At 41.0% G+C, this 1,129,215-nt stretch overlaps 69 protein-coding genes, 3 long non-coding RNA genes and 10 other non-coding genes across 180 annotated transcripts; 40 read left to right on the top strand and 42 right to left on the bottom strand.

The window, feature by feature from the left end:
• Window positions 1–17,628: 17,628 nt before the first annotated feature.
• LOC135497595 (homeobox protein Hox-A6-like) lies at window positions 17,629–31,631 on the bottom strand. The gene is made up of 2 exons (XM_064787374.1): window positions 31,139–31,631; window positions 17,629–22,601 (listed from the first exon to the last, which is right to left on the bottom strand). The coding sequence occupies exons 1-2, from the start codon at window positions 31,587–31,589 to the stop codon at window positions 22,324–22,326; spliced, it is 729 nt and encodes a 242-aa protein (XP_064643444.1). The 5' UTR covers window positions 31,590–31,631; the 3' UTR covers window positions 17,629–22,323.
• Window positions 31,632–47,438: 15,807 nt separating this feature from the next.
• LOC135498477 (homeobox protein Hox-A7-like) lies at window positions 47,439–85,539 on the bottom strand. Of its 3 annotated transcripts, none has more exons than XM_064788781.1 (4): window positions 85,395–85,539; window positions 75,861–76,085; window positions 53,923–54,530; window positions 47,439–49,850 (listed from the first exon to the last, which is right to left on the bottom strand). In XM_064788781.1, the coding sequence occupies exons 3-4, from the start codon at window positions 54,518–54,520 to the stop codon at window positions 49,585–49,587; spliced, it is 864 nt and encodes a 287-aa protein (XP_064644851.1). In that variant the 5' UTR covers window positions 54,521–54,530; window positions 75,861–76,085; window positions 85,395–85,539; the 3' UTR covers window positions 47,439–49,584. The 3 variants fall into 3 exon arrangements, with proteins under 3 accessions (XP_064644851.1, XP_064644852.1, XP_064644855.1); XM_064788782.1 differs by lacking the exon at window positions 85,395–85,539 and adding an exon at window positions 79,394–79,608; XM_064788785.1 differs by lacking the exons at window positions 75,861–76,085; window positions 85,395–85,539 and adding an exon at window positions 66,350–66,608.
• Window positions 85,540–100,888: 15,349 nt separating this feature from the next.
• LOC135497596 (homeobox protein LOX2-like) lies at window positions 100,889–112,397 on the bottom strand. Its single transcript, XM_064787375.1, has 2 exons — window positions 111,735–112,397; window positions 100,889–105,688 (listed from the first exon to the last, which is right to left on the bottom strand). The coding sequence occupies exons 1-2, from the start codon at window positions 112,162–112,164 to the stop codon at window positions 105,405–105,407; spliced, it is 714 nt and encodes a 237-aa protein (XP_064643445.1). The 5' UTR covers window positions 112,165–112,397; the 3' UTR covers window positions 100,889–105,404.
• Window positions 112,398–123,195: 10,798 nt separating this feature from the next.
• LOC135497606 (homeobox protein Hox-A7-like) lies at window positions 123,196–135,529 on the bottom strand. 2 transcript variants are annotated; one of them, XM_064787389.1, is made up of 3 exons: window positions 134,957–135,529; window positions 127,671–127,694; window positions 123,196–127,151 (listed from the first exon to the last, which is right to left on the bottom strand). In XM_064787389.1, exons 1-3 carry the CDS (start codon window positions 135,369–135,371, stop codon window positions 126,874–126,876), a joined length of 717 nt encoding a protein of 238 aa, XP_064643459.1. In that variant the 5' UTR covers window positions 135,372–135,529; the 3' UTR covers window positions 123,196–126,873. The 2 variants fall into 2 exon arrangements, with proteins under 2 accessions (XP_064643459.1, XP_064643460.1); XM_064787390.1 differs by lacking the exon at window positions 127,671–127,694.
• Window positions 135,530–161,522: 25,993 nt separating this feature from the next.
• Window positions 161,523–161,595, top strand: Trnak-uuu (transfer RNA lysine (anticodon UUU)). The gene has a single exon. It is a non-coding gene; the product is annotated as a tRNA-Lys (tRNA).
• A 2,115-nt stretch (window positions 161,596–163,710) lies between these two features.
• Trnak-uuu (transfer RNA lysine (anticodon UUU)) lies at window positions 163,711–163,783 on the top strand. The gene has a single exon. It is a non-coding gene; the product is annotated as a tRNA-Lys (tRNA).
• Window positions 163,784–167,944: 4,161 nt separating this feature from the next.
• Window positions 167,945–180,706, bottom strand: LOC135497813 (homeobox protein Hox-A7-like). Of its 4 annotated transcripts, none has more exons than XM_064787742.1 (3): window positions 180,626–180,706; window positions 174,689–175,167; window positions 167,945–169,510 (listed from the first exon to the last, which is right to left on the bottom strand). In XM_064787742.1, exons 2-3 carry the CDS (start codon window positions 175,155–175,157, stop codon window positions 169,239–169,241), a joined length of 741 nt encoding a protein of 246 aa, XP_064643812.1. In that variant the 5' UTR covers window positions 175,158–175,167; window positions 180,626–180,706; the 3' UTR covers window positions 167,945–169,238. The 4 variants fall into 4 exon arrangements, with proteins under 4 accessions (XP_064643812.1, XP_064643811.1, XP_064643813.1 ...); XM_064787741.1 differs by lacking the exon at window positions 180,626–180,706 and adding an exon at window positions 176,156–176,291; XM_064787743.1 differs by lacking the exon at window positions 180,626–180,706 and adding an exon at window positions 176,006–176,026.
• Window positions 178,690–178,761, top strand: Trnaw-cca (transfer RNA tryptophan (anticodon CCA)). The gene has a single exon. It is a non-coding gene; the product is annotated as a tRNA-Trp (tRNA).
• Window positions 180,707–184,080: 3,374 nt separating the features above from the next.
• LOC135498035 (dermonecrotic toxin LsaSicTox-alphaIB2i-like) lies at window positions 184,081–187,683 on the top strand. Its single transcript, XM_064788184.1, has 8 exons — window positions 184,081–184,223; window positions 184,455–184,562; window positions 184,990–185,107; window positions 185,235–185,363; window positions 185,564–185,677; window positions 186,139–186,370; window positions 186,883–187,042; window positions 187,429–187,683. Exons 1-8 carry the CDS (start codon window positions 184,161–184,163, stop codon window positions 187,555–187,557), a joined length of 1,053 nt encoding a protein of 350 aa, XP_064644254.1. The 5' UTR covers window positions 184,081–184,160; the 3' UTR covers window positions 187,558–187,683.
• Window positions 187,684–188,054: 371 nt separating this feature from the next.
• LOC135498147 (dermonecrotic toxin LcsSicTox-betaIC1-like) lies at window positions 188,055–192,965 on the top strand. The gene is made up of 8 exons (XM_064788324.1): window positions 188,055–188,329; window positions 188,908–189,015; window positions 189,530–189,647; window positions 189,984–190,112; window positions 190,507–190,620; window positions 191,328–191,550; window positions 191,756–191,915; window positions 192,575–192,965. The coding sequence occupies exons 1-8, from the start codon at window positions 188,267–188,269 to the stop codon at window positions 192,707–192,709; spliced, it is 1,050 nt and encodes a 349-aa protein (XP_064644394.1). The 5' UTR covers window positions 188,055–188,266; the 3' UTR covers window positions 192,710–192,965.
• A 19-nt stretch (window positions 192,966–192,984) lies between these two features.
• On the bottom strand, window positions 192,985–197,123 carry LOC135498146 (all trans-polyprenyl-diphosphate synthase PDSS1-like). 2 transcript variants are annotated; one of them, XM_064788321.1, is made up of 8 exons: window positions 196,988–197,123; window positions 196,184–196,351; window positions 195,600–195,736; window positions 195,285–195,426; window positions 194,989–195,100; window positions 194,467–194,576; window positions 194,049–194,324; window positions 192,985–193,521 (listed from the first exon to the last, which is right to left on the bottom strand). In XM_064788321.1, exons 1-8 carry the CDS (start codon window positions 197,096–197,098, stop codon window positions 193,381–193,383), a joined length of 1,197 nt encoding a protein of 398 aa, XP_064644391.1. In that variant the 5' UTR covers window positions 197,099–197,123; the 3' UTR covers window positions 192,985–193,380. The 2 variants fall into 2 exon arrangements, with proteins under 2 accessions (XP_064644391.1, XP_064644392.1); XM_064788322.1 differs by having other exon boundaries at window positions 196,184–196,348.
• A 2,491-nt stretch (window positions 197,124–199,614) lies between these two features.
• Window positions 199,615–203,860, top strand: LOC135498171 (protein CDV3 homolog). The gene is made up of 5 exons (XM_064788367.1): window positions 199,615–199,941; window positions 200,526–200,602; window positions 200,756–200,886; window positions 201,315–201,564; window positions 201,822–203,860. Exons 1-5 carry the CDS (start codon window positions 199,747–199,749, stop codon window positions 201,949–201,951), a joined length of 783 nt encoding a protein of 260 aa, XP_064644437.1. The 5' UTR covers window positions 199,615–199,746; the 3' UTR covers window positions 201,952–203,860.
• Window positions 203,861–207,031: 3,171 nt separating this feature from the next.
• On the bottom strand, window positions 207,032–212,067 carry LOC135498340 (tax1-binding protein 1 homolog). The gene is made up of 8 exons (XM_064788595.1): window positions 211,783–212,067; window positions 211,254–211,431; window positions 210,556–210,923; window positions 210,020–210,304; window positions 209,371–209,586; window positions 208,819–209,059; window positions 208,535–208,662; window positions 207,032–208,171 (listed from the first exon to the last, which is right to left on the bottom strand). The coding sequence occupies exons 1-8, from the start codon at window positions 212,065–212,067 to the stop codon at window positions 207,032–207,034; spliced, it is 2,841 nt and encodes a 946-aa protein (XP_064644665.1).
• Window positions 212,068–213,256: 1,189 nt separating this feature from the next.
• LOC135497594 (uncharacterized) lies at window positions 213,257–227,465 on the bottom strand. Its single transcript, XM_064787373.1, has 8 exons — window positions 227,383–227,465; window positions 226,643–226,804; window positions 224,328–226,417; window positions 223,687–223,997; window positions 218,683–223,461; window positions 217,779–217,945; window positions 217,449–217,561; window positions 213,257–217,249 (listed from the first exon to the last, which is right to left on the bottom strand). The coding sequence occupies exons 2-8, from the start codon at window positions 226,781–226,783 to the stop codon at window positions 217,111–217,113; spliced, it is 7,740 nt and encodes a 2,579-aa protein (XP_064643443.1). The 5' UTR covers window positions 226,784–226,804; window positions 227,383–227,465; the 3' UTR covers window positions 213,257–217,110.
• Window positions 227,466–227,511: 46 nt separating this feature from the next.
• On the top strand, window positions 227,512–231,257 carry LOC135497921 (alanyl-tRNA editing protein Aarsd1-B-like). Its single transcript, XM_064787946.1, has 9 exons — window positions 227,512–227,581; window positions 227,878–228,006; window positions 228,198–228,415; window positions 228,654–228,813; window positions 228,945–229,061; window positions 229,446–229,643; window positions 229,874–229,965; window positions 230,181–230,330; window positions 230,929–231,257. The coding sequence occupies exons 1-9, from the start codon at window positions 227,543–227,545 to the stop codon at window positions 231,056–231,058; spliced, it is 1,233 nt and encodes a 410-aa protein (XP_064644016.1). The 5' UTR covers window positions 227,512–227,542; the 3' UTR covers window positions 231,059–231,257.
• A 1,304-nt stretch (window positions 231,258–232,561) lies between these two features.
• Window positions 232,562–247,716, top strand: LOC135498081 (TBC1 domain family member 5-like). Of its 9 annotated transcripts, none has more exons than XM_064788243.1 (20): window positions 232,562–232,670; window positions 234,609–234,771; window positions 235,341–235,470; window positions 236,405–236,513; window positions 237,034–237,123; window positions 237,260–237,337; window positions 237,549–237,616; window positions 239,460–239,562; window positions 240,152–240,240; window positions 240,850–240,870; window positions 241,562–241,612; window positions 241,804–242,046; window positions 242,241–242,383; window positions 242,632–242,868; window positions 243,313–243,396; window positions 243,977–244,159; window positions 244,717–244,988; window positions 245,152–245,260; window positions 245,474–245,556; window positions 245,748–247,716. In XM_064788243.1, exons 2-20 carry the CDS (start codon window positions 234,633–234,635, stop codon window positions 246,186–246,188), a joined length of 2,673 nt encoding a protein of 890 aa, XP_064644313.1. In that variant the 5' UTR covers window positions 232,562–232,670; window positions 234,609–234,632; the 3' UTR covers window positions 246,189–247,716. The 9 variants fall into 9 exon arrangements, with proteins under 9 accessions (XP_064644313.1, XP_064644312.1, XP_064644319.1 ...); XM_064788242.1 differs by lacking the exon at window positions 232,562–232,670 and adding an exon at window positions 233,906–234,013; XM_064788249.1 differs by lacking the exons at window positions 232,562–232,670; window positions 243,977–244,159 and adding exons at window positions 233,906–234,013; window positions 243,600–243,629.
• LOC135498083 (solute carrier family 49 member 4-like) lies at window positions 247,700–254,247 on the bottom strand. Of its 3 annotated transcripts, none has more exons than XM_064788254.1 (11): window positions 254,169–254,247; window positions 252,484–252,674; window positions 251,993–252,086; window positions 251,458–251,621; window positions 251,071–251,148; window positions 250,828–250,875; window positions 250,433–250,562; window positions 249,771–249,950; window positions 249,413–249,531; window positions 249,010–249,192; window positions 247,700–248,574 (listed from the first exon to the last, which is right to left on the bottom strand). In XM_064788254.1, the coding sequence occupies exons 1-11, from the start codon at window positions 254,183–254,185 to the stop codon at window positions 248,243–248,245; spliced, it is 1,536 nt and encodes a 511-aa protein (XP_064644324.1). In that variant the 5' UTR covers window positions 254,186–254,247; the 3' UTR covers window positions 247,700–248,242. The 3 variants fall into 3 exon arrangements, with proteins under 3 accessions (XP_064644324.1, XP_064644322.1, XP_064644323.1); XM_064788252.1 differs by lacking the exon at window positions 254,169–254,247 and adding an exon at window positions 252,979–254,145; XM_064788253.1 differs by lacking the exon at window positions 254,169–254,247 and adding an exon at window positions 252,979–254,145 and having other exon boundaries at window positions 250,433–250,559.
• A 2,558-nt stretch (window positions 254,248–256,805) lies between these two features.
• On the bottom strand, window positions 256,806–264,743 carry LOC135498087 (homeobox protein engrailed-2-A-like). 2 transcript variants are annotated; one of them, XM_064788258.1, is made up of 2 exons: window positions 263,363–264,743; window positions 256,806–257,475 (listed from the first exon to the last, which is right to left on the bottom strand). In XM_064788258.1, exons 1-2 carry the CDS (start codon window positions 264,180–264,182, stop codon window positions 257,117–257,119), a joined length of 1,179 nt encoding a protein of 392 aa, XP_064644328.1. In that variant the 5' UTR covers window positions 264,183–264,743; the 3' UTR covers window positions 256,806–257,116. The 2 variants fall into 2 exon arrangements, with proteins under 2 accessions (XP_064644328.1, XP_064644329.1); XM_064788259.1 differs by having other exon boundaries at window positions 263,372–264,743.
• Window positions 264,744–269,102: 4,359 nt separating this feature from the next.
• LOC135498084 (sushi, von Willebrand factor type A, EGF and pentraxin domain-containing protein 1-like) lies at window positions 269,103–280,045 on the bottom strand. Its single transcript, XM_064788255.1, has 10 exons — window positions 278,574–280,045; window positions 273,125–273,199; window positions 272,588–272,824; window positions 271,956–272,156; window positions 271,531–271,683; window positions 271,271–271,402; window positions 270,739–270,927; window positions 270,247–270,450; window positions 269,868–270,053; window positions 269,103–269,398 (listed from the first exon to the last, which is right to left on the bottom strand). Exons 1-10 carry the CDS (start codon window positions 278,737–278,739, stop codon window positions 269,196–269,198), a joined length of 1,746 nt encoding a protein of 581 aa, XP_064644325.1. The 5' UTR covers window positions 278,740–280,045; the 3' UTR covers window positions 269,103–269,195.
• Window positions 280,046–280,552: 507 nt separating this feature from the next.
• Window positions 280,553–288,782, bottom strand: LOC135498085 (solute carrier family 49 member 4 homolog). 2 transcript variants are annotated; one of them, XM_064788256.1, is made up of 12 exons: window positions 288,471–288,782; window positions 287,047–287,557; window positions 285,714–285,804; window positions 285,255–285,418; window positions 284,870–284,927; window positions 284,452–284,519; window positions 284,030–284,077; window positions 283,074–283,203; window positions 282,855–282,963; window positions 282,427–282,613; window positions 281,590–281,772; window positions 280,553–281,267 (listed from the first exon to the last, which is right to left on the bottom strand). In XM_064788256.1, the coding sequence occupies exons 2-12, from the start codon at window positions 287,378–287,380 to the stop codon at window positions 281,059–281,061; spliced, it is 1,581 nt and encodes a 526-aa protein (XP_064644326.1). In that variant the 5' UTR covers window positions 287,381–287,557; window positions 288,471–288,782; the 3' UTR covers window positions 280,553–281,058. The 2 variants fall into 2 exon arrangements, with proteins under 2 accessions (XP_064644326.1, XP_064644327.1); XM_064788257.1 differs by lacking the exon at window positions 287,047–287,557.
• Window positions 288,783–289,471: 689 nt separating this feature from the next.
• On the top strand, window positions 289,472–295,838 carry LOC135498096 (uncharacterized). The gene is made up of 4 exons (XM_064788269.1): window positions 289,472–289,599; window positions 289,910–290,652; window positions 291,061–291,234; window positions 293,170–295,838. The coding sequence occupies exons 2-4, from the start codon at window positions 289,917–289,919 to the stop codon at window positions 294,399–294,401; spliced, it is 2,142 nt and encodes a 713-aa protein (XP_064644339.1). The 5' UTR covers window positions 289,472–289,599; window positions 289,910–289,916; the 3' UTR covers window positions 294,402–295,838.
• Window positions 295,839–296,815: 977 nt separating this feature from the next.
• On the bottom strand, window positions 296,816–307,249 carry LOC135497857 (protein timeless homolog). The gene is made up of 22 exons (XM_064787824.1): window positions 307,158–307,249; window positions 306,345–306,477; window positions 306,074–306,227; window positions 305,676–305,856; window positions 305,148–305,405; window positions 304,911–304,975; window positions 304,380–304,716; window positions 303,954–304,275; window positions 303,574–303,792; window positions 303,200–303,353; window positions 302,894–303,072; window positions 302,547–302,667; window positions 301,037–301,244; window positions 300,647–300,789; window positions 300,234–300,449; window positions 299,565–300,079; window positions 299,197–299,315; window positions 298,733–299,082; window positions 298,434–298,625; window positions 297,827–298,168; window positions 297,542–297,720; window positions 296,816–297,342 (listed from the first exon to the last, which is right to left on the bottom strand). The coding sequence occupies exons 2-22, from the start codon at window positions 306,433–306,435 to the stop codon at window positions 297,218–297,220; spliced, it is 4,470 nt and encodes a 1,489-aa protein (XP_064643894.1). The 5' UTR covers window positions 306,436–306,477; window positions 307,158–307,249; the 3' UTR covers window positions 296,816–297,217.
• Window positions 307,250–307,488: 239 nt separating this feature from the next.
• Trnat-cgu (transfer RNA threonine (anticodon CGU)) lies at window positions 307,489–307,560 on the top strand. Its single transcript has one exon. It is a non-coding gene; the product is annotated as a tRNA-Thr (tRNA).
• An 18,015-nt stretch (window positions 307,561–325,575) lies between these two features.
• LOC135497931 (solute carrier family 49 member 4 homolog) lies at window positions 325,576–334,234 on the top strand. Of its 5 annotated transcripts, none has more exons than XM_064787966.1 (12): window positions 325,576–325,714; window positions 327,723–328,272; window positions 328,566–328,716; window positions 328,960–329,050; window positions 329,431–329,594; window positions 329,683–329,731; window positions 330,018–330,205; window positions 330,407–330,536; window positions 331,535–331,643; window positions 332,580–332,766; window positions 333,140–333,322; window positions 333,766–334,234. In XM_064787966.1, exons 2-12 carry the CDS (start codon window positions 328,018–328,020, stop codon window positions 333,903–333,905), a joined length of 1,647 nt encoding a protein of 548 aa, XP_064644036.1. In that variant the 5' UTR covers window positions 325,576–325,714; window positions 327,723–328,017; the 3' UTR covers window positions 333,906–334,234. The 5 variants fall into 5 exon arrangements, with proteins under 5 accessions (XP_064644036.1, XP_064644035.1, XP_064644031.1 ...); XM_064787965.1 differs by lacking the exon at window positions 331,535–331,643 and adding an exon at window positions 330,902–331,010 and having other exon boundaries at window positions 325,584–325,710; XM_064787961.1 differs by lacking the exon at window positions 331,535–331,643 and adding an exon at window positions 330,902–331,010 and having other exon boundaries at window positions 325,584–325,714.
• A 3,163-nt stretch (window positions 334,235–337,397) lies between these two features.
• LOC135497803 (UBX domain-containing protein 4-like) lies at window positions 337,398–341,884 on the bottom strand. Its single transcript, XM_064787730.1, has 8 exons — window positions 341,705–341,884; window positions 341,043–341,296; window positions 340,481–340,656; window positions 339,996–340,220; window positions 339,452–339,677; window positions 338,955–339,086; window positions 338,448–338,653; window positions 337,398–338,069 (listed from the first exon to the last, which is right to left on the bottom strand). Exons 1-8 carry the CDS (start codon window positions 341,784–341,786, stop codon window positions 337,937–337,939), a joined length of 1,434 nt encoding a protein of 477 aa, XP_064643800.1. The 5' UTR covers window positions 341,787–341,884; the 3' UTR covers window positions 337,398–337,936.
• Window positions 341,885–344,000: 2,116 nt separating this feature from the next.
• LOC135497948 (stAR-related lipid transfer protein 3-like) lies at window positions 344,001–356,434 on the top strand. Of its 6 annotated transcripts, none has more exons than XM_064787996.1 (15): window positions 344,001–344,120; window positions 348,066–348,160; window positions 348,838–348,952; window positions 349,137–349,220; window positions 349,481–349,558; window positions 349,839–349,892; window positions 350,168–350,303; window positions 350,619–350,753; window positions 351,766–351,884; window positions 352,471–352,626; window positions 352,930–353,025; window positions 353,368–353,447; window positions 354,258–354,362; window positions 354,586–354,679; window positions 354,863–356,434. In XM_064787996.1, exons 1-15 carry the CDS (start codon window positions 344,106–344,108, stop codon window positions 354,983–354,985), a joined length of 1,485 nt encoding a protein of 494 aa, XP_064644066.1. In that variant the 5' UTR covers window positions 344,001–344,105; the 3' UTR covers window positions 354,986–356,434. The 6 variants fall into 6 exon arrangements, with proteins under 6 accessions (XP_064644066.1, XP_064644067.1, XP_064644063.1 ...); XM_064787997.1 differs by lacking the exon at window positions 344,001–344,120 and adding an exon at window positions 345,471–345,597; XM_064787993.1 differs by lacking the exons at window positions 344,001–344,120; window positions 353,368–353,447 and adding exons at window positions 345,923–346,146; window positions 353,504–353,583.
• A 942-nt stretch (window positions 356,435–357,376) lies between these two features.
• Window positions 357,377–364,038, top strand: LOC135497816 (solute carrier family 15 member 4-like). 3 transcript variants are annotated; one of them, XM_064787749.1, is made up of 9 exons: window positions 357,377–357,576; window positions 357,951–357,971; window positions 358,579–359,232; window positions 359,635–359,857; window positions 360,138–360,288; window positions 360,617–360,824; window positions 361,721–361,958; window positions 362,403–362,498; window positions 362,782–364,038. In XM_064787749.1, exons 3-9 carry the CDS (start codon window positions 358,585–358,587, stop codon window positions 363,120–363,122), a joined length of 1,905 nt encoding a protein of 634 aa, XP_064643819.1. In that variant the 5' UTR covers window positions 357,377–357,576; window positions 357,951–357,971; window positions 358,579–358,584; the 3' UTR covers window positions 363,123–364,038. The 3 variants fall into 3 exon arrangements, with proteins under 3 accessions (XP_064643819.1, XP_064643820.1, XP_064643818.1); XM_064787750.1 differs by lacking the exon at window positions 357,951–357,971; XM_064787748.1 differs by lacking the exons at window positions 357,377–357,576; window positions 357,951–357,971 and adding an exon at window positions 357,985–358,006.
• Window positions 363,917–365,340, bottom strand: LOC135498339 (uncharacterized). The gene is made up of 3 exons (XM_064788594.1): window positions 365,240–365,340; window positions 364,841–364,967; window positions 363,917–364,719 (listed from the first exon to the last, which is right to left on the bottom strand). The coding sequence occupies exons 1-3, from the start codon at window positions 365,261–365,263 to the stop codon at window positions 363,917–363,919; spliced, it is 954 nt and encodes a 317-aa protein (XP_064644664.1). The 5' UTR covers window positions 365,264–365,340.
• Window positions 365,341–366,902: 1,562 nt separating this feature from the next.
• Window positions 366,903–370,307, top strand: LOC135497817 (uncharacterized). The gene is made up of 5 exons (XM_064787752.1): window positions 366,903–367,046; window positions 367,331–367,456; window positions 368,202–368,573; window positions 368,837–369,050; window positions 369,565–370,307. Exons 2-5 carry the CDS (start codon window positions 367,351–367,353, stop codon window positions 369,815–369,817), a joined length of 945 nt encoding a protein of 314 aa, XP_064643822.1. The 5' UTR covers window positions 366,903–367,046; window positions 367,331–367,350; the 3' UTR covers window positions 369,818–370,307.
• A 667-nt stretch (window positions 370,308–370,974) lies between these two features.
• Window positions 370,975–373,835, top strand: LOC135497890 (retinol dehydrogenase 14-like). Its single transcript, XM_064787881.1, has 6 exons — window positions 370,975–371,176; window positions 371,426–371,757; window positions 371,990–372,148; window positions 372,483–372,602; window positions 372,922–373,129; window positions 373,329–373,835. The coding sequence occupies exons 2-6, from the start codon at window positions 371,439–371,441 to the stop codon at window positions 373,420–373,422; spliced, it is 900 nt and encodes a 299-aa protein (XP_064643951.1). The 5' UTR covers window positions 370,975–371,176; window positions 371,426–371,438; the 3' UTR covers window positions 373,423–373,835.
• Window positions 373,836–374,253: 418 nt separating this feature from the next.
• LOC135497851 (retinol dehydrogenase 14-like) lies at window positions 374,254–378,515 on the top strand. The gene is made up of 6 exons (XM_064787811.1): window positions 374,254–374,476; window positions 375,346–375,684; window positions 376,183–376,341; window positions 376,575–376,694; window positions 377,240–377,447; window positions 378,033–378,515. The coding sequence occupies exons 2-6, from the start codon at window positions 375,366–375,368 to the stop codon at window positions 378,124–378,126; spliced, it is 900 nt and encodes a 299-aa protein (XP_064643881.1). The 5' UTR covers window positions 374,254–374,476; window positions 375,346–375,365; the 3' UTR covers window positions 378,127–378,515.
• Window positions 378,516–379,184: 669 nt separating this feature from the next.
• Window positions 379,185–387,453, top strand: LOC135497847 (heterogeneous nuclear ribonucleoprotein A3-like). 3 transcript variants are annotated; one of them, XM_064787801.1, is made up of 13 exons: window positions 379,185–379,296; window positions 379,712–379,854; window positions 380,137–380,257; window positions 380,466–380,676; window positions 380,878–381,039; window positions 381,205–381,282; window positions 381,597–381,656; window positions 381,996–382,535; window positions 382,969–383,025; window positions 383,675–383,728; window positions 384,228–384,341; window positions 384,517–384,620; window positions 385,536–387,453. In XM_064787801.1, exons 1-12 carry the CDS (start codon window positions 379,270–379,272, stop codon window positions 384,585–384,587), a joined length of 1,638 nt encoding a protein of 545 aa, XP_064643871.1. In that variant the 5' UTR covers window positions 379,185–379,269; the 3' UTR covers window positions 384,588–384,620; window positions 385,536–387,453. The 3 variants fall into 3 exon arrangements, with proteins under 3 accessions (XP_064643871.1, XP_064643872.1, XP_064643873.1); XM_064787802.1 differs by lacking the exon at window positions 382,969–383,025; XM_064787803.1 differs by lacking the exons at window positions 382,969–383,025; window positions 383,675–383,728.
• Window positions 387,454–388,530: 1,077 nt separating this feature from the next.
• Window positions 388,531–392,626, bottom strand: LOC135497953 (5-methyltetrahydropteroyltriglutamate--homocysteine methyltransferase-like). 4 transcript variants are annotated; one of them, XM_064788003.1, is made up of 7 exons: window positions 392,390–392,626; window positions 391,373–391,526; window positions 390,899–391,016; window positions 390,406–390,623; window positions 389,834–390,078; window positions 389,435–389,513; window positions 388,531–389,071 (listed from the first exon to the last, which is right to left on the bottom strand). In XM_064788003.1, the coding sequence occupies exons 2-7, from the start codon at window positions 391,509–391,511 to the stop codon at window positions 388,806–388,808; spliced, it is 1,065 nt and encodes a 354-aa protein (XP_064644073.1). In that variant the 5' UTR covers window positions 391,512–391,526; window positions 392,390–392,626; the 3' UTR covers window positions 388,531–388,805. The 4 variants fall into 4 exon arrangements, with proteins under 4 accessions (XP_064644073.1, XP_064644072.1, XP_064644076.1 ...); XM_064788002.1 differs by lacking the exon at window positions 392,390–392,626 and adding an exon at window positions 392,297–392,382; XM_064788006.1 differs by lacking the exon at window positions 392,390–392,626 and adding an exon at window positions 392,297–392,374 and having other exon boundaries at window positions 391,373–391,519.
• Window positions 392,627–395,403: 2,777 nt separating this feature from the next.
• Window positions 395,404–449,611, top strand: LOC135498162 (diacylglycerol kinase beta-like). 10 transcript variants are annotated; one of them, XM_064788347.1, is made up of 25 exons: window positions 395,404–395,501; window positions 399,114–399,176; window positions 406,260–406,473; window positions 413,358–413,434; window positions 418,786–418,848; window positions 422,423–422,747; window positions 427,555–427,638; window positions 428,741–428,973; window positions 429,433–429,507; window positions 429,910–430,029; window positions 430,331–430,448; window positions 431,459–431,494; window positions 433,439–433,527; window positions 433,813–433,932; window positions 434,187–434,285; window positions 434,515–434,628; window positions 436,960–437,063; window positions 437,237–437,314; window positions 437,608–437,693; window positions 437,860–437,949; window positions 438,112–438,343; window positions 438,508–438,803; window positions 438,938–439,116; window positions 439,238–439,346; window positions 439,461–449,611. In XM_064788347.1, exons 3-24 carry the CDS (start codon window positions 406,419–406,421, stop codon window positions 439,328–439,330), a joined length of 2,766 nt encoding a protein of 921 aa, XP_064644417.1. In that variant the 5' UTR covers window positions 395,404–395,501; window positions 399,114–399,176; window positions 406,260–406,418; the 3' UTR covers window positions 439,331–439,346; window positions 439,461–449,611. The 10 variants fall into 10 exon arrangements, with proteins under 10 accessions (XP_064644417.1, XP_064644422.1, XP_064644416.1 ...); XM_064788352.1 differs by having other exon boundaries at window positions 395,404–395,506; window positions 422,423–422,552; XM_064788346.1 differs by having other exon boundaries at window positions 395,404–395,506.
• A 1,628-nt stretch (window positions 449,612–451,239) lies between these two features.
• On the bottom strand, window positions 451,240–454,300 carry LOC135497830 (chymotrypsin-like protease CTRL-1). Its single transcript, XM_064787770.1, has 6 exons — window positions 454,212–454,300; window positions 453,629–453,833; window positions 453,168–453,337; window positions 452,618–452,773; window positions 452,039–452,175; window positions 451,240–451,716 (listed from the first exon to the last, which is right to left on the bottom strand). The coding sequence occupies exons 1-6, from the start codon at window positions 454,267–454,269 to the stop codon at window positions 451,555–451,557; spliced, it is 888 nt and encodes a 295-aa protein (XP_064643840.1). The 5' UTR covers window positions 454,270–454,300; the 3' UTR covers window positions 451,240–451,554.
• A 2,811-nt stretch (window positions 454,301–457,111) lies between these two features.
• LOC135497828 (bifunctional purine biosynthesis protein ATIC-like) lies at window positions 457,112–464,548 on the top strand. Its single transcript, XM_064787769.1, has 13 exons — window positions 457,112–457,196; window positions 457,587–457,713; window positions 457,905–457,981; window positions 458,818–459,052; window positions 459,626–459,698; window positions 459,794–460,076; window positions 460,194–460,387; window positions 460,668–460,886; window positions 461,009–461,175; window positions 461,376–461,484; window positions 461,665–461,724; window positions 461,830–461,925; window positions 463,111–464,548. Exons 1-13 carry the CDS (start codon window positions 457,175–457,177, stop codon window positions 463,228–463,230), a joined length of 1,782 nt encoding a protein of 593 aa, XP_064643839.1. The 5' UTR covers window positions 457,112–457,174; the 3' UTR covers window positions 463,231–464,548.
• A 2,671-nt stretch (window positions 464,549–467,219) lies between these two features.
• Window positions 467,220–473,490, bottom strand: LOC135497861 (dapdiamide synthesis protein DdaC-like). The gene is made up of 5 exons (XM_064787834.1): window positions 473,350–473,490; window positions 468,961–469,905; window positions 468,484–468,678; window positions 467,931–468,072; window positions 467,220–467,697 (listed from the first exon to the last, which is right to left on the bottom strand). The coding sequence occupies exons 2-5, from the start codon at window positions 469,483–469,485 to the stop codon at window positions 467,381–467,383; spliced, it is 1,179 nt and encodes a 392-aa protein (XP_064643904.1). The 5' UTR covers window positions 469,486–469,905; window positions 473,350–473,490; the 3' UTR covers window positions 467,220–467,380.
• A 207-nt stretch (window positions 473,491–473,697) lies between these two features.
• Window positions 473,698–487,235, top strand: LOC135498178 (uncharacterized). Of its 5 annotated transcripts, none has more exons than XM_064788377.1 (9): window positions 473,698–473,837; window positions 474,898–474,961; window positions 477,714–478,044; window positions 478,242–478,407; window positions 478,622–478,810; window positions 479,076–479,320; window positions 479,757–479,975; window positions 480,218–480,407; window positions 480,654–487,235. In XM_064788377.1, the coding sequence occupies exons 3-9, from the start codon at window positions 477,831–477,833 to the stop codon at window positions 480,811–480,813; spliced, it is 1,383 nt and encodes a 460-aa protein (XP_064644447.1). In that variant the 5' UTR covers window positions 473,698–473,837; window positions 474,898–474,961; window positions 477,714–477,830; the 3' UTR covers window positions 480,814–487,235. The 5 variants fall into 5 exon arrangements, with proteins under 5 accessions (XP_064644447.1, XP_064644445.1, XP_064644449.1 ...); XM_064788375.1 differs by having other exon boundaries at window positions 477,545–478,044; XM_064788379.1 differs by lacking the exon at window positions 474,898–474,961 and having other exon boundaries at window positions 473,704–473,837.
• Window positions 487,236–488,493: 1,258 nt separating this feature from the next.
• On the bottom strand, window positions 488,494–495,644 carry LOC135497870 (uncharacterized). The gene is made up of 2 exons (XR_010448966.1): window positions 495,378–495,644; window positions 488,494–489,677 (listed from the first exon to the last, which is right to left on the bottom strand). It is a non-coding gene; the product is annotated as an uncharacterized LOC135497870 (long non-coding RNA).
• Window positions 495,645–505,010: 9,366 nt separating this feature from the next.
• On the top strand, window positions 505,011–591,920 carry LOC135497954 (neuropeptide S receptor-like). Of its 3 annotated transcripts, XM_064788007.1 has the most exons (5): window positions 505,011–505,294; window positions 547,429–547,506; window positions 568,941–568,971; window positions 588,066–588,242; window positions 588,517–591,920. In XM_064788007.1, exons 4-5 carry the CDS (start codon window positions 588,129–588,131, stop codon window positions 589,885–589,887), a joined length of 1,485 nt encoding a protein of 494 aa, XP_064644077.1. In that variant the 5' UTR covers window positions 505,011–505,294; window positions 547,429–547,506; window positions 568,941–568,971; window positions 588,066–588,128; the 3' UTR covers window positions 589,888–591,920. The 3 variants fall into 3 exon arrangements, with proteins under 3 accessions (XP_064644077.1, XP_064644078.1, XP_064644079.1); XM_064788008.1 differs by lacking the exons at window positions 505,011–505,294; window positions 547,429–547,506; window positions 568,941–568,971 and adding an exon at window positions 586,460–586,521; XM_064788009.1 differs by lacking the exons at window positions 505,011–505,294; window positions 547,429–547,506; window positions 568,941–568,971 and adding an exon at window positions 587,838–587,852.
• Window positions 580,324–580,396, bottom strand: Trnaf-gaa (transfer RNA phenylalanine (anticodon GAA)). The gene has a single exon. It is a non-coding gene; the product is annotated as a tRNA-Phe (tRNA).
• Window positions 591,921–593,614: 1,694 nt separating the features above from the next.
• Window positions 593,615–634,067, bottom strand: LOC135497578 (uncharacterized). Its single transcript, XM_064787335.1, has 26 exons — window positions 633,572–634,067; window positions 632,357–632,494; window positions 624,454–625,033; window positions 623,950–624,040; window positions 623,554–623,717; window positions 623,059–623,110; window positions 622,659–622,711; window positions 622,372–622,416; window positions 622,046–622,175; window positions 621,470–621,578; window positions 621,050–621,117; window positions 620,524–620,642; window positions 608,661–608,810; window positions 607,901–608,490; window positions 607,356–607,464; window positions 606,995–607,159; window positions 606,587–606,685; window positions 606,089–606,184; window positions 604,786–604,878; window positions 604,364–604,459; window positions 597,232–597,327; window positions 596,372–596,467; window positions 595,845–595,940; window positions 595,354–595,450; window positions 594,154–594,270; window positions 593,615–593,766 (listed from the first exon to the last, which is right to left on the bottom strand). Exons 3-26 carry the CDS (start codon window positions 624,992–624,994, stop codon window positions 593,709–593,711), a joined length of 3,330 nt encoding a protein of 1,109 aa, XP_064643405.1. The 5' UTR covers window positions 624,995–625,033; window positions 632,357–632,494; window positions 633,572–634,067; the 3' UTR covers window positions 593,615–593,708.
• Window positions 622,867–622,938, top strand: Trnaw-cca (transfer RNA tryptophan (anticodon CCA)). Its single transcript has one exon. It is a non-coding gene; the product is annotated as a tRNA-Trp (tRNA).
• Window positions 626,230–630,382, bottom strand: LOC135497579 (beta-1,3-galactosyltransferase 1-like). The gene is made up of 3 exons (XM_064787336.1): window positions 629,263–630,382; window positions 628,453–628,485; window positions 626,230–627,636 (listed from the first exon to the last, which is right to left on the bottom strand). The coding sequence occupies exons 1-3, from the start codon at window positions 629,403–629,405 to the stop codon at window positions 626,628–626,630; spliced, it is 1,185 nt and encodes a 394-aa protein (XP_064643406.1). The 5' UTR covers window positions 629,406–630,382; the 3' UTR covers window positions 626,230–626,627.
• Window positions 634,068–639,293: 5,226 nt separating the features above from the next.
• LOC135497805 (beta-1,3-galactosyltransferase 1-like) lies at window positions 639,294–650,291 on the top strand. The gene is made up of 3 exons (XM_064787732.1): window positions 639,294–639,372; window positions 642,817–642,914; window positions 648,670–650,291. The coding sequence occupies exons 2-3, from the start codon at window positions 642,839–642,841 to the stop codon at window positions 649,620–649,622; spliced, it is 1,029 nt and encodes a 342-aa protein (XP_064643802.1). The 5' UTR covers window positions 639,294–639,372; window positions 642,817–642,838; the 3' UTR covers window positions 649,623–650,291.
• A 200-nt stretch (window positions 650,292–650,491) lies between these two features.
• On the bottom strand, window positions 650,492–657,410 carry LOC135497804 (aspartate--tRNA ligase, cytoplasmic-like). Its single transcript, XM_064787731.1, has 14 exons — window positions 657,295–657,410; window positions 656,406–656,499; window positions 656,006–656,195; window positions 655,616–655,718; window positions 655,187–655,367; window positions 654,850–655,018; window positions 653,328–653,462; window positions 652,879–653,026; window positions 652,625–652,693; window positions 652,346–652,466; window positions 652,117–652,197; window positions 651,784–651,895; window positions 651,450–651,521; window positions 650,492–651,218 (listed from the first exon to the last, which is right to left on the bottom strand). Exons 1-14 carry the CDS (start codon window positions 657,330–657,332, stop codon window positions 651,127–651,129), a joined length of 1,605 nt encoding a protein of 534 aa, XP_064643801.1. The 5' UTR covers window positions 657,333–657,410; the 3' UTR covers window positions 650,492–651,126.
• Window positions 657,411–658,076: 666 nt separating this feature from the next.
• On the top strand, window positions 658,077–674,865 carry LOC135497880 (uncharacterized). 3 transcript variants are annotated; one of them, XM_064787865.1, is made up of 8 exons: window positions 658,077–658,216; window positions 665,976–666,401; window positions 666,743–667,056; window positions 667,216–668,223; window positions 668,344–671,867; window positions 672,156–672,304; window positions 672,635–672,718; window positions 672,896–674,865. In XM_064787865.1, the coding sequence occupies exons 1-8, from the start codon at window positions 658,177–658,179 to the stop codon at window positions 673,120–673,122; spliced, it is 5,772 nt and encodes a 1,923-aa protein (XP_064643935.1). In that variant the 5' UTR covers window positions 658,077–658,176; the 3' UTR covers window positions 673,123–674,865. The 3 variants fall into 3 exon arrangements, with proteins under 3 accessions (XP_064643935.1, XP_064643936.1, XP_064643937.1); XM_064787866.1 differs by lacking the exon at window positions 658,077–658,216 and adding an exon at window positions 659,888–660,108; XM_064787867.1 differs by lacking the exon at window positions 658,077–658,216 and adding an exon at window positions 664,526–664,599.
• Window positions 674,866–677,693: 2,828 nt separating this feature from the next.
• On the bottom strand, window positions 677,694–678,585 carry LOC135497766 (uncharacterized). Its single transcript, XR_010448954.1, has 3 exons — window positions 678,503–678,585; window positions 678,198–678,317; window positions 677,694–677,860 (listed from the first exon to the last, which is right to left on the bottom strand). It is a non-coding gene; the product is annotated as an uncharacterized LOC135497766 (long non-coding RNA).
• A 3,625-nt stretch (window positions 678,586–682,210) lies between these two features.
• LOC135497924 (poly(A) RNA polymerase, mitochondrial-like) lies at window positions 682,211–686,056 on the bottom strand. The gene is made up of 8 exons (XM_064787956.1): window positions 685,872–686,056; window positions 685,562–685,764; window positions 685,139–685,348; window positions 684,742–684,954; window positions 684,188–684,402; window positions 683,838–684,061; window positions 683,278–683,352; window positions 682,211–682,874 (listed from the first exon to the last, which is right to left on the bottom strand). The coding sequence occupies exons 1-8, from the start codon at window positions 686,026–686,028 to the stop codon at window positions 682,540–682,542; spliced, it is 1,632 nt and encodes a 543-aa protein (XP_064644026.1). The 5' UTR covers window positions 686,029–686,056; the 3' UTR covers window positions 682,211–682,539.
• A 521-nt stretch (window positions 686,057–686,577) lies between these two features.
• Window positions 686,578–691,404, top strand: LOC135498245 (transmembrane protein 169-like). The gene is made up of 2 exons (XM_064788459.1): window positions 686,578–686,708; window positions 687,110–691,404. Exon 2 carries the CDS (start codon window positions 687,126–687,128, stop codon window positions 688,029–688,031), a length of 906 nt encoding a protein of 301 aa, XP_064644529.1. The 5' UTR covers window positions 686,578–686,708; window positions 687,110–687,125; the 3' UTR covers window positions 688,032–691,404.
• Window positions 691,405–692,043: 639 nt separating this feature from the next.
• On the bottom strand, window positions 692,044–704,793 carry LOC135497875 (kinesin-like protein KIF28). 4 transcript variants are annotated; one of them, XM_064787856.1, is made up of 19 exons: window positions 704,589–704,793; window positions 704,043–704,255; window positions 703,750–703,861; window positions 703,093–703,312; window positions 702,257–702,387; window positions 702,031–702,101; window positions 701,775–701,835; window positions 701,431–701,604; window positions 701,093–701,220; window positions 700,772–700,941; window positions 700,381–700,667; window positions 699,920–700,203; window positions 699,579–699,725; window positions 699,041–699,187; window positions 698,800–698,925; window positions 698,312–698,536; window positions 697,321–697,459; window positions 696,991–697,029; window positions 692,044–695,310 (listed from the first exon to the last, which is right to left on the bottom strand). In XM_064787856.1, exons 1-19 carry the CDS (start codon window positions 704,760–704,762, stop codon window positions 695,090–695,092), a joined length of 3,069 nt encoding a protein of 1,022 aa, XP_064643926.1. In that variant the 5' UTR covers window positions 704,763–704,793; the 3' UTR covers window positions 692,044–695,089. The 4 variants fall into 4 exon arrangements, with proteins under 4 accessions (XP_064643926.1, XP_064643927.1, XP_064643928.1 ...); XM_064787857.1 differs by having other exon boundaries at window positions 692,044–693,789; XM_064787858.1 differs by having other exon boundaries at window positions 693,709–693,789; window positions 697,313–697,459.
• Window positions 704,794–705,839: 1,046 nt separating this feature from the next.
• Window positions 705,840–709,766, top strand: LOC135497873 (max-like protein X). 2 transcript variants are annotated; one of them, XM_064787853.1, is made up of 8 exons: window positions 705,840–705,915; window positions 706,552–706,717; window positions 707,012–707,112; window positions 707,355–707,451; window positions 707,748–707,847; window positions 708,043–708,127; window positions 708,523–708,639; window positions 708,798–709,766. In XM_064787853.1, the coding sequence occupies exons 1-8, from the start codon at window positions 705,865–705,867 to the stop codon at window positions 708,867–708,869; spliced, it is 789 nt and encodes a 262-aa protein (XP_064643923.1). In that variant the 5' UTR covers window positions 705,840–705,864; the 3' UTR covers window positions 708,870–709,766. The 2 variants fall into 2 exon arrangements, with proteins under 2 accessions (XP_064643923.1, XP_064643924.1); XM_064787854.1 differs by having other exon boundaries at window positions 705,879–705,995.
• Window positions 709,767–711,736: 1,970 nt separating this feature from the next.
• On the top strand, window positions 711,737–718,103 carry LOC135497586 (abl interactor 2-like). Of its 4 annotated transcripts, none has more exons than XM_064787355.1 (7): window positions 711,737–711,865; window positions 712,846–713,013; window positions 713,235–713,426; window positions 713,626–713,842; window positions 715,318–715,368; window positions 715,515–715,832; window positions 716,214–718,103. In XM_064787355.1, the coding sequence occupies exons 1-7, from the start codon at window positions 711,743–711,745 to the stop codon at window positions 716,375–716,377; spliced, it is 1,233 nt and encodes a 410-aa protein (XP_064643425.1). In that variant the 5' UTR covers window positions 711,737–711,742; the 3' UTR covers window positions 716,378–718,103. The 4 variants fall into 4 exon arrangements, with proteins under 4 accessions (XP_064643425.1, XP_064643424.1, XP_064643423.1 ...); XM_064787354.1 differs by having other exon boundaries at window positions 713,626–714,004; XM_064787353.1 differs by having other exon boundaries at window positions 713,626–714,085.
• Window positions 718,104–720,301: 2,198 nt separating this feature from the next.
• Window positions 720,302–723,953, bottom strand: LOC135497752 (myeloid differentiation primary response protein MyD88-like). 2 transcript variants are annotated; one of them, XM_064787601.1, is made up of 6 exons: window positions 723,380–723,953; window positions 723,027–723,080; window positions 722,672–722,752; window positions 722,026–722,221; window positions 721,710–721,801; window positions 720,302–721,104 (listed from the first exon to the last, which is right to left on the bottom strand). In XM_064787601.1, the coding sequence occupies exons 1-6, from the start codon at window positions 723,726–723,728 to the stop codon at window positions 720,857–720,859; spliced, it is 1,020 nt and encodes a 339-aa protein (XP_064643671.1). In that variant the 5' UTR covers window positions 723,729–723,953; the 3' UTR covers window positions 720,302–720,856. The 2 variants fall into 2 exon arrangements, with proteins under 2 accessions (XP_064643671.1, XP_064643670.1); XM_064787600.1 differs by having other exon boundaries at window positions 721,042–721,446; window positions 723,380–723,952.
• Window positions 723,954–723,993: 40 nt separating this feature from the next.
• LOC135497753 (ATP synthase subunit C lysine N-methyltransferase-like) lies at window positions 723,994–725,954 on the top strand. Its single transcript, XM_064787603.1, has 4 exons — window positions 723,994–724,551; window positions 724,888–725,025; window positions 725,308–725,358; window positions 725,644–725,954. The coding sequence occupies exons 1-4, from the start codon at window positions 724,300–724,302 to the stop codon at window positions 725,872–725,874; spliced, it is 672 nt and encodes a 223-aa protein (XP_064643673.1). The 5' UTR covers window positions 723,994–724,299; the 3' UTR covers window positions 725,875–725,954.
• Window positions 725,955–726,176: 222 nt separating this feature from the next.
• Window positions 726,177–733,797, top strand: LOC135497751 (leishmanolysin-like peptidase). The gene is made up of 17 exons (XM_064787599.1): window positions 726,177–726,370; window positions 726,862–726,993; window positions 727,371–727,453; window positions 727,679–727,796; window positions 728,136–728,314; window positions 728,419–728,524; window positions 728,691–728,788; window positions 729,254–729,371; window positions 729,577–729,684; window positions 729,917–729,993; window positions 730,274–730,384; window positions 730,507–730,642; window positions 730,853–730,942; window positions 731,551–731,620; window positions 731,836–731,966; window positions 732,186–732,338; window positions 732,652–733,797. The coding sequence occupies exons 1-17, from the start codon at window positions 726,266–726,268 to the stop codon at window positions 732,799–732,801; spliced, it is 1,965 nt and encodes a 654-aa protein (XP_064643669.1). The 5' UTR covers window positions 726,177–726,265; the 3' UTR covers window positions 732,802–733,797.
• Window positions 733,798–735,040: 1,243 nt separating this feature from the next.
• LOC135497845 (bone morphogenetic protein receptor type-2-like) lies at window positions 735,041–745,781 on the top strand. 2 transcript variants are annotated; one of them, XM_064787798.1, is made up of 9 exons: window positions 735,041–735,354; window positions 736,204–736,455; window positions 739,872–740,060; window positions 740,900–741,436; window positions 741,991–742,151; window positions 742,288–742,435; window positions 742,743–742,879; window positions 743,176–743,305; window positions 743,455–745,781. In XM_064787798.1, the coding sequence occupies exons 1-9, from the start codon at window positions 735,291–735,293 to the stop codon at window positions 744,978–744,980; spliced, it is 3,144 nt and encodes a 1,047-aa protein (XP_064643868.1). In that variant the 5' UTR covers window positions 735,041–735,290; the 3' UTR covers window positions 744,981–745,781. The 2 variants fall into 2 exon arrangements, with proteins under 2 accessions (XP_064643868.1, XP_064643869.1); XM_064787799.1 differs by having other exon boundaries at window positions 739,872–740,048; window positions 743,455–745,780.
• A 2,225-nt stretch (window positions 745,782–748,006) lies between these two features.
• Window positions 748,007–752,933, bottom strand: LOC135498201 (phosphatidylcholine transfer protein-like). The gene is made up of 7 exons (XM_064788409.1): window positions 752,878–752,933; window positions 751,510–751,771; window positions 751,003–751,120; window positions 750,704–750,795; window positions 750,248–750,422; window positions 749,865–749,932; window positions 748,007–749,521 (listed from the first exon to the last, which is right to left on the bottom strand). Exons 2-7 carry the CDS (start codon window positions 751,639–751,641, stop codon window positions 749,420–749,422), a joined length of 687 nt encoding a protein of 228 aa, XP_064644479.1. The 5' UTR covers window positions 751,642–751,771; window positions 752,878–752,933; the 3' UTR covers window positions 748,007–749,419.
• Window positions 752,934–754,056: 1,123 nt separating this feature from the next.
• On the bottom strand, window positions 754,057–758,851 carry LOC135498080 (proliferation-associated protein 2G4-like). 2 transcript variants are annotated; one of them, XM_064788240.1, is made up of 11 exons: window positions 758,743–758,851; window positions 757,994–758,122; window positions 757,755–757,866; window positions 757,407–757,476; window positions 757,193–757,285; window positions 756,646–756,867; window positions 756,378–756,459; window positions 756,135–756,186; window positions 755,893–755,990; window positions 755,540–755,667; window positions 754,057–755,266 (listed from the first exon to the last, which is right to left on the bottom strand). In XM_064788240.1, the coding sequence occupies exons 1-11, from the start codon at window positions 758,825–758,827 to the stop codon at window positions 755,153–755,155; spliced, it is 1,185 nt and encodes a 394-aa protein (XP_064644310.1). In that variant the 5' UTR covers window positions 758,828–758,851; the 3' UTR covers window positions 754,057–755,152. The 2 variants fall into 2 exon arrangements, with proteins under 2 accessions (XP_064644310.1, XP_064644311.1); XM_064788241.1 differs by lacking the exon at window positions 758,743–758,851 and adding an exon at window positions 758,197–758,413.
• An 880-nt stretch (window positions 758,852–759,731) lies between these two features.
• On the top strand, window positions 759,732–805,605 carry LOC135498032 (CLIP-associating protein 1-like). Of its 17 annotated transcripts, none has more exons than XM_064788166.1 (38): window positions 759,732–759,793; window positions 760,680–761,147; window positions 765,944–766,022; window positions 766,762–766,805; window positions 767,117–767,173; window positions 767,356–767,447; window positions 767,671–767,844; window positions 768,419–768,489; window positions 781,342–781,461; window positions 781,805–781,831; window positions 782,980–783,134; window positions 783,369–783,514; window positions 783,717–783,852; window positions 784,207–784,277; window positions 784,404–784,541; window positions 784,649–784,849; window positions 785,052–785,101; window positions 785,962–786,102; window positions 786,688–786,711; window positions 788,094–788,219; window positions 788,882–789,091; window positions 789,294–789,367; window positions 789,624–789,734; window positions 792,251–792,301; window positions 794,875–794,901; window positions 796,387–796,490; window positions 796,671–796,898; window positions 797,113–797,191; window positions 798,012–798,023; window positions 799,560–799,703; window positions 799,888–800,105; window positions 800,260–800,515; window positions 800,622–800,679; window positions 800,834–801,027; window positions 801,304–801,432; window positions 801,560–801,697; window positions 801,841–802,026; window positions 802,153–805,605. In XM_064788166.1, exons 2-38 carry the CDS (start codon window positions 760,971–760,973, stop codon window positions 802,267–802,269), a joined length of 4,365 nt encoding a protein of 1,454 aa, XP_064644236.1. In that variant the 5' UTR covers window positions 759,732–759,793; window positions 760,680–760,970; the 3' UTR covers window positions 802,270–805,605. The 17 variants fall into 17 exon arrangements, with proteins under 17 accessions (XP_064644236.1, XP_064644238.1, XP_064644235.1 ...); XM_064788168.1 differs by lacking the exon at window positions 759,732–759,793 and adding an exon at window positions 759,942–759,989 and having other exon boundaries at window positions 800,843–801,027; XM_064788165.1 differs by lacking the exon at window positions 759,732–759,793 and adding an exon at window positions 759,942–759,989.
• A 4,351-nt stretch (window positions 805,606–809,956) lies between these two features.
• Window positions 809,957–833,345, bottom strand: LOC135497838 (motor neuron and pancreas homeobox 1-like). The gene is made up of 3 exons (XM_064787788.1): window positions 832,398–833,345; window positions 812,913–813,073; window positions 809,957–810,689 (listed from the first exon to the last, which is right to left on the bottom strand). The coding sequence occupies exons 1-3, from the start codon at window positions 832,858–832,860 to the stop codon at window positions 810,288–810,290; spliced, it is 1,026 nt and encodes a 341-aa protein (XP_064643858.1). The 5' UTR covers window positions 832,861–833,345; the 3' UTR covers window positions 809,957–810,287.
• On the top strand, window positions 827,289–829,437 carry LOC135498000 (uncharacterized). Its single transcript, XR_010448985.1, has 2 exons — window positions 827,289–827,364; window positions 828,235–829,437. It is a non-coding gene; the product is annotated as an uncharacterized LOC135498000 (long non-coding RNA).
• A 5,936-nt stretch (window positions 833,346–839,281) lies between the features above and the next one.
• On the top strand, window positions 839,282–845,676 carry LOC135497933 (organic cation transporter protein-like). 2 transcript variants are annotated; one of them, XM_064787969.1, is made up of 11 exons: window positions 839,282–839,433; window positions 840,090–840,268; window positions 840,946–841,139; window positions 841,554–841,784; window positions 842,093–842,289; window positions 842,583–842,867; window positions 843,477–843,611; window positions 843,767–843,852; window positions 844,333–844,453; window positions 844,882–844,954; window positions 845,195–845,676. In XM_064787969.1, exons 2-11 carry the CDS (start codon window positions 840,121–840,123, stop codon window positions 845,351–845,353), a joined length of 1,629 nt encoding a protein of 542 aa, XP_064644039.1. In that variant the 5' UTR covers window positions 839,282–839,433; window positions 840,090–840,120; the 3' UTR covers window positions 845,354–845,676. The 2 variants fall into 2 exon arrangements, with proteins under 2 accessions (XP_064644039.1, XP_064644038.1); XM_064787968.1 differs by lacking the exon at window positions 839,282–839,433 and adding an exon at window positions 839,943–839,979.
• On the bottom strand, window positions 845,670–851,720 carry LOC135497934 (caspase-3-like). 2 transcript variants are annotated; one of them, XM_064787970.1, is made up of 8 exons: window positions 851,376–851,720; window positions 850,250–850,429; window positions 850,011–850,141; window positions 848,877–849,218; window positions 848,118–848,506; window positions 847,653–847,770; window positions 846,978–847,148; window positions 845,670–846,658 (listed from the first exon to the last, which is right to left on the bottom strand). In XM_064787970.1, the coding sequence occupies exons 2-8, from the start codon at window positions 850,426–850,428 to the stop codon at window positions 846,441–846,443; spliced, it is 1,548 nt and encodes a 515-aa protein (XP_064644040.1). In that variant the 5' UTR covers window position 850,429; window positions 851,376–851,720; the 3' UTR covers window positions 845,670–846,440. The 2 variants fall into 2 exon arrangements, with proteins under 2 accessions (XP_064644040.1, XP_064644042.1); XM_064787972.1 differs by having other exon boundaries at window positions 849,180–849,218; window positions 851,376–851,717.
• Window positions 851,721–852,427: 707 nt separating this feature from the next.
• LOC135497854 (uncharacterized) lies at window positions 852,428–879,030 on the top strand. Of its 10 annotated transcripts, XM_064787816.1 has the most exons (8): window positions 856,426–856,583; window positions 857,101–857,216; window positions 864,547–864,637; window positions 865,890–865,901; window positions 872,242–872,377; window positions 873,509–873,524; window positions 875,766–875,827; window positions 877,641–879,030. In XM_064787816.1, the coding sequence occupies exons 2-7, from the start codon at window positions 857,162–857,164 to the stop codon at window positions 875,816–875,818; spliced, it is 363 nt and encodes a 120-aa protein (XP_064643886.1). In that variant the 5' UTR covers window positions 856,426–856,583; window positions 857,101–857,161; the 3' UTR covers window positions 875,819–875,827; window positions 877,641–879,030. The 10 variants fall into 10 exon arrangements, 9 of the variants coding, with proteins under 9 accessions (XP_064643887.1, XP_064643889.1, XP_064643891.1 ...); XR_010448964.1 differs by lacking the exon at window positions 873,509–873,524 and having other exon boundaries at window positions 856,259–856,583; window positions 877,641–877,667; XM_064787821.1 differs by lacking the exon at window positions 875,766–875,827 and having other exon boundaries at window positions 856,268–856,583.
• Window positions 879,031–880,553: 1,523 nt separating this feature from the next.
• On the top strand, window positions 880,554–886,160 carry LOC135498338 (uncharacterized). Its single transcript, XM_064788593.1, has 4 exons — window positions 880,554–880,587; window positions 883,372–883,655; window positions 885,279–885,547; window positions 885,959–886,160. The coding sequence occupies exons 1-4, from the start codon at window positions 880,566–880,568 to the stop codon at window positions 886,158–886,160; spliced, it is 777 nt and encodes a 258-aa protein (XP_064644663.1). The 5' UTR covers window positions 880,554–880,565.
• A 1,673-nt stretch (window positions 886,161–887,833) lies between these two features.
• LOC135497764 (sperm microtubule associated protein 1-like) lies at window positions 887,834–892,425 on the top strand. The gene is made up of 3 exons (XM_064787619.1): window positions 887,834–888,658; window positions 890,654–890,774; window positions 891,194–892,425. The coding sequence occupies exons 1-3, from the start codon at window positions 888,317–888,319 to the stop codon at window positions 891,370–891,372; spliced, it is 642 nt and encodes a 213-aa protein (XP_064643689.1). The 5' UTR covers window positions 887,834–888,316; the 3' UTR covers window positions 891,373–892,425.
• On the bottom strand, window positions 891,736–905,860 carry LOC135497762 (uncharacterized). Of its 2 annotated transcripts, none has more exons than XM_064787617.1 (9): window positions 905,770–905,860; window positions 897,196–897,281; window positions 896,643–896,871; window positions 896,112–896,281; window positions 895,535–895,670; window positions 895,092–895,251; window positions 894,765–894,912; window positions 894,280–894,413; window positions 891,736–893,832 (listed from the first exon to the last, which is right to left on the bottom strand). In XM_064787617.1, the coding sequence occupies exons 4-9, from the start codon at window positions 896,211–896,213 to the stop codon at window positions 893,439–893,441; spliced, it is 1,074 nt and encodes a 357-aa protein (XP_064643687.1). In that variant the 5' UTR covers window positions 896,214–896,281; window positions 896,643–896,871; window positions 897,196–897,281; window positions 905,770–905,860; the 3' UTR covers window positions 891,736–893,438. The 2 variants fall into 2 exon arrangements, with proteins under 2 accessions (XP_064643687.1, XP_064643688.1); XM_064787618.1 differs by lacking the exon at window positions 905,770–905,860 and adding an exon at window positions 905,576–905,645.
• Window positions 901,787–927,774, top strand: LOC135497761 (uncharacterized). 4 transcript variants are annotated; one of them, XM_064787613.1, is made up of 42 exons: window positions 901,794–901,891; window positions 904,344–904,416; window positions 904,668–904,685; window positions 904,848–904,865; window positions 905,191–905,229; window positions 905,789–905,905; window positions 906,326–906,355; window positions 906,759–906,791; window positions 907,418–907,516; window positions 907,825–907,941; window positions 908,141–908,170; window positions 908,598–908,633; window positions 908,946–909,054; window positions 909,384–909,503; window positions 909,828–909,943; window positions 910,232–910,987; window positions 911,442–911,540; window positions 911,877–911,906; window positions 912,226–912,558; window positions 912,957–913,091; window positions 913,354–914,040; window positions 914,586–914,630; window positions 914,883–915,000; window positions 915,590–915,703; window positions 916,220–916,788; window positions 917,312–917,446; window positions 917,709–918,395; window positions 919,107–919,172; window positions 919,802–919,861; window positions 921,407–921,442; window positions 921,836–921,919; window positions 922,549–922,578; window positions 922,999–923,031; window positions 923,298–923,312; window positions 923,791–923,910; window positions 924,222–924,251; window positions 924,735–924,773; window positions 925,050–925,070; window positions 925,603–925,767; window positions 926,047–926,076; window positions 926,825–926,848; window positions 927,632–927,774. In XM_064787613.1, the coding sequence occupies exons 2-42, from the start codon at window positions 904,353–904,355 to the stop codon at window positions 927,658–927,660; spliced, it is 5,436 nt and encodes a 1,811-aa protein (XP_064643683.1). In that variant the 5' UTR covers window positions 901,794–901,891; window positions 904,344–904,352; the 3' UTR covers window positions 927,661–927,774. The 4 variants fall into 4 exon arrangements, with proteins under 4 accessions (XP_064643685.1, XP_064643686.1, XP_064643683.1 ...); XM_064787615.1 differs by lacking the exon at window positions 924,735–924,773 and having other exon boundaries at window positions 901,787–901,891; XM_064787614.1 differs by lacking the exon at window positions 904,668–904,685.
• A 1,165-nt stretch (window positions 927,775–928,939) lies between these two features.
• Window positions 928,940–937,957, top strand: LOC135497843 (aspartate aminotransferase-like). Of its 3 annotated transcripts, none has more exons than XM_064787793.1 (13): window positions 928,940–929,024; window positions 932,130–932,400; window positions 933,215–933,349; window positions 933,554–933,681; window positions 933,800–933,863; window positions 934,760–934,799; window positions 935,001–935,091; window positions 935,329–935,394; window positions 935,673–935,786; window positions 935,984–936,066; window positions 936,404–936,557; window positions 936,869–937,045; window positions 937,265–937,957. In XM_064787793.1, exons 2-13 carry the CDS (start codon window positions 932,163–932,165, stop codon window positions 937,304–937,306), a joined length of 1,332 nt encoding a protein of 443 aa, XP_064643863.1. In that variant the 5' UTR covers window positions 928,940–929,024; window positions 932,130–932,162; the 3' UTR covers window positions 937,307–937,957. The 3 variants fall into 3 exon arrangements, with proteins under 3 accessions (XP_064643863.1, XP_064643862.1, XP_064643864.1); XM_064787792.1 differs by lacking the exon at window positions 928,940–929,024 and adding an exon at window positions 929,928–930,189; XM_064787794.1 differs by lacking the exon at window positions 928,940–929,024 and adding an exon at window positions 931,685–932,009.
• Window positions 937,958–938,932: 975 nt separating this feature from the next.
• LOC135497844 (uncharacterized) lies at window positions 938,933–962,410 on the bottom strand. Of its 2 annotated transcripts, XM_064787797.1 has the most exons (4): window positions 962,051–962,410; window positions 949,462–949,518; window positions 943,585–943,860; window positions 938,933–941,445 (listed from the first exon to the last, which is right to left on the bottom strand). In XM_064787797.1, the coding sequence occupies exons 3-4, from the start codon at window positions 943,751–943,753 to the stop codon at window positions 940,775–940,777; spliced, it is 840 nt and encodes a 279-aa protein (XP_064643867.1). In that variant the 5' UTR covers window positions 943,754–943,860; window positions 949,462–949,518; window positions 962,051–962,410; the 3' UTR covers window positions 938,933–940,774. The 2 variants fall into 2 exon arrangements, with proteins under 2 accessions (XP_064643867.1, XP_064643866.1); XM_064787796.1 differs by lacking the exon at window positions 949,462–949,518.
• Window positions 944,993–945,077, bottom strand: Trnay-gua (transfer RNA tyrosine (anticodon GUA)). The gene is given in 2 exon segments: window positions 944,993–945,028; window positions 945,041–945,077. It is a non-coding gene; the product is annotated as a tRNA-Tyr (tRNA).
• Window positions 945,618–945,702, bottom strand: Trnay-gua (transfer RNA tyrosine (anticodon GUA)). Its single transcript is given in 2 exon segments — window positions 945,618–945,653; window positions 945,666–945,702. It is a non-coding gene; the product is annotated as a tRNA-Tyr (tRNA).
• On the bottom strand, window positions 946,074–946,158 carry Trnay-gua (transfer RNA tyrosine (anticodon GUA)). The gene is given in 2 exon segments: window positions 946,074–946,109; window positions 946,122–946,158. It is a non-coding gene; the product is annotated as a tRNA-Tyr (tRNA).
• Trnay-gua (transfer RNA tyrosine (anticodon GUA)) lies at window positions 947,038–947,122 on the bottom strand. Its single transcript is given in 2 exon segments — window positions 947,038–947,073; window positions 947,086–947,122. It is a non-coding gene; the product is annotated as a tRNA-Tyr (tRNA).
• A 209-nt stretch (window positions 962,411–962,619) lies between the features above and the next one.
• Window positions 962,620–964,967, top strand: LOC135498076 (uncharacterized). 2 transcript variants are annotated; one of them, XR_010448999.1, is made up of 4 exons: window positions 962,620–963,150; window positions 963,513–963,665; window positions 964,023–964,184; window positions 964,462–964,967. XR_010448999.1 is itself a non-coding variant. In XM_064788232.1 (4 exons), the coding sequence occupies exons 1-4, from the start codon at window positions 963,028–963,030 to the stop codon at window positions 964,692–964,694; spliced, it is 570 nt and encodes a 189-aa protein (XP_064644302.1). In that variant the 5' UTR covers window positions 962,620–963,027; the 3' UTR covers window positions 964,695–964,967. The 2 variants fall into 2 exon arrangements, 1 of the variants encoding a protein (XP_064644302.1); XM_064788232.1 differs by having other exon boundaries at window positions 964,124–964,184.
• A 67-nt stretch (window positions 964,968–965,034) lies between these two features.
• LOC135498075 (uncharacterized) lies at window positions 965,035–968,438 on the bottom strand. The gene is made up of 3 exons (XM_064788231.1): window positions 967,982–968,438; window positions 967,680–967,857; window positions 965,035–966,275 (listed from the first exon to the last, which is right to left on the bottom strand). The coding sequence occupies exons 2-3, from the start codon at window positions 967,798–967,800 to the stop codon at window positions 965,398–965,400; spliced, it is 999 nt and encodes a 332-aa protein (XP_064644301.1). The 5' UTR covers window positions 967,801–967,857; window positions 967,982–968,438; the 3' UTR covers window positions 965,035–965,397.
• Window positions 968,439–970,463: 2,025 nt separating this feature from the next.
• Window positions 970,464–972,530, bottom strand: LOC135497867 (uncharacterized). The gene is made up of 3 exons (XM_064787846.1): window positions 972,300–972,530; window positions 971,937–972,120; window positions 970,464–971,659 (listed from the first exon to the last, which is right to left on the bottom strand). Exons 2-3 carry the CDS (start codon window positions 972,052–972,054, stop codon window positions 970,830–970,832), a joined length of 948 nt encoding a protein of 315 aa, XP_064643916.1. The 5' UTR covers window positions 972,055–972,120; window positions 972,300–972,530; the 3' UTR covers window positions 970,464–970,829.
• Window positions 972,531–974,842: 2,312 nt separating this feature from the next.
• Window positions 974,843–983,062, bottom strand: LOC135498022 (cyclic nucleotide-binding domain-containing protein 2-like). The gene is made up of 11 exons (XM_064788146.1): window positions 982,126–983,062; window positions 981,359–981,382; window positions 980,780–980,989; window positions 980,063–980,226; window positions 979,635–979,791; window positions 979,071–979,222; window positions 978,492–978,630; window positions 977,872–978,200; window positions 977,471–977,633; window positions 975,837–976,227; window positions 974,843–975,647 (listed from the first exon to the last, which is right to left on the bottom strand). Exons 1-11 carry the CDS (start codon window positions 982,540–982,542, stop codon window positions 975,469–975,471), a joined length of 2,325 nt encoding a protein of 774 aa, XP_064644216.1. The 5' UTR covers window positions 982,543–983,062; the 3' UTR covers window positions 974,843–975,468.
• Window positions 983,063–992,430: 9,368 nt separating this feature from the next.
• On the bottom strand, window positions 992,431–995,559 carry LOC135498131 (thrombin inhibitor hemalin-like). The gene is made up of 5 exons (XM_064788305.1): window positions 995,485–995,559; window positions 994,843–994,946; window positions 994,072–994,236; window positions 993,689–993,862; window positions 992,431–993,318 (listed from the first exon to the last, which is right to left on the bottom strand). Exons 2-5 carry the CDS (start codon window positions 994,907–994,909, stop codon window positions 993,149–993,151), a joined length of 576 nt encoding a protein of 191 aa, XP_064644375.1. The 5' UTR covers window positions 994,910–994,946; window positions 995,485–995,559; the 3' UTR covers window positions 992,431–993,148.
• A 6,667-nt stretch (window positions 995,560–1,002,226) lies between these two features.
• Window positions 1,002,227–1,126,598, top strand: LOC135498449 (muscarinic acetylcholine receptor M2-like). Of its 2 annotated transcripts, none has more exons than XM_064788717.1 (6): window positions 1,002,227–1,002,392; window positions 1,047,313–1,047,392; window positions 1,072,868–1,072,923; window positions 1,085,177–1,085,225; window positions 1,100,667–1,100,737; window positions 1,120,157–1,126,598. In XM_064788717.1, exon 6 carries the CDS (start codon window positions 1,120,238–1,120,240, stop codon window positions 1,122,578–1,122,580), a length of 2,343 nt encoding a protein of 780 aa, XP_064644787.1. In that variant the 5' UTR covers window positions 1,002,227–1,002,392; window positions 1,047,313–1,047,392; window positions 1,072,868–1,072,923; window positions 1,085,177–1,085,225; window positions 1,100,667–1,100,737; window positions 1,120,157–1,120,237; the 3' UTR covers window positions 1,122,581–1,126,598. The 2 variants fall into 2 exon arrangements, with proteins under 2 accessions (XP_064644787.1, XP_064644789.1); XM_064788719.1 differs by lacking the exon at window positions 1,002,227–1,002,392 and adding an exon at window positions 1,044,823–1,045,273.
• LOC135498337 (potassium voltage-gated channel subfamily C member 3-like) lies at window positions 1,088,625–1,090,264 on the bottom strand. Its single transcript, XM_064788592.1, has 2 exons — window positions 1,089,803–1,090,264; window positions 1,088,625–1,089,515 (listed from the first exon to the last, which is right to left on the bottom strand). The coding sequence occupies exons 1-2, from the start codon at window positions 1,090,262–1,090,264 to the stop codon at window positions 1,088,625–1,088,627; spliced, it is 1,353 nt and encodes a 450-aa protein (XP_064644662.1).
• Window positions 1,126,599–1,129,215: the final 2,617 nt, after the last annotated feature.

The following is a 1,129,215-nucleotide window of genomic DNA, read 5'->3' as shown; positions in this document are numbered from 1 at the left end:
CCAAGTAGTACACTGACTCGTAGCCAAAGGATTTTATGCCAGAATTGAAAAAAAATACCATAGTACCAGTGTTCGGTGCTTCGCTGAAGAACATCTGAGTGGTTTTTTAGCTCCTTTGAAGGTTCATGGCTTCATTTAGAAATACCGTAGCTCTTGCGTCGATAGCTTCATTGAAGAATAATACGACAGTGTTCGTAACTTCTCCGTAGAAAAACAAGTATTGTCATAGCGTCAATGAAGAATAAGACAGCCAATCTTTCCATAGCTTCATTGAAGACTAACACAGCAGTGTGCATAGCTTTCATAAGAAGGAGAACGCTCAATTTTATCAGAGATCAATATCTTAGTTTTATTTTTGAAGCAACTCACTCGCGCTCTTGCAATGAGGTTTTTACACTTCTAAACTTTAGATTTGAGTTTTTTCCAAAGAATGCCAACAACAAAGACGTAATTGATTTGCTCTAGGCAGTGCTAATCGTAACAAACGGGTAAATGCGCCTCTGGAGATGTCATGATTACTCTAGCAAATATGTCATCCCTAAATCCTCTCAGCCAAAGAAGCGACAAGAGCTAAAACAACTCGAAAACATCCACAAGGGACTGTGATAATAGCCTAGGTATGAACTCTAATGACATTTTTGGTGCATCGCCATCGACTTTTGCATTAGTTATATCACCTTCCTATTTATTTCCATTTAAGGGTCGCCTGGAGCATTTTAAATCAAGCGCGTTTTTTACCCATTTATCTTGGGTGAGGCTGGGTGAAGAGACTTTTCAACTCAAGCTTCAGAACAGAACGTGGCTCTTAGACTCTGTTTTTCTATTGTGATAAGGACAAGTCACCCCTTCGAATTTGTTTATTTTGAGTGTATACACGTTATGGACTGAAGTTAAGGATAATTGTCTTCTATCACGAATCGTACCTCTCTGGAACATGTAGCCCTGTCATCTAGGAATCACCGTCGCCTTCAGTCAAACATGTCCAAAAAACAAGTTTGGATATATATTCCAGGACATACATTGAAGCTCTCAATGTCCCCCCTCCCCCCTAGTTTTTGTGCTTCGTGGGTTATCGGACAGGTTCTCGAATGTTTTGAAATATTTTACAAATTCAGCTCGGCCTAAAGTTTTCATTATAAGCGTATCAATACCAAACACTCCATAAACTTTTCACTTCTTAGCATTCTGATTTTCTAGACTACGATCGAAGCTGCTGTGATTTATTTGTCGCCGATGAACTTAGTGTCTGACGCTCCCACTTCTGTGTGCGAAGGGTCAGAGCTGCGGGAAATTTATGACTACTCTGCCTAGTTTCAGGCCAGTTCTGCAGTCTCTTGTGTACATATTCCCACAACATAGTGTCAAGGCTTAAAGCCCACCGCGGCAAGATCAAAAGGAAGTCTAGCACATGGCTTTCTCTAACCGTTACATTAACCTTGTTACCCGATAAGCGTTTAAGATACGAGTGTAAACATGTCATAAATTACTAGGAGGTAGTACATGAATGAAATAGTTACGTTTTTATCAGAAGAAAATTCAAAATTTATTGCGGATACGTTATGCAGAATGTAGCAGACCGACCACCAATCTTGTCTAGGTTGACATAGTTTTGTTGTCACCTTGACCTAATTTAATTTAGACTTAGCATATATGTATGGGTTTCGGGTCACACCCATCCACTTTCCTCCCAACTATTCAATTAGAGAGAGGCGTTGACGAGAATTACTAAACGGTCCTTTTTTGAGTGGGTCTGCAACGTTTTTCTATAAAAAAGCCTTCTCTTCATAAGCAGGTCACGTTTCCATACAGGACTAAAAAGGAATAAACTTTTAAACTTACAAAATAACAATCTCTAGCCCACTTACCCTTACCAAGTTCAATTCTTAAACTTAGTTCAATTCCGGTACATCTAAGAAACCAGCTGCCAAGAAACTTATCAAGACTTAATGACCCATTATTATTACCTTTTTCGTGAAAGTAAATTAAACTTTAAAAAAATAATCCCATTAACTCGTAAAGTTTTTTAAAAACTCGTCCTGAAATTGCCACGGGTTCTTTCCTGCAGATGGTAGTTCATAATCAGGTACATAATGTAACAGAGTGTGAGAGTGTGAGAGAGAGCCATTGTTTTGACACTTTAAGGCGAGTGTGTAGGGATGGGGGGGGGGGGCAAGTGCCGTAACTGATGACAACACTTTTAAACTCGAAAGATAAGTTCATGTTAGAGGACAGTTAGTCATTTGACGTTTGGCATTTCATTTATATTGAGAAATTACAATTTATTCCATTGCACGAGTATTGATCTGCAGGCTCTTTCAAGACACCGACTGGTCAATACTTAATTTGACCACGGAAAGTCTCATAATGAGTGGCTTCCTCTGAAGAGTACGGTGGCTGTGGAAGGACATCACATGATTTTTCAGAATTATGGCGCCTTAATTAAAACATTTTAAGAATCTTGTAAAATTGTGCAAATGTACATAATTACGAAAGTTAATCAAATCTAAGAAACTTATAAGAATGGTGTCTGGTATTTCAAGCCGTTTTGTCTTTTCCGCTTCAAATGGTGACCAGGGGCGGTGACACACCATGACATCAACACCTAATTGCCTCCTCCACACTGCTGCGGACTTTCACCAGCATAAGAGACTACAACTTAGAAGAACCTTGTCTTTGTCAAATGTTAGTTATATATGAGCAAATCTCCCATTAATATTGCATATCGTTGAAAATATCTTCCGGGTGGTGGCACTCTGCTATCTAGGAGATTTAGGAGTCGGGCATGTCGGGGTGTAGCGTCTAAATCATCAAGGCTGTCGGCCGCATGGTTTATTATCTCAAGAAGATACGGAACTACGGCATTTGAGCCTGCTGAACAAGGTGCTAAACCTAGTGTGTTCTTTTCTTAGAATCTTGCATGAATTTTGAAATGTATTCACGAAACTGAAAAGATCTCAACTAAGAATCTTAAAAATCTTATCGGGATTTTCGACCTAGGTTCAACTAAGAAACTTGTGAAAGTGGCACATGCATCGCATGTAAAATACCCTTGATACCAACTTAACTAAGAATCTTATAAGAACCGAGCTGATCTTCAACCTTGGCATACTGTATCACGAATTGCATGCAGACTACGTCGGAATTTAAAAGACAAATCTGAAGAAGAGAAAGTAGAGACTTTGAATACTCCTAAGTATCTCTTTCACCACCGCTGTCTCACTTGCGGGACGTCCTACTTTCATTCCTTCCTTTACCTAGAGCAACACCAAATGAGTTATTTGATGTAAGTGCTAAAATCGATTTTAAGGTGTCTTTTCTTTTGTGTCTTTGCAGGTTGACTTCTCATTGGTGGATAAGACAAAGGGATGTACTAAGTGTTTTCCTTGGTCCCAATTTCCTGACTTTTTCTGGAGATAAGGCTCTATTCTAATAAAGTCATCTAAACCTTAGACACATTATCTCAATCTTATTCTTTTACTGTAAGTTGCGTAATCTAGTTCTACACAGTTTGTGTCCGTGTACTTGTTTTTCAACCACCAAAAACAGTAGATTTGAGTTTGAAGCTGAATGGTAATCCATAGATAGAGGACCTGGAATTCTCCTATCTAGCTTTATCTCCCATTATATAATAGCCATGGGTATGCACGTTTTCAACCAAACGTGCCAAATCGAGGTAGAAGTGTTTATAAGTTCCTAATAATTCATTTCGTCTAAGAAAGGATGGCCATAACTCAACAGCCTATCGGTGATAGTGGTATTCCCTGCCGGTGTGGAGGGCAGGTTTATCTCAAGTGAGTTACTGCATTCATAAAATATGGCCAAGGATCGGCATGAAAGGAAGAACAAATGAATAATTTCTCTATAAATCTGCCTTTTCAAGATTTTCACGCAGATGAGGGATTTATAAAATTGCAGATTTGACCAAAAAACGGAATCAATGTTAATTGATGGCACTAGAGGAAAGCATTTAACTTAATTTATAGCGTATTTCATCCGAATTTAAGGAAATGTCATAATTGATTCTTAAATTTGTCGGATAAACATTGCAATTTTATATTTCAAGTACTTTAGTTGTTTACTTGAATAAGTTTTTTATAACGAATTGTATTAAAGAAGTTTTTCAAAAGAAGATAAAGCATTGAGTACTATAAATACAAATCAGATTGCGAGACATTCTAGAAGTTGAAACATAACACCACTGGTATCTTGACAAGATGTATCTATTATGAAGTACAAGATGACCTGAGACCACGCTTGACGGGTGCAGTATAGAATATTACTTTCACGTTTTGTTTGCCACTCCACCCTATCAACCTTAATGTATCCTCATCCTTGAATACAGTTACACTGAGAACCAGAATATAGGGTTGTAATTCGCTCAGTGTGCGTTTGCCTCGGTCTTACTAACGAGAACTTGCACCTCATCCAAGCATGGGTGAAGATCCCAAACTTGACCTCATGCATAATCTCATTCGAACATAATTTTAAAACGTTTAAAAGAAGCACCAATAGATATAAGAACAACCAGACGAAACTATTGAATTAAGTTCCTACCTTTTTAGCGATAAGGACGTATCATTACAACCACAAGCCAAGTGATGCTTCGAAAATGAAAACAGATACGGGAAACTAACATTCAAGTTACGAACAGCATAAAATGCAATAAAAATGACAAAATGATGATGGATCGACCAGTATAATCATTTCCAATAGAACCCTTTCGATAAAAAGTTATATGATTAAAAACTGGACACGCGTCAAAAAGGGCAATGACCACTGGTTGCAATAGGACTGAATGAAATGTCCATGCACATGATGTAGGCTTTGTTCCTAATGTCTTTTTAATAGATTTGTAATGATACGAATTGGCGACAAGATCGCGTGTATCTCAGTTATTGAATTCGTGCATTTCGGGATTTACTAATTATTTTATAACTAAACCAAAACAAGGTATGTAGAGCTTGTCAATGGACCTTTGTTAAGGTGCGTCTATGAAGTCGTTTAACGGGTGGACGCCAGGTCATTGTCGGAATGGTTGAATTTACCGAGTAATATATGCTACGAATGTATGTCTGAGTCGCTCAGCATTCAGGGTTCTGTCTTTTCAAACAATTTATTTGCAAGGCGTTCATTTTTCATTGGGTCATCTGAAAGTTACCCAGGGGCAAATTATCACTGTCAAATGTTTAACCTTGAAAAGAGCGGTTAATTAATTGTTAAACGTTCAAGGTCACATGTTACGCCCAAGTGTTGAATGGAGACGCATTGCGGAACGACGATAAAACTCAATAAAACTCATCCACTAGGGATTAAGCATTGTTTTATTCTTTTTAGTAGCAGAAGCGCTGACAGTTAATTTTCAACTCCTGTCGTTGGCTTATTTATGATTCTGAAACGCGGAATCCCCTTCGACATCTGCTTGTACTGTCAATTCTTGCAGTAACTTGGAGTTGGATATACTTTCGGAATATCCGAGGTTGAAGAAAGTGCATCCCTCTACAAGACCAGTGTAATTTTGGGATTAAGTAATGGCTTCAAAAAGATGATATTCTCAATACTTTCGTTCACAAATTGGAATGGAATTTCTTATCTTTTAACAAAAATCTAGAAAAGACTACGTGACTGTATATATTTCATATGCATGTTACCCTATCATACGATGTTGACATTTCACAAAAAGCTCAAAAACGTTTGCCAACTGTGTTCTGGATGATATCATCTCTAATACGTCTTCAAGGGTACGGATCGCCTAAAATCGTGAAGTTCAGGACGTTTTTGCCAATGCTAAAACATACCAGATATTTCTTTGATGTTTTATTTTCATGTACGCATATAATAAACCAGCACTTGACAGAACAAATATGTACCTTAGATTAAAGAACGTGAACATTTCAAATTTTAAATATCCTTGGAAGTTTTGTTGGGAAGATTTCAGGATGTGAAATCGCCATGAGAACGGACAGTTTCTACCGACCAGGTTTGTGACCAGACACCGTGAAGATACCAAATATGTGTGGGTGAAGTTGGAAAAGTGGAACCAACTTTCAATGGCCGTTTTACGAGAGTTTCATGTGATTTTTCTAAAAGAACTGGTGGTAATCTTCAATAACCAGTGTTGCACATCCTTTAACGAAGCCTCACTAATTATTCGAGCTGTAGCTATTGCAACGGGATCGTTTAGATTGTCCGATTGGCGTCCGTAGGCGTCAAATAAGTGTTTTTACCTCCCCAGTGAATGATAAAGATTCGGGGCGTTTTCGTCTCAAAGACCACGCTTCTGAGACAGTCGTAAGAAGTTCATTAGCTTCGCTAATTATAGTTATTCATTGTGTAGCTAACCAATAATGATCTCAGGACATTTATTACTTGATAAAGCGAAGAAGATATTCAGAAAAAAATCAAAAAGAAATCCGGAAAATTGCTGTCGCCATCGTTCTTGACTCTTATCAAAAAGCTCCGTCTCGTCAGTAGGGAAGAAACATTAAAGAAAACCTGAGCTTTTGCAAGTGGCCGCATTGTTATTATTATTTCATTAATGATGGTCACTGCAACAAAAAGAATCTTGAGATTTGGGTGTTTGATTTGGCAGGTATTGCGTAGAAAGATAAAACGTGGACAAAGGATTGCTTGCTGAGGACTAATTAATCAACCACAATCTTCCCTTTTCACAGTAAGGGTGGTGAAACAAGTGATTTGATCACAACTCATTTGCTAATAGAAGAAAGAGAAATTCATGACTTCGTCATAATTGCAAAAAAAAGAAATACGCGCGGTAGTATTCATAACTTTGACATGGTTTAAAAGAAGAAAGAGCCAAATATACCTTTGACATAGTTATCACTCTGAGAAGAAAGTGATACTTCCACATAGAACTACTTGTTCGATTTTGATAATTAATTTTTGACATAACTTTGACATAGTCACAGATAATAAATTGTAGGCATATGCATAACGTTGATCAGCAGAAAGAGATTGTCATAACTTTGACATGGAATCTGGTTTATCTATTGTCTCTCACCAAACTGGAGCTAGTTGTGAACCCTCGGTGACCTCTACTCCATTTCATCTTCATCGGCAAGAAAGGGTGCAAAATAATAACGTGCTTCTAACATATGTAGCAACATTATAAAACAATAACGAAGGATGTCAACATATGGTTCCAACACTTTATAATTATCAATATATTTGTATACGATTATGATCACTCGTCAGTTGTCAACGCAGTAACGTTCTGGCTGCATCATTCTGTACCACCACCAGAAGGCCATACAATGGGCGAAAGTATTTACATTCATGTGCGATGTTGTGTTATCTTAGGTCAGAGGGCAAGCTTATCATCAGACTTGTTGAAATAGAAACGGGCACCGATAAATGAAACACAACATTTCGTACAAATGAACAGAATGATAATGCCTACTCGTGTAGCCGAAATCCCCAACTCGGTATTTTTTTCGTGCTTTCATCTTTTCGATCTCCATTGGCTGAAATTGCTTTGCTTTCATGTTACAGCTGCAAACTTTTAATCAATTGATTAAATCAATATTGAGGACACAGAACGGGTAGAAAATGCCATATCAGTTGCAGGATGTTTGGACCTGGGCAGCAGATGCCACTGGTAGTCAACATCCTTTTATTAGTGTTGATTTTATTAAGATTACTCTACAGGACCTTTCCTCGTTTCATCTGGCGCGTAATTCCAAATTTCTAATTACGCATGCGCACTGCGCACCGTGCAATTAAGAGACACGGAAGCTTAGAGGAGATCAAAGGGAACTAGTAAAGAGGGCCGCCCCAATAAATTACGGATAGAACAAGCTGGGTTGTAAAGGTCTCTGGAGCGTGAATCTTAAGCACGGGCAAGGGGCCATAAACCCGTCGGAGTCGGACTTCCAGGTACTTAATGGCCTCGGAAGATGGTCTCTGCCCAATCAGAAGTAAACAGAATGTCTGATATAGCATAGGGTCAAAAGGGATCCACAGTTCCTGCAGGGAAGGAGATAAATTTTCAGAGATACGTCTGTTTATAACGAAAACCTATAAACCAAGTCAGGGTTCCTTTCGGCATGAGATATGCGATGGTTTTTCTTAACTTCGAATTTAACAGAGTTTAGAGTCAGAAATAGCATTTGGTTTGAAAGGGACTCGCAACTTTAGCAATGAGCCAGATAAGTTTCGAAAGATAAGTTCAGTTATAAGGAAAATCCATCGACAAGGATTGGTCATCCCACTTATAGAATGATGGGATTTTGGAACAAGGTCTCTTTTGTCTGATAGTTAACATCTGGCATGTCCGGTATTGAACTGGAGTCTGAGAGCTGTTCAGCGTCCAAGTAGAACGAACTTGGCAGAAGTCTTCTTTGCCTTGGGAAAGAAATAAACAAACTTTGCAATTACTTTAATTTTAAATAATGCGCTCAGAAGAATTCGTTGAAACACAACCAGGCACGATGAACGAATAACAGCAACAATTCAACTACATTCAATTTCGATTTCCATTCAAAGGTATTGACAGAAGAAAACATATTGCAGCACCAACTGTTAATCTGCAAGATATATGTTTTTTCTGCTAAATTAAATTGTCACTGCACATTGCCGTTGAAATCAATTTCTTAGCGGCTAGAATACGTTTTTGATTTGTTTATTTGGAATGGTATTGAACGAAGCACAGGAGGGGATTTCAATTTGAGTAAAATCGCATGAAATGGTTTTAGAATTGCTTCGTTACTTTTTAGCCTTTGTATCTTCACCGCCACATACAATAGCCGTCCAATGGCAATTGTAATGGGAAAGAAATCGTAGTGATTCTAAACACATTCAAGAATGTCCATCTGCGAAATTAACATTAATAATACTAACCAGTTGATTAACATGCGGCGTTGAAATTGATTCAGAACTCAATTTATTTTTAATAAAAGTTGATATCGGGCTTTGGCGGTTTAGACCATTCATGTTCACACCGCCGAAAAATGGGTTTCAGATCGATCACAGCTGCCCTCGATCGAGCGGTATGCTCAGCAATCCTTCGGGCAAAAACCGCATTTATCATGTTTAGAAAATGCATTGATATGTTCTAGCCAAAGCCGAAAATCCCGATCCCTGTTTCCAGTACGAGTTACATTTACATGTGCATGTAAAATCTTTGCAATATTATATGTAATCGATTGTACACTTTCTAGTAAGTGTGTATCGGACACAGAATAATATCTTAATTTAGAATCTTATTGGGATTTTTTCACTGGAGTTGATGAACTTCGTGGTCATTATGTTTGGCTGCAACGCCGCATATTCCTTTCGAATAGGTCAATAACAAATATACGTTGATGACAATTTCACGAGTTTCTACTCACACATTATGAACGCAATACCCACCGGACAAAACCAGTATTTGAACTACCGGTAACCCGAAGTCCTGGTCAAAGACAAATTTACTATTGTTTCAAGCCGCTCATAAAAGAAATATGTCTTCGTCTCATCAGGATACTGGTAGATGAACTGTCTCATTAGGCAGGCAGGCCGACAAAGAAACAGGCCATTTAGCTGTTGACACGGAGCGGGGAGAGGACAGAAAATCATCGTCGATACTGATATAATCATTATCAGAGGATGGAAATGGCCACATTAATCAAGGAAGGTTTCCTTTTTCACCAACTTGGCAAAGATGGCAATCTTTGCTCAGTGTACAATATCGAAAACTCAGATCTAACCTCTAAACATCTCGGCAATTTATAACACTCTCTGCATCATCTTTTTTGTTTTCATGCAAAACGATGTAAATGCAGTGTTTACATTATGGGATTTTGATACCAGTGTTTGCCAGAAGTGGCCCTCTTTTCCGTTTGTCGTAAATTTCAAACTACTGGTGACTCTGTTTGTCTTTCCTATCTGTTAGGATGAGTTCGTCACTTCATTAAAGTAAAATTAATCATCCTAGGACTCCTATCGTCCAGAAGAAAAGAATGCGGTCTCTGATTACGTCTGTCTCTACTAACATCCTGGTTTTCACGCCTTGAAGTTTCTAAAAAGAAACGAAACTATAGATTTTTATTCAAAAGCAGAGTGAAAGGTTTCCTTCAATTCTAATGAAGAAAACAAAACTTTTTCGAAATCTTAATTTTGGAGAATCGTGCTTTATTCGCGAAATGCCCGCGAAAATTTGGCAGTTTACAGGATGTCTGATGAGTAAGTCCCTTATTTGCAATTCTGCTCAATGCTGTGACAGATAAATCCTTTATCTAAAGAAGTTGATTCACACAGTATGACTTTTTAAAATATTTTCGTCTGCATTGCGGTCTTCGAGAAATACAATAAGATCAGGCTCCATCATAATCCTTCGATGTCTCTCATCTTCGAGTCATTTTTTTAATGTGCACGTCGTTTACTTTCTTCGTTAGCCTGTAGACAAGAAAGGGTCGCTTTACTCTTATGACTGATGGTCAGATTGTCTTAGCAGCAAGCTCTCGTACACTGCCAATGACTAAACTACTTTGCAAATAGGCTACTTTGACTGTGAAATGGCGACATATGTTGGCAGTCGGTCAAGGGGGTGAGGAAGCAACAACTTCTTGAAGATATATCGCTGATCCCACAGAGGCATAATACGGTAATCTGGTGACCGTTCTCTGAATCAGCGGGCAATACCCGTGGCACCACTTCGCAGGTACATGCATGTTGAACTGATATGACTCAAACCTGGTCTTCTATACTTCGCTGCCTAGAGAATATTGAAAATGTTGATCAAATTGACGAATTCTTTTGCTTCGCCGATCGATGTCCAGCTGCGAATCCCTAGTGGAAAACGATCGAACCATAAGTCGATTTATTGCTTCTTTCGATGTTGACTATAGACCGTACATAACCCATTGGACTGTTGGAAGCTGATCAGTTGCATACGCCATCTTTCCTGATACGTGCTTACACAATGTCAATCGTACCATGATTTTCTACCTTGATTTGAAGGTGCCGCAGTTGACTCGTCATTTGTTGACAATCCCGGTACATTGTTTTAGGGTGACAAGGAGAAGCGTCCCAGCGAACGCTTACGGCCACTTCAAATCCAGTGCCACTGATAAAACAGTAGCCCTTATTTGAACAGTGTGGTGAACTGGGTTTGCTTTTCCTGGTCTATTTGTTCACAGTGAGATTTGATGGAGTGATTAAACCAGCATATTCGGACAAAGAGTGGGCGAATAGAACTCCGGAATATCTCATCACTGTAAGCGAACTATAGCTTCAAAAGCAGACCATTCATTGAAGCATGTACGAGTTTGCCAAAGAAGGTCATACTTGTTAGATAAAACATTGGTCATGTTGAAATCGGTTTTGCCATACATTTTGTCTGTTCGACCAAACAATGTCGGCACTGACTCATTTAGTGCCATTTTGATATAGTTTGATGAAACTGACCGTGACTCCTATTTTCCTAACATGCCTCACGCAAAGATATTTCTCCATAAATTGCAAACTGTCCGATGCCGAATGATTTCGGCTATAAATCCTTTCTGTTGGGTTCCAATCATTCCGCGCACACCTCCCCTAACCACTATTGCATTTACTTATCATTGGTATCATGTACGTGCGGTATCGTGTTTTGGGCGAAAACCGGGTTCCTTTGCAGGGAAGCATTATCCCGGACAACGGTAAATCTTCACCAGTATGATAAGACTTGTGATTAAATGTCCACCGTCTGTCTTGGCCAGTGTTCTAAGTCGATTTATGGTCGTTTACGAGGGAAGGGGGGCCCAGCAACATTCTCATGCTAATGAAATACTTGCATACGAAACTCTGAGCACGTTGGGGTCATGTTCGTAGAACATTATTGACCAGAAAAAAAGAAGAAAATCTCTGGACACATGCGGGCGTAAAGCACTTTAATTTTCATTTGGCATTTATGGCCATTTTTGGTGGACGTAGACACCTCGACATTCTGATGTTAATGAAACAGGAGCTTTGGCCACGGTCATTGTCACGAGGGTCATGTCCGTGATACTATTAGCAAATGAAAAAAAAACGCCCCTTGGTAATAGTGTTTGGTAAAAATCCATTGTTTTAATCCCGGTTGATTCATTAGTGGCGACTTTGAGGATTTTATGACCTATTATGAAAGACAGGTATTCTTAATATTGAGATTAAAATGAGTTGTGAAAGAAATACTGATCAGACTCCCTTTTTATAAAAAAATATCGCTACACTCGAAGGTAACTGGAAAGTTTGATTTCCAATGTTTATCTGTGGTCATTCGGAGATTCCATCTTTGTCATTTCTTTTCGTTTGTGATTTACAATGTTTAGGCCATGTGCTAAATAAAACGAGGGTGGGAATAATTTGACAGTACCTTTGACCCATAACCGTGAACGAAAGTCAGCCTTGGTGTCATTTTTAAGCATCGGGGTCTGATATACCTGAATCAAGGAGCCATCAGTATAAATCATAGTTGTGTAGGATTGTGCATACACTTATAATTTTCGTCTTCCAAAATTATATTCCACAGGTCCAGTACTTTTACACACATATCATGACATACATCTTTACGTGAGAGAGTTCAACCAGTCCAGAGGTGCCCTGCCGACTGTTTACCCTGGTCATCACACACTAACCAGTACAATAATACAAATACATGTACATGTATTATATACCGATCTTATAAATCATCGACTGCGATCAAATCTGGTCACATCAAAGGGAAAGCGGTGGACATCAAAGGAACAACGTTTCGTGACAGTGCATTATGATTTGTCCTGGGACAAGCTTCGCCAGGCACGCCAGGCACTCTCTTAAATTGCTGGAGAGAAGTGTTTTCTTATTTATCAAACTGTTACGGGCAGTTGTGTACATCGACTAATAATACATCGTCACGAGAAAGCTGCAATACAGCGTTTAGAAATATAAAGTTCAGGGATACGTCATAACTAGGTCAGGTTGACCACACATTGTAATCTAAATGAAGGTTGTGTGTGTAAGGGTCATTGGCCAGTCGTATCAGTATCCGAAATTTTAAACTTGGGGTTAGCCTCGTGGTCTAGAACCATTTCCCTACAGGTCATGTGAATAGTTCATCTTTTTAGAAATCCTTGAAGTAGTGAAGTTTTAAAGTTTAAAGCTTCTGTTGCAAAAATTGCTCGGATTAACAGTGTTCGAAAGAAATCATATACACCTGTCGATGGAAAACTCCATCATGATGTATGGGGCATGGCAACTACACTTATTCAATTCTATATAATGCGCTGTTTATATGCAACTTAAAGACATATTTACAACTAATTTAGCAACTACGGTTATCAATAGCTGATCTTAAAGTTTCTACGACTTCCATTCTTTTGCTGTCATATGTGAGGGAACAGAAGCCTAAACACATTGACAGGTACTAAGTGTCTATAAATTCCGACACGTTTACGCCCGCAAATAGCATCAATCAAGAAATGTCAAACAAAGTTCGATTTATTGAAGTTTGAACTAAGGCGGGACAAGATAAAAGGAGAGGATCAGAAGTCAACAATTATTTGACATATCTATAACCAGGCGGGATGAGTTTTTACTCTTTGTTTGTGTCAACTTTCGTCCCGTGACGGGTTACCTTTAGGATTCTTGTCGTGATAGTAGAGTAACAATCGCGAGCGCACAAAGGAATGCGATTTCAATAGCCACTTGTTGGGAGTTTAACAATAAATCTTGAATGATAAAATACATTCAATTCACCTTGCCAATATCAGGAATAACTAAAGGCTGGCCTATATTTGTTCTGCCAATATCAATATTGATGTCATTCACGAACTGTTTGAAGTATTACAACTTCTTTGTAACGATATCCAATTGATCTGAACAGATATATGACATGTTTCCCGCTAATCTTTCCCCGCCTTATGTCTCCCAAAACACTTTTCGAACACCAATACGTATGAATTATGATTTTGTACCTGGATAACTTGGACATGTAAAGAGAGCGATGGCCTTTTTGACATTGTACATTTTGAAGTCTATGGTATTGTAAGAGAAGTAGTAGATCATATCATATGCCATCACATTGACGCCAGTCTTTCAGTAAAGCCTGAAAAAGCGATTTAATTTAGCTACCGTTTGATCTTTAATGTGAGACAAAAATATACCTTTTTGTGAAGGTCTGGCTTCTGTATGATTCCTAACTATGCTGAATTAAAAAATAGGCCTACCTCTGCAGAGTAGCCTTTTCAGTGTATAGTCATAAACTTTCAATTGGCTATTTCAACTTTCTTTACCATTTGGATTCACTGGTTCCTCCAAAATAGATCACCACTCAGCTTGTATATTGAGGATTGAAAAATAGATTACACAACATCAACTTGTGCACTAACTGAATGTCTCAAAAGGTAAATTTCAACAAACGTGATGAAAACTATTTGGTTCAGAGTCTAATTCTAATCACAAAATGACATTTAAGTGGAAAAACGAGGTAAAATGAATCATGGGCGTGTTCGGAAGTTTTAAATGCCAACGATAGTGCGAAATCGTGGTAAAAACTATTTGTTTGGCCAGCAAAAGTTAGTTAAAGCCTGACATTCCCCGTTGGATAAGCATCATTCTCTAAACGGGTGATCCGTATCCAGTCTTTATAGCTCCCAAGGCGTCAATTGAGGACAAAATACGTGGGAAGGTCAATGAAAAAATCGCTTTCTTTGTCGAAAAATTACGGCCAGATGGAAAAATAGATTAATCAAGGTTAACGTAAGCTTGTTTTCGATCATCTGATCTTATCGACTTGAAATTTATAGGTGAAACTGGTGATCACCTATCAGTGGCCTTTGTAAGGGATCGTTACACAACATTAGCTAAGTGTTGATAACATCGCAATGAAAATATTATGGAAATAATGGCCACTGGGTGACTTGGTTAGCTGACACAGACATGTTTTTTGTTGGACTTGGAGTAATGTCACTTCGGGCATGTCTGAGTGGTTTGGGATATCAAGGGTGGTGTCCTTAGTCAGGTGAAGAGGTATTCCACCTTCACAAACTGATTATCACACCCATGGTGTTTCCTTGCATGATAATACGGTTTGTAAAGTGACAAGAAGGCGGTGTGCGGTGGGATTAGGCTACAAGGCAATCTTGCATCAGCACTGCAATAGTGTCATCAACCTAACTTCTGTTAATTGAACCGCTTGACCAACGTATGTTGGGACAGGATGCATTTCAAGTTTCATGTATTACATAACTACTCAGCTTTTAGTCTGTTGACGGAAGAAATCAGTATGAGAGTCAATTCGAAAATGCATTCAGAGGCGCATAATGACTTGGGACGAGGATGAAACGCATTTATTAATAACGAAATGCAAGCGGAAATGGTTCATGGATTTGAGGATCAGTCGAATAATTTCCGGTCAGTCATCTTGGCTTGTGAGCAAAGGCTTTAAAAGACATTTAGGCAGAAAATATGCATAGATGGTTTATTGTCTGGATTAGAGTCATGACAGTTATATGGGTGGGTGCTGCGTAGACAAGGTTTCCGATGACCAGGAGGAACGCCAAGTCAAGGATGCCATCTCGGGATCACAATCTCACGGTCCAGCCCAACCCTGTCTCTGATTGCTGATCACTTAACTAAGCGCTAAAAACGACAAAGGACAAAGAGAAATTTTATAAACCACGGTTTTTAAAAGGTTCCCCGATTCCTCGTGCTCCTGAATACGAATGCCGATTTACAAAATCAGGTCACGTATCAAATGAACTTGATTACACCATTATCGACCGTAAGGGTTTCAAAACCTGCCTATATAATATCTTGCTTACCAATTGGGCACTTGAAATCGCTCACTGAATACGATGACGTGTGAGGGGATCGAGAAAGGGAATGCGAGTAGCCCCCGGTCGAAAATGGTACACGACGATATAAGAAGAACAACTCGGACTGAAGCGTTAACTCCAGATGGACATAACACGAACTCCCAAGTCACCCGGACAGCCCACGCCCTAAAATCATGTGTGGGCAAAACATCAAAATGCTATTTGCAAAAGTTTTGAAATTCGTTCAGCTGAATCAAAATTTCAACGCGTTTGTTGAATAATTCAGTTGAATCGGCCCACACTATGCAGTTTTCTACTTAAAGGCGTACACCATGACTTTTTCGACACAGTTTCGGAGGTTAAGATTTCAGATAATGAAATTCGTTGAACCAATATGAATGTTCTCTGAAATAATCTTTTCACTTGCAAGACCCCCGGTTGTGTTTTTCCTGGGCAGAGGTCTTTTTAAAACAACTTTTACGCCACTGTTCCTGATGGAAATTTGACGGGTCGTCCGTTGGGGCTACCGAGAATCATCATGGGGACAGACTTTTACCCGTTTTAGATCACTATTTGCCGAATAGTTTCGACCGGATAGTCTAATAGTAAAGAAAGTGACTTGCGCAGGCTTGACATGGACATGAGATAGCATCATGTTTTCGTGAAGCACTGTCGAGGAGGAATGCAGGACAGAATTGTTTGATGTCAACTTTTCCTTCATGTAGTTGCGCATGACTAGCGGTCTTCTGCTTGTTGCCTGAGACATGTGGGACGACAATCGTGCTTTTTCTCGTTCCTCTTCATAGAAACCAATTCTTTGTGGGCCATTGAAAAAGTTACTACATGTAATGTCAAATCTACATCTCTTAAAAAAACACCCCATAATTATCTAGATCATGCATTTTTTTATTGATGAGTCAATCCAATACTTATTCTAATTCAGAGAATCAAAATATCATCAAGGCGGCATTGTTTTTTTCAGACAGTCATAACCCATTTTTAAACTTCCTGTGGAAATTGCGTTTTCTTTTTTCCTGTGGTTTAATGTTTTCGTATCAATGCTGCTAATTCTTCCTATCAACCAAATTGCTTCAGCATAAAAAAATTGCATTTCCTAAGTTTCTTGCAACTATGCCAAGAGAGTCTCCTTCTGCATGACGTCATTATGTGACATACCGTCATGCTTCACGGAAGCTACATGATGAATTAACTGAATCCTTTATCAGAAGATGTGTCAACACTATCAAACTACACTGCCTGGTTTATGTGATACAAGTAAAGCTGATAAGGGTAAGATAACATGGGGGATATAATGGACTCATCAGAGACCACGCCCTGCATTAGCAGCGTCGCCAATTTAGATCTGAACGTTAATAGCTAGGGTCTAAATGTCGGGCCGACAAGGGCGGGGTTTAATCACTCTAAATGGAACCCTTTCCAAAGTGATAGTTTTGCTAACGACCTTCCCGCAGTGCTGGCTGGAAGCTTCAATTTTCAATTGGTCAGACTCCACGAGGGTTCTAAACATAAGGGATAATTGAAAAAAGCTGTCTTTATACCATTTACGGCTCTCTTGTTGAGAGGCCATACGGTATGTCTCCCAAAATGCATCGTGTTGCTAATTACACACTGCGGCGGGTATTTTACATCATCACATTTGCTGATTGAAAAGGGTTCATTCTGGTGGGTGATAGATTTCCTTGCTGTACGATTCATGGCATCAGGACTTAAAAGTTCTTAAGTACCGGTACGAACCTCAGGTCACAATTGCAACAACGTTCTATCAAAAACCTTGGTGATTTCGTCCTGGGTTATATTTGCATTGGTGTGGTTGATGAAACAAGAAAAATAAAGAGAAACAAGATAAGACTTGATGTATAAAATTAACATTTACATGTACAAACTTTATTGCCTTTCAGATGAGATGAAGAGCTAGGCTTCCACAATACTTCACGTTACCGTAAAATAAGATAAAAACAAAGGAAGACAACAAACAGTCATGATAGTGCATTGAAGCATTGAGTCATACCAAGTCACAAATACATGAGTTTCAACCCTTCTTAATTAGACTTTTGATTATAAGCAAACGACTTGGATATCATATTTACGGCAGGTCATGAATCATGTATGTTTGTAACCTTAGAAATCAAATATACTAACAACACTACCAAAAATGGTCATATTTACTTTTCATGACATAAGTATCCAATTGGCTTAGTTCACTCGCAAAACCCACGAGGCAGTGTGATGTGAAGTAACTTGTAAATAGACCTTAAAAGACACTTTGGAATGGCATTCACTAACACATTTACAATGTCAATCTTCGCAAAGCATCATACATTTACCGTAAGTTTCTATTAACTTTTGTTCATCAGTATCAGATAATACCTCCTGTTAAAGTCAAATTTTATCTTTTGAATCCAAGGCATGGAAAAAACCTTTAATCTTCAAAGAGGTGGCGTATTGTAAATTTCTTGTGGCATTCACCTGTCGTGGTTATAATCGATTTCATCTTCGAGGCTATTAAAATGCGATTTTCTTGGCACAAGATGTTTGTCAAGAAAAGTTTAGATAAGAGAGGACAAACAGTTAAAAAAGATAGGTTCAGTGTCTTCCGGGGGGTACAGCCTTGTCTTATCGTAGAGACCCTCGAAAAGAAACGATGTTGCATATGAAAGGGATCACTACGACTTTGAAATTCATTGCCGGTCACACAGGCTAATAAGTAACAGAATGACAGGTCATGTGCCACATTCACAGGCCGTCCAATGCATAATCATGGCAGGTTGCTTGGTTTTGAGAAGAATAGTTTTTTTGGTTGATAATCTTGGGCTGACAAGGACTTACTACCCTTTGTCACTGTGATAATTTTCAGTGCTGGTAATCGGTTTTGGACTGATGTGGCTATCTAACATGTCTAAATTGAAAATCACAGGTGCTGTTGTCCCGAAAACGGAAATACTGACTTATCGCATTTTAGACGACGGCAATGAAGATGGCAATGCACTAAAAACCTATTTTTTTAAAGTTGGATTTCGCTCTGCCGATGCACTCAGCTGTGCTTTTTGGGCTACAGATATATCAACTGAGACGACTTAAAATCGTACAAAACGTTATGATTATAAGAAAGAAGGAAATTCACTCTATGAAAATAGACAATTTACTATGGCGTCCCTTTTGATGACGTCACTGTACATGAACCTGTTACGTCACTTACTACTCTACAACACTGAGAATATAGCAAACATATCTACACTTCTTTCTGCTTCATACTTTAAAGACTGGGAAAAGAGTTGAAATCATCTTTCAATGGAAATAGTATTTTCATGGCATCATCCATGTCATTTGCTACTCGTGCAGCTGTGGTAGCCCGATGGTTGTGATACCGAACTGCAACATTTGCTCAACTTGACTCTTATTAGCCAATCCTACTGGAAACCAGTCTTTAATGATGAAACAAGGAAATTGATAAAAAAGGACTAGATTAAGCTTTTATTCTATTTATACAAATATCTTAGTCTACTTTTGTAATAAATGTACATCTTTGACCCGTAATTCTTTCAGAGATTCGCATGAAAACGTCCTGCACGTCGGACGTACGCACATGTAACAAAACATGTATAAAGATACATACATTCTAAAGTGTTACATTCTTCAATCTTTGCTGATTTTTTAGACTCCAAAAAATGACAAATGGTGGAAATTGACGTCATAGTTCTGTCCTTATTCAACTGCAATGTTCTTCAGAGACGTAAATCAGCTACGACTGATAAGACAAGCACTGGGATTAACTTCGATCATGAGGCAGGCCTTGCGACAAGCTGCGATCGACGTAGAACGAAGTGTTTAAATATTTGTTATCGACGATTTTGTAATGAAATTTCCCCGATTTTATAAAACTATGTATAAAAGAAGTTGATTTACGAGTTCCGTGAAAATGAATTAGCACAAGACTGGACGAAACTATAGACTTTCGTACTTTGTACACAGGCATCGTTCGCACGGATTGCAAAACATACCATCTATCCTAATTGAATTCCAAGATACAATCAGGAGACACGATATGTGCCAGAGATCGTATTATGATGAGGTTTTGCATTTGTTGTTGCAGGTTTTTTTATAATAATTGAAACTATTCATTCTTTTGAAGTAGACGTGAATTGGGATTCCACCAGATGACTACATTCTGTTATAAAATACTCTCTCCAGACTACCAGAAATTTTATTCTAATCAATGTAAAATAATTGTAGAGCAAGCTGTCAGCCCAGGATGCGGGTAGCGCCGACGTTCTGATACTAAAGCCATGATAAAAAGTTTGGAAATGACATTGTTTCATGGGGCCCTCTCAAAAATCCTAGATTTCTCAATATTTGTTTTTTGGGTACCTTTTTGGTAGGGCCTAACTTTTTGTCAATTGCATGCATTTTTTTTCTCTGTGATATATAGCTATTACAATGATGTGACACGGTGCAGAGACCAAGTCTCGATTGGTGACACGCTCCAATTGCGTGTATTTTCACAGCACTTCCGTTAAATATCAGTTGCTCATCGGTTTCATCAGACGGCCCCCTTCAATGTAACCATATGTGTATCATAACCGCTGTACCATTGTTCGGGCCACCATCAAATGAGCAGTGCCGAGCGTAGTGCAGGTTGCACTGAAGTGTACAGGAATACTAATTTATTGTGATATTGATACACTACTGAAAAGTTTCGTTTTGTGTCTCTCCGACTGAATAACATTGAAAATGCATCGGATGTATTCGGTGATCAGCTAGGAATAACACAATAGAAATTGTTACACCTGTTAGCGAATTCGCCTCATCAATTACAATCAACATTGTCCTATTGTTATAGGTTGACATTTGAATGGAAATGTGTTGTTGGACATATCCTGTGAATAAAAACAAAATGCTGGATATATTTTAGTCAATCGATAATAATGGTGTCGATCTACCATGTGTCGAAAGGATGTTACTTGATGTGTTTTCAACAATGTACCAGAATAAAGTCACCCGAATATACATGATTATAGTTCGCATCGACATAAAGCGTTGATAACAGCATCGATATGTTGAATGGCTGAGCTGTATTCCTCTGACTCATTTAAAGGGGCAGGCTCGTTATGAATCGGCCACTCGTTATGGGCATGGTAATGTATAGGAAATGCAAGGCCTGTATTCACTATAATACGTCTATTCAGTAGAAGTCGCAAGTCTTTAAGCAGAAACCCATATTTAGCTGTTTGCTTAATGTGATGCTGATATTTAACGAATGCAGGATGTCCAGTAAACTCAGGTCTACAAACTGACCATAACTAAAAAAGCAACTATTCTGAAGAGTTCCGATATTTCAGGTCCCTATTTTTACCTGTTGACGCCAGTTGTTTGAAGCAAGACATTATGACTTCCGCTTTTTATCCGAAGAACAAAAAACGTTATTGTACCCTTTCCGAGCCTCACAATATATACTTTGACACCCTGTGAACAAGCACACAAAGAATACAAATGAGGTATTTAGTGGACAGTTAAGTCTGAGATGAGTTAGATGAATTGATGGAGATTGTTGGTTAACCATTTTCCCAGTAACCATCAAGGTCTCCGGTCGTAACTTCGCCACCTGGTCTCACAAATATGTGGAAGATATTAAACTTCATGTTACTTCTCAACGAAACCATTTCAAAATTTTCCCAACATCCATGCGTTTTTCAAATACCCAACTTTCTGTACTCCTGGTATAGTTATGACGTAAATAGTAACCTTACTAACCCTGACATACAGTATCGAGGGTCCACTCCAAGTAACTACTTTGTGATTGACAGCAATGAAAATGTGTATTAAAATATCAAAAATAAATAAGAGAACGTGTCTCAAACCATGGAATAGTAAACATTTAGTATGTGCATGCATTAATACTTCATACGAGTGTACAAGTTGCCCCGAGAAAGAGGCAACCGGCTCTTTAGCAATCGAAAAGGAGTTCGCTCATGTTACTTAAAACGTGACCATGAGGTCACAAAATGTTTGTGAAGAAGATCTTGAATATTCTTTCTCCTGCGCAAAATGTTGGTAGTGACACACAGCCACGACATTATGTTCGTGCGTTTCTACAAGTCTTAGTAGCATTCCAGCTGGAGATTGTTGTGCGAATAGTGTTCTGTGTCTTTTTCTCCCATATTGTAAAGCTTTTCCGAAATTACCAAATAATTGGCTGAATCGGGCCATGAGCGTATGTTTGGGAGACGCTGTGAGCGGCAAGATTTGTCTATCTCACTTTGTCGGTCAAATGATGATGAACCTTAGTCATTGGCGTTATTGGCACTGCCCTCAGAAGCACACGCGCTATATGTGTTACACCGATGTGAACACCTGATACAGAGTAGTATGCCGTGATCTCATCCCTGCAGATGAAAGGGCGTCGCATTTCTGGTTAGCAGCGAACAGGTTGTCTGGTCAATGAATTCGTTCTCTCACACGAAGAAAGAATCTAGCAACTGACCACGTACACACTGACATCTTCTCACGCCGAATATAATTAGAAAAATGTGTCTCTTTACACAGTATCCCTGACTCAGTCACTCGGAGGAGATTGCGATTTTGTGTCAGGGTCCTGTGGTTCTAATTTAGTATTGGGTCCCGTGAGTTTTTGAAGATTATTCTCCTTTTTCCATTTCATTCTGCGATTTTGAAACCAGATTTTGATTTGTCTTTCTGTGAGTCCTAAGGCGTGTGCTATTTCTATCCGTCGCCGTCGCGTAAGGTATTTGTTGAAATGGAATTCTTTTTCCAGTTCTAAAGTCTGGTATCGTGTGTAGGTCTGTCGTGTTCTTTTCTGTTCTATTGGCATTTCTGAAACGATATGAAAGAAAAAGATGATGAGTATTGGTCTCAGGAATGTACCTTGCCGCATTCCCTACTTCCTTGGACTAGCCAATGAATCCTGTTGGACTCATTGCTTGCATGGTGTGAGAATTAGAACTTAGTGAATTACCTGTTGATGCACTATGTGTTATAAGAGGTGAAGATTACAAAATCCAATTAAAAAGAAAAAGTATAGATTTGAGAGAACATGATATTGGTTACATTTTGCAATGGCTTTCTCTAAAGAACATACAAATATAGAAAATTTGATCTGTGCAGCCAACAAGGCCGATTGATTCAGATGTAATGTACAAACTACTCAGCGTATATTCACAGTGTAGTTGCACGGTAGGCTATCACACAAATTTATGGCACTTACGAACGAAAAACGAGAGTCGTCTAGTACATTTCTGAATTATCGACCAAAAACATCATTATGCCAAATTATCATTGCCCCCAGTAGACAGAATTAATCATTGGCTTAGCATTGGTCTTTAGTGTGCATCGGTTACACCATAAGCTTACTGAATAATTCAGGATATTCAGGTTCAGCTGATGTCAGCGAAGTGCATTCGATGTACACAACATTGGGATGTGATGGTAATACACTACTCTCGAAGGTCTTGCTGATACAAGTGCTCAAGCAGTTCAAACAGACACAAGTTGAGACAAAATAACTGCACCCGAAAGTCGAAAATCCCGATAAGATTTTTATTTAATCCGGTTTCGTATGGATGTACATATATGTACATGCTTTAACTACATTGAGATATTAAACAATCTTATCAGCTTTTTTTATTGTTGATCCAAGTGCTCGCCGTAACAGAAGTTTGCTTCAAGGAGCACCGCCTTGGTCCCTTGAGCATGTTTCACAATAAACTGATACGAAATCACGTGTACATATGCACTATTGCGTACACAGTAACCCATTCACTTGATGGTGAAATTCACTAACAACGAGGACATTAGAAGATCGTTTGCAAGAATCATCTGTCAAACCAGCCTCAATTAAGTTATCTTGGACCCTTGAGAAGAATTATGAACTGCGAGAATATTGGTGTCCCGTGGACAATGAGTGGAAACCTTGTTGGCATGTTCAAAGGCGTCGACCAGAGATTATTAGATTTCATGATTAGCAGCACCAATCATCATCAACGCTGGTACACAGTTGGTCAATCCGACAGAGTGAGGTAGGGGTTTTATATTGGGTCAGATTGGTGAGATCGCGAAAAAGAAGAAAAAAATGAGGAAGATCATAAATGAACAATCGTATGGTAGGATTTTCATTATACTGAAATCATCACCAATGGCTACAGAGCCTTACTCCTCCATGCCAAATACGACAAGACCAAGCCTAAATGATTAAGTGAATCTCAGATTATAGTTATCATATGACAATTTCTCCAAGCCAAAGGAATGCTTATCAAGCTTTTGACGATACCTGTCCACAAAGTGACGACATAATGAATCAAGGAGTTCCAACGATCATGCCCTTTCAGTTGCAGTCATTAAAACATGGAACTGACAATGGACACAATCAACAATTTTCGAGGAGGGGGACCACCGGTGATGGTCAAGTAGCTAAGGCTGGTCATCTTGCAAGACAAAGAAATAGCTAGCGAGGAAATTGTCGCTCTTCTTAATCCCAAGAAAAATGTATTACACATACCGAAGGGGAATCAATACAAACCATGGACAATATATTCGATTATCTAGGGGACCCCAGGATGATAGATGTATGAGGACCCATTGAACTTGCCACTCTGGACCAAATTACATCAGTTGCCTGGTCAGCAATTTATCATGGCCCCCTGATGGACAAACCATCATTCTGGGCATCACCCAAGCACTGCTCTCTGAAACTCTTAACATTTTAATAGAAATTTATATATCTCCTAGTCTCCGAGTAGCCTGTATACTCGGGATTAGAAATGTCTCATATATTATCTTAGTGCACCCGGCGACCAAATCACTTCGGTCAGTCTGGCTAATTACGCGAGTAATTGAGTGCAGCTAATCACTTGAAGGCCATTAAAGGGACAGTGTACTTCATGACAAAGGAAAATGGACACACGTATTTTTGTCATTTTGGTATAATCGCGATGTGACTCATTAGAAAATCTCCAATGGGCATCAACGCGTTGAGAAATAAAATTGTATTTCAGGTCACGCGAAAATGAATGCTATGACGAGATTAAAGTATCCCACAAGATTAGATTTTACGTTGAAATTGGTAACTGGGCGAGCTAACTTAATGTAACTGATAGCAGCTATTCCATTATTTAACTGCAAAGTCTTCTCCAACTAGATCGTAGAATAAAATATTTTTGGCTGCTACGCCGGCATAGTTTTTTCCGTAATTGTTTTTTAAAGCGGATACGACCAATGGTCAGCCGATGCCAAATATGCAAATAGTATGCTTAGATAGTACAAATGCGACTGACCCAAAGTGTTTTTTTCCCCTCCTAAGCGAACGATTCCACTGGAAGTTATTGACTGCAATGTCCAGGTACATTATTGCAAAGCAAGTGAACAATTTATATCCCAACTTCAATTTCCGTGGGCTTGCTCGGTGACATCGAGCGCAGGCCAAATCTGGCCAGTTGCAGCAAGAAAACGCATCAATCCGCCGCCATGAAGCACATGAGGACAGCAGTCGTGATGTTAGCGGAGCAATCAGGACAGAAGATGAACACGATTGCGGTCACGACAAAGGGTCTGCAAATGGGATCACCGATGATCAAGTTGGTGTCATTTGCATGGGTTCGTGATTGGAAATAAATGTAAATGAGCGGCGGAAAATCAAGTCCTTTGTCATGATTACTTGCTTTCGAAGGACATTGGTCATGAGCGCATGAATCTATATGTCTATCAGACTAGCAAATCACCATTATCATCGTCCAGGACAAGAAAGTTGCTGTTACAATATCTGATCGGACGACTGTGGAGGACAAGTCCGAGAGAATATGCTTTCACAACGGACTGCACTGAATAGAGAAAAACAACAACCTCGAAGAACATCAGATTTATCGTCACCGAACCAGTATTCGAAGAGTCGAAGAAGAAGGAGTGGAATATTGTTGCAAAAACTTCATGAAATTTATGGAAAATGAAGACCAACAGAGCCGGGAACCTCTGCAAAAGAGACTCATCTTCATTTCGCAGCTTGACAAGGTTCCTGTAAAGCCTGTCAAGCCATTCAGTCACTGAGTAGTACCAAGCAGTATTATATCTCAACTTTGATCAGTCTTCGTTCGTCATATTGCAATTTAGTACAAGTTACAATATAAAAAAGTGTGCGATCTCTTGCCAAGTCTTACCGACTTTACCTGGTTTTTACACCACCAGAGCAAATTGAGAGATCACTATTGAAATAACTCGAGCACGTGTGCGTTTTTTTGCGCACTTATGGCACGGGTTACGACAGTGCAGTCAGAATCCAAGACTTAACTTAACTTAACTATGCGTTTGTCGAATCTTCGGTGGTGCGGTTCAATTATCCATGCCGCAAGTTGGATCTCCTGCCCAGGATTGACCCAAGGAAGGTTGATGTCACATGAAGCAATAAAGATAACCCCACGGAGGAAATCTAACCCGGGTTTAGATGAGGCCCTTGAGAACAAATAATGAACAGGCAGTGAAATTGATAGAGGACATTTTCGTGCTTTGGCAACCAAAACCTCCCAAGCTTGAGTTGTTAAAGTCCGTTGATACATGCATTGAAATGCCGCAAATTAGACGGAACCAGACAAACTATTTTTTGCTAGCAAGTACGGTTAATTTTCCAACTACACGATCACCGTTGGTTCACGTCTTATTCGTCATCGTATCTTAAGTCAACAATGGCTTGGCTTACTTCGCCAACAAGGGGCGGAATGATTCGTACCCGGTTTCGGCACAAAAAAACCTGAAACAGTTTACTCATCTCGTTCCTTGAAGAACATTTACTTCAATCTGCTAGATTTGTTCGTAAGAGTACAGCTAAGAATGACGAATGGTCTGGTCCTTGAGGTGTCGGGGAATGAGTAACTGTTTGTATCCTTGACTAATATCATTAGGACTGGGCAAACAGTGGAATGAATAACGGTCAGAAGTGGATGCATGATTTGTACGACTGACTGATAGTTGTGACGTATGTACTTCTTTATAGTCTAAAGACACAAAATGAACAATTCATTTCATGAAAACTAATGGAGAGCTGCGGATGAAACTAGTCCTAGCAAGGCCAGGGCCACCATAAAGGTCAGTAACTAAGAACCGTAGAGATTCACGGTGTGCAATAGAAAATGTACTTGGTGCCCCTCAGGCCTCACCAATTCGTTCAGTCCGGACGAGAGAAGATTCTGGCCGAAAAGGAGAAACAATCGGCAACGATTGCACTGCATCTATCCTAAGGACGATGACACATTCAATGTCTACCCTCAGCGCATAGTTCCCCAAAAGCAAAATAACTAATGAGATCGTGTTTCCTCTGCTCATCAGATTCTCATACGCACAGCAACTGCTGTCACCCCTTTTTTCCTCAGTAGAAGCTCAAACAACCAATAGTCATTCTTGTTGTCTTATAACCTCATATGGCTTTGAGTGAGTTGGCTTAGTTTGGAATGACCCACCAACGCCGATTGCAGAACTTGCATGGTTGAGCAACCAGGGCATTTCTCAGCTCACTGTCCAAAGCGTCCTCCAGAATCTCTCGAAAAGCTATTTCCGGCATCAATGCTATCGCGGTACCTTGGCGCTTATACCTCCACCTCTTTCCCTTGAACACAAAATCTGCAAATAAGGAGGACGAGGCCATCCTTTCTTGCTCAACAACACTTCCACGTAAAACAAACGTTGTCAGAAATCATTGCAAATTCAGGAATGATGAAACCGCTGATGGGAGATTGAGATTTTTTATAAAGATTGATACAGTTCTGTGAGAATTGAGAGTTATGTTTCGATTGCACCTTGTGACATTGGTCATCAGTCCTTTCCGATGAATTGTTTTTGTTCCTTGATGGGATCTTCCTGATGATATTAGTATTGCATAAGAAACTCATCAGGGGGTACTCGGGCGCTAAGTAGAGACATGTCGTGACTACCAAGCAGGCCATTGCCGATGAAAAAATCATTTCTTTATTGCAGCGAAATGTTGTGTTCGTATGTCCACAAAATAAATGCTATATAGGAACATGGGTTGGAGTCGTTTCCGAACTGATCAGGTCGGTACATGAATAAGATTGACCGTTTACAGCCAGTAGGAAGGAAATCTTGGTCATTTTGCTAAGAGGACAATTGGCAGAGTGTCTGAAGCTAACAATAACTTTGTGGTTTCGACACTTCTGTACGAAAAACTAGAAGTACGTTTAGTTTAAACCTTCTTACTTCGATTTCGTCCCTTACCTCGCTCAACAAAGAAATTTACTTTGAACGAGTCTAACAGATTAGCTACTAGTCGACGAAAAACTAGGCTGATCACACTTCGTCTGGGCTCCTTTGTGTAAAGTATGGAATACTATTTCATAGATTTTATCTCTGGGTAAGGCAACAGACATGACAAACAGCACCGTCTACTAACAAAATGCGTAGTTTGTAATTCTATCATGCATCAGAAGTGCATCCATAACGCTGAGCTCAGCAGCTGGAGAATGACTTAATAATTGAAGCAAAAAAGTTAAATTTCAGACATGGTAGACTGTTTCTGTTAACGCAACATGAAATATTTATGAGTGATTTTGATATTTCTTGCGGCTTGATGGCGAGATGTATACATACGGGTTTTGAATCGACAAACCATAACCTTTGGGAGTAAAAGACCAACGATCTTTTGTATCGCCCTCTCCTTTTGTGTTTGACTGTGTATAGGTCTGTGTTATCTATAATCAGACATAACCTCCGAAAGAGGTGAACTGAGATTTTGAACTGAATGAAATGTTTGTCAACTCGTCAAGATGTCAAAATTGTTGAGAGGTGATTGATATGTCGCAGGCAATGCTTGTGCAACGTGTTAGCTATATACAATATGAGGCCACGGCTGAAAAAATAGTACAGCGAGGCATAAACAGTATAAAGCCTCTGCTGAGACTTGAATTACAACAAAATAATGCACACAGGTTAACTCATGTGATCTGAAATTGCATGTATACGTAATATAAGCGTAGGCCTAATGACCTATCAGTCATCATTTTGACAAGATAATGATATCCATTACAAAAGAACTGAGTGGCACTTGAGGTACAATAGAATCTCTCATCTCGCCACGTTCAAAGAGGTTTATTTTCAACGAAGATGGCGTTTTAGGTTTTTTTCGCTTTGATTCGAGGTGTAGCAAGCATCTGCTCAAAAAGGATAATGAAACGAGATAATTCTACGGAGCGGTCAAGAAAAGACTCTTCATAAAGCATTCACGATATATCCAGCATCATTGGTAATCTTGAATGACGTGCCACAGTTTGGGACATGAAACACCGAAATGCATTGAATGGGTTAAACTAAAAAAATCCCAGTAAAAACGACAAGCTACATTCTGAAACTCAGAGCACCGCAAGCCGCATCTTCCGCGAGAAAACTGATGACTTTTTGTGAACTCCCCGACAGCGGCAGGTGATGAGAGAAGATCAAAGGGAATCGTGGGAGACCGCTGCATATCTTGTGTCAAGAAGTGGAATCGGCTTACAATGTTATTATACGTCTACCTTGAAAAGAATGTTGTCTTTTTAGAAACAATGTGTTGGACGCTTTTGCTGTACATGAGCAAGGAATGGGAATGAAGCATGTTACAAACGTTTAAAATTTGCAATAGTTGGATGTGTGTTAATGTTGCGAAACAGTGTGCTACGTCAAAGCTCTATATCGCAGGCCAGACTTCTGTACAGGATGTGGTGTTGTGACAATTTGCTATCGATAGTTGCCAGTGAGTTAAGTTGCTTGTCAGTGCTTTTGTCCCATGATGACAGATGGTTCGAGTATTGTAAAAAAACCGTAGCCTACTTTCCCCGGGGCAATGGCTGCTTATAATCGTTCAAGTAATCCGTTGTAACATTTGGTGTATTCCCCATTCTAGTGTTTCCATACTTTTCAAGACAAGAGGGGAAAACACGTCAGACACATTTGTCAATCTATCTGCTACGTTCCCAAACAATAAGGAGAAACTACTAGAATAGGGAACCCTCAAAACGTTACACCAGGATGAGAGGAGATAAAGGGAATCTTGGAAACCAAGAAATGATTTCAAAACTACCGGCATAGAAGTAGAATTGTCCCCCTGTCTCAGGCCCATTGTTTTCTTACTGATTATAGGAAAGAGGCCGTGAATGTCAAATATAGCTTAGAGATTAAAGCGCATAGTAGAATACCCCGGCGGACATTCTATCCTAGGGCATTTTCAACTTCTATCGTGATTGGCATTCCAGCCTGTCCAATGACACCAAAAAGGCTGGAGGCATTGTCCTTTATCTCGGGATGCTTGGTGCTCTCAAAGGTAGAGGAAAACAGCCATCCAAAAGTTGGGACAAATAAATGTTGGTCTGTGCTACAAGCTCAGCAAAACACATAATACAGATGACTATGACTTCTTCGCAACAGCCGGGGATTAGCGTATGTGTTTTTGTTCAGCCAGGTTTGACCACCCGATGACCGGTTGACGGGGTGACAAGAAGGATAAACCGTTCCGGACAAGTAATGATCAACATTGACACAGACTGAATGGAAAGAATGGAAGAAAGCGAAAGCAGTTCTCACCATATAGAAAACCGTAAACTGATCTGAACAATTCATATCCCAATGATCTCCTCCATTATCCCATAACACCACTCTCGAAAACTCGTATATTCCCGACTCTTACTACACTCAATTCATAGGCTAATATATCGCCTATAAACGGGCGATAATTGTGACACTATAACGGCTCATCTAGTGACTTTTTATGGTTCCTAAATCAACCTTTGGACATTTATGTACAAGGAAAATGTACAGAGAAACTGTTATGTACGCTCAGTAAGATAAATTGCCGCTAAGTGATTCCAATGAGTTTTTTTCTTAGTGATTTATATTCTACCCAGGATGCATTGGGTAGATCATATTTCTTTAAAATGACCACGCACGTGGTTTTGTGTGCAAACATGTTTCGCGTCTCGGGAGTTTTGATAGCAATGATAGTTTTCATGACTGAGTTCTTGATGGGCCAGGGCAGGCTGTGTCCCACTTGGGAAATCATGGGTAATGGTCACCGGTCGAGCGTAGAGACCAAAGAGGAAAACACACCGTCCTAATAATGAGTCACTGGGAGAATCAGAATGCAGAAACATCAGAAAACCATTGAGATTAAATTGGCGTAATCCCAATGACAAATTATCGCTAACTCGGAAATGGAAAACCAAAGGCTACTGCCACGCTACCTTGTGACAAGAGTTGTCAACGGGTCAATTTGATTGAATGATTGACGGCTGTCACTCAAAACGGATATTACTCATCGAAGTCAGGATGCAAAAGTACCAGAAAAAATTGAGAAAAATCTTGATTGCGATGTAAGAAAGTTCACCTACCTCCGTTTACAGATTTCATCCATGGATATATAGGCATGTTGGGCTGAGAGTTCAAAACGTTCGTAGCTACCGGAGGCGTTGAGTAAGAATTTGGCGATGTTGCACTGAGGGGGCTGTGGGTCTGCACCGGATGAGATAACTGTCCGTCATTGTATCTATTATCTACGATCTCCGAGTATTGCGAATATTGTCTCTGCTGTATCATATCCGGGCTGTGACTTGAGTGACTTGAGCTGTGGTAGTTTGTATTGCTGTTTGAGTACCCGTACTGTTGCTGTAACCTCTCGTAAGCATTCGGGTACCTCGCTAACTGCCCCTGGTCCAAATCCGCCATGATAGGTTGACTTGGGTACGTGTTCTCGTATTTTATGTCCGGATGCGAATAGGGGTCCGGTGGCGTCGAATTCGGCATTGGAGCCGCGGGTAGAATGCTACTGTAGTAACTGGTCATATTTTCTCGAAGTGTGTAGCCTTCAATGTTGAATACAACATGTCAGCGGCTATCGGAGAGATAATATGTGCAAAACACTGTGCCACGTGAGCGCGTCAGCCAATCAGCGCACACGGGGTTGTCACATGCAACTCGGGCATAATGGCAGTGCACGGTTCATCATTATTGTGCGTTTGCCTTGGGTTTTGATCGCCTGTCAGGCGAGGGACATGATCGCTTGGGAATTGCATAAATCAGAGCATGACGAATTGTAGTGACGAATCGTGGTCGATATCTCCATATTCTCTCACAAGAATGACTGTCGTCGCCATTGTAGAAAAATGTAGGCTGACCCCTATGCAAAGTAAGAACAGTCCTCATTTTGATTTCTTTTAAATTCCCAAGTAGGCCTACTTATTTGTAAACCCGGCATTGCTCATACGAGAACGTCTTGCTCCTATGAAAGTCAACAGTCATATGGCACATCTACCATAGGGAGCTGCTGTAGTTATCAACAACGTTAATACTCAATAAAATAGCTTTATTGCCCATTTCGAGACTTGACCTCCTAAATCAGTGCAGATATCCAGTTTTATTGGCCTGCCACGCGAACTCCCCCATAACATAAAGCTGATCTCTCAGCATGTACATTCGTGTTGTAAGCTATGTTTAAGAACATTTTCACAAAATGTTGTCATTTAACTCTCTCAGGTAAATGGATCATGCTGTTTATCTTATTCTTGAAAAAGCAGTTATTTCCGTTCTTACCGACCCTACTAAATAAGCACAAAATGCAGGAACGATACCCCCGGCTTAACACCCATTTTCCCAGGAGGATCCGAAGTTAACATCGGTAAAAAAAATGTTGGTAAACACATTCCTATTTGGACGACAACCTAATTGCAAACACAGTAAGAATTCCCTCTTTCCCAGAAGGGCCAAAAGCTAAAAGCAGCACTAAGATATCAGTATTCGCTTTTCCCAACTGGGACTAATGCCATCAACATCAGTACAAAAAAGTCAGAAAATCCTTTTTTTCTCATTTGGGCCAGGTCAACCACTGCACAGAAAAAAAAGGAATCTCATCGCCCACCCCACCGTATTGATCAAAAAGAGTAATAATCACCGGACTGCATTTTTGCTTTTTTTCTTCAAAAACGGCATTGAAAGTGACTCAGTCATCTGAAGTGCGATCAAGCGGGGCTGATGATGATATCTGAGACAAATTAGGCAGCACTAGTGATTAAAAGGTGATGTCGCAATAAGCAGAGGCCAGGTGCCACGTCGCCAAACAATGAAGAACAATTAGCATTTTTTTGCTAATGAGTCGTGAGTTTCCTTAAGAAAAGCGCTGATGGTAAAATGGTGAAAGTGTATAACGTGTGAGTGTAATATCGCATCTCTTTGATCTTGCCGGCTAATTAGCGCCTCAACGTTACGTAAATACTTTTGGTTTTTGTTTCTTTTAATGGATTGCTTCGGTTTTGTTCTGATATGAACAGGTTAGCTTTTCTAATTACACTTTTTGTATACGGGATGTAAAAATATGATTTTAAAAAAATGATCCATTTGTCAGCATGGTTTTGTATTCAGGATTATAGTGGGAAATGAATGGGAATTCGATTGTCTGGGAAATATGCTGGGATGTGGCTTCACAAGCCCGCTTAACCATGTAAAGTAGCATTATCTGGGCAAGATGTCGGCTTAGTTTTATAATCGATTTTAGTATTTAGAAACAAGTTGTTAAAAGACAGGCTGATAAAATATTTGAAAATAAAAACTAAGCTGATATCTAAAACAATTCCGTAAATTTGCTACAGTTTATCAAATATCGCATGAACATTGCCTCACACTTTACCATACCTATTAATGATGATAAAAAAGACATTTAAAAGGTTACCATTAAACAAATATGATAAACTCATAACTATCAATTGGCGGGAATACTGAACCATAAAACACAACAACAACAATAATTCATATACACAAACTGCTCCCCAAGTCATCTAAATGGTTTCTGGATACACCACAAACTACCAAGGATATTTATGACGAATTATATGCAGTATTTCACCCCGGCAGGTAAAAACGCTCTTTTTTAACCCAAAACAAGTGTTAGGTCAATTAATAGCCAATTAAACGTCCCATTTATCATGTTAATTGACCATAGTTCATATAATACTTTTTAATCAATGGTGACATATTTATGTCCTATTTTGCCTCGTAAATATGCTATAGATCCGAGAAGAGGATCCTGGAACTCCTACAATAAAGATGCTTTGTGAGTTCAGACTTCGTTGCTGTCAGGATCAGATGGTACCATACGATTCAAGTCTATGACTGATATTACACCAAATCATGCTTATTGATTAAGTCCTGTCAGTTCTCTGTTCTCACTGCAGAGGCAGCACTAGTCTAATGCGAGATCTCATGAGTAATTGCTGGATTCTCATTAGCATTTTAAATGTGCCAGGTCGATTAGTGCTATGCGTGAGTAGGCCCGAGGCGATAAAAAGAGGCGGGACCTCCCGAGATTCGTGGGCGTGATTTAGTGATATCTTTCTTTAACTCTTTCGGTGCAAAGTTTGCAGGAGTTTTGAGGAATCAAACGTCTGTCAAAATAATGAGGTTGAATCTTAGAGTTACCAGCCTGGTTTATAATATTCTTAGGCTAAATAATACTCTTAGGTACAGAATTTCTTTCTGTAAGTGTGAGATGGGTATTCCTGTATCTACGTTGAAAATGGCGGAAATCTTGAAAAGACAGCAAGATCAGATATTTCGTTAATTTTCCTAGCTGGAAACAAATACTTTTGGTCAACATAAGGATATGTTGAGGTGTTGATGTCAAACCCATGAGGACCAAAGAGTCCTGAACTGAGTGACTGTCCACACTCTAGCAGTGATGCCTCTGCGGTCTTAGCAAATAAAGACTTTGGGGCTTTTTGAAAACCTTAGATTTTTGGCCAACACAAATAAGCATCTCGTAGAGGTTTTTGGCGAAGTGAGGAACCCTGAGAGCCTCAAAAACCGTACAGGCTTTTTATATTTTACTAACCTCTATAAGGGGCATACTAGTGTTGACTGAGAACGCTTTTAAAGTTCTTCAAAAGCTGAAATATATATCCTCACAGTCATGACAGTGCGTTATGTGAAGACTAACTTAGGGGCCGTAAACAAGTCAGCATGGTGAAAAAATCTCACATTTTTCCATTTGGTTTGAGGCTACATTTCATCAATTGGCATGATTTTGGGTTCAATTTTCACCACGGGGAAAATAATTTAGACTTATATTTCACCATGACTTTCAACAGAACTCGCCAGAAACACGTTCCCGCATCACCAGTGTTGAAAGCTACACCTATATTTAATGGCTTTTGCGCAATATCTTAACAACATAATTCAACAAATTACTTTCGGTTGTCGATTTCCTATTTACCCAGGGAGAGCTTCCTTGAATCGAATTCCCAGGCGACGAGCCAAATTTCATGGGAACCAAGCCGCAAAGCAACAAATTACAGAAAATAACGAAAATTACATCAAATGGTTCTATAGTGTTTGTATTGTACACATGGCAGTATGATTTATATTGATGAGACGTTTTATCATACAAACCATCGTATTTTTTTCAAAAGTTTCTGCAAGTGAACGGCTTAACACGATCCAGGGTAATTTTATCTGGATGCGACGTGAAAATTGCTTGGGGAATTTCGCTTAATACGTAAACTAGGCACGCATTATAGCTCCAATTTTGTGGAGGATTTTCATCGAATCCCATGTGACTGTTTTAGCAATCTATTGAGGGCCTATTCCGTTAAAATGGAAAGTAATGGACGTGGGACCCTCTCTGTTTTTCTTTCTTTTTCTCTGTGAAATCATGGGCCAGGGTTCCAATATCGTATATCTCAAATATAGGAAAATAATCTCGTGAAATATCGACCCTTTGAATACGGCATACGGTCGGCGAATGCTAATCTAGCGGGCCGCCGCCCCTGAGGGTCATAAAGACCAGGTTCATGCCCCCAACAGCGTCTAGTCTGACAAAATCTCCCACAAACGGAGGCGACACGACCCTCAAGAGGGCCAGGAGCGCCTAACGAATTGGTATGTGATAGTACACTGCCACGTGATGGGTGTGGTAGGTCATGGATATTCATTAAATACGTCTATCCCGTCATGTTTTATCTGCGATGCGACCCATGGTCGAAGAATTCTGCCCTCAGCTCACATGGCATATTACTAAAGGAAATATTTCTTCAGACGCGTATAAATCAACTCGGAACGAAATTTCCTTTTGTTTGCAAAATTCAAAGTTGGTATGTGCATGAACATATTTTGTCACTGTTTTGCCGAAACTATCAAACCGTGCAATGTGGAACATCTGCCCTGATGACACGCTTTAAAAGGCGCTGATCGTAAGTGCATAAATAATGCATCTTCGCAAAACAAAACATGTAAAATCGATATACTGCCCGAGATATGTCGATGTGCCGCACAATCCCCATTCAGTAGTAGTGTTGTACACAGGGCCACTCAAATTTTCGAACTTCTGATACATAAGCTTACAAAAGTCTCCAAGAAAATGTGCTTGACGATCTTGCCGAAAAGTATCAAAAAGGGTAAATGTGCCACCAAGCCTTTTGCTTCCGAAACCTGACCGAGTGAAAGCTAGCTTCGCCTCTGTATATTTGGAGAAATAATTAAGCTTGGCGGTCTCTTTTCGTCGAAATGTTCTGCTGACCTGACTTTCTGACTCCACGTGTCTGGGTTTCGTCGCTTTTAATTAAAGAAAAACAAAAAACTATTTTCCCAGGCGATCCGACGAGGCTTACTAAAAAGTGCTTTGATATGTCCTAAACAACATTTTAACATTGTTGCACGAAGGGGGCAAATGGAGCACTCTCGAAAATTCTTTATTTTTCTTCTGAATGATGGACTGCAGGCGCGTATGAATGATAATGCAAGTCATTATTCTGATGCACTATAGACAGTTGCGTATATTGATTTCAACTGAAGTGTGGGTAGAATCTTTGTATATTGTATCTGAGTATGATGCCGGAATATTTCACATGACGTCAAAATTGATATTGATATCATGTGGGTTGTCAAGCACTTCGGTACATTGTATATATATTATTTCGGCGTATGATTTTACCGGAAATGTCTTCCAAATGTTGGATAAATGTCTAGATTAAGCAGAATTAACTGGTACTTCGATAGTTTCTTGCAAATACGTCATGGAGCTTCTGGCAAACTTGATACGGACAAAATATTTAGACCAAAAAGTTAAAAAGTTTGTTGTAACCTAGTGACGGGTTGGAATGGCCATAAACTGCGATCAAAAGGCACCGCTGCAATAAAACTGTGACCTCCCAGCCGACTTTTGTCTGGCTGTCTATAAATCAGGAAACCTCGAGATAACTTTCAGATCTGGTGCGTATTTCAGCACAGTTACCCCTTACCTCCAGGAAAGGTCGTAAGTATATCAACAAGACGCGGTGGTGCACGACCAAGGTGAACAGTTTTCCTCGCTTGAAGCCCATTACCAGAACGAAAAACATCTCTTTTTGAAGTCAAAACACGTGTATTTTCAGAGGAGGAACGTTTTTGTTGAGTTTTTAGAGGTTTCTAGGCTCGCCTCTTGCAGCCCAGTCTCTTCATTCTCCAAGACCTTTCATCAAGATCTGCTGGTGTGAGACCTAAATAAAATGTTTTCGTCGCTTGACGCCCATTTCAAGAATCAAAAACATCCATTTCTCCGCCATCTAATTTGCGCTGCCAGGGAGACGGAAACCTTGGCCGAATTGGTGGATCTCCCTAGCTTCGTGTCTTCATCTTATGCACCGTAGCAGCTATCTTACAGCGATGAGGATAAAAGCTGTGAACATATTAAAGCCAAGAAGCCATCTTCTCTCTTCAGCTATCTTTGTTGTTGGAGCAAATGTTTGCTTATATCTATATTGATCAATCTAGTTATTTAATCACCAGTTGTGGACTTTTATAGAAAAACCAGGTAACAATCCACCGTTAAAGTGCCTAAAAGTGGACCTTATGTATACTGTTACGGATATTTCGTTTATCATATAAATTAGAATGAATAAATGATTTGAACTGAGTTGAAGATATTTTAAAAATGTATTTCAAACAGTGACCTACTTGATTGTAATTTATGGATCGAATTTAGTGAACAGACGATTATGATTCATATCTTTTTATGTTAATATTTTACGTGTGCATTCGGTCCGACTCCTGCTCTAGGGCCTATGCAATGACACCCACGCCGCAAGTAAAGTCCATATATACGTATCCAGGTCTAAAATCCAGATGATAATTTTATAAGATTAATCTATATTAGTCTATCATTAGTTACGTGGAAATGCACATGTACGTGTACATTCGTTACACGATTCCTGTTGATAAGTAAGTCTGTTTGCTTCAAGATTCTTGCAGTACGCATCTTTAATCTAGAATCTTCCTGTAATTTTGTAATGAGTGTACATGCACATGTACAGGAAATTAAATACGATATTGACTAAATCGTTAAAATATGTTTTCTGGATTTTTGGCATGGGCTGTCCGTATACTAAATTGTTGTTTTTTCCTTCTATTTTAAAAATTCGTTCTAATGCATGCATATATCATCGTATTACCCTTTTAAAACAATCCTTATCCGACTTTTAGAAAAAGTCAACAAAACCGCCTGGCCACAATGTCGCAATAACAACCAAAATCTGTGTGACTAGTAACCAGAAGTATCCCATTCGTTTACCCAAACACCCTCTTCTTATGATGACTAAACCTTTTTTGAGTGATGCGTCTCAAGCAGCCCAACGTCAATCTAACTAAAATTACAAATGAGAGGCAGAAACCATTTCAGAGTTCACTACAATATATGCTTCATTAGCCATGTAGCAATCAACGCGATCTTGACAGAATCATTTGTTTTCTTGTAATTTGATTTTTCCTAAGTGGTAAATTTTTCCGCATGTGACGTGTGACGTAACTTGTGCAATTTGTAATTTTGATGCTAAGATAGTAGTAAAGGTAGGCCCTTCAGGGGCATCCTGACCCCTGACATAACTGAGGTTTTAACGCGTAATACAAAAAAATGATGACTTTGGAAATACGTATAATTTTAAAGCGTACTGTAAGTGTAGTATAGTTTTGTCAGAACCTTTCGCGAATTGCCTAAATTACGAGGGGCGAAAATTTTGCGGTTTACAGTGATTTGTGACATATTACAGGATTTCGATTTCTGTAATTTTAGCAAAAAGTTAATGCTTAACAATGGTGTTGTCATTCCTGGTTGATTTTGTTTTTGGTGTGGCGTCATCCTTATTTAACATGTAGCTCGACCATGGCCTGGAGAGAACTCATCAAAAAAGGTATTTTTAGACAGTTTCCCGACATTCTTTTATATGTTGTTCATATAAGGCAACCATCAAGGCATTCGAAGCATTTTTTGTCTTGTTATTTGATTACGAAACAACACAGGATAACAATTCTTTTGTTCATTATTCAAGATTCTTATTTCGGATCTGTATTCTTTAAAAGATCCTTAGTTAAGCTCTTAGTCAAGCTCTTAAATCTTATGTAAGAATCTTACAAGAATCTAGTGAAGATTTGCACATACGAAACTAAAACCTAATAACTCAATAATCATATAAAAAAACTGATTGGGATTTTCGAATTGGGAGTATTCGCAGCTACCGCCTTGAGAGCTTGTGTTGTCTTCTCAAGAGTATACGGGTTTAATTTAAAAATGAATTATTTCCTTTGTTCTTTTAGATATGAACACATTTAATGTCCATTCTAAATTCACTAGTTCAGTTAGAATCTTTTGTTGTAACCTTAAGAGTAAATAGACGTTTAATTGTGCATTTCCTTCGATTCCCGGGTGAATTAGCATGTCTTATTTAAACATTGCCTTCCTTTCTCAAATTAAATGGTCTCTTTTGGTTTGTGGTGATTTACGCTTGCGAACCTGTAATTTCTTTGATTAAATGGCCCGCAGAGGTTTTGAAGCCTTTTTGAATTAAATGATCGCAAGTATTTTGTCTTCCTCATGTCGTCGCTGTCTGTAACTGTGATAGATTTTTTCATGTATTGCCGGCTCCGATCTTATCGAGATCCGTACAGCTCTCTCTTGAATGATTGTCAAGTATTCTCTTGATTGCGTCCTCGTTATAGTGGTTAGTACGAATAAATCCTATTTTGATATCACTAATGGTATTATTGGTGAGGAATTATTTCATAGGATATTTCTCTTTGCTATCTAAACGAAATTACTGAGAATTTCGAAATCTAAGTAAGATTTGTCGTGTTGCAAGATTTATGCAATGAAAGTCATTAGGAAATTACCATATTCGATACGTATGGTGTATATTTTACTTTTGAAATGTTTAGAACTATCCACGTTCAATAAGTGACACCCTAATGGTAACAAATCATTTTACATAATATACAAAACCTAGAACCCTCTAGCATTTTTTCTTAATAATGTTTCATCACGATAAAGTTATATCAGTTTGTTCGTGGTTGATAATTCCAGAAGTTGCCGAATCATATGAACACCGTTCGACATATGCGACTGAAGGTAAAAATTTTTTTAGTTGTTGGATTACCAATCCCCTTAGGGTCATTTTCCGGAAAGTTGGAGAAAAAAAGTCCCGACGACCGTTTTTGATACACTTTTTTTTCTTTCCCGACCTTAAAAAAGAGAGAAATGACCAATTTCAACCAATTTTTATTTTTTTTGAGTCCCCCTTTATGATATGAGACTATAATTGATAGAAAATTAGCATGTTTATATTCTATTTCCCCCACCCCACATAGATTTTAGTGAGTCTGATGGAATGTTTTTTTTTATTCCCACCCCACATAGGTTTTGAGATTGAAGAATAATATTCATTGATTTTTTTTTTAAATTCCTGCCCAACCCACACTGAAGTTCTTAATCCAACTTATTTAAAAAGTGTGGCCTAACTTTATTTGAACACCGCAAAAGGAGGACCGAAGCTTGAAATTTTAGTTCTACAGTTTTCGTCCAGGTGGTAGCAATGGTTGGCCGTATCCTGTTCCTCATCATCACGGGCATCTTGGTTCCCATGCGTCTTTGCCTGATGACTTATCATGACTTTGGCGATTGGTGTTATTTGTGTGAGGACAACGCCTGAGCCATGTTTACAGGTTTTTCCATCGAAATATTTTCTATCCATTAACTCTTCCTTTCCCAGATCAAAAATCCAGAAAAGATTGTCTGTACTGAACTTAAGTAAGAATCTTACATGAATCTTGAGTTATGAATCGTATAATGATTATGCAATTATACGACCCTGAATAAAAATCTTCACTAAGAATATTCTTGTTAAGAATCCTATCTTCATTTTTGACCCGGGTTGTAAGCGTATGAAAGTAGGGGATATGCTAAGAATATCATAAAACTCATTATTACAAGAATAACAAGGAAATCGTGGGTTTCAAATCTATGAATATGCATCATGCATGTATGTATCTTTTTGGAAACTTGCACTAGTTAGAGTAGAATGTGATGGCATGCATTTGCAGCGGCATGGTATGTCCCATGGACACAGTTTACAGCCTTCACGTATCTAAATAAATTGAATTCCAAATTGCATTGCGTTTCCTTGACAGGTATATCCGACCACGAAACTAATTGCAATACGTATTCATATTTTCCAATCATAAAAAAAAATCCTGATATCGTACCGGATATTTCGACAAGATTGGACACTTCCCTAACGGATACGATGACAAATAGTGTTTTGGAGCAAAGCGCAGTGGTATAGAACAGAGTCAGATGCTGGGAATGGACAAATATTGAAGTTTTCATAATTCGCGCTTACTGGGAGAAACCTGGGCGTTCTTGTTGTATACGACCCTACATTTTACATTATACTCGTACTCTGTCCATCGTAACATGGTATGGTAATCATTGCAGTTGACTGTACGTAGAGACAACGTCACAACTTGGACTCCAGTGCGGGCTACAGGAACTGGACTTGTCATTTTCTTCTACTCACTGCTACACCTAACATTACCAAACCGATTCCTGCCATTCAAAATGTACTTATACTGGGACCCAAAATCGTTACTTTGCCTCCAAACCCTCCTCAAGATACGATAACTAACAGTAGTCCCGCGGTCCCTTCTACAGCCATCGACATGCACATTCTCTTAGTCATTCGTCGGCACCCTCGACCGAGCAAAGTCAAAATGGTCTCCTAGTCTCATTGTCACAACCGTCTTGATCACATGCAAATGTCAATGTCACAATCGGAGCAGTCTCTTACAAAGACTGATTACTGTAGCCTGGTGTGGAAGCGACAGTTGTCTTTGGTTTTAAATTGCTCTATTGTCATGGTTATGGCCCGGGTCAGGATTAGCATTGGTCGTGTAGGTCTTAATCCAGTAACCTATTGTTCAGTATTAGGACATCAATTACAGTAGGACTTTGACTCTTGTCAAATCGGTCTTCAAGGGCGTGTTAAGACGAATGGCCTTTTTTTTATTCAGGTAAGGTTTTCTCGGCCGGGTATGAGTTGTTGATACGAACATCACGCCTAGTTGGCGCGTTTGGATCGTATCTTATCCTTGGCGCCAGTCACCCGTTCTATCCGTCTCTGTCAAGGACCACAAAAAAGATGTAAAATCAATATCGTCAGTCCTGATAATTAGTACAACAGCCAGTGGTGAGTTAATAATGGTAACCATGCGTCGTTTGATGAACGGAACATAGTACCATTGATATATTCGCTCGTGTTAAAACACCATTACGTTTTGTAGTTTTCCTGCTTTATTTCTCAATGCTGTCCTAGGCGTCTTGGTCACATCCCAGTCAGCCCTGGATTTGCGGATTTATGACGACAGTTACAAATCGAAGAGCACATATCTCCCACTATGATGAAGACACAAGATAAATCAACACCCACCTAATGTTTTGACTCTTCCAGATCATCTTCGCCATCATCTTCTGTTCGCCTCTTCTTCGTATTTTGGTATTTAAATGATAATGCATACACCCAGAATTGTCATTGTATTTAGTAAAGCAGGAGATTACCGCTCTTATGATCAAGGACTCGAAATGCAAAGAATCCACAAATCTGATCCTCCTGCCCATCATTTTGATCTACTGGCATTCCACATCACTCACCTCATCAGTTGCACCCATTGCTCCTTCGTCAAACATGTCAATCGCTCCGCCCTTTTGATGATATCTAAGAGTACATCTGATAACCATTCTTAACAGCCATTAACCGGGCGAAAATAGCTCCCTGCCTCTTAGCACTTTCTGATTCCTTATTGATCTATTCACATAAAGGCTTTGCAGGAACTATCTTATGAAAAGACGACAGGCCCCGCGTCAGCCTTCAATTCTCTAGGGTGGATGGCGATGTCAAAAAAAAATTGGATGGTCGATCAAACGCCTGTAATGTACACCTCCTGTGTCTAACTGTTCATTGGTTCTTTACTGCTAACGCCTGATCCCTCTTGAGCGGGCTTCCGTTGCAGCCGCCGTGCCAGAAAACTACGCTCGGGCCCATTGTTTATAAAAATTTATGATTACCCACTGGAACGAATGGCATCTTTTGACGTTGTTTTCTTCTCCCACTAATCCTACTGGAAGCAAATTAGATGTAACAAATATACTCGTCACGTTGGCCGAGCGTAATTTGCTGCCGGGGAAACCGCAACTGAAAAAAAACCCCAAGGGAAAGCAGGCCTTTACATCAGTGTGCTAAATAATTTCTGATTCATTTAAGTTGAAGCATTTATCTAACGACCAAAATACACATTTACAGAAATAGACGAATACGACTCCGCGATCGCAACCAATCATTAATTTGCTCAGATTGATTGAAAATATCGAATCGGCGGCAACATCAAAGAAACTCTGTGACTTCCGATTAAGCTTGGGAATGGATGATTATTCTTGTTACGCGGGTCGATTCTGTCAGGATTGATGCAGGGAAGTTGGTAAATAACGCAGATCGGAGACTTGAAGCTTATCTAGCAGGAAATATCAGGGATGATTCGCGGCTATGTCCTCGTTAGTTGTGGAGATGCAAGGACATCGTTTTGAATGTTAATTCAAGAAAAGCCTTGTCGTTTCAGTGTTACTCGCTCGGCAGTAAGTTATGGCCTAGCACAAAAATCCCGATAAGATTCTAGTAAGATTTTTAGTTAAGATCTTTTGCTGTCATAACAAGATTCTTGTGAGTGATTGGTAAGATTTTAACTATTCTTACACGAATGCTGACAAGTCACAAATTGTGCATCCACGTATACACAAAACTGAATAAGATAGAATCATATAATAATCCTATGTTGATTTTTTACCTCATATTTCATGCTGTGTCACAGACGGGTCTTTGATAGTCGGTCAATGAACCACATTCGCATCTGAATAAAACTAATTTGAATAATGCGTTTCGCTCCGCTCACACATACGGAGTCTAACCACGCTGCAAAACTATCAATTGAAAATATCGATCGATCCGACAACCAAATATGTTATTTATAAACGTGATTTACGAGCACTGGGTTGAACCGTTGGTAGACGGTTCAACCCAGACAGTTCGCTGCCTGCATGACTCTGCAAACATGGACCTAAAATTAGTTCATGAAATAAACAACATGTAGGTTATCGTTTTTAGTACAATTATGAAGAAATTAAATGGTTTTATGATCCTAGCAATAAGCCTATTGAATATTTCTATGTACATCATTTTACGAATGTTGTAATAATATGTGCGATATCTCCCCTTGATATCTCCCTAAATATTGTGAAGTGGTGTTAAATCAACCGACATGAAAAAATAAGCCTACTGATGTCCAATACCACCTAGGAATGATTCAGTATCTAATAATCGTTTCACCAAAAAATGTACACAATGCAGACCTCTGCTCTTAAAAAATATAACGCAGTTTTAACCATCGATATCTACTTGCGACGATACCTTTCAAAGAGGTGTTTCCTTTCTTGAATTCTAATTTTAGTGTCAAACCTACGAAACAAGGTAAATCCAATTTTAACACCAATTTTGCATCGTTTTAAAGTATATGACCTGCTACATAATGTGGCAGTATTTGGAGGAGACCTATAGACCTTGCCTTGGTATGATACTAGAGTATAAACCAACCTAACTTTTTGGAATACTAGCATTTCTACCTGGACGTAATTGCAGAGATTGTGAGATCCTAAGAGTATCCAACAGCAAAACAGCTTATCTTGGCGAAATGATCGTCTTCGTCTTTGTCTACTCCTTCTTCTTCTTCCTCTTCTTCATCATCATCCTCTGGTCAGGGTGTTGATAGAAGCGAGACGTTTCTTTGTACACTGTAGAATGGCTTGTGAGTTTCTAACTAAATACACTAGCTCGGTTCTACAGGGTACACAGAAACTCGCCACATTTTGACCATGCTGGTAGGCTGATCCAATATCAGATGTCAGAGTTGATAGGACCTCTTCTGTATCATCATTTATCCTTTCGATCGTCTGTAGTTGCGATCCACACAGCTGCAATTTCCCCTTTCTTCGTCACGTCCAGGGTTGGAGATAGTTTAAAAACGTGTTGCTTTAAACGTACAACCAGATGTAAACCAAATCGATTTCGAATGTTTCGTGTCAGCAAATGAAACGACGGATTTGCAAAATTATGCTTTCTAAAAGAATGCTGAAAATGAATGAATGCTAAAAATGAATGATTAAATGATTCCTGGTGTCGGCCAGGGGAGAGCAGAAGGTAAATTCCTATAGATGAAATTTCGTAGACATCATCATCGTCGCTCCCAGATAGTTCATACAATAGTTCTGGTGACAAGAAAACCCAGTATGACTCCGATAATTTCTGTGATTCAACATGGTCCTCGGCCACTGGCACGAGGCCAGCACCTTCCTGACAAGCCTGACTCAAGGTCGACTCATCCTTTCCGGCTTGGGAAAATGCTAATCCTTTGAGGTGATGAAATGTTCAACTAGGAGACATATAGTCCATTTCAAGGTCTCACATTTGAGATAATTCATTTACAAGAACACGTTATCATCGTAACGACACGGGGAGAGTTGGAAATTGTGATAATTTAGAAATAATTTGAATATTTTCATCTTGCGCTAGCCATGTCAGTAGCGAATTATATTGAAAACAGCACAACGACAAAAGGGATTTCTCGTCAACATAATCCTGTTAATGACCGTCATTGCAAGTGAGGATCATTGGGACGATGCCGCAAAGAACAATAATTGATTAAACTGCAGTATTTGGTGTATCACGCACTCTTAGTTACTAAGGTGTTGTCATGATAGTGAAGCTTTTGAAAACCCTCCATCCTTCGAGGTTTTTCCGTTCGATAAAAAACAACAACAAAAACAGATTCTTAAAACCTCTAACAATTTTTCATTTTGCTGAAAAAACCTCTTAACATGTCTAAGAGTTTATTTTAATCTTCGAAGGATTTTCCGAAGCGCCAAAGCCTAATTCATTTCTAAAGAGTGTAGCCACCAAAAGCTGCACTGTGTAAAAGGTTAACTAGGTATCCATTACAGAAAAAAGGAGCAACGAAACACTTGAGTGTCAATTAAATTCGCTTGCGAATGAGCGAATGGCAATGCACCTGACTTTATTAGCTTTTTAACAACAATCTTTCATTCTGAACCGAACTCATTGGAGAACCCCTCTCCTCCCGGGGAGCACACAGGACGCCACATAAAAATATACGGGTATTCTGGGGTTAATAGGTTCACCAATGATATATCCGTTTATCCTTGGCACACGAAAAACCTCATCAATTTCGTGGGTGGTTTGACCACATGTTCCGTCAAAAAGAGGATGATGGCTGTCCAGGAAACAGTAATGCTCAGGTTGGTCATCAAGAACAGGGAGACCGGGATTAAAAATGAATACGTCCTCGGGCGCAGATGCCCCTTTCCACTTCCTGGTCTTCACGAATAATGATAAATGTCAGTGAGATAGTAGTATACAACAAATGAAACATTACCCAATGATAAGATCACCTAGTTGGCAATTGCTGTGTCCCTTTGATGCCAGCGCACATTCACTTCTAAGTACTAAAGATAAGCGTAACCATCAAAAGGTATTTGCTCAAATCATCCTTAATTTTCCAATAGAATACAACTTTGAGTTAAAACTAACACTAACTTGAAACTAAAATGGCCCCACGACACTCGGCCAACAATATAATATGCACACAATAATATCATTTTGAATCTCACTCCTGCTTTTTAGTATTCCTAACTGTAAATCTATCCCCCAACGGTCTCACCCGCCTTTTTTAGGGAAAGCATGAAATCAGTGTCTCCTTGCCTTATAATGTAGAAAAAGGCCGAACGCATTTTCTCGTAAATTAAATAATGATAACCTACAAGAAAAACGGTCTCTTTTGAAGTTTGGGGGAGTAATGATAAACACGCCATATTTTGACAAAAACTATCATTCAAAAGCCTCATTTCCCTTGTTGATAGATACTTTATGTTACCGGTACACACGTTTAGGAAGAGCACGCAATTATCTCGCTTTGCATGTCAAAAACTTTCCCTCTACAAGGCCGCTGTGGAAGTAAATCATCTCGCACAGCTGCTTTCTCCTTCTATGGCTAAGCCAGGGAGTGGTATCAAAAAGCACAGGGTCTCCTCTAAATGGAATCTCCGGAGTAGATGGGGTGGCTGTTATTCCGCGACGAGCTATAACATGTGACTAAGTGGAGAGGGGTTGAGCTAATAACTTAAGCGAAAAAGTCCCCTGTGGCGCGTAGTCTGTTTTCCAAAACAGTAAAATTGCTACCCCCACGTTTTTTGATTCCTTCATCTGCAGACAAAAAAAACACTTGCAGTTTAGACAAAACATGTAATATTTATTCACAGTCACTATACTGATCTACAAAATAAAATCTAATACAATTTAAAAGTGTTCATTTGAAACCAATTTTGACAAAATTGCTTGCAAAACATTTCACCATTTTGTGTCATATGATTTACACCAATTTCCACAAATTTAATTTGAATTGAACCGGATTGGCAGACAACATATTATCTCATGACCGAGTAACAAACCTTGTCCCTGCCAAACTCCTAGACTTAAGTATATCAAAATCGAGACTTAAGTGACATAGGATGAGGTTTCAGTGTTCTCCACTGCTCATTTTGATCTGAAATTGTTTTCTTTTTCACTTACCACCAGACAAAAAGAGACTAAACACAAGGCAGCTGTAACGGTTTTTCTATTAAAAAACTTGTCACATCACCGAACCAAATATTTCGACCACTGGACCTTAAATTCTAAAAATAACTTGAATCTCACAAAAATCTTACCACCTGACCAAAAGAAAACTGAGTGGAAAATACTGACTGGGCTTGAAATTTAAGACAGGCCATGGCGTTCACCGCCGCCAAGCGTGAATCCTTTAAACTATATAGCCGTTCACGCAGAATCTACCACTTTACGCTCTACACGTCATCAAACATACATTACATCAACAATACTGTTACAATACGAGACACAAGTACTTCTAATATTAGAATTTTACCCTTTCACAATAATATTACCCTTTTCCAGCCCTTTTCTGACTGATCTATGGCGAATAAATCGAAAGCCACTCGTATTATGTATTTACCCTGAATTGAACTTTGAGAAATATGAAAGGGTTGAAAGTTATTAAATCTCAAAATACATGGCGTAGTATCACAACTCCTTAGTCTATTGCCAATTAGAATTATCAATGTAAACATGACCACGATACCCACCCAAAATAATCATTTAGAAGTAATGAAAACTGAAGCTAAATAGTGTACAACAAATTTCAGTCGAACGCATTCCGTTCATTCAATGAATTCTTGCCTGTTTTCAATGTCGATTTTTCTTTTAGTGATGTTAGCTTTAATTTGAATAATCTTAATAATTTTGAGTCCTTCGTTTATTTTTTTTTTCGTTGACCGTAGCCTCAGAGCATCTTATGGCTCACTGAGTTCGCCCAAAAAAACACCAAGAGGTACAGTTTGAGATAGGACTTATGCAATCCCTTCTCTTATTACTGATGTATCCCCTACATTTTCTCATACACACTGGCCGTTAGTCAACTCGTGTTTTTTGTTTTGATTATGCAAGTTAATAGAAAAACATGAAAAAAATCCCCTGTCCTCTGAAACTGTTATTCTGATGAGAATCTTTTCAAATTACCTTTTACAAAAACACATATTGCGTCCATTTCATGGACAGGCAAAATCTACTTCAAAGTGCAGGCTGGTCGCTGTATGATTAACCTCTCGTTGTCGTGGGACAAGAAAACTCCTGAGTTAATTGTTATAATACAGACATTCAGATCCATATTTCAACTTTTGACATAGAAGCATACAGATGATGCAATCGCTGTATTCCACAAGACTGCTAATAAGCAAATAAGCGTCGCCTGTTATTCTGCACATCTGCTGAGCAGTCAGAGTTTTGAATTTTGAAGCATGCCGCCTAGGCCTCTGCTGGCGACGCCTATGATATTTTTGCCAAATCATTTGAAGGCTTTTGAATGAGATCAGCCCGCGTTTCGCCAACATTCCACCATAACTTGCCAAAACCACACATACACTTCAAATAGACTAAGTACAAAAGGAACCGAGGGAATGTGTTACTAAAACAAGCAAGACTTCTGACTTATGTTTGCTTGGGTATACATATAACTGTAGGTTGGGACTATGGGATACATCTCTCTGGAAGTTTAGCCTGGCGTCTAACATTGCCAACATGGCATACCTGGTGTAGCTGTTTCAAATGGTGTGGCATTGCAGTGATTATTTGATACTGGTGAACGTTTGGAAGTATTTTCCACCACTGGCAGTCACTTGTACAGGCGATGCACTGAGGCAAAGTACATTTGATCAAGGCAAATTATGGCAAAATGAGCTGTAAGCGAAGGTATAAGTTCGAGCAGGACCCGCCACGCCGAACCTTCTCACACCACACTGACCTTGATGAGTCCTCACGGCCGATCAGCCCGTAGACTTGACGTCTTCCGTCTCCGTCGCCTCCTCCTCCTCCTCTTTGCAGACAGTCCCATCAGGCTGCTTGTTTTCTTTCTTCCACTTCATCCGGCGATTCTGGAACCAAATTTTAATCTGCCGCTCCGTCAGGCATAAAGCGTGAGCGATTTCGATCCTCCGTCTCCTCGTGAGATATTTATTGAAATGGAACTCTTTCTCTAACTCTAAGGTTTGGTACCGCGTGTAAGTCTGCCGCCCGCGCTTTCTGTCCGGCCCTATGAATATAAAATGCACGCCAGTGGTAATTTGATAATCTATATTTGAAGTATAATGGTGGAAAATAAAGTTTATTAGAGTCAAAAGAATAGATAATTGGGTCAGATGCCATATACATCATGTGGATACATTCAAATACTGTGTATGCAGTGCTGCCGCCTGGATAGTATGAATAAAACCATTGATCACGTGCATGTCTGCGTATTTGAATAGGCATTCTTCTTGACCACCCAGCTATGGCCCTGGTCATTTAAATTTGATATTTGGATTTAAATGATGATATTTCGTTTACAAAGAGTGTGATTATCATAGTCATAGTCATCGTGTTATCCGCCGGAGCACTGTATTGCTCTTTCTATCTCGACATGCTGCATACAAAAAATGCACGAGCCACTTACTCCACATTTACGCGCTACTCTAACTGCAATGGTCTTTGAATAAGTGAGATTTTGTGGGGCCCAGTTGGCAAGCCAACTATTTGGTAAGGGGTACCGTCAGCTTTTACCATTTTAGCATTTTACCACACTTGTCGTTTTTTGCGTAATGGCTCATTCCATGAACTCTTCATATGCTGTGTCAGCAGTTAAACGGCTTGCTTAATATCATATCAACAGATGTGTTTCACGCCATGTTGGGCATTGTTAAATCTTTTCCCAAAAGTGATCGGTTGATAATTTCAAATTTTGGAGCACTGATATTTCATCAGCAACAGCTTGTTTTGTTGCTATTATTTCGGAAAGTGACCTTAGATTGCAGATGGATAAGACCCCATGCATGGCAGGGACAACATTTCAACACATGTGCGACAAATAATATCGCTGAATAAAATAATGATGTTAAATTTGATAATGCACAGCCCTATCTCTGTATCTCCAATATGGCGCGTTCCGGGCGAAAGTATTCGACCTGCCTTAGCGTGGAATCCTTTCATAAAAAAAACGCCACAGTTATCAACCTTGCAATGAATATAATGTAACCTCATAAGTTACCGAATATTACCCCGTGTATTTGAAAGCATTGATAAAATAACGCTCCTAACATTTGTCCTTCGGACACCATGTTGATTTGTCACGGGACTGCACATGCCTGCTGAACATTTATTTCCATCTCCCAAAGACCACATATTTTACAGATGATTTCTCTGGCGGCACTGGCTAAAAAGTTAACCATGAAATAATAATGAGGAGTGTGTTGGCAGACGTGACAGTCTTGCTGATATAGTAGCTGTACGCATCGAACTTTGCTGGGACTCTAAATCTAGAACAGAAAATTCTTCAAAACCTCGTGTTATTTTGCAGTTGAAAATATAGGGTATAAGATGCATCATCCCCTTCAGACACACGAACACCAACAACCAGGGTGTAAAAATATCTGTGATCAGACAGTCATCGAATGGATGAATAATGGGGCCCTAATACTCGTAATGATAATTCTTGTTATTCGAATAAGTGCGATCAGCTAATGATGATAACCCACCCAAGACATCAAATAGCTCTGAGACTATTGCTTGACCGGTTTCAAAGAAGGATTAGCCGGTCATTATGCGAGGATGACTATCATTTCGCGATGTTCAGAAGGATTGAAAATGGCCATGGGCTGCTCAGGGGAATAAGTGGCTGATTTATACACACTGGGTGTATAGGGTGTACCCTTTTTAAATTTACTTCGAATAAACAAGATGGACCGTCGAAAGCTTTCATAGTGGTATCCGTTTATACATGTGTTGATCCAGGAGAAAGTGGAACTAAAGGGAGATACTTTGTGTTAGAAGAAGGAATGGTCGTGAGAGGAATGTCAAAATCAAAAATAGAAAGGAAATTTGGGTGACACTGACATACTCTTAATGCCGTTGCTGGAAAGAGCATCAGAGAGCACAAATGTAACAATATTTTGATTTGATAATGCGTGTATGTACATCACTGTACATTGTGGTATTGTAACAGCCGCGGCTTTATCTTCATATCAGATAGACGAGACGAAGCTTGGGAATTTGTTTTTCATGGTGTAAACGTGGTCGCTCAGCCACCAGATCAGAGGACAATATTTTCAATCTTTAGGAATAACACATTCTGACATCCAGGGATCAATTTTAAATGCAATATGATAACAAAATGATGGAACACCTGCGATTTCAATAGTAGGCTGATCAGATAGAACAGAGATTGGGATTTGTCTGTCGGTGAGGTCGTCAGTCGTAACAAATAAATAATGAAAGATTTTCAAGCAGCATTTGTTGAATTCAATGGATGCCGTGATAGATAACTCAGATTTTTCAGTGTACAGATTATTGTATTCATGCATCATTGTCTCTTTACCAACCAGGGGTTCGTTGCCATACATGTGCACTGTCCGAGCAATGCAATGTCAATCCCCTTCCAATAAAAATGTATTTGATATAGGAAAACATATTTATCTATCTGTCTGCGTTATTATTTGGCTAATAATGTGACGATTAAATAAATGATACCATTTTCAAAGTGCTCTTTTGCACATTAGAACCAGTAGAGTTCAAAAACACTCAAAACTTTGAGTCACACTGCTGCATCAAATGATTAAATCATTTGCTATGATTGAAATATCAAGATTGCTGTTTTCAAGACCATATTCAAGTCGTACTAAGTTTTGTGTACACATTTTTGCCCACTGTCTTCTTGGACAGACAAAGCCTAGTGTAAATATGTGATTGACATGAAGGACCTTTTATGATACATAATTTACCTTGATTTTATTCTAGGATAATGGCGCTTAAAAACAAACATGGCCGCCATAATACCCGGATGTAGATGTTAACACGCATAGTGTATGTTGTACATCAGTGTATTTACCGGTATATACTTTTCATGTCAATAACTGTATCCCATTTGAAACCATAATAATCGCGTTTTCATGGGCAACCGATCCCATGTCATTAAAGATAACCAATTTGGGAAATATCCCTTTGTAATTGGTCAACAACTTAGCCCCCTACACATAGAAGTGCAAGTAAACCGTGTTGAACTTAAGTGGCCATCTGGTGCTGAGGCGTTAGTCATGGAGGTGTGATGTTCATTGAGTTAATCACTAAAGATGGCGGATTATGAGAAGCGATATCAAATCAATATAGAGAACATAAAACACGTTCGAGGGCCGATGGGCGGATAGAAGTGTGGCCTGTTTGACATTAAGTATTGAGCTATTGACCAGAATGTCGGATTCTTCGAACTAATATTAAAATATATATTCCACAAAGCCCCTTTCATGCAACAATATGAAAGCCACCGTCCATGACCTGTAAAATGCATTTTTCTGCTAGTTTTGAATGATTATTGAATATTGAGAATTATTTCAGAGGTATCTTAAACGCCTCAACTTATCTGATATCCCACACCATCTTATATTAGACTGTCAATGGCACATTCCAGTAAAATCATATTCTTAGAAGGAAACGTTTACAATGAAGGCGTTATCATCAAAATTTAAATCTATCGACCTGGTGTTGACAAAGCCCTTTACCTATGTAAAAGGTCTGTCGAAGATTTAGAATGGGCGGACATTTTACATATCTTGGCCAGCCACCTTCCCATGACAGTCAGAATTTGAACTGCAAGAAGTGAAGAGAGTAGGCCTGCGCTCGATATTGCCTTTGGTTAAAAAATATTAAGCCGCCAGCACTTGGTAACCACCGCATGAAAACAATACAGAATACATCCACATCATTATTGAACGGAAGATATATTAAGCAGCCGCAGTGACTAATGAGATCGTACCGGATTGACTGGGTTGCCTGGAACTGCGCAGTACTGCCCGAACAGCCTTGTCGTTGCGATTGATTTTTCTTGCCCATTGGCCCGCTATTACTGTTTTGCCGCACCCAACAATCACTGACGGAGCTAAGAGGTAAAATAAACCTAGAAGATAGTAGTTGTGCTGAAAAACAGCTAAAGTATGACAGACCTATACTTATTATCATTCCCTCGGGAATCGGTGGATGGTAGTTTAACTAAAGGGGACGGAGAAGTCTGTTAAGAGGAGTGTCACTTCTGTCAAGTTAGTTGATTGGCGGGTAACATGCATGGGAAGAATACTACTCACCAAATTGTGACTTCATCCAGGGGTATATCGGCATCTGTTGAGGCAGAGATTGATTTCCTTCTGAATGTTGACCATTTTGACACGTGTCCCGGAAATTTTCACTAGCCGTCCGCGAAACACAGTTATAGTCCGGAACATGGTTCCCATTTTGGTTTGAATTCGTGAGGTTTGTTGGGCTTTGAGAGTACTCATTTCGGCAGTTCACCGCCGTAACTGAGTTCACTGAGTCTTGTGTTTGGTTGTAGTATTGGTGAGCGGGTTGCGCCGCTACGGTACGGATATCCCCGCGGTCGTACAACGCCGAGTATCGTCCACAGCTTCCCTCGTACGGGGCAGAGTCGTACGGGGAATAGTCCCGGTGACCCTGGCCGGGGTAGTTCGTCCCCACAGGACTACTCACATGAAACTGGTCCGTATTGTTACTCTGTGCCGTGCCAAGATAAGAACTCGAATAATACGAACTCATAATTTGTGTTAATTGGTGCTCCTGGATGACATCCGCGGCAAAATGGTCGTTTGGGCCTCTGCGCATGCGCGTCAGCGATGGCGGCAAAACATCAAAGGAATTTCCTCGTTGTGACAAGATATCGATTGTCATCCACCAGTATCTGTAGTAGACGAATAAAAATTACAATTAGTGACTAGAGTTTGTAAATAGACACTTGAGCAGCATTGCGGGCCTACCATCGTCGTCGGTGCTCTTCTCTATTTCCAAGGCAGAACTCTGCCTCTATTTGATTTCTGTCTGGAGATATCAAGTTGTAAATTACTTCGGTAATAAACATCACATAGGGCATAAACTAGAGTCTGTGTCATCAAATGTTTGTCGAATATACCAATGCATTAGCGTGCTATTAATGTGCCGGTATTTGGCAAGTGAGCGTGACACAGCAGGCGATGCAAACACAAGCCCAGGATGTCCCGCCATAGTCGTGGAGCAGTCGTAAACCATTCACAATGGTTCGATGTTCTTTATGGTTCTTCCTCCTCAGATGCGAGCTTCTCTTTCAATCACACAGAAGCAGGTGGCCTGGTGGAGAAAGGAAGAAGTGCTGGATTGCCGGGGGTTTCGCTTGCGAAAGGGTCAATAGCTTGATGTCGGAAAGCAGCTACTGCGAGTGACAAATTGATACTTCTTATTCTTAAATATTTTGAACTGATTGCCAGTACATTATGACCATCGCCATCATTGGAGATTGACGCATGAGACATAAAAAGCACCCACGACTCCCGATGGCAGCAATTTTCAGAGCCTTTCCCCGATGCATAATAAAGTGTTCCAGCCTCCCACCGCAGTGTGTCGGCATCTTTGATGTTTCACCAGTAAATAATGTCGAGTGCGATTGCAACGAGGCCATGCAACTTGATGTACACTGGCGCTGTAAATCAGTCGGTTGAGAATATAAATCGTCATAGGTAATAAACTTGAAGCGAAGTGTAGCGAGTGTTTTGTCTGTTTCTGTCTGGGGCACTTTAGGTCACTGTGTTGGTGTGGTAAATGCTTACATGGCCTGCAGCTTTTTTCCGCAGGAAAAGTTTGGAACATGTGAGTCCAACATACCACCAGCAGAATGGAAAAGAGCTAACTTTTCCATTCTACAACTAGCCACAGCACTGCAGTATAACTCTGACACCCGTCGAACACCTTCAATTGCATCCAGGTTAGTTTGTCTAATAGCCGCTAAGGCACACCCAAAGTGTCGTAGCGAGTCCAAAGGTTTAGGCGTCAAATCAGCCATCAAATTGATAGGTTGTACTTGTCCACTACTTTTGTTCGCAGGATTAGAAAATGTGGAGAGATATGACCATTGGAACCGAACCAAGGCTTCACTTGTTTACATGACTTTCTTGACTCTTTGGACCGTTCGTTTCAAATATGCAACTTCTTTCCGGAATTTCACCTAACTTGTGAAACCTTTTTTTCTCAGGCACCAGCCGAAATACCCATTAAACTAATACTTTGTAGTTTCACGATCTTGTCATTCGTCGCCAGTCCGGGAACCACTTGTAATAAGTATACAAGGTCGTTTACATAAGAGGTCAACTGCGCAATGATAATACTAACGATAATTCTGATATAGGCCATGCAGCGCAGAAGTGCAGAGACTACATACAGCAACTCGTTCATAAATCTCCTGATATAATTAACTACCCATTTATCCCATAAATCTACTGCAGCAAAAAAACGAGGCAAAATTTCCTTTGATGTGGATCCGCTCTGGCTGGGTTAGCGAGTGCTTTGCGCTTTTTTGCTTCGGGGTAACGAACTTGCCAACCTGTATGCAAAACTATTTCTAGATTGTTACATAGATGCTAATAAATAATCGTTAAAAAAATCTCCATGGAAACTTATACACGTTCTCCTTGCCGTAAATATTATTTTGGATGCCTGTGGTGTAACACAGTCGAGAGCTCAGAGAAACAAAGGTACACTTCATCCGCAATTAGTTTGCCGGTGAGGTACACCACTAACTTGAGAATCTCTCCTTCCTTCAGAAACCTTTCAACATTGGTGGCTGGACTTTGCACTGTTTTTAACCAAAAGTCAAGTCGTGGCAAATGACACAAATAAGCAAGCTATGGATATGAATGATGGTGACCTTTTGACATGACGTTTGAAGTGTCTCACTTTGTGATACTCATTAGACAGTCTTGAGTGTTTAATTAGATAATATACGGAGAGTGTCTACTTGAATGTAACAATAAGGACTTCCCATCACCGCAAGTCAAAGAACTACGACACGTTCTGCTCGAATTCGTCGAATGCTATTTGTGATGATGACGACTCATGCCTTTGCATTCCCAACTGAATCAGCACCCGAGATTCAACAACGCAATGGACATGATGTGACACAGCAATAATATAGAAGAAAAAACACTCACCGACGAAATCAATGTATACCGGAACGTTAGAATTGCGTTTTCACGAATGATGTCAGTTTACGCCTTCCCTGGGAAACAGACAAATTGACAAATAATCTCGGAGTTCCACGTGCACTCCATTGAACTATCAACTGCGTATTTACCGCCCAAAATAATTCATCAGGGATCTCGCTCACCGAATGAGATCGAGGAATGATTCTGACGAGCAGCTTTGAGCACGGCCGAGATGCGTTAAGGAGATTTTGACAAATGAGTTTTTCTTGAAACATGCGTTTTTGCCCATTCCTGCATTGGCGTGGTGAAACGCGCGCTGTTGGTTGGTTATTGTTCTATTAGTGGAGAAGAAAGAGGCAGAACAGAGGTGATGGCGGTCGACATGACATGCGACCATTATTGAGAAATTAACCAAAGTAACCTCCGATAATAGAAATCTAACTTCAGTGCAATGGGCGACCTGCTATCATTTAACTGAAAGGCCCTATCCATTTCTTCATTGAACAAGTCATATCGTCCGGCGAATCAGCTCTCCTCTTGCTGCGGACATTTCCGTTGTCCGCAGGTTTCACGAACTCATTTGCCAACAAGGCTCGAGAATTTGTTTTTCAAGGGGCTTTAAATATTGTATCTCTTTAGATTTTAACAATGCGCATAGAATAGAGAAATGTTCTACAAAACAAACCTTAATGAATTTTTCAAGCACAGACGGATACCAACATGCTTAACACCATCCAAGTCACCGGGAAAATCTATCCACATCCCCCTTAATTTACAAACTAACGACTCAGGCTTAATATATACAGGATCATTTTTTTCTCCTTGAGTTCGTTATTAGCGCCCGTCTAGATGCCAGACCAGATTCGTCTGCGAATCTCCTATAAATATTTGATGAGCAGGAACGAAGATTAATTTGTCGTTGGTTCATCGTTTTTGTTTTAGGTGTAGTCAACATCGGCTTTCAGGTGTCTCGGAATTCACAGCGTTAAGGGCCAAGTATGTTTATTTCTTTTGTCTTGACGCATGCTCTCATGTCGTAATCAATTGTCCTTTTATACCAAGAAAGGATATCGATATCGAAATGAACGTAATGCTGGTCACTGCTTCGGATGTAGACCCCTTTCCTCGTGACATATCCTCAACTGCTAAACTATGGACCACACCCAAACCTTAATGGTTACATACATCCACAGCGAGTAGATCGAAAGTGCCAATGTCAATGACTCAGTTCACGCCAGAGAAATATTTGATTCTTTATATAACCACTTGATACTAGGACCGTGTACAGCATGTTACGCTTTGCAGTCAGTATGCAAATTAGGTCTGTGAAGAGCAATATAAGCTTCGCTGCCAGCATGCAAATTAAGCTCAACATGTTAGGGCACCATATAGATGCTGGGCACAAATTGATGCAACTAACGTGCTGTTCGAAGATATGAAATATGTCTTCCCTCTTAATAGCTTGGCAACTTTTGAGGCCAAGGAATATATTATGGCATGTCATTTTGAGCTCTGCGATATTTTACCGCCCAAGGATGCTAACGGGTTAAAAGACTGTACTAATGCACACAAGTAATTAGCCACGCAGAGTCCCATCAATCTTAATCATTCTCATTTTACGATCCATATTATAATGATTAATTTGAGTTCAAAGACTACATTCCATATTGCAGTTCAAGTATATACGATGGATGAATGCTCAATGGACAGATGAGTTATTAGTAGCACAACACATTGGATTGTGCCAGTGGTAGGCCGATACTGCCAGATTAGCTGTTGACAAGATTAGAGACATTGTCATTTGAAGAATTTCAAGGCCGAGCACCTTGGGTTTTCTTTCTTCAAATACAATAGGTGTTGTTTAGACCTTGACAATTAAGAATACGAGGAAGTTGTCAAGAAAGGAATATTGACTACTATGTAACCTTCTCGCCAAAAAGCTTAAATTGCCAATTAGCCAATGTCAGCCAATGAATTTTGGTGCCCAAATGCCATTCCCACTTAATCTTATTGTGGTTTAAAAAACAAAACACAACACGTTCGTACACTTGATTGCCAATTACGGGGTGATCAGGCACGCCCAGGATTTTCAATCCTCATTTTGGTACATTGTCTAGCCAAGACGAGGTTTTACAATAAGATGGCCTGCTGAGAAAATGAAACGTGGGCCTTAAGAAGGAAGTACACGGTGACAGCTCAGTCCTGATAATATCGTTGAGATATATTGATATTTTCCTGTGCTACTTTTTTTTGAGACGTACATCATGCTAAATGTGGTGTAACATTTGATGTATTTGCCTTCCCGTTGTGGCCCATTGTCTCTGACAGGATCCGTACACTCGTTAGCGATTTTTTGAATGTCAAATTGAAACAGCGAGAGTGCAAACAAATGGATGTGTATTAGCGATTAGTTTCATCTTAAATTGACCAAAGCTTCGTACATTGTTTAGTCTGTTACGTACACTGAAGTGCATACAATTTGTGTTTTAAAGCGTTGGTGAAATAGACAACACCCATGCATTGTTTGAGGGTGTCAAAAGTGAATTACCTCCCTACCTTGCCAGGAAAAAATAAAGTATGGCCATTAACCTCTCTCGATGAGCTATTGTATTATTATCCCGACAGAATGAAACAGTGTCCACGGAAGACAATGGTTCATATTTTACATTTAGGAGAGATTTACAACCTTGTGCACTATATCAATTGGTTGCTTGGAAACCAATATACAAATCGTGTAACCGAGTGAAATTTATTGCCAAAAGGTGCCGTTATAAAACGTTTGACATGGTATTCGTTTTATGTGAGGACAATACGTTCGGAAGTGGCCATGCTAGACCTACTAGGGAGATTTGGCCTGCAAGGTCCAAGTCACGTCCGGGATCACGATGGGGTCTCCGTTGAAAGGGAATATTACTTTCCTTAATTAAGAAAATCATATTTTTTCCGGGAACGTAATTGTATCAACTAAAAAAGACATAACTTTCCGATGCTCCTTTAACCCGAGAGAACATTATTTGGATGGAATATTATCTAATTCATCAAGTTGGACATGATTCATGTGGCACTTCATGCTTCCACTAATAAATTTTCCAACCAAACTAATTTGTAATTTCTTCAAAACGGCATGATTGTTTTAGTGAGCAGTGTTCCTTGTAATTAGAGGAATACGACTCTAAAAGGTAGAAACCATATGCAGTTATTGCCATCTGCTTTCCCATACACTGTGTTGGCCATGGTTACATACTGCAATGTACTTGGTTCAGGTGCTGACCATCAAGCACATTCTGTCTTTCCTAGAACTAATTGCTTGCTGACTTCAAACATGCAGAATAACCCAGTTTGCCCGCTACTTGCGAGGCATTTCGTGCTTTACATGGCCTCCGGCCTACTTTGCACGCTTGTGCTCTACTCTGCCTGTTGCATGCTGACCGTAAAGCTTATCATGCTCTACATTGGCCTACTTTGCATGTTGGCCACGAAGCTTACCATTATCCTCTACATGGGCATTTTATATGTACGCATTTAGCTCTACACAGGCTAACATTGCCTGTCTGCGAAGCATATCATGCTCTTCACGTCAAATGCATGCATGCTGGCTGCAAATCTTATACTCTCCCTTGCTGATCATGGAAACTGTACATGGCACTGGCATGCTCTCCGTGAAGATCGGCTTAGCTTATCGTACTAAACAGGACGAATTTAAAGTTTACTACGAACTGCAAAGCATAGCAGTATTCGTATACTGACCGCAGAGCTGTTCTTGCTCTGCACAAAACCTGCTATGCATGCTGACTGCCAATGTATACTCTGACCATGATCAATCTACCTTGTACGACCAGTAGACAATTATTAAATAATGGGTTTTTCTGCACTCTTTTCAGAACCGAGTTTTTGCGTTCATTTTCCCAACGTCATATATAATATAACGAGATTACCGCACTCAATTCAGATACCCCCACTCAAACTTCAAACAAGACCGTAACACTGGCCCTGGATTCATTAGATGCTATATCTCCCCCGCCATGATTTGCTCATTAACCAAAAGTGACACTTCACACTGGTAGCAAACAATGTCCAAATTATTGTCATCCGCCCGATTACAGGAATAAAGACAGATTATCCTCTGACATATTCTCTGAGAGATAAACTTCTTTATATTGGCATGGAGAATTCATTTTCCACCATCGGCAATGGAGAGATACGACAAGTCAGTTTTTTTATATTCTGTTATAAATGTGACTTGTCTGATCCGCTTTCTTCGCCATTCTATAGGCGAGAATCGGTGTCTTAAGATCTTCAACAAATCATGATTTTCTTAGTAAATCACGCGTATTCTCTCATAATTATCGTGTAAATAGGCAAAAACAGACATTTTCGTCAGCTCTATGAAATGTTATGACATTTATCAGACTAATGGGGGGCTTTTGTCAACCTGTTTTGTATTACAGCTGTTTTGAGAGTTATTAGGCTGTTTGGACAATAGCTTGGCATGGGTGAGGGCAATTTCTTTGTACATTGCAGAGCAGCTTATTAGCTCCTCCTTTGTTGTAGATTTTCTCTCAGAATGGCAGAGTGAAGCACATACTTGACATTTTTAACATTTAATCCAGCATTTTTATCAACTATCTGTAATCCTAGGCATGTGTTATTCTTGGTCGTTATGACGGGTACAGGTATGTGGCGGGCAGCACCCCCCCCCCCCCCCCCGATGTCACAGAAAAACGTGCTTATGATGCAGATTTGGAACAATGAATGTCAAAATTGCTGCACAAATATTTTGGACATATGTACACACCATCAACGGTCTTGCTGTCCGATGTCAGTAATCTCTTCTAAGACTGTCAACCAATGTTCATCTTGGACTATCGGCAAGATGGTAATGAAAGAGTGGAAAGGAAATTATCAACAGCCATAAAACCAACGAGATAGGGGCTCAGTAATTGCTTGTATACATCAATGACATGGAAACATGCCCTGAAGATTGCATGTATAAGTAGGGTTGTTTGGATTAGGTCATCTAGTTAACCCTGGATTGATCAGGCGTAGAAGAGATGCTGAAGGATTTCCGGAGAATGTCCCTGTCCAATAACCTTGTGAAACAGAGGCACAGTGTAGGTCGAAATGGCTCTCCTAAAGCTGGTTTTATGTACATTGTACTAGATGCGAAGAAGCTAGGGGTAGCCCTCCTCCAATCCGAACTGACCAGCTAAAAATTCATAAAAAGTTGAAAAAGCAGCAAAGTAATGGAAGTCGGGGGAAGAGGTCGAAATTTACTTAGTTGTCAGGGACAATTATTTGAAATGTTCTTCTGAGGTGCTCGAATAACTATTTTCCTCTCGGAAGCCAACAGAATCTGAAGTCGTTTCGGTAAGATAGATTTTTCGCAAGCATCTGGAGCCATCGCACGCAAAATGAATTGTAAGCAGTTTCTTCTCAGGTAACGACGCTCACCCATTTTCAATGAACATGGCATGTTTATTGCCAACCGGTCCCCTGGCGTTTATTAGTGAGATCATAAATTTGCCAAATTAGTAATCAATCTGAGAAATGTTGGTTTAATTGGGATTAGAAATGCTTATTTTCTTCTCATTTGACTCCATTTGGTCTCAATTGACAAGTCTTCTTAAAATGCACCAAAATGATTGGCTTAAGGATACTAGAGGGAAATCAAATCGAAAGAAAACAAATTGGATTGATTATTTTATCAGTCTTCTTTTGGCATGTGCAATATTCTGTAGCTGAGCTCGAAACAACAAATAATAGAACTCTCCTTATTAAGAACACCCATGGGACTGGAAGAAGCCATCCTTGATAGCGAGAAGTCTTGATTACAGAGGTCCAATTCAATAAGAATGTCCGATGTCAGACTAAAAACAGTACTATTACAGTACATGGTGTGTCAATGTCATCCCATTTGAATTCACTTTTCTTTTGCCAGTTTTGGAACTCGTTATGAATCGTCATGATGAAGAGAGAGATGCAAATTTCCCTCGTTTTCCTTAACGAGGTCTTATCTCACACCATCTCTGGTTGAGATAGACCAGGGTGAGAACTATCAAGAGTCGATACACTCACCACACCAGATTGCATCTCAACATTGCTGAATGAAGTGCTGAGGATCACTCATCGTCTTAAAACTAAAATATCTTACTTTCGGAACAAGACAAGAATAAATAATTTTGATTTCCAGTTTAGCTCAGAGCTGTTGTTTTTTTCAATCTAACAACGCACGGTCCCACACTACAGTGTTTGCAATTTATCAATAAATAGCATCTTGTGGTTTCGAACACCCGTAGACACGAGAATATTAAAAATCCCATCACGCTGGGCTGGCGCAAAATGGTTGTAGTGCCAATTTGTTGTTACTAATATGACAAACAATAATGATTCCTTGGAGGCCGGGTCTGTCGAAAACGAGGATTTGTCTTCATAAAGTTAGGAGTACAAATCTGTGGTTTAGACACCAGGGATGTCATCAGTGGTTAGAGGGGAAATGAGCATTTGATGGGAAATTGGTAACAGCGTTTTGAAAATTCGGATATTAGTTCAGTCTAAGGATATCTGGGATTATGGGACCTCCAATGCCCCTTGTGTGTTTATCTTCCTAAGAGATAGTGTGCTCTACAATTGACAGGACTTTCCAGAAACACATTTGATTTTGTCCCAGGAACGTATTCAAATTGTTTCATGTTTTGCTGGAGTTTGTATTTCGTTATGTGATGAAGACATATCACTTCCTGAATGAATTTGTGTCATTTTCACTCTGTGAATAATAATACTGAAAGTTGACTCCTTTAAGGAAGAGACTCTGGTTTGCGAATAGCAGATCGTTGAAGAATTGTTCCAATAGTTTGTTTAACAGGGTGTCGTGAACTCATTGTCCTGGTGATCAGTTATCAGATGGTTAAAATTGTAATATGCTTATCGCTAGAAGATTTCAAAAATTTTGACAGGACCTCTCTCCTTCAATAATTTCAACATTATCCACCCTTACGAAGGAGATACTTGTAGCACCAACATTCATTCATCAATGCCAAAACTTCGAAATGTACCGCAGATGGAAAGGATATACATGTTTTTTACATTCTTCGAAGATACTTTCTATTCAGAATCGTTGCGCTTTAAATCCGTTTTCTCATTCATTAATTCACTAGTTGAACCTGATATTTACCTATCTGCTTGTTAAAACCAGGAAAGAAATTTCGTAAAGGTGTCACTGTTAATTGACTAAATTCAGTGTTGGCTAAATTGCTTATTGGTGATATGGTATTTGCTCTAAACCTTTAATCGTTTTCTACACTTCCTGTTGGCAATGCAAAACACACCAACCCACTTGATGAAAACGAGCATCTATAAATCTTAGTAAACAGAATAATGATAAACTATACCGATTGAGACATATATCTTAAATGACATAACGCGAGGAAGTCGACTAAACTAGTCTTAAATCTCCCCTGACAGATGTAACATAGGTTTCCTCGTTTATAGATATATTTCAAGTGAAGGTAATTGAGGGAGTGACAGTCGCTTTTCCGTTTAAAGTGATACCTGCCGTGAAGCACGATTGTATTGGACGATGCGCAAGGTCAGCAATTTGAGTTTTTTTGCACAGTCGGCTCGGCATCATCGCCTATGATGGCCACTTTTGACAAGTTTTAGGTTATTGGCGAGCTGTCACGACATAAAAATTCACTATAATGTGTTACCAGAATCACTCAATTGCATTATGTCAGACTTGGGCCAATCAGGCGTTGGGTGGGGTTTTGGAGAGTTCTTGAGTTCAATTATTAAGAGGTTGCCAAATGTTGGTGAATTCTATAGTTTTCTCGTCTCAACTTCAAAGTAGGTCATCTGTACATATGTACGCGTATATGTCTGTATGCAAGGAATATATGTGACCTAATCCTAAGTTAAGGTGAAATGAGCTTTTGATAACCAGTCATTGATACACTGTAGGCCTACTGTATTTACGTTAAATGAATATATCATCATTACACAGTAATAAGCTGTCAAAAAGTCATGATCATCTGCCAGGAACACCTGGGCTAATGCACAGTAAATTACCTATAGGCGCCTCGGGTGTCAGAAGCATATAAAATAGGAGGCCTATGTGACAAGAAAAGGTGAGAGACAAAACCGCTTTCATATCATATGTGTTTCTCTCTATTGTCAACATTATGGAGAAGGGGGAGTGGAGGAAGTCTAAAACACGTCCCTACCCTAGATAGAAACGCGCTCGGATGTATATATAAGTTCTTTACCACTAACTAACTATCAATTTCAAATTATAATAATGCCATGATACATATATCGTATTAATAGTCCAAATATGGCAGGTGTAAAATACAAAGTGCTGTATAGTAAATCGTTATGTACTCTCCATGACACCTGGAATTGACGTGCCAAAGAATCATTGTGTCAAACTTTATGTGCAGCGCGCGAGAGAAGTCCGAACTACGGTTTAAGCATTTACTGTTTCATCTAAAACTTGAGGGAGAAAAGTAATTGATGAGTATGTCATGTGCATTGTACGGCATCAACATAAGGTGAGGATTCTTATATCTAAGATTTGGAAAAGATGAGTTTGACAATGTAATCGCTTCGATTCGTAGTACCAATGCAATCCAGGGATGCTTCTGAAACCCATTGTATACAAGTGCATGAATGCTTCCTGAACTATGCATTCATCAGGACAGGCTGAAGAGTTATTCACGTAGATGTAAGTCGAACCTAAATGCAATGCAATTGTGTTAAGCAGATCCAGAAGAGTCAAAGATGCCTGTGAATTCAACTTTCTTTTACCCGCCAAATTAGTGATGTCCTTTCTGTTAAAGGCGCCAGAGAATTGTTCATTCGTCATAGAGCCAGTACGTTAAATGGGATATCTCATCGTTTAATTTCATACATAGAGAGAGCCATTAATCCACCTGTCTCGTAATCATAACTAATGTATAATGCTTGATGGCGTGAATGACAAATGGCGAAATACTATACCTTTCGTAAAGGAATCAACATTGACTGAATAAACGTCTAAACATCATACAGTACATGTTAATATAGCAATGAAATAGTGTAACAGATTGGATTTATGTTTCTACCCTTGGATAGTTAAATGGTATTCACACTATTTTCGGAATGAGAGACAAATTCAACGTTGTGCCCAAAGCACGGAGGACACAAGCTTGCTCGAGTGGCGGGTTGCGGTCTCTTTAGATAATATGATTTGCTGGACATGATCAATGTCCTCACCAAACAGACTAGTAAAGCACATGGGCCCATTTGCCTCATTTTAATGGTACCCTTTGCCCGAGAACCATAAATGGTAATGTTCTGCTAAAAAAATGTTCAGCGCTGGTCATAAATTACCGCCATAAAATTCTCCGTGCGCTCATGATCAGAGATCTAAAGCGCTATGATAAACCTGCGAAGTACAGCGATCCACCCTAGAACAATTCGCGTCATAATTCACTCGTAATTGAGCATAAAGTCAGGATTAATTGTCTTTTTGAAACATAAATAGAGGAGAGAGTTGGAGAAACGTTGTACTTACCGAGCGGTTACCGAGCGCCGTAGCAGAAAGATGAACAAGACTTGTGGGAAACACGTGATTAGTACCAGCCAATGGGAACGCCTTTAACATACCACTCAAGTAACCTCTGACCGGCATGATTTATGTGGAAGGCTCATTTAGAATATATTTTTCCGATTTTTCTAAATCCTTGAAATCGACTTTCACAAATCCAAAATATGGTAGGCACATACGAAAACTCATCCATTCTGTAAGACTAGATAACATCCTCGCTTCTTCTGCATGCAGAATTGTGCCAGGTCTGGCCTAGACTCCAGTCGATACTGACTGGTCGTAAAATTATCATAAATATAATGGGACATGGTTATAATATGACTTTATGACGTACATCAAAGGCACCGCCAGGCCAGTCCTTAGTGGCAGGAGAGAGCTAAAACGCATAAAACCAAAAGAAGAGGCGATATGAATTTTATATTATTTTATGGCTCTACCATTGACCTAGATGTTCCAACAGCTGCTCAGTTCAGGATGTGTTCTGTAGACTGGTAAATCGCCTCTGTACATTTCCCAAGCATGTACACATTTATCAACTAAAGCTCCAAGTACAAACGTTGTTGTGTTTTTTTTACATCATAAGAGGATAATTCACAACTCATGATGATCGCTAATTAATTACATAGGGTTTTTTTCTATTCTGCCAAATTCTTATAATGCGAGGCTTCAAGAAATCGATTTTTGGATTGAATAAAACCGCGCAAATGTACAAAGATGCCTGCCTATCAACATGCTTTTTAAGACATGAATCAGTCATGATAATGGAAACAGTCTAGTCCCAGGTTAAATATCCTTAAGAGATCATCTTAATATCCCTTGTTAAGATCTTATTTAGTTTCGTTTTCACGTACATATTATGAGCCTACAATATTTACAATGTCCCAAAAGCTTCTTTATCAAGACGTATAAGAATCATGTATTAGGATATGTTTTTAAAATAAAACGAAAATTAAACTTCCTTCATCCAAATGATAGCAAAGCGTGAGAGACTAGCCAGTGATAAATAGTCTGGGGAGATAACTATTGCCAGCCTAACACTTTTCGACTAAACTCACCAAAGCTTAAGGCGACAGGCAAGTTGTTATAACGCTTGGAAAGATATCATGAAGTTGTTACGTTTATTCGGCTCTGTGTGATGAGTAACTTTTTAAAAATGTTGATTGGGTGAATTATATGGCTTTTTTCTTTCCTTTCAGTCTATCATTAGCATGCTGTGGAAAATATCAAAGTAAAATGTAAAAGTGAAATAAGGAAGTCAAAGAAACGGAAGAAAAGAACAGTATTGCAACAAGTAGTAATTGACAGTAACATTACAAATGATAGTTTCGGACAAAATACGGATTTACGCTGTTATATTCAGGTAATGGAGCTTGCAGAATGTTAAAACCCATGACGTCATGAAAAAAATACAGAAAGGAGATATTTTACCATTGATATGTTACTGCAAGAATTATCGTGGAACGGCCATCTTCCTTACGCCTACAGTATCCTGTCGAGCTTCTAATGCCTGTTCGGGAGGACGACTCATTTATTGACTTCCCGTACAGTTTGGAAAGGTTTTCAAAATTATTGGCTGTCAAATTGGCTGACCCGTGGATGTACACTCGTGGATGCATTCTCTGCTCCCGGGGCAAATCGTCAAAACATTTCCAAAAACTAATTCGACGTCTAGACAAGAGGATAACAATAAAGCGGTCACCTCGTCCTTTCGTTGCGTTCATGTACCTTCAAGGAATATTCCGATCACATCAGACATGTCCGATGGTTTCTAGATTCAAGATTCTATTTGGCATTTAGGTGGATTTAGGTTACGATGTCGTAACGACAGAGATAAAATATGATATATATTCTATGTGTGGCGCCGATTTTGTTTTCGGAACACTTTCCTATCTACTTAACGTTCTGTTCGTCTCTGCACGCCTTAAATATGGATAAGATTCGAATTTTTTTGATAGAATAGGATTCACGGGATCATGATATTTGAATTTTGCAGGGTATCAATACGTTCATAGTCGTGTCGTCGTTAGTTGAAAAGAGTCGGAATGACCAGCATCGAAAGATTTAATTCTGAGAAATAAATCCTCACCTGTTCAAATAATTCCGCTCTTGTGTTGGTGGTTGCGTGAGAAAATTGCATGTAAAGTCAAAGTTTTCATATAAAAGAGTCCAAAATCATAAAATTACATTGTGCATTAAACTTAACAGTTTGAATATTTCCTGTTGCTGTAACATATGGTAGGGACGAGATGATTCGGACATCAGAAATGTCAGACGAAACTTGTTACATCGTTTGTGAACTCGCGATTTTGTCAACAGAATTATGCATCTCTCATTGAACAAGTCAAAGCAGCCTCTTCAGTTTGTCTCTTCAGGCATACAATCTTAAACGAGATGCTTCAATTGGCCATAAGGTCCGGTAACAATGGGCTCCACTGCCTCCCTGGTGAGGCGACCGGTCGAAGTCTCGTGAGGTATCATTGCCATTATTCGCCGACACGGCTGAACAATACGGTCTATTGTGGTTGACACTGGTCTGATGGACGTTTACCACTTGACTGACCACTTTGCTTCTGGCCGCGGTGCCGACAGGATAGTACAGTGATGAGCAGGGGAATCACACATTTAGAATTATCCTATAATTCATTTTTTATGCTGATGTTAGCTGGTATCTGAACTCTTACTTATCAGCATTCTATGTTGATATTATGCTGCCCCATTGGTTTCAGTCTGAAAGCTATATAAACCAAACAAAATTGAGTTATTTAGTTCGAGTTATGCGAATGCATGAATGTACAATAGTTGTTGAAATGCTATTTATTTTTCACATCTTTGTCTCTACCCCATTAAAAAATGTTGTCAAAATATATTTTATACAAGTTTTCTAAAAAGTTTTAAAAATATTTGTCAAAATATATTTTCATTGGCTACCGATTGTGAGAAGCGGACCATCTTTTAAAGTCGATTCATTTCTCAATCTCAAAAAGTAGACATGAGCCATCCCATATGCCTCACCCCTTCACATGTTTGACAGACAGGTCTCGCTCAATTTCGTGAAGAAGTACACAAAAAGAATCGAATCAAAGTCATCAGCCATTTTGACTGACACTGTGATGAGCTCGATCAAGGCATGCGTCGTAACAGAATTAAAATCCGATCACTCATTCTTAGAACAGACAGTCAAATCCGCCCTGACAAATTGTGCTCACATCAAAAAACGACAATGTTGCTACTTCTTCAACCGCTGATGTCGATTTAAATTAATGTGTTCAAAAATGATGCAAATTCTCACAAGAAAAAAACAAAATCTTGATCTTTTTGTTCAATGAACAGACATTCGGAACCAATTCTGATGATTTATCTACAACTATTGCCAACCCGTGTATCTCTAACTTTCTGATAATAACATGTGCTGCTGAAATTTATTTCCGAAATGTTTTCTCAGGGGACGAGTAATGGCTTGGATCAACCAAGTTTACTGCCGAAATAACCAGGTTTAGTAAAGAGTGGATTTACGGAAATGTACTAACACCAGAATATTGACAGTTTCTACGAAGATTTATTGAGAAGATCTTGAAGAGAGAAAATCCGCTTTTTTTACCTCCGGTGAATAGTCAACATAAATTGTTTGAAAAGACTGAATTTTTGAATTGTCGGAAAAAAATAAAAAAATAATTTGATTCTTTTTTAATGATGACTTATGTTTAGGAGGGAGGGAGGAAATCCGGTTTTTCCCAAAGTTGTTAATAATAATAAGATATTTAAAAACAAGCAAACAATAAATAGTGATAATTACCAGGAACACAATTAAAATGAGCGTGATGTTAGCACCATTCCTGCTTCTAATTCCCTAAAATTAATATGAGTTGATTGCAAATTAGTTGCACAGTGACAAGACTTAAAATTAATTAGAAATATTTGAAAAAATAAAATGTTGTGTAGTATAAAAAAAGGTGTTGCATTTTGATTGTAGGCATTTTGATTGAGTGTGGAACTCAGTGCCTCAATTAATCAAATTATTGTCTAATTAGTTCCTAGTTGCTGTTGTAATGATTTCTATTTTTCTTTTTAATGATGGTTGTTTTATTTCATTCGATATGACTCTGCGTGATTTCTCTGTTTTTACACGGGTTCACTTAACTTAGTCTCTTGATGAGGTGGCAATGAAAGATTGTGACTTCTGATCTCTTTTAAAGTCATTTCCGGTAATCTATTATGTTTTCTTCACCTTGTTTGAACATCCGGGCCCTGCTTCTAAAACTAACATATTGAATCATATCCACACATCCTAACCCTTTGATCAATGAACTTTTAAAAAAAGGTTTTGACGGACACATGTTTTTGAAAAACCAATGTTAGTAAAATGCGCTAAAGGTTCTCTATAGACAAATTCCCTCCAACTTCTTCTGCAATAATGTGTTAGCCACATCCAGCACCAGCAGGATATTTAGGGAGACCCAAAGTCTCTAGTACAATCAGTTTTGCGACAGATTTATAACAAACTCATTGCAGCAATTACTGGGCATCGTTAGCGAAAGCCTGGATTAACCAATGTGAATTAACATCGGGCAATGGAATTAGAAAAGGATATACTCTAACGAATAGGATGCCTTGATTTCAAGCAACTGTGTTACTAAAGCACTCTGCAAACCTAATCAAAGAAAGAGGGAATACTTGTTGTGCGATAAGGCCATCTTATGTTTTGACACGAGGATTACAGACCTACAGTTTGTTTATTGGGTATTTTGTATCAAATTCTAATCCACGTAATGGATTTCCAACCTGTTTAAGAAGCCCCACGTTTACTTAATGGCCAGCACTTGTTTACCTCATTGTTAAAGAAGATATATGCCTATTGATTTGCCTTTTTGGTTGCAGCCTGCGTGGGCACTAACGACCTATTGGATTATCGGTACTGTACAGTAGGCGTGATTGGAACTAAGAAATGATCATGGACGAAGTGGCATAGCGCCAGACAGAATAATCGATTTGTTTCTTGGTACATATATCTTATCCAATGAAGTTTTGTGTTTGGCATAGAAAGGAAAGGAAATGAACATGAGTTGAAATGACCTTGATATTTGAAGAAATTGAATGGAAAATGTCCATCAACCAAGATAAACGTCCACATTATAAGAACATATTGCTCATTTTCACATGATTGTACTCTTACAAATATGAACTATTTTTTAATACATTCTCTTCCCATTGTTTGCTTGTACTATGTTGCTTCAGGCTAGTGTCACTTTATATGCTGCTATTCCACTTCGCTGACTACTTCCTGAAGTGCATCGATAACCAAGTACCCTCTCAAATTGTGTTCTCCACAATCTTGCTTGATAATTTCCTCAATGTGAAACATTTCTTCCGCCGTTTGATTGAAATATACATACCAGCACTACAGGAATTGGCATTTTGTCGCTATAAATTTAAAAAATAACTTTTTAATGAGCAATGTTTATCAAAGTGCATTGGTGACAGATATGCTGCTTGTATACATGTGTTATGCAAGCATAGTGATGCTTTGACACATTGAATAGGAGACGTTACATTAGAGAATTAAAGAGATGGATGAAGCCACTATCTTCAGGGTGATATTGTTGGTCAGAATGGCCCAAGCACACCATTCTTTAAGGGTTATTTCCCTTCCCATGCAATCTCTTGAAAGTTATCGAGCTTTTGAAAAACCTGCAGGACTTTTTCCCAAGAGGTGTTTTTGAGGCACAAAGAATATATTGTGTTCCTCCATTTTCCGAAAACCCGTCAGGGTTTGCAGTCTATGTTCACCGAAGAAAGAGATTTGAAGGTTTTTCAAAAGCTCAGTCACATTTATCTTTATCTAGCCTTTATACAGCCTCTGCCTTGTTCTGATATGTGTTGCTGATATACCTACACCCCTGAACCAGGGAGTTTCCTGTGATCTTTTCTTTTTATTTCGACATACAATTTATCCTGACTTGCCACAAAATTGTGACTAAGATAAACTTCTTCCATGAAACAAAGGTAAAAAGCCATTGCCGCCAATTAACTGATCCGAATGACATTGCGTGCTCGGCCACAATTACTGACCAAAGAGGCACGATTAGCCATTAACTAATAACAAAAACAAAGACAGGACACCATTTTACTTGTTTTTCGTACAAATTACTATCATTTGGTGCCCAGACACCAAACACCTATTACATCCTGCTTACTGCCATCTTCATGCTTGGATTGCTTTTTTCTGGCATATATTGCGGCTGTTATGGTACCTTCAGCTAATACTTGTCCATCATTCGCCGCAATTTAAACAACATTAGTTGACCATGTGTTAGTTTCAGAGTTCGATTAGGGTGTATGAGCGGGCTATTCAAACAGCATTGAATGATGTGTCATTAAACTTTTTTGTGGTAATTTCGCAATAGCTGACTCTGTGAGGTAATTATCTGTTGAGTGGGAAAGCGTCCATAGAGGTACTTCTCTTAATTGGATAGGTTATAAAGCGTCAACCAAATGGCTATTGTTCACAAAGCGTAAACTAAGACAGACAAAGCAAAGACGACTTCAAAAGGATATCACTTATTCACATTGGAGATATCCTTAACCAGCGAAATGGAGTTACCAATGCACCCCAAATATCGGCATTGAGTACCAACTTGCTCCAAACATGGTGCATTCCTTAAGAAAAAGTTATAAAAGCAAATAAATACATCAAAGACAATGTATGTTTTTAAGACTTCGATTCAGACAAGGCCTGCTGAACTTCGTTGATAATGTTATGAAATATTGGCACATCATAGCATTTGAGCCATCTCCTCTTGGCAATGCATCCTTATTTTGTTTGTCGTTATGGCATACACTTGACATGATTAAGACGTTGACCTTCACAGGAAAACAATAAAGACTAATTGCAAAGAATACTTCAAGAACTAATGAATGAAGTATCATGGTATTTGGTCATTAAGAATCGCTTGATATCTTCTTCTAATATGTCTGATGCTTATAAGTTGCTCGCAAACACCTGTGTCGGGTAATAGAAGTGATGAAGACAGTCCCTTGAGACTTTATGAGAACTATGATTAGAGACATGGCGTGATCTTTGAGCGGCAGCTGTGTACTTTTAAAGAATGCAATTGTGAGTAGAGTGAAAGTCTCAAGACATATACAAGTTGATCAAGACATAGTAACAGTATTAGATTTTCTATGATAACATGCAGTAGTTTCATGTTCTAAAGTAAGTTTCTTAGAGAAATTTCGGTTAGAAATCTGGTAAAGCAATGTTGACCGTTCTGATTTTTCTTATTCGAAGTAAGGTTTAGAACAAACTTCAAATTTTCAAAGTTCGAATCCTGCGGTTAAGTTTTGAATTCCGAAGTCAGGTTTTTGGCTCATTTAATGTAGTTATATTTGTAGAATATCGGATTCATGTTTTCTTGATCAACAGAAGAAGCAAACGTTTTCAAGCTCGTTTTATCATGATGGTTTTGTAAAGGGCCCCAACCCCACGAGGTCACACTATGGAATTATTGCATGATTACCCAACAATTGAAGACCATTTTATCAAATTACCAACGATTACTGACCACCCAACATTAGATATCATTGTGCAACATTATAACGTAACGACTAGTAAGAGGACAACGGATGACACAAAGTGATCTCCTCCTTGAATTAATTTGTGAAAGATGACCAGTTGATTAATGTAGCTCATTGCATTGTTGTTTTAACGTTGTGATCTCGAGTGTCTCATGATATGATATTATTGTATGTGTTCCTTTTTTGGAAATTGAGACCTTAAATTTCCTCGTTCTTTGTCCTTTGGGTGAAACGGAAAGGTTATTCGCTTCGACATGCTTTATATATTTCGTAAAAGTGTGTTTAACGAACAAAACCACTTGTGATTTACTCAAAACGGATGGTTGTATTTACCTCAGACTTTTAATAATCTAGTTGACAGAATTCCCTAGAATTCGTTGTGGTGATGATACGTCAAACAAAATAATCGATCTGAAACAGGATTTATATTTTTGACCCATTAATGTAGGCCTAACTATTTTGAATGGCAAGGCATACATCATGTACCTCGATCACAATCTGTTGCCAAACTGAGTTCGCGGGACAATTTTTTGCATTTGCATTGATTGTACTTTACTTGGCTATCTCGATCATGCTCATGTCACATGCTAGGTCTGAATAAACCACACAGACGCACATCACAGTCTTCCGAATCATTTTGACTCTGAGGTCACATTTAATGGTTTTATGACAGTAATATCAAAAACATCAAAGACATCGCCGCCAAAATGAGTTGTTTTAAAGCTGTATTGTCTCAGGTTCTGAATGAAATTCAGGGCACCATTTTGGATGCGAAATTCGAAAGTGTAGTTGGTAGACGAGTCATAAAAATGTCTAGTTCAGTCTGATGGGAGACCTTGCTTGGTGTTTTTATCACCGAAATGCCTATTTAAATCTTTTAGCTGTCAGGTCATTGTGAAGATGGCTGGTGGGTGATCCTTATGGAATAGCCCGCTGGATGATATTGATGAAGATTCTACTAATGGCTTTCTGATAATCTGAGGGTAAGCATTTTTAAATTTCAGCAAAATGGTGCACTATGCTCGCAAAACCTCAACGAAGTGTTCTTGGACAATATATGCTGGCATTAATAGCAAATTGTTGTAATACGCTGACCGCAAATTATTGGAAAATTGGTTGCCTTGATGCTTGAGCCTGCGCTTTGCGTTCGAGACTAGTGTTGAAATTGGAGAGGCAAGTTGTTTCGAATTTAAGAACTTTTTTAAATGAAAAAGAAAAATATTCTTCCAGCATGTCATTTTTACGTGCCAAATATGTTACATTGCATGGATCTAGATCTATGTGTCAACATTTAATTAAATGTTGCAAGCTGTAGGTGATTGTTTCTTGATCAAAACATTCACAATCTGAACCTGATCAATCGCTCCTACTGCATCCACTAATGTGCAAATTCCAAATTGAGCTTATCAATACCATTATTGCAAAGAATCTTCCTTTCACTTGTTGCAGCGTACAATATTCATCCAAAAAGTATTGCTCTTTGTTGAGAAGATCTTGGCTGTCAGTTTGAATTTTAAAAAGCAAATGATTTACCCCTTGAGTAGTACCTAGACTTACTAAGCCGGTAATTCTTTTCATTCAGATGATCATTCGTGTTGTTCAGAAAACACAGTTATAATCAATAACACTTCATTTATATGTCATATATTTGAAAATGTCCTTAATTGCAATTAATATCTAAAAGCACCTCACTGTTCAATCATCCTGGAATTCAGTACATTTATTCCAATAGCTCTTATATGTATAATATACCCAGGATAATCATAAATTTTCCTTAATTGCTATCAATTGACGCAGCAACCGAAGAGGTTTCGATATTGTGTTTTAAACTGGGAGTAAGCCAATAAAACCGCCCGATGAGGGTGTTTTTGGCGAAATTCTCTAATTTTCTCGAAATGCTACATACCTTTTCTAAAGCTACAAACGCCTGGTCCTTTTCTTTTTCTTCTACGCATAATCCCCGAGTTTTCAGGGCAAAAGGGGTCTCTGCTAGTACTATTCATTCCACGTTCCCTCCTATCAGCCATTTTTGCGCTCAGCCTGCACTACTTGCACACTCGGATGAATACGCTGCACCAGCCAATCAGAGCGCTCGTAACATCGGGACCTGTCAGATGTGTACTCTGTTGCCCTGAATAAAATTAGATGCAGAATAAAAAATGTAGAAAAACTACTGCTAATAATGACGTGATGTGCGGGTTGTTTACATTATTATTTTCCGACTGTATTTCAAGTGTTACTTAACATTAATGGTATTTTGGGGTGCATCAAACAAAAGGTTTGTCCTGCCAAAAGACAGAACGGCAGGCAATGTTTGACCTGTCTCTGAAAAGGTGAAACAAACGAAATATTGGTAATTAGGTAAATTGTGATACCATTGCCAGGAAATTCTATGAACCTTTTTACCAACTGCACCTGTTAATAAATAATAGATGATTTGGACTTGTTATGGTTTCTAAAATATCACTAGTAAGAGGATTGATATTTTATGGAGCTGATCAAATAGGGATATTATCAAACTGGAGACGTTGTTCTGTATTAGATATGACAAACTGTTATTTGTATGGGAATAGTATAGTTGTGCACTTTTAGATTGTTTTAACAATGACAGCCTTTTTTATAACTGGACGATAAAGTGATTGCCATGTTTTTGTGAGTAACATATTATATTCAAACACAAGGGGCACACCTCCTCTTTTGCATGGTCTGGAGCAGAAAAATATGTTTAAACACGGGTTATCGTTCATGTTTATCCAATTAGCGTTATACCTGTTTCGTTATAAAGCTATATGCTGCTGATAACAGTCTAAATCTAGTATTTTTGAATCTTTGAAACAATATTTCCCTTTCATTGCAACACATAAATACGTCGAATTACACCGGCGCCAAAACACATCATGCAAACGAGTAACATAAAGTTTCATTTTTCATTTAAAAATGATTTTGACTTGGTAAGAGACCTAAATAGACATCAGATCATGAATCTAGTTCTGGATGTAGAATAAAATGGGTTTTCTGAAGTCTAAAACAGGTTGCTTACTGTATCTGCGCGTAAGACGTTTTCGCTTCTCAATAAGGTTTCATCAGCGTTTCCTTTGCAATTGAAATGCATTACAAAATAGTAAAGGAGGCTTTATTGAATTTGCTGGTTACTCCGATGAACGTTCTAAATAACAACATAAATTATTAATGTTTTAAACATTAATCTGGCGAGTGAAGCTGTTTCAGACAGTCTGGGTCTGCGCCTTATCATCTTTATGGATGATTGTCATCTTTTGAACATTAATGAGAAAAAATGGGAAGTTGATTTTTGAAGTGGATTAAAAATCTGGCGACTGTCAATACTCGGTGTGGCTTGTTTGAATAATAAACATTTATTCGGCAAATAAAACGCTCTTTTTAGCTATGTGAGATTGTTTTTATACGGATACTTGCAAAATTGTAATATGCTTGCAGAACTATAGCAACTGTTGCTCAAAAACATTGACATGACATGCTGGCTGTACTCGTAAAATCTTACGAAAAATTGTACATGCTATCCACACTTTTACAACATGTTGTGATATCTTAAAACAAATGCTGTAACATCTTGAAAATCTTCTCGTAAAACTGCAAATTATTGTAATATGCTCGACTACCCTCTTCCCCATACTAAATGTGTAATATGCTTGCAAAATTTGAAAAGTGTAAATGAATTTTTAATACGTTCGCAAAACTCGATCAGAATTATGTAATGTGCTCTGCCATAATGCTCAAGGCAGATGCATGGCGTCGTTTTAATGATGATAATTTAATCTACATCGATATCATCATGACTCTCACACTAATTTGTGCAAATATGAACTGGATCATGAATATAAATAACTCAAATGTTCTATAAACCATAATGTGACTATGACTTCGCCATTTTGTCTCTCCCTCATAATATTGTTATGCAAAAATGTGAACATTTCACTTTGAAAAGCCGATCTCAACATGTGGTGATAGGCCTGTAGATTGAACAGCTGATTGATTACAGAGGGTGTATGGGAATGGACGAAAGAACCGTGCTTTATTCTTTTACTTTTGACAACTAGTTGGGTGTATGTTGTGCTCATTTTTCTTTCTTCTTTCATGCGTCGTCTTCTTCTGCTAGCCTTTCCCGATTTCTGGTAGGCTGTTATATGCTAACACTGTGAGTTGGGATTAATTGGAAGCAATATTTCCATAGATATCATACATGTATTCGTTTTTATGCTTCAAGTTAGCGTTTAAGAATATTCAGCACCCTGATCATTTAGCTGCAGCAAGTTCTGACCAACTCAATAGTTTAGTTATTACCATAAAACAGAAGAAAATTAACGCGAGCGGTCACGTTTTCTTGCATTTTCTCACAAATCAAAACGTTAGTGTCAATACCATGTGATTTTAATAAACCATACATCTCACCTAAATAACCATTACGTAAACGCCCCATGAATCAATGTTGAACCAACGCCCCGATGAGTGAAAGTGATAAAACACTGTTCATAAATTACGCGCCTCTGTCATGATGAAAAAGTTTGATTCTGTGGGCACCCTCAATATCAATATTTTTTTTATATCTACAATAGAAAGTTATCACCTTTTTAAAACGTCATATAATTTGCTGGTATGTTCCCAAAACCGCAAACATGGCAGATAGGAAACATCCAGCCTATTTCAGAAAGCCTTAGCCGTGTAAATATCGAAGGGATGAAGAGATGGCTGATTTGTGTTTGTCTAGAATTTAGTTTCTTTCATCTTTATAGTAACATAAAATATAAGGCAAGCAATTCGACCAAATTGTCAGATTTAAAGTCATCTCCCTGGACTTAATTTATCTACCAAAGGTGCGTAATTCCTGAAATACTAGGGTTTGATGGGCCAGGTGAACGAACAAAAGCGTCTGTCATGCCACTTTTCGCCATTCCTGCGTGACTTACATGATTTAATTGCGTCACAAACGTGAAAACCAGTGTGCCCATCCCACGACCAAAAAGCCAGCTATAGGTCTGGAAACACTGAATTTATTGTGTTGTCCAAAAACAATATATTGCAATAAATCGAACACCATAACGGATTAACAGGTAAAAATTGTCGAAACTCGTGATGATGGAAACGTTTCCTCCTAGTGATGGCTGGGAAAGATTTATTATTGGAGTTCATCTGATTTTGCGGAGATTGGCGGTTTGTTCATTCAGCAGGGTGCAGGAAGGGGAAGTCGCTCGTATATTATGTGATGTTATTCCATCAGTATTCAAAATAACGATTTCACGGTCATCTTTGTGACGTACATTCATTTTTGAAAGGGCATGCCGGATCACGCCAAGCTATTAGAAACGTCTTGTTAAACTTCGAAGACTTTCCGAAGTTATTCAATACACGACTGTTTGTTGATGACAACGGAATCGATTGTTCAAGTGATTTTACTTAGCTCACAAAACATCGTTTGAACTAGTGTGTCGAAGACCCTACAAATCCTTGCCTGGATCTCGAATTGGAGACAACAAAGGGTGGTTCTTGAGGTAAGGCCCCCCAAGTCATCTAATTGACGATGCGCGGTCGGACGAATATTAGTACCCGTTGAATTTTTGTCCACATCGTAAGGCTTTTCTCCAGACTACCGTTTCATGCACAGGGCCTTTGTTCTTTGGCAGCAAGGTGTGACGTAGATGCGTATGGCTTCGATCAGCAAGGTGACCAGGAAAGCAACATATATGTATGTTTCCGTCTTATCTGTGAAACCCTTCACTCAAAACTATGGCCAATGACCAAAACACATTAGAAAGCATCTCACACCAACGGAAAACAAATTACAGCCACCCGAAACGTATGTTAGACAGATTAGGGTATACTGGTGATTTGTAGAGCGAAGCGATTAAAGCTGGAATCAATAGGACCCAAGACAAGCAATAATTATGGTCGGAGTATTCATCAAATTGGGATCACGTCACATGTTTTTTTTTGGTTAGTCGCTCACAGACTCGTAACGAGGCAATCAGTTGGCTCTTGTTTTTAGCTCCTCTGGATTAGCTGGCAACTAGGATGATTGCTGGCATCAGGACCTCGGACACTGAGCTATTGTACTGTTTTAAAAGCTCCAAAAGAATGGGGATCACAGGACGTGAAGTAAACCCAAGATGATGTCTTGTTGAAGGTCGTGTCACTTTCTTATTAACTGAATACATAAGTCTTCTAAAACTCTGGTTAAAAACCCTAAACCTGCATCAGCAGAATCTTACAAGAATCTTGTAAATCACCAAGAAGAAAATGTTTCAAAGATCAGACAAGAAGCTTGGAATCTCAGCAGATTTTTAGTCACGATATCATAACACCATTCTTCTCGCAAGCCATGTTGAGTGGTGAATCAAAAGGCTTAGCCTATTCTATCGTGTCATATCCAGAGTTGATTAATGATTAGTGCTGATCCTGTAGACTTTGGATGATGAGTTCCTAATTCTTGGATTTTTTCCTTAATCGACTGAAAACCAATTTGTCATTCACAAACTGTATATCATAATATGATATAATTATCATTATTATATCATATTGTCATGTTTTTTTGTAGTTCTGTACTCAGCGGCACTGTATGGCATGACTGGCAATCAAACAAAGTACAAATGTGACAGCACTGTCATACAATACAAAAGTATGGTAAAGGGGTTACCAGGAATAGAGTCAAAATAATAAAATCCCAGCTTCGACTGTTTTTTATTCATTTTTTCTTCATAAGGGAGTCTGCTAGTTTTAAGTAGCAATAAGTCCATGGGTTTCATATATATATAAAAGCAGAGCCGCAATATTTGAGGCTTTATTTTTGCGATACGCTGGCTGACAAATGTACAATAGCATCCCTTCTAGAAACTGAAAATGAAAGATATTGTGAGATATTGTCGCATATGTTGACACAGAAATTATGAGAAAAATCACAGAAAGAAAATTTTAAAAAGTGACCGTGGCGTGATTCGAAACGGGGACTTTGGCTTTCGCATACACTCTTAAAAATAAAGAATCTTTCAGGTTTTGGCCTTTTAGCATGAAAGCCCTTTGAGTTTTTTTCACAAGCTGTTAATCTTTTTATTTCTGTGAAAAATACCCTTTAAGATTTTTCAAAATACAGTATAAAATACTGTATATCAAAATGTACTGTGTAGCCCACATGCATAAATCAATAGGAGCTCCAAAGACTATGTAGATATTCAAATGAAGTTTTTAACAATTTTCTGCCTGTTCGATTTGGCACCGCCGCGTTATTATTCGCCCGTATGATGTGCCGACGCCAGACGCATTAAAGCCAGCAACCAGGTCACGATGTACTCTTCGGGGGCATGGTCGAGTTTTCTGAATGATGATGTTGATGCATATCATTATATGCATAATCATATTTCAAAATGATATGCTACCAATACCTAAGCGTTTGGTGGCGGCATGTTTGTACCTCATCAAGACGGTCGCAACATGCATGGCCCGTAGTTATATGGACATTGATTTCAAAGAGAATATTTTGTATAGATCAGTCATTTCACCACTCAGAAAACCTACTTTTATAACACTCACGGGCAAGCTTGCTTTCTGACTGCATTTCATCGTCTGTTCTTTCATAATGATACCTTCATTTTGTTGCCGCAGTGCTTTCATTTTGAATTTTATTAAGACATCCATATGTCCAAGTATATGCTACATGTCATAGTCTTAGCCAACTGATTTGACAAATCACCATGAGACAACTTTTATCATCATAGTTCAAGACCTTTCGACAAAATTTGAAAAACGAAGAGACATAGGCCTATTATCTTTCCTTCTTGAAGAGAAATTTTTCTGTAGACGTATTGCCCTCTGTAGCGTTTTAGTTATTTTCGATACTTTCAATACGTCAATTGAAATGATCAACTTTAAAGCTCTTTGAACTACAGCCATATATGCATATATACACAAGGTAACTTATGTACGTCATGTGCTAGTTTCATTGGTTCTCAAAAAATGGAATTATGCCGATTTCTTTGTTAAATTTCAGCCACATTTCGTTCAGCGTGTTGTCATGAAAGAACAAAGGACCCAACCTGATGGAAGATACCATTTGATAGGAAGAAGACGAAACGTTTTGATTCTTTGAAGAATACCCCGGAATAAGTTCAGAATTATTTACTCATTACAGTCCTAAACCTGCTTCGAACAACTGGTATAATGTTCTTTAAAATAATGTTCCTAATAATTTCCAGTACCCCTATAAATTGACAACTAGAACAACCATGACTTTTCAACAGAACACAGAAAAAATACGTCATTCTTGTAATCCCCGAGTTCTGAAAACAAGAGGGAAAATGTAAGTCAGGCAACACTCAGAACATTACAGGCTGCTAGGTGAGAAGGAGTCTTAATTATACATATTGGCCTTCCTCGCAGGAATGGTTGGAACCCTGTCTCTAATGGAAGAGTAAACAGTGATAACGTAATGTTCTTCATTCTCAGTAGGTTTTTGAGCTTTTGCCAAACCTTTAAAGAGAACTTTCGGGCAAAAGAAACTATGCAACCCTTACTTTCATTTCAGCAAAAGAAAACACCCCCAAAGGTTTTTCGAAATCTCTAACACCTTTAGAGATTTTGTTTTTTATTTTTGGCCAAAAACGTTTAGATGGGTGCGAAGTTGCGTTCATTGGTCTTTCAAAAGTTGAAAAGCCTTTTTATCTAAGTGTGTTACTGCCGATTCACGACTGCTCTCTAAGTATCTCTTGTCAATTAGTAGTTTACTAATTAGATGTTTAGGTAGCTCGGCTTCTGGTATGAAAATCCTGCTATTATTCGTAAATAGAATTGATTACAAATCTTATTTAGCTTTCTGTACGACTCCTATATGATTCTTGCATTCACTGGTTCGAAATGTTAAACCAAAATCTAACAAGAATCATGTAAACTTTGGAAGAACGTGAATAAGTGAGACCTAAAATTAACCTAGAATCTTCTTGGGATTATGCATCCGAAGAAAAATCAGGAGATAATTAGTGGATATTCTTGATGAAGAAAACTGCGAGTCGCATTTTTGGAAGACGGTGGTTCAGTCCGTTTTATCCAACTACTAAATGATCAGCTGATCTCGCCAGGCATTCAGGATTTCCGTCTATTAACCCATTTTATCATAGGCTGGTATGTACTTGATCGGTATTTCAATATTAGCATTCCCAGTCAAAGGATTCTCCCGGTTTTACTTCTAAATGTGGATGACATTTTGGGATATTATACTGTATCTAGGAAACCCGAACTGTTTGGGCAATGGCGAGTAAGAACGACAAAAACATGGATGGACTCGAAACAATATCACAATTTCATGGGAGACTATGTGGGTAAGGATTACTTCAACCATCTCGCAATGCTTGCTGAAACCGGGAAGTATTGCAGCATAAATGCATTTCAGTATTTCGATTGGGTAAAATAGTCAACGGTTCATCTTATTTCGAAGGGGGCATTTTAGTACCTCAAAATAAAACGATTCTCGATATTTTTCTCGAAATGACGACTTCGTTCTCTTGTAATTATGACTATTTTCTCTTAATATCTATTTTTCTCTGGTAATTACGACTTTTTTCTCGTAATAATGAATCTTCATTCTCTCGTAATTGCGTTTTTTTTCGGGATATAAAGGTGTAATTTCGAGACAAAAAGGTCGCTATTACAAGCAAAAAAAATCGTTATTACGAGAAAAAAGGCGTAATTGCGAGAAAAATGTCGTAATTACAAGAACAAAGGCCGTTATTACGTGAAAAAAGACGTAATTACGATGGGGCTTTTGTGGCGCTAAACGGCTGCCGTAAACTCCTTCATCGGATCTCTGCATCACCATTGTCAGTCGACTTATTTTGCGATGGTTCAAATGTGTCTCTACCTTGAAATGGATTATGGAGTTTATCGCAGGCCAAGAATTCATTGCACGCTTGACAACGCATAGAAAAGTTCAAACAAAGTTGTTTCACCGTGTCTGACATCGGTTGTTATCATCAACCGAAAAATCATCAAATTATCCAGAGTTTGGTATAATTTTCTGTAACAATTTACTGTGCATTGTGACGGGCTTTGCACAATTTCGATGAAGTCTTGGCATGTGATAAAAATTGTCCAGGAAACTATACCAGATATATGTAAATAACACAAAGCTCACAAGAAACCTAGTGGAATTCTCGTCTTGACGCAAAACAGAGAAAGTCTCTGGGGATGAATCGGACATGAGGGACGACAAGTTCTATAAAGACATTCAGCAATGCTTTAGCATACCACCCACACCTTAAACCTGATCAAGAAGATACCTCTCAAATTACCCATCTCATCCCTGGCCGTTTGATCTTGTTCATTAGCCAACTTTAATATATAGAGAATAATCAAGTTAAAAGCATGGCAATTCCCTGAGAGCGGTAGGGGTGATATTGCTCTCATTACCCTAGGTTTATGTGAGAACTATTGCCCGTATGGCTTTCTAAGGACCATAACGTGTAAAGGAATTCTTAACAGAAATGTCCTATCAGATTAAGGGGATGCATAGTTAATCAAGCCAAGAGGCTCCGTGTCCTTTTTACGTAATAAGAGAAATTGATTTGAGAACTACGGATTCTGTGTGACTTTGCGAATCAGAAAGTTTACCAGAAGTTGTACCAACAAGTACAGAAAGAAAAGTATTCGAAACGAATCCGCGCATCTTTGATCATGAACGTACTCTGTCATCGAAATGAAGTGTGGGGGATCAGTTATACAAGTAAAATAATTGGTGTGGTCTTAGCTAGATAGGCGTTCGAAAATGCATCTGTAACCCGAAACGCATTTGAAAAACGCATCAGCAATCAAAAATATGAGAAAGTAACCACCATCTCGTATGTGTTAGTTTCAAAAGTCCCGTATGAAAATTGTATTTTTGTCTGCCTCGGTGTGCGGAAATTCAACATCAGCGCTAGCTTGCTTTGGTAATTTCGCAATCGTGTGTGCTCCAAAAGGTCAGTTACGCCCTTAATGATACCATGTAGACAAGCAGAGAGGTCAGAAACTAATCCCACTGTGTAAGGTGCAATGGGATGACGTGTCACGTGTGCAAATTAAAAGAAGACTCCGCATCAACCAGGATCTCTGGAGACTGAAGAACATCGGATTTTAGAACCGTGACTACGATGCGACTTGGACCCGGGGGATTGCAACTTCCACCGTTTTGGAAGGATCAAAGCAAAAACGAGTTTTATGTAAGGCTTTAGTAAGTACGTTAATTCGGGTACTCGTTTCTACGAAAGACTTGACCGTTAAGCAAGACGAGAGGATTTGATTGGAATCTCGGAATGACTGACAACACCGATTACATGACGATGGGTTTCTATAGATATAATTTGTTTTGCGTAGAGCCCCGTTGACGTAGATTGAGGATGTAACCAAATATTAAACCATTTGGACAAAGGAGAGCAAAATGCCTTACCGTATGACAACACATATATCCATGAACGGACAATAACAAAATGCCATGAAATCCATATATTTCTTGTCTTGAGGAATGTAAGAAGGAAAAGAAGAGATTGAAATTTAGCTGTGCTGCAGTTTTAATCCAGTCAGCAGCTTCAGGATCGAGGGACTAGTCTTGTTTTGGACAAGAAGATAATGAAATAGGCTCATATCAGGTCAAATTGGGTGTAAATCTTTTATTTCATGGCAAGATCACCTGATATCAATAAAATATTTAGATTTAGTATCGTGCTTAAGAATGAAATAATGCTTCGTAATTGTATATTGGCCAATACTTGTCAATTAGTCAGTTTGCTTACGTTGGCGTGCGATGCTCTGTATTCTCTATAGCGTAATTAACAGTTGTTCGTTTCAATAGAGTACAGTAAAACCCGCCCCTTATTGGATAAAACACCCCATAGAACATCTATATGGCGGCACGTTATGAGAATAAAGACAAGCATTTAAATCATAGCGGTATATGGGAAATTATGGCAGCCAAACAAAACGTGGACAATGTTTTACAGAACTGTCACGAAAATGCACAGTACCATATTAAATTCTCTGGATTTAGATACATAGCTGTGAATATCACTTTGCGTTTAATTCCTGCGTTGTTTTTATTGCGTTATTTGTCACCAGCATTTGAAACACTCCTCAGGAAATCCGTCCCTAAATTCTCTTCAAGTGCAATTAAAAAAGACAGCTCGTCATAAAGTACACGGAGGGTAATTTACGTAGTTCGTCCCAAAAGCCAATAGGAGCCGTGGTGGTCAATTTGGCACCAGTTCAACCGCATTGATTTGTGGGAGTGGCAACAGGTTTGACGTCACAATCATACGAAGAACTGGGACTACTTTCATTGCACTTTCCTGTATCTCTACGAACTCGCTATTGTAAACAATATTAATCAAATGCTTCCACATTTTGCACGATAATTCACAATCTTGTCGTATCAAGAACCCTTTCCTTAACAACTAAAACGATCTACCGCATTATTTCTCTTCTTAAGCATAGTAAATATTAATTTGTCGAAATCCAAAATGCCGATTTTTCTAACTTTCTGCGTTGATCTTGGGGGAAATGTATAAACTATATCAAAGCAAACGAATACGGGCAGCATCACAAATTAAAGGGATTTCTATGAAGACTTAATCTTTAGCCTCTATCATGACAAAGTAGGCACATTGGATTACAGATTATTGATAAATGGGTTCGATAATTTGGAATGCGTCAGTCAGGAATTGGTCGTAACCAAGCTCCAAATGAAACACCTTCGGCCTGCCTTTCTATTTCAACCCCGACCATAGGCTCCTTGAAACGTGTTGGTGATTTCTAAACTTTGTCTCTGATAAACACTTTAATGTTCATACATTGAAGAAAGTAGACATCTGTCTAAAATCACAACTATTTGAATAGTATCCCAATACATGGTAATCAAGCAAAATACGTGTCTAGTCGTACTATTTTGCCATATTTCCTGCATGAAGCATACACATCTCAAAAGTAAGACACTTTTTCACTAACGACTGATCAATTCCTCACAACCGCTCTCCATTTGATGCTACACCGCCCATCTGGTCTGAGAGATCACAAATTGATTTGCCAAAAGGAATGGTCTCATTTATTTAACCTGAGCAAAGTCGATGTATCAGGGCGAAGGGCCCAACATCACCCCACTGGTGCCAATGAACCTAATTTACTGCCTGGGTTCGTGCCATACCTTGGCATTTTTCCTAACATTTGGCATGTCTTATTGGGTGGCGAAAGTAATTGAGTAATGAAATGACTCGGACCGTCCCATGGGATTCGGAACAAGCAACATACTTAGGATCAGCTCGTCTAAGGGCTCTGTAATCTTCCAAAGTTAATCCACAGGTTCGTTGTTACGTGTCCCTCTTCTCTCATTCAAAGACCAAGCCTCATAGTTCTGTTTCGAACTGTTGACTGGTTTTATGCACTGAGTTTTTTGTACTTGGCAGTCGGCGCATGAAGTAACAAGTGATCGGGACAGATGCTGATAAGCATTATGAGCCTGCGTTCATCTTCACATTCCCACCAGAAGTCGAAACAGATTTTAAGAAAATGTGACGAACACATTTTCTTTAAAAAATGTTGATCTTAGAACAAAATTATGAGAAAGAATGGAGTTACCGATCTTACGTTGAAAGAAAAACCTCAATTTCAGATATTTTGTCAAAATCGAACTGCTAAATTTGACACTGGGTGATATGAATAAAGACTAGCAAATGCTTTTATCTAAAACTCCATGTACATTTACACGAGGCCTTTCTGTACAAAATTGAAGTAAAAGCATTTGCTAGTCTTTATTCATATCACCCATTGTCACATAAACAGAGAATTCATTACATGTAGGAAGGAATCAACCAAGCCAGTAAATTCAGTTATGTTTTACTTGGAAATAGTGTAGGCTACACGAAAAAACATATTGCACAATTTGGGGGTTGAATTAGACCATCTAAATCAGATACTCTTCTCAAAAACAAACATCAGTAGACTATTTGTATCCAAATATTGCATAAAGTGCACACCAACCCAAATAATGACTCTTGATATTTTTTAGTGTTCATCTAACAGCAGTTTGGAGTATTTCGGTAATTCCCTGGCGGTGTCCTAAGGGGAATGTAAACAGCATTGGAAAAATCATTAACTTGATGACGGCTCCCAATCGAAACATTTTTTTTTGTCCGGATGCGTATCAGCTTGAAGTGCACCAATGGGATATGAGCAAAAATGATTTTAAAAATGCCAAAGCGTCAAATTTACGCGCCTCTTTGTCATGGCAATTCGCGAAAATCTCTCCAAATTAAAATCACACGATTTCTATTTTGGCGGATTAAGATTTTTTTCAACCCGTTTTACAGTTTCACGGTGTTTATTTCCAGATCGAAGATATTTCTAAAATTCGCTAAAAAACACGCGCTTCGAAAATTTGGCACTTCACAGTACCTAATGAAATGAAATAACAAACTGAAACAAACATATTTTTGGTTGATATGAAATATTGTTAGCTTTTGTTGTATATATCGCATAAAAAAGCGTATTTTTTAAACGAAATACAATGATAATGATTACAGGAATTCAGTGCGAATATTGCAGTTTGAGTTGCTTTGAACATTCCAGGAATATTCATTCTGACTAGCGCTGTTACTTAACTTGGCCAGTCAAACCCGACAAGTATATGAATTCTTACAGTCATTCTTAAAATCATCCTGGTTTTAACAATAATCCTATTATAATTTTACAAGAGCTTTTGTAAGATACTGGTTCAGACCTGGTTTAGCATTGAACACAGACTCTTACTCGACTCTTAGTCTTGCGTTTAATTTGACCAATATAAATTTACAAGTACAAATGTATATATCTTAGCGCGGTTGTTGTCATGGGTGGCTTCCACCTCTTCCAAATTGTTCAGAAGAGTTTAGAAGAGTTGTGTCAGTAACCTTTGCAAAAAGTGCACACCAATTTAGTTTCTACATTTGAAAATCGTCCAAACAACTTCTTTATTGCCAATTGAAATGGGAGTTTCTAATCAAAAATGTCTCGGATGAGTCGTTGTCCTTGATTAACCTGGAAAAAAGGAGAAAACAGCATAATGTATTCTGAGCAAGAACATATTTTCATGATAGTGTCCTATTTCACACGAACAAGGCTCTAAAACTTCTGAAATAAATCAAAAGTAGCTTCGACTTATTTAAACTTAAACACAGTTTATGATTCGTGACAAGCCGGCCTTTGACTACGACTACCAATCCTGGTCAAAAATCCTAAAAATATATTTATACGATCTTTGGTTGAAGTATGATACAGTTTCGTGTACATGCATAATACTTAAGATTCTAGTCAACTTAACATCTTGACTAAAAATCTTACAAGAGGGTTGTAAGTAGTGTGCATGTACACTCTCAGAATAAATCTGTGGTTTTCAGCTTTTTGGCCAACACAAATGTGCAACACGTACAGGTTTTATTAATCTCAAAAACTATAAGGAGTTACCATTTTACCGAAAAAAACAGTACGGTATGCATATCTGTGTTCTTATAATGTTTCTCTAAAGCACAAACAAACTAAAGTGAACATGATCTTAACTAATAAGATTATTAGAAAGTAAGCGAAGTATTCGGCGATTTTGTTCAGTCGAAATGAAAGTGTTTGTTTTAACACAGTGGCGCCATTCAATCCGTCAAAATTCTGTCTTTGCCGGAGGCGAGCCACATTTTCAAGTACCATGAGTTACTATTAGTTTATTGAAGATCGACAGCATCAGATAGCAAATACCCTCGAAGAAATAAGTTGAATCATTGTTTTAAAAAGAAATATAAAGGTCATTGAGAATGTTTATATCAAAATTGTCCCTCGTCTCCATCACAACGCAATCGATATGACGGCAGTTTTGGCGGGAAACGATGCGATACAAAACATTTGATGCGGGTTAATGGGGATTCAGAACGCACTAATAAAACAATAGAAAAATCTCACCTACCGTAGTTGAACGACCATTACTGGAATTATGAAGCCATCTCCTTCAAATTTTTGTGATTTTTTTACAGGGAATGATCCAATCGTTTGGTGAAGCATGTACTCTAAGCATAACTCAGACACACTTTGTTGTCCGTCATTATGCGATATCGGTCATAAAACTTTAGTAAAAAATCATGTCGGTTACAATGCACTCTTTGAACGATATGGGGCACTTTTCATTTCATAGATTTTTTGTTTCGTTGCTCTTTGTGGCGGGTAAAAGTGTTATTTTGAATTGGCTCACAATCCTATCTTAGCATTATCTATTATAAAGAATCGATAAAGTCTAGAATTGGAAAGTTTAGAAATCCCCTAATGTCTTTCTCTAAACCCTGACTTTCCTTAACTCAGCTGATAGTTTTTGTTAATTCGCTATAAGGATAGCACCAAAGCGAGGAAAATTCTACCTTATTTCGCTTTAAACTCCTAAAGATAAAGGGGATGCAGAGCATTGTCAAGGTACAGAGTCCTCCGTTCGATTTGCCGTGCTAGGGCACGATATTGGATTCGCGCAAGTGTTAGTTTTAGAACCTCATTAAGATACAGTTTCCTCATTAGCCTAATGAGCATCACTCAATTGCAAGGACTACTACATCAATGGCTTCAAAATGTATTTTCAACTTAAAAAGTTGATTAGCCAAATAGCCAAGTTTGTCACATTGAATTCCGTCCAATGTCATTTTCCATAACTCGTGTATCATGAGAAATCAGTTTGTGGTTATACATCATTTGATGGAGTAATCCAGAAGTCCACAACCAGCCTTTCATCGTTCAGCCCCTAGAAAAACCAGCAGACAGTAGGGAGTTTGAGATCAGGGACTTTTCACGGATCCTTCCATTTTTTCTACACAGTTATCACAAAAGCCGTCCTCTTTCTACATAGTTTTATCGGTATACGTATACGGATCCTTGATAAGTCGCTGTTCCCAACCTCTCTATTGATACTTTAATTCGACCAGACTGGCACGACTTACTATTTCATGCACCACCAGTAATACTATTGACTTGCATTGATTGTTGCATGATTCAACCATGGCAGAGTATAAAAGACGGGAAAATGAGATAATAAAACACAGGAGGTTACATTTAATAATGTAAAGTCTTTACCTCAACCAGATATATTCAGTTCTCATGTGGTGACTATTTCTCAACTACTATTTCTCAAAACAAAAATGCTTTGGAAAGAAATTGGAACAAAAGCTTCTGAAATTTCTCCACACTTTTTTATACAATGTAAACGCCATATCTGTTACCGGTGTAAGAGAAGGGATGATACAGGGACAAACGCCAGGTTCTGGCTTGGTTAGTTATAAGGTAATCACCTACATTGTAAACAATTATCTGGAAATACCTTTCAAATTACGATTACTGTTCAAATAATAGAAACTGAATGATGACAGTTGTGTTTGCCATATTGCGTATACGTAAGAAAAAAGGTTTGATTGACTGGCATTAGATCGTCGCGTTCAAAGTTCAACATCCGCGATAATTATTCGTGGGAAAGCATCAATAACATACATGTAGTATCAATTAATACAATGACAATGACATTTGAGATGGGGTTAATAGACTCAATAGTGGACACAGGATTGTAGCTCAATTAGTTCAATGTTCGCGATAGCTTCTCATTTTTTATGTGGAAATGACAATGTAAAGGAGAAACGGTCCATGCCAGACATATGACTGTTGCCAGTTTGTAGAGTTCAATGGTTGCAATTTCAGACATGTGGAAACATATAGAATGATTCCACTTCAATATATGTTTATATTACAAAAGAATTACAATTATCACGAACTACAGGAAACTACCTGCTGCTGGTTCTGTATGTTAATTAATTTCCAAATAAATTTGATATTCGCCAGTCATTTCCATCATCATCGGGTATACTGTTTGCATGGTGTTGGTAGGATTGTTGAAATACTCTCCGTGCAGGAAGAGAATGCATTTTCTCCACCTTGCAACCAGCCACAGCTGCGAAGGTGGAAATAGAAGGAGACTTCTACCCTTCGAACCAAGTTCTCGTTCAAAAAATCAGAATCGAAAAGTTTGAAAACAGAGAGGTGATGCGAATTCGTACTGAACTCATCTGTATATCTTCGGGTGTCGGGTTTGTTGCATGCAACCAATTTTCAGCGAACGGAAATGGTTCCTTGGCCAAATTTCTCAATTCCCCAAAACAATGGGATAATGATATAATCTTCAACAGTTCGATCAGATCACTCTCAGCATTGTAAATTTTGATCAGTAACGACAGGAATTTATCTGAAATTATCCCTCTGATTAGTCAAAATAAGACCCTTTTACATCCTTCGAAAATCAAAAATTGTACAATTTGAAATGCAGACGGTGATTTTCCCCGTTTAAAAATCTCTTTGTAAACGATTACAAAAAAATTCGAAAATTGTACGAGGTTTTGAATTTGAGGAGAGGGAAGGATTTGTTGTTAAGGTTGGTTCAAAGAATAGTATCAAACTCGAAATACCGAAATATTAATTTTATATGCGCCTACAGAATTTCTCGCAAACTCTGGTCTCCGATTTAACCGATATAAATATATTTGTAGTAGTCTCGAGACTTTCAAAGTATACTCCGTTTTAGAGGTTGTAAAAAAGTTGCATAAATAAGCGGGAAGATGACCATTATCATTCACTTGCCATACTAGAAAAAAAGGATCATTATCATTATCATCATCTACTTGTTGGTTTTGTGTGCGACTGAAAAATAGTATCGCATGTATATTTCTCGTTAATGGAGAAAATAGATACATAGTACAATCTATATTATATACATCATATTTTCGCAAGTTTAAGCAAGATATATAGTTCCCACTCTCGCTGTGAGAAAACAAATAATTCAGGCGAATTATCAATGTCGTAATAGCGTTAGCAAACAGCAAAGTAATCTGTGTGTTTTTTTGTGTTTTTGCTGAACATATGACCCATGTAATGTTGTAGTACAGAATTTAGTAAGAGAAATGAGAAAAATAAAGGAACTTTTTCCCGCGTTGCTTATGGGGAAGAACCCGAAGTGAGCGTATGATATACATTTTACACTTATTTTTACATTCAAGATTATTTATAATGGTTATCTCATCTAAGAATTTAACTAGATTATTGTAAAGAGTGAACATGTACATACACGTGTTGAACTGAACAGGGTTTTGACTTGTTACGGGATTTTCGACCAGGCATGGATAGTCCTTACATTTTCTTTATTCTTGCAAGTACAATATCGTAGCATCAGACTTATTCTGAACCTTCAGCTATTTCAAACGGCAGTTGTTCCGAAAACCTAGACGTGATTGAATGATTGAATGAATAATGAAGTTCCAATATTCAAAAGCATTCACGCTCCAAAATGTTCTCGGAAGAGAAAAGTTTTCAAGTTTCTGCAGAAAGAGTTGGTGTCAGTTTCTTTCCTCAGATCGTGACTAAATGAACGTGGATTCACGATTCGAGGGGCACGCGCTGCTACGGTAGGCGCTACCCCGAATGTGTTCAGGCTGATTATGCGCCGTACTGTTTATGATTCGATCCTTTTTTTTCTCTTTTTGGGGATATTTCCAAGTCCAGCTGGAATATTTATGATCGCTATTTAGAACAGGTCAAGACTTCTCTGATGCATTAGAACATATTTTAGGAAACATTTTTTTTCTTGTTTCTTGGCGGAAAAGGCCGTCGGAAATCAGTCTAATCCGAGGATAAATGCTTGAAAGTTCGAAAAGCGCGATTTGAAAAAGAAAATCTTACTTGCGGAAATGTTTCGTTCATTTTCGCTGAACTTCACGAGGACATATTTATGACTGGTTATAGCTTATTTTGCTATTGGGGCAAGGGACGCGAGAATTGGCTGAAAATATTTTGCTTTTGACTTCTCTAATTCACTCAGCGCATTTACTACAGGATCTTGATCAATTCATTGCATTCATTATCCGGCGAATACGTCCCAATCGCTCCCTTCGCTTGTACGCCTAAAATTCCCTATCTATATAGCTCACGTTTGAGTACGGTAAACGGAACTTGCATTCCTTGTTCATATATATCGACTATACGGGCTTTTAAAAACTTAGCCAAAAAGCATGTATATTTAAATTTTCGTTTACCTCCTTGGTCAAATTTCTGATAGGAGTCTATCCGATTCATAGTTGAAATTTTGATCCACTTCCTTCATCTGTACCGTGTTTGATCTTTACTAGCTCCTTGGAAGATTCCCGTTCTTACAAGAATTTCAAAAGGATTGTACTTAGTACATTACATGCATACGAAATTGAATCAGATTCTGAACCGTCGCACCACAGGAACGACATTTTCCTGGGTACCTTGAATTCAAAACTTTAAAATCTAATATTTTTGCGCTTTTAAAAAACACTATCGTTTTTTTCAGTAAACACAGTTATGAAACATTAAAGAGATTTTTCAGAGAACTCAAAAATCCTAGGGTTTCTAAGTACCCGTAGAGGTTTTCATTTCCGTGAAAAAGGCTTTCGAGCTGCCTACTTGAGTTCCGATTTCTTCTTCAAAGAGCTTACTATCCAACAGGCCACCAGCTGCAAAGTTCTTCCGTCTGGTGTCGCCATCTACAGAATGGATAGCCTGGAATTGAAGTTCAATGATAGTTTCTTCGACTATCATGGGGATCAATAAATTGTGATGTGGGTTTGATATTTTCTTTTCGTGACGTCTTGTCACTTGAATAACTTCTAGCATTAGGCAGGTTTCACAACTTTTAACGAATGATAAAGTATATGGTGTCATCGAGTCCTGCTCGAATTCAGTTACGCAACATTCGTAAATCGAAATTCCCGATGAGCTTCTTATAGAATTCTCAGTTAAAATCCTATTCACACTTGTACATCACCTAGTACATGAACATTCGATACTGCCCTTTCCTGCTTTCCTGAAAAGCTACTTATTACTACCTCTCTGGAAAGTCAAGCGTGACGGTAATCAACATGATCAAATGAGAGGAGGGGGGGGGTTGTAAGAATCGGCTTCTCATCAGTAGCCACGCCAGCATAAAGTAGGCAGTAGCATGTTAATGGTAATTTGCTATCACAAATCACTTCATCAATAATCATCAATCATTGAACCGGATTAACCAATACTTCGCTCCAGAGTTAATTGCTTTTTAATCGGTATGTTGATTTTAGTCTGTCTGAGGCGGAGACGTTTCTATCTTGGGGTCAATTGCTTACTTTGTGATTGAAATCGACCAATCTGAACTACACTTTTTAATGTCGATCGAAACCTATATATACATGTACCTTGTAGTCCCGAAACTACCAAATCAATAAAAGCAAAATTTTCGAAAATTCTGACCAGACTTAAACGTACAAAAGCCCAAAACGTGCAGAACAGAATACTGCAGTTTTGTAACACTCATTCTTCATAATATATTAACCCTGGTGGTCAAGAGGAGACAAATGAAACATCAACTGAATTACTTCGTCGGTGGCCTAAGTCATGGGGCGTTCACAAGTGTCATCCATCCGACCCATGACCAGCTGAAACCGCAACCACTTTGCTACTGGCGAGCCGCAAATGATTACTTGTCCGGTCTTCCTGCTTAATTACTAGACAAAATAAGAACATTGTAGAATGAGAATCGTATCGGCAAACATCGACCAAAATGTCAACCGGGTTGCCCGAGGAATGCCAATGAGGATTATCTTATTAGTGTCTTCTGTTTCTTGGCGTTATGTCGTGTTTTCGTGACGTCACGCGTGGCAATTGGTGCTTTAGATGTTCACAATGGCCGTGATAAGAATGGGGATGTGTAAGGATTGTTGTTCGAGATGTTGGACAAAGATACAACAATTGTAATTGGCTACCAACGTAATACTACGGCCGCCGCTATGTGATGCTGGCGGTCGCTAGTTGTCCAGTGATGTAAGCGAGCTTTATCTTCAAATTTTGACAGCCATCCTGCGCTGCAGTCATCAGTCATCGGAGAAAGGCCGACTTCAACTCTCAAGTCTCACTACCAGGCACCTGTTACGCAATAATGATGTAGCACGACATTGTATTACGTCAGATCCATTCTTAAAAGTAACTCTACTTTATTCAAGGCTGTTTACATTGAAGATGCGTCGACTACATCACTTGACAACAACCCCCCTCCCTTGACAGCCAGCACCGCCTAGCGGGATGCCAATATTGAAGCACTGGTATCAAATTCTCATTTCAAAGTAAAAACTCAAAAAAAGTTCTCAATTCAGTTGTCCTCAAATAAGCTTTGGTCCACCTTGGTTTTTGCCTCAACTCGAAATGACCGCTACATGATTCCCCCCCCCCCCCCCCAGAAGCTTGGTAATCCACCAACTACTTCAAACTAGACCTAGTTCCAAGTTTTGATAACGAATAAACAAACAAGTAGTGCAAATGTGTCACGCATTGAAATTAAAATGTACCGGGTCTACTAATTAGTTGCACTTGGCTAACTTTTTGTAAAATCTTGGCATTATGAAATTAGTATTCAATCCGACCTAGTTTCAATTTTTTTCATCATGGCGAAAGAAATAAGTATTGCTACGGTTGCTCTTAGTAGTCATGCCCTTTAACCCATCATCAACGGACAGGAAAAAACTCCACGTGGGCAATTATTCCGGTTATGCTGGTTGCAAAGGGTTTAGAAAACTATCCCGAGATAGCCGCTCAGCGAGAATCTGGGAGACCCTGGCAGACGACAACGCGACCCTAGCAGACGACAGCACCCAGCGACCCAGCCTCGCTCTCGCGCTTACCAGTCATTTTATTTATCTCCCCGCACTGAAGATTTATAAGGTTTATTCTACGGGGATTACATTTTTGCTAACGAGGGCGGCATTTATAGGAAGATCAAAGGAAACCTATTACCATAACTATTACATTACATTGCTATCGCGAGAGTAAGATCGGACCATGCATGCAAATAGCGCAACATCATTTCCATTCTTCTTGTGTTCTTAAAGGCGGCCTTGTGAGCCGTAACTGGGACTCACCTCCGACGCGTTGGGTGTTGTAAAACATGTCAAATCCAGCGACAAGTGTAGTGCGACTTTGGTCAATGCTGGGGGTTGAACATTGAATCCGAAGTTGTTGATTGAATGATCAGCATCAATCCGAATATGATTAGCATTCAATTTGCGCAGGTTACAGTATCGGACGGTTTCATTGTGTGAAGGAGGAAACCAATTAACGCCACTGGACAGCGTACCACATTCACGACATTAGCCAAGTTGAGACAAGCGAAATACCATTTGATTGGTCAGCGTTGCAACAAATGTGGAATCTAGTTTCTCCCTCCATGTTCCCGCCATGTCCCTCTCGAGTTCCCGTCATACATCTGTCAGGCTTCTGTCGTACTGGCTTTAAAATCGAACTTATCGGGAACTAGATTGGACCATGACGGAAGTCGAGAGATCACCCGCAAAAACCACTGAAGAAGTTGTGGTAATGACGACGTGGCTAACGCTTTTAGTCGGTCGAGCGAGGAAGTAAGTGATGACACAAGTCATGTGACTCCATACCATGTTGTTGCTGTTGATCAGGTGATATATTTCACCTTGACGTCATAACGATATAACCATCTTGTCGTCCAAAGAAGCCACAACGGCATTGCATTCTTGCACCCTATTAAAGTGCATGAGGCATCGATTGGGTCTGGGTAAGAGATAAATCTTAACCAAGGATAAGTAAATTCTATGGATGGCGTAAGGCTGTGTCAAGACCCGGGAACACTGGTAAATATTTAAGGCCATGCGGTGGCGCTTGCTATGACAGTTGGTTTAATTAGATTTTTGAGATTTACGATAGTGCACCTATGGCAATGCCTGAGAGACATAAAGGACATGCCCGAGCTAACAACAGTTAGATATCAATTTAAGTTGGAGCGTGTGGTAATTCACTGCTATATGAAGATTACTGTCATGACACAACGACAATAAGCCAACGAGACGCCGACAACAATGATGGCTATACAGTTGGATTTTATCTGTCAGGCTTCAGCCCATTTCGTACGTATGGCCCTGATACTCTAAATTCTTGAGGTAGTTTATTCGACATCCTCTATACCTGACGACAGACGCCTGTCCACTGCCACTACGGAGTGTATGATTCACCTGCTTAATGGACCCTTGACTTTGTCGCCACTTGTTCAGAAGCCTACACATCTTGACGAGGACGTCTCTTGAACGTGTACGTGCTCTGATCTCCTCAACTAAGTCAAATGGACTGAATTTCGACTCTGCAAAGTGCCCATGACATAGGAAAGGTAAAAAAATAAGCAGAAAGGATTGATTGGGACAGTGGGACTTCATTTTACTAGTTCAGCATACAATTTGTTATCATCATAATGTACAGAAGCTAGTACAGATGACGATAGCATACCAATGAAAGATGACCAGGCAGATCATGCACCCTTGACGTGGTTGCTTGATGCGATAAAAATCTGTCTACTTTCGTGAGGCATGAACATTTAGGTCTAAAAGTGTACCACTCTCCCTCCAAGGAGCCTCGAGATCTTCACTTTGTTTAATCAGCCGTTGGAATTCCTGTTAATTGTCCGAGATGCTTGCACCAGCTGTTCTTTCGGCCACAAAAATACATACAACCTCTCTGCGTGCAGAGAAAAAATGTGTTTGAGTAGCCTAATAATTGGCCCGGATGCATTCATATCTATTATGTATCATTGTCCAATCAAAAATGAATTGTCGGCGACTTGCAGTCACTTTGAAGTAAGCCTATCTTTGGTGCAAATAAACATGATTGTTGTGTGTCCATCGAAACGGACCAGATTGTTGGACAGATATAAGCTTAAAGGCTATCTCATGTAAATGTTTTTCATGTGATTGTGGGACATAATTATGTCGGAAGCCTCATGATGCAAAGGTTACGTTGGTGCATATCTGTTTACATGCAGCCTTGATGGTGTAGAGTAGCTCATACTGCACAGTCAAAGAATGAACATTACATCACAGTGACTGCAAGTATCGATGGCTGGTTCTTAACGTTGATGAATTATGGTCCTATACAGGGACCACCAATTTAATCAGTAGTTAGTGATCAGGCCGCTTAACATTCCAATGTAAGCGATGCTCCAAGTTCATTTACTTAGTACCAGATCCGATTATATGACAACGGTCGTGGTCCTTCTCTTGGCAATATGAAGATGCGTCTTGACCACGACGGGTGCAGCAATGTGACCTACACTTCAGCGCACAAAACAATGCACTTATCAATATTCTTCCCAGGAACGGCTCCTCTTCCTGTCGTCCTGCTTTTCAGGGGAAGATCCGGTGAAGATCTTTGGCCGAAGGATTAATATGCTGAAACACTTTTTCTTTCATTCTGTCTGTCACTTGACCGATGGGTATCCTATGCAACTTCCGAGCATCAAGAAATAAAATCAGTTTAGTCCAAATAGAATCCCTCGTGATAAATTGTTATGGTCAACTCTGATTAACTTATTCCATTATGATCCCGGGTTCGTTTTTCTGCTCGGACAACTCCCTTCGTGCATGGCTGTTGGTGCACGGAGTCTCAAGGCCGCGATTAGCGCGGTGGGCCACGGGGGAGTCGTTCCCTTAAACCCCGCATCATTAGTATGATACCACTCAATAAGTAGTGGTAATCTGAGTGATTATTGCAACCCTGCGGACACTACCCATCAGAACAAGATTTGGAATGATGAAATAGGTGAAGATGCGCTCAAGGACGCGTCAGATTATCAGTGGAATCGTGTAGTGACCTCGCAGTGACACCATTTCCGGGTATCGCTTCTCCATTTTCATTGGTGTCCACAAAATGGCTTCACTTTAAGTGGTAAAGTATATACAAGTGGTTCAGTGATCATAACACGAAAGTTGTGGGTTTCGATTGATGACTTTTAATGCCAGATCTTATAATGCATAGTGGAATAATGCATTACTTGAGGCACTTCGAGAACCTCTCTACCCGCAGTGAAGAAGTATATGATAGGTTATCTGTCCACAGTCTCCTTATAGTGGAGGCCCAGGTCTAAGGCTGTGTTGGTCCTGGTGAATTTTGTGCACACATGAGAAGGAGATTGTAGCTTCTAAATGTTATATCCTTCATCTCATGCAACATTAGCCAGTTTCGAGAACAAGTAATATTTTGGCCACCATTGAATTATTAATGATAGGAGGTTCGAAGTCACTTGGGGACATAGAAACTAGTAAGGTAGACAAATGAAAAAGACCTGATTCGGATTACAGCAAGGAATTGCCTTGAAATTGGCCAATTTTTCATTCGGTTGGAGCCCCGAGAATCACGCCAGGTCACGCAAGCTCAAAGGTCACAGGAGTCTAGAAATTGGTCAGTTTCTGATTGCGTTCGGCGTGATCGCTGGACCCATGGCAAGTCGTCTAATGACTTACAGGTCACCTGGTCCTCCCTGGTCCGTTGCCTTGTCGAGGTCCAAGTCACAAATATAACGAGTACGACGAAACCATCTCATCACAAGCAATGAAGGAGCAGTCATCAGTATCATTTTATATCAGTCTTGGGACTAAAATGTTGACACTTATTTATTGTTTTTCTCTACTTGCGGCAGATGGGATCCATTGACCATGCGAGGGTAGTCACTTTCCAGGGATGGGCTAGGTTCTGGTCGTGGTAAAGAAAAGCAGCAGCTGTGTTGAGAAGATTTCCAGACACCCGGCTGACATTGACTCTAGACATTATGTCATTTAGTAACGAACCCAATCCTATTGTATCTCGCTTCGTAAATTGTGCAGTACAGTACAGCTTCCCTATTTGCAGACAGTCACAGCACTGGATACTAGTGTCCAAAAAAGCGGGGTGGTGATAGGAAGGTCATGGCATTATCGCCCAAAAAGTCAGTCATGTGTATGTTGTCAAGACACTGGACTTGGTCAATAATCGACTGAATCCTTCCTGAACCACATGTATGTAAAATAAACAATGCTGTTACTTTTATTTATTTATTTTCTTCACTTTGTACAACTTTTACTTTTGGCCACCTGGCACGCAACACCAAATGACAATAATGAAAGAATATGAACATCTACCCGTATTCACAGAAACTCTGAGACTGTCCAAGGTGTCTCAACTTATGAAGTAGCAAACCTATCGTCCAAAACGACCTTCAAATCATAATTTAATGAAAGTCTTGAGAATATGTATCAAATTTGGCTTGGATTCATATGTTGTATGGAATGACAGATGAGAATTCGGCTGCCATAACCTTTCCTGACAGGCAAACACCATACATCAGCAGTTAGAGGCCCAGCACATTATTTCGATGACATTTTTTCAACCTACGCCATTCTTCTTTTCAAATTATGTGATACTCGTCGTAAAAGAGTCGAGTGATCTTCATGTTGGCAAATGATCCACTTGTTGATATTCTGATACAAAATATATAAAGCTGAATGTATTACAACATCCTTTACAATTAGCGTGATTAGCACAATAGGGTCTACATATTACTACAAGCTTGTGGATACCATTTTGATTTTTTGTTAGAGGCTCTTAAGTAGTACTACTACCCGAGATCAGATTGAAGAAAATAGCGTCAATTCTTCTAAGACTCTGCATTGAATGGCTGATGATGGAGTCTATAGAATGTCTTTGGTCCATATTATCATACTACTTGCTGAATTCACGTCAATTCCTGTACTACCCTTAGAAGACACTTTGGCTATTCTTCATCACGTTTGACAACAACAAAGTTCGAATGCCATGTCCACGTTTCGGGTGTACATTTATATGGGTCAACAGGTCAGTTATGCATATGAAATGCACTATAGGTTTTGCTCGGGTTGGGTCGGCCAACAGAGCGCGAACAGCTCTTTAAACATGTTAAAGACCCTACGTTTAGATGATAGCCTTCCATACTGTGCAAGTGTACACTGGACCAGACAACATCGTTCCTTCACTCAAATGTGTTAAATAATCAACACATCAGGATTCGCATTCTCATTGACAGGAAAGACGGACGAACCGGACACAAATTTGACTTTTACAACAAATCTGACGCGTCTTCTATACTAAAACAATATCTAAAGTCAATAGTATTTATAAGATGTCTTGAGCATTTTGACTTGATACACAAAGGCACGTATTCTATTAAACACCTATAGTATACTGCTGATATCTTAAATCAATCCTGGACTGAAATTTTCCTTCTCATACAACCTTTAAAACGCTGTACGCAGAATGGCCACAGCTTTTGGTGAATCTCTTGAACGATTACACTAACCAGCCTTCAAATGATTCCTTCTGATAATCTTCTATGGACTCTGGTCATTTTGATTATTTTCTATCGCTACGGGATGTCCCAGAAACGACGCAAGGTACGGTACCTATTTCACCTATTGACAAAGTATTGTCAGCCCTATGTTATGTGAAATACATGCCTACATGTAGAGTCCCTGTCAATGTCATACCCAAAATGTATCGGTATTGTGTTGGCCATCGACCTATTGCCGCCCTGTACCTTTTTGGTTAGCATTGTCTCGGCGGTCATGACCAACGAGATTCGAAAGATGATTGCATTATTTCTGGAACACGCCGTACACCTGCCATTTACAAGGCATCTACTAACATAAGACAAAATTGTGAGATCATCACTTTGACAGAGTTACTTCATAACCGTCACATTTAGACTCTGTAACAAGACTGCACAATGCAAAACATGGTCAAAAATTTGTACACAAAAATCAACAACTGAAAAAAGCGTTCTTCTTTTATCAACCACCGTTTTCCTGTTCTTACTTGGAACAGTGTTGTATTTCTCTCGTAAGGTGTACATGGTGCAAATACTGCACCTTGATGTTGGCTGTAGACTACCTTTTCAGTTTCTTTCGTTTCAAAAACATCGTTGTTTTTTTTAAGGTTTAGTTGTATTTTCCTGATTGTGAGTCTTTCTTTTAATGCCCCGAAATAATAGGTTTTTGATCCGTTAAAGCAACATCATAATAATCACGCAGCGCCGCAAGCAAATTTTTGTCATCCCCTCTCAATTTGGCGTTAGACCCATGAACATAATTATGCATGGGGCCACACATACGACAGGCATTTACTTTTTACTCTTGCACTTTTACTAGAAAAAAGCTAAGCAAACGACAAACCATCTTGGGAAAAGAATGTCTAGTGGAATTCACGTCCAAGCTTCAACCCGAATTTGCTGAGCAAGCTTCCTGGACTGCTTGCTTCTTCTCGCATGCCTGTATATGCTACTCAAAGACGAAGTGCATTCCAAAATTAGTGCAATGCACTATGATGTGCCACTGTATCTCTTGCACTAAGCTGGTCAGTGTGTAGGAATTGTCAACTTATTTCTTTGACAACAGAGCCGTTTTCTGTTCTTGCAGATTTGGGTTTCATTTTTACACAATCATCGGACAAGCAAAAATAGATTTTTAATTTATAAATATAATAATTCACTCGTCTGGGTACGATTAAACAGATATCTAATGTTTTACTTTTGGAGGTAGAGTTGGTATAATAGTTCTTTCCTATGAATCTGTACTGATCTTGACCAAGTCCAGCTAACGTCAAATAAAAGGACGTGATACAATTCTATAGACCCTGGACAATTATAGCCTGAACTGTGTAGAAAGCAGCCAGCAGTTCACAATAATCCACTCAGAAGCTATATATTGAACCGGGGCTATAGCTATACCACCGTAACTTACAACTTGTTACAAAAAAGGATGGACTTGATATAACTTCCCAACTCTCATGAGAGAGGAAGTAAAGTTAAAAAGTTCAGTGAATTATATAGCCAAGATTTGCCTACATCGATGTCCTTGGGTCGTCCAACTTCAACAGTGTGTATAGTTGGCGTGAACCTCACTTGGCGTTCTCTCCTTCAGTTACATTTTAAAGTTAACGTTAAGTTTAACTCAATTACACCAAAAGGATACTACATTTACATGTATTCTCTTCTTCTCTCATCATAATTTCCTCACTTTCTCAAATGTGTCTCACAATAACTTTCTCACTTACAAATGAATGTGTGTCTTGATTTTTTTTATAAACGAATATAAGCATGATTATATTTGAAAAAAGGCTATTTCATTTTAAAGCAGCCTCAAAATCTATTCATTGATCTAATGCCAATGTAATAATTTTAATCTTTGATTAATGGGGTGGCCCCTGTTGGTACGAAGTGCAGGCAGAGCTGTAACTTAAAAAAACATTTGCTCATTAGAGGCGAATACCATTGTTCATACGTTTGGTACTTGTACTTTCTCATTCAAGCTCAAGGCTTTATTTTTTAACGAGTCTTATCAAAATTTGTGTTGACCATGAAGTAAGTGGTTTTTAATCATCGCTCATTTCAATTATAACAGTTATAACTTTTTGTAATATCTTGTAACTTTTAATTGGTCCTGGCCTATTTTTCGAATGCCCCCCCCCCCCCCCTGATACAATCTGTAGTCGAAGTAATCCGTACCTTTTCGAATTTGATTTGTCAAAATTAAATTCATCATTTCATCAGTCCATCATAGGACTATCATTAGTTTGGGCCCAGTTCCAACAAATATTGTTACATCAGTTAGTTTGTAAAATGCTACATCAGCATTAATCATATATTCATTGACACATTTCAAACTTGGCATCTTTGTGTTTTGAAAACCGATGCATTCACGTATAGGCAGGTATCCGCAAAATATCCTTTTAACTCAGGATATGATAGTACTAAACGGTAAGACTGATGGGTTACAAATGTTAACACGAAAGATGTAATGGTTAAAGCATTTTTCTCTGAAAAGATCAGGTTCACTTTCAAACAAGGTTCACTTTCTGTTCCAACTCATGCAGGCCAGAGCCAACCTCTATCCCTCTGCTTGAGCTGAAATGCTTATCCTTACATCTAACTGGACGACGAACGGACACGATAACCACATTTATTACAACAACACCGCAACCTTCTGAAGCAAGTGCTTCATGAGCCAAGCCGTTCTGTAGTTGTCTCTACCTGAGAGTTCCACTTTTACCCATAACTGGAGGTAACATTGAGAGTCTTCTAGTGAAAGTATGCTTCATCAGATCATATTCAATTTGACAACGTAAAATACAACAGAGACAACCTTTCGTACATTTATAAAATATGAAGCAATAAATATCTCGTAGTTCAAATTGAGTTGAATTCCACCTCTTGATCGATCAAGACAGAAAATGCTTCCATCCGATAGGACACTGCTTTCCTATCGCGACTGGGATGATTAGCCTCCGTGTCTTCCAAACAGGACTACGGCCAGACATCAAAATCACACTGGTATGACCAAGACAATTCCAATCCCCTCGTAGATAGAAACTACACCAATTCCTAAACGGTTGGGCAAAAGTGTCCCAATGGTAAGGTGAATACAAATTCCCTTTCAAACGAGGAGAGATGTCACCATGGTTCCGTGATTGGACACGCATTTTTGCTTCCCCTTCTTAGCTTCCCCTTCCCCTTTCTCGATCCCTTTCAAGACTGTACACTACTCGTGTCCCCCTCTTCGGAACCTAGCGGTGACATTTCCTTCCCGGAATCATTCAGTTCCTTAATCTGCTGCCTCTCCTTCTTGAGTTTCATCCTCCGATTTTGGAACCATATTTTTATCTGTCTCTCAGTCAAACACAGGGAGTGAGCTATCTCTATCCGTCGCCGCCGCGTGAGGTAATGATTAAATTGGAATTCTTTTTCAAGTTCTAATGTCTGATATCGACTGTACGTCTGTCGGCCTCGCCGTCGTTGTGCTGAGTTTGGACCTGCAAAGAAAATGAAAAGAAATATTACAAGCCTGTTGGCGGAAGTGGTTCATTTGGCAGACTGCTAGTTAGAAACATTAGAAAAAAACATAAAACGCATTACAAGCCCGCTAGCTGAAAGGAGTTTGGACCTAATACTGTTTACTTCGAGGCTGAATGAAGATTTTATAGTAGTGGTCCAGCAATCTGTTCTGGCTCAGCAAAAAGCTTGGCTATCCAAATTTATTTGTATACTTGGGATACCAAATAACCTTGTTCACGTACTATTCCTTGGACGCCGTCTGCGCACAAGCGATCTATACATTGCTGTGCACAATTACCAAAAGAGAAAAATATCGTCCCGTTGATAACTTTATAAAATCAGACATGTGTATTTATACAAAATGGAAAAAAACCGGAATAGGACACATGGCTTTTAGAATGTCTAGAGGCTGGAATAGAGCTGAGTCATTCATTCTGATAATGCCATGCTTCCAGACCACTGTTCTTGGCCATAAACGATAAGACATATCCAGATGAAAGAATCACCATATACTGTCCCCAGCCATTATTCCAAATCAATAAAGATGAACTGATCCTTTAGGAGATTGGAAGCAAGTTATACAGTACAAGGCAGGTGGATTGGCAGACGAAGTCACCTCACAAGTACGTTCCCATTATATTGATATATGGCGCCATTTCCGGGAAGGCCCAAAGCAATTTCAACCAATTCCATGTTAAACAGGATCAGAATGGACATGCTGTTGTGAAGTGATCATGCAGAAAATGTACGGCGATTCGAGGACATTTCCCTGAAGCCACTCTTCAGTGCTATTTGTACGTATTATCAACAGAATACTTTGCATATTTCACCTTAACTCGCAAAAAGCCCGGTGTACGTTTTCTAGGGCGCAATGCAATGCTTCTTGGCTCAATTCCTGATGAAACTGTCTAGCGCTGTTTAATGTCTCCCTCTGAAGTGGCGGCAAACATCAAAGGGAATGCAATAATGCTGTTCGATAATAGTCATGTAGTGTGGTACAGCGTCAAGTTGTGTTAGAAACTAGAAACGAGATCGAATGAATTCTTCAGAAATTTTCTGATTAACCATTAGAACGTTTCAGAGATTTATGCTCAGAGAGACCAAGGCCTACTAAATTACCATCTGACTGTTACTTCAGATCAAATAGTCTTCTATTCTCTTGACTGGAACGGATTTATCTGTTACCAGTTAAGTGGGCTAGAATACTCGAAAAACCCATGAATCAAACTGCTGGAATTACCCTGAACTTTAAATGTTTCTGTGTTCAGCCAAATCAATAATTTGTGTCAATTATTGATCTGGTTGTTGGTTCTTGGAAAACGGTAAAGTACAATATATCTGGTGCTGTGATAAGATACGCCGCTCCGATTTTAGGATGACGAAAACAGAACCGGAAGTACTTGTACTTAGGTAAAATGGCCGACAAAACAGGCATGGAATAATTGTTTGGACATTAATTTATTACCAGGCTGCCTCTTGTTTTGACCAGCTCAAGTCAGATTACCTTGAGCCAAACATCAACCATGTTATTTGCCTACGGTGCTTTTGATTTGTTTGCTGTTAACCTGGGAACGCCTTACGGATTAAGATCACTGTACTTGATAAGTGACATCTGCATTGCATCGCCTAGGTTTAGGTCTGCATATTTGCCAGAAACATTATGCAATGTTCGGTGTTTCCAGGACCAAGAAGTAAAGAAGACCAAGAATGTTGAAGTAATGCTTCAGCATCAGACACATCAAGCCGCTCTGCTAACCAAGCTTCGCTGTAGTAGTATGAACCTGAATCGCTGTTGATGTAGCTAATTTCATTCAGCACATATCTTACGTTAGATGATATCACTCAATGATTTGTGGTATATTGTTGTCGTTATGGCTATTGTCACCTCCTTCGCATTGTGATGCTCTTGTCCCCGCTGTTGTGAATGGTATCTTCTGGTGAATGAAAACTTCCTTTGATTGCAAAACGTAAGAGTGTTGCCTATTTGATAAAATGTATCATCACTTACGAATTGACTTTAACTTATTCAAATGCATGACTTCGTCCCTGACTTTCAGATCTAAGACAACCCAGGTGTTGTTTACGACCGACTGATAACTCACCAACCCCCACTGAGCTCAGTAACTACTGCCCATGACGGCAACCACTATCCGAAGTCAGGAGAGTCATTTTTATGACTTTGCCTAAAGGTAGAGCCATGTCACGGTGTGCACTCCAACGGCCACCAGTCACAGTTGCCATGGTTACCACATGTTGTGTTTTAATACGGAGTGATTTGAATATTTTATGATGATATCTGTCCTTGCTGACTGTCATTATTAACACCTCAACGAACTCGATGACATACCACCATTAGCTCGGTAATGTTTTTGGATAAGGATGTTTTTCAATCAATTCAATGAAGCAACTAGGTTATGGCACGGCTTACCAGGAAATGGACAATTTGAGTGGCTGCACCTTGAAGCAAGAAAATATAACCAAACCAAGGTCATGCACTAAAACGTGACGTTGTTCTTATGAAACTGAAGCTACTCTTTCTCTTACTCTTCTCTTCCTAGTGCAGGTGACCAATCGCCATTTGTTTAAAAATTAATAACATAAGTACGTAGCCTTGTCTAGGTCTCCAGGTGAATACAAGAAAGGTTGGCATGTCAAAGAAGACACCAGCACCATTGAGCTTGGCTGTCCTAGATGTATTTTCTAGTAGCCTCCTTGTGTTTTGCCGAAAAGACAATTTTAACCACCTCTTGCACTGGCACCTCCAGTTAAAACTAAAACCCTAGAAGCGACGAAGATAGTTACAAAGAATCTAAAGACATGCGTTATGCCACTGCTGCCTCTTGGGACATGTTGGTCGTGATGAATGATTTCACCAACAAAATCTGTGTTCAGTCATCTGGTAGTTAAGTGAGAATAAACGACAAGACAGTTGGGCTGCAAGAGTTGGAACAGAAAGTGAACCTTGTTTGAAAGTTGACCTTTTCAGAGAAAAATGCTTTAACCATTACATAAAAAGTCTTTCCATGCCCCATCCGATCCACTGGGTGGGGTGCTTGCAATGTCATTATTCATTATCTTGCAGGCTCATTGTTTTATAGTAAAGATTTATATTGCTCAGATAGGCCAACTGCTCGCCAACTAGGCTGCTTGGTATCACCTCATCTGTTCCATAGTTTGACTTGACTGTATCTTCGTATCTAATGTCTCCACCTTATTCGATCCATTTTGGCCCACAACAGTTCAGACTCAATACTTTAAACCTGATTGGCCTTAGCTTTATATCTCATCTGGGTTTTCATCAGCTTCATTATTTTTCATGATAATGCATACATGGTGCTACACATCCAGGTGAAATAGATTTTTTTTCCTTCAAGTCTAGTCTAATGACAGTCTACTTGCTATAGTCGTAGCAATAGTTCAATTACTTTTAGTTTTAATATCATCTGCCAGCTATTCATAAAGTAAAAGCTTGACAGCTGTTCCTTAATTTGATGACGATGTTCCATGGTTTATTCTGACTGTACACAACAAATGTTGCCTATCCCACTGTTAAAGAAATGAATGTAATGAAAATCACAAAACAAGTATAGCCTAAAAAAGGAACCGAGACAAAACAGAACACCATCCCAAGGTCGAAAGTCCTTATAAGATCTGGTGCTAAGAAGAAAAAGTCAGGAGGTCCGTAGACATTTGGAGCTAAGAAGATAAAGTTAGGCTAGCAAGTGATAGGAGGTCCGTATGTGGTATTGACATCTGGAGCTAAGAAGACAAAGTTAAGCTAACAAGTGATAGAAGGTCCGTAATGTGGTGTTGACATCTGGAGCTAAGAAGATAAAGTTAGGCTAGCAAGTGACAGGAGGCCCATAATGTGACATTGACATCTGGAACCAAGAAGACAAAGTTAGGCTAACAAGTGATAGGAGGTCCGTAATGTGGTGTTGACATCTGGAACCAAGAAGACAAAGTTAGGCTAACAAGTGATAGGAGGTCCGTAATGTGGTGTTGACATATGGAACCAAGAAGACAAAGTTAGGCTAACAAGTGATAGGAGGTCCGTAATGTGGTATTGACATCTGGAACAAAGAAGACAAAGTTAGGCTAGCAAGTGACACGAGGTCCGTATGTGACATTGACATCTGGAACCAAGAAGACAAAGTTATGCTAGCAAGTGACACGAGGTCCGTATGTGGTATTGACATCTGGAACCAAGAAGACAAAGTTAGGCTAACAAGTGATAGGAGGTCCGTAATGTGGTGTTGACATCTGGAGCTAAGAAGACAAAGTTAGGCTAACAAGTGATAGGAGGTCCGTAATGTGGTGTTGACATCTGGAGCTAAGAAGACAAAGTTAGGCTAACAAGTGATAGGAGGTCCGTAATGTGGTGTTGACATCTGAAGCTAAGAAGACAAAGTTAGGCTAACAAGTGATAGGAGGTCCGTAATGTGGTGTTGACATCTGGAGCTAAGAAGACAAAGTTAGGCTAACAAGTGATAGGAGGTCCGTAATGTGGTGTTGACATCTGAAGCTAAGAAGACAAAGTTAGGCTAACAAGTGATAGGAGGTCCGTATGTGGTATTGACATCTGGAGCTAAGAAGACAAAGTTAGGCTAACAAGTGATAGGAGGTCCGTAATGTGGTGTTGACATCTGGAGCTAAGAAGACAAAGTTAGGCTAACAAGTGATAGGAGGTCCGTAATGTGGTGTTGACATCTGGAGCTAAGAAGACAAAGTTAGGCTAACAAGTGATAGGAGGTCCGTAATGTGGTGTTGACATCTGAAGCTAAGAAGACAAAGTTAGGCTAACAAGTGATAGGAGGTCCGTATGTGGTGTTGACATCTGGAGCTAAGAAGATAAAGTTAGGCTAACAAGTGACAGGAGGTCCATAATGTGACATTGACAGCTGGAGCTAAGAAGATAAAGTTAGGCTAGCTAGTGAAAGGAGGTCCATAATGTGACATTGACATCTGGAGCTAAGAAGATAAAGTTAGGCTAACAAGTGACAGGACGAATGGCTTGTTTTCATTCTATGGCATATTTAACACTTAACGTGTGCAAATCTGATGAGTTATGGACTGCATAAAACACCTATTTCAATATTTCACGCTCAAAGCAGACAGCTTCCTCACCCCATTTGTTAATCCTTAGTCGTCCCGTAGCATCGTCGTAAGGAGTCGCAACCTCTGCCGTAGATCTTGCGCCCTTCTCTCGAGCAATCTTTAACCAATACCCGATACAATAACGGTAAGGTTCGGGCCATAACGTACATTTCTACCAGCCATTGTACGACTGTCCTATAAGCAGTGATCTATTGTTTTGCACCAACCTTTTCCGCCATTTATCACAGCATACGAGCGCAAAACACGCAAAAATTACAAAAGTGCTATTTTTCTTGGGACGATATTTCATTGGGAACAAAGAAGAGCCGTCTGTGAGAAAAATTGTGCAGGTTGAATGTGCCTTCAGTCAGTCAACGTTACATGCATTCAGAAAATGATTACATTTTACAAATGACTTTTTTAAAAATCGATGATTTGCAGGAGAGCATTGGGTGCAATTGTGAACCAGTAGCGTCGCCTATTAGTGATGATAAGCATGATAATAGTGTGGCCGTTGGCATGTTATGAGTTTATTGATTAACAAATTATGGCGGGAGTTATTAGGGTATTATAACTGTCCATAGTAGTCGAGTATTGGTTTAAGCTCGTAGCAACTCGTTTCATCGATTTAAATAACGGCTTTAGACGTCGTGAGGGCCCAGTAGCAAGCTCATTTTCGCAGGTGAGAGTCGTGTCCGTGTTATGGCGCAGTATATTTCACACATGTTTTCTGATTCTCTGCAAGTGTTTTACAGCCCAATTACTGTGTCTATCCATTATTTGTTATGATGCTCATATAATAGAAAAGTAGGTTTATGACGCTTTGGAATCTATAACTAGCCGCACCAAGCTGAAATACAGACAGTTGGAAAATAGGAGTAGTGTGCTGCAGAATGTCAACAAGGGAAGTAAAGGAATGTTACTCACCTACTATACCCATCCAAGGATAGAAGGTCGATGACTGGGAAGTATTGCATCTTGCGGTAGTCTGTGCCGTTGATCCAACAGTGTTGTAGCCAGGAGGGCCACACGTCGGAATTGCTTGAAACCCTCCATGAGTATTCACAGCGTCGGTCATAGTTCCATTGGTGTAGCCATTCCAGCCAACCTCCAGTTTGGTCTGGGGGTATCTTTGCGCATCTGTTGTCCCCAAGTCCGCGTATCTTGTGATGCAGGGTTCATTTTGACCCCCACAGGTCGGGGAAACACTTGTGGCAAAATGTCCAACAGAGCCACCCTCGTGATTTACGGGTTGGCTAACACCGACGCCATCAAGATGGGGATGTGTAAGAAAGTTGTTTTGAAAATTTTGGTTATCCGTCGAGGGAGGCAAAAAGTGACTTGCAAAGTAACTCATCGTGTTGTGTTTGGAACCATCACGTTCAGATCTGTTGCAATAACTAGCAAGTAATAATGATTTGTGGCTCTGTCTTTCGCGAACGATCAAACTATGCGTAAACGTATACAGGAACTGATCTGGAGACTTCAACCAATCAGAGCGCACGTTACAACCGAATCCATTTGTCTTGTTGTGGAACCAAAGCACCGCTTGCTGAGTCTTGCGCTGTGTGCATCCGCGTTTTCGGGAGAATTCGAGGCGCTCCAGGAATTTCCTCAAGGTTGAGCTATGAGGAGAGAAAATGAAAAACAATTTGTCGATCTTTCGGGAATGTAATTAGGAGGTGATTTCCATTGTTATCTCCCGTTTGGCTCACTATTATTACGGGAATGTTCACCAAGAGTTGTTCCCAATAGGTTTGAGTAACAAGCCAATCTCGCGGATATTTATCACCGCGGATGTACTTTAAAACACCTGCCCTCAACAACGGTATTTGCATTTGTATATCAAGATACCAAGTCGAATATAAGGGTGCTTTATGGGCGCATTGAAAAAGAAACGAGTTAGTTAATAAGGCGTGAAATATTATTTCATAATTGCGAGGACTATTGGCTTCTCTGACATTTATTGCATTCGGCACGAACTCTATTAATTTGAGATATTTTCTGTTTTATTTCCATGTTTATCATTGTCGAATACCAATGGGACTTCTCACTGAAGAAAAAAGCATTAAAAATAACATGCCCGGGCTAATGATTGGTACCCCATAAAAGCTACACCTTTGGGTCAGTGCTAAATACGACATCTCAGGCCGTTAAATCATACTTCAATTTGTTGCCTTGTTAGACATCACCTTCTCATTAACTTCCCATCAAATTAATTAGCCAGAAATAGGAAAAGATTTATCTTGGCTCTTGTCAAAGGTGCCCTGTGAGACTAGACCACATTTGCATAGCCCGGATGCAAATTTATCACATGATGTTGGAAAAAACACAAAATGCGGTCAGTTGTGTTTTATAGAGCGCCCAACAAATCAGAATTGGGTATCATGGTCTGGGATATAATGTTTTACGACTTCTTAATATATATTTTGCCCCAGTTCTGTCGAACTGCGCCAATCTAAAGTACATGTGAAATATATATGATGCTATTTTTGTCCTGAACTTATGTTTACGATCATGCTGCATTATTTTCTAGTTTCAGCTATATTGAACAATTGGAGGCTGATTCCTGTTTCTCTTCATTTTCCCTGGGGACCTTAATAGTAATTTGTGTATGTTATCATAAGATACGCAATATTGTAGCGTAATAATCAAGTCTTCCCAGGCTCAGCCAACCTCACTTGCGCCACTCTGCAAAATATATTACAAGATCTTAGAACTTTATTTTGCATAACTGACGTACAATTCTGTCATCATTTCCCTTCTTGTCTCTCACTGAGGTTTAAAGAATCCACATTGTTTTATAACGAAAATCAGTATAAAATACTACAAAATCATTCACTTGAGAGGACTACAGATTCATGTTCGCTTATTTTTATAATTTTTTCAGAACTTTATGTTTTTATGAAACGTTCACAGCAAGGCGGCAATCTTCGTAAAGCGCGGAATGTCTCCGACATGAAGATGATGCGACTTACAAATATTGCTTTTCTCAAGGACATACCAATCCAACTGAAAATATCCCCAGCATAAAAAGAGATATATTTTCCAAACTGTTGCAAAGTTAGGTAGAGACGTTGCTGCTGCTAATAATGAACAATTTATATCTTCTAGATTCAACATTATTGTTTTATTTTCAAAGTTAGAAAAAACAGAGCCCAGTATGCTAGACTGATAGTGAATTTTTATCATGTCATTTTTGGTATGTATCTGTCGGACACGACTACCATTGAACAACTAATAGTCCTCCATACTCTCTACTAAACACCGCGTCCAAAGAAACAGATTGTGTTTTTAGGGCCTCTACTTCATGACTTAAGGGCTCGCTTCAGCTCTGGTGCTCGCAATTTCACAAGGACACGGGAGACATATTTGGAATATGATTTAGTTTTACATGTATACAATATTCAACTCGGCATTATGATAGAAACCATACATGTATGATCATGTCTTAGGTTGTTCTTAAAAAACATATTTTCGGGTAAATTGTTTTGAAGCACAGAGCCATCGGAACATGTTCAAACAAATCTTTAAAATCAACTCAAGTCTGTAATTCACTATTTTTAGCAACTCCCCGCATAACTGACATTTAGCAAAGGTCGTTGCAGGTGTCAAAAAAGCAATTAAAAACTATTTTATAGAACATTACGACTTAAATAAAAAATAAAATTTAATCGAGTGTCAGCTGCACCGGCTTGTAATTTAGGCTTAATATTGAGAAATGATTATTAGGTTTTTATTTATTTCACTCTGCTATTAACTTGTAATTGACTGCAATCAGGACGAAATAACGCACGGTGAATAACCTACAAAACGGCTCAATTTGCCGGCTGGAGTTTTGTCTCTTTCGTGAATTTTGTGATTTGTGAGTCAAGAACATAAGATTGACATCATTTTTATCAACAGAGAGAGGAACATGATTATAGCCCTTGTTGAAAATGATCTCTGTATCTGTCATTTCATTCCATCCTATGAAATATTGCGTAAATAATTATGTCTTTTTGGACTGGTTGCAAAATTCAGTTATCGGTGCTGGTAATTTGATGTTTGCCAATAATTTGGTTTAAAGGTATGTTCTTTGCACCGATTGCTTAATTTTTGCCTCACAAAATTTCTTGCTCACGGCAAAATCATGTTGTTTGCACCGGTATACTTCATCTAGGTTTTGCGCAGACAGTAATATCTGGTGGTTTGCAATTATTATGCTGCATTGTGAATACCACCGTTGACAAATTCTTCAGCACTTGACACTTTGTTTCAGAATGCAGGCAAGAAAATGATAAGAACGCTTATATCTCTTGTTCACGCAAAGCGAAATTCGAAGAATTTGGCGGGAAATGGAATTTTACCTGACGATGGTAAAGCTATTGCCTCCGACGGAAAAACTCCTTGCTCGAATTGCTCAAAATCCTAAACTGATCAAGATTCGTTTAGCAGAATCAATTCCTAAGTTTGCAGTCACTGTCACCTAAAGTCTCGTAAAAACTTTCTGATGATAACTTGAAGCCGTTTTAAGAATTCGTTCGCTGCGCATTACGACGTCGCAGTTCCAAAATGGCGATTTCTGATATATATATGTTGCCGTATTAACCGACCACTTGTTTTATCTTTTCATGAATAAGATAGGTGTTGACCTACTGATGGTCAAAACCTTTAAACTACTGCTCACCTTTTCTACATTTAGGGCTATTTCGTCATGTCCATGAATTCAAAATTTCTCACTTATATTTTCGAAGTGAAATGTAGGGGTTTTGAAGTCCACACAAATGACTTGAACTGTATGTAGTATTCGTCGTCGCCTTGCTATACGTGTGCTCTGAGCCAGTTATGCTTAAAATCCATCCGAAAATTATCGCCTTGGACGTACGGAACGGACGGACTCATGATGTCTTTTGGTGTCCTTTCCACTATGATGTGATTCAACGATGTTTCAACAAATTTATGTCTGATGATTTCATCACAAGTCATCGAAATCGTGCTGATGTGACAAAAAAAGATCCTGATGCTAAAATATTTACTCGAACATACAACCCTCTCCTCTGTGATGCATGTAGAATAAATTCTCCTCTGTGAAGTAATGATTTCCTACTCTCCTCTGTGGTAATGATGTGTTCAACAGCTTACATGTACCCTGAGAAACGAGTGGTGGTCAGTTTATCACTCGCTCGGTTCTACAGGGTATAGGCAGTCTATCGATCTAAACTGGAATGCGGCCTTGGACAAGGAACTTAACTCCCGACACCAGGTGACTTCAATCGGCATTACTTTTAATCTTATACACTGAATGAAAATAATACAACGCATTGGAGGACCCTCTTTTTATGCAGAGACAAGGAAAGTTATTTATCATAGGTTTTCTAAAACTTAAAATGATGTTGGGACTGAACTTGCTGATTACATAGATTCTAATATACCTGATCCTGCATCCGAGTAACACTGCCAAGAAAAAAACTTCTAGATAGAAAGGACTTTGCCAAAAGGTTTGTTCAGTCACTTTAGATACTTCTGACTTCCTATGTGCCTTTCTGCATAACATGATAAGCCTAGGTGCATGCCTCTATCAGATAATGCGATCAGTAATGTGGTGTATGTTTAATGTGAGGAGAAGATTAGGCCTAACTAACATAACCTCAGATTGGCCTATAGTGTATCGGTCTATAACAATGGCGGCAGTATGAACCATACAAAAGCATTGAACTAAAACAAGTCAACATATTTGAGAACTCTTACCTTATTGAAAAACTGTTAGAAAGAAAGTGCGCCGACCACATTCGTCTCCGCCACGTGGTTTCAGATTTCCCGCCTGACTCAACAATAACCTTGACATTGCGAGGCCATTTTGAATACAAATGAGGTCAGGTTATGATAATGAGACGTAATCATTACAAAGTACTATGTAACCCAAAATACATTAATATTGCCTCAGGGCATTACGCATGCGCGTTAATAATAGTGTCAATTTATTGAAGTGGACACGCCCATTGGTGAATTGCTTCCGAAAAGTAGTCCCGAGTCAAACAGGTCATGGTGATATTTCTTAATAATTGATTTGACTACCGCGGCGAATGATTACTTTTCCAGACAAGTTCCCTTTGATGTTGCCAGTAATTGCGGTCGGCACGATCGCGGTTTCTTTGATCTTTTGATGAACCGCCTTACGCCCTGACGTCATCATGTGTTCGTTCGCGAACGAACCGAACGACTCCTGCAAGCGACAAACAAATTTAATATTCCGACGATTTCACGGAATTCTGTGGCTTATTATGTAGTCTCTCAGATGCGTTTTCCTGCGCATGTGAGAAATACACCAAGTGTTGACTTCAGATCGATATTGTAAACATGTTGATTCCCAGAAAGAGCACGCAGCGAACCGGCTTTTCGAGAAATATGTCATGCAACTACGCATAAATACTAATACTGAGGTGAATGACTGATTGTATTCTATTCTTTCATCTGATGCCTGAGATTCTGTTTACAGTCCAACAGGGGAAGTAAATTGTTATTTTGGCAACAGGGAGGTGGTTATTGAGTTGAGAAGGGCCAGGGCTAACATTTGGCCGACATGAGCTAAATCGGAAAATACTCCATTTCACATGCACTGGCATGTACGTATGAACTTTACCAGAATGATGATATCTTTCTGTTTCTAATGTCGACGTCTATATGTCCAATCATTCATGCCCCTATGGATTTGATATCTTTTGCATTTTTCAAAATGCCATGGACACATAGACGAAAAACAGTGGGCCAAACACACCTAACAAGGATGCACCAAGCAGTAAAACAGTGTCGCAAAGTAGATTGCGCCATCAAGGGTGTACTATACGCCCTTCAGGGTCTTAGGTCACTGCCTCAGTGGCAATATCTGGACGACTACGTATCTTTATCAACCAGTCATGTCATTGCCTTTTCGCCGTTTAGATGAGAAAGATTACAATGGCCGCCCATGATCTGATCAGGAGGGGCAGTAAAGCAATTCAGCACGCACACCTAAAGCAATTACAGACAGTTGCCTCCGATCTGGAAAGAGTGCCTTTGTCAACAAATGCAATAAAAGTTGCAGATCAGTCAGAATTGGTTCGTTAATGTTTGAGATGAAACGAAAAGGCGATTTAGTTGACCAGGGTCATCCGACATGCAGACGGGCCGGGATGTACTTTAAGTTCTACAGTATTTTGCGCGCTGACTAACTTGGAACACTGAATCTTTACATTGGTGTTTGTCTACTACCTAATCCTTGCTGGAAATTGAACTACTATGGAGACAGATAGCCAAGCATCTTTAAGTAGCATTTTAAGAAAGTTACAGATTGCTGGCTGCAGACTTTCACCGGATTTAGTAGCCTAAACATTACGAGTGCACTTTTATCAAACGATTCACAGTGGTTTTCGCGGTGTTTGGCGACAGTAAACAATGAGTCCTACCTTATAATAGTAAAATCCTGGCGACTGCAACAAAATAATATCCACAGCAAGAAATAAGAATGTAGATGCGGCCGAGTTGACCGTCACAGAGACGAGGAAGTGAATGGGGGATAGTAAATGACGCATCAACTATTGCGACCGCGCGTTATCGTAAAGAAGCCTTTTTCACCAGACTCGTAAATAACTTTTTACAAACGGGGGAGACCATATCATAAAGCAGACTATTTATTACCCCAATCTCGCTATTCGGAGATGTCCTACACCTATTGCAACGCCCGTGATTGCCAACGATGTCACAAGGTCATCTTATATGGCCTCAAATGGAGGACACCATGTACTTTATCAAAAAAGCACTCCAATGCATGTATAGTGTGTGCAATACATCGGCAAAAAAATCGCGCAGTTTCTCGTAAATTTCTCTAAAAGAGTCAGATGTCAACTCTGGGCCTGATTATGCAGGAATATGTAAATTTGCTGATGTAGTCATCCGCGAGGGAACTACTTACAGTATCCTAGTGTATAAATCTTCAGTTTTCTGTTATTCTTCCTTCAAATTCAGTTTATTTCTCTGTCTGACGTTTTTTGACGGACTCCGTTGTGACGACAAGAAGTAAAAACTTACTCAAGAATACGGTTTCCCGATTGCATCGATGTGAACTGCGAGTGGAATCATTATCGCGGGTAAAACATCCCCAACGGGACACTAGCTGCGATCAGTCACTGTCACAAAGTGCTGTCCCCTCCCATTCGAATCTTGTCAGAAACCAGTCCGAAGTATTCTCGCGTATTCCAATGAAAGTCCCACCAAAATAGTCCAGCAGTGTGACTCAAGTACGTGTGTAACCATGGTCTAACGAAAACTCGAACTACCAGTCCAAAAAGCAATTACATATTTGTACACTTACTAAGACATAAAACTTTATTGCTTCATGGCCAACATAAATTTTGAGGTCACGTGATGATATAAGCCAATGAAGGAGGCGGATGTTGACCTGATTTGGGATTTTAAACAGGCGCCATCCTTGGACGAGATAGCACGAGATGTTCTGGGGATCATATATTGCTAAATGATTCCAGCGATTGGATAAGGAGGCATGATGATATTAGGAAATGGCTCGGACAGGAAGCGTTGTCGGTTCTGGTCCCGAGTGTTGTCTGCTCAACGATATAGAAATTTCTGTCAACCAACACATTGTTTTATTGCATTTTGGAGAGAATTCTGAACAATTTTGTGGGATGGTTTTTTGTGCATCATGATTTAGGGTATTTCGTATTAAAAGATCGTCTGAAAATTGCTTATGATGCCGTGACAGTTGATTTTTTCATCTGGGGACGCGGGGTCTGTCGTTCTGCCATAATTCATAATTTTTTAGTTCCCAAATAAAGGGTTGATGCCTGACATCAGGTTCCTCATTTAGAAGGGGGTTGAGCTTGCAGCACCTCGCCGTTGACCACTGACAAATGAGCGACGTTAAGTTATAAGTTAGAAAGAACTTCAATTCTCAAAACCTCTATTTTTAATAGGGTATTCCCTCTTTTCAATACTCGGGGTGACCATGGTTTACCTCAGCACACTTAATGCATACCTCTGTTCGTCATACAGTGCTATGTTCTGCTAATGATGGTTTTGCTCTAATAAAAGATTTTATAACAAGTTCAACTGCGTGCTTATTCTATGGCTTTCGCGCCAGCGGGTAATATGAAATGCAAAATACCGCTGACGGCAAGCGTAGTTTTTCTGCAGCAGCAGCGATGAAATGCCGTGAGTGAAAGAATGTGGTTTAATCTGTAGCACTCAAAAATTCCAATACCCTTCACCGGCAAAAGACAGTGTGCCGAGCAAAATTATCTCTGATGTTGTAGCAAATTCCTAGCCGACGCTAGCAACGCTATACTATAGACCTACCATAGCTAGAGGTTTTCCAGCAAAGCCCTCATAGACCATCAGGTACCTTACTCTTCGTTCCAAGGGGTAAATAGGATATGTCGTCATGCTTGCTAAATTTAAGGTGGCCGACGAAATGAAGACACTTCATCGTTTGATGTATCCCGAAAGGTTCGTGGCCACATCGGTGGCAAAAATAAAGGTATGCTCGCTTATCTCATGTAGATCAAAGAGCAGTGTTATATCAAGCGGGAATATATGGCTTTTCTTCATTTGAATTGCGATGCAACTGGTGAATCACAAAGCTAATAAACCAATAAACCATGGCTATTGAACACGGGTCAATGAGTGCAGCAAGCTGATGGTATTATAATTGACTTGCCTTGCTTTATTAGCCATAAGAAGGTTTCGCTCTCAGTTACTAGGTGGCAGCACAAACTAATTTCGTTGGCTTCGATTTTTAAACCACTGTCACATTTTAACTCTTTGACTGCCAAAGGACGTCGTTCGACGTTTTTGCTATAAATCACTTGACTGCCAAAGGACGTCGATCAACGTTTTTTTAGTTCAAGGTCTTATAGCAGATGGCGTGGCGATTTGAGCTCATAGAATCAATGTATGACTCATGTGGCATCAAGCAGACGATCGAAAGTGTGCGTAAGCATTACGAGGCGACGTCATTGGCCAAAAATGGCGGGCAGGAGAGGGAAAACTTTCACTGTGGAAGAAGTCGCTGAGATTTGCGCTGATTCTGGTTCGGAAAGCGATCCTTTTGGCGATGATTCAGACACTGAATATGATTGTGATGTTGAGGAAGGCCTTGATACAGGTGAGAGAGCTGTTGAGTCTGTTGATGGCGATTTTGGTGGCCCAGATGTTGACTCTGATAACGATAATGGTAGAGACAATGACTATGTGCCTGTGTATCAAAGTGACAGTGAAAGTGGCGATGCTCTCGGCAGTAATAGGCCTGATTTAGATATAGATATACATAGTGACGATGGTAGCACTGTTGATAATGAACCTTTACCAGGGCCTAGTACTACTACTAATGCAGCTAGGGGTCGTGGGGCTGTACGCCGTGGTGCTAGAATAAGGGCACGCCATGGCCATAGTCCAGCCCGCATGGACACTTCCGGGAGTGATGCAGGGAATGCCTCAGGTGATTCAGATAGTGATGGTGGGCCTCTAGCACCAGTTGCTACTCCTAGGGGACAGGGCAGGGGACGTAGACGAGGTAGAGGTCGACGAGGGAACCAAGGAAGGGGGAGAGGGGCCCAAGGTCAACAAAATCGAGGTAGAGGTCAACCAAATCATGCCCGGGGCCAACAGAATCGTGGAGGACCTGCAAGAGCCAGGAGAGGCAGAGGGAGACCACAAGTTCTTCCCCCTAATCCATTTGGGCCTGCTGGACGTCAGCCAGTGGTGCAGCCCTGTGACGGGAACCCTGGGCCTAGAGGGCCTGCACGCAACCTAGGGAATAACCCACTCGATCATTTCCGCCTGTTTTTTGATGACGATGTCTTGGAAGGTATCGTAAATGAAACAAACAGGTATGCAGATCAATACTTCACTGGTCTGAATGCTATTCCCTCCCCTCATTCACGAGTTCGAAAGTGGGATGCTATGACTATGGATGAGTTGAAAAAACTACTCGGGTTGCTCATGCTGACTGGTATCACGAAAAAGCCTGAGTTATCTATGTTCTGGTCTACTGATGAAGTGCTCGCCACCCCATTCTTCAATAACACTATGTCTAGAAACAGGTTTCAGCTGTTGATGAAGTTCCTGCATTTCAACGATAATGCAGCGATGCCTGCTGACAACGCAGACAAGCTTTATAAAATAAGGCCTGTCCTGGACGCATTACTTCCTAAGTTTCGTGCTTATTACACTCCGAATGAGCACATATCCATAGACGAAGGTATGCTCCGTTGGAAAGGGAGGCTAGCATTCAGGGTTTATAACCCTATGAAACCAATCAAGTACGGTATAAAGAGTTACATCCTTGCAGACTCTCATACAGCGTACTGCTGGAACTTGCAGATCTATGATGGAACTCGAAACACACTTCGGGAGATAGTAATGGCTCTTTGTGGCAGACTACTGGGACACTTCTTCTCACTCTATATGGATAACTTTTATAATTCAGTTGCTCTGAGTGAAACATTACTTGATAGGAACACCTATGTTGTTGGTACACTGAGGAAAAACCGTGGAGAGCCACTGGAGATTCGTGAAGCTGGGACTCGTGGACACGCTCTTCAGAAAGGAGATACTATTGCCAGAGACAATGGACGTTGCCTTATAATGGCTTGGCAGGACAATCGAACTGTGAGAGTTATAAGTACAAAGCATGACAATGCAATGAGAGAAATTCAGATCAGGGGAAGGGGTGGCGCTCGTACCAATGTGAACAAACCTGTGTGTGTCATAGATTATAATGAGAATATGAATGGGGTTGACCGCATTGACCAGATGCTTTCGTACTACCCCTCTGTGAGAAAAACAATCAAGTGGACCAAGAAACTTGTATTATATTTGTTAGAACTGTCCTTACACAATGCCCATGTCATTTACAATGACAATAACCCAAATGACAAGTTGTCATTACTGGACTTTCAGCTATCAATAATCAAAGAATTATGCAAAACTGATGAGGAAATGCCGTCCAGCTCAGATGATGAGAACCCCCCTCCAGCACCCCAACCACCCCGTAGAGCACCCATTCATGACCCCCAAGGTAGGCTCATTGGTGGGTTTAAAGTCCACAAGAAGGCTATGTTCCCTGCTGGGGAGGGAAAGAAGCATAAGCAGAAGAAATGTAGAGTATGTCAAAAAAAGGGAAAAAGGCGCGATTCTCGCTACTTTTGTGTAAAGTGCAAAGTTACCCTTTGTCCAGATGAATGTTTCAATGTATACCACTCAGAAAGAAAGTATTATTGAATTGTTTCATGAAGAGGAAGCATAGACAAAGAAAATAAGACATGTTTCATTGGTATATCTTCTTTATTTCTATTTCATTTTTATTTCACAAAAATGGTCAAAATACAGCAATTCCTGGCAAACTAGGGGTATTTATCGAAAAAATATCTGGCAGTGAAAGAGTTAAACGGGGCCTATTAAACCATCAGTCAACTTTACTTCGTGGAAATTGAGATAAAAGACTGGGAGATAAAAACCATTGTTTTTCTTACTCGTTTATTTTCATTAAAACCGAAATATTGAACACGAGCTGAATTAAAAGCAAACGATTCAACACTTCTAAAATGCAACAATATTGAAGAAACAAATTATTACTAGAAGAAACAGGCTTCAACTTGTTTCTTCTACTAAAAGTAATAGTTATGTAACTAGGGTTCTTTACTTCCCCTTCACAAATCCTGAGAACAGGCGTTTTTCAGATTCAGTATGATTATACCTCTCATTCATATAATCCATCAATGTTAGATACTTTTGATAAATAAATTTTCCTGGCAGCTTTGGTCCAGCTCGGCTCAGGATAAAAAAACAAACCAGAGATGTGCTAAAGCGCGCTTGTCCGGGCCACTAACGATCCAGCCTTAAATGCGTCATACTTGCACATTTTAAGCTCACTACATAAAATATTGTCGGAAATGCTGAATGAAAACGATTCCGATTTTACTTCAACAGCTTGCGAGGACTTTACGACTTGTCCGAATATTTAACCTGAAACAGATCCTGAATACAGCCTCGGGGTTACGACTTTTTTCACTAGTCTATCACGATTTTCTATCGTGGCGGCATCCCTTTGATGCATGTGATCAAAGCATCAAGGTCAATTGCCGTCTGGAAGCTGCGCGGTGCATTCTGGGCGTCCTTGTCTAGAGGTCACGCAGCCGTCCATACGAATGAGTGGGAGTTCTGAATAAGTATATCCGGCTTGGTGCTGGAGGCTGAATGTAATTTGATGTCATAGCAACTGCAAAAGTGGACCTGTTGGCGAATTGCAGAACTACATTTGAGGTAGATGACATAGGATGGAGTGTTCTAAATGATTACTGATTAATGCGTTTTATATAATGGAAGAGTTTGAAAGCAGGTTCATCATCCTGTTAAAGCATTAGCTGCCGGTGAATGACTCTAATTATGAAAATGGGCAATTGAAGCCACTCTCAGAATGACTCCATAGAATAATGATCATTTCCAATACTGTTGATTCCAGGAGGCACCGCTTGGTGTCTGATCACAGATGACTCGGCATATACGGAAAATACTGAGAGACCAGCAATGATACCAGCCTGTTATAAAAAGTAAAATGGGGGACAATATGCCCTCACTATGTTCTATTCACAATTCGCTGTTAGTTTTAGCTCTGATGCCAGTCTCGATCCCTGGTGTTATTCTAGAGAAGCGAAACCAGGGGCCACTATGTGGATGGTTCAAATCGGCGCATTGAGAGCAAGTCGCGTGAATGAAAAGAGAACAGTGGCAGGGGCCAACTCCTCCACCCCCAGTGGTTAGTGATTTAAATAAAAAAGGCAAGGTTCGCGACCCCTGTAAGCAACTAACTACGAACTGCGAAGTTCTGTCGTTTCATCATGACCAGTGCTAATTCATTTCCACGCACTCGTAAATGTTATACTAAATAAGGAGAAATCGGGGAAATTTTCCAAACAAAGTCGGCGTTGAATACATTTACATACATCGAACTTCGTGGTTCGTAGCACTTTGTAAGGCTTGTGAAACCTGCCTATTAGCTATGAATGGAAGCTGAGAGCCGAAAACAAATGATAGTTGTTTCTAAGCGCCTCAAAAGGTCCACTGAAGATTTGTTAATACACTTTACACTTTAGTAATTATTCGATAAAATCAGTACAACTGACATATAATTTCTCTTATTTACAATAATGTTACAATACATTTGTACAATAGAAAACTATAGAAACAACAACGAAAACACTGCATTGAGATCTAGTAGGTCTACTGTTGCTTCTTTCCCAAAACATCCCCCTTTTCTGAACCTGGTAGCTGCCAGTGGTATATATCTACCCAAGATGAACATTTCATCATGTCCTTCACTAGTGTTAACACTGCATGCATATAACGTATTTGTACTTTTCATCACCCGGCCATCCGATTTACTTTCTTTTTTCCACTTTTCTTTTTTTTCTTTTTATGAAGATGCTACCACAAGAAGGTTGTCAAGTGCTGTTTCGAGATGATTGCAAAAAAACATAATGAGGTTAGTGGAAAGAACATTCTGAGAACAGACGCAAGTTCAACACCTCACATTGGCCTCTTGGCCATGTCAACCCCTCTCGCTTTTAAACCATGGACCATTTTTAATAAAATCGGACCTTCGCCACGTTGCGGTCTCAATGACAGCACTGCCGACTGTTTACTGGCAGTAAACATCACCCCTCTCTCCGCCAACCGCAGCCCACTCCGGCACACTGAACAGCAGCACTCACTAAAACCATCTCTTCACACTTGCACGACAAAGTCGGCCATGCCTCTGCAAGTATAAGAAAGCATGGCTAGGAGAATTGCCAAGACCAAGCCATGTCATAGTCATTATTCAACATCCTCCTTTCAAAGTCTAGAAAGGGTAGATAAGAAGATGGCCAAGACATGCCTAGTCATACCTAACGAGCATGACGAAACATGATGGATAAAAAGCCCTCATAGCTACTTTAATTTCAAAGTCCAAAAAGCATAGGTAAAATGAGTGCCAATGTATTGCATGTAAAAGTTCCCTAGGCCTCGTTCATTTCAAATTTGAAGCGGAAGGGCCAGGTCATGCCAGTCATACTTTTCATAACTTCTTTTCGTAACATGCTCAATAAGCCTAAACATTGAACCAACCGAACTTATCTTAACCCGTAACCATTGTGCACATCAACAACAACAAATATTTCCATATTCCAATACTGGTTACCAACAATCAAGCGCTGGATACATATTTACATCAATCATGACAACACCGATTTAATGAGACTCAAATTGAGCGGCGGCCTGACGTGGCCATACAGTTGGTCAGTCCATACATCATCTTTCACACCACTACTCGTCCTCCGAATGAGACGGAGAACTGACGCTGCTTGTACCTGAAGCCAGGGCAGAAATAGATCCCCACCAAGTGTGGAAAGCTGCGGCTTCAGATGAAATCCTCTACCTCCTCTAACCTGTCCAAAGACGGGCGGAGTTGTTCGGCCTATGAACAAAAATGGCGTCCACACTTAGTTGCTCTTAGTGGCAGACAAAAGCACTGTCTAGTAACATGCTTTCAAAGTATTGGCTAAGAGGTTTCGAAATCCTGCAGAATACTGTGACAGGGGTGCTTTAGAAGAAAGATGACGTCATGTCAAGTACTCAATACCTTTAAAATGACGCATTTCCGCTATTCTCCATGGCCACCAGTATACATATATCTAATGCAGGTAGCGGGAAACATCTTTCATCAGTAACAAAATAGCGTCAACGCCATTTTACTCAGATAACCGACCACAGATGAACGACATCTATGCACTCTTACAAATAAAAGTTGTTGGGTTTGTGGTTTTTTTAAATACAAATATTCACCCCTGAGAGGATTTTAGTTTGAGGTTTTTCCCAAGCTCAAACCCCTTCAGGGGTTATTCATTTTTCTGGAAAAAAACAGGGGATGTATATTTGTGTTGGCTGAAAATCCCTAAATGTTTTTTTCAAAAACTCAAACCCCTTGTTATTAAGAGTGTGGTTTCACAATAAGTTATGTTGATCAATACATGTAGGCAATGCATGCACAAGCACCTCATGACTTGATTGCTACCACAGTCTCTTTCACAGGCACATCACTCTTATCAGAGTTCTTGTTTATCTCCTTGATGGCCTGCATTTCCTTCTTTTCCTTCATTCGTCGGTTCTGAAACCAAATCTTGATTTGACGTTCACTGAGGCAGAGTAGTGCCGATAGCTCCACGCGCCTGCGCCGTGTGAGGTAACGGTTGAATTTGAATTCTTTTTCGAGTTCGAGAGTCTGGTATCGAGAGTATGTTTGACGACCTTTCCGTCTTTGATTTGAGTTTGGACCTGGAAAAGTCAGGGAAAAAGGCGAGATTATGATAGTTTAACCATTCTACACATTCTACATGTGAGATGAGATCAAAATAATAATGCCAAGCGTTCAATGCCTGCACCGTTCGTAAAAAAGATCAAGATCTAGATTAATGTGCCTATGATTAATAATGATAGATACATTAGTGAAGTCAAAACTCCATCTTCGACACCATACTGTTCAGTCATCACGATTCCGGACGCCAATGAATTCAAGCAGAAGATTTACAAGGCGAGCTGGCGTCTTAGCCACACCCAAATTTGTACCCTCATACATGGAGATCTGTGGTTATATCTTAAATACAGCTAGTTTGTACGGTAACTTGTACCAAATTGATAAATGAATAACCTGTAAAATGCACCAAAACGAATTATTCATTGTGTTCGATTTTTCGTAGCCGTCTCCACCCATCCCTTCAGTGCGCTGATTCCAGTCCAAAAGCGTTATATAAACAGATAAAATCCTTGGTTCTGATATGATTTTGTTGAGCTTACCAAGAAAGGTGGCCCATCGTGGTGCTTTAAAAGAAAGTAAAAAATCATGTACATTTATATCTGATTGAAATCACCGATATTTAAACAACTCTTTGACGTAATCCGATTGGCCACCTTTCTTGGGAGGTTCATTTCCCGGGGATCTTTCGAAAGTAAGACGACGTTGTGAACTGAACACCTGTTTTTTTAGCGGAAGACACTCCTAGAATAAAGGTGGCCAGGGGCTTAACGGCACGTGTATTTCAAACTTTAAGGCCTTCAATAAAAATCAAAGGCTTTTTACAGAGTGAATATAGTAAGTACACGTTTTAAGTCTGGTTTAGCTTTGTCACGTGCATGTATGTAAAGGCGAGAGAATGCCAGAAGGTAAATAAAAGCCTACCCAAAGCAACAGCTCCTGTTTCAATCATGCATTATTCCACCCTCGAGGCATACATTTGGCGCCGTCGTATCGTTCTCAATCTCCGCTTTCTAACAGAGCAGTCGTGCCCTTAGCGTTAGTTTCACAGCTGGTCAGCGCTTGACTCAGATAGGTGCCATATGTTTTCACAGGGCAATGTCACCAAGAGAGTATCTACAACTAACTTCCGTGTAACATTGTTTCATTCATTGGACATAGTTAATGATATGTACATCATGGCAGGTGGTTGCTTGGCTGATGAATTCCTTGCTCCACCGTCGCCTGAACCAACAAACCAGTCGATAAAATCATGGCACATTCAGTTGCTACATTGTCCCGATTGATGCGAATAATGGTGTGTTAACTTGCAGCTTTAATTTCATTATTATTTATATCAGTACGGTTGTCAATTCTTTTCGAAGGCGATGATGAGTAAATGTGCTGGTCAAAAGGAAACTAGATATTGCTCATTTTATGACAAATAGTAAATTCAGCAGCGTCTGTAGTGTTAATTTGAAGCGTTGGGAGCAGATCTCCACAAAATTGAAAGTATGCACAATTAAATTCCAATTTCCAAGTTGGGCGCTTCTTTGGCATGTTCGGCGTGGATATCACGAATCCTTTGCCAGCTCGTGTCGGCTATAAGAGTCTAACAATAACCTTGTAATAACCTTAATAAGATTGTACGATCCTCTGTACATTACTACGATATTTAAGATGAATGAGGTGGTAAGTACATTGAAATGAAAACTTCTATCAGGCCAAGGAAATATTTGAATGGCAACTACGAACAAAATAGATTGGTCCTTTATTACCGAGCGTCTTAAACCATCGGAACCTTTGAGCAGGTGCCTCCAACAATCATATGACCACTTTATGATTGTTTTATTCCCTTGTCTCTAGACATGATCATCTGTCGACCAACAAGAACTGACTTTGTCCGGACTTGTACGCTTGTTTTCGGGGTCCGCCCATTGAACATTAAAAATCGGCATTTAGCATTTTGAAACTTAAAAGCCTCTAAAATTGGACTGTGTGTGAGTTGGTTAGCAGAAATTACTATTCAGAATATATTGTAGATGCTTTGATTATCACGAGGAGAGACTATTAAGATGAAGGGTAATTCTTATATCATCGTTATAGCTTAACCCTAAAACAACTGGATTATGTGTGAGTTGGTTAGCAGAACTTGCTATTCAGAATATGTTGTAGATGCTTTGATTATCAAGAGGAGAGACTTTTAAGATGAAGGGTAATTCTTATATCATCGTTATAGCTTAACCCTAAAACAACTGGATTAGATATATGTCGCAATCTTGACTTGTATATAACCAATGAACCCGGCTTACCACAAACGTGACCCAAACCTCTCAAGGAAGATTGAGTAATAGGTTTGTTTTGTTCCGGGAGTTTATCTCTCCAGTTCTAATGTAGCAATGATTATCCTCTCCCCGAGCTCTCGTTCCAAAAACGCATCAATCCTCCAAACCCTCACAACGAGTGCAAACCTTCCCTTCTCAAGCATACAAATGAACCCTACTTAATTCTCGGCCACATCTTCCTCTCCTCTCTGTGGAGTGAATTAATTTTCCCTTCATCGAAAAAACCGTTCGGACACCATCGGGAATAATAAATAGGATATCCCATCCTGTTACTGTGATCTACTGTGACAGACTCCAACCAGTGGTTTCTATGCTGTGTATTGCGCAGGCGCGTGATGGATTTGTGTAATCTCTGGTTGAATAGACCCCCAACTGAGATCCGATATTCGGAAACTTCGCAGGTGTGTGGTGAATCTGTCGTGCCTATATTGCTCCAGAGGTACTTCTTTGGGCCTGCCCGAGCTTCAAGTACGACAATACAATGTCATCATTACCTAGTTTTACAATCAAGCTGAAACAGGGGAGGGGGTCAGTAGTGCGTCGTCACGTTTTCGTTTACTATGAAAGTACTCGTAATCGCTTCGATTGTCACGCTCAAACTTCTTTCCTGTCTGCAGAAAGAAGGTTTTTAGACAGAAGAGGAAGCAGCACGCTTTTTTGTACCCTCTTTTTCATTTCCCATGCTGCACTCAGTCGCATCATCTACTAAGTATATGCTTACTAATGTGTTGATCGACAGTCAGCAACTTAACACTGACATTGTTGAGGTAATTGAATAGAGAAGTTCTTTCGACAGTGACAATAATACGAACACTTAAAAACATTTAATGGTTTTTCTGCCAACACAAGTATGCCCCCAATGTAGGTTTTCAAGGTTTTTCAGAAGCGCAAAAACAACCATTCGGTTTTTTCATATTACCAAAAAAGCTCTATTGGGAACACTACCGGGTATTTGTTTTCGCCGAGAGACCTTGAAATGTGTTATGAAAGCTCAAGCGCCTTCAGTAGTCGAACTGTGCTTTGCCTACCAAGACAAGTGTTTTTCAAAGAAAACAAAAGTTTTGACAAGCACTGTACAGACGACCAGCATGCCAAGCAAAATAAAAATTCGCCCCCTGGCTCGTTCAATCATTAATTAACGTCGAATCATCGAACCCCCAACCAAGTACCGCAAAGCGTTGTCAGACCGAACGCAGTCTTATCAAATAAACGCGGCAAGCGCCGACGACCACTCCGTAAGAGTACGTTTCATTCGGATGCCGTATCGATCGCCCTCCTTCGCTCCGCTAATGTGCCCTATCAGCCTTGCCGCCGATTTATGGCAGACCGCCTGACCTTAGTTATAGACTGGATGTACTCTACTCTTCTGACTGGAGTAGCGGGTAATTTGAATGGCACGGCAATCTCGGGTCTGGATGCGGAATTCTTCAGACTATTTTCAAAAGATTTGTCGTTCGTTGATACAGTTTGTTTTGACATTGATCATGATTATAGAGAAAGTAGTCGAACAATGACATAGCCCGTCAGCTGAATCAATTTACAGAGTATGAAACTGAAAGCTAGGTTTCTATTCCGCGCCTTTCACACGCGTCGCTCTTTCGCACCGTCAATATGCTGACACAATCATGGCCCGAAAGCACATGTCAGAATATCTCTGATTCTAATTTGTTTCTGGAGGACAGTCATACCCAACGAAACAGAGTCTCTACGGTTTGAATGGCCGCTACACTCTGTTTGCACATTATAGGGCCCTCTAACCAACTGCTAGAACCAACAATGATGACGCCACCTCGTCTTACTTTGCGCCGTAGGGGTGGCTGCGTCAACGCAAGCCGACATCAGTGTCCGCCAGCTTGCGCCGGTGGAGATTCTTCTCACCGACCTGCTGCTTGTTTCCTCAGGCATGTCGAGTCAGACATGATTGTTGCTTTTGCATGATGCACCGTTTGTTTTACCAGCTGTTTCAGAAATGATGATTGAAGAGAACAATAATTTGTGGAATTGGATAATAAAAGACTATACATGTAGCAATACTGTCCAATGAAAATGGATGCATTTATTGTATTTATGCGTTTTAAGTATATTCCCAAACAGGTTCATAATAACAGGCTCAAAATAAGGCCTGGTGCAAGGAAGTCAACTTCTGAGAGAGGTCCAAGGGGAAAAATCCAGACAACAGCCTTGTAAGATTCTTGATTAAGATCTTCTATTTCAGAATTGATTTTCGACCTTGAAAGCGAAAACCCAGCCTTTTTTCTCATCCTTCCCTACTCTACATATATATGTACAGTCATACTGATATACTTTGAATGTCTATGATTGTAACAACGCTACCATAATCGTTCTTGACTCTCCGAGAACCTTGTGTCAAACAAAACTACCCCATCTGTTCCAAACCGAAGTCGTGCGAAAAATAAAAGAAATTAAGTCGCCTGGAGTATCTGTCCTATACTACTGTTCAAACAGAAATTTATGGCTGGAGAAACAAAGCCTCAAATATCGAATCGTGGTCTTTGGTACCTGTCACAAGGGCAAGCTGTAGCAATGGGTGACACGTCATAGACCGATTGTTGTCGGAAGGTGGCATGCAAACGGTAACGACTTTTGAACGTCCACAACCCGATTTGCCGATACAGAATCATGAAATGTATGAGCAGTCCTACACGTGTTGTATTGATTGATTGATTGACTGTCAATTTGATAAGTTGCTTGAAAGGCGGGTCGCCATCAAGATGAAACAAAACCAATCCATTGACTTGTAGTTTTAGAGATCACCGCGAGAGGTCCTACAAGGATTTAGCCGCCATTTTGGTTTACAGACAATCGGTTCATTGAGTACTTTACCGCCAATCATGATAAATGGAAAGAAATACAACACAAGTTACCGCTATTCATGCCATTCTACCTTTGTAGAAATAACATATCGACCACATGTTTCATAAATTTTGGCGATACATGTAGTTCTGAATGAAATTGGAAAATGTCCAATATTGAATTTGCATAACAAACATAATGAAACACATATTTGTCAAATATGACTTTTATACGCGTAATAACAATAAACATACCAAGCGTATTCGATAATCAAGCGCATGTTGTGTCATTGTCACCACAATCATGACAATAGAAATCAACCCACAAAAGATTTGACGAGGCAAAATATGTTTTTTGACGAATATTTATGTGTATTTAAGATCATTGTTTTAGGTCAGAGAACTCCGACTACAAATGTGAAATAATGTGAGTAAATAAGTAAATAATGTAGGTAATCTTTGGGTACTCTAACTGACTGAGAAAAAGCTTGATACATTTTGACAGTCAAACTGAATGGATCTTCCGCCAAACGATAAATCAGTCACGTGGTGTTTTCAGAAATCGATCACGCAACCTGCGCGTAAAAGTCGATGGCGATAACATTAAATCAACTTTCCAACAAGAACTCTCACGTTTTTGACAGGAACAGTTTACATGAAGTACACATTCAATCAATGATATTGTATTCATACTTAAAGTACATTTATTTTTAATCAGGAATGTAAGTATGCCGACCGAAGCCTTGGAATATCGGCCAAAAAAACAAATATGGCTGCCACATTTTGGGCACTGAACTATCTAGATCATAATACCATAACTTATTGACAAATTTAAATTTACCTAAACTTTTCACTTTATACATGGTGACATTATTCCTCACTGAGAGTACTGCATCAGTTGCATATAGGTAGTAATAACATCTTATGAAGACTAAACAATTCAACAATTCGCTGATAGAGACAACACTATGATGGCTGTAGTCCGAGTCTTTTTGTGTTTTTTTACTTTTGAATCTTCCCTTGCTTAATTTGCAGTAGTGGTTTTCACTGAAACTTCCCTAGAATATCGACAACAGTGGTCAGTTGTTTTGATGTTGTTTACAAAATTATTTTTGTTTATATCTCAATCAACTTAAAGCCACACATGCTACTTTTACCAGAAAAACAAATTTACCTGTCCATAGTCGTGATTGCATTCGAATTCAACTTCAATAAAATCTAATTGCAAATTTTGATTTACACTATCTTGATATATGCCTTGAGAGAAATTGATTTACATGAGAAGGCATATACCACAGGCATGACAGGTTTTGTGATGGATCTCCCTGGATCATGTTGATAAGTGTAAAAATCAACGCAATTATGATTCTGCTGATGAAAATTTGATATACTTTTGATTTGCTGATCAAATATATCATTAAATTCATCATACGTGACAATTATCTGTCTTGATATCTGAGGTTTTTTTAATTTGCTCTTTAGTGTGCCAGTGATGAAAGAAGATGCACAGAATGTGTCCCCCTAGCTTTGGTACTCTGCCATACATTATGGAGGAAGTGCATGTTACCTGCTACGATGCATTAGATTTATATGATTTTCAGCCAGTTGTTCTACCTTGTATTTGCTGTTGTTGCATGTACCAAAGCGGAAAACACGTGCAACGAGACCAGTTCACCATTGCCACAGATCGTCAGGAGTAATCTTTAGGGCATGGCAAGAAGGTACCAAATTGTATGACACGTACAACTGTATAGAGTGGCAAACATTGTTGGAAAGTCTCTGCATCTACCAACCACCTGTTCTGTTAAAGATTTTGACAGGATTGACATCCGGATATTGTGGTATTGATAGCAGGGAATACAGAAAGAAAATCATCGATCTATCCATATACATACAGGAGATTGCAAGTTTATGGTGATGATGCTGTTATTTTTGGTTGACACTATTCATAAATGACACCTTATGGAAGTAGACCTGTACCATTGGTTTGATATTATATCGTTGCTAATATCACTTTCATTATACATACATTAATAAAACTTATTTGTTGTCAATTGCACTAGCCTGATCAACGGAAAGGGCAGGTGTGACAATTGCATGGCCAATAAAAAAGACAATTATTCAGCCATCTCATGGGTTCAAATCACCCTTGTGTATCAAAGTGAAGCAATCATATTATGTCTTTAACACTTCCTTCTAGGGTTATAATTGCACTACGTAAGGTAGTAAACAAGTCATGGCTCTATTGAGACATTATGCGACTTTACAGTCCGGTCTCATTGCCCGTTTGCAATTTCATGACAACCGAACCTGTCGGCCATTTTGGTACTGAAAATGACATAACTTGTGATGATTTCAATTTATGACAGCATCTTCCCTTTGATGTTGGCAATTAATCCTTTGTTAGTTGTAGTTATATATCAGTAAACAAACCCACGTGGGTATACTGTGATGTGCATACCCTATAAATTGATGATACGGGTGTTTATAATGATCATTTAATGTGACCATGTGTGTCAATTCCGGCATATTAAGAGGTTATTTGAGGCCTTGTGTATTAGACTACTGTCATTTTCAATCCCCAGGCAGCTTCCAATCAGGCTACTATGTTTACAAAGTGTTCAATCACCAATTTACCAATCAAAGGATGCACCTCACTCTTTTGTTTGCAATAGGGTTTGGGATACCTACCTACAATTGACATCCAGGGGTATAGGCCTGCAGCTGCTCCGTTCGGGGTCGGAAACCCTTGGTCCAATTTCTCCCCCGTGTGTCCAACTAAGTCCTGTGTTGAGAGGCCCTGCAAATCTGCCAATTTCATTATATCACTCGAGTCATTCTGTTCTAAATTGCAGCCGTATGTATTGTTTTGGTACTGTTGGATCACAGAGGAGTTTTGTAAGTCTCTCCTTGGTTGCATGACTGTGTAGCTGAGATTTGGCGAATCCGTGGCGTGGGAGAATTGGTGTAGCTTCAGAGAGTTCGGGATACAGGTGTCCGTCATCCCGTAGCCATGGGTCAGGGGTCCTCCCTCACTGTAAAACGTTTGCCTGGGTATATCTCCATTTCGTTGCAGCTGTAAACTCGGCGTAAAATACGTATTCATTTTTAAAAAATCCCACAATATAGAATGATAAATAAAAGCAGACTCGCGATCCGAGTCCAAAGTTTATGATGTGTATGATAGCTAAATAATTGTCTTATTACACTGAAGTCGTTAATATCCTACATAAAACTAAGATGAACCATGCCGACCTCAGTATGATAGCGTATACACTACACAACATCATTTACATTGCCATATACAAGGCACATAACTGTAACAGTGCGCAATAGAATATAGTTCCTTGTTTCGAGAGATACAGCTGCAACTGAGAGACACAGACTCACCAAGATCAAAATAAATCGATCTATTATACGTTTAAATCATCCAATAAAGTAAAGTTAATCCATATTGACTTAACTGCTATCTTTTGTTGATTTTATACTATTTTCTGCTGGGCTCATTTCAAGACGTGTTACTCTCTATCCCGCCTCTTGACAGGAAGATTAATGGCCCACAACAGAACAAAATGTCCGCCAGCTCTCTATGTGAGAACCAACCTACTTTGCTGCACATTTATGATTCGCAGACCAATAAAATAATAAAAATTGGCTGGGGAAAATGTTCCGTTGTCAACGAGTCTGCGTTTTGCTCCCTTTTTGAAAAGGGTACCATGTAATCAACTGCAATTAAATGTGGTCTCGGCAAAAAAAGTAAGATTTGTAAATGAGGTAGTGAATGAATTAAATAGTTTTTTAAATGATTTTTGTCACTGTTAATCGCTGGTGCTTTGCAAGAGTTTATGGCTTTTAGTCTGTCTTTTAACATATCGTCATCATTTTTTGTAGGCACATCAGTATTTAATACTGTACTGTCATTGTGTCTGTTTTATTACCTATTAGGTTGACTGGTGAAATTAGAGTAGTTGACGTAGTGTTGTTCCCTTAGCCAACCAGATCGTAGACAAGAAGTACATATCAATTTGGATTTGGGATTTTTCAGGCATTTTCTCAGTTTTTACAATTTTTTTTGACAGTATGATCTGCTGTATCTCTCCTACCAATTAATCGACCGAGCCTGTGATATTACGTGAGAATTATGGCATGTAGTTAACAGTACAGTCTGACGCAATGGCGTGATTCAAAGTTGATGCGTACTTTTCCATCACATCATTTATGGAATATATAGCGATATTTTGGCAATGCATACTCCTGACATATCCAAAAGAATATATGTCATTTTGGTGTTGAAACATGGAATATACGCAAGAGCAAAAAAAAACTTCTGAAGTATTGACGACGTTATGCAACAACTGGAGGAATTCTTAGAATCTTTCATCGAAACACCACTTTAAGGATTTGTCAAATTTCTCCGAAATGTGCAACTACGGTGCACCAGGACTCTATCAAGGATATATGAGTACTAGGATGCCCTTTCAGTTTGACACCGTTAACCCTTAATAAGGGATTTTAGAAAAACCAACCCGGAAATGATTCTATAACTACGAGTACTGCGGAGGTTGTTAATGATCCATAAGATGATATATTGCTGACAAACTTCCACTGAAGTGCTGAAAAACAATGATTGTTTTTTACACGATTAGTTGCTTTACATCATCAACCTTTCGTAACACGAAATTGTTTATTGCTCTACGAATATTTCACTGGTGCGATACCCGATGTTTTTTAAACTGACACCAAGTCAACGGTTACCTACAGTTAACAGTAGGACTCGTGACAAAACGTTCGTTGCATTGTCACGTAACTGCTCATTCCTTGCCATCAAAATATAAATGTCTGAAATCAGTTAGACGTGATAAAACCACATTTTCACTAATCCAAGAAAGGTCATAGATGTATTTGTGTAACAGTTCAATTCAAGGAAATGATTGCCGTACAAGTCGTTCATTTCATAGAATGATCCAGCATTCATGTGCGTCTTTCCTGAAAGTGTTCAGTGAAAAACCAAAAGCCTTGAAACCTGTATGTTTGAGTCACAAATATTTGTGGAAAATTTCTTTATTATTTGCCAAGGATATTCACTAATTCAACAGTTATTTTTAAGAAAGAAGGGGTGTTTATTTGGCTTTATAAGCTGGAAAAAAAGCAGACTGAAGCAAGGCATATTGGGGAACATTTTGAACAGAAATAGGAAACCTACGGTGTTGCTTCGATCCTACAGGCTTATTTTAGAACCCAAGTTGCTCTCTGGGGAGGGGGCGGGTGACACTAGACATATTTTGATTAAGAAACCGGTCGCAAAACTGGTTTCGAAAGTGGTCTGGGTATTTTCAAATTATCTCGATTTTCTTGTTGTTTCAGAGTCTGCTCTTGGCAAAGGGACAGGAAAATTCAATACCCACGGTATAGAAATACAGCGAAATAGAGATACACCTAAATACGAGGAACTTTTAAAACATTCACAGGGTTTTTTTTAAGGAAATATACCTGCTACGTCATGTTTCGTGGCTTTTCTCTTGAGCACTGTCATAGAATAGAAGCTTTTCTTTACTTATGATGCAAAATAATTTTGCAACCCTGTCTTTCACATGCAGTTGTATTGTATACCTCTACTGACTTAGACGCAGTATTGCAAAAAAAATGTTCTTGAACGCATAGCAAACAGTGAACCAAAAAGAAGGAAGAGCGTGGCTTGATTTTATACACTAAGATATATATCACGATTGCACTGTACATTGGCGCCATGTCTCATTAATATGATATGCGACCTTTGGCTATATGCATCACCCAAATGGATTACCGTATGATTTGACTAGAAAAGATGGCCGACAACCTCGTCACAAAGGTTGCCATTTGCATTCTTGAAAGAGTTCGTATGTATTGAACATTTTATGCTCTGACTCCAAGGTTCAAAGATCTATTCAGGGTGTCACAAAATTATTGTCCCTATACCACTTTCTGTTCTATGTTTGGTGTAGTCAGATACTGGCCAAATTAGCAATAATTTTAACTGTTTCTTGCAATCGCTGATTAGGACAGTTCTGGCAAATGCTGTCGTGACCACCGTGACTAGGGTTAACTGGCTGTCTTGACTGTTGTTGGGCTATTCTTACTGGTTACAAGAGAACTGAGAAGTCCAAGAATGAATGAGCCATTCTAGTATCATCAAAAACATACATAATTCAGCTTCAATTGTTTAACAATTAAACCATTTTGACCTGTCTCTCCTTCTCTCAGGAGAAAAAGCCTCAAATGCTAAGTAATTAAGTCTTTGTAATTTTGTGAAAGAGTAAGTCCATTCTAGATCATTGACATGAAATATCTATTTGTTCATTTCCTTTTAAAGACTTGTGTGTATGGGATATAACATAACATGCAACAGTCCAATTTGTCACAACATGTTAACAAGTGGTTGTTTTGATATAAACTGACAGGTTACAAATCTACTATTTTCCAAAATGTTATCTCAAGTGGAAAACTGGAGGGCAAAATAAGAAAGAGTTGCGGGAGAATGATTTTAGACCTGTATTTTACATTGGTTGGACACAATGATTTGCCTGTCAGAATCAATTTATATTGGATTGAAAAATAACTTTTATAGCGAATAATAAATGTTCTAATTCAGCATGAGGGCTTTCAATGAGATTCTATGAGCGAACTCGAGAATACTGTTCGAAGTACATTGCTGCCTCAACACGGTGTACCTTTTTAAAATTTGAGATCAATCAAAAGCGTCGGAAGGCATCTTTTTAGTAGAATTACAATGTTCTCCGACATGTCTGATAGAGTTCGATATTTATTAGAAAAATGTGTGGGGATATTCGCATACAACTGTCAAAACTGTCCTTTCTTTCTTTCTAAAGAACTACGGTATATGTAACTAAAGCAAATCATGCGTTGAGTTTCAGCGATAATGAGAATATGATAAGATACAATCTGACTAACTGTAGTCAAGGCTTAGGTTATTTTACAAAAGATCAGGAACACAAGCAAAGAGAGACTAGTTATTCAGCAAAAATGTACAAATCCTCGTGAGAGGTGTGTTGAATTATGAGACAAAGCAATCATGGCGTTGGTAGTTTTGCTCTGAATCATAAATACTGATCTTTTTCCAATCACTCATAGTTTTAATGTAAAAAAGACCACTACTTCGTATTTCTAACGCCTTGGATGTAGCCCATGTCAGACATTCAATCATTCTTCAGGCAGATCTTACGAGGGCATTTCATTAACATTTTGCGCTCTCTCTGCTTTACAATTAATCAACTTAAGATAGCAGGCATTTAATTATATTGCCTGTTTTCTCATTAGGCCAACTTGAGATGTGTTGCTTGGAGATGAAGACTGCTTGGGGAGTCCTGAAACTTACGAACATCTTTACATTCGATGTTGGATGTTATTTAAGTTTCTTAGCAGCTGGAAGTTGGAGTGTCACATTTTCGTCAAGGATTTATTTGTGATACCGACTGACTTTATGCATATTGGTGGCCGACGGGGAATGCACAATGAATCCGACGTTATCCATGTACATGTATCTACCCAACAAGCATTCTCTGTGTACTGCACAATGATACATTCTACTGTAAGACAATTTCAGAGGCATTTATCATTCAACATGTTTAACATGTTCAAAGACTGCATCGGGGTTTGAAGTGAAAAGCACATTATTTCGCCTTAAAAGAATTGCACTCTTGTACAACAGCGTTCTTGATGTTAATTTATTGAACATTACTTTAAACTTCAATAAAGAAAACATTGAAAGTGGCAATAGAACTACCATAATGATGATTTGTTACACCGTTTCTCCACATAATTCACCGCTGCAGGGTAATCAATTTCGGGGATTTGATTATCTCAATCAGTTACTCATTATGAACAGATTTCTATCTGTACTCACCAGAAAAAAGAAACCTATTAGCCTCATGTAAATTTATATATTTCCTGGAATACTTGGTCAAAACCTTGAGTTTAAGATTTTTCGGACCAATCCATATCATGTGAAATGTTATCAGTTTCACTAAAAACATTGCTTTAAACCCTTTTTGTTTCTACTCGGTCACATCGAAGTTCAAACGCCAAATTTGCGAGTCACAAGTCTAATAAAAAATTACTTGTAAGTTGAAAATGGTTTTAAAAGTGTTTCCTTTGTTCCTCTCTTGCCTTTATTGAATTTTAACAGCAGCTTTGCGCCTATGCCTCAAGTGCTTGTGTCCACCAATCACACTTGCCACGATGCCGTGTCATGAAGCAGAGATTTATTTGACAAGAGGAAAAGACTGCATTGTTTTCTGGTCATCCTGTCTCGGGACCGGAAGGCAGATCCACTGTCACTGTTGAATTAAAATTGCGTGTTGCATTTCAATTCCTTTCCATCATGTCCATATCATAAAGTGTGATTAGGTTTCGGTATTTCCTATTTCAACTGATTTATACCCCAAAGGATCGCCATTTTTCATCACAAGTACAACACTGTCACAATTACACTAACGAGTTTGGAGAGAGTCGTGCCGAACACTCTGAAGGAACCAATAACCAGAGATTAATGTTCGATCCTTAGTAGGACATGTCTGATGTAAGTTTCTGGAAACTTTCCAAAACAGTTTGTACTTTGCAATGGTTAAGCCCTCTGCTTCATAGGAACCGAAAATAATAACAACTGCTTCACTGGATAAATCACCAAGTTTAAAAATAGAAAATATTTACAACATCCCACGATGTGTCAGTCTTTATAGGGTTACAAGAAGTTGCTAAGTTTCTGCTAGTTAGGCAAGTTGCCGAAATTCCTGTGGCGGATATATTGGGCTGGCGTAAGTAAAGTAAGTAAAGTCTCCCTGGAGACCCAATCGTGCAATGAAAGATCAAGGTGTGAGGCCTTAGAAACCAAAGGCCTGTGATACAACTCTTTCAGCAGCATATTTATTCTCTAGGCGCTCACCAAGTCTCTAAGTTTCCGTTCACACCGAAACAACTTGAAAACATCCTGACTAGTTTCTCAGAGATTATAAAGTTTTTTGAACTTGGGCTTTATTTTACAACTTCATACAAGGAGTTCTTGAGAGATCATATAATGAAGTTTGGACAATTCTCTGAGACATGATTCTCACAAGAATTAATTGTAAGTTTTGTGTTTTGGTATCGATCTTTCACGGCAATCAGTGCGACATTAGAAAACTACTAAGAATATTGCTGAAACATTTGTCCCTTGAAAATATTCCATGAATATATTCCTTTCCTTGCAATCGGCTTGTTGAATGAAGACAGTACATATGCAGTATGATACCTGATTCTGAAAGGAGACATTAAATGCAAGGAATCCGTTAGACTCTGGCATTTTTTATAAATACGAGATTGTTGCCAGTGCTCTCCAACGCCCAAATATTTTGTAAACACATGCTTGCAAGCGATTTTATCTTTGGTGGGTACAAGCTAAGCAAGAAGGAGATAAAGACAATCACTCGTTTCTTTTCACATACCCATGCAGCAGGACACGGAGTCAGTAATATTTTTCATGCAATGATCTGTAGTTGAACTTGTTGTACTTTATGGAAAGTAGAACGGTGTGTTTTTGCAGTTGGTAATTGATGTGATTCTCATTAACTTAAGCGTTTCATTTATCCGTTGGTTTTTGTCAGCTGCTGTTTGCCCTTTCCTGGTGTCGGGCAGCAAGCCAATTGTTGATTTCACCGACCTGAACCATTTCCACAGATAATTTAGTTGTTGGATATAAGAAAAACAAATTGTGATAGCTGTATATTTGCTCAACAAAGGAAAATAGCACGAAAACAATTAGTATTATGATAAAAGCAGTATTAGTTGTTTCTTAGAACTGGCACTACCTAATCACATATGGCTGAACTCAGCAATCTTCTTGACCATTGAACAAGATTAGTGGCTTCTCCTGTTGTCATATCTGGACCTGATCCAAGAGTCAATAGATTTTCCAACCAAATCAGGCAGTAAACTTTGCCCAATTATAGGAAGACACGGGCCCAGTATAATGCTGCTTTTGTATGAAATATGACTCTGCTATTTGTTGGTTTGTCTCTGGTAACTGATGGCTTCGTTGTTTGTGAGCCTGTCAGGTGATTTGAGCTGACAGCCATTTCATTCGTTTACAAATTTGATCATCGTTCTCTCAATTGGCGACTTTTTACACTCTTTTCAGTCCCAATTGATCTTAAGATTAGTAACAGTGACATTGTTTCTTTTGCTGTTTGGTCTGCAGCAGTCACGCAGCAGATGAAAATATAGCAAACGAGTGCAGATCTTTCTTTAAAATTTTTCAATATTACATACAATGCTATATAGATACAGGTACATGTTGAAGTCGTCAAACTGGTTTCCGTTTTTTTTTTATTGTGGTTTGAAATCTAGTTAAATTATTTTTCTTATATATAAATGTTTTAGTTTTTTAAATCGGCTCAAAACTGCATACGTCATGTTGACAAAACTGGATATATATTACAGCACAATTTAAATCCACACTGTCTGAACAATTTAAAGTAGATCATCATGAAAAAATTATAAATATTCATCGTTCAGATATTTTGTTTTTGTTAAACAGTGTATATTTCTTTTCCAAGTTGCAATCAGCAATTTGCATGAACGCCGCCAAACTTATTTACATCTGTCTGGGGAATATCATGTTAATGAACCAGATCAATTATGCCAATATTCCATATTCTTCCGCAGAGAAAAATAGTTCTTGTCATTCTGGGATGATTTAGATGGACCTCTCCACTTTTACGAAGAGTAGGTCTTATTTTCTATCCATAAATGGTCGAAAATGCCAAAACTTTCCTTGGTTCATTTAGATCTTAGGTGGCTCTGACCAAGTTAACTGTACTTTAAGCAATTTAGTTTGATATTCAAGTCTGATCTTGAGTGTCTGGTGACGTCACAAACAACATGGAACCCAAAGGTACATAATTATAATTTTCGGAAAAGTTCGGATGGTTTTCTCTGATATATAACTTCTTCTTCCTCTGCCTTTTCCCTTAAATCTAATTATGGTAAAACCTATTAAATGAAATTGATTGAAGTATTTCATTCATATTTAAATGCGAACAAACCTGGACACTTCTTCTAATTTTTATGGAATGTGAATAAAGCCAACATGTTATCAAAAACATTCGTCTTGAATTAAAACCAAATCGAAATTCTAAGTTTGTCCAAATATATCAAATGAATGCTTTATAAAGCATTTATAGAACTAAACGCTCAAACTTTGTGCAAGGATGTTGAAAATTGCGTTGGTTTTGGGATACGCTCGGGAAACTGATTGGACCAAAAGTTCCAGAGAGATCAATTGGTACAAGAATAACGGAGAAATCTTATTGGTTTATTTGATTCTTATTACATTAGAACCACCAATGAGTAACTGTAGCATAGTGTGTGCCATGGAAAAAAACTTTAATAATTTCTAAGTTAGACAATGGTCTAATAATGGCCATCAAATGATACAAGGACTAAGTTTTTAAATTTTCGTGGACAGTTGAAAACTGCAATGGCGACTGTGAGTTGCAATTTGTGCATGTAAATATAACAGAAATATGTGATGGAGCATTTAATAGGTGAAAGAAGTTGTTTAATAATTGAAGAAGTTAAGTCTTCAGAATGAATTTCAATTACAGAGAAATACTACTAAAAAAGCTCATCTCATAACGAACATCTTACAGAAAGGAAGATGTACTCTGCAGGTTTCAGATACATCATTTACGCAACTTCTGAGCGATATTTCACAATGCAATGGTTCAATGAATTCCCTGTCGCACCACCTAAAAGAAGTGTTATACCCTGACTAATTGTTTAATTACTCTTTCAGACTTTAGAGGAGTTCATATACTTTTATTAGCAAAGTCACGGATATAATAAATCGGTGAAATTGTTTGCACAATGTGCTGTTCAGATTACCTTCTGGAACACAAAATCCAGTGGGAATATATACCAGCTGTGGGCTCTCAACTTCACGCCTCATTTACTTATATTTGAACAAAGTCTTGAAAGTAATTGCACAAGGACATGCAAGTGAACTTGTATTATTGCGGATAATAGTTATTATATTCAAAGATAATGATGGAATACTGGACTGATAATTGATGATCGTTCATCATTTCAAACTAGGAACAGTCTTATGAGAATAATACAGAATATCAATTATTTGCAGAGTGAAAACAATTCTCTTCGCTAATTTCTTTTATCCTCTTTACACAACTAAAAACATCCATTGTAACTTTGAAAGAATAGTCTTTTTTCAAAACAATAATAACATAGTCCGAAAATGAAAATTATTTTCAACAATGATGATAGATGGATAGTCATGGTTGCTTTTTTATGACCAGTGAAGTGATGTTGTTTTGGTTTCATGGCTTTGGTATGGGTCATTACCCAACGTTCAGATTATTCGAGAAAAAATCATCAGAAAAATACATTGTATGGTGACGAGCTCTTAAAATTGTATCAGAACCTCTTTTGTTTCATTGGCTTTAAATGTACATCACAACAAAGCGATTTGTCTTCTATTTCATGATTTTATAATTTGTAAGCACCTGTAGAAAATAAAATTGCATTACAATCGAAAGCAAAACATCGATAATAATCGAGACGTCCTTGTACAGCCTGGCACCATGATTAAATAATTCTTAAGGTACATTTCGAAAAAATATGATTGACTGGTGACCTGTACTGATTGCTCCCTGTGACATTTCTCTGATATCAACAGGGCAATAATGTTATCATAGCAGATGAAGCTCTCTTGTGGATCACATCAAGTAGATCAAAGTCCATTGTAAATATTTTGTCGGCATCGTTTTGGGCTCTGGAATACCTTCTTCTGGTCACTGTGTTTAGCAGCTAAACAGGATTTTCTCATTCCTTTCAACATGGTATGAAAATAAAGCGTTTTGAATGTATTTGTGTACATTGACATAGTGCATCTAATTTGACATTTTCCGATCTGTACGGTTTTTTCCTGACTCAACCGAATGAAATGTACATCTTATTATTTTCTTGTGTCAATCAACCAACATTTGAATAAGATTGAAGTTTGAGTAATATCCTAAAGACAAAATATGGCCTATTCGGGGACCATGACCATTGGGCCCTAACTGAAGGCGTTTTTATTTCTGCACTGACAATGCTGAACCCTTAAAATAGTTTTCGGTCGCGGAGCACAGATAGATAAAAATCAATATTCGTAGACACCCGACAAGTTGTTTGTGCGCCAGAGTGCAAAAGAATGCGGACAAAAAAGATTGGCTAAAATCTGTACTTAATAGTATATCAAAGGTTACATCAAAAAGCCCGGTCAGAAAGTTGTGACGCAGGGAAAATCCGAGATTACCTTATCTCGAGTATTATCTTGAACTTGCAGGAACTTGAATCAAATAGTCAAAGTCCTATTTGTTAGTTGATACGAAAGCTCTTGTTTTTAATGATTATCTAATCAATGTTTCCTATTTCATTTTACAACAATCTGTTGACGATATTTTTCTCGCATCAAATTCCTTGTGGTGTCAAAATGGAATCAGTTTCTGGAATCAATCCGCTCTCTACACCCCCTCAATCGCATACAACTTGTAGATGGCTAAAATACAAAATCCTTCATTAAGGACACAAGTTCCCATCCCGGACCACATCAGTTCCCTCGAACTAAGCTCTACGTGATGTAAATTATAATGCGGCACGTTGTCGTCCCTCCATCTACTCATTCTTCTCTGCCTCCACCATCATTACACAAGCAATTAAAGGGCGGTCACAGGCAGAAATGTGACAGAGATATATTGGTTTGATGTTATTTCAGATGGATAGATGGAGTGGCTATTTGATAATTCTCCCCACAAACTATTCCTGGGGATCATGATTCCTGAAATCAAAATGTTTTTTTTAGTCAGCAGAAGGGGTTCTAGTTCATTGATGATAGGCAGATGGCAGCAGTGGAAGTGGATTGCAGCTAGGAATGAAATAGGCGCCAACAAATTTACAGAATTAGAATTACAGAGCAGGGCCGGCCATAGCTTGAGGCGGCAGGGACCCCCTTCCCAAAAAGCACGCAATAATAGTCTCCTGTAAGGAACTCTAATTCTGTTGCTTCACACTGAGTCTTTGCATAGTTTGTTTGATTTTGAACCGATTCAATGCATTCTTCGAATTATTGATTGATTTTGGCACCCAATCACTGCATGCTTCGAATTGTTTGGTTGATTTTGGCACCCAATCACTGCATGCTTCGAATTGTTTGGTTGATTTTGGCACCCAATCACTGCATGCTTCGAATTGTTTGGTTGATTTTGGCACCCAATCACTGCATGCTTCGAATTGTTTGGTTGTTTTTGGCATCCAATCACTGCATGCTTCGAATTTGTTTGTGGATTTGTGCACCCAATCACTGCATACTTCGAATTGGTAGAATTTACACCCACTCATTCCATCATGTACCATGATCTCTACCATTTTCATTGAACTGAAATGAACACGGCGTTTCCCGCCTTCTTTCTCTTGATAAATACTCTTGTCACAGTAATCAATACATTCAGAGGTGACATCATTAGCTGAAGGGAACCAGGGCTCCGCGGCGTCGTTACGCACAGCGCAGCTGCGTTCTCGGCCGCCGTTGCGCAAATGTGGCGAAGGTAGCCTGGAGCCCTGTCACCCCAACCCGACCGCTGAGGCAAGCCACCTTCATCAGCGGGGCTAACGGGCTCCCCGCAAGTGAGTAACGAGTTTAAAAACTCAGATATATCATCATTTAGCAGACAGTTTACGCTAAAGATACAGAATGTGCACATGCTATGTATCAAAATACATATTTACGTGTTTAATTTAGTTTTTTTATCTTGAGGCCATTGAGTTTTCTTTTCGAAAGGTCATGATGTTTCTGAACTTGAAACACAAATACACGTTTTGTTACTGAAGTATCAAACACATATCGGAAGAGTTTTGAATGTGCCTCGATGATTCCTTCTGGAAAAATTGCTGGCCGAACTCAAATGTGCAAAATAATACGGACAAAAGAAATTGTTATTTCTCTTCAAGATAGATTTGCTTAGTAAGTTTTGTTAAAACGCCAACGTGGCATTCTCCCTCGCTATATTGCTACCGTAGAAGGATGGCAAGGCGTGAATTTTCTCCCCAGAACCAGGAGTTGATTTTGCACTAAATATATTTTCGAATTATTTTTTGATATTGCCACCAATCAATGCATACTTCGAATTATTCGGTTGATTTTGTAACCCAATCATATATAACCTTCTCAGAATGTTGGACTTTTACCAGATAAAATATGACAATTTTTGTCTTAGAAATAATGAAAAATGTCGTTTGCAAATTCCAAATGATGTCTCAGAAAGAAAATGCTTGTTATGTGGTGGTCTGTGAATAGGAATGCGACTTTGGAGAAAGCAGTAGACTGATTTGAGACGTCACCGTCAGAAAGGAACTGCGGCAATTCGCCAAACTGTTGTTTTGAAAAGTCATTGAAGTCTTACAATACCCATTATCTGAAAATTCTGTTACTTACAAATTGCCATATCAATACTAAAAAATTGTCGTCAGCTATGACATTCTCTCTTGGAAGGACTTCCATTCCAATTGTTTACAATTTTTGTTTCCAAATGCTATATATAACCTTTGCCAAATTGCCTTTTTAAGTTGTTAACCATTTCACACATTGCCCTTCAGATGAAATCGTGACAATTAACGTTGAATCAAAGAACATGCTATCTGGCCACCTTACGGATAAATACGGAACCAAAAATGCCTGAAATGCTTTGGATTCACTGCACAGCAACTGGCGACAGCACGGGTCAATTGGTGAAGGGCGGTTCGCCCGGGCTCAAACTTAGATTACGGTTGGTTCTGCTTCGTGGCATGATATTTTCTTAATCTGCAGCTTGACCGAAAGAATGAACCTTTCCAAACGCCCCTCGTTGGTGGTAATTAATATATACTCTGGACACCAATTTATATTCAATGCGGGAATATTTGAGATCTATTGTACATTGTTCGATTATTTCATTAATTGATTATAACAGTCTCTTGTTGGATAGTTCATTGTGTTAGTTAGTCACTTTCGCGGAAAATCCTTGGCAGCAACTTACTAATCAACGACTCCTTTTAGTCACATCCCCCAACCGGACATCAAACCCCTTGCGTGAGCGCGGTAATCCTCCCCGCGTAACTTTCGTCATCGTGTCAGCATCCAGCCCCCTTCCGACAACCCAATTTTCTCGAAACAACCCAGTCATATTATCACATATAAAAGGAAGCACGTGACCTGTTGGAGCCGAGATCAAAGGATGCCGACAATTTTTATGACAGTAGATAGTGAGGGCTCTTGGTGCAAAAATATCTATGAATTGCAAGCGCAAATGGCCAGGCCCGACAAAATGGCTCATGGCCAGGAATACACGGTAATGAGTAATATGCGGAAGAATATAGAGTATGCTAATGTGACAGCCGCATCACATCGATATTTCTATGTCATCATCCGCTTTGGCCAATGGCGACCAGGCTTCTGTTTCTAACGAAGTTAAACCTGCCGGGGAGATAATTGTCATCAATACAACAAATTTGATGAAAAAAAATAATTTTCGAACGAAAAGTATAATTAAAATGGTGCGATTTAATATCAAAATGGCCTCATCAGCACGATTGCAATGGGTTCGATTTTGAGTATCATTTATTGTCAAAGTCTTATATAAACTTCATTTCACCCAGCCGTTTTGTTCTAGGGTAATGTGCACAGTGTGTAAGCTCGGTGGATTTCGCTTTTTTCAATATCTTCCACTACATGACGGCTGGCCAATATGACATGAACTACGCCAATGATTTTTGTTTTGATTATCATGTATGTATATGTTTTTCTCTACTTATCTTCACGCATTTGTCATGTTTTCAATCCGCAAACTGACCAAAAATATTCAACTTATCCAGCACATATAGTTTACTTATACTTGTCATCGTCAATTGGTCATCTGGCACTGGAATGATATTGGAATCTGCGTTAACCAGTACAGTTGAATATCTGATAGTTTCTTCTAGGCTAGTTGTGCATTTTCAAACATTATGCTATCCTCTTCGTCGATTTTATTTATAGTTTCATTGAGACATAACAAATTCATTAAACTGGAAGTGACATTAATCAGTTTCTCCGGGCATCTGCTATTTAATTTCTCGATTTATAACGCCCAATTGATTTCAAGATTGCTTTTTTAATCTATTCAAATAACACTTTCACGCCTGATGAAGCAAGATCACCCGTTTCCTTTTTGACTTTTCAAAATCTGATCGGAAGTTCTAATATGTGTTTAAATTGCGCGATGATTGAATATATTCCAATCTCAAAAATGTTTTTGTCAATGTTATAATCCCGTAACCTTTTGAGAAGATATGCAACTCCAATGATTTGCCTTGCATTTATTCATCATGGTTCTCGCTTTGTTTGGAAACGTGGAGTGGGAGGTGGTGAGTCCGGGTTAAAAAGAAATTGACATTGACGATTATGGATGAGTTGTTTGCTAAAAAGTGAGACGTGGCCTTTGAAAACGTGATATTTTAGCATGCGACATGTGATTACAATTCGATAGAATAGAAACATGAATTAATAAAAGTTGTGTTCGTGTTTAGTATGTGCATGCAGAGCCTAAGCCTGTTTGTCCAAAAGAAATGCAGTTATGACCTCCTCTATACTGTTGGCGTTAAGTCCAACTCGGCGTTATCTTCAGCAGACTCAACAGAAAGAAAAGTTAACGCGAACTTAGTGTATACCGTATTTTGATACCTGGCTGGCCGTAAGTACGTGAATTTTTTTCATTTCTTGCAGAACTGACACGCTTTTAAACGCCAGCAATGTTTCCCGCAGAACATGTACTTCTTAAACAGAAACAGTTCTTCAATATAAATTATTTTCATTCATTTGGTGCTCATCCGCCTCAGCCATGCGAATACTTACACTTTATGTAACTCAGCCATTAAAAAAACGCCAAAGCATGTTTCGAATCGGAGATTCAGGACTATCTGCCGAGTATTACTCAAATTTGCGTATCATCGTAATTTCGTAGTACGCTATCTCGAAGTTAATTATCTTCAGGTCATCTCAAATCTGTTTGGAATATTCAGAGGCATAACCATACATTGACTGAATACAACACTTGATAAATACTGTGCATCTTTTAATCTGTTCGATAATGATAGATCACGAGATTTATTGTTTGAATTTAATCCGAAGATAATGAGATTATGAGTGAAGTGATGAGCATTTCGAGATGATAGACGATAGAAAAGCAAACATGTTGAATTAGATTTTTAAGAGATAAAAGGAGCTCTCACTGTCATTTGTTTACGCTGAGCGATTGCGGGATATTACAGGAGGCTTCGAAATTCGATAAATACGCATACATGTAGTTTCTCAAACTACCGGTAGTCGTTTCGCCTCGGCCGGGCTCTTTGAACAGAATCTGATGACATTGTTTGACACGTGACAGCATCGCATCGGTGACGACAGGCAACAAAAGGGTGGACACGCGACCGGATTGAAAATGTCATCAGGCCAAAACAACCAATTTGATACAATGAGATTTTGAATTAAATCAATAGTTTTACCAGATTTTGTCAACAATGGTGAAACGGATTAAGTTCCAGGGTGAAGGGGTCATACCATTTGGGGAGGATGTGCGTTTCTGTTCAAGGAAGTTATTAAAATCTGTTATTCATATTTTTTTAGCTCACCTCTTAGCAGAGGTGAGCTTCTCCCATACCGTGGCGTCCGTCGTCCGTCGTCGTCGTCGTCGTCGTCGTCGTCGTCGTCGTCGTCGTCGTCGTCGTCGTCGTCGTCGTCGTCGTCGTCGTCGTCGTCGTCGTCCGTCGTCCGTTAGCAGGGCACGTTTCGTAACTGTTAGAGCTATTGAGTTGAAACTTGGTACACATGTACCCTTATGTGATGACACCTGGGAGACCAAGTTTCGGTTCGATTCGTTTCATGGTTTGGCCACCAGGGGGCCAAACGTTAAAAGTGAAAATATGCAATATCTCCCTTAATAGTAGTCGGGAAATTTTGAAAAAAATATGGTAGGTACTTCTAGCAAAGGTGCATCATATATCCTCCGGGTTTTTGATTTGACCTCCTTTTCAAGGTCACAGAGGTCAAATGGTGTAAATTGGCCGTTAGGATGTAACGATGGCACGTTTCTAAACTGCAATGACTATTGATACCAAATTTGGTACACATTTACCCCTTAGTCAGGTGATCTCAGGGACCGAAGTTTGGTCCAATATGATTCACCACTTGACCACCAGGGGGCAAAATCCAAAAACCTTAAAAATGTGATTATTCCTTAACTTCTTGCCCGATTGCCACCAATTTGATATCATGGGTACATCTAACCACCATACAGTATATGTCACACAGGTTTTTAATTTGACCTTCTTGTCAAGGTCACAGAGGTCAAATGGCGTAAATTCGCCGTCGGGCCGTAACTATGGCACGTTTTTTAACTGCAATGACTATTGATCACAAATTAAGTACACATGTACCCCTTGGTCAGGTGATCTCAGGTACCGAAGTTTGGTGCGATCTGATTTGCCGTTTGGCCTCCAGGGAGGGGGCCAAATCCTAAATTCTTTAAAATGCCATTATTCCTAGTAATGACTTGCCCGATTGGCACCAATTTTATATCATAGGTACATCTAATTCTAACAACCATTCAATGTGTCACCCGGGTCTTCTTTGATTTGACCTACTTTTCAAGGTCACAGAGGTCGAATGTACTGTAAATTGGCCATTTTGGGGAAATTGTAATTGCTTGGACCTACATCAAACCTAACACTACATGACACAAGACCATGCTCTTTATCCATCTTTCCTCCACATGAGGTGAGCACAATGGCCCTGGCCATTTCATTTCTAATGCTTAGGGTATGCAACGATACCTTGCCTCTGGTGAGTTATTTTAGTTTCAATCCCGTGATAGGACTAGCACTTACTGACAGCATAACAGATAAAACCTAACCAGTCATTGCAGATAACAAAAATAGGCACGGTTGGAAAATATACATATCTGAGTTGTGATCGTTTGGATTTTTTTTTATTTATTGGTCCTTCCTATCACTGTTAGGGAGTAAGATCTCGCTCCCGGACAAAATTAGATTTGCGAACTCCTTGATTTTTTTTCTATATCATGTCAGAACAGAAACGTACGCGTCACGTTCTTGCGTAATGATGAAGAAAACAAGCAAGCAAATCAAATAACTTGATTGTCACAGTATTGTCCCACCATCAAAGAGATGTCAAGGCAAGATTATTTATCTCCAACACGTTTGATATTAGTTTGAAGACCTATCTACCCGAGTTAGGGATCTCCATTAAGCGCCAGCAAAGTGTTTGCTTAACGCGCGGACAGGTAATGCGAATTTCCCATAGATCGCGCGCAAATTTGCCAAATCGAGGAAAGGAAAACACTGATAGCTACTAGATGAGAGTGCAACAAATTTTATATCAATTGATATTTATGTCCCTTTATGTTCAGCATAGAAATGTCTTTCGTTTCGTATGACGGTGCAGCGATGGATCCGAAGGTTTGGAACCATTGTGATAATTGGTGACGCTAAAACGTACGGACGATAGACAACTTTAAGCAGCTCGACTGATTGGTTCAGCATTGCCAAGTGAGCTCAAAACTTGCCTGGTGTTGCCAAACCTAATCGTTTCCGAAACCATTCTGGAACATGAACAAGAAACAAAAGTCACCCATAGGTTTACACCACCTTCGTTTCCCGGTGTTAAACCAAGCTCTACCAATTCTTGTCTTAATCCTATTGAACGCAGAGCTGCTACCTCAGGCAGGCCGAGAGCTACCGAAGTCGCAAGGATCTGCCGCCACGCCTGAAGTCTCCTCTACCCCGAGGATATCGGTGATTTATCATGATGTTACGTGTGAAGCGATCCTCTCTGGCTGGCGGGGTTAGATCCCGTGGGGAACCTCCAACTATTGTGGCAGAATCTAAAAAAAAAGTGATGACTCTGCCATGGGTTGGCTTTACAGATTTCGACGCGATTCGAGGATGGGAGCGGGAGATATGTCTCAAAACTTTTAACTCCTCGCAAAAGAAGAATTGTGTACTGCGTTGCTGTAACGGGCAAACGTTTCTGTACAAGGTTGACGAACAATCAAAGTTTTTTACAATGCGTGATGTTAACTTACGGGTAGCTCGTTGCCCTTCGGACAACCTAGCAGAGGTTGCATACGAGAGTATAGCAAGACCGAATACCAAAATGAGCACTAAGGCTGCTTGAATGAGTTGTCAGTGGGTGCTAGTCGCCCATCAGGTCCCGGGCCAAAAGCGTTGTTCTCCTTGACCTAGTGGTATCCTGATCCTGCATAACACCAACGCGAGCACCATCGCCTCCCGAACGTTCAGAGGGTGCTAATAGATCCATCAGTCCCCGGATCGCTACGAAACTTACCCAAACTATCAAGGAATCACTTACGGTAGGGGCAGGTGCAGATGTGTCGGGTCTTGCCGTCAAACGTTCTTCCCGGAGAAGACACTGCTTCTGCATAGATTGAAAGAGCCATCAGAAAACGCATTCTTTATTTGCGTTTTTCCGAGTTTGATATTCGCAGGGATGTTGTAAAGAACGCATTAATAACGCATTCTACCACTAATGATCAATTACGGTTTTTTAGGTTCTCACAGATGAGTTGAAGTCGATTACTCCACCGACGTGTGGCCATGTAAGTCACTTTTTTACCACGTGCTCCCGGGGTTTTTTGGATCGACATTACGATACGCTGAGCCTTGTCTTGTAGAGATTCTCAGGCGCCTGATAAATAAAGTAGTGCTACACGAGTTTAATTTCTCTGATATTGAAATGAACACCTCGGCGACGCTTAAACAATACTAAGAAAGTTATAAACCGGCAGTAACAGTGTCATTCTTCCTTGTCTTAGCTTATGGCTTGAATCCGGTATGTAGTCTCTTTAACCATGTTAACAACCGTTCGTTTGTGCAGCTTCTCTTTTATTACTTTGAGTCGCTGTGAGGTAAAGGTGAAGACAAGAGACTGGTGTTGCTGTAGCAATACAGGGGCGTTTGAGAATATCACAATTTGTGAGAATCGGTGGGGCAAACTTTTGAATGTCTAAAAATTCGAAGTGTGCAGGATTACTTGTACAGTTTGCACAATAACGAAGTGGTTTTGCTGGATCCGTGACTGTCAATGTCCACTTATTACAACGTCAACAACGTCGTCCTGAGGAAAGGGTAGTGATTTCTCCTAAACCGTGGCCGTACTACGGAACTCAGTACGTTTTCCGTACATATTGCATAAAACAATGACTCGGGTTAATTATTAGTGTACAGAAAGAGGGAAACATTTTAATGTACCCTTTGGTAATTGGTTGTTTACAACAATAAATAATTTGATTTACAGAATACAACATAATGGTCTCTAGGACACCCCTTGAACCTTATGATATCTTTATCATTATGTCGCATCTTTGGGGGATTAAGCTCAAGACAATAGACTGGGTTTAATGGCGTTTGAAATGGCCCTGTTAGTCTCCACGGGTTAGCCCTGCCGCTAAATGGTCTGTGCAGACCATTATGATACCGAAAACGTGTCGGAGATTGTGACATCAGCACCTCACTGGGGTAAACTGCAAGGATCACAAATCTGATGGATCTAATCGTGTCATAAGAATCACAGCTCTAATATGGTTCCACTGTGGCAAGTTGCAAGGTCTTTAACCCTCGATTGTTACAGCAGAGTACCTATTAAGGGTTGACCAGAGGCACCACCATTTTGGCTAGAACTGAAAATCCTTAAACAATTGGAACCTCCCAGGTTGAAAATGAGTATTCACTTCCATTATCACTTTTCCGAAAACAAATCCACAAAGGATCCTCAAGGACTTCATTAATAAACCTTTAATTCGTTGATAATAATCACAGCATTAGTCGAGAGGAGTTTGGAGCAAATGAGTGTTCTATCAGCTAGGAACACACTACCAGATTTGAGACGTGACTGCCATATTTGCGCCATTGTCACGCTGTCTTTAGGCACGGGTAATCACGCTGGTGATTTATTGTGCTTAGTGTGCAGCGGTGATTGAATCTGTGAAATAATAGGAAGACTGGCTGGTTTTCTTATTGGTGATGTTTGACAAGAAACAAAGAAAGAAGTTGAAGTAGTTTCTGGCGTGTTTATTTTTCAGTGTTTTGTACCGGTGTAATGTTTTTGAGTGTTTCTGTTTTTGAGTGTTTCCCCTCATTGTTTGGGAACGCTCAAAAATAGATTGACGAGTTTTTCTGTGTATCCCCCCTATTGAAAAGTCATGGTCTCTCTAGCTGCCTATTGTTTGGAAACACTGAAACATGGGGAACAACCACAGATGTTACACCGGGTTGGTGTCAGCCTCTTGTCATGCCATTCCTACAAGGTTTTTGCGCCTCATATAGTCTAAATGGCTGTGGAGGAATTCGACCCAGCCTGTTCTAATGTCAGTTTCTTTGTCATGACATAGGTGCTGGCTGGTCCTATTTCTACGGCGTGCCGTTGATTCTATTTGCTTTGCATTTGGAGGAGTACTTAGTATACGCTCCTATGGAGGTAGCTCGATAATCAGCAAGTACGTTCACATCAGCTTTGGTTGGACAGTAGCCATTACCACCGTGTATTGTGTAAAAGACCGCGGATACCCAATTTCACAACATCACAACTCATAAGCGACACTATTACTTCCAATATATTATCTCTGGTCTTTCACATGTCTTTGAACTACAAATTCCTCAGCCTTATAGTACACTGTCTATAGAATAATGCGTCCTCCATTTACTTTGACAGCTAGTTTCCACAATCTACCCAATAGATCATCACAAAACAGCAAATATGAAGTTGACACTATAGTCAATCATTCTCCATCTTCAGTTTAATAAAGACTTAGTGTGATAAGTATTGATGATGGCCATTTGACTAAGACTGCCTATCCTGAAGCACACAGATCATATCAAGGCAACACAACCATCGCTCCCGTGATGTCACTTGACCTGGCATCTCCGTCCATCACTTTCAATCTCTGAGCTCAATCAAGACTTAAGAGACAATGTACCATTTCGACAGGCTGTCCCTTTGATCAGCGGATTATTAATACTGTTATCTAAGTCATAACTCTACAATCATTTGCATGTTCTCAAACGCTCGGTTTATAAATGTTTATAAACAACGGAGATCGTAAATCTGTCTATGATACTGATGTAATCGCTGATAGCAGCATTGTCTTGGCTCTTGGTCATTGTGACCGCACCAATAAAATGGCAAGTGACTCCCAAAGCGTTTGTCCTTTTACTTTTATCAATCTGATGAATGTCCTTGTGGGCTATCTGTGATTTGCATTTTGTTGCATCCAAGATAGCATCAAAGTTCGGCCATTATGGCATTGACGCTCGTGCTACAGTCCGCAAGGTCACAGGTGGTCGCCGTTGATAAAACGTGGTCGCGATCTCGTGAGTATGCATCAGCAATCCCAAACTCTGTCCTGAGCAGGGACTGCGTAATCCGGCGTGGAAAAGACGACTGAAGATTCCGAACATAGGCGACATTTGATGAAACGGCCCTGCTTTCTAAGACGTCTACTCCCGAAACCTGATCACCGCCACAAGATTCTGCAACAAACTATAACTAGCTCTTGGGGAGATGTTCTAGGAGGGCTGAATGGCGACAAATGATTACAGATTAAGACATACTCCTGTATAACGGGATTTACAACCCAATATTTGTGTCCCGTTAGCTTAAAGTGCGGCCTGCCTCTGAAACGCTGGCAAGTGTGGATGTCAGTAGTCAATCTTGTTTACGGAAGATTACTTCGGAACTATCTCCGAGATGGTTTTTTTCCTTTTTTGGTTATATTGTTGGTAAATAAACGAAGTGTAAAGAGAAAGTTAAACCCTTTGGTCCTAACGTTTCACTCTTAGCTAGTGGTTGATAAAACTTCAAAGTGAAAGAAATGTGAACACAGTTGTATATTTATAACAACATGAGTAATGCCAGGATCTTGGCGTATGTCCAGCGTTCACCACGGTGATGACGAGTCTAATCTCGTTGTCTTAACGTAGATAAAACAATTAGAATGCAGAGGTGGTGCAAATGCCGTAGAAAAGCTCATTGACAGTACAAGGTGTAGACTAGCCATCAGATGTGAGTACGATTAGCCATTCAACAATCACCCCTGACCATGATGGGTGGCTATCACCCCATTACCCTAGAGTACAACAGGATTCAGCGAAGGGAGGTCAGAGCCAAATCTCAGGGTGTATCATCAAGGTTCGAGTGGTAATCAAGAGTGGTGATAAACTGCAACAACGATATTTCTGTTAACGGAAATGCGCCAGGTTGTTCCTCAGGGCTGGTTACTCTAAGGTCGTTCCTTCAATACTCCTGTTTCTCCGCAAATTCTTGATGGAAACAAGATTATGACATTTGAGACCAACGATGACGATGGCGGAATCGTTGTGCCGCTCGCACCCGCTAGTCGAAACGACCTGAGGACTCAACGGAGTTGTTAAGTGAAATCTTACGACAAGGTTAAAATCAGTTTAAAGTTCGGAGCACACAGAGGTAACTTTATCACAGATCGTGTCCAAGGCGTTTACTCAGGAAGACGGTATCTTTGTGCGGCATTCTGTCGTTTGGGACTTGGGCGATACAGTGACATAGGTCACGCTAACAAAATGAAAGGTCGTTTTTCGATTAACATACGATTGTGAAGGACTCGGTGACATGATCTCGATGATAACTGCGTCTCAGTGCTCCTGGCTTGACCGTTCCAAGCCCAATAACGTGTCCTTGAACGAGAAACGGAAGCTATGATATCACAAACAGCCACCTCCTTGAAGGGACGATCCATTGGTATGCGAAGGTCGTAGCCGTAGGAGAATGTATGTACATGGAGAGCACGTCAGTGGAATGGCCATCGACAGTGGACAGGGCGAGCCATATTTCTATCATCGCAGTGACCAACAACAACCATAAGCCCATTATTCAAGAGTACATTACATGTACTACTATGCGATTCAGTGAGGTGCGTCGGACATATTAGTCGGATGGACTCCTAGCATGGACATCATCGTTATGGTCGAAGGTCAAGGTTAGGTCAATACGTTTCGTGTTGCAGATATCTGCCGGAAACCAGCATATTTAGCAAGGCAGGACACGTGAATATCACCATATAATGCACTTTTGTGAAACGGTCAATACAAGGTCGTGTGCCCAGTTGTCCATCACTGTCAATCAGATTCCATTTCATAATCGGATGACGTTAATTGGTAGTCACTGACACTACGATGCCCTTAATTATATTCCTGGTCAGGGAATAAGGACTGACCACGGATGTAGAGCACACACATTTGTGGGCTGACCGACCGTGCTCGCGTGATCGGATCAGGCTTAATAGAACCTACATTCTAGAATCTTTGATGGAATTCGCATCATAGAAACTACCATGGGCCATCATAGAATCCATGATGACCCATTATGGAATCTATAATGGAAGATCAAATGCAAAACGTAGTTCGTGACACTCATCATAGGTTATACCATGGGCCATCATAATTCTACGACGGATACGTTTGCCTATGTAGCTAAAGGGAAACGTCCCTGGACGCAAAAAGCAGACCCTCCCAGATGTTGAGTGAAAGTAACAAATCATTTAGGCAGTGTAATTCGAGGCAAGAATCGCGATAATCTCCAATACAGTCATGAATCCGTCAGCACTATGCAATTACCTCAGCGGGGAAGTCAACTGACAAAGAAACTGAAAGTTTTGGAACAGCGGCGGCTGTGCGGTATAGGTGTATTACCTTGCCTATACGTCATGATAGAGACAATTATAAGGCATCCATGTCCTCCTGGGGGAAATCTACACCCGTCCCTCTTGCCCTGGGATACATTTCCAAGACGCTCGGACTTTCCCTCTTTTTTAAAAAAGTGCGTTCTCTCCCGGCATATCATTGATTAGGTTTCATTAGTGGATTGTTTTGGTTTTGTTTGGGTATGGCGAAATGGCACCCCTGCGCATGATCATTCTTCATGATATGATGAAGCTGCGCGCGTGATTTATATTCCCTTATAATATCGGGTTATGACTTTCTGATTCTTTTACAAAGGTTTATGTGATATCATGATCCGAAACCTTGCCAATTTTCGTAAGAAAACCGAGATCACCCAACGGTCATACGCTTATTTGGACATGTAATGTGCCTCTTGGTTCACCATAAACGAGGTAATCACAAAATATAGCAGAGATTATGATGCCATTGTAAAAAAATCAAATCAGATCATTATTTTCTGATTTCTTTTTCCCCAAACAGTGGTGAGTAAAAAGACGCCCTGGGCTGAAGGCGAATTCATTGTGTGTGTAATCATGGTAATGGTATCATTGACGGTCAACTTTGCAGATACTGACCTCTATCATCAAATTAGCGCCGGTGTAACAGTAACAAATGCCCCCCTGAAAAAAGTGTTCAGTCCTATTGTATTCTGCAATATGGTTCTATAGAGACCCTGACAGTCAATTGCTCAGAGATTGAAGCGCATAATAGAAGCCTTTGTTTCCCGGGCATTCTATTCTAGGACATTTTAAACTTCTACACCGGCAACGTTAAGATGCGGAGAGCACATGCATACAATATGTACGAACATTATATGACTTGCACTTCACAGTACCATGAGTCGTTCTTCTTAATTCATAGTCCTACTGCTCTTTGTCCTCGTGGTCAAATATTGATGACATCTGCATTAATGACGTCACACTTTGTCATAAAAAAGTGACGTCACGATCATTGTTGCTGGTATCTCATTTCCAGTAGCTCAATTAGTATGCTTCCTGCGTTATTTAGTGGTCAAACAGCGCTGTCGGCATCCTTTGATGTTCAAACCGGTAACATAAAAGTCCCTCAATCCATGCATATGAAAATGACAATCTCTGTCAATTTTATTGCGCCCCGCGCATGCGTTGAGTTGTTAAACGTCACTGGCGCCATTTTCATTGAAAGTGGGTTTATATTGATGCTTCATTGTGGCATCAGCGTCGACGTTCTTTGATTATTCATGTCAGAATCATAAACAGTTCAGATGAGGTCCTGAACCTGGATACGTATTAAATTCAAAGCTGTCGCAAGGACATATCATGGTTATCCATAATGGAATCAAATATTATTCTTGTTGGGCCAACAATCTGTATTACACCACTGTCATCTCACGGTCATAGCTGGATCTAGCCGCGTGCCTGATCAGATGATCACAACTTATACCGATTGACCCCGATTTATTGTGGTCCATTGGAGGAAATAAGCTAAACGGGACACTCTCAGACGGGACTGGACCTGGATTAAAGTAATCACGTTGAGGCTTCAGGTCCACTGTCACGTGGCCGATCAACGCCACATGTGGGGCCTAATGGTATTAGGCTACCGTAAAATAGGTCATCCGACCTCATAAACTGATGACGTCGCTCACAAAAATGGAGTCACACCTTGTCCTCGTTCTCAAAGTTGGGGCCGATCTTAATCTACCATTTAAGATGCTCCGTGACGGTGATGCTACATTGTATTGATTTTTCCCACAGTGCAACTGACCAAACAAACTAGGAAGTTTAATTAAGAGGAGCAAGTTATTACTAATTGCTATGCCCAGGTGCATGTCAAGGAAGGGACGCACCTGTAACCTTCGAGATGATTGACTTCGAGATAATTGTCCTGATGATTTCTAACATGAAATGAACCCGATTCTGTTGATGGCAATCGATGAGACTGATCAAAGCGAGAGACACCTGTTAGACAGTCTAATAAGTCCTAAACAAAACCTTTGTAACAACGTGCTAAAATCGTATTGAATTCGGACCAAAATGGTAATATAAGAATGAACTAAACATCCAGCTGCGTTGGACACTGGTAATCATATATTGGCTAATGATGATTTTATTCATTAAAGTGGTATGGATGTGAAAAAAAAGGTAATCAGCTGGATTTTAATTATTACCGATTCATATGGTGTGTTGTCACTAAATGATGACGACAAGGTGAATCCTTTTCAAAAAAAAAATCTTTTCGTGAATAATCCGGTAGTTGATATCGTATTTTGCAACCATCCGACTTGATATCCTCTCATTTCATCAATGATTTTTAATTGCCAGCAATGTCAGCGAAGTCATTATACTATTGTAATTTCATAGACATCAGTCAAACGAAGCCCACCAGCCGAGCCCGTGTAGCTCAGTCGGTAGAGCATCAGGCTTTTAACCTGAGGGTCTGGGGTTCGAGCCCCCACGCGGGTGACTGTTTTTTTTCTTTTTCAATGTCACATGTATATATTGAGGTGAACGACGTCCTTCGTTTGACGACAGAAACCATGATTTTGGTTATCAATTGAAGAGCTGAGCAATGAAAAACCCATTTTATTGTTTGAAGCCAATTCCTCATTTTATACTGATTTATAATGGTAGGAAGTTGCCCTGCGTGAAGATGCCTAGAGATTTGGAAATTGTTTTCTAAGTGGCAATTTCTCCCACTCCAGAACAGGCCTCCCTAAATTTCAGGGCGTCGTCATAAACTATCTAAGATAACTTCTGTAAGAAGACGACCCAATCTGATTGACAGTCGGCAAAGATCAAAAGGTAACAGACAATTAGAATAGCAATAGAAGATTGGAATCCTCGGTCTGGGTTATTGCAGGGAGACTAGTTATTTGCACATTTTACGACTCCTCCGAAAGATCTGCCGAAATTGGCTCGGAGATGACGCGATGGTATAGAGAGGGTTTGCCCAGCCAGCTGCTCGGAGCAGTTATGACATGTACGGAAAATACGGAAAATATGTATTGTGATTTTGCAACTAATCTATCGCATACATTCGCCATTTGGCAATATACAAACAAAGCAGGCGACTACTGATTACAGCGTGCCGTTAAGAAGTCTAGTTCCGGTTTGGTGCAGATAGGAAACTTGATATTCGCATCCTTTCTCATTGTCACTTTACAAAATTCAATATTTCTTTCAAGAGAAATTTCACATAATACACCTTTCACCATCAGTGCATGGAGAAAAACGATCATATGTCCCACACGCAATCTCTAATGGAGTGCTTTAGTACAACGTTGCCGTTTGCAACCCTCTGTTGCTTTCATCATTGGTATTAAACGATGCCAATGCATCCGCGAGGTCTCGGTAGCTTGTGGCGATGAATTCCACATGGACCTTGATAATTATTGCATTGATCACTCTTTATTAGCGCATGAACGGCGCCAGTCAATAGCTGTTGTTTCCAGGAAGGTACTTTTAGGTCATACGTCAACTACTACAAACTGCAAGCATTGTGTCACAGCGCGTGTTGCTAATCCTTTGATTTCCTGGTTCATAAATTCGACTCTCGAATGGATGGATAAAGCTTTGTTTCAATCAGTGTTATCTACAATGCTGGATAGAGTTCAGCTGCAGCAGAGCCGTTTGAAGTTCCGGCGTAATCGATAGCTCAAACTTGTTTCATTACATTCACGTTACACTTTGCCCTATTTTCCCCCTCACATAGTTTATCCTTCATGTTCTTGTTGACTATTTGAGAAGCTGTGATATCCACCACCTAACTAGCGGCTTCCTTTGATGTTGACCATATTGTCATTATCCTTGCACCCAAGCTCATCATTACCACCATAGCAAAACCAATGCACAGATAGCGTTCAACAGCGTATTTGGTTATATGGCATTTATAACCCGTTTAGTGCTGCAGAAGAGGACGATAAAGTCCATCTCTAACCTCTCATGTTAATTGGGGATGTTTTGACCGCGATCACGATGAGTTTGAGATTATCATCCGGGGAGTTGCCTAGAGATGATTCCAATAAGGATCTTATCAAGAGGTAATCTGGCCCTACGCTAACAGCTTATAACTGCTGTGCATTTCTCATCACTTTAGCTAAAACTTAAAGTCCCAAAACAATTAGAACTCCTTCAAAATGAAGTGATTGCCCACTTAAAACCTGGAAGGAGGCTGTTCCCTGGAAATCAACAAACAGATTATCCCTTGAAAATGGAATTCGCCTTGTTTTGAGAGAGTTCTTATTGCTTTAGGATTTCAAGTTCTAGCCAAAATAATAGGGCCAATGGTCAATTCTTAACGTATTCACGGTGCCCAATCGGATGACCGTATTGCGTGGGGAATAGATTTCCGGCAACATGACCCACCCAACGTTTCTGTAACAATCGCCTTTTACACCCCTAAATTTCACCAGTCACAGATCGAAGATCGGGCGAGTCTATTGTTACAGGAAATCCCACACAATACTTATTCAGTAAGAAACCAAACAAAGACAGTGACTGGGCAAGTCCATTTTCCAGTGGAGACATACTAAAAAACCAGACGTTCAAAACACCTGTGGTCATTGCTTAAAGCACCGAGCCCGTGTAGCTCAGTCGGTAGAGCATCAGGCTTTTAACCTGAGGGTCTGGGGTTCGAGCCCCCACGCGGGTGGAATTCATTTTGCGAGAAAATATGAAAAACAATTTTTGATCGATTACTGAAGACGATTTTATACTATTCTGCACCACACTGTGTTGCATTGTCTCAAAATGTTTCATGACGTCACGCATGACTGGGAGCATTAATTTTTCATTCATGTCAACAGACAATGATTACTCCACTATTCCATTGGTGATCCCGAACGAGTGAACCGGGGGCAGATGTAATGCTATGACCTATTGTCTCGGGCTGATTGTTTCAGCCAACTAGCGAGTCGTGACTTCAATTGTTGATTGCTGGATCTCCTAATGAAAAACATCATTTGTTTGAGATAAAATTGATTGATCGAATGAGATTCGTGGTGTTTCGCATAAATGTGCTATCGCTTAGGGTGGATCAGTATAAACATGGTGATACCGTAACAGAACAATTGTCACTATACAGTATATTATCTACTCTTTCTTCACCAAGATCGTCATTTTTGTATAAAAAAATGTTCGATGAAACTGTCGCTTTTTAACAAAATCTAGATATGGCCAAAGAGTTCGCGTTACTTTGTACGTCAGAATGAGCGTCCCATGAGCGGTATCTAGCACCCTCCGGACGCATTATGCCTCCCTGAATAGTCATTAAAAAAAACTGTCGCCGAAAGGCAGAGGCAGTGCATTAAGTCAATTCAGTGCAAAGGGATTCGATGCCACAATTTTCAATCTCAGAATGACAAAGAAGATATGGGGATCTTTTTTTGGAAATGTCACGTTTTTGACAGGGTGGTAGTTAGAATTCCTAGTTGGGTTGGTTTTGAGTGCGATATGTCTTTATCTAGAGATGACACCGATGGAGCTGGCGTGGGTAAACACATGTTATACTTTCAGCTGTCAGTAAAACCTGAAATTCTCTCATCAAATGTGCCGAACCTTAAATTCATCTCTAAGTACCCTGTAATTGTTTTATGAATATATGAATAAGTTAACCTTCAGGCAAGGTCAAAGTCGTGCTTTTTTTGGCAAGGTCAGAAGGTCCTTAATTTGAAAGCCGGTATCCAATCCCCCACCTCCGGAATCTCTTTATTTGACTCGGAGTTTTCAGGAAAAATTAAGTTTGTGCGTAATCAACATCAGCGCCTCCGAAAAAAAGACTTTGTGCTCAATCTGAACATACATCGGCAGATATAAGAGTGAAGTATAAAAAAATTATCAAAAAATCAAAATAAAGCGTGGTCCAATTCGACAATTATGGACAGTAACGAAATACTGTACTATCTGACCAATTACTACACATGATAAAAATGGCTTTTTGGAAAGCTTCTGTTTTTTGCCCACATCCATCCCATGCGGCGAGTCAGAACTTCTTACATCGAATGATACACCAAATCATACACCAAAACAATGTGTTCTACACGACTTTTGTGACCCTAATGCAATATATCCTTTAATTCCTTCTGTCATTGTGTTATTTACCGTGCTCCGACAAAGGCTAGGGGTCTAGCCCATTAGTAACGAAATGAAGAGCTGATAGTCCCTGCTTGGTCGTTAGCCACTTAGCTGTCACCAATGGGGGACGCCTGGCGTTCAGTCGCACACACCTGTGATGTGCTAATATCATTTTGATATAAGGCTTCCCATAGGACCGTGGTATTGATGTAATTCTAGATGGGATACCAAATGAAAAATATGGATTGGACTCTAGTGTGGTTCTCCTGCTGTCTTCGCTTTTTGCTTCGGAACAGCAGTATATTAGTTAATCTGGGAGACGTCTTGAAAGGCTTTCTTTCTTGCAAATTTGGTTTACGAGTTTCAACATAACCAGTCCATCTATGTGTTAAGACACATCTCAGCATAAGCATTTCACGTCGGGTGTCAGGCACAATGCCTCTGTCACTTTCGTCTCGGTATTGCTATTGCTAACTCACAAGAAAATATCTCGTTGACAAGGAGAGGGGTATTGTAAGCTTGTTTTCTTTTCAGGTATGACGAACCAACAGTGACGAAGAAACAATCAGCTGCTCCTTTTATCTCTGTGCCTTTCTCGGTGCAGAAACCAAGCAGTGCATTCGATACTGCAATTTGTTTTTGTTCGATGCACTGAGACGCTGTACAGACAGTGTCAACCATACACCCAAGGGCTTCGCTCTGCCGGCAAAAACTGACAGATTTGTGGAAATCGACAGAGAATATTAAGTGAAATATAGAAAGGCTCTGGTGTTGGTCTTCGTTTGCTGTCTTGGGCATTTTTGTTCTAAGTGATGACGGTTCTGGCTCATCGAGAAATCATGGTGTCATCGTTTGGACCCTCGGGCTTTGCTCTCTCTTGCGGAGATGTTGAGACTAGCACGGATTGATGCAGACGGAGCTCTGGGGGAATTCTTGAAAGACGTGAAAATCTGCTGCTCGACATTGGTGTACAACGCTATGAAAATCAGTTCTTTCTTGCACCGTGTCCCGTCCGTTGCAGTTCACATGGTGTAGTGCATGCTCTGGCCATGAATGCATCCTGTATTGGGTTGAGATATAGAAAGGTTTTGATCATCGGCGGTTTGATTTTCACCTAACCAAGACTGTATATGATATTTCCGACCATAATGTTTTTTTAAACAAGATAAACAACATAGATTGATGACCAAATGTACGGAATTCGATATCAGTACTCTTTCAAAGTTCTATCAGATATGTAAATGAAATTCAATCACATAACATAATATCATGCTTCTAAGTAAAACTTGATATACAGTCATGTAATCTATTGTTAGATAGCGATGTTCTCTCATAATTCTATCGAATATGTATGTTATATTCACTTACAGAACATTACCACGTGCTCTCAATGCTGTCCCCAAAATCGAGAAAAAATAAAATCAAAATCTACTCTAAAATTTAGCTTCATCCGTCTTGGCAGGAAAAGGGTTAAACTGCGCCTGGGGCCAACCTGCCAACAAGATACATGGCGAAGAAAGACCCAGTTGCAATGTTCAATCAAAGTTGTCATTTTGCCGTATGAGATGGTGAGGTGACGCGCTCAGGGCTCGTTAAAATCTCACTAGGGACACGTTACACAAACACGTTGGCAAATCCACTGATTTTCCCCAACACAATTTGTCATATTGAGGCAGAAATGATCATCTTGAAATATGAAAAACCATATTTTATGTGACTTTGATGGCATCTTTAATAGAGCTATATTAGGATTCTGTTGTATATTCATGTGTGTACAGTACAAGAAAAATGTACCATTGTAAAATATGAAGAACTGGATCGAAGATAAGCTCTTCACTTTTTAAAGTCACTTTCTTAGGCAATTAATGTCATCTTTAAGCCCCTTAAAAGAAAATGAGTTTTTCACTTTTTTGCTTGACAACAGTAGTCATTTAGATGATTGAAAGAAGTTTTTATGAAAGGTGCAGATTCGGTTATTTGCATTTCTAAACTAAACGTCGACGTTTCATGATTTGCCAGACGTAACTGCCTCATTAACAGGTGATTACAAACCAACATTAGCTTAGTTGGTGAGACAGTAGGTTCATGGCTGTTAGAAGGTGTCATATTTATGAGTTAAAGAAGTACGGCAACGGTTAAACTTTCATCTTATTAAACTGTAATATGTTGCTAGAAAAACTGAAGTGGTGAAAAAAAACCTGAGAGTCAATAGAATGCCTATCGCGCTGACAGAATTATGCCAAATCAAAATAATGATGACAAAAGTCTGTTTGCAGCATAACAAAATGCCCCAAACATTAATCTACGAACAAAATATCATATGATTTCGACTGGTGGATTTTATGCTCGTGTAATCTTGCTCATGCATGATGACTTCTACCATATTGAACCACAAATGTATTCAGTTATAAAATCATAAAACTTGGCGCACCACAACAGACGGTGGCCATGTTTGATATGACCTTGACCTTAATAATGTCACTTGTTCAAAGCATACAATGTTGATATTATGCGGTATGCTTTAATATTCAGTTTTAATTGGGATCTGATGCATTTTTAAACGTATTGAATTAAGTGTCTTTCACTAGATAGGACGAAACGTAATGTAATCCAAATGCAGAATGTGCTGCTGATGAGAGGGGCCAAACATTCGTTTATGCGATGACCACACTTATTGAATACTGCGATAGGCCTACTGCATACTTGGGAGTTCATGAAAAAAATCACACTGCACATCACATCACTCACTTAACTTTATTGAAATAAGACTTGGTGTTAAATAAATTTTACACATGTACAACCAGCTGCCTACAAATTCATTTCCAGTCCTAATCCCCACCACTTCATTGCAATGCTTCACCTGTACCCGTCTAGAAGTCTACTTTCCTTCGAAAGAAGTAACAAAAGGTGATGAGTGTCATGAGTGCCATGTGTGGGACATTGAGGTCCCATTGCTACAAAGTCTAAATCATACCCCCCCCCCCCTCCCACCAGTTCTTTTTCTCATCATACACACGACTACTCATCACCAGGTCGAAGATGTTCAAAGGTTTCATTAAAAAGATAACAACCATCAAGATAACAAGACATCAAGGGTACACTCATGTTAAACTGGCTGAGAAGACGTGTAGAGTTACACGCATGCGATGTACTATGTTGTCAGTCAAGACATCAAAGAGACCATGCACTTCCTTCGATCAGGCCGGTATAAATCCCAACCTCACCTCAACTGCGTGTCAACGAGACGACTTGAGGTTGACCTTTAATGAAATAATGTTCATAGATACAATGGGGTGTTTTTTTCCTGTTACCCAGCAGTTGTTTGTAGGACTAAAGTCTGCTCCCAAGAAAGCTCAACCGCAGCTCCCTTCGTTGAAAACCATTGGCGGTGGGGTTGAGGGTCTTGCCTTTTCTAAGACAATGTTGCCCTGATGTCGTTTGAGTGTCTCATAAGCCAGATCCGGCTGGCCCATTCATTAGCTTAGATATCAAAACAGAAATTAGTAGGAGGCCTACAGTTTACCGTTGGTAATTTTCTGATCCTCCGAAAGATGAAAGATGAAATGCAATGAAACTGATCGATCACGCATCCTCAGCCAATATTTGGTGAAATGACGAAGTATGTACAGCTTTGCATTGAACACAGTTACAAAATGTATTGGTTCCACATAGAAAACAAATGTCGGTGCTCAGTATATAACATACAAGTCCCCCAACCCGAGGTAATTATCGCCCTCTTTCGGGAGAGCCAGAACAAAGCACCATAAACAAAAATGTTTGTTCTCTGATGCGCACTTCCTGATGATTAGTCCTACTCCTGTTCTTTGATGACGTTTTAGTCCATGAGACAAATACTGCAAATGAAAACGAGACTCAGTTTGAATTGCCTCCAAGCAACGCACGTGCATTCAGCGCATAGTCCTTCATCTTGATCAATGGCGTCACCGACATAATTACTGACGTCTCACACGCCTTATATTGACGTCACACACAATACTACACACGCAACATCTAGATAATCAAAAACTGCACTATCATTCATATTTCACATTCGTCGACACATTGTTATTGGGCATTCCATTTGCATCCGTCATTTCTGTTTTCACCTTTGACCTCGCGTTTAATTTCTTTCGCTTCATCCGCCGATTCTGAAACCAGACTTTGACTTGTCTCTCCGTTAGGTGGAGCTTGCACGATATTTCCCACCGTTTTTGTCGTGTAATATATGAGTTAGTTAAAAATTCGTTTTCGAGGACCATTGTCTGATATCTCGTGTACGGCTTCCGCTTTTTTCTTGTTCGGGGTTCTGAAGAGAGAAAAAATGAGAAATTTTCAATGATTTTTCCTAAAACGTCAAACATAAATGCCTATTTTCCTTGGCTTTTCGTCTATTACTTTGTTATCTGCTGTATGAAAAATTCATGAAGGTCTTAGAATGAGGATCATGTCTTTGTTGCAAAGTTCGGGACACAAGTATTCTCAAAAAGTTAGGAACTGTCGACGGTTTATCGACCCGGCCTGATATGAAGGTTTGATGAAAGACCAGGCGAAGAAAAGCAATAATAACCATCTTTTTACTTCAAATACCACTTGAACATGGTGACTAAAAATCTGCCTTTAGTTCCCACTGCTCATTGTTTCAACCCCCATATTTTATGTCATTCAAAAATCTGTTTCCAGCACGATCAAACCTTGTTTTCATCGCCAGGTTTTAATTATAAGGTTAATTCAAAAACCAATTTATCAGCCAGGGGGTGGTGTCAAAGTGGCTCCTCTCGCCCCAGGGCTGTGATCCGCCCTCGTAATCCCCTGGGTCATCAATTCGTCATTTCCAACAGTTAATGAAGTTGCAAAAATGAACTTTTGTAATTTATCAAAACATCTTCGGCGTGATTTTCCCTTCGCGCTACTGCCATTTTGCGGACTTGTTAAATTTGTTGACCTTGCGGCGTGTTAAGTGTCAGCAAACCTTTCACAAAGAGATGGCCGATATTGCATAAATCCCTTTTACAAACTTAAAACCGAAAATTTCAAATACTCGTGAATCTAAATATCACCTCCACTTTATGCACTGCTTAATTCATCAACAGAAACCTGTGTCTCGGATGGTAAGCAATTATTTCTGAAGTGTGTGTGGGGAACTGACTGATGAAAGATTCTTGTCAAGGAAATAGCCGACTGGTACTGACCCCCTACCGCCCCGCCCGTTAGATAAAACGATTTCACTTCTCATGGTATCAAGCAATTGTGAGGTGATCCCTTAGTTGTCTGATGAGCACGTCATGTCATAAACGGACAATGTAATCCGTTTGCTGTCAAGTCAGTCACAAAAAAACTGACAGGACAGCGACCAACGCCCTTTAAGTTGCATCTAATTGTTTGATCAAACTGATCACGCAACACATAATCTTCTGCATGGAATAACTAATTAAATGGAGGAACAACACCTGCCTGTATCATAAAGTGTATTTATAAAGTAGAATAATATTGACAACAGAGAACTTATATCATAGGTCGAAGTTTCAATCAACTGATTTGCTAACTAGATGCACGTACAGAGCAGGCCAGGTTTATGAGAAAACATCGCTTGTCATTGATCCATAACATCACTAAGGTTCAAAATAATAAAGTTTTATGGAAGTTTTATTGAACAAATTAAAGCAAGGTTATTCTATACTCTTTTTGATAGTGATCAGTTACTGTTGTCGCTAAAGTTGTATATATTGAAGTTAAACTAATAATTTGGAACCTCACAACTTTTGAACGTGGAGTAGTCTTGTACCATAGACTTCCTCAGTCATTCTTAGCATTCGAAAATGAAACTGAAATGGAGTATGTACATCTATACTGTACTGTTGCGTGGCAGTAAACCCTTAGAGTAACCAGACTAAGGTAAACCCCAGCACGCAATCTGGCCGGCGAAAAGCCCTCCCCTGCCTATAGAATCCCTTTCACTTGCTGGTGAAAATCACTGAAGAAGAAACCATTCTCTTCGTGAACTGACCCACCAGCACCATCATTTGTACATCATTTGTCCAGCTATATCCCAAGTCATTTTCCATTGATCAGTTGTTACAATAAGCATGGAATTGACTCTTCGAATGCATCTCACGTCCTGATGATATCAATGATTCACACCAAAACGAGATGGTCATCCTGCTTGTACTTTCACTTGAAATGTATCATGATGTACATTGTGTTATTAAGACTAACCTTAGCGGGATCAAATATGTGTGCTGTTGCCTGATATTTCGTGTGCATTGCGAGATTAATACATGTAACAATGTACAGTCGAAATTGCCAATTCTAACTGAAATCGAATATGATGTGTGTGCTTCTAATTACTATATATAGTATGCAGAAAGCAGATGTACATTTTTTGCACCCAACTGCACATCAGTGAACGTTTGGCTGCAGCAGAGGTTGTAGCAAACATATCGTGAGTCATGTCACTCTGCTGAAGTCTGTGTCATCACACCTTCACACTCGCGCCCTGTCCGGAGTGCCAGGCGGTGATTGGGAAGTGACCTATGTCCATCCATTAATGAGGCTGAACGTAAGTGATGTACCCATGGATTAATGAAGATGAACGTATGTGGTGTATCATCCTTGTGATATACTAATAAAAGTAGTAATTGAATTCAGCTCTTTAGGTTGGTTAACAAGTCAATATCACTTAGCGGAATTTAAGTCACTTGTATAGATTATTAAGGCCTACTGTAGGTGCTGTGAGTTCTGTCATTCCACTTTCGTCCCTAAAAGCTACCGGTGATGCCTGACGAGCGGTTTCAGAGAATATTTCCTCATGGTTATCATAAACTAATTATCCCGTTGATCTCCAAGGCGTTCATGAGGTGTGGCCGCCTTACTGAGAAAATCATACAAGAATGGAAAACAAAGTTCAAAGAACCTGTATATTCTTCAAGGAAGTTCCTGCTTGTAAGCGGTTGTCTCATAAACTATGCTTTACTGACGAAAATACGCTTGCCCTGTAATCGCATCGTCCAATACAGGTAAGGTTGGACCCAGGGTGAGTTTACTGGAAATTGTTTTCATTTAGTATAGGTTAAGACTATCAATTCACATCCATTTTGGGCCTTTATAGGGTGAAACACACTTTAGGAGGTGAACAGTTCCCATAGAATATACAGTACGTAAGCAGAGAATGAGTTGGACGCGGCATATGCAAGTTGAATTCATTGCCTTGCAGGTTGATACCCTGACATGAGTAAATAGGCCCTATTTTTCATGTTGAATCTTATCATTGGGTTCAGATTCGATACGGACCTGAAGAGGTTTGTCAGATGACACTGTCAATGACGGCGTTGAATGAGAATAGAATCTCTTAAAGTTCAAAACTCGTAGGCGGTGTGTTTTTCTGGATAGTGTGTTTACAAGTCGTTGTAGTACGGAGCCTATGGTATCATTCGCATGTGATTTCCGGGTATTTTATGTAATAAATTACCTCAGTGATAACGCAGTCCCGAGATGAACGTACTGACCTCATGGCCTACTGCCGCGTTCATGGCATTGAAAACACCAGCAAAGTCCATCAGTCGGCCAGTGTTTGACCATTTCCGAATGGCCAAAGCCTCGCCTTACTAATACTTCGATTCCGCAGCCGGTGTAACAGATTTATATGTCCCCTGCAAAATGTGCCCTATCCTATTCAATAACTACGGATTGAGGTATATATGGTTTGATACAGACCCAAAACCTTCCTCCGACAATGGCACTTCAAGACTTCCTGATGCTAGTCGCGAGCCACCGCGCTGTGGCATCTTAACTGGATTCATCAAAACAGCGTGAATGAGCTAGATTTCAACATGTTAAGGTAACAATTCCCCCATCATGTAAACTAAGAAAACATGACAAATTCTTCAAGTCTCACGGCAGGGGGAAGGGAATTCGAGACGATTTTGAATTGGTGTTTAAAAGCGACAGCATATCGGACAAATTAGTCGCATTGTGTATGAATTTGAGTTAAAGATCATCTACTTTGTCACTCTGTCACCAGTCCTTTCACTGCTCCCTAGCCTCTTTGACAGGGCACATTTATCCTGTGGGCACTTGAGTGGCGGCTAAGGAGGTTAAGACGGGACTTATCCGAAAAACATTTATCAAATTTAGCACGCGATGCCTGTCGCCGCCAAATGGGACACTCACTGAAAGTCTAAAGTTGAAAATTCTTCGAAGCATCTTAGTTCTTGAGTGACAATTGACCAATGACCTCTCACTCGGGATTCGCTTTAATCAATAAGTTGTTCGATATAGCTTGTCTTTCCAGCAAGAGAAGTTAAATTGGGGCTATAGGCAGGCGCTACAGGGACAATTCTGCAGTCAAGTTATTGGACTGCATGCATGGTAAGCACAGTTGGGGGCCTGGGTTGTGATTCAATGACATTTGTACTCATCAAACAAACGTGAATAGTTTCGTATACTGCAAGATAGAACGACCCCTATCGGTGGTGTAATCTTAATCTGACATGATTCTTGCCCGAGACTGTGAGACACCTCGTCTGGCATTATTATGACATCCGAAGCAATATGACGAGAGATGGTGTGGATAGCATCAGGTCAGTATAAGGCTTCAGTCATAAAATATCCAAGAACTGAGGACTTTTACTAATAAGACCAAGCCGATTCACGAGTTTTAGAGTCGAGATAAAAGCGATTTGGTAACTTTAGCAACACACTGTCGTGACTGTTTACATTTTTGAAAGGCTTCGGTATAATGGCCACACATTTGCCATTTAGGTTTGTCATCAATGTTAAGACATCACAGTTTAACAGGCAATCAAATCTCGAATCAAATTAAGAAAGGTGTCCTAAACGACATAAAAAATCACCTTTGTATGTCTTGTGCAATGATTGGTGTTTAAGTGCAGTTCCTGAGTGGTTAAAGCGCCAACTTCAAGCCATTATCGGTGTTTGAGGACAGACCCTTGGCGATAAAAAAGATAACTTTATGCGACATTATCACAAAAGTGCTAATTTACACGTGTGATGATAAACCTTTAGTCCACTTCACAGGTCACCAATCGACCAATTTCTTTAATTATTTGCCATAAAAAAGATGTCGTGATACTTTTTCTCTGGTTGCAATAAACGCCGTATTATTTGAGGATGGTTATAAAACCCATGTATATATGTCACGTTAGTTGTAAAATAGTGATTGTGGACCTTAGTACGGCGTTGTCACCTGCTGGGGAATGATGTCAACAAGTATGGAAGGGACCCGTTTGGACAAGGCCAATTGCAGGTTTTAACCCAAACCTGAGGCGCGACAAAAAGATTATATCATATAAACGAAATGATATCGATGTCTTGAGATTACTTTACTGGCGGGAAAGGACTGATTCTTTAATGTTAAAGACTTCCTTTGATGTGGAAGATTTATATATTGACAAACAGAGGAGGAGCAAAATAAGAAACTGAAGAAGAAGGATTAAAAGACGATTTCACCAAAAGGGCCTACACTTACCTGTACATGAGTTATTTTCTGAGATATTAACCTCCTCATGTGTGAGTCTTGGTATACTGGGCACCGTTGTGTTCAAGTCTGAGAAGATACCACCGTTGCCCATGGTGTGGGCAGGTCCCTGGTACATATCGCCATAAAACTGGAACCCTGGCCGCGTAGGGCCCAGAGGTGAGTTAAAAGTGTTCAAAGGCATCTGATTGCAATTTGTTAAAAAGTCTGTGCTCGATCCAAAGGCGGATCCGTAAGTTGGTTTCGTGCTTGAGGTTGTTCCTAAGTTTGTGTAAGCAAAGTTGCAGCCATTGTGGGGTGCGATGGCGCTTTCGCTGTTGTAGTTCCAGCCATTTTGCGGGGTTAGTAAGGGTCTAGAGACGTCTTGAGTGGTGCCCAGGAGGGCGCCAGTGGAGGTCGTGATGGGCTGGTAGGTCGGCAGGCGGCTGTGGGCCAAGAGATTCTGACTGTGGTCCATCATTGCAACTTATCTGAAAGGATGAAGAAGATTCTGACATTAGATATATACTTCAATATTATATACCTTAGACACTTCTCATGAAAACAAGGCCTTTATACGACACAAGGTACTTAAAATGAATCAAAATTAGCTAAGATATATCTCAGTTCATGTCCATCCTAATCGGCTTAAGCTGAAACTGAGAAAAATTTCTGGAAGTTTTCGATACAGTGAAGTTTTTGCATATCCAATCGTCATCCCCGAGTGTCACTTCAAGATCGACGGAAAGACTCTTTTCTTTCATATTCTATTTGAAATATCATGTTGACAAGATCTGTCAGTAGACAACCAAGTTAATTGTTTCTCCATATAAAATGAACAGAGAAAGCAAGCTGATGTGAACCGATCAAGGTAAGATAAAGAAGCCAAACATAAATTGCTGAATGACATAGAAATTCTATACATGTATTTGCATGAAGTGAACCTTGTCTTTATCATCTTATTGCATCATTTATGTACAAACTATAACACCACATAGGAGCGAAATGAAACAGCAATGAAATCTAGATAAAGCAACACATTCAGTTATTACAAAAATGAAATTGCAATCAAGGTACTAATAAATAGTATGATATAAGGGGAGATGACCATAGTAGTGTTCCTGTCATCAACTGGGCTTCTAATATCCCATGAATGTTCAAATTATGACAGAGCTGAACTATAAAATGAATATTGCCAACCGATAATAACAATCAATAAAACCTCCATAAAACTGCATAAAACCTGTCGGCGAAACACGTTTTAGATGCTTTAAACAGAATTAAATCGTTTGATGTTGGTACTATTTTGAATTTATTCAATTTTCTCACATGATTTTGCAATTTTGCTTGGCAGACGATAACAACATGAGATGCAGACGTCACACGTTTCACATCAATCGGTAATAAATTAAATACGACCATCGTATTCCATTGACTGTCCATAAAAGGATGAACGACATTCAATATGAACTTACTTACCGGAGTTTAAAAGCGCAAAACACAATAATTTAACTCCAAAATATCATATTTATCCACAGAGAACAATCCTTGATGAGGAACTTGTGTAGTGTTTCGCCTAATCGTGCAAGAATCTTGTTTCTCACTGACCGATGAACCACGCGCGAACGGGGACTATTTTCAATGGAAGTCAACAGCACGTGGTCTCTAGCATAGCCAATGAGAATCTGCGCAATAAATCATCACACCTTTGATCTCACCGCCGACTCTGAAGATCAACTAATGAAAGTATGATACTGGCTTTTATATGTCTCTCGTAACATGTCGGGAATAGTTGAATTTTGTTCGGGGATCAGTTGCTGAAGAGACGCTATATTTTGCGATATTCAAGCATACTTGGAAGCAATTTCAGACCGTGTGACCGGCATGAAGTCAATAATCAGGCCAGTGCCAGGCTTTAATATCTGCGCAATCAAAATGGCGGATTTATTTTTCGGATGTTTTCTGATTACTGCGGTCGTAAATAATAATTCTGACCCCCTTAGAATAATCTGACCTTCGCAATTCATGCTGAAAACTCACCGAGGTCATTTGGTGCATTCTAGTTATTTAACAGGAGGCCAACTCCAAGAACAGCCCACATAATTCCGGTGATTTTGGAAGCCAAATTGGACGAAATATTTCCTAACAAATATTGATTATCATTTCTCTCGGGAGTTTAATTACACATTCATGTATCATCAGTATCGAATCAAAAGGACAACCATCAGAATTTGTGTTGACAATCCAAGAGGGCGGAGCCTATTTTCGCAATGGCAACAAATTTATGTGGTCGTACTGGGCAGCTCCTCTTAATATTCACATCAATAATGAGCTGATCATTTTCCGCAATGAGATCTGTGGTGTTCGTTCAATCCGATAGCGAAAGGCGCTACATGTGAAAGTTGAGTTTAAAACGTTTGTTGCAGGTGTATATAGTCGCAAAATGTTACCAATCACACAACACGTATTTCTCTAACGCCTAACCTATCTTACAGTTTAGTCCCCAATAGGCCTATATTCAAAGAGGCCACTAGGCAGTCAGACATTTGACGATAAATTTCCCAAGTTTCCCATGGTATAAGGATTTACAGTTACACAGCCTAGTATCCTGGATAAAAAGAAATAAACGATCCTAGCTAGTTTACAGATACACAATGATGAATTGCCTAGTTTTTCGGATAAAAAGAATTTACAGTTGCACAATCGTAGATAAATTGCCTAGTATTCCGGATAAAAAGGTTTAAAGTTACACAATCATATAAACTGCCTCGTTTTCCTGCTGAAAAGAATTAACAGTCACACAATCGTCTCAGGTGGTTCCACCTCATGACCTACATTGTAATGATGTTAATGTAGTTTCTTTCTTGATTTTTAACATATTGCACGGGAACTCGGACTGTTCGGACATGTGCCATACCAGTCGCGCGACCCTTCGACCACCTCTTAATTTTGATAAAAATCCAACAGCCAATTTCTAACTTAAACTAAATTATAACTTACGGTTGGAATTTCATTGGGAAATAATGACAATGTGAAATACCGAAAATGGCGAAAAGTGGGCCGCGCCTTCTTATTTTGAAAAGTCAGAATTGGCAAATGTTATTTCTCTATCGGATGCCTGGTCTTGAAAGACTAGAATTGGTGAAAATCAGACAATGTCCAAGAGGAGTAATTGCTGTTTTATGGGAGGGGTTGTCCCCTGCCCCGGGGATCTGTACCGGGGGTGTTAATCTCTGACTAGATCAAGCGTGGTTGCGAGTAGATGGAAAGGTAGCCCCAATTAACTAAGTTTACTGAAATTTCATTACTTTTCCTGGGGATTTTACGAGATTTTCCTTGTTTTCGCGATACTGTCCGAGCACATTACCACCCCAGTGACAGGATCACCGCGCCCAGACTCCCTCGGAGGGTGTCCCGTATCTTATAAGCCCCAATTTCATTATCATCACAGAACACTCATCACAAATGCACCCAATCGCGTCCAGTTCTGTACAGTGTATTATTGCGGCACTTAATTCTATTTCTAATTATAATTTCCCGTTAAGATCAAAGAGACCGAGTGGGCACGTGATGCTACGCTTAATTGGCAAACATTGTGCAATTGTGCCGTGACAATAAAATTGTCAAGAACATCTTCGTATGTTTTCCAGCACTCTGTAAGCCAGGAAAATCTAGAAAAGATGCGACAAACGAAACTTAACGTTGATTTAACTAACTAATGTTATGAGACAAAGATTTGCATATTTCCTTTAGTGAAAACATGGTCGGATCGGAATTCTAACGCCATGGTAATATTGTCAAATTCTTAATATCATCGATCATCAATTCGTCTGCAATGGACCTGTACGCAGACCTTTTCAAAATATGAAATTGGTATAGTTTCAACCGTCTGCCCTTCATTTGAAATTAGACAAATCCACCCTGGTTACACTATATATTTGAACACCCCTTCAGTATCCTTTATTTTGGTCACAGGCCTACGGGTCAAACTCGTCTCTAGCAATTTACCATGTGACTCCGTGGCGCAATGGTAGCGCGTCTGACTCCAGATCAGAAGGTTGCGTGTTCGAATCACGTCGGGGTCAAATTAGCTTGATACGTTTTTTACTCCGTTTTGCCAACCCAGATCCACCAAACTGATCAGCTTTCTAAAGAAGGGAAGAGATAAAAGAGAAGTTTCTGAAAAGTTCAGGTGGTTCCCTTTTTATATTTTTGTTGGCCAAGAAGGTTTAAATCTTTTTCAATAGGCCTGGGAAGGTAGCAAAAGTCTGCTCAAGGTAAATACTCGGCAGCGAGTCATTCTTTTATCAATACAGATTGCGCAGACAAAGCCACTTCGGACAGTCTTTTCCATCTTGTCATGTAAGCACATAGACAATGGCTTGAGTCATTTAATGAACAGCTGATAGCAATCAGGCCTAAGAAGATGTCATCGGGCTGCCATATCGTCATCGATTGCGGAGCCCTTGTAACCTCTCCGTTATTGTACTCTGCGGGATGGATGAACAGGTGTATAAATTGATGCGATGGTAGAATAAGATGGATGAAATATCGAGTTGATTTAGCTGAGTTGGCGTCATTAGTTACTTTGTTCCTTTCGAGTTCTGATGGTCAGTTTTATGGAAGTTAAATTACATGTTCGACCATCTGATACAACACCTATTTCTCGTTCCCTATTAAGACAATATCTGCCGACCGACATTGACTTGAGTAAAAATACATTCTTCTATGTGTTTTTGCTTTAAGGTAAAGACTATTTTAGAAGAGGTGCGCGAAACAACAGTATTATAAACCAACTTACCACTTTGAAAGTGATACTGGTAGTGGCCTAAATGCTTTCAGTCATCCAGACGTATTTACAAAATAAATAACGCTATGACATTCAATCTATTCTCTGGACTCGCATTTACTGGAGATTGTCTTCAGTTTCACTATTGTTCACAATGGCTTCTCAGGACTAAAGTAAGTTCATGTCCAAGCTCAAAAACTTATATTTCTCGACGTGAACATAAGCATTTGCTCAATACTCCATGAACGGATGATCAAGTAAACACAGCCTCTGCTCGAAAGAAAAAACTCATGAAGTTAGTTTCCCCTCCAAAATGAATGCAACATAAATTATGGAACTACGACAAATTAAAATTCGATTAGCCGCTGTCCTGACCCTGCCCTTTGTCAGGGTGATTCTGCGTCCCTCGATGGCAGAGATTTAGATCCTTTTATGGGAGGTCCCACCACCCCCTGTAGGACGTCCATATGCCTGCTCGACCAAGGACAAAATGAGTAGACTGGTGGTGCAGACAATTTGTCGTTGCGCTACCAAATCACTGTAAAGGTCCCTAAATATGATTTTATTCTTGTCTCTGCCCATTTATTCGACAGTTTCCTTACCGAGTGGTTTCTTAGTTGTCAGATTATTGATGTCAGATCTGATTACTTTTAATTGCTATAGATATAAAGACAAACAAGCAATACAAGCAATTCTTCGTGAGGGCATATAAAATAAAACAACCAAAATCACTGAAAATTGCCATTTCGCCAATTTGTGTCAACAGTATTGGTCCGAGTTTTAGATTTTGTTCTCTGGTTCAGTGTTGGCTCTGAGTCCCAATCACATGCAGCAGGGATCATTATGGCGACTCTTTTTCCTTCCTTTTGATCTTGCCGACACCAACTTCACCAATAACACCGATTACTATGCAATAAACCAATAAAAGCCCAATGGAGTTGACTTTTTCGTTTCGGTGAAAATCCCGCTTTTCATCGATGTAACCCGATTGGTGATAATAAAGACTTGGTCAGTGTTTATTGGCGTGATTGCATCTGAAGAGGGTCCGCTGACCGCTTTCAGGGGGCAGCACAAAGTATCTGCAGTATTACAAACGCGCTCAGGAGTCGAGTGGACGCTGGCATAAACAAACAAGACACTTGAAGACACGAATCGCCTACCTTAGTTGACGTTTCTGCTTAATTCGGAGAATTCGTCAAAATGGAGGTTTCGTTGATGTTAAGCGTCTCGTTAAACAGGCAAGGAAACTGAATGACGCTGGCCAAAAAGATGGTTGTTACTGCGCATGCGTCGTGTCACTTTTGTTTGGGTTGTGGCTGATTCCCATTTCGAGATTTTGCTTTGTTCCCGGAGAGAAAGGTATTAAAACTTGACAACATGCGTTCTTTTGATGACCATCTAACCTCTTCCACAGGCGTAGTGCAGTTGCTATGTTTTTCAGTTGTGATTGACTCTACAGGCGGCCAATTTTAAAAAATAGAAAAACTCCTGAAGAAGAGGTTGGCAATTATCAATAAAGTATAAAAACTATCTGATTACAACCGCCAGGTAGACGGAAAAACGGTCAATAATTCTGACATACTGAGGTAGACTCCTGCGCAGTTTTTGTTGGCAGATGAAAGATCATTCAATCTGTTTTAAGAATTGTAGGGAGGGCCGTTCTGAAGTCGTATATGGCAAAGTATTCGTTTCTTCTTAAACAATGTAAATACATTTATTATATAGTAAAGCACGTTTTGCTGATTATTATCCCTTCGGTTCAAGCAGTCACATTTATTATCAGAACTTGTCCGTGAATTTCGTTGATAAATCGTAATTAACTCAAGAAAAAGGATTCATTTAACGCGGCAGGACAAAGGCGAGATTGGATCTCTAATATCTGGATGCATTATCTGCAACAATCTTGTTGAATTATTGTCTTTTTATTCAAAATAAACGATGCTTGATTGCAATGGTCAGAAATGGCATCTGATTATTTTACACGTATGACAAGAGATGTTCAGACTTTAATCCGAGAAAGAGTTGTTTTTTCTCTCTAGTTGGCCTTCTGTTTTTATTTATTATTGTTTCTAGAAATATCAGACGTCAAAGACAGACTAGCCCATTGCATTCCTTCAACAGGCGATGCAATATCTCTCGTCAAAATTTCACATCGTTCTCGGATCGAAATTCGAGGATGAAAACAGCAAAATCTTCCGCAAACAGTATCCCAATAATCATATCAAGTGGCATCAATCATGCCTGCCTGTTATCATTTCTTCCTTTCTCCCCGATATGACATTTCCAAGGCGCAGCAAATAACAAATATCTCCCGAACAAAACGAATCACGGTTGATTTACTGCAGCCGTATGCGTAATCGCGGTCCCATTTGCATCTTTCTAGTCCATGATCCACCACCTGTGGACAGAGGACCCTGATATCTCGGCAAATATCGCGATTTTAACAATTTGTGTTGTTTTAGACGTCAGGGCGTGCGACGTTTGTTATTCCTTATTGAAATACCCTGGTACTGATACCGTTCTAAAGTCATTCAGTTGCTGTTTTAGAATTCCTTGTTATTGGTGACATTGCTCGCCTTCTGACCACGCACGTCAAAGTTTGCGAGTAAGGCAAAGACACAGGAACAACCTGGAGGTTCAGGATGATGTCCGCGCGCGCGCGATCGCTCAACCATGATCAAACCACCGGCGGACTTCGATCAGCAACTGAAAAACGAGTTATCGAAACGTTAGCAGAAGTAAGGAGGTTGCTTTGACCGAATCGTCTCGAGAAAAAAGTCTTCCTGAAAAACAATGTGGCGGATTCACAACCGGTTTTATCATGAAATCTCCGTGATCAACCGTTTCCCGGTTGATTTAGTGCGATCGTATGCGCGAGCGTGATTGCATTTGCATGTTTTCCTCGGATGTGATGTTTCTTGGGACGGTCCATCCTCACACCTGTGGCTCACAATGGTATCTCGTTGAATATCGCGATCTCTTCATCATCTCGCGATTATTTCCGAGGCCCGCGTCGACGGGCCATTGTTTTCATGTTTAGGGACACTTGATTAATAAGACGAACTTAATGAAATTGATATCATGCAGCCTTTGGCTATGTAGCTGTCTTTGTTATTAACCGATTACGCACCAAGAACCCAGCAGTTGGCGGTGATACCTTCCTCCACGGTTTCTAGCTGGCACACAGGACACAAGGACACGAGTAAATACTCCAAGATTAATAATAAGTTGTTCTCATGATAGATGGCGACACGTGTATTTGCTTCGCTTGAAGCCACCAATACGCTCCTTCATGGTTTTCCTTCGTTGGGGTGGCGATTATGGGCGCGACCTCTGTTGGATCATGGCTGAACTCGATCTCAAGCAAATATTTCTGAATAAATTTTAAAATACGTCAGTTGATGTTGATCTATAAACCGTTTTATAAAGCGATATGATTGAAACTCAAAATAAGACTCACGAGAATTTGAATTCTGTCACTATGCCATTCCCATGTCTGCTTGAACACTAACCAAACGGTCAGATTGAGCATACAACTGCCCCATCTGCAAAAGCTACAATAAGATCGGTTCCCTTATTGAGTCCGGGCCTCAGTGTCATGATATCATACAAAGGAAGATGTCCCCACCGCTATATGCAGGACAACGTAAAATCATTACTCAATAAAGCGAGTGTAAAAATCGAATAAAGTTTGTCGGCTACTTCTGTTGTTCTTAAATGGACAGCAGGAAACGCTGAGACAGTGGCATCTTCATCTCTTTATGTCAACATAAGGCCGGCTGTTTCTTACCCTTTACGTCTCAATTAACACCTTAGGATGAGCATCCCTCTAAAGTTTTATAATCGCTTAATAAGTCTCTGATATCGCTTTGGTCGTTTATATCCCCTTTCGAATTTGCCTTATTCATACGCCCAAGATTTCAAACGCAGGACCCGATTGTTCGAGGGACAATATTCACGGTATCCCTAACGGTTACGTTATTAATTATCTTAATTAACTTTTCATGACTGCGTGAAAGCTGGCGTGGTTTGGAACAACCTAGCTCTGGACTTCCACATTTTGACCAAATTGACTAAAACTGCATTCAACTCGTATACGTTTTTAAAAAACAGCCTCTCTACTCGATAAACAACACATGTCTGTTCTCTGACCAAGTCTGGGCATTGCCCCGGACGCACTGGGAATGCCAGTGTCTGTCTCAGCCGTCCATATCTTTGATATCGATTCCCATCGCGCGCTTATATGGATCAAACTAAACTGATTAAATGACACATGTGCCAACCTTGAAATGTCGATAGATATGAACTACCCTCCGTTTTGACGACGTCTCCTAGCGCCATTTATGTCGTTGCGACCTTTGATTATGAACGCATCACACAAACATCACTCATTCACAGTGATCATCGCCAGGACCAAGGCCTTTTCTTTCAAATAATGGTCCAGTAGCGATTCTATCCCACGACTTCGTGTCTCTAATGTTGCTCTGTATACTAGAAGTTGTCATTTTGATATTGTTGTCCGTTATCAAGAAACTCGACCAACTTGAACAATCAACGACCCGGGATGTGGTGATAATATTCACCATAATGATGATGTTTGTCCGGTCTGACCAAGATAGGTCTTTCCACCTTGGGCCGCGGAGTCGTCTGGCACAATCTGTAGAGTCCTGGAATAAGTGCGCACAATTTGACATTATGAGAGGTGTGGTGTACGCTGTAATTCTTCTTGTGACCATTTTAAGTTGTCATGGAGATGAGGTAGGAAAAAGTATCTCAAAAATATGTTGAGATACATCTTCGGCTTTAACCTCTTGACATTCCCAAGACTTGCATTGGTCAGGTTCGCCATGCAGTCCCATTCTAGTTTCTAAATGTGGCTCCTGTGATTGTCCTCCTTTCGTCGTCATGCAGTGGTCTTCAAGGCACAACCCATGCCTGCTCACAAGAAGACACTTCCGTAACTGCTTTCTAAATAGTTTTCTTTATCAGATCCGACCGCTGTACATCGCTGGTTTCATGGCCAACAGCATTGAAGATGTCGATGCCTACATTGCTGCCGGAGCCAATGTTGTGGAGGCTGATCTGACTTTTGACCTCGTAAGTGACTTCTAGATAGTTCGACAAAAAGGAAATGTTTCCGAGGCCGCGTTTCTCTACCCTTGCTTTAGAAATATGGGATTACGTAATGGCCATGATTGATATGTGAGATGGCCATGTGAGATAGAATTAACATTATCGCTATCAATAGGTACCTCATGATAGTTCGTTGCTTCCACTAATGGTACGGTAGCTCGCGTATAGTGATCTGTCGCAAAGGTTAGGCGCTTAAGATGTTACGCAGGGTGATCATGTGAACATGAAAGTTTGATCAAACAAATCAACACACAAATCAGTGAAAGCCACAGCTTAGAATTCCAAAGACTCCGCAAGACCAGCGCCCAGATGGTAGCCACCTATATGCAGATATTTTACCTAAACGTCTTGTCTCCAACGTTAATATCAGCTCGTGACTTTCTCGTTCCAGCACAGCGGTCGTGCTACTGAATTCTATAAAGGAACCCTCTGTGACTGCTTTAGACTCTGCCACAAGAGAGAGAGTGTCATAAACTATCTGGAACATATCAAAGAAATCACTACACCGGGTAATTTTACAGTCAAAACTACTATCAATAAGTCACAATCATATACATGAAGCACCATCAAGGTCATACCATTTTCGTTGAATCAAGTGGTATCAGAAATGACTGAATATATCTATTTCCATTTTAGGGCATCCCAAATTCAAGGCAAGCTTCACTGGCATCGTGATAATCAGTACCCAGCTCCAGACAACTTACAAACACGGCGAAGCTGGAAAGGACATGGCAAACATACTGGACAAATACCTCTTTAGCAATGGTAGGCAGCGTTTCCTTCAGAGGACGGGGGACACGTCGCCTTCAAAAAAGCCCAGAGATGAAAATTTAGTGCGGTATGATTGTGCTATTGTCCTCGAACTTTTAGTGCCATTCATTTAAACACGAGGAAATAGTGCAGTCCCTAGCATGAAGTTATTAATCGAATATCTTCTTTAGGTACTATTTTCATTTCTTGCACAGAAAACAATGCCAAGGTCGTGTTTGATGTCGCTCACCCAAACTACTGGACGTTCGTGGACTCACTGGTAGAAAACCTGAGGGCGAGACAACGTGGAGACATACTGCGGAAGATAGGTACGAGATTCACCGAATGATAAGAATATCCCTCTATTTGGTCCCGGCTTAAATTTGGTCTGGCCAATCCAACAACATGCCCCGCATAACGGGCTTGTGGTATCGTCTTAAACTGTGTATGTCACAACCACACACCCATATCACAACATTTTCTTTAACCGCGCATTTCGCAACTACACAACAATGTGGAGACCTCTATCGACAGTAACGTTAAGCACCCAATATTGTGGTGTCTGTATAAATAATGTCCCCCCCCCCGGACCACAGCCGGACGAACGGACTGACGTCCATAGCGACACCAAGCTTGTACTAGAACCTCCGCAGTCCCGACCTCTCCATGAGGTACGACCACGTCATTCACCGCGCTATTACAAGCAGGTGCCTTCAAATCATAAAATTATCGTTGAACATTCGTTGCTTTGCTTTGTAGTACATTGCACCATTCCCTTCGTCTCTTCTAGGCGTAGTGTCCAACGCTGGTGAGAATTCCTACAGCGAATTCATCGAGAAAGCTGGGGGGACGGACCTCGGCCTTTGGATGGGAGACGGCATATCTAACTGCCTCGAGGATTTCTTCCACTTGGACAACGTCAATGTCAAGGAGGCTTGTCTGCTCCGAGACGAGGGGAGGGGAGTCAGCAAGGTGATCAGGTGGACGGTTGGCCTGAAGAAGAATATTAGGAACGCCTTGTGGTAAGCGTCTATGGTGTGAAACAGTCTTTGTTGCATGCGGCATATGTCACTAGCCAGAGCGACTACAGGGTACCCGTGATGACGAAGACCTAGCGCCGTATCCTGCGTATTGATTCTGTCCCTTCAATCGTATGGCCGGGATGGATCCTAATAGAATGTTCTACTTTGCAACTCGTGAAGTGCCGAACAACATATACGACTTGACGTCCCGATCCCACAATCATCAACACGCTATACCAACCATGTTCTGAAAGAACATGTTCCCCCATCATGCTTTCACACTATCAGACGTGCTCCATTGCATAGTTTTAGCTATTGTAAAAGATGCATTGCGACTCATGCAAGCCGCTAGCTATTCGGCTAGTGCGACGACAAATAACGCACAGGAAGGACAGGCCAACCTTCACGCCTTAAATGTACCCTAAGGTTGTGATATTGTCCGTCTTATACATTTACATCCAGTAGACCTCGACATGGAATCCACTGCCAGCTCTCTAACATTCTTCTTTCAGGTTTGGTGTGGACGTGATTGGCACGGACGATGTCGATGACGTCCTGTACGTGATGAAGGAGGGAGAGTTCAAAGGAAGGTACCGGCCAGCCACACCAGATGATGACCTTTTCGCCAGGATCAAAGGAAAAGGGCCGTACAGATACGGATGTCAGAAAGCAGTAAGTCTTTGCCTGTATCATAGTAATACGCTAATTACCCAAAGACTGTGCACGGGTGACGCCTGGTAATTGACTGTCTTTCATGTCCTCTTTTGAATGACCAGAATAACTGGGATGGGCGAAACCCGTCCACTAAGCGGAAGATCCGTACGTGAGAGCCATGCATACCAAACTTGTGTACTCAGCCTGGCTGGCGATGTCACAACCAGAGATTTCAGAGGTGGTTGTCTCAGTCGCCCCCATGAACGTCGCAACCATATTGGCGCGAGCGTTGTCTGAAAGGAGGTCAACATAGGATGAGCTACGCATGACGAAAGGGCTTAACGACAGCTTTGGGAGAAGAGTCAAATTCAACATCGTATTGAGCTTTAAAGTTTTCGTTTCAGTCCATCTTCCATCATAGCTACATTTGCTGGAAGGACACAACCATCGAAGGGCACTGGTGTAAGGTGAATGAAGACTGCACCAACAACAAGTCTGGGTGTAGCAAGGCCTTTGGTCTCCCGTGTTTATAGAAAGTCCAATCACAATTATTAAAATCTACCTGACGACTGAAAAGATTGGATTGTGCGACGAAGGTTTCGATTGTCACTCATTGTATAGCTCTTGTTTGTTCTCAATAAAATACTTGACGAAGTGAAAGATAACTTAGCTACTTTATTTTGTCAGTCGTCGCATAGGGAGAAGGCGGAGAAGGTGTAGAAGGAGAAGGACATGATTATAGAAGACGACACAACTTGTCTCGTGGATAGCAGCTGATGCACACGAGCACATGACTTCATTTGTTCAAACATGACCATGATAACATCTCACAAAATGTGATATATATATATACTTATCATTTATCGGCATCAGGTTCATGGGAATCGGAACAGAATAGAGTGACCATGTTTTCCTTATCACAGAGGAAACCATGATAACGCAAGATTTTAATGGATGTGATATCACAGACGGTGTGATTTTTATCGGAAAAAGAAGATATGAAGGGTGGTGCCAGGGGGACAAGAATGCCAATGCGCCCCCTCCTCATCATTCCTCCTGTAGGATGACTACAGGACCGTACCACATGAGATGTTATTGTGCCGATCATGACCAATCTCTATTGAAGAGGATGATGAGATAAGACAAGTGTATAATGGATGTCAGGGAGACGAACGACCTGTCTTTGACGGGTGGGATCATTTTCGCGTCAATCAGTGACGGAGGACTACTGCTGTGACCGAGATGAGAGGAATAACGTGTGCCGCAGTGCTTTTGACCCTCCTTCTGGGATGCTCCGGGATACAGGTAAGGAATTGTCGTATGAGATCTTCGTACATCTACGTCAAATAGCATCTAGATATCACACACATTCTACCTGCTCCTCAGTGAAAAACATCGAGATACTGGCCAAATTACACCACCAGCTGCCAGTCTTTTCACCACCAGAAGTAGTCAGTCACCACCACCGGTCGTCTTTTCTAGGGCAATCGACTCCGCTAACAAAACTGACAAAGTACTCAGTATCTAGGCAAGGTATAGTCATTTTAGCTCGTCCTTCAGGGACACTCTGACTGGGACGACAAGATTTTTCAATGAACCAATGTCCACGTTTGTTTAATGTATAGTCGGTGTCTGTGACATAGCTCCGATTGCTGATTGATGAAGGTTGCTATGACTTATACCACACACAGCCGCCAACTGATTTTATCTCATGCACCTTGGTGCGGTCTTCTGCAGATACAATCACAGGACGTCCGAGGACCATTTTGTCCGTTTCGGGTTCGGGTTTGTGAAGCACTGGTGGGCCCGCTTTTAAGGAGACACCCAAAAGACAGATTGGTCACAGCACGACGTGAGGCTGTATGCTATAGTTTTCTTTACAGATCCGACCTCTTTACATCGCTGGTTTCATGGCCAACAGTATTGAAGATGTAGATGCCTACATTGCTGCCGGAGCTAATGTTGTGGAGGCTGATCTGTACTTTGACAAGGTATTTATGGAAAGCAGGCTTGACAGTGGAGTGAGCGAAGCTGTCGAGTGTCCTCTACTTTCATCTGTGTTTGCCCAGTGTTGGATAAAAATCCTGTAGAACAAGGGCGAAGTCATATCTCAGTACAACAGTCTTTAATACGAGGGTCTCCCCATCCTGGCCATATGCCAATAGAAAGGCAATAACATCCCAAAAACGCGTCCGTCTTCAGCTGCGTGTCTCGCCGAAAGAACATAGAGAGACATCTATTTGTCAATGAGTATGATGAACTAAACATCTTGTCTGAGTCTTGGCAGTCCGGTGTAACATGTTTGGTTGTCCCCAGTATTTCAACGTTTGCATACAATGCACAGCTTGAGAGACAATAACTTCTAAAGGGGAGAATCAATAAATAACTTGTTAATCTGTCTTTCGGTTTCCCCAATCAAACAGGGAAAACGGACACTCGAAAAAGACACACCGGCATTGTGATCGTCGTAGGGTAATTTCTTCTCTTCCTTTCTTCTCGTTGCAGAACAGCGGTCATGCAACTGAATTCTACAAAGGTACCCCATGCGACTGCTTCAGACTCTGCGGCAAGAGAGAGAATATCATCACCTACTTGCAACACATTCAACAAATAACAACACCAGGTGCGGATTTGTCATGCGCAATTTCAAGAAACGCATCATCAGAGAGAGATTTTCGCAATATGTTAGTTCTTACGACTGTGTGTGGAGTTTGTGTCCCCATGGCTAGGTATTGGTTATCATAAAGGTACACCTTGAAGAGTTGACAGGGTGGAATTAAATTCGGTACGGAGCGAAGTGTGCGCAAATATTGGTGTCGTCAGTTAGCACAGAAGAGGTGTTGTACCTTGGAGGCACTTGGCAGTAGCGAGACAAGTCTCTTGTCGATCACTGGCTCTATTCTTTATTCCTTGAGCCGTCCTTTCTACCTTGTCACAATAGCATTTTATTTTATTGCAGGCCACCCCAAGTTCAAGGCAGATTTTACTGGAATCGTCATCATCAATGCTCTCCTGGACACTACATCCCAGCACGCAGAGGCTGGGAAGGATATGGCCAGCCTCCTGCGGAGATACCTCTTTAGTAACCGTAGGTAACAAACTTCATTTTGTTTTTTCGATGCAATCTGAGAGAGTCTAAAGTCTATGTATGTGTCAAAAGACAGACACCCAGCTTGCTCGGGATCTGAAGACAATCATGATTCTTTCGAGTCACATCCTCTCATCAGAGTACACAGAGAGACAACTATAGCAGCTGGCTGTGACATTTCAGTGGTGTTGGTGAACTCCCAAGACTGTTCGAGAGATATATGTTCTTAAGGCTGTGCTTAAACAATGGTACTGCAATACCTACCTCCATCAGGACCTCTGATGACGCCAAAATGACAAAAGCAGTAGTGGATTCTCCGAGAGTCAGAAGTTTCGAGGACTGGCCGTAGACTGTTGCACCGACACTATTTCATCTGACTCTTCACAATTTGCAGCCAACAACGCTAAGATCGTGTTTGACATCTCTCATCCGACCTATTGGTCCTTTGTGGACTCACTGGTGAAAGCGCTTAAAGACAGACAGAGGGAGGACATCCTACCGAAGATAGGTAAGAGCCAATAGAGGATTAAGTCCAATCAGAACATCCTGTGATATTACAGCCGTGACCAAGACATCACCATCACCTCTCTGCCGGAAGGTGGGCGGGGGGGGGGGGGTAATACCAACGCGATGAGATAGGAACAGTGATATGACACCATCCTATCCCTAGCCTACCAGTCATTTGCATAACCGTAACTTATCTGCAGGCAATACAAGACAACACGTAAGGTATCTGAATGTGATCCGACATACAATCCTGGTGTATGTGACAAACAAGTGGTGGTGACACGAAGACTGGTTAATTTTGGGACAGTCCGTTTGAGGCCATACTATCGGCGATGTGACTAGGATGCCCTGCTCTAGGCCACTTCTTCCTGTTCTCATCGTTCGATTTGCTTTTAATGGCTATACTGCAGAACCAAGCCTATGTTTCTGATAAACCTGGTTGTCGTCTATTGTTCCCCATGATCGTCAGAGCTTTTTCTCCATTGATGCACCGTATGGCCATATGGCCAGTCTCTCGGTGTCCCCGAGTGGACAGTTCCAGAACCTGGTGGCTGATCTGATGTGTTGAACTCGCTGTCACCTTCCGGACTCGGCCATGCTCATCCTCCAAGGTGGTCTTTGAATCTTCAGTGCCCTTTGTTCTATTCCCTATCTACGCTACTCAATGTCACTCCCATTACAAAGTTGTATCTTACGCGCAAATTCTAGGCTTAATAACCTCAGGAGGCAAATTCTACAGCGAATTCATCCAGAAGGCGGAAGACACTGAACTAGGTCTCTGGATGGGAGACGGCATGACAAACTGCCTGGAGGACTTCTTTTCGACAGCTGATGTCAAGGAGGGGTGTAGACTCCGTGATGAGGGTAGGGGCGTCAGTAAGGTGATCAGATGGACTGTGGATCTGCAGAGGAACATAAGGAATGCCATGTGGTAAGACTCAACTCAAGCTGTCCTTTGCTTGCTGTGCAGGCACATTAGGTAATGACGCTCCTAATCACTGAATTGGGGAGATTTGAATGTCTCATTACAAGACATCTCTCTGGTAAAGTCAATGTTTGCGTCTTGGCGAGGGTTACTTTACGTAGGGCCCATGGTGTTTTAAAATGGTTCACATTTAAATGATTTCACCTTTTAGGATGGGGGTGGATGTGATTGGGACCAATGACGTCCATGATGTCCTTGCTGTGATGAAGGAAGACGAATTCCAAGGCCGCTACCGTCTTGCAACAGCTAATGATGATCATTTCGCCAGAGTCAAAGGAGTAGGGCCACATCGATTTGGATGCCATAAAAAAGTAAGGTTTATAGGTGAAACTGTAGCTGCATGTCTGCACTTAGCCTTGGTTCCTGGGTGTGACGTGGTCTTTCAAAGACCAGGTTGGATGATTGGAATTTATAATCTTGTCCTGGTGGTCGTCTGGTTGTTACCAAGTCTGGTCGTTTGGTCGTTCTCTGTCTTTAAAGATTAAGATGGACGAATTCATGATTTTGAAGACCAGGTTGGAGGAATGGAATTCATAATTTTATCTATCTGGGTTGTTTGGTTGTAACTTTGTCTTGAGAAGACCAAGTTAGATGAATGGAATTCGTAATCTTATCCTACTCCTTTGGTTGTGACTTTGTCTTCAGAAGATCAAGTCATGACGAAAGGAATTTATTATCTTATTTTGGTTGTGATTTTCTCCTTAAAAGCTAGACCAATGTAAAACGAAGAGTTTTTTAAATTTGACCATGTACAGCTAATATACAAGTACAGGGGATATTTACGAGTGATGTGAAAATTAATTTGTTTAGGACTTGTTGACACCACAGACCTTCCTAGTTCGTACAATGATTTTTATGGATTCAATCTGGGCGGGCATAAGTAACCATGATTTTCAACACGTTTTCTCTCATGGCATAAAGATATCAAACATTTTCCCTCGGCTAATGAAAATGATGATTTTTGTTTCAGTCTTGGGTGCCATTCACTAGTGCCTACACTTGCTGGAAAGACAAGGATAGTGAAAACAACTGGTGCAACGTGGACAAAGACTGCACGAAAGTCAAGTCCATCTGCAAAAGCGCATTTGATCTCCCTTGCATGTAGGAGGGACACCAATGAATGTCAATGACTTTATCCAAGCTCCGAGGAAAATTTATCATAGCAACATGCAATTTGTAAGGCAAAATCCTAATGACCAGCCAGAACATCACAGTACTTTGGGGACCCAAAGTCAAGGGTGTTGGACCAAATATTTCATCCATTGCATTCCCTTCTTCAGAAGATTGTAACCAAAATATCGGAGTTCAAATGTCATATGTAACTTGACAGAACTACTCATTCAATAAAGTTATGAAAAGCATATCTTTCTTTGGGTATATGTCAATCTATATTTTTACTATAAACTCAACAAATCATTCTTCAACTGAGACTTTAGTACCCACCCACCCTCAGACTAAGGTGTCGTCTTGATTGAGACATGGATACATATGGATAAAACTCATGATGACTACTAACACTTTCTGATAAATGTAGATTCACAATCTGATTGCTCAATGCCCTCCACAAACACTTGGCTAAAGTTGCTGACTTTACCACATACAGACAGCAATACTAAAATGCACATGTTCTTCGGCCAAGCTTGAATGGAGTATCAAACACATTGGATCTGATGAATAGTTTTTAAAAAATACAGACATTTTATCAAGAATTGGAGTCAATTTACGCTCTTCAAAAGGACGAGTAGATTATATGAATGACCCTAAGGAAAATTGTCGTTATTTCTTTCTGCTCAGCACCATGTCCGTTATCCTAATGAGTGCAGTTTGTTCAGGCGACGATCTGAAATGTCTTAATAACTTGACGGCTTCCCTGCAATGCGATTCAGCTAGGCATTTGGTTTGCTCCACACCGTCACTCTGGAAGGAAAGGTAAAGACGTTTCAAGGTGATAGGAGATAACAGAATGAACAGAGCATACGCAGAGCATACGCTTTTTTTAAATCAGCTTTTGACATTTAACCCTTTCGGACACTTTTAGTATGGACACTTTTAACTGAAATGGACTTAATTATTATTTTCATATAGACATTTTAAAATGCTTGAAACTCTGTACAGTGCCCTGGAGCAAGCCTAGAGCTTGGACAGGGCACTATAATATACTGTATTTTATTATTATTTATTATCAAAGATGACTTTTTGAAGGATAACGTGATTACAGAATGAAAGAACACAAATGAGGGTAATGGGGACTCACTACACCACATCCTTGGGACAGAGAATAACTGTCCTTTATATAGAGGTGTCTGATTGCAGAGGGCAAAATGAATGAACACGACCAATTTGGGACCAAAATCAGTGTCCCAGATAGAAAGGGTGCCCTGCTGATAGAGGTGTCGGCTAAGTGAGGTTCCACTTCTTCACGATATTCAGTAAACAAATCTTACCAAAGCCACACACTCCCTGGCATGATCCACATCGCCCTCCTCTGAGAATCGCCTCATCACCATCTCATGGAGTTCTGGATACTGATCACAAGCAAAGAGAACGGGTGCTGTCGCTAAGCCAAGCTTGAGATCTGCTGCAGTCGGTTTGCCAATCATTTGCTCATTGGCTGTGAAATCTAACATGTCATCCACAAGTTGAAATGCTATTCCGATATTCCGACCAATCTGGTAGGCCATCTCGACTTCGGATTCTTGAACATCTCCTAGGATTGCAACCTGTGAATTGAAGGAAGTTACGAAAATGAGTTTAAAAGACGAATAACAGGGGCATATTATACACTGCCCTGAGCAGCAGAGAGCTCCTAATTTCAAGGGCATTGAGAGAAAAGTTACCAATCACCAACCAATGTATACTTACTGCCTTACAACTGTTTGCCATCAGACTGGCTGTCTTCTTATAAGTTTTTCTTAAGTAGTGTGTGAAACGTTCATTTTGCTTTTCCTTTGTTCCCAGTTGCATGAATTCACCTGAAAAAAACGCAATGGTATTGTTATAGTCTAAAATGCTAATGCTTCGCTATGACACACTGATAGATTTGCACCGTCCTATTTCAATAATAACCCAGCTTTCCTTCGTTGAGAGGTTTCCTCAAGAAGTAGACCAGTGGGATCTGTTATTGTATTGTTTATTCCTCTTAAAGAGTCAGTAAAGATTGCGTTTAGAATCTTTTGAAATCCAGTTTCCTGTGAGACACCGTCGAGATAATCACAGGTGATGAAATTTCTCTGCTGAAATATAGCCATCACTTGAAACACATCGGGCATTTGAATCAAAGTTTCAGAGGGCAAACCAAAACGACCTCAGCCATGTTGGTGATAATGACGTCATACAGTGAAAAGCTGTGCAGTTCCATAATCTACCTGCTCTTTATACGCTTACCTTTCACTAAGTCTTCAATAACTTGTGCCAGGACTATGACAACATCTGGATCACCAATACGTGCGATCGCCATGGATGCTGCTGACAGGATGTAGTCCCCAGCTGTAATGGCCTGAAAAAATTTAATTCACACAATGGAAAATACATACAATACAAAAGTTTGAGGATTGTATGTTGAAGAAGAAATTTTTATTTTTATTTTTTTTTTGAAACGGCACACAGGCTATCTATCACTCAGTTAAACACGATGACAATGATTTAGATATTGGAGTATTGGTCATGTCAAATTAGCATACCTTTTGTTGTCCCCAAGAATAATGTACGCTTGGTTTCCCTCGTCTTATGTCTGATGCATCGATGACATCATCGTGAACTAAACTGGCAACATGGATCATCTCGGCTATTTCAGCAACCTTCTTCTGTGTATCTAATAAATAACTAAAAAAAGAAAAAGCTTTAAAAAGCTAATAGGGAGCTGATGTTGAGATATCATGTATGTATTGTAAATTTTCATAAGTCATCAATAAACTTATTTCAATTTGGATTTGTACTAACTCACTTGTATAGCCAATACTACTATTTTTTATGCATATTATCACTTTCACTCTTACCTCTGTCTGTTTGCACCTTGTTCTAAGTTAATGAGCTTGGCAAGAAGTAGAACAAGCATCGGTCGGAATGCCTTTCCTTTTCCATCAAAATGATAATGAGTCATTTCCCTGAGAGATGTTTTCTTGGTCGATAATTCCTGAAAACAAATAAGACTAAGAATATGGAACACACACAGTAATTTCTTTTCACTGCCATATATTTCTATTCTGATAAATATTTTCACTTATAATATTGTAACGGCTGGAGCTACCCCATTGCCAAACCTTATCAGCAATTCAGGAGTCCAACTTAAAAACAACATATGGGAGCCAAAATGGCATCTTATTTTGGTACACCCAGGGTTAATAGTTTGGCCTCCACAGGGTGAACTGAAAATAAAACGTCCTGATAACTTGTAGCCAATGGATTTACCAACTGGATATTATTTTTGGAATTGTCTTTACTGGCTTATCTCAAACTCAACATCTACGCTGCAGTACTACCTGCCTCGTGAGTAGTCTATCGAATCTCAATTTGGTTGACTGCAGAGATACACATTATCCACGTTATATCTCCCCCCCCATAGGATTCTCCCAAAACTTACTGCTTTGATATTGTCACAAACAGCTGCAAGTTCCATCTCAACCAACTGATATGGATCGGTGGTTTCATTTGGGCGAGGCTGTAATGTGCCATCAGAGTAGAACCTTATGCCTGGAGATCTTGGAGAGACGTAACATTGGTCAACTGATGGTGATTGCAGAACAGACTGCTGTAAAAAAATCGTTAGTTAATAGTATGAATTAAAAAAGGCAGTTCAGGCTAAATGCTCGGGGCCCAATGACAATTGACATTGACAGTGATATGCATCGCATGGTGATGTCTTCTCTTCAGAAGTTAGGCCTGTCACCCAAGGCCCGAGCCGGCCCAGGCCATGGCCATATCATGATATGGGTCTGTATGGGATGGAAAGTCTTGACGATAACCTAGATTTAGATAGTTCTGGTTCTGTAATAATTTATAAAGAACTATCTACAGTCCTCAAGCTGGTGTTTGGCCTCGATGACCCAGCTGTATTGGTTAAAATTTACAATCCCCGATTGGAAATGACGTAGTTTGATCGCATTCATGATTCAACTATAAATCCATTGAACAGTGCCAGTAGTGCTTCGTTAGTCAACCGATGACCTTTTTTTGGGGTGTGATCGGGGATTGTAAACTCGTTCCGCTGTATTCTGTATGTAGGCCTCCACACTATAACTGTTAACATATACATGCAGGGCATTAGAAATGCTATCATGCATTAGATTTAACCTTGCCAGCCCCCTAGCGGAATTCTGACAAACTACAACCAGCAAACTTGACCATCGACAAAGTTCGTGATTAAGTCAATATCGGAATGTAATACCTTTTTATATACGGTGGACAGTGTTTTTGAATATGTGTATAATCTTCCATTTATATCATTCGGCTTAAATGAATAAGAATAAGGCAAAATTCGACCACACAAACACCGCATTCTGTTAATACTTGCGATCTTGGAAGCCATTATTATTTCGATATCGAGACCGGCCAGTGGCGCTCCAGTTTCTAATGGTTTTGCCATTGTGGCGTTTTGAAGAACTAGCTGTGCGTGATGTGTACGGGTTTGTTCATATCGATATACTGTATGTCGAGACCGGCCGGTGGCGCCTCAGTTTCTAATGGTTTTGTCATTGTGGCATTTTGAAGAACAAGCTGCGTGTGATGTATACGGGTTTGTTCATATCGATATGCTGTACAGCGAGACCGGCCAGTGGCGCCCCAGTTTCTAATGGTTTTGCCATTGTGGCATTTTGAAGAACTAGCTGTGTGTGATGTGTACGGGTTTCTTCATCGACACATGTTATTATTCATATAACTCACGGATAATGCTCGGTGCATACTTCAACGCCTGTTTGACTGGTCGTAACATAACATAACATAACATAACATAATTTATTTCTCTCCAAAAAACCCTTTCGGGTATAAGAGGTTACATGATTTAACATTTACATATGGTGGACCAAGCTGATGAATTCTTTACAAAAACTATGAATATTGTCTAAGTTTACCCGGGAACATTTAGTCATAATGCGATGGAAAAATTCATGATAAAAAACCTGAGGTAATTCTTTTAAGTTTGGAAACAACCTTACTCGCATGTGACGGAAATACGGACACGTAATAAAATAATGAAGTTCGTCTCTTACACAAACCTGGTCACAAAGACCACAAATATTTTCTGCAGTTTCATTTCTATACATTCTGGTTACTGTTTCTGGGAATTTTATAGATCCAGTACGAAATTTACAAATACTGACCGTTTGATATAATGGTAATTTTTTATCGTGTTTCAAGCTGACAGTGGCGCCTCTACCGGGAAAACTAAGAAAGTGGGTGTTCAAAAGTCATAACCCCAGCACCCTAGCGGAATTCTACAAACAACAAACTTGACCATCCAAACTTATTTATCGGAATGTAATATATTTTTATATACGGTGGACTATGGCTGGCGCGAGTGGACAGAATTCAGGATTATGCCACGGCCACAGCATAAATCGGAATTGTGGTGCACAATAAATCGACCAATCAAAACTTCGGATCTCGTGAATTGTGCCGCGGCATAAATAGGACTTGTGGACGGAAGTGCGATTTATGCCGCACCATAAATGAAATGATTGGCACTTTCTGATTGGTCTAATTATGCCACAACACAATTCCTATTTATGCCGTGGCATAATTCTGAATTCTGCTGCGGCATATTTCACGAGATCCGGCATAATTCTGAATTTTGTCCACTCGCGCCGGCCATAGTGGACAGTGTTTTTGAATATCATTCGGCCTAAATGAGTAAGAATAAGGCAAAATCTCATACCTCAAGCTTGACAACATTCGGCATGTTACAGTACACTCTGTCAAATACACACTGACATCACGAGCATTTCTGTCACTTTTTGATCGCATATTATGGCAAAACCATTAGAAACTTGGGGTGGGGCGCCACCGGCCGGTCTCGATATGCAGCATATCGATATGAACTAACCCGTACACATCACGCACAGCTAGTTCTTCAAAACGCCACAATGGCAAAACCGATACCTTTATCGACACCGATATCTATATCGAGACCGGCCGGTGGCGCCCCAGTTTCTAATGGTTTTGCCATTGTGGCGTTTTGAAGAACTAGCTGCGCGTGATGTGTACGGGTTTGTTCATAGCGTGGTTTTATATCGAGACCGGCCGGTGGCGCCCCAGTTTCTAATTGTTTTGCCATTGTGGCGTTTTGAAGAACTAGCTGCGCGTGATGTGTACGGGTTTGTTCATATCGTGGTGTATATCGAGACCGGCCGGTGGCGCCCCAGTTTCTAATGGTTTTGCCATTGTGGCGTTTTGAAGAACTAGCTGTGCGTGATGTGTACGGGTTTGTTCATATCGTGGTATATATCGAGACCCGGCCGGTGGCGCCCCAGTTTCTAATGGTTTTGCTATTGTGGCGTTTTGAAGAACTAGCTGCGCGTGATGTGTACGGGTTTGTTCATATCGATATGCTGTATATCGAGACCGGCCGGTCCCCAGTTTCTAATGGTTAATTTGCCATTGTGGGTTTTGAAGAACTAGCTGTGCGTGATGTGTTCGGGTTTGTTCATGTTATTATTATTAAAGAGAATAATTGCGATATACCATCTCCTGTGCAAGCAATATATCGAGACCGGCCGGTGGCGCCCCAGCTTCTAACGGTTTTGCCACTGTGGCGTTTTGAAGAACCAGCGTTTACGTTTACTTGAGCATGATGTGGAATTTTCAACGGCGCAAAATGATGGAAAGTATCACAGCAATGGCTGGTGAAGACTTGTAACGTCGTGCTATTAAGATTTTGTCAAAATTAACTCTCTATCCAAGAAAATGAACTCAAACTCTCAAACTCATCCCGTTCTATGTCGTAACGTTAAATGTAAGCATGCGAAACCTTCCTATTGACAGTCCGTAAGTGTGGCTTGTTCTCTGAACACATTTATTACACTATCTGCATACCAAAAGTACAGGGCATCAGTGTACTCGGAACAACGTGCATTTCCATATTGAATAGTTTTATTGCGAAATTCACCCAAATTCTACCCTAAAATACGATAAAAGTGCTCTGAAATCATGGCTGATGATGATGGTTTGGACGATTTCTTCGCCAAGAAAGATAAAAAGGGCAAAAGCAAGAAAAATAAGTTCGTAGCGGCAGATTTATTGGAGGATGGAAAACAACCTCTGAAATCTGAAAAGCCAAAAAAGAAGAAGAAACCCAAGGAGAAATCAGATGAGAGTAATGTCGCTGATGGTACTAAGAAAGAGGTGTGTTCTTTATATAGGCCTTTTCAGAGTAGATAGATGAGAGATGGCCCCCAAAACCAGATTTCCTAGGGCCAGGCAGGGTTTCCCCCAGAGGGGGGGGGCAAGGGGGGCAGTTGCCCCCCCTAAATTGTCCAAAAACAGGCAAAATTTGTTGTTTTGACCAGGATTTTCTGCAAAATTATGGTTTTGCCCCCCCTTGAATTTATTTCTGGCAGAAACACTGCCAGGGTCGGACGCTCTACCCTACATCGTCGTAGTCTGTATGCGTTCGTACTGCCGGCAGCAATGATTGATTATAAAGACGGAGAAGATATCCTTGACCTTGTGCCAATCCACCAGTTGAGTCCGAGGAAGCCGTTGAAGGCTACAAATTCCGAGCACTGAGCAGCAACCAAAATACAGTGTACCGTTGATTCATAGTGCCTGTACAAGCTAAAGTTGGGTTGTTTTGTGACTGCCTCGTGTGATGTTGGGAGATGACGATCAGTTAAGATAGACCGACAATCTCCCCGACAATGATTGCCTCATCTGTTTGCATTGTCTTGTCAATTCTTCCTCACATCACAGCCTTCTTTATCCTGCAGGAAGAGGAAGAGTGGATAGAAGTTGACAATGAAGAAGTGAACTACAGCGGTCTTAAAATAAAAACTTTACAAATAGTGTAAGTAAAGTCTTTTGGTGTCATTAACATGTCTAAGAAGACAAATGGTATGAGCCGAATGAAGTCATACTAGTATCTCGTACAATTGCATAAACCTGGATGATATATTAGTATGGATCTAATAAATGAAGTAATCCTGAGTTTTCTTTGCAGAGATGAATCGGAACAAGACAGGGAAAACCAGGAACAAGCTGAAGATGAGGATGGTGAAACTGCTGGCATCAAAAGCACTCACCAAGGTCCATGGGCGGGCGTTGTACAATCTCAGACTCCGACAGAATCAGGTATGACCATGACCCAACGTTCTAGTGACGTTCCACCTATGAATTGATCCTGGGCAATGAAAAATACTTCACTTGATATTCTCCTATTGCTGAAACAAACTACCTGTACCAAGTTGACCTAGACAGTACATATACCAGTGTCCAGTCATCTCCATTTTTAACCACCTCTTAAAATATCTTGCAAGAAGAAGCAATGTGGCAGAGTTGGTGGTCAATGTTTTGGACACCAAATCGGCCATGACGACAGAATAAACCAGATGCTGCAGCGATATTCTGACTCACAGCTGTCTGCAACATCATGGTTGACCCCATTAGTCAATAATTTGGTTGCCACAGCAGATTGTACTACACTAGGGCCACTCATGACTTATCTGGAAAGAGGCATATTCTCTGTGTACTTTCAGTTTAGCTCTAAATATTTTTTATAGCCCCATTGTCTATAGAAGCTGGTGACCAACCGTCTGAAGAAACAGCAGAGAAAAAAGACGAACCTGCAAAAGCTCCCACAAAATACATCCCGCCAGGCTTGAGGAAGGCAATGATGGAAGAGGCAAATTCCCCTGTCGCTCCTGTAAGACGAGGGAAACCACGGGCGGCACCCGATATTCAGAGTGAGATGCACTTTCCAACGCTAGGTGGTACGAGTGATGTGGTGGACAGGCACAGAGACAAAGAATTGTGAGTGAAACTTTCAAGAGGGTTCAGTCATTCTTGCATTTGAACCAACCAAATCCATCTGATTGTCGCTCGTTCTTATCTTAATAGCCCTGCTATGAAACACGTTTTGGTCACATTTCAAATCCATCAAAGTCCAACTTGATGCACATTCACATTTCCTGCATTTTCATTAAAAACCACAGATTAAAATTCCATCAGTTAAAAGTTCTCTTCCATTCTACATGTGTATTCATCATCTTTTGAAATCCATCTTTCAGTGAACGCGAAAATCCAAAAAGCAGATTCGAAACCGTTCGAGGTGGTAATCGTCAATTAGAGGATAGTTCTAAACATGGACTTGAACTTGAGATAGAAAATAAATTCGACTTACTTCAGGACAATAACTGACAAGGTGAAGTGGGGGAAATCATTCGCAAACTCTTTCATATGCATTTTGCTGCCATGCTGTGTTGTTTGCGAGAAACTCTTGAGGGTTGTGTATAAATGGGTCTGGTGCGGACATTTTTAGGAGATGACCCTTTCTAGTGATATTATAGTAGAAAATTAGCTGACAATAAACAATTAGGAATGGAGATTTAGTCAAACTGCAAAGTGTCTGTGTTGTTTGCCTGGACAAGGTGAATGAATAAATGTGTCCTTCTAATTACAGTGGGCCATTTTTGAAATGAGGAGGCACTTGGTTTGTGCATGGTTGAACCCTGGTTGTTTGCTGTCAGCAATGGAGAAGTTGGGCACCGTCCCGACTACCACTCTGGTTAGACTCGCAATTGGAATGGGAGTTCGGACAAAAAAAAGCAGGTTCTGCTCATCCTATGACTACCGAGTTTAAATGGTGTGATACTTTTGTCTACGTAAATGTACATGTATTGTCATCTGACTAAGTGAGCATGTCTCAACACCAGGTGAGTGAAAAGGGACGCATCAGGCACTGAGGAGTGAAAAATGGCCTGTGACTTGAAGGCTGTTGTTTTCACATCTCGAGTTCAACAAGGAGGATGGGAAAACTCCTTGACAACTGATGACGTGATGCACAAAAGGGAATCACCTCGGAGAGTGGGAATGGAAGTCGGGACAGTGTGCAACCTCTGTTATGGGCCTAATCTTGTGGGCAAGTCGTAGGATCATTCCGAAACATAACCCTTTCAATGCATACACCCTACCCCCAAGAGTCGAGCTGTAAACATGAACCATTAATCACGCACCACTTGGCTCTTGGGGATCAAAGCTTCCATTAGATTTAGTCAGTTTTGATTTATCTCGCTGGCATCTCATAGGTAAACAATCTTAATGCTATCTACCGACTTAAAATTACCGGAATGGACTTGACAGAACTTGGCTACTGGGGGTCACATTCCAAAAGGCTTACAAAGGACACACCAGCATTACGTGACCCACTGTGTAACATGTGATATGCAATATCTAACCTTTGTGCTGTATGAACAGATGATAAACTACAAATGTAATGGAAGATCCATCAATGTTGTGTTCTGGGGAAGAAGGGTCGCTCAAATAATCCGCATTACTATAAAATTCAATAGGTAATTCCAAAGGCAGTAGTCTCAAGTCTTATGACAACAATCGTTCTCAAGGAATTTGGTGACAGTTGTTCTAACATATCGTGGGCTCAGGGTTAACTAGTTGTATCTGCATTTTTGTCAAAATTGATTTTATTATCTTAAATTAATGCATGTTCAATGATATTTAATTACAACTTTAAATCATACTAGTAATTACCAAAATGACTGATACAACTAGTTAACCCTGAGCCAGCGATATATCAAGAATATTCATAACCCAACACTTGATCTTGAGCTGGTTGAGACTCATGAGCAGATGAAATTTGATGAACTAATCGACCCTGGTCTTTTCATGCATGAAAATCAGAAGTTGAGGACCGAGGACCAGCCCATTTTTCCAAAAATTTGAATGTCACTTGGTCAAGTCTGGTTCTTGCCATGTCAGGTAGTTGTCCAATGCTTGTATATTTTTTTGGCAATTTACAACATGTCGGCTGTGATGAGTGTGCATGCATGAATGAGTAGGCTAGCATCAGTCGGGAGCCATAAGGAAAGACATCGAGGGGACTTCTTTGTGCTGCATGAGGCTGGGTTGACATGGAATTCAATGTTCAATGTCGCATGTGACATTCCGTGACAAATCTGGAGTCTGCCTCACATTTTATGGCTTTCTATTTGAAAGATGTATTTCCTTTGTTTTGTATTTTGTTGAGATTGATTGGGAGGGGTTATGGTTTGGGTAAAATAATGAAATAAAGGTTATGTAATAATCCTCTTAACATCTTGGCTAATTGAACTTCTTGTTGTTTTCATTATGAAGAAAGTGTTTCAAAATGGATCTTTTGGTGCAAGGTGACTGACAGGTAATCCATCCCATGCAACCAGTGACAGTGATCGTATCCCAGTCTACTGGTTGTGACTTTGTCTTCTGAAGACTGGATGAATAAAAAAGACTGCTTGTGATCAAACACCACAGAATCTCTCTGCCTCTGACCCATTGAAGAGGATCATTTGTTAACATGTTTTGACAACAACAGGATCATCTTGGGGTTACCAGCAAGGCTCTATTCAAAGCACTGGACATAGAAATATAAACAGCCTTGCATGCGAGACAGTCCAATTCAGGCTCACTTCTCTTCCTGTGTATGTCTTGCTCCTGGAAGAAGATGATAGAAGAGGGTTTTTATAAAAATATACTTTATTATAACAGATTGAAACATTGTTCAGTTGTGATGAGACATGGCTTCATTCAACGTACAACCAAAAACATGTGATCCAGTGAGTGGCTTTATGACATGAATGCAGTTTATAACAAAATACATCCGTGATAACTGGTTAAATATAACAAAACGAGTTCAATACAATAATCAAAAAATGTTACCTTTTTTTTGTTCCGACATGTCCGAAATAATAAAGTTAACTGTAACCTAGGTTGTGAAACGGCAGAACGACGCGACATCTGAACGAAGACAAACTGGACGTGATCAACTCGAATTTTAGTGTTTGATTCGAGTACGTTTACACTTGCGTTTTTCATGTTTTTACCTATTCTTTAGCGAAGTATATTGTCTGTGAAGTGAACCATGAACAGGTGCAATGATTTCAGCCTCAATGTTGCCGCACTCCTACTGCCATGGTATTATAAGATCTTATACATGTACGTTCGAGCCAGAGATGGATGTGACTTTGTCGATGCACAAAAGACCACTGTAATCAAATGGATTTTGGACAATATACCTTATGTTTCAAGAGTCCAAGCGTTTGGATTCTAACTGAGGTCCGCATGGGGAATCAACTGCCGTGAATCATTTACTCGTCCGTAGTCTCTGCTAACTTTCAAGTAAAGTACCAAGTGAAAATTACTCGACGCAAATGGTAGCTTGAAGCGACTGTTTGGTCACATTCCCTAACCCCAGGTCAACTGCATGCATGAAATTGACACATTGATTCATCTCGAATGTTACTGTGTGAATTCCACACACGCAATTCACCAAAAACTACAGGATTCAAATGTTACATAGAACACGGGAGTAAAGACATAGAACAATTTATTTCATTTGAATCCTCTCGTAACCACGGCTGGGAAAGTGACCAACATGTCGTGGTGAAAGTTTGCTGGGCAAAGTACCCAAAGACGACGAGGAATACCGCTACACTTGCTACAGGGCGATGAACCGTGAGAAGGTCTTCAAAGTGACAGGATGGAAGAACGTACGGATCCATCTAGTTGTCTCGCTACCTCATACGCCTAGAAGTGCTGTTTAAAACAGTGTGCGTCTTGAAAGCGACCTGAACTTGCAACTCATTACTGATAAAAGAAATGATAGCACCAATAGAAACGTTCTTGGTGACGAGCTTGACTGGGAGCGTCATGATCAACTGGCCACCAGCGGAACAGAGGGCGAAATAGCCGTAATGGGTCTGTCCCGGAACAAGGAAGGTTAGTAACAAAACGGTATAAAAATGGCAAAGGCCGTCAGTTGATTAACTAAAAAATGAAAACAAGTTATTGACAATCATGAATGAATCTGAATTATGTACAAAAAAATTAATGAAATTATCGAAATCATGTAAAAAAAACTTCACACGTTAACCTTTACGGTGCCGAGAACACCCTGTCGCGTCGTCCACGGGCCGTCGTCGCGTTGAAAACATTTGAAATTGACGGACATTCTTCCAATTTTCCAACAACATACTCGATACACTTTGAGAAGCGCAATGCCCCTGTGAGAAAATATCTGTTATCTGTACCATAACCATATGGGTTACTCGAAGTTGGCAATTTTGAAGACGGTTTCCCACTACCGTGATATATCCAAAATGCCCGCGCGAGGACGAATGGGCGTGTCGTCGGCTTAGGTTGAGAAAGAAACTCACGTGTTCTTGTAGCACAAGCGTTTTCCGCAGAAATCGATAACACATGAAGTGGAGCAAGATTAACCAACTGAATGACAGTTAACTAATTGAAAGACAGTTGATCACATCCGTAACGCGCTACAACTATCAACAAGTAACGTGTAGAACAACTCACGTCGAGTAGGATGCTACTGAAAAACTACCAGAACGAACATAAAAACACAGAAAAAAAGGAAGAGACATGCATGTACGTATATTAGATAGAACGAACATTAAACACTGTAAAATAATAAAAGACGATGATGGAAGTAATGGTGTGTCAAGTCCAGGGTTTAGATTCTGGCAGTTGATTCACCCAAGCACAAATTGTTGGAGTTGAGTAAATGCCTGTGCTGAGACATTGAAATCTTAGTTAAGCGCCCGGGTTAGGCGCTTCTGGGGTGCGGCTCAGGCGCAGGCTGAGGCGGTGATGGTGTATGCCGTGTGAAAAGAGCTGAAAATGATTGCAAGCTATTTCAGCTGCTGCTGTCGACAGAGATATTGCACGGTGGATTGTGATAGCTATATTTACCATCAAACGATCTGAAAGTGTGGGGAACTAAGGGCGGTAAAGAACTAAATAGTTATAAATTAAGCAAAGAGCGAAACATAAATGAACGAAAGGCGGGAAAAGGGAACCAAGGATGAAACAAGGATTAAAATAGATTGAATACTGGTTATTTGCCGAGCATGATTGCTCAGTGTCTAAGGCAATAGCCTTATTAACAGAGCATCTCAACAAAACCTGGAACAAAGAAGAGAAAGATAGACAGAAACCAAAAAGAGAAACACAAACAAAAAAGATAAAGAGCAGGCAAATAAGAAAAAATGAAACAAGATTCGGCGATAACGTATGAATTGAAAGTGCAGAAAGGAACAAACAAAAGATATGAGATAAGGGAGAAATCAAGTTAAATGGCAATTGTAAGATTTTTGATTTTTCACTTTTTTTTCGGAAAACGAGAATTTTGTGTTTTTTCTATTTTTTTGGTAAACGACGAATTTATATTTGTGTTTTTGACTTATCTGTTTTGAGATTTGTTTTCATGCTCTGTTTACTCAAGGTTTGAGTTGAGTTTTGAATGGAAGCGCAGATGCCGGTCGATTGTCATTTGAGAAGTCCCACTTGGAAAAAAATACTCGCAATACGGGCAGACGAAGTCGTTCATGGCGTCGCGCGAAGGCATCGCCCAACTCCGGAATGAGTCAGTCTGGTACGGCTTCGGCATTTCGGTTTCCCGAAGCATCCTTGCAAACTCGGCTTTCTTCGCTTTTCTTGTTTTCCCAGAGTAGCGAGTCTTCTGCGGCTTGGCTTGAGCAGACGTTGGTGTGACGTCAGCAGGGAGGGGAGCAGGCGAGAATCGCAGCATCTTTGATGTTTTCTTTTCATCTTTCTTGTCAGGTGTTTTGGGAGCTGAATCGGGGCTGTCGTGTTCGGAAGATTTCTTCGACTTCTCTCCCTCGACTTTCGTAGTGTTGGAAGGGAAGAATAACGATTCCAACCAGAGAGGTTTGAAGCTGTTGTACCTCTGTGGTTCCTTTTTCTCTGCTGGTTTGACCTTAGGCTTTACATCATCCTTGGTGAAGCACATGGGCCACAGTGGGTGAAGAGGTCTTTCCTCTGGCTCATGTGACTCGGGCAGCTTGGGAGATTCGGGGGCAATAGAGGGTTGTTGGCATACCATGGTAGGTTCCTTAGGCACAAAAGATGTCAGGTCCATGGGGAATTCATGCCAAATCAGCGGGGGAGCTTGAATGGTGATCGGGGCACTCGGCGTGGCCAAGGTATCAGGACTCGGAAACGAGTCTTGTTTCTCAGCTCGTCCAGGCTTCGGTTCACAGTCCCGCACTTTGTTGGTGCTCTGTTTATCCTTCGTCTGCACGGCTTTTGAGAGGCTCTTTTGGCTTTCCGACTGGCTTGACACAGACACACTCACTGGTCTAGTGGTCTCGCAGCACTGGTCCTTCCGACATTTAGACCCCATCTTGGCAGCCTCGAGGGCAGCCGTGAGGCAGTCGATCCTTTTCCTGTAATCCTCTTCGGATGCTTTGTGTTGCCTGATAAGCTCTGTCTTCTGCTTCCTCTCGGCTCCCAGCATCATCGAGAGAGACTCCTCTTGGTTCTTCACCTCGAGGTGGTCCCGTTGGAGGAAATCCAGTTGCTCTTTTACGTGGTCGCGCTCTGACTTGGTGTCCTAGAAACAATACGAAGAATAGGCCTGCGTTAGGCGAAGACACTCAATTCAGTAATTTAAGACTAGGCTCCCAAAGCTTCTCGCCAGCAAGAAATTAGTAGTTGCGAGGACAATCGCACTATAGTTTCCCACTTTAAAAAAACAAACCGTCAAATATCTTTGCGCGTAGATACTTATGTGCTGAGTTCTGAGGAGTCACTTGGCAAGCATTTCGAGCATATTTCGACGGTTTCACTGCCAATGTGGATGTGCGGTGCGTGAATGAAAAATGTCAGCGTATCATCACGTCACGAAGTAAACCGCGCAAAGTAATTTTGCAAAGTGTCATATACGAAGATGCAAGGTAAATAATCATGGTCTCACCTTCGTGTCCTTGCGCAGGGCATCTATGTCTGACTGAAGGGAGTTAAGATTTGACTCCAATCCCTCCATGGCTGACCTCAGGTCCCTGATCACCTCATTCTTGGCCGCTATAGTCGCCAAATGCTTGCCTGAAAAGTGGATGCAATGTTGAAAATGTTGGTTATGGAAACGCACTTATGATCCGAGAAGTATATGCGGCAGGCCAGACACAGCGAATCATATTTGAGTTCAAAGTACGGTCACAAGGCGAGCGTCGCCACTGAAGAAAAACAACGCAAGCTCACCAGTTTTCCTTGGCATAGCCACCTGCCATCCCTCGATGTCGAGGAGCGATCCCTGCGTCGTGTCCAGGGTGGTGTTGTTACCATTCCTGTCGACAATCTTATCCACTCCCTTGGTGGAAAGGGTGAACATGATGTCATTGAGATGTTGTTCCAGAGAGGAGTACTTCCCGCCGAGGTCGTGCTGCTGACACTTCAGGATATCAAGTTCCTTGCTGAGTTTGTTGCGTTCGGACTGCGAAGACTGAAATGTAAATGTACGTACTAAGATTTCAATTCGTTTTCTTTCGTTCAGTATCTGAAGGCACGATATGTTGGGCGTTAACCGTTCAATCTTTGTTGTCCTCATATCAAGGTGAACAGGTAAAGTTTCCTTCCATACAAAACATGTCACGGTGTTCAAGACGTCTGGACATACTGTTTTCCGAAGTCGTAAATGTGTCAGCCCTCACGCTATGCATTCGCAAAAACCGATGCAAAGTATGCCCTAAAGAACAACTTTTTTCGGAATACGCAGCGTGAGGATCTTGCCATTCCTATATTTACGAATTTTACCTTGAGGTTTGATTCCAAGTCCTTGTTCTGTTCGCAGAGTCGTTTGTTTCCCGAGCGGAGAGTCCCAATGGCCTGGGTGAGGTCATCTTTGGTCTTGCACGAGGAGCACTCCCACCAGTCCGTCTGCCTCTGAAGTTTCTCCTTCATCATCACCAGGTTAGTGTTCTCTGAGATGAGGTTTTTGACCTGTTTGGCTATTTCATCTAGGAGAATGCTCTGAAAGCAAAGGTCATAAGTGGTTTTCACCGTCAGGGATATCAGAAGAAAAGGAGGTCGCTCTTAACACATGAGGCACTTTTGGTACGTCTCTTCTCCATTCTTCCCTTCAATCTGCTGGCCCGGCGTATATGCTTTCTCCATACAAGTTCCCTTTTTGCTGCTCAGTCACTTCTCTTTATTCCGTTTTTACGCATTACTGTATTTATTTCTACATAATGTTCCCTTGCTTAGTCCAGCTCCTTCTCCACTCTAGTTCATTTTTTCTTTTCAGTTACTTTCTGTCTCCGTACACGTTCATGTCGCTTAACATCTCTGTTTACTTGGTGAAATTAAAGCATCCCACAGATTCGTGTGCCGGGACACGGAATGTATTGTAAGAGGCATGATTAAAAATACAGACTGTGGAGGAATTTACGTCGGATACACTAACCTTGAGGTCTATTTCTGACTGGACTTCATCCAAATCCCTCTTGATGTCCGCCTTCTCCCTCTTGAGGCAGTATATCTGGTCCTTGGCCTCGGCCAGAATCACATCCTTGTGGCGGCACACCTTGCACGAGGACCGCTTCCTCGCGACCGTGTTGCCAAAGATGGGACTTGGGGCCGTCTTGACCTTGAGTGGACGTTCTGGTGCAGGAGCCGTCGACTCGAGGTTCAGGTTGCTCAGGAGTTGCAAGAAATCACTGAAGACTTTGTCCGTGGTGGGTTTGGAAACCTTCGTAGAAAAAGAATATTTTGACAACGACGACGATATTATAAAGTCCTTCCAATACATTCTCATCTTGCACCAATTATTCCCTCGAGACTTTAATTTTTTGTGCCTCATTGCCCAGAGACAGATCATTTTGTGGAGTGCGTTCGACGACGTAAATCGTGATAATGCGGGAAACAATCAATAAGCAACACGGTGCGACTTCCTATCCAAGGGAACGGCCTTCACGGAGAATGACGGGGTATTTAGCTCACCACGGAGATGGCGGGACCACCGCAGGCGCCTCTCAGCGCCAAGTCCTTGAGTGGAGACGGTGTCCGCGGGGGTGTCCGAAGGGTCGAAATAGGCCACAGCAACTCGTCCTCCACTTCTTTGGCTATCGTGTTGAAAATGGGCACAATGGTTTTCGACTTGTAGGGGATAACGGCCGTCTCCTTGTTGTCAGGGTCTGAGGCTGCCTTGGCGGGCTTGATGGGGACCATTTCAAGAGGGCTAGGCTTGGTAGTCGGGACGTCGACTAAGGTAAAGGTGTCCTTTACATCAATAAGAGGCGGTAGGTCACTGTCTGACCAAGAGTCAGAGGAGCTAGCGTTAACCAGGAGGTCGTAGTTGTCCGTAAGACCTGAAATTTGAAGAAAAAGTCAAGTCAGACTCAGAGAATAAAGAATTCCAGCCAATAAACTTTGTTTGCAACTTGTTGGTGGAAGTTTCTAAGGAAATACGGGATCGATAAGTAACATCAGCCCCCATGGAGCATATCAAGTGTCCGCGTAATATTAATAAGGACGACACTACCTTCTTGAGCTACATGTAATGTATTACTCCAGGTCTGTGGAGAGCGAATTTTGGTCTTGCTCACAGGCATGATTGGGGAAACACAGGGACACATTTCGCGACAAATAAACAACCATAAATCATTTACACAACGAAAGTCGCCGGTTGAGATTCGAACCTTTCTGGTCGTTTGTTGTCTCCACGATAGTGACAGGTCCGAGGGAATCCAAATCCTCCTCCGTGCAGGTCAGTCCTTCGGGGGAGAACTCTGAGAAGACAAAGCTTCGACTGACACCAACCACGTGTTGTTTACTGATGTAGAGAAACTGGAATTTGTCGTCTTGGTTTGATGGAACCTGAATCAAGAAGACGCATGGAGATGAAGAACCAGAAAAGTATTAATGAGTTGGATGGAACAGGTTGGACATAAAACATCTCGCGGGGTGACGGAAGATTTTCATCACTTACGTCTTAGAGACCGTATCTTGACCCAGCATGTCCGAACTCCACGTCTTATTGTATTGAGGCGGATGCTGTCATCGTCCTTAGACAGGTTGTTCCGTGTGGCGTAGCTTGTGATTAATGTGACGTTTTGACGGATTCTGTCAAGGCACTACCAAGCCAGGTATAGGCCAACAAATAATTTCGATAGTCGATTCATTGCCTGAATGAACAGGGTCAACCTTTCCCAGCTAGCAAATACAAACCTGAATATCATTTCCCAAAAACATCACACTTCTGATGTTAGGGAACTTAGAGTTGCGCGGTTCCTTCGGCGACCACTGGAAAGTCAGGTATTTTGAGAGGCTGCTCCATCCACACGGGAACACACCCACCCAGTCGCGGGATGTGGGCTTGAAGTCGCTGCCTAGCGTGTAGATGACGAAAACGTCCTGTCCGGGGACGTAGAAGGATGGGGTGTCCTCGAAAGTGACGAGGTCGGAGGTTGGGTTGATTGTGACGGGTTCATCACATATAGGTTGATTATTCATCATGGCCGTTTCTTGGTGGCTATCTTATAAATAAGAAACTCTGAAACAAAATTGTCCCGCAAAGCTATTATGATCATGATGGAATGTGGTCGCTTCTCGGCTCTTGCATGGATTGTGAGGCGGACTGGAGTGGATGTCCATTTTGATTTGTCCTCGACGCCGGGGCCGGGACAGAAGGGTATGCCATTCACCATGGTGGCAAAACGGATGATATGATGAGGAGGAGGACAATGTCATGATGAATGGATGATTTGAGTGCAGTGATTGCGATTCACTGATTGACTGCTACTGACTGTTGCTGACAATGTGAATGATGGTGATGCGAGGTAACACGACCGAAGACATGAATTATTTGCGGGCATATCGCAGTTGAGTTATCAATCCTTGAAGATTATATAAAGTAAAATTGTTTTATACTCACCAACACCGTATGAAACTTGTTGTTTCGGGGGTATAAAAAGTGGGTAGACTGCTCGAAAGCTCGACGTTCTGCCGTTTGATGTCCTGACGTCCGGTACCTGGCGTCCTCTGTTTTGGCGTGCATTGTTGTCGGTAGCGTGCACCTGTTCTGACGTCATAGGCGACACGGCCATGACGTCATGACGTGTCGGAGCTGGTTCCAATCTTGACACTAGAGGCGCTGATTTCGTTCCTTAAAACTTTTACGCCTCTAGGAGTAGTAAGTTGCCACCATCTTGAAAAGCAGTATCGCGGATGCAGATCAGGGAGGTTATCGCATCACCACAAATCCTGCGATGCCCTACGCTGCATTTGCAGTTCTCCGTACAATCATCTTAAAATCGACCAGTAAGTGTCAAATTTTATTTATAGAGATCATATTTTGTTATTTAGTAATAAAATAAAACGTTTAATGAGAGAAAGTGGCTCTAATTCGGCCTGAATAAGATTTACAGTCTGAACTGGCAACACACTTTATGACGTAGGATTGTCAAAACCCTGAATCTCAGGATGCTGACATCCAAGATGGCGGCAATTGATCAATTCCAGTGTCTGATTTTTTTTAAATTTCGGCACTGGGGGAGTTTCCAGGGTTTCCGATTGTGACGCCATCCGAAACTGGAATCAGCAAATTTCATTTCATGATCCTCCTGGATAGGTATCTTCAGTGCACCTAACTCAGGTTTCAATCAATAACTTGAAGAACAACACCATGTTTATATGTCATGTGTGTGTTTATTGTACAAGCAAATGTACAGATAGGGGCCTGTTCTTGACAACACATTTTATACCCAGCTGAACATGATAATATACCCATCTATATTCTACAGACCAATTTACAATAAAATATCATCTTTCTAGAATCCACAAACTTTTTACTAATAGACATTCTCACATTACACTGTCAAGGGCCGTTGATACAGGGTATGCCAAAATGAACTCAGCAAAGACTTGGACTTCTTCTGTCAACAGAATGCAGGCTACTACATATGACGTATAGTTAGTTACAGGAGTTCCTGGGCAGGCAGTGCTACAAATATAGTGTCCTGCAGTGTCCAAAAACAGCCAGTAGGACTGTGTACATTTTCTGACGCAATCCCACTACAACTCTGTGTTAATAAACCACATACTGACCAAACAGTCAGTCATTGACTAATTCTATGAAGATACTACCAGTGCTGCCACCTACATGTATGCAGTGTGACGGCCCCCGACAGATGTAAAAGCAACTAGAACCAAAACGAAGTATGGATTTTTGGGAACTAAACATTGGTCTTGGTTCATGTTTAGTTAATAAGAAATCAGCTCCGGAGTTTATAGAATAGTTCAATGGTCGAAAATGCAATAGCTCAGAGTTAAAGTGCTCACCAGCATCTGCCAGTCCCAGATTAGTCAATTAGCATGATTTTTGGAAGGTCAGAAGCAATTTCAAACCATACAATATCCTGCAAGGTCCAAAACGGAAATGCCCTCATGATAACAAGGGTGAAAACACCTGAAAAATTCCAATGCAATGATACAGAAAATTTAGCTCTGGCCGGGATGATTCAAACTTCATCATTATCATAGTAATTTAGTATATTTTTCTGTTTACAACAACAAAACACAAAATTTGCAATCTATATTGCAAAATTACAAAAGACAACACAAGGTTTTTATAATAAGTTAAGACAATTTTACAAGGTTGCTTTTAGCATATGTATAATATTTATACTTCAAGTACTGTACTCAACACCACACACTTACAAGGTATCACACAAGATAATTATCTCATCAGCCAAGAATGGGACATCTTTTGACAAAATTCCACAAAATTCTAACCTTCTTGATGAGAATGAACAATTTTCTCATCATTATGGCCAAGGGTATGCAATACAGGTAAAATATATTTCTCTGTACTAAGGTGAAAACTTTGGCAAATGAGTACATTTATAAACAAGTCTATTTCAGCCTCAAAAACTCCCTCATCAGTTCTGATGATATTACTTACAATCTATCCCTAGAAGTGAGTTAGGGGCGTCATGTGTATTTCACTGCATCATCTCTACATCAGACCTTCAGCAACAGGCCAATACGAGGAGAAGTTGAAAAGCAGTGATGTATCAAGTTGAGGGAAAGCAGTTTTTACCTGGCTTGCAAGCTTATGGCCATAATCATGAGATAACTTTCATAGAAAGTGCAATTCAAAGAAATCTAGCCAAAAAAGCCCTGTCCCTTGGTAGGTGAGATAAAGTCTCTGCAATCCAAAAAGCTATAATTCGAGCTTCATTTGAAAAAAATGCCCATTATCTACAGCAAAAATGCTTGTTGCCACATAAAGCTTAAAATATGTACACACAAAATGTATACACTGTCAACCTGGTAAAGTCAGGTTTGGGAGTTTGCACTGAGACTTCGAAGCACTGCCCCCTGAAAATTCACCATAGACGACTCAGTTCATAGCATGCTTGGCAACTTATCCCAACACTCAATCTTCTTCTTGTTGTACTTGTATTTGTATTCCTCAGAATAACCCTGCACAACCGCTGAGGCTACAATTTTTAGATCGATTTACAGAGCACAATCTCATCAAAAAAGTTCCATAGCAAACTCCCACAGTGTTATCATCAAGTCATAACGACTGCTTTCTAAATCAAGTAGTCTTGAGACTCAAGTCCATCTATATATAGATATACCAGTATTATAATATGATTATACATAAGACGAATCTCTATACACCATTTAACATACATGTACATGAAGAAGCAAATGTACAAGCTAGCATAATAACGTCTGTATATCTTACATGTACAAGTATAATATATTACATGTACAGGTTTTAATAGCGTAATTCTCAATGAGGAGAAAATATAAATAAAATGTACAAAAACTCGCATTTGAAGGCAACGTTAAAGGGGCCATCTAAACACCAATATATATCTAGTTATAACAGATCAGGATGTGCACTGACCTCTCTAACCCTGCCCTCAGATGTAGTAGGAGTTGATACTATAGCAACGTGATCCTTTTATACAAATTTATAGCATAATCAAACACCCACAACTTTCAACTTACCTTCGTTTACCATCGTCTGAAACATTGTACATTTGATGTACTTAAGAAAACATGAATTTCTGCCACAACCCAAATATTTCAGATCGACTTAAAATGTGACACCGACTGGCCAGTATGATTATGACTTGAAGTAGTGCCACCTATAAATGCAATATGTAACTTCTTCGGACACAACATCGATTTGCATTCTGTACAAATTTATGCATGTTTTAGTCGCAATATAAGGAGGCTTAATTTGAACAGGCCAGGTGTTTTGTGTACCGGTACACTGTTTACTGACGGCCCAGCTAAAATTACTTGTGTAAAAGTATGTCCAAAGGTTGCAGCACACATTACCTTTTAATTACTACACATGTACATGTATGTGTTCTCTTCTTTAAGCTGCTGACCACTGCTGCCACCTATGGACAGCGGATAAGTCTACCAGGGCCAAAGATAAACACGGTAAACAGACTTACTGAGCCTTTAAAGCCATTATTTGTTTGTACAAAGTTTGGCAGAAGAATCTGTGTCTAAAAATGGTTTTCTGTCTCAGTACCTCCCCGCCCGTCCACATCATACCAGATTTAACAAGTTGAAGAGATCAACCAATGAATGAAAACAAAATATATTAAGAAGATTCAAACACAATGAAAAGGATCGAGTATTTTTTCATGAATATTTTTATATCTAACAGTAATGGGAAATGACTGCCCCTGTACCTTTCTCAGAGAAGTCCAGGCAAGAACTGGAGATTTCTTATCTAATACTGGTTATAAGCTAGAAGGCCCACTAAGATGAGAAAATTTTATCCAAAAGAAATTTTGTTGTGGTGTAGTAAAAGCTCATCAAAGCTGTGCTGCAGAACAAACACTCAGAAAATGGGTGATTCAGAATACGATTCAGTACTCTTTTTAACAAAGACTTTATTGTAAAACTAGCATTACTACTCGTAGCACTGCAACATGACCTGGTCAAAACAAAACAAACTGGTTTTCTATCCTCATTATGGAACACATTCAACAAAACTCAACACCCATCAGAAATAAGCAAAAGAGATTTTTAAAAAAAGGTAGGCAAAGAAGCTTCTAGTACCCCATCGACCCATGCAATCAAATTCAAAAGCAGTAAAGAACAAAGGACTCAAAGAGTTAGTGTTAAAATTCCTTTCCCGATTCGGGAAAAATACTACTTATGGCACTTTTGAGTAGCTCAACATTTGGGACAAGTGGACACGACTACCCACTTTAAAGAAAATAAACCATCTACGGGTGGCAAACTGAATTGCTCCCCAAGGTAAGAGCACCACTTTTCACCCCCTACCCTTACCAGAAATTGCAGCAATAACCAAGACTGGCAACAGAGCCGAAGCAGTGAATTCACTCAAAGAGCATGGCTCTAATCTAAATACGTATTGTGTCCATTTCATGGACAGCAATTTTGATAGTTATTTTAATTTTTCTTACAAAAAACATCCATTCATAACTTTGATTAAACATATCATATGAGAATATCTGTGTCACAGCCAGAGACGCCCGTTTTCATCTTGGGTCATCTCTTCTTAGCTTTCTTCGCTTTTTGTTGAAACTTGGCCTCGTTTTTCTCGTCAAAGTCCTGCGACGCCTGTCGGTCTAACTCCATCATTGCTTCTTGTATCGCTGCTTCAAGATTCGAATTCATCTTGCGACCCCTAGAAAAAAAGGATAGAAATTAAACACCTATGTAAAACGATCTTGTATCTTTACAGCGTTATGGAGACTGCATGGAAAATAACAAATCCAAGGCCGCAATTGGGTCAGGTCAGAGAATCAGACATAATTAGGTCATAATATTATCAACATTATTTATCAGAATCTCAGTAATTCAAAGGAAATTGAGCAAAAGCTTACTTTCTGTGTTTCTTCCTGGCCCTATGATGCGCCTCCAATCCTTCTGATAATGTCTTTAGCTTTTCTGGCTCAACCTGAGTGATGGTGTGGTCACCAAACCATTTCACCCACATCTGGAATGGTTAAATGCAAATTGTGTTTCTTTCGGAAATCAATATAATATCTACCAGTACCAGGTACACCAGAACCAGTTTGATGCGTTTGTCTATAGGCCTACTACCCATTAACAAAATCTGTCAAAGTTGTTCATAGAAATAACAATGTTGTACTCAACCTCAGCTCCAAACTAAATCTGTAGCCTCCAGTTCAAAAAAGGAGAATTTTTTTTACCTTTCCATCCTCTGCTTTGTGTCCCCCTCTAACAGCCGTCTGATCAACTAACTTGCCAGGCCAGGACGGAAAGCCACGGATTTGCCCCCAGACAAGGTCACCAACGTTAAAGTTGCGAGGGTAGTACGGTACCGGTGAGTCTACGGCGGAGGCATCTGAAGCATCATCTAAAAGGAAACATTAAACAAATATTTATTAGAGAACATCAGCCATATTTAGCCATATTGAGTCAGCTCTAGCCATTGCCGATCGTTTGCCCATCTTGGGGCCGACCCAGCCCGCAGTAACATGTGCGAGAATGGAAGCCCGCCAATACTGAGACTAACAAATCAACGAACGATTCGAAGAACCCGTGACCGGAGACTCCATGGCAACGAAGCGAGCGGGAAATTAGCCGATAATGTATGCGTAAGGCGACCAGCAGCGCCACCAAAATCACTGTAGCGGCAACGGGTAGAACTACAATGCAGAAGATAGCAACCACGTGTAATAGCGCGGCCGCCCGCAAATATGATATAGTTTGACTGACTAACGATCGTTCCTTGCTGCATTTGGTGTGGAAGTGGATCTTTTTGATAGTCTTTGATCAATTTTCGCACAACACTATTACTCTCTCGCCAAATCATGGCAATTCAAATTGAATTCGCAAAATTTTTAGCCAGACATTGTTTTACATTCGCCACTCATGTGCGAACGGGCGCGCCAACCCTTCGCTTGGTTCTCCGAAAGAGGATCAATACAAGCTTTCCTAAAGTCACATGTTGCAGGCCTAGCATTAACATATGTGTCTTGGTCTGGTGGTGACTTGAAAGCACATTCATCCTGTGAAGGGCATATGCAAATGGTATTAGGCCTTTATTAGCCTGGCAAGATTTCGAAAGAAGGCAGACAGACACCAACTCACCTGCGTCATGGTCATTGAAGCTGAAAGTCCTGTCATCGTCGTCCATGTCATCCATAGACCGTTTTAATCCTCGAAGATCGGCGACTTCATCTACGCCTGATCCGAGCAGGAGTCCGTCTCGATGATGTCGCTGCAGGGCCAGCAGCCTTGGAGATCCTAACACCCGAGGGCTCTCCTCGTTCTCAACCAAAGAGTCTTTTACGAGAATATTATTATTACAATTATCCGATAATGAATTGCGCCGCTGCGTAACGTTTGGCCGCGTTTCAAACGGCATCACATTCAAATTTAATCCGTCACGTGCCACGTCAGATTTATCCGACCCGTTATCCGACGGGGTCGTATCACAGCTATTCAAACGATTTATTACAGACTCGGAAACTTTACGAATCGCAATTGACTCCTCATCTTCACTTTCGTCAGTGTCCGTGATGCCCAGCATGGCTAAACTCATGTGGCAATTGGGGCGTTCATCATCTGAATCAGATTCTAAAAGTTTGGATAAGATTTTTGGCCGCTGCGGGCTATTCACTGAACTGACCGAAGACTTTGTCGTCGTTGATGCCGACACACTTGTATGCGCTATACCACAGGAGGTCGCGTTAGCAGAAGAGTAGATTGGATTTAACGATCTTTCAGTAGAATTGTATCGACACGTTGCACTAGGACGACACTGTGGTGCGTTTGAAGTTTTCCATGGCAGAGATGAGTGAGCGACAGCACGTGGTGACTTATCAGCATTTAGACGATGCCCTAAAGAGTCATTTTTTGGCTCCGAGATCTTTTTCCACCTGGCTTCCAAGTCCTTTTCCTGTTCAGGACTTAATGGTCCATGGGTGGGACTTTCAAGGCAGTTACCCTGTACAACTGCATTCACCGCTTCTGTTAAGGTTTTAGGTGTAGGGAGACTCGCAGTGTAGGCCGTGATAGCATTCAAGGCAGAGCTTGTTGTAATGATTGTAGAGGCAAACCCTGATGGCGTCTTACTGATCTTAACCCTGATGGGGGGCGGTGTTCTATTAACCCTTGTGCCATCCTTTCCGTACAAGGTGCCAAACTTTACTGCTTCGCGTGGACTCCTGTCCCGTGGACTTTTTGGCTCACGTGGACTCCTCGACAGATCCTTTGGACTCCTGGAATCCCTTGGACTTCTCTCCCCACCTGAGCGATGACGTTTAGGCGACGACCCTTTTGGTGACCGTTTCATCATGGACACAGTCTGCTGCGAAGGCTGTGCAGATATTACACCAGTGGCAGATGTTGACTTATTCACCATCACAGGTAGATTTGAATTCGGGAATGACATCGGCGAAATTGTCTGAGTAGGAGTAGGAATACTGCCAACGGGTAAGGAAACATTCGTTACATCTTGTGGCAATACACGAGCAATCGACGGAGAACTCTGGTCACGCTGCGGACACGTCTGGGAAGCGTTTGTACGACTTTCAGCCTCCTGTCCCTGGGGTTGAAGAGCCGAGCTCTCTGTCTGAGTGCCGGATCCGGACGTTGAGACTGTACTCGTTGTTTCCTGGCTGACAGAAGTCCCAGCCTGACCAAGAAGATTCGCCCATTGCGGTAGGACATGTTGGTGAACTGGAATGGCTTGGATCAGTGCAGGGTTGATCCCAGCAGCTGCCAACATGTTCAGAGAGGGATTTAAACCAACTTGAGCTTGTGAGAGTGACAAACCCATCTGTTGTGGGTTGAGCGCGCCGCCATTATTTTCTGCCACAGGGCTCAAACCATGTGCCTGAATAAACATCTGGGGGTTGAGCCCAGAGCCAGGAATATACAATAACTGTTGATTGGCGGGATCTGTAAGTGTTTTATCCTGTGATGCTGCCACCTCCTGCTGCTGATTGACAACTTGAAGCAACGGCCCCATATTCTGCATTGACTGTGCCATGAGAAGTTGCGACGCAGACGTGGCAACAGCTGACTGCTGCAGCTGTAGCATGTTAGCAATCGTCGGTGTAGAACTCTTCCTGTTCTTCTTCTGTTTCAGTTTGTTGAGTCCCGTCACCTGACCAAGAGAAGAAGCGATACTCTGAGATCCTTGACTGACAGGTGAACTCCGACCAGAATTAGCAGGCGATGTTCTATTGTCCATCTGTTCAGCTTGGTTGCTGTCCTCTGACTGTGTCGAGGTAGAAACACTTGCATGGCTAACTTGGGTTGTCGGGACGTGTCCAGCCATACTGGTTGCCAACGCTTGCTGCATGACTGCCGCAAGCTGTTGTTGGTTCATCACAGCGACAGGACTAGTTTGGTTGTCTGCAAGGACTGGGCTTAGAAGATTCAATTGATTAGGAATAAGCATCGGGGCCTGAACTGCTGTTAAGCCAAGTGTGTTGATGACTTGAAGTACGGGTTGTTGTAGCAAAGACTGCGATATCCCAACTGCTGGTATGACCTGCGTCAGGGAATTCGTCACAGCAGTTACCACAGGGACAGTCATTGGTGGCATTGAAGAGTTCATAGACACCATGGGGAGTCCCAAGTTGACATTACTGGCAGATGAACTGCTGGGTAGCCCAACCATAGAGCTATTGATCGTCGGCGATCCTAAAAATGCACCACTTGTGCTCATATTCACTTGAGATTCATTGTGATTTGTCATGGCTGTACTGGACAGAACTGCACTGACATCTGGGCGGTCTTGCGCCAAACTGGGTATTGCTAAACTACTCTGAACGCCTGGGTCAACTTGTATATCCGGCATCAGTACTGAAGGTAGACTTTTCCCTGCGGTTAGAGACTGGTCCAACGCATTCTGTGTAGCTTCTAGACCGGAGATCATGTTTTGAACCATCTGTATTGGAGTCTGCTCTTTCTCGTTCAAGGGACTCTGAAACGCGTTGATCAGATGCTGGTACTGTTGCGATCCTGGAACCAATGCCTGGGAGTTTGGTGAATTCAACTGGAACGGTATTCCTCCCTGCATAGCCAGTAGACTCTGCAGCTGCTGCTGCTGGATAAATGCTTGCAACATGTTCATATCACCACCAAATATTTGTTTCAACTGTTCAATATTCACTCCAGTACCCATCTGTTTCAACTGTTCAAAGTTCCCAGCAGCTGCTCCTAGCTGTTTGAGCTGCTCTAAGTTCAGTGCACTAGCCAACTGTTGTTGTTGCTGTAATTGCTGCAACTGTGCCTGTAGCATACCGAAATTCTGATGCTGCATGAGGTTGGGAAACTGGGCAAGAGCAACCTGGCTCGGTCCTTGTGCCGGCACGCTTGCCTGACTTGTCGTGCTAATGCCCGTTTGTGCTCTAGCAGCTGCCGATAAAAGATTACTAGCAGGAAATTCCCCCGTCGCCTGTCCTAAATTCAAAAGGAATTTTGCACCCACACTCGACTGGGCATTTGAAGAGTTCTGAGATAGTGAAGAAGCCGTACTAGTCTTTGAATGGGCATTCGTACTGATATCATGAGATTTTTCCTCTGCTTCAGGTTTTATAACTTGCTTATCACCGGTTTTAGTTAAGTCCAATGCCTGACTAGATGCTACAGTCCTGGTTTGACTCGTACTTAAAGTATTTTGTACTTTTATGGCGGACGTGGCCGTCGTGACAGTTGTCGTTGCCACTGTCGACAATGCTGTAACACTGGACACTGGTGTACACACAGATGCTGGTGCAACAGTACATTTTGGCATCGAGATATTAGAGCGTGGTGACATCTGGCTGCCACATGCAGGACTAGAGGGAACCTTATCCGAATGAGTGGCACTTTTATTTGACAGTGAAGGGCTAGCTGGTCGCTGGCAGTTTTCCTGGGCGTTCTTAGTGGAATGTTGTCTGTGTGACATCGCAAGTTGTTGTTGGAAAAATGTGACAGGATTTTCGACGGACGTCATCTGCTTCATATTTTCCAACGGTATTTGCCGAACGTCAATGTTTGGACACGGATCCGTCCTATCTAGAACACTGTTATATTTTCTTTTGTCCTTTTTCTTTTTCTTTTTTAATTTCGGTTCTTCTTCCCACTGGCTATTGAAATAACTAAACGGGTTAATTTCTAATGGATTGTTCATTTGACCGGAGAAGAAAACGTTCGACACGTTTTGCTGTTGCTGAAAGTACGGACTGACGGGCCGATTCATGAACATATTCGCCATCTGCTGCTGGTGCATAGGGTGACCACCAGGGGGTGAGCCCATACCAACAGGGCTAAACTGTCCTGGCATTGCTTGTGGCGGACTTCCAAACCCTTGCTGATGCATTTGCTGAAAGTTCGGATTTGGTACACGATTACTGAAATTTCCCATGAACCCAGGCATTCCCGGGCTCCGCGGAAAATTATGAAACTGTCCTGGTACTTGGCCATGACCTGGCGGCACATTTGCAAATTGTACATGAGGAGGTCTTTGCGATGCGAGACCCATATGACCCATTGGCCCTGCTGGACTCAACTGTGATGGCATGTAAGGAGATTTCGCTGGTTGGCACATCAAATTAGCTTGTAAGTCTTTTCCATCTGAAGGGCACGGCATAGAGTCCATACCCATCACTCCAATATGACCTTGAACTGGCACACATTCGGAATTTACGTCTTTAATTTGTTGCTGTAATGCTTTAGTCTGTTGCATAAGATAGTCCATGGTTTTTAACGCCGATCCATCGTGATTGAAGTTCGAGCCGACTTTATCTGCTGGAACCTCTTTCTTACGTTTGATTTCCTGCATTTTGTCTCGCTGCGCCAGAAGCTGGGACACGAGGACGCCCCCGTCATATGGACTTGCTTTTGATTTAAGCTTCTGCTTCTTCTTAGAATCTGCAACAACAAACGAAGTGAGCGAGGTGAGTTAACGAGATCAGTAGCAGGGAAAGATTTACCTATACGTGAAGTTAAACTTGTCATTATCACGGCAACTGCATTTTGCCATTACCCGTGAAGGAAAAAGATCTTTACCTAATGTTGCTTTGCTGTCACTGATGGAGTAGCAATAGCAGGGCGTTGGGAGGCAAACACCAGGCAAGTCGTAAACATTGAGCATACCTTTTCTATTTTTAAGTTTCATTTCCATACGTTGTTGTGGTCCTCCCGTCTCCTCCATCGAGCGCTGCAAAGACGCTGTCGTATGTAGCGTAGCCATGGCCTGGATCTTCCGTTTATGATTACACAGCTTCGTCCCCAGTTCTGTTGTCGTAACAACATCGTCATTTGACCATGGCTTTGATGATATGGCAGAATCAAAATTGAACACTTTTTCAACAACCAGAGGACATTCCAAACCACACTTGCATGTCCCCTCAGCTTGGAGATATTCCCGGATATCTTCTTGGTTGGTAAGTTTAGTATTGCTTGGGCTGCAAACAGAATGTGCATTCAGTATCATTCTTCCGTGTTACATTAAAAATCAGAAACGAGTCAGGAAATGTATCTGGTTACGCATGGGCATTGATAAGAACTACACGTACACATGCTGAACTTCCCGTGTTCATGCACAACATGCTACAAAACCTAGAAAATTGGCCGACCGTTGTGTTAATTCAAAGTCCTCAAAGGAGTAGATGTGCCCAAGGACAATTTTCGCAAACAATTTATATAAATTTCATTGTCATGGTCAATTTACCCCTTGCAATGAACACTCGACCACACCACCCATCGTCAAAGACAAATCTCGAATTCCAACTCACCTGTAGTAGACAACAGCATTACTCTCCTGCTCCTGCTCCCTCTTCCATCCAAATGGCACACTGATCATTTCCGTAGATACATCCTCCTGTTTTACATTTAGATGTAACCGATCGCTACCCGAAGTCACCACAGAGTCTGTCATCACAGTCGCACAAGAACAGGCGGAGACACATGAAGTACACATCTCCTTTTTTGTTGTCACTTTCGTATTTGTTGTCTGTACATTAGTACCTGCGTTGCGAGTAACGCTAGCAGAACAAACAGGATTCTGGCACACTGAGATTACAGTTGTTGAAACAGGGGCAGAGGTTGTGACGCAACTGATGGTGGAGCCCGTGGATATACCCGACAGCGACAAAGGCATTGGTAAATTCTTTGATAAGATTGACGAGATCTGCGGCAAAGCTTGGTGCGGTTTCTCAACAGGATGCGAATACATACAACTAGGATCTCTGCCAATAGGTGGCGCGGAACATGTACATGGAGGCTGAACCGAATGTGACATGTGTGCTTGTTGGCCACTCTGGATAGGATTTGGCAAGTTCTGTAAATTCACCATTGCAGTTTGATGGTGAGGGAATTGCAGTCCCTGCTGGGCAGAAAAGTGTTGGGGGTTATTCACAAAATGCTGGTTCTGAATGTTATTATATTGTGTACTCGGGGGTACATATGGTTTTGTAAACGTCGAAGCAGTCACGGTAGTTTGGCACGATAAACTTTGGTACGGTATTGCCTCTGCTTGGCGATTGGTAGGGTTGTTTATATTATAACCACCATACGGATTTGTTATGTTATAATGAGGGTTCATAGGTTTCGTACTGCCGGGTATATTCTGCATCCCAACTTGGATTGATACTGGAATATTCACAGAGAGAGCAGCACATGTTGTAGCACAAGTTCTTAACTGATGATCCGCATGTAACCCTGCAACCATCTCAGCAACAATTTTATTCGATTGAGCATCCGAGTCCAATCCAGTTGTGTATTCAATGGCAGGGATTTCAGATCCAAACTGGTACGTCCGTACGGGCTGAGATCCAGGAATGGGCAGAACTTGTTCATTTTGTTGAGGCAGTCCAATACTAGAGGGGACAACCGCTGCGTGCACAGGTCCAGACTGTAGCGCGACTGCAGCTACGTGATTAGGAATTGCCGCAACATTCGAACTTATCACAAATTCAGCAGAGCACACTGATCCACTTTGAGAAGGGACACCAGCTGATGTCACAGTCACACTAGCACATGGCATAGTCCGAGATGAATCGCAACCCGCAGGAGGATAACTGTCATTCCCACATGAACCATGGACTTCACCGCTGGAATTATTATCCAATCCACTCCCGTATCCTGAACTCTGCTGATCACAGGACTCTGAACTTTTTCGGCTGGTGATATCACCGTCGCATTCAGATTTTGAGGTATCAGTTGTGGGGAGGACAGATGAAGTCACATGACTTACATTCAACATGGCGGAAGCGGGGATGCCCGACGATGCAACTGTATATGGCAAAGTAAATGAACTATGGACAGATACCGGAATATTAGGATTATGAGGGGGATGCTGCATAATTTGAGAGCCTTGGGCGTTTCCAACAGGATTTGGCACATAACTTGCATTGGGTTGATTCCTATGATATAATTGGTTAAATTCTGTTGGTATATTGTTCTGAAAAACGTTTTGTATTGGTGGAATCCCCGCAGTTCCTTGGTTTTTCTCGACAGCACAACCGTAACTAAAATTATGACAAGGCTGTAAGTTTAGAGTCATCTGGTTTGGACTGTGACCGGTGTGATTAGCAAATTGAAAATTTTGCTGTCCTTGGTTGACATGTGGTTGGTTGTGATAACCAACGTGAATCCCGGTTGGACCTTGCCCATATGCCCCCTGCAAGAACATAGCCGCATTCTGGCGATTATGAGGGACAAACGTTCCTGGCTGCATGTTCATTGCATGACGGATGTTTGCATGCTGAGCACCTTGAGATGGATCGAACGCGACTTGCTGTGTCATGTGACCATGGGGACCGTTCATCATAAAACCATGGTTGCCGTCTTTTGGATGGATTTGCCCAAACATCTCAGCAGCTACCTGAAAACAACAAAAAGAACTTGGGTCATACATTGTTAATGATGGCTGCAGCATTATCATGAATGATATTCTTTCTACCAAGTAGATTCTACAATAGTACTAGTAGTAATTACGTATGCCGATTGTTGGAGAAGAAACATGTCAGCAACACTTATTGAATTCTGTCCTGATTAGTGAAGTTTCGTGTTGATGTGATTCTAGAACACTGTTGTTTTCAAACTATACCTGGGGTCCGGGGTATGGCCCAAAGAAATGGTTGACCTTTCCTGGTAGATGCTGGAGACCCCGGCCTGGTTTAATGGTTTCCTGATGGTGATCATCTTGAATTTCCATTGCTCGAAGACAACCTACACCGATGTAGGACATTCATCATCCACCATCAACACTCTGAAATAAAGAACACATGACTGAATGATAGGCCTAACGATTTTACAACACACAGCTGCAGTCAGCAAGACTAAGAGAATGCTGTCAATATGCAACATACTATAGGAGTAATGGCATAGCGACTCTTGGGGTCTTTGCCAGGTTAAGGAATTATTTACCGAATGCAGGTAAAAAAGGGTGATTGAAAAGTTTTGAACACTAGAAGTATGCAAGTTGAACCAGGTAAGTAGGTCTGGGGCTACAGCAATACCTGTAAACAGACCCTCCAACTGGGCCTTCAAAGTTTCTGGGGAAAATTTCTCTACTTTCAATGAATCTACATGGACCACAAATGCAAATACACTAATGTGCTAACACCAGACCGTCGTATTTTGGCAGGGGCAATCTGTAAGGACGACTCCAGACATCACAGAAAAGAGAAAGTCAACACACACTCAACTTGGGACAGACAACATGAAAACTGCACACATACACCTCTGCACTACCTATCAAAAGTAGCCTAATCGCACTATGCGATCACCGATTACTTAATTTCATTGAAATACAATTAGTTTCTATTTATGTTTTTGATAATCTACCTCCATATTTTCCCATATTTATCCAATAAAGCGGTGTTTTTTACTCAAATGTTTTCAACATTTCATTTATTTTTAGATGGAAAATGGCTGGATTGGTTCTGAGCATGCGCAATCGGGCAAAATCGCTCTCGTCCGCCACTCGCGAGACCCGAGATTCAAGATGGCACTCGCCTGTCAGAAAGATTCGTATTTGAAACAGGTAAAACTCTCGCTTTTAGAGTTATTTTCGCGCAATAAATCTCTTGAAAAGATACATGATTATGTTAACCATTTTGTACTCTACAAAGTGCATGCAATTTGTTACCACTGCTGCTTGTTTAGTTGCAAAATTGAGGTGTGGATCTGTCCGATTTTCTGTCCCACCGTATCTCTTCTGTACAAAATGTACATGATGTGTACAAAATGTACATGATGTGTACAAAATGTACATGATGTGTACAAAATGTACATGATGTGTACAAAATGTTGAATCAATTGTATGTTTTTCCATTTCAGTTGACTACAACTGTCAAGTCATGTGAACCCCATAAAACTAAATTATTGGTCAATGGGAAGAAAGAAAATATCAATGGCTTTGAAATCATATTGGAAGACACAGTTTTATTCCCTGAAGGCGGAGGACAGGTAGGCCCTATACATCTATTTTCAGTTTCAGACATGAATGCTTGTCACTTACATATAGTGCAACTACAGGAAATCATCTTGTTCAAATGCTGTGTTTACTATGTGAAATGGCCAAGGCTTGGGTGTGCCATCTTTCCGCTATGGACTATAGAGTTGCAATCGTCACCATATCAATCAGTTGATAATTTCAGCCCGATGATCGAGGGACCATCAATGATGTCGATGTTCTGTCCGTTATTAGAAGAGGTGTCGAAGCTGTCCACTTCACCCGTTCACCAATTGACCCAGGTACAGAAGTCCATGTTCAACTTGATTGGAGGAGGCGGTTTGATCACATGCAGCAACATTCAGGTCAACATCTCATCACTGCTATAGCGGACCAAACCTTTGGGTACCCCACAACGTCTTGGTGAGATCCTTTTTATTTGTTGCTTAAAACGATCTATCTAAAGTTTAAAGGGAGATGCAGGAGCTGGAGGGGGTGGGCCAGATACACAGAGTCGCCATGCTGTGGTCGTTGATGCAGGTTCAAGATGGCCATGAACCCTCCCTCTGTGCTGCAAGTTCTAAGCAGTTTATCTGGAGGCTTGGTGTTGTAGGGGCAAAGGTCTTTCTAGAGCCTAATATGAATGTTCTCAAATTTGAAGGAATCTCGGTGAGAAGGTCTCCTCCATCGAACTGGACACGCCAGCAGTGACTGTGAAGCAGCGACAAGAGTTAGAGAGTCTGGTGAATGAGAAGATTCGCTCATCTGTCGCGATGTATCCACTGCTTTATCAGGGCAAGGATGATCCTGCTCTAGCAGAGGTATGATCGTTTACTTTTGTTTTTGATCACTTTAAAATCTTTTGTGGCCATCATAGGGATGTGACAATAAAGTCATCAGGTTGTTTATAGCTTTTTGATGTCTAAATACAGTTCAATATCTATTACTTTAGGTCCGTACTCGAGGCTTGCCAGACGACCATGAGGGTCCTGTGAGGGTCGTCACAATAGAGGGAATCGAGAGCAATATGTGCTGTGGTACTCATGTGTCAAACTTAGGTCATTTGCAGGTAAGCACATCAAATTGGCAACCCAGATTCTGGATGTACTGAGTTATGCTGACTTTGTTACTGACAAAGGACTGATTTCCTAGTGGTCATCTCAAAATATGAACATAAAAGGCGAAGAAGAATTCATTTACAGATTTATATCCCTTGCTCTTCACAATCATTGAATGAGACTCAAGTTGCAAAACCTGAAATTCTCTATTCTATTTGGCTGTGCAACGGTAGCGTGCAGGTCCAGACAGGATCATACATAAAACATAAGGTCACCATATTTTAGTCTTTTCAAGTTCATAGCCCTTAGGCTTACCCGTAAGGTCAACTCTAGAGACATGAGAAAGGGTATAAGAAAGCTTCTTGTAACCTATTTTCTGTATTTCTTTTCTACAGGCTATCAAGTTACTGGCATGTGAGAAGGGCAAAAAGGGAAAAACAAATCTTATATTCGTAGCCGGTGATAGACTGTTGAATTATCTGGGACAATGTTATGAGAACGAGAAAGCGCTGACAAATTTGTTGAGAGGAGCGCCTGAGCAGCATGCCGAACTTGTGGATAAACTGCTGAAAAATAGCAAGCAGGCAAATAAGGTGAGGGTCTCTCTGACTGTCCTCTAAAAAAAATTCAACTTCTACATTGTAGTTTGCCTATTCGTTAAAGTCTTCTAGACCGTCACTCTAACCTCTTAAGTCATCCTCTAAAAACTAACTTCTGGTGGTAGTTGGCCTATTTATCAAAGTCTTCCAGGTTCCCACCATCTAAAGCACTGTCCCACACTAAAAAACTTATCTATAGTTGCCTTTTTTTGTTGTCTCTTCAGACTGCATTAACCTTACTGCGAGAGATGGCTGTTATGGAGGCTGAGAAATTCAAGCAGAGAGAAAATAAAGACGGCCTATTTGTGCTTCACAGGTAAGAATACTTATGAATTTGCTGAGTCAATCAAAGTACTTAAATTGGCTGTTAACTGGGTTAGAGCTTAAGCTGCTCTCTTTAAAATGTAGAGCTTATACCGGTAAGTGGCAGGGGGGGGGGGGGGGGGGGGTTACTCAGTTACCTCCAATCATGCCTCATTATCTCATTTTGAAGCATATTCATTATGAAATATTTTGCTTTCTTATTTTCAGGAAAGAGGGAGATAATGAATTTATGAATATTGTCGTGAATGAGATAAATGATGACAAGGTGCTGAAGTTTCTCACAGTGGGAGATGAAAAAGCTCAAGGCTTGTTCTTGTTAGCCGGGTCTGATGATGTACTGAAAGATCTTGGGCCAAAGTGAGTTCTAATCATGTTGTCTTCTCTCTCGCTTCATACACTGGAGTGACTGAGCTGATGTAGATGTGATTGTGACAGAACTGCTGCACCCATGTGGCTGAGCTGATATAGACTGATTGCTGAATCCCAACTACATATTGTCCAGTGAGATATACAATACAATACATGATTTGTAGTGCACCCTTCCAGGTTGCCCTGCTCAAAGCGCAAGAAAAACACCTACATGAAAAATGGCCAGGACTTTAGGGCGGACTTGAATTGCATCAGATCAGTGATTGATCTGATGGGGGCTGGGAGTTGGTTCCAGAGTTTGGGACCTGCAATAGAGAAGCTTCTGTCACCATACCGAGATTTTGTTCGAGGGACAATGAAAAGCTCTGAGCAGGACAACCTGGTAGGACGCACTCTGGAGTGGTTCTGGAGGCAGCAAGACAGGTATTCAGAAGCGGAACCACATCTGGCCTTGAAACTATCAGAAGGTCTATTGAAAATTCATTGTGGGAACCATCTCAATTGCCATGCAGTATCCTCCTTGAATGCCCTGTCTTTGGTAAAAAATGACTCTAATCTTACATTGAACTTATTCTGTCTTTTTCAGGGTTGCTGGGATTCTTGATGGAAAGGGTGCCGGGAAGAATGGTCGTTTCCAAGGCAAGGCAAACAAGATGGTAAACAGACAACAAGCAGAGACGATGATCAGAGAATTCATAAAGGAGCATGAACAGTGACAAATGTTATGTCTGGTTCCAGCAAAACCACGGCCACACTTCTAATTACCGACTATAGCGAAAATTGGTCCCACCTATTGGGATGTCGCATCCAGTCGAATCTCTGTTTGATGAAAGTAGATATACTTTACAATCCTGAAATGCATCTTTTTAATACCTCCTACTGTTCTGAATTGGTGTAGTGTGTGACAGATTGTCCCTGATTTACAAAATAAATTATATTTTTACAAAACTTGAGTTTTCGGTTAAAATTCTTGACAGTTTTAATGACAGTAACTTTGGTTTTCGTCCTTCCCTGGGCACATCAGTGTCTTCTCAGCTCCAGGAGCTTTTTAGGAAAGATCTTGAAGATGTGCCTAATTGGCTGTCCTCGGTTGGACACTGTGATGGAGTCTACATAAGATCACACAGCAGATAACCAAACGAATCCTTCTTTGTAGATTTTGTCAACCCTTGAAAGTCACATCTTTGCCACTTGTACTTTCAGGGGGTACTTGCTCAATCCCAACAGGGCAGAGACCTGTATTCATCCACGACCGGAAGTGTGGCACATAGAGCTTATCAAAATGTCAAGTTGTGGTAAATACATGGCTGGGATGGACCAAAGTGGAATTAATTCTCAATCTGTGGTTGATTCTTAATCTACAGAGTCAGGCCATCACAGAAATATGCTTTTTGAATATATTTAAGAAAATGTGGTCTCACTGGTCAGTTTAGAACTTGTACTTTGACAGGGCCATATCAATGCGCCAGTGACGTTTTGATGGATATGGTGTACGGAAATCTCTTTTTCTCAGGCAATCGGTATTGGAATTTTTAAAAACTTTATTATGCTATTGGCAAAGGGTTCTTCTTGACACATATAAAACTTTTTTTACCAAAACCTATGCACAACAATGTACACGTAATGTACACATGTTTTAATAGAGGACTCTGGCCAACAATAAGTCCGAGGGAGCGAAACGACAGGGGGCGAAAAGGTCGGAGCGAAACAACCGCAGTCATGGTTATGACTTTTGAGCATCTATATGCCCGGTTTTCCCGATAGTGGCGCCACTGTTAATTGTGAAAAAGATGACCAGTCCAACAATCGTTGTACAGTGTGTACCGGGCATTATCCGTGAGTTAAATGAACAAACGACTTAAATAAAGAAGATGTATTTTGGCATAAAGAATACAATACAATGCATGCAAAACATGAATAAGTAAACATTGAAAAAATATTGCTCTCTTGGAGAGGATACATAATGAAATCCTTACAACGGGTTTAAAAGTTGGCTTAGTTACGGAACCTGCCTAATGCATTTCCAAAGCTCAGCATATGTACAAGTATGTATGCTAAAGCAAATCCCACATTTTGACAATGCCTGTCATATTGATCATTGACAGAACAATGGTCTCGCTTGAGCAGATATACTAACTACCAGCCGGCCTGGTTCAAAGGGGTGTGACGTCAAATGTATTGTCTTTGGTCATGGTCGGTCGCGGTTGATTTGAACGCCAGTCGGTTGGTGTGTGAGATGTGGAGAACATCGCGGGAACACTTTCTCCATTTCAAATGTAAAAATGCCTTCAAATTTTCCGAAACAAATCAAAACGGCTGCAGCAGAAGGTAAGGCACAGCATCTATTCCCGATAAAGGTATATGGGTTGGTTTCAAAGGGTTTTTATTGTAGAAATAGTCATACAATCAAGGCGGGAATGAACTGCGCAGTTTGAAATTTCAAGTCAGACAGTGAATTATGTACATCACTGCACTTCATGTACATGTTCAACGGCAATTTTAATTGCCATCCCTTATCAAATACCATTTGCTCAAAGAATCTAAAGGCGCACGTCCAAGTCATGATGGTGAAGATGGAAGTGATCATGTTAAATCTGCGAGATCCCATCACTGACTGCTCTTCTATCCTGTGATGTGAAAATCTCCACCGTACTGAATTCATGAAGGTTTGTCTAATTATATGTAAATTGACGTAAACAGTTAACAGTTTTAAATTCAACAACCATTCATTTGGCTGCCACTATCCCGACTGTGGTGTAGCACCCGACTGTAACTGGCATGAAAAGGGGATACGCTGGTTATGGATGTCAGATCGTGGTTCCCTGACCTTTGCAAACAATTTCACTGGACATTACCCACGCGGCGACACCAAGGACCGCTGGCTGATCTATTGATATGTTCGTAGGGTGTCAAAGTCGGAGAGAAGAAGAGCCACTCTTCTCTTGTAGGGGGTTCACTTGGAAGTGTTTGCATTTGTTAGCCTATAAACACAAGATTTTAATCCTTCAGTCTTGGGTTTGGCGGAGAGAACTAATCTTACATAAGTCCCAGAACAATATCATATGTCTTTATGGCAATATTTATTACTGGGACCCAGTACAGTGCCGTTCTATCCAATATTCCTGGGGCTGTTCGAGAGGCTTCTTGTCTAAACCGTGCCATTCTGCCCCCTCTAAGGCATATGATGGTAAGTAATGAATTGACTGCGAAATGAAAGCAGGTTAAACACAAGGTGTTAATTCTTCAGTCTTTGGTTTGGCGGAGTAAACTAATCTTACATAAGTCCCAAAATTCCCAAGACTATTTGCTCAACTTAGCATCGTTCAAAAACACTGTATTTTGGCAGCATTTTCCGCAAGTCGGTAAAGGTGAATTAGTATAACCGAAAAGTTGTACATGTATATGTTTTATATTTGAATATTTTTTCATATAACTCACGGGTTATACTCTCGGTACATACTGGAACGACTGTTGGACTTGTTTTTCACGATTAGACAGTGACGCTGCTATCGGGAAAACCGGGCAAGTGGGTGTTCAAAAGTCATTACCGCAAATCACGTGCTTTCAATTCCCGCCATTTTGTAATGGCTTCGCTTTTCTGGACCTTTCAATGTTTCATCGGAATAAACCACTCTAATATCAACATACGGGATTTAATATATTGCACACAGGTGTATTATATTTCAATTGTTTGTTATTTTCATTAATATATGTTTTTTAGAGAGCGTATTCGTGTTCGATCGACTTAAACGGTTGTTTTTTTAGTCGGTCTGGATTCTTCTAATCTTGCATACCACCACTACATGCACTCATGCATGCATGCATCATTGCATGCACTTGTCACAATCCAATGTCAGTCACAGTGTCACCTGACTCACCAGTCTACTCGATCCATTCACTCATTATAGAGACTGGTACTTGACGGCAATTCACTCGTCATACTCATGAACTCGATTTTGGGACGTAAGCTTCTGTTGACCGGTCACATGTTTTTCTGTAGGATGGGTCACCTTGATCCCAGTGATTGAGTGAATAATCTGCAAGCATTGAATTGAAGCAATACTGCCTACTGGTCACAGAGCGCTCGGTTTGACAGTGACAGTGCATGCACTGAAAATGTATGCTCGCCTCGGGTAAATCAATGAGGCCTCCATGTACTAGTGCTCGTTCCACTTGCAAATAATGTGTCTACTGAAATAACTGAGTAGGTTTTAAAGACTGTCACTTTATCAGTGTATTCATTTGAATCATTGTATTTTTACATAGTTTGGACTACATCATGGATAAATAATGAGCAGCCAGAGTGGAAACATCATGTCAAAATTCCGCCTCCAAATCCAGAAGCCCAAGAACAATGGCCCAGTCCCCTCGAAGCAGGAAATACTGAATGCACTGGATAACTTTGGTGAAAAGGAGCCGCATGCAAATGGTAGGTTATCATGTTTCTATGATCGAATCATGTCCTTGATGAATGAGACATAAAAAATATAGAACTTTCCTTGTGCCCGGTGCTTCCTCAAGTTGCAGTTGCAAGGTCAAGAAAAAGATCAATTTAAGCATAATAATAATGTATCTCATACTCTACTGATACTCATAACTCAATATTGCACTGTTGAAATCGATGCAGCAATTTGCATATCAATCACATGGTGCAGCATGTTTTGCCAGGCCTAGAAAGCATGTGACAGTCTGGCAGTGACAGACAGCTGTTAGCCACAATATAGAAGGACAATTTGCATGTAAATACCACTGTGACACCTAAAGCGGTAAGCAGAACATGAGGATGACTAGCACTGTATACCAAACAATCTACTGGTTGCATTGAGCGCTATTTTCTTTCCTCACTAATGACTGTTAAGTGTTATTCAGTTGACTGAGATATTCAAATTGATCATGCAAGTTCTATGGTATCATAGACGGGCTTCAACACCAACGCCTAACAATATTTGAAGTCTACTGCATTTCAGTATTTTGTAATTGTGTTTTTCTTGATTTCAGGGAGGTTTCCACATTCCCGGCCCTCTAAAAATGGAGGTGCGGATCATGTCGCCCCTGGCCTGGCACTGACGGAACAGGAACAAAAGAGGATGGAGTATACTCAGAGCGTCAGCTTCTCAAATTCGTATTGGTGAGTAGGCGCAACCTATTCTGGTCTTGAGGACAAAGTCAGTTCACTTTTCGATGATATTCAGTTTCGTAACACAGCATGTTCTTTCTGCATGATCTATGTCAGTGATATCATGACTTCACCTTGTTCTGATTCTCCCTAGAGTTTCAAATGGGTCGATTGTTGTGAAATAATCTGATTTCATGAACTAACTGGCCACAATCCAATTAGGGAATGAATCTAGGGCTAACAAATATATCAAGAGTTGTTAAGAATAAGACCATATTACATGTTCTACTGGTGACCAATTCATGAGATGTGACGACGGTTTCATTAAAATGTAGGCCAACCGAAAAAGACCCGATACAATTATAACTATTCACTGTGGTGGTCAACCTAATTGCTGTGTTGCTCTGTGTTCACTGGGGGGTTGTACATTCCCCCTGTTTGCACCTCAAGCAGGATTCTCTGACCCACTGCCTTGTCCTCCAGGGGGGTCATTTTTTACCACTGTGACTGTATTGTCTACATCTCGCAGCTGATCTCATTGCAAAACATCCTCTGCCATTTTGCCATGAACTGAATACTGATCTGTTTTTATGTTTATCAACTAAGATTTATTGATTTTTCATGCAATCTGCAGAATGCACACAGAGTGATGTAGGCTGGCTCGGGAAGCAGTATTGCTTGATTTCCTGCATGCCAGCACTCTTGGAGAACTCACGATGTGTACATGGGCTGAAGTGGTACTTATTTCCTATCGTCTACATTTGATAAACTCTTGAACCAATCTGAAGAGGTTCAAATTGTCTAGCCCTTTTCCACAGTTCAATGTGACCAACTACTCAAGGACAGGGAACCACAGCATGGGAGAGTAACGCTACCCTTAAAGTAACAGTATTAAAAAATATCAATTGATACCCCTCCTCTCTCTAGTCTCATTGGTCTTTTGTAGTGATGAGTGGGAGAGGCTGTTTGGCTTGAAAGATTACCTGAAGGGATTGAGGAGTCTTGGCCTAGATGGCCTCCTCCGCAGCAGCAGATTTAGGAGTGTTTGTTGGCGGGTAAGGTTCAACTTGACCTCAGATAAGAAAATATAATTACAACTTTGCATTGATGTGGTTGAATTGAAGGCTGTGGGAAAAGCCTGTACACTACGACTCTTGAAAGAGTTGTCATCTACCTGGTTTGGGTACTGCCAGCCTGTATCTTAGTCAAGAGAGACCATTGCGTCCCAATCCAATTATGTGAGGCAGCATATGTAACAATGCTTTGTCACTGTCAGTGTCAGCAAATATCCAGCAGGCCAGTATCCTGAATGTGAAATGCAGCCAGTGGCCTACTTGCACCCCGCAATCTCATCGATTTATCAGACAATGCTTGAGATGTCAGCTGTCAGTGAACAACAGATGGTCATAGGAATTAATGAAATGAGATTTTGTTGGGAAATTTAATTAAGCTGGCTTCTGGGAATTGAATGTAGCTATAAAAATAAGGCCACTGATCCGGACTTCCGTTTCGCATTTGGTGTAATTTAGTTCACATGCAGTATTAAATGTCTTGTTTTTGCGTATTTGATTGCAGCTGTATCTTGATGTGCTTCCCGAAGACCGCACAAAATGGATCCAGAAAACAAGAGAGCTGCGAGCAGAGTATGCAGAGTTGAAGGAGAAAGTAAGGCATTGTTTTACATTATGAGAGACCATTGAGGTGCCCACCATGACTGCTTTTAAAAATGAATGCTTTAAAAAAAACGTACCATGACCACTTGAATACTTTGCATGATTCTAAAGCTGTTTGTCTTTTCCAGTTGATTCTGAACCCTAGGAAAGAGATGGAGGAAGATCAAGATCTGATCTTTAACAATCCACTCTCACAGGACCAAGAGGTAGGGAGCCTGATTAAAAGGGGGATTATAGGCACGTGCTGTAATTAGCCTTAATGCTGATATTGTGTTGATTGAGAGTGCTGTAAATGGCAAGACAATATTTCTGGGGCTTCAGCTTCCCCCTATTTCAGAACAATACATGTATATGGTTAGAACTACTGATAACCTTGCGACTCAAGCCAGCAATAACTTTGTGATTTCTTTTCTTCAGAGCCCATGGAACCGATTCTTCCAAGATAACGAGCTGAGGTTGACCATAAAACAAGACGTGATTAGGACGTGAGTATTGCCAAACTTTTATCGTGTTTATGAATTGTATTGCATAATATATTGGAAGGGAGTGAGTCTGCTTTGATTTTATTGGAGCACTAGCAAGACCGCTGTATTAGTAATGGTACAGCTGAGCTCACCAAAACTAGTGGTGTGATGACCTATATCTGTGGCTTTACCATGTTTCTGGATTAAGATTGATAGGATTATTGTTATCAAAAGGGCATCACCCCAGCTGTACTCTTTCAAGTATGCAGCGTGGACCTCCAGTTTAAAAGCCCCCCCAAGAAGTGACCCTGTTTCTCCTCGAGTTGTATACATTTTTCTTAGTCGTTGACATCTTTCTTGTCAAGGTTAAATCTCTAACAAGCCTTTCTATTCCAACAGCTACCCAAAGTTAGAGTTCTTTAGCTCAGACTTTGTGCGTACCGTCATGGTCGACAGCCTGTTCATCTATGCTAAAATAAACCCAGATTTATCTTATCGACAGGTATACGCTCTGAACCATTCATCATTGTCGCACTTATTTTCGAATGTCTTTTTCTCGTGTCGGAATCTGTGCTTTTTGAGATGTGACGCATGTTGGTGGATTTTTGAAAATTGTATGTGTTGTGTGCTTGTAAGTTTTATTGATGTAATTTCCCATACTTGTCTTGCCCAGTTGAGACTTGTCTTGACAAGTTTTAAGAATTGGGCACAGTGCTGCCGGCTTATGCACTGGATACCCGCCCTGATGACAAGCTTGCCAGTTAAAGCTTTGGAAATGTTCTACAGTTGCCACCTGCCGGCGATCTCATTTTCAACTGTGCAAGACAAGTATGTCACTAGTGTAGCATGCTACAGCACTGCCTGCCTGGAATCATGCACAAATCTTAGACTTAAGAAGACGCAGATGTTAGGAAGTAGTAAAGTGATTCAGAAATGGTTGTTTGGAAGGGAAGCTGCAGCATGGCATCCACTCATTCTATACTGCATCACCTCTGCATGAACACTGCTCTCTTCTTCTGTTAAGTCAGCCAAATAACTACCCTCACATCTCAAATTGCACAGAGGAAAGACTAGTACTAGACCATTTCTGGAATTGGGAAACATCTGAAGTAACTGGTTCCCTGCCTCATGACATGACATGCATGACACCTCTACATGCCTCCCCCCCTTCAACATTTTTGTTAGCCATAACTTTGCCCTTACACTGGGACACTGTCTTGGTTCGTATTTTGAAGAATGTGCCATTTCCGTTTCCCATTCTCTACACAATGTGTCCTTGACCCCATTTTCAGCAACATGGGTTTCAGAGCATAGGTGATTTCAGTCATCTACATTTTACTTCTATTTCTGCCCCCTTGTGATATCTTTCGAGAAATCCCAATTCCTGGAATTGTTTCAATTGTCCTACATTTGATGTTAGTGTTTGTGTGTTATTTTTCAATCAAAAATTTATCGAAGTTTTTTAACTTTGTTTTGTCTTTATATCTGTTTGGCCTTAGGGACAACATCTTTCCACCTGAATATGCACATATCGCTGCAAGCCATGAGAAATGATGTGTTCAAATCTGACATAATTTGACATACACTATATCTTTCTCAGCCTTTGATACATTGAAGCGAAATTTTAGTAAAAGTATTAGAAAATTGGTGAGCTTTGTTTTGGTGCCAAACAAAAAAAGTAACGATGACGCCATTGGAACTGGCTGAGCCAGATGTTTCCAGCATGTGGTTTTGGCTGATCAAAAGTTTTGACGATTTTTCATTTCTCTTGGCAGTCAGTCTTGGGAGTCATATAAGCAGTTTCTCTCCATTTGTTGTTTTGAAGTATTTACTAGCTTGTGTGTTTTTCTTGTGTTTTCTTTAGTTTTCCCGAGCTGGAGTTCTTCCATAACGATTCCATCCGAGAAATCATGACCAACATCCTGTTCATCACAGCGCGGGAAAATTACGGCCTTCTATATCGACAGGTGCTGAAATTATAATTCTAAGATATTAGAAAAAACTAACAAAGTTAATACCCTGACCTGTCTCCTGCCATTGCCTACCGTAGTTGAGATAACAAAGTTAAGCCTAACAAAGAACGCATGACCCCCCCTCCCCAAACGTCCTCTTTGTATTCTTATGAAAAAGATGATGATTGTGGTTGCCCCAATTCATAATGAATCAGCCATTTTGCTTGTGTACTTTGCATGAACATGATGAAGATCAGCGTGTTTGCTCTAGACTCGCCCACTCTAGCATGGTGTGCACACATCTATTTGTAGAAATTGCAATAAGGGGCCGCCGTGTAAAATCAGAAAATTCAGCCACTTCTTGCATTTTCCCCAGTATTTCTGAATTCTGTAGGTTTTGCATTCTTTGCAAGTAGCTTACTTGTTGCCTGAACTTGAGGTCTTTTATCAGTGTCCCCAAATGGCGTAAGCCTTTCAATGTTGCAAATTGTAATGTTGGTACCTGAAAGTTCTTCTTCAATTATGTTCATTGTCAAATGAGTAATTTGAATAAAACTCTCTCCAAACCAGAATATAAAATTACGGTTCCATCTCCTCTTTTCAGGGCATGCACGAGCTGCTGGCGCCTCTCATATTCGTACTCCATTGCGATCATCAGGCATTCCTACATGCATGTGAGCTGGACACTGTCGAGTAAGTTGAAATACTTGTACTAATAGTAGTAATAGCACCATGTAGTTAGATGGCAAACTGTACTTCTTTAAGCCTATGGGGTAATCCGTTTATTCCCTCGCTGATCTGTTACCATATATTACCCACTAATCATTTAGAATGAAATTCCCCTAGCTGGGTCCTAATGTTTCCTTCAAAGGGAAATGTCGGGCAGGTTTCAATTCCTGAGAAGTACAAATGTCTCGTATAACTCAAACTGGTCAGTGGTGTCATCAGATCGGTGCTAATTCATTCACGCGACGGTCGTTAATCTTTGTTTTTAAATACTTAGTTCAAGTGGGAGGAATCGGGGAAATTTTCCAAAAAAAGTACACTTGCATACTTCATACTTTGTCATTCGGAACTCTTTGTAGGAGTTGCGAAACCTGCCTACTATCCCACTTACTGCTGTCACTGTTAGAGTAACTCCCCTACTACTCGCTGGCCTGACTGACAATTGCCAAAAAAGCCCTGATCAAACTCCTACGATAATTCATTTTCTGGCCATAAGTACTTTTCCCCAAGTCTATTCCTTGTCTGTCACAATTCTGTTGGTTTATCTGTGATAAGTTTTGGTTATTTTGATTTCAGTATGATAGAGACTGCAGAAAGGTTTGCACAATGTTTATTTCTATGCCTAACATCAAGAATTCATAAAGTCTTCATGAATTCTTGCTAACATCTCTGTCAACATTCTTATTTTCGTTGGTGGCTGACCCCTCTACATGCAGTGCACAACTTAAGACTACAAAAACAACAATTGTTTTCCTCTCCTGCTGTAACATTATGCTTTTGAAGGTGACAGGCTCTTTTCTGCTCTTCTCTGACAATTATCATAGAAAAATATCTAAAGCTCGTCTTGATATTTTGCTTTAAAAAATATGCATCTATAAATGATCCGGTTTGGTAGAATTTTCTTATCAAGCTTCAGTATTTAGCCAGAATGTTAAGGAACTTTTGCAGAGTCACAGAGGCAGTTTTAGAGTTACTTGGCTTGACAATGAGGTATAACTTTAGTGACATCAATTCTGTGCTTTTGCTACTAGTACTAGGTAAACGCCCTCACTATACATGCTATTTCTACACCTGATTACATTTGAATACATTATTAACCAAGCCTTTTGATTTCACTCTGCCATCACCATTTATCAGCAGAAGTAAATGATTTTTGCAAAATTTCTATGAGACAACATTTCCATACCTTCAACTTCTTTGAGTGTACATAAGACGTACTGAATAAACCAAGTTGTATATCAAATGAGGTATAAGCAGCGTGTTTAATTTAATGCTTCATGTTTTTCAGAGATGTTGTGCAAGAGCTTCTTGATACAACTTACCTAGAACACGATGCTTAGTAAGTAAACTATTCGAGACTCAGTGAATGAAGGAAAAGGGCAGCTGCCCCTGAAAAATTTACCAAAAAGTTCCAAAAAATGTTCCGATCCCAGTCTCGTTGCTGCCAAAGATAAAAAGGAGTCTTCCTGTCGTACCATTCAACAAACGAAATTTCAAAAACAAATCAACCCTATTTTGTTTCCATTCCAGTTCTATGTTCTGCCAAGTGATGGAGACATCAGAGCCCTGGTATCAATCACGCGAGATCACGCCCCCCACCAAAGCCGAGGCTATCTTGGTGGCACAGCCGTTCACGCGGCCCCAGGACATGCAGCCTTCTAACGTGATCGTGAACAAACTCACTCGCATCCAGGACTACATATTGAAGAAACACGATTTAGAATTACACATGCATCTGGAGAGATTGGATATTGCACCTCAGATATACGGAATGTAAGTTTTGCTGAAATTCTTCTGCAAATTGTCCGAATTGGTTTGATATTTTACGTATGCACCAGGCGTGCATAGTAACTGCACTACGGCATTAACTGCATTTCAATTTTCCTGACCCATGATATATAAGAACTGCGTACCCCTTTGATACCATATTTCCAAAGTAACTCTTGACACTGCATTCTTTATTTCAGTCGGTGGTTGAGATTATTATTTGGTCGTGAGTTTCCCATGCAGGACCTCCTCGTGATTTGGGACGCCATATTCGCTGACAGTATTGCCTTTGATCTGGTTGACTATATCTTTGTGGCCATGCTCCTCTACATCAGAGATCTGTGTAAGTTGAAAATGAAATTTTGTGGTATTCTTTAAAAATGTTCTTAGATAATCATTGCTTTTGCTATTTTGGTGGCATTTGATGTGAAGTACTGACAACTTCTTCCAGCCATTTTGAATTTTTTGCATGCTGTGCCATTTTTTCATGAAATGGGGAATACATGGAGGGAGCTGAGGGTTGGTTTGAACAGTGGTTTCTTTCTGCCCCAGAACATTTGAGAAATTTTGTCATTCGAACATTCCTTCTAGTATTGACCAGCGACTACCCGAGCTGCCTTGGCATCCTGATGCGCTACCCCGCTGTAGGTGATGTCCACTACCTCATAGACAAGGCCATGTACCTACGGGACCCGAATATACACCCGAGACCACCAAACTACACGTGTCAGCGGTTTATACCTCAACCATCGGTAACATCTCCAGTCACAAGTACAAGTTCGAGTAGTCGTGGAAACTCAAACAAATCAAGTGCCAAACATAACAAAGGTAGGATTTTGAAAAGAAGATTTGGAATTGCTCTGTAAAAATGCTCCTCTGACCACTTGTTCATTCATATTTCCTTATAGAGAAGGCCATGGCCTACCTGCTTCAAAGTTCTCCTCTCCTCTTGGGAACTGATGACCATACAAACAATATCATCCCAAATGGTTTTTGAATTTGATACTAAGCTGGCGGTTCTTGGTTATCCACTCAAGACTGGTGGGGTAGACCAAGTGCAGACCGAACCCAACTTGCCAGCCCAGAAATGTTAACGTAATTTGAGGTTTATCCTAATGACCATACAAACAATATCAGCAGAAATTCAGTTGTCAAATTCCTGTATGTGTAGCCGTATGTGCTTGTGACATGCTTTTTCAAGTCAAAGGAAGTTGAAAGTTTTGGCCATATTTAGGTACATCGGATTCACTATGTTGTATCAAATCAATTCAGGTCTGAGAGTATCACACCGACCAAGACCAAAGTCTTTCCATGGGTATTTTTTATCTCCCGATGCAAGACAATCACACAGTTCATGTATGTTTATTTTAACAAATATCTGGTTTTGGATCAATTTCGTTTTGGTCATGGTCATTTTGTTCGATCAGTTTGGTTCTTTTGGGTGTATATTTCCTTCGCTTTGGGTAAAATGTACGTTTCAAAGGAAGGAAAAGTTTTCATCTGCTATCCGTTTATGGTGGTATAGGTATAATATCACATGATTAAATGCTGTATTTCAGCAAGAAACCGTAAAAAGCCTTGGCGAAGTGGTAAGCCCCTATAAACCAATGAAAAATCGACACTGAGCTTGTCTTACCACTAACAAAAGTTCAAATAGAGTTTAGAAAAGCATGAAAGGTGTCATGTGTGTTCTTGTTGGTCAGCCTCATGCACACCTCCACCAACCGTCTAGACAGAACGTCAAAAGTCATCACATCACATTTCAAATCACGAAATTGCAATCAAGAAAATGCCATTAACATTATTATGATATGAAATTCCAGTTATCACCAACCTGTTTGACCATCCCTTACCAAACTACACGTATTTTCCCGACCTTCTAACCCATCCCTATCTGTACGTTACTAACACACACACACATTGCTTTCCATTCTAGTCTCGGCCGTCGACCTTGCTAACAAATTCAAAGCCTCCGCATTCACCGGCTTCTCATCGCTAACACGAAAAATGAATAACTCGTCGTCGTCACGGCCGAAGAGCCTGACACTATCCGCTTCCTCCCAACCACTTCACAAATCCACCAGTGAACCTATGAATTTACTAACGGACGTTTCACCAGGTACGGGTTAGTATTGTAGTTAGACTAGACAACAGCATAATGCTACGTAGTTGTAGATGTAGTATAGTGCACCTATTAACCATGTTCTAACAGGCAGTTGCACAGATCACTATAGTACTGCACGTGTTTGAATGTTATTCAATTTTTGAAGTTTGACGGATTTATTCCCTCAAACGTGAAGTGATGTTTGCCTCCTGAATTAGGCCTAGTTCATATAGTTTGACAAAACAGTGCGTGCTGCATTGTAAATCTAACATTATGGACTAGCACTCTCTATGTCTGCTAACTGTATTATTTGGCATGTCCATTCGAAAGGTCTCTTTGATTTCATTATCATGACTACTGCGCATTCATATTGTGTGCGGCAAATTAAATTGTGCCTATTTTACTGCTTTGTGAAAGTGGTCATGTTGGTCATTTTAAAAAATACCTATTTACAGTAACTAATTTGTTGACAATATTGTTAGTCAGAAAACACAAATGCAAATGCTCCTTTTATACTCTTTAAACATGTTAAATTAATATTTACGTGGACTTGATTTTTTTCTCATTTTCAGAAGTGCCCCAGAAAGATGCGCATCGTAAACTATCGAGTGCTAGTCTGTCCATGGTGGAGACCATGCGCGATGATCTTTCAGATACTCCCGTCAGACCTGCCGTCTCTGCGCAGAGTCTGGCCCGAATGGAAACGCTCAGCCTGAGATCATCCGAATCGAATGCTAGTCCCCAGAAAATGGAACAATTCTCCCCAGAGAAGCAATATGGTGCTAATGGATCAAAGTCTAAATCACTGCCGAATAAGTCAAAGGTGAAAAGACATCGCAAGACGGTAAGCAGGAGACCAATTTCTAGCATTTGGCAACATTTGAAAAGGAGATGACGAGTTGCATTTTTCCCCTCTCTTTATATGAGGCAAACATCTTTGTTAGCATATCCTAGGGTCACCCTGAGGTGGTACTTTGATGAATTTTCTCTTTCCTTCTTTGCCGCAGGACTCTGGGAACATTGTGGTTCAGAATGACTCGGCCTTTTTTCAAGGTCGCATCAATGACATGGAGGCTATGTGTAAATACTGTGCTAGCAAGATGGACATTCATATTGGTAGGTTTATGCTTGGCATTGCTTAGATGGTCTAAAAAGACGACACATATGTACACATCATTTTGTGTTAAATGCTTCGGACTGTCTTCCGTTGACCAATGTTGAGGCCTAAACCGTGACTGGATAAAATGTTTGATACAACTTTATCAATTGGATTTACTGGCTTATGTAATCTCAAGTACTGGTTACTGATCTCCATGTATTATCTTTTAGAAAAACTCCAGAATATGCTTTTGAAACAACCAGTGCTTGAAAGTGAAGATGAAATATATTTGGCGGTGGCTGGCATTAAACAGGTTTGTATCATTTGAGAAATTTGATCGGTGTATAAAGGGTGGAGGCATTTCAACCCTTTTAGATGTCAATTGATTGTTCAATACCAGGCCAGCCGACTTGCGACCTAATTTGGTGTGATGGATGGCGATAATCTTAATTTCTTGGCGATTTTGTCTTATTGTATCTTATCATCATCTCGTTTTTCTTTCAGGTTAGAGATGTTCTTAAAGGGACTTTGAAATTTGCTCACAACGTCTTGGATAGCGATGAGATTAGTATAAACGACAACCATTATGGTGCAGAGCCCACACCGGTTATGGACACAAAGTTAGATGCAAATAATGCAAGTGATAGTAATGAAAGCCCACCAGATTTGGAGAATGTGGAAACGAGTGGGAATAATTTCCATGTCGATCAGGTGATACAGGACTATGTGAATATTGATAATGATTGTAACGGTGGCGATGCCATGAATAAACGTGTGCCAATCAGTGTGGAGTTAGGCCGGGGACTCCACCGTGTGGATAATGTGAGAACTACCCACCGCCGGACTGGGAGCTCTGGTTCTAGTACGAAAGGATTTGGGCAGTCAAGTTCTGATACAGAGAATCAGAATTATGATTCAGAAGAGAATGCCAACTTGTTTTCATAGTAGTGACTTGTGCCATCAAACAAAATGCTTGTCACTCTGAAGGAGGATAGCGCCGACGGAAGTTGATCTTCTGAGGCGGCAGCACCAACAAGTCAAGATTGAAATCTTGAAAAAATTGACCCTTAACCTGGTCACACACACACACACACACTGACAGTGATACAGAAGGTGTTGGGACCATTGTAGAATAAAAAATGTTGATGATGTCTTATTTGAATTGTGTGTGTGTGTGCGTGTGTTAGTGGGGTAGGGGCTAGGGTTGCACTGAAGAAAAAGCAGAGCGTCTGAACCCTCCTGACTCTCCAACTGCACTTGATGTACATGTATGGCCATTGCAATATAATTAGATTGCATTTAGTAGACAAAAATGTGACTGTTAATTGTGTCTGTATTATAGTTTGTGGAACAAAGTTCCGTTCTGAATAATGCTGGTAATTATAAGTGTGAAGATGTTAAACCAGGGTCATAATAGTATAGTCATGTGATGTAATATTCATAATATTCTAGCATCTTAATGTAAATAGGTGTAAATTTAAGAGTTCTATATATATGGATGATACTCCTCTTGTGATGCACAATATCTCTGGGAAAACTTTCTTGTTGATCAAACAAAATACTAAGGGTGTCCCAAAATGAAATTCCATTTTGATCATCTGTGAGATGTGGGGAAAGAAATGCTTGTAGAATATAATATTGCTGAACTCCAACAAACGGCATAGAAAGTGTAGCGAGGTTAGGGGCCCCCTCAAGTGTCGATCAACTTATTTGGCTATGCGAGGTATTATTGTGTATACATGTACTTGTATTGGACATGTGTAAATTTGAACAGTTCTAGGTTCACCATTTTAAGCAATTGTATGTCTTAAAAGGCCAATGCCTTAAAATTATAAATTTATGATTATGGGATACAGTCTGCCATGTCTTCGTTTGGGACTAGAATAGACTGATCAGCATTATAAGATGTGCTAGTTTGTATGTGAAAGGCCTGGGATCTTAAAGTAGTTAAATGGGTTGAGTAGTCCTTAAAAGGAGTTGCAGTCATGCAATCGACATGGTCTCTCTGACTGTCTCTTAAGCTCTCCTGAGGTGTTACTGAACCAGTGTCACAGATGAACTTTTATGTGAAATGTATGATATATCATTGTGATGTTTACTCAACCAACTAATTGTGATCATATAAATGTGCATGTGCTTCTTTTTTATTTCGATTTGGGAATTCTAACATGGGACGTTCTAAATAAATGACATCCAAGTGAAGGTTAACGCCTTTGTATTCAGAATGTTGTGGACAGCAATAAGTCCCGAGTCCACAGCGAATCATGGCTTAGAGATTTTTTAAAATTCTAAGGTACATGTATGTCTGTATTTCAACAATGGGTTAATTTTTTTCATTTCTGAAATAAGTCTTGTTCTTATTGCAATGTCAACCACCAACCATTCCCAGGCGATTGACTGTACTGTTGATTAAATCTTTATTTACTTATGTTGAATCCGTAATTAAATAAATTGATATTTGAATTATTACAAATCTTTCGTTTTGTCAAGTAATTGTCTCTCGCAAACTGGGCCTCTTTGGGTGTCTCCTCTCCTGATAGAGATTGTACAGCGAAGGACTTGTCCATATTATGGAGTATATAAATTCTCCTCAAAGGGATAAATTTGGACTGACTGAGTTTGGGTGTGGCCGTACTCATGCAACATACTTCCAAAGTACATTCATTACTAGTTCTCAATGCTGGCATTTGGTCATTCACTTCTTGACTCTATGCTACACAACACCACTATGTCTTTATATCCCACGTGCGGTGCTCATTGTCCCTTCACCAGAAAACCTGTCCAGAGTCCTATTAATGTCGCCTCCAGCGTGGTTCTTCTTCCTTTTACTTCCCTTTGAAATGCTACATCGTGCTTGCCTTTTTGGCATCAGGGCTCCATCCAACATTCAAAGCTGACGAGACATTCTGTCGTGTATGTCCTTGTATGTGACTGTCCTCCATCAACTTAACTTCACTCTCGAGAAGCTGGTCAACTTCCCTTCTTTTCCTTGTGTTTGACTACACTACAACACTAGCACCCTTTCTTGTCCCCTGTTCTTCTGAACCTCCTTCTTTACCTCGCAGCACAGGTGACGATTCCTCTTGTATGCTCCCTATTGTCGCTGTACTGGATCGCCTGTCCTCGATCCAGTTCATGTCACTGGCTAATGGTTCATTTTCAACAACATCCTTACGTAGCCACTCATTTACTTTGTACGTCCCAATTCCATCTGCTGGCATGTCAAGGTATTTGTCATGCTCCGCTCTCAGGTACTTTTGTTTGTAGCATGCGGTGATAGGAAGAGCCACGCCTATAACACCCAGGAAGGTCCAGTTAATCCATGTTACAGCTACAAAAAAGAAGATGGTTCATGAGGGATAGATCATGATGTACCGGTACGTCAAGGTTGTTCAAAAGAAGCCGGGGAAGAGAAGACTAATTGTGATATCTTTTTGGTTACCGGTGACTATTGATGAGGCTGCTAATGAGCTGCATGCTGGCATGTATGTATGTAAACTATGGCCAAGGAACAACACACAGCGGACTAACTCGCTGCAAAGTCAACAAATGCAGATTACAAATAAGTTGATTCTCTGCAGACTCCAAAGTTATCTGTTATTTTGTCCCCATGGAAATAATCCACGAAAGTCTATTTTGTTGGCTAGGGAAGCCAATGTGAATTGGTCCTAAGCCACAATCGGAAGACAATGACAAGACTTGTAGCTGATTTTAAAGAAAGTAGTCTGGATACTGATGTCAGTAGGATAGCAAGAAGTAAACTTACGGACTTGAGGAAACAAGGGTGGCAAAAGATAAAAGAATGTGGCCAGGTTCATTATGATGATATTCATGACCAATGCAACATGCTCTTGGACAGGGTAGGCTAGTTCTGCAGATATCTCACATATCAGGGGCAGAGCTGCGTAGAGGAAGATCCCAACCAGAACACATGAGGCGTACGTTGTAACTGGAATTTAAGATATGACACTGTGACAAAATGGACAGTAGTAGGCTATCTTGCAATATCAAACCTTGGCATGTGCATGTTGTCAAAATTCCGTTCCCTGCTGCAAACATATGTTATAGAAGTTGAGATGGAATTGACTCTGCGGAAATATTTCTCTGCTAAATTCCTTGCAGATTGTCGCCATGAAGGATATGTGTGACTCAAATGGAAAATGACTTGCCTTCCAAGCTGGGAATGATCTGGTTGACTTGGAGCGTGAACAGCAGCATAGCTATAAAACCTCCACACATCAGGATCAGGAGAAGGGGCTTCATACGAGATACCTTTCTATCTGAAGCCCTGTAAAAAAAAGGACTGTCGTCTGAGGTTCTTCAATATAGAGGAAAAGGCACATCGCTGTTGGGTGAGATATATTCCACCGTGAAGATATGCAAGAATGGTGTGTGCAATCACGGATATATAGCTATGTGCTGTTTCTCAACGCCAGTGACATTGTCAATGTGGCAACAGCAATTGCAGAGGATCTCAATGCACGGGCTGTAGTGACCGATTAAAATCATGAGACAGATTTCACCAACCTTGCTATGATGAGTCCGGCAGTTAGCCCACCGAATACATTGCCGAAGATCATCCAACCACACATGTGCTGCTCTAAGTAGGGGCCGGCTTCGAAGATTAACTCAATGAGACTAATCCATCCCACTAAGACACCACTAACAGCATTGGCAGGAATGGCCACAATCCAGAAGTTTCGGTTCCTGCAATATGACAACTATGAAGAATCAAATGTTTCTTGTGTTCTGAGAGGGGGAGACAACAGAGACGCTTCGATGCTTAGTCGCACTTCCACCAGAGGCCATGACAGAGGATTGTCAAAATTGACGGCGTGGTTTCTGCAAATGACCGAGTTAATTTTATCACTGAGACTAGCGTACAGACCTTCTAGTGTCAGTGGTTTTATCAGGGACAATGTTTTATAAAATCGTTGAGATTTTTAAGTTTATCAACTAAAACATTTCCGTGGGGCTGCTAGGTCTCGACATTCATGTAGTCTTGTCGGGGTATAGTCGCCGACAGTCGTTGGCTACGGTTCAGGTTGTCACTGCTATCAACAACGTTGCAATCATTCGTACTTGCTGACCAACAAAATGGTGCTTGACTGAAATCGTTTTAGTGACATTCCTTTGCCTAACCAAGACTCTAAAACATTTGTCATCACCACTCTGTGAGGCCTACTGACCTGTAAAGCATACGAAACCCTCGCCGTAGTGTCATTCGCATTACACTTGCTGATTTAGTTGGCGGACTCGGTGGTCGGGCAGGGAAGAAGATCCACATGGCGAAACAGATGCCGCCAGCGAGACACACTTCTGAAAATTATCGGAAGATCTATCATGATCACTATGACGGTTCATATAGCCTGGATTCTTTAAAAGATGTTGCCAGCTTATACTCGTCGATCGGCATGTTTCTGTAATTATAGGAGCTACTAGTATCCCACCAGCTTCTGGTGCGAGACCCGGGCCGACCTGAGGTGTGATGGTTGCACTTCTGCCCTCTCGCTCTTAATGAACTCAGCCTTTTGGAGTTAAGTTATTGGACTGTGCCCCTTTATAGAGGAATTCTGCTACTTACGAACGTACATGTACTGCATCATTTCGTTGAATATGCGATCCTCAACAACTGAAAGAACAATTATAGAATATGGATAATAGCCAATGGATGTAGCCAAAATGAAGGTTGCGCTACGATCGGTTGAAGAGGAGAAATTGTCTATTTCCAATTCGTTGGCACATCAGAAGATTGAAACAGCAATATACATTTTGGGTTAACTTCGTTTTCATTTTCTGGAGAAGAACTAAACTGTTTTATCTTCACCTGAAGCAGCTATGCGGTCACTGACATTTGCGGCTGTCTGACCTGTTGTGTTCCACTCTTCTTCAACCATGTAGGATTCTGAAATCAAGCACATACATCGATGTAGCATGTCTGTCCCGAATGTGGCGCATCCTAGTCTCAGCTCGATGTCTTATTTTTGTGGTTTTTGCCTGATCATGCATTGTGCGCTACAGAGCAAGGGTTCATTTGTGCCACTGTTTTATATGTCCGCCACGGCTCTTGTAGACGATCGATCTTATCTTAAGATCCTAAAGATTCTTGGCTCTAGTTAGGTTTGAGAACACTGGGTGATATTTACGTTTGGCGAGATTAGCGCTTTCTCGTGGTGTGTTTTCTCAAGGCAGTGTGGTTGAAAAATAACCTTACCAACTACTGAGAATAGCGCCATGCCCAACTGAGGCATCAGCACCGCTGTAGCAGTAGCTGTTGTCCTCTGCTCCGCTTTGAACCAAGTGGCTGATAGGACTGGTGCGGCTACCTGTGCCATGAATCTGGCCAAGCCAACACAGAGGTAGCCAGTGTTAAAGAACCTGGAAAATAATTTACTCCATCAGAGCCACAAATGGAAAGTAACAGTAAAAAACTGCCTTCTCGACTGGCGCTTTGACGCCGGGCTATAACTCGGGGAACCGGAGGTCGTACCATCCACCCTGGTAAAATCATGCACCTCCCTGAGAGATCTCGTGATATTTGGGTGGCCGATCGCTCAGGTCTCGAGAGTTAGGCATCTGAAGTTGAGCTTTCTTTCCAAAAATCCAATCGCAAACTTCTACATGATCAGGGCGTACACTATGGGATTTGTCACACATGCCAGTACGTGTGTGAATTTTAATTCAACTGCTATTAGTCGGCCTCGTTGGCGACGAGTTCGTCCACTTCGTGTAGTTAGGCTACCCCTTACCATCTCGCGTACACCCTCTGCCATGCCACCAGACAACGTATCCCAGCGCCGAGAAACATGATAGTGGCGCTGCAAAGACATGCCCAGCGCAGACCTGAAATAAAGAAACGATTTTAGGCGATGCAGTTTTAGCAGAAATGACTGTTAAAGAATGGGAGGTGTACTAATTTTGCCTTGAGCAGAGACTCGGCATCTCTTCTCTTGCTATGCCAACGTTCGTGTTTCCCAGCCTTCATGATGTTGAGAAAAATGATAACTAACCGATACTAAACCTTATTATCCATGCTGGTTGACGAACATCTTGCACGAAGGAGTAAGACAGAGGCTATTTCGCTTCATCGCTGGTACAACACACTATGTTGTTCACCGTGTCCGCATTTCACAAGCTACCGTTAAGATATCGCATCCGTCGGAATGCGTAGGCCTACTTGGATTGTGACATCGTCAAGAAGTCAAAGCGGTTATGCCTTAGAGAGTACCCATATACCCACCTTTCCTCTGGATGATGAGAGTATAGATCACCAGTGAAAGCGTGAACCCAATTGGCCCCCAGTTAGCGATCAGGGCAATGTCACCATTATTGAAGTCGAAAAGAGCTTTAACAGTTTTGGCTACTGGTCCCGAGGTGTTCCATAGTAAGCCATAGATGAAGCCAAAGGCGCAGAAGATGAACAAAACATAACTGGAATGAAAATGTAAATGTCGAGGTACTGGCATATGGCAATACCGTGGCAGTTTTGCAAACATTTTCAAATAAGAGAGTCGTTGTCCGTGTAGTCCTTATTCTTTTAACTACATGTATGTATCCCCACAGTTGAACTTTAACGCACGTCGTGTCCAGGTTATATCAAAGTTTTTGAAATAAAGTCAGCTTCAGTGCCAGGTTGTTCAAAACTAGTTCGCCACTACGGTGGTAAGTCTAATGGGCTAGACGTTGCTGACGAAACTTGTTTTGTACAACTGGGCCCACTGTTGAAGATACTTACTATCTTGTATTATAAACTCTGAAAGGCATACCCGCTGAAGGCAATGTTTGACGAGTTTCGTCGTGCCCATCGGGCAGGCTGTAAGAAACCCTGCGACTTTCGTCACTTCCCTCAACTTGCAAGAGAGAAGTCCTTTCCGTGCGGGTCTCTGCTTGGGCAATGCAATCAATTTTGAACGTTGCCGTGCTAATCTTACGAACATCCCGCGTATGGTCACTCCCTCTTCTCTTCAAAATTGACTTCAACTTCTTGTTCATACCATTTTGCTTAAGACATTCCCGGGTCCGCTTGTCCTCGCCCGTATTTCCGGTCGGGACACTCGAAGAGGGACATGTCACGTCAGCAGCCACTCGATGTAGATGCATATTTTTGGGCTTCGAGAAATAGTCGGAGGTATGGTTATCCATCCCATTCGCTGGCGTATTCGTATTAGAGACTTGGCCTCGGGTTTCTGGAGCAGAGCCGACGACAAGGTTAGTTTCTGGGGAACACGCACTTGCGCTGCCTTCACTTTCCAGGCTTGACAAGGAGAGGGTATCGCCAGAACTCCTCGAGCTTGCGGGGGATTGCGGCATCGGGCTTTGGGCTTCGTCGTGGTCCTCTGCGCCCAAAAGCAGGGGTGTGTTTTCAAAGTCGTCGTCTGATGGAGAATGGCAGATCACGATGGGCAAGCCGCGTACTCCTTCATGTGTACCACCAGGCCCTTGATGGTCAGTCTCGTGATTTGACACCCGATCCATGATCGCTTCGTTATCCTTCCTATTTACACCTACGTATTCACCAATGCACAATGCACAGCTAACTTAACGATGTTGTGGTTGTGGTGAAAATGAATAGGCCCTATTCCGACTTTAAACAGAAAAGGGTTTCACTCGCTTTAAAAGGCGCGAGTCGACTTGTAGCATCCAACTTTAACTTATGAATGTCAATTTTGCAATGATTCCTTCATGGACCTTGTTATACGGTAAGTATCTACTCTTAACATTGGAGGCCTACTTTGTTCTATCATTGAACATTTTATATGGATTGAATGTCGATCAATATAGTATGAATTTGGTCGTTGTGCCCATTTGATAGCCTACTTCAGTGAAGGCCATCTTTGCGGCAAAGTACCTCTCCTATCTAGTTCAGCTAGGAATAATGGGTTTATATGGTGAAGTACTTGTATGTACGGCACATAATTATCTTACCAGAAGTCATCACGCATTATTGGTAACCAATAATAAACGGTCGCCTGGGCACGGGGTACCCGCGATGTATACCCACAACCTAGAGATAATAAATGCTCCCAGGGGCTCCTCCTCTTCTGTGTTTCTGGTCGCCATCATCACTATCTCTTCACGCTGCTTGCCACAAGAACAATAATCGCCAATCTCCTCGAAACCTCTGATGACTCTCAACACCAATATTATTGAAAATGATACAATTGCTGTCAAATGATCATGATATACAGCAAGATTCTTCACGACTCAATTACTTTGTAGCCATAATATGTGTTGGCAAAATGACAGTTATAATCAGTCATAATAGCCTCGCTCACCCCTGCCTTAGTTTTTAATAAATCTAAAATGATGGACATTAGAAAGCGATTGAGTGTTAGCATGAGATTAAAGCTCGCTCTTCGTTTTAATTGATTCACATTGACAACGCCTGTCATACCGTCTTGTGATTAAACGGCCGCGATGGTGTTGTAGTGCGGATACAGGAAATTGCTAGACAAGAGGTGAAAATAGTGTCAAATAACGCTGTTCCGTTTTGCAAACGCTGATCATTTAGTACTAATTGAAATTTGAATAGTTGGGGATGAGAAAAATTGTAGAGACCAAGACAGGAGAAACGCTGGTATGCTTAAGACATTTGATTGTAACCATTTTGAGTGGTGATAATCTAACATGGAGTCGCAGGGCGGGAAAATCCCATCATGGCTAAAAAAACGAGCTAAATGGAAGAAGACTAAGGAAGAGTTGTTTATTTATGGTTATTTCCTCATGGTAATGATGGCGGAGGGAATGCAACGCGTCCTTCTCAACAGCCAAACTAATTGTTTTCTGTTCCCGCTGATGATTTGATTTTCATTAATTTCACCGACATCTTCCGTCAAACAAGTTCTCATGCCTGTCCATTCAATACACACTTTTAATTATCCTTTTCTCGTTGTTGTCTAGCTTTCTCTTCCAGACAGATACCATGATTACACCATATCGCAAGTTAAAACAGTTCTGATTGGTCAGCGATGAGATACAAACGAAATGAAAGTAAGTAGACCGCCATTTTGTTATACACAATCAGGTTTGGCCAGACCTGAAGATGTGGACATTCTTTTTCACTTCAAATGGAGATGCATCTTTGTGATCATCAGCGATCGTATTAAAATTGCTATATACGCCATAGTTATTTCATAATTTCACACAAGAAAGTTGTAAACTTGCATTTGATTGATGTAGCAATATCAAGTTAGAGTTGATTGATGATTTAATAATGTGCTTCTGATCTTCAAAGATACCTTTATACAAACCTGAGTCGTGATTTGATTTATATTTCAGGTTGAGGATGTAGCCTCATGTCCACCCGGTCAGCGTTAATTACAGACCTGTGAATCCCATTGTTGCGCGTTGTCTCTACAGCGTGATTGATTGCCGCCATCTTTTCTTCAAGTTCAAATCTGCACCGTCACCAATATGGCGGCCATCTTTAAACGTTTCATTTCATTGCTCATTTATCATCTGGGGAGACATCTTGCTTTGAAGATGTTCAATGACGGTTTTGTAATATCCCTTCTTATTGGTATCTAACTTTACAGTGTTTAACCATAACGTCGGGATGCCACTGTTATTCGTTTGGACGTCGTTTCGGCGACGACCGTCTTAGAGTATCTTTTTCTACAAATACATGTAGCTAAAGTCAGGTAAGGGTTGCCGTCTCGTCATATTTGTGAGGTTTTTGTATGATATAATGATATATTTTGAGACTGACAGTTTTATATGCTTTCTTTTTAAGACAAGAACGCCAGTAAGTATACCGACTTTAACCGTATCTTGAGCAAAATATGAACAACATATACTGCTTATTATTCCCCGCATTGCATGTCTTGTCATAAATGTCTTGCCATAAATGTCTTATCTTTTCCCTGGTTAGACCTGGGACTTGAATCAATCTCGACCAGCAAGTCCCGAACCTTAGGGAACCGCCCTCTGACCTCGCTCATCCACCCCAAGACCACGTCGCCACCGTGAACTATGGAACCAAATTAAGATGACCAACAAGATAGCTTTCATGACAACTTGGTATTATTGTCCGATCAAGATACTTGGATGGGTCTGTGACGGGCCGGACCGCACCGGGGACACTCGGGCTATTCATCTTCAAGGAAGACATCAGTAGGTGTAGGGGAGTAGCGAACCGTGGCGTGTTCGCGGTTTGCTGTTTATCTTAACCCTGTGTGTGGTGGCTCTTAGGTAATTGATCAAACTATCATATCATGGCCTATTATGGTTATGACTATCTTCAGTTGGAGCGACAGTCCTTTTCAACATTCCTATGAAATTGTTTTCTTTACAGCCTGCACTCAAATCAACCTCTATAACTACACTCCCAAAGCAGTGGCGATGCTCAAATGCAAGTCTTTCCGCAAAGAAAGAGAAAAAAAGCTTCCCTCGACATCTTGCACATAATATCAGCTCTCTACGGATATTTGAGGTCCGCAAGTGAACAAAGAGTCAAGCCAAAATTATACCAGAATCTTTCAACAAAAAGATGGAAATCATACCAAAACTGAACACTATTTTTTCAATCGCATTTATTGATTGATCATTATTTACAGTCATCATGATAATGCAATTCTTTGTCGGAAATATGTAGATTTCGTCTTCCTTCGATTGTTTGTAAAAGTTTTGATAGAGCAAAATGCTAAACCACAAAGTCCACCTTCGTCAGAAATGCAACCAATCAAATGTAATATACCCTTCACCATGTTGTTCATATTCCTGAACAAATCCTGTCGATGTTCTTCTATCGCCAGTCAACACATCATTACCTGTCTTCCACAAACCCATCACAGCATGCCCACCCTGGCTTGGGCTCATGCAGTGTCAGTTTGTCAGATCGGCGTCTAGTTCTTATATGTTATTAGATCTGCAACTTAGGACCGTGAGTCCGTGTTACCCCCGTCCCCATCTTCACCCTCGTACCCATCTTCCCCCTCCACGGGCACAGTGGAATGATTGTACAGCCCCTGCGCCATCAAATGAACCGCCAAAGGATTACGTAACCCGTTCGCCTTCTTCATTTTTGCGCGTTTATTCTGGAACCAGATTTTTATCTGCGATTCGTTGAGTTTGAGCTCCCGAGCCAAGTCCTGTCTCCGTTGCTCCGTCAGGTAGCGATTCTCCTCAAATTCCTTCTTTAACCTCTGCAATTGGTCGTTGGTGAACGCCGTACGGGGGCGCTTCTCCTCCGGTTTCTTCTCCTTGTTCTTTTTGATTTTTCTCGTTCTCGGACCTGTAACGAGTTTGAGCAAGAAAGTTAAATAGGGAATCTAGCTATCACATTCAAAATTTGACATCACGCATACTCGAATGAATTGGATGTACCAATATCGATCAGACTGAGGTAGATCTTCCCATCTGTGAAAATCGGCTCTTCCAACATTTAAATGGTTAAGAGGTAATTTACGAACTCTTTCTTTGCATTTTTTAAAAGTTTCCAGAGCGATTTGTCTGTTTTAATAAGACACGCGTCGAAGGCTAACATCTCATTAACAGTTAATTGTTGCCACTAGTTAGAGAATCTAGTGAAATCGCACCTCGGATTGTCTTATTAGTTACTACAGGTGCATTGCAGAGACAGCGTTCCATGTAGCAAAAATTACCTGTCTTTCAAAACGTCAAATTAGAACAATCAATCAACAGAAAACGTGCGGTGAGTTTTTTAGTTGTTTCAGGCGCGCAAAACAAGACACCTCTCCCCCTTACCCATTAGTTAGCCGTTTGGTAGAACGCCCGTGTTAATTTCTTCAGTAATTTACAGTAAGATAACATCATTTAGAACAACTGTTGTTAATTGCCTCTGAGCACGGAACACGTGTTAAGATTGCGAGCTCTCAACACGACTTCGTTCGTTTCGCGCCCGGCGCCTGGGTCTTATTAGCCCCGGTGATGTTTTCATCTACCCTGTCCCGGGCTAACCATCTATCTTTCCCTAATCAGAGCTCGTTCACCTGGTGGAGGCCATTTTGAACCTCTTGGTCCAAAGTTGAATTTGCCATTACTAATTGACACGGCTTTAAATGGATATGCGAATATTTTTCTGGAAGAAAATAGTTTCTGTACTTGATGTATTTTAGGTGAGTGATGCCTCTAATCCCAGGTTATTTATCATTTATGAGGATGGGACATCAGGACGTAATAAATCATGTCCCTCCGACCTGTTTTTCTCGCTTTCTCCCACAAATTTGCTCAGCCCACCCAGGGTTTCCGGTAATCCCGTCCCTCTCTGCTAGATAGTTTTGAGTCAAGTTCGTTGTCGACGTGCAACTTCTTGGAATTCCATTTCTTACCAACAACCTCTTAATAATCTCGATTACAAGTCATTCAGCGGAAGCCAGGTTGATATACAATTCATCTATCAGCGTGTCGTCCCTTATTCTAAAACCCATGACAACAAACGACGTCACTTTCCTCACAACAGCATCATAGTAATGATCCAACGATGTCGATTACCATTTTTCACACCCCATCTTTTGACATCTAATTTACAGAATTATATGAGCGTCCGGTCGAACGCATTCCAGCTACAACATTTCAATAAAGTGGATAATGCACAGTATAGCCCTTGACGTTTTTGCGCAGTCGGGGTCCATTCATTATTTAGATATATCGCGTTAATTTCGCTGATATGAAATTGTCCGGTTCGTTGTCTCGCACCACTTGCAACATTCCTGCAAAATCTCATTATTTCGCCACTGACTTAAGCGGGGATGAGCGTTCGCTTGGCCGAGGATCGTCACCTTCATAAAAGTAAATGCCCAAGACATTTTTTTGGCCAAATCGATATTTTCGCCTCAGTCGGCTCTTAAAAAGTGTCACCTTATTTAATGTGCGTGACAATATGCCAGTCCTCTTCAGCAATAGTTTGGCAAAGAAATATTTTTGGTGCAGGCAGTAAATGTCTCAAAAGTTCATCTTTACCAGATATTCAGAGTCACGCGGACTTCCGATTGCCGTACAGAAGTTCATGCGGGTTCACCTGCCTTATGTCCATAAAAAACAATACACAGCCTGTTTTGAAAGCGTATACGTTTTTTGGATACACTCTGTAGAAGGATAAGGTGGTGATAGATTGATGATGTATTAATGCAAATGGTCGAGTCGCCGATTGAAAAACGCGTCGCCGTTGCTAAACAGGCAGTAGGTTAATAAGCCAGGGAGTTAAACCCAATCGGGCAGAACTCTTCGTGCCTGTGGCTTTATCTCTCAGTCACCCTAACATATGCATCCATTTCCATCACCTCCCTGTGGACGGCCTTTTTTCCCCGCCAATCTCGGCATCCTCTTTTACCAGCCATTCCATATCGCGCGCACCATTAACTCTGACAAGCCGCACAAAACAGAGACGTCCCGTGCTCTTATAATGACGTACCGCACTCTTATCTCCACCCTGCACATATCGCAGAAAAAAGCCTGAAGAATTAATTACCAGTGATCATAGCTAATAACTGACAATTAATAGTTGATCGTTTGACTTTCATAATACATCTATCACAATTCTATTAACGCCAAATCCCGCGGTGGCAAGATTCACACGAATAATTAGGCAGGCGAAATTTGAGCGTCACCACCATGGGCAGTGGACCGTGGAATATTATACCAAATGTGTGCTTTGTTTCGTGAGATAAGGTAAAGTTATCACCAGAGCTGAAACCCAGACGTGAACTATTAATATTTAATCATAAAGTAATAGAAGATTGGGTCGATTTAGTCCCGGTGTCGTTAACGACTCAATTCATACGACCGCGGATGAGGCCATCAACATCCGGGTATTCTCATTCACAACACGCGCCGCGAAACCAACCAAATCTACCAAGAGATAATTTCAAAGGGTCACAAACCAGAAACCACGCATGCGTGAGAAGTTATTACTACGCTTTGTCGCCGGATTATACCTATTAATTACGCGTTTGTATGAGATTTAATTGGTTGCCAATCGACTTGATGACTTGGTGATTCGGGTTTCTGGTGGCCGATGATAGTCTTGGAGGTAATAAGAAGTCATCAAGCAGATATTTAGCTAATATCTCACTTTGCAGAGATGATGTTCATTGATTTACTATTAGGGGTGATATTGCAAAATCGATGCGGGTCCAGGCCGGTGATGCTCACTTGGTGAACTATTCAAGTGACTGGATGAATAGAGACAGCATTGATGCTCTCTTTCTGAGTTTAACTCGTTAAGGACTTGTTTTATCGCGAGACTGGTAAACTATTCAAGTTACTATAGAGGCTTCGGAGACCATCTCATGATCACGATTGATGCCTGGTGGTGCAGTACATTTTGCTATCAGCGTTGGTCGGTTTGTGAGCAAGAGATCCAAGGTTTTCTTCAGTTGTGTATGGAAATTTACCATCTGTGTGAGGCCTTAACTCATTACGGTCTTGATAGAAGATAATCGCCCTTTATCATCTAATGTCAATTGCTGCTAATGAGGTGCTTTTCATGTTGTTCCTTTAACTGTTATTCGAAGTTCTCGTAACACTGACGGTTTAAAACATAAGTTTATGCTACACAGCGTTCCGTGACAGAATCCTTTGACAGACAAAATAGCACCACCGTTCCCAGTTCCCATAACCCATCGCACAAAGGCTGTAACATTGATACTTGAAAATTGCCCCCTTTCTTGTTTGGCATAGAACTCGTAATAATCGTTGATAATATAACCATAATACCCTGGAACCGTTATAAAGCATGCCCGGTTTTCTAACCAAAGTGGCAGGTTGCCTGGAATTGTCTCCAAAAACCAACAGACTCCTCTATCATTGACTTAAGGACCTAGACCCGTTATTAAACCCGTCTCAAACCTGAACGGCCCGCCCGCCCCGTCCTCCCGGGAGAATGGGTTGCTCCATCCTGGCTATTGTGGTGGTAGAAAATAAGAGGATATGGCCCCGGGCGATTTGCTTGGTTATTTTGTTGGGACGGCACGATGCGAATGATGTGAAAAATGACTTACAATTTATAGTGATACACCAATTACTAAAATAACACATTGCAAAACATTTTTCGTTTCTTTGAAGTTTCGGCGGGTACGTCGAGTAGGTTTGGCCATGGTTTCTAGCTTAAGTTGATGGTGAACGAATCTGATGTCAACTCTCAACTTTGAAAAGGACCCACCACTTGGCACTTACATCATGCAGTATCACAAATCATGAACTTCTGAAACATCGTATATTCAGTATTAATCATGACTCCCGCATGCCTTCGAATAAAGAGATGAAAAATCACGTTATGAAAACGATAATGACTTTCAAATTTCTCGACATGATAAAATCATGTCGGAGTCAAGCGTTTCGCATGTCAACCTTCACTTTTCAAAAGGACCTACCACTATCTCGAGTCCATCTGGGAATCTCGCGTAAACATTTTCAGTAGCCAGACATGAACCCCAGGAAGGCCTGTCGCGGCGATCTAACTTCTGATGACCGGTTTCCGGCCGAATGAACACGTCAAGCGTAAAACCTAAGGACGGCAATTCTGATCAAGCTGATAAAGATTTCAAAAGTCATGTCATCGCTTCATTGTCAAATGAGCTTTTGTCCGAACACTGAATTGATTTATCAAATTCAGATGGCCTGGCGAAGTTGCTACACTTTTTGGTTGTTTGGCAATGTTTGGCAAGCTCTTCTTGTTCCGTTTAATGCTAGATTCCGCGATATGGCCACAGAGGCGCTTTGTCTGAAAGGCCGACACGGAAATCTCGGAGATGCTTATCTTCGATGATTTATAATCTAGTGGTTGCAATGGCCTGGCCACTGTCTTGCCTGACAATGGGCAGTAAAGAGACACCGATGGTTTACTGATAACTCGGAATAACAGTATCGCCCGTCCGAGAGCCAGGGTTCGCCTCTCTGAGAGGCGGGGGCCTAACAAAGTCGCCGACGTCTGCGCTGGGGCGGGGGCTTTCACCCTTCGGCCTCTAACGACCTCGGGCTTCACCTGTACTGGCCCCTGGGACTCATTTCAGACATGAAACAACTAACTTCTTCTAATGTAACTAATATCTCTGCAATTTCCATGACAGTTCTATATTTCCCAGACAATTCTTTAAACTTTGGCTTTCTAGGAGGACGAAATTAACTTTTGCCGCTTTCTCTGATCAAACTTTCTCTGATCAGAATCATTCAATGTAGTCGGTGTTAAACCAATGGTTTAATGATTTGAAAAATCTGGCGTAAGAGGAATGATTCTCAATTGCGAATGCCTCGTGGTTATGAAACATCTGATAGATCTATACTGCTCGCACGGACTTGACGGATATATGCTTTACATCCGTGCTGGTAGTATGATGACCGATATTATTACTCCACGGAGACGTAGCCACTCTGTTAACTTTATGTCCGCGATCCAACACGTAGATCTATGTTTTATTCGACTTAGTAGCAACGGAGCCCATTTTTACAATTGCGAAAGACACTGCATTATGATAAAACGCAACGAAAAAAAACCTCAATTAACCTTAATTGTTCTGATTAAATTCAATCGCCGCAGCCATGCGGCAAAATGAAAAAGCACGTTACAGATATTCTCACTATCAACTACCTGTAAAAATTAATCAATTAATCGGAGATTTATATGAGAATTCGCTGATGACAAATGTGTCTAGAAGTTATAAGTTAATCAATTTTGTAATACAATGCTGTGTTGAAGCATGGTTGGGCAGGAAGAATGGCGAGTAGACATTAGTACGCGGTGAGGTTAATTGATAACAATAAATCAAATAGTGAGTACGAAATCCCTGAGGAATTTGTTATCTGAGGCATAGTACTACCGTAAGTTCAATCAAAAAGAGGTATTTTTATCTTTCAAATTCACCTTTTTAGAAAATACCTAATGTTTGATTTTCAGTGCTGTTCGGCAAGCGGCTCTCCCAACAGGGCAAAAATTATGCCTGTTCGGCGAGTGGCTTGCCAAATATACCCGGCCTTCCTTTAAATAGTGCTTGTATTACTCTTTCTTTACAAAAAAATTGGACCTTATTAGAATGTTATAGTTTTCAAAATATTGCAAAGTTTCGAAATATTGAAGTATCAGTTCGAACCTTTCTATCGAATATCAAGTACAGTTTCTATTTGACAGCAAAAGTTAAGAAAGATATATAATAATTTGTAATTACATTTCTTACCTGAAGACGGCCTGTCCGAATACCTCGTGCAGTACACCCAGGCTGGCCACACCGACACCGCAGAAAGCTTCGCGACATCTTCTTTGACCGCCCCAGGCAAATCACGCACTTTTTCATTCCCTTCTTGTCGATGCTGTGGCTTCGTCTTCGTAAATGCACTTCTGATTTTTGATTCCGCTTTCCGCCGCCCGAATTCGGGTTTTAGGATATTCTCGATGAAAAAGTTTGTGAGTTTTGGTACATTATTATTCTGTGGTTGTTGGTTCTGTGGATTTTTATTTTCCAAGTGTTTCGTTTCAAAACTTTTAGAGTTGTTTGGATTTTTATTTTCCAAGTCTTTGGTGGATTCCGAGTCACTAGGCGATTGGCAGTCCATGCTTTCATTACTTGTTTGTTCCGACTCGCGTTCAAAGCTTTCACGGCGACATTTCACCAAGTTGCACCCCGTCTCGCGTCCAAAGCTTTCACATTCAGTTCTAACTGAATTGCACTCCATTTCTTCTGAAAATGTCTTCGAGGTATTTGAATCATCATCGTCCGATTCGATTTTGGGGCGAAAATCCTCCGATTCTGACTCATTCCTCACACCAAACTCATCCCTTTTAGGTAGATTTCCCAAAGAGTCTGTTTGTAGTCGATTGTCCAGTTCCTCCGCCTTAGGCCTGATCTTCAAATCCAAAGCAACGTCAGTTCCATACAGCTGGCCTGGTGACCAGACGCCCGCATCAGGTGTCGTGTCACAAACATCAATTTCGGCATCTTCCTCCCCGAGATGAGGTTCCAGGTTATCACAAACTTCCATCGCCGTCATAACGTTACCTTTAGCAAATGCTTGGAGGCAATTACTCCGATGAAGTTGTCGTTAAAGGAGATTCCCTCACACACTTAGATGCAGCTAAAAGTCCTTCATTTCCGAATTGTACTTGTTATAAGTTTGTTGCCATTTGCAGAAATTCTGCCTGGTGTTTTATTTTTAAGAACAATACTATATTCAAGGATGTCCCGCAAAAAGAAAATCAGAGCAAAATGCTAAAATCTTCGACAACGACAAGTCAATTTAAACAGTTAATGCTAACTCCTTGACTGAAAAAGTTACCGAAGGTCATTCGAATAGTTAGTTACACGGAGATAGAATCTGTTCCCATTTCAGAAGAAAATCCACGATAATGTATCCGTTCCCTCCAACTTGGCCAATAATCGCAATACAATTGTTCGGTGGTACCGGAGAATGTTCAGCCTCTTCATGGACTCTTCCGCTCCTGCCTCCTTTTTTTAACAACTTACTTAATTAGTTAATTAGCTTTGATTAAGATTTCCTGATCCGGCGAATCTTCGCACACAGACAATAAATCGTGGACTAATTCGTTTCTTTCAAACGCATCCCTCTTATTGAACGATCGCAACATATCACTCCCGTCTTAATTCTCTGGCGAAGTTCCGCCCGCACGTGACGTCATCACTCGTAAACCAATCAAATAGATCGCTCAATTAATCGTGCAATTTGTAACGGCAAATGGGCAGTGGCCTCGTCCCCAAGCGTGATGCTAGAAGTCGTCCTGTCTGCCATTTGAAAGTGAACGCAGTCTGCTATTGCGGAGTCATTTACATCTTATTGACATCTTCGTAAAAAGACGGACAGATGTGACAGAATGTATTTTGAGACTAAAAAGACGTCGCTCAGTCTAAAAATCACCGAACAATAACTCTCGGCCGGATTTTGCACTGATATTCTACTGAATGTAGTCGTGATAATTTAATCATGATATGAAGATATTTCGTTCCTTTGAATGAATATTCTTGTTATTTGGTTAATAGCTTCTCTTTGCCTTTACTCGTGCTTGAGATAAAACTGCATGGCGCTGAAGGTGTCTCCGGTTTGCTCCTGCATTACGTCGGAAATGTCCCCTCGTCAGCAACGGCCTTTCCTATTAATGTCCTAGTTAACAAGCGGTTCTCAACTAAATATTTTTCGGAGATTTATGTCTCCCTGCGGTCTTTACATCGGCAACCAAACTGGACTTTGTAAGAAAGGAAATGGCTTCCCCCTTGTTGGGGGTTTTGACAGTCATGAGAAACAAAGCACTTCTCTGTATCCATTCAATGTCGTTGCACTGTGATTGTTTTAAAATAGGTGCGAAAAATCCTGTAGATCGTGCTGTCTTCGTTGTCTTTGCTTAATTGGTGTTTTCTCAATCATACTGTGCCGTGTTGCCTCGTCTATCGTGTGTCGGATACAGGTGTAGTATCCATTCCGTCAGGACAGTTCAGCGCAAATTAAACCTAATTGAATGGAACACCTTGTAGCGATTGGAAGGCAGGTGGCACGTGACTCTAATCAACAACAGCAGACGAGACAGCAGGGTCAGCGCCAAAGTATCAATCTCGCGCGGGAGGACAAAACAATAAGCAAACGTTGAACAAATAGTACAGCGCTAAGTACTAATTTCTGACGAAAGGGGACTTTTAACAATACATTGACCCCCAAATTTGTGAGATCAATCAGTCCCTTACCCAGTGTGGATCGTTGTTTGTGGTGATGGAACGCACTATGAGTCGGCAGTGCTAAAGCCCCTGGCACTATAAATGGAAACTTTAGGCCGAGAATGCCTTTCTAAGATAGGGATCTTACACCAACCGAGACATATGGGTCCAGACTCATCAGGCGAAGTTCTGACCCGGCCCGCGGGAAAGGCGGATCAACTTGTGTCGGGCGCGTGATCTATTTGACCAGCGTCCGGCGCCAGGCAAAGAAAGCACCGGCCAAGTGGTCAGTTTTCAGGTAATTTATCTTACCATAATTACAGGGTAGAGAACACCAATTTTCGACCATGATACCCGCTCGCGGGCTGTGTTGACATTGCGCTTTATACTGGCGCATCGTCCTTTCAAATGACCCGCCCCTGTCCGCCTCCGCTCCTGTCCTTGTAAACAGTGCGTTTACTAATTGACTCCTAAACAATGTCCGCGACAAAATGTTTAGGTTGGCAGTGGTCACCTACTGGTCATTTTGTGTTGGATATAGATACCGCTAGTCGCTTATGGACATCATTACTGGACTAAATACAGACCTTCGTATCCAGCGATGAATGGCGGATGGTCAAACGTCCATCCTTTTAGAAAACGGTGTCGAATGCGTTTGACCAAAATAGTTATTATCAAAATGTTCACAGATCTATACCCACTGGCATAAGAACGTAGTTCACCACTGCACCATCAGATGGTAGCACTGCTGAACCCGAATTGATCGATTCTACCGTGATCTGTTCACATCCAGGCTTTTCGTCAACCAAAGCCTCTTTTTTGGGAACGCCATGCTATTGCGAGAATGGTGGACCTGAAAACCCGAATGAGCTGAGTACCATGCCAAAGTACACCCACACCGATTTTATTTCAGTTCTCCTGCCCAGGACATATACCCTAAACATCATCGAAAATGAGGCATAACAATAACTTGCCACTATCTGTCAACGTCTGTGACCCATGACCGAAGTAAAATGGTACCGGTATCAGTCGGATGATCTACCTGAGTGTTGTGACATCGGCCGTCAAACCGCGCCGCTCCGACCTCAGGTGAGCCCGATCAATCACGAGTAGATAGTCATCGAACACGATGAGCATGCCCTCAACACCGCGCCAGGATATTTGAACGGGCGAGATAAGCGCGGGGTTGCGGCTGTAACAAGCCGAAACAAATTAAAGGATGTGGGGAGATTAACACACAAGTTATGAAAAGGGTAATTTCGGCGGCCCTGGAGTGGATGATAATAAAGATTACATCGGCGACAACTCTGAGCTCCGCAGTAATTTCCGAGGCTAGATATCGTTCATTTACATGTAATTTCGATTGGCGGGTTTTGTCCCTAGTAATTCTCATAATGGGTGAAATTAATAAACAAGACAACATACTGGTAAGTTATGAAAGTAGATGGGAGGCAAGGTAAACAATAAGTTATGAAAACAGTAACTTTGGCTAAAACACCCGGTAGATTAACCGAATAAAGGTGATGATGATTATGATTATGATAAACTGACGAATACATTGTATGGCTCAGAAAAAAAATGTATTGTCTTTAGTGAATCGGCAGTAAATCGATCTCGATTGTGGTGCCAATAGCATAATCACAGCAGCAAATTGGAAGTCCTTATATCCTATAAGTTTTATTTACTAAGATGTAAGCACAGGGGATTATAGGTGAACATGAAACTGTTCTCGTGGAGATATTGCTATCTAATTTGCTGGGTCACTTGTCTGGGGATGAGTGCCGTGTATCTCTCGGGTAATTATGGCGAGTTTGAAGATGACGGATGGGGAGGGAAGAGATGGCGCCTGACGCCATGGACACGTTCTGTGGAAGACAACAAAGAAGCGCCAACCTCGCCCTAGGGTACTTTTTACAATTTTTTATTCAATGACAACTACAAGAAAAGAAATCTAGTAAACCCTGGCACCTCAACCCACTTACACGGGCTACTGCCGAGGCATGCAGCTGATAATATACCTCATAATTAGCAAAATTGATGTAACGCTAGAAAATACCGGCCTACAACAGAACAGAAAAAACGAGTTTCGGCAAAGCGAATCTTTAGTAATTGGCCCGTCAATGAAAACTTTACTTAAGATCTAGGAGCACTGCCTTGGCGAACTTGCAGCTGAAGACCGATTGCTTCTGAACCCTCTGACCTGCGCTTACATCAGTTCACCAAATTATGAATCGGAGTGATAGCCAAATGGAGGTTTCCGTTCGACTGTAACTGAGACTGAATATTGTCAAAACAGTCCATTGTCGGACAGATGTTCGTTCGTAAACACAGTACCTCTGAAAGGCATGAGTCCTCGACTCTTGAGTGAGAAGTTTATCTGCGGTTCAGATCTATATTCATTCAAAGTTTTTACTGTTGCGCGATGCTCTTTAATCCCGGGACTAATGTGCGTGCATCGTCTTCCTGCGCGCACGTCTCCGTCATCACTCGCCTCTCAATGGTGGCGAGAATATACGCTGCATCCGGGCATTTTCAAACAATGGCGGTCGTCTGCTAAACCACTGATTAGAGGCTCTTAAACACATAAAGAGTGACCCCAAGCAAAATAATTGGGTTTAAGATAAATGGGCTACACAAGCATGTAATTATCAACCTCCATTGACCATTAAGAAATCTAAATAATCTTAAATGATTTTCAAATTTCGGTTCATTGGCCGATTACCCTCCAATTATCTCGTGGTGGACCATGGGTTGATATTTATGGAAACCAGTCTTCATGGTCAGTCACCGTTATCTGGTTTTCATTTCATTTTCTGCCTCTGTGGATACAAATGGTGTGGCTATTGTGTAGAATTGACTTAGGATCGGTTTCAAGAAGAGCGATAGACATCTAGCCTTGAAAAAACGAGTTCTTTCATGGATGTTTGTCCTTCGCGACAGCAATCATCGTGTCCAGCGGTTTAATTACATATTAGACCATTACCGCTGCTACCAGTTGACTTTTGAAGATGAGGATCGGTTTCTAGATATGGATAGCCATCTCAAATTGAAAAAGCCTGACCTCCCTTTGTCATTGTCAGAACTGACTTCTGTTGTGGCTGTCGTGGTTTCACGATAGCTATCTGACCTTGAAAAGGTGACTCCTGTTGGAATGTGCGCCTTTCTACTCATCAGCTGGCCGTCAAAATTTGATGAAAACTTTTAAATCTTTTTTACGTTTTTATTTTTCAATTATTATATCATTGCTTGATTTGCACGAATCTCCTAATGCAATGTACATATCCAAGCTAATAAAATCTTCAATAAAAAATAATAACAAATGCAAGTGACTTCCTTGGCGTGTTTACCGATTGCGTTGAAAAGATCTGAGATTGTACCTGAGAAACCTCAGGCCCTGGTAGCATGTTCCGAGGTCAATCAGCACAGTTACCACCAGCATGACGATCATAATGGTGATGGCTAATGTACCCACTGTTTGGGCTGATGGCGATTCCTTCGGTGGTGGTGCGTATTTTTTGCCCTTGAGAGTCAGTTTCGGGGCCTTCTCTGGAAGTACAGAATTGTAAGGATGATTTATGTGGACAAGTAAAATCATTGGACAACAGATGACAAAAGAGAGTTGATGAAGTTGATGCAGATACTGAATACGTGTATACCTTAAATCAAGCACAGACAAGAGCTAAAGACAATACGAAGATACGGACACAGCTGCAGCACCTATATACTAAAGCAAAGAGTCAATGCAGAAGCGACGGGTGAATCGCTTGCTTGCGATTGGACAGAGAGACACCGTACACCACGCACTGTTCATTTCTTCCCAGTACAGTGGTCTTGTTAACTATATTGCTTTAACTCTGTTATGGAATAATTGTTCCCAGTATTCATTCACAAGATCTGTACCTCAAGGCAGGACTTCGGACTCTCACCTTCTTTAGCCTACGTATTGAAAAGACCGGCATTTAACGCAAATAGGAGGTAGTGGAGAACGTCTTTAACTATAACTGAGACAACTTACTTGTACAGAAAGGCACATTTGGTTTCCAGCGGGCCTCGTCGCTACACACGCTGACCATCTCCTCGTCTCCGTTGGGGAACTCGAACTCTTCGCTCACACAGCTGTAGAGAATGGATGCTTTCCAGCTCGTGTCGTTAGAGTCCATGGTGGTGTTTGGTGGGCGAGGTGGCTCGGGACAATGAAGGGCTACAAAGGAAATGTTACCAGTGTAATAACCCAACGGTCACAATTGGGAACTCGAACTCATGGCTGACACAACAGTAGATGTCCATGCGGTAAGAGATCATGGGAGTGTTCAATGTAGTTTATAGAGCTACTAATATCCTGCAGTGGAGGCTCAACTCTCAACCCAGTATATTCCAAACAGCAGATAACTTACGGATACAATCATCGAGTTTACTAATGTTCCACCTGCCGATCTGCCAGTTGACGAAGTTTTCCCTGCAGCCGACCCAATGCCTGACATTACGGTCCGGAAACATCCAGCCAGGATTACATGTCCAAATGACAGTCTCCTTGAAGCGATTGTTGGCCGAGTTGACGGTGGCGTTACCCACCCGGGGAAAGGGTTCGCATTCGACCGCTGAAAAACATCAAATTACATAACAAAACTGGCATTGAGAATCTCTGCATTCAGGAGGTTTCCTAACATCATCAGAGATATATCAATCATGTAATGAGTAGATATCAATCTTTTGAGATCCAACCAACGTTTCATATACAGAAACAGCGAGACAGCTGCATTGCCTGTTGCAGGGTGCCAACGACAAGACAAGATTGCCAAAAACCAAAACGATGGGCTGATGCGGCTGCAGGACGTCATCCAAGCTTGATAAAATTACAGAACAAACCAAAATGCAACCACACTTACGCTCGCAGTCCGGCGGGACGTCTATCCACTCAGTATCGGGGCCACACCAGGCCACCTTAAAGCTGGTGTTTATACCAAACTTCCAGTGCCATCCGTGTTGACAAGTGTACTCGATCCAGGATGGAAACACCCTCTCGCTGGAGTTCCGGTCAGCGTGCTTTACGTCTGGGGGGACCTTGCAGCTTGAAGCTGAAGATGAATGAGATTCAATCTGAAGGAGACTTCAATTCACATGTTGCCAATGGGTAACATACATGGACATGGTGTAATCTTCTTTTTCTTCGTTCTCTATCTTTTAAGGTGAATCCTGTTCTGGTGACAAATACTGTCGTCTTTCGAACTGGTTATCGTAATGCTGGTCCTGGATTCAGGTTCCGAGTGGCCAGAACTTGGTGAATGCGGAGTCTAAGTAAAACTGTTCAGTTGACCCGAGAAGAAGCGGCGAAGTCGCAATCCTAAGCAAAATCGGGCGGTCGAAAGGGCCTAATTCGATGACCGACCATAGCCATACAAGTTTTTTAAGTTAACTTACGTTCGCATGGAGCGAGTGAACCGTCACTCCACTTCGCCGAGAACAGACACTCGTACTTCATGGACGGCATCTTGGTGATGTTAGGCTTCGATGTCTGCCAGGCCTCTGTCATATTTGCTGTAGCATTGCCCGCTGTGGAGAAAAACAATTTCACTATACAACTGACTGAAAAATCTGCTAAAAACAAGGATTTGTGTCGTCACTTTCATGAATAATGAATTGTAATTCGTTATTCGAATAAAATAATGTTCAGTACTTACTTGGCTCGTGTTGTTTCCAATCCAAGTATCTGGCAGTATAGTTTGGCAACACGTATCCTGGCTTGCACTTGTAGTCAATCGTCAGCTCGATGTACGGCTTGGGCGGATGAGGTTCCACATACTCGGCGGTGGGCATGGCCGGACAACGCCTAGCTGTGCAAAGATAGGAGAGGGGTCTGTTTAGTTGCGCTCGCTCACAGATTGTAGAGGAACAGAGGAGCAGCAGCAGAAGACACGAGCAGAATGAGAAACGACAAGAAATCAAGAACGGAAACACAAGATTAGTTACGACGGGATGAGTACAAGATCAACACTGACAGAACACATTTAACGGAACCAGATGACATTGCTGTTGGCACAACTCTATCCTTACGCAGGAAATCTTGCCTAGGTGTCGTGGCCGATGGCATCTCGACAAAACTTACCGACAGTCTGACAAACAAAGCCCTTCTTCTCCGAGCAGGGTTTGGTGTCCCACTTCCCCTTCATGAGGAAGAACCCCTTGGTAAAGAGGTTCTTCACAACGCAGAGGCAGACGTCTGTGCCATCTGGGACAGTGGTCAGAAGGTCATCGGCAAGCCAATTAGTCCACGCAATCTCGGTTCCTCCATACGTGAAGTTTCCCGCTAAAATGAAGATGCGTTGGTTGTGTATTTCCACGAACAGCTCCAAAGACTATAAAAGTTCAATGACCCATGCTCTTGGTCACTTGGATGGTGTTCATTTGATTCTCTCAGAACCAGGGGGCCTTGTCACTTCAGTTGCTGCTGATAAAAGGTTTCTCACAGAAAGGAACACGTGTGTAGGAAAGGCGTCTACTCTAGACCTGACCTTTGCGACTTTTCGATGTAAGCATGGTAAGAGGGAGAGGGAGGATTTGCCACGCATTGCGAGGTGCTGTCGAGCTGAAGATGTTACGAGCTTCGGTTGAACCACTCGCTGGTGGCCAGGACTAAACGTGGTGGCCGGGCTCTTGCCCTTGGCGGTGGATATTTATCGGATAAACTACGGTATGTTAAAAAGGAGCATAGAGGTAGTTTTAAACAACATAACGTACAAGCATCCTTCCTGCCGAGGGTCCAGTAATCTTCATAATCAAAAGTAAGCACTGTATCAAGAAATTTCTGCTCGTCAAGGTTTTGAATGGAGAGAAGATCGCCGTTCTTCGACTTGCACACATCGATAGCCTCGGCCTGGGTGAGTTTATCGGCGAAGAACATGTAGCAGTTGCCAGTCAGGTTGCTGTAGGCCCATTCCTCGGCTATGCATGGTGTTGGGGAGCGGGTGTAGCCAACTGGATTAACGATGCTGATGCATGAATAACTTAGAAAAGTTCATACTACATATCTAAAGAGGGAATAGTTAGTGACATACCGGTAATTGGATAATTTTAGCGACCATTTGGATCAGCCGGGAGTAGTCGTGTCATTTAGCTTGTGTGTCAAACCATTACAGATTCGCGAAGGGCAAATCCGTTTTCGGCCGAAACCGGTGCAAAACTCGTTGCTGCTCTGTGCCTGCTTTAAAAGAAGGTTTTTCAATAAAGGAAAAGCAATAGAGACTTTATCTTTTGAGAAAGAACGCACGATCTTACCATGAAGATCTGCCCTGTGCTTGTACGTCCCATTTTCCGAATCGGGCGCCACTGCAGTGGTGGAGGACGTGCTGACTGAAAAAGAACCAAATGGAACGACTCGGTGAAAACTTTTGATACCAAACTATAAAATATGTTGTCATAGTCCTCAAATCATCTCGGCGGTACATGTAGTGCAATATGATCGAAGGCTGTTGATGGTAGTTAATAAATAAAAGACAACTCCACAATGTAATCCAAATCGTCTTCCAACGTTTCGGTTTAATGAACCTTCTTCTGGGAATGAACAGTTGATTGTTTGACTTGGTTTATATACGTCAATAACAATAGTGGCCATGTGCGCGATCGCGCCGCGTGGCATTGTTTACAAAACATTCGCTGTGATTGGCTGGAGAGGTGGTCTTGACCTTTTGATATTTATAATATTGGTTACAAAGGTTGATGATAGATGGCGCGCACGTTGTGCGCGTCGTTTGGAAACATGGCGGATCAAGTGAATGATTCGCGAGTGCAAACATTGAAAAATATATGATTTCTCCATCAATAAGTATAGTGATGTACTCCACGTCTTGTAGAAATAAAGTCTATGTACTAGTACAATATATACAAGTTCGTAGTTCGTAATTTCCTGTTATGGATGTGGTTGGCTCATTTAGACCTAAAGGTCTAGAAAGGCTGCTGATGGATCAGATGTCAAGGCCATGGTTGGTCACATCCTTATCTGCAAGATTTTAATACAATAACTAATGCATGTTTGGTATATATTGTCGTTATGACGTGGACCCTGCATATTGGCCATTGGGTTCTAGGATCGGTCAAATTTGAAATTGACTTCTTTTATATCATAACGAGTTCCAATGAGGGCCACGTTAATGTGAAATTTATCGGCTTTTGGCTAACCGGATCCGCGTATGTCTCATTATGACAAAAGTGTCTGGAAATTTATAGGCAGGTGTGTTGAAAGGGTACTTCAGACCCGAATCTGGAAGTCGGGATATTGGCGTTCGCATGGAAACGCATACATGTACAAGTGTTCGTAGCCATGACAGTGCTAAAATGCTGAGCAGTGATTACAAGGTTTTCACTGGTTACGTTTAGGAAGGGTACATGTATCAATAGGAATGGCGATATGATGGGGTGGTAATTATTGCTCTAAAAGTAATGAAAGTGGCCATTCCACTTCTATTTCAAGGTATTCCCTAGCCACATGGGATTTTAATATCCGTGGTTTAACTTAAGGTACATATACATAATCCACCATCGCTAAAAATCAACGTCAACATTACTCTGAAGTCTGAAATTTAACCACTGCGATGTGTCATCTGTCTCCTGAAAGAAAACTTCATTGAAAAGAAAAAGTAATAAAATGTTACTATTATACATAGCAAATCAGAGTCTATAAGTGCGAAACACACAAACACTGAAAATCAGGTTTCAGGGGAAATGTGATATCATGGTAGGCATTTTGACCCTGCACTGACGGAAGGAAACAGCGCGGTAAAGATGATGAATGAGATTTTACTTACACAACGCGATATACAAGAACAGAATAGCATCCATTCCAAAAGCCATTGCATTGAAGGACTAGTAACACATGTGCCGCAAATATTCCCCGCACAACAAGACTACAACCGTCGAACTCCTAAAAATCGTGAATTTTTCGGACTACCAAACCGAAACTGCCGACGGGACTGAAAGAACAAACTTCTGCCGCCCACCGAAAATTTCCGTATTTATCAAATGAAGGTGTGTGAATAACATTGTCGTCTACAAAGTGAAGGGGCGTACAATTTATTGAATCACAGTAGCATAGAACGAAAGGACCATTTAGTGCTGATGCCGCTACAGTAACGTATTGGCATTTTAAGTATGCTTTCGACAGTCTGGCTGTTCTTTAAAGTGGTTAGAGTGGTGGGATGTTAAGCGGATCTGCCACTAACAACGGCCGGAAACACTAAGTAGTATAGGACCTATGTGGACATCACATCCCCTCATCGACCTTGAAAAAACCCCTCCCCTTAACGCGAAAATCATTCGTCGGTTGTACGAACGTACATACTGATCTCCAAGCCATTTCGGAATCAAAAGGATGATATTTAAGCCTCCCGGAAGTGCGAACATGGTACGTTCTTTTGGTAATATAAGAGACGCGAACGTTGGAGCTGGGGTCTGATGTTCATTATATCCTAGCCCAATACGGTAAGCACATTTCAATGGTCAGGATGGGGCGCTGGTGTAGGTGTACCTCGCTTAAGCAGAGATACAATCTTGCATGTCTTCCGAAAGTTGGACCAAGCATGACGTACCCTTCTTCTCCGTGGTGAATGATATGGCTTTGTCGAACAGCCTCAGCGATGACAAAGCACCGGAAAAATACCAGCTTTGCTTGTCTGTTACGCATGCCCCGATGATGAGGTCACCCGTGGTCAAAGGAATCAAGCCGGGTTTCGTCTGTTTGACATCACGAGTGTCGTTAAGAACAAACGTGACCACTCCCCAGTCTCTGTCGTACGACACACCAACCTTTGACCAAACATCCAGCGGAACACTAAACGCAGACGACACTGACGAGACGTAAAAATCTTCCTTTTTCTGAAATGTATTGTAAATTCTTAGCCGCAGTTTTCCATTCATGATACCAAAAGCAGTCCCAGTGGGCCCAGTCCCTTCTTCTTTGTAACATAAGATAGGCGCAGGGGAGCTTCCATGTGGTTGCACCATCACGGTTATCGAGAAACTGCCCGTAAAACTCAACTTTGGGTTCTTTGAGACTCGAATAAAGGAATCATTTCCTGTGAAGTTGTAGGCAGAATCCTTATTACCATCTGGTCCCTCAGTCAGTGTAATTCCTTGTGGTGTGTTCTTAGTGACGAAAGTCCCGCTCTTACTATTCCACCCGTAGGTTTTGTTCAAAGGCCAGAAGGCGACTGGCGGCTGTGCGTGCTGACCTGAAAATATTGCAGCATATTTACTTTTAGAATCATGAATTTCCAGTTTGGCATTTCTTACATCAAAGCAAGCTTACAGCTTCTAAAGTAAATTCGGCTTAAATTGAAAGAGTGTTGACTTACTGTGGGTTTCCAGCAAGATATTCGCAAATATAAAAACGAAAACAACATCTGCCTGGTCCACCATGCTAAATCCGCGTCATTTTTATAATACACATAATACTTAATATCGTTCGCAGTAGGCTGGCCTGCATTGCATTTGACTCTCTATTTCGACGGGATTGATGTCTGCCTGTTGATCAAGTGAGATCGAAGGTGTTTAAACAAAGGTGTTTAAATATTTTCTGTTGCTGCCTATTTAGCCCATAATTGACTCCCCTGTTTCATGTTTCTCTCGGCCCGGTTAGGATGAAAATCGAAATTTTTTCAGGACAAAATCTGCGATCAAGGACTAAAACAGAGATCGCGATGTGGGCGAATTTCGGCACTTCAGAGATTCTCCATGGCTTATCATCTGTGATGACATAGTTGTCTAGTATTGGCAACTGGAATGACGCACTATAATTCAAAGAGGCTGTGAAGAGTTTGGTAAAGTGACGGCTGTCGGCACTGCTTTGTTCATGCATTTATATCAGGTTGACTTTTGTGAATTAAAGATCAAAATGGTTCCAAGGCCAATGTCCTTGTTATATATTTTTTTGCAAGTTGTCACCAGAAAAGCCAAGTAGATGATTAGATATGACAACAAGAACCCGTATGTTTAAAGATTGTTAATCCATTAAAGGGATTATTCGAAAGCCCATGGGTTTAACCTTGCACCGACGCATATCAAACACCAATGATATATACAAGCCAAGCTTATACATTTTCGCAAACACTGATTATGTCTATAGCCTCAGGACGTCATCTAGAACCACCTACAACGTCCTACAAGCGTAATACATAGCTTAAGACAATACTTGGCGCAGCAAGGGAAGATTACCATATATTTTGATTCATCAAATTCAGTACATTGTGCAGTTTCGGTGCGGTGTACTGATTTGGGTGTGCAACGGACTATCCTTGGATTTGTAAGTGGAGTGTAATCGACAAACCAAGTGTGCTATTGATGGTGAGTAGCCGAAAATGAGAAGTGCCGTATTAACTTGCTTCATTAAGTAATGTTAGACTATAGAAATGCGAGCGAAAATGCTACCGTGCCTGTGTGCTTGGCTACATGTCTTAAGTATTACAAATCTGTTGTAAATTTGTAAATTTGTCCCAATTGATCATAGCATGCAGCGTGTAGCTCTCATAGCGGAATGCTTACTTTCGCCTTTTACAGACACTTGCCTGCAGGATAGAGGGGAAAAGCTGAATCTTCTGAGCGGCGAGAAGAAAGCGTATTTCGTGTGAATGAGATATCATTTCCAAAAGCGTATCGCAACCGTATCAGGAGTATTTTCTACAGCAACCACATTGTCAAAGCTGGATATTTTCCCTTTAAATCAAAGCCGTATCTTACTCTATACTGTGCAGTCTGAGCAAGTCGTCTGAATTGCAAAATGGCCTATCTTGATGGGAATGACTTCATGATTTGCTACCAGAAGAAACCGACTCGTACCCGGTACTACACTGAAGAAACAATCGCTCAGGTCGAGGACAACACGAAACCAACCTACCACCCCTACATCGTCCCCGTGATGAACGCTTCCCCAAAGGTCCATCACCATTACTACGGACAAGAAGGACCTCAACAATATCCAGGGCCAAACATGTATGTCCCGAACTACGGTCTCCCGCCAACATTCACCGTATGCGGAACGATAGAAAATGGTCGCGTCATGGGTTTGAACCCCGAACTATCCACCCCAGGCATCAATTTCATACCCACGGAAATCGTCATCGATATTGAACGGACCTATGGGCATCTAAAATACGCCGAGTATTCTGTTGCTTGTTCGAATTCGAAATATACGGTGCAGGTGAAGGTGCTTTCACCTGAAGACAATCCGAAATATCAACCCCCTCCACCTCCCCGGCCGCGTAGGAGGCCATCGAATACTCAGAAGTTAGATTATGATTTGGAGGATTTTTAGATCGTCAACGCTATATGAAGTCATTTTCCGTACGGACACCTAGAGATTGAAGTATAGTATTAAATGAAACCTGCTGTCGTTATTGGAGGACTATCTTATGTGCATAATGAACGCTTATGGTAATTTCTTCTGACCGGGACGCAGAACAAGAAGATGTCTATGTGAATATGTAACGGGACTTTGGAAGATGAAGTGTGTTTAAATGAAACCTGACGAGAGAGATTGGAGGACTATGTTATGTGCATTTGTATTCATGTACATTAATGAATGATGCTGTCTGATTTCTCGTTTTTACTTCGGTACGAAGTCCGTGACTGAATGCATTCACGGGAGTGGTTTAAACTAAACACACTGTACAAATGCATTCCATACATATGGAAGTGCACTGTGGTAATCATTATCAAAGATGAGTTAAGCACTTACCTGCTTCACACGACATCCGCAATTCCTCCATTTCTTCCACGGACAGCACATCACCAATCAACCGCACCTCTGCCAACCTTCCGTCAAAGAAGTCCTCATCAACAAACTCTGGCCGATGGAGTATATTAGCGCCGATGTGCAGATGTGTTTCGGGTGTGAAGATCATCTCGGTCGGGGAGACGTAGCCAAGTTTCTGAAAACTCTCGGCGGTTGCATTATTGATCAAGAAGTCGATTTTGCGGTCTTTGTGGTTATAAGCAATGCCGATGAAGTTCCATTCGTTGAGTCTTACCTAAGAAAGGAGGAAGCTTTGAATGAATTGTGCAGGTTGGAAACATATACTGTAAACCGCGCCTCTATCTTTTGGGATTTGCGAACATTTCTAAGAAAACTAAAATTTTCACGATTTTGCGGATTACGATTTTTGTTTGTTTTTCTGACCAAACAATTACTTGTGGCCTTATTTGCTGATGCACAGGCTATTAATAAGGGATGGTCTACAACGAAATGAATACATGAGCACTAACTACCATGTACCATCAGTTTGAGGACCTCTCAGTCCATTTACTTGTGTACTGATGTGGTAGCACTCTGTTGTACAACAGAGCAACACTATGCACAGTTATCATGGAACGACAACGTAATGTTAATAGAGTCGTTATTGAGAGAAAAATCGTTTCCAAAAAAGTGGTAATATACTTTGTTTTCTGATATGGCACTCCATCTACTCCGCCTCGTGTTTTCCCCAGTGCCATCCACGTACATTATCTTAACATAAAGTTCGTCGCCTTCAAGATAGATACTCAAGCCATTCACAGACCCAGTCGAGTAGACCAGCAAGGGCATATAAACTGGTATATCTGACGGCCCCGGGGTCGGCAAGATTGTCAAGGTCAGTGTGAAGCTTCCATTCACGCTTAATTTCTCTTCGTGTTGGACTCCCAAGGAAGATCTTCTGTCACTTTGGAAGTCGTACGCGGTTTCGTTGAGGCCGCATGGACCTTCAGCCAAGGTTACGTTGTTGGTCTCGGTAGGGAAGGTGGAGGTTATTTCGTTTGTTCCGTAGGTAGCATTTAGTGGCCACAATGCGAGCGGTTCTGGTGTTCCTGCAGGGAAAAAAATGGTCTTGTTTCTTGAACAAGGGTACCATATTCCAAGTTGACTGACTGTAGTTTTGACCCAATACGCATCAAATATTTCAAGGAGAATTCTCTTTCATGAATTGGCCAAAAAAAGATGAGACCTACCGTAAGCACTATAAACGAAAATGAAGGCCAGGATGCACAAAACAGCGATGATATCCATGATCATGTCTGGGTTTGTTTTTATTAACACATTCAGCGTAAAATGTCGGAGTTTTATCACAGTTAATGCTAATGTACGAAATGGCATATGGTTTGTTATTTGCTATGCTGCTGTAATATGCAATGTACAAGTAGTTATACTAAGCCATTTTCTGTTTGTATGTATTGCGGTAGAGAGAAATAAAGGTTCGGATGCGATTGTTTTCCCCAACCCACATACTCATTCAATTATTTTCATCATCAATATATTTGGTCATAAATTGACTTGCTTAACTGCCTCCTGACTGCTTCCTACCTGCCTATGGATTTTTTTCTTCGATTGAGCTACATGATTTCTTCGTATCGGGATCAGAATCCTTGGGCGATCATTAGAAAAATAATAGATTTCGCCTCAATGATATCAACTTTATTGTCAAGACGTGACGATAGCGTTTCAAGGAATATACATGTCATGTACGAATGGCATGACACCAAGAGATCCGATGCCGTCATCCAGGCGAATATAGATGGAAAGTTACCACTCATCGGGATGCCAATATCTGTGGCTGACAAATGCTTCTTCTGTGATCTTTCGCTTCTGGTTGACGCTGATGATAAGATGAGTAGGATCATATTTGCAGAGCAAAATTTGGCGGGGAAAAGATCGGAGGCAAGTTTTTTTCAAATATACCCTTTATTTTCAGTTGTTTTTAAAATCGTACACTGTACACATTGTCGAGCTTCAAAATAGAGAACCCTGGTATGCATGTATACTAACTAATGATAAAGTAGAATAGCTCTAACCAAGGGTCCCAAAAGCAATTCCATAGGTCATGGGTAGCGTTTGTTCTGAACAAATAATTGGGGGCCGTTCACTGCGCGTAGGCACTATTTATTTTCCGAATTTCAGTACTCCCCTCCACTTGTACCTATGGGTACGCTAGAGCTCAGACCTTTCCTGTGTATGGTACGCAGGCGCAGCAAGAAGATCGTCAGTCGCCCCGGCCATATTGTATTCTGACTGATTATGGTACAGTATATAGTTCTGAGAGACCATTACCGTCAACACCACACTAATAAAATAGCACATAATAGAATCCTTTGTACCCGGACATTCTGTCCTGGAACATTTCATACGTTTACAACGGAATCAATCCGGCAATAGCACGCGCAGATTATCGGAAAGAATCGTAAGCCAAGCCCTATGAACCTGTCTTCTTCGCCTCATTTTCCTCATTTACTCCTTCGTTTTCTGTCGTATCTTTTCCCTCGTCTAAAGCATCGTACCCGTCAACCTCGCCTTCTCCCGGCTGGTCTATTGCAAGGCGCCTGAACTTCTGTTGGTAGAAGCAGATGAAAACCGTTGAACCTACTAAAGCACCTATCAGACCGTAGTTAAGCCACTTTGTACCTGAAAGAAAGTGGATATCAGATCAAAACTGAGGAAAGTGTTGCCTTCAGCATTTTTTTAAAGACGATTTGCCCTGAATTATTATCAAATAACGCCGTTTGATCTGTTCATTTGTTGATGCGCATGCAGATTTCTCATTTCGAGGTCGAACCACGAGGCCACGTATGCGTTTCAGCTGATGTAACCTGGTTATCAAGGCGAAAGTATGGCATTCAAGCCAAAAGAAGGGGAGAATGGAAACCTCCCCTTACCGACTGGTATCGTATAAAAAGCACTATCTTAAGTTCCACCGAGTCGGCGTACGACTCGATAATATGCTCACCAATATTCGGTATCAAAAACACCAAAAGAAACAGGACATTGATAACATTTCCGGCCATGGTAAGAACTCCGCCAATCACTGACTCGGACACTGGATAGGATGATTCACAGGCCATCTCGTAGAACAGGGGGCAGGTGGCCTGAGTGGCCGTGGCTGACACCACTGTGGCGATTAGCAGAGCGGCTGCAGGGAGAAATAAGAGGGATTTGTTAGAGTGAACGTAAATTTCCATTGAACCATTGAAGAAACTGACATAATTTCTATGTAAGCTGACGAAAGTTTTTATGGAGCTGACGCAAGGTCTATGAGAACTGGCATCAGTTCCATTGAAACTTAGTGACAGCTCCAAATGAATGAAACTGGTGAAAATTTCCATGGAAACTGGTGTAAGTTCCATTAAAACTGACGTCAAAGTTCTATGAAAACTGGTCTAAGTTCCATTGCAACTGGTGACAGCGGTAGGAATTGATGTGAAATGATCAGTGTAACAAATATGTTCAAAACCAACACAGAGGTTCACAAAATACATATACGACATGAGGACCGTGCCTGGACGTCTGTTTGCATTGCCAACTCCTCCATACAAGTCCTTATCTTGTTATTCAGTTAAGTTATAGTTGGGACACCGAATTTTCGTCTGTCTAAGAACATTAAAAAGAATACATCAAGAGCCGTTTCTTTCCCGCTGCATTCTTCTCCATACATCCCCCTCTACTTGATCAACTTGGATACCAATGGGACACCGGGTACTTGTATAGTCACGGTGTCAGCAAATGGCCTCCAAGATTGAAATCATTATCCTCATGAAAAGATCACAATTTCTCTCGATACACTCACCAAAGTTCATAGCTACAAGGCTGTCTATGATGACCGTCATCCAAGCACAAAATATCACAGCGACGGCTAGGAAGACAATCACAATAATCTTAAGATGGTGAGAGAAGGCGTCAGCTATCCGCCCGATTGTTAGGGTGCCTGCTATTCCTGCTATTGATGATGCGAACCCCACCCATCCGGCCTCGTACTGGAATGGAAACGTCGAATGATCAGGCGTTTTGTGATGACGCCATCTGGAGCCATAATAAATGACGACGGCCCCCATCCATCGATACACGCCGAATGCACGCGAAGACGGTTGACAATAGACCTGAAATCACGTGGCAAAACGTCACCACATTACCCCATCTGTGATAGGATTTCTCGCAAACACTCTCGTTCGCACAAGTGATGAAAAAGGGTTACTCCTAATATGTGATTCTATTTACCTGAGTGACCCCTATTGGGTGAAGATTTAACTCCAATGCGCTGCCCCAGCCGAAGAAGAAGCCTTGAGTCAGAGCGAAAGGCACCAATACCATCCAGAAATGAAAATCGCTGGAAATCAAAAAAAAGTACAAGTATATACATGTACTTGTAAATGTATGCATTTAGGTCCAAGTCCTTATAACTGTTCGCCTCATTCGGAAGTTGCCATTGGAACGTACCTAAGTAATGTCTTTAAACCCTCATAACAGTTCGTCCTCCCTTGCGTTGCGGAGATGCTGGGAGGCTTGGGTGGTTTGTCTGGGAAGTAGACCATGGTCACCAGGAACAGGAAGCCGATCCAACCGAACTCTGAAAATAATACAAAAAAGTCAACAGGGAGTTTTCGCAAACGCCAATGTGAACGCCTATCCCATTGTTCGTCCTCCCGATAACTTTGCCGAACGATGGGATGGGGTTCGCGTTGACGTTTCGGGGGCGTTTGCGAAAACTCCCTTTTACCCGTCATTATGGCCTGTATGGTTCATTTGCTTATGGCCGAATTTCTCGCAACATATCACCGGAGTGAAATTCGTGACTTCGTTTTCCGCGGCGTGTCAGTAATTCGCGGTGACCATGTATAGTATAGAAAATGTAGCCATTTTCGGGGAATAGGGATTGTTCTGTTCCTCGAAATGTAACATCGGCCTCGGACGATTACACATTCTGAGAGCTAGAAAAGTCCATATTGCCCTTGACAAATCGCTATATTTGATAAAAAGCATCTGGTATATGTTGGCCTCGACCCTTAATAGACGGAGCACCAATCGCTGAAATCTTTTCACCGCCCGAAGTACAGCGCAGCAACGACAGGTGTTCTGGTGTCGCAATGATGTACTCTGGTTTCATCGACAGTTATCGATCATTTACAATAATCTATCGCCTCAACCTGTCATTTCTCGTAGGCGCGGTGCTGAATTGTTTAACCCTCTAGTAGGCCAAGGGCCTATAGAAGCTGGGATGGTGAAATGTTTAAAAAAATTAAAATTCAACCGATCCTCGGCAAAAATAACTGACAAAAAGATACTCAGTACTCAGACTTATGTACCAAATTACTAGCTTTCCTTTTCAGGTGTGCCGAGATGTGAGTATTTTGGCCAATTAGTAGTTGGAGCCCTGTGGTGTAAACTTCGCTTACCGATGTACATTAGATTCATAATGTTATGTCTCTGGTTGTCGATAAATGCTGGAAAAGAAAGAACATCACATTAATGGTATTAGTCTAAATCCAGATATCTTGATCCCATTTTTTCCCAGAAGGATACCGGTTAGTTGAAAGATGGTCTTCCGGAGGATTTTTTGGTTGACCCTGTACATTTTATTGGAGATCAGGTGAACAGAAGATAAATCACATTTCATGTCATGGCAATAGAAGAAGAAGCAGAAACAGAATCACAGCGAACATTCTGCATTTTGTTTCTCAAAGCTGTTGCTTCTGCCGAGAGGCCTAATCGATGAATAGGCCAAGAAACATATGCTGAAAACACTGGGAAAAACACTTTCGATCTGAATCTAGCCGTTTTGTTAAAAGGTATTTAATTATTACATGTATTTATTTACCCTGAGAGAAGTTGGCTGACAGGGCGCTTGGCTCTGTGGGCACAGTTGTAGTGTTAAATGAAGTCGTACTGGAAAGAGATTTGATTACACTGTGAGAGGAAGCATGTTTAAACAGCTGGGCTCAAAGTATAATTTCCTCATGCCCAGCTGACAATTGGCCCGTGGACAATAACGATCAAGTCGAGACTCTATGGGAAAATGGGTACAAAGGAGCCCCAAGGAGAAAAACACAGAAAATGTCACACCACGCTCTCCAAATTATCATTTATGGGATTGACGTATTGGCGTTAACGGAAGCCTCGAAAACTCTTTTGCGGATACTACATTTCTAAAATGTAGTAATGATATATAATATTTCCCCTCATTCTAATGATATGTACAACGTGGATAACGATCGTTTGAAGTCACCGAAACGTACTTTTCAGAGATGATGGCACCAGGAAAGGTTTCTGGGTTGTAATTCACAACGAATGGACCTATAAAAAAATAACATGGAGTGTATCAGATCATGGTATCAGTGAATCACGTTAATATTACCAGTAATATTAATTTTACACAACAATTTTATTTAAAATCACGCTTTAAAACTTGCACCAGCAGTGTCTGACCGGTCATCTGCTGCTTGAACTGAGTTGTGCGTTAACAAACGACAGTACATGTAGAAACCGACTGTTGACGAAGAATGCAATGCGCTGAACCGATTTCCGGAATTGTTATGGCATTCTGCGATATTAGTGAAAAATCTGCATTTTTTACGACTTCTGTGATTCTCGGAATTCCACAAAGAATTTTGCAAGATTTACCTAAAAGAAACGCAAATGCTATTCCTCCATAAGCAAATGCAATACCGGAACTCGTTGCTGTGATCCTTTCGGAGGCTGGGAACCAAATGGCAGAAATTACAGGAGCGCCCCCTATGAAGATCGGAGCGCCTAGTCCGTTCAAAATGGCCGCGATGTTGGCCAGCCTTAAGAGAAGAACAAGAGAGAAAGAAACTTGATGAAACTCATTTTTTCGGGAGACACATATGCTGGAAGGTTCTATCTATAATGTATACATACAGTATATAGCGTCCAAAGACCTGTAATGCGTCCGAGATTATAAGGCTAGCGCATAACAGAATCATTTGCGCCCCGCTCATAATATGTTCTCAGATATGTTTTCCCACCACCCCTGTCCCCTGATGATGATTGGGCCAGCGACGTGCTAGCGAACTTCCTTTCTACGACGGACCCATGACAGTGCAATATGATTGTACCTACCATGTTGCTGCGGGTACGGAAGACGTGATACAACGAACGCCGGCTCCAACTAGCATCAAACTAGCTGATATCAAGGAGACACGGCGAAGACCTGCAATAGAATGTCTAGTGAAAGAAATGAACATTTTAAAAACTGTTTTTTCATAGACTGTAGCTGCATGTGTTTGAAAGGACGTGGAGTGGTCGTTGAGGTAGAATCAGGATGATTTAAGATTATGTTACACGAAGTCCCAGATATAGGGGCCCTCCCATCTGTAATGAGGAATGTATCTTATCTGGTGTTGAATAAAACACGACGCAGCAAACTAACTGTGCATAGTCAGCTGAAGATGGCGTATTGGGCCCCTTGTAATCTGCCTATAGCTCCCCCCCCCCCCCCCCATTGTCATAAGTTAAACCCAACACCAGCTAGCTATAGCTTGCATCATCCCAGTCCCAGTGTACGTTTAGGTGTTATGTTATGCCAGGCTTTGTCATGCCGACTTATCGGCGGTGTCTCCTCGGATATAGTCTACGCATGGGCTTTGTGGCATAAAAACAGGGTAATCAGCTGATATCCACTCTATACTGTCGTTGCTCAATTGGGATTTTAACCCAGTTTCTGACTCTTTTTTACAAACACCTCAAGCAGCCAGGTCAAGTTGAGAGACAATTCAGAAATTGTGCAAATAAAAATATCAATCTACATTTATCCAATGCTATGACCATTCTCGCCAGAATATCGATTGCCTTTCAGAATTTTATTCTATTGTTTCCACAGTTCAACATTCAATTAAACGCGAGATAGGCCGATGTCGCAGCTTGCAGCTGTATTTAAGCAGCAAATGCATCTACACAATCACACATTCGACTCCCCGGGCAGTCCCTTTCGTCATCCTACATGTATTCATACTATTTCATATATAGGGGGAGTGACGAGATGGGTCAGCTGCGTCCGGAGTGTATCACACATAGGCCTGCACAAATGTGATAAATGGGATTGACAACAGAGACTATCGCTGACAGCGATAAAACGATAAACGACTGTTTTTATATACATATAAGTTATGAAATATTGGACGGAAGAAAATACTGAGGTTTGTAGTTTTCTTCGTGAAAAAGAATGCAGGCTTCAGTATACTTGGTGTACGCACTATTGTTCAGCTTTGTGGCACAAGTATGAATCTCGACAGGACCTGTGGGAGTTTTTGCGTGCCACTAGGGTTGGGCCCAAATTTGGTACCGTATGATTTCATCTTCGGCCATTGGTTTTGCAATTCTTATTAAACCAGAGTCTTTCAAGACTCTGATTAAACTCTCTTGTTTTATCCGGGTTTTTTCTGTATCTACTTACCACAAAAATCCAACAACCAAGAGTAAAATATCTGCGTCAGGACAGACGCGAGCGTCCCAAGAATCACAGGCATCACAACATCAAGCTGCTTCCAACCAAATACTAACATGGACGACTGTGCCACCGGACCCCAAGTGTTCCAAAATGCTAAATTAGTCAATGCCCAGAGACAGAATAACGTCAAGATATACCACCGCACGGCAGTTTTGTCCGTTTCTGACCCTGTCGAGTCCGTTCTATTCTCTGTATCTGCATCTTTTGGCTTTTCCTGGATGCTGCCGAAAGAGGGCGGTTCCGACTTTTCGTCGACGAGTTTTGTTTTGTAATCTGCCATGTTTTTCACACTGATGATGTCTCTCTTTCAAGCGAAACGTCTGCCGCTGCTTTACCAAGTCATTCTGTCGAATCTAACCGCGCACTTTTCTTGCTTCAGAAATTTGACTTTTTCTCGTGATGTTTATCGTCGTGATGTCACTTATGACCGTCGTCTGCCGTCTTGCGATATATGGAGCTGGAATGCCAATCAAAGAAAATAACACGTGGTTCTCGGCGGCAAAGTTAATTTCAATTTGTCATAAACTCTTAATCAAATTGCCGATTAGATGGGAAAATATTTTGCATCTTTAGAATTGAAATTCTCACGTGTTTTGACATTCAAAGGCGCTCCCCAAAATGGGCAACGATACGAGGAAAATATTGTCAATGGTAAAACGGCAGGTGCCGCAATCCGTACGAGCGACGAAGAAGTACGAAGGTCTGTTATATCACCAAGTTGTGTGCTCATTCGTTTACAAGGCAATCGTAAATCATATTTTGTAATCTTCAAAACAAATTAAATGATGCCTTTACATGATGCCTTTACATGATGCCTTTACCGACTTCTTCGTTCGTGTAGATCTTCGTAAGGCTTGCAAAACCTGCCTTACAGAATATTGAGTCAAGTGACCACATTCATCATCAAAGTAAAAAATATGGTAGTTGCATATATATGCTGATGAAAATAAGCGTCATTATCTGCACGTCTATTAATATAGAGCACCGAAATTGCTGCCAAATTATCGGCCATTATTTCTATCTCACATTGGTTAAAACATACAGTGTGAATGCTGAAAACAGTGGGATCCTCTGGCTTGGTCGATGTTAGGAATTTTGCCGATCACATCGACTCCCAGAATATATGGCGAGTGCCCAAAATAATAATTCGCTATCTGTGTTATCTTTTCGATGACGATGTAATACAGACAATCTCGAAATAAAACGGTAAAGAGAAGTCCCAACCTGGTACAACTACAGCGATATCAGCACTTTTTTCCTTGGATCATCCCCCCCCCCCCCCCCCCCATATGGTACAGGTGGTAGACCTATAGGTCATGCCGTCCCTTAGTACAAATGTCACAGAGATTATACGGAAATTTTATTCATACCTTCACGTGTTCTTCGCGAGTGACCCCCTTCATTATGACCCCATGTTGTGCCTGGAGCTACTATCCTCTGCAATATGACTCACATCGAGACAAACACACATCCTATGTTGCGAAAATCATCCGCCCGGCCCTGTCCAGAAGAGCAGGTCAAAATCCGAGATTAAAACAACCTTTCCACGAATCACACTTAAGCTGTCACAATTACGATTTTATCGCTGGTTTTTCTATGGGTATTGTCTTATGTCCCTTGTTCCCATCAGGTTATGAAATGCACAGCCTGTTCGTGTGTAATGCTTGCAGGCCTATTCGATTGGTCGTCGTCTGTACAGTCGTTAAGGACAACCATGATTGCCGAAGACCAAACCGAACGGTCAGTGTCTCCATCTGTGACACGAAAGTGGTACTAGAGCAGGTACCCGTGGGTCATGACTTTTGAACACCCACTTTCCTAGTTTCCCCGATAGGGGCGCTACTTGCTAATTGTGAAAAATGTGGCAAGTCCGGCAGTCGCTGTGGTATGCACCGAACATTTTTCGTGAGTTACATGGAAAAAATCTGTATTTCGGCATATAAGAATACAATTCACAAAACATATCCAACTTTTATCTCCGCTGTAAGGTAAGGTTTTAATTATGTTCGCTCTCCAAGAGAGCAATACATTTTCAAATGTTTCCTTATTCATATCTTGCATGTATTGTAATTATTCTTTATGCCAAAATACATCTTTTTTATCTAAATATTTTTTTCATATAATTGACGGATAATGCTCGGTGAATACTATAACGACTGTTGGACTTCTGTTTTTCAAAAAAGACAGTGGCGCCTCTATCGGGAAAACCAGAATAGTGGGTGTTCAAAAGTCATTACCGTACCAGTAGAGCCATCTACAGGACGTCTATGTAACTCATAACTGAATTTCGATCGCTCTCTGACGTAATTATTGCGTTCTTAACTGTGATTGGTTGATCGCGAGGAGGAAATAACTTTGCGCGAAAGGGGATTCCCCAAACGCCATTGCTGGTGTAAAGTCGATATTTTGTGATGTTTTTATTCGCCATCAAAACAAGTTTATAACGATGTAAACTACTATCGCGGAAACCTAAATAAAAGTGATAGGCTCAGTTATGATGTAGGTAATAGTTTGTGTCTTAAATTTTAGCAGGAAGGTGTAGAGACCGCGTTGTATTGGACAGGTGTTTCAGTCCAAAATAGTATAAAATACACAGTCCCCCCGTTTTGCACGCCGATATCAGATTCATTGATGCACATTGATTTGACATGTTTGATAAGGATAGTACCATATTATTACCTGCACTAATATAATACTTATATAAATGAAACTTTTATATGATGAATAGCTTGGTCTAGTTTTATTAATAAAAGCTATTAAATTCAAATTATAACATACTGTAGCCTAGCCTACATCTTTTATTTTTCAGGTCTTAGATGCCCAGTACCAATAGTACTATGCCTCTAATCGAATATGGATACAACAATACCCGAGTCCCAGGGCAACTGGGCGGGGAAATCCAACAACCCGATGTACAGCCTGCATCGCATCATGCACTCAACACAGCATATAACGACCTGAAAAAACGCTACAATGATCTCGAACAAAAGAATAAAACGTTGTCAAGAAAACTAAAAGAACTCCAGCGGCCTGATGGCATACGCACATCGTCTCTCTCTAGTGTTGATTTGACACCGACTGCGTCTAGAGAGAGCTCACCCCAAATTTCTGGGTCTGCTTTTTCGGCAAATGGTGCAGTGACGTCATCAGAAGAGCAGTTGGTGAATGTGACTCTTCAGCAGTTGGAAGGAAAGCTTTTTAAGCTTCAGGAACATGAACAAAAATTACTTGATGAGAAAGTTCGTTTGACGGACCGATGCCAAAATGTTGAGAGAGCAAATGCTACATTATCGTCCGAAAATATCGAGATTAAAAAAGCACAACAGTCTTTTTTCACACAGTTCAAGGCGCGAGAAAATGACTGGCTGGATAAAAATGCCAAGTTGGAAAATGAGAATGAACAGTACATGCGTCAAAATATTAGTTTGGAAAAACGCTTCAAGTTTTTAGAAAAGCTGTTGAAAGAACAGAAAGTGAAGAATTCTTACTTAGAGGAGGAATATTTGTTGTCGAAGTCTGAACTGCAGGAAGAGGTGTCCCACTCCCACATTGGTGCGTATTATTTTACCCACGTTAGTTCTAAAGACAGCATTCTTCTTGCAAAACTGTCTTTTGTATGTAGCATGCATAACCTTTGGTCAACCCTTGTTTGTAAATGTAAATACAACATTGATTTTATAAGAACGTGACTTCCTTTATGTTGAATTCAAGACATGGAACAGCATTTGTAGACAAGTGGTCGTGGGTTTGACACCCGGCCGAGTCACTGCTTAGGTCCCCTACTGGTCCAGTTCAATTGAGCGCTTTCTTCTTGCTCCTTGAAACCCCTGTATGATTCTGTGGAGATCGCACCGGGGTAATAATATAGTATCCTGATTTGAACCGGGAAACATCGAAAATTGTATGTTAGATCTCATTCTTACTATGTATTTATCAATCTATGTTCTCATTCTGATACAGGTGATGAAAATGAATCTGTGATTGAAGAATTAAAGGGCACTGTCCATCAGTACCACGTCGAGCTGCGTGACCTTCTCAATGTCGTCTGTGATCAGAAGAAGCTTATTGATCAGCTCCTGAGTCGGGAGGCTGATCGAAATAGTATCCTTAGTTGCCATAGGAGGCGCTCCAGAGGTGAGTTACGAAAACTCTATGGGCATGCATGTGCAGTGTTGCATACTTAACCCTTTAACTGCCACCGTCGCTGAATTGTGACAACCGCCTATGTTATTCACAATTGAGTTTCATTAAAAAGATCGTCTGCTATGCAGTTTTCTTGTCTACTGATAGATGGCGTGCATAATTTGGTAAAAGATGGTAATCCTTTTTAAGTCGAAAGAAAGCACCATAATCGTTTGGAAGTTTTCTGGGTCAAACAAAAGGATTCTTTGATTGAACTGCTGCACTGACTAGCAAGATTACTAAAAGTGTTTGTAGGCAGTAAGGCTACATGAAATGTATGTAGCACATTCATCTTACAACGTTTCAATTACTCCAAGTTGAATTGTTAAAATGTGTTGAAATCCGCAACCTCAGCAAGCTGTTCAAAGTGTAAACACATGGCACTCTGCAGGTAGTGCATTGTGTTCCCAGTGGTCTAAGCTCTTCATCTTCACATGATAATGATCTTGAAACCCCTGATAGTGCGACTTCCATGTTTATTGTTTGTAAATAAAGCAGTGTTGTAAAGGAATACTTGAACTTGTATGATAAAAATTATAAGATGCTGTTTTTGATATATGTATATGTAGATGTTTTGAGGGCTTCATATCAAACTCTGATGAACTTTTCAAAACAGAACAGAACTTGCCAAAACTAACCTCTCTGACGTTACCAAAACGATGAAGAATACATTGCCTTTCTAAGATAAGAGAGAGGAGTATTTCCCTATGATAAAACCAGGTGTTTGAGTTCGCACCAAATGCCAACCTAAAGGCTAAACTAACATTCAAACAAAAATATCCGTGGTTCCTCCACACAGTCCCGAGTAGGCTTAATTGGCTGATATCTTTCTACCTTGATAATCAGCTAAAACATGGCAGTTCAGGTAGTCTTTGACTCAGAAAGAGAGGAAAGTTCAAAGGGCTATTTTCACTGAGTTTTATAGAGTGATGAAGATTTGCTGTATCCCGTTTATTCTAATATTTCATCGAAATCATATTGATCAAATGACCAAATTTGAGAGAATGCCAACCTACAATGTAGATGTGTATGGAAATAAGAGAAAATCGTTGAGGCCTTGTTTCTACCATCATGAATGTATATGAGTCGGCCTAATCGACCAGAATTGACAAGCAAATGTGGCGACTTTCCAAAACAGTACATACATGACATGCAATCAATAGGGCTTACAAGTTTAATGGGAAGTGTCATATTTATAGTACACTGTAGGTGACCTGTCTTTTTGAATCGTTTAAAACCTTGTAGGTGACCGTGACAAGTAATTGATAAGGCAGGTGGTACACACTCAACCCAACCCCACCTCTTGATTTTTTTTCTCAAGCATTGGCAGGAGAAACAATATCTATTGAAATCATACTGACTTTCATTTTATACAAATTTCTAACATGACCTCATGAAGGAGCCTCCACCTGTTTTACCCAAGTCATGCAAGCCAACAGCTTGGCTACGGTAGCCCACAGACTCAACTCAAGTGTTTGTTTTTGCTTGAGGCTGGTTACATTATGTTTGCATGAGGATTCACCTGTATTGACTCATCTTCGTATGAATACTAACCATGATAGTTCTTGGATCCAATGTTATTCAGAAGGCTACAACAACATACATATGTCGATCAATCCAATGTAGTGACACTACCAAAGATATTTTTGTAACATGTATGTAGGTCTTTAGGCCATGTAGGCGAAGTGGCAGTGACCAAATGCTCCCTTGAATCGGCACCATCAACCAGTGATCGACAGAACTTGGAACGCAATTTCCAGATCTTGTATCTGGTCACGCATGCGTATGAACTCTTTCACAATCATGTAGAACCGGATAAACTCTGGGTGCCAACAAATTAATAAGATTTTGTACTGATGTATTCTTTTCATTTACCTGTCATTTCAGATTCGAGTGCAATTTCCAGTGCTGCCACGTCACATGGTGCTCGGCCAAAGACATCCCAGCGGTCGCCTTCCTTCAAGTCGAAACCAGCGTCCTCGCAGCAGGAGGCTGGCTCTGATAACCCCGACCAGGGGGCATCAGTTAACTTGCCACAGAAGGAAATGCTGAATCCGTATGATGGGGTCATGCATGATAAGTATCACCGACGTTCGACGTCCCAGGGGTCATATGAGGCGCGTAGCTTTCATGGCAGTTCTGGCAAGAATGGAAGTGATGTTGATAAATCGTGCAATGAGTACGGGAACCAGTCGTATAAGGGTGAGGCGATGGAAAACTGGCTGGGACAGTTGAGCATGGCCCGGAACGATTCATTGGAACATTTGAATGATGACATGGAGGATGTATTTGGCAATTTGGATGTTTTGGATAATTTAGATGATAATACGGCTGTCGATCAGGATCGTGAGGGAAGATCCCCATCTGGTGCTACCGCCAGGCCTGGTCTTTACCCATCAAGTACCCTGCCACGTCAAAGCCACAGACTGACTGTGCAGGACATGCAAGGCTTCAACACTGGGAATAGCTTGAACGTGCAGGCTGCTCATCCGCGTAGCACGAGTGCAGATCGGGACCGTGATTCTCGTCGCAGTTCTGCTGGTGTTATGAATTCAGAGTTGGAGAATCGCTATCGTCCCAATAGTGCCTCACAACAGCCACGCCCGCTAAATATTGAGCGCAACGAGGATGTCACAAACACTCGTCGTATTTATGACAACACCTCTCAAAATGTTAACTTGAATGTGCAGACGGATAAGAATCGGCCCGAGCGCCCAGATAATTTGATTCTGAACAATGACCCCCTTGTCGGTCACAAAGTCATCCCCAACAGGAATATCTATCGCGAGGAGGAATATATGAAAGAAGGCCGCCAGGTTGCAGCCACGCTTGCTGAGGCCATGCACACGTGTCCGATGTGTAATGTTGACTTCCCAACTTCGGCAATGTCTATGGAAGAATTCCAGCAACATGTTCTGGAATGTTGCGATTCAACGGAACCGGCACTACAGCCTTCACCTCTAGTGTCAGGTGGTGCCAGGTTGACTGTGGAGGCTCGCATCTGTCCCGTTTGTAACAGCGAGTTTCCATTCTTGATTGACCAGAAAGATTTTGAGGACCATGTGAACGGACATTTTGAGGAGGAGGAGAGAAATCGTTTTGAAATGATTGAACCATGATTGTGGAACCTTATGGAGTGGCTTGATATTAAAAAAAGACTTTGTCGGTGATGGGGGCAAGGGAAGGCAATCACGTTAAATCTGATTCTGTCCATCCCTGAAATTTCTAAGATCTGAGAAATGTCCTTGATGAAATAAGGACTGAAACCATATAGAATTCAGCATTAAAGAAAAATCAAGTTGTCTTGACTGGGATTCGAGCTTCGGATCTTCAGATGGCGAGTCTAATGCTCTCCTGTCCTGATTGAGCTATCAAGGTTCCCCAAATTATCTGTTCAAGTGTGATCCATGATCTCTTAGACCCTACATTATGAGCATGTGGGGTGTTAGGAAGTACATGTAACTAGCATTCACAATTATGTAGAATTCACACTCAGATTGTAAGTCTTGTGAATTTGTAGTTGTATTTTTCAGAATAATGTTGTGGCACTCGTATCAACTCAAGCGCTTCCTCATCTATATTTTGATCACTAATAAATCAGAAGAACAGCCTTTTTTCTGCATTGTAAGTCCGTCATCTTTTATTTAGATTTTGTGTGTGTGGGCCATCATTATCTAGTCATGTTGCTTTGTTAAACGCATAGATGGAGGGGCCAAATATTTTCTAAATTGTCTGGGCAGTGTATAATGTATAAATTTGGCTTTGGTTGTGTCTGAAAATCTCGGGAATGGTCCATACTTTCAGGCAGGATATGGACAGACCTCGGTCATGGTAGGTCAATCCAGATATATGTGTATAAAAGATACTGTTGTATATAATATGAATTATTTCCTTAATCAATGCAAACTCGAGTAGTATAATTGCTTGATGGGCACATCAAATGCTGTAAAGTGCTTCATTTACGTGAGTTGATTCAACATAAATTCGAAAGGCACAAAACTCATGTGTTTGTTCATTTAGCTATGACATGTGAGATACTACATGTATTGATAATCTTGCTTAGCCAAAGAATTGTTAATATATAATTTGTTTGTCAATTTTCGTGATATACATGTACTGTGCCAGTAATTGGCAGTGGAGTGTGCTTGATGATACATGTAGGTGATTTATTGCTTACATGTATGAATATAATTACATTTCAAAAGGTTTAAAATAATAAAAAATTGTGAATTTTTTTCAGACTTTTTTCGCAAATTGGTATTTGGAACTCTTCAGCCACCCTTATACCCCTAAGGTTTTTGCATCTTATCAAGATTTACATTATGTTCATAAAGATATACCGCAGCTTCATTTAAAGGGAGTACAAGAGCACGAGGTTCAGGATGCTAGTGTAGGCCTATGAGATAGATCAGTGTTGTAGGACAAGCTAACTGCTCACAAAATGCGTTGTTGAGGGAAGGAATTTGTTTCACACTAGGCTTTTATGCAGTGTAAGATAAGAATGCTTTTATGGTGCATCAAATCAAGTATCGGTAATAAAATATTGTAAGAGATAATTCTTTGTTTTCTTCTTTTGGTGGAGTGTCAGCAATCTTTTCCGCATCTTCTGGCGAAAGTAAGGTGATAGCTCTTCCTAATATCCCTTGTTGATATGGGCCGTGTTAAGTACATCCCGGAGGAACATGAGCCATCTCGATGGGTGTATTCGACTCCCCGTTCTCCAGCGTTCCGGAACAGGCGTACAGATGATAGCTCTTCCTAATATCCCTTGTTGATATGGGCCGTGTTAAGTACATCCCGGAGGAACATGCGCCATCTCGATGGTATTTTCGACTCCCCGTTCTCCAGCGTTCCGGAACAGGCGTACACGTTCCCGAGTCTCGAACGGGCTAGTGCTGTTGTCATAGCTACCCCGCCGAAACCACGGGAAAACCCGGCCGGCATGTTATTTTCTTCATTTTCGCGATAAAATCCATTTTTCCGCCTTACGTCTCGTCGACTATGTTAAAAATGTAATTAGTACAAGTGCATATTTACATTTTTTAGTTGTAAAGCGGGTCAAAGCTGTTTAAGATATTGTTTTCTTGTTGAAATCGCACAAAAAATAACGTAAAAAGCAGAGGAACTGTCCTTGTCCGCCATCTTTGTTCTTCGTTCGTTTCGCTGCACCAGCAGACGAGGTGGTGTGAGATTTGGGAACAGGAACGGTTCCCGAACGCGTTCTCGCATGTTCGACTCCTTCGAGAACTTCGTTACAAGGACAGTTTGTCTGCTTTTTATATCATTTTTTGTGAGGGGCGAGAACTCAAAATCTCCTTCAAATGTCATCCTTACTTCAGGCTATTTCTCTCAATACGTAACTAAACTACTCCATTTCATGACTACTCCATTCATAAGGATAGAGTCATCTCATGAGGAAATGAATAAGGAATAAATAAACAAGTGTGGTTAAATCATATGAAACTATATTACAGCATACCTGTACAAGTATAAGAAATAGACAATGTATTTTCATGATACAAAAGCACTGATACATACTAAAATGGTTACAAGAATAATATTATCATATATTTGGCAGTGATTAACAGAATGTAACTGGAGACATAATGAGCATTCAAGAAACTTCTGAGCACATTTGAAATTGCATATGACTGCTAGGAGTCGATTGGTGCATGACCTTGTACAGGATGGTACCAACAATGCAAGTCAAAGGCCAAGTCCTCATAAACATTAGACACGCTAAGCTCTTTTTTGCTGTTTGCACAGTAGTCCCTTTAATGTATCACCAATCAGCAGTGACCAAATGCAGTAAGTCCTTAACGGCTTAACGCCATGCTTTTTCAGATGTTTCAGAACTCGCAGAATCCAGTATCACAGTATTCGATAAGATGTCTCAAGACTGTTTATAATCCTGTACATGTAAGATCAATGTCTCTCAATCATCGGAGTCACTCTCAATCTGTTTCCGCTTGATTACTCGTCGTAATGGGATGTGGTCATCAATGTCCGAGTCTGAATCGGAGGCTGGCGGCTGAGTGAACAGTGTAGCAGGGAATGAAGCTGAAACAAGACAAAAAAACACTTGAGATATGTATCTCGAAGGGGTCTGCATTTGAAACCTCAACACAGTGCTTGTGATTTTGGGGAAGTCTCTGTCTATGCCAGGGCAAGTTAAAGATTCCACATACATGTGGGTGGATGGAAGCCTAAAGTGGACTCCACATTTTAACTCTGACATGTCTGTTTTTCATGGCCTTACCTGCATTTCTTTCTTCACCATCCTCATCACCATCCACAGTATCACGACCACTTTTCGATGCTAGATTCAGTAGCGGCATGTCATCCTCACTATCACTCCCCAACTCCATGAATCGTGTCCGCTTCTTGGGTTGGCTGGTGGTTCCAGCAGGTGTGTCAATGACCAATCTTTCAGCATCACTGAAATTGAAGGGACAAGCTTTATATTCTAGCAAATGGCTTCAATTGTGAACCAAATTCAACTGCATCTTTATGAAGATACCCTGTAAAACAAAACAAACCCTACCTATCTTCCTCTGATGAATCGCTAGGCAACGATCGTTTCAGACGTGACTTCTTGACTGGAGACTTGCGAGCCTTCTTGACTGGTGACTTCTTCTTCATCGCAGACTTTTGCGTTTTTTTCAGAGGTGATTTGTTCTTTTTGTCAGTTGCTTTCTTGTGAAGGTCGGCAAGTGAAATGTTTTCCGTTTCATCTTCCGAGGACGTGATGGGGAAAGCGTCATCTAGATCGGGAGCAGCCGATGAAGCAGAGTCAGACGGCATTGACGACTCGTCTTCAGATGTGGGTTTCTTTTTCTTCTGTGTGGCAGGTTTCTTGGTTTTCTTTTTCGTCACAGAGGAAGGCCTGAAATGATAAGAATGAACTGTATGCTGCAGCTGAAGTAGTCTAGCGACATCCCCCAGCTGCAATCAGTCCCTCGCATTAGTTCTTAGCCACCTTGCCTATTCATGAGTTGTCCTGCATTACGGAAGGTCGAGGTCTGTTTGAGGCCAGCAAGTATTAGTCCAACCCCAAACGATCAAAATTCCCTGAAAGCTGTATTTGGTTTCTCTTTCTCTAACAACCAAGTTTCATTGTAATTTTAACTCAAAAATTTCGAGGGACCTACCTGTCTTCAACGTCATCAAATTCTGAAAGTGAACTTAAACTAGACGTGTCACTAGCTGAATGTGTTGGTTTGGGTTTTTCCTCCCCCGCTTGCTGGCCATCGCCAACCTGGATACACTCCGCCATTATCGGTCGGTCTTCCTCACTGCTAGAACTATCAAAGTCCGATGGGACAAACTCAGCAGACTTGAACCTGAAAACAGAGGTAAGACTAATAAACGTCTGATCATAATAAGATGAATTGTTCATTGGAAAAGAAAATAAAGAGACAGAGATGATAAAGATTATATCATATATTACTTCTTTGGACCCTCCTCCTCTGCCTGCCTCTTCTTCTTCAGCGCAGCCTTCCGGAGTCTCTCCTCCTTCCTCAGCATCTTCATCTCCATCTTCTCCTGCCGCCTCTGTTGGCGCTCCTCTTTCCCTGCCAGGCGTTCCTCGCGCGCTTTCCGTCTCTCCTCCCTCGAGCGTCTCTTCTCCTCTCGTGCCTTCCTGCGTTCCTCCTTGGCCTTTTTCTTTGCCATACTTTTGAGTTTACTAAAGCGATCTGTCGCAAAGAGGCCTTTGCCCTTAAAATCGGGATTCAACCAGTCAGCGCGGTCTCGCAATTCAGCAGGTTTTAGTTCTCCTGGGATTCGCCAGAATCGTTCCTGGAATGGACAAAGGAATTAGTCATTTTATAAATAAGATGGAGTCACCTTAAAAATGTCCTACGTGTAGTTGATCCTCAGCTCCCAAACTTAATACATCATCTTAGCACGTACCTGTTCATTAGCAGGTGGCCTTACACCAAGTTTTTTCAGCATACTCTTGAATGCCTTGTTCTCCATCGCGTCCTCATTCTCTTCAGTGAATGTAACAATGGGCGTTGGCTCACCATCATCTGGAAATAAAATGATGTGAAAACATAAGCTCAAAGACATCTCTGAATGTCATCGTAGAGTCTTTGGACATAAGGTAAGTCCTCCCAAAATCAAAGTGTAGCCGGGCAGGTCAAGACTCTTGCTCAGTTTTACAGATTAAAGTGATTGGACGCATCAATGTCTTAAATATGCCATTTATCAACAAAAAACCTGCTAATCCGCTGTTTGTGACCTGGATTTGAATGGTACGTGCCATCATTTCAACGTACCCTCTTCTTCACGATCTGTCGCCGTCCTCCGCAGATATTCCTGCATCCATGTCACCTGATCACTCAGCCCCGCTTCCGCCAACTGTTTCAAATATTTTCCAACTGGCCCTGTGTTTGGTCGATCAGCAGCATCAGCATCAGCACCAGCATCACCCTCTCCTCCTCCCATCTCCTCCTCACTTGAAGAAGAACTCGAGCTATCCTCAGATATCTCTGGTTCCTCTTCTTCTGGTCCTTCCGATTCCGAATCATTATCAGAACTTGATTTATCCGATGAATCACTCCCAGCGCATCGCTTGCGCCTCCCAGCGTGACGTTGACGCTTTCGATACAGTTGTTGGTCCTCACCAATGAGACCTAACTCTTGTAACTTTTCAACAATTTTCGGTTTCGATCGCTTGTGTGACATGTTGTTGATGATGTCACTGAGCGGATCTTCACAGTCTTTGTATCTGTCGTATAATTCTCGAAGTTCCTCCACCTGCTCTTCTTGCCAGCCACGAGGACGTGATGACCTGAAAACAGATGATGAAATGAAAGTGAAATGCAAGATCTTATAAAGTGCTTCTCTCTATCAAGGCCAGCATTCATCAGTCCCAGGGGTGATCTTATTAGAGAGGTTTTACTGCAGTCAGGGATGCTGTAGAGTTGAATAGTAAGAGTACATACCCTGGTTTATTTTTCCTGTACATCACCGAGCTCCCGATCAGATTGAGATGGATGAGATGGCGGATGATCTGTCGTCTGCTCTTTGTTTGATCCATGATGTGAACGAGGATGTGATCGATAGTGTCCATGCCAGCCTCTTCCTTGTCCTTGTACTCCTCGAACAGGGCAGTCAGTTCCATGTCTTGTTCTTCCGTCCAGATCTTAGGCCCAGATTGCCTGAAAGTATTTAATAAATGAACAAGGTTTATATCATTTGCTTCAGCAATCAAATTGTTACACAAATTATAGTTGTAGACTCTCTACCCAACCACCTCCAGAAAAGAGGAGAGTTCAGGGGTTCCTCACCCAAAAACGTATGGGTGAGGGTTGAAGAAAATTACAGTGGCCACTTCTCAATCGTCTAAAACGCTTACTTTGAGTACGTTCCATAGCCATCCACCACTTCCAAGGATTCCTTCACATTCTTCCAGAACCATATTTCCACGAATATCTTCTCATTGTTTTTCGACGCCTCGAAGAACTTCTTCATTATGTACGCACCAAATTTTGACATTTCCTGCAAGTGAGGTTAGAGAATTGACCTGATGAACTGGCGAATATATGCTTGATTTGTTTTTGCTACGGGTTTTCCATGAAGCTAATTAAGCGACATCACAAACCAAATTAGCAATAAAACGCCACAAAAAAGCAACAAGACAGTGTTATAAAGTGGTTTGATCATGCAAATAAATGTAGCACTTAAATGTGTTTATTATAGCAGGTCCCATGTGAATTCCACAGATTTGTATGGTAGAACAGCATACCTTGTAATGACTTATTCTTGATATGGGATCCCTGTAGAAGTTCTGGAAGACTCTGAACAACGAGATTTGGAAGAGGAGGCCTGGCGTTTTGCAGTCGACAGCGACCCGATGAAGTATCTTGATAATGTAGTGGTTTATCTGTACAGAGTTCTTCTTGAATTCGCTCAGGAGGAGAATATATGGCTTGAGAACGGCACCATTTGCAAACCTAGGATGGAAGTTTGAGGACATGACACGAACAGAGACTGGAAGGTCAGTGTTCTTTGCACCATTAAGGAAGGGGCACCATTCTTTAAATGAAATGGCCAGGGCCATTGTGCTCACCTCATGTGGAGGAAAGATGGATAAAGAGCATGGTCTTGTGTCATGTAGTGTTAGGTTTGATGTAGGTCCAAGCAATTACAATTTCCCCAAAATGGCCAATTTACAGTACATTCGACCTCTGTGACCTTGAAAAGTAGGTCAAATCAAAGAAGACCCGGGTGACACATTGAATGGTTGTTAGAATTAGATGTACCTATGATATAAAATTGGTGCCAATCGGGCAAGTCATTACTAGGAATAATGGCATTTTGAAGAATTTAGGATTTGGCCCCCTCCCTGGAGGCCAAACGGCAAATCAGATCGCACCAAACTTCGGTACCTGAGATCACCTGACCAAGGGGTACATGTGTACTTAATTTGTGATCAATAGTCATTGCAGTTAAGAAACGTGCCATTGTTACGGCCTGACGGCGAATTTACGCCATTTGACCTCTGTGACCTTGACAAGAAGGTCAAATTAAAAACCTGTGTGACATATACTGTATGGTGGTTAGATGTACCCATGATATCAAATTGGTGGCAATCGGGCAAGAAGTTAAGGAATAATCACATTTTTAAGGTTTTTGGATTTTGCCCCCTGGTGGTCAAGTGGTGAATCATATTGGACCAAACTTCGGTCCCTGAGATCAGCTGACTAAGGGGTAAATGTGTACCAAATTTGGTATCAATAGTCATTGCAGTTTAGAAACGTGCCATCGTTACATCCTAACGGCCAATTTACACCATTTGACCTCTGTGACCTTGAAAAGGAGGTCAAATCAAAAACCCGGAGGATATATGATGCACCTTTGCTAGAAGTACCTACCATATTTTTTTCAAAATTTCCCGACTACTATTGAGGGAGATATTGCATATTTTCACTTTTAACGTTTGGCCCCCTGGTGGCCAAACCATGAAACGAATCGGACCGAAACTTGGTCTCCCAGGTGTCATTACATAAGGGTACATGTGTACCAAGTTTCAACTCAATAGCTCTAACAGTTACGAAACGTGCCCTGCTAACGGACGACGGACGACGACGACGACGACGACGACGCCGACGACGACGACGACGACGACGACGACGACGACGACGGACGACGGACGCCACGGTATGGGATAAGCTCACCTCTGCTAAGAGGTGAGCTAAAAATGATAGAAAATTATTATATGTTGCTGCCACTCTCAGACAATTCACTTTACTCACTTCCTCACATAGTCCACGAAATCAAACTCGGCCTCCGAAGTCTGTGTATGCATCTCCAGTTCATCCTCCTCTTCATCCAGTTCATTGTTTTCTTCTCCTGCGACTGGATTGTCAATTGATCCTAAAAGACAAGATTAAAACCTTTTTCAGTTCCAGGCCTCCGGGTGCCAATCTAAGAACGGTATGAACCAACCAAAAATTTTGTTAAAATCAATCAGTACACTATAGATAGAAATTTTGGTGGCATTTTATTTTGGTGATTTTAGAAAAAAAAAATCAAATTTTCATGATATTTATTTTGGCCGTAATGTCTTCCAGTTTCTGTCAGTAGAAATATATCCACTTACTCGGTATATAAGTCATGAATATCTCGCGCAAGGCAACAAATTCATCCTCAGGTGAGATGTCTTCAGATCCAAACACGTCCTGCTCGGGCCAGACTTCCCTTGCCGCCCGTAGCAGCGCCAATGCTGCACCCGGTTTCTGTTCTCGCAAGGTGTCCTGGATACGTAACATGGCATCAGCTCTAAAAAGACAAAATCATTGTCAACTATATCGATTAGACAGAGTAAACTTGATCATCGGCACACTGAAGCAACTCCCTTGGGCCATAGTGTTGGGCAAAAACAACTACAAAACCCTCCCTCACTCACCTCTGTTGTTCAATCTCTACCTCAGACGCAGCATCGAATGGCGCGACATCATCTGGCATTTCCCCTCGCCCCTGTAGGATCCCCGATAGTTCACTCGAGACACTGTCCCACATGCTCTCAAGTTCCTCCTCAGTATACTGGGGCTCCTCAGTGCCTAGAAAATTGTGGGAAAACTATCTTTAAGTCTGAATTGACCATTTTGGCTAGAACTTGAAATTCTTAAGCAATTTAAACTCCTTCAAAATGAAGTGAATGCCAACTCTAAGGGTGGGCGTTTGTCCTCTGGAAAACACAGAACAGACTTATCAGTGACTTGGTATAACTTAATTGGCCCCCCTCTTCACAGTTTCCCTGCAAGGTAGTAAGTAACTTACACTGAGAAGTTTTGGGTGCCTTCTTCTTCGGTTTTTTCTTCTTGACCTTTTGCACCATGACATGCTTGTTTCCTTTTGAGTACTGCTCCAGCATCTTCATGAATATATGCGTGGCTTCAACAAGATCTTTCAGGAACGATCGCGACTGCTTGTTCTGTTTGAACTTCTTGAACAGAATGAGGAAGATGTCTCGATACTCCATCAGATAGAAGATGTTGCCTGGAAAATATATATCAAATACCATTCTCAGAGGTGCTGGCAATACAGACACAGCAGATCCCTCACTGCCGAAAAGTATAATATTTTTACCTATTTTACTACTGAGGAAAAGATTTTTCAAACAGACTACATTGGAAATCTCATAAAAATGCCATTCTCACTTTTTAGAACTTTGGCACTTTCCTTCAACTGGACATCCTTGGACTCTCCCATTGTCAGCAGTGTGTACAGTAACTCTTTATAAGCCCTCAACGCTATGTGCATCCTCTTCGACCATGTGATCCCTTCCTTTTTCTCCGTCAAAATCATCTCGTGGTACGCTGTCAACTGGACCTGAACGTAATGAAATGCAGACACCGACATTGTCTCGCTGATTGTGTCAACGCGGAAATCGTAGTGACGCTGGAACTCCATGAAGAAACGCATGGCCCAAAGGTAGTATGTTTCATCATTTTCTTGTGTCTTCTTATGGTTGAGGCTATCCTGGAGAGAAGAACAGCACATAGATAACATTAAGTTCACAACTAGGCAACTTCGCAAAGAGGCAATTTTGCCCCACAATGTGGTCACAAAAGACAGGTACATACCTTGACTGCATACATCAGAGGGTTATAACAGTTCTCCAAAAACTGCACACAGAAATCCTTCAAAAACAACCGAATACTGAGAGTGGACCGTCGTATGAGCTCACTGTCCGTTATAGCAGCCAAATTCTTCGACTTCTTCTTCGGCCGTTTGTCGAGGTCATACGTCTGGTTTTTGGCATCGCCGAGCGACCGGTGGTATATCATGTTGTTATTGTCACTAATTGATTTGACGTTTTGTAGGACGTAGGTTCCGCCAAAACGTGAATGTCTCGTACTGTATTTCATCATGTTCATCTTCTTTTGGGCGCGTTCTTTTTCTCGGACCATCATCAGCTCCCTAAAAAGAAGAAAGATTGACAGCTTGTTGTTGTTTTACCAAAGATAACAATAATTTTAATTAATCTCCACAATCCAAACAGTAATGCAGAGGATTCGACTGTTAAAAAAGGTGCCCTCAATGTCCTACAAATTCAGCACCTGCAGGTTTCACGGTAAAAAGTTTGTCTTCAAGTGTAACACACTTAAACCTACTTTTCATCCCTTTCCTTTTCAGTCAGTGTCCTCTTTGCTCCAGCACTTGCTAGCTGTTCAGGGGTCTGAAATATAAGAGAGAAATAATCAATCAAACTTCATGCTTATGGGGCTCTCCGACTACAAGAAGCAGCTACTGATCCTGAGAGCTTGGTGTAAAAGATTTCAAATTATAAAATGGCAAATGGTAAAACGTACATCAAGAGGAAACTTCAGTCGCCATGAGAGTGAAATTACCTGCTCCCTAAACATCAATGAAATGACCTCCACAACGTGCATAGCAAACTGTCTCTCATCATCTGAACTACCGATATAGAGCAAGAGGTCCTCCATCCCGCTCGTATGAAGCGCCCAAAGGACTTGGTCATGGACACTGGCATCATCATCAGTCCGCTTCTCTGCGTCTGGGTCAGGTGGCGTGTGTAAGATGTTTCTGACAAGGATGAGGATTCTTTCGATGAGAATCGTGTCTTCTTCTTGCCGATGTTCCCAGTCCTGCAAATCAAAAGTTACAGATGAGGCTCACTCACAGAATAAGGAGTTGTCAAAAAGGAACCAAAAGCCAATGCTGTCACAAGATGGAAGCAAGCTATTTCCTAAGTTAGGGAGCCACTGTGGACTTATATAATGGCTCAGACTCTCGGCTAGCGGTCAAGAGGTGGTCCTTGGTTCGAACCTCACAGTCGGCGTGAGACTTTAGGTTCGGCTCTTGGTCTAACTCACCTGTATATGTGGCAACCGGTGTTAAATGCACAAAAAACTTACCAGCTGTAACAGATCTCCCAATTTCTTTGTGAGGATTGCAAACAGATCTTCATTAGCGAAGGCTAGCTTGTAGGAGATCAGGACAGACACAACCTCCATATAGTTATTGTGCAGATCCTTGAGCTCGGGGATGTGGTTGTTGAAACAGATGTAGGCTGGCTGTGTCAGGTTGACAAGAAGTCTGGGGAAAAAAGATGAAGAGCTTTTGTTATAATATCAAATAAGATCTAGGTAAGTCTGGAAAAAAGACATTTTATCTATAAAATATAAATCTAGGGAAGGGGAAAGGAATCTGGCACCCTTGGCGACCTATTCGTCCAGACGTAGGAGTCCCTTTAAGGCTCATAAAGGGAGTTCCCATAGACGCAAAATGACGATTTTTGTAAATCGCCCCTTACCTCATGACTGTATCAAAAAGAGTCGTATCATCTTTATAGCTGATGAGGATGGGGATGAGGTCATTTTGTACAATCTGTGCCGATCCAAGCTGGCGGCGAATATCACACGTCTCATCCTCCCGCTTCAAATATCGAATCAAGTCCTTAACGGTCTCTGAAATAAAACAGATGAAAACATAAAGAAATCGTTCAAAAATGAGGTTTTATTACAAAATCATGGAATTCTCTTTCAATGCCAAGATGTTGGTCAAAACTGATGAAAATTTCTTACCGAGGCAATCTGGTTCTTTTATGTAGTTGGAGTCCTCCAAATATCCGAGGGCACTGCAGGTTGCCTGCAGCTCAACATTCGCTAAGACCATTACCAAATTTTTAACGGGCTCAGGGATTCAGAAAGTGAGAAACTGAAATTTTAAAAAAAATTGTTCCGAATGTGCACATTTGATTATATAGTTTCAGTTTTCTCCAAGATGATGAGACATGTCATTGTCAGTTGCTTATCGGTCTCATTTTCACAATAGCTCTTCGTTGGATTAAGGAGCAATTGTGATTCATGAGATCGAGGGTGATATTATAATCAATGTAATGGCGATGCTGAATTTTATGCAACATTTATCAACATCTTGGAGCAAACGATAGCTTTATTTGGGCCCTGGGCTGGTTTGTATTTGATGTCTTTTGCCAAAAGGATCCAGAGAAGGATAAATTGCCAGGTACCAGTCAGATCAAGATGGTCAGCTCAGAATGGTAGACTGTAGACAGAAGCCCGAGAGTGAGTGAGAAGGACGTCGACGTCATTCACCTGACCTGTCGTGTTGCTACAACCACGCTGTTGTCTCTATTAGCCTTTGCATGCTAAATGTGATAAGCCGCCTACTACATAGGCCTCCGGCACCACGAAGACCTGTACTGTTAACAGAGTCCGACAATAGGTAAATAGGCGACATGTAATACAATTTCAACAATAACAGTGTGAGATAGAGTTCTTATTTCGGACAATTTGATAAACATGGTTTTTGGTATGATCGTAGGAATTCTTTTTACTTCATCTTTCTCTTGATTAACAACATTGTATAAAACTCACACCTCTTCCAAAATCAACAATTTACATGCTACGGAAAGTAAGAAAAATGACTTTATTCAGTTTATTTTCGATTTTCCCGCCAACCTGCCAACAAGGGTCAAGGTCAATGCCTTCGAGAAATTCCGTAACTGTCCGGTTCCTTTCGGAAATGCAGAATTTTTATGGGAATTGAAGAAATACGGGCAAAAACACAATTATAATGATTTATTAAGAAAAGAAAAATGTATCTCTAACATGACTTAACGTCCTTCAACTTTTTACTGGAGAGTAAAACGGCGTCTAAAATTCATTTGTAGTTCATATATATACATCTCCGCCACGAGAATCAGCTGGCTCGGTGGCCAAGTGGTAAGGCGTTGGTCTCGTAAACCAAAGATCCAGGGTTCAAATCCCTGTCGAGCCTCATTGTGAGACAATGTTTTCCATTTTTTGGCTAGTTATTTCTTTTATCTTTTTTTCGTTGCCTCTCTTCATCATTTATGTTATATTCATTTCTTTGTCTTAGGCGACATCATAAGCTTGGCAAAAACTCTAAACCTTTATAAAAATCTTTCTGTTATGAATATTTCATAAACTTTTCAGTTGATTATCATGAACTGTTGCCCTGCAATCAATCTCTGTTCTTGACTGTCCAAACAGGGTCCACCCCTTAATATCACCGTGGTACCTAATTATGGTCTACCCCTTAATATCACCATGGTATCCACAATTCACCATGGTAAACTGACATCGCTTCACCATGGTGAATTGGGACGGTGAAATATTTCACCACGGTGAGCATGGTAAATTCTATATTTACCATGGTGAGCATGGTTAACTCCGATTGGCCATTTTTTAATCATAAAGCATAGTTTCTGATATTGTCTTATCTGCCCATGGCATCATCTGAATCCACCACGTACACGTGCATGCCCGTAGATGGCGACACTGCAATCGTCATCCTTCATTCAGTCGTTGATAAAATTTATGAGGGAACTTCTAAAAATTCTGAGTGATGCCAAACTCAACCACAGTGGAACCCCGGTAACACGACCACTCATGGGACCGAGGTTGAATGGTCGCGTTACCGGGGTCGTCGCGTTAGTGAAGTTGAAAATCCGGGGACAAAATGCATGATTAGGTTTACCCAGCATGTCTAACACTGTGGGGTGGTCGCGTTACCGGGGTTCCACTGTAGTTTTCGTCATTTTCTTCCAACATTGGAGTCTGTTCATGGTCCGAGAACTGGGTGATTCGTATTGCAAATCCATCGACCAATCTTTCATGTATAGTGGCCATTATGGTTGGATAACCGCTCGATCGCCCCAAGGAGCCATGACACGCATCTGCATACGGTTTCAACCGTGGCACATAAATGTGAAAATCCTGGGAACGGTATTTAAAATTTCCCATCTTCAAATGTGAACTATTTGCATACATTAACTCAGTTTCGCAGATGTCGGATGCTGAAGTGCTCTTCATAACTCTGCTGACAATATTTCAGCACGGACCGAATGCCGCTTAAATTGACACCTCAGCACAACAAGCCAACAGCTCTAATGTTGATGAGAAAAACATTTCAACAGTCTGTGACTACAGAATTTGCAAAGCTGCATGGGCAGAATTCAACATGTTGAACATGGAAAAGTGAATGGACTTAGCTTACTTTGGTTGCAATCTGCATAATTTAAACTCATGTTTTTCTTGTACATATATATATATTGCAATTGGGACTAATGATTTTTTTTTTCTTTTATCTCGTCCGACTTATGTTATTGCTATGTATGGTGCGAATATACAAAACGGAATAAACAGGAAGATATCAATTCAATTCAATTCAATTCAATTCAATTCAATTCAATTCAATTTATTGCACAACTATCAAAGGATAAGACAGTATGGCAGTACATATATACAAATACAACACATACAAAACTATTTTTAAAAGAAAGTTACATGTATATGGTAATTACACAATGACTTATCAATTAGTGCCCCTGAAGAGCTGTTTGTCTTTCTTCAAAGGCTTTCGAGATAAAAATAGCGGTATCTAAAATAATCTTGTTGTCAGTACTACTCATAATAGAAATAAAATCCAGATTTGAAAATAATTGACTACATTTATAAAAATTTATACTTGTGAGATACTCGTCTCTTAATTTATTGTTAGAGGGACATCGTGCAAAAAAGTGGAACTCGTCCTCGACAACGTTACACCCAAAATTACAGAGACAAAAACATGATGAAGTGAAATGTATCAGTGCTGCATGCGATCGATTGTCAGTTAGGCCGAGTTCATTTTAGCATAAAGGAATAAACATAAAGGTATCATTATAGTGATACCTTTATGCCTATTTCCTTCAATACTTTAGTTAGTATAAAAAACCTCGGTTTTGTCGAACCCATCCACGAGTCGGACTGCGCGGCAAGGACACATCTGGACCAAAAGGTAACTGAGCTACAAGCCTTTTTTGTGAGTATCTTTCTGTCAGCTGTTAGGGTTTTATAGTTTATTGACACTGATATCATACTATACTCAGCTTAGAGAAAATAAACGTAATAGTCAGTATAGTGCTCGCTTGATTATCGACAGCATGTAACTCTCAAAAGGGTCAGTTTGTTGACTTTTTACGGGGATTGTACACATTTTCTGTCAAATTAACCACACTGCCTGACAAAGTGTTTGCATCGACCTGATAAACAAAGGGAAGCACATACATCTGAAGAGGCTTTCAGTTTGAAGTAATGTCATGAAATGTGGCGTTTCTGAATGACTTCAAATTTTAGTGAATCACTTTTGTGGGCATGAAATATTGACAAGGCTTTTGAATGGTGACGCCCATCAATTATTCAAGACCACAGGTACATGTATAATACTTTCGTGTTTCTTCTTGTTTTCAAAATGGCCGAACTGGTGGCCATGATGTCTTTAGTTTCGATTAATTATCTCTTGGTTGACTTGGTTGACGTCTGCATTTGATGGGAAGTTGGTTCCGTAAACGATGAACTGCAGCAGACAAAATTGGATGAGCCCGGGAACCAATAGCTTACTTTGAAATACCAGCATATATGGCTTTATATCACACACAAGAATATTCTCGGCTGCTTGGCAGTCAATTTAGTACACGACAGGCGGGTGTATAAAGCGCCTGGCAGTCGATGAGTTGAAGGGTGCTTCAACGGATGAAAATTCAGGAAACTTTATACATTAAACATGTTGGCGAAATTTTAAAAGTTTCAATTCCTGTGACGTGGCACAAGCGTGGGGTGGAGATCGATGAAATATGTCAGTCTGAAAGGAATGCATTTACTAGTATGCAGAAAGAGGTACTCTGTGGATTGTTGCTGTTCATGGTAGATACAGAGTAAAGGCACAGCCAATCGCTGCAAACCACTTGCAACAGAACTATAGCGCTTCCGTAACCACATATATCCCGAGGCGGTCCATTCGTCATGCTCTTCATACTTCCTTCAAGGGGGAGGGCACGCAACCAGCGGTCTGACGTTCTGGTTTAACACCATTGATAAAGTACGCTGATGCTTCTTCAACGAAAATCGTGCAGTTACATATGTTCGAACAGTCTGTCCCTTTATGATACACCCTGTCGATCAGTTTTCTAATGTCAACACCCGACAGGAGTGACTCAAATCTTCCGTCTGAAGTGGCCTCTTCAGCCCTGTTTGACCCGATTCTCGACGAAAGAAAGAGGAGCGTTCTCCGTTGACACTAGTGATGCTTGGCATCCTCTGGCTCTCTTGCTTGAGAAGGTCAACGAGGGGTAAATTTATCACACCCTGCTGAGAAAAAGTAGTTCACTGGTTCGTGTATGAAATTGGCACAATCTTCGTAATTTGGTTATTGAATTACGAATATTCGTATCCTTAAGGTTTTCGTGTATTATCACGATAAACGCCGTGATTATAACGAACTTTTGTGATTTCATAAAAATTGCTACAGAGTGGATTCAGTACGGGCAAACTGATGACACAGGGTCTCTTGTGAAATCAACCGTTCTGAGCATGCATCTTATGAGAAAAAGTGTAATTTTTGTAATGGACAGACACACATTCATACTAACACCACCATCTCTTTATTTATTCAATTTCCGTGCTTGAATTATGAAATATTGTTTTCTTACGGTACCAACTGTCGTGCCTTGCATGGGCTCGTCGAAACATCTCATACTTTGGTTCGTTGATGTATATGCTACATGCACCAACACTCTTGAGTCTCAGTCATAGATATAGAATTTTTATGTTCCACTCCTCAATTTGCACGACAGGCAATGGACATTGAACCACGTCATCAATTTCTACTCCAGCCCTCATGTCGTGAAAAATGCAGATTTAAACCATCACTTGCGCTAAGATGCTATAGGGAGTCTCGTCCAATAATACGAGCAAAGATGTATACATCTACATAATATGCAATAAAAATGACTCTTCTCTTTGCCATTCACTCCAGTCGCCTTACTCTTAGAAAAAATCCATATGCGGTTTGTAGCAAGACAAATTATCTCTACCATCTCAAGCACGCAGTCATCATGACGAGCATAAAGGTTTCCATTCTAGTTTGCTGAAGGACGTGGTCGTTGCGTGGGTTTCCATTGCAAATATGATGATACAACATTTCTCAACAAATCACATCCAATCTGAAGCCTCTTAAATGAACCTGCTTCTTGAATTAGTGGTAAGAATATCTATTCCACCCCATAAGGCTGTAGAAGAAAGACACAGGCCTGGATATGGCTTGTAACGAATTACGAAGCTTCGCTATAAAGTATGCTCTTTTAGTGATAAATTACGAAACATCTTCATCCTCCTTTGTTGCATTTTTTTCCCAAAAAGTTATCATAGCTCTAATAAAACTTCAGCGGGTTGATCTGAACGTGGACCTCTCTTGAAACACCAAAATGATGATAGATCAACTGCATCTTATCAACACCAACGTTTTTACATCTCATCAAGATATATATACCTTATCATTTAAGGGGAGTAAGGCTATGAGGTTCAGGATGGTTCAGGATGGTTCAAGTGCTGCTGGAAAAAGAGTTACATAGCTTAATTCAAAAGTCCCTATTAAGTAACCTATTAAGTTTACGTTACTCCGAATAGCCCGAAACAAGGTCCCTCTCAAAATGTCATCGGGCGTTCTCCAGGGAAAATTCAATTTTGGAGTTAAAAGATTGTGCTTGAACAAGTCGAACGAAATCTCATGTATACCTCTATCATGCCTAGGCCTGATGCATCGCCATAAAACATGCGATGGTTATTTTACCCCAGACGAATATTTGCTCTCAAATTTCACAAGACAGTTCAAACAATGTGTTTAGAGACCACGGGCGTTGTCAACCAGGTCTGTCGCCAATATACACTGTTCTAGTGACCCGAGCCTAGTTGTATTGATTCCTAATCTGCATTCGTAAATACCTTAAAACCTAGATCTGGTAAAATATGAGTTCACCTGTAGTTTAAGTCATGACTTTCATCAAGATGGTGTGTTTGCTGATATAGATAAATATCTGGTTGTGCATGATAACCCCATACGGAATTCCCTTCTTTATGGTTTTGATATAGCGGCGTCATCTGCAATCAATTGACCACATCGGGGAAAAAGGATCGCCAAATAGAATATCATGCTAACTACCGACGACAATTTTTTGAATTATGAAGAAATGGTGATGAGATACAATATATAATACCAATTACGAACAACTCGTTATTGAATTACGAAGATACGAGGATTATATTACAAATAATAACGATATTCGTAAATGCATCACCACTAACGGACTTAAATTGATGATAATGCTACGTCGCAATATTTTGGTATACGCTTTTCTTACGTACTATTTACCAACATCCAAGTAGAATCAATTGTAGCTGACCTACAATACTTCGTATGAAGGTACAACTAAGTGTCATTCAAGACTTGAATTGGAATCTGTTGATGGAAAATAAATTTTTTTGAAGAAAAGCTTTAACTTATTCCGCATCACGCCATGGTTCCCCTTGTTACAAATATATATTTGTACACCAAATACACTTTATCACCAATATTCTCTCTTTTTACAAAGCCTCCGTATCCTGATACTCGTTTGAAAGGTTGTCTTCCCCAACCTGTGACTTCTACGCGACAAAAGACCCTTCCAGGATGATGGTAAAATATCAACCTCGAGCAGCTCCTTCGGCAGGCCTACCAGTCTTCTTTCCAGTCTCCTGGCAACGCCACCATTGGGCAACTCCTTTCCGTCAACAAGCAAATAGCAAACCCTCCGTGAATTTGAATAAGTTCAGAGTCCGTCTTCGTATTTGTTGATGTCGTCTGCGTTAGTAATAAATCGGAAAGTTTGCTGCCGTGAACTTGGTCGGTAAAGAGAGCAACTCCATGACAGTGTTTAAAAACAAACTGTCGAAAGAATGCTCCCTTCATCGCCAAATACTCTCAAATTTACAGACATCAGTTGAGAAATACAATTATGTATTCGAAACGTGTTGTCCTTCCCAAAGGTGACAGTATCTGAAAAGCAATGTTACATGTGGAAATCATGACAAACGTAAAACAACTTTAAACTGCAGTTGACTTGCGAATGACCTTAAGTTCTCATTTCCGTTTGAAAGAATAAATTCCGTCAAATAAATCTTCATCAGAAAAGAAGCGATCCGTCCTCGGCAAAACATCTATTTTACCACAAAGTTATGGTTCAGTGTCAAGTCACTGGGTTTGAAAAATTTCAACCACAAAAATACGAGTCCAGTACATAACTTGATGAAATATATGGTTCTTGTGTGGTCGCTGTGTTTCAACGAGTGCTCCCGACCAGTAATATGTCTGTGCAAACTTTCGGGACGACCGCTCCGCCTCTGTCCTGCCACGTAACTAAAACGCATGCGTATATTTGCCTACCATCTGCGCATGCTTATGGATCGATGGGAACTCGTTCACCTTGTTCCCAGTCACAATATCGAACATATCTGAACACCAGACAACGTTTACCCATACATGTCTTATTCATTTGGGTCGGGGTTTGGTTTGGGATTGTTAGATTGATTCTCTGGCGCGTTTCTGAAGTGGGTTTGTTATTAAAAAGAGTTGACAGTTTGTCAATTGGTAGCTTTCCCCTCAAGTACTGAAACTATGAGAGTATACACGTTCTCTGGCTCTCGGTGTTTCGTTTTTATATAAATGTCCTCATCGACCGGTCGGGTTTCCGAAGTCTTGAGTAGGCATCTTCTAAATTAATTTCCACACCGTGCTTTGAGCGAGTTCGTCTGATCAGAAATGGTGGAGTGGTTCCCTAAAACTTGGGGATGGGCTTTATTAAGTTTGTGTGGAGAAGGGGAGATGTTCAACCAAAGGATACTTTAAATATGTACGGATGTAGCATGTAAAGTGAAAATCTAGTGCTTGAGATACGACCATATGATTTATCTCTGGCTTGGGCCACCTGGGATTGGTACACAGCATAGCAACAGCGACGTATAGTACCCTTCATCCACAGTTTTGAGGGCAAGTCCCACTTGAAATCTGCGCGGGAATTCGGTGAGGGCTATTGGCCTTGTCAATGCGAGTTCCCACGTCAGGTGAGGTGCTCGGCTGGTCAAGCACTTGTTGAGGGGAGGAGCGTAGAGTTCAGCTCTACTTCTTTTTCAGTATTTTTTCCAGGGTATAACAACCCAACCCGCAGAGCACAGAAAAAGCTTTGTTCAATTCGCTCTGTATTTCCCAAATACACTATTTTCATTTCATTTGATTTCACTACACTATGACAACATCATTGCACATGTTGATACTGCTAAAAGTAGTGGATCAAGAAAGTTGGGAAATTTGCGCAGTGCTACCCGAAAAACGCCACAGGGACAATCTCAGAAAGTAGGTGTGAGGAAGTTTTAGTTGTAGTTTTATGCTTCTTGTAGTGTTGAGAAGCGCCCTGAGAAATCGTTGCTCTCCGACGAAAAAAAGAAGGGGCGCGCACCGCTTACCCTAAATCCGCCGCTACACAAATGATGCTAACTGCGTGTTTACAATGGATAGCAAAATTTCAACTTGTCATATGTATCTCCGGTTTAAAACTCTTTAATTATCTCAAGTCAGTTTAAAACATTTCAGCGAATAAGTTGACCCAGTTCGTTGTGGATCGAATCATTGATTTTAAAAATTCATGATAAGATTTTAAAAATTCGTGATAAGATCGCGATCTTCGTAGCAAGTTACAATTGCGAACTTCGTGATAAACTACCACAATCTTCGTAATTGAATCACACACCTTTCGTAATTATAATTTTTTTCCAATTCCTTCATGGTGATTTTAAACCTGAATCACCAGCTTTCACTGTAAATTGGTGATTTTAGTTTTTCTGGTTTACCACTGTATAAATTGTTCGTGTATACGAGCAAGGTACATGTATATCCCATACGTCTTTGAGATAATTAACTGTGTGGTGGTTGACCCGCTTGATGTTGTGAATCTTTGATTCGTTCAAAACTAAGGAACCTTCCAAAGTTTGATTTCGACTTCTTCAAAAGAAACATACGCAGAAAGTCGCCTTTTGATTTGATGAACCCCAAAATAGATATTCGGTGTATAGGCTACTATCACTGAGACTTTAGCTGAAGCAAACACGAGAAGAAAGGCGCCTTTCTAAAGAATATGTTCCCTTAGAATGAGTGATATAATTTGGCGAGGTTAAGATCATGTAGATGTACAAAGGTCACAGACACATTTGCTGAAACTGTACAAAAGAACACATTTGCACTCATTTTGAAGTGTAATCAAGCACCTGCTGACAATACGAAGAACGCATACATTAACATTAATTACAATGATATCCAAAATGTTACAGCATGTCTGTGACTCGCTTCAGTGTTATAAAACGCCCTTTCACCAAACCAAATAAGGAAACAAGTGAAATCAAAGCAGTTTTGAGTCAGAAGGTCAACAAGAGAAAGCAAATAATGGAGGAATCAATTGCATTTTCAATATGTCTGAATCATATCATTATCGATTTTCATAATTAATGTGGGGAAAAATCCGAGAAAAAATCAACGATTTCTTGAATTCGGTGATGATATTTTTTGCAGAAAATGTCAAAATAAATGTAAATATGTTTGTACTTAGGTGTGAGAAAACTATTAGCGGCAGAATGCGTTCGTTGGGACACTGCACAGTGATTTCTGCTATGATGCAATCACTGCGCAGAATGTCTGCCACGCCTATCACTGCTGATGTGGAGACAAGATGGCCGCCATGGCTGCTCTGGAAATTGGAACCATTATCAAATCCATGTCGACTCTTGCAATGGAGAAAAGATTCGAATAATGACAATTGAAAGAAATGATTCCCGGCATTTGGCTACCAAACTGGTGAAAATCTGCCAGTTAGGTTAGGTTTATATTTAGACTAGTTAAACCTTATGCCAAAATCGGCCTGAACTTTCACTAAGAATGTTTTGTGATCAGGTACAATTCAGCTAAAAAGCCGAGTCTTTGCACCATGAACTGTTCTGGGTAACGTAAAAGGGCAGAATTGAGCCATTTGTGGTTCATATCTTGAACGGGATTGCGTTGGATAAATCGGAGAAAGACAAAGTGGTAAGCGAATTAAGCACTTCAGAAAATAGAGGAATCTTACCTATCATGAATGATTTTTCGATGCGGACCATCTCAGCCAAAGTATCGTCAGTAGTTCAGACGGATCATTCGGCATTAGTCGTCTGCCCTAAGGACTTTATAGCAACAAACGCGAACTCTGTGCATTGATGTGACAAAATGAGAATTCTTGGTTACACTAAAATTATTCAGGGGTGTTGTCACGCCAGGCCCTGGATCAGTGAATGCAGCTGCGCCTAACTGATGGGAAATTTTGTTATTTACCTTCCGAGTGCGTTCACGAATTCAAGTAGTCCCTTCGCACAATTTTAACAAGGTTTCAAGAGGCTTGCTATGTATTCTGGTCGATGCTGTACCTATTGTTGTGGCCACTCAAAACAATAGCCGCTCTGCTGTCAATCGAGGATTCGCACTAAAATATGTTGCGCTGAGGGTGTGGTTCGCCCCGCCACCATATCACTCCGCACATCACGTGATTCAAAAGTCGTCTACATGAAGCTCTCAAAACGAAATATTGATTAAAATCTTGTGAATTTTGGAATGAATATTTGAAAGCGTCATATGGAACCAATATGAGAGATGTTGCCACTCTTAAATGATTTAGTTGCGTGCTTAATTTTTCGTTTTTTGAATGGGTTGGTTGAACTACCATTGCCTATTACATAATAACCACAGGGTGGCCGTATTGAAATTAGAGGCTGACTTCATAGTGCTGCAGGTTTTAGACACTCAGAAAAGGGTATGATGTACACATACATGGATAGTCTGCAGTGTTCCCACTATTACTGACTTATTACAATGCTTCAAATTCGCTAACATTTTTATCGGATCACCAGACTTAAATACTTCAAGCCATCTAATGGTGACTTTGATGACTTAAGCATCTTGGGAGTTAGCAAGATGACCTCAGATGACATTTCCAGGATATTCTTCCTCAAATCAAGCCAAATAGAGGCATGTCCTCTGGAATTGCGGTACTGATACACTGACTTGCTTCGGAATCGGACGATTTCCACAGCTATCACCCTCCCTCACTCTCATATGTAGTCATATCAACCTTCCCTAACACATGGTATCCAATGCATTCCCATAGCTTGGGTCAAGAACTTTGGAAACAGTTTGAACGAGTCACAGCAGTGCTGTGAAGACTCTTCAAACAGTTCTCCGTCACTCGGGAGTGAAACCTCGTCCCAGGTCCACGTTGGCCCATTTTTAACCCACCATTAGCTTTCATAGCAACGTTGTGATTTTGCTTTAAGATATCCCCTCTCCGTCCCTGGACTCCGACCAAACACAACTTCTGCAAAACAAGTGAATGATTGGTGGCCTTTTTCGCTCTCTGTTCGGGGCTGCAACAGAATGACTAGCGCACAAAATATAACGCCCGCGAAAATTTGGCGTTTATAGTATTACCTCACATCATGGAATACTAGCAGTGTTCCTCACATCATCCTCACATCATGTGATATATAACGGACCTCCTCACATCATGCGAGGACGGAGAGTTACATGTACATGTACATGGACATGTACTCACATCATATGAAAACGTAGTTCCTCACATCATATGAGAACGGACTTCCTCACATCATGCGGCGAGAACAGAGTTCCTCACATCACATGAGAACAGAGTTCTTCACATCATGCGAGAACGGACATGACATCATGTTAGAACGGAGCAAGAGAAGACAGTTCGTCACAAGAGTTTGACGCTTAAAAAGTACAAAACGATTATATGAAAGTATATGGTAACATACATGTACAAACAAAATAGCAAAATCGATGTAAACCTAGGGACGAGAATGGGGCCACTCGAAGATGTATGTGATCGATATACCATATATGGTAATGATGCTTGGTAATCACGTGATGAAATCATTTCGAGCGTCTGAAGTATATAGGGCGTGGCTTAGTGTGTATTAGTATAATGGAGAGTTTCGCTCATGCACAGGACTACAGTATGACTGTGGGTCTCTCAAATAGGCCTAATTGGGCCTAATGGGACCTGGAATGATAGTAAAACCTGACTTAATGGGACCGTCAGTTTTGTAGTGTGAAAATGTTGTCATGAATGGAGAACACTGCTTATTAGACTATAGCATTTAGAAAGTGATAGCAGGCTGATGCGGCGTTATTGGTGGTTGCCACATTGCCTCGTTGGACACGTTTTTGTTGGACAAAACGTATCTCGACTATCGTACATATATCAAAATGTAGGTCCCTGGTGGATGCCACACTATTTAGTCTTTAACATTTGGGTCTAAAAAATATATACATGTACATGTATTGAAATGTGACAGTGACAATCGTACACGTATCAGACTTTGGGGTCACTGTACGCCACACTATTTTGTTATTAACTTTTTGGGTCTAAGACGATGACTGTATTGAAGTGCATCTGTAACCTTTGGGGACTATCGTATAGGAATCAACGGCGTAGGTCTGAAAACTATGCATGTATTCATTTGCCAAATGTATAATATTTGGGTAAGTACCTATCGTAATGTATAACATGTATCAGCATTCAGGTCACTGGACGCTTACAGAATTTCATGGTCGTTAACAGTTGGGTCAGTGAAGACAATACATGTATCACTGTGGATGCCTTATACAGAGATTTGAACCAGCGAAGACTATACAAGTATTGAAATGTATCTAAAGCATTTGGGACAGTGACTATCATACATGTATCAACATTTGGGTCACTGGATTACATGCAAGTATTGACATACATGTATTTAATGTATGGGTAGAAACTAAAATTATTACAGACGTATTTCAATACTATTAGTACAGTTTGCTTTACCTTTGGACGTGTGAACGCATCATTGCAATTTACAATTAAAATGATTTAATGCATAAATAGTTAAAATCTGTTGTTGGGAAAATATCCAACATGTTAAAAAAGGTATAGAAAAATGCAATAATTTTGGTCAATAAACCTATTGTTACGCATATTTTAAGTATGCCAACTCCTCTGCTGTCGTTCTCAAGTGGAATTCAACTGGAGAATTTTGAAATTTACCCTTTCAATGGTCTCCAACATACATTTTAATATTTTACAAATTTCCAAGTGGTGTAATGGGAATAGTTTCGCTGGGATAAGTTGTGGTGTACGTGATGTTTATCTCGAGTGGGCAGGAGAGTTTAACTCTTTAGGAGAGGAAAGAGATTTGATATTTTTTATTTTTTATTCACATTTTATAAAGCAGAGCTTAACACTTCCTTTAGTGTAAATGATTTAGAATTAAAGTATTTTTTTTACAAATGAATTCTACTGTTGGCCATCGTGAATATAGACCACGTTTCTGAAAAGTCCTCTGAATGAGTGCATGCAGACGATTAGGAGGGCTACAGCGCAAACCCACTCATCGTACCACGAAGACGAGACGACGGTGAACCACCACCAGTTCCAACAGATATGCTTAAAGCTTCTGACAGTAAAAAGAATCGTGTTTGTATTTCATATCGAAATAAAAGCAGGAAATCTTGCGTTAGGCCTACAACGATCGCCTCCTTCATGTCCTCAGGGCAGTTCTCTGTACTTTTGATTTCCTGCAAAAAAGCGTAAGCGGACACTATCTTTCAGTAACCAGGTGTCATTACGCTTCTTAGAATGAGATACCAAGGCAGGGAGAGGCGGCCTGAAACGAAGAAGTATCAGTCTTTTATTCATCCAAGTCGTGGGAATACCATCCTGCGCTTCAGGGAGTCTCGCCTGTTGATCGCGAACTCGTTCGGCAAAAAGAGGAACCATGTATGCAGTTTATTGGCCTCCTGCACGAAAGAGTGAGTGAAAACGATGACGCCATCTTCAATAGCGGGCTGACAGCTTCAACGCGCGTGGTCTTTGAAATTTCCAGCCGACTTCGGATGGTTTTCCAACCTACCCTCTTAGAAAAAAGGGTTCCACATAGAACCTTTAGGGGTTATGTGGACCGCCGCTGTGGGAGCAAATAACCCCTCCAAGGGTTTTTTCTTAGATAAGGTTCCATGTAGAACCTGACAAGACTGAGTGAGGGTGCTAGGAAGCACCCTGTCGACGTTTCTGAAGAGTCGAAGCACCACGAGGTTCTTCACAGAACCCCTAAGGGCCATAAGGTAAAGGGCCAAAGCCTTGTAGGATTGACAAAGTTGCGTTCATTCCAGGATCACTTCCTGCCGGTCAACGTTTTCGCATAGACTCTACTGTAACGGTACAAATCATAGTTTAAAAGATCTGAAACATATAAAACTTATAAAGTTACCTTATTCATTGGAGCCGATCTGAATAGTTACCACGAAGTTATCATCCTATGATCTCTTGCAAGCTGAGGATCTTACCTGAAATGTTTCGCAGTCTTGATGTGAAATTCGGCAGAAATCGAGATAACCATCAAACATGAGTTTGTTTTGCAACATGTACCGAGGCCTGTGCATGCATCCTCCTCTCCCCTCTGATCAGAAAATCACATCCATCCCGGTCTTACAAGATGCATGTGTAGTATTGAATGCATGTAATCTGTAACCGGGTCAAATCAAATTGTCTCCAAAAATGGGCTAATGGTTCAAATCAGAAGTTAATTAATCTGGCCCGGGTTAATTATTTTACGATAAATCTACTTTCGGATTGCTGTGTAAGTTCTTATTGACCCTATAATAACATAATGAGTTACTGGCGATTACTATTATCTCTCCTCATGTTCGGTAATGTGATATTCCGCAGACACTCAATTTACACAGCATTGCAATTCTTTTTTTCATGTTTTATGATGGAACATGATGCCGAAATGGACCACGCAATTGAACTCGCGTATTTTGTTATAAACCCACAAGCAACGAATTTGGCTGAGCCGATAGAATTTGGGCTATCTTTTTGGATTCCAAGATGGACTCTGAGATAACCGCCAACGTGAAACGCGGTGTCAACCTTTGACTCGATGCAACACATTTCTCAAGTCTATTTATTCCTGCTCGTACATGTAACGTAATAGTGAGCTTGAAAATGCATGTTTCATCGTTGCGAATCGATATCGACAAAGAAGAAAAAAGCACAATCAAACAAAGTGATGGGGTGAAAGAAAATAAAGACTGGTCTTAGCTTTGGATTTTTATTCTATTGTACTTTATAAATATCACAGTAACACACAAAATACTATTCACCGTTACAGTTGTAAGTTAACTTGCATTGGAGAATAACCCGTCGTGATTGTGGTCTTCGTCATCGTCTATCGAGAAGGCGATGCTTCGATCGAGATGGTCTTTTCAATTTTGATCTGTTATAGCCGTCATAGACGGGTTGTGATCGTTGTTGTACTCTCAGTTAGGGGGCTACCAGCGGAGAAGCAAAAGCCAAAGTTTCTGTGGCAATGGTTTGAAGATCTGGCATCGGTGATCAGGAGATTATTAGAAGAGGCCAGCCTAGTAAAACCACGCGTCTCCCTGCGAGAGCTCGTGATAATTTGGATGTTCGATCGCTTGAAAACGTATAGCTTCATAATCGAACATTGCGTCAAGAGTTGGCAGCGCAATGACTTTGGACGAGGCAATGACTTGGGAGTAGATTGGCCTATACTCCAAGAAAAACACCGGAAGTGCGGAATGGGAGATCTAACGGCGAGTGAAAGTATCACAGAGTTCATCGTTTATATTGTTATATGATAGTACACACCCCATGATATCAGTAGGCCTAAAGGTAAATCGTGCTATATAGAGTGCATTTTGAAAAGTTATGAAGCACCATGCGGCAATAGCTAAAGTTGGTCAAACCTTACAGTTGGCGTTCTGTAAAGGACTGAACGCCAGCGGTAGGTAACATCAATCTCAGCAGTCGAGAGGAGGGACTATGCCATTTTCATTCTCAAATCATTACTCAGCGCGCAGTAACAAAACGCGCGCGTACCGATTTTTGGTAGAGGCAATGATGATAGGACTGGTCGACCAAAGAATGGAGGTTAGATTTGTGTCTGTGTTGAGAGTGTGCGAATGTTGAACGAGTATTTCTCTGGGTGTGACTTGTGGAATGAGCGAAACTTTCTACTGCCCTACTTTCATGGGTTTTTTATATAATGGTTGTCGATACCGTGGTATGAAAGAATCTTGTCTTAGTCAAACGAAAACACCCGATTTCAAACGCCGAAAGGTTTCTTTCCATTCACTGGTTTTCCAAAAAGCTAGGTGAGCGTACTTCCGGTTGAAAATGTACAAATTTAATTCCTCAGATTGGCAGATTGGCAGGTTGAATTTATGTTGTAGAGTCATCTGATAGGTTGTTGCACGCTAGACTGGCCGACAATCGACCTATGGGGGAATTTGTCACGGTTATTTACAGGCCGTTTTGCAAAGAGTAAAAATTACAGCCTAATAGAAAGTCCATAAGCTTCATGACTTTCATCATGTTAGAAACTTTCCTTTCTATCATCTGGGTTCAGCTATACTTCTGCATGACTTCTGGAGCATCATTTTCCACCTTCTACCGTAAGCATGAAAATAAAGTAATGGTAAATCCCAATATCGGTTCAGAACAATCTCCATCCCTTCTTCATTGCTCTGCTAAATGTTTGATGGTGCCATATTGCCAATCGTTCGTCTACCTACAACTAGAGGGCGTGTGTCAGTGGAGCAATCAGAGTCAATGTCGTTTGAAGGGATGGAACCAGACGCAGGTGTTCGTGAAAGCAACAAACATGGCCAATGATGGTGGCGATGGTGATACCGGTTACGAAGTAAGTCATTGAAAACAGTTATACATTTTCCAATTCTAACAATTTAACTTGGCCACTATATCAACGGGGGAGGGACCCTGGCTACGCTCTGTCTCCTTCTCGATTTCTCAAGAGACAAACGACCTTTCAAATAAGCATATGCGATCATCTAGTCATGGTAGTCTGAAAATGCTGCCAAAATATCCCAAGCAGCACCCAAACCTTTCGAATGGGTTTTTCTCTTTTCAGAAGCCAATTGAAACTACGACGACCACTTTGATTCAACAACAACCGCGAGTCATTGAAATAGATAAACCACTGAAAATGACAGATATTTTCTATCATCAGAACTTGGAGGCGTTTGTTGCCGTCAACGTAGTTGGGGAAACAACAAAGACATCCTTCGTGCGCGTTTTGATGTATGTTCGTGCGACGAATATGTTTCAAGAAGTTGGGAATTTCACGAGGACTGGGGAGTTTAAATATGTGGGCGAATACAAAGATTTGATGATAACGAATTGTGACACCAAGCATAAAGAGGAAGCAACGTGCCATTTAGTTAACAAAGACGGTAAGGATGATGTTAATGAACTTAAAATTCGCAACATTCCGAAAACGATGCAAACGAGTGTTATATGCCACATGTGTGTTTCTAACAAGCACAAGTTTTTCATCGTCCATTTCCAACTACCGAAAAGCGGTCGAGGCTATGTCCATGCGTCAGATATGAAAAGGAAGGGAAATAAGAAAGGCAAGAGACGACATCGGCACTGGGGTCATGGAGTTGAGAAAGGAAAATTGAAAGCAGATTTTGCACACTACGTTTTCGATGGTGCAAATTCCAGGAGTATTGCAAAATATTGGGTTACAAAAATGGCCTGCTCTTTTAATGGAGATGTCTACTTTTTTAATACAAGATTCGGTAAACCACGTATTACTATTGTTAGGTTCAGTGATGACGAGTACAAAAAGAAAAACGCCTTCTCTGCGGAGACCAACAGCCGTCTGCCAGGGGAACTTGTTACAGATATATTATACAATATTATTGATAGTCGGGTATTTTTTGTATTTTCTGGTCAGAAATTCGTTGAAATTGACAGAGAAAAGAAAGTTTCCAACGAATTTGGAATTATTATCCACCGAGTTGAGAGAAAGCATCGGTTCATCATTGATAAAAATGGCTACCTGTTTCAGTTCGAGAACAGTTCTCGTGATCAAGATAGCGTTAGGGATTATGGGGCATGGTCCGGCTCAGTTTGTAATTTCTCATGGTTACGTAACGGACGCTTTGTGCGCTAAATGCGTGAGCATACCATCTTACAATCATTGTTATCAGTATCAACTACGTATATACACACCGGACGCAGTGGGTCGGCCTTTTTCCACACGGAAGGACGATCAGGATGACGAAATGGACTGCATATAGGAGTCTAACAACTATTTGTGGCCTACATATATTCCTCTCCATCTAAACCAATCTAACCACTCTTTCAATCCCAGCATAAATCAAAACGTATGCCAAGATAAGTATGGCTTCCAAGATTGCAAATCTTCACAGAATGCAGTGTTTGTGGTCTTCGACAATCTTCGGCAATCATGGTTGTCGAAACGACATGGCTCAATCCCATCAAACAGAGGAACATCATCTTCTTCCTCACGTTCCACGAAATTAACTTCATCAATCATGTCAATAATAATCGATTCAACGAGGAATCGCTCGACATTGATCGTCGTCCATCTTAGTTTTGAAACTAGGTCAAGACTGGTTACTGAGCATACGTCACAAGCTTCATTAACATATTGTGAACCAATAAAAGAAAGGGCTCCTTTGAGTCCGGCGGCGCTCAGTTGATGGGCTGAACAAAACACTGTTCTACAAGAACTGCAATATATTTATTTAGTGATGGGTCGATAATGATTAATTGATACGTTGATAAACTTGGTCATAGTTAGTTAGCTCGCGATGTTATTTCAGGAATTCATGGCACTTTAAACAATCTTTCCGTAGGTTCAGGACGAGGTAACCGATATAATGACCTATATATTTAGTTATGTAGACGTCCTGTAGATGGCTTTACTAGTACCTGCTCTAGTACTAATTTTGTTTCACAGATGGCGACACTGACCGTTGCAATAATTCTTTTGGAACTAAAACCCGTGATAACCCATGTGACTTTGTTGCTGTCACATGACTTCCAGCTGTTCACTGACAAAAGGGAAAGATGTGATCAAATTTTCCAAATACTGATTATCTAATAACATTTTGTGTTTTTTCTGGTTGGTTTGTAAGTATGTATTGTATAGTATCATAGGAACAGGAGGAAAGAAAGATCAGTCCGATGGACAGTGCTAGTGTCTGCCAGTGACATTCGTGGCAGTGTTGACAGTGTCGGTGATGCTTGGGAGTTTTTGGCAGATATTCATTATTGGTTGTTGCCATATGAACCATACAGAGGATACCATATCTTCACTTTCTTTATGGCCATTGCATTGGCATTGTAGGCCTCGTTATGTACCGTACGTGTACATGCCAGTATGATATCTATCCTACCAGATAATAAATAAACTAACACAACGTAGTGAGTCTAATGGTTCCCTATACAAGGTATGTAAAGTGTAAACAAAATGCATATATCCATCATGTCCATCGAACCTTAAAAAAATTGTGCAGACCCATCACAATACTTTTTCCGGTTCCGGTTTTCTTTTTACAGTTTTGTCGCATTCCATATGGGCCGTGCGATGGCCGATCCTGCATTCATGACGCACCGCACCCACAGTTACGACTTCGGACGTGAATCCCATTGTTCGTTACACTATTATTGGGAGGGGAGGGGCTTCCCCCATGTACTGGCTAAAACCTGTCAGTTTCGGAGAACGGGGGAGTGGGTTTGGGGGACTCATCCCCCAATGTAAGCCTACTGGCTAAAATATATATTTCCTTCCTCGTGACGCAATTATTTCATGACGTCATGGGCCATTGTCCATTCACACAAGTAGATTTATTCACACCGGCGCCTCTGTCCTGAAGTGCGAGTGTGGGACATCATGCATTTAAAAATCGTCTGCTAGGACATACAGGGCAGCTTCGGCGGAGACAGTTGTGACATTTCATTGCAGACAGAGCAAACGTCCTCTTCTTCTCGATTTACGTACTTTACTTCACAAAAGTCAGTTTTAACACTACTGCACAAGTATAAAGTGGTCTTAAAGATCCATTTTGATAGAGATTTGATTTGACGGACTGATTTGGAAATTCATTCCAACCACAACTGTTCCAGAAATGAGAAAAAGCTCCAGGGTGTCATGACATGCATGATGTGTCTTGCCTTTGCATTTTCGTACTCAGAGGGGTTTCAACTTTCATATCATTGAAGAAATAATTCATTCCAATCTACTAGTATTCCAACCACAACTGCTCTAGAAAAAGTTCCGATGTGTCTTGACCAGAAATTTTCTTAGGGTCATAAGGGGCCCATACGGTGCCTACATGGCTCCCCCATGTCAAACAGTTGTGTGAGTTCATTATGAGCTTGCTCTTTACACATTAGGCCTACGGTACTGTATTTGATTTGAGCTCAATTGATTTTCAATTTTGTTGCCGGTTTTAGAGTAACAAATGCCCCCCTGGAAAAAGTGTTCGGCCCTATTGTATTCTGCAATATGGTTCTATAGAGACCCTGACCGTCAATAGCTCAAAGATTGAAGCGCATAATAGAATCCTTTGTTTCCCGGGCATTCTACCTAGGACATTTTAAACTTCTACACCAGCAACGTTAAGATGCGGGGAGCACATGCATACAATATGTACGAACATTATATGACTTGCACTTCACAGTACCATGAGTCGTTCTTCTTAATTCATAGTCCTACTGCTCTTTGTCCTCATGGTCAAATATTGATGAAATCTGCATTAATTACGTCTATCATCAAATTAGCGCCGGTGTAACAGTAACAAATGCCCCCCCCCCCCCCCTGGAAAAAGTGTTCGGCCCTATTGTATTCTGCAATATGGTTCTATAGAGACCCTGACCGTCAATAGCTCCGATATTGAAGCGCATAATAGAATCCTTTGTTTCCCGGGCATTCTATCCTAGGACATTTTAAACTTCTACACCGGTCCATTTGACTTTTGACCAAGAAAACATGTCGTCTTTGTGTATTGTTTAAATATTTGTTGGTGACTGGGCCTTGTTGACTTCTAAACTGCTTTATATTCGCATTGAACATGACTTGCCTGACAACTTTAATATCGTCTTCAATCTTTTTCGCCTTCAATGCGTCATTAAACAGAGTACAGACCCATCCAGAGGAGAGAAGGGTGGACGCTAATCAGTAAATAACAAAAGAGAAGACTGCACCCGAGTTGGAAGGATAAGTGCTGATGAAGACCACCATCCGCACCATTGGATCCTGTTAAGAGACTATCAGATATGTTGTACTTGCAGCAGTGAATGAACTTGTTAAAATGAGAATTGGCTTTTTCTGCCTGAACAATTATTCGATCAATGGTATTCTGTGGATAGCCCGGTCCTGTGGTCAGAATTGATGACCTGACAGTCTGTCAGTAACACCTTGTCCGCCAAAAATGGATAACACCAGCAGCGAAAATGAGAGACTACTCCCTGCAGTCTGTAATTTGTATAATGAGTCTGTAGTAGAAACAGAGGCTGCGGTTAATTTTGGAACAATACAAGTCGCCAATGGGTCACTATCTCAGACTCCACCGTACAACAATAATTCAGGCAGTACCAATGCAAGCCAGTCGTTCAAGGGGGATGTTCATGTTTATAAAAGAAGATGGTACATCTTGGCTGTCTTTTCTTTGTTTTCATTCACACAGGTTAGTTTTTTTTCCTCCATAAAATTAGATGTATAATATTTCTGAATTGCTTCCATGTTGGTTACACATTACTCTCTGTGCTTATGTTAAAATTTGATATATTGACTTCATCTCTATTAACCTTATGCCGGCTAATTTGCCATGATGAGCGTTGTCAGTTTATCTTTGGTTTGCCTGCAGATTGCAATATTAATTCAGAGTCATACATTTGAGGGCTACTTCCTTGTCTTCAATAGGCCTTCTTGACAATAATTACCAGGTATCACTGCATTTACTTTTTTCTCCTCTTTCAGGGTCTGATTTGGAATGCATGGGGTCCAATTGCTGGTTCGTCTGAGGCTGTATTTGATTGGCAGAACCCACAGATAGCATTATTTGCAAACTGGGGCTGCATCACGTATCTTGTGGTTGTACCCTTCACATCATGGCTCATGGAAGAAAAAGGTTGGTTCTGAAAGACATGTCGTCCTCCAGTCTAGGAGGAATTATAATTGTAATTGTACATGTATGTATGTATACATGTACTATTCAATATCATAATGTTGTAATTTCAATTGTTTGAGATAATGAGACATGTGGCCTAATATTTAAAGTGTAAACTGTCAAGGACATTTTCTTATCATAGACGACGAAGAAAATTACACTTCTATTCTAATCTAATCTTTGGATTTTTGATTTCTTGTTCAGGACTTCGTCCCGCACTGTTGTGGTCTTCGTTTCTAGTCGCACTTGGTGGGGCAATAAGATGTATCACATTCCACTTACCTTATGTAACCTGGTAAGTGGGATAGGTGTTTCAGGTTGTCGAAACTTTTTGACTCCAAAAATAAATTGATAAAATGACAGAAAATGATCTGAAAATGTATTCAGTGAAGCAAGTTTGGTGATAGTCACGTCCAATATTTTGCCATGCTACATGTAGAAAGAATTGTGACATTAAACTACCCTAAAAGCACGGATAATATAAGCCTATTGTATAAATAGAGGCTTCTTGGAGTCGGCAGCTGCATTGTTCTCTTTAACTAGAAATTACCAAATCCCAGAACATCATCAATCAGAAAACTTTAAATAAACCTAAGCAGTAACTCTGTAACATACATGTCTGCATGCAGCATTGGCAATTTTGTTAGTCTCAAAATATTTCTTGTCCAATTCCAGGTTGGCTAATGCTGGGGCTTTTCTGAACGGGGCGGCTGGCCCAGTTGCTATGGCGGCATCACCAGTGTTGTCGTCGGTGTGGTTCCCTCCAGATGAGAGGACAACGGCAACAGCTGTGTCGTCGACATTGAATTACATGGGAGTTGCTTTGTCTTTTGTTGTGGGTAAGATTATAAGTACAGTTAGCTATATTTGCAGGCAATACAATTGCATATGCATCTTCTGATATCACCTTTGGTCTCGTTATTCCAGGTCCAGCGATAGTAAAAGATTTACTGCCTGGCAACGTCACAAATGCAAGGTATGCGCAATAACTTTTCTCCGTACACTTCTCTGGTCACGTTATCAATATCAAGTCTTCTTGAAATGATCGGCCTAAATAATCAGTAAAAAAGTACATGTATTATGTGTAAAAGTTAGTCCAAATTGTATTTAAGTCTGTATTTGAGTTGTTGGTCAACATGTTCATCTATTTGCATGCAAAAGCAACGCAAGAGATAGTAACCATTTAAAGAAATTTAGCCAAACTTGTCATCGAAGAAACCAAGATGGCTTCCGTCCTAAATCTCTATGTTCAAATTTCTCAGCGTCCCGATGACCAATGTTGTCAACGACAGCATTCCTTATGTGACAAATCTGACAACCTTATTACCAGATGTAAACAGAAGTACAGCATCAGTGCCAACTAAACCAACTCTGCTACCATTATCAAATGCAACAGTTCCTAGCTATATTGACAAGATGAAGTTTGAAATTGAAATATATACTTATATACGTAAGTACTACACTTGCTGCTGTACATTGGTTGATTTGACGTGGCAGTTTAGAAGTTGTGTAAACAATCACACTAGTGTATAATACTTGATGCGAATTCTTGTCAAGCTGAAATATGCACTTGCCCTTCCCAGCCTATGTTGCTAACCCCCTGATGCGATCAGGTTTTAAGAGAAATATTTTTACCACTGACATTTTCCAGAGGCTGGAGTAGCTATCTTTCTTTTCTTCCTGATTCTGCTGTACTTTCCCTCACGACCAAAGATGCCTCCCAGTGTATCGGCTGCCACTGATAGAGTTGACTTCAAGAGCGGAATAAAATCCTTGTTGAAGTAAGTACCCAGTAATGTAAAGAGTGAGTCATAAGACGCGCGAACTTTTAGTCATTTAGCCCTTCAGGACTTTACTAGTAGCAAGTATGGATTAAATCTATACTTGCTGGTAGGCTACTAAACATAGCACAGACTTGAATTGAGGATGTAGCAAAACCTTTCAACATGGACACACAAGACCCATTCAGTTTTGTTTATAGAAGGATAACAGCTTTTAAAAGCAAATAATCATATCCTTGTAGTATTTTCTTACATCTTTAAAACTGTAGAGCAGTAGCATTGTTAACATTAATCTTCTTTCACAGGTTATTGTACAAGACAATCTATGATTGACATACAGACTTCATGTCAAATTCTACTTTCAGAAAACCGAATTTTTTTTTAATCATAACCGCCTACTCTTTAGCAATTGGAATATTTGGCCCATGGATGTCGGTTCTTATCGTCAATGTTATCTCCAGAGGTATTGCCCAGGTAGGGGTAGCATATCAACTAAATCTACTGGCTGTATGTCGCTCGATCATTTCTTCTAACTGACCACAAAGAGGTGTCAAGCATTTCAATGATGCAAAACTTGGGATATTTTCTGTCTTCAAAATGTATGCAGCAGCGCAGGCCTCCCAAATTAAGGAAAGCAGGGTGTGTCCCAAGTGATGTGATTGAGAGGCCTGGTATGAAACCGATTGGGGAAGAGCTTATGAATTATTGTTTACTGTGGCAGTCATAAGAGCTGATTGAGTGGCATATGACTAGACCCTTGCTTTGTTTCACGACTTTTTATTTTTGCAATTCGCCAACACTTCTGAAAAAATAAAATGTTCACCATTTTTACTTTGGTGGATTATGATTTTTTTTTCCAATCCAAGACGTTTTTTTCTTGCAATCTTTTTTGCAATTCTAGATTATTCGCGAATCTGCAGAAATAAAACACCTGTGAAAAATTGGTGGTTTAGAGTGTCATGTCAGCTGTATTTTGTATTGATACTTGTTGCTTTCAGGAATAAGGATTTCTTTTTTGTCGCTATATCGTATGGCGTAGCAATTGGTGTGCTGAGTACTTGGCAGAGTGTGTTGGAGGTGAACGTAACGTCTGTTGGAATTGGTCAGGTATAGTTAAACACAATTAGGAAATAGAACTACCCTTTCAATTAAAAAAATAAACAAAAAAAATAACCTGACCAATCCAACTAGCTTATCCTTCAAAAGTAAGCAAGTTAGTGGTACAATATGATATGTACAGAACCTTTGGAGAATGAAATTGCCATGGACTGGAAATCTATTGTGTGTTGGATCGCTAACTACTGCTGCCCGCCTGTAATAACTTCCTCATTTCCACACATGTAGCATGCAGTTCATGTCGTCTAGTAGATTTTCAATTTTTCTGCAGAGCAAAATGATTATTCTGCATGTTCATGGCCTCTCCATATTCCCTTGCTTTAAAGGAGGACTATCGGCAGGAGCTCGGTCAAATTAGTCGTCTCCAGATGACTAGTAGGAGCCTTTGTAGTATTTGATCCAGTTAAAATAATATTCCATGCACTTTCAATGTATTGTGAGATAGGAGAGACCTCTATCAGCGACTTAGTGTATTAACTTAATCTCACCTCCCTGGCTTCTGCTCATAGTAGTTCTTGAATAAAACCTTTCCTGCGTTAAATCTTAATCTTGTGAACTGGAGATGTTATATAGGTATGGATGAGTGGGCTCTCCTTTCAAACTACAGTAGAACCTCTCTATTCAGGACATTCTCAGGACTGACAAGCACTGTCCTTAATAGCGAGGTGTGTCCTGATTAGAGAGGTCAAACTGAATGGCAACAACCAATTTGGGACCAAAACTAGTGTCCTTAATAGAGAGGTTGTCCTTAATAGAAACGTGTCCGCTAAGAGAGGTTCTACTGTAGTTCTTGTTTTGAAAGAAAAAAGACTAATTGTTGATAGTCATCCTTATGCCGCCAGAGGGATATCATGCATGACCCAAACTATTAGATGACTTTGCGTAAAATCCTGAAATGGACCAAGTTCGATCCGTTTGCTCTTTCAGGCAGAAGCTGGATGGCTGGGCTTCTTCTCAACAATTGCTGGATGCGTTGTCGGTTTTGCTATAGCACGTTTGGCTGATGTTATCTCCCGCCACATGAAGATGTTCCTTATTGTAATGTTCACGCTGAGTACGCTGATGTTCGTGTGGTTCACGCTGATCTGCGAAGGATGGATTCCTTTTTCCACTGGTCAGTGATTCGAAGATGTCACCTCATGCGCTGCTGGCAAATTCATGCCCCCTCCTCTTGCTTAGTGCAAAAATGCCAACATGAAAAGGGAAGACATCAAGACAAGGATTGGGATCCACGTCATAATTGGCAATAGTGAGGCGCTGCTGTAGTGTAGTGGCTTGGACACTCTACTAGCAGTCAAGACATCCCTGGTTCAAGCCCCTCTACTGTGTGAGACAGACAAAGAGTCAACCACCAATCCATCCAACTATCCAGCTGTATTACGCCAGCGTTAACTATGTAAACGCCATAATAATTACATGTAAGAAATCAAAATTTGAAACTATGATAATATACATGTGTTTGACAAATCCTGTTCTTCCTGTTTCAGTTCAGATCTATGTCTCCTGCATTACTGGCTGTGCCCTGGTCGGAGGGTCGATACCACTATTCTATGAATTGGGATGTGAAACTGCGTATCCTGTGGCGGAGTCGGTAGCGGCAGGAGTTCAAACGTTTTTGCTCAACGTGGTTGGATTTCTTTTCTTGATACTCTTCTACATTCCAAATATTGGTGAGTTCAAAAAATGAGAAATCAAAAATTTGGTGCCAAAATCAGCAGAACCAACCTCTGTAACCAAGCATTACTTCTGAGAGATAAGCACTAAGGGACACTAATGGGAGTGACGACTGCAGGCATTGTAGGGAGGTGCCTTGACTACTACAGTTGTCAAGTTGCAGGAGAAAACAAGTTGAAAGTTTGGGACACAATATCAAAGTCCTTAACACAGAGGGTTTCCTCTTCAAGAGACAGGTTTCTTGAAATTTTTGACGGTTATCAATGCCAGTGAGAGGGGCTATGCTGGTTAAATACAAAGCTGTGGTTTATAGAAAGAACAGTCGGGCCTTACGATTACATAGTTTACGGCATTTAACGCCGTAGTGAATGCCCCCTGCACTCATGCAAATCAGGGGGAGATTTAAATCAGATTTAGCCATTCCTTGTTGCTTTTTCAGGAACTGACTGGTTGAACTGGGTGATGCTTGGCTCTGTTGCGGCCGGAATTCCAATGCTTGCATTGTATAAAGAACAATATACTCGTCTGGAGATTGACAGTCTAGAGACCACGTCAACAGACAATGATGTCCAAATATAAGATGGAGGGATTTGAATGACATTTAGTCTCAGTGGTAAAAAAGGTGCTTGAAGCTGGACGCTGTGTACTTGACAGTATACTTGTGGGGTGATCAACAGCAGTGCTAACTAAGATACATGTAGTACATCATTAAGTGACTATAATGTCAAATATAAAATGTTATGGATTTGAATTATGTTCGGTTTGGAATGGTGTTATATTTGATGTGAATTTTATTCTAGAGATTAGCTCAGAACTTTTGAACACTGGTCATATGTTTGGCCTTGCTGTCTCGTATCAAAACGAAATGTGATGTCTCATGAAAATGCTAATAAAACAATTCAGAATCATTGGAACTTTTTCAAATTCACTTATGACATTGACAAGATATAGGACAACACTTCTGCAAAGTTTGAGACAGTATGTAGTGCACCATATCTCTTCTGGATGTGCCCTCCCCTTCATAACTCGCCATGTTGCCAGAGAGTGTAACAAGTCATTGCTGGATGTGCCATGCCCCTTCTCTATGCGTACTCTGTCTGATCTAGATGTGTACATAGTGCACCATGTCCCTACAGCGTGGACCTTGTCTCCACCCTTAGGAAAAATGTGTCTCATTTTCACATGGTGAATACCTGAACATTTTCATAAAGGGATTGCAAGAAATCAGAAAACACGACCTGAAGAGACAGCAGACACTGCAACAACCATTCCATAACAAGGGCCTGACAAAGACATCGTTCCAACCAATCATTCTGTTCAATCTGTTGTGCTATAAACAGGATATCAATCAATCAATCATTTGGGATTTAAGGTGCCTATATCCACAAAAAAAACGTGATCAAAGACATCAAAGACATCTCAGAAAAAAGGATCTATATAAGCCTTTTATAACCACGACAACGCAATTAATCGGCGCAACCAATGTCCCTCGCAGCAGCTATGCACACAGTTGCAATCTGTCTCACCATTTTACAGAATGTTGCAGAAAAGGGTACGAAGAGGGGACGTTTTGGAGACACCGTCACAACCTATCATTGTCGCACCACCTCTCAGACATGTCGCAATCTTGAAATTTTGTCCTACAAAGGATGTCGAAAAAAAAGTTCAACCCTTGCCAACCAAGGAGTGTACATGAATATTGGTGCGACAGTTAATAATAGTTAATGACGATGTCTTCAATGATATACTTTTGCAACCATCCTTGTTGTATGCAGTGTTATATTTTCACAGACTACAAAAATAAGAAGTCCTGAATTTGTCTTTTGCCTTCCGGATCCTTTATTCTAAAACTGTTTCACAAGATTTAGTAAGCCAAAGTCATAGTAAGTTCGATCGAGTATGACCATGATTCGAGGAAATGGCTAGAAGACGCGCAGAGCGTCCGAACACGCTCTTTTATATCGACGCGCAGCTTTGTCTGCACCAATCAGGGGCAACGTTCATGCGTCTCCATCCAATGAGGAGCCGCATCAACGCTGACGTAAATGATCACGCTGGGGAGAATTATAAGTAGTCCGTGGTAATTTTCCACGATTTCCCGCCAGTACCTTTCTGACCTCAATTCCTTGAACCCCGCACACATTACAGTGCTATTCAAAAGAAAGGTTTTCCAATGATATGGTTTGTAATATAAGGTCGTGTTTCCGAGGGCCTCACATGGAGACATCGTTAAAACCAACCTCAGTCGCAGCAGTTAGGCATGCACTCGCAATCCTTATTACTGTCGCAATCCTCCTTACTATACGCAAGGTGTATCAGAAAAGATTCTATGAAGCCTTGTAACCAAGAACTGAGATGAAGACGACCGCGACATTCGTAATCGTTACTTAGCTGTAGGAGGAATCGGGAAAAAAAACCTCTATAAAATACATTCACGGACTTCGTAGCACTCGCACTTCCTCGTACGTAGCCCTTCGCGTAACACCTGCGAAACCTGCCTATTGCTGTTTCGTACCGGGTGACTTTGCAAGTCTTGGCGGGATGTGTCATCCTCGCCCCACTGACCAAACTCTCGCCTTTTGTACATGAGGGATAGAATTTTTAACAGCGAGGTTGTCCAGGGCGGGGCCAGCCGGTCCAATCCAATTATATCTGGCTCCATGCAGTCCGACTTAGTTCGGCTGCACTGTCTGCTGCTCTCTGTTCCTCGATTTTGTGAACTTTTCTGAATTTGTTGACATTTTTCACGGTTCAAATCGTCTTTTTGAATTCCGAAATTAGTTAGGCCTAGAGTAAATTGAGTGGATTTCACGAGGTAAAAGTTCTGAAATCGTCTTACTTCTGATCTCTTTTTGCGTCTGACGTTCACGAGCACGTGCTTCAGACCATCTGCATTGAAATGATTTCGAAGAATTTTCAGCGTTTTGTCTTGAATGATGAAGTGGTCCAAATGTATACGATTTATCAACCAATTGACTAAAGTTTCCTTTATATTTCTTTTTGGGGAAGTTTCCACACAAAAATGAACACCAAAATGACAGAAATGAAAACGGTGCAAATCACATGCCAATGGGCGGGGCTCGTCATGAGAATGAAATACATTGTTTTATTCCGTCGCTGAATATGATCGCACTCTCTTGTAAGTTCATCAAGGAAATGAAAACCTCTGGTTTGTTAGGGCTATATTAGCCCATTGAACGTGTTGAATGTGATAAAATTACTCTCATCTTGCCATTAATTTGAAAATTTCACTTTTTGCCGCCTATTCCATTCGTGGTCAAGAAGCATGCACAAGACATGCATGTCAGGTACCACAGGGCTTCTTCAGACTGATTCCTCTGATAAGTTATATCCAGTCCTTTTAGATGAAGGTAATGGCACGGTCAGGAAAACGCTGACCAAATGCATCTGCTACTTGCTGTACAGGCTTCAAGTCCTCAACCACTCGGTTACCACAATAATAAGCTGCATTTTGCTGGTCTGAGAAAATGAACAACCTTTCCAACTTTTAAGGAGTATAATGCAGTGAAGAAACATGCAGATGATTGCATAATTTGGAGGCCCAACAAAAGCCCAGCACTGGGCAGACAAGGTTCACTACCAAAACATCTATCTGGTGCAAGACCAGTTCTGACATGGTTCATTGAACTGCTCCGTGCTCAGTCATCTTAGGACAGTAAATTGGATTTCTTGGTGCCATAAGAAAGAGGACATCATGATAATAATCTGATATTAGTTTTACCAGCACAGACTGTGAGGTTTGAGTCACTAAAGCGTATCCACAGTTATACTTTCCGACTTCAACTTGGTCTACAGAGTCGAGGATTATAATGTAGGACCGGACACAGGGCCACTTTTCAAGAAGCAGGACAGAGACTTTGTCAGGTTTGTATCAATAATTTGTATCCACAGTTTTACTTTCAGACATCAACTTGGTCTGATCTATATACAGAGTCGAGGAGGATTTATCTCAGTATGCCAGGTTTGTATTGTTACTCTACTGGCGACTAATTTGTACCCAATGCTTATACTTTCAGAAACAGGCACAAAAACCAACAACAGAAACAGAAGTATCAGAATTTCAAATCTTTAATTTAACATTTATGTGGCACATTTACATAACATTTACATGTACAGTGCCGACTCATAGCCAGATGTACAGAGTGTTCCATAAAGCAGATCAACATATAGACAAAAGCCGTAACCGTATATACAAGCAGATCTGGTATCTCCACTCTCGTTCTAATGCCCACACAGAAATCAGCCCTCCTGCACTATGAAATCAGAATTATCTTGACAGTGTTCCGGTAAGTCCATGGAAATTATAACACCCATTCTGAGAATACTGAAATGACATTGCAACTGAAGTGTGATCTGAATTGATTTGCATAGTGTGTGACCAGGTTTTAGGAGGGGTCCCTTCACCATGACAAATGTGTTGACATCTTTTTCACGTCCAATGTTACATTGCACTGTTGACTTGGCACAAAACTTGCATGTCTCACATTGCTCAAAATGTTTATACTGTACAGAGCAAGAGGGAACAACAAATTTCAGAAATCTTAATGTCCACTTTTTAAACCAATTACTCTTTTAAAGTGTCTTTATTTTCACATTTGTTGCGTTGAGTTTCCATTCCATGTCCCCATGTCCTCATCATCTTTGTTCCCATGGTCGTCCGTTAAGCGATGGATGTTGCCCTCTTGGCGTAAATTCCGGGGCTGTTGCTTTCTTTGGTATGCACTGTAAAGTGAGAATAGATCAATTAAAATTATCTTGATTGCAATTAAAAGGGCTCTCAAGAGAATTGTTGACAGTAAGTACAAAAGCAAACATTTAATCTGGATTATGATAGCTATTTTGGACACAACCTCTAGCAGATCACAAATAATACGGCACTGAAAGGCTCTTATGGCAGGAAGAAAAAATACATTCTTGAATTTGTTGTTTTGCACTTATATTGAGCCAGCTTTGGTCCATTTCACTTCCAACCTAACTGGTTAAACTGTGGGCTTTATTGCTGTGCAGGCAAATCAAAACATATCTTCATTCATTTCAAGCAAAATGTCAAACATAAACCAATCACATTTGCAGCACACACACTCAGAACATGAATCCTACCTCCCCGTATCACTGGATCCACCAGATGCCTGACTGGTTCCTGGCTGTGGTTCAGTAGCTGTAGGCGTCACTCTAACACTTGGCTGGGACCTCCCAATGAATATTGAACAAATCAAGGCCCAGATGTATAGGAATGGGGTTAAAAGGAGACCAAGAAATCCCTGGGAATTGCCACCACCGGTGCTGGATGCTGATCGAGATGAACTCTGGAACGATAAGATCAAGTTGGAACAAGCCAGAAAGAAAAGCTTTATAATCCTGTTCAATCCCCCTGCAGTTGTGAGACTCTGGACAGGTCTCTCTGCCTTACACGCCAGACTACAAGAAGGTGTAAAAAAGATGTGTACCAGTCAAAAATGCTCCGGTTGTAGTGCTGATTGAGCAGCTCATCTCAGCTCTGCTGAAAGGTTTCAGGAAAGATCAGGATTAAAGTGTCAAGTTGGATGATAATCACCACTGCAAAAATTTCCCAGTAAAAGAATACTTCAATTGTTTATTGAAACTTACAGGTAGCACCATTATCACAGCAGAAGGGGCCAAACCAAGATTAGCAAAGTTTTGACCCATATCACCATCATTGAACAGCCTCCTTGGATACGTTGTTGATAATGACAATGAATTTGAAGGACGACCCATATGCTGCAAGGGAAAAGGGCTCCATGAATTGATGAAATTCAAAAGTGTGTAAGTTGCCAGTTGACTGATATCATCATTGAGGACAACTTTAGGTCAGAAGACAGATCTGTGGTCACAAAATCGTATTTCATTCAGTCGAGGAAGGAGCAATTTCAAACTACAATGCATGACTACAGAGACAAGTGAGTGAGTTGAATCTGCAAAAACATTTCTTTGGTCCCAAATGAACAACATCACAAACAGTGATCGCATGACATAAAAGCACTTGCTCAAATCATCTACCTACATCAACGCATATATAACTACAGAGTGTTTTATTGAGAGGCTGAGCTTCAAATTTGCTATTTTTACCATCCCGTAATATTTACCTGGGCAATGAACTGTCTGGCATTCTGTAGTGGATCACTCGAAGAGAACTGTTGTGTGACGAACGAACCGTCTGCTAAACGAAACTGCACTCTAGAAAATTCACTCTTTCTTGCAGTTTCTCTGGCCATGGCATCCTGTTTCGCAGCAAGCTTTGCTTCTTCTTTCTCTTGTTGAGCTTTGTCTTTCTCAGCTTTATCCTTTTGGTATTTGGCTGCTCGTTCCGCCCTGGAGAAAAAAATAATAACATTGAATTCGAGAACCCAGGGTACACAGAACTTGATACTGCTTTAAGAACACCTGCTGAGACATATTGTAGTCCAAAGGCCTCGGGGGTCTGAGCAGGCTGTGGCAGATGTAAACCACCTTCAATGAGGAGAAAATTAATGGCGTTTGACTGAGATCATCATTTGAGGGGCTACATTTTAAAAGTAATTTAGAATGATTTTAATGTCAGAGGCAGTCAAAATTGAACATCCACATTCCCTTCCATGAATGAAACTACAAGTATAATCCACAACAGACCAATTTGAGCCGTAACCTAACCTGTCTCTAGCAATCTGCTCCTTTACTCGTTCCCTGGCCTTCCTGTCCTCTTCCTTCTCTCTCTTCAACTGGTCTTGTGTTTCCTTCAACTTTTTGTCCTCTTTCCAATCCTGCAATTTTTTCATTTCATGTCCTAACTGCCTTCGTTCAAGTTCTTTCAGTTTTTCTTTCTCTTTCTCTTCCTCTGCCTTTGCAATTCGTTTCTGCTCGATAAGTTCCTGTGCTCTGCAAGAATGAATGTGCATAACCTGAAAATGACGTCTTGACCGTGACGACTAATGCCAATCTTAGAGAGAGAGGGAAATCCAACCTTAGAGAAAGGGAAATCAAAGTACATGTACATGAACCTGAGCTTTGTTATAAAGAACAGAACAGTGAGCTTTGCATTCAGAAATTCATGTTGTACTATCTTTTTCTACTTTGAAATACTCTTAATTTTAAAGTCATGTTGAGACAGTCATTAACTTGTTTGAACAGATATTTACCTCTTCAGCTTTTCCTCCTTTGACACATCATCAACAGTTCTACTCGAGGATGGCTGTGGTTCACCAGCTGCAGGCACAGTCTCAGCCCTCTCAACTTCAGCGCTATATCCACTTGCCCCAAGGTCTGGGGGCTTCACTGCCTCTGGTTGGGCTGGCTGTGTACCACCTCTATGAGTCTGTAAGTGTAAAGAAGAATATACATGTTAAAAATATCGAATTGCAGCTGTTGCTCAAGATGCTACTTAATCTTGATGAAAAAGAAGTAAATCCTCAACTTGGCAAATCTATGTGGAAGAAGTATACTTGGATGAGAAGTTCAGAGAGTCGGTTACAATCAAACAGACAACCCAACGGATATCTTGACACAATAAAATACTTCGGTTTTCAGGTTCAGTTGGGTAAAAACCCTGATGTTTGCTCCATTGCGTATAATGTAGTACTTCCTCAATCAATGGCTAATACAAAAGTCATGATGGACGTTGAAGATTTCAGTTGAACAGATATTTCAATTCATTGATAAGAGATGGCCGGAATTCACCTTATGAACCTCATGCATACCCACCTGTGAAACTGTTCGTAGAATTTTGACAAATTCCTCCGGGGATTTTTGACCGCCAGTGATTTCAAGCGGAACTCCACTATTTCCGATAAAGAACACAGAAGGCACACATACAACAGGATAAATGGCGGAAAATTGTGTGCAGGTTTCACTTTGAGCATCAACGCGGATGACCACCATCTTCTCATTGTGGCATTCCGCGGCTACAGCAGAATCCTTCCAGGTTTCATCCATCTTCTTCGAAGAGTCATCTAAACCTGAGAAAATAAATAGAAAAAGCTTGTATAGTTTCACTTTTATGCCATGGTAAACAAACGCTGCCAGTGAAAAGGTTCGCTTCAAAATGGTTGAAATGTATTTCGCAGGGTGCCTATTTTAGTATTTCATGATTTATAAGGCTAGTATTATAAGTATAGGCCTATTTTATGGACATAACGACTGCCACTAGTAGTGCCATTTCTTGCCCCACTATCATGCTACATTCCACCACTTCACTACTTTTACACAGGCCACAGACATGACAGAACCAAAATTGGGAAATCCAAACTGACTTCCTCCCCAGTTCAAGCTTAGCCAGCTGCCCTGCTGCAGAAATGCACCAGCCACTGTATGCAAAAATATACAGGAAAAAATGGCCCAACTACAGAATACTTTCCAAATTTTACCTGTGATGTAGACCACAAAAACAGCATTTCTTGACTTTGCTTCTTGAATAGCAGATGGTATAGAACCTTCGTACCACTTCATGACTATATTTTTGTACTTTTTTCGTCAAAATTTTATAATTATATCTGGCTTTTATTGATGGAATTAACCCCAGAATGACGTTGTACAAGTGAGCGATTTGTTACATCCTCAATGTGCACATCTCTTCCATTAGACGCCACCATATTAGTTCATAATCTTGACACTAGAGGGACAGGGTCTATTCTACAGACCAAAGACTTTACAGGCCAGAGACCTCTATTAAAACCTGTGTACATTACGTGTACATTGTTGTGCATAAGTTTTGGTAAAAAAGTACACATTGGACCAATCAATCTGCACACAATTTTATATGTGTCAAGAAGAACCCTTTGCCAATAGCGTAATGAAGTTTAAAAACATTCCAATACCGATTGCCTGAGAAAAAGAGATTTCCGTACACCATATCCATCAAAACGTCACTGGCGCATTGATATGGCCCTGTCAAAGTACAAGTTCTAAACTGACCAGTGAGACCACATTTTCTTAAATATATTATCAAAAAGCATATTTCTGTGATGGCTTGACTCTGTAGATTAAGAATCAACCACAGATTGAGAATTAATTCCACTTTGGTCCATCCCAGCCATGTATTTACCACAACTTGACATTTTGATAAGCTCTATGTGCCACACTTCCGGTCGTGGATGAATATATGTCTCTGCCCTACAGGGGGTCATCCCTTTTTAGCACACCTCTTAGCAGAGGTGAGCTTATCCCATACCGTGGCGTCCGTCGTCCGTCGTCGTCGTCGTCGTCGTCCGTCGTCCGTTAGCAGGGCACGTTTCATAACTGTAGAGCTATTGAGTTGAAACTTGGTACACATGTACCCTTATGTAATGACACCTTGGAGACCAAGTTTCGGTCCGATTCGTTTCATGGTTTGGCCACCAGGGGGCCAAACGTTAAAAGTGAAAATATGCAATATCTCCCTGGCCTTAATAGTAGTCGGGAAATTTTGAAAAAAATATGGTAGGTACTTCTAGCAAAGGTGCATCATATATCCTCCGGGTTTTTGATTTGACCTCCTTTTCAAGGTCACAGAGGTCAAAGTTTGCTGATTCACTGAACGGTAGCATGTTTCCTATCTATTTTAGCTAGAAGGTTTTAAACCAGTGTGGACATGTATCTGGGGATTCTCTATTCCACCCCTAAAATTTCGGCCGTTCGGACATCAAATATGGCTGCCAGGCAGTCATCTTGAAAAATAAACACAGTACTATTACTCCAAAACTAATGATCGGATTGCAACCAAATTTGATCTGGATGTATATCTATGTACTCTCTACTAAATCCTTGATTTTTTATCAAATGTGATAGCCAATATGGGTGCCAGGCGGGCATCTTGAAAAATTCTTGGTTTGGCCACCCGGGGGCCAAATTTAATGTCCAAAGTTAAAATGTTTGATTGCTCGTTTAATAGTGGTCTGATTTTCATAACATTTTTATGGTAGGTACTCCTAGCAAGGATACATTTCATAAATGTGGGTTTTTGATTTGACCTACTTCTCAAGGTCACAGAGGTCAAAGTTTTCCTATGGCACCGCCATTTTACAATGACGGCACGTTTTGTCACTGCTTTAGCTACAGATCCCTAACTTGGTACGAATGTACCCCTATACTCTTAGACTAAACTGCAGTCTTTTTCTGATTCTCAGTTTGGCCAGCAGGGCCCCAAATGTTAATAGTGGACTCTCTCCGAAGGGTGCCTTGAAATGCTGCTAAGTGGGATGTCATAGTCTAAGCCTAGGCAAATGCAGGATTAATTAACCTCTACAGAGCCCTAGGAATATAACTTCAGACAAAACGTGTCCAAAAACACCACCAGCTATCAGTCCAAATTGGACCTTGTATTCACCAATCCCACTCCATCTTCTTCCCTTCACAAGAGGTGAGCACAATGGCCCTGGCCATTTCATTTTTTTAAATCTACAAACCAAGGCCACACGTGCGCATTCGTATTTCCCGCGTAGGAACTGGGGTCGAAACCGAACGACCTTGACCTCACCTGGAGTCTAGGTAGGCCCTACCGGCAAAAATTATTGGGATAAAAAGTAGTTGAAATATGCATTGTTCAAACGCAAGTGTGCTACTTCCTGATATGTCATCATGATTCCTGACACAGAAAATGCAACTTTAGACCCATATTTTGTTCGATTCTCGGGTCTGAAACATAGCAACTGGACTCGAGGTCGGTCTGGTGATGGGGTCACATGATCGGAGTTTACAAGATGGTTGACAGCCCTCCATGAATTTCTCTATCTTTTGGGGCTTTTCCATGACATTGCCTGCTAATCACAACTTATAGCGCTTGGTTTCGATATGTCACTTAATGCTGTAAGTTTTAATCTCAAAACTTGTAGAACTGTGTTTCTACTTTCCATGCGAGGGCCCCATGCTAGAAGCTAATCAACGTCACTTGACTGACTGGCTGATGAATAAAGACTAGGAAATGCTTTTACTTAAAACTTCACGTACATTATTTACACTAGGCATTTCTGTACAACATAGAAGTAAAAGCATTTACTAGTGTTTATTCATATCACCCATTGACTAGTAGTGAGTCACTGACTGACTGAGTCGAGTGGCAGTGACACTCTGACTCACACGCGACACTGCTGCTGTCAGTGCTGAGACAGTCTGCAGTCCATCCATGAGTCTGTGCGTGTGAGTGCTGAGTAGTGAGTCTTATTAGACCCTTTTACTCCAGGCGGAGGAAGTCATTGCGGGCCCAAACAAACCTAAATATACTAGTAATGTATAGCCTAGGCCCTAGGGCCAGGCACAACGAACAAAAGGTCATGACTCCTGTGGTGTGCACCCATGGCCATGTGGGCTTTTTTGTTGTGGCCTTCAGTGACTTCCTCCGCCTGGTGGGCAGGCTGCGCTCATCATGACTTGACTTGACTTTATTCACTTGTCTCTTATCATCCGTTTTCAATCATGCTTGCAGTGGACCGTTTGGTAAATGAGAGTATTAAGACCGACCAGGTGAGGTCCAGGGTCCAAACAAAACAAATGCGGATACTCGGGACATGAAGGATGAACATGCCAGTTGTGTTGACTGTGTAGATTGTGAAGATTGTTTTGCACTTGCAGTCCTAAGGCCTATGCCGTTCATTCCAAAAAATGAATTATTGAACTCAAATTAGAAATTTTCTTCTTGTGGTTGTGTGTACGCACTGAATATGAATTTCAGCATTGCCAATGCCATGTGTAGACAGATATCATAGCATGAGCCACACTGCACTATGGCATGGGGTATTTCTACATGTATTTTCCTTTGTCACCAGTAAACATGAGAATAAAATGAACCAGAACAGTACCCCTTTAAGTCTTGTAGTTGTTGACACCATCGCATGGCCTTACCACAGGTGACCCTGATAGGCTGGTATGTCAACATATCTGTACTTAGTTTTGTCTAAAGTTCATCAAGTTTGATATTGCGGACATTGTGCAACATAAATAGTAATAGAGTCCGTATGACTCAAATTTGGGTTACTAGATTTGAAGTACGTGTGATGCATGTATGTGTATGACATTTGTACAATATTAGTTCTATTGATGGTACGTTATTGCATCATAGGGGGTGCCATAGCATGCAGACTGTTGACTAGTGTTCTGTGAGTTGGCCTGATTATATTTGAAATAATCAATATATTTGGCAATAAACCACAACCAGGAAGTAACATTCATATGCAAATGTTTTGCAAAGTGCTGTTGTCCAATCCCAAAACAGGTTTTTATACTCCTACCTCCTTTGAAATATCGACAGGATGATGTCCAGGTAGTGTTGGGCTGAGTAGGTCAAATGGTAAGCAATGTTTCTATTTTTAAAGGTGATTGTTGTACAGGAGAACCTCCCTTTAAATAGCAAGCACCTCTGTCACTAGTATCCTCTTGGGGTGATTTGGTGGTGTCACATGCAGCTGTAGATGTCAATGAAAATGAGGACCCATTGTGCTTCTGCCTTGATTTGAATTGGGCAGGGTATTTCTCCTTTTGATGGAATTGGAAAAGGGCAGGGAATAGTTTCAGGCCAAAAAATTGTGACAAAGTCAGATTTGAAAAATCAACCATGAGTTTTCACTTCAACCCAAAGTTCAAGAGTGAGGGGTGAAGTGATATCATAAAGAATGGTTTCTAGAATAAAGGCTTTTCTTATGTATTTTTAGCATCATCACAACCTAGGATGTTGACATGATTGACGGTCGATATTTCTCTGTGGCCTAGAATAGGCATTGTCACATGATTTAGTTTTATTTGATTAAGTGATCGGTGATCATCTGGCTCGGATGGCATAGCCATGTCTTCTGAGTGGCGTCCCTTGAAACCTTTTGATGGGAATTCCTGCGCAAAAGAAGTAAGTCTATCCTTTTGTGATCCCAGCCTCTTGACTGGGCTTGTGCAAGCTAGGGTGCAGGAGCCTTTTGTCTAACATGTCCATTATTGAGCATGGTTAACACTGCCGACAGCCATGCACTAGGATTCCAGGGTTCTCCACTAGGCTTTTGGTCCAAGCGCATCATCTCGACTAAATAATTTTTTCCAGTTTTCCGGTTGTACCCGGACAAAAAAGTCACCACTTGAATCATGAACCTTTCGTAATATCACTCAACATTGTCACTTCAGCATGTCTGGTCATCACAAGGTCGCCAGTTATGAAATCATTCAACAAATTTTTATTATTACTTTTATGGAGCTGTTGACAAATCTTTCCAGGTTGTTTATTGTTTGTTATGCAAGCAATGGTGTCACTGGTCCAATGGTAATTTTTGGGGTCCCCCTGATTAGGCCATATTTTGTTTTTTCAATATATATTTCTCATTCATACTTGGCTCAATTGACACAAAAAATAGTAACCTGAACATTTCATCCAGATTGGTCAAGAAATAAACATGACAGAGCAGAAAATGTCATAACTCAGTGCACTACATCAGTGTACACAAATACATTTATAAAACCTTATTTCATTACCATGGTTACTGCAATGAGAAAATCCTGTTCAATAAAAACGAAACTTCAAAGAAATCACTGATTCAGACAGACCAGTAGTTTACACTCCAGAGCCCATAACGATTCGGGCATAACATTAGGAATTGTTCACAATCATTATCAACATGGTAGTTTTATCAGATCATATGAGCTGTGCGTTCAACATTTACTCAATATTAATCTTAGTATATACATGAAGGTTATGCATTGTGTCATGTGTGTCAGTAAAAAAACTTACCCACATTATCTAGTACTCTAGGTCATACATGTCATGGTGAACTTTCTTCCATGATCATGTGAATCAGATCCTATTTTATTTCTTGATTGACTCATTGAGTTGAAGTCGGATAATCAGTTTACAAATTAGACATACTTTGCCACAGAATCATGTGGAGCTTAAAAAGGGTAATTACATTAGTTTAGCTTCTTTAAACCCCTTTTTAACAAGTCACTAGTCAGGCAAAGGTCTTAAATTGACCATTCCTCGCTCAGTCAATCTATTCTTGCTGATCAGTCTGCATCAGACTCTATGCTCTTGTGTCTAGCACAGCTTGATCCACGTGTAACCTATTCTTGAAAAAAGATATGGCCATCTTTGTTCGTTTTGACCTATATCAGGTGACTAAGTGTGACTAAATTATCAATATACTAATGACTTCCTTTGCTTGCCCTGTTTTGTCATGATTAAGAAACTCGAAATAATCAGTTTTAATACTTCAAATTCAGTTCTCGAGAAATGTAATATGTGGATCTCCGTCCTGTAAAGCTACATAAAACTGGTCAGTTGACTTTAATTGAATAAAACTTGTGATCGGAATAACAGATAAAACATTATCATATTGTCATATGAATAATGTTGACGAGGCTGTTATTCATTGAGTTCTGTCAACTGTCGAAATTCCCTACAAGGCATGGGCTCTCCGATTATAGAGCTTCCTTTTGTGACCTGCCTGGTGAGCATGTGAAGTCTGCAATTCAGATGAAGTGGTGCAATTTACAGCCCCGGCACAGTTAGAGCCTCAGGGTGCATTGATACGTACTACCGATTCTTTTCGACACGAGGGCCTAGTTAGTAGGGTCTGTTATTTAAAACTTTGGCTTACTATTTTCTGTCAAGGTTATATTTGCAGTCTTCGAATCTTGAAATTTCGGAACGACTTAACAATCGCCGCTCATGGCCCAACAGAAGGTCATCTATTGATGAAATAAGCGCCAATGTTCAATTTTTAAACACAATTTTCTATCGATTCCTGTTTAAAAAAGACTTCTTTCTTATTCTCTTTTTAGAATTCTGAGGACGTGATGGTTACTGACCGCAATGTTAAGGCCCAGGAGGTTGGCCAGCTCCTCTACGGGAGTTTACATGGTTCCTCAGGCACATAGTAAGTCATTCATCTAAAGTTCCTGCGAGCCTGAAGTCTTCATATCTAGGCACCAAAGTTACCCGATAGTCAAAATATGCATGGGCATAGCTGGGGGGGGGGGGGGGGGGGGGGTGGGGGCATTGCCCTCATAGAAGTCAACAAAAAATGTTTTGACTGTGATTTTAGCAGAAAATGTTCTAAAAGTGTCATTTTGCAGTCCTACTACGACAGATTCCAGTCCTCCTTTGCCAGATTCAGGAAACACGTAGGTTGCCTTCTTTCAATTAGGTAATGCTACCCAAATGCCAGCTGTGTGGCCCTTTACCATGTTTGTGCACTTTTGAGCTTCCCTCCCGTTCTCTCACCAAAGAAATTGGTGCGCAATCAGAAATCAGATAATGAATGAACCAGCAGCCCACAATAGATTCAATGTCCGGATTTTCCACAAAAACTTTAGAGGGATGTAATGCTGTCCTTAAGTTTCACTCACAATTTCATCTGCTTCAAAATATTCCGGTGGGTCTATTGCTCCTGGTATTGGTTCCCGAGTCTAGTATTTGTAGTACGGTTCAAATTTGGTACCTTGACGGTACGTTTATTCATTATTGCACGTAATAACTGCCAAGAAGCGGCACATGTGATTTGCAAGAATAGTGCATGTGTTGAGCGTCCAGCATCTCTTTTGTGTTTTTCAGTGGCACAATATCGACAGCAGACCCAAAGAAGTTTTCAGCCGTTCGCCGGACATTCTGTCTCATGGCATTATTCGACCTCATCTTGGCATTCATTCTCTGGGTCATCTACACACAGGTAAATATTCTCTGTTCGAATGATGAGCCCTTACCTCAATTTTGTGGCAGTAACTGATTAGTTTCTTCTGGTAAAAGATCTGTTCCATTAGTATGGTGTCTTAGACTTTGGTGTGTCGTTCAGTATTGTGCATGTTGGGTAAAGGGGCCTTCTTGTTGACGCTTGATTTGGTTTGCTCTTTCAGTTGTCCGGCTTCAGCCCCATCTCAGTTGCCATCAAAGATCAAGTAGGAAATTATCACTTTGATACATCATTATTTGACACAGTGGTAAGTTTTGAATCATACTTCCTGGTATCATCAATGTCTGGCCAACCGCTCTGTAGAGGAATTTACTGCATGGAGTTGTAGTTGATGCATTGGTTGCTCCCTGGTCTCCAAATCTAAGCGGCACGAAGAGTGGTTTTGTGGATACATGACCAAAAAACCTTAAAAGTTTTATACTCTTTTCTCAAACCTTTCTGATGTCATTATTGCTCTTTTGCATGCATGAGTCCTATAGGATAAAGAATTTTCTCCCTCCGTTGCAGTTGTTAGGTGCATTTCGTTTCATTGTCTTGGAGTTATCGTATGCCCTGTACCGATCAAAAAGACCATGGATGGTGGCTGTGAGTAATCAGCTTATTTTGAAAACGTTACGATATTTTTATTCTTGACTGGAAATGGTCTTGTAGTGTTCCTGCTCCTTGTTTGCCCAATTCAGAAGTTAGAAAATGCCTTCATCGCAATCAGAATCAGTGATCACAGCGTCCTGTGATCAATTCCTAAGTTATACCCGCAGAGAAGAGATCTTTTTGTCATACATAGCAGCAATTATAATGGCAGGTTACAACGCTTCAAATCACTTGTTTGCACAACACTTGAAACCAGTCTGTCTTTCTCTTCCAGCTCACCACATTCCTAACCTGCGTCTTTCTGGTCACAAAAGTATTTCTGTTCAACGTAAGTTTTGAGTGTGTTTACTTTGATTACTTAAGTCAGTGCTAAATTTGACTTCTGTTTCCTATAGATTGGATTACCAGCGTGCTGTGTGACCTTTGTTGAGAGAACTTGTACCTTCATCATGTACAGGTAGAAGCAATTTACTCAGCTATTAAGAGTACATGTACTTGAATTCATACAATAACTGTATTTCTAAAAAAGTACCAATTTTAGAATGTTTTTGTCTTGAAATCTTTGAATGCTACATTAAGTGAATCTGATCTGTTCTTTTTCAGTTCACCAACCCTAAAGCAACGGATCACACTATGGAGTATATTGTTTTAGTCGTTTCATTTGTGATGGCGTGGGTCGAAACATGGTTCTTAGATTTTAGAGTCTTGCCACAGGAGTTAAAAATAAGAGAGAGAGCTGGTAGGTATCCACTATAACAAGGCCTGTTTCCAGCTTTCACAGGCGTTGGATTAATTTGCATGCAAGTTATTAGCTCACCAAATGTAACTGACATGAACCGTGGGCAAAAGCCACTGCGGCAAACCACAGTACAAAGTAGTTGAATCAGACCATTGGAGATATTGCCAACTTCATGTCAGGTCACTTTCAACTCTGAAATCTAAAAATTTTTTGCAAGGAGACATACAGTTTATGAAAGTTTTCAGTTTTAAACATTACATTCGTTAATGAAACAGTGTTGAGTCAGAATATCTTACCTTCTTTTCACTATTTCAGCTCTCCTGTCCACGTCTTACCATCCTCCATCAGGGACGAACGAGCGCACACCGCTAACACGGGATATTCATGGTCAGTATGACCACCCGTATCATGGACCAGATACATACTATTCGCCAATATCTTCAATGCCTCGTGAGTATACTTTCTTTTGCTCCCTGTTATTCTGATGCTTGATCAGTGTCTTTGCCTTCTGCTGTGCGAAACTCATCATGCAGGGCACAGTAGAAGGCAACCGAAGACGAGGTCGACCTAAGAGGATTTGGATGGACGATTTTTAAAGGAGTGGACAGGAAAAAGGACCAGAGATCTGATCCTCCTTAGCGCGCTGGGTCGTCAATTCGGAAACAGCGCCAAATTTCGGCCTCCACATTAAAAAAAACTCTGTAAGAAAAAATGGAGACTGTTCTCTCTGATGTCTCTGTCAGTTCCTCTGTCAAGGACAACATTTATCAAATCAGTGTTTTCAATATCATGGCTGTTCATGGACGAGATGGCCTAATCCATTTGCTTGCCAAAGTGTCTCACCATTGTTTCCCCACTAGCCTAGTTATCCTTATATAGAATATCACCCTATGGTCATGTCATGATAAGGACCTACAAATTTTAAATATCATAGTTTATAGTAACTTCATTTTATGTTTTGCCAGAAAGCAACCAGCTCAGTTTTGCCAGAGGTTAAGAATGAGTTGAATTTCACTGAAAATGTTGTCAAATTACTGTTGCTCAAGGAAAACTTACGTGAATTTAAAGTTTGAAGAGGACTTGTGATACAGGTGGTTGGCCTCTCAGGAATAACCAGTTATTCTATCTAAGGGGAGGATCCTGAGACATTTTTTGCTCGATTTTCCATGTGGGATGTGAAAATGCTTCAGATTTTAGGAGTATTCTTGAACACAGAACATTTGTATAGCACATGTGATCTAGGTAACAAGATTTTGTGTCTTTAGTTTCAATAATGAATCGTCTGTAACAATGATATCGCATTTGGGTCACCAATGTACCCAACTTCACCTGAGTATCAGATGTTCAGAAGTCAGGATTCCTTTAAATCTATACTCTATTTACAAGTCTCCGCCTTGTTGATGAAAGTTGTATTTTACACCACATTGCGTGGCATCTGACCTTTAACCTTCGACCTTTCTAGCCTCCGATGATGAAAATAGTGAAGATGAAGGAATTCGTGCTGGTTTCCGCTCATTACCTCATTCCCGCGGTCACAGTAGACAGGCCAGTGGTACATCAGTTAATACTCTAGGCTTTCAGGTGCGTCCGATGTTAAAAGATACCTTTGAAATTTGTCTTAAATTGGACTTAAACATGACTTCCTGAGACAGCATAATCACCCATATGTGACCCGCTCTACCAAAACTAGGCGCTTGTCGCATCTGAACTCGACAGGTTGATACGGACTTGTTGTTCATTTCCCTACATGTATTGTAGACCTTTTGTGAAATGTGACCAAATCAGTTTGTAATAGATTTCACAAAAGGTCTACAATAGGGAAATGAACAACAAGTCCGTATCAACCTGTCGAGTTCAGATGCGACAAGCGCCTAGTTTTGGTAGAGCGGGTCACATATTTGCTGGACACTTGAACTGCAAACCACTCGAGCTTTGAATAACTGCTTCACTGACCCCCCAGTTCGATACCATTCGATAAGAGTTTGAATCCAAGGAAGAGACATGTTCTCCTCGAATATACTAACTGTGATTTTGAGGAATTATGTTCTCTGTACCGGTATTCTTCAGTGTCTTTTGAATGAGGTCTTTGGACCTAAAAAGGTTATCTCTGTGTGGACGCATTAATATGAAGTTTCAAGGCTAAAACTGCTTCTCGTATCTATTTCAGGAGCAAGTTTATTTACAAAAGGCACGAGAGGCACTAGAAACAGTGTGGGATTTATATAAACATTGTGACGAGTGGGTGTTTCTTGCTGGCAACGATGAAGATGGCAACGTGTATGGAAAATCAGATAAAAAAATAGGAAAAATATTTAAATTGACAGTAAGTGTGGATACTCATTATTCGAGGTATGCTTTGGTGGTTATTTCAATGCTAATGAATGTCAACGATGTTGTTACCTGCCCCGCAACTTGTATCCGTTTTCTCAGTTAGCTTAGTGCGACTTCTACATGACATATTTGCTGCTTATGTCTCAATGTTGGCACAGCGGAATGCCAGTATCAGACTTGAGTCCAGACGTGAGTGCACATCCTACAAGACTGTCCCCTTCACCTGTTAAGTGACAACACTTCTGGCTTTAACTCACAGTCATTGTTGATAACTTCCAGTTTATAATCTTTTCAGGGGTATATCGACTGTGATCCGTTATCCATGTATGAAGAAATGTGCTATCGTCTTGACGAGTCTCCAAAATGGAATCCCACCGTTTTAGAATGTCGGGTTGGTCAAATTCTTCGAGATTTTATCTGTTGTGCATAGACAAAATGTTTAACAGATCTAAGTGGTCCTGCCATCTCAACTGGTATCCAGCTGGTCTTTTTCGTCTTCAGCTTCAACGTGTACCTCTATGACTGAAATACCCGGAACTGGATGTTACTTTTAAATGCCATTGAATAAAATCGGCAAAAATGTTCTGAACATAGGAGCCTGGCGCCTTAGGCCCACTTCAAGTACCAAACACTATGTTACCATTGCGACCAAACACTATGTAACCATTGCGAAAGCAACGTCCAGGTAAAAAAACTGAAACATTTTTTTGTAATTTTCACCTCTTTACTCCAGAGTTTGCGTACTATAGACAGTCATACTGAAATCCACTACAGTGTAGCGGCCGAGTCGGCAGGTGGTCTGGTCAGTGCAAGGTACGTTTGGAATGAAGACTGTGCTTTAATTGTTTGCTTTTTTATTCATCTCGCAGATTCTACACAAAGTCAATGAGAATACAGAAATCACGTATTACAAGGTGCGCGACACCACGGGAGGCTTATTCACACCCAGGTATCAATTGCTACTTGGTTATGCTTTATAGATCGCCGGCTGTGGTTAACTCTCACATCATTTCAATGTTCTGCACAATTGTTATAATCATCATCATCAAGTAACTACTTATTATCATCATCATCATCGATAATAGAGCCTTGTTATGATAACATTCTGTCATGCATCTATGTGTCAATGTTTTGATTTGCTACTGTTGTCATTCTTGAAATGCCATTTCTACAGTGTCATTGTCATCGTCATTGTGACCTTGTGTCTCATTCTAGAGCATTGATTCTTTCCCCACTTGCCATGCATCTATGGGTAGATTGGGTGAATGGTCGGTCCCTCCTGTGTGGTCCAATCTCTTGATGTATTCTTGTGGTAGCACGGTGGAAATGTGTTCGACTTGTAATCAGAAGATCTTGAGTTGAGGCTCAGCCAGTACCTCTCGGTACATTTAACACAGTATAACACAGTAACACAGTGTAACACAGTATTTTCACTCGGTGAGATAGAGGTTTGTTCTATGTATTGCCTCTGTGTTTTGCCAGTCTTTTTGAGTGAATTCAACTTTTCTGCCGTGGCTTCAATGGTATGATGCTACTTGTTTCAGGACACCAGACGATGTTTTGTGCAGTCACTGTGAACATAAAAACTTGTCCTACCATTCTTTTCATTTCTTGTTATTTCAGAGATTTTGTGAATGTCCGCCAGTGGTTGGTGAGAGAAGGGATATATCTAGTCACAGGGGTGGCCTGTGAGTACGCAGAAATGCCACAGCAGAAAAATTATGTTAGGTAGGTTGATGATTTGTCAGGAGATTGACAAATAATCACATACATGTACAGTGGGACCTCCCTTAGCAGGCACTTCTCTAATAAGGACACCCTCTTTTGGACACTAGTTTTGGTCCCAAATTGGTTGTCACCATTCAATTTGACTTTTCCAAAGTGATTATCTTTGTTTGTTTTTATCCAATCCTCACTAGCTGCGGATATATCTTACTGTCTGTTTTTTCAGAGGAGAGAATCGTCCAGGTGTTTTAGCATTTGAACCCATCCCAGATAATCCAGATGGATGCAACTTTGTGTGGATACTCAACACAGATTTAAAGGTAAGAAGGCAGAAGGCTTCCAGTTACTAATATGCTAACAGGGAGATATCAGTCGCATCAAGGTCACTAGCCACATAGAAAGGGTTAATGGCTTTTGATCATCATGATTTTACTCAACAACGTCCCAGGTGTATATTAGTCCATATACGCCTTCTTTCACCATTCCTTCACGTCTGTTTTCAGGGCTGGATACCTCAATACTTAATAGACCAAGCGATGTCAGGTGTCGTTATGAAGTACCTCCGTCATCTGAGACTCCGAGCACTTGAAATCAAACAGGAAAAAGCGTCACAGTTACCCGTGTGATATTAGACAATCTTGTAGAAGTTGTGCCAGAGATCTTCTATGTGATATGGATGTGGAACGCCTGCAACACTTTTGAGCCATGTTCATTTTCGGTGCTGAAAAGGCAGGGGATGAAAACACTGTACTGAAAGTTGTGCAGATTTTTTTGCCTCGAAGTGAAATGAAGTGCAGTGTTGTGCATGTATGTGCTGAACTGACAGCAGCTCATTCTAAAAATACACAAGTTAACGATTATCCAATGTGTTACTTACCACTTTGAACCAGCATTATCTAGTGCACAGTTTCTTAATTTATCTTGAAATACTCTTTCCTTTTACCTATATTGACCTACTTGTCATGTCTTATTCACTCATTGAAATACTCAGTCCTGGCCCTATCAACTTATGCCTCATGACATGCCTCTCTCCGGATAATGAGTCACCCTATAGAAGGTTTTGGTTCAAAGATAAGTATTTGGGATGATGATGTTATATTTTTAAATGCAAAAACTAAATGAAGTCACATTCATGTTAGCAAGAATAGAGAAAGACTACCTAGTCATCTTTATTTAGTGTAAATATGAGTAATGTCCAATGTACATGAATGTAGTATAAAATGCTTATGAAGTGCACTAATTTTTAGGAGTGCTAATGCTTTAGTTTTATAAAGATAATAATGTGCCAATGTTAATCATGTGTTCATAAAGGTTGCAGTCTGCTTCATCAATGTGTAAATATAGTGCACATCTCTTGAGTGCAGTGCATCTCAAGTTGGTACTGTTTCTGCAACTTGATTGTATGAAATCATCGTATGAAATATGCACTGTACAAATCCCTTTTTAGTGCGGGATTCTTTGAGATGATGTTTTGGAGACAATTTCTTACTTCTGTGTAGTTGTCTGTACAAGTTAGTTGGCTTGCGCTGTATATCGTAGTCGATTTGGCCTATTAGGGGGCTAACATTTGATATATCGTCGGCAAGTGGTGAATTGGTTGGGGAGTTGGTATATAAAATGTAAGCCATTTAATCAGGTAAAAACATTATTCATCAAAGAATAAAGAAAACAGGAAACTCGTGTCAAATTGAAAACACAGTGATGAAGTGCCAGTTTGGGTATTAGCCTAGGGCCTAAAATTGGGTCGAATCTTGTCTTCAGTCAAAACGTACAAAGGTCAAAAGGACCTCAACCCTTAAAGAGGAGGCACGCTAGTTTTCCTGTTTTCTTGTATGTGTGCTTGTGAATTATGAGTAGCTGTGCGGAACGTAGCCAACGTATCTATTGAAACTGATGCCTATGTCATGTTCAAGCTAAGTATCTTCTTTACAATGAAAGGATATTTCTCGGCAGTTATTATTTTCATACCCAATATCTTTTGCAATCTTTTGCAGTGAAATTAGTGTGAAAATCTGTCATGTCATGATCATGTGTTTACAGGTATATGAATAAATTATAAGAAAATATCAGAAAAATATTTTCTGTGTTTTAGTTGTGTTAGATAATGGTTAATAGCCCCGGCTACAGGTGCGCTGTAGGTAGGGAGCTCTCCTGTGTTTCTTTCCTGTTTCCAACTACACCGCGCCATCTGTCGCCGGATCTTGGAACTTGCAATTGCCGTGTCTATTCAGATTCCACCTATCAAAAAACCCGTGTTGAACACTGGTCTAAATTAATTGAGCTCGATGGGGCTAATAGACACGGGGATTTGACACACGGGTCTATTTAGACACGGCAATTCATAGGTATAAGCGCAAAAGACACGGGGATTCGATAGGTGGAAGTACGACTTGACCCCTGGGAACAGATTTCACCTGTTTATTATTAAATCACAGAGGTGTATGGCCATAGATCCTTGGCAGGAACTACTGTAAAATCCTCCAGAATTGCTGTCAACATACGAGATAAGGCACCACCTTTCTTCAAGATGACATAAATTAGCAAAGTAATCCCCAATCATGATCCACTGTGAAAACACTTCACTGAAATACACAGAAGGCCTGCACCAGTACCAATAACCAACCGAAAATTGGCAAGGCCATTTCTGAGACCTTCGGCCACACAACGCCCTTACGTCCCTTTCCAGTAGGACTGCACATAATGAAGTGAACATCATTATCCCCTAGTACGGCTCTACTGGTGGCGGCGCATGATGACGAGGATGCACCTGAATCCCATGTGCCCAAGAATAGTCCCTTTAAACTAATATTTACAGGCATCTGTCTAGTATATCAATCAATGGTCACAGTCGTCCAAGAGGCAAATCAAAGGTCGGTTATTTCCCGGTAATGGGTCAACGTTGAAAATGCCTGGGATTTTCAAAACTGAATAGACAGTATTGGCCAATCAACCGTCCACTTTTATAGGCCGGGACATATATATAGGCCATGTAGGTATCAAAACATATGACTGACGTCGTGAACAGGACAAGGGCCTTTCTTAAATGATATTTCATATTTATCGTTTTGATGTGGTATTTCTTTCTGGTTGATCAGTTAAATTGAGTTGTTGACTTCTAGCTTGGAAAGCGCTGACTCTGGGACCTCTTCCTTGTGTGTTGTTGAGCCTAATGTTTTCATCTCTCATTGAATGAGGCGTGTAGAAAACATTTAATCAGGTAGGGGGAAAGAAGCGGTTATAGGCTATCAGTGGTAGTATGTACATGTACATCAGGGATATCCTCTGAAGGACGTCTTTACTTTCATTCTAGTAACATACAATGTAGGATTATGATGCCGTCCGTCGGGTCTAAGATCAGTTCTGACTAGTTAAGCCGAGTTGAATCTGCATTTTTCAGATTATTTCATCTAAAACTATCAAGGTTTAAGAGTAGCACACCAGTTGATCTGCTCCTTTCAATGGCATAGTATATAATATAATGAAACCTTGCGGGCGCGATACGGCGTAGGAGTAAACGGCGGGAACATGTATATGGAGAAGGGGAGGCTACGTTTATAATCTGTCTACTATCTCGCTCTTTCTCCCTTCCAGATATTAAAATCCAGTATACAGGTATGCTGATGACCGATTTAATACATCTATATATAGTAGATATGTTTTTTCTACCAATGGCCAAACTTTACAATCCAACATATGATCTCCTCGCGATTCATGATATATGATTTATAAGTGTAGGCCTATTTTGGAAATCGCCGTTAGATGGCAATCTTCTGAGGACAAGAAAATGTTCCCTAGTTAAAGGCAATCTACATATCTCCCTGAAATTAATGCGACTTGGATTTTGTTTCCATCAGTGAAGGCCCTAGTGCTGATGTACTTGGTTCCAAGTGGTGCAAAACGCAGTCGAATTCATTGACACATGAATTATAATCAACTACATCCCGTTCATTGCATGTCTGTCCCATGATCCCATATATACGTAACTGTGAGCTCATGATAACGGGTTGAAATCAGGTCCGAGGGCTTCATAGGGAGGTTCCACATGTATCGGAAGTACGAATTGCGTGTTTGACGACAGCGAGTTCTGCATTGGCAAGTGCGAACTCGCACCGAGCGCCGATTGAGAGAGCGAGCCTGAGCGCCGTGCTAGTGTAGAAAGAAGAAGGTAAAGAAACCTTTCTGTAACGATGATAAAGTCATGAAAATTCATGCTTTTCAGAAAAAAATGCCTGATGTTATCCTTACTCCAAAGACAACAAAAGGTCTTGCCTGCGTTTGCATACTAGCGTCGGAGATCACTGAGCGGGTTGCATTCTATGCTTTCCTAGCGGGCCTGGGCGTCTTCTTAAACGGCGAACCAACACGATGGACGGAAATCAACGCCCTAAATCTGACTTTAGTATTCCTTGGGGTGTCATACTCTACGGCGTTATTTGGAAGTTTCTTGGCTGATGTGTGCATCGGGCGTTTTTGGGCAATCTTCGTCGGTTTTGTGTTATATCTTGGTGGCTACATATGGTGGGTTTTTCTCGTAAAACTCATATTAAAACGAGAAAAAGCGGACACGTTCCCGGGGATGTGTCATCCTTCCACAGCGTCCATCAAGCCGATAAATGCAGCTATGCATGTGCACCATTCCGACATAAATGATTACGGTCTCCACGTGGACTTCACAGACATCAACGTCACAGCTGAGCGGTTAGGTAAAGGTGGCATGCCTTCGTGGTCAACAGAAGTTTGCAGTTGGCCAATAGTCCTGGTTGTCTGTTTAATTGGATTGGGAGCAGGAATAGTTCGGACGAATCTTGCCCCCTATGGAGCTCTCCAGTGGACTAGATGGAAGAGACATAATCAGAACCTCACAACGAACGCGGTAGGTCTTGGACCCAGTATACTATATATTCATGATATCCCGATCATGCCTAGTTCGTGGTGAAAGTTCGTTAAACCCTTCGTTAGACCGCCATGTAGTTTATGAGATCTTCTCCGTTCTTTCGCGAAATTTGTCTCGCTGGACCACTGTGATACTTGTCACAACAACATCGATATTTCATTATTTGATCAGGACAATATCGACTGCTCAGCTTTCCATATTCGGCTGGCTCTAAAGGTTTTCCTTCTTGGCTGGCGGTCGACTATTTGGGATGTCAATTGAATACCTGTAATGATATATAAACATCTTATTGTCAGGGGACTTTGATGAATCAGTTCCACCACAGATTGCACAGGCATTTTTTGGGGAAAAATCATTATACGATCACCATTTTACTTTCAGAATGAGGTGCTTCATTTTGGACATGATCGCGAACAGCAACTACAACCTGCAGAGTCTGGCATCGTGCGCGAGTTTTTCAGCTGGTTTTTTTGGGCTTCGAGCACAGGCTCTCTCGTCGCGATCGGGGCTCTAACTTATGTCGAGCTGAGGATTGACTATATGCACAGTGCGGCACTGGCTGCTGTTGGGTGCCTTGCAATGGCCTTTGTGTTTTTCGTTGTCGGTGAGTATATCATATTTGCCGCCCTCAGAAGTGACAACATTTTTGCATTCCTGGTATCAATTGCGCCTCGGATATATGCGTAACGTCTGGTCTGGTTTGGTCCCATGTAGACGGCCCTATCGGCGCGTCAGATTCGCGCCGCCGACAAACCCCGCACAAGAACGATTGTGTAATTTCTAAAATACGATATGTTCGAGATGGAGACATTACTCGAAAGCTGTTATTTGCCTCTTTTTATTCTTTATACATGTATATCCTTCTTTTTGTCTCGTCTGAACAGGTGGGCTGTGGTATACTCCAAGTAAGACGATATCTCGAGACCCATTCCTGGCTTGTTTGAGGGCGGCTTGTTGTTGGTGTTGTCGCCGGCGAGAGGGGTACCGGGAAATTCAAAATGAGAGCATAGAGACAGTTTCGTGGCCAACCAATGAGTAAGTAAGAACATCAGTGCGGATAGCACGTCCCAGTCATATATATATAGATTCTTTGAGATGACATTCAGAGTGTGTAACGATTTCATTAGGTTTTAGGTTATTTCTACAGTTTGAAACAGACACAGCTTGGCATCACATGCAGCCCGGGCATCACAGCCTCGAATGATACCCCGGAAAGGTTTATTTGCCTGATATAACATTTTTAATGGAGTTAAGTCACAGTAGGCCTACAGACACATATTCGACCAATAGCGTATGCTACTATCGCAGCGATTCGACTGTAACCTATACATGTATTATAACCTATGTCTTTTCTGAATTCAAGGAATGCACGAGAGCAGCTTGCAGAGGAGCAAAGGGAGCAACAACAGCAACAACAACAGGAAGCGGAAAGAGCGACAGAAAGCAGACGATTCTGGTATCTTGCCGCCATTAGTCTCGTTTTGATTCCGTATTGGATTATTTATCACCAAATGCTGACCACTTTCCCTTTCCAAGCCGTGCACATGAACATAATAGTCGATGGATTTTATGTAAGTACACGCAGCTCCTCTTATCCCGCGATGTACACCGTTGTCCCTCCTTCAGAAGATTGGATTGACGCACAACGCCGACTTTAGCCAAGCTTAGATTCAGTGGCGTCGCATGCCACGGCCCGCGACCCACCGAGATATATACAAATTGCCGTAAATTCTAAACTGGGCCACAGGTATCGGTCAATAGTGTTGTGTATAGATTGGCCACCCCTTCCTCCGTCGCGTCAGTACCTTCACCACGTGAGCAGGAAGTAGGCCTACCACGCTGCTGGGGATGATAAACTCGGTCAACGGAGTAGTAGTGCGCGATCCTTTGTCCATATAGGTCACGTTTTTGTTGGTCAGCCTATTCTAAATATGTGACTTTATCGTGAGAGACGATAAACCGAATATTCTTTTATCACCGTATTATCATTGAGGTCCGAGGATACTGGTGTTCCCCAGAAGGTGGCAACACGACAATAGCAAATGAATTTTAATTCTACCGATCCGACTGAGCCCGCTTCGTGTCCTCTGATGTATGCAGGATGTCAAGCTGACCGACAGCCTATTGCTAGCTCTCTTTGAAGTTTAGACAGAAGTCCGGCTTCGATGATTCTCGAACCCTCTAATCGGCTCACTAGTATAATCGCCTGGATTTTGTTGACGGAAGGCATCTTCATCTTTTATCTCGGTTCCTCCCTTGCATCCCGATACGAGTTTCTGGATCTTCACCAGGCCAATTGAGGCCTTCCGTAACGCATAAAAAAACGTTGACCGTTGCCAACGATGTGGAACCCAAGAACGTTGAGAGAGGCCTTCACAAAAGAACGAAGGAATTGCCTCCGGTGACACCAAATATGGCGGCTCGTATGGCGGATTCGGAATTTCATGCTTTCTGATAATTCTTCCAGCTTCCCGTCCCCTGGATGTACCTAACCGAGGCAGTCGTCATTTTCATCATGATCCCCCTGATATACGGTGTCATCCTGCCACACATGGAGTCCAGGCCCGAGCCCAGGACGATCAGTATGCGGACCCGGATGGGCATCGGTATAGTATTTGCCATTCTCAGTATCCTGGCGGCGGGGCTCTTGGAGAAATATCGAAGGGAGCGATTCTGGGAGGCCGGGATGATACCAATTGTTATTCGTAAGTTCAGTAAAATGTACACGCTATATAGGCCTAGCATGAAGCGCTTTTACGGCGAAGTGCATGTGAGTAAAAATATGTTTCTTGTTAGATGTACACGTACTTACATAAATATTATCCTCTCCAACGTGGCGGCAGAAGCTGCAACCAGAAGAACAATCTCAACGTGCATGGCAAAAAAGAGTAAAGCAGTAGCACGGACTGGCTTCGAAACAACTCCGTCGAGAGAGGCTTTCTTTTATGTTGACCGCCTTGAATCCCAGATGGCCGCCACTCGAGCATAAATCTGGTAACCATCTTGGATTTCGCATCATGTGATATACGAAAATGACATTCACTTTTACATTTAGTTGATCTCAGCTGATATTGACGAAGTTCTACAGAAACTAACTGACCAAAAGTTACCTCGTAATTGAATTATTGCGAGATTTTCCTTTTCTTCAGACAACAACACATTTCAGGCGGCCAAAATGACGGTATTCTTGCAGGTTCCCCAATATTTTCTGATGGGGGTAGGAGACGCTTTTTCCAACGTGGCCGGTGAGTAAATAGAAAATTATTCCAACACTTACATGTACGCTTTGTGCAGAAATCGTCCGATTTTCAACACGAAATTCCGTGCAAATATGTAGAATGACAATATCAACATTACACCAGTTGACTAAATTTGCCACCTGAGATGCATTTTTTGTCAACAGTAATAGACTCATGTGCATCTTTCGATGATCTGCTTGGCAATGCGGCTTTGCATGAAAAATTTAAAAGGACTGTTAAAGCATAAACTTCTCTGTGGGATTTTTCAATTTTCTCCTTTTTATTTCAGGTCTGGAGTTGATCTACTCCCAGACCCCAGAGAGCATGCGTGGAATTGCCATTGGGATCTTCTGGCTGTTCTCCGGGTTTGGTAGCTTCCTGGCATGCGCTCTGACCGTCATCGGTTATAACCGTTGGTTCTTCGACTGGGAAGATGGTTCCCCGAACTGCAAAAAGTGTAGGGTGGAATATTACTACTTCATTCAGGCAGGATTGGCGTTTGTTTGTTTGGTGCTGTTTTGGATATGCACAAGTTGTTGCAAAATTGGTCTCAGTCACATTAGGAGAGTGAGGCAACCAGCTCAGGGTAGGGTGGAGCACGGTGTTGCACCGGACATCGCCCGCCTTTAGCTACAGCCAGGAACACGTGAGCTTATAGCCAATAGGATTATATAGGTGCGGTGCAGCTCAGGTGCATTGCATTTAAAGTTCTTCTTCAACCGCTGGCTTGCTCCTTTTTAATCCATGTTCAAATGAAATTATCTCTTTCGCTGTTTTTTTTCATATTCATAAGCAATTGTCACTTTTATCTTGCGTGCATGGCCTCATAGGGCTGTAGCTAGAGGGGTGGGAGGGGGCGCGGGATAATTTCTTTTGAAATGCGCCAATCAGAACTACCGGTACCATGTGCTCACTGCTTTCAAGATTGCCAGTGATCGGAACTGAGAACATAGAGCATTGGCATCGGACATGACAGTTTGTAATGGAGGTTGGGAACAGCAATTTATCACATGTAGAAAGAGGACGGACTTTGTGTAAATTTCTATCCTTATAGATACATATACATGTACCGTATAAGGATCCGTGGTAATTCACTGATCTCAACCTCTCTCCAATAATTTGAAAAAGACAACGCAACTCGATTTTACATTTGCACAACGATTATCATTCAAATGGAAAGATACAAGGACATAAAATGTCCTTGGTGTATAATACATGATACCAAACAGCATAGCTGTCTACAACCTAGCGGGCTCTACTTTCAATGCACAATGACATGTTTTTTTACAAAGAAAAAGGGATTACTCAAAGAAGACTACTCAGGATAAAACGTTTTATCATACCGTACAATACTGCCTTTACACAGTTTACACTCATAAAATATGCAACGCATACACATGTATACAGTTTGGTAAATTTCTATATTAGATGCTTGGAACAGCAAGGCCAGCCAACGATTTCGACTTAAAGCGACGCACCACCAAAACAATCGTAACAATTAGCAACACAATGTCAACGATGAGAATGACAAGTGCAAAAAGTAAGGCGGCGTTCGATGTATCGAAACCATCGGAAATGATCCCAGCAGTTGCAAGCAACACAACAAAATAGGGTGTGAAGGTGAACTGACAGAACTTTGGGAAGATAAAATTGTTGAATGCAAACCAGACGATCAACAAAACGAGAATTACTGCAAGGATGACGATGCTTGACACGAGCTCGTCCGCCATTGTTACGTATTTCAAAACAACTGAAAGCTGTACGAAGAAGGCCAAGGTTACCCAGGTTGCGAAGGTTGCAAGCCCATTGTGAATGAACGCACGGACTAGTACCACGTCGACTAACAACCCATCTTTGACAACGTTCAAGAAATGATTCTCGGAATCCCTGTAGCAGATGATCAAAGCAGCATAGAGGGAAAACCATGCGAACAACAACGGGAACAAATTTGGCAGCAGAATTTCGTAGACAAAAACAACGCTCCAGACAATTGCGCCTGCGCAGCCGAGAATGAAGAAGACGTATGTTAGCGGAGGGCAGATTCCTTCCATGGTGTACACGTAGCTTTTGGTGATCTTTCCACGTCGGAAGATGGAGGCTGTGACGTATATAATCCAAATGCCCTGGTAGAGGAAAATGATTGACCAGACGACTCCAAACGTCCAGGGAGCAGGGTTGATGAGGGTGTCATCATAGGTAACGTTCTTCGTCTCGTTTTTGGCACTAGCTGCAACAACAAAAGGAAGTCATTGTATCTAACGTATCGATAAGTCCGGGAGGTAAGTGTACGTGTGATTACAAGAGGGTACAGTTTGGGTAGGGAGAAGTGAAAAACAGTTTTTCCCTACCTGCATCATAAATGAACCTCGTCGATGTCCCGGCAATGATGGCACCAATGTAGAACAGCCACGACACGACAATAAGGGCGATGTAGACGGGCTTATGGGACGCCATATTGTTTAGTAAGGATGCTTTCTGCAAGAAGAGAAGCGAAAGGAACGTCAGACGATAAACGGATTCCCTCTAAGGGCCAAGCCATCGGAGTCAAGTCTACGTACAACTTGTCCCATGCCACTTGACTACTCGTGCAAAGTAGTACCGGTACATGTACTTCCGGAATGGTCAAGTGCTGACATAGAGAGGTTTTGTCTTCAATTACATTGCCCGGGATCGGCAGTAACCTAGAAACCAACTTCTTTTTCCAAGGCGAACATGCAGACAGAAAACTGGTCAAATTGATGACTTACCTCGTTAAACTTTAAACGATCCATTAAAATACTTCAAAACTCTAAGTCTTCGCAGGTTAACTAGTATTAAGCATTGCTTGATATAGGGAATATTTTTTCAGGAATAGTACAGAGGAAGTATAGTGGCCGCATATCATGAGTCACTTCGTTGCATATCATAGGTCTAAGTCAAGCATGTGATAGCGCGTTTTACCACATGATCACAAATCACAAGGAAATGCATACATTTGTACACGTACAATGCCTAATTGGATCGACCAGTCGTTACGTAACACGCCGGTGCAACGAAAACAATGACGTCAGCTATCATTATCCACGAACAGCTTACCGCCGTGAAGATATCACTTCCGCATTTATCATGAACTCTACGAATAACTTAGTGAAATGGCAAAACTGGGCGACCGATGAACATGTTCCGTTTCCATTTCGCTTCGAATTCCTGGCTTCCCGTTCGACTATTCCTTACATCACAACACGGACGTTGTACACGTCTGTGCTGCTACTGTCCATCCTCCTGCCTCCTGAGGAAATCGGGGGTTAATGTTCGCTTCTGAGCCCCGATTCCACATTGTAGATCTCCCCACGGGTATAGGCCTACGCCAGGCAACGCACAAAATCGAGAATTATAGACGAGACAGAAACCCACTGATCGAAACTACTTACCACAGTGAACACCGGAGTCCTTATGTTCCACTGTATCTTTCGAGCTGTTTCCGGATCTTGCCCTGGCCTTGAACTGACGGTAGTGCAGGGATGCTGAACAGCCAAACAATGGGCTATCCTCCTCCACGGTCCTCCTCCTCACACAATGGGCTGGTGTCATTCAGCAGGAAATATCACCGACGTGAGTTAAGGGCCGTGTAATTGCAATGCAGCGATTGAGAGAGAAGATATCAGGTTATCGGGTAGACTTGGTCTATAAGTAGACGATTACGTAAGCAGTTGGATTGCTGGCGCAATTTCGTATTGATTCGTTCTCTAAATGTACCTCTCATCAGACGCGCGGAGTATGAAAGACCCCTATGATCAGATGATAGGATGTTGGGTTGTTGTTGAGGTAAGATGATATCACGAAAGCCATGATATAACTTTGTTATGGTCAATTATACCTCAGGGTTAAGACCTACATAACGTTACTCAAGTTTATTTTTTAGATAATACGTATGTGGGAACCTGTAGCGAGGGTCGGAAGACGTGACGTGGGCATTGAGTGGGACACATATCGTATCCTCTATTGAACAATATATCTAAGGGATTGGTTCCCCCCGGGACTCGGCTCACGAAGAGCAATATATATAAGCTGATAACCACGATGAACTTTAGATTTGCATGACCACCCCTTAATCGCAGACCGGTAACTAAACGAAGGACAACGTGCAACTTTTTTCAAACCTTTTTCGAAACTTGAACTGTGATTATGTTTTTGTCTCACGTAGGAACACGAGGAAGCCCGGGGTATCTGCCAGCACTTACCGGTAATCAGTTTATCAATGGCTGTGTTAAGGTTTATTATACCAGCAGGTCCAATTATCACAGTCCATGTTTTGAAGTTCATTCATATCATAGGCCCTATATCTCAAGGAAGACACGTTCTATGCCTCGTGGCTAGTTAGATAACTACATGACCTACATACCCGCAATGATCTTATGACTTATTGTCAATAAACTAACTATCATGTGCTAGCTGAAGTGACTTACTTAACGCATTATTTGTATATATAATATTTCAATTGAAAGACCTTGGCAGTATCAACCCAAAGTTTTACAAGAGTGTGCTGGACGAATAAATACCGGATTTGATAAAAAGGTGGGTCGATTTTCAGTGTGCAAGACCATTATTTGCCAGACACTTCGAATTCCTTATAAAAACTTGACATGATGATTCCTTGGACAGCTTTGCGAACATTAATCTGATTCTTGTCTCCACCCTACCTTCAAGCTAGACTTTTGTAAGATTCTGGAATCCCGTTAGGGTTCTTAGGCTGAGTCCGGTAAAAAATGCTTCTGCTAAAAAAGTGCTATACATGTAATCATAATAACTTTAATAACGTTAACGTGGTGATATAATTAGGAGGCGTTCTTTAATTGCAGCAAGAATATCAAATCGCAGGATGGCGTACGGCAACCCTGTGAAGTTAGCAGTCATTATCGTGACTTTCCTTGTGTTCCTCGTCACACTTGCCTTTAATGCTTTGGCTGGCACCGGAATTAAAGCAGGTACGTCGATCACCAGTTCTGTTTTAACTAATTAGAGTGAAGATCTGGTAACCACTTTTGGTTCATACCCTAGAGTGTGTAGATTGGAAACCACTTCTGGTTCATACCCTATTAGAGTGTATATATTGGAAACCACTTCTGGTTCATACCCTACTAGAGTGTGTAGATTGGAAACCACTTCTGGTTCATACCCTATTAGAGTGTGTAGATTGGAAACCACTTCTGGTTCATTCCCTATTAGAGTGTATAGATTGGAAACCACTTCTGGTTCATACCCTACTAGAGTGTGTAGATTGGAAACCACTTCTGGTGCATACCCTATTAGAGTGTGTAGATTGGAAACCACTTCTGGTTCATACCCTATTAGAGTGTATAGATTGGAAACCACTTCTGGTTCATACCCTACTAGAGTGTGTAGATTGGAAACCACTTCTGTTTCATACCCTATTAGAGTGTGTAGATTGGAAACCACTTCTGGTGCATACCCTATTAGAGTGTGTAGATTGGAAACCACTTCTGGTTCATACCCTATTAGAGTGTGTAGATTGGAAACCACTTCTGGTACTAGAGTTTGCATGGACTTGCTCAAGTGTTTATCACGGTACCTTTGTTCCTGTCGACCAGCAACATGTTGATAAAAATGGAAGACGAAGAACACGGTATTTCTTCGTACAAAATGTTCGTCGTCTGCGTCTGGAACTTCACTGTGGCATGTCCATATGACAACGTCCTCATTTGTTTTCAGGAATCTTCCAGAATAGCACTGGAGATGTCTCAAACTATTTCTATCTGGAGATCACCCCAGCAGGCTGGACCTTTTCCATCTGGGGTTTCATCTACGTGTGGCAGGCCCTCTGGCTTACATACGCTGTCTCGACCCTCTGCCGGGTCAGCGACTGTGGGTACCTCTACGTCCATCCTGCGGCCATGCCAACATCCATGTACCTCGTCTACTTGGTGAATAATGTTGCTAACATCGCCTGGTTGTTGGTGTGGGATAGATTCCTCGTCACCTGGGCACTCGTTTGCATCTCACTCCTCCCGATAACACTGGATATCTGCATCGTTCTGTGCTACAGGAATCTGGACAGAGGGCAAGGATCGTTGTTCAAGCAAGGTGGGTTATAATGCCAAGTTTACCTTTCAATTTAAGTCATACCACGACTTACTTGCGTAAAGCGTGCGTCTTTCTATAAGCACGATATCATCACAGCACACAGTGTGGTGAATCACCTCGAGAATACGCACTGTAAGTCCATCCGTTTGGAACCGCTTTAAAGGAACACACTGTGATTCCGTCGCCGTTCTGAAACTCCGATGACCTATTAGGAGACAAAGACTGTTTTGGGTGAATGTTCGACTGTATTTTGTTGTTTTTAGGTCTTGGAAAAGAAGTTTGGTTCATCCGAATCTTCACCGAGAATGGCCTTGCCATCTATGCCACGTGGACCACTATCGCCACCCTTCTCAACACCGCCATGGTCCTCACCTACGAGCTAGGACTAGCCGTTGACGTTGCCTCGACTGTTGCTCTTGGGATCCTTACCGTGCTCATAGCCGTGTGGGTCAGTTTGGACCTTTTTGTAATTGATAGGTAAGAAACTTGCTATACTTTTGAAGCTGAACTGCTAACTGCCCGCCGTTGATAACATAGGACGAAGGGTTTCTTAGCCGGCCAAGTACAGATACCGGTACATCCTTTTGCAAACAGGGCCTACAAGACGACTTCTCCGTACGCATTGAGGGAGTAAGTATGTATCTAGTGAAATGGCCTGGATATTGTTAGGATGGTATATGCACCACCTTGAGGTTTTTATCACTCGGGCATTTTACCAGAAAACTTCAACGAGGTCCATAATTGTGTTGGCTAAAATCCCTTGGCCATAAAGCTCAACCTGTATTTCTATTGTCTTCAGTAACATCCTGATATCTGATATCATGTATTTTCCTCTCACATGTCTCTGCCTCTGATTTAGGACATATTTAGAATTCCCAAATTCAGACGACGCTAAAGCTTGACAAATATTCATCCGCAAATATCGTGTGTTTAAATGCAGTATGTATATAAAACCTCAGTCTCACAATGTCATTTCACGTAACCTTTTCAGGTACAGCAGGTTCACTTTCACACCATATCTCGTCATCATCGCAGCACTTGTCGGCAGCATCTCGCAGAACTGGAATCCAACTGGTAGGAACAGTATATTTACTGCGGTCCTGCTAGGAGTGGCATGCTTTGCAACTGTTGTTAAATTGATTCTGATGATTTATCGCCAAATCACGAGGCCATTGGTTGATTCAGCAGACACCGTCTTTGCCATTAAATACTCATCAGAATCCTCAACGATGCGTTTGATCTGAATGAACATTTTTGGAAAGAGTTGCATTTTTCCACGACTTGGACTTTTGTTCGTCTACATGTACAACGCATGCACGAAGTGTTAGTAGTGCCATTTATTCATGGGTTCGAATTCTGAAGACCTCTATACAAAGTTGGTCGCCAAACAAGACGAGCTGTGAGATTGCTTACGAGATTTCAGGGTCAAGTTGAATAAGAGTTATCTTCGATGAGCGATCTTCAATCTTCTTTTAGAGCAAGGAGTATTTCTCGATACTATGGGCCCTCTCATTGCGAGGGTTACTTCATGGATGGACCAAACAAACAACATTTTCCCTTCATGTTTTTATACTATGGTAGGCCTAAATTATTTCTCCGTTGGCCTCTCCGGAATAGAATATACAATGTAGTTCATTCACCAAGGTGTCATTCATTTAGATCTGTAGATACTCTGTTATATATTTACATGTACTTCTGTAAAATCAGAAAAAAGAATAACATAGCCTAACAATCTATCCGGACTTACTTTCATTGTTATAATCATCCAAATCTATCTTTGGATGCGTAACATAAGCCACATTACCCCAGTAATACCATCTCCTATATGAACGCACACAGTAGATCAGCCTCATCCATTACCCAAATCTCACCCTTACGAGATGAATATGAATAGGATGACGAAATGGACTGCCCCGGTCTACAGTAAGGCAAAATTCCCCCCCCCCCCCCCCCCCGACGAACGGCGAGTACACTTCCGGATGCAGTGGACCGGTCTCTCGTCCCCTGGTACGATCGGGATGACGATAGCAGCATCGGCGTCACCACTTCGGGCGACAACCTCTCGAAACTCGAGGGGTTGACCCGCCGGTTCTGTGTCGCCAGCCCAATACCTGGTCTGTTTGGTGTAGATAGTGGTGGAGTGGACAGAATTCAGCGTCGGCATAAATCTGAATTATGGTGTGCCATCTTTAATTAGACCTATCATAAATGATAAAAGACACTTCGTCCATAATTCACAGCTCTCCGATTGGTTGTCTGTTCTTGAAGAATATATATGCACACCATAATTCAGATTCATGCCGACTCTTAACTTAAATTTTGTCCGCTACCACCAGCACTGAATGACGAAGCAAAAATATCGACCCATATATGTTCGTACAATTAATCAGTCAAAGTCTTCATAATACTAGCACAAATAACCAGATAACATTCGCATTGGTTCTATATACTGTACACTTGACGGTTTTTGCGTGTCTATAATCATCATCGAGGCAAGTCGAGACGCCGTGTGGGGTTTAAGAGTTCAGTCGCGGCTCTTGTTTTCGTGTAAGGCCTACCCGAGAAGGATCTGAACTTCATAGGATATTAGCTGCGGTGATTCGGTCAGTAATGTACTACAGTATTTCCAAATATTTCATCATTACATCTCCGATGGCTGGTCATTTTGCCCTTTTGCAGATCATCGTCGTAGAAACAAATTTTTGGTCGATTCATGTTTAGCTATCTATATTCCAAGTCAAAGACACACAAAGCTGATATTCTTGGTAGAATACATCAAGAACCCCATGAGGTAGCTAGCTTTCACAAAAATATTACAAGAAAAGTCTACTGACTTTCTCTATTTCTTTCAGTGTAAATTCAGCAATGTCTCACAGTTATTGGGCTGGGGGTGTTTGCACAAGCAAAGCCTCGATGGTAGGGAAGACAGTCATCATTACAGGGGCAAACAGTGGTATCGGCAAGGAGTCAGCCTTGGACATTGCAAGGCGAGGGGCCAGGGTGATCATGGCCTGTCGTAACACAGATGAGGGGGAAAAAGTAGCCACTGAGATTAAAGAGAAGACAGGGAGCACTAAAATTGAAGTTAGAAAACTCGATTTGGCGTCCCTGGCGTCTGTTCGGACATTTGCAGAGGAGATCAAAAGAACCGAGAACAGGTTGGATGTGTTGTTGAATAACGCAGGTATATAAAAACGGATCTTATTCTTTATCTGCATGACTGTATAATGATATAATGGGTAAACCAACTACAACATTACATGCATACCAATAGTCTATAATGGCTGGTGTGCATGATAGGCCGATTGTGGTTTGCAGAAACGTTCAGTGCAACAGTTCTAAACCTCTCTATACTCACGTCGGTTGACCACTGACACTGACTGATGTGTTTTTTAATCCGAGTTTTGCTCTTGCAGGAGTGATGATGTGTCCCCCGATGAAAACCGCTGACGGTTTTGAGATGCAGCTCGGCACCAACCATCTCGGCCATTTCTTGTTGACGAACCTCCTTTTAGACTTGCTCAAGTCATCTGCACCGAGCAGAATCGTCAATGTGTCATCACGTGCTTATCTTAGTAAGTACAGTTGAGAAAAATTCAAATTTGAGACGTTCATTCAGGAGGCATTCAGCCTTCTAGAGAAGATACCCCTTTTGCCTTTTTTAGACAGGCATTTTATTACTCTTCGTCTTGCAGTAATATTTTTCTGGGCCAGGTCATTCAAAAGAACTTTTGTCACTAACGCTGTCGTTAAGTCTAAGGGCTAACTAAAGGAGATAACGCCAAGTTAAGCTAACGACAGCGTTAGAGACAATTGTTGGTTTTGAACAACCAGGCCCTTAATTGGTCCATCAGTTTGCCATTCGCCGGGTCCATACAGTCACCGGCATATATCTTCTCAATTTTTCAGGGGGGAAAATCAACTTTGATGACTTGATGTTCGAGAAGAAATACAATTCATCGGCAGTGTACAGCCAGAGTAAACTTGCCAATATTTACTTTACGACAGAACTCGCCAAAAGACTAGAAGGTAAACATGAATGTCAACGGAGAAAAAATCCTTCAGTAGGCCTACGCGCCTGCTCGCAATATTTATCAAGTATAGAGCTCTCTGGTTGTCGAGTCCATCCATGATTTAAATAATGTCCGAGAAAAAGGACTTTATTTTCTTTAGTACATGACCACCATGGGTTTGTCAGAGGGTGAATCTCACAGAGTAAATCAAGCCTTGATAGTCGAAGGTGTACTTCAAAGCCTTATTTCAAAGTAAAATGGCCCTCATGACAAGTACGTGCTTCTGTTGTTGTCTTTGACAGTTATTTTCCTCCACCTCCTTCTTTTTCTTACAGGAACTGGCGTCACAGCAAATTGCTTACACCCTGGTGTCATCGACACCAATCTGTTGAGACATTTCACCGGAGCAGGCTGGAAGGCTTTATCGGTCATGGCCTCCCCCCTCACCAAGCTCATGATGAAAACTCCGCAAGAGGGCGCACAAACAAACATCTTCTTGTCGGTCTCTGAAGAAGTGGAAGGTGTCACGGGGAAATATTTCGCGTAAGTTTTCCTCCTGCGGCGACAATCGCGCTCTGAATCGCTTTGGGTATGGGCCTTTTCTGTTGGACTTGTTTGGGCAGGATATCTACAGACTGTTCGTGTACGCCTTCGTGTGTATCCTTCTAACGCCCTCTACACATGAAATATGTGACTATACCACTCCGACACTGTGTGTACTGATTTGTGCTTTGTGTTTCAGAGACTGCAAAGAGGTGCAGCTCCTGCCTCACGCGACGGACGACGAAGTCGGGCAAAAGTTATGGGAAGTTAGTGAGAAGTTGGTTGGACTATAAACGTGATAAATGCTAGGATTTATAATGTTACGCCTAATATATAGGTATCACTGAGCCCGATCTCGGCGAGGAAGTCTGAGGAATGGCATGAGCCCGCCGGCCCTGTAGAGAAAGATCAGGGAATTTGCTTCGATTTTACGGTATACGATGTCGTATAAATGTGTTTGGTATCCTCTAGCAAATGACCAAAGCATTCATTGAAAGATTCTGCTCTAGCTATGAAAATTAATCCGTCAATGAAAAACTCATATGATAGGACTAATTCTCTGAGGAGCTATATGGCCAGCTACACCGAATGGGGCGAGAAAGATTGGTGCCACTTGTCAGGTTTGATAAAAATGGCCGGTGAAATTGATGCATGACGAAGTACATGTATATTTCCTTGTATTGTAAAAAAGAAGATTTTAACTGAAGTGTCGTTTGACTTTTATGTTATCAGATGGTGTACCGTATTGCTATTATGAAGTAATGAACGCATAGAAAGCACTGCCTTGCCAGAAGTATATGCGCTGGAATGGGCCTATGAGCGGAAGCCATGCAGGGTCAGTGACAGTGTTTCCTCAACGGCTTATGGTGTTCGCCGTTGCGACCAAGGTATAAACTCTCTGTACCACTGGTGGGTTGGGAAATTCGAACCAGAATCATTCTCTTCAAGAGCTTTTCCCTTACTGGTCTCGGTCATACACACGTCGTTAGGCGCAGCTCTTCGTAAGACTAAGTAACGCACAACCTGTCTATTTTCCGTACGATGCCCAATTTACATGGTTGACCTGATTATTAAACATGACAGGCCAATACATCAATGGGACAGCTGTGCTACAACCATAGGGCACACTCCAAGCACAATCAGGCATGATAATGTTAGGGCTATCGTCCTTTTGATCAATACAAGCCAATATCTAGTAATTTTCTGTGAGCTTTGGACACCATATCCTATTTTTAAAGTCAATTCCAAGCTATTTCAAAGGATACTCATCTTAGACCGGCCAGGACCTTCCAACTACAAGTGGAAGTTGACGCACTGTGGACAGGTGTTGCAAACAAACTCAAACAGGTGTGGGACCAACCAGACTAAATGAGACTTACAACAAGCGTAGATTGTGTAGGGCCTAGCGAGCATTGTATATTCCGCCACACTGCACTGAGGGCCTACACTCTCTCTCATTCACTGAGAGTTGACGACAGGCATTACAGGGGGGGGGGAGAGGTATGTAGTAGTTGGACGGGCTAAGGCCGGTCTAACAGGTGGTGTATCGGTTACATCGTGCCGGTTTTTGTTGCTGGTCCGTCGCGGGCGCAAAATTTTCGTCTCAATACATTTTTATAAACAGAATAATCACCATGACGTCACTATGACGGCTGTTCAATAGAGTACTTACTTACTTAGGACCCTTCGTGCCCAAGGTGGCACATGGGGCGTTCCCCAGGGTCCTCCACTCAAGTCTGTTGGCTGCTCGCTGTCTGGCTGCCTCCCACGTTAGGCCCTTCTCTTGAAGTTCCTTTGCCATGGAACGCCGCCAGGTCTCTCTTGGTCTGCCTCTATTCCGTCTCCCCTGTGGTGTCCATGTGAGTGCTCTCCTTGGCAATGCGTTTGCAGGCATTCGGAGCACATGGCCCAACCATTGCCATCTTCGTTCCTTCACCAAATCTGATATGGGTTTCAGGTTAGCGTCTCTCAGTAGGTCTTCGTTACTGATTGTCCTTGGCCAGTAGATACCTCGGATTCTCCTCAGGCACTTCGTTTGGAAAGTGTCCAGTTCAATAGAGTGCTGCGACGTAAATCCCAGTGACTTTTGTCGTCCCGGAGAATCAAATCCGAAACTCTTGCCATTGCGCACAAAATACAGGTTCCGAGTCATACCGTGTTCCTGGAATTCGTATCTCCAGGGACAGCTTCTAAAACGTCTGCCTTTTGAATTTCAGTTGCGAGTACATCTTCAGTCATGTTGCGTCGTTATTTCGCTGGGGGTGTTTGCACAAGCAAGGCTTCGATGGTAGGGAAGACAGTCATCATCACAGGGGCAAACAGTGGTATCGGCAAGGAGTCAGCCTTGGACATCGCAAGGCGAGGGGCCAGGGTGATAATGGCCTGTCGTAACGCAGAAGAGGGGGAGAAAGTAGCCGCTGAGATTAGAGAGAAAACTGGTAGCACTCAAATTGTAGTCAGAACACTCGATTTAGCGTCCCTGACGTCTGTTCGGAATTTTGCAGAAGAGATCAAGAGATCAGAGAACAGGTTGAATGTATTATTGAATAACGCAGGTATGTCATAAAATCATCATCATCATCATCATTGAATTGTCGAAGGATTTCTCCTGTTGACTATTTTTTGCAGAAGAGCTTTGAATAAACGTGCAAGCACATTAACGTTTCGGATATTAAGTCGCCATCAGAAAAACCTTCTCATATATAGTGGCGTCTTGCGTTGGCAATCTAATGGTTATGGTCAATACATGCATCCATGAACGTGACTGAGCTGTAGCCTACCTCATCTTGACATATTTAGCGTTCAGCCGACGCAGTTTTCTGATGAAAAATATCTTGAATTTAGAAATGGCTGATATCCAAGGTTGGGTAAGGAGTCAACCAGTTACTCGCATTATTCTTGTGAAACAGTTTACGTTTTCACTACCCAAATGAAAGTTTTCATAAATCGCCCTATCTCTATTTCCCACGTGAGTGTGGTTGAACAGAGTGGAACCTCTCTGCTTAGTCGTACCATGTCTTTTCCAAATTAATTGAACCAATTAATTATTCTAGGAGTGATGATGTGTCCCCCGATGAAAACCGCCGACGGTTTCGAGATGCAGCTGGGCACCAACCATCTCGGCCATTTCTTGTTGACAAACCTCCTCTTGGACTTGCTCAAGTCATCTGCACCGAGCAGGATTGTCAATGTTTCATCTACTGCACATAAACGTAAGTAACTCCATAAAGGAAATAGCCAAAGGATTCACTATTCGATCCATAGTATACTGGTATTATTGCTTCATCACTCCTTTCTGGCAGGATATCAAAGGCCGAGTTCGTCTGGGTCCCGAGGGGTTACCGTGGGATAAGGGAGTGTTACGTGGAATTCGCGGCTTTGCCCTCTGCTCAGATCATTATTTCAGTTGCTTTAGTATTTTAAAAAAATACCCGTTTGTTTCTAGACGGAAAAATCCACTTCGATGACCTGATGCTTGAGAAGAAATACGACAGCTGGGGATCATACCAACAGAGCAAACTCGCCAATGTTTACTTTACGACAGAACTCGCCAAAAGACTCGAAGGTGTGAGAACGAAGGAATACGACACTTCAGAACATTTGTCCCGGATATGATGATGGTACGGATTCCGCATAACAGACCAATCAGTTAACAGATCCAGCAAATGACGTAAACCATCTGATTATGCATGATTTACGTCATTTGCTGGCTCTGTTAGCTGATTGGTCAGTTATACGCACACCGTACCATCGTCGTATTCGGGACAAAAGTTCTGAAGTGTCGTATAAACACAAAGGTCACTCTCACTAAAAAGTGCGCATATTACAGTATTTATCAGCTAATACCATTAGGCACCATGGGTGGCGCTAAAGCGGCCACTGTAATGCATGCATGAGTCTGTACGTGACAGACCGGAGAGATTTTTCCACTGGATTAGGGCGAAAAACCAGCAACTTTTACTACAGAAGGTGATCCATTTGTTGCATTTTGTGAAACCTATTGCTACCCTCACTTCTTAGACGATCGCTGTGTGATTTAATTAGGAACGCCGTTTTCCCCCACGTGTTCCCCTAATAATTCTTGATGCTATCATCCTTGCTGCTTTATAGGGACAAATGTCACAGCGAACTGCTTGCACCCCGGCGTGATTAGGACCAATCTGGGTCGACATCTTAATAATGCAGGCTGGAAGGTGGCAACCACCTTGACGTACTTCCCCGCCAAACTTTTCCTGAAAACTCCGACAGAGGGCGCGCAGACAAACATCTATCTGTCAGTGTCCGAGGAAGTGGAAGGTGTAACCGGCAAATATTTTGCGTAAGATTTCTCAGTTTTTGTTATCGGGCAGCGCGGTTGCACAGTTGAAGAGCGTCCAACTTGTGATCGGATGGATGGTCGTGGCTTCACTGGGGTCCACTCTGCCATGCAAGTCCTGCTCTGTATACTCTAAACTGGGCTGCCAGTGAAAGGATAATGCAGTGTAGTGCGCTTCTCGGTATCTATAAAGATATCTTAATCCGGCTTGGGGAATACATTATATTTCTATAACAAAAATTTGAACTTCTTCGCCGAGTAAAAACTTACATCAGTGATACATTGACGTTTATTCCTTTATGGTTGGAACTTTGATATACCGGTAATTTAAATACCCCATGCGCACTGAATATAATTTGCCGTTATGAAGACGGGGATTTGCAAATACTGCATACATGTGTATTATAACTATCAAGTTTCAGCAACTTTGCGTGCATGATAACTGCTTTACGGGACGTGTAGGTGCCTATAACTTGACTGCATATTTCAACCTTTCTTGTCCAGTATTCATATAAGCGCAGTCGAGCGCGTCGGTCAAAAAATCGCTGGCATTATATGATTTGATTCATTTTGTTTCTTTTGATTCAGAGACTGCAAAGAGGAGAAGCTATTGCCTCACGCGAAGGACGACGTAGTTGGGAAAAGGTTATGGGAAGTTAGTGAGCAGTTGGTTGGATTTTAAGATGTAGCTGGATAGAGGACGAAGCATCCTGACCTTCAGGCCAACACTCGGCACTAACGACCGAGTTGTGCGACGAGAGGAGGATTACGACTGACTCTGAGTTTTCGAGGATGAGGACAAAGATGCGCCTTGCTTATTAATTTTAGACTCCCTGGGCAGCGTCATCCTAATTTGGTCTCCTTATGGGTGAGGGTGAGCAACGAGGCCGGTCCACTGCGTCTGGAGTGTAATTAAATTGGAATGGCCGTATTACATTGTAAACAGCATAGACTAAATAGGCCATTTACAAAAATAAAGTTTGATATATATAACACAAGCACGCAGCATGGTTCCAGTGAGGAAAATGGCAAAAGCAATTCTTTATGGTGTAAAATAAAGGAGGATTCAGACTGAAGTGTCGTTTGCTTTTTGTATTAGGCAGAAGTCAGGTAGACTCCCGGGCCAGTCCATTTCGTCATCATATTCATACTCTCTCGTGGGGTGAGGGAGGAGGCCGCCGGTCAACTGCTTCTGGAGAGTAAAGACATGGTGCGCGCATTTATCCTGTCGTTACGGTAGAGGCTAATTCCCCAAAGCGCCAGGGACCTTCATTAATATTCATGTATGACGTCATATTAACTTTTACGCTGTCAATGAGATCACGTGTAACCAGGTACACGTTGATACTTGCATAATGCATGTGCATGTAGGATTCAACAGATAGACAGATCCAGAAGAATCCATTAATCATTGCTTGGATTGGAATATTTGCACAATATTGATGATTGATACAGAGAATCACATCTGTCACACGCTCGAACTCCTTTGCCACTGTCCTAAGTAGCTGTCGAACTGGTAGTGTCAGCCACATAGAAATTCCCGCCGGTGACGTAGAATTACATGAATATTAATGCAGGTCCCTGGCGCTTTGGGGAATTAGCCTCTACCGTAATAAGACCTACCGTACGCCGGTCATGACGATCACGTGACCATCTGACAATTAGCCATGTGCTTTTCTAAATTTAGCATATGCCGCCATGACACCTCCTTGAAACACTCTTGATCTTGCCTCACCCCAGTTTCATTGTTCTTTTGCTTGGGAGTGCGAAAATATTCAGATTTTTCAGACAATACTCTTAAAATACACTGTACCAAACAGCAAAAATGCCTGGTACAGGTGGTGATGGAAAGGTATGTGATGTATAGATTCTTGACGAATTGGAATGAATCCATTTATTACTCGCATCTTTCGAGCTTTTGATTACCATTTACCGAATATCACGTGTATTGCTTTTGTTGTACCCAATGCACGTGCAATGTACTTCGATGCACGTGCAATGTACTTCGATGCACATAATATAATATAACCACGCTATATTGGTAGTTTACATGCGTGCTTTACAATACACGAAGTCATAAGCACACATGACGTTTTGGCCTCTCTTTTGTGACAAGGGGCATGGCCTATTTCGTACTATTTACAGCTTGAAATTGCATTGGCGTGTGGAAGTGTAGACTGGTTGCGATGGCGGGACATCCTCTCTCCTCTGTGGTCGGAAATATGGGTTTTTTGTGTTCCAAATTGTATTCACGATTTCCTTTACAGATCAAGCAGTTGTGTCCAGAATGCCTGCGGAAGCTCTTCCTGGGTGGGCTGTCACGGGAAACCTCCAAAGACGATGTGGTCAACTACTTCAGCAAATATGGGAAAGTCATTGATGCTGTTGTGATAATGGACAGTCAAAAAAGGCGAGTTCAGAAACATGCAGCGCTGGTTATGAGGCATTGGGTTCCTCAGAAAAGGAATTGGTGAAATCAGTACACTGTGAATGTTGCGGGACTGTGATTATTGGCGCGGATATTTTTGTAATGTATGATTATGAAATTTGCAGCACAAAACTAAAACATGATAAAATGCCGGAGGGTCAGACGTTGGGTTTGTACGTGTTATGATATTGTTTTGTATCACAATCTTTCAAATGTCATAAAACGTGTCCTGACTTAAATATCTCATGCACTTTTATTTTTTAGGTCGAAAGGTTTTGGTTTTGTCACCTTTGAAACTATGGAAGCAGTTGACGCGGTTCAGGATGAAAGGCCTCACTTCCTTGATGATAAGCAGATCGAGACCAAGAGAGCAGTGCCCAAATCAGTAAGTCTTAATATCTTACTTTTGGAGTGTGAAAATAAAAAAGTTTGCTGAATATATCTTCATTTATTTTGATTTTGAATAGCATTACAGTTATCATATTGATAAAGTTAGAACTAGATACTTTCCAATTTCTGAGCTAGTTGAGCCATTGTTTTAATCTAGGGGTTGAAAAACTGTTTTAAGGTTCAAATTATTTCTCTGTTTTCAGGAAAGTGAACAACATGTTGAGGCCAACGTGACAACGCACAAGATCTTCTTGGGTGGCATCAAAGAGGGGATTGAGGAACAAGACATTCAAGAGTATTTTGCCACATTTGGTGAGGTAGAGGAGGTCAAGCTTGTCCGAGACGGTACTGGCAAGAAACGAGGATTTGCATTCGTCACCATGACTGATAAGGACAAGGTGGATAAGATTGTTTGTAAGTTTTTACCTATTTTGATTTTGAACCAATTTGTCAGAATCAGATTGATTGAATTATTTAAGGAAATGTTCTTTTCTTTCCCCAACTCCAAACAGTACATGTAAGGGGTATTTTCTGTGGGTAGCTCAGATTATATCAAGCGAACAGTAATATCAAGGGCGGCCTTAGCACCTAATTGTGTCATTGTTTCTATTTCAGTGCTAAAGTGTCACACCATAAAGAACAAAGAGGTAGAAGCCAAGAAGCATGTATCGAAAGATGAGATTGCAAAGGCCAGAGATAAGCGCGACATGAGGATGGAAAATGAAATGGGAGGCGGCTTTGGTGGCGGTCGTGGTAGAGGATCCCGTGGTGGTGGACGTAAGTATAAAGCTTTTTATTCAAACAATTTACAGTTAGACTGCGTTTTAAGAACAAAAGTAGTTGTTCTCGGAGACATTTTACTGTAAGTGTAATAATAAGCAAAAAACATAGGAAAATCATCTTCCTACAATTAAAATCAAAATCCATGTTTATACATTTCAGGTGGTGGCATGAGAGGAGGCTACAATGATGGTGGAAACTTTGGTGGTGGCGGCGGCGGTGGTGGAGGTGGATTCCGTGGTAAGTAAGGCTCTTACCTTTTGTAGCTCCTCTCCCCTAGTGTTTATAGTGTGCTATGTCAGACTCCATTGCTGACTTTCAGGCCAATACCAGCAAAAGGTTAGGTTATGGCGACTGTCATCAAAATTAATAGCACGCCAACAATTGACACAACATTTTTGTCTGGATCATAACATTCCTTTTCTCTCCCTGGCAAAAAACTACTTTGTTTAAAACATATTCCGCAAAACACAGATGATCGTATTTTTTAGTGGACCAAGTATAAGACTTGCCGCTTTTCTGAGTCTCAACTGGGGCTTTGGTTCTTTTCACAGGTGGTAACCAAGGTAACTTTGGCGGCAATTTCGGCGGCGGTGGAATGGGTTTTAACCGAGGTATGACCTACGTGTTGTGTGGCCATTTGTAGCTTTCGATTGATGCATTCCAGTAGAACAAACATGCATGTCACAAGCAGATATTCAGAAGTCTCATGTCCACCAGTTTGAGAATCACGTCCAGCAGTGAGATTTTGCCTCTGCCGAATTACCTTTCCCTCATAGTCATGTATTGTTCCTCTGCTTCCCTCATCAAGTTGGTTGCTATTAATTATCTATTTTTGGCTGCTGTATTTTTGGAAATCTGAATCAACAGTGAAACATTTATGTTTGAAACGTGTATTTGTCAGAATTCCTATGATAGACTAATGACTAAAATCAATTTGATCTTGTTTCTAGGCAATCAGATGGGTGGATTCAACCAAGGTGGTGGAGGCGGTTACGAAGGTGGCTTCAACCAAGGCGGTGGTGGTGGATATGGAGGCGATGGAAGTGGTTACGGAAACGGCAACCAGAATTGGCAAGGCAACCAAGGAGGTGGTGGCTTTGGAGGTGGTAACCAAGGATATGGAGGCGGGAACAGCGGCAGCTATGGGGGTGGCAACCAGAATTGGCAAGGCACCCAGATGGGTGGTGGTAGCTATGGAGGTGGTAACCAAGGAAGCGGTGGTTACGGAGGAGGTGGCAACCAAAACTGGCAAGGTGGCAACCAGGTTGGAAATAGTGGTTATGGAGGCAGCAGTTATGACCAAAGCGGTAACAATCGTTACAACCAGGGTGGTGGTGGTCAGGGCAGCTATGGGCAAGGTCAAGGAGGACAAAGTAGCAACTACAACCAAGGTGTTGTCGGCGGTGGCAACTACAGCAATGATGGCTTCAACAGTGGAAGTGGCGGTGGATACCAGGGAGGAGGTCGCGGTGGCAATTACAATCAAGGAGGTAAGATTATAAGTCATGATGAAAAATATCTCATCTGAGCACTCATCTCCTGATTTGCAACTCCCAGTTCAACTTTTCAACTCGGCGCCTGAGGGATTTTTTAAATTGTGGTATGGGGAAAATGTTGCAGGCACTGGTGTGGCATCAGCATGCTGGAAATTTCTCTATGTCCAAATCTTTCCAAGGAGAAGCATTCTTGGCGCAATAGATTTTGGAAAGTTGAACTGACCTTGGTTCACTTCAGGGCAACATGACCAGTGTTGCGCCTGTCCTTAGTGAGACAGAGGCAAATGTAATACACAGAGTCACTTTTCCTACACTGGTAGCTATTCTTGAAAACAAAAAAAGCGTCGTTTAACCAAAACCCACCTGCAAGTTCAAATAAAAGAAAATGCAAAAATTTGTGTATTACAAGGCTGTTTCTTTGGTTTAGATGTTGCAGCCACTTCTGAACGAGGATACGAAGTGACACAACAAACTTCACAATATGGTTGGTAGAATTGTTACCCTCTAACTGCAGTTATGATGAGAGTCATTTGACATTGGACCAATTTGATACCAAAACTGATGTTTGGATACAGGTGTTTATGTGTCACTTCATCCCATCGCTGTTTTGGTTGGTTCATTGACTCGTCCTTGTCGACATGCCTGCTATCATTTTAACAGGGCTTCTGCTAGCAAACAGTCTCTCCTTACAAACAGGTGGTTAGGTGACATGTTTCTTGCGCAAATGATTGTGAAATATGTAAAAAGTAATGTATTTCAATACCGTGTCTTTCAATGTTGTAGCCACTTCTGAACGAGCTAACGAAGTGCAAATTTTTAGCTAGCACTAGCACAGGCCCTGTTTTTAGGCTTTAAATGCTTTTCCAGGGTTCATTACACGTACCTTCAGCCATAGGCTCTCACTCTTGTGCATGTAACCAACACCATTCTTATGCTGACATTTTAGCAGAAATCAAATTTAGGTGCAATTTCTGAAATTTCACCAGGGGCTATTATTGACAGTTTTCTTGTTGGTGCCAAAGACAGGGTCATGATGGTTGAAGCTGTACGCAAAAGGTTATAAGTCTTCTGTTGAATGTTTGGCCGTAAATGTATTTTGAACAAAATGTTTCACAGCTATTTCTTGCGTTTAGATAATGGTCAACAAAGCCAGGGGTACCAGCGACAGCAAAGCACACAGTCTGCTGGTGGGTAAAACAGTTAGCGGCTATATCCATTGATATCTTATGTCATATCACTTATTGGTCAATGCGGTGCTCTTCAGGTTTTGTTGATGCAGAAGAACATTTTTCAATCATCATGCGAAAAGAAAACGAAAATTAGATCAATTGATCAAGTCATGTCCAGATGTTCACTTGTTTTGGCTTCGTCACAATTTCAAAACCTCTACTTAAAAATCCTCAAACACCAGCAGTGCAAACAGCAGTTACCTGTAGCTAAGAAAAAGCTGTGAGTGTTTCAAAAAGATCTCATTAACAATGAAGGCGCCTTATCTTGTTCTCCGAATTGCTCGCCAACTGGAATGGGCAGCCTTTTGGCAGTGATGACCTTTTTTGAGACTTTGAGTTCAAGCCAGGAACCAAATCTGCTTCGGAAGAAGATTAGGTGTTGAAAAATAGGATTGGGCGTTCTGATGATCTAATGTGTTGGAAAGGATGAACATGTTTTAATATCAACTCCTCCTAGGTGGCGGATATGGAGGCGGGAACCAGATGGGTGAAAACTACGGCGGTGGATATGGAGGTGGTGCCATGAAGGCGGGCGGCGGTTACACACAGAGAAGTCAAGGACCTTATGGAGGTAATCAAACTTTTCTAAAGACCAGATCTTTTCTTGTCGTAGATTATGTGCCAATGCCATGGCACACAAAATACCTGTCTAATTGAACAAACAGTAGCTTAAGATTGTCTCTCCCTGACCTAAGAGTCGAGACTGTGGCGTTTTTGTGACATGTTGACCTGTTTTTGTTTTGCAGGTGGTTATGGTGCAGGAGGCGGTGGTGGTAGTGGTGGCGGAGGTAGTTTCGGAGGCGGCCGCAACTACTAAGGATCAGTGGTAAAACAGTATCCTTTGATCAAGGTGAGTGACTTATAATTGTACAGTGAAAACGAATTGAAGGTAAGTCTTGGGGGAGACATTCACAAATTGTTCAATCACACAAAGACATTGCACGTTAACTGATGACATATGACACAATAAATGAAAAAAGTGAGTTTGGGTGGTGACTTGTGACAAAAGAAATTTTCGGAAAAATAAAATTTTTAAAAAACCCTAGAAAATCCCTTTAACATGGGAAAGAATAGTCTAGAATTCTGGACTTGGAACCAGTTTGTGGAAGGTTTTCTTGGTCGTTAGCACTCGGACCAAATTTGCCGTAGGATGCTGCAGCACTGATGGAGTCGGTAGGATATCATTGAATTTGTAGAGTAGAAAATGTTTAATAAGCTCCCGTGTACCAAGTTTTCTTTTCAAAATGCAGTGTGATTTGATAAAATGTTGTAAATCAAATAATTTTTTGATAAAAAAGCTGTGATATTCATGTATAATTGCCATGATCTTGTGTTTGAATTCATGGGTCAAGTAGGCATTTAGAGGTTTAGGTACACGTTAAAAGAAGAAGACTTGACCACTGGAGATGATATGTAAAAAGTATTAACTGCGATGAATAGATAAAAGACTACTATCTTACTGTTTTGTTTGTATTATTTTTCGATGATTTTATCATGTTCTCTATGTGCTTTTATCTTACCATGAACATGTTAGAACAGATTCAATTGGCAATAGTATATAACCGGGTGTTCTACATGTAGCTCAGATACAACAAAACAGCAGTTTATTATTCTGGTCTGGCTGAAACTAGGCACGTACTGAATATAAAGACAAGGTTTGTGTCTGTTGTCGCGTGGTTCTTGTTAAGATACATGTACATGTATATGCTCATTTGTTGTGGCTCAAATTAATATGTTTCTCTTTCTTTTTACTACAATCGTTTAGGGCAATATCTAGGCAGTTAACACAAGAAGTACAAAGTTTATAAGATCGATCCCTTCAACAGTTAGCACTGTCGCCCAAAACTAGGACTACCGCTATTGAAAGGCCTAATAGTTCTAGACCTAGGCCCGACAGGAGACAGATTTTTTCGTAGAGACAGTTGCTGAAGTGTAGGAACAGACTTAAGCCCAGATGACAGTGAAGAAATCTTATTTCAAAACAGGCATTAGAATAGAATCAGCTATATGAAGTTCTGGTTTAAACTTTGCAGAATAATTTAGTGATCCTCGCCATCTTCATCTTGTGCGTTAGGAATACCAAGGATAGCGCAAGTTTTAGGTAGGAGCACGGACTGATCAGAGACCATCTAGCAATTGACTAGTGCTTTCTGTTCAAAGTTTAGGCACAGCCTTCTTACTGATGCACAGTTTTAGCAGAACTAATACCAATTCTGTCGTGTCAATGAATGATGTAGCTAAATATATCGGCCATATATGGTGTCAGGATTTGGCTAAAATAGTTGTCATATTTCATAAATTTTTGCAAGAAATGTACATATTCCTTGAAACTTTTGTAGATTTCATTTTCAGTTCAATATTACCATTTCCCAGTTGGCTAAACTTTAATAAGTAATTCAGTGCATTCCTCCAAAATGAAATTTGACCCATTAGAGATTTTGGCCCATTTTCCGTTGATTTTTATGTAGGACTGCACTGCATTCAAGAAGAAAATAAGGCCTTAACTCCCCATCTTAATAAAATCTGCTTCTTTGAAAGGCGTACAAACCTGCAATAAAACTGCACATTTTTAAACCAAACTAAAACTTGACTGAAAACTACCTACCGGGGTAATTTTTTTTCAGTACCAATAAAAAGTTATTTTGTTCTTTCTAGGCTTGAGGGCATTTTGTTAATGTGCAAAAAACGGGTTTGTAGAGCAGGCCTTGGTTGTGACGCTACACTGTAGGACCGCAGCGGTCAAAGTGAGGCTTAACATATTTTCCATTACAATCAATGATATGATGTGGGCAAGGCCTTTAGAAATTCAGGTTTACATGTAGATAGAAAGATAGATGCACCATACTTTCTTGTGCAGTTCTATGCCAGCCACACATATGCAATGCACTTTGACCTTGGAAACTCCCAAGTTCGTGTATGAAATCATAACAATCCTCCGCCGCGTGTAGAATGAACTTCGAAAATGAATATAGCATTTTGCCTTACATGGTGTCTACGGTAACTTCATGGTTTCCTCCAGTTGTATTAGTTCTGGTAATGTGTTCTCTGATATAAAATTTGTTGTCATTGTCTTCATAATCATGTTTCAATCGATTTTTTGAATAAAACAAAGCTTCCACAAGTAGCTGATTTTATCTTGACACAGTACTTCAGGTCCATTTCTGTAAAGTGACCAAACTGCTATACTTCGTAGAATGTAGACTAAGCTGCATTTCATATACTACTTTCAAATAATTGAACAAAAGAAACAAATTCATCCTGTAAAAACTTAGAATAAAGTTTAAAACTTGTAGGAAGTATTGCAGTTCTAAAAACCCGACATGGGCATTGTAAATAAACATTGTATACCATTTAGTTCTCTTATAAATCATATCAGTGTTCAGAGTTATTAGGATTGACCCTTTGAAAAGAAGGTCGGGATATTCTGTGAACCATTAAAGGCAATTTTAGTTTACAAATGTATGTGCCACACTTTCGGTTCGGGTTTCCACTTGAAGAAAATTATTGCAAAGAATTTGACAGTCTTCAACAATGGGTCAGTCCTAAATGTTCTGATATTGACGGTCATCATCATCATCATCATCATCATGTTTAAATTGTTGTTTTTGCTTGTGGCGCAATAATTCGTTTTGTGCATTGATATTCTGAGAAGAAAAATAAACAGACAAGTCATTTTATCATAATTTTGGTGTCGTTAACTTTATTATGGAATTGGAAGGCTGTTTTGCTCTTGATGATGATCTAAGACAATCCCAACCCAAGTGTCAGATAGCTCATTGTGTGTCTCCACCAGGGTTAAGGTCTCAGTGGTCTGGGAGTGGCAAAATGACTGCTTTTACCTTCAACACAACAGTTCCCCTCCATGCCACAACTTGGAGATGACACTAACATTAGTTCTCCCGATTATGCACATGGACACCTTGAAAATCAAACCCGGCCTCCAACCATCCCAGCAACCGAGCAGAAAATACACAGAAAGCACTGGAAAATCATGAGCAGTGCTGGAATTTTCCCCAAAATCCTGCCCCAACCCACCATCTTGAAAATAAACTCCATACTATGGTAACACCGACTCCTCCCATTTGCCAAGATTCGGCCCCCGGGAGATTATTTACCAATCGGAGGCAGCGTAGCAAAAATACCTACAGTCAAGTGCCCAGTCGTTTTGGCGGGAAAAGCGACCAACTCGCCGCGAAAAAACTAGCAAAAACAGCTCAAAATTGACATCCTAAAGGCCGAGGAAAAAGACCTATACACTACACACACCTAACAGCCATAAAACACTCATCTGGCCCGGCCAAAATGCACGCCCACACGTGTTCACATCGTGTGGCGCGGCATGCATGTATGATACAACCGCTGCCATAGCCCCACCCTCGGGCTCATGCTCGCTAAAGACCCGAACTGCAGTCCCCCTCTGGGACCAGAACACTCCCTCAGAGCTTACATCTCTCGGCTACCTCAGAGCCGTGCCACTTCATGGCAAAAACTCGCCTCGTGCGTTCTAAAATCGGGAAATTTGACCAATTTACCTGTCTGCCGAGGAGAAACGCGCAACAGCGACCGCCATGAAAAGAAAAGAGGGTGTGTCCCATCACCGCCAGATGTCACTTGGGATGTCCGGTGGTTGCGGTGGCACAAAACAGAGGACGGTGTCGAGGGCAAATTTTTCTCGCATGAAAACAGGTTGCAGGTACTGGTAGCAGTGATTTAAACTTTCACAATATTGGAGAAGATCAAGAAATAAGTTGAAAGTAAAGTTAACGCAATGCACACTTTATTCCGGCAATAATTCATCAGCACCTTTACTTATACAATCATAAATGATAATATATTCAATTAACACATCAAATCAAATCGTTCACACTAAAAATTAATCGGCCCCTCCTACCAACATGCCACAGAGACACCCCACATAACATTGCAGAATGAGTGTTGTGAACGGAAAGTTGGTGAAAAATAACCCCACAAATATATATCACAATATTTTCCAAAGAAAATGCCCTTTGGTTTAATTCTAACACGATGTAAAACTCTATAACTTCTTCGCAACAGCTACCATATTTTTCAACTTCTGCAGTCTAATGTTCTTATCGACAAGGAATCCAAGGCCACAATCGGGTGCTAGGATAAGCTGCTCTCTGGGCAAGTGTTTGAGGATTTCCCGCACACGATTTTCAATTTCCTCCTCAGTTTCGATCCTGCTGCTTGCAATTTTCACCACACCAACAATAAGTTTTGTCTTCTTGAAGTTTTCAAAGAGTCCGAGGCAATTGTTGCGATGGGCATCTTCAAGTGATACTGAAAGAAACAAGAAGGTCGGCCATTTAGCATCCCGCAAACGAGCAAATTTGAATACCTGCTACCAGTGATCACGATTACATAAAAAATGTCAAAACTTTCTTGTTCAAGGTGCCTGTGACAACAACCTGCAATCAATGTCAAACCAAACTATTACTGGTGTTACCCGCACACAAAAGATCTTATTCTTGCACATAGCTGCGATTATATAGTGCCAAACAGCGCAACTCTTAGGCTTCTGCGGATGAATCAAGAACTCTTGTGTTCCTAGGCATGTAGAGGATGGAATAAGTTAGTTATTAAGCAAGGTGATTAAGGTTAGTATTACATGCAATAACATGGCACAGATGTACATTAACTCACTTTGGTCAAGACCTAGATTATCCAACTTTGATGCCATGTTGAGGTAACCATCCTTGTCCTTCGGGTAGCCCACTTGATCCTGCAAGAAAGAGTGGTGAGAATTATAAGAACAACAAAACTATTTCAGGGAGACTATTTTGCGAAAATCAGCAAAGGTTCTGAGAAAGATTGTGACAGAAATTGCATTTTCACAAAGAGTTGATTGACAGCTCTCCAACAAATGGTCATGTGAAGTGACTCTTTTCTGACAATAGGCTATTGACATCAGTTTGATCCAAATACTATAGGTGGCACTTTTGATCACCATCCTGGCGGAGCAGGCCAAATATGGCATCAAGGGATGAAGCAGGGATAAGTTCACTCTATATCACAGGCAGTGAGACTGGGTGCAGTGCCTACCAAAACATGAGGATAACCACAGCACAGATGACTGATCTTGTGAACGTCAGATGGAACCCCCTTAAAACAATTCATCAGGTGATCCATCCCATAATCCAGTGCAATATCGGGGCGTCGCATAATCAATGGTTCGTCAACTTGGATGTATTTACATCCCGCAGCAACTAAAGCAAGTATTTCTTTGTTTATTATGGGAACAATGTCAGTACTGACTTCTTGAAGAGACTTGTAATCACCAGGGGCATCTAAGAAGAGAAGAAAATCCATCATACAAATTATGACAAATTAACAATTTGATTCGTTCTTAGTAAGGGGTTTAGTTTTTGGAATTCTAGACAACATTTTGAGGACAGAGTAAAACTGCCCTTATCGTGAGAAGTTCATAAAACCGAACTTCCCACAGCAAGCAGAAAATTATTTCAACTGTTCTTTTTGTGGAAACTTGTTCTCACAGAAATAGCACCCGTGGACTCCATACCTCCAGCAAAATTCCAGTAGGGTTATATATGACACTGGTAACGATGATGATGAGATTAATTCCGCAACTTCAATGTGAGTTTTAATTGGCTTACCTATATCAGATGTCCCTAATATAGTCATAGGACCGGGTAATGTATATTTGACGGGTACCGTTGACAAGGCCTGGGCCGTTTCCCACTCCTTACAGCACCAAGGTTCTGCACTCAGAGGTGACACCTTCCCTCGAAACACTGGAGCGCTCACTGTACAAGCACCATTTCGAATGCTAATGTTGTTGCAGTGTTTAAAGTCAATTCCTTTTATGTGACGACTGAAATAAGATGACACCTGTGAGACTTGATTATTATGATAAAATAATGGAACCTGCCTTAGCGGACAACTCTATACCAAGCGAGGACATACTCCCAATTGAGGACAGTGTGTTTCGTCCCAAATTGGTTATTTCCATTGAACTTCACCTCTTTAATCAGGTCACCTCTCTAATAAGGACAGCATGTGTCAGTCCCAACGGTGTCTGTAATAGAGACGTCCTACTGTACTAATGTTCCTTTGGAAAATTTTACTTTATGGAATAAATTTACTCACCAAAAATGATAAATGTAATTTTCTCTCATGATTTCACCATCTGTGATGACATCTATGCCCGCATCAATCTGTTCATCGATCACCTCTTTCAAAGCTCTCTTCCCTGCAGTCTCAATTTCTGAAAGTGATAGAATGTGAGGTCAAAGATATTCCTACATTTTGTTAGAGCGAATAAACTTAGATCACTTTCAAGTCGTCTTCTTCGCATCATAGTTATTTTTAATCATTCTGCACATCCCAAAGTCTCTGGACATAAAGGACAGAGGTCGCCTAAAGAAACTGTGGTTATCAATCTCTTGCTATGAGTCGCACATGTGTGACAACCCATCACCCTTTTCATGCTATTGTGATTTAATCCTGGAATTGGCCCAACCTGATCAAGCATGATAAGGCTCCATTCACATCAAAGCTTCCAAAAATATATATATGCCACCATTTGCCATCAGAAGCAACTTTGACCACTCATTAAATCACCTTCTGTCCTATGTGCAAGGAGTGCCTCATCATATTCTGCCGGTTTATAACAATTCTGATCCTTAAACCAATCGGGTAAAAGGCTGTGAAGGTATTCGGGCTTCGGGTAGCTTCCAACTGTTGTTGTTTGAAGAGGCATGGTCTGACCTTAAAACTGGGTCAAAAATGTCGTGAAATTATAAAAGATATAAATTGTAAAGTGTCCACAATATAAACGTAATGGGGCATTGTCTGTGGTCATGGGATGTGACATGACACGATTGACAGAGACTGCCAATCGAATCGGTGTCTTCAACTTTTGTCGAGAATGAGCCAAGACCAGAATTCTGAGAATGCTAGCTAACCTAGCCTTGATAAGACGCTCGAGATAGACCAAGTGAGTTTCATTTGTAGCAAATATTCAATGAAGAACATTTACGGTTTTCCTATCATTTAATGGCCAGCATTTTGTTTGGGACACCTTGCTGTATTCACAGCTGCGATTTCTGTTGTCTGGTGTTGTACAGAACGTCTATGTAACTACATGTAAAAGACTCATTGCCAAATACTGCATTGCCAGAGGCCCGTTAGTGTGTAATGCCTGTAAGCCCAAGCCCGTGATTTGGCTTACAGGCATCAATATGTTAATGAGGCTTGTGACGTATGCTCAGGAACTAGTCTTGACCTAGTTTCAAAACGACACCGCCGTAAAACAAGAATGGCCCTTTGTCAATGCAAATTACCACGACAACGTCATGTCGCAGATTAACCAATAAGATCGTAGCTTCCACATGAATCATGTGATCGAATAAATTGTAAACTTTGAACACCTTAATTAGGATCGTTCACGAGGGTCACCCAAAAGGGAGGTGAATGATATTTAGGCCATGTTCTAGGAGTGATAACAACGGATATTGAGGGACTCTTATGAACCAAAAATACCACCTGAGAAGGTTCTACTTTCGTAAATAGAATGTGTTTTGAAGTGAAAAATCGCGTGTCCGGGTCTCCCAGTAGTTCGTATTCCACATATCTTACCCAACAGTTTGGTTATTCAACCCGTCGTTGGCGCGGTGATCGGCAACGGTAACAGTGAAAAGGGGTTTCCCCGAAAGTAAAAATCGTCGGCCGTGACGTGACAACCATGTCGAGCGATTCCTCGTCGAATTTATGTTATGACAGCAATACTGAATCGAGCATTATTGATGAAGTTGATTTCGCAGAACGCGAGGAAGATGTTCCTCATGATCAGTTTGATGGTTTCGAGCCTGAGCCTTTTAGTTTCATAGAAGTCCTGTAGATGGCTGTACTAGTACCTGCTCTACTTCCGTCTCACAGATGGCGACACTGATTATTGTTATATCCAATCCGCGTTAGCAGGTAATGTGATGAAAATGAGGCACGGGTCCTCACTTTGCATATCAAATTCAAATTATTTAAATTCAAATTAAATTAAATTCAAATTATTTATTTGCACAACTATCACAAGTACCGACAGTATGGCATATACATGCATGAATATTACAAAATACAAGACATTACATTAAAACAAATCATAAGTCACATTGGTAAAATTATATTGTCATTGCTCCTGAAGAGCTGCTTGCCTTTCGTAAAAAGCCCTGGAGATAAAAATAGCAGTCTTGATGATGATGTCGTGATCAGTGCTGCTCAATGTGGAAATAAAATCCGAATTGGAGAACAAGTGACTATCTTTACAAAAAGCAATATTCTTAAAATACTCATCTCTTAGTTTTTGAATAGAAGGACATCTAGCAAAAAAATGAAATTCGTCTTCTACTACGTCACACCCAAATGGACACAGACGCTTTTCCAACTGAGTACCAAAATGTCTACCTTTTTCGATGAGTAGGCTGTGATTGCTAAGGCGAAACTTAGCCATTTTGGAAAAGACCCCACGATTTTTTAATGCTTCGAGGTAGGGCTCTTCTTCTTCTTCTTCCTCTTCAGCGTTCAACCTGCCTAAGTAAAACTATAACCTCAGTCCTGTGGCGGAGATGAAGCGGCTTGTCGCCCGAAGGTTCGGCTGTGTTCCCCTCAGCTTTTCTTCGACCTTCGTGTCTTTAGGCCAGAATCTATCTCGAGGTAGGGCTGAAAAGTTCTGTATGTCTTTAGGCCAGAATCTATCTCGAGGTAGGGCTCAAAAGTTCTGTATGTCCTGAGTTTATTCTTTTGATTAGGATCCAACCTTCTGTCGTTTTTTAGGACAGAGAAAAAGTGAGTGCGATACAAGGATTCAAGCGAATTGGAAACGCAAGTGCAACCAGAGGAAAGGTCAAAATCTTTCTGACATTTAGCATTCAATACATCAATAATTGCCGAGACCGACTTGTTGATACTACAAGACTGTGTGAGCTTATTGTCAATTTCATAAGCTTCATTGAGAATAGCATTACTGGAGGATTTAACATGAGATAAGTAGTAAAAAGTATGCTTCAATGCCAAATATAGATATGGTTTTTTCCCGGGAATTTCATGGGGAATATGACAGGTTGTGCGCAGTGCATGCTCATGACTGTATGATATCCATATGCCTACATTCAAACATTGGTCTGTACAGAAAAGCCTAGTACTCGGTGCACGTGCACAATGAGATGTAGGTACATATGTACTTTGTTTGGCCTGCATATCCAAGGCTCTCGAAATAAAAGGTTTTTTTTCGATGGTCTCTGCTCGGTGTATTTATTCATAATTATAAAATATCGCCATGTTATTGTTGATTGACGTTCAATCCCAATGAAAAATCTGCCCCCTCGGTCAACACAGTCCCCATGCCTAAGGCTAAAGCCCCTAACTGCACAAAATACCACCAATTTCACCCCCAGCTCTTACATATAGTCCCCATTTAACCCTTCTTAAAAAACACCAGGAAAACCCAGGCCCAAGTCCGCAATTAATTGCATTTGTTCAGCATTTGAACTGCGCACGTGCCTATGTTTACAATTTTATTTCCCACGAAATCGGAAAGATCACATGACCTGCTAACGTGGATTGAATATAACAAACTTCAGTATCGCCATCTCTGAAACACAATTTGTACTAGAACAGGTACTAGTAGAGCCATCTACAGGACATCCAAGTAACTTATTATACAGGTCACCTCATCCGCGTTCTGCTCCTTGTCCTTGTACGTTTGTTGTGGTTTCGCTTGTGTTGCAAGCATTCCAACCCGAATGATATTTCTCGATGTTTATTTTATCTGTAAACTGCCCTCGTTACAAATAAAGATTATCATTTGCTTTGAAATCGATCGTTTTTTGTGAGAGTAATTTTTGCGATGATGCGATCGTGCTTTGTTTTGCACGATCAGCTGGCCGATACACTATTATACAGATTGTTGGGCGTCTTTCGGCTGCATGTGGATTGTTTTCAGTGTTCGGCCCTTCTCGCCGGTCATTGCTTTCCTGATAAGTTTTTTATTGATAATTAGTGTAACAACCCTCGTTTATCCGTCAAGGGTGGGCGAAAATCTTCTTTCTGATGAGTGATGTGTCCGAAAACAGATAGGTAAAAGTATTTTACAAAGTGCATCTCACGTTACAATTTGTATCGATCCTAGCTTTTTCTCGGATGATTGAAGGATTCTGGTGAGCTCCAGACCAAAAAGTTGTTAGTGTTGGTTCTGGTGGAAGAAGACCGTGTTCAACTTGGGCAACTTAAATGCAAAGGAAATATTGCTTTGTTTTTGCAAGGAAATATCGCTTTGTTTTTACGGTGGTTGTTCACAAGCCCAGGGTCTCATCTTGATCCCAATTCATTAAGCCAAATGTGTCTGTGGAATTCAGGCTTGGTAGTTTTTCAGTCATAGAAAAACTCCAACGATCATACTTCCAAGACTCCCACTGTTCTTCTGAATCGCTGCTGGCCCTGCAATCACTGGAGACTCGGGCCCACATAAGAGTAGTAAACCGGATTAATCATTCACATGGCCTAAAAAGGGTAGTAACTTTTCACTGGCTAGTGCTGCCATCTACGAGAAGATGCTAAACTAAACTGACACTGGAACTCTTCTTTTTAGAAGGTACCTCACAAATGGCTGCCTGAAAAAGTGGAACTCAAAATTTTCCGATTTGATTCGATTTTTTTCATGAAAATCAAGCGAAAAGAAGAAAGGCGAACATATTTTGAGGTAGGGTAAGTATCCATTTACATTAGGTTATATTTTGGTTTCCCTCTTGGCTGTAACTTCTAGGTTAGAAGGCACAATATTGTCAGCTATCCTGAAATCCATGAAAACACGGAAAAGATAAATATCCTATAATAATACTGCTCAGTAACAGTGCTCTGGCAGTGGCATGCATCCTTCAAAATGATGATGATTAATTTCTAAACACTTACCTTTATGCTTAAGTATTGTATATCGTTGGAAAGGTTGTATAAAGTCTTCGATAATGGTACATGTGTTATGTATGTGCAGGACCTATAACAGAAGTTTTGTCCAGTCGACCAGTGCCCAGTGGAAAAGTCTGCTCACAGAAATTTGAAGATTGCATCATTGTCTTATCATTGTCTTATAGTCTCCTGTCACAGATAACTTATTCATGTGGGTCATATCAGTGATGAAGAAATGCAATGAATAGCGGATATTGGTAATGGTTAGGTATAATCAAGTAGAATACATGAAATAGGGCCGTGGTGTTGTTGTAGTAAGATATTTAGAGTGGATGCTATCGTTATCCCTTCAGAGACAGCAACGACCTTGTTCTTTTCACAACAGAATATGATGTAGTCATGCCAAAAAGAATGACAAAGAGCAAGTGAAAGGTGGTTAATTGTGACTGAGCTCACCAAAATTGGTCAAAGTCACATATATAGGCCTATATATGAATAAAATAGAGATGTTAGCTTTAATTTTTTTCGATTTACCATTAAATCTAATGGTTAATGCATTAGCTTTGCCCAAGCCTACATTGTGAGGCTAAAACATCTGTGAAAGTGACGTGATAATGTATTCTGCTCAGTACTAGGCCTGGCAATTTACTACCTAATTTGGTGTCATGCATTGTCATCGGTCATAATTGACAGAAGAGTTCAGAAGAGTAATGTTACAATACATGTACATCACAATCACATCCAGGGCTATCGACCTTCTCCTCAACTGAGCCCCTTTCTGAAGGTCTGTGATGTTGAGATAATGTCGCAAAAAGCATGCGACTACCGTTACTCTCTGTGGTGATAACTGCTAGAGATAGATTGTAACTGAGCGATATTTAGAATACATTGTAATATAGGAGATTTGGAAGCTGAAGAAAAGAAGAATTCCTCTCACACATGGCCAGAAGAGCTGCATGCGTCGTTCATTCAGTGGTTAGCACAGGTTCTAAATTTCTGTGAGCCACAAGTTCTATACAAGTTCGCAATTCTTATGACATGAAAACCATTGATAAGGCTGAGGATTTTCAAAACGTTGATCTATCCCTGAGAGGCATTTCATTCAAGCTTCTGTATCATCATGGGTGATAGCGCTATCTGTTCTGCTTGTCAAGAATGGGTTAGCGCGGCTCCACCGAGATCAATATCTTGGATTATCATACAAGAGCCATGTTGGCCTAATGCCTCCCTTGACGGCCATTCATAATTCACGCCATTAAAGACGAAATTAGAACGTGGATCATCTCATGGGATTACAATGTTTCTAATTCTTTACGGTTCAATTAGAATCTAGGTTTTTTATGGTTAAGTCATGAACTGCCCTGGTTGTAATGGTAACACGAGCTAAGCTGTACATGACCATTTGGTATTTGAGAGACTGTGTGCACGTGACCTGTTCAGTCATGGTGAAGGACTTTTCGAACTCAAGAGACCCATGACATCGTACTGACTCAAAGTTGATAAATACATGTTCATGTCTAGCAAATAGAATAAGTGGGCCACCAGGTAGTGGGTGAGAATTGCAAAATTCAAAAACTTTTCAAATTTGAAACTTTTCTCCCTCTGCCAGGTCACCAAACTAGAAACTGCATTGATACACACTATCACCAAGAACCATGCAGAAAAAGAACCTGGGTTTCATTTTTTCAATACCCGTCAGAGATCTTCTTAACGCCAAACCGACATTCTCTATCATGCGAATCGAATTTGCTAGTCATGCTATCTGAGATTCTGAGGTCAATAATTGTCACGCACGCCAGTGTTGGGTGTGGTGGTCTAACGGTGATTTGAGAGATCTGTAAGGTGTATACTGTCAAGTTGACAATGCCCACTCAATTGTAAGCGGGTGGAACTCGGAAAAAAAAGTGTGTTTACTGCAAAGACCTTAATTTTTACAGTCCTCATTGGTGACTTCCCTCTCTTAAATGTGTCAGACCAACACGTTAAAACCTACAACACCACCCCTTCATACCTTCTAACATGGCATCATTGATCGTAGATGGTTTGCTTTTTATACAAGCAAGCTGAAATCAAAAGGAGGCAATATGGCCTTGGGTCACTCCTATGGAAATAAGCTAAGTTCGCCCTGCCTATTTTTAAAATGGCTCAAAGACATGGCACATCATTATCCGTGAACTGTAATTTGAAGGTAGCGGAGGCTGACGTCAGTCGAGACTAAACTTCAAATCGTCAGATTGTGCCATGAAGAGGGATCTAGTTGTCAATCGGCAGATTTCTCAGCAACCACACCCAGTATTGACTTGTGCTTGCGACGGTATTGACGTGCTTCCTGGTTAGAATATGAAAAATAATAATCCGGCATTGTTTTTCCCCGTCTTTTGATTTGAACGTGTCGGACATTTTGTCAAGTTTTTAGAACGGAAGCCAATTTGTTGTTTGTTGCTCTTTCAAAGGTCATATTTTTACCGTTTCACAGACTTCAAATGCATTTTTTAAAATGGTTTTTGAAACATCTGGGTGCATTGTATGGTGGTAAGAAATTTTTAAAAATAATGATTTCTTGTGATTTTTTTTTTCTTCAAATTGTTTTTTCTTCTCATTTGTTATAAACACGTCGACTCGTTGCATTTTAAAAAACATTAAGAACTCTGATTCTGATTCTGACAGGACTTAACTCTGAAATATTGCATAAGGAGATGAGAGCACAGTGTACGATAGTCATTACATTAACCCATTCCTTCCTTCCTTGTCGAACTCCTTGCTCCACACTTTCGTACCTCATCACATCACTGTCACTTCAACTCATGACGACGTACATCTTATATGTAGCCACAGTGCATAGGGAGGCAAGGAAACAATGTATACCGCTAGTGTGCTGTTCCTTCAGACTTCTCATGTTGTAGTCATGGTAACGGGTTAATTCGCCTGGATTGACCATATCTGGTGAAGTGTTCATCACAGGTCATTCTAGGCCGTTTATACCCGTTGTCAACGGTAACTGGAGAACCCCAAGTGGTAATAGACGTTAGAAAACACTCCAATGTTTGATTTTGTAAATTGAACTTTAATTTCAGCCATATTCAATTCATTTTTTTGTACGCACGTTTAATGCTCGACATAAAATGTTTACAAAGGGAAGTGTAAGAAGTACAGGGTGGTCCACAAAAAATGTACTGTTCAAGATACCCTCTCCCAGGTTGCACTTTGAAAGTGTGCGTACATGTAGCAATTGGCAATTGTGTGTCTCCACTTTTAATTGAAGATGTCATGACTTTACTTCCAGTGGACCAATGTCATAAATGTTGTGACCTTGGAAGGCATGGAAGTCCCCCCTCCCGAGTTGTGCATGCGTACGAGATAAAACTTGCTGACCCTGCTCATCTAGATGTATATTATTGTATCCTTTCAGAGGAAATACATGTGATGCTACTCTAGAGAGAAACTGCAAGAAGATCACATTCCATTAAATTAGGTAAGCATTCTTAAAATGACTTGAACATGTCAGAGCATTGAATGATTACAGTAGCAAAAGATTGACATGTAAACTCTGGCACACGTACTGCAAGATTACTAGCTTATCCATGTTCTGAACCATCACTGGCATCAGAGTCCGGGTCGGCAGAGTGGATCCACGGCTTGCGGGTCAAGATGGCTTATCCAAGGCCTTCTGCTGTTACCTCAGTAAACAGTACATCATAGACAACAAAGGCCCTGCTCAGGAAGAAGTTCGCCAAAATTGAGAGAGGAAAACCGTGGTTTAAAATACTACCCACAGCTGACAACATCACCAGCAGCAGGTGACACATACTGACTATAAGGAACACCGAAATAACTGCCATTGTTTTTTCAGCTGTTTTCTAGACAGATCAGCATCAACTTTGCTTTCGAACATTTGAAATTCATACCTTGGAATTATCAGTTTTTGATAGTTTGCTGTTTCAGATTTCATGTTGAATGTCATAGTTGATGATAGTCGATTTGCCAGAAACCTGATCGTTATGTTTCTATAAATAGCTTTGTCAATAGGTATTATTGATCAGTTAAAGTTTCACTGAAATCAAGAAATTCGTATTTCACAAATTCGTTCTGAGAACGAGTCATATTTCAACACATTCAACTTTGTCTCAGCTATGAAATCAGTAAGCAATGTCATCTCAGCCTTTCCCGGAAGCAATACTGACCGGAAATCTCCCCAAAATGTTGCACTGAATTCCATAATTTCGACTATCTGTTTTATGTTGTGACATACAATTACAAGGTTTTTAGATCATGATAGCCGGGTGATGACGAATCCATTTCAGCCAGTCAGCACTGGTTGAACCTGCTGACGACAACTCGACCAAAAAGTAAGCACTCCGGCTAAAACGTTATATTTCTGACCGGGAAAATTGGCAATGCTGAAAAATAAGCTGAAATAATCATTGATATAACTCTAGACAAGAATCAAAGGGAGCTCGCCTTATATTTTTGACCTGGTTGATGAATAATTTTCATTCGTAATCTGATTTCATTTTGTCAGATGCACAAATTCCTGCCAATACTGCATAGAGATGGAGTGGTTACTTTGACTGAGTAATGCTAAGTCAACAACAGAATTCTGAGCCGCACTCCATCTCTTCTTGCGTCTCTCGCTGAAGGGACTTCCCTGATGATGTCATCCATAGTGCTATTAGCGGTAGTATGTACACAGCCTCTCTCCGACGTCTACATGAATAGCGAGCGCTGGTTACCAGCTGCTCCGGTACCATTGCTATGGCATTGATTCCACAGGTTACATCAATACCGGAATAAACGATGGGAGGATGTGTGCGAATGCAATGTGGATAAACCTGTGATACAACATTACTCCTGCCTACATTTTATTGGATTTTCCCCGTTTGGACCCTGTATCGCAACGGTGGCACAGAGGAGCGTAGGCCCTAACATGCCGTTAACGTAAACGTAGATATCATCAACTTGTGCTGTCGTGTGGTTCCTTGTGCTTGTACTTGACTGGAATACAGGATGTTGCGAGTTGGAAATGAAGACAAATTTGGTTTTGAAATCTGATGCATTTTTGTTTTCACCCTGAATATTAGCGTTATGAAATACATTTGTTGTTGGGTAGTCCTCAAATCGAGAATGTCTTGTGGTTGCGTTAGATTCATAACTGGATTTTGAGGATTCTTGGATATGAAAATGAAATGTTGTTAAAACTGTGATGCAATGGGACTGGAGCCATTATACATTCCAACATTTAACCCGGTAGATAATTTAAGACCGGACCCTAGACCATCTTTGATCGTTGTCATGATGTACACGTAGAGCGATTACAATATAGCGTGTGGTTGTACTATCTTACGTCTGGAAGAGTCTGAATAGATGTAAACATGGTAAAAAAAAGATTGGACGAGAAGTGGGTGATTGTGTGATATACTATCAATGGTAAGCTACACTCTTTAGAATCAAAGTTATCTGATGTAGATTGGCTGATTGGAATTTTAAAATCTATCGAGATCTTTATAAAGCTTTTGAAAATATATTTTGTGATTATACACCTACATGTAACAACGAAATTGCGTACCCTCGGGCTGAACATGTAGTCACAAAATATCAGTGATCAGCGTAGGCCTTCACTGTTTAATTTGTCGCAAAATCAATTTCAGAGAACAGTAATTTGCTGTAAAAAAATGGTTTCCCTGATAGGTAATTGCAAAAAAATCAATTTTGTCGATTGGAATATACTCCTCGTTAGTCAGGGTATTGTTGTACTTTGTTGAATCCATGCGAGGGTGTGGTTTGTATCTGGGCGAGTGCGTCGTGACAGCCGTGACAGGAATTATTGAGTTACGTGCTCTCATCTTGAGGAGGGTGATTAAAAAATCAACATTTGAGGTACACACCCAAAATTGCTTGGCTTTCTTGGGGACAGTTCTGAAACTTATGTGGATTTGCTGTGAAGTGTATGTCTTGAATTGAAGCAAAATGTGGAAGTTCAGAGCAAAAAATGAATGTTTGTATGGTTTCTTGCCTTATTACTGGCAAGTTGATATTTTCCCATTTTTTAATCCCGTTGCGCAAGCGCATGAATGAATACTGTAGCTGAATCTAGCATGTCTGACCGAATACAAAATGTGGATTTTCCCCCCATCACTGCAGACCAGCGCTGATTCAAAGATGGAGTTTGTTGGTACCCTGCCCTCTAGGTGCTTGAGGCTACACAACTTTATCCTTGGTGTGGTCAGTCTGTGTTGAGATGGTCCCTCCACATCTCTAATCCACATCTCTAATAAAAAAGTACTTTACAAGGAACACACCCAAACTGACCATGATCGCGTGATGGTAGGGGGAGATGATGCTGATAATCAGTTTGATCATGATCAAGAGTGTCGATGCAGCATTAGGTCACTCTTCTTCAGAACCTAACCCTAATCATGCCGCTGTGATGTTTTGCACAATCCAAATTTGGATGTATGCGAACAACGCCACAAGTCTGCAAGTACGCAAGGAACAGTCTATGGATAGGTAAACCTTGGGGATCACAGCAGGACATATCAGTCATGCACAGTAACAGCAAAACTAAAAAAGAGAGCGATCACGTCACAATTACTACAAGTGACGTCAACAAAAATATACATCAATAATATTTTGAATTATCGGCAAGTAATAAAATAATTCCCATTAAATGCAATGAATAAATGTCCTCCACACAGCTGGCCTGTCCGACTCATAACAAACGCAAACATTTTACAGATGAATAAAAATCCATCGATTATCGCTAAGCCTGCGACAGGTGATGCGTCCATTTTGTTATGGCAATTGGATTGTGATCATTGTTGAACAAATATGAACTGATTTCAATCGCTTCCGATGGCAGTTTGACGACTCTGTCATGTCATTATCCAAATATCAGGTCAGCAATACATTCCTAACCCTCGAGTTTTAAGGACAGACCGGGGATGGAGAGGGAGCCGAGATTCTCACTGGGAAGGATGAAGCCAGCTTGAAGTTGATAATATCTACAGACCTGGGCTTTCTCAGTCCACAGTGATGATCTTGGTTCCACCATCCACTATTGGTCCTCCCTTCCCCCTCCTACAAAGTACGTGTTTCAGCTTCAGCTTCTGAGCAATAACCCCCCAAAAATATAAAATCACGAATATTTTATTAGAAAAGTATATGGATTTAGCAGAATGAACCAATTCACAGACTTGTAGGACCGGACATGACAGATTCCACCTCGGTGGACTTGTAAGTGCAGTCCACATGCGTGACTAAATGTCAACCCGGACATGACACCATGATCAATGTGAAAGTTGCATCAAAATCAATACTCTTAATGATTCATGCGGGTGAACTGTCAGTCATGATATGATATGAACTGCTCTCTGGATTACAATTCCGTGGAACCTCCCTGGTCCTACTTGCACCTATGAATTTTCACAATGCCATAGCACGAGCAGTGATAGGAAGGAATAATTCTGTGTTTGCCATGGTGTCGCTGTGTGAGAGAGGTTATATATCTCGTCCATAACCGAGTAAATACCGAGTGAACGGAAACCATTAGAGACAGCCTTTGCAGAGTACGAGATTCGTAATCTGACGGGTTATTATCATAAAGTAAACATAATCATATGACCAGCACTCTTGGTTGTCGATGCCTTTATTATATCTATCGCTGCGCGCTACGGGATAAAACAGTTTCATGCTAATGACTGATTGAGTTTTATTGAACTCTGGCATTGACGCTGAAAACTGGCTGCTTATGGTGTTCCCTGAAAGAAAACAAACCCAGCATATGGCATGCGAACAAGTTCCCTTTTTACAGCTCGTCGCAGTTACAGGTCGCTGGTGCTCTTATGCTGAAGCAAGGAAAATGCTGATACCTCTAAACCAAAAAGACTGTACCCTTTCTCAGACAGATATCTCAGGACAGCCTATACTAGTATTTATAAACCTGCTCTTAACACCTGATTGCTCAATGGTGGCCCCACGTAAATATTGATGCTATAAATAGCACAAAACAGACAAAAATAGCTTGACGAGCCCACCAGCTGGTATGAACACCTGTTACCATTCAAGATTCCAGCGAAATTGAATCACCACGCCCGTAAATCTCAGATTGTTTCTGCAGGTTGCTACGGGCAACAGCTTTCGATTAATGCGCGTAAGTTCCATCAAGATGATTTTATCATTTCTTATTATTTCATCAATATGTATGTATCTAGGTGGCTCATTGCAGTAGCAGAAATTAACCCCTTGCGCTGTTGCACTTTTCCTAAATATTGCGTATTAGATTGGGATTCTGGAATGAATCAGAATATGTAGACAGACATTCTATATCAATTGTTTTTGCACACTTTATTAGAATGTTATATTCAATGAAACTCTGTAAATATCATTGGCGCACGGCCGGGCAATACCTTGAGACACTCCCCCTTTAATTGATGATAAAACAGGCATTGCCATGCAATCAAGGGGTATCTTAGTGCGTCATTCCAAGTGAATACAAACATGATATCATGGTTGTACTTAAGGTAGAACTACATTAGCTGTATTTATTCTGTAAATAGCGACTTATACCAAGAATACTCCGCTCCTGTACCATCTGATTCACTCAACAAGCTTAGATAGAATGAAGCTCAGGAGGGAGGTGTACATTTGAGTTAATTCTCCAGAAACCGGTCTCATGCAGTCATAGTCATAGTCCCGGTCCATAAATTTGTAAAATAACTTCATTCTCTTCAGCACCTAGGTCGATTTTTGGTTTTAGGTTGAAATATTTTGATAATCAACAAAAGTTTAATCCTCAGAATCAGAAGTGTCAAGTGATCATGGGGGGGGGGCTTCTGGCCAAGTGTCTTGTCCCTCATTTGACTGGTCATAAGTATGGCACCATCATCTCGTTGATGAGCATGTCCGTGTAAGGCGTTCAGACAAAACGCCCCTCCCTCTCCTGAGGCTATGGTATAAAAAGCATCTTAGGTGTGCTAAGTAAAGGTGCATGCTTGGCTGGTCTCCAACAGGGAACACTGGGGCATTATCCATGAAGCAGCTAGTCCTTCAAGTATCGTAAATAAAGCACCTCATTAGAACTCCATGCATCATATTTGATGTTTTTCTATTAGTTTAACTAAAGACTGACAGAGTTGGTTATTTACCAAGTGAGTTATTAATTAGAACATTTCTTTAATTATGGCATATTTCTAATCGGAAAGTTATTTTTCTTCTTTAAAATGTCAAGAAAAATGATGATGTTTGCAGTAAAACGTGTAATGTGGAGTAGAATAGCTGCACAGTTAGGTCTTTCCAAGTACTATGAGGTGGCTACTGGTGTGCCACTTGAAGTTGGGTTCAGTCAAGAAATTTGCAAACAGTAAAGACACTTTAACTGCAGTTCCTTTGCCACAAATATGGTGACGATTTATTTTCCATTATCCGCAAACAGATGAAGTGGGTTGATTTTATGAATAATTGATCGAGACTGGATGTATATTGCCATCAGGCGTGCGAGACTACAAGCTGGGTGAGCCTATATACACACAGCACTTAAAATTCAATCGCACGGTCCCCTGGTTTTGATAATCATTCACAAAAAGTGATAGGTAGGGTCAGCTTGCAATGCAAATTGCATGCAATATGCTAATATACTGTACAAGATACAATAAATCTGGGTAAACGTAATCATTACTGTTGCCCGGTACAACAAAATTATCGTCATTCAATATTTACATGATAACACATTATACATTTGCTGTAGAACCAGTGCAGACAACTGCATGAATCGTAGAATAAACACCAATTGTCTGCAGGTTCTATTTCACCAATTCCAAGAACATCAGAACTCCAACCCCTCTAGATGTATCATCCACCCTCTGGCTTGAAATTGGCTAAGGAGCACATCTCTGCCCAGAACTCAGTAAGTTCATCAGTGTTCAGTAAAGGGAATACTCTAAAAAGGACCTTCCCCAATTGAGGGCCATATAAACGAAACTGTCCACTGAAATTCTATAGTTAACAAAGCCTTCCTACCTCTTGCCATTCACCAACACTTTTCGCTATTCAGGAAACATTGAAGTAATACTACGGAGATAATTATAACTGTATGGATATTAATTTCGCCTCTGATTTCTGAGGAATGCACATATGCCGATAGAACTTTCTTCCAAGAGATCGCCTCGGTATTATTATTATTTTCATTACCAGAGGTGTGTTTTTCTTTTCTGGCTTACATAGATTCATTTCATTATGTTCATAGCATGATTGAAGTTGTTTCATCGACAGGTGGAGATAAAGAGTGATGATGATTTATACTGTGAAGGGTCAGGAGCAGGAGCAGTCCGAGAGAGGCGTTCAGTAAATTTGGACTGCAAACGAGATACATGTATTTAGTCTATCATCAATTGAAAATGAGCAAGTTCGCTATACTTATGTACATTTGACGTTTAATACAGTGTTTTTTCTGGCCATCTTTTTCTTGCAGATATTTTGGACTTGTATTTAAAATTGTACATGATGACATGCTTCCTTGTACCTCGTGTCCTATCATAACAGGGTCTCTCATCTGTCTTTCCAGGAAAATCAAAGATGTATTCAAAATATTCCCACGGTTCGACAAGGACTTTACGGATTAAACTAACACATCGGACATTATAGTACGCATCATTTCCCGTGGACATGGTCAGCACTGGCCAGTCGGATTAACTCAAATTCTCCCGAAGTATAGAAGCAAACTATGTTTAACATGTTGAAGCCAGTTGAATTCAATAGACTTCAGGAGTACACTTCTTGTGAGTATCTATTTCAGTCGTGTGTTGTATGATTAGGGCGAGAAAGAGAGGTATCTATCCAGTCAAAAAATGACCACATCCTGATTTCTGATAGAAACTTTGGCAGAATCTTGTTTCCTCTATTCAAGAGAAGAAAATTCATGCTTGTGACCAGGATGTGAGGGGAAGACCAGGCCTCTCCGAATCCTGGATCATCCCCTGTTGATTTGGGTTTTCTATTCACCATTTGCAAGTCCCCCTCTCCCATCGCATTGTTTACATTTGTAATATATTTATATGTTTATATTTTTCTGATGATATTTCCCTCCGTTGTAGTTCAGGGGCAATGCTAGCGTCCTGAAACAGACCAGTCACCCGCTCAACAATAATTATGTACCATGTACTTCATGAAATCATTTCACTCTCCGCCCAGTGAATGGATCATTCTAGTCCGGGTTACATACCCCCGCTGTGCAACAGAAATGTGGCACACCCCTGGGAAAGTGTCACTTGGCTATATACATGATACAAAATGACACAAACTCGCCATCTCAAAAATAGCTCTCTGGTTGCCATGGAAACTGGTAATGGTGGATCAACTGAATGGAGTATACTTTCTGACAGTGTATAGAATGACATCTGCGTGTAGTAGGCTCCCATCAGCATGGTTGAGCTTTGAGAATTCGAAGGGGGGCTGTAACTGAAGTCGGACACTTCTCCACTTTGCAAACACACTGTCCCCCACAACTTTTTTTGGAGGAGGAGGCAAGAGGCATCATGAGTTCATCTCGATTACCCCGATACTATGACGATTCTGGCGACATTAGCGTCATGCTATCCGGATGACGCAAAGTCCTACAATACATATTTTTCTCCTAATATATGAGTTTACACAAACACAACCAGTTAATATGGAACAAGAGACAAACGTTAGCATTTGGGGAGAATAGTCTACCTTATCCTTTAAATAATGAAGTCTAAAGTATTCCTTTGATCTCAAACTCAAAGTCGACTGAACTGCTGTTGAATTTCAACCTTGTCCCTTGGTCCCAAGCTATACTCGCTCAAAGGACTATTGGCGTACCTGCTTTCAGCATCACTGACGTTGGGGCAAGGTTGGTTCGATCATCAAATGGAGTGAGGACAAACAGTGAATGAGTTATTTGACAAACAAAGGATGCTATAATTGGAAAGCATCGATTGAACATATTGATCGTATTGGCCTGGCCGTAATGGCTTCTAAATTTAACAGTTGTTGGAGCGGAATTGAAATGGAAGTATAAGTGACTGATGACTGAAAAAAGTACATGCTATTTTGAAAACTTGAAAACAAATATATTTTGCAAAACCTGGAATAGTTTTGAACTGTTAGTTTGTGATTTCCGGACACATTCTCCTCGCACTGTAAACATAGCAAGTTTTTTTCAAATTAGAATTTCAAGCAAATTTGATCAGACTTTTCTTCTCTTTTTAAACTTTTGAAAAAACATGGATTTGTATGACTCTGTCTGCGTTTGAGACATTACGAAAACCGAAATGGCAATGACAAACACCTCCCTTTACTTAGGCGAGACTTTTTTTATTAGTTGGTGCTCGGATTTTTGGAGGAATATATTTTTGAGGAGGACGAAAAACAAAAACAAAAAAAAATGTTTTTTTCCAAAGATTTCATGGTCTCGAAAAATTGATAGGATTTCTCAAAGTCGGAGGGAAGGATAAAAATAAAATTTTTTCCTAAAAAAAGTAGTGCATTTCAGGCATTGAACAGTCAGCAGCCAGACTCATAACAATAGACTGGTTCTCGTCATAATATCTACTGTGGATGCATTAGGAAAGGACAAGAACCAGTCTAGGTCTGGCAGAGCTGGTCTGGCATTCGCACTTTCGATTCGAATGATCAATCCGACGAAGCTAATTTTAATTCAATCATGTTGAATTCTGATTTTGAAAAAAATATTTTTGAACTTTTAAGTTACTCTCGGGCGTCGGAGCTCAAAAAAAAAAAAATTTTTTTTTTTGTGTAAAATCGGTAATGTTCGAATCGGCGGATCTGAGACTGGCTAGATATAAAGTTTGTTTTTCTTTCTTATTTCGGACATCGGGAGGTCGGTGGATCCGAGCACCAACAAATAAAAAAAGTCTCGCCTTACGATCTTCACCTCCAACATGGCAGATGGATTGACCAAGCATAACCAAACAAGGCCTGTGGAAAGAAAAAGAGAGAAAACATTTGAGATTGAGATACTCTGTGGATGCTGGAGTTGGGTCAGGTCAGGGGTCAGGTATCCATTGAGAAAATTACCATTCAGCATCACCTGACAAGTTCTGATTGAACATACAGGGGGAAGAGAAAGAGGGGAAGACCTAGTCCTATGAACAGCTGGCGATATGCCCTCGAGAGTGATATGAAGGCCATGGGTCACTCTGAGCAGGAACTGGAGAGGATCACCAGAGACAGAAGAGGGTAGAGGTAACTTATAGGTGGCCTTTGCCTTCAGAGGGTCGAAGAGCTTACGTAATGTCTACTAAAACATGTAGAAATCCTGTCCAGAATAATATGGAGCCAAGGGGCTATGAATATTAATTTCCGCAAGTTAAATTTCAATAACTTTGATACACTGAATCTTGCCTCGCCTAATGGGTTAAATTTTTATTTTCAAATTATTGTTTTATTGATATATCTGCCGTGTGTTATATTGATCTAGATTGTTTACAGAATAGTTTGTGATTGATCCGGGTTGAGTGGTGACCACCCCTTTGCATTTTATACGCTGGTATTGATGTCATCGACATTTCCGCTCGAGGGTAAATTAGCAAGTTGTAATATCATCCGATAATGTATCCGTTTGTGCGCTTGATAGAAATTCAAAAGTAGGTCAAATGGGATTTGAGGTCAATGCACCGAGTATCGGTAATTATGCGACAATAAATGAAAAGTCAATATTTTTAGCTGATTATAATTATTATTTTAGCCATTAGTGGAGGCAAGTATGAGTTTTTTGGCCCCGGAGGAATGTAGTATTGGTCAAGGTTGCAAATCAGTGAGCTGTGCCAACGCAGGTTATCAACAAAGTAAGAGTGGTCTGGAGACTTCCAGAGCACACAATGGAGTTGTTGTCTGTGCACAACTGTCTCAGTCATTGGAAAGTCCTATACCTGCAGGGGTTCCTGCGTCTTATGATGACTGAGACAGCAGCTGCGTAAAGACAACTCTACTGGGCATATTTTGAACCCGCAATACACAAAAATACTAGATCGGAACCTAGATATAGCACTCAAAAGACTGAACACAAGCCAAGCAACGCTTTACAACATCGGGCATGTAATGTAACTTCAACCAACCTATCGATCTCAACAGTCTTGAGAGACGTGAGTGGTATAGGTTCATATTACAGAACAGCGGTATAAAGTTTCAGCACAGGAACATGAGAGCTCGGATTGTAATTTACGTCAGCAGGGATTGGATGAATCTCGTTCGAGATAGTTTGTGTGTGGTGGTGTATGCAATCATCTCCTGAACAATGAGAAGTGTGATGGGCATGTTGACCGACTTTTGTCCAGTTGTCAGAACATTGTTGTCTTTTTATTAGGCAGAATGAGCGATCGGTGTTAAGATGTATCTGCGAACATTCGTCTTACCCTTACCACCACTATGACAGCTTAATTCCCAAGAGAGAACATAAATATCTAATCTTTGTCATAAAATAACCGTCCCTGTTTTGAACAGCACTTTCAGACCCAAAATATTGCAAAGTTTTTCATCCCATTTCTATCGTTGCTAAATGTTTTATCAGGAGCATTGATATCGCACCTCATCCAATACCTCCCCACAGACATGACTGAGTTTGAAATTGAGAGTATCGGTAATTATGCGACAATAAATGAAAAGTCAATATTTTTAGCTGATTATAATTATTATTTTAGCCATTAGTGGAGGCAAGTATGAGTTTTTTGGCCCCGGAGGAATGTAGTATTGGTCAAGGTTGCAAATCAGTGAGCTGTGCCAACGCAGGTTATCAACAAAGTAAGAGTGGTCTGGAGACTTCCAGAGCACACAATGGAGTTGTTGTCTGTGCACAACTGTCTCAGTCATTGGAAAGTCCTATACCTGCAGGGGTTCCTGCGTCTTATGATGACTGAGACAGCAGCTGCGTAAAGACAACTCTACTGGGCATATTTTGAACCCGCAATACACAAAAATACTAGATCGGAACCTAGATATAGCACTCAAAAGACTGAACACAAGCCAAGCAACGCTTTACAACATCGGGCATGTAATGTAACTTCAACCAACCTATCGATCTCAACAGTCTTGAGAGACGTGAGTGGTATAGGTTCATATTACAGAACAGCGGTATAAAGTTTCAGCACAGGAACATGAGAGCTCGGATTGTAATTTACGTCAGCAGGGATTGGATGAATCTCGTTCGAGATAGTTTGTGTGTGGTGGTGTATGCAATCATCTCCTGAACAATGAGAAGTGTGATGGGCATGTTGACCGACTTTTGTCCAGTTGTCAGAACATTGTTGTCTTTTTATTAGGCAGAATGAGCGATCGGTGTTAAGATGTATCTGCGAACATTCGTCTTACCCTTACCACCACTATGACAGCTTAATTCCCAAGAGAGAACATAAATATCTAATCTTTGTCATAAAATAACCGTCCCTGTTTTGAACAGCACTTTCAGACCCAAAATATTGCAAAGTTTTTCATCCCATTTCTATCGTTGCTAAATGTTTTATCAGGAGCATTGATATCGCACCTCATCCAATACCTCCCCACAGACATGACTGAGTTTGAAATTGAAAAGTTTTTCTCTGACTCCAGGACGTCTCTGTTGATCACCGGATTATAACTTTCTCATATTGATCTTTGCAATGGGGCAAACATCAATACTAACAACATAACCTAAAACTAAATGAGCGAATGCAGGAAAGGAGTGAAAGTTTGCTGAATGACCTGATGCCCTTTCTCAGCAAACCAATTGTCTCCGTTACATCACATATATGACACTTTCTGGCATGAGAAGTGACGTTTTCGTGTTTCTGAAAGGTCTCAAGTGTTCAGGGTGCACTTTGAGGGAAGACCATGACGTCAATACCTGACTATTGAGCTGTGGGAAATGACAGGTTTTCCATCTCGTATCCGGTCATTCGACATTGATTGGTGACAAACTAAAGTACTGGTTCCGTGCCCTGACACCCTGATGCAACTCTGGGTTACTTATAGCCATCAGCTGCGAGAGGTTCGCTGCAATAGTTGCAGAGTGGAAGAGTGTCCGACTTGTGATAGGAAGCTTTTGGGTTCAAGGCTGGGTCATTCTCTCTGTACTTTCAGCTTGCCTGAAAAGGCCATGTGAAGCATTGTTTCCTCTCGATTTGGCTCGGGAATAGAGTCGCACAGAATAAAGCGCTGCATGAAAACTTGTATTTCATTTTATTTGCCATTTATTGCCCACTCGGCGCCACTTTTTGAAACCTTTCATAGCAGTCATGAGGACAGTATTGGCTCGTGCTCTGTTCAGCTGAACTAGAGCCTTCAAAGGGTTATTTGTATCTGTCTGAACATCACTAATACACCAAGTTGCCTGAGGACTCTGCGCCTTAGGACATAGTTGTACAGTTAGAAATTTACGGTTTCCATAACGACCAATTGCAAGGCTTTAAAACTTCCCTCTGCATTCTACAATGTGTAAGGCTGTCAATCTCATCCCTCTAATATGTAACAGTTTGGTTACCATGGTTATCATAAATGGAGAGAGTATCATTGTAATTAAGGATGTCCCTTTGCGTAGAAATTGCGATGATTGTACAATTATTTGATTTGCGTAGAGTTGGGCAAGCTGTTTGTGTCAGGATGTAGCTTTGAAGAGCCGCAGCCTTAGATGACAGATGACAGAAGGCAACACCCGTCTTACTGGGCTCGTCACTAGAGGAGGCAACAGCAGCAATACATGTAATGCCCTCCTGTCTTGCCTCATTGGCAGAGGCCACAGGTACAAGGTCTAAGGCAGCGGCAAAAGCTATCACTTGTCCTCAAGATCACTGTCTTCTGTCAAAAGGGTCTGGCTGATGTTGATGAAATTCCTTGAATACCCACTGCTGTCTCGGGTCTACATGTAGATGATTAGAGTGACAACTTTCAGTATTGCCCTATTTTGTGAACTGTCTCGACACCATCAGTGGTTTAGGGGGATCAACATCACGGTATCTGTTTCCTTGATAAAAAGTCACTTGGAAACTATTTAGACGACCAAGTCCATCTGGTGAGGCCATATTGGATGAAGGCGATTTCCTGGATGACCCTTTTCCTCCATCAATTAATCTTGTTCACAAGTTTCTAACACCCGCATAATTCAGTATTCAGTAGAAGTAATGAGACCATTCTCTTCTGTCAGACAACCCCGGTCTGACGGGCTGACAAATACGGTTACGGAGATTCTTAGAGTTTTAATCGGCGAGATGCACGTCTTGGGACCATTTTAGCTGAAGGGAAATCAATCGGGGTACAGAAATAGCTGTGGGATTCGCCACAAGGTCACAGAGATAATATTCGACATTCAGAGCATGCTCCACTAAGTCACTGGCCATTAACCCCTTGCAAAGCGGAAAGTTATTTCTAAATTGAGAGTATGGAGACGTTCACTACAAATAAAGGGGCTACTTAAAGCGAACTTTGTACAAGCGATACAATAGCATTCCATTCCATTTCCTCAGTCAGTAACTTAGCAAGCGATCCTCATCGTCAAGACATATGCGACGTCAGAGGGCTAAAGTAAGACTCGACCAAGATAAGATTTTTGGAGTTTGGCCAATTTCTCTCCCAGGGCTATGTTCACCCCACTTTTACGGTTCATACATTGTAAAACATATATTTCATGGATCTACTCTCGGTCTCGTTGCAGATTCTAACAAAGCGCTCAAAGACGTGCTGGAGGAGTTCCACGGCGATGGAGTCCTCTCTAAATACAACCCAGAGGAAGTAAGTAAACAACATTGTTTCCATGGCGACGTTAAATTCAACCTTACATGGTTAACCCTATGGTTGCGGCGATGTTTTAGATTTTGTGTATGGTGTCTACATGTTTTACATTTTTAGCTCACCTCTTAGCAGAGGTGAGCTTATCCCATACCGTGGCGTCCGTCGTCCGTCGTCGTCGTCGTCGTCGTCGTCGTCGTCGTCGTCCGTCGTCGTCCGTCGTCCGTTAGCAGGGCACGTTTCGTAACTGTTAGAGCTATTGAGTTGAAACTTGGTACACATGTACCCTTATGTAATGACACCTTAGAGACCAAGTTTCGGTCCGATTCGTTTCATGGTTTGGCCACCAGGGGGCCAAACGTTAAAAGTGAAAACATGCAATATCTCCCTTAATAATAGTCGGGAAATTTTGAAAAAAATATGGTAGGTACTTCTAGCAAAGGTGCATCATATATCCTCCGGGTTTTTGATTTGACCTCTTTTTCAAGGTCACAGAGGTCAAATGGTGTAAATTGGCCGTTAGGATGTAACGATGGCACGTTTCTAAACTGCAATGACTATTGATACCAAATTTGGTACACATTTACCCCTTAGTCAGGTGATCTCAGGGACCGAAGTTTGGTCCAATATGATTCACCACTTGACCACCAGGGGGCAAAATCCAAAAACCTTAAAAATGTGATTATTCCTTAACTTCTTGCCCGATTGCCACCAAATTGATATCATGGGTACATCTAACCACCATACAGTATATGTCAAACAGGTTTTTAATTTGACCTTCTTGTCAAGGTCACAGAGGTCAAATGGCGTAAATTCGCCGTCAGGCCGTAACTATGGCACGTTTCTTAACTGCAATGACTATTGATCACAAATTAAGTACACATGTACCCCTTGGTCAGGTGATCTTAGGTACCGAAGTTTGGTGCGATCTGATTTGCCATTTGGCCTCCAGGGAGGGGGCCAAATCCTAAATTCTTCAAAATGCCATTAATATTCCTAGTAATGACTTGCCCGATTGGCACCAATTTTATACCATAGGTACATCTAATTCTAACAACCATTCAATGAGTCACCCGGGTCTTCTTTGATTTGACCTACTTTTCAAGGTCACAGAGGTCGAATGTACTGTAAATTGGCCATTTTGGGGAAATTGTAATTGCTTGGACCTACATCAAACCTAACACTACATGACACAATACCATGCTCTTTATCCATCTTTCCACCACATGAGGTGAGCACAATGGCCCTGGTCATTTCATTGTACTTGTGTTTTCTCCTCTCAATACCCAGTGCAAAAACGGCAAGAAAGTCTGACAGCAGTTTGGCACCTGTGCACTATGCACTGGATACTGCAGCTTTTGAATGATATATATTCGAACAAATCTGTAGTACAGTATGTAGGGCCGCAAAGAACACAACACCATTCCAAGACATATAGATTTTTTTCGTGTTCTGAGGCGTGTGTAGGTTGGGTGTGGTCTGTAATGGTAATGATAGTAGTGGGCAGATTGGCGTGACAGATCGAAGAAAAAGGTCACTCAGATGACCCCGGATAGGGAGGACCCTGTGTGTACTCGATCCTCACATGGTCTCCATCGACTTCTCGACATTGAGGAAGTCACATGAACCAGTCACATTGTTGGGGCTCCTGGTCATGGATAGCGCTGTGCTGGACTGCAAAAAGACAATTCTGGATATACAGAGGCTAGGCAGTGTAAGAACATGAGGTTCAGGATGGCAGTGCATAAGCTGCAGACCAAATACATTTTAGCAACTAACAATTTATCTTTTGTTTCAAAAATCAGAAATGACATTTTATTGATAGCTCATATTTTAAAATGCATAGTTTAAAGTTATGTCTATTTCAAATGCAACCAGATATTTCAAATCATATTACGAATCTGATCAATTTTATTCCCATAACAACTTGATATTGGCGTTGTGTTCATGTATGAATGCGTCATCCTCTTCTTTCTGTTATGCAGTATGGTAGTTAAGTAAGGTACCATGAGCAAGAATGACAGATCATGTTACTCGGCATTTGCTATTGATATTTATGTCCCCCAATGTCGTTGTGCCAAGTAAGGTCCGATTGTCACGTACACTATCTTTCAGGAGCAGTACCTCTCCTAATCTAAACCTACACATGTATCTGCAAAAAAACAGGTCAATCAGAGCCAATTGAGTTGCCCAAGGCATCAAGTCATGATGGATTGCTTATTTGAATAAAACTACGCCTACAAACAAATCTCTTGTCATATCACATCTGGTCGGATGTACCCTTGAGCTTTGTTTCTCCCCGACATACAGTACGCATTCTATTTATGGCACCAATCAGCATCTTTTCATAAACTTATCAATGAATAAGATATTGCTCTAGGGAGCCGACCAATATCCGACCTCGCATCTGATGCTACTAAACGCCCCAGCTCGGAGACAAGACAATAACTTTAGTTCCCAGGCCAAGCCAAAGAGATCTGTCCAGTTATTAGGTGATTGAAAGTGAAAAAGACAGCCCACGTATCTAACATTGCGAAATAAATTGAAACTCTTTTCTTCCCCCGGTGCATTCAGTCGTCTCTTGGACAGACTCGTACAAAAGAATATTGATAAAAGCCCAACGGCGTGATGAAATCAATCACGATCCTGTGGTGGTCTACATATCTCACCATCCAATATCACGCCTTCGTGTTGGTGTATTGCCATTGTGTCTTTCATGTGTGGGTCTGCGGCAGCTGACCATGCAAGCCCACTCCCGCATCCTCCATTTTATCGATCAGAATGGATTGGGACAAAATTCTGATAGATCTAAAAGATTTCGGTTCAAGATTTAATAAAAAGCAGTTCAGAACCCATCAAAATCATAGTATTAAAGGAGCATTGATCTCTCAGAAAGATCATTATCTTTAGTGTTGTTCTTTGGCGTAAAAATTGGCATTTCTATCAATAGAATTGTCAGAGATTGAGGTCTTTGCATGTTACTATTCTGGTGACCAATCATGGTGACTAGAATGGGCAAAGGTCCAGGATTCTGATGGCGGATGTTTATGACGAAATGGGACTAAACAGCAAGCCACAGTGCATTTTCTTCCTATCTTTTCTCCATAAATCTTTGGCCAACAGTACCACACTATCAGCTGATCAGGCCCACCCACACATTTCATATTTGGTCAATGAAAATTTCATGATCTGTCAATATTCGTTCATCTGGTCCAGTTGTTGCATACTCTGCAACTAGAGCTTACTGATGACTTTTTAATATCAAATGGTCCTTTGAAAAACAAATTGTGTATCTGTCTAGATTGGAGGACCTATGTCTGCGAGGTCGCTAGTATGTGATTGCAAATCATGTTCTCAACTGACACACATAAAGTCGGGAAGATTCTAAACATCAGCAATATAACAAAAGAGCAACATGTTTCTCGATGATGAAATTGGCGTAATGGCATTATATATCAAATTACAAAGTTGCCTCCGCATTGTATGCACCCACCCACGCACATGCCATTCGATGGCTATCTTAGTCCACACAAAGGACGAGAGTGATGGTATCTTTGTCCCATACAATGGGTAGGCCTGAATGACATGGAGAAGAAATCGATGCAATCGTACTTCGGGTCATTGACGCTGTTATTTTTATCGCTGAGTGCATTTAGTATTGTCGAAGCAGCTGGGATAGGTCGAAAGAGATCACATGTACTTGTGTGTTCAATTTAAAGTTACACCGTGAAATACGTGGCAGCCAGCCAGCTAGGTTGTTCTCTGGTGATTTTGCAAGTACCAGCCAGCCCCCCCACACCCCACACACACCCGCGACGGGCATGTCTGTTACCGCCCTAATTCTCCCGAGGAATCATGCTATATAGACCTACAAGGCGCCATCATTCTGTTCATTCAATAGACCTTTGAGGGTCCATCCCTCTTAAGTTTTATGAATGAATCAATGGCGATATTGATGGGTGTGTGTACTATCTATGGGCGTACGCACAATTATAGGCCTTTCGATAGCCCACTTACAAATGTGTTGCCGGTTTATGACAATGGGATTGTAAACTCAACAGATGTTGGTTTCATCATTTGCTCAATACTGTCTCGTCTCGTTGATATTAAAAGCATGAAATATCAATGAGATCGAGACAGTATTGAAAGTGTACTGATACTAAACGGACAGAGTTGTGAATGTGTATTGCATTTTGAAACTTTGGCAGATTGTAAAAAAGTTGTTGTTAGAACAGATAAACAAAGTATAAGGCTTTATTTCAATGTTTTACTGGGTAAGTCAGCTATATTCTTAATATCTGCTTCTTGTGCACAGCTTCGGGCTTAGATTTTGCAATTTTTACAAACTTTCTGGCTCCAACCATTGGACATGTTGGACGTACATAGATTTGACATTGATATGAATTTTGCTGAAGTCACAATCAGTATCAAGCTCCTCTGGCCATGTTAATATTGTTATTTAGTGCTGGGCATCTACTAGAGCACAGCTACGGTTCGTCTCCATGACTTCGGCCTTGGGTGATCGATTGGAGACTGCATTCTACTTGGTAGTTGGTGAATACCTGTAACCACTCAGGACGTCTTCTCATCAAGCAGCTTCTCATCCTGCAACTCCCGCAAATATCCCAATTTAAACCTCATTCAAGATGGGTAGAGTGATTGATGGAGTTCCCAGTTTATAAGACAGTCTTTGAATGCCTCGATCGATCGCAGGTTGTCCTGGGTGTGCGTGGGTCACTCATGTATCATAGTGTACAGAATCTCTTTCACTTCCACTGCCCGAATTGCCTTACCTTTTTAACCTAGGGAGTGATTGAACACATTTTATTGGGCAGATCCGCTGGGAAATCACTGCTTGGGTAGATTTTAGCACAGTTTTGAGTTTTGTTTGTTGCCTTGGAATCCAGTGTGCTGTCTTGGAATCCAGTGCCTTGGAAACAAGTGCTGTTTTGGAATCCAAGTTGTTTCCTTGGAAACCATTGTGCTGTCTTGGAATCCAGTGTGCTGTGTTGGAATCCACAGTGACATCCATTTCACTGAGGCTGATTGGCAAGTTCATTTAGTAGTTTCCCATTGTTGCCTGAATTGGCCTCCCAGGATCTCTGTGGTGACAAGAAACTGGTGAACCATCTCTGAATCGTGTATGTTGGGTAGAGAGAGGAGAAAATGTAAACCTAAAAAAGTAAAAATAGAACAAGTCATTGTCCGACAGACTTCTGTTTGATGATGTAAGCAATGTTATTATTTCTAATTGATTTACCTTTCAGGACAAAAATGTCATGCTTCCGTTCATTGCATATTGTGGCCTTTGCCTCATATTTCAATGTATGTTCTTTGACCTTTGACCCTTGCAGTGCCCCGACCATCGGCTTCGGCGAGAAATGTCGACCGTGGAAAGATTAAAACTAATTAACAAGGTCGTTTACAAGTAATCATAATCACTCTTTAAACTGCATGCTCATCTTATCAATTTTATTTTTGCATTTGATTGGTCTCAGCTTCAGCCTTGGGACCGTGTTTCTGTTTGATTGAATGCCAGGGATGAGAGTTTGGAGGTATTGTCTGGAATGGCATGATGGGTAACAGCGATACTGTATGAACCGCCCAATTAAAGCGAGCGTTTTATTTTCACAAATTTTGCAAATAACCTAGTTTTGGAAAAACTAAATTGCAAAACATGTTTTGATTTGAAAAAAAGTAAGAAATCTTGTAATCTGCCAATAAAAAGAGCGAAATTTTTTCTATATATCTAATAAATTTTTCTAATAAAAAATTTGTGAAAATAAAGAGGTGCGAAAATGTTGTGGTTTACAGTCTTGTCTTGTTGGAGTTCCCATAATGTTTCCAAGTATGGAATGATATGCGATATTTGCAGAACTTTGAGGTCAGGTGTAACAGGGGGGCCTCCGTTTGACAAACCAAGATATGAGGTGGGTGGACAAGAGAAGACTGTCTTTGTCAAGTTGGACAAGATTGCTCTATGACTATTTTGTCCTTAAATCATGCTAGTGCAAAAAGGAGAATAAAGCCTTGGGAGTATGATACTGACTATGTGAGCTATCAATCGCATGTGGTCTTTGTTGAACAGTTTGATGGATTCTGCCACTTTCATCCCTGTAGCTGTCAACAGCTTTTTCGTTTTTGTTACAATTTTGAATTTCAAATTGCTTTAAAAAATCATCAAATCTTCAAAGGGTGAATCCTTAGTTAGTAGTTAACATTGTCAAAATGCAAACTTGTCTCTAGTGGGACCCCAAATTCATATTCTTTTTCCGATTTATTGTTCCAGTGGACTAATTCTGCACCCCTTGTAATAAAAAGTAGTAAAGTGCTTCAGCCCTTCGCACCTTGCACCCCTCCCCTGTGCCTTCATGGATTCACCCTAATGTTACTTGGAATATAAACTACGTAAAACATTTCTATTTTAAAAAGACACCCTCAGGACTGACAAGTGCTATCCTTAATAGAGAGGTGTCCTGATTAGATAGGTCAAATTGAATGGACACAACCAATTTGGGACCAAAACCAGTGTCCTTAATGGAGAGATGTCCGCTAATGGTGGTTCCACTGTAATTCAGAGACAATCAAGGAGGCGCTGTGCATCAACAACGTGTTTTTCAAATGAAACAGCATTGCATTTGTGAGCTATTTGATATAGTCGTGTCCTAGGGATGCCACGCACTCAACCAACATGCTGTGGGTACAGGTATAAAGCCAGCCGAGAAACTTTAAAAGCTGCTGTGTACTGGCCATTGATCAGTAGGGCCAGCCCAACCTCTACCCCAGTGTTCTAATTTTCTACTCTAAAATTTTGTTTCGGTTTTCACCCAAGTCTTGTTGCACTTTCTTCACTCTTCACTTTAGATCCTCTAAAAACACAAGTTTTTCCTCTCCCAGTTGATCTCGGCCAGTTGAATGCTGGTTACTCGCTTTGTGAGTTTGTGATTTGCTATTTTAAATGTGGTGAGTGATGTGAAGATTTTTCCGCTAATGAGATGTCTTAACCAAAGACCTTGGCCTCTATGACTTTGTCAATCAAAGACCTAGCCCTTCTCCTTTCGTTATTTTGTAAAAGTACATGTCTGGAACAAGAATCATTCCAGTATTTTGCACTTTAGAAGTGCGGCATTAGCCATTGTTTATCTGAATGAAAGGGACTTTGATGATAGTCATATCGCAATACACTTGATAAGCTTGCTTATCCAGAGGTTATGGAGTACTATCTTGTTTATCCGTTCATTAAACAAGGTATGTGAGTGCCCACATCGTTATAATGTCGTATAAGCTTACTAATATCAATTTGATGATATTTTTTCTGACTTGACACTGTAGCCTTGTTTGCAGAGTGGGACAATATCGGTTTCAAGCAGCACTTTACTGGATCGTTCTTGTGATAGGAAGAAGCAATATCTGATCAACGTCACCACCACATGTCAGATTATCAACGCTCTCTAAGTGGCATGCATGTACATGTACATAAGATCTTGGGCGAATGTGGGGGACTTTAATACCTACCAATATCATGCATAAAAAGATTCCCAGGCAATCAAAGCCATACTGCGGAAAAGGGTACATGTTCAGATTATGACTTGGCTCCTCGGTCCCAACCTGGAGGCGCAGTTTGAATCGCTTGTCTCAATTTCTGATTCCGACTGATATACTCTGTGGTTTGTGAGTGTCGTTATGATGTGCGACCAAAACTGCATGCACACTAGCATGCACACCAGCTACTCTGCATGCACACTAGGCTGCTCCACTCAACTTCGGGGCTTCACAGATCAATACTTGCAGTCTGAACAACAGCAAGAGTAAACTTTGGGCTGAACAGTATCGTCATTAGTTGTGTAAAGTGACGGCAATTTCTTTTGCAAATACTTGAGCGGGCTGTAGTGATTGCAATGTAGCTTGTTGCATGGTGAACTGGGTGTCATGAAGAGGCCTATGAGCCCAACAGAAGAAAAAATTCATATTTCCAGTTTGAGGGCTATGAATCCCATCCGAGTTTGGCTCTTTTACTGAGAGTCAGACCAACAGAGATAACTGAAGATTTCACCGTCCAATAGTGTTGGCCCATCAAAGTAGTTTTTTTCACAGCTTCCTCCAGATTCTCCTTTAGTATAGAGAGGATCCCTATCCGTCACATCAGGTTATTCTACCAAATGTACTCCACCATGTATACGTCATCTTGACCCTCTTCTACAACATTTTCCAGCATCAACAACCATATTTTGACCCTGCAGAGTTCATTCCTAATGTGCTTTACATCTTGGCCATTAGTCGATTTCAGCGCCTGACTCTAATGGCTGTCGCCAGTATTTGCACTAACATTTTGCTCGACTTTTCCCAATATAATAAGTACATTGTACCAGCATCCATGTAAAACGATTCAGAATAAAAATATGTGGACGAATCTCAACAGCACTTGATGACACTGGCAACAGTATTGTGTCACTGTCAGGCACTGTTTGGCCACTGATTTCACCATGGAGTTATCCTGTTGTGGAATGTTGTGGAGAAGAAAAGTCCCACCGCTCTCCTGGAGGTCATACTCATGGAGCTGGATATGGCAAAAAACATCAAGCAGATTGGCCTTCTAGTGGTCTTTTGATGATTTAGCGTACCTATAGAGCCTGGGCTCAAAAGAATTTGAAGATCGCAGCAAATTTATGGTAGTTGCTCCAGTTGTCTGCCTCCATGCAAGCATGATCTTTTCTGCGAGTAAAGAGTGGTCAGCATGGAGTCTGTGGGTAATCGATGGGATTGCTTCTGACACTAATCAGTCTCCGTCTAATTGGTTTGTTAAGAGAAGGCAGTCATCAATGAAATGTCCATGTTCTGCAACTAATTTCTTTTCAATTTATGATGATTGCTATTTTGCAGGATCATAGTCTGTGCAGTGCTATATTGCAGAATTTTTTTCCTCTGAGTGTTTTCTTTTCTGTTTGAAATCCTGTTCACTCGTGTACTGACATGATTCATTCTTCTTTGCAGCCAATCGACTATGAGGGTTTCAAGCTCTTTATGATGACCTACCTCGAGGCGGAGATACCCGAGGACCTCAGTCAACACTTGTTCGGCTCCTTCATGAAGAAACCAAACAAACCCCTGGCGCCACCTATGGGTAAGGACTTTAATGTCAAAGACGTCGCTGCTCAGGCCTCACAAACGCTTTGTGCACCGATCACGCACCAGAATGCAGAAATAGCGGATAAGTGTGAGCGGCATCATGGTATAGCAGAGAAGATCCATGGCCTGTCGGAGAAGTTACATGGCCTCGGTCACGTTCGCCATGACAGTGGTAGTGGTGGCCGCACAGGTGAGTGGGGTTTTCGTTGTTGCTTTTTCCGTGATCTGTCCTCTTCATTTTGGGGTTGGTGGACTCGATTTGACTCCATTACTTGAACTAGATCACAACCTTTCTTAGACCTTTCACAACATGCATGTACATGTACATGTATATCAGTCAGAAAACATGTAGACCTCAACTCTATCGTTTCCAAGCGTTTCCAAATTTGAAACTTCTCCCCCACTGTTTGAAATTGTTTGTTTGATTAAAACTTTTCCTGTGTGGGAATTGCAGTAAAATCTTGTCCACCTGTTCCTCATATTTCATCCCACTCCTCCATCCCATAATTAGGTATGCGATGCATCTTCAATTGATATTCATCGCTGAAAGAGCGATTAGTACAGGGTGCATCAAAAAAATCAAACATCCAAAATCTTTCCATCACCGAAACTTCCATTTGAGGAGACTCTTTCCCGGTATTATCGGCATTTCAAAATTGTGTCCCAAATCTTGAAGTATCGGTGACTGGTTTGAAATAATGATTGCATTTTTCGGGACACCCTGTGTCTGATCCGTAATAACATCGAAAGTACTCACAGACCTAAACGTAAAATAAGGACCTAAAAATTATAAAGAACAAACATATAAGAAGGTCTGTAGCATTGTGTCATGTACATTTAAGTTGATAATAATCATATAGTTTGGTGCAGTTTGAAGTATCCGAAGTCTTGTACATTATGCAGCAAGATAGTGCAACCAAGACGACCAGTGAAAGGAAATGATTGTAATGGTATATGCAAATAACTGATATGGAAAAAATTCTTCTGGAGAATTGTTTGCCAGTAAGACTGGTCTTCAACAGTGTTCCATACTATAGGTTTTATAGTATTTTTCACACTTATTCTCTACAACACACTCATCAATGCTGTCCTATTTACTATCAAAAAGCTCTCAGTCAACATTTCATTCCTAAATCTTTTCTCCATCAAACATAACGCATAGATTAGTCATTTTATAACTCCACCTCCTATTTTCTTCCTACTCAATTGGTTGGTATTTGGTCTGCTCATTGAGGGATTCAGGTGGTCTGTATTGCCGAACTATTATGGGAGAGCACTGTATTGTGGACAAGGAAGGAATAATGATGACTGGTCTTGTTGGTAGAAGGCCTTTTGATTCCTATGTCACTCACTAGGGGTCACTAGGACAAATCAAACCGCTCAACCAATCGGCCTTCTCTCTTCCTTGACGAGAGTGCTGGCCCGACATTGTTCACCGTCTCAGATTATTGAGCAATACCAATCACCTGGCTTATAGGCTTCTGCATCAGATGAATAGCAGAACAAGCTGCAAGTCCGCTAGTGTTCGAATTGAGGGCGTTATGCAGTGCCAACTTCAAGTGAGACAGACATTGACCAATCTTTACCCCTTCCTCTGCACTAAACCACAGTACGACATATTCATCATCAAGTTTGCCATACTGGAATTGTGAGGCCATCGACGTCCTTCTTCTTCAGGCAAAAGCAAACTTCCGATGAAATGAAAAGCACATTTTAAATCTCGCACATATTTTCTTAAGTTTTCACTTGGTGAGATCAAAATTTGTAATTTCACAAAAATGTTAACAGCTTGTTTGTCATTACCTGAACACAAGTATTTGTGGCACTTTTAGAAGCTTTTAGATGAAAAGGTCTTGGTTCAGATAAAGGATTGGCAAGTTGTAGAAATCTTTGTGATGATCTCAAAATTTGACCTTGCCCACTCGCTGTCTCAACACTTAAAATCTCAGCGACTTCCTGAACTGATTTTAACTAAAAGCATTAGGTCACGCCATCGATTCAGATACAAATGAATGAAAGTCCTAAAAAATATCAAAGTGAAACTTCTTCTTTACAATCAAGAAAAATGGCTTCAATATCTAAAACAATCTGTAATACATTGTTGCTAAAAATATCCATCGAACAACGCTTCATCAAGAAGTTTAACCAGTTGTTATGGATGGTCTCTATTCCTTTTGAAATTCGTAACTGATGCCTGGGTTGTAAGCCCTGAACACAGATGTCATTGGAAGTGATCTTGGTCAAACCCAATGCTCCTGTGACATTGGTACAATAACAGATATTTTGAGAGAAAAAACTTACCCCAAATTAGAATCCTTTTAGTTCAGAAGTTGCAACTCTAATCAGTTAAGTTCAGTACTCCCACTCGCCTTGCCCGCCAGCCAATGGTAAGTCATTTCTTCATCACATGACCTCATCCCTTACTCTCATTGGCTCATCATCATCATCATGTGGTCAAAATGGTAAGTGTCATGTGACCACCTAAATTCTCGATTCTTCATTCCCTCCCTGGTAAGTCGTTTTGTTTTTCTTCCAACCTTGTATCCAGGGGTCTTCCATTCCTGTTCATGAGGCTGGATCAAACCTGGCCTAGGAGTTGGGGCCACCTGGAAAAAAGGCTTTATCTTATTTCTGTTGCTTTACGCTTTGCTTTACTCCTATTATGTTTGCTGCTGTATGGGTTCACAGTATTTTCAGAAACATATAACTGGCTTAAAATAGTGCTGGATTTGAAGTACCGCCATGTTATAGTTCTTGTTGAGAAATCTGGCAGTGTCCCAATATCACTAAATGAACTTCGGGAGATAGGTGGGCCTGGTTAAGTACTATGATGTCTCTGATGTCTCTACTATTTCACGGAAGTTACTGCGCTATTCTTGCTTGCAAAAGGAATATTTTATCACTAAGTCAAACCAGACTCATTTCCCTATAACTATGCACTTGATATTAGTCACCAGGAATTTTGCCAATTGGATCTCCGAGCTCCTGCCTTAAGTTCCCCTTTAAGAACTGGCATATTTTCTAAAAATACTGTGAACTATACATCCCTCTCTTCTGTCATGTTGCTCATCATCATTATAGATGATCATTTCACCGTCGTCTAGTGCACACGTTGGTTGTCATGCAGGATAATATTTGGGTGGGCGTGATGGGAGGGCCGGGATTAGTGATGGGAGGGTGAAGATCTGCTTGTGAACTAAAAAACATGCCAACTTGGCCTCCTGAGGTAACTTTTCCGTCCCTTCAAAGTACCTACCAAATGACAGATACAGAGTATTACAAAAAAATCTGGAGTGAAAAATTCCTTTGAGCACAAATATTTTTTGATAAAAACCCCTTGATAATTTTTGGCAAAATTAGTCCAATTTTTGGGAAAGTTTATGTGCTGATTGTGAGGGTGTTCCCAGCATGAACATTTGGAGAGCATTAGTGACCTCCTTTTCTCTAATAGGGAGTGGTATTTCTCATATGCGAATGAAGATTGGACATAGACTATCGGCTGAAGAACTATCCTAAGGAATGCTTAATCCATCATTGCTGGAATTATCTTGTCTCCAATGTTATTTGGGGCTCAACATTAGGTTTGATAGTTTTATTTTGCCTCTTTGCAACTTATCATATTATTCCCATAGTATAGGCCTAACACTGCACAGCAAATTCATCAGTGATTTTAACACACAAATATAAATAGCCACCTTAGAAATTTTATTCAAAATTTGTGTCACAACTTTCATCTTAAATTTCCTTTCATTAATTTGTTAACTCTTATTTATTATTACCACAACCACATGTTTATCCGCAATTTTCACTAAAGATCTTTATAATTTATTGCACACTAATGTCTCATACATGTGCATGTTGCTACATTCTGCAAGCACAACAAAAAATATACATGTTCATGCAGTACTTCACTGCCCTTTTTGTGAGTGGGATTTGCTATAACTCTCATGCCCCTATTGTGTATGAGGATTGTAGCTTCTATCCACAGTCTACAGTTGTACATGTACTTGGTCCAATATCATGAGAAACACATTGGCTCAATAGCGCAGCCTGCTTCGCTGAATTCAAGGCCATTTGTCAATCTGTGATGCTTTGCAGCAAAATGTTAAGTTTAAGTCCCACGATGGAGTAATCCCGACTTCATTTCAAATTCTGCTGGGTATTTGCCGATGTTAAGATGGTAAATGCCACGCTGGTAATTAGCATCTCGTGGTAATCCTGCCTGGAATAATTAGCAAATGCTACAGGCAATTAATCACAGAACAAGTCGTCGGTTTTACCAAAAGTGGCGACGAGGACAGCCGTGACTGTAAATGAGTCAATCCGGTGCAGAGTGACTCGGTTATATCGTAACGATTGAGATGGAATTTGTATCTGTAGCAGTGACCTGGGTATGTCTCGAAGCGCTTCACAACAACTGTCACTATTAGTATCATGGGCGATGAAAATCTACGAAACTACTTCCTGTTGCTTCGACTGTAGGTTTAGCTGTGCGCAATGACCATTGTTTTGAAAGGGAGACTTAACAAATCTTGCTTTATCATCTCTGTATTGCACAGACAGATATTCTGTGGTGTGATCATAATTCCAGTTTGTCTTGAATGGGTCTTTTGAGCTCAGTGCTGCCACCATTGGTAGTAAAGTCCTTCAAATTCAATAAATTTCAGTTTGATTGACTGTCCATATTGCATCGTTTTGGAATGTCGCCCTTGTGACAACTTGTAAACATGTAAGAGCTAACCTGTTCGGATTTGTTGAATGAATTTATGTGTTCACAGTCGAAACGCATTAAAATATCACCCAATATTGTTAGTTACGTATCTGTGTCTACTAATATGTTTGGAATTGTGTAATTTTGTATTTTGTTTCAAAGAAAAGTCGGGCACCCACTGATTAATCTAAGACCCCAAATATTGTAAATTATGTCTCGTTCCTCACCCAGTTTGGAATGTTTGTATTTTGTTGCCGAAATGTCTAATTACTCACCCCACCTGCAGGTGGCGATGTCACGCCGGATGCTTCCAACCACTCGCGGTCCTCGTCCAAGAAGTCGAGTCATAGTGTACACAGCGTGCACAACGGTGAGTCTGTAGTGCCGCCATATTGAACTGCTTGCTGTTTTAGTTGCATTTTAGAACTTTCAACCACCATCTGGAAACTCTCTCCTTCACAAGCTGTAGCTGCTATCTTGAATACTATCTATGTGCATTCAATACTTGCGTGTGTTTTCTCTCAGAATGCTGATGGTGTGTGTACACTTTTTGCTTCTATAGAATAAGGCCTATCTCCACATACTGTCATGCTGTGTACGCTGGCATAAGTTTTTCGTCATAGAATCTTCATGTATGATGGCCCAATGGTAAAATTTACAGAAGAAGTTATAATTTACATTCATATACTTCCTGCTCTGATGGATGGTGCCATTGCCATCCTGGGCATTCTAGAATAGGAAGACTGCTGCTGCAATAAGGTCAAATCTGTCACTGTCTTTGTATTAATCCCTGTCTTTAATCAAAGACTTAACTCTTTTTCGTGTTGGATGCATCCACAGACCGACCGAAGTGGCTGTCATTGATATGGAATGCATGCTTGTTTGACGCAATTACACCCAATGCACTGCTACCAAGGCATGCTGTGAAGTGCTTCTCAATGTACAGTTTTTGACCACATAACTCTCAGCAGATCAGAGATGGAGTATTAAATGTTGTGTCAATGTTCGATACTATACTGTGGTTCATAATTCTTAACCGCACTACATGTATGATTAGATTAAAATGGCTTTGCATTTGCTTTGCACGTTCATAGTTTGGGTGTTGGTCAGCAGGAATAAGGGATTCAAAACTGCTGAAAGTTTCTTTAATTGCTGTCACTTCCAACAGCTTTGAAAAGTTTCTGCTTTTGTGTGTCGTTGCTATGCCAGTGCAGTTTCAGATTTTGTTTTCAGACTTTTTGTGCATTTTGGAGTTTCCTGGGTTGTAAGACATTTCATGTTTACACAGTACATAATGTCACAAGTTATATAAGACCATGGTCACAGTCACTTCATAGAAGAACCCATGAAATTAAGTATGGTCGTTTTTACTAGAATAAAACAGAGACAACAGAACACTTAAGGAGAAGGGTTACAACCTCTTTGAAGGATCTCCATCTCATCATGTAACTAATTCTAATATTTTATTGCAGGAAATCGCATTGATGCCAATGACCCCTGGATCCGGCAGTCGAACTCATCGTTACTCAAGATAACGCAGACAGACTCCGCTGGCCTGCGCCAGATGGGCATCACACAGGGGAGCATCTTCCTCAAGGACCTCGTCTGTTATCTCTCCATGTTGGAGGCGGGAAAACCCGAGGATAAGTTAGAGTTTATGTTCGAGCTGTACGATACCGACGGGAATGGTTTCTTAGACTCAAGTGTAAGCTTATTACATCTTACGATAAAAATAACCGCCTCATCCTAATGAAACTTTAAAAGGAGTCGATAATTCTATTAACACCTTTGATGCATAGTGTGATTTTGTTGTTACAAAGGTTCAGTGCAGGGTACCATGTCATGTATTATTCTAGTTTGCGAGGGTGTGCCCATATCAAAAGCCCCCAAAGGTGCCACATCAGGTGCGCACCCGTGTTCTATGCTTGGGTCCTGAGCCATCTGTTACTAAACTTCAATGATATAAGGCTGCCAATCTTGCTGGTTGTGGAGTCTGAGAAATTGGTTGATCCAGTGCCACACAATCTCTATTTCCTGCTACTGCTTGTATACATAGCCATAGGGTCATGTGCGTGTCCTCACTTCTCCAAAAAGGAGTTTATTTACATACTGCTTGAGACATCATTGAACTTTTGTATCATTTCTGATTTGTTTACTTTTTCAGGAGATTGACTGCATTATCAACCAAATGATGACGGTGGCAGAATATCTAGGTTGGGATGTCTCAGAACTCAGACCGGTAAGTTTTTAATCCAAGTTCATGCATTATCTTACAACATTGCAGTAGACTAGTCTTTGGGTTTAGGGCTGAGTCTGCTGTTTTTGAATGGGGAACTCGGGCCGTTTCAATCTGGTGAAATAATTTTCAGTCCATTCCCCGGTTTCCAGCAATTTTGGCCTTCTTTTCTGAAGAGAACTTTCTCGATTGGCCATGAGTAAGGTTAATCAGAACAGATATTTCTAAAGGTCAATTTCTGTCACTTGACAAAATTCACACTTTTTTTCCGCTTGAGGCAAGTGGTAGAGGGCGACATGCTGAGATACGTTACCCCTGACCAGGTGGGTGTGGATTCTCCTTGAACCAGCTATACTATATGTATGAAGTCACTCTGATAATTTGTTCACTTTCTTGACTTGACAGATCTTGCAAGACATGATGCAGGAGATCGACTATGACAGTGATGGTACCGTGTCGTTAGAGGAGTGGAAGCGGGGTGGTCTGACAACGATACCCCTGCTCGTCTTACTTGGAATAGATACAGTAAGTTGGTGCTCAACTCATCTACTCTTTTTATTGAGTCTTTATACACAGCACATTTGAAGTCTTAAACCATCTTGTTGGCGTTTAGTAAGTATACCCAGCACTCAAGGGCCTGCAATTGGTTGACACTATTTTGGCAGCGACAAAGCTAATGATACCAATGTGGGGTAAGGGAAAACTGGAGTAATACTACATGTATGTCGAATGCGTCTTGGGAGGGGGGAGCTGAAGTCAGTATTTTGCAGTTATGATTAATAACAGAGCCACCTTCTAATTCTTAACACTTTTGTTATCATTTCAGAATGTGAAAGATGATGGTACCCACGTTTGGAGATTGAAACACTTCAACAAGCCGGCCTATTGCAATCTCTGTTTAAATCTTCTAGTTGGGCTCGGAAAACAAGGCCTTAGTTGTACTTGTAAGTTTTAGAGGTCTTGGCAATTCAAATGAGATCATTTACTAGCATTTACTGGGCTCATAGGTACAGTGTGTACAGTGTGTGCCACAGGAACATTCATATGAACATCACAGATCAAATCACATGCATACATCAGGAGACTGTACCATCAATTCCTGTTTGGCAGATCAGGAACCAATACTTGGATGGGAGGCCCGGTCAATAACCAGACCAACATTGATAAAAGTGGAAAGAGAAAAGTTAAAAATTTGATCTGAGGTTGTCATGCGACTGTTTTATGGTACACACTGTTATGTCCCTCACTGGCCTCAGTAAGTTTTAACTGCCTTTGCATGGTGTTATTTGTTTTATTCCCGATATTGTAACTAGCTGCTACATGTATATAGCTTCTATTACATGTGGTTATTCAATTTTTTAATGTTATTCACTCTTTTACGTTTCGTTCTTCGCACGTTTGAGGGGTAAATGAAAAAAACGATATCTTTCAGTGTGTTGCAGGCACCAACAACACCACTCTGTGAATGATTATAATCATGTCATTGGTCCTTAAGAAATAGCATTTTAAGAACTTCCAATTGTTGGTCTACATGTAGAGATATCAATTGTTAAGTGGAAACAAGAAAGTCTTGAGGATGAGACAAATCTGATGTCCCTTGTAACTGGTGTTTACTTTGACAACAAGAAACTCTTACTCCTAACTGTTCAAGGGTACCTTGCTTTGAAGGTGAATCTTTCACTGCATGTGGTAACTTTTCTGTGTTGGTATGAACAGTTTATACATTTAGGCTGGGTAGGCTGGATGGTGATCATGGTTACTATTTTTAGTTGTTTTGTTCTTTGCTAAATCTCTTATGACATGTTACTGCTTCTTGTTTTTGTGTTTACTAGTGCAATGTACACCACTTTACTAACAGTTTGTGTTTGTTTTGCATTTTGTTGATTACTTTCCCTAATTGATCTGCTTCCGTTTGTCATGCATGTGCCTGATGTCATTATGTTGGACTCTTTAGGTATATGTTGTCCCGCCGAGGCGATGGAGTGTATTAGTGAGTAGTGGGGGCTGTCTTACAGCACGCCCTGTCTATCATGGCTGCACTAAATTGGCTTGCATGCACAGAGTGTAGGTTCAGTACATTTGCGGATGAGACTAACAGTTTGATTGCATCACAGGTTGGTTCATGATTCACACACCACATTGCGATAATTGGTAACTGCCTTGTATTTGATTTCAGTTTTGTATGCCATTTTCAAAGTTTTTGTTGAAAGCTTGCCCAATTTAAAAAAACTTTTGCAGGAGTATCTGCCACCTTTCAGCACACTTTAGACAACATGTAAGAATCTGTATTTGGCAGTATAGATCTCTTGCTGTAACATGTATAAAAAAGTACTTGAAAAAAGTAATGGAAAAATACTGAATAACCATTGAAAATCTCGTCAGATTGCAAGAGTGAGTACGCATGTGCATACAACCTTCTGCCATTATGTCGTGCAATTCATCGATAACACATGCAAACTAAAAATGAGGCATTAATCCCCCCAGTTTATAAAGGATTTGATGTTGGCACCTGACATGTGGAAGTTTTAATTACCAGTACTTGGATATGTTCATAATATGTTGAAGACCTAAGTGAATTATAGATGGCCAACACCTGTTTGAGGCTGGTCTCATTTGCCTGTGTACACTATACTACAACTTGTGTTAAAGTTCATGCAGTGTATATTCTTTACAGCAGCTGTACTAGACAGATGCACATAATCTACTCCAATATTGACCAACATTGTAGCCTACGAATTGCACTACTAATCTGACGTGGCCATATTCAGATTCAGAAATCCTGAAGTTTGAATTTAATCTTACCTCCCTTGTAGAATAAGAGCTGAAATTGTCTTCAAGCGTCCTCTCTCAGTGAACACCATTAACATCTGTACTAACAAACCTTTAGTAGTTTTCCATGGGGTAAAATAATGACCAAATATTTTTCCATCATGCTTTGTACAAAACTTTGTAATAACACTTGATTTGGGATATTCGCTGTGCAAGTAATTCCATTCACTGACAGTGTATGTGATAATACATAAAATCATCATTGCACATGCGTCAGGTTTAACGCCTACAGATACTCAGCAACACCCAGCAATGGGTTCTGTTGTTTCTGGGAGAAGTTTGTCTGTAACCCCATATCTTTCTGAACCTTCCCTTCAGCTTATTACTGATACATGTAGATGTTGGAAATGAACTCCCAAAAGATGCACATGTTTCCACAGCATTGTCAAGTTGTCGACCTGCCAGAAGTCGGGGGAAAAAAAGAATGCACAAACCATGTCAGCCTACCATGCTTGCTTTTGCAGGGCTTCCGCTAACCCCCAAACCCGCATGTCTTTTACCCTTCAAAGGACCCTTGGTCATTGGCCAGACAACACTGTGCGACCCTGCAAAAATGATGTGGCCCTGAAACTCCAATTTTGTGAGGGTTTAGCGAAAGTCATGCTTTTGTATGCCACCTATTGACTGTGTGCTTTCATCACTAATAATGTACATGTGTCGCTAGTATGTAGCATTACCTAAATTTAACTCCATTACGGCATCATACTAACTATCCGTCATCATTGAATGTCAGTGGGCCATTAGCATGAAGGAAAATTCAGATATCCAAATTTTCGCCCAGCTTTCAAACTACTGTAGTATTTTCCCTCCTATTGCTACAATGTGTAGTTTTGTCAACAAGGCATTTTCATTTAATCATGTGCACAACATGGGAAGAGGATTCACCTTAATCATTCTGTATTAACCTAGAATAGAAGTCACTAAGTAAGAAAAAATTGAGATCAGAGCTGGCAGTAAAAAATTATGGTCATCCAAGTGAGTCTTACATGCGAGCATGTGAGATAAGGGACAGTGCATGTCTGTTTTATTTTGGTGCACGGTATAAATATCCGGTTCCAAGTTAACTCTTTTTTTCACCATTTTAATTCTTTTCTCTTGTTTTCAGTTTGTAAATATACAGTCCATGAACGATGTGTACAAAGAGCCCCGGCCTCCTGTATTACTACCTACACAAAGTCTAAAAAGACATCAAATGTAAGTTTTGTATGATTTATAGTAGACCCTGTTACATATCCCCAAGGGGGGGTCCCAAGCTTAGCAATTGTATCTAAAATGTGTAGTAAAGTTGAAAAAAACAAGCTTTTATGACAATACATTAGTTATTTTCTCTTTGGGGGGACTTCACAAAAAAATTATATAAATGTTTTTAAAAAGCATTTTGAATTATATATTTTTGCCAAATTGACTGGAAAAAGAAGATCTCTATTGCAGACTCATAAAACGTTTTAAAACACTGAATGAATTCTCTGTCGTTTTCAGTTACCCATGAATCACCACTGGGTCGAAGGCAACTGCCCGGGGAAGTGTGACAAGTGCAAGAAATCCATCAAAACATATAATGGTGTGACGGGGCTGCATTGTCGATGGTGCCAAATTACTGTAAGTAGAAAAGTCAGCAGTCCCCCAATGTCCTCAAATTCTGCGATCTGTGCATTGGCCAGTGCATGACTTGACCCGAGGGCTGTACTCGATTCATCACGCCACAAAATGTCAATTTGGTACTGCCAAATATGCAGAGTTCTAGCAAGAATAATACTGTAACACTTACGTATAAATGTAGATGAAATGATCATTGCGATAATTACTCCTCCATTTTGCTCTTCTTTTAATGACTGTTGCCTTTTCTTCTTCAGCTCCACAACAAGTGTGCCTCACAGGTCCGACCGGAGTGCGACTTTGGCAAACTCAGGGAATATGTGCTGCCCCCTACAGCCATCTTTCCAGCAGTATTAGTAAGTAGGCCACCAGTTCAACCTTTTCAGAACCCTGAAATTGAATTTACTTAGTTTGAGCTTGTATTGGATGAGTTTTCCAGGACATTGCATAAGTGCAACGGATGAATCAAGCAAGGACGAAGGAGTAAACTGAGCCATGTGGTGTGGTAATATGAGACTGAGTTTGGAAGATGGGGAGGTCTGCAGACATTTCTTACTTATAAACTCATTTCAAATTGTTCTGCAGGAGCGGCAAAGAACGATTGGTTCTAGTACCAGTAGCGGAGGCAAGAAGGGACTTGACCGGAGTAATTCACAATCGCTTGATGCGTTAGATACAGTAGACGACGGCACGCTACAGGTGGGTACAAAACTCTGGCAAAAAAAACCCGAGTCAGCGTTGATGTACTGTACCAGCTGTATGAACCCGATTGTGTCTCACTGGTGCTGCCATCTGTTGTAAAGTGTTGGAAACAGAGATTAGATTGCGGAAATCCTAGGCCTATCTCTCTCCCACTCGAGTTCAACTCGGACTTGTTTTTGAACTTGTGATGTTGTAAAGACGGTTGGCTCAGCCCATGAGAATCGAAAATTTTGTAGGCATGAAAATCGGTGTCGAGAACTTAATGTTCATTTTAATGAGTGTTCTCTATTAAACCCACAGGATGTACAGGTGAGTGATAGACACTATTGTTTGGATTAAATTTCCCACGGAGGTTTGAGGTAATTAGCCCCATACTGTGAATTGAAAATCAAAAATGTTTTTGATATGGACATCGGTATATCACTTAACCTTTTCACTCAGTCCTGATCTGCCTAGGGGCATTTTTAACAACAGACAGCCGCTTCTTATTCCTGGATGCAGCATGGATGCAGCCTCATTTTTCAAGTGCAAATTGATGGATCATTGAATTGATGACCACAGGACACACTAGTGTATTCGTTTATTTTTTAAACAAAAGGCGGCAGCACCAAGATACACGCATCAGTGGTTTTGGGTGTGACAGTTGGGAAAAAGTCGGTGGAAAAAATTGTGAAATTTTGGTTTTAAGAAGTAAAGATTTTGATTAAAATGCATCCAGTCAGTATTTGCGAGATGCCTCATACCTCTTTGGATTTGTGCATTGTGGTTTATAGTATTTTAGAGTAGTTTCGCTAGTCTGAACAATTGAGCATGTCTTATTATTCCTCCATGTTTATGCAATCTCTGTTGTAGGTCTTAATTGTCTGGGCCAAAAAGCTGCCTGTGGTGGATCTGTACACCCCTAACCCCACCCTGCCTTCCCGCCCCTCTGCCCTAGCGCATGTCGTCCTGCCATGTATTATTTATTAGAGACCATTAGAGCTTGCGCCTCTGAATGCAGAGTATAGACAAACATTAGAAGTTAAAATAATTTTTTCTTAAAAAGATGTTCTGACATAACCTTTCTGGCATTCGTGACGTGCAGTTTCCCCTGGTATCATTTGTTTCATGATAAAAATTTGAGTACTTTTTGTTGTGTATGGTCTTCTGAAATAGGCCTATCCCAAACTACAAGAGTTGGGTTACCGTGCCAACTAACCCAAAATAAGTAGCAATCCACGACTCTTTGTCCACCAAGACAAATATTAATCTTAAATTTCTTTCAGTTCGTAACCTCGTCATCGTGCGATACGCTTGACCTACAGGTAACGATATCTGTTGTGCAATATAGATGGCGCACATCGTAAACACTTCAACACCGCCCATTTATTACATGTTTTTTATCATCCAGGTTTCAGGCGGAATATCACATTTATGTCACGAATCAAACCTAAGGATATATATACATGTATGACACACAACATAACCAAATCACTGTCAACAAGTAAATGTAAGATGTTGTTGAAATACAATTCACAATATTTCAAATAAAGTTCACTCAAATCGTTCACTGAGCAAAAAGTTATCTGAGTTAATACGTATCTTGAGAAGTTTCAAATCTCTGCATGTTTTTTCATAACCTTTTCTGCTGCTGTTTGACCTAATGCCATAGTGGGTAGAACAATCAACCTGCATGAGAACATTTTATTATTTTCACCTCACGAATTACACGACCTGGTCTTTTCAGTTTCGTTCACATGCATGAAAATGGATATAATTTTCCCCCTGATTTTGCAAGCAATTTCCATTTATCTGATCACTTGATATCCACCTTTTGTTCATAGAATTAGTTAAAAAATTTACCTGACTTTGAATTCAAGATGTTTATCAAACTTTGAAGGTAATTTTTTGTTCGGAATTCATAATGGTCTTAAGCCAGTAAAATGATATTCGGTGTTGTAAAGAAACAACACAAGATATCATCAAATGATACTTCATCCCAGCAGCTCAATACATACATGTAGTAGCACCTGGGCATGCATCCTAGCCAAAAAGATCTCCTAGAGAATACACATCTCTCATTCTTACAAAAGTTTGGTAAGACCCTGACTATCCCATCGCATTACCTAAGACCTGTTTCCCTAAACCCTCTACTCCATTTTTCACTCCCTACCTGTTGTGATTGTGACCTGACCCTTCATTTCAGACCTTTCAAATAGCAATTTTTACGCTGTTGAAAGAGAGAGGGGCCAAGTCAACAACACAAGCATCATTCTAGTGTCAAATACTCCCCCCTCTGCCCTCAACCTACTAGTCGACCATTTCTCAATGAACCTGTCTCTTTTGTAGGGCTCGAGTTCGCTACAAAGTTCATTCCAAATTGCGGTCAACCCTGGTAATACGCCACTTCTAGTATTCATTAATCCAAAGAGTGGAGGCAAGCAGGGATCGAGGTTAGTACCAGTATTATACTGTAGTTTCTTTCTAAATATATGGTACCAGTAATTTGAAAGTGAACCATCTTGTTCTGTGCAAGTATTATGCCTTGACATAGTGCTCATCAAGTATGTCTTGGAGACGAGCTTTACCAGTAATACCAGCTAACTTTATGCCTTCTTCTTTGCAGAATTCTCAGAAAATTTCAGTATTTATTAAATCCACGGCAAGTCTATGACTTGATTCGCCAAGGTGGGCCTCTGGAAGGGTAAGTTTTATTGTTGACATCAGGGGAGTAATGGCACTGGCTAGTACACTGGCCCTCCTCCCTCACGTTTTGAGTGTTTCCGCTGCACACTTATCGTTGCACGACCAAGAGGTTTTTCTCACCAATGGCATAGTTGCAATGGGCAAAAATTAAAAAATCCGTAGCCTATGCGTAGTTTGAAGCTCAATGTAAGACTCCTCTTCTTAAAAGGTTTTCTAGCTTTTGTCTCCTATTCAAAATCTAACCTCGTCTTGCCATGTTTCTAAAAGTCATACTTACCGTTTCCTTTCCAGTCTGCAGTTTTTCAAGGATGTGCCTGACTTTCGAATTTTATGTTGTGGGGGCGATGGAACCGTCGGCTGGTTACTTGAGGCTATGGGTAAGTATTTTCTGACATTCTTGACATTTTAGCCTCTCGGCTGCAGTTTTGGTAAATCAAGAAGCCTTGGTAGAGATTTACTGAGCTTCTGGGCTAATATACAATGCTGTACTTCTCATAAAATGTTTGAATTGAGATATACATGTATGTTCTTTTAACTTTTCAGACAAAGTGAACTTTGACAATCGGCCACCAGTAGCAATCCTTCCGTTAGGAACAGGGAATGATCTTGCGCGCTGTTTACGCTGGGGTGGAGGTATGTAAAATGTCAGAGGAGTAAAATTGAGAAGGATGAAAGAATACATAGTCAACTTTTTATCCTCAAGAGAAAATTTAGTTCGATTTCATACGTGTACATGTACATGTATTCAACCTTGCACTTGATCGACTATTAAGTATTCTATCATTCAATCTTCAGGATACGAAGGTGAAAAACTTACAAAAGTTGTGGACAAAATTGCACGAAGCAGCGTGGTGATGATGGATCGGTGGCAGATCGAATTCAGTCCTCCCGACGAAGGCGAGGAGGACCCCACCGACCAAATCCCCTGTAACATCATCAATAACTACTTCTCAATCGGGGTCGACGCGTCAATCGCGCATCGGTTCCATATGATGAGAGAGAAACATCCCGAGAAATTTAACAGCAGGTACGTGCGTCCAGGCCAAGTTGGTACGTTGCCAAGTTAGTTTAGAAAAACAAAGGGGCTTCCATACGCTATCCGACAGTGGCCCTGTCAGCCTCAGCATTTAATCCAATCATGGAACTTGTTCCGGCATATTTTCATAACACATTTCCTTTGACTTCTTTCAGGATCAAGAACAAAGCATGGTACTTTGAGTTCGGTGCAACAGAAAATTTCTTCGCAACATGCAAAAACCTTCACGAGAAGCTCGACATCATGTGTGACGGTTGCTCACTCGACCTCGCAAATGGACCGACGCTCGAGGGCATTGCGATACTCAATATTCCGAGCATTTACGGCGGGTCGAATCTCTGGGGTGAAAACCCGAGTCAAAAGACACGCAGGAAAATCACTCGACGGGAAAAGGAGAAAGAATACTCAACAAGCAGCATATCATCGATGGATCTGAATCTCGCTATCCAAGGTAACCATACTTTCACTCCGTTGTGAAAAATGCTTCTCCCTATTTACTTGTAACTTACCTTAAAACTGGTTGGATCTGATTCTTTTCTAAGCCACTAGAGGGCCAAAGGTGAAAACTCGTTTTGTGTTTTTCAGATGTTGGTGACAAATTGATAGAGGTAGTTGGCCTTGAGAACACTATGCATGTGACGAAAGTCAAGTCACTGAAGGCTACAGGGAAACGACTGGCACAGTGCTCATCTGTAGTCATTAGGACCCGGAAGAGATTCCCGATGCAGATAGATGGAGAGCCATGGATGCAGCCACCATGTACAGTAAGTGAAACTCTACCGTAAACCCCAAATTTTTCGCTGGTGTTTTAGTTTGTTGTAATTCACCAAAATCAGAATCTGAATGACAAAAAATCTCTAAACTATTTGATTTTAATCTTTGCAGATCTCTGTCACACACAAGAATCAAGTACCAATGGTTATGGGCCCAACATCCAGCAAAAAGAGTTCAATGCTAAAATTCTTTTCAAAACGATGATAGTATTCTTATTTTGGTAAGTGTTTGGAGTTGATTGCCACTGATGAAATTAAATGTAGTACTCACTTTTCATGCAATACTTGCCCCAGTTGTGCAGATTGGCTAATATGAATTTTCCTTTCTTCTGTAGCTTTCATAATGGTGTGAAGTGTTGATGTGCGGATGCGAACGTGAGCATCTTAACCAGCTAATAATCAAACAACAGCCCTAACTCAACACAAACAAGCTGAAACATGACGGAAATACCGTCTCGGCATAATCCGGATGCGACCCAAGTGACGGAAAACCCATCTGTGGAAAATCTGGGTTTGACTTGTTGTGGATAATACCTTAGGAGCTGTCCAAGAGTACGCATGATATGTTCACATGTAGTTTTAGGAGACTTTGGGTTTTCACAAACGACAATGTCTGTTTTTAGGATAAAATCTGGATATTCACATGTCTTTAGGATAATAGGAATATCACCTATGTTCACAAAAGATCAGATCAGATCAGAATATTTTGAAAATTTTTGCACTTATTTCTCCAAAATGATGTGCTTCACTTAGTTATGGGTGCTCAAGTTAGGCAGTTTTAGGACATTTCTTAAACTTCATGGATGCGTCTCGTTTTGTGCCCTGTTGGACAGAGGGTGTTTGGGTGGCAATTTGATGCTTCCAAAATATCAGCATGACAACAAATGCCAGTAAAGTCAGTCCAGCTCACAATGGAAATCTTGTCCCAAAGTGTTCCAGGAGGAGAAGAAATTTAGCTTGACTTTGATCGTTCAGAAGTTTCTCTCACATGCCAATGTCTAGATCAGTCAGCTTTATTCCTATGTAATGGTGAATCTGAAGGTTAATTGATTGATGTTCAGCTCTTAAAAAAACACAGTCGTGACTGTGTGACAAAGGCCAATTGTTAAATTGGCAGTTTCGTTACCAATTTCAACACTTGATGGCACTTATCGAGAATTTGGCATCACCCTCTCTCCTCAGATGGCTGGCTTCACCTGAGCTTCTTTTTAAGCCACTGTTAAATTGTACAGATTCACTGTTGCCAACATTTATAAAATATCACCAAAGCTCAGTTTAAGACATTAAACTTTCGTGTGGCTCAATATGAAATTTCCGTCAGCAAAATGGCTCTCATTTAATCTATTTCATTTCTGTACACATGGCACCATGTTTCATACCCTGTGGGCTCAAAAATTATGTTAAACTGGTCCTGATCAAGGTAACATTAGAGTTGAGTAGTTCCGCTGCTTCAACAATGTTCATATGTGTGTTCCTTGGGGACAGGCCCTTGTAGGTCAAAACAAATGTAAATCAAGTACGAGGGCTATAAAAATCTGAACATTACTTGTTACCTTAGCGTCGTTGGTGACAACATCATGTCGATCCCTTGCCGTTAATCTTGACTCTCAGAGATTAAAATAACTTCTTCATTTTAATGGTGCACAATATTCGAAATTGACACCATTTTTGCAATCGGTTCTGGGAATGTTGCAATTTGATTGAACTTGACGAACCCGAGTGATTTTGATTGGTTGTGAATACTCTGACGTGAACACCTGCCGCACACAGGCGATTAAAATCGTTACGATTATAGTTGCAGCGAGTGAATGGTGACGTTTTTTAAATAGAGGAAATTTTAGTTGTTCCAAAAAGGAAATTTTGGCCGCCTCAATGATTGTAACCTGTGCTATCGTCTGTGTGTGGTGGCGCTATCGTCTGTGTGTGGTGGCAGGTAGAGAAATTTTCAATTGTTTTTTTCTGATTGCAATACTCAACGCATTAAAGTATGACATTTTCTTGGTATCTAGGGCTTTAGTTTTAATAGTTTCGATTTTCAAACTTCATGCAAGAGATTTCTCAACAGCCTTGTGTGATGCTTCGCTTTGCTTTGCCTTTGGGTATGCCATTTTGCTGATGAAAAGGATGATAAAAAGGTTGACTCCTCTGTAGCTGACTTTGCCCTGTGCGGCAACCATAATGACAGACCAATGACATACTAAACATCTGAAATTCAGAGTTTTGGAATTTTTGATGATGTGTGGGGTTTTCGCAGACCACCACACTCGTGTATCTTGAACAAACTGCATCTTTGATCAAACATTCTGAGAACAAAGGATTTTATATCGCCAATAAAATCAGACAAAAGTAAAGAAAAACCGTGATTATATTAAAACATGACGTATGATTTCAGGCCTTGTGGGGTCATGATCTTTATTGAAGTTTGAATTTTACAATATCTTTTACTGAATTTTACTCTGTGATATCATTAGTGGGATGTTTTTACGAAAGTTTTATCAAAAAATACAGTGTTATCTTGTGAGCAGAAATTAGGTCTTACAAAATTTCAAGAAAAAATGTAAAAATCATGTAAAAACTGCAAACAGGGCAAAACTATTGGATCAAAAGAAATCGTTATTGCAATAAAAGAAAGGAAGTCAGTCGCAAGTGCTTCGAAAAGTCCTCTGCTAGTGCATTATTTTTCATTTTTTTCAGTCTGAGAAATCTCCTTCAAGCTTTAAAATATGATAATAAGCCTTCTGTTTCTTGAAATCCTCTCTATGTACATCTGACTGTGCATCGATGTATAGGTTGAATCAGTAGAGTTGGGGTGAAACCGTCTGACTCTGTGTACGTGTATGCCTGTCATTAAAGATGAACTGCTTCCTAGTAGGCACTCATCACGTTAGGAAAGCGGTTTAGCTTTATATTTCAAATAAACACAGCATATAAAGAGGGTTAATTGTCAATATTTGTAAGTATTGTGTATATCATTATTGATCAGATTCCACTATTTACATAAAGTGTACATTGTTATTATCTTTAAATGTTACAATTAAATATTGTATTGTTGGCCTTAAGATGCACTGGGTTCTTGTCAGGCTGACGGCGTTCTTTCGTCCCTGTGGTGTAATATTGATTAAATTATCATATTTATGATTAGAATCATGGGATACTATTCTAAATAATTGGGACGCTGCTGGGGAATTAATCGATTCCCTAGTTCTGTGGTTAGCTAGTTAATTACATTGTTGATAATTAAAAAAATTATTAGAAATCATGCTTTGTGGTCTCAGGCTTGGAGATTATAAAATAGAAGGCCCTGGTGGGTCAAGTGATTTTCCTGGACAACTGCCATCTCATAGTGACAATTTGCAAATAATTGAATTTGATTTCGGACAATGGTAAACCTAATTAACCATAAAACTAGGTAATTAACTATTTAGTGACTAGCTATTATAGATGATGCATCTTGAAATATTCATACTAGTCAAAGACATGTAATTTCTATGATGATCAGAAAATAGTTAACTTTTTAAATTTAGGTAAAAAATGAAATTTGTACATTAAAAACTGGGAACTTAGCTTTAGGGTTGCTATTGCATAATTCTCTTGTATTTTCTCAATTGCTAAAACTTCAGGGATATTTTGAACTTCGACCTTTGACCTTTGGTGTAGGTTGTCTATGGTATTAGGTATGGTGCCCTCTATTGCATGATGTAGTTACCATGACAGAGAGATCTCTGACCTTGACATTACCGGTACCAGCAGTACATTTTAACCATGACCTTAACCTTTGCTATCATCAGCCTTTGACCTCTGTAGGCCTATGATTAGACTTCAGTCATAATAGAATGGGATGTGTTATCCTTTCATACACTTCGAAATATCATCCTTCATGTGATCTTGAACTTTAACCTATGATGTTAGTGTCACCTTCTATGATCTGGCCTTGAACTCTGACCTAGAAATCGTCTCATGACTCACTTTCTTCCCATGCACCAGAGATTTCTAAAGTGCTCCTACACATATACATAGGGTCTTCTCTAGTTCGTGACAACACAGCCCCTGCTATTTCCTAAAAAATCTTTGCACCACCCTACTCTGTAGCGCCACCTATTGACAAGTGTGAGAGTGACGTTTTTGAAATATTCCGAGCCTCAAGGGTTAATCTTGTATTAATACTGTATTGAAATGTGTCGATTTTTATACATCGGTTGTACAATCATGTGTAAATAGGTAGTTATCTGTAGTGTGTTCCAATACGGTCTTGAATATCTTGTACATTTGCTAACAGGAACTATTGAATTTATACTTGTGATTTTTTCTTCCTGAGATGAGGTGGATTTAATTTTTTCTCAAAATTTGTTTGGGTGCTCTCAGTCCTTTAAATTGAGGGGTGAAGCAGCGTGAAATCAGGCCCTGAACGGACGGGCCTTTTCATGTTTAATGACTGAGCAGAGCCACAGAGTAATATTCAAGTAGGCTAACAATATCATATTTTTGTACGGGACAAATGCCGGCCAACAATTTTGGCCTTAATGTTTTGTTCTCTCCCCACCCCTTAAACATGTTCCCCTTCCATGTAGTACTTTTTTACCTTGGGAATTTTTAGTAGTTTGTGGGAGTTGTTCATCAAATTAGTGTAGGCCTACAAATAGCCATCTGAACAGTTTGTACAAAAATTTATTCATCGTCCAAGACTATCCCAGCAGCCACGTCCTGTTATTCAGTCAGTCATATACTTCCTTTCAAAGAGCATTTAGCAATGGTTTATGTGCCTTTCAAGCCCTCACAACTAAAATTCTGGTGGCATCAATGCTAAGATGATTACATCTATTTTAGGGGAGCTCTGTACATTATCCTTTCCCCTTGGACTACACTTTTTTTACACCCCTTGTTGTCCATTTCACCTCCCATTTCCTTGGGTCCTGTGCACCCGGCCCTCTAGGTGCATCATGGTAGAGGTGATAAAGAGAGGTTACGTACCGTCCCGGCCATTCTAACGCCTCTCCTACGAGTTGAAGTCTGATTAATTTTCAGAACTTGTGTTGTAAGAAAGAAGGTTATGGCCAACTTTTGAGCGCTAGAGTGAAGCAACTTGATGCACTTAGTACAAGTCTGAGGTCACCGGAACATCAAGGCTGTGGAGTCATTTTCACTCCCAAACTCACAGAGGATCTAAAACCCCTTTGTAATGGATGACATCTATCGTAGGGAGGGAATTCCAGCATTCGGAGGTGGAGTTGGGGTCGGGGTGGGCAACCTCTATACTCAAGCGTACTGAGGATCCAAGCAACACTCGCGTTGTATCGACACTAGATTGTTGTGCTACTCCCTCTATCTGACAACTTTTGAACTACAGGACATTGACTGTCCTATGCTCACTCTGTAGCAGTATTAACTATATATGTATATACGCATATATATTCTGTCCAAGTATGAGAGGTACTTTTGATATGTGTTTTGAGTATGAAAAGCCTAAATAGGAATGTGTGAGTTGAACTTTAAGTAACTTCAGTTGTCCTATCAAAATACAATAGTTCTGCAATTGGTCTACTAAATAGCATTGTGTAAATGTAGACCGATATGTTTCATCTATCCAGGTTCGTTAGTTTAGAATTTTGAATTACAAATTTAATTTGAGAATTTTTTATCATTCAAATAACAGTGCTGTTATACAGATCACAACGTTGTTAAAGTATATTCGTATTGCACTGGTGTGTCTCATTTGATACTCGACTATGGCCATGTTTATCTCGAATAACCAGCATAGCAATGTAAACATCTTCCATGAACGTACTACGCCTTTAAAGTTTTGTCTTTATTTTTCTCTTTCTCTGATTAACTTTCCCTTGCTTGTTTTGAAGGAGTAGACTTGGAGTCAAAATAAGATGGCCTTCTGAAATTAATCATGTAGAGAAATTCGACTATAGCCGGTTCATAAATAATTCGTCCGTACCATTTGGGACTCTGGAGCTGGGCCTAAAATTACGATGAGAAAATATTTACAAATTGAGTTCAGGCCTACATGTAGAATCAGTGTGTAAGATTGGTATGAAAAACAACCAAAATCATTTTCAAAGGTGAAAAGCATATGAAAATTATGAGGTGCTGTGGTGATCGAGTCTGTAGGCCTTGCTTTGAAAAGTGTGATTATAAGGAGGAAATAAAATGTGTGAAAGGCCCAAGTGTAGGCCTCTCAGTTGTCTTGATGACATTGGGTATATGTATATTGTGTGAGTCTTGTTCGTGATAAAAACCTATTATGCGGCATTTGAACATTTTATCGTGCATTTTGAATGCATATTCCCGAGCAGCGTCTCATTTGCATATTTTTGACATTTCACACTCTTTAATGTCTCCGGGTTTTCAGAATGTATAGTTTCTCCCTCTGTATTGAGTGTAAATTTCTTTGTAAATGTAAACTATTTTCTTCTGTAAGTGTATTATAAATGATGTCTGTACATTGTTAGTGAGCTCGGTGAAAAGGTTGTCTGAGGTTTGTTTGGACTAATTGGTGACCAAATCTAAAAATTTATTCACATCGTTAGCCACTGCAAAGGCTTTATTTCAAGGGCTTTTACAGGAGTGTGCAAATGACTGGGATACTATGGAATCTGAAAATTCAAACTAGAAAAAAATACATAGTGACAATGTCCAATTCAGTTTTGCAACCCTTGGACAACTTATTGCACCCAGTGCATTTCAGTCTGTAAATATACAACAATAAATGTATATTTTCTCCTGTACATGTATTTTTTTCTGTAAATGTAAATTTTCATCTGTAAATGTAGGTTTTTTCTTCTGTAAATGCTTTAGGACATCTCTTCTTGTTAAAAATGCCTTTTGGGCAGAACTGGCCTGGGGGTATTTGAAGAAAATGTGTGCATCTTGGCCAGTGATGCAAATAAGGTCACTCGTGTTACTTTATATGCAACTCACAAAATTGCCTTGGACTTAACCCTGAAAGGTCTTGAGGTGTTTGATTATGAAAAATATTCTGAACTAGACTCTTTCCTCCAAATATTGAAATTCATGGTACAACCAAAAGCATATCTCAAAACCTTAAAAATGAATTCTAACACACATTGTGGGGTTTCCATTTTATTTTAAAGTCTAATTTTAGCCGTATTTTGATCACAGGGCTTAAAGGGTTCAGTGAAAAACAGATTAAATCAGTCAGCTTTTGTATGTTTTATTGTAAATTCACCCAACTTCACTTAGCTATCACCCCTCACGAGGAAAATATAGAACACTCCGTTACTGCACGTGTAAAGTCTTTTAGCTTTCTCTATTTATGCCTAAAAGGTGTGATAGACTACTTAGCATCATTCTACTGCTTGAACTATTTTGCCACTAAAGCTATATTTTTGAAACGGGAAAGTTATCTGCTTTGTATAAAACCCCAAATTGGTGTGCCAGTAGGTTGACATTGTGAAATTATCCCCTACAGAATCCCAGAGGCCGTAAAAGATTTTTCTTGAAAACTGCTGCAGCATAAAAAATAAGGAAGTTTCGTGTCAGAATCGATTGCGTTCCGAGTCTTAACACTTCTCTGTCTTAATCCCCAATCATGTGTTTTTCTGTAGCAGTCTAGTGTTTCTACCCTCTAGGCATTGAAGACCTATTATAATCTCAATGACACTTCTTCTACTAACAGTATTATCGGTCATTGTTCTAACTGTGCCATTATAGTGTTTGATGTGAACATTTTATGTTTTCCAGTTGTAAGCCCAAATTTAATTCAACTGTAACCTTTAGTTTGGATTTGGTATGGCCTCCGATACTTCTCTTAAAGTAAGTTCCCATGTAGACGTTAAATAGCCTTCTCACCTAGAAGTGAATACGTGGTTACTCTTAACAAGGATACAGTAGTATCTTCAAAGCTTGTGTAGGAGCATGTTTTGGCATTGGGAAAGGCCCATTGACACTTCTGGCAGTTTGCAGTTTGAATTCCAATATCAAACAGCCAGTCTTGACGTCATTTCGACATCATGACGTCTTCACGAAGTGTTAGGCTGCCTGGATCTATGGCCTACCACACCAAAGTCAGGAGGATTTGCCTATTCAGCAGTTTCAAAACTCGGCTCAACAGTCTAGCAACATTTCGTCAGTCACCCGCTATAGTTTCTTTACTTTCATCTTTCTATGGTATGTGAATGTACAGTCTTGGGCCTAGTAACTTGTCCCCACGCTGTATAGTGAGTAAGAAACTCATGTAAATTTGTATTAATTGGAATGATCGATGTGTGCTTTTTGCATGTAAATCAACAAACTTCACATTGAATTGTATATCAGATTGTTCATATCTGACTTGGTGACCAATCCTGCGGTCTTGTTCTACCTCCATCTTGGGTTACTTCCCTCTAAGGGGTTTGCCGCGTGTCAATAAGGTGGGCGCCAGTTCAGCTAAATTGATCTGAAGTGAATTGGTCCGAGCCTTTGGTCACTGACTCATTTATGACTAACTCATCATCTGACTCTATTCATTTCTATCACCATGTGCAATGAACGTCTAAATCTGGTGTTAATCAGTTCCTGTTGCTTGATACGTGTCGAAATGTCTGTTTAGATTTTTTATGTGTACATATAATGTCTTAATCAACGCATGATAACTTTCCAGCCACTAGCTGTTTATCTTTTGCCCTAGGATTCTGGATACCTAGATGTAGAGTCTGGGCAGATTATGCTATAGTTATACATGTAGCTTATCTAACGATCTCTAGAGGCAGAATGGGGTGTTTGTGCAGTGCGGAGACCCCCAGATATACGTAGTTTGACCTCTGTGAATAAACCAATGACAAAAATTCTATCATTTTTATCCAAATTATTGTATGGAATCAGTATGTGTCTATTAAATAATATAGAAATAATTATTCAAAAAATATATATGTATAAATATTTAAGCTATTTATACGTATGTATCATATAAATATATAAATATATATTATAAAGAAATATATTGAAACTCAGAGCTATTTTTGTTCAAATTGGAACATGTCGTGAAAATGTTTCATACGTTGACACCATCTATTACGAGAGAGCTCAAGCAGTTTTAATTTTTTTATTCCTCATGGAGTAGAGTTTTCTAGTCCCTTCGAGATCGAACCCTGTACTCTGTGAGATGTGCCTTTACCTGGCTCGGTAACATAAAAATATATACCATGTATGATACTCTGTGCAGGCACATCTAAATCTATTTGCAGGAAATTAGACAAAACTTCGCTGGGAATTATCATCTACAGGAGCTAACACTATGCCTCATAATTCAAAGTGCAGAGAAAGCTTGTGAGTAAACTTTGACAATTACAAAGGTTACTAATCTTGACTTCAAAACAAAACCAGGTTTTTACAGCGTTTTGGTACCAGTTAACTCAAAAACACTAAATTTCTGGACTCGGACTATCAGACACTTTGAAAATGTCAAGTAAGGTGTCTGCTTCTGTATAAGAATTCCATACACTAGTCTTGATTAATTCTTGTTACAATGTGTTACCACAATTTAGAAATTTGACCGTTTTGTAAGACACACTACGCACCTCTTTTCACAGAGCACAGTCCCTCATCCTCCTTTTCAATAAACATTGTTTAATCTCTCACTAACTTCTCGATTTCAAACCTAAGCATTCCTACATTTTGTAAGTAGAATAGGCCAACAACACGATCGATGTGATGGATTAACCGAAGAGTGATGTGAACAAATGGAATTGAATACAAAGACAGGGACATTTCACAAGATTTAAAAACTTTTCTTCTATTTTCAAGACATTCTATTGGTCATTTGACCATTCGTTAGGTCTCAGATTTTGGATTATTTGCTTGAGATTGTAGGACATCTACAAAGTAAAAAATCATTTTCTGAGACTAAATCACAATTGCTGTAAAAATGAATGAAACAATATTGAAAATTTTTATAGATTCTCCATCAAAACTCCTGTCTTTGGACGATTATCATTGCATACTTACTGAAAGGGTTAATCCTTCGAATTTTCTACCACAGTCAACTGCAGCTCCAAATCATTTAGGTGTCCACTAACCTCGTGCCCAGGATGAAAGAATTACTGGGGGCGAGGTTCGCATGTTTAACCGTTCCACCATTGCATTGCTTCGTCATAAGGACATCAATTTTACAAATTGTTGGAGATAGTTGGCCTGGTTATCAATGTCACAGGTCCTAATTTCATTTCATTATATTCCAAAGCAACAAATGTAAGAATTCATAAAAATGTTTCTCTTGTAAATTTGTGCATATATGCTTATATTCTTGCACCAAAATTATTAAACACCCTGGTTGCCATGGGTTATTCCCTAGCAACAGCGGTTGCTATGGTAATGATCCCTGGTTACTGGTTGCTTTGTCATGTTACTGCTAGGTCCTTATGCAGGCAATGGATTCATCAAATGCTGTGTGTTACATGAAAATTGTAAAAATTTCATAATTAGCCTTTTATTGTAAAATCTGAACTTTCAATCCTCGAATAAAAGAATCACAGTTAAAAAACAACTTACTTGTTTTTATTTGTTTCTGAATTTCCTTTCCCTCCTCTCTTCAAATTTTGATTCGGTAAAATGGAATTGCGGTTGTTTCGCCCCCAGTCGTTTCGCTCCCTCGGACTTTTTGTTGGGGATTGAGAAAGTATCCCGGGAAAGTACAAGTGTCAAAGTAGATGTGCTTTCCCGGGTTGTCAAATCTAAGGAAACGTTTGGTCATCTGCTGTGTGACCTCTGGCAGGTCCCTGGTCCTTCGTTATCATTCGTTGGTCCTCAAGAGTGTGATCCTCGGAAAGTCTAAGTCTAAGTGAGGACATTAGCCCATTGAAATAGGCTTCGACCGGCTACGCTCTGAGAGTTGTAGTGGGAAGGGCCAGGCTCGTAGGCTACTGTCTCATTGGCAAAAGTAATTTCTGAAGATTTCTGAGTAATTTCTGAGCATGGCCCTCCCCAGCAGATATACAACATGGGGCCACGGTATATAAATCCGTATGACGCTTGCCACATCTTTACGAGTCCGTCACTATCAAGTGCTGCTATCTGAGCTAAGATATTGGAACTAGGCTTTGCCTGAATAAAAAATCACGCCCGTTTTGAGGGCGGAGGGCGAGTTTACAGCATGAACCCCAAACATGCTTCTGTTGGCCGTTCGATCACAGCTCATCTGAACTTAACTTACATACCACGGCGTATTTATGTTCTACCGATTCTCTCCGCATTGGTCCTGTGTTATTTATTATCCCGATGACGCCTAAAGGTATATAGAGTAAAGTATATATAAGTAAGTTCATTCACTCCAGACGACCACGTTTGTCGTACACAGGAGATCAAATATACATACATATAAATTACGAAGTGTTTCATTGAGAGTGTTTGCCTAAATAATATTCACACATTCAAAAAAAAATTGATATTCACTCGCTGAATTAGAATTACTAACCTATCAGGTCAACCGTCTGTGCTGCCAGTAGGTGTATTAATGCACCAGTAACGAGGTTGCTGATAGAACGGCACGTTGGTCTAATGGAACGATTCTCGCTTAGGCTGCGGGAGGTCCCGGGTTCAATTCCCGGCCAGTCATTTTGTTGATAAGTTGGCCAAACGTCTGCGCTCTCACCTGTTGTATTAAGTTTACACTGCAGGGGATCATGGGAGGGAAGGTTGCTTCTTCCCCATTCTCCCTGGATGCAATCAATCTTCTAGTACTGAAGGATATATATTCTTTTCCACTTTTTTATTTCTACTGTTATCGACACGAGCTTGCAATTAATATCTCGATCATTTATCAAAGAGCGATTTACAAAAACTGTTTGAATTCATACCGACCCATTATTTGATATGGGAAGGCACATTCATGTCTTTTATGTCTCCCTATAGAGACCATGTCACAACCAATCTGATGACATTAGCTGTCACAATATCCATGGCCTGAATACCGAATCGCCAAAACGATTCACTCGATCGTCCTCCTGTTTAGACCCTGTCAAATACAACCAATCTGATGTCAGTAGCTGCTACAATGTCCCAGATCTGAATATTAGTTACCATCCGACCTCAATCGTCCTAGACCCTATGTCACAACCAAGCTGATGACAGTAGCTGTCACAATTGTCGCAAACTGTCGAAGAACTGATGGATAACTTAGGTTTACTATTATCTTTATTCAATCATTTAAGCCAACAGCAACAGCATGTGTCTGAAATCGAGCTGTCTCCTGGTTTTGAAGTGTTTCTGTTGAAAACTTCACTGGTCAGAATATAAAATGCCCTCATCTTCTGCACTCTACTGTTGAATAAGTGTTGGATCTTAATACCATTCTCTGAACCCCCTCAACAATCTTCTTGGTGTTCTGAACGCTGGGAAGCTGTCATCGGCAGATTTTAAGGTCCGACAGTCAAAAACAGTAATAGTAAAAAGTAAAACCGCCTTAAAACCCCTCCTCCTCCACCACCTGAATTATAATTGCATGATGTTCCAGAGGATCCAGTCAGTGTAGTGTGAGACCCGGGTGAAGGCACCAAAGATGTCCCCTGGGTTGTCACGGCCTGTGAAAGAGGCAATACCCACTTGGACCCAGTGGTCTCCATTGTTGCACACGAGAGGGCCGCCACTATCTCCCTGTAAAGTATCACAAAGTTGCATCTAAACGTACATGCATGAAAACCATCGTTGGAGAATAAAAGGTAGCAAGCTGATCATCGTATCGGTTTACCTCAAAAAGTACGGGTTTACCTTTTGGGGGGGGGGGGGAAACCCCTTGTTTTCAAGAAGTCACCTTTAGTGCTCTGCCGGTTGGGCTGCACCTTCCTAAAATTTCTGTATCAGCCACTACTGTTGGCGGTGAAAGCCGCTGAAAGGATTGGGCCAGAGGAAAGTCTTGTACATACAGTGGTCGCATGCGAGAGTGGGCGACTACAGTTGGAACTCGAACCATACTTACCGGACAAATGCCCTTCTGTTTATGTAGCCCCCCAGCGCATATCCTCGAAATGGTGTCCACGCTCCACATGTACCGGCAGCTCGTGTCGTTCACGATCGGCAGCACGACTTGTCTGGCGTGGTCTGCAACTGAGCCACCTGGAACGATTCGTTTAAAGGATCGCTTTTGTCACACGCTATTCAGAGTGGGATAACAATATGGGTATGATAATGTGGTATACTCCGAAGAGATGACGCTTGGTGTCACAGCAGCAACTCTGTATCTATTTGTCATGGGTCCATAGAAAAACTACACGATACTATAAATGACACTTATGTAACCAGCTCCTGGTCACCGTCCGAGTGGACCATCTTTTTCCCTTACCGTTACTTGCTCTTGGTGGATGTGCAACATGTATTCGTCCTTTCTTTGCTCTAATGATGAATGCTGCAGCCGCATTCAAAACCTGACTTCCCCCTCCCCTCTCATTCTCGGTACAACCCGGCCACCCTTTCACGATCACCCCGCTGCCCCGGGGCCAGGAACAACATGTTCTTTCTGGTAGACAGGGAGACTCGATCCTTCACGCCCCATACTTACCTCCCTCGGTACACCCCCATCCCATCATGAAGCACTGCTGTCCTGGGGCCGGGAATTCCCAGTTACTGGCAGGTAGGGATACCTCCTTCACGACCTTGCCAAAGTCTGGTATGGCCTTCTTCAGCTTGAATAGGGCTATATCATTGATCCAGTGTCCTGTGAGAGAGAAAAGAGAACGTTCAAGCCAGACTTTAGTCATGCCGATCCACCGTCGTTGTGCGTGTATATCTGAGGAGATTTTGGACTGAGAGCCGATAAGTCGGCATGGACTTTATTCAGCAGCCAGAAGACAGTCAGATTAAGGTACACTAAGTCGCCGAGAGGTGTCTTTGCTATATCACAGTCTGCACTGTTCACACTGCAACCCACTTGACCCTATCCTGACTCTCATGCGCTAGCGTCACCACTATCGAGCTCCACAATTCCAAGAGGACACTATTTAGTACATGATTGCGAAACTGCTCAATGATCTACTATACGTTTGCCAGCAACTAATTTAAAAAAAATTTAACGTGTCCCCTGTGCTTTGGTCCTTTAGTTGTGAACTTACTAGCAGAGTCATAGCTTTCATGTTTGACTATTTGCTGCACGCCAATCTCCGGCTGCCTCCAGTCGTCTCGGCTGAACACCATCCCGAAGAAATCCTTGATTTTTTCTCCAACATTCGCCGAGAGTTTCACTGTGGCCATTCGGACGGTCCAATATCTAGCATCCCTGGCGCTGAAAACAGCAGCGTAGACAAGCGATTTTTATCACATCGACGTGCAGATAATAGACCTATCGGGTATAAAAGTCAGTGCTTGTCCGCTGGCTGTGGGGTTCATGTCGCGCATTGGACCGGCCTCGTCCTGTCGCCCGCCCCGCCGGTACCCAATTAGGATGACGCAATGGGCTGCCCAGTGAGTCTAAAACATCCAAACCAGATACGGGAAAATAGCTTTCTCCACATTAACTTCTGAATACGAATACAATGCCTATGATATGATCTTACAACAAAAACACTGTACTTACTTGTCGACGCAATGTGCAGCTGTAAGTATCCATCGACTATTGATAACGGACGCCCCGCAATAGACGGTCCGGTAAGTCAGGACAAGTGCGCCAAGTTTCATACTTGGGACTTTCGCTGAGATGGAGACCAGCCATGGCCATTTGGAGATTTCCGTCACCTTTTCTCCTCCGATGATGCGGGAGATTCGCTCGAGATCTACGGCATCTGGAACATACCGTACCGGTCAAATATTACAAGATGCCATGATGGTGAAGAACACTTTTACCATTGTCTTTTGACGATCGTCACTCCCTTTAGGGAAGACAATTAAGTGCATCTTACGGAGAGACAAGACCTACTATGAAAAATCATAATGACATTGCCACATGAACGTACAACCACTTCGATCCACTCCTCCCATGCAATCATTCCGAAATGATGGCCATACGGTGGACTTGGAGACTAAGCTCTTGGGGTCAAAGGAGGAGCAAGAGTCGACAGCCAGGTTGATTAGAGACATAGACCTTGTTCTGTAGTATATTTCAAAAGAAAATCGAACGCTAAGAAGAAGAACAAGATTCCGAAATGATGAAAATAAGTCACCAGTATTTTTGGCGATCGTCGCCACCACCAGGGAACACAGCAGTAAAACCAAGCGCATCTTTCCGGGCCAGAAGGCTTTCTGAAGGTGATCATGAACTGGCAACATCGCTATAAACACTCCATTTTATTTGTTGACATTTTCATATCAAAAGTTTGTCGAGGTGGGCTATTTCCCACGGCTTCAACTTTATCATCGTGGAAATGGAGAATAAATATAAATATTTAAGAAAGTCTTGAATTAAAGGAGGGTCATCTGACAATAAATTGACTTTCATCCGCTGCTTGCTGACCCCCTTTAATGCCACCATAGTACGTATTATTGCCTCCAGTCAAAACGGCTGAGACGGGTTGTGTCTCAAGCTCATGTCAATCATCTGGACTATGGTCTTATACTCCTTTGAATGTCAGTTATACCCCAAGACTTATTCAAGTTGATCAGATCGATTTAAAAACATCAATGGTCATTCAAGATTATTTGGAGTCCCAAACGTCAATGCACAGGATTTGAATCTCGGAGCCCAACTCAGTGTTGCCTCGAGGCAGACCAAACGAAAAATGAGATGTTAGAGGTCATACTATATGTCCAGTGGCTCGTACCCAACTGGTTTGATCGCGAGACCAAAACGAGATTTTTGTCAGAAGTCTTCTTCGTTTGGTCTGCCTTGAAAACAGTAGTTGAAAGATGCACATCCAGTGTACATAGACGTCTGTAAAAGTCCATTGATTGCCTCGAAATAACCTTAGAATGTACTGTGAGATAGGAGAGACCCCTATTGGCAACTTTTAGTAACCTTATCTTGCCTACCAGTGTCTTGCCAAGATAGTCTCCCTTTAATTGCTTCTTAATGACCGGTAACACACTGCTGGTGATAACAAGTCAATTAACTAGCTCTGACGCCGGTTGAAAGACAAACACAGAGGGTGATTGACCCACGGTCTCATGCGCATCCTGACATAACAAGTGATTTTCAACATATTACATACTCCGCCTCTCGATATTTCAAATATACTTGGTATACGAGGTAGGAGAGTATCAAAAACCTGTATCTCAGGATGCCTCATGCGGTGATCAGTCATTGTTCTTTGGCAGGGTCCGCCGGTGAAGTTTGAAATCTTTTCATTGGACAGCACTTTGTCCGGGGGACAAACAGCCTCAATTGAATAGACTCCCAGGGCAGTCCATCGCACCATCCTAATTGGATCTACCGGACGACCATATCATACTGAACTTCCAGCGGTGAGGTGGGTACGATCAAACCCTGGCATTCGAGGATGATAGATAGGAGGATACCCCCCCCCGCGGAAAATTTCCCCCCCGTTATATTGCCCCTAGTAAAAATGCCCCCTTTTTCTTTACAAAGGTGTTTTAATCATCAGTTTGCATTCCCAAGACTGCCTCCCTCCTGCCAAGTCCTTTGCAAACCCATCTGAGAGAAACTTTTGCTTTCTCAACCCGTCTGTACAGTCGTTGAGGACAACCATGAACGGAACGGTCAGTGTCGCCATCTGTGGAGCAGGTACTAGTATGGTCATCTACAGGACGTCTATGTAACTAAACGTTATTATAAGCCCCCCTCTTAGGAGGGTCTCTTAAGATACACGTGTGTGCGGGAGAATATAATGAATGATTAGAAATAAAGAGAGTAAATATTGTATATCCTACAAACAATTTTTTTTGGTATTTTTCTGAATTAACTCCGTTGAGTTTACCGATTTCTCCGCGATCTTCCGGTGGTGGTTGCTATCCCATTGGTTGAAATTAAGTTAAATTAAATTTAAATCTTCATGGGAATTCGCTACATCATATGCCTAAGAAATTGGCCAATTATATTAATATTTTTATTAGAGAAATATCCGTCCTAAATAATGACAGAAAAGGGTGGTTTATTTCAATTTTGTGTCGACATGGTCGAGGTCACGTGACATAAAAACAAAACAATCGCACACACCCGTCCAAAAAAGGCACTTTAAGAAAAACAAATACGTTTTTCCAGCTTAAAACCACACTGACGACTAAGTTATATTGGTCTACTACCCAAATCTGAAGTATCAAAATGAATCACAAACTAGAACTAGCTCTATTTAGCAAAAGTTGCGTGAAAAATTCGGGTGAGCGACATACTGCACCCTAGCGGCCAATAAATAAACTACTTTCAGCCGTCTGCTCCGGTCTCGTTGGGGAGTTTTTCCCAAATGTACGCGATGATGACGTGCCCCATTAACAGGACGTAACATCTATTTTAAAATGCGTTTCCAAAGTGAATGCATGAGGACAACCCATTTGTGTCGTATATCACTGGAAACGCCCGATTCCCGTGAATAAGGACAATCACAATGTATTACATTGCCAAAACAAAAATGTGTCGGAAGGAACTATATGGATGGTATATCGCACCCCCCCCTCCAGCAGTATGGCACAGAAGGGCTAGTTGACTGTCCACTGGGGGGGGGTTTGGGGGGAGCTTCCCCCCAACGCACTGGTAAAAACCTATGTCGACGGAGGGGGGTTTGGGGGGTGTCCCCCCATTGTAACAGCTGTAGTTGTTAGAGCTTGCACTTAACATATGCTCGTAGGGGGGTTCGGGGGAGCTCCCCCGACCTAAAGGGGGGCTCACTAAGTCCTTGACTTTACATATTATAGGTCTTTATATAGGTCATCCAGAACTTCGGGAAAGATGTTAAAAAAGTTATTGCTCTCTTGGAGAGCGAACATAATGAAATCCTTACAACGGGGATAAAAGTTGGGTATGTTTTATGAATTGTATTCTTTATGCCAAAATACATCTTTTTTATTTTTAAAACGACTTTCACGCTTAGACAGTAGCGCCTCTATCGGGAAAACTTGGGAAGTGGGTGTTCAAAAGTCATAACTCTCCAAAGGTCAGGTCAAGGTCATTTTCCACGTGGCTTCTCGGACGTTCGAATCGGAAAGACTTCATCTCTTCAATTTTCTTATCAGAACGATGGCAGGGTTGCGTGATTTAGGTATGAGAAGTGTGTTTAATGTCATAAGATGTGAAGAAAATGTGCCAATGAAGTTGACATCATCAGATTTTTATAATAACAGCACACATTAAATTTAGCATGTTGAGCCGTCGTGACTATCGCCGTCGATGCACAGTGACAGTGCATGCCGCAGTGCACGCCAGTGCATGCCAGTACATGCCAGACCGTGCATGCTACCACGGCCGTGCATGCCTTGCATGCAGGCAGGCCAATGGCATGGGTGATTGATGGAAATAATACTATGAATATGATTGATAAAAAAGGGATTGATCAGAATGCTAAGCTTGCTACCGCTAATTCCTAACCTCATTTGATTATTGCAATGTTTGAATCTGTTCTTTATTGTGTTGCCATTCTTTCCAATTCCAGCTCTCCTGAGTGTGTCTGACAAGACCGGTCTTGTTTCCTTCGCTAAGAAGCTCCATGGGCTTGGACTGACCCTGATCGCATCAGGTGGAACTGCTAAGGCCATCCGAAATGCAAACATACCTGTTAGGTGAGCACTTGTATTCTATCATTAAGATTATTCCACTTGTAACTTCCTTTCAAGTGTTCAGCTATTGTGATCAAATTTTGTATTTACTAATTAGGGTACTTGCAAATTTTTGCATCTAAATTTTGCATTTTACATGTTTTGTGATGGCCATGATATATTTTGATGTTTTTATATTACTTTTTTGTCTTCAGGGATGTGTCTGAAGTGACCGGAGCCCCTGAGATGCTGGGAGGGAGAGTCAAGACCCTGCATCCAGCCATCCATGCAGGTACCGTTAACCTTCATTCCAATCTTTACAACAGACCTTTCTCATATTTCATATACAGTACAACCTCTATTGCGGACACCTCTGGGACTGGGCCTTGTTGTCCATAATGTAGAGGTGTCCTTAATAGGGAGGTTATGCCAATATTGTCCAAAAAGTGGATTCATGTATATGAACACGGGGGTCGTGAAGCCTACATATTACATACTCCATTTAGTTTTGAATATTAACTAATTCAAATAATTTAATGCCATTTATATGCGAAATTACTTTATTGTAATACCTTATGGCATTTCTAATGGAGGTAATATCAATTTGCCAACATTCAGGTTGTTTTCGTACGCTACATACTACATAGACAGCATACATCCTTAATAAGTTGTATAAAAGCTACTACATATCTATGCCGATCCACCGTTGTTTTGCATATCCATTCTTCACCGCCAATAACTCCCCCTTAGCGGGAGTTATTGGCGATGAAAGGAGGAGACTTTAGGACTGATATTCACCGCCGGGAGGTTCTACTGTACTACTTTATTACTATAGTATAAAAAGGTGCAACCATAAAAATTATGTGACGCTAAAATCTGACGCATCCTTATTTTTGCTTGGCAGTTGACTAAATATCGCACCGCCAAAATATTTGTGCTTTTTAAGTTTATTTGTAATATTCTTTTACAGAGTTTAAATAGCCTTTTTGTTTAAGGTCAGTTGAGTTAAATGTTTGTTTTTACTTTTGCTTCAGAAGTCTCTTTTCCAGAGAAGGATTTGATTTAATTTAATTTATTCATTTTGTTTATTTTGCTTATTTTGTTTATTTAAAACTTTATGTTTTGAAGGAATCCTCGCACGCACTTCTCCATCCGATGAGGAGGATATGAAGAAACAGGACTATCGTAATATCCGCGTCGTCGCATGCAATCTCTACCCATTTGTCAAAACCATCTCTGCGGAAAACGTTACAGTCGCTGAGGCAGTTGAACAAATCGATATAGGGGGCGTGACCCTACTTCGCGCTGCTGCTAAGAATCACGGCCGTGTAACAGTGGTTTGTGATCCTGATGACTATGACAAGTAAGTCCCTCTAGATAGAAGTGCAGCTAACTCGCTTAATGTACTAGTCAAGTTCTCATGCATGATTCAAACTGTATTTGGTCACTGTATTTTGTCACTGATCTTTCATGGTCAGGTTGTCTCCTGATTTGCTTCTAAGCAAGAACTGATGCATACCTAATGCATACCCAATGCATATCTAATGCATAACTAATACTAAACCTTTGCATGCTTGAATAATGAATGCATGTATGATACTGCATTTCACTGTAGTAATAGTGGACATGCAGATGTTGTCATCAAACACATGGAAAATTACATTTTAATTGTACATGTAGTTTACATGTGGCATGCATTGTAGGCAATGTTAGGCGATGTTAGCAGGGTCAAGGCGATGAATTGACATAAATGTCTGCTAGAATTATGGCATGAAGCCATTCAGACAATAAGACCGCCTTATCTCCAGAGTGCTAGGTATCTATATTAGAAAGCGTGTTGGATTGGGAACAGACCCACTGATGACTTGAAGTTGATACTTGGTTGCACCATCTTGTTTACTTAATAAGTACTTTGATGACATTTTTCTTCTTCCAGGATTGCTAGTGAGATGTCTTCGTCAGAAAAGCAGGACACTTCCCCAGACACAAGAAAAACATTGGCTGTAAAGGTAAATAGCAGTACTTAAGATGAAAATTGTGTGCCAAAAATTGCAAGTCCACATTTCAATACTAGTATTTGTTTACACTGTATTTCCTTTTCCAGGCCTTCAATCACACTGCCGCATATGATGCCGCTATCTCTGACTATTTCCGTAGAGAGTACAGCCAAGGAGTCTCTCAGCTTCCTCTCCGATATGGCATGAATCCTCACCAGAAACCCGCTCAACTCTACACGACATTGCCGCAACTTCCCATCAAAGTCAAGAATGGTTCGCCTGGGTTTATCAATCTGTGTGATGCTCTGAACGCTTGGCAGTTGGTGAAGGAATTGAAGCAGGCCCTCGAAATGCCTGCTGCTGCCTCCTTCAAGCATGTCAGTCCTGCTGGTAAGTAAAGAACTAACACTGTTTATCTTTAAAGGAAAGACAGGTTCACACACTCCTTTAAAAGTCATGTTTTTCAATCCTACTCTAGCACTGTTTTTCATTATTGTGCTCTTTTAGGTGCTGCAGTGGGCGTTCCACTCACTGAAAAGGAACTGAAGCTGTGCATGGTCGATGATATGGAAAATGAATTGACACCGCTTGCTACTGCCTATGCCAGGGCTAGGGGTGCTGACAGAATGTCTTCATTTGGCGACTTCGTTGCACTCTCTGACATTTGCGATGTACCAACAGCAAAGATCATCTCGCGAGAGGTAGGAAATGCTTCACTACAGACTGGAAAAGAAATCTCCACTTAGGAATGTGACTTTAGTTAGAAAAATGAAAATGCCTTCCTGGCCCTCCCCTTCTAGCTACTGCCATGGGTTAACGATTTAGTGTGAGTAGTGTAGGGTTATGTAGTTGCTGTTGTCTAGATTAGTCAAGTTATGCTAATTCATTGAAAAGCTCCATAGCAGCATTTCCTGATGGTAGCATTATATCATGATTTGTTTGTGGGAATATTTAACATTGTGACACTGTCCATTGTTTCAGGTGTCCGATGGCATCATCGCCCCGGGCTATGAGGAAGATGCCCTGATCATCCTAGGGAAGAAGAAGGGTGGAAAGTACTGTGTCCTCGAGATGGACCCTGACTACGTCCCGAACGAGATGGAGACGAGGACACTCTTTGGCCTGCAGATGGAGCAGCGAAGGAATGACTCTCCAATTACGAAGGAGATGTTTGCTGATGTCCGGTCACAGAACAAGGATGTGAGTGAATTATTGTGTTGTCAACCCACTTTATTTATTTTCACAAATTTTGTGGTTCGTGTTTGTGCTGGTCACAAAATTGATTTGTAGACTAGTGAGAGGACTCTTTCTATATTTTTCAGCTTCCTGAAGCGGCATTGAGAGATCTGGTGGTTGCCACCATTGCTCTGAAGTACGCCCAGTCTAACTCTGTATGCTTTGCCAGAGATGGGCAGGTGATTGGTATTGGGGCAGGACAACAGTCAAGGATTCATTGCACCAGGCTTGCCGGTGACAAGGCCAATAACTGGTGAGAAGAATTGATCAGTGGGAGCCCAGTTGATACTCTGATTTTCATAAAACAAAGAGCAAAATGTAGCTTTTGCTGTACACCAACACATGAAAATATTATTCAAGCAATGAAGTTCTTTGGATCACTGAGAACTTTAATCAGGTAAAATATTATGGGTTTAAACTTGAATGTCTTTAGCGTGTTCTTTTTCTTACCAGGTGGCTGAGACAACACCCGAAGGTCCTCAACATGCAGTTCAAGAAAGGAATCAAGAGGGCCGAGATGTCAAATGTGATTGATGTTTACGTCAATGGGACAGTCGGACAGGTGATGAAATGATACGCTATGTATGAATTGTATGTAGATGTGATGTGTGTTGAGATTGATGGTTTTCCGACCCATTCACTACTCTGATGTACACTTTTTTTGCATGTTTGCTGAGAAATGGCCATTCAGCTCCCCAAGATTCCGAATTTGTGGTGTTCATGTATGTTGTTTATTTTGTAGGACATGGAGACCTCTGCTTGGGAGAGCATGCTGGAGAAGCCCCCGCAGCAACTGACCGAGGTAAACTGCACATTCTTGCCATATATCACAGTCGAGCATACCTAAATTTTTTTCTCAATCGAACCAGTACTCGTTTTCCACTAAATCTTTTTACTCTTTTTTCAGACTGAGAGAAGGGATTGGATTGCTCAGTTGAAGGGAGTGGCGCTAAGTTCTGATGCCTTTTTCCCATTCCGTGACAGCATTGACAGAGCAAAGCAGGTGTGTAGATCTTTGACTAATTTCTCATCTGTGGTCAACACTCGACACTTTCAGATGAGTTTCCTGACTGTATTTAGCGTGGGGCAGGGGTATAAGACCCATAATTTTCTGACCACTCTCCCCTGGTAAGCCCGAACTTGGCGCCATTTACATGACAAATGGGCTGATGTAGCCGTACTTCCAAAACTGTGGTTACACTCTCTCCCCTCAGGTGCATGAATACATTATTGAAGGCCTCTTTTGTGTCTATGTTAAAATGGTTCATTCTTGTTAGTAAATCATATCTTTTTCAGAAATTTAGACAAAGCTGCCCCCGGTCATTAATCGGTTTTGAGTTTGTGAAAGTCATCGGTTCCATTAACTCTAACCACCTGGTTGATAAAAAAAGTCAATCATATTGAATAAACATGTGAACCCAGAGAGAATAAGTTTGAAAGGGATGGAAAATTAGCACAGAGCATGACCGTGGGGTCGATTGCAGCACTTTGAATGAGAATAAAGGTCACTGTTACGAGATACCATTTGCTTGCCATGTCTGACTGTCATCCGGATATTGATCATTGAACCTCATTTGATAAAATAAACACTTAATGGCTTGGTAATAGGAAGATGGGTAATAGGAAGATGGCTTGACCAAATTTACTTTGGCCCAGGCGTAATAATGCCAATCACTGCTGCCAATGTCAATATTTTCCTCCTTGGATGTCCACTTGATGGTGTTAACCCCTTCAGAGGAATGCGAGACTGGGCTCATCATTTTGGCCTGCTTGTACATGGCAATATCCTGATACAAATTGTGTTATAATATGGTCACAACAGTTAAGATACACATCATTTGGCTGTGACAATAACACCCACAATACATGTACATACTGCAATAGATTGCCATGGTGATTCGAGTGGAGAGTTCACAAGCCACGAAGTATTGCCATTGTGACTGCTTGTCAGATATCGCTTTTTCTTTGCATTGGCATGTTCGCTTCTGAGAAATTCCCTCAGATGGCGCTAAGCTACAATCGGTTTGCAATAATGTTTGCTACTTTTGCCACAAAAGTCAATTAATACTCATAGAGGTATTAATAATATGCCTGTAGTGATGTACATATCGGAGAGATTCGTGGTTCTCCATGAATCTCATGCTTAGAAAAGGTGGAGCCATTTATTACCATAATGTTCCCTTTCCAGAGCGGTGTTTCCTATGTAGCCTCCGTGTGCGGCTCCAACAATGATGACTCCGTAATTGATGCCTGCAATGACCACTTGATGACGCTGCTCTTCCACAACTCTCGTTTATTCCACCACTAGGGGTGTGATGAGATGATCTGAATTCCGTCATATGCAACTCTCCACAACAATGCAATAAGAAATGCGGTGACTTGCACCTACAGTAAAAAGTATTTAAATTCTATGTGTTCATTTTCGAAGATTGTTTGTTTTACTTTTGAAGCATTTGAAACTTCAGCTATTGCCACAGCTTATGGTATTCTAGACATGGGGTGGAGCCAGCTCAGCTGATTTTGATATCAAATATCCTGTAACTTTTAACATTATGGTTTCATTCTCTAAAAAAATATGTGCTGAACCTAACGCGTTCTGGTGGGACCTTTGCCATTGCCATCTATACATAAATGTATAATTTTTAAGACGTAAATATAAAAGTATGTTCAGATGGATAAAGAGCTGTGCAGACTGCTCTTCTTCAACTCCCAGGAATTTTCCAGTCCATAAATTGAGTACTTGAATGTTCTTTATCTATACGTGCTCACTGATCATCCCCTCATGAAAAGGAAGCCCATTCACTCTAATGCGAGTTAGTTCTATATCGAGAATCAAATTTTACTTTCATTTATATTTCATGGCTTATAAACTCAACCCTTTGTCCATTTTCTTAAGGAATTTTCCCATGCGAAAACCAAGTGCTTTCCTCTAATGCGTTTTAGCATTTTTGATATTGGCTAAAGTTTCAAATTTCAACTATCGGGGTTTGTGCCTTTTTCACACTTTAATTGAAATTTTGCTGAAATAAGATTTGATCATGTTTCATATGAAATATTCATTCCTAAAATATACTCGAGTCTGCTTTCAGTTCACTCAATAAAAAAAAGAAGTTTTCCAATTCATTTGAATATTTTGTGTACAGTTTTTGGTTCACCAATCTATTGATGATCCCATAACATGCATTTATCCCGTGGACCATGGTTTTGCTCAATTTTTGCTAGATTCATACTTGGTATAGATCTTTTAACCAATGCTTGGAGATTACATGACACCAACACAATCCTATAATATGCCTGCATCCATTGCTCAAAACAGCTTTGAAAACTGCCTGAATCTCTAACAGTTTCTTCAAAAGATCTGTCTCGGGTCCTCATTTCTTGACATTTAATGTGCTAGTTTAGTAATTTAACCTCGAAATTATTGTAGTCTGTCCCTCATGTTATCCTTTTCCATTGTACGTCCTTAACCGTTTCAAAAGACTCAAATATTGATTTTTTAACTTCGTGTTTGTTCACAGTTGCCATGAGTATGCATAAGATGCATGTAAAATTTGTCTATGACCAATTTAAAGTGTTAAGTTTTGGGGGAATTTACTCAATCCTGAATAAACTTGATTTTCAGGAGAGGTCATTTCTTTTGTGTTGTTTATTATCTCCATGTCTTGTTATATCCTTGTTCAGGCGGCTTGCTTGACATGGGCAAGTGTATACTATGACTGATAAGATGATCAGAAGCAAAAAATTGCCTTTTTCTTGCAACTAGAAATATCCAAACCACCTGCACGAGTAACCTCCGAGAAATACGGTATGTTCCCCGCAACATTTAATTCTTGACTGCACTAGAATTTCTCGATTGTGCGCAAGAACATTTTATTTCCAACTCGGCGGAAATGAAGGTTGCCGACAAATACAATATTTCTCGAAGTGCTGATCAAACAGATTGAGCATAATCGCTCGCAATGTCAGTCTAGATTTGTATTTGTATTTCTTAATTTTTTAGCGCAAAGATTCGTTTGATATATTCATTTTGATATCAGATGCTGCTATCCCTGTAAAGTTGACAGTCAATACGTAGGTGGTTGTAGGTTATCATCGAATAACAATCCTATCTTGTATTTACCGAAAAATTAAATGTAGCCTGCGGTAATTTTGACACCGAGGGGGTGGGGGGGGGGGGATCGCTACCACTACTGTGAAAGGCCGCACTCGTAATTAACGGATGTGTATTATTCAATTACCGGTTTTCGGGGCAGAACAGATTTCATGCTACGCGAAACTTTTACTGCCACGACTATTGGACCAATTTTCATACCTCTTTGAAATAAAATCCTTCTATATCAGCCGCATTTAGTGATCGATGGAAGCAGATAGCCCGATACGATATTTCATGAATTAATAAAGCCAATAACTCTTTATCAAATCATGGTTGTACGTGTGGTTTTCCGCTTTCTGAAACAAAACGCACGCGGGCACACAAAAACACTCCTGATATGGAACCGAAGCTATTTTTTCAGACCAAAACAAAATTGTAAGCTTACTTCATCAAATTTATCTCATGCTTGCCAGCTTGGGTTTAGCGTTGCCGGCACTTAGCATAGGAAACCAATGGCACAGTGGGCGCCTAATGGAATCAAGGAAACTTTCGATCGGTTCTCCGTAGGTGAGGATCAACAGTGTCAGAAGAAATCGAACAGAACCCAATCATTACTTTTCACATTCTTCTGACATTGTGTTTCATCAAATCATGCCCGGAAGATCTAACTACATTGTAAGGTTTTAACACTACACTGATAAAACACCCGTTATCGTTCTTTACCAGTCTCCAAACCAGGTTCGTTTCGATGTCCAAACGCCACGTGGCAATCAGCATTGCGTTTTTTCCCCGGGGGCAGAATCTAAATCGTGGCAATGACCAAGTCCAAATCCCGGTCGAAACTCACCTTGCATTGGGTTATCTGATTACAACCATTCTATAATCAGATCGAGGGCTATTCTCTCTCTGCCAACATCACATGACATAGATTATGTGCACAAAGCGCATGACGACGATATCAGAATCAACAGACCGATGAGCGATCGATTTGTTACCACAAACCGTACAGAAAACACACATAAGACCTGGCCATAAAGAGCTCGCGTATCAAATCAAGAACCTAAATGCACTTTTAAAGGGGAAGTTTTATAACCGATGTGTTTTTCACTTCTAAAACGATGGTCAGTTGCTAGTGCAAGGTAAATTTGTCTTCACCCTTAATCGAAGAACTAAGTATTCCTTCTTCCTAACAACATATAATAATTCACAATAACTGTCGTAAGCTTCTGTGTTATATGAAATGACTTCACGTCATATCCACACTCGACCCTGCAAATATCATAAATAACAATATGCAATAATCTGCCTTTGCACAGCGTTTACTGAAGGACAATGTAACTCGGGATATGGCCTTCCTGGAATATTGCATTAATAGCAAAACAAACTTGTTGCTACAACCTTTCATCGTTGCGATATAAACGGATCTCGATCGGGGGATCTACATGAAGGTCTTTTTCTTCGGTGTCTGGTCGCCTTGACTGAAACGAGAGCTATATGCACATACTTTAAATTACGTATGGTTTTTTATTCGGGATCATTCTCCCCATCGAGAAGCAGGGCCGCATGGAACTTTCGTCCAAAGGGGGCAGACCCACTTGGGGGGGGGGGGGGGGGGGCAGCAGCCATATGCCCCCGTCCACTGTTTCCCGCCGTGATGAGTAAGGGCATGCGAAAGGGTGTTCTGACATCCGAGTGGTCATTAAATGGTATAATCAGCTTTTTTGCACTTGTCCGTGACGTAATAAGTTGCTCCATGGTTATTGCGACGGCCATTTCAACTTAGAATATAAAGATTTCATGCACACTTGCAGAAGAAAAATCACACAAAGACGCAGGCAATTTTTTACCACTCTGGCGTGGAAGCGAGTGGCCGTATAAAATTCGATAGTCAGTATGTCCTCACGTTCATCACGGTTCATGACCCGAGTGTTCTCCAGATTCCTCTTTTTTCATCAGTCTTCCATAATTCGTGGTCAAGTACATGTATCGGCTAGCTGATCATGATTGCCATATTGACGCGATTGCCATGTCCGATACCTTCTCAGTCTCTTTTATAAAAAAACGTTCCGTTCTTTACGGAGCAATTGCCTGAACTGCGATCGTATGGGACCAAACTTCTCCACTGGATAATTCGCGAGTCAGTGAAAAGTAGTAAAGACTGGGTCGCATGTCATGACAGTATATGTACAAGAAGAGGCCCTATGCGTTGTGAGAATGACAATTTTTTATTTCATTTCAACTCTTTAAAATTTATATCAAAAGTCACAACTTATATAGTTCCTCTAGTTTGCTTGGGAGAAGTGTCTTTTTCGTGGTTTCGACCGACCGCGTCTCGAGAAGAGTAAATTCTCACTCTTGTGAAACCTCACTTCTGTGCAGCGAATTTTGCCAAAGCTACCCTCATCACCCTCTCTCCCGTAAAGCCGAACTTGCTATGGGCGGCGCTCATATTGTCCAGCACCATGACATCACCCCGCCTCAGTTGCTCGGCTCTCGTGCATCTCATAATCGTGGCGCGAATATGCTCCATTACATCTAACTCTATATCTGTTCCGTCTCCGTAGAAAGTTGTGAAGGGGTATCTCTTTGGGTCTTCATCCTTTAGGACGCTGTAGACATCGGGCTGATTCAAAAAGTAGGTCCAGTGCATGAGGTCTATTTGGTTAAACCACATCATTTCTCCTGAAAAGAAAGAACTTGTTATAATCTGCTGCAGTTGGGTCTTGCCAAACTGGTGTGACAGTTGTAAAAATCATATCAAATAGGGGCCTCTCCCATCCCAAGGTACGTCAAATACGACTAATATATTTAGTGGTGAATCTAACATGACCCAGTGCCCTTACTGTGCATATAAGTCACACAAAGATGATCTAATTCCCCTGCCCCTGCCTTTTACTCAAGTAATTGATTAGTACCTGTTCTATGATGGGGTCTAATCGCTGGAAGGGTGGACCAGAAATAGAGGGATCCCTCCTCATCCCACTTATACAGGTCAGGCGTGTGACCAGTCTCTTCGAGTTTTTGCTCTGCTTCTTTCCTAGTCTCACTCAGCAAGGACTGTAAATAGGATAATTTATTATAGACGGCAACACATAACAAAGTAAGTCATCACTGACTTTGATATGGAAGGATGCTATACATCCGTGGATAATAGAGGCTAAATGTTGTCATATGGAAGGATAAAGTACAATGTAGGCCAGTAAGGACTACAACATGGAAGGATGAAAAATACATGAAGGAAGGAATTTGACTTTGTTATGGAAGGATGAACAAGCAAGGATAATGTGAAAGGGTGAACATGGTCAGCAAGGACTTAGAATAGAACGAAAAGAGAAGCAATATCGACTAGCTAGGATATTGCAATATACATTGTAATGAACGAGGTAGCTGCAATGTTGTTTCACACAATGACTTATCCGCGACCAGTGATAATACTTTAGAAGGCGAGGTTGGGTTTAGGTTCCTTACCACTTGCCAATAGCTGTAGTGGTGCGGTGCATTCGGATTTGTCCTATCTGGGAGGAACCGATGATACCGGACACCCAACCTGGTGAATTTCTCCACTACCTCTGGATCGAGTTGCCTGAGTACTTTTCGCATGTCTGTGATGCCATTTTCTCCACCAGTTCCGGGAGATGGTGGAACTTCCGCGAAAAGACAGAACTGGTTTAAAAATAGAAAGTCGGAGTCAAAAATGTGCAGAAATTGCAAATGGTGCGATGGTCCCAGGAGTACTGGCATGTGTGTCCGCATGGGTGTCCCGTGCGCCCTATACTTTACTTTTCTACCTAAATCTTTGGATTCACTGGGCAGCGTTGCAAACATTCAAAATTATGCTATAGCTGAGTGTTTCAGCCACAAAAACTATGATGGTATGCGGTCATCTGACGGGTCTTTGGTTTTTGCTGCAATCATGGTTTCGAAAGAAACGTGATGTACCCTTACCATGTGTGGAAAATTACTGAAGTAAGCCATCTCACAATGAGGTTCGATGAAAAATCCCTTTTGTTCCAGCTGACTCCCTGTGTCGACAATACCAGGTGCAATCTTAGATCGCAGAGAGACGCCGCCAATGTAATCCATGGGCCTGTGTCCAAGGCCTAGGAAAAACTTGGAAAAATCACCAGCCGTATCCAGTGGCAGGCCCCTGAAGAGGACTGCCCCGTATTCCAGGAGTAGTGCGTCCAATTTTGGTCGGACTTCCCGAGAGTAGGACTCAAGCTGCTGCTTCTCCACACCTGAGACGTCGATCCTGTGGGGGAAGTCGTCGGAATATCCCTCCACGTACTTTGGGTACATATGCGTTGTGTTGTTGGAAGTCAGCAGACTCTTCGGCCTTTCGGCTAACTTTACGAAATTACGGACTTTGCCTCCAGTTTTTGCCCAAATTCGGTGACCGAAGCCTGACAACATGGTGGAAAATCTAACCGGTTTTTTTGCGCAAATTCGGTGACCGAAGCCTGACAACATAGTGGAGAATCTAACCGATTTATATCAGTGACCTATAATCATTTGTTCCTTAAAGCAGGATAAGAACGTTGGCCTATATGCGCACAGTTAGTAGGTGTATGTCTGTTCTTATTGTGCACTTGTCTAAGTTTACATTGATCATCGACCTTTCGGTCATTCCTGGTGAAACTCTGTACTAAAAAATTGTCATTCAGGACCAATCACCAAAGGAATATGTGCGACACAAGTTCTTCCCAAATTCGCTGTCAAAACATCCCACACTCCATCAATTAAATGATTGGTAACTAATTCTTTAGGACGACATTTTTACACTGACTGTTTCGACGTTCTTTCTTGACATCCACGAACCAGGCGGATCACGAGCCTACCCGGCCCTCGTAGTACATGTATACGCTAATTGGCACCCCATCCGGTCGTCTTCTGTAAAACAGGAAGTTGTATGTGATTGAAAGATTCAAAACAAAGAGATGCATCTTTAACACTTCTTTTGATTGAAACGAGGAAGGAAATTGTGATCAGTTAATGGTTCCGATGTGGGTAGTAGGTTTCGTGGTTGACTGGGAGTTGTTTGAAGACATATTGCCTGGATTGATTGTTTAGGTCTTGTTCAGAGTTCGGAGCCGCTGTGGTGTAGTGGCTTGGACTCTCGACCAGCGGTCAAGAGGTCCCGGGTTCGATCCCCACTGTCGGCGTGAGACTGTAGGCTGGTCTCTCTGTCTTACTTGCCTCTCTGCACCCAGGTGTATAAATGGGTACCGGTGTAACATCTGTGGTTGTTTCCCATGTGTCAGTGTTTCCAAACAATAGGCAGCTAGAGAGACCATGACTTTTCAATAGGGGGGATACACAGAAAAACTTGTCAATCTATTTTTGAGCGTTCCCAAACAATGAGGGGAAACACTCAAAAACAGAAACACTCAAAAACATTACACTGGTCTGAAATGCTGAGATTGTAGCGCTGGTTGAGCAGCTCACCTGAGGTCTACTGAAAGGTTTCAGGACAGACTGGGGTTAAAGTGTAAAGTCGGATGATAACCTATATCGTAGTTGATATCAGACTATAAACCCTAAACTTTAACTTTAAACTTTTAATTTTTTTATCTTCAGCTATCGTGGTTAGGTGAAATCACTAGCTGAAATTCACTTTCCCTCAGAAACTGGTCGAAAACAGTATTACTGGTGGACGTGCTAAGGAATTTAAAGGACACAGGAAGTAGGGGGTATCATTTTTCACAGTCCACAAAATAAACACTTAAGCAACATTTGCCTGGTGGAAAGGTAACATTTTTAGGGTTTTGATAGTCGTAATTTGCCTTTGGTACTCGTAGAAGAGGTAGGGACACGTTTGTCGACTAGTGGTATGCTAGTAAGGAACATAATCTCAACGCAGTGTCCAGGGTGTAAGATCTGGTTAACAGACTCCTCTCATGTGCATGAGTTCATTAAGGTCCATTAAGACTGTCATTCACGTATCCACATACCTTCAAAGCCAATGCTTAATCCAATCAATGAGCAACGTGGTATATATCTAATAGTTTATGTCTGGCTCGCAAATCGTATTTTGTTTGAAGAACTACTTTGTAAAGGGGTACATGTTGGTTTTTCATAGAAAAGAGCTCCCGATTGGACCATCATTTCTTTAAATAAGATTCTTGCAAAAATACTTGACTGCAACAGAATCTTGCATAGCTCTGACTGCAATGAGCAGTGTAGCGGCTTACACTTCAGCCCGTAGAACTGGCCTATAGTCAGAGTGTTTTCACCGCCAGCCATGTTTGAGGGTAGAACAATGATTTGTCATGCCTGACTCCACTGAATCAAATGTTCTCATGGCCATTGAGTCCTTTCCTTTGTCTGTCCCTCGAGCATGGCAGGTGATGACGTCATGTGAAAGCACTCAAGGCCGGTGTGACAGCGGATATAGTCCCCCTGGAGTCATAGTCCGGTAGCATTGTATTTGACCAATTAAGCAGCATGATCTATTGTACCGCTAACCCTAACCAAAACATTTAGCAATGCGGGCTATTGTTAAACGGACTATCAGCCCTAGGACTACTATCCCTTGCACACCTGTGCGAATGGTTTCCAACATTGTAAATGAAATCTAAGCAAAGTAAATCTCGGGCATTTTAGTTTCCAAGACCAATGGACAGCAGCCGCCGTCTTATGAATCTTTTCCAGAGCCGCTGCAGGATGGCGGACAAATCATAGTGACCTTGGCGACAATACTCAACCCAAAACATTATTATAGCTTCAAAGCTTGCCATATGGAATCAATCGCATGAGAATTAATGCTTGATGAGAATAAATAAGAGACACAAATTCGAAGTTGAAGAGATTTTTGGTAAAATTATGAGCGGATGCCTGGTTGGACGTTTTGGTTAACATCGTTGTCGAGTGGTATTTTCCCGCTGTGCCCAATTTATTGAGTTGGCAGCCACTCTCCGGCAAGTCTTCATCAACTTGAGCAACACAGCGAGTTTTAGCCTTGTTAATATATTTGTTGAATTTGCAGTCTTTGAATTTGAACTTATGTCGCCTTTAGTATTCTGGTGTAGCCATCCATGGGGTGTAAGGCTTGCCAAACCAGCCTGTTTTCCAACTAGAAGTCTCGACGCAAGGGCCCAAAGCGCCGCGTAGCGGCAAAAAAGCGAAGCTGACGAACACTTATAACGGGTCACCGTCACTTATTATTGGACTTATAGCGCATTTACAGGGTTGCAACTATTTTGCTTTATAGTGTCACCAGGAAAGAAAAGCATGCGACCTAACGCCGATCTATTTGTATAAATTGATAATTGGAAGGTATATAGTAGGAAATATCAATAAAATAATCATTCCATGTCGTCTTTTGAGGGCATTTTTGATTGTAAAAAATATATGTGTACGTCACCGGAGTCTCTGCAATGATAATTTTATCACAGCAGTCTCGCGCAAGTAGAAGTTCTTTACCTATTAGTTCTTCACTTATTAGTCTCAATGTCTGGCGCAAAGCCAGACGTTTTCCATTACGATTTCACTACGATGTTTGACAAGAAGGAGCAGTGCGCGAGATATTCTAATGAGCAGACTTCCCTCGCTTGAGTTTCGGAAGAATGTTCCATATCGCGCTAAGCTGACCACTGCCTGACCATGACAGGCGTGCATTGGACTGGTACAGGTTGGAACTGAACATTGAATGTGCTGGTGGTGACGCTTTCTGATGAGAAGTTGGTCGTGACTGATGCAGTATCCTTGGACTTGTCCACAGCATCGTTCAATCATTGCTCTCTGAGCTGGCTTGATTCTGTACTTACCCAAATACTGAGACCAAATGCCTGTTGACTGTGCTTTAAGAGAGACTGGCGCCATGTCTAGTCTCTCTTAAGGCCTATCGAAAGGGCTCAACTACAAGTGGCATTGAAATGGGATGATAAGTTCAATAATGATATGGAAAATAAATTGAATAAAAAGCAGCATAGCATCAGTATCCGAGATGTGGACTGATAATACTTCCACTTTGAAAAATTAGAAAAATGTAAGCAATGTGGAGTTTGATTCATTTTTTGGGTGAAAAATGCCACATTTGTTGGAAGAAACCAAGAGGCACGAGCACACATGGTACATAGGAATGAATTTGACATTCATAAAATTTCAATATCAGCGCACCTGATGCTATGAATTTAACGTGAAAAGAAAGAGTGAAACACAACATGTTCAGATTGGGAACATTTTCCATTGAAGCCAAAGTGGTCGCCATCTTTGGTTGTTGTCACTCATGGCCATGTGTACATGGTGTCTATGGTGTGCATGCATGCGCATTGTAAACAAATCAGTAGGCCGAGATGGACGACTATTATGGCACCTACAATGCATAAAACTTACGCGATTACTGATCCACACTGTCTACATGTACTTTTCGTTCTTCTGCATCACCTTGCCATCCTTGATGTGGTTTTCATTCATGAAAAATGATACAAATTACACATTTAAACTTTTCACTGTGATATATGGAGCCGCACAGCACCTTCGTCGGAAACGGAATTACAATTCCGCGGAGCAAAAGTAGTTTCAGATAGTGCATCAGAAGCAGCTAATTAGCTATAAAACATGATACAATGTACTTAAAAAATTATAAATACTGATATCTACACGCCTAGTGCATTTTTACACTTCGAATTCCCGTGAATTTAACGAAATAAACTTTTAGTGAAACTTTGTATTACTACGCCATGATTTTCTGTGTTGACATCTTCCATGAAATCGTATCATAACAAATCACTCTTTTATGGTTTTTATACCAGTCCGATTTCTTTGAAAGTCGAATACGTTCAATTGCATCAGCTAATCATTTAGGACGTCATGAAATGCAGGTAATCGAAAGTGATCAATATTGTTTTTTCGACCCAAATATACCTACCGTTTTCTGGCCATGAGTGACAACAACCAAAGATGGCGACCACTTTGGCTTCAATGGAAAATGTTCCCAATCTGAACATGTTCTGTTTCACTCTTTCTTTTCACCTTAAATTCATAGCATCAGGTGCGCTGATATTGAAATTTTATGAATGTCAAATTCATTCCTATGTACCATGTGTGCTCGTGCCTCTTGGTTTCTTCCAACAAATGTGGCATTTTTCACCCAAAAAATGAATCAAACTCCACATTGCTTACATTTTTCTAATTTTTCAAAGTGGAAGTATTATCAGTCCACATCTCGGATACTGATGCTATGCTGCTTTTTATTCAATTTATTTTCTATATCATTATTGAACTTATCATCCCATTTCAATGCCACTTGTAGTTGAGCCCTTTCGATAGGCCTTAAAGCACAGTCAACAGACATCAACCCCCTCAGACTCAAAAACCACAAACGCCCAACCCTTCCTGCTACCTTAATACTTCTGGATCATAAGAAAGTATCATGTCGATTGACAAAGTAGAATCCTAAAACGAGTCAATTTCAGCCCTGCTTTTATTCCCTGTTCCTTCAACAAAATGCCTCGCTGAGCACGATAACAATATTGTTGTTATGAAAATACATAACGAACATCCTGTTGCATGGAAAGTGATCCGTTGTGTCTAAATAATTTCCATTGCTCCCAATGGTCTTTTGAGGACAGAGTCACAACCAAAATGGTGGGTTAAGTTCACTTTTATCTGTGATGTCCGAGTTGCATAGTTGTTATGGCGTGCACAGAAGGACTCCTCACGACCATGAGGAGGTCAGGATCGCCAAAACAATGGCCTAGGCCTAGGTGACCATAATGTCAGTGCAGGCATTGACATTTATATAGTCGTAGGTCAAGGTGCGCATATATAGGCCTCGTCAAGAAGACGGCCACATATCCACCGATGTCATCATTACCGATTTTATATACATGTTTATACATGCAATGTGGGCCTAATTCATTCTGCAATTTTTTATTTTAGTCGTGTGTCGTATGAGTCGTGGATCGCAACATTTGCTGGTGTCGTCTGGCCCATCCTTCTCTATGTAGGTTACTATGCAATATAGGCAATACCAAACTTTTATGTAATAAGATGATATACGCATACGGGCCCGTATTCGGGTTGTTAAAAATTCATGTAGTTACATGTGAGCATATGATTAGATATACAGTACATGATGTACTGGTATGTCAGTTAACTAGGGCTGAAAGGGTGGATGTCGTCCTGGGTGCCGACAAATGGTACCCAGGTTCGAGATCGACTGGACAATAAGTATGGGCGGTTATTTCCGCATAAATAGAGGTTATCTCAAATAGACATTTTATGTCGTGTTATGACTCGAATAGACGTTTGGTGGCGCTTTTCAAATAGACATACACTCAAATAAACGTTTGGTGGCGCTCGTATCTCAAATAAACATATTGTCGTGTTTTCTGATTTTTGTGTATAACTCAAATAGACGTTTGGTGGCGTTTTTCAAATAGATATACACTCAAATAGACGTTTGGTGGCGCTTTATTTGAGATACGAGCGCCACCAAACATTACCAGCAATTCCCAACCTTTTAGCTGCGCATGCGCCAAACTCCCTTCCAGAGCCAAGCATACGTTTTCTATAGCAGATCGAGGTGAGAGACATCTCACGGCTTTCTGTGTAACTAAAGCCTAGTTGCCGATAGCGTATGTGATTCTATGACTATCAAGGCATTTGCAGGCCAAATTTTGAGTTGATTGGTGAAAATTTTTCCATGTCCACCTATGGGTTGAAAATACCACGTGAATTGCAATTTTTCCTAATGTAAATTCTAAGAAAACATGAAAATTGGCCGACTTCTGTGGCCTTTTTGAATCACATAGAGTTTGCAAATTTAGTTTGCCGATAGCTCCTGCAGAAGGCAGCATCATACTGAGTATACTGAAACACAGGCCATTGGGAAAATTGAAAATTTTTCCATGTCCACAGGGGGGTCCAAATTGGCGTCCCAAGTGGATTTGAGGAGAGAATATATGTCCAAACATCAACATACATGAAAAGCTGGACCTCAAGTGATCTTTGAAGATATGAGAATGACTGCCCTTTGATAACTTCTTGCTTTATTTGTCCACTTTATGGCCTAAGATCCCTAGCTTTGGATGGTTCAATTAAGGACACTAGGGCTGGGAAGGGTCATGTCAGGGGGGGGGGGGGTAGGCGGGTGACCAAGCCCGAAATATTATATTGCATCCTTCTCTTCAACATATTTGCCAAAGCTTTTGCTGTTGCATGGATTCCTCAGATGTTTGGGCTCTCTCAGCTCTGTCATTTGGTAACCTCTGTCTGGGTGTTGGCTAGGTAGATAGGATGGGGGGGGGGGGGGGTTCCTGACAGTGTTGACAAGGAGAAACTCGGAAAACCGTGATTCTAGACAAAACCCTGTTCTTTTGATGAGCTGGAACACATTCAAAATTGTGAACCCACAACTTGAAGGCATAAAACTGACAAAAGGCATTGATTTCTTGTACTAAAAATATATTTTATTATTCGATGAACGCTCTGATTGGCTAAATTGGGTCACGTGTCAAACTCGATCGTAGCGCCTGCATTTAGCAGCGGCATAATAAAGTTGGGGATTGCTGGTAATGACGTCTATTTGAGTGTATGTCTATTTGAGATACGACACAATATGTTTATTTCAGGTACGTCTCCGTTAAAACGAGCGCCACCAAACGTCTATTCGAGTCATAACACGACATAAAATGTCTATTTGAGACAACCTCTATTTATGCGGAAATAACCGCCCATAAATAAGCACCCTGGGTGCCATTACACTAGACAAACAGCACCTAGCTTCTTTTTGCCTGGCTTACGGATCTTAGGGACGAGGACGTTTCTTGCAATTTCGTTTTATCTTGCGCCGTGGTACCTGCGGCATTAGCAGTGCGCGAAATAAAAAGAACAGATAAACAGAAAAAAACGCGTTTAGGCCTATAGGTCTTTGAAAGCACATTTGGGATGATTTATTCAGAAAAGGTATGTAGGAGGGATATATTCAGAGAATGAAAAATTGTGTGATGACAAAATGAATGGATTTGCTGCGTATTTTTATTTTTATTTTTATTATGGTTATCGTGACACGTGACCTCCGTCAGCGTGGGGCCAACCTCGGTTGTAGGTATAGAAAAAGTGTAGAAGAAGAAGCTGGGTGTTGTTTGTCTAGTGTACTGGCACCCAGGGTGCTTATTGTCCAGTCGATCTCGAACCTGGGTACCATTTGTCGGCACCCAGGACGACATCCACCCTTTCAGCTCAACTAGGCTACTAGGCAATTAGGCTACTGGTTATAGCTTAGGAAAGGTATGTAAAACCACATTTTGGCCTTGTAAACTTATCCAGGAGCTGAATTTTGTTCTGTAGGCTAGCACGTTACACTGTATTAGTATTAAGCATCACGATTTTGTAAAAAAAATGTAGGTCTGGTCCTATACATCGCTGTGGACGAACCTATAGCCTATAATTGGAAACGTGTCAATTCGACTGATATATCCATCGGTCCAATTACATGTACTTGTAACGAGGTAAACCAGAAATACAAAAACACTAGTTTAAAGTGAAATTATAAAACGCCGATACATTGGCTGATATACTTCAGTTAACTACAGGAATAAATACTACGCTGGATAAACATGTTTCTGGAGCGTTGACGCCGTGAAAGACCATTGATGGTGATGGCAAAACATAAACTCATCCACTTCAGATCAGAATGTTTCACCTTCGGTGACAGCAGGAAATTTCAGCTATTTTCTCTTTTTGACCAATAGTTTGCCTCACAGCAAAGAACGCAGAAAGAATACATATGTCCATACGATCAGTTCGACTTGAATTTCAATTAATAGGAATAACTTTATGAGTAGAAGCAGACGTTGCACAGAGTAAGGATGGATAGATTAAAACTGCACCACAAAGATTCAAACGAATACAAACCTTTGGAAAAAGTAGATGATGCTTTGGGTGAAGAACAAACTAATGGAAAGCAGGAAGGACAGAAAGTAAAGAAAAAAGGACTGACGCTGCTAACTGGGAGTATTTATATTCTCGGTGAGCTCACTGGGATCGGAGTGTTGGCGATGCCAAAGGCTGTCGTTGACATGGGTAAGGCATATTTAACAATTCACCTTTTTATTGGACAGACATGTACGCGATGCCGGCGAATTTGTAACTTGTCTCATGTACCACGTAGCAGCAGCAAAAATATTTCGGAGGTTTCTTGGGGAGGGAGTCTTATTGTTGTACTATTAGAATAGAAAACTACACAAGCTTCCTGATATTTCAAGGACTCTGCATTTCAGGCATAATCGGCGTCCCCCTACTTGCATTTCTCTGTGTCATTGCTACCTACACGGCAGTTACTTTAGCCCAGTGTTGGAACATAGTTGAGGAACGGTATAGCCTTCGCCACCATGTCCACGATCCTTACCCTACCATTGGGTTCCACACTTTTGGAAAGGCTGGCAGGTAGGTTTTAAGGATTGATCATAGGTACCGCCATTTTGACTAGTACTTGTAATCCTAAAGCAATTGGGACTCTTTCAAAACGAAGTGAATGTCAATTTCAAGGGTGAGAGTATGTTCTTTGTTTTCCCGAGAACGGCCTCCGGCCTAAGGGGAGACGAAAAGCGTCATTTTCGGGTTTACGCAAAGCAGTTCTATGTATCTTTTTTATTTACAGGTACTTAGTGTCCGTGACCAATGGCGTATCTCTCGTTGGAGTTTCGCTCGTTCTTATCATCCTTGGTGGTGAAATTCTTCAGACTTTGTTCAAAGATACCAACATCAATACATACATTTGCTTGTGGATGCTGATATTCTCCGCTGTGGTTTTGCCCCTCTCTTGGTTGGGGACACCAAAAGACATGGGGTAAGATGGAATCTGTCGAACCTTGAATGTTTGCATCATATACATGTACATACGAGCAACGTGTCGCGCAGAGTATAGTGGGCATGTTCTATTAAAAGTGGTATTTTACGGCTAAAATACTGGGAAATTTCTATATCGCGAGGATACCCCCTCGCGCTCCACCTCATAGCTTTTTGAAATTGTTTATGTATCTTTTACTCCGTTAACAACATATTGTAAGTGAGAGATTTCAGCTTCTTGATTCAGATGTCTTGTTGCCTTTCAGCTCTGTAGCTGTAGGCTCGGGCATCAGTACCCTCATAGCCTGTATCCTGCTTCTAGTCAGCATGGGCCTCACTATTCTAAAGGCGCCAAGTCCACCGAAATATAACCCAGTCTACATCGGACCCTTCATGATGGCCTTTGGAAAGGTGACCTATACTTACTCTGGCCACATGGGCCTACCGACCATACATATCGATATGGAGAATAGAAAGACGTTCTACAAGACTGTTATTGTTTCTTTTTCTCGTAGGTATTCTTACATACGTACTGGCCTGCCGGTTTTCTCCTATGTTTTACTTCACAACGATATGTCGCCAAATATTGTTACTCTCTACAAGTACAATAGAAGCATAAATAAATGGTCATTATTGATTTATGATATAAAATATCATATGTACATTTTGGAATTCTCTGAGACATTCGTCTAAGGCGTTGAGCTTTTATTTTACATTTGTTGTCTTTCTGGTAAGGAAACAATAAATTCACGTGAAATCAGCAGAACCTCTCGATTAAGGAAACCACAAGGACCCGAGCGTCAGCGTTAAGTATGTATTGTTTATTCCCACCACGCTGCGTACGCACCATCGTACTGGTTGGGGAAAATAACGGTTAAAATTGTAGAGCGGCGACTCGCTATAGTGAGAGAACAGTAACTTTCTAACCTTTCTGTATTTTTTTGCAGTGACATCCCTGGCCTATCTGCCTGTTGCACTCATGGGCTACCTCGTGTTTGGTAACATTGCAGATGACAATATCATCACAACAATAAATAACTTGGATCATGGGACTCCCCTAATCATCGTTGTCCAAATTTTGCTGATGGTACACCTACTCACTGCCACTGTTATTAACCTTAACCCAGTATTTCAAGAATCGGAAAAGTTTCTAAAAATAGAGAATGGTAAGTAGAAGCATAAAGGATTAGTGAGACCTTTATGTTTATTTCTTTATGGTAGAAGTGAATCTTTCGGCCAAAGAGTTCTTAATACTGCATTTGTCACGTGGCCCCGACTTCACTCATTGCTTTTTTTTATCGATGGTGCATGTTCTCTGATATGCTTGCACGTTCTGTTTTTGATATTGTTTGTTAGATGTTGTTGCCTATACTATAGTAACAATCCGCTTTTAACATCGGCCTTGTAGCTTTTGGAATCAAGCGAGTCGCCTTCCGCTCTGTTTTTGTGGCCATAGCCGTCTTCATCGCCGAAACAATACCAAGATTTGGCAACATTCTTTCTCTAGTCGGCGGGTCGACCATGACACTGTTGGTCTTTGTACTCCCCCTCATTTTCTACGAGAAGTTGGTGAGAATGAAGGGGGATTGGCATGAGCGGTAAGGACCATGGTAGCCCTGTCGGGTTTTCATTTGTGTATTCATGGCTTTCAATTTTATGAAAGTGTGCGAAAAAGAATTTTGCAGTACTTATTTAGTAATGTTTTGTGTTCCTGGTATATTTCCAATATAACTCATGTGCACAGTGAGAAAGAGGATGTTCGTGTCCGGCCAAGTGCAGTGGAAAGAATCGTGCATTGATTTTATTGTCTAGTTGGCCTCATCACAGTACTTTCTTTTTTTCAGGAGCATTTCCCTGCATCGGCGAGTACTTAATTACGAGATCATCGCCGTGGCAGTAGTAGCAGGGGCGGCTGCAACATATAGTGCAGCGTTAGCCACCTTTTCACCAGACACTTGGGTGCAGCCTTGCTATGTCAATATCACTGCGTCAGAAACCCGTTAAGCGAACACAAAACAAGAAGGAAAAAAACAGGGCAAACAAATCTTCGATGCTTTGTAATCGTGTTATATTCCCAAAGTGCTGTAGTTATGAATTTTGTATGTTAACGCAACCCTACTTTGTAAAATTGAACATATCTCCTTAAAAACAAGATTATCTCACTTGTCCTACTTACACAGTGCGACCGACAGGACATTTGACATGGACTCGCCAAGGCGCAATGTGAGTAACCAATGTAAGCAAGCCGCAATCAAGGTAGACATATTCATGCGCATGCGTAACCAGATGCAAAATCTTAATATTTTGTTCGAACTTCTGTCGACCGCGGTTCTGATTCAAAGCGTCAAAGGACACTTCAACTTACTGCTTTCCTTTTTTTGACTGAAGTTACCACTGATTGAGGTCTGTATCGTGCTGCGAGTATTTTTACAACGATCGTCGTGAAGAAAACTGGCAAATCACATTCGCAATTGGAAAGAACATGTGCATTGGAATCGCGGACACCCTCTCCACCAAGAATAATAGTGAATCTGGTCCCAAATGTGTCATTTCGATGCGACTTGACCTGTAGATTAGGTATACTTCATCCTCGTCTCATTATATAGTGTAATGACGCTCAGTGCAGTTTCAAATAAACTTAAATTCCGTGAGATTTCAAAATAAAAAAACAGATGTTTCATCAAAACAAAATACCTATCGAGATCAAAGCGATTCATCGTTATTGGAAAGCAAGATAATCTAGCTTTTTACAGAAATCAGTGACTTTTTAGAAGAAATCAGTGACAAGTAATTCCTCCTGCAACAGAGATCTGCATCAAATCAATTGTTCTCATCAAAATAATCAACAGTTGCAACGTATCGCGCGAAACCAGCAAGAGAAAATAATCTGGTGTGTTCTGTTGGGAACCATGACTGGGAAAGCAAAAACACTGATTAGGATAATGAGAAATTTCTAAGAAATCGTTCGCGAAATTCAAGTCTAACAAAGTTGTCAGTTCGATCATTTGAATGTTGGACACGCATGATGGCATGAGGACTGTCTCGAGAACGTAAATGTGACACTAAACCAGGTTCTGACATGTCTGACGATAGGTTGCCAAGCCCAACATTGATTGTGTTAATGAAATATAATTACCACCCTTTTGGACAGCTTTTGGGCAGTTGAGGGTTAACCAAAACTGAGAGCATATCAAATCCGCAAACTGTGCGTGATATAACGCTGAAAATGCGGGATATTGATGATAGATACATAATCTGATGGATGTTAAAGCGAAACTTTTATATCAATGCTGGTTTGGCAGTAATTCTTCAAAATATGTGGAAAACGATATTCCCTCTCAATCAAATAGACTTGGATGTTTTCACCCAAAATCTGGGTTCAGTACTCAGACTGACATTGTCTTCCATTTCATTAAGAAAATTTTCAAAACATTTTGATATTTTTAGAAAATGTCCAAGTTGTCATTTCGTGATATTTAGAAGATAAATGGTTAATTAGCATTGATATCGATATTTCGCTCTAGCATCAATCAAATTATTAGCTCACCTCTTGGGAGTTTTTACGATACCCTGGTGTCCGTCGTCCGTCGTCGTCGTCCATCGTCGTCCGTTTGCCTCCGTTTTCTTTTGTGCCATTGAGCCGAGAAGAATGATATCATTCATGGAATCAAAAATGGTGAAACTAGCAAGAAACTGTTCTCCCAATATTCACTGCAAATGGCATGCATCACATTACCCGAGGTAATCACATGGTCCCTGGACCATTTCATTTGTTAATAGTGAAGCTGCTCATGCAAATGCACAGGTCTGTTTTGTAAGAATCACATGTACCAATACAAATAATCCCAACTGAGCGTCATAAATCTATTAAAGAATACCGAGATTTGCTCCAAGCTGCATAATAATGCCTCAATCAAAAGCGTCGTCAACACATTAAACTGCAAAATACGGGTAAACCCTTCAGTAAATACTGTAATTTGTGTTTCCTTATTGTAACAGTAGGCGTATCAGTCAATTTAGTCATTCTGAGTAAAAGAAACTGTTGAACGCGGAATGGCAGCCATAAAGTTGATAATTACTAATATTATAAAACTTGTGCAGTGCACTCAGCACGGGTGTTTTGGGCGTAAACATTAGATATATGATATTTAAGTGGGTGATCCCAACTAAAAATAATTTATCCTTACAGACACATGAAAATACAAACGCATACTTTTGTTACGTTTTTGTAATTCACATTCGATCTGACTCCATATGAATAAAGGCATTTGCACCAGCCTGTACATTCAGTAAAGGATTTAGAGGAAACTCGTTCCGTTTAAGTCTCCCTACAAGTAATGTCATGTTATTTCGAATAGAATGCCAAGCATTTTTCAAAGCAAAACCCCATTACATCCATAGAACAAAGATCCTAAAACATAACATATTGTTTAAATGTTGAAAAAAAGATTTACAAAGAAAGTTTAACATAACACCATCTTTTGTAGCTATACATGCAGTAAAGGTTTTAGAGGAAACTCGTTCCGTTTAAGTCTCCCTACAAGTAATGTCATGTTATTTCGAATAGAATGCCAAGCATTTTTCAAAGCAAAACCCCATTACATCCATAGAACAAAGATCCTAAAACATAACATATTGTTTAAATGTTGAAAAAAAGATTTACAAAGAAAGTTTAAAATAACACCATATTTTATAGCTCAAAATAGAATTTTGTTGAGACTAGCTTTCGACATCACCGTGTCTTGTTCAGGGTCTGCCCGAAAACAGCAGCCTCGTATCCAACCAGACGAAGCAACAATCCAACATTGTTGCAGGAATTGGCGAAGTTCTGAAATGAGCAGGGAGGCGTTTGGTAACCAGGCTGAGAGAAAAGTTTTCCCCGCATTGAATACAACAAGCAAAATAGTACAGTGATTGTGGGCAGACATGGAGATCACAAAAATTACACGACGGCAACTTCCTATTCTCAAATTTGTGGATAATATTGTTGACAGAATATGACTATGGGATGATATATTTGACGTCAAAGCATCTCGGCAACAAAATTGTGAGATGTTTAAATATATTGCGAACAATAACAGCATTATTTTTTTATGTGTGATCACATGGACATAATACGATGCAGATCAAGGCATCTTTCTCATGAATAGCAACTTACTGAAGTTATACGACACCAGTTCTTGTCAGATTATATCAATTATATCTTGGAGGTGGAATAAAATACCTACATGTTTTGTATGAATATAGGCAAAAACAAATTCCTTCGAGTAATACCTTTTTGATACTGCTAATAAAGTTCGTGACTTTATGCACACTTGGTCTGATGATATTGACAGGACAAAGACCAATTCAACATTAAAAATCTTCCTGCATTGTTGGAGCCGCGTGTCATTTTATTTTGTATATTTCAGACGCATATTGAGATGCACTTCGGTATGCTGAATTGTCATTAAGACATTAAGTGCTATGAATAATAACTAGTAACGACTTTTTTCAGTTATGTAAGCTAAGGCCTGGCGTTTTCAGTAAAAGCATTTACTAGTCCTCAAAACATCGCCCAATATCCCGATGCTCAACCAAAAGTAAAATAGCCCCTACCTTCCCTCACAAACTGTAAAAAACATGCAACTCATCAATAAATTTTTTTCCCAAATATTTCAAATTGGCTTTTACCCATTTGTTTTCAGTCAGTGGAATCCTGCCTGTGGTCCTCCTGCAAACAGGATGTTCCCATTATAGCACTTGAGTTTGCCAAGATTGACTTGCTTTACTCGACCATTCCCCAGATGAGAAAGGAGAAGAGTGGACAACTTTCTACTTTGTGATATTGAAATTGTCTCCTGTTTCATGTTTCTATCTTCTTCTTTGAACAGTAAATGGTTTATTGATTTTCTCACAGAGGAGTATCTGTGTGTCTGGTGAATAAAAGTGAGAGGTGTTATGCGTCCGTTAAATTGTGTAACGGCCAGTTGTTTGGACTGCCACCATGTACATGTAAGATGCACATCGGTGCAATACTTTGCATTCTTCTTTCAATCTGACACATTGTAACAAACTGAACACCATAATATCATTTTTGACTTTACCTGCACTCCGACCTTGAGGCCATGGGACTTTTGACGCTGGTAATAAATGCTGCATCATAGCCGATGTTTCTCTTGATCGTGTTTATTTTGGATTTCGAAAAACTACATTTAGCTGGTGGGCGATAGAAAGTTTTAAATATTGTTCACAAAAGTTATTCTCCTATTGAAATTGAAAATCATTTGCCATGATCGCTGCGTCATATCGCAGTTGTACTCTTGAAAGTTTGAAGTGCTTTGATCACTATCACCTAAAACGAGGAAAAGTTTTGTAAGTCGGTGAATAGAACTTTCAAAAGTGTCGCTTTGCCTTAATCGCTAGGAACATTTGTTCCTCCAGGGTTATATTGTGGTGTATTTCTGACCAATCATCAGAACTGGTGTGACGTATTTTTCGTCTTACATACATGTACTGTAGTTGCGTGCGCCGTTCCTCAATGAATATCATGAGATCGTGTTCCCTCAGTTTCAAGCTGACTGTACGCTTTGCAAGTTTTCCATCATGTAAAACGTTGGTCCAGTCCTACGACAGTTTTCCCAATGACTTCGCGTTGATGACTTCGTTTCTTTTACACGAATTGGTGTTCAAAGCTTAAATATGCATGTGTTCCCCTCATCATAAATTTGCCACTGGCGCAACTCCCGACTTGTCAATTTCTAATAAAACTCCAAAGGCAATCAGATTATTGAAAATACTCGGAATCATGCAAACTCTTGGAAAGCAATAAATGTGGTGACGCGCTCACCGGGGACACTTGTATGAGAATGAATTTTAATTAACACCTGGGGTTCAGTGCGATGCCTTGTTTTCTGTAAATCCATTCGGCAACCTTCACGTGTCCTTATTCATGCTCGGAAATGGTGGGGACAACTGCTCGGCTGTACGGAAGTTACTGCCATGTTGCTGGCGGGTGGATGTTTACCAGAGTAGCCGATTGGGTGCAAAAACACACCACGTGATGTAAAGCGGTTTGTTTGCTGCTTCCTGCTACCAATTTGCCAACCAAAGCTTTTGTCTAAAGAATATGACTGAGGGTAACATTGAATCCAAAGAATTTTTGTGTTCAAACCTAATCCTCCTCTGAAAAAAATCTTGATTCCGCAGTTATTTTTTTTCAAGGGAACGTTCCTGAGAACAACTGATGCTGTTGAGTTCTCTTTCGATGCAAACTTCATAAAAGGGAACTTTAAAACTCTTACGCATAAAGAATTGAAAATAGCTGAATTTCTTAAAACCTATTAAATAACCAAGTTCTCTATAAAAAAAAACCCATATAATTAATGACTGATAAAGGAAGAGGCAGACGATCTGAAAGGAAGTGTGTCAGTGGTTTAATACGCGATAGCGATGCTAATCAAGAGTCTGGTTTCCGCAGAAGTCGGACCTAAAGGCACTAGTTCCGTTTGTATCATCTTCAGAAAGGAAAACAGTCTTTAAAAACCATTGCGGAGCAAGCTGTAAAGGATTCCTAGATGTTTATAATGGATAGTCTTGTTCATTTTCCGTTACCGGTTTGTTTTAGATTTGTGCATAGTTATATCCGATTCCTGTGTACAGGAGGTATTAATTTTGAAATTGCTAAATAAGATATCTGAAAATGTAAATGACCTTACCTGTTCAATGGAAGTAGGCCTACTTAAAGAGAAAACGTTTTTCAATTATTTTTCTAAACGTAAACAGTTGAACTTATTTGCTGAAGCCGGCAATAAGGGGAATCATGACATACCTGTAGCCAGGGCATAAAATAAATACATGTAGAGGCCTATCGTTTAAGACTGATATTGACACTAAATAAAATGCCAATGTTAGAAAATGATGTCGCATTGGTTATCCATATTTGTTCTTGACTGTTAAATCCATGGTTTCTATCATGGCTAATTCAAAGGGAATGAAATCGCGATAAAAATACGAACTTCAATGCTAATGCGTTAGGTTTTCGATCCCTCTTCAGATTTGTATGCAACGTATGTCTGTTTCGAAATATGATGCGTGGAGTTCGAAATTTGTAATTCAACCTCGGGGAGATGAGCCTCGGCTTCGGTGTCACCCAAACATGCCTGAATTAGTCAATGCATTACTACAGAAAACGGCCTGTAGCAACACTATCGAATCAAGTAAAGTTGAAATTGGACATGATACTGGGGTATCATACGTTAGTGTTTATCTGTCCTCATCCATTGACGCCATGCCTGACTTGATCTCATTTTAAACCCGACCGTATGCTAACGTATGCTTAGCACACATCTGTTAAATGTCAGAATAATGAATGTCAACTTTAAGCTCGATAACACTTCTGCCGCTCTTGGTCTTTAAATGCGTCCTGTTCTTTTCGCCTTTTTCTAAGTAGTCAAATAATTTAGCCTTGTCAGCAGAAAAGCTCACTCAGCATTTATAAAATGACAGTTAAAATCTCTTCCTTCTTACGGTGGCTTCAAGAGAATTTGGGTGATTATTTGAGATCATACAATCGACCGGTTGAACGCCATCTTTGAAAAGAACTTCTATTTTTTTGGCAATCCGACAATACGAATGTTGAAGCGAATTTGCAAAATTTGCGACGTATTCAACACGCACTAATTTAATGATCGTTAAGGAAAAGACGTGTTACTTTTGGGTATTATATCGTTTGCGAAAAACCACCTGCATCTAAATAGCTTTTGAGAACGATGTTTATAGGATCTATTTCGAGAACAATTACTCGTGAGCAGAGAGATGCGCAAGTGTACAAGATTGAAAATCAGTAAAGGTTGTCAAGGTCTTTCCAAATACGAGTCACTGGCCTCATCAGCGCTACAGATAAACATCTTCAAGTGTGCACAAAATATAGGGGGATTGCTTCATCTTGCTTGCCAGATCAGCCCTTTATTCAGGCCTCAGTTGATACTAATTGCTTTATAGTCTTGGTTTCGGCATGATCTCCCGCTCCTCTTCCATAAAACGAGTTGACCCATGCCACATGTTGCAGCAGCATGAAAAAAGGGTCAGTGCGAGTTTCGGATGATATTTCATATAATACTTGAACTACAAGTTTGAATAGAGGTAGCATCTAGAACATAAACATGCTTGGTCGGTTCTTTATAATGCTCCATCTCATACATGCAATGTACATATATAAAAATATACGCACAGCAGTGCAGAATGTACGTGTCCCCGAGATTTGCATCATATTCTGTGAGTTGCTTTGTTAAACTGATTCCTGTCCCAACGGATACTCAACGCGATCTCAATGTCACATAGTTCAGATGACCAAGACGTACATTTGTGTGTGATATAATTTGCCCAATACATATTTTGTCGAGAGAAGGTTGTGAGATTTAGGTGTACATTTATATCGTCGAACTGTGTTAAAAGTCTCGATCAGCCTTCCTCACCGTAACTCGAGCAGTAAACATTAGTCTGAAGATGTAGATATTGTGCGCTAGATGTGCGAGGTTCCTTATAAAGAAGACATGTACAATGTACGACGTTCTCGTATGGAGTGTGCTTGATTCGTGCCCCTCTCTTCAAATATTTGACTTGTTCACTCTCGCTCGTGCACTTTATGAAAACTTCCAGCAAAATATGAAATGAAGTAGATGTAAAATAGAATTTCTCAACGCATTTCTGATGATAAAAAGGTTCAAAGGAGTTCACATTTATTATGGCGGTATTGGTAAGCAAAAGACACAAAAAGTCGACTGAACTTTGGACGAATTTTCTCTGCAAAACTTTGATTGCGCAGGTAAGAAGAGATGAATAAATTCAAATGTTCATTCCCGTGGAAATGTGCAATGGAATTTATTGCCGAAGGCATACTAATTGTTAATAGTCGATCAACGATACTGAGAATGAGAAAACCTACGTCCTTGAAGCTATACAAATGTTCCATTTTGTCGAGGGTGTAAACAACATAATGAGAGAATTGATACACAGGTTTCATTACAATACGCTACAACTCGAAAACAATAGAGCTAGCAAACAAATATTTGGTCGGGAAATATCCACATCCATCGGCATTACGAGTTTTCAGCATGGACAATATGGTCTAATATTGACCAGTTAAATCAAAGTTTGGAATGAAAAAATTTTGAACACTGTGATATCTTAAAAGATGTATGCTGATATTTTTTTAAGATGAGAAGTTAAATTTGTGACGTTTTGTACCGGTAATTATTTTAGTGCGAACGCTGGATTCACTCGCTGTATGTTCCACCCTACTCGGGACTGGCGAAGGGCTAAAACTGACCGACATGCTATCCTAATTTAGTCAAGCATCCATTATCAGATGCGTTGAAATAGTTAAGTCCGAGTAAGAGCGAAAAAGTTCTTCGACGTCATCAGTTTCCATTTACTCAAGTAAACAGTGATCGTCCAAAAGAATATTGTGGACCCCGCGATTGGTTTGAACGAAATGTCAAATAGTCTATTGCTGTGTCACAGGTTTCCTAAAAACGACTAGAATTTTGTAACAAATTCGTTCTCGCCAGTGAAATCTTCTTGTGAGAACGCCATGACTTTCCGCGTAGCCGCCATGCAGTCCCGGTATTTACAAACAGTCCTTCATTGAAACTCCTCATCATCAAGGCTCTTACGGAAACCCGTCTTTAGATTTCTCCGATAAAACTCGGTTTAGAAACAGTGAACGGAAAAGCCGCCTAATTCACCACATAATTGGCGTTTCTGGGCTGGTTGGTCCATTGCTTCGGCAGACTGTTGTTCGAGAACACGTTTGGCGAGGAACCGTTTGAGAAGTTGGTAGGCCCTGTCGTCAGCATCCCGTTTCACTGGCACTGACTCTGTAATGCCTGTAAATAGAAATTAAAGATTTCTGTTAACACAGTTTTAGAGATTTCTCTATCCTTTCGTTGACTTTTAAACTAGAGATGAGAATGCGCGGCCGTTTCTGCAAGGAGAAATGAAAAATGTTAATAATTTGTTTTTATTTCACTTTTTTGTGATTAGTACAGGATTTTGAAAAGGAATACAGATTACTCTTAGTGGTAGATGTGCAGCCTTCGACAATCAAACACCGTTCCTGTGAGACATACCAGTAATTACAAGTCCTTGATAAAGCCCGAGGTTAAGCCGACTGTCGATATTGGACAATCAACATAAGCCTCTTATGTCCGGCTCGTATGTCTCATATCGCAATGATAGTGCTGGTAGTAACATGAAGAAAGAAACAAATTATCAGGGTACGATATATGGCTCAATCATAACTATAATTCTTGTGTTGTGATGGCACCAAAAAACCCACACGTGCCGGCAAAGCTTACGTCTGAATCACGATAATACCGTGTTAAATTGATAGGTTTTCTATCGATTAATAACTTAACCACCAAGGGAAACACGATAAAATGCACGGCCGCCTCTACCTTACGAACGCTGCTTGAACTACTTGGGGAAAACGGTAAAGAACTCACTTTTGTTATCAATGGACGTTTCCCTACTATTCGACAATCATCAAAACACTTGGGTGTACACGTAGGTGGTAATTAGGAAATAACGATACTACAGCTAGTCTTAAAAGTCATGAGCAAAGATGGCCCTCGCCCTATCTAACGATTACATCATAACTCCATACATGAGACATTGCCTCACGCAATGTCAACAGCCCCTGTGAGATTGCCAAAAAACTATCCACATTGTACAGATCACAGTTGAATTCAACATGAATTCGTTTTTGTTGTGTCATGGCGTCAGTCGCATCAGAAGGTTGCCTTATTAATACTTGAGAAAAAAGAGACGCCCCAATATACACCTGAAAATATATGCTTGCATTCTCGAAACATACTAATCTTCGGAATGAGGAGAGGTGGTTTGGTCAAATCCAGACTTGTTCCATGTGATGGAACTTCTGTAAAACGCTATGAAGAACAAGGAAGTGCTTGCTGCCCAGCCACGGATGAAACGCATTGGACAAGAGGCAATCGACCGAGTGAGTGATCAAGATTAGAGTCGCTCAAATGAAAATACCGAATGACAACAACCAATAAAGACAATAGCGACGGTCTATTGTAATCGCAATTTGCTTATGACGGTTGATTGCAGCCTTGAGTACACTCTCGACTACCAGCGGCTTGGTTAAGGCTCTAAGCCTTGCATCTGCACAGTGAATCTTTGAACTAAAGCACGGAGTTAATAATGTGGGAAATTGCCCGGTAATTGCCTCTTCTGCCTAAGACAGAAGAGGCTCTCGTCAGATTATGAGCATAGTCACGCCCAGGTATTGTGTTTGTTGATAAATTGGAAGGACTACAGGTGCACGTTAAGCTTGGATTACCGCAGTGACACATCATGTACTCGTGTTTAAGTAACACCGACACACTATCAAAATTGAAACTTACGGATGATATAGACCAATTACAGGGACCTGGGGACAATTCCACTTTTTAAAATCTCTGATGTAAATAGGCTCTTACAAAATATAAAAATACTTTATGAATGAAAATATTTAATATATATTGCTAACCCCTCATATATACCAATGGCAGCACAGCCTCCGTGTTGAAGCTTTCAACCTGTCCATGTCTCTGTATTCCCCTAGGCTCAATTATTAAAGTACACCGGAAAAAGCAGAGACAGTTTCGTCTCTCGCCATTATCAAGTGATGATTAATCCGTTATATAGCATGCTGTAGATTGATACTGAGATAGGTCGAACATTAAAAACTGCCATCAAAGAAGCCTCTTTGTTGATGGCTTTTGAATAGGCTAACGCGAGTGACAATGTTCTTCTTTTGTTTGAGGAAACCTAGTTTGCTAAGAAGGACTCTTATCATGAATCATGTTGTCTATATCACTTCCACCATATCATTTGAAAATAATGTTCTCATGGATGCATACTAAAAATCGAACCCATCACCTCTCGACTGGGAATCCGGCCCTATAACAACTACGTCACCGCACAAGTTGACCTTTATCATTTCAGTTCTTGGTTGACGCAACTTGAGAATATTCTGTAGATCGACTGTCAAATTGTGATATGACCCTCGACTCTGCTCTACCATCCATTTCAAGTCTAGTGTTACAATCAAAATGTGTTCTTTGGACATTAGAGAACCAATAAATGACATCTACTCCGATACTTTCCCCGCCATATTTCAAAGTCAATAGACAAGCCCCCTCAAAAGTAGGTCCTCAAAGTACAAAGCTTTGCCGGAATAATGACAGGACGTCGGGAAAAGATGACAAGTTACTCGTTTGTCGTGAATTGGTATAAGTTATAAAAATATTTCTATTCGAGATGAGACAAGTTTGGCCGTGCCCCCGTTGCTGGTTAAGTGCAGAATGGTCACTAGAGAGGCCCAGCGCTTTTACACTTGCTTTGAAATTGTTTTAAAATCGCGGAAACGAATTCCTGAAGCCACTCTGAACGTTTGTACAGTGTTTCTGTTTTTGGCAAGAAAAATTAAGGTGAAGCTAATTATGTGTCAACTAATTCAGTTGAAATTTTGAAGAAAAACACACAGAAAAACTTGGATCATACATTAAACTGCACGTTCGTCGTTTACATCGGGATAATTAAGAGAACGGTTGCAATTTACTTGGTATTTCGTGCTACTCAAATGCACGTGATGCTAATATAAATGCCTTCCTCTGGAATTACCCCTCTCCCCACCAACAGCAACAACAACAACAACCACTACTCGTTGGAGGCTTTTTCCGACTTCTTAACAGTTTCTCTAACTTTTTCCTGGTTTATCCGACAAAAGTCCGATATGGTCCGACTTTTCCCGGAAAGGTCGGACTTTTAAATACTAGGGCTTCCCAAAATAGGGCATTAAAGCTCAGAGGCCAATGTTGAATGGGGTTAATGAGGTGATCTAATTGAATGAACTATTTTAGTATTCACACTTAGGGTCACTCTCAGTGTTTGACTCACACCGCTTTCGGTTCCGATCAAGTTAATCGATTGGATAACTTACAATTGTTATGTGATATTGTCAATGTTAGTGATATCAAGTATAGATTAATCCATACTTGGTGATATTGGGTGAAATGTATGTTCATGAAACCAGATAAGCTACTTAAATGGAGGAATATCGCTTTAAGACTCTATCCCTTGGCATTTCTAATGGAAAAATTAGATACGGTACATATAACCATATTGGATCACGTTGCCTGACTGGGATTTTGTACCCGATTTACTTAAGGGACACATTAGTTACGGGGTCATAACACTGCCAGTATAAAATATAGATTGCACTTAGTCTTACAAGCAGTATCAAAATAACGTTTTAGATGTAACCGGGGACTCAATTTGCGTAATTTGTGTTTTCGAAAGTGTTAGACTCCGTTGATTCCATTATTGAATTAAGATTACTTGATGATGAAACCACCTCTTCCGTTGATTCCATTATTGAATTAAGATTACTTGATGATGAAACCACCTCTTCCGTTGATTCCATTATTGAATTAAGATTACTTGATGACAAAACCACCTCTTTCGCGCATTAATGGCTATTGGCGCTGGCGACTGATCGGCGATCGTGTTGAATTGTTATGACCGGTTCTATAATGTGGAATGAGGTTTTTTTCAGGTGAGTTATTCTTTCGTTATAAAGAAACATGATGAGAACGATTCGAGAACGGGCTCGGGAGGGGGCGAATTGCTATGTTTGAGAAGTGTTCAAGCAAGACTCCAGTTGGTCGTTTAAGTTTAGATTAAGGTTCGCCGACACCACGAAGGTTGTCTTTATTGATAGCCTTACGCTGCTGGTTCGACTTGCTTCGAAACCATAGGACAAAGACAGGTATCCAAGATGCCGGGCATATTGGTTAAAATCATTGTTTATAATACAGCATCAATATAAACAATAGTATTATAGGGGTGCTTCTTGGTTTGGTGTAGGTTGCGTTGAAAAGAAGAGAAAAAATGCATTGTTAGGTACAGTGAGAGTTGGCGGGATGTTTGTAACATATAACAATGCTACTACCGGGCAAATTCTCGGCCGATTGTATCGACAGATTTACTTTACTTGCGTTGAAAGGAACAAAAACTGTCTGCATTGTTACGTACCGTGTGAGTTGGCGCAATGTATCTGACATTATAATGTCACTACCGGGCAAGTTGATGGCCGATGTCTCTATGACAGTTATCCTCGGTGCAAAAGGAACTACCAGAATAGTACAAAAATACTGTTGAATGGTTATTTTTACTAATTAATTTTAACAGTGAAATGTACAAAGCGCTTTATATTCATTCCCCAGGCTGTAGTCCAGAAAAAGTTCTGTAGAAACCAAAGGAGCGCTCACTTACGTGCTACCCTTGGTCATCGTGATTTCCGGCGAGTTGAAAGCAAGCCTAGTGTGACACTAAATAATCTACAACCTTTCCGATCACAAGTCGGCCGCTCTTCCCACTGTGCCGCGGGCTGCCCATTGCCTGCGTCCATTGCTTTTCAAACCGTTAACATCTGGTGACAGCTTCAATCCTTTTGAAACTAGCAGCATCGGGCGACATCAGGACAATGAATTGATACTATACATACAACAGGTTATGGCTAATTTCCGAAAGACTCTAAGGAGCAGTAGCTTTTAACCAATCACGTTAACGCGTACTTTGGCAATACGACAACATTCGTATCAAATCATCGCCTTAGAATATATCAGAAAAAATATAAGAAGAGGAAAATGATCTTTCGATTTGATATTCGCAGGATTTATTTTCTCCATATTTATTTTCTCCAACCCAACTTTTTTGATATTATTACTCCAGTTATTTTTCATCATTTTTCTTGTCAAAACAATCAATTAAATGCAAAAAAAGACATTCGATTTTAATCAATCAGGAAGAGCCCGCCCAGTAGGAAGACTCCGGATTTTTCTCTCCCGGCTAATCTTCTTTTTCACACATGAAGTATTTCTCCGTCTCGAATTTTTATTGGTTTCGGCAAAGCCGAGAGCAGAAATTTGAAACCGAAGCAGTCAGGTGTTCTTGAATTGCCGGAGTCGAACCAAATGTTTACGACGAGGTGCCGCAGCAGACCATGCATCCCGAGCCGAAGTGCCGGGGTAGAATGAACGAGTATCCAAATGAGATTGGAAATTATCAACTACACGAAATGTTGAAGACCGATATGACCACAAACACGTACGGATAGATTACCAACTCGAAGAAAACTTCCCAGCTTAATGATAAGAGTTGATAAAAACATCCCCATTTAGTTTTCTAAGAAGCAAAGGTAAATTTAAAATGCTGTTTAATAAGAAAGTGTAATATTGACATTAAATTATATCTACAGTGTATATGGACCATTCAAATATGCCCGTACTTGTATTGAGGCATTTGCTCCATTCATCATTCGGTGTCAACGCATTCTCTATTTTACTAATAAAAGGAAACCGAAGATAAACGTTGAATTTCTATCCCAAATGATAACTAATAGAACTTAGTGAGCGACTGAAATAATACCGATCCTTATTCAAATGGCCAACCCAAGACAAACTTTGCAAGAATATGACAGAAAAGCAACATACATTGATAGAACTAAAATCACCTACCTATTATTAATAAAACTGTTAAAACCACAACGAATCCGAACTTCATGTTTAAAGTTTTAAAATCGACGTAAAGTTACTTAAGAACTATTCCTTTCGGAGATGGTGGTTTGCTGTGCGACTTGTAAGGGACGAATGGTGTTCACTGCGATGGCTCCTCCATTTTATACAGCCATTCCTACGCGTCATTGGGATGTAACCGCGAGCGACGCCATACATGTACGTCCTGTACCTTGATGACACGAGAGAGCATTGCTCGGCGAGATGGAAAGGGTCTCGTCATCTCGCTACACCAATGGAACTCATCTAAATGGTCCACGACAGTACTGACTTGCGTGGTTTTGGGGTGGGTCAGTAAGCTTGGTGTAAGCAGATAATCCTTGCTTAGGACGGCTTTTAGTGAAAGTATTCCTAACTTCCGACATTATTTTTTTCATGTATAATCCAGGTCACCAATATTCTTACTTGTTTAGTAGAACCATGTTGTACTTAGCTAGTCTCTCCGTGTTAAAAGACGAAAAGTTGCTGTGATATTTTCCTGTCTTGAAGGATGACGTTGAGAAAATATGCGCATCATTTATATGAAATCCTCTTTTAGAAGTTTCATCGATGATTAACCTAAACGTGTCACTACAGATTTCTGCTTGGTCAGCCATACATTTATGTCACATATGATCTCATGAAGCAATTGCGGATATACGAATTTCCTACCGCTTCAGTGACAACACCGTGCATTGGCATCAGTTGTCTGGGACACCCAATACATTTATCAGTCACTACAGCAAAAGTCCAATGGTTTTTGTCCTGGCATCGACGGTGAAGCCTGTATGCCAATTAAAAAAAATATGCGACAATTAATTCAATAAATTCTCCAAACTGCGCATCAACATGTTTATCGAATATGTTTTCTGTTATTCAGGAATCTCTGATCCAGTCTTTGATAAAACCTGACATCGTATCAAACTTCCTTTTGTCTTTTTATTGACAAATTGCATTCCTAAGCCGAGCGGAGTGGAGCCGACTTTGAGCTACTGTATTGCCTTTCGTAATCCAATTTCTGGTTAATATTGGCTTTTATCTTCAACCAGGAAAGAGACACAATTTGAGGCTTCTCTATTTGATGCTGCAAAATAAATATTGGGGTCATGACCTCATATGTCAATATCAAGGTCACAGGGTGTGAACAGGGTATGATGCAGGCGTGCGAGTGAAACTAACTCTGGATTCCTTGATCTGCTGCATGAACACAGAGAACACCATCGTGCACACACGTTTTGGCTTGAGGTTCATCGCGACGTACGATTTGCGTGCAACTCACTTGCGACTGCACTCGGAAGTTATCCGGCAGTTTCGAGGGTCGAGAAGACTTGGAAGAAGATCTAAGTCAACGTGAGGGCTACGGTCTGAGAACCCTTTCAACCGTACTCAATGACTCTCCGTATGTTAGAGTATCGTTAACGCACACCCGCCCGTAGGGTAAAGGGGCACTCAATAACTATCACGACAACTGTAAAATGATCTCTTGGCCTCCCTTCTCCTTTCAAGGTAAATAGATCTCGAATTACTTATAAGTCATGCCAAGAGTAGGAAGTTGCCTATTCAATTTGCGTCTCCGACGATGTATGGCTTGATTAATGCAGCGTCAAATGTAAAATATGTACCCCCTACCCTCTTTGGTTAGGGGTCAAAACTAATTCAATGCCAACTACAAAGTAGAGTTCTGAGCGATAAGTATTTATTGCCAGTCGCCTTATAAATATGTAGTGTTGAATACCTATCCACATTTAATCATTTTCTAATGTCCGATATGCCTCGAAACAATGATATAAGACCATCAAATTTATTTGAAAAACTCTGCTCAAACCAAGGATTGCCCTCGGGAAATGTGGTGATTTTCCGGGTTGACGGTCTCCAAGCAATTGGAGTATATTTCGATGATGAGTTTAAAGGTGAATGGCTGTATAAACTAATAGCCTTAGATTTAAGTGTTTCAATGAAATCCGATAATTGCTAACATTTTCTCCAGGGCACAGTGGTTCAAATTATACTTCTTTTTTCTTGAATCGGAAATTGTTCATTTCAGGTAGGTATAGGTTTCGGTTTTGGTCTACTCGTAGGTCGTATTGACAGACGTAACATGATTCATGTCTTTCTATTGAAATCCAATGTTATTGGATACCGAGAGCAATTTCTGTGACGACGACCCATCGGGAAATGCGGCAAACTGATCTGGAAGATCCAATGAATACAATACGGAACCTATTGAAAATCTGACTATCTCTGCATCTCTTTTCCAAGTCATTTGATCAGGTGAATTGAGAGGTATTTTTGTTTGTTGATCATATTCATAATCTATTTTACCAAATCTCACGAGGACGCCAATTCGACTCGTGACATGCTATTGACTTTAGTTGACATTGAGTTTGTTCTTCAGTCCTTGCTTGCCGCTGATGTACGTACATGGGTCTTGGTCGTTTCAGGAGCCCAGAGCAAGAAACACAACAGATCGTTTGCTTGAATTGTAGGCAGGCTCGACAAACTTTAAATCGTCAAGTACATTGTAGCCTATACTTAATGTACATGTATACATTAATGTAGGTGCATGAAATTTGTGATATAGGAATGCCAAGACAAGAGAATTGGTGAAAAGTAAGGTTTGGGCAAATATGCCACAAAAAGAAAACTGGGGTCCATCTTTAGAGGAGAGAGCGGACCCCAGGAGCAAAATGACAGTAGCCCTTGACGGGTCGAGATGGAGGAATCATATGGCCTACTTTCATCGTGATCGATCATATTTCTATTGTACACGAAAAACAACTCTTAAACTTCGCGTTTCTACTAGCGTCTGAGATATGCTGACTTGACACTTAGGGTCGAGAATGCCCTTGGCTCATGTTACTTGTAGTGAAATGAAAGTAAATGTTTTGATTGGATCATTCTTCCAATATATGTCTTTGACTCTATGACTGGGCTGGAAGTAAGAACGAGTTGATGCGATCACCAATGAATTATCAAAAAGGAGCTTACATGTACATAGAACTACATTTACAATAGATACACGTAGATGTGCATGATCAGCGGGGTTAGACATTTACATGTTTGGCACATGTAGCACTTTACGGTCGTTTCGGTGAATTTTCTTTGTTCTCAAAAAGCACGCCAAACTTGCTATTGAAGGCGGAAAGTTTGTTTGAGAATTCCTGCACACCTACGATATCAAAGTGTCATTTATTTAACGAAGAGGAAAACCTGCGACAGCAATGAATTTTCAAAGGCCGACAGACTTTCAGAGTGAAAGGGAAGTGCGCGCAACATATCCTAACATTCCTTTAAGGGTTCCACGTGCTTTGATGTGATCTACACGTCGGAAAAAGGCCACCTGATAGTTTACGAAAGGCGAACTTATGACTAACGGAGGTCGCGCTGTTTTTCCCAATGATGTTCGCTTCCTGTTGGCTCAGGACTGCGCTTTGATGCTCAATTTAAATGGCATAAGTGAAATCCCTAAGGATCATCTGGCACGGCCGACCAACGGCGCTTGTCAGTCGGTGTGTAGTGTCTGCCAAGAACGTGTAGTGGCCATGTACTTTAAAACTTCGGGCAAAAAACCGTTGTTCTCAATTGCTTTCGTCACGCAATCCTTTTGATATAGTTGGTATTATAATTCGGCGTTTAATTGCCCGCGAAATATGTTAACATAAGAGCAACCCTCTGAACGGGCCCATATGATGTGAATGTAAATTTGTCACTATACTAATCAACTCTGGTTGTAAGCGCGTGCATGTACATTACACAGTGATTATGAGCAGGAAACCCTTTGAGGAATAAGTATTTAAGTTATTCGTTTAAAAGTCATTATAACTTCAAAGAAATCTAACGTCACGTTGCTTCACGTTTTTTTTTGTGTCGTGCAAAATTTCATCCTTATTTTCCAGCATAAAGAGAATTTTCGAAGAGTTTGAAAAACGAAATCGAAATTCATGAAATTTGACACACCGAGAGAATATTCGATGTTAGATTCGAAGCACGCACGTATCATACTGAATTGCTAATAGCTTGGCGTGGATCAAAATCATGGTTTTTGACATGTGTAGTTATTTGATTTGGTTTTAGAAATTCTATTCGCGCTGGTTCGATATTCATTTACGGTAATCATATCTGTACTGTGGATGTATACGTGATGTACTTTAATTCAATCTGGTACTTGCATCCTTGAACTTTAACTTGCCTCAGCTTGTTCGTATGAGTGGTAAAGTCACAGAAAGTCTCAGAGCAAGGGTTACTCTGACGAAGGATAGTAGATCGAATAAGGTCCCGATCATGTCATGGAAATATCAAAAGCTTAGTTGAATGCAACCAGACTTACTTGATATAATCCCAATATCTTTCTAGTGAAAATCATGGACCTGCATGCACTGGAGGAGCTGATTACATCGAGCACAGCACAAAACTCTTGAATGGACCTACCACTAACTGATATCAGGCTATCGTGTGTCACTGATGTCCAGCTATCTACATACTGTACCCGCACGATTTTTGCTGGAGTTCCAAGGCCCTGGACATCCCAGTGCTATCAAATTGAGGTACGAGTAGTATTAAAAGGAGTTCACACTTTTTCCGTAAGTATTCCCGACGGGCACTACCACTCGACCGGTGATACCTCCTCAACCAGACACCCGATCGCGACGCTGGGCAACTACAAACGCACTTACCATATAACACCTACATTTCATCTCCCACTCAAAGCGTTGTCGAGCCAAACACGACGAAAGAAGTCGGAATAACGGAATATCATTATCTATTGGTGTTTATCTTCCTCGAGCCGATCATCACTGTGAGTACCCCTGACAGGTACTGTGGTCATAGCTAAGTACTTCTGGTGAGAAGGGACTTGGCTTTACAAGTCATCTTAATGCACAAGTTGTGTAGACCGCAGACATCTCATTCAGTGGAGGAATTTGATACCGAGTCCTTTGAGACAGACGTACAATTGCGGGTGTCTTGTCGGCCTTCCAGCCAACACAGTACGGTCGCTACCATTAAATTGTGAGCAGTTATTTTTTTATGATTGAGTGTCGTCTGAGATGTGACTTCCTTGATGCAGGAGTCCAGAGGTCAATAGTGTGACTAAAAGACGAAGTGTTTGGAGACTTAAAATTGCCACTGGCTATACTCGGTATGTATTTCAAACTTTGACGGCCTTTATCACCTTCGCACGCTAAACGCCAAACTGTTAAAAGACGAAGCTGAGTGGGCGTGTAAATCAAATTCAGATTCTAGTCTGAAAAATAGGAAAGATCAAATTGCCGATCGCTATAAATGGTCTGGTAATTGAATCAAGTATCCAAGCAACGGGGAAGCCATACCAGAAACGGTTTCCTATAAAATCTGTAACGGCCCGGACGCGGATGGCATCGCGTTTTATCGGGAATCGACGACGGCGTCCTGGTATCCTGCACTGTTTCGTCGATCCTCGATGAGCAGGCGGTAGATCGATCGAGCTGTTTCATTGAACTTCGCCCAAATCGTCTACGCCATTTCTGTCCATCGTAGCTTTACACACGGGTAATATGAAATACGTAATATCTCGGTTAATCTTAACGATTTGAACGCGGTTTTATACAAAGCAGTTGATGGAGCAAATCGGCGGAAATAAGTTCGAGCTTGCGAAGATGTGTGCTGTTTTGGTGCAAAAATATTTTATGTAAATACATAGAATTACATGATATGATTTGAAAAGCCCTCAAAAACTAACCGTACATCAGATACGCATTAACGTCATGATGTACCGCGCCCTCGATATTAGAAGCTCGTCTCAAAACTATCAACAGCCGGTTTCTTGAGCTGCACCTGTTCGATCAAGTGACACTGGCAAACAAAATAAGTATCGTGGACTTTGATCCCCCATTAAAGGCCGACAACGAAGGTTGCTTTAAGTTGGCCAGCACTTGGCTATTGATCAAGTCTTTATGGATACTTGATCATACTTTTGACAGGTTAAGAAGGGAGACAGACCGCTTTCTAAAAGAGATATACCATGTCAAGGTTCTTTATGCTATAGTTTACTTCGGCAAAAACCTAAGAAGAGTGATGGGAGGTTTACTTCAGTTTTGACTCCATGATTCTCTGCGTGCAGATTCTAAGTTCCCGGTCATAGCCGAGACTGGCAGATCTTTCTTGATTAAGCAATCTAAGTTTGATTGCTATCACACAGTGGTACTTTTTATTAATTATTATTAAAAACATTTTTATAGCGCTTGACGTTGTTAAAACTTCTAAGCGCTTTACAATTTATAATAAAACAATAAAACATTAATACATGATAGAATAAAAGTCATTACTAAAGAAAACGTGCAAGTGGGATTTAAAAAAAAAAAAAAAAAAAATTCAAAGTTTATTTAGTTGATATGATATGAGAATATCCGTCGTCAATGTGCTTTTCCAGACGGGATCATCCCTATGTCTCTCGGGTTCTAAGTGTCCCCGAAGCAAATGGAGTTATATGTGTCCTGAGTTCTATGTGTCCATTTGTAAGGGGAAGGTTAAGTAAGTTTTCCCCGCAGATGATGGTGATCTGTCCAAAATATCTTTCGACTCTCGGGCATCAACCTTCCCATGGGGCGAGTTTGGACTTGACATTTCGAACGTCAATTAGTAATTCGGTTGGCAGCGTCAGACGTATCATATATCTCATCAGATATCACCCAAAATGTAATAATTATAACAATTATTTCTTGATGTGCCATTGATTGGTACTCGGGTAGCCAGTTGTTGTCTGCTGTATATAGCATTTCTTTTTAAATATAACCACAAATGAGAAAGATGCTCTATTGTCTTTATCAACTCGTGATATAACTCGAAGTGATATTCTAACAATCACGAATGCAATAGATACGGTAATTGGCATGAGCATCAGATGTACAATAGATCTTCACCAATCATGCGAAATGCTAGCGTGTACATCATTAACCCTAATTAATACTCTAGTGACTTGTTTTTACTGGTAATCACTAACTTGGGTTCGAATTATTCATGCTTATTTGTAGACAATTGGTTACGAGAAGGGAATACATATTCAGTCCCGGTGATGCAAGAAAGATGTGGCGTCGGTCTCGAGTAAAGGTGTTTAATCTAGTTTTCGAGAATGACGAACACACTTAAAATGATACTTAATGCTTGGCGAATTTCATCAAAATGTCAGATTATTTTGCATGGCCTGCTGGTAAAAAGACATCAACATGGCCATCAAACAGTCATTATACAGTACCAACCCAATAAATCATGTCGCTTCAGTCTTTTTTTTTCATTCAGGAACATCGATTTCGAAAAGAGGAGTTTTTAAAAGACGTTATATAACAGTAGATAACACACTTTCATAACATGCAAATCTTTAAATTTCAGATAAGTGAAAAAAATTAAATTCGTGTTTCTTCGCGGCTCCGTCAGAGTGTAGATCACATGTCGATGAATAGAACGAGTTCATGTCTGTGACACTTTCCCAACGGCCTTCAGCGCGGTGAGGTAGCTCCAGAATGTTCGAAGTAACGACAAGACAAGGCCAGCTAATCGGCTAAAATGTGTCGAACACCACGTAGAAACCAGCAAAGGGAAATTCGGCGATCTCAGTTGACGACTTTAGGAAACGACTGTCGTGAGGTGACGCGTGTGAGGGCCATTGGTTAGCAAGAGAACATCTATCTCATTGGTAGGAAATGATGATTGGCTGGCGTTGTCTAGAAATTTGTGGGAATGCGTTTTTAATGTTCAGTGTAGCTCAGGAGTCACGAATTATCGGTTAATTCGGAGGCATACAACAGGCATTTTTCGTTTGGCGTTTTGGCAGACCGAAACGCACCTGGGGGTACATCGGACAATGAGAACATAGAACCAAGGGAACACAGAACCTTCTTGATATCGGAGGAACAAAGAAGCCGGGGAATATGGGAACCCGATGAACATTATATATACGTACCCCTCGAAGGCGTGGGAATCCTGCTACAAAAACATGGGAGAATTTTACTTGTAACAGATTCCCGCGTAATCGACGCATGAAGAACTGTGTTGTCAATTACTTCCGTTTCAATATTTGCAAGACAAGCTATGCTACAATAAATAAGCCAATAATTATCGCAAACAACCTCATTGCCTTTGGTAAGATTTATGATTGGAGAGAGTGCACTCTCGGCGATAAGGGGTTTCTTCGATACAACGATGGTGCGTGGGGGTGTGGCTGAGGGTGGGTGGGGGGGGGGGGGGGGGTCATCACATCAGACAGTGGTAAGCTCGTTAGGATGTCCATTGGTGACGTGATTTGGGGACGTCGCCATATTGAAAAATCAATCCGCGTCGCCATCACATTACTACGATGACGCGCAGGTGGCAGAGTGAATTGGTCAAACAGTTCGTTCACCCCAAAATAATTCCATCGTATATATAGCTAGCTTTCAAACTGCAAATTTGAGAATGAGAACATAATCACCAGAAGGCTTACATTCCCTCTTGGGAATTTCATCCGTCTGATCATGATTGACAATCATGTGCTGGTTTTATACGCGATAGGTTGATACCTTCGTCACAGTATTATAGTGTTGCCATCTCCATCTACTAGATAAGAGCAGAAAGAGCGAAGCTTGGGCAGTAAAACACAGAAACCTTCACTGAGGCCACCTGATGATAGTAGAATGAAGCACGAGATTTGACTTTTTATCTAATTTCTTTGCACCAGAGAAACAAGGCTGGAGAGTGAACCACCTACCTTCCATGTCCGTTTTCAACTAGTTTCAACGTTTACACTCTTAAAATGGACATTTTCTGAGCCTCTTGAGAGTATTCGGTTGCCACAGTGCAGCCTTTCAATGTAATTTTAGAAAATTAAAAAACGTTGAAAAGTTTTCCGATACCATGAAATGAGTTTGGACGCCTGCCGGATGAAGAGCGCGGAGGCAACACACCACATTTCACCATATTTCAGTTCTTAGCATCAACACCAGACGACGTCCACAACTCCTGCAAATCAACTGAGAAAGCCATGAACGATCTATGTAAAATTCGTGAAACGGTTTTACTTTTAAGTGAAATAATGAAGCACTATCTGTGACATATCACTAGATTAAGAACTCACCAGAATAGCTATTTTTATGGGTAAAATCGGGGATTTAAAATGGTCAGGAGCTACAAACGAAGAAGGTAATGGCTGTCAGCTTGAAATTAGGATGTAACTTTTATACAGCATTTTAAAGGCCTGGAAGATTTTGAATACTGGCAACAGTAGGACAAAAACAGTGGAAACACTAAGCGAAAAACATCTAACATGTCTGACTGTTCCGCAATTCAAGACTTCAATATCTATAGTCGGCCATGTGTTCGTTGGATAGTAAATTGTAGTTCAGAGCCTCAGAGCAAGGTGGTGCACGCCCCGGATGGCTGCTGCTTGAGAAGTCACATAGTTCGCTAATGATGTTCCGGCAAAAGTTACTGACTTAAAGATGCTCCCAGTTTAAAACTAAAGGAACTGGTAAGGGTTATAGAAAATGTAGCAAACGTGATGTTAAAAAATAGGATTACATAGTTTCATCGGTGTATCAGTACAAAGTTAGGAATACTTGAGAATACGGAATATTTCCCCTTTTTAGCTAGAAGCGGTCCAATGACACATTCTTTCCTGATGACTTCTGCTGTAACAACAAGTATAGGTGGCGCTCATGTAACAATTTGGTGAAGTGAATTTTGTGTTGCATCTGCTTTACTGGAATAACGCAACGTTCGTGGCGCTATCAAATTCACAAAGGATAATTTGAGTTATTAGGTGATAAAGTTCATCGGATGTAAAAGTTCAAAGTTACGAAGAGAGTAGGATATTATCTTTATCGTGAAGACATTAAAAAAAGCTGAGACAAGAAGTAAGGATAACTTTATAAAAGGTAGGAGATCCTTGATTGTCGAAATGGGAACTTTTATGCCCTAACCACCGCTTTTTGTTTCAGATTAGTCGACTAAGTTCAGAGACGCTGTGACTGTCGTAATATAGTTCAGAGAATAAAGTGCATATTTGTCGAATCATCCTTTATTCCTCGGACATTCTATCCTACATGTAGGATATTTCAGACTTCTACACCGGATACAGCTTACAGATATCATCAATTGAGAAAACAGAACAGACTTTAGGAATGTGAAACGGAAATCTTAAGCCCGCGGACTGAGTATGAAATATGATAACCGAATGCCCTGATATCGTTAAGCGTCTTCATCATCTATATGAATCTGATGACTTCTTGATTATGTTCAGTCACGCTTTTAGTCATTAGAAAATTATTAATCGATGTATTATTCAGTGAATTATGGGCATTGCGTCAGTGTGGTCACGGTGAAAAATAAAAAGTGTACATAAATTTCGTGCTACGGCGAATTGTAAAATCAACGAACGCGGAATAGACGTGCGCTAGTAGTTTTGACTAACGCAGCGCTTCTACATGTAGGTGTGTTACAACAACGTCGGAACTACAAGAGGCATCAAAATATTATCGTCCGAAATCTGATGCTAACCTAATCCACTGCAACATTTCTGTTGTGCCTATCAATATTTACTTTGAAAAAACACTAGGTCGCGAGCCAGTGTCAGCAAACCTTAAATTTGTACGGTGATCTAGAAAAATAATGTAACTGTGCATGATGTCAGTAAGATGTAATTCTAAGTACGTTATTTTTGATATCGTCTTAACTGCGGTTCATAAAAATTGTTCTAACGTTGTAAGTATTACCAAATATAGATAAGATTCTTTAATACCATACTTGGTATTACCTCATTTGTAGACGTACATGTCATGCATGTAACGTAAAATAATCAAAGGGTAATCCTAAACAGCCACAGCCAGACCAGCGTCTATCAGCGTCCACTAGCGTACAATGAGCTGCTCCAAGTGCACACCCTTGGACGTGGCCTTGCATGAAGCAGCGGCGAGACGGGGCTCGAACCCACGACCACCTGATTAAGTACGCCACCGCGAGTCGTTGCTGTAGATAACTTTTACTTATCCCGAAGACGAGTACACTATAAGAAAACCCCAATATGATTCATGATTGCCTTCATATATTACATATTCTTCCAATATGTCATAAGAGGTATTTTTGTCGCGATAAACTCTCTTTTTAGTTTTCCTCTACGAAATAAATTGCTAACACCACAAGATCCGTAATTCTATCAAATTACCATGTTTTACCTACTGGGCATCCAACATTTGTATAATCACATTACATACACCTACCTAAACATCGCATCACTCAGTAATATTAAAGACTCATATTCCCGAGAAAAAAATTGCGAATCACCATTGACGCAAACTCAATAAATATTCCCATTTTCTCTCTAGACACTCACCACATGTAAATCATCAACAATAGTGTCTCGATTTTCAATTAAATTGCAGATTTTCCCAGGTGGTATCCACAGAAAGGAGAAATGAAGCACACAAAAACCAAACTGTATATATTTTTTTACAAGGAAGTAAAGTAACAAGGTGTCACCAGTCAGCTTTTGTATTATGAGACACTCTTTACTTCCAAACCCCTATCTCTTATGACAGACGCCTGGCGAGAAGGCAGTTTGTGCCCTATATTTAACTAGCTGTCAGCAAACCAACCGGCTGCATCGGAAAAAGTTTACCTGCGGGCCTCGAATCTTCGACCTTTCGTTCCACGAGGCCATCGAGAACGGTAATAGTATATGCGGTACCGTGAGAAGCCTGATATGCACTCTGATATGGCCTCGCGAATAAACTCGATTTGCGAAAGATAGAAATCTCAAAAATACCTTTTGAACTTACAACTTTCGTATTCGTGACGCGTAAAAATAAAGATGCGCTGTTTTTGGCGGTTTACAGCACATTGAGTTAATTAACAGTAGATCTTATATTCTGTTTGTAGCCGGCAGAATATCCGATTAGCAGATCGACGGTTCTTCCTTTCCCATAATCCTTTTGCCCATGATAAGAGAGGTCTATATTAATATCTCCAATGTCAATGTAAGTTAATTACAATGAACCCTTTATCCAACTTATTACCACTTCTTTTAATAATCTTGCGGTAGCTATGTTTCTTTTCACAATAAATAAATGCAACTGGGACTCATCATACATGTAGTTTACGATCTACTATATACAACCCCGCAAAGGAAATTTTAAAACAAATTAAATTTTCGCGATGTTTTTGAGAATTGCGTATCTTTTTTCACAAATCTAGGTCATTTGCTATGTTTTTGAGAATTGCGGATCTTTTTTCACAAATCTAGGTCATTTGCGACTTAGCAAAGAAATTCATCAGCGCTCGCGAAAATTTACTTGGGGTTAACAGTACATGACTGTACTCTTGTATATATTCGCAGTTTTAGCGAGTCCGGGCATTTGAAGAAAAATTCAAGCCACTCCCGTATGACGTATACGTATCGATTAACGTATGAACGCTTCACATCAAGTATTACGTTCGCGGCATATAGTAGTCTCTGTCGTTGTTTTCTCTATATCTGCCGCCCGCCGCAAGTTATGAATGAAAGTAGACGAATAAAAGAAATGCAGAAACAACAAGATGCATTGACTGGGATTCGAACCACAGATATTATGTGCAGCCTTTTTCGTATTAGGTGTCGACAGTGGCTTTCGTGGTGTCGATTTGCAAGCAATAATGGACCCAAAAGCAGCCTCTGTCACTATTTGACTTTATCACATTTACAATCGTTCTGTTGAAATATCCGCCAGATAAATGATTATTGCCGTTCCCAATGGAACCAGACCGTCAGCATTCAGCCTAATGATGGGTGTCCAACGCAACCCCCATCATCACAGTCCAGAGAGAGATAGGCTGTCACTTTATTCCAGCCGCCGTGGCCTGTATAGCTGCTGTGATAGATGCTCGAATTGCGTTTTAACTTTTAATGGCCCATTGCAGATGATTTTCAATTATGAGATATCGATTACTCGATGTGGCACCCGGAGGCGATCGGAAACCCCTCGAGTGGTTGAGTGTTGAGGTTGTGTGCGCTGACAGAGAGCTAAACTCAGAAACAGGGTGGAGGCCAACAAAGTCTGCGTGACCGCGAAAGTGATCATTCCTGACCTTCTGCTTGCGACTTTGTCCTCAAGAGACAGATTTGGAGTAATGCAGCTTATAATCAAAACATCCTAGAATCCATAGCCCTGCTAAGGGTGGAATATGCTAAGTTTCCACTGGAACTATATGTATCATTAGCTCGCCTAGGTACCGTATATATTTGAAGGAACTGAAAGTAGGTGTTAGTACTTTTACAGGCGAAAATAAATTGAATTTCGAGTATATTTTTCCCAGTTGGTAACATCGTTTTGTTGAGTCAGCCGCAACCATCTGACAACTATACAAATGACAGACTGCATTTGGGCGAGGCATTGTTAATTGAATGACTGCCAGCAAGATTCCGCTTGAGCTGGTCTATTCGCACAATGGTCAGAAGCAAACGCGAAAGAATCAATTAAAGGATTGGCGCCGACTTCTAATAAATGATGGATGTAGCCGAGAGCAGTCTGATCACGTAAATCGAGCTATAGCATCATATGACAAGAAAGAATAGAAATATGTCTTTTAGCTATTTTATTGTTTAGTTGAAGATGCCCCGACGTGTTAACATTATTTTATCAAAATCAGTCCAGTTTGAAGAGCAGACTGTTTGTGTCATGATATAACGAAGTGTAAGATTCCTATGTGCCCAAGGAGATAGACAAAGCATGAACGCGTTAAAAGTTGAACGACTGTTGAGTATGGCTGTTTCGGTTAGGTCTTAAAGAACTAACAGGCCAATAGTGTTAGGAAAGGAATTCTGGATAGGGCACATCCTTATCACGTGCTTTATCCGATATACGTGAGCTTTTTATCCGCCACAAAAAAAACCTCTGCCTTTTCCAAATCTTCCATCGGAATACAGATGTTGATTCATCGGCAATACAATATTGAAGGTTCTGCTTTCGATTCGTTCATCATTCTATTGTGTGACAGAGATGTACCACTACAGTGATCGCTTGGCAGAACGCACGCGATCGCCATGATGGGCAAATAAACCTTGAAAATCCAATAACGACTGACGACATAACGATTATTGGGACCTGTCCGGCCATGTGTGAAAATCAATGGGGCTGTTGTGTTAGCTGATGAGGAAGGTCGGTTTATCACGAAAAGTGCCTTGTTTTGATATGTTTACATTTCTAAGGAAATCCGAATTCGATGTGAAAATAAAAGTCAAGTAACCTTGGAATGATCAGTTCAAGTGTACAAATATGAATTATTTTCATTCGATTCGTTGATGTCGCATTCACGTAGATCGGCAAGCCATCATCCCGGCCTCTACAAGAGATACAGCGAATCGGAGCCTATTTGGATGTGCTATCATTGACGATACTCTTGTTCATCTGATTCGATTGTTGTCAGGCTGTAGAGCCTGGCGTACTCGTATAACTGAATGAGAACGACTCATTGGTGACTCCTAAACATGAAAGACAAGAGAATACTTGAGTTGGTTGGTTCAAATCAGTCTCCCGGGGTGGACCCGTTCCCTCGTATATTCTTTGTGAGGTTGGAATGACTTCTCTAGCTGAACCTTCCGAAATGGTACCAAAACCATGCAGTCGGTCGATGAACCTGCCATTAGTTTTACCAGTCTGTCGCATGCGACGTTGATCATTGGTATGACCTCTCACACTAAACCGTTCTTAAAATCCCCTTTGCAGCAATCGTACAAAAGATTGCCACACTCAATAGGTGAGCCTGTCATTCCTCAATGTATCCCATATGAAATAAGAGAATCGCCGCCAATAAGAAAAGCAACTGGAAGGATGACGCTTTCTCCATAAAAGATGTTTTTCTTCATAAAATGCCCGAGAATTGCGCCAAGCAAAAAAAATCGCTCCCATTATCGACCATTACTTGCTGTTTTTTCCTTTCAGTGCACTTGGGCGCTTAGTTATTCTTCAGTTGGAAGCTGTCACTGCCAGAGGTTTTCCGCATACCGACATTGAATGTTAACTATATTTGTGGGCAAGGTTGTTGTATTAGCAGATGGCGTTGACAATGGTTTTTCAGTTCTGTTTATTTGTTCGATGGCAAACGGATAGTATCATCTTTATCATGTCCTTGTATAGAAGTAAGAAGAGAAACTATTTTTGGTCGTTCTGTCCACATAATTCTAACCCCGAAGCTGATTGTCGTCGTCTGGAGTGTCACATTCGGAGACAGACATCCTCACTGTTTCGGCTATCAAGTTGTCTGATCCCAACTATTCCGCGGGATGATCAAATAGATCTAAACTACCCTTTAATTACATCACATAAACACACTTATATGATGATACAGCCATGTGTACCTTTAAGATGAATGTCAAATATCAATCTTCTGGTCATTAGCTTACCATGCCTAAGTAATCATCAAGTAATGGACATGACAGCACCACATGGATAAGCGACACTATCATTATGAGTCATGTTAGATGTTGCTATAGGTCTTCTTCTATAATCTAGCCGCAGCGGGCATCGGGAGTAGTGATGCCCTGGCCGCCATCCACAAGTATGCGACAATCGATGTTATCCTGCAGGGCCTGTCTAGGGCCGACTGGACACGATGTTCCCCGCGTACGTTTCCGTCTACAAAACCAATTTTCAACAGACTTTTCGTGCACTGATTTCAGGAGCACAACTGAGAATGGTCAGAAGAAAGCGCGACCCATACATTACCTCTATCCCTAACTCTGAACAACACCTCTAACCCTGACCGGCCCTAACCCAGACCGTTGTGTCTGTAATCACGCACCAGTAATCCCTATAATTATCCATCTAGCAGATATCTTAAAATCTCAGGAATTAGACATAGAGAACAAAGGTAAGACCACGTCGTGACGACAGCTCGAATCCCGCCATTTAATTGGGCACAAGTCGATACGTGCCAGGCACTATAATCAAGCCATTCAACTGAACACTCGTAATGCCGGTGATAGACTGCACCCTTGCGGTTTATAGTTAAAAGGGACCAATCACAAGGTACTGTCACCAATCATCGGCGAGACTACTGATGAGGTGGCTGTATCTGTGAGTGATCTTCGTCAATTTTGTTACACCAATGTACCAATCTTTCTTGCCTCTTATTATGATTTTTCAGCAGTTGTTGTCAAAGTTAACAAGTTCAAGAACGTGATGTGAAAGAAATCATTGTCTCCTGACAATAAGAACCAAGGAAATTATATTTGAAGTGAACAATAGCATCTATCCTGTTCCTCGAACCAAGTAAGATAGTTGCTACGCATGCGTGGGCTGCTGGCAACGCTGCAACCAGCGCCATCTACAAATGCGGGAAATCCGCGCATTCGACGGAAAATGCCGAATGCTATAATGCACTAAACTTGCATGCAAACAGCAAGTAATTGTATGTGCCTGATGCTACCAGAAAATAAACACATCGATATCCGGTATTAAAAAACGTATTTCCTCCGCGGTGCACCTTTGTTATCTAAAGCGTCCCAGTCCCTAGCAACGGATTAATAATGGCTAAAATCAGATTGAATCCTAAGATAATGAGGCGCGAACTCATAAAGAGACAGAATACCGTTTACCACCTGTAGTCCGGTGCTGTAAGACCTGGTGATAGATCGCATTTCTATGCTAATCGTCCTCATATTGATGCCGTTTATTCCATCTATAAACACATGGACGCCACGGTCTATTAGTTCTGAACGCTTATTAGATCCATTGTAACACGGCAAGCAGTGATTTAAAGCTTTAACCGTTGTCCAAAAAAGTGCAGCTCACATTCGAATTCCAACTCATGAAGTGTACTAAATTTGAGTCGAATTGGTGGATGATTTGAATCTACCGCGTGTGTCCAAAGGAAACGGAAACCCTGGAACTCTGTATAAGGCGTATTTGTATTGTACTTCATCCGGTCAAGTTCTATCGATTGATCGTCTCCTAGGACAATCAACTGAATAAAACCGGATGTAGTAGAACATAACGCATATTGGCGTAAATTGAGACGCTATATGTTGTCCGTAACTTTCAACTCGAAATACCAGAAAAGGTATTTCCGACCAGTACTTAGTTTGTAATGCGTTCGTCGCTCGACTAACATATTTTGTAGCCTGACCTTAAGTGACAGATTGCTCATAAGGTGAAGCGTAATGACGGTTTCAGCGAAGAAGGTAAACGGCGTATAATTGGCGGTATTTCACAGCCGGGTTATTGCCTATGCTAACAGTGTCTGATTCAATGACCCACTGGACCGATTGCCATCGCCAGTCATGTCGAAGCATTCAGACTGACAGATTAGTCTGCTGTCATCGGCAACTAGTAATGACGTCATATCATTCCCAGGGGCGTAGCTAGCTTTTTTTAATTGAGGACAAAAACCCCGTTTTGGGTGACTTTTGGGTGAGGGAGGCATTAACCCGCTGCACTCAATTCTGCCAGCTACGCCCCTAACCAGTGAATGAGGCAAATAGCTAGAACCTGGAAATCGCAGGCAGCAAGCATATTTTGAAGAGTAGGTCAACGACATCTTTTGGGACACCCTGTATGATATCGGAGTGCATTGACTTCACTTAGACAGAAAAAAACCGATGCAAGATAATTCCCTAGAAATCGTAAACTGCTCTCAGCATGCGATCCGGCATGGCTGGGTTGAACTCTAATTGCATCGGTGCAGCAAGTCATTTATGATCATAACTCTTGTCTTTTTTATTCGCATCATTTCCAGCCGCCCATCATCATTCAACCATGGGGAAAGCATTTTTACCCACCAGAGGAAATAAAACTTTAAATTTGTGTTTTTCCTTGCCCAACTAGGAGTATTCCATGGAATGTTTATCACAAATCAAGGAAAGCACGCCATTCATTAATTAGTTTTACCTCGGCTCTCCAAGAATGTGCCATACTGACAAGTCAGTCACGCTAAGTAACTTAAGTTTGTCTATGTTTCCATTTTTTAACCTAAAGGACGACCACGAGATATGACACTGGGAGGAGTTCTAGAACTGGGATGTTGCTGGTAGTGAATTACATTTGAGGTAGATCGTTCTTTTAGGAAAGGATTTTCGATCCTCTTACACTTAAGATATTATAGTTTTAAACTCTGATTTCTTAAGCATCCGACCCCATATAGTCGCTTCTTGCTCTTCGACGCTCTTCCATACATACATGTACCTAGTAGAGCATAACCTTGCAATTTCCTTGTTACTGTCAAGGCGATATCCGCGATCAAATTATAGATCGGAGATTGTCTTCAGATTACAACGGTCATTGACACCACGGAAACTTGGCCACAAAGTACGGCGAATTTTTAAGTTCTTCTCCTGAAATATTGGCATTTTGTTTGATGCGCTCAACAATTGAATGTTTTTCACAATACGATTAGTTTCCGTCTTTGCCATCAAAATGTAGTTCCTTTGCGGTAAGTGCGCAAAGCAGATTTCTCCGTAGTTTTGTATTTTATTGGAAAATGCCATCCCGTGATTTTGCTTGTGACTTCAAAGAGTGGTAAATTAATTGCTTTGTTCTAGAAAGATCTCATGGCTTCTCAAGGGCATTGCCGCAGTGCGATGGTGGGGATTGCAGGTTACAACTCCCTAATCCTATCGAGCAATGAGCAGTGTGATGAAAGTTTGAGCATTCCTGTTGTCGCATTTCGGCCAAACAGGAGGAATCCACTCAATCATGGCCAAGCTTTCTGCCACCGAACAAGCATGATAGATGTCTGCTGACTGGCCAATGCGACCCGATGACTGAAATTACTGCTTAAGGCTAGTGACCAATGGCTTTATCAACTTTTAGACATCGTTGTCTTTCAAAATTGATGGCAAGTGCCAAATGTCTACAAGAAGGTATTCTATCACGCAACCAATTCAGTTGGATGTTCACGGTCAGCTGAACAATGTGATCACGTGCCAGAAGAGATAGCCTGGCTACTAGATCACTACTTTGGATCGACCATAACTCATTCAGAATGTCGGGGACACTTTCTTTATTTCAGTTTGACGATAATCAGTGAATGACTTATGTAAAGTCCCGCACATCGCGCATCGTTACTTCACCACTGGTTGATATACTGTAGTTGCGCGCACTCCCGTGCCAAGCCACTGCTGTGTACCATTCACGTTCGAGAGGCTCACAAAACACACTTGAATGCCACCCTTCGACGAGCTGCTGACAAGGATATCCGTACGACCAAAACTACAAGCAAACAGTAGGTATAGACAAACACAAACCAATTGAGAAGCGTTTTCCACGCAATTGCTTGTTACTGACATGTCACGGAAACAAGAAAATCTATCCCTAATGTACAGAGCACTTCCATCACTCAATTCATCAAACACAATATTTACTTGTTTGTTTTTCATAGCGATTGAAGCCAGATCAAACTTTCATACCGATCAAATACAGCTTTATTGCGCCCCCTCTAAGTTGAAAACTATGATCAATGGTCGGCTATTAACGAATTGGCATCAACAATTTACACAGCTTTATAACTATTTGCACAGCCGCGTCCCTGACGCATTTGAAAAGCGAGGATGCAATTGATATCGAACAAACCCAAACTTGTTGATGATAGTGTCACATCCTCTTGATGAAGTGTATATTCTACTCGAAACCTCAGTAGCTTGAAAACTGATATGGCCATTTTCATACGCAAGCAGTTCTGTATAAGTAATAGGCGATATTACGATAGTCAAGGTTTCCATGACGAATCCTGTCCTTGCCCCCGGCTACACACAAAATGTCCAAAGTGATTTTGATGGGCCAATCTAGCTTTGGCTAATGCCAATAATATGCTATCGCCAACTGTTACATGCACTCCGCTACGTTGTCGCAAGATATAAATCGCTTGTTTTTATCGAAAACGGCCCGATATGGATGTGTATGATAGCTTCTTTGTTTGCTATTACGTAAGGTGGGTTTTCAAACCGCGGTCAACGGACAGCAGCGATGGGTTCACTTGGGAGATGTCTTAAAGTGTATATGCACAGTTAGCGCAATGGGTTTTGTTTGACCTTTGACAAAACATCCTGAAGACCCGCCCGAAACATTTACTGTAATCAATAGAAAACAATCTCCACGAATGAACTCCTTTCTAAAATTTCTTCCCTTTAGTTTTCATACACCAAAATCATAAATCCTCTGTATGAGAAATGAATCAAAATCCTCATGATGATATACTAACTGTTTTAAATGATATAAATCACCATGATCATTCTCCATGTGACAGGCGTTCTATGCAGTAACAGTGAAATATTGAGCCCATAAATATCATTAGAAATAAACTGCCCCGGAACAAAGCGACCACTTCATGATCAACCCAGGGACATGTTGTCTGACTGATGACCATTTCCCTGCGGGCCGGGCTTCTCCAAAAGCCCTTAAGAATTTGATCAGAAACTTCGCTACTCATGAACTATTTATTGGCACAGCTCACAATCTCGTGTAAAACTCCCTTGTGATATAGTGAAGTATCAACGATCTTTGCATTTTTCGTTTTTCTAGCTAACGAGGGCGCATTCTAGAACAAATCTTTGCATACTACAACCGACGAGCTGGTAGTTGTATCGAGCGCTGGAAATCACTTGGGAATGAAACTTGATAATATGGCATGGCAGGTAGTGAGAAAGATGATGCTACTACATTAAGGTTGATTAGGCAAACATGATCCTTGGTACCAAGATCGATATATCTGCTACAAATTAACTGATTTAGGTTGGTGGAGTGACCAACCGGAACCTTTCTTAGCCTGTGATAGCAGAAGGTGAGGGGAGAAATGCCACACAACCTAAGATTCATATGTCAAGTGAAACTGAACAGGATGCCAAGTGATTATAGTGATAACCTGAATCAATGCTGATGGTCCAGACGAAGATGTCTGCAATACCTTGTCGTGTTCATTGACATCTATTCTATTTTACACGTCATTAGTGATAATAAACCAACCGACCCCATTGCCATGCAAATACACGTAGTCAATACGAAGGCGTGGCCCAGGTTCTTTCTCTTTATTTCTCATCCTGTTCCTTAAACTTCATTATGAGATGCAAAAACCTTGGCGTTCCAGATGTCATTATTGGCAATCCCTTTTTACATTACATTGACTTTCTTAGGCCCAAGTGACCAGCTTTGCCAGTGTACTCTCAACAGAATGTCTGGCCAATTCTTCTGGTATCTTTCTTCGATTTCTTTGAGACAAAGTTACATCGTCTTACTGTCACGGGTCCTACTTGAATGATGAAACCATTAGCCGACCCCATTATCATGCAAACTGTAAATACCCAGGTGACATGAAAGATGTTTTCTATCATTTGTCTTATTCTACTCATCTTATCTCTTATTGTCATCATGCAGCGTTGAGAGGTATAGGATCTCTAAGTACGTGACTTGGGGTGAAATGAGCCTGTTTATCTTGTCCGAGGTGTCAACTATCCTTTGGTTGAATGTCACTTTTGTAAGATACGATTTAAACTGGATATAACGTTCAGACGGTCATTAATCAAGATATGCTTGTTCATGTACTGAAGGAGAACTAAGCATACATATAGACATATTTCGATTTGAAACAAGACAAAGCCAGACGTCTTTAGTTATGTTTCCCATTTTTTCTAAGATATCTTATAAGAAAGTGTAAAATCGAGCGACGACAGAAAATGACAATTGAACCTTCTAGTAAGACATTTGGAGAGAAAAGTGGGAACATGAACAAAGTCTCTCGTGGTCGGACAAACTTGCCATTTTGAGAACTTCCAATCGATTCCCAAAGTTTTCCTTGGAAGCTGCTATTTGGCGGATAGAACGGTGTCAGATTGATAATGGTTGGCGCAAACAAATGGCTTTTCGACGCGTCTGTGAAATTACGTAGATTTGTCAAAGTCACCGCAATCACACCAATGGACCATTTCCCCCTCGGCTGGACGTGTCTCATATCACCAGGCACTATTTTGTGTCCTCGGCACATTGGTCGCCACGGTCGAACGACCACTGCGTCCAGTCGTCCATGAAATAGTAATCATCGTGTGTGATGTCCCTTCGAGGATGCGACAAGTATATCGGGGCAATAAAAGAGGCCATCTAGGATATTGTCTGGATCATTGGGCATTCTGATTAATGATGATCGTGTGTAGAAAACCAAAACGTTGTCGAGTTGGCATATTCTGCTGAACAAGACGAATATTGCTACTGTCGGCACAACCAACGACGTTGTCTGGACTCAATGTAAAACATCGTTATCGATACATGTATGAAAATATGTACCGAGAACTTTGCGGCCACGGTGGTATCAAATGTTTATCAAATACATGTCATTAAAAAAGTGACGATATACGATGAGTATGTGATCTAAACAACTTTGCGGCAAATTAATGAAAAAAAAGTTGTATCTCAGGAAATGACTGGTTTTGAAGGACGTAGCACTAAGTACCAATCAACTTACAAGAATGGTCGCTAGAGACCATGGAGCATCCGATTCTACTACGACTTTTTTATCACATTGGTATGGCGTGTCTCTGTAGCATTTCTCATAAAAGAAAGCCACATTAATCCTGCAAACTGGCAGTTACTCAAATCCTGTTTTACATGCCATAGCAAGGGCATTTATGGTAAATTGATAGGATGATACCAAGTGCCCATCGCGGAGGACGTTTTTGTGTACTAATGCGAGTATAACTTTGGTCCGACATGCCCTGAATGAAGAGCGGAATTTGAAAAACACTTGCAATGTAGTCAAGAAACTACGTAAGGGAAAGTATTTCACCAGGACTGCTGATAATGTAGCTATCACCATGTATGTTATGACCACCATGGGAGGATAATATGCAATACAATGTTCTATTACAATACTAATGGTTATCACAAATCGTATGTCGTCTGTAATTACAATAAGTCTCCTTTAAACCTGTCAACCCAGAACGGTAACAGCGGTCCGTACCCTTTTAGTTATCAAAACTCCTAAAAGCACATGGTTGCAATTTAATGAATTTCCATTTTCCATCACATATTGAAAATAGAGTAATACCATAAATTCTTATTTTCACGAATTGCCAATTAATAGATGTATTGTTTAAAATTCTACAGGTACTTGCATCTTATCGTCATACCGGCCATTTCTCACATTTACCCATTATAGTGCCATCGCTGTAACGTACAGAAACCAATATCACGGCTGATATAGTGCCAAATGATATTTGACATGACATGTAGCTGAAATATGCCATCTGTCGCGTAGTAGGGCGTATCAGGTACACGTGAAAGCCATAGAAATTGCTCGGCACTTAAGCTGAGGATCCCTCAGTATTAGGCCGGAGTTCTATACACTATATATCGAAGCCTTCTACTGAAATCTCCTTTCTTGTAATACATGTAGGTGAATGACAAACCGATTTAGGAATATATGTGAGTGTTTCTGTGGGTGACAGAGTTTCCTTGCAACAGATCAGGTCTCGGGTGATTGTTGTTTGGTTAGTCATGTTAGTGGTCGCCTTATCTGCGAAAGGGAGAACAATAAGGAAACACCAAAAAATGGGGAACACTGACAGATGTTACAGCGGTACTTATGAGTAGACACTCCAACTTTAATTAGTTCGCTTACTACTCTCAGTACTACACATCACATGATTATGTGCTGGCATGATTTTTCTACAACCAAGAGCTAAGTTTGTCGGTAATACATTTTCTAAGACATTCCAATTACTTCTAAGCTACTTTTTCTCACTGGTGGCGGAGTCGCTGTTGAGTAGCTCTGTCAAGTGTGGCTCATATGTTTTTAAATTCAGATGCAGATGTAAGCACTTGCAACTTTCTCAGATAGTAAAAGAATAGTAAGCTAACTGGAGTTTTCAGTCCAATTCCTCGAAGATGGCTCATAAAAAACCCTAATGAGATATTCAGTTCAGAACTGAGACGTTTTTATCAACACGTCGGAGTAAACCTAAACTCGCGTCTCCGAGCTTTGACGCCTTCACTAACATTTTAGCCAGGAAACTTAGTATCGGTTTTCGTCTTTACTATTCAAAAATGTAAATAACTGAACGGATGTTCCGTGATATCCAACATTTCACAGGGGTCTTTTGTAATATCAAACCCCGCAAATCTTTGTTAAGACAGTGTTGCGACATGGTTGCTTCTGACTTGCCCCAGGGTTTGGGCTAAATGTATTTTTGCCACTGTAGCTTTACGAACTTGCCTCCACTGAGCCTAATGTTTCAAAAAGTTTCTGCATTATTGGAAGGAAAATTATGCCTTCTTTCATCGTTGTCTTCAAAACAATGAACTAAACAATTAGATGGAAGTTCGTTTCCGCAGTTGCAGCAATCAATCTCAAATGCTCAACCGGGGAGCGGAAAGTCCCCAAGAGAAAGAAAAACTTACTTCGATGCACTGGGAGCATGGTAAATAACAAATACCACCATTCCGCCATTTATAGTGCTCCCTTTTAAAGAATAAGGAGCGGGTGTGGCCAAGGGGCACCACCATTACCACAGGTACGGTTCTGGAGCTCTGTGTTGGCACTCTCTAGGACAGCCGTCTTTGTTACCGAAAACGGATTGACTGTCTGGGGTTCAGCTCAAAAATTCCAAACACCGAAGAAGAAGAAATAGCAACCGCAACCAATGATCAAGGATAGACTTCTTCATAATCCTGTCACTGCGATCATGGAATCATAAGATCATAATACGGCATTGTCTACCACCCCTCATCAGTCAGGCTATGCGCAGCTAGTTGGACGAAGTCATCAGCCATGTCAGCCACGCTCGATCGCCATTCTACATCAATGGTAGAGTGAGAGCTCGGTATATCCCAAGGCTGTTACTTCGGTCACTCCGCTATAACCGATACATTTTTCAGCAAACGATACCACTTCCATTGGAAATTTATAAGGGTCATGTGAACCCCTGGGTCACGATCCTAATTATGAGTGTCTAGTCCCACTGGCAAGAAACTACTGCCATGCTCATTATATGGTGTGTGCCTCCTATTTGGAAGCCCAGTTTGTCTGATCAAGGAAGAAATGTATCAGGAAGTGGGACAGACTTGGAAAGCTGAAGCGAAGACGCATCATTTCTATAGCAGGCGCATGTACAGTCCCCAAAGCCAGCTTCTACCAGCCCAATTTTTTAGTCACAGAAACGCGATATTGCGATCTTCTTTCTTGAGAGGTCAGCTGGTGTTACATTGACCATTACTGACGATTGAATTGTGACATTGACCTTTAGCAGAAGTAAACAGTTGGCTGTCGGACATGTCGAGTCGATTTCTCGTCTCTTGTACGTGCTGCATTTTACTGGTCGGAAGTGACTGCCCGAGGCATTGGCTTCTAATGAAGCCCCAATGGATCGCAAAGGTTAGCCTGGCAATACTATATGACTATAACAAGCCGAAGATACGCTTTACTAATATGCCAAGACTGCTGGAGGGCTTGACTTGGTGATATGTACTTGAGCAGGTTTCGGTAAGCTACATAAGGGATGCGGGGATCGCATCTTTTTCACTCATGTCGAAATGAAACACCGCAAGCACTTATCTTCATAACGCTCGTCTCGTTTGTTGAAATCCGAGATTTTCACATTTACGCTCATTTTACAAAAACCTTCGTGGGGTTGATCGATTTTACTTTCTATTTCTGAGCAGCCCATAAGAAGCAAAAAAATATATCCAAACCTCAAACTATAGACCTGCAGTTGAAGTAGCGCGATATGCGTCTACATGTATTAGAAAACGCATTAAAAAGTGAATGGTGGTGTCGCCTCCATTAACGGTTATTAGGCAGACGAGATATGTCGAGGCGTATTCGTCATCTTGCTGTGGGTAGCTTGAATACAAAGTACACCTCAACCGCACTCTACTGACCGGATATTCGGAGCAATATATAAAATGATGGCTTCTTTTTGGTCGTATCCATTAGTGGCACTAAATAACCATCTTTGATAAGTTCCCTTCTGGCGGATGTCACCAACGACGTCGCTGACTGCAAGTAGAGTAGATAGTAATCTCAATATAGCCTGCTTAGGTAAAAAGTTTTATGCCGTGGACCGGAGTGTTGAGGTTTGCACCAAGGCACACCATACTGGGAGTACCAATTACGATACCCATTATACATTTAAGCAGCTTGATCGTGATGAGCAGATAAAATATATAGTATTCTCGATATGGCTTACAAATCTGTATGCGGTTGCGAAATCTGCAGTTGGGCCTGACTGTTTTGTTTTGCACCAAGGGACACCATATTGCGGGAATACCAATTTAGTATGATACCCACTATATATTCAGACCAACTTAGTGGTAATAAGCACATTGTCATAAAATTTCCGTTATTGGTATTTGTAGCTTAGCAGTTGCTGTACAAGTAGCTGTCTCAAGCGTACAACTTCCGAAATAATCGAGCAATGTTCTGCGAAGTATACCATCTGAGTCAGTTGTCACCTATACATTGACTGTCCTCTCAATTGACAGCAAAAGCGCCGTTTTAATCAAAAACTGAGTTAATATTGATTCACAGTACATTATAATACACAAAAACAGCTGAATGCGATAAAAGAAAAAGCCTTAAAAACTTCTCATTTTTTAACGTTGTCCTGAAATACCCTCGGCAATGGTGTTTCTCCGGTTTCATCAGTGATTGGTTGTCGTTGCAAAACAAATCTGAAGCAATCATACCATCAACTCTTCGGTGATCATGTCTTGATCATCATTAAGTATGATAGCTTCGCCGATGCAAAATCCAGCTGTTCAAATAAGACACGAGGCGTTTTGAGGTTTGATTGAAGCCTTCGAGAAAATGAAAGAATTAGTCAAACTATGACTTGGATCACCAAGATAACAGAGGCAATCATTGAGAATTTGAAAGATGTCTGGTTCATCTTCATACGACGCATTGTCAAAGTAGGCAGCAAGGTTGTGACCTTTACTCGCCAGGGAAATTTTCCGTCAGTCAAACTCCGACACAATAATGAAGTTGCAGTTTGTCTTTGAATTTTCAATTATTTTCTCTTTTATTCTCAATTTGACGATTTTCTCCCATCCTTCAAACACTTGCACGAGTGGGAAATCAGTCAATGGAACTACGGTAATACTGCCAGCCCCAATGATTCAAAAACTTTTTTAGTCAAGGGCACGAACATGTGACGGCGACGAGAATTAATTCCAGGGGCTTCGGAGAGATTCTGGGCAGGGGGGAAAACGTCCATCAGTCATACATCTCAGCGACAATTTCGTTCGAAGTTTTCTTCAGAGGCAATTATTTTCATTTAATGAAATTGGAGATGAGTGGAACGGCTGTCAAATGACGGAGGCAATTCCTAAAGTTTAGAGTTATTGTCATTATCTTTGCGATAAGAAGAATATCTTAATTCCCAAAAAGATTACACAGCGATTTTCAATTTCTTTTGAAAGGTTCATTGAGGTAGTCTGCTTAACTCGTAATTCCAAGTTATGTTTAATGAATTGATATCTCACTGTCAGTATTGGTTGTCTTACCAAACACAGCTTGGATGGAATATGACAGTTCCATCCGGGCGGTGCGTTGAGGGACAGCCAATACCGAGACACATGCAGTGCCAAAGTTCATGCGTTAAAAGTGCGAAAAGGGCTTTGGTGTGATGGAATAAAACTGCCCATTAAGTCGATGGTATAATCGAGGTCGAGCGATTGGTGATATCCAACCCGGGTTTTCAGTACCGAACCTAGCCCAAAATCAAGCTACAGTTCATGCGTTAAAAATGTGAAGAGAGATTTGGTTTGATAAAGTAGACCGCCAATGAGGTCGATGTTTAACAACTATTTAGAAGTCAGTTTTCTATCAGCCAGCTGTAACTTGCCAGGAAACGAAATCATAGGGAGATCCCGATCAGATCCACCTGGCCCAGTGAACGTATCGTGTACTGGGTGTTGAGTTGCTAACACAAAGCACGCCGGGAACTTGTTTCCGCGTGGAGGTCATCTGAGGTCGCGGTTAGCAACTTGGCTGGAATGTCGAAGAAGCCTCCATGAGTTGTGAACCTTTGCAGAGTAATCCTTCTCGTTCGACTGCAGGGAAGCATGCTCTGCATCTGTTGAGATAACAACCAGGTGTAAGTCGTTCTAGATGTGGTTCAATCTCATTTTAGCAAGGCTGTTTCATCGATGTTTGAGCAGATCGAGGTCATGTCTTCTAGAAATGGATATCGAACTGAAGGTCGTCTCATCAAACACGGCGAAGGTTGAGCGAAAAGAACCGTAACGACGCCTCGTCGATGTCTTGCATCAAGTCTTGCGATTGTGATTGGCTGAACATACCCGGTGCTGTCAAACGAAGCAGAGTGCATAATACACTGTTAACATAAGTACATTGTTACCAAGGTGTTCTAGGCCACATGGATCAGCTCGTACAGGACACTGCTTACACTTACGGCGTGTTTTTTGTATACGTGTTTCACGTATACCACTAACTATTTTACACCAAATGACATTCGCACCGACTGACTCTTAACCTCATCCTTTCATGCTTTCGGTATCTGCACAGCCAACGATCTCTAGCTGGTAGCATAATTTGTAACCTGTCAACGAAAGGTTTTTCTTCAGGATCCTGGCCTATCAAATAACTGCATGTCGCTTCATTTTCCTTTCCAGGGAACCTCTTATGTTACCATTATTCATCCATGATGTCCAACAGAGCTGTAGTTACCACCAGAGTTTTTGCCGAGTGTGCCTGTCAAAAACCATCTGGTGTATGATTTGAAAGCAGTGGTTGATCAACGGCGATTTACTGGCCAGTATTCGGTCTCTGTTTTATCATAAGCCATGCTGTTACCGGAACCGGGATTAATTACTGTTGCATTATGAAAATCACGTTTGGCTGATGACATTCCGTTGTTTATATTACATAAACGTATTGCAAACATGCAATATGTATATTTTCTCTTGCCGGTTTCGACCCCCATGAAAGCTGTCTCGAGGTGTCGATGTTATCAAGGTTTACCCCGATAAACCTTGCGTAGCTGCGAGTCAGAGGACTTTGTTTAAAGGCAACATACCATGAATTGGGTTAGGTCTGAATTGCTAGGGGTCAACAATCGTACTCCATACATACGGAGCTGTATTTTTTCACATAACCTGGAAGAAAATGGAAAATGGTAATAGCGCAGTGGGATTGAAAATTAGGGCTGCTTATAAATAATATACATGTACTTATAATGATGAACAATAAAGTCGTGTATGATGTGGGTGACCAGGATCTCCTTACTATCTCGTCGACATATAACGTGACCAAAAGCCATTGCGGTACGCTCGCCGTTGGATATCAATCTCTCTTCATGTATATTTTATGAGGCCTTATGGCACGAAGGTGAATAAACTCTCATAAAAGCTGTCACTCGCTTATTTTAATACGTCCGAAGAGACAAGGGTCCGATTTGCCGGTCGGATAATGGAGACGGATTTTTATGACCATGTGCTCAACGTCAATGTCAATGGCATGGTGGGAGCTTTTACAATGATTGTTCGATGACATCCCAAAGGCGCAACGGGGGAGGGGTCAGTCCTTCATGGTAGTATTGCCACTGTGCCTTGTTGTGCTTGGTGCTTTTGGATGCTAAAGTCGGGGATTGATATCGGAATTTCTGGTACTAAGAGATGAACCGCTGTACCAATTGTGCCCGCGTCTCAGTCTCAACTCGACACAATGTTATTTCAGAAGCTTTCTTTGTAAACAAAATCCAAAACAAAAAACCAACAGCACTGACATTTGGGATTCATATGTATTTTATTTGGCCAACTTTATACAGATAATTAACTACATGTACAAGAAAAAGAGAACAAGGTACGGCCGGACGCAGCCAAGATCAACAGTTAGATCCCATATGGCTGTGCTCTGCCGCACAGTTCTCGACAGACTGCCAGCTCAGCCACAAAACCTACTCTGCATTCATACTTGTTATACCATACACTGCACCGGACCGACACCCAATTACATCACAATTCCAACAAAGAATGACCACTATACAAAGGATTAAAACATTGTCTGTGCATTGTGCAGTCACAGCCTATTCAGAGGGATCACACATGAATGGCCTACCTAAAGCATGGCTTCTTATAGTATAGTAATGCGGGCCTGAATAATTGGAAGAAGAATCTCAACCATCTGCAGAACACTACGTGAAACTGTAAACCACTCGAACTTTCTGTAGAACGCTAATAAAAAAAACTTTCATGAAATAACAAAAGCACCGCATAGCCTGCTGGATGCCATACATCTTGCCTCGATGCGATAAGCTCGGCATTTTGCTAATGGGAGTCTAATTTGTAACTTTTAATGCTGACTCGCCACTAAAGCGGAATAATTCATAGAACACACGGTAATCTCCGCTAACATGGCGAATCTAGTCGTAATAACAATGATTTATGTCTTCCTGCGATTTTTTCTTGTTTCGTTTTGGACTGAATAACGCTCAAAATCAATCTAGAACGTTTTTCTGGTTCGTTATAGCATGCCGATAGATTCCTTAATAAAAGCGAGGATTCGATCATAAAACGATTCCACCTGAAAACAGCCCGCATCTCAAGGTCCTTTCTGTAGGCATTTTGTGGCCGTGGCTTGCCTGTGCTTCTGCATGTATCTCCCTCGTATAGCATACTTGCCACTGATGCCGCGGCGCCACTGATCGTGTTTTGAAACTGGTAGCTCTACACAGAGAAAGATGCACTGTCTACATACAGAGAAATGCACTGTCTACATACAGAGAAATGCGTTGTCTACATAGAGATATGCATTGTCTACATACAGAGAAATACACTGTCTACGTAACAGAGAAATGTGTTGTCTACATACAGCTACACAGAGAAATATGCACTGTCTACATACAGAGAAATGCACTGTCTACGTAACAGAGAAAGATGCACTGTCTACATACAGAGAAATACACTGTCTACGTAACAGAGAAATGCGCTGTCTACGTACAGATATGCATTGTCTACAAACAGAGAAATACACTGTCTACGTAACAGAGAAATGCGCTGTCTACATACAGATATGCATTGTCTACATACAGAGAAATACACTGTCTACGTAACAGAGAAATGCGCTGTCTATATACAGATATGCATTGTCTACGTACAGCTAGAGAAATGCACTAAATGTACTGTCCAGGCAATACATTACATGGATGCACCACCGTTACTATTGCTAAGGATGACGGTAGAGCGCGAGAACTCAGTTATTTGTATAATGGCTTGTTGATGATGTCCTGATCAGTTTCGTGCATCGTTACTAATACGGTAAGTGGCCTCACTGGCTTATTGGCATCACCACAATTCGCCCACGAATGACGTCACACGCCTACATTTCCCGAATGCGATCATGCGATGGTGCAGGGACTGAAAAATGGTACTGGTCTTTCTGCTTTAATCATTTTCTGAAGACAATCAGTGATATTATGTTCGGAAGGAAGAACCAAAAAGTAGCCCTTGCTTTGTCTTGTTCCGGCGTCTTTCCATCAACTATTTTTGTGATTTTTGTGATGCTGTGTGGGAGAACCTTTCAAAAGCTTCAACCACCTAGAGCAGGCGAATCCTCCAAAGCGTAGATAACTTAATCTGTAACTTGGATCTCAGAAACCGAAAAATCTACATGTAACAAAACGTATAAATGATTCACCGATGTTTCGGATTCTTTCTTTCTAGTTAATACCAACTTCTGCATATTCAACTTGTAAACGAAGGCTTCAGATGCGTGGAGAGGCGTACCTTGCTTGTACGAAACTACCACACTGGCGCGTGCACTGCAAGTTCATTTTACCCTCTAACTTATTACGAGGTATAAACTTTGAAAATGCAGTGTGAGACAAATTGAAATATCTGATATCGTCCTTTCCAAATTTCCTGTCAAAATAAGCAACGATTTTGATGATATCGTTTAGGAACTCAATACCAGTTTCATCACGTTGTTAAAATGATGACTTAAATCATGGCATGTCGGAATAGGATTAGCCTCAACTACTGCCGGGCAGGAAATAAACAAACTAATAGATGAACTAGGTGCGATGTAATTACAATATTGGTTAATTCATAAAAAATCATTTATCATTCCGAATGTCACGAATTGTTGAATGAGATTTGCCATTCATCGGAATAAAACAAGATTTCTATTCAAAACCTTCGCCTCTCCCAACAATACCTTCGAAGCTGATAGCCATCCTTAGAATCTGAAGCGAATACAAAATCATACGGGTTTATTAACAATATTAAATGACCTAGTTCACGTGATCCTGTGATAATAATCTGTCGTTCTGCGGGAACAGTAGAGTAGTCGAGTAGCGTAGTTAAAAACATCGACACCTGTCTTCTCTGTGATCGTGGGTTCGATCCCCGACCGAATAAGTTCTTCGTGCGATAACTTGGGCACTCTCATTCTATTAAGGGCGTAAGTACATTATATCAGCGCCCAATAGTGCATATAGTACTCACTATGTCTTAGTGACGCTTTACCCAACATCTGCAGCTCAAGTTGAGTTTTTCATCTCTTGATCAAGATTACAATCTGTGCGCAGAATCTTTAATTTTGTTATCAGCACCATGAGATTAATTAAGATCCCGATCCATCTCCATCAAGAACATTCTAATAGCTTATGCGTGTTCTATAACAAGCTAGATTAACAGCTGGTGCTGGTCTCTAATCATCTAAACGCATCCTTACCCGCAAGTTTTGGACTTCGCTAAGCCGCCTATTCGTTAAACCAACCTCACCAAGAATACATCATTTACATATCGACTCGTTCACTCGCTGTACACAAAGCGTGGTACATAACGCTAATTTGCCCTCCCAAGTTTTGGCCTATTGACCCCATAGAAACTGTTCCATGGGGGTCGATGTTATCAAGATTTGCCCTGATAGTCCCTTTGATAAGACAGTTGAACAATGGGAATTTAGGTCTTGGTGCGAGCGGGCTTTGTTTAAAGACAGTAGACCAGGTATTGGGCTCGACCTGAATCCTTTTCACTGCGAGGTAAGGGTCGGTAAAAGAACATGCAAAGGTACAAACTATCGTCGACTTCGTGTACCATGTACTTAAAAGGGCCGACCTGTCTCCCGGTAAAAGCCTACCACCCTTCTCAAGTTTCTCATATCCGCCTCGAAATCAGTGACCAAGTCGATCAATCTTTTTCAAGTAGACTAAATGACTTTATCACATCCCTCAAAACGGAAAAAATCAACCACTTGAAGAACGTCAGTTGCAAGTAATTTATTACAGACGTGATTAAGTGTGAACATTGACGACGCTGAGGGGCATGCATTATCACGCGGGCGTGACTGCACTGTCATCGTCAAACAGATACGTGCCGTCAATTCATCCAAATGGTAATAAACAGTTGCGTCTTTTTTCGGGATATTGCCAATGATGACTACTGCTGGTCCGCTGATCGCCCGGACACGTTTCCATCATGTCCATCACAGTTTATTAACAACTCATCATTCTTACATGTCAATTTACCCAGCACTAGTGTAGTGTCAATCATCGCGTTTCACCCTCGCATTCTCCCCGCAGTGTTTACACCAAATAAAAGTACGTTAGGAAAAAAACCGATCATCTGATTCGGGATTCGATCAGTGGCGGTGAATGGGATTTGATGTGTTTTCCGGCACGCACGGAATTTGTCCTGCGAGTTTATCCTCGGGTGGTGATATTTAGGGACGATAAGCTTCTGTGACACGAAATACCGGGCGACAGTCTAAGCAACTCAGTAGTCGCCCAAATTTAGATTGTAGGTCTTCGTCACTGGTGTAGTGATTGCTTCGAATTCCAGTTACGTGTAATGGAATCGGTACATTACAAAACGCACAGCGTTCGTATAATGAATTTGAGACAGATGCATGGCCCTTTTAAAAAATTAATGACAGACATAATCGTTTACCTGTGCTTTCAGTGGTGTAGAGTAACTGGGTAACTAAATTTTCGCGTCGCTGTACCGCTGGCAGTGACCATCTCGGTTACCGCCTTCATTATATCAGGGCAGGATGACTGATCAAAGTTGACACCCGTCGAGTCCCATATACGATGCTTTCTCGTGTCGCATAGCGCTATGATTAAGTTTGGATGCTCTCAGTCTCTCGGACCAAGACAAAAACGAAGCCACCATCATGTTGCCTATACACTATTCCTTAATATCTTGGAAGGAAAAAGTTGGTATGAAGTCTTCCATCCCCACTGAATGTTCTATGCTTAAATACCTTGAGCAGAACTGGATATTACCCTTGTGTGCTCTTTTTCGCTTCTTCAATGTAATACAGCATTTCCGTTTTTATGCCATCTCGAAATATCAAGAAATCCTGTTTTCGGTAGGCGAGCACAAGAATATTAAGACGGATTTAGGATTGGCCGTGAATAAAAGAATGTAATTACTCAGTCACGGCGCGTTTCATTACTGCATTTACCATTGTCTAAAATATTACGAATTTGCGGATTTTCAATTTGGTGCAGTTATTTTACACGAGATTGCATCATTTCAATTCTGAAGAAAATAAAGAAAATGTCACAGAGAGTGCGGCACCATATGAGGTATGAGCTAATACTCGTTCTTCAATGGGATGAGAGTCTAGCGAGCCAATTGTCATGATGTTGGCATGGCTTTTACTACTAATACAATAGGTTACTCTGATAACCAAGTCGATGAAAACCCTCCAAGGAAAGTGCTTGAATGTTATCAGAGACGAATGGGCTGCCGCTGGGACCTCGTGGAATTCATATATAGTCACAGCCTTTCAATTCATGACATTAAAAACTCAATAGATGAGCTGATTGTTAACAAATCTGGAAGCTAAATCTTCTAGCACGACTGGGATGATATTGGGGTAGCATTAAAAGTCCAAGCAAAAATGTAAATGTTTTAGCACATCTGGATCGGATTGCCGTATCTAGTCAGGGGTGATCTGATCTGATCTGACATTTTAGAATTGTTGCTAATCTGCACTTCACTAAGTGGTTATTTCACAACACTTAAAGGGTGTGTTAATTGGCGTTGAGTGTTGCATAGCTACAGGCAGCAGTAACAAGTGTCTTTACTTTCTTGATGATATTCCGTAAGTGCTGTTCTTCGCTGGAGGCAACCTCTTGAATTAGCAACGAGATGATTTTAGATAGGAAATGCTTCATGAACTTTAAGATTATCTCAAATTTTCTTGACTCGCTGGGAGACGAGATTTTGTCATCAAGCTCTGAAATCAATATGACCTCCCTGATGACATTGACACTCATCTAAAGTGTAATGACTGAGATAGAATTGCATTTAAACTCGATAATTTTAGGAGCTTCAATAATTCCTGATTGACTTCTAAAACAAAGAAAAAACAAGATGAAATTCCCAGTTCCGATGCGATCGAATTTGGCGGTTGCTATTTTCTTTTACCAATAGGCTGCTTTGGTGAAGGTAGAGAGACAGTGTAACAGGCTTTATCGAAAGTACACTCTTACAAGATTTTGAGCCTTTGACAACGCAGATATGCTCCCCTTGGAGATTTTCGGTAAAATGCAAGATCTGATCAACCTCTCAGCGTATTTCAATTCGCTGAAAAACCTCTACACTGAACATCTGAGCAAGGAAGTTTTATTTCAAAGGTTTGTACAATCAGAGTCTTTCAAATGATACAAAAGTCATGTTTAGTCTTTCAAGTTATTTGAAAGACTCTGGTACAATGTAGCACAGCTTGATTCGCAAGTTGCTGCGTGACGACACGGCAGGGTAATGTAAGATTATATTTGGGCTCGGTTAGCTTGTCAGTGACAGTTATGGTAACCAAATTACGGCGAACCATCTGGTGATTTGCAGAGAAAATTACCAGTATTGGTTTTCGGACCAAGACAAGACATCTTAGTGCTCATCAGGACGATGGCCTTTGCGGTTCCCTGCCTTGATTCTCGTTCAAACATGGTAAATGTCTGTCCCGTCGTCCCGAAGGAGTGATAGTGTTATATTTAGTGGTCATGATTGTCTTGTTAATATACTGAGAAAATTGGTGTATCAGAGACTGATCAAGATCTGTAGACGCCAATTTTGAACTGGCGTTTTATTTTTTCGCGAATGTCGCGGATAACCATGATTTGCGAAAATAAAAATCACAAAAACGTTTGAAAAAAAGGAAAGAAATTTCCCAAATTCGCCAAAATGAAAAATATTTTTATAAATTTTTCTTCAGAAATCTTCGCGGTTCGCCAAAATAAAAAGACGCGACCATATTTTAATAACAATATTGGCCGTCCTTGGGTCTCTATACGCTGACGACGCTGAGTGGTCTCACTGGCCATTCTCCTGATGAAGGTGATGTTTGTAAATATTCCACAAATTGATGTTCGTTTCGCCGTCCACTCTAGCAAGCTTCAGATGACAGTCGCATATAATTGATTGTTGACGAAGCAGAGTCTACCAATTGGTCGATATGAATAGGAGTGACAGTTCATGTCTAGCGTCTAGTGTCCAGCGTCGCGTGATCAGCAGACGCTGAAATTGCTTCTTCGTATAATGGAGTTTGAGAGATCGTCGCATTGACGGTAATCCTGCAATATGTTCTGCATTTTGAAAGAAAATATAGAAGTCGCTATAGTTCGCTTGACGAATACTTTACTGCTCTATGTATTTCATGTCCAACTTTCTCAAGGATACAGTCGCAAACATATGCTTTTGATTGTTGATAATTTGACTACGCTGGCCATCGAAGGCAGATACATCTTCACTAAAGGTAAGCTTAATTAAAGTCCGAGAAGAAAGGTCCAGACTCAAATTCCATTTCAACGCACAGCCATTATGGCCATCAAAAGAAACAGGATATGACGTCCGAGTTTCTAAGCAACCAAGCATGATTAACTTCCGGTATCGGAAGAACCCTTATAAAATGTCAACTCCATGTTTATTTCCACTCTACTGTTCTTGGTGTCAATGTCACTTCTGATTGAGTGGATCGGACGATGATGTTTAACAATGAGAACCAATATTTTTCTTTGCAAATTCTGTGGCAAATGCGTTTCCAATTTCCTGAAAACCCTGAGAGAATTCACCGGGTGTTTTTGTCTTCGCCGAGTGTGAAATGGAAAATACGAGGAACCGGAATTCAAAGCTGAGTCGGTTCCATTCTACATGTTCTAAGTTGGTTAAGCTGCCCCTGCATTTTCTATAGATAAACTGAACATCGCTGTGAATATGATTCAGGCAAACCGCGCGTGCAGGGAAATAATGATGCCATTTGATTGCTATCATTCTTCTGGTGAGTGGTCAGTTCCTTGAAAAGTGGTGCCCATGTACTAAAAATCCTGATAGGTTCTTGAAGAGGATGTACTCGCATGCTGTTAAGTTCGTAAGGCAACGGGGACCTCACTAACTGCCAAATGACTTTGACTCTCGAGGCAGTATATTCGTCATCCTTTACATAGTTTTCCAATTATGATTGACGAGGCTGGTCCACGAGCGCGTCTGGAAAGTATTAAGCAGCCTGATTCGGCGAATGGGGTCAAACATAAAGATACTCTACGTAATGTTGTACAATGTATATGAAATAAAGGACGCGACTAGATACATATCATACGTTGTCATACATGTACTTTAAGTTGGCCTTTTGTACCCAATGGTCGCAAACTCTTCTCTGCTTACCTGGATCTGCTTATAAAAATCTCCTCGATCAGCGAAAGCATGATTATGCCGCCTCAAGAACACCGGATCCTTCCGTGTTCCTTCCGTGTTCTAGTAGCTTAACTCTCGCAGGTAACGACTCGGCCAAAGCGGATAGAAAGAATCAGGATGTACCCGCAGCGCCTTGAGGTGCTACTCAACAATGAGACGTTTGATTAGTTAAGGGAAGGACATGACCATGATGGTGGTCTCTTATCAAGGGTATCCATTTTCAAGGATATTCGTGACAAACCAGGTTTGTCTGCCAGACATTTTAACGGGGGACCGGCGGGTGCGATGAGCTTGTTGGTTAGTCCATGCCCTACAGTTATTACAGCCTTAACTTGCTCGCCGACCCCAAGTTTAGCTGCTTCTCGTTGACGATATATTAGCCCTTGGCTTTATTAGCCACTGTGAGGCTCAACATTATTTACCCATTTATCTAAAGAGCTCGGGTCCGAGAAAAACATGACTCTTCTCTGAAGAAAACCACTATGACCAGTTGCATGGTTGATGCCACGATCCCCTTCGGGCCGACCATCACGCTTACCTATCGCCATATATGACATGTACTGTTGTATCATTCCATAGTATGGCGACACATTGGCTGTTCTCATTAAACGCATTCCTGGCCCCCAAGGCCAAGCTCATGCTAGGGGCCTTGACCGGCTGACATGGCTCGGCTCTTAGTATGTCTAATGATCATGGTCTTAGCAAAGATCCACAGGCGATGCTCGTCCGTAAGAGGATAATGTTGTACATGTAGCTTATATGCAAAATTATGGTCGACATCCAACTTGATAAAACCAGTCTTTCAAATAATTTATTTGAAAGACTATGATAAAATAATCAATGTTATTGGTCGATGTGTTTAGAACTCAAACCATAGTTTTTTTGAGAATTTATTTCATGACAAGCATGTTATTACAGCTTCCCATTACATTACGCATGCGGAACACTTTCTTGAGAGAAGAGGCCTGCCATAATTTTGCAGCAGAGCAGAAAATATCAAATGCTTTGTCATACATGCAACAAGAAGTGATTTGGGCAATCAATATGAACGAAAAGAGTTTTGTGGATTTCTGAAGATCTAAATTCTTAGCTCTATTAAAATTTTGATAGACCTAATAGCACATCACCAAATCCAACCATCAGAAATAATCTCATCGCAGACTTACTCTCGGGACGTCTCGGAACATTAAGATTTCAATATAGTCTGGGTCCATTCTGTAGGAATGTGCCAGAAGCGATGTTCTTCCTTCTGCGACAAACGAAGCCAAGAACGGCACGCACTACGATGATTAGTAGCTCATGGCCTTTAGAAGACAAGGTTCCACACAATTATCCCTGGTTTTCGTGAATGAGACTTCAGGCAATGACGACTATGGTTTAAAAGGTGTGGGAGTTAATAATCGCGGGCTGTGTTTGCGATGATGAATGAACTACATAGCATGTTGCAAGTGTATTTATGATTGGCTGAAACAAAACATGCACACAATATCGGTAGCAAAAGGATGCCCAAGGGACTTTTGCTACAAGTTTTGAGGCACAGGAGCTAAACGATGAAATATTCAAATGCAAGCACGATTGAATTATTGGATAGACTAAAACACCCGAAAAGCACTTGACCCTACGTGATTCGAACACGCAACCTACTGATCTGGAGTCAGACGCGCTACCGTTGCGCCACGGAACCTCGGTGATGTGGGTTTGGATTATAACTTGTTTTCAGCACTTCTTTCCCTTGTGGAACTTGTATGAACACCGCCTTTTGAAAACTGTTTAATTATTTTATGACCAGCTACAATGTATTGACGGAAATGAAGATTCTCTACCTGTCGTTCTCACCATCTGATTATGCAGGTGTTAGTCGTCATCTAAAAACCTCACTGTCAATCATTAGACCTCATTTGATTCTCGCTCCGTCAGTCGCTGCTCAGCTGTGGTGACCAGCCCTTAAGTGAGAATGCGGCGAACGAAGGTATTACCATGACTGAGGGCCCAAACCATTATCGTGTCCATTCTCTTCCGGGCATCCCTCCTGAGCACCTAATTGTCCAGTCCACTATCACGCGGCCTGTCCATGGTATTATAACCAGACGAAGGAAATTACCGTCCACTAAAGTCGATGGACAATCATCCATCATGATCGGGATGTCCATTCGAGAGTCATGACTTTGTTCTTTTCGAGAACATCTGGCCCCAAAAGGAAATAGCTGCACTTTGGGTTCCAGGTTACTGGTTTCCTCCAAAGAACGTGACATGGCCTTGATTGGGTGAACAGGTACGGCTCGTCGCCTGGTCATGAGCCTGAATGCATTGGATGATGCATGCATTGCAGTGCATGAACTGGTGCATATGCTCCGTGTCGGTTACCCGACTAATACGTGTTCGGAAGGGATTCTATTCAGAAACTCTCGTAAAGGAATTCCATAGTTTACTGTAATGACTCATGCACTATTTGGGAGTTTCATTTATCATCGCTTTGATACAGACCGAGACACGGGATATGAAGGAGCATCGTATTGTTTTAAGATATTTTGCCAGCAACGTTATCAGTCAAGCAAAGATCCACGAACAGCGAGTTGTCGCCAGTGCGGCCATGACACAGTCACTGTCAATGACCTTACTGTGAGCAAGCCGAAATTTTAGTTATAGGGAACGTGTACTTTTGTAATATTATGGCGTGGAGTAAAATCAAGCTATTAAAAGACGCAAACGATGATTTGAAAAAGAGAACAAAAATGCTGGATAATAACACTTTGATGTTCTTTCTAACATAGGCAATGAATTATGGCTTGAGGCGTAACTTTAAACTGTAATAGAGCGTGTGATCATTAGACTTTCAGGTTTAGATGATGTTAGAGACCGAGTTGGTTTCTGAGGATATATGAACACGCCCAGTCTAGACGTTAATTGTCAGTCTGTTTGTTGACCTTATGGTGATATGTCTCCTTCAGTTCGTTCACGGCATAGCTGGTTCTGGGGAGGTGTGATATGACGATAGCGTTCGCTTTTTGAACTCAATTAATCATAAATAAGCTCAGAGGTTATTGTAGCTGTCCTGTATGTATGTCTCTGCTGGTTGTATCCGAATCATTTTACCGGTATCAGAAATTACCACCTCCTGATAATTGTCTCTTGCTACGAAAAAGTTTCCCTTCGGCTTACTGATACACAAAGAAACTGAGTAATCATATCCCAGTGTCCAGGCTCGTGGTAAGGGACAGTCACAATGTACTTATGCTTGGATCGAGACCATGATACCGTTGTGTCTGCAGTACCTTTCGAGAGCTAGTTCATTAGGCATATTATCCTCGTCCTGGCAACTAATGGCCATAGAATAAATCCCTCAAAGAGAATGTCCCACTCGTGGTCATTTGAGTCCAGCGGACATGCCCATAGTTCGAAACTGCGGCTAAGTAATGGTGATTAAGGACATCCGGCTTTTCACGGGGTCACGTCTAGCTCACCGTGTAATTGGTCGGTGGAGGAGGTGGCGTCTTTTGCTGCTAAGTTCGTTATTGCCGCTCACTTTGCTTGTTAGTGTAATGAGATATCAGGCAACGAGATGCTATTGTTTCTCGACCAGTTTGTGTGTACTTTAGAAGTCCTAACAAGATTCTGAGGACCTCTAGTCAATCTCACTAGATTCAACCATCACGCCGTCAAGTTCAGTTCTCTATAAACAAGTCGATTCTTTTCCTTGAAAGTAATTTGCTAGTCTGAAATCTGGCCTGTACATTTCTCTCTGATCTGCTGAACGATTTTCTGACAAGATTTATCTGAAGACAGAAAGTTTTTCAAGACGTTTGTCAGAAGCCAAAACGTCCACTTCATTAGGCTAAATTCAAAACCGGCTGGGAAGAGTTGATAGCGGTTCGCTCGTTCTAGGCGATGCATCGTCCGATATTGTCAAAGCCAGTATTTCGAGTTACTCTCGAGAAGTTTGATATGAAAGAAGGCATGTTGTTCCACTGCTGTAGTCACGGTGTTTTCTGTGTATGCAACATAGCTTCAAGTGCCGTTTTCTCATGAAACCAATTATTATCATTCTTCGCTGTGGAAATGGTATACACTACTCTGTTCTTTATAGTATGCTGACTTTTGCTGCAGCGGAACCTAAAGTTCACATCCATTTTGAGAGCACGCCTTGAGCTACGCGCAACATGAAGAAATGTCTGCTGAGCTTTTATAATTGATAAACTTCTTATAGAAGAGTTCCTCAACATAAGATGCATTTTGTCTAGCCTGACTGCCATGCGTTGATTATTAGTGGTAAGCTTGCTTATTACCTTAATACGATAAGGGGTCAAGATTGCTTTGCCATATGACCTTGGGTATAAACTTACACGAGATGCAACAAGAACTAATCTCATTTCCTGAGGCAGTACTTAAATATGGGTTGTATTCTAGGTACCACGGTAACCGGGTCGCATTCATGTACTAATTGCCAAGCTTGACATGGTGGACCTCAATTTGAAGGTGGTCGAATATGCGATAAGTAAACGATAAGTTTGTTAGCTAGGCAAATTATTGGGGATATCAAATGGATCCAATCGTCCGAGCGAACACATCATGTTAGCCAAAATTCAATTAAGTGTGAAACCACTATACCGGCATTCATGTTTCCAATGCGAGCCTGAGTCGAAGTGAGGATGTGACCTGCATGTAGCCAACTTGTATTCCAAGACACTCAAGCAAGATTATGTTTCATTGGTGTTTCATAATAAATGTAGATGCCATCCTGCCTTTCTCTCGCTACTTTCCGAAGCGCCATATTCTTGCCTTTTCTTGGGAAAATACGCCTTTATTACTTAATGCAGAACTGAAACGTTCTTAGGGCTAAAGCGCTTTATACTGTACAGCTTTACTGCCCTAAAGCGCTTTGCATTCATTCCCTAGCCCAATGCAGAAACCCCTTCTGTCGGAGCCGCACTACTCTTGGCCACTTCGAGATAGTTGGAAGTTTAACGTGGAAGTTGCCGAGCTTCAAACCGCATAGCAAGTCGCACGCTCTTTCTACTGCGACATCGTGCTTCCCATTTGAACCGCTCATTCTCTTCCGCCGCCAATACTCTGACACAAAACACTTTCGCATCGATTACATTACGAGAGCAGATGTGATGAGTAGGCTAGAGCATTCCGTCATCTCCCGTAGCCTTCAGAAAAACAATCTTTATGACAAATTGTTTAATACCGTCAGTGGAATCACATGCCTAACCTAACACCAATTACATGTACCTTTGATTGACAACGGACAGATGCGATCTAACGCTTGATTATTGTCCACGGGTGATACTCGTTGATTTATTGGTCTAGACTTTCGATCCCCAGATCATCAACCGCCCAAATGAATTTAGCATGCTTAATACAAAACCTCTTATCAATGGTAACTAACTATCAAATGTCTGAAGGTTTTACCCAATATTGACAGTGTTCACTTCACCAATCGAAACATCCGGGATAGATAGATTGGAAAGTGATGGCATCTCTAGCTTTCTATCGTATGAAAACACTGGAATATATGAAACTACCACAGATGTTACACTTGGTTCGATTGTTGGTCAACAGGAAATCACAGCCTTAACAAGGTATAACAAGCGTCCTGCAGAAGTCTCCATACTTCCCAATAACTCGGTGGCAGCTGCGTTCCGAAACCGCAATTAGTGGCTAACGTTGACAGAAAAAGTATGACGGCGAATCCCGTGAGGTCCCCAGGTGGCTTAGAATCAACGGATGTACTATCGCTAGTTTTGCTCACAGAGTATATTTTTTCCTTCTCGTCATTCCTTTTGCAAAATACTATTCACAAAGATTGATAAGTAGTGCAGTGTGATTCCTTCATAAGCACAGACGGAAAAGTTTGAAACGGCAAGTTTGTTTTAATATTTCCGTTAATTTCTGCTTTCGAAGTGATTATATAACAGAATCAGTAATGATAGGGCAATTAGTTACAATTTAGGGTGGTACTGAGAGCCAGCTAAAATTAACAATCGTTGAGAAAAGTTTCGGAGGAGAAACATTTTCGAACAAAATTTACTTCGCTTCATTTGAAAACACTTCTTATTCGATCTGTCGTAAAACATGACTGAAGCAGGTGGTCTTTTGTGGATGCGGTTGGACTTTTTTAAAGACACCGATTCGAGCAACAGTTTTCTTCATGTTTGTCATGAATGAACCTGTCTTTTTCTATGACGTAAAAGATCTGTCAAATACCCTTTTCTTTCCCTCACGACAAGAATTCACGTCTGCGGAAGTCCCCATCTGTCTTGTTACGCTTATTGCCAATTTGTGTTTCATAGCTTCCGCTAAAAAACAAAATGCACCCCTGGATGCTCATCAAAGTGACTGACAAATACCGTGCCAATATAACAGAAGCATTTGCTGTATCATTGAACCCTTTTGTTGAAGAATATCCCTTAGCAATCGATTATGCTGTGACCATAATCGATAGAGGAATTTGAAGGTGCAAAAACGACTACAAGGAATAGAGTCTCGCGGGTTTCACCATTATAACGCTGCGATGGACAAACATATATCTTTCTTTACATTCGCCATCGATTATTATACAGGCAACAGTTTCCTGTACAATCACACGTTTCCAACACCAACCTGTTGAAAGGTCCACTTTGGAACGATAGGTCTGTGGCTCCAAGAAGCCTGCGTAGGAAAAGTCTCGGCCCCACTGGAAGCCATTATTTAAAAAACTCATTTTTGTCCCTTTCAAGAATCAAAGCTCGTCCTTTGGTCACACGAGAACACGTACCGTCGACTTGTTACTTTTTTATGAAAGACACCATAAAAACAACTACTTTGATACATTGGTCACGTAATGGCTGGACATGACTAGTTTTCAACCAACGGAAGGAAGTTTCCAAACAACGGAAGTGTACGTCGTCGTATTGTTGCTAATTAGCAACTCAAGCAGTAATTCTTTATAAAGAGAGGGAGATGAGATCATGCGGTGAAGATCGCGATGTCTTCTTGTCTTGTGAGCGCTTGCTTGTTGGGTGCCACTCTTGTGGTTGTAAGGTACAAATTCGTGGCCAGTAATGTACTCATTATATTGCTAGTTCTTCAGTCGGACGTTGGTACCACACTAATTTTTCTCAGCACCATGCCAACAGATTACAGAAGCAGATATCTCGAGCGATAGTTTCGGATGATAGTACTAATTAAATGGCTTCACCCATGACACTAGCGATTTCTAAGCAGAAAGGCGTGGGAAATCTTTCTGATGAATTTTTTTAACCAAAATGAAGGATGCGTACAGGCTTTTCAGGTTACTGAAAAGCCCCAAAAGGTTTTTAAGATATGAGATGCACAAACATATTATTTGCGTTGGCCGAAAATTTAAAAATATCTCAGAGTGTGCCTCAAAACCAACTAGCCTGATAAAAGTGAAACGAGAACACGTGTACATGTAGCTGTATCATTCATTAGTAGAGAACCAATAACTTTTTTTCGCCAGCACGCCTTTTCTTGGCATTAGAGAACTGATACAATGTACATGTAGATGGCATAGAAAAATGAATTATTCATTGGTTAATCAAAGACAAAACCAGGAAAAGGCGGCTCGGTGTAAGAAACCTGCTGGTTTGGTATCTCTCTGTGGATGTATGACTGGAGGCGGCGTATAATACTGAAACAAGTAGTTATAAACGAGAATAGATTTCTTTTTGTACGAGGAACATCTGATGTCTTAGGTTTATCAAACACATTCGGTGGGAAAATTTGAGGCACGTGTAGAAAAGGCTGGCGTCTCTTGGATTTCCGGCGCAGAAATCAACAATACCAAACGCCGATGCCGATGCATCCGCGTCGGAATATGATGTGGCTATTTCAGTGCAACGATTTTTAGACCCATGAGGCGTAAAATAAACGCGAATGAGAGTAGTTGTATTTTTTCGACTTCTTGTTAGATAAGTAAAGGGCGTCTACGGTGAAAATCCAATAAAATGCAACAGCTGAACTGCAGTAATTAACTTGTTTGTCTAAAGCCGCACCCTTTTCAGTCGACTTCACATCAGCGCCGAGAAGCCCATGCATTCTTTCCCGGCGTTCGAACCTCTCATTCTGTTTAAAGAGCAACATCAGACTCCGCATCAACACTGGAGCTGCATCGATTGAAATGTCAATTACAGATATTGCCGCGATTGAAACTCGACAAATGACAAACATCTCCAATTAGTAGTGATTTACTGTAGAGAAATGCATTGGTTTAAAAGCAATCCCGACATAAATAGGGTGAAGATTGATAGAAGGAGCAAGAAATCCAAAAATCACCTTTAACTGAGTCCCTCCGATACTGGAGTTTTTTGCATTCTTGTATTTCGGAGCCTATTCTGGATGGTGGTTCACTACTGACTTACGAAACGTTCCCATGTGGTGGTAACGACTCGGCCAGTTCGTCGCAACGAATTCAGAATCTGCTGCATCGTAGATCGATCAATAGATTGGCAAACTCATTCTGCTTTTCTCGTACGAGAAACGGACGTTAATCAACCAAAAAACAATGATGTTATCGTCATTTTTTGGATAAACATCAATTAAAAATGCGTGATTGAATTGGCGAAGACGTAAAAGAGTCTGGAATAATTGTTTTTCGCTGTGACGTCGTATCTTTTGAAGTGTATAGACAAGATAATTAGCCCGTCTCGATTACAATACAAAATCAGATACAATTTTCTGAGGAAGATGATTATCAAAGCAAATGCCAAGAATAGATTCTCATTGAAATTACTATGCTGAAGGTTCAAAGATCAAAGTGATTTCTGTAGCGACTAATTAGCCATCAAATGTTATTTCCAATCAATCTGCTCGCTGTATCGCTTGTCTCAACTCAATGTATGCATCGACCCCCCATACCATGAAAAAAACGGTAAACGGCTTATTACATGTGAACAGACAACCGATAGACGCTCATCCATGATTAATGCAGGAATCATAAAAAATCTTGACGTGGTGTTTGAAGTTTGAAATTGGGTTGGTTAAGAAATCAATCTCAAGGCACTGCCGAGATCGAGATACCGGAAATCAATGTGAAATCTCGCCTTTGACGCCGGTTCGAAATCGATGTATGGATTGATGAGAGTCGACCTGAAGATTAGGATTACTTTGACCCGATTAGGAGTAAGATCGAGCGTACGATACACGGTGTCAAAGATTTAAAGCATTTTTTCCATTCTCCCGTTTTCTGGTTCTTCCCCATGAAGCATCTACCAACTTGGCTGGGTTTGCCGTCTCCTCTGTCTGGCTGTAGGGACAATAATGGCGGACAATAACGTAATTATTATAATCCCAGGCAAGTGGATGGATCCGGAGTTGCCTGTGCTAAAAGGTGACTAAAATGAAAATAATGTGCGGCAGCCTATATGACCTTTGTTGAGGCTGACAGAATAGTCAATCCTAATGTGTCTTCATGTACAGGCATAATGATGGAATTTTTATATATTTCTATACTTTTGCACTGACCAGGGTCTATATAAAAGGTCTCAAGTGTTACTCTTATATGTATCCTCAGACGCACTCTGGATATCAAGTGGAAGCCGCCATTACAACGTTCATGTGAGATCAACCCGTACATACACGACCAGAGTGAACTGTCTGTTTGGTCTCTTGAGATCAGAAAGACCGTCAACAAATCACTCGATTTCTTCTGGTGACTGGCTTGACGTATCTCCTTGGCTGGGTATGTGGTGTCCTAGTCTGACGGCAGTATCTGGTAAAATCAAACGGATAATGGTGTCCGTCTTTCAATCCCATGAGATGATATGACGGAGGGACAATCAATGCTTGCCTTGTCTGGTACTCTATTCGGGGCTTTAGTTATTTTGTATACGTTTTGAAGAGTTCTCCAATTCAAAATACACGACTGTTAACTAATCCTGCGCCTCAAGCCTGTCTGCCTACAGGGACCCAGGCTTTGATCATTAATCAGTATGCCCAGATTGAAACTGGCCATCATCAAATTCCACGCAGTCCGAAATGCATGATGATCGCTATGCCAAACATGTTCACAATAACACAATTATTTCCAACCAATTTCGAATATTTAGTTGAAGTACGTTCGCCGCTAGACTGTTCGTTCAAGAAGGTGTTTCAATTCATATTTCGCCAACTTTTACTAAAGTAATTCATGTCATGTAAGTAAGCGCTCGGCAAGTATTTCGTTCGAGTAAGAAAAACAAATGAAATTGAAAGAGGAAAAAAACAACTTACCGCTGAAAAACCTTCAGTGATAGAAGGTAAAAACCAACGGAAAAGTTGTTGAATAACAACGAAAGCGTTGCAACAGATGTCGCTATGGTCTACATATTCTACACATTGGCCTAAGATGACGCACAAATATTTCGTTTAGGACGGGCCGAACAACATCAAATTAGTAATAAAAAAGAAAATAATGCTTTTCAGTCCGTTCAGCTGCTTTAATTTCTATGGACTATACCTTACATCAAAAATATATAAGCGAACCTGATGTATTTTTGCTTAAACATGTCCAACCCCAAACAACACGGACCTGACCTTGCAACTTGCCCCTCACGCCAAAACGCCCTTGTATTCTTGTATCAGTGTAATCTGGCCATGAGCCTCATCGACTAAAGTACCACGACTCTGTTATTGTTTCAAGATACATTACCATTCTTGCCGTTCGTGTAATCATAACCTCTACTCAAATATTCAATATTAACAGCTCACGGAGGACGCATATCAATCTCAAGTGGTCGTGGGTCTGTATAAGATAAGCGGCCGAATCCCTGGCTACATACTAATTCACTGGCTCTATGTGTTCTTGATTACGGGTCCCTGAGGGACGCGTTGTAAATCGTTACTGATCACGCCCAGAATGAAATCATCGAAACAAAAGGAAATCGCCGAAACGAAACAAGTACCGCGTGTTTTTCATCGATTTTCATTTCAGGGTTGATTTGCATGTGAATTGATATAAGTATTGGAATGGTCGTCACTTGGGTATCGGAATTTTGTCTTGGATGAGCCAGTTTGCATTACGATCATCGATATCATTTCATTTCGTTCCATGTCATTCTGTTTCGTTTCATTCAGGATTGCATCAGTAACCATGTTTGTATGAACCTACGCCAGGAGCGTGACTTGAGTGAAGTAATGATAAGCTGGGACAAAGCATGGTGTGGCTTAGACATGCCAGACGACAAGGGAGATAAGGCAGAGAGTCACAATAACGGATTGATGAGTCATATATAAATGAAACCTAGAGTCACAATAAAGGGAATTATAAACTGACGTTCAGATATAGATAGATATACCGAACGATATATGATGGTGTTCGATTTACGTGAGGTGAGATTTTAGGATGAGAGATGCTCTATCTTCAGGAATCAAAGCATGTCTGAATGAGAATGCAAAGTTGTTTTAGATCTGATTCCGTCTGGGTAACTTTGACATTTGGTGAACTAGCAACAGATAAAGTTTAATTGTTATTGTGCTTCTGCAAGTCTGGTACGTATTTGGATACCTTTGGGCGTTCACTTCATGAAGCATTTGATATAAATTCCTTAAAGTACTTTAGGTCGAGTCTGAATATCTTCATCACAAGACGAGGAACATTTAGCTGCGAAAATTATATTTTGTCCATTCACTTCGTGAGTTCAATTGATGATACATACAGAGGTCGCCAGATGACGTATAAAGCATACGAGGTTCATATTTTATGAAAGAAATCGTAATATTTCTCTTGGTGACATCACAGACCTTCGTACTAACTTGTTCTTGCGGTTTTCGAAACCTGCCTAATAAATCTGACAACGCCAACTTCTCTGGTGTAGTAGCATGTACATGTACTTGGTGGCAGCAATGCGATGATATTTAGATTACCAGATATAATAATAGACTATGAAATCATACTAGTATGCGACACCATCTCCCGGAGGACATAATCGAGATCGTATTGCGCATTCCATGACTTGATACGGCAGTATACAATTTGACAAGTCCGTTTCGTGAGAAAATTGCAATCGTAATATGGTGATTTCGCACAGGAGGTAGTTAAACAAATGTTATATTTTGGCTGAAACTGCACGTTTCCAGTGTATGATTATCTAAAAATACCCACATGCAAGAATCGAACAGTACACCACCAAGGACGAGCCATTTGGAGCGAAATACTGCTTGTGAAACTGATTATTATACATGTGCATGTGTAGTCATACTACGTATCATGAGACGATTTGTAAACTATCATAAGTATTTGGTATCTTGAAATAGATTTCCGTGATTCGTATGGGGACATTAACTCATGTATCTTACTCCGTGGGTAAAGATTTACTGTCGATCTCATTGTATTGACCTTCCTGGATCCTGGTTCTGATTGGCTACTCAAGGCTAGCGCTATCTGTGGTGCCCGAGGAGGGACGTACGGCTCAATCATCAGCCTCGACCCTCTTCGGTCGGCAGCCTGCAGATATTTCCCTTATCAGACCAAACTGCTTCAATCATCTCCTATTCTAGAGTACTGCGCCAGGCCTCCTTTTTGTCTTCTCATGACCTACCATAAAAGTACATAAACCTGTGTCGAGCAAGGCACAGCTGCCATAATCACTCGACATGCCCGACACTCCATTCAAGTAATTATGAGGAGTTTGGTCCACTTAACCAATCAAGCCGTCAATTCCTTCAACGAGCAAACTCTAAGTGGATTCATCACATGAAAGTGCTCGGCAGGGGTCATCTTGCTTTTACAGTTAGTCACATTGGCACCAGAGGTTTCATCTCCCACTAGTCATGGTCATTCATTGGTTAGTATCTTTGTATTGGCGGTCATTCGACACGATTTCATGAAGGGGTCAGCTCTCTCAACTCGGAGTCTCCCACCAGCACATTACCCATGGGGGTTTCGGGGCAGAGATTATTTTTCTGCGAGACAACATCTCATGGCGTGGGTGTGGGCTGCACTTTACAAGCCAAAGAGTCGGCTGGGGAAAATTTGAGAATACTCTTAGATCACTCGTTCTTGGAGATGGGTATTTTGTTTCACGCGAAAGAAGACCATACTTCAACTGCTGTGTTGTCAGTGTGAAATTACCGAGAAAATAGCTGTTATGCGATGTGAATAATGGAGGCTGATATAGATACATTTATAAACGCCTGTTACTCAAGGCCGGTGCATTTCGGAAACACTCAGTTGAACATTTGCCAGTGTGATGCTCAGTTTGACTTCTCCTCGAATACCATGAACCCTGGATGGCTTCAAGTGACCATTAAACATTTCATGTAGCTGGCATTATGTGTAATGGGCTGTTGAGATGCCTATATCAACAGCGAATCAAAAAATGATTGCACTCAAGTGCATTCCGTTCGTACATCTGCCAAATAATGGTTCTATCATTTTGATAGGTAAAGTGTAACTGTCATATTTTACTGCTAATGGGAGTGTTTGCCATCTATTAGGTTCAGTGTGGAAGATCTCATCGGATTGGATTTGTTCTTTGGTATTCATACAGTTACATTAGTTCAGATTTGCATTGAAAATTGATGTCAAATAGTGTTGTTTTTAATGTGTATAAAATGTAAGTCATCAGGTGCCGTGATCCGATTTGTGTAATTCAAAGGTTGGTGTGGTATATTTACTTTATTAATTTGCTGTTATTAAGAAGTAACAACCGTTCAGAGATTGTTGCGATTGCAATAACTTAGAATAGATGATGAGCGCGCAGAATAGCGGCCAGCAGCCTGAGCGGCCGTTCAATAACTGATGGTTCTGACGATTACTGCGTCGACACTTATTGCTCCTGGTAATAGGGCGGTTTCGCAAGCTTACGTTTTACGTTTACGATCATGCTGAAGTAAAAATTTACCGCCAGCACAGGACGTGCACGATGATGTCAACGTTTCTGTACGGTTAAAATGCTATTGATTTATCTCTCATATTTTGCCAGCGCTCGGATACATATACGTCAAGAGTTCTTCATGACTATAACATCAGATCGAGTGAATCAAGTAGTTTAGTTATTCATATATGAGTGCGTAAAATTCAAAGTGAATCAGTATTGATCACAAGGTGTAAGGCGAAGCGTTGGTTCAGTCATAAATTCGCTTACGCGTAGCAAACGATTCACGCGTAAAAGAATCCCGCAGAGTCGTTTTGAGAACGTGATCGTAAAGGGAAAACGTAACTATGTAAAATATGGCTTCTAAAGGTTTTACTTTACCTTTCAGGTATCCTGTGCGATAGTGTCAAAATAACAAACAAAGAGCTTCAATAGGTTACCCAGCAGGACATTAGGGATGCATCTACCAACAACTGTTAGCATACATATATGTAGCAAATCAACGCCAGTAATGTTGGTATCATGAGGTCAGCACTGAATGATGATAATAATGACTGGAGAATTTTGGTTAAGGGACATTGTCTTCTTTACTTGCAGACTATTTAGGATTTAATTCAGAAGCGAAATTGGAATCGGAATTTAGAAGTGATAAGGTGTATTGGATAGAATATTCTGGTAAGTAACGTTTTTAAAATATACGTTTTGCATATAATTGTCTTGTTGGCCAAAGCAGCAAAAACGTGTCGTTTCTTATCTCCACCAACACCAGCAATGCTGACCCAACGCAAAACTTTACGACAGTCGGCTTATGTTCTTTGGACTGTCATCTATGTTTTACTTCCCATCCTCGCCAACACCAAATATCAATTATATCCTAAGTATTGGTTTAGCAGTTACAAAAAGGAGATAACTTGAAATGCGTCACTTCCACAACATGATAAGTATTCATAATATACTACATGTACGTAAACCGTTTGCGTACTGGTGAACATTACGAACAAAAATCGAAATGAAAAGTGACAGCCAATGACATGATAGAAGAATCAGAAATCCAATACATTCTTAACTAGCGCTGTATTTTCCGTGCTTCACTATAACTCGAGTGTAACGTAAATACGATAAAGGACGTGCATCAGACTTTCATGAGATGATTAATTCAATCGACTGCTTCAGATTTGTGTATGTTTTGTGTAATTTGCTCGCTACAAGGCTGCATGGTTTGGAAAATTCTGTTATCACCAAGCTGTTTCGCATCAGGCAATCTCTTAGCCGTCAGCTCAGCTCTTGTAGGCAAGTTGCCGACCTCGAGAGGACGATATTTAGCAGGTAGCCCTGCAATAGTCAGGAAATCAACCAACCCAATATTCAATCTGAATGTATTGTTTCAGATGAATATGATAACTAATATAAAGATTTTGATCTGGAAAAAAATTCGGGAAGCAATAAATTCAGTGAAAATTCATATCTTGTAAAAGTACAGTAAATGTACTTTTATAAGGATTAATAAACAATTTGAATTTGAAAAAAAAATCAAATAAAAAAAAAAATCCGACTTCCCTGGTATTACAAAGTGAATCTGAAATGAAACACTGTAAAAATTGACTGAAGTTGTTTATTTCGGGCCATCCTGTAAATATGACAATGGATTTCAATGGCGGGTGAAGTATAATGATCTGTCTGTACATCATCGACACCGATATCGTTTAACAGATCAGAACAAAAAAGCGCGAGGTTTCGTTTGAATTAAAACATGACATCGTGAGTCACAGATTTCAGAGGTTTCGTTGGGATTTAAACATGGCATGTTACTGAGCAGAAGTTCACAAAGGCAACACAAGAGATCAGAATTAAGAGCGCCAGGTTTCATTGGGAATAAAATATGACATGTTACAGAGCAGAAGTTCACAAAGGCAACACAAGAGATCAGAATTAAGAGCGCCAGGTTTCGTTGGGAATAAAACATGACATGTTACAGAGCATACGTTCACAAAGGCAACACAAGAGATCAGAATTAAGAGCGCCAGGTTTCGTTGGGATTTAAACATGACTGAGCAGACGTTCACAAATACAACACAAGAGATCAGAATTAAGAGCGCCAGGTTTCATTGGGAATAAAACATGACATGTTACAGAGCATACGTTCACAAAAACAACACAAGAGATCAGAATTAAGAGCGCCAGGTTTCATTGGGAATAAAACATGACATGTTACTGAGCAGAAGTTCACAAAGGTAATACAAGACAAAAAATACAGAAGGGGTTTATCACCTCAGTCTTGCCGGTTCAGCCTGGATATTTTTTTCACAACACAAAGGAATGTAACCATACCAGCAAATGGAGGGTTCCTTTCGACTTTGCAATCAAGGTGTTATATTACTAAGAACTATCTAAAACCGAGAATGCATTGTCTTAACACTACATTATCCTATACATTATTCCTTCCGTTCTTTGTGCGTCGTTCTTGCTCTGCTCATTCTGATTTTTTTGTGAAACGCTGATGGCATCGCATATCTTGAAAAACCCATTAAATGCTTTCAACGTGCAGATCTGCGGTGAAATCAGTTAAACGATGTAACAAACTTTCGACATTCTTTTTTTGATCATTTCTTGCATTCTGTTACATTTTGAGTGAATGAATAGGCAGCTGGTTCTCTTTCAAGGAAATTGAAAATATTTCAATAAAGCATTACACGCACGTTTGCGCTGAAATTACTTTACCGATGCAACGAAATCATGAAGCGTATATACCCGTTTTGTAAAAAGGTTCGCTTTGTGTGCGTCCTTTCTTTAGAAGTAACTCCAGTTCACTCTTTCCCGATTCGAATGAATAACCTACTTCAAAAGCAGCACGATTTGTTATTCCATTCCAAGCTTTAAAGGGGAACTATAGACATGAGCTATGGGGGGAATCAGACTAATAATTGGCGACTGAGCCGTGTTTGATTCTTCGATGAATCTATTCCTCGTTCAAGCGCGAGATGGTTTCGATGTTCTTCTGTGAGATAACAGAGAGCCATGTCGGCAACTTTGTGTAGTCTAATCTGACATGCATGTACATGGCTCCTGCCTAAATACTCCCTTTAAGATATTTTTACGTCGTCTTAAATTACGACTGATAATGGGTTCCTTACGTCAAAGACACCATGAAGAAGAGATTCTGCTCATACATACTGTATTGTCTTCTTCAACATAAACTCAGGTAAAAGGAATTATTGTTAGAGGCGGTATTGTGTCACTCGAAACGTGTTTAAAGTTTGGATTTATCCGGAGACCTTTTGGTACAGGTTGATGAAAGAGCTTATTTAATCAAAGCAGTTCAACGAGATACACTTTTCTATACGATGGAAGATTAAATTAGTTTTCGTTTGAGGAGAAAAAATTGCAGTGGAAGGCAAAGCATTTTATCGCATCTCCTTTCCTCATTTACGATTGAAGGAGGATTTTAAGTTTTGACAACAAACACTACATCGAGCCCCGGCGGCGTTCTACACATCAAAGATTACATGTAAGTTCAGTGCTGTGGAATCCGGGATAGAAACACTTAGTATTCAAAAACATTTCCTGAAATGTTCATGCGATATTTGCGATTTATAAGAGACTTCGTCACTTTCAGTACCGTACATAAGATCAAATGCAAAATATCAAAGTGGATACTATAAAATAACCTCAACTGATTGATACCGAGATGTCACAAGGACAGTTCCACCTATAGCCCTGAGCATGCCTATTTTGGGGCGATTAAATTGTCACACGACAGGCAGTCTGTTTCAGCCTTGAGCACACGCGTCTAAGTTGTTTTTACCCTTTGATAATCTTGGATTTGTTGATGGTAGGCTAAGAACCCTGATAATAGCGTCTGATTAGGCTCCTAATCACGCATCGATTGCTTTGAAGTGCTGCAGAAATAAATCATGATAACAACAATATCAATAACATGATACAATTTAATGATAGTATCAGTATGACGTTAGAAGTAGTCGATGATAGACTGGCATTGATGGTTAGGCGATTATCATAAAGATGAACGCTTCAATTGGGCTCATGAACTCTGTTAATCAAAATCACTCGCGTTTTGTGCATTTCTGTGTGTGAGGTAAAATCTTAAGTTCAAATATATCGGCTTCGATACCCGGTGATTTGTCAAGTTACGTCAGTGGCCAATCCTTTCTTTTATGGTGACATCTTGAATTCAACTAAGTACATGTAGTCTGATAGCTTACACATTATTTTCAAATGAATCGGATTAACTTTCGAAAGTTTTGCAACAGAGGCGACAACCGCAAGAAATGGCTCATAGTTGATTCGGGCCTTTATTTATTAATGGATTTGGCCCAATTGTTCTTCCTATCAAGATAATTGAAGTGCCAACAAGATAATTGAAGTGTCAACATGGAGGCCCATTTGGTCATCAAGACCCATACTACATTTGTAATCTAACTACCTCACAATATTTCATTCATGAATTATCACTTTCCTCACCCCTGAGTTAATTTCTCACCACATCACCGCCTCTGGAGCAAGAGGATGCAGGCTAATCAAATCAAAGCGGTACACAGGAGCGTCTGATTGCGTTAAGACACTGCATGTCTCCGATTAATCAAAATCAACTCGGAAAAGAAACGGATTTACATTAAAGTCAAACAACAATCAACAGCGAAATCGAATGATCAGTCGTGTTTCAAATTTACCGAGGGTCATTTGATATTGACGTCTTGGCGCAACAAATCATGTTACAAATTCGTATTGCTGTAGATTCCTCTCCAGTGGAGACCAGGAGGCTGTCTGTGGCTCATTGCTTATCAACATTATAGAAAAGTTTAGGGCATGCACTCTCGTTTTTAATTGTACGAGGTACCTCTGACTGGCCGGAAATCAAGTCAGTATATGAAACTGACATGATGTTAGCCTTCATGGATATTGTTTTTAACCACAGGGCCTTTTGCTAAATCCGAAGTCATCAAACAAAGCATAGCAAAGGGCAAGGACACCATCGGTTTATCATTGATAGAAATGGTATTTGCCGTTCCATACATATCGACAAAATGACAAACACAAAGCCATGACTTGAAAGCCTTTAAGAGACAATGGGAGCGTGTGATGCTGGTTTTCCATTCTTAAATGGCTTCCAGCAGGGTCATGTCTTCTCCAAACTGGATTCACAGGAAAATGAAAAAGCTGTAGTATATTGGAAGTGTCAAAAATCGTGTGAGAGCTTGTCAGAAGAACACATTTTCATTTTCCAAAACCAACGTGTCAACACAGGCAAAAGTGCAGCATACCTTGACACACCCTTTTTGTCCATCTAAGATCTGTGACCCGTACTCTAAGTTCCTTTTTATCTAATGTCTGACCAGAATGATTAGCACTAACCGATATCCCTGGAAGGAACTTGACATCTCCAGCATGTTCAATCTAATTCCCATGCAGCCATCACTCTTGTCCGACCAACGCCGCATGTCATCGATCATTGGTCACTCCCGTGGAAGCAGCGTGCTATAAACCCATGCCTCATTGGGACGGCTTCATTCTCCCCGTTGTCATTCATTGCTCCAGTGTGAGGGTGTGCAACCTGGCCAGCATTGATGTTGTGATCTGGGAGATCAGTGCTAAAAGCCAAGGCTTAGCGACAAACGCAATGCTGACCATTAAGAACAATACATTGATATACTCACATTAGTCATTCTTCTACTAAGCCGCTGGCGAAATCCTTGCCTCATTTGGACAAGGGATTATGAGAAATTCTAATGCTCAGCAGCAACAGCTACTCTGACCAAAACAATGCGTTTATGACAGCAGCATACCCCCTTTCTTGCTCTCCTACTTGAGCCATAATCCCTGGCTCATTTGAGCCATATTCTGACCATATGTCTTTGTAACTGAACAGAATGTGGAGCAACTCTTATTAAATGGAGGGGATCAGATACGGCTGGGAATCATGTATACGCTCGACACACCATCCATCACTGTCTAGGTACCATTCGTCCTGCCGTTATTAACGCTTTGGCGCAATAAAAAATGCTCCACACCGCTTTGGTAAACCCAACCAAATAATTGGTTGCTCATCCAACACGGGCGACCAATCTTCCCCCAGCGATGGATCACTCCCTCATAACACAGACTAATCGAGTTCATTCGTCATCACAACCCTGCAATATATTAAACAAGAGTGCGAGAGACAAGGATAAACGACTCCGGTACAATGAGGTTTATCTTTCATTTGATTTGCTGCCGTGATAACGGGACCATCTCGAAATTACATCAATGCCAAATATTATGAAACGACCGTTATCTCTCTCAGGGGCCCCTCCCTTCAATGGGATAAAATGTTGTATCATTTTGATATCTTCATTTTATGCCACAACCTCAAACGGATTATAAACATATACCGCAACGTATTTCGCAGGTTGGCCGAGGGCTTTCGTCTTTTTGGTCAGGAGTGTATAGTTTTAGATGGTCCCCACCAGATCACCCGAGTCCACTCAAATTTCAGGGATGACTACCGAAGAGATTTCCTCTGGCAATCCCATCTCTGTGTATTTAAAAACGTAATTTCGGAAACGTCGATATGACATGTATTAAGACAAACTACCAGGTCACAATCTAACAGGATTATTATTTATTTGATTTCAGATTGTGATAGGGCAAGTAATCTTAATCTTGACGTTGGCGAAGTCGTTCTTAGTATTTTTTAAAATTGGCCTTGTTGATAAAAACCGGATTGAGATCGAGTGCTGGTCTACTAAGACAAATTGCGAAATTTTTACTTCCGTGGCCGTAGTGTGCTAATCTCTTGAGACCATAACGGGTGGTCGACAGCTGGTTTGTGTAATATCTATTGTCTTTAAACAAAGCCCGCTCGAACCTGGGTCTAAATCCCGATTGTTCTAAAGCCTTATCAAAGTGTTATCATGGTAAATCTTGATAACATCGACCCCCATGGAACAGCTTTCATGTGGTCGGTAAGCCTAAACCGGCAAGTGCAATAATGTAAGCACTGCAAAAAATTCGACCAGCCAATAAACTGAGCGAGTCGATAATTTATTCAAAATATGTCCCAAAGAAATGTGATATGATTTGTGTGAGCCACTCGTAAATATTCTCACTGATTTTGCATTTATCTGCTCATTATTCGTGGCGCCGGATTTTCCGCCATGGCTTCTGGCGTTCCCTTTTCTGTCTGAGTTAATCAACAGCGTGATGACCAAGGATGCTGATACTGCTGTTGTGATGAGATTATTACTTTTTGTTGAGGTTTAGCTCATTAGTTACGATCGCACACGTTGGATAATATCTTTGGATCTTTCTGCTATGGAAAAAAATCGGACTGATGTCGAACGCTCTAATACAAATCGGCTGATATAAGATAGTTTCAGTGTGGCAGAAACGACGTTTTTTTGCCATTTATGTGAGATTGGTGTTCGATCTTTGATGCAGATATAATTGGGATCCGATTTGGCGTGTTTCGAATCGCCCTGAACTGTTCACCCGCACCCAAGTCTTAGCCATCGCACAAGCAGAGACAAAGCTCACTCCTTACTTTATCTTTTAAATCTCTCGTGGTATTGGAAATCAGATCAAGCCAACAACAGCTGTTGGCGAATCGATGAAAAATCTGACGATAACGTTAGTTTTTCTTCACAATACGAGACAGAAACCCCATGTTGTAACAAGTATTTTTACCACATTTTTACCTATTTCTGCAACAGAATTGGAGTGATCTTTTGGGTCGTTCATTGGCAGGGTTGTAAAGCTACAAGGTGAAGTATCCATAATTCATTGCTTCATCAAATCTGATATCCTATTTTTTCAAATTTTATATTAATTACAAACATCCGATTCTGAGCACTTGTGTCAAACACAGGTATTGAAAGGCATCGAATCACGCTCCATCTTAACCCTGTTTAAGCTCCACTGACAGTCAGGGATATTTTCTTTTACAAATGGAGAAATTACGGCCATAAGCTGACACCTTGACATGAAAGCGATGGGGAATACATGCAGGTCCCATACATGCCATATGTATACTGGTACGTGTAAAACATTGTGGCTGCGGCGCCAGCAAGGGTGTGTAATTAGATTGTGGTCCATCTTCTTGAAGCCCACATTGATGGTAAATGGAAAAATTACGGCCATAAGAAGACACCTTGGCATGAAGTCCTTGGGGAATAAGTCCAATATGTGTACGGGCAAGCTTACATGTAAATCATTGTGGATGAGGCGCCAGCAAGGGCGTGTACTTAGACTGTAGTCCATCTTCATGAAGCGCACATTGACATTAAATAAGATAAATGGATGGATAAGTGGATTCGGCAAATGCGAAAATCACCGAGGATTCTTTCTCTTAGTGAAATATATCCTACTTGAGCTCGCGTGACTGTTGCAACATTTCGAATCCGTTGGTCTATTCATCTTCGCCCAGTCTAGGTTCCGATGACAGCAAGTTGATGCTATTACAAGAAATGCAAACTTATAGTAAGTATCTGATATACTGCTAACGCGGTCAGGAGGGACGTGATTGTAGTTACAAAATGTGTAAAGAAAGCTGGACCATTGTTCACTGATGAAGTTGCATTTCATAAAAACGTCAGAGTGCTTAAAATATCTGATAAGTAATTTTTTTTTAATTAACTTGTAAGAAATAAACTGTTGCACGTCAAAGCTTTACTAGTGTGGAGCCATACAGAAGTGACTGGTCACTCGATTGAAGTAACATTTAATACGTCACACAATCATATACTCCCATCAAGTTGTCTGATCGGTATGTAGTTCAAAAAGGCAACACTCTAATACTCCGCCTGTTCTGACACTATAACGATATTTAACGATAGCGGCTGCTTATTCCAAAAAGCCTAATCGTAATACTTGACATTCGGTGGCTGCTCCTACGCCTCACGAAGCCAAACGAATCCGCCTGGATTTACTCACAGATTATTAAATCATCCATCACGCGGTATGGGATGAGATTATATTAGAACTGACTTGTTCTTGGTTATAGGAATGTGTAATGGAATATTCACGTTAGTCTGAGAAAGACCAAGATGAATTTCGCCCACAGACCTTTTCGGACTGGCACGAAGATTTGTATATTAAAAAGTACCAGCTTTTCCCCATCAATTGCCTCACAGTCAACATACATGTAAGGACATTTTGTCAAATGTTTTATTCAGCTATAGTCATTGAAGAATAAGAAGAGAATAGCCCGAAGAATGTATAGAGGGAAAATATAGATGATGTCACTTTAACATTACACGATGTCAAGGGGCTAAGAGATGGTTCTGTGTCATCATGTTCCTTCGGGCATAACGGGTATACTCTAAACATAGTTGACACGGTTCTATTCTGGGACACGTATAACAAACTTCGTATAACCGGAAGTTACATGTAACCTTAGGAAATCAAATAAAACTGCCGCTCGGTCCATATAACCAATATATCAAGTTGTCAGACTAATGTCCATTTTTCATTTTGTAGATATTTTAAAGTCACGAAGCCAATAACTGTTTCACCTTATATGCCTTATCGTCTTATTTCAAGACTAAGTCCTCCAGTGAAACATGGATGAGACGCTCTCGGTAAAGGAAACAGCACCCATGTCAATCTCGCCGCATTGTCACTTGCAAACAGATATGCGTGGCCACGCATAAAATTTGAAACATTGCGAGTTTATGACTGAAAGGAGCTCTGAGACGAAATGAGTTGATTGTCTGAGCTTAGCAACCGTAATGCGTTTTCTGTGTCCCAATGACGTGGATTCTGAAGGGCTGATGTTCCATTCCTCTATTAAACGATAAGCTGGCGACGTCTCAACTCGCATCAATTCACCAACCGAATACGGTAAGCGAGCTTGAATACGAAACAAACATCCAATACGACCAGGTTAACAACGAGAATATATGACTTCAGGCTAACAGTAGTGTTATGGTAGAATTAGAAACTTGTTGTTATTATTGCTTTTAAGCCGGACTACCAGCCTCAAAATCCCGATGTCGCCGGTGTGGTACACTGCAAGGTATCATTTGTGATGTAGAGAAAAAATTATCTCAGGTTTTGTTGCATTTAGATGCATGAAGAGGATTAATATTGAGAGAGGTACTTAGTGTTAACATAAACCGTGTCTAGACCTTTTTTTTCTTTAAGGAAAGCTGTCGCGAAGTTACCGTTAATTCTTCTTTGTCCTCTTCTTCTATGAGCTTCTCCACAGCCCGCCTGCGGGAAGGAAACTTGGAAAGGCTCTAAGGACTTCAAGCCTTTGGAGAGCTGTGGGAGCGTTACAGTCTTTTATCGACCGTAGGTAAAAGGAATTAAGGTGAATGGCCGTATTTGAGGCTAGTGGAATGAAACTCCCTCTGCGTCCTACGTTCGTTTAGGTTAACCAAAATCTGATCAATGGCAATGGCATTCTTCTTGATTCGGAACACCACTGAGAGGCGGCTGTTTGATCTCCTTACTAACACCTGCTGCCAATTTGACATCTCCGTCGTCTTTGTAACCCTTGGTGTCATGCGGTATCATTCGAAACGAATCTCGTTGCTCATCTTCGTACATACTCTAGAGCGTTGGCATCGTTGCTTCTCTTGTTTTTCCTCTTGGGGAACCTTCAAATACCACAAGTGTCACTGATTATCAAATGGCTGACATAAACATCTGATTGATGTCACAAAAACTTTCACCTAGTCTGGGAGCTAGGCCAGTACTCCGATTAGTAATTGCTTGCGTCATGACATCGTCCGTGGAGCGAAGTTTCTTTCAGCCAATTGAATAATGTTAAACGGTTGACGAAACAGCTTCTCAGACCTGAAGTCACAGGTTCCGTTCGATTAAACATCGGATGTCTCTGGCCTTGCAATCGATCCTTGTGAATACAGATCATTGACCTAAAGCGATCGGCGAAGAAGTCATAAACAAGAGCAGTTTGTATCTAGATCTGTCTTTGAAAAGATCGGGTGAAAAATATGATGGATTTTTTTCTTGCTTTTTGTATCACCTATCTTCGGTTAAGGGATAAACAAGAAGAATGCCTCAGATCATGTACCTTCAACAGCATCACAAAACAAAGACACATCCCTACTGTCTGGCGTCTAATGTCATTGATACTGGTAATGATAAGCACTTTCTGCTTGGCGAATTGTCACTTAATACCATGCAGCCAACGAGTATTTATTCTGAATTGGCTCGTGTTCCAGTCCAGCCAGAGTCGGTCACTTTGTTACGGTCATGACTGTCTGATGCATTCGCTTCAGGCCTAACCCATTAGATGCTATCATAGCCCAGATGAGAAACTGTCTCTTCTGTAGTGCCTGATGACGAGGAAATATATAACAAAATCTCGTACAATAGTATTCGAAAAGTAAAATAACTTGTCGTACGTAGTTTAGCATACAAGTAGTTACTAGCGCCAATAATGAGCACTTTGCTCGATCCAGTCACTTTCAATTACGGATACATCTTGAACTCTTGCCCTTGACCTCTCATCACGTGACCCTTGCAAAGACATGATATATTCTTTTACTATGGTATATTGTAGTAATCAGCCATTTGTCCGTTGCAGTCACTTTCTCTTTATTGATCAATCAGTAGTGATCCCCAATTACGCGATATGTCATATCTGACACATCATTCCTTATATTAATTTGATATTCTGACCCAGGTTAGTCAATATGTCATGGGCAACACGTCTGTCATCTAGAGCGTGCTTCATTCTTATCTTAACGCGTATTGGTTGAAGAACCAACGAAGTTATAGAGGTTATTATTAATATCTGATCATTGCCCAGTCACATTCTACTATTTGGTAGTAATTTCCATCAAGTTACACATAAAATGGAATAATTCAAAATCTGACTGCCATGCATTTTCAAGCTATTCGGATTTCTTACTGCGTAGCTGTTGAGATTTCAAGTACTCTTTGGTTTCTTAGGGTTTGCGGTATCCAAAAAAGATAAAAGCCACGTGATAGTTCCGCCTATTCCCCGGAGAATTTCCTCATCCAATGAACCTGTGGAGTTCAGGGGAAATGGTAATCCTCTGCCTCTAACAGACACCAGACATGCTAGGTTGCCATTAAAAATTGACAAGGTGATTCGATTCGGAGTCGGGTCCGACTTGTTTGTAAAATCAGACGCGACGTTTTCCTGATGAAGACATCACTTGTGTCACGCTGTGAATTATGGCGCCGCTGTTGTCTTCATTTGAGGGAAATCAGTGAGGAAACCACTACTGGGTTCGGATGCTCCAATAATCCTAACGCTGGGCTTGTACTGAAGACGGTGTGGCCGGGAATGTCGACATTCATGATCATCTGGCATGCGTCTGACATGTGTCTTACACAGCATGCATGAAACGGCAGGGTTCGGATCGCATCGACTCCCACTTGTTACCAGCGGTACGAAGATGGAATACATAAACGAATTTAGTTGACATATTGATTATGTTACGCTGGTACGATATTTAGTGTCCAAATCACCCATTTTGAAATGTGGGACATAGCATGTAACATGTTACATTCACATCAACACTAAATGTACATGTTACAACATGTCAGGATACTGGTACGAGCGAACATGCTCTTTCACAACCGGACCAAACCGTTGATTTTTTATTTCTGAAGTGTCACTTGAGCAATTGTGTAATTAGCACGTCGAAGTTTCGCTATTGTTAGTAGCGTGGCTTCGACGATACAACAACAGACACATCAGTCAGGTTGTCCACAGAGATGGTCGTCGCTCAGACTACTATTGATAAAAAAATGACGTATTGCATATTTCTAAAGTTTTTTTCCGCCATCCAATGACAAATGACCAGTTTTCGAGTCCGCTGGACCCTTTCGCCATCGATTTATCCCTGACGGATGACACTGCCATTGGCAGCCAAATTGTCCTCGGTCAGAAAATGATAAATGACTTGCCACTCCATTAGCGAATTGAGGTGATTCCGGCAGCATCAACCCTGTTGGAATATGATAATACGACTGATAAATTTATTGCCATAATAATTTTTTGCGCTGTACAAAGTACTCCCGGCCGGAGCTTTTTATTTGATTTGACTGGGGATGAAGCGGAAATGTTAAGCTAGACCAGCCATCCATTATATTCGAATGTATTGTAACGCATGCGTATTTGGTCAGCAAAGATTACGCGCCGATTATACATGTATACAGTCATGTATTCACTTTCAAGCATTAACCACTTTCATCAAGCAGGAAATCGGTAACTGCCCATAAGGTATTGGCCAATCAGAAGACTTTTTTCAAGCTTCTTCGGTTCAGGCAGAGTCTCAGCTTTGGCCATGGAGCTTACAGGAATTCTGATTGGCAAATACCGGAGGCCAAGCCTCGTCTTCTTCTCTTAACGTATCATACGTTCTCCGCAAATCTCTTCGAATTCTCGCAGAGTGGAGCAGCTACATGTAAACGTGACGACAAATCAAATAGCAAATCGACTTATTAAATGTAGTAGCTTCTCCACACAATCTGCGGGCAGACCTGGCCAATTAGAGAAGACACCCATGTCGTGTCGATAATGTTAACTGCTCTTCGACAAGTACAATGTAATATCCTGAATCCGCCATACCAGAAATCTTCAGGGAATATTTTATAACGCAAAATCATAGTCTGAGGCGCGACTTCAATATACCGATAGAAGAAAGGAACATTCCTTCCAATTGCCAAGCCCACGTAAGGTCTCTACGGTTTGCTATTAGACATGTAGATGGTTCATTTTATGGAGTTGCTAAGCATGAGTAATGGCTGTTTAGGATTTTTTAGTAGGTTCCCTGACATAAGTCATGTAAGTATACATTCATCATTAACTTCTAAGAAAAGAATTGCACCATTTGTGGCAAATATTTTTATGATAGTTTTATCAGATCCTGATTTATGCCTGCTAAGCTGTCATATTCTGCCCTGGACAATTAAATGCTATCCGTCGTATGATCACAGTCGCTTATCTGGCCAAACTTGTGCAGACTGCAAAGTGCTCCTCGGGAATTTTTCCATTTATTCATTGCTTAGTCTGACTATTCCCATTCCCGTACAATGCTATCTGTCTGTTGGCTGCAAAGGAGCGCCTTATGAATAAACTTGTTTTATCTTCTGTTCTGGTTCTAAGGCAGCAGGTTGGTTGAAGTATTTCACCGCGATGCGAAGCCTTGTTTGGTAAAAATGATCCTCTTTCATGTCTTTGGTATTTTGATTGTTGACTTTGCTTGTACGATTTCGACACAGTATCATGGCATTCTATAAAGACTTCGTCAAGCCTTCACCACATGAATACCCATGAGAATCGTAAAGATGTGACGTTGTATCTTGTCTTCCGTTGAGAAAAGGGGAGAGAAGCCACGAATTGATAGTTGGATGACTGAGACGAGAAGCACACGTAAAACCGCTTTTCTTCTCAAGAAAAAAATGTAAATGGGTTATAGTCGAGAATCTTATAACCATATCCTAAAATCCCTAATGAATAGCAAAAACAGCGATTTTTTCAAGCTGAAACGTTTTTTTCGCTGATAGGATCAGCAATCCCTTATTCTTAGGGAAGACATAAGCTGCCGTTTCTAAGAAACATGGGGACAAGAGGAACCAGTTTTTCTTCGTGCCTGAAATGACACCAGTAGGATGTTATTGTAGTTAAGACATTCAAAAATTGCGCATCGTTCAATGCGCTCGGATATGCGTAGGCAAAACGGTACCTTTAGCAGCAGTACGCTTAATGGAAGAAATTTTATATGGAAGAGGTTGTCGCTCTTCACGCTAATGACTAATAGCTTATAAAAGAAACAGGAGAGGAACAATTACATTGAAGGGATAATTCGCCACGAACTGAGGTGTTGTTATCATGCACTGCTGCCGCAATATATGCTGGGGCCATGTCAAAATGCGTGCTCCTCGGTGTTTTAGAGTTAATCGACCAGGAATATGGCGTTGGTAACTTACAATGCGCAACAAACCAGTCATTGCTGCAACAAATCGGCTTTCCTCGAACCCACTCAGTGGTCATTCTAAGCATCATAGCGGCCAACATATTATACACAACCAGCAGACTTATCAAGCGGAATGTCCCGCTGCTTGGCAATTGCTCTCAATGACACCAGCTCTCCCAGACACAAATCACTCAGATCATTCATTTCTCGACTACTTATTTCTAGGTTCATCAAACACACGCACTCGGCTACCTCCTCGCCCTCTCACCCTCGTATTCACATCTTGATTACTGGGATATGAACTCAATGAGAGGTTTTGCTTGAACATCGACATGGATTGAGATTGTTAATTACATGTCGTGGGACCAGCATCGTGCACGCAGTCACCAGTACCAGCTGTATGTGCTGCAGTCATCAGTTTGTAAATCAACGGGTTGCTGAACAAAATCGTCTTTAAGCACATCTGTGAAGACGGTTCTGGCATGAGATGCGGTACAAGGTTGAAAAGGTTCGGCTTGACTCCTATTATCCCTCTGCCCTTATGTCGTTTTAGTCTTATCGACCGCCCTGAAAGGTGTTTCGTGGAGCCGGCGTTATCAAGATTTACCCTGGTAAAATTGTAGAACAAAAGGAGCTGTTTTTTCAAGACAATAGACTGTCGATTGGGCTTGATCGATGTTTGAGTGTGCCTCAGTTCTGTAGCTTGACTCAGGAAATGTTGCTTCAGTGTAACACTCAACGCGCGGAGTGCCGCTTACTCTAAAGCACTTAGCCTCAGCTTTCGCGCTTGATCCTCAGGAACTGTTCAGTGCTCAATCTTAACATGATACCTATTGCCGCTAGACTCAGGAACCACTACCTCGGCGCTACAGTTATCGTGCAATCATTAGCAACCGTATTGAATTAAGGCGAAAATTAATGATAATCCCTGATCAGGCCGATTTACGACGAGGATTCAATCGATGTTGTCGTGGTGAATGAAGTCAATATTGGCTACTCGGATTCGCCGTAGCTACGGCATTCCTACGAGCCGCGTCTAACATAACGGATCACACATATGTTGAATTAATAAGACATGTCGACACATTATTTAAAAAAAAACTACATCGAATTTGTTCGCACTCCACAGACGTGAGAGGAATCTGATATTAGCTTGTCCAAAATTCATTTCGATGACTGCCTGATGTAATTTTCTGAGACATAGTTTTTAAGATCCTTTTCACAGTTTCTTGTGCCTTGTTGGTTGATCCGCAAAACAATCTCAGCAGAGAGACGGCTTGTCAGTGAGTACCGCGACATTGATTCGCCGGGGTGTAATTGGACAAACTGAATTGGATAAGAACTGATTGACCTTGAAGCTGAGCTGGATTTCATTAAGCTGCATATCCTGACCAAGGTCATGAGGGTCTGTTTTCGAGAGGGATGTTTACTGCGGTTGGGGGCAAAGCAATTGGTGCTGGAACATCCATTTGTTTAGATAAGTGTCCGTGTGGATTACAAAAGCATAACCTTGTCAAATTAGCTACGTGTCTCTGCTTTTGGATAACGGCCAGAATCGGGCCAGGACTTAACCCTCGACAAAATCACAAATTCTTGTCAGCTACCCCGAACTATAGGACATCCAATAGTTTAGAAGTGTTCATGTGGTTAACTACATGAAGGACACAACTTTGTCCGTTTCGCTACCTGTCACCGTCTTTTAATTATCGCCAAAAATGTTCCATTATAAATCAGACTTACGTTTGACATTTTTTGCGCCAACATCATAGTTGTTTATCATGCCGATATTGATATAAGCCTGATGCTTGCGGTAAATTCAACCCCGACTATTACCACCAGCGCCGGGTTCCTCTATAACGTTGTTTCAGCATTAGTTGAGGTCGGTGCCCGGAATATTTTGGAAACGTGTACAACTTTTAAATACTCGTCACGGAATATGAAGTTGTTTATCTTGTCAACGTTAGTGTAAGCCGAACGCTTCCGGTATATCCTACAACACGAACTAGAGGAAACATCACGTAACGCCGGGTCAGGGACGAGAAATACGTTTTTACAATCTTTCCTGGACTACATGTAACTGTGTAGAGCCTATTATGTTCTTTCAAGTATCTGAAATTTGTACCTGAATATCAGCAAACTTTTATTTCAGCGAATTCGCGTCCGTAATAACCGCGACACTGTTTATTTCTGTTTACCTGCGCCATAAGAAAATCCAATGAACAGACGGACGACTTTTAAGTAAAAACCTTGCTGATGCATTAAACGTGTTTTATTGTCGATCCGCCAAAGGTGCGGAGTGGTTGAAACGTTACCGCGCCATGATGGACAACATCCGGTAGATCGCACACACGCCGGAAGCGGACAGGATATTATTTACCACGTAATGTCAAGATCCGGATGGCCATCTCGTGGTTAAGAGATTATAGCACATGGCTTAGAGAATATTCCTTGGATTACATCTGAGCTACCGCGTGTTGTCCTTATTTATTGGTGTTTTGATCACCACGACGACGTGATGTGTGTCTTAAGTTGATGATGTTCCTATGCAGATCAAAGGTGACATACTTAATCAGGAGTTGATTATGTTTAAGTCACTCAAACTAAAAAGTACAACTTTGAGCCATGAGAAGAAACTTTTGAAACTTCCAATCCTTCAAAAACCTTCAGAAGATCTACTCTGTGTGGATCGTATTCGAACACGTCGTGTCTGAGACGTGACCGAAAACCGGGTCTTTCATGAAGATATGGGACGGAACGTGGTGATCACCAATCACCAATGTCATCGTAATCTTCAACACTTTGAACCAACCGTTCTCACAGGGACCTCATCACAATTAGAAGACGATGAGGTTATTTTGTAATCACATGTTGTCAAATTTCGATCCCAAATCACCCCATTCGCATTTGTTTCTGACACCTCGGTCGAGGTCATCTGACAGAATGAGACAGCATCTTGTCATAGCTTAAGCGAGTTGGGTGTTAATCAGTGACATTAGCAGACTCGAGGGTTGCACTGGCAATATAGTGCGCTTAAGTCAGGGGTTTTATGTGTCAGTTAATATCCAGTTGCTGCACTGTGCTTTCTACGATTCAACACCAAATTTCGGATAATTATCCTTCTTGGTGACCAAGTCCTTCTACTCATAGGGTTAAATAGGTGATAGTTAGTTGTTATTTCCATTTGCAAGGCTTCTCGTATCGCCGAAAGTGGTGTCCTGCCCCCCCCCCCCCCCCCGCCCATAGCAAATCAAATATCCGAATTCGTAACCTATGCTACTGTACTTAAGACAGGTCTGGCGCGACATCATTCATAAACCTCATCAACTGCGCATAACGTATTTGATGAGTGCCAGGGTAAGTGTGGCGTGAGTATTCGAACGCGCTAGTGGTGGGGAGGGGTGATTTGTATATCACTCGCCGGTCAGTCCGAATCCCCGCCAGACAGAGTCATCAAAAAGGCCAGACGAGCAGCCACTAATCATTGCATACTTCAGACAAATCATTCATAATGACTGAGGAACCTATACGTATGATGGTACGTGGGCAAAGGCAATGGCCACCTTCGCCGGGATGTAGAGAGGAGTTTTGATTCACGAGCCTGACTGTAATAAGCGCCGTAAATAACCTATCATCTACTACGAGTCTTTTCCGTATCTCAAATTCAATTCTGACATGTCACATGATATAGGACAACATTTCATAACTCAGGAAAATGCATGTTCACAGAATGTGCACGGAATGTATAACATATGTGATTGTATACTGAGCCCGGAAGGGTGCAGGAAGAGACGTAGCGATGGAAATCTAGGGTAGACAAAAAACAAGGCCGATCTTGATTCATGCAGTGGTATTCGCAAAAACTTTAAAACCTCGTTGATGGAAAAGTGCCATCACTCTAAATTTAACTATAATGTAACAGTTTTCTTACACTGCCTCGGCTTTATCGAGAATGACACAGAATTGTCAACTGGAAAAAATGATATACATGTAGTGTTTCGTGATTTTCTTTTTCGTTTGGTACGTTTCTAGCAACTAATTTATTGGAAACCCAACCGTATAAGGTGATATTTTTAATGTGCATCACGTTGAATTGATTGAATTCGGCTGCCATGAACAAAACAGTCTAGATTTACTTTTTAGTTTTAATGTAATTTAGGCTGCGTTGGTATTTTTATTCTGAACTGTTGTGCATTCAAATAGTATCGACCTGAAATCTCAATTTATTTGCGACTCGGCGTGGTTCCTCTAATTAAAATAAGAAACGTATTATTTATCATTATTATTGTATTGTTGAATCTGAAATATTTCCGAGTTGGCAATGCTTGTAACAAGAATCATTCATAGCGATACGTGCAGCTGCAGTTAGCAGGCCTGGTGACCGTGTATTTGACGATATCCTGGTCATAGTAAGTGCCGGTTTTGGAATAGCATAAATCCGTGCTGAATGATTGGCTCAGTTACATGTGTAGCAAAGACAAAGCAAGGTATATTTCTAATGCTTTTAAATACCATTTTAGCAGAAAGTGCCAAGAATATGGTGCAGTTGCAGTCCCTTAGGAGCTAAAGAACAACGACTTTCTGCGATTTTCAATGCGTATGCCCTAGTTTTAAATAACAACCTGATCTATCCGAATCCTCAGCAAAAACCATTCACGTTACAGACCATTAGAGCCATCAGCCGACCAGCGGAAGGTAACTTCCATCGCGAGTAATTAGCCTTATCCAACTACAAGCTGTTGCCGCAGCAACGTTCCCTTTCAGCCCATAAAAAGCAGCTTTTCGTGCAGTTCTACTAAAATGCTTGTTTTGCAGTAAAGGACGTATGACCCCTATGTTCCCAGTTCAACCGATGACACATGTATAGATGAACCTGCGAACTAACCCCCTGTCGTCTGTCATACCATCACGCGACGAGAAAACACCTCAATGGGGAACGCGATGTTAAAAATTAGATTGATGTTGACACTAAACTTGATGGACTTTTAGTATATAGTAAGTTTAGATGCTTTAGAAAAAACACTTGTATGGATGGTACCATGATCATGAGTGACGTTATGAATTGCAACAGTGATCGATATTAGCGGTCGGTGTGGGTTTTCGGAGAGACCACCATAACATGTCCGGACATCACGCGCCGGAGATCCGGATCTCGTGCGTGGCTCGTCAATCGACGAAATGATTATGTTGGTCTCATGCGATTAATAATCATGGTCTCAATGACTAATGAAATAGTATCAGGTTACTAATGTCAAAGTCTTGTACTTTTGCGATCACTTCCTCAGGGATTTCATCAACTTCCCAGGCTTGGACTTGGTTTTTGTGGATGTTAGGTTATTTTTCACCATGTTGAAAGCAACAGACGTTATTGAACGTACTTTCTTCAGTTATTATGATCGGTTGATGAGGCGGCCAGCAAGAAGAAAGTGTATTTGGCGTATTATCCATTTCCGCATCACTTTTTGTGGTTTAAAAGTGCTGTCGTTAGGTCGGGTGACAATTTCATTCAAAATAAACTGCTATTAATTCATCTCGTATCTGAAACAGCAATATCGCAACTCTCTCGATGATCTGTATCTGAATCAAATCTATGAATAACTGAAGCTTTCTAAGTCTTTGACATCCTCCAATGCGCTGATACAACTTTAAAACGACTTGAACACGATCTACCACTTTACCCCGCATAATCTCGACATGATTAATAACGAAACATTATGTCCTATCTTCTGATCTTCCGGATTAAGTAATGACATTTCATCTTTCCCATGGAAGGTTATGATCCGCTACAGGCAAAATAATAATTCACCAGTGAAAATGAAGATTATCATCATGTAGGATCAGGTTTTGAAGGAATTATACGATGTTCGCGGCTGCTTTCTTTTATTTGTTTCTCTGTTTACCATCAACACCGGTCCTGGTGACACTTGAAAAACATAGTTCGTGTAAAAGAGGCAATGTAAGGCCGTAATCATATAGAGTACACGTTTTCACATTTACATGTGACGTGTCACTGTTCAGTCTCCATGTCTGACTAGACGAACGAGAAGTTATTTCCAAGGAGCGGGCTACGACATAAGATTCGCGTGGTCACTTTTCACCCTCACATCGTGTTGTTAAGCCTAAGTCAGTTAAATCGTGACAAGTGGCAACGTTGATCCTGTAACCCAGTCTTGGGCCAGGTTTATATGTGATTTTCGTTTTCAATTGTCACGCGCGTCGTCGTTAACTGACTTAACTTGGAATAGCGTCATTCAGTCGGCTTTTGAACGCCCGTTTTTGTCCTATTCAATTATGGGAACTGCTACTGTCATGGCTGTTAGAGTGGTTTACATGGCAGCCGTAGACTTTGTAATGACACCCGTAATAAAGCAATCGGTCCTTTAACATCTTTAACATGTCCATGAGCCCCAGTGACAATGAAGCGTTGACATTCTAATGGATTAGAAGGAAATCTGATAGGCCAGTTCAGAATCTTTTGATACTACAAATTCCTTTGAGAATGCCACAAAACTTTCCCCATTATTCTCTTCTTTGTCGCTTTCCTGGAGATAGAGTAACTTGCTAAGTAATTCACCTTGCCGAGTACACTACAGTAATTAGAAAATATATTTACCATTGTTACTGACCATTAGGTACTATTAATGTTACGTATCGTAGTATTCATGGTGACCTTTTAAGACCATACCCTAATTTGCTTACAAAAGTATTGAGTTATGAGAAGCCATCCTGAAGAATTAACATCTGAATCATTTGACAAGACATTGAACTTGTTGACTTGTTTTATCACCATCGGGACTCATAATTCAAGAGCACATATCGCTATTCGCTCGATGTCAACCAACCAATTATTTATCCGTCATCATCTGAAAGGTTTCTTCGTCTGGTGATGAGGCAGGTTTGGCGACCCTTGCGAACTACAAAGAACGAAGTTCTCTCGAGCTATCATACCTGTGGGAATTTGACACGAGAATTCAAATATTGTTCTTGATATAAAGAACAGTCATCGTACATGTCGACGCAAACCTTAGAATTTGCCAGAATGTGGTAGATGGGGACTTCCTCTAGCATGAAGGCTTATACCACCAAACAACAGGTTCGTTGATTACAAAGTTTCAGAGGCTATATCTTCATCCGAGAAAACTTCGTCAGTCGTTGGCATCAAATTAAATGTCTCGTTTCTTTTCTTACTCTTTGCAGGTGGTGGAAAAATGACATCACAGACTACCGGGTGAGTGTATCGAAGGTTTAGTGTTTTTCTCCCAATTTAAGTTATCCGTTCTGGCTTCCTCCCAGCATTTGAATCTGTCGGTTGTTGCTGAAAGTCTTCAGCAGAACCTTTTGCGCTCACTAACTGCACGCGGTATCAACAAGCTAAAAAGAAAGGTGTTTGTTCACAATGGCTCGGATGTAGAGCTAAAGCGCAAAATGCTCTACATCCGTGTAAATGTCTTCTTTTGAGAGATGCTACAAACAACAACATTTTATGACGAACCGTTCTCGACAATGATATTCCCAGGAAATCGACCTCACACTTCTTGCAATCCCGTTTTGTTCCCTTTGTCGTATACGGTATCGGCAGATGAAAGGCTTTACGATCAACTGTAGTCGTTTCAATTAGAAGGAAAATGTCAAGGAGTGTTGGCGCGACTGGTGAAATGAGCAGGTGGCGGATGAAAGCGATGTTTTCAAATAGAGCAATCTGATACGAAGAATGGAATAATAGCTGAAATTGATGACCAAATGTTCGTGGTGGTTGGCTACTACTTGACAAGTATGCACGTATGGTTTAAAACATGGCTTCGTCTGAATTCTGAATAGAAATCTCAATTCCCAAACATACTTCTGAATCGAGAGACAGTACATATAATCAGAGATTGAATCATGTTGACTTCATGGTCTTAACTCAACTCCTTGGAGAACAGATTATGTGGATATATCAGCATTGGTCACTAATTCCCGGGAGATGCGGTTATTGAATTGGGACCCTGGTTGTCGACTTCTGTTAATAGAAGCTGGTTACCAGGAGAAGCAAGAAAGTCGATCAGTGCATTGCAAGAGCGATGCTGGTCTCTTGAGGATTGGCGTTAGATTCGTGACTGTAAGAGTACCAAACTGTCCCAATGATGATTTATTTTAACGTTGATGGACTTCGTACTGTCAGGGTATAGTCAACAACTAAGTTGATGCTTATTTGACCTTTTACAGGGAAACCAGAAGAAAAAAAGTCCATCTGTCTTTGAGAGTTCCTTAGCAATGAGGTGAAACACTCCGAAACGGGAACACTCAGAATACGTAAGACCGGTGAGCCAGGACGTGATATCCTTAATAACAATGAGAGTACATATAAGACAAATTCTCAGGGGGACTAAATTCAATTCGCTGCCAGAGCGGCTCGTCATGCTCTTCCCTTGGCTGATCATCTATTGTACGATGCCACGCACATTGTATATTTCATATGACATTTGTGCAATTGTTACAATGCTTACGATTATAAACAATGCAACTATAACAAACCCACTTATCGTCATTGATATTCCTCTAATCGCCTGTTCATAACCACAGACCACACATAATCTAACATAATGGTCATCTTTTTTCCGTACAATGGCGATCTTAATGTTATCCGGTAGCCGTCTTGGCGTGATGTATCAACCTCAGGGTGCACCATAACAAAGGAAATAACCACCGGGCTAATATAAAACTCTAAATAGCCGCTATTTAAGGGGCTACTAAGGCCGATTTATGACGGGATCATTGTGAGTGGTCCGATGAATTGCGGAGTGAAGGACCTATTGGGAATTGTTTCCGTAAACCAGTGATACGGGAGTGTCAATGACGTCTGGTAGGTTTGTATAGCACGTCATTACCTGACTCTAGTGAGGACATTACTTATCCCTATACCGGTACGATTGTCCATTGTCGTGATAACTTGATAACATCGACCCCAAGAAAACAGCTTCATGGGGGTTTATTGGCCTAAACCGTTGAGATAAAATAAACGTAATATTCAAACAGTGGTTGCCCTATTTGTCAGCCAGGAGCCGCTCTCAAAGAGAATGATCATTTGGAATTTAACTTCTCACTCCTGCTTGCAGGATACACGCCGAGAAGCCTTGCTCACAATAGACAACGTAAATCACCTAGGAAATTTCCTCTTTGGACAGTGACAGGGACACCGGCGCGAACCCTTATTGCTTGACATTACGGGGAACATGCGCATTTAAATCAATAAGTGTTAGGGGAAACCTTTCAAAGTGTAACCGGAAATTCTCTTTGGCGCTAATGGTGGCGTACATTTATCCGGATTAGGCTAGGGAGGCATCCGATTGTTATAAGACTTCCGACCCGGGCAGCTGTGAATTGACAAAGCCGGACCATTGGTGTGCTTAAGTCAATAGTATTATATTAGCCAGGGCACTTAGTATGTTATTCTTAGCAGATTTTGTATTCAAAATCACTATAAGTGTCGACTTTCGTAAATATTTGTAGATGTACTGCACATACATTGTACCTGCAGAAAGCCAAACGCATTTCAAAGTGACACGTTGTCCGTGCATCTTTTTGGGTCACCTCATGTAAAAAGAAAACCCAATAAACTTCGACTGACAATACAAACTGTACTGTAAAGTGTATCATGACGTTAGTAAGACAGTTAGTCTCGAATGTTCCGTTCCAGCCGCCGATTCGAACCATCCTCCGTAGTTCCCGATCTCGCCACCAGGGATTGGTACAGTTTCATGGTTGATGTGACCTCGGATAACGTTTTCCCGGATTCAAGCTCCCTCCCAATTAGTCAATCATGTTCAGCGGGTCTTAGCTACAGAGACATAGGCCAGCCTTCGATTTCGATCATATATTAATTGATTTTTATTCTCGGGCTACCACTTTGATGCCTGGTACATCTGGCGCCGGCTGGAATTCGACACTATCGATGCGAATAATCATATCTCAAGGGCGCCACTGAACCACATATTACCCAATATAACATGGTTATGTCTGTTATTGGTCGAAGCTTCAAATACAATAACCATATTTGAAACATATCAGCTTCAGTTATATCGTTACGGCTGATTACGTTCGTCTTATGGATGCATACATTCTAAGGCTTGAGAGAAAATATTCCATGCTGTTTCAAATATCAAATCAGACTGGTCAGATATCAAATCATCCACCAGTGGTAAACCACGGTAAGCCAAGCATGTAATCCTACCCCACAAAAGCGTTTCAGGATAAGTATTAGGCACACGTTGATTGTTCTTGGGCAACGCGGCGTAAATAGCAAAATCCTTGTATGTGATAGGCGACGTGAGGTGCTTACGTGAACACAAGCCGAATTCATATTTCGACGCTAGTCCATCGGCGTCCGACGCGCGATCAAAATGTAGGCGCCGACGCAAGCCTGGTTCTTTTTGCTGGCGTTCACAATTTGGTTGCGCGTCCCAAATAAAAAGAAGGCTTGATGTCGGATTTACAGAATAAGATATAAGTCCAGTCTCAATTTACCAATCCATTGTTTCTACGGTCGTAACTCGGAATAACTCGAGCAAACTTCCTGATCTAGCTAGAGATTGAACAACGTTGCCAAACATGGTGCTATCATTACTTTAGCTTATGGCTTTACAGTGCCTCCGACAACGCCTGAAGCCGTTTATCATAGATGTTCCCGCAGGATAAAAATAAGGAAATGTATGACGCTTTGGTCAATTACGCTAAAAAGGTTTGGCTGTTGTTGTTCGGCGTGTACATAAAGCGTAGTCCTCCAGCATCCGATTATAGCCCAGTTGACCCCATGATCGTCATGAAAGTGAATACATCGTCTATACCAATTACAATCTCATCTTCATGAGCTCAGGGTAAATATAGCCTATGATGAATTTATATTCATGTCAAGTAAAGCCATCCGAGATTTGTATGAGTAGTATTATTAATCAAATATTTCACCACTGGTAAAATGTTGGATAAAAGGTCGTTCATTTTTAATCTATCGTCTCTAATAGCTTTCGTTCTCGTCCGTGATTGACTAATGTAATTTAACGCCAAGTGTGGATTGAAAGGTTTTTCTACCTGGAGGCGTGTTTGCCTCTGTTAAATAAATTTTCTTGTGCAAATAGAGTCTGAACGTTTCAGCAAATCTTGAAAACGTTCAAAGTCGAGGCTCCCTCAATCTTCAACGCGATGGAAGTGGGGAACGATGTAATCGAGACACAAAACCTGCCATGCAATTAAAACTTAACAAACATGAGGCACCGTATATGTCTTTCCGTAGAATTTTAATTTCTGTGTCTGTATTTTTTTCTTATCAATGAAATATCTACAGACTTGAATCCTTGTTAAACACAAAAATAATTCTTGCATTGAATAAACGCAATTCATAAAAAATCCAATCATTACCAGCTATTGCGGGCCTAGCCAATTAAGCCAATTAGTGCACCTGCTTAATTGGTCCTGGCAAGCCTAATGGAAAATGCATAGGAAATATCAATAAAGTTGGCTTTTTGGGCGGGGTGTTAAAATAATCCCAACTCCCGACTTCTGACACAATTCTATATATGTCTAGGTATTTACTGGCAAAATTTGGAGTGATTTGGATGGAAATTCGATGTGTCCATCTATAGGTTGAAAATTTTGGTAAATCTGTAATGCTTCACTCGTAGCCCGTAGTGTAAATTCCTGAGAAAGTGGGTTTTGGGGGCTTTTCTAGCTGCGCTAGCTCCGAAACTATACATTTGATACAAACTCCCGACTTCAGACGTGGTTGATATAACTCTTAGGATTATATTCCCAAGATTTCAGCTTTATTGGAGAAAAATTCATAGTGTCCATAGGGGGGTTGAAAATTGGAGGATTTTCAATTTTTTTCCCAACAAATATGCGAAAAATATTACTTTCCACCTAGAATTAATCAAAATTTCGCAAACTATCATAAAGTACTTCCTTGCAACAATCATTTGTGAAGCTTTCAAAACTTCTGGCCGATTTATTTGACCCTAAATCAGCAAAAACCAAACATTTTAGTGTTTGTATGCACCAATGCACAGGAGGCTAATTGCCAGATTAATTCACACCTTTCCAATCTCAAACAATAGGAATGATGGAGTCTCCCTCTATTCAAAACAGAGTGTGCTAGGCCCGCAATAGCTGGTAATTCCTTGAAATTTAATCAAATATTTCCACACAGAGCCGATAAAAGTTGTTCGAAAACCATTCTTTATGTCCTCATCAAATTTTATGTAATCTACTTTGCTTCGTGCACCTGAGTTTCACAATAGCTGGCAAATGAAATGCAACATAATCGATACTTAATGTGCAATATCCAAAAGTAATTACATGTACTAGCAATCATCTTATAAGTTTACAACAAGTCTGCTTCTCTCGAGTATTCATAGTACCGTAATAGCTGGGGCTGTGGGTCAGACAAAATATTACCCCACGACCGTTGCACCGCTGACCATATGAGCCCTCATGGTTCCGAAAAACACATTAACCTTCAGTCGCGGCTCCTGAAAGCTTCACTTCACGAACTATCATCGATGGATTTTCCATCTAAAATTGCCTTGACGAAAGTAAGGTTGGAAATTGTGCCTTCGAGTGACAAAAAAAATATCTCTTGGCATCAGCCAGAAAGGTATATCTAGAATGTATGTTTCAAATGAAGGTAATTTAATTTTCCAACTGGCAATCCAGCGCTTCATTCTTCGTACGATGTCAAATGACTTTGCTATCTACGATATTGGAGCATAAACCGTGGGTGTACATATAACCGCATGATTTATTGATGATACACTCCTAGAAAGGAAAAACCTTGACGAAATGAGAAGCTTGGAAACTGTGACTCAGAGTGACAGGAAAAAATTCCCTTGACAACAGCCAGAATGCAAAACGTTATAAGAAACCTGAAAGGCTTCTCATCAACTGAAATTTCGTTTAGAGTGTATGCACTCTCATACTATTATGTCATCGAATTTCTCACACGCCGTTTATCAAGGACAGAACTATAACTTAGCGATCGTGTTTTGACGCCTCCTCGAAAGCAGTAACTGTAGTCAGAATTCGACAATTCTCTTTAATTTCAAATTCTGACTTGTTGATATCAGCGGCCAGTGGAAAAGGCAACTAAGTCACATTTTAGACGAAATGAGAAAACAGAATAATGCAAAATTTACTAGTAAGTTTAAAAACACCAAACTACCTTTTTTAAAGTTGACTTCCTAATCTTTTCTCAACGATAGAATACAAGTCAGCAAAATAGCACGTTCCTACTTCACGCGCCGTTACTATTTCGGCCAAAACGCTGCTTTCAATTCTTAAAATACTTAAATTCATCCTCCTTGAATCCGTTAGCACTCTCTGTAATCTAATACCAGTTAAGGATATCAAAAGGAAATTGGTTTTCGCTCTTGAAAGTGTTGCAATTGGATTACCTAGTTTTTCCTCCTTTATTTCAAGCGTCTGGAACAAAGATCAATCGTATTCTAGCATACGGCTGGCTGAGATTCTATATCGAGAGCTGTCGTTGACAGTGAAGACCGAGTTTTTTCTCCTTTCATTTACTCACGTAATTTGTTGCACCTACCATCAGGGGAATTCCTTATCAAGTGCGTTTCGGCGGGGGCAATAATGAAACGCGCCAAATTCCCACATACTTTACTTTACTTTACTGTGGATGTTTTGTAAACTTTGTCTTTCGCGACGCATTGTCGTTATGTTCTATTTGGCAAACAAGCCATTGCATCAAAGTTGACGTCCACTTCTTTCGTAATGGTTGTTCACAACGTTACTGGCTGAATCCGCTTTGTTGCATTATCTTCAAATATCTACCAGTACGTACATAGAAAATGCAGGTGAGAAAGATAATTGTAACATCATTCTACTACCAGTATATTCAAAACGCAAATGAGAAAGATTGTAGTAACGTCATTCTGCTACCATTATATTCAAAACGAACCGCCGTTGTGCGTATATCCATCCTTCAGGACAGGAGGAGACTTAGGACTGACATTCACCGCCGATAAGTCGGCATGACCTGAGAAAGACTATTGTAACTTTTACCACGTGTTCCCAAAGTGGCAATATATCTAGAGTGCGTCACGACACTGAAATTAGTTCATGTTCAAGGGTTTCGTACTGTCATGATTTCATTGTTACACCTCCTTTGATGCATAGCCTTGATATACCTCCTTTGATGCATAGCCTTGGTCATGTTTATCAGGAAGTCTCGATCTGCTTTGTCCTCGCCCGTCTGAGTCTATTTATTGTCTATTACCTTGATTGTTTGAAGGACATCACGACCAGGGTAGGCGGATGGGCAATCATTTTTAAGCAATCCTGACAAATAATTCAATTTGTAAGTATTTGACTTTCGCTTTGATGTCGGGATAGAAGGCCATCAGGGACACCAGATAGGATGCAGAGACATTTTCTGTTCTTACTCGGTGACTGTGGGAAAACTTGTTAAGTACGTAGTCTGGACTTCGCTCTACAGTTTCAAGATGTTGCCAATTGCGTCGTCCTCGTAAATAATGGCCGCTATCAGAAATCCTCGTTGCACATTTCTTAAAGAGAGATTGCATGTGAATTGACCAATATCGGATTTGTCACCCATTCAATAAAGTAAATTTTCCAGTGGAAACATCTCAACTGGTTTGAAGTCAACAAGGCAAACCGGTTTGACCGCGCTGCATACATGTAGATTAAACGCACATAAATAATCGTTTTGTTCCCGTACACCTATCACGGCGAGACTTCCCATCACAACTTCGCGACGTTAAAACCTCCCCATGTAACCCTAGGGAATATTTCAATGATCGTTACTTGTGCTGAGCGTTTCTTGATTAGTTGCTTATATTGCACTCGGGCGATTTATCCCCTGGCCCTTACTGAAAACCCTACAGCCCGCCAGCTTGTCGCCGGTTTTTAAGTCGCGCTACGGGTCCTCAATTGAAACCTCATCAACAACACAACTGACGCACTTCCAATTTCTCAAGCACTACAATGGCCTGTAGACGTTTGAATTCATCTAAATATCCTGTTCGATTTCACTGACGAGATTAGAATAATTCGCAACCGCCTCGAGACAGATGGCTTAACCATGAGATGCGTTATTGAGACAAAGCACAGCCAGGCAAACGCATAACAGAATCCAGATCATTCAACTATTATTGCAATGTTAGGGCATTAGAAATGAGGCATCCGCGTTTGCTTCCAGATGTAGTTTTTGCATATTGGGGATTTTGAAGTTAACATTGGCCTTCATTGAACCTTACCCTAACCCTAACTCTACCGGCGGACGCGGATTACTGATTATGTCACGTTGCGCGTGTTTTATGTTCGCGGATTTCGCACATAACGTTAACTGGCCACGAAAATCGCGAAAAAATATTTATTGGAGAGAATTAAGAGACATTTCGCCGGTAATCCGCCAAACTGAAAATTGTGACGAAGACTCTATTTTTTTACATAAACTTTCGCAATAACAAAGTTGCGAAAGCGGTTTAGTCTCATTGTTATCGCCCGGATATCTTCATGAAGCACGTCACAGAGCTTTTTACCCCGGCATATCAGGACATATCCTGCATTTAATAACCGTTACATTCGTGATAGTTGTATTCAATATCGCAATATGCTCGATTTGTATTGTTTATTGATCAATTATTCTGACAGTATCCCTTTAATGATTGCAATCTAAACCGTAAATATCTCGTACGAAAGAGTAATTACACCTAGCGCATCGTACGTCACCCTAGACAGCAATCCTCTAAAAAGGGGGTCATTTAAGAACATTGGTACAAGAACTGCCCCCCCCCCCTTAAATTTGTATGCGGTCAATAAAATACTGGCAGTGCTGTTATAGTTGCAGTCAATGTGCAAGCCAATACCTAGTTCATGGACCAGCACCATTAGAGTGGTCAAAATGATATGAACTTTGGAGGGGTTGACTTACATGTGTACAGCTGCTTCTAGAATATTGATCTATGCACTCCATCATGAAATTCAATTACCGTATAACAATAGGTTTTTAACACGATATAAGGACGTATAGTATACCAATGTTGTTGTCAGTCGCATCCTCAGCCTTCGGTGATCATTATTCACTCTCAATACCTGGACTTGGTGGTATTCATGATTAGTGTGCAACATGTGGTGTTGCGCCTGAGTATGAGTCTTGAAGTTTGGATTTCCGATATCTTATTATATTGCGGATTGGATTATTAAAGTAAAAGCGTCGTCCCGCATATTTGGGGAAATTCTCGGCGGATTATTCTAAAAGTGGAAGAAAAAGCCTTAAGAAAGTGTGAGTAAAATATTGCCTTTTCTTGTATTAGCCTCGGGAAATGGAATCGCTAGTGTACATGTAGACAGGTCTTTATAGCATTACAAATCATACTGTCATCTCGTAGGAAACAGCCACTATCAATATGAGAAGAACGATATGTATAACAAATAGTTGTAATATATCACATTAGTGTCAAATGGTTGAAACTGCGACGGAGAAAGCCAACATGCATGAAAAAAATGGTCTGCGTTTTTTTCTCGGGTCATTTCCTCATCGGCCGTGGTAGGGAGAAAACAAAACGTGGCGAATAATGAAAATGCTAATACTGTTTTTAGGCTGTTTCCGCCCAGTTTCCGCAGATTCCGCTAAAAGACCATGCCGAGGATGTCCCCACGTAGCTAGCTCACTCATATCAACAGGCAGGACAAACGGGTAAATCAAACTCGGAACTCGGAAGACCTAACAAAGAATTCATAGAAATGACCAATCTGGCTTGAATGGAAATGGTACTCCGAGGTGATTGGAAAACATGCTATTTCCCACAGCGTGTTTTTCTTTATCGATCAAAAAAAAACGAAGAGAGTGAGGTGGAAGACTCCATCAGCCGCAAGCTTGAGGTCGATAGCGCATGAAATGATTTCATAATCACCAGCCTGTTCTTGCGTAGCTTATTATCAATTGGCAAGTGCCGCATATGAAAGAAGGAAATATCTCTTTGGAAAGAATGATTGGTATTCTGCCAGGCATCTGTAGTCATTTTTCCTCTGTTTACTGTGGTCAATGTTTTGTAAGTTTTTCGGTGCCAGAATGAGAATTTTTTTTCGTATTCTTTGAGATTCAGATACCTCTTACCAAGGCTCAGATACCTCTTACCAAGGCTCTCCAGGCTCCTGTGGCATAGTTAGAGCGCCAGCAAAATGCGAAACCATTGAATTTCCTGCAACCTGTCTATTGCTTTTTATCACAGCTTAATGGAGTTTTGGAAGCATTTGTATTCTGTGTCGGCTCCTTCGACTGTGGATAGGAATGGAATTTATTATCAGGTGCTTTTTCCTTGGCGGCTTGCATCTAAATTTGCATAGTTGCCCAACCGATTATTGTACCTGTCCCTTACTTTGCTGCTTTCTTGCAGAACGAAAGATATTACCAACGATGGTATTCGTACATCTACAATTTAACTGTCAGTGTCTGGAGTGTTTTCATTGTCAGCCATGTTGGAGGGCAGAACAATGATTACTGTCATGACTGACTTAACTGAATCAAATGCTGCCATGGTAATTTGTGCTTGCTTTCTTATGTTTGTCCATGGAATGGGAGGTGATGACGTCACGTGAAACCACTCCATTCCCGCGACGTCTTTTCTTCTCCGGGCCTTAAAGGGTCTATTCACTTTGAGTCACTATTAGAAGACATGCTTATCTCGCAAAAACTATACATGTAATAATAATAAATTGAGACCAAACTAACTTTTATCAGCAGTGTATAGCCCTACTAGCAGTATTGTAGTGGAAATCATCATCCTTATCCTCACTGAGTTGCACGGAGAGAGACCCGTTCTGTTTGATTTAAGTTTTATTTCCAGTCAAACCAAACCGGTCATGTTGTGATACAGACCAAGTGACAACCACCGGAATAGATCATTTGAATGCTTATATGAGAAATTATGCGTCGGCACGCCAAATCTCTCACCCTGAACATGAGCAAGCCAGCCATGGCGAATCGATACTTCGAATATGTAATATAAATACGATTGTAATATAATACTACGTTTGAAGTCGTTTTAAAATGCTGGTTAAGTGTTTAAACTATTCGGTTTCTCGCTTCAGGCTGGTGTCAGATATGATGCATATTTTCAAAATTTTAAACACATATAAGACGCTCCCGTTCGCGTGTTTGTCTTCCCTAACCGAACCTTTAAAAAACTGGGCTTAGTTGCAGATCATAAAACATTTCCAATAATTTCAAAAGCTGCATTTGAAAGTATGAAATTATCTATGTTCCTTTTACATCGGGGAGGTTGAGAACAGCAGTGATAAGCCCCTGATCCCAACCTCCTTAATGAGATAAGCTCCGATTCCCAACATTAAAAAAAGGATTAGACGTTCTTAAACTTTCTGCTAATTGGTATTCAGTATGAACCTTCGTGATGTTGATCAGTAACATAGGAATTGCATCAGGATGACAACAACTTTCAGTAGCAGTTGTCATGTCCGATTTTTAACAGTGTATTCGCGCGTTGACTTTCTGACGGATGCGGAAGTTCATCATGATGAAATGCTTTGCATGGAGCTTGCCGAAAAAAGATAATGCCGAAACCCGGGATCGAACCAGGGACCTTTAGATCTTCAGTCTAACGCTCTCCCAACTGAGCTATTTCGGCAGTTATTTTAGTACTATCTGTGAACCGTGTATAATCTCATACCTCGCTGATTTCCTGTAAACGGATTTTCAGCATTTTCTTATACACAACGACTATGTTAAAATCCAAATTGAGCATGTTTTAATAAATTAATTTAATAAATAAAATTTCAAACCTAAATTATACTTTCAAATTTTTGAACGATTGTTGTTTGCCTTTATTGATGCACCCAAACATAGCTACCATCTTTTCTGTCAACATCGAAAGCCAAATAAGACGATGTCATTTGCATTATTGGATTTCACCAAACAAACAAAAATGTGATCCATGACGAGTTGGTGTGACGTTGTTTCGTGTCAAATATAACATGCATGTAATATGTTTTAATAATTTTTCAGTTTAAAACAAGACAACATACAGCGAAGAGTATAGCAAAATAGAAGATATCAAAAGCCAGGTTGCCTATGAAATAAATAGCTCAACGTAAACAAATCACACTGAAGCCCAATGGGAGGTTGTGATTGTTATTCTTTCGGAAGAGCACGTGGCTATAAATGTCGTGGAACCTTGTCATGTCACTCGCATCAACACCAAATATGTATATTTTGAACAACAACACAGCCTATGTTGAATCCTGAAATAGAAGGATATTCTTTGTTAATAGCGGGTAGGAATCAGTGGGCTCACTATGCTTCAGTATCTCGACTGTTGCAGTTACGGTATCATTCATTGCAAATGATTCTATGACGGATTTTAAGCCGCTAACTGATACCTGTTACAGTAGCTAGTCATTTGGCCATTCATTATACTGTAATCTGCTAAACAACTGATCAGCAATTGTCTAAGATATTGATTGCCGGGTGTTGATCGATATTTTCTTCGCCAGCTGCCAATTAATGCCCCTTCAGCTGTCCAAACTAGTGTTGATATTTGATATGTTATTCCAGGGCAATTGGTAATAAATACGCATTCTTGAGGATAAGGGCGTACGCCGAAGGCCCTTCGGCGACGAAGTTCAATTGGTGACTAGTTTGGCTAAAATAGGGTGTACAGTTGAGCTGTTTGACCATTTCCTTTGCTGACACGAATGCAAACACTACACTGAACACAACACCTCCACTCCTAATGACAATGTGCATGCGTTGCTTTCACGTAAAGTTACCTTCTTTTTTTACTGAAGTGAGCGATAGGAACAAGGCGATAATTTACCGGACTACCCTTTCTTTTGCTTTCTTCCGTGAAAAGGTCAAATCATGGCATTGTAGAATGAAGACATGGGTTACTTCCAAGTCTTTCATCTCCTCTTTTATGAGCAGCGGAAGTAAAGAAGTGATGTAGAGCAGAAGATGTTAACTGCATTGTTCTCATAACATTTAGTTTTACCTGAACGCGTTGAAATAAGGCGAGTACAAACATCTCGGGAAAGAAACTACAGCGATATGGCATTAGCTTCATCAGAATATGACTGTACACTCTAGAATATGGAAAGTCAATTGCCGTTCCCTTTGTCATAAGGGTTTGTAGGATTGGTCGATGCAGTTGGCACTTGGCCATGCAGAAGTGCGCCTCAAGCTCTTTGTACGGACGGCTTGGATAACGTAAACACTCGGGCGCCATTATGATATCCTGGTTCCCAGCGCCGGCCTCGGACTACCCGATCCTATTGATGGCGCCGAGATGATGGGTAATGGTGCCTGGACTCGACCTGGGACTAGAAACTTCTGGCTGACGTAATCTCATGTAACATACTAATAGTCCAAAGCAGAAAAAAAAATGTACACCCTCTTATGTTCTTCTTTTACATTATCTACTTATCTTCTCGTTTTGCTAGTTGTTATCCAATTTAGCTAAGCTATGGGATGAAAAATGTAAATAGGCTGGCTTCGCAACCCCTACGAAGCGCTACGAATGGTGAAAAGAACAAAGGATGGAAATGCATTTCATCGACGAAGGATTTTGAAGATTTCCCCGATTCCACGTACAACTCTAGATGATTACTAACGCATGTCGCGGATGTGAATAACCACATTACTTGATGACACCACAGACCACCGCATTTCGTGCTTGGTCGTTCGTATTCCGAATCCACCTACATGTAGTGGTAATGGTGAGTTCCATGCACTTTTGATGGCTTGTAACCATGTTGCAGTTAAGTAAGTCCTCTGCTGAACCACTCTTATACGCGAACTGGAATTTCCTGTCGCCGAGACAGTTATTTTTCTCAACGGCCATTTGCTACCTAAATTGGTGAATCAGACATGGCTGTTCCTTCCATTTTTTCTTATGAAACGATTAGCCAATAGCAACAATTCTGATTTTTAAGCAGGGATAAAAATAAAAATAACGTATTCCACGCTGTCTCGCATCTTGTTATGATGTATTATCTTTCTTCGTGTATTGAGAAGCTTAGTTCTTTTTTTCAATAACAACGCTTTATCATTTTGGCGAACCATATTTTGTCAGTTTTTAGCAAAAAAATCCAATGTGATGAAAACTGAAAATTGGAAAAAGGGATTAAAAATACCAAACGATGTTTCCGTCTTGTAGTTCAACACTTCTTTTTTCCTGTCATACTGTCATGGCTGCTGTGTTTTCGGCAAATATGGAAAAAAAACCTTTTCAAAACACCCGTTTATATATGAATGTACACTACACGACGACCACAGCAAAGTCTGAAACAATAGATAATTGCCTGTTCTTAAAACCAAAATTGAAACTGCATTATTAAATTCTTGTTTGACAATTGACTAAACGAAGATGACTTTTGATCAGAGAAACGTCAAAGGAAGTAATTTTTTATTTCGTTTGAATATGATACAGGTAAGGAATAAAATCTCGCTCGGTTGGATTCGTGCAGACAAGCGAGCAAAACGACGATTTTTCTAATAAGCGATAAAAACGATGTGAGTGCCAGAACATTTCAACGTAGCTATCATCGGCGCAACTCGGGGTGAACAACCGTATTTCTTCATCGAAAGAAGCTATGTTAAAGAATAGAACAATGTTATAATATTTATCTTGTGATTAGAGTAAGGGGATTTTGTCTTTTATCAGAGATGTCTCGCCATTGCTACGATTTATCAGGCATAATAGGGTTAGCCTGCCTTCGCGGAAATTAAGTTGTAAGACGTGTGTCACTGCACTATTGGGTTATTTAGAAGTAGTAGACGTAAACGTCCATGCCCTTTTGGGTAGGTGCGCAAAATCTACTGGATCAGTTCCTTAAAGATTGTTTTTTTCTTGATTCTAATTTTCGGACCCAAGAGGATTTAACTCATTACTCGCACTCTTGCCTTCGGTATACTATCACGAAGCAATTTTAAAGGTATTATTTTATAAAGCCGATGCCCTCTGACATCCTTTTCGTGATACAGATCACTTTTGACGTACTTGAAATAATTGCATCAATTCATGGCGCTGACTCTATATAGTGTTCATAATTTGAATTCATTTCCCATGTCTTGTGATAGTACACGCGGCGCGGTTACTCACTGTCTTACCACTGGCAATTTCTTTATGCTGTCTCAGCAATTTTCTTTCGACTTGCTGCAACGTTGTGTTTACATTCTGTCTACGCTATGCAGGTGATTGATTAAAAGATAACATTGCGACATAACATCGATGATTAAAGAAAATGATGTTAGGGAGCATTAAATTGAGTTGTTGTCGCAATTCTGTCGAACCCCTCTATCAAGAACTCCAACAGGACTGACAAATCATGTCCTTATTTGAGAGGTCCTGATTACAGATGTTATCAATTTGGAACAAATGCAGTATCCTTAATAAGGAGTGTGTCCTCAATAGAGAAGTTCTGCTATTGGATATTCCTATAAATATCTAAACAATCTAAGACCTTGTTCGTTCTATAATAGCGAAGGTAATCATGTTTTGAAGAAACAGTTTCTCAGTTGTCATACAAAAACGCCATATGAAGATTACATTTCTTGACTTTTGTCCTTTTTTGCTAGTGTTGCCTATTCATATTTCTTTCTCGAGTTAATATCGCACAGGTTATAACAATATCGTTGTATCTTAGCCGCTGTAAAAGTGTATTAACGAATGATAAACGTTTGTCTCTTTCAACGAAGATGTGGAGATACAACGTAGGGAATAAGAGGAGGAGGCTTGAGCTGACTGCGGTAGCCGAGATAGCAGAACATCGTGAAGTTCTGCTCCAGATGTTAGAGTCGAAACTACGGACAATCTCGGCGTTTACATGCAAGGATTCCCGGAAGCAGCTGTGACGAAGCAATGGCCCCTGGTGACAGGATTTTGAAAGTGGCTAGTTCGCCTGTTGTCCGAGGCTTTCGTCTTCTGATATTGTTTGAATGGAAACGAGGCCAAGAACGACAGGTGAGCTGGCATTAAGCGTCATGTGCGAGATTTTCAATTATCATATAATGGATGTAATCAGTCAGCGGAGAACTCGACCCATATCAACACGTTCGGAAAAGCCATGGGGAACTAGACCTGAACCAAGACGCAGGGCGCTACCATCTATTTAGGACAACGTGGTACGTTCACGTGTTATACCAGGACGCGATGTATTACCAGACTGATGAGGTTCCCAGGAGGGAACGAAAGCTAACCAATTTGTAGAGCTCAAAAACTCGCATCTGACTTACAGATATTTGCGTACCTTATTCTTGACTTCACATAATACGGAATATCATTTAGTAATACCTAGAATTAATAACGACTAGACTACATTAATTCTTGATGATACAAACCATAGGGAGCCTGTCTGGAATTAAGAATGGTTACCACGACGCCAAGTTGCTTCAGTCAGAATGGAGTGCGATGGAATGCATGAAGCTGTCACGGTGAATTCATTTCGTGATGAATTATTGAAGCGACAGCACACACCGGCGGCATCAATAAGCTGGACAACAAAGCGTCAAACATGTTCACCATGCGTGAGGCTGAGTCCCTACCAGAATTGTTAATCAACTGGTCTGCCCGAAGCTGCAGCTGAAAGAGGCCACTAGCGTCAATGGGCCAGTTGAAATGGACAAAATTGTAATCAGATACAGAAGCGATCTTGACGACAATGAATGACAAAATGAACTGGTGATCTAATCATCTTGAAAATCTTGATAATTTCCGTTTGGCTCAGAGCGAGAATGGGAAATCAATCTTACGATAGTAGCGCGATATTGATGCCGAAACTGCTATCAATTATCGAGTTCCGCGTCTGTTTGGTCAATAAATTTTATACAGGGTGTACCAGGCAAATCTGGTCTGCGGTGATTTTTAAAAACATTTAACCATCCTTCTACAACACATACTCCTGAATAGTATCATCTCGTACCGTCGCTTTAAAGGGTACGCCAATTCCTAATCGTGGGCCAGGAAAATTACTGAGTCTTTTGTATATCTCTCTACACAACGGCATTGCAGGGAGGCCTCATATCACTATTGGCAGATTGAAATTCACGCAGTCTCCGATTCACCTATTGAAGTTTTTTAAAGTAAGCATGTTCCAAATTCTGCGATAGTTAGACCATATGTCACGCAATATCGGGAAAAGTTTGGTACTCAGTGACAAGGTCTGAGTAGCCAATATCAGGTCTCAGAAAACGCCCAATATCGGACGAATTTGGGACTTACGTCTAAAAACTGAAGGTTAGTGTCAATCCATGGCAGCTGTGGATGTAAACATTGTAACGGTGACCGCTCCTGAACTTATGGAGGCATTTTAGCCAATATTAGTCAGGTTTCGAAAGCTCTACGAAAAACTTCGAACGACGAATTATTTAAATGCTTTTAATCGACAATTCTCTGTTTCCTCCTCTAACCATTACAACTATGTATACATGATGATTGTCACATCGATCAATAAGAACAGGATTCGATGCGAGAACAGTACTTAACTTCGTACTTAGAGGATCGTACAGATTGCGAAACCTCCCTATCATTGCGTTTGACCCAGTTGTATCCAAAGAGGGTCAAGCATCAACTCAAACATGGGTGGAAGTGGTCCTCAAAAGTGCTCAGTCTATAGAATAATTAGAGTTTGAAAATTTATTAGCAGTCGATCGATGAGGTCAACGAATGCATTCCCACAGTTCATTTAAAGCCACGGTCGATGACACGTTGGTGATATACAGTACATACACGTGGGGGTTGCCGATTGCCAGACGTTGGTAAGTGAATATCGTGTATAATTATACTACAGGTATCAATATTGTTCAAAATTGGTACTATGGTTATGCAGGAACGATGACTTGGGTATGTAATTATTACTTTCAACTCTCCAAATAGGACCAGCTTACTGCATCAAATGTTTACCGTTGTGATTTACATTTGGATTCATGTGCTTGAAAAGTAGCTCCGCCGACCTTAAGGTTTGGCATGTACAGGAATCTTAGACATAGGATCGTAAAGTGCTCCGCAAACGAGCGATTTAAATCGCTGCGACTTAGTCATCGCGATAGTAATCGCTGCTTTGTATTTTTTAAAGGCTCTATTTCGATTCATCCCAATAAAGTAAGCGGCCTAGTCTTCTAATTGGGATTTACAGAAGGCACATCTTTAACGAGACGTCAGCGCCGTTCTTGCGGAATAACGAGCCCAGGGAGACATTTCTTTCTAACACTCGAGTATGCATGTTGGTTGTGCAAAGTATCACTTCTTGAGGAGCTAATTAAAAGCGTCTTCTTTAAAATTTTGAAATGCTCTTGAGTTACTGAAGAATCATGTCTTGAGATAGAATTATTTTCTGTGAAGAGTTTTTAGCATGACGGACTTAAGCGATTCCGATAATTGCGACATATCATCGACAGTCAAGGCCATTTTTTTTACAGTTGTCTGTTATTCAACTTGAATAAGATCAAGCATCAACCTAAGATCTTTAATCCATACTTGATAAGACAAAAATTCCTACGAGATTTCTACACACCCTCTGATGTTTTTTTCTCAAAGCAATATGCCAACTATTTAAGTATTCATAATAATCGCAGCATTTGATATGATTTCCCAGGGGAACAATGTGTTGCCAGTGTTTTAATAGTGTGTATGCAACATCGTGTTCGTAATCAAATGCGGTGTTCGCCTGTCATTTGGCGTTGCAGATAATTGGCGTGTGTGAACTCCCGAAGTTGTCATTTCATTTAATGCATAAGCGGGTAGAAAATCGCGTAGAATCATTCAGAATAGTCGGAATCCCATTACCATTGGTTAATAAACGTCAGAAACGAAGTTTTTCATTGAGGATTTTCGTTACTAATGGTCGACTTCCGTGGCTGTCTTCAGGTTAATGAACGGTATTTTGAATAATCGGTCCCACCATGCAGGATATTGCAGCGGGGTATTGCATCCGTTGTGCGGTTGTTACGGATTTGAGCAGCGCCGAGATTGTTGAGATTCAAAAACGTAAATGGAAAATAGGTGTACATATTCTCAGGTAGGTGTCTTCGCTTGAAGGCATCTATTCGCTGATCCCTGTGTTTTTGTAAGCTCAGCTCACTCTTGCAGAGTTTGCCGCTTTTCTACTCCTCTCCTCCGTTTCGACTGATTTCGAATTCCTTGGTCTTCGTGCCCTTCAGGTAGTTAGATGACGTTCTTCAAGGGTTGCTGCTACTATTTCCATGATGTGTTCCACTCGGTGTTTTGCAGTGGTAGCCGAGGTGGTGTCGTCTTCATGCCAGTCTACACGAATCTAACAAAACACTCCCTTTACTCGTTTCAGTTCCCTTGCTGATGGACCCCACCTCCACGTCTGACTCCCTATGGCCAGGGAGACGCAGCCAAAATGCTCGGTAACCAAACGATGGTATGGCTACTACCGACGCCAAACTCCACCGCCCAATTCCAGAATCCATATCTTCCGTATAAGCTGAAATGGAAGACGGAAGTCATTATACAGGTACGGGTTCTCTTTCCAACTTTTCTTCCTCCTCCTTACGATGTACAGTACGTGACTATCACCGTAAAATGCTTACCCTGGTCGAAAATCCAGATGAATTTCTTCTGAAATTCTTAGCTATGAATATCTTATTCGTTGTATATAATGTCCATGTATAACATTTACGTTGCGCGTCACTGACGCTGAGCAGGACGGATGTCATTCGTGATTTGGATTGTATACCGGAGTAACATATTCTCATATTACTTAGTTGATGCCTTTTCTCTGTTTACAGGTAGCTATTACAGTGATTACAATGGTCGTGACGCTATTCGGCAATGTTGCACTGATAGCAGTCCTCATGTCCAAGAAAGAACGCCGCCGTCGGAGAATAAGTGTGTTCCTCGTTAACCTCGCTATCGGAGACTTGACGGTGTGTTTTGTCACCATGACGCTGGAGATCTTATTTGTTGCTTTCGGAGAGTGGGTCCTGGGGGCGGTGCTTTGCAAACTCGCCGTCTATGGGCAGATAGTCACACTTGCCAGCTCGACTTTTCTTCTAACTGCTATGAGTATAGATAGATACCAAGTCATTGTGAAACCACTGCAATCATTGGCACGCAAGCCAAAGATTTGGAAAAAGGTCGCAGTGGCGTGGACTTTAGCTTTCATGTTCGCGACTCCACAATTGTTTATTTTTGTGCAATATGAAAAAAAATCACCCCATCCTGATGGCACCTCTAGTTACGAGTGTGGGAGTAAGGGATATACGGATCCGTGGCAACGGAAAGTCTACATGACTTTTTTAGCCTGCTACGTTCTAGTAGTGCCAACCATTATCATGTCATACTCTTACTGGCAAATCATTAAAACACTATGGAAACGAGGCTTACCGGAAACGGGCGAGGAGCACGGGAAGATCAGAGAACATGGCCGACATGTGACGTCTGGTCATACTCCGAGCATGCGCATGAGCACTAGAAATGACCTCGTTGCGAATTCAAAACGGAAGGCCGTCAAATTATCATTATCAGTCATCATAGCTTTCCTCTTGTGCTGGATACCGTACTTTTTAATATCTCTCATACGGATTTATAGTGATTACAAAATAAAGTTAACGATGTTGTTGTCATTGGCAGAAAAGATGGCCATGATACACAGTGCGCTTAACCCCATTCTTTACGGATTGTTCAACATAAAATTCTCGAGATTGTGTCCCTGTTTCAGTCGCCTGAAACACGCCGAATGTTGGCGACGACTTAGGTGCTGTTTTAGGATGCGTTGTTCATGCAATACATTCAACCGCATATATAAAAATTGTTTTGCAAATTGTTACGGGAGCAATAGTAAGGAGTTACTGGGGACGCCAGAACACGTGATCGCCAGGAATCACGTGACCGCGGACAGGAATTACAATATGGCGGAAACTGATCAAAATTGGAAGGTGACAGTGACCGTGACAGTGACGAACAGTGACGTCTTGGCGCACTCAGGTGACGTGATGGCCACCGATGACGTCATGCCAGACCAAACTGAAAGTACCCCAGCATGTGATATTCATGTACATAGTAGTTATTCGGGAGCTGACTCATCTAGTCTGGCCCAGTCAAAGGAGTCTGCACCGCTTTTAGGGAAGGAAATGAAAGAATATATTAGTTCAGTTTAGGTCTGTCATGACTCCTTACTTTACAAGGAACTACCGTGGCAAAAATGGCATATCACATTTTGTCATTTGATACCTTGTGCCCGAAAACGCTGTTCAAATGTGTACTTTTCTGTGTTTAGGTCTTATCAAATCATTGCTCAATGCATTAGACTTGACAGTGCATTATAACCATTTTGCCTTGCCATGGACTGCATGCCATGGACTGCATGCACTGCATGCAGTGCACTCTCATGTCTAATGCAATGACAAATAATTTTGAGCAGCCGACTGAAACACAAAAGCACACTTTGGCACCGTTTAGGGCGCAATGTAAAATGTTTTCTCGGCACAGTTTGAATTAGATTACAACTCGAAATTAACTTCACTAATTCCAAAAAGAATAAGTGATACATCTTTTTTTGGTCACGACAGTTTCTTGTCAGATGAAGTGTCGACAATGACATGGGGAAATGTAGCACTCCATGATACGGGTAGCACTGAAAGTGTCTTATAGGGGACGAGGTAGGGCGAATTTACTCAGCAACTACAGTCACCAATGCACAAAAAGATGTTTTCCTTTTCCATCAATGGCCCGATCTACATTAATTGTTAACTCGAATTTCGGAGACAGGTGAAGACACACGACCTTGCCATCGTTTTCGATCCACTAATCAAATATCTATCACAATCACGAATCTTTTTAACGTCACGAATTTCTCACCCACAGCCGGCGCCCTGCCTCTTAACCCGTCTTTCTATTCTTGAACTACTATGGTGTCGATTTGTATTCCTATTTCGTGTATGCATGTATACCGCGCTGAACAGGACCACAATACAGAGGTTGCACATAATTTATGACGGATTCCCACTCCGAATTCAACTTGAATGACAGTCGTTTCATGACAACTTCAAGCAACTTAACTGATGAAAGTTTTCAGCGAAATCAGAGCAATCCCGACGAAAAATACATTTCCAGGCAACTTGACGATGTGGATACAGACAAACTTTACTCTGAAAGAACTCGGATATACATTCTACTTTGTGATTTGGTTTGCATTGCTATATGTAATTGTCTACAACAGTTTTGCCGTTTGCAGCTTTTGTTCTTTGTTTAGCGGATGGATTTTGCAGCTTTGTCTTCAGCACATGCCCTTAACGCCTCCTCCGTTCGCGCAAAATTGGAAAACTAAGGACTGACGAATTTGTAACTGACTGGATTTGAAACCAGCCAAATACGATTTGAGAATACGTTTCGGTTATGCCGGGCATGTAGCATGTTTGTGTGTTTGTTTGTTTCCTTTCGATTTGTAATCATCTCGGTGAATTAAGCACATTTGTCCCAGGCACGTGGCGGAGTGAGCTATCAGCGGTTGTAATCGGATTGTGAGGAACGTCCTCCCCGATATCATCATCATCTTGCGCTAGAACGATGTGGCTTATTTCGATGTCGTTCATGATCGTATTTATGAGAGATGCGGATGATATCGAGGAAAAGTAAAGCCAAGAAGATGATCTGGTAGTCTTAAGCGACCACCAGTAATGCCAGTGCGAGGCCACTATTGTCGATGTGCGGGGGAGTTATGGTCAATAGAGACCAACATCAAACATCAAGCGAACGGACTTCGGCACACTGATCGATATTTCATCTTTTAGTTAAACATGCTAATTATAGAAATGTTGCTCGAAATGTAGGGGGCGTGATAAAATATCCCCTCCAGAAAGTCATCACCGTCAAACGTAAGTTCTCATCTCGTTTTTCTTTAGAGCTTTCTTTCACGATGGAACGGGTCTCTTGTACTACAACAGCCGAGGAAATGTTTACAATGTCCCCATTTTCTAGTGTTCCACACCAACACTGACGGTGTTTCAACTTGAAAATATTGACATTGACAATACAGCACGTGATGTAATGGCCAGTGTTCACCAAACAGTGAGGCCAAAGGAGTACTAAAATACCGGCTGAATCACTGATAAACACTACACCGACTCAACATTGACATATTTTTAATCTGCCTTCGTAGTCTAATCTAGAACCAGCTGAATGTTTTTGTAAGTTTCGTTATCATATTGTATGATAATATTACAGTGAATTCAAAGTAAATGTCGTTACTCGTTCGTTTGTTCGGGTGACCTTTTCTTGCTGGTGGAACAGTTTATAGGGCGTGTAGGACAGATGGATTTACGGATATAACGCCGTACGAGCCCAACCTTGTATTTGAAACAACTCGCCTACTTCGGGTATCTTTACCTCAAATAGCTCCTTAAGTACCTCCGAGTCGTACTTGGCAATCCCTGTACATAGGATGAGCTTTATACTTCGGGTATACTTCGAGCTTTATACTTCGGGTATACTTGGAGCTTTATACTTTGGGTATACTTCGAGCTTCGACTTTATACTTGTGCACTTAAAGACAGACCCTGATACAACTCATGCGTCTGGAGCGTCCTGACCATTCTGTCGTTGGTAAAGATTTCACCTCACCGTGCAACGAAAATCACCTTCCGCAGACACCATTCGACGTCAAGGTAATATGAGATGTCTCGTAGGTTTAAGATATTGACAGCAGCTGGTCTGTTCAATATGGCTGTGTCGTAGGTGTGAGTTCATTTTCATGTTTTTCTTCATGCCCCTGGCCTGTCGAAGGATTTGAAATTTATCCCAGACGGGTTTCCTTTGGATATGCTAACTCACGTCTCCAGAGACTAATGCATTCTTTGTCTGTTTAGATTTGTGAAATGTCTAAGGTTGCCGTGATGGAATAGCGTGAACAAGAGAAAAACAACCAACATCCGACGGCACAATCGCGCTATTATCTACCGAGGAATGAGATTTTCTTGTCAATTTGAATGTCTATAATGGCGTCATGTTTTAAAGGAAAGTACAATACGGAACTAGAATTGAGAGATCCAAGAAGAATAATGTTGTGACGATCGCGGCAATGGATTCTCTATTCATATGACACGATTAGGCCATGTCAGGCATACACTTCTTATCGTCATGTAAGCTGCTTCTATCTTGAATTGTTCCGCAACAAAACATTCTAAAACACAATTTGAAAATTAAAGTACCATGGCGATCATTGAAAGTTACAAACAAGATGTGTATATTTTCAAATGACTGAATCAGTCATGGGCTAAACCGTCTGAGTCGGGGATGTCTTGCTCACAAAACATTGTCTGTCATATGAAACGAAATATAATCCTGGATTCTTTGAACTGCGAGATGAAAATGGGCCGTGGGTTTAGGAGACACAAGTGACACAACCAAGAACTGTTCAATAGTGCGTCATTTCAAATCAGCCATAAGCGTTGGTGGGGGTGAATCTCAGGCACGTACGCGACCATCAGCCGGAAAGTTTACAAAGACCGTGGCCAAAATTACTTTGTAAACCTCAAATTCAGTAGTAGGCGTTTCCTTGAGCACACATACATGTAATTTCTTTCTCTTGGGGGCATCCATAAAGTACGCACCAAGGACGATGAGCGAGGGTACCAGAGCGGGCGAGGTGCGTACGAGAAGGAAGGGGGAGGTTATCCTGAAGTGTACCTACGTAACCCGCGAAGCGCCGAGCTAGGTAGCCATCTTAATACTCCTAGATGAACAAGGCAGGTCAAGTCAAGTCTCCTGCCCAAAGACGCAGAGTGGGTGGTCCTTCCGAGAGTCGGTATCACGACCTTCTGATTATGATGTTACATGCTGTCAGAAAAGAAAGAAAATCGTCACGAACAAACTAAAGAACATAATTCATTTTTCACCACGGTACCACGATTATTTTATTCAATTTACAAGTTAAATACATTAATAATAATTACAGCTTTTGATAAAAGTAACTTGGTGGTCGTCACGAGCAAATGTACTCCGTTCTGTAGGCTATTCGGTAGACCATCGTATACGTGATCCTGAAAGATGATACGAATTTCCTTTAGCAAACAAATGAAATGGCAAAATCAGCTATATGTGTGTCTTTCGAAGCGTCATAAGATGAACTTGTGGCACTTGGTAGTGCATGTATTCAAAAACTTATTTCACAATTTTTGATGCATTCATTAACAGTTAAGTACATACTTTTACAAGGGCTTGGCAATCAAGTCATAGGCCTAGTCAGTGAGCTTGTTGTAGGTATTTTAAAACAGGGAGTTTTCGCAAAGCCCCGAAACGCCAACGTGAACACCGATAGTTCATCCTCATTACGATGTCGAACAATGCGATAGGCTTTCGCGTTGGCGTTTCGGGGGGGGGGCTTTGCGACAACTCCCTAATATTTTCTCTTTATGGCGTTTGTATACCTTGGTCGAGCGCATTGAGACCACCTCCAGTACCCACACCGCGTTGTCACAACCTGTCGTTCCTGCTTTCTGTACCCTCTGGCGTAGGTCGAAGTCTTCATTGTATATTTGCATCTCCTGAAACAATAAATTCACGTGTTTATTGTATCTTCTTGATTAACTGTAGGCGGCAGTAGCTGGCGGTCCAAAACATCCGATGATCATTTCATCATGCGAAAGGTTCTGTATTGAAACGGATAGAGCCAACCACTAAGTGATGATTGACACCGCTGGTCAGATTCGTCGATAACAATATGATGACCTTGGCCCGGTGTAAAATCTGTAGTTGTCCCCCATTTTTCGATGTTTCCCCTATTCTTCCCTTATTCACTCATACTCAGTCTTTCCGAATGTAGTACGCATTATAAATACTCTGTTACACATCGATATTACATGTACTTTTATTGCGATGGGTGTGCCATAACACACGATCACGTCGTAAAACTAATTTGCTATTCCGCCATCTATTAGATGTAAGGATTCTGCCTTTCCTATCAAGTCAACCATGTCTCGATGGTATTATCGTCTCTCACTCATTCACACGAGTTGAAACGTATCGATAACTGTATCAGAAGACTAATCCATTCTTACGCAGCTTCAAAGAGGACGGACCGGAAGAATTTCCAACCATGCTGACAGTACAATTTATAATGTTTATCAATGGCCGCCTTTGATGAAGAACAGTTTTCAAATAAAATCATTCATCATTCTTATTTCATATCTAGGTACAAAGGATTGCTCATAGTCATATTTTTTATCTTCTTCTTTGATCTTAACTGAAGCATGCTTTCTCATTCAACAGGCTGCAATCCGAAGCCACCACATTTTAGGTAAGGTTTTCATGAAAACCTCATCCACAAGCAAAGCCAGAGCTTTCATAGAAATTTCTTTCATGGACCAGATGGAAGACTCATTCAAAGGCCAGGTTTTCAAGGACGCCTCCTTCACATGCCCGGATTTATTGCAAACATCATTCACATGCCAGATTTTCATGAAAACTTCATTCACTGGCCAGATTTTTAAGGAAACCTCCTTCACATGCCAGGTTTTTATGAAAACCTCATTCACTGGCGAGGCGATTATGAAAACCAGGCCCGTTAAAGGACGTTCGCACCCCTAAACGCATCCGCTACCCCTACGAACCAACAAATTTCACCTTACCTGCCTTCGCAGCGCCTTCCATAATAACCAGGAGGACACTGACATCTATCAACACCCACGCACCGCCCGCCATTGAGGCACTGGTAGCGACACACGGCTGGAACAGACAACGACAGAGATGAATACGACGAGTCAAGAATCAAGCAATTTTATGTCAAACAATGTTTGCCTCAAAATACCCGCTGCTTTGTTTCACGACTTACTTTTGGAAGTCCACGGCAATCATCGGTTGCTGGTGGAAATTCACTTACATTCTTTCACGCATCACATAATGTATCTTTGTCAGAAATATTTTGGTAAACGTTGTCATATATGAATAATACGGAGAGGAAGATGAGCGATTTAGGGCACTAGAATATAGGAGTGTCAACCTTAATGGCAAGTTTATTGCTACTTCGTTTTGAGCTACCGGGCCCAGATCAAATATCACGCAAAGCATTTTTCCTCTTCAGTTCATATTCTGAAAAGCATATTTCCATTCACCAACCTACCTGTCTGACAATATTTTCCATTATAGCCGGGTTTACATTTACATGTTCCGGGCCCGGAACAAACTCCACCATTTTTACATGATATTGAGCAAGTATCTGAAAAAGAAGTTTTATACATGATACATGTATAGTTAAAAATAAAACAAGGTGTACTGCTACCATATTAATGTTGTTATTTTTTTGTAAAGGTTCGATCTTTCTTATACCTTCGGGGCGTTGGACCAAAACTAGAGAGGATACAACCATGAATGTCTACGAATATGATTTGCATGACGTATTCATATTTGCTCTTTCGCAACTTCAACGCAAAGTCGTTATTATACTGGTAACCAATGACAGTCAGTATCGATGAACGTTTCGGATGATAATTACTTACTTGGCGAAGGTAATTGAGAAAATTACAATGATAATGAGAACGATAATGATCATGATGTTATAAGAATGAGAATGATGATGATAATGATGGTGATCATGATGATGATGATAATGATAATGATAATGTTAGAACTAAGTAAAGTAATACCTACATTTTTCACAGTATCTCCCGCTGGTGCCAGCCCGACATTGGCAGTAATATGGGAAAAGACAGCGCCCACCATTCTGGCAAGCTGGGTTGCATATGACTGAAATGATGAAAATAATGATGTGTACAATTATATCATAAATGCGTATTTTTGACTTGTTGTTCAGTTGCAAATTACAGCTTAGCGAATAATAGTGTGGACGACATTCACCTGCGCTATATTGCGTTTTAAAAAAAGATATATGGCTAAGTTACGAACATGTGGGATTAGCTTGCAGCCCGCGGATCTTTTTATCCTTGGAACGCGTTTACAGAATCGATATCTCCTGTCGTGATGCAAAAAAGGGTGCCACATCAGCAACAAAAAGGTATAAATAAGGATTTGCCATCTTATTACTATTCCGTCTGCCCAAAATACAAAGATAACAGAACAGTAATCACCATGAGGACTCAGATTATCTGCCGGGTATCAAGGTATTGTGTTCTTCAAAGGTCAGAGCAACCTTCTTGCGGGGTGCACCTTGTAAGCTTACGTGTACTTGCGTTATAACTGATACCAGCAACTGAAAGTAATGTGCTTTGCTGACACCAATAATGCAGATTATATGTAGTTTGACCATTCTTGGTTTCTTGCAACAAGTCTGATATTATGTGGTCTGATGTCGCGACTGGCAACAATCTGGATCCAATGATGTTTTAATGTAACCTCGAGTCCCAGGGACAGAGCTTTGTATACGTGAGAACGATAAATCATTACGATTTGTATGCTGTGGGCTGACCTCTTCCCTCTTCCCTCTTCCTGCGACACGGCGACCGATGATCATGAACTTATACTTTTGGTTAGAAGTTGAGGATTTTGCTTACCATTTTGGCATCTGTTACCCGAAAAGCCACTCTTACAGTTGCAGCGATTCGGCGCAACACACGAGCCCCCATTGGCACAACCACTATCACAGATTGCTGAAAAAGAGAAATAGCCAGTTCTAGACATTCTACTCAGTGTTTACATTGAACAGAGAACTTGGGCGTGGAAATTACATGTAGGTGGCTTGGAGGATAATGTGCTGACTCGCCAACAAGCGGCGCCACATGTTGCATCACACTTAAGATGATCTCTTGTAACGATATATTTCGCTCGTGCTGCGAGGCGGTTTTTTAACAGGGCTTCAAACTTCGAATGAACTTCGAATGGGCTCTAGCGTACACATGTATACAAAGAGGGAAGAAGTATTAAAACATCTGAATAGTGTGCGTACGGCGTACAATAGGACAAGACAGCTGTACCGCTGCAAACACGGCAATATTATCAACACCACTCGCGGCAGCGCATAGGGTCAAGTCCAGTGGTCAGCGCCAGCAGATTAGGATACCTGATTTAGTAATGGAATCACTAATGTCATTGGGGATGCTTTAATCAAGGGGAGAATGGATCATTATCCCGTCACCTTATCAAGGCTGTCTGGCTGGGATAAAGTAAAGACATTTAGGCGATTTCGTCGCGTCCGATATTCCATCATCGATGACTCAGGACGTCCATACAGTGGTCAAACTGACTTGCTTCTGTGTTGTTAAACGCATCTTGGCCAATATCAAGGGTCTACATTCACCTAATACAGTAATGACGAAGAGTTCTTGGTGAGTTTAAATGCGAACTGGGCCTACGCCGAGATTAGGCGTAATAATGACCAAATATTATGTCATACTGTTACATACTGGCGATAACATTCAACAATCATGTTGTGTCATGTAGGCTCGTTTAAAAATACCATAAATTCAATGCTAAGTTTCATCGAAGCCGTTATGTCACTTTCTGTCTGACTCGTGTGCATCCGACCGTGAGCCCATTATTTGACTGGTGAGCTCTATTTGACCGTCGGCTTTTCGTGAATGGGTCAATATAAATCTTATTCAAAATCACAATTCGAATAGATGTGTGGATTTCTCTGACGTAACGTACTCAACTAGGCGCGTTGAATTTGGCTGTGCTGCTGGTTCGACAGACCGGTTTCGGGAACACAAGCGTTCGGTTGTGTCAACGCCAACAAGGCACATGTTTCTTGGTCGAAGCGCTATTTCAATATTGGTAAGTTCAGTCTGATTTCTCCGCAACTTTTTCTCCACAACTTTTGTGACTTTTGTTTGATGCTGAATACAATCTTATCTCGTCATTTTCATTCCTTGCAGATACCAAACATGTTGTCCTGTCTAGCACACCTAATGCTGCTCAAACCGGTTTATCACAAGATACGACATGAACACCATGGTGAGTTATTTTTCTCAATCGAAACTTCCTTGACAGCACATACATGTATTCTTATGAAACGTTTCATCTCTGCAGCAGTGGCGGATCCAGAAATTTGGGAAAAAAGCGTGGGGGGGGCGCTGCCCCACCAATGAGAACTTATGATACATGTAGAACCGAAGGTGCAATCCTGAAAACGAGGGGGGGGTGTAAAAATCTTGACATCTTGGGGAGAGGTGCCCTGAATATTCATTTCGCTGACAAAAAGGGATGACTGATGCGAGACCCCTAAATCCGCTACTGCTGTCCTGAAGATTTCCACACTCGGCTCAGCTCAGTGGCCTTTGAACGTGTTGAAAGGAGGACGCTGTGAGCCCATGCCCTATGTATTGTACTATATCGTTCGATCGGTCGTGTCTGACATGTTTTATGACGTCACACGCCACGTGCTTGGCGATATGTGTCACGTGCTAATAACACATTTTATCTCTTGACCAATCAGCCCTTGATACTGTGACATGTGATATGTATGGTACTATATCGTTCGATCGGTCATATCTGCCATGTTTTATGACGTCACACGCCACGTGCTTGGCGCAATGTGTCTCGTGCTAATATAACACATTCTATCTCTGAACCAATCAGCCCTTGATTCTGTGGCATGTGATATGTATGATGAGGACCTTAATTGTCTCAGAAAGAAAAGGCATAAAATCGAACATGGCAAAAATTACCAATCGTCTCATTTGACCTCTGTGCTGCCATCCGTGTAACGATCGACTATCAATCTATCCTATTCCATACGAGATCAGCATCCCAAAGCTTTGATAAACCCTGCCAGTTGTCCCCAGACTTGTGTGATGAAATGACCATAGTTTAGTGATACCCCCTCTTGTATTCAGTGGTATTAAAAGGACAACTGTTTTTCCTACAAAAATGTCTTCCAACAGGACCGTGACTTCTCCAAAAAGGAAAATTGAAATATCATTGAACTGCAATAAACAATGCACAAAAACTGGGTGTAACATTAGCCCTGCCTGCATTTCACAAGCCGTGTCCAAAACTGGCGAGATCAGCATAAGTGGCGGCGCATGGTGGCAAGCAGAGGTATTAACCTCCTGTCCTGGGAAATCCTATACCAGGTTGTTTTTTTAAGTATGTTTTGGTGGGGTCACGAAGCTGTTAAATGTGAAAAATGACAACAATACATTGGCCCCGCGGTCACTTTGTGGCTTTCGAAAGATATCCTTGCAAGTGTAGTTCCAGGAAGCTGCTGAAAGCCGCAACAAACCAGCAGCAAACAAAAGACTGACTTAAAATTTCTTTCGCGAGCCATTATATTCTGGTCACCATTGAGTTTTACCATTGAATAAATATCCACCTATAGCCCCTATAAGTATAAAGGTGGTGTACGAAGATAAATGTTGGCTATTTTGTTACCATTTTAATATCTAACTGTATACTGGGGCTTTTGAACCCCCTCACCTGTATTGAGGCTCTTGTACCCCCCCCCCCCCTTCCCTTACTTAGTATCTGAATCTTCCCATACATGAACCACTACCAGTGAAAGGGACTGGCTGGGTGCTGTAGAGACAATTGCAGGATTGCTATCAAATAGGCCTTCTACCAAGACGAATTTCTTGAAACGTGCGTGGATGGTATCATGGCCCAGGTCATTAATTGTGGAAAAAACAATGGATTGACCTCGACCAAATTAATTGGGTTTACCTCACTCCCGAAAAAAGTTGGAGAAATAAGGTGAAATTAAGAATGATAATACACCTCCAAATGGCTCCGACACCCTTCCCAGTGATCGTGAAAAAAGCTACATGTAGCTCTAGTTGCATTGAGAAAGGGTTGGGTTAGCGACACTTGCAGGGCATGGATTGATATGTGACCTTGTTGCGTGTAACTATAAAAGACTCAACACGCCTGCTTACCCTTTTCAGATTGCGAGTTAGCCCTTCTATCACTTCGATTTATCTACGTAGCTGTCATGCCGATGCGTTTTTCTTTCAGAAGCCCCGACGCCCCCTTGAACTTTCAAGAAATGGTTTGGTTTGGTCAAGGGACTGGTATTGGATCTGATATATTATCATTATTGTCACACCTTTTCGCTAAATATAAGGTCTTGAAAACTGTTTGGCATTACTCCTTGTGAGGTGTTACCCAACGTTAATGACGCCTGTCTGTATAAGTGGTACATACTTGACACCTATGGCGAAGGATGAGCCAGTTATTTTCGAGCTTGTACTTTGGGTGCATCTCGTTCCTCGGGTTGCATTGCGCCCGCGACCCCATAGGAGTTTCTGGTCTTGTCTCTTCGCCCCCAACCCCGATAAACTCTGTGTGCCGTGAACGAATGCTCATCAGGTCGACAGTTATTTGACGACGTAAATCCATCCATATTAACTGGCGCTGCGGCTGCGCTCAATAGACTCCGTTGGGGGGTCTGAGCCTGATAGGGTGTACCAGTCCAGCCGGTTATGTACGGTTGGTATGCTCTATGATATGGATCTCCAGCCACCTGTCAGCTAGGGGCAGACCCCAGTGTCTCAACCCTGGGTCTCAGAGGCGGTAACTTCTAATCAGGCAGCGCGCTATGTCGGGTTAGGCGACATGGGTTACCAGGGCATCCACAGCCAAAATGGTTTGCACATGGAGGTCATCGCGACCGACTTGTGAGGGGGAAGAAGTGATGTCCATGGCGGTTTCAAATTGATCTGACGCCCCCCCGCGTCTTTGGACTGGAGGGGTTCATGTGGCCAAATGCTGTCAGCTAAATCCTATCGTTAGCATCGTTCGCGGTACATGGAAACCCAGGGCATGGAACCCTTTTTGTCTTCAAGTTGCTTTTTTTCTCCTAAGGATTTCAATGATGATATATATATTTAGATCCACAGGTATAGTCAGTACATGTGGCGACTCGCCACATGTACATTTTTAAAGTTGTTTTCGAGCATTGTCAAAAGTTGTGAGAATAAATTTCCTCTTTGGACGTGTTTTTTCTTTACCAGAATGACAATCAAAAAGTTTGTCACTGGAGAATTTCCCCGTCCCCACCCCAGCCCTAGAATAATATACAGACTAGTATCATTGGACTGCACTGGTAATATAGGTCAGTCAAGAAAAATAAAATATATATTGGACTGTACTGGTAATATAGGTCAGTCACGAAAAATGAAATATATATTGGACTGTACTGGTAATATAGGTCAGTCACGAAAAATGAAATATATATATTGGACTGTACTGGTAATATAGGTCAGTCACGAAAAATGAAATATATATATTGGACTGTACTGGTAATATAGGTCAGTCAAGAAAAAATGAAATATATCTTGGACTGTACTGGTAATATAGGTCAGTCACGAAAATATCTGAAAGTCTGTGCCCCATTGTTGACGAATATAATATCGTGAGGACTTTATCAATAGTCACGGTCCCTGGCCCCTCCCACATAAAAATCAGTAGCAAGGTCACTGCAGGCAATAGCTTCAGTATTGTTATTGTATAAACATGTCTCAAACATTTAAACGGCCCTATTTTGTGGGTTCTTGCTGGGGTAATGATGTCCATGTCCGATTCTGCATTTTGTGGACTTGTAAATCAGTCCAGCAGTGACATTGCGTTTTGTGGACATGTAAGTCTGTCCCGCAGTACAAGTTTCACCCCAGCAATTACCAAAAAGACCTGCACGTGACCTTAAAGTAAATTTATGATAAGCAAACATTAATGCGGACTGCTAGTGTAACTATGCAAGTGTGGTCGAGACAAAACGCGATTGATTCATTGGAAGAAGGAAATCTGCAAAGAGTAGCTTGAACTGTCTGTCCAGCCCTCGTTTATGAAACAATTGGCGATTTGAAAGACGTCTCCTGAACAGATCGCCCATTGTTGACTGAAGCAGCATTCGAATTGTCTCCTATTTTTTCAGGTTAATAATTGCTCTATTTCGTGTGGTTTCGCTGTCCCTTGGTATCCAGTTGCCCATTCCGCATGAGTTGAAGATAAATATTCAGGATGCCAGATATGTGGAACACAATTGAGGTAAATGAGATAGAACTCGATAAGCTGGCTACAGTTGATGAGGCTTCAGGTCAATCATCATGTGACTGATATTGGGACAAACCCGAGGCAGGTTGACCACCATTGCCTTGCAATTCAATTTAATTTATTCATCTTATTAGAGCCAAATGAAGCTGTCACAGGCGTAAACATCTGTATAGACATATTACACATGATATGCTAATAGAAGATTTTTAATGTCATGAAAAAAAGCACAATTTCATTTCTTAAATTGTATATTTCAATGCTACTTCCCTTTCTATTCCAGACCAGACGTCAAGGGTCCTGATCAGGGAACACCAGTAACCAATGGAATTTACCATTTTCTTGTTGTAATTTATGCTGTTGGGTTGACTCTCATGAAAATTCCATCAAACATTGTTACTCTTTGTTTCAAATGAACCTTTGCCAAAAATGTGCTTATTCCCCATTGGGCTGAAATCAATAGCACTTTATGTATGTTATCGCTGATCCAAAATATTGCTATTTCTTGTTCCGTTTTCAATGTGGCAATAATTTGGTGATTTTTGTGACGTGATAACGGCTGATATATTTCACAGCACGAGGTGCAACAGCAATGGAGTTATTTGTCTGGGTAATTGTCTCGGTCACAGCAAAGAAGTGTTTCTACAATGCATTTTTGTGCCACATTTAATTTCTCAAAATGATGCAGTGATGCGCCTTATTGACACATTATTTGTTTTCAAGAGGAATTTGTTGTAGATCAATATCATTGCTCTGAAGGCTTTGTTTTCTCGAAATATCGGAATTAGTTTTTCTTACCTTTTTCTTAAGGCAGGCCTAATTTGATGCAAGGCCCAGAGAATGTTTTAGGTAGGATATTATTGATATTTTAGGCCCATATCAGTTTTTAGAACAATTTCCTCTTGACGACAATAAACGTCAATATCAAGTCTCTGCACCATTTTGATTGAGCGGTTTTGGGATAAAATATAAGAGAATACTCCATTGGTGTTAACAGACTATGACATTGTTTTGGTCAGCAATCGGTTCTTGCCACCTTGAAAGCGACCTGTGCATTGTTCAATTGTTATTATGGCATTGCCATTTGCCCTTGTCCCCCCACCCCTCCCCATCCTCATCGACACTGCAACACCCTCCACCCACCTGCATCTGATCCCTTTGTCCGATTGCGCAAGCGACGTTAGCAGTAACGTTGCGTTATTGTAAACGTTGCGTTATTGCAAATGTTGCGTTATTGTAATTATGTATTGTAGTTCGTAGTTCGTCGGGATTGCAAAACCTGCCTATTATATTCCAAGTTTTGCAGTATTTAGATATACATGTACTTGCCCAATAAAAGTTGCCATATCACAGCCTTCGTCTCTTGTCCTTCGGTCTCTGAGCGTGGGACTACTTATGAAAAGTTCGATTTACACACTACACTGTCTCCACTAACAATACACGGTCGACCTTTTCTGATTCCGCGAGCAGTCACTTCTTCTAATTTTTGCAGTAAGGTAGAATGGCCTTATGGTACTTCAACTAGCCATCACCATCCCACCAACATATTGATACCTCTTGCACGATCACTGGTTATGCCATCGCCGAGAAATCGGCTTGACTAAAATAGCCTGCACAGATTTAACTGATCACTGGCCAAGTGAATCAATATAATTTTCTTTAATATAGTGACCTTCACGAGATTATCCAACTGTCACTGACCTGACTGGCACTGACTGCCACTGTACCCCGGACGACACCTACAAGCCTCCCTTCCCACACACTGACCACCATTCAGGCAGGGCTTCGTGCACATGGCTGAAGAAAAAAGATAGAACTGTAATAATTAAAGACCTCGTATAAAGATTCCAATAGCACAACTGTTAGAACCCAAAGAAACTACTAAAAGGCTAGGCCCTTGTCACGCAACGAATCTGATTGGCGTTGCGTAGGCCAAGCACTGCCATATTTGGAACGATGATGATGATGACAATTACGATGATCACTTTATCAAAACATTTTTGACTTGATCAATTCAACCTCATGTAATTGTTCAACGGTTTTCTCGTTTTTCTGAGAATTGATAAGACCGAATCCACTGTACATGTGCAGTTCGCCAGAGTTTCAAGAGAAATGGTACTTACGCGTGCAGTATGGTGGCGCATAGCCGTATGGGCATGCGCACAAGCCAGGACGCATACATCGACCGCCATATTGGCATGGCGGGCTACAAATGGCTGAAATGTGTAAAATAAACTCAAGTAATGTCGGTGACGGCATCCAAATTTTGTCCTCTTTATATAAAACCGTATATATGTCTCGAGCTTCCGCATAGAGTGTTCGAGGTCGCGTCAAGAAACGGGGTAGCAATACCTCGCAGCGAGTTGGCACTTAAATATCCAAATTTGTCTTCATTTCCAATATCACACAATTTTGCCGCGCCACCCTTTTCTAAATTTCTGGATTCGCCACCGTTATTTGAGATCTGCTGATTGACGTATTCAATTACTTTTTCTGGGCATCGCCGTTGTGCAGAAAGCAACTTCAAAGGATGTGAAATGATGGAATTAGAAGCAAACTGCCGTCATCGTTTTGCGATGCTATCGGAAATCGGAGGACTTAGAACAGCGTTAATTCCTCAAAGACAGACTATTTAAGGTGACTGTAAGTCAGACCTGTTTGGTTCATTCACGTCAGTCGTCCTGCTATTTCTAGGACGACAGGTTCGACAAATTGAACTCTAATGAGACGGGAAGAGTTCAACAACCTAAGTGCACCTTGACATGTACTTTAAGGGGGAAGGCCGGGGTACGAAAGGTTCGGTTTTTTAGTCAAATCGCTTCCAGTGTGGCCGCAATTTCTCCAAACAGGACTATAAATGTGGATAGAAAGGAAATAACTTGGAAGCAACAGAAAGAACAGCATGTAAAGCCTACCAGAAAAACACAGGCCACTTTTAAATCATCAGTGGCAAAATTCCGGCTTTAGATATCATCATATTGTAAGAGCAGTGTTACTACAGCCTGCGACGTTTTTTGACAATTTAATACGAAGCAAAGTATGGAATTATCCACCACCAACGTTAAAGTGCACTGGAACCTCCCCTCTTGTCCCTTTAAAATGCCTCGAGATAAGACAGCATTCATATCATTCGATATCCATTAGCGTGCTCAATTACTTGCGCTGTTACTACTCGCGTGAGCAACACAGCATTCGGTTACTCCTGTGAAATCACAACTGTATAAGGCTTTTGGTCCCCTGGCCAAAGTAACTCATTCGCCGATAATGAGTAGGTTACTTAGGGATACAATGCAATGTCCGCCTCACGTGATTTTTATAAAAATTGGAACCCAGATTGGCGATGTTTGAAAATCAGCTCTTCCTTGTCCAAAATTTGCTATTTCGCATTACCGACCACTATGTGAATGAAATCGCCGAAATGGTTACCTTGTTCGCACTGGCTCCCTCTATAGCCAGCTGGACATGAACACACATTGGGCAGTTTACACTCTCCTCCGTTATGACAACCAGGGTAGCAGGCAACTGGAAGGTCAAGTACGAAGGTCAATATTACGTGATAAGATCACATGATTTGCGATTTGGGACAAATTTGAGTATGGTTTTCGATATATTTTACCATAACGAGACCGGGGAACTCAATGTAGAAATGGAATATCTGCAGAGTCTCAGAGTGGACGTGACAAGAGACTTTATGCTTGTAGGTATCGGAGAAAGAGGCATTGGATTTATCGAACCAATATCAACCTGCAGATCGCTTCAACAGTGCTTCCATCTTTGCTTTTCGAGTCGTACGCATCAAATCATGTTTGGTCCGGGATTGTCACTGGGTGCAAATTGCTGATGTTTCATAAAATGGGTTGAAAACCTGGGAGAACCATGACGACAATGGGGAGGAGGAGGAGGATAATATCTCTGTTAACCTACCCGTTTCGCACTGGACCCCAAAGAAACCTGTCACGCATGCGCAGCGCCCAGTGGAATAATCACATGATCCTCCATTCAGGCATGGCTTTGAGCACTTGACTATAATATGAAAATTGAAGTTGAAAGTGAAAGTAAAGTACAGAATCTGCACTGTATTTTGATGCAGATATATCGCACTGAGGTTTAAGGCACACCTATATACGTGTTCAAACTGTACGAAATCCAGATTATAAGTGCACGGAAATGATGTTGTCAAAAGTCGTCGGTAGCTGTACTCTATACTGAGAGTGCGTCGCCCGTTGACGCTAAACGGAAAGTCTCAAAAAATACGGGATAAAATGACATGTTTGAACTGATTCGACGAGATGCTATACATATACATGTATGTTCGGTCGACATAAAACTTACCTGGACAATCACTTTGGTTGCACTCCCCCGACTCGGTACTAGCTTCCCCTTCCTTCAAGCATTCTTTCAGCGACAGTTCGTTATCGGTGCAGAATGCTGTCCTAGTTCTCTTACCCTCACCGCACGTTACACTGCAGGGTGACCACTCTGACCACGCACTTTCCACTGAAACAAAACAGTAATAGCACGAACTAGATTTGGAACCTTCGATGACCTATTCTTTGACAAATATAATTTTTTCCATCAGCTTCCAATATATTCGCGAGGACAAAAATCGCTCCCGGCCCGGTCGTTTGTGGGGCTCTTTAGTGTCATCCCACGTTTCTGTCACAAGTTTATCACACAGCCAACGTTACTTTACCTTTCGGCTCCTTGCCCGAGCCTTCTTCTACCGTAGACCCGTCTCCCTTACCACTCCCTTCAACTTTGTCTCCACTTCCAACGTCAGCGCCATCACTGATCTCCTCGTGCTGAAGAAGCAAAGTTATAATGATCAACAGAGTAATTCCCACAAGTCGTTCCATTTTTCAATGCTATGCTGTCCTTTTTTACACTCTACCCCAGATAAGCAGACACGTTAGACAAAGTCTGTCTTCCTCTTCAGATGTAGATTCTTATTCCACATTATTTGGGTTTGCAGAGCAACATCCACTCCAAGTTCCTTCCAAAGTTATACTTTAGAGTGAGATTATTTGAGAAATTATAAGAGCAAATAATCCAGGTAATCGGCTGTAGCAACTGCAGATGCGTCCAGATGCACGACCAGGTTGGTTTGTAAACAAATGTCGGTGACTGATATGAATGAATGAATGAAAATCAGAGGTATGGAGGTTTCATTAACCTTGCAAGGAATGTGCATTGGTACATGTATACACTTTTTGCCATTTATCATAACTGTTTACTTACGATAGGCGAAACAACAGAGCTGCACTGTTTCCTTGCAACATCCGGGTCTTCCACGATGATAGCCTGCTCAATGTCGCCTTCAAACAGCGTCCCACGTGACTCGTCTCCAAATATGGAACCTAATGACGTAATAGTATTGACGCCAATGGTTGGCCGAGGACCACGCTCCAAAGGTCGCGTTACCTCTAATGAACAGTCATAAATTAAAGTCACTGTATCTTTTTTGACACTATAAGCTACCTGGTGCCATTTTCCGTCACTAGGATTTACAAAAAATCGTGGGGAGCCTTTCCCCGGAAGATTGTCCTTGTCTGAGTAATAAAAGACCGGGTTTATTCCGGCTTGTATGCTGAGTCTGAGCGTCCCATCCACGTCATTTATTGTTATAACATGACCCTGGTTATGAAGTTTTGGTTTTATTGTTAATAATATTGAGAAATCCGTCGGGAATTTCTTAGGATATATTTTTGTCGTGTACGTATTCAATATTGATGGCTGTTGTATGTGGAATGCTTGGGGGCGAGATGGTGTGATAGAGACGCCTAGCGGGAACGAGCGTAACGACAAGATGGAAATCAGGTCCTTTACCCCTGAAATATAAAGTACAGTAGACGATTACGTTAAAGGAAGATCGGGCTAATTGACGACTGTATCTTTTTGCAAATTCGCCGAAAATGTGAGTTAAACGGGAAATACAAAAGATAACAATGCTAATTGCAAACATCTAATTTATCTTATCGGCCATCACAAGGCAACGTACCTTTGCATTGAAATGTATTGCACGATCTTCGCTCACCGCTTCTACCTTCACAGGTTGTTGGTGCGACCTTCATGCAGTCCCTGGAACGAGTTTGGCTGCCCCCTTTGCATGTTTGGCTACAGGGCGACCAAGAGGACCACGGCTTCCAACCTGAAGAAGAAGAAAAATACATCATGTTACATGTTAGGTTTTTTAGGACGGACATGTGACGCATTGTGAGTATTCAATCCTGATATGTCTATATTCCTCGCGCCACTCCAACAAATAAAACTGGGAAAAAACTAGCTTGGAGCTATTTTGTTGACGGTCATTGAATAGAAAACGCAACCGAGCCGGGTACACAGCGTCAACACGCTTTTATCGACCTATGTACAATGAACGATCTAATCAAAACTGGAGAAATTTATTTTCAAACCTCCCAGCATCTTATTTTGAATTCTCACTGCTTATTTAGAGTTTGTTTGATATTTCACGCCATGACCTTCCATGAAATGTTTCAAAATTCTGTTTTCGGCTCAATCAGTATATCAAAGGAACCAACTTTGACATTTAAAGAATGGGGCTTAAAGAGTTAAAGCCAATTCCCTCCTTGAAGTCAAAATACGACGCCAACATATTAACCTCTATTATAGTCCTAAATAAAGTGGAGACCCTCAGACCTACTTCATATTCAAGTAATGGCACTTTAACTAAAAGAGTGTTGTGCCACACGAATAATTTCAAAAAGCATAAAACAAACCGAAATGCCAAAAGCAGATTAAAAACCATTACACCGTTTTAGCAAGCTCAAGTCTCATTGTAATTGAGAAAATCTTTTTTGTAGGTAACTTCAAAGCTACGGCCCTTTTTCCTCTAATTTAGATTAAGGGGGAATAAGCTGATAAGATGTATGTTTGGAGGTTGTTCAACAGGAATGCGCTATGAGAAATGCCTTTTTGATCTGACCGAGTTATAGGCTATTTCAAGAACATACGGATTTCATACTGTTAGCTGCCAATCTGTGATCATTTACATTTGCTCATTATTCAAGGTTCCATGTTGATGTCAACATGATGACACTTGTATGTTGAGTCGCTTCCTAGGTGAGGCTGTTTTTTTTCTGAAAACCTCCAAGCGGGCGGGGTCCTGGGGACGTCGAGCATCATTACACCCCCTGTATAGAGAGGGCCAGAGATAACTGGTTGTCCCCAAATATCCCCTAGTCACTTACCCCAGGGGTATCATAATTTTAGCCCCTCAACCTGAAACCCTGTAATTATCTATTTCTGGCCCGGTCACAATTATGGAAGGGTCGGGTTAACTGATTTTCCTTTGTTGAAGGGAGTGCAGGTGTGGCCAGCCATCATGGTCCTTTATTATCTGAACATCTCATGATCTATTTAACCGGTACCCAAAAAAGGATGGCGAGTCCAGAACGACTTGCTGGACCTCTTCATCTCAGCAGCGGCAACCATGATCGAATGCGACAGAAATCTTTCTTGCTGTGCTTACCGCAAGTACCGGCGACGGGAATCGGTAATCGCCGCGACCTGCGACAAATATCACTAACTCCAGCGATTACCGGTCTTACCCGCAAGGCGAAAGATCGTTATCTCGGGCGCTAAAGGTTAAGAAATTGGCGTACATCACATCAACACAGAGTTGGGGTTTCGTCTACCGGAAGGGTTATAGGACAATTTGTGTATAGTATCTGCATGTACGATGGTATGAGGGGGTCATAAGTGCAAGGCATAACTGCAAGTCACGCTTGATATGAGGCGTTGGATGTTAGACTAATCACGCCCTTGCCTTGGAGATAAAAGTCATCTCATGTAATGAAAGGGTTAAAACATGCGAAGCGGTCATCAAGCTTTTTGACAGTATTCTACAAACGGAACTAAAGCCCTCGAAAGGAACATCGCATTGTTTATACTTCCTCTTCAGACCCTTTCACAGCTATCAAGAGAACGTGCAATCACCCCCTCAAACAGCCAAAATGGGACAAAGACCCTTGATCAGTGCCCAACAGTCCGAATGACCCCCTCTGCGTCCTTTTTTCTCGGTAATCCAATAGGTCCTTAACCTTTCAATACAAGGCATTTTAAAGTTATCAGCCGTTTTTCTGGTTCCTGGGTTTATTCTGCCCCTGTCGTCGTGTTGACGACCCCCTGCCAGGCCCTTCGTCTAACAATAATATTTTCCTAATTTAGCCTGTCGACATGTGTCATACATTTGCAAATCACTGTCTGACAAGCTGTTAGCAAATTGGTGTGCAGAGAGACAAGATTTGAAGGCAAATATCGCAGCAACAAGTGGTAACACCAACGGTGGCGATACCAACAAAATTGTGGGGGCGAAATGAGAAGTGGGTCAAAAATTTGCATTCCCCACATCCTCACGCTGCACACATCAATGTCTCTACTGGACACATTTTTGGGATATTTTCCGACATAGGCTACCAAACGACGTAAAACGAAATTAGCTTGCCGAATGCAAAACGGTGTTGCGTGTTGTAAAGACCATTTTCTCCAGCAGCCTCAGTGCAATGTACACTTCCTCAGTGCAATATGCGTTCACTCTCATTCTGTAGGTTAATGGGGTACGGATTTCGACGAATCTATACATGTATTTTCCATCAAGACATTTTCGTCGTCAAAGAGTTAAGAATGTGTAGACCCCAGGAGCACTTCATCATCTAGTTTACAACAAAACAACAATGGTTTACAGACGAAATATGGACGCCCATACGGCGAATAAACGCTGGCCATTATCGCACCATGTTGTTTTTCTTGTTCGCCATTGTCGTCTGCCTGTACGCTCTTCAGTGCGGAATGCCCCGCTCGTAAAATGGAAGCATAGTGCACCGAGTGTTGTATCAAGAGATTAGACTGAGCTGACCACAGGTATTCTCTGAACAGACTGATATCTAAGGACAATCTCTCGGTCATGGCAGTATTCTAAGCCAAACTACATTTCAATTCAAACTAACTGCACAGATAACAGGATTTTTAACGTTGCGCCGAACATAAAGTTAATCAACTATAAATTGAAGTTACTTTTATATAAAGTCTACACATTTGTATAAAATCTTGTTACTTCTTATTACGCAGCCCATTCATTATGCTGATACGATCCTAAGATAGTGACCTAACGTTAAACAATGTTACACATGGACCGACCTTTTTTAAATCAAATTATAATCCAACTAACTGACCAACTATCCCACCCAAAGATCTTTAAGGACGTATTTCCCTGTTGCCGAAAACCTGCTCCCCACGCACGACTGAATATGAACGGTGTACCCCATTAACTGTAATGTAATGAGAAGGTCGCTGATGAGTTAAAAGTCTTCAAATCTTGACTCAAAACAAAATATCGAACGCGCATGCTAAAGAAGAAGCAGGTTCGCCAGTCCATCAAAAACGGAAGCTGGGTTGGCCTGAATGTGCACCACAAAGGGCTGGCTATTCATGTCCAAAGATTCAAGTGCAAGTGAATGGAAACAAGCACCAATCAATGAGATGAAGCCTCAGTCAAGAGATTCAAAAACACTCGAAATACAATGATACGTGCTGGACATTGAATCGTTTTGATTGTGCGGGGTTTCGCCATCCTGTAGTCGCCATATTGGCGTCACATGTCATAAATGGCATCACGTGACGATCGGTGAACATTTCAAGGGGAAAATGAAAATGATAGATCAACACTTGAGAGGAAAAGCGTGTGGCTTTGTTTCTCTTTTCAACAATGTACAGCGCGTTTAAAGCAGTAGCTTAGTACTGTCAACAACAGTGTGTTTTAGACGCTTGATTTTTTAGACGGACATTGTGTATCTTTGTGTAGTACTAACATAGTGATTGGTCTATCAGAAGAGATAGAAGTGTAGTATATGCTACCCGCTGAACCAAATGCTTTCGGAATCTTATTAGTTCGAGTGACTTGTTATGAAAATATTTACAGCAGGTACAAAAGACACTATGATTTAAACGTGAAATTCATTCATTTAGTGTTGATCGTTTCTGTATACTAAACTAAGTACCCTAAGTAAAAAGACCCTTACTCCGACGATGAATTTCCGTACCCAACTGTCTGAAGGTACTACTTCATTAGATAATGCGTTGTCAATGATATTAGACTGGTGTCTGGAGAGGTTACAACTTCAACTAACAATACGGAGGTGCATATGTGATCTCGATATTCAGGTGTAAGCCAACCGGTGATATTTCCTTTCATAGTCTAATGAATTATCTTCTCATGATAGGATATACCTATCAATGGCTAACATCTTGACTGACATCCCGCTGTTCAAATATGACAATTATTTCACTAGCAACAAGACTCGGTATTAAAATACTCAAGTGGTTTAACCTATCATTAAACCATACACCAAAATCTCAATAAAACGAAATCATTTTGTGTACTATTTGTGTGAAAATAACTCATACAATGTCAGGACTAAATTGTTCGGAAAGGACGACTGTCGTGGCTGTGAAGGAATGCTTTATCGACTTGTCGCGACAAGTCACCGAGACAACGGAACGACTAAATGAGCTATGGGCTCGTCTCAGATTCTGTAGCAAGTGAACACAAGGCCGGGTATACATCTCCCCGCCAACAAAATCCATGTTGAGAATGGGCGATTGAGGAAAACCACTGGTGTTGGCGAGAAGCAAGCATAGTTGAACTCGTTAAAGCTGCACTTTAAGAAATTTGAAGTGCACCGGTTACAACCAAGGACAATCTACTAACTTCTAGTGTTATTTGCAGTAAAAGTCAAAAAATTGTCTATACGGTGGTGGATAATTTTTGAAAATTTTAACATATTGTTTTTTTATTGAAAATCTCATCCATCTCAACTATATAGATAGAACGGTTTAGCAAAAAAACAGTTAAAAATTCCTTTTAATCGGGTAGATTTATTGTCAACGGAAAATGTGCTTGGCGAAAATCGTTGTCATGGGGGTGACAGCTTCTATATTAACTCATGGAAGACACCAACTAACTAGGTCTGTGTCTTATCGCATCGATCTTGCCAAGTCATCGCGAAAGGTAGCATAATAATGCTTGTCAAGAGCTGAGAAAAACATCTGATTTTATCTACCCGGCGTTCAAATCTTTTATGTGGGACCTTTTATGTTGCGTTTAAGACGCGAAAGCTGTCTGCATGGGGAGATATCATGTGTTCTCTCACCGCGGAACAAGATTTTTCGTGATATGAAGATTTTGAATTTCGATATAAAATGCATTAACCCCCTAACGTTTCAGACGAATAAGCTTCAGAGAAAAAGGAACATTGCATCATTGGGATGATCAATAAGAGATGGCGGGCAGATTTTTTGTATCAATTTGATGTCATCACTTTTGAAAAATCTACTTGTATCTGTAACAGGATTTTCGAACTTCGTTTTATGGCTGAAAACGAATTAGAGTATGTGATCTATTTCTTTAAGCATAAGCTACCCAGTCCGATATAGCTGTCCTTATCAAAGCAATGCGGTTATTTCAAATTGAACCTTCGCCTCATGGGTATTTTTTATCTTGAACCTCTGATGCATGTTATTTTTAACACTTGCTTTCAAAGAAGTAAAACGCGTTGCTGGTAGCGTACCAAAAGCGATCTGGCCGGAGGAGCGAGTAACACATGGAGAAGATAGCCAGATCTTGGTCAGAACCAACACGCGTGAGTAATGCACCCTGCGAGCGTTGATTTTGCTAATAATCGCAGCATATCACCAGAACGCTCCAAACACCTTATTGTCAGTTTTCCGTCCGTTTTGACGCTTTCCTTGAGAGACTTTGTTAATCCCTGTGGAAAACCCAAACAGTAGCTTTGCTTTCCGTTAATCTCATCACTCGCTTTGATACGTGTCCTAAAGTTGTCCCATTTTAGAACACTCTCACGCACCAGGCTTATACGGTTAATTTGATATCATATCAAGCGGTAATGCACATTCGCCGGTGGCGGAAGCCGAGATGGACCCATGACATTAAATTACGCTATGATATTATTTGATGATGGTGGGCTATTTTAACGAGAAACAACGGCTAAATATCAAGACGAGTGAGGAGCAGAAGTCGTATTCGCAATCCGATCGTAGTTCGTCTAAACCTCATGATTTAAGGGCAAAGCAACCACGTTGATGGCCGATTCGTCTGAATTTGGCAAACCATACTTGTGTATTTATACAGTTTTCTGCACTAAATGTAGACATTTCTCTTGTTAACTTATGTTGAAGTCCACATATTACCAGAAGAACATGTGCTCTCTCGTTGCACTCTGACCCAGGCTATAGTCGCCATCAGGAATAACGAGCAACATTCACAAACTCAACGTAGCCTATAATTTTCGTCTTCTATCGTAGCGTCCGGACAATCGCATGATATGAATTAGCGCGCGGGGGTCGAGATGGCCCGAGGCCACAAAATCCTGTTTTAGCTATAAAATTGTTCATTGAACCTTAGAAACCGGTACGCTGACTGGTTGACTCTACAGGGAGGTCTATAGCAATGTTTTGATCGTTGTCTACCCGAAAATAGTTATTATATTCAAGTATGCAGTATACCAAACTGGTAATTTTTGAATTTTCGATTGGTAACCCGTAATTTCAAATTGTATCAATGGTATAACTGTTATGAATTAGCTGAGAGAGAATTCGCTGGTAAACGTAAGGTGACTAGGTACTGTACGTTCCATGAGTTTGTTCTGGTGATAAAATCAGTCTAAGCTCACGGTGCGCAGGACCCACCCCGGGCAGCTTTGTTGGCGAGATATCATCATGTGAAAACAACACTGCATCTCAGACATGTCAGAATGATATCTTGGAATACCAATGGAATCATATACGTGTACGAACTAAACGTTGAACCACCTTGAACATTTAAAGGGGACGTAGGCTTAAACACGATTTGATATAAGAGCGGATAATATTGTCGCTGCTGCGCTGATGAGTCAGGTCCTCGGCCACATCAACAATAGAAATACGAAGGATAATTCATCATTTTTAGATCACAACAGACATATTGAAAAAAAGGCGCGCTGGCAAAATATTTCCAAATGGATGAAATATTACTGCGATACTCAAGTCCGACATAGTGTAATTATTTTTGAGATGATCAGACCACTTGATATAAATTGTCGAATTGATAGGATTTGTGCAGTTTTTTTAAACACTATTTCGCGTCTTTGTCCTTAGTATTTTGCCATGATTGATTGGGAAAAATGAAGAAGGAACATGGATGATTAAAGGGTTGTCTGCATCTTGCCCGGCTGGCTCTCTCGGCGGCGAGACAGTGATATCTCCAATCGAACCTCTGGCACGATCGTCTTGGTATAATTTCATTACCCTCTCGAAACTGGCAAATAACCTAATATTCCTAGATGTTGAGTTATTATAACTTGTCGCAGAAGTGGCATCAATTCTCCTCAGTGTCTTCATATTTTCATTACTGGTCAGGATATCCTTACAACTGATTAAGCAGTTGACTTTATTGAATGATTAGTTTAGTAGCGCCCGGACCGCTGCGGGATTGAGACAGAGTCTTAGACTATCCCGCGATTTGTGGATAAACTAAACAGTGGAAGGCGTCAGTGGTGAATGTAGGTGATGTTTATAAAAATACATTAACCCTACGATTACTTGTCGACAGAAGAGTATGTTTGTACTTCATGTTGTAAGGTGTCATCGAAAAATGTAATTAGGCGAATGGCCTCACTTTCGGCTGTTATCCTTTCTTCGTTATTTCCAATAAGAACGCTGTATAGGCGTACACCAAATATACTTTTTAAAATATCAAAATATGAGAGAACCTTTGACAAGTCTTTCATCACACAAGCTAATATAAGCTAGCTACTAGTATACATATATCAGTAGCACTAACGTGAAATAGGACGGTATTTATATTATTTTGTATATGTATAAACATGGATGCTATTACAATGAATGCAATATTCCGATACGTATAATTCTCCCTAGCACTGTCTGTTAAGTTACTTACCTAAGGCCCTTAGCACCTCCTGCTCATTCTCGATAGTATAATCTGCAATAGCTCCAAAGATATCATCATATTTCGCCGACAGCCTCCCGTTAAAAGTCGTCAAGAAAAACATATAGGATTCCCCCTTATTGACGTCAGCGTAACACATTGTCTTATCACCAAAATTACTGATATTATAAACATTTCCTTGCGGTCCGCTACCTGGGATTGTTTTAAGAATATTATCCCCTTTCAAGACGTTGAAGATTTGAAACTGGGCCGAATACGTGTCCGATGACGTCCGTGCAGCTTTGAAAGTGTTTTGCACGTAGCCTGTGACGACGAGGTCTGCGAGTAAGGCCCTTTCTTCCACCCCTATCGGCTCCCAGCCGTTCAGCAGCAGAATACATCCGCGGCTGATTAGAACGCCCCAGATGAAAATGAACCCAAGAAGACATTGTCTTTCGAAGCGCATCGTGTATCCAAATTTACCCAAGAAAATCTAGAAGGTAATTCGTAAGTGAAATGTAGTAGTTGTCCGCGGTAGGAATCCGCAGCATGTCGCATCACGGTATTTTTTCATAAGGACACAGATATTTGTTTTGGTTTACTCCAAATAATTTTCGAAGATCCGGTGCTAAATGTAAAATCATGGAAAAATGGTGAAATCATCGCACCTGCATGCAGAAAGTGACAGAATGTATGGTCTTCTTCCTGTCACTGTTAGTTCATCACTAACGTTTTCAAAGAAATCCACAACATTTTGCCTGTTCTAAGATCTCAATTCTCCGGAAATAGTCTTCGGGAATCGATATACTGAAGACAAAACTTCAATAGCTCGGAAGAATTGCGAAAAAAACAAGCCGGACACTTCCAAATGTTATTCCAATCTTTCCACTGATTTGTAGACTTCCTATCACTGCTCTAAGGTCAGAAAAGTACGAGCTCTTCTGACAGTTTGCTCAAGGTTCCCTCCCGTAAGTAAATTTTGAAAGTTTTTCCGAGTGTTCTGCGCGCTCTCTGGCCCTTCAAAACTCCTGGGACGGGCATTGAAGCGTGTGCCGCTTTATACGGCAGAAAACTAAAACCCTCAGGCGACCAACCGGGTCATACTCTGTTCCCGATTCCTATTCGCAGGGGTTTTATTGTTGTTATTATTATTTTTAATATTCCGGGGCGACTCTTTGGCTTAGTACATGTATTAGTAGTCTGTCCAGAAGTCCGATTATCGGGAGTTCTGTTTTCTTCTACTCACCTGTAGGAGACGGTGAGATAAAACCTCGCCGAGCCGGTCGCAACCTGATCTGATATCCTCGTGCCCATGCGGGGTTTTCGCTTCGTTTGACCCAATGATGTTACTATGAAAAACAGAAGATGATTCTGTGGACCGTAGAACCTTGGAACCACGAATGAACCAAAATGCTGCGTTATTTGTTACAAAGGTTGAACAAGGGCCGACAGTAACATATGCAATTCATATTTTTGTCTCGTAATGATGCTGATCACCTTCAAAATATTCTAAAGCTATGCCGGTGGGAGTAGCGTGCAAAAAACCGGCGTAAAATTATTTGTTACGAATACTAAAAATAATCTGTATAACGATGCTGATTGGTTGAATCGAATCGTGTATTTTTATCGACCAAGTGTTTTTTCATTTCACATTAATCAACACTTTGACTCATTTTGTTGAACAGACTGTGACAGACTTCGGCGCCGCCAAAACACCTCTTTTTTCCCAAAAACGCCGGACTTTGAATAGGCTGGAGGAAGTCAAGAGTGGTCGCAATGACAAGGGCTCTTCAGCCCATGTAGAAAGGTCCTCAACGTGCATACAGTTAGGCCACGAGAAAAAGATTTTCGGTGACTTCTCGTCTTCTCCTCAAAGGGGTACACAACTACCCGAAATGCCTGGTATTCGAGGATGAAACTTCCTTTCTGAAGACCTGCCGGGTTTCATATCTTCCTTGAGTCTTGTAATTTGAAACATATGATATTCCAGTTCCACCATCTATAATTCCTATCAGAGTACGTCATAGTATCCATACCTTATACTGATGACCAGTCTCCGGGGCCCTATTAAAAGAGAACCTTTGATGTCAAAACGGTCCGCGTTTCTCTCTAAGGACACCTTAGATGGTGTGGATGGCTCATTAGTCACTAATTACTCTCTGTGTGATTCAGTATCAATGTAATCTCTATTGTTCTCATCCAACTCTCACTTAAGTATCGTCTCGTCTGCCTTTTTTTATTATTCTGATAAACGTCCATTGTTCCGTCTTCTCTTTCATTTTTTGAAGAAAAAAATAAGGTAGTTTGGTTAAAACACCAAAGTCCCCCATTAAAATACAACATTTTACAATAATGTAAAAGACAAATGTTGTTTTGCGACACAAAATAAAACCAGCTGAACCCTGGTAAAACAAGAAACAAACACGTAGAAATCCTCCTTAGTCCACATGGACACCTGTTTCACAAATTGTAGGCCCATCCTACATATGTAATTAGCTCGGTGAGCTGAATAATTGTGGAATTTGGACGATTTACTCAATTCTCCGGACCCAGCCAAGTAAGAGGCTTAGATGGTACCGGTGATAAGACTAATAAGGGTCTATAGGCCTATCTAAACTATACATGAGGACAAACTATGCATACCCGCTGCGAAAAAATACAAAAAGGGGGAATGGTCGGGCTTTATGAAGAAATTATAGTATTCGCAAAGGACTGGTATTAGCTTATTAGCGATCTTTAATGGCCTGCTGTAATTTCGAAAGCACCGCTTAAAAGAGTGGTAATTAGAGTTTCTGGTTTATAAAGATGTTTTTGACTGATAACATCATAAGAACGTCAAAAGGAGGACTTGTCAAGCTTGATTCAATTTTGATAAGAATCCGATTCAAAACTATACCTAGTTGTTATCATTGGGTATCAACGATGTTTTAACAATGTTTTGTTTTTTATTTCGACTATATCACTGCGGGTGTGCATGCGTACAAAATTGATAATTATTCAGTATTCTAGTGACTAAATATCGGTCACACGTGAGCATCAACGGATATCAAAAACACGAAATTTTATTAACTTTTGTCGGCTATTTCCTAGGGTTAAAGAGACAACCGTCATGTCTCCCCTATCGGGTCAACACTCCTTCTGTCCATCTCGAGCCTAGTGTACTTTTCCCTGTAAAGCAGCAGCATGGGGATGCAGATGATGATAGCACCAAGCAGGGTCCAGTTAAGCCAAATGGTACCTGAAAACCAAACAAATAGTTTTAGCCCCGTGAGATCATTCGAGCGCCAGATTTGTTATCATTAAATACTCGTAGAAATAAAGGATTTCGAGCTTTTGAAAAATATTTCAACTTTTCTCAGAATCTCAAGAACGGTGAGGGGTTTCTCACTTCGACGAAAATCCCCTGCATTGGCTGAAAAACCATTAGATTTGAGCAAAGATCTTATCGGCAATTCGTAGACAAAACTACCAAATCTTACTTATATTGGGGATGTAGAACAGAAACAAAAACGCTGCACTCATGCTGTTATTCATTGCTGCGGCGATTCCTGATGTCACGGACTCCGGAATAGGATAGGCGGTCTCACACATTAGCTCATAGTATAGTGGTACAGCACCGTTCAACAAAGCACCGGTTGCAATGCACGAGATGTACAGTTGCGCTATTAAATGATAATAATGATAACGATAATGATAATAATGATAATGAATGAATAAATAAAAAAAAAAGAAAGAAAAAAACCAGAAAAATGCAACGGATTCAAGGGGAGTCGAACCCGTGAACTGCAGTTCGAAAGTCCAGCATTCTAACCGCTGAACCACCAAGGCTTTCACGTCAATGCCGCGATTTTCGACCTGTCTCATAGCCAGGCCGTGTTGAATACTATGATAAACCCCTTACCAGTGGAGGTAGGAATCACCCCGACGCAGATGAGGGTGAACCATGTGAACATTCCCACACCAATCAGGTTAGCCAAGAGCAATATCAACTTCATGTGGCCAGAAAATAGGTCGGAGATTCTGAAAATAAAAATGTGTCTTAACACGGCTGCTTGTCAGATTGGGATCCAATGTACGCCACCTGGGGTCGGGAAAACAAAACATCTCTGCAATAGGGACTGCACATGAATTTGTGAAAAAATCAAGAAGACTTAATCAAGTCCATTTTAAAGACAACCGTGTCCTTTTTGCCTGATATTTTGCAGAAGAAAGAAGCCTCGCATTCGACATCACCCCCAGCCTAAAGTGTCGACTGAGCATTGATTTGTACAAGAATAGATACTAGTACTAGTGGCATTTTTTGCCTCGTGTTCATTTTCAGATGAAAGAGGCCTCGCATTCCAGACCCCGCCTTTGATTGGTTGTCTTAAGACGCTGTCGGTTATTGGCTCAATCGATCTAAAAGGCGCCATTTACGACCGACCAACCTTGATATCAATAGCGCTGTAGCACAGCCAGCTAGAGTGGCATAAAAACCAAGCCATCCGGACGTATCCTACAATATTAAGTGAAATGTAATGCAAATTAGGTTATCATTATTTTAAACAGGATGAAATAGCATTTCGTTGAGTTGAAGACAGAACTGGTGATGTGTTCTGAGATATCGGAGCCAAATCAATCACAAAGTCCGTTGCAGAAGTAAAAAAGTCCCCCTGAAAAAATTGTCCGACCCTATCGTATTCTTACGGATAACGGTATATATGGATCTATAGATACCACGACCCTCAATAGCTAAATGATTAAAGCGCATGATAGAATCCTTTTTTTCCCGGGCATTCTATCCTTGGACATTTCAAACTTCTACACCCGATCAACATCAATGTGTACATTACAATGTGTACACGCACCTGCGGCACCCCTAACGGGGTCAAGTTGACATCCAGCACGGAGCTCCATCCGGTGTAGATCCCAGCACTGAGAGAATAGCACAAACCTAGTAACCACACTTGCCAGTTCCTGACGAAATATGAAACATAAGATATGGTAACCGAAAACAAGTTATTTGTCGCAATAAATACAAGGAATGCCGAACATTCAGCCATGGATATTTTTCTTTCTGATGTCATTATTTTTTGTCTAATCTGAATCCCGACTTTCTTATTTAAGAACCCCGCCAACGGTGATCCCTTTCATCTCAGGATTCCAACTGTTAGCTTCGGATCTTGGCATTCTATCTCGCGATCCCGATGTTTTATCTCGCGATTCCAACTTTTTATCCCAGGATCCCAACTTTCTATCTCAGGATCCTGATTTTTCATCACATTATTCCGACCTCTTATTCGCTCAGCATCCCAATTTTGTTCATAGGACAATCTGTTTTGATCGTGATATTGTTGTGTTTTGTTCGAAATAAGATGCCGCACAGCTTCGATCACTGTGCATAGATAAGAGATTGCCTAGTACTTTCTATAGTGCACCTGTACCTAACTATCTGTTTAATTCCCTTGACGTAGTCAGTCTTCTGGGATGCCGCTGACACTGTGGGCGGCTTCGGCGGCCGATCAGGGAAATACAAAAGAACCATGAGAAACAGGACAACCGTAACAGCGCCTTCTGCAAAAAAGTAACCGGCACAAAATGAAAACGAGTAAATATGATGAGTTTGCAAATTCTACTTTTCCAAACGTACAAATATTTCAAATGAGTCAAAAACAACGACCGTGCGTCTGAATGTGAACCTCTTAATCTGAAAACACGTATTCTGTTTATAGTAGTCCTTGTCTCCCATAGGTTTTGACAGAGAACTTACCAATATACATCAGCTTTTCAATGTCCTTCTTCACATCGAGGAAGTCTGAAAAACAAACTGACATTCAGCGCAATAGTGGAGACAATTATAATTGATTTCATGAAACTAAACCTGGTCAAGCGGCCCCTTGCCATTAGTCCCCCTTTAAGAGGAGACATAGCCCGATAGTATATATTGAGAGGAATCAAGTTCGAAAGTGAAAGTTGAGAAACTTAACACAAACCCTCCACTGAAATATAAGTATAATTTGTTGTAGTGTTGAAAATGGGTTTATATCTATATCTTACTTGATGCGTTCTTTAGAGGAAGCCAGTGACCGTCGACAGGATCGAAAGGTGAACTGTAAAACAAACAGGCCAAAACATTATCATTACAATAAAACGCTTAATTACAGTACGAAGATAAGGGTAATCACGTTAGTGGTGATGTGACGTCTGGGCTCACAAGTAGGCCCGATATTATTTCTTAATTCACCACATAGCCAACTCACATCGTGACTCCGTGGCGCAATGGTAGCGCGTCTGACTCCAGATCAGAAGGTTGCGTGTTCGAATCACGTCGGGGTCAAGAACATTTTTTTCATCACAAGTTTGTCCAAGCTGACCGTTGACCTCACCATATTTGATTAAGAAGTTGGGGATACAAAATTATGAATGGTAGTAAGATCTCCCTTTTTAAATTTTTTACCTTGTATTTGTTCCATTGTCATAGACAACTGGATCCCGAATCAGCAACGGCCCTAAAAAATAAGTACCGGGTAATATTTACTACCGATGTTTGCTCACTATGAGGTGGTCTTCGCAACTCACTGTGCATTTTAATGCACAGTGAGTTTGAGATATCGGTAGGAAACCGTCTGAAACAAGGGGAAGGCCCGAGGGAAGACTTGATCCGACAAGAAACATCGGCCTTTTGGAGGATTGAAAGCCACAGCAGGCGATTCGTGACACCCGACCTAAAATTCAGTGGCATTTGATCGGAATTTAATGCTGTTGTCGAACGCTAGAAGAAGTAGAAGAGACAGAGGTAAGTAAAACCAACTAAAACCGTGTCAGTTGACGCTGGACAATAATCAAGCAAATATATATGTGATCCACTTTTGGCGTTGTTAATGGCTAAGCATATTGACGATTGTTTGGAACGCCAATGCAATGTTAGATTAAAAACCGAATGATGGGTTACCTAATATGAAAGCAGCGGCTATCCCGAGGTAGTTAGCAGTGGCTGAAATGGCAGTGGCTGTTGTCCTTTCATTAACAGGGAACCAAGTGCTTGAGACCACACAGGGCCCCGCCATGGCCGCTGCCCCGTACACACCCTCCAGGAAAGCACCAATATTCATCAACCTAAAAAGTTAGAAAACTATCATGATTTGTACAATCTTTCGATTGATCGGCACAGGCGTCCTCTATACATAACCTGTACGTGAGCAAGAAATATCCTACCGCTTCCAGCAAATTGTTCCGCGAATTGAGTACTTCAGTGGTGCAGCTATCAGGATTTCGATTTTGACGAATTCGAAGATGCAAAGGAAATAGGCAGTGACTAGGATGGAATATGTACGATTATATAACTCACCAAGTTGCATATGGCTGCTCCATTGTGATACATCGTATCGAAGCTCCAACGGCCAGGACCCCTGTGCCAATCAGTATGGTAGTCCGTAAACCTATAACGAATCTTACTTCTAGGAAATGGGCTAATCATATACCACGATGCGGCATCAGAACACCGAGATCTGTTTAACACGTTTAAACTCTTCTATATCATGGTTAACATAAACAGGAGGGAAGGTTTCTTCATACTCCGGCGGGATCGTGTAAAAAAATTGGGTGAGAAACGAACGCCCCATTTCACCCAAGGCATGTTAGATCTCACCAAATATAGTATATCGTTGTAACTGCAAACATTGCACAATAAACTGATTTTATTGAAACCTTGCCTGTCATTGCAGATAGATGGATGTTACGGAAGCAACCCCACCGTAGGTCACAAGTATAGGCTACATAAATTTCCATCTCAAGTACATCATGCCGAGTTTTGTTCGTACCATACCGTCAGACGCAATACACAGATACTTACCTCTCGTCTCCAGCAACCATATGATGACCACGGAAGCTATTAGTGACGAGATGCATCCCCAGTTCGACAGCAGCGCAATCATGGCATTGTCCCATTCAAACACCAACTTGGCCGAACCAGAAATAGGCCCCCAACAGTTCCAGATGCAACCCTGTGTAAATCCTAAAAGACTAAATAAGGCCAGAATGTACCATCGGGCAGCATACTTCTCAGTCCTCGGTGCGCCATTTTGTGTTATCTTAATTGGGTCAATCGCTAGTTCCTTGATTGCGTATATAGGCGGTGCACTTTGTACTTCTGTAGTTGACACTTTATCTGGTCCAATGTGGGATTCAGAATCTGTCGTTTGGTTTATTCCTTTCCGGGTGCTAAATGAACTTTCATAATGACCCTCCTTCAGTTTGCATAATCCACACATGTTGAATATGCTAGAGCTAATGACCTTGGTGTCACGACCTTCAGGTGGCTCAAGGTCACTTGATGATGCGTTGGTCGATCTAGCGTCATCGGTGCTGGCGACAAGACCTCTTTGGTCGTCCATGTTGCTTTTGAGCTTGAACTCCTTACGTAATAACGCCCCCTATGAAACAAAGGTATGTGAACCATGGAAATCGACGGATATGATATACGGTAGTGCACTGTTGATTCCCTGACGTATTGACGCGGTGATTTCGATGGCAGCACCGCGATTGAGGTAGAATTTGGTTACAGCGACAACAACACAACTGCTTTACGCTTCAGTCCACCAAGCCTAAGGCAATTACGATATGGTGGATCGCCACTCTAAGTATAGTTGTTCGGCTAATTACGCAATCGTGTGGTTTAAGGCCAGAAACACATTACTACATGTACCACGATAGTGCGACAATCACCGTTCATATCAGATGTAGGACTCTCATAACACATGTTCATGAGGTAATACCAGAGACATACAATATCAATCTGGCCAAAGGAAAGAGTGTACTCGTTGAGATCAGGAAATTAAGAAAATTGTACCAAATTGTTTCAATTGTTTTTTCAGTCTACCCTGATATTTTTCAGATACAATGTACAGTCCAATCCCATTGACCCATTGCCCGTACGTTTTCTACACATATTTTGCTTCATAGGATGATAACCTTTCTTTGACAGATAAGACACCTTTCACACAACCATGCCTTGCGCCTTCTCCATACATGTTCCCTTCTTATTCCTCAAGGTAATATCGGACACGTTGGAGCTGAATGATCACCACTTTACTGCGTACGCATAAGGCGTACATTGAGTGTCTGATAGTACACAAAATAAAAATCTTCTCGCCAAATTTCTAGCCACAGATTCGAAAATCTGAAAGCCGGCAGAGGTCAAGCCATTGACGATTTGTCCAATAGAACACCGCTGTATTTCCGCATCGTACGGTCACTGATCGGTGATCCATGCGTGTTCAGAACGACTGGGTCGGAATCTTTCAAGAAGATGACCAACTGGTGAAATAAATAATCCGACTCATCAGAATCAGTCAACATGGACACAGGTTGAGAGCTGCCTATGACAATCGTGTGGGTGATATATAAGCTCCACTCGAAGTATAAGTAATTCATGTGAGCTTACAAATAGCAAGGTTTAATGCTGGACTAATGTATTATGGGAATGCGCAGAGGAATAGTATATGAGTTTTGAAGCTATTTAATTTCAAAGGTGTATTATCATTTTGACACCTAGTATAACAGAATATTGCAGACGTGGTCTCTTCCTACTGTAACTATAGGAGTCAACGCAAGAAATATAACGCCTTTAAAATTTTGATATGAATATTTATTCATTCCATATAAGTATAAATGCCGGTAATGTAATAAATAACAACACCATCAAACTAAATCAATATCTTATCTAACCTGCAACCTCTTGATAGCTACTGAGATGAACTATTCGTGAGTTTCCGCATTGCTGGCGAACCACGATTACGAATTGCAGAAGCACGAATATTCGTAAATCGTAATTCATGAGCGATGCGGAAACATTCTGCTCACGGTCATGCTTGCGTTCAGCAAGTCTTTCTTAATGACAACGATCGTATGGAACAATAAATGAATGCTGAACATCAACATGATGATACTGGGAACAAGTGAACAAAAGGCGAAAAGAAACTGAAGACTTTTTGTTTTTTCGTTGCTTCACGTTACTTAGTGTTTCTTTCACCGGCAAACACCTGGATCGTATTTGTCCCATATCGTCATCAATTCTTGAGGCGAGTATTCAACATATATACTCACATTTTTATAAATGCACGGATCGATTTTTCGCTTCCTTTTTTTGATGCGTGATTGGTCTAAAACAAACCCGTCATTATGCACCAAGGGAATTTTCATTTGTGATGCTACCATTCCAGTCATGTAAACATCTTCCATTGCAATAAAAGGCGTCCGTAAGCTGGTCTGATATAAACCTCTCGATAAATTCGCCGTAAATGCATAAAGACCACCGCAATAATCCGGATAGATTTTCTTCCGATACGCTTCGTAAGGTACAAAATACTTGTGTTTTCTCATTCGTATCACATGTGCACCTTTCCATACATAGCACATGATGAAATCGTCATGTTTTAAGTGCGCATTAGTCAATGACGTCATCATGTTTTCAACATTGACCAACGCGTCATCATCAGTTTTTAAGACGTATAACGCATGTTCACAGAACTTTCCAACCCAATGCACAATAGAAATAGATTTAAACGTCAATTCCTCATATGTATCTGAGTAATTTAACTGCACCATGTCGTGATGTACAGTACTTTCTTCCCAGAGTTTCCCCTCATCAAAACCTGGAGCCAAAGTCACGCCAAGAAAAAACAAAACTTTAATCCTCGGATTCGTTTTCACAATGCCTCCCCAAGTTTTCCTAATAGCTTCTCGCCTATCGAAATACTTCGGAGCAGTAATCACGGCTATCAATAGATCCACTGGTGTCCCCGCCTTTTTGCCACCGCCGCATATATCCTCCTGATTCATGACGTAAAGTTTCGATCCGTTATCGTAGCCAATGATTTCGTAGCGTTCGACGATATCGCTTACGTAGCGGAATCCCGATAGACTGCGTTTGATATTGGGGATGCCCACGTAAAAGATCAAGAGGTAGACGCTGAATACCAGCGTCACGACCCACATTAAGGCGTGGCGGGACTTGCTTAACATCATCACAATGCCCCTAGAACAAAAAAGGTAGACGATGAGAAAAAAATTACCTCGGAAATGGTGTAAGGTTTGGTCAGGAAATGCCGTTTTGTAATCTAGGTGAAAAAACGAAATTCTAGTTTCGGTTAAGAATGCCAGTTTTAGAATTGTCAAAATTCTTTCCCGAAGTTGTTAACATTTTTAGTGATAGATCATCGATGGGTTACCTTTACGTACATTACTGTAAATGCTGCAGCGAGACTGATTGAAAATAGCAAAATAGTCACATGCGCATTCAATACACTGGAACTACATGTAGAGCTTCTTCAGACTGCACGTGGATAGAATGATTAAAGGTGACACTATCAATAAAATAGAGAGGAATACCGACACCAGGATACCACCTTCACCACAATCGACGCGTTTTAGAATGATGATTTATAATAAACCGCAGTTTACAGTGTAAATGCACTATGCACCTACCAAGCCTCGTTTTGAATTCAGCGGTTATGGTTTGGATGCAACCAAAACCGCTTGGGTAGGTGCAAAGTATGGACGCAGTCAAAAAGATTCAAAATCACATCATTCATTGTCAAATTTGATATGTTTTGGAATAGAAATTGATATCTCACTATCGGTGTTGATTGTTTCCCCAAAACCGCTCGGTTTTGGTCTGCATTTTAGCACCACTCTCGCGGTTTTGGTGAGGCAACCATTTCCTCCAGTTCGATATACCACCTCCTTGAATAAAATTTGAAATGGGAAGAGGGGTAAGTAATAGCTACTAAAGCTAGTGTTTTATTGAATCTGAAAGCTGTGAAACGGGGTGGCCAGTCGAAAAGTTAATTACCAGTATCCGTATCTGGAATACACTCTGAAACACCTGAAAACATGATTCAACCAGCGTTATACATGTATATGTATGGTCAGCAGTGTACACTGCTGGTAGTGGTATTGTGTATAGAACCATGGGGGGAAAACAAATTAATAAATACCCACGAGTACGCTGATGCGAAGTTTTATAAAGATAATTAGATAGTAATAAAAGCAAAAAACGTGTTACCTTCATCGAATTGTTTGCCAGAATCAAATTGATTGTAACCATGTGATTGGCTCACTTATAATGATTGCACAAGTGAAGAAGAAATCAGTTGTTCCGATTGAATTATTCTACGATACTCTGTTTTCGGAAATTCCGAGCAAACGGCGATGCGCAGATGGTTCGCCAATATTGTTAAAGAACTCTGCCATTCGTGTTCCATCACCTTCGTGCTGCAATGATTTACCTACACACAAGTTCCAAAATGGATGGCTTAGGTCTCTTAGGCCGAAGTTACATAGACCTCATTCGTTCATTTACCACGAGTCACTTTCCGGGTTTTTCTTTCATTCCTCGGTGAATGCACGCCACAAGGCCGTGCATTCACAGGGGAAAGAAAGCAAAAGGGGAAAATGAGTCCTGGGAAATGAACGAATGAGGTCTATGTAACTTCGGCCTTAGGCGAATGTAAAAGATAAGACACAGGCTCGCCGGTTACCAGAAAAGCAATTTTGATAGTGTTTCAGACCCAAGGTATCTGTAATTGCCGAGTGCGCAATGCAAACAAATGCCCCGATTGGAAAGCTGACAACGAGAATTCTGAAGTCCAGAGATACTCACGAGGCGAGACTTTGTCTTAACGCGGCCATGAAGACAGGCCCTGCACCTGGTGCAGTGAAGACACTCTTGTTCTGAGAATACAGCACGCTCACTTGGTGTATCACGATGAAGATCCCGATTAAGACGAGGCACAATATCATCATGGTTGAACTTCAGCAGATCCGTAATTGGGATTCATTAAGTTAAAGGAGCCCGCGATTATTTTAAATTGAGGCCAATCACGACTCGGGCTGGACGTGATTGGGTCAAAACATCCGCTAAATTTCGAGTATGTATCACCTCGAGCAAAAACAGAATTTGCTGATTTCACATTCGATAATCCTTTCAACACAGACCATAAACGCGCTGCTTCCCACGCAGAATATTGCCTACCGATGACTGCCCGTTGTGTAATCAGCCAGGTCAGTCTTCACAAATCACGCTCTCGTGTGCACTCATGTTCACTCACGAACTCCGAGTAAACAATTACAAGTACTTTCTCGCAATTAAAACAAGCGTGCGCATGTTCAAGTGCAGAGGGTCGAACCCCGATTTGAGGACAACGAGATATCGCCGATTCTCGTGAGGTCAGACCAAGTGCACATTTTCATTTCACTGACAATACGAGCGGTGTCAACTTGAATGCAATTAATTCAGTGATGTTTTTTCTCAAGAATTCGTCATTCAGTGCACGCGACTTTTCCTTCTGCAGCTGCAACTACGACACAGCCAGTCCTCCGTAAAGGGGTTCTGGTACCAAATGACTCTCGTAGTTCATACTTAACTTTACGCTTTCTGGCTGAGGGCCATAATCGATAGAATATTTCCCATTTCAACCACTTCAAAAAGGTTTGACTTGTGTTGATATCAATTATTAATGAAAATTTGCACTGTCATGTATTATTCAGTGCTTCGGGGTGAGTGGCCGATGTGGCGGTAATAACGTCATTTCTACTATTGTTGGAAACGTGTTCTGTTTCCCTAACTAAAAATACCAAACTTCCATGGGGTATTTCTACCTTTCAGTGTCAATTCATCAAATAACTTTTATGCTAGAATAAATGTACAATGTACATTGTCTTAGACAATATTACATGTGCTTGAAAGAGGAAAACACACTGCGATTTTTCATTGTGTATAGTCTAGAAATGAAAAAGGAAAAGAATAAACACAATGAATCGGAAATCCACTACTCCTTTAACAATCTCCCTTAAGTGCAAGATGGCTACAATAGATGAAATTGAGAAAAAGAACACATAAAGTTTACATTTGAGGATGATAAGTAACATTTAAAAGAGTTAAGTACAAAGTAAGCGTACTCGCGTGCGTTGGTGTGTGTGCGTGTGTGGCCACGATCTTGTTAAAAATGGTTCGTCCACCACCAACAATCGGTGCTGGTAATCTAATCCAGTTTATATTTCATATGCAATAGTAGCAATATGGTATAATAGGGTCATTACAGCATGGAAGGTGAATTTGGGGAAACGAGCTCTGGCAGTGTTTTCGGAATTCTCGTGGAGCAAATCCAGAACAATGACACGAGATAGTTTTCCCAGTACGGCTGCTGTATTACAATTTATACTGGCAATTATACATCATGGCCATATCACTAGCAGAGAACGAACCATTCAGCCTCTTAAAATACCCGGAGAGCCACCTACCTAGCACAAGAGGAACTACTTGACTGTGGAACCAGCTTGAATAGTGGACTTGTATTCCCTATTCATAAAGTCGTTAAGACAAAGGGAAAGAGTATCTATGCTCGACCAAACCATAACCGTCCGAGGATCGAAATAAGTAGAATCGGATAACTTGGTTAAGGTGAAAATGTAGGTTGATTGAACAACATTTAGTTCCATCTCTCTATAGTAGGTGTCTCCCCTGATATTATAAGGCGTGCATCTTCCCCTTTTTTTTATTTGTGCAAAGGTGCAAATAGAGGTGATCTAATTTAAGCAGAACGATTATTATATACGCACGTGTTAGAGAGATTGGGTTTTGGGGCGAGGGGCTCTAGTTGAATAATACTCGGATTAGCTGGGCTGGGGCGAGGAAAAGAAAAAGAAAATGGAATGTGACTCTTACTCGTACAGTTGCTATGCAACTATTTTAAAGAACAAACATGCAGTATCATACTATATTCCTCCTCCGCTTAACCTATCATTATCATCATCGCAAGGGATTTCACAAATACCGCCATCTTGAAAAGTGATAGCTATTTTCGGACAGATTCATTGAAAACTGGCACATTGATGTCGAATCTAGCCAATTCTCGTTTTTTGTTATCAATACGTAGATAAAATGAGTGAGTGATTCTTCTTTTTCGGGGAAGACACCGAGGTGAACAGTCGTATCCAACAACCGAACACCGGTGGCCGCCATCTTGACCGGTATCGACAATGGCGTTCTGAAAGGTCTCCGGTTGAACGGTATTTAGGTTGATGCGTAGTGTGCATGATGTTTAATCTATCTAACTGCTATCATGATTGGGCGGTGAGAGAGCTAACCTCATGAAGTTCAGAAGCTAATCGTAGACTCTGCATTGGAGCCATTCGTAGAAATATATAATCTGATTATACCGTTAACACGGGATTAGGCAGTTTATATTGTTGTTGCGGTACAAAGCGATTACCGTCAAATACAACATGTATTATTAAACTAACATAGTACTGACATTTAACGTAAATCACGGTTTAACGAGAAAATTATTTAACGAAAAAAATTCATTAAACTCAAATACAATTGCAGTTCAAGAGGAAAGAATTCGTGTGTAACGGGAAGTCACGCAATACTGACAAAACACCAACGAGAGCGGCTATCCCATTGTTTGACCTCGTGAAAACGAAGTCGGACAATGGGATAGGCGTTCACGTGGACGTTTCGGGGGATTTGCGGAAATTCCCTAACGCAAAGGGAGCCACTGGTCACAAAATACAAGAGTAGTAGAGGCCTTCCTCCACAGCTGAGTGTTACCGCTGCGTATTCCTCACAAGGCAACTGTCTGTGGGAAATACACCGTGAATGTGGAAGGCTTTTAATAAATTAGTAAAAACGTCGAGTATGACACACCCTGTACGGTAAGGCGAGTGGTTCGATGTCTTCGCACAAAACTTACCTGGCTAAAGTCTTCTTCAGTTTCTTTGCCATGGTGCCGATGATGATTGTTGAACAGGATAATGATGAGCAAACGACAGACCTAAGAAGGGCTGATCAGGACGGACGGGTTGACCGCGGCAAGGACAGCGACCAGCGCCTACAAATAAAATGATCGGATACATGTAGGCCTATATGTGAATACAGTGCATGCAATGCTATGGCATGGAGACTTCCCAGGCGGAAACCTTCTTGGTACTTAAACCACAAGCGTAACATTGCCACACCCTAATTGGATTCTACAGATTGACAGTATAAGTGGTCATTCATAAGCCGGGGAGAGCTAACAGGGAGAGGGGGGAATTAAGTCACACCAAATATGTTTAGTTTTTCCCCATGATTTTGGCCGAAACATTCAAGAAGTGTCATTTTCCTTCTTCACCCAACTCAATCATATAGAGTGTTTTCACGGTCAGCCATGTTGGAGGGCAGAACAGTGATTAGTCGTGCCTGACTTAACTGAATCAAATGCTGTCATGGTCATTTTGTCTGCCCCACCCACATGGCAGTTGATGACGCATCCTGAGATCAGGTTTTTGCTCTGTTCCTACCTCGAGAGGGGGAGTATATTGAAAATCACTGGATGCGTAGGGATGGTGATGACGACACGTGAAACCCCTCTACAGCACAATAAATGCCATGCATCATAATACCGGCGCCACTCTATTAGCTGAAGTACACCTTTCAATATTTTGTTTCTGAATTAAAACAAAACGAGCATTCCACGTACACCACGTACATCGCCCCATGTACATGTGCATGTAAATTGGCCACAACATACAATCGTTCGCTCGAGCAGTCAACTGAATAGGATGGAGCAAAAAATCGCAACCCTTTTACCGATAATAATATTACCACTTTGCTCACTACATTATTCACGATTTACTGGTCGCTGCGGGCAGGTTAGCATGCCGACTTATTGGCGGTGAATATCAGTCCTAAAGTCTCCTCCTCTCCTGAATGATGAATATACGCACAACGACGGTGGATGGACATATTACGATATTTACCCCAGTGATACCTGTACCATGTTTTACTAGACCAGGTGTAAACTGTCCCTCACCGTTGCATACGGCCTTGCTTCATCATTAATTACTCATTGCGTATAGTTTGCATTAATATGCATCAATATTAGTATAGAATGAGCGAGTCATTCAATAATTCTTCACAAACTTACCACCATGTACATACTAGTATACTCGTACCACGCTGTGCACCACATGTTTTACTGGTGTAGCACTGCAGGTTAAGCCCGCTACACACGAGGGATTTCTCACCAACTTAGTTGGTTTTAAAATTAAGAACAGGTGCACAGGTGACTGGAAGTTGAGAGTCGTTCACCCACTCACACGAAAGACATAATCCCAGCAATATTTAGGTCCTGCACTATATTTAGTCTATAAAGATAAAGAGTCAAAATATGGCCCAACTATGTTGTTGACTGAATCACACGGGGAAATTTCTACCCCACACTCCTTATATAAACAAAAAAATCCTTATATAAACAAAAGATGTCGTCGAGAAATAGAACAAGTCGGTAGTGCAGCCAGCAACTCCAACCAATCGGGCAAAGTATCAGTTACCTGGTCTGGATTCCTGTTATGAATTAAAATTCCAACTAAGTTGGTGAGAAGTCCAAGAGCCACGAGTCACGTCTGCATTCTGTGAAATCTGATTACATTATATTTCTTCCATTATCTCCTGGTATCATTTTGGGTCATCTTCTGTGCGACTTGGTCAGGTTTTGCCAGACAGGGTCACATTTTAGGTCATGTGTTTCATAATGTTTACATTTACAACAGTTGTCTATACTACTAGTATGTATTTTTGATAGGATAATGTTTGAAATGATACCAAATTCAAATTCAAATTCAAATTCAATTTATTGCACAACTATCAAAGGATAAGACAGTATGGCAGTACATATATACAAATACAACACATACAAAAATATTTTTAAAAAATTACATGTACACATGTATATGGTAATTAAAATAAGACCACAATGACTTATCAATTAGTGCCCCTGAAGAGCTGTTTGTCTTTCTTCAAAGGCTTTCGAGATAAAAATAGCGGTATCTAAAATAATCTTACTGTCAGTACTACTCATAATAGAAATAAAATCCAGATTTGAAAATAATTGACTACATTTATAAAAATTTATACTTGTGAGATACTCGTCTCTTAATTTATTGTTAGAGGGACATCGTGCAAAAAAGTGAAACTCGTCCTCGACAACGTTACACCCAAAAGGACAGAGACGCTTTTCTAACTGAGTACCAAGTGTCTACCTTTTTCGATGAGTAGGTTGTGATTGCTAAGGCGAAACTTAGCCATTTTTGAAAACAACCCCCTGTTTTTTGGAACATTAAGGTAGGGCTCAAATTGGTACTCAGTTTTAAAAGTTCTGTAGGTTCCGAGTTTGTTTTTTTGACTAGAATTTGACCTTTTGTCATTTTGTAATACAGAGAAGAAATGAGAATGATACAATAATTCGAGTGAATTTGATACATTAGTACTACTAGATGAGAGATCGAGATGGTATGGTAATAAATGGCTGCTTTGTTTGTATATGTACACAGGTGTCGTATCCTAAACCAAGATTCTGTTGCTTTTGGTCTATTTTCATTTCCTCTTTCTATTGTACATTGCCTAATGTGTATTGTCTATTGTCTATTGATGATTTCCTATTTTCTCTTGCCAACTTGTTTATTGACTGCAGGACTGGTATAGGTACTTTACCGGTAAGGAGCTTTACCAAGAAGTGTCCTCGGAAGAAAAATCGCCGTATTACGCCAGGGTATCAGAAGCAATACCAAGCGGATTTTCCATCAGCAGCAGCGTCGCTGTTACCATGGCGACCTATCTTCATCATGTCGTCAGCTATACCAAGAGCGCTATGTCTAAGAATGACAAACAAGCCCTCGTGATAAATGTGAAATCTTTTAGAAATCACAGCACTTGCTGATAGACTATGGGACATATTGATCAACATGAACATGATAGGGGTTATGCTTCGACACAAATGATAGATCAGGAGATGGCAACAAATAAAGGATCAGTAGGATTCGTATGAAAGGCAGGTTTGCACAACCACGACATAGTACTAAGTACGAATGTCTGCGGTGTCATCAAAGACCTGTGTTTTTTCATCTATTTTGCCCGTTCTTATCATTCACTATATAAAAAACCCTCAACACATCTCCCCAGCTGTCCACATTGTTCCTATCTAACCCATATTTTGCATACAAATATTTCAACACTGTCGGTGTGTATACCAAGTTTCAGCAAATTCGTATGCATAATAATATGCACGACGGCATTGTGTATAACTGCATTTCTATTTCCCTGTACCACCACTGAGTATCAAAAATGAACGAGGGGAAAGGTGGACAGTGTCGATATATAAAAGACTAACATACTATATACCTTGCACTTGGCTAGTTATCGGCGATGATAAAGAACAGGTCTATCATATAACTGGTCCAGAAATATAGGCCAATGTGCGGTGAATTAATTAGTGCCATGATATAAATGATTATGATGGAGCTATTATGTTCCAATCCATGACTACATTCGGGTATGCATGCATTTTACATCTACATATATTAATTGTTTCATGATCGTCAGCTGGGCTCGAAATAAGAACTAACATCATACTGGCATGTGACCTTTTTTGAATGCAAAATGAAACACTGGGCCTTGCCTACAACGGCCAATTAACAATCATTTTCACAGATAGACAAGGCCTAGATATTCTATTTTTGCTGCACTACTACGATCCCCAATGGCTGTTACATTAATTTTGTATACATTCAATCGACCAGATGATGACAGACCAGCTGGTACCTAATAGGCTACACTATTGTACTCGACTGCTAAAATAATGTGGAATCAGCAAACTGGCAAAGCGAGGATGCAATCATTCCCGATTCCACATTTTAGCAGTCTCCAATTGTCTTAAGCGTACCGTCACAACTTCCGGGCCAACTCTGTAACCCCAGGATGTCTACACTAAACAATCTACCGTAATCAAATACCGGGTAAAATGCACTCTGTAGTTCATTGACGTTGCCGCCAAGCCTATGTAACTAACATGCTAAATAATCAGCACAAGGAAGCATGCCCCCTGGGAAGCATGCATTGCACAAGATGCTAGGCTAACATGCGCGGCTGCCACTAAGATTGCACCGGACTTATCCGGTAAGCCTATCGCGTATAGTAATCGAAAGCATCAAGCACTCGAAGGATAGGTCTATGTAAGTTACCTGCGTGGGTATCCAACGTAAACGAATGGGGGACCTGCAGCCTCAGCCCCTCTGTCCTAATTCACTCCCATCACAAGATTGGGTCAGAAACCCCTATTCATGATGTGCCCCAAACAGCGGCCTCACAACCTCAGAATCCATTCCTATAATCACGTAGATACGTCCCTGCACATCTGCCACGTTACACCATTCTCCGAAGTAGTGTGATAGTATTCAAGACGTATGATGCTCCACGTGATTGTAGTCGATCTTGTTTAGTGAGATCGCATCCCGCAAGATGGCCCTTCCATCGACTGCAGATGCAGATCCTCAGCAGTCGTACATGAGGCCTGCATGTACTAGCGAGGCATATTTTCTCTGCTAGTATTTGCGTCCATGTTACATTAGACATTGCGGTCTCGCAGGGTAATAGGACTGAAAGTAGCGTCCGCAATAGGTTCGTACCCTCTTTGAGGATAAAATTACAAAAACGTATGTTTGGATTGATTCTTCCAACCACGACTCAAAAGTACCGCATCAACCTCTTGCAGATTCCAGCACATTCAGCTGAAATGGCGACCAATCATTCAGCCAGAGACGGAACCACGTTCTCCAGAAATATAGTTTCGGCTATGCAAAGGAGAATGATGAAATCGGCAACCTCCTACCTAAAATGATCGGACAACTGAGTTGTCGTCTGTGAGTACATTGCCACTAACTCTCCGCTCTTGTGACATATGCATTGTTGTCCAGTATATATGAAGTTCAGACGAAAGTAGTGATACAGCCGGTTGACATCATACTGGCCTATTCATGCTCCACTTCCTGATGAAGCCAACGGTAATAATTCTAATCTTGATCCATTGATAAAATGGAAGGGGCTGACGCGGCATCTTTGGCGATGCTTGTAAAAGATTGATTACGACGCCCCCTCGAACCCCTGCCGTTCAGTTCCTTCAACTCAGTGAATATTTCATAAGGTGACCACAGTGGGACACAGAAATATAGATACATGTACTTGCAATGAATGCTTATAACCTTCGCCGAAATGAATGTGGGAACCCATCAGTAATGATGCATCAGTGTCGCTTTGAGGTTTCTAGTAAATACCATCCTGACTCTCATGCGTTTTCGTCGCCACCATCGGGATCCAGCGATCTCAAAATGTTGCGAGGCAAGATAAATAAACATTATATAAACAAGTTTGGTATAAAAAGTCGAAACAAACGTCATTGGAACGTAGTTTTTTCAGCGTTGGTACGTGATTTAAGTATGGTATGGGGATGTTACGATTGCAATAATCGAGAACCTGACCAAAACGTAACCTCTGCTATGAAGAGTGAGTAGACCCTCCGAGGTTTGAAAAGTGAATCTCAAACAACAACGAGTGACTGTCATACAAACTCTGTGACGGAGATTGGTATCGGATGCGATCATTTTCCTGAGCCTCATTATATCTTTTTGACCTAATTAGGTTTGGTCATGGTTAAATGGTGATTTGATCAAGTAATGGCTATTGGTAAAAGGGTCACGATATTACTATGACAACTGCATTCTCGAGGGGACGCGAGTGTTGGGTTTATGTACTCCAGCCCGTCTATTCTGTCTTATCTGCAAATTAAACGACTAATGCACGAGGACAACCGGAGGGAACTGTTTTTTTTATTTCAGGATGGAGTTCGTGATCAGACTGCATACGATTCGTATGTCGGATAACTCTAAGCACGGACCTATGTCCGTTATCTAAATGAATCGACTATTCAAAATTTGAATTGTTTGAGTAAAGGTTTTGTACAGAGGTCATGCACTTCGATGACGACGGTTATATTCACACGAACAAAAAATTAAAGGTATATATATATCTCTTGACGCTTGCGGAAAGATAAACTGTCTCCTCACAGGTATCAGTACATTTGGATCACTTCGATTTTCTCTTGCGGCGGGTGAAATAACGAATTGCGACCTGGTACATGTAATACCAGTACCATTATAGCCCGGAGGAGACGAGACTGTGTCTTTTCCGTCCATACAATAAGAACAACTGTGTGGAATGGAAATCACGAAACTTCACCTATGTATGTACGGAACCTTTAGGTTGCAGTCAGTATCCACCAGACCAACAGTCGATCTTCCACAATATGGTGAGCACCGCCGTGGTGCGGATCTGTCAAAGTTTTCGTTGAGGTACAGGCAGACCATGAAGTCGTCGCTGGGAGGCACATACACCAGGATCGTTTGAGGCGTAAACATGAATAATGAAACAAGCAGATGATGAAGCAGTGAAAAGAAGGGATGATATCGGCCGATATGAACTTCGTGATAATAGGATTTCAAATCAATTGTGGACATAATGGCCGGGTATTGGTGACTTCTGGAGCATGTCGAAGCCAGAGATAGTGATATCTTGGCGATTGTGATATTGTACTGGTATTGTTCAGCCCTATGTGGCAAGTCAAAGAACGGCGTGGCGCAGGACATTGTGGAGAGTGCACGGAAAGTTTATGGTGTGCTGTACAATATTTGAACAAGTGATCTGTGAGAACTATTGGGAGCTTTCAGGGCGTATCAGGCTGAAGAAGACATAGTGTCCTATCGTCATTATCAAGTGCTCTGAACGGTGACGAATTCGCAATGTTCCTTTTCATAATTCGGAAGAAAAAGAAGAAGAGAAAGGTTTCGACCAAGCGGGGGTACGTGTTGCCACATGGGAACAGGGACGTCAGGCGAACAGGTAGGTCAGTTATTACCATAAAATCATAGCCTTGATATGATATAGACTTTGACGTGTCCTGTTTGGCATGTACAGAATAAGATACGGAACAGACCTTTGTAGTTCTGGTAGTATAGAGCGTCTTTGCTAGCCCAAAGACTAACATTCTCGTTTCTTTCGTTCTGCGCTTCAACATCCACCACTATCTCTATTTCCTTTCTATCTGGCTGTCATCCTTACGTGGATATGCTTTAGCCAATTTGATGGATATAAAAACCTAAGGAAGAAGCAATCTTAGGAGGCAACCTAGCAAGCAAGAAGTGTTGTTCTGTCAATACCACCAGCACTTGTCGTTGACGTGTCGTGTTTTTAGTGTTCAGAGCCGATTTCTTGCCATTTGTGTTTTTATTGATTGCTCAGACTATTAGTCAATTTGAAGCTACTTCCTGGTATCTGCAGGGTCCTTGCTCAAAGAACCTTGGCCCCAAAGACTTGACTGAGAGAATAGGAAAAAATCGACGGAAAGAAGGAGTGAAAAAAGGAAGGACATCCTTGAGCTGCTGTGTCTTATGCTTATCGTGTTCTCTACTGGTTTGAACCGATTTCTCACCATTTCTGCTTTGTATAGGCTAAATATATTTTTGGATTCTATCTGTGGATTTGGGTCCTTATTCGTTGAAGACCTTGAACCTAAAGCCTTGAACTTAAAGAATCGACCATGAAGATGACAGTTCAGAATATATGCATACTCAACGAGGGAAATTGAAACGAATCCATAAATCTTCATCTTCATCAATAAATCTTGATCTTTGGGGAGATGATATATTTCTGAATTTATCTCAAGGAATTGTATCTCAAGAAGCCAATCTCTACTTCCATACAATTATCGACTACTACTAGTTCATGACGTAAGCCAATCTGTCAGGAAAATACATTGTCAACACTATCACTGGGATATTGAGAACGCACTCTGCATTAAACAAAGTACACTGATGCTGACTAATCTCGTCATATATTGATGCCGAAGCAGTACTCATTAGATCTTTCCTCCAGTTTTGCTTTGACAGAGATAAAATCTCAAATTTACCAATAATCTTGTGGACTCGAAGTTGAAGCTTAAATATAATTGGCGAGTTACAGCGAACTGATATCAGAGTACTACAGAGAAATCACTCTCTACACATCTACCGGAGTAACTTTGCCATTTACGAAACCCTCTCTGCAACTTCATGACGGTGCGACTCCCTCTTCGATATTTCGGCCATGACTTATTGAGGAGCCACCCTTACTTGCCGCCGAAAGACACTGTGCCGGAGACCCTGCCCCCTCATTCTCACTTCTCGATCGGTCTTACAGAGCTCTGGAACCACTGTGGTGAGTCACAAGTCTAACCAATATCGCTTACCTTTGGAGGAAGCAGAGAACTTCTTACCAGACGTCTTCTGTTGAAATTAACCAATAGAAATTACTAGATGTACGTTATTTTAGAAATGTAGTTTATTCTAACAATCCTAAAGTGATTTACAAAATTATTGAACACACTAGACCTGGAGGAGGCGATGAGTACACATTTAGAAATATACGTAAAGGTTTTTGAGTTTCAGTAAAACCATGAAAGGTTTTTCGGCCAACAGATATACTGCACTCCATAAATATCACCTTCTTACCCTAGCACTGGTTCAACCACATACCTCTGACCATGACAACACGCCTCCGGGCCACCTGTCATTGACATTGGCGATATAATGGAGTCCCCAAGTCATGTATATACAAGTAGTCTTAAGAAACGATTATACTGGCAGGTGAACGATGAGGAGAATACCACCGAGAAAAATTAAGAGACCTGCCAGTGATCATTCGGAATGAATACGGGGCTACTTCCTCAGTTCATAAGGAATTCACAGTAATTGCCTTTTATTGTAACAAGATTTGTAGTTCAATCAGAGAAGGAATCTGCCATCCCTTTGATGTTGATTACATAAAAAGGGACGAACCTTCAAGTTTGTATATTAGCCAGCTCTAATAAGGAGTTGCCTTGTTTGCCAAGAAGGTTACAGTCTTGTCACAGAAGGCTCCGAAGTCACCCTGTCAGTAAGGTGGTGATTTCAGTTGGACGTGTTGGGGTAAGATGGTAAGTGATACAGTCACACCTTTAGGCATGCTCCAAAGCAGATATTCAAGCATACTATAGTTTTGAGGGGTAAATGTATGATCTTTTTGGGGACTCTGGGATTGCCCGAAATTGACTGGCGAGTCGTGATAGAGGTTTTCGCATCATGGCCATTTTTTGTGAATTACCCTTTATAGAGATGGCACTGAGTCATTTGGCTATAGCGCCGAGAATGGACCTCCTTAAATTGATTTATTTGCGCTTTCCTGTCATTTTGCAGCTATTCTACCTCTAAGATCTCATGAATAGTTAAACCAACCTCCTAATGGAGGACATAATCAGAAGATATGTTACAGGTATTGTAACTCGACAATATCAAATCATGATTTAATAGAGGTTCCAAATCATTCGATTGCAAATGGCTGTTTCAGGTTGCCTATAAGAGCAGAATTCTTTTTTTTTACAATCATTTGCCCTTTTCTTCTGACTGAACCTTAAGATCTATCCACTTCAGCCTCCATTTTACTCACATACTTCTTAAAATCAGCAAATAGTTCAAATCAAGTTCAGTTGCATAATTAACAAGCTTTGTGACGTAAATTACCGTTACAATGTGCGCTTAAAGATAATGGCTTTACCTATTAAAGTTCCGCTTTACGGCGGTAATTGCCTTCCCTATTATTTCGTCAATTCATCATCTTTCATCAACTACTGTACGGTCCTTTCAGGAGTTGTACTTAAACATTAGTCCTATATCTTAGTACATCTACATGTAAATGCGTTGAGGGCGTTCACACTTAATTGATCGAAATAGTTCTCAACGCTGTTCAAACTTAGGATTATTTTCGAGTGCATTATAGTCCCAAGATGGCCGCCAACTGGCCTAGACTGTGGCTTCCTGTGCAACAGGAGAGCAAATATAGTCCCACTACAATAGATCATTGAGCGGCAAAAAATTCTCAATTTTCTCGGGAGTGCGTGAGAGAGCCATGAGTTGAGGCATTGACAACAATGGCCTCTTCTGTTAGATCTCGCCACATCTCGTGAGAAGACCCCGCAAGGGAGACACGGATATCCTCATATCTACTTGACGGTGGCACATGGGACCGGAATTTGATGACAGTCATTGCCAAATTAGATAAATGGTCTTCACACGATATTTTGCGAGATGTCAGGGACTGACAAGAACATTTCTGGACAGTGGCAAACCAAACCGTCAGACAGTGAAACCTGGTCTGAGCATTGTTAATCTTGTTAATCACCGCACTTGAATGGTTTTCCAAGTGTCTCAACGCCGGGTCTGATGACCCTCTGTCTGTCTATAGCAATATTTCCACCTTTTTTCTCTTGCTCAGGAGACGGAGAGAGTGCATCACCATGGACGCTGCCTTAGCGGAATACCCCAACAACGAGGAATGTGCTGAGCTTGTGAGGGGTATTTGTAAATGTTTTGGTATGTAAACTGTCATCAGAATTCGCTGACTTCTGGCTTAAAGCTTTGCTTATCCTACGAAGACTTTCAATCGGTGCGGCTACGATCGGCAGGAAATGGAAAACAAATTACAGAAATCGTATCCGGTAATCCATGCGTACAAAATGGGTAAACCGTAACTGAATCAGATATCCACGTGCCTAACCGGACACAAAATCTGGAAATCGCGCCGCTGATCAGCCGCTTGATGTCGAACTGGTCGTCCATCGTCCATTTATATGCGGGGGCCACTTTTGCATTTCGACCTGGGCATGTACAAATAAATTCGTGCATTTGCAAATTAATTCAGAAATACACAAGTATACACATTCTAGAGAAGTATTTTTCAGAAACGCACTTGAGCAGCCTTCCAACTGTACGTGCAATGACATAATTCTGGACCCTGCGGGCGCCCTCTCGTGGGATGGAAGTAACCATCGCACCAAGAGTCGTGGTAACAGACGATAATGATCAAAATATCAATAATCCAATAACAAATACCAAATACCAAAGTTCTTGGTAGAATTAACCAATAGTGACAAATGTAACGTACATGTAATTCTACAATACGATAAAGTTCTTTTAACACAAGCAAGTACATTTACATGTATACCAGTCCTGAATATCCAATTCAATGTACATATATGTATTATCAAGTATTGGGCTTTATACATACATATACTTGCTTTTATGCATACGGTACTTCAATTTGCTTCAACGAACAGTAACACAACGTAAACATGCAACGACACAATTTCTTGGAAGTCACTTTTCTAAAGCACGATTACCAAATATTTGAAATCCTTTTCTTGGCAGATTAGACGTACGCAAGATGAATACGCAATTTTAAATCCATTCCAATGTAAATGTTCACTGAATTCGACGATCTCTGAAGTGTACTTAATATGAAATTCACGAGATGGCATCTGTCCCCTTGATCCTGTTCTGGCTTCGCCTGTCACTTTCCAGGGGAAAGAAGAAGACTGAAGACAGAAAGAAGTGAAGAGATTAGGTTATGGCCTTATCTCTCACGTGGGATGACAGCCATAAGTAAAGTAAAAACTTGCGTAGGGAACTCTTAATGACAATTCATATCCTTCCCAAAGCCATAATGGAAAAGGATCAGATCTGCTTTCTCTTTGACTGACAATGACGGGGAAATTAGAAGTTATTTTTACCAGTCTTGTTAGCCTAGAACAAAAACGTTTATCACCGAGTATCGCTCGCGTTCCTTGCAGAGTCAGCTCAAATTTCTGCACTAATTTCTGCAGTTTGTAATTTACAAAGGTTGTTGCTGCGCATGCGTGGGCTGCTGGAGGGCCATGACGACTGACATTTTCTGGAGCTTGGCAATCTCCAAGCTACGCCATTAGTGACAGTTACTTAGCGTTAGACTAACGCCGTTTACTAAGCGTACCTTTGACCTAAGGAGCAAATTCTAGCTATCCTCTCGGTGAAATATTGGGAGCATGGCTAACGAGCGGCAGTCTCATCACCGTTAAAATATTCCAGAGATGCTCCCCCTGCTACGCTTGCGCATAGCCACCCCGTGGTGTCAGATGTCCCAATCTCGTCTGAAATCACAAGTCGTATCTGCGGTAATCCTGTTCCTGTTCCTAATTTGATAATCGCTCGATACGACATCGATTTGTGTTAGTCAATTGGGTTGGCGATTGCAGTTATTGATATAAATGAACCCAAGGGATTAATTCTGCCTCCCGTTCTCTGATTGAGGCTCCTCGTTATCTTCTCGTGAATTGGAATGCCAAAGTTGCATTTACAAGGTTTTGCTGCTGATTTACCACTGAAGGTCAGATTCGTTCTTTCATGTTTGGAAAGTAAATTTGAGATATATGTATCCGAATTTGTAAGTAACGCATTGAATTGCTGTTTCAACAATGAAGTTGTGTACACAGAAAAAAAAATCCTACATGGAAAATGCCATCGCTCTGGCGTGTGCATATATATGTAAAGAATATGGCCATCATTGGCAACACTACACTGTAGGTTGACGATAGTACGAGCTAAATGATTGCATGGTAAAAGCAACTTAACTTGCATTGTAGATTGCCTCATGTCATTGCATGCCTTAAGGGTTGGGATTCGACAATTGAATTACCACAAGCACAGTCCTCCTACTGGCAATTCTGGATTTCTGACTAATTGGTGCTAAAAGCACGAATTTAACTGGAATATGCAGCGAGGATACGCAGTGCTTCTCGTGCATGACTCGAAAATGCATTTGGGATCCATTACAGTTAACCGTCACCGTCACCCGATCAAGCAAAATTCATCATTTCAAATAGGATTTACTAAAGCAGTCTTTTAAAAATAACAAGTTTAATTTAACGTGAGACGTTTCGAGGATTTGCTATTGCCGATTCGAAGATGATGATCCTTCGGGATTCAATAACTGAGTCATGAGCGGCTTAGCAGAAAAGGCACTGAGAGGGATAGCACTGACCTGTTGGATGAACATGCACTGTCTGGCTCCCCTACACATTAACCAAGTGGCATATTATCGATATTTATATCATTAAGGTCACTGACTTTGCAGGGGAGTTGATTGGTTATGAAAAAGACGTGGCTAGCCCTTGCCCCACTGCAGCCTCATCGACTTAGCCCATACCATTAAACCTACTGACAAATTGGCGGGCAGCCTTGCGTAATGGCCAACCCGTGTTCCTCTTGACGATTCCCCGGGTGATTCGCGAATGATTTAGGTGCGATGACGTTTAGTGAATCAACGCCAGGAGCAGAAGCTTATGGAATTCCTGCTAATGTCCTAGACGGTTTAATAATGTTTCTGGAATAGCATATACCCCCCGAGAGAAGGAGCCAACATAACATTCCCATGATGGGCAATTGACGCCGAAAACAATTTCACACCAGCTGTGAATTAGGCGGATCCACCACACTCATTACGAAGTGACTCGATTATCCAAGTCTCTGTGGGATGAATCGCGGCTGTCCATTTGGGTGGTTTGATTAGGTAAAGTGGGAGTCTGCAACAACGCAAATGATTGTAAATAACTCTCTCATGTTGATTGATTTGGATCCCATCGTCAGATATCATGAAAACCGGTCATTTAATTTCCAATGAGAGTTCGAGCTATATTCACCTCGGCCCGAAAAATACGCTGAGTAACTCGAGCAAGTCATCGCTAACGACAGTTACCATAGCGAGGGCTGGGGGGTGGAAGGTCTTCATTAATTTCGGCCGCAGTAGGGATTAACACCATCTTGCTTCAGATCCACAGCAATTGTTGACGTCACTATTTCGTCGCAGACGGTGTAGGCATCGTCGCTTTGGTTAGCATGGCGGTTGTTCGTCTGACTTCCTTCCAATGAATTCTCGTACAGCTTCTGGCGTTTGGAACCAATCTTACTATTCAGGGACTTCCAAGAGCAACATTTGGGGTCATAGTGCCGGTGGATTGTCCAATCAAAGGTGCCCAATACAACATCCCGGGCATGCTCATTTCCAATTGGCTAATCAGTTCTAGCCTCTATTTTGAGCGGTCAATCTCTGCTTTGAAAAAAGGGCGAATGCGGTGAAATGAACTGACACCTAAAACCAATTACTTCAAAATCGATCTGCCAGTCATAAGAACATTGAAATCTCTCGCTCATTCAGTGGAGTTTTAGACTGAGACAAATGTGACCTTCGGAAACTTATAACCACTCCGGAGGAGCTTCAGACGATTTGAGAGCCCTCAGTTCATATCTCCACCCAACAAGAATTCACCAGAATTCGATGAACGCTTTGATAGACCTTGCACTTCACACAGCCAGAGGCAACCGATAAATTATATCTGATTTGATATGTTCATCTTCAAATCCGCGGAATTGGAATAAACAACAATTTAGTAACTCGGCAGGATTAAGCAAGAGCCAGACTGAATCGAATTTGGAACCACTTGGGGTTCTCTGGATGAGACGCGGCAAATGACTGAGACGAGGTTCCGAGATTGTTGGGCGTTTTCGTCTTCGACAGCATTGATTTTTGGATGGGCAGACTCCTCCTGGAATTGTATTCATGTCCAGGATTTCCAGTATACTTGTGCGCGTCCCGAAACCCAATATCATTCACGTCACGGGCGGACCTCAAACCTTTAATGTTATTTTAAAACATGAACATCGACTTTATGTCGAAATATGTCAGCTAATAAGCTTAACCAATATATTGCGCGTGTCCGTGGAATAGTAATGTAAAGCTGAATATCCAGCAACTGGCAATTTCGTTAGTCATAATGGCCGTGCGATGCGTAATAAATAACGAATAAAGAAGAAGCGGAAAAGTAGACATGTCCAAGTGACGTCGCACACAATCGTGGCGACTGAATTATTGCGCTTTTTGCATGGGGTCTTACAAAACTTTTTGGTTTTTGGCTTACTAAACTAAAGTAGTATTTGCACGAACGCATAAAACTTGCAAATCGTTGTCTGTAAGCCTTACGGCGCATAATTTCAATCTCGGTCGGAGGCGATGATAAAATTTTGTTTTATTTGAGCATAATGCTGTTTATATAGTGGTTCTTTCTATGTGTGCACCTGCCACAGAAATCTTTACTGTCAAACATTTTTACAACGTATAGCCAGTCATTTTTCAACACACCGTTTGACGACATCATGTTAGATGATACATATCATCGAGATCCTCTGATACTTGTTATATCTTGTGTAGTCAATACTACCACATTTTTCCACAATGCTGAACTGGTATTTTTTGGGGCGACTACAGCGCTGGGGCGGTGACCTTGTCGTTTGGTTGAAGAGATCTCGCCGCTGAAGGTTTCCAAATTTCCAACAATACATCATAGTGATATACCTTGGTGAAATACTAGAGTGCCGCGGCCGGTTTGCGAGGTTGGCCGAAGTCTATTGTCGTTGGAGAGGTTCGGGGAGAGATTACCCGTACTTGTATAGAGATGGGCGTTTTGTGACTCAACGTTCAGAAGTCGATCCTTAGTGCACGCCACGCCGATCACATGAATACAACAGTTTTTGTATGGACTGTCTGGGTTGTCCAAATGTTGTCTTAGATTTCCGTCTGCTCTTGTAGTCTGCACCAGGACCGCTGTCCTTTCTAACGTTTCAATGATGTTACCTTTTATTGTTATCTTATAGTGCTTACATGTACCATTATACATGTATATGTCATTCTAATAGTACATATGTACCACAACCAGTAAGGTCTCTCCTGTTTTCGTGTGGAATGCATGTGCTCTCCTCATGAACCCCTTGCGTTTAGGCTGATTACCCAAGACTCTAATTATAAGCGTATTGAAAACTCGTGCCAGGATGATGCCAAAGTAACAATGAATACCAACCGCAGAGATCTATAGACAGATACCTAATGACTTTTCTATAGTTAATTGATGGATGACTTGGCAACAGCCTGAGCCACACTTTAGATCAAACATCAATAATGTGTTATTGATATGTATTTACACAACTTGACATGATCAGAGAAAGTCCGTGTAGCGATATGCGTGCATGTTGTCTTAAACAATAGAATATAGAGTGGTTCAGACTGCTTACGAAAGCGACAACGCTGTTTTATACTCACGAAGACCATGCAGCAACTGGATAAAAGAGCAGTCTTGCAGTATCACGTTTAATTATGGCTTTGTAATGGTACTCTTTTTCAGGCGACCAATTTTTATCATTACACCACATTTCATCCAAACTGCGTCTGTCTTTAAACTCGACTTCTGTCTTCGTGTCATTTCAGGCAGACGATGTTGCAAGATGAAGCTGTTTGTCCGGGCATTGGTTGTCTTGGTAACCATGTCCATCCTCTACATTGCAATGGACTACCTCAACACGCCACCTATCGACGTGATTCAGACGTACTACGACCAATATGACATCCGGCACATAATAAACGAACCGAACACATGCAAAAATCATGACGAAAGTGACGCAGAGGTCGAGATGTTCGTCTGCGTCCTGAGTGCAGCCAATAAAAGTGAAGCGCGCCAAACAATCAGAGACACGTGGGGTAAAACAATCAAAGAGCCCGGGAAACCATTCCGACTAGTGTTCTTCGTGGCAAATGCGGGTGATGCTGTGAATGAAGTTGTGAAACAAGAGAGCGATGAGTTCCATGACATTGTTCAGTTTGATCATGAGGACACTTATAATAACTTGACACTGAAATCCATCTCTTTATTACGATGGATTCATTCTCATTGTCAGCAGACAACGTTTATTTTGAAAGCGGACGACGATATGGTGATAAATGTCAAAAACATGGTGACATCCCTCCGCAAGGCCCACAAGAGGACAAACCGGTTCTTTCTATGCAATGTGAAGTGGAAATCGCCCGTGATACGTGATATAAAAAATAAGTGGTACGTGACACGCGAGGAATATCGCGCGAATCATTACCCGCCATATTGCCAGAGTCTGTACGCTTTCACTGGGAAAATGATTTTGGAGATGGTACTCGCAGCAAGCAAAGTGCCATTATTCAAATGGGAAGACATCCACGTGACCTCGAATATAGCCAATGAGATTCAAGTTAGTCGCTTCCATCACAACGGCATCCGGCCGTTTAGGAATAGGCCTATTAATATAAACAAACCGTGTTTGTTTAAATATTATTTAGCGACCGGTGGGTTGAACACCGCAGAGATTCGAACATTGTGGCGGAACTTTCATGAACGATGTACCAGAAACTAAAGACTTACTACAATGTACTTGCATTTGTCACCTAATAAACCGTTTCTCACTGACCTGTCTAGGCTACAGTTCAGCTTTAAGGTTAAATAGATGGATGGCACAAAAGCACTTTCGCCACCTAAACCCGCGACAAAGACATTGGGATTAGATTTGAGTACAAGTCTATCGCTAACAGGGGTGATATCAGAACAACTCATGGGCTCACCAGGACCCTTTTTATTTAAAAATGCAATGGGTACCCTTTTTAAAAACCACAAAAAAGATTTGTAGAATATTAGCATGACCACTGATGACAGGAAAGAACCACTTTAACTTGACTGGTTTCCCTCTATCTGGAGTTTCATACAGGCATCCAAAAATTGATCTCTACATAGACATGATAGTAGTTCAAGGACATTGTCAGGGCAGGAGCAAGCAGTTATTTATTTCCCACTTCACAGGTAATTTGCCAGTGATATCAAAGGGGTTGCACTGCATTTATTTATACATGTGTTTGATAATAGGCCAGTAAAACTTTTTTTTCATATCACAGTGCAGCAGCCAGAGTGGTCAGACTTGCTTTGCCCCCTAGAAGAGTGTTCGAAATATCTTGAAGCCCCAGACTGATGACAAATATGAATGCAAAATTTGTTATTTTAGAGAAATATAATTTATTTTATGATTTTTTAATTGGTCTTGCGTTTAGTTATTAATTCCGACACAATCCAGGCTCCATGTTGCCCAGGTGGCTTATATGAAATACCATCCAAAGTTTCCGTTTTACACTGAGGAAGCACTGCCACCCCTGGCGGCTGAGAGGTGAACTAGTAAGCCACAGTTTCATGGCGACAAAAGACGCCCTTTATCGGTAAAAAATCAAAAGAAAAACATTGTATTTTAGAATAAATGTATTTGTCACATGTATGAGTATATCATCAATTTGTTTATATCATGTTACATGTTATTTGATTTGCTAAATCAGAGTAAATCTCTCGGGCAGGTTGTTTAAAGCAAGTTTCTGTCCTACCTTTAAACACGTAATTGACTCTTCTCCTATTGCGTGTAGCAGTTGTACAGTGTGAAATGTACCAAGGATGACATGAAATGAATATCCTTCACAGAAGTTACCAGTTACACTTGCTGCCACCTTCAGGGAAGTTCATAAACTGATTTTTACCGAAATTTGCAGAAAATCTAAACCTCTCCTTAAATTGATATGGACCTCCAAACATAATTAATTTGATAAACCGATATTTCACATTATTAGGAGGTGTTAGTACCTCAAAAATGTGAACTTCTTGCACCAACCCAGCAAAGAGTAGAGCATTTTTGTGGGCAATTAGTAGAAGGCATTGACGTCTAGGAGATGCCATTTTTTGATAGATATTTTTTTTAATCAGTACCAAGTACCACAGTTGATCAACAATTTTCATCAGCAAAAATTATCTAGCAGATATATACAATGTGTTTCAGTTGAGCATGTTCCGCTAAAATGTATTTAAATATGTGGGGCTGGTGGTTATGTCTATGGAGTCAGCCTCTTGGGGTCACGTGGGAACATGGAGGTCTTGCGGATGTTGTGGAGGCCGAGGTACAACATGCATACACGTTCGCATCCTGGAAAGGAAAATTAAAAGAATATCAAAAACATGCAACAATGTCAGCTTTCCTTGTGAAGTCATTTTAAAATTGGTAATGCACACGTTGTTTACTTTGGAAATGTGAATCTTGCATGAGATGTGACATTTTACACAACTCAGCCTAATGATAAGGCCACAGGATCTACCATCTTTTTTAACGATTATCCACTTTAGTGAACGTTATTTCAAGAGATGGGTGTCAACTTACCAATTCCACCACCAGCATGAGGAGGCGCGCCGAAGCGGAAGGAGTCGATGTAGGCCTTAATCGTCTCAATCTCTGAAATGAAGAAATAAGGCATGAAATAGGAATAAACATTGAAGGACAAAGAGAGACCATGGTTCGAACTCAAGATCCTTAGATTGAGAGTTGGGACACCTGAACACAATTACACGTCACTTTCTGCAGAAGTTAACACTACATGTATATTTATATCATCAACACACAGATTATTTAGTTTAAAAGATTTTTACCACATCGATGATGCAACACTGATGGTGATAGAGACACTGAATGTACAAAAACCTCATTTGTTACATACCGATACCATGTGCCTTTGCCCTCTCAGTCAAGAACTCGGGGTCGTGGACTCGCTGAGCACCAGACAAGATCTCCTCACCTCTCATGAACATATCGTAAGAGTTCGAGTAAATCTACAAAAGATAAAAATATTCTTTTGACACTGGAAATCATACACACAAATCTTGGCTCAGCTTTTGAAGTGCTGATTGCCCCTAGCAATATACTTTAACATAGAGGAATGTTTAGCAAACTAATGAAAGTACATGTAAAGAGCATACGGTATGTTCAGGGTGACATAATAAACACTTATCAGTTTGAGACCTAACTCATCTGGGGTTACTTCTATTCTTACCTTGCTGTTTGGGTCAGGCATTGTGTAGAAAGGTCGCACAGCCAGCGGGTACTTGTCCAGAATGTAGAAGTCGGTATCATACTGAAAAAACAAACAATAAGTTAGACTGAGGTAACAAAGAGAATTCTTCTATCTCTTTCAGCCAGGTATTGAAAGAGTCAGAGGTGATAACCTTTGATACTATTTTAAGTGAACACTTCATTCACATATACATCTTACATGTACTTACTTTAGCTTTGACAATTTTGCCGAGCAGCTTCTCGTTTGGTGTTGACAGATCATCTTCATCGCCGATGTCTATGCCAGCTTCACGTAACATCTTGATACCTTCGGGGAACTCAAGCCGCAAACTGAAATAGAAAGTTTGATAAAAACATGCAATCTATCAAAATAAAATAGTGTGAGATTTTATGATTCTTCAGAAATTTTCAGGAATTGCAAAACTAGAGGCGGGAAAAGTTCAAGGAAGAAAGAAATTATGAACGTAAGACTCCACAATGTAACTTACCTTGGTTCCAAGAACTTGAAGGGTTCACATGGATATTGTTTTGAAACTGTTTCAATAATATCAGCAAAGCTGAAAAGAGGAGGTTGCATATTGCTGTAAAGGAAAAAGGACACTAACCTACCCAAATGAGAGTCCAAGATTCTCAAAAATAGAGATGTGACAAGACTAAATATCTACTTTGTTAAACATTATTTATCAAGTAGGCCTTTAGATATTTGCACAAACAGTTCACCGATCACCATTACACAACTTACTTATCACGTAGGCCTTTGAATATTGACACAAATAGTTCACCAATAACATCGACTACCTCGTGGTAGTGGTAGTTGAAAGCCATCTCCAAATCGAGACCAACAAACTCTGTCAAGTGACGATGAGTGTTGGAGTCTTCTGCTCTGAATACTGCAAGACAAGGAAGAAAATGGTCAAAGTTATATACGTATGTGTACATCAAAGATTTACCTGGAAGAACTCCAAAACTGGACAAGACCCTACAAGGATACATTGAGAAACCTTCATCTTCTCCTGTGTTCAGTTAATATACTCTCAATTATACCACCTCAATCCCAAGGCAGTAAGCCATAAGTTGGATCAGGCCAAATGATTAGCCAGCTTGCAATAAGCAGACAATTTTGTGGAATATCCTACATGTAGCAACTGTTCAATTTCGGGCTGGTCTGTGGAAGGTTGTGTAACAACATACCCGCTCCAACTGTGAACACCTTGTCAAAGTCGCCAGATATTGCCATCTGTTTATAAAGCTGTGGCGACTGAGCCAAGTAGCACTTTCCCTTGAAGTAGGTCACCTCGAAGACGTTGGCGCCACCTTCACTAGCAGCTAGAGGGTAAAGAAAGGAACAAAGATATGTCAACGTTTGTAAACAAAATGATCTCCGAGCAAGTATTAAACCTGAACACATTTGTGGCTACAGTGGAACCCCGGTAACACGACCACCCAAGGGACTAAGCCGAAGTGGTCGTGTTACCGGGGTGGTCGCGTTAGTGAATTTAAGAATCATAAGTAGGTTTTCCCGCCAAAACATCGTCCTGCTGTGTGTACATTGACATGCATTAATGACTACGCCACCGGGTGATTCGATAATTTTGTGTGTATATTACGAATAAAAAATCATTTTCTTGAGTGTTTTGCGTTTAATTTGCAACTTATGTAAATGAGTAAATAAACTGACGAGAGCTAATTAGACCAAACATTACATTAAAACTTGAGCATGCTAATTAGAACAAGCATGTAATTCACACCATCGGCAGCTGCCCTTCTTGATGTCAAGCCAATATTCCCGCTAACATTGAGAGAGGTGATGTGAGAAGATGTTGAGAATTCTTCCTGATGTCTTCCTGCTTTAACATTAGCCAATTTGAACTGGTACTGATTAAATCATCTTTTTAATAACGTATTTTATCAACATTACGACGTAGTAAGCATTCTTTACTTTGAGTATCGGTACTCTTACTAATCAACATAATTTATTTGTCCTAAAAACTACGTGTGCATGCCTCTTGACATCATTTAATACTAAATGATGAAAAAACAAACCGTGAGTCGAAAAGAAAGTTTATTCTTCATTTTATTTGCGCTTACATTTGATCAAACCTTGGAGGAATTATACTTGAAGTATAGTTCCTCCAAGATCAAACTCACTTACACATCATTTATTTTCATATGGATTCCCATGGTCATTGTGTTCGAGGTGCTAATTATCAACACGGATTTGCGAGAAGGTGCCAATTGATACCATGCAGTCATGGTTGATTACGGCAATTAGGCCTCATGGTCGCGTTAGCGGGGTTAATTTGCAGTTTGGGACCGACCAAGCTGGTGGTCGCGGTCTGGGTACCGGGGTGGTCGTGTTAGCGAGGGCCAGTTAATGGGAATTAGAGAGAAAACCATTCGGGACCGGAGAATTTTGGTCGTGTTCGCGGGGTGGTCGCGTTACTGAGGTGGTCGCCGACCGGGGTTCCACTGTATTTGAAATTGAACCTTTGCAGCTTGCCCCTCACCACTTCCAAGACAAAAATAATTGATCCATTTATCACCTTATGCAACCATTCAGTCCAGTAGAAGAAAGCTCCCAATGCTGTCCTTGACACACAGGTGTCCGGATTACAGAGGTCAAATTTCATTGATCGTACCAGAGATAAAGCATAGGGAGACCTGTGATCCTGCTAACTAAGGTTTCCACTAAGGGAGTTTCTACTGTTCTTACCAGAGATCATCTTTGGAGTGTGAATTTCAACGAAACCTTTTTCCGTAAGATACTTCCTAAACAGATGACACGCTGCAGCTTCGACCCGAAATATTGCCTGATTGGTCGCTGTTCTCAGATCTATGATTCGGTGGTCAAGACGGGTATCCTGGCTCGCTTTTGCTAGACCCTGGAAAGAAAGAATCAGAAGTTAAAATTCCAAATAAAATGATCTGAAAATGTAACTTCTTGTATAGCGCTTCATGCTGTACAACTGTACTGTCTCAAAGCACTTTACCGAAAACAAGTCTGACTCTGTGCCGCTGCACTTCTCACTGTCCGGTACACCCCAACTTACCGTCTCGTCCTCCTCTGATCGCATGGCATCTTCAATCTGAAGCGGCAACATCGGCGCCGCCTCGCTAACTACCCAAACCTCCTGCAGGTGGAGCTCTACGTCCTGCTGTGAACAACTCTCCACCTTCTTAGGCACTGTTTTCAAAACACCACAAACATCGATGATAGACTCCTTGTTTATACTGGAAGAGATAAAAGTTACCGAAACTTTTCATATAATCTAATTCTGTCAATCAGAATGTGTCTCCCTATTAATCCAAGGCTCCTGCATTTTGAGCGATTTAAATGACAGGCTCTACTGATCCCCTGATCTTAATCATTGAACTCACTGCTATTACTCCTTGAATACTGAACGGCAGCATCTACCCGTCCTGCCCACCTTCGAAAACCAAACCCAACCCACCCCACCCCACACAACTCATTAACTCACCTGCTTGTGAACTTGACCATTTGTTTACTAATGGTTGCACTCACTGCTATCACACCTTGAATACTGAACTGCTGCATTCGGAGAACAATAAAACACTGCTTGCCTGAAACAAAAAAATATGATCAATTATGCCTTGGCTGGTCAATCACAGCTCTAACAGGGAGGGACAAATACTAGATTATTGTACAGATGAAATGCCTCATGCCATGCCGGAGGGATGATACCCATTTGATTACTTTGCCACTTTGAAGTAAAAGTACAAGTAGATCATTACCTGTGGCTCTGCCAGTGACTAAGCTCAGAGTAAAATCACATCTCCTTGCAAAGACTGAACTTAACTCATGTTACACTGACCTCCCCCCCCCCTCCCCCAGGATCCCTGACAATTACCTGTTGCTCTGCTGGTGTGCAACCGCCCTCTCGCCCATACTTTTTGGTCCGCTTTCTCAAGAGTCAATGAGTTAATCGGCAGCAACTCGCGGTCATACTTCTCCTTGGATTGGATCAATGGCATCTTGCCATAGCGGTCTTTGGAGACATCCGCTGTTGGTCCTGCATCCTCTTGAGCGGGTATTTTACCCTGAAATCATTAGACACAAACTCAATCATATCAGGCTCAATATTTTACCAAATGTGTTCATTCCTCAAAATGAAAATAATCACGCCACTAATGTGACCTTTATTTGCAAAACCAGTCACATGTCACCAAAAAAACTTCAGTTGATTTTCTGAACTTCCCGTCTTGTCGACAGGTTGAGTCGTGTTATATCTAAAAGTATCTTATTCTTACGTCTTTTTCCATATGGACTGATTTCTTGGCAGCCTTTTCCTGTTTCTTCTGTAGTTTTTTGAGGGCACCTTTAGAGATGGGCTTTCCATCAGGCCTATAGAAAATAACAGAAAACATCATAGTACTTTCCTGGCTCATCCCATCGTTTAGTCCGATAATCCCGCTAACTAAGCTTCAGGGGCCCGTGATCAGAGGCAGAATCCGAGAATACTATATTGCATTCTATTTTCACTTTCATTTACTTTCCAAGTTCAAAAAGGCTATTATTCATCGATCGCCACAGTGGGAAGTACAAAATTGTTCTGCTCTGGTTTGTTCACATACATCATTACTCTGATCACATGTGTGCCGACTTTGAAATTGCCTCAGCTGGACCTTAGAGTAAACAGGCTGGAAAAGCAGACCTCAGCCCAGCTAGACTAGAGCACCCGAGTACCTCCTGACTTGTCTATTTTTCAGTCTATTTTGTAGATTAGTACAAGCCCTGGACTGGTAGTACAAGAGTTGAACTCAAACAAAATGCGAAATAGATGACGCAAGCCTCATGAAACTGAAAGCCTCCCACTCCCAGTCCCATCATAGGCGAGCCATAGCTAAGCTATCTGAACAGGCAATGCGATGAGAATATCAAGCATGCAAGATTATAATGTATTATGAACAGGCACAGCCATGCCCTTGCCACGATAAGGATAACTGGTGTGAATGGATGTGAATAGATGAATGGATGTGCTTGTATGCATGATGAAATCTGTTGAGGCCTAGCCTATTCGGTAGGCCTATGCCCTATGCTGGAAAATGCCGGTTCGGTTACAATTGATTGAAACCTTGATCTCTCTAAGCCAAAGACAGGTTTTTCACAGTTACTGTAACCAATGACTTCATTACTTACCCTATTAATTGTTCCGCAGCCTGATTATCTCCTTCCATCTTCAGTTTTTGAAAAAAGGAAGGATTTAGAAGAGATTTCTCCAGCAAGATAGAGCAGAAATGTTTGCGCTTTGGTGGATGTTTCTGAATGCCAAGAAAATATCATAATGACGTCAGAAGAATTCTGGAAATTCCCGGTCGGGCAAAATTTAAAGCTGAACCGTACTTTATTTGTTCAGGACAGATGGGAACGAGTTCATAATACACCCCCATCAATCGGAGGTGATCGGAGATACTCGGGGATCCCAACTAACTGCGCGGTCACTGACAGAAAAAGCCGATGCTTGGGAGTATCGGGCGTGATCGTGTATCATCGACAGCATAGCCAGCGCCAACGACACCAACGACACCGACTGCAGGGTGGACCTTGTCTCCACCCTCAAATCCCTGTGGTAGGCCTACATCATATTTGACGAAATAAATCTCTGCTGTACATTTTCCATGCAATCAAAATCTTGAGTTGGTGAGAGAGAGCAGGAGGGTTTACTCTGGCTAAACCTCCCTCAGAGAAAGAGTGAAGAATCCCTGGGATGGTGCGTGTGCTCATATCCCAGCACTGACACATTGGTTTGAACTGGCCATTTTATCAGCATGAAACGTACCAGTCAGCTTTAATTGTTGCTGGCGGCTACCCTGTGCCAACGTTGGGGAAAATTTCTAACTTAGTCCAATTTGCAATGACTCGTGGACGTGTACTGCGCAAGCTCAAAGCAATTAAATTAGCATGTCACTTCCTATGAAAATTCCCATAAAATAAGCATGCAACAGTTTGTTGCCGATAATTTCGATCGAAAGCTAGAAAATGCCGAAATGAAACGCTAAAACAGTTGTGGACGCTTCAGCCATGTCAAGAAGGAAGCAGCACAGACCACAGCACATCGTGGGTAAGCAGATGATTGGTTTGAAGTTGAATGTTTTGGTTGAAAATTGGGCGTGATTCGGAGCCTGTCATGAAGGCACGTGACCTAATTACCAGCTGATGCAGACATCTTTTGCATTTTCGCTTTATTCTCCAAAATTAGGCATTTTTTAACCTTGTGGTGGTTTGGCATTGATTCGACATATCAAAAGTTATTAAATTTGTGAATAACAGCTCTTGTGGTTTTGTGAGAAAGTGAATTTTAAACTTTTTATCAATTTCTATGGGGTGCCAACACTGTCATAATAAAGTTATCGTTATTAACCCTGCCTGGTCTAGCTGCATTTTTTGGTGACGAACACTGCCAAACCTAACTGATGAAGTGAAGCTAGACATGTTTAGCGATTCATATAAAATTGTGCGTCATTCTTTTTATTCCCTGGTGACCAGGGACATGATGGATGTAACTTGCCCCCCCCCCCCACTCCCCCTTGATAAAATGAACTGAAGAAATGTTCCCCTGGTTCTATGTACCCTCTATATAAAGAGGATTCTACTTTTTCTGGCCTCTTTATTCCCTAGGTCCTATATTAGCCAATTGTCCGGGTCCGATTTCCCCCCAGATGAGTTTCGGTCTGCAAAAAAACATTTTCAACAACTTTTCACTCATTGACTATGTTCTGGGGCACGAGCATGATGAAAAAAGCTGACCATGACAGTACCTCTTCTCAAACCCTTACCAGCTCTCTCTTATTCCTGATTTTTAACCCTGGCCCTGACCCTCACCCAAACTGAGACTTGATATAGATGAGCCTCTGTCTGTAACCAAGGCGCAACATCATGACTCATTTTTTGTAGCAGATACCTCTTTACTAACCATAAATTTGGTCTTGCACAAGGTTTTGGTCCTTGATTGTATTGTGGGAAACAGAGCCGAACCCTGGGAACATAGGGATGGCAGATATGAACAGCAGTTTGATGTCAGATCATGCCCTGCGTTCTGCACTGTCTAACCTACATGCGGCCTACAATCACACATATTATTTGTGTGGTTTTTGTTTATGGACATGAGAGTATAATACAATGCATGTAGTTCATGCCAAATTGTTTCTGGCTGGATTCCCACTGGATATGTGTGCACTTGGTTGCCAGCCGTGCGATGCATGATCAGACCAGAGCATACTCGCCATCAGATCAATAGCGTATCCCCCCTCTGATGGCAGGCCTTATTCAGTCTGGTGGTCTTGGTGCATCTCTTTCAATCATCCTGCTGAATCTCAAAGACTGTTTAAAATGATTGCAGTTGTAGCACTTGAGATCATTTTAAAAGCCTCTTTGCATGACATCTAGAGAACCCCTCTAGTTAATTTGCCATGTAGGCCTTTAAAGAAAATTGAAATGTTCGTCCTGTTGCCTTCTGGGAAAAAATGTCAAGCAATCAATATTTACACTCGTTCACAATTTTCACGTGTATTTCATAACAACGAGTCACGTGTGGTATGTATCCGCATACTATATTCCATAACTTATGAGTTATATCGTGCCGAGTGCGTGTAACCAAACCGAATTGCCTAACACCAGGTAATTAACCCAAAGCAAGGGAGTGTGTTGGGTGCTTTGAACAGCCCACTAAAACTTGCGTCCTAATTCCCATGAATAGCTCTATGTTTATACACCAGTGCACCTTATACATGCTGGTATAGGGGAAGCTCTGCGTCAATGCTGTGGGTATGATCACCCAGCTCGGTTGTTAGCACGTGTGCTGGGCATATCTAGGTGCTCGCTGTAGAAATCAGCTTACTTCAGCATTGGGCGTTGAGTGTTTAGTTTGCCAAGGCTGGAGCGGTGTACGTGCCGTGTGTCATACTACAAATTTTGCGCTTCTTGGAAGCGATTCTACTCCGGCTATGATGTCAGGTATGTCAGATTCCGATTTCTTCGTATTATTGAATCTAAGCGTTTTGTTTCAGCTACTCTTTCATCATAGATTTGTCCATAGGGTGCAAACGTCTATGTAGATAGTTTTTTTCGTGGGCTGTGAATATTGATCAATGTTCGTTGACCCGTTTCATTCCAGTGGTACTTGTCCCAGATGCGTTTTTTCCAAAGTCGCAACTTATTCCAGAGGAGTCGCTCGAGATGATAATGACAGAGTTCCATAGACATCCATTCAAACATGTGCATAATCAGTCTGTAGAATGTTAGTGTACACTTGCAGATTCCGCCATGCACAAACCTGTGGTCCTATGGGCATAGATGGTTCTCAGTAATTTTGGTGACTCAGGAACTGTGCAAATATCTGACGACCAGCAATACTGTAAATCTTCTATACGGTAATGCGTTTTTATGAAGTGTCTTGCCCAAGGTCACAAAGACTCAACGCTTTAGCTGTTTCATAGTTTCTTCTTTTTGTAATATTCAGCATCACACAGTACAGGCAGATTGAAGCATCCTGATGCAATCTATTTCACCGTGGTCACAGCAGTCCGTCGCCATGGTAGTAGCGTTCTTCATGTTCGGTAGTAGCGTTCTTCATGTTCGGCAGTCATGATGGGAACTCGCATTATTGCTCTTAAAGGGACAATGTTGGTGTGCTCTGTTTCAAAAGCCGTGACTTATAACAGTACCGGGTATTGAATTCAGATTAGTGCTCTTGAACGGACAGTGCTACTCGGCTATGTGTCACTGTCAGACATTAAAAGTGGTGGTGGTGGTGCAATTGTGGGTCAGAAGATCATGAGATGGCTCTGTTTTTCGGTGGTCTAGTAATAGATGCAATATGGGTCATCACTTGGAGCGAGTTCTTTACATTCTTAAGTGTCATAGTTGAATCACTTGAATTCAGGTTCAGTTGTAAACATTGCCTTTTAATGACCATTCGCCAAGGTAAAATTTCCCTTTTAACTTAAAAAGGGAAGCAAGCAGGTGCCAGGTGGGGCAGATGAAGTTACACGAAATTGTCAAAGGGGTCTCTCCCATCCAACAGCGTGAGGAAACTATTCATGTTTGAATGAGGAATGAATTGAAAACATAGTGCAGATGACCAATTAGGCCCCCAGCTCCAGCCTACTGTCCCTCTTTAAGACTGAGCAAAGGAGAAGCTGTGGTTCCTGAAAATTTTCCTACATACCACCTGTTGTGGTTCGTAGAATGACCAACAGACCAACACGCTGTGCTTCAGACCTGAGAACACAATACTAGGCCTACACAATCACGCAGTTCAGCGATGTCAGGCCAAGTGAAGTCAATCATTGGTTTCACGTGTGATATCGCAGTTTGATGACTTTATCAATTGAAAGACAGAAGCGCTCTTATGTATATGTATCTGCAATGTAGTTCAAAGTTGAACAAGTTTGATTTCGACAATTCCTGAGTATGCCTGACCGTAAAATCAGAAAAATTTTGAACTGCTGAATTTGTAGGCCTAAATAAATGGGACACGTTGTCCCCCACAATGGCCTGTCCTGGCCTGACAATGCTGAGTACACAACAATGAATACACAGAGGCCTGGACACATAATCACGCATTGCACAGTCATTAGGACAATGACAATTAATTGTCAGCGTATGCCGAGCACTCACATAGCCACCCGTTAAATTACCATGGAGACCTACACAAATAAATGTATCGGTCACGTGATGAATTTATAAGTAATTTGCTGTTCAAAACCAAACTGTTCAATCCTGTTTTACCTTGATAAAATTTAATGATTGTAGTACATTTCAGCGCATATTTTAAATCGTGTTGCGTGCTCATCAACTGAGCAAATTTCAAATCCAGACGACAACAGTTTTTGCCTAGCGTTAAACAAACATCTATTTCATTTGGCCCCGAGCATGGCACAGTCGTTCTGGTGTACGCTTTCCCAGCGAACATGAACGTGAACTGGGTGAAGTAATGATTGGGCGTTTATAGCTGGCTGGCCGTGCATACACTGGTGCTCTAGTCTGCCTTATCCAATGTAGAATGGCGGGCCGCCAACATGCAAATTCCTACTCTCTCTATGGCACCATGTCTCGGTTAACCCTGCGTGGTACAGGATGAGAAGCCTGAAACTACAATTTATCAGGACACAGAAACATCCATCCTCGAAAATTGTGAGTCAGTCGCACACTCGAGTGTTGTCCTGAGCTTCAGGATGAGAAATGTCTGGATTGAGAGGTCATCGAGATTTGCCAATTCTTGCCTTTTTTGGGCACTTTCTGTCCTTGATATGGTCGTTGCTGGAGATTGATTAAGGTTATCGAAAAATCAATCCTGTAACATTTTGTTATCCTTTCCATTAAAAGTTTTCTGGAAAAGTTAAGGATCGCCTCAAAAAAGTGTTACCCATTCTAAGCCAAACTGGCATTTGTTGAAAAAGGGTCTAACTTTGCTTTCACTTGACTTGTCTCATCTTTCGACGTAGTTCCCTCTTTTAACTGTATCAAGCTGGATCAGACCCGCCATATCGCTCATCTTAAGCCAGAGCGTGCCAGGGCTTACACGCCAGCAACGCAACACCGCTTCATTACCCACGCCCATGCTTCGACGGCAAATGCAATTTCCCGAGCATGAGGGACTATCCGTAACCATGGTTACCGACGTGCGGAACAATCCAAACATCTGTGGACGATCCCTGTCGGAAACTCACACGCTACTGCAACTGGTCCGCATGAATTTGACAGCAGAAACCCTAGCTACGATGACAATTCGTTGTTGTCGTGGTCATGTTTTAATGATTAGAGCCGAGAACGCACGATGTGTTCGCGAAGCGTGTACGGACGTTGTTATTGATTTGGCTGGCTGAGTGTCTCGTTGCCGTCTGAGTTTTTATTCAGGATTGCCGAGCTCGGGTGTATGTTCACGCACACGTTGGCACGGTTTCGGCGATGTCGCTATACTTAGTTTCAAAAAGAGTTGGCCATTTGAACTTATAATTCGTTTAAAAACCATGGGTATATTGAGAAGCTTAATCCGTGATGAGATTATGTGGGAGGATATGTTGCTACTGTTGCTATGCTTAGCAACTGGGAGTGTCTCGAGGTCCTGCCTGGTTGGCCCTTATGTCTATGACTAGTACAGAGCTCTCATATAGAGGGCGCTTTAGATATACCCATAGTGATACATCAGAAAATGTACGGAACATATCACTTGATGTGTTCTTGAGGAAGACATGGCTTAAATCTTACTCTGGAGATGGGATGTGACATGCCTAGAAAAATGTTAACTTGTGGAAAATAAAAGTGTCTTAAAATCAATACTCCCAATCTGCATTGGAATAGCTACAGTTCTAAATTCCTTTGTGATAAGCAAAGGGTGTAATGTAGAAGTCTACCAGTCTGAACTCATCACCCTGAGAAAGCCCCTTGGCCCTGTCCTGATTAGCGCTGCAGATTTGCACTGTGATCATTGCGTGTGCTATTATTGATTTACCCGAAGCATGGTGTTGCTTGTCTGTCTATTTATCTCGCGTTGTATTTTTCCTCATTCTAGCGCTTTTTTGCATTTTCGCTATACGTGGTTTCGAATTCTCCTTCCTACTCTCTGACAGATTACAATGTCTTTCCTCGAAAATCGGAGAATTAATCTGTCTTCGTTGTTCATTATCAGTTGGTCAGTGGATATCTTAAGTTACTTATTGAAGGGGGTGGCGATCCATCTGTGAAAAAGGGCCCGGCACCTTGGTATTATCAATGTCAATTTCCAGCAAAGTTATGGTCGATTTCAGTGGATTTTCTGAAATAAGGGAGGCATGCACCCTCCTTTCCCGTGCTGTAGCGAAAGGGTTAGAAATGTTGATTTTTATGATGTAATGGCATACAATATAAACATCAGGGCAGCGAGTTCATGAGTTGAGTCGCGGGTTCAGACTGTGCAAATTTCAGCCAGCGTCAGTTGGCATGGGTGATTGTCAGGATTCTGTGGCGACCTTGAAAATGGCATATCAGATAAGAATTCATGAAGTCTGATCACACAATATGTCATGAATTCAGAGCAGTCCATATGGCTGGACCTGCATTACGCGCCCAGGTGATATCAGATTTTTCTGTTCATGCCTGTGGACAAGTACAACCTGTGTTGAGGCATCACGCAGCATATGTGCGCTGTGTGTCCATGAATATGTAAATGTCAGCATGTCTAGAACGTATCGGAGTCCATTGATTTTCATAAAATCTATTGCGTGATAACCAGGAAATGTTTGGAAACATAAAATGGTAGATTATTGAGTGGACCCCCTGCGTGACAAGTTGGAGAATATACCCTGTTCCTGGTGGCAGGCGGGTGGCAAACCCCTTTCCATCCCAACAATTTATCTGAGAGAATCCTGTGAAAAATTCATGTAGATTAGAAGACACCTCAAGGGGCACTCTTTTCCAAGTCCTGAATCTGCCCCTGGGCGGAGCAAAGGCCTGGTCAAAAGCTGGGTGAGTTGGTGTTGTATTACACATCAAGTATATATCATTATAAAATGTGCGAGAGAAATGCACGACTTGAGTTCCTTCAAGGATGTCAAGCTTTTAGGGTGAACACAGTTTTTTTATTCTGCGCATGGGTATTTGAAACTGTAGTGGCAGTGTGGTTATTTTTTTCATTTTGTTTCTGTGCAACATACATTGTACATTTCTTCCTGTTTATCCTTGGATCTGCGGATGTGTAAACAGCGTTATAAGCACGTCCAGGTACAGTGTAACATGTGTGCGCTGTGCACATAATATTCTTGCTCGATGCCTGCTCGTAATTAAACAGCCACATCACGAGGGATAAGTGCATCAGAAATGTGCTGCTCGGAGATCATTGATTTTCCCTCTACTGGGTTTATCTCGCCATGTCTATACCATGTTCAGTTGGGGGAGGGGTTGGGGGAGGTTTAAAGGAGGAAAAGTGTGAGTTATGTGAGTAGTTTACAGAGGTTAATGCAAGCTTCAAAATAGTTTGGGCATTTGAATCTTAAAGGGAGACAATAGGCATTGACAAATCATGCCATTGGTAGACGAGGTTCGTTTATAGCTGTCTACATATCAGATTTGAAGTGTCCAGGACAAATAAAGACAAAACTGTTGGTGAAAGCTAAGAGTTTGCCATCTGCGACCTTGGAAATTAGGTCAAGGTCAATTTTTTTTCAACCAGCATGTTGAGCTCGATCAAACTTACACCTGCAAAGTAGGCTGCATTGACCTAAATGTGTCAATGGCATGATTTGTACTCCAACAAACTACTGAGGGCTCCTCAGAGTCTAATGAACTCAACAAGTGGGTGTCCAGGTAATATAAATTATGTGCATACACGCTGTACACCAGGTACACCAGGTACTATCTGAATCGGATCACGGCAAGTTGCTGATGCACCACAAACGCACTAGGCAATCCATTGATTTTCTCCCAGACAGTGGCGTGATATATTCGTAGGTTTGCCTCGTGGTGTTGATTGTCGACGTTAGCTCACATGGGCCTAATATTCAGATATGTAACCATGGTGTCACAAAACCCCATCGTTTTGCTTGGTTTCTGAGGTGGCGATAGTCATCGTTTATACACATGGTAAATATTGCGGCTCTCACATAAAAACTGATGCGTCTTGAGAGTGATTCCAGCAGTATAAAATTTGGTAGAATGTTTATGTACAATTTTTGATCCATACGGACTACATTATATGTATCCCTACTACATGTACTTTACTTAATTTGTGCTGACCTACATCTACTGCCAACACACTCAGCTTTTTTTCCAGATTTTTGATAAAGGGTTAGAAATTCAAATTCAAATACTTTATCTCTTACAAATGTCTATTCCTCTACTTGCAGAGGATGAAAATACCAACAACGCGTCGGAAAGCATGCAGGCGCACACCGATGACTGTGGTCTCCATGACAACGGCAACCAACAACGGCACGCAGTCGATGAATTGTCGCCTAACGAGCAGGAAGTGATGGATGCTGTTCAGCCTTCTGTGTCGGACCAGCCGCCGGGAGTGGAAGACGGTGATCTGTCGGCCGATTTGGAGACTGCTGTGATTGGTTCAGATAACCCTGGGTCAAATGACACAGAGATTGTAACTGATCGTCGGGAAACGATCTCTGATCAACCGCTTCAAGAGGACTCTAGAAAGGGTTCGAATGACATGAAGACCAGACCTGTCGAAAACCATCATCGAACTTCAGATAGAGGGTCGTCTGACTCTAAGCTGGACACTAAAGACAATGATGTCGCAATGGTTGAAGAGAATACAGGTAAAGATACCACCAGATATTTATGACTACTGCCTATCAAAGTGGTAATACCAACACTAAAAGCCTAACTGATGACTGCTAACAGTTCAGTAGAGTACAATGGAACCTCCCAGGAGCACACATTCTCTGAAGGCAAAATTGTCATTTCTATTCAATTAGAGCTCAATAATCGAGACACTCGCAGCATTTGGTTGTCTCAAGGGTGTCCTTAGTAGTAGAGCGGATTTGCTGTAGTTATAGGTAAAGTTCTTCTCCAGTAGAACAAAACAAGATTGTGTGGAAGAGGTTTTAAAACTTGAAGCAAAGTATGTTAAAATGTGTTGTCATTCATTTCCTTTCAGTTTCCGAACCATACCAAAAAGATGAAGAAAGGTCTTATCAAACCTTTCCCTCCGAGACCCAATCTCCACGTCGTAGCAGTGGAGACAGATCGCCACGCCGCTCGAGTGGGCGTCGTCGCAGCTCGACTGTGTTGTACAATGTTGATCATGAAGAGCCACGATTCCGTTACTCTCAACCCAAGTCACCAGGTGCTGTGAAGAAGATCAAACTAGACAGCCGTAAATGTCCATTTTGTGGCATCCAAAAGAAGAGTCCGTCGGATCTGGAGCGTCACCTACGGTCACATACTGGGGAAAAGCCATTTGTCTGTCAGGTGAGAATGTGTTTTGGCATTGATGCACTTGCTTGGCTGTTTGGTAGATGCCAGCAGTAATGGCATTGGCTGATACACTGACCCTCCTTGATCCCTTTCATTCTAAGTCTGCTGCTCTCAAATATATTTTATATCAAAAAGCTCTGCTTGCTCTTCCAGGTGTGTAAAAAAGAATTCAAGGCTAAGCGAAGTGTGCAATATCACGAATACATGGAACACGGGATCGAATCAAAGGAAACGAATCTGATGGACCGATATCGCGAACGGAAAATACGAATGGCGATGGAAAAGAAAGTTGCGTCAGATTATCTCAGGTTTGGTGCACGTAAACGTGGTAGACTTTTAAATTCTTATAATGCTTTCAACGATACTGGTGCTGCTGGATTGGATATAAAAACTGAACCAGAGGATTGGAGTTTTTTCAGTGGGACTGACGAGTTAGATGATGAGATTAAAATGGAACGGGGCAATTCTGATCCATCGAAAAAAATAAATGGGCCTGAAATAGACAACCGTTTGCCGCTTGTTGAAGGGACGTCGAACGCTGGAATGCATTTCGGTGTGAACCCAGATCAGAATCGTAATGGTGTTGCAGATGCAGATTGCAATGTTGTCTCGTTTGAAAGTAGCCTGGGGCAACTAGTTGAATCAGAGTTCAAAATGTTTGGTAAAAAGACAGTGAGTGAAAATTCTGCGGATGGCAAATCAGACTTAAATTCAACACAAGAGAAAACCTTTCCGACCCCTTTTGAAGATGATGATTCTAATGACAGTATGATTTTCATCGACAAAAATGGCACAGCATTTGTCGATCAGGACAGTTTCGATGATCAGACATCGCAAAGTGTACAAAGTCTCTCCTTTAATCCTGACGGTAGTTACAACTTTGGGTCGGCACAGATGAATTCAGACAACCAGTCTACACCTAGTGGTTCTGTTGCAGACAACACTATGATGGTCGATCAGGAATCCAACACAATCGTTTTGGATTTGGAAACAGTTCAGCTTGAAACAGGTATTGACGTGACAAATATGACGAAGGAAGAAAAACGTGCCTATTTCCTCTCTAAGCGGACATGCCTTCATTGTGGAAAAGTTTGCCCTAAACCAAGTGATCTGAAGAGGCATCTGTTGGTGCATACTGGAGAACGTCCTTACAAATGTCGGGTGAGTACATGTATGAATTTTAGTGGAGACTCAAATGAGGTATTTAGCTAAGCTGTTTGAAATTGACTTGCATCTTGAAAAGTCAATTCGTAGTTTTGATACCTCCCTCTCCCCTTCCAGGCCTGTGATCGAGCATTTAAATCCAAAGGGTCGCTACAATACCACGAGAAGACCAACCATAACTTCAATATTGACCTCAGCCATGGTCTTAAGGAACGCTATCTCAAGGTCAAAGAAAACGAACTCCGACGCTTTGTCACAGATGGTGAAAAACCAAAACCAGATGAGCTTGACACGAAGCAGAAACAGCCAAGTTACGAGAGTAGCCAGCAGCCATGCTATCAACTATTTGGTGCTTTAGACACAGGAACTGTTCAGCAGATTTTGAATCAGAATTTAAATGATTTAGACGAGGATATGCCAAATAAGGAGTATCCGCAGTTACGCAATGCGCTGGGTTATGATGGGCAGTCCATGACGGGGCAGTGGACTGTCGTTGGTGAGAAAAGGGCAGAAAAAAGCGAGAGTTTTCAAATCGACGAAACAAACAGTCAGTCAGTGAGAATAAAATTAGAACCAATTGACCCTGATGATAAGGAAGTGGCTTCAAAAACGAATGACTCCTCTAAGAATCTTAATTCAGTGCCCCAAACACACTCACAGCCAACAGTTTCATCTGGTACTCTCGTGACTTTAGAAGATCAAGTCTGTACCATGGCTTGCTCATCGCCAATGGTTACACCTATAATATCCAATGTTCGTTCATTGTCAACATTTTCAGACTCCCTCACATCAACTTTGGAGTCGGTCGTTTCCTCAACTAATGATGCGCCCTCTGCGTTAACAACGGTTTTGCCTTCGTGTGAGATACACATCAGCCGCTCTTCAAAAGATTCTACCTCTTCCCAATCGCATAGTCAGATCAGATCTACACCTGTAGTTAGCACTTATGATACAAATGAGAAACCTAGTCAAGAACATAGTGGGAGTGATGTGATATCATGTGGCTCTACTGCTCAGGCACCCTACAGTAGAAGTGTTGCCATGAAGTCTCCCGGACAGCTCAATACGGAGCCCATTCCTGCAGTACCTGCTGCCCCCTTTATGATGAATTCACCGGTCCAGTTGCGTATTCCGAACCCTGGTGTCATACAGCATGGTCCACACTTCAGACCTGTTACAACTTGTCCCAGTAGCTGTGAAACAACAAAAGGACACTTGACGCAAAGTAGAGCTCCCCATCTGCAAAGTCGTACCTCCGCTGCACCTGTGGGTTCTACGAGCCAAGAACATTTGATGTCTCTCATAAGGGCACCCCCTGCACCTCTGCCGAACATTCCAAACCCTGATATGTTGTCTCAGTCTCGAATGTTTGGTCCAACGATGCACTACAGGCCGATACAATCCCGTTTTGTACCGCCCAATCATTTTGTCTCGCAAGTTCAACAGCACCCTTTGGATAAAATGACTCTAGCGAATCCTGTAGTAAACCCGCCAAATGTTGTCGTTAAACAGCAGCGCTACCGCGACAAATTAGTGAATGATTTACTACCAGACCATGACAATCTTCTTGACAATTTCACGATAATGAAGGAGACGACTTTTATTGCCAAGATTGATGCTTCAAATAAGAAATCAGGTGAATCAGTGGTGCTATACAAATGTTATCTGTGCATGGGAAAAGTTTTCGATTCGATGCAAAAAATGAAGGATCACATGACAAGTCACTCAAGTATTGGCTCAAAATTACCATATCGTTGTCCAGTCTGCCAAGCAGCATTTCAATTCCGTATCATACTCTTGCGCCACTTGCGATCACTACACCACTGGGACGTGGAGGAAAAAGACGATTTCAGTATCGCAAGTCACGAGCCCGCCTTGGCAGAAACACCAGCAAAGGAAGAAACAAATGCAACACCTGAACCACCTGTTCCAGACATCCCAGATCAAGATGACCGACTCAGTGACGTTGAAATGTTGGATGATGATTTGTCTTCACAAAGTTTGACTGATTTCGATGCTGATGAGAGCATTGAATTGGCTGCACTAAGATCTCCAAATGAGGACGAATCGCATAATGACATGATCAAAAATGTTTTTGAAAGTAACAATCATATTTCTAGTCTATTAGGTGCAGTGTCACGACCAAGGAGATTTGATGGACTGTTTAGGTGCCGTTTCTGCCCCAAGTCATTCTTTCGGTTTTTCTGCCTTCAGCGTCATGAGAGGGTGCACACAGGGGTCAAAACATGCTACTGTAAACAGTGTGGACGGGGCTTCAGTGAACTACGCAACCTGCGGCACCATATTCTGCGCTTTCATTCCGGGTTAGATCGGCAGGAACTTTTCAAGTTATTATCTCGCGGAAGCCCGAGTAAAAAGGTAGCTGAACCTTATGTCAAGGGTTTGATTGGAAGGGACTCTGCTCCAAAATGGCCGATGCCTAGGCCTAGACTTGGACCGTTGCAGTTGCCACTCCTTCCTCCAGAACGTCCGCCCTCTGTTCCGGCATCAACATCAACATCTCACATGTCACAGTCTCCAGTAGAAGAGCCGGAGCAGTCTTCATCTGCAACTGCACTGAATGCTCGTCTGGAATTACGCTCGCACTTGGAGGAAAAGATTCGTCGCAAAGAGGGTGTGTCGGATGATATTACGATTGTGATTCCATCTGATATGCCTTTGGATGATTCTCCAGCAACTGCTACAGAGCCCGAGGATAATCCTGCTGATATTGGTGAAGGTCAAGGTCAATCAAAGAATGATCATGACCTTGCTGTTAAATGTCAAGGTGATGAGAGTATCTCTAGTGGCCAAGGTCAGGGTCAAGAAAAAAATGACACTGAAAAGGAATCTGTAGAAGGAATCAAAAACAATAACAGTGCAGAAGTGAAAGATATGGAGAGTGTGGGATGGAATTCAGTATCTGCATTTCCAAAATGTGAACCAAACCAATCAAGATCAGAATCTCAAAAAAGTGTACAAAAAGACTTGGAACAAAATTGCATTTTGGATGAAGAGAATATACGCATAGAAAACCCGAGCACCAGTTCAGAAAAGCCAAAGGATGCAGAGCCAATGAGTACTAATCAACCTAGTATGAATGCAGGAATCCCTTGTGTTGTAAACACTACTAATCCTGAATCAACCTCAGCTTCAAAAAACATGATTAACATTTCTAGTCCACCACCGATGTTCAGTCCAAATTTTCTCAGTCACACAAGCTTACCACAATCATTCGGGATGGCCCAAATGTCACCTATGAACCTACAGTTATCTGTGAACACAAATGGCCAGGTTACAGGAATCCCTATGTCACCTGGCGGACCTTACAGCCTGTCGCCCCGCGGACCTTTCCTCAGTCCTCCGCACATGACCATGTTGCCATTTAGCTCAGCCCTACTCAATGTCCCTGGTGCTCGCCCAATGTTTCAAGCACCGATGATGACATCCACTGTACCTACCATGACGCAGCCATCGTACGTGATGTACCCGCCCCTGCCTGTTAGTGCGCCTGCCCGCACGCCACAGAGGTCGTATCTCCAGGATGTCGCAGCGAGGTTTAACGCACCAGATGGGGGAGATGCCGCAGTTGACGATAAGAAGCAGAGGAATTTTTCTAACCTGTCAAGAACTCATTCGAGGTAAATATCAAAAATTACCTGGAAGGTGCACACTCATAAAATCTGGCCGTAGTGTAAGGTGGGGAATTTGGACTGAATGAAGCAGGATGCCAAAGATCAACTTGCTCACCTGTGACTGAAAAGAATGCTGAATTGAAATTATTAGAATACTAGTACGATTAGAAAGGGTTCGTTACTGATAAACTATGGCCGACTTTGCGTCCGAGCCGAGTGCGACATTGGCTAAAGTCATAATAACTAGCCCTTCACCTAGAAATTGATGCCACTTGGCCTGCGACTTTCTTGCAGGGTTGAAGTGATCTGTGATCCGCAGAAGCATGAAGAGTCTGCCACCCCAGTGTTCCTGCCTGATGGACGGACATTATTCAGATGTGCATATTGTGCCAAGGAATTCCCCAATTACTCGGACATCAGGAGACATCTAAACTTTCATGAAGGTAAGGTCATGGACAGTTATCATAAATTTCAAATGTACAGTGACACCCAAGCAAGTTTTTGAACACCCTCCTGCTTTCTCCTTCGGATGCATATATACTAGGCCTACATGGATGGCACCTTATTCAACTTAACTTCAATTATTCTCGAATAACACTGGACCACCATTGTCATCACTAGTGCCCAGCTGGGCCAATAGCAGCCCATAGAAACTCAGAACTTTCCAGTTTTCTGGGAGATGAGCATAAGATATTTCTAAAGAGAATCCTTGTCAAATAGCTCATCACATATCTTCCTGGTTTCCCTGTACAGTTTCTGTCTCTTTATTTCAGATGTGCGCCCTTTCAAGTGCAAGATGTGCCAGTACAGTGCAAGAACCAGCAGTCAGCTTAAAGTTCATATGATGAGACATCAGGGTATGTAGAGCAAATGGACATCACAATATCAGAAACAGATACATGTATACAGATTCAATATACCAAGTTTCAGCAAAGTTTATACCTGTATTTCTATTTTCCTGACCCACAATTGAATACGAACGGCTTACCCCTTAAACATCTACATTCTTATCATTTACTTTCCTTCATCTTTAGGCATACGTGAGTTCAAGTGTCATATTTGTCATTACGAGGGCGTGACACAGTCTGACCTGAATCGCCACCTCCGATCCCAGTCGCATCTTTACCTGGAGCGCATGGGAAACAAGTGCAAGAAATGCGGAGAGGATTACACGAGCCGACAAGTTATGAACCACGGCCACATTTGTAAGGCGCAGGCAATGCATCCCGCCATACAACTCGGAATGAAGAAGGTTCGTTGAAAGAGAATGATGTCGGAAAGGAACTTGACAGATGCACAGTGCAGAATGTGCTAAATGGGTTGCATTTAGCATTCAGGAATCATGACAAGAGCTATTGTATTTGAGTTTGTTTATTTTTTCAAAACTTGTTTCATAGTGCTTTATACCATACGCGCCAGATGGGCACCTAGGCTTCTGTGATACTATTGTAAAGTTTTCTGCTAAAAGATATTTTTATACTTCACTGGATATTCATGTGATTGGTGGGTGAAGTTATTATTGTTCAGTTAGTGCATTTCTTTGTTAGTCTGTCTTTAAAACCATTTTTTCCCAGTTAAACATTCTACATTTTCTCAATGAGAATGACGAGTTTTTTGGCCAATTCGGCTGGACTTCCAGAGATTTATAAGAGTTGATGAATCATGTATGTAAACAGGGTGTTGTTAAATAATCGTTGATATTGTTGAAATTAAATGTTGGGTTGATGAACATGTACTGGAACTTTCAGATTGTGAATGCGAGCAGTTAGGGACATTCATTCAGTACGTACACAACAAGGGAGGGGGTATATTTGAGGCCCATTGTGTATTCATACAAAATGATCGTACCATTACCAGTGTTTATAGGCAGTCAGTCAGTCTGGATTGCTAGATTTTAGGCACTTGCTCGGACAAGACCAGTCTTATAATTGGTCTGGAGAGAGTACTCAGGGTAGTCAGCACTGCAGGATCACATAGATTGCCTCTCTAGAGTCCAGTGTCTTTGTCTTGATGTAGGTCTGCCTTTCTTTTGTACCGGCCAGTCATTTTATGGAAGGTGATGAGCTTATTCATTACACACCATTATGTGGCAAGAACCACAATATATGGCATTTATAACATACATTATAGAAATCTGCCAGTTTTCATTCCTTGTATTGAACATGACCTCTCTGATTTTGTATATTGTACATACATGTAGAACAATGTAAATTTTTCATTTAGTTTTATGTATATTTTTTTATATTCTATTTCTACTATATGTTTAGATTCTATATTATGGCATGTGCATGTATATTTTAGCTGTCATGAGCATTGCTCTATGTGCTTCTTATTGTGTGTATAAGCCTGAACTTGGCTTTTACTATCCATTGTATGATAATCGAAAATTCTCATAAAATAGTCCTAAGCATGGTACATTGATGTCATCTGAACTTGAACCAGTGTTCAGTACTACTGTTTGGCTTTGAGGGCTGGTTGTCCAAAGGCTTAGTCTCAAATGTAATACTGTAAAACTGCTTAATCACTTATATACAGTACATGTATTTCTAAACAGACGAGGTCAGTGTGGGCAGGGCTGTCCCCTTTTTGCGGCCCGAAAACAATTAACTTTGAAACAATAGAAGAGGGTTGATTAAAAATGGATAATGAGGCAGCGTTTTCACCGGATGATGTACTTAAGACACTGTTAAATTTGTTAGTTAATAGAAATTATATCAATATGTAAATGCAAGAGCACCCTGCTCTTATGCTGAACAGAGCTTATCTATGATGACATTCAGTGTTTGATAGCAAACACATGGCCATGGCTGTGGAAATGATAACCGTACAGCATCGTTTAGCTATTAATGTTCATGTGTTTGCCGTCTATTATGGCAATGATGATGTCATTGATAGTTGAAATTGTTAAGAAATGTCTCTCTATGTGTAGTTGTCAGAAATTGTCATATCCAGCATATGATGGAATATAAGTTGTTTAATTTTTTTAATGAAAAGAAAAATACAATTATTCATATAAAAAGTATCTTCATGTACTTTACTGTGATCAAAGTGAGTTTGTTCTGTGCTGCAATTTATTTCGGGACTGATCATTTCCTAGTTCAGCCATTTTACTTTGAATGGTCCTTGACAACATGACTTCACACCAAAATAAACAACACCAAAAAACTTCTCCAATTTTATTCAACAGAACAGATAGTCATAGACTTGGCAATGACCTGATCAGGTAGAAGTCATGGCCAAACAATTTGACGAACGAAGCCTGCAACAATGATAACCATTAATGATTAAATAATAAAATGCGAAAAAGCTCAAGAAAACGTCATCAGTATGAATGGTTCACGAAGTAGGAAACCGCATAAAACATGATAATCAACAACAGTTTACCACCTGTGACAGAGATGTGGGAAAGTCCTTACTGCATGCGCTTGTTTGATGCATAACGTGGCTATGAATCATTGCTTTGGTGTTTGCACTGGGTTTCATGCCTGCGCCTACGCAGATGAATTGCCCATCCGCATTTGTGGCCATAATGATTTCAACAGATAGAAATGTATATTGACAATCCCTGCCATAATGAATGTGTTGTACAAAGACATTTTATGATGGTCAATCTCAGAACAGGTTGAAACCGCCACCAGAGGGACTCTCACATCTGTCACCAAACCCTGAAAAATTAAAACCTGCCTGTGGAGACTGGGGGGTTTCATCTTTACCTCCGTCACCAAACATACTGAATATATTCCCTGAGCTGTTATCACCACCTGCCCCAAATCCTAGGCCAAAAGAAAATTTATTCTGCTGTGGGCCTTGGGCAGTGTCCCCTCTGCCAAAATTGAAGCCAGTACCGTTCACTGGACTTTCTGTTGCCCCAAAGTTGAAATTGGGGCGACTTGTGTTTGGTTCATTGTTGAAACCAAAGTTGAAGGGATTTGCCGACGATGCCGTGGTACTTTTCGTTGACTTCTGACCTATAAAAAGGCAAAAGAATTTTATATCAGACCCGAGCATACACCTGACCCTGAAAAAAGCAGGTAGTTATTGGCGTTAAAGGACCTTGGAGGCATTCATGCTTGTTTTGCCGTGTACATGTATATTCCAACTAATGTATTGGCAATAATGATGATAAACTGTAAGCTGCAGCTGAAGTCTTTAAATGACATCTGGCAGCCGCATTCAGTCCTTTAGTCTTTAATTACCTAGCCTTGACATGGGCACATTGCCGAAGATGTTGCACTGCAAGAAGGGTAGTTGAGCTTGTAAGAGCAATACCAAGTCTACTCTTATGGCTCAATGAGCGGAACCCACAGACTGGATTATCATAACGGTACTGGTATCTTGCCAACATCATGGGTTTTGTGGTCGGATGGATAGATCCCAGAGGTGTGATCACAAATCATTTGTAACATACCATGGAAAGAAGAGGTAGAGAAGCTGCTCTCGGTAGATGTAGATGCTGGGTGGTTTGTTTCGGCATCGGCTTCTCGCTGGACCATGGGGCGACTTGAGAAACAGAATCCTGGTGACCTGCTCTTGAGTTCAGACAAATGCCGAAGATGTTTCTCGAGATCAAACGGACTGTCATCAGGATCAAGAGTTATTCCTTTATCACCTGGTAGAGCAATAGTAGATAATATGCACCGTCTAGAGGTACAGGAGCTGTATCCCTGGATCAGAAGGCTAGAAGTACAGGATATCTTTTGCACCTGCACAAAACAACTCAGAGTAAGTTTACTCTGAGGTCAGATCAGTGACAGTGTGCGTCTTTGAGTTGAAACAATCAATGACTAGGCAAATGTGAAATGTGAAATAGGTCAAAGATAGGTATCTTTCAGTCGGTGAAACAGTCGCACATACCTGGAGTTTTTGGTGTGTTCACTTTGGCTGCTGTGTCAGGTCTCTCTGGAGTAATCATGGTTTCACCTGAGGCAAATTGAACGATTGCAGAACAAAAGGTTAAGAGACAGTCAAGCTGGTTATGTACAGTACATACAGCTTGTCACTGGCAATTTATGCCATAAGCATAACAATTATTTGGAAAGTTTTCAATCAGCCCTTCCTGATGGTACAAGGTGATGTAATCTTCTTTTTTTGGTTGGATAACTTGAAATTATTTGAAACTTTCTCTAAATACTCTCAGTCCTCACCTGTTTCCATTTGTGGAGAATATCCCTGCTTTGCATCATTGCCTATAGGACCCGCTCTTGCTATGACACAGGCCGGAGCCTGCAGTGTATCGGCAAAGGCTGTCACAGGAATCCTTAGGCCGACATCGTTGCCAATCATGTCCATGGGTAGGGCGACCCGTGGGAACTCTGCAGGTCTGGGTGGCGGGAGTTGGGGTGTGTCAACATCAGCTGGCAGATCCATGCTTTTTCCTGGTGTACTGATCATGTCCAGGGGGAGGGTTGACCTGAAGTTTAATTTCATTAGGGAGAAACCAAGAAAAAAATAGAAGTTTGTTTAAAATCACCAATCAATCCTCTTCTAAACTTATATCAATGTTATTTGTGATCTTGTTAGTTTTTAAAAGTTTTCTGTGTTTCGTTCAGCAACATTTGAAGCACGCTGGCACTGAACATGTGAACGAATCAACCAAGAAATGGATTTGTACAGCTTTGGCATGACTGTCAACTGGGTTTAATATTGACTGAACAAATAGCCTTTCCACCGGGTTTCCATCATACACACCTTGCCCTCTGAGGCAGCTGTACTTTTGGTGTTGTCACAATTTTTGGTGTATAAGTTGGTGGTCTTGGCATCATCAACTTTGGTGTTTGAGGTTTTGGCATTGTGAGTTGTTGTGATGGTCTTGGAGTCATGACCCGAGGTGGTCTTGGCATAGTGAGTTGTGGTGACTGAGGTGGTATTTCAGTCCTTAATTCTGGTGGACTTCGCATCAATAACTGGGAAGGCCTTGGCATTGTTACATGTGGCATCGAAACCCGGAATGTCTGACTGCCACTGGACTGGGAGGCACTCGGCACATCCTGAGACATGTTCTATGTTGGAATGATAAAACTGTTACAAGTACAGTAGAACCTCCTGAGGCTGATAACACTACAGAGAATGGATTAGAAAAAGACTCATTGGGACCAAAATCACAGTCCTTATTACGCGTAACAGTGAGGGTGTCCTGCTTATAGAGGTGTTCACAAGGGGAGGTTCCACCCGCACATGGAGAAAGGAATGCTTGGTTCAGTGAAGCATTGCAAAGTCAGAGAGACTTACATATTTGGAGGCCAATGTCAAAACCTTTAGATAAAATGAAAGATGTTGTCTTTGTAGAATGTGAACTGAGAGCTACAAGCCCAATCTTCCCAACCAGTTTTTGCTCACCTGATCCAGCACAACAGTGCTTGGAGGACTAAAATTTATATGCTCTGATGTGGTAAATTTCTGAGTCAAAGTTGTGACCTGAAGTTGTCTCAAAAGTGGCATTTCCGTCTGAGGTCTTGCCTATGGAAAAAGAAAGATAAGGCAAGTCAATTAGCAGAATGTCCCATCTCTCAGTCACCCTCCAAACTACTAAATATACAGTGCAACATTTCACTTCGACTCGACCTGCATGACGACAGAGTCACATACACCACTGTTGGGGGGGAGTGAAATGTTAAATATCCAAACAACTGATGCAAACATACCACTTGTGGTGCCCCAGTTGTCTCCTCTGTCATCCCAGGAAACAAGACTTTTGGTGGCGACTTCCTTGGCTGAAATATTACGCCCTGGCTGCTTGGCATTTTGGGAACCTCGTGCTGCTGCATCTGGTCAATAGGCAAGACAGCTGGTTGCATCTCAATGCTCATGGCCTCATGGTCCTGCTGACCTGAATCATTGGTGTGGGACTGCTCCATCTCATTCTGCTTTGATTTCTCTTGTTCTGTTATTGCCATATTCATCTGGAAATAAGAACAAGGACATGAAATGAAATAAAAAAAGCCATCTGACTGAATCTTCCGTCGTCGGCCATTAATTCATTTTGTCAATGTTCAGAAGTTCAGTCTAGAATAGTCATCAAGAACAGTGAAATTTGCTGATAATCCAACAAACCAGTCTCCGTTCCTCAATGGTCCTCAGCTTTTCCTTGACAATCATGATCTGCTTTGTTACGTCTTTCTTCTGCTGACACATCTGATGAATCTCCTGCTCCACTCTCATGGTACCAATCTTCATCTCAGCTCTGTCAAAACGTCAAGGAATCGATCATAACATTTCAGACCGAAGAACAAATTTAAATGTCATGTTTTGAACATGCAGCTACGAAAGCAGAAGAAGAAGAAAGAGAACATGCAGTTAACTGAATTATTCATGTCTCACGAGATGACAAGAAAGGTTGCTTGTTCAAATATTAAACAATGGATGTGCTAACTAAACCTAATCGTCACCTACCTGCAGAAGAAATATTTGGCCAGAGAACACCAATGTTTGAAAAGGATACATCTTCACAATGAACTGTTCCATTGTAGCAGGTCTTCCCGACTCTGAAAAAGAAACATATTTGAGGCTGAAAAGAACATGTCAAACACAGTAACACACTTTCTGGCCTCTGACTTAATGGCTGTAGTCCCTGACAACACTAAAAATCAGACATCTTGACAAAGATGTTCTTTTAAACTGTTCACCTTTTTCTTCCTGTTTCTCTTGGATCTTCATCCTAAGTTGGTACACCTGCTCTTCGGTGGTCAGCCTGACTTGCTCCACCTCCACCAACTCTTCCTGCAAACACCTCAGTCTCTTCACCTCCGGGAAGCTCTCATATGTTGCATGGTAATCATCCCACATCCTGCGGTATTGACTCAGGATGCCATCACGCTCAATTCTAAAGGATGAATTTTGACGTCCTTATAGCCAATTTTCATGGAGCAGGTATAGAAACCAAAATCACTTTCAGTATACAATCAACGAATAAGAGAGAGACTAAGCGACATCGAAGGATACTCAGTGCCAGAAGTTTATTCTGAATGGTTTTTAAAAAGTGTCCCAAGTCACAACCAAGATGTTACAACCTGTGTCTTTAGTTACAATCAACAGTTCTACAACACAGAAGACACATTTGGTATTGTAGGTAGGTAGTTTTTTTATTTGGCAAACCTTATACAGATATTGACAACAAAAAGCGAGAGTGACGGACAGGGACACAGCCAAGGTCAACGGCTAGAATACTATAAACAGCTGTGTGCAGTTTAAAAACATGTCCTCTGGCAACCTGGCCCAGTCTCTCTTGTCACACCAATGTGTTTTGTATGGGGTGTGCCCTCTCACAAACAAAGTGTCCTGTCACAATAGATATACATACATCACCTGAAATAAATCAATTGAAGGACAAACCCAGGGCACTCTGATGGACTGGTGCACTGTGCAGATCATCCAAATCTTCAAAAACTATGCCTGTTTGTGACGAAGACAGAGTCGAGAGCCAAACCATTCTCTTACCTTTCTCGCTCACTTTCTATGACAACCTCATCCAACTTCTTCACCATAACATCTTCATGTTCAGAAAGAATGACAGCTGTCTTCTTCAAGCTGTAAATCAAACATCAGAAACAAACTGATCATGAAGACATCAAAAGCAAACTGCATGGATGGAGGCAGGCTGATATGAGGACACCAGCCAAATCTGATATCCACTGACCCAAGAACTTGAAGCTGATGTCAAAAGAACTCATTTGAAGAAGAGGAGATGAACAGGCAGAGGTGGTAAACTTGCTTACACAAGGCAACCACTTACCTTTCACAGTTGTCTCTCAGATGAATGAACTGTTTATGATATCGTTTTATCTCATCATCAAGCTGGGAGTTAGAATCCTTGAGCTTTGCCGTTCTTTCCTTTTCATACTCTGTCTCCTTCTCTATGGCCTCAATCTGCAGCTTTTCCTGTTCAATCAGTTTAACTAGCTGCTGGTTTTCATGCTCTTTAAAGACAAATGAAATCATGTAGATTGATTCACAATTTGAATAGGAATTTCCAATGGACCCCAAGCTTAACTCTTATTCTGTGTGCAACATAAAAATAGGTTAGCACCAGCAAGCCATGGAATAAGAATTAAGACAATTCAGTGCCTCTCTACAGTGACACACAATGGCCAATTTCCCATCATGTCACAACCAGAATCCCTGCTCTGGCCTTAAGTCACAACAATTGAATTACTCTCTGCCACAGCCAACGACAATGTCATTGTCACAACCAGTCCCTCATGGAGAGACAAACAGTTGTTTGCACTAGACTGTAGTAGGCCCCCTAGTGATCTTATCAACACAGAATCAGCCATCAGGTTCAGGACTGTGATTGTGACAATATCAAATTGGGACTTAACTGGTCCAGCTGACTTGCTGCTGCTGGGTGTGGAAGTTTTCACTCTCACACTTACCTATATTTTTGACAATCCTATCAAGATCAGCTGGTAGAGCCATGTCTCCTGTAAAAGTGTAACGCTTTAGTTTAATACTGTCCGACTGTGACAGGATGCAACAGGTTGGAGACATGTTTTGTTGTCGAATGTTGAGCAAGTTGATGAAACTAAAAAGGCCCATGATGCATGATTGATGGCTAGGATTTTTAGTTTCATTGACATCAGCTTTTTGACACGATTTGTCATTTTTGTGAGGGTCCGGTGACCCTTCCGTCTGTTTCGTGTCTCCTGTCACAGCATTTTCTCGTCACTGTTGCCAGTAGAAGTAGCCTAATCTAGACAAAACAGTGCAGTAGGCCTAGAGTATATGAGTACATCATGCATACACACACATACACTGCATGCAGTCTCCTCGCCTGCGCCTCGGAGAAGACACGTGCAACTGCAATGCATGGTGATTCTGGGCGGGCCTGGGCGGGAAAATTTGGCTTGCAAAAATGGGATTAAAACTCCTCAATTCTCGTTTTTCAAATGAAACTTTTTTGTGACAATAGATTCTACAAATATTATCTAGTCGTCAGTGACCTTACTTAGGATTGATCGATACTTGAACAGCAACGTTAAGAGTGCTAAAAGTAAGCGTGCCGAGCTGTCATCACCCGTCAAATTTTAATCGTCTGCTTGCTTGGAGGGAAAGGTTATGACTTTTGAACACCCACTTTCCAAGTTTTCCCGATAGAGGTGCCACTGTATAAGCGTGAAAAACACGTATGAGAAGGCCAACCGTCGTGGCGCCTCTATCGGGAAAATGAGAAAAGTGGGTGTTCAAAAGTCCACATCATGACGTCATTTGAGGATTGTTTTCTACGGTGGCCCATATGCAGATAGCTATTTTTGTCGTTTGTAACCGCTTTTGGCTTCTTCTTGGCTCCTTCAGCGGGACTGCATGGGTGGAACAGGGCAAAGAAGACAACGACTTTGTATCAAATATCACATGGTTTTATTCAAATAAGACAAACATAACACTACCCTCCTTACTAGGACTAGGAGCATAATTGGCCAATCAAGTTCTCTTATTGACTTAGTATGTTTCACATTGATTCATAACACATTGAATGAATTTCCAAACAGGCATGTGCTCTTACACAGTAGCTCTATGACGAGTGCTAGCCTTGGCATCATCTTGAGAAAACTGAGAGGGGACATGGCCAACAGAAATCCACCTTCTGAATCAAAACTTCAAATGCATTGCAAAACGGCCACAGCAGTAACTGTTCTTGCCAAGCCTAACATACATTTTACAGGCCCCTATACATGCACCACCATCATCATGACTTGGTGTACAACTCTTTCACCCTGAACCCTACACTAACGTCATTCCGTAAAGTGTGCTGGTCAATCAAGCTCATGACACCCCATGGCTTTGGCGTCTTCGTCCAGTTTTGTTCTAATTTTGTTGCGGCAGTCCGGAGACAAGCTTGCAAGTAATCTAACTCTTTTAATCGTACGTTGGCAGTCACATTATGTCCTAATTCAAATGGGTTTTCTATCTGCATAGCACCATCATCAGTCTTTGGAATTTTCCGTCCATGAAGTATTGAAAGTCCAAAATTTGTGAAATCAAACGTAGAATAAAACTGGAAGAATTCCATCAGTAGTTCACCTGGAAATAGAAACCAGAGTTGTTTGGTTGACATTGTTGGTGAGTGGGTGGCATTTTTTGAACATACACAGTGGAACTGCTCTTCATACAATGTAGCTCTGTTGGCAGGACAGAGTCTCTCTATTAAGGACCCTGGATGTGTGTCCCTTTCCCATCAATGTTCCCTCCACAACCAGGACGCCTTTCTATTCAGGCAAGCTTTTGTCGATACTAAGGTGTCACCAGAGCATTGCACATGTTATGTTTCAGACCTCGATAAGGACAAGGGTCATCTCATAATGAGGATAGGTACATCATCTACGTTTGCAGAGGAATCTGGACAGAACCAGTTCACAAACTTTTGCCTGCTTCCTGGTTGTGCAATTTTGTCAGAAAAATGTCCCACTGGCTTCCCGAAACTCACCTAAGTCTTGTGTATTTTGAGATACTGGTAGCGGAGATACATCTTGAAGAATGGACGGATTATTTGACGTAGCACCTAAAAGTTAGAACAGCAAAGACATCATGCACATTTGCAGATATTTAGTTTAGTCATTTAAAATAAAGAAACCTTGGGTCAAAATTTATCTAGTACAAGGTTGAACATATAAAGAAAGGCTGAATCTATAATGCTAATAACGCTCTACATGAAAGAGCATTTAGTGACAGAGATCTGGCTATTTTATTACAAAGTGGCTATTCTTACGACTAGTCGTAACTTAGGATTTATGCGATTTCAGAGATTAAACTGAGGATCTAGGGAGATAAGACTAGTGTAAAGTAAGGGTAAGGGTTAGGGTTGGCGCTAGGAGTAAGTGTTAGGGTCAGGGTGAGCGTCAGGGTTAGGATTAAGGCCCAAAAAGGTGAAAATGATCGTCGTAAGAATAACCAGTACTTTGTATGTAAAATGCATTAGGGATCGTCGTAAGAATAGCCGCGGCCATCTTATTAACTCTTATCTGCCTGCATTATCATAACACTTACCATTAGTTATAAACCTTTTTAAAGGCAACAAAGCTGACGGTTTCCGTGACTGCAGGAAGAACAAAATCATACACATCAACATGAAGTTTGAAAACCTGGGCCCGGGACGATTCAAAGTAAGCTGGTTTAGGCTGGCCCACTTCTGGAGGATGAACACTAAGGGGTGTACTTGAGGGGTGTAGGCCCCGACATTGTAAAGAATCTCAGACATCTGTAGCCCTGACCTGGAAAATGGAGAGGATATTTTAGTTTCAGGAGGCAGACCCATAAACCAATGAAAAGAACCATCACGACGGGTATAATCTAAGAAATTTGATGGCCAGCAGAAGTGAGTACTGGGAAGAACTTACAGATTATTGAGGGTAAGATCACAGTACACGTTGAGTCCTTCGTGAAAGAAATGAATGATGGGTACGCGGGCCTCCAGGATCTTCTCGACACGCATCACATGGGGTAGGAAGACTTTGAGGATATCGCCAACAACGCCGAGAGTTCGTTGAACAAAGTGTCGATCATTGTCACCAGGCATTTTCGTCATGTACTTGAGATTGCTAATCTTTTTAGCCTGTAAAGAACAACATTCACTATCAGAAATATATACAATAATCAGATAAGAAAGGATGTAGTGACTAGGATGAATTACTGCAGACGACAGCTATCATCACCAGGTGAAGCAGAAGAAGATAAGAAAGAAAGTTATGAAGTCACAACACATAAGTTTGAGGTACATCCCCATTGCTATCTATTTGCTCATAGGGTAACCAAAACACTCTCTTTAATTTAGTATGCTTGATGTGGAGATAGAGCAAAATATAACTTTCCAAAGAATCCCGATATTCTTCAAACTACGCCTTCTAGGATCTACAATATTGTAGACTGTGTAACAGCCAACTACTATACTCACCATTGATGGTGTCTTCCCAAGATCTAGAATCATATCTAAATCGCTTGTATGTTTCCCAAAACCATTCACAGATGAGCCAAATGGTATGACTTGTACATGAGGCAGAAGACTAGACAGTGAATCCTCCAGTAAGGTACATAAGAAGAATCGTAACCGCGTTCCAAGCTCTGTGAGACGTTCACCTTGGTAAAACATTTGCAGCTGCTCTGTAACCTGAAGAAATAACCAGATAGAATTCAAACACAACATGTCAATGCTCAGGAATATATTGCCCCACCTTTTTTAAAACAATAGACAAAATTTTTTTCAAAATCAACATCTTCAGAATCTGCATCAAACCTCCATTTATTACCATCTGCCCTGCATTTTCAGAGTTTGCACCAAAACCAATACTTACAGATGATGCATTCTGAAGATCTGTCATCTTGACTCCCTTTGTTCTGTCAAACTGAACGGGGACAGTTGGTGTCGCTTTATTATCCAAGCCCGGGTTGATTAGATACAGCACTCGGGTCTGTGTTGGGACATCAGCATTGGAAAAGTGATCAGCACCTGCCAGTAAATTTTGAAGAGACTCTCGGTCTTCAAATTCGATAAGCATGTAATCCTGAAGAAAAAAATACAATGTTAATATTTGAATCCTATCAGTTTCGATGATGAAGCTTTTCCTGCTCTCGATTCTAATTCTCTGGATGACAACCACTTCCAAGAAAGTTCTTTGCTTCAATTTTCAGAGTGTGTACCTCTGCGAAATCTTCTGCAGCCTCTTTCCTTTTTTTCAACAGAATGAGATATTGTACATGTATCTTGCCAATTTTACCTTGACATGACTGTCATAAAACATTTTGTTGACTTTCCCAAAATTGCTGCACATCTGATGAACATGGTTGCAGGAGAATTTTCCTGGAACCTGTATGAGGACACTGCGATGAGCCTGAGCTTTCCTAAGCGTGTTCATCTGATTGTAAGACATTATCGGTAACAGCTTGGGACTTGTGATGACTGGTCCTCTGTCATTTACACCTGAAAATAAGCAGTGAAATGTAATGAAATAGAAACGTTTGTCCCCGCCCTTTTTTAGTTTTTACATTTCAGATTTGTACAGGGAAAGTGAAACTGAAAGTCATCACCTTCTGATCGATTTTGCTGCAAAGTCGCATGATTTTCTGTCTTTTTAATTCTTTTCCGTTGAATGCCTTTAAAGCCAGATGCCAAATATCGATAAGACTGAAAATGATTCACTTTCCAACGAGCTAAAAGCTCTGTTATGGGAAACGCAGATTTCATAATTTTGGATTTTGTCCACCATGCGGATTTTTGTTATCCGCAGTGAATATTTCGGTTATGACTTTTGAATACCCACTTGCTCGGTTGTCCGACATTTTTCACGATCAGACAGTGGCGCCGCTATCGGGAAAACTGGGAAAGTGGGTGTTCAAAAGTCATAACCCTGCCGTGCATTGCCAGCCTCCTAGTGGAATTCTGACAAACGACAAACGACCTGATCGCCGACAAAGTTCGTCATCACAAATTACAAATTGCACATGACCTGCTAACGCGGATTGGATATAAGTTGTGTTTAGACAGTAGCGCCTCTATCGGGAAAATCGGGAAAGTGGATGTTCAAAAGTCACAACTGAATATTTCTGATCAAACATCATAATTAAGCTTTAAATAAATCGTAGAGTCAAGTGAAACTTATGTTATTGCTTACATTTTGAGTTGAGAGTTTTAATTATTTTTTATTCTATCATACAAAATTAATGATATAAGTTATTAAACGAATCAGAAGTTTGCAATCATTCAGTATTGGTGGACTAATTGGTTAATAGATGGCAGGGTGACCGATTTGGTGAAATTGACAAAGCATTGCCACAGAATCTTGAAATAAAGCAAGAATAAACCGGTTTTCAATCTCTTATTTCGTTTTTTCGACTAGGTCATCTCTTTAAACACATGTTCAAGTTGTAAGTTACGTTTATATCATGAAATCAATGTTGTTCTTGTGACATTTTATCTGTGACTAGTCTGTGTTTTGTGTGTGCTAGTATTGGTTCACAGTGACAGTGACAGTTGATTGACTGTCTATCAAATTCAATCAGTGTAAGAGAGAATCATAATCCCTCATCATCACAGTCATTGACATTGATATTCATAAATCTTCGCTATTGTTAATTTCATGTGAAATGCTTTCCCAGCGATGTGCCAGCAGAGTTCAGCTTTTTTGATGATGATGATACTGATAACTGATAGCGCACCGATTTGGCAGTTTCATTTCGAGGAAGGGCCACGACAAACCCGGGTGGTTGCATACCATATATTCTTTAGTTTGTTGTTTTTATGTATCAAAATTGTTGTATTTTTTCAGGTAAAGAACTGCAGGAATGGCGTCCTTTTGCGCTGCCTCTGCTGCTGTAGAAGCTTCACATGGTCATTATCGTAACCGAGTCCTCCAAAAGGATCGCAGTTCCAGCACAGAATCGTCTCATTCTGAAGACCATAAGCTCCTGAAATCAAAATCAGCTGGATCCCAGGACCGAGATGCAAGCCCTCATGTATTGCGACGTCAGCGCCGACTGGAGCAGCAACAATCAGCCCAGAAACTCGCCAAAGAATTCAACGAGATTAAGTTGTCCAATGATGAAGCTGCATTAAATGCCGGTCTTGAATCTGCAGGAAACCGCATTGTGACTTTGACTGGGACAATAACACGTGGACACAAAGCTGGTCAGCCTGTCGAGGTCCAATTGAAATTAACCGACAATGAACTCCGCCGACTCAGCACTGTGATAGATAAGGAGGACAGTAATCCAGAGTGTTTCTGGGGACCAAAAAAGGGCCTACATATTCTGATCATCTCCATGTTATTTATTCCATTCTCGCTATTGTCTTCGACTGGCGTGGCATTCTACATGGGAACAGTCACCTGGTATAATCTCTATTTATATTTTAGTGAAGAGAAAACAATTTGGCACAAAATCGCCATTTGTCCTCTCCTGATTATTTTCTACCCAGTACTCATTGTTGTGGTGTCCCTCAGTATCGGATTATACTCCGCTGTGATCCAAGTGTCGTGGTTCTGTAAAAGTTGGAAAAAAGAGATCAGGGATTTAGAAAAAGGATTCTTTGGCTGGTTGTGCAATAAGATTAATTTGTCGCAGTGTGCGCCGTATGAGGTGGTGATTTTGGATGAGAAGATGGAAGTGGTGCCAGTCGGGGAAGACGTGGAGAAACAAGGGAAAGACCCAGATAAGGATCAGTCGGGAAAGGTGGCACAGACCTCTGTCTGACTCTGAGAACTAGCTAACCTTCCGAGGACTGATTTCCTTCACTAAAAGTGTACTTTGATATCTGGGTGGGTAAAGCTTAAGGTATTCTTTTCCTGCCATGCAAATAGTCCAGGTCCAATTAGAGTTATCTTGGGCGAGGAGTTGACCTGAATGCAACTTGCATTTTAAATCTAGTGAAGTTTTCATACTGTAGGTTCATACGTATCTACATCTACACGTCTTGAAGTACAAGCTTCAAAATACCACCTATCAGTCCTTGAAGGTCAGAAATTAATTTTGATTAGGTGTATTCGTACATGGATGTAGATGCATGCATGAAGCCACACTAAAATTGAGTGTTAATGCTGTGGAAATTTATTGTTTACATGTATTCTGCATCTAGTGTTGTCAAACATTGTCCACATGGTCACAAGTACACCCTCGGGACTGACAAATAGCCCCTTATCTAATGCTCTGGTGAGTCTGGGACTGGAGAGAGGATTGATACTTTTTAATCCTCTATGACCGTATGTTGTTTGTAACTATCTATAAGATCTACTATCATGACTGCTGGGGACTTATTCTAAAAATGCAGCATTTTGTTGTATGGTACGATTTTACAATTATATAAGTTATAGATACATGTACATGTCAATTGATGCATGTTTATACGTACCTCACAATGCGTATCGTAGTTAGTAATACCAACTAGTATTCCATGTACAGAAGAACCTCTCTATAAAGGACACCCTCGGGACTTACAAGTGCTGTTTCTAATAGAGAGGTGTCCTGATCAGAGAGGTCAAATTGAATGGAAACAATCACTTTGGGACCAAAACTAGTGTCCTTAATAGAGAGGGTGTCCTCTGTAGAGAGGTGTCCGCTATGGGAGGTTTCACTGTACTAGAATTCACAATGAAAAAAACACTGTTTCAGGCACTGTGATAATTTTGATGGATTTGTCCTAATCCGTAAACCTACCCGAGAGAACAAAAAGTCGCCCATTCACCTGCAGATGGTCTTCAGTGTTTTGATGTTGTTCAATGTAATTAGCCTATCAATCTTGTACGTCATGTGTGGAAGCTGGCTTTGTCTAGCACTAGTTCAGCAGGCTTTTCATCACCTGAACGTGTCTTTTGAAGCATGAAATCTAGAATTGACCCGCAGGTGAAATTGACTTGAGATCGTTTTATATAACCCCTCCTCTCCCAATTTTCATCATTTTCTTATGAAAGTCTGGTGAGAAGCCTGGTTCAGTTGTTGCAGGTCTTTTAGAAAGTCTGTGGTGCCCTGTTGCAGAGGGATGCTTTTATCAGTCAGGTTTTCTACCATCAGTATTTCGTCCTTTCTGCTGTCTTGCCACTATCTCGAAAGGCATTCCGTTCCAATGAATCTCAATTTCAGACTTTTAAGTTGAGGGGAGTCTATAGGCAGGAACCAGTTAGGCCAGGTTAGTTACAGTAATTCACTAATAGGGGTCTCTCCAACCTGGCAGTACATCAAAACTAGTCACACTTTAACGAGAAATACATTAGTGGATCAAACATCACTATGGCTCCTAACTGTGCATTGTAGCCTCCCAAAGATGACCAATTTGAATCCATATACCTTCTGCCTATATATAGCCCCCCTTTAATTTTGGTTGCAAAATCCATGTCGTTGCATGTATACGTATACATATTTTCTCTTTGTGAAGACAGAGCTGTTGGTTTAAGAAGCGAGGCTTTTTCAACGAAAGAACCAGTAAAATAAAAGGTCAGTAAATTCTCTGCTGAAGTTAATAGCGTGGCTTCTATATAAGTCCAAGAACAAAAACTGTACAACCATACATGTAGCGATCTACATGTACCCTCTCCTATCTAAGTGTTTTAGAATGATGACACTTCAACGGCTGCAATACATAGATTTGAATCTTGCATTCACCCAAAGGGTTTAGTCAACCTGATCAGAATAATTTGATAACGATTCCACGAAGATGAATCGAATGAAAATACGAGTGGGTGGCGAGACAAGAAACTCTATCAGGAGAGCTTGTGCGGGTTGAATACCAAGTGGGTTTACCAGGCTAGCCAACCAGGCCAGGAACTCTGGAGAACTAAAGGAATTGGTGACAAACCGGAGATATTGAATTTCTGATCAAACGTTGAAACCTCTAGGCGTTGCACTCGTTTTTAAACGCTTGGGTTGAATGCTTGAAAATCTTGTCTCTTGTTAATTCCTAATTCTTTTATGGCGCCCACTGATAATTGATATAAATCCTTGCGAGATTAATGGGCTATTGCATGATTCGAACACACCTCACCGAAAGTTAATCCTCCTGATATGAAAAGTTGAGTTATTGGGTTACACAACAATGGTACAGTGGTCTAGAGCAAGTTTAGTGTGACGCGAAATTTCTGGTAAATGGCATCAGAAAATCAAAGTTTCCCATTTTCCTGCTTTGATGCCAATATTATCTATAGCATTAGGCCAGTGGGAGGATCGTCTCGTGTAACAGCCAGAATCTCATCATGCTGCACGGATCTATCTAGCACTAAATTCGCTCGCTCCACTACTGGTCATTGCCATAAACCTTGTTAATACCTTGAGCTAATTAGAGCTAAATGCCAGTGTGTGTCCAGAAATTTCTCTGTAGACGGAAGAAAAATTAACCCTCCAAACCAAATCTGCTCAATATCTAAATTTTTTTAAATTGTTGCACAAACATTTTAACGTAGAAATGAACTTCTATTTCATGTATTTTGTGGTATACAGTTTGTTAGACGTTTATTTCTCAATACCGGTGGATATATTCTTCCACAACACTTGTTAATTAGTAACTAATTAATGAGTTCCTGAGTGCTTCGTTAGTGTTGTCGAGTGTAATCCTCCTGAGGCTTTTATGAGATATTATCATTTCCAAAAAGGTGCAAAAGAAAAAAAAATTCATGTATATTGCGAGATAGTTTTGTCTAGGGAATTAGATGCATTAAAAACATTGTTGGTATCGATTATGAGGTATTTTTATGCTCGGTATATTGCATTATTGTGGGATTCAGGTTTATGCATTAGACATGTCAGAGATTTTGTAGGTGTTCTTGAATCGAGGTGCCTGCCAATTGGTTGCAGGTTACTGGAACAAAAACGTTCATCTACAAATCTCAACGTGCCGTTAAACCAGTATGCTCACACTTTAAACCAAGTCATTTTTGTATGTAGAAGACTACTTTTATACATTAGACATTTTGCAGATAATTTGCAGCATTTTTCGTATACAGACTTGGGCTTCTATGTAAGAAGCCCGTTGATTTTTAGTAGCCAAAGGGTCAATATAAGTATTTATTTATATTTGTGTAAAACTGCCATTTTTGTTCCATGTACATGTAACTTTATGTGTTAACAAATAAAAAACCAAAGGATGTATATTGAAGGAAATTTGGCTTCAGGGTTTTGATTATTTATCATTGGAGCCTCTAGATCAATATCACCCAATTGTGCCACAAATCACAGTAGTAGTTCTATGTACGGCTTGTCACCTTTGGCATTTAAACATCTTACAATGGGTGATATGAATAAAGACCAGGAAATGCTTTTACTTAAAACTTCACGTACATTTACACTAGGCATTTCTGTACAACATAGAAGTAAAAGCATTTACTAGTGTTTATTCATATCACCCAGTGTCACAGAAGACAGTTCGAAGATAGTTTGGGTTGTATCTTTGAAAGTACCATTTGATCGATTTGATGTCACAATCGGGTCAAGATTAAGAACGATGTGCGTATAATTCAATAGACCTGAGAGGCCAGGCAGAATCCTAATGACTATCACAGCTGTTTGTGACCACAATCTCATCTGATAGCACAACCACTGGCAGTTCCTACAGTAGTATGTGATCACTGTCTCCGCTGATGGCACAGGCACTGTCATATCCAACTGGAGTATGTGACCACAATCTTGTGTAATGGCCCAACCATTCTCATATTCTTCTGAAGTACGAGACCACTGTCTTATGTGATTACCCAACCAGGAGAAACGATAACAAGACATTGCATGCATTATATAAGTCTTTATTGGAAGAAAAAATATCTTGGAGAATTGGAATGAAATCAAAATGCAAGTTAAAAGTGTTCACTTTTTATAAAGTTGAAGTTTGCATGATAACAAAAGAGGAGGTATATAAAGACACACTTTTTACTTTTTACCAATTAAGTATGAATAGGACAGAAATACACCAACAATTTTATGATGACACAAACGAAAGAGTTAAGCCATCTGACAGTCATACTCAACAAATTGGACGGATTTAGTAATACTATATACATTTAGTAGAAGAAGAAATTGTGTACCTGGACATCAATCAATTAAGAGGAGTATTACAATTATGTAGACCAATCAGAAGTAATAAAACATTTTTCTGGCCAATCAGAGCGCATGAAATACATTTTAAAGAGTATAGTGAGGTTTGTAACAGTTAAAATATAACAATTGGGACAGCGACATAAGATTCTGGCTGGGTGATGAGGAGCGCGGAGTGATACATTCTCTCAGAGCCTGGCGCGAAAGACAGTCAGTTGCAGGCGAGATGTTTTGTGCATAATAAAGTCACATATCCCGATTCCCGACTTGCCTTACTATTTCCCACTTCAGGAGAACCTGACGGAATAAGGAGATTTCACACAACACACAGCCAGAAGGAATTTCAATTTATGCATTTCGTCACGTCAGCAAAAACTGCCTACAAAAGTAATACTATATTTGGAACCATGTTAAGTACATACATCTATCTATACATGATGCATAAAACGGTGAATTAACTTCTAAAAAGACTATAGGATGCCTTTTTAAGTGCAAAAATGCAACAGTATTTCAAGTACATAGTTCCATAGCATAATTACTTGGATAAAAATGAACAAAGATGGCCCACTTTTTAATTACTGAAGTATCATTTGTATGTAAAACATAACATCACTAGACAAAACTTTCAAAGACCAAGGAACACGCATTTCTACAACAAACTCTGATACATTTGATGATAATTTTCAAGTGAATACAACATAACACCAAAGAGACCAACAATGGTCTATGGGGATGATGTAATAAATTTGTGACTGTGACTGGTTGATTATCAATGGCTCCCTGCTGGATGAAAAGTAGACCGAACATCAAAAGTAAAAATGCAATAGTTTAAAAATTTGATTGTTACTTTTCAAGCGAAAGCTATAAGAAAAAATCAAATGCTCTCCTCATAAACCTTGGACGTAATCTCGGATCTAAATTAGCAACCTTCAAAAACTGTATTTTCTTCGTTTAATGTAACTTACGGTCCCTGGACTAGAATACATTGTAATTTGTATATCAACAAATAAAAATCCCTACAAATGGTGCCATTCTGTCCAGAAGCACCCTTGTTTGTTTGTCACACAACAATAGACACGCTTCTGAAACACATTTCATACTCTTCAGTTCGATAGGTGTATATATCATCATCAGCATTCACACACCCCTCCTTAGAAAGAAATGTGCTCCTAGAGATGCGATTGGGATAGTGTGCCAGCCAGACAAGGTTTCTTCTGAACATCACTGCACCTTCCCCTGAATCTAAAAAGATTATTGATTGATTTTGCAACAACCTGAGCATTTTGATTAGGATTCTTTTGAAGAGGCAAAATGTGCCTTCAATATCCACTGGTTCCGATCGGCTACAACAAAATACATGTGCGAGAACTGGCTGACTTGCTGCTGGTCTGAATCGTACCCGTGGACTTCCGCCGCTGCAAAGAACTTGGGTCCTTCTCACCTGGGACCCAGGAATAGATAGAATTAGCACGAGATCGGCGCCTTGGACGAGGTAACGTGTCAGATGGTGTCTGACAGACTTCACCGGAATGGCTCGAATGGGCAATTAAATCGGGATAATTGTACATTTCGTTTGTTATAACTTTGACTTGACCTGTGGCGTCACATTTGGGAACGACAGAGGACTCTGATTGCCGTGAACTTAATGAACAAGTTGAGCAAGACCTGCTTGCGGAACTTAAACTTGATACACTTTGGTGGGGGCCCATGGAGGACAAATTTAGAAGTTCGCCCCTTGCTTGAAAGGACACCCGTCGTTTCGTTGCAAGAGATTGATGATTTGAAGGTGTCACATTACTTTCAGGGGTTCCCGTGTTCCCAGGATTTTGAGGGTCTTTTAGAACACATTTTTTTACTTCTTTATGACCTGATTAGTTACCATAGCAACCAAAGATGCAGCATTGGTAAAAAAAAGATTAAGAGAGGAGGATAATTAGAACAAAATATTGCAGTCATACCTAGTTCATCAATTCAATGAAAGTCGGCAGTAACTTTAACCAAATATCAAACAAGAAATATATCGTATTCCATCAATCAATAAAGATGTTAGAATAGAATCAAGTATAAAGGAAACAATGAGAAAAAGACTTGATGGTATAAAGAAGAAATTGCAATTAAAGTTGTAGGGAATTGTATGATATGGTAAATTGCAGCAAAAGCAGAGCTACTTTCTATAATGGAATGATCTCAATAAAGACGGGACAACAAATAAAGCAGGGTGTTGATATCAGTGGAGGCCTTTGAATGGCAAATGTTGCAATCGGCGCCCTACATCAAAACCAGTCCAGAGAAGTCCATCAGATACACAGGTAAATGTATAAGCATGAAACTTAGTGAAAACATTACCAACTAGGTCGTTGACAAAAAGATTTACCAACAGGTACAATTCTTTGAAATTCTATTGATTGACTTGAATATACGTATAGGCAGTTTTTTCGCCTCCTGAAATTGTGGTAAACATCTGAACAAGTGAACAATTTCCATGTAACAAGACAGTTCCAAAACACATACATGTATATTCTAACACAAAATTACACGCACTTCAATAGAATGTCAATTTGTTATAACGAACACACTGGCTCCACAGTCACACTCATACTGTGACCTGCAATACTTGTCAAACCCAGCAATGACCAAATCTACTCACAGACAAGTGATGATTTGTCACACAACGTATGGATAATTATCACATTGCCATGCAACAAAAATCTCTACCCTCAACAGACATGGACACCAATCTGTTACAAAAGCATGCAAGTAGAAGATTTCTTATTTTCCTTCTCTGGACTCGACTCTGCACTCTTAACCTTGATTTTTTTAGGCTTTTTCGGACTTGAGTCCTGACTTTCAGTCTTGGGCTTTTTACTCTTTTTCGGTTTATTTTTCTTTTTTTCAGAATCGGAATCGCTATCACTAGACGAGCTACTACTGGATGAGGAAGAGTGCTTTCTAGACTTCAAGGCTGAAAAGGAGGAGGGGCCTATTAGTCCATCACCGAGGAAGGGTCTATAGGTTACCAAGTCAAGTCTGTATTTGAAGAGTTTCATGGTTAATCAAGATATGCGGCAACGCGTCTTTCCACCCAGCCAAGCGTCTTCTCACTGATAATGGTTATGAGCTAGATGACAAATTGATACTTCTCACGGCCATAACAAATGGGCAGGGGCACAGTCTTAGCGATCGAACTGTTGATCTTGGCTGTGTCCCTGGCTCTCACTTGTCACATTGGCCTAATCAAGCCAATACAGACTTGACTTGACAGGCAACTAAACAGAAATAGTGCAAGCAAGCTATGAAGCAATAAAGCCAAGGATTGTCTTGCAACAAGTGCTCATTTCAACACTTTTCAGCCCAAATAGTGCACAATTTGGATATCAGAAAAAATCCATTAAACCTCTTCGTACAGATTCAATTTTCAAAGGATTGATACATATACCAAAAGACATCCATCATAGATTTATCTATTATGAAGTCTCCCCCGACAAATCCATGCTGCAGTAACCTTTCCAACACCACAGCTTTCAAACACTGATAAATGAGTCGTAATATTTCACAGCCATGAAGATTCTCACATTGTAAAGAATCTCAGAATCCAGCACACAATATCATTAATTTGTCTCCCGCAAATATTTTCAGTTTAAGATTACACGAGATCATCTTCAAAGAGATGGACGAGAAAATCATTTTCTCATCATAAGATACATGGGTGTCATAGGAATCTTTCCCCATCAAGTTGAGAGAAAAATTAAAGATTGCTTTTACAATTAACAATAGTCAGCAGGCTGATACAGAGCCAAGTGTAGTATTGCCATAGCGGCAATAAAACCAGGAAAGTCAGTAAAGCCGTGTAAAACTGCACTAAAAACTCATATTTTTAAGAAATTCTTTTGAATCCTTTGCACGTTTTTTTTTTTTTTTTTTTTTTTTTTTTTTTTTTTTTTTTTTTAGTAATGACTTTTATTCTATCATGTATTAATGTTATGTTTTATTATAAATTGTAAAGCGCTTAGAAGTTTTAACAACGTTAAGTGCTATAAAAATGTTTTTAATAATAATAATAATAATAATAAAAAAAAACACTCCTTCAGAGGGGTGTCCTGTGGTAAATAATCCACTAGCGCCTTCAACAGAGTTAATCACCTAGACAACTTGTCATTATTATAATTCAATTAACCATCCTGTCATGATAAAAGGAGATTAGTGATAAACCAATAGCTTAAGTTAAGAACCCATGAAATATTAACCCCATACCAGTTATTCTGACCATCAGAGCCACCTACCCTCACTTCAATGTACTAAACATGTTCATTCTTTTGAGCAAAATGATTTGTATCCCCATCTTCATGGCGGTGATTCAAATTCATATACTTGTACCACAGTAGACTTGCCAGTATTCATTGAGGATGTCGAAATTGAGGACATTAAGGAACCAAAATGTGTGTCTTTGACCCCCTTAAAAACCACGGATAACAGATTCTGGCAAATCTACCGTTAACCAGTATATATTTAAAGGGACCAAACCCTCAGTTAAGTTTCAAGTGTCAACAAGGTAACTCCTAAAAGCTGAATGTGAAGCCAATACTAAAAACACTGATATCTAAAGCTAAATTGAAACTTTTGAAAATAACGTAAACTATCTCACCTTTCTTTGGAGATTTGTTGTCATGGTCATCGTCATCATCTGCGAATGGAAGGAGGACAACGTTGGTAGACTACAAAAAACTTTATTCCAGAAGCAAGAATATCAACTATTACAACTCCTTTTTTCTTGACGCTCTACAGTAACCCATGAAGTTTATGCAAGAATTTTTGTTCTTTGCGAAGTTTGAAATTGGTGGTATTACAGTACCAACCAGGACAGGAAATAACACAGCCACAAACAACATTTCCAAATGACATTAAAAATATCATGCTCACGTACTCGGAAAAACAACATTGGTAACCATGGCAATAGAACTATTTACCTATTTACCTGCTTCCTTGGGAATGAGTGCCATACACTTCTCGGCCTGATCCTGGGAGTGGGCCTCCAGGACGCCCTTGATCACGGACAGGGAGATGCGTTTCTTTTTGTACTGGTCCGATATCTCCACCATCTTTCTGAACCAGGCCTGGAAGAGAAAGACAGTCGCCGATTTAAAGAACTTGTTGATAATAGTACCAGTAGTACACATTTACATGTACAGCAGCACAAAATGTACCTGTGCACACTACCATGTACTATCATGTACAGAGGAAACCAATACAACAGTGCAATCAAGCTCACAGCAATTAAGAGTTGTCTTGTGTATAGTATCCCCAAGAGTCCCAACTGTGGAGTGAGACTGTGCCACCAGGAAATCTGGGGAAAACCCTAAAATGAGACCACGGATGCGGGTTTTGAGTTGTAACTGTGGAGTGAGACCGTATGTAGGTCACGCCTTATGTAAAGACAGTGTATTTCTGAACAAAGTTTATAAAGTGACTTAGATCGTCTTTTCTGTTCCTGGCAATGCATAATACAAGGTTATACATCTTGCAACCAGCACTCATTTCAAATGAACTTCTCTTCGAGATCAATAGCATTCCGTGAAGATGACGTCACTGCAGCTGCTGCCCTCTATTTCCCCATCGCTGAATTACAGGCAATGTCGGACAAATAATGCGGTTTCGTAATGGATTCAGGCTTTCTAACTAGGGCAGTTAGATTCAATCTGGCACATGTCCGAGTGTTGGAAATACTACATAATTGTTCTGAATATTTCTCTCTCTGACTCTATGGTATCATTCATGCTAAAAACAATGCAGGGTCAAAGATAATTGACTTTGAAATAAGCTCAAATGCGTAGAAATAAGTGTCGATGTCCGCCTGTCACGTGACTAAAACGTCATCAATATCTTATGCAAATGACCTTGTGAGCTATAAATAGTAACTTCGCGGGATGCTATTGCATGATATGATTAAAAAAACAAGTCGTTCTTACCAATTTCTGTTCCAGTTTCTCCTGCCTTTTCTGCAGCATCTTGACCTCCATCGCCAGTTTTATCTTATCCGCATCAACATGTTTCTCAGTAGTGGCAATGGTTCCCTTGCTGGTTTGTGACTGAAGGATCTGCTTGGTACTGCCACTTGCCTTGGCACCTTTCGGCGGTTTGTGGCGGCCCCATATTTGAACCATAATGCCACTGTTGGAGAGGTATTTGACTAGCTGGAAATACAGAATGAGACAATTCTAATTGGTGGCTTTTTATCAGATACCCAAGTGAATAATGATTTAAGGTCAGTGACCAAACTTGCTGATTGCCACGAAGAGAGATGCCATAGCACTGACAAGGACATGGTCATGAGGTCGACTAATACTAAGGAATGACAAGGTTAAACTGCAATTTGCTATAAAGTTGGCCCCACTGGCATTTCAATAAACTTTGTATTTTACCAAACACCCTTCTATCAAATCAAAGTATCATTCACCTCATGTGTAGCCGGATTATAGCTGAAGACCTTTTTATGGATCCAGTCTGGATTGGTTGTGTTGTCAATCTTTCCTGTCGTTGAATACTCATCGTCCAAGTAGAACAGATACTTGGCATAAACAGCCTGAAGTATGGAAGCATTGAAACAAGGTAAGTACAGAAAACTTGATCATGAAATGATGACAAAATTGGGCTCTACCACCTAAACAGCCTGATAAGATGATCTTTGATTTACTTACAGTGTATTTATTAGGCAAGCCCCTGGCACTATTTAATTTCACAACAAAGTTACAGTCGGTACCAATAAGTTCAAGAGGATCCTCAAGGAAAACATCATCTTGCTCCGTGTACTCCTTCCCTTTAGCATCACATGGGATGACCTCGACCTAAAATATTGAGAAATTTTTATACGATGTGAAATCAACCTCTTCCCATTGTTGGCATTTGCTCCAATGTGGTATTGCGTACATCTGCAAGGCCGTTCCGAGTCGCCTATTAAATATCTCATGTCTTGCATACATGGTATGGCATACTGCTCTGAGCAGCTGGAGCATGCATTGATCTATTTTGCAAAGATGTTAAAAGGTTTTTGATCTCACTTAAAACACAAGGTACTGAACCTTCAGATGCGAAAATAAGACTTAGAGGCAGGCTCTGACCTACAACATGTTGCCTTGAGCATCTTCGCTTTACTGAAGGTGCACAGATGCTCTGATCTTCTTGAATACTGAAGTGAACTACACTTCCAGGGGGAAGGCTTAACAAGAATGAACCTACATTCAGTAATCCCACTTCATTGGCCTTGAAGTCTGTTATCTCTAGTTGTTCTCGTAACTCGATCTTGTAGGACAGTGGCTGTAACCAGATCTTCACACTGCCGATATGGACCTCGGCGTCAGGGTCCTCGCCGAATGGATCCTTTTCCTGAAGAATAAGGAAAAACTTGCAATTTCTTTTTATGATGTTGCCTATGCAGAACACAGAAATTGCCAAAATATGTGATGTCGATCAGTAATGACACTCTGTTGATTGGAACAGTGCAGTTCTTGAAACAAGAGTTGACTGATTAATCTTGGTCCGTTAATCCAAGTTATCACGCAATCATAACTGATACCAACCGGTGGCAATTCCCAATCCTCTCCCTCCGTATAATTCTGGTACATCTCCTGCATCACGTATTTCCGGTTGAAGAATTTATGTCGTGGCCACAACCACTCGTGGCCGGTGTCGATGTCAATCGTCTTGACGAACACCTCACTCCTTCCCTTGAGATCACCCCGTGCCTCAGGAGAGACAATCATCACTTCGAACTTCTTGCGTTTGTCGAGCTCAACACTGATTGCATTTGCCTCCTCCACTGCTGGCAGCATTTCAACCAAGTCCTCTTGTAGTAACATTTCCTCTGAAACAAATATAGCCTGAATTAGAAAAGCTTCTCGTTTTTGTCAAGCTAAGGGAGTATGGTCAGCTTTCACTGGATCAGACTAACAAACCGCCTGGACCTCTGAGCCTTGGAGCTAGGCTCATCAACAGGAGGTATCAGGTTGTGGGCTCAACTTTCGAAAGGATCAATTCTCACCCTTTGATTTATTCTCGGTTTTCATATCAAAACCAGAGTTGGCTGCAATCTCCTCTGAAGCCATCTCATACGTTATGTCCGGATACGTCTTCTTTGAGCTATCCCGCTCCTTTGGATTGATGATGACGTACATTTGACTTGTGCCAAAGACGAGGCGATCGTTGTGTTTTAATGTGGTCTTCTCAGTAATCGGGACACCGTTGTGTGTCACCTTGGCGGAGGAGCTTGAAGGTTCTACAAACAGAACACCCTTCTCATTCACAAGAGTAGCATGGTCTTCTTGCATACTGAAAATTTAAAAAACATCAATGAATCAGCAGCTGTAATTTCCATTAGATTTTCTTTGACGCAGAATATACAGCCAGGTTTTCACTTCAGTGTCCTTACTAACCTTGGTCCCATCAACACAATGTCGTTGCTATCATCACTTCTCTTGCCTGTGATCCGCCTGCTCCCCTCAGCAAAGTGTACGATATGGCCAGACAACTGGGGGTCAAAGTTCAAGTTGGAGATATGCGGTACGGTCTTCTTTTTTTTCAGTTGTTCTTCCAACAAGTCAGACTGAAGAAAATACGAAGAAAGTAAGAATGGCGAAACTTCTGCAATGGTTCATTGGTTATCACTGAAAGTTTAGGTTGACCTTCCTGCACCAAGAGAACAAGATCAAATCTCCAGGGCAAAGCCCACTGTCGACTCCAAAATTGAAACCCACCTGTCCAGATGAATGACTTGCTGCCAACTTCTCTTCAAATGTTTTCTTCATCTCCTCCATCTCACGCTGATTCTCCTCGACCAGGGCATGATACTCCTCCTCCATCTGTTTCTTGTAAGCCTCACGCTCTGGAAAATATACAACGGTCCATTGAAACACAAGATCAAACACAGCCAAACAAACTCATGTTCCTGCTCCTGGTAATGATGTAATATATCTCGCATGTCCAAGACAGCCAACGCTGCGAAGATATTTTACACAATCAACCTCCCGCAAATTCAAATTTATAAAACACACTTCATATTTTCTCTGCTTATTTCAATCTCGGGAGCTCTCACCTGCATCTGTCATATCATCAACATCTCCATCTCCACCCTTCATCATGACCATTGCACCGCCGCCTTCCAGCATCGCTTTCAGTGCATCGTTCTCCTCCTTTAACTCTCGGATCAACTTTTCTGTCGGATCTTCATTGACGGAGGCTTTCGTCTTGATTTGTTTTGCTCTGTCAGCTGCAGACAACAATTACAAATTTACTTGACCATGCAAAGGAAACTACGATGCTACACCTATAAAAAGGTAACTTAGTACCTTGTCAGTTACTCGCTTTAATACTAATGACACAGGAGGAGAACAAACTCATTGAACAAATAATACCATAACTCCTTTAAACGTAACCTACCGTATCGCAGTGTTCCCAGAGATTCATCGTAGTTGATGTCAGCAGGACTCACAGCTGCAATCTGAAAATCGAATTCAAATTTCTTACGTTCTTTTGACATACTTTATACCAACCCAAGATGTTTACTGTTCTCACCAAGTCATCAGTGGTCAAAACGAAGCTTTTACATATTCCATTAAACAATGGAAGATTGTAACAAAGTTGTTTCAGAATGACACGCGGCAAAAGGCCAAAGATACTGTTCTAGTTATCTTACCATAATTGTCTTGCTGTTTCCACCCAAAGCATTCTTCAGCAGTTTTGTCAGGACGGAGTCACGATAGGGCACTGGAAAAGGACAGGCATTGAAATTTATACGATGTAACGTATTCACCTCTTTAAAAATACTCACGGGCAGACGATAATATACAGTTTCTCTAGATGCATAGGATCAATTACCAGAGTAAGGTAAACCGGGAAATATTTATGGCCACAATATTTACCTTTGACATTTTTGCCAGATGACTGATCTGCAAGAGCGGATATTACATTTCCCAGCGTGGACAGAGACTGGTTGATAGCAGCGCCCTCTTTAAGACGGTCACCAGTGGCGCCTGTGCTCTCTGCCCGCTCACTAAAACAGACAAGTGCAGTGAAGAAGTAAGAAGAAGTGACACACATGTAAAATAGACAGTTTTACCTTGCTTTGGTCGAAACTGTTTTTCTCACAATAAGATGTGATAAGCATGCGATTCCAATATCTTTTCAAGATCCAAATTATTCTAAAAAATTCTGCGAGATGCAGGTCACTGATGTGACAATGACAGAGAGAATACGTGAACACATGCAAGTAATCACCCAGGCAAACAGAACACCATGCAAACTGAATCCCGTCAATACCTTTGACCCGTTTGCCACCAGCCTGGTCAGCTAGGGCTGCGATACAGTTACCGAGCGTCGACAAGGACATGTTGATCATGGAGCCTTCACGAAGGCGATCCCCAGTTGCGCCAGTTTTAGAGGCTCTTTCACTATCAAGGAAGACATGGGGTTAATGAAGTTGGTTAATGATAGCAACATGGGTGTCTTTGTACTGACATAGTCTTTTAGTCCGTTCACCCAGGTGTATGGGTACCAGGCTTGCCTGGGAAGATGACCTGTGGTGGAGCACTGTCTAGTCCTACAAAAAGTGGGACAGGCCCTTGTCCTTAGAACCAATTGAACAATAAGCCAGCAGATTCTTACTCAGAGTTGGTTTTTATCCTCGATTATGTTAGTACAGGTTGTATTTTATGTCAATTTGCTAGCCCCTATCACCCAGGTTGGGAATTAGCATTACCTTCCAGCCAAATCCACCAAGTTGACCACAGCGGTCTTAGCAGTTTCCTCCCCAGCTGCGTTCTTGAACTTCTGCACAAACGTGATACCGACGATTGTGTGAGCACGGCTACTCGTGGCGTTCATGTTCGTCGAGGCCACCGTCCGGTTAGTGGTTCCCTCTTCCATCTTGGCCTCTATTTCCTTGTAACTACTGACAGCGGCCACTCTTAATCCCTCAGCTGAGTGAAACGAGCAAGATGATAGTTTCAATAACTTTTATTGAGCAAAGTACATGTATACAATATATTTTGGTCTGACGTTCAGATTGACTAAAACAGTGCCCATATGATAATGCCAGTTCAGACAATCATCTGTAAGTGAGTAACTGTCCTATTAGATACAATGGAAAGTGACACTGGCCCATCACATTGAGGAAACAACTTGTCCTTCATTGAGGTCAAAGCAACGGAGCAGCGATTTTGAAATGTTGACGTTTATTACTAAGCAAAGCATAATTATAAGCTAAAGCTGAATGTGTTATCTTCTTTTGACCCTAATTGGTTGACGTGACCTTAGGTATCCCAAACCTGATCCTATCTTTGAAGACCAGCTCATTTATATGTGCTGGAAATTGAATTATTTCTGATGGCTATAAGATGATATACATTATACTTGCCATAAAATCCTTTCTTGGGATGCTGCCTGACTCTTAACCCGCCACGACTTTTGGCAGGGTTCAGCAAATCTCGCACATTCTCATTATAAATCTCCAACATACTAAAAGACACCTGAAAATATAAAACTAAATGTCATTTCATACTAGAAATAGTGTGTCTGTTTCTATGCAGATTTAGCAACGAGGGTAATCTAATTGGACATAATTGACAGCTCACTTTGACATGCAGCTTTCAGAATGATAACATGTCATCTAGACTTTTCCAAATTCCATTCCAAATATGCAAAGCTTACCTCAAACTCTATCTTTTCTCCTGCAGCCTTCTTCGCATCGATGCCGACAAAAATCTGCTCACAAAACATGGGGACGATTCCCTTGTTTACCCCATAGCCAACCATGGACCAACTCTTCCCAGATCCTGTCTGACCGTATGCAAATAAGGTGGAGTTGTATCCTTCCCAGGCGTTCTTCAGGACGCCGGCCCCAAGATCGTCCATGACCCGTTTCTGAAAAAAGATGAAAATACAGGTGGAACCTCCACTGGCGGACACCTCTCTATAAAGTACAACCTCTCATCAAGGACACTAGCTTTGGTCCCAAATTAGTTGTATCCATTCAATTTGACCTCTCTAAACAGGGCACCTCTCAATTAAGGACAGTTGTCAGTCCCAAAATAGAGCATTCAGGGCAATAGCTTAACATCAATTTTGTCAGTTTTGGCTCTCATGATGTTAAATCTGAGCTATTCTTAAAGTTAAATAGTTTCTACAGGGCGCTATCAATTGGAAAAGAAATTGCATGCAACTACATTTTATTCAACAGCATCGTCACGGCCTTACCTGGTCACAGAACTTCTTTCCGTTAGCATGTTTGGGGTCCGCCTCCCAGTATCCATCAGACCGCTCCTTACACCCATCATGTGACCAGTAACTGTAATCAAAAGTGAACTTCCTCCCATCTTCCTTCATATTCTCTGGATCTTTGATTGTGGTATTAGACCCGTTCATGTCCATGATAAGCGTCGCATTCCGTTGGCGTTCACGGCCATTGTATGAATGGTTAAGGAAAGGTTTGGTTTTCATGAACAAGTGAGAAATACCTGAATGTCTGACTGGAATGCATGGGCGTAGCTTTTGACCATGATTTTAGCCCAAAGATTTTTAATACTAATACAATACAGTACCATTTTGCCCCTCCCCCAATTTTGACTTTGGCTTTGGTGGTTGAAATTTGTTTGGATAGAGTACAAACAAGTCTCTGTCGGCTTCAAAATCTCCATTGTTAGTTCTAGTATTGCTTTTAAATATAAAAATGACAGTGCCTATGGAGTATGGTCAACCTTTAGGATGCCAAATGGAATGTGTAAACTACATTGCAGTATCATCAATCACACGCTATCATTGACTGATTGAGTGACCAAGATTGAAGATAGGCCTATGAATGAAGATTTCATGGATTTTGACAGAAATGTCATTGATTATTGAGATCAACAAAAGTTTTTTTTAATAAAAGGATATGAAAGGCCTCACACGGACTGCCACTTTAACGTTTTCTTCTGTCATTTTTTCTGCCTTTATCCACAAGCACTGAAGCAGGCTAAGATATGTCACTCACCAGCACAGTTATCCCTCATACACTATTACAGCATCAAATATCCGCCATGTTTAAACAATCGTAATGGGGTCCCGTTGCTACGGGCTACGTCACACGAGGATTATCAACGCCGTCATAACAATAGTCACAAGCCGTATATTACGTAACTGAGATTAAACATAGGCAGTTTTATATTTTGTTGACATGACATTAGGCCACAGGGTGGACTTGTTTGCGACCAGAAAATTACGTCAAAAACGACTTCATTGGGAGTCGGACAGCAACAGGCACCTTTGCATCAACCTCGCCACCTTCGATACGGCCTCGGTTCCAGGCTGCAGCGTCAAATAGGCTCCGTCATGGTTACACAGACGTCCTGTAGATGGCTTTACTGGTACCTGCTCTAGTACCACTTTCGTGTCACAGATGGCGACACTGATCGTTGTTATATCCTATCCACGTTAGCAGGTGGTCCACAAAAGATGCAAAATGTTTTTCCACATTGCCATCTGGCGGCTAAAGATGGCGGCGAATGATCAGGATTCCGACTGGATCCATCAACAAAGCAATCAGGTGAAAAACAAGAATAAAACCTTTTTTACATGTTGGTGTTGGTTTTGTAGTCTCGTTTATGTGCCGTAGACGTACATGAGGTATGTGATTGTCGCAATGATTGAATGGAAAACCCTCTCTACCATGTGAAAAAGTGATTTGAAAACAAACTAAAAATGTCGACGATCTTATTATGTACGTGAAATGCATGCATAATGCATAATGCATTCAACATAAGAATGTTGTAAATGCAAGCTCCAAAAACATAATTGATCTCAATAATATTAACTATTCTGCCCTGATTCAGAGTGATAGTAGAATAGATCGTGGCAAAGCCAAAGGTACTTCTTCATTGCGTTTGTGAGTGTTAACATGTAAATGTATGGTGTTGATGGCGATAGGCCTTTTTTGGCAGTTTTGCCGTTTTGGCATGCCAGATAAGCCGGTACCACCTAGTCCAATTCCAGGGTCAGAGCAACAAACCATCTCTTTAGATCTTCACAATAAAAGATGCCTAAACGCACTTTCGAAATTGTCTATAAAATTTTGTGTCAACAGACGGACGCACAGTTCCTGAACACTTCAATCAACAATTCAATTTAAACAATTCAATTCAATTCAAACAACTCTATAATATGTTGATAATCTTTGCTCTAGGTTAGCTTCGCAGCTGCTGAACAGATTATGGAAGGTTCGTCTCAGGAGATGAAATTGGAGGCAACCAGTCCAACCTCGTCCCAAGTTTTCTCCTTCTCAAGGGCTAGTAGTACTGGCTCCATACATGGAATTAGTGCATCCAGTGCATCATCTGCACAAAATTCAGGTATAAATACAGTTTATTTGTTGTCATGATCGCCACAGGCCTTGTGGCATCCTGCCATGCACTGGGGCCATTCAGGCACTCCAGTTGTCTTTCCTGATGTGAGCTCCGCATTTTTTTGAAATGATATAATAATATTCAATGGAAATACCAGTATGGGACCAAATGCGATGTCCTCAATAGAGAGGGTGTTCCTAATAGAGAGGCGTCCGCAATGGAAAGTTCTACTTGAAGTTCAATGGTACATGTAGGTGGACTAGTTTTGCTTCCTGCTGAAAAGTTTCCTTGCTTTTTCAGATGAAGAGGATGACAGTGACAGTAAATACAACCTGAGTTATAAAGAGCGGAGACGGGAGGCACATACACATGCTGAGCAGAAAAGACGAGATGCAATAAAGGTCAATACTGTTCACTCCAGAAACAGATTTGTTCATTGTGCATTAGTTCAATGGATGGATAGAGTATACCCTGACTGTCATTCGCAATGGTATTGTCAGTAGAGGAGGGCAGACCCATCATGTTTTGACTCGTCAAATGGATGGAATACTGTACCTTCGAGTTAATATCACTATCAGCATGTATAAATTGGACAGTTTTTCCCTGCCTACAACTGACTCATTACAAAATTATTTCTTTTCAGAAAGGATATGATGACCTACAAACGCTTGTGCCAACATTTCAGAAAGATGATGGCCTGAGTAATGCAAAAATCAGCAAAGCGACTGTTCTACAAAAATGTGAGTACTCTTGGACATGTATCGAGAGAGGTTCGTTCTCTTTCAGCATATCTGGTGGAAGGCGACATTACTGGGCCAATACTGAAGCCAGATTAGGATCAGTTAAAAGTATGACATGTACACTATCATCTAATATGTCTATGGCAGTGATGCTCTTCAGCCCTCATGCAATGCATCTCATGTAACTCTGCAATATTTTCCTTCATTGCGATCGTCCTATAAATGGCAGCATTCCACCCAATAAGTCGCACCAATTTGGACTAGATGACCTCTCAATGCATTCTTCTACTTTTTAGCAATCGACTACATTCAGTTTCTCATCCAACAGAAGAAAAAACAGGAAGAGGAACTAGATTCCTTGCGGAAAGAAGTCATGGCATTAACAATCATGAAAGCGTAAGTGAATACCGATTTTGGTGAAATTTTCAACAAATAGTCAATTTAGGTTATTGTGTTTAGGACGATCGATGAAAATTCAGCCATCTAACTCCTCTTCAACAAATGGTGTTGGGTTGGACAAGGTCAGTCATTGTTGTCTTTGAGATGGAACTACCATTTTGTCTTTGTTATGATGTTCATTTTATTTTACAGGAATTATGAACACATCGTGAAAGCACACAAAAATACCCCTGTCTCGGGGCAGAATCAGGTCTCCGATGAAGTCAAATTTCAGGTGGTGAGTTTCAATGTGTACACTTTTTGCTACTGTGGAATCGCCACTTTAGCACAGTTGCCAACTTCTTGCTGTTCGGAGACGGTGAACCACTAAATTTACTAGTGGGCTCCAAGTTTGATCCTGGCTGAGGACCTAAACTGAAATTGATCCTTCAGAGGTGCTGATGACAGTGACTCTGGAAACTTGAATTCCTTCATTTGCTTGAAAATTAGACTGCAACATAAGCTTACAATACATGTTTCTGGTGATTTTGATATAAAACTTTCGTTCAAAAACATCTGTTGTCATGAAATTTGACTTGATAACAGCAGTGACCATGCTCTTTTTGATTGGGGTCCAGTTGATCCATTGATGCATTCAGAATTTTAATGACATCTCTCCTTTTGTCCTTACAGTTTCAACAGGTTATGGATGGCCTGTTCCAGAGTTTCAACGCCACAATATCAGTTGCCAACTTTGCAGAACTTTCTGGATGTGTCTTCAGCTGGTTAGAGGAATACTGCAAACCACAGGTATGTAGCTGTGAAGGTATATCATTTAACAAAGACATTAGTAATCAAGGGTCACAGGATGAAGTAACTTGGAGAACAGAATTCACCACGGTACCTTCGTTTATAAAATGGTTATTACATTACAGAGTATTTCCAGTTTGATTTTTTTCTTATTTCAGAGCTTGAGGGAAGTGGTACTCACGATCTTAAGACGCGTCAACAGCCAACTCAGCAACCAGCCCCAGTTATAGTACATAGCCTGTGATTTGTCGATGAACACGTTCTTAATCAAAAACTGTGATGGGACTTGTGGTCTTTTGAGGCTTGTGGTCTTTTTGAGAAAACTAAGAATAGAATCAATAGTGGCAAAAATAGTGCCATTTGGAAGTCTTCAGTTAGAGCTATCCACATCTATTATCAATGGTCACCCACATTTGAAATATGATAGTTATTGGTGACTTGGTGACATTACTCACACATTGATCAGTACTCTGGCAGAATTACGATTTTTCCAATGAATTAGAATGTGCCTTGGAATCGTTTTAAACAAATCTGTGCTGTCAATGTCGCCTTTTAGATGAACTGCCAGAAAATGTACAGTGAAGCCTCTCCCATTGATCACCTCTGCCGTCGCAAGGCACATTTTCCCAAAAAATGTCAAGTGGAGGCTAAAATCAATTGGCCTCTTCCTTAGAGCACTGAGGCCCCACTGTACATGTACTTGGTGAGGTACCTGTATGTACAAATGTATGTTTTAGAATCTATTCTATGAAGTCCGGTGCTTAAATTTGATTAAGATATGACTGATAATTGGGTGTATATTTTGCAACTGATCTCAGTTTGGGTTCAGGCTATCTGGTAGTAGTAGAGCTATATCATTTCGAATATATGTGCAGTGAAATACTGTTAACAGAATCCACTGTAACACGGTTAACTTCAGTGCTCTGAAGTACATTTTGTGTTTTTTGGATGGAAACCTGCTGTTGATGTGTGTTTGGAGTCAGGAGTCAACCTTACAACTGGCTGTAGAGTCATTCATTGACTGACGATAACTTGCAGCATTGCATTGGCCTGTCTCGTGTTGTTTTTTTTAAAATCTTGTACCATAGTTTTTGTAAATACCCCCTAAAATAAACTTATTGATATCACTTCATGCTCGGTTTGTTTTGTCCTCATCCCTCGCACAACCATAGTCGGTGATTTTCCTGGATCACCTCTTCTGAGGAATATATGAGGACCACACCCGACCAATCTGCCTTTAAGGCTTTATCCCTCCCCTCCCCATTCCGATATTCCACAAAAGCTCATTGTCAGATTGTGGCCTATGAAAATGTGCAATGTACATGATGTATCGAAATATTTATGTTACGTCAACATACAAAAGACCTTAGCCCTGGCCTGAGGGCCTTGGAATGATCAACACACTTAAACATTGTATTCACCATGCTGCGACTAAACATGTGAAAGACCTCAGCTGCTCTCTAAACGTTAAAACACTATGTGGGTCTGATTGTCCAGATTGCAGGGTAAGAACTTGGAATAGAAGCAAACGAACAAGTGACAGAACAAGGATGAGGTGACCTAATAATAAGTTACATAGACGTCCTGTAGATGGCTTCACTAGTACCTATTCTAGTACCACTTTCGTTTCACAGATGGCGACACTGAAGTTGTTATATCCAATCCGCGTTAGCAGGTCAGGTGGTACACACTTGCCAAATATGGATATGGATTTTCCCGGGAATTTCATAGGGAATCTGACAGGTTTTGCGCAGTGCATGCTAACCCAGGCCCTATCACAGTGCATTTGTTCACCATTTGAACTGCGCAATCACAAAAATCACGTGACCGGCTAACGCGGATTGGATAGAACACCTAGGCCTTGGGAAATGCCAAAATAACCATGGCTTCCAAGATCTCATATAGCCTATGTGGTCTTCGGTAATGATGGTTGTCCTCAACGACTGTACAGACGATGACCAATCGAACAGGCCTACCAGCATTACACACGAACAGGCCTCTGGCAACGCAGTATTGGCTATGAGTCTTTGTGAATGGCCCTGGTCCAGTCCGGTCAGTAGCCATTTGTGACGCGAGATGTGGTACTAGAGCGAAACTCGCCCCAGTGCCGAAATTAAAAATTTTGCGTTGTCAGGAACGAAATAAGCGCCTCTAGTGTCAAGATTGTACCAGAGCAGGTACTAGTAGAGCCATCTACAGGACGTCTATGTAACTAAATGGCATCAGGCTCGAAACGATATTGCTTAGTCCCATCCAACTGAGGACACTGTTCTACGAGAGATGTAATCTCTTTATTTAGTGATGAATGTTTGATAGTGATTAATTGATATGTTAACATTCATAGCACTTTAAACTTCTTTCCGTTCGTTCAGGATGAGGTGACCAATATAACTTTTAGTTACATAGACGTCCTGTAGATGGCTCTGCTAGTACCTGCTCTAGTACTACTTTCGTTTCACAGATGGCGACACTGATCGTTCCGTTTGGTCTTCGGCAATCATGGTTGTCCACGACTGTACAGAGGACGACCAATCGAATAGGCATGCACGCGTTTACACACGAATAGACATACAAGCATACAACACGCGAACGGGCCTGTGGCAACGCAGTATTGGCAATGAGTCTTTGTGAATCCATTATATCTTTTTCGTCAGGGTAGCTCGGCATTTGCAAGCATGGTGAGATGATAGCTCAGCCTAAAGGCATAGGCCCTGGTGTACAGTGACGGAGATGTTAGGTCAGTCCAAGACAGCAGGCCCAGGTGACTGCTGTGGGAGAGACACGTACGGCTGTGAATGTCTTCCCGAAAATTGTGAGATGCTAGCTCAGACCAGGTCATGCATGTCAGAGAGAAGTTAGCTCAATCCAAGGTCAGGAGGTCAGGGTGGCTGTTTTACGATGAAGCAAAATACAATTTGTAGGGTTGTGACTATCTTCGGAGAGTATGCAAACATACATTAGTCGGTCAATTTGACACACACAAGTACTTCCGATTTGCACTTTGACATCTTCAAGACTTCGATTTGGAGCGAAACGACTGGGGGCGAAATGGTCAGGGAGCGAAGGGACCGGATACCCGCTGACCTACTACGGAAAAGACAAAATGGCGTCAGCGGAACTGGTCCAGTTGATGGACCAGGATATTCCAGAAGGGCGTAAACACCTCCAAGAATCTTACAACAATCTAGAAAAGGTGGCACAGTACTGTCAAGAAAATTATCTCCAGGTAAAACCTTACTTGAACGCGTGGTTCCGGTTAGATCGACCGCATGACACCTGTTTTGTTGTGGAAGATTGTCATCCAAAAAGAAATACAACAATGAATGAAATGCATTACAAAATGTACTAGTCTACTACTATGGGCTAACTATGGCTGCTGTATGCATATTGTGGGGAAGTGTATTATATTTTTTACCAAGAGAAGACAACATTGGTAAACATAATTGACTTGGACTTGGTACTAGCCAGATCTAGGCACAATAAAAACAAAAAGGCACCTTTTCAGCGAAGTTACCCCTCAACTCAATAATTTGCAGGTCCAGGGAAAGCGTTAACCCTTAAAGCGCCGAATTAACAAAATCATATTACCCCTGAGCGCCGAATTAACCGAGCATTTTTGAAAATGATTAATAACAACGTTATTTTTGTTACAAACACTTTGGAATGTACTGATGATTTTATACAAATGGTAATTCCCGTCGATTTTTGTGACATTTCCCGCCAAAATTTACTAATTAGGGGTTAATTAGTGCAAATACCCATAATCAACAAAAATATGGCCAGAACATACCTCCATCAGCTTTTTATACCTCCCTTGGTATTTTAATATGAAGTCTGGGTCTAAATACATCGTTTCCATCCGATTCCTGGTCGAAGCATCCGTCTAATTAGTCGTAGCAGCGCTAATTACTCCTGATGACGTCATTCCCGCGAAAATGGGGCTTCAAGTTTTTGATAAAATACTCAAAAGCTTGTATAGAAACTTGAAATTTGTTCGATGCCATTTTGTGCTAAGCATCACTGTCGAAGTACCAAAGAGCGTACATGCACACTCACTGCCATCTCTTAGCAGACAGGTGGAACTAAACGTCTGCTGTCGACGATCGTCGCCTCTGGCGCTTTCCCCCTTATGTCGACGATCGTCGCCTCTGGCGGTTTAAGGGTTAAAAGACAACGTCAAAAGCATTAGAATTTTTTACGTTTCAGGCAAAAGATAAACGACATGCTTTGGAGGAGACCAAGAGTTTTACAACTCAGTCACTGGCCAGTGTGGCATACCAAATCAACACTCTGGCCACTAACTTCCTGCATATGTTGGATCTGCAGCAAACACAGCTGGCAGAGATGGAGTCCAGTATAAATCATTTATCTCAGGTAAGAATATAGAGGTTCGAAAAAAGTACAGATTCTCTGATTATGATAAAATTGATTTGTTAGTTTCATCCATATATTTACAATGACAGTTTGAATTTGAAACTGTTTCAGTTGACACGTCTGAAACCAACTTTTGAGGAGCAGATAGATGTTTAGTTGATGTGTGAAATGAACTTTTTATTACGTTATAAGTGTTACTGTACAAGCCATTCTCAATTCAGGTTGTTTCCATTCATAAAGAAAAAGTAGCAAGGAGGGAAATTGGTGTCATAACAACAAATAAAACTACTATGAGACCGCCCGGGATGAAAAGTTTGGGCATCATATTTCCAGAGGCACCAGAAAGACCAATCAAATATGTTCGGAAATCTATTGATTATGCCCAGCTTGACACTGTCGGGCATGGTGTTCAGGTAAGGTCTTGGTTTAGTTGTCCAGTTTTGTGTTGGCGTAGATGGTACAGCTCGAGTTTAATCAATCCTGGATATTGGCCCATCATCAAAATATACGTTATATAGAATACGTTTTCAAATATAAATTACTCTCATCATTGCTTTGTGACAATGGCTGGTAAATTGAGACTTGTTAATTGACTGTTTCATCTTTTTAAAGGTCGCACAACCTACACCACAGAATCCACGACAGAGCATCCAAGTTAATCGACACGAAAGGCGAAGTAGCTCTATCAGTTCTAGCAGTAGTGTCAGCTCCGGTCAGAGCAGTCAACGCCAGGGCCAGCAGGGGCCTCCTCAGCAGCCGCCAAGTCAAAGACCACCAACTCCACCACAAAACCAACCGAGATTGGGCGGCTCTCTAGGTCGGACGTCAGGTCATTATAGGGCATTAGGGCCACCAGTGGTGCCGCCCTCTGTACCTAGCCATTACGCCCCAAACTATCCCATGGCAATCCCGCAAAATCAGATGCCTCCCCCTCAACAATACCAGCAACCACCGCCTCAATATGCTGCCAACCCACAAAGAGAACGTAAAGGTAGTGGTCTGGGTTATGCCGCGTTAAGTCAGCTGCCACCTATGGGACCACCTATGGTACCACCACCGGCCCCACCCCAAGGTGCGCCACCTATGGGCGTAGCTCAACCTATTTCCCAAGCTCACCCTCCTGTAACTTCGATACAGTCGCCTCCTAGTCAGCAGATGATGCCACCAAGTATGCACATGCAGGCACGTCACTCACAGCTTCAGCAACAACAGCAGATGTCGCAAGCTTCAACAATGTCAACAGAGTCTTACATAGGTAATAATAACGAATAAACGTTCAGGGCCATATTTAGCAAATTTGGGCCCTTTTCCGATATACGATCCTGACACTGTCTAGTGTATAGATTGATATAAAAAACAACACTACAACGTTGTCTAGTCTAGTGTATAGCAAACCAGAACCAATTCTAAACATTGATGGTCAAATAACTTTATTATGTCTCTGAGAATGGAATAATATTGAAGATAGGCTCATAAAACCCATTGTGATCACAAAGGATGTCTTTAGTTGTCATGGTTTTAGGTCTCCATGACCGAAAGTTCAGTGCTTGGCATTGTGCAAAATTGGTGTAGATGGCTTCATCATGATAATATAATCCTTCACTTGTTCAAAATCTTATAACCAATATTTGCTTTTCACCAAGCTTTAATACTGTCAATATGCTTATATCTTTTCCTCCTCAGACAATCGGCTATGTCACGGAATGTTTGTGGGTTGTTGATAGAATTTCTACTGCATAATACCAGTTTGTTAGACTTTCTTGACTGCTTGTTTAAGTACTATTGACAAAAAGAAGTGTGCGATACACTTTCAAGTGAGAGCTTCATAAGTTGAACTGTCATCCACAGGGGCTTGTGATTGAGTGAAAAAGAGCTGACTTCAATACCAAGGCCTACATGTACATGTAGCTGCCTCTTTATCTGAGGCAGGTAGGCCTTGGAAGATAAATAAGCCTGTGCGCTGATCTTTGGAATCCAGTTATGAGACTGAGAGTGCCATCTCCACACTGGCATTGGGAGGACTTGTACTGCACTTCTTCTTGTTTTATGCTGCATGGATCCTTCAGCCAAGCGTCGCAGTTATAACTTCACAGACAAGATGTGAACAAACACTCAGCTGAGTGCATTTTCTCTACTTTGCACTAGGAGCTGCATGGATCCCGTCGTTGCACTGTTTCACTGTAGGACTAGGAGTAACATATATACGCCTCGAGTTAGAAATGGTAGAACTGCATTTATATTGGCTTCTGGTCAAATACAAACCTGCTTTGAAAATTTGACTGAGACTTTTTTGATTTGTTTCAGATTCTTTACCACCTCCACCTTCAGATTTAGATGTACATCAGCCAGGCAATGGTGAGTAGTGTGTCAGCTAGAAATCTGAAAAGGATAAGAAGAAATAACCCTTTCTTAACTGCAGACACATGCTGATCGGCAACCCAATCAATACGCAGTTCCACTCCAACTACTTCCCTTTTAAAGATGAATTCTTCCTTTTTCAGCATCGCCACCACTGCCCCCACCACCAACTCATGGTGGTGTCATGCCACCAGTACGTAGCAGCATGCCATCCAAGCGTAATATGGCACCCCAAACGGGCATGATGCCTCCCCCCTACAGCATGCAAATGCAGATGCAAACACAGAGTTTAGAACCAGGTGCAATGTTCTCGATGCCAACAATGCGCAACCATGCTCCCCCGCGCCACCAGACGGCATATTATGACCAATATACAGAGGATTACGAGCAAAAACTTGAGGAGCAGGGCCCAGGCCCTGAGTTGAGTGACGATGGAGTGCCGGCAAACTATGTGGAAAAAGGTAGGAAGCTTCTAAACCCACCATTGGCAATTACTACAAGCTTTGCAAGAGGTAAAGCTTTAGAAAACAGGGCTAGTGCTCAGAAAACAGGACTAGTGCTGCCATGCAAATCCCAACAAGTAATCCAATAACCTATTTTGATCCTTGGCAGGGTTTTTAAACCAAGGTTAGTCGGTATTTTGAAGTTAAAGTGTCACTGTTATCTCCTTCAGTTGAGTCAATTTGTTCGCATCAAGTTAGTGACTGTTTGAACTAGGTCATGTGGGCTCCGACCTTTAAGCACTGCAGAATAACCACTTGTTCCTTTAATTTGTTCACATTCAACAGATAATTAAAACACTCAATTGTTACCAAACTATTTCAATTCTCGATTCGTTTCAGTTGTGGCTATTTACGATTACGTCAAAGATAAGGACGACGAGCTTAGTTTCTCCGAGAACGCCATAATCTACGTCATGAAGAAGAATGATGACGGTTGGTGGGAGGGACAGATGGATGGCGTCACTGGACTCTTCCCAGGAAATTATGTCGAACCATTGATATAAACGATTGAAAGGATTTCTGTAGACCACCAAATTTTTGCAGTTTGAAAAGAAAATGCTACGTAGGCTGGCAATTGATGATAAAACAGCATTTCTGTATAGGGGGCACTCCAGATATGCATCCAAAAATATGCACAAAACGATTGTAAACATACATGAACATTATTTGATCATCCAAGAACCACCCACTATTCAGGAACTCAGTTAACCTCATAAGTACGGGCCAAGTATTTTCTCAAAATTATCCTAAATGTTTATAGTCTTTGATGAAGAAATTACTTAAATCTGAATGCGAGTTTCCATGAGAAACTTTTAATCACAAAATAAGTGCATGCTAACTTTTATATTTGTTATATTATATATAAAACACGGGTTAAAACTAGGACAGAAATAATTATTCCATTATGAACTAATGTACTCCGATCCACACATGTATATTCTAAACTTTGAAATTCTCGAATTTAAGAGCTGTCAGCGGTATTAAGCCGATTGCAATCTTGACACCAGAGGGGATAACAAAAGCAGATCGATTGCAATTCGGACTTTGAGTCACAGTAGTTTAGATAGGTGGTTTACGGGCGCTTTTGCAGTGAAATATCATACGCACAGATGATGGTTTGAACAAAAAACAGAGGAGTCCAGCTCCTTCATATCTGTTACTGACTTCTCACGGCCTGGATGTCTTGTCTGTTTGGAAAGTTGTGAGAAATTAGGATTTCATTTTATATATGTAGTTAACATTTGCATAACTTAGGCGAACTTGCAGTACACACTCAAATGTGCGATTTGATTCATTCAGGTTGATATTCCTTGAGGGTCATGATTGGGTGTGTGTGTGGGGGGGGGGGGGGCTAGGATACAACTCTCCAGCTGTGTTTGTATGTTTCTTTGAACAAAAGCATTAAGACAGTTGTACTTTTTGGGATGGAAAATGCTGGGTTGAAGGACACAGAATTCCAATGCATTTTGATGATTATATAAGTGGCTTTTGTCCTGTTCTTTATTGGGTATAGGAACACTTATTTCTCCACACTTCCAAAATATTGCTCATTTTGTGCGACCTTTGTATCTTGTAAGGTATGTGTTAATTTGCCACAGCGAGGTGAGGTCAGGCGCCCAGATCATTATCTTGTTATCTTTCTTAAAAAACATTTGACTGTATGCCTGATGATGTACATTGTCATCTGTAAATACATTGTTTTATATTTATTATTATTATTGATGTTTAGGTGTACTTTTAGAAGTATACAGAGGCAACAATATTTGACAGAGAATCATTGATGGGCACATGGGGAAAATCTTTGATGATGATTATCACAAACCACGTTTAAATTAGAAATTAGGGCTGTGTATATGTAGAGTTCTTTTTTCTACAGCTAAGAACACATTGTAGAGTATGGTGCTCTGATGCGGTCACAACACTATAAATCTAAGCTTAACCTAAAATATCTTCAGTTGTAGATCTTGCGGTGGAGTGGTGGACTGGCCTCCATTTCCACACCAATGCTTCAGCATTGAAGCACTAGATGGCGCTGATCAGGAAAGAGATACATGTAAATTGTGACCCTAATGGAGCACCACTGTGTAGTAAGATGTAAAAAAATATTTGAATGGGATTGTGTTGAGTTTTTATGTTGCATTCTTGTACATAATGAGACTTTTGGTGCTGTCCTTGTGTGTCTTTTTCAGTATTCGTACTCTCTTGCCTTGATACATCGGGGGGGGGGGGGGGGGGGGGGGTCTCAAATTGTAAAATCTCCAATATGATGAATGATGGGTTACTACCATAGACAGGCGATGTTTATCACAGAATATTGGTGTGCATGACTTAAGTCTTCGGGCAATATGCGATATGATTCAACTGGTTTGATATCTGTCCCATGTCGCAATGATGACTACCAAGTTTTGTTTCATGTGATGAATATTGCATGTCTCTGCAATTTTTAGTGCTAGTCTGTGGCACACTTAATGTGCATTTGTCAGTTTACTGTGTTGTGTACTTCCATTGGTCATTTCCCAACTGGGGGAAGTTCTAAAACTGGTAAACCATCAATCTTTTTCCCCAATGAGGAATTACAGCTGATACTGAGCTTAAAAAATGTGGTTCTGTGTTTGGTATCTTGTCTGGTTACTTACAGCATGATCAGTGAAGGCACTTCTAGACGTACTCGTACTCATCTGTGAGGTTTTATAGCTTGGCACTGAAATGTACGCAGGTGTTGTTATTAGTGTAATTGGACACAAACAGTGTTTGAAAGCATGGATTAAAAGTACATCAACATTTTCATGTGCAGGAAACATAGTGACGTCGTTGGAGTGCCCGACTTGTGACCATGTAATATAGGCCTTTTACACAGGCCATCTTTAACCAGCCGTTCATGGCGTCTACACTACATTTGTCATGAGAACTTCTCAGTGCGTAATCTTAATCCAAGTCCGAGGCAATCGTGAGATTCTGTTTTATTTGAGCTTTAACATTGTGAACTGATGTCACAAATGTCTTTTTAACCCGGAGTTTGCCACTTGCGCTGTAGGATTTGAATACTTCATGGATACACAGCACAATAGTTTGAGGCACTCCGTTATGTATGTGCAATCCGTAGCGTGAATGAGATTATTACTAGATCATGTAATCAATAAAACCTCATGAATCATGTAATCTATGTTCATGAGGCATCGTCATATGCTGAATAAACTACGTAAATGATGAACAATTCTTAGATTTTTAGCTCGGCAGGCAAAGTCAGCGGAGCTTGTCCAAGGCAATAGGTATTCGAATGGTGTCCGTCCTTCCTTCCTTCCATCCATCCATCCATCCGTGGACAAAATCGGGCATTTTGTAACCGTAAGACCTAGGCACTTCAAATCTTGGCGATCCGAAGATTCTCTGAGGTAACAAGAGCAACCACGAAGAGCGATAGCACAAGCTCTTTAGCAAAAGATCTCTGTCCTTATCAGCAACACCAAATTCCTGGTGCTGCAATTGTACAGCTGTAGGCTATGCCAGGCCTTATGGCCAAGTCGACAGTGCCTTGTAGTTGATTAGCCTACTGACCAGGTCATGGCTGTCTGGTTGGCAAAGGTAGTATGTGCCTTGGTATGTGCCCTTGTGTCTTGTACAATCTGGCCTGGCAAGATTGGAGCTGCCCGGGCAAGACTGGAATGGCCCAGTGAAGTCCATTTCAGTCCAGTTCCAATCCCATTACAGCCTACATGTACAGTAACTGGGACAGCTGCATACCAGGCCTCATGGCCAAGTCAACAGTGCCTCAGTGGATTACATATAGCTTATTGAAATGGTTGGCAAAGGGAGTGTCCTCAATCTAAGGTGTGCCCTTGTGTCTGGCCAGTTTGTCTGGTGGTTTATCTTAATGCAAGTATCAATTCGTTTCTTGTACCCCCCCTCCTCAAGGGTAGTTAAGCTATCACCACTAATCTTTGCCGATGCTTGAGTAGTATTTATTTTTCCTTTAGTGAAAATTTGGCGAAGCTGGAAAGAATAAGGATGCTAATGTGTCGATGTCTTGTCGAACATACAGCCTTACCCAGTAAAATTAGTTCGGTTACTTTATATGACGGTGATAACTGATATATTGTTGATGGTGATGTCTTGACGAAAGAAAAAGTAGCATTGGTGAAAAAAGGGTGATGCTTGAGCCTTAAGATGTCGTTAAAGGGTGATAAGGTGTCGTACCCTTGAGGAGGGGGGTACAAGACACGAATTGATACTTGCATAAGGAGTAGCTGGAGTCGAGCCCAGCACAGACACAACATACATCTGCTAGAAAGTGTACAGAAGAAGTTGTTATCATTTTTAAAAACGTTTTTGTGAAGTCTTGTGAATTGCAAAAATATCTAGTTCGACTTTCTGAAAATTTGACTATTTTGATACAGTACTCTAAAGAGAATAACACTAAACTGCACGTGTATTCAATAAAATCTTATTTTTATTAGTCAAGCACCTTGGAATAATCCTTTCCTGCAGGAAGCATTACATACAGAAAAGCAGAACATGCGAGTAAAGTATAGCGCCAACAGTGTTGAAAAGAGCAAGTAGTACTTGTACACCCAGTCTACAATTGTACTGGCATGGGACTATAATTACACCACCCTTTCTTGCCTAAGTTTACCCCACTTAAACCTAACATCTGGAGAATAGCACTTATAATTTTTACAAAGCATTTCCAGAAACATCACTTCTTTTCGAGAATAATTTATACCAAATGTGAAGTGTTGCTTGTCTCGCCAAACACAGCAAGAGTGGAGCTAAATTAGGCCAAAGGCTAAGCTAAGGTGGCAGCCCGAGATTTTTGGCAAAGTGGGAGCTCCACTCGTGTGGTGTTTGACAACCATTGCCATCAGCGCAGCATCAGTTTCTACTCGAAAATGCCTCAAATACAATACATGCACATGTACGGTTAAGTGATACAATTATTGCTTATGAATAGTGTCAGCCTGGCATTATCCCTGGACACTCAATCATCATTTGAACAACGCAAAATCCCCTGAAGGCAGATCTGGCAGCTTATAAGTCAGACTGCTGAGGCTACTATCAATGACGCTGTCCTGTCTGAACGTTGGGAACTCCTTCTTTAAATGTTTGGCCACACTTGGCCAGAACCACTCTTCCAAGTCCTCGCGCGTATAGTCTAAGATAGTTAGCGGGCGCAACACCTTGGGAATTGCACAATCCTTCTCAATTCGAATCGGCATAATTTTCTTTCGAGCAGCTGAAAAATTGAATGTCACACGTCAGATGAATTGCTACTTCTGACACTGTCCAATTGTGCCCAAGTCGCTCGTCTGAAGTTGTCAATTCATTCTCTCCAAACTATCCAACTTGGGTTGTTCACGTAGTTTGAAACTGATTGTTTCAAGCTTCTTTTCATCCCTCTTGTCTTCCATCGTCAAAATCAGCGGCATTTTCAGCGCAGCAGAGATACGCTTCCACGACCATTCGATAATCTGCTTGTCATTCATCGTCATATCAACGGCATTCATCGGCCGAAGGACTGACGGAGCTTTGACGTTCCGCTCAATAAAGATGGGCAATATTTTCTTATTGTGACATGCTGAAAGCAAAACGACCACAAACTAAAGACTCAGATTACAGGGGGAGGGGGTTGGGTCAAACCATAAGCGTAACGCACACATATTTCCATTTTTCGTACACCTGGCATTCGTGGACAAGAGCGACACTTATCATGTCCATGCAACACAAGTTTTGTCAAACTCTCTCACACTCACGTCTTACAAACTGTATATGTATCTGACATGTTAGAAGACATGTGGTCAGGAGCATATGAGGATCACCTGCGTTGAGTCTCATACTTACTAGGTGAAAAGCAGAGGGCAGACCGTGTGTGCACCTCGCATTCTGGACTTTGTAGGTATGCCCGTGATATCACCAAGATTGTTCGTTTGCATCTGAAAATTAAAGTGATGGATACATACATGATCATGAAAAAATATTAAAATAAACATGAATGGTGTAGGCTCCTGAGCAAAAGATAAAACAAACAGTCTCAGCCAGACTCCAAAGCCTCCAACACAAGATGGATCACAGGGCTATAACTGGTGCAAACTGAAACCAGCAGTAACACACAATCGAACCAGAGTAAACACTCGATGGATGAAGCAACACCACCTACCTTTTCTCAATAAGAGCAGCTGAGACACACAGTTCATTGGTACCTGGGAGAAGATCTCGCTCCATGATGTAGAGTTTCAAGCCAAACTGGCCCTCAAGAACACGGACCATCTCTTTTACGAATTCTCTATCATTAGTTGCAGAGGGGTCTTTCGTATAACAGACAAATGCATCAAATATAGTCACATTGTCCTCCGCTGAAAAATTAGAGAGACACATTATATTTCGCTCCTCTGTATGAACAGACAGGAAACTTTACACTAAAAGTCACAATTATTTTGCCAACGATATCGTTTTTATACCAGTCGAGAATTACTCAGAAGTCATGATGAGAAACCCAATGTAGGACTGATAATTCTGGATGAAAACGCCCCCTCATTTTATAGAAATTTGCAATAATTTCCAAATCATATGATCAGTATTGATCACGTCCACGTATCAAGTTTAGGATAGTGGGCTTAACCAGGATGTAAAAATTTTACAGATGGGAATTCGAATAACCCACTCAGCATTGATTTGAGGACACATTTTGACATCAGTTTCTCCTCATCTTCTCACATTTTGGCACACAAAGCGATCTTACATGTAGCACTGCCAACTAATTTATAATCAAAATTCATCAATATGACCCTTCAATGTAAACTTACAGTCATCAACGACGATGTATCTGTCCTCGGGTACCAGGAAATCATTGTGAAAAGGTATTGGATCAGGCTGATTTGATGTGACTGAAAATATAGAAGACATGGAGTTAACTACCGGTCACTATGTCCAAGGAAATAATTCAAATTCAGCACATCACTGAGGCGTGCTTGATTAAGACACTGTCACATAAGTATCAATATTTGTAGGCACATTAGCTGTCCAACGAATGGGACCCCAATACACCAGCTCACAACAATGCAGAAGCAATTTTACATTTGAACAGCAAGCTCAGCCCAATGCAACCTGGACTATCTATTGTCCACGGGTTACTCTAGGGAAAGTGCCAGATTTTTATACCTGTCGGGTCTTGCACTCTTTGCTGTGTTCGCCGGTACTTCATTACATCTCTCTCTGAAAAAGTGATGTGGTGAAACTGAGAGTAGCCTACACACAAAACTGAGAGCAGACCAATTGATATTTCTGTATCAATGTTTCCTGCATCAATGCATTTTTGAGCCATATTCAGCAAAGCTACTTTGTTTTGTTCAAGTGCTGAAAGTCTAGGTTCTGCTAAAGATACTAGTACTCAAACCACTGTTTTAAATAAATAATCAGTGCAAGTATTTTATATCTTCTTATGAAACTATCATCTAATATAAAGGGTTTTTTAATACAAACTCCCAAAAATTGAGGTTTAATTATAGACTTACCTATGTCCCCCTTCAAGTCATCAAGGATATCAAATCGATCTAAAGTTTTCAGAATATCTAACAAAGATTGCACTGAATTGTCCTGACTTTCCGCAAACTCATATTCATCCAATAATCTTGCAGTTGGATCTGGAGACAGTTGAAAATTTTGGATCTGTTGGTATTGGAAGTCTCTGAGCTCAGCAACACCGCGCCAATCAGGTAAATACCCACATCGAGCCGGAATGGTGCGCGGAGGATTAAGGAATAGTGATAGTCTTGCTCGTGTTGCGTAGTTGATGCAGTGGACAGGAGCACTCCTCAAAAGTTCTTTGAATTCCTCATCAGATATTGGATTTGATGAAGCCATGGCGATGGTGTGAAGAAACGTCAATATTATGTTGGTTTTGTGTAGGGTTTTGTCACTTGTGCCTCTTCCCAAGTTTGTTACTTTCCTGTGTGATGAACAACGTGGAGCAGATCACCCCTTCCTGAAATAACGAAGAGTTACGAAGAAATATTGCCTTACATGTCATAAAATGTACTTTTTTGCACTTCCTTGTTTGTGGGGATTCCCCGGGCCGGATTCCCCAGAATACTCATTGGTCTAAAAATAGAGTGTGGAAATCCCGGGAAGGTGTAAACTGTTGATGAAATTCCTTGGATGAAATTGCTGATGAAAATGTTGATGGGGTCCTCTAACTTTGGTGGCTTGAAATTTGTTTGTTTTTTAATGTTTTTCAGTCAAACTGTGCTATGTTAAAAATCACTTATTCTATCGAAAAGCAAGATTTGTTTGATTTGGTTTTCTTATGGACGAAGTTGTTTCAAGATGGCTGCGCCCATGAAATGAAAATTTTGGAATTTGTCAAAATAACTTGTTTTGTCATGAATTTTATCTAAACTAACTACAGCCTGCTGAAAAAAATTAGCAGATTACAATGTCAGACAATGGATTTTCCACAAACACTGGTAATCGACGCATGACAAGGACTGGTTGGACGATTTTGGGGGTTTCTGGTGCATTATTTGGCACAATCTATGCAGTCACAACACCATTTGTCTTGCCAGCCTTGAGGAAAATCTGTCTTCCATATGTGCCAGCCACAACGAAGCAAGTAGAGAATGTGATGAAGATGCTGAAGGGGAGATCTGGGACTTTTATTGATCTTGGCAGTGGAGATGGACGGATCGTGAGTAAAATCGGATCGCCAAGGGTAGGGCAGTAATTTATATTACTCATACTGGTCCGTGGTACAGGGGACCAGTGTCTTAAGCCAAGTGAAGAGGCAGTATAAAATATGCTCGATTACTAGGTCAAGTGGCAGGAGTTCAATCCCTGCTTAGATCTTTGACATCTAACACTTAAAAACATTCCTCACTGTTCAGTCGAAACAACTTTTTCAAGAGAGTTGATTATCGATGAGAGTAATGCCCAGGTGGCTGCATGGTCCTGGTGTCTATGTGCTCATGTAACACATATGATGATATTGTATATTGTAATTCTAATTGTCATATCGTCATTCCAGGTAATAGAAGCAGCCAAAATGGGATTTAGAGCAACTGGTGTTGAGCTCAACCCTTGGCTGGTATGGTATTCTCGGATCAGCGCTTGGAGAGAAGGGGTTAATAAACAGACAAAGTTTGTCCGGAGGGATTTATGGAAGGTGAGACAGAGCGTGATCATTTGAAAATTAGATATTGACAAGGTGCTTATATCCAACTGTACATCTGTCTTATTTAAATAACTGTACAAGTATGAAAGACAAATTGATGATATATCCCAGCAAAGATTTTGTATTTTTTTCCACAATAAACTATCTATGATCTCAAGATTTCATCAGTGAAATTGTCAAAACTCACTGAATTTTTGTTTTCTAGCTTTTTGAGGAGGAAACATTGGCCTTTAATTGTAATGGCCTTTATTTCATTGTTCCATTCATTTCCAGATTGATCCGTCAAAGTATGATAATGTTGTAATATTTGGAGTTGAGCAAATGGTAAGTAGCAATACTTAAAGTCTGGTTATGATATGAGCATTTTGGTTGTGACTTGTCATCACTCATCAGGCCAATTTGCGATAGTAAATACCAAGGAGTCACCTTCTATGCACCACCGTCATTGTTAGGATAACTGTTATGTGTTTTCATTACGACATGGGTCACGTTCTTCTCACCTTGGCCTCTCTTCTTTGACCCATTTGACTTTAGCGAATTTTTGAAGAGTGGGAAAAGATCACTTAAATGGTTTCAAATAATTGACCCGATTTATTGTTTTGATTTCAGATGGAACCTCTTGAAGAAAAGTTGAAGAAAGAACTTTGTGCAGATGGCCACATTGTAGCTTGTCGATTTCCTTTTAAATCTTGGCACCCTACAAATGAGATAAACGCTGGAATTGATACAGTGTGGCTTTATGAGCGCTCAACAAAAGACAATGATACTTTGAATGGACAATCAAAGCTGAGAAGGAAAGTTGACAAAGTTTGGACAATTGAGAAGCAGAATAAACATTGACAATTATTGTTCTGCTTGATAAGAAGAAAATAAATTCATTTATGCCAATTGAAACTTCATTTTGTTTTGTGGCAACTAAAAGGTGCCTGCAAGGCCTGGTCAGGATGCCGGCGCCGTGCCAGACACATTGGTCAATCTTGATAAACGAACTTCGTACATAAGAAGAGCTTGCAGATTGACAATGATTATTCAAACTTCATGTTGTCTCTATAGGAGCAGGGAAACAGTGGGACATGATATTGTACCACACTGTAGATGTCCCGGCTGACCGTCTGGTGCTGCCATCTACTAATCTATTGTATACCGTCTGGTGCTGCCATCTACTAATCTATTGTGAAATTACGAATGCTGGTGAGTTGCGTGTATATTGAGGATGTGACAAATCGTGAAAATGGGGAGTTTTGATAATTTTCTTTTCATATTTCTCTATATTTTGGATAAACTTGCCTCCACAGATGGACATAATTGTTTCCACCGATTACCTAAGCCACATGAGGTAATGTACACAATCCTATTGTAGACATCTACCTTTAGGTTCATTATAAAAACATTTATTTGAACACTTTCATTTTGAAGTGTTCAAATATTAATGTTTATTTCAATTGTACTGTTAGTGTTACACATGTTTATTTCAATTGTACTGTTACACTTCAAAATGAAAGTGTTCAAATAAATGTTTTTTATAATGAAAATTGAATTTGAATTTGTCCTTCAGCGTCGAAGTTCCTATTCTATCGTCCATGTACATTTGTAGTCAAATTACACGCAACTTGCAGTGCTGCCTTTCTTCTATTCCAACCAAAAACGATTCCGCCTATCTTAAATATTGGTAGTGGTACTAGATAAAAATATGAGACTGATGTGTGTTGTTGGCCTCAGTGAGTCAGTCATTTTGAGCGAATGTCTGTCTCAACCTGGTACCCGTCTCAACCCCTCGAATTGATTTTAGTAACTGATAAAGAATGCAGCATACTTTTAATGTTTTAGGTGCTTCACAATGTCCACATAGAGCCATCTCACATCCTGAGGAAGCGCAGTATATCGCAGAATCTAAGAATACATCTTGTCTATGATAAAAGTTTACAAGATCTCTCCAAAGAAAAGTTCAAATTTATAAAGGTACAGTTCTTCATACATGCCATGAATGGTGATGACATGCCTGATGCATCAATCAATCAGTTGTTTTGATAGTCTAGAGCTGTACCATCCAGCAATTTATTTCTCCAAGTGATAACTTGTCGGCTACTTTGAACTATGCCAGGCGACTGCGGGGAGGGGGATTCAAATTTGAATGGATTTTGTGAAGTGGAGAGTCCTCCTATGCAGTGGCAATCCGACACAGACCATAATAGGATCCACTACCTCTATTACGTCATAAGCTATTTACATGAGGCTATCATCTTCCATTGCTATTAGGGATTTGATGTGCAATTTGCAGTAAAGGTTAGAAACATAACATAAATGTATTTGTTCAAAGAATGTATTATTTATTTCAGGAAGAAATTATGCCAGAGGCTGTTTTGTTTTGGGAAAAAACTCTTCAAGTGAGACAGACTGTTCAACCATTAAAATTAGTTAGGTAAGGCATGAGTAAACTAAAACCAAAGAACTTTTGAGGCCAAGAAGAAAATGAGTCGTTTCTGGTGAAGTTGTCCCACCACAACCTGAATAAAATTTCAACTTGAACTGCCTCAACACCAAATACCAAAATGGCTTTCAATTAAAATGAACATTTGAGGCTTTTGTGTACTTGAACTTACCTGTCATAACGGTCTATCGGTATCTATGTTGGTTTTTCTTGCAGACAATGTGAAACCAGCTACATTCGCTACAAAAATGATGACCCGTACCATTACTGCAGTGATGGATGTTCTCCTATGACAATGTGTGGGGAGATCAGGGTGCCGGAAGATCATTTAGATGTAAGTGAGATCTGTTTTCGCGACATAGGCAACGGATACAAAGAAATATCAGTTTTCTCATTCAAAGGATGGCTAGGGAGGCAAAGTGTCTTGCCAAAGGTCACAAGTGTGGGGGGATCAATTTTTAAAAAGTTGTTTTGGAAGAGGCACCTGTTGATCCGGTACAAAGAATCAGTTATATATGTTTCACTCAGTGGTCTTGGTAATTGAGTGAATTGACCAATAGCACACGATGTGTCAGTGTCTTGTATTGAACCAACTATGTCTGAATTATTCACGAGTCTAATGCCTTTAACATCAGATCATACCACCCATCCTGAAACTGAAGTTTCTTTTCAGGTCTGTCGGATGTGTTCTCCTCCGCCATCTGGTTCATGCTATACAAATGGTACATCTGGACCAGGCGTGCGCAATGCTGACTTCATATTGTATGTCTCTACAAAAACAACCAAGAGATGTGGATACGGTACCACGGTCGCTTATGCTGCTTACTGCCAATTGGAAGGTGCTCTTGATAGGTAGGTTTTTACTGTGATCTTTTAAGGAGGGTTATCGAATAGGCAATGTCACCTTACTCTACCTTGGACAATGTCACTTGATCGCAACTTTTTTGTCTTTTCAGACCAGTAGCTGGTTATGTGAATATTTGCCCAAATTCTATATCGACAAAGTTTCATGATCTCACCCAGATAGCTGCCACAATCAAACACGAGATACTCCACGCTTTGGTAAGTAGAGCTTAGGCCATGGGTATTAAATGATGTGTGCTGTCCCCCTCCCCACTGACATTTGCAGCCCTGACGAACTTCTTATAAAAGCTAAATGGAAAAATGCATTAAATTTTCAGAACAGAAGCAGCATACATTCAGTAATTGGCTGCTTTTGTCTCTTCAGGGTTTCTCTGCAGGACTGTACGCATTCTTTCGAGACAAAGATGGCAAACCACTCACACCCAGATTGGGATCTAGCGGAAAACCATTGTACAACAAAACGTACGTTTCAGGTGAACTGCCCATTTCTCCTGATTTCTGACGCTGGCAGCAGCGTTCTCCACACCATTAAAAAAAGCACGAATCTCAGGACCCAACTTTCCGATCGGCGGAGATTTGACATATCTGACATTAATAGGCGCTTACACCGTTACGGTACCACTTCACTTGCCTAAGAATCATTATGCTCAAGTTCCGTCCCGACGCAACTTTGGAAATTTGTCTGCATAATAATTATATGGGCTCGATTTCAATGAATTTTATGCCTACTAAAAAGCTGAAATCGAGTAGATAGGATCAGATTTGATCAAAGAACGAGGCGATTTTTTTTCCAGTTGACGTCATCAGTTCAAGTTATATTGTTTTTGCTTCAGTTAAAATCAAACCTAGGAAATACCAACAATCTTTGGTTAAACATATCAGCTGCCATTCATAATATAGAATGTTTAATATCAATTGTTTTTCCAGGTTGTCTTTGTACCAATGGGGTGAAAATATTATCAAGCTGGTTAGAAGAAAGGATTGGCTTGTGCGAGGGGGCACAGTGGATAAATATGTTCATATGGTGGTTACACCAAAAGTAGTGGTATGTGCCAGTTCAAATGTATAAATTTTGTTACTTTTTTTGTAAGGAAATTCAATGCTCACTTCTTAGACTCAGATAATACACTATTTGTCACCTTGGTCACTTTTACGAATTCCTCATGTCTTGAGCACGACGCATCCACACCACTAATTAGTGTGTGGTCGAAATGGAAGCCTGCACTGTCTTGTAATCTAATGTGTTTCAGGAAGAAGTCCGTAATCATTTCAATTGCTCAACATTAGAAGGCGCTGAGCTAGAAGATCAGGGAATTGTGGGAACAGCGTTGACTCACTGGGAAAAGAGGGTTTTTGAGGTAATTATCTTAAAGGATGTACTGCCAGGCCAGATGTCGAGGGATGTAAATTTCCGACTTTTTTTTCCGATGCAGATTTCAGATTTCAGATAGAAAGCTCTGTGTCTCAACTCCCTGTGGATCTTAGAATGATTGAGTGAGAGAGCTGATCAAGGACAAGATTTTTACACGAAAAAGATTTCAGAGTTTTTCGCATTGCAGCTGTTTTGAATATATTGTATTCCTATTCCAGAATGAAGCAATGACGGGAACTTACACACAGAATCCGTCAATATCTCGGATCACATTGGCTTTAATGGAGGACAGCGGGTAAGATCACCATCCATTGTTGAATCATTCCATGAATCATTTGTATGTGTTGCTAGTTATCACTGTATCAGGTGTGGTTGTTAATATGGCAAGTGAAACTCGTTATTCGAAAATAGGTCCTTGTATGGTCAAAGCTAGAAGCTAGACAACCCCTTATCAACCTGTGTCTACTTATCGCCTCTGCCAACACCCCAGAACTGGTAACAGCAAATAGAATTCTAGCTACCATCATCATTGATTTTGAAATAGATTTACTACCATCAATCCTTTTCTGTTTTAGGTGGTATAAACCCAATTACGATTCTGCAGAACCGTTGTCTTGGGGGCGAAATCTCGGCTGTGGGTTTGTGAATAATAGCTGTCTTTACTGGATGGAGAAACATAAACATACGTAAATATGATATTTCGATCTCTGTTCGATTTCTTGCTTCCTTGCTTGTCCTCTATAACTGCGGTGCCATGGAGATGTGCTTAACAAGCGAAATAACATGATTTTGATATGATATCTTCCAGTGAGCGATCAATTCATCCGTACTGCCAGCAAATTAAGTATAACGATGGTCTCAAGACAGAATGTACTGATACCAGGGAGGCCGTAGCATTATGTAACCTGATAGAGTTTGATAAGGATTTAGAACCTCAGTATCAGGTAGGTTCCAGTGAAGCAGTGGTAATATGTTATATAAAAATCATATGAAAAGGTGATAGATAAAAATATCTGTGGTTATGAAGGTCAGTTTGGAGATATTTAGCGCTGTAAATGATAGTGATGTTCTGTAGGTTGAAACTCGAGAAGATCTTCTGCTTTTTGAAATGTGACAGTATCACTTGATACTTACCATGTATCCTCATATTGCAGTATTTTTCAAGTCTTCCCGATGTATCCGACGTTTTAGCTGGAAGATATGGTGGCTCAGTGGAGTTGGCTGATTACTGCCCATACATACAGGTATGTTGACGATGAAAAAGATAAGCTAATTGGTCAGTCGGCCATCTTCTTCTTCTTCAGCGTTCAACCTGCCTAAGTACTATAACCTCAGTCCTGTGGCGGAGATGAAGCGGCTTGTCGCCCGAAGGTCCGGCTGTGTTCCCCACAGTTTTTCTTCGACCTTCGTGTCCTTAGGCCAGAATCTATTTCGTAAATCCTGGCACAGGGGACAGTCCTGTAGGATGTGCGTTGGTGTTTGCACTGCTGTCTGGCATTGGCATTCTGCTGTGTCTCTTACTCCTATACGTTTAAGATGCCCACGTAGGCCACAGTGGCCTGTTCTTAGACGGTAGATGGTAGTAGCGTCTTTTCGGTCAAGTAGCCACAGCTATTCTGATTGGGGGTAGTGGTTTCCCTGGAAGTCGGCCATCTGAGATCATCGTAATAATATCCCATAGCCTGAGATGAACCTGCGCCTCTGACTATGTGGCACCATATGGACACCGCTCTCTCATCAGCGGGGCAACTGAAAGTACTTGCCATTATTCAATGGCAGTAAGAAGTGTGATGCGATCATGTAGCGGATGTGTATATGTCACGAAATTTAAGTTTTCTTTATTTGTTTTAAGGAGTTTAGCTGGAAGAGAGGTGACGTTGTCATCAGAGCTTCAAAGTGTATGGAGAACGAGAATTCACCTGGTAAGGGTTATCTTTATAAACTGAAACCAAAGTTTTTTTGCAGATCCCAGTTTTCTGGCAGATTTCCAGATGGACAAGTCACATGTACTACACTACGGTAGAACTCGCGTAACTCGGCACCTTCGGGACCGAGATTTTTATGACGACTTACAAGAAGAGTAAAGATAACTGGTCGTAATGAAGACATCTCACCACTGATTTATTTCATCTTTCAGACAAATACTCAAACTATGCATTAGAGAGCTATGGTAATAATTCAGTTTGTATACAGCAGTCGGCACCATGGGTCCTCATGAAGTGTGATAGGACGCATAAAGTGCAGCATTGGGGGAGTGGCTGTTACATGGTGAGGCATATCTCGTGATAAGGAGTCTGTGTCTGTGGCTCATCTCATAGTAGAAAAAATACAACTGAAAAATTTCTGCCCTTTTTTTATTCAGATAAAATTATCTATTTTTATTTGGCCGATTTCAACTTTCCTACCGTCTTCTCAATAACAATTTTTTTTGGCGATTTTCATTTTCGTGAATCTAGCATATTCCTGAAATCCAAAATCTATTTTCAGCATTCGTGCAGTGATAAAGGCCTCTCTCTTATCGTTGAGGGTCGGGAGTACCCTTGTTATAAAGAAGGTCAGGTGCTACAAATCAAGGCCATCAGCATGGGATATCTTCACAGCGGAGAAATAATATGCCCCAGTTGTCAGGAAATTTGCAAGGTGATTAACGGAACATCCCATAAGGTCAAATGGTTGTCATTTTGACAACACCAGTATGTATGATGTGCGCAGAATGCAATGAGGGGCAAATACTTGCAACTACAACACGAAAAATAAGTCTGCAATTGAAGGAATTCCTCAAATCATCTCGGAACATGCCATGACTGAAGTACATCAACTGGACACTGACAACTGCTTGCAGTGTAAACTGTTGAGCCAGCCCCTCATTTCATCACCTCAGGCTTTTTAAGCAAGGCCTTTATAGAAATCTTGTTTGGTGAATTTGATATTTGATGACGATTACTCATTTCAGGGAGATGGCATGGAGTGTCCAAAAGAACAAGATCCACCGCTGACAAGAACAGATATCGTAGAGCCAGCAATTCCATGTGCTAGTACACAGAGCCACCTAGTGGCATCTTTATTAGTTATAATGTTAATAGCAGCCGTTGCTTTGTCTTGAGACTGTGATCCCTGTTAGGTCATCTTGTTGTGTTTCTATCACTGCCACTAGGGGGCATTAAAAGGATTTGCAGGGTTTAATCCAGATGAGAGACATTTTGTCATAGTTAGGAAAAAATTACAGTCGGTCCAACACGTTCAAATTAAAGGGAACTGGAACCGCCGAGCGATTTTTTCAACTTTTCGACTTTCACCGCCCTGTTCGAGTTCAGATTTGTAGCTCCGCCCCCCAGTGCCCGAGCATGCGCAGTTCAAGGAAAACACTGAATGTGAAATGTGATTGGTGACAACAACAACAGGAATGTTAAGTAAATCCAGCCCACCGAAGACTAAATATCTGGTGCCATAGATAAGGAATCTGTGAATTGTTTGAACACCCATTAAAAGTAAATTTGAAACTTTTTACTTGAATAATCTTTATTCTGACTTGCAACTTTTACATGTTTTATGATATACGTTTTTAAAGGAAAGTTTTTTTGAGAAGTTTTATGTTCTTGTCTGACCATTAAAGAGTTCGATCAGTGGGTTCAATCATGATTCAATATGTTACCCCTAGCTTTGAAAGCTTTATTATCCATTTGTGTTTCATTATCCATTTTTGTATTTCTGTATATTTCTGATTACTGGTCTATTGCAGTGTGATGTTGGTATTTCAGTGGACCCTCACTCGGTAGACACCCTCTCTATCACTGACTGATACTTGGCCAGGCCAGACGTTCCTTGACACCTTCACTCCTTTTTGAACGCTGTGCACATGCACATCTTCCTGTATACACTTGATACTACAAATAAATCCTTAAACAATCTGAAATGCTATATAAAGGCAGGGTTTGAATTTGAAAAAAATATATTCTCAAGAGATGATGTCAGTTTTTTTTAAATGCTTCTGCCGATTATACCAACAGAGCACATGTCACAAGAATGAATAAACTGATTGTGTATTCCCCCTTCTCTTCAGTTATGTAAGCTTGCAGCTCATATAAAACAGTTGTTATTGTTAAAATGTTGTGTTTCTCGACTCATTTCCACGATCTTTTCTTACTTAGTTATCTTAGTCCTTAACCCCCCTGGTTTATTCCTCCGGATGTCCTCATGATGACGATGTTGCAGGGTGACATGCATGTTATCATTCACATTCATACCAAATGGGTCTGATTAAGATGGTTATAACCAGGAGGCCTGTGTAGAAGTTTTAAATGCGCCCCCCTTGAAAAGGCGTCCCTCCTAAGATTCTGAGTCAGGAGAGGCTCAGCCCCCTACAATCCGGACGCAGTGGACCGGCCTCGTTATGTCGCCGAGGAAGGACGATAAGGGGAACGAAATGGACTGCATCGGACTCTACAGTCCCCTTGGCCCTGGGTCTTCGTTAAAGATTCGTTGGATTGCTCTCCGTCGTTTATGCCAAACATCATCCTTAGGTAGGGGTAAATGTTCTTTCCTAACGATAGTCAACATCGATTTTTTTATGACCCGTTTTTTTATTTCTTCGAATATTATCACAATCACGTGGTATGATTGATGGCGCAGCGAACACTGGCATAGTCTATCGAGTAGACCCGTTGGCCGTCAAAACATTGTCGTTAATCGAATTAAATCAATTACTCCATTCTTATCAGCTAAAACTGATAAGAATGCATTGTTTGGACTTTGGGCGCTATGGCACGTTGCACGGTGCAGACATCCTTTTGGCACGAATTGAAGATCCTTTCTAGTTCTGGTTGTAACTTGCTATTGATTGTTGTTGCATGCTGTATTATCAGGTCTGCATGGTTTTGGCAGCATATTATGGTGTGGTTGTTGCAGTATCTGCTGTCTCTTCAGGTCAGGTGTTCTGACTTCATGCAATCCCTTTATGAAAATGATAGGGGAAGCGTTGCATACAGATTTGGTCTAATAAAGGGGTTGATGGGGTTTATATAGGACGGTGCAAAAAACATTGATCACAGTACAGTATTGCCATCTGATGGTAGACATTTCAACTACACATGGACTAGCCAGACTGGATATTCCATTATTTACCAAGGGAAATAGGTTATCCGATTTCAGAATAAAGGTTTTCTTACAAGCGCATAACCGATAAATTAAAGTTAAAACACATTGATGAAGATATTCTTACTGATAAAAAACAAATAAACTGATTTTTTAAAAATTTTAGGAGTATTTTTTCGACATTTGAGGCATATACAATATAACGTTCCCTCAAAAATAGTGAATTCACCCTATTAAGTAGACAGCTTTGAGTTCGCCGACTGCGGCGTGAAACTCAGATTTTTGTGTCTTGAAAACAATGCAAAATCAGTCAACCAAGACGGATAATTAATGACAATGGGCAAAATTATATTCTGAGGATATATCCGCCCTCGATATCGGCGTACTATAGGCAAAATAGCCATCAGGAGGCCGAAAATTTGGAGAAGTTTATCGGGAGTTTTCTGTCGTTGGTCCGCCATGTTTTGAGAGTTGAGAAAATAAAAGTGGTCTTCTTTCAAAATGGAGCTTCATAGCATTATCCTGGGCAATACCATCATCTTCGTTGCCATTGGATGCATTCTGAGTAAGTATGCTGATTGTCCCGTATTGTTATTTCCACCTATCTTCTGCCGATGTCACAAATTTATGCTTCAAAAGTGGGCTTCTGTTGCGGTGTATACAAAAATACAGTAGATCAAAGTGCAGTACTGTCCAGAATAAACATCACATTTCCTTCGCAACATTACGGCGTTGCTCACTCTTTCATTGTAAATGGTTTTGGCGAGGCGCTCTGCATGTATGCATGATGAGGTTGAACAGAAGGTTGTTTTGGCTGCTGCTGGGTGGGATATGAAGCAGCTAGTCGTCACTGGGATTAACCCTGACCCCATGCACAACGGGAACCCAACCCTTACCTTTGTGGTTTACCTGATATGATTTGGTTTGTGGATACCTGAGTGTGATTTAAACAACCGAGCTCTGTATTTTCATATTTGTACCCAACCGAATGTTTGTGCTTTGTTGATAATGCTGTGCGCATCATCAAATGGGATGTTATTCTGGACTGGACTGTATTTCGCATTCATTGTTCTGCGGTGTGACGTAACTCTGAGTAACTCCAGCGTGTGCCTGTTGAATGTAATGGTGTGTCAGATTGAGAATTACATGGTATGGGATGTCACTTCTGGACAGTACAGTACATTTTATAAACTTTAGTTTGAGTTTGACCTTAACTTTCTGAGTACTTTTTTTTCCTGTCTAAGGTGAATAAGAATAACTCTGATTGCATGGTAAATGGTAACTAAAAAAAGGTTCGTAAATTGTAGATTTCTCCAGTCTACCCAGCCAACCTGGATCTTATTCTTGACTTTCTGCCTGACATAAATTCTACCTGATAGTTTCCCTCCTGATATGAATTCTACTATATTTTCAGCTCATGAAGTCACTGCCACTAACTTCACATTTTGTGCATATCACGATGACATAATCCTCCGGGGCAATGGGAATGAGGGCGAGGCGGTCTACATTGAGGAAGCTGCTGCAAGCCTTTCCATGAAAATGTTGGATAAGTCCGGTGAGGTACAGCCAGATAGGAAAACGATCAAATGCGCTGTGAAGAAGAATAAATGCTACACGCTGTGGCAGACAGACCTGACGACAAACACCGACGCCATATTGAAACAAGGTAATTTGAAAGACCCCCCAGGTTGATTGATTTAGCTCTTTTATGTTTCCTCATAACATTGTAGTTTATGATCAGGGTTCTCAGTCTGCTGTCATGCTGTTGAAAAACCGAGTGACCTATTAAGCTCTCAACCAAACCCCAATGTTTGCACCATTTCAATCATTTAGATATATACGATGAGAAAATTTCACAATTTTAATGGATTGCATGAAATGTTCTTGAATTAAAAATCTGCGAGAAAAAAAATACTGACACATGGTTTACAGTAGAGTTCATTGACATGTAGTTGGGTGCGTGTTCCTGAATCATAGCCACTTATGCATCCTTGTCCTTGATCTCCTTCCTTCGATCACAGTAATCATAGAATGAGTCCTCGTCATACACTTCCATGGACTCACTAAAAAAGAACGTGCATATTCATTATACATTTATGGAGATCGTAAACACTGAAGGGAATGTGGAATGATGTCTGGCTCCAGACATATTGATTGAATGTACCCTTTGCCCATGGTTATCACAGTCATCAGGATTTGAACGTTTGCTCACCAGTGAATGTCTCTGAGCCAGCAGGCTGTTGTTCATGTTTCAGCTGCATGTATTATTTTATGTGTGGTTTCTGAAGTGAAAGAGTCAGCCGACTTTTTTCAGCCTTGATGTTATCTCATATTAGGCCTACATGTGGTTCACTACTTTTCAGAGAGATGAGTATAGGCCTACATCAGGTTGATGCACCTGAGGAAGGGATTTTACATTGCAATACAACTCACTCCATCCTGATTCCAAGTTACATGAAGGATCAGAAACAATAGCACGCTTATCTGTTCCTGGTAGGACCACAATGTTCTGTTCGTGGCTGCTTTCACCACAGTCATTATTTATCAAAAAATATTGTTCACAGAATGGTGGCTTTATGAAGATTATATAAATACTAGCATTGTACCCGTGGCGCAGGCAGGTTCAAATGGGCTATACCTTGAATAGATTAATTGCAATAAACATCTAATGCAATATCAAAGGAGCCATATCGAAGAGACAAATTAAACCAACCATTTGTCCACAGACTCGGACCTAGCTGTGGTGCTGTATGCGTGCATATAAAAGTATATCAGTTGGTCCGATAGAGATGATGAGGCAATGCCTCGTTCCTTAGTCAGCAATATGCGCCTTTTTATACAGAGAAGAAGGAGTACCCATGCAGATAGGCCTTCACATGTCGGCCTCCAAATAGCTCGAACCAATTGCACTATCACTACTATAACTTTAAAATGCGTGCTCCTCCTACATGTAGCCAGGTCTCGGGCAAGGCACTTACTCGACAGGCAAGCTAGAAGTTCAGCACCGTGAGCAGCTCCCTGATAAGGCCATTTCAGGTTCAGCGCACCTCTTCAGATCAAGTATTGAGAGCTGTGGTGAGCACATAACCATACCATGGTAACCTTCATTATCACGGGTTAGCTCAGTCTGGCTAACACAGCACCCATAAACAATAGACCACCAATTTGACCCCAGCTCCTTACTGCGGGAAAACCCAATTCCAGCAACCGAAAGTACCAAAAATACATTTTTGTTTACATTTGAACTGCACACATACGTTTGTTTACAATTTCTTTCCCCGCGAAATCTCGAAGATCAGGTGACCTACAATCGTGGATTGAAAATAACATTAACCTTGGTTCAGCAGGTCAACACGTGTACAGGCTGTTCCAATCACCCCCCTACAGCCAGCCGTTCAACAGGTTGTGTTAGTCACCCCACAGGGAGTGCAGGTGATTCATTAATCCCCTGCATACTAAACAGCAATGGCTTGGCTTCCGTGAGTGGTAAGGAGAATTGACCGTGTCCGATTAAAAATCCCTCATTACTGCTCCGCTGAAGTAAATTTCCGAAAATAAACATGACGTTGCATCAGGATAACATATCACCTGCAAACGTGCAAAATTTCGAGACGAAACACGACCCCCAAATGGCACTTTAGCGAGCCGCCTTATAGTATTATGATATAGATTCAACATTGTTCATAATGCATGAAATAATCACTATATTTTACAAACTGTGTTTATACATGGAGTCAATGGTGATTGTGGCCTATCGTATTGTGTGGAAGGAATAACTGTAAACATGGTAAAGTTCATGTGAGACAAAACATTCACACGAAACCTCGAGTTTAAAATCTGTTGCACTAACTTTCTTGCACTCAGTAGTCTACTCAATGTTGTTGTTTTAAAAGAACCGTGCGCCAGTCTACCTGCGGCAGTGCGCATATCTACTTACAATCAATAGTATGAAATTTATTTTTATGGCCTGTCTTCCAACAGAGCCCTAACTTTGGAAATATTTTGTCAATAGAAAAAGTGTTCTACATGGCCTAGAGGGGGGGGGGGGGCACTCTGTTTCTGGCTAACTCAATCCTGACTCAGTGCTGTGACTGATTCATTGCTAAAGAATATTGATGAGACCGCTAGAGACGTAGTGTTGGATGTGGCAAGGTGCTTCAGGGAGATTCCGTTTGGTGACTTATAGCTCACTATCTTACATGTCTTATATCTTATGTTTCGATATTATCATGAAGGAAATTTTCTGAAGAGAAAAGATATTTTCTCAGAGCAACCTGTTGGCTAAAACTTGTATCAAAAGAAAATTTTCCTGCTTCACTGATTCACATCATGAATTATGAAAATGCTGTCTGAATATATTTGTGAATAAACCTCTCTATTGAGACAAACTTTGAAGAATCCACCTTGAATCTGCCACTATCAAAACCCAGATATATGACTATATTGGCAGTTTTATCTGCAGACCAGAGATATTCTTGTTACACATTGCAGCAGCTGCAGCCCCAGGTCACCCATTCACCCGATATAAAATCTACAAAATGACGACTATACTACGCAATACCCGTAGTTACAACATTTTGCCACCACCTCCGGTTCATCCTATGTACTGCACTCTGCACTCTGCACGCACAGTAATATAGCTAGTGTAATCAATACAGACTCTATCCCGATATGCTGAAAGTCATTTACCCTGTTTTTTCTCCCTTGGCCCAATTCCAGTTATCTGGTTAAACCAGCCAAACAAAATGTTTTTGCCACTGGTGTGTCAATCAACCATTGTGTATCAGCAGAGATGGCCTGATTTTGATGAATATTTTTATTTGGGTTCAACCAAGATGGCACATTTATGACAATTTATTTTAAACTTCAGCAGAATAGGATGACATTGACAATGTATTTTCCCCATGTCTTACTCTTTTGCACCTGTTTTGTCCGCTGAGCTGGATCCAAGTTTGTTTTGTCGAATGAGCAGTCTTGGCGGCGCCTGGTGTACCTCCTTTGATCTGCGCCTGCGCACGATCTCACAATATTAACCCTTATTAATAAATTTATATTATCATGTTCATATCATATAATTTTTAGGATGTTGGGACCACTCTGACCCGTCCTACTGCGACAAGAAAGACTGCATGAACGATCGCCCTCAGATGAGGAACAACACCAAATTCTGTTGCTGTGCTGGAGACATGTGTAACGTGAACGTCACGGATATTTACGAGCCATCTGACGACGCAACGTTTGTACCAAGACCGACACCAGGTACAAGTGCATGTATGTGTATTTGGTTTCTGTTGCTATTATCTGCTTTGGTCACCTATGACTGTTACAGCTTCTGTAAACAGCTTCTTTTCGTTTGCAAGTGCTTCATTCATGTGTCATTAGTTATCTTTACCCCCTCACTTTAAAATGATATTATCAGGCACATGAAGTCTTTGGGTGCTTTTGCTTGGCAAAGGGCCTACAGAATACCACCAACAGCTTCATCCGCTGTAGTTATGCGGAGAAAATTGATCTTCAGCCTGTTTTTGTCTTCCAAACCACTCTTTAGCTGCGGCAGGGCCAAGTTGAGAAAAGTTGGGAAGCCGGGGTAATGAAGTTGAACTCAAAATGTTGACATTTGCTACCATGCAGGGCCAACATTTGATGTGTGATTAGCTATATATTGGAAGCCGGGTAACTTTTTGTGGTCATACGAGCTCGGTGGTCATTATACCAGTCACTGACAGACGATACAACATCAATAGGTTCTCTTATGATGACATTTGCTGAGAAGGAGGATTAGCTGGATCTGTTGAATGAATGTGGTATGGTGCATGCAGCGCGGGTCTAATCTCATTGAGTGAAGGAGAAAAAGATATATTTTTGTCCTGAGGTGCACCCGAGGGCGGTACATTGGTTACGGTAGGCCTACAGTGTTGTAGTAACGTTTAGTCTCGAGTGAATTTCTATCATTGGGCTTACATGTACGATGTGTTATTGAATAAATGATCATTGAAACTGAAGTCAGTCAAATGTCAATGAGTATAAACAAATGAAAGTTGTAGTAAAAGTTCTGTTAATTTCTGAAAGTAAAATGGGACACTTTCTTACGTATTTTCTTCTTGTTTAAGATCCAAACTATAGGAGGAACACGATAATAATCGCAATGTCTTCAGTCATCAGTGTAGCCATCATAAGTGCATTTAGCTTCCTGGTTTACCGTCTTTGGATCAGCTCACACAAACCACCACCAGACTCACTCAGCCTTGTAGAAGCGCCACCTAGCCCCAGCTACGAACTAGACCAGCTAAAAATAGACTCGCTGATCCAAAAAGGTCGCTACGGGGAAATATGGAAAGGAAAACTTGGCGAAAAAGAAGTCGCAGTGAAAATATTCAACGCTAGTCAGCGGTCTTATTTCATCAATGAAAGGGACGTGTATTCGTTACCTTTCATGGAGCACGACAACTTATTGAAGTTTTACGGCGCAACAGAACGTGTGTTACCAGATGGCGCTACACAGTATTTGGTGGTTTTGCAACTCTGCCCCGAAGGTTCGTTGATCGATTATCTGAAGCACAACACACTCGATTGGTTGATACTGTGCCGAATGTGTCACTCTATTGCCTGTGGGTTGGCACAGTTGCATACTGACTTCAAAAAAGGAGGTGAGTTGAGACATGCTGTAAACCAATACATTTCTTAAAAAGTTGACTTTCACAAATTCAACTTTGGTGGATTACGAGATTCTTATTTCTTTTTTCCAAGTCAAAAATATGTTCGCAAAAAGTTACATTTGCAAATTCATTAAAATTTAAACCCCTGTGAAAACCGTGCAGCTTACAGTAATGCACGGAGTGACTAGGTTGAGAACGGATGTTTTAGATATCCTCTTTGAAACAAAATCACTAGGAAGAAAACTCTTATAAATTTCATTATTAGAGCGATCCACCTGGTTTAATCTGACACACATGTGGCGTCTCTCATATTTCTTGATTAAATCCTGCACTGAGTTTGTAAATTAAGCCAACATTTCAACCTTTTAGTCTCAGTTTCATACGTAGTAGATCTTATCAAGATTGGTTACAGGTATAAGATAAATGAAGGCTGGGGTTTCATTTCACAGATACTTGAGGTCAAAGGGAACATTTGTGCCGAGACCAAATTCTTCTTTTGCAGGGCGCATTGCGAGTAAACTATTTATATCTTTCATGTCTTTCAGATAATGTAAAACCTGTGGTAGCTCATCGAGACTTCAACACAAGAAACATCCTAATCCGAGCTGATCTCTCGTGTGTGATATGTGACCTTGGCTTTGCCATGAAGCTCGCGGGGACGAGGTTGTATCGTGGTCAAGACGAGGAGCAAGTGTCACTCATTGATGTGAGTATCAAAGAGCAACCGTAGGTTGGAGCCTAACTGGAAATCAGGAGAATCACTTTCACAGCCGACAAAATAGGCTTTTGAGGAATATTCTCACTGTGAGAAAAGAACAGTTTAACTTGCTTATCTGTTTTAGGTGGGCACACTGCGTTACATGGCCCCCGAGGTGCTAGACGGTGCTGTTAACCTGCGTGACTGTGAATCATCTCTGAAGCAGATAGATGTCTACGCTCTTGGCCTCGTCATATGGGAAATAGCCAGTCGCTGTTCAGATTTATATCAAGGTAAGGGAAAGTTGGAGTTCATCATCGGAAAAATACTCATTGAAGCAACAGGTTGTGCTAAAGCTGTGAAAGGTTAGGAGGCATGGCTATACCTCTGAGGTCCTGAAGCACCCTGTTCTTGCTGCGACCTGCATACTGTAATCAGGTTCACATGCGACAAAAACTTTTGATTGCAGTAGTCATCGCAGGTGCCTCCATCAGACATTGGTGATTGTTGTTAGCCTGTTAAAAATAGTATGGAATATTTGTAGTGGCTGAAATCTAGTGAAAACAGCCTGATTATTACTTTTTCCTTTCATCTTGCCAGGTATGCCAGTGCCGGAACACTCACTGCCCTTCCAACACGAGTTAGGAGCACATCCAACTTTGGAAGAAATGCAGCTGATGGTATCGAGGAAGAAGGTTCGCCCGGTTTTCCCGGATGTCTGGAAGGATACTCACCAGGTAGCATTAGTTTATTTGTTTGTTGAGAGATGACAGCACTGTCTGGTCTACTTTACACAGGAGATGTATGGAATGTTCCGAAAAAGAAATTTTGATATGCAATGAAGCAGTAGCAGAACTGTATTGAGTAGCCCATTGAACCTACCTAGAAATGTCAACAGGCTAAAGTGTTCTGACTCGGGGAATTGTTTGCACTTTCATCCAACGAGTGTCGGTGACAAAACCATCAGCAATAGGATAGTGTTAACTGACCAAAAAACGCCTTTTAATGCTCTAAACTTGTTCTTTCTCTGCAGGCTATTCGCGCCCTGAAGGAAACAATCGAAGATTGTTGGGATCAGGACGCCGAGGCTCGTCTGACTGCCATGTGTGTGGAGGAGCGCATCTTGGAGATGACGAATCTGTGGGAAGCCGTCAAACATAAGGGTAAGCAGGAGGAGCCGCTGTGTACCAGTGGCTGTAAACTTAAAGATGGCCGAGAATGTCTTGGTGCCGTTGGTGTAGTTTAATACCTAAAGGTCCATTGTTCCCATATCTGAGCGGCCAGGTCAATTAAATGTTTGTTTCTTTCACAGGTGTGACGCCAACTATCCTACAGTGTGGCGGTTTACCCGACTCTACCATCATGCAGCGTAATATCACTAGTCAGAGTGCACCCCCTAGTCAGGATGAAACGACGACCACAGACAGGAATGGTAACCTTGCACAAACTGAACGTTCAAGAATGCTGCCCAACGTTGAGGAGTACAACATTTCGTCTTCGTATCCAACTTATCATCGTTTCCATAATATGAACGATCATAGCGTCTCTACGTCAACCACTGAAACAACTCTGACAATGTCACCGTCGGAACCAGAAGTCTACACAAAAGCGAATCGTAATATCGGTTATGCAAAATCGAACCGTGCTAATCAATCGTTACAACCCCATCAGGGTCGGAATCCGACTGTCGAGCGTAACACTCATAAGCGTAGCGATGAAGAGTTACAAATTAAAGGAAATACCCTCGTTGAAGGAGGCATCTCGCAGGCCTCTAGTACTCAAAACATGGATCACATTTTCGATTCGATTACAGACAATTTGGATTCGTCACTCGTTCAGCACGATATCCTGAATCAGAATCGAACAAATAACCCTCCTATCCCGTATGTTCAAAATAGAGTTTCCGCGGAGCCGATGGTCGTTCGTCCGAAACAGGCAAATGTCCCTGGAAATGGGCAGTCACACAAACATGGCTCCTCGCAGACAAAATCACGATCAAAAATGAAGAAACTAAAGGAAAAGGGAAAGTTTAATCTGTTTGTGCGTAACCCAATTATTCGGGGGTTCTTGGGTGGGTATTGGAAAAAGGACACAGGGAGTGATGCTGTGAAACAGCCACTGCAGGCAACGGTGCCACCTCCTCGGGTTGAACCGTGCTACAACCCTGAGAAGTGTAACCTGCTAAATGAAGCCGAGTATAAGACAGTTGCAACAAAAGTTTGTTTGATGAATGGTAGCCCTGTCGTGCGGCCGTTGGATTTACAGTTGCGTGACAACCGTAATGATGACGACGCGACTAATATTAATCTCCTGAGGTCGCATGAAGGTCGTCTTGGTGTTGCTGAAGTTGGCGTCGCAAAATTACGTAGCGTGAACAATGGACATGCCGCGGTAGTGAAATTGAATAGTTCTAGTGTTGGTAGTTCGCGATCTGAATCCGCTTCGTCAGAATCTGAAGAATTTGAAAACGGCTTGCTCCAAAGGAGGCCGAGCTCTCTTTCACTAAATGGACATAATTATACGCAGAATGATTTAAAATCTGACGGTGTAGTTAATAGTACTCAAAGTACTCCCACTGATGTTGGCAATGCGAACAATGTTTCAGTAGAGGAATTAAAGTCAGGCCAGCAGATTAAACGACGTGTTAAAACACCGTATATGATGCGACCGGGACGTTTCTCACTCTACGACGATCGTATGATGACCGATAGTTGCCGGGAAACGCTTGGCAAGGCTAAGACTGATTATCTGACTACAAAGTCGAGTATCTCTTTACAGCAATTCAACAGTGGTGACATTGATATCAGTGCCTTAAAGGCGGCGGATTACACATGCTGATTGAGAGATCTGTATAAAATACGTGTTTAGTGTGGCCAGAAATATACGTAAGCTGATTTACAGTATCAACTTATCAGTCAAACTGATGCTCTCATAGACGTTAGGCTGTTACATGTGCTACTACTAGTCATGATACTCTATTGGGTTGGACATGATTTTTGGATCCTAGCATTTGGCAAAATCTGGCTGGGATTTGTGTTGATGGGGAATATGGCTAAATAAAATAATGACAAATTCATAGCATCATCGTAGACTTATTTTGTGCTCTGAAATGCATGTAGGGGGAGCTTTTTAAAATGATGTCCATACTCAAGGTATCGGTAAAATTAGATAATGTGCTTCAATACACGCGAGAGTATATTGTACTGCTAATTGTTCCAATTTTGTTTCAACAGCAACCAGAGTGGTTGTCCTGGTGATATGTGCTGCTGTAAAAATGCTACACTGTGCAAGTAGCTGATTTTTGTTGGTGAGTTTTACACATTAATGTATCACTTTTGTGATGTCGTTCATGATCTTTGAACGTTTGGTTGGGCTTTTTTTCACACCAATTTTTTAAAGTTGATTTCGTCATAAAACCTATGAAATGTATCAAGATCTTGTCCTGTTCATATTATGTAGCTTTAATAGTGCAATTATGATGACCATTAATGTGTGTGATGGTCAATTATGCGTTTTGTGTATGTAGGCCTAGGGGAGGGGTGGGGCAGGTGCATATGTGACCCGCTCTACCAAAACTAGGCGCTTGTCGCATCTGAACTTGACAGGGTGATACAGACTTGTTGTTCATTTCCCTATTGTAGACCTTTGGTGAAATGTAACCAAATCAGTTTGTAATAAATTTCACAAAAGGTCTACAATAGGGAAATGAACAACAAGTCTGTATCAACCTGTCAAGTTCAGATGCGACAAGCGCCTAGTTTTGGTAGAGCGGGTCACATATGACAAGAATCAAGAGTTATGGGGCTTAATGCAACTGCATCTTGTTGTTATCATTGAAGAAAGTTAGCTATTTCCTACCTAAGGAATTTTACTTCTCCATTAAGAGTATTTTAACAGTATTGGAAAAGTCTTTAAGATTCACTAACCAATAATGTTTTAACCCTTAGGATCAACAAGGCAAGGTTGGTGATGCTTGTCTTGAGGGGGGTGGGTAGAAGATACTGGTTGAAACTTCCATAAGTGTCAGTTGATGTGATGACAGTTTTCCTATGAGAAATCATTACAACTAGGTAACACTCTTTTAAGTTGTAATGGGAGATAGAACTTCTACAATTCTTCAGTTATTTCATTGCTTGCGAGGTGCTTCCAAGGTCACAGATCTGATCTTCAAAGTTTGGTACAGAGCAAGAGGGTGGGTCATTGTGGCCATGAAAAGAGAATTGGTGGTACTACACATGTAAAATGTAGTTTAGTGCGACATAAATAGCTGGTCAGAATTCTATGAACCACCCTTTTTGCATGCATCATGTTCACACTCAAGGTGTGTGCAATGTAAAAACAGTAGTTTATATATCACGGTTGCCTATTGTTTCGCTAGGAAATGGTTTATGTATTTTAAAGTGTCCTTGGAACACTTGACTGATATGAGAAATACTCATATGACGAGAAAATTGTATTGCCTTTGAAATTGAGGCAATTCATAGGTGCTAGACTTTCAATGTCGTTGTTACTTTCCAGTGACTGAACTTAAGATCTGCTATATGTGACCTTTCGTTCATTCTGAGATACCCTGTATTATTGATGTGGGTTGATAGATGATTATGTGTAAACAGCAGTCTGCTAATGTGAAGAGTGCTATCATGCAGTTCTGTCTGCATTTAGTCTGACGCCCAACTCTGACATGAGGCTTGATTTTGGGTTTGAAATTGTTGTACCTGGGAGTACAATTTATTCTTGTGTGGCCAATTAGATGTCTAGGTTAAGAATATTTGGTGATTGAAATGTCGACTGCTGCCTTGTTGTATGTGAGTAAGTAAAAACAAAGATCTGTGCTTTAAAAAATGTTGCAAAATGCTGTGAAAAGAACATCCTGGTTCTTTTTGGAAAAGTACTGTTCAGAAACTCATGTGTGTCAGTGTCTGGGACAGCATTGGGTGGGTTGATGGTGGGGGGAACAAAGAAGATACTAGTCATTCTCAGTGACCCCCTCAAATTTTATGAATCTGTTCAAATCTTGCACCATTGATCTACATAGGAGGGCAAGGGCAAATATTTTAAGGTCACTGTTGAGTCCCGAAAAAATGATTTTGGCCCAATTGTCTGAAACATGGAAGATAAGGGTTAAGTTCAAGGCATTGAGTTCACTAGATGATATTTATGTCTGTTATAGGGAAAATTTTACTCATTGTAACTAACTACTTGTACTGTAGGATGTGTAACATCCTCCTATATTCGAGTAGAGTTTGGCAATAAAATTGCTGCTTAAACAAGACTCTTTGTGTTTATTTGTATAAAGTACATACTTTATGGCAAGGTGAAGTCCATTCAGCTGTCGTGGAGGCAAATAGAGGCAGCTGCTCTCTTTATTGGGAGGTTAACATGGAGGCAAGCCAATAGAATGAGTTCACAGAAGGTAGAAGACCATGGACGACCTATGCCCGGATGGGAAAACTAATCCATCACTTTATTGGTTGCATATGAGCTGTGGCCGAGGCCTGGGGGTCATCTCTCATCCCCAAGACCACATGCCCCAAATGCGACATTAGGTCACATATCCTTTTCATGGTGTGACTGATATTGATCTGCAGGCCAATATCAAGTAGCTTCTGAAGAAGCATTAAGCAAGGGTATTCAATTAAGGGTATGTGTATGTTCGGCAGCGATTCCACAGTTCTAATCACTTGCTCTCAATCTTCCATAACATGAGGACGGATGGTTGAATGTGTAACATCATATCGCTGCAGTTTTCTATATCTTCGATCTTGATGTTTGAAGTTTAAGCAACAAAACAATACATCGAAATGATGTCCATGGATGGAGCTCCTCACAGAACACACAGCAAATGGTTTTTTTTAAAACTTGACACTTTATTTGCCTAAAACTACTGTAAATACATGAAAACCTGTAAATATAAAGAGTGCCTATGTTCTGACTGTCCCAACATTCTTGAGGTTCAGGATCATATGAGATAAGTTGTAACCGATACCGAAAGGAATAAAATATTTGCAATTGACCAAAGATACATATTTGAGGTTGAGACCAGAATAAGCTGGTAAAATCGTTTTGTTTCGAGTTGTCTGTTCCAATAAATGAACAATCTCCGCGATTGATAAATTGCATAGCTAATAGTAATAGCAAAAACTCAATTGTGACCAGCCACGCAGACCAAAGACCTTACAGACCACGTTTTTTGGCTCACACTTTTTTATTAGTGGAGATTTTCCTGAAATCTAAAGTGATATTGGACCGATCATTGCAGCAAATGCTCAGATAGAAATGTTTTGAAAAATTAAATTTTAGTACCTTGATTTTGAAGAAATAAAAGTATGTAATTCTCAGAATTCTAACTAACAAAAACCAGACCGACTTAAGGCAAATTAAGATGTTTTAAAACATTTTTTGAATAAAAGATTAAGTTTATTATGTGAAGGGTGATACAAAGATTATGAATATGTCAACACAAACAATCGATAATTTTAATAGTTAATTAAAGAAATATCACGAATTTTCTGAACAGTAGTAGTACAGACACCTCTCAAAACGTCAACAACAAAAAACATGGCCGCTGGAAGGGAATTTTGCATGCTTTCAAAAGGACTTTCCAAAATTTCCTTCCAGCGGCCATGTTTTTTGTTACCAATACTGACTACAAACTTATACACTGGATGGATTATAACAATTTACATGTTTGGACTAAAGGCTCTAGTTTAGCTTCATATCGCTATATAGTTTACAGGGACTACTCACAGCCAAAGGAATTGAAAAAAAACTTACACTAGAAAAGATTGGTCTTGAACACCATACCATGATCTACAAAATACTTCAATCACTAGATAACAATACATGCCATGAATATCAAGTGACACGGGTAAAAAGGGAATCCAGAACTACTTATTAGAGATCGTGGTTTGCTTCTACTGATGGAAAGGAATGTCTTATACTCCATTTGTGAATGTTTTGTCTGCATCAGGCTCTGGCGTACAAACCACTACTTGAATTTCTCTGTGAATTTCCCTTTAGACTGGGCTGGTAGGAATGATGCTACCATTACACCAATTATAAATGAGAAATATCCAGAAACAAAATATAACTTTTTGAGGTGATCCCTGGAGTGATCATTGGGCATCTATAAAAACATGACTTGAAAGAAATCCAACCAGTAGTTTGCGCTCCAGAGCCCCAGACGATGCAGACAAAACATTTACGAATGTACTCATGGTAAGGCTCCCTTGCATAAAACAACATTAATCAAAGATTTCATTCCTAAATACACTTCATCATTTTCCTGCTGCCTGTTCCTTTTCTTCTCTCTCCTTGAGGTATTTCGCATAACCTCGACACGCCTTTTGCATTGAGGTGAGGAACGATGGAACACCCGTCTGAAAAATGAAATGAGTTCTTAGGGGCAGATATGCTCATAGGTGAGACTTGCAAAACAATTCCGATAACCACACAAGCTTTCATTGCCTGTTGTACAAGAACATTTCAACAAGAAGTGCTGACTGACATGACCTGTTGATGTCAATATATTTCTACTGCAGATTCTTGGTTTCAGAATCTCTAAATCAGAACTTCAACATTAGGTCTGCCTTAGGATTTTCGGCAATTTCCTGGCAATGCCTGCTTCATTCCTGCAAATTTCGAGTGCATTGGCTTTTCGCAGATATTGCATCCCAATTTGCTGCAATTTGAAAAAAAGAGAATAGGCAGTCGATTAATTACCTTTGCTCCCCAATTGATGAGCCATGTTGGGATCATCCCACCAGGATTGTCATAGTACTTCATAAATGCTGTAAAAACGAAGAAGACTGAATCTGTACATGCATATCACTGCAGTGATAATAATAGATGCAGATCATTGCTTGTTATTCCTCTTCTTCTACTTACACCCTATTTTCCAGGGAGTAATCCTCATCCACGGTGGGATGAGCATTGTTCACATGCCACTACAGTTAGGCATCAATTGGGTTTATTGGCCTCAACTCAATATTTGGCCAGAGGTAGAGTTCCTTGCAACCTTCTCGTGTTTCTCACTTGGTGGGGGTCTTACATGTTACATGTTACATGAACGAGATTCTTCAAAATCAATTAGTAGTGAATTTCACCTTTGGTTCCTCCTGCTTTATTCGTGGTCAAAGCACAGCTCTGTAAGTAATCATCAACCCGTATCACACCAGACTTCTTAGGAATACTGGCAACTGGAACACTTTTGGCGAGAACCACCCAAATTTTATTGCCATCATTGTCGTCTACCACACGCAGTTCTCTAGAGTAAACATACTAGAATGGGTCAAGGAGGAAATTGTTGGTTTTACCTCCAAAGTTTACTCAGTCTGAGTGAGGGAGGGACTCTGATAAATCTTTGGCCAAATGTGCCATACAGAAAGTGTCCCTTAAAAATAAGACCCGTCAAACCCAGTCAACAATTTTGTCCTGGCATTGCCACCAGGAGGTACAATGAAACTTGAATTTGATTACGCACTTTCAGAATTGTTCTCGACAAGTAAGTAGCTTCACTCTCGTCCTGGGTTGTATCAAAATATCTAAACCCAAAAAGATACATCTCTGTTTGACATCATCATTGGATAATTCACATTCCAATAGATGATCTTGTTCCCTCCTGTTTCTTCACTTCGATCCAATTGATATAGATCTGAAAGTAGACAAGCTACAATTTTCTTCACCAAATGATTTCACTCTATTTCTAACATGTCTTGTAACTTAATTATCATACATTTTTTAATGTAAATTAACTGCAAGGAAGATTCGTTTTAACATTCTTCATTGGACAGAGAATAAGCATAGCACAGGAATGAACTGCACATTGCCTAACGACGAGTTTTAAAAAACTTTCGTATACCTTTGACATAGCTGTCCCATTTTTTTCTGTATTCCAAATCCATATAAACATCTGAACACACTTCTGGTAAGACTTCTCTTAATTCTCCGTAAACTTTGTAGGAATAGAGGCCAGAAATCTGCAATTAAGAAATATTTGGTTGAATGCTGCACCAATGGCCAAGGCCATGCAGTATAGATCTTCTCAATAAATCAATCAATTAACTGATTCAGAAGTCTTTTATCCGTTTTTTTTAGTCAAGAACGTAGAGACACGTCCTCCTCGATCATGCAATCCCTAGACCTTGTTGCAGCGTCTCGTTGACATTCATTATAAGGTGTGTGGCACAGCACGCGCAGGTTAGGCCCTATTCTTCATCGTTTTAAGACTAATGCCATCACAATGCTAACACCAAGCCTGATTGTGCACGATATGTATATACAGTGACTTAGTAGAGACAGCACTGGCCACTGCTGTCATGCAGCAGCCTCACTGCCCTCAGAAATAAACAACTGTCAAAATTCTAACCTCATTATAACTGCGATAAATTTTGATATCGTGTGATTCTGTAAAAAAACTCCACTCCTCCGTGAGCTTTGGGGTGTGAAGTTCTTCACAGGCACACTGAAAATCCGCATCAGTGAAGCCTAAAGCACTCATTTTGGCAAAAATTTTGCAGAGAAAAAACCTCAACAAACAATGATCCTGTTTTGCGAGTTGTTGCTACTTCTTCTCTGGCTGTACCGTCCCTCCTTTTTGCTGCGTCACTGGATGTCCGTAGTCATGCCCGCTGAAATTACGAGTAATCATCGTTGTTGTGGCGAAATCGACCCAAGTTTGTGAGGGACTGAGTTGCGTCCAAAAATAGATCTATTTACATACAAATGGAAATGCATTGCAGGTGTACATGGAAGGGGTAGTTGTAAAACAAGAAACACAGAAACGAAACAGAAACACAGAAACACAGAAACGAAACGCAGAAACCAGTCTTGTGGCGAATTCTGGTCTGCAGACTCCATCTTGTTGCCATGGTTGTGGCCGCGAACGCGGGTGTAACTAAAACTGGTATTCAGTCGGAATGGAAGGAGGAATGCTCATTTCCCAATACCCCTTTTAGCCTCATCAACGTGTGCGCAGATTGGCAGCATCCGGCCTTGATCGTGCCAATACACTACATGTATGTACTACACGGCGTAAATAGAAAATAGTCCTTCGAATAGCGAGTCCTGTTCTTTTGTACATTCCATGGCCTGTGCACGACACTAGGCTGAACTTCCCTACTGCAACCTCATTAACATAAACAGATATTTAAAGGGACTATTTAAAGGCAGCAGCTGGGCAGGCAAGATTGAGTTACTCCAAGTCCAAGTCTAGTGCCCGCCCCCCCCCCCCCCACACTTTACTCTATTCTAGTCGCCAAAATTGGTCTCTCACGCCTCACATAACGTCGAAATGATTCACCCATGTACTGGTACCGTACCTTGCATTTAGTGCTGCATCAGACGGGATTTGTAGAATGATCCTGGTACTTGGCTTACTGGACTTTGCGCAATATTTCGCCAAAAAACTATTCTACGCAACGGTACCTATTGGGCAAGGAAAGTATCGGCGTGCCGCTTGATTCCAACTTTTATGAAAACCCGTTTGATTTTCGTTTCTGCGTTTCGTTTCTGCGTTTCTGTGTTTCTGTTTCGTTTCTGTGTTTCTTGTTTTACAACTACCCACATGGAAGGGTCATTGTCGGACGTCGTCAGTTCGCCAAGAAGAAAACCACAAGTCAAAGGAATTGAAGGATTCATTGAACTCATCAACACATCATTAGTTTTCAGTGAAGTTCAACGGTATTCCTAGATAAATCACTTTGGTATGTAGAGAGTAAGATTACAACTAACTCACATTAAAGTTTGAGCTCCGGGGCAGTCGAGCTGTTAGTTGGTTTAGCCTAGGGGCGCAATCACCTAGCTTATAGCGAGCAATTATTACACTGATATTTCAGTGATGATGGACGTAATAGTTGCAAGTAGGCCTAGGCCCCTATTTGGCATTTTAGAGTCATTATATATCGTGTCATAATAACTACGTTGTATGTAAACATAATGCTCGAAATTGATTCATGAAAAAGGCAGTAGGGCAATATTAAGCAAACACCTATGACCGAAGTGTAATTCCATTAACTGAATATTGTTTTTAGACATACATGTAGGCCTATTGGTTGTCTAAGGTCCGGTGGTCGATACTGGAGACGAGTCTGTGAGCGCTGTAAGACAGTCTAGTGGCGTGGTACGGATACGATCGAGAGGACAGTTTGGGGTTCCGCCGATGGGGTTCTATTTTTATGTTGTTAGTTTTCGATAAATAAACTGTAGTATATTAAAAGAAAGCTTTTGTTCTTTTATACCAGATTGAGTTTGAAGCAGTTGGCAATTGGAAGGGAATTTTATCAGATCACCAGGTTACTACTTCGAAATCTGAGCTGCTGTTATGGGCCCATCCAATTCTAGATGTTGGCCTGGTCAAACAAGGTTGACATCTCTCGCTCGCAGTCGCTAAATTGTGTTGGTGAAAACGGTAGTGTCTCATTTGGTCTTGAATCGGAGGAGATTCCAAATAAATGAATGGGTATCACATCAGCATCAAATTGAGAACTCGTATTCAATCGGATAAAAAGTCTTAGATCCTGGAGACATTGGGTCTTCAATCGGAGAAGATGCCAAAAGGGGCGGGTGTCACAAGTCTTCAATCATGAAACAAGTCTTGAAAACAATAGGACAATAAATGGGGACTGGTTTATCATCCACAGGGGGATTTGAGATGCTGCTGTCAATTAGGGTTCACAATACATGAACATGTATCATGGTTACTAAATGAGATGGTGGTCCTCCTCTTTTTATAAGTCCTATTCCATTGGCATCCAGTCTGATCCTGGGATGGCAATTTCCATTAACTCTGTCAGTAACTGACATGATTGTCACAGAGGTAGCAAATGCCCCTTGATAGAATGATGCAATTCCAGGTCATTTGAGTTTTGTTCCAAATGGGACAGCAGGGAGGGAAGATTATCAAGAGAAACCAATATTATTTTCCCATGAGTTTATTGCCAAGAGACTCACTGTACAAAAGAATCTTCTCAGAAGCACATACAGATTGAAACTTCTTCCATAACCTACCCAAGCTTAACAGACGACACAATTACCTTATGTTCCAAGGCCATAACAATATTTTTTGCTGGGAAATGCAACTGAGAAGTCTTTTTTAAAGTTTTGTAGTCATGGGGAATCATCTTTTGAGATCGCTCACTTTGAAATTAACTCTTGTGATTACATTGTATTTGTAGTTCTGTTATTCAAATGTGCACGAAACATCTTTTGGATTCTGTTGGTATTTGAAGCAATCCTCTAATTCAAGTAAAAGGCAAAGGAAATATCAAGAGACACCTCAAAAGCTTTCATCCTAAAAATATTTTTCCAAGAGTTGTGAGATGGTTGATGGTGAAGAAACTGTCAACAAGTCAACTGTTATGGCTCGAGAACATTATAACGAAACAAATCTTCCTGTTCAATGCAGATACAAAACACAATTTATGAAATAATTTCATCCATAACCACAGGTATAAATTCATTCAGGTATCTCTACTTAATACAAAAACACATCTCTAAATACTTTTCAACCTCATCCTCATTTCCTATATTGAGAGTCGACCAGGTTTTATTTAAAGAATAGTAGCACATACATGGTGTCAAATGCAAGTTGGTATGCAATTAATTAAAACCTTCTCTGGCTTAATTAATTCCGAGGAAGCTCCTGTTCAAACTGGCCAAACTCATCAATCGAGCTACACATTACTCTTTGATAAAACAGCATTGCCTTTGAAAATATTTTGCCACCTCCACCACATTTTGTTCTGGTAAAAGAGGCGTCTCAATGCCATACCGCAAAGTGTTCTCTCCCAAACAGTTCATTCAATTACCAATCCAGAATCTGTCATTTATTAGCACATCAAGGAAGTGTTCATATCCAATATGTCCCATTTTGATTTTACCTTGCCTTTCTACCCACAGTACCACAGAGAAAAATCCACACAGGCTCGTAACTATCACAAGGGTGACGTTCACCGAATTCTTCCAAACCTTTCAACCTCTCTTCCCCCGGTGTTCAAACTACGCAATAAGATCTATGTCTCAGCTGAGGCGGTGGTTTCTGTACTCATGCCAGATGTCATCTCCTTTTCTGCCTTCTTCTTCTTCTTTTTGGCGTTTTTGGGGTTGGCAGATGAAGCAAGCAGGGTCTGAAATCATAAGTTGAATCGTACAGGAGGTTGTTGTGGGTAAGCAAGAGCGGAACCACTTTCTACCTTTACCATGGATACAGTGGGTGAAGGTATTGGCTTATCTTTGAAAGGAAAAGACAAAACAAAAGAAGCAACCCAATGACTTATTCATTTTGAGGAACGTAGAGCCAAGCACAGGCGATTCATATACCGTAACATCCCCAAAACACAACAAAATAGGATCTGATCCTAATGACTCAAACAAGCCCGTTTTAATGTGCACCAACCTACCTTTAATTCAGGATCTTTAATACTATGCTCCGATTCATAAAGCTCCAGGTCAAATGGTCCCCCTGTGATTTTCATTGGCCCTTTAGGCATGAGCAGTACAGTAAACTTGAACTGCGCAACATAGTCACCTGAAATGGGGAATTTATTTCAGAGGTGAGAATGACATAGTCAATGATGCATTCCTTTGAAACAGATTTTTACAATGGTTCTACAGCAGAAACAGCCAAATTCGATATCGGGCAACTTCTGTACAAAGGATCCTTGGTTGTTTCATGCCTTAATTTTGCATCCGAAATCTATTCGCAACATCAAGTGCAATGCAATAAGTACAAGTATCATAAACAGCCTTTTACCTTCTTTTTCCCACAGAACCCTGAATTCCTCAAAGAGACCATGGGTTACACATTCCTTCAAGCCCATCTTTGTCTTCTTCTCATCGTCGCCAGCACCCCTGTAAGTGAATTTTAAAGAAGTTTAAGATACATTGATCATCAGTAAAACCAATACAAAGGGCGTTATAATCAATCTACAAGCAAATAGTAAACCAAAGGCCGCAGGGGAAAATTTTGAGACCGATTTAAAAGTAAGAACTCACCTTATTGTGAAAGGCATAACTCCAAATTTCTTTGTGGCTTCACTAAAAAAATCTGAAAGGTAAGTGAAAAGACACATAATCATCTTGAAAACATCCAGACACACTAGTAGTATCCTTGCCAGGCCTCTTGGTAATGATTACACTAAATACACATAGTTTCATGGTCTGCGCACTCATCAATCACAATATTACAAAAGACCCTTCATTTGTTAAGGCGGACAGGAAAATAAGACCAAAACTTACGCCTAGCCGATTTCAATTTTAGACTGTACGACTCTTCTACCTTTTTCTTGTGAACAGTTGTCCTAGTGCCTATATCTTTACCCTTGAAAATAAAGAAAGTGTTGGTCATGATCACTTCAAATTGTTCTGGATTTCTGTATCAGTAGGATCACAAATATTTTACATGGTGAAATTGTGCTGCAGCAGCCGGTTTTATTCAAGAACCTGCAACACAATGACAGGAAAGACTCTTGTTCCATCAGCTGTTTACTGAAAACATACTACGCACCTTTCCGTCTCCAGTACTTATTAGAATATCGACACCATAAACCTCATGCTGCTCAAATTCAACTTTTTCCAGATCCTTTCGCTGCAGCTCATCTGGATTTTGGATAATTGATTTCTCGCCATCGATCCGGTGCTGCTGAAGTTGATAGGAGAGCATCCCGGCGATTGGTTTACATTCGAATTCATCGGCTACTTTCTGGATAGTATCAGTTACCGTCATATTCTGTAGTGAAAAGCATGGATGATATAGAACTTACTTGGATAACTCTAAGAAACAAACACAACAAGGGAATGTATAACCATCTACAGACCCCGCCCACTCACACAGAACTTTTTAGACCTCAGTTCTACACATACCTAATTTTGTCGTTTGTGAATGTTAATCTTTGGCGTACCATACCTTAAACTTAGCATTCTGACAACTCTGTAACAGAAATTATTATATAGATTTTTTTTTCGTTACTTTAGGTTTACACGCGAGTACAAGAGGTACACAAACATTGCAGGATTTACAATAGTTCACTTTGAGACGAAGTGTTTCTCCTCACCTCAATGCCAGGTTTAACTAATCGAAGTGCAGCCTCTGAAGCTTTATGTGCGGCGACAATGACATCTGCTTTACGACCTGTCACTTTATTTTCCTGAAACATTGAAAGAAAAGGAAGAATTGCAACACTGAATGCGTATTCAAAGTTAGCATGTCATGCGAACAAACTCGGAAAACAGGTAAGTACATGCAGTGCAATCCAAAACCCAACTCACCTTTGTTGCTCCAATCACAAGTGTGTGGGCAACCAAGGCAGGGAAGCCATCGATGTGTGCACCCAAGTCACTGAAAAATAAACAAGGAAATCCCGATAGAGAAAGTTATTAATTAATGGTTATGAGGCTCATTAGATTTGTTATCACTGGCACATTTACCAAGCTAGAGGGCCCTTTTTAGTGCCTTATAGTCAAGGCATGGAGGGTCCAGGGAAGATCCTTGTGCACCTTTTACCCCCAAAATGACCCTTGCCCGGTATTTTTTTACCCATATTTCGTCAACACATTATCAAATGCATCAGAAACTGCACTTTGTTTTTTATGTGAGGTTTCATAATCAATACTTACATCTTGACAAGATCTCCATCAGCTAGTGTGGTGTTACTGTCAGGCTCTGACGGAATAGGTGTGAAATGGCAGATGCAGTTGTTTACGGAAATACAGACAGGGAAGGCGATGCCTGGAAGAAAACAATGTGGTAATATTTCAAACAGGTATAACATAACAAGAATAAAGTACAACGAAGTAAAATTTGCCAAAATACATTTTTATTCCACTAATTTGTTTCATAATTCACTTCTTTTTACCTTTTTTCATATCTTTTTTAGCTTTGAATTCCTTGCCAGTCTCCTCAAGAAGAAGTTTGTCTCCATATTCACAGATTTCAATGACCTTGGCACCAGCAACACACTTCTCAATCACAGCCAACAGGACCCCTGAAACACAAAATAGCATTAACATTGAGTCATTCTTATTACAGTATTGTCATTAATATCAACAAATCACTTACCTGTACATCACTTGCACGGTCATCAGTACACTAACACTAGGTCTAGTTACTAACGTCCATGCAGGTATTTCGAGCTCATGGGATAGGCCCCTAACTCAGTAACTCAACTGAATTCAAGATTGAGAGAAAATAAAAAACAAACATTTCACCAAATTAAAATTCAAATAGCACGATTGATAGGCAACTAGGGCTAGCATGCCAGGGACCTGGATCAAGAGTGGAGTGAGCCTACTTACTACAGTACACTCAACACTGACTACACTTACAGTGCGATCTTTCAATAAATGAGCGAGTTGCACAATCAACTGCAATCACCAAATGACATGGCCCAATGTCTGCATGCAATGTTATATGCAGTGTGCATGTGCACACACACAATTCACTGCACACATGCATGCATGCATGCATGCAGTGCACATATGATGATCGCCAAACAGACTGAACACATGTTACGACTTTGGAAGTTGAATTTTTCCAACATTACATAAGGGACTGAAACGAAAATTTCCCTGATGTTTCTTTCATGTAGTCGCAACATTTTCATACCATTTACAATGCGACCAGCAAGCTTATATTTTGTGACAACGATGTCTTCGGCGATCGTTTTTTCGGTTTCTTCTTTATCCGCCATTTTGGAATTCACGTGTACTCTCGCGAAACGGTTATGACTTTTTAACATCTATGTACCAGGTTTTCCCGATAGAGGCGCCACTGTTATGACTGGTGTGCAAGGGATAGTAGTCCTAGGGTTGATAGTCCGTGTAACAATAGCCCGCATTGCTAAATGTTTTGGTTAGGGTTAGTGGTACAATAGATCATGCTGCTTAATTGGTCAAATACAATGCTACCGGACTATGACTCCAGGGGGACTATATCCGCTGTCACACCCGTCGCTAATTTTTTTCCTGAACCTTTCGGGCCCCTTGCTTTCGGGCAGTAGCCTACAGTCTACATTAGTACACAGGTTCTCAGCCAATCAGAATCCGATAAATCTGAAGAAAGCACCACATTGTCTAGTGAAGTGCGTTGAAAACAATCAGTCTTGAAAAAACACATTGCACGAAATGATAAATTTCGACTACTGTATGCAAAACAGGGATGGCTATTCTACTTGTGTCATTTGAACCCATTCAATTGCTTGTATCATGGAGGTCTTAATAATACCTCCATGCTTGTATAGTTTTGTTTGCATTTTATACTGTGTAGTAGAACTTGCCAATATCAATAGATATTTCTGTAAAATGATGCTTCAAGCATGGAGGTATTATTAATAATACCTCCATGCTTCAAGTAACGCCGTTCGCATACTGGAGGAAGACCATACACATGAGGCAGTATCGAAAGACAAGTCTCATAGCAGATAAACATATTCATGCTCGTGGAAAATAGACCAATACGTCATCCCCAAAAGGGACGAAGCCTCGATGTACAGCGTAGCGGATCGAGGCTACATTGGCAAGGACGATTAGATAGTAGCGCCACTATCGGGAAAACGGGGCATGTAGACCAGATGTTCAAAAGTCAGAACCTCGCGACAAGCAACTTGGCGGGAATTTTACAGTTATAGAAGTAGGCCTGAAACGCAGAGTTGCATGAGGTAATAGTTTTTTTTAGATATTAGCGATGATCATTAGTCACAGAATACTTGGTTTGAAGTCCTCAGATAATCATTTTTAGTTGTGTTCGAGAGTTTTTCCACTTCGGAAATCATTCCGGAAATCTCCGAATAGTTCCGACTTGACGTCATGAATTTGAAATTATGTGGATGAAAAGTGCTTTTCTGTGGACCATAGGTGTGGTTTTATGACGCTCAAATCTCATGGAAAGAAAATAAATATATTTACTCCTTGTCCAAGTGTTCCTTCTTATGTCATTATTCATTTCTTCAATGCTATCTTACCCGTCTATCCGCTTGATTGCTGTATTTTTGTGCAGTTATACTCTTCAAAAATGTACAGTGAACAGTCAATAGTCAAAATGTACATGTCGGATGCATTGACATTATTGAGCTTGCACTCAACCACTCTTTCAGTGGCACCGGGACCATGTTGCTGGTTTCTTCTCCTAAAGGCCTGAAACACTAACATACTTACTCATATTGGCTGACAGAATATATCAGCTGCTTGACTACACTGCACTGTCCGGACCAAAAAATGCACAAGCGTGAACAATAATGGTGAATTGCCCATGGCATTGGGGCTAGGCTATTTTTCATGATTCGTTTAATATTTTTGGTATTTCTGATATTATTGATCAGCATTAAGATGGTTTCAATACTACACTTCAGAACTCGGTCCCAGATATGATGATGGCACGGTGCACTGCGATATGTGACATGTAAAGGAAGGCCATCCTCTGTTCAGGTTCATAGAAATGTACACCACCCGCTATAATATCCTTTCGAACATCATTTCATGAGACATTTGGTTGAGTTCTTTATTTTCTCTAAATACTGTAAGTGTTATATTTTTTTCTCTTTCCAGATATATGTACTGTCATCAAGGATGTCTCACCAGAATGACGTTGTGGTGATGCCATGTGCTCACTAGAGAAGGTTCTCACATCAGACAAGCGGCTTCATTGGATACAATCTGCATTTTTACCCTGCTCGACTTAGTGCTGAAGTCTGTTCATTGTGGATACATCTCAAATTAGTGTTCAATCAAACTTAGAAGTCATTTTGCATTGCATTTCTGTGGATATTGTTCCAATACTGGGATTACTGTCAACCAAAGTGTAACACTCAAAGCATTTATATTTCAATCTATTCTAAGATGGCTACGTTAGATAAGTTCCTGCCGAATGTTGCGACTTCCGATACGACCAAGAGGATGAAGGTTTATGATGACCTCATTGCCCACCTCAGCGACCTCGATTCATCAATTGAATGTGAGGAGATGGACAGATTCACTGAAGGCTTGGCGAATTGGATCAGTGGCAGTAACTACAAGGTACAAACATTTCTGTTAATATTACTCTTCATTTCACAGCCATGGTATTCTAGATGTTTCTGTCTCCTGTTTTAGGTTAAACTCTTCAGAACTCAGCAAATAAATTTTCAGATCAAGCTGGCAATGCAAGCCCAAAGATGAAAGATAGTCATATCAAGGGCTTTGCACCTGCTCCGTTCATGAAAAAACTATTTTTGTTCTCAGGTCATCGATTTGGAGCTGTTCAAGGCTGAATTTGAACTTGAAATCTGCCAGGGCAGGTCAGGATGTCAAAATAGTGTCAAAACAGATTTCATCAAATTAATGATTGGGAATAACTGACTTGAGTGTAGCATGTCTAGTGGTGGAAAGCTGACCACTGACCTATTCTCAAACATCACTACCACTATACCAGTGCCGCCGACTCCATGCAAGCGCAATCGAGTGCGCATTTGACACAACATGCTATGTAGGAGCTTGAATTGAAAACGTATGACTTCACCCCCTCCCTACACGACAATTTCACAAGGGCAAGGCCCCCTTCTCCCTGATCGAAAAGTTGCATGATCTTTATGATTGGAGGTGAACTACATCTCATCTATTGTGAGCATGTTCCATGTACTTGTATTGTAAAAACCCACTTCAACCTGCTTGCATTCGACAGGTAATTTGCTAGTCTTTATACTCGGAGATGTTTTACATTGTGTTATCTGGACTTGGCATTCTCTTCTTGCTGAAGGCATCATGAATCGCATCTAATCGTACTGTGAGCCTTGATAAGCTTTCATGTGAGTCAGCATGTCAGAGCTCTTCATTCACCTGACAATGACTGACTTTTAAAATGGCCTAAAAGTTTGGTGGCCTCATTGTTTCATTCCAACTACTTGAATCTGTCGGAGTGCTAACTTTATTTGGGTACTGACAACAGTTTATGAGATGAAGTCCCTTGAACCTTACATACATTCATTGTATGTGTTGTGTCCCTGAACCTGGAAAGTTACAAACAATGTGTTGTTACATGTGTACACTTTGTATGCAATGTTTAGTCTATGATGTAGCAACATCAGCCATGTGGCAACTTGTTAATTGGTGGGTAATTAAAACTGGCAGTGCAATCATCAAGCGTTTTCCCATGAAACTCAATTACTGATGTTGCACTTGCAGGAGTGATGTACATACATGTGCTACCCTACCATAATTACACATGTGCATGTATTTAGTGCTGTAGTGGAAGACAGCGGTCACAGACAGTCATAGATTTGGTTTAAAGCTGAACTGTCATTATTCACTGAAGTAGTGCCAAGGTGCATGTTGGCTCGATCCACCCTGTTTTGTTTGATTGATGGCCGTTTCGCGACTAAACTAGCTTTTAAAATTAAACCAGTTATAATATGACAGGTTTCTAAACAGCATTTTCATGTAGCATTGGTGATTGCAAATATTTTGATAGTGAAGCACGCACTGTGCGTCAAGCAAGGCTAAGGGGCCTTTTATTCTGATCTAAACTTCGGCAAAGGTGACCAATGACAAGCCATTTTGGGAAATACGAATCTTTTCCAAAAGGTTATGGAAAGTATTTTGCTAAAGGAAGTGTAAAACTAATTGAATCCCTTTTTGGCTTCGTTACTTGTGGATAGTTCAGAAAACAATGATTGTGTTTGTTTTCCTTCTGACCATTTTTTAAAAGTAACATGAACATAAATGTTCTTCATGCAGGTCAGGGTAAAAAAATGGTGATAATGTTGACATTGGTAACTTGGTCAATTTCAAAATATCTTGAGGTCGTTTTGATTTCTTAAGTGTTCCAAATGTTGGGCCCACATTGTACTCAAAGTGTATCCTTTGAAAGTAAGGGATATTGGTATTTATCTTGGAGTACAAATGAAGGCAGTAGAAAAAGGCTGAGGGGTGCCATCAGCGTTGTGATAAGTCCTGAAGTCCCACTTGCTTTTGGTGGTAATTATCAACAATCACTAGGGGTTGGAGGGCCTACATTCATCTTGTGAATCACTCTTGACTAGTATAAAAGTACAGTAAGTATAGAATTTCGTCCTTCGTTTCAAATTTGAACAGCTTGCGGATATTGTGGTAGAACCTTGTTTCACTAATGGTACCCCCCCCCCCCCCCATTTTAAAAACAATCACCAGTGACTCCCCTTCGGCAAAGTAACACAATGTATCAATGGGTGATATGAATAAAGACAAGCAAATGCTTTTATCTAAATCTCCATGTACATTTACACTAGGCCTTCCTGTACAAAACCAGAGTAAAAGCATTTGCTAGTCTTTATTCATATCACCCAATGTGATAAAATTCTACTTCTTGTTCTTCACATAGCAAAAAAAGCTATACAATAACTTTCATCGTCATTTAAGAGAACCCTCGGGAAACGACACTCCGTCAGCTTTCGATGTCACATTTTTTATGTGTGGGGAATCTGATGAAATGTATAGGCTTTTGTATCGCTTACGTTGTGATGTACATGATGTACCTGGGAATTATTGAACTGATACGAAATCAATTTGTTATCAATGGCTGCAGATGTCCACAGCATGGTATTTGTACATGAACGCGTACAATGGTCACATGTAGTGTCACACATTTCTCCTATTTGTATGCCACCTGTTATGAGTTTTAACTCATTCTTGATTCAGTGAATGTTCTCGGGCAAGTTGTGAAAACGTTTGGAAAAAATGAGTGATCGGCAAAGAGTAATCAGCTTAGAAATGCTAGTTTACTGTTTGGTGTTTTTAACCAAGAATGGGATGGAATAAAGGCTGTTTTGGTTTTAAAACTGTATCCCAAGTCAGACACTTTTCAGACTACAGTTTATACTATACTATACAATAAATAAATAATAAATAATGCTCCAGTTTTGCCGACTTAAGATCTAAGGAATAAGACTGACCTAAGCACCCAGAATAGGCCATTTAAGTATAAACTTCAAAGGTAAAAGCTCGCCCTGTCAGTGACTACATTGAAGCGAGCAGAGCACTGCCACTGGAAGACTTCTTGTAAATTCCTGTCTGTCTGGGTAGTAAATTTCGTTTTCCGAAATGAGTCACTGATACCAGTGATATCAGGTGGACACTTAAAAGATGTTTAAAAAATTGTAGTAATTTAACAGGAGTAGTTTTAAGACAGGTGTTCTGTCAGGTTAGCAACTTCAGTGCTTTTGCTTCTGAGTTGATACCTGGGAATTTATTTAGAGAAACTTGCTTCCTTCAGGCTATTGCTGGATATCTAATCTATACTGGTTCAAACATGTGCATTTAACTAAAACTGAGCTGGAATCATGTCAATTCTTGATAAACAGCATGTTCAGCTCTTGCTTTGCTCAGCCTCAGTTTCATTCAGGGCATATTTACCTGACTGCATCTTGACCACCAAGGTTTCTGCATCTCATTAAGAAATACCCCGGCCACGTTGGGGAATATAGGCCATGAAGTTCAGGATGAACCTACTGTGAATGTGATTTGAGTAAGTCCTTCTGAATTGGGAACGCCCATGGCAATGCTGGACCATACCATGTCGTGTATGAAATGTACAAAGTACAGTGTGTACACCCAGACAGTGCAAGTGCAATAAACCGCACATTGACTGTCTTGGATACCCATGGGAATCGCCAATCACCACATCACAGCAAACCAGTTTTATCTGGTCGTTATTAAACATAGGCGGAATATGCAATCGCTAAGAACAATTCATGAGTCATCTCGACATCATGAACAAGAAAGGGGTTGAAATAGAAAGGGCTGAATCGTGGTAAGACTGGCTTTGTGGGATTGAGCAGTATTGAACACTGGTAAAAAGATGACATGTGAAAAGGTTTGGACCATCAGTCCAAGTGTTCCCTCCTTCCCAACTTCAAAGGTTGAGCTCAAGTGCTGCATCAGCGCCCATCTCGGACAATCTTTACATTACACTTTTAACCACCCCTAGAAGTAGAATTTTGAATGGGATGGTCGGCTGTCATGATCATGAAGAAATAGATACATCCCAATGGCCCAGTAAATCAGAGTTGAGGAGATTCTCTCTGTTTATTATCATGCCATCCCCATAAATCTTAGAGGTACAAAATGTAGAAGTCACTTGGGTGATATAAGGGTGTACATGCTCTGATGCCATGGATGCTGCCAAGAACACAGCAGTTATGCATTTTCCATTGATTTTTGTGGCAATGTATTAGTGTTCGCAGTGCTGTAGCATGCATGTGGAGTCGGCCGTGTACATTTGTGGACAAGCTGTGATGTTGACATTAAAATGTGGCTTCAGTTTAGCGTGGGTTGGTACACAACTTGAAAGGGAAGAATCAGGGCAGTAAGTGAAAGTAATGATTTGCAATGTGGCGGCTCATCAACAGAGATGGCTCCTCTTTCCTCTCATTATTGATATGTCTGACAAGAGCCCAGGGCTCAGTCAGTAACAAAAGAAACTTTAAGGAGGCTTGGGAGAGTCAGGGGGAGATAACCTGGCATCAGATTCAGTAGGATTAGGAGAGAGCCTGGTGTCAAAGTGCCAATGTTAGTGAAAAACGCTAGCCCCTGAAATCGAGGTTCACAGAATCTACTTACTGGGTCATTGAACCATTCTGCAAGAGCTTTGAAAGAATATTAACAAGTTGTTGTCATCGACTCGTCTTCTAGGTTGAATGAAGAGGACCTTGGTGGAGCGGTGTCCTGTCAATATCCTCTAAAGCAGTCTTACATGATGTCTTCCATGATGTCTTACATCAGGGACCCCCAGTGAAGCACCGCAGTAAAAAAGTCCAAGTCTTTCACCCATTTTGATTTGGTATGTTCTTCCATCTTTCCAGGTCACACTGAATGGTTTAGAGGTGTTGGTGCTGCTTATCGACCGCATGGAGGACCAGTTCAAGCATCATGTCACCACAGGTATGTTGGAGGTCTACCCCTGGCCTGAGGAGGCTAGGATCGAATTGGTCCTGATCCTGGTGTGGCCAATCCTCACCATGTTGGGGATGCACAGAATGATCGTTCCTGCCCTGGGTACTAGATTGACCTATAAAGTTCACCCTGATGACGATACCATGTCATGCCTGGTAATAAAGCATGTAGGGAAAATCGCTGACAATATTTCAAGGCCAAAATACAATCTTCATGTATCAACCTTTGAACTACACCATCATTTACTTGTCCTCCAACCAGAGAATGTGTTCCCTGAGTCACATATATTGCCTTTTAAAGTTTTGAGTGTTTTTGCGATGTCCACGCTAATTTAGGTGTTTTGTGGGTCAAGGTCAAGATATAAGTTCATAGTTTCAAATACCTGTGGCTTTGATGTGAATGACTGTTCACCACGTGGTTTGTCACTATTGTGTTCTTGATGGTCAGATCATTAAAAGTTTGTGAGATGTCTGGACTACAGGCAAAAAGATATTAAGAGACAGAGGGAAGTTTAAGGGACTTAACACTGCATCATGGATAATACTAGTACAATAGAGACTACCAATGATGAAGAGCAAACTGGTAAGCTGTGCGGGGTGAGAAGTTAAAAGAATCGTGCGCCACCGGATTATATTTAAAACCAAGAACTGCCTGGATTTGCCTTGCCAAAAAAGTTATGTTAATTAGTGATGGATTTGATCAATTTGAATTTTGTCTGTACTTTCAGTGCTGCCAGCCATTGTTGACAGATTCGGAGACAGTAAACCCCAGGTATGTACTCAAAAACTTTTGTCAAATTTTGGAGTCGGACCTGCTCTTGCTGTGACCAGTTGGATGTTGGAAGAGCTGCATCATACATTTTAACATCATGAATCCGGTCAACTGTGTCGATTGTCAAAGCTCATCCATGAGGGGAGAAATCAACCTTCTGACTTGCTGGTTGAAAACATACCGTACGGGTACATGCAGAATTGCATGCATGCAGTCATTTCAACACCAAGGTGAGGTGCCCTCCTGAACATGGATCCCAGTACTGTTTGATACATGTCGTTTCTGAAACATTGTCATTTTCTCCTACGTAGGTGCGAGACCAAGCCCTGGAACTTGCCATCAAGCTTTTAGAGATAGCACCACCACAGGTGAGTAGAGGAACTAGTCATTGTAGGGTGCTAACAGACATAATTTATGACTATTTATGGACGTCCGACGCAGATCAAAAAGTGTAGAACTTCTAGATACCACATGTAAACTATTAACGAAGACGAGATGATCTCTTTTCACTTTGATATTGTTTTACTAATCTTTGTTCTTTGCTTTTCAGTTTGTGTTCGATCGTTTGACCAATGCATTTACCCACAAATTATGGAAAATAAGAGAAGGAGTCATGCTTGTTTTACAGACAACACTTAATCAGTAAGTCCTTGGTATCAAGTTGCTGTGTTGATAGACTCAAACCTAGGTTTGGTTCAGCCTCTCTTTACAAAAGCTATTCCATAACGTGATAAGAGTTATGTCAATAGTGCCACCCATTACGAATGGGCCAGCTAGATTTGGCTTGTCAGACACTCTATCAAAAATCTGTTGCCAAAAAAACACCTTACGATACACTGTACAATGAATTCCTTCTTCGTTTCAGATATGGAGCGAAGTGTTTGACAATCGCTAAGTTGGTGCCAATGATTGTGAAATGTCTTGATGATCAAAATGCCCAAGTACGCCAAACTGCCGTTGACACACTCGTTGTCATATACAGACACGTCGGTGAAAGAGTGAGATCGGATCTTGCCAAAAAGAAAATTCCAGCTGCAAAGTAAGTTCACCAGACTTGACACTCAGGTCACATTTAATATCTTGAGTAAAGGTGGCGTAAAAACGTAAAACAGGAGGATCATGTTTCGTGCTTAGCTACTGATAAGTGTTTATTTTGTAGTTTAAAAACGATTTTTGGGATTTTTTAATGTAATTCGGACAGTAAAGTGTTTGAGTGTGTGATTAAAGTCTCTTCAAGACACTTGTTAGTTGAAGGTTTTTAAAATCTGGTAAGAAAAAATAGTTTAAAAGTCCACTCCAGGGAAAAGTCCGTTATGACACTCATTCCGAAGTAGTGATTTTTCTGACCTATAAATTCATGATAGGACTTAAGATATGTGGTTTTTTAAAGGCCTTTAGAAAAAAAATACTTGACATGTATTTTCAAGGGTCCACTTCCTCCGGGCCTGTGAGAGTTGCAATACATGGATGGTCCGTATCTGGAAAAATCATCTCTCTGGATCATTTACTCTCTAAATTGCCTCGTTGGATGTTGGTCATGAAGTTTGAAGGTGCTTCCTGGTTAGGTGCCATGTTCAGTTCATGTAATGATGTGTGTATCCTTCCATTTTCAGGTTGAATGTGTTGTACAGTAGATTTGATGAAGTGAGAGCTGCAGGGGATATGCTAGTCTCGTCAGAAAGCTGTGAGTATCCTGTCATTTGAAAGAAATTGGTGTGCGAGTGAGCTCAGAGAAAAGGGCATGGCTCAGCATGCAGTGACCATTTCATCCCCTTAACTGAGCCCTTCCACAAGAAGCACTGGTGTAGCATGGGTGATTGTTTTAGAATGCCCAAGATAGAGTAGGCCATCTCCCCTTCATGTGCTCTCAAATTTATTGACTCATTTTGTGAGCAATTCATTGCGTGATTTCATTTGAAATTCGTGCCTTTCCTGTGCCAGTTGGAAATGAGAATGAACTTTGTGTACTATCTTTCTTCATATCTGTTATTTTACAGGTAGTTTATTACCCTTGTGGAAGTCTGACTGAATTCAGGTCATTCTGTTAATTAGTTTATCATGATCTGAACTTCCTAGATATGTCCCAACACGTCGCCTTAATTTTGATTGTACATGTATTCTGTGAACATGTATTCATTTGCATATTAGATAATCATTACGAGGCACTGTTTGTAAATGTAACAAAACCTGACCTCTGTTGAGCAGACTTTGAAGCAAGATTCTGTAGACATTTCAGTTCCAGAACTTGACACGAGATGGCAACACCATCAAGTGCCACAATACTGTGAACATGTATCCATTTGCATCTTAGGCCGAAGTGACATAGACCTCATTCGTTCATTTCCCAGGACTCATTTTCCCCTTTTGCTTTCTTTCCCCTGTGAATGCACGGCCTTGTGGCGTGCATTCACCGAGGAATGAAAGAAAAACCCGGAAAGTGACTCGTGGTAAATGAACGAATGAGGTCTATGTAACTTCGGCCTTAGATAAATGTAACAAAACCTGACCTCTGTTGAGCAGACTTTGAAGCAAAATATAGATTCTGTAGACATTTCAGTTCCAGAACTTGACACGAGATAGCAACACCATCCAGTGCAGCCTACTCTATAATATGTACTCTTGGCATTTCCAGTATATACATCAATCAATGACACTTGGCTTGCATATGTATGATTGTATACAATAAAGCCTTTCTGGTTTACCTCGATTACAAATGCAATTCGATACAATTATTCCCCTTATTGGACTTGGACGCATACCGATAGCAAAATAAATCTATAAGTTCTAGCGCTTTATGAATTACGGGACTGTGAAACACGCTTGTACAATTTTATAATTGTTGGAATTTTTACTCCGTATGAAGGATTAAGTAGGATATTTTCATTGTCCCCTGATGATAGTCGTAATTGTATGTGACAATTTCTACATGAATGAAAATCTAGAGCGATTTTGTTGAGGCTTATTGGGTTTCTGATTCCAAGCTTGGCGCAGAATGTTATTGCTTGTGTTCTGCAATTGAAGAGTTGTAAGAATTCGAGATAATAGAAAGGGAAATTGGTATGTGGCAATTTTATCACGAAGTTGGAGTAATTTTACCTCAGTGATCGACCTTCTCAATTGGGTTTACTGAAGAGTTTGCAAAATTCAACTGTGACCTATTGGACGACCAATGCACTATTCAGTAAATGATCAGAATGCATGCCTGACTGACAATGCTAATAGTGTCTATGTAATGACCAACAGCCATTGTAGACTATGAAGCATACATTTCCAAGCCATTTAACTTTCCTGCTCTGACAGCAAATTTGTTATGCAGTGACCAGTAGAGCACTAGATGGTGCCCAGACCAGATTGACATGTAGACCCTGCTCACCAGGTCTGGGGTAAGACAGTCGCCAGTCTGTGGTTAGAGAGTCGCCAGTCGGATCTTCATTCCTCATAATCAAGCTTGCCTTCCCAGTATGCCCCCTGGGGCTTCTTCACAGCATGGGTCTAAACAGGGTCATTCAGGGGTTGAACGATTTGTTTATGCCTCATTTAAGGGCCTAGTTAATGAAGTGCAAGGTTTAGAAGTGTTTATGGGGCGTTTGTCAACGTTTGGCAATCAGACCACTCTTAGAGGAAAGGGAGGCCAATCCTATGTCGATGGGTAGGCATTCTAACAGTACTAGTACTAGAGCTGCATCGTTGGTTTGACTCGTAGTTAAACCTGAGATGGGTCAAAGTGTGAAATACCTGAAAACTGCAGTGACACCAATGATATTATCATGTCATGATAGCAGGGTCGAACTTCGCTTTGTTGTCTCCATCTCGAAATTTTCCGCAAGGGTAATTCATCATAGGTAGGACATACTACTCATTTGTCAATGGGTCAATGAAGTTCAATTCGGGTCTCGACCTGAATCTATTTGATCAGTGAGGTTTATAAAACCGGAATGGAGAGTCCTATTTCATTAAAATTAAAATCAACAGAGAACGAAATATCCCCATTCTCGATTCAATTATAGTAGAGAATTCCTCTCACCTTGCCTGTAGTTCAAGCTGTACTATGATGATATGTTGTTGCTTGTGTGCATCATAGGTAAAATACTAGTTTCGACAAAGACACAGACCCCAGCTGGCTTTGGGTTTGGGTATAAAAGATTACGTGTTTCGCACAAATCGTGCCAAAAACACTCTGGTGCCCATTACTGATTACATATGATGTCATACTGCTCAAAGGGCATGGTGCCAGCTCTCTATTGATTAGTAATTGGTGTGAAATACCTTGAAAACAGTTTAACCTGGACATAAGTCGATTGTTTACCTTATGCCTGTAGTTCATGGGCTTGTCAGGCCAAAACTGACCTTGAAGTTGCTAAAAGAGTCAAACCTTCAGTGGACTTAAGAGTATAATTGCGTCCTGAGTTAAATAGGTTGTGCTTCATAGTTGATAATGTATGCAGGTATCTGGTCATTTGCATATCATTTAGTGTGCACATTTCTGGTATTGGTACTGTATATGAATTTGTGATGAACATTTATAAAGGCTTGATATGAAATGAGTCAGACTGTGCTTAACTCCGAATGAGTCATCGGTATTTTACCAGAAAATTATAACAGAAATTTTGCCATTGCAATTTATCAAGATTTGTGATATTGCCTATCTAAAGCTGATATATCACCAGTTGATGAGATCAGAAAGCCAACTCATCAAGTGTATTTTATCATGCTGATGGTTTACATGTCAGGTCCAAATGCCCCTTAACATGTAAATCAAATATCAATTTATAGATATGATTGACACTGCACAGTCTAAATCCACTGCTTGGAATGGCCTGACAAGCTGCCCTGTGTCATACCTGTACATAGGCCTACCCACATATGCCCATTCACCTGGAACATTGAAAGGCCTGGGTATAAAACACCATATGATATACAATGTTTAAGGTGCATAAGCCTACACTCCTCGTTAGGGAACATACATAGTCATTAGTTCAGTCAGGTTTTAATGATTGTGGAGCGACCGGGAATGGGTCCATGGTCCCTTGAGTTGGATTGTGACAATCTTTGTTTTTGTGGCTTCTGATCATTGTGGTGTTCGTTTGTCAGTTGTTTGACCCGTGGAACAGTCTGGTCGGCAGATCTAGGAAGTTTTGTTTAAACTCAGGATTATAAACTGTGCAAAATCGACATACCGGTACATTATTTTATTGTAAATATTGTTCATACATAATATGTTGCACTATTTCAAAGTGAAAAATCAGAATTAAAAACTGGTACGTTTCAATAGTATTGGATTACTGATTCAAAATGACGGATGTACTGACTGATGACGAAGTGTTTTCCGATTCTGAACGGCCGAGTTTTGGATACCATCGATCCTCGTTTCGTGGTGGGAGGACGGGGATTCCAATGATACATAAGTTTGGGCCGAGGCATGGTGCTAGTGATGAAGGTGAGAATTTCTTGTCTTTACTGGGCTTGTCTCCATTGTACCTCTTTCAAATAGAATGTTCCACTTTGCACAAATGAAAACAAAAAGCAGGAACTCCAGACCATGTCCGCCTGGATAATCGGTATATAAAATTTAATCAGGTGGGTGTAGGAAGTGGTTGAACTCGCAAAGCATATACCTAGGTGGTCCCATAAGGTCTTTGAAGTTTAACAGGCCTATTATATTGTGGTACCCCGGTATAAAAGTATAGGCTTATAATTTGTAATGTCGATTCATTTGGTCACATTACATGTATAATGCAGTCAAGTAGCAAATCATATCCATTTTAATTTGAACTTTGCGTGAGATTTTTCTCAGTTATTCTATTAAATTTAATAGGCTCTATGAGCTGTTATAAAATGAATAGCTCTTAATCTTGGAGGCCTGCATTTCTGTGGGTTTTGAGTAAAGTTTCTGTTATACTGTGTATTCTTTTGAAATTGAGAATGAATTTGCCGGATGCTGAAGTTCTCGTCTTGTTTGCTAAATGGCTCTCTGTGAAGTATGCTAGACTGATCGATGCAGTTTGGTATCTTGTTCAAAGGTGGCTCTCAAAGCCGGCCCTAATGGTGTGCATGTATTCTGTGTCACAAAAGGTGGCGGGGAGGGGTAAACGGCAAACATATAAAATTGATGATGGAAAACTGGATTATATTCCTACCTTGTCTTTGCCGTAGAGTGACTGTTCCGACTTCCGCTATCTTGTGTGCTCAACCTCCTACCTGGCCGTCACAAATCATTTGCCTCAGGTTTGCGGTGTTCCTTACCAGGTTAATCACGACTTCCGCTTGGCTGGAGGTGTCCGATGTCAACAAGGTAGTTTCATGTTCAAAAGGTTTTAAAATAATATGGAGCCTTTAAAAATCAGAAAAAGTTCTTTATTGAATTTTTAAGGGGAAGTTGTTGGAACGTGACAGAAATGCATCGGGAAGTTGTGGTTCACCCATTCGAGTACTCAACCTTTGAACAAGAACCTTCCTCACCACCAGTTTACAGGAACTGCTTACCACAGCGTGCTATTGCTAACCATTTAGCCTTCCGCCGACCTCCTGTCAGCCATGTTGCCTACCATGCAAATCGGCGGCTACCTTGTGGTCGATCTGACTCATGGGTGTACATTTCGTGGAATGGGGACCACATGCCTCAAGATGAAATTAACAATATTTTTGATGCTGATCAGTACGTATTTGAGGCTCCTCAAGGGCGTACCTTTGTTTCATGAATAAATGTGGCGATGTTGACGTTCTCTGCATGTCATCTACACTGGTTGGCTCTTGGAACAAACTCTGATCTTTCAAACATCGATACAACTACATGTATTCTGTGATAAATTCCAACATGAACGTAATTAATTATTGAGTGTGAAATGCCCTTGGCGGCTTCCACGACTTCTCCGAGTCGACAATTGACATTGTCACAACCTAACAGTAATGCTACACACGTTTTTGTTTTCCTGTAATAATGATTATGAATAATTAAGTCTTTGTGTCCTCGTTATGCAGCCTAATCGTCCTCGAGGCTATGATTACGAGAGGTCTACTATGCCTTGTGCTTTGGTGTGGAGAATATCTGCTGTTGTGTTGGGTGGAAGTTACACCAGGCACTATTTAGTGTTCCTTGTTACAATGATGGAGCAAGATGTTAGAACTGTCCATCGGAATCTTCTCTGAAGTCCTAAACTGTATTGATTATGCAATCATTGTCAGTATTCTCGAACTAATTATCATCAGCGACCAAATTGCTTAATTGTACATGATTGATTCTTGGCATAATCAAATTTACAAAACAATCGGTCTCTCTGGTGCTTATTGCTTGGAAATCTGGAGAATGATTGGAGGCTGGCCAATGCAGTAATTGCACTGAAGGACATTGTTCGAATACATGAGACTGGCCTGCCTGGAGAAGACTCTGTTGAGTGTTAGTTTGGAACATTCGGGCTCATTGTGGACTCACATGTCTTTGTTTCGGTATCAAGCAAGTGTATTCTGCAGTATTTCCCTCCAGTTCTGAAGTTGTTGGATATTTCTCAGGATCATTTGTCTCGCCTCAGGAAATGTCTCGGTCACATCGGATGTGATTTCAAGTGTCTGATATTTGACATTTTGATATTTTGACTTTAGGATTATCTGTGAAAGGATATGAGAGATCTCAATTATGATTATTCCCCTCCAAGGGGTTGGAAGACTAATCTTTTCAGGAGTGCTGGTGAGTTTTGATTCATTATGCCTGCAAGGTCGTATCAGTCTCTCCACAAAGTCAAAGGAGTCATTCCGTTTTAAATAATGTAACTGTGCAATCACACTCAGGATCGTGAATGCATCTCCTACACTGAGACAGTATTATTAACACAATATAATATTTCCTGAGGTAGTTTGCATCTTTGCATCGCAGTCAAAACCATGTACCAGAATGAACTCTGATCAATTCCCTGCGGCGTATCTCTGTCGGATCAAACCAAACACATCTCATAGCGGTGATTCGACAAGTTTTTTTGCCAGGTACCGCTGATGTTTTTACCGAGGTTCTTGTTGGAGCAACTGCAGGGTTGCATGTTGCGGGATGTTCAGGATCAGTTGCAAAATGCTGACATTCTATGTCAAAACTTGAATGAGTATGTTTGGGTATGTTTGCTTGCTTATCTCTTCGATTGCAATGTTGGTTGCTTGCTGTGTGCATTCAATCATTTCAGTTGCAATGTTACAGCCCGGGTTGGTAGCTGCTTGGGGATAGCCTACTCAAGATTTGCCTCCGTGTACTAGAGGTTGCATCCTCAAGGTCTTGTATGTCAAGATGCTCTTATGGACAGATGGTGACTGTTTTCAGCAGTAATGAGGTCGTTAAGAATGAATGACCGATATCATTAGATATGTTTGAGTCTTGAATTTGAAAGTGAGTCAAATGTATACATGTAACACTTGACCTCAGATATTTCCCCTGACTGGGGTCAGTCTCCTCTTCCTGTTTATAGTTTTTGTCCCATTCATCAAGAGTTCAACGGGAAGTTGTAGTGGGTGTTTTCATGACAGAAATGCACAACAAATGTTGTTTAGGGCTTAAACTCAAGGTCAGATTGAAAAAAAAAAAAAAATTATGACTTTCTCATCGGTAGCCTCATGTTTAATGAGCGCAAATAGCATCTTCTGATGTTTTCATTCTCCCCTCATCAGCATCCTCATGTCTTAACCAGTAGAAAATTGCAGCGAGATATGTTTTCCTTCCCTCCTCATCATGGCATGCCATCTGAAGTTTAGTTTACAACAATTTGCTTGTCAGTTCCTCGTGGTGGGTGCTTCGCTACCATTCGCACTCCAAGGCTGATATGATAGCAATACAGGGAGCACTCTCCAAGACGAAGGTTGAACTCTTCTCTCGCTTGGAACCCCTCAGTGGAGATTGCATTGATCTGTGATGCAGGTAAAAGAGTCTGCAGCGTTTACTATGTGCTTTCACCAATAGCTGGATGTACATGACTGACTTCATTGGACTGAATGCCTGGAAAATGGAAAACCTCGCTATTTAGGACTGTTGGTATGTAGATTTATCAATAATATATAATAACGGTGTTGTTGTTATTGTGCGAGGATATACATGTACTGTAAGCCCTGTTGTTTTAGCCGATAAGATTGTTGGCAAAACATCAAATTGGTATCACGTCCGCTTCATGCATGAAAATTCCAGACCTTTTGTTGTTGTTTTGGATATTTCAGAATGATTTGATGTTATTTGCACCACCTTGTGACACTTATGACATGAGCAGTCATTCAGGGATTGGTGGTCTCAAGTCGACCAATGCTTTGGCGGCTTATAGGGAATGAGTTTTTGTTTGACTGACTGATAAAATTAGGCCTCGTACGATGGAGAAGACTGTGTAGTCAATTTGCATAAATCAATCTGGCCCACCTTGCTCCTGCAAAGTCACTTTAAAGAAATGTCGCACTGGCTTGACATGATGAGGCATAACCAGTTTGGAAAGAGGGCAAGGTTATATTTGACTCGTTTTGACTCTTGTTTTGGACTTGGTAGTTAAAAAATATCCTAGGAAAGAGTTGTGTCTCCCAGCAGGCATAGTGAGTAACCCTACTCCATCACTAGGCCAGCCAGCACCATACCTCCATGTTCTGACTGACACTCTAGGTTTTCCAATACATTATGAGTAGAAAAAACGCACTGATTGATTGACAAGAACCAGTGTGTCTTCCTGTATCATGCTGAGATACGAACTACGGTTGGCAACTCAGCCCTTCTCCATACCTTCTTGTTGTGGCAATATATTTTGTTTGAGAGTTGGCCATTGATCAAGGTGAAAAATCGTCATGTATTAAACTACATTTTTTGACTGATTGATGGTCATTTGATGCATTTAGTAGCGATATTTGTCCAGAAAAAAGATCATTCATTGGCCATCAGTCTCGGACTACTCATCATGCTAGGTATCTCGGTGCGATATTCACCGCTCATCATCTAATGTCATTTCATGTCTAAAGCATTTCATTTAGTAGTGATGATCGACTGGAAAAAAGTATATCGGCCATATTTCTGCTTATCTAGGTATGGTAGGGCAATATTTACAGCTCATCATCTGACGTTGTTATTGAAGATGAGCCTGGCATCCATTTCACCAATATTCCCATATATCTCTGACTCATTCTGACATCTGAATGGTGGTCCATCATCAGCGTCTTGGAATACCCGCCATTCCTTGTGGTACCTTCAATCCTCAACGAATGCTGCAAACCGCTATATCATGGCGCGTTGTCTTTTTGCGAATTTCTTATTTTTCTGAAGAAAAAAACTGAAACAGAAAGAAATCCTGAACGTTACTGAAGGAGGTAACGCTTAGTTGAGCTAAAGTTGGTCAATTGTCTCTGACACAGATTGAGCTCTGAATTCTTGTATGTTGTTGCAATGGCTGGACAAACTATAGCCTACCTTTGCCTTATCTGTCTGACCATGTCTATTAGCCCTTGAATCATCTTCTTCAGTAATCTTTGAATCCAGGCATTTGTCTATATGGAGGAAATCCGCCTGTGAAACCAGTATAGCTGCGCTTACACCACGAAATATTGGTGGACCAATTGCACTTACACCACCACATTGCCGCGACAAATTGGTTCGGCAATCCATTGCCGATACAAATTGCCGAGCGAATTTGTCCCACCAAGCTTGATGGTCCAAATTCGCCCGGCTTGTTAAAAGCTCGGCTTTGTCGTGGTGTAAGCGCAAATGGATCGGCAATTAGCTAGTTAGATGGTTCGGCTCCAGGCGGCGCTTTCGAAATGGCGCTTTCTGCCAAGGCTTTCCGCGTTCTGCTTATTGTTTGCGCGCCATCTGTAGCCGGATTTTATAACTAGCTGCAGCGCTGGTGTAAGCGCTTGGTGGATTTTCGATGGTGCGGCATTGGTTCCCGAACCAAGATTGGTGGTCCATTTTCAGGTGGTGTAAGTGCGGCTTATATTTCTCATCTGACCTCCATAAGTAGTTATTTGGCATATATTTATGAATGAATCAAGATTGGTGCCAGAAATTACTCCATCAATTACACTTTTTAAGCCTGTTTGGTACATATAAGTGTATATCAATCAGAAAGTACTCTAATTCATCACCAGTAAATGGTGTACTTGGAGAGCAATACTTTCTGAAGTTCTCTGAGTGTGTACCACTGATTTTGAACTTCAGTCTTCATGAATTCAGATTATTTCTGATACTTCAAGAACAGGCTGTGATAAGTCCTATGCTTACATTGACGACTTAGTTTTAAGCTTTGTCAAACAACATTCAAAGATTTGCAGGTGGATTTTGTAGGCTGAAGAGCCCCGGGATCCTTCTAGAATCTTGAAGTACTCGTTTAGCATTTCTTGAAACAGTCAGGTGCCAAACAATCGGCAAAACTGCGAACATTTCTCGGAATATATCACATTAGAAATGCATAGAAGGTAGCATCATCTTCTTTCCTTACAACCATAGTACATCTTAATCTCAAAGCCTTGAGTGTCAAGGTGAGGGATCAATGGCTTTGTGCTGGTTTTGATGGTCAAACAAAGTAGATGGCCTGAAAAACAATTTTGTATTCAGAAGGTAAATAGTTGTCTAAATGTAAGGAGACTTGCTCGATCTCGAGCCATGCAGGTCTAGCCTTGAGAAGATATGATATGATTGAGAAGGCAGTAAGCTCTGGTAGGCACGTGTGGCTGCAGGTGGGGGCCCAGTCAGAGATAACTCATCCTGGCAGAGCGGGGCGCAGCGTGGGGAGGCATGAGCCATCAATGATGGGCAACTGCTTCAGTGATCAAACGTTTGACGATCAAATGCGTGGCCCCTCCCCAAGCCTGACCGTATTTGCGTGCATCTTTCAAGGTGAGAGTCCACAAGACGTATGATGCATTCAGGTGTCAGTTAATGTATTGTTGGTTCCATCTCGTGCATGTCTTTGCCACTAGGGGGCCGAAACCAAATCCATAAAAAATGCTATATCAAGGCTCTGATAATACAGACTGGATCACCTTCTAATAAGTTTTTTTGACAATTTCCCCTGCATGAATAATATCTTGTCTCTTTCCATTGGTGCTACAAAGCAATGTATATACACTATACTTGCAATCTGAATCTGATATCAATGGGGGATTACCCATGAGACAAGGAAGACAATGGTGCCTTAGTAACCTCTGATCCCATTTTCCTCCATGATGTTGAAGTCAGAATTTTACTCCGATGTGCATAGCGGTGATACAGGTGAATGACTCAGACAGAGAAACAAGGCAAACATAAAAAGAAGATCTCGAGTTCTCCAGTGCATGTGCTAGCCTTGTAGCTGTATTGTTGAAGAACAGAGGATCCACTTGCTTCATGGCGAAAATGACAATCAAAGAAAGAACTAGGTTCTCATGTGTGCATTGAATTGCCTATAAAGTTATCTTGAGGAAGATACCATCGACCAGCTGATGGTATATAAGGTATTAAGGAAGACTTGGCCTTCAGTGAGATCTAACTATTTTGCCTAGCACGCCTGGGACAGTGTTGGTCAGTGTTGCGAACTGCAATAAGAATCAAACCAAGTACCGGCTGGTTTAGCCCACAGACAAGTGATCCTTTTGTGCACATCACAGTGATGATTATTGCATGTAGCTGCAACAAAAATTGCTAGTGTTGTAGCCGTACATCAATTCAGAAAATCCATGTAAATACCAAATTCTCTGATTGGAGTAGGTCGACCAAATACCTCTACCTGTCTTGATTGCTAAGGTATTGTTACCATTCTCACCAAGGTACTGCTGAAAACAAATATTTTGCCAGCCGAGGAATTTAGATTGTTTTCTGATTCGACCCTCATTAGACTTATCCATAGACTCTGCATCCACCACCTGAGGACAACCTGTGCTATTGATAAATTGAGGAATTCTGGCTGAGGGATGAGATCTCCTGGCTTTGTTTTCACCTCTTCAGGTCATTAGCTTTGATGTAGCTCAGAGCTGTGTTATTGATTGGGAAAAAGAATGGCTGACTGATGGGGTCGGCGTCCGTTGACCTCAATGCCACCTCACAGTTGTGTGCAACCATAAGGGTGCGGGATGTAGCACGCGAGTCTCGTTTATTTCCCCATTGCAAGCTCTCCACATTCAGTACCGGTACTCAAAAAGTATGTCGATTGCGTTCGCCTGTCCCCACCCCCTCGATCAACCTGTTGAACCATCACACCTCATGTCAACAATGTCAAGCATTTCAAAATGATTTCTCGAAAAAAGTTGAGTCTCAACCAACCACCTTCATACCACTTAATATCTCGGTCACTTTTTACGCGTGTTGGCTTGCCATGGTTTACACGAGGCTTGGTTACCTATGCTAAGAATAACTAGACCTAAGCGTTAAAATTTTCCACGGAACACCTTGATACTGTGTTGGAATATACAATCGCATACTCGTTCATCGAATGTTGCGCTTTCAGTAGAACTTTCATGCCCGATGTTCGACTATCTTGACGACTTTCTGGACGGTAGGTTCAATTGCTTCCCATGTCATCATTTGGTAGTTGTAGCAAGTGGCATACTTTCGCTTGGAAGGGGATATTTGGTGATTGTTTTTTCAAGGGAATTCCAAGTTGGATTGTACGATATTAATAGTCGAGTTGGTACATATTGCCTGTAGGTTTGTAGGATCCTGTAGGCCTATGTAAACTACCTGATGGATGCATATCCGGGATGCACATCAACCAGCAGGGTGCATGAACAAAACGTAGAGCAGAATATTCCAAAGGAGGGAATGTCATACTCAGAGTGAAGTCTTCTAGTTTGTGGAGAGTATTAGGGTTCATTTCTTGTTCCAGTCAGTTCAAGCTGCTGTTTGTTGTTTTGCAGTTTGAGTGGTTTGAATATCATTTGGGCTTTACTCAAAAGTTTGCAGGGCAAGTCTAGTTTATGATCTCCTCAGTGTTCTTGATTTGAGTTGGGGCTTCTGCTGACCCTCGAAACAGGTCTTTTTATCCTGAAAGTGAGGAAATGACCATTGGCAATTTGAGCTGCAACTGGACACCGAGTCTGCCACAGTGACTGCAGGGAGATTATCTCCCTGATAGCTGATAAAGATCACAAACGTTTGTAGTACAAGGGTATAAACGGAATCAGCGCAGAGCGTATCTTTTAAAAACACACAGATTCCTGGGAAGCAGCAGTGCGAGAGAGTGATGCACCTTTGATGAGCTAGAAAATTTCTTTCGTGTATTGGAGATGCTTGCCTCCGTGAATCATGGTGCTAGCCTCGTGTAGCAAAGCAATGCTACAAAGATGAGGTCAACTTCTTTTGACGTATGATACGTGATGTTGGAATAAAAGTTGCTGTGTACGATGCATTCGTGGGACATGGATTTGTGTATTTCTTTCAGTATAAAATATTGATAAGATGATAAATGGACTATTCGTTATTTGCAGGTTCACCCTTTAGCAGAAGACACTCGGTAGCATAATGATGTATGCTGCATTAATCGGCTATTCTGAAATTCAAAATAATGCTGTAAATTATGTGCAGGTCCCCTTCATAGGATTATTTACAATGACTTCTTAACTTTTTCAGCAACCAAGCTTGATCAGGATGCGACAGATTCTAAACCAGCATCGACCAAGCGGCTGGGCAGTGCCCCCGCTAAATCTATGCCGAAATCTATGTCATCCGGACGGTCGAGCTCCAGTGCAGGTATGTATCCCGCCAAAAGAGATGGGAAAAACTTCCAAATTTAGTATAGGTACATGATGTCAAGAATTGATGAAGTCCATATCAATGCTCAATACTTGACCATGTAGATAGTATGCAACCAATATTAACGAACTTGGTCCTGTATGTTGTCAGCTGCATTGATGATCGGGCCTAAACTGATGAAGTACATTGAAGTCCATTTACTAACTTGCTTCCATCACATACTTTTAACCACTTTTAACACTAGATCATTAGAAAACACACTGACAGAACATAACCAATCACAGCCCTAGATGTTAACCGATCATGTTGCATTATTAACCCTCATATTTTCCTAACAAAGCTCATCAGCGGAAGCGCACAAGTTCAGGTAGTCGACCTTCACTTGACCTTCACCCGAAGCAGGATTCCCATTGACCTTGAAACCAATGACCTTGAAGCATAGTGACCTTGAGTGTCACATATAGATAACTCGGGACTTTCTGTTGGTTTGCTCAGTCTAATACAGAGATTTCGTACACACCAATAGTTAACTGATATTTCTTGCGCTACTAGGTCATTTGTTAATCGTGGGAACCCTGCTTGATGCGTTGCTGTGCGTGCACCCCTTATGTTGTTTTCATCTTAAAGAGTGTTGTGCTATCCTCACTACAAAGTTGGTACAAAACAGACTGTGTGTCCATCTATCTTTCAAAGAAATGCACTTTGTATTGTGCCCTGTATTGCGGTGTTTACTTGCTGTTTGATGGAGACATCGTCATTATCATTTTCCAAGTAAAGGTAGTATTTGCTTTGTACTTTTTAAGCAAATCAGTTTCGTAGACAAAGTTCAGTTGGAGGTGAGACGTTACTTTTCCATGACAGACTACAGGGCCTGGTTGTTAGCATGATGTTATGAGCTAACATACTCTCTAACAACCTGACCCTGATCCCAAATTTTATAGTTTGGTAGTGGAATATTTTCCATCATTCAATCTATTGGCTTGAAGGATATCAAAACTTTTTCAGTTGAATTTCTTTAGTGAGCTTGGTAGTAGGATTGGAATGCTTCTGCAGATCTGTGGCCCAATTCTTTGTCTGCACCCACGTAGATTGCTAGGCCTTGCTTTCACACCCCCACCCCTGCAATCCAGATTCCACTTTAACTATTCCCCCAAGGAGCAAATCACGTTCAGAATAGTATCAAATTAACAGATTTACTGATTACTCATCGTGTGTGACACTATTGGGAATTGAAGCAAAATGAGGTATTGTTTCAATCTAGTGTGTGTCACAACAGTAAATGTGGTTAGCTTGAAGGCGGCTGCCCCTCGTTAAGATTTTGAGGGGGTGGTTGATGCGAGCCACAACATTATTATATTCACTCTTTCTTGGACTTCAATGTTTGAAGAGGCCTTGAAAAGGTACACACCTCACGGCGCCATCTACCGCTATTTATGAAAAGTCTGCTTCCACCTCATCGGACCAACCTTGAGATTGTGATTTAAATATTTATATTTTTTCATCTCTTGGCTTCAGGTGCTGGAGCGGTGGATGAGGAATTCTTCATCAATCAGTTTGAGGAGGTGCCAAAAGTCATGATATTCTCAGGGCGTGAACTTACGGAACATATGAATAAAATCAACACGATTTTATCAGATCCCAGTCATGATTGGGAGAAGAGAGTTGAACAGGTAAGTGAAAAATGACCTGCATGTGAATATGATGTAATTAGGCAAAACTGAACCACGATTTTCTGACCCTTGAAGAACCCTCGAGCTCATGACGTCTTAGATGAGAGCCTAGAACTTTTCCACAAAGAGGTACCGTTATGAAATTTTTGTGGACAAGGCGATTCCGATTAAACAAGGCTAACGCTAATTTGAAATGAATGCTTTGACTGACTTTACCACCACCTCGTCTTTCAGTGCAAATTGGTTCGATCGTTAATAATCGCTGGTGCTGCAAATTATGATGAGTATCAACCCCTGTTGAGGCAACAGGAGCTGGCCTTCGTCACATCTGTCAAAGACTTACGGTCACAGATAGTCAGAGATGTCTGTATATCTATAGCGTAAGTAGAAATAATAAGACAACATCCCCTCCTTGAGTGAATGATATGAACCATTTCACTATTCTGGGCAAAAATGACATCTTGTGCAGTCTTGAGAAATCTTGCGAGTTTGCCATCACTGAAGCTCTGAATAGTCTGGACATGGGGTAGAGTTGAAGTAATATGAAATTAGGATTCTTGATATTGGGTTCTTCTTTTGCAGATACCTGTCCCAACAACTTGGTAGCAAATTTGATCATTTTGCGGAGACAGTCATGCCGGAATTAATCAAATTATTTCCAAATACGGTGAAGATCATGGCAACGTCCGCCATCGTGTGTGTGCGATTTTTAATACAGGTAAGCCTAGACACCAGGTGGTGATTGTCGTCTAGACTTTTATCATCCCCAGGTACACTACCAGGGAACTGCAGCTGTCTCTATCCTTGGAAATGTGAACTCTTCATCAAGATATCCAATATAATGTAATTCCTATATCCAAGCTGGCGTATCTCTGTGGCACTGCTGGTATTTCACCTAGGATAGAACAAGTGGGTCGATCTTTGAATCTGGTCCTGAGCTCAATGTCTCTTGATCGCGAAAAATTGACCCAACATCCAGACCACTTTTATAATTTCTTTCAATCAGTCTTTATGACTTAATCATGTACCAATTTCTTGCTATGGTCAACTGTTTGATTTCATTTCATTGCAGAACACACCGTCTCAAAGACTGATTCCAATTGTTACACAAAATATGTCGGCTAAATCAAGTATAATTAGAAGGTAGGTTCTTGAGGAAGCCTGAGGTGATTGACGCTTACAATGGTCATCATTTATAAGGATACAAGGCAAGTTGGAAACGATTTAGTGAAAATGTTTGGTTAAATTCCAATATATGTTTATCTTCAGATATTGCTGTGAATTCTTAGAGCAGATGCTTCACATGTGGCCGACGCACACGTTAGAACGACACATCGCCATCTTGCAGGAAGCGATCAAAAAAGGCACAGGGGATGCCGATGCAGATGCTCGGGCTTTTTCTAGAAAGTAAGTGACATTATCATTATGATATTATTGGAAGACATGGATTTGGCTAAAACTTTTCAATATGTGGCTCGGTGCCTGAATAATCAATCTTCCTTCCTGTTTTCCAGAGCATTTTGGGGCTTCTCAAGCCACTTCAAAGAACAGGCAGACAGCTTACTCGGTTCTCTGGACCCGAGCAAACAGCGAATGCTCCAGGGTGAACTTAGTAACTCGTCAAGTAGCAACTCATTAAATAGCCATCAATCGGGAAGTCTGAGGGCACCGGCGAGTCGGGCGCGGTCCGCGAGCAGCCAGGTCGACTCTGGAAGGTGAGTCAGTGCGTGGAGTCTCTGCTGAAATGAGATCGTGATCGGTACCCACTTTGTACTTGAGGATTCAGGGCCTCACTTTGGACAGCTAATTGTCACTCACAGTTTGAATAACCTCAACATGAGTACATGTGACACGAGTTTTGTGAGAATCATTTTGTATACGAGATACCAGGGTTATATTTGACTCTCTCTGTTGTAGCTTAACACGCCCAAAGCCACAAGTGTCAAGACGGATGTCCAAGCCAGAAGGTAGGTGTCGCTACTTAACCTATGACTATATGGTCTACAGAACCGTCATAGTTCTATTGAGTCTAGTTAGAGTGAAACAGGAGTGTGTTGCTGTTCACTGCAAGTCTTGATAGTCAGTGGGTAGTGTTGTAAAATAATGACAGTCCATTTGAAACCTGATTTACCAACTCCGTGGGAGTGTCATCGGGGCTTTTCGGCTTGAGTCAACAATACTGTGCCAACAGCATTACAGTAAAGACAGTCCTTTGTTTAAAGAACAAATGTGAGGCTTTATTGGAGAAAGAAGGAAATTTGCAAACTTGAGTGCCCCTTATATCAAAGCAATATGAAGCTCAAGCAGAGTACACAACATGAGGTTTCTCTTTGGACTGATTTGTTTATACATTGCACACGTTTTGTAAATAACCTTGGCTTGGTGATGGGGTATGATGATGATGGTCGTGGTAGTGTACATTTGTTATAAATACTTCCCGATCCACCTTGATTATAAATTTAGCATATATATAGATCTAATAGAGGCTCTTCATGTGGCATCACTTTGTTGGCGGCCAAAAGGTCGAGTGATGTCCGGTGACAGCATCAGTACCTTTAAAGATAAATTATGACCCGACATTGACTAATTGACGTCATTTTGGCAGCCAACATAGTGGATTCTTTGGAGTCATGCGACAAGTGGGGTCAGTGAAGAGCCTGCATGGGTATATGGGTAATAGGCCAGATATATGAAAATATTGCTCATTTAGAGTTAACTCACTTTAATCAGTTGTTTAAAAGAGTTCGCACAGAGTTATTCAATGGTGCACTGGTAATTCACCCTTGCCTGCTAATGACCACCTTGCACCCTTAACTTAACCTTCCAGAATCCGCATATAAATACACCCCAGTGCGAAAAAATTCCACGCCGGCGGCCATCGTTAGGTCGAGTAGTGATCTAGATCTTACAACTACCAAGAAAAGTCTTTCTTCTACGCGATCAACAGAGGGTACCTACAATTCACTGCGTAAGTTTGTGTTTGGGATATTTTGGTTGGATGGGTGGGAATGTTTGAATATGAATTGGCTGATACTGCGGTCACAGATCATCGGCGACTGGTGTACGACCAACTTGCCACCACCATTCAAGGTCATGTACACAGGAACCTCCTTGGCAGACACCTCATATGTCAGTTCCAAGATTATTCGAGAGAGAGTTTCTACTGTATGTGAAAGTCGTGGCACCATTGGTGATGATCCGGAGTGTTAATTTTAAAGGCAATATCATGATGAAAACGTTTTTCTTTCAAAAATGTTTTAAAAGTTTCTAATGACGTTCTTGTCGCATGTTTGTATGCAATGGATGTCTGCAGGAATGTTGGAACAAGTGGCTATGTTCATCGGCATCATATGTATATTTCCATCTAATTCCTGCTTGTTTGTAAATTGATTCACGGAAAAAGAAATATCAGTCTTGGCTATGTTTAATATACCAGTTATGGGCCACTATAGACTGGCTTGAATCCTTTGTGGCTCAGTCCATTGAAATTGAGTGGTAAAAGAAGTGTGCGACATAAGACACAAAAATCATTCATGCGATCTGCATTTTTCAGACGGTGGAAAAAGTCTGTCGAATGGTAAATATTCGCTGGCTACTGCTTCGTTTATTTCCCAAGCTCTGCCACCTATGATTCATATCATGCACTGATGTAAACGTTCACAGGCCAAAAAATAAACAGTCAAATTTTCTCCCAATTTTTTCTGTCGTCTTGATTTTGTTGTTTACTAAAAATAAGATCAAAGGTTATCAAAAAGATTGCAGAGATCCCATTCCAGTGAAAGTGTTACTAACATTTCAAATCTTTTTAGCTCTTTGAAGTGTTTAGTTTATTCAAATTTTGAAATTTGCTCATTTCACATTCAGGACTTATGGGAATGTTACAAATTTGTTGATTGATTTAACCTTGTTTCACACACGTTTAACACTTTCACTACTGCAGTGTTTCTGTGTACGGCTTGTAAGACCCCAATTAAAAGACTATCACTGGCATCAGTGATTCCAATAAAGAGACCGCCAGTGCCCCAAATAAAAAGACATTCACTTCAACTAACAAAGATCCCTCTGAAATGCATCGGTATACCAGAATTCTTTTTCCCCTATTTGTTATTCTGTTCATTTTCCCTTTTCATCATTTTACTCCTGGTGAAAGTTTGTATTGTGGTTTTGGAGGTGAAATATAGGGGGCAATAGATGTAGGAACTAGATTGGAGTGTTTGGTCAGGCTTTACTCCTTGCTTTGAATCAGCTCCACAGACTGCCAAAGTTCGAAGTTCTGAACAGATCATTTGTTTGAGTGAATTGAGTAATTACTCTGCTGGCGTGAATGAATTCATGTCCCTATTTTAAACAACCTGCATTAAACCTGCTTTAATTATGATTACAAAACACATTTTGAATTTGTAAACCATTTTTGTCCTCTACCAAGCTTTGGTACTTTATGTCGATAATGTTGCTGCCAATGTTTATCTTCCAGAATTTTGTACTTAACTTTTCCTAAATGTGATTCTTTTGATATAATGGGAATAAGTTGTTACTTTATTTATTTGAAATTTTTTTTTCAGCTTTAGCTGGCTTTAATTTAAATGGTGTGCCTCTTGAATTGGAAGTGGTTTACCTTTTTGCCAAAATCTATAACTTCTTACAAGTCTTGGGGAAATCGAATATTTAATGGATTTCATTGATTTCAGAGGAATTGAGGCAATAGATACAAATATTTTGAAAGACAAGTCAGAAAATATCTTCAGTACTATACATTTGAAGTGAAAAAGGAAACAGGTTATTTTGGGAGCTCATTATTAGATTTTTTCATCTCAAATGCCCTCTGAACATCAACTTTGGTATGAGATTGCTTGACAGGGGAATCTTGTCCATATTTCTTGTGTACAGTGTAGAATAGTCTGCCGAAAAAGACTTAAAAATTTGCGAGTTTTTAAATGTCGATTTTCATGTGTGTTTTAGCGCGTGGGAAAGGGAATGGAGTCAGTTCATCATCAAAAACGTCGCCCTCTGCCGTTAAATCATCTGGTTACGGTTCAACGGAACGAAGTCGACCGCGGTCACGGATAGGGGTCTCACAATCACAGCGTAAGATATTACTAGTCACATAGCAAGTTTTTAGTTCACAGTCATTGTTCACACACAGTTTAGTCACAGGTTGAGCTTAGGGCAGTATCACAATGCAAGTTTGTCACAAAGCGATTTTTTTTGTTTCACAGTTTAGCCACTGAGGGAGTGCTGGGAATTTGCATTTCAGAAGTTGTGCCACTTGTCCAATCTTAATTTTTCTGTAATTTTATGTCAAATAATCCTGAGTTGATGTGGGTTGCTTTCAAGAATTATAAATCAATAGGCAATTCATTTAATTTTTGAGATTTATTTTGTTCCAACAAAGCTTATTTGTGTGGTGATGGCTTTTGTCAACAGAGGGAGTTTCCTCTTTTGATTAAGTATTGCTTTCTGCTTCCTTACTGTATTTTAAACGTCAGTGTATGCAATTCCTAAAAATTGTGACTGCTTACAACATTGTGGCTGTCAATGATCTTTTCTATTAAAGCTTATGTTTGCGTGTTAAAGGTTACTTAAAAATTTGGTTCCTAATTGCTTGACACTGAAAGATGGTTTCATAGTTTACTGTGCCTTTGAAACAGAGCTGTTGTGGTCAATGTCGCCAAACCTTGTGATGCTGCTGTTTCCCTAGAGCAGTATTTTCCCCAAATTTTTTCTGACCTTTCTGTTATGAATTGCAGCAAGTAGTCGTTCGGGCTCTCCATCGTCGCGACTAAGCTACGTGACGTACAACAATCGTGTCGAGACGCCCACTAGTCAGAAGAAACGTTCAGCGATCCCGCGTAGTCAAGGTGCCAGTCGCGAGACAAGCCCGACAAGGATCAGTAATCGTGATAGAGGAGCCACGGGCGGCCGCCTTGGATATCCACAGAGAATATCACATAATAAAAGTAAGTGGCGACTTTGACTTATGAAGTTACATTTGAAGTTCCTTCCAATATCAAGTCGATAAACATATACGAGACCAGCCCATTCTTCTCAGGGAAGGTAGAACGTCCTTCTGTTCAAAAATGTTTAGTACTTATAGATCTTAAAAATCAGTCATCACCTTAGAAAGTATTGAAGTTTCTTATATTTGACCCTTTCTTTCAGACACTACAGGAGAAGCTCCAAAGAGAGTGCTCGGCACTGGCCGGGACTCAGAACAGCTGTTAGCACAGGCATTGGTGAGTAGAGCATTGGTCCAATGATAAAAGGCGGTCATCTAGTACTGCTAGAATTCTCGAAAATACCCACTTGGCCGAGGTAAGAGTCTCTGGACCTGTGGTATCCCGCTAGAAAAAAGTTCCCATTGCAACCTCAATAGAGCAAAATGTTCTCTACTGTTTTGACTCCTTTGAGGATGTCAGCATCTTGGCTTTTGTTGGTATAAACTTCTACTGTTGAAGAAAACCCATCTGACCTCATCCATCTCTCTTCCAGCTCACAACTGATAGGAAACGTTTCGATACATATGATAGCGAAGACAATGCTAGCGAGACATCGAGTATATGTTCGGAACGATCGTACAGTTCTTATGGACGAGCATCAGAGGTAAGAATCTGTGGGGGTTTTCACTATAAATGGGCCTTTCAGTTTGGCTGGACTCCTGATATGGGCTTGTGACTTGTGTCACGATAGATTTCATTGGACATGAAGATATCTTGGTTTATAAAGTACTAGGTTGGCTGGTAGTCAACTAGATTTTGGCTCACATATGCAGTAGAGGATACCTGGCCAGTTTGGGGTGTCAAGTGATGACTCAACTGATACATGTAGACTCTATATGTAATTTGTAAGTTTTAATGCAATGCTGCATTTGCAATAACCATTCAATGCTTGTATTGCTTGTATTCGCTTTGTGTACGTACTTCCAATCAGCTTTTTGATGTTGGCCTTTTATTTGATAAGCTGTGCACATGTTATGAGTAAAGACGAATTCCACTGGGGGTTTGCCACTTTGGTTGCCACTGCAGCAAAACTGCTCTTGGCTCTCGCAGGTGAGGTGTTTGGTGTTAATTCAAAGTACATATAGGTCACCTCAGAAGGAGCAGAAGTGACCTTATTGAGGCTGCAAGTACCAGATGTAAAGAACCAGTTTCAAGAATCATTCTGCCCCCTGCATGGTAGCGTTATGTTGATTTTAACTTGATTTCCCCTTTCTCCAGGATGACTTTGACTTTAGGCCGTATAAGAGAAAGCTCAAGCGGGTGAGAATCGAGTGTTTTGGTGATGTTCCATACTAAACATATAGCAATAGGAATTTTCATGAATTTTGCAGTGTTTTTTCCCTCCTTCTTGGTGTTGTTGACAAGCTCTTTTGGCAGCTCCAATGACTCCATATTTCCACTTGTATTTCTGTAAGATTTCTCATTGTTCTGAGAATTTCTTCCTTCAATACATTTTATCTTTTGATACGTGTCAGTGTAGTTCTCACTGTACGATTTATTTCTTATCTAGTTTAGAACGTGGTGGACTTGTGACAATTAGTAATGTGTACATTGTTTAAGGCTTATTTCCAGTAACACCAACGATGATTCAAAAAACTGCCGAGTAATTTGAAAACGGCAAACTATAAACTGCAAAAGCCGTGAAAATGCTATCGTGAGCCGAGGTGCATGGTGGGAAGGAATGCACTGACATACAAATATTCAACCCTTACACACCCTACTTTCCTGAATATACAACTCTATATGCCTTAACTAGAAGAGGCTAGACATGAAAGTAGGGGTAAACGGGTGAGAGATTGGTGCTATGTTTGGGCCACAAGTGGTTTTCTCCTTTAATGAATTTGACAAAAAAAATTCCTGAAAATTTTCTTTCATTTTTGTTGCCCTGGCATAACACTAATACTTACTGTCCAAAACAATGATTTGATAATAGCCTGGTTCCCCTAGAATTTAAATTGGATAATACTGCATTGTTAAAAGTTTGAGATTGAATAAAATTGTGATGTAATAGAAGAAAAGACAAAAATTTGAAAATGCCCTATAAATATTGTAAGTCTAAGAAGCAGTTTGCAAGAACTTGCATGAAGTTTGAAAATACCTGCCTGGCATGATGGGGGTGTGGGAGGGGGGAGTTGCATGATGAAGTGTTTATAGTACAAAAATATGATTCACACTTCATTGAAGATTAGCTTTCTGTCGGGGCTGGTGTTATTATTCAATGGTTTTGGTTTATTAAGTTCTGGCAGCAACATGAAACATTTGACCATCAGTTTTATATCTGAACTAGAAATTATTGGGTTGCAACTATATTTCCTTGCACTCTTGTTCACAATATTCAACTGGTCTTCATCATCATCATCATCATTACCAGTGTCGTAACCCCTTTGGGTTTTTGCATGAGGTATGGAATACACTGCAGGCTATTGTCTGTGCTTTCTTCATTGCCTTGTAAAGAAAACAAGTCATTTACAAGTAAAAAAATAGTTGAATATTGTGAACTGCATGTCTTTCCTTTGCACTGTCTGAGTTTGTGAATCGTTTGGTTAGTGAGTTTTAGGAGCGGTTTAATGTTGTTAGTCTACAGGATGTTAGGGGTGTAGCAAAACCGCGTTATTTCCTTTATTAGTGTTCCAGGTATAAATCCTAGTTATTCTATCCCGAGGAGGAGGTGTCATGAAAGGACCAAAATCATCTCATTTCAAAAGCGCGTTGGTTTCTGTTCCTGCTCTAGAAATCGCTCGATCCGTTCCATACTTGTCTCTCCAACAACAATGGGTAGAACAAGGCAGTCAAAATATCGTGGTCTGTTCAACAGCTGATCTTGTGATTGGTTTATTTTATGACTTCTCCTCTTGGTGATCAATGGCCCAGTTTATCCCTCTCGGACAATAGGCGTCTCCTTTTTCTAATGACAACTAATGACTTAAAACCTCCTAGATAAAATTAGAATCAGCCAAAGTCCTTGCGGGATAATGGAGACCAGCGTCATATTAATGGAGATTTCAGATTTCAGATATTTCATAGCTCATCATCGTCATCAACATCCCTTCCTCCCTAAGCTCTATCACCATTGGCTCTCTCACTAACCAATCATCTCTCTCCATTCTATCATCCAATCAGAACCTAGATTACAACAGCGATCGACGGAAGTCCCATCATTCCTCAGTCAAGGTATTTTTATGTCACCTTTTACGTCAACGAATCGTGTCGTGTCCATACGTGTGGTAACCTGCTTGCAATAACGTCAACTTTCATTTCACAGTTTGAGAAAAGATGGCACCGCTATAAGACCGGCATTCTCACTGATGCCAGTTGGTGCAACCTTTCCTTGCTGAAAGCAGAAGTAATAAGCTCACGGACCTTCTGAATTGGGGTGGAAATTACCAAAAGTCCTGTTAGTTTGGGCACAAGTGATCTCTATCCTATCTAATAGTTGTCGTACTGTCGAACAATTGGATTTTTTCTCCATCTCTAATCTCAAGCGTGACCTAACCATTTTGCTTTACTTGCCGAAATATCTGTCTGTATGTCACTCTTAATAAAAAGTGTGTTACTTATCAAGGTGAACTGCCCAATTTTCGTATAAGATTTATTGGGGCTTTAAATTGGTTGCACTCAAAAATCGATTGCCACAAAATGATTGTGTTAGCATCGCTCTCTGTATTAGAAATAGGACTATTGTTTACGTATTTACAAACAAGTTTTACTGACCTCAAGCATTGTCTGGGATCGAGCGTCATACCTTCTTGTTTTCAATTCTTGGTGCCAATCCTGGTCATGCATCCTTCGATTGAAGAAATTGCCTAAAAAGATACGAATAGCATACAATCACATACAAAATGTCACAATGACCTATTGGTTGCCAGATTTGTTAAAAATCTGCAAAAAAGTGAACTGTGCAAGCTATTTTAAAGCAATGCATCTTTTTCACTTTACAAACTAACATCTATATCCTAAGCTTACCTTACCTCGATACTAGACCGACTGAGCAAGTGTACAAAACATTTCGTATCAAAACGGATCGACCAAGTAGACACCTTTTCTTGCCATTTCCGCTAATAATTTGCATGTTTAGTGTTGCCGGCACATGCACGAATCCTTTCACAAACTCGAAGTGGTTATCAGCCCCACATCACAGCAAAGAAATACTTGAACACAAAATGTGGTTAAAAGCCCCACATCACAGCAAAGAAATAAATACTTGAACACAAAATGTTGCGAGTTATTTTGAAAAATGGCCGTTTCTCTTTTGTCTGTTGAATTAAATGTAATCCTCTTGCCTGGTTTATAAGTTGGGCATGTCGCTAGCCATGTCCTGTCAATAAAATACCTATGTGTAAGAGCTATTACCTTTAAATGTGTATCCTACTGTCGGATTTCTACTGCAAAATAATCAGAACTACTGTTTTCAAACTACCCAATTAAAGTAGATATCCGAACTATCTGTCAATCAGCAACCTTTTGGTTTGTTTACACTTACTAAGCCTATGAATGTAACACTAAACAACCTAACAGAAATGGTAATTCGTTAAACAGTTTGGCATCTTGTTTTAAAATCTTTTGTTACTTTTTTCCCTCCTTTTGCAATCGGTGACCTGCAGTCACAGGTTTGGAGCAAACCACCCAAACAAGTATCCAAAGTAGGCAGAATTTTTCGTTATTTTCGTCTTTTCACTTTCAATTTTGTCAATTTCTGTCTTTGTAGTCTGTCACTTTATTTGTCTTATTAGCATTAAATTAAAAATATGGAAATGGTTAAATTAAATGTCAGAGGTCATGTCATGACTATTAACATAGGTCAAAGTTCAATATATATACTAATCTTTATTAACATAAATTTCAGAACTAGCCTTCCTTCTTATGATGCATGTTCTATAAAACTAATTACCAAAATTTCTAAAATGATTTCTATCCAGTTCATTTCCCCTGTCTTCCAAAAAAAGTTTCATGGATATCTTCACCATACCTTTCTCTGTCTTAATACTTGCCTTTCTACTATTTAGATGTTTTCATCTTCACCGCTTTACTGTTGGTGTCTCAGTCCACAATACCTGACCAGATTTCTCCTTTAAGGAGACCTACATTATACACTTTGAATGGTCAGAGACATTGTAGAGACATTCGAAACAAAACTCTGTTTTTTTCAACCTACTGACCTTTGTAGTGACTTCAATACTGTCAGAACAACACAAAAAGAAAAAGTCAGTTTGAATGAACTTGTGAACTGAATTTATCAATTGTTGTAAATATTGAATATGTCCATAATGTTGTTTCTGAATACGAGTCATTTGTAGTCATGTTTAAACTGGTGAGGTTTTTCTGAAAATTGCCTGCCAGGTGACATTTTCCCCAAGCACAACAAGTTGGGGCAGGTTATTTAAATATTGTACAACACACATTGTTGCACATCTTGTTGTGTAGCTGTTTGTCACATAATTCACTTGCTGTCAGTGGCCTTACAAGTGCAAGAAGTCTTTGTTGAGAGTCTTTGACTCAAACAAGTATTAGATAGGTAACACGGATGAAAATTGTGACAAGAACTGGCACTCACATCGTAGCACCGAAGTGTACCTCTTCGATCAAGTCTTTGAACCATGAATCTTCAACACAGCTGACTGCATTCGTATAAGTTTCAACATGGATATTTTGATTGGTGTCCCATGTGCACGACTCACTACACCCCCTTCTTTGACACACCTTGCCCCCTATGTCACTTAACCTAGTAATCTTACATTCGTTTATAGGGCGATGACGAAAAGACACTCCCCAAGGTAACGACCATGCTGTCGTCTCGCTGTGCTGCTGAAGATAAACCATGCTTCATTCATTTATCCTTACCCCTCTTCATCATGTCTGCCCATGACTGCCGGAGACCCAATAATAACACCTTAGATCGAGTCCATTGAATGAAAGGGTTAATTTGGCTAAGTTTGGCAACCACATGTAAAGGAAGTTTACTTCTTAGATAGCTGTAGCTTTGAAATTTTGCTGAGTAATTTGACAGTGCCTCTGACAGTCTTGAGTAGAAGCTTCAAATGCCATACATTCATACAATGACCTGGGCATGACTTTCAGTTCAGTTCTTAGGTACTTGTATCCTTGCCTTAAAACTAAAATTTTGGACTAAAACATGGCCCCTCAAGCTTAAAGTGTGCAAATTGTCAAAACATAGCTGTGACCATTCATTGAAAAGCTCTTATGAGTATTCTCCAAGTCTGATGCAATCATTGTGTCATAAGTTATGAGGTTTTGGATAAAACTTATGTTATTTGGATTTACAAGGAGAGCTGTACTGTCACTTGAATGCCCAAAGTCTGTGCCTTCCTCATTCCAAACATGATCATTTCATCCTCATCCTTGTTTGCTATGATTATAGATGAGATCATCTCGGCCATATTGGACTGCTAATGCGTAACCTGGGTTGAACTGGCATAAAAGTCTTCATATTTGAGTCCGTGGCCACTTGTTTGGTTTCCACTGTGGCGGTGATGACGTCATCTGTATCAACCATCATTGTGGATACAACTAGGGTCCTCAGATCACTAAGTCATGTCAAGTAATCACTTCATAATAAAAGGATGTGATGTTATCCATCTATCCATCCAACTCTTAAAGGACTAGTGGCCACTTCTGTTTCGTTTTGCCCGATTGGGGAATTAGCCTAGGGCTCTATGTTTGGAGACAAATTGGCAGACTTATTGTCAGTCGCGGCGTCCAGTCCTAAGGGAGATTCGTTTGCATCAATATCATTTCCTGTTCCTTCATACCTGGCACTAATCATCATATTATTTTTTTCAGCTAAATAATTTCGGCTTGTGTGTTGTGTGATTGATGCTACAATATTTCTTCCTGTGCCTGCGATTTCCTAGTTTCACCTTGGTTACCATCATGTTGTTACCATATTGACAAATGTACCATAGCTACCACAAAAGTTTATTGCAATTTTAACTTATTTTTGAACTTTGCTCAACTCCTTATTGCCATATATTGTCTAAGAAACCCATCATTTGAAAGTTGAATTTGAGAAAAGGCAAGAATATCCAACAAGGTTCTTTATAATTTCAAAATTGTGAGACAAATATTCCAATACACTGCCAAGCATTCAAAAGATAATGATGTATGCCAAGCTACAGAGTGCACTGTACAGTTTCTCCCAAGAAAGTCAGGAAAAACTTTATCAATGTATTTTCGGGTTCATTCCTCTTCCTCTTTCCTTAAACCACAAATATTTTGAACCTGTCTATTTGCTATTGCAGGACGTGGCAGAGATTGTTGGCAACCTGGCCAGTGGTTCATGGGCTGATAGGAAGGAGGGCCTACTCTCGTTAAAAAAACTATTACATTCTACTAGGATATTGAAGTAAGTGTAAATTCACCTCAAAGGACACTCTTTAGAGCCGAGGTTGTTGTAGCATTGTACATTTTCAGTTTTGCCACTGTCGCAGGCATTATGGTCAGTTACCATTGCCAAACGCCTGTGAAAGCTGACGAAAACCATATTTGTTTTTTTTTCGCCAACCATTATAAACTGCTTTTTCAGTCGACTTGAGGTGAAGAAAGTCACCGAAATCTTCACACGAATGTTCCATGATCCACACGGGAAAGTCTTCGGCCTGTTCCTAGAAGTTCTAATCGAGTTCATTCATGTGTATCGTAATGACATCCAAGACTGGCTATACGTACTACTCACGCGATTGTTGAATAAACTCGGTGCTGACGTGCTTGGATCAGTGCAGTCAAAAATATCTCGAGCTTTAGATGCCGTTAGGTAGGTGAAGATTCTACGTCCAGTATTCACAGATTGGAGACGAACTTTTATGCAATTGTTTCAAACAGAGACTAATTTAGGAATTAATCTAGGTAAAGGCAATATCCTTTAAGAGTATATTGCAATTATCAACATTGGTCAATCTGGAAGGCAAATTGATTGCTTTGTTGTGGCATGCTGGCGGTGATGAAATGTCTTCAATTCTTTCTTTCAGGGAGTGTTTCCACTATGACCACCAATTCAGTATTCTATCAAAGTATATAACAGACCAGACACAGGCACACAATCTGAAGGTGAGCTGCTTTAAAGTGGTTTGAAATTGAAATGGTACTTTTATAAGGGTTGTGGGGAAGTTCCCGTATCTGATGTCTAGGCCAGGGCAAGCATAAGACCCCACCAAGTGAGAAACATGAGTAACTTCCAACTGTAGTGGCATGTAAAACCCTCATCCTGCATTGTAGGAGAGTTGCTCTCTGTACACAACACCTCCAAGTGCAGAGCAAATGCTAAAAAGTAAGACACAGAAGCACTGTGCTTGGTTTTCGGTTGGCATGGGACGATATGTGCATATTAGCCTTCGCCACATATTGCATATTGTAAACCGGTAGATTACATCCTTCGTCACATATAGCATATTGTATACCGGTAGATTACATGTATGTACAAAACATGTATGATGTATGCATACAAATGTACACATATATGCATACAAATGTATGATGGATGCATACAATGATATGTGCACACAAGTGTATAATGTATGATGGGTGCATACACATGTAATAATGTATGCATATAAATGTATGGTGTTTGCTTGCACATGAAAATCATTGGAATTACTTTTCATAGTTTAGGTCATGATCAAGGGTCATCTGCATACATCTCTTGTTATCTTGGTATACCGCGGACGGCATTTGTTGCTGATGAACCTCAACACTCTCTCAAAACAATTTCTGTAGCATCAGACAGACAATGAAAATTCTTACCTGTGCTTCATCTACATATAAACATGTACTTGAACACACTCAAGTTAAAAGTGTTTCATACAAGTAGATTCTTGAATTGTAGACTTGTAGACTTTTACCCACAATTTCTTCTTTTTCAATCACTTAGTCGAAGCCATCGGTAAACCATTTAGTTTCGGCATGCATCTTCGTCAGTGTTCTCCATGGGTCGTTCATAGCAGGAAAGACGTCACGTCAAAAACAAAACTGAAAAATAATAATAGATTTTGAAATTAAATTCTTCCTGCCATGTGATTTGCCATGCTAAAATCACCAGAGGAGAACACTGATATCATTATTCATTGTTCGTAAACTCTTGTTCTACTAAAATTATTTTATTTCAAACTCGTATTCTGTGATATCTAGATGTGCTTCTTAAACCTCCGACTGTTATCCTGAACAAGGGTCCAAATGAACTGGCTTTTGCTGGAGTTTTTCCCCACGCTTTCATGCATTAACATCTGTATTGACCCAAGCCAAACTCATACAAAAGGCCCAAAGTATGCAAATGAACTAGGCATGCACATAGTTTTTCCCAAATCGAATGAATGATGGCATTCATGCATTATTGGCTGGTAGCTCCTCCGTACTAATGCATGATGTTTCAAAACGCAAAAAGTTCTGGAGTCCTCACGACATAGATAAGAGATGTATTTTGTGGCATCCAAAGTTTACTGCAAATCAATACGTTTTTTCTCCCTAATCATAAAATTGAACATCACCACCCAAATCTTTGTCTGCATGTGCTCAAGTGTTCAACTTATTTTGTTTTTAAGTCATACAAACAATTCATTTCTGTTCTTTTGAAAACTCTTCATTTTTAGTGTATTTCTAAGTGTTTTCCATTGGTTATCACATGTTGATGGTCCAGTACTTGTTTGTCAATGCAGTTTGTTAGAGGTGGTATACTTGGCAGTGTAAACATGTTATCAACTTTGTGCTGCATCATGCTACTGTAGTCATTGGAGTGTGTCATGTTATAGCTGTTATGCCTGTTAAAATAGTCATAAAATAGTCTTGGCTTAGTTGTCTCAATAGGTCGGCGTGTATTCTCTTATAAATTGCCAAAAGTAGGCGTTTACTCTAAAACAGATGCCAATGTTGAAATATTTTAATTTTGGGTTGAAATTAAGCTATGCTTGGCTACTGTTTAGTTCGACCACCTCAAATAATGGATACCCCCTCTTGATTTTAGACACTTCGCTGACAGCATGTCATCATCATCATTCATCAGAAGAAAACAAACACATCTTCATCATCTGCTTATTTCCATGGCTTTGAACTGACCATGACCCTTAGACTGTAAACGTTCCAGGACTAGCATAAAGTCTTCATCAGATGGTGTATGTTTTGACTGTTTTCGACAATTCGTTGCAGATCTGAAAAAATAAATTTTTATGGTTCTGGAAGTGCATATCAACAAGTGATGCACTTCTGATGATTAATAGGGAAGTGGAAGAGAAGGCCTTTGATGAAAATCTTATGTATTTCTGAGAAAAAATTGTCTCACTGTGGAATCCTTTGATTGTGATGCAGTTTTCAATTGAAATATCTGAAATATCGTACAGTCTGTCTACAATCTACCGGAAGCCTACGCTAAGCCTTGCATGTGTTACTCGCCTCTCCTCCTCTGACTCTTCTCTTTATTGCCTTACAGGTGAAGACTGGCGTATTGAATTACATGTACACCCTTATCATGCTCATGGACCCGTCGGACCTTGTCAACAACCCGGAGATACGAGTGGCAGTCTCCAAGATCATCACATGGTGTGCGGAACCAAAGAGTGTTGAAGTTAGAAAAGTAAGACAGATTTTGAGTTCTTTAACAATATCTTTTGGGTTGAATCTAGGCAAAAGTGTGTTGGGCTGTTGTTTTGTGTTTGGGCCAATGATGGTGTTCGTGATGGGAAATTTTTATTTAGTGTGTCATTGGCGTATTCTTGCAGTATGTTTTTATTCTCTTTAACTTTTTGTTTAATTTTCAGGCTGCAAGTGCTGTGATTATCGCCCTATTCGACCTAAACAGCCCAGAGTTTTCCATCATGTTATCAAGTATGCCAAAAACATTCCAGGAAAGTGCTACGAAAATAATTCACAGTCATTTGAAAAAAGCGGCCAGCTCCGATCCAGATGTATTGTCACCGAGGAACTTTGCCAGTCCACCTGGACACACGCCGAGCCGATTTAAACCAGTAACTCCTAGGTAAGTTGGGGGTAGCTGAGAATGTCAGTGCAGTACTTCAGAATTGGCCAGTTCACGCAAGAACAGGAGCAAATATTGCATTTGTAGATACAGTTCTTGAAGATGAATTTGTTTTTGTTGATAATTGACTTTTCTTCATTTTCTGATTTTCCAGGTCAAATCAATTAGATGAATATGAAACAGAGAATATGAATCCGGAAGAAATCTACAACTCAATACGACAGACGTCGGCCGATATACAGAAACTGACGCAAGAACGCGACACAACGTCACAAGATAGTGGCATTTCACAGATATCGCTGCCCGAGTCACGAGATGGTGGCGACAATAACATGAGTCATCGACAGGACGCAAATCATAAGCAGGATATGCATAAGTCGATTTACAATCCATCTTATTATCAGGATCATGTAAGTTTTGTGACTTAACTGTAATTTTCTTGGCCCTGGGCAATGATGCAGTGATCAGTATTGCATTTGCTAGCTCGAATTCATTTTGTTTTTGTTCTTGTTCCAGGATGTTCAACAGTGCCACACCACATTTGAATGTCATGTTGATACTTTAGGCGACAATGGTAAGATATGCTCCAAGTTATAGCTTGTTGCCTTGGGAAAGTCACTTTGCTTTGAGTAAGACATGCATTAGATTGAGATTATGGACCTCCATTGATAATTTAATCATCCTCTGGCCTCAGGCTTGACGCAACCTAACGTCTTTTTCTCTTTGAGATTTCAAAGGTGACATGGTAGCAGAAATCTTATCAGAGCTGTCAAATCACAACGAGCGACACGCAGAGCGCAAGAACGCCATGATGACACTGGCCAAGTTGACGAGGGAAGGTCACCTGACCACCAACAATCTGTGGGACGAACATTTCAAGAGCATTCTTCTCATTTTGTTGGAGACGCTTGGGGACGATGATGTGAGTGGCCTTTACTCTTGAAATAATGGAATTAAAATTTGAAAAAGATTAGAGATAACATATACTATCTATCAAAATGATAGACAGCTATGAATCAAAAAGTTTATCTTTTCATCTAGAAGTGCTTATCAAGACAAATGCCTTGAATGGCCATGTCATAGGGTTTCTTTATTAGTCCAATGATTCCAAAATATGGTCTGAGCACAGTTTGTCAACTGACGGCCTTCTTCTTATCCAAGTTGTTTTTATTGATTGCAAAATTTCGTCTCCCTCCAGGCCAATGTGAAGGCATTAGCTCTCCGTACGTTACGAGAGATACTGCGGAACCAGGGTGATCGGTTCAGGGATTATGCAGAATTAACAATACTTCGAGTATTAGAGGCTCATCAAGACCCCGCCAAATCGGTAAGTACTAACAATTTTGAAATGAACATCAAATACAGAGGATATTCAGCTGACCGAGTTGTCCGCTTAAAGGAAAGTCCAGTGTATGGTGCGAAATGAAATGTTTGACATATTCTTTTCACGTCAGGTTGTGCGAGCTGCAGAGGATTGCGCTACGACGATAGCGAATACCATTCCATCAGAACAGTGCTTGAGAGTCATTCAACCCATCATCAAAACATCGGAATTCCCCATCAGTCTGGCGGCATTGAAACTAGAAAACAAGGTACAGTTGATTCTATTATCGTTAACAGCATCCAAGTCATCATCATCATCATTACCGCCATCATTATCAGTGTTGAAGAAATCAAAGTGCTCTCTCTAATATCGTCAGGAGTTTTCATTCTGCAATGTCTCCATTGGTTCCAGGTTGTGGACCAAATGCAGCGGGAAATGTTGCTACGTCTTCTGCCAGACTTGACACCTGACCTGATCAAGGCATGCGACCATGACGAGAGTGCAATGAGAAAAGCATCTGTATTCTGTCTCGTAGCTGCCTACATGATCGTCGGTGAAGAGATGAGGCCATATCTGGACGATCTGACGGGAAGCAAGGTAAGTTGTGAAGATTGGATCTATAAGGCCGCATTGCCCTCAAAACGAAATTTGAAAGTCTCTCTAAGTTACTTCAATTAGTTTGAGTACATGTATTAGATCTTATCTCTTTCCTTGTTGTTTCAGTTGAAGCTGGTGAACCTGTACATCAAGCGAGAACAGAGCAAGCGACAGGCTGGCAACTCGGGGAGTACAGTCCACTCGCAGATCGCTTCCCCGACGTCCTCTGAAGGGATGCTTTGATCCGAGTTGAGGAGTCGATTTTTAATGGACTGTTTGAAGTTCAAGGTCTTGAGTATTGGGGATGATGTGGATGGCTGTAATTCGGATGATTGATATGGTAGATTAAAATTGTTTGGAAAGTCATTGCTTCGGTGAACAGTGGGTTAACTGTGTCGCTATTCAGCACTTGATGCTTATTGTCGCCAATTATATAGTTACGAAGGAAGAGGCAACAGGAAATGCTTAGAATAGCAAAGAACCCTAGTTTGTAGATTGTCAATGAAAAATGAGGGGCCTATTTCACTTTAGAGGTTCAGTGTCGCACTGTTATTCTGAAAACTGTGTCCTGGTTAGACGAAGTTGCAGAACTTTTGACAAGATCGTGTTAGTAGTGTCTGTTGAGGGCATCAATATGTTTTCACTGTTGCTATGGTCACTTATGTTGTTGCTGTGGAGATCAATGGTTGCTATGGTGGCAGTGGTTACTGTTGCTATGGTGATGTGAGTGTTGCTAAGTAACAACGCTAGGGCTCTGAATCAAAATTGCTATCTCATCAATGTGTCATAAGAAGAAATATCTAAGGAGGGTCACCTACCATATCATTGAATGTATTAAGCTGCTTATTTTTCCTGCCTTTTGAATTGCATGCTTGGGGAGGGGGAGGGGGGGATGTTTTATGCAAAATTTTGCAGATGGTAGATTGCAAAAAAAGGTGTCAAGTTGAAATGGAATGCCAGAGGCAGAAAAAATGCCTTCAGTCGGGACATCTGTAGCCCCAAATTTCCGCGCCAATTTTTTTTCTAAATCGATGATTACTTGTAAATGTGAGTAAATGGAAATATATGTAAGAGTAATTTATGGAGTGCCCGCGATCATACTGGGTAAAAGTGTATGTTTTCCTCTGTACAGAATAGATGTATTGTAAAACTAACTGTTGGGCTTGGGTTAACCTCAAATCCATTTTGCCGCATACAACGTCAAATAACTGCCACCTATTGAGTGTTTTCTAACGACTTGGTTTCAGGTGTGTAGCCCTCTCATTCCAAAAATAGTATAAAGACTAGGATGCTAATGTAAACAACGGAATTTGACACCAATGACTTTAGCTAACACCTTGTATAAACGACATAAATAACCACCACTTAATGTTTGGATGGGATGTGGATAAAATGATTGTCATCTCCATAAATGAATATAGTGAGTGTGTGTATGGGCGTTCGCTTCACAAATATTTCAAAAAGTAATTTCATCTTTATAGAATAGATTTTTTAACGAGACAAGGCCTCACACTGACTTCAGATATGTGAGTAAAATTTGTATGAAATCAATATTATTTCATACATGTAGGCATCTGGCTAAGGACTGAATAAGGTAATTTGGGATTGTCAGTACTGTACAAAGTACTCATTGCAGCTGGATAAAATCTGAGCAGTTTAGTCCGTTTCTTTTAGAGGTATTCAAGGGAGCAGCCTTTTGAGACCTATTTTGCTTATGATGAATGTTCATTGGGCTTTTGGGACCTGTAGGTATTAAAATGGGCAATATAGACCGCTAAATTTTTTTTGCATTTTATTTGCAGATTTCGCAAATACCCTAGATTTGCAAAAATGAAAAGTGAAAAATATATAATATTTTATTGGTAAACCGAAAGAAATTTCGAAATCCATCAAAACGAAAATTGTGTAATTCACATTTTAAAAGAAAATTTAGCAAATTGTGAAAATAAAGCGCAGCACAATTTAGTGGTTTACAGTTATTGCCAGACATGTAGAATTTTGAATGTAGGTATATCTTAAAATATTTCAGTTTTACGTGTTGCGTGTGGTTATGTACGACTACACGTTTCTGGTCAAGTTGGCCGTCATGTACTTTTCATTCAGACAAGCATTTCACTGCGTGTGTATACGTTTTCAAGTCTGTGTTATTTCATTATGTCGAATTTTTTGAAGAAAATGCGCCTTTTGTACATATTGCTAAGACCGTAAAAATGCAGTGTTTACAAATTGTATTATACATGTATGTTGTTAATGAGTATCTCGATTATTTGGCACACCTCAGAGATAATCGGAGCAACTCAGATGTTGTATTTCTTCTCCTGAAAGGTTTGTCTTTGTTGAGGTTGAGTCGGCAGAATAAATTACCTATTCTGAAGAAACAGGAATTTGGAATAAATATCCTGGTGACGGTGATATAAATAAAGACCAATAAATGCTTTTACTTCACTTTTGTACAGAAAGGCTGTGTGCAAATCTACACGAAGTTTTCAGTACAAGCACTTACTACATGTACTAGTCTTTATTTATCTCATGGCCTGGCTAGTTTTGAACTTCAATTACATACATGGAACTGCAATTGATAAAAACAGCCACTGGCACCTTCTGGAGCATATAGAAAATGAACAACTTCTCGTTCTGCGAATTTCCTGAGGTGTTCCAGATGTAACTAATCGTTAATGTAGACCTATCTAGTAATGAATAAGTGGTAAGCTTAAGGTTGGTTCTGCTACTGTCATGTTTGCCCATGTCCACCACAGGGCCCTGGTATAAATTTGGAAAAGGATGAGGAGAGGTTTACTGTTGTGATCCTGTGATGCATTAACTCGGTTCATTCTCGATGTCGGCCATGCTGGTGTCAAATTATTAGTATCATGCCGCAAAGATAGGTGACAGCGCTGGCTGTCTCTTAACTTCAGCGGCCAGTCTCTTGTTATTTTAATTTGTGTGAAGCCTTTGTTTATTTTTCGATTTGAAATCCAGTATCTTTTGTCTCCTTTGTTTTTGGTTGTTATTTTCCCAAATTAGCATCAACAGTATCGGAGCACACTATGAAATAAACCAACTTTCAGTAAATTCAAGTTATTTTGGTCTTGGGCCTCGTACAAGTCTGAATATTATAATACGCATACCAGGCCTGAAACAAAAAATCCATATTATTAACTGTAAATTCAGCAGCTTTTCATTATTCCAAGGATTTTTTTGATGAGCTTCTGAGGTTATAATTTGAATTTTGAAAGAAATGAAAAGTTTAGTTGTAAAATATACAATGTGTTTACATTCATTATGGGTGGGCCACATTAGCTGTGGACCCTACTGTTGATATCAAGTATTTCGACTCCAAATAAAGTTCCAGTGGTTGATTTTTTTAGGTTTAAAGGGTTTTTTAACAGGATTTCTAACTTCAAAACAATTTGTTATACCATTTTTGTGACAGAATTCATCCTGTTCTGAAGGGGGGTAAAAGAGTTGGTTATACGCTTAACCATAGTAACATTTTGTTGATCGTTCCATCTCGATTTGTCATCATTCTCGTCTTTCAGTAAATAAAAGATCGCAAACAGTTGTATGTATGTCAAAGTATACTAGTATTCTTGTTTCTTCTTCACCTCATAAAGGTCCTCTTATTGGCACATGCCCAGGGACAATTGTGACAATCAATCACAACCTGTCTTCTCACAGGCCCAATGTCACCTCGGGCAAACCTACGACCTGTACTCTCAGAGGTCCAGAGACAACAGGACAATCCATCACAACCAGTCCTCAAACTCATCAAGAGACAACAGACAATTCAGAATAGCTGGTCCTATCACGGGCCCAGAGACAGCTGGAATAATCTACCACAACCAGGCCAAAGGAACTAAGACAATGGACCACCAGGGGGCACCACCACACCTCTCCCACGCCCAGAGACAACTGTCCTCTCTGTAACGGCGAACTTTGGCACATGAAATAAATCGGAGTATACTTTCAGGTTTGATTGTTCATCCAATATCAGCTGGGCGCGACGCTGGCGCCACCAGCGCTTTGGTGTACTACCTACCGATTCGAGAAATCCACTCCACGTGATACGAATCTGTGGGTGCTGGCACGGCCTATCCGTGCACAGCCGAAGTTTACAACGATACTAACGAACCCAGCAGCTCACGAGGGGATATTCCCGTTCGATCCAAATAAATCGACAAATCAATCAAGCATTCACGATACGTGCACAACAAATAAAGCTCTCATCCGACGGACCCGGGGCAACAGCAGAATCTCAAGGCCTGGGACACCGGGTGTCATCCAACGAAAGTGAATCAAAATCAATGTCTGTTCCTCGATATTCAAGAAAGATTTGGAATTATGTATCCCCAGGCCAGCATTTCGATTTCCAAGCTTTCAACTCCATCTTGTTTCAATGTTCGATGTTCGATCCTTATATCATAATTTAGAAGATTAAAATTTGGGAAAATAGCCAAGCTACACCATTGAAAAAATGACAAAACTACTTCCGCCCTTCTAAACTGCGTCCTGATTGGTCCAAAGTTCGACCCAGTCTCACTCACCAGTTTTCTCTCGCGCCCGAACACTCTCCGCTCGAGAACGGCATGAGGTACTCAACCACACCTAGTCTCTCAAAGGACCAAGAGACAACAGTGACAAAAAAGGCTCAGGGCCGCTAACAATCTTATCACAGGAGTAATTTTAACGTGTCAATACACGATTCTGATAAGACCGCCCAAGGATTTTATTTTTGGTTCCAAATCCTAGGGTCCTCCTCATTCTACATAAGTGTGGACACCCAGGTCCCTGTGGCTATTTAGTTATAAGCAATAGCGCAATACATACTTCATGGTGTGTTTAGGTACTAAGCTATCTTTAAAAGCCATGATAGTACCTTTGATAAAAACAAGACAAATGCAGTTTTCCTCAGTCTAGTAATATTGTCTACTCTAAGACATGTACTTTTATCCTAGCATAAAAGTTATTTGATGAATTGACACTGAAAGGTAGAAATGCCCCAAGGAACGAATCTAAAACTACCGCGCTCGTCACGTCATGAGTACACTGAACTGCTGAACCGTGCTGAATAAGGTTACAGATCTCTCATTGTTAGATATGAAAAATTGCTTTTACCCAAATGACCCAAAATCTCGCAAGGGGATGAAACGGATTGTGTCGCAATCTGGGACAATCAATCCGTGTCACAACCAAAGTCGTCATGAAGATGTACTATGAGGTCATATCAGAGATAAATAAAGACCACCTTTCATGATATTCGTTATATAAACATGTCTTATATCCTTTGTCCGGGTATGATTGAGATACATTAGATAGCTCTTAATACCCAGTACGACTTACCAAAACAAAGGAAGGATGGAAAATGAAAAGTATCTTTTCGGATTGATTGTTTACGGGAACGTTGTGCTTCTCCTTGCTCTGGTCATTAGTGGTTGGTCAATCCAAAGGCTTAACTTGATATACTTGTTTTGAAAAATGATGTCATTTGTAAAAAAGATTTCTATCCCAACTGAATTAGTGTTTCTTGTGAAAGAAGTCCTTCCTTTATAGTCATTGTCAACTCACGAAAGAGATGGCTTTACATAATCAGATACTGTTTCTCCTCGCCCACGTCGTTAGTGGTATGTCAATCCTCGAACTAAGACTTGGCGTAATATACTGGGAGGTTGTCGTTTCAGAAGAGGACGCACAATCAAATCAGTGTCTTTTGGGAATGATGGTTTATCGGGTGCGGAGGCTTACCCCTTGCCCATGCGGTCATTAGTGGTTGGTCAATTCACGAAAGAGCTGGCTTAACATGAGCTGGTGTCTTCGAAGTGGATGAAAAAATGAAATAGACTGACAGCTAGTTTCTTGAGTGTACTGTCTTTCTTTTCGCCTATGTCAGTCGTTGGTCACTTGACGAATGGGGTAGATTACTAGAAGGTCGAAGCGATGCATGAGACAAATGTCTCATCAGTGCTGTTCAGCACATTCTGTCCTTGCAGAGCTTTTCGCTCCATCCACAGATAGCCATTGGACGCGAAATAGGAGGGTTGTGGTCGTCCTAGGCAAACTGGTTGTTCCTACCCAGGGACAGTCCATTTTGTCAATCCTTGGCCCAATTTCTCCTCTCATGGGTGCAGCTGAGTCGTCGTTCTCGGTGTCTTGCTTCACTTCCTCAAGTCCAGTTCCTCATGATATTTTGTAATCTAAAGAATAAAATGGCTATCAAGGTAGTGTTCATCGGGTGAAGGCAGCCTCTGCCTCCTGGCTATCAGTCATTTGGTTTGACGTCTTTTTCATAGGTGTCGCCTCCATACAGAACGATATTAATGAGTTTTCCACGTGGTTGCAACGTTTGCCTTGGCTCGGATCAGCCTTTCAGTTTCTCACCGGTGTAAAGGTGAATTAGGTATCCCTGGAGAATGAGCCTATCGTATCGTTTGATGTAGGAGGTTCAAGCATGTTCAGTCGTTCGAAATTCTTCATTTTGAAAATGAAGAAAGTTTTTGAGTTAGGAAAGACACTAGTAGATGTGTATTTAACCAATTCAAAGCATGAAGACCTATTTCTCCAGCAGCTAAAGAAACATCGTCTGCTCCGCCAAATTAGAATTCAAGTGGGCGTCTTGTTTTCGCCGCGTCAGTTGGCCCATCAGTATACCATTAATAAGACCCCATCTCCATTCCGAGCCAATCACCTAATCACTAATAAAGCCCGTCTAGGGGACCGATCGACTTCGAATCGTCGGCTCGAACATGAAACATTCCGGGCCATTACTTAATAATCACTCACTTTCCCTTCCATTCAATCAGCCAGGGATTTGCCAGAAGCCGATTCGCATTCAGGAGTCGTCTCGGGGCGTCACGTGACTAAACCCGGATCTTACGAGATCCGAAAACATTTAAACGCCATTAATTTCTTGATGGAGTTTCAAGATGGCGATTTTTTTGAGTCATTAATCAAATTGATTCAGATACTCTGTGGAGAATGAAAGCATCCTTCGGAGGTTCCGGTAGGATTATGGGGTGTCGGGGGTTTAATATAAGATCTGCTGCTGAAAGGTTGGGAAGAGCTATGATGGGCGGTTTGATCAGTCGAGTGCAACCCACGGGAGTGTTACGTAAAATAGTGCGCTTAAGGAGCTCATCTCCCTTTCATGGCGGCGCGCCCGCGGACCGCAGAGACTAAAAGCCGGGTTTAGCTCCTACCGGGACCTCTTCCGTCTTTTTGGAGTGTTATTTCATACAAAATGAGAAGTAATTGATAGATTTAGACACGGAACACACCATCTTCATCCGGAACAAAAGCACTCCGTATTTTATAAAAGGTTGGTAGACGTCGACAAATAACTCCCGACTAATCGGCGTAATGCCTCCGCGTAATTTGTCACAGCAGACGGGAAGCACATCCGCGCGGCGGCCATCATGGTTCCAGAGGGATCATGGGATATTTGGGTGGAGTGATCACTTTATCGGATTATGTACATGCTGGCTTGTTTGTAGAATATTTGGAAGAAAGGATCTGATACATGTATCTGCAAGAGGAAGTTTTATGTTTATAACATGACAATTAATCGTGACTGTATCCTTCTTCAATGGTCTCGTCCATTTGTAACAGAGGAGTACTCAAAAGTTGGTCGAGAACATCACGGCAGTTTTCTTCGATTACTCCAAAAACTGACATTCTTACCTGGGAAAATATATATATGCCACACAAATTTATCGTCATTTTGGGGCAGATGTAATCCCGTTTGAACTTGTGGCTTGAGAGCACTGTTGAAGAACAACGGGGGCAACACGTGTGTCGGGACCACATCAGTACAACTGGATTGCCGAAATCAGAGACCAAAATCTGATCATGTTGCTGCTGTCTTTCCGGTTCTGACAAGAAAAACTGATATCCAGCAAGAACTAAGAACCAATCTAGATATACTTAAAACACGTTACGATATATTTCCACGTTGACATGAACAACATGACTGTCCATTACAATCTGGATACAATACTTTAATTTTATATATAAAGACAATTTCTTTAGAGAGTCCGCTGGTAATTGAGAAGTCCAAGAGTTTTGATGACCAAAATGGTTCATGAATGCCTGGTTGCAGGCTTAATAATGCAATGGTTTCATAATGATGAGATTACTGTGGTCATAGTCATAGTCTGTGGCTAAAGAGTTCTTGAGTGGCAATGACTACCTCCATCAAATCCAATCCGTTCTTGCGAAAACATCCGCTTCAAGACTAGTGTACACCATTTAAAGTCTCATTGCAACTTTCACACAGTCACATGCGGCCTCTGATGGCTACCATGAAAACTAAAGTCACGTGGTAACTGCTCAGGCCCAAAAGCTGTATTGTCTAAGAATGCCCCATTCGCAAATGGCACCTTATTGTTCATGATATTCGTATCAGGTTTTAAAACATTCCCAGAATCCACGACATCTATGTGTACATCGTTTATATCTTTAGTGTCCAGCTTAAGCGCATGTCCGTTTATATTTTCACTTCCGCTTTGTGAACCGTGACCTTGACCTCTGTTACCCTCAGCGCCCTCCTTATTTTGTTTATCTTTCTCCTTTGCTTGTTGTCGTTCTGAGGAGTGTTTTGACTTGGCTTCTGCCACTGCTTTCTTACTGCGTTTCCACTTCATCCGACGGTTCTGAAACCATATTTTAACCTGAAAAGACAAGAATGAGATTTTCGTTTTACACATCAGTGTGAATCGAAATTGCTGTTTGATAAACGAACACAGACCGAAAGAGTCCAACAAAAATACAAAATATCTGTGACACAGAATACCGAACTAGAGACGATTGGTTGTCTGACAAACACCGCGAGGGAGGAGCTAAAATGCAGGCCAAATTCATAGCATATTTCAAGAGGTCCCGCCGAGGGTTAAAATGAGTTGTCAAACTAATCTTGATACCGGAACGATAGTAGTCTGTGAAAAGCTCGTGTGAACTGAAAACTTCTGATCTTTTAGAGCAAGAGCAATTCAGGGTATACTCTTGACTGTTATCAGTGGCACAAATGTCCTTAGGGTATCATTACATACATGTAGTTGCAAATTAAAAGATACTCTAATCTCTTAGTAGGCCTATCAATAGGTTATTGGCGTTAAGTGGACTTTAATGAGCGTAGAATTTGTCCAGTGTGACCAAATTACTATTGATCGTAGATATGAATTGTTAATTATGCACTTGAACACCTTAAAGGGGTCACTGGGAATGATATAGATACATACAGTTAAGTTTTTCTGAACATTTTTTTCCTATCTCTCGGTATCGTAACCCGGCGACACCTGACAGGGGTCAAGATGGCGGGCCGACTAAGTCACGTGACCAATCGAAATATAATTAATGACTTGCCGGCCACCTGCAAGCTACTCATCCTTGGCGGCACATCTTTGATCCAGGTACATAAAGTACAGAACGTGTCCTTAACACCGCTGGCTTATCAGTATTCAAAAACTTGTCAAATAAACCAGCGATATGTCAGGCCAATCTGTTGATTCTAGCCAGTAATGATCTGTTTAAACACAATTTAAGTGAGAATTGGCCCTCGAAATCTGATATTATGGTCTTTAAATTTGTTCCGAAGTCCAAGTTAAACGGTCATCATGAAAATGCATACCGCGAAACTTTAATTCTATTTCATCCTCTTTGACTTTCATAGCCTGTTCATTCATGCACATGTTTGTACAGGTAAAGTTTATGGTATCTTTCGCAATTTACGCCGAAATGTATTTCTAAATATTGTTGAATGATATTGGACATGAGGTGATAAGACGTCAAGAGGATATTAATTAGGTGTTAACTACTCAATCATGCTCTTTTTTTACGACAGGTAAGTCAAGAAAGCGCCTGGAGTATTGTCACGGCCCTATGTCTGAATTTGTCCTTCTGCAGTACAGTATATACATGTAATAGGAAATTTCGTCAAATATCGCCCTCAGATTAGAAAGCCACTTTAAACAGCATGTAGAATTGAGGACTTCTGATTTTCGGGAACCATTCGCAGCTTTACTCAAGCAGCCTCGTGGGATATCCGCCATTTGAATTTGGTCAATCGGGAGTACTCTATTCCACCACGGCAATGCGTTCTGCGCCGAACTAGCATAATAGACGTCTTTTGATTGGTCAATTCTCTGCTTCATGAAGGTAACGAATGGTAAGCCCACAACGATGTTTTATCTCTGATTGAAAACAAGTTGAATTTCAAATCGGGTATGCATGTCTATGTATATCCCCCTTGTTCTAATGTAGATCCTTTGCACAAGTGAAACGGGCAGCGAGCTCAAGTGTGATTTAGAATTGTGTAACTTGTGTGTAACCCAACGGTGTAAACTTGATTTATTCGGAATGATGATAATGTACAAGGTTAAGGTAGAAGTCAAGTTTATAGACACGAAAACTAACAAATTACCAAGATAAGACCATGCGTTATCGTTTTATAAGCAACATTTAACCTCATCAAGAAATAAATCATTTGTCGTAACAACATTTTTATGAATTTCCCACCACGTGGGCTAATCGAAAAACTCGATGTACTGATTTGTCAACATATGTTATTGTCACGTGATTCGTTCAATCTTTAATGGCGTCGGAGACAACCCATCCTGGCACCAGTTGTTTTCACTATACTACGCCTCTCGGTTTTTTCCAATTTTTTATATGAGGCAGGAGCATCAAAAACTTGTATCTCAGAATGGGAACAAATACATTTTCCTCCACAGTAACCGTCACTCTGACGAAATGATGTCAATGAATGATTAACAATTACTTAGTAATTGATGGAAACGTTCACATGAAGATTTAACTGAACTAAAGCCATGGAGAAAACGAAGAAAATGAATTTTGAATTTCGTATTTTGAATTTCAAATGAACCTTCTTGGCTTACCTGTGTTTCTGTAAGCATCAATGACGTTGCCACCTCGAATCTCTTAGGCCGAGACAAGTACTTGTTCATCTTAAACTGTCGCTCAAGTTCCAGCAACTGTTGACTAGTGAATGCTGTCCGTGGCCGTCTCGTCTTCCCAAGGAGGTTGTGCTGGCCTTGTCCTGAAAGTAGAGTAGACAAACAAACCTTTAGAATTCAACAACACCTTTTGAAGAATATAAAATTACAAACAGTAGTAGTTGAGGGTGAAATGGCTCCCAAATGCTGAAATATGAGAAAGGAGTAGAAGAGGAAGAAGAAGAAATAGAAGAAAGGTGAAAAGGAAGGAAGGAAAAGAAAAGAGACAAAATTCACGTCATATGGCAAATACCTTTTTCTTCTCTGCTTGAATGAATATTTCCAACGTATGACTTTATAGGTAGATGCTATGGGACTTGATCGAGTGAGAAAAGGTTGTACATTTTAAAAAAAGCATCCTACCTTAGGGTATGGGGTCAGGGTTTTGTCCTTTTCGTAATATTTTTGGTGAAAAATTAAATCGTCATGAGGAACCTGATGAGTGTCATAGGAATTTTTAATATCGAAACTCGAGCTTCGGCCTCTACTACACTTTTGTGACAATTGTTTTCAGATCTGTCATCTGTCCTATACACAAATTGACACCATGATAAAACCACTGATGGTTCTGATTACAATTTCTTTTTCAGAGGGCGAATCTTCCAGCGAACCGCCGCCATTTTTTGCCAGATCCCGAGTTTCGCACGCGTCCAAATTGTTCAACGAGCGTAAAAACAATCTGTGAAGACTGACAAGCAATCTGCCCTGGACGTCATTCAGCAATCAAGCAACTAATTTGCAGGAAAGACGGCCAGATTGAATCCGTACAACCAATTTTCTCAAATCTGAGGTTTGTCGCGTCCACTGACACCGCCATTACCAATATGCAAATTGAACCATCGCTGCGCATGTGCAGTGACTCGCAAGTGACTTTCTTGCCTTCAAGTTTGGAGATTTCGATAACTCGACTCAGTGCGTTCAATGCTGAACATCCCGTTTTCGTTGCGTTATGATTCGAATTGCCAAGCGAACTGTGCCGCGTTATCAGCAACTGAGGTGATTTTGACGTCGTGTTTTCTGCGTGGGATGATTTAATCCTAGCTACAAGATACTATTCTGGCATTTAATCATAAGAAATCTGTCCGCAGGCGAGATGAGATCAGCTGATTGCTTGTTCGTGGGACAAAAATCACACTGGCGAATATCATGGTCATGTCACTTGAAACAAGTGACACATGCAATGTTGACAAGCACATCAGTTGCTCGTCAGTTAAATAACTCATTCTAGTATAAGTCTTTGTGGTTGGTTCTCGGATTGTGCACAATGTTTCCTCAATAGATTGCAGTTTTTCAGAAGTGATTCTGCTTTCGGAAGTCCCCTGATTGACTTTCAGCGCCCTTTTACCATAATTTACGCCTTTCCACCAGCTCCGCCCCAAAGGCTATGCCGGAGGCCCCTCATCCCAGCGCTCCGCATTATACATGCGATCTCTTTACCATTTCCCGTCAATTTCCCAATCGGACATCCAATTCGGCGTCTCTAACAACATCACTGTCATCAACTAAACGAATATCAAATTGAATTATAGTGCACAAACATTAGACTGCACCATGACGAGCTGGGCAGAGATCAAAGACAGCTAATTCTTCCTAATCGAATCCCATCCCGCGCGGAGATTGGTGCGAGAGAATCTTGTGGGCAACAAACAAACGAATTAGGCGAATATTACTCCCGAAACGGCCTGTCAGCAAATCACCCAGTGGAAGGACCCTGATTTGTCACCGAAATGAAATTTGTTGATTAAGTCGTTTTATCTTCTTCTTCTCCGATATTAAATACATAAAGTGATTGTGCGCGTTTCAATTCAATCAGGAATGCTCCCGGTTCAGCACATCAATCAACCGATAAATGGTTAGCTGAGTGGAAAATTAGCCCGCTAGCTCCCGGGTGTGATCCTCTCGGGACCGCAGCCCCCGGGCTGGATTCTCCCGGGACATACCGCCAGTCATATTATAATTTAATCACCAGCTAACTTACTGTGTATGAAAGATTTAATATTATCCATTACGGGAATGACATGTCGTTGGGTATCGATCGGAGCCCGGCAAGCGCGGAAATATGCACGCCTGTTGTGATTAGTTTGGGCAGATAATGCACCAGGGCCGGCGGTAATTTTCCGCGCTATTACCCACTTTGTTATTAAATTAGCATACCAGAAGATTAGGAAAATTAAGACGCGTTTTATTATGCTGTATACACAGTGTTTGGAGCAGAGTGATGGCCGCTTTGTGCGATGGTATTCGGCGGGAATTAAATTAAACATCAGTTCGAGATGGGGAGGTGGGGATGTGATGGGCTCGAAGATGGTTCCGTTTGATTGGAGGCGCGTGGCCTCATGGTCCCGTGAAGCGGAGGCTGGGCCACTTGGTTGGCCACAACCGAGAAGTTCCCCGGACTGCGCAAGCGCGGTCAAGGCGCCTCGGGACGCTATCATTGACTTTCCTCCTCAGGGAGGATTCGTGTTCGCTTATCTGAGCTCTATGTAGGCGTGGTCGGAGCCTTTTTCCATGGTCAGTTTACGACCCTGATACCTCTAATATATCTGCCATGGCTTTTGTCAGTCACCAAATGAAATCAACCTCTGCATAAGGGGAGTATGAGCTAGATCACATTTTTTAAGGAACGTCCATCTCAACAGCAATGAGATTTTTCATGAGACAGTCACAGCCATTCCATCATAAGGACACCGACGATGAAAGTTTGCAAACCAATTTTAACATCATTTAGTTTGAATGATGCGCATTTGAGAGATGTACTCGATACAACGCGATGATTGATTAAGTCAGAATTGATCAAGTGAATGTGAACGTGTCTACCGGTTAATTAAGATATCAATCATGCTAATTAATAGGCAATTAGTAAATCAGCCAAGGTGAAGAATCAAGTCGGCTGTCAATATAACTTTATGTTTCAATTTTGAAATGTAGGAACTGGTCTTTCATGCAAAAGTGCCAGGAGTAATTAGCTCAAAATTACGTCAATCGGTGAAGACGTTAAATGGCCGAATGAATTTGTTCCATAACCAAAATTGGATAATATTCCGTACTTATAATACGAATGCATCATCTACCATTTGTGTCAGCTTGACAATATTCTGCACGATTCCCGGCACGATTACCAAACCACCCATCCCATCCAATGGGGCCCGCCAAGGCTCAGCAGCGCACTGAACACATTCCATCTCCAAATTACACTAACTGAGTCATTCTAACGGTGAAGTAATGAATATATTACCGAGAGCTCTCCTTTGTTTTGCTGAGTGCAGTTACCGTGATTAACTGAAAGAAGACGTGTAATTTGCCTGATTATTTCGCCCTCTCGCATATTTCTCCCACCGATTGGCCACATTATCCAAATGCAATCAATCTATTCGATTAATTTGTCAACAAGCGTGAAAGTCTGAATGCATCGTTCCGCCCATGAATGAGCTGGGTCGCCATTTAGATCCAGCCAAGCGGATGACTCCCAAATGGCCAATTTACTCCCGGAGCAGGCGTTGGGCTACGGGTCATAATCCATGATGAGGTGGCACGCTCACGGCGGTCATAACTCGCAAAGTTTATAAAATTTATCTAATTTGACACTTTATTCTCGTTATGGTAAAACATGTTGCTTTACACTTGGGAAACAACAATAGCTGTTGCAGCGACGTCTCGTTGAGTCGACGACAGAAGTCCCGCATGCTCCGGACCAGAACCTGCAAACGATCACGTGACCCAGTTATAATCAATCATTTTTCTTGACAAATCGAGTGGAATATTGTTTACGATCAGTGTTGCGCGCGATTTGATGAAGTGTTATTATTTGTATGTGATGTTTTGAAAGATCAACTCCAAATGTATATATCGCTAAAAAAAAAAAAAAAAAATCAATCAGGTTCAAGAACGAAGAACATACCATACACGCCTTCCTCTACATGGACCTTTGTGTGTCTATATATGGCGTCAATCCGGGGCTTTCAATAATATATTCTCAGCCACGCTTCACGACATCACCCCTCCCATCAGATGCCCGCTCCCAAACGACTAATCTCGCCTGGAAAAGCCCCTTAAGACCCAAGAGCCCGAACATCAGCGAAAAACGGCACCAATTAATTAGGTTTGCCTTCCACTCAAATTCGCTTTACAGCAAAATTAGGGCGACAATTCTGGCAAATGCTCCTTGGCGGCCGAGAATCTACAGCTTGATCACCGTGAGCGGCTGTGAATGCGAGACTAGCTCTACTTTCATCACATTCTCCGGTCATGACGTCCCGCGTAAACAATTCATTAGTCAGATTAATGGCGGGTTTCTGGGCCCAACGGAGCCTAATGCCCAATCAAATTGAAAAGGCTAATATATATCATGGGAAGCGACCGGCTAAGACAGCCGCAGCCTCGGCTACAGGCGGCTACTGTGGAAAAGATGGTGTAGTGCATTCTGACATGATGGCAGACAGAAATACAGCATCATAATATTTCTGAAATTGATCTGTTTTGACCCAGCTACGTTTTTGGCTAAACGTATACACGTTCATGTGTATAAAACCATCGTTTTCCTCTCCTAACAATTCGCTTCAGAGCACGGGCTTTGTATCGGAGTGACAGAACGGAACCGAAATCAAATGCACAACCTGAGTACATTTGCCACTGAAAACTCCAGGATTGAACTTCAAAGGCGATTTCTCAAAAGAGGCCTTAGAAAAGGATTTCGCCATATTTGCTTCAGTCTTGACAAGTACAGTTGTCCAAGATCGCCATAGCCCGAAAAACGTCTCATCTTTTCGGCAACATATCATGATATCTCACATTGATCGATTTCCCGTTGGACACCTGGGGACGAGGGCTCGCGGCAATCTATTTCTTATTCTCGTCATCTCGAGATCTCGTTGTCATGTATACAAATACCCTCGCAGCGGAAGACTAGCGCAAACCCCCAAAGACTAATGGGCCAGAAATTGAAAATTAAATTAGCAAATTGCCTTCTCCGTCATTCGGAGATGCCCGTTTAATCTCTCCGTAATTGTGTGGTATGTTTGCAGACGATGATTGGACGCCGGCAACGCAGCTGCGTCCGCCATCTTGCTTGCTGATGAATTTACCAAATATGATTAATCGGAGCCGCGGCTCATATATTGTTAAATGACACTGTTAATTAGGTAAATGCCGGCGTTAATTAGGCATGTTATCTTAGACTAAGTTAATTATCAAATGAAATAGAGATAAAATAAAAGTTGTCGACACGATTAATCCGGTTTGGCGATGCATGGAGGGGTGCGCAGCCACTAGCGTCCGCCTTGGCATCTAAGAGGGGACTTAACTCATCTTCCCAGGTCCTGATTTTGCTGATACTATTCTTCCGTGATTAAATTTGTCAAATAAAAATCTTTTATATTCATCGCGGCACTTTACCTCGGCACTTAGGCTATTACGGTGTTGGGTGGAATTCTTCCCAGAATGATGAGGAATGTCTCCCATGATGCATCGCTTCTTCCGCGTATTGCTACAATTCTGTTAAATTGCCCATTTAGGATAATACAGCACAAGAGACAAATGCGCAAATGACGCGGTAAATTAGAACGATAAAGCCGACAGTTTACTACTCCCGCTAATTAAGATGTTTTCTGGCGTGATTAGTTTTAGCTAATCACTTTCAATTCTCGCGAGAACAATTACGAAACGCTGACGAGCGCCTGATGAGAGCTAATCAACACTCCCTCTCTAGGTGGAGGGTATAATAAGCACCCCCTCTCGACGCGGAAGAATACAGACGCGCCATCCATCCGTGGAGATAAGAGGCCTGCTTTCGCGACCTGATGCTTACAAGAAGTGAAGATTCCTGACCAGTGAAACATGTTCATCGATACATAAAACCGACCCAGGTCGGCCACCCTGCGCCTTCAGTAGAATATAACGGAACAGGAGATATATAGTCCAGGAAGAAATGAAACATCAGCGTTGTTTCTCGGAAGAGTTAACAAGCTCGGTTGCTGGTTTTTTTTCTCGAAATTTCCATTGGAAAACTAAAATAGGCCTACGGTTAGGCATCCTGTAGGAAAAAAAATGAAAGGGTGTTCATTCATTCATTCACTCATTCATGTCAACCATGTTTGTTTTCATTTCACTTCTAAAACACTCCGACCATGCATGTTTTACTGATTTATGTTATTGTGGTTCGACTTCACAGGTTGCCCGCGCAAGATTCAGCCCGTGAAGCTGGCAGTTCCGCGAAGAGATGAGAGACGACTCTGCCGGAATGTGATACAGCACCTAATGGCCATTTTGTGACAAATATTTACGACAGTTGATTAGCGGTTGTATCAATACCGCTTCATGGCAGCTCTGCACCGGATCTGAACACTTTATAACGATGTGATAATTTAGCATGCTGAGTAGGTTGGTTTATCTGCTCTGCATGAATAAAGAGAGAGTACTCAAGAACACCTCGGAAGGGAAGGATGGGTGAACATTATAAATGAAACTTAAAAATGACAGAAATGAAGTAGTGATGTGTTCAATTTGGAACGATGAAAAATGTTACCATGTTCATAAATCGATTATACAGCCCTTAAACTTTTAAATCTCATTGCCTTTCTCCATTGATCGAACGTTTAGTGCCATAGTTGATTCAATTAAGATTTTATCGTGTTAAACTGTTTGTTAACTGCTTCGCAATCTTGTTAAATGATCCGAAATATGCTCTATCAGAGGCACACGGCGAAAAATAAAATGCGTACCCCGCTCAGAATAGGGAGAAAACCACGAATATAAGTTGTGCATACAGTGACGGACACGAATTTATGGTTCCTAACTTAATTTAGTGCTGATTCCGTCATTATTAAAAACTATTTAAGTTATTAATTGGTTTAATCGTGTTGACCTTTTTCGTTAATTTCAGGAGATTTTATATAAGGAAAATATTTCGCTCGCTTTCGGCAGTCGCTGAGGATATCTATGAAATATCAGAAATATACATGGAGAAGAATGCTCAAAATAAAGGGTTAAATCAATTAATCAACTATCAGTGAATGATTACAATAATTCAACGATTGAATTGAACAACATGATGATAGACAAAAGGAACAAGGCGCAGAATTTCAATCAACCTTTTTCAATCTCGACTATCTTGTACAAGATGTGGCTGTTCAAGATTCGCGGGACAGACACCGAGAAAGCGTGTTTGAGGCTTATAATTCTAATCGAAAGGCTACAAACAGCTAATGGCGGTAGTGAATCGTGACGAAAATACAGATACGGTACCGTATCAATCAAATATCTGGTGTTGAATTCGTATGTGTGTAGACCTATACATCAGGGTTTTGTGTACACCAGATGCAAAAAGGGCAACGAAGTTGGAAATTTACTCAGTTTGATGAGATAAAGCAACAGTCAATGATGTATTTTTCTTAAACGTTCCATTCAGGTTGAGATACCCAATCGGTATGTTTGATGTTCAGGATATTTGTCATTTGAGAAAAGGTAAGGCGTCTTTCCGTCTAGTGGTGATGCGAAAAAAAGACGTCACTACCTCGCCAGAAATAACATATACACAATGTCAAAAGACTGATGCTTGTAACGAATCTGATAAAGTATATGGTCATCTTGTTCTATTATTTGGCACATTAGGAAAGTACCTCAAACATACATACAAAATGTATAGTATACAACCGATGTCTATTAGCCATTAAAACACGATCCTCTAAAGAGCCCAGAAGTACGCTGCCAATTTATGCTGATACATGTCTCTGTTGAGACATTCATTATGCCAATAGAGCAACGACATTAATGACATCGTTAGCTCGCTATTACTCAGCGTTACAAACGCAGCGTCCATGCCAATCAGATGGAGAATTATAAGTGAGGGAATAATCAGCCATTGGGGGCGGAGTGCCAAGACGGAGACGCTGTTTAGACATGGAACGCAGCTATAAAGAAGAAAAACAGTACAGATTCATTTTGGGAAAACCACAACTTTTTCAGACAGATGAGTTTAAGACTTGAATTTTAAGTTTTAAGTAAAATTGAAAAGCAACACTGGTTCGGGTTTGGATTTGAGTGGCATTTTAGAAGAACTGGTTCAACATTTAAATAATTGGTAAGCAAACCACATAGTTTATGATTCGTGTTGCGACTGCGAGAGACACAAAGTTGTTGTTGACGAAAATTATCTGCTGAGTGAGGACGAAGGAAAGGGCGAATCCAGTGGACACCACACCCCGCACTGCATTTTTTGGCACCCTGGTGTTAAATGTAACTCTCTTCTTTTACAGCCTTGACATAGCGTGCATCACTGTCGACCCAGTGTCTTCCAATAATACACAAGATAACAAACAAGGAAACCTATCACCATGATTTGTCAATGTCAGAATCAATAGGACTTCCGCGGATGCAATCATGTGACTATCATGTGACCAACGTTCATTCTGTTGGCTCAACTGATGAGATGCTACGGTTGGCAGCTATAGACGACACATTTTACTCAGATAGAGAAAAGGCTCTACACTTTGACTAAATGTATGCCTATTATAATGAAATCGACAAAAGAAATTATTGTTTGAGCAAAGGATTGCAATGTTGACTGGAGATGGAAGAGACTATTCCTCAAGACTGCACGTCACGTAATGTGGCACGTCAAGCCAATCGAATGTATCTCCTAATTAGTCCAAAATCAAATCTAATTAAAAGAAATGTCTTTCTACAGAAATAACGTAAGAATCAAACAATCGTGAAAAATTAAATGGCTAATTAAAAAATCAAGGTCAATAGAGACAGATGTGTTAATTTTTGAATTAGAATTGAATGCATGGACATTTTGAACAGATAAAGAGCGCATGAATTGAATAATAATATTAAATTCAAATTGATCTTTTGGGAGAGATCATTTTCATCGACATTTGGAGGGCCGTTTATATGTTTCGTGATTATAAGGGTATCTCGTTATATCCTTGCCTATCACACTACAAGATGTCTGATCAATCCCAAACGAAACTGCTTAGCACCCTAATCGACCCCAGCGCTCTAGTTCAATCACCCATTAATTAGACACAGGAAGACTAATTAAAAGGATAAAATTAGAATTGCACCAATATCGTATAAATTGAGCAAATAAAGCCATTCTCGGGTCAGGTCCAGGCGTCGAAATGATCAAGTTCCGACACTTCGGACAATGGGGGCGCTTAGGAACAAACATGGCGTCCTTGTCATGACATGCGGAGTCAAGACGGCCGATCAATTGCGGGACCTGTCCCCGCATTAATCTTTAATTAGTTGATTAAATTGGGGTCCTGAATGTTTTGGGGTGGATAGGGGCTTGGGTAACATCTGGACACCCATTTTTACCTTGGTGCAACATCATCATGTTTTCAACTGTTTATTTCAGGGCTCAGTGCAGTGTACATTACATGTATATTACTGCAGGCTCGGTTGTGAGAAATGCATTTTCCGCCCCCTCAGTTGAATTTTTTCATAAGTTCAAAATTCAGGAAAATTTTCAATGCCAAAAATTTTTGGGGCTGATGATGCATATTCATTTTGAGCAGAAAATAAACGAGTGAAAAAAATATTTGGACATAGAAATATTTTCATCCTTCAGATTTGAATTTTTTTTTATTAGTTCAAATTTTTTAAATTTTTTTCAAAGCCAAACAATTTTGGGACTGACAATGTTTCCTCATTTTGTGCAGAAAAAAAACAAGTGAAAAAAATATTTGGACTTGAAAATTTGTTTCATCTGCAGCACGACACATTTGTCGCAATTAATTTCTTAACAGAAATCATGGCAGCATTCGTCTTTTCAGTTCTCATCATTCCACATTTTTAGAATGCTTCAATGGGTTCGGTGATTAAACGATGCCTAACTTAATGCAAATCACATGATTTTTGCTATCGGTACCCAAAAACGTTAGTAAAACGCAGTTTATTAGTTTTCAACTGATAGTAACTGCCTTTACAAAAGTTTTCATATGGATTCTCATGATTGCCACTGTCCGTGGTGTTAAAATAATTAAGAGAGAGCTTTGCCCGAGGTAATAATTGCCAGGTTAATTGGAGACACGGTCACGACCGATTACGGCAATTAGGCCCTTTAGTTGGGTTAGAGGGATGAATTTGGTCATTGGGACCACCCAATCCAGTGGTCGTGGTCTGGGTATCTGGGATGTGGTGTTACCGAGGGCCTTGTAATAGTAATTAGAGAGGAAACCATTGGCGATTCTTGGTCGTCATAGCAGGGTGGTCGCGTTACCGGGATGGTCACCGACCGGGGTTCCACTGTATATCCGGAGTGTTTGAAGTTTGATAAAGGAATATACACATGTACATGTAAAACGACAAATACTGAAACGAAGCTTCTTCTTTGAAGTCACCGTTTATTGCGTCACCATGACGTAATATTGGTCATAAAAGACGTAATCCAACATCAAAGAAAGATCATTCGTCAACTGATTATTCCCTATTGCGTAATAATCACACTTGTGTGATTATAAATTGAAAAGATTCATGATTCATTTTCTTCATATTTTAAGAAAATGTCACATAGATACTCAACAGACCGGCGCTGATTTTGTCACCAACTTGTAACAAAGGAGCGGGAGAGAATTCTCTCTATTCGGAGGATCACATGCCCATGTACTGTTTGTTGGCAACCCAGAGGGAGCCCGTCATCAAGGGCACTGTCATAAACCTCAATAGGACCTTATAAAACTACATATTTGTTCGAACTCACGATTTTCAGCCATGACTAAATGAACTTAACCTCGCGTCAGGCGGAAACATTAAGATATAATTATATCAATTGATACAATCCTATCATGATCCAACGTGCATGATCAGTGTTATGTCTCGGTTACCTCTATCACACAATCATAAAATCAAACTATAATGAAACATAAAATACAAATTAACAAATAAAGTGACGCATAGGCGTGACTTAATTGGAAATATACTATCAAACACTAATAGCAAACGTACTCAAATCGCTCTTTGATTGAGTTGAAGATAACTTGGAAAAATTCAAACATCTGCTTATTCACGACTCAGACGTGCCTAATCACGGCCCTAATGATTCTAATTTGTTTAATTGAGACTTGTTGTTTAATCAGGACTTGTCCCAATGACAGTCAGGCTTTGCGAGTCCCGCGGAACCCGGTGAGATTCTCGCACCTGGCGCGACCACTCCGGTCACCCCGGGCCCTGCAACCAGTTGTCACACCACTATGTTATCTCTATTGGTTATTTGACTTGTAACATTTGTCTGATTACAACTCATTAAGTTGCCACCTTGTCGTGTATTACTGAATGATGGATTTCTAATAACTAATTCTATAGAAATACTTTTGGTATCAACTCAGAATTTATAGAACAGGAAATAGACATTTGACTCAATTGACTACGTGTATTTCAACTATACATTTATGCATATTCTTGGTTTTAAAGACTAATTTTTATCACCGTCATAGCTATTCTATCATCTTTTTATTTCAATGTATATTTTCTTCAAGGAAATAACTGCAGGTTAGGCAAACTTGTTACATTTGCTATACAACGGCTGTTTGAGGTCTACTCTCTAAAAACAAACGAGTGAATTCTCGCTCTTTAAGAGCGAATTCTCGCTCTTTGAAAGAGCTATATTAGTGATCGCTCTTCACAGAGCGAAATTCGCTCTTATGAAAGAGTGAAACTATTCGCTCTTTTAAAGAGCTAAAACCGAGCGAAATTCGCTCGTTGAAAGAGTGAAAGCATTCGCTCTTTTAGGAATGGTCCCGAGTGATAAAAGTTTCCATTCGCTCTTTGAAAGAGTGATCAAAGTTTCCATTCGCTCGTTAAAAGAGCGGTCATGCACTTCAAACGAGTGAAATTATTCGCTCGATAATTCGCTCGGGCCCTTCCTCAACGAGCGAATAATTTCACTCGTTGGAAGTGCATGATCGCTCTTTTAACGAGCCAATTTGCGCTGAAAAGGTTATCAGTCACACACTTCTTGCAAGTAAGTCCAGGAGAGTTCAGGAGAGTTACTGATGCCGTTCCCATGCTCGAACGAAAGCGGAGACCGGCTATCAGCTCACCTGGTAGCATTACAGCTGCTGCTTGTAGTATAATATTCAACGGTGCAGTTCGAAGCGGCCTCGGGATTGATTCAGTAAACGAAACAAACACAATCGAATGCTTTGAAACGTTATGACTTTTTTATTGAAGTTTTAGAAAACCGTGGTGTGCAACGAGAGAGATATACATGATCGATTCATTTATCGTACATGCTAGGAAAGACGAGAAAATGGACATTCTGAAAATTCAACATGGAGCTGATCCTGATGCCATGAAACCTCATAGTTTTCATTTTTTTCATTTTAGCATTAGGTCGAAATGTTCCTCGTCACTGAATACTTGTATTAGTATACTTAATAACATCAACTCAGCCCCGAAATAGCTGGCGCCATAATTCAGTTAACATTCAGACAACACCATCATTTAAGTAACACCTTAGTGTTCCCATGGAGGTATTATAAAGATATATAATATATAAGATTTATAATCCATGGTGTTCCTTACACACCGTTTAGAAGTACTTATTTTATCAAACTGAACAACACCAGAATTCATAACACAAAACCTGCAATGTACTACAGAAATTTGCCTAACATCATTTATATATATTGTCCGAGACTAAGACCAAATCGTAAACCGTCATCAGATTCCCCAGGCGCTTGAAATTGCTGAACAATAAATATCAATTTTCAATGCAATCCGTTGTATAACAATGCGGCCTATGATCATCCTCTGGTATTCAATTTACAAAAAATACGATTTGACAATACTAGATCTTCGGATTATTCTTAATTTCATTAGATTATATCCTGTATAATCCTGATAATGCACATTGTATAATACAGTCAGGAAGAAGATTGAAATCAGTCCAATCCATTTTGGACTGATTTCAATTTCAAAAGCAGATCATGTCATTTTCACCCAAAAAAATCCACAAATAAGGGCTTTATTCGTGTTTTATTAAGGGTCGATATGCTCACTGAGGGTCAAATATCATGAGGCAAGATGAGGCAAGATTTATAAAAACATCCTTCAATATCCATCTAAGGAGACATCATACTTTCAGTGCCCAGCAATTTTTCACAAATATCATTGAGTTTTTAAAAAGTAGGATTTTCATGATACTGTATTTGATATTTTGATATTTTCACGATAATTTGAAATACTTCGAAAAGCTTTTGGTAAATTCGAGATATAAACACTGTTAGATGATATGCCATGTAGTGAAAGCCGAAATCGGCTCACCATAGGAATAAGGTAAAATAAACAGGGATATGAATACTCATGAGCACAACTGTAAATAGATATGGGTCTACTGGAGACCAATGGCACTAACTGCCGAAAGCAACTGTGGCTTCATTGGTTTTGCCACCACAGCATAGGTAACTGTCTGAAAAAGACCATAGAAGTTATCAAGTTGGGGCGCGAAATGAACGTCAAAGACGTAATGCACTTTAAAAAGCATGTCAAATGCTTCTATAATGGTTGACCCCGCTTGAATTGGCTGGAAGTCAACCACTATGAAGTACTGGACCGGTCTAATTCTTGGTCCAATGCCAATTATGATTGGCTGTGTGTACTTGGTTGCATCAATCTGCTTGGCCAATACGTCTATGTCGCTGCCAACCTAAAATGAAATGTAAAATAATAATTATTAATAAAGTATATATACGTGAAAACACCATTGACAATACACTCTTTCATTATGCCGCATGGGACTGGACTGGGAATCGATGTAACCCAGCCTTACGGTCACTTCTTTTCTAGTATAGTTTGATAGAGCAATCAAATTAAAACAGTTACATGATAAAGAAGACAACGAAATAAAAGGCACCTGTGCGTAAAAGGAAAACACTGGATATGAAGTATAATATGTGTATAAATGACGAAGACAATGTCACAACCGAAAAATCCGCCTCCGGGATCCGTCCGTGCAGTGATTGGGGGGGGGGGGGGGGGGGGGGGGGCTGATTATTATTACTATTAAGCCAAGAGAAAGAAACTTTACTCTCAATTACCAACTCATAAGTTGCAATTTCTTTTTTGAATGATAAGGCTTTCAACAATTGGCATGGTTTGTTGACGTTTGCGTGACGATTGTCATTGAATGAATGACTTTGATTTGGGCTTTCCCAACTTTCCCCTTGTATTGTGTTGTAAGGAGATTTGAATTTACCCGCGCCATGACGTGACTTGCCAGTGACTGGTGCGTGCGCATTCGCTACTTTTGACACCATCTGATTATCTGAATTCGGACGATCGGTGCAGTCGGGGGAAAACACTTGGTTTTAAACCTAATGAAATGGGCAGACTGGTAAGTACTATAGGATTAGGAAAAGATTAGTATGTATAGAAATTAAAGATCATGTCTGGCATCCTATAAATTTCCCCATTGTTGTACAATCGCTGTTTGAATACAGGCTTCTCAAAGAGCACCGAGAGCACGTGGCCCCGCACACATAGGTCATGTCAATGTTGTGCTGCCCTCTTTTAGTGAGATCAGATGGTACCCATGCTGATTAATTCTCTCCGCTTTCAACTACTGATATCTTGAAATATTCAAAAAAATTCAAATTTGTGTAAAATAGGCCTATTTCTCCTGCTCAGCCGAATTGATCCATGAATGAAATTATTATGGCTTAATAGCTTTGGCCTTATCCACGCCTTCTTCATTCTTGAATCTTGTACTCTACTCATTTCAGTGACGTGACACTGACGGCAGGTTAGCACATCATGGCCCCCTGGCATTTCAGTCACTCCTGATAGGTGGAGGCCTGTGATGTTTTGTATAGGCATACTTTTTGTTGCCTACTCTGCTTACATTACATCATTACTTAAATTTTCCGTTAGTTTTTGTACTTGTAATTTTTTTAAAGTGACTGTTTGACAATGCCTTTGCCCTTTCTTTACGGAGAAGTTCACAACATGCCTGATAGCGTTTCTCTCCTTCTTTAACTCTTGTTTCTAAGTCATGTGCATGAACTGTTAATTTGTTAATGTCACAATCACTCCGTTTTCGTTTATTTGCCCTATGTCGTTTATTCATGGCAGCCTTGCGCTTTCTTTTTGCTTCATCTATTCCTAACATGATTGCGTCTGGGTCTTTTTCTGTAATAATAATATGATGATATGACTTTTTCCTATCATTCTGACACTTTCAATAAACTAGCTTATTTCTTTTCAGATTATACTTCCAACCAGACCTTTGGATAGACCCCCAGGAAGAAAAGAAACTTGAAGAGGGTGGAAACCATGTGACAGTCCAATCAGGAAAGAAAGCATGTTGCAACACATTGACATTGATGAAGCGTTTCGATTTTAAGTTTCAAAATCAAAACACTCTGTTCAACTTACTGTCCTAGATAGCTAGATGTGTGATTGTTATCATAGTCGTCATTCCGGTATTAAGTTATTGTTGTCTTTGTTCAAGGTATTTTATCTCGCTTATAAGTGACATGTTTTTGATAAAACTTTTGAAAATCTGTGTAAATTGCATCATATTCAAATCAGTCTACTGATATAACTTTCAGACGTGTCAAAGAATACTATTTTATTGCTGTTTTTTGTTGGTCTGCAACTAGCATCATACTGTTGAGTGAATAAATAATAATTTACCAAATATACATTGCGTTGCCTTCAGGAAGTCAGAAGACCTCAGCGAGGCAACTGGCCAATGTAAATCTGTGTAAATTGCATCAGATTCAAATCAGTCTACTGTAAAAGTCAGACCCTTCAAAGTAGATTATTTAGTTGATGTTTTTTGTTGGTACTGTTGAGTGAATGAATTACAATTTACCAAATGTATATTGTGTTGCCTTCAGGAAGTCAGAAGACCTCAGCGAGGCAACTGGCCAATGTATATCTGTGTAAATTGCATCAGATTCAAATCAGTCTACTGTAAAAGTCAGACCCTTCAAAGTAGATTATTTAGTTGCTGTTTTTTGTTGGTACTGTTGAGTGAATGAATTACAATTTACCAAATGTATATTGTGTTGCCTTCAGGAAGTCATAAGACCTCAGCGAGGCAACTGGCCAATGTAAATCTGTGTGAATTGCATCAGATTCAAATCACTATACAAATATAACTTTCAGACATGTCAAAGTATACTATTTTATTGCTGTTTTTTGTTGGTCTGCAACTAGCATCATACTGTTGAGTGAATAAATTACAATTTACCAAATATACATTGCGTTGCCTTCAGGAAGTCGGAAGACCTCAGCGAGGCAACTGGCCAATGTAAATCGGTGTTAATTGCATCAGATTCAAATCAGTCGCCTGATACAACAGTCATAGTCAGACACATCAAGTAAACTATTATTGTTGGGTTTTTTTGACACCCGCTGCATGTAGTATATTGGTTAGTAAATAAATAATTTAGCAAATATACATACTAGTAGTGTGTTTTGGTCAGTAGTCAGGAAAGAGTATACTTATGGGTTATTACATAGGTTTTTCTGTATCCTTCCCTGTATTCTTCCCCGAGAGTCTGTATCCTCCCTGAGGCTTGGCGAGAAAAAATATGTATTCGTACCCTACACGAAGGATGAAGACAAAATTGTTCCTCTTCACCGATTTTTAAAAAAATTTTCTTTGCTTTTGATCGACGAAACATGTCCCAGGTTGCATTGCTCACGATGCATGTCAGCGACGTCACAAGCCGGCGGGACGCCAGAGAGTGACGTCATTCCAACAGTTAAAAGCTGTATCCTACCCCGCACGTGCAGGGAAATGCCGGCCAGTATCCTTCCCTGATATCGTTCCCCGGTATCGCGCCCGGGTGGAGCAAAAAATAAATTGTGGCACCGTATCACCCTGCGTCATTCAGTATACGCTGGCAAATTTATCCTGGATTGGTAAAATAATTACTATCGATATAAGATACTTACTAGTACTCAGTGTATTGTGTTCAAAAAAGCAGGAGCCCACTTCTAGAAAATACGTACCAATTATTGATATAAATTCGCATACTAGTAGAAAACCTGTACGTTTAGAGTTGATTGAAGTAGGATGTGACGCAAAGTGCAGTTTTGCAAAATGGCATGTTGGGACTTTTTGCAAAGTGAAGATTTGTAATGGCAATTACCAATATAGACAAACAAAGGGCAAATGTATACCTCTCAGTGTATCCACCAACTCTTGACCAAATCCCTCCTTCTCTAAAACTGCAGAGAGTTCTTCCATTTCAATGGCCTTCAGAGTCTGAAAATGCAAGTTGGTACAGCTGCAGAGAATGTTAATGTCGTAAGACCATCTTGGACGGGGCCTAGCCCTAAGATAATGAATACTAAGTACATGTATTGACTTTGCATGCTTGTGAATCTGGCGTCTGCGATGACAGTGATGTATGGAAGTATTATAAAAAGAAATACTTCCCTATTTAAAACCTAATGTCTCTGTACAAAAAGGTCTGTACTTTCCCCTTGGATGGACAAGAAAAAAGGCATTACTTTTTTATACTTATTTATTTATGATACAGACTGCAAAATTAAAAACCATTTTGGAATCAAAAAGTAAAAACATTTTTCCTTAATTTCCCCTTTTTCCCTAAAAAAAATCCCTAATAACATTAATAGAAAATGAAAGATTTGAAAAATATGGATCCGCCTCTGCTTAGGATCGAACCCACTCCGTCTCGACCCATAGTTCAGATACCCACGGTACTCCTGATTGAGCTACTTCCCCGACCTACGCTTACGTCAGTTTTGCGACCATTATAACTCTTGACACCAGTTTTTATTGCATATTGCAGTAAAATAAGTGTTATATCCCTTCAGCAAATGAATAAAGGACTCTTTTATGAAAAAAATTGGTAAGAAGCCAGGAGCACAGTGTAATGTACATTGTAGCCTGCGGCTGCCCTACTCCTCAATCATTACGCCCTGCCGCGAGGGCCATCAGTGCACCATGATGAGGGCCTAGCAGACGACGGCGGCTGGATTATGCAAAGCCATAGTTGGTTCTTATTAAAAATTAGAAGAGGACATGGAAATGCCCAGGGGAATGGCTGTTTTAGGCCTACATGGCCTACGTGTAAGATGTACAGCCGATGGCTGTCGTCTGAAATCTTCTGAGCCCGCCACAGAAATCGGGTCCAAAACTGTACATGAAATCCAAATTAAGATGAGTTTTGCAGCTAACTTTGTTCTACATTGATAAAATGTGGATAATAATTCAGTATTTACCCTTTATAAATCCTTTAAAAATCGAAACCGGTAGAAATTTGGCCCGATCGGTGACAGTGGCCGCTTCAGTGATGGCGAATGTCATGGGTTCAGTTCGCTCTTTCATGTCAATTTGTTTACGGGATTTTTGAAATGCGCGCCATTTTTTCGCTCGTTTGCCGACTGACGCGCGAAAATCCGCTCGTTGTCCCCCGCTCTTATTCTCCGCTCTTTTGAAAGAGTGGATTGGTCACCCAAAGAGCGAGGGCCTAGAATAATCAGATAAATTTCACTCTTTTCGAGCGAAAAGCTATTAGCTCTTTTGAAAGAGTGAGAAATTCACTCGTTTGTTTTAAGAGAGTACCAAAAATCGTTTGACACAACAACATTGGTCACCAACTGAACAGGATCAAACATACTGGTATTTTCATGCGGTTCATATGTTTTCGTTTGAAACAACAAGATTAATAGACAGATTGAAGGATTTACCAATAATACTTAAAGATAATTAAAACATATTCATTAAATTAACCAGCTTTTGATAAGAAAGTTATGCAGGCCACTATCACTGGTCTTACGATATCACCATTTGGATTAAATTAAGATTATTTGACATGGCCGTGTTTTATCGCTGTTTCGTTCGTCTAAGCACACATGGACGTTGATACCAATTAATTATTTGATACTTATTTAATTCCCTTAACAAGAACATGATTTTAATAAATTGGGCAAATCATGTACAAATATGGTCACATTATAGTCTATCGATATGTTCTGATCGCGGCGTTCTGTTTGATTTTCCCAACGCCATCGTGTTTTGCCTGGGCAAATATTGTGAAACAATACTCTCGAAATCAAGGATTTTGAGCTTTTGAAAAATGAACACAAATGGGTTTCCAGAGAAATGAAAAACCCTAAAGGTTTCGGGTCTGTAAAAAAAAACCCTCTGCGTTCTTCATATCCTCGGAATAACCTCTATCTATGTTGCATATTGTGTCCAATATAAAACAAGATTGTATGTTTCTGCGCCTGACCAACTGGCACCTTCTTTTCCCTATCCGGAAAACATCATTATGTCCCCAAGATCTGACCTTCATTTGCCAACATGCAAGCATAATAATTACATGTATGTGATGCAATTGCTTAATTTTTACAAGGGTTTCCAAACTTCGATGTCACACCTACCTGGATAATCCATCATCCTTGGCATAAACAGTCCCGTCCTTGCTAGCCACTCCAAGGGCATACCCTGGGCCTGGGCCGCCTTCAAGGCCTGCTCCGTGGGGTTATGGAAGGCGCTGCCCCCAATCAACGGAAAAGTCGGGGAATGCGGTCCATGTCCGAGGGGGCTTCCGTTATATGAATACAGGGGATGACTACCGGGATACAGCCCTGCGACTAGATGCCCCGACGTGAGTGGAGAGTGATTGAGAAGTCCGGGCCTTGGAACAAAATGTGAGGCAGGGTTAAGTCCGTGGTTTGGTGAGGGTGTCGAGCGGTCCGAGTCCCTGCTGTCCGCTGGGCTTGAGGGTCGCGGACTCGGTGAGGTCCGCCGGGGGCTAGTCCTGTCTATACACGGAGGGGACTTTGGCTTACTCGTATCTCGAGAAAGTAACGCGTCGATGCTAAAAGATTTCGAGGACTCCATATTCAAAGTTAGTGATAAGAAATCTAGCACCCAGATGATGTGGCAGTGAGAAATAACGAAATTTTAACAAGTTCAGAACCAGGAGTTCCCTAATTCCGTATCCAAACAATCCTCTTCTACGCCATTCTGAAGACGAAAATTCCAAGGAAAATTCCAACAGCAAAAAAGTCCGGCCTTATGAAGATTTATCCTCTATCTCCGAAAGAGTTTTAGGCTTGTGTTGTGCTGTAATAAGCCCGTCGCGGCCTTGTCTTGTCCGGAATCTCTCTTTACTATATAACACTGGCCATAAAAACTCCTCGAAACTGCGCTCAGGCACGGAGGCCGAATTGATAGTAGTGTCCTATCAGTGTCCTCAAACTGTCACCCAACTTATAGCGGGCAGGTAACTCGTGCTTTGATAACACCAAATAGAGTTATAAAAATACCGATCTAGTCTCTTATCACAAATATCACGTCCGGCGTTCGCATGTAATGACCAAAAACGAGCGTCTAAATGAATTTAAATCATTCCCAAAGCCTCATTAGAAAGACGCGCTGTGATTGGTCAATCGTCGTCATATCTTTATATCACCCTAAGAAGAAGAAAAGTTACCATATTGGCGGTTTCTGATAGTCCCTCCCCGTGTTTACAAAAGGTGGATAAATCATACAAGATTTTAGATTATTGGCAATATTAATAGCGTATTTCCTTTGACATTGCGTGTGATGACCAAAAGAAACTCGAGAAGCCAGTGGTTTCCTCGAGATATCACGGAGTGAATACAACCACCGCCCTGAATGGAGATAATGATATACCAAGCAAATGTTAATATCCTAATCCCTGTTCGCTTGTTCCTGAACGGCAGGCAAACACGGACAAGACGTCCGCCTTTTATTGCCAGCAATTAACTTTGATTAATCCAAGACATCGCACGGGATATCGCTTGGTAAACGCGCGAAGGGGCGGGCGTCATTTGCCACCAAATCATGGTCACAATTGCAGCATTTGCCGCCAAATTATCCGGTGGCTGCGCGTGAAATATCGCCATGGGATCGGTCTTATCGTCTTGAATTGGTAAACCAGCACCATTTTGTTCCACACTTATTTTATTATTTTTTTGTACATTTCTTCTTTGCAGCTACTTTGCATCATTTAGCATTAACTCGAATCAAAGCTTTTGAAAACTCTTTTATTTTACGGATTCAGGAGTGCACGCTGTAGAGGTATCTTGGTAAGATGAAAAACCCGTTATGGTTTTCGCGGTGAGATGCTATAAAACCACTAAGGGTTTTTGCGTCACGCTGAAAACCTCCACATGGTGCACATGTTTACTGCTGTACGAGGCCAGGTTTTCGAGGCCTCAGAAGTAACACAAGCACTTCCTTTTATTCCCAAATTATCCTTTTTTTGCGAGATATCGCCTGAACGAAATCTGCAACATTACCTTCCAAAAGCCATGAAACCTCATAAAAGCAATGAAATCTTTACTACTTATACACATGAATACATTGCTGTTGTTTTTTTCGGGAGGAGATTTGGAATTTTCACCATAGTTAGATGTTAGGATATTTCATCTCCTTCCAACCCAACAGAAGGCTTCCCCAGGGACCCGCCTCGCGCCGAGTGTGTGCACAGTCAGCTTCTGTTGCAGCGTTTGGCATTTGTTCCACTCTAAATGGGATTAAGAGGAGGGTTTGCACAAGTGATTGTCCCACTTACAAGCGGAGACTGGCAGCGCAAACACATCTTCAGATGATCGCCATTTCGCTTTGTTCAAGATTGGTAACTTTCTTTGCTATCTTGGAGCACGCGATTAAAAACGTTTCTGATGATGATTAAAAGGTAATCGTGTTCGTTTTCGGCGACTGTTATGAAAATAGAAACAAAGGTCATAAAATATTAACAATTTAGCAATCGGATGCAAACAGAAATCCCTGATTTCTTCAGGATATACAATAGCACCACTTACCATGACTCGAAGTCATAATCACCTTCACACAGCCATTTTCTGGGCCAGTTTAGTTGGAGAAGGAAAAGACGACGGAGAAGAAGAGAACGGCTAACCAGGTCCGACCGGCATCATTTGCGAGATCACAGCAGACCTCCAAATACCTTTCACGAATTCACAAACAAATTGAATTTCTCGACAAACTGCGAATAGGCGGACCGTGACTTATCGGTGAATTTTGATGTTGATTTAAAACTGGAAATTTCAAACGGAAAATCTCATCAATGCATTATTTGCCGGCGCTGCGCCACATCCTTCCCGATTTTTACTGTTCCTCACGAACCATCGCGAGTTTGTCCACTTTGAAGTTTATTTTGAGAGTGGAAGGTTTATTGAAAGTCAATTATAAACACATTATCGCCCTATTAAAAGCGTTGTTGAATGGGGTGGTGTTTGCCCTGAGGTGTCAGCCATGACACTGGTGTCTCTCATCGCATTGGCGGTGCGCGCTCTGCCGCTTTCTGGTCGCTTTCCCAAACACAATTGCGGTGTCATCATGATATGACAGATCCCTCATGTTATAATCATTCCATGGGATGCGTCGCTAGTTCACCAAAGGCAATTCGACATTTCACTTGAATTCACTTGAAACCTTCAAGATCGAGACTCAGTTCACGGACTCGGAGACAGGCGATACTACTGACACACCTAAGTCTCTGCCCTCATCTGACAACATCCAGGAATTCCGAAAGCAGAGGCATGTAGGTGCAAACTTTCGGTTGAATTGTCCAATCAGAAGTGCTCAGTTTTGCATCCGAAAGGTGCAAGTTAAAGGAACCAAATTTCGAAAGAACAGAGTTTGATGACTTCCTTTTCCTGCTTATGAGCCGATTTTTGGAGAGACTATCGATGATCAAACTCTATCGCAGCGATTATCATCGTAGGTCGCAGCGAAAAAATCGATCGAAAAATGCGCGCTTTAGTGCGCCCATTCGAGCAGAGGCAAAGTTAATTCAAGGCTTTTAAAACTCGCTGTTTGTTCAAAGACATAGTTTAATTCCACTATCAGTCTTTTAATAAAGAAACAAACGTACGTGCAGATTGCTGTATTATTAGGAATTAAAGTTAATCTCGATAAATCTTATTAAAATCGTCATATCATAACAGGTGTGTGATATCAGTATAATTACTCCCGCAATGAGTTGTGTAACAAAGATTTCAGGAACTATTAGCAACTGGATTTCGGCACGTTCAAAACACCGAAGTTGCTGATCAATTTCATTGGGTTTTGTTTAATTGTTAGATAAGATTAAAATAATCTGAAAAGGATTTATATGATTATATCCGATCTGATATGTTTGGTTGGCCGGTATTAAAGAGTAATAATTATTTAAACAAATATTACAGATTGTTCATGTTATAGTGTCTCTTTATGCGACTGTTTCATGTCTGCGAATGGACTGGTAGTTTCACCATATAATGTTTTAGCTGTTTTTGACTAATAACTACGTCACTTTCTCATAAATCGGTAAGGTTTTCGAATCGAAATGCACATTTTCTTGAAATTGATGGTTTAATACCGCCCGGACGGCTCGCTTCGATGCCGTTTTCGTTGATGACGTCACAACATGAACATTTTCGCGGTCGCGTTGGTTTACATTCAGCGATTTTATAATACATGTAAATCTAATCAAAAATGGAAAATTTTAGCTTTACATTTGTGATCAACAATTAAAAACGGACGTATTTCCCCAAAGTTGTAAACCACATCATAGTATCACTTTAAACAAATATTACAGACTGTTCATGTTATAGTGTCTCTTTATGCGACTGTTTCATGTCTGCGAATGGACTGGTGGTTTATTAAGAAAAAGTTTAGTCTGATTTCTAAAAAATCGAGGCCTATCGCTTGATGTTTACTGAAATCTTTTGGAAATTGAGTGAGAGCACTTTGTATGATTAATCGCTTACAAAGCATTCTCAAATCAGATACCTTTAATCGAACGTGTAGAAGTTTTGTTTGTGCACCATCAGCCCTGACCGGTGGCTGTTTGCCCTCCGTCCATCAATCCCCCAGACAATTAATAACCCACCCTGGCCACTTCCTCACTTTAATTAAACCTCAGCTCGTGTTTACCTACTCCGTGTTACTGAGGCAATCGCACCATTTACTAAGTCAGCTTATAAGACAATTTTGATAAATCAGACCACAATTTCTGACGCGGCAATCTGATATGAAAAACAGATTGTTTATTAATTAAGAGCTGCTTGTCTTATTAATAAATGGCCGCGTATTTGTCTTGAGTTTGATATCCGGGAAGGAGAATAGGTAAGCGATTTCTTCTAGCGCAGCAGGGCGGCTAGCAACCATGAAATCGCCAGCGCCACCTTTTGTCTTTGGAGCAGACTGGAGACGGACCCAATTCATATACAACGTATGTATACACCTACCCCTTTTAATCCCGTTCAAGGGACATTGCATGGAAATACGTGCAATTTAGGCGAACAGAGGACAATACCTCAGGTCGCCAACATTTGGCGCCAACTGCACTGAGGTCCTCTGTACAATACACTTCGCTGATTTCTAATTGATGATTTTCGCCTGAGCAATCACTGAGAGATGACGATGGTGATAATAATGATGGTGATGATGATGCTGATGATGGACGACGACGACGACGACAATGATGATGATGATTTCTGGTTGTTCAAGGAGTCTGTTCCGCGCGTGTCATCTCGGGCACCCAGAACACCCAGGTATGACACGAAATCCCTGTCAGCCGCCGCTGTCCTAGCGCGTACCAGCTCCCATTCACACGGTGTTCCAACATCATAAGCTCGACTCCAAATCGACAGGAGACAAGGAGATTTTAATCAAGACTTGGGCGCTGATAATTCGTCATCGTGAAGTGTCGACCTGTCGTCATCATTTGTGGCTTACTGATAAGCCAATTGCCTGGCTGCTTAAGTGGCAATTTGATAATTAATTACAAATAGCCATCAAGCTGATTTTATGATATGCTCTTTACGGTCTGTTGTTACAAAATTTGACGCTTATAATAGCAGCACTAGCCTAAAGGATGTACACTTTCTGCGCAGTGAATCTTTCAGACTGTTCCCGAGTCATTTGGCTAACCTGGATAAGGTACTATAATTTAGCAATACAATCACAATTAGGTGGCTTGAAAAAACTTACATTTGATGATCCGATAAAAAAAACCATCACCAGCAGAAGTATTTTGGAGCCATCCAATGATTTTGATGAAACGTTCGCATTTTCCGTGGGTTAACGAATTGACCACGGGAGTAAGGTTGACATTTCCAGGATCTACCTCGAAACTTTGAGTAACCAACTAAGACAAGCCCTCGAAAAATGTGGTACTGATTCTCCATTGTGGTATCTGTGCCATCAAGCACGCGATGGAGCCACCTCGCAACCTGATTGTGTCCTGACCCGTGTACCCAGCTGTAAACCGCCTGGGGATGCCCTGTCAAGCCATATGAATAAGTTTTTGTTGATATATATGCACAGTCCTGTATGGCATGATATATGTTGCAATATTCAATAAAAATATTTTTCATGCAATATTGATTTTTGTTCATTCATCGTTTCATTTTTGATGCAATGTTACACTTTTTTATGCAATGTTAAAATTTCCATTCAATGTGTGTTTATATTTGATGCAATGTTACATTTCTTTATGCAATGTTTACTCGATAATTGTTCATTCAATGTTTCATATTAGATGCTATGTTCATAGTTCCAATAGTTGCTTTTACACGAGGAGGGATCTAACCCTCCTCACCTCGAGCCACTTGAAGCCAGATCACCTGTAACTGGCTTTGTGCTGTCAACACGGAGACGGATTGAATCGACCTACTTCGGCAGTTTAGGCCATTTAAATCACTTCCCCCTCGTTAGGTGGTGCAGGTGACTCATCTTTTCATTCATCTAATACCTAATTATAGTACAATTCTCGAGGCCAGATCAGGCCAGATCTGTTCTACACAGAGAATTAAGCGTCTTGAACTGGCTTTATCTGGCCTCAAGTGACTCGAGACTGCAGTGCAAACGCGCCTCGGGTCAGGTCACTTGGAGACGGTTCTAATTTCATTCTACACGGTAAAAATTGTGTTGACCCGCCTCGAGCTGGCTTGAAGACGGTTCCAACTGTCCTCGTGTAAAAAGGCCTATATTGTGAAAGCACAGCTTGTAAATATGCATTGCCAGAGGGGATGTCAATCTCACACGGTGATCTATACATCATACTAGGGATTGCTATCGTTGCACCATACCAATCAACAGACGATTTTTATCTTCAAATGGAATCAATAGGCTTGCTACCATTGCCATAAGCTATTGACAGTGGGGTGGAGTTTATAAAAAATATTTGATCAGGAGAGCAATGCTGCTGATGAGTTCAGCCTGCTCTTGCAGTCAGCTGTGACAGTAGAGACGAGTTAATGGGTGATATGAATAAAAACTAGCAATTGCTTTTACTGAAAACCCCATGTACATTTACACTAGGCCTTTCTGTACAAAACTGAAGTAAAATCATTTACTAGTCTTTATTCATATCACCCAATATAGAAGCCAGTTCTGTTGGTACAGAAGATCAATTCTGCCGGTAATATATTGCTGGTAAGTTACGATAATTATCATACATTGACCAGGGCCTGTGCTACTCAATGGCCTGTTTCGGTTTTGGGTGTTCCTTATTTTAAGTCCGGTGTTTCCCAAACAATCAGCTGGGGAGATCATGACTTTTCAAGAGGGGGAAACAGAGGGAACGTGGCAGTCTACCTTTTATCTCTCCCAAACAATGTGGGAACACTCAGAAACGAAAATACCCAACAACATTACACCGGTGACCACCATTTCGTTAAACACCCACCGCCAGACTATGTCTGCTCAGTTAGTTCAAAAATTGATCATGAACTTACTTTAAAAAAAAATTGCCTCATTATACTTACACCCACTGAATATTTATATCAAAAGTTCGAGACGATATATCTACATATGAATAGCAAATTTCAATGAATACATATGCATGATAACTGCACTCTGGCATGGCGCCAGAGCATGCACTGCTATTTTTTTCTGAGCAACTGAGAAAGGACGGCGTTCCCATAATAATCATTCACTGCATATGTCCATCAGCTGGTGATAAATACGAAATACTCTGCGGTATGCATTTTGACGAATCGTTTCCCCATTTCCTCACCTGACATTAATACAGGAATAAAGTCAGAGAAGGGGGAACCTTAAATTATTCCTTTTGTGTTTTTAATTTCAAGTGTTGGCGAAACGTCCGATAAGTGAAGAAAAATGACTCCTGAAACTTCTGGAATGGACATCGACATGATACTTCGCCACTTGAAACCTTACGGGCGTCTTCAGATCATTCAAGTTCTCGTGGGCGGAATCCTTTTTAAGTTCTTCGCATCAATGACATTCGTCAGTACTGTATTTATAGGTAAGTGTTGTGAATCTGTTAGGCTTGTCTCCAAATGGGCATTTCACGCAGCGTATATAATGCAGGGCTCTTGTCCATAACAAAGGTTAAAATGCACCACTTTTGCGCACTACCCTTTTCCTTTTAGGGCTGAAGGCCCACTTTAAAATATATTTCTTTTGTTGAGTTGGTGCTGGGGATGGCGGGTTTATTAATTATAGATCTATATATTATACGCGCCGGTCACCGATCCAAAGGTTGACCGCGCTCAACGTTGCTTAACTTCCACTCTGAGGCCAACGCGCTAACCACTGGGCCATAAAGGAATTCCCTCATGGCCGGCGGGTTAGGCCGTGCCATATACCTGGGGGTACTATACATCATTCCCCGCTTCGGACAGAGATGGATCGTCCGCGATCCTACTTTGCGCTTCAAGATGTTTTATACGCGCCGGTCACCGATCCAAAGGTTGACCGCGCTCAACGTTGCTTAACTTCCACTCTGGGGCCAACGCGCCAACCACTGGGCCATGGCCGGCGGGTTAAGCCGTGCCATATACCTGGGGGTACTATACAATCTATATTCAGAATAAGCCCCCCTAATGTTAACTCACTAACTTCACGAGAGACAGTTAGTCTCCCATGTACTTCTATTGCTCAGGAAGATTCATTAACCTGTTTGCGGGTTATCGCCTTCAGGCTGGATTCCGCCCCACCACTGCACCATCCCAGCAAATGCTACTCTGACCGAGACACTACCTGGAGAATACATAGATGGGGTCTTCATACCGGACAATTGCCTCATGTATGACTCCCTGGACAGGAATCGAACAGTCCCCTGCACGGATGGGTGGACCTACCAAGCCGATGGATGGTGGACCATAGTCACTCAGGTATCCATCCTGAGGAAATCAGGGGTTGTTGTCCCCTTCTTCGGCCCTGTCCACAAACAGCGAGCACTAACCTCTGATTTCTTCAGGATGTCAGGTATCAAGCAAGGTTGGAAACCTCCAGGGGGTGCACATTTGTGTTGGCTGAAAAAACCAACAGGCTCTTCAAAAGCTCAAAAACCTTTATTTTTAAGAGTGAGGAACTTAATCTGTTGTTTCATAGCCGTCACAAGCACCTCTAGTTTCTAATTCACACATTGTAGGATCTTAGGCTTTCCGGTTTGATATAATTGGGAATGTTTAGTTACGATATAGCACGACTTAGTACACGTACCGTATTCCTATAAGTCCTCTCTACCACACTGTTGTCAACTGTACATGTATACGAAGTCTAACTTAATCAAAATTGTATTTCAGTGGGATTTAGTGTGTGACCGTGATTTCGTGAGTGACTTCTCCCAGTCACTCAACGCCGTAGGTTTGCTGTTTGGGTCTCTCATCTTCGCCACGATCTCTGACCTTTTCGGCAGGAAGAAAACAGTACTGGTTACAACACTACTGCTTTGCGTTTTCGGGGTCGGGACGGGTTTCACTCCCAATGTTTACTGGTACTCGGCTATGAGGGTGATAGCAGGGGCTCTACTCACGGTGAGTAAGAAAGGAAACTCTATGCGGTCTATTCTACCTGCCAAAACGACAAGAAAGGCAAGCTCGGATTCCCTTATTTGTATCATCTCTTGTTACGCACAAAGAAAGGTCACCGAAATAATGCTGCTACGCCATCTTTGAAATAATCTCGTTCATCAACGTGACCAAAATGGACTTAGTGGTACCTTAGCCTACACTGCGGGTGCAGTAGGGACTATGGCCTTTACTTTGGGATACCTTAGGTGATATAATTCATGGTGATATCCATTGAAATGGATTGAATAAAGTTGTTACCTCTCTTTCCACAGGGCATCGGTCTGTCTTCCTATGTCTTAGTCACTGAAATCTTCCCTGTAGCCCAAAGGTCTTTTGGCACTAACTTGATATGGATAGTGGGGTTGTTAGGACAACTGTCCATGACCTTGCTGGCATATTACATCAAGGATTGGCGTTACTTTCAAATGGCCATGAACGCACCATTGATAGCCAACATCGCTGGATTTTGGTAAGAATACATGTAACTTACTACAATTATCTAAAAAATTCTGAGCTTTTAAAAAACCTTTAAAGGAATTACGGTGGGCAAAAATGTCACATTTTTTTTCTGGGAAACGTAGAATGCCTTGAGGGTTTTCAGCAGCGCATAGTTCTTCAGTTCCTTGGACATCCTATCTTGGCTAGGCTTTGTTAGTGGTATGTCTGTTGCGAAATGTAAAATTGTTATCAAAACTTGTGTACGTGACCATTTTGTTCGAAAGCTCTTGATAATAAATGTTATTAGTCCTCCTCTGATTGTAGGATCTTTCACGAGACAATCCCCTGGTTGCTGGCAAAGAAGCGCGGCAAGGAGGCAGCGCGTGTCTTCGGCCGGGTGGCAAAGTTCAACAAAGTGGCTGCTCCGCCGGAGATAATAAAAAAACTAGAAGCCGAAACTGGAGAGGGAGAAGAGCTTTCAGTTGCTGAGCAATTGAAGGAATTGTTGCCATGTTGCAAGGCAGAGCAGTCGGAAGACGAGATTGGGATAAAGGTCATTTTCCAGAATACGAAACTTCGGATGTTTACCATTATGATATGTGTTGCTTGGTAAGTGAAAATGCCGGAAAGGCATATAAATATTAATATCTTCGATGTGGAAAAGGCTTGGCCGAGCCGCCTTCTTCAGTTAATTGACTCGAAGGCATCATGCAGACATATCATTGATGTATCTTATTGTCATTTCTGTATCAGCTTTATACCAAATAAACATTTCCAAATCGTGCGCCAAGGCCATAATTCTACAACATTACGTTTCTTTGCGCTTGCCGACACATAGGCCTATCGTCAACCCCAATGTAAGCTGTTTCGTGGAGGTCGATGTCATAGAGATTTGCCCTGATAACCCTTTGATAGGACTGTGGAACAATAGGAGTTCAGGCGCAGGTGCGAGTGGGCTTTGTTGGAAGACAATAGACCGAGTATTGAGCTCGGCCTGAATTCTTTTAACTGCGAGGTACAAAACTGTAAGCGGCAAAATAACGTAATGTATAGCGGCCAACTGGAACCCAAAGATGACTCATTACTATAGCGATGTAACGAAAAATGATCGATTTCTAGGAAGAAGACACGTTCAAAAATTCATCAATCGAACTGACCTTTATTCTTTAAAGTTGCCGAGTGAAATTTAAAAGGAAACTTACTGGGACTTCTTTCCAGGTTTATGAACGTGTTTATCTTTTACGGACTAACACTCAGCACTGCATCCTTCCCAGGGAACCGGTTTGTCAACTACGCTCTCAGTATACTGGTGGAGTTGCCTGCGTACTCTAGTTGCATATACATATTACGAAGGTAAGTGGTATCCTAGTTCTGTTACAGCCGATGTAAAAGTAATTTGTCCTCCCAGAGAACGTCATATCTTATTGTTAAATGATTGTTCAAGGGTTTTTAGACAGAGAGGCATAGACCTTGGACTTTGATCGCGCAAAATAACTCCTTCATTTCAGGTTTGGGCGTCGGATTCCACTCATGGTCTTCTACATCACTGCTGGTGTTAGTCTCTTTTTCACCGGGTTTGTCCCCGATAAAACGGGTAAGTAAATATGCCCTGTTCCAGTCAGTCCGAAATGCGCCACAGTAATATGCAAAAACTCCGTCCTCCTTAAAGTAAGCTTGTGATGTTTTTGTTTCATCTGAGAGAAACTAGACGGGAGCTGGCTCAATGGTTCCAATGGTGTCCCAGTTTTAGAATGAGAATCTTCTGCTGTTTTCGGGCGTTCAATGTTTGAATGATTATAGGGCCTATGAAGTGTAATGCGAATAACTAATTGATAAAGCGCCCTTTTCAAAAGAAAGATTTCCCATTCAAGGGCGATTTAACACAAATGATTGAAATACTCCGGGGAAAAGATAACTTTTCACCGGCCTTTTAAAACAGGACATATCGTGCTAATATCGCATTTCTACAGGGAGGCTATTCCAAAATACGGCTGCGAATGTCAAAACTGCATATTCGTATAAGTTATGTTAACGTGAAGGTGGTAATATACATGTCTAGCCCTTTCATTTCCAGCCTCTGGGATCGACTTGACTGGTTTGATTATAGCTCTCAACACGATAGGGAAGTACTGCATTTCATCCGCATTCAGTGGCATCTATCTCTATACAGGAGAACTATTCCCGACAAGGGTAAGGTGAGTGTGGATTAATCCTTTTGTGGAAGCATTTGGTTGAAATTAAAAATCAAATTCATTTGAAGGCCTGCATGTAATTCCACGCCCTCCCCCACTTTCACTTTCACGTGGTCAACACAGAGGGCAGGCGACCGAATAAAGCTGCTCCTCTGGTCTCCCACTCCCGCATCAGTGCTGCATTTCAAAATTACTCTCGAGATGGCGCCAAACAGCAGCTGGTTGATTAGTATTCGATCGCACTTTCATCTCCCTCCTCTTTCGATAGCCCATCGGACCATGTCTCGTTCTTAGTTCTTCGTACGCCCTCCAGGAGGCGCACTCCCTGGTTCACCGAGGCTGACGAAATGAACTCGCATTTACTCTTTTGCAGAGAGATGAGCTTGTCGATTTATACATTTGTATCTAATACTAATTATCTCATGCTGCAGGAATCGGGCGATGGGTCTTGCGTCAGCAGTCTCTCGCGTTGGTGCTGTTCTCGCACCGTTCTCAGTATATTTGGTAAGTTTGTGCACAATGTGCATAGCTCAGGATGACCAATGATGCATTTATATAGAATCGAATCGAATTGAATTTAGAATCGAATTGCATACCTCTTTGTCTGTATTTGATGTCTTAATACCAAATTTGTACCTGCAAAAACTCGAGTTAAGTATCTTTCCTTGGAATCTAAAGCTTGTCATTGCCTCAATGAATCCAAACGGCACAAGGCTTCATTTCTCATATACATCTTGATTTCAGAGTCGTTACTACAGCTGGTTGGTGGGAGTGATATTTGGAGTTCTCTCCATCCTCACTTCCCTCCTCTTCATCTCTCTACCAGAAACAGGTAACGCGTCCATGCCGCAGACGATGGAAGAGGTTGAAAGAATGGCCGAGAAAAAAACCGAAGAGGAGTAAAAAAACCCACAAAATGACGTCCATGCAAATCTTAAAGAAGACCTTCCACTGACTGAGGATTCAGCGAATGGGGTTGATTCTCGAATCGTTAAATCTACATGCTTTTAACTAATACATCGTGTTGCAAAACAGAAAACAGTAATAGGAAAAAGATCTCTCTGGACGTATATGTAACTTATTTATCGTGCAACACTTTTTACATATGCCTTAATTAAAAACAAGATTAGTAACTGAGGAACAACTCGATATTGGAGTTTATTTGTTCAAAACCACCAAGTTTATATGTTTATGATCTAAGTGAGGAAGAAAATTCGTATTGAGTTCAACATAGCTTTATTCTATCATAACCAGACAAACACGTAAATGCACTAATATTAGGTTGAAAAGTGAACTGAATTATAATCTCAGATCAACTTAACAGCATACATTAGCAAAAGGAATGTTGACGTAACAATAATACATGTACAGTACCAGGCTAGATGCAAAATGAGCTATCAATGCGATAATAACTTTATTGCTTTCAGTTTCACGAATGACACGAAGAACTTGCCTGTATTGGAGAATGGATCGGACTTTAGTACTGTAAGTCCCTTAAGTTAAGTAAATCACAAGCCTTATAATCAGACGGCAACTTCGTCCCGTTCGCTTTCTGTATCTGCCGAAAAATAGAAACAACGTTGATATGGCACATAGAATACATTAACGGAATAAAAATATTGTCAACGTCAAATTGACAGTTACTAAAAAAGTACAGAAATGCGCATGAATGGATTCGTAAAGCTCACTCGTGTATACCAATTATGCTACTTAAAAGTTATCCTTGGGTAAAAATATGGTCAAATGTCTTCTTTCTCAAACGTGAATGAAAATTGTCGGGAGACTCACCACAGTGGTAAATCGAACCAACAGGAAAACTAATCGTGGCGAGTGAATCAATACAATGGTCATTTGCGCTTGAGAGAGAAGAGAATCTTGAGTAATGTCTCACTTCCTTCCTCTAACAAGAGCATTTTAAAATACCTCCTGTCAGGTTCACCAATCAGAGCTCATCTAGCCTGCGGTGAACTTTAAAACACATGCTCGGGTTTCAACCAAGAAACAAGTTGCTTCTCAGTGTCGACACCTGACACGATATCTGCCCCACATTTTTTCCGAGGTCCGTTTTGGTTCGTTTCTTAGAAACCTCCCTGTTGACCATGGTCAGCATGTCCAGCACGTGATGATAGCGGTAGTTCTGTTCGAATACGTCACAGATAGTTTGTATAAACCAGGAACCCTTTTCCGCATTCCGGAAGGAAACGTATCCTGTTGAAATGAAAATGACATGTAAAGTAAACCAAGAAAATACATGTACTATCTTATAACTAAAGGTTTTGGAACTTTTGAAAAACCTCAGAGGTTTTTTTTGATGACACAAATAAGTAACCCCCAAATCTTTTCGCAGTAAGTTTTTTTTCATGTTACCAATAAACCTTTTTTTTCTGGCTAGTTGACTGGGAAGTTCGTAACCTAACCAAGGAGTTTGGTCACCGTGCCAGCAGTTGACCAATCTTAAACAGAAAGGTGACCATCTGACAAACATTTGAGAAAGTTACGTTTTCAGTGCACCGGAAGCTTGGCCTACCTTCAGTTTGAGAATAAGCGACGAGAAAGTCTGAATCCACTGGAGTATACAGCTTGGTGAGCGCGGTATCAATGTCTGCCTTCTCTTCTTGTTGTCCAGGCTTGTCTGGCATTGCGCTCTCCTGGTAATCGTTGCCACGACAGGCCTGAATTAGAAACACTTTAGGCATACCTAGAATTGGAAAAGGGGCTGCAATAACACCGAATGTTAACCAACGTCGTGCACAATTGGGCCGTTTACACGGGACGATACCAAACCAGACCAGATCAGATCACATTGCTCTCGACGTCATGAAAGACGTAAGTCTCGTACTGACCTAAGTATGTACATCCAACCAGACCTGACCAGAATGATCACATTCGTGCCCGTGTAAACCACCCTGATGACCGTTATTCGAGTTTGTGGGTGAACATTTTGCGACAAAACGCAACCCTGAGGCCGGACGAGCACGCATGTGCCAGAATTTGCTTTTGATCCGGAGTTTACATCGTAGAGGTTGGAGCCATGTGTTGGCAGAAAGAAGACGTAAAACGACATAGTTTTGGTAAAAGTCTGGGCACAGGCCTTATGAATATATATACATGTACATGTAGTCTATTTCTTAGGAATGTTAAATGCAGGTGAAACATATTTACAAAATCTTACGTTGTGCAATGCTATCAGGGCGTTGCTTACCAATTAATTGCTTGGACTTTTCGCAGGTAAAGTTGTCGAGGATCTCCGCCATTGTTATCTGTTCATCTTTACACTTATCGAAGTCGTCCCCTGGCTTGCAGCAGGTGTAGATGCCTTCCTGAAACAAACATGAAGAATATTTATTGTACCCGATTTATAGTTGTCGATCTATAGTCGCTCATACGAAAGGGGGATAAAACTCCGAATTTACCGCGTCCATTCGGTTACACCTCTACCAGTAAAATGATATCACACGCCTAAATTTTCCCTTTAAGAACAGCTGCTGCATTTGCCACTGATTTTCTTCAATGAAGGTGACGAACTATGGTGATAGTTTGTCTAATTAAAAAAAAGCCTTCTGTTACTAACAATACAAGAGGTCATCATCGTATTCACGGAACCTCTTTACATCCATCTCTGTATATTCAAATGAACCCGAAGCCCCGCGCCCCGGATGCACCCTACCTTGTCTCCATGACTCAGCATTACTAAGAACAACTGCGGATATTTATCCTCCTCGATGTCATGGCGGATGGACGCCATTTCTCGGACAACCGCCGCCTTCGGTAAATTCTTGCGCACCCGGACATCAAAGTTGAACTTCGTTTCAAAAAGAGTCTTTAAATTGGTCGAATCGTTGAGTGTACCCTCTCGTTGTTTGGTAAACATGTTGAATATGACCAGCAGGCCCGATTTCCCTTCTTCAGTTTTCCCGATTTGATACTCCAGAGAAGGGTTTCTACTGCTTTCTACTGCTGGCACTTTGGCGGACGGTTCTCCCCCTAAATTCATCCCGATGTTTTTACTGCCGTCAACTGTGGGTGCTCGCTTACGATGGGTTTGACCACCGATATCTAAAAATGAAAAAGTGATACCTCCAAATCAAATGTGAGTCAACAAGTTCGTCTTTAAGAAGACCCTATTCACCTATCAGTAAGACAATCGTTGATTTGGTAAAAGCCTTGAAGGTCTAGTCTGAATACATTTTGTATTTGCGTTCTCAACGCCATCTCGTTTTTGGGCGTGTATTGATCACTGGTCTAGGAATATTTTCATTAGATGCATGAAAAGCAAATGACCGAATTGAATTCTCATTGCATTTCTGATCAGCGTCTGAGGTTTGACCAGTCTGTGCTACCTACTTGATTTGCAAGATTTCCCTCCAAGACCTGTCAGTAGGCCATGGAACCTAGTCTTACACCTCTTAATTCCATGAACCCTTACCGAGGGCCTTCAACTCATCCTCAGCCTCCTCAATTATTCTCACTTTATCCTTTCTATCGATCATGATAAACAGACGCTTTAATTTATCATATTTCCCAATCTGTATGACATTCCAGCGTTCCAACTGCTCAAACAACTCTTTTGGTGACGTCATATCTTCAGCATGGTACATGCAACCATTAGAAACCAACCAATCAGTTGCCGTCCTACTCATCGATTTCATTTCGTTCACTTCTCCTGAGATTGTCGTATCTCTCGCGAGATTTTCCAACAGCTGGTCATGGACTAATGTCCGCAACTCACCTTTCGTGTGGTCATACGCAGTTTGCAACCTGGTCACAGCTGTTGAGGATGAAAAAAATGTATAAATCGAGAAATGTACCGCTGCAGGGATCACAAGTGCAATTTTTGTCGTAATCTGCTAGGGTCCCGCCTGAAATTTTTTTTTCCTGAACCATTGGGGCACTATAGTGTTCATTTGTACAGGGACTTTCAGACAATCAGATTTCGACAAATACATGACGTGCAGTAGTCTTAGAAACTTAGAGCAGTTGGTAGAGCGCTCGTCAGGAATGGCAGAATATGATATTCGATCCAAAGGTCGTGAGTTCGAATCCGGTTGTGGACAACATTTTTCTTTTTCTTTTTCTTTCTTTTTCTTTATATTTTATTTTTATAATGCTTTTCTTTTCCCTTGTTATTTAGATTTAAGATGTTTGAGTTATGCTGCCTGCAACATACCTACAGAAAGGACAATAACAATAGCCTATCTCCAAGATCCAAGGGATAATCATTCAGATATCATATTGAGTATGGATTGTCAATATCGTAGACTCGGAACCTGAACTTGGCACGAAGTGCCCCGGAGTTCAGGATTTTGATTCTCCAGGGTGGGAAAGGAGGCTCTGCAATGATTTGATGACGCCGAGGAAAATCCAACTCATTACAGGAGGAAATACATGTAGTGCGGGAAAAGTGGGGAAATGCAAATTATTGTGATGACGACAGGGTGGAAGAGCTCGTCTGAAGCATGATTAGAGATAACGTTTAGACGAGATAAGGTGTGGTGTACGAGGCGTAAAAAACTGAAAGGTGGTTACAAAACTGAAGGTAGTTCGCCATTACATAACTTACGTTTGACGATGTCTCCAATGCTCCTGATCTCACGCTCGCATTCCTCTATGTTTCTGACCAGGTTCGCCTCTCCCACATCTCGCAAAACATCCTTCAGAAGAGTATAGTCTCCCACACGTATTTTGTCAGCTCTGAAAAAAACGGCAGATTCAGTAGTGATTGAAAAGGGATCAGGGGACAGGCGTTTTAAAAAGACCGTCAAAACAACAGTTTCAGATAAAGCCATTTTTTAAACATACCGCTTTAGTAGATGCAAGAGTCTGGAAGGTGTATTTGCCTGTTCAACATCCCTTGCAGGCAAGCCATGTTTACCCTCCAACCGGCTCTTGACTCTCTCGAATGTGTCAGGCACTAGCTCCCGCTCAAGCTCCGTGAACAGCTTGGCATGCAGGTTTTCTTGCTGCTCTTTTTGATTCATACTGCAATGGTAAAAGAAGCTCGGGAATGCTCTTGATGATATCAAAGGCTTTGCCAATATCTAGGCCTGTTCACAAAATAAGTGGCGGATCCAGACATTTGGGAAGGAATCGCGCAACCCAAACCAGAGAAGACCGAAGCTGTCATTGTAAGAGCGACATTAAAGGGACAATATAGGCAGCAGCTAGGTAGGCAAGATAATGTTACACCAAGTCGCCAATAGGGGTCTCTCACATCTCACCGTACGTCGAGATGATTCGCACCTGTACGAGGAATATATTCAGTGCTGAAGCTGACATGACCCAGGACCATTATTGTGTATTTAGTCACCTGAAGATGGCAAAATTAGCCCCTCTACTCCTGCCTATAGTCCCCCTTTAAGACAATTGAGGATGTCAGTGCTAGAAGCTGGTTAATTAGCATTTTCCGACTTCGAGAAAATGTGAAAAAAAACCAACGGTGCCAATCGGGACAACTATCTGAAAAATTCACATGTCAATTTATTGTCAAGTCTAGTAGTCATGAAAATGTTACCAACTAAATTTCTTCACAAAAATACCACTTGACCACCTAATTGCATTCAGGGCTGTGATTGACATCTTCCTGTGATGTGCTGCACTACTACTAAATCAGCCATCCGGGGTCAGACTGTTCTTCCCTAGAGTCCTACTGGTATACTCCCCGATGTACAGTCAGTTGTACGTGGACATGTACAGATCACTTCCACCCACTGGACGCTGTACAGGTCTTGCATTGCAGCCAACCACAACTTCCCAGTTCGAATATGACAATGGGCATATACGGGATGTATGTCTTCCATTTTGATTAACAAGAACGATCACAACTGCAACCGACACGACCAAGTCTCAACATCTTAGGCCATGTCTGATTTCTTTAAGGAAAATTTAATACGATAACGAGTTTTCAATGATATGCACATATACTTACATGTTACCTTCGCTCCCCTACAATTTGTTCTTCCGACGCTACACTGTCTCCCGCAATGTCTCTGCCAGTGTATCTGGAAAATGCACCAGGTTATACGATATTTAGCGCATGCATGCGTTTCCTTTTATATACAGATTCTAGCGTTTTAACTAGGTCATCTTTAAAAAAAAAAAAAAACCATCTCGTATTGTTGATAAACTTGAATTGATAATGACCAATTCGAGGTATATCGCGTACGAGGAAATTCAGTACAACATGCTGCCTGCGTCACAGGTCAATAGCCAATTATATTTGACTCAAAGGCGCAACTTAAACGATATAGGCCTGCAGGTCGTCCTCGTGAATACCGGTATTTGGTGCCATTTTGAAGAGGCCTCTTGGGGTGCCATATATTGTATGTATTATGATTGGCTATTTATACTCCATGAACAGTGTTATTTAAATGTTATTGTATGCGCAGGTCGTCACAGTCATTGGCTAAAGATATGTAAGCGGCTTTTTGACTTAGAATTTTTTTCCGAATTTTGAAAATTGGAAAAAATTCAACTCCGAAGGATGAAAAAATTTCCAAGTCCAAATATAATTTTCTCTAGTGTTTTTCTGCTCAAAATGAAGAAACATCATCAGCCCCAAAAAAATTTTGGCTTTGAAAGTTTTTCAGAATTTTGAATTTATGAATAAGTTCAACAATTTTTTGGGGAAAACCTAATCATGCATTTTGTCCCCGGCTTTTCAACTGCACTAACGCGACCACCCCGGTAGCCCGACCATTCAACCTCGGTCCCATGAGTGGTCGTGTTATCGGGGTTCCACTGCAGTTGACAAACGTCGTCTTACGGGAAATCCCCCTTCTCGCAGTACCTGTCTTTGGTGCTCTTACGTCAAATCTCTATCTTAGGTCACCAAGAAAAGAATGGCACATTTTCGTTATTCACCGAATGCAGTTCTTCCTTAGGACATGAAACGTATTACCCAATTAAAGAGTCTCATCACTTGCAAGCGTCTGATTAATCTCATAGCCGTTAGGAGCGCTGTTGTCATAGAAGCGATATATTTGAGCGTGCAGGCGTGGAAATGATCAATAGCGCATGGATTATGGACTTCATTGGTGTAATTAGTGCTCCGTATCAATTTTCACTTAGGATTTTTGTTACATCCTTGGGATCAAGATGATTCAGCTGAGGGAGAACTTAGGTGAGTCGTGGCCTGTCTAATATATTTTGGATGCTTCTTTACTGATATTTTCTTCTTATCATCCTCAACAACAAGTTATTTGAAGAACAGGTCAAGTTTCTTTTCGGAGAAGTCCAGAAACCGGAAAGTAAAATACTGCTTTTTTGCAAAACCCTGCTGAAAGGTTGTTTGTCTTTTTTGTATATTACGTGTGCTACATCTCGGAGTGTTCCAATTTTCTTCCCTTATTATTTTTTGAGAACGCTTGGAGCGCAGTTGTCACAATTGCGCTGTATTTGTGAAAGGTGCAAAGGGTCGGTAGCTCGGATATTTACAGCATCATGACAATTAAACTTTTATAGGCATGACTTAGGTGAGTATTTAACCCTTTATTTATCATTTTGGACGTTTCTTCAACACTTGTCCGCAACTGGTTGTAATGAATGAAGCATCGATTGTAAGCTCATGCGTAGGGAATCTAAGTGTACGTAAAGGAATTTGGATATCCCAGGGGGCATGGACTGCATGAGTGGTACCACGTCCTGTCGTATGCATGTTTTTCATTCAACTTCTTCTTTATCCCAAAAACAGTTTATTGAAGCGACGGTCGAGCATGAGATCCACGAGGGCAAAAAATGAGAGTAATTTGAGCTTCCTTGGCGCTATAGAACAGTTCATTTTCAGTTTCATAAGGGTATATTGGGATTGCCATTGGATTTTGATATGAAGTTTACGTGCATACCGTGCAAAGTGACTTGACATTTGCTTCTAGCTCGTGTTCACGGTAAGGTAGAGTTTCACTAATCAGCAAATGAGCGTGTGTTGTCATGTATATTCTATTAATAAGGTAGCATCCCCAGGATTTTGATGACGTCAGCGGGATATACGGAGGGACATGCGGAGGCTATTCACAGGATTTCCTTGAGCAAGTTGGTTTGAAGTCTTTTCGGTAAAGACTTCTTCGCAAAAAGTGGAAATAACCCAGGGTCTTCCAGTTTCACGTGTGCATGTTGTGGTTTGTGCCTTGTAATAACCTATAAGTCTGCTTACGCAAAGGCTTTCCTTCGGCGATTGGAGGTAATGCGGCCACTTCGCGATAGGGACCTGCGTGTTATTTTAGTGATGAACGTTGTTTGTTGAGGAAGCATTGAGGGCATCTAACAGAATCGTATGTAACCAAGCTTTGCCAGTCAGAAGGTTCAAGCAGGCGCGATTGCTGGAGTAGCCAATAAAAAATTATTGTTTACCATTTCTAGTACATAGTGTAGTGTATACGATGTTCTCCTTTGAAGACTTTGAATTGTGCAGATGGGGTGAAAAGTTAGGGCTCCTAGAAATTGCCACATGCACATGAATGATTACTGTAGAAAAGTATGGTCTAGTATTACATAATCCGGAAATTTGGTTCTGACTTCTTTCAATCGTGGCGCTAATTTAAAGCTCTCCAATGAGTATCAAGGTTCTTTAATCTTACCAGGTCCTCTAACATGTCTATCTTCCTAATGGATGTTTTTAAGGTGTACGGACGGTCGAGCATCAGAACCATACATGTAGAGGGGCGAAACAAAAAAGAAATTAAGTATGAAGTTATATGAACACATGTATTTGAAAATATACAATTCAGGCCTATAAATTATCGAAATTCGTTAAACCTTTTAAGGGAACTTTTTTGGCCCCCCTCCCCAAACAAAAAATGTTGCCCAAAATATTCTCTTTGAATTCTGCATACTGTGCGCGGTCACAGAAATTTAAATCGTACGTAATTATCTGCCCAAAAATTTTGCGAATAGCAAAATATGAGAGGGGCGAAGATTTGTCGGTTTACAGTATTCAGCCTTCATGCACCATCTGTCGAAGAATAGGCATTATTACCATTTAGGTAATTTTAAATTTCCATAGATCCTTGAAACGACAAAGCAAACATGCAGCAGTACACTCGAGAAATATACTGCTGTGCTAACTCATCAACAGCAGATGTTGAATTTATGGCAAATGGAAGGTTTATAAATGTGCAAACTGAAAAGGAATGAAATGGCTTTTAAATGTACAGCATTTTTTTTCGTTAAAATATTTTTTCTCTTTATATGCCGTAATATATAGGTATGCGGAGCAACCACTACCGGATAGAGAAGGCCTATAGAGATGTCGCGAAAGTCAAATTACAAAGACCTCGAACCTGACCAGTGGCCAAGTGTATTTATCATATACCGTAAGAAATCCATTGATGATGAATTTGAAAAAAATCTAACTGATATTTTCTTTTCCAAGATACATTGTATATGTACACATATATTTTCAAATGCCTCTGCTCCTTTTAAAAACGTGTCTCTCAAGGCACACCCCAGCTCCATCACTCAGCCACTAGCTTCACCTCGCTTCCACACTGGACGTTAAAAGAGTCGGACAATCGCAAGTTTGATATATATCTACATTGATGAAAAACAGATGTCACCACTTGTACTTCAGGCCTTTGGGTTTGACTGCAGAAATTGCCTGCAACATTGAGATATTTGTACCATATGTTTTTGTTGATCGTAATAATCGCAACTTTGTCCTGTAATTAGGGCTATGAGACAAAAGTTCAGAGAGAAAACGACCTTGGCCTTTACCGTAAAACATGGTATTTCATGGCTCGGTAATACACCTTTCCATAAATGGGCGCTGTGTGTCCGAAATAGTTATGTCATGAGGGGAAACTACGCCTTATGGTGGAGGGACAAAGGAGATAGTCATGGTTGACCAACACACTTGAATGTCTTTGATGACAAGGGGGAAAAAGTTAGTTCCAATGCAAGCCACCAATTTCGGGAAGCATGTATACGTACAGCTCTGTGTACATGTACATGGAAATGCAGCCACAGGGAGGAGTGATGAACTGCAAACTGACCGCCATCCGAACAGTTGATTCAACCAATATGAGGACAGCACAAAGTGCTTTCAGTCCTCTTTTCTGGTGGTTTGTGAACATCTTGTGAACACACTATACATTTTTCTGACGTACTATATACTCATAACTTCCTGTCAGAATGTGACATTGTGGGCGCCTCCGATGATTGGACGCCAACATGGATTCTTGAAACTAGAATTGGCCCTGATAAAGCGATATCCAAATATCATTTGATCGGTATCAGGGCCAAGTTTTAATGACCTACATGTAACTGAAAGCTTCGGATCTTAAACTGTTCACGATCACGAACATTATCCACGTGTTGTGCTCAAGGAAAAGACAATGTCGTCAATAGCATTCCGCGAAGATGACGTCACTGCAGCTGCTGCCCTCTATTTCCCCATCGCTGAATTTCAGGCAATATCGGACAAACATGCAGTTTCGTAATGGATTCAGGCTTTCTAACTAGGGCAGTTAGATTCAATCTGGCACATGTCCGAGTGTTGGAAATACTACATAATTGTTCTGAATATTTCTCTCTCTGACTCTATGGTATCATTCATGCTAAAAACAATGCAGGGTCAAAGATAATTGACTTTGAAATAAGCTCAAATGCGTAGAAATAAGTGTCGATGTCCGACTGTCACGTGACTAAAACGTCATCAATATCTTATTCAAATGACCTTGTGAGCTATAAATAGTAACGTCGCGGAATGCTATTGGTTGAAGATAAAGATGTTCTTAGCCTGGTTTTCGATCATCAGCGTTTTCTCCTGTGAGGTTTTGCAGTGTGCAATTACCGTTGTGTACCAATTGGACATGACAATGATATTGACTCTTCTACAATGTCAGTACGATTGGATCAGTTGACGAGGCTGCTTTTGCAATGCCTTATCTAATAACAGCCAATAACCATCTGGTACCACTTTCGATAAAATATATATGGTAACACGAGTCAATTCGAAATACCGAGCTGGTATATAATCGCCATAATTGTCCATAATGTGCCGCTATAGGTCCAGCCAATGTAGGTTATGTACCTTTAAGCAATATTGAAAAATGATGTGCATGTTTTGATGGGAATTTCCTGACATTGTAGTCGACTGCGAACAACAGACACCTGTTGGTGGATTTTACATTTTGATTGCGTGAGTAATGACATTTTAAATGTTTCTCGTAAAAAATAAATATAAAATCTATACGTATATTGTGGGCTTTCCACTCGCGGCTGTACATACATGTAAGTCACTCATCTGTTCCCTGAGAACTATTTTGATATTATTTCGATCACTTCAAGTTACACAAACATAAAATAGACCTATTCTGATCTGTTCTCTTGTGACTCGCTTTGTGTCTGTATATACCAAATTAAGGGACAGGGCGTGTTCGATATGATTCAACGATAAAGTACTAGTATATTTCACGCACACGTGCGAGTAGTTCTGATATACTGTGAGATAGGAAGACGCCTGTGACTTAGTGTAACATAATCTGGCCTATCTAGTTCCTGTTTATAGTGTCCCTTCAACATGTTGTCCTGTGATGCACCATTGTTGTGCCTACATTGAGCGACACTTGATATGTTAGTCCATTTAATGATGGTCTGTGCACACAATATGATGACTTATACAAACATATGTTGACACGAATTATTCGTCAAATCAGGTGCAGATCACACAGACGTAACTGAAGCAATTCATAACATAAGGATTAACTACCTGACAAAATGGCCGGAGAAAAGTTAGAAGTGGTAGAAGTGGACGGATTTGAAATTCGTTTAGGTAAGTATTAATGGCTGTAGACCTTAATACGCCAGTGTAAGGCAAGGGTTTGTTTCAGCAGAGGTGCTTTACGAAGAGGTCACCGATGTGTTCGAATCACACACTTATTTTGAGGAATTTGATAAGAGAACTTTTCTTGAGCATTAAAAACATACACTCATCACTTGATCACATAACTTTTCTAATCTTTTTCAAATAATTCTGTCTGCTATCGAATTGATGTAAAAAAAGAAAATAACACAAAAAGTTGAGAATTGGAGACATTATGCCCCATGTGACCAAATGATTTATTCTCAAATATTTGTGATTATTTTTCTTGTATTCATTCATCTGAAACAGATATATTGGAAGTGCTGATGCAGCTGAGTGATTCATTATTCAAATGTAGTTAGGTTAGTGAATTCCTCCAAATGAGTGAGTTTTGTATCCATCAGGGATATTTTTTTGTGCTGCGCTGTATACCTCTGACATGTGTCTGTTTGTAAACAAACTCTTGCCTTCAAATGGCATATTGATGAATTACCCATATTGATCTATCAACGACAAAACATTATTTTGCCGATATAATTTTTTCTCTGCTACATTACAAGAACGATGGCTTGCAGAATTACTTGGGACAATGGAACACTTGTTACGTCACATGTGAGAAGAGTCCATTCACCATCCTCCTCTGGTTCAGTCTCAAATTCTGAGGAAGCAGTTTCGATATACTAGCGAGTTTCAGCAAAGAAAAAAATCTCTCCCGTATGACTTATCCGTATCGATTTTACGTATGATGTAACGTAATTCGTGTAGCGGTCATACGTAAAACCGATACGGATACGTCATACGAGCGTGAAATTCACCCCTGCTGAAACTTCCTACTAATAGAGTAAAAAACATGTTGTTTATAGGCAGTTGCTCCCGTGCTGTTGATAAATTCAGTTTTTCTTGATTTCTTGGTTCTTAGGCTGGTTATGCAGGCAAGTTCCCTGAGGCAAAAAGTCGTTCCTAATGGCCGCCATCCTCCTTGCACAATGACCGGAACTCTATTTATTGATGACGTCATTCCGTATTTCTACTTTGAAGAATGAATGGATGCTAATCTAGTGGAAATATGTTTTACATGAATTCATTTCAGGATTTACACTCGTATGTTGCAGCTCATCTGAAAGATTTGAACTCTCCTTAGTGCAGTAAAAGTGTCTTACGAAATTACTTCTGCTCTCACTGCATAGCAGTTTATTGCCTTGGTGTTTTTCTACCAAGAGCAATTCCATGTAACAAAATAATACTGCAACAATGCATTCTATTGGTCGGTCGGTGTCAGTACCATATAAATAGCAATTTTGTGTGATAAATGCAGTACACACGATCGGTAGCCCACATTTCTCATTTAATCGCTCCTATTCGTGATGATTGAATAAGTGATACCGCTTTCCTGTTATTGATGTGACACTCTCGATTCCTGCGGGCGATGTATGAATAGTTAAATAAGATGAACGAATAGCAACCCATCCATTTCCTTTTATTCTTCTGTTTACTGGTGCACCCGAAGGGTATTGGGAGGGGAGTATCATACATATGGGCAAAACATGGCTAACCATTTCCTTTAAGAAAATTTGCCAAACGGATGATTTTCAATCCGTGTCCTCATCCCTTAAGACTGTTCCACACTCTTAGAATAAATACTACTCTCTTGAGATAAAGGTCATCAACAAAGGCATTGAAATCCCGTAAAGGTTTTGTGGTAAAATGAAAAACCCGGTATTGGTTTCTGAGATTCTGGTTTATCACTTTGCTGAAAAAAACCTCATGGTATGCATAAAAACCCTTTATTTCTAAGATTGCACCACTCTCTTGGAACCTTCGTAATATAAAAGGTATTTTAACGTTGCACTACAAAGCCCAGTTAACTCTCCTGCTGTTATTTTGGACATACGAAATCAACACAAGGAAATCGTTCATTAGACTTTTACATCTGTCCTCTTTATCATTGTGCTTGGCTTCATCAAACCTCAAGGCGAGTAAAGAATCAATAAGACAAATATTGTGAAACGTATAACGATTAGAGGCCAGCATTTCACACGATTAGAGTTACACCTCGCGTTTATCGATTTCGGATAACGCCGTCTGTGGCGAGTCTCCGAATTAGCTCCATTTTGCTTTATACACACCTGACCAACAACACCAAACATTGAAAGCAGATATCATTGTCTACTGTAGTGTTTCGCCCCTTGGAGTTGTACTTTTACGCTTGACGACAGCAGTGGTATCACAGTCGAACGACCTTTGGCATTTTCTTTGCTAACGTAATACCGATTATTACTAGCTATCGGGAGATCCTATTTTGTCGACTTCAAATACCGATGTCCTTTTTATTCGCCATTTTCGTATCTATGCATCTGGAGAAGCCCTATTACGTCCGTCTATCTGTTTCTCAGCGTTCCCTTATATTTAGTGGGGACTGATGAAGTGAAAACGCCCAGAAAACCTACACTCGGTTCTTGATTACACCAGGACTTAGAAAGCTTCAAAACATAAAATGTACACATGATATACTGGACCAGGTTGTTCAAATCTCGTTAAACCGGACGAGCCTTTCAATCTGCCATCACAGCAGTGATAATAGAAGACAAAAATATGTTTCGATTTTTTGAAGACGAGTCCATAACAAGCTGATAACTCATATGAGCATAAATGAGGCACGCGGATATGACGGACACCAGCTTCCTCCTTGGTACGTGTACATGCATCTTGACCCTCAATGTATTGACATTGCTCAGCTTCCAGACAACGCGAGTCGGATGCTACGGAGGCGATACCGCTGGAAGTTCAGTATGGTACATGGAGCCCTCTGACAATTTAAAAATGTAGGACGTATTAATACCGTTGACATTTCCAACCATATTGAAACCATACTCCGCAGTGAGTGCGGAAATTTTCTTTTTCTTTTTCTTGATGACATAGGATGAAAGAGATAACCTCCAGCATTTCTCTTACACTTAAAAAATAACCAATATTTATCTTTACAGGAGGAAGTTCATACCTAAATAGAAAGTATTTCCATTTTATCTCATGTTGGACCTTGTTTTGTATGTTGATGATATAGCGTTTTCTATATACGACATGTCGTTCTTATACAGGGTGATGAACACTAATTCCGAGTCTAGTTGTGAAGTCTTGTTGATAAGATATGTGATGTAAATACAGTAAGGTACATTTTGAAACACCTTGTATGACATGATGCATAGATAATTTATACTTGATATTATGCATGTCATACGCATGCCCCAGTCTGTGTGAACCTATTGTGATGTAATCATGTACAGTACATTGAAAAGGCTCTGATTAAAGGAAATAAAAGAGATAGGTACGATATCTTCATTATTCATGACGTTCACAGTGTTTTTTGGTGAGAAACACGCCATGTTGGCATTGTAGTGCTATAAATGTCATGAATCTTTGCACATCCGAGCTGTTAGGATGCGATTATGAGACATGCCGGAAATTAAATCGAAGCAATTCAGCTGCGCTTTACATGCTGGACAATGGTAATATCCCTCCCTAATCTAACTCTCTGCAAACCGTGTCAATTACTTAAAATATCTCGTCATGAATGCAAAACCCTCGTAAAGACTGTCAAGTCGAGCTTAACGTTTTGTTTGGAGGTTATGTAACCTTTTATGCCATTTAGTAGTTGCTTTTATACGAGGACGATTCTAGCCCTCCTCACCTCGAGCCACTTGAAGCCGGATCACCTGTAACTGGCTTTGCGCTGTCTACACGGAGACGGATCAAATCGCCGGCCCCAGGTCAGTTCAGGCCACTTAAACCACTAACCCGTCGCATGGTGGCGCGTGTTTTCATGAACTGCTATATACCGCACTACTCGATTTTAGTACCGTGCGCAAAGTGACTCGAGGCCAGATCGGTTCTACACGAGAGACTAAGCGTCTTGAAGTGGCTCCAACCCGCCTCAAGTGACTCGAGACTGCAGGCTCCTCGGGTCAGGTCACTTGGAGACGGTTCTGATTTCGTTCTACACGGTAAAAATTATCCTGACCCGCCTCGAGCTGGCTCGAAGCCGGTTCCAACTGTCCTCGTGTAGAAAGGCCTATCGACTGGAGTAAAAATGTTATATAATCCTTAACCCTCATGCCAGTTCACATAATCAACAACCTGTGGGGTTCTTGAAACTCCTAAGATTCATTGTTGAACGTTTGAAGGGTTTTCTCGACCCATTGAAAGCGCCCATGTCGCTAAACATTTAAAACTATTTTTCCTTTGATAACTCATTTGGCAAACCGCATTCCTTCCCATCCTCTGGAAACACAAACGCATTCATAGGTCTTTAATACAACAACCATTACTACACCTTTAACGCAATTAATTGGTAAATCCCTCCAGTGTGTCCTCATCGTCGAGAGTCTGGCCACGGCCAAGCAGTATATTCGGATTCCCTGACACGGGTTTTTCGAGTAATTCCCCTATTAGCCAATTCGTGGCCTCTAAATCTGTGTGGATTTGTTCCAGGGTACATGGCAATCATGTCTGATGAATGACGGAATATCGCCATAATTGAGACAAGCTGCGGTTAAAGGTTCATGTAGTGCTCTAGATTCTATTTAAAACAAAGTTGCACTGTGCCTCGTTTTCGTGCCTATGGTAAGGCACGTCCACAACATTCCTCTGTATATTTCTTCATACAGAATTTCTTTCTGGATGGATTTTTACCTTTTCCTTGGGAGACGTAGTCATGATATTTTCACAGAGGAATATGCAGCTGCAGCAAAGTCGTGCCTGAGTAAACGAAAGTCACATTGGTCCTGACAACAATCTATATAGCATCAAGATACCTCAATACATCCGTAATAGTCCCCGCAAACCATGTAGCTTAAAGTACATTCCGTAATACTCCCCGCGAACAATGTAGCTTTAAGTGCAACCTGACAGACAGAACATGACATTTCCCCATAGACTGAAGAGGGTCTTGAGAGGAATTACCGCCAAACGAGATATTCAGATGCGCTTCGTTTATTGCTGACGGATTCAATAGCGCACTTTCCTCTTTCTTTCTTGGCCGCCAGCTTTATTGCCTTTTGCCTTTTAGGAACAACGAATAAATTCATATATGACCATGAAACAAAACATGAAAAAGAAAGAGGGCTTGGCAATTGTTAGCTTGAGCTTTATGGATATCGTTATGTATAACCTAGGAATGAACCGTCGGCTCGGCTAGACTAGCTCCCTTCCTAAAAGGCATCGCCGTCATATTTCTGTTTCAGTTCGATCAGATTTGGTTCCTCCCCTCAGGAAAAGGCGTGTTCCATGTAAAAACAACATGAACACATCTAGTCATTTTCGCCAACGAAGGCAAGAACGTTTGCTGTTTCGGATGAGCAAGCTACCGTTTCACGTGATCTCGCGACCAGTTCGTTCCCCATCATGATCTTGTCACATTGTGATTGGTTTTGACAGAAAGAGATTTGGCTCCTCATGGTTATGGATGGAGGGTAATCATCATTACAATCAAGTTACGGAAACTCAACTCTTTGAAAATGGAAAGCACTTCATCAGCAACCAAGGATATGCGAAATGGCTAGATAGGTTCTCAGTTTGCTTTAGACACTTTATTTACGTATTTGGCTACCGCCACAGAATGGCTTTAATCAGCTAAGTAACACTAGTTGTAGCACGAAAATACTAGTAATTGGTATCCAATGGATTGAAGAGCGATATTTATGTCCCCGAGTTATAAAGTGTACAGCTCGCAGAACCGAATTGTATTACAAAGTTCGAGCTCAAGTCTACCCAATACCCCTAATATATGCAGGTCCTGTTTGCCTGCAGTAATATTTCTATGTTTGTACCTGGTACTGGTAAAGAAGGTGGGCGTCGAGTATATCCAGTGTTATAGAATCATAAAACACATTCTCCTTCTTTTATCAACTTGATACCAATACCATACCCGCAAACAAAGCCATTAGTGCGGGCTCCGTTTGTTCACGTTGGGTGTTGTTCTTTTGTTGCCAAACTAAACATTTCACAAGCTCCGAAAGAAGGAAAAATTAATTTCCTTTCATGCCGTTTAGACGATGCCTTTTCCAGGAAATTGAAACCCCACGAATCACGTTGGTTCGCTATTATTCTGATTTCCTGCCACCGGTAACAGGAAAGCAAACTTATATAATTGATACCTCACGAAAACAAGTGGTCTTCATTTGATATTCGATAACGCTACCGTACGATGTCGTTATCCTTCGGAAGCTGAAAATTCAAATGTGCTTTAGTCGGATGGGGTATGGGGTGGGGTAGGCACAATGGGGGAAGTTGGGGTCGGAAAAAAGCCCCTCTCCCTGACCAAAACACCAAGAGGCTACGGCGATGTATTCTATTAGGATACCCAACAGCCGTGGCGGTCGGTTATGGTTGACTAACCATAACTGCTGCCACTAGAACGAGGCCTGTAACAGTGGTAGGTTGCAGCCACGAATATGACCAATATCCTCTTAGTCTAGGTATTGGACGGGTTCAACAGCGGTCAAGAGAGCAACTCGGGGTGAAATCGCAATCATCGCGATAAATACTGTGTAATAAGTTAGTGAACACGGTACTCCAAAAACACCAATTTCCTCGTGGAGAGCCGTGCATAGTGTTAAACGCGATGCTTGCCGCTTTCAAAGAAGTTCTCTGGCAAAAAGTCTGGTAAAATCGGTGGGCAGGGGTGTGTCGTGGAGTATCTATATGAGTAGGTCTGGATTTGGTGCCAAGTCAAAGAGCTTTCCATCCACACGGAATTTTGTCATTAAAAAGCACAAGAGTTCGGTATAGGTGGAATTAAATGTAGTTATTCATGGCGTTGGCATGTGATCGTGTAAAATGAATATATGCTATATACGTCCATTACATTGCGCATGTAAATGTATATTTGCATGGTCTATAGTTCTGATGCACGGGACCTGCATTTAGTTGTCAGCTGTTGCAAGGAATTGAATACCAATAGTCGCAGTGTTTGGATTCTTGCATCTATGAGCAGACTGTTTTACCGTATTTTACTTGAGGAATGTCCTATATCTAGATATTGTCTCGGGTTATGGCTTTTTTACGCAGTAAGATTTGCTCGCATATATTTAACGAGTGATACGTGCAATGCAATCCCTCTTGCTTGCAATCTTCACGTTGGCGAAGACTACTGAGAGAAGAACACGACGAGCAGATAAATAACACACCTATTCATTTTTCTTCAGCAATGATTATTACGCCATTGCCTTCTACCAGTCAAACAAACCTGTAACATCCGTTTATCTTGTCGATTGCTCTAATACTGTTTTCGTGTTTTCCATTGCAGAGCCCCATCAAGTAGCCTACTCCATAGCTTGCTGGGCTGGTGGTTTTATGCTCATTGTTATTATCGTACTTGTCATTATTCTCTTTCAAAGGTAAGTACTTGATATCACTAATTCTAAAAAAACATTCGTAACAATGTTCCATTGTTTAAATTGGGTTATGACGTATTAGCCTTGGTTTTGGTGAGGCGTTCATAATAAACCAGTTCTGTCAGCCAATTTAAACAATGGAACATTGTTACTCCATAGCTTGCTGGGCTGGTGGTTTTTATGCTCATTGTTATTATCGTACTTGTCATTATTCTCTTTCAAAGGTAAGTACTTGATATCACTAATTCTAAAAAAACATTCGTAACAATGTTCCATTGTTTAAATTGGGTTATGACGTATTAGCCTTGGTTTTGGTGAGGCGTTCATAATAAACCAGTTCTGTCAGCCAATTTAAACAATGGAACATTGTTACTCCATAGCTTGCTGGGCTGGTGGTTTTATCCTCATTGTTATTATCGTACTTGTCATTATTCTCTTTCAAAGGTGAGTACTTAATATCACTAATTCTTAAAAAAACATTCGTATCAATGTACCATTGTTTAAATTGGCTTATGACGTATTAGCCTTGGTTTTGGTGAGGCGTTCATAATACATCAGTTCTGTCAGCATGAACAACCATTGACTTATCTTATCATTTTATCAAGTATGCACAGTCCCTTAACGCATATTTTGCTTTATCTATAACTGTAATCAAGATTCAAACCTTTAGCACACGCCACAGTATCTCTCCAGCACGTAACGCATTAAGCAATTAAGTTTGTTATTCGATCGATCCGTCAACACATTCTGCTTAATGACTTTAATGGCATTTATTTTGATTTATTTGATTAATTTAATTTAATTACCACATCATCAACGCCGAAACATGCTGCTTTTATCGTAAAGCACGAAATAATACTGAGATCAACAGTGCACCAGCAACCACGTCTTTTAAAGGTCTCGCTAAAAGGCAGTGTATTGTTTTTTTAATTTGAAATTAAATTGTTGTTCTGTTAGGGGACAGGCAAGTTCCAAGCTATTAATTATACACTTAATTAATATTTCATTCAAAAACGCCTAAAATGACATCTCCAGGCAGCATATAGCCATGCACAGTGAAGGCGCATAGATGCATGCATTATTGCATTCTGTATGCGTCGTGTGCATTTAAGTGCATAGTATATGTATGTTGCATGTGCATTTTATGCTCATGATTTTATCACTTATGACAGCATTGCGTGCATTTTATGTATTGAATTACTTGACTTGTTTTTTCGCGTACCTTAATGCATTTTCCGTGTTATGTTTTCTGCAGGTTGATCAAGAGGTAGGGATTATTTTTGTATACATTTTGGAGTCGGGGCATGGTCATCCATCTAAAGATCTCGTTGCAAAACGCTTTTGTTGTAGAAAACGTTTGGCCGTTGCCAAATAGACATAATAGAAGTCAATCATGACCCAGGATACCGTTTCAAAGTCAATTTACTTTACAACGTTTTGCAACGAGCTTTGTCACGATTTCGCACTGTGTGGAACGCAGCGTTTGCCTAAATTTTCAAAGTTTTTATACATTGTACTTCTTCATGTACATTGTAATCAGTACATTTGCAGGTTGGTAAAAATAATGTGGTTTCCATTCAGTGCAATATCGTGGTTGTTCTGTTCTGCTAGTTATAGTTATATATCGCATGTGGCAACTGGACTTAACATTTCTTCAGAAACTGAGATATCGTTTTTTTTTGGTATTTCATGTATGTCACTGTTTCGCCGTAACGCTCATAAGAACTTTGAGCATACATAAGTAGATTTCACAAGGGGTTCGGCAAATTGTTCCAACATGATCACTTCAGAAATAGGCTATGGAGGCTGTTCCTTATCAGCTCAGCTCAACTGTGTGATACAAAAACTGTCTACAGCGCCAATCAAGATAAACATTCCTCCCAGCAAACATTATCACAACAATCGATCATACTGACCAATTTAACATCACAATTGCCATCCATCTTGTCTCCCAAGATGTTTACGTTCTTTTATTTACAGTTCCTTTGTGGCGGGTTATTGATGGTGCTGGGATTGGAGACTTTGAATTGTTATGTATGATATCTGAGTAAAACCTGACGCTAAACACTGATGTCTATTTTCTCATGTCAAACCTGTTCTCGGGATGGATCTGTTGCATACGCTTCGAAACTTGACTAGACATTGCCCGTTTACCTATAATGATGACATACCTGGGTACTCGCTTGGAATGACCCAGGGTTGAAACAGTGCTGACCCATCCGAGCGCCCTCCTGGTTAAGCCAGCATTCTACACACGACTTCCTGCAACTAATGTCCCCACATGACATGCATGCTGCCCTCTGAAAAAGATAGTGCAACATTTTTGGGCTTGACTAAAGAAATGTAGAACTAAAACTACTTAATGTCCCGTGGTCCAAGTCATCTAGCAACTCTCCAATCCGACGGATAATCAGCCAATAAGAGACGTGTTGTGGTGGCTAGTATCGATTAACAGTTTTAGCTGGCTCAAGTTCTGGTCCGTGCCAAAAATAACCGATAAAAAATAGGAACTGTTGAATCAGCCTCGAGGCTCCACACACTTTTTTTCATTGAACGTCTGACCACAACGGACGCTGTTTTAGTTGGATCTCTTCAAAATCTGGCTTAGGCTCTGACCACAGATGCTTTTTGGTGCCAGAGCCAAGGCTAGAGCCAGCTTTTGATCAGACCCAGAGCATGGGTTTGGTGAAGGTTGTACATATTTAATTCAGATTTTCGTTGTTTGTCGGCTAGCGTTAACGTTGTCTAACTCGGTGATACAGGGCTAAAAGCACGGCCATCTTGCAATGATGCTATCTGAAGGATATGTGTTCTCATGCAAGCCTAAATCCGTATGATACTTCTTGATACAGAATAATTGTAATACTTTTGCAATTGGCATTAATTATATGTATGTCTCACGCAGATGTAGAGCTCGGCGTCAACGTCAACATAAGAAACAACCTTACATTACTGATATTTCTATCCACGTGTCCAAGGCATAGCCAAATATGAGGTAACATCTCCACATACATCTCCACCGTACCCGAGTCCCTTGTTGGAAGATGGTAGTTTATTGCCCATTCTACAGTTAGTTTATTTCTACCGTACTTCCCTAGTTCTCTTGTTTCAAAGACAGCAGCCTTTTAGAGATACCAAATCGGACCCCGGTGTACAAGTTTGAAATATCCTGAGAGAGTAGAATTCAATATTTTTTTGTAGAATTAATTTGAAAAAAAAATTCTGATCAGCATTATGTACCGGGTTGTCCGGCGAAGAGCATCCACCCACAGCAGGTCTTTGTGTCATTTTTGAAATACACTCAATCAAGGTGTGAGTGTATTTTAGAAACGGTCCAAAGGGGGACAGATCGATGCACTTCACCTTCGGCATTCATTTCATTCAAGGAATGCTTTTAGCACCATACCTTTAGTACATGTAGCACTTAATGATAGATTGTATTCCTTGGATTGGAGACGGTTTTAAGGCTTGCGATTACGAAAAAACCAGACTACTTATAATGGTTGCCCTGGGTTGTAACGTCACTGCTTTTATTCCTGTTTTAAAGGAGAGGGTACATTCTTCCTTCAGTGTGTTCGTTTATCTCCTGTTTCATTAGTAAACTATTTGTTCTGAAAATGTTGGACGTCTTACCAATTTTGGTTCCCAAATAAATGCATATAGGTCATCCTCTAAAATCAACACATCTCCTGCAAGCAAGGCATTGACACTCTTCAGCACTCTAAAACATACGGCAGTCATCAGTCATAAAGGTGTTCCACCGATTCATTTCACTACAATCACAAGCAGACACATCATGTTATCACAGATTCCAGCCTGATAACCTTATCCATTCTGAGCAGATCGTACTCTCTGAAATATTTAGAAATGAATGCCAGTTAATCATCAGAATCGCTCGTCTCGTCTCAATAGCGGAAGAATTTTCTTTTCACATTTTGATTGAGTGGGAAAATATTCGACGAATCACTTTCGCAAATCAGAGCAAGCATCACAAGAATACCGGCTATGCTCGGCTGAAGAAATGGTTTTAGATTTTGCGATATTGAACATTTACAAATTGAATGCGTTGGGAGAAGACCGGACTTAACTAGCTTGACGTATGAATAGTGTGAGAATAGAATTTGAATACACCCCGGCCCCCTCCGTGACATCTTCCTACCTATCTTGTAAAAAAGTATAGGCTTCACTTTGGTTACGCCAATGACAAGCTAGGGTCTTCACATATGGATAAAAAATCAAATCAATCAGGAACATGTCGGTGGGTTTCCCCATTTGGGCCCCAATCAAATCGGAACATGAAAGCAGTCATATAACTGACCATAAATATTCTAACCACGCGCTGGTATTTATGAATGCCAATGGATATATTGAGGTGCTTTGACATTCAGTGTTCGTTCTCATTATTTCAATGGATTCATGAGAAAGGCGAAATTCGACGTCCACAACGAGAATTCAAGGGTTTGGGGCCTGTCTGTATTGCAACTTAGTCACGCAATTCTATCTTAATATTCTCGAGGACCTTTTCGTTTGACAGTGTAGAAGGCTTGTAAGTGACAGCTTGTTCCTCAGCTAGAGTAGAATAAACAGCAGTCTGGCTCATCCCTTCTTGGTTGTGTCGGCAGATGAATCATCGCTCTCTGAAGGTAAAAGCAACAGAGCGGCTAATTGCATGTTAGTGTTGTTACTCTTGACAATCTTCGCGCTTTGATTAGTTCTACAGCATTGCTATGGAATCGAACTTCAGCCCTGCTACTTGATATATTTACCGGAACATCACCAATACGATTACCTTCAAAGGGGAATGTCACAGCATTCTAAAGTAAAAGAGCAATACACATATCAAGGTTATACTAGTATTCACTTGTTGACGCAAGGATTCTCTTGAGTGATCCAATCACCTATGTTTGACTTGTGATCCCTTAAGCGCGAAGGTGCTTGGTTCTTGGTGTCCCAGGGCCAATTTGGTAATCAAATCAGATTCGTTTCTCCTATTTGCAACAAATGGATGAAGAACGTGGATCGGTGACTGAAGTAGACAGTTGCTCTAATTGTGGCGTTGATGAGGTGGCTAATGTTTATTTACGGGTGTAGATCATTGATGTCATTAACATAATTTATAATGATTATCGTTCTAAACATCAAGTTAAATCGGCCAAGCTCGTCTATAGGTTTGGGCTACAATTTCATCTCTGTATTTTCCGTGTCTCCATGGCGGCAAGGTGAATTGATGGGGGCCACGTTCCCTTTGCCTCAGCCACAACAAACACGGCAATTTGTATGAGAGGATTAAAGGCTCTTGAAAAGCTGGCAATAAATCGAATAGGTATCTAACCAGATCAAATGGCGTCTTTATTTCCATCGTGTAGTTAAATAACTGTCATACATCGAGATTATTATCAGCGGGAGATGGGTTCAAAGCAGTTCTACAGGATTTGCTAATTAATTATGCATAATTTGTATCTTAACCGGTGTACACGTCACATAGGTAATATTTTCTATTTGTGTTTAGGGAATTGATACCGAACTGGAGACATCAGAGGCACACTGTGTGGATGAGACCACCATTAGCTGGGGGTATATGTCCGCAATAGCGTATGCAAAACTACTGATAATGTGTCGGTTCTCGCGTCATGTGCAAGAACCTTCAAAGGGATGATGGCTCCGTAATCGCAGAGCCCCATTTTCGTATTTTTGCTATGGAATTGAGAAGGGGAGGGGTGTATTACGAGCAATCTAATACCAAAGCAAAACATAAACTATACCAAGGTCTCACAAAGTATACCGTTGTTGGTATGTGACAAGCGATGGTGTATACTTATGTTTATTGCTGATCGGTTTTCGAGATGATCACATCGTGATATTGATTTTCCATTAAAATTCATGATGTCTTCAATCCAGGCATTTCAATGCCTTAGAATTGACACAATTACTTGATGAAAAATAAGCGAACACATTTTGCAGTGTACTGCAAGTACAATAATGGTGCAGCACTGCTAAATGGCGATATTTATAGTGATACATTTTTCAGCTGCAAACTCTACTTGAACGGGGCCTAGTTCAGCAAAACCATGGTCTTCCATGCATGGTTATCTAGGGATGGAAGAATTACGTTTCAAAAACGTCTTTTTTAAATACTGGTCAAATCAGGTTACAAGGAGCAACGCCTGAAATCGATCCATAACAGGTCATTAAGTAAAATGCACTCTCAGTACTGTACATTTTTAAAACTCTAGTTTCTCTGATGTAGGACTATTACTAATTCATAGATTTTCAAAAAATAATTGAGATATTATGCACATGACAGATCAATGCCATCAATATATTCAATAAGCATTTCTACCGATTGCATCACGCTTCGTCTTATTATCATGTGGTTTCTACTCCAGTTGAGGGCAATGTAAGAAATCTATACGTAATGGGTCATTAAGACAGTCTTTTTGGTTGACTTCCGATCAGCATGATCAGGAGAATATGACCGATAGAAATGATAGGTTTGTTTAATGAAGTGTAGTGTAAGGCAAAGAAGTAATCAAACATTGTTTTTCGTCCGAACCTATTCTCGAAATCCGGACGGGGGAGTTTTTAACTTTTTTTGTTGAAGTCAGACGTTTGAGTCGCACATTTCGAAGAAAAATACTTCTGTATACCCCCCCCCCCCCCAATTTCGCTCAGCCCAGCTGTATTTGTCTTCACCATGTCGTCCTTGGACGGTTGTTGAGTTGCTCTCGCCCTGCTAAAGGAATACGGCGTTCCAGTTTATTTTCATTTTTCAGTTTATTTTCATTGTCCGACAATCGATATACTGTCCGAGGTTACATGTGCAAAGCACATAATATATTCTGCCAGAATAATGATCAACACACAACAATCATCAATATTTTCAAATTCCACATGCAGACAATCTCCCAGGCCATCGATAAGCAAATACGGCTAAACAACTTGTACATTTCCCGAACACGTGGCACTACTATAGAAGTATGAAAGCAGATTCTAAACAGCTGTCCAATGCATTTGGTCCGTGCATACAAATATCAGGCATATTGTACTTGTTCAAGATGGACTGAGTTTCATATAGGCCCAGTTTAAAATCAATAACACATAAGCGAATTTCATAGTGGATTAACTCCTGGATTTATGCAACAGAAATCGATTTGATAGTTTCTGTTATTCCCAGCAGGCTGAGCCTCATCGTTGGTGCGTTAATTGCCGTGTGCCAATTGAGCTGTATTGAAAGCTTTCTCAAATAAAGTAAAAATACCACGTTAGAATACCTGATCCTTGTTGTGTTACATAGCCGAATAAAGCTTGACCAGATACTCGACACCATTTTTATTGCATGATCCTTGGCATTCCGATAGGCTTTGGTCAAACCAGAATCTATCATTAAAAACAAAAAGATTCTGGGCAAACCGAAGTTTGGCTTTACCATGCCTTCTGCACTGAAGAAGGTGATCTTTGTGTGCCTTTCATTGGCAAATAGCTGACTACCAGCCTTGGGAAAGTAGCGAATGCAGGGCGCTTTCTTCTACAAACGTATGATAAGTGCTTTCTGCATCATAACAATATCATCTTCCTCTGCAATATTAGTTTCTTTCTTTCAATTACAGACGGAACGACAAAAAGAACAAAACAGAAATCGATATCGAAGAAATTGACACGGGAATCAGATCCAACACGTCCACTGGTACAGACCCTAACACTAATTTTATCATTAGTAAAAATGAGAAATCACAAGAGGCATTGGTAAGTTACACTTTAGCATGCGAGAGCAGAAACCACGATAGTGATTACCAATTCATGTTCAGCAGTATATTACCGTCATACACTACTGATTCGTGAGCTGACGGAGTCCAATCCATTTCAATGTATAAACCAGCACCTCATTGCAATTACTCATATGTTACGTGATCTGCGGAAAGAAGAGTGTATCGACACGATTCTTTGTTATTTAGGGTGGTCGATCCCAATCGGCCGGAAAAACATCCACCATCAATAGGGTTAGATCACCATGATCACGGCCACATCGATCGGTATTACATCTTGCCACCCCTAAAATAACAATCAACACAGTCAATGGACTCGTTCTTCCTGTAACACAACAACTCAACCATTGGCTGCAGTGGATATTCTACTGTTCTGTGCGACATTAGAAATGGTGTCCGGCATTAAAGATTGTGTTTGCCATGTCGAAAATATCTGCCGACATATTTACTCCAGGATTTACAATCTTGGGCTTTCTACCATCCAGATCGGCCATTCAGACATTAGCAATACATTTATGTTAGCACGCATAGATATTCATCTGCCCTGGGACTGCTCAATTTCCCTTGACATTAGTTCTTCATCGAGATAAAGTGACAACCTAGCCAACTCCTTCCCAGTGGTGTCGGGATAACGACCAGGTCGTGTGGCAAAAGCATATCAGTATCGAATGGGAAGGCAATGATATCAGAAGTTTTTTTCTGCCGGCGGGCGATGTAGGCATTGCTGCGGATGACGACGCCGCTAGAGTAGTCTGTTTGAGGACAGCAATGGTGCAATAATGCTCTTCAGATTCAGAAGAAAACTACTGGTATCAAGAAACGCTTACACGAATGGGTATTTTTGAAAGGCCCTGTCCAAATCCTAAATGGGATAAGTGTCATTTGATAAATGTTAGTAAGCTCAAGTGCATTACATAGAGTTTATCGCTACTGATCATCGGGCTGCAGGTCAGTGAATTGCGAACATGTATTAAGTGATAATTTCAAAACTAACGATGTTTACAATGACTATGGCAGCTAGTCCAAATTAGGAAATTACACCTATGACTGAATCCATTGCTATTGACGATGAGCAAAAAATATCTTGAGGGTCATTTTTTCTGATTTGCAGAAACGTAATAAGACAGGTGAGACAACGGTATATTTCTGCACTTGACTATTAGAATGTCGTTTTAAAACGATTTTTGAGGAGAAAGTTTTAAAGATTTTGTCATATGCATAGCTCTCTATCACTTTTTCCTTTATGGCGATTGCTTGGGAAAGCTGCATGCTGTTAAAAGGTCGATTTTCTTCTTTCAACATTTTTGAAAGGGTAGTTGAATTTGAAAATTTCCAATTGTGTATTAACGTATTGAATATGAATTTCAACATTTCTTCTCGCTTTTGATTTGTTTTTAGTTTCTTTGGTATAGTTTTCTAAGTATTGGTATAGCAAGTGTAATCCTTGGTAACGGGTTTTTATCAGTTTTTCTTCTTTTATCAGCGTTCAGGATGTGGTTCATTGGTGATTTATGCGAACGTTTCTGATTGACTGTGCACTTCTTGGCAACGGCGCTGATTGCCCGTCGTTCTGCAGTGATGTATGTGACATAGTAGCTTGTCTGTCGAAAAAGATGGAGACAGAAATTGTTTTAATTTAACACGATGTCACTGCTTCACCTTGAAAAGAAAATGTAACCAGCATAAACGCTTTAAACGCTTACTTGTTCGTTACTGGCAAAAACTGCATTTGCCACTCGGATGGTGTGCGGACGTAACAGCTGACTTGGGGCCAATTGCCTGAGCTGGTTCAAGTAGTTTGGATGGATGTATAACAATTGTCCTACTGAAAGTGTTCCACTTTCCAATGCTGGCAATCATACTTTGGAGTAGTTAGCAGTATTCTTCTAGTGTCGTAGTTTTAGGGTTTCACTTCTGCCATGTGGTGGTGTTATATTCCGTGCCCTACTGTGACCTGATTTCCCGACCGAGGACTTGCTATCTATCTTATGACCATGTTGCCCGCGAATCTTTGGCCCATCTCGTGAAATTCACTCTTTCCATACCCCCGGTCCATGGACCAAGTCTGTACCTTGCCCCATTCTCTTGGCTCGGTATTCTTGAAGTAAATGATATCTGCATCTTGTTCCCGTTGTAATGATTCATTCTGAGGTGTGTGATAGAATGTTATCCCCAGGTTTTGGTATTTTGTAGAGCTTACTATTCAGTACTTGTTTTGCCAATGAGAATTGATTCCGTTGAGGTACTGGTGCTGCACTGGTTATTGTATGTGGTCCGCGTCCTCCGTAGGTTTTTCACGTAGCTAATCCAACCCTGGCAGCACTTAGAAGCGGGTAAAACATTGGCTGCCTCGAGACGACCACATTCTCAGTGTGGCAGTATGGTTCGAATCATTGGTTCCTGCTTCAACCTGGTCTCGGCATTTTTTACATAAGTTTGCCTTCACTGTGACCTAGAGCATTTAAAGACTGTCTGTTTAGATGATGATGAGGATAGATGAGGGGCACAATAATCTTTGAGGACATCTTCGATAGTGACGTTGAAAAAAGGATTTGGATTGAGTTAGATTCTTGGCGAGCTAGTGCCTTACTGAACCTGCTCATTGTGATATGCGATGATCCAGGAAAGATATTTGAAAGACATAATGTTAGTAAAGTTAACTTTGGCGAAGAGAAGTTCGAACATTGCCTACAGCAAGTTTAACACCGGCCATCCAGAATTCGAAAACCTCTGTTGGATGTGACTGGTTCTGTTTTCGTCCTCAGTACAGTAGCTGGATGGCCTAAATGCTAAACTTAACTATAGGAAACAGTCCAACTCTTCTGCGCCAAAGTAGTCTTGTGGGGTTATAGAAGCAGTTACTTCACTTAGCTTCGGTCTTAATTCCGTTTTGTTAAATGTCTGCACATATAGTTTTGAATTCACGATGTGAGTGTTGTCAGGTGTGTGCCATTGTTTAGACTCCTATGGAGCCCCGTCAAACTATGTCGTCACGTGGCTGCCAACACATATCGCCATTTTGGATGCACTACTCCACGATTCGCGGTGTACAGATCACAGGTCCATGAAGATACAAGAAACATGGCACTCGATTTGCGCTGAATTGATTGATACACACGACATAAAACTACCTCTACGCATATTACTCTTTTATGTCCATGTTTTATGCGTGTTCATGCAGTGACTGATCAATCGCCAATTGATGTTTTGGTTCTGATATCATCACGAGCCTGTGACACATCCGAGACCTCGTGGCGAAATGGAAATATGTGTTGGCACAGAGAATATCCTTCGATCTGCTTGGAGTTTCCCTTGTTGTACTGCACGTCTTACCCAGTATGTCAGAAATATAGCTTTCTGTTTTATAGGTGATATAAAAGAGGGTGATAAATCAAGGTTACAGATGCACACATCTGTTTGATGGACAGAAGTAAGTGTTTAGAGCGTTTAATGCTGAATAAATCCTTTCTGCAGACGAACTTAATAGAAATACAGCCAGGTGAATAATAATGGCAGGTCTTTTGTAGCGCTTTACACTGGTCTTCCTACGACTGTTTCGAAGCGCTCAACTTATGTCATAATCAGGTACAAGCTCCACAAAGTGACACTCTGGGGTAGCAAGGGTCTGCGCTTTGGAGATGGAAAACATGAGTAAGGGTCAAATGAGTTTATATGCATAGATATTCCTCATGCATGACAGTCGAGCTGTGATAAAAACGTTTACTTTGTGAGCGAACTAACTAAACAAGATCAATGTGTCCCACAAGACCGTTACAATCACTTGAGGACTTTTCATGGTAGTTTCTCTGTCCAATTACGATAGAAAATGCAGGGTAAGTCCGAGCATAGCGTCGCGGGACAAATCCAAGTAACTGCTGCGCACCGATTTCTTCGAACGGCAACTTTATATGATCCGATTTAAGGTCGTATATTCCGAGAGCGGCGAATCATGATGATAAGGCTTATTGATGGCTGATCGTAAATCGAGCGTTAGTAAGCGTCCAGACTGCATACTGAATGGCAATCAAGATGCCAGTGTAAGAAAGTGGTCAAGGGCCACACCACAATCAGGCTGATGGAAGATACCTACCGCACGCAGCCAAGTCAACCGTTATTGTATTTTCACCACAACATGTCGGTTCAAGAAAGATGATCTTCGTAATGGAGAATAATTACAGAAAAGACACCCGCTGTAGTGATGAAGTAGTGCTGGACAATGCAAACCATGTACCCCCCTCCCTTCCTAAAAAAGTTGTTGCCCTGAGTAAGGCCCCGCGCGGGTACAGGACTTACATCGACCAATGCACTGTTGCTCCGTAAGAGTGCTACACTCTACTCAGTACATCGACGACGAGAATTCGCTGCCAACATATTCTTATCCTCATTAATGCACCAACTCGAATCGTGACGTTCTATATGCTAAATCTCTACCGGTTTCTTGTGATGGAAGACTCCAAGATCTTTAAGTGAGTCTATGATCAGTGGACCATGATGATAAGTTGAACTGAACAACGCAAGACTACGATTAATTGGCTGAGACTGCACACGAACGAAGTAAACTGCGTATGACTGAGAAAATGACTCTGGACTTGTTTTTCAATACGACTGGTAAAGAATTGTCCGTACATTACTTACATATGCCACTGGTGGCAGAAGAAAAACTTGTAAAAATGTATAAAAAAGTGAATAATATCACTACGGCTGAGTGTTCCAACATTGAGTTTACTCCAAATCAGGAGCATTATTCGTCTAGGTTGTACGCAAAGGGGAAAATGGCGTGCAATAATTCGGCCAATAACTGTCACAATTTGTACAGCTTCTTCAATTGATTTCATTTGCGAAAATAATCTCATCAGATGAATCAATTCTGTCGATATATATAGTTCGTTACGAAGTGGTATTCAAGGTTGTAGTTTGTGGCGAAAGAAAATGGTCCATTATGAGTTCGTTCCTGTTAATATTGAAGTTAACTCAGCTTATTTTTCGGAAGTTATCGCCTTGGAAGCGCGGTGGAACATGTGGCTGATATATGTGATCGGAAGGTCTCAGTTCCGCGACTTGGTCAGTGACGCTGACACTGTAACCGGCTTGATGAAATGACCCAGTGTAGCGCTCCATGTGCGCGGCTTGGTGTCAGCAGAAAGGTCCCTTGGTTTGGCCGGGGGATGAACTTAATGCCATATGAGGCAGCAATACAGTACGAAAGCGCCAAACATTTCATTTCATTCTCATCGTTCTTTCAGACGTGTGATGACATCCCTATGGCGGCATACGGTGGACCACCCCCACAGCAGCAAACACAATTCTTCGATGCGCGGACTGTGAATTTCTAAGAATTCATGCTCTTCCGAATAGTTACGCCGATGAATGGAGACAACTACTTTAAATCGATGGAAGGAGTGTCAATATAAAAAAATCGTAAACATTTAGAATACATTTAGTTACCTTTTTGATTTGAACTTTATGTTGTCAGTATGAATCAGGGATGCGTTGCGGTTTAAGGAATAAGTCCACGCTGGCGGTCCTTTGTCTAAAGGAAACCGAGGTACCAGCCAAGGGTTTCGGGCGTATTCAGGTGATCTTCAGATGTTTTGAATAGACAACCAAGGACCTACATGTATCCATTTCTGTTCTAAGAGCTTATAGAAAACATTTGGTAACTTAAACCTAAGTGGTCCTTGGTCTGCTTCCATTATCAGTGGTATCATGTGATGACCAACTACATGTATACAAATCTCCTTCTTTAAGTTCGGGCAAGCTAGTTGTAAAAACCATGGTCATAGATCATAATGACTATTGAGAGATTTTAATTTTTGTAAATACGTATTATCTTTATTCTTGTACAGATGTCATTGTTTAATATTTGTCTATGCACAGAAAATCTCACGTTCGGTGGTATATTTTGTCTTTCATTTTCTGTCATCAGGTATTACAATGTATGTCTTGACGGCTATTTTTAATTCATTGTTTTGAATCCAAGCCAATTCCAAAGGACAGATGTCGATTGGTGCATGTGATCTACCACTTGTTCTAGTGCACACTGGCGAACATGTTGCTGTTTAGTCATGTACAACTGTAAATGAGGTCGGGCCTCGGCTTGTGAATGGATAGTGCATACCTTAAACACGCTGCTGTGCAACGTGTACATCGGTTGCCGGATATGAGTTGCCTCTAAAAAAACATTGACTGAAATAGTTCATGTTGATTCTGTTGACATATAGAAGGGAATACTCGCGTGTATCGAAATGGCAATCTCTATATATACAAGTTAGGGTAGCGTCTGCCGACCAAGGCCATTTTTATTTTACGCCAAAGACGCTCCACCAACACGCCTACTCGTATGAGCCTTCACAGAATCCACAGACTTAAAAAAAACATGCCGGAAGAAAACTATAAGACCTTTCTCCATATAAGCTCCATATTAGTAGATTTTATAGTACCGCGGGCCATTGTATCTATCTCTCGATACAATGTTTTTCCTTTGAGCCAGTTTTGGTATCTATACAGCTGTATAAGAAACCTCGCAATCCTAGTAAATAGAAGGTGTTGGCAAACGCACTGTACCCGATACAACTAAATGTAAATTGTCTTGATTTCTATTTTTATAATGTAAATAAATCTATGAACTGTTTAGATGTCGTCAGTCTCAGTTGCTTTGAGAAAGTCTACTTTAAGCAAAAAATGTATTTGGACGGAATCTGCTGCATCATCAAAAGAGAAGATTGGTGATAGGATTGGACTGTACATATCGTGTAAGGTAATGTCAACGATGTACATGAAGGCTCAAATACGGGATCAGTTCATTAGCTTGCCTGCCGTCTATAGGAAAAGCAAAACAAGAAGAAGGATTAAAGAAATAATGCAAATAGAAAAGTGGTTGTTTATTTACGGCATCAACTATCCAAAACACGTAGTGTATTGGTCCTGAATATGTCAACTCCTATGTCGAACGATTGGGCAATAGTCATTTACCAAATCGAATTAGAAGAAAACCGTTTTAGTAAAATTATATTTATACAAATATTTTCCTATGTAGCCTACTGATTTTTTTAATCTCTTCAATTTTGTCATAAAACGCCCTATGAATCGGGATTAGACGCAAACAATGTTGATCACTTTTCAAAACAAATCAATTGAATTAGAATTCAATCAATCTAGAGCTACAAGTTCAATCTATCTGTCCTTTAAACGGCCACTTCTTCAGCTGTTCCATATTTCCGAAATCTTTTGCTGAAACCTACACATTGGTTGCGCGGTTTAAGCGAAACCTAAAACTAAAAGGATATGGATATTTCTGCAAATGCAGGTGAGCAGGACTTCTTCACACTTTAAACTTCTGTTTCGGTCCGACCTAAATATCTTCAAGAGAAGTATAAAAAATGTTCCTTATATTCCCCTTGATATATCTGAACTGATATTTGTATGTACTGATTGTGCACAAACTGTCCTTAACAGGTCCAAGCAGGACCAGAACGCGCCGAAAAAAAGTATAATGTTGCGTACACAATATAAGTGGAGCTTACTTAATCCCAAGTTCTTTCGGTTGGTGATAATTTTCTTTCAATTCAGTGGAGACAGTTAGAAATGTCTCCTTATTGACACATTTGGAAAATATAATATCATAATCTGGATTACAGGCTTGATGTAAGATAGAGATTTTGGAAATAGCCTGTGGGGTGATATGCTCATTTTTGAAATAATTGATAAGGGAGTTTTGAATAACCGAAAATGTCACAGTGATGACACTCCAGTGCATCCCAATAACGAAGTGTAACCATAGCCATCAATAAACGGTCTTCGATATTTGAAAGAATATTACATTGTCAAGAGTAAAGCGTTCTCTTTGTCTCGTGGATCCGTTAGATCCCTGCGGTCGACCATGAGTAGACGATCGCAGGACTTTGCATACTACTGGCCAAATTATTACGGGCAGGGCGTACGGAGAAATATTTAGGTAAGTTCTGTATGGACAATGTGATCAGTCGAAGAAATATGTTTTAGTAAGTCCCATTACGATAGCCTTCGGCAGTTTCATTACCATTCGCTTCCAAGCGGTAAATATTGTCATTGGGCTCAACTGGACTCTCCTGTCATCGACAGTAGATGGTGTATGCAGATAGACGTTTGGCAGTGGTAGTTAGGCAGATAACTGACCAGCGTGTTTCAGAATGTTCGAAGAAAATGAAAAAGGTATGTAATCTACAATTAAACTTAATACAGTTGGAATATTCATTGTTGTTAAGGCTGGGGTTTGTTCATCTTTCAAGCATATCAATAAAAGGAATAACTGTAACGAAACGGTTTAGAGAGTTACAAGCCGAACCACGCTTGCACCATCGGACCCGGCGAACACAGATACACACCCCAATTGATGTCAAATCAATCGATATCCAACTACTAAGAATTTGATCATGAATACATCACGGTAATTGACTTCTTAATTGATCCGTGAAGCTGTCTCTGGCTGGATGCTACTTTAATTACAATGATGATAATGATATTGCCCAGATCTAATACTGTAAACCATCAAATTTTCGTGTGATCAGTTCTAAGTTGCAGAGAACAGTGCTGACGTCAATGGTCAGAGGTCAACTCGCTAATTATAAACACAACAAAAAAATGAAATCGGTCTCAAATCCGCCTGATGTGGTCGAACTGTGCATTCTCTCAAGAAAAACTACATAATACAAAGAGTGATTTTGGTCACGCCAGGGTGGAATTGGATTTAACAGATCTACGATCGAACTCCTTATGGTTTGGATCCGATTACCCTTTTCTTGACAATAATATCATATTGTGATTGTATTACACCTAATCTTAAATGAAGTTTGCCATGATCGCCAATAGATTGACGTACAGCGCCATTGGGAAGTGTACTGGGTTTTCGTCAAACGTTGGATGAAACCAAGTTTACAATGGTTTCAACATGTTTAGTATAGGTCTGATGACATGGGCTGATCCTCATCTACAGGAAATCAACTATGATTTTTGGTCAAGTTATCTTGACACCGAATATCAAGTCATTGATATGTGGCTAATTAGGAGTAGATTGGAGGTAACGGTCACAGTCGCAAGTTGACCAATTTAGTTCACATGAGGGATATTTTACACGTTTCCAGTAAAGAAAACACAGACATGATTGAGAGTATGGCTTCGGAATGCGGTATGTATTTTTCGTATTGATCAAAGCAGACCTCCTCGGAAGTAAATAAGAGACGATAGCTAAAAAATAACGAGTAAGGTTTTTATGCTTCCCTGGGTTTCGATATGTTGTTGATGAGAGATAATAACGCTAAAGTTAATGCAATGGACCTCAATTTACGCACCCTATCAATGTGCGAAACGAAATTACAGATTACTGAATAAGAAACATACCAATGATAGCCTCTAACTTCAAGATGCTGCAGGTTGTTTGGTTACCAAGGCAACATGATGCGTGGTCGAACCATGCCATTTTCTGTCACAGCCTGATGTGACTGCGCAAATATCGATATTTCGTGCAGGATTATTGGATTTGCGACCTGTACTCTGTCATCCGTCGATTAGGGCTAATCTATGAAGGACTGGCACAGACCAGTTGAGATTTATTGAATGGTGTATTCGTCTCGGCATTATCTTCCGCGGTGTTCTGTCCTAACAGGGTTATGAGAATGCAGTGTCAGCTTTAGACATACCCACTGATGCCATTCCAATGATGGCACATTTCAAGGTCGTGGAAACGTTTTTATGGACATCAGGAGGAAATGCGGAGTTGTAATGTCACCAAGTCTATGACGAGACAAGTGGTTGAACGTGCTTTCTTTTATGCTTGAGACAACTGATGGTAAATTCTACTGAAGGATTGTTAGAGCGGCCTATTAAGCATGCAGCCCGCTTATATGTAATGATTATGCATTTGGAATAGTGTGCAAATTATAACTCAAAGATGCTGAACACAAATCATACCAAGAAAGGCTCTGGAAGACAGAAGACAGCTTCAGCAAAAAGTGCAAAAAGTACGAGAAGTACCAGAAGTGCTAAAAGCATGAAAAGTGGTAAGTATCTTAGAAATTAAAGTCAATATATAATGTACCCCTTAGCGATTTTTCAACGACGTGAAAACCCGTTGAGGCTTTTCAAAATGTCAAACCTTCTCGCTGGAAAACCTCTGTGGGGTGGAGATTGGTATATATGTATGTCTCTGTAACCGATTCACCGAAAACAACAAACCTATTTTTCACACACTTCTCGCGATATGGATGTTGTTCACACTAACGCGTCATCGGATACCTCGAAACATTATGACGTTTCACAAAATTGGACTGGTAATGTCGTTGAATAACACCACCCAATTTCTCAGTAACTTACATTTTGTAAGTGAATTCGAAGTGTTTTGAAATTTATTAAGTTCGAAAAAACATAATCGAGCACACGGCAACAATATTCGAAATGATCTGCAATCAAAACACAAAATCCCAATATTAATCCACCAGTCCACAGACAGCAATCATACAATTGCGAACCTATTCGATTCGGCGCAACACCACCAAATTTCGTTCGCGCCCAATGGTAGAATGCGAAGGAAGTTTTTAGCACCCTCGCTGCACTTCCATGGTGACACAACAATAATGGAGTAAAGAGTGGTATTTCGTAGTTTTTCATTTAGCACATTCATTCGAAACGTTATCCTTCGAGACAAGAGATGACTAGACAGGTGATTAGAGGATAGATATCTTTTTATAGAAATTTTGTATTTTGGGCATTCGAGAGTTGCATTGCTGGCTGGGATTTGGTATCCTTTTTTATCCAAGGTAAGTGACTGTATCTTTCATGTTTTTAAACCAGCGGAGTGTCACATGATTTTAAGGCTGTATTCCTAAAATTGCTTTGTATTTGGCGGGTAAATAGTATACCACATGTATTGTATTTTGAAATGTACACAGGCCGCCGACCAAATGTGATTGAATACTTCACTATCCTATTAATATACTTCAGGATCGAGCAACAGGACTATGGCGTACACCCATATTACCAGTCCCCTTCGCTTCAAACAGACCATAGAACACGAACCCAGCTCCTCCCTGCCGCGGATTCCTAAGATGGAACTAGTCCGCCAAGAGACGGGGTTTGTCAACGATGCCATCAAGACTGTCATCTCGTACCGGGCGAAGAAGATACCTATCATACCCGTATACGATGCTTTGTCGGATAGGGAGTGCAAGGGTTACTTTCTGTCACCGGTTGTGCAGGGAGTATTGACGAGGACAATGTCACAAGACGTAAGTTTAAAAAAAAAGAGCAAACCGAGCCAAATTTGGCAGTTGATTGGCCTGATCGCGAATATTTCAGATCGGCAAAATAAAAATCGCGAACATATTTTTTATACGAACAACGGAATGAACTTCACCACATTGGACCAAGGACAATAAAGGGAGTGAGATAATCAGCGGGTGCCCGAGCATGGGGACAAATGCGATCGGAGACCTTAATAATTTTAGATGGTAAATATTTTACCAAGTTTCCGCATATGCTTTACAACCAAATAGCGACGAAGTAAAGTGACAGTGATATGAGGGTTTAGATATCTTACAAATTATATTCAAAAAAAGTATCAGGTAACTTGAAAAGATTCCATTCACACAATTTTCGGATTGACTGAATTCACCGCAACACCGAAAAAGGATTACGCTACACCCAATATAAATAACCGAAAATCGCAGACAACAATGAAATGAATTATGACTTCTCTGAACACATATTTAGTCAGCAAACTCGTTAGCTCGTTACGGGATTAACTCCACAAAAGTAACATATTTGTTCGCTCTTAATTTTGATCAAGGGGGTAAATAACTTGTTTATTTTATGCAACATTCTCGTCGGAGCAACAATCGTTATGTCTTTTCGGGAACCCTGCGAAATGGATTTTGGGGGCTAAAAACTTTAAAATAACACTATATACGCTATTGACAGGAAAATCGGTAAATTTGCCTGATTTAACCAGACACTTTTTTTTCTGTCCTGCATAATATAATCATGGATAGGAATAAGCTTCTCGGCTTCACTTGTAGGCATTGGTAATGAACAACGAAATATTTCACTCCGAAAACTCTAATTGAACAAGCGGTCGAGTGTTTCGTTAAGAAAAACGATATTCAAATCGGTATTAACTGCCGGCGTCTTGACGACAATTCCACTCCAACGCCAAATACTGACAACAACTCTTTCGCCACAATTAGTAAAAAAATGTATACGAAAGCCCTCGATTGGTTAAATGTTGTCGTTATATCAAAAGAAAACATATTATCCACTCAAGCCTTGCTCGCTTTTACAAACGGTTTACGAAATCAATCAAAAGCTTAGAAAAATAAACAATCTCTATGACAGAGAGAAATCGCGATCATGGCCACTTCACTGTACCCGAGATCATGACGCAGCCCAGACCTAATGAATACGTCCGGGGGAAGCTTAACAGAATCCACTGGGATCTTCCATCGCGGGCCCGAGATCCTTACTATCCGCAATGGGTTCGTTGGATACAGCAGGATATGGGCAAACAAGGGGTGTTCAGGACTTTACCGCAGTGGCAGAAGGTAACATCAAAGACTCATTTCGGGATCGGTTTGTGACCAACGACTATGTCCCTCATTACTTTTCAAGGAAGTCGGAGTCAAAGTTTGAACGGTTCCAATGAACTTCTAGCCCATTTTTACGATTATAGGATGATTTTTAAAACCGACGTGCCGTCCGTTGTTTGTAGTGTCGATTCTGAATTCTGTCGTCCCTTTGTTGCGTTTCAGAGGTATTCTCCATGCCCGTCTTAATTCTTTCTCTTCAACCGCCGTTCAGTGCTGACCTTTGCAATAATCAATGATAAATAATTACGACCCTTGTGGTCATTTCAGGACATTATTTTACGCGACCCAAAGAAGTCCATCAATAAACTAAGCGTCCGTCGACGATGTGTGGAATCTCCAGGGACCGCCGAAAAAGCCAAAAGAGAAAAAGCATTCGTCAATGATGCAATAATTACGGAAAGGCGGAGAACAAAATATAAAGACATTATACCAAAATATGACGCGGCGAATGATGCGGACTCGAGGCACTACTTTAAGCGGAGGGACGTGAAGGACCTGTTATCAGTGACGTGCTCACTGGAAAAGAACCGAACGAAGTAAGTGGCTTTTTCTGTTATACATTTATACATTTTGGTAGATGTCGCCCAAACACTTCACACTTTCGTGCTTTATTTCACTTTGTCGTTGTCCTGTCCTTTCTGTCACCTTGCTTGTCCACCAACACCACATTGTTATCAGGATAGCCTATCAATGAAGGATAAACCATGCGTTCTCGGTAGTATACCCAAGTCGCCGCTCGTTGGTGGCCTTCGCATGACTAAATCTCCTTTATCCGACCTATGAGCATGGCGAGGATATACTGTGTCTGTACGTCGCTATAAACGGCCGTGACGTCATGAAAAGTAGTAAAACGCCAAGTGGAGACAGTCCACGAACCAATCCTTCCTTTCGTCTACACTCCTTTGTCGTATCAATCGCATCACCTTCTTCGCTTTTGCACTTCACAGTCGATGGTGGCACCTCAGCGATCCAAACGACGAGCAACTGATGCGAGAGCGAACTTTCATCAACGACGCCATCCAAGCGAATAATAGAAAAACTCGGTACAAGGGCCTCATACCACCATACAACGCCATGAATGACAAATATGCACGGTCTTTCGTACAGAAGGAATTACCCAAAATGACTGGAGACAAAAAGCAGACGTAAGGATAGAGCTAGTTTACAAAGTCAATAGAGGCGTCATGCAGTTGGGTTTATACCTTAAAATGCATAGAAATCTCCATAACAGCGAGTTGGCTGCATATCATGCAGAATTCAGTCATACATATGGTTTATAGTATTGTTTGTTGGCACAATAACGAACAAGTTGCGATACACCCCGCGCAACTCGTATTGTGGAAATTAACCTATAAAAGTAAAAAATTAATTTGTCCCAACTGTCCCGAAGTAATCCTCAGGACATCTCGATTCCCCAACGGTGCGGTATTACAATGATAAAGTACTTTGAACAAGGCAAATGCCTGCTCTGTATTTGTCCCGATAGATGTCTCAGCTGTTCCTTATCATGGAAAACGTTATTTCGGCTCTCATTGGTGTCCAAACCAAACAAATGTCATGCGTTCAGGCAGCCCATGCGTGCGCAATTACCTTAATCATAATAATGTTCAATTCGACATAAAAGTGCTGTTAAATGCAAAAATGTACAGCAAATTTCGGTAAACTCACTATGAAAATATGTATGCGCTTGGGTAACGAAACTCAATAACTGATACAAGGCTTAGTGTGCATGACACTCTTTTGTTAGGAGTTAGGCCTACAAGACATGAGCACGGTAGTTTCTCGTGTCCTTTTTAATTTTATAGGTCTTTTCTGTACACTTAACATAGTGGGTGGGACTCCCTGGCCTTTTGACAAGTTTAATGTGCCTACCGTATCAAACTGAGGTACCCGCCTCAGTCGACCTTTGTATTCATGTAATAGGCCTACTGTATTTCTCTGAAGTGGGCTAAGTTTTCATTTTCTTCAAAATCTCTTTGTATAATCATGTATTCCTTGATGTGCTTCTATCAGTGGGAGAAGTGAGTGCATTTACGTCAGGTAGGCCTGGTGTAACACTTGTGGTTGTTACCCACATTTCAGTCTGTATGAAATAGACATCTTTATCTTTCAGCGTTCCCAAACAATGTGGGTTAACACTCAAAAACGGAAACGATCAACCGGTGTAACGTTTTTGAGTGTTTCCGTGTCCATATATCTCCTTATTGATAGGAACGCTGTCAGACAGATTGACACATTTTTGCCCTGTCTGTTTTCTAATCTTACCAAAGTGTAAACTTGGGCGACACTTGTTTTATGCAAGCGAACTATATACGACTGCATATAAATAATCGAGGCAATAGTTCAAAGATAGTGCGTCAGGCAAAATCTACTGTATTATACTGTATCATCCGTTCCTTTATCATTACAATTAGCATTGAAACCAAGTCTTCAGACCACATAATTTCTTTTCCTGCCTGAGACATAAAATACGGTAGCCCGGTAGGTATTCACTATTGCTACTTTAATCACGTGTAATGGCAACAATTCCCGTCCCTAACAATTCTTTTCAAGGATATCAGTATATCATTACTATGGGGATAAAGACCTGGTTTGAGGTTTCCAAACAAACCTGTAGGATTAAGACTGTGGCGGGACCTCTGTTTGGGGAATCAAAACAACCTCGTTCCTAGGTTAATCATGTATGTTGATATTGTCAAATATGTAAGTGTTTAGCGGTCCAAGGCGAGGTTCCTACTGTGATAAATTCGCATTTCAACTACGAATGTTACGCGCTGTGGCTTTGCCAATGACGATTGATTATGTGTTTGTACAATATAATAAATCATGGTTAGCACGGTAAAGCGTAACTCTACGGGGCTTCCATAGTTTGACAATCGGCTGAAGAGCGATTTGGCCTTAGCAACAATGCACAGGGATTGTCCACAGGCCGAGCGAACTTGGAAGTGAAGAGTGTTAGCATTTGTGAATCTCTGAAGCGTTAGAGGCCCAGGACGATCCGCCAGAGTGTCTTGTGGAGACAGGGACGAACAAGTATCCATTTGGAACATTCAAAAGGACTCTAGTAACAACACGACACTGACACGGCGAAGGAGGGGTCATTGGTGGTCTGATTGGGGGACTTTGTGACGCTCACCCTTGTGTCGTTGAAGGAAGGGTTGAAGGTCTCACTTCCATAAACTTTGTGTTGTTAGACAAGGATCTAAAGAGGGACCAAACACAAGCGGACAAAGGACAGATCTCTTCACGAAGAAGTTTGTGACGAAGTTATTGACGATTAGCTTTCGTTAGTAAGTAATTGAAACATGAGCGAAATCGGAAGTCAAAAAGGCAGTGAGGCCGGCAGCAAAAAGAGTGAAAAGCCCCTGACGAAAGAGGAGAGGGAACAGGAGAGGGAAGAACGCAGGAAAAGGCTGAATAAGATTTATCGGTGTCCTCCAACGCCTCCACCAGAGTTTCTCCTCGCGAAGGAGAAGACATTCGTTCTTGACAACAATGCAACCAGCTCCATCTCGAACGATTACTCCAAGGCGAACCCTAAACTTGGCCCGGTGATCCCTCCCTACCTATCACGCAGAGATAAACATGTCAGGAACTATTTTCATTTTGTTCAGGTGCCGGAGGTATTAGAGAAAACTGGACAGATGGTAAGTTCAAGTCGTACTGTAAATGTCAATGACAAAGTTTTCGCCGGCGCGGCCTTTTTTTGCAGATTTCCGTAATACAAATCGCGAAGGCATTTTGACTGGATAAATTTGAAATTTGATTATTTGATAACCGAACTATACACGGCAACTCATGTTTGAATGGGACAAGACCGTTCACCAGACCTAAAATGATATCGCTGAAAAACAAGAACCACAGAGAAACAGTCCATACGAACAGAAAGTATATGTACCCTCGCAGAACGACGTATGAGAGTCTATGCTTACGTAATCGGGCACAATGTAGCGTTTGGTCCATATAGTTGCAACCTTGTCCAAAGGTTTGATTATCGACTACCTTATTGTTGCATCATGCTATTGATATTATTGACATTTTTTACTTGCAACCTGCCACTATAGAGACCGCACTGGACCCGAGCCATATTGAACCATAATGTACCATGTACCATAGTGACTAATGGGACTGTGCACACACGGAGTTTTCGAACGTCGTGTATGCGCAACATGAGTTAATTTACAAATATCACAATATTGCGTGAGAAAGGTGCGAACAGCTCTTTTCGGATTAATTGTACTGAATTCTACACACCAGCACCACGGACATGAAGTTTGATTAAAATGATGGCTTTTACAGACCTCGAACCACGAGTAGAATAATCATGAGAAGAACTAAAACAAAATAAAAGACTAACATTATTCAACCAGTATTTTGCCGAAGACGCAGTCACGAGTCCAACATACCAAATTGGTGCCCAACCAAAGAAGCAGAGAAAAAACGCTTATCCTGCCTTGGAGGAAGAATGAGACCGAACGCTGAAAAATAAGAAGAAAAAAACCAAGTTTCATTGACACCCAGCAACTTGTAAACTATTCGAAACGGTGGGAGTACGCTATTTAGGCGATATGCCGTGAATGTGATATAACCTGAGCGTATTTTATAATACATGCACTCATACATACTCAGTGCATACTGGCGAGAAGCATATCGCAAATACACTTGTCAGGGGCTTATTTTCAAATGAGATCTACTTTTCAAGCACGCTCTCGTGCGGGTATTGTATTCATATTTGTCTTGTACGAGTGAGATTAAAGGATTTTGAAAAGCTTTAGATTTGTAAGCCGGGCTGTGGGTGTTTGTCTACATGTATAGGCTTTTTTATGCATGGTAGGCATACTTAAACGTATATTATACCTCTGGTGAGAACGAATGGGACTTTCTATTTTGATCGGTTAGATTATGTTTGAAATGAACTCGAGAAGGTTTTGGTAACGGGCACTAGGAAGATTAAAGTCAATCTTCTTTAGAGCTAGCTCTCCAAGTCATTGCAAGTGGGTTTGCATTTGATCTTTCTCGTAGCATTCTATGAGTCGCTTACCATTTGTATTCCAAGGGCTTATTTTGGTACCTACCAATATCATTCGTTATGGCTTATTTTGTTTGTCAGTTTCCACAAAAGCTCATTTCTTCATTGCATGTTCGCATATTAATATATAACGAATCGAATGACTGTCACTTTGTTGCACAACAAATCTCTCCATGACAACTAAAAGCTTTCACTTTGTTTATTCAGCAAAAATTGTCACCGTGGTTGTCGATTGGTCATTAATCATATTTATTCCTTTTAAATGAACACAATGGCGTCTGGGAAATTGTATTGAGATAAATAATTCAGTGGAAGCACAGTAAGCTTCAAATCTGATAGCATACAATAGAAGGTTGCATTTTCATAAAGTATGATAAAAAAAACCAAAACTTAGCCGTATCTTGATTCATAAGCACGCTATCATATGGTAAATGACAGCACAATCCATCTTGGAGGACGAACAACTTTTTCAGGTTGGAAATGGGCTTCCTTTTTAACAGGTGGCCGTTTAACACAAAAACGGTTTCCTTACCAGAGCATGAACAGGTTATCCAAAAAACAGGCGTTTATGAGATATTTTCTTTAAACTCGTGCCCTTATAATTATTTCACAGGAAGAAAAAGACGGAAAGAAAAGATGGGTCGGAAGCTCGATCGAAGGGGTTGCAATGGACAAATTCCACAGCAGAGGAGCAGGATACCTCTACCTAAAGCTTAGGAATGACCACGGAGCAGGTAGGGAAATCACGGAATCTTTGGGAAAATGTCGAAGAAACAAAGCGTGTCCAGTCAATAATGTTCTTGATTACACCTTTCATTTCCCACCACAGACTTCCGTGGAGTGTGTCGTCCTATTGTAGTTCATTCAATTAATTCCATTCCATGGAGGCAATCAACTTTAAAAGGAAGTTCCTCGGCTTCTAAGTAATCTGAATAATATCCGTTTGCTATTTTGCTTTCTCCCACATCCACCTCATTTCAATCTGTAGTTCACAGGCTGTTGTTGATCTGAGACGAGCAACAAAACTGAACCGGATCCAGTACTACACAAAATACGCCTTATTGATCATCCAGTGAGTAATTGCAATCGCACTATGGGCGTAATGTTATTTCTGGTATATATCGGTTTAAAATGTATCTCTCTCCGGTTCCAGGTCATTCGCGAGAGAGCATAGACGGCCACGCACAGTTCATGCAGGGAATCAAACCAGCCATAGGGTGGCATGGATCCTACGGATATCGCCGCACGACGCCCTGGCTTCGACGGGAACCATCTCAATTCGGCATAGTCAGCAGATCAGCATGCCATGAAGCTGGGCCATCTCCACGATAGATATTGTGTCCCTGGCATTTTGTAAACACGAATAGCGTTTCACGGAAATTAACGAGAAATCACGAATACGACGTCATGAAAATGAAACAGGATTGTTCACAAGGAGGTCCAATTTCCTTGGTTATCATGATACATGTAAATATTGACCAGCGAAAATGTCTTTGACTAGCGTTTTAAGTGCCTTCCAGCACCCACTCAAACACATCTTTACTCTCGATGATACAAGTAATCGATAACATTAAATTTAACTTTTTAATTTTATATTGATAAAAAACTCCGGTTTCTGTAGTTGGATCCCTAACATTCGTTAAATGTGTGTCACCATGTAGTGCCACTATCGTAGGTGTAGGTTTTCAACGGTAGTGTTGAGGGTCGTCCGCTCAAGCGTTTCTGTGATAAACTCTATGTTGTGTAGTCCGTCCAAAGTTTTGCTTCATATTTCCCGCTCAATAGTGTGTCATCGCCTGTTCACTTTACTATGCTATGCCATACATCTGTCAATACAGTAGCGTAGAAAACAGCTGGAAGTAGAGATACATGCGCACACTGGCTATAATTGTACCGCCTTAGCTTCTATTGAATAAAGGGTGTAGCTTTGCTAGCTTTCGTACTAACCTTGTTTAATTGTATAATATATAAGAAAGTGGAAAGGCGACTTGGTTTACGGTTCGTCCACTGTTTGTCTCAAATGTTGCATTCAGCTTGCTTTAGTAGAAAATGATTTTGTGAGTGCTTGTTAGACTGGCACTGTTGGTGAGGACAAGTTTGCATTGGTGTCTGTAGTTTGTAGACAAACTCTTGTCCGTATTTTAACATTTGTGATACATGTATTCATGCCAATGTCCATGTCGGCTTAGTATGTATGCCCAAAAATGTTATTGTCGAAAATATTAGTGAAACTGCTGAAGAACTGACGTGATTAGAGGAAAATATCATCTTTTAGACGACATTTTCTTCCTGTGAATGTCATAGATGTTGTATAGAATAGATGATCACTTCTCTATATTGTAAATATCATGAATTTGCTCATTAAATCTTTTGTTGTCAAACAAATTCGAAGTTGTGGACTCTTTATTTTTGAAACTTGAATAGATTTTTAAACTCTTCTACTGTTCCTCATTAGGATCCGTCGGATGTTCAGACACGAGACAAATTCGACAAAGTTCGACCATTCGTCATTACATTAAGTAAAAGTTTTTGCCAGGCCCTGCTGAATGTATTCAAAACATTGGTCACAACACCCATAACTCGGTGCCTTTGTGCTTGTATTTTTAAAGTTATATGACCATGAAATAAGGATGTCATCCCGTTTTGAGAACTATTGGGCAACAATTATAACTAGAACAATAAATCAAAAATGTTCAAGACAATGTGTAGCACGGCCAACCAGTTTTCACGCACTACATGTACTTCTATACTTAAATTCGAGTGAAAGCTCACTTGAAATGAAGGCCTACTCCAGGACTATGCATCATATCCTCGTCATCAACGCCTGGCAGAGAGCCGAAAATGCCAACACAGCTTTTGAGCCCTTCCTGCGACATTGGTCACAACACCCATAACTCGGTGCCTTTGTGCTTGTATTTTTACAGTTATATGACCATGAAATAAGGATGTCATCCCGTTTTGAGAACTATTGGGCAACAATTATAACTAGAACAATAAATCAAAAATGTTTAAGACAATGTGTAGCACGGCCAACCAGTTTTCACGCACTACATGTACTTCTATACTTAAATTCGAGTGAAAGCTCACTTGAAATGAAGGCCTACTCCAGGACTATGCATCATATCCTCGTCATCAACGCCTGGCAGAGAGCCGAAAATGCCAACACAGCTTTTGAGCCCTTCCTGCGACATTGGTTACAACACCCATAACTCGGTGCCTTTGTGCTTGTATTTTTACAGTTATATGACCATGAAATAAGGATGTCATCCCGTTTTGAGAACTATTGGGCAACAATTATAACTAGAACAATAAATCAAAAATGTTCAAGACAATGTGTAGCACGGCCAACCAGTTTTCACGCACTACATGTACTTCTATACTTAAATTCGAGTGAAAGCTCACTTGAAATGAAGGCCTACTCCAGGACTATGCATCATATCCTCGTCATCAACGCCTGGCAGAGAGCCGAAAATGCCAACACAGCTTTTGAGCCCTTCATGCTGCCACCTAAACCTTGAAAACGAACTAAAACACTCATCAGCCGCCGCTTGCGCACCAGGGAGAAAACCTCCTGCTGTTGGCTTCATTGATGAACAGGGACGTTGGTTCCACATTTGACCGTTAGAAGTAGCAGTGCGAGCTTGAGTTGATGCTGGCCCAGGGTTTCGGCGTGTGGGACCGTAAATGGTGACGGCGTGTGCCCGAGGATAAACCTCGGGAACTGGGACTGTGTATGGTTCTTCAGGGTCGTTACACTGGTTGTGCTGAGGGTCCAAGTTATAGTTGCAGTACCTGAGAGAGAAATAAATCAGGCCAACTGGATAAATTATCCATTAAGTTCACAGTGCATAAGTAGCTTGATTCAGCACAAAAGCAAAGTCAGTTGTCGACCAGGCAGTGGCTCCTCTCTTACGATTTTTCGAAAATCGCATTTGGATATACATTTATACAGCAAACAATCATCATATCAACTTCGATATTGATGGGGTCGAGCTCTTTGCAAACTAACAGTGGAGAGTAAATCAAAGTGGTAGCACACGTTTCCCATTGGCTGTTATGACCTTTGCAATGATGATGAATTCAAAGTCCTTTGTCTATGTGAGTACGCAGTGAAAAGAGTGCCTAATGCCTCCTATCAGAACCAGCTGAAATTCAAGCTAATGACACGATTACATTGCATCATGAGATTGCAATCGTTTTGAGACACTTTATACCTTTTTAGAAGAATAACGTTATTACCATTGCGTTGGGAGCAAGTCCATGTCAGTATCCGATGGCAGGCGCCGCCACTTTTGACAGTGATCACACTGGACCCATTTGAACATCTGCGGCATGAGTTGACGTTTTTTGTAGCTTCTCTTCAATTTGGATACCTGGCGTTTTAAAAATGATAATTCATGCAAGAGTCGGCATAATTGCGATTGTGAACAGATGTTTAGGGAACATTCTCAATATGACATGGAATTTCTGAGTCTCAAATGCTAATTTATAGAGGAAAACTAGAAAAGAGATTGTATATATTAATTCAAGTGCTGAAGAGAAAGTAAACTGGGGATGACCTAGTCACACTTTCAGAAAACCAGCTACGGGACCAGCAACAAATGTCCAATATTTTCGGTCTCAATTGTGTACCATAGACTTGAATCACAAAGGATAGAACGTATTTTATTCTCTTGAAGAACATATCCCTTAGGCTTAGATTTAAACCCCAAATAGCTGAATACCTCAATCTTGGATCTGAGCTGGTCCCTTGGCCTGAGTCGTGATGGCATCGGTTCCACCAAGTCTTCCAGCAACCTTCGCCTCATGCCACAGTAGCGCCAGTTCGGATCCATCTTACGCCTCTTGTTCATCTCGACCATGAATTCTTCCCTGTAGTTGATATAGAAATGATATGCTGAGGAGCACACTGAAGCTCCGTGTTTCATCCAGAAATGAATTCAAGGGGGTTCCCCAGCTCTGAATTGGGGATTAAAATTCCTAAATTTCCGAAATTATGGATAAGCCAAGGCCAAATTTGCTGTAGGAATAGTGAAATAATGTATACCTACTCGTAAGGCTTTTTCTCTTTCTGGGTCAGCTGTTTCCATTTGCAACCAAGGATGCGAGATATCTCCCTGTTGTCAACCCCTGGATGGTCCAGAGAAACCTGCCGTCTATTCTTGATCGAAAATCTGATAAAGCCGTTTTTCGGACGCTTTGGTTCTGGATCTGGAGACGCAAAACTGCAAGTGTTATCGTATGATCAAACGACAAGTAGATATTGATGACTGCCAAATTGTATATTTTCATTCTTTGCAGAAAATTTCCATCGATAACTATCTCTTATACGACAGCAAATATGTCAAGCCTATCATCATGAAGTACTTTAAATAACATTACTTGTAAGACGGCGAATTTCATCAAGGGATATAAGACGTTTACTAGCAAATTCGGAGGATTTCTCTTGGCAGTATCTTTTGACAGGGCAGCAATAGCATGAATCTGCATATACCTTCACCAAATCCTAACAGTGGACCAGCAGCAGTGTCTAGTCTCGTAAGACTCCGCTCAGTGACGTGGTTTTCTGTGTCTTCTAGAGCAGATTCCAGCTCTCGAATATACCTGATGGCACCACTTAGTATAACGAGCTGTACAAATGAAGATATCAGACATTGCGAGAATGCAAGATCGGACGTGCACAACGTAGTCCTGCTAGGGTCGGTCGTTCCTATGTGACCTGGGTTCTATGTGGCCAGGGTTCTATCCCAGGTTCTATGTGTCCCAGGTTCTATGTGTTCTGAGTTCTATGTGCTCCAGGTTCTATGTGTAAACAAATCAAAAGGGTTCTGATGTGTCACGGTTCAACTTGTCTCAGTAATCCGTCGATTATGTCGCCCTTGTTACTGGACGATTTATGGAAACAAAATGCTGCGGAAGAGCTTACCATTGAACAGACTGAACTTTCGAGTTTTCAAACTGCCTGGATGTCAAATGTATACACCATGATTAATTGTAAGCTTCGTTACAACTACTTTTTGAAGAAATATATTGATTGATCATTGATACAGTGCCATAATGCATCTCCATACCTGGTTTTCGCGTGTGTTAATTGGCAGGATGCTAGAATCTGGCAGTACTCTGGCCAGGGCCTCAAAAGCATACAGCTCGATGTCGTCTTCACTAAGAAGCATGGAATCCCACTTAATGGAAGATGGTTGCCCTTCAGCCAAATTGCTATTTGGTAGTTCGGAGTCCGATTCTGGACAAATTTAAAACAGTGGTTAACATAAAACATAGAGTATGGCTGGCTAATTGGAAAAAAATGTTGTTGGCGAAAATGTTTGGAAAAGGAATGATAAAAAAACTCTAAAATCTCCAACCCTGGTGTGAAAGCACGGACGTAGAGGACAGAAATGTGTGACTGTTTTGTGTTAGCCGATCAATGGGAGTGGGGGATCACAGCCAAAGTATTTTTTGAACCAGGTGCTGAGACCTTGATTTAGAGCTGTTCATCAGCAGCACGATAATAAAGCCTGTACTCAAGTGATCGAGTATCACCCCTCACTGAAGCTTTCTCGACCATTGCCATTTGTCTTAGACCGGACGCCCTCCCCTCTTACCTAGCTTTATTTGAAAGTCGTCTTCTTGTTTTATCAAAGACTCCAACCAATCGTAACTGCTCTCATCAGTTTGACCAATCACAGTCTCTGTCTCATAACTACTGCCGTACACATGTTCATTCCCGTCGTTTGATTGGCTAATCTTTTGAGCACGATCTTCAACCTTGATACCGGTGAAACTATCGTTTTCAAGTTTCTCCCCCTCTGAGCCCCATGGTTGGAAAATGGGCTGAAATTAGTATTTACTGGCTCAGGTGAATTGAAGTCATGATCATCATCGTCATCATTACCGGCGTGTAACTAACTAATTATTTTCTTGGAAGTAATGTCCATAGGCTGCTTCATCTATGTGGAATCTTTTATTTGCACTGGCATAGACATTACATGTAAATACAACATTGAAACATGGTTTTAGTCTCATCCGGCAGACCTTTTAGTTGAGCCACAAATAATAGATGTTGTGAAGCACAGGAATTTTAGTTTCTGGAGATCCACACCGGTTCATCCAGAAATTCTACCCCGGGGATCAATATATATATACTGACATACGTACCGTGCTAGTGTTGTACTCATACGTTTGTGAGTTACCATAGACTTCAAGCTCCAAGTCATCTTTGCTGTCTTTTGATTCAGGGCCACCTAAAATAATCTACAACGTTAGATTTAAACATCACAAGGATTGAGAATGACATAGTGACGGTTGAATGAGTTGGCCTAGCCTACACGTTCAGTGTGTGACTTCGAAGGGAGTAATATACTAAAAGTCGAACTGTTTAATGAAGTTGGTATGAGAGTTGACCTCCTTCAACATGATCAATTCCCAGAGTCGAGTGAGGGACTATCCTCGTGACGGCCGCGCGTTCTGACAATAAATAGGTCAGGCTATTATGAATGATGATCGGAGTCTGAGAGAAACAAACGTGCATCCTCATTCCAATTTCCACTGACACTGCAGGGCCAAGCTGACGTGCACAGTGTATACACTGTGACCCCTTCTATCTCCCGCGCGCCGCCCCGTACAATGCATGTCATGGATGCATAGGGTGTGGCCAGGCTGTACGGAACCTTTTCAAACGAAACTTTTTAACGTCTGTTTTCATGTTAAACAACAATGAGATGACTAACAAGTACCTGGACTCAATGCCTTCATTATCTATTTTGATAATTCTCAATATACACTGCCAAAAGTGAAACAAAACAGTCATAATAACGCGATTTCCTTCGAATACGTCGCCAGACTTGGACGAAGAAGATAAGGGTGCGTCGAAAACGCGCGCTCAGGTTTGAGCAAGGACGGAACGACGCGATTGCAATTACGTAAATCCACGATGCTACTCAGCTCAGTGATACAGACGCTAACCACTCGTTCGAAGTTTGAAGGCTGTCGTCCCCACCCTTCACGAGACACTGTGGACCTGTGTAAATTAACGCGGTGGCTATTGAACAGTACGGTAGGCTATATTAGTAGCCTGTATTTGTCGATAATTTAGGATGATAAACACCTAGTATAGCCTATATCTATACTCAATACGAGCTTTATTTCTTTTTTGGGGTGGGGGTGGGCGTGTGTGTGTGTGTGTGTGTGTGTGGGGGGGGGGGGGTGTAGCTAGCCCCACGGTATTAACTATCCCTCATCGCGCCATGCTGTTGATTTGTAAGCCTCGATCACAGAAGTATTGGTCAGTTTTGATAAAATGTTAAACTACCGAACATGTATATATTATATGGTTATAAACAACGCCTGCTGTTAATTGGTAAGCCTATACAACAGAAGTAGGCTATTTGTCAGTTTTGATGACATGTTAAACTACCGAAAATGCATATATCATATGGTTATAAACTTTTATTCACGGACCTGAGTGCATTTGCATATGAAAGTGAAAAACAAGTCGATAAATTTCTCATTTCCATGCAGGCCTAAATTTACATTACTTGTAGTTCAATAGCTGATCGTCATCTGTGAAATCTAGGAGTGCCAAAATTTCAAAAAAGTCAGGCTGTTTTGAAACATATAGGCCTATAGCGTTCACAGAAGATTAGAATGACACTGCATACAACTTGGTGCTCATTTTTTTTACGTTTGAAATCATGCTAAGCCTGATACTCGAATGACATAACATAGCACGGTTTGATAGGACGGCTATGGGCGGTTATTACCGCAAATAAAGACAAACCAAAGCAAAGACACTTGTGTAGCATATCAATGACACGTAGATTGATACTCCTATGTGTGCCACATCAAAGACATCTGGACCATACACCACGTCAAAGATAACGATGCGAAGTCAACAGGCGGCGCCACTGTAGATTGCTGGCGGCCGTATGCCTGTTGACGTTGTTGTTATTCGCCACCTCCCATTATTCCAACAACTTGTTGAAGGAGGTTGACACAGTTTTCTAACTTATCTCTATCCATGGTTATGATATACTAGTATGATTGATGATGTTGAAAAGAAAGGGGGTCTCAAAATACGACAGTCTACTACGAATAGATGCAATAGTGACATAACAACACATGTGCATTTTCCCGCTAGTCGCTTATATCAACAAAAACCTATAGCTGTCGAAATCGTTTTTACTTTTCCCAAGACGGTGGCGCCGCCTGTTGACTTCGCATCGTTATCTTTGACGTGGTGTATGGTCCAGAGAGGTATTGCGGTCATGTCTTATCTGTGCTGTGTATGGCTCATGAAAACAACTGTCCATCCCAGAGAGGTTGCGGTCTAGTTTTATCTATGCTGTATCAAACAAAAACAAAACATGCATTCCAGATGTCTTTGATGTGGCACACATAGGAGTATCAATCTACGTGTCCTTGATATGCTACACAAGTGTCTTTGCTTTGGTTTGTCTTTATTTGCGGTAATAACCGCCCATAGACGGCAGCTTGTAATATCACCCATGCCGGGCTGCACACCTATGGTTTGAAGAACTACCCAAGTATATTAGACCTACGGTATTGACTTCCATCTGGTCGATTGGGAAGTAATATGAGATCCCGATGTTGCCGAATTAACTGGTTAATGCATCAGAATTTTATTATTAGTGTTGTGACAGTTGCATGATTTAAATTTTGTACAAATTTCAACAAGATGTTTATTCAAATGACTATGAAAGTGTTGATAAAAGTAACAGATGTTTGAGTCAATAGCGACCTGGAGAATTAGGAGGAAATTTACAATTTCCAAATGGCAACCCCGGGTTTGGCTTTGTTCGGGCAAGGAGAGCTTTATGTTCTAAAAAGCCACACCTGTTCTCCTGGTCATCTAAAGTCACACATTAAAATCAAAGTTGAATGCCCGAAAATACTTATATGCGGGAATCCGAGACAAGACCACTAATGAATATTCATAGGTTGGAGGGTCGAGGCCTATCAATTAGACGAGTGCATGTTTTTTACTCTCAAGTACATATTTGGAGAGGTATTGAAAAAATATTTGCTGTGGCAAGTCTACAGATATAAAGAAATTATTTGATGAAAAAATTTATTTCGAATTTTGCTAATTGGGTAATAGGGGGCGTGTTTTGAGTTTTTTCTGCCAGTTGGCTGAAAACAGTGGAAATATCAAAGTCTGTCTAATTTGTCGATTATAAAAAAATTTCCGTGGTCAATCACCAATTTCCATCGCACCAGTTACTCGCAAGACTAACCCGTATATCATATCCGAATTTCAGTTTCACTACTTGACGCGTTCTTTGATGCGTCGCGGTCAAACATTGAAAATTTAACTGCTAAAAGGCTTAAAAAATCAATTGTGGTCTTGTCTCTATTTACACTACATTTTGGGTCAATATAGTGAAAAATTTGAATGTGCTCAAATCACTCTAATTCATTTAGAATATTGTATTGCTGATGATTTAAGGTCAAAACAAGCTAAAATAATGAGAAAAAAACTTAATTTGACCCAAATAAGAGTCAACCTAACCCCGGTCTAAGTTCGGTTTCATTTTTACAAGTCTTGTTGTGTTGCCATTCATTTTGTAATTTCTTTGAAACTACTTAGGCCTTGATTCTGAAAGTTGTGCCCTAAGCAGCAAAGATATTCCTAAATCACATCCTAAATTTTCAGCTCCATAGCTTGCTTATTCTGGCCAGGGCAGGTCTTTGAATTTGGTGCTGTTGGCTGCAAAATCATGACTTTTTGTCGATTTTGTCCTCTTTTGTCGCTTTGGCACAGTTGTACCACTCTTTGAAATGTCTCTCATTTCTCCAAAAATGTCCAGATATGACTTTCCTTTGTTGGAGAGTTGTGGGATGTCATCTACATTAGTTTGAAAAAAATCTCAAAATCTTAACCCCTGAAATGTACCTTCATTGAGACAAGACCACTAATGAATATTCATAGGTTGGAGGGTCGAGGCCTATCAATTAGACGAGTGCATGTTTTTTACTCTCAAGTACATATTTGGAGAGGTATTGAAAAAATATTTGCTGTGGCAAGTCTACAGATATAAAGAAATTATTTGATGAAAAAATTTATTTCGAATTTTGCTAATTGGGTAATAGGGGGCGTGTTTTGAGTTTTTTCTGCCAGTTGGCTGAAAACAGTGGAAATATCAAAGTCTGTCTAATTTGTCGATTATAAAAAAATTTCCGTGGTCAATCACCAATTTCCATCGCACCAGTTACTCGCAAGACTAACCCGTATATCATATCCGAATTTCAGTTTCACTACTTGACGCGTTCTTTGATGCGTCGCGGTCAAACATTGAAAATTTAACTGCTAAAAGGCTTAAAAAATCAATTGTGGTCTTGTCTCATCCGATAAAAACATGGGGAACTTCCATTTTTGCGGAAAAGCGACACCAAACGTCTATTTGAGTTATTAACAAAAAGCTGAAAACACGACAATATATGTTTATTTGAGATACCAGCGCCACCAAACGTCTATTTGAGTGAATGTCTATTTGAGATATGACACAATATGTTTATTTTTTAGGTACGTCTCCGTTAAAACGAGCGCCACCAAACGTCTATTCGAGTCAGAACACAACATAAAATGTCTATTTGAGACAACCTCTATTTAATATATGCGGAAATAACCGCCCATACCAGACACTAGTCTAGAAAAGAACATTAGTTCATCATCATAAATGCAGTTATATTCTTAATGAACAGATGTAAACCATATGATTTGCATATTTTTTGAATATTAAGCTGCTAATTGTCCTAGCTGATATATCCGCACACCTCTCAACTGCCTACAGACGCCTTTGCGACTCCAGACCAGAAGAAACCCAAAACAGAGGTAGGCCAATTTGAATCATTTCATTTTGATACTTCAAAATTTTTATATGCGGCCATATATGCGGTGATAATGTGTCTTCCAACGAAACCTATTGTGCAGAATAATAAAAGGTAAGAGCATACGTTATGATACCCGCCCAGTAATGTGATTTAGTTTGCATCATGAGTTTACCAAAGGAGTTCTTCACTCTTAAAAAAGGTTTTTGTTGGTCTGAAAAAGTTTTTTCCCGGCCGACGGTTTTTCAGGGAAATCAAAAACCCGTTGTTCACAAGGTCAGAAACCTTTGGGGAGGTATCTGAACCTCTAGGGGTGCAAATTTGCGTTGGCTGAAATACCGGAGTAGGATTTTAAATGCCCAAACCATCTTTTTAAAGAATGTTTGACTTGAGCCTCAAAGGAGGCGCATCCAAAACGACTTCGTGACAATAGTATCTTCGAATTGCTGACAAATGCCACGCCAAGAAGAAGGCCCATAGCAGAAATCGTTAAATAAATTGCAAAATATTTATTATTTGACGGTGTAAAAGTTTACCATATTTTGTTTTGGGAATACAGAAAGCCATTGCTCATGGTAGCCTCGTTATGGTAAACTGTCATAGGGGCGGATCCAGGAATTCTTCCATTATTCGAATCAGTATGCACGCCCCAGAGCCTAGCCTCATGTCTGTTTAATAGAGGTCACGTTAAGACTCGCAGCGGGGTTGCGCACATGTACAACTCATCATCTCTGTTTGTACTTCGAAAACCCGCATTGAAATAGCTTTTGTGCAAGATGCTTTAAGAATCTTTTTCAAGTATAACTGCGCGTGTGCACTGAGGGAGAAGTTGATGTCCAACATGGAAAAAAATGAGTGATGGAGGTCAACCTGCCTCATGTTTCAGATAAGGTCTGTTCTGATATACAAGGAGCTTCCTTGTGCAGGCGGCCAGACTCTGGAACAACCACAGTGTCAATATTCAAAAGGCTAAGACTGTTACCATTTGTTTAAAACCCATCTGTTTAGACGACTACTTTGAAACACCGCAATGGAGCATTTTTTTGATTTTGCGGTATACAAATGCAAACGTCATTCATTAATTCAATCATAATATCAGTCACGTGACTGAAGCCTCAAAGTCAGAAGCGTGACGCAGGCACGCATTGTAGGGGTTTGGGGTTCTCCCCCAGAAAAAATTGAAATTTATATGCTCGACACTAAGATGCGATATTAGCCCAATTCTCCAGCCATCAGCCTACTGATCCAGGAGTGAAGGATCTTCCTTGAAAAATAAAAATAAGAATTTTTCCCACGTACTTTACAAAAGTAAAATTAGTACCATGAGTAGAACAGACATTTCTACTGTTATGTAAGAGTTATGGTGGAATTAGAAAATTATCCGTCATTGTACAACATGAAACTCCGAGAGAAACCTGCTTTGAAACCCACACAAAACATGTTATGAATGAAAGAAAAAGAGATATATCATCATCTAAACAGGTGTCTATTTAATAGATAAATTCCTATGTTCTACACTTGACACGTTTTATTGCACGATTTACATAATGAAATTGGTTCGTTGCTGACTCAAATTGAAAACCCACCCCGTTCGTTCATAAATATTTGGAAATTGAACTCGTATTTTCAATTTGCATTGTTGAAATATTTTACAACTGCGAGATGAAGAGGTTTTTCTATAGTTGTTTTTTACCATCAAATATTGAAACTAAATGTATAATGTAATGCCTTACAAGCTGTTATATGCAAATTTTTCTAAAGCCAATGAATTTATAACACATGTTATATTAAAAGTTATTATTGCATCAGAAACGTAGAGATAAACGTGGCACAATTTATACACAATACGAAGTACAAATAAATACATACATTTTGAATTTCATATCTATGACGTCAATAGTTCTAGGGGAGAATTGTTGACAACATCATATTTCATATTCATAGAATATGTCAGATTATGTCGCCATTGATGAATATTATGCAAATGATCTACACCTGTTTTGTCTAGTGGTTGTTTTGGTCGAGACTATTTCTTTTCAAATTTCTGAATATTAGACAGGTTCCACAGTTGAGCAACCAACGGAAGGAGGTACGAGGTACAGTGGAATTTCCCTTCCGGACACTTTTCTCTGAATGACACCCTCACTCTCAAGGACACTAGTTTTGATCCCAAATTTGGTGTTTTGATCCCAAATTTGGTGTTTCCATTCAATTTGACCTCTCTAATTTGGCCGCCTCACTATTATTGACACTACTTATCAGTCCCGAGGGTTTCCCTAATAGAGAGGTTCAACTGTATGTCAATGTATCTTATCGCCGTTCCATGGCGATTTGATCAATGTCATTACAATCTTCCGTAAAATAACCTTTTGATACCTCATGATACAGTCTTCGCCACAAAACCCCGAGCAATGGAGCTTTCCACGCAACTCCTCACTCTGTTTTTTCTTCTTCAGGGTTTCAATATGGGGACTTTAACGTCTCTCACGCTATTGGCATTGTGCATAGCAATCCTCGCAGTACACGGAAGTAAGTCAAGTTTTTAGAAATAAAAAAACTATTTGCATTGGCCCTTCATTCCCACCATTCTAACACACCATAGTATTGTCTGACATTAACAATGACAAAAATTGTTGCCCCATACAAACTCTGTCCAATCTCCGCACTCAGTTTGTAAGTTTAAGTTGAAAGTGCAAAGTTTGGGCCAACTTTTAAATTTTCTTCGAACGGGAAACCGAGGCTTCCAATCTCACGGCATTATCTTCTTATCTTTCTTAAAGGCCATGGTCATCCACACGGTAAGGTAATAAGTGAAATAGGCATGATTCTTTCATTAGCTAATTCTATTGATGAAGGCGTGTCAGATTCATTTCATTAGTCTGGGCCAACTTTTAAATTTTCTTCGAACGGGAAACTGAGGCTTCCAATCTCACGGCATAATCTTCTTATCTTTCTTAAAGGCCATGGTCATTCACACGGTAAGGTAATAAGTGAAATAGGCATGATTCTTTCATTAGCTAATTATATTGATGAAGGCGTGTCAGATTCAATTCATAATGACAGTGATTAATCTTTCATGTCATAATCTTAGTTTAAGTTACTACTCGCCGAAACAAGCGATTTAAATAGCTATTACCAATCCCCATCGCTGGTGTATGCGATTATCGTCACATGAGATTTAATGTCCATGTACATTTTTGTACCTCTCGATTGTTAGTTCATCATTTTCACTCGGCACGTCGCCAATATTTATTTCTGACCGACGAACTTCGTTGGGTATATATTTGTTTTTCGTTGTTTTAGAGAGACGGCGATTCTGGCCGACGGGACATCGAATAAGACGTGAGTTATAACTTCGAAGTATATAAATTCATGACTATGACATATAATGATATGATCAGTTTTTAGATACGCATGTGGAAGTTCTGGGCCTGTCATCCATGCTATATATGACACGGGCTCCCTAGTCAAGTCGCAGGCAACGTGGAATGAAATCAGCAGGGTGTTCATCCCAGTCACTACCCATTCAGTATCATCAGTTTATGACCATCACTCTGTTTGGTCAGAGTAAATGCACGAAAATCTGTTGTTTTTCGAGTAACAATGGTTCTCAACAGAACCTCATGTGCACGATGGTTAATTATATACTGACGAAATGGCCTTATAAATATACAGACAGTATACATACCGTGTATGTTCTACTGTTACAGTATCCGATCTGCGATCCAGCCGAAACCTTATAATTATTACTGTGCAAGTCAAATTCAGCGCTGCTATACATGGCTGCTGTACACACCGCCAATCGGAAGGCTCTTTTTGGGGGTAATATAAAGCGCTGGTCAAACTCTGCTCTCGGAAGTCTGCGAATGAATTGAATCTCACCCGACTGATTCTTTTCCAGCGCACCGCTGTGGGGGTATCATCTTCCGTGCTGGCAAGCTCTTCAGGCGGTCAATGTTCAGCACCCTCAGAGGGTGCCCACCAGGAAGCCATCCCGTCAACAGATCTTTCTGCAAGAGTAAGTAGAAGACGACGGAGCATTTTAACAATCCAGAACTTACGACTCTCAATCTTTGCCAGATTGAAAGGAATCGGGTCCCCATCACGGCCGGGAAATATCTGCGCGACAAAATCTTTTATTGTTCGCTTCGATCACTTTTTTAAAGAGAAACTGACTCGGTGGTTTGTAGTAACTTTTAGTTTCAAGACTGATCGATGCTACAAAATTGCTATTATTTCTGTTCTAGATGTCAGACCAGATTATAATAAGAACCCGAAGCAAAAATCAGCATATCATTTATCAGTAAAAGGCTACCTCCTCCCATTTTATATGCATTCCTCGACTGGTTTCCTTTAACTTACTTCGGCTCGATTGGTTTCGCCTAACATTTGTGACATTTCACCTCCCGCTCCAAAATTTTCTCAATTCTATTTCAAGTCTTCAACCTGGCTTTCTTCATGAACTGGTGTAAGTACACAATAATGACATGAAAAATTATATCCCGAATATCCGAAGTCACCGACAGAGGGGCATTTGGGTTAACAGCCCGATGAAAATTAAGCTTTCAAGCCAGAGTTGTCCGTTGAGAAATTTAAATGTTTCTCACAAAACGCAGTTCAGCCCGTAAATGCCTGACTCCACATTTACTAATTACATGTATGCGGCGTATACCGCACATAACCACGGACAACGTTCTTTATTCTGGTATAAATGCGTGGCAGAAAGTGGTGAAGTTACATACTGGCCTCTTTTGCCTGCTGTATAACAACGCGTTATGGTTTATTTGGACTATCGAGACAATGATGAACTCTTCTACCAATGAAGAGCAATACCAGAAAGTGATCAACCATTCATTCTTTTATTTCAACAGCTAGAAGATTTGCACCAAAGTTCGGATTGAGATGTAAGTGAAGGCCATCCGCTAGAGGGCGCCAATACGGAATCACGTGATGCCCGTACATGTAAATAATAGTGTGCTCTTGACTGTACATCGACTGAAACAAAGTCCATTCTTGACTTCTCTAGTCTATCTCAAAACTCTTCCAAATTATAGACTAAAGAGGCTTTATTTCTGTTGACCATGCAACACGCGCACACTTTGCACTTACGGCAACTGTAGGGTGTTGTAGATAGATGGAGATTGTTGGTGACAAACGCGATGAACTTCGTCAGTAAGTGCCGATGCAGATGGAGACGCCGCGGACAGCGTTAGCGTCATGCAACCTTAATTCCTGGCTCGTCCCCCGGTACTATAGAATACCAGAAAATCCAAATGCTTGAATGTAGAACAATTCCACTCATTTGTGGAGACATAGTCCAAATTTTCCTGCTGTCAACTGTTTTACGTATTTTACCAAGGCTAGGGAAATGCTCGGTGTGCATTCATCTTCTAGTTACGGGCAGCAGGATTTTCTACATGCCTGTGGCAAGGACCCCGGCAACCGCTTCCCTATTTGACAATATGTTTTAACTGAATTCAGTATCGTTGCACGTAGATGTTATAATACTTACGATATACTCTCACTTCAGTCGGCGGGATCAGGCTGTTCAGAAGAAAAGGGAAGCATCCTGCAAGGAGGCAAAGGTTTACTTTCTACCTCCGCGGTAAACGTTACGTCTTCACACCACGTGAGTAAATTTCCATAATGACCCTCCAATCGCTGTCCCTTTATTCATTACAAAATTCTCCTTTCCCTATAGTTACTTTCTTATTTCACCCAACTCTTTTACGCCATTGCGAAAATACGTTCTTCTCTGGGTGCTAAGCTAATGAAGAGTTTTGGTTAGGCACAGTTTTTGGTTAGTCAGGAATCCGAAATGTTGGTAACTCTATAGAATACACCTCAGCTGTAAAAACTGTGCAGTATTCACTAGAAGAATTATTATAATTATACCTAGTGTTGTAGGAAGTCATTATTTTTCTTCTTCAATCACAGATAAAGTATACCGAAAGCGTCTCTTCCGTTATCACCGGAACAAACGTATTCCATTCGGATTCTGCCTTCCCGGCAGCAGAAACTTCCCCAAAAGAAGAGGTGTCCCCAACTGCAAAGGTTAGTGCGTACATGTGGGGCCAATGCGAGCTGACGAATGGCCTGACGAATGGCGAACGATCGCGAGCTGCGGCAGAAATTGCGCAGAGTGGACGCTATCTATACGAGAGAACTTGTGAAATGCCTATTAAAATTCAACAGTCCTGATACATTTTATTTTCAGTTGCGAATGATAAGCAATTCTTTTCTATGCTTTCAGTTTTCAATTTTTGGATCTTCGCCAGATTCCGTAAGTTCATCTTTTTTAGTTCGTTCAAAATCGAATGACGTTCTGTTGCTAAAATGCACTTACTTGAGTTTATCTGATTTCGTTGTATCGCCGGCAAATGTTACTTAAGTAGCGAAATACATCTATAAAGACAATGATTCCTAGCGAAATATAGAGAAAAGCCCCTCTCATTAAACCGCCATGTTTGCATATAATGTTTGCTGTAGAAGTCCCTGATCGTACTGATGAAGAAGGACACCCGCAGGATACCAGCGGGTTGGGTGGCTGATGACAAAGTTACTGTTGCCCAAAATGGTAGTGCCAGATACGAAACCGATCGACAAACCGCTTACTATCAATACACAATGCGGTGAAGCACTATCTGGGTCAAAAAAATATCTCCTCCAATTAATTCTTTAATCCAACGAAGTGTTTTGCTTTTTTCCAGTCCGCAGACACGGCCGTAAGCTCTTCCACCTTGAATGTAAGTTCACTTGTAGTTCGTTTTTTAATACGCCAGGGCGACCTTAGATACGAAGGAATTTTCGATCCGTTGTTCGGGGCTGGGCGACTCTCATGCGAATTAGCTGGTTGGAAGGTTCAACAGTGCTTCCAACGCAATGACCTACACCACATCCCCGTGAGCGAAATATTCAAATGACGATCCTCTACTGGAAAGGATTTAAACATGCAATGATTCATAAAGCTAGGCTGTGTAGTTTCCTGCTGGTCACGTGATAGTGCACATGCAGAGACTATGTCATTAACCGAGGATTGTTTTGCTTGTAACTTTCAGTCGTCAGATTCAAGTTTGGCAAGCTTTTGAAGAGAAACTTCCGACCCGGCGGTTGGCTCAATCTACGATGGTTCCGTAACTTGAAACATTGCCCTTATGGAACACGCAGGTAGGGTTCGCACATACGGTATTTTCAAAAAATAAGAAAATTATCACAAGCCTGAAGCATTGTACTGTCAAAATACTTCTATTCGATGTCGACATTTTAGATTTACGTTGGTAGCCACACAACTTGGCGTACACTTATAATGTAACCTGGCATCCGTATCGTTGCGGAAGTATGGTCAACCGTTGTTGGGGCCACTTCGTACATACACATGACGTGTACCAGGACCAGTACCAAGCCGAATGTGTTTACCTCTAACTGTTTCGTTTAGCTGTTCTAGGCATCTCCTTTCTGAGCATAATCTTCATGGTTTGTTTCTTATTGCATTCCAGATACGGACGACGTTGTGAGGTTATCCGCTTCGCCTTCTACCGTAAATGGCTGAAGCTTCATGGACACAGATTCGGCATCAACAGGCGAATATTTAAATGGCTCCATAGATACCGCTTCAAGTACGTGTTTTTTCGTTCTATGATGTGACAGAAATGACAGTCCATTGGCAATGAAACTCTCCAAACAATAGTCTGTGGGATTACATTTGACATTGCCATCCAACTAGCAAACATTGACCAAAATCTTACAGCATAATCGTTTTGTGGCTAGTATATCTTCATGCATTCCGCGACGAATGATATTCCTTTCATACCGGTGTGTTTGAAATTCAGTCCTTAGAAGCACGTGTAGTACAGTCTTTGGCACACAATTTCACACACAGTTTTTTTAATATACATGTATACTCTTGTGCACAGCAATCAGCTGCTTTGATTTTCATGCAGGTTCTACAAGCACCTTAGGCGTCACCTCAAAGACCATGGCCACTTGAAACTGAAATGGTTCAGAGGTTTGAAGAACTGCCCGCACGGAACCAAGAGACATGGCCACAGATGCAAAAGTAAGTACATGTACCATACCGTCTAGTTGTACATTTCGCAGGAAATGGTAGTCGAATCTACGTCACACTTTGTTGTATTTGTCCAAAGCCGTATTTTCCTTCATGTAGGCCAACCGGTTTTTTGGTCGATTTGAAATAAAATGCATCAGTGAAATTTCGGCTGATTACACATTTTTGATGATGCAGCAACAGTTTTGACACAATTATTTTCTCGAAATACCTTGTCTCTGGTCAGTGTCTGTTTGTACTATTTTTACGAGAGTAATTTGTGGGTTCTATTTTTTACAGTTAAAAACCTCAAGTTCCTTATACACTGGCTTCGACGTCACGCCCACCATTTCCACATCAACCTGGATCGTTTGCCACAAGTACCAACCCTCATACACTACTTCACGTTCAATGGCCACGCCAAACCGCAGTGGAGAATCCGGCGCCGTGGTGGTGTCAGAATCGTCAAGAACAAGTACCTGTTTTTGCCAGGCCACAGGGGTTCCACCGCCACTTTCCGGCCCATTAGATTCCGCGGCAGCTTCACAATCAGTTTCTACGTGAAGCCTCTGCGAGTCACCGGCAGGCAGACTCTGATCGGCAGCTGGGTCAGGGAAAGATGGCTTTACAAACTCCACCTTGTCAACGGACACCTCGGTGCCTGGCTCCGTCGCGGACCAAAACCCGGTGTCAACATGGCGGTCATTCCATCCACGGCTGGAAAACTCTTCCGTAATCGATGGTATCATATTGCCTTGAGATGGAACGCGCGCACTAGGTTTTTCAGAATATTCCTCAATGGCAAGCTCGTGGGTTCGAAAAAGTCCAAATTCCCATATCCCGTCGAGCTCTTCCCCAACCCAGGCAGGACCGCCATTGGCTTCAAACAGGACAGCAAAGATGAAAACTTTTATGGATACATTGCTGGGCTCAGGATCGACCGAGGCGTAGTCCCAAGAAGGAGGTTTATTATGCTGTCCAGAAGAATCAAGAATTTCAACCTCCATTTGGGAGGATTCAAATACATGAAGAGCTTGAGGAGAAACTTGAGAACAGGTGAGCAGTGTATTTGTGTAGTTTTACCAAAACTATCGTTCTCCTTTTCGTCTTTGTGCAGTGGTGAGATCATGATCGAAATATATATCAGCGTCTGTCACTTGTGAGGTCGCCCAGGTTCGATTCCAGCGCGAGTTTTTCCGACGAGACAATATGGCTCGTCAATAAATGCTTACGTTTAAGAATCTAAAAGGCAGCTTACTTTTCAATATTCAAATCCATGCAAGTTTTGAAGTGCTCACGAGGCGGATCACTCTTTCATGTAGCTTATTTGATAACGAAAAATTTTCAATTACAAATATTGAAACCTTACTTCGAATACTTCTCCTCAATAGTTGTCTAACCAAACACCGCAAGTGTGGATTAAAAGTGGAGTAGGTCAAACTTCGAAATGCCATTTTGGCGAGGTTTTTGCAGTCGCACAAACTTTAAAACTTTCCTTTGATTATTCCAGGTGGAAAGATTTACCTCAACTGGTTCAGACGACTACATAAGTGCCCACCAGGAACAACAGTAACGCGATCCTTCAAGAAATTTGGAACAGCATGCGGAGGTAGGACCATTTAATAGCTTTGCTCATTCGGGTAATTTAGGACACGATCCGTTCAGTGAATACACAGTATCAAATGTTCACCTCCAGGGTGCAATAAACACAACTAACTGTTTGCCTACTTCGCTGATAAAGAATTAGGTTTGGGTCCTGAAAGATCCGGCAATGCGTTTTCTTAATGGAAATCGGTTGGAGATTCTTTTGTGAGCACCTGCCATCGCCAGAACATCAGAGAAAACAAGTCCTTCCTTTTCTCTATATACACCACCCTTTTGTCATTTTATGTTTTTGTAAGAGTTTTATAATGTAGATTTATGATGTTTTCATTTTCCGTTTCAGTCCATCATCCTGGTGCTTTCTACCTATGGTGTAAGTTGAAATAATATAGCAAGACACAATATTCAAATGTTCGGAATAACGTCCTCCCTGCCAGTGGCAAAGAGGACCTTTCAAGAAGTGATATGACTCCTTTACATGTGCATTTTTAGGAATCTAAAAAAGGCTTACTGCAAAAACAGCCAAAAGCAATTTTCTTGAGTTAAGCGTTTCCAGTTATTTACAATGCCAAGTGCTATCCACCTAGTAAGTATTGTACTTAATTAACGAACTAGTTGAAAATGTGAAGAAACTGTCTCCGTGCTTTTTCGTCTCAACTCCAGCTATGCTTTCCTTTTCCCAATCATTACAGTGGTCAGACATGGACCACGATACGCCATCAACATCAGCAGGCTTCCACGACCACGATTTTACCACTTTGCCCACGGAAACCGTTTGATGCGTCTCTTCCCTGGTCAACACGCCCTCGGCGGCACTCTCATCAGGGGGCGATTCACTTCCAGCCGTTGCCGTAACTGGTGTGAACGCGTCCGCTGGTGCCGCGCCGTGGACTTCAATGGACAGACCCATAGATGTTATTACCACAGGAAGCCATTCAGGAGAATCAGAGCGACCAGAAGAAGCTCTGGTGTCAAGCAAGTCTGGAAGATTGCCCAATACGCAAAGATACCACACCATCATGGCGGTAAGTGGCAACATCGGCAGTAATAATAATTGACTATTAATTGTAATCAAGCGCACACAGTATATTTCAAGGACAGGAATAGGGCAAAGTTCTGCGCAGCCCGTACTATTCACTGCAACCATTTAACAGAACTGGGGACGTGTGGAACCTGGGACGATATCAGAGGAGTTGGGTCCCTTTAATTGGGAGCAATGATGTCCACAACCTGTCGTGCTTCTCCGCTACCGCTTATTGCAGCAGAGTCCCCGAAGGACTACCAATGCATCATTGTCAGCATTGGTGTGCTTTCCTTTTGCATCCTGTGCTTTCCCAGTGCATCAGCTCGCTTATTCCCAGAGCCTTAATGAATTGCGGCAATTCTATCATGTTAACTTAGTAAGTTTACTGCGTTTTTATAGTTCACCGATTCCGTTACGGCAAAATCTTCAGGAAGCAGATCAGGAAGGGAGGTATCATTCATCTTAAGTGGTTCCGAGGACTTCGTAGATGCATGCATGGAACTAAGAGAATCGGAAAGACGGGAGCATGCAAAGGTGGGTAGATTCGAGGCTGACGGGGTTCAGTCAAGGTCACTGTAATCCTAGATTAGTCCCCTGTCCTCGATTAATTGTGGCCCGAACAAACTATTTTTCTAGAACGTCCTTGTCATTTCTAAAAATGATTTCAGCAAATTGGCTACAACTCGCTGGAGTCTTAATTGAGTGCCTACGCATGCATGCACATACAAACTTCCTCTCCAATCAGAAGTGGCTTCAGGTGATCTTTATTTTCATATTTCTCTTCTTTCTTTTCCAGTCTTCAGCCCAAGGTTCGTTTTTAGATGGATACGAAAACACCATAAGTTCTTCCACTTTAACCTTTCTCGTTTCACACGCATCCCAATAACCTACCATGTTTTCCACTTCAACGGCCGCCCGAAGCCGAGAAGATGGAGAATCGTACGTCGCCCTGGTGTCGTCATCAAGAGAAAGGAAGACCTGTTCTTCCCAGGCAAGAAAGGTGCCTTTGCTACCGGACCGAGATTCAACAAATACGGCGGAAGCTTCACCATCAGTTTCTACGTCAAGCCCAAGACCGTTAGCCGCAACCAGGTCCTGATCGCTAACTGGGCGTCAAACAGATGGCAGTACCTGTTCAGGATCTGGAAGGGTGGTCAACTTGGTCTTTTCCTCCGTGGACCGACCCAGACTATAGACAAGGTTGGGGATATGAGAGGTGGAAAGCTCCTGCCGAACATATGGTACTCCGTAGGATTCTCATGGAACGCTCACACTGGCGTTGCAAAGATCTACGTCAATGGAAAGGTGGTTAAAACCGTGAGGGGCAAGCCAGGGAACTTGTTCGCAAATCCATACCCAAGATTCCAACTCGGATACAAGATGGACAGTAAAGATGAGAACTTCTATGGTCTGATTGGTGACCTCAGATTCACCAGAAATATTCTGCCTCTTCGCACATTTGCTAGGTTCACAAGACTAATTAGTAAGTGTGACAATATATATCTCATCAGAGTCATCAATTGCAGATTCAATTCTAGAGTCTGTCAAAGGTAGATTTGAAAATAGACCTCCCACCCTGTACGTGGAAGCATGGAACTGCTTCCCATGCGCCTGCTAACAACACTAGATATTGCTCATTCAACTAATATGACTAAGATGATGTTGCTGATTATGTTCTTACGTAGGTGAAATGTAATCATAATTGACTATTGATTGTCAACAAGCGCACACAGTATATTTCAAGGACAGGTATAGGGAAAAGTCCTGCGCAGCCCGTACTATTCACTGGTAAGGTTGTCTGATATTTTCCACTCGGACTTTTATGGCCATGATTACAAGGAGCCTCTTTTACCAATTCTTTCTGCAAAGATCACCAGCGAGTGTGGTTGAAATAGACATTTAAGATTATAGGCTTTGTCCAATAACAACTTAGGTTTGGCAAAATGTTCGTGCTATACATCCGTTTCTTTATGTAACAAGTAACAATGATTGTCAATTCTCGCGCATCTCTTTTTTTGCAATTCGCAGGCGGATTCCCGTTCTTGAAAAAGCTGAGGTTGAACTTTAGGAAGGGTAAGACATACCTCTTTTAAAGTGTTCATATTTATTTTTCCTGGAGAGATCCACCCAAACGTAAGACCAAATTCGTCATTGGCGTAAAAAAACTACATATATTTACCTCGATTTGATTTTTTCTTCAAAAGGGCTTTTTTAACCATCAAATCAGCTACAAAATTTCTTCATCAACTTCTTGAACTACATGTAAAATACGATACATATACGTAAAAAAGACAACGCAACCTTTATTTGTTTTATCAACACCAGGTGGCATCATTAATCTGAGATGGTTTAGGCGCAGGAGGTGTATGCAAGGGACCAAGAGAGTAGGGAAGAGCAGGAAATGCCGAGTCATCCATTTGAGATTCTTCAGGCGGTGGCTTAGGTAAGTTTAATTTACTGGCTTTGCTGCTTTGCTGCTTAGCTTTTAATTTTTGGCAAATCTTTGTCAGAAATATGGAATTTTATCCGTTGTATTTTTCTCATTGTTATAAGAAGTATTCAAATGCAACTTGCGTGCCTTTGCTATTTTAGCGATTTTATAGAATTAAGTTCAAGCCATTCAAATTGGAGTCAGGGTTGAATAACTTGTAGATTTTTTTAGCTGGGCGGTGCGAATCCGTACCAGAACGGAGCCAAAGCGATTCGTGTGTCACTATAAACTTTTAGAAATAAAGGTTTTTGGCTTTTGGAAAACATTTTAGGGGTTTTCAGCCAACGCATACATGCACCCCTTTCCAGCGAAATGAAAAACCCTTAAGAACTTTTTTTCAAAATCACAGATACCTCTATTTCGTATGATCCCACTTATAAAGTTTTGTTGAAAAGAGCAATTGAATAAAGAAGATTTAGTTGGAACCAAATTTCATCGGTCAAGATTCACAATTCGTGCTCATGTGGTGGTACATGTAACTGAAAGGTGGTGCTAACATTAGCAGTGATGCGTCAGTTTCTACTCTTTCATTCTTTTGTAGGTATCACGCACACTGGTACAGAATCGACCTTCGCCACTTCCCTCGAATTCCCTACCTCTATCACCTTTACCGCTTCACCGGGGCTAAACCGCATAACCCAAAATGGAGAATCATGTGAGTTGCTTTATACATGTAAATGAATGAGAATCATATAGGCTATACGAGAAAGTGATAGGCTGTACGAGAAAGACAAATTTATGGTGTACGTTAAAGCAAAATTTTTGCAGGTCTTTTTTAAAGCGGATTTTGCAAATAATCTCCATGTTCAAAAATCGACATCGGGAAAAAAAGTGTTTTGATCGAAAAACCAAAAGAAGTTTTGTAGTCTTCCGCCAAATTAAAAATCTTTTCCAAATCTTTTCGATTCGCAAAAGAAAGAGGCGCGACAATTTGACTGTTGAAGATTTATATACTAAGCCTCACGCAAAAGCTTAACCGGCTACTTGGCCTCACGTAAAAGTTTAAAATGATAATTAAATTAAATTTAACATGCTAATATCTCGCATATCGAACCTGAAGTGTATGTTTGCTCCAAGAAAAGCAGAGGAGTTCTTCACATATTTGCTTCCCATCATGATCAACCGATTAACAAGAATGAAGAAAAATAAACGCTGCCTCTCCTCATTGCAGTCGCAAGGGAGGAGTCCGTTACATTAAGAAGGGAATCCTCTATTTCCCCGGAAAGCGCGGAGCGTACGCCCTCGGAAGACGATTCAACAAGTACCGCCACAGTTTCACCATCAGCTTCTACGTCAAACCTTCATCGATTCGTCGCAGTCAGACACTCATCGCACAATTTGGCAACAAGAGATGGCAGTATCTGTTCAGAATCCAGAAGGGTGGTCAACTGGGTCTAGATCTCCGCAGAAACAAGTTCAACACCGGTAGTGACCCACGCCAGGATATGGTATCTGTCACCAGCAATGCGTATAAAATTATCCCCAAACGTTGGAATAATGTCGGCTTCTCATGGAACCATCTTACAGGTGTTGCAACGATCTACCTGAATGGCAAAGTCGTCGGAAAGCGCAAGACACGCTACCGAGACCATGACCTGTTCGCTAACCCCGAACCATGGTTCCAGCTCGGCTACAAGATGGACTCGAACAACGAGAACTTCAAAGGAGAAATTGCTGGTTTGAGGCTAACTCGTGGCATCCTCCCACTGAGGCAATTCAGGCTGTTCTTTAAGAGAATCTGTAAGTAATAGCCAATTTAACAACACACTCCCAAATAGTAAGTCATATTTGCGGCAGTGATTTGCGAGATGGGTTCGGTGCGTCCAAGTTTCTATTCACCTGGGTTCCGGGTTCCATATGTCCCGGGTTCTTTGTGTCCAAGTTGTAGGCATGAGTTGTATGGGAAGGTTGAATAATTTCTCACACATTTTGTGTACAGTCGGACCGCCAAATCCTAATCCTAACCCGTACCATCCCCTGCAACCATTTAACAGAACTGGGGACGTGTGGAACCTGGGACGATATTAGAGGAGTTGGGTCCCTTTAATTGGGAGCAATGATGTCCACAACCTGTCGTGCTTCTCCACTGCCGCTTATTGCAGCAGAGTCCCCGAAGGTCTACCAATGCATCATTGTCAGCATTGGTGTGCTTTCCTTTTGCATCCTGTGCCTCCCCAGTGCATCAGCTCGCTTATTCCCAGAGCCTTAATGAAATGCAGCAATTCTATCATGTTAACTTAGTATGTTTACTGCTTTTTTATAGTTCACCGATTCCCGTATGGCAAAATCTTCAGGAAGCAGATCAGGAAGGGAGGTATCATTCATCTTAAGTGGTTCCGAGGACTTCGTAGGTGTATGCAGGGAACTAAGAGAATCGGAAAGACGGGAACATGCAAAGGTGGGTAGATTCGAGGCTGACGGGATTCAGTCAAAGTCATTGTAATCCTAAATTAGTCTCGTGTCCTCGAGTAATTGTGGCCCGAACGAGCTATTTTTCTAGAACGTCCTTGTCATTTCTAAAAAAGATTTGAGCAAATTGGCTACAACTCGCTGGAGTCTTAATTGAGTGCCTACGCATGCATGCACATACAAACTTCCTCTCCAATCAGAAGTGGTTTCAGGTGATCTTTATTTTCATATTTCTCTTCTTTCTTTTCCAGTCTTCAGCCCAAGGTACCTTTTTAGATGGATACGAAAACACCATAAGTTCTTCCACTTTAACCTTTCTCGTTTCACACGCATCCCAATAACCTACCATGTTTTCCACTTCAACGGCCGCCCGAAGCCGAGAAGATGGAGAATCGTACGTCGCCCTGGTGTCGTCATCAAGAGAAAGGAAGACCTGTTCTTCCCAGGCAAGAAAGGTGCCTTTGCTACCGGACCGAGATTCAACAAATACGGCGGAAGCTTCACCATCAGTTTCTACGTCAAGCCCAAGACCGTTAGCCGCAACCAGGTCCTGATCGCTAACTGGGCGTCAAACAGATGGCAGTACCTGTTCAGGATCTGGAAGGGTGGTCAACTTGGTCTTTTCCTCCGTGGACCGACCCAGACTATAGACAAGGTTGGGGATATGAGAGGTGGAAAGCTCCTGCCGAACATATGGTACTTCATAGGATTCTCATGGAACGCTCACACTGGCGTTGCAAAGATCTACGTCAATGGAAAGGTGGTTAAAACCGTGAGGGGCAAGCCAGGGAACTTGTTCGCAAATCCATACCCAAGATTCCAACTCGGATACAAGATGGACAGTAAAGATGAGAACTTCTATGGTCTGATTGGTGACCTCAGATTCACCAGAAATATTCTGCCTCTTCGCACATTTGCTAGGTTCACAAGACTAATTAGTAAGTGTGACAATATATATCTCATCAGAGTCATCAATTGCCGATTCAATTCTAGAGTCTGTCAAAGGTAGATTTGAAAATAGACCTCTCACCCTGTACGTGTTAGCATGGAACTGCTTCCCATGCGCCTGCTAACAACACTGAATATTGCCCATTCAACTAATATGACTAAGATGATGTTGCTGATTACGTTCTTACTTGGTGTAATGTAATCATAATTGACTATTGTCAACAAGCGCACACAGTATATTTCAAGGACAGGTATAGGGAAAAGTCCTGCGCAGCCCGTACTATTCACTGGTAAGGTTGTCTGATATTTTCCACTCGGACTTTTATGGCCATGATTACAAGGAGCCTCTTCTACCAATTCCTTCTACAAAGATCACCAGCGAGTGTGGTTTAAATAGACATTTAAGATTATAGGCTTTGTCCAATAACAACTTAGGTTTGTCCAAGTTGTAGGTATGAGTTGTATGGGAATTCCTATAAAATAGGTGTAACAGTTGTGTTGTTCCCCTTATCATAGTCTTAATCGGGAGAACAGAAAAGCGTGTCCGTTTGTTTCCAGCGTTCCCAAACAACGCCTGAAGGAGAGAGTAACGCACAGCGCCGATAAATCGGCATGCATGAGTGAAAACACAGGCCACTGAATCAAAGTATTTTAATTTGCCTGTGATTTTTAAATCGAACTTTCCTATTCTCTACATATAGCGGTTCCAGCGAAAGGAGGTGAAAAACCAGAAGAAAAGCCCGAACCAAAAGAGGAGAAGCCTAAAGGTACCAGAGAAATTGCCGGCTCGGCTCTTGTCAGTTATCTGTTGGAATGAATGTCGTCCTGGGTGGAACGTCACCCAGGTTCGAAATATACTTGCAGCATATAGCATACTCGTAATAGCGGTGATCCTTCTGAGCATCGAACCCGCGACCTCCTGTAACCCCTATGCCACTCACTGGGCATATGGTAGCCCGATCGGGCTATTTGACCCTTCATACTCTCCCATCCAACTACGCCACATACATCTCCGGTAACAAGATATCAGGAAACTCTTGTCATTTTCAAAATATTGATATTTAGACTTCTCCCGAAGCGCTCATTGTCATTCAAGTGGCCAATGAAAACGTGAATTCCTTATAAAATAGGTGTAACAGTTGTGTTGCTCCCCTTATCATAGTATTTACATGATTGACAGCTATAAACATCAATTTTAATCGGGAGAACAGAAGAGTGTGTCCGTTTGTTTCCAGCGTTCCCAAACAATGCCTGAAGGAGAGAGTAACGTACAGGAGAGAGTAACGCACAGCGCCGATAAATCGGCATGCATGAGGGAAAACACAGGCCACTGAATCAAAGTATTTTAATTTGCCTGTGATTTTTAAATTGAACTTTCCTATTCTCTATTATATAGTGGAACCAGTGAAAGAAAAACCAGAAGAAAGGCCCGAACCAAAAGAGGAGAAGCCTAAAGGTACCAGAGAAATTGCCGGCTCAGCTCTTGTCAGTTATATGTTGGAATGAATGTTGTCCTGGGTGGAACGTCACCCAGGTTCGAAATATACTTGCAGCATATAGCATACTCGAAACAGCGGTGATCCTTCTGAGCATCGAACCCGCGACCTCCTGTAACCACTATGCCACTCACTGGGCATATGGTAGCCCGATCGGGCTATTTGACCCTTCATGCTCTCCCATCCAACTACGCCACGTACATCTCCGGTAACAAGATATCAGGAAACTCTTGTCATTTTTAAAAAGCGGTAACATGGGTATGCGCAAAAATGCGCACCCCTGCCCATGTCCTTGTCGATGGCTGATTACTATTAATGAAATGGCCAGGGCCATTGTGCTCACCTCATGTGGAGGAAAGATGGATAAAGAGCATGGTATTGTGTCATGTAGTGTTAGGTTTGATGTAGGTCCAAGCAATTACAATTTCCCCAAAATGGCCAATTTACAGTACATTCGACCTCTGTGACCTTGAAAAGGAGGTCAAATCAAAGAAGACCCGGGTGACACATTGAATGGTTGTTAGAATTAGATGTACCTATGATATAAAATTGGTGCCAATCGGGCAAGTCATTACTAGGAATAATGGCATTTTCAAGAATTTAGGATTTGGCCCCCTCCCTGGAGGCCAAACGGCAAATCAGATTGCACCAAACTTCGGTACCTAAGATCACCTGACCAAGGGGTACATGTGTACTTAATTTGTGATCAATAGTCATTGCAGTTAAGAAACGTGCCATAGTTACGGCCTGACGGCGAATTTACGCCATTTGACCTCTGTGACCTTGACAAGAAGGTCAAATTAAAAACCTGTGTGACATATACTGTATGGTGGTAAGATGTACCCATGATATCAAATTGGTGGCAATCGGGCAAGAAGTTAAGGAATAATCACATTTTTAAGGTTTTTGGATTTTGCCCCCTGGTGGTCAAGTGGTGAATCATATTGGACCAAACTTCGGTCCCTGAGATCACCTGACTAAGGGGTAAATGTGTGCCAAATTTGGTATCAATAGTCATTGCAGTTTAGAAACGTGCCATCGTTACATCCTAACGGCCAATTTACACCATTTGACCTCTGTGACCTTGAAAAGGAGGTCAAATCAAAAACCCGGAGGATATATGATGCACCTTTGCTAGAAGTACCTACCATATTTTTTTCAAAATTTCCCGACTACTATTAAGGGAGATATTGCATATTTTCACTTTTAACGTTTGGCCCCCTGGTGGCCAAACCATGAAACGAATCGGACCGAAACTTCGTCTCCAAGGTGTCATTACATAAGGGTACATGTGTACCAAGTTTCAACTCAATAGCTCTAACAGTTACGAAACGTGCCCTGCTAACGGACGACGGACGACGACGACGACGACGACGACGACGGACGACGGACGCCACGGTATGGGATAAGCTCACCTCTGCTAAGAGGTGAGCTAAAAACGATACGATGATGATCTGCAATATTTCTCGTTGTCCACCTGAACATCTATATATTTCTATTTTTAGCACCAACCAAATTGACCAAAGAAAACCTAAAACCTGGTAAGATCACCTTTTCTGCTTCTCTTCGTTTGCCACTTTACCACTACCTACTGTTAGCCCCAATTCTGTTGATACGCCAAACGATTGGCTACATAGATTAGTTATATGATGCCATTTGTCGGCGATTCATTGCCCTTAATTGTTTTATCAAACTAAAGCACAAAATAATATCCATTGTTGCCTAAAATATTGGAATAATCCTTTTTTCAACTGCGCTATAGTTGGACTTTACCATGCCGAACCATCGTCGTTGTGCGTATATCCATCATTCACGGCAGATAAACTTCGCCAGATCGACCGTCACAACTGAAAGGAGGAGACTTTAGGACTGATGTTCACCGCCGATAAGTCGGCATGTACTTTACTGATCGAAATATTGTCTTTACTTTTCAGGCGGTAAATTCGACCTCAGAGGTGTCTTCAAGGGACTTGCTACATGCCCCGAAGGAACGAAATCAGAGGGAGACGACTGCATCAGTAAGTAATCCAAGATTAAGCAGCATCCTTCCAGTTCGGTATCAATGTTTTACACTTAACCAATGCCAAGAGAAACCAATGGCGATTACAGAAAAAAAGAAGTATGAAAATTAGATAGAATTAGAGATATTCTACATCAGGTTATTATGGTGTTTTTCCATTCATAATTAAAGGGAACTGGAACCGCCGAGCGATTTATTCAACTTTTCGACTTTCACCGCCCGAGAAAGTCAAACTTCCAACTTCCTATTCGAGTTCAGATTTGTAGCTCCGCCCCCAGTGCCCGAGCATGCGCAGTTCAATTTGTTATTATTGAGAATCATGTGAGAATCACGTGAGTCATGCGATCTTTCATTCATTCGTTTTCGTAGTAAATTCCATAGTAGTGACGTCACTCAATGATGGACAGCTAGGCGCCATGTTTCATTCATGCCTCGTTCTGATCACCCGATACGCGGGAAATGAAAACGAGGTCATACGAACTGGCTTGGCGGTTTCAGTTCCCTTTAAAGCTAATCTGTTTATTTATAGAAGCTGTCCACCTTGTCATCCCTGTCTTCATCATTTCAACCCAAGGAGGTATCATACTGAATATACAATGTAATACTGATTTCTTTTTTATTTTGCAGTAACCGACTACAAGATTTTCATCGCATGGCGTGAGTATTGGACATCGTCACAAGTCATGCATTCACTTCGTTAATTTTCCGTCTATTATCATAATGACATATATGATCAACGTGTATCAGCTGTAGGTTGTACTAGACAAGTCGTCCGAGCACTTGGGATTGATTCAGTAAATAAGACTATGACTGAAGAACGAGTGTCTCTGATTGGCCAAAAAGTCTACAAACTCTTGTGATTGGTTCAGTAACAGAAGAATGAGAAGAATGAGAGTCTCTGATTGGCCAATCAGACAGGAAGTTATGCTTCTTTTCAATTCCTTCTTCTCAAGGTCTAACAACAATAAATCTATTACAGAGTCATAGGATCCACTCTTTTTTATTTTGACATTTAAGATATTTAATCAAATCATGATTTTTTTCGCTTGATGTTTTCCAACTTTTTCCATCTTTCAGTTAAGATCCACGCCGCCACCTACCATATTGTCTGTGAGTACTGACAAAAATGATTTGTTGTTGTTTTTTGGCGACGATTCTCATTAATTCGCAAAATCCACGAAAATATTTCGGTGGTTTACAGTCAACATCAGCGTGATGTTATTTAGACATTATTCTTGTATAATAATATTTCTCCCCGGTTTGATATTAGAAAAATACGATGTAAGATTTACCTCTTATAATGGAATTCAACAAAAACAGTTGATTAATAGGTGGTATCATTAATATTAATGGTAATTTCATTATTCTCTTTCCAGTCGCGAGACTGCCCTGTAAGTAAATCTAAATATTACAAGAATAACTAGTGATGCGGTATTTTGCTATTCGGCCAATCATCATTGATTGCATGTACCGTTCCGTCAAATTGATTTCATCCCAGTCCCATTCCGTCAAATCCCATTCCGATCCGTCAAATTTCATCATCGCAACATGATATTGATCCATTCGGAATCGGAATCGCCCCGGCAACTTTTTGTGCTGGTTTCGCCAAGTCATCGCCTTCAAATACATGTTTTCCAATTGTGAATGCAAATAGGATGTCATCTTACATTATGATGAAGAAAAAAGTTATTAGCCTTTCGAAACAGCACTTGGTGAAGATCTCATTCTCTGAAAGTTTCATCATTCTATATCAGTGGTCTGCACAATATATTTTCTAATGACGTGGACATGGTTTTGGTCGTTTTTCTCGAAAGGAAGAAAATGTGACTTGTCTACTAATTTTGCATTCGATTCTTATGCCCTTTGCAGTCTACACCACGACAACGACCACCACCACCACGGAATTTTCGGTCGGACAGAAATTCCCCATTGACATGTTCAAGGGTGCCTGTCCTGAGGGCACCAAAACTGTTGGAAAATTTTGCGAGAGTGAGTACATGGACTTGGCACTATGCTTACATACACTATACCTACCTACTGGAATTTATTACCCAACTCTAGAACTAAATGAGAGGAATGCTAGTAAAATGACACCATACCCTGACCACAAAACTCTGGAGCTCTATAACAGAACTCTTGAGTCAAGGGCAGCTGATTTTGTCACTGAAAACTAACTGATGTGTTTGCTTGATCATAACAGGAAAGTTTATCAAATCAAAAAAAGATGCGATTCAAACATTTTTTTCTTCATAAGTAAACAATGCTATTTCGTCTCATTTAAATGGTATTTTTTATTCTAGTTGAAAACACAGACTCATTCCTTGCCTGGTGTAAGTATAACATCATTTTAGTTGTTCTTATTGCTTCATCCCGCAATATAATTGTGAAAAAATAAATTATACCCGACCTCAACGTTACCTAAGTAGGCCGAACATGGGCTCAGTTGTGCCCGGAAAACATCACAAATTATCCTTATCACTAACTGAGTCACACGTAGAGATATCCTGGGGTATTTGATAAATTCCCATTGGTCCACAGTTGAGTTAATATAATATACTTTACCTGAAAAGCTAAAAACCAAACGGGGAACATCTTTTGAAAGAATTATGAATTATCTGTTTGATGTAATTTGTCCATCTTGTTCTTTTTTCCTCAATAAAAAAATATATGTATTAAAAAAGAAACAGTTGAGTTGATAGGGCAAATGCTCAACCAGGATACAAGTGATGTGTAAAAATATTTCTTTAAACTCTTTCTATAAATAACGATTCATACAGAACGTTGAATTGGCGTTACTCTGTTTTTCTCTTCAGTGAAGATCAACGCAAAGGCTTACGGAATCGAATACTCTTGTAAGAGGCAAAACGAACAATATACACCTTTTTGTGGGGTATCTTTTTCGTCTTTGCATAGACACTCGGGTACAAGCCACCACGGCTCAAATGTTATGTGATAGCACTGGAACCCTACTACAGCAATATGCATTGTCTTGTTCACGTCAGCCACAAAACTGCCACGCCATGCTCGAAAAAATAGCAAAGGGCGAAGTGCGAAATTGGGTTTGTTTCACTGCTTGGTGTTTTTTGGCGTATACACTAAATCCTTATTTTTTTCTTTTCAAAAATTAGATGAAGAGGTTGCTCCTGGCGGTAAGTGACATTCATTCCGTTCCGTAAATCGTGCCGTAGTCAGGCAGTATGTACGTGTGTTAGCATAAGAATTTAAAGTTGTGACTACGAAAATATTTGAGACCACACGACATAACTCGTGACGTCTCACATAATTTATGATGTCACCTGTGATGGTGTCTCAGAGGGATCTGTGTGTGTGTGATAGATGTACTAAGACGCCACACCCTTGGCCTTTTTTTCTCTCAAAGCTAATGCTGCTCAAAAAGCGTTGCGGATCACTGCCAAGTGGTCTACAAGTGATTGCAAAGATCGATGTCACAATCTCAAATGTGGCATTCAACGGTAAAAGGGATATCCCTAAAGGTGGCGCTATACAACTCCTATCCATACACAAGCGGTCTCGTATTGTACTGTACTGCTAACTATTGCTGCCATCACGGATTGCGTGAAAGTAATTTTAGTCCATGCTGCCAGCTAGTGGTAATGAAGTTTCTCAATAGTCGCCCGGTCAGGTGGTGCAGTGCGAGAATTCATGATAATTTACTTTCAGGAGGCTCTACCACTGGCGGCGGCGGCGGCGGTGAATACACGACTCAAACCGAGACTTCAACCACCACGGGTGGAGGCGGTTTCGCGAATGGTCAAGAGTTCCCTAATACAATGTTCGAGGGTAAATGTCCCACGGGTACAGCAAGCAAAGGAAATACATGCATCGGTAAGTTTCATGACTACAGTGCACCATCATTTTATTACAAACTCAATTGAATGTTTTTTTAAGTGACAAATAGATATGCTTATTGGTTCTTGTAACAGCACTTAATAACTTTTGATATGGGGTCAGGTTTAGAGTCGTAGGCACTCTTTCTCAATTTTCAACTAAATCAAACGAGCTCCAGACTCGAAATATTCCAGCCAACCATCAAGTTCAAAACCACGTTCATTCGCTCACGATTCCACGATAAAATCATTCGAATCTTCATCTCCATCATTTCAGTGAAAGACGCCAACTCGTTCATGGGATGGTGTAAGTATACCTTTGCCTGCAATACAATCATGTAGTGTTATGTATAATTTGGTGAGAAGCGCTTTAAATATCACAACATTTGACCAGAATCGCTCGGTCAACACTCTGGGGCCTACCTTTGGTTACTCTTCCGAAAACGAATTAGAAACACACTTGAATTCTGTTGAATAGAACTTTTATTCTTCTCACGAATGATTTAATTTGGGCTGCTCGATACAACCGCGTATCATCTTCCAATCCAATGAGGAACCTGCACAACAAAACCTGCCAATAGGGGGCCGTGTAGGCAAGTGGACCATGGTTGTAATGAGAAACCCATTTCCCGGGTCAATGATTATTGAATATTTCATCCCTTAATTACTCTACATGGGGAAATAGCACCAAAATGTTGTTTTATTGGACCTTAATTCTATTTTGATGAGTTTTAGGGAGAAAATCAACAAAACTTAATTTTAATGGAAAATGCACTGGAAGTGTACCTTTTAGTAGTGGTGCTGCCATCTGCATTTTCAGTTCTGCCGGTGTGACAGCGGATATAGTCCCCCTGGAGTCATAGTCCGGTACATTGTATTTGACCAATTAAGCAGCATGATCTATTGTACCGCTAACCCTAACCAAAACATTTAGCAATGCGGGCTATTGTTACACGGACTATCAGCCCTAGGACTACTATCCCCGCCACACCGGTTCCTCATTCATGTGATTCATGTCATGTACGTTAATCTCACTGCCCATGTTATATTTACAGTGAAGGTGAATGGAAAAAAATACGGTGCGTATTACACACCATGTGTCAAATTCTGTCACCAGTTAAGGGCTGACCATAGGAACCACCATTTTGACTAGAACGTGAAATTGTTAAGCAATTAATTAGGACTCTCTCAGAACGAAGTGAATGTCAATTTCAAGGGCTGGAGTCGGTTCTTTGTTTTCCAGAGAACAGATTCCCGCCCTTGAAACTAGCATTCACTTCATTTGAAAGCGTTCTAATTGCTTTATGATTTCACGTTCCAGCCAAAATGATGGTGACTACGGTCAACCCTTAAACATGATACAACATATTCTGGCAAGTGTATTGTGGCCCGTAAGCAGCATATTCATGGTTTCGGTTCTGCTCACATGTAGGTAATTCCAACTAAATACATGTACTGAGCGTCATGGTCATTTGGTTCAATTCAGCAGTGATTTGGATAGGCAATGTTCGCCAATGGTGATGACGTCACGTTCAAGCTCAGTCAACCGAACCAAGATCGGTGAAACTAGAGCATGTTGGCGGGCCACATACAGTTCAAGTGCGGCGCACACGAGCAACTGAATCGAGAGCGACAGTCTGGGCAACAGAACTGTCAAGATTGCCGATTGGTAAAAGATAGTCTATCAACTAATCAAGCAGATAAATTTCTGTTGCTCAGAGTCATCGATTCGGTGACCTTCTGATTTTGTCACCTTTGATTTTAATAGTCCGTAGTGTACGCGCGCCTGGCCAAACTCGTTACTCTGTGTTTTTTTAGTTTTCAGTTTTTGTTGTACTTACACTCTTTATTCTGCATTGCAGGCATTTCTTTCTCAACCTCGAGGAGGTAAAACTATATTCGTCGACTCCAGCTTATCCTACAGCTGAAATAGCCGGGAAACCTCCTCTGTTTTCTGTATAGGATATGTGAAAGGATCTAATAAACTATTGCATTAAAAAACAAACGCATTTTCTAGTTCATTTATTTGACCATTTTCGTGCTAATGAAAAAGATGTCATCATAGTCGACTGCTAGTACAGTTAATTTAATTTAATTTATTCGTGTAAAATACATGTACAATATTAAAATTAACATAACAAGACATTTACAACCAATATGCAACTTGATAAAATGTACATGTACTACACAGGTAACCATGTAGGTCGAGACCTATGGCACCTGGAGAAAAGCAGGGATCGTCGGGATGCAGGCGGCATGCGCACCAACTAGGTAGGCCGACATTTTGCACAGCGGCAGAAAGTGACGAAGGTGCACATGTCATCAACATCCATACAATCCAACCTGTTGACATATAAAACATTTATTGAAGGTTTAAAAGTGTCCTTTTTTAAAATACGTATTTGAGCAGGGAGACTGTTCCAAAGTTTGGGTGTCCGAACCCAGAATGACGCACCGAACGCTTCCGAGTGGAATCTCGGCTGCCCCAGTCGTAAACCGTCACCCCTTTTAAGAGCCTGTTGACATCCGCATCTTCCATCTTGGTTACAAGGGTTCTATCCTTCCTGGCTTTGGTTGGACGTTGTCTCAACTGGGTATTTTTCCGATCCGTTCCACCAATTACATACTCCATGTAGACGCTGACGAGAGGTCATGATGGCCCTGGTTCGATACCCATTGTCGGTGTGAGACTTTAGGCAGGAATCTTTAACATTTATATGCATTTAAACACCACCCACCTGTTGAATGGCCTAAGCAGCGCTTCTTAGTTCTACTTAAGTCCGTACGCTCTTGAATACCATTCTCGAAAACCAAGAGTCAGTCGTATCATGATCCTCCTCCTCACGCAGTCGGCGTTAGTGCCGAGTGTTACACTGAAGTTCAGGATGGACTACGGACTACACGAGCAGGGCGGAGAAAAGAACAAGTACAAGACACTCCACTGGCTGGAGCTTGAGAAACCTTTTTAGGAACTCAAACTAATAAATTATTTTGCCAAGCGTTGCATGACGAAACGCACAGACTGTCAAATCCAATAAGTGCGTATCTCCAGATGTCAAAATGACAAATTTAATTTGGATGGGAAATTTCCCAAACGGCCTCTGCCACTCGGTATGTCGCAATTTGTGACGTCACTGGTGACCGTCGTTTGTCAATAATTGATTAGGCTTAGCAGATGATCCTTCTCCCTGCTACTGACTGGGCTGGACTGTCAAAGATGTAGGAACAGTTTGGTTCCATTTTGCAAAGCACCACGTAAGTTACATTTGATCTTTGTTAATAACTTGCTTACAGGTACGTCACATGGGGCGACTTCATTGAACAATTCGGTAACTTTGAACGCCCCGCTCCCCCAACCAGATTGTTGTGATAAGACACACTTGTAGCCGGGTGTTCACAGTCGCCCCGTGTGACGGTTTCAGCTTTGCAGTTCCTACTGCCACTTAAAATGGGGTCATCCCCGGGTTTTATGTTCCCCTATCCCAAACATGCAAATTTTATTATTTGTTATTTGTACAGAGAAGTATCTGCTATATGGAAAATAACAGGGGATGTTGGGCCTTGGTTACAGACAGAGGCTAATGTAACCCTACACCAAACGCATCTCCCCTCGAAAGGAGGAGTAGCAGAAATTGCCGGGCCTGCACTACCAAATTGAGTGTGGCACCCAAATACGTATCAAAGTTTTAATGCGCATTCAATTCGGTTAAAAACTCCAGTGTGACCACAGCATAATGAGACACCATCGACGAGAGGGTGATGATTGCAAATCAATAATTATTTATTAGGAAGTGACTACTTGGCAAGCCCGGCTTACCAAACAGCGACTTTTTCTTGTCCTGAATGGAGAGCCGAACTCATTAAGTCTCCAGCTCGCCAAACAGGGTAGATTTTTTACCTGTTTGGCAAGCCCGGCTGGCCGAACAGGGTGGCTTTTTAGTGCTGTTTAGCAAGCGGCTCTCCAAACAGGACAAAAAAAGATGCCTGTTCGGCGAGCGGCTTGCCAAATAGACCCGGCCATCAATATATTATCACCAGCTGGAGATACTTGTGCTGACTCCAATAATGTTAATGATAATTACTGATGTAGGCCTATACCCGGGGCAGTAGTGTGTGCAGTTTAATACCAGTGTGGTACTTATATGTGAGTGAGCGTTTCCTCAGGCATATCGAATGGTTGTTTTTGCGATAGTGGTCGCCTTTCATGGGGCAACAATACGGAAACACTGGCCTATGGGAAACACTGGCAGATGTTACACAGGTAGTGACCTTTGGTATACATATTCGGATGGTGTGGTCGTCGTCACTCCTCTGACATATTGAACATCGCTTTTAAACCTCCGGAACTAATTTAAGGATGAATCTCATACACGTGTATATCAGAGTAAAAGGCATACGCAGCTAGCAGGCACTCAGAAAGGTGAGTAGCCCGAGAAGTACATAGGCCTAATGGGTCAGTATCTGTGACATACATTCTAACAGGCCTAGCTATTCATAACTGGGTCGTGTGTCTTCTTGTAGACCGAGACTTGCAGATAGCTAGCAGTCACTGCTAGTATATATTTCTACCATACCGTAGGCCTAGTCGCTAGCATTAGTAGGACAGGATATGAAAGTACGGTACCTGGTTTATAGCGTTCTCGATAATTGCTGGTCTTCTGGGGCCCGGCTTTGAGGCCTAGCTTGACGAAGCACGGCCGATCGCCGGAGGAGGTCCGTGGATGGGTACAGGCCGCTGTACACGGTCAATCATTTTCATCAAACTTTTTCATCAATCTTTTTGGTCAAATTTGTATGTAGAGGGTCCCGCCATACACGGTCAATCATTTTCATCCAATCATTCACAAAATGGCTCCCGTGCAGTCAAGACTGCTTGTGGCCGTTGCTGCGTCAGCTGCCGTTGCTGCTATGGCAATAGCCATGGCCGCATTGAAGAAGAAACGACGACGACGACGCCGATATTTGACACGGCCATGGATCCTTCGAAGAGCATCCAAAGGGGCATATGCCATGCTAAACGAGGAGCTTAGGCTGGAAGACCCCGCTTCTTACAAAAACTATCTGCGTATGGATGAAGAGATATTTGCTGATCGTTAAGAAAGAGCAGCTTCTGGAACCACCATACGGTTGGCTTGTGCACATCCTTTGCCGCAGCACCACTTCTTTTGGTCTTGTTTATCTTCTCCATTTCCCTAGCAAAGTTGCTACGTAGCCCGTTCATTTTTTTCTTCACGTCATCAACCTTGCAGTCACTCTTTTCCTTGCAGACATCCTCAAGTACCTCTTGGTAGGCCAGTTCCTTCTTAACGCGATTGTGGTACAGGGCATCTTTGGTGTTGTATGGGATTGGGTGGGCCCTATACGACTCTATCATGATTTCCACTGCCCTCTGCGTCCAGCCCATGTTGTCGTCTATGAGAGGCAAACTGTGGAATCTAGGCCTTGCATTACAAACCCGTCAAATTGCATAACCACCGTCATCATAAAGGAGGAATGGACGATCATTGATTTCGGTGAACCCACGAACAATTCAATTCAATAGGGTTAATTGTTCAATAAATATCCATGCCCGCTGTACACGGTCAAATTTTATCAATTCGTCATTCAAAAATAGGACCGGCTCTATTCCATCAATCTTTGATTGATGGAAAATATTTCATCCAATTTCCCACCATACACGATCAATCTTTTCGGTCAAATTTTTTTCATCCAATTTTGAGGGATCGTGTACAGCGGGCATTAGTGCTTGCACCCGGAACCAAGTCAAGTTTTTACCTGCTGAGCAGGTCGTCTAAAATTAGTATTGAACTCGGGTACGAGTACATGTATGCCTATCCCATATCAGGAGGTCAAACAATTGGATAGGCGTTCATGTCGTCGTTTCGGGGGATTTGCGGAAACTCCCTATTAACTCCTCGCCCATGACAACCGTATCTTTTGTCTATCATTACATTGTTTAACATCTCATATAGATACTTCACTTAGCAGCCCAGGATGAAAAGATGTCGAGCATTCGTATCGGGATCTGTTTTATTGCAATCAAATGACGTCATCACCGTCCCTCCCCTGATATGGCCTGTTGGGTTATTCTACACACTGACGTAACCTTCAAATCAATATCATTATTGTCCCCTTACCTACCTATCAAGTTAACATTTTACCGATAACCTGTGCAGAATGTTGTGTGTTTACATATAATGATATTTGGTCTACGTAGTATATGGTAGGCGCTTAAACTTGGTAGGTCGGATTTACCTCTCTTTCTCTCGAACTAGATATGTTGCGCTTTGCGATTGCTGTTTCTTCTAACTAGCACTTTAAAGCTCACAATTTCAACGAAAGTGACATTGTCACTTTCAGACGAAAGAAGCATTAACCCACGAGCCAGTCGTCATGACCTCCACTCACGAACACCCAGCCAAAAACGGACCTGTGCCTCTCATCAGTCCCCACCTTAAGGAATACGGCGCCGCACACAACATCCTCTTCAATGAGAAAATAAAAAATCTGATTGCATCGGGGAGGAAAATCTACCACCTTGGCTTCGGACAATCGCCATTCCCGCTCTATGAGGGTGCAGTGGAGGCGCTGAAGGAATTCGCCGCGGAAAAGTCATATCTTCCAACTGAGGGTGAGCCATGAATGCCTTGCTTAATGTCATCTTCTTGGCTACCCTTGTCTTCCCTCTTTTTCCTTCCGGTCTGGACGGCCGTTTCTCCATGTCGTAATCAAAACTGACATGGGCATAGGGGCATAAGGGTTGACCATAGGCACAACCATTCTGGCTATATCTTGAAATCCAAAGGAGTGCCAATTTCAAGATGGAGGGTTTTAAATGACCATCACTTCATTTTGAAGGAGTTCTGATTGCTTAAGGATTTCAAGTTCCAGCCAGACGATGGTGGTACATATGGTCAACGCTTAATACTTCCTGTCCCATAAACCAGCCAGACGTCACAATTCCTCCATTTTCTAGCCAGCCCTATATATCTTTTGGTTAGACTTACCAACAATGAATTTTACTGGATGCAGCCTGTACGTCGACCGGAGGCACCGCACAGAACTGTCCATACCGTTGTTACTCATCCCGCGTGGTTAATCTGAAGCGGTGCGTCACAAAGTGATGTACCCGCCAACTACCCGCCTGGGAAGTTCCTACAACTTTCGCTAATAGAATTACCGCTAATGGGTTGCATTGATGAAAAGCTCCACGCAAACCAGACCAAAGGATGATGATGCATGGGGACAGTTTCTGTTTCCCCGATGGTACTTATATCGTCATCTGATACTCGTACTGTTCTGGGATAGGTATTTGCAAGGTCATCTCAGTCCAGCATTCGACAAGAGAAAAGAAATTATGAAAATTAAAATCTAGAATGTTTTAAATATCATCAAAACGGAGATTTTCTTTTGGTTTTAAATCGGCTGTCATGTTTTCTCTCCAGGTATTCCATCGTTGAGGAAGGCTATCTGCAGCTTTCACAAAAAGTACGATGACTTTGATTTCGATCCCAGTCAAGTCGTCGTTGGCCCCGGATCCAAGGAACTCATCTTCTTGTTGGTCAGTGTATTCAACGGAGGTGAGTCGAGAATATAAAACGAAAGGTCTATCCTCACATAAACATTTATAAACAGTTATACAGTAACTCTTGGCTCGATAACACATGTGGAAACCATACATAGGCCGATCTTGCCTAGCCGATAAAGCCAACCGCAAAAAATCTGGTATTCAGAGCCCTTATCCATCCAGAGATCTTCGTAAAACAATGATGGTATCTTTTCAGATGTGTTGCTATTGGCACCAACGTGGCCAACGTACAAACCGCAGGTACAGCTGGGACACAAGCGGGACATCATCATAGACACTGGGGCTGAGAACGGCTGGAAGATTACACCACGACTCATTGAAAAGGTATTAAATACGTTCTCAAGTAACGTATTGGAGAGCTTTTGACGTTTTCAATTTGTGTATAAACATTTGGACTGGTAATGGCCGATTTCTGTTTCAAGTCACATACTCTCCTTTTCAGGCTGTGAAAGAAAATGACCTCCACCCAAACCGAATGCTGATTCTTTGCAACCCGGACAACCCAAGTAAGCAACGATTGATGAAAATGAGAAATGTTGATTGGCACAAATTAACTGGCTGCGTAGAAAGCACCTTAGCGAATGGACTCGTAGCACCAGTGTGGCGTTCTTGAGTGTTTTCGTTTCTGTCTCATTTGCTATTCGTTGTTGCCGTCGCAAGTCCCTACAACAAGGCGGTTTGTGGCAAATTTTACTTCCACAAACGACATCATTCTGCTGAATGGTGAAATGAGGTCGAAAGAGAATCGAGTTAATTTGATGCAGGAACAGAACCTTCATGAAATATTTTATTGGAAGTGACTATTTGGCAAGCCCGGCTTACCAAACAGCGACTTTTTCTTGTCCTGAATGGAGAGCCGAACTCATTAATATTAAAGTAAAGTCTCCAGCTCGCCAAACAGGGTAGATTTTTTGCCTGTTTGGCAAGCCCGGCTGGCCGAACAGGGTGGCTTTTTAGTTCTGTTTGGCAAGCGGCTCTCCGAACAGGACAAAAAAAGATGCCTGTTCGGCGAGCGGCTTGCCTAATAGACCCGGCCAATATTATTTCCCTTGCATGTTAACAATATCGCATGACCCCCGGTTAATGACAAACATTTAGTTCATTTCTATCAATGAAATATTCATTTGATTATAAATTTATTCTATCAAGGGATGAATTACAGAGACAAGCAACTGATGAGTCATAGTACCAGCCATTAGCCCCCCCCCCACATCTTCCATTAACCATATAAGCGCATATAGGGTCCATTAAAATTGTCGGGCTATTTACAGATTGCTGAGTAAAATGTTTGAATGGCATCAATATCTGTTAGTCCATAGAGCTAGCGCAACCTTCGAATTATGTATTAATTTTCGGTTGAGATAGATTTTTCAGTTTTTCACCCTTATGCTTTTTTCTGCAGCGGGTGTCAGCTACACAAAGGAAGACTTCGAAGCATTGGCGTAAGTTAGATAGTCCTTAGAAGTCTTGTCTGTCGAGAATACGTTTAGGAGGCTTTGATAATCAGGTTCATCTAGACAATCTATACATTAATGAGTAATAAACTCGCCATACCTTTTATCATTATCTTCATCTACGCGTGCGTCCAGATAATCAGAGCGCCTCAGCAGAAAATGCCATTGAAAAGTTTTCTTTTATTGCAGCGTTGCATTTCGAAAACACAACATTCTTGTGTTGAGTGATGAAATTTACGCCCGGCTCCACCACACTCAGGACCATGTCTCGATGGCCACAGTAAGTTGTCCACTCGTACGAAGATTTGCCCAATCCATTTCGTAAGCCATGATTGCTCATTTCTATCATGAAGCCAACTCGCTTTCTTGGTATTGTGAAAAATGCATCCTGTTTTTAAAGCGGATTCAATACACTTAGCGCAGCCATCTTGTAACGAGCACGTTTATCATTGATTTCCTGTTTCACTTGCTTGGTGATATAAGGTCGGAAGATAATTGAGTGCCATTGTTTTTTCAGTTCTATCCAGAAGGGACCATTCTGAGTACTGGGATGTCAAAGTGGGCAAGTGCTGGGGGTTGGAGGGTAGGTTGCAATGATTATTATTTTTCTTCATCCGTACTAGTAAAGATCACTCGTCAAGTAACAAATGAACGCACGATCGTCGCCAAGTGGTCCTCGGTCTGCGAGGAGCCGTTTGCGTTGCTGATTTTACCCGAGTGCACGCCTTGATGTTGTTCCTTGGCTTTCTTAGGGTGTTGAGAGCTATCATGCATTCAACTTACTCCGTAGTGCTTGAGATCCTCACCGCTGTGTGACATGTAAGCTCCAGATGCATAGCATGAATTTATTTTGTTTTCCAGATGGGGTACCATATATTTCCGCAAGAATTAGATGTTATAAAAAATGCTGTTAAAAGTGCTGGAAGTCATACTTATTCCTGTTGTCCTGCACCAATGCAGTACGCCATTGCTAAGGTACGTACCGTGCGCTGTTAATCTTGACTTAGTCCAGTGTGCCACCGGACCTGCGTTTGCCCGAGTTACACCTCCAAAAATGCTGTGCAGTATCCCTGTCATACAGCTTTTAAAACGTTTAGAACTTTTAAATCGTTTCCATCCGAAAATTATCACAATACTAATTTCTTGTTTTCTTTTGCTTGGTGTCATTACAGATGCTATCAGAGGAAAAGGGCGTTGAAGATTTCATACGACACACCGCAAAAATCATGGCGGTCGCGGCTAATTTTGTGCACCGGTAGGTGGGAAATAGTTACTACATGTATTAAGGGAGGGAGGGAGGAAGGAAGGAAATAATAACGTGCCGCCGACTTGGCAGTTTTTCGTCCACACATGGGCCCAGTTGTACCATATTTGGCGATTATGGATCATGCGGATCCCTTTCAAAAGTAATACCTTCAACTTGGGGGCCATCGCCTGCCGTTATGGAACATTATTTTGACGAGAAGAATCTTGCGTTGAAACCCGTTGGATTCCAGTTCATGAGTGCCATTAAGTCCCGAAAGGAGGAACTATATATTTCTGAGATTGCTAAATTATCATTTGTAGTACTGTCATACACTGTCTTGTTACAGAGAACTGACATCTGTTGGAGTAAAGGTCGTGAAGCCAGGTGGAGCATATTACATGTTCCCCGATTTTGAGGTCATCCGGCCCGCCCTGAACAAGAGGGGGCTGACGACTGGTGAGGAAATGACTGCCGCCATGTTGGAGGAGGCTTCCGTAGCTGTAGGTATATTTGCTTTGAATTAAGTTGGTATTGGCACTACCATAAACGGAAGGTCGTTTGTTCGTCTCATCCACTAACCTTTCTTAAACAGCTGTACACTAGATTAGATTAGATGGGGCCAAGAGAACGTCATCATTGCCGTCCACTCTTCAAGACTGGGTGGTTCCATAAACCCTTAACGCAGCAAGACGTCAACAAAGCAACGCTTTCACTACCATTTGACCCGCGGTATATGGGTCTAATTGTTCTAAATCTGCCCGCAAATGAGAGACTTGACCTTTTCTATATCTCTAATTCTCTCTCTGTACAGCTGATGGCGGGTGGACCAGCCTTCATCCGACCCCTTGAGGAGCTCACCGTACGACTGTGTTTCGTCAACTTCGATGGTGCGGAAGCTCTTCGGGTCAGTCGAAATTTAGGGCTGGAGAAAGAACTGAACGACGAGTTTCTGAAGCTGTACTGTACTCAACTTTATGACGGGATAAAGGTAAATGGTGATTTATCTTTTTTCATTGACCTCACACTTTAAGTAATGAGTTTTTACGATACCTAAAGTGACAAGCTGATTTAGAACCTCGGTCTTATGATGTACACTCCATACGCCTCTCCGACAAGCCATGGACTTGATAGTGGCTGTAAGTTTGTCATGTCCCATCTATGACATGGACATTATACGTATAACATAACCATCTGTCTTACTTTCCAGGCACTGAGTAGCTGGGTACTGGCACAACTCAGGACGGTGTAATGACGTGGGAATGATCTTATCGGGTAGTCTCTCCTATGAGAAAGATGGAAGTAAAAACCACCGGCCTGCATCACATAATTATTATTCAAATAAGGCAAAAGCTCAAATCTGAGTCAAATGTTGATGAACATCATTATGGACGTATGTTGTGTTAAAATCATACACTCACTTGGCGTTTTGACTATATTCGGAACAGGTGGTAGAACTCTAATTTAAAGTTGTATTTATTGGTAGCTAGTTCATTTATTCTCGTCAGTAACTGAAAAAAATGTTCAATGCGTTTTACTCGATCCACTCACCAATAACATCCCAAGCCCGACAATAACCGATTTGTACTATCGCCTCGATGGGTAGAGTCGAAACAGCCGAACACAATAGTAGGCCTTTCACAGCCATAAAAGGGGTGGGATATCTATTCAAGAGTTAAGAACGTAATCGTCATAAATAGTCGTGACTCTACAGCGGAAGAAACGAAGACAAGATATCCCACCGCTTTTATGGCTGCGAAAGGCATACAATCATGTCCGGTTGTTTAGGCTCGACCCATCGAGGCGGGAGTAGAAATCGGGTATTGTCGGGCTTGGGATCTTATTGGTGAGTGGATCCAGTATGTTGTTCGAAAATTCTAATTATATGAAAGGTCTCAAATCATATCCGTGTTATTTTCTTTCCTCCGGTAACTATGTGCTACGAAGCATACTCAGATCTCAATGATAGTCGCAATACGCACTTCACGCCGGTTAACATTCCAAGCACGATATGGTTCTTTTTCGATTACAACCGCGAGAGGGGGAGCTCGAATCGAAGGTGTAGTGGTCAGACGTGGTGACCATGGAAGACGACTGAAAACTGAGCTGACTATTTTGGTACCCCTTTAGGAGCATTTTCATCAACTGATCCGTCTCGACTACGACCATAAGGGATGTAATGACAAGTAAAGTCAAACTGGTAATAAACAACGCCGCTTCTTTATTCGTTTGATACTTTGTTAAGATCCTGCTTCGCTACAGAAAACAAACGCGATCGCTTCGGTGTAGAAAGAGCTGTATGTGTACATTATCTACATACAATTAAAGGGACTATATGATATAGAATTATGTTGCATTGCCGCCACCGGAGAATACGCGTGGCCTCATGGGTACTTGATAGTTCAGATCAACCTCTAGAGTGTTTGACGAAACATTATTGAGGGCGCATACTGCACCAGAGTCTAGTTTTATTTTCCTAATTGGCGCGGAAGCAGAAGATGGGTCTAATTTTAGAATAGGTATGGTGCGGTGCTTTGCCAAACCATTTGTGAAGAAAGTGTCTTAAAAATTAATGTATTTTATAACAAATGAAAAATAAGAATATGATATCCGATCGCACTTGAGTGAAATCAATAAAAAGATGATGCTTCTAGTTCTACACTGTACTGGCTGCTCAATTTTGGTGAAGGCTTAGTACTTTTATTCTACAAACATTTCTAAACTACTTTTTTAGTTCAGAGATCGATGAGAGCGGTCTTATTTTATGCGTTCTAATACATCTGCACTACGCGGTAAATCAATAAAAAAAGTCCTATGCCAGAACGTCTCCAGTTACATATTATCGTATTCGTAATTTCTTGCTAATATACTATATATATTATTTACAATATTTACAGAAATATTATTCTGGTCAACTCGTCGCAATTATTTTCCAAGTTGTTAAAAAATATCTACACAACGCCTTCCTTCGTTTTTGGATCAGTAACTTCACCTGCCTACATCATGATATCATACACCTTTTAAACGAAATTGAAAAAAAATTACCGAAAGAAGATTATGTTAAATGACTGAAGGCATACTTTTACATATTCCGTGTAAATCGTCACCCGTTGCTATGGTAACCAGACAAAAAATAAACGAATGCATTCAGCAAAATGACTTGCAATGCTGTCTGTGGAAGGTGTACGCATGAGTACAGTTGAAGGTGGCCTCTAGATTGATTCTCCCAGTGCGGTGGTGAATTCCAGTGCCCGGTGTGACAGCGGATATAGTCCCCCTGGAGTCATAGTCCGGTAGCATTGTATTTGCCCAATTAAGCAGCATGATCTATTGTACCGCTAACCCTAACCAAAACATTTAGCAATGCAGGCTATTGTTTGTTACACGGACTATCAGCCCTAGGACTACTATCCCCGCCACACCGGTTGTTCACAACAATGTTTGTCACTAACGCTGGCGTTAACTTATTAACTTAGCGTTAAGTCTAATGGCTTAACTGACGGAGATAAGGCTATGTTAAGTTAACACCAGCGTTAGTGACAATAGTTGGTTTTGAACAACCGGACCCCGGGCCTTGTACTAGTGTAATGCGCTTAACTGGCAACGCAAAGTTAACGTACAAGTAATATCAAGCTGTCAGGTCACTTTATAGGAAGATCTTCGCGAACCAGAATCGCGGCCAAGGTTACCAGTGTAAATCTCACAAAAGAAATTAGTACATGTACACGTAGTAAGATCACGATATATTTTAACACACACAACACAATTATTAGACAAGTTTCGTAACCTCTACGAACGACGTTGTATAAACTACGAATGTATGTCGTGTCATTTAAGTCCTGTTCTACTTGATTTAGGCGACACTCGTAAATCATATTCTATACCTAAATTGGCGACGTCATCACAGCAGGATCAATGACGTCACGACGAGAAGATATCTTCCCAGTCAGAAGAAGAAAAGAGGATATTTTCAAAAAACTGATCGTTAAAGTACCGTATTAACTATACTTCGTATTTCGTCGTCGGAGGTCATCGTAATGGTTGCGAAACATGTCTATTGAAAGAACCCAGTAAAAGTACATGATAGAAGTCAAAACCTATTCAAATAACGAGATGCGCCACAGCGCCACATTGTCCTGCGGTGTATTAGCCGTTTAGCAACATCGCAGAACCGAGATGTATCGGAGGAGACGGTTAGAAGGGGTAAACTGGGTCAGAGCATATGACCCATCAAATTGCCACCACGCGCCCTGCATATAGCGCACTGTACGAAGCACTTTCACTGATACCAAATAAAGGACTTCCGCCGGTTATGAAGATGGTTTTTGAACTAATTGTCTTGAAGTTTCCAATATATCAGTTGTTTAATGGATTCTGTTGAGAGAAGCCAGGGTCACCAACCCAACATCACGCGACCCCCTTGTCCATTTAACGAGAGTGAATAAGGGGAATGCAGGTATCTGGTTTCATTTTGGACAATTAAATGGCCAGAACGCGAACTAAGTAAACATGAACGCAAAAATTCATATCTCAGAGCACGGTAGGTCCATGATTCGAGTATTGCATACTAATTGCTATAATTCTAGTGATTAATTTACGAAGTATTATGATATCTTTGAATATATACATTCATAATACACTTTGAGTCTTATGCTTGACCTTGAGCATGTCATGTATTAATTACTAATTATTTGACACTAATTTGCATATTTAAAAAGAGCTAAAATCTCATTGGATCTCGTAGCAGTCTCGTGCTTGCCGTGTTATTTCTGTCGGCGCTGTTCGTTCGTTCGTAATAATGGCGGGAATCAAACTGGAAATTCGGGTCTGCCCGAACCTCCTTGGAACGTTCAATTGGCTTTTTCAGTTTAGTTCCTTGCGGATACTGTGACTGCTTTGTGTACCCATCACGTTTTTCACCTTTCCTCGCACTCTCTCTATCCTTCGCGCCATGTGACAGCTTTCGCGGTTTCTCATTGGTTGACGTTTTTCTCTTCTCGCGATCACGAGACTTTGTGTTTTTTGAAGCTGAATTCGGATGGTGGTTTCTATTATTTGATTTGGACCAGTTTTCATCACAGTCGATCTCGTAGCCAGGATTATCCTGCGGCTTCAACACAAACGGTGCCATGGACACACTTCCTGTATCCACATCTCGCAGTTCCTCGGCGTTTATCGTGATGCTGTGCAGTGTTAGAGCGTTCTCGGGCACGTGGTTTTCCGTAACTTCCTGTCGCGCTCCGCCGTCGTGCAGATAGCACTTATTTTTCCGGCGGCGGCATAAGTGGGCGGCGTGTGATACGGCTACTAGCGCCATGATAAATATTCCTACACCCACTACGATGGCAGTCGTGACCCAGACGACTGTTATCAACTCGTGGTCGGTATTGTCTGAAAATAAAGAAGATTTTATGGGAAATAACCAAGATGTGATTTGACTAGTCAAACAGCCAGAGGAATCAGTTTTTCTCTCATCAATGTCATTAATAAAGATCTTATGAGTCAATCTATGTTGCAATCTTGACCCGACCACGTCATGACAACATTCTTAGTTAAGCTAGCCTTGTGATACCCCTTTACTCTAATTGGCCGGCACTTTATGAGTCAATTCGTAAATTGGTTATAAATCGCGGAACGGATAAAATCAGTGGCGGAACGAAGCGCCTTAAAATGATGAGATTGTATAATCTCCGAATAAATATCATCTGTTCTGTTGTGTACGTAATATGGTTGAGTTAATGTTCCCAAAGTGAATATAACATTTCGTTTTATCATGGGATTACTGGAGCTCCTTATTGGATCAGCCTTTACTGAGCCGTGATGTGCATCTGGGGGTGCGTGCATGCAGAGTGCAAGTCATTTGGTGCAGCTCAGGAATCGCGCTTGAACCTTTCTGTTTTCTTTTATTTCTCTCTGCCGCAGTATTCTCTTCTCATCCGTTCGTGTAAATAATCTTAGTGACAAACGTCCTCTGCAACCATCCCTAAATGTCTGTCTTAAATCACATACTGTGCATGTGCGCGTCAGCATTCTGTTCACAAAATTGCAAATGACGACCATGAATATTATCAATCACTTGAGACCAGTCGTTAAGGAATATCACTATTATAAATCACTGCAGACCTGACACTGGTTACATGACCTCAGCGAAAACTTGCTCATTTCTGAGATCGATTCGATTATATCCTTATTGGATTCGCACATGCTGTAATGTAATGAAATTTGTGAGCAATTATCTATTATGGTGGTATGCATCTCAAGAGATTGTTGGCACCTCTTTTCCCCCCACTGACACAAATCTTGCGTGGATTTAATAGCCATGGCTTCGTCGATTCTTGGAGACGTTATGTTGAATGATAGCCATTAACGATGGGTGGAGACCGCCAATGGGCTGACAGGGAACGAAATAAAATGACTTTTTGAAACTTTCTTCTTGAAATATTTGTTCTCAAAGATGGCAGTAACATTTGAAATTCCTTCGCGACTTATTGCAAAGTCGTCTGCGCGTGAATCACTCGCCGCATGCACATACGTCATGCACATAATACCAATTGATGACCATCGGTGATCACGGATCAACGTCATTTGTAATTGAGCATAGCCCATCATACTATAAGCCAAGTGGCGTGTGGCCAAATACTTGGCAGTATTTCATTGATGATCCATGACCTTGCATTTTGCTAGATAGCAGACGATGTTCTTAACCCAAGAGAGGCACCGATATGTCATTCTGGCCGACTTTCGTCTAATTGGCTGGGGCACACTGAAGCTACTGCGAGATGAAAAGTGTAGAACAACAATCACTCACCGTATTAATGTTACAATATATGCTACATGTAATTGGGTCTACTATGTCCACGTGTGATTTGTTAAAAGGAGGGGACTACTTTGCCATTAGTCTGTCCAAACATATTCATACCACCATAAAGCGACAAGGGCATGCCGGTGTACAACAAATCCAATGACTAGATTACCACATTATTTGAGAGATTTCGTAAACCTTACGAAGTGCTACGAACGACGAAGTACGAAGTATGTAAAAACACGTTATCTTAACATTGTTTTTGCAAATTTCCCAGATCCTCGTACACGTAGAGGCTATTATTTTTAGGAGTGCCGTTGAAATGAATTAGCACAGGACTTGTAGACTCCGTAGTTCGTCGCTCCGAAACCAACCTACTATCCAGAAGCGAAAAGGTTTTCCAAGGTCATGTTTTCAATATCCGGTAAGCAGTACTTTATGATGCTAATAGTTCTCAACGACTGGTCTCAATCTATTGATAATATTCATGGTCATTATTTGTTACATCGTGAGGGGAATATAAACACGAGGTATCCATTAAATGGGCTGTTCATTATGGGTAACAATAGGTGGTACTTCAGCCAAGATCACGAGACGATATCAGTATTTAAGTGATCTTCTTCCACGTTCAGAATGCCAAATTCCCTTCTCAAGATCAATCTACGGCTCGAAGTAAACTGTTACGTTCACGATGGTTTCTCTGAACGCTTCTCTCTACTTCTACTAACCTGGCAAAATCGAATCTGTAGACCCTGAGGTGTGAATCTCTTTCGATAACACGGTGGCAAGGAGGGTGGTCCTTTCAGCAGTAGAATTCGGCGGGGCGGACGTATTATTCGGGGTCAAGGACGCGTCCTCATAGGTCAAGGTCGGTTGAAATGACGTCACATTGGACATGACACATTATCCCTGTCTGCATAGACCAAGCAGGATGTCTACAGCAAGTCATTACATCACGTGACCTCAGCAGTCTTTCTCATTGGTTCGTGTTCAGCGGGTTGCTTCTGAAAAGAGTAAATAGACAAGAAGTCCGAAAGGAGGTACGAATCTTAGTCTTTCTTTAAATTCTTACGAACCATCAACATTACTCTACCCGTGACGCACTTATCATAGAAAAGAATAACACGTTTCCCTCGTCTGCGATCTATATCCGAAACCCAGAAGCGATGTACCATCTTGATTAGGCAGTGAACACTGATCAGCAAAAAGATGAGATTACTACAGCGTTATCAGGATGGATATGGCCGCTAAAGGACGTCGAATCGAATTCACTGCTCTGATGATACCTCATCAACATATCGATCCAAGATGGGGTAACATCCGGCGGCATATCGATCCAAGATGGGGTAACATCCGGCGGCAAGGTCGCTTTCCGCGACACTTTTGAAGAAATCTCAGTAGGGATGCATTATAAATGTGGTATGAGAGTTTGAACAGTGCTCAGTCACTTACTAACAACCTTGTCGATTGCTGAAGTATCGAAAGATGTAAGCTTGCCATCGCGCAGTAACTAATGGTATTGAGACCAAACAAACTGGAGGAAACACACGTTGCTCTCAGCTTCATGTGGCCGGGAAGTTGTAATTTTTTACACGTAATTGTACTGTTCGGGAATTATTCAAATTCAAAAGTGCACAATCTATTTTGTGTCGTCTAGTATTATCACAAGTGCTACATCGAACAATAAGAGTTCTTTTTTTATGCCAGATGCTATCGGCACTATCCAGTGGTTATTCCCATGACGCATCAAAATGTTTCCTGCAATATTATCCGGCACTATGTCACGTCAAATGAAGCGATGTGCCATCCACAACTGCTTCCAGGCTCCCGTCAATACCCGTCAATAATATCCGGGATTCCCATCTCCGTGCATCCCTTCGTTTTCCATCCACCTATATTCGTCACATGCAGAAAATGGAATGATAATGTAACTTCTTTTCTTTCTTTTTCCAAGTTCAAGAGAAAACAGGCAAGTTATAGGAGATGATTTTAGTGTGAACGATTTTCTTAGAAATAGATTAAAGTAAGGGAAGCGAAGTTTTATTGTATTCCCCCCGAAAGAAAATGAATTATGAAGAAAAAAAATAATGTCAGGCCATGTGGCTATCAATTTCTTTTTAAAAAATAACGAAAATGTCTCTCCGACCGGATTCGAACCAGTGACCTAGGGATAGCCTTTCCCAACTACAGTCCCCCGCTCTACCAACTGAGCTACAGAGAGATCGTTGACATGCTGAAAAGCTCATTGTTACTTATCAAAAGAATAAAAGTGCTCTCCAAAGCCGGTGTAGAAGTTTAAAATGTCCTAGGATAAAATGTCCGGGAACAAAGGATTCTATTATGCGCTGAGCTATTGACGGTCATTGCCTCTATAGAACCATATGCCATAATCTGTCAGAATACAATAGGCCCGGACACTTTTTCTAGGGGGGGACACTTTTTACTTTTACACCGGGTTGGTGTGTGTCTTTCTCAAGGACAATAGGAGCCATGGCATACCATACTGTTCATTGCCACAATGCTATCTCACCCACTGCCACGAGGGCCGGCTTGGATGCTGACTAAGCACTGGGCTACATGGAGATCGAAACAGGCAAGTTATATGTAGATGATTTTAGTGTAAACGATTTTCTTAGAAATAGATTAAAGCTAAGGGAAGCAAAGTTTTATTGTATTCCCCCCGAAAGAAAATAAATTATGAAGAAAAAAATAATGGCAGGCCATGTGGCTAACAATTTCTTTTAAAAAAATAACAAAAATATCTCTCCGACCGGATTCGAACCAGTGACCTAGGGATGGCTTTTACCAACTACAGTCCCCCGCTCTACCAACTGAGCTACAGAGAGATCGTTGAATACCTATAAGCTCATTGCTACTTATCAAAAGAATAAAAGTGCACTCCAAAGCCGGCTTGGTGTGTGTCTTTCTCAAGGACAATAGGAGCCATGGCATACCATACTGTTCATAGCCACAATGCTATCTCGCCCACTGCCACGAGGGCCGGCTTGGAATGCTGACTAAGCACTGGGCTACATGGAGATCGAAACAGGCAAGTTATATGTAGATGATTTTAGTGTAAACGATTTTCTTAGAAATAGATTAAAGCTAAGGGAAGCAAAGTTTTATTGTATTCCCCCCGAAAGAAAATAAATTATGAAGAAAAAAATAATGGCAGGCCATGTGGCTAACAATTTCTTTTAAAAAAATAACAAAAATATCTCTCCGACCGGATTCGAACCAGTGACCTAGGGATGGCTTTTACCAACTACAGTCCCCCGCTCTACCAACTGAGCTACAGAGAGATCGTTGATTTACAGATAAGCTCATTGCTACTTATCAAAAGAATAAAAGTGCACTCCAAAGCCGGCTTGGTGTGTGTCTTTCTCAAGGACAATAGGAGCCATGGCATGACATACTGTTCATAGCCACAATGCTATCTCGCCCACTGCCACGAGGGCCGGCTTGGAATGCTGACTAAGCACTGGGCTACATGGAGATCAATAAATGTTTGGCGAGCTCATTGCTTGCTGTTGAAAGAAATAAAGATTCATATCAAAAAGTCATGTGGGTGTGTATACTGCAGTCAAGGACAACTGGGCATGACTTGACAACCACAGTGTTCTTCATGATCAATTGCCGCAATGTTGTTCCCGGTTGTTCCATGACATTTAAGGCGGCCTCTTCGGGATGCGGCACTGAGCTACAGGTGGAGACATCCACTCATCAACTCTGACATTTCCAGTTATGGATGTCGGGCTAATTGACATCCTCACGATGTAATTGCCAGTGGCGGGAAGGAGGCATCAGAAAGCGTTTGTCATGCTGTGTAGTCGTCGAATTCTGGTGACAGTGCGAGCTCCAACCAGGCCCGTATCTGTCTGAGTGAAATATAACATCATTATTATGACCGTTCGGAGCCCTTCATTTTCCAACCACCTATTTCGTCACATGTAGAAAATGGAATGATAATGTAACTTCGTTTCGTTCTTTTTCCAAGTTCAAGAGAAAACAGGCAAGTTATAGGAGATGATTTTAGTGTAAACGATTTTCTTAGAAATAGATTAAAGCTAAGGGAAGCAAAGTTTTATTGTATTCCCCCCAAAAGAAAATAAATTATGAAGAAAAAAAATAATGGCAGGCCATGTGGCTGACAATTTTTTTTAAAAAAAATATCGAAAATATCTCTCCGACCGGATTCGAACCAGTGACCTAGGGATACCCTTTACCAACTACAGTCCCCCGCTCTACCAACTGAGCTACAGAGAGATCGATGAATCACGGAAAAGCTCATTGTTACTTTTCAACAGACAAAAAGTGCACTCCAAAGCTCAACCAGCGCTACAATCTGTGGAACCGTAAGCCAGAACGAATCTTAACTACCTCTCTAGCTGCTACCACACCACTTTTTGCGTGGATTCACTTGAAGCATTGACGACATTAAATCACTTCACTCGATTCCGTATTCAACACTCCAACTTCCAATCCATTCACCACAAGATCAATGAAATAAAAGCACTTTTGATTGATCGTACATTCAAAACATAATTGATACCAATCACACTTGTCAGCCCCGTTGGAGATGGTGTAATAAATTGGCGCGTTGCTTCTCATTTCAGCACGCTAACGGTTTTGAGAAGACGGAGTTTTTTTACGGCACAGGCGTGAAAAAGGTTCTTCTTGAATTAATCCATCAAATCGATTGATGGCTTTTCATGGATGTGGCAGTGTGGTTGCCTTAGGTACACAGAAAAAACCATTGCAGTTGTGTAGTCAATTTGCACGCAAATTTGCCGAAACTTGGCAATTACTATTCATATTAGTATACACAACGGCATTGAAAAATACAGACCATCTAAACGGAAAGGCGCTGATGCTGCCAACACCGATTACATTGATTCGTACACATTGAATTGACTAAGCATAAATCCTTGAAGCTAGCAAGAAAGCAAGCATTGATACCAACTTCAATATCAATTTCACAAAAGGGCGTTCAGCGTACCTTTTATCAATATTTCAATCCCCATGGTGTAAAAACGGATTTATAGTTTATTGACGAGACGTGAACTCCTAAGGGTATCATGAATAGTATACACATACATCAGAAAATGTTGTTTCCATGTCAACAGAGTGTGTTAATCAGCCTATTCACCTGTCATCGAATGGTGGACTTCAATTCTTGGAAAAGCAATCACATTTAAAGTTTGGCTGGACAGTTTGTGCATTCGCGGCGAATCAGCGAATATATCAGTGTTGTGCAGATCCGATAGAGCTGAACAATGTCAGCTTCAATACATTTTTGATTTCAACAAAAAAACATGACAAATGAAACATTTATTGTTAACATAATTCAAGTCAGACTCATCGAAGTGAAACTAAAGAGATATATGATTTCCCAGAGGGTTGCATTATGAAAAACTGTAAACTATAAGCGATTGGATTTGAATTGCAAGATTTGCATCAGTGCACATGCGCATCAACGCAGGATCATGTTCCCATGTGTAACACAGTGAGGAAGAAAATACGAGAGTAAACACGTTCGAAGTTGAGAAAAAACTTGGAATTATAAACCTCTGTTTAAACTTATCACCGATGTGGAAAACGCATTGATTGCAGTTCATGTAAGTGTAGTGTTCCAAACACTACGTTAACATCATTGTCATCAATGCCTCCGAGACTTGGCATTCCCATCTAATGGTAATTTTGCTCAATGCACGAGGCCACCTACGCTCGAAACGTGCTTTTAATAGAAGGCGTGCGAACGAGTAATGACAGTAGCCGTTATTGTAACATCATTGTAACACCCCCTGCTTTGCATTTAACGACATGTGGCAGCCAGTCCCAAGACTGGGATGGAAGAAGGAGGAGGGTTTAGCGTTGGGTCAGCAACCCACTTCGTAAAAAAGAACCCGCTACTGAAACTTGATCGCGTCAAAATTTAGAACCAGCACGAAGTTTCATTTCGCTTAACATTACCATTAATCGACATTGGCTACATGTTATCTAAGGTGAATAATCTACTACCACTTAGACATGCCCTCACAGTTTTGATTTCTCGCTTCATCTTGAAGGTGGGTGAGGTCAACAGCCGGCGTGGAGCCTTTTCTATTGACGGCCCGGCATTCTCTTCCGCTAGTCCACAGACCTTTGGCCTCGAGGAAGGAATATATATTTACGTCATGAAAGCTTTAGTCTACTTGAATTCCTTCATCCAACGACGCCCTCACAATAGCTCACTCGTTTCAACTTGAAGATCGGAGACTACCAATAACGCGCTTTTCTGCGAGGTGAAATGAGGCGGCACACGGTTACCATGGAAACAGGTGGAAGCTGCAAGCTTTCGATATCGTTGGTGACCGGGATGTGATGGTTTGTAGCGTCTGATGTTTGGAGGTAGTGTGTGGTGGATCAGTTGATGTTTGGAGGTAGTGTGTGGTGGATCAGTTGTTGAGACCAGTAGTGGAGAGGTCCGCGAATTTTCTTTTCCCCACGAAAGTTCCGGACAGCGTATTTTCACATCATCCTCATTCTAAGCTGCAGTGAACCCCGAGCGGACCTTAAACGTTGGTTGGCTGTGATACTACTGCAACCCGAAACCAAGCCCTTACCTTTGCCCTAATCGTAAACCTGGCCCTTCGACTTCAGATAGCAGTGCATTGATAAAGCTGCAATGAAACATAGATGTGATTCTGAATTATATCTTTTTTCTACTGTACAACCTCACTGGAAGGCAGGAATCAGTGAAGAGATCACAGTCGGCGGCTCACCCTGCATGAGGGACAGGAGGGCTGGCGTGCGGGAGAGGGTCAATGAGGAAAAATTTCCATTGCCTGCACTTTTGAATCATTTACAGAAAACTTGCTCCATCATGCTAGCACATGCTGTAATGTGATTGAAGGAAGCTCCCGGGGGACTCAAATCAAATAACCAGCGCGAATGCAGTTACTGCTTAGCGATCGATGGGAATTGGAGTGAAGACATGATTATCTGGAATAGTAGATCCATCTTAGTGAAAACAGTTAAGTGCTAGCTCGGATGAGGGGTGGCGGAGTGTACTTAATGAACGGGCTTTTGAGATTAATGGCAGCGTTAGCCTTGTGCCGCAGTTAGGGAGGCAAGTGCACATGTGCACTGGCTTTGTGATTTATGGTTAAGTTAGCCTTGTGCTCAAATTTCCCAGACAGTTTAACCTTCCTTCCGTTGACAATGTCAAGGCAGCTTGAATACCGAAATTAAAGTTGGGATATAGTAGAGTCTTGAAACTGTGCATTTAACTTTACACTGAGAGGATGTTTTGAACAGCAGCTCCATTGAAAAATGCGGTTTCATGCATGTAGCTTGCTTGCGGTTGTTGATAAAGTCGGACTATGACCATGTCACATTTTTACTCAGCGAATGTTGGCAATGTCAGATTATGATATGCTCCGTGTCTTCACTGATGTAATCATGGAGTCCCAACGGTTGCAGTCGCACTAATTACACATTGCATCAGGAAATTGTAATAATGAACTGGGCATATGACTGTATTGTGTTCTCTGTTTTTCGATTAGCAATGGAGTCCCCACTCTTACGTCTCTTTGAGCTAAACACCTATCACATCGACCCTTTTTTAGGCACGGGTCATGGTGTGATGAACTAGTATTTTATGCTAAAAGTTGGCTCCTTGAGACAGTTTTCATGTGAACTGACATCAAGGTCTGATAACATGGACCATTTGTCTGCATCGTAGAGTTGAAACTAAAGTCACCATTTATCTAATGATACTCATACCTACGATCAACCCATACGACAAACGAGCAGGTTGTGTTGGCGTTTTGATCATAATTTACATTCAATATGAATATGTCTTCCAAAGACCTACACACTCACAATTGGAAGGCGAGTATATATCTAGCGTTGAAGAGGATGTCCCAAGGGTCACAATCGTAGCTATCATATTGCTAATTGCGTTGGAACTCTAATCATCTCCCGTATTCGCGAGGGATCCCTTCTTTGATGTTTCATTATAGTTGCCCCAAATAAACAAGCTGGTTGTGCATGTACGTCGACCAAAGCAAATAGGACAACCGAAATAGATTTATTTTCAGTATGGTCATCTTCTTTCTGTTCTCTGCCTTCTCAGTCCGACATCGTGTTGTGTTACGCTGACACTATGTACTGGAGAGGGAAACCTAAGGGAATGTCCACTTAAGCATAGTATCTGACCTGTATCAGCAGTGGCACCCTTGACCGAGACTCCTTTACACTTACACTTCAAAGTTGTCGTTGTTAAGTGGACGCCCCTTGCAGTTAAGTAAAACACCAGAGGTGCCCTGCGGAGGATGTTGTTGACCCTCCAACTCCAATACACTTCTACCCAAGTCAATATTCAATACGCTGATAGCGTAACCTTCTTGTCTTCCATTACTAAGATTGCCATCCATAACACTGAAGCATGTACTTCATCCAACAATTTGACACCAAGCCTTCCCATTCATACCAACAAGTGTTGCAACCGCCATATCGCAACTTTCCAGCCTCACACAATGCAAGCCGATAATTGCTCAATTAGCGAGTTGGCTGTGTTAATTGCCGAGGAAGACTGATGTGATCTTGGATGCTGGGATCGACTTCTCTGAGCTAATGATTCCAGCAAGTATTGATTTTATCCCTCTGTAAAGCTTTCGGTGGTGTTGCAGGGAAATCGACGCGTAACAAAGATTACACGGTGCAAGCAAATCAGAAATGTTACGTCGACAACGATTCAAACAGTATATTAATGAAACAAATATATGCAGTAGAGTACCTGACTGTAAAGTTTAAGACAAGCAAACATATGCATTTTACACGAGTCTCAAGACAAACTTAAACTGTGATGACACAACGAAATCATAGCAATGTCTTTTAGCTTGGCCTATAATTATTGGAGCTTTCTGTAAACACGGGTTTCTCCTTAGCTTATCCGACCCATGCTGGCAACCAGCCAGTCCTCCAAATCACCCGTGCACTCTTTAGTACGCCCGAGTCCGATTAAATTTTCCAGCTGATACTGATATGGCAATATCAGTGCGGCTCAGTGGGGGCCGTCAGCCAGTCCACTCCGTCCAATCATCCCAATCATGGCTCTGCAATCTAAATGTTAAGTATCAATCAGTCAAATATATTCGCTACCTAGACATTCAATAGAGCTCTATATAATTTATTGTGTCTGTGGAACGCTGGGTTGCGAGCTCAGGCACGTTATTTGCTGGTGTTTGATGGCACATATTGTATGGTCTTCATGCATTCATTGCATATTATATGGGTTGTCCCAGAATAAGACAGAGTATCTAACAGTAATTTGCAATGATAGTGTCACATATCCACATTTGCATTTTTGCAATTAAGTGGTACGCCTATTTTATTAATTCTTTCGGCAAAGGCTCCAATGGTAGCAAAAAGCTCCAGCTACTCATTTTTGGCACAACATCTAATCGATTTTTGTGATCATTGTCAATCGGACAGAAAACTGAAAACCGCTCAGCCACAAACTTTCATAACATCTCATCATCATCATCATCAGAAACCACTGCCCATAGCATATCAGCGATCGTTAGATGACTTCCCCATGGGAAGACCCAGTTCAACGACCTCCTATATTTTCCATCTGCCAATTTCTTCTTAAACATCCATTTGTCATGCCATGATCCATGCAATCCCAAAGGACCATTCCTAGGGACGAGGTCCGGACAAGCATGACAGGTTGTGCCTCTCACACCTGGCCGGATATTGATGGACGATCTCCTCTCTCCGGGTCGCCGAACTCAATAACAACAAGCTAGTTCGTGCGGTAAGCGACCAGCCGAGAATAATGGGGCGGTTAATGCTTTTTCTCACACATGAGAGAACCTCATTCAAAGCAATAGGGCATTTCTATAACGACTAAGAATCCGTCACCTTTCTCAGCTTTCCCTTGGCACACCGACACATAATTCTTGGTTCCGTAATCCGACCTTTGACAGGCCAGTCACGCCCGCCTCCTCGTAATTCACACAGCCGTTCGGCAATCAAAGCCTCGAATCAAAGAGCGCGTGTCCAGACTTCAAGAGATTAATCTCCTACGCATTTTCATGTAGATGTGGTTTCTGGTACTCTCGTGAATAACTGGTACATGTGGAGAAGAAAATAGGCTATTCTTGGTACATATCATATACCGGTACTAGATATACTGGTGATGTTGCACAATAGGTGTAGACACACTAATAATCGCTTTGAAAAATGATTGCCATCCCGACCACTGATAGGAATGCATGATGTTGTGGCTGTGTTAACGCAGTGCTGAACCTTTCAGGAAACCTAGTCTGTAGAATACTTAGCGGAGAGCAGACATAAATATGACCACTGGTTAAGACAAGAGGCAGACCCATCTCTCTTCAACCATCTTTCACTCCAATCGTTGAAGTGATCAGCTCTCAATAGTTCACCCAAACCCCCATCAAACACGTATTAGTATATTTGCAACCCTATCAATAACTGACCACACGTTTATTTATATTTTATTTCATCATCATGTTTGCATTGTTATTCTTTTGCGAAATCATTCAACACTGCCTCATGCAATTTGTGTTTATTCTTCAAAAATTCTGAGACCGCCGACCCATGACATCTGTTAGACCGCGATCATGTGACAGGCGATTTATTGCGCGGGCGATGTAATAAAATCAACTGATGGTGAGCAGCTAAATAGTTGATCGCGTGATGATTGGACGTGCTCAATGGCTCGCTTGAGGCAATGATAAATCATTCATACTAAGGAAGGCAATGTAGCATGCCTCATACCCAATCGCCAGCGCCCCTAATAAACGTATGTGTCGTTGTACTGTGTGGTCAAAACTGCGTCGAAATAATTCATTACCAGCTATTGCGGGCCTAGCACACTCTGTTTTGAATAGAGGGAGACTCCATCATTCCTATTGTTTGAGATTGGAAAGGTGTGAATTAATCTGGCAATTAGCCTCCTGTGCATTGGTGCATACAAACACTAAAATGTTTGGTTTTTGCTGATTTAGGGTCAAATAAATCAGCCAAAAGTTTTGAAAGCTTCACAAATGATTGTTGCAAGGAAGTACTTTATGATAGTTTGCGAAATTTTGATTAATTCTAGGTGGAAAGTAATATTTTTCGCATATTTGTTGGGAAAAAAATTGAAAATCCTCCAATTTTCAACCCCCCTATGGACACTATGAATTTTTCTCCAATAAAGCTGAAATCTTGGGAAGATAATCCTAAGAGTTATATCAACCACGTCTGAAGTCGGGAGTTTGTATCAAATGTATAGTTTCGGAGCTAGCGCAGCTAGAAAAGCCCCCAAAACCCACTTTCTCAGGAATTTACACTACGGGCTACGAGTGAAGCATTACAGATTTACCAAAATTTTCAACCTATAGATGGACACATCGAATTTCCATCCAAATCACTCCAAATTTTGCCAGTAAATACCTAGACATATATAGAATTGTGTCAGAAGTCGGGAGTTGGGATTATTTTAACACCCCGCCCAAAAAGCCAACTTTATTGATATTTCCTATGCATTTTCCATTAGGCTTGCCAGGACCAATTAAGCAGGTGCACTAATTGGCTTAATTGGCTAGGCCCGCAATAGCTGGTAATGTCAGATGACGCCTGCGACCAACGCAAATACTCTCGTTTTACCTATCCGATACCTCTTCGTAAACTTCTATGCGGAAGCCAAACCGAACCATGACATCATGAAAATCGGTGTCGCCAACCCATTCTTCATTTGTGGTGCAATGCAAAATCGTTCAAAAGCGTTTTTACGAACCTATGCACTACCTGTGGATAAACAAGAAAGTTAACGAAAGCAATTGCCCAAGGATATATTAGATACATGTACATGCACTATCTTTAATAGTTTAGGTCGGTCGAGTAAAGAATACGACGTAATTGAACTGTGAAGTTTAAAACGCAGACCCAGCATTTCTTACCTTCGTCTGTGGAAGGAGCGTAAGAGGGTGTGTAATAAACTCTATTCCCCTCGGTGGTACCCGGTAATCATTGATAATCTAATCTTGCATCCAGATGCATTTGATAACATTTAACCGCTCGGAAAATGTTGAGCTTCGAATAAAGCGCTAGATTAAAATAGCTATTACTACAAACTGTTTCCCGCACCTTTCTTGTGCCCCTTTTAATTCAAGGCACACAGGAATTTCAGCGCTACGAAAGTCATAGAAGCGAGTAACTGCATGGAAAACTAACGAGAATCCTTCCGTTAAGATAACTTGCAACTCAAAGAATGCTAACAACATGAATATCGTTCTCTACATCACACCAGTCAGCGTCAAGAGCCTGGTTCAACTCACTGACCGGCGATTCTTTCAACAATGTAGGCTAGCGCAGGTATCACAAGTATTCAGTGTACTTGAGCATACCAACAGTGGTAACTTATATTTTCCTTGTAAGCTTCAAGGTTGCTGTTTTAATAAATGGACACTGGCAAAACTAAACTGTAAACAGCATAATCTTCGCCCCTATCTATTTTTGCCATTCGCGAAAATTTGGCGATTTCTTTTAAGGTTATTCGCGATATTCGCAATCAAAAACGAGCCTGGAAATTTAGTGTTTTGAAGTCGTCATACATTGTCATGAACACATGAACAAAAATTGCGATTTTCGCGCCTGGATACTCAGATCAGGAAGCAAACAAGAAGCCGTCGTTGCCAAACATCAACCTCACTGTCGACAAACACAAATCGATCAAAGCGTAAAGATATTGGTTTGAGCTATAGAGTCTATTGATGGCAGATATACTACAATTTCAATACCAATCGATTGATTTATTGATTCGGAATATGATCCGTGGAAGCTTGTCTTGAACGGAACCGTGGAAATGAATGTTGGGAAATGAACATCGGGGACAGTAGAAGTTTCAGCATCGGTCGAAGCTCGTTCTAACTGTTGGGACACTAACCACTGCCGCTGTCCCGGTGTAATGTTTTTGAGTGTTTCTGTTTTTGAGTGTTTCCCCTCATTGTTTGGGAATGCTCAAAAATAGATTGACAAGTTTTTCTGTGTATCCCCCCTATTGAAAAGTCGAGGTCTCTCTAGCTGCATATTGTTTGGAAACACTGACACATGGGAAACAACCACATATGTTACACCGGTTCTCATTTAATCGGCCTCTCCTTCATTTACCCTGTGAAAAAGCGTACAGCAGTGGCGAAGTGAGGGGTCCCCCTCCTTTTCGGCGGATATCAACGATTTTGTAGGCAAATCTCCGAAGTATCAAAGAACTACTCCAAATAGCTATAGGCCTACATAGCGCCAAATTGAACGACGCATTTTTCAGGAATTGGTCAAACCCCTACTGGCATCACACACCCTGCAGGAAAATTCGAAATTCGAAATACGTGATTCAAACTAGTATGTGAAGTTAGTGAATGGCACATTTTAGTGTTTGACTGGAGTTAACTGTCAATTTGCAACGAGATCGATAATGCTTCATTGATTTCCTGGTATGATTCGTCTAGATCAATGGGTATAGAGTGATTATAAGATTGAGTTACAGGTTAAATAAGGAACTGCCGGAAAATGAACATGCTACAGGATGAATGTGGTCGATATAAAAAAACTGTTAAATATCCGTTTGCATTCTATGTTTTCAATAGTCCTAGCGTTGCCTCTCTCTGTCTGTTGTCATTACTCCCCAAAGTGGGGCCAAGGGCCAAGGGCCAAGGGCCGAAATTTATTACCGACCCCTTCTTGAATTGATGCAACAGGTCGCTGGGCACGTAGTCATCCAACTAATCAAAAGCACTATTGGCTGCCGAACTCGCGCGCTGTCGTATCGATGCTGGAATGTGAGATATATTGATCATCGTTTCTGATCTGCAAACATCAAGGCGATATCACTATGATTAGTTGATCGAATTACAGGTTTGACGAGAGAGAACGGCATAAAGCCAGGAAAATAACCCTATCGGCGAAAGCTAGATCACAAAAGAAGAAAGAAAATGATATATGCTATTTATCTTTATTTCATAATGCAAGGTAACCAATGCAGGAGTTTGGAGGGTTCAGCCTTTGTGTTATAACAACGGTAGGCCTGGTTCACTTCAATGAAGAGTGTGGGAATGACTTCGTGAATATTTCGTTATAAGGTGGTGATGTTGGTTTTTATCCTCTGTCCTGGCCTACTAAGTTTTACCTCTGCCCCTTAAAGTTTACCCTTAAGTTGACCGGGGCAATGCCTGTCCCATACTTGACAACAAGCAATGGCTGCTGCCATCCGGCCTGAGGGGGTTAGCAGCGTATACTGCTATACTCCACCCATTGGATCATTCGAGCCATTCACACGGAAGGGGAATAAAAGGATTATTTGCTATGGCAATGAAATATTGACAAGTATGTCACTGAACTGTTAAATTAGCTGTAGGTTGATAATCAAGCTAATGGCTTAGTGGCAACTTGGTAACCGGGGTAACATCTTTTTATGATATGGTTTGGTGCTGCAGTGATTAATAATGTATTGTTGCATTACATTACTAGCACATGTTTTACTTCGCACAGTGTCCTGCTAAGCACCCTGATAAGTGTCAACCATTGTCGACAAGGATTATAAAAAGAATAGGACCATATTGTCACCACTTTCAGGTGTGACATGGATATTTCAATTAGTTGTAGGTACCAACAATAGATTCTATTATGCGATCATAATCTATTGTCGTCTATGCCTTGCAGCAAAAAAGGCTGCTACCGCATAGTGGGCAAAATCGCGTTGACGTTTTTGTTATTTTACGGATGTCGCGAATAACTGAAACTCCCAAATCGACAAATATCGTAAAACGATGCGAGTGTTTTGTTGGATAACCGAAAAAAATCGTAATCCGCCAAAACAAAAATCGTCAAAAGTTCAATTATTTTCGAAATTTTGCGATTCACAGTATCGTGCTACGATACATGTACTATATATGCCTCTCTAGAAGAAACCCCTAAATATTCAGCTAACAATAGGGTAGGAATATAAAAACTTTGGGCTGAGTTTACTTTTACGTCTGCTCTCGGGTTAGTCGATAGATCTATATCATAGAAAATACCTAGCATGGAAAATCTCAAAAGCACGAAATACATTGTATCTTAATTATTTGCACTTGAAAACAACTAAGTTGAACTGAACGAGATGAAAAGCCCACTCAGTGAAACTGAAATGGCAAACGCGAACTAATCAGCGCCCGTGGTCTAACTACTACTGCTCTATACTTTGGGATCGTTAGGCAAACACACTTACAAGTAGGCGTAAATAATATGATGTTCTATTAAGGGTACTCTAAATAGACATTCAACTGAACTTTTTGCTTAAATAATTAAAATCCGCACTTGACAATTTTCAGAAATCGGTGTTTTAATGCAAGTTTCTGACGGCACCAACACAGATATACAGTGGAACCTTCCTTAGCGGACACCTCTCTATTAAGGTCCACCTCTCTATTGACGACACTAGTCACTTGTCATTGATGATTTGCCTGGCGACTGCATCTAAACGTTCCGTCACATACATATATTGTGGCGCTAGCAGTTGTATGCGGTTTCCTTGTACTGTCTCTTTCATCCTTTACCCAATAATCGATCTCTCCTTTCAGATTTAGTGTCAGCAACATCATCTGTCCAGATTCTTAGCAACAAACAGGCAACAAAGGCCGTATGTTGAGGCTGAACAAAAATGGTGTGTTTCATATGATATCTGGTCAATATATCCGTTTATGTTTCAAAAAGGTATGACACCGTGAATCGATTTTCCGCCGGCACTTTAAAGAAGTGGTACCTGTTATCAATTCGCCAATATTGTTTAGTAAACTGATACATTACCCGATATAGATTGCTGGATAAACAAAATCGTTTTTATCTTAAATCCTACATTGAAGCAATCTAGAACATCGCTAAACATTTGTTGATGGGGTCAAGTTACGTCTGTCGGCCAAGGTGACATTTGTTAGTACATATTCTACGCAATAGAAGGGGTATAGTTCTTATAATCTACTCATTTTGAGCTATGTGTAATACTCACTAGGTTTAGTTCTTAATCTACTCACTAGGGCATCTAAATGTAGTTCTTGGGCAAGTTTCTCAATCTAATCTTCTCAATATAAGGATTTCAGTAATTTCTTTTTTCCATGCGAAGGAGGAAACGTTGAATATACATGTTAGGATAGGTCAAATCTTGATCAAATCCATGCCACCGAGAACATGTATAAATGAACACACAAAATAGCTATGTAAATCGACAACCGATTGTCAATAACAGACTGAGTCTTGATCTGTGGATAAGATGCGTCATCCATACTTTTCATTTCATCATCCGCAGCTTCTATGAATATTGGATAGGATCTAGTTTTGATATTCATTAGCCATAAATAGTTTTCAGCCTCCACGTTTAGATACCGTGTATTGTGAGGGCTCATTCACCATTGTACCCGAGTATAGACTTCAATTGATCAATGAATTGTAGATAATTAACTATTCACAATATATTGTTGGCTGGTGTTGTCATGATGAAAATATCGTAATGTGTGGTAGTAATATAAAAACTTGAAATACTTCAACATGCTTACGTATCGATGGCTTCGAATGTGGTTTTCAACTCTATTCTTATCAGTTGAAAGTCGGAGCGCCAGCGAATCCCAACATGCATTTGCATACATGTCAAGCGAATACACACTCTCCAATGGCGGCGGGCTACGAGCGACGTGGCATGTGCTTACAGACTCTTCATGGACGCATTTTCCGCCGTTACCCACGACCGGTACCCTCCTTGGGCGAAAGGCCAAGATACGAGACATGTATACTGGATTGTCATTCGACATCACCGCCACTACTGAAAAACATGGCAGGCACATGTCTCATTAGCCAGTTTCTAGGTCTTCAAGATATAGAAAAACCCGAGGAAAACGACCAATTTTATCAGCTAATCTAACTGCAGTTATTCCAATTCGAAAGCATGCTTTATGTTTATTTTAGAGAATGGATGATAAACTTGGGTGTACTAGGAGTAAACCTGGATACCATATCAGTTTTACTTCTACTAGTCTGATAAACTTGGGTGTGTCATAATAAACTACATGTAAGTTACAAGGTATTCATCAGCATAATCCCAGCACACCTGATAAAACCCATCATTATTCAATAAAAGATGACCGGGGAGCGGATGGAGTTTGTGTTTTGATGGGAAAGGCTGAGCCTGGACGCCAATGACAAGCAGAACGCTATAGTCTTTGAGTACTCCGTCATTCGTTGGTCGTTGTAAGGCTTGCGAAACATATACAAATAAATATGGCCATGTTACAGTAGTTCGACAGTACATCCTAACGTGATAAGAGTACAGCTATGTTGAATTTGCCATGTGCATTTTCATCATTGAAAAATATCTAATTCAGTGTACAATTACAATTTTTCAAACTTTGAACCAACAAACCAGGCTTCAATGAATCAACAATATCGCATTACCCGGAACGGTATGATCCACTTAAAATTTATTATATTTGTATCCGGGATTTTCTAGAGGTGCCATCAGAATTCTCAGGCTCAGATTCAAACAAACAGCGCGGAACATACAATAGTGCCCAGGTAACTGTTGAGTAAATACTTATATAAGGGTAACACTACGACTATATTGGCTTCTCAAGTTTAGATTGCTCCCGTGGTGTGACCCATGTTGCAATTAACTAACTGACCCATTGTTCTCAATTAATGATACCATTGTTGTTTTGTCATGGTGGCATGGTTATATACTCACTTTGAACTCGGTCATGTGATGGTGTGGTATACATCAGAAAATTTGAATTGAATTGAATTGAATTTTCATACGTATGCCAGCGCTAAAATATGTGTATATACATGTATATAGTATGGATTTATTTACTCAGTCGTTGATTATACTAAGCAAGTGGGGCGAAATTTAAAATTTGCTCTAATCTTTCAAATTTGATGACCAGAATTCTGGCACTGATGCCGACGAAAAGAAGGAATCATATGTGTTTTGAAAGAAAGAACACTAGCATTGCAAAATGAAAACCACACTGAACTCTGCGAATGCCAGTTCAGTATTGGCTAATACATGTAGTACCAGAAACCCTGCAAACGCTTAGCCTTCTGTTGGTTCACCGTTTTTCAGCAAAAGGTGTTCCAAGAATAATCTCTTACCACTCAAATCTCACACAAACCAATTCACGTTGCCGAGAGTAACGCTTGTGAACACATGCAACCATAACAGAATAAGATTCCTAAAATAATAATTCCGTCGCTCGGCGACCTGATCACGACTGTATAGTCGACCATAAGCTGTGGGGGAGTCTGAGAGACAATGCGTGTATAAATGCTGGGTGAGGGTTACATGTGTTTGTCTCAGATTATAATAGAAAGGTTCAGATTTTGATCCGTTGACGAAAATGAGAACGAGGATACATTCGTCAAGATGACTGTATTGTAGTATCGTTTCTAAGCATGCCAGACTTTCAAGACAATCGGTTTCATAGCATTTCTAACGACAGGCAACGCGATATTCGTCGTCAAAATACCATCTCGCTCTCGTTCGTCTTCTCGGATCACACCTCTATCAATTCCAATAAGATCACCACTGAATGCGTCGCCACTGTTCGAATGTTGTCAGGAATGACACCTTTATAGATATAACCTCGACCTACATTTACTAGAAGATGTCGTTGTCCTGCCAGTGAAGGTCTGCAGTCGTCACGAGACGTAGTCTACGCACAGAACAAAGATACCCTATTCTGATTGAAACTGTAATAACTGCTCTTGAAAAAAATATACACTGTCTCTTAGAAGAAAAGGTTCTTGAGCTTATCAACCAACAGAAATGCACCCCATAGAGGTTTTTAGGTAAATTGAAAACATCAAATAGTCTTGGAGATTCTAAAAACCTCGAAGGCATTATCATACCACTGAAAAGCTTTGCGAGTGTAAACATGTATCTGTGTCGGCCAAAAACCCATTAAAGTTTGTTTTTAAAAGCTCAAAAATCTGTATTTCTAAGAGTATGTGTGTGTAAGTCATGAAAATGTGAATTAGCATCTGGACTTAGAAAATGTCTCGGGCACTAAATGATTTAGATGGATTCACCCTGGTTATCTGACAAATAGGACATAGCTGCATTTACCCTACGAAAACATAGAATCCATCAATTAAGCTGATAGAAAAGCCTCTTACCTTGCTATAGACAATCCACAGCATTCCAAGGCAACGGCATATTCCTGTGTACAAGGCCAGTATCTGGCTAATACTAGCTAGACGGAGAATCTAAGCGAATTGGCGCGGCGGTGCTGCGTCAGTCGCTTAATCCACGCAGCCGATCAATAGAAGGCTGGCTACACACCAGGAGGGTTTCGCTGGTTGCTGAGCGAGGGAGGCGTACGCACTGCGATAGCGATGTACGCTCAGTCCGGTCACACATATCTCAAGTCGCGTCATTCATACTGAATAAGCGAATACGCAGGAATACGACAATCATATTCAAACTAAATGCCATTTTTCTTGAAAAGCCTCGCGCCACACACATCTGCTGATGGCTCGGATCTATCATTACAAAGATCGCCGCAAGCAGCTAAAGCATGTGCAGAAACTTTATTTGTAGAATGCGAATTGTTTTATATCTAGGTGATTTGGCCGAGATCGCTGTGTAAACCGAGTCCTCAAGTCAACAGAAGATGACACATTTTCATATGAATGTTGTCTGTAGATGGTCCGAGTATTGATCAATTAATAATGGTCTAGTTTCCCCTCTGATGTGCACGCCATGCCGAATCAGCCTGGTGAACGGTCTGAACCAGGAAAAGCATTCGTGACTGTCTTGGATTTTACATGCGTTGATGAGCTGGTAATGTGTATCCTCAATCATCATTCTAATATTCTGGATAAAACGTCACTGACAAATAAGATCTGTTGCAATGCCAGGTAAAATTAAAAACTTGATTCTCGACCGAACAATTTCTTGAAATCGCGGCGGATCTCTAACATAGACTGAAATGAATGAAATCTCCGAAATCATATCTATTCGCTTTCATCACAAGCTGCTAAAAGACTGCCGGAAACAGGCCTTACAACACACACAGCCCTGCTGAATAGAGGGGTTTCATATCCAGCAAAGACTGTAGCTTTCCCTTCATTGAGATCTCCTCACATCTAAAATGCACAAGAATATCTTGAAGGTGAAAGCGTCAGGGAAACGCTTTGCAAAGAGTGTTGTCAAAAAGGTCAGACGGAAACTGAAAACTAGACGATATGTTCTAAGGATGATCTTTAGGTCTATGGTAGGTGTTTGTTTTGACTTTTTGTAATATCTAGGACATACGGCATGTTTCACAACCCGTACGAAGAGCTACGAATGACGAAGTACTTTATCGACAACTTTTTTTAAATTTCTCCGATTGCTCGTACGACTAAGTAAAGAAGATGATTTGACGGTCAGACGTATTGGCGCAGCGGCACCAGTTACAGCAATTCTGCAAATCTTAGCACGAAGTCAGATTGAATAAACTAAAAATTATTTAACGTCAAGTCAAGTGAAATGACATGGTCTTGACAGACATCACCTCCATTTACAAAACGGAGATGAAAGGAATACAATTACGAACAACCATTTAATCAAATCATATTGTCATTTGCATTTCAGGTAATCTCCCTTTTATGCTTAAGCTTCATCTTAACCGTCCTGTCCCTTCGAAGCGACATTATAAAAATCACATTCGTCTTCCTCACCGTGACGTGTCTTGGTGCGACAGGGATGAGCTTTCATGACCAACATATGAAGTTCTACATCGATAAGGTAATGGCCTAAAGTTCGCCACTGTTCCGAACCCTTCTTCTTCTTTCTAATAGGTTTACTTCTTCATTTTGTTGAAGATTACTGGAACTGGCTGGCATGCGCGAGAAACTGTGGAAGAAGGTTGTCAAGATGTTGTTGGACCGCTGGGTGGAGATCAGAACTCGAGCTGTTAAAGAGTTCTGCCAAATGGAAACCGAGATACGTCGGAAAGGAAACTAAACTGAAATCGCAGTTCGTCATATTTGCGATACAAAGTGCAGTATCTTTATTGGAAGACCCATTCTGTTCTGTCTGATTAAGTTAATCTCTTTTTCAACAAGACTAGCAAATTTGACGCAGATCAATTTTACATTCCAGCCAGCGATTTGGGTGTTTTCTCTCTTCCTCCTTCCCCCTTATCTCTGCCGAAATCCCTTCAATGATGTCATCAATATAATCGGTGCTCTGATTGGTTGCAGTGCGGTTATTTTGATTTGGAAGATACCACGATTGGGCGACGTGGGCCAAAAGAATTCTATTGTGAGTATTAAAAAAAACCGTGTCAGTCAATCTGGCCACCAAGCTCCTCTGGAGAAGGAAAGGTCAGAATCTGACCAGACCTTTCAGCCACCACTACTGCGGTCGTACGAACAAGTTTCATACACCATTTCATAGTGAGCATGACAACACCACGAATCGTCCATAACCGAAACTGTTACACCGGTAACTTTTAAGTTTCACCAGTCAGCGATTAACATTTTTAACTTGCTATGCACTTTTTATGGCAACGTGTTATTTGCTAGCCTATTTGTTTCAGCCCTCTGGTGTAATAGAGCTAATCCTAGCTTTGACTTTCGTGTCTTGGCACTCGTGATCAGCTTCGCCGTCTATGGAGGTCTTTTGGTGGCGTCGATGACTGTGCCTTTACTGGTCGGTGGACTTAACATGGTTCTTGCCTGGACGTACGGGAGTTGGACAGCGGGCGTAATTGGTCTGTGGATAGCGTTTAATTCAGTGGTGACGCCTCAATGGGCTTTGGTTTTCGACTAGATCAAGCCAATTGTCCTTTTTTGTAGGACTCGATAATTCTCAATTGTTTTTTTCAGAAGGCACAAAAGATACAACTACGCCACTCTATGGCCCCGCTCTTTAAAAATATGATCGACTACATGTATTGCGATAACTCTCCCGTAAGTTCAGACTCTGACGTCATACTGACACCGTATCATGCGTTACTCACTATACTATCCGAGCCGATTCCATGACTGCGAGATAGTATTTGAAGCGGGGGTCAGTAAAAGTTCCGCTGACTTGACATTGATGCAGTGAAAACCACTGCAGAAATCTATACCCGCAGTGTAATTTGGATTTAGAGAACGAGACCGAAATCTTTTTTCAAAAATGTGTTATCTTTATTTACAATTGTACAAACTTCTTCTTAAAAAACATCGTAATAAAATACATCATAAAACTTTCTGCATGATCGTAAACTACGACGGCTTAGGTCTCTCCAGTTATGAATCACTGGGTCTAGGACCTTGATTCCTGGTGAGGAAAGGGACTTAATAACATTATCGTTTTATCCCTTATCCCCTCCTATTGATCTCCGACATGAAAAAAGTTGCTCCGCGTATAAATGACTATCTACATTGACAGAACTGACTCGCTTTTTAAAGTGGTTGTTTAGGTGAACCAAGTCTATTGTGTCCATTGTCTAACACAAAATATCTTCTCAATAGGCCCCAGTCGAGTTTCAGACATCTTGCAGTTTGTTGTCATACTCAGGAGGTGGAGTGTCCGGTATGGTTTTCGTTTCATCATCCTTGACGTTCATACTAGAGTCCGAGACCTTTTGGTTTGGTAATGGGGATCTCTTATGCCGCACAATCATGATGACGAGCTTAGCTATCGACAGACAAACGGCGATACCCAGCAACACTGCAGTGAAAATAGAATTCCTACTGTTCGGTTGCCAGTTTTTCGTTAGCCCGCCTATCAAGGCAAAAAGCACTGGGATGTACTGACTGAACTGGTACCGTAAGAAGCGGTCGAATACGAAAGTTTCAAGGCAGAAATATAGAAGGAGTTCAACTGTTAGGATACTGAGGGAAACAGTGGAAGCGTCCTGCACCGAGACTCTGCCGCGATACGCCATTACGATTGTTAAGTTCAGAAGCGTAGCGACGCTGATCCATCCGCAGTAAAATGCCCATGCATTGTGGCATATTATCCTAACCAACCAAACTTCGTAGCTCTTCCCATATTTAATCAGCGCCATTGCAACCTTGTCGAATTCTCTGTAGCAGCAAAACAGCATCACGTGAAGAGAAAACACCATTAACGCAATGATAACGAGGCCAGCTATCATCCATTGTCGATCCCAGCAGAAGATCCAGGTGAGGTTGATCATCATGTTGATGACGTAGACACCGTAGGTGTAGATTGGGACGACAGGCGGCGCTTGGTAAAGGTAACCATCTTCACATTTACGGAAGATGGTGGTTATTCCGTAGACAAGGTACAGTGCCTGCCATGTGTAGATGAAGCCCCAGATGCTGAACACCCAGCCTGCGGGTGTTATCTGTGTATCGTAGAGGAAAGAGATGTTCCCTGTCGAGCTGTAAAATAAACCTGTAACAAAAGAACAAAAACAAACTATCAGCAAAGAGTTACAGCGATTACAGTCGATGGAACATTTTGTGACCAAAATTCCCCAAATTGACCAATCTAGCAAAACTTCGAGTATCAGTTGTAGCTACACATTGAAAGATGGAGTTAATAACTATTTCTATAAGACTTAGCGTGCGGACTAACCCAATTTCAGAAAGTTGCCGATTTGTCATCCATGCACACACAATACCAGTACATGGTGTTGCGCACACACGAGCACATAGTGATCCGACAAGGAGGATACCGCGGTGACGTCACGGCTTTTCCAAGATGGCGCTGCATATTGTAAACAAACTCGATCCACGGCCAAGGGAAAATCAAGTCATCAAAAAAGTTAGATTTTTCGCATCAAATCAGAGTTATTAGTACTTTTCTGCTATGAAATAAGTCTTCAGACAATAAGCTATCATTTGAATAATGAAAAGTGCTGTTTTGATGGGGAAAAATAGGGTTTTTTAAACCAAATAGCCGGCACCGATCTTCCAAAATTAGCGATGGTTTCAAAACAGTCTCCCAGATATGGGGCAATCTCTTCATTATCATAATGGGATTTGGAGGCATGTTTACAGATTTTACAAGTTCGAGACCTGTAATACCTAAAACTCGCATAGATCCCCATAGATCCCCTCTATTTGTCGAGTTAGCGCCCCTGTAAGATCATGCATTTTCGGACACTAGAACGAAATCTTCCTGCGGATATCGCGGTTTCGGTGATGATTTAAGGAGAAATTGACTGTTCTTAGAGTTGTATGGGACAGAAATGAGTTCATACTTCATGAATACATGAATATATTATGATATGGGCGGGCTTCTAAGTCAAAACAATAACAAACTCAACTGCATCTCTACCGTGTATCGCGTAGTGCATTGCCTAGTGTATTTCGTAGTGTATTTTAGCGGAGACATTATTTCCCATTATTTCCGCACTTTGGCCACGCGAAACGTCTTTTTTATTCGTGGAAGTTAATCTGCTCTGTAAATTTTATTCTACACAGGAAGAATCCATACTAGATATTGCAATATTTCATGTCTATTGGTGTTTTTGTGTACAGGAGCGCACCAGACAGTGAGACGTGGAGATGTGTTCAGTGCTGGTGCTGTCAGTAGACTGAATCTGATTGGCCATAGCGATCACTAATATGGGTCGGGATCACGTGATGTGACGTCACCGCGGTATCCTCCTTGGTGAGCCGATGGAAGAATGAATTGTTTTAAGATGGAGTTTTGACCTTCCGCCGGGTCTTGCGAATAGTATGACATTTTGTTGAAAATGTTACCGTTGCTCGGTCCATGTTGTTGATACGAATGTGTTTAAAGAGGTTACAATATTACGAATATATTATCAAGATGTGTTGCATTACGTACCGATGTTTTTACCAAAGGAACCGGCAGCCCCGTTGAAGATAGCTGTGACGAAGAAGGCTACGGCAGCTCCTACTATTAGGATGATGCCTAACGGACTGTGCTTATGAACCGCCGTCGTCATGGTGGTGGACTCGGTGGTGGGGCTGAATAGGGTATTCTGTCTAAATATCTGCAATATCTGAAAAGGAAAGCAATGCATTTGAATTGAAACATGTTGAACTAAAACTCGTGTTGAGGAGGCCTATATAGGGAAGTACATGTAAAGGGAGAATGTCATGATGATGAAAAAGAATGTCACTCACCTTAAAATGACTTGACGATTTTCATGCGACCATCACCACACGGATGAATCGCTATTGTTGACACACTGCAATCCTTAGTTTTCTGATCGTGTTTTAAGTGCGTTCACACGGTTTTCTTTCTGGTCATGTCAGGCAACGTGCTCCTGTTCGGTTGAAGTATTACCAAACGGTGGGGGTGAGAGGTGTCTATCCAAGACATATTTTCTGTCAAAGATATGTTTTTGGATAAAAGTAAACGAACAAAATCAGCACATAGTTCATAAGTTGTTGCAGGTTACAAACAGGAGCCTTAAGATTCGTATTACTGGAATCCCAGGACTGAAAGTTTTGTAATGAACGTCCTCCCGCCCCATTTTATAATGGTATAACGCAATGACCGTAGTGACATGCGTATGCTAATGAGACTTGTATATAACAACTTTCAAACGACCTTAACCTTATCAACGCATTGAATAATTTAGCAGTGATTGCTGCGAACACTTACACACATTATTGATCAACGACAATACAATAATCTGCATTAGCCAAGCATTACCTAGGCCTATGTAAACTGTGTCGACGCTATTAGCCGGGTTTATGCCTGTTTCGCCTATTCCTGTTTCGCCTATTCCTGTTTCGCCTACTTTCCAGTACCCCTACAATAAATCGACTCTCCCACGGGGAACCTTAGGGATGCATGTCCATTTTATGGGGAAAATGTGAGGGGACAATTGGATGATGTTAACGATGTGATCACAATTTGACTAATCAAATGCCATCAACTTTGTTATGCCATGACCGTTTTGAAAGAGTCACCTTGAAAGCGGGGACAGTCCGGGACTTATTTGACCATAGGACCATAGGACCATACTGACACACAGTAAAAACTAATAGATTAAGTAGAGTAAAGCAGTCGTTTATTTTATGAAAACTGAATTCATGAGTTTTTGATAAAAATACATAATATTGTACATTCTCATAATTATTTGATCAAAATCAGCTGTAAAACCCATGTCATAATATACATGTAGGTACAGCACATATAAAGTCAAACAAGGTGGAAAATACATATCATGATATTATGTCAGACAAGGTAACTGATGGCATCAACGTAACTCATTATGTCCCTCTCTCCATTGACGTATTGTTTCAATGCGTACATATGTGGCTCTCCTCGGGTTTGGTCGGTCAGTAAGGGACGGTTCATATTCCTACGTCTGTGGGGAGGTTAGCAATACATTTGAATAGGCGAAACAGGAATTAGGCGAAACAGGAATAGGCGAAACAGGAATAGGCGGAACAGGAATAGGCGAAACAGGAATACACCATTAGCCGGTCGGGGGCACCCTGCAAAAGGCATATATTTTGTTTGATAGGCCTATGTGACGTGTCATCACCGGCTAAATTACGTCGACACAGGATACACGACCGAGAACATGAAGCTGCTATAATGACGTCATCAAACCAAAATCGTCGAGAAGAGGGGACTTAATGGATTCCGTGATTACGGTACTACCGTTAACATGGTAGGGTACATGTTGGCCTATTGATAATTGGCGCAGTCCCAGCATATTGATGACTACAGACGCACAAAGAATATATACAGTCACTTTCAACACCAGAAAACACGACTTTCGTAATCTCAAAGAGACCTCCACGGTAATTAGTCACGTGAGACGATTGACCAATAAGCGCGCCGCATTAGTATAATAGGAGAAGCCATGCTTTAAATAGGCCATTCATGTGTGATCCCTCTGAATAGGCTGTGACTGCACAGAGTCTTTCAATTATTTGGAAGACTCAGTATACAGACAATGTTTTAATCCTTTGTATAGTGGTCATTCTTTGTTGGAATTGTGATGTAATTGAGTGTCGGTCCGGTGCAGTGTATGGTATAACAAGTATGAATGCAGAGTAGGTTTTGTGGCTGAGCTGGCAGTCTGTCGAGAACTGTGCGGCAGAGCACAGCCATATGAGATCTAACTGTTGATCTTGGCTGCGTCCATGGCCGTTACTTGTTCTCTTTTTCTTGTACATGTTGTTAATTATCTGTATAAAGTTGGCCAAATAAAATACATATGAATCCCAAATGTCAGTGCTGTTGGTTTTTTGGTTCGGATTTTGTTTACAAAGAAAGCTTCTGAAATAACATTGTGTCGAGTTGAGACTGAGACGCTATTCATGCGGGCACAATTGGTACAGGAATCAGTCGAATGGCACATCGATATAACTGCCACACAGGGTGCATAGCCGGTGTAACATCTGTGGTTGTTTCCCATGTGTCAGTGTTTCCAAACAATAGGCAGCTAGAGAGACCATGACTTTTCAATAGGGGGAAACACAGAAAAACTTGTCAATCTATTTTTGAGCGTTCCCAAACAATGAGGGGAAACACTCAAAAACAGAAACACTCAAAAACATTACACCGGCAATACCAGGTCCAGCACTCTGTTTTGAAGAAACGCAGCCACCATAAATACGATAGACGATCAGAAATCACAACTTCATCGATAACAAGAAACAGTTTATTACGCAATCTATACAAATTCAATACCAGTTTAAAATGGGTAGCATAGAAGTTCAATACGGCACTTGAAGATTTGCAGTAAAAAGCCTTGCACTATGAATATAAATTGTTACCAAAATCATTTTTTTAACTAAAAGGCACGCTGAACTGCTGCAGAATTCATCGCTTTGCGCGGTGTAATTTGGAATGAAATTTTTCAAATCGGCCAACTACGGTCTACGTCTCTCTAGTTATAAAACCCAAGGTTAAGGATCTTGGCACAAAACGTCTTCTCAATATATCATGAGTTTCTCAGTGTAAGCATGCAGCCTGGTATAATCAGACATCTTACGGTTGTTGGTCTCAAGCTTTCGCCTCGTCACCCTTGACTTGCGTGCTGGATTCAGAGACCTTTTGGTTTGCTAGGGGGGATTTTTTATGCCGCACAATCATAATCACCAGCTTAGCTATCGACAGACATACGGCGATACCCAACAGTACTGCAGTGAAAATAGAATTCCTACTGTTCGGTTGCCAGTTTTTTGTCAGCCCACCAATCAGAGCGATGAGCACTGGGATGTACTGACTGAACTGGTACCGCAAGAAGCGGTCGAATACGAAAGTTTCAAGGCAGAAATATAGGAGGAGTTCAACTGTTAGGATACTGAGGGAAACAGTGGAAGCGTCCTGCACCGAGACTGTGCCGCGATACGCCATGACGATTGTTAAGTTCAGAAGCGTAGCGACGCTGATCCATCCGCAGTAAAATGCCCATGCGTTGTGGCATATTATCCTAACCAACCAAACTTCGTAGCTCTTCCCATATTTAATCAACGCCATTGCAGCCTTGTCGAATTCTCTGTAGCAGCAAAACAGCATCACGTGAAGAGAAAACACCATTAATGCGATGATAACGAGGCTAGCTATCACCCATTGTCGATCCCAGCAGAAGATCCAGGTGAGGTTGAGCATCATGTTGATGACGTAGACACCGTAGGTGTAGATTGGGACGACAGGCGGCGCTTGGTAAAGGTAGCCATCTTCACATTTACGGAAGATGGTGGTTATTCCGTAGACAAGGTACAGTGCCTGCCATGTGTAGATGAAGCCCCAGATGCTGAATGCCCAGCCTGAGGGTGTTATCTCGGTGGCATAGCGGTCAGAGAGGTTCCCGATCGAACTTAAAAATATACCTGCAACATAAAAACCTAAACTAAAATCAGCCAAGAGGTATATACAGGTACGGCGATGATAGCCTATTGAAACATTCGTAATAACGGTTCAAGAAAGCGACCAATCCAGCATAAAATCCATTTTCTGCGATAAGATCTTGAAGACTTTCAAAACATTCACTTCAAACGGAAATTGTTAAACAATGCTACCTTACATCTTATGCGATTAGCTCTATCATTCAAAATGGTGATACATTTTAATGATGTTACTACGCGTAAGAATTGTTGCATTACGTACCACTGTCTCGTCCAAAGGAACCGGAAGCCCCGTTGAAGATAGCTGTGATGATGAAGGCTACAGCAGCTCCTACTATAAGGATGATGCCCAACGGACTGTGCTTGTATTCCGCTGTCATATTGGTGAACTCGGCGAGGGTCTTTCAAAAGGTAGATAGGGTATTTCGTCTAAATATGCGCAATATCTGAAAAGAAAAGCAATGGATTCGATAACGTTGAGCCTTAAATATCACATTCAGGTGCAACTTCATCTTCATATGGGTTGCAATATCTTTCAGGCATTTCCACCAGCAAACTTATTTTCTCCAGACTGGTTTTATTGCCAAACGACAAACGAGAACATCGTGAAGTTTATATCACTCACCTGAAATTTTATCTGGAGACTCGGCGAAAAATACTACCATCACCGCAAGCAGATAGATCGTTTTTGTTGGCACACCGGAGTTCTAAATTTCATGAATCGTGTTGTTGGCGGATTCACAAGTGTAACCAGGTCACAGGAATAATTGTTCGCTTGAGTTATTATCAAGCGGTAGGGGTCAGGTACCTGTCGAAGTCATATTTCTGTCATGAGATGTGTTCTTCAATGAAAATAAATGAATATTTTCAAGACAATGTATTTGAGTTGTTGTAGGTCACATCCTAGTCCTGCCCTGATTTCGGGTAAAGACACATTAATAAACCACATGAAATTACCATATGAAAGTGTTATGAAAGTATTGAACAATGCGTCGTTTCGTAACTGGCCTCAATTGGGAATTCATTGATGGCAAATGGGGCACATCTTTATCAATTAAAGGCCAGAAGCCGGTATAAAAGGAGCTCCTAATGGCTGACATCCAGTCACGTGACCAATAACCGGGCCATTCAAACCTCCGACACTTTCTCCAACAATCTCACAGATATCTCTGGCACCAGTCCAAAGTTTTCCTTCAGACTTGTCTACCAAACTCATGAATATCTAATCTGCATGTCTGTCAAAATACAGCCCTCCCTTTGGTATAGTTGATGAGATATTAAAACATTTTTATCTGTAATGACCGTTAGTACATCAGGTTGATGGACAGATGAGGGAGGAGTCTGCCATATTTGGATAGTCAACTGACAGATGAGTCAGTCACATGATCTCTTACGCTAAGGTTATTTCTACAGAGGGGGAATTCCCAACATCCCGGTTTGTACTATAGTCTGGTTCAAATATTAGGTATTCATGTTGTACTCATCACATGCAATAAGAAAATAAAGACAACATACCCAAGTCAATGCTCAGCCATCAGTGATATTATTCCTATTGATACAAATCACTTATATCAAATAAATGAATCCATTTTCTCAATCTTTTTAGTAGTAGTGACTGGGTCTTACTAGTAGTAGTGACTGGGTAGGGCCTATAGGCCGACATAAGACAAGTTGATTGCTATACACTCCTTCAATACACTGGTTTATGATAGCTGCACATGGTGTCTCAGAAACAAAACTTTTATTGCCACTCCCACTTATGTCCCATGTACGAAAATGTCGACAGAGAGTACACTGCTGTGTATACCACTGGGGGTACTGGTGCATCCCAACGACAACGACAGAAGAAAGGCTACAAAAAGCTCACCTATGCTTATCGTGATAACATTTGGACTCAGTTAATGGATAAAGTATTCAGTTTGCAAATATTCAGTTTGTAATACAGCAATGACATACTCTTGGATTACTTGTTTTCCTACCGACTCAAAAACAATGTGTTTGTATTTTTTTGCGATTCAATTCACTGCCGGATTTTGGAAATAACTATAGTGATAATTTTACTGAACTCCACATGGGTTATAATTTGTTTACAGGCAAGGCAAAGGGTGAGTAATAGGTGTAATGTATTCATAGCACAGAGAACTAGGACAAGTGGGACTGGCCTGCTGTGCTACGTCACACCTTGAGATAATTGCCATACCCGGGTAAATCTGAGCGTGGGGCTTCTGGCCTTTAAAGCCTACAATGCTGTGGCCTTGTGTTGGGTCAATCGCGTGCCGGAGTTGAGGTGTAGTAGTCGAGCGTAAAAACCATGTAGGCCTAAGTAAAGAAATATAGGTTACTCTTGGTGAATGATTCCATCCATTTTCCATCCTAGTCCTGCCCTGATTTCGGGTAAAGACACATTAATAAACCACATGAAATAACCATATGAAAGTTTTATGAAAGTATTGAACAATGCATCGTTTCGTAACTGGCCTCAATTGGGAATGCATTGATGGTAAATGGGGCACATCTTTATCAATTAAAGCCTACAATGCTGTGGCCTTGTGTTGGGTCAATCGCGTGCCGGAGTTGAGGTGTAGTAGTCGAGCGTAAAAACCATGTAGGCCTAAGTAAAGAAATATAGGTTACTCTTGGTGAATGATTCCATCCATTTTCCATCCTAGTCCTGCCCTGATTTCGGGTAAAGACACATTAATAAACCACATGAAATTACCACATGAAAGTGTTATGAAAGTATTGAACAATGCATCGTTTCGTAACTGGCCTCAATTGGGAATGCATTGATGGTAAATGGGGCACATCTTTATCAATTAAAGCCTACAATGCTGTGGCCTTGTGTGGGTCAATCGCGTGCCGGAGTTGAGGTGTAGTGTGGTCGAGCGTAAAACCATGTAGGCCTAAGTAAAGAAATACATGTATAGGTTACTCTTGGTGAATGATTCCATCCATTTTGAATGATTTAAAGGCCTCCGGTGATACTATTGCAAAGCGGGACATCAGACAGGTTGCATCCGGAGGAAATCAGGGGTTGATATTCGCCTCTCTGGCCGGAGAAGATTAACCCCTGATTTCCTCAGGATGGACCGGTTGGGACCACAATCGATCGTGTGCGAATTGGGTCAGGGCAGAAAGGTTGACGATCAGAAATAACAACTCTGCATCGATAATTAGACGAGTTTATTACCTGTACGCCATAAAACAATACACATTCTGTTGAAAATATGTTTTTATTTCTTTAGTAAAGAAGTTCAATATGGCACGGTTTACAATAAAAATAATGTTAACACTTAGAGTAATGTAAAACAGAGTTTGATTATGGCGGCCGGTGCAGCAATCTAAAATCTCCCAAAGGAAACAATGATGCCCCTACTACATGGTGACGGATTAAGACATGGTCCCAGAGAGACCGATGACATTAAATATCTTTAAGATTAAGGCGCCCAATAGAAATGACCTTTGTTCTCGGACTCGTTTTGCCGGGGCATCTGAAACTATTACCCGGGCAAAACGTGAAATCGCAAATCAGTTGAAATGACAAAATTTCTGATCCTTTGAGGGAGGGCACACAAAAATGGTCCCTGCAAAAGGATCAAAAACTTATTTCAATAATTTGCATTATTTGTCACGTAAGATAAATTATTACATCACCATCTGGAATCCCAGCACCTCATTGGACAAACGACGTCATGTGACTGGTCCATAAATATTGATGTTACCCGGAGACATTTGCGTCAGCGTCCGATGTCAGCGGGCAACATCGGCGATATCACTTTATCTTCTGTCCAGATTTAAGAGGAGAAGTTGGAGATCCTGGAGACGGGGAATAAGCCCCGGCCTGATATTCCACAAGGCATCGCTGTTTTCGGCCGAGTGCGCGGTGCAGTTGCCAGAGTAACATGCGTCGGTTTTATGAGGGGTGCCCCTGAAATAAGCCGAGGCGCTGCCGACTTTACAGCTCTCGTGACAACTGAAATATAAAGAAACAATATTAAGCTAAGATCCTATGCGTAAGAGAAGGCTAGGGAAATCGCATCTGGTCTCTTCTTCATCTGAGTTCATTGGCTCTTGTAAGCATTGTCTGAGTGCTATTACGGTTGGGCGCCAATGATGCATGTATTCGATCTCACTTGAACAAGTGTGTTCATAAATTACCTACCCTTGCCGTTACAATTCGTAACCTGACCACACAGCTGTTCTGGCGTGTACGTGATCTTTGCTTGTGGGTACCTTTGACAAGCGGAGCTGGTGCTCACGCGGCGAAAGTAGTCCTTGCAGCCGTGCAGTTGGCTAGCCGGTGTAATGGAATTCGGAAAATCAGACCGTACGAGCTCGACCAAGTCTTGTTTGAACATATTCCACGTGTTCTGCTTGAGAAAACTCCGACAGAGTTCACCATCGGAAGGATAGGACCGAATCATTGCACGTCCTTTGCGCAGTGTCACCTCGCCCCCGAAATCTTTGAACTTAGACTGTGGCACTCGAATGACCTCTGACCCTTTGCTTATCAGGGATAGGAACTGGGGTGTCTCGTAGTAGTTGTTCAGACCCTAGATCGAAAAAAAAACAAACAAAAAAAAGTTTTATCAAAACACTAAGCTCTCTCAGATGTCCTTTGTTCACCACTGTTGTACGTTGTTCAGCATGTTTTCGAGGCCTACTCTAGACTGCAGATGGTACCAATGTCAGGGTTTTCGTGCCACCATGTTAGCGAGGTTTCAAACCACTTTCTGTCCGTTAAAGGGTTAGCACTGCTGACCGTGGCACAGAAATTTTGTTTCCAAGATAGCACTCTCAAACAACATCTGCATGTCTTCACTGGGGCGCGGAGGTCGCTGTTTGGATTTTGATAGACAGCATGCAACCCCTGCAAAATACGCGTTCATTGGCTACTATACATTGCAGCGTGTCGCAGGAGATACATGCAAAATATGCGTGCATTGGCTACTATACATTGCAGCGTGTCGCAGGAGATACATGCAAAATACGCGTGCATTGGCTGTTATTCATCGCAGCGTGTCGCAGGAGATACGTCATGCAAAATGGTAACCGGAAAAACGCCGACCGACCGACCGACCGACTGACCGACTGACCTGCGAACCTACCGTCATATACAGTATCCCTTTCGCTTTCTATAGCACATGTATCTGTGTAGTGCCCAGCGCAATTGACGTGATGGAGTCCGACGTGTCTGACAGCAGCATCTCCAGTCAATTATACCGGGAAAACGAGCCCACGCGGTAAGGAACTGATAACGATACTCTAAAGATATGCTTTGTCTACATGGTCGGTGGATATAAAAACATGATTTGGGCCTAATCTATGCACTGTAGTTTTTCTACTCGAGTGTCTCGACCGATGCAATGCATGAACTGCAACGCGCAATATGCATTTGTTGTCATTTGAACAGCGCACGTGCGCTTGTTTACAATTTCATTTCACATGACCTGCTGCTGTCCGACACGTCGGACTCCATCATGTCCATTGCGCTGGGCACTACACAGATACATGTGCTATAGAGAAGCGAAAGGGATACTGCATATGACGGTAGGTTGGCAGGTCAGTCGGTCGGTCGGTCGGTCGGTCGGTCGGTCGGTCGGTCGGCGTTTTTCCGGTTACCATGCAAAATATGCGTGCATTGGCTACTATACATTGCAGCGTGTCGCAGGAGATACGTGCAAAATACGCGTGCATTGGCTACTATACATTGCAGCGTGTCGCAGGAGATACATGTAAGTACATCTCAACAGGGGGGGGGGGGGGGGCCAAGGGGCGGAGGTTGCACTAACTTACAAAGACATCTCCAGGCCTCAGGCTGTCCACCTTTATGAATACTCCGATTCCGACATATTCGTATTCGGATTCCGGTTCCGTGCCGCCAGTTTTACTTTGACGTTTCTTGCTGACTGCTGCAGTTGCAATATTTTGCTTGCTTTGCGGCGACTTTGGTTTGGTACTGAAGACGAAAACGCACAGTCTATGATGAAAGGACAACTGTATTCACCAGTTAATTCCAAACAAACATACAGACAGGTAGGTAAACTCTTGGAACTTAAACGACTAGGTTAGTCGAGAATTAGTCTGAAAGTTCCAAAGTCATTCATGCTCCTTTCTTAATCGAAATCATTTATTCTAAAAGCAGAAAGTATCATAAGATGAGATGATATACAGATATTGAATTTCATCTGGCTCACCCATTTTTGTCATTCTGACTTGCTGGTCGGGTGGAACATTGCTCTGTCTCTGCCTGAGATTCCTCACTCGGGGTCACGGTCAACCGTGACCTAGGCCGAATGTGGCCGATGGACGACCCAGACTGCAGAGCCATCTCGTAATTCGCTTTCTCCTGATCTGTAGTCCGCGGAGGGACCCAGTTCTTCTTGAGGTACTGCAGCGCGGAGTCCATATCGAGAAATATGGGCGGCATGTTGTTCTCTCTCGAGGGGTATTTCTCCGGCGGGATGAAATGCTGGAACTCTTCACATTTGGTGAGGTCAACTAGCCGCAATATTTCACAGGTGCCCTGCAATGTCATTGTTTAAAAAGAATGAGCTGACTCCGCGGACAAGGGAATGTTCCGTAACCTGTGCTCCGTTTTGATCACCCATACCGTTACCAGTTCATATTGAGAAACCAAATGATTTAAGATCGCCACGCCATCTCTAACCACGCTGACAAACAGACGTCCCGCCTGAACCTTTGCGGGTGTAAATTGTTTTTCAGAACACTGTAAGATTGAAAGGGTTTACTCTGTTTCCCCCTATTGAAACTAACATAATTCATGTTTCCACCGATGGCCATTAGAGGGACTTACTTTGCAAACAAAATATAACCACTCTGACTTCCTGGCGTCCTTCACGATGACCTTGTTGTAACTGTACTCTTCGATTCTGCTAACGTAACAGAGATCCTCGATATCCCGCTGTTGCCATGTCGAACATAGGTGGTGTAGTCTGGTGGTGGAAAAGTAAATTTTGGGGGGAAACAACATTGGTCTATTGAGAGCGCCATGGGCGGCATCCGCCAAATCGTGGTGGCGCCAAAAACTAGTACGCCTCTTCACCGCTAGGGACGACATTGATACATTTTGTTGTTCTACGGCTCTGAGTATACCCTTTCCAGAAATGGGGCGCTGAGTGTCCGAAATAGTGATGTCATAAGGGGAAACTAGGCCTTATGGTGGAGGGACAAAGGAGATAGTCATGGTTGACCAACACACTTGAATGCCTTTAATGACGGACAAGGGGGAAAAAGTTAGTTCCAATGCAAGCCACCAATTTCGGGAAGCAGGTATACTATTGATTCATCGGTCTAAGACCGTTTCCGAGTATTCAAGAAACAAGAGATTATGGAATCATGGTTGTTCGAGCCCATTCCTTCTAATTTCACCTACCCCATGAATTCAATCCGGTCCTGGCATTCCTTTAAGAAGAGATCGTACAGGCCGTATTCGTTGAACTCCTCCCTGTCGACCGCCAAAAGCTCAGTCTCCTCTGCGCAGACAATAGTGGCGTTCCTGACCGAGTGGCGGAGCAGCGCTATTTCCTGTTAGCGGAGGAAATGACATAAAATTTTAAAGATTCACATTGTGTGACGGATCCTGTTTTATTGGTTGCTGCATCCAGTCTGGAGTTTACTTTCCCTAATACTGGAATTCGCACTTCATGTATAGAACTACTTGTCTGGAGGGGTCAAGCTGGTAACACGTCCGCACTAGCCACGTCGATTCAATAGTCTGGAGGTGTGAATGGCAATTAAAAAGTCCCATTTACCAGGGATCACCAGTAACGGGATGCTCGTTTGTCAAGAACACGTTGATGTCGGACACTACGGGGCTGAGAGTAAGAGTGAGCTGGAACGACTTTTGACTCTTAATCTATCAAATAGATAAGGCCAGCCCACCTTTACCTCTCCTCGCCGCAGGAAGAAGAAGAAGAAGGAAAACACGAAAACTCACCCCGAAGACCTGACCTTTTTTGAGCACCGATATTTCCGGCTTTGTGAAGATACTGATGTCCTCCTTGTCAAACACAACCTGCACCGCTCCCGAGAAGATGAAGTAGAAGCTATGACCTATGTGACCTTTCCGAATGATCACTCTCTTTGGGCCGTACCTGCAAATACAATACGGGACGAGCTATCCTCTTGTAAGGCCGCAGCTCCACAGTGCGTAGTTAGTCACACTCTGTCTATGAATTTATTTCCGCGACGCAGACGCAACAAAGGCCATGGCATTAACAAACAAGACCAGAAAAACTAACAGAATATGTGTTTTTGGCAGGAAAAGAATAATGTAACTGGTGGATTCGTCGATCACAAAACTATTTGAGGACAGCACTACTGTGACGTCACGAAGACACTGCCCTTCTATTAACTCTGACCTACTTGCAGTATCTGACCACCTTGCTGAGTAGGTTTTGCATCTCCTTCGTATAGCGCCGGAAACTGGGCAAGCTGCTCATTACGCGCTTGATGGACCGCACCTCCTCTTCGGTGCGGTTCTTCGGGTTCGCTTCAACAACGTGGATTAACTCAGTCGGCCATGTCTCCTGGAAAAGGACAACATGAATGATGCAATTGATAGCTTCACTGTGCATACCACACAACCACATGTGGTGTTTTCGAGCCAACGAAGCCATTCCAGTGGTTGTCCCGGTGTAATGTTTTTGAGTGTTTCTGTTTTTGAGTGTTTCCCCTCATTGTTTGGGAACGCTCAAAAATAGATTGACAAGTTTTTCTGTGTATCCCCCCTATTGAAAAGTCGTGGTCTCTCTAGCTGCCTATTGTTTGGAAACACTGACACATGGGAAACAACCACAGATGTTACACCGGCCCAGACGGTTTTCGAGGGCCGATACAACAATGAGTTCCATGAAGAAATTTCGCCAAACCTCCATGGACCTCCAAGCGTTACCAGACGTATATTACGGCCACCAAACAGCACTGATAGAAACGACGACTAGTGGGAAAAAAGGCACTACAAATGCGCCGAAAACAACTCGTGTTCAATTGAAAGATGTAGGACATGCACAATATACATGTTTTGACTAGGTCTGGGAATAGACGTTAGTTCCACTGTCGTATCCAAATGGTCTTCATTACCTCACACTTGGTCTTGAAGTCATCCGGATTGAAGAAAATGTCTTCCGCCTTTTCGTCGCCATTGTCACCTGTGGTCAGTGTCCGCTTGGTGGAGACACCGGCGGTCAGCTTCTCGAGGTCGAAGGTGACTTGTGAGTATGTCTTCAGTGCCAAGCAGACGCCGCACATGAGCTTGACGAGTCGGGCGTACTTTCTCCACATACCCAGCGACTGCGGAGAATAAAGATGGAAGAAAATTAGCTTTACATATCATAATAATTAATGATATTGAGATTTCTTCGAGAAAACTTTGAGCATATTTTTCATAAATTGACGCGGGGGGAGTCTTCCATTTACAGATTGTCCCAGGCCCAAGCGCTAGTCATTCCATTCGCTAGAAACGGGCATGCCGGCATGATTCCCCAGGGTGGTTTGGGGGTGAGTGTGTTGCTGATAAGCTAAATGTTTACGCTATTCAATTATTTTACGATGGCGGTTACTAAATTCAACATCTTACGTGTCCTTACTCTGTACCACATCTTGACAATCTTAACATGAAGGATGTCAGCGATTCAAAAAGCTCTCGAACCACAGACTTACCGGCACTTCTTCGATGATTTCTTCCTGTGAAAATAGATGAGACATGTTATTCCAAACACTAATAACCAGGCATGTGAGAGCAATCGATATAAATTTAATCAACAGACCATGCGCTCGCTACCCTCAATGTTTGTCCCTCCCCTATCTCATGTCTCACTCGTGGCACTGTGTACGAGTCGCCATGAAGATCAGAACTCCCGTCATAGCATTTGTTTTGTTCTTGGTTTTGTTGCTGTCGCCTGTGTTTTCCTTGATAAATGAGGAGACACTGCAGGCCTGAGATTCGAGGAACCAATGTTACGAGGAGAACGCGTCCGCTCAAAGCGAACAGTAACTGTCTAGAAGGCTGGAGAGACGCCGGTACTAACCGATGCTTCAAAGATTTCCAACACTCGGCTGGCCTAGACTTGGAGACACCCGAATTACGAACCCGACTTGGCGTGTGCCAACATTCAAAGTGAAATAGATGCTTAGACTCGATTGGTCATCTACGCTACTCCGGCGAGATTATGGTTTGGCTTGTTCAGGGAGGGTGTGGATGTGGGCCGATAATGCCGAGTACACCGTAACAAACTTCCATCGCTACACTTCCAGCCTGAATACGATTACGGAGGTGGAGTGATCGACAACAGGGCAATTCCGAGGGGAAGTGGGGACGTAGCTTCGGGTAGATATGGTTTGCGTGCAGACTAGGTGCATCTGCCAGGTGATGAATAACCATAATTATAACCACACCTCGCCTCACGATTGCCTTGCCGGTTGCCTACCTTTTTTAGTTCTGAAATGTCAAAATCTCCCTTCACGTTCCATTCCTTGATAGTTTCAGACCCTCTTCGGCCGCGCCGGACTAAAATCTTAAACTTCCTAGTCTGTGGCGTCTCAACCTCCTGCCTCAAGTAAGGTAGTAACGGCGCTCTGACTTTGCTCTCTTGTGCCGGGCGAAGTGATCTATTCTTGAGAGCCAACAGCAACTGCTTGTTTTCTGATCGAGTGTTGAACCTGCGTCCGCGACTTTTCTGAGCCGACAATTTGTTGCGCTGTGTCCCCTTAGCCGCATTTATGTCAGTTGGGACATGTCTCGCGGCAGTTCCTACATGTCGTGGCTTATCCTCAAGGACGGGCTCAAGAAGCGTCTTGAACAGTACCCCACTAGATTTGTACCGGCTGCGAATATCCAGCGCCATTTTTGCTTAGATGTTGAACGATTCAAAGTCCTTGGTGACGATTTAGGAACACATTCGTTCCACTATCCTCGCAAGTGATTCTCACAAATGGTTTTTGGTAATGACGATTCCATATGATAGACCTAGCTTGTTCCTAGGCTATTCTGATGAATCCGATGCAATATATCCTGACAAAATATCCCACGATTGGTTCATTGATATTTCGTTCCGAGGTTCAGCGTTTCGAAGTGTTTTATACTACGAATTTCTAACATTTAGTTTGAGCATAACAGATATCCATTTTGACAATTCCCCTTCGTGATGGAAATAGGACATATCCACTGGTCTTTCTTTCAGTTAATCCAAATCATCCTCTGAGTCTCGCGTTCCTTCCGAATGGCTGGCGAAGGACTAAAAATTTGTGTTTTGACACTTCGATGATGAGTAGGCCCAATTCGATATATCATTATGCATGAGACACGGTAGTAATACCAATGCGAATAAGTTATCGGAGATTTATGGTCATGCCAGTCTACCCACAATGCTATTTAATGGCATCTTAGGATATTAAATTGTGTGGACACAATGCATACATATTAGTGCACATTAATGTCTTTTTGGATTTCACCCCGAGTTGATGTAAAACAGTGTGCTGTGATGCACACAATGTATGTAGTTGTAGTGATCTGTGTATGATGACCTGAAACTTATTGCATAGCAAATTCACATCATATTTGACGCGCATGTACGACTGCGCACATTGAGTCATCTTAGATCGAAACGAAATGTCGAAATAATTTATTTTGTGATCTAAAACAGTCATATTTCTATGATTTGAGATACCACTACATGTATAAGTTTAACTCAAGCCTTTGTGAAAACCACTTTTAAAGATGGTATTGGATTCACCTCATCCTGAACCAACGATTCAAAATTTCAACGTGTACGAGCCTAATTTTAAGTTCTTCTCACGTTGAACCACTTCACCTCTGATGCGCTTTCAACATAAACAACCCGCCTTCTTGTTATTTACCAGAGCGACCCGTTACATTGCAACAACCACAAAGGCGACATATCATAGCTCAATCGATACATTCGCGAGTTCATGATATTTGATTGAATTCTCCAATGGCCATTTTTAAACCTCAATTGGCTTTTGAACCTGGCAATCTTATAGTCTCCTTTCACTGCATGCCCCATTTGTCACCGCAGGTAATAAATCAAAATCCAATTCTAACGATCGTGCGTTGTGCGACATTAATTTTGATTAAAATCATACTTTTTTTTCTCTAATTCTAAAGTTTTGCATGACGATAACCTCTGTTTACTCATCATAAGCATGATTGATAGGATTACTTATAGTTATTTTGAACACAGAATGCCTTTGGCTTTGTAGGGCGGGCTCGAATAGCTGTGTTTGTCACTCTGGTGTGGCTTCCCGACAACGATCTGTCATGGTCCGCTGTTCGGGACTGGTCTAACAACACCGTGGAGAGACTGTTTTATCAGCCCCCTTCCCTCCCAAACAATTCTCGTGAGTCAAATTCATGCCGACTCACCGGCGATGTACATCAATCCTAAAGTCTACTTGGTTAAACTTTTGTGCGACATTAATTTCGATTAAAATCTTACTTTTTATTGTAAGGGGTTCGACTTCTTTTTTTCTTCTACTACTAGTCTTGCATGACGACGGATGACGTGTAAAATTATTTGAATACAAAATAAGGTAACAGTTACTTACCACTGAACAAGACTCCTTTGCGATATCTCCTTTTTCATTTTGTTTTCCAGTCTTTGTCCCTCGTCTAACGCGTACCCTCATTTTCTCGCGGAGATATCGTGTGTACTCTGGTAGAGCGACACCCGAGCATCGAAGCCTAGCAGACTGGGATGTAACACGGCCAACCCGAACAGAAACGTTAGATTCCCCGCGGCGAGACAGGAAGGAAATGGTCCTGAGATTCGACTGTCCAACTTCGAGTATGTGTACCTCCGAACCAGCCTGCATCCGTTTGTTTACACCGACCGAAGAAAGACGGACATGTTGAATCTCTGCAACATTCGTACCCCACGCATTGCGGGTGGCATGCTTCTTCACTGGAACCGCCAGCACATCTTTTGACGGCGCACATTTTTGGAGGTTTCGTTTTCGGCAGGTATCCATCGAATCATTCTGACGAGATTCATCTTCCACGGTGTCCGCTTTCCGTTCGCCAGCTTCTATAATCTTCAGCAGTGTCTTCGTCGTTAAGACCGACTTCCTATCAGGTTTTGCAACAGTCATGTCCGTGTTTCCGACCTTTGAGGGGCCATCTGATTGTCTGTCTTCACTCACATTCACAGAAAACATCGGACAGATCATTTTGCATGATGGAGTTTTGGTAATTCCTGTGACAGTCAGCATCTCTTTTTCTGACGAAGACATGGTTAATAGCCTACATGTACATGGTATGGATCTGTATAATGAACATTTTGATCTGGACCTCTTCTGCCTTAGAGACAATAACTAAAACAGTGACAGAATACAACCTACTTCGAAAATTCTTGACTTATGTAAACATTTCCAAGTGCCTTCTTGTCATAAATTTGATGTGAGAGTAGGCTAAGTTCTTGTTTTTAGGACAGTACTTCGATTCGATAAGCGATACGGGTCTCTTTTAGTGTGCTGCATGACCTACCTAACCTAGTGACAGGCAATAGTTTTATTACAAACTCGGTACAATCGTTTTGAGGAGCGGTAACCATGTAATGGTTCCAGGTCCATGGTCCAGATCAGTGCGATCCTCATGCAAATGACGAAGACGTCATGACGTCACGCGGCGCAACGGCGTCACGCGCGCAATAAAACTGTGGCGTCGTGTCACGTGGGCAGCTTAAACACAAAAAAGTTATGAAATTAACGTTACACGAATATGTAATCTAATTAAAGTGTGAAAAAAATCCCATTCAGTCGAGTGACGCAGTCTCGTTTATAATTCCAATCATATCCAATCAAATATATTAATATCACCTACCGTTCAGCGAACGATCGCCTCTGAAAAGCATCAACCGCTCACAGCATTGCCTAGCATTGCCTAATCCTTTATTGGAATACGCGTGGATAAATATGGGAATGATTTTTGTCAAACATTCATATGAGATTGTCGTTCCTTTCGCCAAAGTTCCATCATCTTCGGCAAGATGTCTCTGGAGCAAAATGCTTTGGTAGTGTAGCAGGCAGTATTATCATAGAAGCCACCTTCCGCGGTGGGAAAAAAAACCATGCATATATAGTCGGGTAATGTTTGCAGGCGCGCTCTTGTAATGCGTAATAAACGTATGCTGTCAGGTGAATCACCACTCTATATGCAGCCATCCACAGGGGAGATTTGAGGTTTTGTCGGTGCATTTGATTGCTATTTCGGTCCATCAAGCTTACGAATTTAAAATCCGGATATCTTTTACTGACAAAACCGCAATCCCTGTGAGATGAACTGTTCATTCTCTGCCAAGGTCGGTGCTGTCGAGTAGCGAATGCTTTTATTGTGCGCCTTCCGTTAGCACCCCTGGCGAACAAATCCTAAATTACAATATTGGTGGAGTCTCTTGGAATGTGTCTTCATCATTCCATTCAGATCCATAGGACCAAAGTATCTGCAACAGTGACTCCTTCTATAATTCCCATTAATATAATGATAATTTAAAATCACCAGATTCGTTGGAGCGAAAAAGTAATACCGTTCTCTATTCATCTACTCCTTTCATTCAATGGGGAGGTATTTTTAGCTCACCGGGGCATCTGGGGAGCATCAATTTCTCGATGAGCGAGTCTTTGAGGTCCACGCGATTTTTCTCCGTGGGGCAGTCGACCGGAAGATTAAGATACACGCTGCTTATAATTGAAAATATAACGAAGTTATCTTTTTATGGAATAAATCAATAAAATGGTTTTTTTCTTCTCTTTGTTATTGTCGGAAGGTTAAGTTGCCACTTGCTCATTGTGACAGACCAGCGTATTGTGAGTCGAAAACGAGTAGACCCAACTCACAAATAGCATTTGTAAGCGTTGTGGAAGTCCAATTGAAGAAAATTCAATAAAAATTTATCGTTGCCTGCCTCACATCAACAGCGAATTCCAATAATCGAATCCGATTGAAATGGATTCGCCAGGGAACGCAACCAATCAACTGACTATTTAACTTTCGCTTTATTTTAGAGTTGACACCAATGACCTTTTGATACCAGATTTAATAATTGCTTATATGATTTTACGTGTTTATGGTCCAGTGATTGAAGGATTGAGCTCGCCAATAACCTTTAACGCTCCTTGGTGACTGTATTGATGACAGGGTGTCCCAAAAAAGGTCACCTGATGTATGCGTCTTTACAGCTTGTCAATAGGACAGTTAGAAGGCAGTTCATAAGTACAGGGTGTAAAAAAACGACATTACGAGACAACCAATACCTTCAATTTGGTATCAATTCCTTCGAGCAATGCCTTGCGTCCGAATGATCAGACAGGCTTACATGTATGCTATGACGGGGTCAGTGGTTCAGTGAGATTGCAGAAAATTAATTCAACTTGTATAAAACTCACAAACATGTTAGCCAGTGCTAGGGTGATTATGAGTATTTATCATAATCGACTGTTTTTCCAGACCAAACTTAACTAAAACCCGGCAAGAATTTGATAACAAAAACTACGAATAAGATACTGCAGAAGCGCAATCTTCATTAACCGGTTTAACTTGGCAGCTATCTACGAAGTTGATGGGTGTAAATATAAAGCTAGCCTGGGTAGGCTCACATCGGGCAGGTGTATGGCTAAGAATATTCTTCAAACGCCTATATCAAGGCTGCCGGCAGAGTGACGAATGAAGCCAGTGGATAATTTCGTAAAATGATGTATATATGAAGTTTCAATCTCTGGATAAAAACATTGTACCTGTAAGGAGTTCCGCCAAAAATTGGTAAGTACAAGAACCGTACAACGTTTGTTAAATTAGTCAGGTTGATATTTTTGGCATCTTCGTAAACGAAACCTCAATATATTTTGTAGGCCTACATGTACATTAATGTAAAAAGTGCATGTTTTGAGGATGACGTATTACAGCTATTTCGTTGGATGCGACTGCGCCATAAATAGTAAACAAGGAAAGTGGATGATTTTCGGCAAGTATGTACGTCAACGCATCAGTTCCGAAATCTAACCCTCTCTTAATTGATCTAGACGATATCAACCACCGTTTTTCTCGGTGGGGTCCCCCGTTGAAAATGAGTGGTTATTGTAAGAATTGAAAGCACTGAAACTTTGAAAGAAACAAAACGCTACATTGGCCTTGATTTACTTCCTGACACGAAGCCCGCCTGCGACTTTCTTCCTTCCTGTTTGGATGAAGAGAAATAAACAAAAGCCAACTCGAGAATGCTAGGTAAAATTTGCCACCATAGTTCTTTTTCGGTTGTTTTTCTTCTACGATGGTAAAAACAAATGGCCTTAAAGAAGGTGATTAAATGCCGATTTATATTCCCTACCGTCTTGTGAACCATGGTCTGGAACCTATAAAGAGGCTGTTGGAACGAACACGTTCATGGTGAGAAATTAGACTAAACTGAATGAATAGGGTTTTTTTCATCACAGTACGATTTAAAGTTGGAATCCTTTGCTCTTATTCATTGAGTAATACCGCTGGTATATAGACTCCAGATGGCCAACTCCTGCAGGGTTTACCTTCTTTCAAGCCAACAAATCAGGTGTATTTCTAAAGAATTGTAAAATTCGCCGCTTTCTACTGGATTTCATTTGAAGTTAATCCATCTATAGGGCGTCACAAACATCCGAATTAGGGATAAGGCCATGAGTTGTACCAGAACAGAATTGGTGTTTTAGTGAGTCTATCATAACTTGAACATAACCTTCATGCACCACATACTTGTGCTCATAACGACATCACTCGGACTTAAAGTTGTGGTTTTCCGTTCAGGCCTAGTTTCAGACCAGAATAACACCGTGATATAATACACTTCGGAAAGGAATTCATGTAAGATTTCGTCAGTTCCTACAATTCACATTTCAAACTCGTAGTCTCAACCGTGCATCAGATTTTGGTACGGGCTCAGAAAACTGCTCTAGATTGGACTGATCCTTTCGGTTTTCGGCGACTCTGTTGTGGTGGCCCGTAATCACTTTGAATCTGATGCACCAGTATGAGTATGAACATATTTCTGCACCCAAAACACTGCTCAAACTTACGGTCCAGAAGTCCCATTTATTCTTGAAACCCTCGATTTGCTGTGGATAGATGCACGAACGTGAGTATAAAACTCTTCGCCACCCCGGGTCTCGTTGACGCAGGTGGGATATCTCACTGCGCCAAGTTTGCTTTCAAATAACTTTTTCTGCCTTGTGGCATGGAATCTAACCAGCCATGTGGTGAATGGGGAAATACGAGTTTATATCAAAAACAGGGAATGTTTGTTAACTAAGAATCGTTAAAAAACTTTGCAACTGCTGTGAACGGAACGTACATTAGCAGCAACACCAATTCATTCAGAGCTGTCGGCTGTTAGCCAGTGTTGGACCGGGCAGGCAGTACCACAACACTACAGACAACATCCAAGTTGACGACTTCAGACATGATCTGACCTATACTACCTTTGTCAGTGTCGTCAGGCACGGAGCTGAGAGGAATTGGGAGGGGGTGGGGTGGAATATAAAACCAAATTTGATGGAATAAACCTCTGTGTTTCAGTGAATAACTGCATGTACAAAAGGGCGTTTATATTCTATGGTGCATTCATGTCAGGAAAAAAGTAGCTCACGCTTTTTTGGAGCCCGCATTGGGGCCTAAACTAGTTACATCTACTGTGTATTCTTTGAGTATCTTCATCCGATCAATCGCATTCCTTTGCACACATAAATTGTTAAAGTGTAAAGTTGTACATCTTCAGTTACGAACACGATGCAATCACCACAGACATCGTTCATAGATAACGCACCTGAGTGTGGAAATCTTGTGATAATAGGAGTGTTTATGGTTATGTGGTGAGTGATTTGTACTACCAGACTTTGAAGGAAGAAGTATTGAAGCAGCTCTTCAGAGAATTAGGCAGGTTTTATTAGTTCCCAACCGCAACTCCTACTATTTTTACCGATGGCTGCATTCGAAGTTTGCTCAGGGACACTGATATGCTTCAGAGTCATAATACGTGAGCCACAACACACTTTACTTCACCTGAACGCTTTTACAGATTGTTCGATAGACTGATGACTCAAGAGCCCATTTTACTTTCGTCGCTTCAATAGAGTGCACGTTTCGACGAGTTTATTGACAGTTTGTCTTATCATACAATCTACCTTTTGCCTCTTCCTATCGTTCTATGTCGCCATTCGGTCCGCTAGGCTCTTCAAGTATTGATCTGCTTAGTCTCAGAAACAGATCTCAAGTTTTTCCGTATTGAAATGAGAAGGGCAATATTACACGTTTTTAGGCTGCGTAGTACGATAGAGAATCGATACCCTACTTCAAAGTCTGCTTTCGGAAACCCCTTAATCAACTGTGAAAATGCCTTGAATCTGTATATTATCATTTTCAGTGCGGGGCAAAGCGCGGGGTTTGTTGACGTGGTGAACCTCAAGACCTAAATCGGGCCGGCCGCGTAAAACGAAGGAGCGCCTGCCAAAATACATTTTGGAGTTGCGGCTGTTATCCTATCTCGATAATTGGCCACAGAAAAAGAAGTTGAACTACAGGCAAGTGAGCCCCAAGTGAAGACTGGAGGAAGTTTATTTTGAAAGATCACTTCGGCCAGGTAATTTACGATATAAAGATCAAAGCAGGTACTCTTGTTCCACTTTTATAAAGTCAGTGGCAAATTCACGTATGGATGATAAATTAGGCGTCAGACAGCAAAACGCAGCGTGAAACGCCATAGGCCTTGAGGCTGATTTCGACCCAGATCTTTGCCATTGACCTTCGACGCACGTTCACTAGCCCCATGCTGCCTTAGCTCCCGGAGAATTTACGCTTGCGGTTGATAGTAAGAGTTTGTTGCTATGTTTTGACTGGCGCTGCTTTATTTTGTTCGCGGGCGATTCCAGCTTTCTTTCACCTGCAACTCCTCTAACGTTACAAACCTTGTCAATATTTCTCAAGAATTTACGGTGAGGCGTATTAGTATCAGGCCAATTTGGGGTTTTGTTTTGAACTCTTTTTGCTTTTCTTGGTTGAGGTGTAACACCGTGTTCTATGCGTTCACCAATTGAATCTGATCATTCCAATGCTGCATGACGATTACGACAAAGCTGAGTTGAGATGAGAAAGTCAGGGATTATTAGGTTTATAAACAATATGTGGCGACTTGTAACGTAAAGTGGGAGGAAACCGGAGACTTCAGAGAAAGCCAGTTTGCTGTTGACCTCTCTAACATATGAGTATGCAGGAATTGGCAGGATGGAAGTTATCCCACATACGGCTATCGGGAATATTGTCGTTTAGAAATTAATGGCACCGTCTATTTAAGTAGCCCGTCTTCATCAGCCAATTTGAGTTTTCGTTCCGGCAGCCACGTCGATCCTCCATTTAGATACGTCCTACCTGATAGAACCCAGATTCGATAAGTCACGATTGGCTGAACGCTGATTGGCTGAGGTTAAATCAACTAGTTCTGTGGTTTATGGGCTTGCATCTCATAGTTAGAGGATCTCAGTGCAGGTCCTTACCAAACGCCAGTCTTCGCTTTATTCGGTGTCATGGTTTTCTAGCATAAAGGAGAGGACGAATTTGCCAAAATTGATACCATTCCACCCGCTTTTCGGTGTCCATGCTTTGTAAACGATGATTCGATAACCCACGTATTTTAAATTGGGGAAATGCTGTTTGCTGGCATACACTGTGAACTGGGTCAGCATGACTTGATCTGTTCAGTAATGGACAAGTCTGATGAGCCAATCTTGAAAATAGTCCCATTTCGGTTGCCGTGACCAGCTTCTCTAAGAAATCACCCCCTTTTGGCGTATTTAACCGACAGGGTAAGAGGAGACAACTTGGGCCTACAGCCTTGTGTTCAGCTTTCGTTCTGAAATAGGCTGAGGGAGTTAAGTTTTTTCCTCTTTATAATTCACCATAGTGTCGCTATCCTCCATCAAAATCCTGTCATAGATCACTATGACAAATATTCGTTTAGTTTCAAATTAGTTTTATGTCTCGGTTTAATGGCGATATTGATATATCATGTCATTATGGGACCTTTATCAGTGATAGCTGTGCGCTCAGAAGTCGGCGGATTTTTCCTTGAATAAGTTTGTTCTTCTCCAGTTTCACTAGTAAACAATTTTTTCTGAAAGTCTATCACGTTTTTTCTGATATATTTAGTTTCAACCCGAATATTTTGTTTCAACTAGAAAAATACCCTATTCGTTATTTTTAGTATGCGCAATTTCTGTGGCGTGGGACACTTTTCGCGCAACCCGAGCTTACCAGAGGTAGCTAGGAATTCGTGATAACTTCCTTTAATTGTCACTCCGTTGGTCCTTTAAACGATACCACACCGTCTGATGCCAGGGATATCCCTCGATCTGCTCGATTTGCTCTAAGAATGGGTGATATGAATAAAGACTAGCAAATGCTTTTATCTAAAACTCCATGTACATTTACACTAGGCCTTTCTGTACAAAATTGAAGTAAAAGCATTTACTAGTCTTTATTCATATCACCCATTGACTTTGAAGACACCATGCGGCTCACAGTAAAATTTGGGCTCACTTAAATCAGCGGATGCGCCAACGTGAATAATATCTGAGCGGGACAAAGGTTCGAATGAAGATCCTTTTAAAAATGTAAAGGATAGTCGTTAGTTGGGTGTTGTGTACAAGGTGGGTGACAGATTATATTTTTGTTGCAAGATCTGGTGTCTGATGATAAGAAGGCGTTACTAGATAGTTCATGCCCTTTAATAAAGAATTTCCTATAATCTCTTCACACAATGCCTGTCCTGACATTACAGTCAGGTGATTTAAGAATTAATTTCGTGACTCGTGAAATGTAATGGAGATGATACAGGGTAATTATTTGTGTTCGTGCCAATTGTTCTGATCAATCATGTCTTCAATCAATCAGAACGTCAAGATAGGTTATTGTGGCCAAGGATAATCTTAGGAAATTCTGATACAGACCCATATTCAAACTCCTGAGGCAGTCCATTCGTCACCCTATAGATAATTCCTTCGTTGGGAAGGCTTGGGTCCACTACTACAGAGGGTAGTAGTCCTATTGCACATAGGGTTGTTGTATAGACTTAGAGAAGCGTTGTTTTCATTTTAGTCGATAAGGGTACATGCACATAGATTGTCATTGAAACATGTGTGCACATGTAAAAATCAAATCAATTCAAAATTAGCTTATTTATGACTGGTTTCTCTCAAGATCAATTGATATCGGATTGTGCCAAGGTTTACAATTTGAAAGGAAGGGTCTGCTTAGTAACTGATCTTTGCCACTTATGTCGAATTGTGTCAGAATGTGCCGTCAACATGGTCAAGCCAGGGGAACAGAAAAATGAAATAGATCAAGAGACCATCAACAATAATTGACAGAAATAAGACCAACAGAATTATCCCTTGCTGCTGACATATTCTGGCACCTCTGTTTCAATCTCGGATGCAGGCAGCCTCGCAGTCATCCTTTGAGCTGAAGATGTTATGATTGTTTTTGCAGCCTCCCCAAATGAACTTTACACATCGGTCGGCTTTAGTGTCGAAACCGTAGAGTTCATGATGTCCCGACTTGCACGGACCAGGCTTGATAGGTTCATCGCAGACTGAAAAAAAGGACATGATCTATGCTATTGAAATATGATGATGTGCTTTTGCCTAGCGGACACGCCTAAAGTGACATTGCTAATATCGCGCTTATCAAGAACTGAGATCTATCAAATGGCCTGGCCTTTATTTCGATATCAGTATCAGTACAATGAGCTACAATAAGCGCTTCACTTTTGGCCTGTACATTCACGATTCAAGCTCTACTCTCTGGGAATATTACAGGTCCGAGCTGCAGCTATCCGGCGCTGAGAACTCACATTCATAGTTTGTGATTTCTGCGAGCTAGATATCCATTTAGTCTAGGTTGGAGAGAATAAACATGAGATATCTTATAAAGGTAATGAGCTCTTTTGCGTCCACTCTTACCTGGATTGTGGAAGTGACAAGCATCCCGACATTCCTTCATTGTTTTGAAGTTGTTTCCGTTTCCACCGCATCCGGAATAAAGGAATTCCTCGCAGGCGCCATTTTTGTTACCGAACCTCTTATGAGTGGCTTTGCCATGTTTACAGTGTCCGGGCTCAATTGCTGCGTCGCAAACTGTTAAAAACGAAATACATGTATGATCGATCGAGAGGCATATCGCTGTGTCTCAAATAACAGTGGAACCCCGGTTACACGACCACTCATCGGACCGAGGTTGAATGGTCGCGTTACCGGGGTGGTTGCGTCAGTGAAGTTGAAAATCCGGTGACAAAATGCATGATTAGGTTTTCTCGCCAAAAATGAAAAAACTGAGTCATAGTTACCTGGATGAAATATGCCACATGCTTCCTGACACTCAAGCAGTGTCCGGAAATTGTTGAGATTGCCACCGCAACCGCTGAACGTGAAGCGTTTGCAGAGGCCCCCAACTGCAGCGTATCTCTGTGAGAACGTCTTGCATGGTCCAGATGCAATGACTAAACCACAATCTAGGAAGAAAATACAAACAGTTTATAATCACCTAGCTCAGATTTGATCTTTTGGTTCCACTTTGTCTTCAATTAGGATTGAAAATGTGGTCGTCGATCGGTTAACGATTCGGTCCATCATGTGCACAGGTCTCCGCGTCGGCACCATTTACACCGCAATCGAGCGATCGTTCACTCCCTCCTCGCAACGTTGACCGATTCTAGTCGCAGACAGTTGCCAGTGCGACCACTATACCGCGAGCCGGATATTTCCGTTGCAGACGCTCATGATGGCAGGTCGCAGCGACTAACAGCTGTCGTTCGCGGATTGCTTTAACGATCACGAGTTTTGTCGCACTTGACAAAACGTTGTTAAACTGCGATTCACAGCGCTTGGTTCAACAACACCGTTACTTGGTTCCTGTTCTAACCGATATGTTGACAACTAAGTTTGGCTTTGGTTTCAAATTGATTTTCTTAGACCTGGCAAAAAACGATGTATGATAGGCCTTTTTAAAGAGGCCTATCAAGCGCTTTGAGCGGCCAGTTAATGGTTGGATACTGCGCTATATAAGACTCGTATTATTATTATTATTTGATATGCCGGGCGAGCGGGGATAAACTTACACGGCTTCCGTTCTCCAACAGCATAGCAGATGGATAGTGCTACGACAAATAAACTTCCAAACTTCATTGCCGGAAATGTGGCTGTTGTCTGGATCTGTCTAGAACTATTCAAAGCAGAAGAAACAAAATGAATAATTGGAGATAAAGACACAACTACGCTGAAATGTACATTATGAAAAAGTAAATCATTCCGCATGAACTCCGTACCTTCCTACGTGTGTCCTCATTGATAAGGGACGTAAAGGACAACTGGCGTCACTAAGGACAGTATTACCAAGATATCGGCTTCCCTGTCAGCTACCACTCTTCTGTTAGTAGCTCCTCTCATCGAAAAAATTGCACTGTGTCTGTTCGCCCCGGCGCTTTGGGATTTTTCCTATCGCGGGCTCCACAAATATTTCCTGGGTTGAAAGAGCAACGACAACACATCCATTTTAATCGCACCAGTAGGAGAACCAAGGAGTTCGTTACTCGGTCAGGCTTCTCACCCACAACCTCGTAATCATTAGGTCGGAGCGGTCTGTGCTTGGCATGGCGCTAACAACCACATTGTAAAATTGGGTGTGAAATAGATAATTTTGGGTTCTGTGCGAAAGCTGAAATTTCTTTGAAAAGCCGTTGACTAAGCAAAATCTAACCTACCTTAATTTACACGTTATTCTTATGCTCACACATGTGCGTCTGGCCAAGAGTCCTGGCGCAGTGTGCTCATGACAGCTGTCAGGTGTAAAATACACCCCCGGAACAAAAACAAAAGAATCAAATTCATTTTAGCAAAACCTCTGTCAAACGTCTCTGATAGTAGGTCTTGATGCAAAATACTGATTTCAAGTGGTTTCAGTTTACCCTGGCGGGCAGCTGCTGGCGAAGATTACACGCACTTTTATGCACGTAATGCGGCTTGTATAGTATTAGTCATTTCTATTTTTAAAAAAAGGAGAATTGGTGGAGAGTAAGGAGAACCACATGTGCCCGGTACTTCACAATCTGAATCAATCAAACATCCCCCATGAGGCGGCACATTTATTGACCAATATTGGTTTCAATGGAACTGTTTGGTTTCGAACCTCAGATTAATAAAAAACTCACAACAAGGAAATCAGACCAGCAGTTTGCGCTCCAGAGCCCCGAACGATGTGGACTATAACTGATCTATAGCGAACGCTAGGTCAAGCAATCCAGGGATTCATCAGTCGAATGCTTCTTTTGGTAAAGAGGTAGACAGTGCGCCTTGGCACGTAATAGCATTCCGCGAAGATGACGTCACTACAGCTGCTGCCCTCTATTTTCCCATCGCTGAATTACAGGCAATGTCGGACAAACATGCGGTTTCGTAATGGCTTCAGGCTTTCTAACTAGGGCAGTTAGATTCAATCTGGCACATGTCCGAATGTTGGAAATACTACATAATTGTTCTGAATATTTCTCTCTCTGACTCTATGGTATCATTCATGCTAAAAACAATGCAGGGTCAAAGATATTTGACTTTGAAATAAGCTCAAATGCGTAGAAATAAGTGTCGATGTCCGACTATCACGTGACTAAAACGTCATCAATATCTCATTCAAATGACCTTGTGAGCTATAAATAGTAACGTCGCGGAATGCTATTGCTATTCATGGTGATACCGACTTGGACATACTGCGTGGTAACTACTAACCTATGAAGCTCTCTATTGCCAGCTCTCCGTTGTGAGAAAACACTTAGAGGGGATCAAAGAACACGTTACACCGCTCATCATGGTACTAGCAACGGTGTCTTTGCTGTAACCTCCCCTTCCCATAAATCTCTCCAAAACAGGATGATTACCCACTATCTCATTTAACAGAGCCTAACTGACATAATAATGTTGGACATGTTGGAAGAGGGGTCTCGAAAATGTGGTAACAGGGCTGATATTTCGTGATAATGACTGGTAATTGTGTTTTGATGAGGTAGTGGGATTTCTTTTTGCGAGACAAGGTTCAAGTGGCTGTTTTGGTAAGATATGGTTTTAGTATCATTTCTTTCCTCATGAAGTGACGGCACACAATAGTTGTCGTGCCAGGTCATTGAGACAATACAAATTACGTTTCCCTTACAAACACAATGCTTATATGAGCTGTTGTTCTTTTTCGTCATCTTTTTGTTCCATAGTCATTCACCCACTGAACTATGATATACGGGTTTGCCAGGGGGTGAAATGTTCCAACGCACATACCCATCCTTACGAAGTATTTAGTAAGTCAGGGCCTCCATTATGTGTTTTGCCCCTAAACCTCCCAGTTAAAAGAATTCAGGCCTTGCCCAAAACACGATCTATTGTTGGCTTCTACACCCAAGCCAAAATTCCCATTGTCCGACTGTCTTATTAAAGAGTTATATTATCAAGGCAAGTCTTGTTAACATCGACCCCCACGAAACAGCTTCCATATGGGTTTCATTACGTTTATTGGCCTGAACCGACAAATGCCATTATACGTAATGTATATTCAGGGCATAAGCCTTAGAAACTCGCCATCCGATGGCAACGACCCCAACTTAACATTTCCCATTCGAAATCCAGTTAGACAAATAACATGAGTTGTTTCTTGTAATTTTCTCTATTGAAAGGTAAACATACCAACAGATTGGCATATTGAGTGTCGCAGTGATAAGGAGGCATGGGTTGTTTCGAAATGCTAAGGTTGGGCAATGGATGGAAAAAAAGTTCAAAACATTTTTTTCTTTTGCAACCATCTCGTGTTCTTGCTCGAAAATGGGCAGGACAGCTTGGCTGTAGGATGGTCGCTGACATGATGCTGGCGGATGGGTTTGACAAGAGGCAGAGCCGTCGATTGGCTGAAATGCCCCACGTGATGTTCACCGGTTTCCCACGGTTTGTTTACTGCTTACTCAATATTAACAAAATCTGATTGTTCGCTTATGATCTATGGGCATCTCCGCTCTCTAGTTATGAATCCCTACCTAAACAATAGTGTAGGAATAATTTTGCTGTTACACCGGCTTACTTCTTTTGAGGACAATCAATTAGCATTCAAACCGTACTCAAGTGAACTTCCAACCAAGGTGTCAGTGTCTTTGCTCTCAGATTTATCGCACTGCATCCCCAGCACACCATATCAACCTTCCGTGAGAATTAGATGTGGATGTTTTACGATGATATACTGATGATGCACCCGCCATTAAAGCGCTACGTGGCCACATGTTGCAAGGGTAATGAAGGCATACCTGGTAAATTATTCACAGATTCAAATAATAAAATCTGAGTTTGACGTCGGGATTTATGCTGATGGTGGAATTAATGTAGGTGAACAATAACAACTCGTCTGAGCCATTCATTTCTGAGACAACATCAGACTGTTGAACTTAGTAGGCATATCATCAGCACCGACAAAGCTCTTCCTGGTATCAATAGGGCCTCACTACACCCTCCGTTTCTACCACTCAAGAGATCGTGAAATTGGAAGGTCGCCAGCTGTGTGATGGGGCCTATCATATCATCCACAAAATCACAGAGGAAACCCTCTGTATGGTTGGTCAGACCATCTCCTGTACTAGGCAAAGCTGCAAACACATCTTCTTAACGAATCATGAACACATTATATTCGGGAGTAACCGCTGTAGAGGGCAGTAACTGTGTGAACTGATAACAATCACACCATGATCAGTTTTCCGTACACACCAATCGTTTCTTTCTCTTCTCACCGCTGTGGCCTGCTTAATTTATCAAGTTTTGTTTTGGCATATTGAAGATAAACTTTACTTTACAGGTAAGATTGATCAGGTTGATTTTACCTACGTTTCATGAGTTTGGGTGCAATGACCAAAGTCATGGCCAAAGAATGTTGACAGTGTATTATGATGAACGGTAATGGTATCGTGTTTTATGATTACTTGGTTAAGTCTTTAACTTGTTTCTTCTCCTAACTTAAACATTTACCAGAAATTGACAAAAACACGATCTTTCAAAGAGGAATTTTCACTGATATTGACCATGACCATGCATAAATTGCGTCGCGCGGCGCCCACTTTTTGTTATACATGTATCTTGTTGAAAATTATTGCATCAGAGCGCATCTCCGCCGGTCGAATCCGTCATAGCAGGTGTAATTGCAATACCGGTAGCTACAAACATTATACATGTTCCATGCAAAACAATTTCTTCTTCAGGTGTGCTGGGAGTGCCGTGGTTATACCGATTAGTACTGAGAAATTCCGATCCTTGCGGCCCGAGATGATATGATCGAATCCATGATTGCCGAGTTTCATTCATTCAACGGGACACCATCGTCAGGTTTATGAAAAAAAGGATATTTTCTCTTTGGAATGCATATTCATTTGGAAAGAGTCCTGGAGTATCTGTTGAGAAGGTATGACAGTGATGTCTTTTGTATTTTCGTTTGTTATCTTCATCAAGGCAACTTGTTATGAGTCGAATGCTGGGAGATCTTTCCGAATCTCTTTCTTGTCAACTGATCAGATGATGAGATTTTACTTAACTGCCTAGTCCATTCATAAATGTTTTGTCTCCATCGTTTGGGGCTCTGGAGCGCAGATTACTTGCTGGATTTCTTTCAAGTTTGGTTTTTATCATTCTTAGCTTCGTGACAAAACAGGTTTTTTAGGCTTCACCGCGGTAAGTGCAGAGATTAAAAAATTCCTTTAGCAAATTGGGTTACCAGGGAAAGCCATAGCTTGTTTCTGCATATTTCCCATTCATACTCCGCTCATGAGTAGATGAAGACAAACAAATAGTGACCTGGACATTTCATCAAGATCGGTCGAACGATGAACCGTACCGAGCTGAAAATGTGTCATTTCTCAGTTGGCCATGATTTTGTACCAAACCATTAACTTGGCGCACCTAAAATTACTATACACCAGTTTATCAAATTTCTAAACATTTACGCACATTTTGAGTGTTTATAAAAAAAATATGTAGACTCCAGCCCGATTTTTCTCAGTCCATTACCTTTATTATGTAACAATCTGATGCGCAATTCTTGCAACCCGGTGCGAGGAATGGCATTATATGTAGCTATTCATTACTTTGCCATGGTTTCGCAACATGAATCATAGTATTCGAAGCAATTGCCTAAATTAATATAAATTGTATAAGATTATGGATTAAGCTGCTCGTACATGTAGCCCTGAGGCTTGCTGCCTGCTCTGGAGGTAAGGCCTAAGCTAACTAGGTAAACATACAGTACACGTACTTATTGGTATGGCAACCCACAAACACGGCATGACTGACCAAAATTGTGAAACACGAACCCGAAATGATTTCACAGACTAACCTGATCAAGCAAAGTCATGATCATGTTTGTAGATTTATATGACGAGGCATGGGGAATCCCTGGTGCTCGTATCATTGTACATGTACGAAAATTAACTTTCATCAGTATTACCAAGGTATTACAAGATATCAACAATTATATGAGCTTTCGTAACGCGACTGATTTTATAATTTCAGATAATTTGAATCGTTTTTGTCGACGTCTACATGATGTACTAAGAATGCACGTAGTAAATGTATGTTGAAAAGCTACAATAGACTATGGAATTACACGGGGAGTTTGGCGTGCAAGGGCAATATATAGCGTGTTATCACGTGAATAATTCAAACAACATGTAAACGTAAAAATCGCATGAATACTTCGACATGTGGATGCATCTGATGCATGCCTTTGACCCCCTAACGATAGATTTTATCCAGACCTGTCGCAATACGATTTATGCATAAGCATGATGTTATTGTGATGGTAGTGTGACCTTTTTTCTCAGAGTGACCACAAATGTTGCTACCGGGCCTTCACTGATCTTGACCACTCCACATATGATACATGGTCGTCCTGGATGATCCTTTGATTGAGAAATGATACCACGGCCGAGGCCTGCCATCAATCTGCTGATCAATCAGTTCGGAAAAATCACAGCGGGACTTTAAATAATTCATCCGGAGTATTTCACGATGGTGGTCTGACTCACATATGCATGAGATAATGATGATGATTGATATGAGTATCAATATTATATGGTAAAATCCTTCAGGACATTTGCCAAGGACCGGTGTGACAGCGGATATAGTCCCCCTGGAGTCATAGTCCGGTAGCATTGTATTTGACCAATTAAGCAGCATGATCTATTGTACCGCTAACCCTAACCAAAACATTTAGCAATGCGGGCTATTGTTACACGGACTATCAGCCCTAGGACTACTATCCCTTGCACACCGGACGTCGCAGGGTGGCCAACGTGATTATTTCTTCCGTGAATTAAAATATCGTCTCAAACAAGATGTCTTCAATAATCAGTACCTGGACAACAAAAGCTGTTTTTTGGGAATCGATGTCACCAAGATTTGCCCTGATGACCCTTTGATCAGTAGAACAATGGGGATTCAGACCTTAGTGAGAGTGGGCTTTGTTTGAAGACAATAGGCCGTGTATTGAGCTAGGCTTAAATTCTACTAACTGGCAACATAACGTCATGCATCATGGAAGTGTTGCGTTTCATATCACGTGTAGAGCACCTCCACCATATAACATATTTTGCTCACGCATGGACGCAGGGTCAGAAGGTCCGGCTCCGTTGTGATGCGATAGAATGTCACACGTACATTACTGTATGGCGACGTGCACAATGCAGGAATTCCGATCGGGAATCCAGAATAAAGAATCCGTATGATGCTTCACAACAATATTCAGTCCCATATGATCTCATGAGTCAATTGCATGAAATCCCCGCATTAATCAGAACAGAATTCACCACCGCATCGAATCTTTCCAAACAGGAAATTAAAAGTCCAACCAACTAATATACTGACCATCGATTTTCGCTAAATATGTTCTGTAATTTCTCATTGGAGAAGTCAACAGCGCTTTGAAACCTTTACGGTGGTTAAACGACGGCCTCTGCTGAGGGTGGCATCCCGGTGGGGCAGGAAATGGTTCGTAGTGTACACGGCACGTGACCCAAGTGAAAGATATTGATCTGCGACTTTTTATTGGTCAGCTAAAATATAATCCTAAGACCCATTTTGCCAATCTTTGAAACACGAGAACTCATCTGGAAACTCCTAATGGTCAATTCTAGACCAGAGATGTTGGTAAAAAACGGCTACATCATCTTATATCGTTGCGAGTTCGCTGCACCTCGAGATATGTAGCAACACCTTCTTAGCTACCGCCCTTCTAAAGTATTAGAACACATACATGTGTATCAGTAATCTGTTGCAAATTTATTTGCGTCTCCATCGTTGGTATTGCGGATCCGTTCCGATCGCTGCTCGTCTTATTCAATATCATCCATACCTCTGCTGCCACCTCTAGGCCAATCAGCTAAAATACTATCGATTCCCCAACGCCGACGAGCTTGACAGATCCCAAAGTGTCGGCAAGCAACGTGTTTAGTGCATCTCATGATCGTTGGAGAGTAAAACCGCACTTTTCACTTAAATGACTATTTTGCTTTTACAGGTAGGACCTGCGGAGCAATAAACTGACAAAAAGACCAAATTAGGATACATGTCGATTTTTTTCCCCGCTTGGATAGGACAACTAAAAAAGGTAAGACGAATTGCGTTACTTTCTTGTAACAGACGTTTTTTTTAGCTCTTTTCCCTCTCGATTGCTTTGATGTTACAGGATTTCACAACAAATTTTACCGTTGGAGTCTGGAAGTTACTTAGATTCTTTGTCTTGGTACGAGAACATAATAATTTTATATTTTGCGTAACTGTTGCTCTAACTTGCGCGACTGATAAAACTGATCCGCTTGGAAGAAAATACGGCGCAACATGCTGTCGTTGCCACGGCTGAGCTGTTCAGGAGAGTTTGTTTGCTCTTGGCATCTTCTTAAATGACTTTGACAGTTTTATATAAACCTATTCTGTGAATCCATTCTTCAGTCCAGCATTCGACATGAGAGACCATTATTACCTATTCATGAGCTGGCGCAGTCCAACTCCCTTTCATTGTCTTCACCAGATTCTCATTTTAAATGTTCGATTGTGTGTTACTTCGTAATCTTTGGAAAAGTTACATCACCAGTTGAGTCCCTTTATTGAATTATGCTTATTCTTATCGCATGGTCTTTTAATTACATGTAATAGATTAAGTCATGAGCAATAAGGTGTCAATTTCGATTTGATTGACAGTTTGAGGGATCAATTCCGTACATGAATATTCGGTCACCTTCTAGAAATCAGGTAAAATGTGGAGCAGTCTTTTTCAAAAAACAAAACAAACGAACATGGGTATTGACCCATGAGGAACATCATCAAGCAAACTGGCTCCTCGGAGAAACCAAATTGAGTATTTCTGATTGGACGGCACGTTTGAACACCAACTGCCTTTGTAAGAAAATCCCATAATGCAAACGTCTACATGTCTTACATAAACATGCACATGATGTCTATTTCTCGTTTGCAAAATGTACACTGCACTGCGGTAACGATGGTGAGATATCTATTATTAATTCTGCAGAATAGATAGCTATAATTAACTAAGTGAAGCCTCCGTGTAGCATGCAGCTAAATTGCAATAGAATTGAGATAAAATAGATGAACAATCCATGTGATTCAACGTATTCCTGGAAAACAATGCATTTTGCTGACTATCTCTGATGGATAGATAAATTTGGATAGATTCATAATCTTTAGTCTTGAACACCAAATAAAGTTTTGAAAAACCACTACTGATAATATTACGAGTTCGCTGCACCTTCAGATTTGAAAGCAACCAATACGAGTAACCTACCACTACGATGAATAGAAGCTCCCATTGATTGTCAAGTACGTTCCATATGATGATGCTTTCCATAGATAAACCCATTGGCAAGTATGGATATTTTCTGACCTACATTTGCCACCCTAGTGGCAAGTGCAGAATATTATCTATTTTTCGCCATTGGGTCTGATATTGTACTTGCCGTGGGCTAGATGTTGGCCGCATTACAAACTAAGTACATCTATGACAGGCAGCTACACTATTACCACTCCCACTCTCCGGGTCGCTTTAATTGTAACTCCGCTTAGCCTGATTGTTAGATCCGGTCCAGACAGATGATCCCATCATTCCAACAAATCAATGAAACTGAACCAGAATATTCCAATATTCCCCGCGGGTTAAAACCCAGCTGAACCGTAACCCAATATGAGTGGGTTAATATAGTAAATAAACGAGTATTTCTTTTTTCAATAATTGCATGTATCAATAAAAACGTCGAATACTACTGCAGCAATTGTACTGCTTGGTAAACATGTCCTATTGATTTCAACTGAGCGTATCGAATATCATTTTGACAACCAACAGGTTGTTAAACCGCTCAGCTGAAGCGTCTCTGTTATACCATCTGGGCATAGTTAGAATATAGATACTGGTTCGGGGAGTTGATCTTTTTTTAGGTTCTATGATCTATATCGGGTGTTTGTTCATTTTATGGCATCATGACTGATAAGTCTTCCTCGTTATAGATGTCCATTACTACTCCCTTTCAGACTCTTTAGTCGAAAATATCTCAATCTCATTTAAATCGATCCGTGCCTCCATCAAATCACAAATATGACATTTTCATTTTCAGAAATTAGTAACGCACTGACTTACATGTATTTTCATTTTCAGATTTCTAGTCTAAGTATAAGACACTGACTTATTTTGAAATGAAGAATAAGGAGCAAAGCAATCACATTTAAAATGTTGAAGTGACCCAGTATGAGAAACAACGGCTCTGACGAGAGCCATTTTTTCCATTGGAAACCATCATCATTCTTTTTCGTATGGGAAACCTCACCCAGATGACGTTAGAACGATTCTCTGCGCGAGCAAACAGTCCAAATTTCATATATTTGATATCTCATATGCAACTGGAGATATTGATATATAGGTATCTGTAACATCGAAACCGATCATTCATCATAGTTGGTCGGTTAGAAATGATTGGACGCTGACACGGGATGATCAGATCGGAACAGGACCAAATCCGGCTGTCAGGGCCCTTGATGATCTATGGGTGTTGGCTTGATTGGGCATGTCCTCGGTATGGCAAGGGGCGCAGTGAGTGGCAATGGGGCGACCTGTACTGTCAGAGCCCTCCAATGGTCTATTCATGGGTGTTAGCAAAGGGTTTACTCGGCTGCCTTGGCTCCTTTCAGTCTCTGCGTGTTGACAAGGAGCGCATTGAATTGCGATGGGGTCAAAAGGCTGGCACTGGGTGGACGCGGCCAATACCAGGGAACGACCAATGTTTAACAGTGACTAGATTGATTCGGCATCTTCTGGGTGTGGCAAGGAAAGGCACTGGCGCGACAGCTGGCTTACTTCCTCGGGCATCTGTCCTGGATATGGCAAGGGGCATACTGTTCAAAGACTGGCCACATCGGTCAATGAAGGCTTTTAACGGCGAGGAGATGTCCCCAAGGAAAGGTCATGACAAATCACATGGCGGATCCAGAGATTTTTTAAAGGGAGGGGGCACAGCCGAACCGAGAGAGCTCGATTGGTGTGATCTTGGCAATGGTATAATGATGCCATCCCTTTGTTGATGCAAAATATGGAAGCAGACATAATCAATTTTCAATGTCCAGTTTGATGGGTTTTAGAAAAGAAATCGATACCTTAATGTCGACATTGCATGATTGTCGCTCAGGTGGAACCGCCATTTGAAGGGGTTCTCGGCATTATACCTTACTTTGAGCTCCAATCAGTGTTTATTGAGAGAACCTGTACCGACGAGGTATCGTGTCCTCAACATAAAAAGCTGCAAAAGTAATCTCCACGGCAAGTTGCAAACGACTTTCCATTTCTAAACAAACCATTTAACATCTTATTCAAGTTCTTACTATAGCAATTTCCTTGAGACCCGTATCCTTTATGATGTTTCCCTTCAGATTTCTCCTAGCATAATGGACCCATTGTACCGGCAAATATCTATCTCCGTTAAGGTGTCTGCGGCGGTGCTTTTAACAATAGAAGCACCATAATAGAAATATCAAATCATGTTATAACAACCAATCTAACCTATGAAAAGCAGCACAGTTTCAATGGGATTTTATTCTTTTAAGAGTTTCTGCGGTCTTAAGAGTGATGAAACGCAGAATAGAATTTCGATTTGGACCTTTGTTCGGCTTAGAATTTGTGTTAAAAAAACTCACATGATTCAATTGTCGAAAGGAAAGGCATTTTCGTGACATTCATCATCTTTGGCCATGGTGATGCTTCTTTAGTTACTTGTTCTATCGATGAAGTAAGGGAGGTGTTGACGCCCTTTATACTTGTTGGAATAAACATGTGACCTTTTCGTGAAGACTGCGAGCTTTGCACTTAAGAGATACTGGACTGTATAGGTTTTCCGCGATACCGTAATCGAGAACCACAGAGTGCAGCCGCGGTGACTGCTTGGTGAACTATTTTAGGGCGTCAAATTCCGTCCTTCATGGTACATGTAGCTGCTTTTTCTCCCTTATGTGGAGAAGTAAGCCAGAGAAGGCCCTATAGTGATAGGTTTTACCATGAAGCGTACATGTATTGAACAAAAAAAACAAAATCAGCGCGAAAAATAGCCCTCATTTTGAAAAACTAAGCGCCAAAAAAGGATATCTGCTTCAAGATGACTTATAAAATCATAAAAACAAGCATTTTTCAATTAATAGTACATGTAGTTTTGTATTTTGAAATATTCCTTTTCGCAACAGAAAATCACCAATATACCAGTTTGTTTACTTAAGGGTTGATACTGGTTGTAAACATCGCCCGACTAAGCTCATTATTGTCTGGAAGCATGTCTCACGCCATCTCTCTATCTCAAAGTCATGTCACTTAAGTTAGACCATTACCAAATTGAAGTCGTACATTCTAGTACTGGAAGCAAGTTGATTAATTTCGCAATCGAACGCCCCAGTGGACTTACTTTTAACGCGATTGGTGGAATGGGACATGTGATGCGCCTGGCTAATTCCAAGTGTACGAGCAGAGATGTATATCACACTGGTCCAAATTGACCCTGAGACAATATGCATAAACATTTTGAAATATTGATGAACTACAGTCTCACTTGGCACGTATTTGATAAAGTATGATGTACAGACTAGTTGAGTTAAAGGATGGAATTGACAGTCTGATATCAATTATCTCAACAACGGTGGCGGCATCACCCGACGTTACACTTTACTCCTTGACAGTGACAGAGAACACCCTTCAGGCCCCTACAATTTGTAAAATAGGGCCGGCCTGAAAGATTTAATCTGACATTGTTTGCGTCCCACCTATGCAAATGAGCAGGACAAAGGCTTGGACGAGACCAAGTCAAAATATCCTGTCGTCTACCACGGATGACCAGTGTAACTTGTAAATAGTCCGTGCGGCGTACTTTTTGTCCCAATAAGATCATTGTATACATATGAAAAAAATAGACTTTAGCATCACATTATCCATCAATCAAAGGCTCGTGGTGTTCTACTATCAGCATCAGAATTATAATCAATAACGCACGAAAAAATAGTCATTTATTCGACTGGCCTATATTTCATGTCTAAAAACACATGCAAACGCATTTTTACAACCAATTTCGCCTCAGTCGTTAAATATTTGATCGTCAAATAAAATATGACATTTTCCAGACGGTTTGCTTCCATCCGGCGATATCAATATTAAATCCGCCTGTCTCTTTTTTCATTGATGGAAATGAGCAGTCGTATAACAGCCATGTTTGATGAACGTGTTGGAAGCCGTATCACTGCCAAGGCGCAAAGTCATCATCCGAAAGAATTCGGTGAGCTGAAATTGATACGTGATGAAATTAAACCTTAGAATAGTGGGTTAAAAGCCTCCTTTAGCATTTCTTTCTCCATTTCTTTCAAAACGAATCTTGATTTTCTGTGAGATTCTAAATCGTGGCAAATTGTAGGGGCAAACTATAGGTCACGAACGAGCCGGCCTTAACGGATGTCGGACCAGTTATTTCGTAAGATGCGTCTGTTAGCTTTTCCAGTTTACATCCACATGAAAGAATTGAGAACATGTCTCATAATGCACGCTTGATATCCTCTGCTTTTACCGAGATGTAACCTCTCGTAGGAAATCAACTATGTTCTCACTTTGCGTGCAATCACAATTGATGCAAAAGAAACGATCACTTTTTTGCATTTGCTGAGAACACTTTGACTGTTATGATTACGTGTCGCTTTATTACCAATAAACAATCTTTTTATATTGAAATAATCCAGAAACATGATATGTTGAGAGAGATATTCAGCCGTATTTTGAAGCAATTTCCGAATATCGCGACTTGGACGTGTTCCCCTCAGCGGTTTCAACCTGCCATTCTCTTCTTTTTCATTGAATACTACTGGTACATGTATTCAGTATTCTGATCAAGTGTGTCCGTCGTTTACCAATATCTCACACACCTATCCACCATTTGCACTGTGCGATGTCCTATCTTTCTCGAATCTTTGGCTGTCACATGGAGCAAAGAAAAACCACTTGGTATGTCGGCGGCCTGACCAATGACGATCTCTGAGGAAATCAATTGGAGTTCTGACTCAGGTTTAGTGCCCTTCGTAAGTATTTTAGGATGGGACTGGAAGCTTTGTCCGCGTAGTCATGGATCGCTCGTTATGACAATGCGGAATCGCTGCGGATGAAAGGGTATTCAGTCCAGGAAAAATTGATATAAAGGAGATACGTATGTTCCATGACAATGTGAGATACCTTTCCAATATTACTTCTTCAGTGGTTCAGGTAAATCTGATCTTGATTCCTGACAGAAAGGCTTTTTGATTCTCTGTAAACCCTTGGCAAATCATGATAAATTCTCTTTGAATTCTCAGAAGAATCATTTCTTGTATTCTAAAATCATGTTTACTGTCAACGGACATTAGATAATATAAGAAGGTGGGTTTGATAGCGCCATACTCAAAAAGAAATTTCAATGTTTGATTTATGGTACGTACGGTTGTGCAGAACTACAATTTGTATTGAGAGCAGGTACCATTTCTCTTCAATAAAGGTATGACGTGCTAGCATAAACTGATGACGGAACTACCTTTTCTATCAAAAAATATTTTTAATACCTCGCTATTCATCACACATGACAAATATCCTCTTAAAAAATCGATCAGCTTCTACATTGACACCTTCCGTCGTCTGATGGTTATCATGAAGTCGCTTTCAGTCTTCCTCATTGATATTAAAGATGATACAAGCTTCAAATAGCACTTTAATCATCGTGAACACGACAATACACTTATGTACATTGCTGCAGGCTACAATCTGATCCGCGGCATTGAAATCTTAGGTTGGTACATTTTGAGTCACGGTTTCGCCTGGAGCCAGTCATGACGGCAGTACATGATAATTGTCCTTTAAGTGCAGTATATTACGTGGGGATTCCTGGATACTAAGGGCTCGTGTATGCAGAAAAAAAACATTGGGGTTAAAGCAACTCCGTCCTAAAGACAATCGTTCCTGTTCGGCCTGTAGTGCGACACCACTTGACATCAGAACTTGAAATGCAGCAAGACGATGGCTGAAAAACATGTCTTCCAGTATTGTAATTAACCGGCATGACAGTCACTTAAGCGTTATATGCCAATCACCAGGCATTCGATTTGACAAGTTGCGGTTTAAGACTTCAAGATAACACTGCATCTTAGGATGAAGTGAGGTGGAATTTAATTATCTCGATTCTTTAGGAATTGAAGGTTTCGAGTAGATTCTGATGGAATGACTTGGGTGGTTGCGTTATGTTGTTTTCTTGGTTAACGTGTGTGGGAAGGTGCTGACATTACTGAAAATGTTTTGTAAACACATCAGATAAGAGACGAAATAGAACTGTCAGTTCAGCGTAAATTCCCGAAAACTTCCAAGCCGTCATGATGCGTGGCATCCTGCATTCACCGCCCTGCGTTTTGGTCTCACATCTCCGAATGTCACCCGAGGAAAGACTAAGCGATATATCACCAGCACCGGTAGTCAGCATGGGCATCCCGGCCTGAAATCAGGGGTTCTTCACAAAGGACACTGATCTCCGCAGGATGAGTTTGAGAACAATACCATAAGTATACGGGTTTGGCCAAATACACCCAGCCCAACACCCATCGCCTAATTGCCGGATGACTGCAGAGTTAGATATGATTCACATTGGGACAGAGCGTAAGATCAAGAAATAGGCGCCTGTTTCCGATGTGCTGCAGCCATTAACCACAGCAAAATGATAATTTCTTGCTCTTAAATCTCGCCCGGCTGCGTTTTAATGTCTTCTACGACTCCGTTTCTGTCTCTATATGTGACATGAGAAAGGACGAATGGCATTTAAAGAAAAAACACCTCGTGGAGCATGATGCTGCAGTACGATTGTAGAGAGGTCGAGATTGAACATGTTAATAGCATACGAATTACGTAGAGCCGAACGTATCTTCGCGAATGTGCCAAAATACTGTAAACCTCCGCTATGGGTTTAGAATCCTAACCTATACTATGACACAATGTACGTCATCGATAATGACCACGATTTTTTCTCTGACCACAGATGAGACGGCGTTACGGATGATACAAATCAGGCGTGTTTCGTGACTCTTTTACTGATAGCTTGTGTTACTGGTTCCATTTATTCATGATGTTAATATAACATTCCGCTAGCATAGGAATCACCACTTAAATACCTATACAACGTCCAACAATTTGCTTGTTTTATACGGCCTGCTTTGGTCTGAATTAGATTCCTCAAGGATGGAGACTGGTAGAATATACAGTACCTTTGGGTTTTTCTGGCGGTTACGGAATAATACACTTAGTCGATGGAAATTTATGTTTCGTACCAGGAGGCGGTTTTGTTGGCAAAGGTTTTGGACCATACTGAGAATTCGGGTTCGAATAAATACGCCAAAACACAACTATATGACCCTTTTCCTTGCAGTGGGACATTTTCTACATCTGATCCGACAAACTCCTACCCCCTGCTCCCTATTTCTGCAGCTCAAATATAAGTCCACAAGGCCAGCCACAAGATTGCTTAGAGCTATGATTTTATTCAATCTACTTTAACTTAACTACCGATTTGAGAATTAGAATTTATTGGAGCATCTGGAGAGATAACCTCTATCACATTAATAGATAAATTAAGATTATATGGATTTATCCAATGTGTCATATGTATGGATACGGGATGAAAAGCTATGTTACAGTACAGAACATGTGATGACGGTGGCTAAAGTTATCGGTTTGCCTCAAGAAAAATACGCGGTTACATGGAGAAGAACTGACGACACAAAAGAAACATACACAAGATTAGTTCATTTTGAGGGGCGTGAGGCCCGCATTTATTATTTCTATCCGATTCTACCCCCGCAACACTGCAATGGGAGGGCCTTGTTTCTATTGTGTTGCAAAGGTAAACCAACACCTTTACCCATTGTGGTAATGTTTAGTTGACAGCCTTGTATGTAGAACACAAGTTCGATTGCCACTGTAACTAGATGTCAGCTCAAGATTTGTTTTTTTCGTCAAAATGTGAATGAATAAATGCAGTGGCCTTTGCACAACGTAGTGCTGAGAGAACTAGAGCGACTGCTGAAGATGAAGGAAATGATGTTAAAATAATAGCACATAATTGAGATCATCATCACTAAAAGTGTTAGAATGTTGAGATGAGCTGAGTACGTGGTATCATGTTATATTGGCGCTGTTACATCGACAACAGCTGCATGTGTAATCATGATTCAGTCATTGTACCGAGGTAGACTATCTGATGCTGGCTTTACACACCGAGTTCAAACCTGCACTTATAATACCATGAACTTGATTAATGTCATAATGGATGAGATCCTATCTCAGTGAGGTCTCTGTGGGGAGCTTTGTCTAGACTTATCTGTCCGCATCTTCTCTGCAACATGTGGGGTTTTATTAATGGGTTTTCGATATGAATATCAGTCGCATCAGTCTATATACTTGCCCTAGTATTGAAGAGGCGTTATCAATTCGAGATTGGTTTGTAGTATTGTCTTTCAATCTAAAATTAATCAAATACATTCTAGTATCGTCTGAAATTATCGTCTGTCGCAAATAATGGAGTTGCTGTTCTATACCTACCGAATAAAGACATACCCCACCGTTCCCTTCGCTTTAAACGGATTCAACTAATCACACCACAAGGGCAAGGCCCAATCTACTATCACGTTCATTATCCTTTTTCATGTATTAATCATCAACGGAACTTAAAAATACGAAATCGTAAGCGGCGCTTTGAACTAATTATACGTCTCAGCTATCAAAACCAAAATCGTCCTTAAATCGACGCTATCGCACGTAAACCTTTTGAAATTTCGCTAACAGGATTATTTTTAACTGGATGACTGAAAGTCAGTCACATAATCACAAAGAAAACCCATTATTAGTTCTTTGAAAATGTTCACGAACTCTTGAAAGGGTTGGATACTGCTTTGACATTTGTTAGAAATTGTATCTTCTAATACCATTTACGCCAGGCGTGTCGCCTGTGTGGATTGGAATGACGGTGGTCTTTGGAGTTGTGTGCTCGTGATGATTTTCAATGGTATTTAGCATAGCCACATGAGTCGTAAAAGGTTAGAGGTGCCGTTGGAACAAATTGGCTGTTCGTATCAAACAAAAGTACATCTAAGTCCCTAAAAGTCTAAAACTTAAGCGTCTTCGGTCACAATACAAAAGGTAAGAACATTTTTCCGGGGGGCGGGGGCATTAGAATACATGTTCTGTTAAATCGGCACTTTTATGCCTTGATAACGACCGTCGTGTCGATAGACTAATGATATTTCTGATTTCTGATAAGTCTTCCTTGGCGTTCCCACACCGTATCTAATCACTCCCTCGGGTACATCTCATATTAAAAACTTCACCCAATCAAAAATATGGATCGATTTTCAGATTTTTCGATTACGGCCGGTTATCTCAAAACCCATGATTCTCATCTGAAATCCCCGAACTCGCATTATCGAGCCAGAATCTCAGGTCTCAGCATACCGTTATATTCTCAATACGCCAATCGAGCCATCTAATCCATAATATTTTGACATTTGAAAAGACAGTAAATTCCGCACGCGATGATATCAATTTAACAAGATTCTGATAGCCAATCAAGAGTGGTGAGTATGACCGTAGGCGAGGTTGAGAGCGATGACAGTACGTTGTTCGTTGTGACGACTGTGATATGGCCTTTATCAGAGAGTTTCTGAACGATGTCTTCGCTGACGTGTGCTTCATGCGAGTTTCAGCCATCCATCCATCGGGTTCCTAGATTCGGTAGTAAGAGCATAGACTGTGTAGTCGCAGAAGAACCTACCGTGAATGGCCGTTCGGCTTTATAGAACTATACGCACTACATTCAGTCTGTGAAAGCAAGAGGCACCATTGCGTTTCTTTGCCCTTTACATGTCCATGTACATGTTCCTCGCAGTTAAAAGAATTCAGGTCTAGCCCAATACACAGCCTATTGTCCTTAAACAAAGCCCGCTCGCACAAAGGCCAAAATCTCCATTGTTCTCTGTTCCCCATTGTTCTCCTGTATTATCAAAGGGTTATCATGGCAAATCTTGATGACATCGACCCCCACGAAACAGCTTTCAGGGTGGTCGATTGGCCTTAACGAAAACGGGCAAGGGCAAAAAGAAACGTAATGACTCCCGGCGCATGGACAATATTCCGTTACCCAAATACTCCTTTTAAATGATTGAGATTGGCTTAGTCATGCACTAATTAGACGCTACCCATCAATGGCCAGATTTTCCCATCCTGTGACAATGATGGAACCAACTTTGTTTATCAGAACAGCGCACACGTCGATAATGAGAACAATATGGTAATAGCTACGCGCAGAGTAATCTAATTAAGGTATTCATCCCCTAGAAAGTTACCTATATTTTCGCAACGTAAATATGCACTGACTTTCCCAACTTTCATATCAGTGCAAAGTTCGTCCTCAGAGGTGAGACCTCGTCATTATAGTTACACTCCTCTTTCGGGAGGATGAGAACCCACCCGCTCTGTCAGGTTAGATAAGTACTTTAGCACGCGCGGTTACTTGATGAATTTTGATTGATCTAATTAGCTTAATTGGCAGGTCCATCGTCTGTCAGTCACTAGTACATCGAACACTTAGGCCGTCAGTCACGTCATGGCGATTCTTAAATGATATAGGAGTGCTATTCCTCACCATTTCACCTGTCCAGCGCCTAACACCTGTTGTGATATCTTCGACTGACGTCACAAAACGCGATCAGACACCAACATGACTGGACCAATCATTGGCGTCTCGTCTTGTCATCGAATACGTATACATTGGATTGCGACATTTGAAAACCCCTTACAGCGTTTTTCGTATCCTCCGAAAGTTATGAATCCCATTTCTTTGTCGATCTGCTAATCAATGAAGCTAACCTATCTGTTGACAAGAAGCTTGGGGCTGGCACCTCTAAACCAATAACTAATGAGAAAACCGATAAACATATCGATACCCGTTTGATCACGACCGACAACAGTTATTTCACGTAATCATATATTCCTGCAAACCTAATGTGTAATTCAAAGTCAATTTCATCATCAGTCCTTATTGATTAAGTTGTGATGAAATTTAGACGAAATCTAAGTGATTGACGGGCATCCACTCTCGATGCGGAGCGATTGGTACCCTGGTTGACGAATTAATCACCATCACATCCTTGACAACATTCATCCCTATAGCTTAGTCCTATTTCCTATCATTACGACATCATTTAATTGAGCACAGATTCAAAAGGTGACCAAGCGGCGCACTACATTCCAGATCGAGGTATGCATTATGTGTACTTCATCAATTTTGGTCAAATCGAAAACAACTTTCACATTTTGCATACAGTCGACATGTATATATGGAAATAATCAATCACATTTACCGTAACTAGTAAGTTTCTTTGCTGTTTTAAGTTAATCGGGCTACAGACATGGCACCCGACGTGCAACCTATATAGCTTCCGATCTTGCAACAGAGGAATTGGCTACTTTTTACTTCAGTCTTTATTTCATTGGTGTGGATTTAAAAGGTGCATTAGACTTTACCTTTAGTCAATATCTTTACATTTTCCTCTGAAAAGAAGTTTTACACAAGATGTTTGCCCCCAGTAATCGATGCAAAAACTCCGCATATCATGCAGTTTCGTTTTCTCAAAGATGCATTTCGGGGTTTTTCACGTTTAATGGAATCTTTCCATTAATTGCATGTTTCCGGTTTGTGCATAAATACATCAAGTTATCATGTGAACGACTAGGTCAAAGAAAGATTGCATTCAGAATCAAGGAAGACGAACTGAGGCAGATATTATAGGTTTCTGAAAGTTTGTTTTAGTTGGGATATATCAGTGATTAGATCCTGTCTCAATATGAGGTATGCTTTTTTATGATCAACAGATAGAGAAGGTGGATCTTATTGCTAAATGAAAAGAATACGACCACTTAGATTGAACCATAAACTGATGTAACGTATAGCTTGGCCTTTATATCATGGGATTGACAAATTAACAGAGAGTGAGAGAGAGAGAGGCTCTTTTTTCTAAGATGTGTAGAAACGAAAGCATTATATTAAGAGAAAAACAGCCCAAACGCAAAACATTTAGTCACCATGTTCTAACGTACCGGCTCTGAACTCATCCTTAACAAGAACAGCTTTTTTATATGAGATGAGTCTTTGCTGTTTGCACGACAACAGAATTGGTAGACGATGCATGAGTTTTAGCCATTCCCGAGAGTAAGGCGATGACAAGATAGATACTGGATTACATTGTTACTTCAAACAAGCTTAGGTTGAAAGATGAAATAGTCATGTCGGCTATTTTCACATCTCTCCTCGCCAAGAATATCAGATAGATCAAATATTTTGCACGTCAGCTGCCATATTGTCTCTCTTCCCTCCATTAGTATTTTTATGTTGTTCAACGTTACTTCCTCCATAAAGTGGCTGGTTCAGGAAGGTTACGGCTGCTGCTCCACAGTTGGTCCAGGGGTGCTATCATAAATACTCTGGATGCTATGATAAAAAGTACACAGCGTTCATTCGGTGGATGGCAGTTCCTTCCAAGGGTTGAGATGCAAAAAATACCGAGTATTACCGAGCTATTACCGAGTAATACCGAGCTTTAAGGTCTTCAGCACATTCTCCTCAATGTTTACCATATCCCAGCACCCCCAATGACAGGAGCAAATCATAGAAAAATCTTGATTTTTTTCTCCAACATTCCCAATCATCAGATGTTTTAAGACCTAAAAAGTGAATGGAGGCACTGAGAGATCTTACACTGGTTTTGGTATTCTTAAAAGAAACTGTATCCTGTCTTAGCTGAAAGCCGCCTTTCTTTCATTGTCTCCCTATATAACATGATCGTTCCTTTCTCATCAGGCCACCTAACCGACGAGCGAGTCAGAGCCGCAGTTATAACCTTTGCATATTCTCTATAAACGAATAAGGTCTGAAGCCGTGTCTCTACATCAACAAAGGATTAGCCACTGTGAAAAGAAACAACACAAAGAGGAGAAAAGGTCGTTGACACGCTCCTTTCAGATTAGCTGTGGCTTCGACATCGGTTTAGCATTGGCTAACATCGCAGCTGAGATGGCCAATATCTTGTCTGGCTTTACTAGCCTATTGGTACTTAGGGCACTCGCAATGTGGTTTTTGGTTAAGAAGGAGAGAGACTATAGTCGACTAGATATGCTATCTATTGACATGGTAGCAGTAGAGTTAAAAATGCCCTCTTAAGACGTACAAGAGAGCTGTATTCCCAAAATCACCAAATGTACTTCAGCATTTGTTCAGCTGTACAATAGCATCCCGCGAAGTTACTATTTATAGCTCACAAGGTCATTTGCATAAGATATTGATGACGTTTTAGTCACGTGACAGTCGGACATCGACACTTATTTCTACGCATTTGAGCTTATTTCAAAGTCAATTATCTTTGACCCTGCATTGTTTTTAGCGTGAATGATACCATAGAGTCAGAGAATGTAGTATTTCCAACACTCGGACATGTGCCAGACCGAATCTAACTGCCCTAGTTTGAAAGCCTGAATCCATTACGAAACCGTATGTATATTCAACCTGTCATTTTTCATCGCATATATATTGATTATCTCAGTTAACATCAAAGCTTGACTTCATCGGTACACTCCTGTCTTTAATAATGTACGATCACATTTACCCGCCCTCACCAATCAATATTATCAAGATTGAATAAAGACTAATCTTTATGTCTTGATGTTATGTATATTATTTGTCCTCATCAAACATAACAAATATCTAGAGTCACGCATCGCCATGAAAGCTTGCTTGGAGATGAATGTCATTTCATTATTGAATGTATCTCATTCTAAATTGATCTTTGGTAATTTCATTTGTGAAATAAATTGTGCACGTCAGTGCAAACCTTGTTTCAGTTCTCAACACCGCTACAGCGTTATACTGAGATACCATGTTGGCCTATCACTACCCTCTGTTTCAACTTAGAATGTTAATGCGATAGTATATCTTTGAAACGGAATGGCCTCAGAGGTGTCATTTGCCAAAGTACTCGAACTTGTATTACGTATTAGTGCAAAAAACGTCATTATCGACATAACGACAGTGTCCACGTATTATGTTGATCTGACCCGTTATCCAACTCGTCAATTTGATATTGGTCAGTCATGCAACATCTATGGTTTCCCCTGTCTTTGCTTTGAGAGCTTAGCGTGCTGTTTGGCTTTGCAACTTCAGGCTTCTTACAATACGCAGAGCCGTGTTATCCCCTTACAAGACCATTGTGTCGGGGTGATTTGATAATAGGCTTCGCACAATAGCAGAGCTGTGTAATCCCTTTCAACGCCACTTGTTTGGGGGTGGTTTGATTATAGGCTTCACACAATAGGCAAAGCCCTGTTATCTCACACAACACCATTTGTTTCAGGTTGATTTAGTTATAGGCTTCATACAATAGACAGAGCTGTGTAATCCCTTACAACACCATTTGTTTCGGGTTGATTTGATTATAGGCTTCACACAATAGGCAGAGCCTTGTTATCTCATTCAACACCTTTTGTTACGGGTTGATTTGATTATATTTTACCCCACATTTACAGACGAGGGGCACATTTTCACCACCACCACCAACCCGCCTCAACACTGTGTGAGCTTTAGAGCCAAGTGTATTTCCCAACACAAAATCTCAATCATTATAGCCCCTAATGAAATATGTCCCTATCGAAAAATTTCTTAAATCGATTTAGCTACTTCGCGTTAAACTTTAATGGTTCTGGCGGAATGGAGAATTCTATCACCTGAATTGATGCCTGTCTCGCACGAAATCTGATCGGGGACATCTGTGATGCAGAGAGCATCTTGTATGGAGCTATATTGATTGGCGGATGAGGCGAGAAATCGAGTTATGCAATCTCTTTGGTAGAAAATTTGAAATTGCTTATGGAATCTATTTTAGTGAGACCCACGAGGGACTGTTTTTCTAACATGGGGGATTTCTTAGAATGGGCAGTTGAATTAGTTGAATATTTTCACACCTTCCGAATAAAGGAACTGTTTTCTTGTCTTAGTCAGGAAAGTCAGAAAGTAAACGGCAGGGGTACGCATCCTCGCATCAAATGCATCCAGATCAATCCAAAATCGAATCCTATTATCGATTTCTACATTTCTACAACATTTAAGTGGAGCTCAGCGATAACTAATCCGACAGATTTTCCGCGTTTATTTCTTGTGCGAACTTGAGAAAATGTGCACCTTTCTGAGTCGATCGCATTTTGTTTATTTTCGAATAAATTGTAAATAATAATGGGGATCAGTTTCACCGATTCTTAGTGCAGACATTAAGCAGCCCAGAATAAATCAGGAAATCAAGACATGAGAGTACGTTTCCGTTTGAGATGTGCCAGTAAATGGGTATCGACTTTGAAGTTTTAAGTCTACCGCAGACACACATTCCATCTTGAATGAAGTACTCTCTGCAGTTGAAAAGGACCCTAACCTCTTTGCATGTGTTTGTTTGCTCTCCTTCTTAACGTTGTACAAAAAAAATCGTATCATCAGAGCTCTTTCTGCATAGTCATGTCATTCACTAGCCCTGCAGCACCACAATGAATAAATCCGCCAAACTGAATCACACCAATTTGTCTAAAAATAGCGCCGCCATCTTAGCTCCTGATGATGCATAAGTGCATTGTGACACCGCGGTCTATATTAAGACATTTCTTCAATTTGATTACCAGCATAGCCGGCTACAGAATGGCGTCCCTGAAAATAGTCTGTTAAGGCTGATTGGCCCTGACGTCGCCTCGACCCACTGCCAACTCAATTTTCGTCGCCATTTGTCGCTATTGAGTTTGAGTCTTTGCGCAGAATCCAGTGCTTGTTATCACAACAAGATCCCCAATTCCCCCAATGCACCGGGTATCTCCTATAAAATCCCTACTCAATGCAGCATTAAGAAAATTTCACCCAACTAAATTAGCAAAAATACATTCGCACTAATGAGACACAAGGAAAGAAAGTAATTTTGGTTTAGTCAGTTGGGACCTCATCACGCTAATGAAGGATCAGCTACCGTATATTTGATAAGAACTTAGACGTGTCGTTACTTACAGGCAATGTCTCTAAGTGCACTAGCAGTACAGGAGACATTTTGGTATTAAACATTGCTCTGTTCTTTCGATTAAATCACCATATCTCTAGGCCATGACGGCCTTTGAGAAGCCTTCTGACGACAAGGTAAATGTGCAACAGCCCAAAAGAACAAACCAGAGCCGCCATGGCTAGAAGGACTGCCAACAAGAATGACGCTCACATCATTGTACATTCCTCAACAAGCCTTATGTTAGAGTATATGCACCCATGAAAAACACTTGGAATGATTCATTGTGTTTAATTTTGCGATTACCTCACAGTTGAAAGAATTCAGGCCTTGCCCATTACATGGTATATTGTCTTCAAAGAAAGCCCGCTCGCACCTGGCCTAAATAGCCATTGTTCTGCAGTCTTATCGAAGGGTTATCGGGGCAAATCTCGATAACATCGAATCCCACGCAAGAGCTCTCATGTGAGTCAATAGGCCGAATCCGACATGTACAAATAAGCGTAAAAGAAGGAGAATCCCCTCTTTCCCTAGTTTCCTTGTCGTGTAAGCCTTGGTCAGAAGTGCTGACTGGTCGAACAATGATTCTGGAGCAGCGACCAGAATTCGTTAAGGAGAGACCGGCCAGATCACCAGCGAGTGCCAATACTCTCTCTCCTGATGGTGAACCGCCATACAAACAACTAGCAACCAATCTGAGCGAGAATTTTTTTCTGCTTCCCCGAAACCTTCCACTTGCATCGAAGCCAAGTGAGGCATACATGGCAGTTAGTTATTGTTGCAGCTGCTGAGAGACAATTCCTGTAATGAAGATGTGCGATTCCATTATTGCGCAGGTGTTGGATGACCTTCACAGAGGCAAAACAGCCGTGACTCCGAAAGGCAAGATACCTGCACGGCACCGATCCATTCCAACTGAGACGATCATACTTTTGAATTTTTCGCATGAACGATCTGGTCCTCCACGGAGTTCTATTCAGCCATTTCGATAATCATATTAGAGGAATCTATTCCCTTGAAATGACTTACTATCTTTAGTCCAGGGTTAGCTCCCGCTAATTGATTCGTGTCAGTTACTAATTCAATTCGCCCTTTGCCATTTCGGTTGACATGTCAGTGATTAGCAGATGGCATGTACATGTTGTGAGAGGGATGCCAGAAGTGACAACTCCAAATGTACAGTTGTTACCGCCAAATTTTCGCGCTTTTTAATTTTCGCGCTTTTTAATTTTTGCGATTCGCGAAGATTTCTGAGAAAAAATTCACAGTTTTTATTTTGACGAATTACGATGTTTTTTTTAGAAAAATATTTTTAATTTCGCGAATCGAAATCAAAATACGCCAAAATAAAAATTCTTAGTGAATGACTGATTCTGGTTTTTTCCTACTTTTTCCGGCGGCAAAACAACACTCCCCCCCCAGTAGTGATTTCATAATAAAAAAAAACACCCGCCGGCTTGTCTAGTGCAGTTGGCGTTCTTTGATGAGATTTTCGCTGTTGGTATGGAATAATTATGTATCCTGGAGGACATCTACCCCATTTCTAGATGACGAATTATGTAAGCCCTGTTAGACCAATGCAATATCATGAATGTGGTCTCATATACCAGTTTCGTGGTTATATCATATCGAGCAACCGGCCTTTTACATCCTTTATTATATATGTATTGTTTTTGCTTGTGGGAAGAGTTTGTGAGAACGCGATCAAAATATCGCCCTAGAAGAATAAGCGCCTTATCTCGATATAAACTTTTTATTTGATGGTACGACATCTTAACGCCAAAGATTTTTCTTTCAGAACATGTGAGGAAAAAATGATTTGTATTATATTTTTTGCAACTCAAATAACAAGATATATACATATTAATGGTAACCGAACATTTGGCAATAAAAACCCGTAATCGGCTGTTTGAAGTCGACACCGCCGTGCGACAAATCCATCTCATGCAATTAAAGGAGAAAAAGTGGAGAATCTAAATTAATTTTGTCATCAAGTTTACTTGCTAGCTGCCGCGTGCGCCGCGGGGAATCCTGGGAAACACGATGCCAACAAAAGAACAGCGCTAATGAAGGCAAAGGGGAAATACAGCAGATTTAATCATGGACGGTAGGGAAACACACATGAATTATGAGGCAGTGAAAGAAGATCGCGAAGATGAGAAATATTCTGGGATCCGGTTTATTTTGCAATACTGCTCAGGTTGACCAAGAAAGTTTTCATAACTTTTTTGACCCATATTACAAGGACCGAATTACGGCCAATTGGGCCAGTTGGACCGAATTACGGCCAATTGGGCCAATTGGACCCAATTACGGTCAATTGAACCCAATTACGGCCAATTACGGCCAATTTGACCCAATTACGGCCTCGGCAAATTATACCCAACATATGGAATAAGTGAATATTATGTAAATCTTGTTGAATATGAATATATGTCCCACTTAGGAATGTGCGACACCCTGTTATTCGATGACGCACACATATTAACAGATGTTGCTGTGAAATGATATATTTGTCATCAAATTTGAAAGTAATAATGGAAGTAATGATAGATAAAATAAAAACGGTAATTTTGGTTTTGAGATCTGATACAAGACATCTAAAGGCGTTTTCAGCTCTACAGCTTTGTCAGCTTCAAGATATTTTTTCAAGGACAGCTTCGGTCAAGTAAACGCGCTAGCCGCCTTTGTCAGTTACATGTACTTTAAATTCCTTCACGGTGACACCTTGGGTTTGTCGCAACATCGTACTATAGGCTAGCAGCCGATTGCCGCTGGTTCCTAAGTCCTACATCCGTGACAGATATAGCGTTATCCTCGTAAGATCAAACCACGTTACGGCCACGTACGTCTGTCTTACAAAGTCATTATCTGTTGACGTTGTGATTATATACACATGTATGTATCCAGATATCAATATTCAAGATCAGAGCTGAGACAGCGCCCCAAGACCTTCGTCCGCGGGCTATGATAACCATATTTGTCTATCTAGTATCAATAGACTTCCTTTGCGGAATCGAGTCACAAACACGACGGACCTTTGATCGGTTCGATATTGGCGATCTCGCGGCCTTTGACTCTTGTTTGCGTTTAAGATAGAAAGGTTGTGGTTTGCCGGCTGACGCTTTCTCTATCATGGTTATGTTGATGCCTCAAAGGGAAGAAGTGCGGGTTGTTGGATGGAAGAACTCGCTAGGAATGAGTGGTGGTCACCTTTAGCTCTACCGTCAGAATGGAAGAAGGCTGACACTTGACGATACTTTCTTGTTGCCATGCTTTAAAGGACGACTAAAACCACTATTTTCTTAATCAACCAATCGTATGTTTATTTTCTCTTGAACTACTCAATTCAAAGTCAAAATATCGTCTCTAGCAAGCAAGTCTGCGACAAAAGTCTTCATCTCGCCTTGAAGTTCTCTAACTTCTGACCGAACGGACTCCTTGCCTTCGCCCGTTGTGACGCATCACATTTTAAAATTCCATCCATCATACATCCTTGAAAAGTGTTACTTTTAATTGAATTCAGTTACGGGAAGGATTATGGACATCTTGATAATTAGTTGCTCGAGGGAGGCGACGCTGCCGCGTAGATGATGAGAATGATATTAGCGGAATGACTTAATTAATTAATCGAACTTTGTGCCAATCGGTACACCCAAGGATTAAGATCGAAGGGACTCCTGTATGATGTCACCCGATGATGCAGTGCGTCGAAATGATCAAGTTGGTGTTCGGGAGGAGAGAAATATTTCTTCAGTATGCTGAAGCTGTCCTCTCATTCCACTAAAAGATTGTATATTTTGTTTGCTAAAACAGAACAAAAATGGCTACTCTTTTACAATATTTTACCTCTCAAAATTATCGGCCCGTAGGATATTAAATAGAATACATGTTGCGAGGTATTAGAAAAATGAGAAAAGCTGAAAAGGGAATGTACTGAAATTCTCCAGGCAGGATATCACAAAAACCCCGGCTTATAAAGAATAACATGACAGCATATACTTTACACATTATGAAAAATCGCTATATATCTGTGAAAAGTAGATTTGCCAATAAACAGTCTAGCTTACCCTCGGATACTGAACTTAGTATATACTCTGCTTCTGCTTTAAAGGACAGAACCCGATACTTGTGAAAGCATATGATATATGGATATCTTTTTTATCTCTCTATCTCCATGGAAATAGCGGTGTAGGCCAATGACCGCCTACCCATCGCCCTGTTAGCTCTTGGCTCGCCGATGGGCAGATCTAACAGACAGCCTGAACATTATTTGCATCGTATAATTCATGGTTCGCAGATTGTTGGCCGAGATGGATCCCGGATCAGCTGTGCAGATGCCCTGATGACGTTCAATATTCAACTTTAATTACCCCCTTATCGAGAGAGAATGTCTCTGGGACAAATTGCTATTCTCTTATCGAATTACCGCTTCTAAAATTATGCCATCGAAGTAACGAATAGGCAATATTACCAACGTAACTGTCCCATATATTTCCTAAAGTGTACTTTCAACAAGTAATGCATATCTTCTGTCTAGTGGTAGGAACTTGAGATGTGTGTGTAAGTAACCTATTGGGCTGGAGTGTATCGCTTCAGAGATGATAAGCCCACGAAATTCAGTGTGCATATCATTTTACAGGAAGCAGAATCACCATCGGCATCAAGAGCCTACACAGTTTTTTGGCGCCAACTTGTATGCCAAATTATGCCATTAAACGCATCTTTATCACCAACGACGGTAGCAGTGTTAGGATTGCTCCTGATCATCGTAATTCCATCGTAATCCCATCGTAATGTGACGCTCCTGTTTCAGAGTGAGTGTCAGTGCATCTGTCAAGAACACTATAATATGCACTGAAGACAGTGCATTTTACACGCACCAGTTTTTTTCCTGAGCAACTACCAAATAGCATGTTTCCCGATTACGTACACGTCCAAATTGGATTTCTCATTTAGGTTATCTGTGCATTTACATTATCTAAAACTAACTGCTCCGTACATTTTCGTCATGAACTAACTAATCGACCATTTATTGCCTATGAATAGCAATTAGAAAAACATTACTTCTCAGAACTAATCAAGGTAATTAGGGATGTCTTCCAGAATTCTCAAGATTTATTTTTTTGTAATAGCGTGTAGTTCGATTCCCCAGGGTGTTGGCTGCCTCCAGGGGAATGGGAGACGTGACTTAAATGGCTTACTGCTATTTCAAGAATAGGTAATTTCTCGCTTCAAATGGGGGTCGTAACAAGTCATTTTCTGACAACATAGAATCCACTATTTTTTGAAGAGTTTGTTAACGTATATAAAATAACCCACTGGATACAACAGCAAAAGAGGCGTCTTTTAATCTGAATGCCTGTTATGGGTTAATAGACTCCATCAATAAATAGTTTAAGATATTCTGCGTAAAGCGTGGCCTTTACCGGGCACTCTTTCCGGGTCCTGTCTCAACAGGCTTGTCGCGACGCCATTCTTTTCAAACAGTTTTATTAATACACAGATTTGGAGGCTATTTTCTTCAAACAGTTCTATAGATTTTATAAATACACCATATCAGAGGTATTTTGTATATGAATCAGAGAAACGGGAAAAAACCCATCCATGGGAGGCCCATTAGTGTTCTATACAACACGTTTGATCCTTCCAGATTTGTTGACTTCTGCCCTTTTAAGGCAATCAATGGTTCCACGTGTGATATTTCCCAAATGGAAAATAGAAACGTGCGGTAGATTTTTTACATCGGTCAGGTTATTTGATTGTGGGGTGCGTCGGATGAGAAGTTAAGAGAATTGAAAATAGCTATCAGAGCTGTCTGCAGTCTCCAGCAGCTACAACAACTCGTTTACTTTCAATGCGGCACAGTGTCGGAGTTGCGAACGTATACATTGTACATGACGTGCCCAACTACCGAAACGCTCATGAATCGACTTGATCGCAGATTTCGTTGAAAATTTTTTTTGAAAATTTGGCAGCGATATACTACATGCATGTAGATGGCACAATAGTTTGCGCGACATCATTTAATATGTGTTGATATACACATATGACCTAGACTTTTTTCAAGATGTCCGTCAACTGGAACTCAGTTTTAGAGCTTGCTTGTGTAACGATGCCTGTTACCAGCAATCTGTGATGCTCTAACTGTGGACATGTTCTACATATCGGGAGAGACGATCAGCTTCTTATTCATGAACGGATTATGTAGCCTTGTTTTGCATCCGTATCGCACTCGGCAAATGGTGTAATGGTTGTTCGGGTTGATTACATGAGGCCGGGAATCGTTCCCGGGAATAGGTCCAGTCGCAGCCGCGTCATTCATGGCTTTAGACGCAGAGAAAAGCAACACAGAAATTCTAGAAAAATCTGAAGGGTTTTACATGTACCCCATCGGTAGCTAATTGTTTGAGCTAGCATCTTTACATAACCTTCTATCTCCAGCCTATAAATTCCATAGAACTCCTTGCTGAAGGCAGCCGAGTTACAAGTACTGAACGACAAGCTAGGCTTTAGGCCGAACAAACAACAAAATATGATTTTAGTTTCCCCGATTTTTTGCTCATGCTTACCAGATTGCAGGCCCGCCAATAAAATATCAATCGATACCCTGCCACAGCAAATCAAATCAACGATAGCTCTGTGATTATGTGTATTTTGTCATGATATTTTTATGAAAATGTATTGCGGATCAACTCCTTGGATGGGGCTGTCAATATTATTGCTTCATACTCATAACGTGATAACGACTTGGCATGAAAGTGCTTTATGACTTAATATAATGAGACAGCGCCAAAATCTAATTACTTAGAATGACTCGCGATTACTTTTATAATAAAATCACCTTTCGACCGCATTATGCCGCTCTCAAATTGAGGAATATTTGGTATAAATTTGATTTATTTTGCTCATATTCGCAATGAATATCCGTTGATTAGATGGGTGTAATAATGATGGCCAGTTGCCGTTAAGAATTGATATGGAGCATTAATGGTCGTTTTAGAGACAAATCCTCGGCCAGCAATTGACTTTGTGACCGGTATTGCATCATATATCACTATTAGAAGGAAAGTGGCTTTGCTTTTTCGAGATTTTTTTGTTGGGTATGGTTGTTACGAGATCGTGACCGAGCAGGTTATGAATACATAATTGGCTGATCTTGAACCTTCCAGAGCGTAGATCGCGTGGTTCATGTCGATAATTGACAGGCACACAGAGGATGAAATATTTGTTCCAATTCCCAACATCACCACGGGAAGATATAACGGCAATTTTTAACAGGGGTCACCTTGAATACCTCGATAGCCATGGATATTAGCTCACGTTTTGTTTTTGGCTCTTACAGCAACTCCGCCACATGAGTAGCCATCAAAATTGTGGGCTTGCCGTCTTGCCCACAACCAAAAACCAAAAATGCCTTTACATTATAGACGCCGCCCTGACCACCTTCGATCCTGAAGCTGATATCTTTACAACAGCTGTTTATAGAGCCTCAGCCACATGTACGCCTTGGTCTCTATAGCCTCGATAGAGTGCCATTAGAACATATCAAAATTATACACGTCTGTCCTTGTTACATGTAAGTTTATAAAAAAAAGTTGGTCATATTCCAAAACCTATCAAATAACTTAATGTATAATAGATAGCCGGTGCCATACGTATGCTAATGCTAAAAAAGTGTAGAATTCAATCAAGAAACACTCGGGTTGATATCAAGTGTGCATAAAGTGGTAGATCGTCCCTTAAGGTCATAACATAATAGAATTATCACCCTGCCTGTCTGCTTTCCGCGGTTTGATGTACATAGCAAGCTTCCGCATCACTCACAAACTATACTGTAAGTTATGAATGACGAATTCTATGCAATCGAACACATTACATGCACGAACAAAAAGAATTCGTCTTTGTTAACCGTTATTCGTAAGTGATGCGGAAACTCTCTTCTTAAATATCTCATCGCACCTGATTGAATTTTAAAATGGGTCTTTGCGTTCGCGTCGCTTGGAAGCCCCCGGAATGTAAGAGCTCGTTTCGTTTCTGTATCAAGGTCCCTCTTGTTGTAATCGAAATAGGTAATCTGTTGAAAAAGGCCATCTGGTATAGGTTTCGAGAGAAGAGCAGCCGGCGTGGCCGTGGAAGTGCATGTACCTTGATGAGCATTTTTGTTTACGGAATCGGGTTCAATAGTTTCAGTTTCTTGGTGACAAAACGGGTGATGATCTAAGAACCAAGGGGATTCGCAAAATTTCAGTGACGTGAGAAACTTGGTGGTTGACGTCATCTTCTCGACTTGCAGTGTTTTTCAGTGGGTCAGAATGGTGGTAATTCGACAATACCACCACGGTAAAAAAGCAGTCAAATGTGGCTACTTTAGTATTGCGCATGCGTTGTCATCCGATATTCAAAGAACATACAGTCATTTACATTTAAATGACAACCCTTTGTCTTTGATACCGATCAAGTGGGTTCTGAAAGTACTTCAGTTATGTCCGAAATTAAACGGAAATCGCCTCCACATTTTCCTTTTTGGGTTTTCCGATGATCAATTGGATAAAGTAGCTCCCGAATAAGACATTCTGAAAACAGGATATTCAGTAGCTTGTGCCGAATGGTAATGTCATATTGCTTGAGCGCGGTACCTTAGCAAAATAAAGAGGGAGAGGGCACAGGCAAGGGGCAACAGTTGAAAGGCGCCATGAATATGTTGGCGCTGCTGGCGGTTGGGTATGATTGGCACCTGTCTCATCGGTAATCTAAGTTCAATTTGGTTGGCCAAAGTTTTTTAACAAGCAACCTTTGCAAAAAGGGAACTTTACGTGGGAAGGGGGGTACGCACCCCCTATTTTTTCCGGATTTCACCAAATCTCACCAGTTCCATCTTCTTCGTTTCTCTTCGGAGGCACTGTTGCACATTTGATCCTTCTGGCAACCTCCTTGTTTGTGATATATGTTGTCGCCAGCGCACACCCAGGATGAGTCTCGGGCGATGGGCCTCGTTAGTATACGTGTACAAGTCACCCTACCCATTTCAAATTCTACCCATCCCGTAACAAACAGTTTTGCAGGTGTTTCGATAATAACTGCTTCCTTTAACGACCAGTTTAATTGAAAAATAGACACTCATTAAGCCTGCCCGGACGGCGCTGTTCAAATAGATCAAAATTGAACACGGCAGGTGAATCCGAAATTTACGAGGATCGGATGCGATAAACTGTACTTGGCAAAGAGAAGTATTTTATTAGTTTACTCCGGGAACGAAACATTATAGATTTATTTCACTGTGTCACTTAGGTCAGTGTATGCAACGAAAATATAATGTATATGTCTGATGAATCGGTTCTCCCTCAGTACTTGTACATGTATCACGCAGGTTTTCTTAAATTGAAGAAAACAAGGAAAACACCTGCTTCTCTTCTACGAAACTCAGTGAATAGGACGAGGCAGCTATTCGGGCTCTCATACAGTGGAACCACATGGCGGTGCATTCAATCTGTTCAAATCTAGTAAATCAATGTATTCAATTTTTATAGCTGTGGCCTTAGAAGTAGATATAGCCCGGATCTATCAAAATTCTAATTTTCTACATGAATTCCCAATATGGTGACCTTCCCCGCTGAATAAACCAACTGCTTTGCTTTGCAACTGATTTTAAATATTTAACACAAGCAAAGCCGAGCGTTTCAACCCTGTAAGCCGTAATCTGCTTGCACAGGACTTGCTTTTAGACGCAATGTATTCTCTTAGCTCCTATCCGATATGTCAAAGTTAGAGAAAAAAAATCAGCAGGTTTATCTTGAAGAAAAAAAATGGATTTTTTGATCCAGCAAAAAATGAGTAGACGAGATACTTAAGTTCATATAAAAATTTTTTTTTCAGATTGAAGTTTTTGAAATTTATTCATATGTGTACGCCTTCCTCGTACGTTTTTGATATCAGAAATATATCAATTGAATTTAGTCGTTTTTTTAGTCGGGGTCATCATTTTGTAACCCAAAGTATTGCACCTTCTTGTTCCTGCACGTGCATTACACAAATGCAGTTTGATTATGTGGAACTGATATTGAAAGTAAATGTCACAGTATTGTTAGGTGAGCGTCACCGTTTAAAATGATTCTGTAAATTGGATACTGTATATATTGACTCTTATGAATAATGTGTTTTTTTTGTCTATTATACTATCAGTTTACTATCACCATTGATTATATTTGAGGAATACCTTGAGGGCGGCCACAAAGGCACACTAATGTCACCGCTATTGAGTGAATCGTATTGTAAACAGAAGTAAATGACAACATTGCCTTTTTCAATCGTTGTTCATGTATAACCAACCAACAGCAGAATGACTTATCAACCCTCAACTAATAATGCCTGTATAATGTCTGTAACCTGAATGAAAACCCGTTGATCACTATCTTCCTGATAATGTGCGTAGGCCTAGAAATATTCCAAGGTGTTGATGATCGATAGCTATTTAAACTCTTTTTACAAATACGTGGGTAGAAAATGGAAAATCTATATAAATTATCGTTTTATTTCATCACCTCCCTCGGGCTGAGTTCAGGTTAGGTGCAGTACACTATAAGCTACGCCACTCGGAATGATGTGCTATAATATTGTGTTCAAAAAGTGCCCCGCAAATGAGTGATTTAAATCGCTGTGATCTGCTATCATGATTACATGCGATGAACATATCTCGTTTTGTGGTGATCGTCTCATGCGCCTGCGATCAAAATCAAAACCAGGGATATGATGATAACCGGATTTATCAACAGACGAGAGATATTTTGGTCGCATATAGCAGCGAATATAATCTCAGGTCTCAGCAACACAAATCACTCGTTTGCGCGGCGCTTGATATCATTTTTCATGAATGATTGATTAGTACCAGAATTCTGTTCGAAACCTTTCCAGAAACATCTCAATATATTAATGTTGGGATTAACAAAGGATTAAGCTATCAGCCGAAGTTTCAAGCGAATCTGACGTAAAATATCTTACGACTTATCGGCGGTGAACATCAGTCCTCAAAGTCTCCTCCTTTCACAACGACGATGGATCGGCATGGTGAAATATAGGTATTATTCGTTTTTCTTATCTCTTTATGCTATAATTCATATATCATGATAAAGTGTTGCCGAATAAGGGGCTTCTGTTGCTTTCGTGAAATTCGGCAGGATATGAAGGATAAATGCCAACTTGGCTAGTGCACAACCTAGTTCCGTGGAGAGGAAATATTTCATATATCTCTTAAAATATACAGCCTTGGTGTAATTCGCAACCCCGGATGCTTAATAAATAGATCACATTCTCAAGTTTTATCCAAGGGTCTACGCCTCAAGCCATTAGTTGTATTTTACTACTTTTGATTGATTGGAAAACGCAATCGATATCTAAGAACTTATTTGCAAAAAAGATCAGTATACATCGGTGGTATAATATACTGATCAATAGCAACAACTTCAAAGGAATATATCGGCATCAAACCAATAAAGGGCAAATAAAACTTATTCTTTGCCCAGTTCGGTTGTCTAAGCAGTTTCGTTTCAGTTGTAAGAAGATAATGGGTGATATGAATAAACACTAGTAAATGCTTTTACTTCTATTTTGTACAGAAATGCCTAGTGTAAATGTACGTGAAGTTTTAAGTAAAAGCATTTCCTAGTCTTTATTCATATCACCCATTGTTTCGGTGTATTCTGTATACATTGCTGCTGAGCATGAGTTTTTTTTTATTGACACATACACATTTAAATTTACGCCGAGAGTACAGACAGTTTGACTGATCGCAAATGTCTACCGTTCCTGCCTTGGAAATAGCACTCAAACATACACATCCTCGAGGAAATCACCAGACATATCAATCCACTCTAGACTTGCCAAGTCCCTAAGCCACACTCTTGTGACTACAAAGCCGGTAAAAACAAGCAACATCTCAACGAAAGTCAATGGAATCGCTGCAAGTAGGTTTCTAACTTGACAAAGACATCTGTACGAGAGCCACCCGATACAATTCTCATCTACCATGTCTACTCTCTTGTCCTTAGGCTATTAGACCTGTTTCCTTTATGGGAGAAGCAGCTGGCTGGGCTTTGGTGGGGACATAAATCCGGACATCTTGGTTTGGCTCGCGATGAAGGTTGCGACAATGGTGACGTCAACGGTTTTGTTTGGGAGGTAAAGGCACTTGTCATTGCTTGTAAGTCTTGAATGTGGCCTAATATTGTGAGAAGATCACTAGCAGTACATATTGCGCAATTCGTACAAGAAAATATGTTCGAACGATAAAGGCAATGTACTTCGCCGATGTCACCTCTCCAACAGAGCTTCATTTGCATGTTTTCTAGACCTCATTTATCCTAAAAGAACTGTGCTATGAGGAGAAACTGTTCTGTGTTCAGTGATGCAACCTGCCAGCGAGCGAATTGGGTCTGTTTTTGAGACGCTCTCTAGACACTATTAAGATCGGGCCACTCGTGTCAGTTGGAATAGTTTAACCATCTTCCTCAGGCTTCGCCATTGGCAGCTGTTACAAAGGGTGTCCTAACACAGTTCCAAAGGGAACCAAGAAGAGCCAGCGAGATTGAAGTCACGGGCCAATAACCAACAAAGTGACATGGTCCACTTAAAGGACAACTCTCAGAAAGAAACCTTATGTTGAGTAAAACAGAAGCCCTTAACAGCTCCGTAACATCTAACTTGTTTGCGACCTTCCATTTATAGTGGCAACAAACGAACGCCAAGTAATAAATGCGTCTGTTCTCAGCGCCCTGAGCTGAATGGCGGACAAGTTGATTGAAGCCACTGCCGCCTACTAGAACTACTTCTCCGTTCAGAAGTCTCTCATTGGTTTTCCGATGAGTCAAAGAGGTCTTAGTCTAACTTTTGGAATGGATCGAAAATAATGCAGATAAGCTGTTGAGGGGAATATAGGGACTTTCTTCGTGATGTTAATTGTTGTCAAAAATGAACAATAAGCCAGAGGCTTTCATGACTATAGCATTCCCCGAGTACGGGTATCAAGCTCCAGGCGGAAGGAAGTCAATCAGAAAATCTCCATTCGCGTGTACAGCTGATTAATTGGCGTCCACCCAGATGAGTGAGACCTTAAGGACCCATGTTGAGACCTTAAGGACCAGTAATGTGGTCTGTTTGATAATTAAGCAAGTCCCCATTGATCCCGGAGAAACCTGGCTCCATGTTAATTGAACCGGTGGGTTAATCAATGTCCGTGGCTCTTAGGTGAGTGGCGGTGATATCGATAACGTGCCCCTCACACGGTTTAGCCTTTATCTGACTTAGTGTTTACAAAGGCAAAGTAATTGTAAATGACTGACATTTTAAACTTGCCTTTCAGTCAAGAACTTTACTTAGCTCCGGCAGTAATGAGTTAGGTAAATGGGTAACGAGGGATAGATTGTACCAATTAGTGAGATAGAGACGGCTTTGTCGTATATATACTGCTAATAGTTACTGCGTATTCCGTCGGGAGAATCGAAAGGAAGTGCCTGTCGCTTCTCTGAATGAATCAATTCGAAAGTACCTCATTGACTGTCTGTCTGAAATTGAAATCGTGGCTTTAATTTGAACGTTTCAAAGGCTATCGATATGCAACATATGGCGATAGTCCACTAATCTGGCAGAATCTAGGAGAGTAGTCCAAAATCACATCTAAAATTAATAGATTCATCGTTTATTTGCAACTTTAGCGAAACCCAGGATCCGAGTAGGCTGTCATGCATTGTGCAGGAACGTTCGCGGTTTAAATCTTGCTCAAGATTGAAGAAGTAAGATGTTCAGCTGACAGACATTCTGCACTATCCATGTCCCCCGACCCCCCTCCCCCATGCCAAAGGTAGTTTGTGTGTGAACTGCATATAGCCATTTTCCAAATGATGGCCATCTTCTTTTCTCCTCTGCCTTTCTGTAGCTGAAACAGTCCCACTTAGACCCACAGGGAGTTGCAATCGACACTAAAAGCCGTTTCGCAGCCAAAAGGTAACCAACGAGGTCATTGAGTAGGGTCTTGAGGACGTTTAAAAGGGTCTGAGATATGGAATGTCCCGGGATAATTTTATTTCGAGTACCCTCATGTCATAAAGGCCCACTTCGTTGGATGGCAACATAAATATTTGAGTGTTTTGTAAATAAACGAATTGCAATACCCTTCATTGATACTTCTCTACAAGAGAAGCTGTGGGAGATTTATGAATGAACGAGAAGAGTGCTGCTGGAATGGTGTAGAAGCAGGGTCTGTCACATCTGAGGTCGAGGATTCGTAACCCGTAGGCCAGTATCTCATCATTGTGGGCTTCGGATCTGTCAAAATGTAAGGATTTCTTGCTGTTGTTCCGCACTTATTAACACCACGATGTCAACACTGTGAAGATTCTGCACTCAGGTACAGAGTCTCAGTCAGTGTCGTGATGAGGTCTTCCTGTCTGTGGTGTCCGATTAGGTCGGTTCTACTGGTTTGTTTTTTGGGCGGTCATACTACTTCAGAAGTCACTTATTAGAGTGCCGCCGCCAGCCAACGTAGCTTTCCCCGGTTCTGGGGTGGAGGTCACGGGAAATGTCGATGATGTAGCGCCGGAGGCCGAGTCTCCCCCAGCCACTTAGACCAAAGTTGAAAGCTACCAACCACTGCGGTGTCAGTTATAGCGTAAAAGGAAAGCGTCTGGCTGTACTTTGATAGGGGAGGACAAGTGCTAGCATAGTTACCAGCCGGAACTGTTTAGGGCAGGCATTTTTGGCATGGTCGTGCCTTATTTTGAATGATGTACCCGCGTTACACAGCAACATACTCTACAACAACTATTGCCTTCCTTCGACGCTTTTAGGGTATATTTTGAAATGGGTGAACATTTTAAAACTGGAGTGTCCGTGGAGCTTAGACAAGCCCAGCTGAATGATTAAAAGTTGTGCTCTTGCGCATTCGCCAAATGACATTTTGGAATGGAATCCACCCCAAGGTCGTCGCATACAAGTAGTCCAACTTGTTAGTACGAGGACATTATCCTTATTAGGTTAATAGAAAGAAAACTGGTCGATTCCTAGACAAATCTGAGTCCGGTCCAGACACCGTTTCGTTGGAGAAAACACTAAACGGTGATGCCTATGCTATAAGGTGATTGTGGTCTCTGAAACATCGCATCACCGATTCTACCTAATGGAGATGTCATGGGGTTTATAGAAAACGACAGTCACTCCCCAGGGGTATGTCTCGACTCGGGCACTTAATGATCGTTCCAAAATCCCACGGTGAGATTATTTTTCACACAAACCTAATAATTTAGTAGTCGGGATAGCTTAAAGTTGAGAGGCTTTTGTCACGCAGGAAGAGCAAACAAGGTCAGTTCTCAGCCAATCTCGGGATCAAAGTTTTCGGAGGCAGTCGGTCAGTCTCGTTGTGTTTACTGAAAAAAAGTAGAACACTTTCCGCCAAAGGAGGTCAGTGATAATCGCGGCTGGGTGGCAAAGTCTGCATCAGCTCGTCCTCTGGCAATTCATGTCGGGTTGGAGATAGTTTCCCCATAGGTGTTCACCTCTGAAACTGCTAGTCTCAGGGGGCAAAGTGTCTTTCAGATATTTTCAACCCGATTAGATAGTTGGTCAATGTACAGTTAAGTGTCTTCTTTGAGTGAAATTGGTTTAGGTTTGTTTCGAATTTAGGATGAGCGATCACACACTATTAGTGCATTTGATACACCAGTCGTGACAAAGTGATAATGTACCCAGCGACAGAAAATGAATTGCTGTCTCGTTTGTGAAATTCATGGTGCGGGGTCTTGGCCCAAGTATCATTTTCCCGTTCCCTAACCGGTTTATATCATATTGGTATTGAATTATGAATGAGCGCAATACGAAAATGACACGGGGGCAAATTGCCGTGACTCGGTGACTTCGAGGAGGGCTAACCATTTGTCTGGAGCGATTTGTCATCTATACTTAAAGGTCGAGGGTACGGCTAGCTAGGAATTTCAGATGACCTGCAGTCCACTGATGTCTCAGAAAGGAATGTAAATATTGAAAATCCTGTTGACCAGTGCGAAATACATCTTAGAACGAACAAGGAAGTAACGAGAATATGAATCTGAATGGGCCTCACTCCTTTGTACTACTGGTCATGCATTGTGCCCAGCTAGATCTATTGTTCCTGAAAACAATCACACCAAGCCAAGATTGCGTAGGTCTAACATGGTACAAAAGAGTTAGTCAACAACGACGATGACGACGACGAAAGCTTATGCGGTTCGATTAGGGCAAACGATTTGTTTGGCGGTCTTTCTAAGAAAGGTCACATATACAGGGCACCAGCCTAATTGATGGGCCAGGGACACAAGTGTGTTTGATGAGATACAAAGCAAAGGGGGACAATACAGATGTATCCGTCTCGCGGCGACGTGAGCACCCAATTAGCTGGGTCTCGGTGATCTATCACTGGTGCCAGAGGCAACACCATGTAATGGTTCGAGACGGTAGTTGATTAAAAAACGGGAGAGTCTTGAGATTATTTCGGGTCTATCTATATAGCACTTCGGATGTATGCTCAGGTCTTAGATATGTGGCTGACTGAAGGCCCTGGCCTCGGCTAGCAAAAACTATGAAACTGAAAAACGTCTCATTGTAGATGGAATTGAGACTCTTATTCCTCGGAGTTCATACCTTGAGCATTGCTTGATGGAGGGCTCGGTCTATATCCCCTAATCTGAAGTTGTGGTGCGACGGTTTCCTTGTCCTATGACATATAGACACTTATATAGACTCAAACGTCTTAGCTGTGGTCTTTTATAACTCAAAAACAGCCACACACATGCGGCTTCAATTTAAGGTAGCCACCATTTTCACCGTTTCCCGATCGTACCGCTAGGGCACCAACCAGTTAGCGAGGAACCATTGTCTAACAGATTCTTTGTCTTTGATCTAGGTCTGCTGTGATTGGTTCGAATCGTTTGTAGCATTAGCTGTACATGCCGTACCAGTGCCCATCTTACGCATCATGACTAATTTAAATGACTTGGCAATCTGAGCAATAATTATGTGATCATTCAATCATGAAAAAGAAGGTTGTCCACATACATTTCAAGAGGTATCGTGCATGTGCCATATACGTGTACATTGTTTCTATACCTCTAGTTATAGAAACGCTATACAACGAAGAAGTCATACTTTGTAGGTTAGATTTGTTCATTCAATTGAAATTAACTGTCAATTTTTCCAATTGCATGTACTGGCGATTATATTGCACCTACAAGTCATTGCCGCAACAAGTCATGCGCGCGTATTATTTAGAAACAAGCGTATTATTTTCCTTTGCCTTGTTGTAAAAAGGTGCATTTGAGGTAAAATATCAATATTTCAATCCTGGGTGAAACAGATCTCAAGATCTAACAAAGATCAATGCAATAATTGGTCGTATCTTCACCACGGAATCCAGTGCACCGTAAGCAGATCGATGTCGCCATGCTATTATCATGTGACTGTCATGTGATTACCCTTTGTGATAAACAAACATCAGGAGTATCATTTTTAGTGGCGATGAGATTGTTAAACGATCCGTAAGCTGATTATACCCTACGTGTATGTCAAACCTGAATTCGTCGTAACATTACCATGTTTTTTATCAAGACTGCCTGATAAACCAAGGTGGTTGAGAGCGAGAACAGAAAACAACAAAAATGGTACTAATGTGTTGATCGAATCCTGCCAGCACAGCTTCTGCAGAAGTGGTCCGAGAGGGTTTACCGACTGCAACAACAAAGTGCCGCGCTTGGAAAATTCCCCGCGCATTATCCCATCAGTGTAAATTGAATCTGAATACATGTTGCGCAGCTCAGAAATGACGTACAGGAATGGTTTATTGAGAAACCTAATTTGGTCTCTCAGCTCTTTCCTTTTCTGAACAGAGAACGGCATTTCTCTTTTCACGGAGACTCCGACAATCCGTGTCCTCAGTGGCCTTTCCAGTTGACATTTTCCGGGATGCACACACGGAGGTCATTCTATTATCTCTCCATTGCATGCCCTGGTCGCCCATTCTCTATTTAACGACTAATATGGTGATGTATTCGAGCATGGGTCGCCTGAATCATTATAGGCTGGGCGGAATTTGTTAACGTGGTGTTCATTTAACTTGTTGATGTGGTTTAAGGACTATAAGATGAATATACTCTGGACCTACAAGAGAATATGTTGGAAAAAACAAAACGTCTTCCCCTTAAGGCAAAGATTTGTTAACAAACAAGGGCAGTTATTGCATTCATAAAAAGATGGGCCAAAACGTGAAGTGAAGTGAAAATGAACAATCTGCTCCAAACATAACGAATCGTAGCAGGGTCAGAACGTACGCATCGAGTACATTTCAACAAGTTGTTGCCGTGTCAGAGGTTTTTGACCAGTCTACCATTTGGAGGGAACGTGTCTCCCACCGCAGCAAAGGCTTACGTACATTTGTACATGGCTGCATACATGGTGTAAGACCGTGCTGATATTTCACCAAGAGGAAGGGTTCCATCATGCACCTTGTTAAAACACGTTCTACACTGACGAAGGCGGCTGTAGGTTTCGGACGGAGTATACATCTAATTGATAGTTTCCGTTTTATGCACACGGTTAATGGAATATCCAGTGCATTACTTGCCAATGTCTTTTCTATAGCGGATGTCCTCTGTGCTAATCCTTCTCCCACGTTATTTCATCCACATGTACATATAGATATGACATTTATCAGGCTATTACGTGCATCATTTACTGCACTTCTTTTGACCATGTATATATCATTAGCTGACAGTTGTGTATCGTTGAGTTGTGATCTTACTTTTTTGCTCAGTGGTAATACCTTCCATTATGTTATTCCGTGCCATTTAATAATCTGAAACATTGTTTTTGTGTTAACAGAATATGGAAACACGAAAAGAATGTTGACGTTACTCAATCGATGGTGTACTGCCCCGTTCCTGTCATTATTTTGATTACGAACCGGTTAACCTCATTAATGCTTTGTTCGTCACTGCGGTTTCATTTGAAGGAATAAATTAAAAAAATCAAAGGTTTGGCATGTTTTTCGTGACACCTAATACTAGACTCGAGTCACAATTTACGTAACTACTTTCATACCGGTACAGTAAATTTTAAAAGGCAAATGAGAATAATAATCAAATCTTGGGGATGTTTCACATGATACGTAGTATAAATGTTGACCTAGACTAGTTTAGTGGTCATTGAAATGACGTGCCTGAAAAGGGACATCATCTGTTATGTGTTCGTGAATTACCGTTATCTCGATTCCGACATGTTCAATTACCTAATTGGTATGCTATTGGTAGATCAGCATGATATAGGTGGCAGAATATTTATACACTAGTTATGAAATATACAACGCTAATTACAATTTTATGACATCACACATAACACGTCAATGGATGTACAATTAATCAAAGTCATCAGTCATAATAAAAACATAAATTTATTCATTATTCAATCCCGTCGAGATTTTTGACAAAAAATGTTTAATTTCCGGCTATAAGCTGAGTACGTGTTTGTTATAACGAGTGGGTTGCGTTGATCTTCACCTTCCCAGCATCGTCTCAGCAAAGCAGATGTGACCGAATAATTTTGATATAGTCCAATAAGCGGATTACAGACATATTTGTGACGAATTCAGAAACCGCATGATCAGTTGGCTTGAGCAGATGTAACATATAACAGATGGTTATCTCATGGCTGAGCAAGCGCATTGATCAAAGAGACCGAAGATACTCAACTAAGATACTAAGACACTGAAATGTATCCACTAGTAAGAGTGGGCTATAAATAGCTGTGTCGAGTGACATATTGATGCTATTTATAGTACTCAGATTGAATTGCGCTGGCTCAGGGCAGCGAATCATGGTTTGCTCAGAAGTGTTTACTGACAAATATTCGAGAGCGTTTTATTTTTGCGGATTTAACAATATCGATATGCGAAAATAAGCATCGCCAAAAATTGGAAAAACCAAAAGAAATTTTCTAGTTCGCCAAAAAAATTATATTAAAAAAATTGTGAGATCACAAAAGGTAGGATGCGCAAAAATGTGAGTGGTTTAGAGTAGATAGAATGTGTCACGAAAATGATGTTGACACTGGATTTTGCGAAAATGTTACGAATTTTTTTCATGTTTAAATTCATTTCGATTGCATTCAGCCAATCTTATCATCATTTTCACACCCAAGACACCGCGTATCGCCAACGCCCAATCCTACTTTTATACCATACTAACGACATCTGGACAGATACCGAGCCTTGTTTTATAGCTACCCTAGTACGTGTCCATGCATATTGTACATCACGTGACTATCAATTAGGGAGAGTGATTGATTGGTGGATGTTGCATATCAGTAAATCCATCGCAGCTGAATCGTCCTCTCACATTAATTTTCTGTCATTTTTTTTGCTGATACTCTGATTAGTTACTTCAGTCAGTGGTTGAAATTAAAAAGATAAATTGCTCATCAAAACTCTATTGCAGTGAAGTGACATTGAGCTAATCCTTCCAGGACTTTGAATTTGCGCCAGGATTGACAGTTGGAATAAAATTCAAATTTTGTATCCGGTTACGCATGCGCACACCAATTTTTGCTACGGTAAACATTCATGTGCATGCGTATATTCTGAGTCCTCAATAGCTCAGTTATCATAGAGTCAAGCCAGAAGAGGACTATTGGCCGGAGGTATCGCTAGATGATCAAATCGGTGACAACTCTGAACTGTTTGAAATGGATTTAGTTTGACTTAACGATAAAGCCTTTCCGCACGCTAGCAGGTCTATTGTGGATGTATTATAAAATACATAAGTAGTAATAGAGACACACACATGCAACGTTCAGAAACTTAATTTGGCCCGCCTGGATCTCACTTAACATTTAATCAAAATTTCAATTGACATTAAAAAATGAGATGAAGATAGCATCTGTAGCCAGTGCACGCCGTTTCTCTTAAGAGTCGGTCAAAAACACGGATGCCCTTTTCTGTCACTTTCCATATCGGTCTCTATTGTGTCGTCCGTGTGCACCGTACTGTATCATAAAGTTCGTTGCCAACTTATAACCGATTCCGGGAATCTCGCCGATATGACCAACATTGCCCGTGATTCAATTGGCCGCCATTCAAATTGCGTCCCGACGAGATTAACTCCTAAGATATTTAACCTAATTGAAATTGACGGGGTGGATTGAATATTCCAGGCGCTAACTTTGAGAAGGCGAAGGGATTTATTGGTTTTGAAAGGAGTTGTTGCGGTATGCTATACCAGAGGCTATGGCGGCTGTCGTTATGCGGTTAGGGGCCAGCGATCTGTTCGGGGTACGATCAAGCAAGTGCACAGCGGTTTCGGATTGGAATTCCCCATATTCTGCAACCCAAACATCACGTTAAAAGTGCAAATCTGATCGATGCACCATCTTTGCAAACACATTTTCTTTTGGAAAGTCTGAAATTCCATTACGATCTCGAAGATTTTAAGATAGAGCTGGCTTATTTGTCAAATGTCACCTTATGAAATAATAATGATTGATGGCGTACAAGCCATAGATGGGCTGCAACTAAGGTCAGGGTTCAAAGCATGTTTTATGGAAATCGGTAATTTGGTTATATATTATTTGATGGCGTGGAAGAGTGGGCGGGAAGTTGATTATCAGGTGTTTGAAAGGTTCTTTAAATTGCTTTCATCTTTACCTTAAAGGAGTTTGTGGAGTGATTTTCCCTGTAGCGTAGTACGTCATCAGTTTACGTTCCATTTTCTTCAAATAATGGACAATGGCAGAAAGGTAGGGGTACGTTGCCAGGGAGCACTTCAAAAGTTGAACCATTAATATTGCTACCTGCTCATGTGACCACTCCCATCAAGCTAAGCTTTCGCAACTCCCTACGACTGAGTGCTTTTATCAATCAGTTGTTACAAGAATAGATGGTGAAGATAAAAATAGCAAAATAGATTGTGACTTGGCTAAAAAAGAGGAGGATGATATAAAAAATGCAAAAAGGGTAATCCAGGTCTATGCTCCCCTACAAGACGTTGATGGCGAATACGTGCCTGTCGGGGTGAATGTAACAGTCGTGCTTTGTTTCGCGAATCCCGCCCGCTTGGACACATTAATTGAGACGATCTTATCCCTGGAACCGAGAATCGTGAGATGACTACACAATTATTGTATCAGCCAAAGATGAATTTATTTTGTCTCTTCTGCCGAGTGCATGCAAGCTGGCTTAAAAGATCATTCGAGATTCCAAAAGGTAATGCCGAGGATTTGGACTTTCGTAGTTTTGAAAAACGAGGGCGGCGATCACCACAATAAGGCCTCCTTTGGTTCCCTTTTGACAGGAGGTCGGGGCTAACGCGACTCTGAGGCCATTATTGGAGGTCGTAGCGATAAAAATCGCTCGTTTGCAGGGCGCTTAGTATACAAAGCAACTATCCATCCGGCGATTATCAGACGCTTTTAAGTCTCCCTTCTAATGCAGGGGCCTTGCACACGCTCCGTACGCGAGTATTCCGGGAGAAGAGAACTCACTAAGTAGTTTTAGACTTTGGACCCAGCACGTCTTTAGCCAGTCAGAAGAAATTGAGATATCAACATGTTGAATGGACATTTTTAATCCAATGTTTTGTCTCATTGCGATCTAACCAACCATTACAAAAAATGATAAATCACGCAGTCCACGCTACTATCCGTTTATAAACGGCCGATTGGGGATCCCAGAGATACCACAAATTCCTACGTGACTGAAGATAAACTCTCGATGTTGCTGATATTGTCTCTTATAATTCTTCGCTCGTATTCCCCTGATCTGTATCACGCTGCGGTCATCCGCTCCCGGAGCTGGCGCATCTTGCAATACTCAGCACGTCGATAAATAAAAATAGCTTGTTGATTTTCGTGCTGGCATTATCTGGTGGTGCGGTGCACTTGTCTGTGTGCTCGCTGTCATGGCACCCGCAAGAAATATAGGAATGGCACCGCATTGAAAAAAGAGCCCATTAATTCTTTCCGGTCGCGGAAAGCCTGTGTTTGAGACAAAAGACAAATTTTAAGGGCGGAAACCTGGGATCCCGTTGATGGTCGATCTACTGGCGGGTGACTTACCAGCCTTGCCCTTGCCGGCCTATCGACCGCATTGAGAGACGTTTGTGGGGATGATGTTTTTAAGAAACTGAGGAAACTATGGTCTGCGACTTTAGTTAACGTAAGTTAGGACTCTGACAATGTGGATGTTCAGCATTCTGATTAAGATTGTAATTAGTGTATGCCAATTGCATACCCATCAAATTAAGCCAAAATGTGTCAGCACGGAGACATCTTATAACAATGTATATGTGGGTTTTTTTCGTATCTCTCATGATGCAATGCCTTCTCAATTTCACCAGCGAATGTTGACAAGCTGACGAGTGAATGAACTGATTTTCATTCCGGCGGCGTACAATCAGTGATCTATATCGCTCGGCGGTCATCCGCTGTCGGGTTAGTGCGTCTCTGATGATGATGACTCAATCTCTGGTCAAATAAAATCATGAAAAATGACTGCGCATGTTGCTTTCTGCAATATTTGAGAATGATCTGCATCTGCCTCGCTAGGCATAACACAGAAATTACGCGGAACGTAAATTGAGACGGAAGATGAAACATGGTTTGTGAAATACTTCGTGTTCTATCTCTGGTAATCTCCGCGTGTGGGTGCTGTAGCGCTGTTGTGATACTCTGGTATATTTCAGTATAATCGCTTCGCAAACCCATTGAGACATGTCAGATCTGCAAACATGTAGTGACCGTCGGTTACGTCACGCCGGTGGTCATCAATTTAATGGCATCACCAATTTTATTCTTCGTATTGCTAACCAATACTTGTGTTCCCACGATGTAAAAAGAAGGAAAGAGTTAATAATTCTCTCAGTTTTGTTCAAATCGATGCAGAATGATTGCACTGCCATTCGATACGCGTTCATGTACAATGCCAAGTTATAATTAATTGCTTGTTATTCCACATTAAACAATCTCTGTTATAATTCAATTAGTAATGTCACTTTATGTGCCTGTAATGATGAATGGGACACTAATTAAATGGCCTATAATTCAAATCTATCTAAAGTTGGATTAGTCTATTGAAGGCATTGACGGATTTTGTCGATAATGTATGGAATGTATTGTAACATACATGTGCATTACGTTATTTCACCACATACCTCGCAAAAGCAGGCCTGGCCTAATACACGGCCTATTGTCTTTAAACAAAGTCCGCTGGCACCTACCTCACAGTTAAAAGGAGTAAAGCCTTGTCTAAAGGAGAGTCTGTTGTCTTTAAACAAAGCCCGCTGGCACCTCACAGTTAAAAGGAGTCAAGCCCTGTCCAAAGGAGAGTCTATTGTCTTTAAACAAAGCCCGCTGGCACCTCACAGTTAAAAGGAGTCAAGCCCTGTCCAAAGGAGAGTCTATTGTCTTTAAACAAAGCCCGCTGGCACCTCACAGTTAAAAGGAGTCAAGCCATGTCCAAAGGAGAGTCTATTGTCTTTAAACAAAGCCCGCTGGCACCTCACAGTTAAAAGGAGTCAAGCCCTGTCCAAAGGAGAGTCTATTGTCTTTAAACAAAGCCCGCTGGCACCTCACAGTTAAAAGGAGTCAAGCCCTGTCCAAAGCAGAGTCCATTGTCATTAAACAAAGCCCGCTGGCACCTCATAGTTAAAAGGAGTCAAGCCCTGCCCAAACCAGAGTCTATTGTCACTAAACAAAGCCCGCTGGCACCTAAGCGTACATTCCCTTTGTTATACATGTATTGTATTATCAAAGGATTATCGTGACAATCTTTAATACATCGACTTCCCACAAAACGGCTTTCATGGAGGTCTGAACCGGCAAGGACAAACCAACGTAATGTAAGAATCACGGGTACCTCTCCTTAAACATGCTCTTTGAGCATTCGCCAGCCACGGCTCCTTTATTTTGTTGACCGTGTGCTGTACACTTTTGATACGTTTATGAAACTGTGTCCCACGAGCTCTCTGATTGAAACGACCTAATCATGATTGATACTGGCGACAGTCCTTTCCCTAAACCTGTTTTGAGCATTCGCAAGTGGATTGGCCTTGATTTCATCGCCCGTCCGAGGTAAACATCTGATATCAATCGGGGTGCTGGACAAAACAAGGCCCGCGACTTCGTGATTGAAACACCATAATAACGTAATTACGGCCCTCTCCCCGTCTCTCTGAACGTAATGGCAAGCTAATGCGCGCCTATTGATCCAGCAATCTATCAGCGCGCCGTTTATCATAGCGCACAGTCACGACCAAGCAGCCTTTACCTATTATAATAATAGCAGCAGATTTTATAGCAAGTATCATATGAATGGTCGTCCTCATGTGGTCACGACCAGGAGTATGCGGTGATTTTTCGAAACATTAGTTCGCAGTTCGATTGTTTCCGATAGTAGTGACGCCGAAGTGTATTGGACTTCTTTGATAGAAAATTACTCTTTCGAAGGAGCATACTCGGTTGTTTAGTCTGTAAGTTGGCGGCGACGTTTTCAGTCAGGTGTCTTGAGAGATTAGCTTACATCTGTGATCCTAGTCAGGTTTTATAGGTGCATTTGGAGTGTTTTTAGCTTATTTATAGTCCACATTAGCGTCAGCAGTTCGCACGAGCAATAGCACGGGATAAAAAGTGTCTTAAACGCGCGACGACGGATTATTAATATGGAGTGTAGCTGAACTTTCTAACGACATGTTTGCGCACGTTGGTGTTGAGTGCTGACTGGATACAAACGGATATATTTGGATAACTGTTCCGTGAATTTCATATTCCAGAAAGGTGAGTGCTCCTAATTTAGAAGATTTCAAAACTTTTCCGTCGCACATAATTTCGTTTTGTGAAATGTTGTCGGAGAATACCATGTAAAGACAATGGCGTTACGTTCGAATCATTGTCAGTCATTACTAATGACTTTGATTGAAATCGGCCAAAATGATTGACAAATACATCACAAAATATACACGTGGTCACTGTCCGCTCACCGGCGATCTCTGCAATGTACGTCGCTACCCGATCGTACGCTTGCGGCATTTTCTGCAGCAACTTGCGCTTTCCAATTCGCTTTTAATACAGGTTACCATGCAGCGCGAAGGGTGACAGTCAGATAGCTGCCCTTGTCGTATCTAGTAAACGGCGGACTACTCAATACATTAAGCTAGAAGCACAAACCTCAACATCTTTGCAATTTGGATTATCACTAATATCGTCTCATGCAGTTTTGATATAATTGTCGCATTCCATCACAGCGAGAGACACGCACCTGTGAGCTAGTTCCAATTTCAGACGCCAACGTAAACTGATAAAGTCACATGCTCACATGGAACATTGCATGGATATTGTATGATATGTTAGGCTTTCGTCGTGTCCTCAGCAAGTTCTCATATCCTTTAAGTGTCAATTAACTGCTGCTAACATAACTTTTGACATGACAAGCAGTTCCCGATATTCATTGCGGACTAAGATTCTATCCCTGCCGGTACTAGTACGTGTAGGTTGTTTTCTGAAAATGATCATTTACCTTATTCTGCAGAGGGTAAGTACAAGTCGGCATTCCTTGACTGTTGATTGATTAGTCTAGTGATCCCTTTCCCCATCCGCATTTCGAACGTCCCGTTTGTGACAAATCAGTTACCCCGAATCATATCACGGAGATCGCATATCTGTCAACAAGACTTTCAATTTTGAAACACTACCATTTACAGCGCCTTACAACTTGCCCAAAGTTCTGTCCGCGAAACCAGACAGTCTAGTTGCTGCTTTGAGCGTTGGCTGGCGAGGCAGTCCGGTGTAACCTACCGTCCCGCATTTCTACTGGTTATAAGAAAGCAGGTTTACTAGATATCATTGACATTGTCATGGTGATGTTAGCAGACTATCTTTGTGATGTGAGAGCGGCCAGCTCACGATGAAAGAACGTTGTGCAGTGTGTCAATAATGGTCGTTTTTATGTTATTGACGCAGTTTCGGGAAAGAATAAAACATGACACTAGCACGAGATACAAAAAAAAGGGTTTGACCATTAAAAGTACAAATGTACATGAAACCTGTGTAACACTGCGATGCTCATGCAAGATGTTTTGGAAAAAAATGAGCGAACACTTCTTGAGGGAATATATGCCACATGAACCAATCACTATGCTGCCGTACGCTGCCGTCAGGAAACCGGAAGTTATCGGCTTCTGTATCAAAGCCATTTAACCCAGCATCATTGACACTGTCGTGGTGATGTAGGAATGCCAATCAAGGTGGCAATGATCGCCTTGGTAATGAAAGAATGCTGACGGAAGTTTTCGTCAAGATGGATAGATTGCTTGGGACAAAACAAGGTGTGGGAGAGGAAATTCGCGTATCGCGTAGCTGGCCAGTAGGTTATTAATCGTGACGAGCTGCCTTAGTGATGTTGACTCAAACTGGTAAAAACCGCTTCCAGGGAACGAGTGAATGGGTACCGCCAAATAGGGGGTCATCTGTACCAGCAGCACTAAAATCATTGCCCTGCATCACGATTAGAACTCCCGTCTGGCATATCTATAGTTTGCCCGGTACCCCTTTTACAGAATTGCCTGGATGGACGGAAGCGATTTGAGTTATCAATTTCTTTTCTGAAACACCTCAGACAAAACATGGAAGTGAGATTTTCACTGTTTCAAGTTTTGCACCAGCCCAAGCGATTATTACGGTGCTCAGTGCATTATGAGCTGTATACAGAGCTACATTGAAATCAAGGTGTTTCCGAATCTCGAACTAGAATGAGCTAACTTTAATTGACAGGTGGCTTGTGGCTAAATGCTAACTCTTTTTGTTATCTATCATTTCAGACTATTGTAATATCATAAGCGTATGATGATGTATTTTGGATAATCGTTGCACTAGAATCTAGCTGTTGGTCGTACAAGCGGTAAGTACTGGGTTTTCTTCTATTATTCAAGGCAGTTATTTGGCTTCTTCGACTAGAAAATTAGCTTTTTGGCAATTTCTTGAGTGTTTGACCTCGTAATTTGTATTAAAAAACCATTATCGTGGATTTCGCGAATGACTTCAATTCGTGAAAATACTTTTTGATTGGAAAACTGAAAGAAACTTCGTTATGCACTAAATAAAATTTGTTTTTTTAAATTACTCGAAATTTTCGCTAATCGTAAAAATAAGTACGGTTGACATTGCTTTCGCTGATTATCTCGGTACATGTGCTATATGATTGCGTAGATCGGTAGCTATACATGTTCAGTCAATCCCACTTCACTATGATTACCATACCCTCAGACAGTCGAAGAGAAGCAGTCAGCTATAGAACATCGGTCGTGATTCTCTTAAGAGTCCGCCGTTATCACTAATGACTTATTACATTACGCCATCTTAATGCGTCTTACTAACAGGATTTGCCATTAGACTCGACGGTCATCATGCATGCATAGATCATTATCACTCGGACATTGCCATTTTGTAAGATTGATAGAATAATCAATTATTACGGAAAAAACTGTCTCAACAGTATTGTACTGGCATTCGCTTAGAATGTACAGGTAGTTGAAAATAGTATCTTCATCCGCAAAAAAATCGAATAGTGTCCCTGCGGTCACTATAGTCAGCATGCTGCCAGTTGTGATGCAATCCATGGGAAACCTACGTGACCTCACTGTCCACCGTGCACTATCAGAATCTACCGGTGTCATACTTCAAAATGTACATGTTAAGGTTTCAGGGCAAAAACAAATTATGTAAGGTCTTAGTATTTGCACCAAACTCATGTTTGCCATGCTTGACACCTATCGAAGTGGATCTCACAACACGGAGTCTTCTTCACCAAATCACGAATTCCGCAGGCTACCTCAACTAATAGAAATTGATTTGGAGTGAAACGACCTGATATTCCTGTCTCGCCGAGTTTCCGTTGCTGTTCCCAGGTCATTCAGCAACATTGCCCAACCTGGGCGAGGTAATGACACACACACGTCAGAGCTATAGCATAAATCTTATCAGTACGTTCCTGAACATTTAACTCGCAATCACTGTGGAGACCTCGGGGTATAGTCGGGTGATTATTTCCCGATTATAGCGAGGTCCCCCGAAGGAAAGTTGGAACATAAACAGACTGTACTGTGTCAATACAAGGGCAGCTGAGCTAAGGCGTGTTGAGTCTCCTCAAAGTTCAAGACCGCAATATTGGCCAACTAGTGTGCTTTGTGCATGAAAAGGGAACTCGATTGTTGATTTAGATGAAATGTAAAACAGATCATTATATCGAACACTAACGTGACGTTAATTATCCTGCCATATTTTCCATAACAGAACAGTAACCTACTATTAGAAATATCTTGCTGACCTTCAAATTTTCCATATCTTGATCAAGAGACCTAATGTGTCAAGACCGAATCTAGGCCAACCATTTCAATACTCGTTACTGTCTCATTAAGTATGCTGTATATGGAATTATTAATGTTTGCTGAAATCAGACTTTTTAAGCTTAGAACCCCAATGGGTTAATACATTTTACACCATCCCAGCCGAGCTATTGGACGCCTAAACTAGCATACGCACTAAGCATGATCGATGCGATCTCTTAACATGATAATCTAATACGAAACTATTCAGTCGCGCTCAAATCGAACATGTCCTACTCAATATCCTCGCCTGCTAGTCTCAATAATGTATTAGGGGGCATAATGCACCAGATTTCAATAGTTTGGCTTGATACTGTGGTTTCGCTTCAAAACTTTCAAGGAGCCTCATGGCCTAGTGGTTTACACTGCTGGCCACCACGCAATAGGGCCCGGGTTCGATCCCGGGGAGAACCCAGGATCGTATGTCTGGATGAACCGGCGTGGCTTTCAAGGAACTAAAATTCCTGGCTCTTCACAGTCCTTCGAATGAGGGCAGGATAAGCTCATCCCGCCTTGGAGGAGGATTACTCCTAGGAGAATGACCCCTCCAGAGCGAACGCTGAAGAAGAAGAAGAAGAAGAAGAACTTTCAAGTGCAGCAGTTTATATGTTTTTATGTTCCTGACGTCTGGCTTAAAAGGCAGGTTTCGTAAGCCTTACAAAAAGCTACGTAAGTTTGAAGTATGTAACGTAATCGACGATTTTTTAAAATTTTCCCATATCCTTCGTGTTACTAAGTGTACAAGATGATTTTCGAGTGTCGCACAATGAGCACAGTACTTAATACCAACAGTATCTACTTTGATATTAACCAATAATTAAGTATGACAGAAATACCAAGGGACAGTCGTTCCTGATGCACCGGTTTAGCAGTTCAAATGAATTGCAAATGAAGAGTTGATTATACGGCAACATATTGGTTTCGGCTGAGATCACACGAGTCAATATGACTCGACATTTTTCATTACATATGTTACACTTCATATCAAAAGTAAATGTGTTCATTACTTCGAATCGATCAAAAATGCATAATGTATTTTTTAAGTACGAAAATATTTGCCATGTTCAGCATGGAAAATAGGTCGTATTGCCATCAGGAGCATTGAAGAGAATTCGTTGGGTTATATATATATGAGACCCAAGTCACATGGTATCAAGATGGTGCGTTATGCTTAAAAAAATGACGATATAGTCTGATAACCACAAAGTTGAGAGGCAATTTAAGAGGGTTACCGTAACGTTGCAGCATCGATCCGGTCCCAATAAATCTGGCTTGACTCACGGGAGAACACTTGACAGGCCAATTATAGTAAAAACTGTGAAATTTGCCCCTAATGGTTCATGATAATTGATTGGGAGGCTGGGATTTAACCCAATCAGTGCCTCTTCAAGTCGCCAGAATATATTAATGGGTCGTCCAAGTTACGAAATCAATTCTTAGAAGTTAAAAAGTTAAAGTTACAATCGGAGGATTTCTGACCGGTGTCTATTTATACACATGGAAGGCTCTAGAAAGACAGAGAAATCTGCCTAAGGTTTCACGCCGAGTGTGGGCTTCGTACCAGGGCTCTAGTCCGACCCTCTAGTCCACAACAACAACCCCCCTCCCTTCTTGTCTTCATCTGTGACAATCGTGCAGGTATAACGGCCTTAAGTGCATGCGAGTAGAATGTAGAAAAACTCATAACGTCATGTTGTCATTTGTGTGCAGAATGTCATACTTTAACGTCAATTTAAAGTTATAATCTAATTTAAGATACTTTAAATTTCCAAACTAACTGGATTGTTATAATGCCCTTTGATGTTTTTTCTTGCTCAGTCCACTCAATATCACGTCGTGCTGTCTCATTCGGCTGTCCCATAAACCAGCTGTAATTCCCTCAATTTTCAGTATCAAAAATACATAAACGAGTGTTATAATGTTTTTGATTTGTGACGAAATGTGTTCCGACATACATGTACATTCCATTTGATACATGAATGTACATACGGTGTAATATCTATCTAATATTTTATTTAATAATGCGAATGCAAGTTCCAGGCTTTGATGCAGACGTTGATCTCTGGAGAGCTATTTTGACGTTTGGAGGGTTTCATCAGGAAACCAACTCATAATAATGAGATTTTGTTTCAATCTTTATCTCTACACCCTCTCCTCACGGGATTTGGCGATATCTAAGGCACGATTCCGTCTTGAAGAAAGCTAAGTGAAGAGTTCAATGGCCACAAGAAACTAAAGTGATTTGTCCAGCTCTTAGAGACTTGATGAGAACGATAGGTGGTCCCACTTTACCGTTAATGGTCTTAATCTCACTCGTAAGTAACTTTCGCATTCCATAAGGATCAATTTTAGAATACAGTAACCCCATAAACTTTCATCTAAAGCAAATTAATATTCATATTTGAGTCTTCACATCCAATTGTCTCTCTTGTTTGAGATGCTTATAAATGGCTGTAAGTTATTTATATCAATATCGTCTAGACAGTGACATCTTTAGCGTGTTCGATTACTTCCGCAGCTCTTCTCCTGGCCTAAGACTTATTCAAGACTTTTAAAGCAAGTGGGGGCGACTTTACCGTCGAACGATATACATGTTGCTGGGCCGCGTTCCGTGCATTCCCCGCAGTAGAGGTAACGATTTAGGAGATTAGAAGCGTGAGACAGCCAAGGCCTCTACCAGGGGCACCCTGTATTATTCATCAATGTTGAGACGAAATTCGTTCTGTACAAGAAAATCATATCTGGATGAGCCATGCTTGGTAATTATCACCAATCAACAAATAACTCCTCCGGGCTTTTTAGGTTCTTCATCTCGAATATAAAAAGAAGGTTACATCGCTAGTGGCAGGTACGAACAAGAGTGTTTTTGCTGATACTTGACTTGCCAAACTCAGCTCGACGCCGAACTGCAGCGCCACTCGCGGACAAAGATAGAACAACTCGACATTTTTTTCACCGGTTTTCTCGCTGCGCATGCGTACCAGCGGAAATCAACTAAAGATGACGCTGGTACGCATGTGCAGCAAGAAAACCGGTGAAAAAAATGTCGAGTTGTTCTATCTTTGTCCGCGAGTGGCGCTGCAGTTCGGCGTCGAGCTGAGTTTGGCAAGTCAAGTATTGCTGTAGGTTGCCTTCATGCCAATATCAGACTGAATTGCATTTTTTGTCACGACTACACAAATATAGATAAGGAATGATCACCGACTGCGAACAGATGATCCGAACAGTTGAAATGATGTTGTGGTTGTATATTTGTTTTCTTTTCGAGTTTCTATCAATGGTATCCTCGTTGCAGTACTTGATACGTTGGATTGCCAATTAATTAGACATTTGGTTTTTGTGATTATTTCAGCTGAGAAACACTGTTTATGTTCTAAATAACTACAAAAATCTATGCTAAATGGGTTATCGGTGGTCATTATCCCTACTTATCCCTACCATTTCTGTAATTAGTGACCTTGAATTTGTGTAAATTTATGTTTAGCACTGATCATGTTGCAGTACTACCTTAGGTTATTTAGTGCACATTTTTCACATGTGCCCCTGCTGGTGACCAGAAATTGACATGGCTCTAGTGCAGTTACAATGTACACATGGCTGGAATGTGGTTAAAATGTACATGATATAACAAGACGACAATAAAACTCGTACTTGCATGTACGACATGTATAGTGTTTTTTTATTGGTGTTCATAAACAGCATTGTTGAAAGTTACCTTCAATGCGTGATTACATCCTAATTGGAAAATCACAAATCAAATTTCAGATTTCAAGATCAGGCCTTTTAAGGTGACCAGGAATCAAAAGGTTCTCAGTTCATTCAAGTCATGACTATACAATCTGCAAGATTATCATGACGATGGGCAGCCTCGTCGCCCGACCCTGCCGCGAATTCTTCACACCTTCGCGTGTTCTGACATCCGAATCCTCAAAGCCAGACAGCCGTGAATACAATCCATCCAATCCATTGCTCATTCCTCGGATTACAACCTTGACCTTGCCCCGATAATTAAACTAGCATTCCCATAACCTAATCATGAAATGTCACATATTTGATCAATTTTGAAGCATGTTTGTATCGGAGGATATTCTATCTTCTTCTCTATCGTTTGGTGATTCTTTGGGTGTCATAAAACAGGAAGCGAGAGTCGCACATTGATACGTCTTCATTTATCATAAAGTGATTTGCCGCAGTCGAGGAATTCGTAGTCTTGTGCAAGCCGATTGAATGCATTGGAAGATGCACACATCGGCCAGTCACCTATGAGGTCACATCAATGACTCTCCCGTGTTGTGTACGGGCCTTAGTATGCGGCCTGCCCCTGTCCTGTGGATGTCCTGTTGGATAGATCTTAGAGAATTTCTCAGCATATAGAACGGGTACCCTGCCGAAACATTTTCTTAAGAAGGATCCTGTTGTTACATTCAACAATGATCTGGCGTCATCATTCTTTACGTGATGCGACATGACAGGAGCTTGGCGAGAACGTGACGAGACGGGAGTTGGTAGATCAAACACAGTCGAGGTTAATCACCTCACCTGATCAAAGTGCGACTTCGTGCGTTCTGGTTTTCTTCTGGGTCAAAATGGCGTTCTTAAGCCATCCTTAAATGGGAAATGGGGAAAAGAAGATTTGTACATAAAACATGTTCATTCATAATGTATTACAACATGTGCAATGGACGAATTGATGGCCAGGAAAAGAGGAGAGAAAGTGGGATAAATGGTCTTATACTAAAAAAACCTAATTGCTTTTTTAGTATATGAAGACAAGGTTGCCAAAGGATTAGTTTTATCTTTATTAATAGGATGCTCCTGTAAGATAAGGAAAATAGATAGCTGCTGCATCAGAAAGTGTCAGGAAATATGGATGATTTGTATAAAATAATGACATAAAAGTGCAATCATCTAATCGTTACAGTGGTTAATCTTTTAGTGAGAATTCGTAGACTCAACGGGAGGGTAATCCAACCCATTATGGCTGTCCGCCTATAAAGATACATTTATGTTATATCATAGAGTGTCTGGACTAAATGACCCAGGTGCAAATGAGCAAGAAAAAGTGAACAGTAAATATGCGGCTGATGGACGAATAATACCAACATTTATATACTCTGTCAAAGCAATTGATTCTTTTATGTACACGCAGTTCCGGGACAATTTGAAAATATTTTTGGATTTGGTACTTTTACCCTTAAAGAGGTTTTGCTTGCTTCATAGGATCACTGGTACCACTGAAATCCATGTTTCATGACAATATTTACAATGTACTCTATACGTTATAACGTGCATATGTCTTGCAAATTCTGTATCGCATTTACACAAGCAGTCGTTATTCTCATATCATCAAAGGGGTAATATCTCGTACCGTAACTAATACATTATGTCATCCAGGGGCCAGTAAAAGTGCGAAACAGCCATTTAGTTAGTTTTTCTAGACGTAGTAAGAGGCTACATCAATGGTACCCATTACAGAACACACATTAAGCTTTCTATAGTCGCAACATAGATGCCAAGAAGATGTTACATGCCTACCTCGGGAGTAATACCATCTTGTAATTCCTCCCCAAGGTGGCCTGCTGCTACAGAAGTGAACGCGTCAACCCTTCAGCAACTCGCGTGTCCGCCACCTCCCGACTTCTCGTGCTGATTAGTGCACCTATGGGGAATAACTGTTCGGCGATGTCACACTTCCAAGCCGTCATATGTAATTTTCTAAGACAGTCTTTAGAAGGCTGATGCATTATGTGTTGATGGGGAAAAAAATCCCGATTAATTTTGGCGGATGACGCAGTTCCCTTCAGTTTTTCTAATAAAAAAATATTTTTTCAAATGAATCGATTCTATTATGTGAATCTAAATATCTGCGGTATTCTGGGTAGTCATGGTCTCTATAAAACCATATGTATCTTAATCCGCCTCCATTCAATAGTTTTATACTGCTACACTGGCCTCCTCATGATTTAACTCTGAAATTAAATACGGTAATGACAGACGCAATGTCTATGTGAAATTAAATTAAATTAAAAATTTGCAACACATCCAAAAGTAGCATTGTTTACACTGTAACAAGTGTTATTGCAAATGTTGAAATAATTTCAGTTGCTCAAACTCAAACATCTGCTGTTCGTCACCATAAAACATTATTGATATCATTGTATCGATTTTAGTATCGTAGGCCTACTTTGGATCATACAGTAGATGGTTACCCTAAGTTTGAATTACGAGGTCAGTCACTGTGGGCTTGCCTGATAAATAACCAGCTGGTGTTAAAACAAGATCACGTTTTGTAATTTGGCGAAGATGTAAAACACAGTCTATACACCGCGTTGACTGATACATTTTCTTTATCGTAATCATACCAAAGAAATCGTGGCTACTGAGAGGATGATGAATTACTTTCGAAATGTCTTGGGGTTGTCGTCTGATATCATTATATTTGTTTTGTTTTGTTCTTGTTGTGTTTTTCCCTTTTCACTCGTAAACTGTATTATCCTCTAAGTTTGATAAACACTACCCATTTGGCCAACACAGCGTTTGCAAAACAGAAAACAAGCCACAAAGATATTATTGATATTGCTGACATGATTAACCATAAGTTTGATGAATGACTTCTATAATTTCATTTTTTTTATTCGTTTTTCGCTTGAACTTATATGATTGTTGTTTCGGCAGCGTCTGGCATACCACAACAGTTGAATGATTAATTATCTTGGCGTTTATTGTATCAATGGTATCCGAATATCGCCAGATGGTTTTGCTATTATGGAATAATAACAATGGTTGATATACACACAATAAATCTCGCAGAAGGTGGTGCTTTTACCAAAAGGAGAACATTTATATATGTCATTGCTACCCATGTGCGAGGTTCGTGCTTTTTCAGGTCAAACTAAACAGAGAGCATGTCTTTATGTAAATGTTGTTCATGTGCGAAGGTGGTACTTTTACTAGTCAAACCAAACAGGGAGCATGTCTCCATGTTGATGCTGTTCATGTGTTCAAAGGGTGTGCTTTTTTTCTAGTCAAACCAAACAGGGAGCATGTCTTTATGTTGATGCTGTTCATGTGTTCAAAGGGTGTGCTTTTTTTCTAGTCAAACCAAACAGGGAGCATGTCTTTATGTTGATGCTGTTCATGTGTTCAAAGGGTGTGCTTTTTTCTAGTCAAACCAAACAGGGAGCATGTCTTTATGTTGATGCTGTTCATGTGTTCAAAGGGTGTGCTTTTTTCTAGTCAAACCAAACAGGGAGCATGTCTTTATGTTGATGCTGTTCATGTGTTCAAAGGGTGTGCGTTTTTCCTAGTCAAACCAAACAGGGAGCATGTCTTTATGTTGATGCTGTTCATGTGTTCAATGGTGGTGGTATTTTTTCTGGTCAACCCAGAGAGAAAGCATGTCTTTATGTTGATGCTTATAAGAAAGATGATCACGATTTTGTAATAAAAGCTTGCAACTCAAAAATGTGACAATCTTTGATTCTACCATCGTATTTGTAAATACAGAACCTGCTTACCCTTAAAATAATTCAAGCTGGTGCATTTGACTGCATTATATCAAAACACGTTTCTTTTTTGCTAATCATCAAAAGTCGCAGATGGTTCCATTGATCAATGGCTCGAAATGGTTAATCTAGTTTGAACCAGTGATAATATTACAATACGGTACATTTTCCCAGTTGTACCAGATGCGCGGTAGGATTCAGATATAAACATATTTTTTAGTTTGGGACAAGACAGGATGTTTCGGTCTTACAAAGGATATGAGGTACTTATCACCGGACGGTATGTAGAAAACTAATTCTTGTTGTCCCTTTCAATCACCTTGAGATCTGAGATAGATACTGCTGATAGTAACAACTAATTTTAATTAGATCTGAGATAGACAATGTTGATGATAAAATCCAATTCATCATGCCAGCACGCAAACTTTCAGCCATAACACCTGAACTTTGGACTAGATAACACGTCCAACGTAATGACTTTCAATTTCCCTTTCTGCTTGTCATGCCTGGAGAATTATTAACTGCATCTTCCATTATTGCGAAGTCGATGCGTTATGGATTTATCACAGCCATTAACCTTTACCATGAGAGGACTTCCCGTTTACAAAGTGCTTGGTGACGCCCATGTGCATGTCACACAGTCGATGTACATGCAAAATGCACTGAACACTTGTATAGCATGACGTACTTAGCAGCAGTGATTCTCATATCTAATTGGTAATACAGCTATACTTAATCAATGCTGCCTAATTATACGATTTTATCTAATCATAAAACGAGTGCAGGAGGCTGTGGTCGATTTCACCAAGTAGCCCAAAATTTCGAGTGCATTTTTACACGTGAGTGTACAAATCTTATCATAATTACAACCATCTAGGGTGGGTCGAAATAAAGACGTGAACTAGCTCCAGATTGGTTCTGGATCAATGAAGTGATTTCAACGTTAATCAGAACCAAATAAGTAATGGTGTTACCCAAGAGATTGTATAATTGGCCTGGGTATAGATTGGGTGGAATGCACGACAGAGAGTACATGTCACCCCCCCCCCCCCCACCCCTTGAGTAAAAATAGATTAATCGCATGAAAGCGTGGTTCGTGTTTTGATCCGAAAACGAAAACGAGAACAACGTGATTTTTTCTCTACAGGGTGACCCAGAAAACGTTTCCCTTGCACAAGTCTATTGTGTGTCCATTGTGTGAGGGAAAAGATTTCTTTGCCACCCTGTAGTTGACGAAACATAGTCAGTTGTTTTGTATTATTGTTTCTAGCAAGTACAGATTCATCCATACTTGTGTCTAGGCATACTGGACATTCTGTTTAATTGCATTTCTGACAACATGAAACGCAATAGACGTCGTCGACATGCCGCCTCTTTCTCGTGGTCGTACTCTGATCAAAATCTGACCCTCTCTATTCTTCATGTGAACGAAAATAAGTTGAGATACAAGACACTCTGGTCTACTGACTTGCACATTGTTTGACGAAGTGAAGGTTTAGAATAGTTGGGGCCAACAGAAAACATGTGATTGTACCTTTGTCACGCTTTATCCTGATTGCTTATATCACATAAAAACATGATTGTGTAAATTCACACAAAAACGTGATTGCCGAATCACATAAAAGAAGGATTAATAAATAGTACAATCACGGTTCACATGTAGCTTGAATGAGCCAGATCACGGCGAAGTCTGTAGCTATATAGATACTGATTTGCCTTTGTTGACCTGGATAATTTGATTAATTTTCCGAAATTGCATTTCTTCATGCGGCAATAAATGCATTACATCGAATATTTAAATAAACTGCAACAAGCATAGTTCAAAGGAAACCAGCCTTAAAATATCCCCAGGGAAATAACCTTTCATTCTCCGCAAAAAAAACATTTTCACACAATAAAGATAATCCGAAGTTTCGTCTTCTTATTTTGATTAAAATATAATGTTGCGAAGATGTAAAACTGACATTTCACTACGCGGATAATGTTGCAAAGATATCACTAAGTCTCAATTCCATTTGGATCCTCGACATTGTTATGATGAAGGCGTCGTGTTCTTTTCCTCGTGGATTTCTCGATTTCTTATGTCGTGTTTCCAGTCTCGCGTTGCGCTGAGTAGCAGTATCGTCTGTCTTAATGTCATCTTTGTCGATAAAGAATTCCGAGCTGGCTCGCAAAGGTCGAAACAGAATTTTAATATCAAAACCTAGAGGGTTTGTTTGCGAGCTATATTTACAACACCTTTGATATCGGAAAGATTTCATGTTTTCTGGTTGGTTTCGACGACTTTAAGAAATCATTTATGATTAACCCTTTGATATTTGAACGATGGTGAGCATTATATTATGCGCCCCTTGGCATATATAGACGATCATTTCGCTTAAACTGAGAAGGCAACTGGTGTTTAATGATATGCACTGTTATATGGTAGTCTCCGCTGCATAGCAACGTAGAGGCCCTTTGCTGCATTAGCGATATCACGCAGAGGACTTTTAACACAATCAAAATTGTCTTCGTTGACAAAACAGTGTAAAATACCTAAGGCAGTGTACGTGACCAGATGTAGATTTAGGCTAGCATTCTGCTCGGGCATAACATGCACTGCAATTTCACTTTTCGATACTATTAACCCTCTGTTAATGGCTGTCGTCTCAAAAATAATGACACGTGGTTGACCACTTTCCATTTGGGAATATGTGAAAACTACAACTATTACTGCACTTGATTGAAACAGTAAAATAATTTGTGGTGCCAGTTTGTTATAATAGTAACGCCAGTCATCGTTTTTATATCCATTCCTGTACCGCCGTGTTCTACTTCGTGGGGATGCCATGTTAGCAGTCATTATTGGTGCGTGCCTGAGTGAAGGTACTCGACTGCCTCGGAAACTTCCGCTACAAAAGACCCAGCTACTTGACAAGGGCAAGGTAAAATTGTACAAGATACCGTATGAGATTGGTATGCAGTGTACCGTGGGAGGGTTGGTTTTTCTCTGGGTTGCATTTGATTATAACAGAAAAGCTAGATTTTGACATACATGTAGGTCTAGGAACAATAAATTTTCAATTTATCGTTTCTATGAATTATCAAATTAAGGACTAAGGTGAACACTTTGCCTAATCCTGGCGGATCGAAACAGGAAGCGTTCCTAATCTTCGTACCTTTTAATCGTGTTTATAACGTCGCCCTCACGAGGAAATATCCTCTTTAAAATCCTTCATATCCGATAAATTTCACCTCCTAAGATGTCTTAGTCACGATATCATCCCTGTATCGCTATTTTGAAGCCAAAGGCACTCCTATTTAGTGATTAACTCCGATGCCACTTACAACTTATAAGGCTTCTTCAGCAACTAAGATTTCCGAGGATGCGAGGACATGTCAAACGTAGGATGTCGACTTTAATGTAATCTGTCAAAATGGTCATTTTTCCCTCAGCGAATGTCATGATTAATTGCCAACTTCAATGCAAATTGTCAGAAAGGTCATTTCAACGTCAGCAGCTCAACAGTCTTCCTATCTTAGTGATAATTTCAATTAAAGGGCTCATTTTGTCGTCGCAGTTTGACTGGATGAGACGACTGTGATGACACCGACAAGTTGTGCCAACAAACGAGCTATCGGATGCTTTTGCCTTTATTGTATTAATAAGGCAAGATATGAAATACTTTCACTTCCTTTTAAAGAGGTTATAGGTCAGTATGACCTGACCACTTTTAGGTATACCCATGATGTCCTGTACATGTTTACATGTATACTTGGGAAGAATCGATTATGCAATCGCAAGCTTTTGGGCCAATATTCCCGTGTTTCACCTTGACATTGGCAGACCTATTTACAATCCAACGCTACGCTTGAATAATATGACCTGAGCTTAATCAGTGTTCCCTACATTGTAGTGTTTCTCCAAATTAGAAGAGATACATGATCCTGACTTGTCAGCAATAGACACGAATAGATTTCAGTGTGCTAAAATGAAGAAAACACCTCACCGATGTTCCGAATTGTTTGATGGCAATTACGGCTATGTCGATTCGGTTGACATTTTCTTTGAGAAAAACTGTCTCTTTTGATGATACACACCACCTTTAAGTGTCAATTTAGATTAGATTTCAACGACAGCAGCACTCCTACATCGCTTTGGTGGCGCCTGAAATCTGTCGCTCACCACGTTAACTTCCGAAATAATTTCCTATATTTTTCTATCTGTGCACTCCGGGGGTTTTCTGAGATCGAAAGATGCATTGAGTTGTCACTTTAGTTGTTTATCAAGAGAAATAATCCATCCATCCATCCATCCATCCATCCATCCATTGGCAAAATGAACTCTAAATAAATAATTAAGGACAATTTTTGACTTGCATGGTCTCTATCTTCTTGGCACGGAATGATACGTTTCCCCTTCCGAGGTCATTACAGTAATTCGTGTTGACATGAACAGTCCGAGGCAAACCAAGGAACTGATCCCATAACTTAAATAATGAATGACCGGCATGTACCTAGGAAATATCTGAAGCATGCCATTAAGATCCCTTCAAATATCCTTGATCCGAGTAGGACGCTGTTCAAGACAGCACAAGATTTTTACCTTTAGGATTTTTACCATTATGATTTTGACCGTTAGGATTTTTACCGTAACGATTTTTACCATTAGGATTTTTACCATTAGGATTTTTAGCGTTAGGATTTTTACTGTTACGATTTTTACTGTTACGATTTTTACTGTTACGATTTTTAACGTTACGATTTTTACTGTTACGATTTTTAACGTTACGATTTTTACTGTTACGATTTTTACTGTTACGATTTTTAACGTTACGATTTTTACTGTTACGATTTTCACCGTTACGATTTTTACTGTCACAATTTTTACCATTAGGATTTTTACCGTTAGGATTTTTACCCTAACGATTTTTACCGTTACGATTTTTAGAGTTAGGATTTTTACTGTTACGATTTTTACTGTTACGATTTTTACTGTCACGATTTTTAACGTTACGATTTTTACTGTTACGATTTTTAACTTTACGATTTTTACCGTTACGATTTTTACCGTTACGATTTTTAACGTTACGATTTTTAACGTTACGATTTTTACCGTTACGATTTTTACCATTAGGATTTGTACAGTTGGGATTTTTACAGTTAGGATTTTTACAGTAATGATTTTTACCGTTAGGATTTTTACCGGTAGGATTTTTACCTACATTCATATTTAGTTACCTGCCTGAATCAATGCTTTAGCTACCCATGTTCAGTGACCTACTACAGGTTTCCATGTTCAGTGATTTAGCTATCGATTTAATAGTTAGGACAGCCAATCGAATTATGCCCTCGTCCCTGATCCAAACAGCACGCCAGGCTAGAAGGCTATTAGCGAGATGCAAATGTGTGATTTTCCTGCTTAGTAATTAGTGCGACCAATACTAGTCAGACTAGGCTATGCTGTGAATGTGTCTAAACTCTGTTCTATCACGTAAGGAATATGTTCGCGACTTTCATTTTACGGACTGCAAGTTTTTTTTGTTCTTTTGTATCAAAAGCACATTTTTACGCGAGTTTATTTTGGGGAATCTAGGAGTTTCGAGAAATTTGCCGGATTAGACTATTCCCACGATAAAAAGCCAAAATGTTGACATAAATCTTGGACAGCCATTTACACGAAACATGTAATATATAGGAGTATCAAACGATTATAAAAAATTGTTCTGACCTTTCGTCTAGCACCATGCCAACACCCACTAAATATCTATTTCCGCGAGAGAATCCGACCCGACAATGGTCGTCAAATGACAAAGCAATGATATTGTAAAAGAGCAAGCGCTTTGCTAATTCAGCAGGCAAGTAATGTGACCACGAGCCAGGACACTGCCATGCAGTCTTTAAAAAATGGTCCAAATATGTATGAAAACTACGGCCATATGGAAAAGAGGAAGATTTCAAAGAGAAGACAAGCAACTGTTGACGTCACAAACATATGGACATCCACACACAAAGAATTATTTGTGCGTTTACCTCGACTGTCTTGAATGCGCACCATGTTATCGACGGACCTGTCAGGCTGGGAGTAACCCCTCGTATATATCCATCCATGTGAACTGACTCGCAACACCGGACATACGACAGCCCGCGGTCCCAGGGGGCAAAGATGACCTGGCGGTAATTTGCACTTAGTCTCGATTATGGTACAGTTTCTAAACCATAGCCCGTGTACATTGTTTTATTAATGCTGCCCGTCCAGGTCTGAACGCTGTCTCCCATGCGTCATGTCCACCATGTGAACTGGCTCGGAACATTAGACAGAGACGGGCCCATCCCCGGCGGGGGCGAATACCATCACGTACTTGTATAATTTATAGTGTGTGATAGATGCAAGGTATTAACCCATCTGTTCCGTGTGTCATGCCGAGATAATCTATCGAAAAATCTGTACAGATCATTCGATTTGGTCACAGAAATACAGCACAACGCCGCCGTTGTTCTAGTGACACTACAGCTCGAGTCCAGGAATCGAAATTGTGTGAGATACCCCCGAGTTCTGAGTTTGAAACTGCGAAATTAGGCAGTCTAGTGTGTTGGTCCGGGCGCTGACTGAGGAGGCAATGAAGAAGTTACGTCCGTTCGTTCAGTCACCAATCTGTGAGGTTTAATAGCTCCACGCACATGGACGCTTACTTCATAAACGTGCATGACTTCACACATCTCTTTGAGATCCGCCCCATACGTATACGATACGATATCGTGACTCGAATGATATTCACCAAATTACACATTTCTTTAAAACGCCAAATCAGTGTCACATCTCGCACAGGATGACTGTAATAGAGTGACAGTGTGTCAACATGATTGATGTCACGCGATCACAATCAACTAGAGCGGATCTTGACTTAAAGTTAAGATATATTATTTGATGCAGATTCTTGAATTAGATGGCAACCTGTTTAATCAGTCATGTAACGACGTCAGCAATAAATCTAATTCCAGGCCTGCGCAGAAGTCTAAAATAGCAGCTCTCCGAAAGGGAAGTCTTCAAATGGAATGGTTAAAGAAGCGGATATCGACATATTTTGACTGGATGCACGTTTCCTCGATGAACCCACTTTTCAATGGCAGTTATTGGTCGGTCAGAACTAAGATTGTCTATATTGTGACAGTTCACGCTGAAATAGTTTTCTGCTTCCGACAATATCATGGATTTTAATTTCGAAGGTCATTAAATTCCAACATTTCTGACAAGTTCTTGTTTATAACTGGCGATGTTGTTATGGTTGATTGTGTTGAAATGGCCTCTAAATGTCCCTGAACGATGGTAAAACTCTCAAGTTTGGGAATTCATCAACGTCAGTGAGAAATTTCCTGTATTTGTTCCTGTTGATCACAGGGAGTTGATATCGCACCAGCTTTAAACGCTTCTTAGGTTGCAATTTTAGCGATGATTTAATTTAAGCGTGTGGTGAAAAGGTTCAATAAAGAAGTGACGAGTCGACTTCAATAATGGAGTTGCATGACATTCCCAATTAACAAATAACTTGAAGACAGTCCTCCGAGACTGATTCGTATAGTGCCGTTCTCGTGGAATCGCTTGTCGTGTTGCTCACATACTGTAATTGGAAATATTTAAGACTAATCAGCTGTGACATAAGCACTGTCTTGCGCATTCAACTAAAACGACTTTTGCCGAATGCATTGGAAAATACCACGCGACGATAAAATACCGACCTTTTGTCGGGGTTGTTAAAATCCCTATCTCCAAGTTCTGCTGAATTTTTAATTTCCAATTTAATCAACACTTTTCAATATCAATCCTGCAATTGTATTCATGGAGAGCTGGCTTCAAGGTCCATCACGTAGCCCAAATTACTTCACGAGAAGACACGTTTGGAGGTGATCTTCCTTGATATGACAGGTGTCAATTTGCGGATTATGGCGAACCACTACTATCCTGATTAGGCCAATAGAAACTTTGGAAACTTGAATTATATCTGTCTAATGGACATGTGGCATCCACCTGTGCGGAAATGTGAACTACAGGGTGAACGTGGCGATACCTGTATGAGTGACTATTCCATATACAATCTTTAATTAAGGGATGTTTCGTCCTGGTTACAGCAGTCCGTCAGTACGTCCTTAAAAGATCTATCGGATCACAAACCTAAGACAGGTTGCTTGCAAGGAGGCAGAGTGACCCAACCAACGATATGGTTAACGTTAAGGTACTGCACACAAATTCAAACAATGATTCTGTGCACTTAAATATCAATACGAAATGCATGGCAAGTTTCCCCTGACTGGGGGTCACGTAATAACTGCGTGACACGCAAGTTTGACTTCCAGGACCACATACAAACAAACTGAATGGCACAAACTATATAGTTTACTGCTTCTAGTACCTTTACGCCGACGCACGCATCATTACCCCTTCAGCGTTTCCGTTATTTGATTGGCATCCAACTCCGCTTAGATCAATACGAGCGTTTAAAAACCTATCTGTCTCGTGACGTCATCAGCGCAACGTGACAGATGGGGGAATTTAGCCTTATTGATCTCGCTGCATCAATAATCCGGGGTCTTATGGTGCATTTCTAAAGAAAGTCTGAATCTTGTGGGTCATGGACAATATCTTTGCAATTCTTCGAATTTTACCTTCAGTCTGAGAGCCTTTCTCCGCTACAAGTCGAATCATTATTTGTCCTCTGTTTTTCTACTAACTGCTCATTTCAGTTTCACATTGACCTACTTACCAAAAGTGCATCAACTCTGACAGTCTTAATTGCCACAATCTACGTATTTAGTACGCTTGCAGTGTATCAACCATATCGATTTTTTCTAATATTTACAGTTTTATAACCAAATAAACCTCGAGTGCTCGTGTATCAAAGGTCCTCAATTTGATTGCCAAAGCTATCTTTCACGCTTTCGGTGTATCAACTAGATTGATCTCTGGTCAGAGTCTGGCCCAAGCGCTTACGTGAAGGCACTCTCCTCAGTGCCTTATCACTGCTGGTGACCAACTGATTTTGGCTTTACAAAGACTTCCATTATACTTACCAAGGCTTGCCTTAATCTTTGTAAATCTATCATGATCCCGTTACGATTGGGGAGAATTTAATTGCCATAGTCAACGTATTAAAGGCGCTTGTGGTGTATCAACCACACTGATCTTCTCTTTCTAACAGGATGGGCCCCGAGTGGCTGATTGGCTCCGGGGTTGATGAATGGGATGCGCTGCGAAGGTCATGCGTGAAGGTCCCCATCTTGATGTATTTGATCTGACAAAGCCTTGAGATGTAGTGTAACCAGTGTAACGCATCTTGCTAATTTAATTAACAGCTGATTCAGTCTATTCTGCGGATCTGCGCTAGCCTAAAATGTAAGGGAACATCGAAGAGGGTAGATATAGAATCTCAATGGTCACCTGTAGCACATTTTCTTCCCATTAGGTGTACTTTCGTCGGCGCTGACACTATTGGCGTTACGCTATGTGAAATTCTCCGATCTAACCCGGACAATGATAATGGTTAGGAAGTGACTACTTGGCAAGCCCGGCTTACCAAACAGCGACTTTTTCTTGTCCTGAATGGAGAGCCGTACTCATTAATATTAAAGTAAAGTCTCCAGCTCGCCAAACAGGGTAGATTTTTTACCTGTTTGGCAAGCCCGGCTGGCCGAACAGGGTGGCTTTTTAGTGCTATTTGGCAAGCGGCTCTCCAAACAGGACAAGAAAAGATGCCTGTTCGGCGAGCGGCTTGCCAAATAGACCCGGCCTATGGTTATACTAACGTTTAGCGAGTTCGCACGGCGGTTTGTCTTTTGTTGACACTCTCCTCCAGCGTATCAACTTCTCATAGTGTCGACGAAAAACATATTTAGACAGGTTCAAATTTTCAAAAGTTTCAGTTATCGGATCAGACATGTATAATGTAACGCCACTATCATCCCGCGGGATCTGGGGTTGTGTTGCGTCTCCCACACAGGAGATTATTACCACCCTATCCAGGCGAATTGACGTACCAAGTGCTCAATATTCCATCATATCATATTTCTATTTCCATTGAGTGTACCTTTCAGTGGGACCGTCTATCCGCCACCATGTTAACGCTGTCGCGACAACAAAGTTTGTTACAATTAGCATTTTCACATCCAGAATCATTGTTATCAACAACTCTAAGCCAAACAAGGAAACCATTGCGATAAATACATCATTGAACTACCCCAGGCAAGCGCTGAGTAAGTACTCCCCATTTCCTCACAACCCAACATCAAAGGTTTTTCATAAGTGCCTGGTAATATGCGCGCATTACTTTGTTGAATGAATTATACGAATCGTTGGCCAGAATCAACTGATGTCAATTTGGAGAAAGTGACAGCCATTTCAGTCAAAACATTGAATTCGTGATAGTATACACACGCAAAGGAATTTGAGCTTTTAGTGTTGTTTTTCTATTCGTACTTTTATCCCTCTCCAACGAATCGGAGGATTTTAATTAATTTGGACGTCAGCTACGCGTTTTCTTCAAATATCGAGCAAAATGGTTTGTGGTGTTTGTTAGATATTTTTGGAAGGTACATGTATGGCAACAATGACATTCCACACGTTGCTTTTGATCTTCGCCAACCAGCTGCATGGATAGTAGCTAGAGTTGGCCTCCTCCGCCTTCCAGACGGAATCACTGAGCCACTGCTTGGCGCTAAAGCAGCTAGCTACATATATGAACCTCCAACATGCCAATGGCAACAGGAACCAGCTCTTTGAGTTGCTTAGAGTTGGTACGTACGCTGTAATATTCACCTTTGTTGCTCAGCGCAATAATAAAACCTTCTAAAAACCATTATTGAAATGGCTGTCGTATAGGTATCGATTCCCAAGCGGTATAAATGTACCCAGGGCGAAATGGAGACCGCAACTTCGACTTGACTCCTGGATTTATCAAATTTACATTCGGTTGTTCAATATTGGCGAAGCATTTGACGCCGTGTTTGATATTTGTCTAGCAAGCGAAAACACGGGAAGTGTCGGTGTCACTTGTTGCTGAATACAGGTAATTAAATAAGGAGACGACGTATTTAACAAAATAGCCGTATAAAGGCCAAATATGATCTGAGATTTGAATATGGATGTTGTAAAAAGGAACTAGACTACATTTTCGCTACCTCAGCTGACCCTTGTGTAGTTTGATGAGCAGATGTATTTGTGCAAAACTGAATGAAAGGTTGTTGTTGTTTTTTTTACTTCTCAGTGTGTAGTTTGGAAAGACAACGACAGAACCTAGGTCAAGATCAAAAAAAAATTCTTAGTTAAGATATCACCTAAAATGTATACTATTGCATCAGCTTCACGGTGTCGGGTGGCTTAGAGAAATGTACACAGTAGACGAACGCGCTTTGACTCGTAGACCCATCAATTATCCGTCAGCATAAATTGATAGAGTTATTTACCAACGCTGTATTGGATATTTGTGTTGCCAGTGAAAACATTGTTCGAACACGAATTAGTTGTAACTATATGACACGTGTCAAGTGTCACGAGAACAGGCAAGGTTGTGCAAAAATGTACATAGCATGTACGTGAGCAGTCGATGCAGGCAACAATAGGATTCCCACAGAATAAAAAAAGGTTGAGAAATTAGAATACTTGTCTTATTAGAATAAAGCCTAAAATAGTCATTTTATAAGTCTTTTTAGAAATTCCCAGGTCCAGTTTACTGGGCATAATCCATCATCAATGAAAAAGGTATGCATATCCTGCCGATACATGTAACATGATACTTTATTGAGCAGCAATCATGACTTCTTTATAATCATGTGATTTAGGGGATTAACGTCTGTGTTTTGCCATAAAATACAATGTACGTCTACAGTCATGATCACGATATCGATCGAATCAATCCACATGGAGCTGCACAAACAATGGTGTTTTCTTTTCGCATCTGAATATAGGGCCAGCCGCCACCAATCCTAATGGCCAAGACATCTGCCTCGCCCTCGATGTCGAAAGGTCGAAGGTTCCAAACTCGTGGGTAGCTAGTTCTGGTTGGTTACTAGTCGCCGCCTGGGATAGCGAATGAATAAACTTAGAGCGCTTGTCCTCTGAGATGAAATCGGAATGCTAAAGATGATTAGTCTCTTAACATGCAATGAATTCGAAATTCGTGTAAAAAAATGACAATTGAGATTATGCAAATGGATGTAAAATCACAGCACAACAGCGTGAATACTCTAAATTGCCCGTAACATGAACAGCCAGACTTTCACGTAATGTCTGTTACAGAATCGCCAACTTGGGAATTATGCCCTCCAACTTCGCTGACCGTGAAAACACCCTATAGTAAGTGTCCGCCCATGACTGAAGAGTATCGTTTAAGATTTTAAGTGTTTCTAAACGTTTGCACAAGACTGTACCAGCGAATTCCTCTCATTGGCTTTATCCTGATTACTGTACTACTCTCGTGCTATTAGTTAATTAAACTGTCAATTAATCAGCGTAGATGGAGGATGACGAAGAACGCACTACACTCGCTATAGCATCAAGGACTACAGAAAGGATCGACTCTATTGAAGGAGTCTGCTGTGTCTGTTTGATCAGTACGACGGAGTTAACAGGTTCAAGAACACTGACAACGTATATACGTATATGTTCGTCACGTCCGTGATGTTGATGGGCGCCAGGTTCTGATAGCGTTCAGTGTTTTATGACCTAGATTTTGTGTTAGTAATTTCAAAGTCTCAACTGTTAGTTTAAGAATGGCTGAAAAACTCGACCATCAATAGAAAACCCTTACAATATCATAGTCGATGGTACTAAGTGGTCGAAGGCAGTTTCAAGGGCATACTTTCGTTAGCCATACTTCGTATCTTTCTTACAAGCCTGTTGATGCATTTCTAGTTTCGACTCAGAGATTTGCAGCAATTTCTAACAGGAACGTGTCTCCCAAGAGAACAATAATGCACTGTGTGTGCACATCGTTTGAATGTGTCGAAGAATTGGAGTGCAGAAATATACAGGAGAGACAAGTTACTGGCAAACAGCCAGGCAAAGATGGCCTCGATTCATCTTGAATCACTTTAACAAATGTACTTTTAAGTAATAAATTTTAAAACTCACAGCAACAATCGTCTCCAGGCCACGCTGGGTACCTTTTCTTAACTCAACCCACGTTCAAACTAATTAAAAGGCAAATGACTTTCCATATTCTTTTGCACATGCAACAGAATAATAGAATTCAGATCTACTACCCCCAAACAAGGCAACGTTTTACATTGCACAAACAGGACACAAAGCTTTCAAGTCAACAGCAAGCTCTTCAAAGACCTGATGTCATTGGAAAGAAAACTAGAACATCCATGAATCGTCTTAGACGACTTCAATATCAATTGCATCGAAAACATTCTTGCTTGCATCAAAGTTACACGAGCGATCTAATTACATGTTATAAGCTACTCGAAAGGATTTAAAAGTGAAAGATCCTCAATCATGCTAAAGGGTACGTTGGGTCCAATTCAACATCGCCGAGAAACCATCTCCGTTGTAGTTTTGTACTTTTGAATTATTAAGCCCATCAAAAAAATATGTCTCACATTTTACTGTTAATTGGCAAGTTTTTTTTTTTCCTTCTGCAAAATAAGAACACGGAACAAATTCACATCCGTGTTTACAACTTATACGATTCAGACACCCCACATGATGCCTACTAATCACTGCGTATTTGCATAATTAATTGACGTTTTGACAATCCAATTAACCAACGTCCATCAATTACAAGGGTATGGTGTTCGCCGTCAGGGGTCGAGTCGTAAGATCAGTCGTGATAATAGGTGCGTTCTCTTAACTAAGCTCCAACAGTATTTGCAATGTCATGCACGAGAGATACTGTAAATAGATTTGAAAGTGGTCTTTCCGGGGCCGTCTGGTTGTGACAATAGAGAGTTTGCGCATCATTTACGACACTCCCACTCCGACTTCAACTTTGAGAGTGAATTGCTGTCTTCTATAGTGACAACTTCGATTTAAATTAAGAGACGAACGTTTTCCAATTAATAAACTACGTGTAGATGAACAAGGATTTTCAAATTCCAGATCGGACCTGTGCATAAGGAGGAAATAATGTAGTCGTATTCCAAGTCGAAGTGATTGCCTGCGATTTGGATGACGACTTCATTATGTCCGTCTTGTATGTTGGTCCAAAGTCATCCTTGATTCTTCAGACGCCCGATAACTTCATGATTATCAAACTCCTCGACCTCCTCAGCCTATGCGTTCCTGTTTGACAATACCACCTCAAATGATGTACTCGACCAACTAAACTAATTAGAAATATCATTTCTTGGCAAACACGCGACATATTCCACACAAAGAACACGACGAACCCATCCAATGGCATCATTTCCATACATAACGCACAAGTCTCACTCTTCTGCTGGGGTGCGTTTCGATAGGAAAAAGTATTTATAGGAATGCTATCAGGCATTTGGCAGATTTTGCGCTCGGGTGGCGGGTTTAATGGCATAATTCTGCCGACAGCGTCTCTGCATCTCCCCAAAGACCCACAGCATCCGTGTTGGAATCTCCTATTTATATCCTATTAGGAGGCGCGAATATTTTTATTTCCGTATCTTCACGCATGCGTGATTGACGTGTTGATTGATATTTTAAGTCGACTCGGCGATAGCTTAGAGATGTGATGGATTTTTTTCTTGTTTTCTTATGATATTTTTTTTACCATTATACCATGTAACATAATTTGTGTTGACGTTTTTAGTGGATTTTTCCATCATATTTTATTCCCGCTGTCTTGAGGTTCGCTCAGGTTATATTGAAGACATTGCTGCGGTGGCTGGGAAAGGACATCACATGATTTTTTTTTCAACATTATTTTTGTGACAACGAGGCTTGCACTTGTTCTGGATAGTTCGCAACATTCTTTGAAAATTTTACCTACTGAAGGTAATTCCTACAAATTTCATCTAAACCGTTCCGAAAACCACTTGTTAAGTAAAGATGCCGACTGACTAGCCCGCTTGTACCACAATAATCATGAAATTTATTCTTGGTAAGCTCGCGAAGTATCCGCCTAATCTCACCGTCTGAACCTAATCCCCTCTAAAGGAGAGCGATTGTAGAATCGCTAGAAATACCTCTGCCCCGATAGTATCGCAAACTCATCAAGCATTGGCAGTATCAGCAACATCGCCAGATTGGTGGTCAGTTTAGTGATGGTACTGGAGGCAGGATGGTTTAGAAGGGATGTCTTAGAAATTGTTGAGGCCTGACAAGTACTGGATTGTGCTTTGTGGTGTTTGTCATGAGCTTATTATGATTGGGAAAGGTTGCAGGTAGCAAGGTCAGGCAAAGTCCATTTCACACGGCCAGGCAGTATCGTGGCTCTATCAGCAGCATCGCTTAATCGGTGGTCAGTGATCACAATCCGGGAAGGCGGAGGATTTGAAGAAGGGATCTTAGAAAATGTTGAGGCCTGATTATCATTTTAAGTTTCTGAGTTTCGCAGCCGGGAAATATATCTATAATCTAAATATAACTATATTGTTAAAGTACAATCAAGACTATGAAACCGGTACATGATGTAAACACCGAGTAAAAGAGAGAAAAATAGCGTGATAATTCCACTTCGAGGATGGGTATGTGTTCGCATCCTAGACGTTGAAGTTTGAGTTGCACCACTCGGACAACTTCTGGTTTTCTAGCTCTTGATTTCTCGGACTAAGTCATCTGCAGCTTCAGGCAAAGCGTCCGTGCCCCGTGGGAGAATTTCAGATTTCAGTATAGCATGTCATTAACACAAACACACTTTATTTTTCCTAGACTTTTAGCATTTACTTTGCCTGTTTTTTAAAGTTTGAAACATTGCCATAATCATATCCAAGGGATAAAATTTCGTTGCTTTAGGAAACAGACAAATCTAAGCCACATGCTTCTAATATTGTGCATCCGCTCTAACATCCCATTCAGTTATAGAAATGCAATTTTATCAAAATTGAATACGTTCTCGATGTCATAGCAATTTGACTAGCTTCTTAATGTCTGTGGTTGGATTGAAATAGAGTGGAAAATTGAGTCGCCAAATGAAAAGCACCTCCTAAGCGGAACTTGTTGTCATACGAAAGACTGTCATTCTCGATGTTGATGGACGATGATTCCAAAGTGAAAGAAATTGTTGGTGAATGAATATTATAAATCGTTTTCCTTTGCTGAAGGGATGGGCTTAATGATGGCTTAATGCTCGAGGTTGATGATATTAAGGGTCAGGGCATTTTAACGAATGAACAATGGACACAGCTTAGGTCGTCCTGTCCCAACCTGTTATAAGACAAGTATGGTTTGTTAAAAAAGATTAAATCTAGAAACTTAGCTTGTGAAATGCACTGTTCTTAAGTAAACTTGGACTTGATAGCTGAAAGCCAAGTCCGTGATATAATGAAAATTACTGAGATTACCTTATCACTTTTGTAATGAACAATGTTCTTTTTATTTTCAGGGAAAACTACAGAACAATGGAGGACCATTTTCCAAGTCGAATACAATAGCAAACGGGTAGGTCCTTATTTAACCCATTGTGTGCTTGATATACATTGTCTCAGCACAATAGCATGAATGCCCTTGTCTACGTTGTACATTGTAATAAAGCCGGATAAATCCCAAAAGACATTCGCCACTTCCGATGCGCATGCGCAGCAACAAGATTGTCGGCACATCTTAAACACCACCTCACCAGAATAGCCTACTTTGAACAAGCTAAAACCCCGTTAACGGTGGTCCTTTCAATTTATACGTATAAAGAAAAAGATTTCTAAGAAAATGACGTTCTAATTTGGTTTCGATTCACATTTAGTACGAACAGTGAGTTAGGGTAATATAATTACTGTACTTTCGCAGGAATAGGTGATGATGAACTAATCACACCCGGTGAATAAACGATGGGGCTCCTGATGCGGACGCTATATTTAAACAGCTATCTAATCATCAGTGAAATAAGTAGCATCAGTTTGCAAGGGGATATCCCCGCAGTGTGCTATAACAATTGCAGCCCGTAATTGATATATGAAGATGTGCACGTTCGTGAGCCCAGGAGGACGGATATTTCCTCATTTAATCGCATCGCCAGGTGGCCGCCGTCTTGGTGCTATACTTATTGAAAAGCTCACACAGGAAAGTACCCCGTAGACTTTTTTCAGGAAAGGCCTACAAGGTTTAAGATCAAAAACCCATTCTCTTAAGCTGCATGCACATCTCTGTGTATATCAGCAGCAGGCTCGGTTGAAATCCAAGACGGCAACCGGTCTCGATCCAATGAATAATTATATGTAGAGCTGTGCTGCAAACTTATGCACCTGCTACTGCCCTTGTGGCTTATGGGTTTGTACCCCTGTGTCCCCAGTCAGCCAATACTGTACTTGTAAGTAGCAGAACTCCGGAAAATGTACACAATTGGGTACCTTGGGTGGATCAAATTGTCAACTGGGCAAAATAATCATTCTCATGCTGATCCTTTAGCATCTGACACCAGGTGTGTTTTTCGATCTCGCTCACCTACGCGACATACGCGACCTCTTTTCCATCCAACATTAATCCGCTAGCTACGGTGCTACCCTGGACAGTCTTCCATCAAGCGCGAAAGGTCAAGCATACATTGGATGTGACACTATCAGGTTATTTGTGCAATGCATTTTGAAATATGTATTCTATTTGCCCTGCCAATTTAGATCGTGGGCTGACTGTCTCTCCATGACAAAAGACGTCATTACTGAGGTAGCCTGGATGTGGAGGCTTGCGAAGTGCATGTAGGAAAGGCCAGTGTGGAGGCAAAGTAGGACAAATGTAGATAAGCAAGTACACTGTCGGTAAATCAGTTGGAAGTGATATGGAGGACGTACTGAAAGGAGTAGGCCCTTGTGAAATTGAAAAACCGTGGGCGTTCCTTTGAAGGTGTAGTGACATTCAATGTTACGCCAACAAGTGCCCTGGAATCAAGATGAACCTTAAGGAACATGATACATTAGGCCTATTATATACCCTATGCTCCCAGGCGTTATCAGAATAAGCCAATGTCAAAGCAAAGTGGAATCTTCTTGCGTTAACGAACAAAGCAAATTTCTCGAATTTCTGTTCCATTTTCATGGGTGTAGTGTTACCTTGTGTCCGCGATAAACATGCACAGTATAATCATATTATATTGCCTTCTCTAAGAGAAAAATAAACAAATTGTTCTGTGCCCTCTGTAGGCGCAGGATCGGCATTTTATTAAAACTTCATTGATCTTCCAGTCATCAAATGAGTTCTCATAATCTGCCGATCAGAATACGTATTTCCAGTTGGGACAGTCCTATACATGATGGCTCTGTGATTAACTATCGAGTTATGTTAAATTTCTTGAATCCTTTGCCAGTTGGGATCAAAAGAGCATGTAACTTTGATTCAATGAAAGTACCACAGGAGAACTGAGCTGGGTGGAACACTAGCTAGTTCTTAGATTGACTTTGCACTCTAAATAAATACCTAATAGGTATACAGCCCTTTGAATAGCTACCCCGCTTCCGTGTGCTTTCAGAGAAATCATATTTATAGTACGAGGTAGATATTTAAGGAAATATCATCCGTTTTGTGCCCACGCGAAGTACCTTGTACAGGTTTTTTACCACTATCAGCTTTTGTTACCAATAGAGTATTATCTATTTTCGCTAAAGATAGCACTGCTTTTGTAGAAAAATAGGTTCGGTTAACTTGGCGAGTTTGAATGAATTGGTGATGCGGTAAACATTACTAAGTCATGACTTAAAGAAAAACATCACGAGGTCTTACTTTAGGAAATCGGTATGGCCCAGCATGATTCGCGTGGTTGTTGTTGTTGTCGACGTTGTCGTCGTTGTTGTTATTGTTATTGTTGTTGTTGTTGCTGCTGCCGCCGCCGCCGCCGCTGCTGCTGCTGCACTTGTCTTGAGAATTGCAATATGAATTCCTACCAATGTGGTCACTTCCGCTGCTCTCTATACTGAAATTCATGGATTCCGTAACTTCATCCCAAATCTGTCCTCCATCCATCATCCCCATATCGGTCAATGTTTAGCCGCGCTGTTCATTATGATTTATATGGGAATAAAGCGAAATATCGAAAATGTTGACCTCCCCGCATATTAGCATAATGCATGCCGCATTCAGCTTTTCCCCTCAACTTTCCCCAATCATTTATATTAATTACATTGGTCGTTCCTAGTCAATTTCTAACCATGCACTTCATTAAAAATCAGTCCAGATACCATCGAATGAATGATGACACCATGGGGTCATCAATTTTTATGTATTTAATGGCTGACTATCGCATGGACGATAAAAGCGACAAAGGGTCATTCAATTTGCTATTAATGAGACATTAAGTCACCATTAACCCTTTAGAACTGTTTATTACTCTGGTGAATCTACGGCATCAACGGAATTAGCTGGTTTATTTATGTTTTAACGACGCATCGCTTGGGACGAATGAAGAAATTGGTAAATTAGGTTGGTTCCCGATCGTCAGTCAAGGCAGATGGCTAAAGTGTCATTAGCCATCTGTCGATACGATTGGGAACCATTTTATAACTAAATGGGCTTATTAATGTTCATTTACATGTACATACTCTTGGACGATGTGTTTCAGTCTGTGAGTTTGCAAAAATGCTTGAGTTTAATATCTCTCAGCAGAAGAGGCCTTATGGAAAAAAATGTTTTGCAATTTCTACTCTCAAATAGGCGTTCTGCTGGCTCGTGGTCTGCCAACGCAGTTTGGCATTCAGCTGTTGCATAGTTCGGCTAATTCATACAGAAGTGTTCATCCATCAGAGTCACTATTTTTTTAGGATACCCGTAGTCAAATAGTTTATCCCCAACCCATTCTCAACCCCATGGATGTCCTCTTAAAACAACGAAAAATGCAGCATGTAAGACTGCTGCGGGAACGGGTTGGAGAACGATTGATAGCAACTTGGGGTGATGGTGGTCAACACTTAAGATGCAAGAGTCAAGCTTTGACTATAGACGCAACTGACTAGAGTGATATTTGATTACCCATGCTGTCGGGTCGAGCGTATTGAGAGTGCTCAGCCGATTGAATGTATAGACAGAGTGGCCGAGATGGCTTGGTCAAGGATTCTTGAGGAGGATGTGATCTTACTATAACCGCTGCTCATAATACGGCCCGGCTCCTGGTGGATTAGCCTTGTGTCCGTGGTGTCACTGATCGAGTATCGCTATCGCCCTTTGCCAATTGATAAGCGAATAGTTTTTGCTTGAAACGAGAGTGGTTTCATCTTCAGACTGAAGTCATTGACTCCGTACTCAATCTGAGGCAGAGAACAGTGTTGGGACGTCTGAGCGAGTGTGTCCTATACGCACTGTCCGAGGGTTGGGCCATATCAAGATAAACGTAAGATGTTCGGGTTGTAGACGATAATATCGATGGTATTGGTTTTCTTGCATATTTCTACGCCACCCCATATACACATGAAGGGTTTTGACATTCCCCAGGCTTGCTTTGAAGGTGGACACTTGTCCGCGCCAGAGAATGTCACGACTTAATGGAGTTCTCGGTTACAAAGGTTGGCGCCCCTGGTATTGGCGTGCCATCCACTTGACCTCTCCGGGTAACCAATGATATATGCCGTATATTGAAACAAGCCCGTTTGATGTCTGCCCACTTTGCGTGACATGACTTTATCGTTGAGAGATCATACGATCATGTTGTATGACAGCAAGATGATACGATTCTTTAGGCTGGAATGGTTGCTTCAGTTTAAATCAACCACTCCCGAAGGAACAGGTTTAATCTCCAATTTGAGTACTACCAGGAATACATACGTGCAGCACATCGTGTTTCCCCTAGACGTAGTTTAGAGTAGCGGAGAGGGTTATGAGCTGTCTTAACAGGCGGAATCGGGGAATGAGTTTCGAAGTGGTTGTCGCCCAAATTTGGGATAATTTGTCAATACGGGAGGCTTGCTTTGTGGTCCAGTTGAGCAAAAGCGCTTGGCAGTTACAGCGCTGCAAATCCCATCAGTTGTTATGCATTTTACCAATGACTCTTTTGACTACAGTATAGAACAAAACGTACAGCTAATCCCCGTCAGGGGGGAAAATAAATCGTACATTTGCAGACCCAATAAATGAGATAGAAACCTCTGATAAGCCGACCATAATATGGGATGGCCTCAAATTATACAATTTGAAAGTAATTATCTGCAGGACAGGCCACTTATTCCCCGTCATAAAGTAAAGAGTAACTAATGGCAAATGGCTAGTGTGATGGGGCTCATTTATGAATTTGTCCATTTGCGGTAATAGACGGCGAGATTACTGGGGTTGTAATGGATGATGACCGCAAAGCCGTGCTCATCTAAATAGCGTGGTGTTGTCCCATTCATAAATCGCCATTGGTCGCTAGTTTCACTGTTGATGGCTCGGTGGTGTGGACGTTGATTTCTCTCTCCCAGCGAATAATTCCTCCCCTGTTTTATTCCAGTGGCGGATTAGGACCTATAGCTCAAGGAATTGATACAATACTGGAGACAGAAGTCTTAGTTATCATTTAAGTGGGGATCTAGCGAATACAATGAAGTGGGTGAGCCCAATAGTTGCGATAAGATTTTGGATGACTTGCACATCCACCATCCGCCCAATCTCCGTCAAAATACATGTATATATGTGCGATTCCTCTATGGTCATCCCAAGCTTTTAGTGTTAGGGCATAACCTTGAATAGACTCTATGGTGAGTGGTGATTCATCTCCGAATTAGTACTTATCTAGTCATCACATCGCATTGAGTAGGTGAGCACATCTGTCTTCGTTAGGAGTACTCCGGGAGAACTGACCTCGGTCGGATGGTCACGGCAAAATTTATCTCGCGTATTTCGATGCTGAGCATCCAGACAAGGTTCCCCAATCGGCGACTTGTTGCCATTTCGGGCGAAAACCCCACGAAACTCCCCGATTCTATTGTGCCAGGAGATACCACGGCGTAGCAAGATAGCTCGGAAAGTTTCAAAGAGATAGCTAGATTAAGATTTGCCGACGCATGGCCGAATATCAAATGTCTACAACATTTTAGACAGTCATATTTTAAAATATGCGATACCTTGCTAATTTTTTTCTGATTTTCACCTGGTTATTTACACCAGTAGAATTGGGAGAAATCATGAGGACAAGACAGCCATTATTGTGCGTTTTGGGCGTAAACCTATGGATCATGAATATTCAAATGGGGATGTCATCTCGCTTATCAAGGCCTATTTACTGTTCATAAGATACGCGTGTACATGTACTTTTGTGGCCTTTCAGAAATCGGTTAAATAATCAGTTCAAATCCGCACGATTAAACAGCATCGTCTTCCTTCAACTTAGTGGCCAATTCCTGCAGAGTGGATAGAAAAATGCGTCCATTTCCGCTTGTCGCGCTAGCTGCGCCATTATCAGCAACTTTTTGTGATAAAATCAGCGTTTGGAATAAGAATGTCGAAAATGTCATTGACAGCTTATGAGGCGTAGAGAAAATTATGGCATGCAGTGACCGAGTTTAGCTGCAGTGCGGATATCAGCTCCAAAGACTGACTTTCTGAGAGGTTTTTTTTAAAGATTTACCGAAAAGATATTGAGTAGTGAAGAATAAGATCCGTTTCGAGGGCTCTATGTTAAAAAATGAGGTCATAATCTGTTTTGAAATGGCAGTAACCGCGCAAATAGCCGGAAATGCGATCCCAACGTATAGGTTTAGTATTGAGTGATGTCGATGTCATGTGATTACCTTCAGGCGTGATGGGATGGGGTCTCTTTTGAAAGGACAGTCAGTAGCGCTTTTTATCAAGCGGGTTGAGTTATCCAACCGAGTAAGGCACGTGATACTGTGAAGTTTTCTCGGAAAAATTGTTACAAATTTAGCAGCACTTGATGGTAATTACCCTACAGCATGCAAGCAAGGGTGTTGTACCCCAAAAGCAGTTGTTAACGTATTTTCACTAAGTATTCCCCCCCCCCCTTTAGTCAGCCCACAAGGAACAGGAACTGCTTTTTCCTACTGATTTCTGGCACGGGTATTTCGATCCAGACATATCCAATTTGCTTCGCCTATCGCAAATTAGCTCCAGCACTCCACTCACAACCGATACTTACACGAGCTAACTTTGTTATGGGTAAAATTGATATGGCTATCCCCTCCTTAGCGGTGGCCGATAGACTCCGCTCTCGATTGGCTGATACGTGAATAAACTTACCAATGGCTAATTTGGGGTGATTCTACCTTCTGGGATTCCGCTAGGCAAGGCGGTGGATTCGAGAGTAAGTGCGATATTAGGGAGTTTTCGCAAATCTCCGAGACGCCAACGCGAACGCCTGTCCCATTGTTCGATATCATGATCAGGAGCTCGAACAATGGGGTAGGAGTTCGCGTCGGCGTTACTGGAGCTTTCCGAAAACTCCCTATTACTGTTGCTCCCGCGTACTTTACTACTAAATGGAGGAGGAGATGTCACGCAACGTAGCTCACGCTACGCAAAGAAAACTATAGAGATCTTTCAAAATCTTTCATTAATCCGTACGGCCTCAGCATGAAATTCTTCTACTAACTCCGTTTTGCCATTAGATTTGATCACAAACCAGAGTTATTCCTAAACTCTTAACAAATATATTCAACACCATCATCTTAAATAACAAACTAAAGTCCTCATCCTCTAACTCAATAACAGCCTTCGTCTCAACTTGCTCACAGTTAGATCAAAAATTCAATTTCGTCTCCGATCTAGAAGTTGCATTGCTGTCTTTACAAATTTCCATGCGGTATATTTCTCTAAATCGAATTAATATGTGCATTTTGCATTTAGAGAAACGCTTCGGATTGATTTCAGTGCGTGGACGAGATTTCATTATCCTGCGGCTGTTCAGTGATAATCTGGTCTAATTCTTCGGCATTCGCTGCCACGTGACGCAACTGTACATTTCTTTTGATGCAATGGTCGTTGTATTCACTTTTTTCTCTCAATATTGCTGCTAATACCTATGACTTACATCGAAATTAGTCCAACACCTGTGAAAGCTTACCCGGTCTCCTGTTTTTGCTCAAAATTCCACTTTCCATCCCATGGCAACCCCTCGGGAATGCTTGTAATGAATGCATTCATACATTCTCTGGATTCGTACCCATCTATGGTAAGTGGCCAGACGACGATGTCCGCTCTTGGCCATGGCCAGATCACCCCAGCATAATGACCACAGCCAATCACCATGGATCATTAAGCCGGAGTTAGCCATTCTATTCACAGTGGCAGAATGGACAATGACCACAACCCATCGATGTATGCTGATCACGGCGCTGAAGGGCAAGTGATATGGGGTTGTTGGCGATGCGCTTTCACTGGTCACGGACCATTATTCACTGCAAACTGGCCACAGCTATGTTGGGGAAGGTTACTTGGGTCACAGAGGATGCGCTCTTATTGACCCGGCCCATCGTTCACTACGAATTGGTTACAGCGGTCGAGGAGGGTACCATGGGTCGTGCGCTTTCTCAGAGCTGGTCAGGCGCATTGTCCGTGCAGCTGGGCAGAGATAACGCAGGTCACCGGAAGTCACATTTAGCTAATATAATGGCCCATGGCTGTAGCCGGATAACGTGATACCGCGGGTGATATTGGGCCGTAACGATGCGCTGATGGTCACAGCTCAGCGTAACCACAGCCGACCATAATTCATTTTTTGGAGTAGGATGGGTCATTGTGATGTTCGTGACGGTCAACATCAGTGCAGCTTGCAACAGCGCTTAACAAAAACATTTTTTGGTCACGTAATCTTCATCACGTTGGTCATCGCACATCATTTTCCTCAGCGTAGTGTTTTTGTTGAGATTAGGGAGGCATCGTTTTACTTGTCGCGCTCCACCACTTCTGACTACAGCACTACATTGACAGGATTCATCATTCGAACAGAGCTATCCATCTAGGAACGTAGATCAAAGGAAGGAGGAGGTCCGAGGCAGGATACGATCTGGTCGCATTGATGAACCCTACGGTGTGATATGTGACTTTGACACGTGCATTGACCTCATTCACGGCTTACTCTGTGTTCAATTGGTGATAGCCAATAAACCCCGGATACATCTGAGCCATTTCCCTCCCCGCTCCCTGCCTTCGATAGTCATCTCTACTGACTCTAGTAATTATCACATAATTGGTCCTCGTGGCACAAAGGCAGCTTGACTGGCCAGGAGCAACCGCGGATGCTACAGATGAGTAGTCTATTAGAGCTGGTTGCTGGTACCCTTTAGTCTTTATACTGTAATTAGCATATTAATAGGAAGCTGGGTTGGCTCCAACTGGATAAACAGTGATATCGGAACATTAACCCTTAGAGATGATAATGCATTGTCATGTTAGGCTTATGAAAGGACGACAAATGCTGATTTGTTTTTAGGAAGTGACTATTTGGCAAGCCCGGCTTACCAAACAGCGACTTTTTCTTGTCCTGAATGGAGAGCCGAACTCATTAATATTAAAGTAAAGTCTCCAGCACGCCAAACAGGGTAGATTTTTTACCTGTTCGGCAAGCCCGGCTGGCCGAACAGGGTGGCTTTTTAGTGCTGTTTGGCAAGCGGCTCTCCAAACAGGACAAAAAAAGATGCCTGTTCGGCGAGCGGCTTGCCAAATAGACCCGGCCTTTTTTTAAATATTTGGTTGTTTCTATTGATACATGGGTCTGTGCAATAAAGGCTACCACTTACATATACAGGTACGTTAATGAAACTAATATACGGATTACAGACATCGTCGATCTCGTGCATTATATGCTACAAAGTTACTAGTACCTTCACTGCCCGAGCAGTCAGTTTTCTCATGAAGGTCTGACCGGAATCATCATTGTAGGACCCCCTTCCAATCATTACATTTGACACAAACCCTATGACAAATCAAAAATCGTGAACAAGAAATGCATTGGAGGGCTTGGCCGTACATTCCATAGCAGAAAGGTTACCCTCCCCTTGGTGCATAATACGGAATGGATCCGTACTGACACGGCTACGAGGCCGTTTGGGCATTCCCGCAGGAAATCAAGGGGCTTGGACAGGTCAAACGAGACGTCTTCATCACTTATGTGACCAAAATGGAGGACAGGGTCATGAGTTCGCAGGGGATATCTGTATTTGTTTATTCACGCTGTAACTTTAAATTGAGTTGACAAGTACAGTGGAACCCAATACAATTTTCACTGTCAGTGACTGCATACTGACAGTGGCTTAAATGACAGAGCACTCGCTTGAACGGATTGATGTGTAAGGGTTAACGTGCAGTCATTTGCCTGGCTATGATAACACTATTGAAATGGACTTTAAATGGAAGAGCACTCGCTTGAATGGGCGGCTGCTTAGGCGATCAGAGTCGTAATTCACGGCTCGAAGCCGCATCGATCGCGGGACACTTCCCTCTAATGTAATTTTATGTTGAGAATTAAAGCTGTTTACTGGCTCGATCCAGGGAAGGTGGAAAGAGTGATAGTTAGATGAACAATATCATGAACCAGGGTGATCAGGGAGATCATCATCATCGTCATCATCATCCTCATCATTGTTACTATCATTATCTTCATCACAAACACCAATGTATACTGTGTTCTGCGTAACCATGTTTGGCATTTGCTTCCGGTGCCTGCGAGATTTCCGCAACGATCCCGGGGAGAACCCAGGATCGTATGTCTGGATGAACCGGCGTGGCTTTCAAGGAACTAAAATTCCTGGCTCTTCACAGTCCTTCGAATGAGACTCTGGTACCTGGTGTCTATGCCAGGGCAAGCTAAGACCCAACCAAGTGAGAAACATGAGTAGCTTGCGTGGACTCTATCTCTCTCGCCAAAGTCGGACCATTAGGCCAATAAACCCAATTGGCGCCTAACCGTAGTGGCACGCAGGATACGCTCATCCCGCCTTGGAGGAGGATTACTCCTAGGAGAATGACCCCTCCAAGTGCAGAGCGAACGCTGAAGAAGAAGAAGAAGAAGAAGAAGAAATCCTTTCCGTGGCACCCTGTAGATAAAACACCAGTCTTACATCATTAGCATCATACATAATCAACTCAGAAAGAATCCCGATATTTTAAATTGACTGAAATAAACTTCATCTTTCAGTAGACACGAGAGATTGTGATGCGCGTCTTGGGGGCCATCACCAACGCGAGTATTCATCCCCTGCATATGAAGCAATGTGACTGATGAGAATGGCAGGGCCGTGTCAGTCAAGATAGGTTTGTCAATGTCAGATGTTGCAAAACTTTACACGGCGTGTTAACAATCATTGTTCACCGGCAACCGGTCCTTCCATTGGGCATGTTGGGTGGGGAGGGAGACAAAATACCCAATTCGCACTGGCCTAATCGTTGTGGCACACAAAGACACTCATCCTGACTCGGAGGAGGAAAAGCTATTTAACTCGATCACTGAGTGAATGTCAGCAGCGCCATGATGATTAGTCGGCCATGTTCGCCTGGCGGGTGTTCCTACAACGCGAACCGGAACACCATAACGGTTCACCGAGTCTAGTGCAACATTAACGCTGGATCTGTGCGACATGGTTTTCGCATTTGCTCAGCCAATGTTAGTATCGCCCTAGTGCTAATTGCCTGATGTCCGGGAGAATGGATGTTTCGGCACCTCGTCACCGTATTATCAGCTGCCTCGTTAACAGGGCCGGTGGCGGACATCATCGCTGAACGAATTCTAGAACACCACATCCGCTAATTACGCTGTGAGTCTAATATCGGAAGTGTTGCCAACGAATATATTTTCGACCTCAATCTAAATTTCGATCTTGAGTACCATTGGCGCGATGAATTTTAAAGAAAATGAGAAGTCAATGTATGAGTCTTTTGTAGCCAGATTTTCTTTTCAGCTCATGAATCTGAATGACTAACTCTAGTGTTGAACGCCGAGTTCTTCATGACACATAGTCAAAATCAGGACTGATAGCAAAATGGCTGATGTCATGTCAATTCTGTATTACGGTAAAAGGTTGCACAGCACGGATCTGAATACAATAGCTTAACACAACAATCTCGGCGGCAAAAACCATCATCGCGGCCATTTCAGAATCAGGAAAAATCGGCAATGGTCTCCCGTGATCATGGTATTGTGAACTGTGCGGCTGTCGGCAATCACCAAATGTTATTTCACGCCAGCGCAAACTTGCGCAACAATAATGACGGTGTGAGATATAATAAATGAGCATGGCCTGCGGGTACAGAGCTGAATGGTTGCGAAGATCGTATCAGGGCGAGGATGATCCGCGGGAAATTGCCTCCCGCCCGCCCTGAAAGCCGTTGGATTAAAGTAGCGGTTAAAACGACACGAGCGGACTTTCGTGCGATCTCGATCCGCCCGTTTGCACTGATGATAGCGGGAAAGTGTAAATAACCAGATAACGGTATGAAAACCTTTAGTCCGGGTTGATGTGCGTTTATTAACCCCATTTTTTCTTTTCTTTTTTCTCTTCAGTTTCATGTGATTTATTCATTCACGTACAAATAGTATTGTATCATCATCATTATCATTATTATCTTGAAGAAAACCCCTGAACCCTAACTTTACAAACTGAAGTACACACTGATTTCAGACTGCAATGAAGATAAAACCAAAATTGAATGTAGCTGTTAGCCCATCTAAAATTTGCATATTGGAACTGTGATCAAAAACGAATAATATTCTGTGAGCCTATATATGATATCGGAACCGTCAAAACAAAGTTTACATGTTCAAGTATTGAAACGTTTGCTCGTTTTATCTTTTCAGAAATATTGGATATATATTCGTGGATAGCTTGACACACGCTGACACTAAGGTAAGTTCGCTTTGCTATAAAGATGCCGAAAGAAACCGAAGAAGTAACTACAAGAACACTCTGAAACACGAAAAGGAGAGCAATGTTTTGGACCGAGATGTTCTTTGTTAGCGCCCAACAAGCGCCAAATCTGCGCCATCCTTTGCACCTAACGAAAGCCAACAGTCGCCGTCTTTCACACCCAACGGGTTACATCAGCAACTGCCACTACGGCCGGCAATCAATCTTCTAAACAGCCATCTTACTTCGAGTCTGTGTGTCAACGCCAATTAATGGCAAATCAGACTGAATGAAATAAACCGTTAAAAACTATTGATAATGAAGTCTCCGTCATAGTTCATTTCTCGCAGGAAACCACGCTTATTGACTCTCGCGAGAATCGATAAAAAACGAGAATATGTATCAGGAGGTAATGGAAAGCGGATGTGAATGGCTTAACGCGTTCAGACAGTTGTCAGCTTTGCAATATCGAATGCTAAACGTACTGGATGCGGCCGCTGGGTGGATTCGCAGTAGAGGGCGGTATCATTTGTAGCTTCAATGTTTGGTGAATGCGAAGTCTGTTCGGCCCTCGACAACCCTTTCGTCCGGTGCCAAATGCTTGTTACTAACCTACTTGCCTCAGTATTGTCTGTTTTGCCATCGAGATACCAAGCCGTCAATTCCATCATGAAACCTTCTTCCAGTCGGAATGTGTTCAGTGAAGGCGAAGTCTGTTGGGCCCGCGCCAAGGTCGAATATCAAATTGAATATTGAGTGTTCGCGAAGGGGGACTCAGCTTCAGACTGACAGGAATTAACAATGACTCAATTCAACCAAAACGTTGTTGTCACTCCAAACTGCAGTCAGTCACACCGCCACATTGATATAACCCATACTTTATCGCGTTTCGATTAAAAGATGCAGTTGTAATAGCTAGGATGGGAATGGGATGACATTTCTTTATACTTTCCAATCATGGCATAATTTTCCTTTGACCGGAATATCAAGACAAGGAAAATGAAATTATGTGTCATTTTTGAGTCATTTGCGGACACAACTCTTTGAGACCACAGACATACACATGCATCGATTACTACTTATCTACCATTTAAATAGCGCACATTTCAATATTATATTAAGTCACTCAATCAACCCGTCAATCAATCAATCAATGATTGTCAATTAGAAATAATTGGAATCCCGAACTGAACTAATTGAATATCAATTGAAGAGTGCTCTGTGGGGGGAATGTGAAATGTACTTGGATGTGTGTGGATATAGGTTAGCACGGGGGTTATTTTGTTGAGTTTGGAGGGGGAGGGGCAGATAATCATGATAATGGAGAGTCACGGCTCATTCTGGGAGGGTAGATTAAATTATCCTACAATAAATGAGTGTCGTGACTAGCTAGAGTGAGGACCGAGCGGCGACGTGACCGAGGATTTTGCATATTCAGGTATCCTACAGTATGCTTTGCCATCTGTGCTTGCCAACAATATTATGTCTTGTCATACACTCTCGCCAACAATGTGTTTGGCCATCCACTCTTGCCAACAGTACTGTTTTGCCATTTATGCTAAGTATGTTTTGCCATATACGCCAGCCAACAGTGTGTTTTGCCATATACGCCAGCCAACAGTGTGTTTTGCCATATACGCCAGCCAACAGTGTGTTTTGCCATATACGCCAGCCAACAGTGTGTTTTGCCATATACGCCAGCCAACAGTGTGTTTTGCCATATACGCCAGCCAACAGTGTGTTTTGCCATATACGCCAGCCAACAGTGTGTTTTGCCATATACGCCAGCCAACAGTGTGTTTTGCCATATACGCCAGCCAACAGTGTGTTTTGCCATATACGCCAGCCAACAGTGTGTTTTGCCATATACGCCAGCCAACAGTGTGTTTGCCATATACGCCAGCCAACAGTGTGTTTTGCCATATACGCCAGCCAACAGTATGTTTTGCCATCCACGCTCGCTAACAGTATGTTTTGCCTTTAGCATTTATATGGGAAAACCGCTCCGCATAATGTAACTTAGCGACACTAAATCACCATTAAACAAGAATTGGACATCAACATTCATCAATAGCCGCCAATATGAATCATATTGAACGAATGTGGATTGCATTTAACTGTTTGAGAACCATCGACTTAAATCACCGGAGGGCATTTCGCAGCACGAGCGCAAATATACGCAGGCATTATTTCTATTTTCACGGGTTTGTTTGCTGATCTAGGACGGTTCCTAGTCAATAGAATGGCAAATAGAGAGTTGATGAACTTATCGTTAGTTTCTGTGCGGTTAATTGCGAGTCTGACAGCTCCGGAACATCGTGTAACTACTAAAATCACAGACAGAAAAAAATAATGATACAAGCGCAATTGATTATAGTATCAGTCATGTTAGTAGCGTCGTGTTTGTGAGACAACGCGACCAGTTGAAAATAGTCAAGGCTGGAGGGAATCTGCGACACATACCCCCATGAGGAGGGGCAAATAGTCCAGTCGAGAGAACTTACACTCCGAGATAATACTTTATTCTTAATCAACTCAGCGCGACAATTACTTGCCTGAAAGGAAGTCTCTGGCAGCTGTCAACGCTAAGATACTTGTATATATGTACATATATATACTCAGTCGACACTTTGCCAGTGTCGAATATAACCAACGCCACTTGTAGGTGATGTAATGATCTGACACTAAGCCAATACAACTGGCATGGGGTAATAACTTTATCAATAGTTATATACATTACATCCAGTGCGACTGTACATCTACTCTGTTAAAGTGGAAAGCCCTCAAGTTGTGAGAAAAAGATCCACATGTGACCTAATTATAGTCGAATTGAACTTTTAAGGTTTATCATAAACGGACAACATGGCGGCGTAATCAGAATTGCCCATTGACAATGCTGGTTACTCTTAACGAATGTTGAACATACATAATCCGATACATCTGAGTTGTAGCCACGTCAACACAGACACTTAATCGCCGGAGTAACAGAGCTTTATCACGAGAAAGGAAACGGGTGACAGTTCATTATCTCATACCGGAACATCGTTAAAAGTCTGACATGGTGCCGCACAGGAAATGACCACACAATGCAGCCGGTGATACTGATATGTATAGATGGACAACAATACCAATAACATTGTTTTCTAGCTTGACGACACATTACATCCAATCAGCTTGGCATTTTCTCCTTCTTCGTGTTGAAACCTCTTCTATCATGCAAATACTGCATGACCCTAAAAAGTCTAAGCAAGGTCGGGCGTTCTTTTGTGGGATTAATTTGGGTAATCTCATGTGTAACCCCAATGGCTTACATAACACACACGGGGAAATCAACAAAATAGTGCTTTCACAGTACCCGGCTCAAAAGCCTAGAGCGTTTTTGCTCACATGTATATTGGTCTAAAAGGAATCGTCCTCTCCAGAACACACAACAATAACAGGCTTGACTTTCTTCGTGTGTTTCTCTCTCAGTTTCTGGCATCGCTCCTGAATTACACCAATGGTCAGACGAACGTAGTCGTAATAAATGTTAAAGTTGTTACTAATGATAGGTATGGACATTGCTGTGATGATCAAACCCATTACCGTACAGGCAATGGCCACGACGTACCCTGGCCAGCCGTGTGGGTACATGTCCCCGTAGCCCACGGTAGACATCGTAATGAGAGCCCACCAGGCGCCCTCCCAGGGGGAATTGAAATCTCCATTCACGCCTATCTCAGTCACGTAGATGAATACTCCGAAGAACATCATCCCTATTCCGAGAAAGGAAACTATGGTGAAAAGTTCGGTCATACTTTTTGATAGGACCATCATCATGACGCGGAGTCCGACGAACGTATTGGACAGGCGCAGGATCAGTAGCGGTCGCATGAGTTGTGCGAAGACACACCCTACCCATGCGCTCCTTAGGCCAATGCTTGGAGTCATTCCAGATAACACCACGGGCAAGTACAGCAGTATCGAAACCCAAAACCCAACCATAACGATAATATCGATGATTTTCAAGGATTTGAGGAAGATTAGTTTATACGGACACACTATGACCCTTACTATGAGGTCGAGGAGAAGTATGCCGTTACCAACCATGTCTATCATCAAGACGGGAAACGGAACACCGGAGAGCCAAAACCTTAGCCATTTGTCGGAGTTTATAAGAGACAAGACTTGATCACCCTCTGCCATTAGGGTAGCGTTCGGAGGAAGTGGAGGCCGGATGTTCAAGTCAAACATGAAGAGGAAGTTGACCACGGACACACAGATCCAGAACGAGATGAAAGCGGAAAAGATCTGAAATGAAATTTGGTATCATATATTAATTGTTTGAATGATGGTGGTCAAACGAGTGCGTGTTAAGACAATCTACACGAGGATCACATGAATTAGTCAGTGTGATTTTCTCGCTCAATCTTCTCATAGATTTCAATGTAAACAGTCATGGAAGTCAGAATGAAATAGCCAAGACTTTCAATTCATCTAGTTAATTTAAAAACAAAGCGATATTGTCACAAAATGATCTTATAAGTATTGCATCTTGCATTTTAAGGGAATGAAAAGTCCCGTGGAGATTGACGTACCTTAGCAGAAGTTGAATAAACAGGGAACTCTAAGAATATCCACAGCCTAGCAGCAGGTTCCCTCCACCCTCGACTCTTCTCTAAAACTTCCACACTTTTTTCAAAATTCGCCAGAATTTCCTTCGTGATAGTGTCAGTAATGTCCTTTTCCGACAAAGCCGAGATGATCCTGCCGATGCAGCAGGGTGCGACCATGGTCTTTGGCAGATTCCAGAACTCCATTTCCTGCATGAATTCAATGCCGCAGATATCGGAGGGAATATGCAACTTGCCTTCCCTGTGAGCCTCTAGAATGATGTTGAAAAAATCGGGCCGTCGGTTGAAGTAAAACATCCCCATATTGTTGTCGAAGTACTTTTGACTGTTTACGACAGACGCCAGCTTCGAAGTGGGAATGTTAAGGATGTCTTCTCGTGTTGTTATGAAAACCGTTCCTTTGACGTTGATTTTTATGAGATCCATGTCTAGTGATTGTGATTGTGACTACGATCCTCTTCAAAGAACAGTTATAGGATTTGCAAGGAATTTAACTACCCTACGGGGTTTTTAGACGCTCAAAAACCTAACCCGTAGTGGCGTTCTTCTCTTCCTCCTCAATATTTAGAAGATTCCTTCTGGATTAAATGAGATCTCAGATGAACTACTTGGCAACACTTCAATTTCACCCTCTTGAACTGGTTCTAAAGATCTGTCTTTATAATGACCGGCATTGAGGTGTAGGAATCCAACGACTCGTTTGTCCTTCTCCGATCAACACCTTGCATCCAAACGTTCGTTATCGTTGAATTCTTTCTGGATAAATGACCGATCGCAACACATTTTGACCCTTGCAATGACGAAGGACCATGTAACAAAATGAGTTATACTCCCCTGTGACCCCAGTTATTAACCCGACCATCTTTCGATTACTTTACGTAATTCGAAAGATGGCAAATACTAAATATTTCAGTTTGTTTTTCAAATAACACTTGTCAATCGATGGAAAAGGGTAGGCGTCCTTACCACAATTCATAGGACACTCGTAATCATGCTGCTTAATTGATTTGCAGCCAATTATTTACACAAATGTTGTCGTTACAAAAATAATGTCAGTCCTTTAACGCTACAGAATTATCGAACATAACATGTATTTGCCCTTATCGGTTCAGACTGTCAGCCACCCTGAAAACTGTTTCGTTGGGGTCGATGTTACCAAGATTTGTCCCTGATAACCCTTTGATAAGACTGTTGAACAATGTGTATTTAGGCCTAGGTGTGAACAGGCTTTGTCTAAAGACAAAGACAGGCTCGGCCTGAGTTATTTTAACTGCGAATTAATGGGTAAAATAACGTCGTGACAGTAGTGGGACCCCCCCCCCCCCCCCCACATTCCAAGAGCGTCGATGCAGCCTACGGACTTACGACATATGACAGCAAATATAAACAAAGAAGGTTTGGCACTACAACAAACCATTACAACGACTTCCCCCTTCTCCTACCCCTCCGCTCATTAATCATATCATGGGTCTCCTTAACAGTATGACACACAGCCCCGGCCTCATCAAAATCACCATGCCTCACCCCTCAGATCTCTGTCATACCATTTACACTTCTTCTTACCTTAGTCTCATTGATAGTCATTCGATCCGCACGCCAGCTAAATAATGCATACCTTCCCCAAACAGTCATTTGTACTCGGCTAATAGATTTTCGTGCAATCAACTAGTCTCTGGCAAGAAACAGAAATAGTGATTCGTTTTTTTCAGCCTCTGAGGAAACAGTGAGATACGTGCAAATTAGTCTTACATGGGTCCCGGTGTAATCAGCATTTATTTTTGTTTGCATTGACATTGTTCACTTAAAGACGTCAACAGGGTTTGGTAAAGAGAATTCCGTGCTTTCTTGGTATGAAACATGTAAATGCTGTTTTCATGTTGGTAAGTCATCATCTTCTGTCGAAGACATCTCATAGTGCATTGAACCTACTCACGCATGTATGTATATATACGGAATGCAGGGATCGCTGACTCAGATCCATCCAGGCCGCAACTGTGTCTATTACTTATACCTGAATACTGCCAATTCAACCCCTTGCTTCTGCCAGTCCCTCTTTAACCATATCTTAGAGATGCTCATACACATTATACACAATACAGTATCACTAAACAACCGAATGCTCCAGGGAGCCAAGAATCGTTTAGGGTAATTTGAAATCGATCAGTGACCGTATCGGGTAAGCCACTAAAACACATACATTTCGAATTACATTCTCATGTAATAAATTGAGGGCGGGAGGCGATTAGCTGCGATCGATATAAAGACGATTTATTGCAAAGATGTTCCGTAAATTAGGGCAAGCATGTGATCATTAGATGAACAACATTACCATATAAACAATATGATGTGATTGGGAAAACACGGTGCGTATTATTCTAATATAGTATTCAGCCAAGATTGACGTACAGTTGGGTGATACTCCAATGCGGTTCATTTCGTCATCCTGATCCTCTTTCCTTCAGGGCAAATTCTGATTACATCGACCCCCACGAAACAGCTTTCAATGAGTAGATAGGCCTAAATCAGCAAGGCCAAATACACGTGATAATGTTGACACGGCTCCTACCAATCATCTGAAGGCTATTCCGGCTCTAATGGATGCCCCGGAAGAACATTAGGTGTGTGCCCTTGACTATGTCTCCTACCCTGCCCATTTGCCTTCTGTTGTGGCGAAAAGCTGAGGCAATTACTATAATGGGGACAAGCGGTATGGAGTACCCAATGACCTATTATTGCGAGGGGATGTGCTTAATAACAAAATGTGGTCTTCAGACGCCTTCGTGAATTCCAAGGCTGCACTACCAGCCGGTAGGCCTATGATTACGTTAGGCAGGGAAGTGGTGCTAACATCTAGTATCCCGTTACCACTCACTCACTCCAGCAACCTGACATTTCTATGTCAATTGTACCACCACATCCCTGCAGGCATTACGGTCCTGAGCCGTCTCTGTCATCACCTCTATTGCAACTCCAGCGCCCTTGGCACCACGGGCTACAACGTCCATCTAGCGTGTCCAGCATCGTCCACTTCGTCGTTTGCCACCAACATTCTCTGGTGCAATCCGTCATTATCTTGGGAGCCTCACCTGCGGCTTTGGGTGACTTACGGTAATAAACAATAGTGAATGAGGTCAGACAATCCTCTTTGAATTCTGATACAGTATCATAACAAATGTCGCAAATCTCGATGGCGAATTTCTCGGCGATAAGGACAACCCCTTCATCTATTCATTCCAACTGAATGTTACCATTCAGGTTGATTTGTAAGAAACTACTGTGGCAAAGCAGATAAATTAATTCCTGTTCTGATTAACTTTGATAGGCTGGTGTGTATGGACCAACATCGATGGCATATTTGAGATACAATATGGTGACTTTTGCCGCGAATCTCATAAACTACCAGGGTTCTTCAGTTATTTGCATGTAAACCTTTAAATCTTTTTGAATAAGCAGGAAAAATCGAGAACGATTTTGAGTCTTCATTACTTTGATGTTTTGTCCGTTTCCGCATGTACACATTGGTTCTGATAATGTTTAGAACGGTGACCATACTGAAATTTGTATTGCGCAGACCATAATTCATTCGCCAATTTCAAAAAACATTTTTCGTCTGAAACAAACGGCAAAATGGAGCGTTTTGATTGGCTCTTTGCAAAGGAGTACGACGAAGATGCATAATTTGGCTTTTTTGATTTGACACTACACCTGAACTACATCTGCTAACAGCGGCAGTTCCTGGGCTCCACTAGACTACCAGTAAATTCAGAATTGGTTTAACTGCTGGCAATAAACGGGATTCAGGAGTGATGGTAATTACTAACTTGTCCGCGCCATATGGGGTCCGCGACAGTGCAACGGAAAGGCAAAAACTATTATGCTGTCGGCTGAGCAGGTCGTTGTATATTTTAGTATTGGTGTCAAGCTGGCTGCTAACCAAGCGGCCCGCGCTTCGGAATGAGCTAACCCGTTCGCCTACTCAAGATTTATTCGACTACGACGACGGCTGCCAAAACCACAACCTATGTTGCACGTGATTTCTATTCTATCGCTGTTCACAGCGAAGATATACCTTCATCAACCCTAGCGCACAACGCGGAGCGCCGGAGAACCAATAATTGCGAAATAAATAATTTCTAGGTGAGAATAAAGCTCACCCGTGGGTATAGATTATATCAGCGGCTCGCCAATGGTTATATTACAGTCTGAATAGGACAGCCGCCGGGTGATCACCCAGCATCATTTACCAAGAAACCGTATCAGAAAATCTAGCAATTTAGCGTATCCTCCTTCGGTTGGTGTTTTCAATTGGGGGAGCAAGGATTGATTGCGCATGCGTATCAGGTCGCAGACGGCCAGAGATTGATTGCGCATGCGAGTTAACGGCGGCGTTATGATGGGCGTTATGATGGGATAATGACCCGGACCGAAAACGGTTTGATATATGTCCTCGGGTCGCTCGGTCCCTGCTGAAATGTAGGAATTATGATTGGGTAGTATCATTATGAGGTATGCCACGTCCGCTGCCGAGGCGTAAAGGTGGACAGGGATTTGTAGATTGGGCTCGATAGCGCTGGGATGGTAATTGTGAATAAGGACCGTGTCGATTGGGTGATAGAAAACGTATCGAATAGGCAATGGGTTGTTTTGAAAACTATCAGTTGGAGTTTATTCTTAGCTGTTTACCACATTATAGATGACCTTGATATGACCTTGGCCTACTTCTCCAGTTCACTGAAGCCCAATCTGAGGTGTCCGAAAATGATTTTACCGTTCTGATCCTTTAAAACTTTCGGTTTTGTTCCAGTTCGTTCATTGGCTGTCATAATTTAGTGACAAGAAGGCACCTATTGATGGGTTAAACCAAACTCTTTCAAATAAATATTTCTTTGAAAGACTCTGGTTAAACAGAAGTGAATGCACACAAAACCTGTCGTCTTTTAAAGTTTTCGAAGCTGGCTATAGTTAAATGTTCGTAAATTGTATCAGTGGCTCTCTGTCTTTTGATTTAACTAAATTGCTACAGCAAAGATGAATTGCCAACGGCGAGGCAGACGAACAGATCAAATGACGTCACTCTTCAGTCGTAATTGAAACGATAATTGACACATCTGATTGGTGATTGTCTCGCGAGAACGGCAATGTTTGTTTTCTTTTTTAAACTCGACTAGTTCCCAATAGTTTAACTGAAAGGATGATAACCAGGCAATGATGCGTGCCATGCAATCTAAATTGCATTGAATCCAAGTTTGGTAACTGAAAGAGAAATGTAAATGGTTTTTGCATCACGTGGTCGATTTGTGGTTGGCTTATAAAATACGCCTTGATATGCGTGAAATCCCTGCGGAACGAATGCATTTGGAATCTGGCTGACGCATTTGATGGAGATTTACCGAGACTATTGAGAACGGCACAAAGAACAGGCGTGATGAAAACTTAATAGTTTGCATGAGAATAATGTAATATGGCCAAGATGGTTACAGAAAGACAAAGTGATGGTTATCTTAAATCAAAGTCAAATTATTACGCGATTTTAAAGGTTTCCCGATCTGCCGCCTGTCCTTCCGTGAAACACTTCCGATGGCGAGCCGTGGCCACTAAACCAGCGTCTGTCAGGTTTCTACCGCTTCCCACTCATCACATCCACACAAATGATACACCGGATCATATTTCGAACTCCTCGGCAGGCTCAGTTCTAACCCCCTGTGACAGCCATAATTCCGTCTACACCGACAAGAGAATTGAATACTGTGTCCTTCACCAAGGTGGAGAGCGTCGCGATGCATACAGTCGTGACCCACAGCAAGTTACCTTTTACATTTCCGAAAAAATAGCGCCAATATTGGACACGCACATTTCTAACCCGTTTGACAGATGTCTTCTCTAGCCTTCTCCTGCAAAAAAGTTCCTTCCTTTTTCATTGTGTGATGGCTAGCATCATACCAGTACTATTGTTTGTTTTAAATACTACCAAATTGCACAGTCACTGTATTATGCTAACTATTTTCTTTTCCTGGGTAATGGTTATTTTTATCATCTTTTCTCAGTCACACTAAGATTATTAAATGATAAAAAAACACTGACTCAGTTAGTCACCACTGGTCACTAGGTCAAAGTCGCAGTTATCCCATCATCGATTCGAGTCCTTACGTCACGAGCCAACTTCCGGTAGCTATGCAAATTGACGTCGAGCAATTCCGGCAAAGAGTGATAACAAATAAGCAGTTGTTCAATTTACCAAGACAGATGGCAGAAATGGCCGTTTATGGAGGATATGACATGTTCATTACATCTAAAGGACACAGGTCAGGCAGCTGGGGAGAGATATCTTGTTGTGTATCAGGAGTAGCTTGATTAAGGCCGCGACACGCTTGTGAGCTTATTTTGTGGCTTGTAACTTCCTCTGCACGATTAAGCTGTCGATGGGGCATTTAAAGTGGGAGACGCTGACATTATTTACTCTTAAAGGTCGGGTTTGCTTTTGTAGGCTGGTTGGGAATTCATTACGTGTGATTACTGGCACATCAGCTAAGTCGAGATGGCGAAAATTGGCATGCCTTCGAACCATTCATAGAGCCGGTGGCCATCATCGTCAGTCGCTGTTACAAGGTACAGCAGGTACTCTAATGCGGAGTGGTAGCCATGGACACACCACACAGCAGTTGCTGGACCTATGTTCTCCATTTAGTTGTTTATAAAAAAAACCGAGAGAAACCGTGAGACGCTAAGCCAATAAAGAATAAAGTTTATGGCATTGTTTACGTATTGCGGTGTCTGCATATTGAATCCGGTGTTTTAGGGCTCGGGAGTGGTTTGGGAGAACAGAAGTAACTCATCTATGGATAGCAGGGCAAGCGGGTAGGAGATCGTGAAGCTAGTAGGGAGCTGCCGAAGACGACATAAATCGTGCTTTTATAAGCTAAGGACAAAAAACCAAGTGATCCATCAACCCTTTTCATAAAAGCTGCCATTTGATGGAAGCATAGACGATTTAGTGCCACAGAGCCTTGCCTTTAATCCAACATACACCACAATCAGTTTCTCAGAGTCACAAAAGCAGGATGCACCCTTCTTAAATGAATGATGCATCGTTGCCGACTGCTCACATTATGACCTTCAGGACGGAACGCGTTTGCGCTATTTTTGAGAAAAGATACACTCGGATTCTTTCGCCGTAGTTTTTTTATGAAAGATGATTATATAGATACAGGATGTCCCAAGAGAATGCCAGATTCAATTGGAGTCAGCCTCCGTTAATTTTGACGCCATGGTTGACGTGATGTCAGCAACATCGATAGCTAAATCCATAAGTCGGCCATTTTGTTTCCCCACAACAGAGATCAGGAACGAGGCGAATTGTGCGTGTCTCTTCTATTTCATGTGATAACGTCCTTTGCGTTCTAGATATCAGTACAAGAGCCATTTTGTAACTAGATTACAAACATGTCCAGTATGCCATTAACCAAGATTATACTGCTCTCCCCGCGACTTTGGACGCTAAGTGAGGCTAGATCTGACTAATTCTCTCGGAAGCTGACCATGAGTCCTGTGGTGATCTTATTTAGCAATTAACGGCCGAGAATTGGTTGGAGATGTCATTAAATGGTACATCATGTAGGGTAACTAGATTCGCGACAATAGGGGAACCTGGTGCCCTCGGCAGTAGACGTGTAATTAGTTAATTAGCTCACGAGGACACTGATTGGAAATGCCGATGTGAAGTGATGTAAGGATTGTCTTGGTCGAAAGAAAACGACTACGAGTGCTTCGTTATTGCGACCACCAACCCTTAGCCCAAAGTTATGTTATGATGATCATTACTCCCCGTCACTTATAGCGGCCAATCGCGACCAAATCTAATTCCACGGATCCACAACTCGAATCCGTAGTGCGACTGACGGAAAAACAAAATTTATCAATCTGCGCGACCGATAATTTACCAATGATGAGATGAGGGGAGACATGATCACGGGACCAATTCCATCACGCCCGTGATGTTATCAGCGGCGTTATCGTGTTGGTGACGATGCCCTCCCCTGTATAAAGTTACCATTGATTCGCATATAAACACCGCGATTACTGTACTGTGGAGATATGACCAAATATTTGATCAGGGTGGCTTAGCCGATGCGCAGACGGCTTGTGGTTGTTTCGGGTGTTGTCTATGTGGCCAAGGCTTGCCTGTGGTTGTTGACATGTGGGAAAGGGTATTTCGATTTCGATGCGATTTTATAGGGAACTCGCCACTGTCTGGGGAAATGATTTGTCCGTTCAGATTCTTCTCACATCAATAGGCAAAACATAACGAAATCGAATCCAAACGACCCATAGAGACTCACAGAGATCGAAGAGACTTTTTACTTAGATGGAGGGAAACCTGTGTGCTATCTCTACAATTCTGTAGTAAATCTGTGAAATGTGGTGACTCACCACTCAGATCAATATTGTGTCAACTTATTTACAAATGTACCTCAAGGTTCTCTTTGCATATCATCATGATCATTGTCCCACTACACCAGACGGGCATATGTCGGCTGACGAAAATACGGCCCCGATAACAAACCAATTAGAGGGTTTAGCCCAGCAATCCCGGAAAGATTGAGGAGGAACCGTCGTCCCCCGGAAGTTGTTTGTAATTTGCTCACGGCCATTTCGTTTCACCTTGTTAATCGACATCCGGTTTTTTTGTAGTGGATTGAAATGCACAGTGGTTTCGGTCAGGTTTTTGCCAATTTGACATTCTCAGCTAGTGGGATTCAGCATTTTTGCGAAAGCCGCAGAAGCGAGCAGAAGGTGAATGTTCGTTCGTGACTACTTTGCGATGGCGCCATCAAGAATGGCAAGATTTCGATTTTTGTTTGCAGTGCATTTAGATGTACGGTGACTGTCTGTGGTTTGGTCGAGCTTTCCCAAGTCTTTCTTGAGTTCGGAATTTGTCGGAGAACATTTTCATACGCATGTGCGAGTTGGAAGCCTCCATCACAGCTTATCTTGGGCTGTTCTTCACATATCTGGATGGCCTACTCTTGCTACTTCCAACAAACAACCAAAGCGTCATGTGATGTCAGTAAGAACTGACATTTTGGTCCACCGATGACTGCTTGACAAAATAACTTTTTAACTCTTCTTACCGTGTCTCAAACTGTCATATGACTAGAGGCCCTAAGAACGTTAAGATAATAGAATGAACGACGTCATCAAAAGTGTCATTTGTCGAGTCATGCGCGAGGAGGATGCGTGAAATATTGTTATTCTTCACTCCCATCCCGTTGGCTGCATTGAAAGTCTTCATGGCCGAGGCCGTGACACTTGCCAGAGGCATCCGGAGTTAACGGGTTTCGAAAAAAAAGACGTTTCGTCCATTTCAAAAATAAGTTGATGTGTTTTTTGATGGAATATATCAGCGAGGAGATTAAGGCCGCATCATCTGACAAACCTTGTAAGACCTCACCATTCGTTTTGGCCGTAGGTGGCATTTTAAGGTCAGACATTGAGGAGAGGAATTGCGCTCCTAGGTGATGGAGACAATACATGGTGAGCACCCTGTCGGAGAAGACCTGGGTGCCACATCTTCTACCTTTGAAACATGCTCAGAAGCAAGCCATCACAGACGGCACGCCGTTACTGATGTCACGTATTTTCTGTGCTTGAACCGACCACTTCGGAGCATACAATAATGAATCCGCTTATAGGGCAATCATCCTTTTGCCAAATATCCCTACATCTTGCGGTACTTATAACAGCTATCGCAGAAAAGTAAGCCTCTGAAGACATCATGTGATCTGAGAAGAAATTAAATGTGAGCTAGAGATTAATGTGCGCACGATTTTTGACAAGACGACAAGTCTGTTGGTAATGTATTGGAGGAAGCCGGCTGATTATGATCCAGAAGATAACTGGGATTTCTTCAGCTGTCGCAAGACCAGCCTGGAGATCAAGAGGACCAGCCGAGAGAAGGACTGTTTTCAGAAAAGACCCTTTTTAAAACATCTTGAAATATACTTTTCCAATAATCATTGTGATCGGGTGAGGCAGTTATACTATGAATATCTCCCCCGGTACAGTTCTTGAGTCTAGAATGGAGATATAAAAAAGCCCTAGAATAGAACGATTTGTCTTAACTCTCCTAGAATATGATCGGAAAGAATGGTGTATGATCGGACAATCACAACAAGGTCTTTGACCAATGCCACACCGACTCTGTCTACGGAATCTTCACCTCAAAAAGCTTTATAAGCTATATCTGGTATTCTTATAGATAAAATGTTGTGTGTTTTCGTTGCAAAAATATTTGGCACTCATCTCCAATTGATATGGCATTCAAATATCTTCTGAAAAACTCGTGAAGTGCAGGTTTATAAGTTAAGTAGAATTTTGTTGACAATGATATACTCACTGTCATAAGTTGTGTGTATATGTTTTGAGTTCATCCCTGAGCGGAGGCATTTTGTGTGTTAAATGTAACTACGGTTCTGCGAAAACTTATAAGTTATGGATTAAAATGTGATTATTGTGGGCGGACAATGATAAGACAAACGAGGTGGTGTCATTTTAACTTATTTCATAAGGCTTATCTGCTTATCTGGAGACGAGTGGAGATTTGTAGACAGTCAAGATGTATGCGCATGTACATGCATATTGGTGTATGATGTCGATGAGTGTAACACAGTTTGGTTCATAAGAAATTCGATCACTAGAAAGTAACGACAACACATTGTTTCAAGACGATAACGTTGCAAATTCTAGATTTTCTGGGATTCAAGCAGAATTGTAGGTAAATCTTCGATTGTAGGAGTCAAACGCTAAAAAGTGTATATCTTTATCTTTGCAGTAAACGCCGTACAATGATTGCATTACGGATTATTCCCAACACCTGAGAGATGCTGGCATCCTAAATTCGCGGTAAGTATGCATAAGGTGCGTGAATTCGATATGTTCGAGGCCCGGTTCGAGCAAGTCCCCGGGAGCAAGTTCACGACAGCCGTTCGCAAATAAGCTCCGATCACCATGAGGCGCTACAAGATGGTCCCGTCCCCTTACGACTGCAGGGAGTAATGAAAAAATATGATATCATGACGATCATCGGCACTAACTAGACTAGTGTGTCGCAAATTTTCTGCGACCCTTTCATTCCAAAGATTTCATTTTAACAAACGCCCCCTAGAGGCAAAATTTGAAATCTATCAAAGAAATGCATGTAGCATGCGTATATGGGTATTTTCTGTTAAATTCAAGGTGAACATCTGGTGAATTGCACGCCGCCATTTCGGGTGTGGTGCTAAAGTATTCATCTTTACATGTTCTAGTATAGTATCCACTCATAATTAAATTATTCAAAGCGGAGTCTGTTCTTTCTCCGACGGATTATATCCTGATATCAATTATGTATTTGATGTTTGCTTTACTCGGCAGTGTTTCTCAAGTGATGTAGTGTGAAATATTCATACTAATGCGTTTTTCAATGGATTATTTTGGATGAAGTGCGGTGCACGCGTCCTGTCGCCGTTCAATAACACCTCACTGTTAAGAATGGCAATATTTTTCTCCTATGACGTAAGGTGTCGATATTGTATTGGTAGTATCAACGACACGTACGTCATTTGTGCTACCATAGCTTGAAAATATACCATGCACGTTCGTGGCCGCTATAAAGGACGTCTAAATGTCTGTATTTAGACTATACTTTTATTTGGTGGCGATGAATACTTACGGTATACGAAACCATGTGTTTACACTGTGCATTCGGTTGTACTTTCAATCGTGATCATCTATACGCCTGTGCGTGATTTTTACATTCTGCAACACGTACTACTCGATGAGAGCACTTTAGTATATGCATCGTCTCACGTATTCTAATTGACATTTTCAATCACCCACTTTTACAGACAATCCATTCTTTTGTGCCTTAATTCCCGCGCCAGTTAAAAACCAGACAACTTAATTAGAATCGTTCCCCGGATATGTACGCGTACATTTCAATTAAATTCCAGCGCTAAAACATTTTTGTTGCAAGGATGTGGTTTTTAAATTCGTTCGGAAATTGAATTCATTTATTTCTCATTTGTTGTCATGAGTTGAAGCAAAAAAATGTTTCTTATTCTTTTGTTCTGCCCTAAAATAATGCTTGCCTTTCTACTTATTCGCTTATGGATGACATATAATGGAAATCTGTTCAATTCCTTCAGATATGTCTGTGGGGTTGTTTTTGTTTCACCGTCTAATCCACTTATCTTTGTGATGTGGACAAATAGCAAAGCCACAAGCATTATGATTTTGTCTTCAATTACTTTGTCAACAGTTTTGTCTGTTTTGTTTTTCTGTTTTTTTGTGGTTTATTTTTTGGCTTTGCCCTTATACGCCGAGTCTATTTAATCCACTTAACCGCCCGTTGGCGTACACCAAGGGAACCACAAAGATCTTATGACAATCGATTTAGCATAACACCTTCCTTCCTTCCTTCCTCTGAGGAGAGTTCCAATTCCGGTCGTCGAGTACGATACTGTTATGTATGGATTACAGCCATTTGAAGACGAATATTTCTATGGAAACGTACGCCAAGGGAGATATACATGTAGGGTGTTTGATGAACATGCTCATGTTATAAGGCCTTTCTACTCTTGTTAAGTGCAGGCCAATAAAATGCTCACCACCATGAACTAAAAACTTTGTATTTTGCTTGAAAGGCCTGTAACGATACATATGGCGGAGCATGGTGGCCAGCAGGGGGCATTTTCCTCCCGGACACCTAACTCCAACATTCAAGTCGTTCCTTAACATGACATGCATTTCTGATCAAGGAGACATTTGCCACAATGAAAATGTTTGCTGGACATTACACGAAGTAGTTGTGGCAATATTGCACTACAGTCAGCAACGATAAACATGTTTGTTTTCATCTCGACGCCAAGATAGCGAGATTGGACTGTATTAGACAACTCGATCAGTCCAGCTCTCCAATCCAATCTGGCATGCCGCTGACGTCTTTCGCTCAGACAGAATAGATGCATTAAATTCAACGCTGATAAAAAAATGTGTTCATATGTCGCTGGAAACCTTTAGCCGAATAATAACATTGATAAACACAAATATAGAAACTGCCATCGTCTCACCTGAACCAGCCAGCTCGGATCAATTTTCGCGGACTTTTATCCCCTGATAGATTCTGACTGGGTGATGATTGAATATGAGCCGAGCCGTCCACTGATATATGCCACCAGCTTTGTACCATCTTGCCGAAGGATTTGGGGAAATTGTCAATTTTTACAGCCATCTGGCAATCGATATGTCATGTATGTGATGATATGGCAGACTGAATGGAAAGAAACCTTATGCATTTCGGGGTGTAGTTGCTTGGTAGTATTTTCTATTACAGATGTTGTGTGTCATCTGTTACTCCGATCACGTCTTCAATTTGAGACCAAATTACAGCGAACAAAGAACTAAATTGACAGTAAAGCGTTTCCGAAATGATCAAGCAGCCTCCTTTGTGAAAGAATGAGACATTTCGCATCTTTTTGACTTTATATTTAAACAAAGGCTTATGTTGCTGTAATCGAACCTGGAGTAAGTTCGTTAGGAATTTCGCCTTTTGAAGGTCAATCGAGGCAAAAAGATGTATCCCCTCCCCTCCATCACAATCACTACCACCCACCCGAGACTAAAACTAAGCAACGGGTATGACCACTGTCGTTTCCCCTCAATGCATGACTCCGAGCAAATTCCCGAAAACAGTCATATGTATCAACAGTTAACGGGAAGTTCTTTGAGTGACTATTCGGGGACTCAGTTCATTCATTAAGGCCCTTAGATGTACGATGTTGGCATAGCGGGTCTTTTTTCTCGGAGGTGAGTTACGAACAGGACGAAATGTCATTATGCGACTGACAACTAAAAAGCGGCCACTGCCCAAGCATCTCTGATTGATTTACGAAAAGTATGACTTACTCCTGGGAAGGGATAAATTGAATGAAGCCAGTAGAGGAGTCCTTTTATTCTTACCGAATAGTTCAATTACGTTGAGATGTGGCCTGGGTGCAAAACGTTACAAAATCATTCTTCCTCATCTATTTTAAAGAACGTATTCTTGGTCTGATGGCTCTTTTAAATGCAGGCGTACTTTGTCGTGTTGTCTCTGAGATTTTCTCTAACGTGTTTATATCAGCGACAATCGCTGAATGCAGTGTATCTGAAATCCTGAGGGGCCAAAAATTAGTGACCACAGGTTTTGGTTTAAGGGGTAATAGCTGCTCTATACTGGTCAGCAAAACTTGTGGCGGTTGCATTTGCTTGAAACTGTTGGTGCCTCATTTAACTGTGGATTTTTTTACTTTCGTTGAGAGGGGCAACGGAAACTACCATTACATTAATGTAGCTGTTGAAACTGGCCCAACGCATCCCTCGTTAGAGTGCAAGGAAAGAAGATTGACTCAAAGAGTTTGGTAGAGCAAACAGTGGCGCTCTATGCCTCCGCCGGAGTCGCCCTACTCTCATCCATCGGGATCTGCATCTGAATTGGTCGATTGCATTGCTTTTTGCGCCTTGCTAACAAGAAAATTGAATAAATCCAATAAAAAGGCTACGGCTCTCTTATCGATTGTTGCATTACGTTCGCAAAAATCCTGTTCTGGCTCGTTTGATTCGCGCTGTCGTCTGCGTTAAAAAAAGTTCTACCTAGAATAAAGTATCAGTTGAACGAACTTCGTAGTGGTAAGATTTTTACCCATGGTTGTTGGTGTTTATCACCTTACGGTTTTATTCCTCATCCGAAAGTGCTGGGGATAGTGGACTTATCTCGGTTACCAATTTGTCGTGGTGATTTCTTGTCGACTGGCTTATCATGTTGTGGCTCTGCGTAATACGGTGATCTATCAGTGAATGGTTGACTATTGGTCGGGTCATATACCAGGAAATTGAAGTTAGGATAGCAAGACGGGAAGTCTGTTGTACGAAGTTGTTTCATTTGTGCTGTCAGAACGCAAATTTCTAGTGACAGTATGCGACCCGTCACTGAGCACGCTGCCCAGACGGAGAATCCCGTCAGAGCAATTAGTACGAGAGGCAAGCTATTTTAGGAGCGCATTGTCACACTCCAAAGAGTGTTGTCCAGCCGGAGTCCCACCAGCACTCACTGTCGTGATACGAGAATTCCACTGCAGCAACTACAGGCACGAATGGCGACATTTCACGAGTGCATTGGCCGAGAGCATAGTCTTGTTTAGAATAAATGTTTTTAACTTGCTTACAATCTGCTACCCGCCGACGGCACAGGCTGCCGTGAGGATTATAATACCCGTCACAGCGGCTAGACATTTTCAGGGGAGCGTTCGCACTCGGTCAATATATATCCCGCTTTCTTGCCGAGAATGTCGCCTGAGCAACCAAACAGCTCCTCGAGCACCTGAGTCACACGGCGTAGGAGATCATCACCGCGTCACGCACCATACAACTCCTCATCTAGCAACAAAGCTCTTTTTCCCCAGCGCAAATGTCACATCGTTGGGGATCTTACCTGTTTACTATGTATCGTGTAGGATGACGGATCGTGTGATTCTTCAGATGTCTTCGTGAAAAGGACACTTTTTGTACACATACATAAGAAGCGCGAGAAAGTGGGCGTTTCGTCAGTATAAGTCTTATATTTTTGATTAATTTGTAATGTAGGCGTACATACACACGCGCTATATGTGATATGTTGTTTGGGTGACTATTGTAAGGCTGTAAAGGGTTCAGTATTGATGTGACCTCGTAGAGGCGAAGTAGCACCGGAATTCCGCGAGTGGGACAACCTACATTTTACATCTGGATATTAATAACATCACTCTGGTTGGGACATCTGGATAAACATATTCCAACCTGTTTCGGATACCGGTGGAATTCTTTTGGACTATTGTGGTTAGTTTTTTCGCGGATTATTACGCCCAATGGAATAACTTTTGAAGGATAATTTTCGTCCTTTAAGCGATCAGTTATGAATAATATGGAATAACGCAACGTTCGTTTTAGAATGAAGTATTCTGGTAGGTATGAATTATTTTTTATCAAGATTTATGTAGACTATTACATTTATACATGTGTTTTTACAACAAAAGCTTCTACTCTTTAACTGCAAGTGCAAATAACAATTTTAGGTTTCGCTGTTAAATCTTATGACCATACGGCAGTGAAGCGCTGAATTTAAAGGAGAATCACTCTGCGGTAAAAAAATAGATGAACGCCGTACTTTCAATTACCTTTTCATGTGTACAGTCCGTATCGTAATAAACCATTCAAGGAGAAATCATCTCAAGGGTTACCATAAAATTCTGAGTAATTGCATAACTGTAATCTTAAATCATGGAGTGGGTAAGACTTTAATGTTCATTAATGAGTTATGGTAAGTTACAAATCAAATGTTAGATGGTACCTAATTGTGCCTTCAATTACTTATCCTTTTATGAGCGCGTTTATCAATGACGCTCGTACCGGAGTCTTTAAAATAAATTCATTTAATAACAGTAACTGTTGCTTTCAAAATCTATCTGCTTGAATGCGTTGTTGTCCAAACTCAATTGAAGTCGTACAAAACCGTATCAAAAGTCAGATATTTTAAAGAATACAACATGACAATATCATTACTGAGCAGTTAAAGCCACATGTCGAATATGTATACAACATGAAAATCACAGGATAACAATATAATCATTTTCCTAATGAGCTGCTAAAGGTGGCATAATTCGAAAACTGTGATGTTTACTACATGATCAGCAAGTACAAATAAGGTATTGGCACTATATCACATCAGGTTATTGGCATTTCATACTGAATCACTGCGTCGTCTCCTTTGACATCCTTTTAAGGATAAAGGTTCTGATAACTCACGTGCCAATGCGTATTTGAAGTTCTGTTGACGGAAGCCAAAATCTACATTTGCACACGATTTCTCAGATTTCTCTGAAAAAGCCTCAGCTTTGTTGAGAGCTTTGCATGTTACTATGGTGATATGGTATTTACCATATATGTGAAATGAGAGGAATTGAGAAGAAACGGATTCTTCTGCCGATATGTTAACCCCGCAGGCCAGTTTTGGGCAAGTTGTTAAACCTATCAAAAATGCGATGTACAAGTTTGCAAAGATATCAAGAATCCGACTTCCTATTAAAGAATTTGTGCAACTACATCGTATGCAAATAATGGTAGCAACGAAACGTTTGAAGATTGGGACAAGGGCTCTAGCCTCGGACAGACCGTTTCCCATCCTGGCGCTGCAAATATGCAATGCTAAGAAAAAAATATACAGCTTGAAAAAAACCTGCTTGCAACAGATTGTGTCCAAAGGTTTTGCAACTTAATGCTCTTCTGATCGTGCGTAAGTCGGTGGTCATTTATTCTGTCTACCACAGCCCTTGGATTACCCATTTGTTACTGGCAGGTGTTCTGATCGAGACAGCCTGGTGTCCATCTTGCTTAGGAATTTGTCGGAGTAATGGTTAGGGCGTCAATCGCGTGCTGATAAGAAGATCGATTGTCGTTGGTTCGAAGAACTACACGCTGAATCAGTGTTTTTTGGGGCAAAAATGGAATGGAAATACTGAAATTTGCGAACACCTAAAAACGTTACACGTCGGGCGGTGTAAGCAATCCCGATGTACATGTAAATGTACGTAATAAACGTGTTGCTTGGAATAACCTTGCTGAATAGGCTCAGGCTGGACTAAGGAAAGAGAAAAGCATGTCTTTTTGCCAGAGTTTTCTGAATATGAAGCAGAGAAAACTGGAACTCGGATAGATGTTAGACGTGAACATTTTCTACAAGGTTAAACATAGTCATCACTTCGAGACCTGTGATAATTTGTTGGTAGGCCTACACGGCTTTGGTCCGTCGTGTATGGTTGCTGGAGGAAACTGGACTCTGAAATTATGGCACTCTCGCTCCAGAAATGATCATTGTCAGTGACTTCGCTTACTTGGCAATGGCATTGCTACTGACGATGTCAATTCTCCACCGCCACCGGCCCGACAGGCAACGCTGGAATTAGCAATAAGTTAGCTAGCTATACGAAAAAATTACATCCAGACTACGAAAAAAATATTCTCAGTGATTAGAGTGTTTGGGCAAATACAATTTCATCAAGTACAACGGCTTGTCGTAAGCGATATGATGTTTGGTGAAATCCTTCACATTACTATCAGAAACGGAGTTAGAAGTGTTGAAAAAGTCTCCAGTAAAATATTCCCTGAGAGCCAAGATGGTGCTACATTTCAGCAACCAAAGAAGATCTTTCTGGGAATGTGAGATTTTATGGGCAAACATAATTTGATCAAGTCGATATGCGATATGTCAAATATTTTCTAATGACATTGCTATTTATTTGGTACGGTGCACTGGCTGCAGAAAATGTTTTAATGTTGGGTTTTTGTACATTTTCCCATCCCATGCCGCTATTTACGTTTTTCACTTTCGGATAAGAGTATAGTTTTCTTCATTTTTCGGTTCTTTTTAAAATCCAAATACATAAGAAAAACTGTTGTTACAAAAATATGAAAAAGTTTGAGAGTACTATTGGTACTTGCTAATGATAGCGTCACGTAAACGCCAAAAAAGAGAAAATGCTTACGATAGCATCAATTTAGCACTAGCATGAGTATCAAAGGTCTTTTCACACCTTTTTATCTTGTTTATGTTTCCTCTGAAATAAAAGTATCCCTTCTAGTGTTTTATGAACACTTTTAAAAAGTGGTGGGAACCTACAGATGGCCTTGCTGGTAGGACGAGTCTATGTAACGTGTGATGTTGCCACTGTGTATTCAAGCTTTCCCCTTGACCCAGAAGTTGCAGTAGTTCAAGAAACTGGCCAAATGTCACTTGTGCAAAACAGTATCAGTAGGAACATGTTTGTCAACTAGTTACGTAGCTCTCTCCAGATCTGTTGAGAAAACAATAAAAGTTGACATGACAAATAAGCAAGCACAGCAGCTTTTCCTAATTCATTTTCCATTATCCTCGTGATTATTGCCCCTGAAATCTTCTTGAGACACTGCAGAAGTGCCAACGATGTATTGTAGTTTTTGAATGAAACCCATAAACGCTACAGTTGTCGAGATCGTCGGACTGAGCAAGCGGGAGCGACTGTCACGTCTCTGGCTGCAAAAAAGAAATTTTCAATGACGAGTTCAGCGTTTCGTCAAGCGCTTTGCACTTCGAGTAGAGACATCGGATATTATACCAACTACATACAAAGGAGATATAAACCTCCAGTATGAGAGGGCTTAAATCGTGACGATTATTCCGCCTACTATGTACTATTTGACGACATTCCTCATAACAGAGATTAACTGTGAAAACTTCACACAAAAGAGTATGCACGGTCAGCCATGTTGGAGGGCAGAACAATGATTTGTCATGTCATGATTCGTTATGCCTGACTTAACTGAACCAAATGCTGTCATGGTCATTTGGGCTTTCCTTTGTCTGTCCCTCCAACATGGCTGGCGATGACGTCACGTAAAACCACTCCATGGCGAATCAATCGAAAGTTTCCAAACGCAGAAAGTGACGAAGGGGTTTGCCCCTTATCATACCTATCGACCATAAGCCTTTTTAGATGTCACCACCAATTAAATACTCTTTGAGGTTTGAGGGAGCAAATTTAAAATCGAAAATCCTGAATTTTCACATTTATCGACTTTTTACACGAAATCCAGGTGACTGGTGATGACCTATGTCACTTTCTGTTGCTGAATCACTCAGATCAAGCAGACGAACATATCGAAAGCTCGGTAGAGTAGTTTTCCCAGTCGAGGTAGAAAGTGACACGAGAGAAGAGAAAGGGTCTCGAGTGAGATGGCCATTAATTTTTTGTCGCAAAACAGGTCATCCGCCTGAGCTACATGCTCATATTTCTATGTTGAATCTGTTATCATATATACCCAATTGTTCAGAGCGTGTATATTTCACTTCCTAAGAGGTCTTATAGCATGGAATGACCTATAGCTAGGACAATGCAACAGCTGAAGTTCCATGCATCTATTAGCTAATGCAGGCTTAAGTCGCTATCGAGGATCCGATGGAAAGAACCCGGATATTCTGTCAACAATGCGGATAACTGTCTATTTTGCTCTTGCCGCACAATGGCACCCTTTTTTAGATACTAAAGTATGTAAGTGTGTCTTTCTGGGATGGAGCACTAAAGAGCAATGTTGTCAAGGAGTGTAAAGTTACTGCGAAACACATCATGAATTTTTCACAGACATGCTATTTCTGTACTGCATATCAATGACAGGTGTTCGTGTAAAAAACAGCGATGCTCATATTATCTTAGACTGTATCGAGTGGAGCCTCGTCTTAAAAACTTAAGATATTTTTATGCTGTTCATCTTTTTTACTTCGCAATTTGAACCATTGATTTTGATACTTTCAAGATCATAATCTTGGCACTTCTTTTCTTCTTTAATCATAGGCATAGCTGAGATTCAGTTTGTCACATCACAATGTGTTATATCTTTTGCAAGTTACATACGTGCCTTCAATCGAAGAGCTAGCAACGCTACCATACCAATACATCACCAAACAATTTCAGAATTGATAGGGAGGATTCTGACACATAATTCCTGACGATCCATGCTAGATCACGGTCTAAGTTTCCTTGATACACCCATTGTTTGGAATAAAGATCATATTAGTAACTTTTTATGGCTTTACTATAAATATATTGTTGAATATTTCATACGCACGCAAGGCGAGCCTGCGTAATGTCACGAGGCTGGCATTTGGCAGTCTGGTGCAAATCTGTGCCTCAATCCCCCCCCCCCCCTTCTCATGATGATTCGGATGGGCCGTGAGACTGGAAATTCGATCCCTTGATCATAGGTCGTTCTAGGACTTTAACATACTAGGATAAAAATAAGACGCCAAAAAACCCTTTGAACATGCAGAAAGGCTCAAATCAACATCATCCTCCACTGGCGGGTTAATTTTCATTTTGTTTCATCCAGTATCCCCCGCTGCATCAAGTATTTACCATTCGCGACTGCTGCATAATTTTCCGATCAAACGTGCCGTAATTAGCGTGGCGTTCAATAGAGCCCACTCAGGCCTATTAACATGAAAACACCTGGAGTCGGCTGATACGATTCACGACTCAGATGCCGCGACAGCAACAAGAAAAAATAATTAATAACCATATTATTCTTTGGCAAAATCGACTGGGATTTATTAGAAATTTATTTTAAGTTTACGTGAGGATGAGAAAAGACCGATTCAAAACCTAATTGACTTAATCGATTTGATGGCTTTTTCTGCTAGAACATGGTGGAGGATATCATTGGCAACTTGCGCATAGTTATAGATGCGACTCGTACAAAAAGGTGGTCAGGAAAAAACCCATTTAAAGAAAATGAGCAATATCCACAAAAAGACTCATGGAGAATGCATTAGGAATGCCCAGCCCAGTGTAATGCTTGACACCGGCTTATTAACAGCGACAACATTCATTGTACTCACATCAGATCTGTAGAAGTCGACATGGCTATCAAAAATGCCACTAGCTCAATTTTTGTAAAGATTGCACTGATCTTCTTGCATTGACGTCCATCCTCGATTAATGCTCTGGTAAAACAGTAGAGTCGGCAAATGGAAATGCCGATTGTGCAATGTTGGCGCTTTTTTATCTTGCCAGTAATGATAACAGCAAGAAACTTGGTTAACACTGCTGGCCAACACGCAATATGGCCAATGCTTGAAAAACTTCTACTGGGTGCATATTTGTGCTGACAGAATAGCCATTAATGGTTTCTCGAAGTCTCAAAAACGTTTTATTTATAAGAGCGTGCAGCGTATACATGTACAATCATGTTCAAAAGTTTATGGACACCAGTTTTTGCACATTTTCTCAAACACGGCTAATCCTATTGAACCCAAATTTTCACCAATGGTGGAGAATCTTCTTGGCTATCGAATGACGTGATAGTTGATATCAGGACCAATTGCATAACAAAGTTATTACATAATTTTGAGAGGGATCTTTTTTTTACTTTTTTGTTAATCAATTTTTCAAAACCAAATTAACCTACAGTATATATTGCACATTGCTAAGACTTTCTGTGAAAAAAATTTGGATAAATCTCATTTCGGTTTTGAGATATATCGAAATATCAAAATTTTGATATTTTGATAATTTGATATTTTTGGGTTTTTTGCAACTGTATCATTGAGAAGTCATACCCAAATAATGATTGGCACCAATTTAGCACAGCTAGCAACAAATATATCGGAGAAAAGGTGGATACTTGGTAGTATGAAAATTTTCATATTATAATTTTAAGATGTTCCTTTAGTTGAAAATCAGAAAAAAATCACCATTCATTCAGGGGACATGGGTACTACTAGGATATATCGAAAAATCAGAAAAATCTCAAAATTTTCAGAATCTCAAAATTTTGATATTTTGATATATCATGAAAAGTAAATGATATTTTCAAATACTTTCTTCACAGAAAGTCTTAGCATTGTTATCTGTATGATGCAAGATTTATACTTCGATTAAAAAAAATCAACCAAAAAGTGAAAAATAGATGGCTCTCAAAATTATGTAATAACTTTGTTATGCAATTGGTCCTGAAATCAACTATCACGTCATTCGATAGCCAGGAAGATTCTCCACCATTGGTGAATATTTGGGTACGATAGGATTAGCCGTTTTTGAGTAAATGTGCAAAAACTGGTGTCCATAAACTTTTGAACATGATTTTACGCCGGATATGACGAGAGAGCGCAGGTTCGACCTCGTCGACTCTTCGCGTAAAAATATGCATGTTCTCGACTCTGAATAACTCCAGCCTGTCTCACCCATCCAAAATTCGACAGAAAGTTACCAATTCGGCAATGGAATCCATTCGAATGTTTGTGCTTATCAACGAAGTTACAGTTTCTTCTCCCCTTAGCGTTGGATTGATCGGTTCAAAAACAACCTGTCGCATCTCTTGTCGCATTTATACATCAATCAGTTTGCCATCAATCACTTTGGTGTGCAAAGGCACACGTTTTATCTTTCTTTAGAAACAGTAAGTTACACAGAACTTCTTTTTCAATCATCAGTGCCAGTTTGAACGCATCTCACGGGGACTCGTTTAATCCTTGCTCATGGTGTATTAAAAACCTGATGTGACGTGCCTTTTCGCTTACTGGAATGCACATCGATTGCTTCATGTTAGAGGCATTGGCGTTGATTAATTAGAAATTGCACGAAATGGGTAGATGTAACTCTGGGAATGTCTTCCAGAAATGAGAAAAAGGAAAGAAATTATGCTCCACCCGTTGATGATGTACCCCTTTTTCAATGATGTACATGCCTGTTTGTGCATTCTTTCAGTGGCGACCGAAACCCAGAAAAGGATCATCTGTGCTATACTATATATGCCATAACATCTGTTGCAAGACCAATGATCAGCAGGGTTGCGAGTGGAGCTGAGATTTGGAAACCACCCCGAAGAAACACCAACTACGTGTTAACTAAGCGGGCACAGTGTTTTCGAAAAATGACACCATTACCGACAAATTAACCTTATCCCGATTTAAGGTTTTCGTGTAATGACCAAAATGTGCCATATCAATCGTTGCTTTACAATAACTTTACTCTCTTCCCCAAATGACCCTTGATGCGCCAAGTGTCCATTAGCGTGTGTCCATTGAGTGCCTTAACGGTCGTATATCCTACTGCTAACTGTGAAGCTGAGTACAGCTGCCCTGTGGGTTGAATGGCCAAAGGCTATATTTTCGGTGGAGCTGCCATTTCGCCTAAAACCGCGTCGAGACATTTTGAATTTGGCCTACACTTCATGCGTCATCCTTGGAACAAAATGCACCATAAGTTTGCCAAACCTGCGAACTTTGCGGCCACGACGAGAGTGTTGTCGCGCGAACTTGATGGATGTTACTTCCTCACTTCAGTCAGTAAGGCAAACACGAAACCACTATAGACAACAAACGTATTGACGGGGATTCATTTCATCGCTGGTCCCTAAACATCAGACTGCCAAAAGATCTGTCTCACTTAAAACCACCAAAGGCACTAGAATTGACAAAGCATTTGACTTTTGCCTTACAAGACATTTGACTTTGGCAGTCAGAACGGGAATGAAACACGCTACATGCTACTTACAAAAAGGTGTACTGTACCAGGAAAAGTCGGCAGTAGGCTAATAATTAAACCACTTCTAAACTTATTGATCCATTGTGGTGTTCCTTCATCACTGGTCTTCATCAGACAGCCAGAATAGCCTCCTCTCTTTCATCCTCTCTACCAAATGGTACTTGGCAAGTTAAGTGTCCATTACTCTGTGTCCGTAGAGTGCTTTGATAGGGACAGGTTATCATATAGTCAATTATATAGCAGGTGAACATACTTCGGAAACATCTGGCGGAGGTTTTAGTTTTGGCGGTAGAAAAAGTGCCAGAGGCTGTGTTTGTAAAGGCAATGCTAGTGTTTCGGATGTCGACTCGGACTTTCGGGTGAATTTCAACCATGTTGAGTGACAGTTGAGATTATTTAAAGCAAGAATCAAAATTGTAAGTATTGGCGGCGGAAAAAGCGCCTGGGGCTGCTGAAAGATAATGTTCGTGGTGATTCAAGTTGTTTGATGGTCATGGCGTTTATACCGGCTTCGCATTTGTGTCGATTTCGACGGAATTAACGAAGCGGTCTTACATTGGTGAAATTAGAGTATGAGTGTCTCAAGTTTATGAGAATACACAGACATCAATTAAACACTTCACAAATTCACTAATTAATTGATTAACTAACTGATAAAGACACGCACCATATCATGCTGGTGTAATGGCTTAAAAATACCCATGGCACCGCCCGATTTAATCCTAACAACTTCTGACATTTTCTGTTCAGACATTTTTAACGTCGCCTCTGAAATTTTAATCAGCGGGAACGTTTGATTGATGACCTGATTGGGACTCGGGAGCTGATTAACTCCACGCGAGGAGCCTGTTACTGACAGCACATCAGCCCCGAGGAGCATAGGCTTGGTTCTTGAAAGTTAACGACATCTTCAAATGATCATCTTGGCTTACTGAAAGAATTCTTCTTTTTAGGACCTGGTTATTTAATTGTGAAAGATAGCATATCACTCAACCCTGCCACTCGGGGAGTGGATTATCATATGTTTCCATCGCAAAATAACTTAAGTTTAGTGCGTGTGGACGTGGTCACTGTAAGCCCTCGTACTACAACATTTTGTAACGACTCATATTATTCGCAAGGTCGGAGTTAGCTTTTTTTCCTGTGACAGTGGGGCTGTCTCGGGGGCAGATCACCAATATTTATCCAAAATCTGCATGAAAAAAAGAAATTTCGGAGACGTTTGGGGGGCTAAATACGGACCTGCTTCGCCCTACTCCGTAGCTGTAATGAGATTCGGCAATTTGACGTCATCTCTCGTTTTCCAGATGCGCAGAACTCATCAAATTCTTAAAGGATTTTTGTGTGGCAGTTTCAGTCATCGCTTCCTAAAAAACTAATCTTCTGGTTCCCCGATTCGAATCAATTGAAATTAACTCACAGACATGTGATGTACTTGCATGTACATTTACGTCTAAATGTACTACATGTACTCGCAAGCAGCGCTTACTGTTATGTGTATTATCACCAGCAGTGTATGGCCGTATAATCGCATTGTTGATGCATGCACCCCGCGGTGCCTGAAACAGGTGAAAATGTACTGAATGAAGGCATAGTTTCCAGCTTGCACAGGAATATGAAATATGCAGGATTTGTTTTTGTTACCTATAATAGGCAGGCAAAGAGTAAACGTCCACAATATTGTACATTTAGTGACCAATCGATATTCGTTAGGTGTTCAAATTGTGTGCACTGATGTGCTAAGGAATGTCGTGATTGCAGCACATCCCGGAATTAATTTCTCTGTGTACTTTTTTCTCGTCAAAGTGATTTTTAGCCACTTCTGAAATCCCGTTATTTTTGCTCTGAAGATGCTGACATTCAACAAGTTCCTTCGAATTAAAGTGTAGAGGTAAGCCTACATAACTCCCCGTTCTGAGGGAAATCGCAATAAAACCACCCGCATCACAACGTGACATACTAGTATATTGCTCTGTGATCCCGACACTGAATAGTACATATCTTTCCAAACCCTCTGTTTTTGCAAAAGCAATATTTTTTAGAAAATAACATCGAAAATGCATCAATTTTCTTGCGTACGATTTTACGATCTTTTAATGAGAGCAGTAACACTTGTTAAAAATGAAAGTCTCGTGCCTTAGTCGTAAATCGTACATAGGACGCAGGTGGTGGAATGTTATGTCTTAAGTTTGACTCATTTTCTGTCTATGGTGATACATAGCTTTGGGCAAACGGCGGGTAGAGCAGCCGAGAAAAAGTGTCGAAAACGAATGCAACCTTGACCTCATTTGATTCAGTTATAAAGTCATCATGTGCATAACATCACAACAGTGATCCAATACATTTCAGCACTATCATCACAGCGTCTGACATCCAGCGAAACAACAGTCTGTTTACACCGGTAGCATAAAATGTCAATTTCTTTTTCGTTTGGTCTTTCGTTCGCTTATCTCAGTCAACCCTAGGCAAGAATTTTAACAAATCCTTGTCTTTGTTATCGTTGGTTGTGTGTGTGTCTTCTATACATCGTGTGTAATGCACAGTTTTCCAGCCTAAGTTAGCTTGACGTAATGTTATTGGGAGATGGTTAATTCCAATTGCTTTGATGGCTTTGATAATGTCTGAGTCACGATTCGAAGGTTTGACACAGCATTCTGATGCACTACAACCTTTGCTGTCACGTCTGTAGGCGTTCATGGTCCACAAGGGCATTTTAAAGAGCAAGGCTAGCTTGCTTGTATGGATTGACTGACAGTTCAGCATTATGGCAGATTCCTCAAAATTGTAAAGGTTTACTACAACTTGTACTTTGTTATGCAAAGATGAAGAGTTTTATGGCATTTCAATCCTTGGTGAATGTCGTTGTTTTCTCTGGACCTGATGAGAGGCAACGGAATCGCTCAGATTGTCCAAAAAGAACGTGTCCGGCAACTGTATAATGTCGGGAGATCCTTGACGCAAGTAGAGCACTGCTTGGCGAAAGACCATGCACCATCTTCTCATTCAGCGAGATGTGTCCCTTTTCGCGGCAAGAGGTGAACAAACTCGTTACTCCGAGGGCATTGGCGGTCATCGTTGCAGGACGTGAGATAATTATCTGGGCTTCCTAATTTAAGATGGCTTATCACAGTTGGAATCACCACCAGCTGAATGGTCAAAGCAACCCGCGTCCAATGAACACCAAGATTTGCCGGTAACAGCCCTTTTTTTCTCTCCGTTCTCTTTGAAGTCCAATCCCTTCACATCCTGTTATAGTACAGCCTATATTTTTCCAGCTCCTATCGGTTTTGCTTGAGCTCTCTATAAAATAGTTTGGTGGGCGTCTATCTTGATCACTCACAAGGCAGCTATTCTCTGACAGTACCATTATTATGGAGAGGCTTTACCCTATCTTAGATTAGAAACCATTGTTGTTAATGTATTCGGTTTAATACTAATTTCATTTTCATTTGGAAAACTGGCAACGTGTCAGCCTTCTAGTAATATGAGATAGGACTATCTAAAAAGGTGCTGGTTATGTTAAAGGCCAAGAGCATTCGTTCAAAATTTGAAATTTGAGATTTTTCCCTAGAGAGAGAGAGATTTCATCTTTTGCCGTTTCACTCCTTCAGTGTAATTGTGAGATGGTCCCAAGCAGAGATAAGCAACTATTTATCGGAATACAGTTACTGTACATATCAGAGGATCGGAGGTGACGACTTTCCATTATGAATGTATGTATCACAACAATATGAATCCACTTCATCAAAAAGCTTCCTGGCATCTTTGACCTTTGCAATATAACCATGCAGTCAATACTTATTTTAGTTGGAGATATTATCACAGACTAAGCTTGCGTAAGCCGAGGATATTACAGAGAGTAATTGATACGCTTTATAGAGATTTATGTCATGCATCGCACGCCCTAAGCCAAGTCCATTCCGCACAGAAATGGCTGCCAGTTTTGATGACTGTTAAAAAGACAAAGATTACTCAATGCTTATGGTCTTAAAATGTTCTATATTTGTTGGTTAGACCCACCCACAGGTGATGAAGCTGCCAAACGAACGTGTAGTAGTGTAGTTGGCTTCCTAAACGTTCTGCGGTGGCTGCCTTACATCGAATTGTCTCCACTTACTGGCAAAAACCCTCTCGGGAACCGTATACTTCGAATAGCCAATGCAACTTGGCCGCAGAGAGGCAGTATCGTCTATTCAACCCAGACAGTTTTTATGTATAAAAGATTCATTCGACCCGACGGGCCACCGTCACCATACTCGATGAAGGAGGATGGCATACGAGAAACCGTTGGTGATACTCCTCCTACGCTGTTAACCTACATTACATTGACCTTAAACAAGAACTATCGCCAAATTTGACTCCAGGCTTAGAGGCATCGTTTTGAAGAAGCCGATGCAGAGAAATTCAATAATTGCAGAACAAAAGCATGGAGCACATACCTTGGGCTGGGTTATATTTTAGAGACAGATTAATGAATTTTTCATTGAGAAGATTCGAAGAGGTAGGCCTAAGTTATTCTCCACAAACACTGTACTTTCAGAGCGGTTGAAGCGAGAACTACGTGAAGGTATTCGAAAATGACCCAAGTATTGCTGATAATGATATAGTGGCCTTCTTAAGTCAGGTTCCAGAGCCATGCCTATTTGATATGATATCCACAGCGATTACCTATAATCGTGTAAATGTATGTGCTTGCAGTGCATTCAGTACCTCCAGACAACATTGTCTACATTTATTGGTCCCAGAGCAGCGTATGTTCGTTACAAGGCAGCTGAGCCCTAATAAAACTGTCACCTCAGCAAAAACAGCGTATCATGGTATGTTGTTGAAGAATATGCCTGTCATAAACACCATGTCACAAAAAAACTGAAAGTCTACAGATACGTGTGACTTGTTTCGACGCGTCTTCTTTGCGTGATGGCATGGACAAGTCCGTAATGATAGGTTTTTGGGGTAATGGCAGTAAGTCATTCCTTCTTTCGCGATTCGCAGAAGCCATTAGCCACCGCATTATCACTCTCCGACATCTATTGTGCCCAGCCTTTATCAATTCAAGAAGTTCAGTACGTTGTGAACTCCGGCGCCGGCATTTGCCCTGGAAGACTTGCATGCACATGCAGTAGACAGAGGGAGAAAACAAAAATCCGACAAAAGAGCCATAAACCATCCGTTTTTTATGCTATTTGCCAAGCTTGTACATGCTTTCTACAATAAGTTGCTGGTAACGTATTGACATCTGCGTTATAATAACAATACCACATGCAAGTTTGTTCCACATTCACAGAGGCCACATGGCATGGCATTGTCCAATGTCTTCCGGCTGCTATATGCCTCCTGTCGGCTTGCACTTTCATATTAACCGTTCGGAGACACCTCTAAGGTTTCAATTTATATTTACTAGTACGCCAAGAAGCATGACAACGGGATCCACGGACAGCTTTAAGTTTTCCATATACATGTAAATCTTATAGTGTTAAACATTTTTTCCTCATGCCAGTATATTACTCCATGCCACACATTTTTGCAGGCAACAGTAGTGAAAATCCCTACTGTAACGATGTATTTGTCGTGGCTTTCTGCGCGTTCTGCTCTCAATTGGCATCAGTTAGTGATCGACACAAGTTGTTTCCCTGCCTTTAGCTCCTTCTCCATTTATACACTTCGTCTATCTTCTTTTGTTGTTCACTGCTGACCTTCCTTGTGAATTGCTTTCCTGACCAATTCCACACCGGCCGTGGTAACCTCCCGTCACCAGTTCCGTTTCCTTCCTCAATCGAGCTTCTTCAAAGAGAGTGCCACATGTCATGTATGTTGTCATGGTCATAATCAAAAGAGTCGCATAAACCACAAACAAATACATTATCGTCGAGATTGGGGTCCATTTGGTTGTAAAAGATTACCAATCAAGGCAGATATTTGGAGTATGATGAAGAGTTACCATGGCAAGCACTAACCGCTATAATTGCCAAGTCGACGGCATGCGGGGGAAGGTTTGTCCATGATTTCTGATTTTCCTTCATGTCTCTATGTTTAGGTCTTTTTCAGAGAAATTCTCAGTCGACACGACGGTAGATCTTTCATCTGACGCACTCCATGGATGTGGTTTTTCAGGGAGCTGGGAGTCATAAGAGCAACACCATCTATGACACTTCGACTCGCCATTTCTAATTTCTTCTCCGATTCTTTGTCTTTGCAGACGACGTATGCATCAACTGAAGCCGCTCCATCAATCAAATAGCGAAAGACAGTATCATCGCACCCGCTAGTCCACCCAGCAATGGCGCCCAGGCAGCCAAATCTCACCATACTGGATAACGTGACGTTCTTGGGAAACGATCACGTGAACTACACGTGGATAGACAACAAACTCGATCAAGAGAACCTGGAGGCAATCCAGAGGCTGCCGTACGAGGCCTCCACGTTAGACCTGGATTTAGGTTTCAACGGAACTGGGTTGCTTCCGACGGACTTTCCGTGTTTACTTAACGACTCCCTGATATGCGGATTAAACGTGACAATAAACGGGACAGCGGCGGCCGCAGTGTCGACCATGCCCTATGATATTTGGCTCACTATTCTCTTGGCTGTTTTAGCGGGAATTGTAAGCATTGTGACAGTTTTAGGCAACATCTTGGTGATAATGAGTTTCATTTTAGACCGGACTATACGGCAGCCCACGAATTACTTCATTGCAAGTTTAGCTGTCTCAGATTTACTGATAGGATTCTTTTCCATGAACTTGTATACAATGTACTTACTGTTAGGGAGATGGCCGATCGGGGAGATCATATGTGATTTGTGGTTATCCTTGGATTACACTGTCTGTTTGACTTCGCAATACACTGTCTTCTTCATAACTGTGGACCGCTTCTGCTCGGTGAAGGTTCCAGCTAAATACCGGAATTGGCGGACAGAGAAAAAAGTTATAAACATGGTGGCACTAACGTGGATAATACCTTCGGTCATATTTTTTACAACAATTATAGGATGGCAATATTTTGCGGGCGGACGGACGATTGACCCGAACGTATGCTACACGCAGTTTCAAAACGATCCGTTGTTTAATACCTTATTGATAGTTGGGTATTTTTGGATTACATTAATCGTGATGTGTGGGCTGTACACTGGGATTTACAAAGTTGCGTTAAACCTGCAGAGAAAGTCTGAAGCGAAGCAAAAGAAAATGACCAGCCTCGTTTCCATGGCGGGGCAAACGATGTCTAAAATAGGGATCGGGATGTCGAAAGCGACAAGTCCGGGGCGGGAGCAGAATGCGGTAGAGAATAATCAGACTGCGCTGTCTGTTGCTGGTGCGAATAGGCCCAGGGCCACCAGTACGACCAGTTTCAGTAAAGCCGGGAAGGACGACGAAAGGTCGAGTAGCCCGGCCTTTCCTTCTGACACTGACCACGAGAGTCAATCTCCCAAACAATCGCATTTCCCGGACGAGGTTCCTAAGGAGCGAAAAGAACGTAAAAAGAGAAAAGAGGAGAAAAAGAAATCGAGTTTGGATGTACCCAGTTTAAAAGTTGTGCCGATACCGGTTTCCAATTCGAATACTCCTCCGAATGACTCTGGTTACCACACCGTCTCCGCGCATTCTAGTGAACCGCAGGATCTGGCCCACCATAATGAGGGTTTTTCTTCCAATAGGTCGTCTTCGCTTCTAGATACCGCGGACGGCGCCCCCGCGCCCTCTGCAAACTCCGACTCTTCCACGCTAGAACGGCGAAAGCAACACCTGTCTCTTGACTTGCCAAAATCACACACTGCCAAAGAAAAAGACGGTAGCACACCTTGCGTGAACTTAGCGACCACGCCGGATAGGATCCAAGGGGTCAGCTACATTGACCAGGAAAGCATTAAGTCTTTGCAGTCGACGGAAAATATGAAAATGTTGACGGACATTTTACCAAATCGCCCAAACGGGAACATGATTCGCGACGAATGTCCGCCGTCGCCTGTTTGGAAGAAACGGGAGTCTTTCCGCGAAGCAGACGAAGACGACCAGGATGACCATAGTGGGTTGTTGCCGGAGGACCACGATGGAATGCAATCCGGCAATCATTCACGCAACACTAGCATCCGGTTCTCGGATCCTAAAAATAGTGGTGGAATCTCCATGGCGACTATTCAAGTCGAGACTGTTGACGATAGCTCTTCGGGCAAAACTGTTTCGAAAATCATTCAAAATGAGGAGCTCACGCCGCTCAATGCAACGCCTAGCGGCAAAAAAGGAATGCACAGATCGAAAAACAGTCAAAACAAACTAGGTAGTTCTCTCATGTCGAATCTCTCCAAGAGTATGGGTGGAAGTAGGAAACGCAGCAGTAAACAAAAAAAGGAAAAACAAAAATCCAAATCGGAAAATCGCGCGCGAAAAGCGTTGAGGACTATAACGTTTATTCTAGGAGCTTTTGTGGTATGTTGGACGCCATATCATATACTGTCCCCAATAATGGGCTGGTGTCCGACTTGTGTTAATTTGGATCTCTATAATATTTCGTACTGGCTGTGCTATCTGAACAGTCCCATCAATCCGTTTTGTTATGCGTTCGCAAATGCGCAATTCAAGAAAGTTTTCTTACGGATTCTTAAAGGTGACTTCCATAAGACGTGACCGGCGTCACGCCACCTTTTGGATATAGTGAGAATACGAAGCGGTACCAATGCCACTTATCGACTATTTCTGGAACTATCGAAGCTGTGTGAGAGCTATTATGCACCTTGTGGTTGCTTCTAACTTGCCAGTGTGTGAATGAGTCTCGTCAAAAGTACCCGTTCACAAGTGTACAATGTACATAGAAAATTCAAACCGTGATTCACACAATTTGAACAAGTTGAGTAGCGACCTTGTCCCTAGGTTAATAGGTGGATTCGCCCTAGGGCGAAGGTTCTTGTCGAATCAACCGCATCCTTCGGGTCGGTTGCAAGTGAATATGTACCCAGTGGACTGGGATACGATTCAGTGATAATAGTCAGTGTTTATAAGTTGAACTCTTCGTTGTTCGCGGGCAAACTATGGCTTTCCGGGCCCTGTGCTTGTCACTTGTGCCCTGTGAGTGTATGTAAGTGTGCATGTACGTGAAGGTCACTGCTTTTTAAACCGCACCAAGAATATTATGTGTCACTTTCCAAACTATGTGCTCACGTGGCATCTAGAGGAATACCATGGTCCAAGTAGGAGCTAGCTGCTAGTTTAACTGTCTTTCATACGAAAACCGGAAGTTGCGTGAGGTTTGTACAAAACGTGAATCGATGGCGAAACGAAGACTGTAAGATGCCATTTCAGCTAGAAGAATAACTCATCATGTTAGACGTTTTTATATACAGTGTTCTCTGTCAATTCAAAGGAAAATCATCCACTCAATTGATGCGGACCACCTAATGACGTCACTGAGGTGCTCTGGATCGGAATGTCAATTTGGGCACAAAGGTGGCAGCACGTGAAGATGCACGTTCTTGCTTCCTATACATGTTGAATAGACTTCCTTAGAAGAGTAAAATGCGGCAATTTCATCAAGGTACTTTAGAATATTTTTTGATAAAAGGTGAAATGTGGAACTATTTTCACTGCAACAATCATACAGTCGTCGGGAGGCATTGTCATTTATTACCAGGATCCGGCTGTTCAACCAAGTAAGTCACAAATTCGGCGAAAGTTCTAGTGAAATTCGCTGAAGAAGGCCAAGTTTAAAGTTAACACCAATTTAGTGATACTGTATAAACAACAATCACAAACTAACTTTTGGGGACTACATACAGTACTACGAATTTCTCAGTTTAGCTTGCCAAAATCCTACGAGCGGTCACTCATTCCTCACCGGGTTACTTCCAAATTTGACTACAAATATCCATAGATGCAAATTTCATACCAAGATAAGTTATGCATTTAGTGAAAATACTTATAGAGATATATTACGTGTTTCACAAGTGGTTAAGTCTTAACAATAGAGAGGTTTTGAAGCGCACCAGTAAACGAAATCGATACCCAAATCCAAGCCTGCAAGACGTTTCTCAAACGACAACTGCTAACATGAGAACATTGAAAGCTATGAGGGCTTCCGTATAACTGAAGAAACTAACTAAATTATTACCCACTTGCAAACATACATGTAGCACGTCTTATTTGTACACGGCGACAACTTGAACACTCGGTGCACATCTAAACGTCTCTAATAGTCGCTTGAGTTTAAACGTCCGCAATTTTTGCACAATGTCACGTGATTTCTACGTAGCGATTGCAAAACTGTGTGGCTAGTCCAAGTAGTGGTGTAGTCCCTGCCAAGTAGATCGTTTTATATAATGCGTGAAGTGGACCTTACTGCTCCTGATAACTTCTGAATAAATAAGTCAAAAATTTGCTTCTAACTCAGTTTTGGCAACTTTTATCAGAATGAATAACCCTCCGCGGCGTCACAAGACGATTATTTTTAAAAATGTCGTCACCGTCAACTGATCTACTTATTAAGAAGTTTCTGAATGGCAAAATCTCCTTCATTCATTCTAAATTTACAGTGTAGTTTGCAGACAAAAGTTCGACGAAATTTTTTAATCACTCTAAACAGGAGGGTACATGTATTAGCTCCCGTGCTCTGAACATGACATGTTGTAAAAGAGGGGCATGAAAGCGAGCAGCAGTGATTCGTGTTCACGCCAACTTTTGTCTCCCGGATGAGTTAAGCGGCCGAAGGCGGAATGTAAGAGAACAAAAAACGATGAGTCAGAAATATCATTTTAGTGCAATCAAATTAGTTCTCTTTTATCACCATGATTGTCAAGACTCAGAAGTTGTAAGGTCACCTATTGTAATTAGAACAAAATATATCATTGGAATATATAATATACATAATGTATACATAAATATATCTCATTATTTTACATATTTGTTAATAACTGCAGTTGTATTACAAAGTAACAGGTTATGCATGTTGAAGTTATTTCAGCATGGTGATGTTTATACTAAAGTCGAGAAATTCTGTCGAATCTGCCAGGTGCCAGTGTGATTTTCATAGATGCCAGCACGCGTTCTAGAAAGGAAAGTGGTATTTGCCTGTTTCGCGGCGCCGTAGTGGAAATTTTATTTGCAAAATGTTGCAGTAGCAGCGAGCTGTTACAGGTTTAACTCTGAAGAGTATACCTTTCAAACTGGATTGGTCAATATTACGAGAATTCCCTTGAAGAGAGAGGTGACTCGGCGTTACATGTACCTTATTTGAAGTTCAAAGCTGCGAATTCCTCTCACGAGGTATTACGAAGGAATTGAGAGTGATATATTTATAACTATACCTTTATGGTTGACATTGATACCTCTCTCTGATCATGATTTTGTTGGCTGGTTCGGATAACAGAGTCTAAATATCTCTTTTCGCTTCAAGACTTGTGCAGCTATCTTTTAAATTGTGTTGGCCTCGAGCAGATATGACAATACTATAAGTTATATGCAGAGTTTATGTGACTGGGAAATGATTTCATACCATTGTTGTGAACTTATTCTATATGATTATACGGATATGATCGTTAGTAAGGTATTTCATTACTGTTATTGAACAGTTTGTCGAATATTTTTGGGGTTGCCATTTTTCTGTTTGATAGAACGGCAGTACTTTTTAACTTATTAAAAGAAATAAGTACTTCCTGGTGAATAGAATGTAGGAAAAAGTATTAATGATCATGACTGTACATACATTGCGGCTGGGCTACAGAATTGAGATTTTAACCTTTAAACAGAGAGTCGGTATAAAAAATAAGCAACTCGGAAGTGTACAAGTGCATGATTAGTTAGTCAGTGAAGCGAAAAACCTGGTGAAGTTTGCAATACATGATGTCTCAAAATTGCTATAAAACGCATAATTATCGTACAATATTCACCGAAAAAGCAAACTGGCGCCGTGGTAAATCGATATTTCATGAATATTTCTATTAACCATTCGCACTATTCTCTGGCAGACGACTGCCATGGGAATGCAAGCATGTGTCAAAAAGAAGGTTTTACTGCTAAGTTTCTTGGAATGCATCTACGGGTGTTTTATAATCATTCTCACATGGGTATATAGCAGTATTTCCAGCGTGGATCGGGAAAGATGCTAGTTTTTACCGCGGCCATGTTTAAACGGATATGTTCCAATGATATCCCAATTTCGCACCAATAATACATTAAAAATATCCTCTGCGACTGCAATGAATGGAAAATAACCCCGTAAGATCGCAAACGTCAAAGCCAGCAATTATTTGAGAACCTGGCAGCAGATTTTGTAACCCGATTCTTAAGATTCTCGCGCTTTTTCAAAGTTTCATTTTTCTGCAAACAACTTGAGCTTTGAACACAGAATACGCCATTTTAATCCCTGGGGCTTGCTAGTAATACGAGTCATTCACGTTTCGTGTATTTTCTTTCATAGAATTTATTTTATTCTGCATCAAATAATCCAGTTTTAACACCTGCAGGATAGATGCGGCAGCATACTTTCGTATGCTTCGAGTATCTATTCCAAGTGTACTTCAAAATCTACAATTATTATTACATTTGAAAATACAATCATTAAATTCAAGAACTTTATGGTCGAGTTAAATGAAAGAGTATGTAACGCTTTTTACCGTTAACAACCAAAGGAATAATATGTTGCCACGAAACATAAGAAGTACATGTATTCTCCAGGCTGCACACATAGCTAAGTAACACCTTTTTGTCAAATGTCCAAATTTTAAAAAGGTATTCATTAAATTCAAGAAAGTTATCGACGAGTTTATAAAATACAGGATTATGTGTGTTTTTTAACCGTTTAACAACCAAAGGAATATTCTGTTGCCACGAACCTTAAAAATATATTCTCGAGGTGGTACAGACATCTCAGTAAAACCTTTTCGTCAAATGTTCAAAATGTCAAAAATGCATGTAGTATAGAGTGCGTTGATAACACTGTACGTGGGTGACTGATTTCCCTCTTTTCTTCCCTTCTTCCTACTCGTATATTCTTCATAATTTTTTCGATCACAAAATATCCAATCATCTTCTTCCATCGCTGTCTCAGTACAACACTGCCTCAATGATTACGTGGAACTTTCGCTGGCAAAAATATGAGAAAAAAACATTTGGGCGGTGTTTGTGAAATGTCAGCCCATTGCTGGACGGGCTATTTTAAAATGGCGTATATTCAGACCGGAAATAAGAGATGAATTGCATGCCGGATACAACGTGGTCATTTTGTGATCGGATATTCTTTCTTTTTTGTATTAACGTTCTTCTCATCCTATTGTGACATTTTTTTATTCTGAAAGTCAGTGTTTTGTAGTGTGTAGCATGCGTCAGTCGGGAGTGAACACTGTGATGTGAATGCTTAAAGAATGTCGTACGCAACATGGTTTTATTTATCTCGTCTTTAAACAACATGCTTCCTTCCGCTAGTGGTCGCTGCATTACCTACGACATCCGCACCAAAGTAAACATGATGACGGATTATGGCATCCGCCCAAAAAAAACGTGATGGCGGATTATGAACAGTGGATGAAGTTGGGTATCGCGTAATACCTTATTTGGGATAAAGTTGAAAAATCGGAAAACATGACGGCTTTCAGCCTACCGGTACTAGGCCATCTTCTCTGCATGTGTAATAAGATTTCGATGCCATGCGGAAAAAGAGGCATTAGCCCCAACTCTTTAATTCTATGACGGTAGGAGTATAACTTCAAATAAGATTGAGATTATTGAAATGATATCGATATTGATATTTTGACGGTTTCACATCTCTTATCAAGATGGCGGTCGCCTTGCGATATCGGAGGCGATTTCGTCCATTATTGCTATTGGCTTTTACTTCCCGTGCGCGAATGGCCCCAGGGGGTTTCCAGTGTGATCTGTTTGTTGCTTGATTGTGGATATATCTGATTGTGATGTCGTCTGACATGCAAATTGCACCTGATCGTAATGTCGGATTTGCGCTATCTTGTCTCGTTTGGTGTGTGATTTGGCGAGAGTTGGCTGCCTGGAAGTAAAGAGAAAGTATAAGTAATGGTCAATTAAGGGGTAGTAAGCTGCTGATGTACCCAGTTTATTACAACGCTTTCGTTTGCAGCGACTAAAAAATTACTCATAGCAATTTGATGTATTGCAACAACATGTCATCGATCATATTTTCGTTATCATCTCGACCGGAGAGCAGGCTGATTTAAAGCAAAACCCGACGAGCCATCTATCAATGGCCCGAGATGTTGATACTTAAGACGTTTTCCCTGAGCTGCCTATACTTCACAACACTGATAAATATGCATAACGGTGTGGTTGCATTGATGATATAAACTGAAGATAATGTAGACCGGGGAATGCTCATACAACTTTAATATTGTTGCCTCCTTGGGGTGAAAATTACTTCGACCTCATTGTTCTAACTGTGTAATTGGTGAGTAAAAGTGAGGAAGAGTTCGAGACATGCTGTTCAAAAGCACAAAGTGCACGTTATCCCTTATGGTTACGTTAAGTATCTCTCAGTTAATCCCATTAAAGTTGTCTCGTCAAGACCGAAAGACCGTCAATAAATATATTGTCACATCCAAATTTTGAAAAAAGTTATAATAACGGCTTCATTAAAATCAGCTTCATTGAATTCTATATTTTTACACTCTTCCTCAGCCATCCCTGTCACTATCGGTAATCGGACGTAATTCGCTATTTCCTTGTGCTAACCCTATTAAAAAGTAGGACGCTAGTGGCAGTTAAAAACCGCTGTTGACAGTGAGCAGTGACTGCCAGAAGACTAACCATTGAGCTGTAAGCCTCACGACAATGGCACATCCCAAAACAGGAAATGTCGTCTCCGGCATGTACTTTGTTGCTCCGTGTGTAACGGCGGCTAAGCCGGTTTTATCTAGGTTTCGGAAACAACGACGACAGAAAAAAAATCGTGCGGATTTTCATGATAAAAAATGGCCACGTATTATACTATAGTCTCATGAGTCTGTAAAAGCTTGATGAACAAAAAATGAAGATTAATGTTCATTCGGATGTATCCGGCTTACATATGCGTACATGTATTCATATTGTTAACCATTGTTAACCCGGACAAATCTCTAAGCTTGGTGCCAGAATGCCATGGTCCATGATGGCCATCATTGGGTTTATGTCTGCTTCCGTTCGTATTCCACCTAAAGAGCTCCCTAAATTTGATAATTCGTCCGAAGTAATCACGGTCCTGAAGATGGGGCATTCCGAGGAATGTCTTGAGACTTTTATAGGAAGTTTCCTTCTGGTAACTTGCAAGC

The sequence above is a fragment of the Lineus longissimus genome, chromosome 13 (assembly GCF_910592395.1).
Source record: "Lineus longissimus chromosome 13, tnLinLong1.2, whole genome shotgun sequence".
NCBI lineage: Eukaryota > Metazoa > Nemertea > Pilidiophora > Heteronemertea > Lineidae > Lineus > Lineus longissimus.
This window is presented reverse-complemented; position numbering and strand designations above follow the sequence as displayed.

Excerpts from the sequence above, each read along its gene's own strand:
- LOC135497595 (XM_064787374.1), bottom strand. The coding sequence starts at position 31,589 with ATGACCAGTTACTACAGTAGCATTCTACCCGCGGCTCCAATGCCGAAT. Across the intron at positions 22,602-31,138 it reads GATGAAATCTGTAAACGGAG|AAATGCCAATAGAACAGAAA; the intron begins GTAGGTGAACTT and ends ATATCGTTTCAG.
- LOC135498477 (XM_064788781.1), bottom strand. The coding sequence starts at position 54,520 with ATGACAATCGATATCTTGTCACAACGAGGAAATTCCTTTGATGTTTTG. Across the intron at positions 49,851-53,922 it reads CTGGATGAAGTCACAATTTG|GGCCGGACAGAAAGCGCGGG; the intron begins GTGAGTAGTATT and ends TTATATTCATAG.
- LOC135497596 (XM_064787375.1), bottom strand. The coding sequence starts at position 112,164 with ATGAGTTACTTTGCAAGTCACTTTTTGCCTCCCTCGACGGATAACCAA. Across the intron at positions 105,689-111,734 it reads TCCTTGGATGGGTATAGTAG|GTCCAAACTCAGCACAACGA; the intron begins GTGAGTAACATT and ends TTTTCTTTGCAG.
- LOC135497606 (XM_064787389.1), bottom strand. The coding sequence starts at position 135,371 with ATGAATACGTATTTTACGCCGAGTTTACAGCTGCAACGAAATGGAGAT. Across the intron at positions 127,695-134,956 it reads CCCCTGGATGTCAATTGTAG|CACCACGATGGGCCACCTTT; the intron begins GTAGGTATCCCA and ends TTTCTTTTAAAG. Across the intron at positions 127,152-127,670 it reads ACGATGGGCCACCTTTCTTG|GTCCAAACTCAAATCAAAGA; the intron begins GTAAGCTCAACA and ends TGACTTTTCCAG.
- LOC135497813 (XM_064787742.1), bottom strand. The coding sequence starts at position 175,157 with ATGATGGACCACAGTCAGAATCTCTTGGCCCACAGCCGCCTGCCGACC. Across the intron at positions 169,511-174,688 it reads AGAAAATAACTCATGTACAG|AACCCCGAACAAGAAAAAAG; the intron begins GTAAGTGTAGGC and ends TTCTCTCTTCAG.
- LOC135498035 (XM_064788184.1), top strand. The coding sequence starts at position 184,161 with ATGAGAGGTGTGGTGTACGCTGTAATTCTTCTTGTGACCATTTTAAGT. Across the intron at positions 185,108-185,234 it reads CAAAGAAATCACTACACCGG|GGCATCCCAAATTCAAGGCA; the intron begins GTAATTTTACAG and ends TTTCCATTTTAG. Across the intron at positions 185,678-186,138 it reads AGACATACTGCGGAAGATAG|GCGTAGTGTCCAACGCTGGT; the intron begins GTACGAGATTCA and ends CGTCTCTTCTAG.
- LOC135498147 (XM_064788324.1), top strand. The coding sequence starts at position 188,267 with ATGAGAGGAATAACGTGTGCCGCAGTGCTTTTGACCCTCCTTCTGGGA. Across the intron at positions 189,648-189,983 it reads TCAACAAATAACAACACCAG|GCCACCCCAAGTTCAAGGCA; the intron begins GTGCGGATTTGT and ends ATTTTATTGCAG. Across the intron at positions 190,113-190,506 it reads GAGATACCTCTTTAGTAACC|CCAACAACGCTAAGATCGTG; the intron begins GTAGGTAACAAA and ends CACAATTTGCAG.
- LOC135498146 (XM_064788321.1), bottom strand. The coding sequence starts at position 197,098 with ATGCGGTGTTTGTGTGGTCGAATTTTGCCTTATTCTTATTCATTTAAG. Across the intron at positions 195,737-196,183 it reads TTTGTGACAATATCAAAGCA|GAATTATCGACCAAGAAAAC; the intron begins GTAAGTTTTGGG and ends ATTTGTTTTCAG. Across the intron at positions 194,325-194,466 it reads TGGCAAACAGTTGTAAGGCA|GTTGCAATCCTAGGAGATGT; the intron begins GTAAGTATACAT and ends TTCAATTCACAG.
- LOC135498171 (XM_064788367.1), top strand. The coding sequence starts at position 199,747 with ATGGCTGATGATGATGGTTTGGACGATTTCTTCGCCAAGAAAGATAAA. Across the intron at positions 199,942-200,525 it reads CTGATGGTACTAAGAAAGAG|GAAGAGGAAGAGTGGATAGA; the intron begins GTGTGTTCTTTA and ends TTTATCCTGCAG. Across the intron at positions 200,603-200,755 it reads ATAAAAACTTTACAAATAGT|AGATGAATCGGAACAAGACA; the intron begins GTAAGTAAAGTC and ends TTTTCTTTGCAG.
- LOC135498340 (XM_064788595.1), bottom strand. The coding sequence starts at position 212,067 with ATGAATAATCAACCTATATGTGATGAACCCGTCACAATCAACCCAACC. Across the intron at positions 209,587-210,019 it reads AGTCAGAAATAGACCTCAAG|AGCATTCTCCTAGATGAAAT; the intron begins GTTAGTGTATCC and ends CTTTGCTTTCAG. Across the intron at positions 209,060-209,370 it reads ACTTGGAATCAAACCTCAAG|TCTTCGCAGTCCGAACGCAA; the intron begins GTAAAATTCGTA and ends TTTACATTTCAG.
- LOC135497594 (XM_064787373.1), bottom strand. The coding sequence starts at position 226,783 with ATGTCCTACATCGGTGTAGGTTGTCTTCGAGCAATGGAAATTCAAGAT. Across the intron at positions 226,418-226,642 it reads GGCCATACCCCGGACCCCAG|GTAGCTGCTGAGATGTTTGG; the intron begins GTATAGTTTGAA and ends TGTTGTTTTCAG. Across the intron at positions 223,462-223,686 it reads GAAACTTAAAAATAGAAAAG|ATTCTAAGAAGAAGCAGAAG; the intron begins GTATGCTCAATG and ends TTGTTGTTGCAG.
- LOC135497921 (XM_064787946.1), top strand. The coding sequence starts at position 227,543 with ATGGCACTCGCCTGTCAGAAAGATTCGTATTTGAAACAG. Across the intron at positions 229,062-229,445 it reads CAAACTTAGGTCATTTGCAG|GCTATCAAGTTACTGGCATG; the intron begins GTAAGCACATCA and ends TCTTTTCTACAG. Across the intron at positions 229,966-230,180 it reads GGCCTATTTGTGCTTCACAG|GAAAGAGGGAGATAATGAAT; the intron begins GTAAGAATACTT and ends TCTTATTTTCAG.
- LOC135498081 (XM_064788243.1), top strand. The coding sequence starts at position 234,633 with ATGAGCAGCCAGAGTGGAAACATCATGTCAAAATTCCGCCTCCAAATC. Across the intron at positions 239,563-240,151 it reads ACGGCCTTCTATATCGACAG|GGCATGCACGAGCTGCTGGC; the intron begins GTGCTGAAATTA and ends TCCTCTTTTCAG. Across the intron at positions 244,160-244,716 it reads ACTAACGGACGTTTCACCAG|AAGTGCCCCAGAAAGATGCG; the intron begins GTACGGGTTAGT and ends TCTCATTTTCAG.
- LOC135498083 (XM_064788252.1), bottom strand. The coding sequence starts at position 253,718 with ATGGATCGGGTGTCAAATCACGAGACTGACCATCAAGGGCCTGGTGGT. Across the intron at positions 251,149-251,457 it reads GGCGCTATTCTCAGTAGTTG|AATCCTACATGGTTGAAGAA; the intron begins GTAAGGTTATTT and ends GCTTGATTTCAG. Across the intron at positions 248,575-249,009 it reads ACCCTTGTTTCCTCAAGTCC|CTGTAACATGGATTAACTGG; the intron begins GTAAGTTTACTT and ends TCTTTTTTGTAG.
- LOC135498087 (XM_064788258.1), bottom strand. The coding sequence starts at position 264,182 with ATGACGGCGATGGAAGTTTGTGATAACCTGGAACCTCATCTCGGGGAG. Across the intron at positions 257,476-263,362 it reads GCCGTCTTCAGGTAAGAAAT|GTCCGAGAACGAGAAAAATC; the intron begins GTAATTACAAAT and ends AACTCGTTACAG.
- LOC135498084 (XM_064788255.1), bottom strand. The coding sequence starts at position 278,739 with ATGATCTTCACACCCGAAACACATCTGCACATCGGCGCTAATATACTC. Across the intron at positions 271,403-271,530 it reads TTGGAAACAACACGAGCCAA|CGGGCAATGCTACAGCAAAT; the intron begins GTAAGTACTGAA and ends TTTTCTCCACAG. Across the intron at positions 270,451-270,738 it reads CGTCCCGCCGGACTGCGAGC|CGGTCGAATGCGAACCCTTT; the intron begins GTAAGTGTGGTT and ends GATGTTTTTCAG.
- LOC135498085 (XM_064788256.1), bottom strand. The coding sequence starts at position 287,380 with ATGGCAGATTACAAAACAAAACTCGTCGACGAAAAGTCGGAACCGCCC. Across the intron at positions 283,204-284,029 it reads TATGAATCTAATGTACATCG|AGTTCGGTTGGATCGGCTTC; the intron begins GTAAGCGAAGTT and ends TATTATTTTCAG. Across the intron at positions 282,964-283,073 it reads GGTTTAAAGACATTACTTAG|CGATTTTCATTTCTGGATGG; the intron begins GTACGTTCCAAT and ends TTTGATTTCCAG.
- LOC135498096 (XM_064788269.1), top strand. The coding sequence starts at position 289,917 with ATGCCCAGTACCAATAGTACTATGCCTCTAATCGAATATGGATACAAC. Across the intron at positions 290,653-291,060 it reads GGTGTCCCACTCCCACATTG|GTGATGAAAATGAATCTGTG; the intron begins GTGCGTATTATT and ends ATTCTGATACAG. Across the intron at positions 291,235-293,169 it reads CCATAGGAGGCGCTCCAGAG|ATTCGAGTGCAATTTCCAGT; the intron begins GTGAGTTACGAA and ends CTGTCATTTCAG.
- LOC135497857 (XM_064787824.1), bottom strand. The coding sequence starts at position 306,435 with ATGGTCTTAGCGAATGTTGAGCTGCAGGCAACCTGCAGTGCCCTCGGA. Across the intron at positions 303,354-303,573 it reads GGCACCCAAAACTTCTCAGT|GCACTGAGGAGCCCCAGTAT; the intron begins GTAAGTTACTTA and ends ACAATTTTCTAG. Across the intron at positions 300,450-300,646 it reads GGCTATGGAACGTACTCAAA|GCAATCTGGGCCTAAGATCT; the intron begins GTAAGCGTTTTA and ends AAATACTTTCAG.
- LOC135497931 (XM_064787966.1), top strand. The coding sequence starts at position 328,018 with ATGGATAACACCAGCAGCGAAAATGAGAGACTACTCCCTGCAGTCTGT. Across the intron at positions 329,051-329,430 it reads CACTTACCTTATGTAACCTG|GTTGGCTAATGCTGGGGCTT; the intron begins GTAAGTGGGATA and ends GTCCAATTCCAG. Across the intron at positions 329,732-330,017 it reads GGCAACGTCACAAATGCAAG|CGTCCCGATGACCAATGTTG; the intron begins GTATGCGCAATA and ends CAAATTTCTCAG.
- LOC135497803 (XM_064787730.1), bottom strand. The coding sequence starts at position 341,786 with ATGAAGTGGTACGAAGGTTCTATACCATCTGCTATTCAAGAAGCAAAG. Across the intron at positions 340,657-341,042 it reads TTCTACGAACAGTTTCACAG|ACTCATAGAGGTGGTACACA; the intron begins GTGGGTATGCAT and ends TTACACTTACAG. Across the intron at positions 339,087-339,451 it reads CCAGACAGTTCATTGCCCAG|CATATGGGTCGTCCTTCAAA; the intron begins GTAAATATTACG and ends TTTCCCTTGCAG.
- LOC135497948 (XM_064787993.1), top strand. The coding sequence starts at position 346,090 with ATGTCTTCTGAGTGGCGTCCCTTGAAACCTTTTGATGGGAATTCCTGC. Across the intron at positions 352,627-352,929 it reads GAAAAATATTTAAATTGACA|GGGTATATCGACTGTGATCC; the intron begins GTAAGTGTGGAT and ends TAATCTTTTCAG. Across the intron at positions 353,026-353,503 it reads CCACCGTTTTAGAATGTCGG|ATTCTACACAAAGTCAATGA; the intron begins GTTGGTCAAATT and ends TTCATCTCGCAG.
- LOC135497816 (XM_064787750.1), top strand. The coding sequence starts at position 358,585 with ATGCCTGATGTTATCCTTACTCCAAAGACAACAAAAGGTCTTGCCTGC. Across the intron at positions 361,959-362,402 it reads GATGATACCAATTGTTATTC|ACAACAACACATTTCAGGCG; the intron begins GTAAGTTCAGTA and ends CCTTTTCTTCAG. Across the intron at positions 362,499-362,781 it reads CGCTTTTTCCAACGTGGCCG|GTCTGGAGTTGATCTACTCC; the intron begins GTGAGTAAATAG and ends TTTTTATTTCAG.
- LOC135498339 (XM_064788594.1), bottom strand. The coding sequence starts at position 365,263 with ATGGATCGTTTAAAGTTTAACGAG. Across the intron at positions 364,968-365,239 it reads ATCGTTTAAAGTTTAACGAG|AAAGCATCCTTACTAAACAA; the intron begins GTAAGTCATCAA and ends CTCTTCTTGCAG. Across the intron at positions 364,720-364,840 it reads GAGGTTCATTTATGATGCAG|CTAGTGCCAAAAACGAGACG; the intron begins GTAGGGAAAAAC and ends TTGTTGTTGCAG.
- LOC135497817 (XM_064787752.1), top strand. The coding sequence starts at position 367,351 with ATGGCGTACGGCAACCCTGTGAAGTTAGCAGTCATTATCGTGACTTTC. Across the intron at positions 367,457-368,201 it reads TGGCACCGGAATTAAAGCAG|GAATCTTCCAGAATAGCACT; the intron begins GTACGTCGATCA and ends ATTTGTTTTCAG. Across the intron at positions 369,051-369,564 it reads GACCTTTTTGTAATTGATAG|GTACAGCAGGTTCACTTTCA; the intron begins GTAAGAAACTTG and ends TAACCTTTTCAG.
- LOC135497890 (XM_064787881.1), top strand. The coding sequence starts at position 371,439 with ATGTCTCACAGTTATTGGGCTGGGGGTGTTTGCACAAGCAAAGCCTCG. Across the intron at positions 371,758-371,989 it reads TGTGTTGTTGAATAACGCAG|GAGTGATGATGTGTCCCCCG; the intron begins GTATATAAAAAC and ends TTGCTCTTGCAG. Across the intron at positions 372,149-372,482 it reads GTCATCACGTGCTTATCTTA|GGGGGAAAATCAACTTTGAT; the intron begins GTAAGTACAGTT and ends TCAATTTTTCAG.
- LOC135497851 (XM_064787811.1), top strand. The coding sequence starts at position 375,366 with ATGTTGCGTCGTTATTTCGCTGGGGGTGTTTGCACAAGCAAGGCTTCG. Across the intron at positions 376,342-376,574 it reads TTCATCTACTGCACATAAAC|ACGGAAAAATCCACTTCGAT; the intron begins GTAAGTAACTCC and ends GTTTGTTTCTAG. Across the intron at positions 377,448-378,032 it reads GTAACCGGCAAATATTTTGC|AGACTGCAAAGAGGAGAAGC; the intron begins GTAAGATTTCTC and ends CTTTTGATTCAG.
- LOC135497847 (XM_064787801.1), top strand. The coding sequence starts at position 379,270 with ATGCCTGGTACAGGTGGTGATGGAAAG. Across the intron at positions 380,677-380,877 it reads CAAGGTGGATAAGATTGTTT|TGCTAAAGTGTCACACCATA; the intron begins GTAAGTTTTTAC and ends TTTCTATTTCAG. Across the intron at positions 383,026-383,674 it reads ACAACAAACTTCACAATATG|ATAATGGTCAACAAAGCCAG; the intron begins GTTGGTAGAATT and ends TCTTGCGTTTAG.
- LOC135497953 (XM_064788003.1), bottom strand. The coding sequence starts at position 391,511 with ATGCCTCTTCAAACAACAACAGTTGGAAGCTACCCGAAGCCCGAATAC. Across the intron at positions 391,017-391,372 it reads CCTTGCACATAGGACAGAAG|AAATTGAGACTGCAGGGAAG; the intron begins GTGATTTAATGA and ends TATCACTTTCAG. Across the intron at positions 390,079-390,405 it reads ATTAGGGACATCTGATATAG|ATGCCCCTGGTGATTACAAG; the intron begins GTAAGCCAATTA and ends TTCTCTTCTTAG.
- LOC135498162 (XM_064788347.1), top strand. The coding sequence starts at position 406,419 with ATGTTTAACATGTTGAAGCCAGTTGAATTCAATAGACTTCAGGAGTAC. Across the intron at positions 428,974-429,432 it reads ATGGTTTCTTAGACTCAAGT|GAGATTGACTGCATTATCAA; the intron begins GTAAGCTTATTA and ends TTACTTTTTCAG. Across the intron at positions 434,286-434,514 it reads CCATCTTTCCAGCAGTATTA|GAGCGGCAAAGAACGATTGG; the intron begins GTAAGTAGGCCA and ends ATTGTTCTGCAG.
- LOC135497830 (XM_064787770.1), bottom strand. The coding sequence starts at position 454,269 with ATGCGCTTGGTTTTACTGCTGTGTTCCCTGGTGGTGGCGACGATCGCC. Across the intron at positions 453,834-454,211 it reads GACGATCGCCAAAAATACTG|ATGCCGTAGATCTCGAGCGA; the intron begins GTGACTTATTTT and ends GGTATGTTCCAG. Across the intron at positions 451,717-452,038 it reads AACAGAAGGGCATTTGTCCG|GGAGATAGTGGCGGCCCTCT; the intron begins GTAAGTATGGTT and ends GATACTTTACAG.
- LOC135497828 (XM_064787769.1), top strand. The coding sequence starts at position 457,175 with ATGGCAGGGTTGCGTGATTTAG. Across the intron at positions 457,982-458,817 it reads GCATCCAGCCATCCATGCAG|GAATCCTCGCACGCACTTCT; the intron begins GTACCGTTAACC and ends TATGTTTTGAAG. Across the intron at positions 460,077-460,193 it reads CAAGCATGTCAGTCCTGCTG|GTGCTGCAGTGGGCGTTCCA; the intron begins GTAAGTAAAGAA and ends GTGCTCTTTTAG.
- LOC135497861 (XM_064787834.1), bottom strand. The coding sequence starts at position 469,485 with ATGTTGTCAGGCTTCGGTCACCGAATTTGCGCAAAAAAACCGGTTAGA. Across the intron at positions 468,073-468,483 it reads ACTACAGCTATTGGCAAGTG|TCCTTGCTGAGTGAGACTAG; the intron begins GTAAGGAACCTA and ends TCCTATTTACAG. Across the intron at positions 467,698-467,930 it reads TAGACCCCATCATAGAACAG|GAGAAATGATGTGGTTTAAC; the intron begins GTACTAATCAAT and ends CTTTCTTTTCAG.
- LOC135498178 (XM_064788377.1), top strand. The coding sequence starts at position 477,831 with ATGGATAGATTAAAACTGCACCACAAAGATTCAAACGAATACAAACCT. Across the intron at positions 478,045-478,241 it reads AAAGGCTGTCGTTGACATGG|GCATAATCGGCGTCCCCCTA; the intron begins GTAAGGCATATT and ends TCTGCATTTCAG. Across the intron at positions 478,811-479,075 it reads GGGACACCAAAAGACATGGG|CTCTGTAGCTGTAGGCTCGG; the intron begins GTAAGATGGAAT and ends GTTGCCTTTCAG.
- LOC135497954 (XM_064788007.1), top strand. The coding sequence starts at position 588,129 with ATGCTCGGTAACCAAACGATGGTATGGCTACTACCGACGCCAAACTCC. Across the intron at positions 588,243-588,516 it reads AGACGGAAGTCATTATACAG|GTAGCTATTACAGTGATTAC; the intron begins GTACGGGTTCTC and ends CTCTGTTTACAG.
- LOC135497578 (XM_064787335.1), bottom strand. The coding sequence starts at position 624,994 with ATGGACGACCAAAGAGGTCTTGTCGCCAGCACCGATGACGCTAGATCG. Across the intron at positions 622,417-622,658 it reads TCCTCTAAAGAACGCATCAA|ACTTCCTCGATGTGAAGAAG; the intron begins GTAAGATATAGA and ends TTTGTTTTTCAG. Across the intron at positions 593,767-594,153 it reads TCTCAATGCGCTCGACCAAG|GATCACGTATACGATGGTCT; the intron begins GTATACAAACGC and ends ATCATCTTTCAG.
- LOC135497579 (XM_064787336.1), bottom strand. The coding sequence starts at position 629,405 with ATGATGATATTGTGCCTCGTCTTAATCGGGATCTTCATCGTGATACAC. Across the intron at positions 628,486-629,262 it reads TTAAGACAAAGTCTCGCCTC|GTGTTTCAGAGTGTATTCCA; the intron begins GTGAGTATCTCT and ends TCATGTTTTCAG. Across the intron at positions 627,637-628,452 it reads TATTCCAGATACGGATACTG|GGGCATTGTGATGATGTTAA; the intron begins GTAATTAACTTT and ends TTTTTGTTCTAG.
- LOC135497805 (XM_064787732.1), top strand. The coding sequence starts at position 642,839 with ATGGACGCTGCCTTAGCGGAATACCCCAACAACGAGGAATGTGCTGAG. Across the intron at positions 642,915-648,669 it reads GGGTATTTGTAAATGTTTTG|GCAGACGATGTTGCAAGATG; the intron begins GTATGTAAACTG and ends GTGTCATTTCAG.
- LOC135497804 (XM_064787731.1), bottom strand. The coding sequence starts at position 657,332 with ATGGAAGGAGATAATCAGGCTGCGGAACAATTAATAGG. Across the intron at positions 655,368-655,615 it reads ATGGTCAAGTTCACAAGCAG|TATAAACAAGGAGTCTATCA; the intron begins GTGAGTTAATGA and ends TATCTCTTCCAG. Across the intron at positions 651,522-651,783 it reads GGCAAAGGCACATGGTATCG|AGATTGAGACGATTAAGGCC; the intron begins GTATGTAACAAA and ends TCTTCATTTCAG.
- LOC135497880 (XM_064787865.1), top strand. The coding sequence starts at position 658,177 with ATGTCAAGAAGGAAGCAGCACAGACCACAGCACATCGTGG. Across the intron at positions 666,402-666,742 it reads AATGGTTGAAGAGAATACAG|TTTCCGAACCATACCAAAAA; the intron begins GTAAAGATACCA and ends ATTTCCTTTCAG. Across the intron at positions 668,224-668,343 it reads AACGTCCTTACAAATGTCGG|GCCTGTGATCGAGCATTTAA; the intron begins GTGAGTACATGT and ends CTCCCCTTCCAG.
- LOC135497924 (XM_064787956.1), bottom strand. The coding sequence starts at position 686,028 with ATGAAATCTGCGTTTCCCATAACAGAGCTTTTAGCTCGTTGGAAAGTG. Across the intron at positions 685,765-685,871 it reads GCAGCAAAATCGATCAGAAG|GTGTAAATGACAGAGGACCA; the intron begins GTGATGACTTTC and ends GCTTATTTTCAG. Across the intron at positions 682,875-683,277 it reads TCAAAATACACAAGACTTAG|GTGAACTACTGATGGAATTC; the intron begins GTGAGTTTCGGG and ends TTCTATTTCCAG.
- LOC135498245 (XM_064788459.1), top strand. The coding sequence starts at position 687,126 with ATGGCGTCCTTTTGCGCTGCCTCTGCTGCTGTAGAAGCTTCACATGGT.
- LOC135497875 (XM_064787856.1), bottom strand. The coding sequence starts at position 704,762 with ATGGACATGAACGGGTCTAATACCACAATCAAAGATCCAGAGAATATG. Across the intron at positions 700,942-701,092 it reads CAAGTCATTCATCTGGACAG|TCTGACTTGTTGGAAGAACA; the intron begins GTGGGTTTCAAT and ends TATTTTCTTCAG. Across the intron at positions 700,204-700,380 it reads AACCGAGAATAAATCAAAGG|AGGAAATGTTACTACAAGAG; the intron begins GTGAGAATTGAT and ends TATTTGTTTCAG.
- LOC135497873 (XM_064787853.1), top strand. The coding sequence starts at position 705,865 with ATGGCGGCGAATGATCAGGATTCCGACTGGATCCATCAACAAAGCAAT. Across the intron at positions 705,916-706,551 it reads TCCATCAACAAAGCAATCAG|GTTAGCTTCGCAGCTGCTGA; the intron begins GTGAAAAACAAG and ends TCTTTGCTCTAG. Across the intron at positions 706,718-707,011 it reads ATCATCTGCACAAAATTCAG|ATGAAGAGGATGACAGTGAC; the intron begins GTATAAATACAG and ends TTGCTTTTTCAG.
- LOC135497586 (XM_064787352.1), top strand. The coding sequence starts at position 711,743 with ATGGCGTCAGCGGAACTGGTCCAGTTGATGGACCAGGATATTCCAGAA. Across the intron at positions 713,427-713,625 it reads CTGTCGGGCATGGTGTTCAG|GTCGCACAACCTACACCACA; the intron begins GTAAGGTCTTGG and ends ATCTTTTTAAAG. Across the intron at positions 714,269-715,317 it reads GTCAACAGAGTCTTACATAG|ATTCTTTACCACCTCCACCT; the intron begins GTAATAATAACG and ends GATTTGTTTCAG.
- LOC135497752 (XM_064787600.1), bottom strand. The coding sequence starts at position 723,728 with ATGGCTTCATCAAATCCAATATCTGATGAGGAATTCAAAGAACTTTTG. Across the intron at positions 723,081-723,379 it reads TGACTTGAAGGGGGACATAG|AGAGAGATGTAATGAAGTAC; the intron begins GTAAGTCTATAA and ends TCACTTTTTCAG. Across the intron at positions 721,802-722,025 it reads GCTGCTCTTATTGAGAAAAG|ATGCAAACGAACAATCTTGG; the intron begins GTAGGTGGTGTT and ends TTTAATTTTCAG.
- LOC135497753 (XM_064787603.1), top strand. The coding sequence starts at position 724,300 with ATGTCAGACAATGGATTTTCCACAAACACTGGTAATCGACGCATGACA. Across the intron at positions 724,552-724,887 it reads GCAGTGGAGATGGACGGATC|GTAATAGAAGCAGCCAAAAT; the intron begins GTGAGTAAAATC and ends TCGTCATTCCAG. Across the intron at positions 725,359-725,643 it reads TATTTGGAGTTGAGCAAATG|ATGGAACCTCTTGAAGAAAA; the intron begins GTAAGTAGCAAT and ends TTTTGATTTCAG.
- LOC135497751 (XM_064787599.1), top strand. The coding sequence starts at position 726,266 with ATGGGGAGTTTTGATAATTTTCTTTTCATATTTCTCTATATTTTGGAT. Across the intron at positions 729,372-729,576 it reads TGGTTACACCAAAAGTAGTG|GAAGAAGTCCGTAATCATTT; the intron begins GTATGTGCCAGT and ends AATGTGTTTCAG. Across the intron at positions 731,621-731,835 it reads GGAGAACGAGAATTCACCTG|ACAAATACTCAAACTATGCA; the intron begins GTAAGGGTTATC and ends TTCATCTTTCAG.
- LOC135497845 (XM_064787798.1), top strand. The coding sequence starts at position 735,291 with ATGGAGCTTCATAGCATTATCCTGGGCAATACCATCATCTTCGTTGCC. Across the intron at positions 740,061-740,899 it reads GACACCAGGTACAAGTGCAT|ATCCAAACTATAGGAGGAAC; the intron begins GTATGTGTATTT and ends TTCTTGTTTAAG. Across the intron at positions 742,152-742,287 it reads AGCAAGTGTCACTCATTGAT|GTGGGCACACTGCGTTACAT; the intron begins GTGAGTATCAAA and ends TATCTGTTTTAG.
- LOC135498201 (XM_064788409.1), bottom strand. The coding sequence starts at position 751,641 with ATGAGTGCTTTAGGCTTCACTGATGCGGATTTTCAGTGTGCCTGTGAA. Across the intron at positions 749,933-750,247 it reads TAAAGCAGGAGGAACCAAAG|CATTTATGAAGTACTATGAC; the intron begins GTGAAATTCACT and ends TCGTTTTTACAG. Across the intron at positions 749,522-749,864 it reads TCATCAATTGGGGAGCAAAG|ACGGGTGTTCCATCGTTCCT; the intron begins GTAATTAATCGA and ends TTCATTTTTCAG.
- LOC135498080 (XM_064788240.1), bottom strand. The coding sequence starts at position 758,827 with ATGGCGGATAAAGAAGAAACCGAAAAAACGATCGCCGAAGACATCGTT. Across the intron at positions 757,867-757,993 it reads TAAAAAAGATATGAAAAAAG|GCATCGCCTTCCCTGTCTGT; the intron begins GTAAAAAGAAGT and ends GTTTTCTTCCAG. Across the intron at positions 757,477-757,754 it reads GATGGAGATCTTGTCAAGAT|TGACTTGGGTGCACACATCG; the intron begins GTAAGTATTGAT and ends TTTATTTTTCAG.
- LOC135498032 (XM_064788166.1), top strand. The coding sequence starts at position 760,971 with ATGGCTACGTTAGATAAGTTCCTGCCGAATGTTGCGACTTCCGATACG. Across the intron at positions 783,853-784,206 it reads GTGTGCGATTTTTAATACAG|AACACACCGTCTCAAAGACT; the intron begins GTAAGCCTAGAC and ends ATTTCATTGCAG. Across the intron at positions 800,516-800,621 it reads CATCTTATTATCAGGATCAT|GATGTTCAACAGTGCCACAC; the intron begins GTAAGTTTTGTG and ends TTCTTGTTCCAG.
- LOC135497838 (XM_064787788.1), bottom strand. The coding sequence starts at position 832,860 with ATGGAGTCCTCGAAATCTTTTAGCATCGACGCGTTACTTTCTCGAGAT. Across the intron at positions 813,074-832,397 it reads AAGGATGATGGATTATCCAG|GACAAGGCCAGCACAACCTC; the intron begins GTAGGTGTGACA and ends CTCTACTTTCAG. Across the intron at positions 810,690-812,912 it reads TGATGCTTACAGAAACACAG|GTTAAAATATGGTTTCAGAA; the intron begins GTAAGCCAAGAA and ends TTGTCTTTTCAG.
- LOC135497933 (XM_064787969.1), top strand. The coding sequence starts at position 840,121 with ATGACTCCTGAAACTTCTGGAATGGACATCGACATGATACTTCGCCAC. Across the intron at positions 840,269-840,945 it reads CGTCAGTACTGTATTTATAG|GCTGGATTCCGCCCCACCAC; the intron begins GTAAGTGTTGTG and ends TATCGCCTTCAG. Across the intron at positions 841,140-841,553 it reads GGTGGACCATAGTCACTCAG|TGGGATTTAGTGTGTGACCG; the intron begins GTATCCATCCTG and ends ATTGTATTTCAG.
- LOC135497934 (XM_064787970.1), bottom strand. The coding sequence starts at position 850,428 with ATGAATCAAAAAGAGCAGCAAGAAAACCTGCATGCCAAGCTGTTCACG. Across the intron at positions 850,142-850,249 it reads CTCTTGCATCTACTAAAGCG|AGCTGACAAAATACGTGTGG; the intron begins GTATGTTTAAAA and ends CGTTTTTTTCAG. Across the intron at positions 849,219-850,010 it reads CATTGGAGACATCGTCAAAC|CTGTGACCAGGTTGCAAACT; the intron begins GTAAGTTATGTA and ends CATCCTCAACAG.
- LOC135497854 (XM_064787814.1), top strand. The coding sequence starts at position 857,162 with ATGGCCGGAGAAAAGTTAGAAGTGGTAGAAGTGGACGGATTTGAAATT. Across the intron at positions 857,217-864,546 it reads CGGATTTGAAATTCGTTTAG|AGCCCCATCAAGTAGCCTAC; the intron begins GTAAGTATTAAT and ends TTTCCATTGCAG. Across the intron at positions 872,378-877,640 it reads AGAAATCACAAGAGGCATTG|ACGTGTGATGACATCCCTAT; the intron begins GTAAGTTACACT and ends TCGTTCTTTCAG.
- LOC135498338 (XM_064788593.1), top strand. The coding sequence starts at position 880,566 with ATGTTCGAAGAAAATGAAAAAG. Across the intron at positions 883,656-885,278 it reads CGAGGACAATGTCACAAGAC|GACATTATTTTACGCGACCC; the intron begins GTAAGTTTAAAA and ends TGGTCATTTCAG. Across the intron at positions 885,548-885,958 it reads CTGGAAAAGAACCGAACGAA|TCGATGGTGGCACCTCAGCG; the intron begins GTAAGTGGCTTT and ends TGCACTTCACAG.
- LOC135497764 (XM_064787619.1), top strand. The coding sequence starts at position 888,317 with ATGAGCGAAATCGGAAGTCAAAAAGGCAGTGAGGCCGGCAGCAAAAAG. Across the intron at positions 888,659-890,653 it reads TAGAGAAAACTGGACAGATG|GAAGAAAAAGACGGAAAGAA; the intron begins GTAAGTTCAAGT and ends ATTATTTCACAG. Across the intron at positions 890,775-891,193 it reads TAGGAATGACCACGGAGCAG|GTCATTCGCGAGAGAGCATA; the intron begins GTAGGGAAATCA and ends CTCCGGTTCCAG.
- LOC135497762 (XM_064787617.1), bottom strand. The coding sequence starts at position 896,213 with ATGCTTCTTAGTGAAGACGACATCGAGCTGTATGCTTTTGAGGCCCTG. Across the intron at positions 894,414-894,764 it reads AGCTCAGATCCAAGATTGAG|GTATCCAAATTGAAGAGAAG; the intron begins GTATTCAGCTAT and ends TTAAAACGCCAG. Across the intron at positions 893,833-894,279 it reads GACTTGCTCCCAACGCAATG|GTACTGCAACTATAACTTGG; the intron begins GTAATAACGTTA and ends TTTCTCTCTCAG.
- LOC135497761 (XM_064787613.1), top strand. The coding sequence starts at position 904,353 with ATGGGGACTTTAACGTCTCTCACGCTATTGGCATTGTGCATAGCAATC. Across the intron at positions 910,988-911,441 it reads GAGGAGAAACTTGAGAACAG|GTGGAAAGATTTACCTCAAC; the intron begins GTGAGCAGTGTA and ends TGATTATTCCAG. Across the intron at positions 916,789-917,311 it reads GCTGTTCTTTAAGAGAATCT|TTCACCGATTCCCGTATGGC; the intron begins GTAAGTAATAGC and ends GCTTTTTTATAG.
- LOC135497843 (XM_064787793.1), top strand. The coding sequence starts at position 932,163 with ATGACCTCCACTCACGAACACCCAGCCAAAAACGGACCTGTGCCTCTC. Across the intron at positions 934,800-935,000 it reads GAAGACTTCGAAGCATTGGC|CGTTGCATTTCGAAAACACA; the intron begins GTAAGTTAGATA and ends CTTTTATTGCAG. Across the intron at positions 936,558-936,868 it reads TGGAGGAGGCTTCCGTAGCT|CTGATGGCGGGTGGACCAGC; the intron begins GTAGGTATATTT and ends CTCTCTGTACAG.
- LOC135497844 (XM_064787797.1), bottom strand. The coding sequence starts at position 943,753 with ATGTCCAATGTGACGTCATTTCAACCGACCTTGACCTATGAGGACGCG. Across the intron at positions 941,446-943,584 it reads TACAGATTCGATTTTGCCAG|ACAATACCGACCACGAGTTG; the intron begins GTTAGTAGAAGT and ends CTTTATTTTCAG.
- LOC135498076 (XM_064788232.1), top strand. The coding sequence starts at position 963,028 with ATGCACAAGAATATCTTGAAGGTGAAAGCGTCAGGGAAACGCTTTGCA. Across the intron at positions 963,151-963,512 it reads GGATGATCTTTAGGTCTATG|GTAATCTCCCTTTTATGCTT; the intron begins GTAGGTGTTTGT and ends TTTGCATTTCAG. Across the intron at positions 963,666-964,123 it reads TGAAGTTCTACATCGATAAG|TGCGGTTATTTTGATTTGGA; the intron begins GTAATGGCCTAA and ends GATTGGTTGCAG.
- LOC135498075 (XM_064788231.1), bottom strand. The coding sequence starts at position 967,800 with ATGACGACGGCGGTTCATAAGCACAGTCCGTTAGGCATCATCCTAATA. Across the intron at positions 966,276-967,679 it reads TTCCTTTGGTAAAAACATCG|GTTTATTTTACAGCTCGACA; the intron begins GTACGTAATGCA and ends CTTTTGTTACAG.
- LOC135497867 (XM_064787846.1), bottom strand. The coding sequence starts at position 972,054 with ATGACAGCGGAATACAAGCACAGTCCGTTGGGCATCATCCTTATAGTA. Across the intron at positions 971,660-971,936 it reads TTCCTTTGGACGAGACAGTG|GTATATTTTTAAGTTCGATC; the intron begins GTACGTAATGCA and ends TTTATGTTGCAG.
- LOC135498022 (XM_064788146.1), bottom strand. The coding sequence starts at position 982,542 with ATGGCGCTGGATATTCGCAGCCGGTACAAATCTAGTGGGGTACTGTTC. Across the intron at positions 979,223-979,634 it reads AAAAAGGTCAGGTCTTCGGG|GAAATAGCGCTGCTCCGCCA; the intron begins GTGAGTTTTCGT and ends CTCCGCTAACAG. Across the intron at positions 978,201-978,491 it reads GGTTATATTTTGTTTGCAAA|GGCACCTGTGAAATATTGCG; the intron begins GTAAGTCCCTCT and ends ATGACATTGCAG.
- LOC135498131 (XM_064788305.1), bottom strand. The coding sequence starts at position 994,909 with ATGAAGTTTGGAAGTTTATTTGTCGTAGCACTATCCATCTGCTATGCT. Across the intron at positions 994,237-994,842 it reads TGTTGGAGAACGGAAGCCGT|ATTGTGGTTTAGTCATTGCA; the intron begins GTAAGTTTATCC and ends TTTTCTTCCTAG. Across the intron at positions 993,863-994,071 it reads ATGTGGCATATTTCATCCAG|TTTGCGACGCAGCAATTGAG; the intron begins GTAACTATGACT and ends CGTTTTTAACAG.
- LOC135498337 (XM_064788592.1), bottom strand. The coding sequence starts at position 1,090,264 with ATGGATCTCATAAAAATCAACGTCAAAGGAACGGTTTTCATAACAACA. Across the intron at positions 1,089,516-1,089,802 it reads TTTATTCAACTTCTGCTAAG|ATCTTTTCCGCTTTCATCTC; the intron begins GTACGTCAATCT and ends ATTTCATTTCAG.
- LOC135498449 (XM_064788717.1), top strand. The coding sequence starts at position 1,120,238 with ATGGCGCCCAGGCAGCCAAATCTCACCATACTGGATAACGTGACGTTC.